Source organism: Carcharhinus amblyrhynchos, chromosome 9, assembly GCF_965287045.1.
Source record: "Carcharhinus amblyrhynchos chromosome 9, sCarAmb.v2.hapA, whole genome shotgun sequence".
NCBI lineage: Eukaryota > Metazoa > Chordata > Chondrichthyes > Carcharhiniformes > Carcharhinidae > Carcharhinus > Carcharhinus amblyrhynchos.
The window spans coordinates 59,072,372-60,135,021 of NC_137332.1; the positions used below are offsets into that span (position 1 = coordinate 59,072,372).

At 42.2% G+C, this 1,062,650-nt stretch overlaps 14 protein-coding genes across 30 annotated transcripts; 5 read left to right on the top strand and 9 right to left on the bottom strand.

The window, feature by feature from the left end:
* Positions 1-174,244: 174,244 nt before the first annotated feature.
* On the bottom strand, positions 174,245-545,026 carry LOC145347848 (zinc finger protein GLIS3-like). The gene is made up of 11 exons (XM_080195761.1): positions 544,960-545,026; positions 534,188-534,555; positions 406,254-406,440; positions 403,862-404,951; positions 290,582-290,743; positions 285,082-285,192; positions 260,294-260,435; positions 255,510-255,678; positions 211,696-211,874; positions 199,640-199,810; positions 174,245-176,094 (listed from the first exon to the last, which is right to left on the bottom strand). The coding sequence occupies exons 2-11, from the start codon at positions 534,519-534,521 to the stop codon at positions 175,958-175,960; spliced, it is 2,682 nt and encodes an 893-aa protein (XP_080051887.1). The 5' UTR covers positions 534,522-534,555; positions 544,960-545,026; the 3' UTR covers positions 174,245-175,957.
* Positions 545,027-570,668: 25,642 nt separating this feature from the next.
* ndc1 (NDC1 transmembrane nucleoporin) lies at positions 570,669-599,566 on the top strand. 2 transcript variants are annotated; one of them, XM_080195762.1, is made up of 18 exons: positions 570,669-570,779; positions 572,394-572,514; positions 572,605-572,706; positions 574,261-574,435; positions 574,564-574,699; positions 576,053-576,161; positions 578,962-579,013; positions 583,060-583,192; positions 583,843-583,935; positions 584,061-584,142; positions 585,188-585,346; positions 585,788-586,072; positions 586,734-586,849; positions 588,068-588,118; positions 594,939-595,002; positions 597,908-598,008; positions 598,746-598,906; positions 599,141-599,566. In XM_080195762.1, the coding sequence occupies exons 1-18, from the start codon at positions 570,744-570,746 to the stop codon at positions 599,202-599,204; spliced, it is 2,040 nt and encodes a 679-aa protein (XP_080051888.1). In that variant the 5' UTR covers positions 570,669-570,743; the 3' UTR covers positions 599,205-599,566. The 2 variants fall into 2 exon arrangements, with proteins under 2 accessions (XP_080051888.1, XP_080051889.1); XM_080195763.1 differs by lacking the exon at positions 588,068-588,118.
* A 10,377-nt stretch (positions 599,567-609,943) lies between these two features.
* LOC145348568 (uncharacterized) lies at positions 609,944-610,762 on the bottom strand. Its single transcript, XM_080196758.1, has one exon. The coding sequence runs from the start codon at positions 610,760-610,762 to the stop codon at positions 609,944-609,946; it is 819 nt and encodes a 272-aa protein (XP_080052884.1).
* An 8,425-nt stretch (positions 610,763-619,187) lies between these two features.
* Positions 619,188-637,142, bottom strand: yipf1 (Yip1 domain family, member 1). Of its 3 annotated transcripts, none has more exons than XM_080195765.1 (10): positions 637,042-637,142; positions 634,847-634,927; positions 633,528-633,691; positions 632,913-632,993; positions 632,328-632,415; positions 631,119-631,235; positions 628,935-629,101; positions 626,998-627,180; positions 624,504-624,613; positions 619,188-619,752 (listed from the first exon to the last, which is right to left on the bottom strand). In XM_080195765.1, exons 2-9 carry the CDS (start codon positions 634,875-634,877, stop codon positions 624,512-624,514), a joined length of 933 nt encoding a protein of 310 aa, XP_080051891.1. In that variant the 5' UTR covers positions 634,878-634,927; positions 637,042-637,142; the 3' UTR covers positions 619,188-619,752; positions 624,504-624,511. The 3 variants fall into 3 exon arrangements, with proteins under 3 accessions (XP_080051891.1, XP_080051890.1, XP_080051892.1); XM_080195764.1 differs by lacking the exon at positions 637,042-637,142 and adding an exon at positions 636,953-637,031; XM_080195766.1 differs by lacking the exon at positions 637,042-637,142 and adding an exon at positions 636,554-636,733.
* Positions 637,143-637,211: 69 nt separating this feature from the next.
* dio1 (iodothyronine deiodinase 1) lies at positions 637,212-647,651 on the top strand. 3 transcript variants are annotated; one of them, XM_080195768.1, is made up of 4 exons: positions 637,212-637,655; positions 640,890-641,030; positions 642,848-643,068; positions 645,634-647,651. In XM_080195768.1, the coding sequence occupies exons 1-4, from the start codon at positions 637,325-637,327 to the stop codon at positions 645,697-645,699; spliced, it is 759 nt and encodes a 252-aa protein (XP_080051894.1). In that variant the 5' UTR covers positions 637,212-637,324; the 3' UTR covers positions 645,700-647,651. The 3 variants fall into 3 exon arrangements, with proteins under 3 accessions (XP_080051894.1, XP_080051893.1, XP_080051895.1); XM_080195767.1 differs by having other exon boundaries at positions 637,226-637,655; positions 640,887-641,030; XM_080195769.1 differs by having other exon boundaries at positions 637,229-637,655; positions 640,887-641,030; positions 642,869-643,068.
* A 1,181-nt stretch (positions 647,652-648,832) lies between these two features.
* On the bottom strand, positions 648,833-663,955 carry hspb11 (heat shock protein, alpha-crystallin-related, b11). Of its 2 annotated transcripts, none has more exons than XM_080195772.1 (5): positions 663,837-663,955; positions 650,392-650,498; positions 649,786-649,854; positions 649,631-649,674; positions 648,833-649,078 (listed from the first exon to the last, which is right to left on the bottom strand). In XM_080195772.1, the coding sequence occupies exons 1-5, from the start codon at positions 663,929-663,931 to the stop codon at positions 648,971-648,973; spliced, it is 423 nt and encodes a 140-aa protein (XP_080051898.1). In that variant the 5' UTR covers positions 663,932-663,955; the 3' UTR covers positions 648,833-648,970. The 2 variants fall into 2 exon arrangements, with proteins under 2 accessions (XP_080051898.1, XP_080051896.1); XM_080195770.1 differs by lacking the exon at positions 663,837-663,955 and adding an exon at positions 662,266-662,854.
* A 97-nt stretch (positions 663,956-664,052) lies between these two features.
* On the top strand, positions 664,053-681,329 carry lrrc42 (leucine rich repeat containing 42). 2 transcript variants are annotated; one of them, XM_080195773.1, is made up of 8 exons: positions 664,053-664,162; positions 667,391-667,866; positions 669,553-669,684; positions 671,859-671,977; positions 673,893-673,981; positions 676,331-676,444; positions 678,987-679,062; positions 680,477-681,327. In XM_080195773.1, the coding sequence occupies exons 2-8, from the start codon at positions 667,400-667,402 to the stop codon at positions 680,728-680,730; spliced, it is 1,251 nt and encodes a 416-aa protein (XP_080051899.1). In that variant the 5' UTR covers positions 664,053-664,162; positions 667,391-667,399; the 3' UTR covers positions 680,731-681,327. The 2 variants fall into 2 exon arrangements, with proteins under 2 accessions (XP_080051899.1, XP_080051900.1); XM_080195774.1 differs by lacking the exon at positions 664,053-664,162 and adding an exon at positions 664,249-664,351 and having other exon boundaries at positions 680,477-681,329.
* Positions 681,330-684,596: 3,267 nt separating this feature from the next.
* On the bottom strand, positions 684,597-693,943 carry LOC145348569 (low-density lipoprotein receptor class A domain-containing protein 1-like). Its single transcript, XM_080196759.1, has 7 exons — positions 693,937-693,943; positions 691,110-691,195; positions 690,929-690,998; positions 690,669-690,812; positions 688,443-688,580; positions 688,232-688,360; positions 684,597-685,169 (listed from the first exon to the last, which is right to left on the bottom strand). Exons 1-7 carry the CDS (start codon positions 693,941-693,943, stop codon positions 685,021-685,023), a joined length of 723 nt encoding a protein of 240 aa, XP_080052885.1. The 3' UTR covers positions 684,597-685,020.
* A 2,976-nt stretch (positions 693,944-696,919) lies between these two features.
* tmem59 (transmembrane protein 59) lies at positions 696,920-738,403 on the bottom strand. The gene is made up of 8 exons (XM_080195775.1): positions 737,992-738,403; positions 726,479-726,584; positions 724,417-724,511; positions 717,723-717,872; positions 715,693-715,774; positions 709,978-710,101; positions 708,069-708,186; positions 696,920-697,859 (listed from the first exon to the last, which is right to left on the bottom strand). The coding sequence occupies exons 1-8, from the start codon at positions 738,154-738,156 to the stop codon at positions 697,707-697,709; spliced, it is 993 nt and encodes a 330-aa protein (XP_080051901.1). The 5' UTR covers positions 738,157-738,403; the 3' UTR covers positions 696,920-697,706.
* A 299-nt stretch (positions 738,404-738,702) lies between these two features.
* tceanc2 (transcription elongation factor A (SII) N-terminal and central domain containing 2) lies at positions 738,703-749,271 on the top strand. 2 transcript variants are annotated; one of them, XM_080196597.1, is made up of 4 exons: positions 738,703-738,871; positions 744,797-744,938; positions 747,054-747,247; positions 748,981-749,271. In XM_080196597.1, exons 1-4 carry the CDS (start codon positions 738,782-738,784, stop codon positions 749,167-749,169), a joined length of 615 nt encoding a protein of 204 aa, XP_080052723.1. In that variant the 5' UTR covers positions 738,703-738,781; the 3' UTR covers positions 749,170-749,271. The 2 variants fall into 2 exon arrangements, with proteins under 2 accessions (XP_080052723.1, XP_080052724.1); XM_080196598.1 differs by lacking the exon at positions 738,703-738,871 and adding an exon at positions 742,271-742,362.
* Positions 749,272-762,389: 13,118 nt separating this feature from the next.
* On the bottom strand, positions 762,390-778,324 carry cdcp2 (CUB domain containing protein 2). The gene is made up of 6 exons (XM_080196760.1): positions 778,252-778,324; positions 776,238-776,585; positions 774,651-774,992; positions 768,677-769,030; positions 765,153-765,331; positions 762,390-762,710 (listed from the first exon to the last, which is right to left on the bottom strand). Exons 1-6 carry the CDS (start codon positions 778,322-778,324, stop codon positions 762,390-762,392), a joined length of 1,617 nt encoding a protein of 538 aa, XP_080052886.1.
* Positions 778,325-797,075: 18,751 nt separating this feature from the next.
* LOC145347857 (NADH-cytochrome b5 reductase-like) lies at positions 797,076-832,614 on the bottom strand. 2 transcript variants are annotated; one of them, XM_080195777.1, is made up of 7 exons: positions 831,545-832,614; positions 817,017-817,193; positions 815,279-815,436; positions 804,583-804,670; positions 804,249-804,353; positions 803,231-803,434; positions 797,076-801,393 (listed from the first exon to the last, which is right to left on the bottom strand). In XM_080195777.1, exons 2-7 carry the CDS (start codon positions 817,188-817,190, stop codon positions 801,190-801,192), a joined length of 933 nt encoding a protein of 310 aa, XP_080051903.1. In that variant the 5' UTR covers positions 817,191-817,193; positions 831,545-832,614; the 3' UTR covers positions 797,076-801,189. The 2 variants fall into 2 exon arrangements, with proteins under 2 accessions (XP_080051903.1, XP_080051904.1); XM_080195778.1 differs by having other exon boundaries at positions 832,480-832,607.
* A 94-nt stretch (positions 832,615-832,708) lies between these two features.
* Positions 832,709-855,050, top strand: mrpl37 (mitochondrial ribosomal protein L37). The gene is made up of 7 exons (XM_080195776.1): positions 832,709-833,161; positions 842,858-843,041; positions 846,313-846,428; positions 848,650-848,835; positions 849,157-849,311; positions 853,504-853,707; positions 854,771-855,050. Exons 1-7 carry the CDS (start codon positions 832,837-832,839, stop codon positions 854,846-854,848), a joined length of 1,248 nt encoding a protein of 415 aa, XP_080051902.1. The 5' UTR covers positions 832,709-832,836; the 3' UTR covers positions 854,849-855,050.
* Positions 855,051-877,237: 22,187 nt separating this feature from the next.
* ssbp3a (single stranded DNA binding protein 3a) lies at positions 877,238-1,041,529 on the bottom strand. Of its 8 annotated transcripts, none has more exons than XM_080195780.1 (18): positions 1,041,377-1,041,529; positions 1,040,972-1,041,044; positions 1,040,671-1,040,732; positions 1,033,737-1,033,821; positions 923,644-923,733; positions 908,802-908,882; positions 906,197-906,256; positions 902,008-902,074; positions 901,850-901,923; positions 897,538-897,602; positions 897,141-897,189; positions 889,511-889,546; positions 888,535-888,589; positions 885,124-885,194; positions 884,627-884,705; positions 884,249-884,277; positions 879,779-879,880; positions 877,238-878,165 (listed from the first exon to the last, which is right to left on the bottom strand). In XM_080195780.1, the coding sequence occupies exons 1-18, from the start codon at positions 1,041,430-1,041,432 to the stop codon at positions 878,064-878,066; spliced, it is 1,236 nt and encodes a 411-aa protein (XP_080051906.1). In that variant the 5' UTR covers positions 1,041,433-1,041,529; the 3' UTR covers positions 877,238-878,063. The 8 variants fall into 8 exon arrangements, with proteins under 8 accessions (XP_080051906.1, XP_080051909.1, XP_080051905.1 ...); XM_080195783.1 differs by having other exon boundaries at positions 877,238-878,219; XM_080195779.1 differs by having other exon boundaries at positions 897,538-897,626.
* Between the last annotated feature and the right edge of the window lie 21,121 nt (positions 1,041,530-1,062,650).

The following is a 1,062,650-nucleotide window of genomic DNA, read 5'->3' on the forward strand; positions in this document are numbered from 1 at the left end:
AACATTTGCTATCCTCCAGTCTTCCGGCACTTTACCTGTAGCCAATGACAACATGAAGATCAAAGCCAAAGGCTCTGCAATCTCCTCCCTAGCCTCCCAGAGAATCCTAGGGTAAATCCCATCCGGCCCAAGGGGCTTATCTATTTTCATACTCTCAAGAATTGCTAACACCTCCTCCTTATGTACCTCAAACCCGTCTAGTCTAAAAGCCTATATCTCAGTATTCTCCTCGACAACATTAGCTTTTTCCTGCATGAATACTGATGAAAAATATTCATTTAGTGCCTCTCCTATCTCTTCAGGCTCCACGCACAACTTCCCACTACTGTCTCTGACTGGCCCTAATCTTGCCCCAACCAATCTCTTATTCTTGACATACCTATAGAAAGCTTTAGGGTTCTCCTTGATCCTATCCGCCAAAGTGTTCTCATGTCCTCTTCTAGCTCTTCTTAACTCTCTCTTTAGATTCTTCCTGACTAATTTGTAACTCCCCAGTGCCCTAACTGAGCCTTCATGTCTCATCTTTACATAAGCCTCCTTCTTCCTCTTCACCAGAGATTCAACTACCTTAGTACACCACGGTTCCCTCGCTTGACCACTTCCTCCCTGCCTGACAGGTACATATTTATCAAGGACTAGCAGTAGCTGCTCCTTGAATAAGCTCCACATTTCAGGTGTTCCCAGCCCCTGCAGTTTCCTACTCCAACCTATGAATCCCAAATCTCACCTAATAGCCTCATAATTACCTTTCCCCCAGCTATAACTTCTGCCCTTCAGTATATACCTAACCCTTTCCATCACTAAGGTAAACGTAACCGAATTGTGGTCACTATCACCAAAGTGCTCACCTACCTCCAAGTCTAACACCTGGTCTGGTTCATTACCCAGTACCAAATCCAATGTAGCCTCACCTCTCGTTGACCTATCTACATACTGTGTCAGGAAACCTTCCTGCACACATTGGACAAAAACTGACCCCTCTAACGTGCTTGAACTATAGCTTTTCCAATCGATATTTGTAAAGTTAAAGTCCCCCATAACAACTACCCTGTTACTTTCGCTCCTATCCAGGATCATCTTTGCAATCTTTTCCTCTACATCTCTAGAAATTTTTGGAGGCCTATAAAAAAACTCCCAGCAGGGTGACCTCTCCTTTCCTGTTTCTAATCTCAGCCCATACTACCTCAATAGACAGGTCCACATCAAACGTCCTTTCTGCCACCGTAATACAGTCCTTGACTAACAATGCCACGCCTCCCCCTCTTCTACCACCTTCTCTGCTCTGACTGAAACATCTGAACCCCAGAACCTGCAACAATCATTCCTGTCCCTGCTCTATCCATGTCTCTGAAATGGCCACAACATCGAAGTCCCAGGCACCAATCCAGGCTGCAAGTTCATCCACCTTATTGTGTATGCTCCTCGCATTAAAGTATACACACTTCAAACCACCCTCCCGCCTGCCAATACACTGCTGTGACCTAGAAACCTTATCCATGACCTCCCTATTCTCATCGTCCTGTACATTGGAGCTACAATTCAGGTTCCCATCCCCCCTCTGAATCAGTTTAAACCCCTCCCGATTAGCATTGGCAAATTTTCCCCCCAAGATATTAGTACCCCTCTGGTTCAGTGGTAGTGGGTGTTGGTGTTGTGTGCAATATGGGATAATTCTGCAATAGTTCTTTAGTATTATAGCATATCCCTTCCTATGATTGGTTTGTTCTTTAAAAGAAATTGAAACTGAATCTTTGCGTTACTTTAAAAGAGTGACTTGATGCATTTCTACATAGGTAATGTCCAGAATTCTGAGCCCACATTCTCCATCTGTGGGCTCAAGATCTGGTGAAACCTGGAAATGGCAAATCTTGCTGGCAAGATCGCAATTTCCATTTTCCACTCCCCCTCATTGGCGAAATAATTTCCATTCATTTCAATAAATTTCAATATATTAAACACCCGTCCACTAGATCTTACCCCGCTCACTAGATTTTCATACTGGTGAGGTTTACAACAGGTTCACCCAAACGTGAACTTGTTGATGGGATTCCCTCAGGGACACAATGGCCATTACAGCCCCCAGCCGAGAGGGAGATAGCCAGGCAGTGCCCTGGCACTGGTCCCTGGCACAAGCTGGCACAGACAAATCCGCAGTGGAGCTCTCAGCTATCAGGGCACCTGTAGAAATGACGCCCTGATCTATGTGGAGCCAGTTCCCACCTCTAAGAGTTCCTGCCTCGCCAGACTGATGGCACAAGCTATGTCTACTCTTTTTTTGGCAGTTAAAAGGGCAAATCTGGAGAAAAAATTGGCCAGCAGAATTGGACAGTACCACGCCGGTTTTCTCACCAGAATTCTCATAAGATTCTGTCCAACTTTCATTTGAAAGTTTTAGACATATAGCAGAAATGGTTATGTATTTTGCTGATGATTGTCACCAATCACTTTCAGTTATAATGCTGTGGTTAGAAAGCTCCTCATGTGAAGTAAAATAAAGTTGACAAATAAAAATACTATGAATTGGCAAAGAAAAAGAACAAATTTGTTGAACAGATTTCACACTTTGTTTTAACAAGATTACAATGCCTCAACCATTGGAGCTTCAGTACACCTTGAATCAATCTGATAAAGCATTTTGTTTTTACAGCAAGCACCTCACAGGTGACTTAGAAAGAATGTTTCAAAAATGAAATGAATAGTGGGATTCAGGCCAAGTTAAACATTCACTTTGGCCCACACATTCACTGATAAATAGTGTTACTGAAAGGATTTGAAAAAAGAAATGCAGAGTGGTGCTGATTGTGGCAGATTTTAATCAGAAGACTTCATAAATATCTGATTAAGATGATAATATATTGCTCACTCGATGATCCTCCAGGTAAAGGCACTGTCTAGAGTATTGAGCAATTCAAATGAGAAGGTCATGGGTTTAATACTTTGGCCTATGTTAAGTTAGTCATTTGAACTAAAATCATAGAATCATGGAATTCCTACAGGGTAGAATGAGGTTATTCGGCCCATCAAGCCTGCATCCCAACCTATCCCCATAACTCCATGTATTTCCCCCTGACACTAAGGGGCAGTCAATCTAACCCACACGTCTTTGAACTTTGGGATGAAACCAGAGCATCTGAGGGCATCCACGGAGACATGGGGAGAACATACAAACTCCACACAGACAGTCACCCAAGGCTAGAATTGAAAGGTACATGGCATTACGGGTAATGTATTAGCATGGATAGAGGATTGGTTAGTTAACTGAAAATGAAGAGTGGGGATAAATGGGCATTTTTCTGGTTGGTGATCAGTGACTAGTGATGTGCCTCAGGGAACTTTGTTGGGACCGCAATTGTTTCCAGTTTACATAGATGATTTGGTATTGGGGACCAATTGTAGAGTGTCAAAGTTCGCAGATGACACTAAGATGAGTAGTAGAGCAAAGTGTGCAGAGGACACTGCAGAGGATGTTCAGTTTAGTTTAAGTGAGCTTTCTATGGTGCATCTGTAAAAGTTGCTGAGAGTTGTAGGTGACATGCCAAATTTCCTTAGTCTTCTGAAAAAGTAGATGTGTTGGTGGGCTTTCTTAACTATAGTGTCGGCTTGGGGGGGACCAGGACAAGGTGTTGGTGATCTGGACACCTGAAGACTTGAAACTCTCGACCCTTTCTACTTCATCCCCATTGACATAGACAGAGGCATGTTCTCCTTTATGCTTCCTGAAGTCTATGACAATCTCCTTCGTTTTGTTGAAATTTGGGGAAAGATTATTGTTGCCGTACCAATTCACCAGATTCTTGAAAATTGAATTGGAGGAGAAATTGGCCATACAGTCATAGATGTATAAGGAGTACAGTAAGGTGCTGAGAACATGGCCTTGTGGGGCACTGGTGTTGAGAATGATCATGGAGGAGTTATTGTTGATTTTCCTTACTGATTGTGGTCTGTGAGTTAGGAAGTTCAGGATCCAATCACAAAGGCAGGTGCCGAGGCCCAGGCCATGGAGTATGGAGATGGATTTCACGGGAATAATAGTTTGAAGGCTGAGCTGTAGTGAATAAATAGGAGTCTGACACAGCTTTCCTTGTTATCTGCATATTCCAGTTGAAGTGTTTTGAATGCCTCATTTAGGCATACTGAGAGTGAAATGGGCCAGTATCCTCTGGAGTGCCATGGAGGAAGGCCTATGTTTGTGTTCCACAGAGTGACTGATCACAGCAGTAACAATTCATACAAACATTCAATAAAGAATGCATGAAACTGCAATGCACCTCATTCAGGAATACTGTCCATGTCTCTTTCTCCTCTCAAGCTACCCATCGTAAAAAACATGGGCCATGACCATTGCATCCTATTACAGGCCCCAACTCATCTTAATAATTATGAATGATTATAAAAACAGATTTTATTGTGTGTGAGGCAGATGGAAAAATCACTCGTTAACTTAGTGTGCACTTTTAATTTTTTTTTGCCAGTACATTTAACTGCAACCATGACATCAGCCGGTTTTGGAGGCTGTTTGCTGAATATCATGTCCCATTGCCTTGGATGACCATGGGGGTGTCAATCACTCAAGCCCCCATGCCCTTCAGAGCATGGGGGCTTGAGTGATTGAGTCTACTTGTGGTTTCCTGCACTGACGTAGGGGCATTCTCCTCAGCCTTGCCTGCTGGAGATATTGGGGTTGATGGTGGAGGAGATGAGAAGACACCACTAACCCTGGTGATGTCCTGAGTTGAAGGCCCCTGGACTACTGTCGTATACTCTATGTTTATCTGTATGTATGAAGGTGCTTTCTGTCTCCATGGGGATGATGCTGCTGGAGGGAAGTCCATGGGCCTTGAGCCTGTGTCACCTAGTTACTGTTGCACTGGTCCCATGACTTGAACAATGGAATGTAAATAAGCACTGACATGGATCCCCTCTTGAAATGACAGGGAAAACCCATTGACAGCAGCGAGACTGGAAGATCCTGCCACTGTTCAATGGCAGGCCATTTCCACCGTCGCAAAACATATTGCCCGGGAGGGGGCAGTGGGAAATCCCGTCCACTGTGTTCAACATTAGATGAGATTCTGCAATTAGACAACATTTGCTAAACAGTCCTAGATGTGCTAAGAATTACATTGATAAACCTAAAATGGTGGTCAATCAGGTTCACAAATTGTGGCTCACTTAAATGTGTAAAAGCTAAACACATTAATACATAGGGCCAAGTCCTTTACAAAAAGAGTATCTCATAGTTGACATTGGCTATCTGTGGGCCCACCATCATTACAGTGACCGCCGCAATTCCAAGAAAAGCCCACTACCATTTCTAGTTAACTATAGGTGGGTATTGAATACCAGCCCCACCACAACTTCTGGACAAATTAAAAATAATGTTCAGACCAAGGATGAAATTTGAATTTCTGCTTTGCATGATTCAGCATCATAGCAAGTAGCATATTTAGCAATGGGCCATCGTTGCATTTATTCATGAGTTAATGATTGTTGCGGTATTTTGGAACTTCTCTTGGAAAAATGCATAGACCCATGCAGCAGTTTTTGAGGGATTTTGTTGGTAGTTTGTCGAATTCAAAAGTATCTTCTCCACTTTAGAAAAAAGAATGCAGCTACTCAGCAATGATAAAATCTAGAGAACAGAAAGCAGACAGACGAAGCTATAAAATCAACAACATAAAGAAACATGAAAAAATGAAAATCTGATTCTTGATAGTATCTTATATTTAGAAATAAACAATTGTCTCAATGTAAATAATTTAATCTCTGAACATGGTTCCATGTGAACAATTTTATATATCAGCAAATCACCTTAAAAATTACCTGTGAATTGAAATTCTGATTTCCTACATGGCCCAATAAATCATACTAATTAAAATTTTAAAAAACTGCTTTTTACACAAGTCTAATGTGATAGATATTTACACCTTCCCCTTCCCTCCACTTTCAGCATTCTGCAGGGATTGTTCCCTCCATAGCCATGACCCTCCTCCACTCCTCAAGCAACCTCTTATAAAAGACTTTAGGGTCTCTGCCTCCACCACTACCCTCTACGTAATAAAGTTCTTCCTCATGTCCCCTCTAGTCCTCTTGCCACTCATCTTGAATCAACGTGCCCTGCTTTTAGAATTCTCCAGCAAGGGAACAATTTTATCCTGTCCACTCTATTTCTTCCCCTCATAATTTTATATACCGCAACCAAATTACCTCAAGGAAAATAACCCCAACCTATCCAATCTCTCCTCAATTTTCTACACTTTTCTGGCCTTGGCAACAATAAAAGAATAAAAGGTTCTTTACCCTTATTTTCTTCACCAGTTTTCAGTACTGGTATATTTATTAATGTTTGAAGATATTCTTATCAAAATTATTTTTATTTCAAAATTTTTGGATGACTTTTTTATTTCTTTTTCACGCTTTATTAATCAGAACACAAAAAGCCAAAAAATATCTTACAATTCACCAAAATAACACAGCCATATATGAGTATTTCTAAGATTTAATTAGTATGGGGAGAGTTGAAGATGAAGAGATATAAAACGGCATCTTATACAATACAAACTTTCAACAAAACTATTAACAGGGATTAACAGTAGAATTTGATGCCAAATCAGCAAGTCTAATTGAAATTAATGATGGGAATGGTTTTTATCCACCATGAAAAAAAAGACCACATTGCTGCTATCTTTGGAGAGACTAGAGAGATTTGTGAAACGAAATTTGATTTTCCAATTTACAGCTAAAAAGATTACATAACAACATTTCATGTTTTAAGACTGTAATAAAGGACTAAAAGCACACTTGACTAAGCATTATTATAATAGGCAACTTATATTTTAAATCACGAAACAGAACATGCTCTTCTTTCTTTTTAGCTCAATAGAAAACATACATTGCAGATACAGTTTATACTGTCCTTTAAGTAGATACTTCTCAGCCTGGGAACTTTTAGCTGTCTTTCACAGTGAAGTTATTTTCCTGGAGATTATTAGCTATTTGATTTGATTTATTATTGTCTCATGTATTGGGACACAGTGAGAAGTATTGTTTCTTGTGTGCTATTCAGAAAAAGCATACCGAGTATTTAGGGGAGAAGAAAAGGAGAGGGTGCAGAATGTAGTGTTACAGTCATAGCTAGGGTGTAGAGAAAGATCAACTTAATATAAGGCAGGTCCATTCAAAAGTCTGATGGCAGCAGGGAAGAAGCTGTTCTTGAGTCATTGGTACGTGATCACAGCCTTTTGTACCTTTTTCATGACAGAAGAAGGTGGAAGAAAGTATGTCCTTGATTATGCTGGCTACTTTTCTGAGGCAGCGGAAAGTATAAACAGAGTCAATGGATGGGAGGCTGATTTGCATGATGGACTGGGCTACGCTCACAACTTTTATGGTTTTTTGCGGTTTGGGTCAGAGCAGGAGCCATACTAAACTGTGGTACATCTGGAATGGATGCTTTCTATGGTGCATCTGTACAAATTGGTGAGTCACAACAGAGATGCCGGATTTCCTTAGCCTTCTGACAAAGTAGAGGCATTGGTGGGTTTTCTTAATTGTAGCATCGTCATGGAGAGATCATGACAATTTGTTGGTGATCTGGACACCTAGAAACTTGAAGCTATCCACCATTTCCACTTCCTTCCTGTTGATATAACAGGGGCATGACTTCCACTATGTTTCTGAAGTCTATGACCATCTCCTTTGTTTTACTGACATTGAGGAAGAGATTATTGTCATCGCACCATTTCATCTGGTTCTCCGTCTCTTTCCTGTACTCCGTCTCATCATTGTTTGAGATCTGACCCATTACAGCGGTGTTATCAGCAAACTTGAAAATGGGAGTTGGAACAGAATTTGGCCATACAGTCATAAGCGTAAAGAGAGTATAATAAGGGGCTGAGGGTACAGCTTTGTGGAGCACCATTGTTGAGAATAATCACGGAGGAGGTGTTGTTGCCTATCCTTACTGATTGCAGTCTTGGGTTAGGAAGTCAAAGGTCCAATCACAGAGATAGGAACTGAACCCAAGGCCACGGTGTTTGGAGATGAGTTTTGTAGGAATAATGGTGATGAAGGCTGAGCTGCAGTCAATAATTAGGAGTCTGACATAAGTGTCTTTGTTATCCAGGTGTTCTCGGGTTGAGTGTAGGGCCAGGGAAATGGTGTCTGCTGTGGATCTGTTGCAGCAATAGGTGAACTGTAGCGGATTCAGGCAATCTGGGAGGCCAGAGAAAATCCGTATCATGACTAACCTTTCAAAGTATTTCATAATGATGGATGTCAGAACCATTGGGCGAGTCATTAAGGCACACTGCTTGACTTTTCTTTGGTACAGGGATAATGGTTGTCTTCCTGAAGTAGGTAGGGAGCTGAGCTCAATGTAAAATAGATGAATCTTCCAGTCTCATGTTAATTACTTGTGAAATTGGTATTTTCAAAATGGTGCATCTAGCCCATATGAGGCATATTGCTTGTGTGGCCATGACTGGACACATACAGCTCCACAGTAGGGACAGTTTGCCACAATGGGAAGCTCATAGTCTTTCAAACTATCTGTCCTTTTATGCAGGCCAGGTTGAAGAGATGAGAGCAGGAGTGACTGAGGGACAGCTGTTTCTGAAAAGAAAGGGGCCTAAGAGGGCTCATCGTCACATTATTCCTTTCCACTCTCACATTGTTGGATACCCATTCATGCTTAGATTCAGATATATAATCTAGTTAGTACAGTACTACACACAGTTGACAGATGCTATAACAGGCAAGGCCACTGACAGCTGGAAAAATGCCAGAGTTGAAGATAATGTTGAGCTCAAGGCTAGATGTGTCTTTGGAAGCATTGGCAATATGTCAAATGCTGCAGCAGAAGACTGAAGTAAAAGAAGGCTTGGTGAAGTGTCCAGAGGCAATTTGCATCCAAGCACAGACAATGGAGCTGTTCATTCAGGCTTTGAGTGTTAGGGTGCTGCAATATCTCTGATGGAGGCGCCATTGGCTTTGTCCACCAAGAAACTGGTGACCATCGTAGAGTGTCAGATCCAGCAGACCAGTCAGTGGATGCCGAAGGTGCATACAGATCTTTTTCTTGAGTCTTTGCAGCAATGGGGAACGCGGCACCTGGAGACTGCATCAGTTTCTCACACTTCTCAGGTCAGCAGTGATGTCATGGTGTACTCTTCGCAGGTCCGGTGTCGCTGCTCCTGGAAGATGAGTTCCCCATTTTCTACTGAAGACTCCTCTCTCTACCCAATCTTTACTGAAAACTCACCTCTCTCCTCATGCTCTTTACTGAAGTTTTTTCTCTCTCTCTCTCTCTCCCTGCTCTGAAGTCTCATCTCGCTCCCCGTGCTCTTTGTTAAAGTTTCATCTCTTTCTCTCTTCCAGCTCTTTACTGAAGTTTTGTCTCTCTTCCCATGCATTTCATTGAAGTTTCGTCTCTCTCTCTCCTCACTCTTTCCCAAAGTTTTGTCTCTCTCCCCATGCATTTCATTGAATTCTTGCCTCTCTCTTGCTCCTCCACTCTTATTGAAGACTTGCCTCTCTCCCTGCGCTCTTTATTGAAGTCTCATTTCTCTTTTTCCCTGCTCTTTACTGTAGTCTTGTCTCTCTTCCCATACCCTTTACTAAAGTCTCGCCTCTCTGTCTGTGCTCTTTATTGAAGACTCACCTCTCTCCCCGCACTCTTTATTGAAGTCTCACCTCTCTCTCTAAGGGAAAGAATCACAATCCACAAAGTCCTAATTGTTAATGCCCTCTGCAGTATCAGCATGGAGCTGACCATCACAATATTGAAGAGCTCTACTGTTCTGCTGGCTGGTCTGTGGCCGCCTTGACGGTCACGTGCATGCATTTGATCATACGCTTCAACTGGGTGAATGTAGTGATGACTTGAACCCAATGGTTCTCTCAGCTCACCTGGATTTGTGCAGGAACATACATAATCATCAGGCCACTTGGGTAGAATATCAATCACCATTTTGATGCATCAATATATTGCAAAAGAGGGATCCCATATATATCTCTAGTAGATCCTTGGAAAGATCCGAAGGCTTAGAAGTTCAGTGCAATAGTGACCTCCAGCACTGCTGGAATGGGGTGGGCAACACATGCCACGAGACTCAGCTCAACATGCCTCATGGCACACAGATCAATGGTGGCCTCCCTGGAGAGACACAGTCTTTGGAGATGTTTCAACCTGATCATTTGCAGGTGATTGTGCCTTGGAATCCCTGGAGGATAGTTTCTTCTGCGCTTAAGTGTTGATCATGTGCTCTTCTGCATCCTTTTCTCATATCCGCACCTGGTAGCTCTGAAGTTGCTTATTTCCCATTGCCTCTGGACAGACCTCCCTCTCTACCTGCTATGCCTCTGCCACAATGAGGCTCCAGGCAGTTGGTCTCTTTCAATGTGCAGGCCTCACATACAAATGCCCAGTCCTTTTTGAGCTCCCAAAGCTAATTTCAAAATTTGTTATAAGTTAACAATAAATAATTAATCAGGGCCAGCTTCAGAATATTTCTGGAATTTAAGCCTAAGGAGAAACTGAGCATCAACTTGCTCTGCTCCAATCCTGTTGCTTTAGCACTAGAAGAGGTAATATATGATCAGGGAATCATCTTTCTCTGTGGATATAACATAATTGGTGTTACAATCCTGTGTTAAATCTTATAACCTGTTAATCTACAATATGAAATGTGAACTGGAATTCTTGCTGCATGACTGCACTTTCAACAGTCTTTAAAATTACTATTAGGTGGATTATCACCCACATTGCACTGTTCATAAATTCACAAATGAGAGGGTTTTCCAGTAAACTTATTTTTAATAGAATTTATGTCTGAATATTAAAAAAGTAGAAAGTGTTAAATACAGATTATGTCAATCAACACAACATGGTTTGCTAGATTATTAACTGTGCTACACTTTGACTTGATTTATGGCCCAGTACTTTAGATATTTCACATCATGCCTAGACTCAAAAGTATCCTGTCTGTCAACTTTCAGAGATCTATGTGAAGTGAATTTTAGGCAATTTCAATAGGTTCATAGTGGACATAAGACTAAACCCTAAACCAATTGTTAAATTGGTACTAAATTGGTAATTCTCACTCAAGGAGAGATTGCAGAATATCTGGTGTCTGAAATGGTCAAATGTCATACTGATATTGTAAGGGACCGTCTATTGAAGTTTAAGCTGTTAAACATATTGTTGCGGAACATTAGTTGGAAATTTATACTGTATATCATCTATGATACATTTCCCTGGGGAGCATTTGAGACAAAATGGGTGACATCAAAAAATGTTCCATTTATCAACACTGAGAAAAAAATTAATAAATGTAACAAAGTTTTGAAAACAAAACACACCTGCTAGCAGACAGTGTAAGAACTTTTCATCCCATTCCATATATACGTTCCTACAAAAAAACTGATGCTTCTGCAAAGGCAAGCTTATCACAAATCACCCCAGTGACTATTTCAGATTTACCACTTAGGAAAGGAAAACATGGCTGAGGAACATTGAGCCCAGATGTCAATATTTCTCTTTCCCGTAAATACAAGGAGAGAGTTTATTTTCCTAAACACTTTCAGTTTTTGTCAATCAAATCCTAAAGACATTCAATTTTCAGGAAGCTGCCCAAAAACAGCCTAATCGCATTTGTTATGTCTGCTATATGATAGATTTTCCCAAAAATATTTAGCCAGTAACTAAACCTTGCAAGTCTGTTATTTTTATTTCAAACCAGTGCAATTAATCACACACAGTTGACCAAATTGAACCAGTATAACACAGAGCAAAAAGAAAAATCAAAACCTGCTGAACATTTCAAATAATACCATTCAAATCGGCATTTAGTAATTTAATGTGGCCTCAGTAAAATGTGTGATTTTATGGAGATATTTTGCATAATCATTACTGCCAATGATAAAACACATTCAAAATGTTTGAATCATTCATTTTTTTAACTTGATTCCCTCCTTGTGTTGTTACTTAGGCACAGCTCAGTTTTCAGTACTTTATGATGTACAAGCTTAGAAAACAAATTTGCTAAGTTATTCATTTATAAGGAAGTATAATGAATGTGTCTGAATCTGTTGTCACCCAACATTCAAGTGAAGACACATAAGCCATGATATGTTACGGGACAGATTAGTTCTTCGGGGGGATTAACTGGGTGATTCAATGGAAATTACTTGCAGAGGTTGATATAAATTTTAAATGGGCAATGGAGGTAGTGCAGGCAATGGAAAGCACACAAGAGTTGCACAGCACACAAAATAGCACCGTTCATCAATTAGGGCAGAACCTGCAGTCAGCAGTGGCGCCAAAACCGTTGAAGTAGCTGCGAGGTAGGAAACAAGTTCAGCCACAAACAAGATGAGTTTTGGAAAAGGCAATCAATCAGCAAAGTTTGAAGCAGAATGTTACCGATATGGAGGTGACCACTCCTTGAATCTGGCAGGTATAAAGAGGCTATTTTCCCCAACTTTTTTCCATGCATATTTTTCTGCAGCTGTTGACTTGGATTCCATGGGTGTGACCAGTTCTTTGATATCTCACTGAATATATAGCTGCATGACTGTGGGCAGAATTCTCATTCTTTGAGATTAACGGCAGGATTTTACGACCTCGTCGCACTTGTTTCCTCTCAGGAAAGCAGGGAGGCCAAATGAACTCAGGATGGCAAATGAGCAGTTGCTATTGCCACTGGCTCCCAGGGCATTCCTGATTGGGACAGACTTTGCTCCATTCCTCTGCCATTGACACCAATGCCTCAGAGCAACGCAGTGACTGATGAGGCTCCTGCCTCATTGCAGGAGACCTCACCATTGGGATCCTTATGAGCTCAGGCAAGCAGAGGATCGCTGCCAAGGACATCCCTGCCAAATGGGAATAAGGGTAAGCAGTTTTTCTCTAGCACAGAAGATAGCAAGGGAGAGCATCAAAACACTAACACCTGTAGATAATTTAGCAGTGACCAAGTCACACATGGGTTCCCAAGGGTGAATGTGGCCCATAACTTCTGAGTTCCAGGGTAGCATATCAGGGGGGATCCTAAAAGATGCTCTGGTCAATCAATAGAACCAGCAATAGTAATCCAGAAAAAGTTAGAATTAAAATTACTTCTAGGCAACTATTGTACTAACCTCTCTCAATCCCGAGACTAGACTACTCCCCACTACAAACTCACCCATGGACCCCCTCTGACTCCCCACCTTTCTTTAAACCCTAAGAGACACTGGGACACCCTGATCCACGTGGAACCCTCCGACTACAACACCCCAACTACACCTCCCCCCAAGACTTCACTTCCTTTGGACCACGAATTCCCCTGGACCATCCTTGACTACACCCTCCCCCCAAGTAAACATACGTTCTACACCCATGGGATCCCTTAAGCACTACACCCCATTAACCCACCCCCCAGCTAACCGGCCTCCCCCCTCCCCCCCCTCCCCCCCCCTACACTGTCTAGCCTCTGATATTTCATTCTATGGATTTGGCAGTCTGCAACTCTCTCAAAAAGTAGTTTTACAGAATGAGAACACCAGCGTTTATTATCCAACCCATCGCCCCTGAGAAGGTGGTGGCAAGTTGCCTTCTTGGCATCATCTCCTCATTGACTCTAGAGGTTAGCATTTGCATACATCCACTATTCTATCATTCGTCTAGGTAACTGTTTCAACTAATAGGGTAACTTAAGAACAAAGATAATTACAGGACAGGAACAGGCCCTTCGGCCCTCCAAGGCTGCACCAACCATGCTGCCCAACTGAACTAAAACCCTCCCACCTTTCCAGGGACTATATCCCTCTATTCCCTTTGCATTCATGTATTTATCAAGACGCCCCTTAAAAGTCACTATCGTATCCGCTTCCACTATTTCCCTGGCAGCGAGTTCCAGGCACCCACCACCCTTTGTATAAAAAATTTGCCTCGTATATCTTCTTTAAACCTTACGCCTTGCGCCTTAAACCCATGTCCCTTAGTAATTGACTCTTCCACCATGGGAAAAGTTTCTGAGTATCCATTCTATCCATGTCCCTCATAACCTTGTAGACTTCTATCAGGTCGCCCCTCAACCTCCGTCATTTCAGTGAGAACAAACCAAGTTTCTCCAACCTCTCCCCATGGCTAATGCCCTCCATACCAGGCAACATCCTGATAAATGTTTTCTGCATCCTCTCCAAAGCTCCTACATTCTTCTGGTAGTGTGGTGACCAGAATTGAATACTATATTCCAAGTGTGGCCTAACTGAGGTTCTGTAAAGCTGCAACATGATTTGCCAATTTTTAAACTCAATGCCCTGTCCGATGAAGGCAAGCATGCCATATGCCTTCTTGACTACCTTCTCCACCTGCATTGTCACCTTGTGACCTATGTACCTGTACACCCAGATCCCTCTGTCTATCAATACTCTAAAGGGTTCTGCCATTTACTGCCTATTTCCCATTTGTATTAGATCTGATTTTCCTAGATGCCTGCTAATCTTGTCACTAGTCAAATCACATCCTATCATTTGCTTTTAAATGCTTGTTACTGCTATTGCTAGGCAGGTCCCTGAAATGTGACTGGTGTTCTGGTTTAAATTTTTGATTCAGTGACACCTATAAATAGGGTTGTGCTCTTGTGGGCCTCTCTGGCCTCATTTGGTGCCTCAGCATTGTCACATGCATACCTGCATACATTTTGAATTATGAAAGATACAAGAAGGGGTGAGTATGGCAAAAATGATCTCATTAAGCAAATTACACTTTGTTAGTTAAATCTTTGCTTAATAAGTGACTTGCATATGTCTTTGTCACCCAAAGGCCTCAACACCCACTTGTCTAACTGGCTGGCATGGCTCACCCTCCTCATCATCTGACCCACCCATAGACTTCTTGTCAGCAGATGTGCAGTATAATTTGGATGTGTGAGATTATTCACTTTGGAAGCAAAAATAAGAAAGCAGATTACTACCTGAATGGCTGTAAATTGGGAGAGGGGAGTGTGCAGGGGATCTGGGTGTCCTTGTGCACCAGTCACTGAAGGTAAGCATGCAGATGCAGCAGGTGGTGAAGAAGACTAAAGGCATGTTGATCTTCATTCTGAGAAGTTTTGAGTATAGGAGCAGGGATGTGTTGTTGCAGTTATATAGGGCCTTGATGAGGCCACACCTAGAGTACTGTGAGCAGTTTTGGTCTCCTTTCCTGAGGAAGCATTTTCTTGTTCTCAAGGCAATGCAGTGAAGGTTTACCAGGCTGATTCTGGGGATGGTGGGACTGATGTATGAGGAGAGATTGACTAGGTTGGATAGTTTTTACTGGAGTTCAGATGAATGAGGGGGATCTCATAGAGACTTGTAAAATTCTTACAGGACTACTAAGTTAGATACAGGGAGGATATTCCCAGTGGTGGGAGAGTCCAGAACCAGGGGTCACAATCTGAGCATTCAGAGGAGACCATTTAAGACAGAGGTGAGGAGACATTTCTTCACCCAAAGAGTGGTAAGCCTGTGGAATTCATTACCACAGGAAGCAGTTGGTGCTAAGACATTGAATGTATTCAAGAGGCGGCTGGATATAGAACTTGGAGTGAATGGGATTAAAGGTTACGGGAAAAATGCAGGATTAAGCTATTGAGTTGGATGATCAGCCATGATCATAATGAATGGCAGAACAGGCTCAAAGGGCTAAATGGCCTCCTCCTGCTCCTATCTTCTATGTTTCTATGTAGCTGACTCCATTATAGTGAGTCCCTCTGCCAGGGACTCCCCTCTTGGAGTACCATATTGTGTAATGCACAGCAAACCTGACCACGAGTGATATACAAGCAGAAAAACAATGCATTGTATTACCTGAATGGTCCAAACATTTAAATCTCATACTGATCTGATCAATGATTTGCTCAACAATGGTCCTTGTGGACATGTGGCTTTTATTGTCCTGCATCTTAGCCTCTGTAAGCAGATGCCTGATTGGATTTATGAACTACCTCTTGAGTGGCTGGGTATACTTTGACTCCCAGAATCACAGACTCATGGAGAGAATCAGAGTTTCTACGGTGCACAATGGTTAGCACTGAAGCCTCACAATGCCAGGGACCTATTTAAAGGATGGTAGGAGATGAGGGCCTTAATGAGATTATTATCACTAGAGAGGCAGTGCTTGATAGACTAACAGGACTGAAGGTAGACAAGTCCCCAGGACCGGATGGAATGCATCCCAGGGTTCTGAAAGAAATGGCAGAGGTGATAGCAGATGCCTTAGTAATTATTTATCAAAATTCGCTGGGCTCCGGGGAAGTGCCGGAAGATTGGAAAACGCCTAATGTTACGCCACTGTTTAAAAAAGGTAGCAGACAAAAGGCAGGGAATTATAGGCTGGTTAGTTTAACGTCTGTAGTTGGAAAAATGCTGGAATCCGTCGTCAAAGAAGAAATAGCGAGGCACCTAGAAAAGAATGGTTTGATCGAGCAGACGCAGCACGGATTCGTTAAGGGGAAGTCGTGTTTGACAAATTTATTGGATTTCTATGAGGATGTGACTAGTGCGGTAGACAGAGGGGAACCGGTGGATGTGGTGTTTTTAGATTTCCAAAAGGCATTTGATAAGGTGCCTCACAAAAGGTTGCTACAGAAGGTTAGGGTACACGGAGTTGAGGGTAAGGTGTTAGCATGGATAGAGGATTGGCTGTCTAATTGGAAGCAGAGAGTTGGTATCAATGGGTGCTATTCTGGTTGGCAGTTGGTAACTTGTGGAGTGCCGCAGGGATCGGTGCTAGGGCCTGAACTTTTTACCATTTATATAGATGATCTGGAGGAGGGGGCTGAGTGTAGGGTGACAAAATTTGCTGATGACACGGAGATGAGTGGAAAAGCAAATTGCGTAGAGGGTGTGGAAAGTCTGCAGAGAGATCTGGATAGGCTGAGCGAGTGGGCGAGGACCTGGCAGATGGAGTATAATGTTAGTAAGTGTGAGGTTATCCACTTTGGTAGAAATAATAGTAGGAGGGATTATTATTTAAAAGGCGAAAAGCTGCAGCATGCTACGGTGCAGAGGGACCTGGGGGTTCTTGTGCACGAGTCGCAAAAACCCAGTCTGCAGGTGATCAAGAAGGCGAATGGAATGTTGGCTTTTATAGCGAGGGGGATAGAATATAAAAGTAGGGAGGTCTTGCTGCAACTGTACAGGGCACTGGTGAGGCCGCAGCTGGAGTACTGTGTGCAGTTTTGGTCACCGCACTTGCGGAAGAATATATTGGCCTTGGAGGGAGTGCAGAGAAGGTTCACTAGGCTGATACCGGAGATGAGGGGGTTAGCCTATTAAGAGAGACTAAATAGACTGGGTCTGTACTTGTTGGAGTTTAGAAGGCTGAGGGGGGATCTTATAGAGACGTATAAGATAATGAAGGGGCTAGATAGGGTAGAGGTAGAGAGATTCTTCCCGCTTAGAAAGGATAGCAGGACTAGAGAGCACAGCCTCAAGATAAGGGGGGGCGCAGTTTAGATCAGAGTTGAGGAGGAACTTCTTCACTCAAAGGGTGGTGAATCTCTGGAATTCTCTGCCTGTTGAAGTGGTGGAGGCTACCTCGCTGAATATATTTAAGTCACGGGTAGATAGGTTTCTGATAGACAGGGGAATTAAGGGTTATGGGGAGAAAGCGGGAAAGTGGAACTGATCCACTTCAGATCAGCCATGATCTTATTGAATGGCGGGGCAGGCTCGAGGGGCTAGATGGCCTACTCCTGCTCCTATTTCTTATGTTCTTATGTTCCCACCTCTGTCTCCTAATCTTTCATCCTCACTGGAAGTGCAGCCCCCTCCAGAGTTCACTAAATTCATGGGGGACAGCAAGCTCTGGGTGGTATACTGGGACTCTGCAAGGATCACAACAGCCCTGTCTGCAGGCTTCCTTTCTCTTTAGCAATTGCTAAGCTCAGGCATGGTCCTGCTTGAATGTCTTTTTACCCAACTTTGCATTAACTCCTTATACCTGCTGTGTCTCACTTCCAGCATTTGTGCCGTGTGCTTAGCGAAAAATACAGTGTGCCACTTTGAATCTCAGTGATATGTCTTGTTAACTAGCTGAACTGATTGTTAATGATTTTTTTCAAAAATGGCAAGTCAGCTGCCAATTTTTGAGCCTGCATGTCTCCCATATTATCCCAGACTGGTATAGGGATGCAGGGCTGGTGGCTCAACATCCTCATGCCAAACTTCCATCAGACTGGCAGGTGGGGGAAGGGAACGGCATATACAATTTGGTAAAACAAAATCCTGGCTCATCAACTGTCAGAAAATGCATCTTGATATAATTTCCATTTGTGACTTATCTAATAAGTATGACTAATGAAAAAATGTCTCTTCCTTCTGTACATATTGTGTACTTTTTAATTTCTACTATCAATTTGAAAGTAGTTACTGAAAAGTATGGGGTAAACTTTGTGGGGGTTACATAGATCTTAAACCCTCCTCCCCCACAAATGGAAATGGAAAAGATAAATCTGTTTTAATATCTCCCTCGGAAAAAAGCTGAATTATGTTTCCTTTCTCCTACAACTACCAAAAAAAAAAATTCTAGGCCTGTGTTAGAAAATTTCCTACACTTCAAAAGTAACTATACACTTCAAAAAATGCCTCACTGGCTGTAAAATGCTTTGAGATGTCAAGTGGCCATGAAAAGTGCAAGTAAATGCGAGTCTTTTTAGAATTTTTGTGTTGATATAGAGGACGGGACAAATCTGTAAAAGTACTAACTATGGATCCTTAAGAAACAGAACTCAAGCCTATAACGGAAGAAATGAGCTCTTTTTAAAAGTGTAAAATAGATGAAGCTGTTGTGACTAAACTGTCTGAATGCTTTCCTATTTTATATCATGAAATGTTTCATGGTGTTATGAGAAATCAAACCTTGAAGCTTCTTTGCTGGAATTATTATTGAATAATTCTAGCAATTTTGGCATTCCAGTGGTAACTATGGGATGAATTTCTAGTTTAATTCTTTTACCCACATTTTAATTCAAGGCTAAAGGGATGAAGAACATGAAATTAGTTCTTAGCCCACAGAAATGGCAATTTATATCGCCCTATCCTGTTTCTTAATGGCAGATTGTTATGACTGATTTTCAAAGTAGGAAATATACTCAACAAGATTTTTTAAAATACTCAAAATGCAACTACTGTTTTATTGTGAGAAGAAACAGATAACCTTAATCATTTCTTAATCCTCTTAATTTATTTTTTCTGGAGATCAAAAGATTCCTATTTTTGCACTGTGCTTGAGAAAATAATTAAGTGGTTTAGGTTTTCTCTGGTAGCTGAGCACCTGAGTACACCTTCTAACTGAAGAAACCAGGGTTTAAAGATAAAGCAAACAGAAAAAGATTGGAAACTTAAAGGTTTCTGCCACTGGGATAATAATAGGACAAACAGAGGATTGTGGTTTTAATTTCAAGCTTATGCTCTCCTGTAGCACACTCTATACTCAGTCACACTGTTTGTTTAAAGAGAATCATCTGATAGATCTTTGAGGACAAACATGCACAGCCAACCTGAACTACAGCCACTGTCTGCTTAAATTTCATATTAAAACACTCCAATTGTCTACAAGCCAGAGAGTGAGTGTCATCAAACTATTTGTACATTGGGTCATTGCAGTCAAAACCAATCTTATTCATGAGATCTCTAAACTTGCATGGATGCATATATCTTTAGAAAGAATTCTGATACGAGCAAATTCTGGATACACATTTTTTTCGCTGCATAACATCTCAAAATGTTTCTAACTTTGTCTTGCCGAAGTCATTATTATGTTGGAGATCCAGTTTTTCATCCAATCTTTACCTTTCTATTTGTGCAGGCACTGACTCGCCACCTGCATTATCTCTCAGAGTTATATGACCCTATTCATAAGGCTAGCATTGGTAGCCATCTTGTTCCTGACCTCAGCTGATAACATTATTGCTTTCAGTAGATGTATTGTTTCTTATCTCTTCGACCAGGACCTACTGTATTTTGTCACTGACTGAAGTTTCACAAAATGTAACCAAAGCAAAACATATCCATTATGTAAATTCAAAATACATGCTTTAAATGAGAAATGTTTGTTAATCATACAGAGCTGTCTTCTATGGCCAAAGCCCTGGCTGGCTTATGTTTCCATTGTCCAAGATCATTCATTCTAAAGTTAGTGTTGTGTTCCTAAATTTATGGTTGTGTGTTTATTAGCCTAATTAGCCCTCCTACATCAGAAACATTCAATTGGGCTTTCCTATTGGTTCATTTTGTAAACACATTGCATGGTACACAGCCAAGAAGAATTCAAAGCGAATCTGAATGAATTGATAGCTGCTAGAACAAGAATCCGGCAATACAATTGTTCTCACTTGTGGGCTAGATAGCGCAGTTTCTTGCCTCTGAGCTCTGTCCAATGACTCCTAGGTAAATATCAGTTCATATCAATGTCATATGAGGAAAAAATTGGGATTCAAGAATTTTCCCCTTAGGTTAAGAAATTGTCAAAGTCATTCCATTAGGTAAAATGGTAGTGAGAGAGAAACTAGGGAAAGAATTTTATGGTGTTGGGACAGGCATGTACCCATCTGGAAGTCCATGAAATAGTGAGTAATGATGTTGGGCGTGCATTCCAATGTCATAGTGCACTTGCACGATACTTCATTAGGTGGGCAGAGATACAGATTGCGCAAACACCTGGTGACAATAAGAAGTGTTACAAAAGGGTTTTAGAGCTCTACCAACCTGAATTTCATGTAGCTCATGCGATTCTAAGCTTGTTGCGTGGCAACATGGGCAGGTGAACCAACCGGAATTCATCTTTTTTCATTCAAGTGGGGTAAAAGGCCCCTGCTGCAACTACTGGCTGAGGAGCTTGGTGTTTTGGAGTGTTAATAAAACATTTTCTGTGTTGAGTATATTGGTTTTAAAGTTTAAAGTTTATTTATTAATCACAAGTAGGCTTATATTAATGAAGTTGCTGTGAAAATCCCCTAGTCACCACATTCCAGTGCCTGTTTAGGTACACTGAGGGAGAATTTAGCAATGTAGCCAGCACATCTTTTGGATTGTGGGAGGAAATCAGATCACCCAGACATGGGGAGAACGTGCAGACTCCGTACAGACAATGACCCAAGTCAGGGATCAAAGCTGGGTCCGTGGTGCTGCGAGGCAGCAGTGCTAACCATTGTGCCACCGAGCTGCCTGTGTGGTATGGAGCTCAAAAAAAATTCTGTTAGTTGGCACCAAAGGTTTGGGTCCCTTTGTCACCTTGAGTGCATGAGAGAGCTCCACTAGTCGACCTGCTGATGGGTATTGTATACTTGGCAGGGAGAATATCCTCCATTAAGAAGAAACAACAATTGATGAGGCCTGATGGTCGCAGGCACTCCCCTTGGCAGAGGTCCAGGCATAGGATTCAGGTCCATCAGAGAGGGCAATGTCACCACCCCCAGAGAAGACGCCCTGACCAGTTGCCAAGGAGTATAGGCAGTGGTCAAACTACCTTGACATGACCAAGCTCCAGTACTACAGGCAGCTCCGGCTTTCAAGCAAAGCCATGGTCAGCATCTGCCAGATGATTGGGCCTCAAATTGTGTGGGAGCCAACCAATGCCTGTAGCTCTGAAGGTCATGGTGGCACTAAACCTTTATGCCTCCAGATCCTTCTAGAGCGCTGTGGGTGATGTGTGGTACAGTCAGCTGTACACAGCTATGTCAAGCTGATCACTGATGCACTTTCAGGTCTGAGCAGATTCATTTGTCTCAGGACAGACTAAGTCAGCCAGGTGGAGCAGGCAAGGGGTTTTGTATCCATTGCAGGGTTCCCCCCGCATCAAGGATGCTATTGACTGTACACATATGACCATCAAGGTGCCAGGTGCCAAATGGGAGCCTTTGTGATTAGTAAGGAGTTTCACTCAATGAACACTCAGATGGTATGTGAACACGGACCCAGATTCTGCAGGTGCGAGCTAGGTACCTGGGCAGCTCCCAAGATGCATACACTCTTTGACATTCGCAGGTGCACAGGCTTTTCACTGCTCCAGCTCGTCTAGATGGGTTGGTGATTGGTGACAAGGATTACCCATTGTAAAAGTGGTTGATGATGCCTTTCAGGCAGCCAAGGACAGACAAGATGCAACCACTGCTATGTATCCTGAAGGTTAGTGGTGGAGAAGACTATTGAATTACGGAAGATAATATGTAGATGCTTTGACCGATTTAGGGGCACCCTGCAGTATCCGTCCAAGTGAGTGTTGCTCGTTGTAGCAGTCGGCTGTGCTCTTCACAATCTTGGGAAACGATTCTTCCATCCTGCTGTGCTAATTTTTTAGTGCAGCGGGCCGGGAGAATCATGTGTCAGCTGATTCGCAGGATTCCCAGAAGCATTTGCGCCGTAATTGTGCCTCCCAGGCCCGGATTTTTGGTGGCGTCAGAGCTGCGCTGGAAATAAGCTGGGAGGTGGGGCTGATATGGAAATGAGATTTTAAATTCAATTTAAATATATTTAGTGGGCCCAGGACTGAATTCATTGACCCGCTAGCACTTCCTACCCCCAGTACAACTTCCAACCAGCGGCATTCGACAAACTCCCCACTTTCGGGGAACTAGTGGCCTAACCCAGCTGGAGAAAAGGGGGCACAATCGGGGCCCCTGACAGGGTCGGGAGGCCAGGGGGTTGTACCCTCTGGGCATGGGTACCCTGGCATTGACAGCCTGTGCCCCCTGACACTGCCCAAGGGGCATCTTGACACTGTCCAATGGACATGGGGCAGTGCCAAGGAGATGGGGCAATCTGGGGGTGGGGCCTAGGGTGTGATCTGGGGGGGGGGTTCCACTGTCACTCTGCATTGGGAATAGTTGGGGCTAGAGGGAGGCCAGCAACTGGAACAGCCTGGGGGGTGGTCAGCCTGGGTGGTCAGCCTGGGAATGGATGGGCAGAGTGTGCAGAAGGGTTGTGCCAATGGCAGTCTGCAGGAGGTGGGGAGGGTCTGCCAAGCAGGGTGTGGTCTGCCGGGGCTGGGTGGGGGGGGGGGGGGTGGTGGTGGATCGGCACTGCTGGGGGATGGGGGTGGGAGGCGGCGGGTCTGGGAATCGGGACACTCCAGGACATAACAGGGGTTGGGGCTAGTCATTGCCTGACATTTGTGTGGCACAATTGTGACTTGTCACTTGTCAGCCCAAGCCTGGATATTGTCCAGATCTTGTTGCATTTGAAAATAGACGCTTCAGTATCTGAGGAGTTGCAAATGGTGCTGAACATTATGCAATTATTGGCAAACATCCCCACTTATGACCTTATGATGAAGGGAAGGTCATTGATGAAGCAGCCAAAGATGGTTGGGCGTCAGTCACTGAGGGACTCCTACAGAGATGTCCTGGAGCTGAGATGATTGACCTTATGACCACAATCATCCTCCTATGTGCCGGGTACGACTCCAACCAGCAAAAAGTTTGCTGTCTGATTGCTAGGGTTCCTTGATGCCACATTCAGTTGAATGCAGTCTTGATGTCAAGAGCTGTCACTCACTTCACTCTCACCTCACTCACTCTCGTTGGCCATTAAGAGCAAGATTGGAAGCAGCAACACTATTAACTCCGGTTGGGACTGATTCAGGCAGAAAGCCAATGTTGTGACATTGCTTCCAGACTTTATCAGTAGTAGAAGGAAACATAGAGGGTGGATTCCTGATGTTGATGCAACTGAATATCATTTAAGATATTTAAAAGGACACCACTCAAATCTAATAGTGCATAAGGGAACTGCAGAGTTTCAGAGCCCTACTACGGGAAATAAAGAGTTTAGAGTTCAGTGTTGCCTCTGCCAACCAGCCATCAGGAGAGGTAATGTGTGATTGAAGGAATGGTGGTGTACAGGGAGCATTTTTGGATGATGGCAGAAGAGAGATGGTGGTGTAGTGGTAGGGGGCAGGGGAGAGACAGCACTGAGGGTTGCTGCAAGAGTCACAAAGGAGCAGAAGCACTTGCTTTCAAGGATTTAACCATGGAAAGGCATGGGAGAGAACGGTTGAACAGAATGCACACGACTAGGAGACAGCCCATCTGCCATGGGCCTAATCTATCAATATTCTCAGCCTTGTCTGAGGAGGATGAGCAGCTCAGAGCTACTGAGGACCGGGCACTAGTATGAGCATTTCAGGAATGTCAGGAGCAGCAAGAAGGCCAGCATCTGAGTGGACACGCCAAAGAAACATAGACAGTGGCATGCCATCTGCCTCCTTAACAAAGAAGGACTATTCCTGTAGGACAATTGACCATAGAAGGCTGATCTATTTCCAGATACCTGAGCAGCTGTGTTAGCGTAGACTGGGGCTCTTCATTAGCTGGTTCTGATCACTGTGCGATGCTTCTGAACAAGCTGAGGCCAGTGCAGGTTGGTGAGAACTCAATAGCAGAAGCCTTAAGATCATTGTGATTCTCAACTTCTCAACCTCTGGATTTTTCAAGAAATGCACAGGGGACGGTGTGGGATCTTGCAATTTGCAGACCATCGTTATTGAGAGTCACGAGGCTGGTGACTATGCACACTTTTAAACTGACGCAAAAGGTAAGGCAGAGAGGTCCACTGGGTTCAGGGCCAATACTAGATTTCCCCAGGTGCAAGTTATCACAAACTTTACGTATGCTCTCTTCATTAACAAAAAGGCTTTCCATTCCATCAATGTCCAACTAGTCTGTGACCATTGAAAGCAGGTCATTCAAGTGTGCAAGGTACTTGGGAAGCAGCCATGGCAAATACATTCCCAGGTGCCAGAGCTGCTCCGGCTATTCTACACACCTTCAGGAATAGATTTTTTGGGACCCCTGCACTCCAGCAGAAGAGGGGTACGATATCTGCCACACATCCATTCAAGTGACTAATGAGCTACTTGTCTGCTGAAAATGTGATTCAGGTGCCTAGATTCTTCAGTAGAGCACTTCAGTTTGCTTCAGCCAAGGGTCCATGTATTGTGATTGCTGTGCTTTGCTTGAATAATGAGGACATCATTGATTACCATTCCTCATCCAATAAGGAGGATATTATAGAGGCTGCTAATCAACTAGCACAAGGTGACAAACCCTTTGCACCAGAGGCCAAGGGAAATGAGTGATGTTCAAGAGAGACTCAGAACAATCTCATAAGTACCCTCTTTTGTGACCCTAGTGATTTTTCATGATCAATTCAATAAAGCCTCACCTTTATGTGGGCCTGTTGTCACTTCCTTCATCTCACACCCAGGTTCAAAGTTGACAAAGTTGAGATAAACAGGTGTATCTTGCCTATTGCTAGCAGTCCACTGAGGGAGAAACACTGTAGACAAGATCTAACAAGGAAGCTAGAACAACAGGAGAGACTTCACATGCACGAAATCTAAATACCGATGAAAAAATGCAGCTAGATGCCATTCTTTACTTTCTAAATGCGCTCCTTAATGATACTCCTCTAACACTTGCAGCTGACATCATGGCAGACTGTCGACTGAGCTTCCCCATGGGTTGGGATGAACTTGGTGCCTATCTTCTGGCTATCTGAGGCTTAGAGGGCTTCTTACTCACAGGTCAATGTTCCCTTCTCCTGTCATTTCAGCTACTGGAGGTGCTGGGGTCACTGGAAGAGGGGCTGAGGAATTGCTTTTCACATCAGGAATGCCCTGAGAGGAGGACCCAGAAGCAGAATGCAGCCATTCCTCCCCCTTTGCAAGGCACATGTATATCTTCCTGCTCACCTGAGCAGAACCAGGACCTCAAACGCTTTGGCCCCCTCCTGCTTAGTCTCTGCTGAATCAGGCCCTAGGACATGGTGATGGGCATGTGCATTTCTGATATACACAGTAGTCTGCTGGATCAACCTCTCAATGGAAGATGCCATGCATGCACACACTTGAAACCTGGGCAGCGCACTCCTCCATCATCCATACAATTCCGCCAGATTTTCCCTCATCTCTTGCTGTAGCAGCAGACGGTGCTGTCATGTTGACGACTCCAGAGACAGATCATCAGCTTGAGATCAGCATGGATCTGGCCTTCATTCACTCTCAGTGGCCTCCACAGTCTCAGCATACATCAGTTACTTGGGCATGGCGCCAATGTGCTCACCTATCTGTGACCCTAGGTCTGCCAGCACAAGAGCAAGGACCACTCATTGACTTGAGAATATCTTCACGGTGAAGGGTGGTGGTGAATGATGCAGCACTATATCTTCTGATGGTCCTTCCTCCTCTTCAGACGTAGTCAATTGGTCCCAGGTCTTTTGAACTTCCCATCCTTTGGGATGACGCTGACCAGCATGGGAGAACACAACTATTAAGCGGTTAAGGGCTTCCCATTTCTTCATCCCCAACCATTCTTGATTTGGAATTCTACATATTCAGCAGTGGACATATCAAGTGTGAGCCAGATGCACAGTTGCATTCTGCAGCTATTCACTCATTCTCCAATGATGGCACTCCTGTATTGCCATCGGCATTCAATAGCTGTCCCAGGACCCAGCCTGTTCTTTTTTATATTCACTCCTGACACATAGGCATCGCTGGCTGGCCAGCATTTATTGCTGGTCCCTAGTTGCCCTTGTGGAGAGGACAATTGAGAGTCAACCACGTTGCTGTGGGTCTGGAGTCACACATGGGCCAGACGAGACAACAGATTTCCTTCCCTAAAGGACATTAGTGAACCAGATGGGTTTTTCCATATTTGACAATGGCTTTACGGTCATCAGTAGATTCTTAATTCCAGGTATTTTTTACTGAATTCAAATTCCACCATCTGCTGTGGCGGGATTTAAACCCGGTCCCCAGGACATAGCTGAATTCATGGATTAATAGACTAGTGATATTACTACTAGGTCACTGCCTCCCATGAGGGAAGTTTTAAGGGCTTCTTCTCCATGGAATCAGCATTTACATGTTTGAAAGCCCTCCAAAGCCTTGGTCCTTTTCCTTCTGTTGTGTGTCTATTTTCCCTGAAAGAGCAAAGAAGAACACTGTTAGTTTTCTCAAGAAGATTAGCATAACACTATGCTGGTGGAATCCCATTAATTAATGATGAGGACAGACAAATGCCTCCTCCATAAGGCTGCTCTCACAGAACTAGATAGACAGGCAGGCATCACTTGCTGAGATACAGCTATGCATCTGAAATGATAGGCTGCTTCCCAATCTCTTGTCACTGACTGGGTAGTCACACCCTCCCCACCAAGTGAACTGATTTGCATTGCCACATGGTAGCCCCAAAGAGAAAAGTGCCATGGAGAATGGTACTTAGCATAGCAGAGAAGGTCATTTGTGCATTTGTGGCTTTGCACCCATATTTAGAAGACTGTCCTCATGACCACTGACATCTTCTACAATCTCCATCTAAGCTTGCTTGGTCAGGCAGGCTAGCATTTTTCCTCATCCCTCGTGAAGAGGACAAGCCACTTTCCCCTTGCAGCTTGGAAGCGAACTTGCAAGACAGCATCATTAAACTGCGGGGCTACCTGAGGTTTTCCTTCTGCCATGATTGTTACAAACTTTCAGCTCCTTGGGTGTCAGCTGTAGTGATAGCAGAGGGGTATTGAGGCCAGTTAGGAAGCCAGAGGATTCTTGAAGGAAACTCAGGAAGCTAGAGAGGTCTTCAGGCCAGTCAGGTAGGCACTTTTTCAAACCAGACAGCAGTGAATGGTGGGCCAGAACCCATTAAATATGGCAGAAGCATCAATCATGGTGTCAGTGATGCCTCGTTTCCTGCATCTGGCCTTTAAGAGGAAAGGCCCTGTGCCTCCTCTAATTTAACTGCCTGGCCGCTGCATGATCACATTCAATTGGTTACCTGAGCTTCTAGTGCCACCAGGATCTATAATCTTATAATAAAAGTGATCCCATTAATTTTATTTCCCTCTTCACAGATGCTTCCTGGTCTACTGAGTACTTCCAGCATTTTCTGTCTATTTCAGTTTTTCAGCATCTACCGCATTTACTTTAGAGTTGAACTTTAGGCACAACACTTCAGGAAGAATATATTGGCTTTGGAGGGGACAAAGCACAGATATAATTTGAATTATACCACTACTAAAAGATTTAAATCAGGTTTGAGGACTGAAGCCGAAGAGGTGATCTAATTGAGGTGCTGAAGATGATGAAATGATTTGATAGGATAAATAAAGAAAAACTACTTCTTCTGCTGAAGCAGTCCAGGCCAAGTGGACATTACTTTAAAATTCAAGTTAGAGCTTTTAGGGTTTACATGTCTTTACATCTGGAATTTTTGTTCAAGTTGTTGAGGCTAGAACAATGGAAAATGTCAAAATTGAAATTGCTATATTTTTGTCAGATAAGGTATCAAGAGATTTGAAACCAATGGAGTAAGTTGAGTTAAAGTACAGATCAGCCATTATCGAACAGAATTATGGAACAGCCTTGAAGGGCTGAATGGCTGATTCTTGTTACTATTTTCCTGGAATAGATTTAGCTGTAATGCCTCCAAAAATTGAATAGTTTGCCACTTCTCAAGGTCTACCTAGACTCATCTAAGAAGAATAATGCATTGGGGGAATTGTACAAGACAAAAGTTGGTCCCTTGAGACGATTGAAAGGAAAACTGGCTGGCATTTAGATTGCACTTCAACATTGCAACATGGCTCACAGATAATAAATTACTTTTCAAGCATAATTACTATTGATTTGCAGGTAGACACTGCAGCTAATTTCTATATAGCAAATCCCACGAACAGCTTTAAAATGAATGATCAGTTAATCTGTTTTTACAACTATTGTTCGGGAGTGAACTCCTGCTCCTCCTAGGTCCTCAGATAAAAAAAGACAATATTTCAAGAGTTACCTTTCCAGGTCACACTTAGCTGGCCAGATGGGAAACTCAATGTCATTTTCCACATATCGCCTCATAAAAATTGCAGTCGGGTTAATACTATTGAAATGTACGTGGCAACCTTTCAAAGTAGGAGATGTATCACAACATACTCTGTTTCTTTTTTATTAAAATAATGGTGATGCTTATCTCTAAACTTGCCCTTCTTGTTACTTCTATGCTAGAATTTTGCCATCCTATGTGCTCTTCTTCCTCTCTGTGTTTATTCACCGAAATTCAAGAATCATTATAATGGGGGGTGATTCTCCAGCAAACTCATGCACAGATCACGCTGGGGCCTTGCGGGACCACTGTATCTCAGGGCGGGGTCAAAGAACATTCAATGCCAGGGAGAACCCCTTTGGGATTCTTCCCACCCTCACACCCCGACATAATCTGGGTCACGTACATTTAAATACGTTATGTCAGTTTGAAGCCGGATTCTCCTTGCTCCAGAATTCTCCAGATGTTGGGGGCAGCAGGAACCTGGTGCCACCTACTATTGATTTCCAAAAATGGAAACAAGTCATGGTGGCTTGAATGGGCCATTGAAGCCTGCAGGTGGTTGGGGAAATGGCTGATACTGCCTATGTGCCAGGTTGGCCAAGGTAGGGAGGTTCACATGAGTGGGCCAGAAAGACTGGATGCCAGGTTGGCAATCCCACAGAGGAGTTTAGTTCTTGGGGGGGCGGGGGTGCGGGACTGATTGCCAGCGAGGGAGGAAGCTGGGGCTGTTTTTAGCTGGCAAGTAGTGAGGGGCACAGCAGTATAGGATTGTCTGGAGATCTCTGTGAAGATGTGGGTATGCCGGCGTTGGACTGGTGTAAACACAGTAAAAAGTCTGACAACACCAGGTTTTAGTCCAACCTATTTATTTGATAATATACTCGCAAGCTTTCGGGTTAGCCCCTTCGTCAGGTGAATGGAGAGTTCTGGCCTCAGACAGAGCATATAAAGCACAGACAGTTTAGAGATTACTGATTAGAATGTGAATCCTTACACCTAACCTGCTGTTCAAGACCTGAAGTGGCTGATAATGTGAGTGGAAGGAGCACTGATCACAGTTTAAAGAGATGTGTATTGTCTCCAGACAGTACAGTAAGTGAGGTTTTGCAAACCCAGGCAAGTCACGGGGGTTACAGATAGTGCGACATGAACCCAAGATCCCTGTTGAGACCGTCCTCGTGTGTGCGGAACTTGGCTATCAGTCTCTGTTCAGCGACTCTGCGCTGTCGTGTGTCGTGAAGGCCGCCTTGGAGAATGCTTACCCGAAGGTCAGAGGCTGAATGCCCGTGACCACTGAAGTGTTCGCCAACAGGAAGGGAACAGTCGTGCCTGGTGACTGTCGAGCGATGTTCATTCATCCGTTGTCGTAGCATCTGCATGGTCTCCCCAATGTACCATGCTTCGGGACATCCTTTCTTGCAACGTATCAGGTAGACAATGTTGGCCGAGTTGCAAGAGTATTTACCATGTACCTGGTGGACGGTATTCTCACGTGTGATGATGGTATCCATGTCGATGATCCGGCATGTCTTGCAGAGGTTGCTGTGGCAGGGTTGTGTGGTATTGTGGTCACTGTTCTCCTGAAGGCTGGGTAGTTTGCTGCGAACAATGGTCTGTTTGAGGTTGTGTGGTTGTCTGAAAGCAAGAAGTGGGGGTGTGGGGATAGCCCTGGTGAGATGTTCGTCTTCATCAATGATATGTTGAAGACTCCGGAGAAGATGTCGTAGCTTCTCCGCTCCGGGGAAGTACTGGACGACGAAGGGTACTCTGTCCACTGTGTCCTGTGTTTGCCTTCTGAGGAGATCGGTGCGGTTTTTCGCTGTGGCGCATCGGAACTGCCGATCTATGAGTCGAGCACCATATCCTGTTCTTATGAGGGCATCTTTCAGGGTCTGGAGGTGTCTGTCACGATCCTCCTCATCTGAGCAAATCCTGTGTATACGGAGGGCTGATGAAATCGAAGTTCTCAGCCGAGGGCTCAATTTCTGCCCCACCACCAAAATGGACCCCATCAGTCTTGCAGCGGACACAGAGGAATTCATCAGGCGAATGAGGCTGCGGGAGTTTTTCCACAAACCCCAAGAGGCCAGCAACGAACACAATGAGACAGTCGATGAACCAGAACAGCCGACAGAGAGATCCGCAGTGCAACAGCCTAAGAGGAAGGAATCCAACTGGACTCCTCCGGAAGGCCGCTGCCCTCGACTAGACTTGTATGCCCAAACCATCAGGAGGTGCGTTAACACCAGATTCATCAGCCGCACTCACATGACAGCCCCGAACATCACCCAAGCACTATGCAACGCCATCCACGCTCTCAAGACAAACCGCAACATTGTCATCAAACCAGCAAAGGAGGGGCCATCGTCATACTGAACAGAACGGATTACTGTAAAGAAGTGTACCGACAACTAAACAATGAGGAACACTACAGACAATTACCCACAGATCCAACCAAAGAACACACTCGTCAACTCAACAATCTGATCAAGACCTTTGATCCGGACCTTCAGAGCACCCTCCGTGCTCTCATTCCACGTACTCCCCGCATTGGAGATCTCTACTGCCTCCCAAAGATACACAAGGCAAACACACTGGGCCGTCCCATCGTATCGGGCAATGGAACTCTGTGTGAGAACCTCTCCGGCTACGTCAAGGGCATCCTGAAACCCATTGTACAAAGAACCCCCAGCTTTTGTCGCGACACTACGGACTTTCTACTGAAACTCAGCACACACGGAGCAGTTGAACCAGGGACACTCCTCGTCACAATGGATGTCTCAGCGCTCTACACCAACATCCCCCACAACGATGGCATTGCTGCGACTGCCTCAGTACGCAATGCTGACAACTGCCAGTTTCCAGATGCAATTTTACAACTCATCCGCTTTATCCTGGACCACAATGTCTTCACCTTCAACAACCAGTTTTTCATCCAGACACATGGAACAGCCATGGGGACCAAATTTGCACCTCAATATGCCAACATCTTCATGCACAGGTTCGAACAAGACTTCTTCACTGCACAGAATCTTCAACCGATGCTGTACACTAGATACATCGATGACATTTTCTTCCTTTGGCCTCATGGTGAATAATCACTGAAACAACTATATGATGATATCAACAAATTCCACCCCACCATCAGACTCACCATGGACTATTCCCCAGAATCAGTTGCATTCTTGGACACAAGCATCTCCATTAAGGACGGTCACCTCAGCACCTCACTGTACCGCAAGCCCACAGACAATCTCACAATGCTCCACTTCTCCAGTTTCCACCCTAAACATGTTAAAGAAGCCATTCCCTATGGACAAGCCCTCCGTATACACAGGATTTGCTCAGATGAGGAGGATCGTGACAGACACCTCCAGACCCTGAAAGATGCCCTCATAAGAACAGGATATGGTGCTCGACTCATAGATCGGCAGTTCCGATGCGCCACAGCGAAAAACTGCACCGATCTCCTCAGAAGGCAAACACGGGACACAGTGGACAGAGTACCCTTCGTCGTCCAGTACTTCCCCGGAGCGGAGAAGCTACGACATCTTCTCCGGAGTCTTCAACATATCATTGATGAAGACGAACATCTCGCCAGGGCTATCCCCACACCCCCACTTCTTGCTTTCAGACAACCACACAACCTCAAACAGACCATTGTTCGCAGCAAACTACCCAGCCTTCAGGAGAACAGTGACCACAATACCACACAACCCTGCCACAGCAACCTCTGCAAGACATGCCGGATCATCGACATGGATACCATCATCACACGTGAGAATACCGTCCACCAGGTACATGGTAAATACTCTTGCAACTCGGCCAACATTGTCTACCTGATACGTTGCAAGAAAGGATGTCCCGAAGCATGGTACATTGGGGAGACCATGCAGACGCTACGACAACGGATGAATGAACATCGCTCGACAGTCACCAGGCAAGACTGTTCCCTTCCTGTTGGCGAACACTTCAGTGGTCACGGGCATTCAGCTTCTGACCTTCGGGTAAGCATTCTCCAAGGCGGCCTTCACGACACACGACAGCGCAGAGTCGCTGAACAGAGACTGATAGCCAAGTTCCGCACACATGAGGACGGTCTCAACAGGGATCTTGGGTTCATGTCGCACTATCTGTAACCCCCGTGACTTGCCTGGGTTTGCAAAACCTCACTTACTGTACTGTCTGGAGACAATACACATCTCTTTAAACTGTGATCAGTGCTCCTTCCACTCACATTATCAGCCACTTCAGGTCTTGAACAGCAGGTTAGGTGTAAGGATTCACATTCTAATCAGTAATCTCTAAACTGTCTGTGCTTTATATGCTCTGTCTGAGGCCAGAACTCTCCATTCACCTGACGAAGGGGCTAACCTGAAAGCTTGCGAGTATATTATCAAATAAATAGGTTGGACTAAAACCTGGTGTTGTCAGACTTTTTACGATCTCTATGAAGTCAGTCTTGCTAGCGTTTTTACGTTCACACTCCAAAAAAATTTGAAGTGTGGGAGATTTCAGTGAAAAAAAATATTTCTGAATGCGGTTTAATTGCAAACTGAATTGCAATGACCCTCCCAGCAGGCATCTCACTGGTTGTCCTGCTGGTGATAACACACAGAGCAGAAAGAGAGGATTTTGCTCTACTTTTTCAAATCACTCTTCCCTGGGACCTTAAAACTGAAACTCTTATTTTCTTCAGTCTTTCCTTCTTCTCAAAATTGACAATCTTATAAAAGTTAAACTTGACATCACCGAATCAGTATTTTCTATTCCCTGCTGCTGTCAATCTTGGAGTAATGCTGCACTATGGAACTTTGCCCCTCACCTGAATTTCTAAAGACTTTTACAAGTGTCTTGGTGGTTAACAAAAATACATCAAACAATGCACAGTGCTATAGTCCTTGCTAATTACATCCGTCAATCTAATTCTACTGCAGACAAAGTTTTAGTATTTAGCAATGAGGGAGAATGCATGCAGCTAATCTAATCTTGGTGGCTTTGCATAGTTTCATGTTACTTTCACTTAAACTCTAATCTAGCCCACTGGCTCCTGTGATGATTTCAGTGAAACCTGATATTAGTGAGTTAAACAAACACTGCTTCCCAACTTGGTATACCTGGTTTTCAGTCAGAAATGTAAATATTAATGATATACCATAATAATTCCAGTTTACTTGCTACCTCCTATCTAACCTAATTTTCCAGTAGAAATAAAGGTCAGTCTATGAAAGTTCATGGTATTTGAGAAGCATGTTAGTTTGCACACATGCAGTTAAAACAGGAAAGCAGGAAATTGTCTGAGATGCACAGCTCCTTTAGGATCTCTGCAACACTGGTATCTCACTGAGGGACTCAGCATTCACATACATAAAAGCATTTGATTTTGTGGTATTTACATGATAGGTAACCACGAAGTGTGCCAAATAAAGGTAAAGCTTTCATTCAAGAGTAAACGAGCACTAAATGCAACGTTCAGTCTTACTTATTACCAAGTAACCTCTCTGACACTGAAAAAATACTTTTAAAAGTGTGGAGTCTTATTTCTTCATATTTCAATTGTTGCTTGAAATTTAAAAGTAATATTTTCCAGAAAGCCAGTTAGTGAAAGATAATACTAGAGCCAACCTTCACATACTTTTATAAACATTTATATAAGGAATGTAAGGGAGGGATAGCGCCTCTCATACAGGCTCGCCTAACTCTTTGGAGTGGCTCAACGGTTATTGGTCCTCACCTTCAAACAGTTCTCACCCATAGCTCCAAGGAGCTTTTAGCATGTTATAGCAGCTATATCCTGGTAAACCATTTTCTTTAGGCAGACCAAACAAAGTGAGGGTAGCTGTCAGATCTCCTACCCACGGTGATGCAGGCATTTGTCTTCCCTGGAGTGCAAAAACTGATCAGGCAGATTGGCAGATGAGACAAATCCAAGTTCCAAAAGTCTTGAAAGGTGGGACAGCGTCATGTTGTGGACCGAGTAGAGCTCCACATGACACATTAAAACGCCCTGGTCACCTGCTGCATCCACATCTATTTCCAGCCGTCTAGACTTTTTTTTACCACTGGACCAAGATAGATAAGGATAAGAAAATATGGCTGATGATATACAACTCTCCCTTGTTATATTGCAATTTACATGCAAGTCATGTTTATTATCTTTCTAACACCTGTCATCCATCATCTACCTGTCAAAAGTCCTGTGGCAATGGGAGATTGACATAGTAGCAGATGTAGATCCATTGTAGCAAACCTGCAATCGAGTGGTTCAGATCTGAGGGCTGTTCTCCACTGGAGGGAAGCAGAAGTGGAATCTGGCATCCCTTGAAGAACTGAACAACCCTTTTCAGGATCATATTGCTCATCGTCCTAGTGCAAGGAAGGAATGAGAAAAGATGCCCTAAACACTCACCTCTATAACCAGCAGGAATCCTATCAGTATGATTGTAAGTCAATCTCAAAAACTAAAGCAATAGTATACCAGTCACCATTGCTGCATGGAACATGCGCACCCTCATGGTCAACCCAACAACCAACAGACCTAAGAGAAGAACAGCTGGCTCAGTACAACATCCAGATGAGGAGAGGCTGAATAAACTAGGCTTGTACTCGTTAGAGTTTAGAAGAATGAGGGGAGATCTCATTGAGACGTATAAGATGATGAATGGGATGGATAGGATAGAGGTGGAGAGACTCTTCCCGCTCAAAAAAGACAGTAGGACTAGGGGGCACAGCCTCAAGATAAAGTGGGGGGGGCGGTTTAGAACGGAGTTGAGGAGGAACTTCTTCACTCAAAGGGTGGTGAATCTCTGGAATTCTCTGCCCGTTGAAGTGGTGGAGGCTGCCTCGCCAAATATTTTTAAGACGCGGGTTGATGGGTTTTTGATAAGAGAGGGGATTAAGGGTTATGGGGAGAGGGCGGGAAAGTGGAACTGAGCAGCGACAGATCAGCCATGATCTTATTGAATGGCGGGGCAGGCTCGAAGGGCTAGATGGCCTACTCCTGCTCCTATTTCTTATGTTCTTATGACCTCAGTGAGTCCATCGACCTGAGGAGAGTCAAGGAAATTGATGCAGGTTACACATTCTCTGCAACTGAAAAGATGAACGGCTTTGCTGTCATGAACCATTTAGCCAATAAGATGACCCACCTAATGGTGTTTAAACTGCCCCCTGCATGGCAACAAGTAAGCAACTCATCATTTTGTACACTCTTTCCATGACCAGCGCTGAAGAAGTCAAGGAAAATTTCTGATGACCTCCATTCCTTGATTGTTACTGTGGCAAAGGAAAATAGTCTAATCATTCTTGGTGACTGCAATGCAAAAGTTGGTGCAGATCAATATAGATCAACAGGCATGGGAAGAGTCATCAGAAAAAACAGTGTTGGCAGTTGTAGCAGCAATAGTTTCTTCTTGTTGAAGATGTGTGGTAAGTGTTATCAAGTCAGGAACTCCACTGTTTCATGAAGTCCACCTGGATCATAAATTTCATACATTGAATTTGGTTAGAATAAATGAATAAACTAGGCTTGTACTCGCTAGAGTTTAGAAGAATGAGGAGAGATCTCATTGAGACGTATAAGATGATGAATGGGATGGATAGGATAGAGGTGGAGAGACTCTTCCCGCTCAAAAAAGACAGTAGGACTAGGGGGCACAGCCTCAAGATAAAGGGGAGGCGGTTTAGAACGGAGTTGAGGAGGAACTTCTTCACTCAAAGGGTGGTGAATCTCTGGAATTCTCTGCCCGTTGAAGTGGTGGAGGCTGCCTCGCTAAATATTTTTAAGAAGCGGGTTGATGGGTTCTTGATAAGAGAGGGGATTAAGGGTTATGGGGAGAGGGCGGGAAAGTGGAACTGAGCCACAACAGATCAGCCATGATCTTATTGAATGGCGGGGCAGGCTCGAAGGGCTAGATGGCCTACTCCTGCTCCTATTTCTTATGTTCTTATGTTAGGATGAGCATGAGATATTTCACTTCAGGTATGATTCAAATGACCTATTAGGGAGCTTTAATCAAACAAAGTTTATTTAAGAATACAGTTAACATGTATTGAAAGAAAATTAACAGTAACTTTTACCAATTAGAAACAAGAACAAAAACAATCATGATATTGTATAACCTTTAATGAATATAGGAAATGTTCTAATCAAACAAACTTCCCTATACAAAACCCTTGCCACAGATTTAGCACAGAAAATATAAATGTTCATGTGATGCAGGATCTTACTTCTTTGATTGAATGCTGCAGTTCTCTTGATATACATGCAGACAAGCTTGGAGTCAGAACAGCTTCCCAAAACACAAGACAGAGAGAGAGAGGTTCTAGGTACTAACTAGCAACCCATCAACAGCAGAATTTTCACTCCAGAAAGGCCAGGAAGATTTGCTTCCATCAAGCCAGCAGAATTTCCAATACCAGAAAGAGAGAGAGAGAGAAACACTGCTTTCAATCTGATGTTCACTCCCTTCTAAACTAAAACTGAAAATGAATGCTTAGATTTTTCTGGGAAGGAAGCATCTGACTTTGACTTGTCAATCAATCTTCCCTCTTACAATGCAAGGTCATAAAAAAAATCACTGAAAGTACCTGAGGCCCAGAGTAAAAATAAACAAAACCCTATTTAAGCCATTGCAGCAGCAATAAAAGGACTTCTAGCAGACAGCCTGGCAACAATGTAAAAAAGAACCGAAGGTGTTATTGTTGCAAAGAACATGATTGAAAAAGAAACATTTCTTGAAGATACACTAATGTCATATAAGCAAGATGTCTTGAAGACCAACACAATTTTCCATATCCTTAATCAAAAAGGAGAGCAGAGCTAGAGAGTTAACAGAGTTCAAGAAAGATTCACGGTAAGAGTGAAGCCAAGGAGTTAAAAGAGCACAAGGAACGATTCTGTTCACATTCTGTTTGCTTTCATGGCACCAGCATGCAACCGCATCAAAATCTCCATTGGTAGGGTGGTGACTGCCTTGGAGACCCAGGTCATGCAGTTTCTGTTGGATTTGCGCTTGAACCCACCCATTCTACCCATAGGTCCATTTCAGCTGTATCTAGGTGTTAGTCGGATGGATTACCCTAACTTCTCTCAAGATGCTTCTTCTCCTCGAGGAGTGTCATCCAGGCACCTTGGAGCATCCATCCAGCACACTCTAGTAGTTCCCTGTCATTCCATTTCCCCTCTGCCATGGATCCCATCAACTACAGCAGATCAGGCCAAGGAGGTGTACCTGTACCTGAGCAGGAGACACTTATGAGGCCAGGGTCCTCGAAGTCTTAGGCCATGAGAGGACACCTAGCGAAGTTCTCTCAGTCAGTGGGGCATAGCAATTAGCAGGCTGTCTCACCTCAGCTATGGATGTTGGGGCAGCATCTAGATGTAACAGTAGGGTTAGAAAGATTAGGAAGTCACCGATGGCATGGATGTTCAATAATTGTGTACTTTTTACTTTCATAAATATACATTGCATCAATCCTTCTCCAAGTTTCCTGGATTCTATTTACATTTAACTTCACTTAAGGGTCTAAAATGTAACACCTTACTGAAATCACATCTCCATTTGTGTAAATTCTCACACACTTTCATCATAGCCAATAGCAAGATGATGCCTCAGCATTCTGCATTGATGAGAACTGGTGACAGGATACATGGAGCTCTCCTAATGATGCTTCCTGTTGAAGTACCATGTTTAGGCATGAAAATATATGTTCGGGCTACCTTATTTAATAGGTTTCATACTGATGTGAAGCTGTGGAATCTGATTAGGACATGAAAGTGTGATAATCAGATATAACAACTACTACATTTTGCCAAGGCTACTGATCTGGCATGGTATAATTCCTTTCAAGGATGACCCCATTATTTGGGCAGAGAACTGATATTTCCAGAGTAATAATGAGCAATGAACCTTTGGGAAATTTTCTCTCTGAGATTGAAGATGGTGGAATGTTCCATGCATCAATGGTGAAAGACAATATTTATTGTGAGAACACTTTCGCACTTTACCCCTGGAATCTTGCAGCTATCAGGTTGTCACAATTACATTATCACATCATATCTATACAATGGTCTCTTCATGTGGCTTATTTAAATTCTCACTCTCTTAAGTTCCATTCCCTTGAACATCCACTCTGCCCTAGGAATGTCTCACTCTTTTTTTATACTTTATTCCAATTCAATCCAATCAAATCAAATCCAATTCAGAGTCCCAACAAGTTGGGACATTCCCGATTCAAGCTGACAAGACAGGGCTCTCACCCCCTGTCTTGGGCTTGCACAGTCAACACAACCCCCCCCCCCACTTTGCAACATGCAGTTGTGCAAGGCACAACAAACAATGATGACGCAAGACCACCTCTTGGTGAATATTGGAGAGCCTGTCTGATAGGTCCAAACATCAGAAATACATCTTCAGGAAGCTAATTATTTAATCTATCAAAGACTTTGTACAGCATTGCATCTCTCTTCAGCAGCACCTTGTTGGTATTGAACAGGCATTAACAAGTAAGTCTTCTGTTGGGTATCCCTTGTCCCTAAGCAGCCAGATATGTAAATGCCGAGGTCCTGCAAAAATCTGTGGCAAGTGCAAGTGTGTCAAGATGTAAGATTTGTGAGAGTTTCCTGGGTACCTCACATAAACATGTAGGACCTACTTTCTATAATCACAAATTAGCTGGATTATCAGAGTGCAAAATAATTTTTGATTTGTGAATCTTATTGGCTCCTGCCAAGGAGCCCTCAAGACGACATGTATGCAGTCGGTGGCTCCCTGCACTTCTGGAAAACCTGAGTGATGCGAATCCAACAGATCTGGCAGCCTGGCTTGTGTCATTCAAGTGGAACTGGATTTAATAGCGAGCTTTATCAAAAAGAATACTTCCCTTCCACATTAGTGTGTCACTTATTGTCATATTCCATAAAGATCTCAAGTGTAACCTTGAAAGGATCTACTGGCAAAAAAGTTCACTGCAGCAAAAGCTTCAAAGCCACTGGCATAGGATGGCCTACAAGTCCTTGTAGCAGTAGTTCTTCCCAAAGGTAACAAATGTGAGGCATCACATCCCTAGAAGAGCGAAGGCACCTGTGGCATTGTCTTTCGCTTGTTTCCTTTTGGTTGCATTACACATCTTTGTGGATTTTGCCCCTCTTCAGGAACATCTTGGACTTCCTGAGATCCCACTCTCTTGTTACTCAGGTCAACGCTCCTCTTGGACCTATGCCAATTGTTGACATACCCTTTTTCTCCTCATTCACATCACAGCCAGCAACAAAGCAGTGTTGCCAGCAGCCAGCATTCTCCATTCCTCCTTGTATCTGTGAACAAATAGAATTGAGTCATCATTGCAACTTCACCTTTAATTTTCTCCCTGTATCTCCAAGTCAGGAATCTGGTGTGTAGTCCTTGGTCTGCCTTCCATCCAGGACACAATGCCCTCTGGCCACTCCATGCCAATGAAATATATCCTGGAAATTCACAGTAGCTAAGTATTACCCTTCAGACATGACTGCATATTCACAGTGAGGGTTTTAATTTGGGTGAATACAGCCACATGTTATAAGTTTCAATCAGGCTATTGTCAGCTTGCCTCCACTCACTATTGATACCCTAATGTTATGACTGTAAGCATGAACCCTTGTAAGCCATGACCATTACAATGAGAATATTGACATTTCTGGCCTTTGATTGTCCGATCTTCCTTCCCTTTTTACATATCTTTGTCAGATACTTGTTCAGATCAACTTAAGTGTAGCCCCAAGACTTAACAGATTCTTGTATGAATGCACATCATTGGGAAAGAAAGGGCATTTGAGGTTCAAAACCAGTACTTAGCTGAACCTTGTTCTCCATGGCTTGAACATATAATTAGTAGGGTACCTCCTCAATTAGCCCAGAACAGTAATGCTGAACTTCTCCCACATACCTTGAGGCTCCTACCAAATAATTTTTTTTCATGTTTGTTTTTCCAACTGCATCATCACTCAATAAAGGCAATGATGATGCCCTCTGTGAGTGTGACTAAAACCTTACAACTTCCCACTGTCATCCAAGTTTTTCTATCTTCCAAGTCACCGCCTCCTAATTCCCATCCCTCCTGTTATGAACCAGCCGCCCTGTTACCCTTTGCCTCATTATTGTTCTTATGGATACGTTCTACCCACTGTTCCCTTCAATTTTGATGCTCCATACCACTTGATCTGACCCATCCTTTCTCAAGCCACATGCACCCTTACTTTCTGAGACTCTCCAACTCCTCAAGACTACCCAGTAACAGGCTCCCACAAATAAATTTACAATTGCCAACTTACAGAATCCAGATATCATCTCTGAATATAACTTCTCTGCTTCCCAGTACTATGACTCTAACCCCAGAATCAAATGTCTTAGCAGACTGGCCACACCATACACCTCTCAATGCTCAGAGAGCCTTCCACTGCCCAAGACTGGATCAAGATACTGCAGCCCCCTGACAGCCTGGCTTTACTCCCAGGACACTGTCTTAAAAAGGTTCCCATAGTGTGGCTGCACTCCCAGGTCAGTCTTTTAAAAAGACCCCAGCAATGTAGGCTCATTCCCAGGACAGTCTTTTTAAACATGTTCCCTGGACTGTCTTTCACCCTTCCCTAGACAACTGGTATAAGTTCACACAGACAGTCTTTTACTTTTCCTCTCTGAGGCCTATGCCTCCCCTCAATACCCCACTCCCATTCCTGCCTCTATCTCACCCTCCTTGCTGATGGCATCTCCAGCCTTTGTGCAGTTTATGCTACAGGCACCCAATATATTTCTGGGGTGGTGTAAAAGGAAGATGAAAGTAGCATCTACTAACTTCAAAGTTGTGAATGAAGTGAAACTCATCAGGTGTGTGCCATTTTTATACAGTCATGAAACAGAACATTCTAGTTAGCCATTGGCAGGGTGCTTGATTTGGAAGAGGAATGTGATTCCAGCAAGTGGATCTTTTAATGAACATTCTTGAGATGCTAATGAATGTTAATGTGGCTCCTGACATTGCTCAGCTGGAAACTTGACCTGTCTTTAACCTCTCTTGAAAGTCAGGAGAACAAAATTCCAAACCATTTTTCTGTCAGAAGGAAACTGACCTTTTCATTCATGCCAAATTAAGTGCCCCTGTCCGCTGCGATTTAGTGGCTGGCAGGCCCAGAAGATTCCGTCCTACAATTTTAGAACTGGTGCACAAAGTTGCTGAAGTCAAAGACAACTTGAATTAATAGTATCACATTCAGACGCATAGAAAAAGATGTCCCAACTTGCTTCTATTTAAATACTGCTTTAAGTATCCAGTGTGCTACCAACCCAGACCTAATAATTACTCAGGATTCCACTGGAGCTCCTACTTTAATCTCACTTAAGTTAATTTCAATGGTTAGAGCATATGAACATTCAATCCTCACCACATAAACATTTAAAATTGAAGTACAGGAAGAGAATCTATACAATGAGAAGCACATACAGGTAGAGCTTTTTTCTCAGCAATGGCATTCAAATTCCATCTAGCCAATGTAAAGAGGATACTGTTTACTGAAACATAATCTGCAGCAGCTTGTTTCAGACTGGCAGAGCAGTACAAATGTATCCCTGATATTCTACACCAGCATGAATTGGGCACAAATTCTCCCACCTCCTGCCCCACACACAAGATATGTTTACCACTAAAACAACCCAGCCATACAAGAAGGAATACTAACCCGCATGCAGGTTTGGGTGTGGATTTAAATCTATAAAAGTGCTCCAATTTGCCAATTTCCAAAAGTTTGACTGGTTGTATGCAACACCTGGGATAGGCAAATTGCCTAATAACAAATTGGGGGGATTCTCCAGGCAGGCTAGCCCTGATTGTGGATCACAATGGCCCAGAGAACTGGGAGTTGGTGGGAAAGCGGGTTTCATGCTGAACACCAAGCCTGCTACGATCCTCCCAGGCCACACCACTGGCTTTGATTGGGTTCACAAAATCACACATTTCAATACAGTTAGTGGATTTGCAGTCTGAGTCAAATGGTTCTTGCTATTCACCCATCTCCCCAGAGGGATCTGTACTGAGCGGCCTTTGGTACAGGTCCTCACATGCGAGGACCTGCATGTTGGATACTGAGAGAGTCAAGGGAGCACCACTGACAGCAACAAGAGACATTCTCACCCCAGACCACACAGGCATGAGGTTTATCTCATCCGGCCTCCAACTCAGCCCCCCTTCCTTCTCTGATTCCTCCCACTAAAGTCTCCTTCCCCCTCAGGACTCCCACTTATACCCTTCAGGCCATGCGCCTGGGCAGTGTCAACAGTGCACTGTCCCCTGGCACCCTGGCCTGTCACCTTGGGCCCCATGGGACTCAGGGAAGTAGGATCAGTGGCCAGTTGCCCCTCTGCTACTGCAGAGGAAGGGTCCTGGGAGTTGGGTGGGCTGGAGGCAAGGGGTCGACCTTGCCAATCTCCACCAGCTTATGGGTGCCATGGCTGGATTGCCCCCTCTAGCCCTAACAGACCTGAAGATCACCACAACATTGTGATTTCAAGCAGCCCACTGATCAATTTCTGTATTCCTATCTACCATGCAAATTCTAAAGTGGCCAGGTAACCTTAATCTCCATATTCCCCCAATCACATGACAGGATTTTAAATCATTGCAGCACTCCATTCTGCAACAGAGGTTTTCCTTTCTCCTGGTCAGAAGCTGCAGGTGAGAGCAGATCCTTTTGAAGTCCTCGGCCAGACAGGAAATGGAGGGAAGGGGAGGGAGGGGTTCCAGTCTGCCAAGCTGTGCAACGTATGCACACAGCTTTGTTTTGAAGTTGCTGAGGTTTCTCAGCAAGCAGAAATTATTGAAACCCTCTTCATTGCGCTTGAAGCCTTTCATCTGTAATAAGTTTGAGGTGACACAGTGGTTAGCATTGCTACCTTACAGCGCTAGCGACCCAGGTTCAATTGCCAGCTTGGGTGACTGTCTAAGCGGAGTTTACACGTTCTCCCCATGTCTACGTGGGTTTCCTCCTGGTGTTGTGGTTTCCTCCCACAGTCCAAAAATGTGAGGGTTAGGTTGATTGGCCATGCTCAATTGCCACTTAGTGTTGGGATTAGTAGGGTAAATACGTGGGGTTACGGGGATAGGGCCTGGGTGGGATTGTTGTCTGTGCAGGCTCAATGGGCTGAATGGCCTCCTTCTGCACTGTGGAATTCTATGATTTTACGAAGTTCAACATGCAATGCCTCGTAAAAGATTCAGCTGTCGGTTCAATGGATTTCGATCATCCTCCAGAAATCTGTGTTTGTTTTGATTTCCCTTCACAGTTGACTGCACCCCGAGTACTCCATTGATCCTGACCACAATGTAGACAGAGTCTAATCCTGTTTGACAGACACCACATTCCAAAGTAAAGGATAGATGCAACCAAAGCATATTTCCTGGGTTTTTCAACAACTCACCCAGATGTTTGTCACATAGAAACATAGAAAATAGGAACAGGAGTAGGCCACTTGGCCCCTTAAGTCTGTACGATATGATATGATCATGGCTGATCCTGTCTCTCAGTGTCATATATCCACTCTCTCTCTATACCCTTGACATCTAGAAATCTACTTCCTTCTTAAATATACTCAGTGGCTTGGCCTTCACGTGGTAGGTAATTCCACAAGTTTACCACCTTCTAAGTGAAGAAATTTATTCTCATCTCAGTCCTAAATGGTCTATTCCGTATCTTGAGTCTGTGACCCGTTTTTCTAGAATCCACAGCCAGAAGAAACATCATTACTGCATCCAGTTTGTTCAGCCTATCAGAATTTTATACATTCCAATTGAGATCTCCTGTCATTCTGCTAAACTCCAGTGAATATAGACCTAGTGGACCAAATCTCCTTTCATACAAGGATCCTACCTACTATTTCAGGAATCAGTTTGATGAACATTCACTGCACCCTCACTATGGCATGTATATACTTTCTTAGGTAAGGAGACCAAAATTACACACAATACTCCAGCTGTAGTCTCACCAAGGCCCTATACAGCTACAGTAAGACATCTTGCTCCTGTACTCAGGTCCTCTTGAAATGAAGGCCAAATAGTATTTGCTCTTCTTGCTTGCTGCGTCTGCATGCTTGATTTCAGTGACTGCTATACAAAGGCATCCGGGTCCCTTTGTACACAACATTTCCCAATCTACCATTGTGTTTTTCCTACTAAAATGGATAACTTCACATTTATCCTTATTATACTGCATCTGCCATTTATTTGCCCACTCAGTCAACTTTCCTAAATTGCCTTGGAGATTCTTTACATCCGTCTCATCACTCAAATTTTGTGTTGTCAGTAAATTTGGAAATATTACATTTGGCTTCCTCATCTAAATCATTGATATATATTGTGAATAGCTAGGACCAAGTAGTGATCCCCGCAGTACCCCACTAGTCATCACCTGTCACTCCAAAAAAGATGCATTTATTCTTACTCTTTGTTTTCTGTCTGCTAAATAATTCTCAATCCGTGACAATGTATTACCCCCAATCCCGTATGCTTTAATTGCGCACACTAGCCTCTTATGTAGTACTTTATCAAAAGCTTTTCGAAAATCTATATAGGCCATGTCCATTGGATCTCCCTTATCTATTCTGCTAGTTGCATCCTCAAAAAATCTTAGTAGGCTTGTCAAACATGATTTCACTTTCATTAGTTCATGTTGACTTTGTCTAAACCTGTTGATATTTATGTTTCCTGTTATTATAATGCCTTATAATAGGCTTGAGTTTTTCCCTACTATTAATGTTAAGCTAACCAGTCTGTAATTCACTGTTCTCTCTCTCTCCCTCCTTTTTTAAATAGTGGGGTTACATTTGCCATCTCCAATCTGCTGGGACTGTTCCAGAACCTACAGAATTTTGGAAGATGACAACCAATGCATCCACTATTTCCATGTTCATCTCATTTAGTACCTTGGGATGTAGATTATCAGGCCCTCAGGATTTATTGACTTTTCAATCCCATTAATTTCTCCAGCACTTTTTTTTAGGTAATACTAATTTCTTTCAAATACTAGAACCTTCACACTAGACCCTTGGTTCCCTGGCATTTCTGGGAAATTATTTATGAATTCTTCCATGAAGCAGGAACTTTAGTTGTTTAATTGCTCTGCTGTTTCTTTGTTCTCCTTTAAAAATTCTCCTGTTTTGGACTATAAATATTTGTCTTCTTAATCTTTTTCTCTTTACATACTTACAGAAGCTCTTACAGTGTGCTCTTATGTTCATTCCAAGCTTACTCTCACATTTAATTTCCCCCCTCTTGTTCAATCTCTTTGTCCTCCTTTGCTGAATTCTAAACTGCTCCCAATTCTCAGGCTTGCCACTTTTTCCAGCAACTTCATATCACTTCTCTTTGGAACTAATATGATCCTTAATTTATTTTATTTTCCATTGTTGGGTCACTTTTCCTGTTGTGTTTTTTTTGCCAGCTTTGGACTGGGGTAAACATAGTAAGAAATCTCACAACACTCGGTTAAAGTCCATCAAGTCTTAAAGGTACAGACAATGTGAGTGGAGAGAGGATTAAGCACAGGTTAAAGAGATGTGTATTGTTTCTAGCCAGGACAGTTAGTGAGATTTTGTAAGCCCAGGCAAGTTGTGGGGGTTACAGATAGTGTGGCATGAACACAAGATCCTGGTTGAGGCCATCCTCAGGTGTGTGGAACTTAGCTATCAGTCTCTGCTCAGAGACTGCGCTGTGGTATGTCGTGAAGGTCGCCTTGGAGAACGTTTACCTTAACCTGGTGTTGTGAGACTTCTTACTGTGTTTTTTTGCACAGGAATGTATAACAATCGCAATGCATGCATTAGTTCCTTAAACAATTAACAATTTTCTTACTAACCTTTTAATGAAATTCCCCAATTTATCACAGCTAAACCAGCCCTCATACTTTCATTGTTTCCTTTGCTTAGATTTAGAAGCCTAGTTTCAGACTGGACATTTTCACGTTCCATCCTTCTGAAGAACTGCATCATGTTATGGTCATTCTTATGTCAAGATCCTACACAACAAGATAATTTATCAGCCCCCATCTCATTGCACAATGCCAAATGTAGGATAGTTGGTTCCTCAATGTACTGGTCTAAAAATCCATCTTGTACACACTCCAGGAATTATTTTGCCATACTAGTATTGCTAATTTGGTTAGCCCAGTCCATATGTAGAATAAAGTCACTCCTGACTGCTGTGGTAACCTTGTTACATACATCTCATATTTCCTATTTAATGTCATCCCCTACCAGTACTGTTAGGAGGCCTAAAGGCAACTTTCACTAATGATTTCTGCCCTTTGTTGCTTCTTAGCTCCACCCAGACTGAGTCTAAATCTTTGCTTTGTGAGCCAATATCCTTCCTTACTATTGCACTGATCTGATCCTTTACTAAGGTCACCACAACACCTGTCACCACAATATCCTCAAATATTCAGTTCCTGGCCTTGGTCATCCTGCAGCCATGTCTCCATAATCACAATCATGTTGTATCCATTTATGTCTGTTTGCGCAATTAATTCATCTACTTTATTGTGAATGCCCTGTGCATTCACACACAGTGACTTGACTTTTTATAATTTTTACTTTTTTGTACTTTGGTCCTATTTGCTGTGAGCCCTGATTCCTCTGCCTTCCAGTTTTGCTCTATTTTGCATTCCTATCTTTGTTTCCCTTTCATTTGTTTCCCCTGTTCAGGTTTCCATCTTCCTGCCACTCTAGTTTAAACTCTCCCCCACAGAACTAGTGAGGATATTGGTCCTGGTCCTGGTGTGGTGCAACCTAGCCAGCTTGAACAGGTTCCAACTTCCCCAGAATCCGTACCAATGCATCAGGAATCTAAATCCCTCCCTCCTATACCGTCAATCCAGGCAAGCATTAATCTGGTCTATTCACCTACTCTTAATCTTGTTATTCACTGGGAGTAATGTCAGGTTACTAACTTTGAGGTCCTGCATTTAATTTATTTCCTAGCTCCTGATATCCTGCTTGAGGGCCTATGTTGATAGTACCAATATGAACCATGACCTCTGGCTTTTCACCCTCCACCTTCAAAATGTCCTGCAACTCAGTGAAATCTTGACTCTGGCAACAGGAAGGCAACATACCATCCTTGTGTCATGTCTGCAGACCAGCCCCATGGTTCACAGAGGAAGAGGTGGGCTGGCTGCTAAACAGTATAGAGGAGAGGCAGGCTATCCTCTACCCCCGGGAGAGACAATGACCCAGGAGCAGGGAATCCAATGCAACCTGGGAGGGAGTGGCCGTGGCAATCAGCTTCTGCATTCTGACATGTGGGGCCCAACGCCAAAAAAAATTGAACAACCTCAGTCAGGCTGCAAGGGTGAGTGTCCATTCATCCCGTCCTGGCATCAGTCCTGTCCATCACACCTGGAATGTCCACCTCAAATGACCCCAGACACCCCGCTGCTGTGCAGTACTAACGCTAACAGCACCTTCCTCAAATCGCTCTAGCACCCCCATCACAACTCCTGCCTGGTGAAGCACAGTGATGATCTATGCCATCCATTCCTCTCACCACCCCCCCCACCACCACCAACCCCCCCCAGACCCTCCAGTCATTAAGTTCCCAATCATCCTCCTATGTCTCCACAGCAGAAGATGGCCCACAACCGAAGGGAATGGGAGAAGACCAGCGGTGGAACCTCCGAACTGACCCCCATCTTGAAATAGAACTCATAGGGGCGCTGCCTAAGAGGGCAGTGAGCGACTGTGATGTCAGGGTATGCCACAGAAGTGAGGATCCAGAAATCCCTGATCCACTTAGATTTCTCTCAAGTAAGTGTTGAATTGCCTAGATACTCGTCCCTCCCTAGCTAGCACTTACCCATGCGTCTTCTCTTGCAGGAATAACACCAAATGAGGTCGGGCCCTCTGGATCAGTGCACATCTCTGTGTCCCCTGCAGCACTCTTCCCACCCCACCACAGTCTCCGCAAAGCTCCAAGGAAAGCACTGACCAGCATTACAGGTATCACCCACACCATCCACCAACGCAAGAAACACACAACTTGGTGGTTCAATTACCAGAAAGGCTTCAGAATCACTTTCTGGTGAGCAACACATAGCTGCAAATGCACATCAGGTGGTGGCACATCATGCAGGCGGAGGTCTACCAGATCCAAGGACACAGCCAGCCCCCAGCCAGTTGCCAGGCCACTGGAAAAGATTCTCACAGAGCTGCTGGGGACTGCAGGAGGGGATGTTGGAAACATTCCAGCAGCTGCAAAGCTGTTTTGAGGAGTCCAACAGTCTTCAGGTGAAGGAGATGGTGCTGGCATTGCATGGTACCCAGGCCAGGTGGCGACCACAGTGGAAAACCTGGAGCAGCAGCCTTGAATGGCAGGGTCCAAGGCATGGGCGAGTCACCGATGGCCATGGCTGAGGGCCTTGAGATCTTGGCTCAGTCTCAAAGGGTACTTGCTGAGGGGCTCCAGAGCTTTGTCCAGACTCACAGGACCATCATTGAGGGCTCGCATACCAGGGTGCAGACACTGTTGTGCCTCCCGGCCTAGCAATGCCAAGTGATGCAGAAACTTCCTAACTCATTCCAGCTGCCATGCCGTCCATGGAGTATCCCAGGGAGAGGAAAAAGTGCTGGGGACCATGGTGGGGCCTGCAACTCAGGAGACCCCAGTCATCTTCAATCCTTCCAAATCCCCCCTTTCTAACACCGGTGCATCTCTAGGGCAACAGGCTGAACAAGGTGCCATGGCTGCATTCATGACACCTGAAAATTGGCCAGGGCCCCCCAGTCCTGGTCCTGCTGGTGACATCTACCAAGGGCATAAGAGGCAGGGGGTGTGTAACATAGCTGACCACCTACACCTCTAATGTGCATCCTCAAGAATCATTGAGACATAGCGGCAGGCTACGTAACCTTCCAAAGTTGCAGTGTCATCAAGGGGACACTGGTGAAGGTGGGCATTAGTTTGGGATATGGTAGTATTCACCGTAATTATGACAATTAAAAATTATTGCACTCCACAGCTGTGACCATTTCCCACAAGGAACCATGTACCCCCATGCACACCCATACGTGCATGGAGTGTTGTATGGCAGAGGAGCTCCCCTTTGGTTCATCAAACCAGCACTGACAATAATACCACTTCAGTTGCAAGAATCTCACTCCCAGCACCTGTGCCATATTCCCGAATGTTGTGGTATTTCTTTTGTGTAGCTGAGCACATCATAAGTGTTGTTAGATTGCCGGCCCCTACTGACGTACAAGGCAATGCATTCCAGACCGCTGTGACCCTTTGGGTGCAGACTGTCATCACAGATACCCCTGAGACTCCTGTCCCACACCCTAAAACTGTGTCCCCTTGTGATAGCTGGCCAACCAAGTGGAACAGCATTTAAATATGCATTTCTAGGTTTTAGCCAGATTCACCTACCTGCCAGCATAACATGAAGCCAGCAGGAATCACTACTGATTTCCACAAATGGAGACCAGTATGATAGCCATATCAGGGTCCCAGAGACCACTGTAGCTCTTGGGTGGTCAAAAGAATGGCCGGGCAGTGTCCTGCCACTGCCTCCTACACTGCCCTGGGTGCCAGGTTGGCACTGGAAAGGAGCAGGGCCTGAAGTGGGTGTCTGAAGGGGTCCAGATTGGGGTTTCACTCACTTGGGAAGGAGGAAGGGAGCATTGGCGGTGATTGGTTTTGCCCTCACATCCAACTACTCTGCTGACTTACGTTTTTAGGTTGTCAATGAAAATTCACACCTGGATGAGACAGTGGATGATGCTCAGTCCATCCCTGCATAAATCATCACTACAGAGAGGAGAGGTTACAGTTAAAAATCTATCTGAGGGGGAGGGGGGGGGTGTCATTACACAATACTATAATACCTTTAAATCAACGTTTCTGTTTAAACAGTCATTCAAGAAACAATGCAAGTGCAATGAGAAAGTAATATTTCTTCACTCACTTTCACAAAACATTAATTGTGTGAAAATAGTTCATATTTAATGTGTATAGATGCAGTGGAATGTTATCTCCATTTAACTTTTTTTTACGTATTCACAACGGACAAGGTCACTTGAGCATGACAGTGTAGACACTTATGTTTATCTTTGTTGGATGGTAAGGATGCATAACTACTGACGCCTCAGATTCTAGTGGTTTGAGCAGGGCTGAGATATCATAGCCCAATTCAGTTGAAAATTACAACTCTACAGATGCACCAAACCCTGCAGTTTGATGTTATCTGTGCATCTGGCACATAACTTTCACAAAGACATTCCAGCAAGAGAGTTCAGTATGTGATCCTTTATGTTTATCTTTCAGGAAGAAAAAAAGTATTGCCAAAAGCAGGTTGGAGAACCTGTCCAATTGTAGCAGTCATTTCCATTAAATTACTTATGTAGACAGATTGAGAACAAGAAGCCACTGAGTCAGCACAATAGGAGCCTTATTCTCAAACTTGCTCATTAGGTTCATTCCCTCCGCTGGAAAGGAGCTGTACAAGAGTGTAGCAATTAAAATGAAACAAATTACCTCCAGTTTGTCCTATACCAGGGACCTACAGCTGGGAAGAAAGCAGCACAGGATGTGAAGATTGACACAAGCATGAAGCTCAGCCAACTCCCGCTGCCAGGTCAAAAAAAACACTAACAAAAAACCCAGGTGCCAAAGGATTTCTACCCAGAGAGAAAAAAAAACCAGGAATTGTAAAACTTGACCAGGGATTGAATCAAATGTCTACCACTTGACATTTCAAATCAAAATTAATATAATTATTTTGTCTGTGATCTATTTAAGAAAAAAGCTCCTGGAATGGTTAAGCCCTTTCTTTAAAATCTTATGCTGACTACATATCTCCTTTTTTGTGTCACAACAGGAATAACAGAATGGAAAAACTAAACTGATTGGAAAATGTGATACTGCAATATAGCTTTCATTATTTCTACTGGCAGCATAAGTTTTGCAGTTAAAATATTCCAAATATTAAATAATATGTTTATTCTGGCAGCACTAAGAGGTTCTGTAATTGTGTGTCGTCATACTACCTGTATTGCCTTTTTACCTCTGGAATCTTGATCCTCTAGACACCACAAACTGTATAGCTTAGCTGATGGTTTATACGTTCCCACTGGCTCACCAACTGAGCAGAATATTGCCCCATTTGTATTGTCCAACCTGGTATATAGACCAGAAGCTCTCCAGATAAATCTGGACCTGGCTATCAATTTTGGACACTACTATATTACATTTTGCAATAAATGCAGAAATATAGAGGCTTTAGAAATAATGAATAAGGTAGCAACTATTTTTCCTATTAAAATTCACAGTGGAAATAAGCCCAGCAGTCTACAGGCAGGAAACAGATCATTTAATCTATGACATAGTTAAGAATGCAGAAACTCAGTTCGAAATGGCAATGAAATTATTAGTCATTTAAAAGAGTTGGACAGTTTATTTGCAGATTCCAAACCTACTCATGAGATTGGAGGAAGTTGACAAACTTCATTGCCACAGCTTTCTGTAATACATGGAGGATTCAGGTGGCAAAACCAGTCTGTTAAATAACCTGGATATTTTTCACATCTCATCTATTTAAGTCTTATAAATTTTCTTCTTAGGCAGCTCATAGAGATTGAGGATGACTTGCTTCCACACTAAAACTGAGTTATCAGGTGACTGAGGAGTCCAATGCACAATCTACAGTCTCTATCACAGGTGGGGTACAGGATATTTTGAGAAGTGGATGAAATGGATGCCTGGATTGCCACATGCTCCTTTTGCTGTCGACATTTGGCTTCAGCTTACTCAGCGCTGAAACTTGAGATGTTCATTTGGATGCTTTGTTTCCACTTAGGGTGATGTGGACCAGGGATTCCCAGATGGGGGATGTTACACTTCTTCCAAGGAAACTTTGAGGGTGTCCTTGAAGCGTTTCCTCTTCCCTCCTGGTGCTAAATTGCTATGTTGAAACTCGGAGCAGAGCGTTTGTTTCAGGAGTCTTGTGTCAGGCATGCAGAGGATGTGGCCCGCTCAGTGCAGCTGATTAAATGTGTCAGTGCTTCAAATGCTGGGGATGTCAGCCTGAATGAGAACACTGATGCTGATGTGCCTATCTTGCCAACAGACTTCCAGGATCTTGCGCAGGCAGCATTGGTAATACTTTTCCAGCTTTGAGATGTCTTCTGTACATAGTCCACATATCAAAGCCATATAGGAGAGCTGGTATCATCACGGCTCTGTAGACCATGACCTTGGTGCCAGGTCTGAGGTCCAGATCTTCAAACACTCTCTTCCTTGGTTGACTGAATGCTGAACTGACATACTGAAGGCAGTGTTGAACCTCGTTGTTGATGTCTGCTCTTGCTGACAGTAGGGTCCAAAGGTATGGAAAGTGGTCCACATCATCCAAGGCCTTGTTGTATGGTGGGGGCCACAATGCAAGTCTTTAGTGCAAGTGTCCTTGACTCCATCCCACAGCATGCCACCATCTCAGCATAAGCCCAACACAGCACAAGGTAGAAAAGGCCATCTGACAGCTAAAGAACAAGGCATCTGGAGCAGGTGGAATCTCTGCTGAAGCACTAAAACTTAAGACAGAAGCACTACTGGCATAAATACATTACTTCATTTCCCTTCTTTGAAAGGAAGAGAACATGCCAGGAGATCTGAGATGTCGTAATCATGGCCATCTTTAAAAAAGGCAACAAATCTGACTGCAATAACTACAGAGATATTACCCTGCTGTGGACCACAGGTAATGTCATTGCCAGAGTATTCTTTAATCACTTTCTCCTCGTGGTTGAAGAGATCCGCACAGAATCCCAATGCAGATTCCATCCACTAAGAAGCACAATGGACATGCTCTTCACCATATGGCAACTGCAACTGAAATGCAGAGAACAACACCAACCCTTGTACATGGCCTTCTTTGACCTCACAAAGGCCTTCAACACTGTCAACCTTGACGGATTATGGAACATCCTCCTCCATCTCAGCTGCCCCCAAAATCACCATCTTCCACCTGCTCCACAATGTCATGCAAGCCTTGACCCTGACCAAGAGATCCACTACAGATCAAATTCATATTTGGATCAGGATAAAGCAAGGCTATCTCATCACCTTGATGCTTTTCTTGATCTTCCTTGGTGCAATACTTCATCTCACCAGCTGCCCACTGGAGTGGAGCTAAATGACAGATCAAACGGAAATCTGTTCAATCTCCATCAGATCCAAGGCTGTCCCATCCTCTGTCATTGAAATACAGTGTGCAGACAATGCTTCCATTTGTGCACACTCAAGAAGTGAGCTCCAGGCCATTGTCAATGCCTTCATCAAGGCATACCAGAGCATGGGCCTGGCACGAAATATCCATGAGACAAAAGTCCTCTTAGTTGATTGCAAGTACCGAAAATAATTTGTTTCAGATGAGCCAACTTTACCATCAAAGACAGCATTAGCGAGGAAACATTTGTCCCTGCAGAGCTGAATACTGGTGAAATATAGAAATTTGAGGAATCAAGTCTGCCTGAGAAGTGTGCCAGTTGACAACTGGTACTTCCAAATACTGGAAAATACCTGTTTAAAACAGTCATTAGACCCCCTGAAAATGCTGATCAAGGGCCTAACACCTGTTTTAGGACCTCTAATGTTAAATTTGCTCTACACTGGATGGAGCATGCTCTGGATCAATTTGTCAACTCCACAGAAACTCAAAGGGACAGCTGGAAGCTATTGAAGAGCAGGTAAGATTATGCATTTTAAAAAAATAGTTTAATGCTGAGCCACGGGAGTATTAGCATTCCTCCTGTTTCCCCATTAAAGTTACTGTCAGCCCATGATTGCACATGGGCTAGCTGGCACTCATAACTTGCCAGTGTTACATAGGTGACAGCTAATGCTCAAATTTGAGTGAGATTTTGGGAATGGCTTATTTTATGCGATATCCACTTTTTTGTACTACATGACATCCCACTTCACCAGAAACATTTGAAATAGAGTCAGAGTGGGTCTCATAGACAAGATGAACTGAGAGAATGCATGTGGGAAGATGGAAAAGCAACCAGAGAATGGTGTGTTTTGGGTCAAGATGAATGATGAAGAAATCATGGACTTCTTCATTACTCGTATTGAGAATATCCATTCATTTGCCTCTGCTACCTCTCTCCTTGGCAGTGGGCAGTGATTGAGGGAGGTGGAAGGGGAAGGTACCAGAGACAAATGAATGTATATTCTCAATATGAGTGATAAAGAAGCCCACGACTTCTTCGCACATTTTGTCACAGCTGATGATGAAGAATGCAGTTTGTCATGGAGAAGAGAATCTTGCATAACTCGTAACTGAGATTCTCTCTAACTAACACAGTGGAAATTATTAGCCAATGTAAACGCAATCTAGTCCCTATTGTATTTTATCAACCACCAACAGATCAACCAAGGCAATGCTGCTGTAAAGTATCTGCTCTGTGTAACTAATATGTTTTACATTTTCCAAAGTATCACTATCTCCCACTAGGGGATCAATACTGGACAAAGTATAACCTTCCTATAGGAGGCCTGATTTTGCACAAGGATATAACATATTGTTTTATATTGAAATGCAAACTCAAACTCCGCTTACTTTAGATATGGCTTCACAGCAATGGTGCAAACCTTTCAAGAGTGATGAATTATAACCACCTGATGTCTTTCTTTCACCACTGTCTGCTGCCTGCATGATATATACAAATATTAGCATTACATCTGCCTATTCTTTTAAAGTTAACATCATTTAACAAACACATGACCACTCCAATCAGCAGTGTTACACACTCACAGCTTTGTGTCACCTGTAAGTTTTCCGATCATTTCCCCAATACCTATAGGCCATTAACAAAGATGATAAAAAGAATACTCCTCATTCCAATCTCATGGGACATTGGATTTGACCAATCTCACTAAATGTAAATTCAGAAGAGGTAATGATGGGATGGGGTCGGAGCGTTATAAAATTGGAACGGATTGTGACTGGCCAGGAGTTTCCAAAAAGCATTTCATAACACACAGCACAAAAGGCAATTTAATAAGGTAAGAGCCACTGAAGCTGGGTGTAGTATATTAGCATGGATAGAGGATTGTCTAATTGATAGGAGCCAGAGAGTTTGGATAAGAGGGACATTTTCAGGATGGCAACCTGGAATCAGTGGAGTGCACAGGAATCAGTGCTACGGCCACAATCACTTACAGTATACATTAATGATTGTACAAGGGAAGTGAATGTATTATTGTCAAGCTTGCAGATGCCACAAAAATAGGCAAGAAGGCAAATGATGAGGATGACACAAAGAGCCCACAGAGGGATAGACAGGTTAAGTGAGCGGTTAGAAACTTAGCAGTTGGAATATAATGTGGGAAAATGTGAAGTTATGCACTTTGGGAGGAAGAATAAAAGAACTGAATATTATTTAAATGGAAAAAGACATCAAAAAGCTGCAGCACAGAGGGACTTATACATAAATCATAAAAAGCTTGCATGAAAATGCAGCAGGTAATAGGAAAAGCAAATGGAATGTGGCCTTTTCTTCAAACGGAATGGGGTATAAAAATGGGGAAGTTTTGCTAAAACTATACAAGGCAACAGTTAGACCACACCTGGAATAATATGAACAGTACTGGTCCCTTTATATAAGGAAAAATATATTGACATTGGAGGAAGTTCAGAGAAGGTTCACTAGATTGACCCCAAGTATGGAGGATTTTCTTGAAGAGGAGGTTGGATAGGATAAGTGGAGCCTGTGCTTATTGGAGTTTAGAAGAACGAGAGGTGACCTTATTGAGACATATAGGATTCTCAGGGGGGCTTGACAGAGTAAATGTTGAGAGGTTGTTTCCCCCTGTGGGAAAGTCTAGGACCAGAGGACATAAACTCATTTAAGACAGTGATTGGTAGGAATTTATTTTCTTAGAGGGCACTGAGTCAGAGACCTGTGCAGGTTTGTTCAAGACGGATTTTTAATCAGTGAGGGAATCAAGGGGATAAGTTGGAAAACTGGAGTTGAAAGTTATCACAGCAGATCAGTTACGATTTCATTGAAAGGTGGAGCAGGTCCAAAGGGCCGAATGACCTACATCTGGTCCTACACCTTATAGTCTTTTGGACGTCAAATAAAGCGATCATGAGGCCAATTAATTCTGATTTTATGGTTTATTTGAATTTTCCCAGTGGGGCAGAGGGACCAAAAGGCTTTGGAGCACAGCCTGCTAAGACAGGGTGGCAACAGGGTGGGATGGCAAGGAAGGGGGTGGGGGGGCTTAGTTTTGCTGGAGAATCAGCATTATCAGGAGAGCCAGCATGCAGTGGCTACAAGAATGATGCGCTAAGGTACTGGCAGATATCAGCAGAAGGAGCGAGATAGTGGCAGGGCATTGGAGTGAATGACCAGGATCACATTTGCACGTGCAGATGTGATGGAGTCAGGCTGATGATGGTGCTGCCCTATGGCTTGGAAATGACTTTGATAGTCAGCAGGACTCACCATGGAGGACATTTAAGATTCAACCATATTCTGTGGATCTGGGTTTAAATGTTCGCCAGTTCATGTAAGGGTTTCCTTCCTTAAAGAGACATTGGTGAACCAGATGAGATTTTACAAAAATCAATGATAGTTTTATGGTTACCATCACTAAAAACTGCTTCATATTCTAGATTTATTAATTGAATTGTCATTGTGGGATTTGAACTAATATCCCCAAAGCACCTGGATTACTAGTCCAGTGACATTAGCACTATTCCACTGCCTCCGTACTGCCAGTGGCCTCAGCTCACTCAGCCTTCCTCAGCTGCTCAGCCATGTCTGTGATGTGCTCACTAGCTTGAAACCTTGAATCTATTCACTAATGTCTAAATATTTGAGAGCATCTGCATTGGTAGAGGGTATTGGGGAATTATATCATGGTGTACCCTCTGAGAATCCCCTCCTTTTCCTTGGAGGTGGCCAGCTGGTCCCTTATCTCTCAATGTCTTTTGGCTTTGGTTGATCTTGACCTGTATGAGAAAACATTAACACGTAAGGATTCAGAGTTTCCCATTCTCTCATCTTGTCATGTCTGATGTGGGGATGCATGTGTCCAATGGTGATTACATAGGCACTATGCCTTCTTTGTGTGAAATGCACCCTTGTGCACCTGTACTTATTAAGTCACCCACTTGGCTTGGCATCCAAATATCACCATTAGTAATACCACAGTTGTCCTGTCAACTCCAACACCACCTCCTCCTCCATTGGCTGGCAGGTGTTGTGCAGTATGAGGGTGCAGGTGAAGGTCAGAGAGAGAATGATTGTGTGGTGGTATGGCATCTCCTTCGCTGGTCTTGGCTCATTCTTTAATGTTGTGTGCCAAAAAAAGGAAGACTGCTTGCCACAAAGACAAACACAATTGTTGGGAAAGTCCTAAAGTGAAAGTCAAAAATGAGAATTCCACCAGCAAGATCCCTTTTTCTGATTTTCTGTCTCCCCTCCCCTCACCAGTGATGTAGTGAAGTTCCCAACTGGGGAGGACAGTAACCTCATTTCCATACATTTAAATATAAATAGTGTGTTTCTCTGCTGTATCATTTCCCCCCCCCCCATTGGGAACTCCTCCCTTGCCAATGTGACGTAATATCAGCGAGGTTTACAACTGGTTTTGCAAAACATGAACCAAGTGAAAGAAACCCAGCAGGGGTACACGGTTACATATAGGCCCCAGTGAGAGGGACATGCCCTCAGGGGACATCCTTTGTGAGGGGAAAGGTATTCTTTTATTCTGTGTGGGAGGGATTCCTCATGTCCATGGGCAGTTGCCCATGTCCACGGTGGAGAGGGGTGAGTTCCCCCTTGTGAGCAATGGTGTGCGTGTGTGGAGGGGTCTTTGTTTCTTATCGGACATTGGGGCGCCTTCAAAAGTAGCACCCTGATCTCAGGATTCCCAGTGTTGTCAGCTTTTTACGGCCTCGCCCCTGACATCATGGGCCACATCTGTAGATTTTTCTTTGCATAGAGTGCTGCACTACATAGTGGAAAAAGCTGGCCAGCAAACTGCATGCCAGTTTTCTCATCTCAGCCAGCACTCTGTGCAAAAAAGGGAAATTTCCACCCAATATCTATGCTGGTGCAGGGCCAGCAGCCCATATTGAAACCTACATACAGCTATTCTCTACGGACCTTGTGGATATCAGCGAACTCAACAGGCATCTTTTGCCGACAGGCAGCCATTCCTGTGACAGGGTATGCTGCCTTTGATTTCCCTTCCACTGACGGGGTGGTCACTTACTTGGCACCAAGCCAATGCTCCTGCAATACTACACGTATGGTTTAAATAGAGGAAAGGTATAGAATACTCACCTGAACAGACTGAATGAGTTCTATTGCGATCTGGATTCCAGTTCTGGTGTGACTGCAAGTTTGCTGACCTCCTCAACACACTCTACTAGGGTTGCTTGGTCAGGCTCTTGAAAGGGGGATCTTTTGCTTCCCATGTAGCCAGGAGCAGAACCAGTAGGGGCAATTTATTAAATTGTGGGGTCAGTTAGAGTCTTCCTTCTGCCATTATGATCATTGTCTTCCAAAGAGCCCCTTGCTTCCTTTGATTCTTCAATGAAGTGGAGAGAAAGCAGCAGCAGCAAAGTGTCCCAGGGCAGCAATGGCAGCAAAGAAAAAGTGTCTCAAGGCAGTGGGAACAGTTCAACCCAAGGCAACAGGAACAGGAAGGATTGCTTTGTTCATACAGGAACACATAGAGGGCTGGCTGCTCTTTAAATGTGGTGTTAGCCTCTGCCGCAGCATCAGGTGGTTTTGTTCCCATTACGGCCATTAGATTGAATGGCCCCGTGCCCTGCACTCATTAACTGGACAGCCATGTGCTGCACACCATTTAATGTGCTGGCTTCCGTGAGACTGAGTGCCCAGTCCCTAAACGACTAATGGAAACACTGCTGATTCCAGTGCTTCTGCAGTGACTTGAGTCATTGGAATAAAATCCAACCCCATTAATAACCAATTTTCAAGAAGTTCCAAATCCACAGACAACAGCTTTCTGCCATTTTGTCATTTCTTAACCACTTAAGTATATTATCACTAATGCCGCAGGATTCTATCCTGTAGACTAACCACTTGAGAGACATCTTATCACACTCTTAAAATCCAGGAAGACATTGGGCCCGATTTTACCATTTTGATTCTAAGTGCTGGGCGGACTTGAATCTGGGAGTGTTTCAGATCCAACTTTTAGACCCATTCTCCGTCACCCCCAGACACACTCTGCCTGAAAAAAAAAATCAGCGATTCTGAATCATGCTGTAGAAGCCTGTGGGCAGGGCTTATTGCACCTGAAACCTTGCTGCTTCAATCAGCGCCTGTAACTGCGCATACTCCCAAAAAAATGATAAGGATGCTACTCCGCTCCCACATTGCACCTGGGCCGGATAATGCCTCCCCTGGCTCCCACAGTTATTGCCCCCCTACCCCCACATTACTGACCCCCTTATCTCCCCACCTGCCCACCACCCAGACTGATCACAGTCCCATGCCCCCCTTCCGCCTCACTAATTTCAGGTAGAGTGGCAGTGGACCCCCCCACTTCCTTCTCATCCCAGGCAGAGTGGCAGCAGATCCCCCCCCACCCCCCATCCCCTTCACTTATCTCAGGCAGCAAGATCCACCCTCCTCCTCCATCCTATAGATATCAGGAAGGGTGATCCCCCTCACCCCCACCCCGGACCCTCCTGCAGAAGGCCCCCACCTTCTCCAGACTCTGATGGCTGTGAGATACCTCCTTCTCTCTCTCCTCTATCCCTAATCATTGAGGCACTCATCCAACACCCACCTCTCCTCCCCAACAGCACAACTACAAGTGCTCACTTGCCTTCCCCTCAATGCTAACAAGCAAACTGCATGTAATTTGCTGGTATGCTCTGTCAAACTGCCTGCAGCTGATTTGCCCTAACAAGGGGCAGCTCCATTAAAAACTCAAGAATGGACAGGCCAGGCAGGCAGGCATTCCAGCACAAAATGTGCACACGACAAGCCCTCCCTGATTCTCTGAGGGTGACCTGGAAGGCTGCTGGATGCACAGAAAAGAGGCAGGACACCCACTTCCCCCCAGCAGGGTGCAGACCAAGAGCTGATGGAAATTGCAGCTTGGGAGGAAGTCACCGCCTCGGTCAGTGCCAGGACACTGGCCCCCCACATGGGAAGCAGTGCCGGAAAAAAAGTCAATGACCTCATTGCAAGGGTGAGTGCTGAACCCCATTTTGCATTTTCCCCCATATCTCCCCCCGATCCTCCCATCCCCAGCATCCTGCATGCTTCCAGCTCCAGACCCCCAAGCACCCCCTTCTTTTCCTCCCAATGAGCCCCACTGTGCTTGTCGTCTAAGTGCCACCACCTGATACTCTGCAGGAGTCACTCCACCATTTCTTTCATGGCTCCTTCTGTCTCCACAGGAGAAAACCGAGCACAACACCACGAGGGGGGAAGACCGGGGATAGTGAACCAGATCTCTGGGTCCTCACCCCCTTTGAGGAGTGAGTGCTGGAGCTCTCCAGAGAAGGGGAAATGCAGGCTGTCAGTGATAGCATAGTCAGGCTGCCATCAAGATGTAAGCACCTGTCATTCCTTCAATCACTCTGAGGCAACTTCTTGGGGGCACAAGTTTCAGACATGAAGGGCAAAGTTTAAAGGAGATGTATGAGGCATGTTTATTTGCACAGAGAGGGTAGTGTATACCTGGAACTTGCTGCCGGTGGAGATACGATGGATGCAGATACGATAATGACCTTTAAGGGGCATCTCTACAGCTATGTGAATGGGGTGAGAATAGAAGCATATGGTCCCCAGGAGCATAGGGGGTTACAAATCAGATGGGCAGCCTGGTCACTACAGGCTTGGAGGGTCAAAGTGCCTGTTCCTGTGATGTCATTTTCTATGTTCAATGGAGACATGTGAATCATGTGTTTGCCATCCCAGATTCCTCTCCCTCCCTTGCACTTAAACCTTTGTCCTGTGTTGCAGGGACAGATCCAGACCCCCCGGGGCCTTCTGGACCACAGGCTCCGGCTATAGCTCCCACCACTGCCCCCTGGTCCAGATAGCTCAGGCGAGTCCTTGGAGGATGCAGGTGAATAGACCTCCGAGGGTGGCACCGTTTTGGTGTCAGCTGCCACCTCACAGCTCATCACCCCGGACACTGACATATCGGTGGGTCCAGCTAGTGTTGAGGCTTCTGGGTCACTCTCTGGTAAGCACGACACATCTACAGATGTACATTGGACGGAGGAGGGAATATCTGAGGCCTCTGGCATGTGGGGGCCTGCCGGAGATTAGGACTCGGCTAGCCCCAGACTATGTGCAGGTCCTCCAGATCACTTTTCCTTTAGCTGCTAGAGATGCAGCAACAGAGCCAGGGAATGCAGGAGTGGCTGACTGGACCAATTGTAAGGCTGTTGAGAGGAGTCCCAAAGCCTATTGCCTGTCTTGTTTGGTTCCCAGCTGAACACTGCAAAGATGACATCTGCAATGGAAAGTCTGGGGCAGGGGATCCTCACCATGAGTGGCAGGGTCCAAGTGATGACTGAGTCACAGCAGGCCATGGCAGAGTCCCAGAGGACTGTGTCTGAGTCACAGTGGGCCACAGCTGAGGGACTAAATCGGCTTCTTGGGATTCTGCGGCCCATGGCTGAGAGGCTCAAGAGCTTGCAGGAGACTCTGCAGGACAGCGATGAGACACAGCAAGCTACGACAGTGGCACTTGAGAACGTGGCCCACTTGCACAGGGCCATGACTGACGGTTGCAAAGCATGGCCCAGTAGTAGAGGGCATTTGCTGCAGCCATTGGGAGATGGTCCCCAATTCAGTTTGCCATCACAGAGGGGTCACCACCATGGGTAGGACGCAGGTAGTCCTCCAGGACTTGCAGTGCCAGGTGATGCCAGACTTTCTAGATATCACTGCAGAAGCACTGCTGTTCCATGGAGTGAGCCAGGGGCCCATAAGAACCCCCAGCAGGAGGAAGGGCTCAAGCCCATGCCAGGGCCTTCCAGCCAGGAGATTGTGGCTGTGGCTGTACCTCTGACTCCCCACTTCCACTGGGGCATCTCAGGGGCAGCGGGATGAACAGGGTGTCTTGGAAACATCAGCCATGTCTGAAACGGGTGTCCCATATCACCCAGGAGACACCCTCATAGCATGGGCTCCTCTTTGAATACCTCCAGGATGTCTGAGCTCCTGACAATGAAGCTGTCATGCACGCTGTCTGGATGTTTGGCACAAACGTGCATGATGGTCTCCTTGCAAGGAGCCTGGTCCAGGTTGAAGTTGATGAACTGGCCAGCCTGGGCATACAAGGCTTCAGTGACTGCCTCACACAGGTGTGCACAGCAGATTGGGAGATGCCACAGACAGCTCCGCTCGGGGTCTGGAAAAAACCAGTCACGTAGAAGTTTAGAGCAACTGTCAATTTAAGAACCACCGAGAGTGGGCGCCCCACCCCGTCTCTAGGTGCCAGGTCCTGCAACAGCTTGCACAGGTGTTGCACAGTCTCCTATCAGAGGTGGAGACGACAGCGGCATACGGTGTTCGGCATCTGCCTGAAGGACACTCGTGCACTGAACTGCTGAGGTCTCTGCTCCCTCCTTCTCCTACGCTCCACTTCTGGGTGAACGGTGGCCACCTCCTGCCTCTGGTGGCTGTCTTCCTCTGGTCCTGGAAGTGGCATGGCCCGGGCCTCCTGTGCCTGCAATTCTTTCTCCTACTCCTCCTCAGCTCCAGCAGCAACCAAAAGGACAACTAGATCTATTGGTTGCATAGAAAAAGCCATGTTGTCACTCTGAGGTTGGGGCGGGAGGGGGTGGGACATGTAGGGGTTATTGAACGCTGCTTGCCCCTAGCACATCAACAGTAACTGTCCTTACCCCCCAATTCCCCTAGCCACATGCTCCCCACAATTACAGCCTCCCCCAATTCCCCTAGCCACATACTCCCCACAATCAAGCAGCCTCCGCCAATTCACCCAGCCACATGCTACCCACAATCACAGCAGCCCCCACCAATTCCCCGAGCCACATGCTCCCCACAATCATAGCTGCTTGCAAAGTTGAGAGGCTGCGGCAGTGCAACTTGCATGGGCTTTGTGCACATCCTTCAGCTGGATGCATGATGACCCAACTGTACGACAAGACCTGAGATCAGTGCTGAGACACGGGTCTGTACTGCAGTCGGACATCAAAAACACTTGCAGAGCTGCCACCAACCCAAGAGAGAAAATGGCCACAACAACAGGACACCTGTGTGTAGCAGAGAACCGTTGGATGCTATGCACTTACCTCCTCACTAACCCTCATTGATGGAATGCCTGAATCTGACTTTTATTGAACATGTCTGATTTGCGCTGATTCTCAATTGGCGAACGCAGTGGTAAAGGGGGAAGTGCTGATGAAGATGGGCATCCAGCTCATTAATTCAATTTAAATGCATTCAAGTGCGTGGAGGCGGCCACATAAGAACATAAGAAATAGGAGCAGGAGTAGGCCATCTAGCCCTTCGAGCCTGCCCCGCCATTCAATAAGATCATGGCTGATCTGTCGCTGCTCAGTTCCACTTTCCCGCCCTCTCCCCATAACCCTTAATCCCCTCTCTTATCAAAAACCCATCAACCCGCGTCTTAAAAATATTTAGCGAGGCAGCCTCCACCACTTCAACGGGCAGAGAATTCCAGAGATTCACCACCCTTTGAGTGAAGAAGTTCCTCCTCAACTCCGTTCTAAACCGCCCCCCTTTTATCTTGAGGCTGTGCCCCCTAGTCCTACTGTCTTTTTTGAGCAGGAAGAGTCTCTCCACCTCTATCCTATCCATCCCATTCATCATCTTATACGTCTCAATGAGATCTCCCCTCATTCTTCTAAACTCTAACGAGTACAAGCCCAGTTTATTCAGCCTCTCCTCATAGCTCAACCCCCTCAACTCCGGTATCAGCCTAGTAAACCTCCTCTGCACTCCCTCCAAGGCCAAAATATCTTTGCGCAGGTGCGGCGCCCAAAACTGCACACAGTACTCCAGCTGCGGCCTCACCAATGCCCTATACAGCTGCAGCAAGACCTCCCTACTTTTATATTCAATCCCCCTCGCTATGAAGGCCAGCATCCCATTTGCCTTCCTGACCACCTGCTGCACCTGCAAGCTGGGTTTTTGCGACTCATGCACAAGGACCCCGAGGTCCCTCTGCACCGTCGCCTGCTGCAGTTTTTTGCCCCGTAAGTAATAGTCCTTCCTACCATTCTTCCTACCAAAGTGGACCACCTCACACTTGCCAACATTAAATTCCATTTGCCATTTCCTGGCCCATTCGCCCAGCCTATCTAGATCCTTCTGCAGACTCTCCACACCCTCCGCATAATTTGCCGTTCCCCCAATCTTGGTGTCATCAGCAAATTTCGACACCCTACACTCGGTTCCCTCCTCCAGAACATCTATATAAATGGTAAAAAGCTGAGGCCCCAGCACCGACCCCTGGGGCACTCCACTAGTCACTATCCGCCAATCCGAATAGCACCCGTTGACCCCCACTCTCTGCCTCAGTGGCCACGGATCGTGCCACTCACCTCACACCCAAATTTAGTTATTGCGCCCATTTTCAGGCGCAACTTGATGGTAAAATTGGGCCCATTGTCTACCATCCACTAATTAGCACCACTTAACCGCATATTTAAATTGACCTGATGCAACTGTTCCTCACTTATTAAAATGCTCACTCTTTCATCTGCATTCCTAGAAACGTTCATTACCTTTTTAAGCAAATATAATCTTGATCTTACCTACTCTGATCTTCAACAAAGTACATTGAATTATTATCTAAGTTCTCAGGTTTACTTTGTAGGCAGATTAAAATTCATTGTATTCCTTAATAGTTAAGCTTACACTTCATTAGTCATGGAAGTGTGTGGAAAAGGGATTTCTACTTTAAAAATAAGACCAAATGGCATTGTTAGTGCGAGTGGGTGAAACGACCACTACGGACTCAGGGTGAAGTTCAATAACGGCATAGCTTTATTTTCTCTTACGTCAACGGAGAAGCACAGTCAGGACATACAATTGGACTGTCCTGAAAGAGCTCTGCCCATCCCTCGCAGCAGGCTATAGTTATACCTGAACTTCGGTGCAGTATGCGATTCAAATGCTAATACTTTATTTACAGTATTTGACCTTAGCCATCCTGTCTCGATGTTTCCAAGTGTTGAGGAAATTGTTTTAGGTGTCTGTTAATTGTTTTGTCTGATTGGTTATTTAATAGTCTAGAATCTCCAGGGTTTGAACCATAGACATGTCATTGATCTCAAAAGAGGTTTTGAGGAGCCAGGAATGTTTCCTTAACTATGCTAATTTTAGGTGTCTCCATGGGTTGTTTGACTGTTTTAAAGGTGCTGATTTTGATGGGGTGGAGATTTAGTTCCTGGAGGTGCCAACCTGTCCAGCTTCCCTTATGTGCTAGCCCTCATTTGCATTCTAAAAGCATGCTCTTGCCTACTGATCGGTGTCTGTTACTTTGTGATTCTTAGTGGAGGGGCTCTGAGGGTAGCTTTAGTTTGCTTCCATTTTGTGTGCCCAATTTCATAAAATTTGTTGTCTGATAACAGCATATTACATCAGTGAGCCCACACCTTCAAGAGACAAGTGGGAGAATATTGGTGATAAACAAAATAGAACAGAGCCCTAAATGTTTTACTGTTATATTAACCATCATAAAAAAATGCTGTATTTGTCTCAGTCATTTTTTAAATGAAATGTTACTTCAGTTTACCATGAGAAGCAAAGTGGGACTGAAAGCAAAGATATGAGCTTCTTCAATCTGTACATTGTATATCTTACACAGAGTGCTACAATAAACAATCTCAAATTGTGTGCAATATGACCCTGTTTAAAGGAGAAATGATTGAGTCATTTGATTCCTATCTATTAACATTAACACAGCCTCAGTCTCACTTGTTAACACTTGTACAAACTTCACCTGAAAGATCATTCTGTCCTCAGCCTTCACTTTCTTTACATTTTCTCATTACGATCACCCTTCATTTTTTATCCGTCAATCAGGTCCATTTACTGGTTCAATGAGGCAGCACTATGAAGAGAACTCAAAGACAAATTGTGTAATTTGATCATACCCACACTTTTCTCCTTGGTGGAATCCTGTGCATTATAGCAATACTCAACATGGAATTTAACTTCCTGCATTTTCATATACACAATATTTTTAGAATTAAGATGTGTTTTGAATAGAGTTATCACCTTTGACTAATTCCTAAATCAGATAATAGGTCAGATGAGAGTAGGGCAGGGATTAGAATCATGTTGTGACTTTTGCAGTTTGATAGATTATTGTAAAACTTAAAGCTTAAAGTTTTAAAGTGTTTTAAAGTTTATTTCTTAGTGTCACAAGTAGACTTACATTCGCACTGCAAATGAAGTTATTGTGAAAATCCCCCAAAACTTAATAAATAATGACTGGAATTTTCTGGATCTTCTAGCCCTGCTGATGGTGCACTCCCGCCAGAGGTCCTGGTGGAGGATAAAGTGGGAAAAAATGGGAAACCCCGACCAGAAGATTCTGCTGTTGGCCAATGGTGGCCACTTCTCCACTGTGAAACACATGGTGAAGGGAGGGGGCATGGAAAATCTCTCCCAATGTTTTCACTGATACATAAATAATTAGGAAGAGGACTTTCCAGGATCATTCTTACCACACGATTCAGGCAGAGAATAAAAGCTACACGTTATGTCCATGCTGAATAAAAGAGCACTGAACATCAGCAATCAGAATGAGAACATTAAACTGCAAGTTTACCAAACTTGTGTCATGGCACACTCCAGTCAGAACTAGATGATACATGCTAGGCAGGAGAAAAGGATGAATAGTTTCCACCTTCACTGTTGCAAACACATCGTTGGCATGTCTTGGCAGGGCAAGGTCACCACCTCAATTCCATCAGCACACACTGATTACTAAGCCAGTGATGTCTGCACTGGCTCAGCTACTTACATCGGACAAAACCCTTTTCCAAAGGCCTTTTCTATGGTGACTGACCACTGGGTTACAACTGCTGGGCATCCCTTCCTCTGCTACACAGACATATGCAAGCAAGACATAAAGATTACAAACATTGCCATTGACAAATGAGACATAGTTGTTGGCAGCCATGACCTCTGGAAGATCACTGTTTGGAAGGGCATTGGAAGAGAGGAGCAGAAACAAAATGCTCAGCTGGCTGAGAAGACAGCCCACAGAAAACAGAGACTACAAAACCTAGCAGCTTCTCAGCCCATTGTCTTTCTCTGCAGCAAATGCAGCAGACTACAATGCTAGAGTGGGGCTCCTGAGTCACACCAGGTGATGCTTAGAAGAGTAGACCAACAGGCACAAGCCATTATCTTACAAAGGAGAAGGATACCACTAGGCAGATAACAGTAAATGTACCATTACTTTAAAGCTGCCTAGTCCCAGGCAGGACTCCCAAGAAAGCAAGAGCAAGCAGGACTTGGTTGGCACTGTGGCACAGTGGTTAGCATTGCTGCCTCACTGCATCAGGAACCTGGGTTGAATACCCAGCTTGGGACTGTGTGGAGTTTGCATGTTCTCCCCATGTTTGCATGGGTTTCCTCCGGATGCTCCGGTTTCCTCCCATAGTCTGAAAGACGTACTGGTTAGGTGCATTGACCGTAACAGGTGCCAGAATGTGGCGACCAGGGGAATTGCACAGTAACCTCATTGAAGTATTAACGTAAGCCTTACTTGTGACTAATAAATGACTTTAAACTTACATCGCAAATAATTTTCTGGCCGGGCTTGATGTCTGCATTGGTGCTTTCATAAATTGTGCTTAAGAGTTTAATTTTAATATGTGTAGAGCCACCTAACTTATATAAACATAAGTGGGCATGATACACTGCTCCTTCGAACTAGATCAAACCCATGCACTCTAGCCCATCCCTTTGAGCAGGTGAAAATAGAAAATTCTGTGCATAGAGGAGTTGTTAAAAAGCTAAGAATTGCTATTCTCCTGTTTATTGTTCTTCAATCCTTGTTATTGAATGCTTTTATAACAATTTTCTGTGCAGCTATAGTGGTTTAATTTGTCAGTTCAGTTTTTACTTTAAGCTTTTTTATCATAGGATATAGGGGAACAAAAATAGCTGACTATTGTCAACAGAATCATCAGAAAGGCTACTGAAATCAATTATTTACAAAAGTTCAGCAAATCATGAAAACAGTTCTGGCATTTGGCATATCATGTGAACAGCATCTTTTTGTTTCCCTTACCACTGAATAGCAACAATAGCACAACATATTTGGCCAATTTCCTCACATTGCTGTATTTACCAGAATACAGAGCATCATTAATATCTTCTTTGTGGTTACATATGGTACATTAGTGCTCTTCTTCTACTACTACCCTCCTCACTCATTCTCTGTGGCACATCAGGTGCTACATTCTCAGATATAGTGATCCTTAATATTTCTTTGTTGAAAGAACACTTTTCAAATTGATTATAGTAATCACAGACCTTCCACCTTATTATAAGACTGTACAATGCTCATAATATGAAATGTTGCATGTAAAGAGTAATGCTTTTTAAGAAAACAGATATTTACCTATTTGTATCAGTGAGGTTGGTATGCTTGCTACTCACTGCAGAGACTGTTATCCTTTTCAGGAGCATGGAGAGAGCAGGTGCCAGGGAAGAGGAGGAACTGAGGGGTTCTAGGAGTCCGGAGAAGATAGGAGTCTAAGGAGAACAGAGCACAGAAAGAGCAGACTCACAGAATGAGCAAAGAGAAAATGCACCTAACTAGCACGCCTTTCAGACTGTGGGAGGAAATCAGAGCACCCAGAGGAAACCCACGCAGACATGGGGAGAACATGCAAATTCCACAAAGACAGTGACCCAAGCCAGGAATTGAACCGGGGTTCCAGATGCAGTAAGCACAGAGCACAGAAGAACAGAAGTGTAGTGTGGGTGCAGAATACACACAGAGAGCTGAAGCCTGGGGAAAAACTACATATGGAGAAAGCAGACAGGGAGAGAACACTAGAACAGCAGTGAGGAATTGAGCACTTCACTAATTGGCGGCACTCAATCATTTATTTTTGACCATAATGTTCATATCAAGCATATTTAAGGCTGACACTGAATAATGGACGTTATGGAATATTTCTGTGGATCCTCAGGAAATTACAGAATGCAGTTTGAGAACCACTGACTGAACACACTAACTGCATTCTCCAGGATTTGTGAAGGTTTACCACTAATTGCAAATGTTATTGACAAAATGCTGCGGATGCTATGGAAACAAGGATGAGAATTTCAACATAGACAGATTGCTTAACGGTTTTATCAGATAACAAACTGTGGTTACCACACATTGCTTGCAGACAATGGAATCCCCAGCTATCTAGTCCACTAGGGATTGAACTACAAATCCATGGAGAGTTACAGCCAACACTCCAGTACAAGGGAAAGCAGATACTGGAAACACTCTGGAAACGTTGTATGTTATACAGAATCAGGAATTCCTTCTTTTAGGGAGAAGAGCTTGCATAGACCTCAACCTTATCAGAAAAGCTCTTCAACCGCAACGCCTTCAGGCCAAGACCATGGTCCTCATTGATAGACTGCATCATTTTTTACTTGCTCATGACTGTGCATTAAAGGCTGATAGTACGGTAGACATGCAGCTCATTATGTGAAACTTTGGTATTACCATCAGCACAAAGAAGACAGAAGTCATGTTCCACCCTGCTCCATTAAAGCTCTATCAAGAGCTGATACTGAAAGTAAATGACCAAAAGCTGACCATGGTGGATAAGTTCACCAAGCTAGACAGGACTCTCACGCTGTGTTCATATTGATGAGACCGATGCCAGAACTGCCAAGGCCTGCGTGACCTTCAGAAGCCTATTACCCAGCATGGGAACGTAGAGGGGTGAACCTAAAAACTAAGCTCAAGGTCTACCAAGCAGTCGTCCTCCCCACCCATTTCTCTACGCGAGTGAGGCCTGAACTATCACCAGCAAAACACAAAGCGAATCAATCATTCCCACCTTTGTAGTCTCCACAAGCTCTTCAACATCAAAGACAAATTCCTTGACAGAGATCCTTGGGAAAACCAGCATGGTCACCATCTTCACAGTGTTATGACAAAATCTGCTCCAATGGGCTGGATACTATCACCAGAATGCCTGACAACCAGCTCCCTAAGTGTATGTTCTACGATAACCTGTAGAATGGCGCACCAGAGAACCATGTCTACCATTTTAAGGGGCCTCAAAGAACTAATATGTCACATGCACAACATCTTAATCCATAGTGAATCCACCAAAGAACATGACCTGAGGGTTAAAATGGGTTAAAACTATCTGCAAAACAAAAGACTGACACCCAATAAAAAGTGTGAATTGTCAAAAAAAAACTATTCATTTCCTAGGGCACACTGTTAGTAGCAATGGCATAATGGCAGACTCATAATAAACAACAGCCATTAGTGAATTTCCAATCTCTAATTCCGTCTGGATCTTCAACGATTCCTTAGCAGGGTTAATCAGCTTGCAAAATTTCTGCCTGACCTAGCGCAAGAATCCGAATCATTAAGAAACCCCTAGCATGGTGTTGGGATGCACATCAGAAACAGGCATTTCAGACACCTTCACTCATTATAATCCATGCTTATGCAGCCAATACCACGCCTATGGGGCTGGGGGCAGTCCTTTATCGAGAAAAACCAAATGGATATTGTAGGCTGATTTACTGTGCGTCTCAGACATTGTCAGACATTGAGAGAAGGTACATGGTCATGGAGAAAGATACTCTCGCAGTCACATGGGCTTTGCTAGAAATTTTAGGATTTTATCGACAGTTCAAAGGTCATCATAGAGACAGATTACAAATACTTACTTTGTTTTCTTAATGAAAACAAATTTGTCAGAGTGCCCTCAAGAATCTAGAGAGTCTGGTTGAGGTTAATGTGTTCACCCATGAACCAACATGTGTCCAGGATATGCTACAAATGACAGTGGACACATTGTCCAGAGTCACCATCTTAAAGAGCAGAATATCAACCCAATTAATGAGACTGAGATATATTCTCAGATATAGCACAATTGCTACAAGCTCCATAAAGCTGCATGAAACTCATCACATGCAGATGCAAGATGAGGTATGCATCTGCATTTGCCAAAACTGCATGCAATATTGGCCATAGCAGTGTCTCAGTAGTTTGATACTGAAAACATACTTTGAGGAAAGTAAGCACTTTACTATGGTGGATGATTTGCTTATATATGACATGAGGCTGGTGACTTTGGTTTCATTCTAGCCGAAGACCTTGGAAATAATAAAATGGGATTCCACATGGAAATCACAAAAATGCAGAGCACAGGCCCAGTTTTCGGTGAGGTGGCTGGGAATATCAAGATCTACAGAAGGGCTCATTTCTCAATGTCAGGTGTATGCAGAGCACAGATCAGAACAAAGGAAACAACTCATCTCAACTCAGACCATGAAGTGGATCTACTTATGTCACTGATTCTTCCTCCAGGAGGATTAAGGTAAAATGTCTATACACAACAGCCACTGAGATAACTATTTGGACTTTAAAGAAAATTTCTGCAGCAGTTAAAACAGTTTTACAGAACAATCCCCCAAAATACACACAAGTAAACTACCTTCTTGGCAACAACTCTTACAGGTTTTCAAATATAAAAATTCAGTAATATCATCCAAGGCAAAGAATTGTTGTCACTTTAATAAGTGCATAACTCTCCTGACTGACTCTTCAAATACTTCCACTGAGATATAGAAATCCAAAATCATCTTTCCATGAATATGTTTTTTCCCTTCCTTCTCAGATTCCGTTGCTCTCAAACACCTTTTTGAACTCAACTTCTCCAAAATGCAAAAACACTTCATGTTTTCCTACTTTCTTTACATTCAATCTGAATGTACAATGTGTACATATCTGTTACAACCAAGGTGGAAGGGGTGAACTGACTCACCTGTAATCAACTTTCTTGGTTGGTCACATCAAAGATTAAAGTTCCTTTTTCAGAAGGATATGTCTTTTTCAGATCAAAATGTATTTAAATATTTAAGCTGTGAAAAATAAAGATTCCATTAAACAAGGTTTTCTTGAGACACAGAAAGGGCAAATTTGTTAACCATTAAACCCGAGAAAAATAATAAAAATGTCACATCAAGCATTCATTCAGATCCATGCATGCATGCACATACACACACATATCAAAAATATGGAGAGTTAAAGTCCAACAAAAAGGTAAATAAATATATGATTAAATGCCCTTTGATTGCTCTTGAGGTGTAGATTTCAAATGCTGTGACTGATCTTAGGTTAGTAAATTTTTTGTATGCAGTCAGATATAGAAGATGTTGTAATTTTTACCTAAATCTTAGTTCCCTGACAGGTCTCTGAGAGTTGGTTTCTCAAGCTGAGTAACTCAATTTTCAAGAGGGAGCAGTCTTCAACCTATTTCCACTTCAGGCAAGAGATCAAACCTCATTGTTTGGGGGTTGGGGGCGGTGGCAGGGAGGTGATCAGACCTCAAGTGGATGGGGGAGGGTCAGACTTTGGGGGGTGAGGGTGTGAAACCTTGGGGACAATGAGGGAGTCAGATCTAGGATGAGGCAAGGTCGGGGGATCAGACCTCAGTGGGGACAGAAGTTGAATCTCTGTGGGGTGAGGTGAGTGGCAGAGGTTGGACTTGCTGGCACGAGGAAAATGTGCAAACTTCACACAGACAGTGACCCAAGCCAGGAATTGAATCCAGATCCCCTGGAGCTGTGAAGCAGCATGCCACCCTAATAGTAAATTATTTTGAAATTATATCAAGGTATCACCAATCTTCTCCCCTCAAGCTATACAGTCCTCTGCCTAGTAAGCTGTGTAACAATGCTGCAGTGTCATATAGCAGGCAATTCCAAGCCCTTGATATTTAGAAGAAAATTTGAGGTGATTTCCCCCAAAAATTCAAAATGTCAAATGGGTGGGAAAATGGGAGGTTTTCCCACTCGCTTTTTGGGTAAGTTGAGTTTCATGAATTTACAGCACTCCGTGCAAATACAGAGGCTGTCAGGCATTTCATGCCATTTAGTGGGAGTGGGGGGGGTGGGGGGTTGCAGGGAGATGCTGAGCCTAAACCCGCTGGACAGGCTGGCAGCAGAGTGTTGAGGGGACCACTGGACATGTGCCAATCTCCCTTGACACCCCCTCCCTCCATCACTGAATTCCTGATTGTCTGCCCCGACCCATTCTGCCAATTGCTGGCCCTGACCCCGTCAATCACTGCACGCTCCCTGCACTCTCCTCCCAATCATCAGCCTCCCAGTGGCGGGTCCCGATGTCCGATGGTCAACCCCGATGTTTAGCCCTATCACTAATCCCCAACCCTGATGCAGAGTATCCCCCTTCCCTCCCCTACTTACCCCATCTAGCTCTGCCCCATCTGGCCCTGCCCCATGAGGCCCCATCTCTAGGCCCCACACCCAGTGCCTAGTGGGCACTGCCTGTATACCAGCTGGCTATGCCAAGGTGCTAGACTGGTAGTGCAGGCTGGCACTGTGCAAGGAGCACTGTCCCCCGCCCCCAATCTCCTGGGGAGCCTCAATGGCGTCCAGTCCCACTAGCAAGGCCATCATGACAGGTCCTCATTGCTGGGGATCAGCTGTGATCCCCATTGGTAGGAATCTTCACCGGCAGGTCAGAAATCCAAGTGAGCTTGGACAATACTGTCCAGAGCTTGCTAAAAGGATTTAAATTAAGATATGAATATTTAACAATACGAGGCTGATTACATGGATAACAAATTGCCTGGGAGATTTGCTTCCTGCCAGCCACTCGGCGGGAGATCCATTTTTTGACTCCGGCTTATATTTCCTGCCCCTCTATGCTATTTGACCAGTGTACTGGGGCAGGAAAATCATGCCCATGTTTGAACTGAAACATAGTAGATGCAGAATATGTTGCCAAGCAGAGTTACTGGATAGTATAAGTCAACTCATATATTTCTGAAGAGATGAGACAACACTAATTGATATAATGAAAAAGGAACAAACATGATTCTGATTTACTGGTATTTTACTTCTCCTAATGAAACATATTAGAATAGGCATAAGTACCAGCTTATGGCTCAACAAGAGGTGATTTAAATGAAAAAATGTTTTAGAGGTGATTTAAATGAAAAAATGTTTTAGAAGTGTGTCAATCATACAATGGCACTCTTCCTCCATAGCTCCACAAAATAAACTTCCATACATCTTTTAATAAAGACTATACCATTTTAAAACTCTCACATTCATAACCTATAGCTTATGCATTAGAGGATATAATACAAATGAGAATTAATCTCAACTATGACACCTTATGATTGAATGCGCCCAATTTCCTCAAATGAAGCCACTTGTTTTTTTCCCTCCACAGTATCAATCACCAGTGATAAGGCCAAAGCAAACAGGATTGCTTTTCATGAAGTGCAGCTTCTCATGTCAGCCTTGGACCCTGAGAGACAACAGACTGAGTTCCTGAAAGAAGCATTAGCGTGGATAAGTGAAAGGTAGATTTTCTCCATCAGTGTCTAGACAGATTTAAGACTCATTTAGCAACTCATGGTTGACAGCAATATTAGGATACTTCACTCTGCCAGTGACTCAAGCAGACCTGAATTGTTTCTGAACTAGAATGGAATGTTTTCTCCTTTCACAATCGTTAGATCTCAAAGTTATCGTAGTTAGAGAAACACAACCATGGAATGTTCCTGATCCTGCGGAGGCCGCTTTGGAGTTGGGGGTGGGAGTTGGCAGGACAGGAAATTTAGAAAGTTATGCGTCAGGTTGGCTTTTGGTGTGTTCTCACCTCCGTACATTTTTACTTGAGGCAGGCTCACAATAGCAGCAACAACCTGCCTGGTAGCAGTGGGTAATCAATTAGGGTGATTTGAAGAGCAAATTGACAGTTTGTTCTGAGTGCACTGTGATTTTGTGAATGGCGCATGAGCCCTATGCTATGTCAACACCTTCTTAGCTCAGCTAGAGTAGATACACAATGAGAAGCCATTGTTCTCTGAAATAAATATCCTATCAGCATTTTAAAGAAGGGAAATAGCAAAGATAATTTCTTGCATGGTCACAGACCTGGTACTGGGGAATCATCAGGTTGATATGGCTGGCAGAGCAAGTGTTGAGGATGATAATTTAGGGTGAGTGGAACCAGCATAAGCTGCCATGCCAATTGGGCTAAGCAGATCACTACTTTGAAGGGCACAATTGGAACTGGATCCACTTATCTAGTAGTTAAGTAGACAACAGAAGTGGAGCAACAGGGGTAGGTGCATACCCAGCCATTAGCAGTGCTATAGAGGGGTTGGTCAAGGAACAGGAAGCAGAAGAATGATAAAACACATATCAGAGGGCATAGTAGGCAATGTGTCAGTTTTCCTGACCTATTAAATCAACAGCGGCACAGAAGGTCTGTCACAATAGGTAGCTGTGGAAATATACCCACTTTTGAATCAGGATCTCAGAGTCTAAGGAGTAGATAGACATCCAGTGCCTGTAGCAGTCAAGGTCACAGTAACACTGAATTTTTATTCTCCATTTCCTTCCAATCATTGACAGCGGACATTTGTAGAATTTCACAAATGTTCACCCACAATTGAATAACTCAGATGACAGATGCCTTGTATGCAAGGACATCTGACTACATCATATTTACTGTGCATGTGCCAGTCAGCCATACTGGAGTGTATGATTTACCTCAATGGCATGATTCCCTCAGATACATTGGTTGTAGACTGCATCTATGTGGCCATTAAGATGCCATCGGACCAAGCAGGGGCATTCATGACCAGAGAGGATGTCCACTCCTTCAATGTCCAGCTCATTTGCAACCATCGCAAACGATTCATGCAAACCTGCACATGGCTTCCTGGTAGTTGCCATGACTCATTCATCCTGAGGCAGTCTCAGGTGGTTCAACTGTTTACACCATAACATAGCCATATGTTGATGAATCCTGGATGATGAGCAGTACCTGCTGAAAGTCTGGTTGTGGAACTCAATATCAGAGGCAAAGGAACTCTTCAACCACTGCCATGATTCCACAAGGTTAATCACAAAATAGGTTATTGATCTCCTGAAGATGTGTTTCCAGTGCCTTAGTCTAGTGGAGACTCCCAACGCAACCCTTCAAGGATGGTGATCAGCTGCATGTTGCATAACACGGTGATGTAGCGAGGAAAGGAGCAAAGGAGTAAAGGCTATGGATCCTAACATATTTCCAGCAATAGAACTGAAGACTATCTGCGCCCCTATCCAAGCTGCTTCAGGACAGTTACAACACTGGCATCTACCTGGTACTGTGGAAAATTGCCCTGGTTTGTCCTGTACACAAAAAAGGACAAACCAAACCCAGTCAATTATTGGTCCATTAATATCCTCTCGTTTATCAGCAAAGTGATGGTTGGCACTGCTATCAAGTGGCACTTACACAGCAATAACTTGCTCACTAATGCTCAATTTGGATTTCAGCAAGCCCACTCAGCTCCTGACCTCATTACAGGCCTAGTTCAAATAAGGACAAAAGATCTAAACTATAGTACGGTGAGAGTGACTGCTGTTGACATCAAGGCAGCAAATGTGGCATCAAGGAGACCTAGTAAAAGTACGTTTAACGAAGATGGTTGTGGTTTCTGGAGATCAAATCATCTCAGTCCCAGCACAGCACTGCTGGAGTTCTTCAAAATAGTATCCTAAGCCCAGCAATCTTCAGAAACTTGATCAATAATCTTCTTTTCATCATAAGTTCAGAAGTGGGGATCTGCATTAATGTTTGTACAGCGTTCAGCACCATTTGCAACTTCTCAGACAGTGAAGCAGTCTGTGTCCATATGTTGCAAGACCTAGACAACATTCAGGCTTGGGCGGATAAGTGGCAAGTAACATTTGCACTGCAAAAATGACAGGCAATGACCATCTCTAACAGAGAGAATCTACCATCTATCCTTGGCATTCAATGGCATCACCATCATTAATTCCCTCACTACAATATCCTGGTGTGACCAAAAACTGAACTGGACTAGCCATGTAAGTACTGTGGCTACAAGAGCAGAAATTGTGGAAAATAGCTAGGAATTCTGAGAATAACTCATGACTACTCAAAGCGTGCCCACTACATACAAGGCACAGGTGTAATGGAAGATTCTCCACTTGCCTGGACAACTGCAGCTCCAACAACACTAAAGGACTTTGATATCATCCACAAAACAGCTCACTTGACTGGCAACCCATCCACTACCTTAAACATTCATTCATATCACCATCAAAATACAGGGGCAGCAGTTCTTCCAATCTGCAGTATCTTAGCAAAGATCTTTTCACAATGCCTTCCAAACCTGTAATGTCTACCACCTAGAGGGCCAAAGGCAACAGATGCATGGGAAGATCACAACCTTCAAGTTCCCCTCCAAGCCACACATCATCCTAATTTGGAACTAGATTATTGTTCCCTACCGTGGCTGGGAGAAAATCTTGGAACTCCCATCTCAGCAGCACTGTGAATGCACCTGTACCACATAGGCTGCAACTAGACATCATCTTCTCAAGGGCAATTAGGGATGTACAATAAGTGCTGACCCAGCCATTAATACCCACATCCTGTGAATGACTAAGCAGAAAAAAATAGGGCATTGAAGTAGTCCATCAAACAACTGAATTAAATCTTATGTTCCCCATTTTATTTTAAGAGGCATGCATGGACTAAATTAGGACGATTGATTTCCAATAGGTAAGCATGGCCAGCACAAAGACAGTTGAAAAGACCAAAAAATGGAGTAATCAGAGAGGGTGCATATAGAAACAAAAAATGCTGGAAATCACAGCAGGTTGACAGGTCTCTTTGGAAAGAGAATAAAGTTAACGTTTTGAGTCTGGATAACGCTTCATTAGAGCTAAAGACAAAGAAAGAGGATGAGATTTATATGTAAGGGTGAAGGGAGGGGTGTAATTGTCAAAAATGTCAAACAAAAGAACAAAGGAAATATAAATGGTTATGATCACCTCTGTGTGCTTCTTCCCGTAGGAACAAGGACTATTCTCTGAAATCATGGCTACTGACCCATGTATACATCTTCCACACACAGGCAGAGGTGATATACAACTGCTGCCATATGATCACAAGGGCCACCATCGAGCAGGCCATTGCCCTTTTGAAGATAAAGTTTAGATCTCTTAATAGATCTTGGATATCACTGCAATATGCATCCTCAAGGATATCCTGCAGCACTGTAAATTTGGTTTGCATTGTACAACTTGTTCCTCCAAAGCAGCGCAGTGCTAGAGACAGAGGAAGACACTTTGTGAGCTGCATCTTCAGACAAAGAAGTTGAACATGAGGTGCTTCAACAGGTATCAGCAGATGAATATGGTGATGTGGGGCCCATGTCACACAATGGTGAGGTGCATGGCAGGGAGATCTATAACTCTGATCAACAGATGCTTCCTATTAGGACAAGTGTAAGGGCCAGAGAATCAAGGCCTTGCTGACATTTCATAAAAGGTCCTTAGCATCTTTCTGTACTTGTCAGTACTATACATCAGGGTGTTCTGTCAACAGAGACCCACATGAGGTGCTCACATATATGCACCTTCCATTTATTCAAATATATTTGAGGCTGGGAAAGACAGCTTTTTCCATCTCTGGGGTAATTAAGGGATATGTGGAACAAGGAGGGGAGTGGAGTTGAAGCCTAAGATTAACCATGGTTGTTTTCAATGGTGGAGCATGCTCAAAAGACCATATAGTCTACTCTTGCTCCTATTTCTTGTACCTAGTGTTTGTTGTATCCCATCACACTGGATTCAAAAAGTTTACACTGCACAAAATGTCTAGAATGAGAAAAAACAGGATGAGGCCAACCAACCCAATGACAAGGACTTTTCGATTTACCAGTGGGAAGATTCCAGTAGAGGTGACAATGGAAGTTTACGCAGAGACGGATGATGCTGTGATTTTATCTGCTGCACAACTGAACTGAAAAATGATGCAATCATAAAAGCAGTACATTCTGCAACCAAGGAATCCAAGGAGGCCAATGACCCTGAAGAATCCCATGAGTGCCGGTCTGCTCACCCACCTGTTCCTCTTGGGCATGCCACAAAGACTGTAGAGATACTCCGAAATTTTGCACTGCAACATGGAAACGTTGAAAACATGTTTGATTGCATGTTGACATAGTGGACTATATTTCACACGTCTGAAGACAGCATGCTAAGCAGAAAAAGATTAAGGAGTTTTTCTGGAGCTAATTCCCAACTTTTTCAATGTAGAGTCTTTTAGAACATTAGGCCAGTGCAAGGTGCAAACAAATTGATTAAGACATTTCACACATTTACAGCTTTATTGTTATTTAATTTGGCATTTGAATCTGTTGTTTTTGACATAGACCTTGTTCATAGACATATTGGGTTGCATAGAAATGCATTCATATGGGAGTGGGGCCTCCTAGGCAATCATGAAGCTCTGTTTAACATACATTTGTGGGCAGATCCCCTGGGATTTGACTTATTGGGATTTTACTCATTTACAATCATTATTGGTGGAAGCTGTACTGCAATAAAGTTACACAGTGACTTGAGGTGACACTGCATCTTTTGAACTTTCCAATATAATAGGAGAGCTGCTTATCTGCTGCTATACCTGTTGGAGAGACATGATTAAATGAAAGAGCTGCTCCTTCAAACCCTGGTGCTTCTCATAGGTCAGGCGCTTCCAGAGAAGTTGAAGGCTTCTACAGTTCCATAAGCCCATCTCGATAAATTTTAGACATTCCCTAATCATGTTTCTTATGCAAGCACAGGCAAATTCAGTGTCACGTCTATCTCAAGGTCCATTTGTGCTGCTGTCTGCAAGGCACTGTAAAATGTTCAGCACCATGCCATCTAAATTCACCCATCACTGATCATGGGCTTTCAGTGCGCATGAACTGGGTGCCAGACTATATTCAATCCATCACTGGGCCTCACCTTTCGTGGTTGCCTTTTAATGCTTTAATGGATTTTAAATTTTAAATGTCACTCACCTTTTCAGACTGTAGCAGGTCATTAACTTTCTCCTTGCACTGGGTTCCTCACTGCTTACCTATCTGCCACCTCTGAGCATTCCACTTTGATAAGGCATGCTGGCCTCCTCCACTTCTCACCAGATGAAAGAGGGCATTTTTCTGGCTGCCTGCAGAAGTATTGACAAAGAGTCATCTGGACTCGAAACATCAGCTCCTTTCTCTCCTTACAGATGTTGTCAGACCTGCTGAGATTTTCCAGCATTTTCTCTTTTGGTTTCAGATTCCAACATCCTCAGGAATTTGCTTTCATCTCTATAAACATCCTGGCCAAGATAACCTAATAAGAACATAAGAACATAAGAAATAGGAGCAGGAGTAGGCCATCTAGCCCTTCGAGCCTGCCCCGCCATTCAATAAGATCATGGCTGATCTGTCGTGGCTCAGTTCCACTTTCCCGCCCTCTCCCCATAACCCTTAATCCCCTCTCTTATCAAAAACCCATCAACCCGCGTCTTAAAAATATTTAGCGAGGCAGCCTCCACCACTTCAATGGGCAGAGAATTCCAGAGATTCACCACCCTTTGAGTGAAGAAGTTCCTCCTCAACTCCGTTCTAAACCACCCCCCCCTTTATCTTGAGGCTGTGCCCCCTAGTCCTACTGTCTTTTTTGAGCGGGAAGAATCTCTCCACCTCTATCCTATCCATCCCATTCATCATCTTATACGTCTCAATGAGATCTCCCCTCATTCTTCTAAACTCTAACGAGTACAAGCCTAGTTTATTCAGCCTCTCCTCATAGCTCAACCCCCTCAACTCTGGTATCAGCCTAGTAAACCTCCTCTGCACTCCCTCCAAGGCCAAAATATCTTTGCGCAGGTGCGGCGCCCAAAACTGCACACAGTACTCCAGCTGCGGCCTCACCAATGCCCTATACAGCTGCAGCAAGACCTCCCTACTTTTATATTCAATCCCCCTCGCTATGAAGGCCAGCATCCCATTCGCCTTCCTGACCACCTGCTGCACCTGCAAGCTGGGTTTTTGCGACTCATGCACAAGGACCCCGAGGTCCCTCTGCACCGTCGCCTGCTGCAGTTTTTCGCCACGTAAGTAATAGTCCTTCCTACCATTATTCCTACCAAAGTGGACCACCTCACACTTGCCAACATTAAATTCCATTTGCCATTTCCTGGCCCATTCGCCCAGCCTATCTAGATCCTTCTGCAGACTCTCCACACCCTCCGCACAATTTGCCGTTCCCCCAATCTTGGTGTCATCAGCAAATTTCGACATCCTACACTCGGTTCCCTCCTCCAGATCATCTATATAAATGGTAAAAAGCTGAGGCCCCAGCACCGACCCCTGGGGCACTCCACTAGTCACCATCCGCCAATCCGAATAGCACCCGTTGATCCCCACTCTCTGCCTCCTATTTGACAACCAATCCTCTATCCACGCTAACACCCTACCCCCAACTCCATGTCCCTTGACCTTCTGCAATAACCTCTTGTGAGGTACTTTGTCAAACGCCTTCTGAAAATCTAGAAAGACCACATCCACCGGCTCTCCTCTATCGACCGCCCTAGACACATCCTCATAGAACTCCAGAAAATTTGTCAGATACGACTTCCCTTTAATGAAACCGTGTTGCGTCTGCTCTATCAAGCAATTCCCTTCAAGATGCCTCGCAATTTCCTTCTTAATGACGGATTCTAACATTTTACCTACCACAGACGTTAAACTAACCGGCCTATAATTCCCCGCCTTTTGCCTGGCACCCTTCTTAAACAACGGCGTAACATTAGCCGTTTTCCAATCTTCCGGCACTTCCCCGGAATCCAGCGACGTCTGGAAAATAACCACCAAGGCATCCACTATCGCCTCCGCCATTTCTTTCAGAACCCTCGGATGCATTCCATCCGGTCCTGGGGACTTGTCCACAATCAGCCCCTCCAGTCTGTCGAGCACCGCCTCTCTAGTAACAGTAATGTCATTAAGACCCTCCAGTCCTACCACCTTTCCATCGCTAACACCCGGCAAATTATTCACGTCCTCCTCCGTGAAGACAGAAACAAAAAAGTTATTCAATACCTTAGCCATATCCCCATCCCCTACCACTAGGTCCCCTTTCTCATCCTCTAAAGGACCAACGTTCACCCTAGCCAGCGTCTTCCTTTTTATATATTTATAAAAACTCTTGCTATCCTTTTTTATATTAAGCGCTAGCCCAGCTTCACAGTTTCTCCTCCCCTCCTTTATCAACTTCTTTGTCAATCTTTGTTGACATTTAAACCTCTCCCAATCCTCTTCTCGCCCACTACTCTTAGCTACTCTAAATTCCTCCGTTTTTAATTTAACACTTTCCTTATCCAGCAGTCTGGAGAAGTAGCCTGGGAAATTCCTGATATTATGGGCCATCACTGAACAAGTACTGGATTTACCAACTAGAATTTTTTGTTGGATGAGAAAAACATTATCATCAATACTTTCATTTTACTATCTTTTACCATTCAATGATTTTCCTCAAGCAGAGACAGTTTGCTTCTACAATACCACATTAAAAAGAAAGAAAAAACATTGATGGAAAATCGACAGGATAATTCCTTCACAGATAATTCAAGTCTTTCTGGTACTTTCATAAGAAAAAGTACAAAGTGATCCAAAAGGCATTTGATATCCAGCAACTTTCTGTATGATTTAAACCTAGTCATGCGAAAAGCTTCCTTGTGACCCAACTCATCATGTTTGTTTGCTTCTGCGTCTTCGTTGTCTCTGCATTTTCTCTTTTCTCAAGTACCTAGCTCCCCAGACTAAAACGTATTGCATCAATTCTTTCAAGTATCTGCTGGGAATGAAAGTAACTGGGACTGTTTCTCTGTCACTAGTCTTTTGTCCATGCCAGCTTTTGCTCCCTTGTGTGATAGTAAACAGATACTGATACAATAACATTCCTGATGGATTTCTAGGTTCCACTTTCAAAACAAACTATACTTCAGGCAGGAATGTAGCTCAAAGAAAAGAAACAGTCATTCTACATAGTGGACATTTTTTATGTCGGAAAAACCAATAAATTCAAAGTGATGAAATGTTCCTAAAAGCAGAGATTGCCTGATTACAAGTTCCCTTTGAACAAGAACGAGAAGTGGTTGCAACCACTGTCACCATCTCAGCCTATATTATACAATCAAAACATAATTTTTAGCATCAAATTAACTATCAGTTTTTGATTTCATAAATCATATCAGACATCTTACAACCTTCAGTTGTTGAAGACTTTTAAATAATTATTTCATTGGATATGGGCAGAGCAGGCAAGGACCAGCTTCTGTTGCCCATCCCTAATTGCCCTTGAACTGTACAGCTTGTTAGGCCATTATAGAGGGCAGTTAAGAGTCAATTGCATTGCTGTGGATCTGGAACCACATGGAGGTGAACTAGGTAAGGATGGCAGATTTCCTTTTCAAAAGGAAGGAAACCATCGATGAGAGTTTCATGGTCACCGTTGCTTTATATTCCGAATTTGTTAACTATTTTAAATTCCACCAGTTGCTGTGGTAGGATATGAAGCCATGTCCCCAAAGTAGATTACCTGTCCAGTGATATTAGCATATATAACTTTAATCATCTCCTCTAACAGATACAATGAGAATTTAGTATGATTTAGGAGTGAGGAAAGGCCATTCAGAGAAAAAAAACTTGCAATTGAAAAGAATCTTTCAGGACTACAAGTTCTCTCAAATTGCTTTACAGCCAATTAAGTAGTTTTGAAGTTTAGTCACTGTTATAATGTAAGAAAGGTTGCAGCCACTTTGCACAGAAAAAGCTTCTTTTTTAATGACAAGTATTGACAAGCCATTGGGGATAATAGCACTACTCTTACTTGAATAATGCCATGGGAACTATGGATCTTTTTGTTCTTTTCTGGTCTGATCATTGTTGGCAATGTGCAAACGATACCTTGAGAAGGCGATGGTGAATTGTTTTCTTTAACTATAGCAGTCCATCTGCCAGCGGTCGATAGAGTTGTTGAAAAAGGAGTTTTCAGATGCTCATATTCGCGGCACGTAGACTATGCACTCCATCATTTCCTCCGTTGTGGTCAGATTAGGATACTGAATTGGACTTCTATCAAATCATGGATATCCTATAAATTAGCGGAAGAACAACAGTTTGTCCAACACTGGGCAGCTGTACAATGAAAAATAATGGAACTTGAGATCAACAAATTTTCAGGACCTGGAGGTTTCCTCACTCATTAAAATAAATGAGGAAATTGCATATTTGTAATTTTAATTTTCTAAAGGGCTCTAAATTCAGAAGCTGTGCCTGTAACACAAACTTTATTTTAAGGGTAGGAGGAACCATGTGCAGAATCCTGTGGATTTGGCGTTAAGGCCAAGAATCAGTTTTCTGATATTGGGATTAACTTTTGAAATTCTGTTCTCGGGACTTTAAAGATGGGTCAAACTTCCTGACAAACAATGTCAAGAAGCCCATTAGCATACACGCTCATTAAAAAGGCCACCACTAGAATTCATTTTCCCTGTCAAATTAAGTTTCTTGCCAGTCAGGAATTAGAATGTTCAGTTTTACAAGTGTATATAAAATGCATGCATCTGGTGAGCTTCATTTCAGTGACATTGAGGATAATCAAGTTAAAAAAAGGGTTGATCATTTATTTGTTCGATTTCTCAAGAGTATAGACACTTCAGGTCCAAGCAATAGGCAGTTGAGACGGTCATTTGATACAACTACGGGCCTCTCTTTTGAGATTACGTCTTTGCCCAGTGCATCCTTGACAGGGAAGCATGTGGCGTCCACTGGTACGCCTGAGGCCTTCTGCAACCGGTGGGCATTGGAGAGATGGGGGGGTACTTGGCTAGCATATCCTGTGATCAAATGCTAGGAGTCAATGCTATAAATGGGCGACTGACAGAAGGTGCAAAACTCCATGTTGTCCGTCTCCATGTCAGAGTCTCCTGGGCATTCAGGAGTGTTGCAAAGTTGGGTAAAGTAATTGTAGATTGGGAGGCAAGAAGTTAGAATTTGGTGATTGTAAAATGCTAGGGGAGAAAGCATTACATAGTCCTGTTAAAAGATGGTACTTTTTCTATGCTTAGAGTTTTAAAAAGCAAGTACATTAGAGAGTCCAAATTGAAACATTAGTATCGATAGGCCAAGCTGCAGTTTTTACCCAGAGAGTAATTTAGCCAATCAATTTGAATCAGACTTAGATAGCAAAAACCTATTAAATTTAAATCAGATAGTTTTGACAAGCTAGAACCAATTATATTGTGGGAAATATTGATATGTCATCACGGGTATAAAAAGGGGGCAGTGGGATAGAGAGCAACTGCCATCTGCCAAAGCTGACAAGTCTCAACTCTTGAGAATCGCTGACTCTCACAGCTTCATTTATGTCTTAAAGCACCATTTAGATAGCAAAGGTACCAAAGAAAGTTCCAGGCAGAAGAAGCAGCAGAGAGGGCCCAGAATATTCTGGAAGAAATAAAACCTGGTTGTAATTTAGAGTGATAAAATTTTATTTTTGTTAATGAGTGGGAATTGTATTTATTTGAATAGCATACCATTAGAATCTTGTTTTATTTGGGAATAGTTAGAAGGGACTTATTTGGTTTGTTAATAGTTTAGTTAATTTGCTCACTGTTAATTAAATTGTTACATGTTGATTTTAGAGTGAATGTCAAGGTTTTTCTCTTACTTAACCACTAGAAGTTGCTGAAGAGCAGGCCACTTCACATACTGACGACACCATTGCAGTAGATTGAATCTCAAACAATGACGAGACAGAATGAGATAGAGAATCTGGTGAACTGGTGCAGCAACAATAATCTCTCCCTCAATATCAACAAAACGAAGGAGATTGCCATCGACTTCAGGGAGCGTAAAGGAGGACATGCCCCTGTCTACACCAATGGAGATGAAGTAGAAAGGGTCGAGAGCTTCAAGTTTTTCGGTGTCCAGATCACTAACAAACTGTCCTGGTCCCTCCATGCCGACACTATAGTTAAGAAAGCCCACCGATGCCTCTACTTTCTCAGAAGACTAAGGAAATTTGGCATGTCAGCTACAACTCTCACCAATCTTTACAGAAGCACCATAGAAAGCATCCTTTCTGTTTGTATCGCAGGTTGGTATGGCTCCTGCTCTGCCCAAGACCGCAAGGAACTACAAAAGGTCATGAATGTAGCCCAATCCATCATGCAAATTAGCCTCCCATCCATTGACTGTCTACACTTCCCGCTGCCTCGGCAAAGCAACCAGCATAATTAAGGACCCACGCACACCAGACATTTTCTCTTCCACCTTCTTCCTTCGGGAAAAACATACAAAGTCTGAGGTCAATTATCAACTGACTCAAGAACACCTTCTTTCCTGTTGCTGTCAGATGGTTGAATGGACCTACCTTGCATTAAGTTGACCTTTCTCTACATCCTAGCTGTGACTGTAACACTACATTCTGCACTGTCTCATCTCCTTCTCTATGAACAGCATGTTTTGTCTGTATAGCTCGCAAGAAACAATAGTTTTCACCATATGTTAATACACGTGACAATAATAAATCAAATCAAAATCAAATCAAATAAATCCACTCAGTTTACTCCATTTGAATTGATATTCGAATGAGGTTCTTTAAAATTAAGGAAAAGTTGATAGATCCAAAGTCAGATCTCATAGTTGGATTATGTATCTGAGAGAAAAATTAAACAGAGTAGGTGAATTAGCTAAACAACATTTGAAGGTGGCAAAGCAACTAATGAAGCAAGAAGCAGATAAGAAGTCTAAAATTTGTACATTTGCCTATGGGGATAAAGTATTGGTGCTATTATCAGTGGTAGGAGATCCCTTCAAGTCAAGGTTTAGTGGTCCCTATCAGGTTGAGAAAATGTGAAGTCAGGTGAATATCTGGTAAAGATGCCAGATGGTGAAATAGGTTTATAGTGTATATCATGTAAACATGCTGAAACAGTGCTATGACAGGGGGCAATCCTGTTTTTGTGGCAAATTAATGTTGATTTTGCCTTTTGGGTTGCATTCATCACTTGAATTTTATCAGGTGCTAGGAGCAAAAGCTGTGAAAAGGCTGGAAGTAGATGAAAGGTCAAAGCTATGTGTGGGCTGGAGCAAAGGCTGGAAAAGGAAGGCAGGCAAAAGGTGGAAGGTGGTAGGGTGGAGCAAAGGCTGAACAAGGAAGAGAGGCAAAGAATGGAAAGGGGGTTAGGGTAAAAGGTTGGAAGAATGGACAGGGGAGGCAGGTGAAGGATGGAAAAGGGTAGAGTGGATGGAAGTGGGAGGCAGGTGAAGAGTGGAAGGTGAAGACTGTCTGGAAAATGGTTGGTAGGGAGACTGTCCAAGGAAACATAGGAACACAGAAAATAGGAGCAGGAGTGGACCATTCGGCCCTTTGAGTCTGCTTCGGTATTCAGTATGATCGTGATCCAACTCAATAGCGTGATCCCAGATTCCCTCCCATATCTTTTGATCCTCTTCGCCCCAATAGCTATACCTCAATCCTTCTTGAAAATATACAAAGTGTGGGCTCAACCTCTTTCTGTGGTAGATAATTCCACAGGCTTGTCACTCTCTGGGTGAAGAGATTTCTCCTCATTGGGGTTGGGAGGGGGGAGGGGAGTGGGGGGGATGGCGGGGATGGATTGTGGATGGGGAAAACTGTCTGGGAAGGTGAGGAGACAGCCTGGGGGAGATCATAGTCATAGGGCTATATAGTGCAGAAAAGTCCCTTCAGCCTATCTGCACCAACAATAACTACCACTAAAGTCACACTAATCCCATTTTCCAGCACTTGTCCCATATCTTTGAATCTTATGACAAAGTTATTGTTGACTATCCCAAATTAACCCATGCAATTTAAAGTGGAGAATAATTTCTCTTTAACAATAGTTTCCCTACCACTGAATTGAGACTTACCGATCCGTAATTTACTGGTTCATCTCTACCACCCTTCTTGAAAAGTGGAACCATCCTTCAACACTTCTCCTGTAGCCAGAGAGGAATTAAAATTTTGTGTCAGGGTCTCTGCAATTTCCTATCTTGCCTCATACAACAACCTGGGATGCAATTCATCCAAGCCTGGGGATTTGTCCACTTTCAGGCCTATCAGAGCCTCCAATACCTCACTGGGAACACGGACAGCCTAGGGAAGGTGAGGAGGGAGAGCCCAGGGAAGGTGGGGAGAGACTGTCTGGGGAAGATGGGAGTGGCAAGAGAGTCCAGGGAAGAGGGAGAGACAGCAAGGGAATGCAAGGATGCAGCAACCTTTGGTGGAAGGAAGGATTTTTCTGGTCAGCTTGGGGGCTGCTGTGGCTGGTGGGGAGGGGGGATTTTACAGGTAAGGATGTTTGGAGGGATCATATCAGAGAATGTGGGGTCGGTGCTGTCAAAGGTTGGGTCCTGGGAGGTTGAACTCAGGGTACTGGGCAGAGAAGGAAACAATCACATTCAGGGGAGGGAGTGGGGTGTGCAAGAGTGGTAGGTCCAGGTGATAGTTTGGTACATGAAGATTTCATTGGTGGTGGGGGGAGCTCATGAAGAGGTGGATAACACAGCTGCGTTGAATAATAGGAAGGGTCAAGGTGAGCATGGGTACAGTAACAGGTGCCAGTTCTGAGGGGAGGGAGGTGGAGTGTAATTGGGGGGAGGTTCAAGGCTACCAGAGGGGAAAAGAATGGTGATATTTGGTGGGTCAAGAGTTAAGGGAGAAGTTGGCTGGAAACAGGAGAGGGCAGAGGTTGTTGCAGTAAGTTTGAAAGGTGATGTGCACCATTTTTAAAATCTGACCTATAGAACACATTCAGTGTGGGCTCCCTTGAACTAGGAGAATCTTTTCAAGTGGGTGGAGTTCAAGTTCATCACAATCGGCAACTGGATGTCAACACATGGTCAGTTGTGTTCTCCTTCTGGTACTGAAGCCCATATGGCAGCAGGTTTGCCTGTGATTCATGGGTCTCATCACATTAGGATCCCAGCAAGGTGTGGACCTGCCATTCATTTTCTACTGTTTGCAATCAAATGAAGGATGAGAGGGAGGTGGATGTCTCCAAGAGAATGGCTAATGGAGGGCAATCAACCCACAACTTCAAATCTCAATTCAGGGGGGAATGGTCACAGATGACAAGAGTTTATATGGTTAGTTTTTGTATGAAGCTTGAGCGTAGTGAAGATAAGTGTAACAGTCTCAGAGGGAGGGTTCTAACACATGGTTTTCATCACCCTGGTCAAAGGGCAACATCTCCATTAAAGCTAGGTACGAATGGGAGGCACCTCCATCTGTGGACCTTCACTAGAATTCCATGTACAGACTAGACCAGACAAACGGCTTAGTAGCTTGCTGTCTTTGACATGGAGGGAAAGCTATAAAGCAAACTTAGACATTCAACTGACTTCCATTTGAAAAAGGCTGTAAAGCTCCTCATCCAATCACAGGTTGGTTTCTTGCTGCATTTGCTGCTGATAAGCTGCTTGAGCAGTACTTGCAGTGAGAAACCAATATTTGGGCAAGCAGAAAACAGTAGGACGATAAGTTTAAGGTTTTTGAGAGTACAGGCTTTGGACCGACAGGAGACATGTGCCTTGGAGAACGGAGGACACCAGGCCCAGAGTAAAGGTGAGAGGATCTCAGAGCAAAGGATGAGGAGCCTTACAACGAGGGGGAAAGTGGGCTTCAAAGCAGAGGAGAAAGCAGGCTTCAGAGAAAGGGCAACAGTGGGCCTTGGAGCAAGGGGGAGCTGGCTTCGAAGTGAGGTGGAGAGTGGGCCTCGGAGCACAAGTGAGAAGGGATGCAGGTTTTGGTGTGAGGGAGAGGGGGTGTTGAATTGAAAGCAAGAAGGAGCGCAGGCTGCAGAGTGAAAGTGGGCCTCTGAGCAGGAGGGTAAAGGAGAGAAGGCCTTGGAGTGAGTGTAGACTTCAGAGTGAGGCAGGCCTCAGAGTAGGAGGGAGCTTTGGAGCAAGAGGAAGAGCAGGCTCCAAAATGAAAGGGAGAGAAAGAGGTCCTCGAAGGGAGAGAGAGAAGAGTGGGCCTTGAAGCAAGAGCAGGCTTTGGAGCAAGAGGGAAAATGAGTCTTGGAGTGAGAGGGAGGGCCTGCCTTGGAGCAAGAAGGAGAGAATACCTCAGAGCAAGCACTGGCTTTGGAGTGCGATGGAGAGCTAGCTTTGGAGTTAGAGGGAGAGCGAATCTCAGAGCAAGATGGAAAGCAGTCCTCAGAGCGAGAGTTAGCTTTGAAAGGAGAGGGAGAGTATGCCTTAGAATGAGGGGGAGAGCGTCAGGATGGAGCACAATGGAAAATGGGCCTCTGAGCAAGAGTTGGAGCGGGCCTCAGAGCAAGAGGCAAATCGGGCCTTGGAGTGAGAAGCAGTGAGGAGGAAAGTGAGCCTCGTAGTGAGAGAGCAATTCCACAACATGAGTAGGGTCAACCAGCGTGTGAGAGTAACTGCGTGTGTGAGGAAATGGGTAACATGTGCAAGAGTGTGAATAAGTTGCAGAAGGGAGTTCTGCACATGAAGGGAGTTTGCATGTGTGAAAGAACAGAGAGTGTGGGAATGAGAGGGGAGAGTGTGAGTGCATGTGTGTGGGAAAGGGGCAAGTCTGAGGGTATGTGTGAAACGAGTGTTTTGTGAGACAGGAGAGTGAGTATGTGAAAGAGGAGAGAGTGTGAGTTATTTTTTACTCATACATGGGCATCACTGGCTGGCCAGCATTTATTGTCCATCCCTAGTTGCCCTTGCGCAGGGGGCAGTTAGGAGTCAACCATAATGCTATGGCTCTGGAGTCCCATGTAGGCGAAACCAGATGAGGATGGTAGATTTCCTTCCCTAGAGGACACTAATGAACCAGATGGGTTTTTCCAACAATCAACAATGATTTCATGGTCATCAGTAGATTCTTAATTCCAAATATTTTTGAATTCAATTTCTACCACCTGTCGTGGGGGGTTCGAACAAGAGTCTCCAGAACATTGGCTAAGTTTCTGGATTAATAGTATAATGATAATACCATTAGGCCATTGCCTCCTCTGTGTGAGGAGAAAGTGAGAGAGCATGTGTGAGTGAGGTGAGTGTGAGGCCATCACTTCCCTTGTGTGAGGAGAAAGTGTGAGTACGTGTGTGAGTGAAGTGAGTGTGAGGAAAGAGTCTGACTACGTGTGTGTGTATGTTTGGCTCACTCCCAGGTTCAGGATTCTCATTCATCCTCACTCGCATACACCAAATATTCTTACCCACCCTCACAGTGGGTGAGTGAGCACCCTGAGACTGGGAGTGAGCTGGACACGTACATATTTATTTTCTCATACTCCAAGCAACCTCTTCATTATTAATCATGTTTTAAAATTATAAAATATTGTATTGGTTTTTCTTTGCAAAGCAAGTTATTTCTTTTTATCAGCTTTTTGTGAAATTCATGTTTAAAGTTATATCAAACCTTAATGAAATTTGCTTATTAGCCCCTTGATTGAGGGGAAAAAAAAAACAATGTGCAAAATGTGTCCCCACCCCTGCTACAAAGTGTAAATTCATTAAATTTATCTCTTTGATGTATTCACAGATCAACTCAGATTTAGATGATGCAGGCTCCAAACAACCCTGCTGTTGTTCTGACTCCCTTCCAAAGGCAAAGGAGGTCCAATCTGCTTCCACTAACTTTTCAGGTAGTGCATTTCAGAACATAATCTTATCAATTTGCCCAGTCATCTTCAAATGTGTATATATGTAAACCCTAAGATCGCTATTTCTGCAATCCATTTAAAATTGTACATTTCATTTATTTTGCTTTTTGTCACTTTTCCTGCCAAAATGCATGAACACCTTTCTCTGTATGCAGTGGTTATCAAAGATTCCATAGTTTAGAGGATCAGAGACTTTTCTGTTCCCATCATGTGTTGTCTCTCTGGTAAGATAAAGAACATCACGGAGAAGTGCAGAATATTCTGCAGAGGGAAGGAATGAGCTGGAAATTGTGGTGCACTTTGGTACCAACAACAGAGATATTGGGGTACTCTGGTCAGACTTTCTGAAGCTAGGGAGAAAGTTTAAAAAGTAGCATTGCCATGTGCTAAAAAAGTATAGAAATCGGAAGATGAATGCACAGCATGAGACATGGTACATGAGGGAGGACTTCAAATTCTGGGGCAGGATGTAACTATCCAGAAAGAAAATATTGCACCTTTAAACTTGGACAAATGTCTTCAGGGGGAGATCACATTTTTGGCTGAGAGCTTGAAACTAATTCGACAAAGGGATGATCATCAACTTTAGTAGAAAAGAGGGCTAAGGTACATGTACAAGTTTTGGACACAACTAGAGAAAGAAGCAGTATGGTATTAGATAGGACTAAGAAGAATAACGAGGAATACAAGAACAGGTATAGAACTAAGAAGAATAATGAGGAATACGAGAACAGGTTTAGAATGTATGTAATTACACCATTTGGTAAATAAGATTGGTGAGCTATAAATAACATCTGAGAATTTGATGTAGTGGCAGTAATTAAAATATGACTGAAAGATTGAGGACTAGCTGCTTAATATTCAAGGATCAAATGTGTTCAGAAAAGAGAGTGAACGAAAAATGGGAAATGGGATGCCAGTGCTGATTAGGGAAGACATTGTAGTGTTGCAAAGAGAGGATGTCTTGTGAGCAAGAACAGAATTGCTTTCCATAAGCCTCCAAGAAGTGAGAGATAGAGAAACAAATCTGCAGGGAAATCAGATATGCAAGAACCTTAGCTTGGGGGACTTATTGATGGGGATAACATTAGAATAAAGGTTAAGGAAGGAGAGGAATTACTGGAATGTGTTCAGGAGAACTTCCTTGACCAGTATGTTCTCAATCCAATTGGAGGGAGACATTGCTGCACTTGGTGCTGAAGAATTAAGTGGATAAAGAGGACCAAGTGTTTTGGGGGGCAACATTTGGGAAAGAGCAATCATCAAATGTTAAGGTTTAGATTTGTAATGGACAAGAGCAATGAACGGTTTAAAGAAAAACTTAAAATTGTAAAAAGGTCAACTTCAGTGGGATTAGTAGGAATCCAGTCATGATAAGATAAAACCAAATAGTGATAGGGAAAACTGTATTGGAACAATGGATGATTTGTAAGGTGGTGTTTCAGGTACAGGCTGGTGGAATCAAGGGGAATGGTAAGGAAACTAAAACAAGGGTTTGTGAATAATGAGGGAGTTAAAGAAGACAAAACTAAAAAGAGGGTGCATACCAATTTCAGGTGTATTCTCCCAGCAAGGAGCAGGCCAAATTGAACAGTTAATCAAGAGGGGATGTGAAAAGGAAATTAAGACTGGCAAAACAAGAAAATAAAAACAGAATGGTAGTCAATATAAAAGGGAAACCAAACATTATCCAACATAAATAATTAAGCAAATAATAAGACATCGTGGAACAGTGAGGAGACTTCCTGTGAAAAATTACCTTTGTGACTCTAGCCCAACATTATCAACGTTGATCAATTTATTCCTTTCTATACTCCTAGAAACCATTTTGCCAGAACCACTAATACGTTGGTCTGTAGACCCCTTGCTGCTTATCAATGGCTTTCTTCATTTGATCAACTAAACGTCTGAGAGTGGATTCCAAAATCAATAAGCAGCAGTCTAACCATTCCTGAAAAATTCAGAGATTGGCATTAGGGTCTTTGCCAGGTGGTTGCCCTGCAGATCTCCACTGAGTTGCCATCTACTCCAATGCAGATTGTTGGGTTTTTATTCCATGCATTAGACAGTGTTATTCATGTGACAGTTCTTTCAGTGCACCAATTATTGGTGAATTGCAGTGTGGAGTGCATCAAGGAACTGGCCCACGTAGAATCATAGAATCTTACAGAGCAGAAAGAAACCATTCAGCCCATTAAGTCTGCACTGACCACAATCCCACCCAAGCCCTATCCCCATAACCCCACGCATTTACCCTAGCTAATGCCCCTGACACTAAGGGACAGTTTAGCATGGCCAATCCACATAACCCTGTACATATTTGGACCGTGGGAGGAAACCAGAGCACCCAGAAGAAACCCACGCAGGCACAGGGAGAATGTGCAAACTCCACACAGACAGTGACCCCAAACCGGGAATCGAACCCAGGTCCCTAGCGCTGTGAGGCAGCAGTGCTAAACACTGTGCCACTGTGTCAACATTTCTCCATTGTCCTCACCGTAATGACACTTAAAATTTTTTGGGAGAATTCCACTGCTTGTTGTTGCTGGATTTAACAGAAGAAAGCACAAGTAGAGTCAGGTGCATTCAGCTGGTCTGTCACTCAGGATGACAATTACTGTGCCTTCTATCATCACGTTTAAACATGTTAGTATAACAATCATCTTAAGGAAGATTAACTTCCTGTCTATGATAGAATTTCACAGGGACTATTTTAAGTTTTTCAATTTCTTGCTTTGTTTACTACAGCAGAAATGTAATCAGAAGACATCTGTTCCACAAAACTTTGAAAAAGATTGTGCAGAATTACAAACATTCCACAGCTGTCCAAATGTAAAACAGTTTTACAGTAATTTGGGGATTATCTTAAATATGATTATACCTTGAGAAAGTTGTTTTCAAATTTTGTTCAAACTTCAATATTGGTTTTGTTCCATGTTTGAATAAGCAAGCATATCTAGAAGAGGGGAAAATACTGAAATGCTTGGTTAAAAGTTTTCAATGAATTATCTGCTTGTCTCCCTAGATTAATTGTGCAAACCTCAAGAATATCTATCCTTTTTAAGTTTTTTAAAAGTTTATTAGTCACAAGTAAGGCTTACATTAACGCTGCAATAAAGTTACTGTGAAATTCCCCTAGTCGCCAGTCTTTATAGCCGATGTTATATGTCATTGACCCATTGCCTTCCTTACCATGATTTTACATTGTTTCAACAGTTTGAGAACCATCATAATCAATCTAATTTAATCATTTCCACCTAAATTCCTAATCTTCAGTTCAACTCCTTATCAGTAATTTATTAACATCCATACAATGCTCTTTCCCACCTACTAAAACCACTATCACTATTATCATCACCACCACTGCCATCTCCCCCAAAACCGAAGTGCTGACTGACCTTTACTGGTATGAAGCCTCACTCAGTAGCTATTTGTTATTGACCCTTGTAAGTAATTTCCAATGTGCTATCAAACTACAGAGGATATTGTAAGCACACCCTAGTTGTATTCTCATCGACCATTTCTATAGAGGCCTTTCCAGGAATGAGAAAATGGCTGAATTTCTTTTCACTTCTTTGCTCTCAGCAACAATGACACCAATTATGATACTTACCTCCCCATCAAGTAAGTTTAAAATACTTAACCAACTACTTTTACACGGTGTCTACTTCATATATCCAGTACACTTCAGTTCATTAATTTAGTTGAAATACCTATTTGGGAAAACTGTACAAAATAATGACAAATGGAACAAATTCCAACTTTGTAATAATCACAGGAAGATTATTTCAGAATGTGGATATTTTTGAATTAATCCCTTTTACAGCAGTCCTCGCTAATCCTAAACTGAAACTGAATCTAAGCAGAAATATTAGCAGATTATAGATATCAGGAGTCAAGTTTGCCAAAGACAAAGCTAAATATTTACAAATGTTATTGCCAACAGTGGTCTGAGTTGTAAGAGTGCATTCTCTTTCAAAAAATAGTATTCAATTTCAATGTTTTTAATTTTCAAATAGGCAACTATTTCACCTCACTGGATCATACTGTAAGTAGAATGCAGAAATGTACTAACGCCTTCCAAGCAATCCACTTTCATATCAATATAAATTAATCTGTAGGTCGAAAAGCCCGACGAGAGTTCCTTAATCGTTAAGTGGATAAAGGCATTGTTTAGTATTGTGCTGAACCAAAGTGACCAACAAGGTCTCAATCAGTGAGGGTTCCTGTTGCTGCTATCCAATCACTTGGTGGAAAATATTAATGCCTGGGTTGTGAGTGAGAGCAGGAGAACAATGCACTCCAAAGTCAAATGTTCCACTGACACTCAGTGTCGAGGTTCGCACAACGAAGAAACACTTTGGCATCAGTGGCATGCTAGTGCAATTAGGACAACCTCAGCTACATTCACCATAAAAAACAAAAAAGTAGAAGGCTCAATTAAAGCAGAAGGAAAGTGTCACAATTCTATTTACAATCTCCGTATTGCATTGACCTGATAAAGGTCTACAAAATTATGAGAGGCATAGACAGGGTGGATAGTCAGAGGCTTTTTCCGAGAGTGAAAATGTCAATTACAAGGGAGCACAGGTTCAAGGTGAGAGGGGGAAAGTTTAAGGGAGATGTACAAGGGTAAGTTTTTCACATAGAGTGGTGGGTGCCTGGAATGTGCTGCCAAAGGAGGTGGTGGAAACAGGCACTTTAGCAACAGTAAGGACATGTTTTAGTTTAGTTAGAGCATCATGACCAGCACAGGCTTGGAGGGCCGAAGGGCCTGTTTCTGTACTGTATTGTCCTTTGTTCATTAATATCCCTTATATCATTTATAACACACTCAAGATTGTTGATTAATGTATTAATTCCTTTCAGTTTAAAAATAGGGTGTACATTCACTTACAGTTATACCCCAATATGTTTAAGAAAATAAGAACTAGGAGCAGGGGTAGGCTATCTGGCTCTTTGAGCCTGCTCCACCATTCAATAAGACCATGGCTCATGTTTTCGTGGACTCAGCTCCACTTAACTGCCATGACCCTTAATTTCTTTACTGTTCAAAAATTTATCTTTCTTTACCTTAAAAACATTCAATGAGGTAGCCTCAACTGCTTCATTGGGCAGGGAATTCCACAGATTTTCAATCCTTTGTATGAAGAAGTTCAACTCAGTCCTAATACCAACATCTTTCATAAAAACACAAACTCAAATTGTGGTTCAATCTAATATTTTCTCAACAATCAAAATCAGAGTTATTTTGATTAAAGTCAATGCTTGTTTCTGACTGGGCATTCTGACACTTGCTACCTTGCAGTGTTTTTTTCCCCATCTTGGTTGTAAAGAACGCATGCAGGAGAATCATATGTTTATGATTTTCTGGCGCGCTTTTGTTCCACAAGCTAAAGCTTCTGTCTTGATGATATGTTGACAAGTGGGAATTGACAGAACACCTTCATAATCAAAGTGAGAGTTATCTGCATAAACCTGGTAAGATTCCTGCGGACTCAGCAGATGTAAAGGCAGGCTGCTTTGACTGCTGAGATTCTCTTGGCCTATACACTTTAGGGGTAGAGTTTTAACCATGGCACAAACAGGAATGCTCTGCACGACCATAAACTTTTCCAGCTCAGTAGATCCATTTCCTGCTGCTTCCCATTATCACCTCAATGCCCCCAAGCATTCCCCACTTGATATTCTCTCTTGTCCTGGGACAAACCGATCCATCCCGCGACTCCACACCATCTGATTCAGAGGAGGGGGTGGGATCCTGAATAGCAGGGATGAAATTGAGGGGGTCATAGATGAGGACTGCAAAGCGCGGCATCGTGGGGGTGGAGTAGAACATGGTTTGAAATGCGTATACTTTAATGCGAGGAGTATTCGCAATAAGGTGGATGAACTTGCAGCGTGGATCAGTACCTGGAACTTTGATGTTGTGGCCATTTCAGAGACATGGATAGAGCAGGGACAGGAATGGTTGTTGCAGGTTCCGGCGTTCAACTGCTTCAGCCGGACTAGAGAAGGAGGTAGAAGGGGGGGAGGAGTAGCATTATTATTCAAGGACTGTATCACAGTGACAGAAAAGAAGTTTGATGAGGACTTGTCTGTTGAGGTAGAATGGGCTGAGATTAGAAATAGGAGAGGAGAGGTCACCCTGTTGGGAGTCTTTTATAGACCTCCTAAAAGTACTAGAGAGGTAGAGGAAAGGATTGCAGAGACGATCCTGGACAGGAGTGAAAGTAATAGGGTAATTGTTATGGGAGACTTTAACTTTACTAATATTGATTGGAATAGCTATAGCTCTAGCTCGTTAGAGGGGTCAGTTTTTACACAAAGCGTGCAGGAAGGTTTTCTGACTCAGTATGTAGATAGGCCAACTAGAGGTGAGGCTATATTGGATTTGGTGCTGGGAAATGAGCCAGACCAGGTGTTAGACTTGGAAGTTGGTGAACATTTTGGTGATAGTGACCACAATTCGGTTACGTTCACCTTAGTGATGGAAAGGGATAGGCATGAACCTCAGGGCAGTAGTTATAGCTGGGGTAAGGGTAATTATGAGGCTATTAGGAGAGAATTAGGGAGCATAGGTTGGACTAGGAAACTACAGGGGCTTGGAACATCCGAAATGTGGAGTTTATTCAAGGAGCAGCTACTGCAAGTCCTTGATAATTATGTCCCTGTCAGGCAAGGAGGAAATGGCCGAGCAAGGGAACCATGGTGCACTAAAAAAGTTGATTCGCTGGTTAAAAGGAAAAAGGAGGCTTATATCAGGATGAGGCTTGAGAGCTCAGGTAGTGCACTGAAAAGCTATAGATTAGCCAGGAGGGAGTTAAAGAGTGAGTTAAGAAGAGCTAAAAGAGGACACGAGAAGACTTTGGCTGATAGGATTAAGGAGAATCCTAAGGCTTTCTTTAGATATGTTAAGAATAGAAGATTGGTTAGGGCAAGATTAGGGCCAGTCAGAGATAGCAGTGGGAAGTTATGTGTGGAACTGGAAGAGATTGGAGAGGCACTGAACAAATATTTCTCTTCGGTATTCACGCAGGGAGACGTAAATGTAGTTGTGGAGAACACTGGGTTACAGGGCTGTAAACTGGGTAGTATTGCAGTAGATAAGGAGGATGTGCTAGATATTCTTGAGGGTTTGAAAATAGATAAGTCCCCTGGGCCGGACGGGATTTACCCTAGGATTCTCTGGGAGGCAAGAGGGGCGATTGCAGAGCCTCTGGCTCTGATCTTCAGGTCGTCGTTGGTCACAGGTATAGTGCCAGAAGACTGGAGGATAGCAAATGTTGTCCCATTGTTTAAGAAGGGGAATAGAGACTTCCCCGGGAATTATAGACCGGTGAGTCTTACTTCTGTTGTGGGCAAAGTATTAGAAAAAATTATTAGGGATAGGATTTATAGTTATTTAGAGAGTAATGAATTGATTGGAGATAGTCAGCACAGTTTTGTGAAGGGTAGGTCATGCCTTACTAACCTTATTGAGTTTTTTGAAAAAGTGACCAAAGAGGTGGACAGGGGTAAGGCAGTTGACATGGTATATATGGACTTTAGTAAGGCGTTTGATAAGTTTCACCATGGAAGGCTTCTGCAGAAAATGCAGATGTATGGGATTGAGGGTGATTTAGTTAATTGGATCAGGAATTGGCTAGCTGATAGAAGACAGAGGGTGGTGGTTGATGGAAAGTATTCGTCATGGAGTTCGGTTACAAGTGGTGTGCCTCAGGGATCTGTTTTGCTGCCACTGCTGTTTGTAATTTTTATAAATGATCTGGATGAGGGTATAGAAGGATGGATTAGTAAATTTGCTGATGACACCAAAGTCGGAGGAGTGGTAGATAGTGAAGAGGGGTATTATAGTTTACAGAGAGACTTGGACAAGTTGCAGAGCTGGGCCGAGAGGTGGCAGATGGAGTTTAATGCGGAAAAGTGTGAGGTAATTCACTTGGCAGGAATAACAGATGTGTAGAGTATAGGGCTAACTGTAGGACTCTGAATAGTGTTGACGAACAGAGGGATCTAGGTGTATATGTGCATAGATCCCTGAAAGTTGGAAATCAAGTCGATAAGGTTGTTAGGAAGGCATACGGTGTCTTGGCGTTTATTGGTAGGGGGATTGAATTTAGGAGCCGCAATGTCATGTTGCAACTGTACAAAACTCTGGTGCGGCCGCACTTGGAGTATTGTGTACAGTTCTGGTCCCCACATTATAGGAAGGATGTGGAGGCATTGGAGAGGGTGCAGAGGAGGTTTGCCAGGATGTTGCCTGGTATGGAGGGAAGGTCCTATGAGGAGAGACTGAGGGATTTGGAGTTGCTTTCGTTGGAAAGAAGGCAGCTAAGAGGTAACCTTATCGAAACTTACAAGATGATTAGAGGTTTAGATAGGGTGGACAGTGATAGCCTTTTTCCTCGGATGGAGAAAGCTAGCACGAGGGGACATTGCTTTAAATTAAGGGGTGGTAGTTATAGGATGGATGTCAGAGGTAGGTTCTTTACCCAGAGGGTGGCGGGGGAATGGAATGCCCTGCCTGCTGCAGTTGTAGATGCGCCTAGTTTGGGGGCGTTTAAGAAGTCCGTGGATAGGTTTATGGATGGAAAGGGATTGGTTTAGGTTAGAGGGTCATTGCTTTTTTCTTAATTGGTCGGCGAAACATCGTGGGCCGAAGGGCCTGTTCTGCACTGTAATGTTCTATGTTCTATCTCCAAGCTCCTTCAAACTTAATGATGTCAGAGTCAGACAGAGACCAGCCCCATTGCCTCTGTGCAAGTTTTCCTCCAGGCAGTAAAGGAAAGGCCAGGGGTTCCCTTTTCTGCAGATAGCATCAGAAGACTCTCCCACCTGACAAAGAAAACTTGAATGGAGGAGGCAAAGGAAATGAACAACTGTGGGTTCTATTGCAGAGCCTGGGTGCAGTGAAGGAAGCGGGTGAACAACTGCCAGAGTTGCATCTTAACAAAGTGTCTCTTGTGGGGGCATCAATTATTTATATAGCGAATGGGCATCTATGTCAGAAGAATGAATGCGTGATCAACTTTAGTGCCACTTGGTAATTAAAAGCTAGTGTGTGAAAGTTTGCCTATTCTTTGCACTTTGGTGCAAGGCAAAAATGACAGGACAGAAGAACATGTGATTGGATTGCATGCAGACAAGGTGGTCCAGTTTCACTTTACATGATTAACTCAGCACATTGTTATGCAGGAGAAACAGATGGACAATGCCAGGCAGAGAGCCAAAGCAGAGGTTGGAGAGGCTGATCTGAGAATCCTCAACCAAGCAGAGGAAACATTTACCCAGGTCACAGGACAAAAGGGAAATCTGGCAAAATAGCAAGGCTGGAAAGCCAGGCTTAAGGATGAAACAACAACTATGATGATTGTGGCGTATGGACACACAGGAGGCACGTAAAAAAATGTGGTGTACTCATCCTGCGCTGATGGTTAATGTGTTTCTGTTTGTTCTCCATCACAGGTCATCCCCATGCAAAGACCAGGCCACACTAAGGCAACAGCCAGAAGAATCTTCTGGGGCAGCACGGCAGCCAAGTTCCGCACACATGAGGACAGTCTCAACAGGGATCTTGGGTTCATGTCGCACTATCTGTAACCCCCGTGACTTGCCTGGGTTTGCAAAACCTCACTTACTGTACTGTCTGGAGACAATACACATCTCTTTAACCTGTGATCAGTGCTCCTTCCACACACATTGTCAGCCACTTTAGGACTTGAACAGCAGGTTAGGTGTAAAGATTTGCATTCTAATCAGTAATCTCTAAACTGTCTGTGCTTTATATGCTCTGTCTGAGGCCAGAACTCTCCATTCACCTGAAGAAGAGGGAATCCCCTCGAAAGCTAGTGAGTTTACTATCAAATAAATCGGTTGGACTAAAACCTGGTGTTGTCAGACTTTTTGCAGCATGGTGGCACGGTGGTTAACACTGCTGCCTCACAGCACCAGGGACCTGGGTTCGATTCCTGGTTTGGGTCACTGTCTGTGTGGAATTTGCACATTCTCCCTGTGTTTGCATGGGTTTCCTCCAGGTACTCCAGTTTCCTACCACAGTCTGAAAGACATGCTGGTTAGCTGCACTGACCCGAACAGGCAACGGAATGTGGCAACTAGGGGAATTTCACATTAACTTTATTGCAGTGTTAATGTAAGCCTTATTTGTGACCAATAAATTAACTTTAAAATACTTCGCCTCTATGGACAATGAGACCAATACCCCATCACTTTCTTCATCAGTAACCTCTGCCAACGCAAGTATATCTACACAGACTGCACGAAATTAGGGTCACTAGCTGGTGAATACATTGCGTACATGTCCCAGCAGCTAAGGAGACAGCCAGGTCCCCTGATACTTGGAGCACTTCTGGGTACTAAACCCTGACGATCCTCAGGCTGATGATGAGCCTCTGGTGGGGGCTACAAGAAGCCTGCTGGACATACAGAAAAGGTTAAGGGAGAAGTATGTTGAAGATGCCAAATGTGTAATGAAGGAGTCCATTCAAGCCATGAGTTCTGCCATGTCTCAGGCATGTATGCATATGACTTTGTCCGTGGAGAGACTGGCCACCACCATGAAGAACTAGGTTGAGCATTTGATCCCTACATGTTCTGACCTGCATTCCACTCCTCTCAGACAGGAGGAAGAGGCACAAGGGTCTCCCTGCAAGTGTCCCTTTGCCTCAGGGAAACAGGAAGGTCCCAGGCAGTGTGCCTTAATGACTATCATCTAGTGGCTCTGACATCCATCATCATAGAGTGCTTCAAAAGGTTAGTCATGGCATGTATCAACTTCAGTCTCCAGATTACCTGGATCCACTACAGTTTGCCTACCACTGCAACAGGTCCACAGCAGACACTATCTCCCTGGCCCTACACTCAACCCAAAAAAACCTAGATAACAAAGACACTTATATTAGACTCCTATTTATTGACTACAGCTCAGCCTTAAACACCAGTATCACTACAAAACGCATCTCCAAACTCAATATGTAGAGCTTGGCTCCTCCCTCTGCGACTGGATCCTAGACTTCCTAACCCACAAACCACAATCAGTGAGGATAGGCAATGACACCTCCTCCATGATTATCCGCGAGGCTGGGCCCCAGACTCTTTACAATACGCCTTATACGCTTATGACTGTATTGTCAAATTTCGTTCCAATTCCATTTTCAAGTCATCCAGACTCAACATTGGCTCTATTCTCTCTCCACAGATCCTGTCAGGCCTGCTGAGATTTTCCAGCATTTTCTGTTTTTGTTTCAGAACTCAGCATCCACAGTATTTTGTTTTATCCATTTTCAAGTTTGCTGGTGACACCACCATAATGACTCAGATCTCAAACAATGATGTGACAGAGTACAGGAAAGAGATAGAGAATCTGGTGTAATGGCACAACGACAATAATCTATCTCTCAATGTCAGTAAAACAAAAGAGATAGTCATAGACTTCAGGAAGCATAGTGGAGGATATATGCCTGTCTACATTGACGGGAATGAAATGAAAATGATCGAGAGCTTCAAGTTTCTAGGTGTCCAGATCACCAACAACCTGTCCTGGTCCCTCAATGGCGATACTATAGTTAAGAAAGCTCACCAACACCTCTACTTTCTCAGGAGTCAAAGGAAATTCAGCGTGTCCACTACGCCTCTCTCTCCAATTTTTACCGATTCAGCTTTCTGGGTGTATTAGTAAAGGGTAAGTTTGGTACGGCTCCTGCTTTGACCAAGACTGCAAGAAACTACAAAGGATTGTGAACGTAGCCCAACCATCACACAAACCAGATTCCCATCCATTGACTGCTTCTATACTTCCCACTGCCTCGGAGAAGCAACCAACATAATCAAGTTCCCCAAGCTCTCCGGACATTCTCTCTTCTATTTCTTTCCGTCAGAAAAAGGATACAAAAAACCGACTCAAGAACAGCTTCTTTCCTGCTGCCATCAGACTTCTGAATGGACCTAACTTATATAAGTTGTTCTTTCTCTAAACTCTAGCTATGACTGTAACACTATATTTTCAACCCCCTGTTTTCCTTCTCCCCTATGTACTATCCTAGCTATGACTGTAACACTATGATGCACCTTCTCCTTTCCTTCGCCTCAATGTACTCTACGAACAGCATGATTTGTCTTTATAGTGATGATCTTTCAGGAATCTCTCAACTCCAGAAGACTGGAAAATCACTAATGTAACACCCTATTTAAGAAGGGAGGGAGGCAAAAGCTGAGAAATGACAGGCCGGTTAGCCTGACCTCAGTCATTGGTAAGATTTTAGAGTCCATCATTAAGGATGAGATTTCAGAATATTGGAAGCGCTTGGCAAATTAGGGCGAAGTCAGTATGGTTTCATCAAGGAGAGGTCATGCCTAACAAATCTGTTAGCATTCTTTGAGGAGGTAATGAGCAGGTTATATAAAACAGAGCCGGTGGATGTTATCTACTTGGATTTCCATAAGGTCTGTGACGAGGTGCCGCACAGAAGACTGCTGAGTAAGATAACAGCCCATGGTGTTAGAGGCATGAATAGAAGATTGGCTGACTGGCAGAAGGCAGAGTAGGGATAAAGGGATGGCAGCCAGCGATAAGTGGAGTTCCTCAAGGGTCAGTCTTGGGACCACAAGTTTTCACTTTATACATCGATGATCTAGAATAAGGAACTGAGGGCATTTTGGCTATGTTTGCAGATGATACAAAGAAAGGTGGAGGGACAGGTAGTATCGAGAAGGTGGGGAGGCTGCAGGATTTGAACAGGTTAGAAGAATAGGCAAAGTGACAGATGGAATACAACCTGGACAAGTATAAGGTTATGCACTTTGGTAGGAAGAATAGATACATAGACTATTTTTTAAATGGATAGAGAATCCAGAATTCGAAAGCACAAAGGGACTCGAGAATCCTAGTTCAGGATTCTCTTACAAGGCAAATGCAATGCTAGCATTCATTGCCAGAGGATAGAATACAAAAGCAAAGATGTATTGCTCAGGCTTTAAAAGGCTCTAGACAGGCCACATTTGGAATACTGTGAGGAATTTTGGGCCCAGTATCTAAGGAAGGATGTGCTAGTCTTGGAGAGGGTTGAGGAGCTTCACGAGACTAATCCAGAAATGAAAAGCTTGACATGTTCTAGTTCTCAATACAGTTTAGAAGGATGAGAGGGGATCTCACTAAAACTTACAGAATACTAGAAGGCCTGGCTAGAGTGGATGTGGGAAAGATGTTCCCATTAGTAGGAGACACCAGGATCCGAGAACTCAGCCTCAGAGTAAAGGGATAACTCTTTAGAACCAAGATGAGGAGGAATTTCTTCAGCCAGAGGCCGGTAAATCTATGGAATGAATTCCCACAGAAACTGTAGAGGCCAGGTCATCCAGGACAGTAGAGACATCCATCCAGCCCATAAGTCCTACTATTTCCCTCTTGTCCACATGTATGGTCTTCTCCAGCAAGAGATTAGCAAATCTCATGGAGAACCAGATCCAGCAGACCGGTCAATAGACGTCAGAGATGTTTGCAGGCCTCCATACCATTGCCTTGTCCATGCATTTGTGGGAAGCCACTGTTTTATCTTACTTTTACTTTTTTGATATAACATTTTCTACGGTATATTCTTATTAACAGTTTTTCATGGGATAAACCCTGCTGACAGCTTCACTTATGCTGGGATTATGTTACAATGTTAAATGTGCTGCTCTGTTCATCACGTAGTCAGTGTGTGATTTAACTAACCTTGGCAGAAGATTACTAATTCATGCACAATGCATGATCAGAGTCTGGAATAATCAGTGATTACCTTATGTGATGTGTTTGATTAATCAATGAATGTAAATGGGCATTTTTTGGAGTAGTGAATAATACTGTGCAAGAACAACAGAAAGAAGAGAGACTGGTGACACCTTGAGAGAGGGCGAGCGATACTGAAAAGCTGGTGTACATCTTGAATGAACTCCTAATAAACTTGTCCAAGGCCTACAAGATGTCATTGAATTCTTGAATCTAACAAGTTCAATGAAGCAGCAGCCAGGTGAATGATAGATGAGGCACCTAGAGTATCCTGTGGTTCCTTATCCTTCAAAGGTTAGCAAGGAAATACAAGTGTATGTTGTGAGAGAGGAGACTAAGCTATCTTCCACATCTGGGGACTTCTCTCAGGAGCTCCAAGTGCAGTCAGTTGTTCTTTAGCTTCTCTGCCAGTGACACAGAATGCTACAACAATAGAGGAAGCTCCTCCATCTATCTAGGAGTCCCTCAGCAGTCAGCCACTAGGCAGTTGTAAATGAAAACACACAAAATGCACTGGGACTTCACAGGTGCATAGATTGTTAAACAATTACTGCTTGTGTGTGCCAATATTTGCTATTCAATCTGTCAACATTTGCATCAATTTTTGGAGGCCCTCAAAATGCAGGAGTACCATGTCCCAGGGGCAGTCTGGGAAGGACCATGGCATTAATGGTCATCATTTTGACTGTAGAGATGCACCAAGTTACACTGCATGCAGAAGCCTGAGTTTGCCTTGAAAAAAAAGCCAACAGTGGATGGTGAAGTGGACCTTCATTTGACTGGAAGAGTGATGTGTAAAGAGTCATTTGAAACATTTATGAATTAACACTCCCAAGTCTCTGTGACATCTACGTCACTTTGTCTTTCTTGCTGCCCCTCAAGTCTTTCACGGTGCTAAGGCTGGTCATCAGCTTCTTTATCAATCTCTTTGTCTCAGGATGCCTCAACCTCTACTGCAGTATATAGTGACTATACCCTCATTGGGTAGGTCCTCCCATCCTTAGTGCTAGGTAGTGTAAAGCACCGCAGATTACCATGATCCGGGAAACAACTGCAGGACCACATTGGAGTCTCCCACTCAAATAACCTAGATGCCTGAATCCCATCTTCAAGAGACCTATGAGGTCCTGAGGTGGCTCAGGTCACTGTGTTATTGGTGTTGTATTTTTTCTCTATTTCTGCCCAGCATTCCTCAATGGAGTCAGTAGCCATCTCTTTAGTGAGTAGCCCTTGTTGAATTCTACATTGAAGACATGCAGGGGAGGGAAGCAGTGAAAGGCTCAGGCAGCTAGTAGTGCCTGAGTATATATGAATTGTGGCAGGGTACCATTCATACATCTGCAGGATACATTTGCAGTGGTTGCAGATGACTTGGGAGTTTAGTGAATGGGATCCTCTCCTGTTACTGAAGGCCGCTAGCTGTCCTGGGGAGTCTTCATGGCCGTTTGCATGCATTTTATCACACCCTGCACCAGCAATTCCTAATTTGTTGCTTTCTCAGTTGACTGTCTAGAACAGTACAATTATGGATGTACTGGCTCGTCCTGAAGAATTCATCGGTCACCACCTTAATGCAATGATATGTTCTTGAATGGAGATGCCACACGTGTCTTTGGTGGGAATGGTATAGAAATGCCTTCTCTGTTGTTGTGACGCTTGGTGTCATGACAGAAGTGCTAAAGGGCAGCTGGCCACACGTGGAGCCCTTGACAGGAATCCAAGATGTGGAATGCAGCTTATCCTCCTCTCTTGCAATGTATACTTGTATCTCCCTGCACTTTTCACCAGCACTGGCATCAGCGAGATCTTTGGAACTCAGCTCATCCATCATAATGGCACAAAGCTTTAAGTTTAAAAGTTGCAACAATGGCATTCAGATATCTGGAAGTAGCTTATCCTCCATCAGCCTTGGTACAGTAAATCTTCTTTGCACTGGAGCCTGATTGTGCTGCCCTCTACTTCTACCCTTCAATTCATCTATGCCAGCTGTCAGATGGCACAATGGAGGCTCAACACCAAAGCCCTGGTACCTGTTGTCGTCTTCTTTGCAGCAAAATGCTATGGCCATGATACCCAGCCTTCCTGTAAAACTAAATTACTTCACGTGACTGGTGAAAAATGCAACATTGGCCTGAGTTGCCACCTCATTCCTGTTCTGATATTCCTGCTCAGACATCCTGTGACCCTTGTACACTTTATGGGAAATTAGAACAAACTTGTAAAGCTTTGGTCAATTGACATTTTAATTTCTTTAAGTAGCTTTCTTTGTAATTTTGGGTGATTTCCATTAGACATCCATTCACCCTGGTAAAATGGGTACTTGGTGTGATGTCAGAACTCCATTCCAACACCACCACATGTGATTTTATGTCATTCTCCCCCTCCCACCTGTCTCAAAGGTCATCTGCATGAATCAGAATATTCTGGCTTATATCTACATGGTATATCTGACTTAAGAATCTTTGCTTGTGATGTTGTTACCTAGCATGAAAAGCGTTCCTTCCATTCTACAAAAAAATGCCTCACTTTGATGTGTACAAACAGAAAAGTTCTCTTCAAGAACCTAATGAAAAGATAGTGCACAGAACAAAATGTTACAAAATAGGCAAACTAGGTGGTAATGAAAACACAAGGGCAGTTTCTTCATCTAAAAATTAACTTATCAAGTTTTGAGATTTTTCTGCAAATTGAAAAGCAACAGATATATTATCAAGCAATAAAACTCAGGCTGCAAAGTTTGAAAATCATTTGTACAAGAAATATACTTGCAAACTATACTAATAACCCCTCCCTTCAGGCTCCAATTGCTCCATTCTAGATTTGTCTTTAATAAATCATTGTAAAGATGATTAAATCTGCTCATGTCAAACTCGCAGTCTGTAGTCAAGTGACATAAGCTTTTATTTTATAGTTTAAGAACATGAGTTCTTATAACTTTGTTATGTCAGTTGTTAAGTATATCTTTGCCATTTACCCTACAGCGCATCTGTCATTTGCAAATCCACCATACACTGAAAGGATTACTTTTGGCCCAGGACAATGTATTAGCATTATTCCAGTCTTTTAACTCACCTGTATGTACCTGATGATGGATTAATTCTCTTATTGTCTCATAGTTAAATTTCATCTTGACAAACATACAAAGCAAAAGAAAGCACAACCAACAAGTATTTTGAATGTATTTGTTGAACATTTCACCCAAGATAACATATCAGTATTGATTTGCTTTTATAATGATACAAGACTTTTTGCAAACAAGAGAAAGCTTTTGAAACAAGTATATTCCTTTTTGAAATATTTTTCAGCCCCACCAATCTAGTTCTGCTCTCAGTAAAAAAAAACTTTTTTACCCATTTATAGTATCTACTTCAGTAGTCTTCTATGATAATTAAATCCAATCTGAACTAGCAGCTTAAAATAATTCAAATCACCATGGCAAGTTACAAAATTAAACTAAATATACTTGATAATTTGTGGGAAATGTCATCTTGCTGTTAGATTTTAATAAAATTGCAATTGATCCACTATGGAAAAAGAGGATATGCTATTCTTACCCAATCAGGTTTATACATAAATCCAATTCCATGCTACCCGATTGGCTTTTCATGCCTTCAGAGATGGATAACAGGCCACTGAACTGCAAATCAACAACTGATTTCTAGCATTTCATGAAGAAGACCCATCATAGTTTTCTGAGACAATTAGAGAGGAGTAATAAGTACAATCCTACCAGCAATACCAACATATTGAGAACACATTTTTAAAATCTACTTGTTTTTTTTATAAAAATGCGACAAAAAGTAACACAGCAAATACATGTGGAACTGAAATATATTTGAGTTCATGTACAACTCTGTGCAAAAGATCAATTTTTGTCCTTTCAAATTCCCTCTTAGCTGCAAAAAAGCTAAAAAAACCATGTTTAGCCCTTTTTTAAAACTTATGAAATCTATATGAAAGGCTAATAAAGTTACAGTGAAGAATTGTCAAAGATGAAAAGAATAGGTCTGGGGTTAACAATTTTGAATTTTAATTATGAAAATTGTGAAAAATGAAGGCTGAAGATGAAGGAAGTTTCAGTTTCACTTGCTGCATGGGAAATATATGAGTTACAGTCAGTCTTAGGGCAATGAGTCTCACCTATAAATCAGTGAACTGATAAAATAAAGCGAAGGGAAGTTTTTATGCAGCTTAGGGTAATTTAGTGTATAATCAGATGGAGAATAAATGGTTCCTTACTTAATTCAACCATGTGGAAATACAGATTTAATTAAACCTCTCGAAGAGAAGGCAAAGCCACAAGTAACGATAAGTCCTTTGTTTTACATTTTATATTGTATGTAATGTGTACAATCATGTATATCTTTTAATGAAATCAGTATGCAAAGCATCCTCTCACATGAACATCTGGAATAAATTTGAATTCAGATCCTTGTTAATATGCACGTATGTGCATTTCTTTCTACTGGCTTTCAGATCCATAACCAATGGCTCCCTCTTGTGTCCATCCCCAATATATACAAAAAGTCAAAATAGACAGCTGCTGGAAAAATAAGCAAGTCTTTTTTGAAAAAACATTCCTTCTTCCCAAAATAAAGCTTAAAGAATTAAACCTTTTTTTTTAGTTCTGGTCTCTTTAATCAAAACATAAAAGGCTATTTCTCCAAAAGTGAACTTCCAAGTATTCTGGCCAAGTACTGGTAACTCTTTGGGCTTTTTATTTTCCAATAATGAACTGTTACTTTGTTTGGAGGCCATTCACAAAATGGACAGGTAGAAGGGATTTGTTTAATTTGGCGTCATGTTCTGCACAATATCGTGGACTGAAGGGCGTGTTCCTGTGATGCACTGTGCTGTGTGCTATGACCCTTTGCCTGTCACAGCCAGAGTGAAAATCTTTTTGTAAACTGAAGCCTCCAATTATTCACTAACAGTCAGAATGTATACTTGGACCCATAACTTCTGAGTAAAGTTGTGGATTTGAAGTACACTTTTGAACTTAAACAAAAATCAAGGCTGACAGTTCAGTGCAACACTGAGGGAGTGCTACATGGTCATATATGTTGTCTTACAAATGACATGTTAAACCAAAGCCTTGTCTGTCCTCGCAACCACATGTAAAAAAAACCCACAGAATTATTTCAAAGAAGAATAATGCCTTGTCGTAGCCAATATATGTTACTCAATCACTTCACAATAACAAGATATCTGGTCATTATTACATTTCAGTTTGTGGAAGCTTATTGCGTGCAGATTGGCTGCCTTGCTTCCTACATTACAACAGTGACTACATTTCAACAAAATACTTAATTGGCAGCAAAGTATTTTGGGAAATGCAGTAATCATGAAAGGTGCCATACAAATACAAGTATATTTTTATTTTTTGCCTGCAATCTCTGAAGAGTTGCACTCGCTCATTGGGAGACCACTGATCTCCAAAGTCCTCTCTTATACCTCATAGAATCATAGAAAAACTACAGCACAAACAGGCCCTTCGGTCCACAAGTTGCGCCGATCTTATCTCTACCTACTAGGCTTACCTATAACCCTCAATTCTATTAAGTCCCATGTTCTCATCCAGACATCTCTTAAAAGACCCTATCGAATTTGCCTCCACCACCACCGACGGCAGCCGCTTCCACTCACCCACCACCCTCTGAGTGAAAAACTTAGCCCTGACATTTCCTCTGTACCTACTCCCCAGCACCTTAAACCTGTGTCCTCTTGTGGCAGCCATTTCAGCCCCGGGGAAAAGCCTCTAAGAGTCCACCTGATCAATACCTCTCATCGTCTTATACGCCTCTATCGGGTCCCCTCTCATCCTTCGTCTCTCCAAGGAGAAAAGATCAAGCTCTCTCAACCTATCCTCATAAGGCATGCCACCCAACCCAGGTAACATTCTTGTAAATCTCCTCTGCACCATTTCAATGGCTTCCACATCCTTCCTGTAATGAGGCGACCAGAACTGAGCACAATACTCCAAGTGGGGTCTGACCAGAGTCTTATACAGCTGCAGCATTATCTCCCGACTCCTAAACTCAGTTCCTCGACTGATGAAGGCCAGTTCACCATATGCCTTCTTAACCACATCCTCTACCTGCGAAGCCGATTTGAGAGTCCTATGAACCCGGACCCCAAGATCCTTCTGATCTGCCACACTGCTAAGAGTCTTACCCTTAATATTATATTCCTTCACCCCATTTGACCTGCCAAAATGTACCACTACACATTTATCCGGGTTGAAGTCCATCTGCCACCTCTCTGGCCAGTCTTGCATCCTATCTATGTCACTCTGCAACTTCTGATATCCCTCCAAATTATCCACAATACCTCCGACCTTCATGTCAGCGGCAAACTTACCAACCCATCCCTCCACTTCCTCATCCAGGTCATTTATAAAAATCACAAACAGCAATGGTCCCAGAACAGATACCTCGGGCACTCCACTGGTGATCAACCTCCATGCAGAAAAAGACCCATCTACAACTATTACCTGCCTTCTGCAGGCAAGCCAGTTCTGGATCCACAAAGCAATGTCCCCTTGGATCCCATGCCCCTCACTTTCTCAATAAGCCTTACATGGGGGACCTTATCAAATGCCTTGCTGAGATATTTTGGCCCTGGAGGGAGTGCAGAGGAGGTTTACTAGGCTGATACCGGAGTTGAGGGGATTGAGCTATGAGGAGAGGCTGAATAAACTAGGCTTGTACTCGTTAGAGTTTAGAAGAATGAGGGGAGATCTCATTGAGACGTATAAGATGATGAATGGGATGGATAGGATAGAGGTGGAGAGACTCTTCCCGCTCAAAAAAGACAGTAGGACTAGGGGGCACAGCCTCAAGATAAAGGGGAGGCGGTTTAGAACGGAGTTGAGGAGGAACTTCTTCACTCAAAGGGTGGTGAATCTCTGGAATTCTCTGCCCGTTGAAGTGGTGGAGGCTGCCTCGCTAAATATTTTTAAGAAGCGGGTTGATGGGTTTTTGATAAGAGAAGGGATTAAGGGTTATGGGGAGAGGGCGGGAAAGTGGAACTGAGCCACGACAGATCAGCCATGATCTTATTGAATGGCGGGGCAGGCTCGAAGGGCTAGATGGCCTACTCCTGCTCCTATTTCTTATGTTCTTATGTTCTTAAGTCCAGATAAACCACATCTTTCATCAATGTGTTTAGCCACATTTTCAAAAAACTCAAATAGGCTCGTAAGGCACAATCTGCCTTTAACAAAGCCGTGCTGACTACTATACTTCTCTAAATGCTCACAAATCCTGTCTCTCAGGATCTTTTCCATCAACTTACCAATCACTGAGGTTAGACTCACCAGTCGATAATTTCCTGGACTATCTCTCTTCCCTTTCTTGAATATAGGAACCACATCCGCAATCCTCCAAAACCTCTCCCGTCTCCATCGATGACGCAAAGATCATCGCCAGAGGCTCTGCAATCTCTAAAGGAATGTTTCCTATAATATCCAGAGTACATTACAAAAACACAGTTCATATGATATCCAGGAAAGGAATGCACAAGCAACATGGAAATGAGAGGAAAAAAACCCAAAAATATTTAATCAACATTTAAATGATTTTAATTATCAAATAAAAATTCAGAGCTAGTAACAGTTTTTTTTCCTTGTTGGAGTGGGCTTTAATAAGTTCAAACTGTGCAGGTTAAGCATGTTCAAGGTGCCAGTTTGTAGATAGTGGGGCAGCTCCTATAAGAACTACTGATTCCCAAGAAGAAAAAGGAGTACTTCTGTTAAAAAGTGAAGTAAAGCAAGATTAAAGGATGGAAAAGGGAACAATAAGGAAAAAGAATACAATGCTTTAATACTGAAAACTATAGTTATGAAGAAAAAATGAGAATACAATGGAAAATACAACAAAATAAATTATAAGATAAACAATGATGCTTATGAAGGAAGAACAAATAAACCTGCCAGAAATGTATTTGAAATAGGAGTGCAAATTAAGGCACTCTAGAGTGACTTTTATTCTAACCATACGTCAGAGTACTTGATGATGATACTAAGCAATAATAGAATTTAATTCTATTAAAGGTCTAATTTCCAGCACACACCATCCTTCTTCTCAGCAAGTACAATTACATTATGGTTCTAATTGATGACTAAAAAGGGAATAATTTTAAAAGATGTTTGCAGCACAATTGTTATAAATTGAATGTTGAATGACATCTTGAGTCAGGAAACTGACGAATAGGCAGTTTCATAATTTGAGAGTTTGCATTCAGCTCCCTGAACAAAATAAAAGCATTTTGCACAGAGTGCCATTCAGAAACACCTGTTTACTTGGTGACTTCATTTATATTTTCTCCCTCCCTGCAGGTGATGTCTCACACTGTGAAAGTAACTTATAACAACATGTGGCTGCCAGCAAATTATGAGGCAATAATTCAGCCAGGCAGCTTGTGATATTCTAAACCATAAGAGTGAAAACTTGAGAAGTCTGTGTTGAGGAGAATCATAGAATTGAATCACGGAGTCATTTGCTACTCTTTGTAATTTGGAGTGCACACAAATGTAAAGAACCATAGACGTTTACAGCTCAGCCATTAGGCTCATGATGTCTGTGACTGCTCTTTGCTAGAGCAATCCAATACCAATCTTACTGCCATACTCTCTCTTCACAGCCCTATATTTTTCTCTGCTTCAAGCATTTAACAGGCTGTTCCTCAAAGGTACAATGGTTTCTACTCCAGATTCTTGTTGCGCAGCTTTCTATGCCTCAACAATTTTCCACATTAGGAAGTTTCAAGTTACCTCACTCGTTTGAGAGTTTCAAACTGATAACCTCTTTCCAATAACTCCATAACCAAAAATAAATAAGTATTTTGCTGTTCTTACTAATTAAACTTTTACTCTTCTTGGTCTCTGATCCAGTGCAAGTAGTTCTGGAACTCAATTTTCTCCTAATTATAGTTTCTAATCCCTGGCAAAGTTTTGGTGAATCTCCGTTATATCCAAAGTTGTACACAGGACTCTAACTGTATTTTAATCAATAGATAAAAGCAAATTACTGCAGATGCTAGAATCTGAAACCAAAAGAGAAAATGCTGGAAGTTCTCAGAAGATATAGGAGCATCTGTAAGGAGAGAAAAGAGCTGGCTGCAATCTATGTGGTGAAGGTACTCCAACTCTTTTCTCTCCTTACAGATGCTGCCTGACCTACAGACGCTGCCAGACCTACAAAGCTCTTTGCTTTGACAAAGGTCATCTGGAGTTGAAACACCAGTTATTTTCTCTCCTTACAGATGCTGCCAGACCTGCTGAAATTTTCCAGTGCTTTAATCAATATTGCGCATAAAGGTATTACTTACTTAGTTTTACACTATATAGCCCTATTTTTAAAAATGGGACTCATAATAGCTTTTTGACCCATTTTGAGATAGATGCACCATTAGAGTCATAGAATCTACAGTGCAGAAGACGACCATTTGGCCCATCAAGTCTGCACCCACCACAGTCCCTCCCAGGCCCTATCCCCATAACCTCAAGCATTTACCCTAGCTAGTCCCCTTGACACTAAGAGACAATTTTAGCATGGCCAATCCACCTAACCAGCACATCTTTGGACTTTAGAAAAGCCATGATTCAGCGACTATTTCTAGAGCTCTTTGAGATGGTTTTGATGAGCTGCCTTCATGAACTGCTGCAATCTATGTAGTGAAGGTAATCCTAACCAGCTGTTGGGCAGCTCCAGGATTTTCATTCAGTAACAATGAAAGGTTGACAATATTGCATTGGTATGTCACTTGGAGCGAAACAAGTAAATCTTGGTGTCTCCAGTACCTACTGCTCTTGACCTTCTGCATGATGGAGATCATGGTTTAGGAAGTGCATTAGTAAATTGCTGCAATCTATCCTATAAGTAGTACATATTGCAGCCAAGATGTGCCAGTGAACAGGGAAATGGATGGTTGGGTTGCTAATTAAGTGACTATATTTTGGATGGTTATGAGCTTTTTGAGTGTTGTCGCAGCTGCACCCATCCAGGATAGTGAGAAGTATTCCATCACACAACTGGTTTGTGTTTCATAGCTGAGTCACACCACAGAATACCCAATGCTTGACCTGCACTAGTTGCCATAGCCCAATTAAGTTCCTGAATAATGTTGAGGCCAGACATGTTGCAGGTATGGAACTTGGCAATGGTAATGCCTTTGAACAACAAGGGAGGTGGTTAGACTCTGTTTTGTTGGAGATGGTTATTGCATTGAATGTTACTTGCCACATCAGCAAAGTCCAATTCAAAAACTGAAAATGCTGAAAAGTCTCATGAGATCTGAGAGCATCTGTGGAGAGAGAACAGATTTAACGTTTCAATTCTGGATGACTCTTCATCAGAACTGAAGAGAGCTAGGTATAGGATGAGATGTATACTGTTATTGAGGATAGGGTACTGCAGCAGTAGAAGCTGGATAGGTGGAAGCTAGGGAGAGATTGACAAAGGTGTCATGGACAAAAAGGCAAAGGGAATGTAAATGGTGGTGATCTTGGCTAGGAAGGGTGATGATATTGGCACATTAAGTGATCATAATGTGTTAATGGCAGAACAAAGGTAAAGTGTGACAAAGAACAACATGGAACAGGTAACAGAAGGCAAATCTCATCCTATTTCCAGCAGCTAAGTCAGCACAGACTGAGAATGGAACTGGGACCAGGGAATGCAATGTTGATTCACCAGAATTATACCTGAACTACAAGGGTTAAAGAGAGATTTCACAAAACAGGCATAACGTACGAATACTGCTAATGCTGGAACTAAAAAAAGAAAATGTTGGATACAGTATCGGTGGAGACAGAAAAAGAGGTGGGGATCTTGAGCCCGCATTCACCATCCGCAGGAATGGAGGCACGGACTCAAAATGTGGAAAGTTCGGAAAAACATGATTCCCGCCAGTGAGATTGTGTCTTCCAATTTTGAGCTAACCTCACCAGCAGAATGATGTGGAACATGCCAAGGAAGGGTGCAAACCTAATCTGAATGCAGCAGCATATAATTTGTGAACACTCACTCCAGATATTAAGCCCACACCAAATATTCTGTTGGTGCCAGCATGATGTCACATCAATGCCATTTACAACAGCTCTACATAAGCATGGATCTAGTACTGTAACCTCCAAGATTGGTGCGGTTCACTCAGAGGCCTTACCTTGCCTACAAACTGGGTCACCCCTTGCTCCACGGGGATGTGCTAGATGCCAAGCAGGTATCACTTCCTAGTTCCTCCATGCTGGGTTACTGTTCAAACAGTGGCTGAGTGGGTGCCCTTCCTTGTTGGAGCTTCACACTGGGTGGGAGGCAGCCACAACAAAGGGGCATTACTTGGTGCTACTATAAGGTTCTGGGGTCCTGCTTTGGGAGAGGCCCGGCTGCAAAGGTAATGTGGAGGTATCAGAGATAGGGAGCCACCATGCCTCTTGAGGCATAAAGACCCCCTCATCTGGGGGAGGCGAATGCAGTGAAACATTAGACCTTCACTCTTTCAATGGTGTGAGGCCAGAGGGGATTACTGGACAGGGAGTTCAAATCCACTTCTCTGCACTCCGACTCTCATGTCCAGCAGTGAGAGGGTGTTTATTGTTCTCATGCAAGGCTGCTTAACTACACAGCATTGCAGATCCCGAACAGTGAGGCTGATCTCTAGGGTATAGCTTCAAAAGCTAATTACATAACTCTCAAGAATCAGCTGTGTCTCTTCAAGATGAATGTTGCCACCAGAGTGACTAACTGATGAATCTTGGAGGATTCCAGCAAGCTAGTTCAATATCTAGAGCTAGATCTAGTTCCACAGTCTGGGGATAAAGGTTAAATTTGGAACAACAAGCCCCAACAATGTAGACAAATCTTTCAATTCAAGCTTTAGCAGTACACAGGTCACAGTGTAGAGAACCAGCTGACAAAGTAGGATAGTGATAGCTGACACCATTCCCCCTGTTCAATATAATTTCTGGCATCATTTTTGATGTGCCCCATCAGGATGCAGACCTTGTTGTTGAGCATTCTTTGTACTGAATTTTAGCGCAATGCAAGGTTGGGGCTTATGCTCTTTGGCTCGGGGGCCAGGGGCGGTGGGGTGAAATGTGTGGGTTAGATGTCATGAGGCAACAGAGGCTCAATACAATTCATCTTGCTGGAGTAGAGAGGAAGCAATGTGGGGCTATGGCTGTAGTGTTCAAAGGGGGTGCTGTGAGGGAAAGCAGAATTTCACACAGGTAATGGAAAGCACTGGGGTGGAAGTCACAAACTCATGAAGTGAGGAGGGTCAGGGCTGTGTGAAGACTGCTCAGTGCTCCCATTTGGCCCATCAAGTCCACACCCACCACAGTCCCTCCCAGGCCCTATCCCCATAACCTCAAGCATTTACCCTAGCTAGTCCCCTTGACACTAAGAGACAATTTTAGCACGGCCAATCCACCTAACCCGCGCATCTTTGGACTTTAGAAAAGCCATGATTCAGTGTTCCTATTCTTTCAATGCATGATTCATCGGAATCATGGAGCTTGTTGAATTGGCCTTTGTACTGATCGGGATTGACCAGAAGCAGAGACGATGCGCTGCTGCACATGGCCAGGGCCAGCACAGCTACTCAGGTAACTGGACACATAGAGCCGCAACATCGGAGACAGTAGCATTGTCTGAGCAGCAGTGCTGGAAAATACTACGTCGGTCCCAAGGGACAGTGGACCATTGCTGCCACATACTGCATGAGCTGACACCCTATGGAACTAGAGAACACCCCATGGAACTAGAGGACACCTGCAGCCCTTAAAGTTCCAGGTGCTCTAAACCTTTATGCCAACAGTTCATTCCAGGGCAGCACAGGGGATATCTGTGGCACCTCCCAAATATTTATCAACTTTGGGACCAAGCCAGTCAGGCCAGCCAGGACGCCAGGACCATGGCTTCACCCACCATAGCTTGAATGCCCCAGTTGTAAGGTCTGATGGATTGCATCCTCGTGACTCTTATGGCACCACAGTAGCACTCGGTGCCGTTCAGAAACCACAAAGGATTCCAACTTATCTGCAGCCACACAAAGTGCATCATGCAGGTGTATGCCCATTTCTCTGGCAGTGCCCATGATAGTTCATCTTGGGTTGCTCACAAATCCCAGATGTCTGTTGAGAAGGGCAGCGGCTGGAAGGGTGGCTCCTTGGGGACAAAGGATACTTACTCAGAGGTAGCTGTTGATGTCAGTGCGGAAGCCACAAACGCCAGCACAGGCTTGATATAATGAAGCTCATGCTTCAAATTGCGTGTTAGTGGAGTAGATTGTTGAAGATTCAGTTCCATGCCTGAACTGGTTGGAGGTGCCGTATAGTTCAGCCTCCAGAGGGCCTCCCGCATTATTGTGGTCTGCTGCATTGTCCACAACCTAAACCTGCAGAGGGGAGACAACCTAGGCCTGGAGGAGATGGGTGAGTGCCAGATCTGTTCAGGTGAGGAGGATGTTGAGGACGGCACTGGGCCTGACAATGCCCAGGAGGAGGATGGGGAAGAACACTGGGAATGGACAGGGCCAGAATTGGCCATCGAGAAAAGGATGCCCTGATTGCCTTTCATTTCGGGGGTGTGGGAGTAACAAGTGGTGAGATCTCTCATAATGGATGTAAGGTCAAGTTAATGATGTAGTGCCACCATGATCTAACCATTTGGTTGCATGTTTTCAATTGCAGGGGCCTGCATTCATTGGCCTGACTCTGCAGGAGAATGATGATGACTGGTAATGAATTTGATGATCAGCCATGATCAAAATGAATGGCCGAGCAGGCTTAAAGGGCCGATAGGCTGACTCTGCTTTTATTTTCTATGTTTCTATGACTGGCTCTTGCCTAACAGAGGGCTGCATGTGCCATGCTAATCATAGAATGATAGCACCCTACAGTGCATAAGGAAGCCACTTAGTCCATCGAGTCTGTACCAATTCTCTCTGACAGAGTACCTTACCAAGGCAATTCCACTCACCTTATCCCTGTAACCCCATACACTTAGCATGGCTAATCCATCTAACCCACACATCTAGGAACACTAAGGGGTAATTAAAGGGGAGTGGAGCCTGACGGGGAAGGGGTTTAAGAGGCAATTGGTAGAGATGGGGGTCCCACTGTCACTCTGCATGGGGATTGATGGGGGCAGGAAAGTGGCCAATGATCGGTGGGGGATGGGTGGGCAATCTGCCTGTGAGGGTAGTGGGGGTGGGGGGGGGATGCTGGGTCAGCCAGGGATGGAGTCACCCGGCGTATGGGGCTATCAGCTGGGGGAGGGTGTCAGCTGAGGTATGTGAGGGGGCCCAGAAAAAGGCTGCATGAGGCTGACTTGCTCTGGCTCAGTGCAGAAGTCCTCTTCTGCAGTGAGCTTGCAGCCACCACGGCTGCATCCTAGGCAGAGGTAGTGACCTTGGTGAGAGGCCTTCTCCTGGACCAGCGTAGAGTGCATCCCACTTTGCTCCATTTCATCAAGAAGTCTGGTCAGGGCTCCCTCAGTGAAACATGATGCAGACTTCCTGATTGCCATCCTTTGCAGTTGCTGTGGAAAAAATGCTGGGAACTGTATACATGCAGTTCTCCAGCGACTGGCGCGATTAAGTGAAGCCATGGCAGGCGAATCAGAGGGAAGCCGTTGCAGGCACAGTGTTATTCTCATGGCCGTAAAAAGTTCTATCAATGAGCCTCAAGGTCCAGTCAGAAATTACGCAGGAGCCATTGGTGCAATTCACTTCATTTTTCTCACCAGAACCAACACTCTGCCAAATTCTGGTAGGATCGCTCTCAGAGTTCATCAGAACTGGGAAAAGATTTTGAGCAAATATGGGTGGGTAAGGACATTAGGAAGGTCTGTGATTGGGGGTAAGGCAGAAGAGACTGAATGATAGGAAAATCCAACTGGAATGGTGATGGGGCAGGAATAGAAATAGAGGACCAAAATCTGTGCTTAAAGCAGGTGTGCTGCTGTCTGAAAGAAAACAAAATGGGGTTATGGTCTGAAATTGCTGAACTCAGCGTTGAATCTAGAAGGCTATAAAGTGCCGAATCAAAAGACGACGTACTGCTCCTTGTTCAGCTGCACTACAACCGACCAACAGGCCAAGACAGAAATATCCACGAGAGCAAAGGAGAGAACTAAAATGACAAGTCACCAGAAGCTTGAGGGCTAAACAGATGTTTTGCAAAACAGTCACTCAATCTATATTTGGTCCCCCCAGTGTAGAGGAGATTACTTTGTGAGCAGCGAATGCAGTTAACTAAATTGAAAGTAGTAATGTAAATCACAGGTTCAAGTGGATGGTGTGTTTAGTGCCTTGAATAGTGAGGACAGGAATAGTTATGTTCCTTACTTGCATGGAAAGATGCAAGGGGCAGCACGGTGATACAGTGGTTATCACTGCTGCCTCACAGCGCCAGGGACCCGTGTTCAATTCCTGGCTTGGGTCACTGTCTGTGTGGAGTTTGTACATTCTCTCCGTGAGTTTCCTCCCGGTGCTCTGATTTCCTCCCACGGTCTAAAGATGTACGGGTTAGATGGATTGGCCATGCTAAATTGTCCCTTCGTGTCAGGAGAACTAGCTAGGATAAAATGTATGGGGTTATGAGGATAGGGCTTGTATGGGATTATGGTTGGTGCAGACTCAATAGGCCGAATGGCGTCCTTCTGCACAGTAGGATTCTATCCCTTGGAAGGGGACAGGATGTAGTAGAAGACTGAGGAGTGGGTCAGTGTGCCAAAGAGCAAATAGTCCCTTTTGAATGCTGAAAAGAAAGGGGAAGATGCATTTTTATTGGCATTATGCTGGAGATATTGGAAATGGCAGAACATAATCTGTTGAACATGGAGGCTTATGGGGCAGAAGATGCGCACAAGAAGAACCCTAGCATGGTTGTAAGGAAGAAGAAAGGGTGAGAAGAGGCATGTGGGAAATGTGATGAAAGTGGTCAAGGGTCCTGCACCACAATGAAGGCTGAAGTGGAATTCTTTTTTGGAGGAAACCGGATGATATCTCAGGAGCATTGATATGGAAGATGACATAACTGAAATAGATGATAGACGAACTGAGAGAATTGTATGGAATCTTTGTTGGGTGTAAATTCTGAGTCAGTGGGCTTATATTGAATATTAATTGAATGCCTATATCCAAAAATGGAGATACTGAAGTCAAGAAAGGGAAGGTAAGAGTCGGTGAAGGACCACATGAAACTAGCATAAGGATGGAAATTAGAAGCAAAGTTGATCAAGTTTTCCAACTTAGGAAAAGGGCAGGACATGATATCTATATAGTCATCAATGTACTGGAAGGACAGTTGGGGGAGCAGACCCGAAAAGGATTGGTGCAAAGAAAGTTCCACATATCCAGTAAAGTGACAGGCATAGCTAGGACCCATACAGAGACCCACAACCACACCTTTTATTTGAAGAAAGTAGGTTGAGTTAAAGAAGCTCGGATTGTATACCTGGTCATTTAGAAAGGTCAGAAGTGACTTAATTTAAGTTTTCAAGATATTAAGCAAAACATATAGGTTAGACAGGGAGAAACTATATCCGCTGGCTGGCGAGTCCAAATAGGGGGAGTTGTCTAAAAAATGGAGTCAGACCTTTCAGGAATAAAATTAAGGAACACTGCTGCATGTAAAGTAGAAGTCTGAAATTCTCTTCTGCAGATGGTAACTAATGTTAAATCAACTATCATGATTTCTGAACTTTACAAGATGGTTATGTTTTAAAATGTCCGCTTTAAGTTAAGGTTATGAAAACAGGAATTTTGAGGTTACAATAAGCACCTCAGCTAAAAGGTATGCCACGTGATCCAGTTTACATAGAGAGAAAACTCAAACAGAAACCCACTGAAATATCCGATTCTAGTTTTATGTCTTTCTCACAGTACCTCACAGAAAAAGGACTATCAGATAGGGTATCAGATCAGAAACGCTAAGGTAAATTATGAAGCCCGACTAGACCCGAACAATTTTCTATTTCAGCATTTGTGTGAGGGTAAAATGTTGCACTCCAGGTACAAACTTACTGAAACTGGGAAGCTTTTATCAAAACAAACTTTATTTAACAACACAGTTTAACGATAACAAATGAATTAGCTTAACCTTTAACAAATTAACAATACTAGAACGTGACAAAGTACAAGCTTAACTGCTAACCTATCACTAGGAATTCCAATTCAAGCAATATTCCTCTTATAGACTTAAAACCCCTCTTTGAAATTAGTTCATAAAACACAGGCATACTTGGGGTGACTTAGGTTACCAGCTCTGTTGCTTTCAAAGCGGCTTCTTCAGAGAGAGAGGGAGAGAGACTACCTTCTTCTGGCAGTCCAGGCAACTGCTGCTTGCATCTGAACAGAAATGAAATTGGTCTGTTCCTTGAAGCTTACATCTTCAATTAATCACATGACTCAGCACATGTCAATCAACTTAATCAAAACTCACACGACTCTGCATACCTAGTCTTAAATCCTAGGAGAACCCAAATAAACAAATTGTCCATTAACTCCACAAAGTAACACGTTCCTAGCTAAACCAGTTATTAGCCTGCATTCTTAGCATCTGCTGCTTGTTTATCAGACAAATTGACTCTTGTAATAAAACAGTGCCTCTTAAAGCAAACCCACCTTGTACACAAAATTAATCATAATTGCACAGTATTACCATAAATACAGGCATTGAAAAAACAGGTCAAAGAAAATATAATCTATTATAACTATATAAAAATGTAAATTAGTCAAGGAAAACACTTTCCTTCCACCTGTGCAAACAAATATTTATTGCTGATACACTGATGAGTCCTAGAGCTCACCCAAGCATCCATAATGATGCCAACTGTCAAATGTATTACCAGAAACAGATGGTCAGACATCTGCACGTGGTCTCATGACTGATGGAAACGTTTAAAAGATTATAGGATCAGCAGTTTATTTTTCCCCCAAAGTACATTTCTGAATTAGCATTTCAAGCCTTGCCGTTGTTATTACACGGTTCACTAGTTTTGTACTGAGTTGAGTCGACATGGAAGATGGAGGGAACATGGGGATATGAGGGGCCATGAAGAGGGTATGGGGATTTCATAGGGCATGGAAGGTGGATGGTGGAATGTGAGGGGTGAGGGCTAGAGGACCTAACAATCTTTAATAAGGCTGGGCTGAAGTCTCAAAGAACAAGGCAGGAGGTGGCAGGCCCAGCTCTAAGCTGCCATTCCCTCAGCACAAATATATGTTGGGTGGAGCTCTTTTCGAAGGGATCAGTTGAGGAGGAATTTCTCTACGCAACTTATCCCTCTCCTCTGGGGGAACAGGATAACTGTTTGTTTCATGTTAATAACCAAGCAGGATGCTTGTGAAAGTTCAGCTTCAGAAAAAATGGGGACAGAACACTTCAAGCTCCTGGAGATTTAAGGACAGAGAGTCACCAAGGTATGTTTTGGTGATTATCAGATCCAGATAATTCAAACAGGAAGTGAAACAATTGTTAAGGATATTAAAAGTTTAAACATGTCGTGGTGGGGAGAAAGGAACTTGCTGGTGAGCTGCAAATGGCAAAGGGACTGTTCCTGTAAGGCTACACATTTGCCAGAAGCATACCACACAGATGAAGTGTTTTGTAAAATACATTTTGGTTGAGTTATTTAGTTAATGTGAATGTACCTTTTCTTTTAGTTTGATGGATTAGTGGAAAGTTAGATAGATCTATGTTAATTTATAGTTTGGCTATTACAGTAAAAGTCTTAAAACATGAAACCTTCTCATTTTTTCCTTTAGTTGCTGGGAAATTCATCTCTTTTCAGAAGTTATCGGTCTCTACAGGGAACATAATTTTAAATTGGAGATTTAAATTCTTGTTAACCAATGGTTTGATAGCATATGGGAAAAGCTGGGTTTGTAGAATTAGGTTGCGAATCAGCCATGATCTCACTGGAAGTCAGTCAGGGCTCAAGCAGCTAAACAGCCGCCATAACTTGAGGGGCAGCACACATCAAGCATAGCTGACTAAGAGATTCTTTCACTCTCACTCTCTCCATCTTCCATAGGCACATTGCTAAGATTTACACATTGATAACCAACCTTTTGGCCATCTGCATCTTCATGGCCATCAGGTCCTGGAGTGGGACTCAAACCCAGAGTTTCTGGCTCAGAGGCAGGGATACTACCCACTGTGTCACAAGATCTCCATGCAATAGAGAATACACCTATAAAATCCTCTCAGCAAAACACCTGTAGAATTTTAGCATGGTTAGCACAGGACGCAACTTGGCCCATTGTGCCGGTACCGGCTCTCTGCAAGAACAAGTCAGCTAGTTTCAACCCCCACCCTTTCCTCTTAGCTCTGCATCTTATTTCACTCAGGGTCTTATTCAATTCTATTTTGAAAGGCATGACTGAATGAGTCTCCACCATACTCTCCACATTATAGATTGTAACCAGGAGCTGATCAAAGAAGTTTTCCTCATGTCACCGTTGATCCTTTTGGCAGTCACCTTAAATCAAAGTCCTCTGATTCTTAACCCTTCCACTAATAGGAACAGTTTCACTGATTTAATTCCCCAGCAATCCATTGGGAGACTGCCAGGGTTTTCATGGCAATCTCCTCACATGGCAGCCAGCGCACTCAATTGAGAAAACATTTGCTGGCATGGATGTAACTGGTCCTTCATTGAACTCTTAAGTGACTATCAAACCACGATGCTGGTACTATGACATGACAGCAGGGAGATATTGGGCTCACCTTCTGATGCCTCCTCTACCATATTACCAGCCCTCCACCTCTCAGCCCATTGCCTAGGAAATTCCAGCTTTTCCTCTCTACTCTGTCCAAATCTTCCATCATTTCAAACAACTCTAACAAATGTTTCCTCAATTTTCATGCTCTAAGGAGAACTCCAGCTTCGTCAACCTATTCATAAAACTTAAACTTGGAAATATTCTCGCAATTTTTTTCTGCACCCTCTTTAAAGCCTTCATATCCTTCCTGAAGTGCGGTGCCCAAAATTGTGCACAATAACCTCACTGAAATCAAATCAGTGCTTAAATTTTCTTCCTTTTGTACCCTATCATGCAATTTAAAAAGCTCTTAATTCTAGGTGTTCACTTACACAATTATGACTAGTGAACATAGGAACATGGCCAAACAGGTTGGTTATCAAACTGGAAGACCTTGCTTATGGCAGGTGGTGACAGTGGGAGAGTCTCCTGTTCAGTTATGCTTAATGTACAGTGAGGCCTCTCAGTAAGAATTTTTACAACCTGCCTTGCACCTTCAATGATTTGTACACATATATATCCAGATCGTACCATTTTTATACCCTTTTTGATAGTACTATCTATATTATATTGCCTATCACCTTCATACTGATACATGTATTACTTCACAACTTACAGCATTACATTTCATCTGCCACATCTCTGTCCATTCCACCAGCCCGTCTATGTCCTGATGATAGTTAACCTCCTCAGTTCGCAATACTTCCAAGTTTTGAAATTGTGCCCTGTACATCCACGTCTTTGTCCATTAATGTATATATCAGGAAGGCAGTATTCCTAGTATTGACCCCTGGACTACTGCATGCCTTCCTTCACTATTATGTACTTTCTACATTGTGTGTGTCACTCTGTCTGTACGCATGTGGATGAGTAAATACGTTCTGTGATTCGAGCTTGCATTTCAAATTTATACGGCTTACAAAATAAATAAAAGTGAAATCACTATAAACTAATACAGTTTGTTTTAAACCTATCTACCAGGAGAGGGCAGAAGAGCATTTTTACTTGGAATTATTGCATCTGATTTTATTTTGTAATTTGGACTAAATCTTAATGAGTTAATTGAAGAATAAACTTTGCAAATGTCAATAAAGACAACCATATTCTAGCATCTTAAAAGACTAGCATTTTTTCCAAACTACATATGCTTCTTAGATAAATTAAATTGCCTATGTCTCATCCATTGTTCCTTACTTCATGAATTTTGGAAAATATATGCAGAACATTTACTTTGTTCAAAAAAATTAAATACTTATCCTTTAGGTGAAGGCCAAAATTTCATATTATTTCTGCTCAAGTCCAATGTAAAAGATTGTAACTTCAGGCAGATTTTTATAAACTCAATACAGAGGAGGCTTAGCAGGTGACTGGTATTCAAAGATCAGCAGAGCGACACAAACCAAAAAAATGCCAATTTCAAACTTGGTTTATCCTGAGTTAGCTGACATCAATTTGACATGAAAGCAGCACAGGTGATATAATTGGATATAAAAGGACAAAATAAAATCAACCAGGTCATCACCCCTGACTACTATGCAGGGATCTGAACAGGAAATATGCACATAAGATAAAGGTAGGAATAAATTCAGGATTCCTGTTTAAATCATGCAGCCAGTTGAAAGTCACCTTCACGGCTGCCACACGAAAAATGGCCACTTGAGTAAAGCACCAGATATCAACTGGAATCATTACCATGAAAGAGTAAACACATTCAAGAATGGAAAATAGGAAGGGATAATGGGAGTGACTCTCTCATCCCGCTGCGCTGCTCTAGCATCTCTGGAGCCAGGATTGCTGGCGTCATCAGCTCTGCACCGTTAGTCAGCACAGAGCTGATTTTCATATTGAAATCCTCATTTGCATTTCATTAGTAGGCCTGGGACTAAAGTCTGTGGGCCCGGCAGCCTCTCCCCCATCGTCAGGAGTGGTTTACTCCAGCGGGGTTTACAACGGCTTCCCACTAACAGGCAGTTGGCATCCTGACTCCGCTGTAGTAAAAGGGAGGCCAAGGAGGCACTTCCAGGAGATCAGGCCTAAACGGATCTTGGCACGATCCACTGGGCATCAGACAGTGCCAAGGGGTAGGATCAGAGTGAGTGGGGGCCTATTGGGGCAGGCCTTATGGGGGGAGATCAGTTGGGGTGAAGGGTCCTAGTGCCACTCTGCATTGATATCAGTAGTAGAGGAAGGGAAGAGGCTGGTCATTGGGATGGGAAGGGCCGCCAGGGTTGGGGGTGGGTGGGGGTGATATTGGGAAACATCCGGGAGGCCAGTGATCTGGGGGTCTTGCGGGGTTGCCAGTGATCAAGCCGGCCAGCGGTGTGCAGCTACTGCACATGCGTTAATCTCTGCCATGACAGATCGGCGTATGTGCGATGGCCCAGTCAGTGCTATGTTGCTGGCCTCTTGGGTGGGAATAGGCCCTACCAACAGATTTTCAGTGTGAATCTCCTTCAGGCATTCTGCAGTGCATAGTGTGGGAGATTCATTTTGAAAATCCTGCCGAAAAAACAAGTGGGAATTACTCCCATTTTTACGTGAAGCTTGTATGTCACTTACTGGTATGCACAATGCAGCCACTGATGCACATTGGGTGGAAGCAAGGTCGTCCAAGAGCTTGGGCACACTGAGGTCTGTGGAGGCAAGGAAAAGCTGGACACAAGCCAGGTACAGGCATCCTGAAGCTGATGGGCATGCATCAGCAGAGCTGGAGATTGCAGAAGTATTGTCTGCAACACTGCAGCACCAGCGAGGCTGTTTGGAGGAGTCCCACAGCTCTCAGTCACAGGACATGGAGCCAGTATGCATCGCACCCAGGCCAATACAGTAACAGTGATGAACACAATGGAAAGCCTGGGTCAGGAAATGGTCGCCATGGCTGGTAAGATCCAAAGCATGCTCGAGACGGAGCGGGCCTGGTTGAGGATCTCAAAGGCATCCCCAGTCTCAGAAGGGCTGAGGGCTTGCACACCACAGGGCGAACACAGTTGGGTCTTCAGAATTGACAGAGCCATGTGATACCGAGGCTTCTGGAGCTCACTTCAGCTGCCCCACCATCCTATGGAGTGTTCCAACAGCCCACGAGCATTCCGAGGGAGGACGAAGCACTGCAAGCCCATGCTGGAGCCTTCTACTCGGGAGATGTCAGCCACCACTAGGCCTTCTGATTCCTCGCTCCCTAACATCCCTCACAAGCAGCGGGATGACCAGGAGAGGCACAGCTACATACCTGACAACTGAAAGTTGGGCAGGGCCCTCTAGATCCCAGCACCCCAGGAGTTGCCTGCCAAGACAATCACAAGCTATGGGGAATGGAACACATCTGATTGCCTCCACTTTTAATATGCAACCTGAGGAGTAGGGGGTGCACTTAGACGTAGCGGTAGGCCTTGTAAAATTAATGTTTTAGGGCCACCAAGAGTGCACTGGTGTAGGACTGCACTAGTTATGGCTAGGTTAATAGGCACTGTTAAGAATCACTCATAAATGTTATAGCACCCCACAGCTATGACTAATCTGTATGTGATTCGCCTGTCACAGGGATGAACATATCCCAACTGTACACAGAGGTGCAAAGCATCATGTTCATGATAGAGGTCCTTCAGCTCACCAACTCTGTGAATTCCAATGCTGCCAACATTTGTGCCAAACCTCTGACTGGAACTCCAAGCACTCATCTCAAGCAGTCCCAGCAGTCGGGGCTCTGTAGGCCCACAGTGGCAGACAGCCTGCCATAGCATCCCCAGCACCCACCAAGGACCGCCCCCACCTCTCCCAGGCTCCCCTACCCTCCAACCCATGAAGAATAGGGCCGCATAGCCATATGCCCAGCCCTCATACAGATGTCGTTCCAGGAGTCAGTATGCCATCAGAGAACTTCTCTTCCAGGAATGCAAGTTCTGGTGAAGGGTCATCCCGACTCAAAACATGGGTTCTATTCTCTCTCCCAGATGCTGTCAGATTTCCTGAGATTTTCCAGCATTTTCTGTTTTTGTTTCAGGTTCTATCATCCGCAGTACTTTAATTTTAAGTATTGCACTACATCACAGTGTGCCGCATAGCAAGTTGTCATCACTCAACTGCCTGGACCAGTAACTTGCTAACATGGCCAACGTAGGCCCATCACCCGGATGCGATGTCAATTGGACCCATGATGGAGGGTATGGACAAAGTAAGAGGGGGTTGTGGGGAGGTCTGGTTAAGGCTCCCGGGATGTGGTGAGCAGGTGGGGGTCAGAGCTGCTGCATCCTACTGCTATTGAGTGAACCTTGCTATGATGATTGTTCTCCGGAGCATTGAACCTGGTGGCTGTGGCTGTGGTGAGTGACTGATTTGAATTAAAAACCGCTTTTTTCCTCTACTTCCGGTTCTCGGGGCTTGTTAGAGTGTAGTTTACTTCTGTACCGGAAGTTAGGCCAGGGGATAGTCGTTAAGGGGGAGCGGGGGGTATAAATCAGATACTCACCCGGGGACCCACCTCATTGTTCTCCGGAGCACTGAACCTGGTGGCTGTGGCTGTGGTGAGTGACTGATTTGAATTAAAAACCGCTTTTTTCCTCTACTTCCGGTTCTCGGGGCTTGTTAGAGTGTAGTTTACTTCCGTACCGGAAGTTAGGCCAGGGGATTGTCGTTAAGGGGGAGCGGGGGGTATAAAAAAGGGGTAGCAGCATAGAGCGGGCAGCGTCGGGAGCGGGCAGCGGAGTGAGTGGGAACTGAGTGAGAAGGGCTTTGGCTCGCTGGGCTTAGGAGAGAGTAGGCTTAGAGAAGGTGAGTAACAGATTTCTACCTTTGGGCACTTACAGGAGGTTGGGACATGGTAGGGAATATAGGGAGGAATGCAAGTTGCGTCCAGTGCCACATGTGGGAGTTCCTGGTGGTGTCACATGTCCCCAAGGTACACATCTGCAGTAAATGTTTAGAACTGCAGCGATTGAGGGCCCAGGTCAGGCAACTCGAGGGGCGGCTGGAAGATGCGTTTCTAGTCAGAGAGAACGAGGAGATAATGGCTGGGAACCATGAGCAGGAGGAGGTCTCAAGGGCTGAAGAGAAGGGAGGATGGACGACTGTTAGGAGGGGAAAGAGGAAGAAGAAGAGTAGTCAGGGTCCCCCGGCCTCCCCAGAGGCCCCCCAAGGTTCGTCAACAGGGGCACAGAAAAATAGGAAGGAAGGGGAGACTGACTTAGAGGGACGGAAGGGGGCTGGTAAGGTGATAGTGGTAGGGGATGGGAGGGTCCGAGGGATTGATAGGAGGTTCTGTGGGCAGGGGCGCGACTCCAGGATGGTGGTCTGCCTCCCTGGAGCAGGGGTAAAGGATATAATGGAAAGGGTAGAGGGAATTTTGAAAGGGGGGGGGAACCCAGCCAGAGGTCATAGTACACGTAGGGGAGGGGGATATAGGAAGGAGGAGTAGGGGAGAGGTCCGTAGGCAATTTAGGGAGTTGGGGGCCAAACTAAAGAGCAGGACCTCCAGGGTGGCACTGTCTGGGTTGCTGCCCAGTACGAGCAGGGCTAAGAATGACGAGATCATGCAGCTGAATGCATGGTTGAGGGACTGGTGTAGGGTAGAGGGGTTTACTTATGTGGATCACTGGGAGGTGTTTAGGAGAGAAAGGCAATTGTACAGGAGGGGTGGGGAGGATTTGAACGGGAGGGGGACTAGTGTCTTAGCAGGGAGGTTAGCTGGGGTGTTCAGGAATGATTTAAACTAATAGGGAGGGGGGGGTGGGGAGGTGGCTGGGAGAGAGTCGGGTGAAAGGAAAATTATAAGGGAGAAGGTGGTTCCGAGGGACACTTGTAGGTTGAACTGTGTCTGTTTCAATGCTAGGAGTGTGGCAGGGAAAATGGATGAGCTTAGGGCCTTGATGTTTGTGAGGCAGTTAGATGTGGTGGCTGTAACGGAGACGTGGTTACGGGAAGGGCAGGACTGGCAGCTGAATGTTCCTGGGTACAGGTGTTTTAGGTGTGACAGAGGAGGGTTGAAGAGAGGTGGAGGGGTGGTACTGTTAGTCAAGGAAAACATCACAGTAGTGCAGAGGGAGGACGATATGGAAAAGATAGGGATTGAGTCGCTGTGGGTGGAGTTGAGGAATAAAAAGGGAGAGATCACATTGCTAGGGGTGTACTATAGGCCACCCAACAGCCCAAAGTCAGTGGAGGAAGGCATTTGCAGGGGCATTTTGGACAGGTGCAGGAAGAATTGAGTGGTTGTAGTGGGTGATTTTAATTTTCCCGGAGTGAATTGGAGGGGGCCTAGAGCTGGGGGTACGGAGGGAGAGGAGTTTGTGAAATGTGTTATGGAAGGGTCGCTAGAACAGTATGTAACTAGCCCGACTAGGGGAGGGGCTATACTGGATTTAGTGTTGGGAAACGAGCCGGGGCAGGTGGGTGAGGTAGAGGTAGGCGAACATGTGGCGAACAGCGACCACAAGTCCGTCTACTTTAGGATAAAAATGGAAAGGGACGAGTGCCGTCCGAACGGGAGTGTGCTGAACTGGGGAAAGGCGAGCTATGGCAGGATTAGGAGGGAGCTGCAGCGAACTGATTGGGAGGGACTGTTAGCTGGCAAGTCCACGGTTGGCAAGTGGGAGGCTTTTAGGGACAAAATGAAATGGTTGCAGGGGAGGTATGTTCCGGTTAAGCGAAAGGATGGGAAAGGTAGGATTAGAGAGCCGTGGATTACAGGGGATATTGAAGACTTGGTCAGGAAGAAGAGGTATGTTAGGTCAAAACAAATGGGTACGGAGAGTGCGCTGGAGGAATATAGAGAGAGTAGGAGGGAGCTAAAAAGGGGAATTAGAAGGGCGAAGAGAGGGCATGAGATGACTTTGGCTGGTAGGATTAAGGAAAATCCAAAGGCATTTTATTCCTATATTAGAGGCAAGAGAGTAGTTAGAGGGAAAATTGGTCCTCTTAGGGACAAGAGTGGAGAGTTGTGTATTGAGTCGGAGGGAATGGGGGAGCTCCTGAATGAATACTTTGCGTCGGTATTCACGAAGGAGAGGGGTTCGGAATCATGCGGTCTCTTGGAGGGAGCGGAGGTTCAGTTGCAGGATATAGTTATTACGAGAGAGGAAGTGCTAGGGCTTTTAGGTAGCGTAAGGACGGATAAAGCTCCGGGGCCTGATGGTATTTATCCCAGGCTGCTTAGGGAGGCGAAAGATGAAATTGCTGGGCCTCTGGCGCACATCTTTGTCTCTTCTTTGGACACAGGTGAGGTCCCAGAAGACTGGAGGGTAGCAAATGTGGTCCCGTTGTTCAAAAAAGGTAGTAGGGATAACCCTGGGAATTATAGGCCGTTGAGTTTGACGTCGGTGGTAGGGAAGTTAATGGAAAAAATACTTAGGGGTAGGATGTATGAGCATTTGGAGCGTTGCGATCTGATTAGGGATACGCAACATGGCTTTGTTAGAGGGACGTCTTGCCTTACAAATCTGGTGGAATTCTTTGAGGAGGTGACAAAAACGGTTGACGATGGGAGAGCCGTTGATGTCATCTATATGGATTTCAGTAAGGCGTTTGACAAAGTCCCTCATGGTAGGCTGGTAGAAAAGGTTAAGGCGCATGGGATACGAGGCCGGGTAGCTAGGTGGATTGAGAACTGGCTGGGAAATAGGAGACAGAGGGTAGTTGTGGAGGGGACCTTGTCGGGCTGGAGGCCAGTGACCAGTGGTGTGCCGCAGGGCTCAGTACTGGGACCTCTCCTCTTTGTAGTCTACATAAATGACTTGGAAGAGGGCGTAGGTGGTGTGATCAGCAAGTTTGCTGATGACACCAAGATGGCAGGGTTGGCAGGTACGGAACTGGATTGTCAGGTGATACAACAGGATATAGATAGGTTGGTGCAGTGGGCAGATAGGTGGCAGATGGCATTTAATCCTGACAAATGCGAGGTGATGCATTTTGGACGGAATAATGCAGAGAGGAGCTATGTGATAAAAGGTAGGCCGATTAGGAGTATAGACATACAGAGGGACCTGGGAGTGCAGGTTCACAAATCCATGAAGGTTGCGTCACAAGTGGAGAACGTTGTTAGGAAGGCTTATGGGATGTTAGCCTTTATAGGAAGGGGCATAGAGTATAAAAGCTGCCGTCTAATGCTTCAGTTGTACAGAACGTTGGTTAGACCGCATTTGGAGTACTGCGTCCAGTTCTGGTCACCTTACTACCGGAAGGACGTGGAGTCTCTGGAAAGGGTGCAGAGGAGGTTTACCAGGATGTTGCCTGGCGTGGGGGGACTGGGTTACGAGGAGAGATCGAAGAAACTGGGGCTATTCTCCTTGGAAAGACGGAGATTGAGAGGGGACATGATAGAAGTATATAAGATACTGAAGGGAATAGATAGAGTTAATAGTGAGAGACTGCTCCCTAGACTGGGTACGAACACGAGAGGTCATCATTTAAGGGTGAGGGGGGGAGGTATAATTTGGAGGTGAGAAGAAGGTTCTTTACGCAGAGAGTTGTGGGGGTCTGGAATGCGCTACCGAGTAGGGTGGTGGAGGCAGGAACGTTGGACTCGCTTAAGATGCAGTTAGATAGGCACATGAGTGAAACGAGAATGGAGGGATATGGTAGGGGCTATTAAATAGGGTTAAACCTCGGGAGACACCGAAAAGGCAGGCTGTATGATTAATATTTTTTGTCTTTATTCCACAGGTGGAGGTCCACCTCGTGTCAAGCGAGGGGCATGCACACAACGGGTCGTGCGTGGGCTGCTCTTGGAAGTCCGGGAGTGGCCTAGTACTTCATGTCGGTGTGTGTGCTTGATCCTGGACCGATAGACGGGCGCCGCAACAGCTCAGTGACTAGCACTGCTGGCTGTGCAGACACATGGATTTGGGCCTGTGTCTGTGGGAGTTTGCGCATTCTCCCTGTGGTTGCGTGGGTTTCCTCCGGGTGCTCCAGTTTCCTCCCACACCCCAAAGATGTGCTCTTAGGCTAATCGGTTTTTACCAAATTGACACTATTTCTTCCCTGAATCTGACTGAGTAGGGTCCCATTCGTAGACATGCAGGGTAGAATAGGTGTAGGGTGATGCGGCGGCGCGGGCTCGTTGGGCCGAAGGACCTGTTTCCCGTGCTGGGTTGTTCTTTGTTCTTTGTATGAGGGCCTTCCTCACCATCCTACCCTGCCAGGCCCTTGTCACTGCCATCTGCCCTCCATCTTCTGGCTCATCCTCAGCCTCTTCCTCCACATCCTCCTGGGCACCTGCTCCTCCTCAATGGTTTCCATCTAGTCCCCCTCACCCTCCAGGATGTCTTCCTACTGCTATGCCAGGTGGTGCAGCGCACAGCAGACCATAATGATTCAGCAGATCCTCAGAGAGCTGTTCTGGAACGCACTGCCCAAGCGCCAGGAGCCCAACAAATGGCTCAACGATGGACCGGGTGGCAGCATGAGTCTCACTGTAATGGATCTCCACATTGATATCAGGCCTCTGCACTGGCATCATCAACCAAGACCTCAGCGGTGAACCTTAACCTCACGAGCCATCATGACAGCCTGGAATGGTCCTCGAAGAGGCCGGTTATTTCCAAACTCCAAAGTTCTTCATCCAGACACACGGAACAGCCATGGGGACCAAACTCTCACCTAAATATGCCAACATCTTCATGCACAGGTTTGAACAAGACTTCTTCACCGCACAGGATCTTCAACCGATGTTATACACTAGATACTTCAACGACGTTTTCTTTCTTTGGACTCATGGCGAACAGTCACTGAAACAACTATACGATGACATCAACAAAGTTCTATCCCAACATTTGACTCACCATGGACTACTCTCTGGAATCTGCTGCATTCTTGGACACACGCATCTCCATCAAGGACGGTCACCTCAGCACCTCACTGTACCGCAAGCCCACGGATAACCTCACAATGCTCCACTTCTCCAGCTTCCACCCTAAACACGTTTAGGGACAAGCCCTCCGTATACACAGGATCTGCTCAGATGAGGAGGATCGCAACAGACACCTCCAGACGCTGAAAGATGCCCTAAGAACAGGATATGGCGCTCGACTCATTGAGGCACACAGACTCTGAGGCGCACAGACGCAGTGACTCTGAGACAGTTCCAACGCGCCACAGCCAAAAACTGCACCGACATCCTCAGAAGATATACACGGGACATGGTGGAGTGAGTACCCTTCATCATCCAGTACTTCCCCAGAGCGGAGAAGCTATGACATCTTCTTCGGAGTCTTCAACATCTCATTGATGAGGACAAACATCTTGCCAAGGCCATCCCCACACCCCCACTTTTTGCCTTCAAACAACCGCACAACCTCAAACAGACCACTGTTCTCAGCAAACTACCCAGCCTTCAGGAGAACAGTGACCACGACACTACAAAACCCTGCCACAGCAACCTCTGTATGACTTGCCGGATCATTGACACAGATGCCATCATCTCACGTGTGAACACCATCCACCAGGTACACAGTACCTACTCTTGCAACTCGGCCAATGTTGTCTACCTAACACGCTGCAGGAAAGGATGTCCCAAGGCATGGTACAATGGGGAGACCATGCAGGCGTTACTACAACGGATGAATGAACACTGCTCGACAATCACCAGGCAAGACTGTTCTCTTCCCGTTGGGGAACACTTCAGCGGTCATGGGCATTTGGCCTCTGATCTTTGGGTAAGCGTTCTCCAAGGCGGCCTTCACGACACACGACAGTGCATAGTCGCTGAACAGAAACTGATAGCCAAGTTCCGCACACAAGGACGGCCTCAACCGGGATCTTGGGTTCATGTCACACTATCTGTAACCCCCACAGCTTGCCTGGACTTGCAAAATCTCACTAACTTTCCCGTCTGGAAATAATACACATCTCTTTAACCTGTGCTTAAAGCTCTCTCCACTCTCATTGTCTGTACCTTTAAGAATTGATTAGCTGTAAAGACTCACATTCCAATCATTATGCATGTAAATTGGGTTTGTGTCTTTGTGCCCTGTTTGTAATCAGAACTCCCAGCCACCTGACGAAGGAACGTGTTCCGAAAGCTCGGGGCGTTTGCTACAAATAAACTTGTTGGACTTTAAGCTGGTGTTGTGGGATTTCTTTTTGAATAATGAGACAGTGTTTGACTGGTACAGTCAAAGAGTTGAAGCCTTTTACAAACTGATCCAATGAATTGTCATGTGGACAAGAGTGCTTCAAGTCTTAAGCTCGAGTTTTTTTTAAGAAGCAAGTTACTGATAGAACTTCATACTGCACACACAGGAAAAGCTAGTATGAAATCCATAATCAGAAGTTTTGTTTATTGGTCTATTCAAGATGGTGGTCTAGAATGAATGGTTAATAAATACAGCAAGATCCCAAAAAACTTTGAGTGGAATTTTATGTCCCTGCTTAGTGGGACTTTCTAGTCTTGCTGAAGTCAATGAACTTTTGAATGGCTCAGTGTATCTTACAGCCCTGCTGTGACTTAGCCATAAGGTGCCAGCTTTTACAACTGTGGTCATGGACGAGTCATACACTTCAAAAACTGCACATAGACTGCTGCAAAAGAGAAAAACAAATGTCTGAATTAAGGAGCGAGAGAGAGAGGAAGGCTTGAACATTGTGTAAGCTAATTGTGAAAGGATAATTAACCAGTAACGTACACAAAAAAATGTATGTTATTAACCAATTTGCTAAGATTATGACGCAAAGATATAAAAGTGGATCAAACAAAGAAAAAAATGACAAAATCCTTTTAAATCCTGAACTGAAAGCAGACCTGTGTGGAGTTTGCACATTCTTCCAGTGTCTATGAATCTATGGTCTATGATTCTTGGAATGGATGGTATGAGAAGTCATGGGCTTGGGCGGAGAGGCATAGCTTGGCATGAAGGATATGAGGGGCCATGGAGGTAGGTAGGGCACATGAGGCAACATGAATTGGCTGTTCTTTGTTTTGCTGTGATTATAAGTGCGACAAAGCTCCAAAGCATGAAGGCAGACCTTTTAAACAGTTTATCTTGGCACTCAAAAGCCCCTATGGCTGCTTCTGAATTCTTTCTGGGGGCTGACAGCCTGATTCCAGTTGGCATTCCCCATCTCCCCCAGAATAAAAGTTCTGCCTTTGTTGGGACTTTCTCCAGAAGTCGGCATGCTAAGCCAGGAAATTTCCTGATTCCTGCTACCCACCTCTAGGATGGAAATTCAGACCAAGAAGTTCCTCACACTATATGATAAGTATGTGTGGAATTTGCACTCTGAAACTTTTACTGTTAACTTTATCATTTCTAAGTTTTGCTTTCAGTTGGCTCAAACAGGTGAAAGCATTTTCCTGTCTACTTAGGAACTTAGGGCCTGGAAAAAGCCAGTCAATTACTTGAGTCTTATCCACCGTTTTCTTACTGGTAGATCATCATTGAAATGTACATTAACTTGATTGTATCAGCGTTTACTCCATATCCCACAATCCCCTTAACTTACAAAAATATATTATTAACATTCTTCAAAACTTGAATCGACCTAGGATTGGCCTTTTAGAAAAGTGTGTCTTATATTTCAAGTATACTTTATGTGAATATGTGCTTCCTGATTTCATTGCTAAATGGTTTAGCCCTAATTTTAGGATTATGCCTGTAGAAATGCCGGTTACCCAAACACTCACAAAGAGCAATTGTAACAGACATTTATTCACTAACTGAGCATCTATTTAATGCTTGTGCCTTGCCTGCATTACCAATGCGTCCCTTTTTATAGCCACTACATCACAATGACCATTTGATCTACATCGTCTTTGTTTAGTTGGGACAAGAGCATGAGATATAACAGCATGCACAAACAGAAACTGTGTACACACCATTTTGTAACATACAAATGAAACAAGCTAACAACACATTACTATTCACAAATGGTGAGGCACTATTTAAGCTGTTGCAGCTGGTACACAGATTACTACGTTCCACGTACTCCCCCCCCCCCCCGCCCCCATTACCATCACCCACATCTTTTCATTGGACAAAAATGAGATTTGAAGCCAATTCTAGACTAGGTGATAGTATAGCCCTGAAACTTGGGGCAAAAATTTACCTTCTCACCCACCTCAGGAATTGGAGCGGATGAGGGGCAGACCATGGAAAGGTCCATTGACCTCGGGTGGGATTTTACTGTTTCAGCACAAGCATGGCCATAAAATCCTGTCCTATGTCTTCAGTTTACTCAGATGTACAGTGTGTGCTTATGCCAGTTAACGATGCTGTAGATTTTCTCAAGCTGGTGTCCTTAAAGTGGATGATCTAGGGTGTTCTGTCAGTGTGGTCGGTGAGTGGAGAATTTGCTGTGTTGGTCTCTGGAGTAGTCTGTCTATTCACTGGCACAGGGGGCCTTTGTTGTAGGCCAGATGACAGGGGTGCTGTAATATCTGTTAGTGCTGGTTCTGGCACCTGTAGGAGGTGACAATGATTGCTTGCGTAATGGGCACCGTCTGAGGCTACCATGTAACTGTTCAGTTGCGGGACATGGCTATGTACCACCATCAACTTGTCATGTCCAGTTAGGTCTGAATCCTGACCATTTTCCAGGTGCTAGAGGGCTGAGTCTGTGGACATCTTGATCATGGCGCATTCTGCTTCTTAGCTGGCATTGCAAGAAGACATTATTTACGTTGGTTTAAAGTTTGCAGCAGAACATTAGCAGTGGGAATCATAATCCTTGCGCACCTGGAAAAGCATTTTGTGCTGACAAAGGCAGGCTCTATTGTAGTAGTTTTAACAGGTTGAGGAGTGCAGCATCGTCAACAGTGCAATCCCATGCACATTTCTCTAGAAAATGCTTATCATCTGTTCTACCAGGCTGTTGGATTGTGGGTACAGAGGACTGATCACAATATGCTCAAATTCCTACGTGTGCAAAGTTTTAAACTTCTATGGAGACGAATTGGTGAATATTGTCTGTCACAAGTCTCTGCAGGATGTCATATCTAGCAAAGTGTCTCTTGACCTTGATGATGACTGTGTAACTCATCATGTTTGGCAGGTAGTTGAGTTCAAACAACCAAGAAAGGAGTCAAATAAGACTAAATGTTATCTACCATTCCATTCGAAATTTCAGCTGTTGTTAAAGACCATGGGAGACCCAGGGCCTCATGTAAGTGCAGTGGTTTTTTTTGTTGATAAGACTTAAGAACGTTGCATGGAGCTCATTTGGAAAACTCCCTCCCCTTATTGGCATACATGGAGGGCCAGTATAGTAATTCCTTGGCACAGTATCTGGTTGCTTCCAACCCCAAGATACCCCTGGTGAAGTTGTTGGGTGTAGTACCTCTGAAGAGAATTAGGGGCAATAAAAAACGCTGGCCACGTAATATTAGTCCATCCTGCATGGTAAGTTCATCTCTTATGGCAAAGTATGTGCAGATCATGGGGAAACCCTCTTAAAGACTCTGGCCAGCCTCTCTCGATGAGATCGTGCAGTTGTTTGCACATGATGTCCACTTGTAAGGCATCTTTGAGATCCTGGATTCTGTGAGAAGACAGCAATCTCTATTGTCATGAGGTCGATATCTTCCTCATGATCTACCTGGTCTGTAGTAGGTAAAAAGACATTGGCCAAGTGCAGCTCCTTACTACATTTAGTGACAATGCTGAGATCGTACCACTGCAGCTTTGGCACCATGTGCTGCAAACATGAAGACATAGTATGAAGAGGTTTTTAAAAAATAATTACGAGTGACTAATGATCTAGTTCAGCAGTTGCAGAATAACTATTTAAGAAGTCATAAAATTTCTGACAGGCAAAGACTAAAGCAAAAAGTTCCTTTTAAATTTGAAGCAAATACTATTGGTCTGCCATTCTGGATGCAGAATGTGCCAACTTTGTGTTGGGAGGCATCTGCTGATACATACATGGGTGCTCAAATGTCAAAGCAGTGTAGCACCACTGAGGCTGTGAGTGTCTGTCTGAGTCTGTTAAAGACTGATGTGTGGTACTCCTGCCAGTACTATTCAACATCCTGGTGGAAAAGTTGACTGAGAAGTCCTGTGACCTGACTATAACATGGAATGAATTTGGAATGATAATCTTTCATACTAAGGAATGGCCATCTGTCATAAAGCTATTGTCTTGTCTGAATCGGGCTTTACACCATTGGCTGTGAGTAGATGAGCCACATTAGGAACCTGATTGACCCTGAATCAATATTTTGCAAGGTTAAACTTCAGCCATATGATTCTGATTTTGTAAGGATGGGGATGAAGATGTGCACTCCTTTTTTGGATAGTGCGATCCAAAACCAGGATGTCATCGATAATGACTTTGCAGCATTGGCTTGCAAAGAGTTGCTCTATGCACTGTTGGAAGATCTCACTGTAAGTCTCACAACTCCAGGTTAAAGTCCAACAGGTGTATTTGGTAGTAAATGCCACTAGCTTTCGGAGCGCTGCTCCTTCGTCAAACTCATCTGACAAAGGAGCAGCACTCCGATTGCTAGTGGCATTTACTACCGAATAAACCTGTTTGACTTTAACCTGGTGTTGTGGGCCTTCTTACTGTGTTCACCCCAGTCCAACGCTGGCATCTCCACATCATGAAAGATCTCACTGCCAGTGGAGGTTCCAGCGGACATAAAAAGAAAATGATATTTGCTTGGTGGAGACATGAACATGGTAAGTTTTACATAAGAAATAGGAGCAGGAGTAGGCCATCTAGCCCTTCGAGCCTGCCCCGCCATTCAACAAGATCATGGCTGATCTGTCGTGGCTCAGTTCCGCTTTCCCGCCCTCTCCCCATAACCCTTAATCCCCTCTCTTATCAAAAACCAGCGTCTTAAAAATATTTAGCGAGGCAGCCTCCACCACTTCAACGGGCAGAGAATTCCAGAGATTCACCACCCTTTGAGTGAAGAAGTTCCTCCTCAACTCTGTTCTAAACCGCCCCCCCTTTATCTTGAGGCTGTGCCCCCTAGTCCTACTGTCCTTTCTGAGCGGGAAGAGTCTCTCCACCTCTATCCTATCCATCCCATTCAACATCTTATATGTCTCAATGAGATCTCCCCTCATTCTTCTAAACTCTAACGAGTATAAGCCTAGTTTATTCAGCCTCTCCTCATAGCTCAACCCCCTCAACTCCGGCATCAGCCTAGTAAACCTCCTCTGCACTCCCTCCAAGGCCAAAATATCCTTGCGTAAGTGCGGCGACCAAAACTGCACACAGTACTCCAGCTGCAGCCTCACCAGTGCCCTATACAGCTGCAGCAAGACCTCCCTACTTTTATATTCAATCCCCCTCGCTATGAAGGCCAGCATCCCATTCGCCTTCCTGACCACCTGCAGGCTGGGTTTTTGCGACTCATGCACAAGGACCCCGAGGTCCCTCTGCACCGTCGCATGCTGCAGATTTTCACCACATAAGTAATAGTCCTTCCTACCATTATTCCTACCAAAGTGGACCACCTCGCACTTGCCAACATTAAATTCCATTTGCCAGTTCCTGGCCCATTCGCCCAGCCTATCTAGATCCTTCTGCAGACTCTCCACACACTCCGCGCAATTTGCAGTTCCACCAATCTTAGTGTCATCAGCAAATTTCGACTCCATACACTCGGTTCCATCCACCAGATCATCTATATAAATGGTAAATAGCTGAGGCCCCAGCACCGACCCCTGGGGCACTCCACTAGTCACCAACCGCCAATCCGAATGGCACTCATTGACCCCCACTCTCTGCCTCCTATTAGACAGCCAATTCTCTATCCACGCTAACACCCTACCCCCAACTCCATGCCCCCTTACCTTCTGCAATAACCTCTTGTGAGGTACCTTGTCAAACGCCTTCTGAAAATCAAGAAAGACCACATCCACCGGCTCTCCTCTATCCACCGCCCTAGACACATCCTCATAGAACTCCAATAAATTTGTCAGACACGACTTCCCCTTAACGAAACCGTGCTGCGTCTGCTCTATCAAGCAATTCCCCTCAAGATGCCTCGCTATTTCCTCCTTGATGACGGATTCTAACATTTTACCTACAACAGACGTTAAACTAACTGGCCTATAATTCCCTGCCTTTTGCCTGCCACCCTTCTTAAACAACGGCGTAACATTAGCCGTTTTCCAATCTTCTGGCACTTCCCCGGAATCCAGCAACATTTGGAAAATAACCACCAAGGCATCCACTATCACCTCCGCCATTTCTTTCAGAACCCTTGGATGCATTCCATCCGGTCCTGGGGACTTGTCCACAATCAGTCCCTCCAGTCTGTCAAGCACCGCCTCTCTAGTAACAATAATGTCATTGAGACCCTCCTGTCCTACCATCTTTCCATCGCTAATTCATCATCTCAGCAGCACCCTGTTCAAGTGCACTTGGTCAATGAATATCCTGACTATGCCATCTTTCTTTACTGCAGCCACTAGGCAGGCAGGCAAGTACATCCTGCTAACCCACTAAGGCAATTACATACACTTTTGACTTGGGTCAGGCCCACCAGGAAGCCAAGGCTGCAGGTTTTGCTGCCATTGCTGGGATACCCAACGTGGTAAGAAGTCTGACAACACCAGGTTTTAGTCCAACCTATTTATTTGATAATAGACTGACAAGCTTTCGGGGTTAGCCCCTTCGTCAGGTGAATGGAGAGTTCTGGCCTCAGACAGAGCATATAAAGCACAGACAGTTTAGAGATTACTGATTAGAATGCGAATCCTTACACCTAACCTGCTGTTCAAGACCTGAAGTGGCTGACAATGTGAGTGGAAGGAGCACTGATCACAGTTTAAAGAGATGTGTATTGTCTCCAGACAGTACAGTAAGTGAGGTTTTGCAAACCCAGGCAAGTCACGGGGGTTACAGATAGTGCGACATGAACCCAAGATCCCTGTTGAGACCGTCCTCACGTGTGCGGAACTTGGCTATCAGTCTCTGTTCAGCGACTCTGCGCTGTCATGTGTCGTGAAGGCCGCCTTGGAGAATGCTTACCCGAAGGTCAGAGGCTGAATGCCCGTGACCATTGAAGTGTTCGCCAACAGGAACCTTCAGAGCACCCTCCGTGCTCTCATTCCACGTACTCCCTGCGTTGGAGATCTCTACTGCCTCCCAAAGATACACAAGGCAAACACACCTGGCCGTCCCATCGTATCGGGCAATGGAACTCTGTGTGAGAACCTCTCCGGCTACGTCGAGGGCATCCTGAAACCCATTGTACGAAGAACCCCCAGCTTTTGTCGCGACACTACGGACTTCCTACTGAAACCCAGCACACACGGAGCACTTGAACCAGGGACACTCCTCGTCACAACGGATGTCTCAGCGCTCTACACCAACATCCCCCACAACGATGGCATTGCTGCGACTGCCTCAGTACTCAATGCTGACAACTGCCAGTTTCCAGATGCAATTTTACAACTCATCCGCTTTATCCTGGACCACAATGTCTTCACCTTCAACAACCAGTTTTTCATCCAGACACATGGAACAGCCATGGGGACCAAATTTGCACCTCAATATGCCAACATCTTCATGCACAGGTTCGAACAAGACTTCTTCACTGCACAGAATCTTCAACCGATGCTGTACACTAGATACATCGATGACATTTTCTTCCTTTGGCCTCATGGTGAACAATCACTGAAACAACTATATGATGATATCAACAAATTCCACCCCACCATCAGACTCACCATGGACTATTCCCCAGAATCAGTTGCATTCTTGGACACACGCATCTCCATTAAGGACGGTCACCTCAGCACCTCACTGTACCGCAAGCCCACAGACAATCTCACAATGCTCCACTTCTCCAGTTTCCACCATAAACATGTTAAAGAAGCCATTCCCTATGGACAAGCCCTCCGTATACACAGGATTTGCTCAGATGAGGAGGATCGTGACAGACACCTCCAGACCCTGAAAGATGCCCTCATAAGAACAGGATATGGTGCTCGACTCATAGATCGGCAGTTCCGATGCGCCACAGCGAAAAACCGCACCGATCTCCTCAGAAGGCAAACACGGGACACAGTGGACAGAGTACCCTTCGTCGTCCAGTACTTCCCCGGAGCGGAGAAGCTACGACATCTTCTCCGGAGTCTTCAACATATCATTGATGAAGACGAACATCTCGCCAGGGCTATCCCCACACCCCCACTTCTTGCTTTCAGACAACCACACAACCTCAAACAGACCATTGTTCGCAGCAAACTACCCAGCCTTCAGGAGAACAGTGACCACAATACCACACAACCCTGCCACAGCAACCTCTGCAAGACATGCCGGATCATCGACATGGATACCATCATCACACGTGAGAATACCATCCACCAGGTACATGGTAAATACTCTTGCAACTCGGCCAACATTGTCTACCTGATACGTTGCAAGAAAGGATGTCCCGAAGCATGGTACATTGGGGAGACCATGCAGACGCTACGACAACGGATGAATGAACATCGCTTGACAGTCACCAGGCAAGACTGTTCCCTTCCTGTTGGCAAACACTTCAGTGGTCACGGGCATTCAGCCTCTGACCTTCGGGTAAGCATTCTCCAAGGCGGCCTTCACGACACACGACAGCGCAGAGTCGCTGAACAGAGACTGATAGCCAAGTTCCGCACACATGAGGACGGTCTCAACAGGGATCTTGGGTTCATGTCGCACTATCTGTAACCCCCGTGACTTGCCTGGGTTTGCAAAACCTCACTTACTGTACTGTCTGGAGACAATACACATCTCTTTAAACTGTGATCAGTGCTCCTTCCACTCACATTGTCAGCCACTTCAGGTCTTGAACAGCAGGTTAGGTGTAAGGATTCGCATTCTAATCAGTAATCTCTAAACTGTCTGTGCTTTATATGCTCTGTCTGAGGCCAGAACTCTCCATTCACCTGACGAAGGGGCTAACCCCGAAAGCTTGTCAGTCTATTATCAAATAAATAGGTTGGACTAAAACCTGGTGTTGTCAGACTTTTTACTGTGTTTACGCCAGTCCAACGCCGGCATACCCACATCATACCCAACGTGCACAGGGCTGTTGTCGACAGGCATGTTGCCCTGCGGTCCATGCAAAAGATAGTACGCCTCCTCTAAAGGAAGTGGTTCCACTGAATGAGGAGATAGTGCACGACCACAGGATGAATATCCTGCAGGTGTGTGCCTGGAACCCTGGGAGTGTGCATGATATTTACATCCTGCATAGCTTGGATATCCCCTGCCTCTTCGAGGACCAGCCAGGATCAGGAATTTGTCACCATGGCCTGTCCTCCATCTTACAGCGTCCTGCAGGGCATGATGGCAAGGGAGGTCCTCATCACAGCACGGTTCACCCTATAGCAGGTACAGGGCCCAGCAGCTCCTAGCCTCACCTGTCCACCACACTTGGCAGTCTTAAGCTCCCAAACCCCTCACCCATACCCTCCTCCCCCATGAGTCTAATTTATATTATCACACCAGGGTGATAGGCCTGGGTTGGCCATATTAGCGAGTTATTGGTCCAGGCAGTTAGGTGATGAAAACTTGCTATGCAGCACATTGTGACACTGTCCTGATGCAACACAAATCTGATTCCTATTTAAAAGCAAAATACTGTGGATGCTGGAATCAAACAAAAACAGAAAATGCTGGAAATTCACAGCAGGTTTGACAGCATTTGTGCAGAAAGAATAGAGGCAACGTTTCAAGTCAGGATGACCCTTTGTCAGAGCTGGTATTCCTGAAAGAGAAGTTCTGTGATGGCATACTGGTTCTCAGGACCACGTCTGTGTGAGGGTTGGCAGTATCACCATGCAGTCCAACTCATCTGGGTGTTGGAGGATGGGGGAGCCTGGGAGAGGGGGATGGTCGTAGGGCTATGTGGGTGCTGGGGATGCCATGGCAGACCATCTGCCACCATGGGCCTACAGGGTCCCGACTACTGGGACTGCTTGAAGTGAGCACTTGGACTTCCAGTGCAGTCAGGGGTCTGGCACAAGTGCTGGGAATAGGGGAAATCGCAGAGTTGAAGGGCCGAAGGGCCTCTATTGCTCAGCATGACGCTCTGCACCTACTTGCATAGAGTATGGTCATCCCTGTGGGTTGAATCACAGACAGATTAGTCAAAGCTGTGGGGTGCAATAATATTATTAGTGATCCTTAACAGTACAATACAATTTATGAGTGATTCTTAACAGTGCTATATGCCCGTGCCCCTTTGGCGACCCTAAAACATATTTATTTTACGTGGCCTACAGCTATGTCCAGGTGCGTGTTCCATCACCCATGGCCTTTGGTCCCCTTGGAAGGTGTTCCCTGAGGTGCTGGGACTAAGATGGTCCTGACTGACTTACAGATGTCATGGATGTAGTGTGTCACCCTGTCCATCATACTGCCCATGGAAGTACACCGATGTCAAGAAAAGAGGAATTGGAAGGCTTGACGACAGCCGGCATCTCCCAGGAGGAAGACCCGGCACGGGCTCCAGCATTTCCTCCTCCCTCGCAGTGCCCACGGCCCCTCTGAGATTGGGCCAAGATCTGAGGCCCCTCAGTGACAGCAATTTGCGGCTGAGCCAGGCTCTGGAGCCCCTCAGTGTTAGCCCTCTGAAACTGGGCCAAGCTCCTGAGGCCCTCAACCATGGCCCGCTGTGTCTCAGCCGCAAATTGCTGTCACTGAGGGGCCTCAGATCTTGGCCCAGTCTCAGAGGGGCCGTGGGCACTGCGAGGGAGGAGGAAATGCTGGAGTCCGTGCCGGGTCTTCCTCCTGGGAGATGCCGGCTGTCGTCAAGCCTTCCAATTCCTCTTTTCTTGACATCGGTGTACCTCCATGGGCAGTATGATGAACAGGGTGACACACTACATCCATGACATCTGAAAGTCAGTCAGGACCATCTAAGTCCCAGCACCTCAGGGAACACCTTCCAAGGGCACCAAAGGCCATGGGTGATGGAACGCATGCCTTGGACTCCACCACCCATGGTGACCATTTTCTGACCCAGGCTTTCCACTGTGGATGCCACTCTTGCTTTGTTGGCTTGAGTGCCACACAATGTCAACACCATCTCCTGAGACTGAAGGCTGCCTGATTCCTCCAAACAGCCCCTCACTTACTGCAATGTTGCGGACAACCCTCCTGCAATATCGGGCTCTGGTGATACATGTCCAGTAGCTCCAGGATGATGAATCCCAAGGGCTTGCACCTGGCTTGAGCCCAGGTGTTCCTTGCTTCCAGTAGACCTCCGTGTGCCCAAGCTCACGGACAATCCTGCTTCCACCAGCTGTATTGTGCATACCAGTAAGTTACACAGAAGCCTGGCAACGAACGTGTCCCACGTGGTGACTGTATCTGCGCTGGTGTGATTGATGCTTGTGTCCAGTGTATGATGCTGGCCTCAGAAGATTCCTTACAGTCTTCCGCCAAGGTGTTATCATTGCTGTTGGCAGGCGTCACACTGGAGCAGCAGGGGAGGGTGGGAGGGGTGAGGCAGCAACTCAGATTGGGTGCATTGGGATATGTGCTGCAACAGAAGACACACAGTTCAGTGCAAGGGAGGGATGAGTATCTGGGCAGCATGCCAAATATGTCTTGAGGTACTTGAGATGTGTCATGTGAATGAAGAATTTGCAGATCCACACTTCCATGTCGCTCACTGACCTGGCTGTTGTTCACCGTTCTTTCCTCTGCCTCCCCCAACACCTCTGGTGTTCTTTCCCCAAAGGGAGTCAGGAGATGCAGTACAGGGGCCCCACCTCCGGTCTTCTCCCATTCCCAGTGATTATGAACCATCTTACCCAGCAGGGATAGCAGGAAGGTTTGGAAGCCTGATGGCTGGAAAGGCCTGAGGTGTCGGGTTTGTTGGGGGAGGGAGCAAGCGGGAGGCGTATAATCGGGACTGAGCCGATTGTGATGAGGGGTGCCTGAGGACTTGAAGGCAGATACTAGGGTTCGTTTGGTGGGAAGCCATGGAGTGTCAGGGAGTGGATGGGCGCAGACATTCCAGGTGTGACTGATGCCAGGATAGGACATTTGCCCTTCCTGACCGAAGCAGGTCATTCCTCTTCTTCCAGCACTGATCATCAGTCCTCCACGTCCATGCACGGGCACTCACTGCCGCTGCAACAGACTCCCAGACAGCATTGGGGTTCAACCCTTGGATCTTTACCCATCTTAGGGGAAGAATATGGCCCTCCTCATCTCCATGGCACCAAGCAGACAGCCCAGTTCTCCTCCTGTGAAGCGTGGTCCTATTCGTTACGGTGCTATCTGTCTGGTGTGCCTGATTGTGGTCCATCGTTAGCACTTATAAGCAACTTGTCCTTGTTAACAGCATATAGCTACAGCCACTTTGGGTGATTCATGTGTCCTGAGGGTCCACACCAGCGAAAATTGCATGGAAGCTTTCTTTGCACTGTCGAACGATTGTGGTGCAGGACCTGCTGAAAAAACTGGCGCAAATAATTCTCGTTTTCTCGCCACTACAGGATTTAGATTTTTTCTGTAAGATCAAGGTGCCATCCTTAGTTCAGACTGCTTTTAACCATTCCTTCAAACTGATATTAAAAAAACATCTGTTTACATTGTAGGCCGTTAAGACACACACAGCTGCATTCCTGAAGGAACTTATAAAATAATTTTGTTTCTTCACAAATGAATCCTTTCTATTCCCCAATTACACTGATTGTTAATTTCAAACAGAAATTCAAACCGAATCATTTAATTTAAATTGTGGTTACAGAATAAAATCCATTGATTTCACAGACCCTAAAATAAATAGAACTATCAATATCTTACGCTGGTTGTGGTCTAAACTCAAGAATAATTACCTGTAAGTGAAATGTTGAGCATTTTACTTAATGTTTATCTGCTAATCCAACACTATGCAAAGCTGGCTACAAATCATGACTATTAAGTGACTGCTACGATGTGTTTATTCTTTATCGACCATTTGGTTTTTCTCATAAATGAATTTCAAGCTCATAATTTAGAGACTACTTTAGTCTTCCCTTGTAGATGGTTTATGACTCAAAATAATTACCCCATTTGAAATGATCTGCTTACTAAACTTTATGGAGGCTTTACTCTACGATTTCAATCATCTAATGTGGGAGAATTTCAAACACAGATCAAAGATATTGCAGGGCTTAATTAACTCACTCTCATTTATAATTTACAGAATACAAAGCAGCATGAAAAATAGGATTGAGTCATATTTGAATAGTACAACAATCATGAAATCTTCAGAAATAGCTGCAAGGGCTTTTGAATCTTCTGATGAAGTGAACTTAAACAGTCAATTTTATTATAAAAAGGTCCTATTTTACTGTACAGAAAAGAAAATCTCTTTATCTGTCTCCTTTCAAAACAATCTTTTGTTGCTAATCATTTTTTCTCAGACAGCATTTGGAGATTGCTGTAAAACATTGACAGCTTTAAACTTGAAGGTTGCTTCTATAATCCCTGGATAAATAAATAGTCCCTCGACCACTGTGTACTGAAGTGCACTTACCCAAGTGGAGTAGGAAGCTACATACTCAATAAATGTGGATCCTTTTCTCGATTTCTTCTCAGAGATAGAAATTAATGGTCTGAATCATTTGAATAGGCAAGTGAAAGGCAGGTGAAATAGGCAAGTCCCTGACCGAACGCTGCACCTCATTTCATCTGGCAGCTTCTGATCCTGACTGTCACAGAAATGTACAGCGTCACCATGGCACTCTATCTTAGAAGAGTTGGGAAAAACAGGACAGACCTTTTTTTACGGCATGAGCTGTTGAATTCTATTTGGTACATTTAAAAATGAATGAGTAGGTTGATGAGTGAGTAAGTGGGTGGATAGTTGGGTGGGTGAATAAGTGGGCATGTTCTTAAGGTAGGATAGGTGGATGGGTTGGTGTGACATTGGGCAGTCAGGAAGTAGTAGTTGGATCAGGTCTGGGGAGTCTGGTCAGGCAATGGGGGCAATGGTGTATTTAGGGTTGAGTTTGTGAAAGGGGGTACATGGGTGATCCCTGGGGGTGGTCGGCTTAGGGGAGTGGTTAGATCTGCTCGAGGAGTCAGTCAGCATGGGTTCTGGGGCGATGGGGGTGGGGCTGGAAGATGGTCAGGGGTCAGGGAGTTGTGGAGTTATCCAGCTGTTTTTATCTGTCTAACTAGGTTTAATCGGTCTAACATTTCCTCAATAACTATCCAAGTAAGTGCCAAGGAGCTGTCCAAAGTCTCCAACACTGATTAAATTGTGCACAGTTCCGAGAAACAGGGCAATAGTCCATTGCAAGTTTAAACTTCTTGGGCAATTCCAACATAGGTCCCTGTGTCAAGACTTCCACAGGATTCTGGCATGCAACTTCAGTTGTATGTCCAGGCGACAACAGGCTGGAAACTGGAAGATTTGGGACAGAATCTTATCCTTTTTAAAATCTTAGTTGGACAATATTGAAATGTCACAAAACATGGTTTCCAGATGGTGCAATACTGTTCTTAACAAGGGCAGTTATTGGAAAACATAATTCCATCTGTCAAGTTACATATTTTAACATTTTAAATAGCTATTCCAATTATCAAGTCAAATGCTTTGATTAATGCCTCAACATAAGACATTTTCACTTTCCCACAAACAGACATCCAGTATGTCATTTTGAACATTAGCATGGGGCATGGCCTCTGTTTTAATTTTAGCCATTAAAGGTAAAATAAGGAAATCCCATTCTCTTAGTCACCACCATAATCATGCAAGACAATTACACTGATATCACTTGCGATAGCCACTTAAACATTTACTGGAATAAAGGCATGGTGGCACAGTGGTTAGCACTGCTGCCTCACAGAGCCAGCAACCCGGGTTTGATTCCTGGTCGGGTCACGGTCTGTGCAGAGTTTGCACATTCTCCCAGTGTCTGTGTGGGTTTCCTCCCACAGTTCAAAAGATGTGCTGGGTAGGTGCATTGACAACGTTAAATTCTTCCTCAGTGTACCTAAACAGGCACTGGAGTGTGACAATGAGGGGATTTTCACTTCATTGCAGTATTAATGTAAGTCTACTTATGACACTAATAAATAAACTTTAATTATTTCAAATGCTTTAGGAAAGTGTAAGGCCTTAATTGACGTATGCAAGCCTCCCATAAGCTGATGTGAACTCTCTCGCTGAGAGATATTGCAGAATCCTGTGCAGATTGAAAGTCTGGAATCATGTTCCACTACCATTGGAATCTCACACTTCTGAGCATTGCTTTTTGAAAAAACTGATTCTTTTTGAGGCTTCAACATAGGCGCAAAAATCAGGAGAGAAGGGTCAGGCTACATCTTCACCGGGCAACAGCACAAACCAACTACCCACTCACTTTTGGAAGCAAAAAACAAGGTGGCAGATTACCAACTGAATGGCTGTAAATTGAGAGAGGGGAGCATGCAGCAAGATCTGGGTGTCCTTGTGCACCAGTCACTGAAGTAAGCATGCAGGGGCAGCACGCAGTAAAGAAGGCAAATGGCATGTTGGCCTTCACTGCGGGAGGCTTCGAGTACAATACAGGAGCAGGAATGTGTTGTTGCACCTATAGAGTCATGGTGAGGCCACACCTAGAATATTGTGTGTGGTTTTGGTCTCCTTTTCTGAGGAAGGATGTTCTTGCTCTTGAGGGAGTGCAGCGAAGGTTTACAAGGCTGATTCCAGGGATGGGAGCACTAATGTATGAGGAGAGATTGACGAGGTTAGGATTGTTTTTGCTGGAGTTCAGACAAATGAGAGGGGATCTCAGAGACTTACAGAATTCTAATAGGTCCATTTGGATAGATGCATGGGGGATGTTCCTAATGGTGGGAGAATCCAGACCCAGGGGTCACAGTCTGACATTCAGGATAGATCATTTAGGACGGAGGTGAGGAGACATTTCTTCACCCAAAGAGTGCTGAGCCTGTGGAATTCATTATCATAGGAAGCAGCTGATGCCAAGGCCTTCATAGCGAGGGGGATTGAATATAAAAGTAGGGAGGTCTTGCTGCGGCTATATAGGGCATTGGTGAGGCCGCAGCTGGAGTACTGTGTGCAGTTTTGGGCGCCGTACTTACGCAAGGATATTTTGGCCTTGGAGGGAGTGCACAGGAGGTTTACTAGGCTGATACCGGAGTTGAGGGGGTTGAGCTATGAGGAGAGGCTAAATAAACTAGGCTTGTACTCGTTAGAGTTTAGAAGAATGAGGGGAGATCTCATTGAGACGTATAAGATGATGAATGGGATGGATAGGATAGAGGTGGAGAGACTCTTCCCGCTCAGAAAGGACAGTAGGACTAGAGGGCACAGCCTCAAGATAAAGGGGGGGCGGTTTAGAACAGAGTTGAGGAAGAACTTCTTCACTCAAAGGGTGGTGAATCTCTGGAATTCTCTGCCCGTTGAAGTGGTGGAGGCTACCTCGCTAAATACTTTTAAGACGCGGGTTGATGGGTTTTTGATAAGAGAGGAGATTAAGGGTTATGGGGAGAGGGCGGGAATGTGGAACTGAGCCATGACTGATCAGCCATGATCTTATTGAATGGCGGGGCAGGCTCGAAGGGCCAGATGGCCTACTATCTATCCTGCTCCTATTTCTTATGTTCTTATGTAAAATAGTGAACACATTCATGAGGTGGCAGGATATAGCACTTGGAGCAAATGGGATCAAAGAATATGGGGAAAAAGCAGGATTAGGTTATTAAATTGGATGATCAGCCATGATCTTAATGTATGGCGGAGCAGGCTCAAAGGGCCAAATGGTCTCCTCCTGCTGCTATCTTCTATGCTTCTAAGAAAGATTGTACAGGCAAAGGATATCATATGAAATTATGTCAGAAGAGACATGTACCAGGAGACTGCACTTCAGCAAGGAAGCCTTTATGAAGGAAGATCGGAAATCAAAATCTAATTGCCGCACTGCCTTAACAGTGGAGATAAAAGTCACAACAGCGTTGAATTTGTTTTGCTTCTGAATCTTTTCAACATGGCATCAGTGACATTCACTCAAAAGATGACTTGCCAATAGAAACAGAGAAACTGGACAAGGGCAATATGGAGCCTGATGCAGACTCATCCTCTGGTGCAGATGGGGAAGCCCAGGCTCCAGGTGATTCAAGGGCAGCTGCTGCTTTTGGACACTGAGTTTGTAAAATATCTAATTGATATGTCCAAACATTCCAATTGCTGCCTCCCTCCTTGTCTCCTGTATTTGCAAAAAGACAACAGAACCGTGGTATTAAAGTAGAAAAACATTTTATTGTTTGTGTTAATGTGAAAAGAATATATTTTAAAGAAATTTTGAGAAGTTATTAAACATTTGGTGCTAAGGTTAAACATTAAATGCTAACATAGTATCACAGTTTTGTATTTATAACATTATTCTTGTTAATAAGCGTTTCCATTAAACCATACAAAATTCTAATCTACTTTACTGAAACATTAGGATACAAAATTACACAAAAGCTTTACTGAAAGATCAAAACAGAAAATTAAATATGAGATAATTATGAATGAAGTAAACAAGGCAGAAGAATACTAATGATAAACATATGGTGGGTTAGACTTTCCACAGCCCAAAACATGAACTCTCCTTTACTCAACCTCATGCAATAAGGTCATGGTCCATGAAGTTCTGATTTCTCTTCTTCACAGTTACTTTTCAGTTTCCATATTCTATGTTAAACTTACAAACACTTATAAGCATGCCACATGTAAAGTTATGTACTGATACAATGCTGATTTAACCAGTAATTTAACAGATCTAAAACAAGTAACAAAACCTACGTTCAATTATACATATTACTCATCTTCAATCATAAAAAACTAAAAAAAACACTTTAAATGAGCCAATATCAAAGGATTAACTGCTTAAAAGAAATAGTAGAAAAACAGAAAAATTTAACATGCCTTTATAATAGCAGGCAACCTTTTTGATTTCTCTGTTTGACTTTAAAACTGCTGTTTCCCAAGCTAGATCTTAAAAGGGAGTTCCCAGTCTGGTCCAAGGGGATGTGGCTCAAGTCTTCCTGCGCCATGCTGGGCTGTGGAGATTGTACCGCTGAAGGCCAGACGCTGCTCCTTCCATTAAAGTTGGATCGCAATTTTTTCAACTTGGGTAACTGTGCAAAAAATTCAACTATTTTTGGCAGCCTGTAACTTTCTACTGCTAGTCGCAAGTTATGACCTATGCCTAGGCTAATAAAGGCAAGTATATCATATACCTTTTTAACCATTTTATCCATCTGTCCTTCTATTATCTTAAGGAACCAGTGTACATGCACACCAAGATCCCTCTGATCCTTGGTGCTTCCCATGGTTATGCCATTCATCATCTAATCCCTTGTCTTGCTTGTCCTGCCCAAGTGCATCATCTCATACTTATCACATTAAATTCCATTTGCCACTGATCAGCCCATCTATATCCTCCTAACAATTTACCCCCAACTCCAATTTTCGTATCATCCCCAAACTTACTGATCAACCCTCCTATATTCATTTTCATTGGGATTGATTGGTGGCACAGTGATTAGCACTGCTGCCTCACAGCACCAGGGACCTGGGTTTGTTTCCCAGCTTGGTTAACTGTCTATGCGGAGTTTGCATGTTTTCCCCATGCCCGTGTGGGTTTCCTCCGGGTGCTCTAATTTCCTCCCACAGTCTGAAAGACTTGCTGGTTAGGTGCACTGGCCATGTTAAATTCTCCCTCAGTGTACCAAACAGGTGCCGCGGTGTGGTGATTAGGGGATTTTCACAGCAACTACACTGCAATATTAATATGAGCCTACTTGTGACAAATAAATAAACTTTAAACCACAAACAGCAACATTGAGCCCTGCAGGACCCCAGTGGACAGGTTTTCAGTCAGACAAACTTTTTATGAGTTGTCAAGACCAGTAACGTCTCCGTCAAATACAAGGCCAACACTACTTCATCACTATATGCAGTGATGGTACCCGTCTGCAAAAGAAAGTGGTGGCTGAGCACAGGCTGGATCATTACAAGTGTTTAAAGTGGAAGTGGATAAGTATTTGGTGGATCAAGCAATAGAGGGCTATGGGGAAATGGAACAGAAAAGAAACTGAGGCCAACATAGATCAGCCGTGATCATATTGAAAGGCAGGACAGGCTTGAATGGCCTGGTTGCCTACTCCTGCTTCTATTTCCTGTGTGTTTTTGTGAATGGGTGCACATTTGATATTTGTGTTCCTGACCTATGCTGGAAAGTGTAGCTGCACTCTCACAGATGGATTGATGGCACTGGTTTATCCTCTTGGATTAAACCCATGTGATCTGATACTATGGTGAAATGTCTACCATATATATAAACACACAGATGAAACTTGAGTGCATAAGTTATTCCCAAATTCTTTTTGTCTATTTGAGAATAATTTTTCTCAGCATCAAATAAGGTTCTTGATGCAAATGCATTGAATTCCCACAGTGCAGAAGGAATATGTGTCCAGAGGGAAAACACAGAATCTCCACAGAAGGCCATATTCAGCATGGATTTTTAAAGAACCTTTCTCCTGTGTTCACCACAGCTAGAAGCAATATGTAATATGCCTACAATTCACCAAAGAGGTGGTCACTGAACAATATGACTTAGAGCAGCATGGTAATGTCAGTGGCCATCAAGATTACCACTGTCCTTCATATCTAACGTAGAGGATCCTTTCAGGTGGGAGCAGCTAACATAGCTAACGTTTATCATCTTGACATCTGAGAGATGACAGAAACTCTGTATGCCAGGAAAGAGGAAAGAGGAAAGAGGACTTCAAAAATGCACGCGAGAGCATCGATGGCGCCGAGGGCAATCAACTGCACAGACCTGGCTTTGCACGCCTCATATATAAATGAAGAGACATACCAGAACTGTGCATTCTTCTTTTTCAAGTAATAGTCTAATTCCCTTTTGAATATTTCAATTGAAGCTGTCTCCACTCAGGCAGTGCATTCCAAACCATAATCACTTGCTGTGTGAAAGTTTTTGTTCATATTGCTTTTGTTTCTTTTGCCAAATTAAACCTGTGTCTTTGTCTCAGATAGTCGTTACCTGACATTTTCATGACAGAACCATTCCTTACAAATCTTAGTATTCCTTTATGCACACATTATCAGGTAAATATTCCTACTGGATTTGTTCCCCACAAATATCATGACTTCTTTTGGTACTTGGGCAACATTAGGCAACAAAATAACATCATAGTATTACATCATTTCTAATCTATGCATCAGGTCAAAAACAAAAAATAACAGTAGCAAAACACTGCCAGTGATTTCAGTATATCACAATCTTTACAACCATCCTGATTCACAAAATAATAGAAATGTAAGGTATAACTAACTCTAACAACAATTACATGGAATTTACTGCGCAGAAATAGGCCATTCAGCCTCACTGCTGTAGTTTGATCCTCCACCCATTCATTTTCATCTAAGTCTATCAGCTTATTCTTCAATTCTTTTTGCCCTCATCAGTGAATCTCAACCAGCGTATGTAACACTAAGTTGAGTCTACTCCACTATTTCCACCTGTTTGTTTTTACATAGATGGAAAATAAACTGCTAAATTGGTCAAAAGCTACTGAATACATTTCTCTGCTTGCGTATGGACTCATCAATTGACCCCCCTTTGTCACAGACAAACTCTAGGCCATAACCCTGCCATTAGAGCCAAAGTATTTCAATATAGGTTTTGTGGACATTAAGATGGTTATTCATCATCTGCTAAAAGTAAGCACACAGGTGCAGCAGGTTGTGAAGGAGGCACATGGTATGTTGGCCTTCACATCAAGAGGATTCGATCAATGATGTCTTGCTGCAGTTGATGAGACTACAATTGGAATAGTGTGTGCAGTTTTGGTCTCCTTATCGGAGGAAGCATGTTCTTGCTATGGAAGGAGTGCAGCAAAGATTTACCAGACTGATTTCTGACAAGAGATTGAGCCAGTTAGGATTATATTCACTGGAGTGGGGGAGGGTGGACGGGCGGCAGTGCGCACACCAGTAGCCCAGAATAAGGGTCCAGTCTGAGGATACATGGTAACCATTTAGGACAGAGATGAGGAGAAATTTCTTCACCAAGAGAGTGGTAAGCCTGTGGAATTCTCCAATGCAGAAAGCAATTGAGGCCAAAGCATTGTATGTTTTCAAGGAGTTAGATATAGTTCTTGGGATTAAAGGGATCAAAGGATATGGGGAAAGTAGAAACAGGTTATTGAATTGGGTGATCAGCCACAATCATAATGAATGCAGAGCAGGTCTACTCCTGCTCCCATATTCTACGTTTCTGTCCGAATGAGTACATCTGGCTGTTTGAATAAATAATAAAAACAATCATATCAGCCACTGATGGAATATTACAGATTTGGATGCTGCAGAAGCAAATTGTCTTTCCTGATAGCTGGGCCTCACCATTAGACTTTGTTCTGCATGCAGCTGAAGTAACTATTTGCAGCCACCATCCTTAAGAAAATGCTGACCGACACTGGCATTTCAAAAACAAATTGCATTAAAATGATGCTGCTTGAGTACTGAAGCATCTCAAACCGTCACAAAAGTATTATCCAACAAAATTTAACACCAGGTCATATAAGAAGAAATTACAACAAGGAATCAAATCTAGTGGTAACAAAGGCATAGATAAGGTTTCAGCAGCAGTTCAGCTGAGACAGGAACAGAAGAGGATGATTTTATGGAGGAGGAAGTGGATGGTCACATGAGAACATGATCCTCTTCAAATACTGAGGAAAGCAAATCTGTGCGACATTGACAAGTCTAAAATTATATCAAGAATATCCTAATAACTTTAAATCAACATTTATCATAGAATTTCCTAATCTGTCATCAAAAGGTAGTCACAATAAAGGAGTCCACCAGTAAGTTGTAATCCCTTTGTTTGTCTCCAAGCAGCTCAGTTTTTAACACTGACATTTACAAATGCCATATCCCATTAAAACCTCTTTTTGAATCCTTTATAGGTTCTGTATTTTTCAAACAATTTTTTCAAGTTTTTGAGACTATTATCTGCTGTGATTCAGCAAGCTTCAAGTAATTGAGGTTGCTACATAAAGAACTCAAAGACAAAGGAGGAGGCAACAGGATAAGCAGTTCATCCAAAAAATAATCACATAATTTCTACAATATTAAAATCTTCTCTTTTCCAACAAAAAAACAAACAAGTCCAACTTTCCTGTCCTTTCGTTATTTCATTTAATATTAAATTCACTCGTACACAAAGCATCATCATTGCACTGCATCAGCTTTCCTTTCATTTTTGTCTTTTAAAAGCAGCACTGGAATCCGGAAAATTAGACATAGGAGGTTGATGAGTGATGATTTCAAAATCCTTAAATCGAGCTACTTTTAATTTTAGTTGTTTGTTTTGCTAAAGGATATTCTCAATTTTCATTTGCAAGCAGTTAACTTTGAGGCCATACAACTGGACTCAATCACAAACTATAAAGTGACTCAGATTCATAGATAAACAATACAGAAAATTGAGGAATTTCAATATAAATTTTTTGTAAAGCATCACTAAACTTAGAATTAAGACAAAGCAACTGGCCTTACGCTGCAGTGTAGGAATTTGTTTTAGTCTGGCAATAAAATACACATGCACATCCACTGTTGATTGATTTAAATATTTTAAACAATGCAACAAATTGCAGAATAACAAGAGTGAGATTATTAGCTTTTTGTGGCCTTCAGGATAACTTAACACTGGTAGGGCTGATAATAGATTTGGAAATAGCACAACACAGAACAGAGAACATAGAACATTACAGCACAGTACAGGCCCTTCGGCCCTCTCGATGTTGCGCTGACCAGTGGAACCAATCTAATGGCCTTCTAACCTAAACTATTCCAATATTATCCATATGTCTATCAAACATCATATGAAGGTCCTTAAAGTTGGCGAGTCCACTACTGCTGCAGGCAGGGCATTCCACGCCCTTACTACCCTCTGAGTAAAGAACCTACCTCTGACATCTGTCCTATATTTATCACCCTCAATTTAAAGCTATGTCCCCTCGTGTTAGCCATCACCATCCGAGGAAAAAGACTCTCACTGTCCACCCTATCTAATCCTCTGATCATCCTGTATGTCTCAATTAAGTCACCTCTTAACCTTCTTCTCTCTAACGAAATCAACCTCAAGTCCCTCAGCCTTTCCTCATAAGACCTTCCCACCATACCAAGCAACATCCTGGTAAACCTCCTCTGTACCCTTTCCAATGCTTCCGCATCTTTCTTATAATGCGGCGACCAGAACTGTACGCAATACTCCAAGTGCAGCCGTACCAGAGTTTTGTACAGCTGTAACATGATCTCATGGCTTCGAAACTCAATCCCTCTACCAATAACACACCTTACGCCTTCTTAACAACCCTATCAACCTGGGTGCCAACTTTCAGGCATCTATGCACATGTACACTAATGTTATGCACATGTACACCAAATGTTATCCATTTGCAAAGTGCAGGGGTAATATTTCCTTTGGCTCCCCCACATTTACACATATAATCTCTAATAATACGACTGCCAGTTCCTTTATCAACTTGTACAATTCATGTCAGATGGCGTGTTTGACTTTCAGTACAGAATGGCTTAAAGTTTATTTATCAGTGTCACAAGTAGGCTTACATTAACATTGCAATGAAGTTACTGTGAAAATCCCCTAATCGCCACACTCTGGTGCCTGTTCAGGTATACAGAGAGAATTCATCATGGTCAATGCACCTAACCAGCATGTCTTTTGGACCGTGGGAGGAAACCCACGCAGACATGTAGAGAACGTGCAGATTCCGCAGAGACAGTGCCCCAAGCCGGAAATCGAACCCGGGTCCCTGGGCTGTGAGGCAGCAGTGCTAACCACTGTGCTACCTCATTCCTACAGTTCCATGTGACATATACAATATTATAAATGAACATGTTCCACTAGCTCATTGCATTCTCTCTGAGGCTAACTCATTCATTCCGGGATTTCAAAACTGGAATTCCTTACTTCTTTCAATCTTCCCTTCTTCGCATAAACAATATACTTCTAAAACAAATTTTGATAACACCTAATTATTACGTCTAAGTCAATCTGTCTCATCTGGTAGCACATTTTTCTCCCAGTTAGCAGATTGTAAGGTTCAAATCCAACTCAAGTTATTGAAAGCATAATATGATCCCTAATGAGACTACTGAGAGAATACTGCACTGTTGAAAGTGGTGTACCATGTTGAACCAAGATTTGTTCTTTGTATTGGTTTGGATGGACATTAAAAGATCCCATGGCATTATCCAAAGGGTTTGTTTCCTTTACTTTCCCACTGTATTAATTTATCCCAAAGGCCACTAATCAAACAATCTTATTTTTGTCATTCTGCAATTTGATGCGCAGTCCTGGCCAACTTTTGTGCCTCAGTCATTCATTCATCTAATTATCCCTCAGAGAAGACATGATAGATAAATGAAAAGAAAATATTTCTGTAAATTGCTCAAATTATAAAAGTGTTCTGTAATTTTTTTTTTAAACATACAAAAATTTACGCAAGCAATCTGGCTTGAGCATTGATAATCCACTCAGTGCTCCTGATGACAGTTAGGAGACAAAATATTCAAAGGTTTACAAAAAAGTAAAACAAAACATCAATTGGTTACTAATTGCAATAAGTAACACAGTCATCTCTAACAATTGGATATTCTTCACATTCTTTAAAAACAACAAATTCCAGTAATTTGGCAAAATATTGAAGAAAAGTAAATCAGTATGATATGTGACATCACGTAAGAAATAAGACTGCCAAAAACAATCTCAGAATTTTCAGCAAGTATAGCATTTTCCATTTCATTTTCTTGTCACTTTACATTTAGGCAAAATAAAAGAAAATTCTAACAATTGAGACACATGAGCTGAAACTTACCCGGACATGTGGGACCTGTAGCCAGGGCTAGGGATTTTCATGCACCTGCTCCCAGTACACAAGAAAATGCCCAAGAAGCCAGGGCCTTCACTCTGTAGATTTGCATAGACCAGGAAAACACTGCCAAAGCCAAGGTCTCTGGTCTCCAACGATCAGACCTACATTTCTGGAGCTGGAGCCTTTACCCCACACTCCTAACTATCAACTCCCACTGCCTAAGAATGACTAACACAGGTCTTCTAAATTTATTTGCAGGTCTTGAGATTCTCTGATCTCTGAAGGAAGACCCCAACCTGGCGGTGACCCTGGGGACCCAATATGTGGACTTGGCCATCAGCTTGACCATGGCCCCAGAGATGTCATCTACTTACCGGGCTCGTGCCGGAGCATGGTCTGGACATCCATTGACCTCCATAGCCAAACCACAGCCCAAAAGTGACCTGGAACACTCAACCACTCAGACGCATCTACTGACGCAGGAACCGCAAACAAGATGACAAATCGTCCATCCACACACTGACCAGAGAGAAGAATCTCAGTGGACAGACCAAACCCTTAACACTGCATACTGCTCTCACTGTTTCCCAGGCCCAGAAAGAAGCAGTCACTCCAGGAAGCGTGGAGAACGTGCAGGCCTGCAGGTGAAAATGAAACAACACAGTCCCAAGGCCCTCCTCCCCAGCTTACTCCTTGCAAATGTTCAATGTCTGGAAAACAAGCTAGATGAACTTAAAGGCAGACTCACTTTTCAAAGAGAACTGAGGAGCTACTGTGCTCTGTTTCACGGAGACATGGCTCAGTCCTACTTCACCAGACTGTGCCCTACAACCAGAAGGCTTCTCAATCCACCGAATGGACCATGTAGCAACCTTAGGCAAAGCTAAGGGAGGTGGGGTGTGCCTCCTAATCAGCACCTCATAATGCCTAGATGTAGCAACACTGGCAAGTTTCTGTTCCTTGGACCTAGAATATCTGATGCTAAAATTCCACCCCTACTACCTTCCACGGGAGTTCACCTCTTATCTTGACAGCAGTTTACATCCCATATCACACGGACTTGAAGATCACGTTGGACAAAATATACACCACTATAAATAACTCGAGGAAACATTCCAAGACCTTGTTCATTGTGGCTGGGAACTTCAACAAGGCCTGTCTCAAGAGCATTCTACTAAACCACAACACGTCTTCAGTCCCATTAGAGGCCAAACATCCTAGACCACCTTACACAATTATCAAACGAGCTTACCGCTCTATCGCCTGCCCGTACTTTGGCACATCAGACCACAAGGTTGTGTTTCTGCTCTCCACTTACAAGCAGAAACTGAACAGGGAAAATCCGTGAAAAAAAGGCATGCAATTGTCTAAGGAATCAGATGATCTCCTACAGAATTGCTTAGAATCAGTAGATTGGTCAATATTTATAAACTCTGGCCAGCTGGAACAAATATGCCACTACAGTAACTGACTTCATTAGTAAGTAGTAGACTGTGTGCCAAAGAAGCAAATCCATGTGTTTCCCAGCCAGGAACCCTGGATGAACAGGAATATCCACTACCTGCTGAAGACTAGGTCTGGGGCATTCAAGTTGGGTGATCCTGACATATACAAAAAAGCCAGATATGATCTAAGATCCAAAGATGCCAAGACCAAGCTAAAGTCCCAGGCTAGCCACACAGATCCCCGGTGACTATGGCAAGTTCTGCAAGACACAACAGGCTACAAGATGAAGGCATGTAAAATCCCCAGCACCAACACAACCCTCCCTCATAAGCTCAATGCATTCTATGCCCGTTTTGAGCAAGAGGTCAGCAAAGCATGCCCTCCACCCCGGAAGCCTTGGATGAACATGTATCCAAGATCACCACTGCAAATGTCAGAACAGTCTTCTTGAACGTCAACCCACGGAAGGCGACTGACCCGGATGGGGTACCCGGACGAGAACTCAGATCCAGAATGGACCAACTGGCAGGGGTGTTCACAGACATCTTCAATGTCTCTTTACAACAATCTGAGATCCTTATCTGTTTCAAGAAGACAACCATCATCCCATTACAAAAGAAAAGCCAAGCAGCGTGCCTTAATGACTATCATCTGGTGGCTCTGACATCCATCATTATGAAGTGCTTTAAAAGGTTTGTCATGGCACAAATCAATTCCAGCCTCCCAGATTGCCTGGATCCCCTACAGCAAGTCCACAGGAGATGCCAGCTCCCTGGTCCTACACTCAACCTTGGAACACTTGGATGAGAACAACACCTATGCTTAGGAAATCAGTAGCACAAAGAGGATTTGGCAGTCCTTGTTCAGGATTCTCTTAAGGTTCAGTCAGCGGTTAGGAAGGCAAATGCAATGTTAGCATTTGTGTCGAGAGGTCTAGAATAAAAGATCAGGGATGTACTTCTGAGGCTGTGTAAGGCTCTGGTCAGACCACATTGAGTATTGTGAGCAGTTGTGGGCCCCATATCTAAAGAACAATGTGCTGGCCACGGAAAGACTCCAGAGAAGATTCACAAGAATCATCCCTGGAATGAAAAGCTTGTCGTATGAGGAATGGTTGAGGACTCTGAATCTATTCTCGTGAGAGAATAGAAGGACGAGGGGGGAATCTTATTGAAACTTACAGGATACTGCAAGGCCTGGATAAAATGGACGTGGAGAGGATGTTTACACTAGTAGGAAAAACAAGAACCAGAGGGCACAACCTCAGGCTAAAGGGATGATCCTCTTAAAAAAAAGGATGAGGAAGAATTTCTTCAGCCACAGAGTATTGAATCTGTGGAACTTTTTGCAGAAGGCTGTGGAGGCCAGGTCATTAAGTGTCTTTAAGACAGAGATAGATAGGTTCCTGATTAATAAGGGGATCAAGGGTTATGAAGAAAAGGCAGGAGAACAGGGATGAGAAAAATATCAGCCATGACTGAATGTCAGAGCAGACTCGATGGGCCGAGCGATCTAATTCTGCTCATACGTCCTATGATTTAATAATGTTGAGATGCCAGCATTGGACCGGGGTAAACATAATAAGAAGCCTCACAACACTAGGTTAAAGTCCAACAGATTTATTTGGTAGCAAAAGCCACTAGCTTTCAGAGCGCGGCTCCTTCATCAGTTAAGTGGGAGTTCTGTTCACAAACAGGATACATGAAGACATAAACTCAATTTACAAAATAATGGTTGGAATGCGAGTCTTTACAGGTAATCAAGTCTTAAAGGTACAGACAATGTGAGTGGAGAGAGCGTTAAGCACAGGTTAAAGAGATGTGTATTGTCTCCAGACAGGAAAGTTAGTGAGATTTTGCAAGCCCAAGCAAGTCGTGGGGGTTACAGATAGTGTGACATAAACCCAAGAGCCCAGTTGAGGTTGTCCTCTTGTGTGTGGAACTTGGCTACCAGTCTCTGCTCAGTAACTCTGCATTGTCGTGTGTCGTGAAGGCCGCCTTGGAGAATGCTTACCCAAAGATGAGGCCGAATGCCTGTGACCACTGAAGTATTCCCCAACAAGAAGAGAACACTCTTGCCTGGTGATTGCCAAGCGGTGTTCAGTCATCTGTCGTCATAGTGCCTGCATGTCCCCCAATGTACCATGCCTCAGGACATCCTTTCCTGCAGCTTATCAGGTAGACAACATTGGCCGAGTTGCAAGTTCATGTACCATGTACCCAGTGGATGGTGTTCTCACGTGAGATGATGGCATCCGTGTCAATGATCCGGCAAGTCTTGCAGAGGTTGCTGTGGCAGGGTTGTGTGGTGCTGTGGTCACCGTTCTCCTGAAGGCTGGGTAGCTTGCTGCGGACAATGGTCTGTTTCAGGTTGTGCTGTTGTTTGAAGTCAAGAAGTGATGGTGTGGGGATGGCCTCGGCGAGATGTTTGTCTTCATCAATGACATGTTGAAGGCTCTGGAGATATCATAGCTTCTCTGCTCCGGGCAAGTACTGGACGACGAAGGGTCCTCTTCTGAGGAGGTTGATGCAGATTTTCGTTGGGGCGTGTCAGAACTGTCGATCGATGAATCGAGTGCCATATCCTGTTCTTATGAGGATATCTTTCAGTGTCTAGAGATGTCTGTTGCAATCCTCCTCATCTGAGCAGATTCTGTGTATACAGAGGGCTTGTCCATCGGGAACGGCTTCTTTAACACGTTTAGGATGGAGAAATAGAACGTTGTGAGTTTATCCGTGGGTTTGCAGTACAGTGAAGTGCTGAGGTGACCATCCTTGGTGGAGATGCATGGGTCCAAGAATGCAGCCAACTCTGGAGGGTAGTCCATGGTGAGTCTGATGGTGTGATGGAACTTGTTGATGTCATCATAGTTTATTTCAGTGATTTTTCACCACGAGTCCAAAGAAAGAAAATGACATCAAAGTATCTAGTAAATAGCATCGGTTGAAAGTCCTGTGCAGTGAAGGGGCTCATTGAGGTGCAAATTTGGTCCCCATGGCTGTTCTGTGTCTCTGGATGAAGAACTGGTTGTTGAAGGTGAAGACATTGTGGTCCAGGATGAAGCGGATGAGTTGTAAAATTGCATCTGGAGACTGGCAGTTGTTGGCATTGAGTACTGAGACAGTTGCAGCAATGTCATCATCGTGGGGGATGCTGATGTAGGGCGCCAAGACATCCATTGTGGCGAGACGTGCTCCTGGTTCAACAGTTCCATGTGTGCTGAATTTCTGTAGGAAGTCCGTTGTATCGTAACAAAAGCTGGGGGTTCTTTGTACAGTGGGTTTCAGGGGGCTCTCAACATTGCCACTGAGGTTCTCGCACAGGGTCCCATTGCCCGATACGATGGGACGGCCAGGTGTGTTTGCCTTGTGTATCTTCGGGAGGCAGTAGAGATCTCCAATGCGGGGAGTACGTGGATGAGAGCACAGAGGAACCTCTGAAGGTCCAGATCAAAAGGTCTTCATCAGTCTGTTGAGTTGACAAGTGCGTTTTTTGGTCGGATCTGCGGCTAACTGTCTGTAGTGTTCCTCGTTGTTCAGTTGTCGGTACACTTGTTTGCAGTAATCCACTCTGTTCAGTATGACTATGGCCCCTCTTTTGTCTGCTGGTTTGATGAGAATGTTGCCATTGGTCTTGAGAGTGCAGGTGGCGTTGTGTTGTGCTTGGGTGACGTTTGGGCTGTCTTGTGAGTGCAGCTGATGAATCTGGTGTTGACGCACCCCCTGGCAGTTTGGACATACATGTCAAGTCGAGGGCAGCGGCCTTCCGGAGGAGTCCAATTCGACTCTCCTCTTCAGTTGCTGCACTGCAGATCTCCTTGGTGGCAGTTTCGGTTCATTGGCTGTGTCATGGTGTGCGCTGTTGGCCTCCCAGCAGTCTCATTCACCTGATGAATTTCTCTGTGTCTGCTGTGAGACTGATGGGGTCTATTTTAATGGTGGGGCAGAAATTGAGCCCTCAGCTGAGAACTTCGATTTCATCTGGTTGAAGTGTGTAGTCCAACAAATTGACAATGGACTTCGCTACAGTGGTACTGTTTTCTACTGTGGTACCAGGGAGGCTTGGTTGCTGCTAGTGGTGATGCTGAGTTTCTCAAGTTTCTTGTTCTTGGTGTGCACATTGTTGGTGCAGTTCCTTTGTCTCATCTGCTTGGCAGAGTTTCACAGCTGGTCTGCATCCTGAACACAAGTTGAGAATATGGACTCTATCTTGGTTTCCAGGATGTGGCGTTTGCTGTAGATCTGGTGTATGAGGTGGTTGGGGTGTGTGAGACAGGTGCAATGGCAAAGTCTCTCAGTCTGTGTTACAGGTTGATCTGAGTGGGTTCATGATCTGTAGTCCTTTGGGTGTCTTGTCTACTTTCTTGCATCTTTGCAGAAACTTGATGTCTGTGTCATTATGCGCGATCCTCTTGGAGATGCTCTCCACTTGGAGCCGGCAGTTTGCAGCATCGATGGTAGTCATGATGTGGAGATGCCGGCATTGGACTAGGGTAAACACAGTAAGAAGTCTCACAACACCAGGTTAAAGTTCAATAGGTTTATTTGGTAGCAAAAGCCACAGCTTTGAGCACTGCTCCTTCGTCAGGTAAGTGGGAGTTCTGTTCATAAACAGGGCATATAAAGTCACAAACTCAATTTACAAAATAATAGTTGGAATGTGAGTCTCTACAGGTAATCAAGTCTTAAAGGTACAGGCAATGTGAGTGGAGAAAACATTAAGTACAGGTTTAAGAAATGTGTGCTGTCTCCCAACAGGACAATTAGTAAGATTTTGCAAGCCCAGGCAAGTTGTGGGGTTAACACATGGTGTGACATGAACCCAAGATCCCAGTTGAGGCTGTCCTCATGTGTACAGAACTTGACCGTCAGTCTCTGCTCCGCGACTCTGCATTGTCATGCGTCGCGAAGGCCGTCTTGGAGAACGCTTACCCGAAGATCAGAGGCCGAATGCCCATGACCGCTGAAGTGTTCCCAACAGTGATCTGTGCCAGATCATCCACATGGATGCCATCATCTCACGTGAGAACACCATCCACCAGGTACACGGTATATACTCTTGCGACTCAGCCAACATTGTCTACCTGATACGCTGCAGGAAAGGATATCCCAAGGCATGGTACATTGGGGAGACCATGCAGACGCTAAGACAACGGATGAATGAACACCGCTCGGCAATCACCAGGCAAAAGTGTTCTCTTCCTGTTGGGGAACACTTCAGCGGTCACGGGCATTTGGTCTCTGAGCTTCAGGTAAGTGTTCTCCAAGACGGCCTTCGCGACACATGACAATGCAGAGTCGCTGAGCAGAAACTGACAGCCAAGTTCTGTACACGAGGACGGCCTCAACTGGGATCTTGGGTTCATGTCACACTGTAACCCCCATGACTTGCTTGGGCTTGCAAAATCTCACTAACTTTCCTGTCTGGAGACAATACACATCTCTAACCTGTGCTTAACGCTCTCTCCACTCACATGGTCTGTACCCTTAAGACTTGATTACCTGTAAAGACTCATATTCCAACTATTATTTTGTAAATTGAGTTTGTGTCTTAATATGCCCTGTTTGTGAACAGAACTCCCACTTACCAGACAAAGGAGCAGCAGTTCAAAACCTAGTGGCTTTTGCTTCCAAATAAACCTGTTGGACTTTAACCTGGTGTTGTGAGACTTCTTACTATGATTTTATGTCAGAGTCCTATTTATCAACTATAGCTCAGCCTTCAACACCATTATTTCTGCAAAACTCACCTCACCTCCAAAACTCTGTGGCCTGGGGCTCGGGTTCTCCCTCTGCAACTGGATCCTGGACTTCCTAACCCACAGACTGCAATCAGTAAGGATACGCAACAATATCTCCTCCATGATCATCCTCAACACCGGTGCCCCACAAGGCTGTGTCCTCAGCCCCTTACTATACTCCTTATACACCTATTACTGCGTGGCCAAATTCACCTCCAACTCGATTTTCAAGTTTGCTGATGAGACCAACCGTAGTGAGTCTGATCTCATAGAATCCCCACACTGCAGAAGGAGGCCATTTGGCCCATCAAGTCTGCACTGACCACAATTTCACCCAGGTCCTAGCCCTGTAACCCCACATATTTACCCTACTAATCACCTGACACTAAGGGGCAACTTAGCATGACCAATCAACCCTAACCAACATTTCTTTGGACTGTGGGTGGCTCTATGAAGACATAGGGAGAACAAGCAAACACCACACAGACAGTGACCTGAGGCCAGAAATGAACTCGGGAACCAGGACCTGGAGCTGTGAGGCAGCAGTGCTAACCACTGTACCATCATGCTGCCCATCTCAAACAATGACATGATGGATTACAGGAAAGAGATAAAGAATCTGGTGATCTGGTTTGATGACAATAATCTTTCCCTTGATGTCAACAAAACAAAGGAGATAGTCATCAACTTCAGAAACCACAGTGGAGGTCATGTCCCTGTCAGCAAAGGGGGTGAACTCAAAATGGTCGAGAGCTTCAAGTTTTTGGGTGTCTCGATCACCAACAACCTGCCCTAGTCCCCCATGCCGACACTATAGTTAAGAAAGCCCACCAATACTACTTTCTCAGAAGGCGAAAGAAATTTGGCATGTCAGCTATGATTCTCACAAACTCTTACAGCTGCACCACAGAGAGCATTCTTTCTGTTTGTATCACAGCTTGATATGCTCCTACTCTGTCCAAGACTGCAAGAAACCACGAAGGGTCATGAACGAAGCCCAGTCCATCATCAAATCAACCTTCCATCCATTGACACTATCTAAACTTCCCACTGCCTCGGAAAAGCAGCCAGCATAATTAAGGATCCCACACACCCCGGACATATTTTCTTCCACCTTCTTCCAACGGGGAAAAGATACAAAAGTCTGTGGACACATACCAATTGACTCAAGCACAGCTTCTTCTCTGCTGCCATCAGACTTTTGAATGGACCTACCTTGCATTAAGCTGATCTTTCTCTACACTCTAGTTATGACTGTAACACTACATTATGCACTCTCTCCTTTCCTGCTCTATGAACAGTATGCTTTGCCTGTAAAGCATACAAGAAACAATGCTTTTCACTGTATACTGATAATGAATCAAATCAAATCTTCATGCCAACGAAGCTTCATCACCAGCTGATGATGCTGAAGTACAATTTCGGGTGAATCCTTTCCCCAGTGCTTTTCTCTGAACAGCTTCTTTATGGTCTTGCACCTCATCATCCAGTCAGGACTGTAACTTAAAGTCTGCATGTGTAGGAAACAAACCTTACCATTCAACATACCTAACTAAATAATTAAATGAAGATATCTATTATTTTCAACTGTTATCATTTTCACAAAATCAAATTCTGCTTTCCAGGCTTTAGCACAATTAATGATTGTTTTCATGGTACACGCCACTTCAAACAACAAAGTGGTTTATACAGAGAGCACCTACTGGTTGAATAAAACCAGCCTTGAGGTAGATTTTTATGAGTAGATTTACATCAAAATTAACACATCTCTCTCAATAGTGCCTGATATTCAAATTTGTCACACAAAATTGTTTCAGTACAGAATGAGGCAATTCAGCCTGTTATCTATGCTGGCTCTCCAAAGGAGCAATTCACCAAGAGCCAATCCAATGCCTCTTCTCAATAACTCAGTGTATTCTGCCTTTTCTGGTAATAAGTGAATTCCTTCTTGACCCTGCCTCCACCACACTCTGATGCAGTACATTCCAGAGCTTAACCACTCAGTGTGAAAAGTGCTCCTCATGCCTCTATTGATTCTTGTGCCAGTTACTGTGCATTCTCATTCTCTATCCTTCCACCAGCTGAAGCTATTTTTCCCGATGTATCCTGTCTAGACATCTCAATTTTAAATACCTCTACCATATCTCATTTCAACTTTCTCTGCTCAAGGGAAAACAATCCCAACCTTTCCTCATCCCTGAAACCATTTTCATGAATCTTTTCTGCATTTTCTCTAATGTCTTCACATCTTTTCTAAAGTGTGGCAACCTCCAACTGAGGTTGAACCTGTGTTCTACACAAGTTTAACATTATCTCTTTGTTCTTGTACTTTATGCCCTTATTAGGATGCTGTCTACCTTATCGACTGCTCTCTCAACCTGTTGTGCCACCTTCAATGAGTTAGATAAGAATTAGGAGCAGGAGTAGGCAATTCAACTCCAAGTCTGCTCTGCCAGTCAATACAATCAAGGCAGATCTCATCTCAGCCTCGTCTCCACCTTTCCACTCACTCACCAAACCCCTCTGTCCCGCTACTAATTAAAAACCTATCTCCTCCTCAAATTTGTTTAGAGTTCCTGCATCCACTGCACTCTGGAGTGGAGAATTCCACAGATTCATGCCCCTTTAAGTGAAGTAATTCTCTTGATTTCTGTTTTAAATCTGCCACCTCTTAGCGTAAAACTATGGCCTCTCGTTGTGGAATGTCCAACAAGGAGAAACATTCACTCTACATCTACTCTGTCATCCCCTTTAGCAATCCCCTTAATTAGATCTCTCAATCTTCTAAACTCCAGCAAGTATGGGCCTAAACTGCTCAATATCCCTTCATAAGACAAGTCCTTCATCCCTAGAATCAATCTAGTGAAACTTCTCTGAACCACCTCTAATGGCTTTACATCCTTCCTCACATAAGGGAACCAAAACTGTGCACAGTACTCCAGATGCAGTCACATCAATAAAGTTTTAACAACATCTCCTTACTTTTATAGTCTATTCCATTAGGAACGAATGCCAAAATTTCATAATGCACATGACGCCCAAGTCCTTCTGCTTCTGCAACCCTTTCAGAATCTTATTCTTTATTTGATATTGGGCCATAACCTTCGAGCTCCAGAATTAGTAGGGGAATCCCCTTCAGAAATTCACTGGTATGGTTTGAACAGCAATTGCCTAGAAGTGCAAACTTCCCTTGATTAAAATCACAATCTTTAGGTTACATCAATTGTTAGCCAGAAAAAGAAAGACAAATTAAAACCACTTGTAATTTCTGGGCAAATGTTGCACATATTCAGACCCACCTCCAATTTAGGACTCCCCCAAAATCCTGGCCATCACTCCCCCTGCCCCACTACGGGTTTCCCCATTTCCTCCAATCCCCCTATATAACTGTCCCACATCCTCAGCCCCAGGAGTCTACCAGCTTTGACAGAAAGAGTAAGAAGAAACAACCTGTGTTAAAAAGGCCCTCTCCCAGGGGACCCACCACAGCACCCCATTCACTCCCACCTGGGCCCCACCCACACTCTCAACGAGACCTCCCCCCAACTCTAACAGTCCTACCTAAAAGAGGCCAACTCTGACAGTCCCCTGTTCTGACCCCCTGTCCCATTCTGGGATGGAGATTGCCACTCTGAGGAAGTCACAGGCCAATAAATTCACAGTTAAATGCAGAAATCCAGAAGTTGTTCAGTGTTTACATACTTCTTCTGAGGGTGAGCTGTTGAAGAATCACCAAATTGCAATCAATTGGAAATCTATGAACTGACAAGAACTTTGAGAGACTGCTTTGAAAAGAACACTTCTAGTCTCACAAATACTTCTGAAAAGTTATAATTTGTTGAAGGGTAACATGCTTTTAAATAACAAACTAACTTTATAATTAATGCCAAACAACCTCACTGATGCTGAAGTGATGATGTTGAATGTTAAGTTCTTCAATTATGACAGGAAATCAACACATTTTAATTTTAAGTTTTTGATCATTTAACTTCTACCTTAATCTCATGTTCATAATCTAGTAATTTATTTCTTGATCTACCTGTAAAAAAAATTTTAAAAATGAAGTGAAGGAATGCAAAGATTTTTACTACCTGGTTTGCTGTTGGTTAGAATACTTCAATACAATTGGCTGCTTACCATGCTGAATGGTATCATTGCTGCTGCCTGCCCGGAGATCTTTTTGACTTGAAATCAGAAAAGGGGGAAATTCGCAGCACGGAGAACTTTGTGAGCAGCTTTCTTCGAGTTCTGCGTTGGACGCCGGTGACCATCAAAATTTGTTTACGCATAGCCAATCTGGTCTGTCTATTTACATTTTAATTTGTGGATTTAAAAGAAACTGCTCTTTAACAAAAAAACGATTAAAACTCAAACAGCGGCAAATAACACAATCTCGTCCTCTTCACGAACACTTGCTGCACGGAACCAAGTCGTTTGCTGCCGCCTTGCAAGGAACTTTCTAGCACCCTACTCGGGCGCCTGCGTACAAGGGGAAGCGAGCAGGTTCTCGGGCCGTTGGCGACGGTTGGTGACAGGAGGACAGCCCATCCCCCACCTCCACCCGACCGAAACAGCACTTCAGGTAACCCATAACGAGGGCAATTAAACCACCGCACCAGAGAGAGAAAAATATGCGCGGCGGTTGTACTAAATTGTACTTTCGTCGATGGATCAGTCACGAAAAGATGAGGGTTTTTTTTGAGAGAATAAAATTAGCATTCATCGGAAATAACTTTGGAGCGGAACACAGTGTTTCGTGCACATGTGGCTTGGTGTATAATAACAGAGTCGGCATAATGCATGTGTGGTCCACTGTGCTTGCTGCAGACGGATCCATTGAAACCTCAGCCCATAAGTGGTACCGGTGATGTTACTTGGCACATGTGGTTTGGTACAAAGTATGTTTGAAAAATTTATTTTCTGCAATATTTACAAACATATGTTGTATTGCTGTGAGGTCTGAAACGGCTTGGCAAGTACTTTAGGCACAGATAACAACAAATATAATTCCATTAACAGCGTGCTTTTAATAATTCCTTCAACAAAAATTATATAAAAATGCAAAATGTCAAATACTCAAAACTCCCTCTTACATTATGTACATTTTGTTGATGCAAACATTTTTGTACAAAAGGTGAATTCGATAGCTTTAATGAGACTGGGAACACTTGAAATTAAAATAAAAAGTAACACATTCTTTACAAACCTATACCCATGATATTTTACAATTAGCAAGAAAAACAAGTGATGAACAAAAGTTACAAAATAGAGTGCTTTCTTTGCACATCTGTATGTCTGAAGCATTAGTATCAAAAGTGCAATAGCAACAATATATTTCATACTATTGGTTAAAAAACACATTGCAATCTGAAATGAGACAAACTCCTAGAAATGTTTAGCAAGCCAGTCCTTTCCCATTTTCCCATGTTACATTGGGTCACCACAATGCTTGTTGATCACCTTTATATCAATCAATATTTTTGATTAGGCAGGTAGTTTTACAACTTGATGCCCTTCCTGTCACCAAACCACTCACTTAAACCAGGCTGAGGATCAGCATTCATACACACTGGCTGTTTATTTTTTGTGTGGACAAGTGGAGGAGTGGAACTTGAACTCAACTTTCTGGCTCACAGGTGGGAAAGGTAACCCACTGAGTCACTTACTCTAGCTCCCTGCTGACTAAGCCAGTGACTGATGAAAAAGACAACAAAAACATTTGGCTTTATTATAGCATCTTTAGTGAAACAAAACTTCCCAAGAGACTTCACAGAGGCATGAGAAATGGGAGACTAAGCCAAAGCAATAAGGTTATGGGGTTCAACTAAAAAAGTAGTCAAAAAGATGGATTTTAACAATATTTTCAAGGCACAGAGGGATGGGGATTAAATTATGGCTGCGCATTTAAGCATTAAATTAGCTTTGAGACTCTGTTTGGCCTGTGCACTTCCAACATTTGTGACTTATAACTATTATGTATAATGTATAATGAAAGCTATTGGTTTAAAAAAAAACACTGCTCTTATCTCTGCTGTAAACAAGTTTGAATAACGGTGTTGGTCTCAAGTCAAAAATAGTGGAGATTTGGGGGTGGATGCATATTTTGAGTTTTGCTTCATTATAGTTGAAAATTGGAAGTTTTGCATAAATATTCCCTTGAGATTAAATGGGTGGGACATAGTACATATTATTAGGCCAAATAACTTTTTCATATTCTATATTATTTAGTGTTAACATTGCTAAAGCTTCCCTGATCATTAATTCAAATCATAATAAAATATGCAGTTTTTGTTCCTTTTCTGTAACCATTTCCATTTTGAACATCTGGGGATAAAATTGATCATTTTAACAGAGGTCTTATACAATTAGTCAAAATGATGGGTTGGATCCAACAACTTGCTGATGAACATTAATAGTTTTATGCTGTTTTGAGGCTTGAATTCATAATTCCAGCCGATGATTCATTTGACACACAGTGACAGGCTTTTGAGCACTGTACAATAGAACTGCACAGCAATTTGTTAATGCACCATAACATCTACCTTTCATCATTTCATTTTAGATGTTGATTATTGGAGTTGGTAAATAGTTGATGGATGTTGGAATGTAATCCAACATTGAATAATTCAATATAATTGTTTAATATTTGGTCTTTGTATGTAATTCAAGCAGAGATGTGCCAAACAGTTGCTAGTTCAATCGGGAAGACACAGCTGAAAGACATTGATTTCAGGTCTCTGTGTAAACAGAGGACAGCTGACTTAGACAACGGTCAATGGTGTTGACCTGGAAGAGTCCATTGTCTTCTAGCTCATTATGGAGTGTTTCTCCGAATGTACCTTGAGATTCCGGAACAATGTCAAAACCTGTGGATGGAATTCCATAAGTATAGTATTAAGAGTGTGTAATACATAATAGTCGTAATTTTGCAAACCTTCAGTCCCAGTATTGGAACACAAATCAGAAATAGAGAAAGGGCCATAGGGCTGACTTACAACCCATGCTCTCATCTCGTAAGACTCCACACCAGGTCTTTTGTCTCACAAAGTTACCATTAATGAGATAACTTTGAAAAGTGACAGAGAGAAAAGTCAGTCAAACAAACCTTGACAACAGCTTAGAATTATTCCTTTTACCAATTGCTACTTTATTTCTATGTTACAGAAGATGGAGGATGTGTATACCAAGGAATGAAACAACCTTTCTGTTTATTGTACCAATTAATAATTGATTAGATGACAATTAAAGTTCAGACGGTAAAGCTCAAAGAATGGGGAAGATTTTCTCCGGACTCTTTGTGTGTAACAAAATGTAAACCCATTCTTTACACATTTATCATACACAGCATATAAAGAAAATCTTTCTCCATTGTGCTTAAACTCAATCTCAAAAGAATGAGCCCTGATGCAGTAATGTTTTATTTCCATATAGCCATAGTGTCATCTCTGAGTCAAATTGTATTTAGTGTCTTATTGTGCAGGAATAGTTTAGTGCTGATGTTCCAAGCCATTAAGGACCAGATTGGGATCTGCTAAAAACATTTTACGTGGATCCTGTTGAGTTAACAGAGTATTTTGTAAATTTGGGCAAGATTTGAATATAGTTTCTAAATGTGAAAGTGCAGTCTGCTTTCACTGAGTTCCCAAATAATTCTTACCTTAATGATGTTGCATGATACAGAAATGTTACCAATCTAAAAAAAAATATAGATATATTGGAATTGGTAAATAGTCTTTGGATGTTGGAGTACTGAATATAATTAATATTCAGTATTTGTGCATATTTCAAGCAGAGATGTGCCAGCCAGTTGTTAGACCTATCAGGAAATCACAGATGAAAAACACTGGCCTAAATCTTTACTTTCAAGTTCACAGAATCTGGAAAATTCCCAACCCAACTCGAGAGAAATCAGACAATGATGAGACAGAATACAGGAATGAGATAGAGAATCTGGTGAACTGGTGCAGCAACAATAATTTCCCTCAATGTCAACAAAACAAAGGAGTTTGTTATCAACTTCAGGAAACGTAAAGGAGAACATGTCCCTATCTACATCAACGGGGTGAAGTAGAAAGTGTTGACAGCTTCAAGTTTTTAGATCTCCAGATCTGTCCTGGTCCCCCCATGCCGACACTATAGTTAAGAAAGCCCAATAATGCCTCTACTTTCTCAGAAGACTAAGGAAATTTGGCATGTCAGCTACGACTCTCACCAACTTTTACAGATGCGCCATAGAAAGCGTTCTTTCTGATGTATCACAGCTTGGTATGGCTCCTGCTCTGCCCAAGACTGCAAGAAACTACAAAAGGTCGTAAGTGTAGCCCAATCCTTCATGCAAACCAGCCTCCCATCCATTGACTCTGTTTACACTTCCTGCTGCCTTGGCAAAGCAGCCAGCATAATTAAGGACCCCATGCACCTCAGAGTTTCTCTCTTCCACCTTCTTCTTTCAGGAAAAAGACACAAAAGTCTGAGGTCATATACCAACTGACTCAAGAACAGTTTCTTCCTGCTGCTGTCTTTTGAATGGACTTACCTTGCATTAAGTTGATCTTTCTCTACATCCTATGACTGTAACACTACATTCTGCACTCATTTCCTTCTCTATGAACGGTATGCTTTGTCTGTATAGCATGCACGAAACTATACTTTTCACTGTGTGTTAATACATGTAACAATAATAAATCAAGTTAAATCTCATCAGATTTAAAAGGAAAGCCTATAAGAAATTCCTGCTGTGAAGGAGATGTAAGTGTTGCTGTTGTTCAGAGGAGATGTCAATCAACAGTCAGGTGAATATGAACTAATAGTTCTCTAACCAGTTGCTAACACTGGAAGAGTTGCCCATTACGGGCTTTCCATTGAAAAATATGTTCAGTGTTGCTGCCTGTTTAATTTCGATGTTTCTCATCCAATAGTGGGATAATGAGTGGTTGGAGCAAAGGCAAGCTGAGGAAGCTGAAGTTTTTCGGAGTCTGATGAGGGTTTGGTTTGGAGTATTGAGAGTTTTTACTGCTCTCTTTGGAGGTTTTAGCATATAGTCTAGAGTCTTTAGGTATATGCAATCTTGCGACATCTGAGATTTGTGTCACTGGTACTCTCCATGCAACGGTCAGGCCTGTTTAGACTATAAGATATAGGAGCAGAATTAGGCCATTCGGCCCATCAAGTCTTCTCCCGCATTCAATCATGGCTGATGTGATTCTCATCCCCATTCTCCTGCCTTCTCCCTGTAACCATGATCCCTTTACTGATCAAGAACTTATCCATCACTTTCTTAAAGACACTCAATGACCTGGCCTCCAAAACACTCTATGGCAATGAGTTCCACAGATTCATCACCCTCTGACTGAAGAACTTCCTCTTCATCTTTTCATTCTCAGGTTGTGCCCTCGAGTTCTAGTTTCTCTCAGTAGTGAAAACATCCTCTCCATGCCCACTTAATCTAGGCCTCTCAGTATTCTGTAAGTTTCAATTAGATCCCCCCCCCATCCTTCTAAACTCCACTGAGTATAGAACCAGACTCCTCAGCCGCTCCTCAAATGACAAACCCTTCATTTCTGGGATCATTCTTGTGAACCTCCTCTGGACCCCCTCAAAGGTCAGCACATCCTTCCTTAGGTGTGGGGCCCAAAACTGCTCTCAATATTCCAAATGGGGTCTTCAAGAGCCTTATACAGCCTCAGCAGTACATCTCTGTTATTGTATTCTCGCCTTCTAGAAATGAATGCTAACATTGAATTTGCCTTCCTAACTGCCAACTGAACCTGCATGTTAACCTTGAGAGTCTTGAAACAAGACTTCCAAGTTCTTTTGTGCTTCAGATTTACGAAGCCTTTCCCCAGTTAGAAAATTGTCTACACCTCTCTTCCTACCAAAGTGCATAATCTCACACTTTCCCAAACTGTATTCCATCTGGCACTTCTTTGCCCATTCTCCTAGCCTCTCCAAGTCATTCTGCAAGGGAATTCCTCAACACTACCCTCTACATTTCTTTATATCATTTGCATAATTTGCATCATTGTGGATATAGGCTACTCAACAGTGAACACCTCCTCTGAGGAGGACAGGCCTGGTGTTTGTAGGCATCACCTCAGAGCAGAGATGCAAGTACCCTGTGTCTGAGCCAGCGGAGAGGGCAAGGTAGACATTCCCGCATAAGATGCCACTACCCAGCTACCAGGATGTACAGGCAGCAATCCAACTACCAGGACATGGCAGCGCTGCAGGAAGCTCCGGCTTTCAAGAGAAGCAGTCATGACCATCTGCCAGATGATTGGACCAGAGGAAGCCTCCAATTGTGTGGGTGGACACCCAATGCACGTTGCCCTCAAGGTCAGTGTCACACTTTCCAGGGCTCAGTGGGTGATCTTTGCAGAGTCTCCCAGCCAGCTGCACACAGCTATGTCAAGCTGGTGACTGATGCTCTGTTCAGGTGGATAAGAACATTCCCCTATTTCAGGAATGGATCAAGTCAGCCAGGCTGAGGGGGCTAGAGGCTTTACTGCAATTGCAGAATTCCCCAACATCCGAGGGTGCCACTAATTGCACCCATGTGACCATCAACCTTTGTCAACAGGAACGCATTTCACTCCATGAATGTTCAGATAGTTTGTGACCACAGGTCCCAGATTATACAAACTGTAAGATCCTCTGGCAGCCCCCACGATGCCTAAAGACTGTAGCGCTCACAAGTGCTGAGGCTGTTCATGGTTCCAGCTTGCCTCAACAGATTGTTGCTGGGTGACAAGGGGTATCCCTTGAAAAGGCGGCTGATGATGCCTTTCAGGCACCCAAGGAGAGAGGCAGAGGAAAGATATAATCGCTGCCATGTCTCCACAAGGAAAGTGGTGGAGAGGACAGTCGGTCTGCTGAAAATTATGTTTTAATGCCTGGACAGCTCTAGAGAGCGTTCTGCAATATTCACCTAGTATCATTGTCTGCTGTGCTCTTCATAGTTTTGCTCCCTCTATGGAGATCCACTGGACCAGGAGGACACTGAAGCAGGAGTATCTACCTCAGAGGATGAATCGAATGAAGACTCAGATGCAGAACCTGGACATGCAGATTGCGAGAATAGAGTCTGAGGGAGGTTGGGACCCCAGGGAGACTTTGATTCAGCTTTCTTTCAGCCTGTCTTCAGTTTCAGTCCATGGGCACCAACTCCCTCCCAAATGTCTCATGCATAACCATACCATGAGCCCAATGTCACATCACTGCCTTACGCCCCAAACTCTTTCACCAGACATTGATGAGACAAACACACATCGAATACACAAGCCACTTGGGGCTTTTGAGCAAATAACTAATTTTTCTTTATAACATTAATGTAAAACAAACAAAAATACTTCTGATATAAGGAAAAACATAAGGAGACCGATTGCTGTGCTCACTGTGTCTTACATTTATGTTGGTGGGTGCTACGTTCAGATCCCCCACGCACCTTCTCCTCCATGACAGATCCATAAACATCTTTCTCCTGCTCCTCACCTTTCTCATCATCCTCCTCCTCTGATTTAATAGCTATGGGTCCCCAGGTTGTAGGCCACTCCGTTGTGCCATATTGTGTAGCATGCAGCACATGACAACTATTCTGGAGATCTTTTGCAATTGATACAGTAGAGCTCCTGTAGAATGGTGAAAGCACCAAAAATGCATCTTCAGGATACCAATAGCCTGCTCCATTGTACTGCAGGTTAGCATTTGGCTGTTGTAGTGCCTTCCAAGCTCTGTTTATGGCCACCTGTTACCTTATCAAGGGGAACCTCTTGATCCCGAGAAGCCAACTATGATGTCTCAAAAAAATTGAAGCAGTTGCAAATTCCTCAGAACTAACTGAGTCACAGTAACTTGCAGGACACAGTAACGTGCATATACATGCAGGAATGCCTTGTTGTAGTCACATACCACTTGCACATTCAAGGAGTGGAAGGATTTCATGTTTACAAAGGTGTCACATTGATGGCTTGGTGCCCTTATGGTAATAGAGGTGCAGCTGATAGTCCTCTTTGAAGCCTGCTAATTAAGCAAATTCCCTGACCCTCTATATCTGAAATACCACATCCATCAGGAAGTTAATGTTCTCCCCAACTAAGCAAAAAGGGCATCTATAACTGCTTCAATGCACCTGTTTGTAGCTGATTGTGAGATGCCACAGAGACTTTTAGCTGAGCCCTGGAATGAGTCAGCTGAGTAAAACCTAAGAGCCATTGTGACCTTGAGTACCACTGACAGGGCATGTGTATCAGCACACTGGTGCCAGATCTTGTTGCACCATGGCAGATATCTCGGTAATCAATTCCTGCAATAATCTGCGCTGCCTTCTGCATTGGTTCTCTGTCATTTCGAAATATGACCTCCACAGTTAGTAAACCCTTGCCTCGGGGTAAAACCTGGTTATCCTGCTCCTGTCTGGGTTGTACGGTATTGTCTCAACTCCTGGCTTGGACCCTCTGGCTACACACTGTTCCTGACCACGTCTCTTGTCTCTATTGTACGATGGTGTCATCCTCATTTGCAGCTTTTTTGCCACAATGCATACGTATCTCCTTATCTATCTAGCATATTGTCCTTTCTCCCACGTGGGTGCCTGAGTCTTGAGAGTAAGTGGGCAGTCGGTGGTCAGAGGATTTGCTGGGAGGTCAGTGGAGACTGGTTGGTTAGGGGCCAGTCAGGTGTTCAGGTGGGATAGCTGGATGGTCGTTGGATGTGGGGGGGGGGGGGGGGGGGGGTGTAATCAGGGGGGTTAGTATGAGCGAATGGAGGTCAGTTGTGTCGTCTAGGTTTTAATCTGTTGACATTTACAGGGTAAATATTCAGATAAGTACCATGGAACTGTCAGAAGTCTCTGACTCTAACTTGGAGTCGGACACGTTTGCAGAAGGTCCTGGGAATCAGGCGAACTGCCATTGCAGTGAAAACTCTGGGCAATTCCCAAATAGGTTAGCATGTCAGGACTTCCACGGGGTCCTGAAGCACATCTCAGCCGTATGTCTAGTGATTTGGTGATTTGGAGACTGGAAGCTTTGGGCCATTGTTTTGTAATTATTACTTTGTAAAATACACAATCTAAAGTTATGCAAAATAAAACTAGAAAACATTGACTAAATACAAACATTACTTTGTCCAATTCAAACAATGATAAGTTTTTAAAAGGGTTACTTAATTAAACTTGGCATGATATAAATTTACTACAGTTAATAGGTTGAGTAATTAAGTTCACTGGTCTTTTCAATAGATATCTTGGCAAGGCCAAAACTAAAAAATTACAATCTCTGTGATTAGAATCAAGTCCTAAAGAAACTGCAAAACAATATCTAAATGGATTGTTTACTTCAAAATAAATCCAAGAAAAACAAAGAAAAAAAATGATGTTTTATCAACATCATACCATCAAGGTGGGAGAGCTTTTAAATAATATGTACGATTTGTGCAATAAAGTTAACCAAGTACCCAAATAGATTACACTTGAAAGATAACCAATACATATGCTGTCAAAAGCAGGAAACACCAGTCACATAAATTTCTCTTTGTTCTTTGAGGTGATAGGAGGAACACTACGACTGTTGACAATTCTTCTGACCTGCCATCTGATTATCCCCCATATCCCAAATAGTGGAAAAAGATGGAAGTTAGTCTCAACTATAGTGCACTAGTTTTGGGAGAGTATCCAACAACACATGTCACATTGAAACCAGGCATGAATCCCAATGGGAACATAGAACATAAAAAAACTACAGCACAACAGGCCCTTCGGCCCACAAATTGCGCCGATATCTCTACCTACTCGGCTTACCTATAACCCTCAATCGTATTAAGTCCCATGTACTCATCCAGAAGTTTCTTTAAAGACCCTATCTAATTTGCCTCCATCACCACCGACGGCAGCCGATTCCATGCACCCATCACCCTCTGAGTGAAAAACTTACCCCTGACATCTCCTCTGTACCTACTCCCCAGCATACTAAACCTGTGTCCTCCCGTGGCAGCCATTTCAGCCCTGGGAAAAAGCCTTTGAGAATCCACCCGATCAATACCTCTCAACATCTTATACATCTCTATCAGGTCACATCTCATCCTTCATCTCTCCAAGGAGAAAAGACCGAGCTCTCTTAACCAATCCTCTTAAGGCATGGCACCCAATCCAGGCAACATCCTTGTAAATCTCCTCTGCACTCTTTCAATGGATTCCACATCCTTCCTGTAATGAGACAACCAGAACTAAGCACAGTACCCCAAGTGGGATCTGACCAGGGTCTTATAAAGCTGCAGCATTATCTCCTGACTCCTAAACTCAGTTCCTTGATTGATGAAGGCCAGTACACCATACACCTTAACCACATCCTCTATCTGTGAAGCCAATTTGAGAGTCCTATGAACCCCGACCCCAAGATCCTTCTGATCTTCCACAATGCAAAGCGTCTTACTCTTAATACGATATTCCCTCATCCCATTTGACCTGCCAAAATGAACCACCACACATTTATCCGGGTTGAAGTCCATCTGCCACTTCTCCGCCCAGTCTTGCATCCTATCTCTGTCACTCTGCAACTTCTGAATCCCTCCAAACTATCCACAACACCTCCAACCTTCGTGTCATCGGCAAACTTACCAACCCATCTCTCCACTTCCTCATCCAGGTCATTTATAAAAATCCCAAAAAGCAAGGGTCCCAGAACAGATCCCTGGGGCACTCTACTGGTGACCGACCTCCATGCAGGAAAAGACCCACCCAGAACTGGCTTGTCCACAGAAGGCAGGGAGTGGTTGTAGATGGGTCTTTTTCTGCATGGAGGTCAGTCTTTCTGCCTTCTGTGGGCAGTTCTGGATCCACAAAGCAACGTCCCCTTGGATCCCATGCCCCCTAACTTTCTCAATAAGTCTTGCATGGGGGATCTTATCGAACACCTTGCTGAAGTCCATATAAACCACATCTACCGCTCTTCCTTCGTCAATGTATTTAGTCACATTTTCAAAAAACTCAACATCCCAAGTAAATTAATGTAGGACAAATTTAAATTCAAGTTTGGCACAATTACTGGTTGATTTGTATTGAGAGTGGTTGAGAGAACTGATTTACTTGGAATGTTTTTTATACATTCATTCATGAGGTGGTAAGCCCAGCATTTACTGCCTCATTTCCCTTGAGAAGGTGGTGGTGAGCTGCCTTCTTGAGCTGCTGCAGTCCATGTGGTGTAGGGACACCCATAGTGCTGTTTTGGAGGCAGGTCCAGATTTTTGACCCAGCAGCAGCGAAGGAATGGCAACATATTCCCAAGTCAGGCTGGTGAGTGGCTAGGAGGGGAACTTCCAGGTGGTGGTGTTCTCATGTATCTGCTGCCCTTGTCCTTCTAGATGGTAATGATTTGTTTTGGAAGGTGCAATGTCTTAGGAGCCATGATGAGTTCCTGCAGTGCACCTTGTGGATTATACACACTGATGCTACTATGTACTGTTGGTGGAGAAAGTGCATGTTTTTGAATGTGGCCAATCAAGCAGGCTGCTTTGTCCTGGATAGTGTTGTTGCAGCTTCACTCGTCCAGACAAGTGTTTGAACCAAGACTGTCATGAGGTTAAGAGAAGACTGGCCCTGATGGATTTCAAAATGAATGTCAGTGAACAAGTTCTTGCTGAGCAAGTGTCACTTGGATATTACATAGAACATAGAACATAGAACACTACAGCACAAACAGGCCCTTCGGCCCACAAGTTGTGCCGACCACATCACCTACCAACCTACAGACCTATCTATAACCCTCAATCTCATTAAACCCCATATACTCATCCAGAAGTCTTTTAAAAGACCCCAGCGAGTTCGCCTCCACCACCACTGACGGCAGCCGATTCCATTCACTCACCACCCTCTGAGTGAAAAACTTACCCCTAACATCACTTCTGAACCTCCCTCCCCGCACCTTAAATCTGTGTCCTCTCGTAGCGACCATTTCAAACCGGGGAAATAGCCTCTGAGAGTCCACCCTATCTATTCCTCTCAACATTTTGTAAACTTCTATCAGGTCGCCTCTCAACCTTCGTCTCTCCAGGGAAAAGAGTCCCAGCTCCCTCAACCTAACTTCATAAGGCATGCCTCCCAGTCCAGGCAACATCCTTGTAAATCTCCTCTGCACCCTTTCAATAGCTTCTACATCTTTCCTATAGTGAGGCGACCAGAACTGCGCACAATACTCCAAATGAGGCCTGACAAGGGTCTTATAAAGTTCCAGCATTACCTCCCGACTCCTAAACTCAATCCCTCGATTAATGAAGGCCAGTACACCATACGCCTTCTTGACCACCTCCTCCACCTGCGAGGCCGATTTAAGAGTCCTGTGGACCCGGACCCCAAGATCCTTCTGCTCCTCAACACTACTCAGACTTCTGCCCTTAATAGTGTACTCGTTCATCCCGTTGGTTCTGCCAAAATGGACGACAACACATTTATCCGCGTTGAAGTCCATCTGCCACTTCTCCGCCCAGTCCTGCATCCTATCTATGTCCTGCTGCAACTTTTGCCATCCTTCCAGATCATCCACAACACCACCGACCTTCGTGTCATCAGCGAACTTACTTACCCATCCCTCCACTTCCTCATCCAGGTCATTTATGAAAATGACAAACAACAAGGGTCCCAGAACAGATCCTTGAGGCACTCCGCTGGTGACTGACCTCCATTCAGAAAAAGCCCCATCCACAACCACTCTCTGCCTTCTGCAGGCAAGCCAGTTCTGGATCCACAAGGCCAAAGGCCCTTGGATCCCATGCCCTCTCACCTTCTCAAGAAGTCTTGCATGGGGGACCTTATCAAACGCCTTGCTGAAGTCCATGTACACTACGTCCACGGCACTTCCTTCGTCAATGTGTTCAGTCACATTATCGAAGAACTCAACTAGGCTTGTAAGGCACGACCTGCCCTTGACAAATCCATGCTGACTATTCCTGATCATGTCAAACCTCTCCAAATGTTCGTAATTACTGTTGATGACCGTTTCTATCACTTCAGTGATAATTGAGAGTAGGTTGATGGAGGAGTAGTTGGCTTGATTTGTCCTTTTTTTTGTGGATAGGATATAAATGCACAATTTTCCACATTGTCGGGTAGATGTCGAAGTAGTAGCTGGCTGGGAGGTGCAGAACTCTTCAGTACTGTTGCCAGAATATTGGTCAGGGCCCTTAGCCTTTACCATATGGCTATATTGTAACCTTCCACTGTTTCTTGATATCACATGGAATGAATCAAATTGGCTGAAGACTGACATCCAAGCTGCTGGGGACCTCCAGCGAAGGCCAAGATCCACTCGGCATTTCTGGCTGAGGATTGTTGCGAATGCTTCAGCCTTATCTTCTACACTGATGTGCTGGGCTCCTCCATCATTGAAGATGGCGATATTTACGGAGGCTCGTCCTCCAGTGAGTTATCTAATTGTCCACCATCATTCACGATTGAATGCAACAGGACTGCAGAGATTAGGTGTAATCAGTTGGTTGTGGAATCGCTTGGCTCTGTCTATTGCTTGATGCTTATGCTGCTTGGCATATAGTCCTATGTTGTAGTTTCACCCAGTTGGCACCTCATTTTCAGCTATGCCTGGTGCTGCTCTTGGCATGCCCTCCTACACATTTCATTAAACCTGGGTTAGACCCCTTGGCTTGATGGTAATGATAGGAGTGGGGATATGCCAGGCCATGAGATTACAAATTGTGGTTGAGTACATTTCTACTCTGATTGTCCAGTCTGGAGTTGCTAAGTCTGTCTGAAATTTATTCCATTTAGCGTGATGATAGTGCCTCACAACACAGTGGAGGGTATCCTCAATGTGAAGATGGGACTTCGTCTCCACAAGGGCTGTGAGATGGTCACTCCTACTGATATTGTAATGATCAGATGGATCTACGGCAGGCAGGTTGATGAGGATGAGGTCATGTATGTTTTTCTCTCTTGTTGGTTCTCTCACTATCTATCACAGATCATGTCAAGCAACTATGTCCTTTATGCCTCGGCCAGCTCAGTCAATACTGGTGCTACCGAGTCACTCTTGGCGATGGATATTGACGTCCCCACCCAAGAGTACATTCTGCACCCTTGCCACTCTCAGTGCTTCCTCCAATTGGTGTTCAGCAGAGAGATGTATTGATTCATCAGCTGGGATGGTACCTGTTAATCAAAAGGAAATTTTCTTTCCCATGTTTGACCTGATGCCACGAGACTTCATGGGGTTCAGAGTTAATGTTGAGGACTCCCTCCTGATTATAACATTCTGCTGCTGCCACCTCTGCTGGGTATGTCCTGCCGGTGAGATGGTTATTGTGGTATTTGGTACATTGTCTGTAAGATATGATTCCGTGAGTATGACTATGTCAGGCTGTTGCTTGACACGTTTGCAAGACAGCTTTCCCAATTTTGGCACATTAGTAAGGAGGACTTTGCAGAGTTAACAGGGCTGAGTTTGCCGTTGTTGTTTCTAGTGTCTTAGGTCCATGCTGAATGGTCCATTTGGTTTTGTTCCTTTTAGGATATTTTAGCGATTTGATACAACTGAGTGGCTTGCTAAGCCATTTCAGAGGGCATTTTAAATCAACAAAATTGAGTCAGTCACAGATAGGCCAGGCCAGACCAAGTAAGGAAAGCAGATTTATTTCCCTAAAGGACACTAGTGAATCAGGTGGGTTTTCACAACAATCAACAATGGTTTCATGGTTATCATTAGACTTTTAATTCCAGATTTTTTATTGAATTCAAATTCCACCATCTGCTGGGGTGAGATTTGAATCCAGGTCTCTAGAGTATTCTGGATTACTAGTCTTGTGACAATCCCAGTGGAGGAAAGTAAAGGGAGGTGAAATATTGATGGAACTTTCTCACAGCTATTTCCCTGATTTACTGCCAGAGATCATCCTCCAAGTGAGTTTTCACTCCCTACAATTTGAAATATGTCATCATCTGATTGATATCCATATAAATGTATTGAAGTCAACAATAAAACAGATAATTTAATCATGGGTGGAATTTTCTTATTTCTTTTCCAAAGTGTCATCTCAGGTTGGAAATGTGGTGCTTAGTCCACCGGCTCCACTGACTCAAATCTTTGAACATTTTGGGAAATAAAGATCCAGTAGGCAGATCCAACTATGTCATACTGGCAGAGTCTGAGAACTCCCAGCCATCCGACGAAGGGACAGGCTGTCCTGAAAGCGTGCAGCTTTTGCTACAAATAAACCTGTTTGGACCTTAAGTTGGTGTTGTGGAATTTCTTTCTGTTTTACCCCAGTCCAATGCCAGCTCTCCACATCAGAGTCTGCCCTGCCAGCAACATCGGGCAGCCAATGTAAAAAGAGAAAATAAGCAGAACTCCCCCCCTCCCCCTCGGAGACAAGGAAACCCTTGCGCCTCACTCTACTCCCACACTGCTTCCTGGCACAACTAGGATACTGCTCGGGCATGACCCTCTTTCCCCCACACCTCGGTGGACTGCAAGTACCTGTGCACCCCCCAGCAGGTTCTGTTTGCCACTTCCCCATTTAGAAAACCCGTTATAAACCTCACAAACGTGATGTGAAAACCAGGTTCAAAATTCTTCCCACATATGTTTTGGTTTACTGAATATTTCATGAACTGTCATGTGATTTTTGTGACTTTGGGAAAACAGTAACATAAACACTGTATCAGCCTGTGGCTTAAGCTGTAAGCTAAGAAGAAACATAGTTAACAGTAAGAGTGACGAACAGTAAATTTGTAGCACAAATCATTTGTTCTTGCCACAGGTGTCAATTACAAAGGTCCCATTTAAAACATATTAAGTGTGCTTGCTATTTTGTGCAATTCAGTAAGCAATAGCTGTTCCTAAGAGGCAGAGTTTTGACCAGTTTTAGCTGCCCGAAGTTTTCACTTTCTATCTCCTTTATACAGGGCTGTATTCCTGGAAAGGTTTGCCAATGCTTTAGGAAAGATCTTGTACCAGATTGGTGAGAGGGAAGGGAACCTGAGGGGAAATTCAGAGTGGGGACGAAAGAAACTGGCAGTGGGAAGTTCAGAAGTATTAACTGTTGAGGATACATCAAAGAATAGTATCAAGGTAAAGAGAATATTTGGAGAGTTTGATAGAAGTGGAGTAGACGGGGTCAGAGTAAGGGGGGAAAGAAAAAAAGTCTAAATCAAAATTAATATGCATAAATTTGAATGCAGAGTGTTGTTGATACAATTGGTGACCTACAGGCACAGATTGACAAATGGAATCATAAAGTTTAAAGTTAAAGTTTGTTTATCAGTGTCACAAGTAGGCTTACATTAACACTGCAGTGAAGTTACTACGACAATCCCCGAGTTGCCACATCCACTGCCTGTTCATGTACGCTGAGGGAGAATTTAGCATGGCCAGTGCACCTAACCAGCAAGTCTTTCAGACTGTGGGAGAAAACCGAAGCACCTGGAGAAAATCTATGCAGACACAGGGAGAACATGCAGACTCCGCACAGACAGTGACCCAAGCCAGGAATTAAACCCGGGTCCCTGGCACTGTGAGGCAGCAGTGCTAACTACAGTGTCACCAAGCCGCCGAATGATATTATCACTGTAACACAGACCTGTCTCAAAGAAGAGTAGGACCAGATGATAAATACTCCTGAGTACAAGGAAAGGGAGAAAGGGGGCATGGGCAGTATTGACTAAAGATTACACTACAGTACTGAGAGGATATTCCAAAGGGGTCAAGGACGGAATCTCTCTGGTTAGAGGTAAGGAATGAAAAAGGTGTAATAATATTGATTGACATAGTATATATATATTTATAGACCACCAACTAGCAGAAGCGACGTAGAGAAACAAATTTAAGAAATTACAGAGAATTATCAAGTAATTATAATGGGAACTTCAATTATCCAAATATAGACTGGGATAGGAATAGTACAAAGGGGTATGAGTTCCTGCAGTGTGGTCAAGTTATGTTTCTGACCCAATGAAAGGCAGGCACTGCTAGACCTGGCTCTGAGAAATGAGTGGGAGGGCATCTAGGGAACAGTGACTATTGCGTCATAAGGTTAAGGTCAGCCATGGAAAAGGACAAGCTACAATCCAGAGCAAGGGTAATTAATTGGGGGGAAACCAATTTTGATGGGATGAAAATGCATCTGAGTTGAGTGAGTTGGAATCAAATGTTGGCAGAAAAGATGGTGGCTGGACAATGGCCACCTTCAAAGAAGAAGAATGGCAGGCAATATTAAGGTATATTGCTTTGAAAGATAAAGGTAGGACAAATAAATTGAGTGCCCTGCATGATGAGAAGCGAAGGTGAAAAGGAAAAGTGGGCGTACAACTAGAAAATACAATGGAGAATCTAGCTGAATATATAAGGACCAGAGGAGAAATGAAAATCCATATAATTCATATAATCTAAAAAAGAACAGCAAGGCGAGTGTATGAAAAAAGATTGGCAGCTAACATAAAAGGGAATCCAAAGGTTTTCTATAATCATATAAATAATAAAAGGGTGGTAAAAGAGACAGTATGGCCAATTAGGAATCAAAATGAGAAGTTGCACGTGGAGGCAGGAGAAATAATGGAGGTATTAATTCCATAATTTGCATCTGCCTTTCAAAGGAAGAGGTGCCACCCAGGCTGAGGTGAGAGAGGAAGTAACTGGTGACACTCAAAGAATTTACAGTCAAGAAGGAAAAGGTGTTAGTGAGGCTTCGTTGCTTAAAATAGATAAGGTACCAGAATTGGACGAGATGTAACCAAGGATACTGAGGAATTTAAGACACTAATGATAATCTTCTAGTCTTCCTTATACACAGGGGTGGTGCCCTGGAGAACTGCAAATTCTGTACCCTTGTTCAAGAAAGGATACAAGAATAAAGCCAGCAACTATACATCAATCAGTTTGACTTCAGTCATACAGAATCTTCTGGAAACTATTGTTTGGGACAAAATCAGTAGTCACTTAGATAGGTACAGGTCATTTAAGGAGAGCTAACATAGATTCATTAAGGGAAAATCATGTTTAACTAACTTGCTAGAGTTTTTGAGGAGGTAACAGAGAAGGTTGATAAGGCCAACACTGTTGATGTGGTGTATATGCATTTCAAAAGGTATTTGATACATGCCACTCCCCAACCTCAGATTTGTGCCTGGCCTCACCCCCTGGAGAATTTTTTTTAAAACACGTGGGATTGTAGTACTGCCAGTTCGGCAATTCTGCACCATTGAGACTCGCACTTCTACAGCATCGAATCTCTGGCTTCAGATTGGATCTGGATCTGGAGAAGAAAGCGATGAGACTGAGTCAGGGAGTGGGAGGTTCAGCCAGAGGGTGGTTTGGGGAGGCCATAGCTTGGAGCTGAAAGAGGGGAGATGTCACAACTGAGATTAGGCAGGGCAGTGGCAACGAGAGGCCATAACTCAGAGTTAGGAAAGATCAACAGTGACCAGGAGGATCAAGAAGTGAGAGCTTCGGAAAGCAGGATCCACAGTGAGTGGTAGGTACTGTAAGAAAGTTACATTTTCCTTTTATAATTTTAAACTTATTTTATAATTTATTTCATTTAACAATGTAGGAATTTTACAATGTAATTTATTTCAACTTTAGAGCATATATTTTAATATTTTTTTCTGATAGGGAAGGTTCTGCAGAACCTAACTACAGTTTGAACATTGATATTTTTGGGAACCAATGTTTCACTTAAAGCCATTTCACTTAAAGTTGTGATTTTGAGGAACACAGGCACAACTTTAAGTGAGGACTTAGTATCAGACCTAAAGTTACTATTCTGATGAAAGACCATCCTAACCTGGAAAGTTAACTCCATCTCTCTCCGCATATTCTACAGTCTACTTAGAATTTCCGGTATTTTCATTTTTGTTTCAGATTTCCATCATCCACAATATTTTTGCTTTTGTGTTGCTAAAGTTATCTTTTGCTGGGTTGAACCTGTGACTTCTTGACTACTCCCATTGCTTATTTTAAAATAGTATTTCAGTATTTCCAAATATCCATCAATTAAGATATTCTCTTAGATACTTTCTTGTCAGGTTAGTTCTGTGGTTTACCTTAAACCACAGATCCTGACAAGTTTAATCCTGTGCTGTTCTGTACTGCCTCCAATGCTTGAATATCTGCTTGTTTCTTGGACCAAAAACAGGCACAATCATCAGATTAAAGTAAGTCCTTGCTTTAAGTTGCCCTGTTGTAAGTTGTTTCAATTTAATGTTGAATATTTAATAGGGTGAATATTCGCATTTCGCATCGGGAGCTTTGTTCTAATATTGGTTTGTGCCAGGTGTGTCACACGGTCATGTAACTCATTTTAACATAGAACATAGAACACTACAGCACAAACAGGCCCTTCGGCCCACGAGTTGCACCGATCACATCAACACCTACCAACCTACAGACCTATCTATAACCCTCAATCTCATTAAACCCCATATACTCATCCAGAAGTCTTTTAAAAGACCCCAGCGAGTTCGCCTCCACCACCACTGACGGCAGCCGATTCCATTCACTCACCACCCTCTGAGTGAAAAACTTACCCCTAACATCACTTCTGAACTTCCCTCCCTGCACCTTAAATCTGTGTCCTCTCGTAGCAACCATTTCAACCCGGGGAAATAGCCTCTGAGAGTCCACCCTATCTATTCCTCTCAACATTTTGGAACAGTCTCTCCTGCTGCGGACTCTTCCAGTCGTTGGCTGACCTACTCTCCCATTGATTTCCCCACAGCGCCCCCCCCCCCACCCATTCTGGTTCCCGATCTTCCCAGTTGCTGGCCAACCCCCCAGTTCCCCAACCTCCCTCTCGCCAACCCTAATGGTCGTTTGCCACTCCCTGACCCTCCCAGTCCCTGGCTCTGCTGGTACCTGGCGACACCACTCTCTCTCAGTCACACTTCCAGTACCTGGCCCTCCCTGTCTTCGACTCTCACTCTTACCAACCCTTTCAGTAACTTGCCGATCCTCTGAGTCTCTCACCCTTCCAGTCCCTAACCTTTCCAGTTATTGGCAAACCCTCCGGGTTGCTAGTCCTTCCTCTTTCTAACGTATAGTTTAAAATTTAAGGTTTGTAAAGCTGTCATTGGAGTTGTGAAGCAGTTATGTAAGAAAAAATAAAGGGAAGTTAAGAAATGGATAAAATTGAAAATACAAATGAATATTTAAGTTTATTTATTAGTCACAAGTAAGACTTACATTAACACTGCAATGAAGTTACTATGAAATACCCCTAGTTGCCACACTCTGGCGCCTGCTTGGATCAATGCACATAACCAACACATCTTTCAGACTGTGGGAGGAAACCAGAACACCCGGAGGAAACCCACACTGACATGGCAAGAACATGCAAACTCCACATGAACAGTGACCCAAGCCAGAAATCGAGCCCAGGTCCCTGGTGCTGTGAGGCAGCAGTGCTAACCACTGTGCCGCCATGTCACCCCTGTTTTTAAACATTTCATTTTTTTTGAAATTTTAAGAAAAATTATTTACTCAACCAATGGAAAAGATGTTTTAGTCGCATTACGAATTATGAAAAAGTACTCCTGTACTTACTTAGTGATTGACAACATCTGCAATTCCCTCAGGGCAATGATAATGCACATTATTGACTGTATGCAACAGAATATTTCACAGAACTTTCGGTGATAACTAACTCCTCTATTCAATCAAGCTATCAAGATGATAGCTTGGTGGGCAGAATGTCTTTGCGCTCTACTGGCTAAATTTTGGCATTTAATGAGGTCTGCCATAAGTTAAACATGTCCCTAGACTTTCAGCTTAAAAAATGTTGACTACTAAATTGTACAAACTGATATCAATACAGCAACAGAAACAGAGTAATCAACAGTGATGGGACTGAGAAGATGAATTATATTCAATGCCAAATCAAACATAGAAAGGAAAATAAATAAATGGAATGAAAGGTTGGATTCAAAGAGAGTGAGAATAAAGGGAGAAAGAAAAAGTGAGAAAAAATGTAAAATATAAGGATTAGCATTTTTAAAACCTTTTAATTCACATCCTGAAAGAATGAGACTCTATGCTTTGAACAGTTATTTTGTCATGGCAGAGAAGTTGACTGGCAGATATACATACTTAACACATTGTTACAACTGTGCTTGAATTTGCAATTCTTTTTAAATTACTAGTTCCAAATTTCTGTGGTGGTTTTTGTTTGGTTGTTCCCACCATGCAAATACAGCAACTTTACATCATTCAATGCAAGTCAATGGTGAGGTAGACACGGCAACTAGAAGAGTAACTCATGGATATTCACATTTGCCACACACAGCTGACCTTTGTCTAATATTGCTGTAACATTTATGTGCAATTAATGGCGAGAGCGATTAGCGTCAGCAGTCTTTTGATGGCAAAATCTGGCCCTACAAATTAGGCAACTGTATTTGAATAAGTGAGCTGAACAACAGCAGATTACCTTTAATGTAGACAAGTGCACATAGGGAAGAAAATGGGAAAATTGTTTACTCTATCACTGTGGTCTGTAAATAACTAAAGAAGAAATTGAAATAAACCTCACGGGCTTTGTAGAGACAATGCTTAAAATGTTCCATGACTGCAAAGTCAGCAATCAATAAAGCCAATAGAATGTTGAAATGCATAACAAACATTAGATTGTAAGTTGGAAGAAGTTGCACACAAATTGTGGTGTTGTGGTCAGACTGTACAGCAAGTCTCCACTTAACATTGTAGTTGTGTTCCTAAAAGCACAACATGAAGTGAAACCACATTAAGCTAAACAGATTTTCCCATTACAACCAAGAAAAAAAACTATAGTTAGGTTCTACTGGACTTTTTCCTCAGAAAAAAAATTAAAACATTAAACATCACAAGTTGAAATATAATTATTGCTAAAATTCCTGTAATGTAATTGTAAATTGAATAACTTAAAATAAAATAAATTCAAAAGTATAAGAAATATGCCAACTCTTCGTTCTTATCTCCCATATGCTATCTCTTTTGCTTCTCGTCATCCTACGCCACTTTACACCTCTCTCACTCCTCGCTGATCAAACTCATCGAACCCTCTGCTCCCCAACCCACCCTGCTGGGTGATCCTCATGGTTGCTGACAGACCCACTCGTCAGCCAATCCACCTAGTTGCTGGCTGGTCTGCCCCTCTCCACTTCCCTCTTCCATCCGGGGACTCAGGCGTTGAGCAGTGAAAAGCAGCTTTAGCGGGAAGAGCAGTTTTAAGTTGCAAGGTCATGAAAATAGATTGCGAGAAAGGTTAGCCAGCAATCAGGAGGATTGGCTAGCAACTAGGAAGGTCTGTGAGAGGGAGGGTCAGCCACTGACTGGGAGGATAGGAGCATCAGGGAGGGTCGGCCAGTAACTGTGATAAGTAGGGACTTGGAGAGTTAGTGAGATCTCAAGCAGAGAGCCGTTGGACATTCAGCACTTACTTCCTCACTAGCTGGAGCGCCCAAATCAGACTTTTGAGGAGCATGTCTGTTTCATGCCGAATCTGGATGGGCGAATGTGGTGGTAAGAGGGAAGTGCCGGTAAGGTTGGGCGTGCAGCCCATTAAGTCCATTTAAATGCATTTAAATGGCCGTTGCTCCCATTTCAGGTGCGGTCCCGATTGTGGCCATTTTCAGGCTTTGGTAAAGAGAGAACCAATGCAGAGGGGGATGCAAATTGCTCTACTCACCTCAGCCCCGACTTTATCAAATTTTCGCGTCCAAAAATGGGTGCAACGTGATGGTAAAATCGGGCCCATTATCTATATAGTAATCTCACATAACTCAAAAAAAAACTTTCCCAATTAATTGAATCTTCTTTCAGTGGAATAGTGTTGCTTTACAAAAGTTCCTGCTGTATACTCCAAAGTTAGGGCAGCATGGTAGCAGAGTGGTTAGCATTGCTGCTTCACAGCGTCAGGGATCCAGGTTCAAATCCCAGCTTGGGTCACAGTCTGTGCGAAGTTTACACATTCTCCCCGTGTCTGTGTGAGTTTCCCCCCTGTGTCTGCATGGGTTTCCTCCGGGTGCTCTGGTTTCCTCCTACTGTCCAGAGATGTGCAGGTTAGGTTGATTGGCCGTGCTAAATTGTCAGGGACTAGCACGATGAATATGTGGGGCTACGGGCATAGGGGCTGGGTGGGATTGTGTCAGTGCAGACTTGATGGGCCCAATGATCTCCTTCATCATAGGGATTCTATGATTATAATGTGCTTTTATCAATTTCTTGCCAAGAAAAATAGGGAATTGGAACTGCATGCATGCTAAAGAACTTTAATATTCACAATTAAAAATAAGTATGAAAAGTCCGTAGGGCCAAGGGATCTTTTAAAAATAACAAGAATGCAGATGCTGGAATCTGAAACAAAAACAGAGGATGCTGGAAAAACTCAGTAAGTCTACCAGCATCTATCAGGAGAGAAACAGAGTAACATTTCTAGTCATGCTGACTCGAAGCATTAACTCAGCTTCTCTCCTGATAGAAACTGGCAGATCTGTTGATTTTTCGAGCATCCTTTATTCTTGGATCTTTTAAAATATTGTTTAACCCTAACTGTATTCATTTAAGTGCCAGTGTCAGACTGGAGCATTGTGAGATGGCCTCCTGTCCAAATCACATTGCTTGCAGATAGAATTCAAGAAAACTATGACATGTATTTTACAGAACCAAAATCACTTCATATTGACGCAGGAAAAGCAGTACGACAACAGCACAATAAATGAAACTCATCTATGTTACACATGCAAGATTTTGTTACATTTTGGGATTGTCTCTAATTTAGGGTAAAATGCAAAAATTGATCACGTGACCTATTCAAAATTTTCATAGAAATCGTACAGCACAGAAAGAGGCCATTCGGCCCATCGATTCTGCACCAACCACAATTCCACCCAGGCCCTACTCCCATATCCCTACATATTTACCCACTAATCCCTCTAACCTATGCATCTCAGGCCATTAAGGGCAATTTTAGCATGGCCAATCAACCTAACCTGCACATCTTTGGACTGTGGGAGGAAACCGTTGCACCTAGAGGAAACCCACGCAGACACAAGGAGAATGTGCAAATTCCACATAGACAGTCACCCAAGCTGGGAATCGAACCCAGGTCCCTGGAGCTGTGAAGCAGCAGTGCTAACCACTGTGCTACTGTGCAGACCCTTGATTTTGCTATCAGATCAGGTAAAAGTTGTTAAAGATTAAAGGGAGGCCTGCAAACAATGGCAAAAGCATTTCATACCTGCCGACAATGGCAAAAGCATTTCTTTTGATGGTGGATAGACCATTTAGGTCTAGATTTTTGCGGAATGATGCAGACTTTACAAAACGGGGACTTAAATAATTTGATAGCTTTACAATATCACCAACCTTGTATTCCTTTCATGAACTTCTCTATTGACTCTAAAAAAAACATAATTGGAAACTGCGCTGCAGCAAAAATTAGTCTATTTGAATTCAGCACTGAATTGAGCACTGGAAATTCCAGCCCAATTTCCAACAGATCCTATTTTCCAACAGATCCTATTTTCACCCAGTAGGGAAACAGTGAAAATGTGACTCACACATGGGGGAAATCCAAACGCAAAGGGCCATTTGAACTCAGTGCTAAGTTCAAACAGACCAACTTTCACTGGAGCGCAGTGTGTAATTTATGATTTTTAAAGTAGATGTAAATGCTTGTAAAAGGAATCAAAGGTTGGTGGTACTCTAAAGCTATCATGTCTTTTAAATCCCTGTGCTTTAACATTTCCAAAAAAGCATGCCTGTGTCACTGAGTTGTAAAAAATCATTGCTTACAGTTTCAAATATATTTGTTGACATAACCCGAAGGATCATATTACTGCTTGACTAATTCCACAATCCATCATTATCACAGTGGTGAGTGTGTAGGGAGGGAGTGCCAGCGATCCATTGCTTGATTGACAGATTCAAGAGATTATTGAGGGATCAGCTGTCTTTGATGTGGGGTTATGAATCAATTATTTGTTTTAAGTGAGATTAAGTACTTAGCAGATTTAAATCTTGAATGGTTTTTATTAATTTTTTTAAAAAAATAATGAAGTCTGCAATAGATGCTCAGAACTTTATTTTTTCTACCTCAGCATGGTTTCTGAGATCTACCTATGATAGATACTGAATGAGTTGTCATGGAGGTGTAAAAGCAAAGAATGTGGGTATGAGTTAGCACTAGGTGGACAAGAGAACCACAATGGTCAATAGGAATGAATGGGGGGGTCTTGTGTGGGCATGCTGTTCGCAGTTGCACTATATGGAGCTATGCGATGAGTGGAGAACATTGGTTGGCATGGAGGTTATGAAATTTTATTGGGATTGGGTGGGCACATGGGCCAGCATGAGTTGGCATGGATGGGGCACATTGGGGGTTGAAAGCTAGAAGGCCTAACATTGAAAACAAAACTGGGACAAAGAACCAAGGCAGGTGTTTTAAACAGACAGCCTCAGTAATTGGTAGCCCCTGCAGCTGCTTCTCAATTGTTTATGGAGGTGGTGGGCCTAACTGCAGCACGTACCTGTTCTCCACCTCCTCCCTCCCCCCGCTCCCTCCCCCCCAAAACAAAGTTATTTGAGACACGTTCTCCTGAGGCGGATGTGATAAGCTGGGAAGTTTCCAACTCTCCATGCCTGCCTTAGGAGCAAAATTCCAAGCCTTAGTCTCCAAAGCCTCAGAAAGGTATTAGGAATGTCAGGTTTTGTAAATGGTTATACTTTAAACTATCTATTTAATTTCAAGGTAGAACTGGGATTCTAAAAGATAGCTAATTAGCATGTCTACCTGAAGACAAGGCCAAGTAACTCGTGTTGCTTATGGAGAAAGGCTTTGAAAGGGGGAAGAGTCCATAGGAGGTCAGTGCAGGATCAGGTCACAGGGTATTTTCTTAAAAAAATGAATATCTAAGTCTCACAGAATCCAAGAGAGTGAGAAGGAGAGCTGAGATCTAGAGGCAGTAAGTGTCTATGGATTACCATATAAGAATACAGGTCGGAGTTCATGCTTCGATTGAAGAGATTGAGATATTAAATGGGACTGAAAGATTCTCCTCGCTTTAGCCAGAAGGAGGAATTTCTGGGGTAACGCTCATTGTAAAAGCTAAGAAGGTTGAGAAAGGTAAAGAAAAAGGAAGCAAGCCCTTGGGAACCAAGAATCACTTTGGACTAATTCTAGAAGAATGGACACAAGGGATGGACATTTTTGGTTGTTTTAAATATTAAATTGGGAATCTTTTCTTTAGAATATAAGTTAGCAATAGAAGTAGTTTTTGATTAATGTTGCTTTTAGTTTGTGTTATAGTGGAAGTCTTAAAACTTGAAATTTTGTTGTATGATCCTTTTAGCCATCAACTTTGAACTTTTAAAAAATTATCAATATCTACGGAGATCGTAACAGTCACAAACACAGGAATCTATCCTACTCTGGACTGTTTACCTGATAGACTGGCATGTGCAATGAATGAGTGGTAGCCATTTTGCCGAGCTGGACTGGGGCAGCGGGAATCATCTGCTGAAAGGGAGTTGTGAATAGCTGTGTGCTCCATTGTTCTAAACGAATCACCATACTGGAAGGTGTTCTGCACGGTGTGAAAGCTTCCTTGGTAACCTGGAAATAAAGAATAATTGTAGCACAATAAAGAATAGTTGTAGCACTATGATCAATTGGCATGCTTATTTCACTCATATCCATAAGGAATCTAAATTGAATTTTTTATTTTGCTGTAAATGACATCATCAGTGAGTTATGTTAAGACTATTAAAAAAGGGGACACAGAAGAAGTATACTAGTAATCCTTGGTCAGACAAAGGAAAAATCAGCAGGTTATTTGCTCTTAATCTCTATGGTTTCTCTTCCCTCTCCCACTCAGTCATCTTTGGAATTCCCCATTGACCTATTATTTCTCATCTACAAGCTGCCTCTCAGTGATCTCGTATTAAAAAAAATTCCATATTCATGTTGATGATGTCCAGCTCCACGTCATCATCATTGCTCTTAGCCACTCCACTGATTTATCTCACTGCTTGTTCAACATCTAGTATTACCTGAACAAAAAATATTTCTAATTAAATATTAGGAAGACTATTGTTTTCAGACTGCCACAAACTGTTCCTGAGACCAATGATTGCCAACAGTGTCCTACAGCATAATGGTATGTTTTGAAGGCAGTGTGCGGTGAAATATTCAGAAGTCATGTACATAAATTAAAACTATCCTTTGTCTTCAGCTCTGTGGCCTATTTATATAGATGATCTGGAGGAGGGGACCGAGTGTATGGTGTCGAAATTTGCTGATGACACCAAGATTGGTGGAACGGCAAATTGCGCGGAGGGTGTGGAGAGTCTACAGAAGGATCTAGATAGGCTGGGCGAATGGGCCAGGAACTGGCAAATGGAATTTAATGTTGGCAAGTGTGAGGTGGTCCACTTTGGTAGGAATAATGGTAGGATGGATTATTACTTACGTGGCGAAAAACTGCAGCAGGCGACGGTGCAGAGGGACCTCGGGGTCCTTGTGCATGAGTCGCAAAAACCCAGCCTGCAGGTGCAGCAGGTGGTCAGGAAGGCTAATGGAATGCTGGCCTTCATAGCGAGGGGGATTGAATATAAAAGTAGGGAGGTCTTGCTGCGGCTGTATAGGGCATTGGTGAGGCCGCAGCTGGAGTACTGTGTGCAGTTTTGGGCGCCGTACTTACGCAAGGATATTTTGGCCTTGGAGGGAGTGCAGAGGAGGTTTACTAGGCTGATGCCGGAGTTGAAGGGGTTGAGCTATGAGGAGAGGCTGAATAAACTAGGCTTGTACTCGTTAGAGTTTAGAAGAATGAGGGGAGATCTCATTGAGACATATAAGATGACGAATGGGATGGATAGGATAGAGGTGGAGAGACTCTTCCCACTCAGAAAAGACAGTAGGACTAGGGGGCACAGCCTCAAGATAAAAGGGGGGCGGTTTAGAACGGAGTTGAGAAAGAACTTCTTCACTTAAAGGGTGGTGAATCTCTGGAATTCTCTGCCCGTTGAAGTGGTGGAGGCTACCTCGCTAAATAATTTTAGGACGCAGGTTGGTGGGTTTTTGATAAGAGAGGGGATTAAGGGTTATGGGGAGAGGGCGGGAATGTGGAACTGAGCCATGACAGATCAGCCATGATCTTATTGAATGGCGGGGCAGGCTCGAAGGGCTAGATGGCCTACTCCTGCTCCTATTTCTTATGTTCTTATGTATCTCCAAGTCTCAATGGTCCTGTGCATATGCCAGCCTAGAAAGGGTCACACATACACATGGAGGTTTTTTTGATGTTGATAATCCGAACCGCACATAAAAGAACAAAGAACAAAATCAGCCTGGGAAACAGGCCCTTCGGCCCAACAAGCCCACGCTGCCATCTCAACACCACCTCTCTACCCATGACCCCTATCTAATGTTTTATGGCCATCCAGATTGAGGGAAAACTGATTTAGGGACAATTTATTCCTGCCAGTCAGCCTAACAGCACATCTTTGGGGTGCCGAGGAAGGCCCACATGTGCCGTTTAGATTTTCTGTGTTGTCATGCACATGTGCCTGATCAATATAAAAAATCTAAACTGCATAGCCTGTTCCTAACCGGCGCATGTGCAAGTGACCTAAGGTTCCTCAAAACTTGGAGATACCAACCACCAAGCTGAAGGACCCATGCGCCTGCACAAAAAGTGAAAACTCAAAATGGGTACAAAAATCCTGGAGGAAGAGAGGGAGACAGGGAGAGGTCGAAATAACAGGAGAGAGGACAGGTAAAGGGAAAAACAAAGTTCCGTGTAAGCGAAGAAGATGGAGAAATGAAACAGGAAACAAAAAAACTAAGAAAAGGAGAAACATGCTCCAATTGGAGAGAGGGCTGTGTGGAGCAGACCATAAGTGAAGTGGGCTCAGGGAAAGCCATAGTAGATAACGAGATGTCAAAAGAAGCCTTGAAGATCCTAGAAGGCAACCATGGTTAGTAACTTTGTATTGTAAGATTTTGGGGCAAAGACACAACTTTGCAGCAGTAGTGTTCTGCTTGGTATGACCGAAGAGCTGAAATTGTGCCTTTAAGTTGATGCTAGAGGGCATTTACTGTGTGGTTGACCACAGTATGCCGTGGATAAGTTCTTAAAGTGAGGTTATGAAACCCCTTCTGATTCAGATGCAGCCATAAGAATAGAACCTGAGGAGAAAAAAGTGAGATTCAGACACACAAAGTACAGCGTCAACTACTTGCTCTTTGGGTTTTCATAGACCGGTGATGCTCTTGCCTTGCCCAGAATGCCTAATTTGCAGGGAGAAGCTCTCAAATGTTACAATGCTACCAAATAAATTGAAACGCCATTTCAATATGAAATACCATTTACTGTACAGCAAGAATTGATTTCAGGCACCTGAGAGGACAAAACGTAAAGCAAAATCAAAGCAAGAGAGCAAATACAGGTTTCAGATTATGAAAATTAGGCAAGTTATTTGATGGCTGAGTGCGTAGAAAAATCAAAGAGCCACACATCATTGTCTAAACCTTAATTCTGCTGGCATGCAAAAGTATTGAGAGAGTAATATTGGGAGCTGTTGCTGTCAAAGAAATTGACAAAGTTCCTCTTTCTGATAAGATAATCAAAGGGTGTATTGACAGTGTATCAGGTGATATTGAACAGGTGCTTCAGGAGAAGTTAGAAATGAGTGGAAAATTTCACTCTGCAGATCAATGACATCACAGATTTTTGTGGACATTGCCAGCTGTTAGCCAATGTGAGGTATGTTGATGGGGGTTCTAATAAAGAGGATTCTTCTTTTGCAAAGAATTGCCTAGTCATGCAACCAGAGGGGGAATTTTGCATGTCACAACTGCTTATGTGGAGAAAATCAATCTTATCTGGACCAACTGCAATAGCATCTGCGCTGATGAAGCAGCTCCCTTGGTGGGAAAGGTCACAAGATTAGTGAAAGAACAGAATCCTGAAATCCAAGTCAGCCATTGTATCCTGCACCGTGAAGTCCTCAGTGCCAAAAAGAATACTATGTGAGTTAACTACAGTATTAGATCAATCAGTAAAAATCATGAATTATGTGAATCACATCCTTTGAAATCACACTTGTTTACTATTTTGTGTGAAGAGATGGGAGCCAAGTTTCAGGGTTTACTCATGCATACAAAAGTGCGATGGCTGTCTCAGGGAAAGATCCCCTTTCATGTTTGATTCCTTAACATGCTGAAAAAGTTCTTGGCTCAGCATGAATTGCCACACAAAGCCTTAATATGTGATGATTCTTGGTGTGCTAAACTTGCACAACTTTTATATCAGACATCTGAATGAGCAGAATGTTAAAATGCAGGGGAAATGAGAACATTCTGACTGCTACAGATAAACATCAAGACTTCAGATCAAAACTGGTCCTTTGGCAGGAAAAATTGGCAAGTGGGTTGATTTGAGATATTCAAGCTGGCATTAGTAAATCCTGCTGGCAAAACCAACTCAACATCATATCCACACATCTTAAAACACTACAAAAGAAGTTATGCTGCTTTCCCTCCACCAGTGTGAAAGACTTTGACTGGCTATGTGATCTATTTAGTTCACTTTGTTTTGAATCATCAAAAATATTGTTATTGAAAGAACAAGAGGAATTCACAGAGCTCAGGATGGATCATACATTAAAACTAAAGTTTCTGGACACATTTTGTATACTTGCAGCATGAAGATATCCATCTATTTCACTACAGGAATATTCTTACCCTTTCTCACAACCTGTCTATGTGAATTGGCATTCTTAACACTCGTTTATATAAAAAAAACATAAAAAGAGAGCACCTGTCAGTAGAGCAAGACATGTGAGTTGCCCTGTTATCAGTTCCTCCCCGGATCAAGAGAGATTGCTGACAGAAGCAGGCCAGGTGTCATATTAACATTGATGTGGATGTGCTGGCGTTGGACTGGGGTAAACACAGTAAAAAGTCTGACAACACCAGGTTTTAGTCCAACCGATTGTACATTGGGGAGACCATGCAGACGCTACAACAACGGATGAATGAACATCGCTCGACAATCACCAGGCAAGACTGTTCCCTTCCTGTTGGCAAACACTTCAGTGGTCACGGGCATTCAGCCTCTGACCTTCGCGTAAGCGTTCTCCAAGGCGGCTTTCACGACACACGACAGCGCAGAGTCGCTGAGCAGAGACTGATAGCCAAGTTCCACACACATGAGGACGGTCTCAACAGGGATCTTGGGTTCATGTCACACTATCTGTAACCCCTGTGACTTGCCTGGGTTTGCAAAACCTCACTCACTGTGCTGTCTGGAGACAATACACATCTCTTTAACCTGTGATCAGTGCTCCTTCCACTCACATTGTCAGCCACTTTAGGACTTGAACAGCAGGTTAGGTGTAAAGATTCGCATTCTAATCAGTAATCTCTAAACTGTCTGTGCTTTATATGCTCTGTCTGAGGCCAGAACTCTCCATTCACCAGACAAAGACGGAAACCTCGAAAGCTTGTGCGTCTACTATCAAATAAATCGGTTGGACTAAAACCTGGTGTTGTCAGACTTTTTACTATCATATTAACATTGCCAGTAAGTTGCTGCCCACAGTATTTCCTTAATTTATGAACTTTCATATTGAGAATTGCAGACTTAAAAAAACTGAACACAATTATGGGAAAATAAAAAAGTAAGAGGTGTGCTTCAATTTTTATCATAATATAAAGGTGTGCACATATAAAAGGTTGGGAACCACTGCCTTAGACACTGACTCATCCTTCTCACTGGTTATTTTCTGACACTGAATCAAACCATTCACAATTTTGGCATCCTATCTGATCTTGTGTTAAGTTTCCAACCCCATATATCCTCTCCATCACTAAACTGCCTACTTCTACCTCCACTGACCATTACCACCCCTTCCACAGCTCACCTGCTGAAATCCTCATTCATGCCTTTTGCGATCTCTAGACTTGACTATTCTAATGTCACAATTTAAAATTCTCAGCCTAAATTTCAATTATTTCCATTACTAACTTGTAAGCAGCCCTACATTCCTTCAAGATATCTGCATTCCTGAACTCCTTGGGTTCTAACCTCTTGTGCATCTCCAATTTTCATTGTTCCAGCATTGGTGTCCCTGCCTGTCTAGAAGCTCTGGAAGTCTCGCTTTAAACCTCTCTCGCTTCTCTCCTTTATTAAGATGCTCCTTAAAACCTATATTTTTAATTAGATTTTGATCACCTGTCTTACTATCACTTCATCTCATTATTTTCACAATATTCCTGGGATGTGCCTTGGGATGTTTTACTATTTTAAATATGCTGGTAAATGCAACTTGTTGTTGAATTTTATCCAGCAACCTCCTCTGAATTCTCAGGTGAAGACATGATCAGGGCTTGATATAACTATTGAACACTTACAATTACTATCTGGGGTGACACATGAAGAATAACGACTCAAATGAGATACCTGAGGGCTGTCATCAACCCATGAAATCTTAACATCAAAAGGTCAGGATCTCTGAAGCAGAAATGGCAATGTGTACATAAATATGAGACCACACAAAGAACATGTTTATGAATAGTGCATTTTATAAGAATTAAGTACACTCTTATATTTGATAAAAATGCTTGCATAAGGGATGAAGGGAACAACATATGCAGAAACACATTCAACATGGACCACATAAACACCCAGTATGCACTAACAGTTGTGACCACAATCATTTGTTGCATATTACTGATAGCTAGATAATGCAATCTTTGAATAGTCACTTGTAATTTAAGATTATCATCCCACATGCCTGCACTGATGCTTTTTTTTATGCCATAATTTAATCTTTTCCATGTTATTGGACTTTACTTTTAAATTAATTCTTTACACATGAGTAGTCCCATTCGCAAGACCACTAGTAGATAATTACTGGTGGATTAGCTGAAATTCCTTCAATGTTTCAACAAGCATCGTTTGAATCTTGAATGACAAAACCACGTTTTAATGATATACAAGGAAATACCATCAGTAATTAAACTGAACGTAGAAAAGTGAGCATAAAGACTCAGCCTTTCTTTCTCTCTCTTGCAAACATCAGTAAGGCCTGTCCAATAATACCTTCTTTATTATCTGAGAAACCACTTCTGACTATTGATTTCCTGCTGGATAATGGGTAACTTCACTTCCTTTTGTGGTTTATGAACATTTATTTTAATACTCATTCATCTGACATAAACTATTAACTAATCCTGATTTCTTAACAGGAAGAATGGGAGCTGAAAGCCATTTTCCATTCCTTTACCCTTCGTGGTTTTAGTTTACCTTGGGGGAATTTCACATTAGATGCTTTGAACTGTGACCAGGAAAAGGATTTTAAATTAATGCAATTAAACAATTGGAAGGTGAATTAAAACACCCAATAAAATTTTAAGACACTGGGGGGGGATTCCTTGACCTCGCTACACTGTTAGTACGTTACACCGATTCTGAAGTATAGCATGCAAGGCTAAAAATCCATTTTGCGCCCAGTGCAAAGCAGTTTGCAATTCTCCTGGCTCCTTTCTAATGGCACAAACCGTTTTGCACCCATTTTCACTGAGAAAGGGCGCTAGACTAATTAGCATAAGACCGACTGCATTTCAACCTCATTAGCGAAATTGTGATGCGAACCCCCCCCACCCCGCCACCCCGGGAATCTGTAGCGTGATATCACACCAGCGCAAAGCAGTGCTGTTCCTTTAAAGTGTGGTTGTAGCGCAACAGTTGCGAGGGAGAGTGAGGAGGTAAGTACCACTGTGCACCAAATTTCAGAGCGCAGAAAGGTGATTCAGCCGCTGCCATAATGGGCAGAATGAGGCTTGGGGCCCTGATGGGTGCAGGAGCTCAGGAGGGGCTCGGCCTGGGCCAGGGGCTGTTAGCTCAGGGGTTGTTATTGGTTTGAGGTTATTGTGTGGTGAACATTCTCCCTGCCTGCTGAAAACCTCCCCCCCAGGGGTTGCATATGAGGCGGAGTTCAAATCCCACTAATGTTGCACCTTCCACCCTGTCACCTGTTGACTGGGAAGGCTCAGTGGTTCAGTGCGGACATTCCATCCCAGGCCCCACTAACGGTCACAAGCACTTGGCAGCTGTTGCCCCAATTAAGGGAGGCCAGCAGGTGGTAACACAACTCACCACACTGCAGGAACCCTGTGGTGCTCCCTATAACAGTCACCCATTGCATGAACATTACGAGGGCACCTCCCTACTATTGGTCTGACCTGGACACCATGTCTGGAAGCCACTTTGCACCAAACATCCAGGCGGGTACACACTGGTGTATACTGCAAGGGTTCTTCATTGAGAACCTTCCCACAGTCACACTTATGCTCAATATGAGCACCAGAGTGCTGAATCCTGTCTGACCTCTGCTGCGCCACTGGCCTGTGGTATTGGTCCAAATCTGGGTGGGGGCGGCCATCCAGTGAGACAGATCCACAGCATACATCATCAATCACACAATTCTACTCAGGTGCAAAAGGCAGCATGCCACACCATGTGAAGGGAAGGTACAGCCATATGGGATATTATTGGCGACCATGAGAGGGCAGTCTCCGTACTTGCTGAGGCAATGATGTGGTAACGGTGGGCAACCAGTGCAGATTCTGCATGGCACGGGGGATGATTAGTGTTTTCGGGTTCAGATGCATGGGGACACAGGGGTGCTTGGAGGAACTGAGGGACCTGGGATGGATAACCTGACAGACTGTCTCTCATTCACCACACGCCCCACCAGAGCAAGAATGAATATTGGAATGGAGCCAGCAGAGCTGACAGTGATCGTTGTCACTGCCAAGGCGTGAAGAAACATCGCTGCCCATGGTACGGCCAACCCCAGCCGGAGACCACACCAGTGCAACAGAGGGCTACTGTTAGGGATTGGTCTGAGGAGGAGGGCAGAAAACAATGGAGAAGGTAACCCTAGCTATACTGGACATTCATGACATTCATGAGCTGCTGGACACCATATCTGCTTAAGGCTCTGTCTCAGTGAGGACACATGCGACATCTGTGCCATGTCCAAGTGGACTTGGCATCTTGTCAGTGGGGAAGATAGCCAATCCTGGTGTCAGTTAAGGTGACAGCTGCCCTTAATTTCTACACCATGGGGTCATTCCAGGGTTCAAACAGGGACCAATGTGACATTTTGCAGTAATTGATCCACATGTACATCTGGGAGGTGAAGGATGCCCTGTACACTGGGCTGGACACTACATCCATTTTGACCTCAACAAGAAGCCCAGGCTGAAGGCTTTGCTACCATTCTCCAGGTTCAGGGGGCTATAGACAGTACACCATGTCATCCTGGGGGCACGGTGGAATTGGGGTTGCCCTTTATCATTAGGAAGGGGTTCCACTCCCAGAGTGCAGATTGTTTGCACCCACCTCGTTAACATCCTGGAGGTGTGCGCATGCTTCCCAGGGAGAATGCACAACAGCTACATCCTGCGATACTTAGACATCCCCGTCTAAGGAGCGCCCTGGGCTTCTGGGATGACTTGTGGGGGACAAGGGCTAACGATGAGGTCATAGCTAATGATGCCAGTGCAGAGACCTGAGACCGAGGTGGAAATCTGCTACAATGAGGCCCACTGTGCCACCCAGTCCATCATCAAGCAGTGCATCAGGCTCCTTGAGTTGCAGTTCCACTGCTTGGATCCCTCTGACAGAGTCCTGTACTATAGCCCCGAAAGGGTCATCACACTGTTTCTGGGTGCAGGACAGGGATCTCAGGGGATCTGTGGGGACAGTCCGCACCCAATGGGTGGCAGGGATCTGGAGGGGCCATTAAATCTCTGACCATTCTTACACAGTCGGCTGAGAACCGCGGTGGAAGATGGGACTTAGGCAACTTCAGTGGGAGTTGTCAGTGCAGCGTGGGAGGGCTGAGGGGCTTCTCCTACCCTGGACTGTGCTCCATGCATCTATGGGTGTGAAGCTCCCTGGGGAGGACAGGTCACAAACAGAGGAGTCGCAGCTGTGGAGTGCAATAATCTTCAACTGTTATTATTTACAGTGCATTCTATCTCTAACTACCTGTGCCCTCTTGATGACCCTACAACATCTTCATCTTGTAGGGCCTGCTACTATGTTAAGTGATTCCCCAGGGTGTACATCAGATATGGAGGCAGTCAGCTGTGTTCCGCACCCCATGGCCTTTGATGCGTTTGGTGGGCATTCCCTGGAGGACTGGGACATGTAGGGCTCCAGCTTTTGCATCCAGTTCTGCCCGCTGCCTGAGAGTTTCACTGGTGGGAATCAGAAGAGCTAGGGATGACCAGGGTCTCCTGGATGGAAGGCCCAGGCATGGGTTCCAGCACTTCCTCCTCCTTTGGGTGCTTGTGGGCCCAAGGAACATTCTATGGAATGGCAGGGGAGCTGAAGTTAAGTTCAGAAGCCTCTGTGTTACTTGGCACTACCAGTACTGGATGCCCAACATTGTCTGTTCCATGGTGTGTGAGCCCTCAGCAATGGCCATGTGAGTCTGAACCAAGCTCTGGAGCCCCTCAGCAAGTGCCCTTTGAGTCTGGGCCTAGCTCTTGAGGCCCACAGCCAAGGCCCTCAGCCATGCCATTAACCCTGCCACCCAAGGCTACTGCTTCTGCCGCAGCTGCCACCCTTGCAGTATCAGTCTGGGTACCATGCAATGCAGGCACTACCTCCTTCACCTGAAGTTTGTTTGACTCCTCCAAAGAGCCTTGCACTTGCTGGAATGTCTCCAACACCCCTCCTGCAATCCCCGGCTCTGCTTCTGCATCCCCAAAAGTCTATGAGAACCTATTTCAGCAGTCAGGCATCGAACTGCGGCCAGATGTTTCTCTGGATCCAGCAGGCATCCACCTGCCCTATTTCTCAGACATTACCGCCTCCACCTATGTGTATCAGCAGCTGTGTGGCCCTCATCAGAAAGTGACCACAAAGCCTCTCTGGTAATTGCACCCACTGAGATGTCTCTCTGTGCGGGTGATGCCTCTGACCCTTAGTTGGTGGTTTCCTTCATGTTTTTCCCTGAGATGTTGTTCTGGGTTATGCAGGGGTGGCTGACTCCTGATGATCCAGCTTCATCTCGTATTGCTCCTGCAAGAGAAGACACATGGGTAAATGCTGGAGGAATCTGGCCAAGTTGACACTTAATTGAGAAAGGTCTAAATGGCTGAAGGATTTGTAGATATCACAGTCGTTCACAGCCCTGTCAAGTGACTCCCCTGTGAGATTCTTTGCTCGTTCCTCAAAGGGGGTCAGGAGCCACAGTTCGTGAGTTCCACCACCCATCTTCTTCCGCTCTCTGTAGTTATGTGCCAGAAGTCCCTGAATTTCTGCTCCTGGGTCGTCTTCCCTCCTGTGGGTAAAGGATGGCCTACTGTAACTGGTGACTGTAAGTGTAGCGGGAAAGTTTAAAAGCAACTCCCGCTTGTTAACAGTGCACGGCTGTGGCCATTTCAGGTGGGTCACACACCTGGAGACTCAGTAACGGTGATATTCACATGACGGCTCTTTCAGTGCACTAAGTGTAGGAGGAGTGCAAGGTAGAATGCCGAAAAGACTGGCACTATTCACTCCTGTTTTCTCGCTGTTATGACACTTAGAAATATTTGGAGAGAATTCCACCCAAGGTTTTGTTTTGAAGATTCTCTGCTTTTCTAAGATGTTGATTCTAGCCGGGTTTTACTTACAGCCACTAGCAGCCTATTGGTAATTTGTCCAGTTGATGACCATTCTTGAAGTATGAGCCTAGATAAGTATCAAGAGATTATTTGACTTTTAGGAAGTCCAATCCTGCATCACTTTATGTCTTCAAATTTGAGGCTACTCCTTCATGATCAATATCAGGCACCTGACAGACTTCTCCCTTTCCCATCCCTGGAAACACCAAAACCATTTGTGGTAACTTCATTTCTGTGTCTGTTTTACTGGCTTGTTACCATATGAGGCCAAAATTTCCTTAGCTCTTCTGCACCTCCCAGTTTTCTTTCTCCTCTCCTGCAAATATTGTCTCATGCTGTGGTACAATTTCACAGGCAACAGCTACTTGAACATAGCTTATTGAATCACTGTTGATATGTGATGATATAGTGTTAGCAGGCTACTTGATTGAGAGCACCTTCACCACAAGGCCATCCTATCCTAATGGAAAACCCAGCATGCATTCATCATGAATGGAATCTCTCGTTGTTTTAACTCTTCCCTCATGAAATAGCTGAGACCACTTGCATCATTGCCATAGCCAAACTGGCTAGAATCAATTTGGAACTCCTTTGCTTTTATGAGTTAACACCATACCAATCAAATTTCTGCCATCTATAAGAATTCATTAAAAACGTTTCTCATACATGATAATTCTGATTTAGTTTACTAAAGTGGCATTTACTTCTTATAGCACTAAAATTTTAAACTTAACCATTACTGCTTGCATCTAATGTTTTGTGCTTTAGATTTTTCCTGTGACCTTACAAAAAATATTTCAAAGTACCTGCTTGAAGGGGTTGCATCAGTTGATTTTGAAAGAGTGGGTAGGACTTGTGGTGCCCTCCGCTGAGCTGGTTGTTGGATGATTGAGGTGAGTGAGGATCATGCCTCTGCAGCAGTGCTGGCGCTAACATTTTCCTTGGACTGACCAGAGAAGGAAAAGGAAGAACAACTGGTCCAGGCCTGCAAGGAAATAAGTGTATTTTAGCAATGTAACCTTACAACAGCATTCATTCCATGTTTCTAAAACCACAAATAATAAACTCCAGCTTCCTGAGGCTCCACAAGTTTGGAGTTTTTTGGTTGGTGGGCGCAAATCATTTCCAATATTTGATTTTAGGGGAGCTGAACAAAACTGTACAACAGACACGTTGAACTTCATGCACAGTCATTAATGGATATGATGTAATTGGGATCTCGGAGACCTGGCTACAGGGTGACTAGGGATGGGAACTCAACATCCAGGGGTATTCAATATTTAGGAAAGATAAGCAGAAAGAGGTGGTGAAATGGCATTGCTGGTTAAAGAGGAGATTAATGCAATAGTAAGGAAGGACATTAGCCTGGACGATGTGGAAACTGTATGGGATCTGTGGAACACCAAAATTCAAAAAACATTAGTGGAGGTTGTGTACGTACTAAACAGTAGTAGTGAGATTGGGGATGGCATCAAGCTGGAAATTAGAGATGCGTGCAGTAAGGATACAGCAGTTATCATGGTTGACTTCAATTTGCATATTGATTGGGCTCAATAACCTGGTAGCAATGTGATGGAGGATGAATTCTTGGAATACATAAAGAATGGTTCTCTCGACATTATGTCAAGGAACCAACTAGAGAGCAAGCCATCCTTGACTGCATATTGTTTAATGATAGAAGAATAATTAGCAACCTTGTGGTGCAAGATCCTTTGGGGAAGAGTGACCATAACATGATAGAATTCTTCATTAAGATGGAGGGTCTGAGAATAGGGTCCTGAATTTGAGGAAAGCTAACTTTGGTAGTATGAGATGTACATTGGCTAGGATAAACTGGCAAAGGATACTTAAGGGGTTCACAGTGGATAGGCAATGGCAGACATTTAAAAAACATCTGGATGAACTTCAACAATTGTGCATCCTTGTCTGGTGTAAGGGTAAAATGGGGAAGGTGGCTCATCTATGGCTAACAACAGAATTCGGGGATAGTGTTAAAGCCAAAGAGGAAGCATATAAATTGGCCCAACAAAGCAGAAAATCTGAGGACTGGGAGAAATTTGAAATCCAGCAGGGGAGGACAAAGGGTTTAATTCGGGAGGGGAAATGGAATACGAGAGTAGGCTTATAGAAACCATAAAAACTGACTTCAAAAACTTCCATAGATATGTGAAGAAAAAAAGACTGGTGAAGACAAATGTAGGTCCCTTACAGTTAGAAACAGATGAATTCATAAAGGGCAACAAAGAGATTGCAGACCAGTTGATCAAATACTTTGGATCTGTATTCATTAAGGAGGACACAAATAACCCTCCACAAATTCTAGGGGACAGAGGGTCTAACATGAAGGAAGAACTGAAGGAATCCTTATTAGTCAGGAAATTGTATTGAGGAAATTGCTGGGAATAAAACCTGATAAGTCCCCAGGGCCTGATGCTCTGCACCACAGAGTAATCAAGGAAGTGGCCCTAGAAATGGTGGATGCACTGGGGATCATTTTTCAGCATGCTTTAGACTCTGGAAGAGTTCCAGTAGATTGGAGAGTAGCTGATGTAACCCCACTTTTTAAACAAGGTGGGCGAGTGAAAATGGAGAATATAGGAGTCAATCATTAAGGATGTAATAACTGAGCATTTGTGGTGACAGGATAGGTCTGAGTCAGCATGGATTCACTAAAGGGAAATACTGCTTGACAAATCATCTGGAATTTTTTGAGGATGTGACCAGTAGAGTGGACAAGGGTGAACTAGTGGAAGTTGTGTATCTGGACTTTCAAAAGGCTTTTGATAAGATCCCACACAAGAGATTAGTGAGCAAAATTAAAGCTCATGGTATGGGGATAATGTATTGACATGTATAGAGAACTCATTGGTAGGAGAGAGTGAGAATAAACAAGTCCTTTTCAGAGTGGCAAGCAGTGACAAGTGGTGTACTACAAGATTCAGTGCTGGGACCCCAGCTATTTACAATGTACATTAATGATTTGGATGAAGGAATTGAATGCAATATCTCCAAATTTGCAGACCACACTAAGCCGGGTGGCAGAGTGTGCTGTGAGGAGGATGCCAAAAGGCTGCAGGGTGACTTGGACAGGCTGGCTGAGTGGGCAAATACTTGGCAAATGCAATATAATGTGGATAAATGTGAGGTTATCCACTCTGGTGGCAAAAACAGGAAAGAAGATTATTATCTGAATGGTGGCAGTTTAGGAAAAGGGGAAGTGCACCATGACCTGGATTTTGCTGAAGGTTGGCATGCAGGTATGGTAGGTGGTGAGGAAAGCAAATGGCATGCTGGCCTTCATCGCAAGAGGATTTGAGTATTAGGAGTAAGGATGGTTTGCTGCAGTTAAACCGGGCCTTGCTGAGACCACACCTTGAGTATTGTGTACAGTTTTGGTCTCCTTGTCTGAGGAAGGACATTCTTGCTATTGAGGGAGTCTAACAAAGGTTCACCAGACTGATTGCTGGAATGGCAGGATGACGTATAAAGAGAGACTGGATCGACTGGGCTTGTATTCACTGGAATTTAGAAGAAGGAGACGGGATTTCACAGAAACATATAAAATCCTGATGGGACTGGACAGGCTCCATGTGGGAAGAATGTTTCCAATGTTGGGGAAGTGCAGAACTAGAGGTCACAGTCTAAGAGTAAGGGATGAGCCATTCAGGATTGAGATGAGGAAGAACTTCTTCACTCAGTTGTGAACCTGTGGAATTCTCTACCTTAGAAAATGATTGGGACCAACTTGCTGGATATGTTCATGAGGGAGCTGGACGTGGCCTTTTTGGCTAAAAGGATCAAGAGGCATGGAGAGAAGGCGGGATGGGATTCTGAAAGTGCATGATCGACTATGATCATATTGAATGGTGGTGCAGGCTCGAAGGGCCGAAAGACCTACTCCTGCATCTCTTTTCTATGTTTCTATATTTAAGGCAGTGGTGTCCTCGGCTTGCTTTCACCCCTTTTTAAGGCACACATGCACACAGGCACTGGACGTAGGATGCACAACTGGGACAGGCAAGTGCAGAGCAATCTGTTCTTCAAAGTTCTGCACTGATGTTTTAACCCTCAGCAATAACAGAACGTTACGTGTTTTTAATCTATCTCATCCACTCACATATTCAACCAGATTTGTAGCGGGTGTCTAGAAACCCAGTCTGAGGGAGGGTACAAAACTCAAACTTGCACAGTAATTAAGTTTATTACTATTGACCACAATAGCTCAGAATTTGCTGGAGTAGGACATCTGCAGTGTGCTTCACTGATCAGATTTTTTTCCTCGCCTCTTAGCATGAAAAATTTCTGCATGGCAATTTGCTGGAAATGTGAGCTGTAATGTTTTTCCAGCATCTTGAATGGGCCACCTGGGATCTTTATGAACAACAGGGCTACATCCTTAGCAATGAAACTGAGAAAATGGCAATAAGAAAACATGGTAGATTAAAGTAAAAGGAAATATAGAAAGGGGAAGATTCAAAAAATAGAGCAAAGAGACAGAAAAAGTAAGGAAAATTTGTTTTAAAAGTTTAAAATCTCTAAGCAGTTTCCTACTTGTAGGAATTAAACCATGGTTTCAATTATTTCCTCTATGGGCCACTAGGTTGAGTGGTATTTTGAAAACATAATTCTCAATATTTTGGATCCTTATGTTGAGTACTAATTTTCTGCAGCCAGTTTAATTCACATTTATTGTGCAAATGCAGCAATTTCCTGAAGCTCACTGGAGATCGATAATGCTGTCTTGTTTTCTCAATTTATTTCAATTCTTAACTCGTGGTTTTTTTTTAACCATGGGACATGGGCGTCGCTTGCTGGTCAGCATTTATTGCCCATCCCTAGTTGCCTTTGAGAAGATGGTGGTTAGCTGCATTCTTGAGAGGCTGCAGTCCATGTGTTCTGGGTTGACCCATAATACCATTAGGGAGGGAATTCCAGCGACTGCGAAGGAACGGCGATATAGTCCAACTCATGGATCCCTGCAATGCAGTCTCACTCCGGGACAGAAAGTCCCAGCTGCAATGGGGAAAAATAGATCAAGGTGCATTATTCGACACATTTTTAATTGGTAATGGGTTGAAAGATTATGGGGGGAAGGCAGGAAAATAGGGATGAGGAGCATATCAACCATGATCAAATGGCGGAGTGGATTTGATGGGCCGAATGGCCTAATTCTGCTCTATATCTTATGAGTTTATGAACTATTCATTGCAGTCATTGACAACGGCTATGACATCACTGCTGACCAAAAGATCTGCTCTATCATTTTAGCACACCAGTGGTCTGCTCTGAGACATTTCACTTGGCAACATGGTTTTCATTATATGCATGTTGCGTATCACAGTTATCAAACTTGTCATCACTCTCAGTAGCTACTCTTTGGTTTGTCATGGTTTCAAATTCAGCTGGTACAGCAGATTGTGCAGAATGAAGGTACCTTGACTGCTGCAAAGATAGCAAGCATTCAACTGCATAATTCACTGCCTATGGTCGCACACCAGCTGACACCAAAGGACTAAGATCTCTTCCGGTTCTAGTATAGGGCAAGTTGGCAGATGGTGTCCACAAGGTGATGCATATGCAGTCAACAGCACCCTGCATGATAGGTAAATCCGTAATCCTAACAAAGTCATATGCTCACTCTGCCTGCTTGACATTGGAAAGAGAATGAACTATAATTAGCTTTCAATGAATAGAAAGCCTCATGACATTCTTTAAGAAACAGTAGATGATAAACTATGAGACATTGTAAATACTTGCAGCTGGGAAGAGCCAGATGCATAAATGTTCACTGCTGCTATCACCTTCACAGCTACTGGCAATGCATCCCTTGTGCTGCTCTGAAGTTGTACTTGTAGCTGCAACAGGTGGCAGATTTCAGTAAGGATACTCTAACTAAAGCACGAATGATTCACACATTTTTCCTCATTGAGTTGCAAGTAGGAGAATTTCTCTTTGGAACCATCTGGATGGATATGGCTTCCTGCTAAATGCCCTTCTCTCCCTCTTCCAACAACTTTTCCTATTTTGCCTATCTTTTATTGATCCTCCATCCTTCTTGTATTCCAAGGGGAAAGTCCTTTTGTGCACCCATGACTGAGAGTTACTGGTCCATGCAGAAACCTTGAGGTCAGCAAAATGTTCATCAGCAACTGTCATTACACTCCCTGTGGACCTTTGCAACTTAAAACAATAACAGAAAGCACCAAACACTTGTAGAATCACAGTAACAGGAAGGAAAAATCAACCATCAACTAATCCTCTAAGTATTAGATAATCCCTTTAAATAGCATTGATGCGAGGTCCTTTTGTTGCTGAATTTGAATTTAGCTGGATGAATTTAAGAGAGGATGTTAGCTGGAGCGTAAAGGTCCAAAAGGCACTGTGGGCATCAAATTAGAACTGCACATTTATTGACATTGTGATCTTCCTCATCTGAATACTTCTGATAGATGTTCAATATGCACACACCATTGCCTGCACCAACATGGTACTGGCACAATTAATCTCATACCTGAACACACACACCCTGAACATCATTTTGGAGCTCTAGGTACTCATCTAGTCTTCAAGAAATAGATGCTCACGATCCAATTTTTCATTCAGGCTTTACCTTCAGTTCACAGTCAAATTAGTTGTGTACAAATTGGCAGTCACACAATGGCTGGATCTTTTCCTAGTTTCTACATCTCTATTGGAATACCAAATCATGTTAGAGCAATAATCGTGCTCAAAATACCCTGCACCAGGTCATTTAAGATGTTGGGATTTCCCTTATCACCAAACAGAGTCAATGGCAAACACATTGTCACCGATATTAGCTACCCTGCAGCCATTAAGTGCTCTTAGGAGCTTTAATTGGAGCTAGAATTTCCACCCTTTACTCGAGAGGCAGTTCCACTTGGCTACTGGCCAATCTAATCCCAACACTTTCAGGTGACCCTGCAATTTTGTGAAATTCAAAACCAAAAGAAAATGTTTGTTTTCTGAAAAAATATCAGGCATTGTTTGAGTAAGTTGTTATTTTGAAAGGTGTATTCAATTCTGAAGATGCTTTGAGTTAAGTGTTGTTGCCAATTATACACAGATGGCATTATATCTGACTATGCATATGAAGTTAGGATCTGCACCAATACAACTGTTCACAACCCCACTGCCCCTGTGGAGGTGCCCTTGTGGTTCCAAAGGCAAGGGTGTAATGTCCTAACTGTGTTATGGTGCCGATTGTGTGCAGTCGGCAGCTCACATGCTGAAAGTACATTGCTCTTAATTATTGGTTGTTTGTTTTAATCTGGGCTAATGTATTATTATTATTTTTCTTAGAATAGTTCCCTGGGGTTTCTGAGTAGGGTTTGATTGGGTTGATTGAGAAGAAGAAAATCATGAGTGGGTGAAGCTAGGCTAACAAAGAGGAAAAAAACAGGCAGTTGCTGTTTGAATTTAAATGGAGCCACAGCTCTTCTCTCTTTCTCTCTCTCTCTCTCTCTCTGTGGAAATTGAAGTCTGGAACCTGCTAAAAGAGGTATTTCTCTACAGAAGTCTGCAAAAGGCAAGAGGGGTTTTCTCCCCCTCTTTGGAGTATATAGGTTATGGGTTTAACAAAAAAGAAAATAATGTGGTTTGCACATGTAGATTCAAACCCATGACAAGTTTGTTGAAAGCAGCATTCTCTGCACTGCACAGAGTGCAAACAGAGTGTAAAACAACAGCCTCTGCAAACTACCCTAATGGCATCAATATCAAATCATGTGATCAGCTCTTACAGCAACTTGCATTCCTTTTAAATATATAATGGGGAAGGCCTAAGATTTGAGGAAAGTACACAACATCTTGATTGCCAACCATTGCGTAGATCACATATTCCTCTCCTGACTTTTAGGTATATTCCTGTCTTAGAGGTATGATGAAATTGCATTACTTGAGATGTTACACCTCATTCAGGAAAATGCCTATGAAAGAACTGAAACTGGAGTGTCCAGTCTGGCCATCTGCATGCTTCAGGAGGACAAGGTTCTGCTGCTGTCATCCAAGGAATGGACCTGCTCCATCAAGCACAGGTGAGATCAGAGGAAGGCCTGGGGCTGGATAGCTTATGTTAATAGTAGTTTATGTGTTCAAAGGCAGGGAAGCCTCCTGGTGGAAACATTGCTTGCTATAAGCATGTTTAAATGGTTGCAAGGTGTTGTATCTCATAATCCATTTGCTGCTTATGGTGTTGAACATTGTGACCTTGCATACCTAATAAAAGCTCTGAAATGCCAACAAATACCCTTTTTTTGTTGGCCTTGCACAAATGAACCTTCTTCCACTGACCCCATCAGCCAGTGGGACTGACAGTTATCTCAGAGGAAGAAGAACCACCCTCGGAGGGTCCAGCATCATATCTTCTACCAGCACAAGGCACTAGCATAGCTCCTGGTACCTCAGCAGGGATTAGCATGTCAGGATAAGGGCAAACACAATCTGGTAAGGGCAGTTCACAGTTGCACATGCAACTACTGGAGAGTGTGGAGAAATAGGCCTCGGGCAGTAGGTGGAGCACTTGAAGGTGATCTGGAAACTGAGTCTGACTCAGATGATGAGCCTCTGAAGTTGTCCAAGAGGCAACAGATGCTGGATATCCAGTGCAAGGTGGGTAAAGATTTGATTATAAAAGAGGCTGCATACTCTGGCCCAAACTGTGACGATATCCATCCGGGCCATGTGGACTGCGATCACCTCTCTGGAGCACCAAACTTCCTTCATGGACAGACTGGCAATTGTCCTGAAGAGACAAATCTACCATGTTTTAGATGGTATTTTGGGTATACACTCTGACCTGTACACCATCATCACCCAGGCTCTGAGCTCAGGGGTCCATAACCAGGGGGATTGGGAGCCTGGATATTAAGCCAGCTCCTGAGATCTCATGGAAAGGCAAGGAAGACTAATCAGCCCACGTGGCAAATGATAAACAACTCCTGCACTTCTGATGGGGGCAGCATCTCCTATGTCCATCTGCCATAGGCAAAGCCATCCACAAAGGCAGCAACAGAAGCTACTCCTGTGACTCTGCAAGAGTCTTCTAACATGGCACAGCCCTCAAGCGTCAGCTGCACAGTGGACACCACCAAAGTCATCCAGAGGGGACAAGAGGATCAGCAGCATCTCTCCAGTGTAGCAGCAAGTGATGAGAGCGCACCGTGCAAAAGGAAAAAAATTAAGAAAACCCCACACTCACCACAAAGCAGGTCACACGGGTGCATTTTGTAGATGTGAACATTAATATGCCATAGGTAAGATGCTCATAAGCCTTCAATGCACTATCCTTTGTGCAGAGGTTCATGCATTCTTTAAGAGATCTAAGGATTTTCTTTGGAAAATATTCTTGACTTTTGTTAGGGACTGGAGCAGAAACTCCAAAGTAGATTATGAAGTTAGCCTAGACCCCAACTGTTTTTAATTTTGTTATTAGTGTGAGCATAAGGTATTTCACTCCAGGTGTGATTTTTATTGACCCACGAAGAAGTTTTTATTTAAACTTTATTTAACAATACAGTTTAACTATGACAAAAATAATTAGCATAACTTTTACCAATTGGAATACTTAAACATGATAAGGTATAATTCCTAACTGTTAGTTATCTCCATTAGTTCCAATTTAAGCAATATTCATCATAAACATAAACTCCTCTTCAGAATCAGTAAGCAAAAACACACAGGTTTACTTGAGTTGCTAGTCTTTCAGCATTTTAACACCTCTGGACAGAAGGGAGGGAGGAAAAATATCCCTCTTGCCTTTTGCAGACTTCTGCAGAGACAGAACTCTTGCAGCAGGTCCTAGACTTCAATTTCCAGACAGACAGAAAAGCGCTGCTGCTCCTTTTAAATTCAAACAGCAATTGCCTGCTTTGTTCCCTCTCTGTTAGCCTAGCTCCACCTACTCATGATTTTCTTCTTCTCAATCAACCTAATCAAACCCTACTCAGAAACCACAGGGGACAACTCTAAGAATAATAATAATACATTAGCTCAGATTAAAACAAACACTCCAATAATTAGGAGCAATATACTTTTAAATGTGAGCTGCCGACTGCACACAATCAGCACTGTAATCAGAGCTGAAGCATGAATGTATCCTTCACCAGAAATATGACATAAAATACATTTCTTAAAGGCTTAGTATTGTCACATTTGTCAGTAGTGAATATTGGTCAAGATACAGTGTCAAAGGAACCAAAATGGTGAGTGTGCTGAAGGACCAGACATTCCTAGTGAGCTCACATTCTAGCTGGAATGATATTGAGACACAGATAGTATATGCAGGTTTGAGGCTGAGAAATCCTGCCCTATTGCAATCCCAATATTAGCAAGGCATTCCTTGTGTAATAGTCATTTATGCAGAGCTTTACACCTCTCTGTCAGGGGTTCCTTCACCTCCTCTTTGCCATCATCATCAGGGGAATGTCTACAGCTTGCATCTTCTCTTCAGGACAGTCATCTCTAAATAGCAGCACACAACAACCATGAGTGAAACTCTGGCATATTCCACAATGCTCCTGCTGATCTATCCAGGCAGCAGAAGCTCTCCTTTAACAGATCAATTGTCTACTATGGCCCTAGTAGTTTCATGGTCATCGATATAGTTCCTGAGTCATCTGTTCTGGAGCCTTCACTGGCGTCATGCATTGCCTCTTCAAAGGGTAACCCACATCCCCCAAAAGCCAAACATCAGGCTGCAGATGGAAAAAAACAGTCATTAAAACCCTACTCCCAAATTAGCACATGAACCCATGGTGCCCAAGCTCATCCCAAAATGGAAAAAAATTAAATAATCCCGTAGAATTGCAACTTCAAAATTCAGCTGAGGGAAAGCGAAAGGCAGGATTTGATGAATTGCTGACTTCAAAGTAAAACACTGAACAAAAGAACTCTAGGTAGTTGATCCAGGCAGCCACTGTTAATTTTACCAAAGTTGAACACAATCGCTACTGTACTGCAGCATGCCAAAACCAGCAAGCGTGGGAAATCCCTTTGTCTCCAAGTAAACAGCAACACCATCTTGAAAATTGGAAAGCTCTTAAAGCAGAACATGCACCCTGTGATCAGAATTCCCTATTTCCAAATCAATTCAGACTAATCCAAAGCCCAGATCAATCACATAATTGGGGGTGTTGAAGCAATGATTTATATATATATCCACCCAGATCCCTCTGCTCCTGAACCCACTTTTGTCATCTTTATTTTGTATTGTCTCTCCATGTCTTTTCCAACCAAAATGAAACACTTCACACTTCTCTGCATTAACTTTCATCTGCCACTTGGCTGTCCCTTTCACCAACCTGTCTGTGTTCTTTTGAAGTTCTACACTATTCTCCTCGCAGTTCACATTGCTCCCAAGTTTCATAGCATATCATTATCAGGTCATTAATACATGTCAGGAAGATCCCAACACTGACTCCTGAAGAACGTGACTACAAACTTTCCTCTAATCCAAAGAATATCCATGAACTACTATTCTGTTTTCTATTATTCAGCATGTTGCTATTATCTCTTTTATTGCATGAGCTATATCCTGGCCCTCAAGTCTGTTGTGCAGTACTTCATGGCTTTTTGAAAGTCCATGTACACCACATCAAGAGCATTACCTTCATTAATCTTCTCTATTTTCTCATTCCATTTGTTTCAACCTTCTCAATCAATCTCCTGTTTGGGACCTCATCAAAAGCTTTGCTAAAATTGATATAAACTATATCAACTGCAATTCCCTCATCCACACAATCTAATTTTTGAAAAATTCTATCAAATTTATTAGGCATGACCCCCCTCTGACAAAACCATGCTAATTAGCCCATACCTTTCCAAGTGGAGATTAATTCTCTCCTTCAGAATGTTCTCCAAAAGTTTCTCCACCACTGGCATGAGACTCACTGGTCTGTAATTTCCTGGTTCATCTCTACCACCCTTCTTGAAAAGTAGAACCACTTTAGCTGTCCTCCAGTCCTCTGGCACTTACCCCGTGTCTAGACAGGTATTAAAACTTTGTGTCAGAGCCCCTGCAATTTCCTGCCTCGTGTCCCTCAGCAATCTGGAATGAAATTCATCCAGGTCTGGAGGTTTGTCAATTTTTAAGCCCTTCAGAACCTCCAATACCTCCTCATTCCCTATGTCAAATTGTGCAAGTTCCTCAGTCCCTTTTTCTGAGTTCTGTACCTACATTCTCCCTTTCCTGAGTGAAGATCGATGAGAAATATTTAACACATTTCCAGCTTGTTCCCTAGGTCTCAAATGGGCCCTACTCTCCCCTTAATGTATTAATAAGTATTTTTAGGATTCTCCCTAATCTTGTTCACAAGTCCTTTATCATGCCCCATTTTTGCTCTTCTAATTGCTTTCTTAAGTTCCTTCTTGTACTTCTTATATCCCTCTAGGGCCACAGTTGAATTGCTCCCTTTGGATTGCTAAATGCCTTTCTCTTCATCCTCAGCTCGTCATGTATTGTCCTAGACATCCAGCATTCCCTGAATTTATTGCTCCTACATTTCCCCCTATAGGGAACATTTTGGACCTGTACTTTCTCAGTTCCTTTTTGAATGTCCCCCCTCTGCTTCGCTGTAGACTTTTCCACAAGGAGCTGTTCCCAGTCAACTTTGGTCAGTTGCTGTCTTATTTCAATAAAATATGCCTTCCCCCATCCAATCCAAAGCCGCCTTTTGCAGGCCATCTTTTTCCTTGTTCATAACAAATTTGAACTGTACCACATTGTGGTCGCTATCCCTAAAATGCTCACACACTGTCACATTGGACACTTATCCGGCTTCGTTTCCCAGAACCAGATCCAGCACTGTGCCATCCTTTGTTGGACCTTCTACGTATTGACACAAATAACTCTCCTGATTACATTTCAAAAAATTCACCTCCTCTAAACTGTTTACACTATGACTACCCCAATTTATGTTGGGGAAGTTGAAATCCCCTAGTATTATTGCCCGATTGTTGTCCTTATATAACTCAATGAACTCTCAATATGTCTGCTCCTTCATTTCATGTTGACACTCGCGGGGCCTATAATACACTCCCAGTAATGTGGCTGCCCCCTTTATATTCCTAAGTTCTACCAACTAAGCCTCATTTGAAGACCCTTCCAAGTTATCATCTCTCCTTATTGCAGTAATTGATTTCTTAATTAATAGTGTTACACAACCTTCATTTTTACACCCTCCTCTGTCTCTCCTAAAGATCCTATTCCCCGGACTGTTGAGTTGCCATTCCTGCCCCTCCCTGAACCAATATCATACTTCCATGTGTCAATCCACACACATAATTAATCAGTCTTACACTCCTAGCATAAAGTAAAGACCATCCAGCCTTGCCTCACTCTCTTGACACTCAACATAGCTGAACCCACTCTGGCATGCTTCTGTTACTTTATCTTAATTCCTATATTTTTGTCATTCGGGGGCTCTGGATTTGTTTACTCTGCCTTTCCATGACATGGGAATATACATTGTCAATGCCTGAACAATCTCAGAGGAGATTCTTCCAAAACAAAACTAAGTGCCCAATGAGATTTTTTTCTGCCTGTTTTTGGGCATATGTAAACGAATCTCTGTCCACAGAGTGTCTCAGAAGGATTTGTGTCAGTAAGTGGGTAGCACAATGCTACTGGCTCAAGAGGCCAGTAGCATAGTGCTTAGTGGGCCACTGCGCATGTGGTGACCTGTCAGTGGGGACATCTCTGCATGTGCATTGGTTCCCCTCCTCCTCAAATGTTGGCATCCCATCTGCTTCCCAACCCACACCCAAACCACTGGCCTTACCAACTCCCCCTCCTGATCACTGCCCCCCCCCATTCCCTACCCAATCGACAGCCTCCCCGACTCCCCAGTCCTGAATGGCGGCTTCCTGCCCCCTCCTCTGGACCACCCCGCACCATGAGCAGCCCCAAATGCCTTCCTCTCTCCCTCTTGTAACGATCCCATTGCAGAGTGTGCAGTGTGTCTCTCCCCTCCACCAATATGGAAAAGAACAAGAACAGGTGGAGGATGAGGTGGATATTTTTAGTTCAGGAAAATTGGCAGAGTTACAACAGAAAGATACAGAAATAAAACAGTTCTATCAGAAAGCATCTATGGTAGAGGAATGTTATTGCATTAAAAATGATATCTTAATGAGGAAATGGAAACTTTTACATATTCAGGTGGATGAAAAGTGGACAGGAGTTCATCAAGTGGTATTGCCGTTAGGGTATAGAAAGAAGATGTTGCGAGTAGCACATGAGGTACGAGCATGAGGTCATTTGGGAGTAAAAAAAATCAAGCTAAAATACAAAACATTTTTATTGGCCTGGACTGCATTAAGGTGTAGTTAAATTTTGTCGGTCATGTCACGCATGTCAAGTCATAGGAAAATGTCAAGCGGTGATAAAACCAGCACCCTTAATACCCATTCCAGCATTTGAGGAATCTTCTGCAAGGGTCCTAACTGATTGCATGACACCTCCCTAAAACATAAAGTGGGAATCACTATCTATTGACTATAATGTATTTGTCTACACATCCAGAGGCCAATCCATTACATAATATTATAGCTGAAAGGATTGTAGAGGAGTTACTTAATTTTTTTACTAGCTATGGACTACCCACAGAAATACTGTTAGAGCAAAGATCAAATTTTACATCAAAGTTATTCAAGGAGGTATGGATAGCTTAGGAATAACACAATTTAAACCAACTGCATATCATCCAGAATCGCAGGAAATGTTGGAGCAGTGGCATCAAACTTTAAAGACAATGTTGAGGGCTTATTGTCAAGATTATCCAGAGGATTGGAATATAGGAATTCCATTTGTACACTTCAAAATTAGGGATACATCTATTGAGTCAATCAAATTCTGTCCATTTGAATTGACTTTTGGTCATGAAGTAAAGGGACCATGTAAATGGATTAAGGAGAAATTGGTGAGTCAGAATTCTAAGACAACATTATTGGACTATGTGTCAAATTTTAGGGAAAGGTTGAATCAAGCAGATGAATTGGCTAGAGAACATTTAAAAGTGGCACAGCATGTGATGAAACAAGAAGCAGATAAGAAATCAAAAATACATAGATTTGCTAATGGGAATAAAGTCTTAGTACTGCTACCAGTGGTGGCCAAACCTTTAAAAGCAAGGTTTAGTGGACCTTATCAACTTAAAAGGAAATTGAGTGAGGTGGATTATTTGATGAGAACGCCTGACAGCACGAAAACCCAAAGATTGTGTCATGTGAATATGCTTAAAAGGTATTTTGATAAGGAAGGAGAGCAAAAGGAGGAGGTTTTAGTGATAACCTTTTCAAGTTGGCACAGGTTTAGATGGAAAAGCTGGTGTTTGCCCAGTCTCAGATGTAGTAGCCAAAAGTCTCCGTCAATCACACAGAACTGATGGAGGTGTAGAAGGAGGACCAGTTAATGGACAATAATGTGAACAAAGAAAGTGAGCAGGTATTGAGAGAGATAAAAGTCAAATTGACTGTTTTGGAACATATTCCTGACTTATTCAAATTGCACTGCTCCTTCATCAGGTGATTGGGAGTTCTGTTCACAAACAGAACAAACAGAATGCCCACTCACCTGATGAAGGAGCAGTGCTCTGAAAGTTTGTGGCATGAGCTACCAAATAAACCTGTTGGACTTTAACTGGTGTTGTGAGACTCCTTACTGTGCTTACCCCGGTCCAACACTGGCATTTCCACATCATGTTCAAATAACGTACAGTGGTTTTTGTAGCAGTCTAACTGCCACAGCGACCTTTGGAACCATGGTCAAAATGGGTTCTGACACCAAGGATGATAATCTGCTGTGTGTCTTTACCAAGGAGTGTGCTTAAAGTGATGGTACAGATCCAAAGCAAACAAAGAAGCTGAACTGCTTGGCAGAGGAGGACCTAAGGCCAATAAACAAGAAAGAAGACAGAGACAAATGACCTTTCAGAATGATCCTGATTACACATATACAATGTATGATCCTGCTTAGTTCTCTGCAGACATTACCAGGGCTAATTTATCATCGAAACAACAAATTTAGCTTGAACTTGGAATCAAAGCCAGATTAAGGACTGAGGGAGAATTTTGGAGATGAAGCAGTTTCACAAATGTGATAAAACGGAATGTTCAATGGTGGAAGACAAGGACTGAAATGGACAATATTACTGTTATGTTTGCATGTTTTGATTTTGTAAACTGTATGTACATTTATTGTACTGGTAGTGTGAAACTGAAAGAGTTTGAAAAATGAAAATATCTTTAAATGTTTTTTCCTTAAGGGGGAGATGTGATGTTAGTGTACCTTTTAAGAGTTTATTTTTAAATCATGATCTCAGCAGCTCTCACAGCTTCAGCGTTTCTCAGCTCACAGCCTTAGTGATGTCATTATACCACCGGTTTGTCTGCAGGAGTCTTTTTATTTCTGCTGGACATGTGCAAGAGACAGAGTTGGAGGAGTGCAGGTATCTTGGAGAGGTGGAGAATATTACAAAGGTACGAGGGTGAGGCCCTGAAATATATTTGAAAACAAGGATGATAATTTTAAATTTGAGACATTTCTCTACTGAGAGGCAATGTTGGCTTGCAAGCATAAGAGCAATGGGTGAATGGGAGTTGGTGCAAGTTGTAACATAGGCAGCAGTGATTAAGATGAACTCAAGTTTATGAAGGGGGAAGGTAGGTGACTGATGGAAATGCATTGGAACAGTCAATTTTAAGGTGATAAAGACATAGGTATGGATTTCAGTAGTAGCTGAGCTGATGCAGAGGTGGAGTTGGGTGATGTTCATGCAAAAAGGCAGTCTTAATGATGGGGCAGATATGAAGTTGGAGGCTTTTCTACAGGCCAGTACAACACCAAGGTTGTGAATAGCCTGTTTCAGTGTCAGACAGTTAGTAGAAGAGAGTAATGGAACCAATGACTCCAAAAAGACTGGGGTAAATACACAATGGCTTCAGTTTTTCCAGTATTTTGTTGAAGGAAATTTCTGCTCATGCAGTACTGGATGTCAGACAAGCAATGTAACAAATTAGAGTCCGTTGGGGCAGGGGGATGTTGAAAGAGGTAATGGAGTGGTGGAATAGGTGTAATAAGCATACACATGCAACCTGGTTTTGGATGTTTTCATGAAGGGGCAGCAGAAAGATAAGAAATAGGAAGGAGGGCCAAAGATAATTCCTTGGAGGTCTCTAGAGATAACAGTGTTTGAGAAGGAAGAGAAGCCATTGCAGATGAGTCTCTAGTTATAACTGAATAGATAAAAATAGAATCAGGCAGGTGCAGGCCCACCTAGCTAGACAGCAAAGGCTGGTAAAAATAGGGAAAATCCCAAGATATTCTATAAGTATATCAATGGGAAGAGGATAACTAGGGAAAGAGTAGGGCCCATTAGGGACCGAGGGAGCAATCTGTGGGAGGAGCCAGACAACATTGGTAGAGTGTTGAATGAATATTTCACATCCGCCTTAACCCAACGGAATTCAGGGAAAGAGACTGTGATGTTAACAAGTAATTTAACACAGGGAAGGCAAGGTATTGGAGGTGCTGGCAGCCTTAAAAGTTGATAAATCTCCAGGTCCAGATGGATTGTGCCCTAGGCAGCTGTGAGAGACAGGGAGGAGATTTCAGGAGCTCTGACCCAAATTTTCAATTCCTCACTAGCCACAGGGGAGATGCCAAATGACTGGAGAACAGCTAATGTGGTTCTGCTATTTAAGAACGGTTGTAGAGATAAACCAGGGATCTATAGACCAGTGAGCCTCACATCAGAGGAAGGGAAACTTTTTGAGAAACATCTGCAGGAGAGCATCTATCTCCGCTTAGAGAGACAATGCTTGATTAGGGATATCAGCATAGCTTCATCAGACAGAAGTCATGCCTAACAAATTTGATTGAATTTTTTGAGGAGGTGTGTAGATGAGGGTGGTGCAATTGATGTAGTTTATATGGATTTCAGCAAAGCCTTTGACAAGGTTCCACAAAGGAGACTTATAAAGAAGGTAAATTCACATGGGATACAAGGTAATTTGATAAAGTGGACATAAAATAGACATGGTAGTATGCCAAATCACACACACATATATCCACAGTCAATCCACTATCCCTCTATGAACAAATATCTCACAATCGCGGAAAATGATAGTTTTATTATCATTGCCCTTATTTTGTCTTTTGACTACTAGCACTTCATCTGGAAAATCTACAGCAAGATCAGGAGAATTGCAATGCACATACAGAACAACAATGTAATGCATTTAAATACTAAGTACTACAAGCATAAAATAATCCAAATGGTACAAAATTGGACAAATAGCAAAATATAGGCTTTTTGATGTATTATCTTGTATGTAATATATGCATTCTTTTCTACCAGCCTATGTGCAATATATTTCAACCTCTGTTTTCCTACCAGGAAGCTAAAAGACAGAATAAGCATTACTATTAATCTTCTTCGTGATGAAATACACAAGCATACCTATAGGATTTCTTTTCATCTTTTGAAGAAATCAGTGTTGTGGTGATTTGTGCATATTCAGAAATGTACACTGATTATTTTTGTCACTTCTTGAATCCCATTAAAGCTGCAGTTCAGTGTGCCGATGTGGTGTTAATCTGGAGTTTGGACACAGCCCAGTTTTGGGCCCCATGCTGCTTTATGAGATCCGTCTCCAGGGAACTCACTGTCAGTACAAGCTCAGGAAACAGTTGCGCTGTTCACTTTCAGAGAACGTTTTGAATTAGGAAGCCAAGCTCTCCTCTATTTTAGTTTAAAGTGTATCATAAACTTAATTGTTCCCAGGTGATTCTTTCCTTGCATTGTGGAATGTGCAGAATATTTCAAATACGTTATAAATCTTTGTGTATAACTGAACTAGTCAACACCCTTGCCAATTCAAAAATATCTTTCCGACAAACGTGCAGTTAAATCCTCCAACATACCTTTGATTGTTCATAAGGTTTTTCCTTTAAGTCAAAACGATCAGGAATTATTTTATTCCTTTCCAGCTATTCTATCCTGAAGGTGGTGACTCTGGTCAGAGTACAGTATCGCAATCCAGTGGTTATTCTTCACATCAGTCAAAACAGTGACTGTGCAAAGAAGGGTGGCACAATGGCACAGTGTTTAGCACTGCTGCCTGACAGTGCCAGGGACCCAGGTTTGATTCTCGGCTTTGTTCACTATCTGTGTGGAGTTTGTATATTCTTCCTGTGTCTGTGTGCGTTTCCTCAGACACTCAATTTCTTTCCACAGTCCAAAGATGTGCGGGTTAGGCTGATTGGCAATACTAAAATCCCCCGTAGTGTCAGGGGGTTAGTAGGGCAAATAAGTAGGGTTCTGGGGATAGGTCAGTGTAGACTCAATGGGCTGAATGGCCTCCTTCTGCACTGTAGGGATTCTATGAATCTAGTCTATTCCAACATTGGGGCTTAAAAATTAGTTCAATCTTGTCCTCATGAGCATCTACACATGACCACTTGTGAAAGCAATCCAGAACAAGGAGTCCAGGTGACTTTTACTTTTCTATCTCACCAGTATTGATGCCAATTTATTTCCCAAACACTGGCTTGGGCTGAGATCAACTAACCCCAAACTGAGCAATGATTAAGTCTGAGTTTTGTGGCCTTTAAGTCACAGTAAGACATTAAGCAGTTCACATACCCACTGAAATACTGAGGAAGTTTCAATAATTGTTCAATTTCTGCTTTATAACACCCTATTTATTCAGAACACAGAGAACCCAGCTGTGTTGAATCTAATACCAAGCAAAGTTAACTGATAGAAATCATATGGAAGTATGATTGTAAAACCCACAAGGTTCGTATCAACCCAACCTATTTTGAATGTGGCAGCTCACCTGTACTTAATCTTTTTCATTAACTGAAGTGCACTTCTCTAGCCAATGTTTTTTTTCTGCATGCCTGTGTTTAAACTTTAATGATAAAATATGATTGCCTTTTGGCAGTCTTCAGTGGAAATGTATTTTAGCTGTTAACAATATCTGTTTCTTGTTAGAGTTTATACAGCTCTAAAGAGAGTGAAATTCCTTACTGATGACAATTTAACATTATATATATAATTTTCCCATTGGGTATTCTAATTATTCTACTTAAGAGTATAATGTATAGAATATACAGAAGCTATAGAATTCCCATCCAATTATTAAAATGTTCTCAATATCACTTGCTTGTCCAGTTGTATTGTTCAGTATTCAAGATCATACAGTCTCACTGTCTGACATAGGCGATATTTAATGTTCCCCCCCCTTGGCCTGTTTTAGGTGGGGAAAGCGACTAATCGGGCAGGATGGTGCAGGTGGGGAATCCACCACCTTCACCCTGAATACATCTGTGTCATGAAGGACCATGGAAGACCTGCCTTCCACCTCCAATAGAGGCACTGAATGGGCAATTAATGCCCAAATATGAGCCTGATCCCACCAAAGGCATGCAGGATGTCACCACTGAGAGTTGATGAGCAAACCTGTACAGGTTGCTAATAGTCTCTGGGAGAAGTGGGGGAGGGTGGTGTTCCATTGTTCAAAGATACTGAGTGCCTAATCAAGGGACCAAGCATTGACAAGGAGGTTGGAGGGGGCCACTGAGAGTCACACATCTGACTTGCTGAGCCCCCCTAAATCTGCTTCCCCTGCTATCCCCATTCTACGTAACACATCCCACCATCACTCACCTGAGCCCAGAGATGTAATAAAAATCCAGGCCTTGGGATGGTGTTTCACCTGTGGTGGGCCATAGAATTCATAGAACCCATGGAATCCCCATAGTGCAGAAAGAGGCCATTCCACTCATCGAGTCTGCACCAACTCAGTGTCTTATACAGGCCCACCCCTCTGCCCTATCCCCATATCCTCACACGTTTTCTATGGTTAATCCATCTAATATACATATCTTCTGACATTACGGGTCAACTTGGCATGGCCAATCCACCTAACCTGCACATCTTTAGACTGTGGGAGGAAACAGAACACCCGGAGGCAATAGAGAAAACATGCAAACTCCACACAGAGAGTCATGCACGGCCAGAATTGGACCCAGGTCCCTGGTGCTGTAAGGCAGCAATGCTACCCACTGTGCCATCATGCCAATGCTGATGAGCCTCTGGTTGGTTGGCAATTCTCAGCAAGCAGGACTTCCACCCTGGAGTACTTGATCCCAGGGAAAGGCCCACCAGTCACTTCTCAACTGCCTGATTGGCATTTAATATCGGCAGAGCTTCCCAGGAGGAAACAGCATATGGGTCTTGCCAGCTCTCCATCCGGAAGCTGAGATTCCCGTTGCAGCCACTAAATTGCCCCAAACAAATCTCCAAACATCTACAGAAATATTGCCAATGTTTTAATAATTAAGTGACGATAGATACTTGTGAATGTTGAGTTAATCAATTTCAGCTGAGATAATGGCTAGGGCATTATAATTCACATCATGCCCCTATGTTACAGAGCAGAAAACTCAGGAAGAGTTGCTGCTAGAAAGAATATATCTATGGAAATCAGATGAAGACAAGATCAGACTGAACTGTGATATTCTCCAAATTCAACCAGTTTGCCAAATTTAGCAGCAAATTTAATTGCTTTTCAGTCTGTGCCTCCCTGCCAGTTGTCTCTCGCTATAGTATTTTGGCTCTGTGAAGGCATTCAAAAATCAAGTCTAATATAACATACCTGTATTATTTAGAATAATAATAGGGATTTGACAAAGTAAATTATGCTTCTGTGCAGTCCTCAGGGAATAGTATAACATTGGAATCAGATAAGTTGTTAAACTGAGGCTCCATTTTCCCCCTCAGATGGGCATCTGTGATCCTATGGCAAACAGCAGGGCAGTTCTCCACACTGACCTGACAAATATTTATCCCTCAATCATCATCATTTTATTTATTTCATTTTTTGCATGTGGAATTTTGCTATGCATATGTTGGCTGCCACATTTCCTGCAATCAAATATACCTAATTGGTTTATAGTTCATTTTATTTTTAATTGCACTAAATGAAAACTAGTTCACTTTATAAAGAAATATTGTCTTTGCATTTAGGCTCCATAATGGTTATAGTGCAGTGCTATGAAACCCCTGAGGGAAGAAAATGATGCATGCTTTTTATCACTTCAACCATGGCCTGCACAGTGCCCCAGGCTTGGAAAGGGGAAAAGTGCTAACAATTGTAGCTAACAATGCTACTGTGCCATGCATTTGACAGGGGTGTTTGCAGTAGTCAGATGATGGCATCAGTCAGCCATTCTGGCTAACTTAATGCATGTTGCTGAAACTTGGAACTGTGTAGGCCCAATAAACACCACTGCATTCATTCAGCTGGATATAGGAACTTCCCACCTGACCAATGTCATTTAAAGGGCCAACCATCCATCTTGCAGGTGAGGGGCTATTGTGGAACATCTGCCTTTGTAATTTACAGAAGCATTGTGACGTGTTTTTGCAATGTTTTGCTGAGTTGATATGTCCATACAGGGAGGGCAGAAGATTTGACCACCATAGTCCTATTGCTCTGAGGCTGAAGGAGGTGGCACAGTTCTGTGACTTATTCCTTGTAGAATCTGAGGCATCTCAAAAGTTGTTCCTGTCTGAAAACTCATGATAGCTTGAACTTCTGTGGACAATCCTCCATGCAAAGAGCTGTCCCTCTCTCCAAGCTCTTCCATTTGGCAAACCCAAAGATGCAATAATTACAATTGGTGGTGGAATTCTCCCAAAAAAATTCTAAATGTCAAATTTCTGTGAAAATTGGACCAATTCACACTTATCAGAGTTCAAAGAACTCTGTGCACTGCAGAAGCCACCATCGTGAATATCATTGAAAGTCAGGGGCCTGATTGCTGGCGCCTGACCATTTCTGGGTCTAGACCTGATTTCCCTGCCCCCCCTTGCACCCCCCACACCCCCTGTAATCTCCAGGTAATCTCCAGCACCACTGCCCCCCCTGCCAAGCAGGCTGACACCTCCCCCCACTCCTGGCTGACCCCCCACCCTAATTGTTGGGCCCCCTTCCCCCCACTGATTGACCCATAGGCCCTGCCCCTTAGTACTGCCATATCCCCAGGCAGTGCCAAGGTGCCAATGCCCATGGGGTACCACCCCCCTGCCATCCATCCCCCTGGGGTTCCTTAGTTGCCCCCCCCCCCCCCCCACCTTCATCCAGTGGGGTCAGGCCATTAGCTCCCTGAAAGTGGGGAGCTACTGTAATCTCTGCTGGAATTAAATACTCCGGCAGGGTGGAAGAAGTTAGCAGGCCCGGAGACTTCAGTCCCAGGCCCGCTAATCACACTCAAGTAATATTGAAATTACCATTCAAATGGTCTGTGCGTCTCCCCACCAGCTGCTGGAAATCCAGCGCTGGGAGAGGCAAGCAGGGCATGAACACTTGCACAAACCCCACAAGTCAGCCACTATGGGATTCTCCCAGCCTGCTGCAGTAAAAACTTAGCGTGGCAGAATGGGAGAACCACAGTCCCAATATCTGCTATTTGGCCTCTCGCCTGCTCTTGACTTCCATCATTAAGGCTTGCAATGCTGTATTTGTGATCCTCAGAGTTCTATCTCTTCCTTGGCGCTTTAATTTATTTTGCTTATAGTCCCAGCCAATTCTACCACAGGTAATCAGCAGTAGCTTCCTTCTAATGAGTGTAGCTCCCCTTTAAAAAAGCAGGCTGACTTTCAGTGCTGGAAACTAGCTGGAACATGTGATAATCTTACATGCTGCTTGGAACCCAGTTGCATGTTCACCTAGCCAGTCAGCAGTGCAGGTCGCACTCGACTGAACATTACAATTATGTTAATCAATAGATGAGACAAAGTTGGCATGCTGCCTGCTTCAATGGAACTGGGGTCAGTGAGATTGCAAATCATAACTTCTGTGCCCGAAGCAGGAATAGACAATTTTCAAATCAATTTTAACAAAAATTTAATTCCATTCTAATTCACTGCTGGAATTAAAGGGCCCTGAACATTCTAGAGAATACTAGTACTTCAGAAATTTGTGATTCCCAAGTGTCATTCATGGGAGAAAATAAGTGATCACCTATGTTCAGAGTCATAGGATAAGCTGCTCCAGGTGTATTGGGTTGTGTATTAGTTGGACGTTTACTTGCATTCAGATGGTAGGCATTAACTGGGGGTTCACTTGTGTTCATGTTTAAGAAGAATAGGCTAAAACTGTGGTTGTTAGATTGGCTATCTGGTTTATAGCAATTAGTAATGCTTTTACGGAAAATCTGTGCTGTGGGGAGTGGGGATGGACGTTGGGGATGGGTGAAGTCAGACAGCAGTGCAGAAGAGGAATTCACAGATCCCCAACATTGAAGACCTATCACAGTGTTCACCCACACCCTCCACCAGTGCAGGGACACGTATCTTAGTGGGACCTAGTTTTATAGCAGCCTTGGAGTCACAATGTGGTGAGCAGAGATCCACAGCAGGTGGAGGCAGGCTGTCCCAGCTTGCTGGCATGTGGAGGATTTTTGAAGGCCAGGAATCTGTTGAGTTTCAGTCAGATAGATGATGAACCTCTGGACTTGGTCATGCATAGGTTGCTAGAGCTCCAAAGGCAAACTCGAGAAAATCAGGAGGGGATACCTGATACATGCATCGGATTGAACAGTTGCATGGAGTCTGATCACTTTATACCGGACATCAGAGTGCCTACATTGCAAAACAATTAGATCAACCACTACGTGGCAGCCACCATGGAGACTTTGGTGCAAGACTTATATCTTGGACTACTGCAGGACATGTACTTATTGGAATCCATGAGTGCAAATGCCAGAGGGCCGCAGACCCTCTTGAGCTCATTTCAGCTGCCTCTCCATCCAAAGAATGAAGCCAGAGGCCCCATCAAGAGGACCATCAGCTGGGACACAGCCCAGGACTACCCACGCAGATGATCTGGGAGTGTCTCCCCTATCCGAATCCCTTCTTCCTGTAATGTTTCCAGTCCAGCTTTGCATGACAGGATCCTTATCATAGAGATTGCCTGCTGCCATCAGTCAGATGGAACAGCAATGCTCACAAAAGGCATGTAAAGATAATGGGATGTCCTCACTAGAACTCCTCGTCACCCTCCATGAATTTTGCAGCAATGAGCATGTCCCAAGCTCATCTGCCCCACCTGGACATCACCATTGTCTCCTGGCTGACATCTTCTCTGTCCCAAGAGCCTCATCTCCTTCAATGTCTTCCATATCAGAGGAAACATGCCACTCCGCTATCTCATAGAATCACAGAATCCTACAGTGCAGAAGGGGCCATTCGGCCCATCAAATCTGCACCAACCACAATCTCATCCAAGTCCCTATCCCCATAACCCCATGCATTACTCCAGCTAATACTCCTGACACTAAGGGGTAATTTAGCATGGCCAATCCACCTAATCCACACATCTTTGGATGTGGGAGGAAACCAGAACATCGGAACATCGGTCCCATGCAGACACAGGGAGAATGTGTAAACTGCACACAGACAGTGACCCAAGGTGGGAATTGAACCTGGGTCCCTGGCACTGTGAGGCAGCAGTGCTGTGCCACCATGCCAATCCTCCTCAGGCAGTTCCTCCTCTGTCGCAGTCAAGTTGTGCAAAGTGCAGGAAGTGACCACAACGCGTGACACTTTCCGCAGATTATATTGCAGGGCTCCATCAAACCGGTCCAGGCACTAGAACCTCATCTTCAGCATCCCTACGGTCTGCTCTACCAAACTGTGAATTGTAGAATGAGCCTTATTATACCTTGTCTCTGCTGCACTCTGTGGCCTCCGCACAGATGTCATCAGCCACCTCCTCAGTGGATATGGTACCCCTTGTCCCAGAGGAGTCCACCCTGCAGCCTCTGTGGACCCTGAAACATGTCAGATCTGAGAGTGGCTCAGAATGTATGACTTGTGCACACTCCCTGGAAATTGAGTACACACCTGGAGGATACGTTTGATGTGGCTGCAGACCAGCTAAACGTTCAACGAGTGAAAGCCCTTGCAATTCATAGTTCACTGCTTAATGTCCCAGAGATGTGTGCCACATGAGTGCAGTTGATGGCACCCTGCAGTTGTGGAAAGCCAGAGATTAGTGCAATGCCATTGATTTTGCATCCTGGCTTGCCTGATCCCAGTTGAAATGGACAAAGTTGTGTGCACTTGTGAAGATTGCTTTCATCACTTTATAGATGTACTTGTGTGCAGAGGCTAGCGAAATCCCACAGAGGTCACCAATGAATACCTCTAAGTCCCTGTAGTGCCAAAGCCTGCAAAAGGTGGCAGATGTGACCAGATGTTTTTCTGGACATGTGTTTTCTTCAGCGACACTTGTTCTCAGACATCTGCAGGTATGTTGGGTGCCATCTGAGACTCTGAATCTGGAGACATGCCTCCGAGTGACAGCTCTCAGGACATTCATTCTCTGCGAGCAAAGATATTGTCGGGACAGATTTACTTGCATAATTTTTGATCCTTAGTCTTGTTCTGCTCCTGCTTTTGGCGTTGACATCTTTTCTCCTGCCTTTGAGCAAGAAGAATGGCAGTATGTTGACCAAGTCCATATTTTGTACGTTCTTCTCACTGTAAGAGACTGGACTGTTAGCATTTGTCTCCTAAGGATCATTCTTTTCGCGTTCATTATTTGAAAGTGCCTCTCAAAGCCCACTGACTCATGTCCTGGTTACCACATTGATGCCCAGTCCTTCATTCACATGATGATTGGGAAAATCCCCACAACCTTTCTTGACCCACACCACATGACTGAGTGGCCATAATATTGGCCATACTACTGCTTCCAGAGCTCTCATTTCATGAGCAGGCATTGTGCCAAGCTTCGTTCCAAAGCCTTGAGCATAGTCTGGTCTATGGAGGGCACCTGTAAATATTGTTAGTGTATCAGATCAAAAAGAACTAAGGTGTATTGTGAAGCCAGATTAGACTCCCAACAGTTTTCTATTTTGTTGTTAGTGTCAAAATAAGATGTTCTAATCCAGGTGCGATTCTACTGACAAAAACTTTATTTAACAACACAGTTTTAACTATAACCAATTAATTAGCTTAATCTTTAACAAATGAAGAATACTTAATCATAACAAGATACAAGTCTTAACTGCTAATCTATCACTATGAGATCCCATTCAAACAATATTCCTCTTATAGATTTAAACTCCTCTTTAAAATTAGTTAGCAAAACACAAGTATACTTGCTTGTCTTAGGTTCTGGTGTGTCCAGAATACCTCTGGGGAGAGACAGAGAGAGAAAGACAGAGAGACACCTCAGGGGCAATTCTCCCAAAATAAATTCTAAGTGTCGAATTCGCATGAAGACTGGAGTACTCTTCCAGTTTTACGCCGGTGTCCCCTAATTTACTCTGACTAGACCCCCAGTACCCTTCCAGTGTTACCTGGATCTCCACCAACTAGCACCCAGTATCTTTCTTGTGTTACCTCGGTCACTCTTAACTAGGATCTGGTACTCTTTCAGTGTTACCTCAGTCTCCCTTGAGGCAAAGGCCGGTCATCCCTGAGTCATGCTAGTGTCCCCAAGGCTAAGACTAGTTAACGCCACTCAGAGTGGTTCCCCCCCACCCCCCAAGTCAAAGGCTGATCACCACAAGTTGAGCTTAGGGTGCTTGCCAGATGCATGCCTTTTGAAGTCAGTCATGATTTGTGCCATTCCGGCATATAGGCCCAATCATAAGAAGCAAATGCATTATTATGATGTTCCTGATTTTCAATGGTGGGAAATGCATTTCGCCACTGATGGGGAGGGAAAATCACAACAAACTTTCACACCGACGTAAAATGCAACTTTTGCTTTCTCGCAATATTTACTGCTCCACCATTGAACATTCCTGTCACTAACAGGAGCGGAAATTTTCAGCTGATCTGTGCCTGCAATTCAGAGGATATGCATATCTACTATGGAAAATCATACAGAACACACAAGTATGTTTGCCTCATGCAACAACTTGAAGGGTATTTTTCTGCAATCTGTAACAACATTTATGTGTTTGTTTTTACAAATGATTTCAAAGCTAGCTGGACCATGAATTTTATAACCTTTTCTAGGGTATGTATTAAGGGAAAAAATATTTTCAAATGCTTGTTTTTACTTGCTAAGAAAGTTAGAAGTTGATGATAAGACCACCTGTGCTTTATTTTATTTAAAGTGAAAATCCAGAAACAATCAAAGCTTACAAAAGGATTTATTTATTTTTCTCAGCGCAAATCTCAAAGTGTGTCAATTCTTAGGACATAACAGTTTTGATGAGAAACATAGAAACCTTAACGCAAGAATCTGAGGTATCTTTTTTTGTAAATGATTTGAAAACAAACTGGAGAATGAATTTTAAAAGTGTTGTAAGTCAAAGTTTCCTTTCAAATCTAGTGTCAGGTTCCTAAGTCTAAGAGTGTAAAAGATTTTGGCTGAAAGATAGAAATAATAAGGAATGATTAGATCCTCTATGGATTTTGAAAATTGTGCTTAACATTTTTTTAAAACTATTTTATTCTTTCATGAGATGTAGGCATTGCTGGCAAGGCCAACAATTGTTCCCCAGCCTAAACTGGCAAGCAGGTTCTTGCTGTGTAAGTGCCTCTTGATGGCACTGTCAACAACACCTTCTATCACTTTACTGATGATTGCGGGGATGCTAATGAGGTGCTAACTGGCTGGTTTGAATTTGCTCTCTTTTTGTGGACATGACATACCTCGATGCCAGTGTCATAACTGTACTGGAACAACCTAACAAGGAACGTAGCTAGTTCCAGAGCACAACTCTTCAGTCCTACAGGATATTGTCAGGATCTGCAGTGTCCAGTACCTTCAACTGTTTCCTGATGGAGTGAATTAAATTGGCTGAAGATTAACATCTTTGATCCTGGGACTTGAGGAAGAGGCCAGGGTGGATCATTGATTTGGCACTTCTGGCTAAAGATACTTCAGACTTTTGCACTAATGTGGTGGGCTCTCTCTTCTTTGAGGATGGGGATACTTTTAATTTTGTAATAGTCCACACCAATTCACAATTCGATATAGCAAGACAGCAAAGCTATGATCTGACTGTGGCTGTGGGATCGACAATGGTTGCACAATGTTCAGCATGATTTGTGACTCCTCAAACACAGAAGTAGTCCATATCCACATGTAGCAAGACCTGGATAGTTTTCAGACTTGGGTTGATAAGTGGTAAGTAACGTTCACACCAAACAAGTGTCAGGCAATAATCACCTCCAACAAAAGAGAATCTAACTATCTCCAGCCGACATTCAGTTTCATTGCTGAAACCCCCACTATCAACATCCTGCAGTTAACACTGACCAGAAACGAATTACAATAGCAGATCAGAGGATGGGAATCCTGCAAGTAACTCACCTCCTAACACCCCAAAGTCTATCCAACATTTACAAGGCACAAGTCAGGAATGCAATGAATATTCTCCACTTGCTTGAAAAGTGTAGCTCCAACAACACTCAGAAGCACAACACCATCCATGATACGAAGCCCACTTGATCGGCACTCCATCCAACACCTGAGACATTCACTCCCTCCCCCACTAATGCACGATGCAGCAAAATGTATTATCTACAAATCACCAAGGCTCCTTCCAAACCTGCAACCTTCACGACCTAGAAGAACAAGGGCAGCAGATGTACAGGTTCTTGCAAGTTCCCCTTCAAGTAACACACCATCCAGGCTTGGAACCATATTTTCATTCCTTCCCTGTTGTTGGGTCAAAATCCAGGAACTCCCTTCCTAATAGCACTGTGAGTTTATCTACACCACATAGACTGCAGTGGTTCAAGGCCGTGACTCATACCATCTTCTCAAGGATAATAATTGATGGGCAATAGATACTGGCATTGCCAGCAATGCTCAAATCTGCTGAAAGAATTTTTAAAGACAGGTAATATACCTTTAAATACTGCTGAGATCCATTACAATGGGAAAACTTCTCCAGTTCCTCATCAGCACATTTGAGAATGAAGGAATGGCACGTAGAACAAAATGGGTGGTATGTTCCCTGCCTACTCCCAACCTGTCCAGATATTACAGCAGGCAGCTAAGCATCCAGCAGTTGACTTCTTTTAGCTCACCCATGCATGCCACACGGTGATTTACCATCTACTATGGCGTGATTCAAGCCTGGAATCCCAGAACATTGCTCTAGATTTGTGGTTTATCAAATCAGTACCTTTACTACTGGGTAACATGAAGGCCAACCCATAGGGCTTTTGAGACCCTTTAATGGATAATTAGCTGCCACTTAAGAGCTTCATTCCATCTCTCCCCAATTTTTGGTCTTCGGGGGAAATCAGAAATAAGACAGGCAGCTTGGGAGCTTTGCCAATGTAGGCAGAATGTGGGGAGGTGGGGTTGCAGGGGGAATACTCTGTGCCCATCAGGGAACACCCCCCAGATGTTAACTCCAGCCACTGTAACCTGACACCCCATCCTTCTCTCATTTGCTAGGTTTCCAATCCTTGCTCACCCAAAATCTCTGGACTTAGTCTACAAGGCATCTTCATTGGGACTGGATGCCTGTAATCCCAGCAGTAGCCACTACTGTTTTCTGGTGCTGCTGGCAATGGGACTACAGAGCTGCCTATCAATCAGATTGGCTGGCAGCTCTCTGAGGTGTGACTTCCTGTCCCTGAGGAGAAGAAGTCATTCCACTCTGCACTAAGACCACAGCCAATGATTTGTAAGGGGGAGGGGAGTTGATGCATCCTCCCTTAAAATCCACCCCAATGTCTACTTTATTCCCAATCAGCTGTTCATTGTTCTGAAGGGACATTAGATAAACTCTAACAACCACAATGCTGTGCAGCCACCTAATTAGTGTGTATAAGCAATAAAAGTTGTAATCAGGTGTTCAATGATCCTCCATCAGCCATCCCTAGCACAACGTTCAACTGTTTTTCCAAGATGGAGTCCTGCACTAAATGTGAGCTAACCAGCATTTCGACTGAAGTCCCCATCTTGGTCATCTGGCAGATTCTTAAGCATGTAAAATTTCTTGAGAAAATTACCCCCAGGCTGCTCCCTGTTCCAAACTCATCACTGGAAGGGCCACAGTATATAACTGTTCCAACAGCTTACTGCAAACAGCCTTGCAGATAATGTTGATATTTTGAGGGATCAGAAGTTGAGCAACTCATTGTAATGCTTCTACCTTGCTCTTGAAGTCAATGATGTTGATACATCTGACCCAGCTAAGTATGTGGTAAGTAGGGACCCCCATGAGATAGTGATGAATTTAGCAATGATGGTGCACTGAAAGTCAGGGAGGAGAAGTACCTGAGGATTAGACAACTGGCAATGTGACATCCTTATTCAAAAAGGGAGGGAGACAAAAATCAGGTAACTATAGGTGAATTAGCCTAACATCTATTTTTGGGAAAATGTTGGAATCAGTTATTAAGGAAGTGGTAGCAGCACATTTGAAACATCAGAATCTAATCAAGCAGAGTTAGCATGGCTTCATGAAAGGGAAATTGTGCCTAACTAATTTATTAGACTTTTTTGAGATGTCTCAACCAGAGTGGATAGAGGAGAACCAGTAGATGTCTTGTACTTGGACTTGCAGAAGGTGTTCAATAGGGTACCTCACAAAAGGTTAAGTCATAAGATTAGGGCTTATGGTGTTGAAGGTATATTGGCATGGATAGAGAATTGGCTAATGGACAGGAAACACTGAGTGGGGATAAACAGTTCTTTTTCAGGTCGGTGACCTGTAATCAGTCGGGTTCCACAAGGATCAGTGCTGGGACCACAACTGTTTACAATATATATTAATGACTTGGAGGAAGGAAATGAATGCACAGTAGCCAGATTTGCAGACAACACTAAAATAGGTGAAAAGGCAAGTTCCAAGGGGGATACAAACTGTTTACAAAGAGATATGATGAATGGGCAAAAAGTTGGCAAATGGAGTATAATGTGGGAAAATGTGAGGTTGTTTGTTTCAAAAGAGATTAAAAGAACAGTGTTATTTAAATGGAGAAAGACTACAGAAAGCTAGCACATAGGTGCAGGTAATCAGGAAGGCTCATGGAATGTTGGCCCTTACTTCAAGGGGGTTGGAGTACGAGAGTAGGGGAGTCTTGCTGCAACCGTACAAAGAAGAGGTGAGACCACATCTGGAGTACTATGAGCAGTTTTGGTCCCCTTATTTCAGGAAAGATATTACTTCATTAAAAGCAGTTCAGAGAAGGTTTACTGGGATGATCCCAGGTATGGAGGGTTTGTCCTATAACGAAAGGTTGGCACTCTACTCACTGGAATTTAGAAGAATGACAGATGGTCTCATTGAAACATACAGGATTTTTAAGGGACTTGACAGGGTACATGCTGAGAGGATGTTTCCCTTCATGGAAGCGTCTAGGACCATAGAGCATACTCTCAGAATAAAGGGGTGAGATGAGGAGAAATCTCTTCTCTGAGAGTTTTGAGTGTTTGGAACGCCTTGCCACAGAGGACTGTGGGGGCAGAGTCAATGTGTATATTTAAGGCTGAGATAGATAGATTTTTGATCAATAAAGATTTTGGGGAAATGGCAGGAAAATGGACATGAGGAATGTTGGATCAGCCAGGATCCTAATGAATGGTGGAGCAGGCTGGAGGAGCCTACTTCTGTTCATATGGTTTCATTATAGTCTTATTTTCCTTTGTTGAAATGTCCATTATCTGGCACTTAAATGTGGCTTAAATGTTTCTTCCTTGTGTGTCAAAAAATGGATATTATCCCCATCCGAGTGGAGGCTGTCATATGCTGCCTTATTATCAAAATATTATGAATGGAGCTGAACACTATGGGATCAGCAACTTATGGCAGACAAAGCCATCGATGAAGCATTGGAACATACTGTCTGAGGGATCCTGCATTGGCATCCTAGGATGTGGTATCTGGACTCCGTCAGCCATGCCCCATTTTCTTTTGTGTGAAGTAGAACTCCGGCCACTGGAGGATCTTTTCTTTAACTCACTTGATATCATCGAGTTCTACCTTAGTTAGTTTAACGTCTGTAGTTGGAAAAATGCTAGAATTCTTCATCAAAGAAGAATAGCGAGGCACCTAGAAAAGAATGGTTTGATCAAGCAGATGCAGCATGGATTCGTTAAGGGGAAGTCGTGTTTGACGAATTTATTGGATTTCTATGAGGATGTGACTAGTGCGGTAGACAGAGGGGAACCAGTGGATGTGGTGTTTTTAGATTTCCAAAAGGCATTTGATAAGGTGCCTCATAAAAGGTTGCTACAGAAGGTTAGGGTGCACGGAGTTGGGGGTAAGATGTTAGCGTGGATAGAGGATTGGTTGTCTAATAGGAAGCAGAGAGTTGGTATCAATGGGTGCTATTCTGGTTGGCAGTTGGTGACTAGTGGAGTGCTGCAGGGATTGGTGCTGGGGCCTCAACTATTTATATAGATGATCTGGAAGAGGGGGTTGAGTGTAGGGTGACAAAATTTGCTGATGACACGAAGATGAGTGGTAAAGCAAATTGCGTGGAGGGTGTGGAAGGCCTGCAGAGGGATCTGGATAGGCTGAGCGAGTGGGTGAGGACCTGGCAGATGGAGTATAATGTTAGCAAGTGTGAGGTTATCCACTTTGGCATAAATAATAGTAGGAGGGATTATTATTTAAAAGGCGAAAAGCTGCAGCATGCTATGGTGCAGAGGGACTTGGGGGTCCTTGTGCACAAGTCACAAAAACCCAGTCTGCAGGTGCAGCAGGTGATCAAGAAGGCAAATGGAATGTTGGCCTTTATAGCGAGGGGGATAGAATATAAAAGTAGGGAGGTCTTGCTGCAATTGTACAGGGTACTGATGAGGCCGCAGCTGGAGTACTGTGTGCAGTTTTGGTCGCCGCACTTGCGGAAGGATATATTGGCCTTGGAGGGAGTGCAGAGGAGGCTGATACCGGAGATGAGGGGGTTGGACTATGAAGAGAGACTAAATAGACTGGGTCTGTACTCGTTGGAGTTTAGAAGGATGAGGGGGGATCTTATAGAGACATATAAGATAATGAAGGGGATGGATAGGGTAGAGGTAGAGAGATTCTTCCCACTTAGAAAGGATAGCAGGACTAGAGGACACAGCGTCAAGAAGGGGGGGCGGGGGTGGTACAGTTTAGATCAGAGTTGAGGAGGAACTTCTTCACTCAAAGGGTGGTGAATCTTTGGAATTCTCTGCCCGTTGAAGTGGTGGAGGCTACCTTGCTAAATATATTTAAGTCACGGGTAGATAGGTTTCTGATAGACAGGGGAATTAAGGGTTATGGGGAGAAAGCGGGAAAGTGGAACTATCCACTTCAGATCAGCCATGGTCTTATTGAATGGCGGGGCAGGCTCGAAGGGCTAGATGGCCTACTCCTGCTCCTATTTCTTATGTTCTTATGATGGCGATAGAAGCTCCTCTCACTTCTACGCCAATAATCAGCTCCGTGTACACAAGGAGGTTTGGAATTAAATGGCTCTGGAGAAGCATCTTCTGGATAAATGCCAACAGCATAGCTGCACCTAAACAAGTAGGTGGGTTCCTTCTGTTCCTGACGCTGACCCAGTCAGTCAGGCATCTATACCCCAAGTCCAGCATGGTTGGTGGTACAGCAGAGCCATTTTTAGCGTTGGTCATTGAAGTCTCTTGCCCTTTTTTCAATGTTTCCTACAAGTAATGTAGCACTTGGCGGAGAACTGATTCAACAATTGCGAGGCATAGTAGGTGGCAGTAATCATTAGGTTTCCTTGCCTTATTTGCTCTGTAACCATCAGCTTTAAGAGTCAATCTAGAATCACTGCCACTCAAATTTATAAAACCAGTGGGGCTATTTTGCTAGTAGAATGGGACAAATTAAGGGATGGTGGTGGAACAGTCTGAAATATTGCCTGATGTTATTTTTACCTTAAGCCTCTCCAGCAAATGTTTGTTTGGTGTCTCATAGTAATGTGATGATCTTTGACCCAGAAACAGTGTAATGAGGACAATTTGACTTTCTTCAAGAAGTCTAGGGGATCCATAATTACTTTTATGAATATTTGAAGATAACTTTTAAGAGTTTGCATCAACTATCAAGGAAGCAATAGTAATTTTATTGTATAATAATAAATAATGGTTGATGTGACCTGGCGATCTTTAACCTGGAAAGAGTACCAACATGAAGGGAAGTTACAAACTCAGTGTGGGCACAGACAAAGGCCAGAGTGTTATCATTTAACTCAGTCAACTCAGGCGGGAAAAGCTCCACTACCAGCTTTACATACTTTATTTGCTGACATTTAGCTAAAAAATATTCAGGATGTGGGTCCCACAATGTCACGCTGGCAAATGGGCTCCAAATGAGCCAGTCCTGCCAGCAACCTTGGTTTTCAAAAGATTGGGATGCTTTTTTTAATGACAGCCCCATCTTTAAAAAAATAACCAAAAGGAGGATTCCCACAGACTCGGAGATGTCTCCCTGTCTAACATTCATGGGGACTCCACCCCACAGGCATAAGGAACACCTCCCATAGACACAGGAAATACTCCTGCCCCCCCCCCCCCCCCCCCCCCCCCCACAATAGAACCCCAATGGAAGCTCCTCTTTTCACTATTGCCACCTGGCACTGCCGCTGAACAATGGGACACTGACAGGTAATTGTCCGGGCATGACCCTCTCCCTGTGGGGGCTGTATTTACCTGTACACCCCTCATGGGTTCTCTTCTGTTGTTAACCCCAAATTCTAACATTAACTCTGGTACAAACAATAGATTACACATGGAATAGCAGGTACAAGAGATTACAAGCATTTGCATCATTTCCCTCACAAATGTGGCACCATGTGGAACGTTACAGTCCTTTCCTTTGGTACATTGGAATTTTCTTTTTTTGTCACAGTGATTAGCACCTCATTGCACCAGGGATCCAAGTTCAATTCATGGCTTGTGTCACTGGCTGTGTGGAATCTGCACGTTCTCCCTGTGTCTGTATGCATTTTCTTTGGGAGCTCCAATGTCCTCCCATTGTCCAAATGATATGCTGGTTAGGTGCATTAGCCATGTTAAATTCTCCCTCGGTGTACCCGAACAAGCACTGGAGTATGGCAACCAGGACATTTTCACAGTAACTGCATTGCAGTGTTAAGGTAAGCCTACTTGTGACAATAATAAATAAACTTTAAACAATGGTCCTGGAGTCACCTACAACAGCTCCACTCCTTTTCAAGTTTGGTCATCACTCAACTAGCAGACTCTAGCAGGAAAATTCTAGCTAGGTCCATGCAGTCTTGATAATGAATGTTCCTCAGAGACTGCTTTAGCTGACTTCTTTAATAAACCTTATGAAACAGTCTGGTTGGCTTTGCCAAAACTAAAGCAAAGCAGTGGAATTTTTCATTTCATAATTCTTGCTCTGTCTTCTGTATTCTGTTCTTTTTAACAATTATACACAAACAGAGGTCCTTGTAAATGTGCCTTTCCTATTCTTCCCCAGCAGCAGTTTCTTTAGCCAGGATTCTCCGTCCCATTTTCGGCAGGTGGAAAAGCCAGTAGGGCCAGGGAAGCCAATGGGAGTCCCCACATGTCTTTTACACTGGCGGTATTTTCTGGTCTGATTGTTCCTGCTCATGATGTAATAGAAATTGAACCCCACTAGCATAGATTTACATCTAATTAGCAGGCTTCTGTCCTCTTATTATCCCCCCACATTAGTTAACAATTAGCGAATTTTACAATAGGTTCTAATGAGTGGTGACCTGGTGAAGCGAACCAGTTGAATACAGCCCCCGGAGGGAGAGGATCATATCCAGAGCTAGCAGATAAGGACTGTAAATTCATGCTATTATGTTTGATTTCAATACCGAGGCTATTAGTGAGGATCACAAGAGCACACCCTAGGGAAGACCTTCTGGATTTCAGCATTTAAATCCATGCATTTATCAAAGTTACTGTCAGATTTACCTTGTAATAACAGTGTCAATATCTTTGCCATTACTATTACAACAAAATCTAGGCCATTATGATGCCTTACCAATATCTCTGTCCTGTATTTTTAACCCTGCATTCTACTTAATTATTCAGTTATTTCATCACATTGTCTGCTTTAGACATTGCAATTGATGTATCTTATCACTGCCAATATTACATGAAATTCCGGTACATTGCTGATTTACCAGAAATGTAGATTTTCTACTCTTAATTAAATATTTGGCAGGAAGTCATTCTACATCTCTACTGTAATTAAAGTTATGAAAACTGAATCTTGCGCATTAATTTGTTTAACATGCCGATGCAGAAGCAATCATTTTTTTTAGCCATAAATCTTTTGTCTCAGTTTTGATAAGAGTCATAGAAGTGTACAGCATGGAAATAGGCCCTTTGGCCCAACTTGTCCATGCCACCCTTTTGCTTTTAAACCACTAACATAATCCCAATTGCCCACATTTGGCCCATATCCCTCTATACCCACCTTATCCATGTAACTGTCCAAATGCTTTTTAAGAGACAAAATTGTACTCACCTCGATTACTATACCTTCAGCTTGTTCCTAATATTCACCACCCTCTGTGTAAAAATAATTGCCCCCCCCCGGACCCTTTTGTATCTCTCCCCCTCATTAAAACCTATGCCCTCTAGTTTTCAACTCCCCTATCTTTGGAAAAAGATGTTGACTATCTAATTCCCTATGCTCCTTATTATTTTTTCGATCTCTATAAGATCATCCCTAAGTCTCCTATGCTCCATGGAAAAAAGTTCCAGTCTATCCAGCTTTTCCTTATAACTCAAACCGTCAAGTCCCAGTAGCATCCTAGTAAATCTTTTTTGCATTCCTTCTGGTTTAATAATATCTTTTCTATAACAAGGTGACCAGAAACTGTACACAGTATTCCAAGTGTGGCCCTACCAATGTCTTGTACAAATTCAACAAGACATCCCAACTCCTGTATTCATTAATCAATAAACAAACTAATATAACTACCTAAATAAATTTTCTTGAGAAAATGTAATCCTTTTCATTTTCAGATTAACATCATCGAATTGGCATGCCTCGCTCCTAGTTGCTGTATTCATAGTGCATCATGAAGAGCATCACTGTGAGCTTCTCAATCCAGCCAGTGTAAACAAATTTGGTAATGCAGACAGGATTCTGGTGCTGTGTTTCCAAGCAAACTCAACAATTTTGTAAAAATGTTTAAATTATCCTGGTTAAAATCATTTGGGAGCAACAAGTCCTGCATTGCATATTGACTTTGGCAAATGTGCTGCATCAGAAAACTTTTACACTATTAAATCAAATTTGGAACCTCTGTCAATTATGCTTTAATTCTGTACCCAAGATTAGCCAAAGGCTGATCTTTCAGTATTCTTCTATTTCTTTTCAACAGTTTCTACCCCTTCCTCGAATTATCCTTGATAGTCTTTTTGACTGTAAATGGCAAACAATAATTGAATTTGAACCTTTGAACCTTTCTTCGCCAACATGCATATTACATCACAGGTCACTGCATAACAATTAAGAGTGGGAACCCTGACTGATTTTTTTTTCCCCCACTCAACAAACCACCCACCCATACTTCACCCAGGAGTTTCAAGGTCAATCACAGTACACCTTCCAAGTCCAGCTAAGAGCAGAAAACTCAGTACAGATCAAAGACTGGACCTATGACTTTGCCTGCTTAGTATGAAATAATCATTTATTTTAACAGGATTTAATCAATAATTACAAAAGCACATTGGAAATTTCATGAAGTCCCATTTCTGAAAGAACCTGCAATCACAACTTGATAGAAGTACTGTAATAACTTGTAATTAATTATGCAGCTATAATAATTCTTTCCTGGTGAAAATGGTTCAGAGGAAGGTCGCAACAATGATTCTCAGTTTAGTGAACCATTAGCTACCTAAATAGGTTTATGGAACTGGTTTATTCGTGTTAGAAAAACACAGATTCAGGAATGATTTGATTGCGGTTTTTAAAATAGTAAAGGAACTAGATTGTGCACACACTTACAGATTATTTCAATTAGATATGGTTGGGGGAATCCAGGTTCAAGTGTATAAACATGGAAAAGAAAAAAATTGGTTAGACGTTAGGCAGCTCTTCCGTACACAAAGAATAGTTAACCTCTGGATCAAAATGCTAGCTTGTAAGAGAGGTAGAGAGATTCTTCCCACTTAGAAAGGATAGCAGGTCTAGAGGACACAGCCTCAAGATAAGGGGGGGGTGCAGTTTAGATCAGAGTTGAGAGGAACTTCTTCACTCAAAGGGTGGTGAATCTCTGGAATTCTCTGCCTGTTGAAGTGGTGGAGGCTACCTTGCTAAATATATTTAAGTCACGGGTAGATAGGTTTCTGGTAGACAGGGGAATTAAGAGTTATGGGGAGAAAGCAGGAAAGTGGAACTGACCCACCAGATCAGCCATGATTCTTATTGAATGGCAGGGCAGGCTCAAAAGGCTAGATGGACTACTCCTGTTCCTATTTCTTATGTTCTTATGTAAGGTGGGTGCTAATTCATTGTGTACCTTCAGTAGAAAGATGGACGGGTTTCTGGACAAGGCTGAGATTGCAACATGCAAGAGGTCTTGCTCAATGTGGTCCTCTAGGCTAATTTCAATCACTTAGAAGGAACAGAGAGGACTTTTCTGGATCTTGTCCCCCGAATTAGCCTTGGATTTCTGAACTGTTCTTTTTTAACTCTCCCAGGACACAAAACGGCACTTGGGAATAGGGAGCTTTTTGCCACAATGTAGAAAACAAGGTTGTTCCAGTGACTTTTCCTACCTGATGCTTTATTTTGTTCATTTATGCAAGGCAGCTGCTGGGTAAACTAACTAGACAAAGGGCTTCATTTCAATTACACAGGAAGTTCATTTTCACTGCTTTGATTTACAAATAAATCCTTTCTATTCCACACAGAGTGCTATCATTTTTCAGAGTGATTCTTCAGTGTCCTGATCTGGAAAGAGATCTATGTGTTATAACTGTTGAGAAACCTCAGAGAAGAGCCAAATCCTGTAAAAAGGCACAAGGTAAGAGAAAAAAAATACAAACCTAGAGATAATGGTTAGACAAGAATGTAAGAAGAGAAGATACAGAGAAGGTAATGATGTAATGATGCTAGTGCACTACAGGTAGTTCTTTGCTTGTCCAGTGCTTTTGCAGGAAACCTATTTTCTCTATAATCTAAAACATGACCTTGTATATGAAGTTATGTAGGATGATGAGTTGCAGGGCAAACAATGAACCATCTGACCAAAAAAATACACATTTAAAATAATAGGTTATTCCTACAACCTCGTCACATTGCTGACTGACAAACAAATCACACTAGGACAGACTATATCTCAGGGTACCAAGCTACAAATCAAGTCTATCAAGGTGTTAAAAATTAATTGAAGAGGAACAAACCAGGCAAGTTGTGTTATAATACCTCACATTGCTCTTTTCTTTCAGAACAATTAGACCACAAAATGAAGCTCCGTAGCAGCAGTACAAGTATCACTTTGATTTTTAAAAAGTGATGTCTGCAATACTCACTTCCAGTGCCACTCACTAACTTGGTGAGGATGTTAACATGAGTGTTGGAAGCATGCGACAGAAGTATGCACCATGTGAGGAAAGTCCTTTATACTGCTGAAGACTAGCTGGAATGGCGAGGTTGAACTTTGCAGCACTGGAGTCAAATCCACACTCCACTACTGATATTTAAAGGGAATCTTCAACAATTCCAGTTGCTGATTATTTTCTACTAGCTCTGTTCAAGTTCATAGAAGTATTGGGTGTTTTGAGAAGTTAATGAAGTCAATAAGGAGTGGTGCAGCACATGGAGAAAATCTTGACGGTGACTGCAAACTGAAATGTAGGAACAGTGGGCTGGATTTAATAGTTGTTGCAATGGGCTTGTCCACCACTTGAGAGCTGTCGCAATCCTACCACGGTTAAAAGCCAATCATGCCTCTACCTGGTCAGTGTCAGGTTCTAGGTCCCGTAGGGTGGATATCCTGCCTCTGAGAGCTGCCAGCCAACCAGAGTTTGGCAGCTGTTCCGTACCAGCAGCACCACTAAGGAAAGTGGCTACTGCAGAAAGGGAAGCAGCTGTGGAGCCCTGAAACACAGGTAGGTAGCTGCAGGCTCACTGGGGCCAATCAGGCAGACCATGACAAGAGGTGGAGTTGGGGAGGAGTTGGGAGGAAGGTTTAAAAGATGAGATTTTATTCCCACCAGAGCTGCCCCTGTCATAATGAGGTTGGAACTCCTCTCTCTTCCAAATCTCTCTTGCCTCTCAGTCATGCAGTCCAACATCATTGTTACATCAGCATCATTTATGCTTCTGGTGTTAACCCTTTACTCTACAGAGGGATCTTATCCCTCTATGGCCACTGGCAGGCCTGCCAGAGTTTTAAGTGATGCAATCTTTCATGAACTTGGGTCCCCTATGGAGGTGTGCAACCACTTAATAATGCATTCTGCACAGGGTTACAGGCCAATATCATTTAAATTAGCAGGCAGCAGAAAGTTTGTGCCCTACCTGCAATACTTAGAACAGGAATGGGTTAATTGCACAGCTCTGCATCCTGATTTTTAGTCTATAAAGTCTAGGTGTCTTTTTCAGGTTTCTAAGTAATTTGCATCCTTATTGAAACATTTGAATATGAAGTAATGAATTGGAAACGTCTCCACTATTTATCTCTCTGCTAGGCAAGGTTCTGAACATTGCACTGTTTATTAGCACCAACCCCTTGGCTGAAAAAGCCACTGTAACAGATTCTCACTGCCTGATATAACAACAGTCCCTAACAATTAATCATTTTCCATTTCCATTGAATCTCTACAATGCAGGAGGAAACCATTTGGCCCATCAAGTCTGTACTGATTCCTGCCTTATCCCCATAACCATAGCTAAACCTTTTAACCTGCATATTTTTGTACACTAAGGGGCAATTTAGCATGGCCAATCCACCTCAGCTGCACATCTTTAGACTGTGGGAGTCTGGTAATCAAGTTTGTTTTAAATCTATTACAACAAAGACACCATGAAAAGCAATTTGTTTGTCCTCTAACTTCTAACATACTAAATGTCAGACCAAACAGGCACTTGCAGCACACCCCATTGTGGTATAGTAGACGCAAAGCTGTCACTTCCCATGTCTTTACTGTTGCCATATAATGTTTCTTCCAATATAGTGAAGACACCAGGAAAAAGAAATTCATATTACTCTATTTACACAGCTATATGGTATAGGTTTTGATGGTTTTGGTCTAGATTCCTGTTGGGTTGGCTGTTCTTAGGCATACAGTAATCTACTGAAAATGGATATATTACAAAACATGTTTCTGTAAAATATTAAAATATGAAGCAGAATGTTTTCATTTTGTCTAAATGTAATCTCAGCAGGAAAAGCAGAGTGTAGCCTGTCGGCTCTTCTGATAGGCCGAGGCACCTTTTTTAAAGGGCACCCTGATGTAAAGAAGATAAAAGTAGAAAAGGGGAATCTCCACTCAGTACAGACCCCTCTCCCACCAGCATGGAATTCCCATGTCACACTGGCAGGATTTACAACAGAACCTGCCATGGGTGCACTGGTAGGTGCCAATCCCAGGAGGAGAGGGTCAAGCCTGGGCAGTACCCTGGCACTAGCCTTTCGTTTCCCTGAGGTGCGGGAGGAAACAGTCAAGTGGAGAAATCCTACCAGCGTATAGCCATTGAGGGATTCTCCCATGATTCTCCACTCCTTCTGCCATTCACCCCTATTGAAAATGAGGTCATAAAGTGTAGCCATAAGAATCTTTCGTGACAAACATCTGACCCAAGCTCCATAATGCTAATCTTGGGGAAGAGTGAGATAATTAGGAGGTAATGTATTAAGGCTTCATTGCAACACTGTGGAGATGCAGTAAAAAAGCAAGACAATGTAGGGCAACTTAATACGATCAAGAAAGTTTAGGCCAGCTCTAAGGAAAAACCCAAGTGAGGTTTTAGGCTGCATTTGCAAAGAGGGAGAGTAAAAATAAAAGTTTCTTTATTAGTCACAAGTAAGTAACACTGCAATGAAGTGACTGGAAGTGACTGTGAAATTCTGCTAGATGACTGAAAGAGGTAGGTAGAATTGTTGTGTAAGTGATTGTTCAGACTCCAAATGAAGGACTATATAATATTCTGAAAAACTATGCAGAGAAAGGATAGTTTTTCCCCAAGAAGTTAGAGCTGAGCATTCAAAATGATACAAGGATCAGAGATCTAAGTTATGAGAAAAGGTTGAAAGGTTTTTTTTAAAAAAGGAAGAGGGTTGGCTCATTTTTACATCCTGGCCAACTGTTGACTGTAGTGAAATATTTAAATAGCAAGGGACATAGTTAAAAATTACAGTTTTGCCACGAAAGGGAAGGCATCAGAGCTGAGCCACCACACATATGCAAAACATTTCCTGGCAGTTGTCACTAAAATACCATGAAGAGCTGAAACTTTTACTGATTTGAAAGAGGTATTAGTAAAACGCTTGCTTAACCTGGAATGAGTGTTTTGGACCTTGGATGGTAGGCATGGAAGAGATAAAGGAGCAGGTGTTGCCCCGACTGCGACTGTATGGGAAGGTGCCATGAGTGATGGGAAAGGTGTTGGATATAATGGAGGAATGGACTAGATTATCCTGAAGGGAACAATCTCTGCAGAATGCTGACGGAGGGAGTGAAGGGAAGATGTGTTTAGTGGTAGCATCTTTCAATTTGGTCTATTGCATTTGCTGCTCACAATGTGGTCTTCTCTATATAAGAGAGACCAAATGTAGACTGGGTGATCATTTTGGTCTGTGCACAACCAGGACTCTAACCTTCCCATTGCTTGCCATTTCAACACACAATCCTGCTCCCATGCCCATATGTCTGTCTTTGGCCTGCTGCAATGTTCCAGTGAAGCTCAACACAAACTGGAAGAACAGCATCTCATCTTCCATCTAGGCATGTTACAACCTTCCGGTCTCAACATTAAATTCAACAACTTCAGATGATTAGCTCTACCCCATCTCAATCCCTTCGTTTTCATTTTATTTAGTTTTTTACTGTTCTCTACCTTTTATTTATTATTTTTCTTCCCCCCACTCTCTTCCCCTATTTTATCCCCCTTTTATCTTTTCTCCCCCTTTGCTTCCCTTTTCACCCCCTTTTGCAATTTTACCTCTCCACCTCCCCCCACCTCCATCCACCTCCCCCCTCTCCCCACCCCCCACATCTTTATCTATCACAGTTTACCCTCAGATTTCAGCCTCTCTGCCATTTGGCCATTCACAGCTTCTATTCTCTCAATGGACTGCCATTAGCACCTCTTAGCCTTTTCCTTGTTTTTGTGGCTATAACTCATCTTTCATTCCCTCACCCTGCAATATAAATATTTCACATTTTCTATGCCTTTTAGCTTTGACAAAGGGTCATCTGAACTCAAAACATCAGCTCTTTTTTCTCCTTACAGATGATGCCAGACCTGCTGAGATTTTCCAGCATTTTCTCTTTTGGTTTCAGATTCCAGCATCAGCAGTAATTTGCTTTCATTTTAGCAAGTGAACAATATTTATTTACAAATTAGATGGCTGCGGTTACACTCTAGTTCACTGTGCTGTGCATTCTTTGAATCTAGCAGGCATTCTGCAAACCTTACCCTTGTCTTGAGTTCTCCACTGTAGGCAGTTGCGCAAGATGACCATGTGGACTGTGCAAGTCCCCTTCAATTGAAGGGCAATCAGAGGATGAACTTCGGGTAAGATGTGGAGATGACAAAACAGATGCTGCTGGCCCAGTATGGCTCGTAGAAGAGCAACTGTACATCCCTAAGGAACAAAAAAATGTACCAGTTCATTGAATCAAAATAAGAAGTACTCTGCTTTTTTTTTCACAAACCATGAGGCGATTAACTTAATTGATTTGATTTATTATTGTCACATGTATTAACATACAGTGAAAAGTATTGTTTCTTGCACACTGTACAGACTAAACAAACCGTTCATAAAGAAGGAAATGAGAGAGTGTAGAATGTTCTATTACAGTCATAGACTCGAGTGTAGAGAAAGATCAACTTAATGCAAGGTAAGTCCATTCAAAACAGCAGGGAAGAAGCTGTTCTTGAGTCGGTTGGTATGTGATCTCAGACTCTGGTATTTTTTTCCCGAAGAAAGAAGCTGGAAGAGAGAATGTCCAGGGTGCATGGGGTCCTTAATTATGCTGGCTGCTTTGCAGAAGCAGCCGGAAGTGTAGACAGAGTCAATGGATGGGAGGCTAGTTTGCATGATGAATTAGACTACATTCACAACCTTTTATGGTTCCTTGCAGTCTTGGGCAGAGCAGGAGCCATATCAAGCTGTGATACAACCAGAAAGAATGCTTTCTATGGTGCACCTGTAAAAGTTGGTGAGTGTCGTAACTGACATACCAAATTTCCTTAGTCTTTTGAGAAAATAGAGGTGTTGATGGGCTTTCTTAACTATAGTTTCTTAACTATAATTGCCCATTATAGAAAATAGATGTAATCCATTTTGTCAGTTTCCAGCCTTTTTTTAAAGAGGATTTTATTATCCTTTAAATGTAAAAAGGCACAATTTCATGTTATGATGTCAAAAGAAAGCCTACAGTGGGAATACCTGTAATTTTGATTTGTTGTGAAAAACACAGCCGCCCAGTTGATAATACTCCCATCTCTGAGTCAAAGGGGTTTACTAGACTCAGGACCCCCTCTCGAGCTGAGTACAAAAATCAAGGTTCATACTTCCGTACATGGGTACTGTCAGAGATTTCATCTTTCACATTAAATTGAGGCCTTATCTGCTCGGGTCTTGTGACACTATTTTCAAGGAAGAACAAGGAATTTATTCTCGGTGTTTTGGTCAACATTTATCCCTCAATCAATGTCACAAAACAGATTGGTCACTATCATGCATAAAACAAATAAAAATGGAATTGATAAGGTACTGACAAATGAGCCACTAGCATCTTTCAAAAAGAAAACAATTAGCTTCTACTTGATCTGAGAATATTGCAGTTCCTTCTTAGCCGTAGAGTAAAACATTACTCATTACATAATAGTCCTGCCCTTCGAAACTAAATGTTTGTTCTGTCAGCAAAATGACAGGGGATTTGCTAGGAGATTTGAACATATTGAATATATTTAACATTTAATTTTGCACTTCTTTCATGACTATATACAGCCACCCTAGGATGTCACTGACAAGGAAGAAGGCTTTGCGTAGTGATGTAGCATCATTTTGGTGATTTTAATGAGGATCACAATTTAAGAGTAACCTATAAGCCAATCTAGAGCCTGACCCAGAAAAATATATATCTCCTGCAAAATATACTCTATACACAGGCACTATCTTGTGTTCCTGGAGTCACCAGCTCCAACTGCCTCAGGCTTCACTGAAATCTGTTGCAAAGAGTTGGTTTAGTTGACATCACCATTACGGACTACTAGCAGAGATTAAGATAATTGGTAATTTTTTATAATCAATTATTTATTTTTCAATAGACAATTGAAAGTACTTTGAACAAAAATTTTCTCCCTAGACTTTACCTTTAGCCTTATATGCAGTTAGCTGCTTTACTATCGCAAATACCAGGATCAATTTCCATTGACTCATCCAAAGGAATAACATGTGTTAATTTTTTTGACTCTGTGTTATACAATCTTAAGAACATTCCTATATCCGTAAGTATTTAACATCATTGTTGTACACTTGGATCATCAATCAAGATTATAACTGGTTCACTGTTTGGCTCCATTTGCAAAAAAAACTGGCTAACATTATGCCTGCGATTATCACCATGGTACCTGCCAAGTTTGAAAAGCAAGTAAAGTGGGGTCCAGAAAGTGCACAAGAGACATACTGGCACCAAAATTGAAGCCACATTAGCTGAAGAGAGGAGGGAGATCTGGGTCAACTCTTGTAGTAAACAATCTGGAATTTTTGAGGTTTACTTTGTGCACTGTACTGTAATCTACAAGATGTAAACACAGCAAAGTTATATGTTAATCTTCATCACAAACACACTTTGTCTCTTGCTTTTTCTTCCATTACACAATATTGAGACCTGTTAGGACCTGTTCTGATGTTTCTCTCAGAGTGACAGTTTTGTTAACAATGCACAGAAAAGTGTCAGATTCAAACTGAAAATCAGTGTGTTTCTCCCCAGAAACACGGCCAGGTGTTCACTCCAGATCTTCGGATAGTTAGCAAAAAAAAGCAGGGGGCCTATTTTGTGTCATCATTCTGGCGAGGCGGGGCCTGATAGACTTGACAAGGCTGGCACTCGAGATCAGAGCGCCATTTTAAAACAATTCCCCAATCTCAAAGTAAAGTTAACCCCCCTTCCCGCAGACTTTGTAGCCCCCAGCAGAGAAAGGGGATATCTCTAATCAATCTTTGAACACAGCGGGACCAACCACACCCCTGTCACTCAACATTCAGGTTAAGACCACACCACACAGTTGTCATCAGGGTGACCCCCGCCCCACTACCTTCATTATCGGCAATGGATCACCCTACACCCCATTCTCAGTGTCAGCTCCCCCAACACCACCATCTAGGTACAACCCCTCCTGTCCACCATTCACCTCCCTCCACAAAATGAGAACCACCCCCCCCCTCCATGAGACTCCATCATGTCAGGGAGCAATGCCCAGCCTTGTCTCTCAGATCCAGTAATGATATCTCACCGAGGCAACATCATAAAGCCATTTAAATGGCATTAAAATTCATTTTAATATGTGAAAATCAGGTTCACACCTCTTACGGCCCCTTTATGAGATTTAGTAGGCAAAACAGGATTTGCGCACATGGTGAACTGGCCCAGAGAATCACAGCCAGTATTTATTTTCTTTACCTGCTCTGCTAGCTGCAGAAATCCTACAAATCTCCAGGTTATATTGAACCAATATCAGCTCCCTGACAGCTCAGTTGATAAAGTGCATTGACTAGTCTTTCTCAGAAGCTCAAACTCCCTATCCCTGCCTGTCTCGCACCTTCCAAATTTTCTAGTCTTTAAAAGCTCAAGCCTGGCTTCATCTAATGACAAGTTCCTGATTTATCTCAGGGGTGATTCTCCCAGCAGCACAGCGGGCCGGGAGACATCAGCAGAGGCCATGTAGTGGACTTCCCACTGGGCGTCATAGCCTCTGTACGTCTCTGGCTGTTGGATTTCTGGCCTCGTCAACTCCATGACAGAAATTGGAGTGGAGCTGAGTAAATTATTAAAACAATTATTAGCACATCATTAGTGGGCCCGGGACTAAAGTCTCCAGACCATCTAGTATCTTTCTCATCCTCCCCCCACACACCCCTCACCCCCTGCCCACCAGAAGTTTTTCACTCCAGCGCTGTTTACAACAGCTCCACCCTAGTTGTAGTGTAGGGGGGGGTGCTGTGGAGGTTTCTCAGGAGGTCGGGGTAAGGGGAGTATCCCCAGGGCATCTCCAACCTGGCAGTGCCAGCCTGTCCCTTGGCACTGCCCAAAAGACAAAGTGGTGCTGTCCACCGGGAATTGGGCAGTGCCAAGGGGGTGGGGCCTATAGGAGCAGGGCCTCTGAGGGGGGAGATTGGTGGGGGTGAGGGATCCAGCTGCCACTCTGCACTGGATCAGTGACAGAGGAAGGGTGGTTTGCAATTGGGCCTGGCCATCAGTGTGGGGGCAATGGGGGCAGGGGCAGAATACTGAGGCAGGGTGGGGGTGGGGGTGGGGGTGGGGGGAGGTGCCAAAGCTGGCCTAGACATGTCTGAAAGGCCAGCAATCGAGGGTGGGGGTGTCGGAGGGGCAGCAACGTGAGGTTGCAGAGCAGGCCAGTGATTGAACTGACCAGTGATCGGGAGGCCAGCAGAACGGGACAATTGCATATGTGCCAATCTCGGCGCTGACAGATCTGCACATGCACAGAGGCCCACTCAGCGCTATGCTGCCGGCCTCTCCAGTGGGAATACTGGAGAGGCCCACTGGTTTTCAGTGTGATTCATGCAAGGACACTCTGATTGTGGAAGATTCATTTTGAAAATGCCGCTGAAAAAAAACTGCGGGATATACTCCAGTTTCTATGATAATTCAGCAGTTAGAATTTTTTTGGGAGTATCCCACCCCTTATCTTTTCTTTTCAACCTTGCTGATATCCTTTATCTGCAATCAACAACAGGTTGCATTCTTCATGCACAGGACATCTCAAAGGGAAGGAACTAGAAATCAGAGAAAAGAGCAAATGCCAAAATTCAGATGCGGAGGAAAGGAAAGAATTTTGAGGTCGTTCTTGGAAGTAGGCAGATAAGTGAGAAGATGAGAAATTAGATAGTTCCAGGAAGCAGGAATATTTAGTTGTAAGGCGATACCTCATCCAAGTTTCTCAATTTAGACAAAACATTGTGGCGGACGAGGTTTAGAAAGTTTTATTTGAAAATAGTTCAAACATACCTTGATAAATCTCATGATTGACTGCCAAAGTTCTTCCAATGGTGTTGCTTGTTACATTGCAAGGTGAAGTCACTGGCTGAAGAGATTGAATAGTCAGGCAATCGTTCATCATACCTGGTTCAAGTTCAGGGCCTAAACGCAACTTCAAATTAAAGGGAAGAAAAAAAATGAAAAAGACTCCCATCAACTAAAGTCAGGTGGCATAAGAACATAAGAAATAGGAGCAGGAGTAGGCCATCTCGCTTTTCGAGCCTGCCCTGCCATTCAACAAGATCATGGCTGATCTAAAGTGGATCAGTTCCACTTTCCCGCTTTCTCCCCGTAACCCTTAATTCCCTTGTCTATCAGAAACCTATCTACCCGTGACTTAAATATATTCAGTGAGGTAGCCTCCACCACTTCAATGGGCAGAGAATTCCAGAGACTCACCACCCTTTGAGTGAAGAAGTTCCTCCTCAACTCCGATCTAAACTGCCCCCCCCCCCTTATTTTGAGGCTGTGCCCTCTAGTTCTGCTATAGTCACCATAGCACATTATCATAAAGTCTAAATATTCACTTGGAGAGGTGACGGCCTAGTGGTATAATCGCTAAACTATTAATCCAGAAACTCAGCTAATTTGTTCTGAGGATCCGGGTTCGAATCCCATTACAGTAGACAGTGGAATCTGAATTCAATAAAAAATCTGGAAATAAAAATCTCCTGATGACAATGAAACCATTGCCAATTGTCAGAAAAACCATCTGAATCATTAATGTCCTTTAGGGAACGAACTCTGCCATCTTTACCCAGTCTAACCTACATGTGACTCCAGAGCCATTGCAATGTGATTGATTCTCAACTGCCCTCGGGCAATTAGAGATGGGCAACAACATGATGGCCAGCACCATGAATGTCCCATGAATGAATAAAACAATAGGAATTGTCAGCAAACAATGCATCGACTGTCAGAACATAACAACTCAGTTAGAATTAGTCACTCAGGGCTTTTGAAGTTTTGTTTTATTTACTCGTGGGACATGAACATTACTGGCTGGCCAGCGTTTATTGCCTATCCCTAGCTGCCCTTTGAAAGTGATGGTGAGCTGTCCTCTTGAAACACATGTGCTGTGGGTTGACCCACAGTGCTATTAGGGAGGGATGGTGAGTGGCTTGGAGAGGAACTTGCAGGTGGTGATGTTCCAATGTATCTGCAGCCCTTGTTCTTCTAGATTGAAGTGGTTCTGGGTTTGGAAGGTGCTGTCCCAGGATCTTTGATGGATTGCTGCAGTGCATCTTGTAGATAGTACACACTGCTGCTACAGAGCATCGGTAGTGGAGGGAGTGGATGTTTATGGATGTGGTGCCAATCAAATGGGCTGCTTTGTCCTGGATGGTGTCAAGCTTTTTGTGTGTTGTTGGAGCTGCACCCATCCAGGCAAGTGGGGAGTATTCCATCACATTCCTGACTTATGCCTTGTAGATGGTGTACGGGCTTTGGGGAGTCAGATGAGTCACTCACTGTAGTATTCCTAGTTCTGACCTGTTCTTGTTTATGTGGTGAGTCCAGTTGAGTTTCTTTTCAAGGGTAACACTAAAGATGTTGACAGTGGGGGATTCAGCAATGATAACACCACTGAATATCAAGGGGCGGCGGTTAGACTGTCTCCCATTGATGATTTAGTGGGTCCACTGCATCGCAAAATAAACCAGGCAGATTCCAGTAATGATTTGGTCTTAGCTGATTGCAAGTGAGTCACCTAGAGAGATGTAAAGTTGATTATATTTGCTATAATTTAGGAATCTATCATAGAAAGTGGTAACATGGTTTTCAGCAGCAAATCATCAGAGCACTACCGTTGTGTTAAACATGCAACACTAAGTGCAGAACTTTCCTTAATTGAGATGGGCACATAAGTAAGCAAGCATGGACATTTGTCCCCTCAACTAGAGTGCCAGTTCCCCAGCTCTATTTCATCCTGAGTCATTTTCTATGAGACAGAGTTGGGAGAGGTGGTAGGGCAATTCTTCCACAGCAGCAGACTTAACTAACTGAAAGCCTTTAAAGTCTATTGTCAGACGTCATTTGGGATTTTCTAGTTGGCCTCGAGGTACATAAAGCTAGTGGGATACATTGCAACTGTACAGTGACAGATTGGGCAGCCAGCACTCTAGGCAATTAAGGGTCCTTCCTGCCTCTGAGGCTTCAGCTGCAGCAGCATGCCACACTCTGGAGGGTCTATGTTGCCCCCATCCTTCACTCTTTTTTAAACTTTTAAAAATTGGAGATATTGGACATCTCCTTCTTGGATTGACATCTCCCTCAATCACCTGAAAGTCATTGTCTTATTGGCCGTCCAGCTTTGAGTGCCTGTTTACTGTCCTTCATTGGACAGAAAGTACATTGATTTGGCCAATTAATGGCCAGACAAAGAAAGTCATGGGCGAGTGACTGTTCTAACCTCCTCTGAACCTGATGCAGGATCCTGAAGCCAACAGGGAAAATCCTGCCCTAACACCACCCCACCGCCCGCCCCCCTCCCCACCACTCCCAACATTTTACAATACACTCACTACCTCTTTATATCACCAAAGATCACTCTGTACAAAGAACGAAAAACAAGGCTGACAAATTATTTACCATAAATTCCTATGTCTCTTCATTTTAGGGAACTGGTGTAGAATATTCCTTCATTGGAAAGGCAGTGGTATTGTCACTGAACTATTAATCCAGAGACTCAGGGCAATATTCTGGTTTGAATCCCAGAACAGCAGAGAGTGAAATTTGAATTCAAAAGAAGTCTGGAACTAAAGTCTATGATTGTTTAAAGACCCATCTGGTTCACTAATATCCTTTAAGGAAGGGAATCTCTTTTCCTTATTTGGTCTGGCTTAGATGTGCCTCCAGATCCACAGCCATGTGGTTGATTCTCAAAATGCCCTCTGAAATTGCTTAATAAGCCTATCAGTTTAAGGGTAATTAGGGATGGACAATAAATGCTGGCCCAGCCAGTAATGCCTACATCCTATGAACACATAATAATAAAAAAAATCCCCGTATGGCTTGGGTTTAGCAGACAGTTTTGCAAGATGAAAATTTCTGTGAAGAATTCAGGCATGGGTTTCAATCCACCTCACGAATTTCAGTGCATTATAATTAATGAGGTTTCAACGTGTCGCATGGCATAACCTAGGCAAGGAAACCTCCTGCTCATTACCGTCCCCCTCAGCTGATGAATCAGTACTGTTTAATACCATTTGAAGGAAGCACTGAAGTTAGCAAAGGTGCAGAATGACTCTGGGTGAGAACTTGTTCATCACCCAGAATGGCTCGATGACACCACCACAGACTGAGTTGATTGAGTCCTGACAGACAGAGATGCTGGACTAGATCTGTGGCAGGTGGTGAGGGAACCAATAAGAGGGAAAAACATACATGACCTCTTCCGCAATAACCTGGCAATCGCAGATGCACCTGTCCATGACCATATTGATAGGAGTGACAATCACACAGTCCTTGTGGAGACAAAGACCTGCCTTCACATTGAGGATACCCTTCATTGTATTATGTGGTACTACCACTGTGTTAAATGGGATAAACATCAAATAGATCTAGAAACTCAAGACTGGGCATCTATGAGGCACTGTGGGCCATCAGCAGCAGCAGAATTGTACTCAACAACAATCTGTAACCTTATGGCCCAGCATATCTCTGTTGCCGCCAAGCCAGGGGAACAACCCTGGTTCAAAGAAGAGTGCATTAGGACATGCTAAGAACGGCAATGGGCATACCTAAAAATGAGGTGTCAACCTGGTGAAGCTACAACAAAGGACTACTTGCATGCCAAACAGCATAAACAACAAGTGATGAACAGAGCTAAGCGATCGCGCAACCAACGAATCAGATCTAAGCTCTCCATTCCTATCACATCCAGCTGTGACTGGTGGTGGACAATTAAACAGTTCAGTGGAGGAAGAGCCTCCACAAATATCCCCATCCTCAATGATGGAGGAACCCAGCACATCAGTGCAATAAACAAGGCTGAAGCATTCCCAACAATCTTCAGCCAGAAATGCTGAGTAGGTGATCCATCTCAGCCTCTTCCAGATGTTCCAGCATCACAGATGACAGTCTTCAAACAATTTGATTCACTCCAAATAATATCAGGAAATGGCTAAAGGTACTGGATATTGCAAAGCTTTGGGCCCTGACAATATTCCAGCAATAGTACTGAAGACCTATACTCCAGAACTTTCCACACCCCAAGCCAAGCTCTTCCAGTACAGCTACAACATTGGGATCTACCTGGCAATGTGGAAAATTGCCCAGATATGTCTTTTACACAAAAAGCAGGGTAAATCCATCCCGGCAAATTACTGCGCCACTAATCTACTCTCATTCATCACCAAAGTGATGGAAGGGGTCATCAAAAGCGCAGTTAAGCAGCACTTGCTTAGCAATGATCTGTTCAGCTTGGGCTCCACCCGGACCAGTCAGCTCCTGACCTCACTACAGTTTTGGTTCAAACATTAACAAAAGAGCTGAACTCCAGAAGGGAGGTGTGTGTGACTGCCCTTGATAGCCAGGCAGAACTTGACTGGGTCAAATTGACGGAGCCCTAGCAAAACTGGAGTCAATGGGAATCAGAGAAAACTTTTTGCTAGTTGGACTCATACCTAGCACAAAGGAAGACAGTTTGCCAGAAGTCAGTTATTACAGCCCCAGGAAATTACTCGGGGAATGTCCTAGGCCCAACCATCTTCAGCTGCTTCATAAATGACCTTCCTTCCATCATAAGGTCAGAAGTGGGGATGTTCAGTGATGATTGCACAATGTTCAGCACCATTTGCAATTCCTTAGATACTAAAGCAGTCCGTTTCCAAATGTAACAAGTTCTGGACAATGTACAGACTTGGGCTGACAAGTGGCGAGTAACATTTGCAACATACAAGGGCCAAACAATGTCCATCTCCAACAGGAGAGAATCTAACCACTACTCCATGACATTCAATGACATTACCATCATTTAATCACCCACCCTCAGCATCCTTGGGATCATCATTGATCAGAAACTCTATTGGACTAGCGATATAAATAATATGGCCACAACAGCAGGTCAGATGCTGGAAATTCTGTGGCAAGTAACTCCCCTCCTAACCCCTCAAAGCCTATCCACAATCTACAAGCACAATCCAGAAGTTTGAGGGAACACTCTCCCCATGCCTAGATGAATGCAGCTCCAATAACAGTCAAGAAGCTTTTCACAGTCCCAAACAAAGCAGCTTGCTTGATTGGCACCCCATCCACAAATATTCACTTTACCAATACACAGTGGCAGCAATGTGTACCATCTACAAGCTGCACTGCAGAAACTCAAAAAGGCTCCTTAGACAGCATCTTCCAAACCCATGACCACTACCACCTAGAAGGACTAGGGCAGCAACACAAGGAAATACCGCCGCCCTGAAGTGTCTTTCCAAGCCATTCACTGTCCTGACTTGGAAATATATCACTGTTCCTTCACTGGTGCTGGGTCAAAATAATAGAACTCCCTCACAGCACTCTGAGTATACCTACACTACATGGACTGCAGCCGTTCAAGAAGGCAGCTCACTATCACCATCTCATGGGCAATTAGGGATGAACAGTGAACACTGGCCTGTCCAGCAAAGCCCTCATCCCTCAAACGAATAAGAAAGATGTATGAAGCACACTGATCTCCATTCATGCATTACAATATGTACTATGCAGAGTTCTGCACTGCAAACACTAATTTGTAAAAATTGTAAATTGCATTTTAAACATATAGAAAAGGTGTTTACAATATCAGGACACAATTTGCACTGCAAAAATCTTTCCTGCATACTGAATTACACACCAATTTTAATGTATGCTTGGGTACAAAAGCTAAGTCTTAAGTTATTAGTCAACCAGAGAATCAGATGAGATTGGAAAAGCTTTTTTTTTGCAGTCTCTGCAAGTTATTGATATTTATTTTCAGTGGTTAAAAACAGCTTCAAACAAAAGTACACCCCCACCTGCCAGAAGAGATTGGCCTTCTTATATTTTTCTGAGGTAAGTTAAGATAGTGGGAGACAGCAGCCACTTGTCTCCTCCCTCACACCTTGTATCCTCCCTCATCAATACCATTCCTAACGAGTGGTTAAGTTCACTGACCAACACAGTTCTGGACTACTGTGTCATTGTCTGCCTGTGCTAAATTAGATTATTTAATTCTTGCAGCAGTTGCAGACTCTGCAACCCCATGCTTGGGAAGGTTAAAATCCGAAAAAAAAAGGGTTTCTGCTCCAATTGTAATCCAGTCAATCCTGCTGGAAAATGCATACATATGGGTGTTGTAAAACATAATCTCAATAACAGGAAAAAGCCAACAGACAAACTGTGATTCCACTTTTCAGAAATCAACTCCCATCTATCTAAGTTCTAAGTCCCTCCATCTGTTTTTCTTTAGAAACACATCACATTGTCTCTTGAGTCCATTTATACAGTGCACCTCTTTATACTTTACATCCATAAATCTATTATCCTTTGAAAAGATTCCTTCAGTTTTCACATCTTAATTTTTAACTTGCGTCTCATTGTCATAAAATTCTGCCCAATGATTCTAAGCATCAAACTAGCATAAAAATGGAAGAGTTCCTGATCTGTTTTTTGGGTGCATTTTCATGACCAATCTTATGGACTTATACATTGTGAAAATGGTCCAGATCATTTCCAGTTGCTGCAGGCAGTAGGCGAGGTTTAACTTTCCAGCCAGCAGGAGAGAGAGCTATAGGGCATGTGTAAAACTCTAATTCTGCACATGCGCAATTCCAACAGCAGCAGCCTGATAGACAGACAGCAGGCAGGCCCATAAACTCTCCCCCACTCTGCAATCATGAGCCCCACGCAGCATGGACATGTAGCCTGTACCGCTCAGATTGGAGCTGCAGAGCAGCAGCAGGAGTCCCCTCCCTTCCCTGATCCGATTGCAATGCTTAGTGGCAATGCTCCCCGATGGGGGCTGCCCTAGCCTGGCCCTGCTGCCCCACAGGCCTCACCCTCTGGCACTGCCAGTGGGCACTGCCAATATGCCAGGGTAGCACTGCCAGGCTAACACTGCCCAAAGATAACCCCCCTTGCCCTCAGCCTCCCCAGGGGGCCACAATAGCCTCCGGTTCCACCGGTGAAACAATTTGGGCATTGCTTGACTATTCTTTCAATCTCCTGTTCAATGCCAGTCCACTAGATATAGCTTCAGACCAATGTCTTTATCCTGTTCTACCCAGAGTGTGCTCATGCAATTCCTGCAGTAAAAACTGCTGGCTCTGGGTTGGCATTACAACATGAGTCCCCCACAATAAAATGACATCCTCACATGTTACCTCCATCCTATGCTGTAGATAGGCTCTGATCTGTAATGACTTGTCATATGCCAACCTTGTAGCACCATCTTTTTAACTTTGGAGGGTCAGACTTTATACTGGCAGCTGCAATGGCAATGTCCATGGTCTATGTTGGAAGGAATAATTGTACACAGACAACAGCAAGGCCCATCTCTGTATCTTTACAGAGACAATTGGCACAGTCTTATCTTCTTGGAGTAGTGCTAACAGTGCCTTGTGATCCAATGCAATAGTGAAATGCCTGCCATATACATAATGGTAAAACTTTTCACTGCATAAACTACCAAGACTGGTCTAAAAGGGATCACATTAGCACACTTAAGTATAGATTTTCTAAGTGTGAAATGACACTCTGATGCAGACCACTGTTTTAACAACGTTCATGCTGCCCTGTAAACTAACCCCATCTTTACACTCATCCTCATGTCAACATCCTCTTGTGTTCAGTGAACTGACATCATGACTTCCACCATTGCAACCATATGCCAATGTGATTTCAACACCTGCTAATGGCAACTGACCATCACTAACAGACAGCTGTTCAGGCACCCTGGCAACCTCCATTGGACACACGTGTCTCGGCCAGGCTGACCCACCCCAAGTCTGGGTCATCTCTATGGCATAAGAACATAAGAACATAAGAAATAGGAGCAGGAGTAGGCCATCTAGCCCCTCGAGCCTGCCCCGCCATTCAATAAGATCATGGCTGATCTGTCGTGGCTCAGTTCCACATTCCCGCCCTCTCCCCATAACCCTTAATCCCCTTGCCTATCAAAAACCTATCAACCCACGTCTTAAAAATATTGAGCGAGGTAGCCTCCACCACTTCAACGGGCAGAGAATTCCAGAGATTCACCACCCTTTGAGTGAAGAAGTTCCTCCTCAACTCCGTTCTAAACCACCCCCCCTTTATCTTGAGGCTATGCCCTCTAGTCCTACTGTCCTTTCTGAGCGGGAAGAGCCTCTCCAACTCTATCCTATCCATCCCATTCATCAACTTATACGTCTCAATGAGATCTCCCCTCATTCTTCTAAACTCTAACGAGTACAAGCCTAGTTTATTCAGCCTCTCCTCATAGGTCAACCCCCTCAACTCCGGAATCAGCCTAGTAAACCTCCTCTGCACTCCCTCCAAGGCCAAAATATCCTTGCATAAGTGCGGCGACCAAAACTGCACACAGTACTCCAGCTGCAGCCTCACCAGTGCCCTATACAGCTGCAGCAAGACCTCCCTACTTTTATATTCAATCCCCCTCGCTATGAAGGCCAGCATCCCATTCGCCTTCCTGACCACCTGCTGCACCTGCAGGCTGGGTTTTTGCGACTCATGCACAAGGACCCCGAGGTCCCTCTGCACCGTCGCACGCTGCAGTTTTTCACCATGTAAGTAATAGTCCTTCCTACCATTATTCCTACCAAAGTGGACAACCTCACATTTGCCAACATTAAATTCCATTTGCCAGTTCCTGGCCCATTCGCCCAGCCTATCTAGATCCTTCTGCAGACTCTCCACACCCTCCGCACAATTTGCCGTTCCACCAATCTTGGTGTCATCAGCAAATTTCAACACCATACATAAGAACATAAGAAATAGGAGCAGGAGAAGGCCATCTGGCCCTTCGAGCCTGCCCCACCATTCAATAAAATCATGGCTGATCTGTCGTGGCTCAGTTCCACATTCCCGCCCTCTCCCCATAACCCTTAATCCCCTCTCTTATCAAAAACCCATCAACCCTCTTCTTAAAAATATTTAGCGAGGTAGCCTCCACCACTTCAACAGGCAGAGAATTCCAGAGATTCACCACCCTTTGAGTGAAGAAGTTCCTCCTCAACTCCGTTCTAAACCACTCCCCTTTATCTTGAGGCTGTGCCCCCTAGTCCTACTGTCCTTTCTGAGCGGGAAGAGTCTCTCCACCTCTATCCTATCCATCCCATTCATCAACTTATACGTCTCAATGAGATCTCCCCTCATTCTTCTAAACTCTAACGAGTACAAGCCTAGTTTATTCAGCCTCTCCTCATAGCTCAGCCCCCTCAACTCCGGCATCAGCCTAGTAAACCTCCTCTGCACTCCCTCCAAGGCCAAAATATCCTTGCGTAAGTACGGCGCCCAAAACTGCACACAGTACTCCAGCTGCGGCCTCACCAATGCCCTATACAGCCGCAGCAAGACCTCCCTACTTTTATATTCAATCCCCCTCGCTATGAAGGCCAGCATCCCATTCGCCTTCCTGACCACCTGCTGTACCTGCAAGCTGGGTTTTTGCGACTCATGCACAAGGACCCCGAGGTCCCTCTGCACCGTCGCCTGCTGCAGTTTTTCTCCACGTAAGTAATAGTCCTTCCTACCATTATTCCTACCAAAGTGGACAACCTCGCACTTGCCAACATTAAATTCCATTTGCCAGTTCCTGGCCCATTCGCCCAGCCTATCTAGATCCTTCTGCAGACTCTCCACACCCTCCTCACAATTTGCCTTTCCACCAATCTTGGTGTCATCAGCAAATTTCGACACCATACACTCGGTTCCCTCCTCCAGATCATCTATATAAATGGTAAATAGCTGAGGCCCCAGCACCGACCCCTGGGGCACTCCACTAGTCACCAGCCGCCAATCCGAATAGCACCCATTGACCCCCACTCTCTGCCTCCTATTTGACAACCAGTCCTCTATCCACGCTAACACCCTACCCCCAACTCCATGTCCTTCTGCAATAACCTCTTGTGAGGTACCTTGTCAAACGCCTTCTGAAAATCAAGAAAGACCACATCCACCGGCTCTCCTCTATCCACTGCCCTAGATACATCCTCATAGAACTCCAATAAATTCGTCAGACACGACTTCCCCTTAATGAAACCGTGCTGCGTCTGCTCTACCAAACAATTCTCCTCAAGATGCCTCGCTATTTTCTCCTGGATCATGGATTCTAACATTTTACCTACAACAGACGTTAAACTAACCGGCTATAATTCCCCGCCTTTTGCCTGCCACCCTTCTTAAACAACAGCGTAACATTAGCCGTTTTCCAATCTTCCGGCACTTCCCCAGAATCCAGCGACGTTTGGAAAATAATCACCAAGGCATCCACTATCACCTCCGCCATTTCTTTCAGAACCCTTGGATGCATTCCATCCGGTCCTGGGGACTTGTCCACAATCAGTCCCTCCAGTCTGTCGAGCACCGCCTCTCTAGTAACAATAATGTCATTCAGGCCCTCCGCTCCTACCATCTTTCCATCGCTAACACCCGGCAAATTATTCACGTCCTCCTCCGTGAAGACCGAAACAAAAACGTTATTCAGGGCCTCAGCCATTTCCCCATCCCCTACCACTAAGTCCCCCTTCTCATCCTCTAAGGGTCCAACGTTCACCCTAGCCAGCCTCTTCCTTTTTATGTATTTATTAAAAACTCTTGCTATCCTTTTTTATATTAAGCGCTAGGCCAGCTTCACAGTTTATCCTACCCTTCTTTCTCAACTCCTTTGTCATTCTTTGTTGACATTTAAACCTCTCCCAATCCTCTTCTCGCCCACTACTCTTAGCTACTCTAAACGCATCCGCTTTTAATTTAACACTTTCCTTTACCTCCTTCATTATCCACGGCTAATTATCTCTCCTCCTACGATCCTTTTTGACCATCGGAATAAATTTCGGCTGAGCACCAAGAAAGATCTCCTTAAAGATCCTCCACTGTTCCTCAGCAGACCTACCTTCCAACGCGCTCCCCCAGTCAACATTCGCCAATTCCTCCCTCATCCTATCGTACTCCCCTCTGTTCAAACAAAGGACACATGTCCAGGAACCCACTTTCTCCTCCTCCACCTGCATCAGAAACTCCACCATACAATGATCACTCTTCCCAAGAGGATCCTTCACCACAAGGTCCCTAATTCTACCTGCCTCAGTACATAACACCAGATCCAAGATAGCTCGCTCCCTCGTCGGCTCCAACACACACTGTTCGAGGAAACTATCCCGGCAGCATTCCAAGAACTCCTCCTCGAGCCCACCGCGTCCAACATGGGTCGACCAATCAATATGTAGATTGAAATCCCCCATAATTATCGCCGTCCCATTCCTGCACGCCGCATTTATTTGCGCGTTAACAGCCCGCCCCACCTCCAGATCATTATTTGGGGGCCTATAAACGACACCCACCAGCGTCTTCCTCCCTTTGCTGTTCCTAATCTCCACCCACAACGATTCCACGTTCTGCTCTTTGGTTCCTATATCATCCCTTACTACCACCCTGATGCTATCCTTAATCAGCAGAGCTACGCCCCCCTCCTTTTTCCTCCCGCCTATCCTTCCTAAACACTTGATACCCCTGGAAATTCAGCTCCCAGTCCCTGTCACCTTGCAGCCATGTCTCTGTAATGGCCACCAGATCATATCCATTTGTGCTGATCTGCACCACCAGCTCATCCACTTTATTCCGAATACTTCGTGCATTCAGATAAAGTGCCTTCATCCCAGCCTTCACCTGTACCCTATTTGCCAGAACGCCACCAACCATAATCATGGCATCCTTCGATCTTTTTGACTGAACAATAAGGTGAATTTATCATGGCTTGATTTATAGTGCATGGAGATACATTGCACTGCAGTGCAACTGAGCATTGCTGTCCTTATTCATATGTTTTCTCAGGATGCACCAATATGACTGTGTACACATACAAGTCTCAATGCTGAAGCAGAGGTATGTGGCAGGTGTCATAGTTTAGCTGCAGCATGCAGATATGATCCTTCTTTTGGAGCTCTGTGTGGATGAGCCTAGCTACGTTTGCCACAACGCATCAGGCCATTAACCCCTTTCCGACATTGAATCATGAACATTGACATTCTCCTGCTGCACTCACCACAGCCACAATTTGAATCTAGGACTTCTGCTCTTTCTTCCTCTTTCTTCCACTGCACATCTTTCTTTTTGATTTGATTTATAATTGTGATATGTATTAGGATACAGTGAATAGTTTCTTGCGTGCTATACAGACAAAACATACTGTTCATAGAGTACATAGAGGAGAAGGAAAGGAAAGGGCGCAGAGGGTAGTGTTACAATCATAGCTAGGGTGTAGAGAAAGATCAACATAATATAAGGTAGGTCCATTCAAAGGTCAGATGGCAGCAGGGAAGAAGCTGTTCTTGAGTTCCTAGGACAGATCAGAGTTCTGCTGAAAGTCTCTTGGCATTGCTTCTGTTATCTAGTTTACGAAATGTATATGTGAGCACAGCCTGCAATCAATCTTCATCCAGTCAATCTGCCTCATAGAATCCCTGCAGTACAAAAGGAGGCCATTTGGCCCATTGAGTCTGTACTGACCACAATCCCATCCAGGGCCCTATTCCTGTAACCCTCATTTACCCCACTAACCCCCTGACACTAAGGGTCAATTTAACCTGCACATCTTTGGACTGTGGGAGGAAATTGGAGCACCCAGAGGAAACCCACAGTCACAGGGAGAATGTGCAAACTCCACACTTACAGTAATCCAAGGCTGGAATTGAACCTGGGTCCCTGGTGCTGTGAGGCTGCAGTGCCAACCACCGTGCCACCCCTACCTGATGGTGATGACAAGATGATGTCATTTCCACTTGAGAATCCACTTCATGAGTAGAATTTTAAGGATGTCAAGTGATTGGTATTTGCCATCCAGACAGTCGGCACTATCGCACTACTGTTGATTCTCAGACACCCACTGCCATTTAATGCTCACTCAGTGGGTGGTAGTTCTGTCCGCCCTTGGAAGGAAGTCCCACTCATGAGAGTTGTGGCCAATCTGTTTGACAAACACTTCTCTAACCTGGCCCAGCATAGTGCTGCAGTGGCCAGAAGCAATACTGCAGTGTTTTGCATGGAACTAAGTCCCAGGACTGTGGTAAAGCGAACAGGAGGGTGGGGAACATCCTGGGGGTTTTGGGTGGCATGTGATTGGCCATGGAGGGGAGAGGGATAGCTGGCGCTCCAAGGTCCCAGAGCAGAGAGTGTCCCAATGCTGAAGGGGCCTTCAGATTGAGGTGCCCCCTCACACTTTCCTCCCGAGGTGGAAAAAAGTTTTCTTCTCTGTTTCCACCCTAGTTACATACGCTTACTCCAATCTAAAAAATTGAGGCTGGCTGCAAAGGATGGGTTCCTGGCCCAAGGCCCTGCTTGTCCAAGCCTAAAATTATAGGTGGGTTGGGGTGGGCAGCTGTCCGGAGGGAATTCCATCCATTCAATTTTAGGCTAGCCCGCCACTCCCCAACCCCCCAGGTCCCAAACCGTTTTGGGGTGAACATAAAATTCTGCTCCATGCTCTGATATTTCTTTCCTAAGTAAAGCCCATGATGGATCATCCATAGCTATATATGGTCAGCTAACAGGTGGTCAACATTTACAGCTTTGACATTCAGCTGACAAGGCATAATGTCTCTTCCAAGGCACAGGGACTTCACAGTTGACAACCTATCTTACAAATTAACCTTTTAAAAGGTTCACTTTTTACCTGGCCCAAGTGCCCAAACCAAGCCTGGCCTGCCATGATACTCACTACTTCCAGGATCGCCTGCCCGATTCCTATACTAGTCTATTCCCTAAAACAAAAATTGGAAGTTCAGGCAGATCTTTTTAAAGTCATGAAACCATGTGTCTCAGCACACCTGACCTGGGGGGTGAAAATCTGGGCCTGTCTCTGATTTACTATACTGGCCTTGTTTGTCCTTTATTTTGCTTTAAAGTTACAGGTTCACTAACATTTCCTTAAATAAGAACATAAGAAATAGGAGCAGGAGTAGGCCTTCTGGCCCCTCGAGCCTGCCCCGCCATTCAATAAGATCATGGCTGATCTGTCGTGGCTCAGTTCCACATTCCCGCCCTCTCCCCATAACCCTTAATCCCCTCTCTTATCAAAAACCCATCAACCCGCATCTTAAAAATATTTAGTGAGGTAGCCTCCACTACTTCAACGGGCAGAGAATTCCAGAGATTCACCACCCTTTGAGTGAAGAAGTTCTTCCTCAACTCCGTTCTAAACCGCCCCCCCTTTATCTTGAGGCTGTGCCCCCTAGTCCTACTGTCCTTTCTGAGCGGGAAGAGTCTCTCCACCTCTATCCTATCCATCCCATTCATCATCTTATACGTCTCAATGAGATCTCCCCTCATTCTTCTAAACTCTAACGAGTACAAGCCTAGTTTATTCAGCCTCTCCTCATAGCTCAACCCCCTCAACTCCGGCATCAGCCTAGTAAACCTCCTGTGCACTCCCTCCAAGGCCAAAATATCCTTGCGTAAGTACGGCGCCCAAAACTGCACACAGTACTCCAGCTGCGGCCTCACCAATGCCCTATACAGCCGCAGCAAGACCTCCCTACTTTTATATTCAATCCCCCTCGCTATGAAGGCCAGCATCCCATTCGCCTTCCTGACCACCTGCTGCACCTGCAAGCTGGGTTTTTGCGACTCATGCACAAGGACCCCGAGGTCCCTCTGCACCGTCGCCTGCTGCAGTTTTTCTCCACGTAAGTAATAATCCTTCCTACCATTATTCCTACCAAAGTGGACAACTTCACACTTGTCAACATTAAATTCCATTTGCCAGTTCCTGGCCCATTCGCCCAGCCTATCTAGATCCTTCTGCAGACTCTCCACACCCTCCGCGCAATTTGCCGTTCCACCAATCTTGGTGTCATCAGCAAATTTCGACACCATACACTTGGTTCCCTCCTCCAGATCATCTATATAAATGGTAAATAGCTGAGGCCCCAGCACCGACCCCTGGGGCACTCCACTAGTCACCAACCGCCAATCCGAATAGCACCCATTGACCCCCACTCTCTGCCTCCTATTTGACAACCAATCCTCTATCCACACTAACACCCTACCCCCAACTCCATGTCCCCTGACCTTCTGCAATAACATCTTGTGAGGTACCTTGTCAAACGCCTTCTGAAAATCAAGAAAGACCACATCCACCGGCTCTCCTCTGTCCACCGCCCTAGACACATCCTCATAGAACTCCAGTAAATTTGTCAGACACAACTACTTTTCACTTTTCTACTGCAAAGAATATATTTTCTTATCTTTACTATTTTCACTGAAAAACTAGAATAGTGAAATTATTTCATATTATGGGAACAGTACAGTGGGATTACAATTTAAAATCAGTTCTACAACCTTCTGAAATGTCTGTTCACCGCATGTAAATAGTTGTAACGCTCTTTTGATTTGTTGTACCCAATTAATGAGCCAAATGTTTTCATCTTATTTATTTACAGACTTAGGTAATCAGGAAGGATTTGAGATTTAAAATAAGTGAAAAACAGGGGATATAATTGCAACATTAAACCGTAATTACTGATATAAAACCATTTACAGTCTAACAGGAATTCAATTTCTGTTTTCATTTTCTGAGTACAGCTTGTAAAAATAGTTTTAAAATTGTGTTTTGGCAAAATTGACCACAGATCCAAACCAGTAAGGAACGACAGGGAAGAAGTCCAAAGAAATTTTCAACACAGATGCATTTTTCTTGCGCTCACACTAATGACTGAGAGAAAACAAAAGCCAAAGTAATACTTATAAACTTATAAAACTCATAGTTTTAATCAAGAACTTTTGCTACTGCCAGTAATGCTGGGACAGCCCCCATTTCTGTAGCAATGTCCTGCTCTTTCTCTGCATAACACTTATATTTTTGATATTATCAATGGTTTGCATCTTCATGTTGGAAATCTTTGCATAGCCTTCAAAAATCTCAACTGAAAGGGTAGGATCACTGGATCACCATGTGGGCCTCCTAGCCACTGAGCTAGGAGTGACACATGAGGAGGAACTGCACTGGGTTTTATTCTTAGCTGTGAGGAGTATGAAGGAAAAAGGAGAGTTGGAAAATTCAAGGATTACAAATCCTCAAAAATGAATGTATCAGTTTGGTTAGTATGATTTTCCGACAGAAAGGTGTGGGTGTACTGAATCAGATGGAAGTCACAGATGACTTGTGGTTTCAGGCTAATTAATGAACTTGTACAATGCCATGTTTGTGCAGCAGCTGCCTTCATTTAATTTGAAGTTTCGTAAATTTGTGTAATTCTGTTGGCCAACTTGTGAAGTACTATTTCTTGCAATTTTACATTATCTGGCAGCCATGTGGCCTATTTATTAGCATGCTGCAAAACCAAGCAGGCATATATATCTACCTAACAAGTAACATTAAGGTGCTCATTTGCAACGTGATCTGAACAGTAGTATTCTTCCATATTCTCTTTTTCAGTATTTTGATTCTCTCATATATGTATTTTGTCTTCGGGAGGGCTGTAACAGCACACATCTGATGGGTTCCTGACTTGTAAAAAAATCCAATACTTCCCAAGAACAATACATGGATAGTTCTGTAATAACAACAAAAAATATTGGAAATAATCAGCAGCACAGAGAGTATCTATGGAGAAAAAGAGGTCATGTTTCAGTCCTACTGAAAGAGCGATGACCTGAAATAATGTTGGGATGAGTTATAACCATCCCCCCCCAGAACTGGTAGAAAAGTCAGTCAGCAATTTGCTGACTTTAAAAAGAGCTGCCATTGAATGATAAGACGCAGCGATGGCCACAACAAGGTGAGAATGGTACTTCCACCCTTCACGGACAGGAAGTCTTGCCCTCAAGCATTCCTGACCTGTCTGATCGGAACACAGTAGTGGCCTCAGCTGGAACTTAAAAGGAGTCTGGAGAAGAAGACCATGGATACTGGATTAAAAGGCAGACAAGTCCAGAGTTTTTGATTGGGAAGGGATTGCATTCCCCAGTGGGAGTTTAGGTTCGAGAGGCAGTGGTGGACGAGTAATCCAAAGGCCCGGCATAATGCTCTGGGGTCTCAGGTTTGAACATCACCAATTTGAATTCAATAAAAATTTGGAATTAAAAGTCTAATGATATCCATGAAACCACTGTCAATTGTCATTAAAAAGACATGGTTCACTAACTTCTTTCAGGGAAGAAAATCTGCAATCCTTACCTGGTCTGGCCTACATATGACTCCTGACCCACAGCAATATGGTTGACTCTTAAATGCCATCTGAAAAGGCCGAACAAGCCACTCAGTCCAAGGGCAAATAGGAATGGTCAATAAATGCTGGCCTAGCCAGTGATGCCCACATCTCATGTAAGAACAAAAAAAAGGCAGAGGTAAGACACAAATGTACACAATGGAGTATCTTCCCCAAAGAAGGTAAGGAGGTATCCAGCCACTAATTGAGGGCTGTTCAGTGTACAATTAATGCCCACTTAGGGGCCTCATTCCACCACCAGTTGTATTCAACCAGCAGTATACAGAGCAGCATGAAGCACAAAAGGCAAATATTTCAAAGGTATTCAGCACCTGATTGAAGGATCCGATATCTGCAAGGGGGGGACTGCCAAGAATCACCATTCTGCCTTTGCTGCCAAACCCCTTCCCTCCTTCCACAACCCGTTTTCACCCTCACTCTGTGGCCTAGGTCTTTCAGCAATCCTATGCCTCTTCCTGGGTGCATTACCAGCAGCTACCACCACTTCTCTTGTTGGGTGGTGCTGCCTGCAATGGGCAGTTGCTGGCTGGTGATTGGCTGGCAGCTTTTGGCAGAATCAACCATGGAAGGCGGGGGTGGGGGGGGGTGGTCCTTGATTGGAGAAGGCCTCCTGCTAGTCATTTAAGTCCACTTAATACAGCAGTTTTCCCCAAAGGAGGATTCTCACTGGCTCTCCAGCTAGCAGACAAGACCACCATTACCAGTATTAAATACTGCCCCATGTGACCGGCCTACATGTAGCAGACCTGATGCTGTAGTCAGTTTAAATTTTATTCTTTATGTTTGGAATATTACATTCATTCAATCAGATGCCAAGGAAATTATTAAGTGTAATTTTTTATACAGCTGTAGGAAATCAGCTGTCCAGGTTCTACGGTGTCTATCAGAACAACCGTTGAAATGATTTATTGCAAAACAAATATATTGTAAACAGCAGAGACATACTTGATAAAGTATGATTGTAATTGGAATTTAAGTGAAAGCAAAAGAAAGACGTGGCAAAATAGGACCAGTGCAAATTAATGAGGCCTGGATCCCCAGGTTTTCTTTATCTCATATTGGCTGTCATTGTGATTCCTGTGGTATAATAGAGCAAGTTAAACTAGTTCCCATAAATGGTTAGAATCGTAGAATCATAGAATCCTTATAGTGCAGATGAAGGCCTTCAGCCCATCGAGCCTGCACCAACAACAATCCCACCCAGGTCTTAACCCCATAACCTTGTTGATCCCCTGATACTAAAGATCAATTTAGCATGGCCAATCAACCTAACCTGCGCATCTTTGTACTGTGGGAGGAAACCAGAGCACCCGGGGGAAACCAACGCAGACACGGGGAGAATGTTCAAACTCCACAGTCACCCAAGGACAAAATTGAACCCAGGTCCCTGGCGCTGTGAGGTAGCCGTGCTATCCACTGTGCTACCATACCGCCCAGACTATAATAGTCTGTGATATCATAGAACAGAGTGACATATACTCATATGATGTGAGATCAGACAGTCTAACATGAAAGTAAAAGGAAAACAAGCCCGGTCAGAATCTTATAAAAGTGTCCTCCATTATCTGTAGATAGGTTAAAATAAATGTTAGAGTGGTTATAGCTAGCAGTCTTTAGGAATTGTTGAAATTATTCCAACCCAACAACACAACAATATAACTCTTCCTGAAATTCTGCTGAATAAATAGAGACATAGTTAAACCAATAGCTAACCATTAGAACCACTGGCTCCTAATCTGTAACATCATCAGCCAGCAGAAGCAAAACATGGCTGGAAGAAAATGGAATTACTGATGTATTAATATTTACATGTAAAAAGACATCATCAACAAATGAAAAACTTACAAATGAAATTGGTGAAAGTTGCTTTCTGATTTTATGAGGTCTCAGAATTCAGAACTGATACATAGATGTATTTTGTCAAAGAAGGGGAAAATTGAGCGAAGTAAAGAGTAGAATTTATGGTATAGTTAGACTGAGCATAATTCATGAAAGGGATAGACATAATAGGCAAATGACACCTAGTTCAGTGTATTCTTGTGTTGAAACTTGAATATGTTTTAATTACTGGTTATAAGAGCGAAAACTCAGAATTTACATACAGACTATTTTGCTCACTCGCACAGAACATTGTTAGAAAATGAACATCAGTAACTCTTAAACAGTGTTATATGCACACAGATTTAGAGCACAAACCACTAGAATCCCTTTTTGTTTATGTCAAGCATTATGTGAATTAGCATTTTTCTACAACATCTCTTCTGGTGAACAAAACAAGCTGATTTGTAAAAGGTCCAGCTTAAAATAACTCCCAACAACAGCAGAGTAGATCATTGTAATTTAAAGGTTGCATCCTTAACACCATGTTAAACTATTCCATACTAAGTCTCCTAGCAGCTATATATGTCATCCACTGAAATACCAATCAAAATTATTTGATGGGCAGATACCTATAACATTAAGAAGGTCTTTAACATAGCTTTATTCATTGTATGAAAAGACTTATCTCATACAACTAGTGGGATGCAGAAAATTCCAACAATGTACAGAAAGTGTTTCTGTGATTTTGTGAGCTTTATAAAAGGGGAACACAAGAGTTGAGTTCTTTTAGTTGATGAATCTGAGTTTTTTAGTAACAGAAAACACTTGCTAGGATTGGAGCAAAGTTGAGCCTGTTCAACTCACTGTAGCAAATCATCTTGACATCTATCTTATAACTAGCAGAATGAATGCTCTTGGCAATACTGTGTGAGACATTTACTTCTTAAAACACAAATGGAGAGGAAGATTAAAAACAGCAGGAGGAATGAACTCAACAAAGCAGAGTTATTCTAATCTTCAATTTCAGATTCAGGACTCCCTGCCAACGCACTGTCACCAAGCATAAGTCAGCTCGCATAACAACACGGCATAAACATATAGTTCACTCCAAAATCATTGATAGTTCAGAATACATTCCATTACTGCTTTTTAAAATTAGAAATCTGGTAAATCAATCCTGCACTATTTAATTTGTTACTGGTATATTATTATTTAAATGTTCACATAGAATTGCAACTGTGCCTTTACAGAGAAAGCACTTCACTTCAGCCTCTGCTTTCTGGTATCTTGTTCAATGGCTATATACTCCACTACGTTCAAGTGATCTTTCCTAAATGGCCAGTTTTCATTTATGAACCAATTCTGTCAATGTCAACAAATTATCACAGTCAAGCCCAATGTTACCCTCACCCAAAAATCCACACAACCAGACTCACGCGTAGTGGTCACTTAACTGAGATTATGCAAACATCGAAATATTAACACAGGTGGAGACAATTCATCCACCTTCTTACTTGTACTAAATAAATGTGGCTTAATTTAAAAAGTTATGTTTTCCTGCCTTCTTCCAAAACACAGTCTTTTTCTGCCTTCTTCTGAAACCTCTTTGTATTATTTTTCTTCAAGTAATTATCCAGTATCTTTCAGATGACAGTTAGCACCCATCACCACTTGTCACAAAGCATTCCACATTGCAGCAACTATTTTTATGAAATAGGTTTTTCTATTCGACTCCTTATGTATGTTTCTTATGTCGCCTTCAAAGCAAATAACTTACCTATATTTACTTTGTATATTTCTTTAGCATTCCTGACGCCTTTTGCCATTCTTTCAAATTTCCCTTAACCTTCTTAGTTTGACAGAATATTGCTCTTGTTGCCCTAGTCATACTTTGCAATTTAGATCCATTATCACAACAATTAGTAAATCCTTGCCACACTTTTCCAGAATTATTGTAGTCTTTCTGTATTCAATCTCTTTGTATAGAAATTTCAAAATCCTATTTGCCTCTATTAGAGCATTTTCTTTACCTTACAATCCACTTTTCAAGATTTATGTATCTGTTAGTCATTTTCTTTACCTTACCATTCAATTTGTAAGATTTATGTATCTTCACACCTAGATCCCTTTGGTCCCACACTGCATTAAGAAATGTAACATTTTAAATATTTTTCTGCTCTTTATTCTTGCTCACAAAATGCATTATCTGATCAATAGCAAAATCCACTGTTGATATTACCACTGAGAAATGTTGTAGCCAATTAGCACTCAGTTGCTGTTTTGCCTTAGAGCAGTTAACAGCACAAAACTGAAAAACAAACCTCAAGAACTGGTCTCTATGGCTTAATACCATATCATGTAGCCATTAGCAATTGACCCACTTGGGCAGCTGGCTAAAATCTATTTGAATCTGCTTGAGTTGACGTAACGTAATGAGTGTTTGTATTACAAGAAACCCGAATGGAGCGCTATATCCCTAAATTGTGACCATATGTGTAAACAATTTCATGATCTGAAGGGTGTCCAACCATCCTTTGAATTTGAGTGAGGATACTGCGGCCTGAGATAGTGTACCTTCATGAGGCAGCATGCTCCACTTCGGACTGTAATCATCATCACCGGACTTTGGCAGAATTAAAATCAAAAACAATCAATAACTTTCTTATATACTAAGGGAATTCCTTTTCTAAAGATTGAATATATTATTTAATACAATAACAGATTGAAGGTTATTACAGATACTGGAAGAAATTGCCAGAAGAAAACACATGCAAACATACTCTCATTTATCCAGGGTTAAAAATGAATACCAAGACTGTTAAAGCAAGCAATCAATTTTTGAACTTTGCAAAATCAATTGGTGTCATGTTCAACAAATCGGTTTAATTCTATGCCAACCAAACCCACACTAACTGCAGTAAGACCATAAGACATAGGGTAGGCCACTCGGCCCATTAAGTCTGTTCCACCATTCAATCATGGCTGATATTTTTCTCATCCCCAGTCTCCTGCCTTTTCCCATAACTCCTGACTGTTCGAATGTAACCAGTGACAACTTTGTATTGGATGTAATGTGACCAATGGGAACAAGATATAAGGGTCAGCTGACCCAGTAAAGCATGGAACCAATTACAGAATGATGTAATAGTCAACTGACCAGTTGATTCACTATAAATAAGGAACAATGTAGAATTGTGGGTGGCTTGGAGTGGCCCAGGGCGAGGCCCCAAGTTTGGAGTAATTATATTTCTTTATTAAACCCTTTCTTTGATTTATAAGTTGGAGTAATTTTTGTTGTATTTTCATTAGCTGCATTTTGAAGAGTCCCTTCTGAAGAAACACTGACCCCCTTATTGATCAAGAACATATTTATCTCTTCTTAAAGACACTCTATGACTTGGCCTCCACGGCCTTCTGCCTCAAAGTATTCCATAGATTCACCACTTTCTGGCTGAAAAATTTCTCCTCATCTCTGTTTTAAACCTGTAGCCTGAGGTTGTGCCCTCTGGTTCTAGTTTCTCCACATGTTCCTAGTGGAAACATCCTCTCCACGTCCACTCTATCTAGACCTTGTAGTATCCTGTAAGTTTCAATAAGATCCCCCCTCATCCTTCTAAATTCCAACCAGTACAGACCCAGAGTCCTCAACCATTCCTCATATGACAAGCTCTTCATTCCAGGGATCATTCTTGTGAACCTCCTCTGTGCCCTTTCCAAGACCAGCACTTCTTCCTTAGATATGGAGCCCAAAACTGTTCACAATACTCCAGATGGGGTCTGACCAGAGTCTTATACAACCTTGAAAATATATCCCTGCTCTTGTATTCTAGCCCTCTCAACATGAATGCTAACATTGCAATTGCATTCCTAACTGCCGACTGAACTTGCACGTTAATTTGAACAAGGACTCCCAAGTCCCTTTGTGTTTCTGATTTCCTAAATGTTTTGCCATTTAGAAAATAGTCTATGCCTCCATTCCTCCTTCCAAAGTGCATAACCTCACACTTTTCCACATTGTATTCCATCTGCCACTTCTTTGTCCACTCTCCTAACCTGTCTAAGTCTTTCTGCAGCTCCCCCCGCCGCTTCCTCAATACTACCTGTCCCTCCACATATCTTTATATACTACCTGTCCCTCTACATATCAGTAGATGGAGTAAATGACAACCATTATGTGATATAGCAGGTTATGCCAACTGAATTCAATTCTTTAAGCTGGTTTGCTATCTATGGCAATTAATCCTGTATTCACCATGCTGCCCATTGTTTTTTAATTTACTCCAGATGTGAATGCCACTGACGTGGATTGCCCATCCCTAGTTGTCTTTGAGAAGGTGATCATGAACCACCTTCTTGAAAATTAAGTGGCTTACTAGGCCATTTCAGAGGGCACTTATCAGCCAACTATATTGTTTTGGATCTAAAATCACATATAGACTAGACCAAGTAAGATCTTTTTCCACTAAAGGACATCAGTGAATTTGATCAGTTTTATTATGACAATCTTGCTGGTAGTTACATGGTTACCATTACTGACATGAGCTTTGTATTCTAAATGTATTTAGTTAAATCAATTTAAATTCCCTAACTTAGGGGAGGCAATGGCCGAGCGGTATTATCGCTAGACTATTAATCCAGAAACTCAGCAAATGTTCTGGGGACCCGGGTTCAAATCCCGCCTTGGCAGATGGTGGAATTTGAATAACATTTAAACATTTAAAGGAACTAAATGGCTAATGATAAACATGAAACCATTGTTGATTGTTGGAAAACCCATCTAGTTCACTAATGTCCTTAAGGGAAGGAAATCTATTGTCCTTACTTGGTCTGGTCTATATGTGACTCCAGGGCCACAGCAATGTGGTTAACTCTCAATGTCCTCTGAAATGGCCTAACAAACCACTCAGTTCAAGGGTGGCTAGGGATGGACAATAAATACTGGCCAGCCAGCTTTGACCATGTCCCACAAACTAATAATAATAAAAAAAACTGCAATGATGGGATTTAGACTCTCTGATCATTCATCTGGATCTCTGGATTACTAGTCCCATAACATAACCACTATGTCACCATTCTGATAATTGTCCATTACAACTGAGCTCACATTCACTGTGCTGAATGGCAGTCTAAATCAATTGAGACTGCATTTTGTTTTTACATTAGTTCATTGGATGGGAGCTTCACTAGCAAGAATTCATCCCTAATTACCCTTGAGTAGTTGGTGAACTGCCTTTTTGAATTGCTGCATCCACAATGCTGTTAGGAAAGGAGTTCCAGGAGTTTGACCCAGTGACAGAGAAGGAATGGGATATTGTTCGAAGCCACAATTCCAAATGTGACTTGGAATTTGTAACCACTAATTGTTCCCATTCTTTTCAACAATGCCAATGTTCAGTACACTAGGTCATCATCATCCAGCATTCTTAAATAAAAAATATAGGTTCAAAAAAGAAGCATTTAGTTCTTGTAAAATAAATTAATATTTGGAAATGTCATCACTATCCAGTACATGACATATTGACCTATCTGATTATTTCTTACCTTCTTACGCACCTGTTGCTGTTTGGCAGAGTGTGCTTTGACATGCTTCCTCAGTGAGCTTGGATCAGTGTAGCGCTTTGTACACCCTGGGATCTGGCAAGCATATGGTTTCTGTAAAAGTTTAAGAGAGAGAAAGGTTTTACACTTTGCAATAGCTGCTGAGTCTCATTAAGACAATTCTGCACTGACTGTATATATGTGATCCTTATGCTATGAGATGATGAATTATTATTTCCAGTGCACAAGCACTTTCAAATCATAATGTGGTTACTAGATGTAGAAATTCCTCCTTTTAAGATATTTCACTCAAATAGTTCAGTCCTGGCACTCGACCAGTATAATGTGGTGTCAGATGATAGCCTTGTTCCTGGATTTGATCCAAAATCAGGAAACAGTTTTCACAAATGTAGCTGTTGGTAATTATTATTGGTGGCCAATCACATAACTGTCAGGAAGCTGCAAATGTAGAATATTTGACAGCAATAACTTGTTTTAAGGAGAATACACTTAGTTTAAGAAAGCTACTTTAGATAGCCCAGTTATATATATCATGTGATATGAAGAATTGTTATAATTACATGATTACAAGTTGGACAGTGTAATATACTGAAGTGTATTTAGGTAAGCTTATGAGACCAGTCTAACAAGTAATTGCACAATGCAGGATGATTGGACCACTGTTAGAATATTTTTAAACTTCATTTAACTCTGCTATCCCACTGACACAACTGCTACATTGAATTGCTTCAGAGTTCCATTGTCTGTAGGCAGAGCACCATGAAGCTCTGATCTGGTACCTCATGTATCAATATCTCCAACTTCATGGCATATTTAAATCCAAAGTACTGTCATAAGGTAAAAAACTTCAACAGGGTAATTTTTTGTCTTTGTCACATTAACAGTAATCTGGGAGAGCGCATTCTTCCCCATCAGGTTGGACAGTCACATTGTTGATTTCAATGGAATGAAAATTGGGTGGTCTCTGTAATGGGCAAGCATTGCACTCAACCAGATTATTAGCAAAGTGAAAACAAAAATTTGCTGCATTATGTACCAGACTTGTCTCTATAATCATCCACTGAAATCATTGAATGAATAGTACCTGGGTTCTGAAGACAGAAATTCCTTGGCAAAGAAAGGAAAGCACAAAGAAGAGAAGGAAAAATTAAAAGTTTTACGCTTGTGCAGTTCACATATTAACACAGTACAGACACTAACATTTAAATATTACAATGTAAGGTGAAGCAATATCTTCTGTACCCCATGACAAATGTTTATATATTCAAACAGGTTCAGCATCTGTTTTATTTTACTTAATTATAATTCCTCCAGCAGTCCAAAACACATGTTTTATATATTATCTGGCTCGATTATGTAAACTATCGTACAGTCTTGCTGGCATACATTTCCTATCAGTTTTATCTCCAACTTTTAGCTGAGTGTAGATCAATGTAATTTAATGGCCTGAGTACCATCCTTCGTGTGTGCCAAGGCAAGTGAACATTGGCTAGTCCTCCTTGAGAAGTACTGCAGTCAATCCTTATTCTGCCTTTCTTTGATATTTACATTAAAAACTTTTCCAACAGGAGTCAATCGACATTAATTCTTTTCACCTCCCTAGACAGAAAAACTAAGGACAATGGTACTGCTTCCATAAGTATTTCTGCCAAGGTTAGTGAACTCATGACAGATAAGATATTGTATCTGGGTCTTTGCTGACCTGTGTACCACATCCCAGGAGTGAATTTACTGAATTAAAGTTGGGACCAAATTTTATACTCTTAAAACTGATAAAGATAATGCAAGGATACAAATAGTGTGAAGTAACAAATAGCAAGTTAATGAAAGCCACTGAACACATCTCTCTGAAAGCAAAATGAACATGTATTTTACAGCAATTGATAAGGAGTATAATATCAAGGGTAGGACTGAAAGCAGTGAAGAGGATCAGAAGGACCTTGGGGTCAGGGTCCATAGGACTCTTAAATCAGCCTCGCAGGTGGAGGATGTGGTCAAGAAGGCATATGGTGTACTAGCCTTCATTAATCGAGGGATTGAGTTTAGGAGTCGGGAGATAATGCTGCAACTTTATAAGACCCTTGTCAGACCCCACTTGGAGTACTGTGTGCAGTTCTGATCACCTCACTACAAGAAGGATGTGGAAGCTATTGAAAGGGTGCAGAGGAGATTTAAAAGGATGTTTCCTGGATTGGGTGGCATGCCTTATGAGGACAGGTTGAGGGAGCTCGGTCTTTTATCCCTGGAGAGACGAAGGATGAGAGGTAACCTGATAGAGGATTATAAGATGTTGAGAGGTATAGATAGGGTGGATTCTCAGAGGCTATTTCCCAGGGCTGAAATGGTCGCTACGAGAGGACACAGGTTTAAGGTGCTGGGAAGTAGGTACAGAGGAGATGTCAGGGGTAAGTTTTTCACTCAGAGGGTGGTGGGTGAGTAGAATCGGCTGCCGTCGGTGGTGGTGGAGGTAAACTTGTTGTGGTCTTTTAAGAGACTTCTGGATGAGTACATGGGATTTAATGGGATTGAAGGTTATAGATAGACCTGGTAGGTAGGGATACAAACAGTGCAACTTGTGGGCCAAAGGGCCTGTTTGTGCTGTAGTGTTCTATGTTCAATTATTTTTCAAATAAAGAGGCAGGACAGTGTAACAATGATGCTTACATTTGTATTATTGCTACTCAACAACCCCTGTTTTGCTATATGTTTTCATATCACAGTGGGCTCAGTAGAATTCTAATACATACACACAACAGGAAAGGATACAAGCAGGAGAAGTAACAGCCCTAGATGGTTTTGTGAAACTTGGAGGGATTTCCCCAGTTCCCCTATCCCCACTAAAAATAATTTGTGCCTTTTGAGCTTCTCTTTGAATGGACTGCCAACTGATACTGAGTGAAAGGGGCATGATGCAGTTCCAAAAATGTCATCAGGGTCACATTGATTTCAATTTCTAAATGGATGATGTGCCCTTTATAGGTGTCTGCCTTGGTCAGATAAGCTCAGCAAAAATGGAAACAACTACAGTGATGGTAGTGATGGGGCAATAGGTTTCTCTCCACCATTTTCTGGGTGCTATTAGCCCTGTTTCATTATTTGAAGCCTTGAACATTCAGCCTTGAAACTGCCTCCTCAGAAGACAGTTAATCTGGAAGCAGTGCTGCAAAAACTCCAGGTACAAAGTCACCAATGCGAAAACTGTTATTCTACAGCCTCTCAGCAAGTTACTGTAAACTAAATGAGTAAGATAACAACATTGAATAAAATAATTTTCATTACACAAATGGCATTATTGATCAAATTGTGTCTTGGCTCTATCGGACACATGGTTGATTGTACTTTGAGATCAAAGTTTTTGCAGATTGACGAAGACTTTGCCAGTAAGTGAACTCTATATAACATGTTGAAAATGTAAGCCAGGAGCTACATATCATGGCTCAGTCTTACCAACATTACTAACTTGGTCAGACAGTGCGAGTTGTGCCAAGAGAGTCAAAAACTCTCCCCCCAGTCTCCCTACAACTATGGGAGTGGCCGGCTGGGATCTGGATGCAAATGCATGTGGACTTCTCTGGGCTTTTTATGGGTTCCATGTTCTTAATTATGTTCAATGTGCATTCCAAACAGTTGGAAATATATCGCAAGAGATTCACCACTTCCCATGCTACCATTAAGAAACTACGACAAAGTTTCTGCACAGGCTTCCTAAAGTCCTGGCCTTTACAAGCACTGAATTTCAGACCTTCATGCTTTCCAATGGAATCAAACACATGAAGACAACACCCTATCACCCGTCATTGAATGGGTTGGCTCAATCGGTGGTGCAGACCTTTAAGCTCAACATGAACAAGCAACCCACAACCAAATTGGCACAAATCTTTATTCAACTGTAGTGCTACCCTTCACACAACGATAGGAATTGCTGCAGTGGAATTATCAATGGGACAGAGGCTTTGAACAAGATTAAGCCGACTGTTCCCAAACCTGGCAGAGAGGGTGGAGACACATTAAGAGAATCAGAAAAAAAAAATGATTTGGCAAGGACACAAAGGACATTCAAAACTGGTAACCGAGTTTACATGAGAAAGTCTGGGAATGGTCTCAGTTGCTCATAAAGGGAAAAACTTGGCCCATGTCTTATAAGGCCCAAGTGCAGAGCAAAATTGTCAGAAAGCACCTGGATCATCCAGGAATACGGAACCCATGTCAGTGAGGCCTCATTACCAGGCATGGGGATGACCACTGCCAGCGCCGACCCCTCGCTTCTCCCTCTAGGTGATGAGTACACAGATTCCAAGGGTAGAAGCGGAAGAGACCAGTGCCCCAAATGAAGCAAGACTCAGGGAGAATCAGTGCCAGTAGCTTCACAGTGCTTCCAAAGGTCTCAAATTCACTTCACACCCACTGATCCGGTTGTGCCTCCAATTGATTCCAGGTAACTCCCCATAGCGGGAGTGTTGAGGAAGAAATGGACTTGAAGAGGGAGTGATGTTATGACGGCCATGGACATTGTCAATTGATCTCCCCATGGGTCTTTAAAACCAGCTGGCTTCACTTAGGCTGGCAGTCGAAGGGCTTTGTGGTGGACCTGTACACTGTAGCAATACTTTATGCACATTGTAAATAAAAGATGATGGTGACGGTAGACTGGCCTTGGCATGATTATTACAGCCTCTCCCCACCATTCCCCCACACCCCCTTCCTCCAACCGCCCCAGGACATACATCTGGACCTCCGGCAGATAAGGGAAATACCCCCAACCTCAGAACACAGAGGATCAACCTCCTCCCATGCTGCTTAATGCTTGAAACAAATCCTCACACCATGCAGGCTTTAGGGTGACATGACCCCCTCCATCATTGCTGGCATTGGGGCATCATGCCTGGCCCAGCCCCACTGCAATGAAGATACAACCCATGCCTCTGCCATCACCTCCCCGCCACATGGTCTCGCCACATTGCCCTGCTCCAACATTGCTTCCTGGCTGTGGCAAGTGCCAGGTTGGTAGCACCAAATCCTCTGGGACCTATACTCACCCCTGAGACCCAGGCGTGATTATCACAACTGGTTTCTATTTCTGGCTGGGGGGTTGGGGAGGGGGGGGGGGACAGTGTAACATTGGAAGCAACAGTATTAAGCTATTTAAGAATATTTAAATATATTCAAATTGACGGTAATCAGGTTCACATCCTCACTGGGCGCAAATCTGATTACGTCACCAGTGGGGGCCAGGGAAAATCTCAAATAATCTTGCCATCACAAAGCTCATTTGGCCCTCTCATGAAAGTTAGCAGCCATAAAAGGATTTGCACCTGTGGCAAATAGGCCTAGAAAATATAGCCAATATATTTTTTATTTCAGATTTTCAACATTACTATCTTTTGCTAGTTTGCCTTGATTGACTTTATCAATAAGAGAAAAGGCAAGGTACTGAACAACCATCAGTTATAACATAATGCAAAACTTTCTGTGTAGTTCTTACTGTATCCAGGTGTGTTCGTTGGTGTTTGGCACGATCACTGGAGTTGCTGAAAGCCTTCTGGCAGCCAGTGTGCTGGCAAAGGTAAGGTTTTTCCCCTGTGTGGCTTCGCAGGTGGATTTTGAGATTTTCTAGTCGAGAAAATGCCTTATTACAGCCTTCGAACTGCAATAAAGTATTAAAAAAAATACATATTACCATGAAGAAATAGTTAATAGAGGCAGTTTGGCTACAAAGGCCACAGTGTAAACCAACAGTGCTCATCCAGTAAATCACCACAGCGTAACATCTGTACTAACTCAAGGATGAAAGAAAAAAAACAGTGCCATTAATTTAGTCTTTCAACACCAACATGTCCTAGAACAGTACAAGATTGAATTGGTTTCTTTTTTTGCTGAATTACGCTTCATCAACTCTTTCAAAAACATACATTACCTAAGTTGATTTAAATCACACACATAGAGGGCATTTTATTCTCAAAGTGATCTTTCTGAATGTCACTAAAGACAAATTAATAACCTTTTGGGATTTACTTAAATTGGTAGCCACAAAACTGACAGTTAAACTTGTCTGGGTTGATTTAGCCTATGTGCTGTTTTTACCAATTAATAAGTCATTCTGTCTTCTCCAAACTGCGCTCCGAATTTGGTATGAAAACATCCAATAGGTTCTTTAAGAGAGACTGATTATTGTAATGGGATAGATAGTGGGCTGGAATTTGCTGGAGTAGGGCATCTTGTGGTTAAATATACATGTTCTTGTACCTTGCAGCTCAAATCTTTTATCCATGTCAGTTGCTGGAAGTGTGGTGAGGGCTTTTGGGACATTGGTGAATGATGGGATAGTGTATCTCCATTTTATTGAGATCTATGAATTGAGAAATAAACAAACACTGAAGACAGTCAATTAAAGGGATTGAATTCAATTCCAAATCAAGTACAGAAAGAAAACAAAAAAAGAAGATTGGATTAAGAGAGAGAGAAAAAATTCTCAGCTCCTCTTTAATCCTTTTGCCAATTACTTTACATCTATGTTCCCTGATTATTGACCTTTCTGCCAAGGGAAACAGATTTTTCCTATCTACTCCACCTCATTCCCTCATAATCCAATGCAGTTCAATTAAATTTCCCCTCAGCCTCCACTGTCCCAAAGAAATTAATCCCAACCTATCCAAACTTTCTTTACAGCTAGAAGTTTCCATTCCTAGCAATACCCGCATAAGTATCCAACGTACTCTCTTTAATGCAATCAGATTCTTTCAGCAATGCAATGAGCAGATCCATTCATAGCATTTAAACTTCAGTCTAACTGGTGATTTATACAAGTCTAGAATAAGATCCTGCTCTTATACTCTTTGCCTTGAATAATAAAGGACAGTATCCCATAGGCAACCATAGCCATCTTGTCTACCTATACTGCTGCATTTAAAGATCGGTGAACATGCATGCCAAGGTTCCTCTTCTCTGTTACACTTCTATATATCCTATCATTTATTGTATATTCCTTTACATTGTTTATTCCCAGTTTCAAATGCATTATTTCACATCGTTCTGGATTGAAGTCTGTTGGCCAATTTTCTGCCCACCTGATGAGTCCACTGATATCTTTTTGATGTCCATGGCTTGTTTCCTCACTATCCACCACATGGCTAATTTCTGTATCACCTGCAAACTTATTACTTTTTCCCACATTTAAGTCTAAATCATTTATAGAAACTACAAAAACAAACAAACAAAGTACTGACCCCTGCTGCACCTCATTGGAAACAGCTTATAGTCTCAAAATCACTCGCTGACCATTTGTTTGCTGTCATTGAACTAATTTTGGATCCAACTTGCCACTTGTCCTTGGACCTAACGGGTTCTTACATTTCTGACCAGTTTGCAGTGGGGCCACGCGAAAAGCCTTGCTAAAATCAATGTAGACTGCATGAAATGTGGTCACGACCCTCAGTGTTACTTCCTCAAAAGTTAGTAAAACACGACCTTCCCTTAACAAGTCCATGCTGACTGCCCTTGATTAATCCATGCTGTTCTGAATGACAATTCAAGCTGTACCTCAGAACTTTTTCCTATAATTTTCCCATTACCAAGGTTAGGCTGACCTGTGTATAATTGTTCAGTCTATCACTTCCTCCCTTTAAATCAATGATGCAATATTACCAGTCCTCCAGCACCAATTCTACCAGAGGTCATTGAAAAATAAAGGTCAGAGCCTCTGGTCTTTCCTTCCTTGCTTCTCTTTGCAGACCAGGATACAATTCATCTTGTCCTGGTGATTTCTTTTCTTCCAAAGATGCTTAAGCTCTTAATATTCTTAAGGATTGGCTGATTATATTGTTAAAATACACACATGATGGGCATTGTTTGACTGAGGACTGAGGGCACATACAAAGAAAGTGGAGCCTGGGTATCTCAATCAGGATGTAGAGATGCTGGCGTTGGACTGGGGTAAACACAGTAGGAAGTCTCACAACACCAGGTTAAAGTCCACCCAGTTTATTTGATAGTAATCCCACAAGCTTTTGGAAACATTGTTCCTTCGTCAGGTGTGTGGAAGGTTCTGATCAGAGAAGGGCATACAGAGTCACACAGTTTACAGAAACTGTGTGTGATTTTATATGCCCTCCTCTAATCAGAACCTTCCACACACCTGACGAAGGAACAACGTTTCCGAAAGATTGTGGGATTACTATCAAATAAACTGGTTGACTTTAATCCGGTGTTGTGAGACTTCTCACCATCTCAATCAGTGCAGCATCAAACTTTTAATCTTCAGGTTTAAAGTTCCAGTCCCTGTCTGGGTGCTGCTTTTTAAAAAGTATTCCATTCGCATAAAACCTCAAAATATGAACAATTTGCTCTGAATTCTCCAGTTCCCTAAACAGAAGTGAAGGAGTTGTTCCTTCATTTTATTTCAGGCAAGACAGTGGTGGACTGGTGTTTCAGAGGACCATGGGAAACACCAGTTCCAATCCTATTTTTGGGTCAGAGGAGGTGGCATAGTGGTATGGTTGCTGGACTGGCAATCCAGAAACCCACGTTTGGATCCAGCAGTTAGTGAAATTTACATTCAATAAAAGTCTGGAATTAAAAGTCTAATGATGACCATGAAACCGATTGTGCTTTCTTTTCCCATTCCCTGGTGGTGTACTGGTTAGGACTCAATGCTTTCACCATCATGGCCTGGGTTTGATTTGCACTCAGGAAAGTACATTTAAATATCAAGTATAAAGAGAGTCATTTGGGACACTGAGTTGATAATTATTTAGAGATCTAAAATGCTGGATCCTGTGAATGAACCTACTATCATGGGAAAGAACTTTGTAGGAACATTTGTTGTAAACCCTGTCTATCTTCTCCATGAATTTATCACACCAGTCTCATATTGATTTATCTTCATGTAACTGTTTCCAGTTTACTTTTGCCAAATTACACTTCAGTTTAGTAAAAGTGGCCTTCACTCAATTTAGGATTTTTACTCTTAGTTTACCTTTGTCCTTTCTACCTCATGAATGCAACAACAAATATTGCAGATACAAATACAGCATTGAAGCTCAATTCTTCTCCCTCTTTAACATTATAACATTTCCTCCAAACCAGCCATCATGACTTCAGCTCTCCCCCACCCCCGTGATATCCACATTGCCATGTTAAATTTCAGGGAAGCACTGAGATCAGTTAGCTCCCCATGAGTAAGAATGGAGGGAGAATCAATGAGCTATCCAAGGGGCACCTCCATGGAATCCTCAGAAGATGAGATTTGTTGATCATGTGAAACACAGCGAATGCATGAATTAGAATAAAGCAAAAGAAGAATTTACACTTTTAGAATACCTTATTTAATTGAAAAGATATGAATTGTTTAACTTACTGACATTTGATTTTAAACATTAAAAATCATAAATTCTGATTATCTTTTCTTCCAAAAATGTATTACAATGCTCCCACTTCTCAGTTTACCTCGAGAGACCATCCAAGATAAATACATGTTCTTGAACTGGGACCTAATCTGCTTCCAATTCCATATTTTGACTGGATGATATGTGACAAGAACCAGACTTGTCGTCGCTAAAGTGTTGGAAGAAGAGCCTAGCTTTGAATTGTTTTCCCCTCAAATAAATTAGAAAACTTCATTTTGAAAATTAGTAATGGCATAAGTAGGATGCAAATCATAGATTATTTTGTAATTATCTTACAGGAGCCTCCTGTCCAAATAAGCAATTTCTGGGGAACTATAATATTCAGCACATTCTTAACATTAATATATCGTTTTAAAAACGAATGTAAAACTGGGAAAACCATGGCTGTCTTAATGAATATCAATTGTAGCCCTGTGTAACATTTCTGGGGGAAATGAGCTGTGATGGAATAAGTGAAACTTTTTTTACCATTATGGAGCTAAATAGCAGCAGTGTGCTGCTCGGCAACCTTACTAATATCCATGGTAGTTGCTGTCAGGTCAGATAAACAAAATGGCCTTTATACAACAGTAAGGAAAGAGCAGGTCATAGACTACTGACATTGGAGACAGACAACACATGGAAAATCTTAAGATTTTCATTCCAAACCATTTTTTTTGTTTTGTACTGAAAAATCTACAGCTAGAGAGATGTGTCAGGTTTTGATTAGTGATTTATGTAGAACTTAACATTGTTTTAACAATTTTATAAAGCACATTTTTTTCCTTTGACAGCACCTGGTCAAAAAAAGTGGTCAAAAGAAACAGGGTTTGTTTCATGTTAAACAAGTTTTGGAAAGTCAAAGCATAGTTTGTTCTCTACTGTGATGTTTGAGCAGTTGTTATTACTGACTGACACTATCAATGCTTTGATCTGATAGGAAATCCTTTTCACACGGCTAGTCCCCAATCTCATTCTCTCTCTCTCTCTCTTTCTCTTGATTGCAGCTTTTCTTGTTTCTCTATATTTTATTGGTTCTATGATTATTGTTTATCCAAACTTTATCTTGCTTCTCCTAGAATCCAAACATGTGTCATAAATGTTTACCTCATGTATGAATTCAAAACTAATTTGACCAATTCAGTGGGGAAACTATTCTTTCCAAGAATCTTAAAATGATGAAGCTTCTTGCCTTCCTCAGTCTTTGTTTTCTTCCTGCAATTTTCACGTGTGCTTTAATTTAACCTTGGGGTCACCTATTGCTTCCGGATTTATCTAGTCTTTTCCCGTTGTTTCAATCTTGTTAGTTAGCTGCAGAGGATTTTCACCTTGGATTTTCACCTTGCTGTATAATATAAAACAGCATGCAACATACATGTCCAGAGTTTCATATAATGCGTCGTCTCTTTTGATGTTAATTGAATTATTATTATTCTTGACTTGTAACTTAAAGTCACTGTTCAGAGCAACACATAGTTATGTGCAGAGCATTCTTTGTCCCAGTAAGGAGGGTTTTTCATCATTCCACCAAGTACTGACATTTTTAAATATTGTTGCCACCCACAATTACAATGAATAAATAGATTTCACGATCAATATTTTGGTAGAATGAGTATCCATTCAAATAACTTTGAACCTTTTTAAAACCATATATACTTCCGCAATCTCCGGTAATGACTTTAAAGTAGTACTCCAAAGATACAGGCAACTATTGTTTTTCTAATATGAATTTATTTTTTCCCCTCAAGGAAAAGTATTGCTGTAGGAATTTGAATCCCTCGAATCTGATAACCTCTGGACAGAGGCCATGCTAGATTTCAGAACTTGCTGGTTTTAGAGAAAAAAATGGAATTTCTTAATTCAGCAAATAGGGGAACAATATGATCTGGATGGGGTCAGGGTTCGCCAAGTCTCTTGGAGTATGGGGAAGAAATGTCTGGTTTTCAGACACCGCCAGTTTTAATGTACTCTTAACAGTTATCTTACTAAATAAGAGATGTTGTTTACTCCTACAATTACCTTCCTTCATTTTCTGAATTCATTATGATTCCTTAGTGACTGCCACATCCATGGCCTCTTTTGAGTGTACTATCTACAGCAATGATGTGGACAGATTGGTGAAAGGGACATCACAAACAATCATGAATCAACATTTACACACTAGTTGGGAAAGTAGCAAAGATAGCTAAAGTCACTACAAAAACTCTTGTTCATGTTTTAAATCACTTATGGGCGAGAGGGGCTCTGAGCCAATTTTGCAAAACTCTTAGTTCCATGTTGGCTGTGATCTGATAATTCAGTGTAGACCAATGGGTGAACCCGAAACCTTCCTTTTCCATGATACAGTTGATATATTTGACCACTAATTTCTTATCGACAGTGTCTCCTTTTATTTTAGATCTAGGATCTGGACATAAGTTATAGCATATAAGATGTTTCTCCAAAGTAAAAGTTGGGTATCAGCATTAGCTCAGTGAGCACTCTCATTTCCAAGTCAGAACATCGTTCGTTTAAATCTCATTCCAGAAACTCAAACACATTAGCTAGGTTGAAATGCCAGTGCAATTCTGAGGTAGTGCTCCATTATGGGAGATGCAATCTTTTGATTACAATATTAAAAAGGAGCACTTTTTACCTGTTCAGAAGGACATAAAGGATCCAATGGTCTTACTGCAAAAAAAGAGTTCTTCTGATCTTCTGGTCAACATTTATCCCTCATCCCACATAGTCAAAAACAAGTTATCTAGTCATTATTTCATTGTTACTTCAGTTGCTGGTTAGGCTGTAACTGGTGTATTGTGAGCAATTGTGGTCACCACGTTATAGGAAGGAACAGATTGCATTGGAGAGAGTGCAGAGGAGATTTTACCAGGATGTTGCCTGGGCTGGACGGTCCAAGCTATGAGGAAAAATTCGATAGGCTGGAGCTATTTACCTTGGAGCAGAGAAGTTTGAGAGGGGACCTGATAAAGATATGTAAGATCATGAGGGGCGTTGATGGGGGAGATAGGAAGACACTTTTTCCATTAGCAGCGGGATCAATAACCAGAGTTAGGAGACTAAGAGGGAAGTTGAAAAGAAACTTTTTCACCCAGAGGTGGTGGGAGTCTGAAACTCACTGCCTGAAAGGGTGGTTGAATCAGAAACTCTTGTAGCATTAAGGAAGTATGTAGAAATTCACTTGTGCCGCCTACCTCAAGGCACTTTACTTGCAGAAAAGATCCTCTGACCTCTGAAGGAAGGCCCCAACCTGGCAGCGACCCAGCAGACCCCAATACACGTGCGTGGTCTGGATATACACTGTCCAATGAAGCCAAACCACAGACGACAGCAACCCATAACACCTGACCTCGCAGAACCATCTACCAATGCAGGAACCGTAAACAACGCAATAAATCCTCCATCCACACACTGTCCAGAATGAAGAACCTCAGTAGTCACAACTATACCCTTAATGCCGCATACGACACTCACTGTCTCCCAGGCACGAAAATAAGCAGTTCTCCAGGAAGCGTTGAAAACGTGCAGGGCTGCAGGTCAGAGTGAAATAGCATGGTCCCAAAAACCCCTCTCCAGCTTACTGCTTGCAAATGTCCAATCTCTGGAAAACAAGCTAGATGAACTTAAAGCCAGACTCAGTTTCCAAAGAGAATTGAGGGACTGCTGTATGCTCTGTTTTATTGAGATATGGCTCACTCCTACTTCACCGGACTGTGCCCTATAACCAACGGGCTTCTCAATCCATCCTTTGGTCCATACAGGAAGGGCTAGGGGAGGTAGGGTCTGCTTCCTAATCAACACCTTGTGGTGCCTGAATGTAGCATCACTGGTGAGTTTCTGCTCCCAGACCTAGAATACCTGACACTAAAATATCACCCTACTACTTTCCGTGGGAGTTCATCTCCGTTATCCTGACAGCAGTTTAAATCCCAGCCCATGCGGACATGAAGATAATGCTGGATGAAATGTACACCACCACAAATAGCCTTGAGATGAAACAATCCAATGCCTTTTTCATCGTGACCACGGACTTCAATCAGGCCAAGCTCAAGAGTGTATTAACAAGTTACCACCGACACATCTCCCGTTCCACTAGAGGCCCAAACATCCTAGACCACTGCTATACAAATATCAAACATGCCTACTGCTCTATCGCCTGTCCACACTTTGGCAAATCAGACCACAAGGCTTTGCTCCTGCTCCCAGCTTACATGCAAAAACTGAAGTGGGAGAATCCATCAAAGAAAGTTGTGCAATGTTGGTCTGAGGAATTAGATGATCTCCTATGGGACTGCTTGGAGTCAGTGGACTGGTCAGTATTTAAAAATTCTGCCACCAGCCTGAATGAGTACGCCACCACAGTAACTGACTTCATTAATAAGTGTGTAGAAGACAGTGTGCCAAAGAAGCAAATCTACGTGTGTCCCAACCGGAAACCATGGATGAACAGGGGCATCCATTGCTTGCTGAAGTCCAGGTCTGAGGTGTTCAAGTCAGGTGACCCTGACCTATACAAGAAAGCCAAATATGATCTAAGGAGATCCATCAAAGATGCTAAAAGACAGTATCGGACCAAGCTAGAGTCCCAAGCTAGCCACACAGACCCCACCGATTATGGCAAGGTTTGCAAGACATAACAGGCATCAAAATGAAGGGATGCAAAATTATTGGCTCCAACGCACCCATCCCTGATAAGCTCAATGCATCCTATGCCCTTTTTGAGCAAGAGGTCAGCGAGAGCATGTCCTCCAACCTGGAAGCCTTGGATGAACCTATATCTGAGGTCACCACTGCAGATGCCAGAGCAGCTTTCTCAAAGGTCAACCCACGGAAAGCAACCGCCTGCTTGGGGTACCCGGACTGGCATTGCGGATCAGCTGGTGGGGCTATTCGCAGACATCTTCAACCTCTCTTTACAACAATCTGAGGTCTCCATCTGCTTCAAGAAGACACCCATCATCCCAGTGCCAAAGAATAGCCAAGCAGCGTGCCTTAATGATTATCTTCTAGTGGCTCAGACATCCATCATTATGAAGTGCTTTGAGAGGCAAGTCATAGCACGAGTCAATTCCAGTCTCCCGGACTGCCTGGATTCATTACAGTTTACTACTGCCGCAACAGGTCCACAATAGATGTCATCTCCCTGCACTCAACCCTGGAACACCTGGATAATAAAGACACCTATCTCAGGCTCCTATTTATTGATTACAGCTCAACCTTCAACACCATTATTCCTACAAAACTCCATGGCCTGGCCCTCGGCTCCTCCCTCTTTGACTGGATCCTGAACTTCCTAACTCTCAGACCACAATCAGTAAGGACAGGCAACAACACCTCCTCCATGATCATCCTCAACATCTGTGCCCCACAAGGCTGTGTTCTCAGCCCCCTACTATACTGCTTTTATACCTATGACTGTGTGGCCAAATTCCTCTTCAATTCGATTTTCAAGTTTGCTGACAATACCACCATAATGGGTTGGATCTCAAACAATGACAAAACAGAGTACAGGAATGAGATAGAGAATTTGGTGAACTGGTGTGGTGACAATAATCTCTCCCCTAATGTCAACAAAATGAAGGAGATTGTCATCTACTTCAGGAAGTATTGAGGAGAACATGACCCTGTCTACATCAATGGGGACAAAGTAGAAAGGGTTGAGAACTTCAAGTTTTTAGCTGCTCAGATCACAAACAACCTGTTCTGGTCCTCCTATGCTGACACTATAGTTAAGAAAGCCCACCAACGCCTCTACTTTCTCAGAAGACGACGGAAATTTGGCATGTCAACTACAACTCTCACCAACTTTTACAGATGCACCATAGAAAGCATTCTTTCTGGTTGTATCACAGCTTGGTATGGCTCCTGCTCTGCCCAAGACCGCAAGAAACAACAAAACGTTGTGAATGTAGCCCAATCCATCATGCAAACCAGCCTCCCATCGTTGGCTCTGTCTACACTTCCCACTGCTTCGGCAAAGCAGCCAGCATATTTAAGGACCCCCATGCACCCTGGACAATCTCTCTTCCCTTCTTTCATCAGGAAAAAGATACAGAAGTCTGAAGTCATATACCAACCAACACAAGAACAGCCCCATTCCAGCTGCAATCAGAATTTTGAATGGACCCATCTTGCATTAAGTTGATCTTTCTCTACACCTTAGCTATGATTGTCACACTACATTCTGCACTTCTTGGTTCCTTCTCTATGAATTCTGATTGCAGAATAATCAGAACCTATCAAGGTTCATTCCTCATGATTAATTAAAATTAATTGCTTAATCTTGGACTTCTGGACAGTTGATAGAAATAAATAGGGGCACTTTGTACGTCAAATGCTTTGTGATGAACATCCTGAAGAACAGAATATAGTAGATCAAGGGCTGGACAGTGGCAATGTGAGAGTTCATGACACATGACAGAGAAGTCACATCCATAGGCTACTGCCCTGTCTGGGTGGTTGAATCACCAGAGGAGTTTACTGAGTAGAGGGATGTCCAACTGTGGGATGTTTTGAAAACTTACCGGCAAGTTTAATATTGGCTGAATGAAGGGGTGGGGGGGGGGGGGGGGGTGGGTTTCATGTGATGCAAGCGCAGGAACAGTTGTGTTTTTGCAAGCTCTGGCACTGATAATTTTCAAATCCTTTCATCCTGATGCACAGCTCATAATCGGATTATCCTGGAGTGTATGCTCCATGTTATGTCCTTGGAAGATTTTTGGTGGAGTTTTGGTGACAAAGTGCCAAGGAGTGTCAAGAAAATCCCTGATAAAAAGGAGCATTTGAACGCATCCCAGATGGAGCTCAGCCCTCAAAATGGAGACCTGGTTGGAGAGCAGGCTGTAGGTCTGGTGCTCTCGAAGATGTTGCAGGTGATGACTGCAAATGTTATCAAAGTTATTGATGACAAACTCGGCATTTTGACACATAGTCCAATGAATAATACATACCAACTCTGTTGGTATTTTCTGTCTCTTCCTATAAAAATGATCATACTGTTCTGTACCAATTTCTGAAGTTTTGTTGCATTATTGGTAAAAAATGAAAAATCCTTAACAGAAACCTATTTTTAAAATAATATTGGTTGAATGTTCACATTGTTGGCTAAGAAGCAAGGCCCACAGACTGGCAGATCGGGATGAAAAATGGAGAGTAAGAAAGCACTTTGCAATTATTGGCTTTTTGTGTTAGAAAACAATTATGCATTGTAAGAAAAGCCTCCAGAAATCAAAGTGCAAGTAGAAGTCATAGCTTGAGTAAATTACACAATGAAATTAATATTTCAATAGTCAATAATCAATATAATCAATAGTCTCAGAACAGAATTAGAAACTGAGGTCCTCATGAACATGTTTGATGGCTGCCAATAAATCTGGAAATGAGCTAAAATGAGAGGCAAAACGAAGGGAATTAGACAGTTGGGGAGGTTTTGGAGTTGATTCTGAGGTACCAGATAAGAATTAACCAGCTTTTTCACATAGATGGATTTGTATGGAAGAAGTTCTTGCAGATGGGGTATGTATGGCAAAAGCAAGGCTAATTGTTAGACTTTTTGAAGAGTGACTGATGATACAGATGTTAGTAAGGACTCTAACACAGCTGGAAAAGTAATCTTAAAATCTTTTGGCCAGATATTCATGAAAGTGTAAATTTTAGAAATTAAATAATTGCACCTATGGTCTGAATGATGCTCCCAGGGTATGGTAGTTTTGGTGATATCTGTTTTGTTGAAAATCGGCTGTGTTCCAACTGAAAGAGGAGTTGTTGGTGTAGTGTAATTTTCCCGGACTTGTAACCCAGAAACTAGGCAAATGCTTAATAGCAGCTGTGGAATTTTTTAAACACCTGAATTTAACAAAAAGCTAGTCTCAGTAATGATAACCATGAAACCATTGGACTGTCATAAAACCTATTTGACTCACAAACACCCTTTAGGGGAGGAAATTGTTCATTCTTTCCTGGCTTGGTCTACACATGGCTCCAGATCCATAGCAATGTGGTTGACTCTTAACTGCCCTCTGAAATGGCCCAGCAAGCCACTCAGTTGTTCCAAACCACTACAGAAAGTCAAGAAAGAATAAAATCCACAGGCCATCTGGCACTGACCTAGGTAGCAAAAACAACAATAGCAGACACTGTAAAAAAAATTACTACAAATTGTAAAAATTGTTCCTGCAGAAAGACAGCTAGGAAGGGGTTACTTTTCTTTATTCTAATAAGAGAAACTAAAATCCTTTCATGCCTTTACATGGAATAAGACAATTGTGGTGGAAAGCTGACTTGTTTTACATTGCATTTTTTCTAACATCTGGGGGCTTGTGCCAAAATTGGGACTGTTGTCCCTCAAGCAAGTCTGACAGTGTCATACTCAACAAATCATGCCTTACAGCCTATGTCCCTCCACCATCATCAACCCTGGATATATCTTGTACCACCAATAGGACAGACCCTCCAGACATAGTAGCAAGGTGATATGCAGTCAGGAGGAAGTTATTCTGGAAAGCATCAACATTGACTTCTGTCTTTATGAAATTGTATAGCATAAGATCAAATATGTGCAAGGAAACTACTACTGATTACCACCTCACCTGATGAGTCAGTGCTACTCCATGTTGAATACCACTTGGAAGAAGTTTTGAAGGTAGCAAGAGTACAAGTGGCAGGGTGGGAACTGTGGCATAGTGGTTAGCACTGCTGTCTCACAGTACTAGGGACCCAGGTTTGATTCCACAGGTGACTATGTGGAGTCTGCACGTTCTCCCCACATCTACGTGGGTTTCCTCTGTCCAAAGGTGTGCAAGTTGGGTGAATTGGCCATGCTAAATTGCTCTCTAGTGTCCAAAGATGTATATATTAGGCAGATTAGCCATGGGAAATGCTCAAAGTTGCAGGGATAGGCCGGGGGTGGGGCTGGGTAAGGTGGTCTTTTGGAGAGTCGGTGCAGACTTGCTGTTCTGAATGGCCTCTTTCTGCACTGTAGGGAATCTATGGTTCTATGGTAGTGTGAGAGGGAAACATCAATGCTCATCACCAAAACGGGTTCAGTAGCACCATTACTGATCAAACTGGCTGAGTGCTGAAGGACATATTTGCCAGATGAGGCCTGTGGCATGTGATGTCCTCACCTGCCACCAAAACGCACCACAGGGGAGGGCATGAGATTCTGCCCGAAGTTTTATCAAAAGAAGAAGCATGGCTATTGTAAAGCTTGATTGGTCAGTTGAACTCATTGGGCACTCAGACTAGATCACGTTCTAGTTTTCATGTGTTGGAGTTAAGCACTAGGATGAAACATGTTAAATCAACAATGTTTTAAAGACAAATACAGTATTTTAAAAATTAAATACAGAGACATGCATTCCCATTTCTAGGTGAGTCAAAGAATATGGAACAAGTCATGTTTATGATATTATACATGCCAATTATGACTGGTGAGGAGGATTCAAATGGCTCTCCACTTTGTCCTGTCCTCATTTAATCATAAACAAGTTTGTTTATTTGAAAAGGATATATTTGCCAATTCAATGAATGTTTACGTGCTGTGATCATAAAAGAACCAAGCTATGACCAATTTTCTCAGCATCTCATCATAGGACAAGCTCCTCATCCCTCAGACCAACTTAGTGAACCCTAGTTGTACCGTCCCTAATGCAAGTATATCTTACCTTAGATTTGGAGATCAAAACTGCACACAGATACGGTCTCACCAAAGCCCTGTATGGTTTTAGCAAGACTCTGTATTCCTGTTCTCCAAACCCTTGCAAAAAAAGGCCAGCGTGCAATTTTCCCTTCTAATTGCTTGCTGAACTTGTATTTTATGTTCTTTATACAAGCACATCCAAGTCTCTTTGAGTTTAACAAAGAAAGAGATCAGTTTTATTATACTTAAACTAATCAAAGTAAAATAATAAAACATGGACCGGCACACGCATACTCGAAGTTCCCACACACACAAATATAGATTACTGACTGAGAAAGGATAGATCGTCTAAGAGGCCATTAAATAGCCGTTAAAAAATACACACTCTGTAGTTTGGCAACTTGATTGGCTTCTGGCTGAATTTGATGGTCTCGATGCATCCAATTTAAATGCGTAGATAACTGATATGCTTGTTCTTCAGGAGACAGTATTGGGTTGTGTTCTTTTTAAGAACTCTCTGTCTGCAGTAGAGTATCCCTGGGTGATCTCAGTCACCAGGCAGGACTCAAATCTTACCAGGTGTGTTGGAGAAAGGAGGTAGGAGCGACCTCACTTAGGTCTACTCCCGTAGTTGCTTGTCCTCAGTTTTGCTGGGAAAACACACTTAAAACATGCAAAGGGTTGACTTGTCATCTGACCTTCCTTCTCCAACTGCCAGGGAAATTAAGAAAGAAGATGTTATCTGTGTATTCCAAAGATTCATGTCTGGAAGCTAACAGCCAGGCTCCAAGCAATTAGTCTTAATAGTCCATCTCCAACAGCTGAATACCTCAGGTGATTGCCATAGATGTCTTGCTAATGAGACAGCAGATGTCAGTCCTTCACATTCCCCTGAAGTCACAACACAAGAAGTACAAGTAGAAGTAGGCCATGTGGCCCAATGAGCATGCTCTACCATTCAATATGATCAGGACTGACCTTGGGCTTCATCTCCACTTTCCTGGCCATTGTCCATAACCCTCGATTCCCTGAGACACCAAAAATCAGTCTATCCCAGCCTTAAATCACTTCAACAGTGAAGCATCCACAACCCTCTGGGATACAGATTTTCAAAGATTCATAACCCTTTTAATGAAGTAATTTCTCCTATCCTCAGTCCTAAATAATCAGCCCCATACTGGGATGTTGCCAGATATGGAGGGCATTAGCAATGAGGAGAGTTTGGAGAAACTTGATTTGTTCTCACTGGAATGACAGAGGTTGAGGGGCAACCTGATAGAAGTCTACAAGATTATGAGGGGCATGGACAGACTAGATAGTCAGAAGCTTTTTCTGACTAGGCTGGAAGAGTCAATTAAGGTGCGAGGGGCAAGGTTTAATTAAGATGTACGAGGCAAGTCTTTTTACACAAAGGGTGGTGGGTGCCTGGGACTCGCTGCTGGGAAAGACAGTAAAAGTAGATACGATAGTTACTTTTAAGGAGCATCTTGACAAATACATGAAAAGGATGGAAATAGGGGGATACAGTCCCGGAAGGGTAGAGAGTTTTAGTTCAGTTGAGCAGCATAGTCAGTGCAGACTTTGAGGGCCGAACGGCCTGTTCCTGTGCTATAATTTTCTTTGTTCTTTCTTCATATTCTGAGACTGTGACCCCAGATTTTAGATTCTTGGACCAATGGAAACTTCCATCAGCATCTATCATATCAAACCAGTTCAAAATTGTGTACATTTCAATGGGATTGCTTCTCATTCTTCTTCATTCAAACTCCGGAGAAAGTAGACCCAATTTTCTCAGCATCTCATCATCGGACAATCTGCTCATTCCACAGACCAATTTAGTGAACCCTGGTTGTATTGTCTCTAATGCAAGTATATCTTATTTTAAACGTGGAGACCAAAACTGCACACAGGTATGGTCTCATCAAAGCCCTATACAGCTTTAGCAAGACCCTTTATCCAATTGTTAACCAACTGTCTGTCTATGTTAATATATTACACCAACTCCATGCAAAATCTTTGGAAATCCAGATATATGACACCTACAAGTTCTCCTTTATCCACCTTACCAGTTGCATCTTCAAAGAAATCCAATAAATTTGCTAAACAGGATTTCCCTTTGGTAAAACCATGTCCCTTAAGTTTCACAACATTTTTTCACTTTGATATTAATTTCCCTAATTTCCTCACTCATTTTGGCCCCTAAATTACTGTCTAAGTGAAACTTGTGTCTTCCCTGTGAAAACAGACAAAAAATATTTGTTCAATGTCTCTGCCATTTTTTCATTCCACATGATAACTCTCCTGTCTGTTTCTAATAGAGCAATATTTATTTTACTAATTGTTTCCTTTTTATACACCGATAAAAGCTCATACAATCTATTTTTCTCTTACTAGTTTGTTTTCTCCCAATCTATTTTTTCCCTTTTTATCAACTTTTTGTTTGCCCTTTTATAGTTTCTAAAAAATACTCCCAATCCTCAAACTTGTTACCTTTTTTCCCAAATATTGTAAACCTCTTCTTTCAATGTAATACTAGCCCAAACTTTCTGACTGAGCCACAGGTGGATCTTTTTTGCTGAGTTTTTGTTTTTCATGGAATGCATTTTTATTGAACATTTTGAATTATTTCTTTAAATGTTTCCTACTGTTCATTTACAGTCATGCCTTTTAGTCTATTTACCTAATTTATCATTGCCAGTTCTCCTTTTCTACCTGTGTAACTGGCTTTGTTTGAGCTTAAGATTTTTGCTTATGATTGGAATGTGTCACTTTCAAACTTAATCTGGAATTCAGTGGCATTATGATCACTATTTCCCAGTGGATATATTTAATGTGACATTACTCATTAACCCTGCTTGATGACATAATAAATCTAGAATAGCTTCATCCCTAGATGATTCCAAGTCCAAGAAACTATTACAAAAACATTCCACAAACTCAGCTCCTTTACCACTCTTACCAATTTGCTTGTCCCAGGCTACATGAAGATTAAGGTCCCCACAATTCCTGTCATTATCTTTGACGGGTTTTGCAGACAGACTGACTCTATTCGAAAGAATTGGAATGTGGAATGTGCAGTAATGCAAATTAAGGTTAGCCACCTTGGGCTTTGAGTTCAAATCATTTTAGGCTCTTGTTTTTAAAAAGTCTGTTTTTTAAAGTTTGGTTCAGATTTCCAGCCAGTGCAAATCATTATTTGGCATAAAGCACATCTTCATGACACAATCTTCCTGATGGATATTCTATTGTAACTGGTTTCATAATATTTCTCACGTGTGAAAATGAGAAATGTCCCTTTTGTTATGAAGATAAGAAAATAAGGAGGGTTGTTAAATATGCTTTGTTGAAACACTGACCCTTGTGGAAATATTGAATATGGGATCCTATCTGTCAAATACTTTAAGTGAGATTTATGCAATGGGCTTACTGAAGCTAGTGTATCCAATGAATGTTAGATAGATAGTCATTCATTGTGGGTTAACATACATTCTGTGAAATGTATGACTGAGAAAAGGATCCTGACTTATAACAAATGATGGAGAGAAAGGAAATCTGTAAATTTAAATGGGCAGATGTAAGTCACCAACTGACTGATAGTTTTACAACAGAAATGCACATAAAAATAAATTAAGTGTTTCAGAGGAATGGTGTCTTGCAATTTGACGCTTTGTGAAGAATTTGGAAGTTTCTGATGTAACTTGTTTTGAAATTTTGGTTGTACATATAAATTCTAACTTTTAAAGAGTGAGAAGGAAACATTGTATATTATTGTATTTAATTGTATCTTGGTGATGGGCATTAACTAAGGATCACTTGTGCCCCTATAAATAGACACTGACTGAACTGTGGTTGTTGAATGAGGAGGCGCTTACTCTAATCTGTAAATAAATGCTTATAAAAGAATGTAAAGATTGGCTTCAATTCCATCTTTTTGGACTATAACAATAAAATGTGTTATCTAAATGCAAGTACTTGATTTATCTGTTTAAACTTTGATTCTGAACAATTTTGAAATTCATTTTCTCCAGGTCTGTGTATTAGAGAATATTATATATCAAAATTTTGATGATTATATTAAGAATAACATTTTTCATAAAATATAGATATTGGGAACTTATTGTTTTAAAGAATATTGAGAGCAAATATAAAGCTCAAGAGCATGAGTTTTGTTCACTGCATTAGCCCAAAGAGTGTTTTAAGTTACTGGATCCAAGGTGCCACAAGAATTAGATAAAAACAATTTGGAAGAAATTGCTGGATTTGTTCCAACAATATTGGAATATGAAAGAAATTTGGCTGCAATAACTATATTTTTCTTGACTGAACATCGAGAAGGATAAAAAGGAGATTTGCAGAGAACATACTTGCAATTAGAAACAATTCAATTCCTCTCTGTATAAAAGTTGTATAGAAGAATCATTATTTTGTAGCACAATATTTTTCTTAAAGATAAAAAATCTATGTTCTGCCCATTTCCTTTGGTCACTCTGGACTATATACTTCCTAAGGGCAGAAAGAAGAGCTGGCAACCTGTTACCAGACATTTGTCAATGATGGTTTCAAGAAGCTATACAAGTGTAGCCCTACGATGAAAAAGAAGTTGAATAAATGTCTGGTTGGCAACAAGATTGCAAATGAAAGATTAGATGAAGATAATTAACATGCTCCACAAAACAAAATGGTTTCTCTGCTCCTGAGGCCACGATTACAACAATGTTGACTTGTAGCAGGCATTAGGCAAGATTCTATAAGGGAACACAAGAATGGATTATTATTGTTAAGAATATCTTTGGCCATGGTGATTGAATTGCTCATATTGCCACTGCAGTGAAGCTTTATAATTTCAATTAAAGCATGTTCTTCACCAAATGTTTGCTCCAGGATGCCTCCATCAGGTGTCTAAAATGTATGAATAGTATTGCAAGGAAATACTGAGAGATAAAGGTAATGTTTTAATTTAGAATATTTAGATAGTAATCTTCCCCTTTAAATTTATATGAATTTTGCAGTTAAAAAATCCATATGGCACTGGATTGTTTTTATTAAGTATCATTTTTTATTATTGGATTAGGATCCAGAAAAGATGTAACTTTTAAATTATTTTTATTCATTCATGAAATGTGGGTTTTTCTGACAAGGCCAGCATTTATTGCCCTTCCCTAATTGCCCTCTGAAAAGGTGGCTGTATCCGGCCTGCTTGAACTGCTACAGTCCATGTGGCATAAATACACCCACAATGCCATAAGAGGGGGAGTTTCAGGAATTTGACCCAGCAACAATATACAGCAATCTTTTTCTAAGGGAGGATGATTAGTGGCTTGGAGGATAACTTCCAAGTGGCAGTGTTCCCTTACAGCTGCTCCCGTTGTCCATCTAGATGACAGAGGTCATGTGTTTGGAAGCTGCAATATAAGGAACCTTGATGAGTTCCTGCAGTGAATCTCATAGATGGTACACCCTGCTGTCACTGTGCGTAATTGGTGGAGAGAATGAGTGTTTGTGGATGGGGTACCAATTAATAGGGCTGCTTTGTTCTGGGTGGTGTCAAGCTTCTTGAATGTTTTTGGAACTGCATTTATCCAGGCAAGTGAAGAGTATTCCATTACAATCCTAATTTGTGCCATGTGGAGTCAGGAGGTGAGTTACTTGTCACAGGATTCCTAACTTCTGATCTGCTCTTGTAGCTACTGCATTTATATGGCTAGTCCAGTTCAGTTTTTGGTCAATGGTAACCCCAGGATGTTGATAGTGAGTGGTTCAATGATGGCAGGCAATGTCATTGAATGTCACTGAATTATGTCACTTGTAACCAATACGCTTACAGGTTTTGATACAGTTTACATCTACAATTTTGTAGAAACAACATCTGCAGGAATGGAATTCCTGCAGATTAAGCATAACCAGCATATTATTGTTGACAATTCTATTTGCCTCTCTGCCTCTGACCATCTCTCCCAATCCCTTCTTGTTCCAGAAATGGTCCACCATTCAATTATTCCTTTTTAAAAATGTTCCACCTGGCATGCCTTCTTACTTACTTCATAATAATTAGTGTTTGTATTAAGGTAAAAGTCATCAATGTAGGACAAGTGCTTCACACAGTGAATTGTGCAACGGAAGGGTCCAGTATATGATTCCAATTTTCAATCTGACAGGTTAGATTTATAAGTACATTTTTCATGTAATAAAGTGAACCTTACACTGAGACCCAGCAAAACATTCAACATGATCCTAAAATCACATCTCATTCTCCAACCACAGCCAACTAGGAAATTTCAGAAAAAATTCAAATCACAACCCAGTGGGAAGTCAAACGTATTAACATATACAGTCTAGAATTCTACTTAATGGTTTAAAGATTGGTTGTTGGCAGCAACAGAAGGTTCTTTTTGCTATTTCTTTTGGCATTTACACACACAGTGTCCCCAAATAATAGAATGATTACAATTCATCTGCAAGTGTGAAATCCTTTTTCCCTTGATATCTCTTAACATTCTATAAAGTTCAAGTCCATCCAATGCTTCCAGCTTCAACATCCAAGATTCCTCTATCACCTTGTACGTGCATTGTACTGTATTTTCAGAAAAATTGTATTGTCTGACAAGTCATCTTCCTCTCATCTCTGACTTCTAAACTTTGCTTCTGTTGCAAGTTGTGTGTCTCTCTCTATCGGTACAGGTAATGGTCATTCCTTTCTCTAAGCTCTTATTTCCCCTGAGAATCTCCTTTTCCCTATAACAGCACACTGTCCCAGTGTTAAAGCTGAGACCCACACTACCGTCTCCTAACCCAATACTTTCTTTTCCATTATCTCCACTATGGAGATAATACTACTAATCTTCCACAGCCTTCCATTTTTTTCTACATTTTGCAAACTTTGAATAACCAAACTTGGAGTTGCCAAACCACCACTTCTTGATCTACATTATCATCTCACTTTAGCTCTTGAATTAGATTTTAAAAACCACAATGACAAAATAACATTCTGAACTCATTTGATTCTATTTCCTTTAATAGCACAATGTTGCTGCTTGATTTGCATGTTAATTGAGGCTGCCCAATGGTACTCTTTATTGGATTGTACAAGGTTTTGGACGGCAGTGCCAGCCTACTCATGGGTAATGTTCTGTGACCATTTATTTAAAGTTCAGTCTGTCAATTTATCTCCAGGATGATGTAACTGTATTTAACATTGGCCATTGGTATGTTCAACGTACATGATTACTTTGTCACATTGCTAAGATTGCTTGAATAATGACAGACCTAAAAGGATATGACGTATCATGCAAGCAGTCATAACCTTGCTCCCAATAAATCAGCTGGAATTACTTTTGGGTAAATGCACTGTAGGCTGAAGTACTGAGCTGTACAAACTAAAGTAGTCTCACGTTTGATCAACCCATGCACCAACTTTCACCAATGACTGTATCTGCTGGAGCAGCATTTCCAATGAAATTAAGATCTAGTATGGAAACCCTCATTCTGCCTTTGGCATCTCCAGACTCAATAATTCCAACTTCCTGGACAACCCATAATTCTCCATCCTTGAGGAAATTCAGCTAATCTAAAATGCAAGATAAAGCTGCCATAGTTCCAGGTGACCATAGGCTGCGCTCCCCTTTGATTGGGAGAACTGACTGATGATAATTTAACCTGAGGATCACAGCACATTCAGGTGAGGAGCAAGGATGAGAAAGCCTTCATGGATAGCCTCAGCCATTGCGGGAAATGTCTCCTATGTATGTAAACTTACACTAGGTCCCTCTCACCCATCACCTCAAGGCTTTCTGCCTAATGGCTCCTGGGATTGACCAACGCCTGGATTTTTAAGTTCTCATTCTCACATTGAAATCTTGTCATGATCTTTTCCTTGCCTATCTTTGTCGCCTCTTCCTGCTCTGCAATTTTCCAAAAACACTACATTCCTCCAGCTGTGACTTCCAATCTATCCCCCTCCCTCTCATCATCACCTTCAGAGGCCTTGATTCCAGCCTCCTAAGGCCATTGCTTTGCAATTCAATCCTTATGCATCTCTGTCTTTTCAACTCCCTGTCTTCCTTAAAACCAATCTTGTTGGCTGTAGTAATTTAGCCACTTGCCACTTTCCGTCATCAGTGCCCTTTACTGTGCACCAAAGGAAAAGGCCGCTCCTGTGGCTTACAGTCGGGTAGTCTTCACCTCAGGACCTACAGCTCCATCTGGGCAAAGTTACAGGCTGAAAAACCTCTGCTAGCTGCTTCCCATTGGGTGAGCTTCCGCTTGCTCAATAAGGCAGCTCGTACTTCATTCTATTAATGATCACCCGTGGCCTTCATAGCCATCATAACGTTGGCCAAGCTTGCAGTTATTCCATCGAATGTTTACTTCATTGGCTCAGTGTTCACTTCTGTATGACTACGTTTCTACATAAAAGGTGTTATATAAAGCTGAGTTGTTGCTGTTGTCAGAATTAATTCATTGTTATCAAGTCCAGCAACCAAAACATCTTTTTCTGCTTTAAACTTGCTCATGACCCCTATCAACATGCCCACGTAGAAATTCTCACCCAAAATACCAAACACTATTTATTCAAACAGTTTGTCTTTTAACACTTTCTTTACACACCAGTATAAAATATATTAATGGGGATCTGACAATCTGTCACATGGAGGCATGAAGAAGTTAGCAGTGATTATATGGAGGAAATGATAGAGCACCATTGAGTTTTAAGGGGACAAAGTAATGCTACCAGACTGAGTTATTTAGACAACAAGAAGATCTCCCTTGGTGGGTCTAGGAATTATTTGAAGCATAACTGAAAACTGACAGTAGTTATATAGTATAATAGATAAAATTACCTACAAGATTATAGAGAATTATCAGTAGAGAATTGATAGTGATTACGTGCAAGAGCTGTTAGTGAGTCATATAGAGAATATTATAGGAATGGCAGTGAATTACAGTAAGGGTAACAGTTACAAAAATCTAATAATCAAATGCACTATTGAGTGTTGTCAGTAAGCTGAATGAACAGATGGTAGTGAGAGTGAACAAAAAGGAATATGATAGGGAAGATTTTCCTTCTCTGCAGCCAGATGCACTGGATGGTCAGAGTCAATGAATATCAGGTGGATCAGAGCATACACCAGTAAAGGAATCTACTTGAGTGGCATCCATTGAAACGAGTGAAAGAAAATTGCATGTATTCCTCCACAGTTTTGTACTTCCTGACTTTCTGATATTCAACGTACCCAGATGATTCAGTGCACTTGGCCACAGACCCAGGTGAATATCTCCCCTTTTGAGCCGGAAAATAGTCACATACAGAACACAAGGCTGACAGTAAGCCATTCAGAGGATGATATGGAGCTGATGATGAACAGCACAGAAAATGATGAGATATTGGCAGTGAGTTATATAGACAGGAACAGCGAGGTGCCAATGAATTACATTGAAGATAATGGAGACCTGGCAGTAAAATAGAGAAAAGGATCATGGAGGACTGGCAATGAGTTGCATAGAGGTTAATTTAGGGCTAGCAGTGAATCATTTAAGGATAATATAGAAGTATCAGTGAATCACATTGAACATATCTGTACCCTTGGGAAGGAAGGAGAAAAAACTGCCCAGGTCTCTGCTTCATCAGACAACAAAGCTATACATTTTATTTGAAAAGTATGGAAAATACAAAATAAATTCTGTTGGCTCCTCATAGTTGTGTGATTTCACTTTAAACTATTAAAAGAAACAATCTCTTCATGACTGCCTCCTTCGTAAATATTTCTGAAATAATAAAGACATCCTTCAGTTTTTGAGGGTTTTGATGCTGACAGAAATCTTTACAAATGTAATTTTAATTTTGCCAGTAATAGCAACATTACCCCTATCTTAGCATGGTGAAGTACATTGCATTTAGTTAACAAATGTAAATGTTTCTTAGTATTTTCTTAAATGTTAATGAAAAAAGAAATGTAACAGCAGCCAGGCATGACCTGCTGTTTCCTAAAATTACTTCATTCCTTGTTTTCCTTTTATCTAAAGTCAAATATACATTCTGACAAAGCTGAATGAAAATTAAATGAGGACTTCTGCTTTCATCATTTAGACACGATAGAGGAATTTAATTATCTGTCTTTGAAATTTAAACCTGAGTCTAATTCAAAAAAGGGAAAAATATTTAGCCCTTTAATCCAACTAAGAGGCTGGGCCAGGTGTGTTATATTAATTCATCACAAACATTTGTAGTAACCAAAAAAAATCTCTACCAATTTGAAAATCCATCCAGATGATTGAAGGACATATGATATTATTGTAGTTTTCAAAAGACTTGCATACAGATTTTACTTCATCTCAAGATTTGTGAGAGGCAAGGTCCTCAGTATGGGATGCTACCAAGATTTTAAAAAGTAGGGCAGAAGATTGCCTAACAAATGCTTCTTTATTTGCACAATGTCAGACTTGGGTTTAAACAGCCTGTACATTGTAAGACGAAAGAAAGACACAGCCAGATTTTTGTGAAATCAAGACTTCTCCAGGCACTTTTAAAAATGGCAGGTGGAACCAAATGTGGAGATCCCACCCCATTTCCAGGAGATACAAATTTTGTTAGTTAGTAAGCAAAAGGGGTGGTATGTAATTCACACATACACAAAATACTTCTGTTGGGCCATTTGAAAATAGTGTTGAGTTTAAACAGATCCTGTTTTCACTATTCCAATTGCCTTACTTAACCTGCAATGTGGGAGTCATGAAATTATAAACACACTTGAAGGATTGTATAGGTCTGTTTAAGTATCATGATTTGGAGTTATTTAAATCCATAGTCCTTTAGAAACTAAAAATAAACTAGGCTACAGCTGTGAATTAGAATTAAAAAAACCAAGCTGCTGGAATCATTGAATCACAGGTTATCTGACATAGCTTAGAAAAAAAACCATCGCCAACTGCACCTGCAGTTTCAGTAAACTTCATTATTGATATTTCTTAAGAGTTGTTATTACAACTGTGCACATTATGAATGATTGACTGAGTTTCAAAAGGCACAGGATCCCTACAGTGCAGAAGGAGGCCTTTTGGCTCATCGAGTCTGCACCCACCACAATCCCACCCAGGCCCCATTCCTGCAACCCTACACATTTACCCTGCTAATCCCCTTGATAATAGGGTCAATATAGCATGGCCAATCAACCTAATCCGCACATCTTTGGACTGCGGGAGGAAACTGGAGCACCTGGAGGAAACCCACGCAGACATGGGAAGAAGTACGTATCTTAGTTTGGGGGTGGCACTCAGCTCACATTTGACTGACAGTTTTAATAGGCTATTACAGGATTAGTGGTCTTTATGTGGTTACTGGTAGAAGTTTGTTTTTTAATAACAGATTGATCATTTGAGGGTATTTAAAATCTTTCAATGTGTTTCATTAATGAGAATTTTTTTCTATATCAAGTTTAAATGAGTGAGACTGTTGTTAGATTGTTAGAAGGTCTTTTTCATCTTCACATGGCTGTTGAAGTCTGCCAATTGAAAATAATGTGTGTGGTTCGGAAAATGGCATAGAGTTATGAGGTGTCATGCAGGTATGAGGGTGTGTGGTGGTGTGAGGTGGCATGCAGGTGTGAGGTAGTATGGAAGGACATGGGGGAGATGCATGTGAACATGAGGAGTGAGGGCTAGAGGGCCTAATAGCCCTTTATAAAACTGGGTCAATATCTCAGGGAAGTAGAGTGGTTCTTCTAATCAGCCTGCTTTGCCACTCGCCTACTTAAGTGGCCATTTTTCAACTTCCTCAGCAACATCCAGCTCAATGCGATCACATCCTTACAGAAGTGAAAATTCCACATGCTGAAGCCCTTTAATTCAATTCCATAGCAAAAAGTCCAGCCCACAGAGACAGTTTTGGAAATAATCAACTGGACTAGAAAAGATGAAATGAGGACTCGTGTCGTCTATAGGCCCCCGAATAATGATCTGGAGGTGGGGCGGGCTGTTAACGCGCAAATAAGTGCGGCGTGCAGGAATGGGACGGCCGTAGTTATGGGGGATTTCAATCTGCATATTGATTGGTCGACCCATGTTGGACGTGGTGGGCTCGAGGAGGAGTTCTTGGAATGCTGCCGGGATAGTTTCCTCGAACAGTGTGTGTTGGAGCCGACGAGGGAGCGAGCTATCTTGGATCTGGTGCTATGTAATGAGGCGGGTAGAATTAGGGAGCTTGCGGTGAAGGATCCTCTTGGGGAGAGTGATCATTGTATGGTGGAGTTTCTGGTGCAGATGGAGGGCGACAAAGTGGGTTCCCGGACACGCGTCCTTTGTTTGAACAGAGGGGAGTACGGTAGGATGAGAGAAGAATTGGCGAATGTGGACTGGGGGAGCGTGTTGGAAGGTAGGTCTGCTGAGGAGCAGTGGAGGATCTTTAAGGAGATCTTTCTTGGTGCTCAGCAGAAATTTATTCCGATGGTCAAAAAGGACCGTAGGAGGAGAGGTAATCAGCCGTGGATAACGAAGGAGGTGAAGGAAAGTGTTAAATTAAAAGCGGAGGCGTTTAGAGTAGCTAAGAGTAGTGGGCGAGAAGAGGATTGGGAGAGGTTTAAATGTCAACAAAGATTGACGAAGAAGTTGATGAAGCTGGGCTAGCGCTTAATATAAAAAAGGATAGCAAGAGTTTTTATAAATATATAAAAAGGAAGAGGCTGGCTAGGGTGAACGTTGGACCCTTAGAGGATGAGAAGGGGGACTTAGTGGTAGGGGATGGGGAAATGGCTGAGGTCTTGAATAACTTTTTTGTTTCGGTCTTCACGGAGGAGGACGTGAATAATTTGCCGGGTGTTAGAGATGGAATGGTGGTAGGACTGGAGGGTCTCGATGACATTACTGTTACTAGAGAGGTGGTGCTCGACAGACTGGAGGGGCTGATTGTGGACAAGTCCCCATGACCGGATGGAATGCATCCGAGGATTCTGAAAGAAATGGCGGAGGTGATAGTGGATGCCTTGGTGGTTATTTTCCAGACGTCGCTGGATTCCGGGGAAGTGCCGGAAGATTGGAAAACAGCTAATGTTACGCCGTTGTTTAAGAAGGGTGCCAGGCAAAAGGCGGGGAATTATAGGCCTGTTAGTTTAACGTCTGTTGTAGGTAAAATGTTAGAATCCGTCATCAAGGAGGAAATAGCGAGGCATCTTGAGGGGAACTGCTTGATAGAGCAGACGCAGCACGGTTCCGTTAAAGGGAAGTCGTGTCTGACAAATTTACTGGAGTTCTATGAAGATGTGTCTAGGGCGGTTGATAGAGGAGAGCTGGTGGATGTGGTCTTTCTGGATTTTCAGAAGGCGTTTGACAAGGTACCTCACAAGAGGTTATTGCAGAAGGTCAGGGGACATGGAGTAGGGGGTAGGGTGTTAGCGTGGATAGAGGACTGGTTGTCAAATAGGAGGCAGAGAGTGGGGGTCAATGGGTGCTATTCAGATTGGCGGATGGTGACTCGTGGAGTGCCCCAGGGGTCGGTGCTGGGGCCTCAGCTATTTACCATTTATATAGATGATCTGGAGGAGGGAACCGAGTGTAGGGTGTCGAAATTTGCTGATGACACCAAAATTGGTGGAAAGGCAAATTGTGCGGAGGGTGGGGAGAGTCTACAGAAGGATCTAGATAGGCTGGGCGAATGGGCCAGGAAATGGCAAATGGAATTTAATGTTGGCAAGTGCGAGGTGGTCCACTTTGGTAGGAATAATGGTATGAAGGATTATTACTTACATGGAGAAAAACTGCAGCAGGCGACGATGCAGAGGGACCTCGGGGTCCTTGTGCATGAGTCGCAAAAACCCAGCTTGCAGCTGCAGCAGGTGGTCAGGAAGGCGAATGGGATGCTGGCCTTCATCGCGAGAGGGATTGAATATAAAAGTAGGGAGGTCTTGTTGCGGCTGTATAGGGCATTGGTGAGGCCGCAGCTGGAGTACTGTGTGCAGTTTTGGGCACCGTACTTACGCAAGGATATTTTGGCCTTGGAGGGAGTGCAGAGGAGGTTTACTAGGCTGATGCCGGAGTTGAGGGGGTTGAGCTATGAGGAGAGGCTGAATAAACTAGGCTTGTACTCGTTAGAGTTTAGAAGAATGAGGGGAGATCTCATTGAGACGTATAGGATGATGAATGGGATGGATAGGATAGAGGTGGAGAGACTCTTCCCGCTCAGAAAGGACAGTAGGACTAGGGGGCACAGCCTCAAGATAAAGGGGGGAGCGGTTTAGAACGGAGTTGAGGAGGAACTTCTTCACTCAAAGGGTGGTGAATCTCTGGAATTCTCTGCCCGTTGAAGTGGTGGAGGCTACCTCGCTAAATATTTTTAAGACGCGGGTTGATGGGTTTTTGATAAGAGAGGGGATTAAGGGTTATGGGGAGAGGGCGGGAATGTGGAACTGAGCCAAGACAGATCAGCCATGATCTTATTGAATGGCGGGGCAGGCTCGAAGGGCTAGTTGGCCTACTCCTGCTCCTATTTCTTACGTTCTTATGTTCTTATGATATAGGAACAGTTTTGGATAGAGTTAAACACAAGAGTTGATGAAGGGAAAACAAGTATTTGGCATGAAAGAGGAAACCAATCTTTTTGGATGCAGCTTTAACAATGGAGGCGATGTGGGAGTTCCACTTGAGATCAGAGGAGACAGTGAGACCAATTTTGAGGCCAAGAACTCTGTGCAGCATTCCACAGTGTGAAAAAAAATCACAAATGGAAGTAAATAGGAGGGTGGAAATAGAATACTCTGTAATGTCTCCTAAATCAATCACTTATTTTATTTAGTATTAGGAGCACTTATTGCGATCTTAAAGTGCATATTGTATTATATATATATATATATATATACACATAATAATAATTCGAAAGGTGTCCTTTTGCAGCCCTGAACACTTAAACTGGTAAATCTTCCCTCATGTCTCCCAACTTCAACTATTAATTTATTTGCTTCTTTTTCTTACAAATTTCATTTATTCTTTCTGCCCCATCATACAGATGATTTTTTTTCATTTATATTAGCTCAGGTTTTCCTGAAGGCGTAAGCTTTTGCTGAGTTAGTGACACTCTTGACCCTGAATCAAAAGGTTTTGGATTCAAATCTCACTCCACAGACTTGACAATATCAGGCTGACAATTCAGTGCAGCAATGTTGGCAATGCTGTCCTTCAGATTACATATAAAATCCCAGCCTTTGGTGGACATAAACAAAACCATGGTATTATTCAAAGAATAGCAAGGGAATAGTCCAGGTGTCCTGGTCAATATTTATCCCTTAACCAACATCACTGAATGTAATTATCTGGTTTTCTATTGTATTGCTGTTTCTGGCCTTTGCTATGTGTAAATTGGCTGCTCTGTTTCCATACATTACAACAGGAGCGACACTTCAAAAGTACTTACTAAGCTGTGAAGGTGACCTTGGGTTATCTCAAGGTCATGAAAAGTGCTATAGATGCAAGTTGTTTCTTTTCTAGTGCATTCCTTCTCTAGCTACAAATTTTCAGGTTTATTTATTATCCTCATCCATTCAGTCCCTGACCACCAGCTGATTCTCCACTACTATGGAGATCTAGACGTTACTGTCCTACGAGCAAAACCAGTGGGGAAATCACCAACTATATTACAATACATTTTACATTACATCGTGTAAAACTCTAGCCCATCATCAGCAGTACATTCCTTGGATCACCATGAACTATAATGCACATTTCTAGTTTTAGCTGAAAAAAACAATTTTCATTAGCCTCACTCAATTTTCTCCAATCTTCTTTGTCTTTCTCTACACGTCCTACGTGCACATATTCAACTTGAATTTTTGCTCTTGATCTACCTGAATCAGCTACCTTCCTACTTCTTTTCCACTAACACAATAAGCTTAAAACCTTTTACTTTGTTTCTTCCTTCATGCGATTTCCATCTCAAATAATGATTGTAGGTGCAACTCAATTAGAATCTGACTTTCCATTTGCTCAAAAATGTTTACAAGACCATGTTTTACAGCTCAACAAAACCCTTATTAGTAGAACTTACATGTTCATTGCACAGATGTGTTCACCGATGGTTTACCCAGTATTAATGCACAATTTCAGGAAAGGCAGAGATTGCAACACTGACCTTTCCAAAATAACGTGATAATACATTGGAAAGAAATAGATTTTTAACAGATTTTAATGTTCAAATGTTAGACGTTAAATTACAGTTAAGTTATAAAGTGTTATTCAAAGAGAGCTGTACATTTGTTTAGTTTGTATTTATGACATTGGGAGCTAGGAGGTTAATGTGCAAAATATTGAAACATCTTAATTTGATTAGAGTCCTCTTTTCCACCAAGAAAAACACATAAATAAAGAAAACACCATCAAATTTATTATGTAAAAACATACAATTTATTTACTTACCAGTATATACTTTATATTGCAAATTTGAGGTTGTGCCACTGGTATATAGTGACATAAATTCCACGGAGTGGAATCAGCAACTGATTCCTACTCAGTTTTGACTTACATGTTCTTAAAGTCTAAAGTGCCACAGGCCAGGTAAGACTCAGGCAGCAAAGCACTTTCCCAAGGCTCTAGCACTGAAATGTAAAGGTGCGGAGTGAAGGAGGACACACCTCTTCTGTTATGATGGCAGCTGCCATAACGCAGGTGTGTGTGGGGAGTCATATGTTTGGCAGGCAGGGTGGAATGTCAGACACAGGGAGGGAAGAGTCAGACATCAAGGTGGGAGCTGGACATTAAGAGGCATAGTCAGGCATTGTGGGGTGTGGAGAGTACGAACACTTGGGCAGGTCAGTTGGTCAGATTGGAAAAGATGGGGAATCCCATGGGGAATACTCAGGTGAGGGTGTAGTTTATTTGGGAGGGAGTCCTTTGGGGAGTCACCCTGTACCTTTCGGGCTCAGTCTATGTCTTTAAATAGTTACAATGAAATTAGAAGTGCTTTTATTTCTTCTAATTTTTACAGAGCAACTATTAGTGTAAAACTGGTAGAACCATTTGAAGTCAACTATTTAAATTGCTTTTTTGGATGGTTCCCATCCCAGCCAAATTGTCCAGGGAAATTTTGCCCTTCTAAGCAATTACTCAGCAAACTCTTACCTGGTATCTTCTGAGACGAATTCTCCAGTTCACCTCTGGACTACCCTCCAAAGCCAACACTGGGAAGCCAGGAAATTATGGGCCACATAGTATTAGACCTCTTCTGAGTTACTGCATATCATTTTGGTCATCCAATCATCACAGAGATATTGGGCAGAATATTCATTCTGGAGTTTTAATCCAGTGGTGGGCAGGAAAGTTGCCATCATTCCTGCTGGGTGGATGAATGACTGAACGTGTGGGATCTTGTGCTGCTCAGCTCATTAATTATGCATCCGCAAGGAGCTTGGTGAATCTTGTGGTGGGGTGAGGAGGAAGTTGCCAACTATCAAGAAATCCGACTTTGAAAGTTGGAAGTTGATATTTTGCTCCCACTAAATTAAGTGCTCCCTTTGCTATGATACTGGCAAATGGCAGGACGGATGATTCTGCTCATTATTTTCCGTTGCCCTTGAGAGATTGCAAAGCAGAGCAAATTTGACAAGTTCCAGCATTAGGAATCTAAATGATGAGGACAAGTTAAAGAAGTTGTTTATTTTCCTTGGAAAAGAGCAACATTTCAGATGATCTCATTGAAATGTTCATGAATCTGAAGGAAATTGATCAACATAAATGGACTGTGATAATGATAGTATTAATTATCAGAGAACACAGCATTAAGCTCAAATATGACAGAAAGTTGGATTACCTTTTTTCACCCAAATGGTAATTTGGAATAAATTACAAAAGACAGCCACTGAAATGAGCAGCACAAAGAGATTCAGTGACAATTAGATTTGTTTCTGAAGAGGGAAAATTGATGGACATAGTGAGAAGACAGAGTTTATCTATAAAAAGGATGGAGGTAATTCTCCCGTCCTGCTGCACTGATTTTTTAGTGCAGTAGACTGGGAGATTTAAATGGGTCATATGATAATGCATGATAATGCACTGGGTGTCTGGCCCCGAGCACATTTCCAAGTGCTGGATTTCTGGCGCTATCAGCTCTGCACCAGAAATAGACATGGAGCTGTATTACATATCTGTGCCTTCATTGAAATCTCTGGATCTGCTAGCCTTCCCCCCACCTCCCAGTGTACTTCACTCCAGCAGGGATTACTATAGCTCCCCACTTGCAGGGAGTTTGCAGCCAGACCCCACTGGAATGAAGAGGGGGCAATCATGGACTCCCAGAGGGTCAGGCAGTGGAGGAAGAGGCGTCCCCTTGGTATTGTCACACTGGCAGAGCCAGCCTGAGCCCACAGGCACTGCCCAAGGGGCAAAGTGCTAATGCCCAGAACTGCCTGGTGGTCACCCATTCCTTCTCTCCTTGCATATCCTTAAGCTGCAGAGTGACCACATCTATAAAAGTGTTATCTGTGAAGCTCTAAACTTCATGACTGCACCGCAGTGACACCATGTGCTGCTAAAGCTTGAAAACCTGGAGCTTGAACCACTGAAACTGATGACATTTCCCACACAAATAGGACACGGGAAGCATTCTGGAATTCGCACATAGCCCAGGATATGTATTCAAGAGATGGGAGCAGTAAAGGGACTATCATTTAAAGTCACAAAATTGAAGGCAGCAATAGTGACTGTCAAGTGGAGACCATCATAGGACAGTTCTATTGGCAGCGAGGCTCCTTTACACATGCATAATTTTTAGTTCTGAGGCCCCATCAGAGCTTTCAACAAGATTGTGCACAACAGCACTGGCCCCCTGTTCAACAACCACATACCTCAACTCTCACTCTCAATCAAGCATTAAAGTGGGGTCATACCAGGAAAAACTTTGCGAAGCAGTGCTACTAAAAAATGCTCGCACCAAGGAACAGGCTACATTTCCAGTTTTAGCCACAGGACTAGTGTCAAGCACTTGAGCTTAGGTATTGCATAGGGTTAACAAAAATAAATTACCCAGGATTATATGCTGGCCGTGCAGTGCTGACTCTGTAACACCATCCTGGCTCCAGAAAAGGACATCCAATGTACACATACTTGGCAAGCATCTGTACCACTACTGGTGCAGTTCGGCAAACTGACAGCCAACACAATTTCTACTCCATCACCTACTGCTAACCCTTCTCTTACATAAATAATGTTATAAAGGGACAATAAATGTTTTTAAAGAATAACTTTTGTTTGAAAGTCTAGATCATTTCCTTGATCAGGAACTTCAAACCCTCCCCTCCAAGTGATGAGACTAAGTAGTGACCTCCAGTTAGTCAATATACTTAATCTCACTTAACTGGTTTTCACACTTACACTGGATCCTACTGGGGCTGAAGTAATAGGAGCTCTACAGATAGGGAGTCCTCACCTTTCGCTCTGCTCCAGTGGAAGCATCGGATCAGGACTGGGGTCGATTAAGAAGAGATGATTCCCACTTCCCTATGCCTGTAAAATACCAACAAAGGCAGAACCAAGGGTTCTGCATCCTGGCCAATTTATCAGGCCTTCCTGCTGCCATGATAACAGGAGTGCAGTATATGCTTAAGAAATAGGTTATGTCCATTCCCTCTGTGCCTCCAAGCAACGTGCTGCAGCCTGACTTTAGAAAATCATTGATTGTAGAGACATTCTCATTTTCCACATTCCTATATGCTCAATGAGTAAGATTGTCAAATTATATGTGTTTTAATGCTATACACCCATGCTTACTAGGAACTGGTTTCTATTCATTTCACTTATGAAACAGAGCCAGCAGAGAGACAAAACTTTTATTACATTAGTCTGGGCTGGATTAAAAGCCAGCTAAAAATGTTAACCCAATACAGCACATTGTCCTTCATTATCCTGTTCTTAAGGAAAGTGCATTTTCATTAACATTTTTGCTCAGAACACATCTATTATTCATAACTCTGATGACTGATACAAAAAATATCATAAACCAATCCTAACATTATGAAATAAAAGCAAAATACTGTGGATGCTGCAATCTGAAACAAAAGCAGAAAATGCTGGAAGATCTCAGCAGATCTAACAGCATCCGTGGAGAGAGAATAGAGCCAACGTTTCGAACCTGGATGACCCTTTGTCAGTGCTAAGAGCAAAGAAAATCAGAAAAGATTTATTCTATGGGACGGAGGGTTGGGGACTGTAATGGGACAAAGGGAATGTAAATTAGGAAGCAGGAAGCTTAGAGAGGTGCTAAAAGTGTCCACTAAATGATCAGAACGTGTGAATGGCAGAGCAAAGGTATAGATGGTTGCCCTGAAAAAGAGTGGCCGGGGGGGGGGGTTGCAAAAGGTGGAGGATGGGAATGGAGAAGTGGAAAAATGGGAGTGAAAGAAGAATAATAAAAATGAATGAATGCAATGAAAAGAAGAAACAGAATAAAATAAAATAAATGGAAATGGGGGTAGGTGGAGGGAGAGTTGATGCTCTGAAATTGTTGAACTCAATGTTCAGTCCGGAAGTGCCCAACTGGAAGATGAGGTGCCGTTCCTCCAGTTTGTGTCGGGTTTTACTAAACTATTGCAAAAGGCCAAGAATAGACATGTGGACAGGAGAACAGGGTGGTGTGTTGAAGTGGCAAGTATCAAGAAGGTCTGGGTCCTGCTTGCAGATAGACCAAAGATGAGCAGCAAAAGTGGTCACCCAGTCTACGTTTGGTCTCTCCATGTAGAGTAGACCACATTGGAAGCAGCAAATGGAATCAACCAGATTGAAGGAGATGCATGTGAAGCAATTGCTTCACCTGAAAGAGTTGTTTAGGATCTGGGATGGTGAGCAGGAGGAGGTAAAGACTAACATTAAAGGCAACATTATGAAAGAACTCTAAGAAAGTGAGTCCTGATCCCATACTGTGTCGGAAGTGGTCACCTAGCATCAATTTGACTTGATTGGCTTAATAGTGGGCAACGTATTGCTCCATGGTTGTTGAATTTACAGTGTCTGTTAGAAGCTCTCCAGCAAGGAAAGTGCTACAACCTGCTGCTGAACGCAAGAGAAAGATAGAGAGAGAGAGAGTGTGTGCTTCCATTTTGAAGGACATCCGCCCAATACTTAAAAAATTTGAAGTAAAAACTGACTGCTGAACCACCATTCTGGAGAGAATACCCCATAGCTACAGTTGTGACTAGGTAAGGCCTGTAGCACTGCCCACCCCTGTTGTCAACAACTTCCAGGCTTTTAATCATTAGCCTTAATTTGCCATTTAATCATCTTAACAAGCAACCTGCTGGTTTGTGAGCTACTCCACCTCAGATCTGAAATTGCCTGCCCATCTGCTTCAGTTTCTGTCTCCATATTAAGGCCAAAATCCTGCCCCTTGAGACTCTGGGTAGGAATTGGTCCATGATGTGCCAATGTTTGCGTGTAAAATGGGCACAAATCATTCTAATTTGGAATGGTTCGAATGATACAGAATCTGTACTTGCATTGGTTGTACTACTAAATTTGTACGACCACATCTAGGCATTTCCCAACTGCTAGGCCCTTTGAATAAGTGAATAAGAGGACTTGTACCTTTAACAAGTACAAGGTACTTGTTAAAATGCTCCATGCTGAACTTAGCACTGGATGAGTGGGTCAACCAACAGGTACACCTGACTCAGTAATCCTCAGAAACTGTCAATAAAAAGTAAACCTAATTATTCCCATTCAAAGAAGGGTGACTCAGTGGTACAGTGATTAGCACTGCTGCCTCACAGCACCAGGAACACGGGTTCAATTCCCACCTTGGGTCACTGTCTGTGTGGAATTTGCATGTCCTCCCCATGCCTCCATGGGTTTCTTCTGGGTGCTCTGGTTTCCTCCCACAAGCCAAAAATGTGTAGGTTAAGAGGATTGGTAATGCCAAATTGCCCCTTAGTGTCAGGGGTACTAGCTAGGGTAAATGGGATTATGGGGATAGGGCCTGGGAGGGCTTGTGGTCGGTGCAGACTTGATGGGCCAAATGGCATCCTTCTGTACTGTAGGATTCTATGATTTTTAAATCATTCTGGTAGAGCAAGAATGAACAGGAAGATCCTCCAAATCCACAGGAGTCATGATCATCAGTAACCTCCCATCTTTGTAGCTCACTCAAAAGCTTTCTCCCGCAACTCATCCGAGGGCTGTCACCATGTGACAGTGATCATCACTTGGAAGAGCTGTCTTTGGAGGTGTGACCACTCACGCTAAGAATCTGGTGAGGATGGAGGGTCAAACTTTCACTGATCCTTGGGCCTCTCAGTTCAGGACGTGCACTTGTCTCGAAACTGGACCCATACCAAAATCTATCTCTCTTTAAATTTTATTACCTGGGTTTTCTCCAACGATACTTAGCATCATTGTAACCAACCAGTGAAACCACTACTGACTTTGGTCTTTTACAAGTATATATCTTAATCCTTTTAATACCGAGAGGGAAAGTAAATCATTTTTTCCTTGTTGGCATTTCATGATTTATGTATATTAGTGGGACATTGAAATATTGGTTTAATCTAACTAAAGCACGTTCCTGAAATTCCACCCTTTTCCAGTAGACTGTCCTGATGAAAGACACTTTGTTGTCTGAAAGAACTTTAAATTTGAGTGAACTGTGGGTTCCAAAGGCTTCTCTGCAAGCTGTCCCTGCAAGACAAACATGAGTTTTCAGCTTCCATAATTGTGATTTACTAATGCAGTCATAAGTGTTTAAAGTTTAATTTTTCAACATTTTACTGCGTGGTGGGAACAGCAGCTCGCTCTGTCTACTGGATCAACAATTTTCACAAGTGAACTGTGACCACAAAATGTAAGAAGCAGTGAAATTAAGATTATTTGACATGTTAACTAGGTGCTAGCAGATGTAACCACATCGGCAAAGAAAACACTTGAAAGCATAAAGCAAAGAGCTCCCCTGACAGCTTCATTGTTGAGTGCACTAGCATCAGCCACATAGATCAGAAATGAATGACATGTTACCAAAGTATCCTGGGCTAATGAAGGGAATATTTAGTCAGATCTCCAGCTCTGGACCATTACCCAGTGACTGCTACTGGAAAATATACTCATGTAGATAAAGACGAGGGAAGGATTGGGTTAACTGGTGATATCCTTTAAGGTTGAACGTCCTGTTGATACAATCTAGGCTCACCAGACATATAATAAGTGCTACTAAAGCCCTTGGGAAAAGGAAATAAGAGAAAATTTGGGGAAAACCCATCAATGGAATAACGCTCGGATCTCTTGTGCAATACCCACTAATTTTGGGATAGGATAGAGCAGTGCAGGGTTTTTGCCAACTTTATTCTGCATTGACATAACTAATATATCAACTGTGAACATACTAAAACTCCTTGAGCTTCGTGCTAAGGTGTTCTAACCCAAAGCATTGAGTTAGTTTTTAGAAATCTGCCAGGGAAAAATGCCAGTGGATTTGGAATTTTCTGTGATGCCCATTTGTTAAACCCACACTGGTTCACCGCTGCAAGTAGAAGCTCCCAAAAGTGCCACTAAGAACCATAGAAAAATCTTTTTAAAAAGGTATGAACTGTAGAGTTATAGTAAATGAAAAAAAGATGGTAAAACAAATTCTTCTTGCAACCATTTGGACTTCAGGCTCATGGCCTAGAAATTCATTTGCCGTGATTTTTAGGTACTGAGGGCTATGACTTGTCCATGCCGGTTGTAAACAAAATTGGCAGCATGTAAAAATCATGTACCTATCTCTTTTCTCTGTACCTATCTCATTTCCCTGATAGTTGGATGGCCATGAGCAGCTCCTGGGCTGATTTAGTCTCCATTCCACGGCTTGAAGCTTCTGCACAGTGCTGTGGGCAAAGTACCATTCTGAAGAAATTATATTCTCGAAGCAGCCTTCCCTTTTCAACAGTCACAATTCTCCTAAAAATGGAAGTTGCAGCAATGACCTGCATTCTACCAGATAATCACATTGGGGCACTGGAGGAATAAGGAGGGTGGTACACAACACCAGGGAAAGGACTTCCCCTTTTAGTGGCACCATCCAAGAGATATTGGTCAGATGGGGGCTAGGAAAGGGGCCACGTTTCCACCAATGGGCAGGAAGATGATAAATTATCACACCTCAGAACTTGTCACATCCACCTCTCACCCTGCTGAATTCACCACACACCCACTGCTCACCCAGCAGCTGCCTCTTGCGTTCAGGATTCTGCAAAGATACAGCAGGCATGTCACTAATTTATGCATCTTCTTCACTACCCCTCATCCTGGAAGATGCTATGAAATGGAAACAGTAAATGGGAGTGACAGTGCAGCAGTGTAGTGGTTAAAGACAGATTTCTTTGTTAAAACTGGTGTTAAAAGGGGATTTTAATATTTAAGTTATTTCCAAGATAGGTCTATAAGAACAATGATAAGAAGAAATAGGAGCAGGGGTAGGCCATCTGGCCCTTCGAGCCTGCCCTACCATTCAATAAGATCATGGCTGATCTGTCATGGCTCAGTTCCACATTCCCGCCCTCTCCCCATAACCCTTAATCCCCTCTCTTATCAAAAACCCATCAACCCTCTTCTTAAAAATATTTAGCGAGACAGCCTCCACCACTTCAACGGGCAGAGAATTCCAGAGATTCACCACCCTTTGAGTGAAGAAGTTCTTCCTCAACTCCGTTCTAAACCGCGCCCCCTTTATCTTGAGGCTGTGCCCCCTAGTCCTACTGTCCTTTCTGAGCGGGAAGAGTCTCTCCACCTCTATCCTATCCATCCCATTCATCATCTTATACATCTCAATGAGATCTCCCCTCATTCTTCTAAACTCTAACGAGTACAAGCCTAGTTTATTCAGCCTCTCCTCATAGCTCAACCCCCTCAACTCCGGCATCAGCCTAGTAAACCTCCTCTGCACTCCCTCCAAGGCCAAAATATCCTTGCGTAAGTACGGCGCCCAAAACTGCACACAGTACTCCAGCTGCGGCCTCACCAATGCCCTATACAGGCGCGGCAAGACCTCCCGACTTTTATATTCAATCCCCCTCGCTATGAAGGCCAGCATCCCATTCGCCTTCCTGACCACCTGCTGCACCTGCAAGCTGGGTTTTTGCGACTCATGCACAAGGACCCCGAGGTCCCTCTGCACCATCGCCTGCTGCAGTTTTTCTCCACGTAAGTAATAACCCTTCCTACCATTATTCCTACCAAAGTGGACCACCTCGCACTTGCCAACATTAAATTCCATTTGCCAGTTCCTGGCCCATTCGCCCAGCCTATCTAGATCCTTCTGCAGACTCTCCACACAATTTGCCTTTCCACCAATCTTGGTGTCACCAGCAAATTTCGACACCATACACTCGGTTCCCTCCACCAAATCATCTATATAAATGGTAAATAGCTAAGGCCCCAGCACCGACCCCTGAGGCACTCCACTAGTCACCAACCGCCAATCCGAATAGCACCCATTGACCCCCACTCTCTGCCTCCTATTTGACAACCAGTCCTCTATCCACGCTAACACCCTACCCCCAACTCCATGTCCCCTGACCTTCTGCAATAACCTCTTGTGAGGTACCTTGTCAAACGCCTTGTGAAAATCAAGAAAGACCACATCCACCAGCTCTCCTCTATCCACCGCCCTAGACACATCCTCATAGAACTCCAGTAAATTTGTCAGACACGACTTCCCCTTAACGAAACCGTGCTGCGTCTGCTCTATCAAGCAATTCCCCTCAAGATGCCTCGCTATTTCCTCCTTGATGACGGATTCTAACATTTTACCTACAACAGACATTAAACTAACCGGCCTATAATTCCCCGCCTTTTGTCTGGCATCCTTCTTAAACAACGGCGTAACATTAGCCACTTTCCAATCTTCCGGCACTTCCCCGGACTCCAGCGACGTCTGGAAAATAACCACCAAGGCATCCACTATCACCTCCGCCATTTCTTTCAGAACCCTCAGATGCATTCCATCCGGTCCTGGGGATTTGTCCACAATCAGCCCCTCCAGTCTGTCGAGCCCACCTCACCAGTAACAGTAATGTCATCGAGACCCTCCAGTCCTACCACCGTTCCATCTCTAACACCCGGCAAATTATTCACGTCCTCCTCCGTGAAGACCAAAACAAAAAAGTTATTCAAGACCTCAGCCATTTCCCCATCCCCTATCACTAAGTCCCCCTTCTCATCCTCTAAGGGTCCAACGTTCACCCTAGCCAGCCTCTTCCTTTTTATATACTTATAAAAACTCTTGCTATCCTTTTTTATATTAAGCGCTAGCCCAGCTTCATAGTTTCTCCTACCCTTCTTTATCAATTTCTTTGTCAATCTTTGTTGACATTTAAACCTCTCCCAATCCTCTTCTCGCCCACTACTCTTAGCTACTCTAAACGCCTCCGCTTTTAATTTAACACTTTCCTTCACCTCCTTCGTTATCCACGGCTGATTTCCTCTCCTCCTACGGTCCTTTTTGACCATCGGAATAAATTTCTGCTGAGCACCAAGAAAGATCTCCTTAAAAATCCTCCACTGCTCCTCAGCAGACCTACCTTCCAACGTGCTCCCCCAGTCCACATTCGCCAATTCCTCTCTCATCCTACCGTACTCCCCTCTGTTCAAACAAAGGACGCGTGTCCGGGAACCCACTTTGTCGCCCTCCATCTGCACCAGAAACTCCACCATACAATGATCACTCTCCCCAAGAGGATCCTTCACCGCAAGGTCCCTGATTCTACCTGCCTCACTACATAACACCAGATCCAAAACAGCTCGCTCCCTCGTCGGCTCCAACACACACTGTTCAAGGAAACTATCCCGGCAGCATTCCAAGAACTCCTCCTCGAACCCACCGCGTCCAACATGGGTCGACCAATCAATACGCAGATTGAAATCCCCCATAATTACGGCCGTCCCATTCCTGCACGCCGCACTTATTTGCGCGTTAACAGCCCGCCCCACCTCCAGATCATTATTTGGGGGCCTATAGACGACACCCACCAGCGTCTTCCTCCCTTTGCTGTTCCTAATCTCCACCCACAACAATTCCACTTTCTGCTCTTTGGCTCCAATATCATCCCTTGCTACCACCCTGATGCTATCCTTAGTCAGCAGAGCTACGCCCCTCCCTTTTCCCTCCCACCTATCCTTCCTAAACACTTGATAGCCCTGTACATTCAGCTCCCAGTCCCTGTCACCTTGCAGCCACGTCTCTGTAATGGCCACCAGATCATATCCATTTGTGTCGATCTGCGCCACCAGCTCATCCACTTTATTCCGAATGCTTCGTGCATTCAGATAAAGTGCCTTCATCCCAGCGTGGTCAAACCCAGAGGTACGCAGGATCATGTTGAGTTTCTGAAATGATGCACTGTATGGGCTTTAATGCCCGCCTGCATCCAAACCAACACCACCATCAGCCACCCCTTCCCCCACCTCCCCCCATTCTTCCATTCCCTTAGCAATTAAAATTCTGCCCTATCTGTGCCATGAAGGTGGGAAGATACAGCTGAGATCAGTGAGGAGCTATGAGGGTGACCATGGCAAGATTGGCATGGCACCTAACGTTCTATGCATCCAGGCAACCCAATTATTGTAACACAACAATACACACGTTTACAGCAACAGGAACCTGTAGAGGAACATATGTGGAGAATGTGCTTCTCAGTCTGCTATGAACAGCAAACAGTAGAACCTTCCTCCAGATGTTTTGAAGTGAAATGTACATCTATTTCCTGTTACAAATCTTTTTGGCACTTCTGTTAAGTTTCAAGGTTTGGCATTTAAAGAGAAATGATGCAATTCCTAGGGCATTGTTTTCAAATCCAGATGTATCTTCAGCTTCATAAAAACTGTTCTCCTTGGAGAAAATAAGGTTGAGAAGGAATTTGATAGAGGTGTTCAAAACCACATTGGGTATGGACAGAATTGATTGGGAGAAACTGTGCCCATTGACAAATGAACTGAGGACCAGAGAGCCACTACTGCTGTGTTGCACGTGTAGGCCAGACCAGTTAAGGACAAAAGATTTCCTTCCCTAAAGGACATTAGTGAATCATGACATTCAATAATGGTTTCATGGATATTATTAGACTTATAATTCCAGATGTATTTTATTGAATTAAATTTCACCATCTACCATGATGGGATTCAAATCTAGGTCCCTAGAGCATTACCCTGGGTCTCTGGATACTAATACAGTGTCAATACCACTATGCTACTACCTGACAAAAGCAACAATTTTGGGATCTGAAATGTGCTGCCTGAGAGTGTGAAGATGGCAGGATCAATTGAGGCTTTCCAAAGGGAACTAATTTGTTTTCTGAAAAGGAAAACATTGCAGATTTTAGGGAAAAGGCAAGGGAGTGGTAGGAGGTGAATTGCTCCTTCAAAGGGCTAGCAAAGACATGATGGGTCAACTGGCTTCCTTGTATGCTGTAAGTATTCTATGACTTTCCTCCCATTGCTATACCTTTTTGTGGCTTCATCGTGGTGTCCCCTGTCTGCTATTATACTCACTGCCACCATCTATGTTTCTCACACACCCTGCACGTCTCAGTGATACTGTTTCAATTTTGTTGTCTCTATTGCTTACACTACACTTCACCTGTGTTCAGTGTCTGTGTCATGCTCTAATGGGCTGAAGACAGCTCACAAACAGCTCAACAGGAGGAGCTGCATTCGGGTACCAGGATGGGACAGAAACATATGCATCCAGGCAAAGCCACCTTTGTAAGAGGAAGCCAGGTGCCTTCATTGTGTAACCAATATCAATCAGTAAGAAGGCCTGAAGAAAAAAATTACTGTAAAAAAACTAGGGAGTCTGGATAATCAGATGGTCAGTCACAATATCCCAGTTGAATCATTGAACCTGTTGGGTATGGCAGTTGGATATGGTTATAACTATAGTGGGAACACTCAGCCAACTTGAAGATTGGCAAAGATGAAATGGTGCCAGGTGGGAATGGAACAACATTCTTCCCGTGTCTGTGTGGATTTCCTCCCACAATTCAAGGATATGCAGATTAGGTTGATTGGCCATGCTAAATTAACCCTAGAGTCAGGGGATTAGCGGGGTAAATATGTGGGGTTATGGGAATAGGGCCTGGATGGGATTGTGGTCGGTGCAGACTCAATGGGTCAAATGGCCTCCTTCTGCACTGTAGAGATTCTATAAACTTCAGACCATTCTATATTTCAGATCTTGTGAAAATAATGACTCTCTAATCTGATGGTTACAAACATCTGTGCACTCTTCAGTATGGATGTCTACAGCATCTCACAAGCAGCTGCACACCATTGAATTACCCAGGTAATGGGGTAGCACAGTGGCACAGTTGCTTATTGGTGTCATCCCACTTTAATTTTTCAGGTGACGGCCATTTGATTGGTATGAATTTGTACTTCCATCTCTGCAAACTGGCTGTGTGCCAGAGAAGCAGGGGCTACTGATGGTACTGCAGGTAAGCCAATGAAATGGTGTTTAACAATGACATTGAACATGCAAGGATCTCATAGGGCCAAGCTAACAGCTCCGGTGAGGAGAAATGAGGGACTGGGTCTTGGCAGGGGGAGGGTTGTGGGCGGGGTGCAGGCGGTGTGTGCACGTGTAGGTGTGGGTGGACTTGGGGAGGCCAAACTGTGGGGAAGGCTTTACATTGGTATTGGGAGACCTGCATGAGCCCCCTCTCCCCAAACAGACCAGAAGCCTGCTGGATTAAACCTATTGGGCTGCAAGTTGAACGCTGACCTCTCCTATTACCTGTTAAATCAGAGTAGTGGTGGAATGAGTCTCTTAATTGGGAAATAAGCAGGTGACCAAACACCTCCCATGCCATTTGTAAACTCATGGTGGGGATGGAGGTGGGCAGGTAGGTCTCAGGCATGCTACCAATAGCCCAATGTCCTAAATTACTGGGCCATCCACCTGCTTTCCCACCCACATGTAGCCTGCAAAGTTCAGTCCTACAGTTCAGTCTCTCACCAGGAAGTACCTATTAGTCACTGAACCAGAGGGGACTCACATAATTCTTTGCAACTATTGTCAAACATCACTGTTAATTGCCCACAAGGAACCCATCCATCTCCCTTTTCAACATTACTAATAAAGACTCTGAAATAATAGTGTATACGCACTTCACACATTAACTGTTGGTATAATAGTTTAATTAATGTTCTATATTGTCATTTCACTGGCAAAGGCTGAAAGTAATTCCAAGAGAGGGTGAAGTGCCAATGGAGAGTTGGAGAATCAGGATACTGTAGAGTTAGAAGCACACTCCTGCTTTTCCTGACTTTTTAAAAGGACTTTTTAAAGGTTAAAAAGGATCGTAGGAGGAGAGATAATCAGCCATGGGTAACGAAGGAGGTAAAGGAAAGTGTTAAATTAAAAGTGGATGCGTTTAGAGTAGCTAAGAGTAGTGGGCGAGAAGAGGATTGGGAGAGGTTTAAATGTCAACAAAGAATGACAAAGAAATTGATAAAGAAGGGTAGGATAAACTATGAAGCTGGGCTAGCGCTTAATATAAAAAAGGATAGCAAGAGTTTTTATAAATACATAAAAAGGAAGAGGCTGGCTAGGGTGAACGTTGGACCCTCAGAGGATGAGAAGGGGGACTTAGTGGTAGGGGATGGGGAAATGGCTGAGACCTTGGATAACTTTTTTGTTTTGGTCTTCACGGAGGAGGACGTGAATAATTTGCCGGGTGTTAGCAATGGAAAGATGGTGGGAGTGGAGGGCCTGAATGACATTACTGTTACTAGAGAGGCGGTGCTCGACAGACTGGAGGGACTGATTGTGGACAAGTCCCCAGGACCGGATGGAATGCCTCCAAGGGTTCTGAAAGAAATGGCGGAGGTGATAGTGGATGCCTTGGTGATTATTTTCCAAACGTTGCTGGATTCCGGGGAAGTGCCGGAAGATTGGAAAATGGCTAATGTTACGCCGTTGTTTAAGAAGGGTGGCAGGCAAAAGGCAGGGAATTACAGGCCGGTTAGTTTAACGTCTGTTGTAGGTAAAATGTTAGAATCCGTGATCCAGGAGAAAATAGCGAGGCATCTTGAGGAGAATTGTTTGGTAGAGCAGACGGAGCACAGTTTCATTAAGGGGAAGTCGTGTCTGACGAATTTATTGGAGTTCTATGAGGATGTGTCTAGGGCGGTGGATAGAGGAGAGCCGGTGGATGTGGTGTTTCTTGATCTTCAGAAGGCATTTGACAAGGTGCCTCACAAGAGGTTATTACAGAAGGTCGGGGGACATGGAGTTGGGGGTAGGGTGTTAGTGTGGACAGAGGATTGGCTGTCAAATAGGAGGCAGAGGGTGGGGGTCAATGGGTGCTATTCGGATTGGCGGTTGGTGACTAGTGGAGTGCCCCAGGGGTCGGTGCTGGGGCCTCAGCTATTTACCATTTATATAGATGATCTGGAGGAGGGAACCGAGTGTATGGTGTCGAAATTTGCTGATGACACCAAGATTGGTGAAACAGCAAATTGTGCAGAGGGTGTGGAGAATCTGCAGAAGGATCTAGATAGGCTGGGCGAATGGGCCAGGAACTGGCAAATGGAATTTAATGTTGGCAAATGTGAGGTTGTCCACTTTGGTAGGAATAATGGTAGGAAGGACTATTACTTACGTGGCGAAAAACTGCAGCATGCGACGGTGCAGGGGGACCTCGGGGTCCTTGTGCATGAGTCTCAAAAGCCCAGCTTGCAGGTGCAGCAGGTGGTCAGGAAGGTGAATGGGATGCTGGCCTTCATAGCAAGGGGGATTGAATATAAAAGTAGGGAGGTCTTGCTGCAGCTGTATAGGGCACTGGTGAGACCGCAGCCGGAGTACTGTGTGCAGTTTTGGTCGCCGCACTTACGCAAGGATATTTTGGCCTTGGAGGGAGTGCAGAGGAGGTTTACCAGGCTGATTCCGGAGTTGAGGGGGTTGAACTATGAGGAGAGGTTGAATAAACTAGGCTTGTACTCGTTAGAGTTTAGAAGAATGAGGGGAGATCTCATTGAGACGTATAAGATGTTGAATGGGATGGATAGGATAGAGGTGGAGAGGCTCTTCCCGCTCAGAAAGGACAGTAGGACTAGGGGGCACAGCCTCAAGATAAAGGGGGTGCGGTTTAGAACGGAGTTGAGGAGGAACTTCTTCACTCAAAGGGTGGTGAATCTCTGGAATTCTCTGCCCGTTGAGGTGGTGGAGGCTGCCTTGCTCAATATTTTTAAGACACGGGTTGATGGGTTTTTGATAGGCAAGGGGATTAAGGGTTATGGGGAGAGGGCGGGAATGTGGAACTGAGCCATGACAGATCAGCCATGATCTTATTGAATGGCGGGGCAGGCTCGAAGGGCTAGATGGCCTACTCCTGCTCCTATTTCTTATGTTCTTATGTTATGTTCTTATGTTCTTTTCTTGAGATAAACTAGCCTGGAATAGTTTAGGTTAGAGGGTCTTTAGATTGGTTCCACTGGTCGGTGCAACATCGAGGGCCGAAGGGCCTGTACTGCGCTGTAATGTTCTATGTTCTTTCAGTGGTAGTCACTGCCTATGCACATAAGTTGTTAAATCCTGAACAGCGCAGCCCAGGATCGTGTTATTTAATTTGGTATGTGTCCTGAAACAGGTGCCAGGCTCCTCATTTACATAAGTTAGGGACCTAATGCCTGGAAAATGGTGTGACCCAATGTCAAACAGGTACCTTTCAGGTGTCCTCACGGGAGATTGGTCCCCAAAATTAGACTTTTTTGTGCCTGTTCACACCTAAAACGTGGGGGCAAAGCGATACCTTGTGATGCTAATAGAAACTATTGCTGTTCTGTAGTGGTATTACCTAAGAGGTAGGAAGTAATCACATAACATCTGTAGATACAACAGTGACTTTTAAGAAGTGTCTTGACAAATACATGAATATGTTGGGAACAGAAAGATATGATCTAGAAGGATGTGGTCCCTGGAAGGATATGGTCTAGAAGGGTATGATCCCTGGAAGGGTATGGTCCCTGGAAGGGTATGGTCCCTGGAAGGGTAGGGGGATTTAGTTCAGTGGAGCAGCATGGTCAGTTGCAGGTTTCAAAGGCTGAAGGGCCTGTTCCTGTGCTGTAATTTTATTCGTTCTCTTTGTTCTTGACATGCAAAAAATCTTGACAAACACATACCATTCTGGACAAAGTTACAAATATACTAAATGATTGCACATTACACACTTCAGGCCCTATTTTACCATTTTGAATCTAAGTGCTGGGTGGAAGTGAAACTGAGGGCCCGATTTTCCCAAAAATTAAAATCACGGTAAACTCGGGCGTTGGGCCTGTAACACAATCTGCACCCGAAACTGAGCAGATTGCGCCTTTACCGACACCCAATTTGGGCGTGGATCCAGTCCGTGCCCCAATCGGGCGACCTGACGATTTAAATGCAAACGCATTTGAACTGATTTAATGAACCGCGCGCCCAACTCTACTGCCAAATCCCATATTACCATCTTCGGGTCCGTTTCGGATCCGCGCTGTTACCAATCCGCAGAATAAAAATCCAAAGCGGGTTCCTACTCTGCAGGGGAACCTCTGAAGCCCATCCTCCTCGAACACCCTTCGCAGACCCCCTGCTAACCACCCTAGCAGATCCGCCCCCGTGCAATCTGACCGCCCTCGGCAGACGCATCCCCCACCCCCCACCAGTGGGAGACAGGCCCCCCCCCCTTGGCAGAGCACAACCCCCACCCCCGTGATCCATCCCGCTGGGAGGCACCCTCCCCCCCCGCCCCCCCCGCAATCAGATACCGCCCCCCCGCCCCCGCAGGAGGCAGGCCCCCCTCGGCAGAGCACACCCCCAACCTACCTGGATTGCTGATCTCCCTCCACCATCCTTCTGACCTGCAGTCGTTGATGTGGAGATGCCGGCATTGGACTGGGGTGAACACAATAAGAAGTCTCACAACGCCAGTTTAAAGCCCTTTTGAACTTTAACCTGGTTTTGTGAGACTTCTTACTGCACTCATTGGACAGCCTGCAGCACTTTCCTGATCTTCCACTGGCGTCTGCCAGAGGAGGGGGGCGGGCTCAGATGGATCTCTGGTTGGGGAGGGCAGTGGTGGCTGGGGGGAGGGTGGACTTGGGAGAATCTCCACCACCTCCACCCCCCTCCAACCAGAGATCCATCTGACCTGCGCCCCCCCTCCTCTGGCAAACGCCAGCAGAAAGCCGGGAAGGTGCTGCAGGCTATCCAACAAGTGCAGTAAGAAGTCTCACAGCACCAGGTTAAACTCCAACAGGACTTTAACCTGGTGCTGTGAGACTTCTTACTGAGCTTACCCCAGTCCAACGCTGACATCTCCACATCAATGACTGCAGGTCAGATGGATGGTGGAGGGAGAGCAGCAATCCAGGTAGCTCTGTGAGTGTGCTCTGCCGAGGGGGCGCCTGCCTCCCGGGTGTGGGGGGGGCGGGGTCTGATCGCGAGGAGGGGGGGCCTGCTTCCCGTGGGGCTTTTATTGCAGGGGGGTGGGGGGTGGGGGGGGGGGAGCTGCCTCCCGGGGGGGGGGCAGTCTGATCGGGCAGGGGGGAGCTGCCTCCAGGGAGGGGTCTGATCAGGGGGCGTCGGCCAGGGAGGCCTGCCTCCCAGGGGGTCCGATCGCGGCTCATCCTCCCCCCATCTCCCGACCCCACCCCCGGCTCTCTCACATCCAGGCGCATTGTCTCAGATTTTTTTCGAACTGCACATGCGCAGTTCAGAGATCCGATCATTCCGGCAGCACTAAGCCCCACCCCAACAACACGGACCGGAGAACGAGGGTTCCGGGCTCGGATCCATTTTACATCTGGATCCGGCACTTAGCCCCCGATTGGTAAAATCTGGCCTTGAGTCTTTCAGGTCTGACTTTTAGACCCAATCTGAGATGCCCCATAAGTACTCTGCCTGCAAAAATATCAGCAACTCCGAATTGCACTGCACAACCCTGAGGGTGGGGCTTAACGCTTCCAAAACCCTGCAACTCCGTTTGGCACCTCCAACTGCACATGCACAGAAAAAAAAAAGACAGAATGCTGCTCCCCTGCCATATTGCTCCCCGGCCAGATAATGCCTCCCCCTGGCCCCCACAGACATTGCCCCACCCCCACAACATTACTGACCCCCTTATCCCCCACCCCCTCCGCCATCCAGACCTATCATGGACCCCTCCCCCCCTTACACCCTCACTGATCTCAGGCAGAATGATCCACGCTCCTCCTCCCCCCCACTGTTCTCAGGCAGAATGGCAGCAGACCCACTCTCCCCCCACCACTGAACTCAGGCAGAGTGGCAGCAGGCCCACTCCCCCGCCCCCCCACCCAACAATGTCAAACAGAGAGCCATCGGACGCTAGGCACTCACCTCCTCACTAACCTTTACTGATGGAGTGCCCGAATCGGACTTTATGGAGCATGTCTGTTTCACGCCAATTCCAAATGGGCAAACATGGTGGAAAAGGGGGAAAGACAGATGAACTTGGGTAAGACGGATGAACTTAAGGTCTTACTGTTCACAAGGAATTTAGATGTGGTGGCAGTGACAGAGACGTGGTTAAAGGAAGGGCAGGACTGGCAGCTAAATATTCCTGGGTATAAGTGTTTTAGGCGTGATAGGGGAGGGTCGAAAAGAGGAGGGGGAGTGGCGCTCTTAGTTAGGGAGCAGATCACAGCGAGGCAGAGGGAGGATAACATGGAGGGGTTGGAAATTGAGTCTCTGTGGGTGGAGTTGAGGAATAGGAAGGGAGCGATTACTATGCTAGGAGTGTACTATAGGCCGCCCGACAGCCCGCGGGCAGTGGAAGAGAGTATAAGTAGAGACATTTTGGACAAGTGTAGGAAGAACAGGGTTGTTGTAGTGGGAGATTTTAATCTCCCTGGGGTGGATTGGAAGGTGCCTAGAGCTGGGGGTTCGGACGGGGAGGAATTCGTAAGATGTGTATTGGAAGGATCCTTGCAGCAGTATGTAGATAGCCCGGCTAGAGAGAGGGCTATACTGGATTTAGTTCTGGGCAATGAGCCAGGTCAGGTGGTTGAGGTTGCAGTAGATGAACATGTGGCTAATAGTGACCACAACTCTGTCTACTTTAGGATAAGAATGGAAAAAGATGAGTGCTGTCCTAAGGGGAGGGTGCTAAATTGGGGGAAGGCTAGATACAGCCAGATTAGGCAGGAGCTTAGGGATACAGACTGGGATAGGCTGTTGGAGGGCAAGTCCACGTTAGGCATGTGGGAGCCTTTCAAGGGAAAACTGAAATGGGTGCAGGAAAGGCATGTGCCGGTTAGGAGAAAGGATGGGAAAGGTAGGATTAGAGAGCCGTGGATTACTAGAGATATAGAAGACCTGGTTAGGAAGAAACGAGAGGCGTATGTCAGATCTAAGCAGCTGGGAACGGAGAGAGCGTTGGAGGAGTACAGAGAGAGTAGGAGGGATCTCAAAAGGGAAGTTAGGAGGGCAAAAAGGGGGCATGAAATGGCTTTGGCAGGTAGGGTTAAGGAGAATCCAAAGGCGTTTTACTCCTATGTTAAGAGCAAAAGGGTGGCTAGGGGTGAAATCGGTCCTCTCAGGGACAGACGTGGGAAATTGTGCTTAGAGTCTGAGGGATTGGGGGAGATCCTGAATGAATACTTTGCGTCGGTGTTCACGAAGGAGAGGGGCTTGATGTCTGGTACGGTCATCGAGGGAGCTGTAGACCAATTGAACGATCTATCAATTACGAGGGAAGAGGTGTTAGGGCTTTTAGGTAGCATTAAAACTGATAAATCTCCGGGGCCCGATGGCATTTATCTTAGGCTGCTTAGAGAGGCGAGAGATGAGATTGCTGGGCCTCTGACGCAAACCTTTGTCTCTTCTTTGGACACAGGTGAGGTCCCAGAGGACTGGAGGATAGCGAACATGGTACCGTTGTTTTAAAAAGGTAGGAGGGATAACCCGGGTAACTATAGGCTGGTGAGTTTAACGTCAGTGGTAGGCAAGTTGAATGAGAGGATTCTTAGGGATAGGATGTATGACCACTTAGAGCGTTGCGATCTGATTATGGATACGCAGCATGGCTTTGTAAAGGGGAAGTCTTGCCTTACAAATCTGGTAGAATTTTTTGAGGAGGTGACAAAAACGGTCGACGAAGGACGAGCCGTTGATGTCGTCTATATGGATTTCAGTAAGGTGTTTGACAAAGTCCCTCATGGTAGGTTGGTAGAAAAGATTAAGGCTCATGGGATACGTGGCCAGGTATCTAGATGGGTTGAGAACTGACTTGCAAAGAAGAGACAGAGAGTTGTAGTGGAGGGGTCCTTTTCTAGCTGGAGGTCTGTCACTAGTGGTGTGCCACAGGGCTCAGTACTGGGACCTCTTCTCTTCGTAGTGTATATAAATGACTTGGAAGAGGGAGTAAGTGGTGTGATCAGCAAATTTGCTGATGACACCAGGATGGCTGGATTGGCAGGCAGTGAGGAGCAGTGTCTGGCAATACAACAGGATATTGATAGGCTGGTATATTGGGCAGATACATGGCAAATGGAGTTTAATCCAGATAAATGTGAGGTGATGCATTTTGGCTGGAATAATGTAGGGGGAAGTTATATGATAAAGGGTAAGCCCATAAGGAGTATAGAATCGCAGCGAGACCTGGGGGTGCAAGTGCACAAGTCTTTGAAGGTGGCAGTACAAGTGGAGAAGGTTGTGAAGAAAGCCTATGGTATGTTAGCCTTTATAGGAAGGGGTACAGAATATAAGAGCTGGAGTCGAATGTTGCAGTTGTATAGAATGTTGGTTAGGCCGCATTAGAGTACTGCATCCAGTTCTGGTCGCCTTACTACCGGAAGGACGTGGAGCCTCTGGAGAGAGTGCAGAGGAGGTTTACCAGGATGTTGCCTGGTATGGAAGGACTGGGGTACGAGGAAAGATTGAACAAATTGGCGCTCTTTTCCCTTGAAAGACGGTGACTGAGGAGGGATCTAATAGAGGTATATAAGATTATGAAGGGTATAGATAGAGTAAACAGAGGTAAGCTATTTCCTACGATAGAGACACACAGTACGAGGGGCCATGGGCTTAAGGTGAGGGGGGAGAGGTATAACACAGATATTAGAGGGAGGTTTTCACACAGAGGGTATTCGGGGTATGGAATGCTCTGCCAAGTAAGGTGGTGGAGGCAAGCACGCTAGAGTTGTTTAAAAGTAACTTAGACAGGCACATGAGTGGGTTGGAGATGGGTGGATATAGGAGATTGTTTTAAATTAGATTCATTAGCATTGGGGCGTCCCTGGTAAGGTAAAGGGATATGGTATGATAAAGAACAAAGAACAAAGAACAACCCAGCACGGGAAACAGGCCCTTCAGCCCAACGAGCCCACACCGCCGCATCACCCTACACCTGTTCTACCCTGCGTGTCTACAAATAGAACCCCTGACTTAGCCAGATTCAGGGGAGAATAGTGTCAATTTGGTAAAACCAATCAGCCTAAGAGCACATCTTTGGGGTGTGGGAGGAAACCGGAGCGCCCGGAGGAAACCCACGCAACCACAGGGAGAATGCGCAAACTCCCACAGACACAGGCCCAAATCCATGTATCTGCACAGCTAGCAGTGCTAGTCACCGAGCTGTTGCGGCGCCCGTCTACCGGTCCAGGATCAAGCACACACACCGACACGAAGTACTAGGCCACTCCCGGAACTTCCAAGAGCAGCCCACGCACGACCCACCGTGTGCATGCCCCTCGTTTGACACGAGGTGGACCTCCACCTGCGGAATAAAAAGACAAAAATGTTAATCTTACAAGCCTGCTTTTCTGGTGTCTCCTGAGGTTCTAACCTTATTTAATAGCCCCTACCATAACCCTCCATCCTCGTTTCACTCATGTGTCTATCTAACTGAACCTTAAACGAGTCCAACGTTCCTGCCTCCACCACCCTACTCGGTAGCGCGTTCCATACCTCCACAACTCTCTGCGTAAAGAACCTTCCTCTCACTTCCAAATTATACCTCTCCCCCCTCACCCTTAAATCATGACCTCTCGTGTTTGTACCCAGTCTAGGGAGCAGTCTCTCACTATTAACTCTATCTATTCCCTTCAGTATCTTATATACCTCTATCATGTCCCCCCTCAATATCCGTCTTTCCAAGGAGAATAGTCCCAGTTTCTCCAACCTTTCCTCGTAACCCAGCCCCTCCATGCCAGGCAACATCCTGGTAAACCTCCTCTGCACCCTTTCCGGAGACTCCACGTCCTTCCGGTAGTAAGGTGACCAGAACTGGACGCAGTGCTCCAAATGCGGTCTAACCAACGTTCTGTACAACTGAAGCATTAGACGGCAGCTTTTATACTCTATACCCCTTCCTATAAAGGCTAACATTCCATAAGCCTTCCTAACAACCTTCTCCACTTGTGACGCAACCTTCATGGATTTGTGAACCTGCACTCCCAGGTCCCTCTGTATGTCTATACTCCTAATCTGTCTACCTTTTATCACATAGCTCCTCTCTGCATTATTCCTTCCAAAATGCATCACTTCGCATTTGTCAGGATTAAATTCCATCTGCCACCTATCTGCCCAATGCACCAACCTATCTATATCCTGTTGTATCACCTGACAATCCAGTTCAGTACCCGCCAACCCTGCCATCTTGGTGTCATCAGCAAACTTGCTGATCACACCACCTACGCTCTCTTCCAAGTCATTTATGTATACTACAAAGAGGAGAGGTCCCAGTACTGAGCCCTGCGGCACACCACTGGTCACTGGCCTCCAGCCCGACAAGGTCCCCTCCACAACTACCCTCTGTCTCCTATTACCCAGCCAGTTCTCAATCCACCTAGCTACCTGGCCTCGTATCCCATGCGCCTTAACCTTTTCTACCAGCCTACCATGAGGGACTTTGTCAAACGCCTTACTGAAATCCATATAGATGACATCAACAGCTCTCCCATCGTCAACCGTTTTTGTCACCTCCTCAAAGAATTCCACCAGATTCGTAAGGCAAGACCTCCCTCTAACAAAGCCATGTTGCGTATCCCTAATCAGATCGCAACGCTCCAAATGCTCATACATCCTACCCCTAAGTATTTTTTCCATTAATTTCCCTACCACCGATGTCAAACTCACCGGTCTATAATTTCCAGGGTTATCCCTACTACCTTTTTTGAACAGCGGTACCACATTTGCTACCCTCCAGTCCTCTGGGACCTCACCTGTGTCCAAAGAAGAGACAAAGATTTGCGCCAGAGGCCCAGAAATTTCATCTTTCACCTCCCTAAACAGCCTGGGATAAATACCATCAGGCCCCGGAGCTTTATCCGTCCTTACGCTACCTAAAAGCCCTAGCACTTCCTCCCTCGTAATAGATATCTCCTGCAACTGATCCTCAGCTACCTTCAAGAGACCGCACGATTCCGAACCCCTCTCCTTCATGAATACCGACGCAAAGTATTCATTCAGGAGCTCCCCCATTCCCTCCGACTCAATACACAACTCTCCACTCTTGTCCCTAAGAGGACCAATTTTCCCTCTAACTACTCTCTTGCCCCTAATATAGGAATAAAATGCCTTTGGATTTTCCTTAATCCTACCAGCCAAAGCCATTTCATGTCCTCTCTTCGCCCTTCTAATTCCCCTTTTTAGCTCCCTCCTACTCTCTCTATATTCCTCCAGCGCACTCTCCGTACCCAGTCGTTTTGACCTAACATACGCCTCCCTCTTCTTCCTGACCAAGTCTTCAATACCCCCTGTAATCCACGGCTCTCTAATCCTACCTTTCCCATCCTTCCGCTTAACCGGAACATACTTCCCCTGCAACCATTTCATTTTGCCCTTAAAAGCCTCCCACTTGCCAACCGTGGACTTGCCAGCTAACAGTCCCTCCCAATCAGTGTCCTGCAGCTCCCTCCTAATCCTGCCATAGTTCGCCTTTCCCCAGTTCAGCACACTCCCGTTCGGCCGGCACTCGTCCCTTTCCATTTTTATCCTAAAGTAGACGGACTTGTGGTCACTATTAGCCACATGTTCGCCTACCTCTACCTCTCCCACCTGCCTCGGCTCATTACCCAACACTAAATCAAGTATAGCCCCTCCCCTAGTCGGACTAGTTACATACTGCTCTAGCGACCCTTCCAAAACACATTTCACAAACTCCTCTCCCTCCGTACCCCCAGCTCTAGGCCCCCTCCAATTCACTCCTGGAAGATTAAAGTCACCCACTACAACCACTCTATTCTTCCTGCACCTGTCCAAAATGCCCCTGCAAATGCCTTCCTCCACCGACCTCGGGCTGTTGGGTGGCCTATAGTATACCCCTAGCAATGTGATCTCTCCCTTTTTATTCCTCAACTCCACCCACAGTGACTCAATCCCTGTCTCTTCCATATCGCCCTCCCTCTGCACTACTGTGATGTTTTCCTTTACTAACAGTGCCACCCCTCCACCTCTCTTCAACCCTCCTCTGTCACACCTAAAACACTTGTACCCAGGAACATTCAGCTGCCAGTCCTGCCCTTCCCATAACCACGTCTCCGTTACAGCCACCACATCTAACTGCCTCACAAACATCAAGGCCCTAAGCTCATCCGTTTTCCCTGCCACACTCCTAGCATTGAAATAATGTTTTTTCTCTTTTCATTCACAGGTTTTAAGTCGGTCCGCCTTGTTGTCCAACGAGGGACATACACACGATGGGTCGTACTTGGGCTGCTCTTGGTTGTTCGAGATTGGCCTAGTGCTTCATGTCGTTAGTGTGTGCTTAAACTGGACCAGATGCTGGGCAAGAGGACAGCTCAGTGACTATCACAGTTTGCTGTGCAGACACATGGATTTGGGCCAGTGTCTCTGGGAGTTTGCACATTCTCCCCATGCTTGCGTAGGCTTTCTCCAGCTGCTCCGGTTTCCTCCCACACCCCAAAGATGTGCTATCAGGCTGATTGGCAGTAATAAATTGTCCCTGAATTAGTTTCCTCAATGTGGATGGCCATAAAACAATAGATAAAGGTCATGGGTGGAGGGAGGGACTGGTAGTGTTAAAATGGCGGCGCGGGCTCGTTGGGCCGAAGGGCCTGTTTCCCAGGCTGTTTTTGTTCTTTGTTCTTTGAAGTGCCAGTAAAGTTGGGTGTGCAGCCCACTAAGTCAACTTAAATGCATGCAAATTTATTTAAATGGTTGTCGCGCCCAGTTCTTATCATAGCCATTTTCAGGCCTTGGTAGAAGGGGAACTGGCTCAGAGGCGAGCACAGACTGCAGTACTCAACTCATGCCCGACTTAATCAAGTTTTCATGCCTGAAAACAGGTGCAACACGATGGCAAAATCGGGCCCTATCTCTTTCTTTGAGAAAGTCTGAAATAGAGCCGAAGTTACTGTGAAATTAACATATAAATAAGAATTACATAATTCAAACAAATGAATGCATGGGATTATATTTTCTGAAGTGCATCTGTTGGAATTATATATTTTAACCTTCTAAATTGGGCACCCATTACAAATGTTGGTGCAAATCTGAACAGACAACAGGGCAACTCCAGAATTCCTCTTCCATAGTTATTTCAGACACAACAGTGTTTAAATAATGATACTTTCTTGCTGCAATATTATGAAAATGTCAGTTATTTCCAAAGGCATTTTAAGCAGCGTTTCACAATATTTGCAGAAGCTATTATTTAAGAATGAAAGCAATGACATGGTTGCTAATTTATCAAAACAGCAGCTGCTATTGAGATAAAATCAAATGGTTGCAGCCTTGTGCAGTGGTAGAGGTGTTTCTACTAATGATCATAAAAATTGACCTAATTTATTTATATTCTGGGTGGCATGGTAGCACAGTGGTTAGCATTGCTGCTTCACAGCTCCAGGGACCTGGATTCGATTACCGGCTTGGGTCAGTGTCTGTGTGGAGTTTGCTCATTCTCCTCGTGTCTGCGTGAGTTTCCTCTGGGTGCTCTGGTTTCCTCCCACAGTCCAAAGTTGTGCAGGTTAGGTTGATTGGCCATGCTAAAATTGCCCCTTAGTATCCAGAGATGCATAGGTTAGAGGGATTAGTGGGTAAATATGTAGAGATATGGGGGTAGGGCCTGGGTGGGATTGTGGTTGGTGCAGACTCGATGGGCCGAAAGCCCTCTTTCTGTACTATAGGGATTCTATGATACTGCCTTAGCTGCAATCTGACCAACCAGCTGTCAGTTTACCTTGTAAGGAAACTGTCACACCTTTTTGAGTCAAGAATCCTGGAGTTCAGCTTCCGGTTTTGAAAATCTGTTAACAAGTTATTAGAATGTGAACTCCAGTTGTTCTTTGTTCCCCTTATTATTGCCTTGGACATGTCCTTATAATTCCAATCACACTGGACTTTGCTAAAATTACCATATCTTTCTCTATCAGATGTTGAGCTGTCTCAAACTGAGTGTCATTCAACAAGCACAAGGCAGCAAAGTAACTATCTATTTTGAGGAAATTTCCATCTCCACCAGAAAGCTTGCAAGGCCACAACTTCAACTGACTGAACAAAGTTGAAAGTAGTCAGGTGCCCTTTAATTCAAGTTAATTTGAATGAGAGTCTTTTAAGTAAACTAATTAAAGCGATAGCAATTACACATCACTCTAGTTATCAGAGCAATGTCCTTTCTGTGAGCCAGACCTAAGAAAGAGATACACAACATCTCATTGAAGCTATTTATTTGTCTGTATGGTCAGAGATGATCAAACTGTATGGTCAGTTTGAAGACTGTACGGTCAGAGATGATCAAACATCTGTCTTAATCTAAATAATTTAAACTCAGGATCTTGAAACTCTGCATCTTTTTATTTCACTGAGTCTATCTTTTCTTTAACCATTTTTATAGGTTTTGAAGACCAAGCTTTCTATCATAAGCCACTACTTCCTGACATAGTTTGTTTTCTTCTTACTATTCTCAAACTTGAATGTTTCCTGCACTGTGAGCCTTGGTCTTTCATCTAGACATTTCCCACCCAAAAAATTATTATATATTCCATCGTCCAGTAGGAGAGAGAAAAAATGCCCTATATGTTATCATTCCTGACCTCGCTACTCATTGGCTCAAATGATGAACAGTCCAATAAACTGCAGGCCCAATAGAAGGGTCCTGCAGCAAAGTCCAGCAGATAACCACTCCAGGATAGGCAACCATTGCTGATGTAGGGCAGATAATGAGAGGGTGCCTCAAGATGGAGATGCCCGCCGAAGAATTTTAAAATATGTGCCACAGCTGCCAGCAGCAGTTGGCACAGAGAAACCTCTCTACAGGATGGCCTTCAGCCATAAATGTAGCCCTCTGTCCTGGGATAGATGCTCTCTGGCTCCTAGTCAAATCAACCTGCTCTAAGGAGGACACCTCTTGGCAACAGCTGGGCTTCGACCTCATTAGGGGCCCATATGCCAGTAGGAACACCCCAGGTGTCACCCATTTGACCCTAATCAGGGACTTAATTGAGTCTTATTCCTTACCCTCTGCTGGCAGGCAAATAGCAGTTGTCAATCAGCAACGTCATCTGGAGGTGACATCATACTAAGGAGCTGCTCCAACACAAGAATCTCTGATTTTGCTCCCTGTCATGTTTCCAAACCTGTCTTTGTGGCACCAGGCAATTTGGTTCAATTTCCACCCACAGCCTGCATTCCTGTTGCTCGTGGGGCGTGCCTCGCAAGGTAGATAGCATCTCCTGCCTGGACTGTTGGGTGCTTGGCCAGCTTGTTTGACTGATCAGATCCCCATTAGTTTTCTACTCCACAACTCCCCTATTCAATCCTAGCTCCATCTCCCAGAGTCTTTAATCTATTCTGATAACCACTTAAACATCCTTGAACAACAACAACTTTTTTAAGTTTCTAAACCATTGCAGCATCTGCTGGATTTCCTGGAAGTCCCTCTAGACAGCCAGATGCTTCTGAATTTGTTGCAAGCTGCAAGTAATGAAATCAGACCACTCAGCAGAATTGCATCAGACACTTCTCATTGTAAAGTTATTCCACTATGTGACTTTATTTCTTGTCTGAAATGCGGTATTTTGCTGAAATAAATCAGTAATCCCCTTTCTTTATAAAATAACCAAGATAAATCTGGCAACAGTTACAAAAATTACATTAGATCTATCCCAAGTTATTAACAGCGAAACAGTGCCTGCTCTTGATATCTATAAATTCCGTTCATGTCAAGGCAGCCAGTGGCTTGGGTACCGAAATGGAAATTCCTTTATCACTTTGCACATCTGACCTGTGTGCACACCTGCACCTTAGAACAATAGATCTTCGATTGCTATTTCTGTGAATGTGGAGTGACTTAGTGGCAGATATCAGGGAAACCATTTCCAATGTTATTGCTACTTCAGAGCCAGGAAACAGTAACGTTATTCACAAACTTGATCACCAGCAGCATTGAACAAACAAAACCACATAGATTTTTTGTAATTATATATTGCTAAACATTCCAGGGTATAAGGACATTTTTTTGAAGAAAAGCAACCAAAATAAACACTACATTTAGGAAAATTCAAGTCAGTTAAAAATACAGCCACATAGTTATCACAAAGCAGTGTTTTATTCATTCGGTGAAAATTTCCATATTAATTAGTCTCCTCCAGGGAGGTCATTGCATTTGCCATTTGAGTGCTTTTTGTGATTAGACACATATTAAGGTTTGGTGCCTTGTGATGCTGAAAGCACGTCCTCCCAGGCTGAAGAAGGGTTGATTACGTTTTGTGTAAATATAAATCATTTGAATTGAAAGTGCACAAAGTTGTTATTTTCAGACCACAAATCTTAGAGTCTTGCTGACTCAGTCGATATACATACTGCTCAGTCTGGTGCTAATCCATGCACAGAACACAAAGTTCCCAAGTAAGGCCATTTCTATAGTGCAAGACACCACCATCATTTCAAAGGTAGGGGAGAAGATAATGTGAATCAAGTGGACGTGGGCAGGTGGTGCCAATTTTGAGGGAGGTAGTGGTTTCAATGCCTTGGAAATAAATGAGTTGGAATGAAGGAAGCAATCGTGCAATTCATCTTTCTTTTCAACACAGCAAGTATGCAGGAAGCGAGAGAGTTACGTATTCGGAGAACATGGAGCTTAAGAGGAACAAGAGGGGAAAGATCAGGATACCATTGACAAAAGTTTTGACCTACAATTGGACATCCTTCAAGATAAAAAGGGAAAAAAACCTTAATCTGAACTTCGGATCCATTGACTCCCATTTAAAAATGTAGAGACAGGCATAACGTGGGGCTTGATCTTGTTGCTGATGCTAATATGTTTAAACATCTTGTAATGTCACATATACAGAATGAAACCCTGGGAATCAAGCACCAAAATATGGCCAGTGGCTGTGATATCACATTCCAGGATAAGTCAACAAGAGGAGAGAAAATTAATACAACAAAAAAAATTATTTAGAATTATAGTGCTGAAAGAGGACATTTGGCTCATCAAGCCTGGCCACCAACAACCCTACCCAGACCCTATCCCTGCAATCCCATGTATTTACCTTGCTAATCCCCTCAACACTAATAGCAATTTATCATGGCCAATCCAACCAATTCGAACATTTTTGGAGTATTCAAAGGAATTTCTGATCATGTGTATCTGAGTCAACATATACAGTGGATACTGGCAATTGGAATTGTAATATCAAGAAATATTTGTGTGTGTGTGATTTCACAGATCTGGATCACGGGAAATTATCTGATATTAGCAGGAATGTCAGATTCAGCGTGGAATATTCTGTTCTCACTGGTGGGCATTTAACTAGGCACAATGGTAGCATACCTGAACCCCACCATCTTCCCAACTCGCCAGAATTAAATTCTGGATAGGAAGGTCCATGGTCAACCTTCTTGTCCTGCCGCCAGTTGAGGCCCTTAAGTTGCCGATCAAAGACACTTAAGAGTTTCATCCCCCCACCACTGCTACTAACCCAGCTGCAGGCAGGCTAACTAATTCTGCAACCAGCTTGTCATTAGGTGTCTCAAGCTTCACGATCCTGGGACTCTGGAGCCTGTTCTTCTGCCAGCAGCCATAGCCTCCACAGTAGACTTCTGCTTCCAAGGTCTAGATTCAAGGAGCTCTATCACAAGCTTTGCAACTGCCTGATTGGCCTTCTGAAAAAGAGGAGACATGGGACTCTCTCCAGCTGTCCAGCTGGCAGGTTAAATCCCCGCACATACCAAGAAAGTACAGCAACTGCCAAATTATATAGTGAGCAGGTAAGGGTCCTTGCCACCTCAGAAAATCAGTCCGTTTTTTTATATCCAGTCGATATCTGGTAGTCAAAATGGTAGGCCCACAAAATTTCCATTAAAGTGGCAGAAGTTAAGCCTTTTGTTAAAGATAGACTGAATATTATTTAGAAACATCTAATTAGTGCTGGATGTTACTGCAAACATAAAAGAGACCATGATGTTATTTATAGAAGAAAAGAGAGGCTCATCCCTCAACCAATATCATTTAAAACAGATTATCTAGTTATTTTTTCTTTTGTTTTGGGGGGGGAGATTTTATCCTGCATTAATTGGTCACCACGCAACATTACAGGAGTGTATATGCATTAAGGGCACTTCACTGATCTTCATTGCTTCACGAACTCCCAAGGTCACTAAAGGCATTTATATAAACTCAATTTCTTTCCAACAATCATCACACTATCTCCTACTCTAAGTTATTCTTTCCCATGCTATCGCATTTAGACTTTGCTCTTGCAATCTACAGGTTTTTAAAACCCAATCTTGATGTCAGTACTTGTGATTCTAAAAAATATTTCTTATTATTAATGTAAATGGCCACAAGTTCCAGGGCTGCCGGTTGCTTGAATAGTATTCAAACTCTGTTCAGCCAAACATAACAGAACAACAAAAAACAGAACTTCTTTGTTTCAAAGTGGCTCACAACCACAACGATTCCAAAAGGACAATTTGTGGAAAAAGAACAAATTCTGTCAAAGCCCTATGGAGTTATAAGTCATTTTACAATCAGATTCTTAGTCTCCAAAAGTGTTTGTTGCAAAAAAATGCTTTTTGGATATAAACACCTAATTATTCTTGTCTAACAAAAATGGACTTATGTATTGTGCATTGCTTGGCGCTTACACTTTAACCTCAGTTAGTCATCTTGATAAAACGTTTTTAATGTAAATTCTAAAAGCAACCATGAAGTGTAATAGCAAAAATGACTGATGGTTCTCCATGGCTTGTGCCATGATAATAGTTTTAAAATGTTGTTGTTCTTTTCCTTCCCAATTTTCTCCCCACCCTGCCTCCTCTCTTTCCTAAAAGTTACTGATTCATATTGTGGTGTGATTTCATGGGCAGTGTCAACTCTCCAGTATCTCATCTAAGTGACAATATTTCATGTGTAACTGAAATAATGTAAGAACTAGGAGCAGGAGTAGGCACTTCAGCCCCTTGAGCCTGCTCCGCCATTCAATAAGATCATGGCTGATCTCATCTTGGCCTCAACTCCACTTTTCGGCCTATTTCCATAATCCTTCAAGCCATTATGAATTAAAAATCTGCCTATTTCCTCCTCAAATTTACTCAATGTCCTAACATTCACCACACTCTGGGGTAGTGAATTCCATAAATTCACCACCCTTTGAGAGTAGTTTCTCCTCATCTCTGTTTTAAATCTGCTACTTCACCCTAAAACTATGATCTCTTGTTCGAGATTGCCCCACAAGAGGAAGCATATACTTCACGTCTACTTTGTCAATAATTTTATCATCTTATATACCTCAATTAGATCTCTCATTCTCCTAAATTCTAGAGCATATAGGCCTAAACTGTTCAATCTCTCTCTTCATAAGTCAAATCCCTCATCTCTGGAATCAATCTAGTGAACCTCCTCTGAATTGCTCTACTACCACTGATAGTGGCACGATTGATGATAGTTGAAAATGTCTTGTACTCTGAGGGTCGCACAGTTGAACCTGATCCTTTTCTGACACATGCACGTTTTTCAGCAATAGTCACTGGATAGAAACAAAAGGGATAAACCAAGGTGAATTTCCTTCCATTGTAAAGCTTTCTTGACCAGGAATTATTGCATTATCCATAGGATTCTCAAGATTGGCTTTGATTCTTGAATACTTAATAATTACAATTCTCTCAACAGTTTGAAGAACAGAAAGAGAGGAGAAAAGGGGAACGACATAATAAATAGGAGCGGGCGCAAACCATACTGCCCACGAAGCAGGAATAGGCCATTTAGCTTTTCAGTCTACTCCACCATTCTATAAGATCATGGTTGATCTGCTAACTCAACACTATACTTCTGTGCTCTCCCCATACCCTTGACACCTTTAGAGACTAGAAATCTATCCATTTTCTTCTTAAATATAATCACTGACTTGGCCTCCACAGCCTTCTGTGACAGAAAATGCCACAGATTCAGCACGCTCTGAGTGAAGAGGTTTCTTCATCTCAGTCCTAAATCTACCCCATATCCTGAGGCTGCAATGCCATGTTCTAGACCCCCCCACAGCCAGAGCAGCTTTGTCAAAAGGTCATCTGGACTCGAAACATCAGCTCTTTTCTCTCCTTACAGATGCTGCCAGACCAGAGTTTTTCCAGCATTTTTTCTTTTGATCCCTGCATCCAGTCTGCCCAGCTTGTCAGAAATTTTATTAATGCAAGCCCAGTTGACTCAATCTTTCCTCATATGACAATCTAGCCATCCCAAGAATCAGTCTGATGACCTTTCACTGCACTCCCTCCATGACAAGTATGTCCTTTCTTAGATAAGGAGACCAAAACTGCACACAATGCTCCAAATGTGGTCTTACCAAGGCCCTGTATAGCTGCAGTAAAACATCCTTGCTCCTGTACTCTAGTCCTCTTGCAACAATGGTCAATGTATCATTTGAGTGAGCTTCAGTTTCAACTCAACTTTCCCAACACTTCACATATCCCTTGACTCCCGAAGAGATGAAAAATCTCTCCATCTCAGTCTTAAATAATATTCAAGGATGGAGCATTCACAACCTTCTGGAGTAGAGAATTCCAAAGATTCACAGCCTTTTGAAGAAATTACCCTAATCTCAGACCTAAAATATCATCCCCTAATCCTGAGACTATGCTCCCACATTCTAAGTTCCCCTGCATCCCCTGATGTCAATGGTCTTGGCAGGGCAAGCTAAAGCTCGCCCCCAACTCAAGACTACAGGGGAAAAATAGTGCAAGACTGGGACCTGACACATCCAGTACCATCTAATTTGCAGCTATTCTGGTGTATTGCTTTGGGATCAACAGTGGATACCCATCAGAATGGCAGCAGCGTATTGGGACACTTAACATTTATTGTTTTTAGTCAAGGTAATTAGTCAAGGGAACCACTTGGTTACTCAAAGAGATGTTAAAAATTGTTTGCATGCACTCACCACACTTCTGGCTCTTGCTTATTATGTGCCCTTTCTCTCCTCTATTAGCTCTCAATCCATTGCATAACTTTCACAAACATTTACACCAATCTGGAATCTTTCTGCAAACCCATCCAACATTGTTATCTCTGCCAGTCTCAGAAGCTTCCATTTTTTACCCATGGCTTTTGGCTACCTCCCCTCACTGAAGCTTGTTCAAAAGCATTACTCACACCTGTGTTTTTTTGCATTATTTCCTTGACTGCTAAAGTCCAGATTTTTAAAAAGACTTTGATTTGGTGAAAGTTGACACAGCTGTCTAAGATAAAAAGTCACGGGCTTGCCATTTGATATCAGAATGGACAACAAATAAACTTTCCAAAATCTGCTCCAGCCAAATAAAACAATTCATTTCAGAACCCACACACATTAGAAACAATAGTCAGCTCATGAGGAATTAAACATAGGATTCGGTAACTTTATTTTATTCTTTTGCTTTTATTCTTTTCCCACTTCTCCCCACCTAAATTAGATTCCTTTGCCCTGGAGAATCGGTCTATTGCATTTACTGCCAATTACTTTAAAGCAACGTTACTCACTAACTTGTTGCCAAAGCAAAAGTCCCAAGCATAAACTTGCTGGAGGGCCACTTTGGGAATGCACCATAAAGCAATGGCACATGGTGTATGTCCCTGTGATTCTCCCACACAGTGAGCTCCTGATTTCAATCATACCGTCTTCAGCACTGCCAAGCGCTGGCTGCTCCTGTTCAAAAAGGAAGTGGAAAAATAACTGCAGGACCAATTATTCTAGTTTGATGAAGTCCTTTCATTTGTCACCTTTTACTAGACAGCAAAAAAAGACAGAACCAGACAAATCCCCAAACCCTTCCATCTTTAAATATCCCACAGGCTGTGAATGGAAATCCAAAGGTACATATTGTGACAGCAAAAAATGGAGTACAGGGCTCAGAAGTATAACATGTACCATTGAATTAAATCACAACTTCATAAACTAAAATATATTTACTATTGGACATTTTACTATATCCCTTACACAATATGTGACACTGAGACTGTACTCTGTGCCTAACCTATGCTATTCCTGGCCTCTTGTGTGGTTCATGTTGATACCAAGGTGCTTGAAATGGGAACGTTCTATTTTTCAGCCCAGCATCATGCAGCTTGAAAAAGACAAAAAAGTAAAAAATGCCTGCCCCTTCAAAGCAAAAAAAGAAATGAAGTAATTGCATAGGGATTCTCACAGAGAAGGCACAGGTTTTCTTCAACCCAATGCATCAATTATTTTTACACATTCATATTTCTCTCAGGTTAGGAAGCAAATAGGTTCAATGTGGGTCTCAAATAAGATAAAGTCTTTAAATAAAATATAGTCATATTACTATTTTTTAATAATTATCTTAAATGCCACTAGTTTTGCTCTCATTCCAGAGGAAAAAAGATCAGACCATCTTCTTTCCCAAAAGATACTAGTCTGACATCAGTCAGGTGGGACATAGTGTTGGAAAACAGTAAATAAAGCATAGGAATTAAAATGGCCCAGATCTGCACACCAAGATTTCCAACACTCACCTTTATCGTTTCAGAACACGATCCTAGAACAGGTTAATAGCAGTGTCCTTGGGAGAGGAATGTGGGGGAAGGAATGGGAGCAAAAAAACAAAAATAAACTCTACTAATATATTTTATGTATTAATCTAATCAGTCAGTACTGAGGTGAATTTCCAGCCTCTCTGATGTTGAATAGTGGGCTGCTATATACAATGTCCCTCTGGTGCTTGAGCAGGTCAGGATCAGTGCTTTGTTGACACAGTCCATCTCCTCTGATGTAGGCTGACAGAAAGTGCTTGCCCTGCAGCAAGCGTGCCTTATGTGAGCTGAACTGGGGACAGCAGCTGGACAGATGCCCACAACTCAAAGGCCTGCCTGCCAGGTCACACAAAAAGCAGGGGGTGAGGAGGAGTAAACAACTCTTAAACAGGAGGGGGGGGGCGGGTGGTGCGGGGTGTGCTGAACAAAGAAATTCAGCCAGTAATGAACTCGAGGGTAATTGCAACACACTTCTGTTCTCAAATGGGATGTAAGCATAACATAGTTTAGATTAACAATGAACCAGAAACAACAAACTGCATTTTCCTTGCAGAATCGTGGTAGCTGCAGAGTGCTTGTCCCTCTGACACTTCCACAATCTATGAATCGTTTTGCTTGGTTGAACACTATCATAGATCTTGAATAGAACCTAGCCAGGATCCCCACTAGGAAATAGGAGGTCCCTGCTGGATAGCAGAAAATTCCTGCTGTAACACCACAAAACATTGAGTTTTGAAATTGGTAGATGTCACTTTCAAACCTTAGCTGAAACCAAGGGCTCAAAATGTTAACTAAGATTTCAATTTGGTATCTTCCCTGTCCCCCTCCAATGAGGGTTCAGAAACAGGAAGAAGGCAAGCCTGATTTGCATACATTTTGATATAATTAGCAGGCGTCATGCTGCTATTTCTAGCCTCAATGTATCTTCCCATTAAGCTGCTGTGATGTCACGCTGACACGAATCAAAAACGGAACTCAGTCGTGATGACCACCCCTGGGCACAGAAGTAAGTATAGCCCCCGGATTGTGAGGGACATGCTGAGGCAGTGCCAATCTAGAGTGGGGGGATTTTTTTGTGCAGATTGGAAAGCATTTTAAAAATGGCACCCCGATCTCAATGGAGGCAGCCTTACCGACTCTATCAGACCCCGCCCTGCCAGAGTGATGGCTCAAACCATGTCCCCAGATTTTCTGTGCACTGTCAGAGAATCTGGACAGAAAACTGGGCTGTGCAACTGAGGAACTGCAATGCCAGTTTTCAGTCTGAAACAGACACTCGGACAAATTTTGGGATGATTCCACCCAAAATCTTTTTCTAAGATAGAGATAGATAGTTTATTGATAAGTAAGGTTAGGTTATAGGGAGTAGACAGGCATGTAGGGAAATCAGATCAACCCTGATCTTACTTAAAGACAGAGCATGCTTAAATTCCTATTCTTAATTCACATGTTTTAGCCATTCCTGATTGGTCTGACTGAGTAGTCAACTTCTGGAAATATGGTTCAATGTATCCAAACAGTTCCACACACAAAAGAGCAACTTCACGATATCAGTTAACATAAGAATATAAAAAAAAGGAGCAGGAGTTGACCACACAGCCCATTGAGCTGCCATTCAACACCGTCATGGCTCATCTTGGGCTTCAACTCCATTTTAATTAAATTGATTTAATTAGTTCATTTAAATTAGATGTTAAAACAAGCTTTTAATGTTTTATCAGCAAGGTGATATTGAATCATGGAGACCAAAGAGTATCTTAGCTTCTGACCCCAGTCCAGCCTGACCATTCTGACAGGGAGGAGTGCACAATACATTTCTTCACAACACCAATGGATTAAGAGAGAAAAATCATCCAGTGTTGTTTCACCTGTTGGGCAGTGGAACTAGTTCTATAGCCTGCAGAAATAAGTGCAAGGAAATGTGATGTACAATCAACCTGCATCCATTAACTGCAACTCAGACAGCACCGCAATCTCATGTCACCTACTCAGTTCAAAGATTTCAGCCATCAGCTAGCACTAACTGTGATGCTGATTGGTTGGGCACATGTGCAGGGGCTCAATATCCTGAATGGCTAGCACCATTAAAGCTATCCCGCACTACTTAAAAAGGTGGACTGTGGCTGGGTTAAGTGTTGGCAATCATGCAGGAAGTGAATATGGCATAGCAAACATTGAAGAAGGGCACAATACAGGACAGAGTATATGCTAACGTTCTCGAATGCTGTATTGATGGAGGAGAGATATCCTCTGTCAGCAGGGGACGAGGAAGTCCTCAAGACACACCCTCAAGGCAGTAAATGCATTGAGAGTAGACAGCTATGGCAGGCAATATCAGGGGGGATGTTCTCCCATTTTGAGATGCTGTGTGGTGGTGAGCTACTCCAGCATCACTGAACCCACTGGCCACGCCAGGTTCAGAGCTTGGAACCTTATTAATTATGTAAGATAAGCTCCCCTCCAATTGTCCTGATAGGTTAGCAGCTGATTTGTCTGCTCGCCCTCAGCCAACAGGTTCAAAGGTCCCAGCACCATATTTAAATACGAGTCCAGCATTTTCATATCATTTTCTCCAGCCTACCTTTCTTCACCAGACTGTGCAGGATGTCAGCAATCCCGTGGGAAAAGGACAGCAATCTCAAGAAAAATTCTGTTCTGCGATACAACCACTCTCCACACAACCTCATCACCTGTGAGGCACCTATGCCCCTTTTGGATCTCTATCCGCCGCATCTGGAGTCTTTCCAGTAAACCATGTGGTATTCCTTTGACCCATTTGTGTGTTTTATCTGAATCCAGTCTTATCACTTCCCTCCTTTAGTCTGCCCTCTGAAATCTAGGGCTGCTCTACAATTGCTCAGCAGATAAAAGGAATTGAATTGTTTGTTCAAAGCAAATATGCACAAGGGAGGACAGCAGAAACCTCCTTTTTCTTCAACTCCTGAGTCAACTGCCAGAGCTAAACCACCGCTCTCCAATCACTGCTCCCTCTAACCGCTGCAATCTAAGCTTAGACTCATGTTCCACCACCACAGAATGTAAGTTTGAATTCATACTCAACTGATGCTCTGTACTGTCAGCACCGCGCTCTGCTGCTATTTCCTACTCTCAGACTCACTCTCAGCTGCTGCCTATCGTGCTCTGCCGTGCTACTACATCTCCCTCCCCTTTAAGTTCTTTACAATTGTATTTATGAACAGAAAATTATGAACAAGAATTAACAAGACAATAAAATTATATTTTTAAAAAATGGTTGTGTAACACAGGGCAGTTTCTCAAAATCTCAGTCTATCAGACAATTTACGAATTCTCTGCGAATGTCTTAGCTATCTGGCCGGCCCAGCCTCATTTGAAGTAGCAATGTCTTGAATAGCGGCTGGGTGGTTTGCAGTTTCTAGAGGTGCTCTGGTGCAGACATCTGCTCCAATTCTCATGGGAACAAAACGAGGGCCTTCCTCTGAAATGAACAGTCTCACCGAATTTGGCACTATTGGAGGAATGCTGGTATATGCTTCTGGATATTCCTGAATATTTATATTGAGTTAGTTTCTCTCTTCCTCATGTGGTCTATATGTTTCCATACTTAAGGATGGTATTGATAGTGTATACTCATGTCAATGTTGATTATATAAGTAGTTATGTTATTGCAGAAAGTGTTACAATGTCACATGATGTAGTAGCCATCTTAGTTACTTAGTCTGTACAGTGAGCAAAATATGAAGCAGAAGTAAGAAGATGCCTCTATTAAAGATCTGTGTTCAACCTCTACTCCTGCCTTTAGCTTTGTATTAGTCTAGAAAAAGATAATGCAGATCCTGCAATCCTCTTTCAGGATAACAGCATTTGCCCTCCCACTTCTGCCAGGGCTCTTGCTGATGTTTCTAGGTCAACTAGTCCAGGCTGCTGCCACTCATTCTTAGATGATGCAATTTACAGGCCTTCCAGACATAAAGTTGGCCAAAGTCTTGGGCAAGGCCCATGCAGTCTCTTCCACCGAAATGTTAACAATCTTTCACCAGCCTTGCTGCAGTTATTGGGGTTACACTGCATAGGAGCGTTCCAACAACACGTGGAAACTAGGCACTAAGGAGTGCACAAGGGTGATTAGTTGACTTCTGTGCGGAATATTCAATGTTTGTATGTGTGCTGTGCTCTACAGATAAAGTTAAACTAAGACTGGGTCACTTCCCTTCCAGTGCCGTCTGCTGATATCCCTGAAAGGTATATTACAACAAGTACAGGCCTGTGACTTGTCCAAAAGCACGTAATTAAATTTAAAATGCACTGAACACTGATTTGCTGCAACTTTAGCAAATGGGAATGCCTGGCATTTATTTAATGATAAATACAGAAAAAAAATTGTACAATGGCTTAAAGATAAATAAAAAAGTCAAAGGCCCAAGATCCATTTTCTACAGAAACCAAAGGCATATCCTGTAGGAAAATCTGTTTTACTGGTCAGGTGATCTGTTGCGTATTTTGGAATCAACAATAAACATGGGCAATGGATTTTTCATTTAAAATTGAAAGGACTTTGCTCAATTTTATTGAAAAATTATAGGTTTCCAGTTAGAAATAGTCTATTTTTCTTTATCATTTGATACTTCTTTCTCTCAGCAATAACAGATAATCTGTGACTGGGGGATAAGAAGTTTTCATTCATTTACATGTTTCTTAATTCCCAAATAGAAAATATACGCGTCAGACTAGGTCTTACAGAATGTATGCCCATTCCTGTCAGTGCTATAGGCAGAAAGTTCGAACATCTGCATGTACACACCTTCCAAATGCTCCCTCTAAGCACCATCACCACCAACCAACAACCCCCACTCCCAACACTTCTCCATTTTTGGGATGATTCAGAGGTTATGCTTTCTATTTACGTAATTTACTTTGAAGTAATTGTTCATATGCACTTTCTCTGTGGTGTTAAATATCTTGTCTACTTCTATGAGATCACTTATTCAGCATCTCTTTTCAAGGCTGTAATGCTCAGCTTTATTCAGTCTTTCAATAAAGCTCTGACCCCTCAGCACTAGGGATGAGGCTTATGACTCTTTCTCTGCACCACGTTCAGCAACTGATTGTTTTCCTTGTGTCTCAGACAGATGGTGACAGTGTTTAAGACATAATCTGATCACTTGAGTAATCCAAGCATAGAACTACTCTTCACAAATTCCTCTGACTCATATTCTACTGTTTTGGCTAACTAAACCATTGCGAGACTAACCCCTTCAGGGAGTCCCATGCTGTTTCTCCCTGGACTCTGGATTTAAATTACAACTTTATCGTCTCAGCAAGGCAGAAAGCCTTGTTCTCAATCTCAAATAAAAACATGGAAAATCTCAAAATAAAACTACCATTTATTTGGTATCTTGAAAAAGGCAGTGGCAATTTACTGAAATTAAATGTCTGTGGTATTGTAGCTTGGTTTTGATTTAATTTGTACATATTGCTCCACTGGATTCTATAAAAATGTGAATTTACCAGACATATGTAGTGATTTTCTGTACTGATAATCTTTACTCCATTTCTTGGATTATGTGGTTTTAGTTCTAGAGTTGACTGCCAGTGCTGTAACTGAGCCAATAGCTGCTGCCATACTTGTTTCTTTTAGGATATTGTTTAACTTAAACTTATTACATGCATGAACAGAAACCTCACTTGTTTTTGCTCCTCTTGCCAAACCCAGTGAAGTATGGTTACACAGGGTGAAGTCTGTTTATTAAGTTGAAGTGTTTATTCTTCCACTAGTTTGCATCAATCTTTCAGGATCTTATTATGAATTTGGCTAAATGCAACTAGTCTTCTGCTGCTGGGTCCCTGAAAATAATTGCCCAGCAGAAAGATACATCACTTAAAGACATTCCGCAGCATGCACGCAAATGGGAGATCCAGTGAGTTGGTGATGTTGTGGTGGGAGCTTGTGGTATGTAATGATGATTAGGTAAGATCATAGTTATTTGCAGGAGGAATAGATAAGCCTCAAAGTGTGTCTGAGTGGGGGTCTGACTAGGAGGTCAGGAAAGAACTTTTGGGGATATGCAATGTTGTCTTTGGGCCTCAAGTACAATCGGGAAGGATGCGCAAGGAGATCCAGGTCGGGGCTACGGGCAGTGCAACAGTGTGACTACATGTGGGAATTGAGTGAGGTCAGAGATCTTGGGAACACGAATGGAGGAATTAATGTAACTAACCATTTTTTCTCATTTCTTGATGCTTGGCATTAGTTTTTCCAGAGGCATGCAGCACGGGTGCTGGCTGCTTCAGGTGGATACTAATGTTGCAAGAAACAGAAGCAAGTGTTAGGTCATTTACTTGCATATGCTCATGACACAAGGTCTGCTTTTGATAAGGATAAAGGAGTCCACTTATTAGTCCCTTATGAAAATAGCATCCAGCAGAGCCCTCACCAAAATGTTGTGTTGGAGGAACAGACACCATTTTAGACACAAAGCAATATCCATAGTACCGAAAACCTACATCTTAAAAGAGAAAAATGTCTAGTCCTTAGTCTAGAATGTTTTGTATGGTCATCAACTTTAGACTTTCCTCTTATCCCTACAAATGCCTGTTCTTTCTCCTCCCATGTCATTGCATCGAGAATAAGATTTATCAAACTGCCTCCTAATCTAACTTGCTCTCTTCCCATGGAGTCAACACAGCAGAATACTTGAGCTTGCTTATATTTTTCGAACCTTCCATCAAGGAAGGGTTTTATAGCCTGACCATGCATCACCAAATCACTGCCTATTGATTAACCTCATCTTCTCTTCAAGATCTGCTGCTCTTTTCTATGAAAGGAGTCACTTGAGCTAGGATACAGTTCCAGGGGAATCAACTCCAGTATTTTATTTAAATGGTCATTCTTCATGAGGAACCCCAGCTTTGTGCCTTGTTAGCCCAACATTCAGGGGATCAAAGCAAAGGCTATTGTTGTCCTCATCAAATGTCAAATTACTTTCACTGGCTATGGATCAGGAGCAGAGACATCTTTGCCAGTTTTCCCTTTTCTGACTCCAGGGCTGCATTTTCAAATTCAGGTTTTCTTGGAATAGATTTCTTGCTCAACAGTCTTTTCTGAAAAATGTCAATTATACTGACAGCAGTTAAACAACAACAGTTACATTTCAAGATGAGTGCTAACATTCAGAGAGAAAGAAAATATGTGAACGATGTTTTTAGGATGATGTAAATAATACTTTGGAGAAGTTAAGGAAATCATCTGATAGTTCATAGCATAAAATCTGCACTTTACTTCAACTTTAATATCAGGTTACTTCTGGATGTAAGTATTTTCTGAGGTATAATCATTTCAATGTACACAGTATATAATGTTTTGAAATAGCTTGTTTTAATAGTTTGATGCAGAGTGTGATCCTGTCACCTCTGCCACAATTAGCTGAAGACGCCCGCTATAGCAGAGGGTTGTGGTCTGACGAACTGTCAAACAGATATCATGTAAAATGTGGTTAGCATTCTGGAATGTTCACATGACTAATGCATTCTTTTTCAACAACCAGATATTGGAGGAGAAATCCATTTGCTTCAAGCAGCACCAGACAAATTTTAGTCCATTCTCTGGAGTCAAACTGCGCCACTACCAGTACAGCATTCTTCTCCAATATATTTGAAAAACTCCTCTTGCACCACACGGGTAGTGACCATGGCTCTGCCTGTCCCAGCTAATTGATAATTTGAGCAAATTTCTCCCCCTTCTATTGATGATGTCACATGATGCTTTACAAAGGAGAGAAATACATTTTAAGAATGAATGTTGAACCAAATATGGAGATGGAAGGGCTATTTAAGACTTTGTTAAAGAGATGGGTCTTAGAAAAGTTGGTGAGTGTAATAGTGGTAGAGGGTTTAACGAATTCAGCTGATGGTGTGTAGGCACAATAAGTTTCAACTGGAGGACTACAGGGTGCAGGATGGGCAAGTTAAGATGGTAAGTACTTGGAGGGGAACCTCTAAATTGTGGTGTTTTCAAATCTCTACTGCCCTTGTCAATTGGTAATGGGTTTAGAAGGTGTGGTCAAATGACCTTGGTGAGTTCTTACAGTGCATCGTGTATCTGGTGCACACCGCTGCCGGTGGTGGAAGGATTGAATGCTTGTGCAACAGGTAGCAGTCAAGTGGGCTGCTTTGTCCTGAATGCTGTTGAACTTTGAGTGTTGTTGGAGCTGTATTCATCCAGGCAAGTGTTGAATATTCCATCACACTCCTGACTTCCCTTTGGAGATGGTGGACAGCCTTTGGAGAATCAAGAGGTGAATTACTCACCACAGAATTCCTAGCCTTTGTCCTGCTCTTGTAGCCACAGTTTTATATGGCTAGTCTAGTTCAGTTTCTGGTTGATGGTAACCCCCAGGATGTTGAAAATGGGGGGGTTTGGCAAGGATAATTGCATTGAATGTCAAGGGGTGATGGTTAGATTCTTTCTTGTTGGAGAAGATCATTGCCTGGTCCTTGTGTGACATGCATATTGCTTGCCAGTCGTTAACCCAAAGTTTGAATGTTGTCCAGATCTTGCTGCATTTGGACATGGACTGCTTCTGAGGAATCGGAAATGATGCTGAACATTGTGCAGTCATCAGCGAACGTCTTCAAATCTGACCTTATGATGGAAGAAAGGTCATTGATGAAGCAGCTGAAGATGGTTGGACCTAGAACACTACCCTGAAGAACTCCTGCAGTGATGTCCTGGAACATTGACTAATGTAATCAAATCTTGGTACGAACCATCAGGCGTACTAGCAGAATCGAACAGAAAATTTAACACCCTTGCTCCTATCATCCAGATTCAATCCTTATCCTACAATCTGCTTTTGCAGAGTTCAATTAGCCTGTCCTCAGCATTCTTTGCAATAATTGGAACATATTCTGCCACTGAGAGGCAGTACTCATTTCAGATTGGCAGATATGAAACAGGTTAAGATATTATAGGTTAAAGCAATTACAAATGACCAAGAAATTTACAGTGAAATGAATATCCACTAATTGATTCAGATAAAAAGAACTGATTTATATGGATATAGCAATTAGCAATTTAAATCAGCAACCTGAACTGAGCTGAAATTATTAATTTTAATGTGAACAGCTAGGAACTAACATCTGAATTTTAATTATATTACAATCCCCACAGGGATACCATTGACCAAATTAACCAAATTTACTGAATAATTCCCCCAATGATGAAATTATTTCTGTTTCTGTGACTTGAATTTTAACATGAATCAGAATAAAGTGTAGCCATCAACTTCAGGAAGTGATCAGTATAAACTATAAATTATACAACGTGATGGCAGTCCTAGATACAACAGAGACTATCTCACTGAGTAACCACAGTCCACGGCACTTGTATATCCCCATTTCTGTTACACAGGTCTTCCAAGCAGATTTTTAGTCCCTTTCCTTCTGCAGGTTCTCTGCGGACAGCGGCTTCCATGTAAACAGGGGTCCACCCATGTAGTCTTCAGTGAATGGTTCACTTCCTTCTGGAACCCTCTCAACTCCTCTCCAGCTTTTTTGCCACTCTTTCTGTCTGCATCTGTGTGCTTTTTGCCTTCAGCTTCCAACTTTCCAGTCTTGCAGTTCTCCTTTGTGTCTGGCCACACAGTTTCTGTATCTCAACTTCCTTCCTGTTGGCACTATTGCCAGGTCAAGGATCGCCAGCTTACACGAACCAGTATTTATTATCCAAGGAAATTACAATTGAACCCTTTACAATTGACATAAATTCATTAAACCCATGTTCAAATATTTTTCAAACAATTGCAGATCCCAAAACATTTTAAAATCATGACAAATTTTCCTTATTGTTGTCCAGTCAAAGGCCATCACAAATTAAACAACTAGAAATACCTTTCACAGGCACTGAGACTGATTAAGACCCCTCTGCCACAAGGACAAAAATCAACTAACTCAGCACGGATAACACATTGAACCTGGGGCTTGCTGGTCTATATGGTTTATTGCATACGGTCCACTGACCCATTGAAACCTCATTCCCCACTGTTTTCAACCTTGTCCCATTATCTCGCATACTCAATTACTTCTCTGGCAAACCTTCCAGAGAATAAAAGTAAGTTAAACTGTAAACAGTCATTCATCAATTGAGTAATGTTTGTTATGGTGCAGTAAGCAGCCTCTGGCAGTTTAAAATGATTCCTGTATGCTTCATGAGTCAATGATATAAGATATATTATTGATTGTTGATATTTGACAATGTCACAGGTAAATCTTTGTCCTCAAATAATAAATGTTTAAAAATGCCATTCCTTGTGGCTAAGGAAATGATAATTGGCATTGACACTTGGTTACAGAAACAGGTCTTATAATCAGTCACAAAGTATCACCAAGGAAACTTCATGTCTTACTTGTAATAAAGCCATAGAATGAAAGTAAAATGTGTTTACAATGTCTACAATACTAAATCACAGTTATCTCAAATTTAAACGTAGGGCAAAATTTGTTGACGTGTCAGGGTCTTGTATGCTGGCTAGCAAGCCAAAGAAAGATCCAAGCTGCCTCTTTCCAGGAAGGCCTGCCGGGCCATAAGCCAATTGAGCAGTGGTGAGGCAAGCGTTCCCTCGAATCAAGACTCCCACAAATGGAAGTCTCATCTTCCCAGAGGACCACCAGCACTTGTACTCAACAATGTCTCAGGAGAGGCCATGGCTGCTGCAGAAATAAAACACTTTCCAGTATCCCACAATATGGAACGACCCAGGCCATGGATAAATAGGGGGGTGGGGATTGTTCTGAAGGATGGGCTTCACAGGCAGAGGATGTAGGGTGGTCAGCAGCAAGTGCAGAGTTTGGCTCGCAGCAGGCCCCTCCCGATGTCCAATCCCTCAATGAGGCACCAAGGGGAAATTGGCCATCCTCCAGAGGTATCAAGCTGGCCACACAGTTTCGTAGTCGTGCACTTTGCATGTTGCAGACCGGCCCACATCTAGCCTTAATGCCAGGGGCAGTGGGATGATGCCATTAATTGGACACTTAAGGGCCTCAACTGGTGGCAAGACATTAACCTTCCTGCCCAGAACTTAATTCTGGTGAAGGTGGGAAACCCGCAGGATCCAGTAAACTACCATTCTACCTTCCATCCATTGACTCTGTCTACACTTCTGCTGCCTCGGCAAAGCAGCCAGCGTATTAAGGACCCCACACATCCTGGACATTCTCTCTTCCGCCTTTTTCCGTTAGGAAAAGGATTTAAAATCTGAGGTCATGTATCTACCGACTAAAGAACAGCTTCTTTCCTGCTACCATCAGACTTTTGAATGGACTTACCTTGCATTAAGGTGATCTTTCTCTACACCCTAGCTATGAATATAACACTACATTCTGCATTCTCTCTTTTCCTTCTGCATGAATGGTATGTTTTGTCTGTATAGACAGAGTGACTCTTTACTCAGAGTGGTTGGGGTGTGGAATACACTGCCTGCTGTGATAGTGGAGTCGGACATTTTAGGAACTTTCAAGCGGTTATTGGATAGGCACATGGAGCACACCAGAATGATAGGGAGTGGGATAGCTTGATCTTGGTTTTGGACAAAGCTCGGCACAACATTGAGGGCCAAAGGGCCTGTACTATGCTGTACTGTTCTATGTTTCTATAGCGTGCAAGAAACAATACTTTTCACTGTATGTTAATACATGTGACAATAATAAATCAAATCATCAGCGAGAGCAGAATTAAAATTCTTGCCTTAACTTTTTAATCTAACAAATGCAGAAACACATTGTGGTTTTGTTCACACTACAATAAAGAGATTAAGGGGCAGGTTATTTAGAAGTGTTTACAGGCTTCACTCCAACAGACATGGTAGTGTGCAAACAGGCAAACAGACACCAGTAACAATGTTTTTCTCTGTCAGGTACTTTGAAAAAACAGTTGGAAGATAAATTATTAAAAGATCAGCTTTGTATAATTGAAAGCACATACCAGAGAAAAGTTCATGATTGAGAAAGACGCAATAGTTGCAGTACTATAATTGACCAAGGCTGTGGAGATAATATTCAGCAATCTAGCAGCTGCTGTGCACTTTAAGAAACTGGGTAGACAGCTCTTCTGACCTGAAACAATTAATCAGATAAAGCGCATTCTTCATTTGGGTCAAATAAATACAGTAGCTACTGCCAGCTATTAGGAGAAAGCACGAGGCCACTTTAGGAACCAGCATTCAGTTTGCGTCCCTTCCAATATCTATTTCATTGGAGCGCTGAGCAAGTACTGGCCTAACACTTCCTAAATACATTTCAAGGATACAGTAAGCTTTGCCAGCATAGATGTTGAGGAGTACAAAGAATACTTAATCATATGTCAATTGCATCAGGTGCATATTCAGGTTCAGTGGGCCAGATTCAGGGTGTCAAAAGGTTGCATTATGGGCTCCATAGTGTACAAAGGAATTACTGTATTCACATGATATTCTTCTATCCATTATTTTGGCAGAGGCATATACTTATCAGGAAAGATTGAGAAAGACAGACATTTTTCGTCAGAAAAAGGAAGGCTGGGCGTTGATCTGATTGAGGCCTTTAAGACAATGAAAGACTTTGATGGGGGTAGATGCAGAAAAAATATTTCATTGCTCAGCCTTCCCTTTTCTGATGAAAAGAATCTCAGTGTGTTCAATCTTTCCTGATGTATATGCCTCTGCTAAAATGGTGGACAAAATAGTTTAACATGTCTACACTAATTCCTTTGTCTATTTGTGAAAAAGTCCAAAAACAAACATCGTAAATATAAGATAGTTACTAATAAATCCTCCCTATTTCTAAGTTCTTCCAAAACTTTAGTGTCTGTATCCTAATTTGCACCAAGTCCCATCAACCATTTCCCTGTGCTTGCTGACCTGTGTTGGCTCCCAACACAGCAACAGCTCAACTTTAAAATTGTCATCCTTATTTTCAAATGCTCCCATCGTCTCACCCCTCATTATAACTTTCTTACACACTTTGAGATTTCTGCCCTTCTCCAATTCTAATCTCTCTTACATCCCTGGTTTCAATCATGTAGACATGTTGAATTATTTTGTCCACCATTTTAGCAGAGGCATATACATCAGGAAAGATTGAACACACTGAGATTCTTTTCATCAGAAAAGGGAAGGCTGAGCAATGAAATATTTTTTCTGCATCTACCCCCATCAAAGTCTTTCATTGTCTTAAAGGCCTCAATCATTCCATCCTTGGCATCTGGGCCTTCAGCTGCCCAGGTACTACGCTCTGGAATTCCCTCCCAAAATCTCCCCACTTCCCTCTCCTCCTTTAAGAGGCTCCATAAAATCTGAGAGTCCCAGCTATTTCTGTCTTTTTGTGGGATATGTAGAACATTTAAACTCCAGTCTTACTCAGGCTCCTCCCTCATCCTTTTTTACCACTATAGTGATTACAGTATCAGTGTAAACCTCCTGCTCTCATCATGAACTGGAAAACCTCATTGACTTTGGGCAAAATTCTCCCAACCTGAACGTGGTGGGTTTGGTGAAGATCAGACACGGAGAATTTGGTGGGAGCCAAAAAGTCGCAAACATACCAATGTAAAATTACACTGAATTCTCCCAATGGTGGGTCAGTTATCTCATTGACAGATGGCATGAATACTATTTGCATGTCATGAATGCTCTTTGAAACAACTGTCCACCGGTGTCCCATCAGGTTTTTCAATCTTGCATCGCGACTGCAGGAAATCACATCAGTATCAAACCCAATTGCTAAAAAGTGGTGCACACAAGACAGTCCTCAGTTCAAAATGAGTGCAACAACGCCTTTCTGCCATAATGCCACACTGCACCTGTCGTGCTGTACACCAATCTGCCAGGTTTCAGCCCTTTATCTTCACACTATGCTGCTCGACCCATGGACCCTCTGGTGTTAACGTCTTGGATCAGTACAGCACCTAGGATTGGGGAGTAAAGGGATCTCCATCAGTGTCTATCTGGATAGCACTATGTTGCAGGATTCATGCAGCCACTGCAACAAAGGTCCAAAGTTCAACTGAAGGCGGAATGCAAAGTGAGGAATGGTGAAGGTTGGTGGTCTGACAAAGACAAGCAGGGCACTGTGGAAGAAGGGCTGTGCAATGGGGGGGGAACCAGCAAGGGCTCACAATAGCAGGCAGACGGGCAAGAAGGCAGACGGAAAACCAAGGAGAGGGAAGCTGGATCCCAACAAGGCTGCCTGAAAAACTCACAAAGAAGTCAAGCGATACCACATGGTTTACTGGAAGGCCATAGATGAAGACTCCTGATGCAGTGGGCAAGGTCCAAATGGGGCTTGGGTGCCTTTGAAGGTGATAGGCTCAGGGGGAAGGAAGTTGAATCAAGGAACAGACCTTCTTGAGGCTGCTAGCCTTTTCCCTCTGGGTTGCTGACATCCTGAATGTAAAAACAGGCGGGTTGGAGAGAGTGAGTATGCTGGACTGGTATTTAAATATAGCCCTGGAATTTTCAAACCCCCAGCTGAGGGTGGGCAGACAAATTAGCTTCCAGCCCGCCAGGACAGTCAAAGGGGAATTTACCTGTGTGTAATTAATGAGGTTCCAAGCACAGAATCTGTTATGAAATCCCATCATTCTGGTCAGCATGATAGGTGCCACTGCGGTCACCCACACTGCACTTCATCTCCAAGTGGGAGAATTCCACCCACTGTTTTCAGTTTGCATCCTTCTCTCACCATTACCTGTTCCATCTTTGAGTCTTCTGTTCTTCGACTTCTCTGACAAAGAGTCATCCAGACTTGAAACATTAGCTCTGTTCTCTCTCCACAAATGCTGTCAGACCTGCTGAGATTTTCCAGCACTTTCTGTTTTTGTTTCTGATTCTAGAATCCGCATTAATTTGCTTTTATCAAATTCTCTAACTCTATTTTTGGAGATAGGCTATCAATTAATATTCAATACAAACCCATACTCTCCCACAGCTATCTTGACTATACTTTCTCTCATCCTGCTTCCCATATAGATTCCATTCACCCAGTTTCTCCAACTCTATCATATATGTTCTGCTGATATAACAAAGAACAAAGAAAATTACAGCACAGGAATAGGCCCTTTGGCCCTCCAAGCCTGCACAGACCATGTTACCCTACTTAACTAAAACCCCCTACCCTCCTAGGGACCATATCTCTCTATTCCCATCCTATTCACGTATTTGTCAAGACGCCCCTTAAAAGTCACCCACAACGCTTCCACTACCTCCCTCGGCAACGAATTCCAGGCACCCACTACTATCTGTGTAAAAAATCTGTCTTTTACATCTCCTTTAAACCTTGCCCCTCGCACTTAAACCTGTGCCCCCTAGTAATTGCCTCTTCCATGCTGTAAAAATGCTTCAGACTATACACTCTGTCTATGCCTCTCATAATCTTATAGACTTCTATCAGGTTGCCCCTCAACCTCCATCGTTCCAGTGAGAACAAACCAAGTTTCTCCAACCTCTTCTCATAGCTAATGCCCTCCATAATATCCTGGTAAATCATTACTGTACCCTCTCCAAAACCTCCACATCCTTTTGGTAGTGTGGTGATCAGAATTGAACACTATATTCCAAGTGCGGCCTAACTAAGGTTCTATAAAGCTGCAAAATGACTTGCCAGTGCCCCGACCAATGAAGGCAAGCATGCCGTATGCCTTCTTGATTACCTTCTCCACCTTCATTGCCACTTTCAGTGACCTGTGTACCTATACACCCAGATCCCTTTGCCGATCAATACTCTTAAGGGTTCTGCCATTTACTGTATATTTCTTATCTGTATTAGACCTTCCAAAATGCATTACCTTACATTTGTCTGGATTAAACTCCATCTGCCATCTCTCCGCCCAAGTCTCCAACCAATCTATATCCTGCTGTATCCTTCGATGTTCCTCATCGCTATCCGCAAATCCACCAACTTTTGTGTCATCCATAAACTTACTAATCAAGCCAGTTACGTTTTCCTCCAAATTTCCTCCTACATGAGTGGTTTTGATATGTCTTCCTTTTTCCAGGATTCCCATTCTGCATGGTTGGCAAGGCCTTCCATCATGTTTGGTCCATTTCATGCACTCCTACTCTCCCTCTTTGCCTCCATCCCAGAACCATGATAGAGATTCCCTTGCTCCTTGACCTTTATCCTCTGTATTCAACAGATCACCCTCTATTATTTTTGCCAGTTCCAGTGTGAAGCCACCACCAAACATATTTCCCACTGTTCTCTCCTTTGAACATTTTGAAGGAACCATTCCCTCCACAACACCCTGGTACACTCCTCAATCACCCTTAGCATCTAACCCCTTCCCTACAGCACCTTTCCTTGCAAGCACAGGAGATGCAATACCTTTCACCTTCTCCTGTCCCACCATCCAAGACTTCAAACCTTCCTTCCAAGTTAAACAATGATTTACTTGTACTTGGAATTGGGACAGGTGAACCTGAAATAAATCCACTGGCTGCCTAGTGTGGAGGTGGACTGTGCACAAGGCCTGTTACTGTGCTTAAATAAATAATAATCAGAAAAAAAACATCCATCCAGATCTCACCCCTCACACCTTTCACCACACCCCCCTCTCCTAGCACACAAACTCCCTCTGCCCAATCCAAATCAACCCATGTCCCCATCCACCCCTCCATCCCCCATGGCCCCCACATACTTATACAAACCTACTCATCATTAATGGCCCCTCACATCCATGCCAAATTATTGACCCTCTACTCACTCCATTGCCTCCATATCCCCTATGCTAACCTAGTCACAAATTATGTCAGCCCATGCCCTCCCAGTATCCTCTGCCCTTACCCCCTCCATACCAACTTGCCCAGTATCCTTGGACAGGTCCTGGACAGCTGGTCATCTCCTTTACAGCTTGATAGTTCAAATGCATTTGTGTCTAAAAAGTGCATCATCATATTCACTTTGATCTCGAAGGGTGGTGCCTTACCTCTCCCAAAGGATGTCCTGAAATGCTATCCAAAGGGTATCTTGCACTCAAAGAGGCATTTTGACTATCCAAACAAATCCACTGAGTTCAAACCTCCTCTCACTTGTTCAAATCTGCACACTTTAAATACCACACTCATGTTCTTCCAAAATTCCACTTCAGTGGGGGCAGCTGATGATTTAAATGGCCAGCTGGACATTTAAATCATCAGCTGCCCCTGTGAATTGTACCCTGGCACGACTCCAGTCCCATCCCCTTGGAGATCAGAAGTGCCAGGCGGAGGTGGGACTTAGAAATTTCAGCCATTTCCAAGCTTTTTGCCAGAGAGCCTCACCATCATGTTAAAAATCAGGCCACTGTTTCTTTCCACAGATGCTGCCTAACCTACTGAATATTTCCAACATTTATTGTTTTTAATTCCTTAAAGCCTACTTCCTTGATCAAGTGTTTGGTCACCTGTTCCAATATCTCCTTATGTGCTACAACTTTAAATTTTGTTTCATAACACTCCAGTGAAATGCACTGGGATATTTTGCTGTGCTAATGGTTTTATATGAATATCAGCTGTTGTTGGTGTTAAAGGGGGTAAAACACATGAGGGTGACAGCAATAGAAGAATATGCTAATATAGTTAGATGAAGTCGGATGGAAGGAGGCTTACACAGGGTATAAACACTAGCATAGATGAGCCAAATAGCCTGTTTCTGTGCAGTACACTCAATGTAATGGAATAATACAGTGCACAAAAGAATTTCAACAAATTTTAACAAATGTGTGTGAAAATACCACGTGGCATGATTTCACCTCATGCAACTATGAAAGGATAAGAAACCAAGATTATACACGTACAAATCTACAAACTATTTTTCAATAATAAACCATAAGCCAACTGTTGCAGAGATCTGTGAGAACGCCAAGTGCTCCAAGGGTCTGCTGGCTAAATGGCCCTTTCTTGTCCCTTATGTTCTCGTGTCTATAACTGGCTGTGTTTCTGGTTTGGACTCCAGTGTTGGATCACTGGAAATTCTGCACAACACTGAAAGGAAAATATTTTAGAAGTTTTTTTTCTCTCTCTCTGTAAAAACAAAAAGTTTTTAAACTGAAAACCTGTTCTATTCCTGAAACAGATCCAAACAACCACTCTCAGTTCTGAGATTTTGCAGAATGGTCCCAATTGACACAAAGCATAAAAAAACTGCTTTTTATAATATTGGCCTTTGTAGAACTTCAAAATAAATAGTGTAACTTTTATATTCTATGTTGATCCATAATATGTGAATAACACATTTCAATAACTTTTTTAAAATTCATTTGAGGTGAAAATAGCAAAATGAGATCATAATCAGAAAGTAATTGTTACTGTATGACTTTGAAATAATTGTAAAAATAACTGAAAGAAATGTCAAGATTTATTTAGGAATTGAAATGTTTAAATCAAAATGATCAGAGAAATTATTATCTGAGCTCCCTCTAATGTCTCTGTTGGTAAGTGCACTGATTAGTGCAGAAATGGGCACACATTCTCAAAATGTCCAGCTTCAATAAATGGTCAGTGCAACTAGCCGAGGTCAAGCAAGGCAGTATATGACTTGGCAAATGAATTGGCAATTAGCACTGCTATGCTAGGGAGAGAAAAAATCAGCCACTGTTCCAACTCCCAATTATTAACTAGGATATTCTGCTTCAAGGTGAGGACTGCAATTGAAAGAGAATAAACTCTTCTAATTACATGGCACTCCTCATGACATCATGACATCCCAAAGTGTTTGACAGTCAATTAAGTACTTCTGAAGTGTAATCAGTTTGATAATGCGTGAAATGTGGCAGCCAGCTAACACACAGCAAGCCTCCACAAACCTGCAATTACAGACAATTTACCAGATATCACCATACTATCCTTGGGTATGTCCAGTCCTGAACCAGTACGGGAGACCCACCAGAGGTGGTGGCAGAGTGGTATACAGTCAGGACAGCGTTGTCCTAGAAGTCCTCAACATTTACTCTGGACCCCATAGAGTCTCATGGCATCAGGCCAGATTTGGACAAGGAAACCTCCATCTTGTTACTACCTAGTACCCTCTGTCAGCTGATCACTCAGTGTTGAACACCACTTGGAATGTGCACTGAGGGTAGCAAGGATGCAGAATGTATTCTGATAGCACCACTTTAGCAATTACCTGCTCACTGACATTCAGTTTAGGTTCCGCCAGGGCCATTTAGCCTTGGTCCAAACATGGAAAAAAGAGCTGAATGCAGAAGTGAGGTGAGAGTGGCTGCTCATGATATCAGGGCAGCAATAACCCGAGGGTGGCATCGAGGATATCGAGCAAAATTGGAGTCAATGGAAATTGAGAGAAAATTCTTCTCTACTTGGAGTCATACCTAGCACAAAGGAAGATGGTTGTGGTTGTTGGAGGTCAATCATCTCAGTCCAAAGACATCTCTGCAGGAGTTCCTCAAGATATAAAGATACATATGAACACGTAAAATAGGAACAGAAGTAAGTCATCTGGCCCCTCAGCCTGCTCTGCCATTTGATAAGACTGTGACTAATCTATTTGATTTTTAAGTTCCACATTCCCATCTACTCCCTATAACATTTGATTCTTTTGCCTTACAAGAATCTATCTATCTCTGCCATAAAAATATTCAATGACCCACTTCCATCACCTGCTGAGGCAGAATTTCAAAGTTGCACAACCCTCAGTCAAAAAATTCCCATCTCAAACCTATAAGGATGACTCATAATTTTAAAACACTGCTCCCTAATCACCCACAAGAGGAAACATCTTTTCCACATAATGTTCTAAGCCCAGCCATCTACAGGCTTCATCAACAACCTTCCTTCTATCATGACGACAGAAGTGGGGATGTTTGCAGATGATTGAACAATGTTCAGCACCATTCATGAATCCTCAGATCCTAAAGTAGTCTGTGCACATTTGCAGTAAGACCCACACAATTTTTAGGCTTGGGATGATAAGTAGCAGGTTCCAATTGCTGAATCTCCACTATCAACATCCTGAGTGCCACCTCTGAATAGAAACTGGACCAGCCAGGCCATTTGAGCACTGTGTCTCCAAGACAAAGACTGAGAATTTTGTAGAGAGTGACTCACCTCCTGACACTTCAAACCTGCTACCATCTACAAGGCACAAGTCAAGATTGTAATGGAATACTCTCAACCTGCCTGGATTAGTGCAGCTTCAACAACACCCAAGAAGTGCAACACCATCCGGGCTAAAACAGTCTGCTTAATTGGCATCCCCTTCCTCCACCTTCAGTGTTCACTCCCTCCATCATCACTGCACAGTATCATCAGTGTGTACCATCTATAAGATGCATTGCAGCAATCGTTGAGGCTCTTTTTGACATTATCTTCCAAATCGATGACTTCTACCATTGAGAAGGACAGTGCCAACAACTGCATGAGAACGTCACCACCTGTACATTTCTCTCCAAGCCACATACTGTCCTGACTTGGAAATACATTGCTACTCCTTTACGTTGCTAAATGACCCAGATGATGTTTTATATGACTTAGGTTGGGGAGTAAATAGTGATCAGGGTATATGCCAGCACCCATCATTTATATTCAATATTCCCTCTTCTATGTACAATACACCTTCATTCACTTAAACCACTGCTCAATATAGCATCCTGCAGTTATAAACATTATGGATTCATTTATTCACAATATATTCTCATTTATATAGTGCTCCCTCATTTATATACAACACTATGACAGTGCCTCGTCATTCATAAGCAGCATCCTATAATTTCTATAACTGCACCTCGTAATTGACATACCTCTTATTTATGTACAGTATCATCTCATTTCTGTTACTACACTGTCTCTAGAAGTGAGTAATGAAAGTGGGTTATGCAGAGGATACTTATAAGAGACTGCTTCATATTCAATATCAGAGGAGAGATTAGAGATTGAAGACTTACATCAAAAAGGAGAGAAATAAAGAAAACAAAGTCTCTGCAAAATAAGCATATTGTGACTCATGTTAGACAATAAATGTTATCAATGTTCTACAATAGGAAAATATGAAAAAAGTAGTGAAAGAGAAAAATATCCTAAAATATAACGTGGTATGGTTTATCATGACAGCTTAAGTTTTGTGAAAAGGAATCCTAATCAATATTTTTTCTCCACTAAATCAGGGCACTCCTTGTCCCAAATCACATCAAAGGTATGATGAATCATTCAGATACATTTTATGTTCTATAAAGTATTTGCAACAATATTAAGAAATTTACACCTCATTGCAAATTGGCTTTCCGATCCAACACACAGCTTTTAAATATTTTCCTTTTTGAGCTGGGACTTAAAACAAGCTTGTAAAATATCATCGAAGCACTCCAACATTTTCAACTTACTGCATACGCCAAAGATAGCAATTCTAGGACAATTTACAATGGCAATCATTCACAGATATAGTAAGTGTTTTTATGCTGTTACAATTGTGAGATTTACTGCTTGTTCAATGAAATCATGTGGAGCTGTACAAACCCAGCCTGGACAGAGAAGTCAACACCAACAAAGCTTCCTTCGTCTCTACATTTTACTGATTTCATGAATGCAAGTTCAACAGAATGATTACTAACAAGGCACTATAAAACAAAAGTTCTAAGTCTCTGGTGGGGGCAGGGGGGTAGATGCAGGCAACCCCAATGAAGAGGATGGAAAGGATTCCATAGATAGATAACGGAATGGTACAATACCAAACCAATAGTTTGATGATTAGCAAAATAGGTGGTTGAAGTTTCATGAAATAAATGTGTGGGGAATGCCTTATTTGGCATAGCATTACCCTCTGCAGTGGGCTGCCTCCTGGCAGTAGTTAGTGATCAGGTTTCTAGGAAGAAATACATTAAAGGATTTTGAAATGAGATAGCCTGATAGAACCATTTATTGGGTCAACATCTCAAAACTCCACACCACTGTCTTTCCTAACTGCCTTTTCCCATTTATTGCCTGTCCATGCCAATCCCTACTCCTTCCAGCTTCCCACTAAGATAAGCAAACTATTGAATTTACCTTTCAATGTATTTGATCTTGTTAGTTTTAAGCTGCAGAAAGTTCTGCTTCATTGATAATTTGACACTGAACAAGGAGCTGAACAGCATAGCAACTGTCAAGGTGATGACGGAGAGTGAAAACAGAAGGAATTGAAACTGGGAGTGTGGGTGAGATGAGAATAGCTTTATATAACAGGATGTACGGGAACTTTAGAAAGGATCTTGTTTATAAAAGCTTCTTCATTACGGTTCATGTTGTAATCCATTTTCCAATTTAAAAAAAGATAGAATTTCTGGGGGGGTTCCCCAAGCTTAGTAGAGATTGCCATGAATGCATTTCCCTAAGGAAACGTGACAAAGGTACAGCAGTTGGTCAGGGAAACAATGCCGCCACCACCCCCCCTCCACCACACACACACACACACACACACACACACACACACACACACACACACACACACACACACACACACACACACACACACACACACACACACACACACATCACTGTCCCACTCCCACCCACAAATGTCAATAGAAAATTCCAGCCTCATTTCTTTAAAACAACATAAATTAACTCAAAGAAGTCATGCAAGGTTGTAAGATCTTAAATGTAGTTTAGTACATCATGTCTTTCCTCAACATTACTCTATGCCCTGGGATATTTTGCATCCACCTGAGAGGGCAGACTGAATCTCAATTTAACATCTCATCCAAATAATGCATGCAAAACCTCAGTACTGCACTGGAGCACTAACCTGGATAAGTAGTTTTTCAGTATTGGGCACTTGAGTGGTGACCAAGAGCAAGAACTTTGGGATACAGAAGCCAGTTGTTATGTTCAACTGGTACATATCGTGAGAACAACAAAGTCAGCACAGTTGAGGAAATAGATCTGTTACTGTTTGGGTTTAGAGTGAATAGGACCTCACCACATACAGTTTCTAATCAGCCACCAGTGAGTTAATTTCACCAGTAACCCTAATGCTGGTAAAATCTCCCTGTCAAAGTAAACAGAAGTAGAATATTATAAAGTAGGGAACGAGAATGAGAAAGTAAAACAGACAACTGGCAATGTGCAATGCAGAAAGCAAAGTGACAGAGGAAAAACAGAAAGAGCAAAAGAAAGAGGCAAAGGGAGTGAGAAAGAGGCAACCAGGAGCACAGAGTGGGTAGACGGCAGAGTGAGGAAGAATAATAGAGAGAGAAGCACAGATAATGCATAGAGAGCAATAAAGTCAGATAGAAACAGCGGAACATAAGGAGGCAAAATGCAGAAAGAATCACATAAAAAATAAAATATAACAGGCAGAGGGAGGTACAGAAATCTGGAACGAATGTGATAGAATCAGATCTGTGTGCAAAACAAACTGCAAAGTGTCAAAACGCTCATCAGCAACAGTTTAGCTGTTCTTAAAAATGCTTTACAAGTTGCCTTTTCATCTCATGCTGAAACCACAGCACCACCCACCTTTCACTAAGATGAGGTTATTTTGCAGCTTCATAGGGGACAGTTAGACTGGAAATTCTGAACCGAAAACAAATACCCAATTCACAAGGAGCAAAGATTTGGAAATCATGCCACTATCAAACTATTTCACATCAAAATAATTCATTTAAGGCTTAAGGTTTAGGATTTATAATTCCATTCTTACCTATCCAGTTGTATCCAGACAGGCACCTGCAATATGGCTTCTTTTTCCACTCCCACACCATTATTTCTGGTGTCTCCCAAAGATTTATCCATAGTCCCTCCTCCTATTACCCATCAACATGGCGTCCCTTTGTGAAAGCAGACAAAACTATGTCCATTTCCACATGTTTGGAAACACCCAGCACTACCTCACCACCAGCACCCTTGACCTGTCCAATGTCTTTAATTATTAGAATGCTTGACTAACAACCAGTAGTGGGTAAGCAGAGATCCCCTCAATTTCAAAAGTGGAAAACCTGAAGTCATTGTTTTCAGCCCTCACCACAAACTCTGCTTCCAGCTACCAACTCCATCCATCATCTTAGCAACCTTAGTGTCATATTTGGCCCCGAAATGTATATGTAATCTATATTTGGATAATGAGGAAGAGCCCATATTTCCACTGCCATAACGTCATGCAATTCCATCCATGTCTCATTTCATCTCCTGTTGAAAGCTCCTCATCCATACCTTTGTTATCTCTAGATTTAACAATGTCAATTCATTGCTAGCCAGCCTTATAACCTCCAACCTCCATTAACCTGAGCTCATCGAAAAAGCTGATGCCTGTGTCCAAGCAAAGTCTCATTTATCCATCACCGTGTGCTTGTTGACCTACAGTGGTTCCCAAAAAAAGTACTGATTTCAAAATTTTCATCCTTGCTTTCAAAGTTTCCCATGGCCTCACCACTGACTATCTTTGCATTCTCCTCTAACCCTTTTATCCTCTGAGATATCTAGACTTCTCCAATTTCAATCACTCCAGCACCACAGATCATCATGCTTTGAGCTACCAAGAGCCTAAGTTCTGTAACTTTCTCCCCAAACCTCTCCTTCTGTTTTCCTCTCTTCATTTAAGATGCTCCTTAAAACAATCACTTTAAGCAAGCTTTTGATCAGCTATCTGAATATCACTGTCTGAAGATCTCCTAATCTGGCTTGGGTTCAAATTTTGTTTAGTAACAAAGCCTTGGGACATTTTACTGTGTTACTGGTGCTATATAAATGCAACCTGTTGTTGTTACTGTAATCAGATTATCACAGATACAGACAGAACTCTAGTTCAGTAAAGATATATAGGCAAGAAAGGCCATTCAACCCATCAAATTCATGCATCCTCCAAGAAAAGCCTATAATAACTCCAGCACCGCAGCCACTAACTCATGAAAGACCCTAAGGTATCTCTTCTACTACCCTGCAGGGTTGATCAACCCTGGAGAAAGAAATTCTTTCTGACATCAGTAACAATGGATGGGATTTTTAGTTCCTGCTGCGGGAGAAATCATGGTGGGCAGAGACACAAAATTTGGTGTGGTGGCAAAAGTCAGATTTCTGCCAGCAGGAAAACAAATTGGAATTTTCCCCTCCCAACTTTCATGGTAGGGTGAGTTTCCCACAGCTCTGTGCTACAGCACCACATTTGCATCACTTTGCATCTCATGAATACTCATTAAAAACCCAGCTCAACGGAATCATGTCCTCCCATCATCTAGTTGCCCCTTGTCTAATTAGACCAGTCTGATTCACGGCTGGATATAAGAGGCATGCAGCTAGCAATCTGCACTTCACACACATCTTTGAAGTTTGTACATGCAGCATTTGCCTACCTTTCACTGCACTGTTCTTGTGGCTGCTCCAACTCAGTGCCAAAGCTACTCAGGCAAGACCAGTGTGAAGGGATGGAGGGGAGGGGCATATGGGGGAGAGGGACAATTGGACAGAGATAAGGGAAGGGGGTGGGAGGCAGGTGCATGACACAGGGAGGGCAGGAGTTGAGTGAACAGAAGTGAGGGAAGGGGTGGAAGGCAGGTGCATGGCTAAGGACAGAATATTGTGATTGCAGTCCAGGAGGGAAAGGGTAGATAGGGCCACCTGACCTCAAGGAAATGGGATTGACGAGGAATAGAGGAAAGGGGTGGACAAAGACACATTATAAGGGGTGGAAGAGGGGCAAGTTTAAAGGAAAAGAAAGAAGAAGTGTGAGTCAGTTCTGGGGAAGTGCAGAGTACAGTGTTGGAGCTAGAAGTCAAAGGCAGTCCTGGACAATGCAAATAATTTTACACCGCCTTACAGGTTTTAATCTCAATCCAGGGGGTGGAAGACCCACTTCTGCACTGTTGTTTATGTTCAATATGATATGCAGGACATGATCATTCCCTCAAGTATTTGGACCCAAAAGGTTGGTGGCTTGGTACTGGGCAGCAGATGGCACTGTCATGGTCAGGGGAGGCACCTGCAACCTGTAAATGGGGGAACTGGTACATAAAATGGTGTAGTCGATGGTCTTATAGAGGGTAAGGGGTTCCAGTAGGCCATTCTACATAGGGCCTCAAGTTGGGGAGGGGTGAGGCTGACATGAAGCTTGAGGACATTGACAGAAAACGTTTCAGGCATGAGATCAGGGCTATCAACTACACAGACAATGAGCTCCAGGTTAAAGGGGGAGGTACATAGAACATAGAACATAGAACACTACAGCACAAACAGGCCCTTCAGCCCACGAGTTGCGCCGATCACATCAACACCTACCAACCTACAGACCTATCTATAACCCTCAATCTCATTAAGCCCCATATACTCATCCAGAAGTCTTTTAAAAGACCCCAGCGAGTTCGCCTCCACCACCACTGACGGCAGCCGATTCCATTCACTCACCACCCTCTGAGTGAAAAACTTACCCCTAACATCACTTCTGAACTTCCCTCCTTGCACCTTAAATCTGTGTCCTCTCGTAGCAACCATTTCAACCCGGGGAAATAGCCTCTGAGAGTCCACCCTATCTATTCCTCTCAACATTTTGTAAACTTCTATCAGGTCGCCTCTCAACCTTCGTCTCTCCAGGGAAAAGAGTCCCAGCTCCCTCAACCTAACTTCATAAGGCATGCCTCCCAGTCCAGGCAACATCCTTGTAAATCTCCTCTGTACCCTCTCAATAGCTTCTACATCTTTCCTATAGTGAGGCGACCAGAACTGCGCACAATACTCTAAATGAGGCCTGACAAGGGTCTTATAAAGTTGCAGCATTACCTCCCGACTCCTAAACTCAATCCCTCGATTAATGAAGGCCAGTACACCATACGCCTTCTTGACCACCTCCTCCACCTGCGAGGCCGATTTAAGAGTCCTGTGGACCCGGACCCCAAGATCCTTCTGCTCTTCAACACTACTCAGACTTCTGCCCTTGATAGTGTACTCGTTCATCCCGTTGGTTCTGCCAAAATGGACGACTACACATTTATCCGCGTTGAAGTCCATCTGCCACTTCTCTGCCCAGTCCTGCATCCTATCTATGTCCTGCTGCAACTTTTTCCATCCTTCCAGACCATCCACAACACCACCGACCTTCGTGTCATCAGCGAACTTACTTACCCATCCCTCCACTTCCTCATCCAGGTCATTTATGAAAATGACAAACAACAAGGGTCCCAGAACAGATCCTTGAGGCACTCCGCTGTGACTGACCTCCATTCAGAAAAAGCCCCATCCACAACCACTCTCTGCCTTCTGCAGGCAAGCCAATTCTGGATCCACAAGGCCAAAGGCCCTTGGATCCCATGCCCTCTCACCTTCTCAAGAAGTCTTGCATGGGGGACCTTATCAAACGCCTTGCTGAAGTCCATGTACACTACGTCCACGGCACTTCCTTCGTCAATGTGTTCAGTCACATTATCGAAGAACTCAACTAGGCTTGTAAGGCACGACCTGCCCTTGACAAATCCATGCTGACTATTCCTGATCATGTCAAACCTCTCCAAATGTTCGTAAATCTTGTCCCTCAGAAGCCTCTCCATCAGCTTACCAACTACTGAGGTCAGACTCACCGGTCGGTAATTTCCCGGGCTATCTCTGTTCCCTTTCTTGAAAATAGGAACTACATCCGCAATCCTCCAATCCTCCGGAACCTCTCCCGTCTCCATTGACGATGCAAAGGTCATCGCCAGGGGCTCTGCAATCTCTTCCCTCACCTCCCACAGTATCCTGGGGTACATCCCATCTGGTCCAGGCGACTTATCTACCTTGATAGAATTCAAAAGTTCCAACACATCCTCCTCCTTAATATTCACGTACTCAATCTTTGAAGAATGATCTGAGAGATGAGCATCGAGAATGATAGGAGAAACCTGGCTGGTAAAAGTGTGATTGCCCTTGACATCAAGGCAGCATTTCACCAAGTTTTGACATCAAGCAGCCGTAGCAAAACTAGAATCGGTGGAAATCGGGGATAATTTTCCATTGGCTAAAGTCATTCCCAGCACAAAGAAAGAGGGCTAATCATCTCAGTCCCAGGATATCACTGCAGGAGTTCCTCAGGGTAGTGTCCTAAGCCTAAACAGTTTCAGCTTCTCCATCAATAACTTTCTCTCCATCATAAGATCAGAAGCGGGGTGTTCATTGATGATTGCACAACTCCTCAGATACTGAAGCACTCCTTGTCCATATGCAGCAATACCTGGACAACATTCAGGCTTGGGATCATTAGTGGCAACTGACATTCACACCACACAAGTGTTGGTCAATGTCCTTCTCCAACAAGAGAGAATTCCACACATTCAGTGGCATTAACATTGCTGACCACCTTCTTTGTAATCCTCAACATCTCAGTGAAGGACATCAATCTCAGAATGTGTAATCACAATCTTGTGGAACATTGACCTTGTCTAAGCAGCCTATGGAGTAAGTGTCCATTCTGTAATAGGATAAGAAATCTGCCAGTGCTCAATCTGAAGCTAGTGGACATTTTGCAATCCTGTCAAGCATTTCACCAACATATCACTGCCCATGATAGCTTTCAAGAGACAGAAACAACAACAATACGAACATCAATGCACTCTTGGCAGCATGTCAAAGAAGACAATAATCAATTGTCAGTTATCACTTGACCATGTGAGGACTGAACTAAATTCAGACAGTGGCATATTTCCATACGCCACCTGTCAAGCATGAATAATGTTCAGACCTCATTCTGTTACTGAGGCCCCAGGATGACCTTAGTCTTCAGGACACTGAACGGTCACTCTACAGCATGGAGGCAATCTTGCAAGTCAAGTGACCTTTGGGTGCACAGAGTGAGCTTCAACAGGACCATCATCTGATCATTGACAAGCATTTATGACTCTGCCTTGATTGGAAGCTTCCCAAGTTCATGTCACATGGGGTCACCAACCTTGAGCTGCCCTTTTGGTCCTTCGGGACTTCTCTTTGCTCACTTTTCTCAAAGTTTGCACGCTGAAGCTGTTTCTTTTCATTTGAAGGCAATGTCTCTGCTCTTTTAACCTGACTTAACCAGACCTATTTCTGTTCCCTATCTTTTAACCCTTGTCTGGGGTTTCCTTTTGAGACCTCTCCCTGTCCTCCTCCCATGTTCTGCTTCCTGGGATGCCTCATACCAGTTAAACTGCATTTTGCGCTGCTCTTCTTTCTTCTGCACAGGAACGCTGGGCTAGTATACCCAGTTGCATTTGAGCCAGCATACTAAAGGGTGGCAAGGACTATCCACTGATGAAATAGCTCATGCGTTTGATGCATAACCAACATATATATATGCAGTATGCGTCCAGTGATAGTCACATTATACACAAAAGATGATTCAGCAGACCAGTGTTATGCTAAAACAATGCTTCTGCTGCCTATGCTGCTCTGGAGAAACGCTACAGTATTAGCAGAGTTGGTGTCAAGGTCATGGTGGTTTGCTGCATAACCTCACCATCATGCGGAGACAGGCCCTGCTGGTTATATGAGGTGCTGCTGAAAAGCAGGAGCGTAAGGAGGGGGAAATGGAACAGAAGAAGCAACCTACTAGTTAGACTGTCCGTGAAAAACTCATCTGTGTGCTATAGTAGTAACTGTAACCCCAATTCCACTTTTACCAACATTCCCACATCTTACCTGATCACCACAGCATTTACTTTGGCTTCAATCTAAAAATAAAGCCATTAGAAAATAAGCATTGCAACCCAAATTTGTAAATGACAGCATAAATTATACATTAAAAAATCAAATAGTCACCCTTGTGCATTCCTTTAGTGCCTGTCTTTCAGGTGTCTTTGCCTGCCCAAGTGTTCCTATGCAGTGTTATCCCAGTGGCTACAGTATAACTGGTGGGAAGCTACTGATATTTAGTGGAGGAAACTGCAGATGGCCTTGGAGGGTGGCCTTGTGCAGCTTTGGACCTAGAAGACATGACTGCGGGCTGCACTAACTCGACAAGATAAGTAAGGTAAAGTTAAAGTCCACAGTCCCAGATGAGTGCTGACTGGTGATGATTTAACCTGAGGATCCCGCAAGTCAGCTGAGGGTCAAGCTTGAGAAGGCGGGCCTTTATGAATAGCCTCAGCCAATCCGGGAATTGAACCTATGTTGTTAGTGTCGCTCGCATGGACAACTACAGTCTGGGCAGGCTCATAGGTAACAACAAGGGCACCTGCAGACTGGTAGGGGTAGAAGTTTAATGCTAACTCCCCGAGAGTAGCCATTGACTGAGAAGCTACAGTGTTCATTTGTTCTGTGTTTGACTATGTGAGTCTGTTTATTATTTGTGCTCACTGTGCTTGATTAATTACACTTGGGTGTGGACTCAGAGGAAAGAAAACACATTACAGAAATTGCTGGAAGAAAAGCCACAAGCATGGAACATACAGACGCTTAAAAAAAGCTCTTGCAAACGAAGTTCCTACGTGCATAGAAACTGGTGTATCATCTCTGCATAGCTCTGAGATATGAAATATACATATCACTCCTAGTAAGCTATTGGAGGACAGATTTCTAGACTGCCTCGGACACTGCAAGCCTCTTGACAACAACAATCTGAGCTTTTAAGGACGGCACGGTGGCATAGCAGTCAGCACTACCGCCTCACAGCACCAGGGACTTATGTTTAAATGCAGCCTCAGATCTCTGTCTGTGTGGAGTTTGCACTTTCTCCCAGTATCTGCGTGGGTTTCCTCCAGTTGCTCTGGTTTCCTCTCAGAGTCCAAAGACTCTAGTATCAAATGGATTAGCAGAGTAAATGAGGGCTATGAGAATAGGGCCTGGGTGGGATTGTGGTAGATACAGATCCGATGGGCCAAACAGCCTTCTTCTGCACTGTAGGGATTCTATGATTCTAAGGCAGCAAACTGAGTTTATATGAACTTAATCTGAGTTTCCACAACAGAACACAAACTTAAGATGGCCGTTGCTTGTACTACAATGGAAGCTGTGATACAGATTATCATAGTTCGGTCCACAGATGTGCATGTGGAGTTGGCCTGATCTCAAGTTGGTGCTGCACTTCTTAATTTTTCTCGACAATGGCCACAGGTTTTCTGTCAGACTCCCAGATACACTAAGCATTTTGTTGTGAATTCCCATCAGTGTTCTGTAGTCTATCTTATTGAAATTCTCATCTGAGACCACTGCAATGGAATGCATGTGTGACCTCACCCTATAGTGAGCTAGCACCAACAACATTCTTATCCTCTCCCCTGTTGCAGCACAATGTCTCTGCCCATGCAGATCCCACCTCAAATCACGAGAAGTATCCATATTTCAGCTGGTGGCTGTGAGTGTGAAATCCAACAATGATCCGTCTTCAACATCACAGCCTTGTTGTTGTTCCTCTACTGCTTGGCCAGGTTACATTTCTTGGGTATCTGAAAAGAAAAAGGACTGTAATGCAGGGAGGAGGGGGAATTGTAAGAGGTCCATGTTTACACCATCTGCAGCTCATAAACCAGAACTGAAAATGTGAGAAGGAGGATTGTACATGAGGAGACTGACATCTTTAAACCTGTTGCTGGCCTCAGTTTCAGGAATGGCCAACCCAATAATAGAACCACTTTCTCCATAGGGATAAGGATATTCAAAAATGCCTCTCCCCTGCCAGTTAATTGCTTCTGCCTCCAGTTGAGCAGTACCATCAATGGGTGATGGTTAGATTCTCTCTTGTGAAGATGGTTATTGCCTGGCACTTGTGTGGCAGAAATCTTATTTGCCATTTGTCAGCCCAAACCTGTTGTCCAGTTCTTGCTGTTTATAGACAAGGACTGCTTCAAATCTGAGGAGTCACAAATGGTGCTGAACATTGTGCAATCATTTGTAAATATCTCCACTCTGACCTTATGATGGAAGGAAGGTCATTGATGAAGCAGTTGAAGATGAATGGGCCTGAGGAACTCCTGAGGAACCTGAGGAACTCCTGTTGATACAATAAGATATTTGAGGATGTATTTACTGACCTTGACCACTTGTGTGAGGACAACAAATTCCTTGCAGTAATCCTCAAATCTTGATTCCTGGTACTGACTGCCATAGCTTTTTATTCTCACTACTCTCTGAGCATGTGTCTGGATGGTCTCCTGGCCCACTGTAGATATACAAAATCTCTCCTTTCCATAATTCTCCAACAAAGTCTGCAAGGAAGCATCTGAAAACTTTGGCATCAGCTCTCTTTCATGTTATGCCATTCTCCAATATTTCCCAGGTGGGATTCACTTTCTGCATGACTACCAGCACTGTTCCAGTCACCATGCAATTCCTCATTAAGATGTGCAGGTTAGCTTTAGGTGGTACCAGCCATTCACAATATTGGCCTCCTTGCTGGACACTGAAGCTATTGAAAGGAGCAGACAGCACAAAGTAGTATGCTGACTGCATTGCAATCAACGGGCCCAAGTTAATCATGTATTGTGGTCCTTATCCCCATTTATGTGTGCTGTAGATTTAAACTGCTATCAAGTACAGGGCCAAGTTTTTGACAGAGGTTGAGATAAGCAAATAAATTTCTTAATGAAAACATTAAAATACACAAAATCAAATTAGATGGATAAATGTATTATAAGCAATTATTGTAATTTTCATTTTGGTATATGCTATTTTGTATGTGTTAACAGTTTTAATTACCTTCAAAACATGGCAGTAAATTTTTTTGAAGGATTTCAAGTGATTCAGCTGGTCCATCAACAATGTGTAACAATCAAATGTTTATTTAGTATTTCCATTATAATTTTTCAACTTGGAATTTCCACTGAAGATGTTGACAAAGCACTACACAAATATGTAAATGTGAATTTGGAGTATGTCTGTACTTCCAACTTTTAATAATACATGCAGACACACAGATATTTGTGTGTTCTCGCTTTCAAATGAAAGATGTGATGTAGTCTGAGCTTTGATTGTCTCCATAGCAATAGTGAATCCCTATCCACAAGTAGCTAGTAGACACTTGTGTGAGGGGACTATGTCCTAATGGTTTTCTGTCCTTGTTGAAATGAAACAATTTAGCTTTTGTTTAAATTGTACTTAGTGACAGGCGAGGAATAAATAATACTTTCCCAATGGAAGTGAAAACTCAATTCAAGTCAAGGCTGCGATTTGAATTCTAAACCCCAAGGATTGCGATAAATAATCCCTGTAAGATTTCTGGCTGCTGCTCACATCTTGAGCTTTAGAGCTGAACAAGACTAAACCTTGTCACTTGTGTATATTTTCAAAAGGAAAAGAAAATACCTCTAGTGCTTCTACATTTGGGTCCATCTAGGATGAAGGCATACTGGAACACATCATTAAGCCCTTGTGTAGTCACACTTCTGGTGTTAGCTGTTGGCATACTCCAAACTCACATTGACAAATTGTTCATTCTCACCCTTCCTAATTTGTAAATTGCTGTGACAGTATAATTAATAAAACCTAGTCACAAACTTTTCTGCGCATTGATTCATGTTTTATGCTAAATTCAGCTCAGTGCTGCAGTTATGCAGTAATGTTCATGAACATGCCTCATAGGCCTTTCTTACTCTTGTCAGTCAATAGCTGTGATTGCAAGACTTTGCTGTGCCTGTTTTATGCTCACAAAAGACAACTGAAAATCAGCCAACCCAATATCAGGTTGGGCCACTTCTCTGGCATTTCTGCATCCCTGATTCAGAATGCCTCTGCTAAATTGGATATCCTAGACTAGAGCACAAAACAAGCCTGCTCGCTTCAGATCCATTAGCAGCTGCTTGGCCCAAGTAAAGGCCACAAGTCACTGCCAAGCAACAAAATGTAAGGATTTCAATAAAAATATATTTTAAAAAGTAACCGTGTTTCAAAGTAGTGCTTTTGTGAACCACTCTCCTGATTTCATAAATATTCTGATTGTGCACCTTCACATATCAGCTTATTTGCTTCCCCACTGTTCCATTCCCTCCCCTCCATTACCTTTACTGAGACTGTTTCGATTTTGAAATGTAACCAGACTGATTTGACTAGCTTTCCATAGTCATGTGACTATACCATGAAGTTGCCTCTGGAAGCAAACATCTCAAGGTCAGTTTCAATAAAGCCTTTCACTGAAACAGATCCTGAAGAATACTCCTATGCTTGTACATTAAGTGCAGCATGGTGTCACAGTGGTTAGCACTGCTGCCTCACAGCACCAGAGATGCAGGTCCAATTGCAGCTTTTGGTGACTGTCTGCGTGGAGTTTGTACTTTCTCCCCATGTGTGCATGAATTTTTTCCGGGTGCTCCAGCTTCCTCCCACAGTCTAAAAATGTGGAGAATTGGCCATGCTAAATTGTCCCATAGTGTCCAAAGAGATGTAGATTAGGTGGTTTAACCATAGTAAATGCACTGTGTTACAAGGATAGGGCACAGGATGGACCTGGGTAAGAAACTCTTTAAAAAGTCTGACAACACCAGGTTTTAGTATCCACATCATAAGAAACTCTTTCACAGAGTCAGTGTACACTTGATGGGCTAAATGGCTTCTGCATTACAGAGATTCGATGATGAAACATGGGGCCTGATTTTACCATCAAGTTGTGCCCATTTTCAGGGGCAAAAACTTGGTAAAGTTGGGCGTGAGGTCAAGTAGCGCAATCCCCCATTACCAAGGGCCTAAAATGAACAGTGTCGGCACTGCGCTCAAAACGGGCACGACATCAACTTTAATGAATTTGCATGTATTTAAATTAATTTAATGGCCTGCAGTCCGAAACTTACCTCTTTTACCACCGTGTTCGCCCATCCAGATTTGGTGCAAAATAAACATGGTCTGCAATTCGTGCACTCCAGCATCTGGGGAGGTAAGTTCAGAGCTTCCGGTGGCTCTCTGACTCAGAGTAATGATGGGGGTAGGAAGGAGGTGTGTCACATAGCTCTCTGGTTGGGAGGGGGTGGGGGGAGCGAGGCATGTCAGATGGCTCTCTGGAAGGGGGGCAGGAGGCAGAGGCAGGGGGTCCGCTGCCATTCTGTGTGCGATCTTTGGGGCGGAAAGGCTAACAGGGAGCTATGATCAGCCTGGATACCGGCGGGAGGGGTGCGTGGAGGGATAAGGGGATCAGTTATGTTGTGGAAGTGGGGCAATGGCCAGGAGGAAGCATTATCTGGCTCGGCAGCAATGTAGCAGGGGAGCATCTTCTTTTTTTGTACTGTGCATGCACAGTTGAAGGCTCCAATTGGAGCTGTAGTGTTTCGGGCACAATAACAGGCTTCTGCAGTACGATTCAGAATCACTGATTTTTTTTTCAAAGTGTGTATGGGGGTGCCGGAAAACAGGCCTAAAAATCGGATCTGAAACATGCCCATGATGTCAGAGAGTGAAGAAAAATAGACTTTTGAATTCTGGAATAGGTGCAGAGAAGACACAAAGAACCTAGGAACACAGTTGGTTCAAATCTGCAAAAAAGCAGCTGAAATGAACAGAGCAAAACAGGAGGAGGCTGTGAGTGAGACACAGCTCAGAAAGACACACAGAAAAGTACAAACCGACAAAAAGGTTGCTGAAAAAGGAAAAGAAAAGCAAGTGAAATTTCAAATGAAATTATGGGCTGCAGAGAAAAGGCCAAAGGAAAACCACAGACAAAAGGATAAAACCAAAGGATAAACAAAGGCTGCAAGAAAACTACTGAGTGAGTAAAAATGGCCACAGTAAATTTTCCAGTCTCATTTCCAGTAACATTGAAAAATAATACATGGAAAAACTGGCAGTGTACCTACTTACAATGGCAAAATAATGAGATTGCAGCAGAATTAATGAACATGTTTGAACCAATAAGTGTAGCCACACTGTTAACACTGCTAGGGAAAGACTGCTACAAACATATACCACTCTAAGTTTAACAGACTAGTAAAGGAAAAAGACAACTGATATTTTGAAAGCCTTAAATGCATGTATTTGCCTGTATGAATGTTACATATGAAAGTTGTGCATTCAACCCCAGAGTTCAGACTGAAAACAAGACAATTGAACGATACATAGCAACCTTAATGGAGCTTGTAGAATCATATGAATTTGGACAGATAAAAGATTATCTTATTAAAGCTGTATTGGTTTTAGACATACGACATGCTCGGTGAGAGCAAGACTACTGAAATATGAGAAACTGATAATAAAGAGTGCGTTGAAATGCAAAAGTTGGTGAAAAGTCAGCTAGAGCGTATGTATGGCAGAACTGACCAGGAAATACATCTTGCTGAGAGACATTCCAGGCCAAAAGAGTGGAGCAACCATGGGCAAAGGGAAGGACACAATTATTGCTGAAGACAGCATGCTCAGGAAAAGAAAAACTGTCCAGGTTTTGATTGCAAGTAGCAAAGTCATTTTGCACGTAAGTGTTTGTCTACAAAAAAAGCAAAACAAGACAATACAGATAGCCATTAGAAAGTTAAAAACAGATGTGAAGAACTATACATGACAAAACAGGTTTGTTCCATTAAGTCAATTGGATACAAATAGTTTGTGACTATTACAATGATGCCCCAGAGATAGAGTATCAAGCAAAGAAGAAATGCCACAAATACTGGTGCATCATGCAACATAATGACCTTCACAGACCTGTGTGAAGTGGCTCAACATGAAAATCTTAAAACGAAGCCCTCAATTGTAAAACTGAGGCTATTTAATGGTACAATATCATACGAAGAGGACAAATGAGTCTGACAACCCATTGCAATGATAAGATTGAAGATCTGGAGTTCCAGCTTATAAATGGGATGCAACAGTTACTCATTTCAGCTAAATCAAGTCTAAAGCCTGGAATGATAATCATAAGCATGCCAACAGAGATTCACAATATGTCGCGGCACACAAAACCATTGATAGCAGAACAGATCCTAGCAGAACAAGACACCAGGACCAGATGAGATGCATCCAAGGATACTGAAGGAAGAGAGAATGGAAATTGCCAGGGCACTGACCTTGATCTTCCAGCCTTCTCTTGACTCAGGGAGGTGCCAGGGAACTAGAGAATTGCAAATGTTAGGAAAAGGGGAATGTCTGTATCTCTTGTTCAGTAATGAAAAGAGGGACATTTGGGTTCTGAAATATAACCAGTCTGATTGACATCTCTCGTTTTCCATAGTCACGTGACAGTGCCATGAGGCATAAACAGACATCTTGTGATCAGTTCAATAAAGCCTCTCACTGAAACAGGCATTGAAGAAAACTGCTGTCCTTATACATGAAACAGAGACAGTGGTAAGGCAACACTGTCCATGCAACAGCCACTGGCAACTCTTTTAATTAATATTAACAAGACCTCATTCTGGACTGGCTTCAAGGCCCCGAGGAGCATGGGAACTTGCAATTCAACACATTGAATGTGTCCTGCTATTCAAGAAGATCATAGCTAATCTGTGACCCACTTCCATATGCCCCTTTTGCCTGTTGTCCCTTAATTCCTTTAGTAGATTCTACCAATCTCATACTTGAAATTTATAATTGATCTAGGATCAAGTATTGTTTATTAAAGAGAGTTCCAAACTCCATGTATTCTAGAACTTCCTAATTTTACTCTTGAAAGAAGCACTTTTTAGATTATGTGCCCTAGTCCTAGACTCACCATTCTGCAGAAACTGTTTCTTCCTATCCATCCAACCAATTTGTTCCCTTAATATCTTGAAAAGTTCAATCACATCAACCTTACTCTTCTAGGCTACAGGGACACTATCTTCTACAAATTCTCCTCTTAATTTAAATCCTGAAGGTTTGAAGAGGTGTGGCAGGAGTACTAGATGATATTCTCTTGGCAGGCATCCCAACCTGTAAATACATCTTTGCATCTTCCGTAGGGTCTGTTCTCTGGTCAATAGTTTTGTGAGGGGAGATCATGAAACAGGAGGGGAGGAGAAAAAAGAGAGGAAAGGAGAGGACAAGGGAAAGAAGTGAAGAGTAGAGCAGAAGGGAAATAGGGAGCAGGTTGGGAGAGGAATGGGAAGAAGGGGGAGGAGGAGAGAAGGTAAGAGAAGAAAGGAGAGGGGAGAAAAGAGAAGAGGATGGTGGGAGAAAAGGGAGAAGAGAAAGACTTGTCAGGGGAAGAGAACAGAGGGTACAAGAGGGGGCCCTGATATCTGCTAGTTACCAGCTTCATAGAACATTAGTCCTAGGGAAGCAGCAAAGTGGGTGCTTACTACAAACTAATGACACAGAAAAACAAAGGACAAATGCTATATGCCCAAAAACATAACTCAACAGACAATAAAGTACAATATGAACACAGTTAACTGTTAGCTGAATACATGAGCTAGATGTAATCAGCAAGCTCTTAAAAGGTTGCATAATATTTTTGGAGTCAGTCAGTGCTGTCTGATTGCACTTGGCTCCAAAGGTCCTTTTCCCTGAAAATGTTCAAAGACTCCTGATTACTGTCACGGGAATTCAGGATATCAACAAATTTATTGTTGACTCAATGATGTTCTGTGATCAAAACACCAGCTTTATTACTGCAGATGACAAATATACAGACAAGACGACCACAAAACAAGATAATATACTTACAGTGGGGAGACCCTGGAGTCATTTCCAGCGCATACAATAAAGTAAAATAAATAAAGTTTATGTATTAGTCACAAGTACGCTTACATTAACACTGCAATGAAGTTACTGTGAAAATCCCCTAGTTGTCACACTCCGGTGCCTTTTCAGGTACACTGAAGGAGAGTTTAGTATGGCCAATGCACCTAACCAGCACATTTTTTGGATTGTGAAAGGAAACCAGAGCATCCAGAGGAAACCCACATACATGGGGAGGACATGTAAACTCCACACAGACAGTGTCCCAAGGTAGGCATCAAACCCGGGTGCCTTGTGCTGTGAGGCAGCACTGCTAACCACTGTGCCACCAAACCGCCCCCACATACGGGCATTGAAATTATAAAATATAGCAGAGCATTAAGTTGTTCTACAGTGTAAGTTGTCTTAAACTTCGTGCAAGTGCATTATGAAAGTTACATCAATAACATATTAAAAATGGCTTTGGTTAAAATTCAATGATACGTTAACTCCTTTGAACAAAGAGAGTGAAGAACAAAGAAAATTACAGCACAGGAACAGATCCTTCAGCCCTCCAAGCCTGTACCGACCATGCTGCCTGACTGAGCTAAACCCTCCTACCCTTCCAGGGGCCATATCCTTCTATTCCCATCCACTCATGTATTTGTCAAGATGCCCCTTAAAGGTCACTATTGTATCTGCTTCCACTCCCTCCCCTGGCAGCGAGTTCCAGGCACCCACAAGTGATGTTGTTTGCTCCAATTGTCAGTATAGTACAGTTGGACACTTTCCTAGTTTGGCACATGGTACAGGATCAAGAACACCAAGCAAAATTAGAGTAAGATACCGCGCCCCCCCCAACATCAAACACCAACAGCTCAAATAACAATTCAGGGCAGGATTCTCCAATCTTGTTGCCCCCACTACATGTACAGCCAAAATTCATTTACTGCAGGGGGACCAGAGAATCCCAGCTGCAGGCGAGGTTAAAGGTTTCTGGTGATATAGTGTCCACATTAGCTGCAGGAACAAATCCCTAATGGCTGCTAAATCTGTGAGAAAGCCAAACCAGAATTAGTGCTGGCAAGATCTTGATTTGAGATCTTACCCACCCCTGCAAGTGACATGACTGTGAACCTGATTTCTATACATTTTTATAAATTAACATTTACTTACCAGCCTTGATGTAACGTACATCCATGTCTTACCCACTCATCCAGTCGAGAGGCAAGTACAGCACATGGCAGTCATAGGTGGGCAGTACCAGTTTTACAGTGCCAGAGTTGGGCTTCTGAAAAACCCACTCGGGAAGTTCCCCTTATGTGTAGTGGGGTCAGGAGCAGGAAAGGTTGGAGAGAGAAGAGGAGGGAGTGGACAATGTTGGCATGTGTTGGAGAGTGATCTAATGCTTTATGGGGGTGAGGGATGGTCTTAAAGAGGGCATCTCAATCTCAGGATTCCTGGCATTGCCAGCATCTTAAGGCTGTGAGCTTCACACCGGTTTTCTCACCTGTGCCAACCCTCTGTGCATTTTTGGGATGATTCTGCCCTATGGTGTAATTATCTAATTGAGTTCATCCTGTTCAGGTGCTGATCAGGTTGGCTGGCAGACCCAGCAGTCCCAGAATCAATAACGGGTGCTGCTGGGACTGCAAACAGGCTCAGGGAAGACAGCATGGTTTCCCTGAGGCAGGTTAAGTTGGGCCTTTTGGGCAGGGAAGAATCACACACTCTAGGAAGAGGGGGTGAGGGGGATTTGTGTTGGTGAAAAATGGACAACCCACTCACCAACATCCATCCTTGCCCATCTGCCCACGCCAACCTGCATTATGGTGTGGTTAGCATAATATTTGGGTAAATTTGTTTAACATGGTGAATTGCCCATTATTTTAAATTCCAAGCAAGCTGCTGACCATCTATGAAAAACCAGCCTGACATCATCACACTGGATTTTATGCATACGCAATAGTTAGTCATGAATTGAAAATGTAAAATCACGTCTGTAAGTATATATCATTGATGTATAAGTTGCCTTTGAAACCTTGGAAAATCTCTCCAAAAACACGGGTTGGCTTTAACACCGAGTATAAAAGTGAACCACTGGCATGGGTGTGGGAGGTCGATATTTTGAAATGTCATCTGTATCCAATGTAAAGAGTGGGCTTAAAGTCCTGTGCATATTCATAACACAGCCTGTATCACCTGCTTGATCCCTTCCACGCACTTGTACAGTACTATTAAGTAAACATGCATTTGTGCTGTCAAAGGATTGAGCTGACTACTATTGCAAATTTAACAAGTCATGGCTGAGAGTATTTTTGGGGATGGAAAAATGCCAGTCGACTTTTATGCCATGATTTATGTTAGTTAAATTTAAGTGGTTATTTCTCTTTAAAAGTGTCCGCGCAATCAATTTGCTGTTCTCCAAAGTGCAATGTTGCTTCTGTATTTCTTGCTTGAAACAATATTTTGAAGGATCCACTTGACCTTTAGCAGCTCGTCATTGAATGTAATATCGTCCAGGTCAAAATTTGTTTGCACATAACAAAATAGTCCTTGGGCTGGCATGGGCAAGATGGCCCAACTGGCCTCCTTCTGTGCTGCAACGTTTCTATGGTTCTATGGCATAATGGTGCAGTAGCTACCCTTTCTAAAGAAAGGAGAGAGCACATTGTGCTTCTAACCCCTATCTCATTTGCAAATAATAGATACTGACACTGAATACTCCTGGGAATATCTTTCACCATGATATACTTAAAACAGAACATTTTGAAAATCCAACATCCATCGTAGCTTTGAAACCACGATGGAGAAAGTGTTAATGAAACAAAAACAGAAAGTGCTGGAAAGACTTAGCAGGTTCAGCAACATCAGTGGAGAAAGGAAAAAGATTAATGTCTCAGCCCTTTGTTGGAATCTAAAGATGTCACAGACATTATAGGAAGTTTATATGGAAAGCAGAGCAAGGGTGAAAAGAAGTGGCTCAAAATAGTTATTGTGTTCACAAAAAAAGAGAATGAGTTGTGGTGATTGATGCAGAACAGGAGATGATTAAACAACAAATGAGAATGGTGTGAAACAAAAGGAGGGGTGATGTGAATAAATAAATTTATATCCAAGACCCATAAGATCTGTGGAAGGTGGCAGCAGAATAGCAGAGGCAGAGCAGAACATGAAAAATCAGGATGGATTTTTTTAAAGTTCCTGTTGTCCAGGGAAACAACTTCCCACCTGTCAAGTGAAGATCTCTAGAATCTACAACTTTCCCAATCCCTGGAAACACCGGTGTAGCCATTCCACATCACCAGCACCTTCTCTGTAAGAGTGAACTGTGGTTATGGTCTGAAGTCATTAAAATCAATGTTAAGGTCCACGATTTGCAATTTTCATTCAATAAACTCAGTTTCTCTGGCATTGGTATTTGCACATTATTAAAAGTATCCATTAGTTTGAAATCACATCCATAAAATGTTCTTCTTTAATCCTGATACTTACTCATTTAAACACTTTTAACAAAAAAGTACAGCTACAGGTTACTGTGACAACCTACAGGTGAGAGATTTCCAGACATCTTTTTTACATACTTCCAGCCAAAACTCCAGCCTAAACAAACAATTCTTGATCTGTCAATACCAAAGTTTACCTTCATCTGTTAATTTTGTGGTCCTCTGGTCTAATTTGATCTCATTTGATACTCCCACACATTAGCTAGCGCTAGGATTACCTCTACAAAGTACAGCCATCCTTTTGTGACAAGTATTTTCCTCCTCTCATTTTCGACATTAGCCTCCTAACCACTTCTCTACCACAATCTGTTTTCTACTTTTTCAGTACAGACTTGTTCCTCTAATGTACTGTTCTTTTCTCAATACTAAAATGGTTAATTCTCCTCTGAACTTGTTTTTTTAAAATTCCTCCAGCACACCACACATGGGGCCCGATTTTACCATTGCATTGCTCCCGTTTTCAGGTACGAAAACATGGTAAAGTCAGGTGTGAGGCCATTAACTGTGCCTGCGTCTGCACAGATTGCCACTTTACCAAAACCCAAGAATGATGGCGATCTGCCTCATGCCTAAAACGGGCACAATGCGGATTTAAATGTATTTGCATGTATTTGAACTGAATTAATGAACTGCCCACCCAACTTTATCAGCATTTCCCACTTTATCACTTTCCCACTTTTTCACCAATCCGGAATCGTGCTGAAATGGACCTGCTGAATAAAAGTGTGAATCAGTAACTCCAGCTGCTGAAGAGGTGAGTTCAGAGCTTCCAATGGCTGTCTGACTCAGATAAGTGGCGGGGGGGAAGGAGGGAGGTGGGTCAGATCATTCTCTGGATGATGGGGAGAGGAGGGGAATGAAGCCAAGTCGTTGTCTGGTTGGGGGGGGGAAGGAGGAGGAGGAGAGTCAGATGTATCTCAGGTCGGGGGGAGGAGGGCCAATCATTGTCTGTGGGGACAGAAATGGCTGATCATTGTTGAGTAGTAGGGGGGAAGGCGGGGAGGGCTGACCGTTGTCTGGTGAGGAGGGAGGAGAAGGCGGGTCAGATGTTTCTGGGGGGGGGGATGGGGTGGGGGTCGATGTGAGTGAGGCCAGATCATTCTTGGGGTGGGGGAGAGAAGAAAGGCGGGTAAGATGTGTCTCTGGTGGGGGGGGGTGAGGGGGAGGCCCAATTGCTCACTGGTCGAGGGGGGGAGGGCAAATGGATCTCTGGTGCAGCAGTCAGGTGGATCTCTGGTGGGGGGAGGCAGATGGATCTCTAGTGGGGGGAGGGGGGTCAGAGGGGTCCGCTGCCACTTTGTGGGCGATCGGTGGTGGGAGGAAAGGGCAGGGGGTCATGATCGATCTGGGTAGTGGGGTGGGCGGATAAGGGGGAACAGTGATGTCTGTGGGGGCCATCGCTCCTGCTTTTCGCTCTCGGGCTGCTTTCTCCACTTTCTGTGGCCTCGGGGCGATCTGACATGGAGGTGCTTTCTCATTCTGCATCGCAGTTCAGAGCTCCAATCGTTTTGACCGTGCTAAGCCCCGCCCACAATGCAAATGGGACTGGTGATTTTGTTTTAAGGCTGAGTGCATATGGGGGTGCCTGAAAGCAGATTCCCAAGTCAGATCTGCATTACGCCCAGGTTCAGCACTTAGAATGAAAATGGTAAAACTGGGCCCATGGTGCCCTAAACATAATTTCTCCTTCCTGAATCCTCAGAGTTTAATCCGGACTCAGTCTTCTACTCCAAATCATCTCTCCCCAAGACCTCAAAATTATGCAACCTCCTTGAATCTCCTGCAGGAGCAGAGAAATTAAGCTGCGTGATATTAATCCTGTCATGAAATTTCTTTACTTAAGACAGAAATCCATTTTTGTGTTTAATATTATTATGATAATATAACATAAATTCCACAAACCAAGTGCTAGTATTTGAATGCAAAACTGGGGCTGATACTAGAGTGAAAAACTGAGAGAGTTTCAGTGGTACCATTTTTCAGAGTAAACATTAAACTGGGTCCCATCTCTCACGATGCCATTAAAAGATTCCATGGCAATACTGAAGGATAGCAAGGGAGTTTTCTAGGTGTCCTGCCCAATATTTATCCTTCAACCAACATCATCAAAATAGTTAACTCATTGTGTATCTCAGTGTTATTTGAGGGCCCTTGTTGAGGATAATTTGGCAAATGTTGGTACTCCATAACTGTGGCTCAGTCCACTTCAATGGCTAAAACTTTAACATGTTTGACATTCAGTCCTATCTGCAACATGTTTTGCAGAGGCAGCCCACCATTAGCCGACGGCAGGATCATCTGGTCCCTCCATCATAAATGGGATTTCCTATTGTTTGCACCCCTTCCTCTGGGGTACCCAGGGCTAGGGTCCACAGCAGTGAGACCAGATGATCCTGGCAGGACCAGCTGAACAATCCCACACATGTCTTCACAAAAAAAAGGGTTTCAAAGGGTTTAGGATGTTTGTGATACCATTATCAGCCCCCTGTCATTTCATCAAGGTCACTCATAATTATTCCACTCTGACAGAGCAGAAGTTGATTTCTGCAGCAGCTAGTATTACACTGAAAATCAGAAGCAAGTACAAAATATTAGATTTGCTTCGTGGGCTCAGTGATAATTTTGAGGTTTTTTCAAAGATTCAAAACTTCTTTTCTCTCAGGTGTTAAAGAAAATGATGGCCCTTTATTCAGATCAAAATAGGTGAGATGGTAGGAGATCCTTGTAAATGGCAAAACAATATAATTTCCTACATATAGCTATTGTCTAAAGTTCAGCTCAAAGCATGGTAGCCTCAGCTCCACTTACCCTCTCTCATTCAGCAATGCTTAAAATATTGGAAAAGTAACAAAGTTTTTGTCAGGCTATGTCTTGCTACTTAGGGGTAAGTTTTTCACTCAGAGGGTGGTGAGTGAATGGAATCGGCTGCCGTCAGTGGTGGTAGAGGTGAACTCGCTGGGGTCTTTTAAAAGACTTCTGGATGAGTATATGGGGTTTTATGGGATTGGGGGTTATAGATAGGTGTTGATGTGATCGGCGCAACTCGTGGGCCGAAGGGCCTGTTTGTGCTGTAGTGTTCTATGTTCTATGTACTTGTAGTAAGATTGAGGATTCCATTTAGCCTTTGTCATGCACAGGTAATCTGAAGAATAAATTAGCTTAAAAATGGTATAGTGGTAATGGTAATGGTAAGTACAATACCAACTGAAGAACCCTGGTTGTACAGACCACCAGAATCTTGGGTTCAATCCCCAGTTAGTGCTGAGTAAGCTAAATTCAATCAGAGCAGTAGAAAAGGCACTACAACTGGCCACAATGTCACTTGTCACTAAGCTCACAAGGGTCCCTACGAATTATAATATCCAGCAACTGCCACTGGAAAGTGCATTGGTGTGGACAGAGACTCAGGGGAGCATCAGGTTCAACAGCAATGGTTTGCTGACACTTGCAGTCTGGACTCGCATATAAAGAATGGCCACTTTGGCATGGTAGCACAGGCTGCCAGGATCTGTGGAACTGTACCTTAGCAACCAAGCTATTGCCTTCAGGAGAGGGCAGAGAAGTGAAGAAAATTAGAATTGCAAAGTGCAACAAATTCTTACAGGGAATAGGATCCGTTGCCATGGACCTGTTTATTATCTAGTACAGCAGAACTTGAATGTTAACCTGGAATCCAAACTATTTGCTCACAGGAAACTAATGAAACATTGGAGTTAAAAACTGCAACGTCTTTTAGAAATCTATTTAATCCCTTTATTATCCATCCAGCAAGTTTCCACAAAATAACCAGGAGTTAAATCCTCTCCCAGTTCAAATGGAATTCTCCCATTTAAACAGCTGCTTCATATTTAGCCAGCATCTGATATTGGGAACAGGCCCTTGGCCAATGTAACAATCAGCTCCTTACAAACTATTAGTTTCTTTATAGATTACTCATGTTTTTTTCAGCTTCTGAAAACAGAATCATAAGAAATTAGGTCGATTTTCAGTCAAACGACATTAAATTTGCTGCTTTTTTTCCCTCCTAATTGGCTTGAGGCATTAAAAATGTTTGAAAGGAAACCACATAATTTATCCTATTTCATGTAATATCCTGTCATGTTTTATAGTTAATCTGAATGTTATTGTAATTTTATTTAATTCTGGTTTCGTGTACAATATCATTAAATCAAACATCCAAGAAAAACATTGATTTCAGCCAACTCTGACTTTGAAACCTTTGAGGTAATTGTTGTGTAGTTTGATATTATTTGGTAGACAAATTAAAGAGTTGGAATGTTAGCTGTGAGCTAAACATTCCCTTTGCTTTGATAGTGATGGCCCTTGTTGTGCTTTGTGATGAAGAAGCGATGTATCTTACCTCTCCTGACTGCTCTTAAATCTATATTAAATATATCTGTGGAGACATCTAGCTGACACAGACTTTAAACGACCAAGACAGGAACTGCTGCAAACTGAAAAATTGATGTTACTTTGTGAATTAGGATAAAGCTGCTTCCCTAAATTTTCACCTCCTCCTATAAACTTAAGCCAACACGATGATTGCTGGTAGTTAGGCTATTCCATCATGAGGGCATCATCTTCTAATCTAATTTCACCCATACCGTCCTGGTATATACACACTCGTACACACTCATAAATGCCAGCAACAGTGAACAAATGTTGGTACCTGGCTTAATTTTGCAATCCCAAAATAGGATATTAAAGCCAGTTCTAACATTGCCATGCCCTCCCAGATGAGATCTGCTAATCAGTATGAAATCTGGGAATTTGCTGGTATACATGAATCAGACACTCAATTCATTAAGTTGCTGAATGATTGATGGCATTGTGGGGGGGGGGGGGGGGTCACTGGAGATGGGAGCTGCTCTATTTCTTTATCTGTCTAAAAGCAAACATGGTGAAACCTTCTGAAACATTGAATGGAACTTGTAAAAAAAACATAGTGAGAAGCTTAAGGACTTGTAATTGACAGCTAATTACAGCTAAATCTGCATGAAGTTAGGCCAAACCATTCTCCTTTTCTGGCAGCTGGAAGATTATTAAGGCAACAAATCTGTCAGAGGTGTAGCATTGCGTTAATTCAAAGTCATTACAGGTAGGAAATGCTAACTGACACAATACAGTGGTTACATGATATTTTAAAATCAAGCAATTAGAAAAAATAAAATGGCTACTGAAAACATCATCAGAGGCAACAAGAAACACAACATTGTTTTAATAAAATAAGATTAGAAAATATTGGAAACATTTAGCTGGTCTGCCAGCATCTGTGGAGAGAGGAACCGAGTTTACATTTCAAGTTTGTGACCTTTCTTCAGAACTGCAAACTGAAAAGCCGACTCAGCAACTTCCTGTTGCAGCCTAACGAAAGGGCTCACACAGTGTAAGGAACAGCAGTTAGACACTTGCCCCCTCATTCCATTGGGCAGCATGTGGCAGCATTCTGGAAAATGGTGGCTCTGCAAGATGCTTTTTGGAATAGAGGCCTTAGAAAAGGTCATTAACAGAGATACAAAGAGCTCATCCATCATATTGTGCCTATCAGTCTTCACAAGTAGCGTAATGAGCTCACTGTGTTTATTTACAGTATACACCGCATGAAAAACAATTTAGAGCCAGTATACACTAATAATGAGATGTATCCTTCTTAATTTTCATAAAGCGTCCATTAGTTGTAAATCTGTAATCACTAATTGTTTACCCTATTCTGTCAAACTGCTCAAAGTGCTCTCTCCAAACATAAGTAAATTTGAAAAGTCTATTGCTATCCTTCCTTCGAATATAGAAAATATATTCGAAGTTTAAGGGACACAGTAGGGTCTATTTCCAGTGCCGGCAATGAATCTCAGGAAATTATCTTGTACAAAAGATTTCACATTTCAGCTGTTATACTTTACTGGAATTGTAGCAACAGCGATGTAAATAGACTTACCATGCATCTATTAGGCTTCTCTCCTGAATGAACTCTCATGTGTATCAGGAGCTTGTAGCGAGCATTAAAGGGCCTATATCGCCTCACACACCCAGCCCAGAAACATGTAAAGTCCTCTCCTTTACGCTGATCAATGTGCACTTTCTCAATGTGTCTCACCAAGTCCTCTTGTAGGTCATAGGCAGCATTGCAGTCTATCCATCGACAGATCTGCTTACCATTGTTCTTGTGCAGCTCACCTCCATCATCAAACTGAATGCGTCCATTAGGTGGCAGCTCATGTAAGTGAGACATGGTCCCATGAGGCTGACCAAAGTGCTGCTGGGAATGGTATGGAGGAGGTGGCCCATGGTGGTGCTGGAACAGTTTTGTATCATGTGAATATTCATCAATAGGCTCATGCTTGAAAACGTTTATTCTATGGCAACCATCTGCCACTCCATGTTGAACAACCATGTTGCCTACTACCAGACCTAGGTCCATGTTTTCCTCTGATTGCTGCAAAGGGACAGGCTCACCTTCAGCACCCCCTTGCTCAGAACTGCATGTTGGGAAAGAGGACAGAGACGATGCAGAAGAAGGCAAGTTACACTGGCTGTCTAACACAGAGAAGGATTGTGGGCTGCAATTCTTTCGAGCTCCCAAATGACCAATTCCTCCAGAGAGAGGGAACAGAGCATTAGTACTGCTCCGCATTCCGTTGACACACGCAATAAGTGATGTTGGAGAGGTGCGAATAATTGCTGTGATGTCCAGTCCTTCAGCTGATAGCGGTGATATTGAAACTGATCGTTTCTTTGCATTGGCTGGTTGTAGCTTGGCTGTATGGCGAGGACTGCCACTTGACACAAAACCCAGCGAGGAACTGGTGTCATTACTAAAGAAATATGATGAATAAGAACTAGAGAAGTTGCTATTTAGTGGCTCAGCTTCAGAGGGCAGACTGTTAGCATCCCTGATCTCAGAATGATTGGAAACCCCTTCGTTCTCAGAAAGGAGATGTGACCATTCCTGTTTGATGTTTAGATTTGGGTGATTTTCATGCAAATGCGGTGTACTGGGAGCTAATGAGGTTTGCGAAGCGAGAGACCTGAAACAAAAACAGCCACAAACTTATTGAAACTCCAACCTAATATAGATGAGTACAAATATTAATTTGTGTCATTTCTCTGCTTTTTCATTAGTTTCATTTTGTGTTTTACATGTTCCTTAACTGCAGGAACATTTCCAAAACTAAATACAGAGACAATATATGTTTCTCAATTTTCTAATGTCTTCTATCTATAAACATATCTAATATTGTGTTATTGTAGCCTAAAACTGCCAAAAAGATGTCAACCAAAGGTTAGTTTGTCTGTAAACTCAATCAATTTGTTCCATATCACAAGAGTTATAGTTATAAAATAATGTTCCCTGATCCATTTATAGAATAGCTTTTGGCACTCTTTGTAATTCTCACATTCTTCTGAAGTGAGGTAATACTCTGAGCTTTTTTGAACAACATTTTTTTGTCACAGAAAGTGCAAGATTTCCCTAAATTGGTTGGTAGATGTGATACTAAGCCACACAAAAAATACCCCAGGTACAACTGCTGACCTCAACCTGGGTTGTAGGGAAAGGGGGAGAGGTTACAATTGATCTGAGGATTCTTTCTCCTGACCTCTACCTGATGATACCTGTGGGCAAGGGCATGTGCCTGTATGAAGATGATGACAGGATTGGGTCTCAACTATTCAGTCCTTCTTGATCAGATAACACTCGCTATCCAGGCTCACACATGAAGAATGGATGAGTACCAGAGTTGTATGTATGATACTTGCATGTTGTTAATTGCACACCAGATGGCCCCTTCTGGGAGAAATTGTACTGTAGCAATTATACACCAATGTTTTCTCTTGTATTATTTTGTTATTCCTTGACAGAATATTCTGGAGGGTCTGAAAATAAATGTGGTAATTAATACCACATCAATTCATGTAGTTTATTGGACATAACCATGGAGAGTTGCCGATGCTTAACATAAGTCAGATTATGCTTTGCTTTCATAGGAACAGGAGTGGTCCATTGAGCCTATTGCATCATTCAGTTAGATCATGGCTGATCTTACCTTAACTCTATTTAGCCACCTTTTTGTTCTATATCCCTTAACTTTTCCAAACAAAAATCATCAACTTTAACCATTGAACAGTTTCAGAATAACATATAAAATTGAAGTGAAAAATGCATAAGAAATGTACTACAAATTTCAGCTCAGATAAGTAAGTACATTCCATCACAGTCACCAGCAGTTCTATAAAGTCAAAAAAGATGAGTTCACAGTTCAGCTTGGGATCTTTATCGGCATATAGATTTTTGACACAGACATACTATATTAGAGCAGCAAAATAATAACCTGGTGTCGGTGTGAGGCGCAGTCAATCCGCTACTGCCGTGGGATGAATTCGGGCCGGTGCTGATGTGATTTCCTGAATGAATCACTGGCTCCAATCTGGCTGTTGCTATTGGCTCAATCCTCATGGCATGGTTCATTTCATCCCTCTTGCTGGCGAGAGCATAACATGGGCTGTATTCACCGTTTGCTGTAATAAAATGAAAGGCGGCTAGTGTAAGATTTCTTCCTCCGCACAAATCCAGAAATAAGAACACTGTATTCCTAATCTACACAACTACACCTTTTTTTTCAAGGAATTGAGTAGAACTTACTTGCCCCTCCCTCAGAGTAAGCTGGAGAAGCTGTTAACTTTCATTTCAATTCGTGGCATAAGAACACAAGTAAGTCAACGTTTCAATGTGTCAAATGTGGTTGAGTCGTGTGGATCTTGAATTACCCAGGTTCCACACCCAATCTGATTTCAGCTGCAGCAGCAGTAGGGGGTGTTAGAATTGACTTCAATACACTAGGTGAGAGTACAGGGAAAGGTCACCCCAGAGTGCCTGATACTTCCCAGTAACTCCCGCTGCAAAGTACTTGTATGTGGATGCATGTGAGGAAAGAATTGGACTCAACGGTGATGATCTGTAAAGTTTTCTGCCACACCTACTGCAGAATCTAAAACCTGGGAACGGGCTTTGGGGTCTTGAGTCGGCAGCAACTTGAAATTGTACCCTATTGTATGTCAGTGTTGTCAGGGAAGGAGAAAAGATAAGTGGAGGGACAATAAAATGAATGCATACCACAGCATACCTCATGACAAGAGCAACACACTATTCAAATATAACCCAGGCAGTCAGGACGAGATAGCATTAATCTATCCACAATGTTTTTACAAATCTTTTACTTGGATAATTTTATTGTTAAATTCACAAAGACACATTCAATAGTTTCTGCACAAGCTCATGTTATTGTACAAGGTACTTAAAGTGCTGATGATATAAATGTAATTAGGCTTGATCTTTGAACACACAGCTGTTTAGAACTGTCAAATGAAAGTATCCTTTCTTTTCCATGGATGGGACATTACATAAATTTGAATTCATCTACAGCTCTGTGCCTCTGTTCTGACCCATACAAAGTCCAGCTCACCTATCACTTCTCTCATGCTTCCCATTCCTTTGTGCCTTAACTCCAAACCCTTTGTCTATAAATCTCCATCCTGAAACCCATGTCTTGGTCACATCCTAACTCTAGGAAACTGTGTATTTCACCCCACCCCCTGCCAACTTTTCACTAATTTCCTATAATTGTCTTCCTATTCCTGTCAGAGTCGAACCATGAACTCTGAAGTATTTGAGATATTTTGAAATACTAAAGGTTCTAGGTAAATGCAGGTTGCTGTGATTTCAATGCATATGTAACTGAGATTGAGATAATTACCTCCTTCAAAAATGAACTGGATAAGTAGATGTTTAAAGAAGAGATTAATAACTGTAGGAATTTATATGGATTTTACTGAAAAACTCTCTCACAAAACATGATTTCCTATGGAAAGGGTCATGTTGTCTGTAGAGAGTAGGAGCTGATCGGTTTGAAGGTGGATGAATATTCTGCTTTTGTCAATTACCTCAGGTCCAAAAGCAAATATTGAAGCAGAATTTCTTTCAGGAGATTTAAAATTTGGGATACAGTCCATTACAGGACAGACTGTGGGCTTGAGAGGGCCAAACTGCCCTTTCTCATTCCATTCTTCCTTATGAAAATAAATGTAATTTTTAATACCGTCAAGGGTTTTAAAAACTTCATAGATCGCCATGGTGAGAAGGTATATTAATAGCCATACACAAATAGAGGGAGCTTTTCAGAAAAAATATTTAGCGTAATTTTTTAAACAACATTATTTTGGGAAAATTATTCTGACTTGAGACATGCGATTAGGCTTGGCACAGGGCATAAAGCAGCCACATTGTAATACAGGAATAGATTTTTCTGTTCATTAGCAGTCGGAGCTGCTGACTTCTCAAAACAAAAATCAATCTGGCTGTAACAGAGCACTGAGTGTGCAGGGGCTCTGCGCTTCGATAGTTCAGAGGAATTGGCAGGTCACACAGTAATTTCATCATGGCACCACACTGGTCCATCAAGATATAGTGCCTATCAATGAAAAGAGACTTGTGTCTGCAACCCAACTTAGGGTGCTGGGGATACAGCCAGCATTTCATTTGTTTACCTGGAATGTTTAAAGTTACTTTGGAAATACATCCAAAAACATAAAACACTTATTGCATTTAGCGATTAATAAATATAAAGATAGACATATTGATAATCCAATAAAGTAACTACAGGCTAATACGTCCTTCATTTTAGTCTTGTGATGTGAGCATTATTGAAAGGTATCTTTCTAAAGGTACCCTTGAGAAGGTGTTGAGGCATTTTCTGAACAGCTGTAAGTCCATGAGATGTAGTACAGTCACAGTCCTTCCTGTAACAATGTGGTGTGGCTTGCTAGGCTATTTCAAAGGGCAGCTGAGGGTTAGCCACATTGCTGTGGATCTGGAGCCATGTGAAGGCCAGACCAATTAAGGGCACCAGATTTTCTCCCCCAAGAAATATTAGTGAACTAGGTGGGCTTTTACAATAATCTGGAAATGTTGTGATCATTATTAATGAAACTAATATTTTATAAAAATAAATTAATTTTAAATTCCCCCAACTGTTGTGGTGGGATTTGAACTCATGTCCAGAACACTAGTCTAGTGCTCTGTATTACTAGTCCAGTAATACCATCCTGCAGCCCCTCTTCAACACTGGTGCAACAAGGTTAAATGCAGTTTGTTCTACTCCTGGGAATAGTTAAGGCATATTCAAGGTGACTGAATATTGACATTAGTAGTATACTCATGAATGTCTCCCAGTACAAATTTTAAAATACAGTTCTTTAAATCTCTGTCTTCCCTTTCTTTACGGATTTTTAAAACCCAAACTTGCCCATACAACCACCATAACAACACCATCATAACTTGATTCCACCCAACCTGCTGAAAACCTCATCCAATACTTTGTTGACTTAAGAACTGACAATTCCAACACACTCCTGCTGATCTCCCACATTCCATCCTCCATAAACTGTGGTCATCTAAAAATTCTGCTGAACATGTCCAAATCCCTATCATTTATTATCCCCGTGTTCAAGAATCCATTACAACTCCTGCTTAAGCATGACCCTGATTTTAAAATTCTGACCCTTGTTTTCAACTGGCCCTATCTGTCTAATCCTCTGGCCCATAAACCCAAGATAGCTGTGCTCCTTTAATTCCAGCCTCTTGAAAATCCCCAATTTTAACTGCTCCACTATTGGTGGCTATGCCTTCAGTTATCTAGGTGCTCAGCTTTCGAATTACCTCCCTAAAACTTTCCACTTCTCCTCCATCCTTGAAGACACTCATAATAACCTTTCTATTTCACCAAGATTTTGGCCATCTGCCCTAATATCTCCTTATGTGGCTTGATGTCACTTTTTTTAATAATGCCTCTGTGAAGCACCTTTGGCCATTTGGTTATGTTAAAGATGCTATATAAATAAAAGTTGTTGTTGATTACCCTCACCCAATGTGATAACACTTGTTTCTCCAAGCTGGACACAATTGTTCTTTCTTAATTGTGGTACAATTTGTCATGAGAAGACCATCAACTCCATGTCACGCACCATCCTGGCTTGTAAATGTAGTGCTATTCCTTCTTAATTGTTGAGTCAAAATCCTAGAGTTCCCTGTCCCACACCATCATGGAAGTCCAATCATGAATGAGGATTACAGTGCATTCACCAAGAAGACCCACCATCAGTTTTTTAAAATAATGAGGAATAAATGCGGTCTCGTCACATCCAAGTCTCACCTTAACTGTTGGTCCATAATAGCCCCTTCCAATTCGGCAGATATTCAGCATAAAAATCCTAACATAAAGCTAAATCTCCCTGCTATTTAGCTATTTTATATCCCAAAAAGCGCATGTTGTCTTAGCAAAGAATATCTGGAAACAGCATAGCAGCTGAAGAATCCCCAGTGCTTTGTGACATCATAATGTCTGATAAACCATGGATTCTTCCATATGCACAATAGAATTCACTTTCACCATTACTCTTACCTGAAGAACACAATCCTCTGCATATTTTGACTCTACTTGCAATTCGTCAAAGCTGTCTTGGTTTTTCTCGATGTAGAGATGCACAACCTCAAACAGACCGTTGTTCACAGCAAACTACCCAGCTTTCAGGAGAACAGTGACCACAACACCACACAACCCTGCCACAGCAACCTCTGCAAGATATGCCGGATTGTCGACATGGATGACATGATCTCATGTGAGAACACCATCCACCAAGTACACGGTACATACTCTTGCAACTCAGCCAACATTGTCTACCTAATACGCTGCAGGAAAGGATGTCCTGAAGCATGGTACATTGGGAGACCATGCAGACGCTACAACAATGGATGAATGAACATCACTCGACAATCACCAGACAAGACTGTTCCCTTCCTGTTGACAAACACTTTAGCGGTCACGGACATTCGGTCTCTGATCTTCGGGTAAGCGTTCTCCAAGGCAGCCTTCACAACACACGACAGCGCAGAGTCGCCGAGCAGAGACTGATAGCCAAGTTGTGCACTCATGAGCACGGCATCAACCCGTATCTTGGGTTCATGTCGCATTATCTGTAACCCCCATGACTTACTGTCCTGTCAGGAGACAATACACATCTCTTTAACCTATGCTAATGCTATCTCCACTCACATTGTCTGCATCTTTAAGACTTGAATAGCAGGTTAGCTGTAAAGACTTGCATTCTAATCAGTATTCTGTAAACTGTGTGTGACTTTATGTGCCCTTCTCTGATCAGAACCTTCCACACAACTGCCAAAGGAACACCATTTCCAAAAGCTTGTGAGATTACTATCAAATAAACTGGTTGGACTCTAACCTGGTGTTGTGAGACTTCTTGGTTTTTCTCAGCAGAGAAAGGCAGCAAAGTTATGGGGATTGTGCTGTCACAGCAAGCATAGTGAAAGCCTTCTATTAAAATTACTGAACCTTAAGTAGAGGAAAGAAAAACGTCACAGAGTGCACTGAGTCATTTTGTAAAGGTGAGATTAAAGCTCATCAATGAAAACGAGTGAATGACGCACTACTTCATTCCAGCCTGAAATGTCCTAGCAGTGCTTGATGCTGCCAAATTTGTGAAAATGTTCCATTCCCAGCATAACATCTTTCAGCTTATGAACACAAAGACTGACCACCTAAAAGAAAGTCATGACAAAAAAAGGAAACTTTGAGCAGTGTCTATGTCTGGAACCTGAGTTTGAATCCAGCCACACAGACGCTGATGCCTCCATTCTTTCCTAACAATTATTGCTGTCCAAGGTGCAATAATTCAGCTCCTACTAAAAATGATTCAGCTGCACATTGATGGCAGTTCAACAATCTTACTCAGGAAGCATACAAGATTGTACAAGAAATGGAAAAGAAAAATCCCACCAGTACAATTCTCAATTTAGGATATGAATTGGGCAACGAACCTCAATCACAAATCTGTGTCAGTTCTCAGTGCTGTCAGCGTGCAAAAAGAAACAAATTATTTGAGCCATTCCTCACTTCAACTCTTGCCATTTTTTTCACCAAGTTTCTATCAATACTTAAAAATCAAACACAGTTTACCCAGAGAATGAAGTTACAGAATGAAATCAGAAACAAATTATCACTTATTATGGCATGTAATGAGCTCAGGAAAGTGCTCTGTAATTTAGATCTTCTTGAGTTTTTGTTCTGTAAAACTAGTTATTTAGAAAATAATAAGCCATTGGTTTTATAAGTCCTCCACTTTTGATATTTACAATTCCACATTATTTTTCTGCCTATCATATTCCAGGTAAATTTCACAGAAATGTTTTTCTTCCATAATTTTGAATAGCTAATGTGGTTCATAATGCTTATCAGGGTGACAATATTAATTGTACATGAATCCAGCTTCACTTGTTTTGAATCCTGCCCTTTCACCTGTTAATTATAGCTTTTCTGGCCAAATCAATTTTGAGATTTTCAGTCTTCCAATTAAAATAGAATCAGTCACAAGATCCCCCACTGACTCAAGTCAGTACCTTGTTCTGTATTTATCCCTTAACCAACATTTTTTTAAAAACTGGTCTTTATTATATATCTGTTGGTGGGACCTTTCTGTGCTTAGATTGGTCATTGTGTTTTCTACATGAACAACGTTTCAAAAATCCTTAATTGGCTGGAAAGCTCCTGGGGATGTCCTGAGGTTATTATGATAGTCACAATTCATAAGCAAGTTATTTCTCTTTCTTTGCAAGTGCACACACAAGTAAGTGCTGAGTTGTATTGGCACAGTCTGTATGTACTGAGTTAGCAGATACTGGTCGAGATTGCTGCTTGAGCACTGCAATTGCATTTAATGTCCCCAGGCTAGAAAAGATGAAAATCAACCAAGCTGATACGCTCCAAAACCTGGTGCCTCCTTCTGGAAAGTGTGCGCATACCATGAGCAGTCTCAGGCTGTTCCAAAATGACTTCCATGTTATACAGCCTGCCAACAATCAATGTCGAGTCTCAGATGTGAAGAATGTCCACTTGGGTATGGAATTCAGTAGTGATCAATACCCATGGTACTGCACTCAAAACACGAATCAGTGTCTTCAATACAGAATATTGTCAGAAAAAAGTGTTGTACATTAAGTGTCCTCGCCTAGGACAGATGGAGAGGATTCTTTTGAGTGATACATCATTACATGATTCATTTTCATCTAGTTTGCTGCAGAATGAAAAAAAATCTGTAAATCTGAAAAGGTCAAAGTGTCTGTCAATGAAAATTTAACATTACAGGTTCAAATCAACAGTATAACCAGAATGCAATGCATCAAGGTCTACGTTAAGGGATAGCATGCACTGCTCACACTCACACACAAACACACACTGTGAAACACAGAAGACAGACTATTCTGTAGGGCTAAGGGTTTGCACTATACAAGATCTACAGACTTCTTATTTATAAAGGAATTCTACATTCATCATTTATTCCTGAACTACACTGTTAAAGTCTGCCTCGCATATTGTCTTTAACTAAGTTTAACAATGAAGCATGCTATGATAGAGTCAGTTTTTAAAGGCTGATCTGCTTTCCTTTACAATTGAAAGGCACAGGTAATATGATCCACTATAATAACAGAGAATAAATCACAAACTATTTAATTCTTGCATATCAGTTTATTTTAATGCACACACTTACGAATAATTATTCAAATACAAATTGAGCCCCAGTGGCATTCCACATGAACAAAAATATAAAGGTTCTTTTGCTGCATGTTTGCCAGTCTTTCAGAATTTTGTCATTGATCAATTATTCTCTATTAATTATTATCAATTATCAAGAAAATTAATTTTTGGATAAATATAAAGTTAGTTAGAGTTGTGACTATTATTGCAAAGATCTTTCAGCAAACTTGCATATATATCTCAACATTATTTTACCGATCTCATTTTAGGGCTGTCTCCTTAGGACTTGTCATGTGAGCTGGGAGGCCAGATTGGACATTCATTTTACCAAATGACAGGGTGCTTGGGCTCAAGCACTATAGCAATAACAGATTGTGGTAATCCTTGGTCTGGATTATATAGCAGGGGTAAGCCTGGGCCTAGGGAGTGGGCCTTAACCAAAGGGGAAGAGTGGCCTGCAACCTAATGATTAGCACAGAACAAACTAAGGTGAGGAGTGAAGAAAATTTGGAACTGGACAGTGAAGCAGACATGCAGGCCTGATATTTAAAGAGAAGAAAGGAGGAAGCGGAGGACGTCACTTTTAGTCAAAGTGTTGGTTTCCATCGGGTCCTGCTGAACTGAAAAAGGACGCATGGAGGCAATCAGGGAGGAATGACATGGGTCAGAAATCATGGAGGGACCATAAAGAGGATTGAAGGAAGCAGGAAGAAGATCGCAGGGGGCTCACGAAGGAGCTCAGGGGACAAACCATGGGGGAGTACCTGCAAGAGCATAGATATGATCATAGGTCATGAAGAAAATGGGAGGGGAGGGGATCACAGGCCAGGAAGGAAATGGTGGACATCTTTTATTGTCCAATCAAATAAACCAACTCAAATTAACTCAGGTGAACATTAAGACATGGGGGAGGGAATGCGCCAATCACCGGGGTGATTAATAATGTTGATGGTATGTCAAGGGAAGCACAACTGGCCCACAAGCAGTGCTGGAAAGGCATTTAGCTGTTACATCCAGATTCCACACCTCCCTTTTTGAAGCCCAGGAAACAGAGATGGCTTTTTAAAATTGAAAAGCAAATAATATCTCAGGCACACATTCTCATTAAGGCAATTACATGAGGGAACTACATCCTCAGAGTGGTTTGGTTGCCCATTCCTGTATCACTAAATCAAAAGGTGTTAAATTTTAACTTCCCACAGCTCAAACCTCACAGTTTGGGGTGGTGGGGTGGTGGTTACAATCACCCTCACTAAATCCAGGAGAGCTGAGTTTCCTGTTTTGACGAGGACCTTATCAGATGGCAGGAAATCTGTCTTTGCATGGAAAGAGGCTAGGAAGTACGTGGTCAACAATGCAAAAGTAAAGCAGCTGGGTCATATCTACCTGAGAATGGAGAGGATAGGTTCCAAAGTTAAGCCAAGAATGCAGAACCTGGCCTAAAGCAGGGGGAAATATGATCACTGTCTTTAATGTGTTGCTTCTATCTGATTAGTTCATGCTAATCATACAATTGTAATCACCATATAACTCTACAGGACCAATCAATTTTCACAAAAGAAACACAAAGTACTCAAGACACCAAAGAGAGCCATATTTTACAATTATATCAACATTTCTTGCTGTCCAAGTTCAATTTCTTTTTTGTATTTCATCAAATCACGCTTAACCTGTTAATGTTACAAAGATACTCCAACCACTTTTGTAATATGGTTTTGTGGCATCATATTGAAAGAAGGACATAAGGCAGTAAACGAGGCCAAACTCTTACCATCAACAGCCTAGAAATCACATTGACCAGAAATATAAATGGATCAGCCCTATAAATATTGACATGGCTACATGAATGGGTCAGAGGCTGGGCATTCTGTGGGGCGTGACTTCCTAAAGCTATTTCACCATGTACTGGGCACAACTCAGGAGTGCAATAGAATATATTTCTCTTATCTAGATAAGTGCAATTCCAGCAACACGCAAAAATGCTTGACATAGACAGGCACATTGGAACATAAATGGTCCATTTCACCCCTCACTAGTTTCTGCTATTGAGTGAGATCATGGCTAATCTGTGACCTGACTCTAGAGGCCCATCTTTGTTCCAAATCCCTTGGTTCATTCAGTTAACAAAAATCTTTCCATCTGGTTTAAATTTATCTAGCATCAAATTATGCTTGCGGAAGAGAGTTCCAAATTCTACAATCCTTTTGTGTGAAGAAGTGTTCCCTAACTTTGCTTCTGAAAGATCTGCCCCTGCCATCCTCCTCCCACTCCCAACACTGAATCTGAAACTCCCTAACCATAATATATATAATTATATAAATATAATTCTATCTATATTATCTGTTTCTCTTAATACTTTGAACATTTTGATTAAATCACTCCTTAATTTTCTAAATTTAAGGGAATAAAACCTTTGTTTGTTTACTTTCTCCTCTTAGTTCAAATCTTGGAAATCAGTACGATTTTGGTGAAGCAATGCAGCAATCCCTCCAAGTCCAATTTATTTTTCCTAAAATATGATGTCCAGAACTGTCATACTGATCAAACCAAGCCTTTGGATAGCTGACTTCCACCTCTGACATAAAGACCAGCATTCCATTAGCCTTTTTGATTATTTTCAGTACCTGTTCATGACACTTTAATTATCTATACCTGGGCCCCCAAAGTCTCTTGAACCGCACAGTTTATGATAATTCACCATTTAAAGAGTACCCTGTTCTATCCTTTTCATGTCCAAAGTAGATGATATTGCTTTTGCCTTCACTGAAATCATCTACCACAGTTTTGCCTATTCACTTAATCTATCATGGATTCAAGGGGCAGAATTTCTGACAAGGGTTGCCTGCAAATCAGAGGCCGATGGCTCTTCTGTACTCAGCAGTGACACTGGCGGCATGTTGGCTGCTATTGGTACTACACCCACCACAGTCCTTGGTTTGAGGAGGAACCTAGGCACAGCTGATTGATGGCAGAAACAAAGTTGCATATTTGGGATCATGGACGAGGGATTGAGAGGGATTTGCAGCAGCAGTAGAAGACGATTCTCAGTGGACCCCTAGTTTCTTGATGCCGTGTCCTTTGATTCAGCACCAAGTGCCTCTGAATAAGGGACCCCCCCCCAGGGCCCACAAGAAAACACATCAAGATTTGCAAGTCATGCTCTCCATTTGGTGTACACACCCCGACCCCGCAACTCCCATCACACTGGGTTAATAACAATGGTGGTGGGATATGGTGCTTAAATAAACAATTAGGCATTAATTGCCCACAAATTGACTGCAAAAGAAGAAAGTCTACTATGGAGCCTTCTCACCACAGAGCTGATCAGGTTGCAGGAGAAAAGATCATGGTGTCTCCACCTGCCATCACCCTGCCAGGTTAAATACCCCTCCCATGACCAAACCAACACGGGGAGGCCACATAATTCCATCCTTTCTTTCCACTCTAACCTGATCAATAATTTGCCTTCAATTCCACAAGCTTCAATTTCAGCTGTGAGGGAAGTCCATATGGAAGCCCATATAAGTAACAGCCATCGACATTCCATGCCCATTATTTTAGTCACCTCTTCAAAACAACATTCAAATTCACCAAGCAGGGCCTATCCTTTACAAATCAATGTTGGCTGCTTCCGATCAGCTGAATATTTTCACTATATTCAGTCAAGCTATCATTAATAATGGACTCTATCAATTTCCCAATAACAAACATTAGGCTAACTGGTCTATACTTCCCTGGATTTCCTCTCTCACCTTACTTAAATAACTCTGTTACTTAAGCTTCCAATCTAAAGAAATGGTTCCCAAATCAAGAATCCTTTTGAAAATTATAGCTAGGGCATAATCTCCTTATTTCTCAGCTACTTCCTTTCAAATCACCCTATCTATCACCTCAAATATTTCTCTTCCACGACTGCCACACAGGCTGCAGTGTGCACCAGCTAAAAAATGCAGCAACTCGCCAAGGCTTCTTCAATGGCAATGTTCAAACCCGCAATCTTTACCGCCCAGAAGAACAAAGACAAGATCATGGGAACACTACCACCTCCATGTCCCCTCCAAGTCACACACCATCCTGATTCAGAAACATCATCACTGGATCCAAGTCCTGGAATCTCATACCTAACAGCCCAGTGGTGAATGTACTTTCACCACATGAACTGCAGTTGTTTAAGAGGGTAGCTCACCACCACCTTCTCAAGGGCAATTAGGCTGAGCAATAAGTGTTGGCCTTGCCAATGATATTGCATTCCAAGAATGAATAAAAATGCTTGGACAATTTAGTTTTTTGTACACGTTCCATTTCACCATTAAGTCTCCACAAGTACTTTTCTCCATGAGTCATCCCGTCTAATCCAACTTCCCTCACTTTAACATTTGTCTCTTTTAAACAACTATTTAATTCTTTTTGGGAGTACTTGTGCACTCTGCTTCAACAGTTCAAGACAGAAAATTCCACATTCTAATTAACCCCTGTGTAAAGTTTAAATATTTTCGCAGTTTAGTTAGTGCCCCACCCAGTTTCCACCTCATTAACCAATGTTAGCATATCATAATTGTTCATAACTTTGAGGATTTCAATTGACCATCTTAATACCAAGTGATAAAAGATCAAACTTCTCAAGTTATTTTGTAACAGAGATTATGCTACAAATTTTCATAGCTGTTCTATCCTGTCAAAATAAAGTGCCAAAAAATATACACAATAATCCAACTGTGATATAACTAAGATCTTGTATGAGTTTAATAGTACCTTGTTCTTTTGTTTTCAATGCTTCTTGATTCCTGTATGCTTTTTCATGCCTTTCCACCTTTGATAAGCTGTGTATCTGCATGCCAAGACTCTTGTGCACCTTGATTCCATTTAAGATCTTATAATTTTCCTCATTTATTAGAAAACATTTTCCTATGTTTAACTGCATTATAGATCCTGCTGATCAATCCATTCCTTTCATAGTCCTTGCCATAATTTGCTCTGCCCTTGATCATTTCTGTGTTTAGTTAATAAGTGAGACTCTCAAGCATCCTCCCGTGGAACACCATTCATTACACTGTTTCAATTGAGGAAGCTTCTCTGTCCCGAGTAGAAATTTCTTTCCAACCCCTCCCACCTCAGATCACCACTGGCTGCTTCCTCTCAAGTAAATGGCAAACGGGTTGGGGCCTGGATCCTTTCTTTCCTCACCATTTATTGCTATGCCCTCAGGCAGCAATCAGCCCCACAGGTTTGCCTGTTGAAGGGACCTCAATCTCTGCTGAGGCCTGTAACTGGTCTTCATTTCAGACATTTGGTGCACAGTCCTTGCAGGACCGTCAAGTGAGAAGCAACTTCCTCATGGCAGGATTTCCACCAGTATGTGATGGGGCCAGTGCTGAAAAATAAGTCAGGGCTGCATGAGATAGGAACTCGTGTGGAATTCATGCACTCATCAAAGCTCCACCTCAAAAAGGAGTACTCTACCTTGTATCAGCTCTGACGAAGGGTTATCCAGACTTGAAACATTGACTCTGCTCTCTCCCCACAGATGCTGTCAGACCTGCTGAGATTTTCCAGCACTTTCTGTTTTTGTTTCAGCTTCCAGAATCTGCAGTATTTTGCTTTTATTCTACCCTGTATATCTGGCTAAGGAGGACAATACAGCTGAACTCAATCCTGGCCTCACCTGACTTCCATGTGTTTCATAACTCCCAGCAGTGGTAACTGAACAGCAACCGGGAGCAAAAATCTGATTAATTTTCCCCCTTCACTAGCCAAGAAATGGCGAGGCCAATTATAGTTCGTATAATGCTTCCCCAACTGAGATCAGTTTATTCATTGCACATTGGAAACCAAACTTGCACTTTGGCTCCATCTCCACACTGCAAAACATTTTTTTATTTCAGGGGAATTCTACATTTAAACTCATTATTTTGTGTGTTTCCATTTTGGTTTATAAACGTCTCTGGACCATAGGCAGACCACAAGCCATGCAGCCAAAATTATAAGTAGATTTTCTGTTCCCCACAAATATAACACGTTTAAGGGAAAAGCCCTACTGGTTTCCCCACTGGACTTCAAACATTCGACTGAACTGTAAATTATCAAAATAATTCATCAAAAATAAAGCAGCAGATTGTGGAAATGTCAGTTGATTTCAGAATACAAAAGCCTCAAAGTTGGTGAAATTGCACACTCACTTCCCAGATTCATTCAGTTCAAGGATTTAGTTCCTCAGGTCAGTTAAGTGTCATGGCCAAGTCCAAGAATCACACCAACCACAATCAATCCAGCAAATGACACAGGACAGGGATCAAAATGTCAAATCGTATCAATTTGAACCCCTGAGAAAAGTTGATCCCAAGTTCCTGAGAAACACGTGGTTTGCCAAAAAACACAACAAAAAAAGGAGCAGGGAAGGTTCAAAACAAAATATAAAGTGACAATCACTAAGGACAGGTGGAAACCAGCCATGTGAAATCTTGTGTTCCAAATTGTTTATTTTGAATAAAATCAAAGTTGGGACTTCAAAAAAAAAAGACATGATCTTCCCTTTCCCTATGCCCTCACTCAATTGGATTCAGGTTCCAATGCATGCATTGTACTCAGCACCGCAATACTATGGCATTCCTTTTCTCTCTGAATATTTCTCCACAATTATCGGGCTTTTAAAATCTAATGTAAAGAAGAATAGTCACTGTGGTGATATAGAGAAATATAGAAACCATTTTTCACATAGCAAGTTTCCATAAACAGCAATGCATAAATGATCAAAAATTCTGTTTTTAAGAGATGTTGGATAATGGATAAATATAGGCCAAGTCACCAAAAAAATTCCTCTTTTAGAACCATCTCTGGGGGCTGACTTCTTGGATTAGCATGTCATCTAAAAGATAGCACCTCAGACAATTCAGCATTCCCTTGGTACTGCCCTGAAGATAATACCTCTAAATATGAGGCACTCTTTCTGTCCTGCCTAGATTATGTGCTCAACTCTCTGGAGCAGAGCTGACTCAGAAGCAAGGGTACTGCCACTGAGTCAAAGCTGATATCTAAATTTATGACTTACAATATCATGACTGCAAGGTGGCACAGTGGTTAGCATTGCTGCCTCACAGCACCAGGGACCCTGGTTCGATTCCCAGCTTTGGTCACTGTCTGTGTGGATTCTGCACATTCTCCCCCTGAGTTTCCACCAGCTGCTCCGGGTTCCTCCCACACTCTGAAAAACTTGTTGGTTAGGTGCATTGACTTTGCTAAATTCTCCTTCAGTGTACCTGAACAGATGCTGGAGTGTAGTGACCAGGGGATTTTTCACAGTCTCTTCATTGCAGTGTACAAGTAAGCCTTACTTGTGACTAATAAATAAACTTTAAGTTTGCAGTGTTAATGTAAGCCTACTTGTGACACTAATAAATAAACTTAAATTTAAAACATACATTGATGACACTCAATTATACTCAGTTTTTGGATTGAATAGCCTTTCTGAGCACACAATAGCCATTTGGGCACGGTACCAAAGGTCTGTCAACATTACTGACAGACACTGCCTCCAGGAGAGGAGGGTAATATACTGGAGGCAATCACAAAATTCCTCAAAATAAAACTGTGCAGCTACTCCAACTATCCTGAAAGTTAATTGGATTGCTCTATATAAATGTACACCTACAATATAATGTTAAAACACTGGCTAAGATCCTATCCAGAGGGAAGAATAAGAGCATATTTGTCATTCCTAATTAAATGCAGATATTAAACCATAAATTACAACCACTGGTATCTATGAAAATATGTTGAATAATAAAGGCATTCGCCACAAGGATGAGATGTTGTACTCACATGCAAGACAGTGAAGACTGTACACAGCACCTACCTGAAGCATACAATTAATGCTGCCTGTTCTAAGCTTCTTTCTACTTTAGCAAATATCACCTTTAGACTATGTTCCAGACTGTGCTTATGTCTGGCACTGTAGCTAGCTGAGACGTGAAACAGATTTTCCATTAGCAGTAGTTAACAATTAAACAATCGAAACTCTTTAAGTGTACATGAAGTAAACAGACTGAATTGAAACTGGGATTGACAAAGGAACTGCAGAACAGACTCTCACTAAATAGAATTCTAAATTGTGACAATTGGAATGCTACTTTCCTAAACCAATTATTTTACTGGTATGAAGATGAAATTGGCATTAACCTGCTGAACTGATTGAAAATGGTCTGCAGAAACTGCTCTAAAGGAGGAGAAATGAATTGTGGGCTGTGAAAGGCAGAGTTTATGAGCCCAGCATTCAGTCAACGCTTCTAAATGATGCCAAAGACTAGCAGTGAATGAAGGCAGAGGCGTTGAGGTTGAAGGCCCCCTGAGAAATGCTGTGCAAAGAGGAGTGCTGGGTGTCACTTGTCCAGATAATATGATCAATACTGAAGTGGGTAACAGCTAAACATGTGAAGTCTAAAGTGTATGTGCTGCGGAGTCGAAGCTCAGTACCCTCAGGGACTGAGGGAAAGAATTGCATGTGGAACTGGACTTGTGAGACTGCAAATGGGAAGATATGACAGAAGATTGATAAGAGGCAGACAGGTACAAGGATCTGGCAGCAGACATTGCGAACCTGACAATCAGCCTCAAAATAAAAGAACAAAAATAGAACATTCAGAAAATTTTAAATTTGATCAGCAGGCAGAGGAAACAGATCAAACCACTGAAGAGAGAATGGCTATGAGGAGCTACTGTAACAGAAGGGTTCACACCTATGGCTTAGTTTCAGTACAGTGGCTGAGATAAGTTGAACAGCTTCGCATAATTAGTCAGAGAGGGTAGCATTTTTTTTCCATATGTATTTTTTTTAGACAGAGGGTGTTGAGTATAAAATATATATTCTAAGATCCATGTAAAAATGTCAAGGGCCTGAGCCCCAAATAACGTTTAGTTTGGGGTTTTGCCAGGCTAAGGTGACTCAATTCATTTTGCATTTAATTGACAAAGTGCAGAAACACAGCAAAACGTTATATCATAGGTTAGTGAGAGCTCGTGGAAAATGAGCTCAAATTCCTGAATTTTAATTTTAATGTGCTTTCACTCTTCAATGAGTAGCATTCACCATTTTGATTTGGCAAATAAAGTAACAAACAACCCAGAAAATTGGTGCAAAATGTGAAAATCTGAATTTCAGGAAAGTTTGCGTTTGATGATGGGATGGTGCAATGGGTTAGACTTAGCCTTCTATTTCTGGGGCCAGGTTCAAATCTGACTTGGACTGATGAAATGAATATCTAAAGACTACAAGGCACTTGTGGAAAATACATTTGAACATTTTTGACACAGTTTCATGTGTGCAACACTCAAGCTAAATAGTGAAACAAATTAAACATATTGTCTGAAGCTGCGTTAAAGTAGAATCAGATTCACTGCATGTTAAAATGTTGAACCTGTGAGTATTTGGTACTGATATAGGTGTGCAAAATTGCTAAGTTTTCCTGTCCTAATCACAGTTTTTTTATCTTGTACAATGGATATCCTAAATAATGACCCCCTTCATCTGTGCCCCCATGTTTTACAAGACCCAACCAACAGAAACAATCTCTCAGTATCTAACCTAAAAAACCTCCCTCAGAATTTGTAGATTTCAATGAGATCGCCTCTCATTTTTCTAAACCCCAGTCAAAACAGGCCCAATTTGTTCAGACTCCGATCATAGAACAATTCCCTCTCATCAGGAACAATCTAGTGAGGCTAACAATTATCACCAATTCTCTTGTGCTGTGGACCCCGTCATTAGATTGAGGCTAATTCAAGTTCGTTACAGCTGAAGCACCATTACATTATCAGCCTAGGTTGGACTCAGGTTCTTGTTGCACAGATCTAGTCAAACACAACATGCAGTCTCATCATGTGACCTTAACGACAAAGGACAGTAAGTCATTTGAGCCCATAGCTGGAACACAACACAATGGTGCAAAGCATGACACAATTTAAAATCAGGCATGAGCAGAAAAATCTTAGAAAACTTCTAAAGCAACTGACTTTTGTTGAAAAATTAGGTATCTCGAGTAATAAACCTAGCTTCTTTGCTTCCCCCTAACAACCCCAAAAATCATGTTATATTTAAAACAGATGGACAGCTGAATGTTGAAAATAAATTAAAGCTTCTCTCTTCACACATATGATTGATCTTCCCCCTCAGATACTTAGTCTCCCATTTGGGAAATTATCCCTGATCTGCAGATGGCCAGCAACCACATCTCTAATCCATGATAATTATAAGTGATTTTATTGTTTTTTGTTTAATTTTAGCAACACTTAATTTTCCCTTGCAACCCATTAAGGTACTTTAAGCAGAGAATCAACTGTAACAGTTAAACCACCCCACATCTACTCCAACCCCCCCATCTACCCCAACCCCCCCTCCTCCACCAAAACCAACTTTTAATGCTTTCAGATTTCAAGATGCGTGATATTAAAAGCAGATGTGATGGTAGATTTCACTGTATATTTAAGTTATTTAAAATGGAATTTCAGCAAGCTACAAGGCAAACAGCTGAGCCCTAAGTTATAAAAGGCTACAAAGCTGGAAGATGGATAGTATGGGCAATAGTTTTTGGCAAATAACCACAAAGACATTGGAGTCATAAATCACGTGACCAAGATTGAATAATAATTTATATATAACTGGGTTTTATTTCACACTAATCCCTGGTTGATGATGGCTGCGAATGATTTGGATGCTACACAAAGAGAATGTTTGTCATCTTCTATTCTCCATTCAAAAACGCATGTGTTGTGTCTCAGACTATCTGTAACTATCTGGTTTTTATTTCGTGATGGTATACTTCGTGTCTGACTGTATTCCAAAATGCATAGATTCCTTTGTTGATGGAATACTGATTTCTGAACTTTTAAGAAAACAATAGCCAGGAAATCACTGTGGCAGATGTTAGTGTAAAGGATCTCAGTGCATTGCCTCAACCTCCTCTCTGAAATTTCAGTGGAGGAGACTCACTGCTTAACTTGAAATAGTGGATTCTTTAGCAATAACAACTTTGCTTACAGCACTTTCCAAGCTGATTAAGTCAGTTATCCCATGAATTAGTGGGTAAAGGCACCACCTGGTGTTTAAGTGAGCCATTCAGACCAATCCCTGGCCTATGTGCAGTTAGCTGGCCTCAATCAGCTGGTTTTTTGTTGGCAAGGGAAAAGTCTGTTAAGATTATTACTTCAAATTTGCATGGACTTTGGTTAAGGATATGATTATTGTTGTTCATAATGTACTACAAAGTCAAACAATTTACCAGATTTAAGTTAAGCTCATCCTTGAAAAGTGACATCTTGGGGAAGATGGCACTCGACTCAAGCTGCAGTCAAATCCCGACTCTGCCTGACAAATTAAAGCAATTTCAGCCTATATTCCAGGTACACTGGTAATATCTAGCCCTATCCCTAACACATAACCTATCTGGTAAATTTCAGTTATAGCTCAATAATTTCCAGTTGGTTCTATTCAACTCCAGTGTTACTCGAATCATGCTCTCATTTACTCCTAACTGTGGCACAGCAACAGAAGCCTGCCATATTCCAACAATGGCAGGCAGTTTTCTCAGGGGAGACAGGTTTGTTTGCATGTTGTCAGATTGAGATCCAAACATCATCCCACTATTTCCAGGTTTTACCCAGGACAGATTTGAAGGTGAGCACGGAAATTCTCTTGGATCCACCAGATAAGTAATTAAGTTGGTTAAAAAGACAATTAAATACAGCTTTAACCCTCAATCCTAGATTTCCCAGACAAGGGACCTGGTTCTCGATTTGGCAGCAACTTTCTAGGGGTTACAGTGGCAATTGTACCCCAGAAAGAGCTTCTTCAGTGAAACTGACATGCTGGGAAGGCTCTGGCCAGTTCAACTGAAGAGTGCCAGCCATGGCAGGTGAGAGGGTAACGTTCAATATACTTTACTCAGAAAGTGGCTTCCTCTGCTTCATAGGTGATTGCTAACATCTTGGAAACATGATTTCTAACATCACTTGTCTAGCACTAGCTTACCTTCAGTTGCACGTTCCGACTGTTAGCCTTCATGAAAGCTTAGGAGAGACAGCTCCACTTTCCACCTCTGCTGAGGACAAGACCAGAGGTCACATCACCACCAACAGCCTTCTCTTCAGCCACGTATTCCTCCAAAGGGCAAAATGGTTGGACACTGAGATCCAGCCAGAAGCAGGTGAGACTGATAAAATAGGGTCTAAAGGCAGAGGATCAGTTCGCTCAAGATGTTCAAGCACCAGTGCCTCGGGAAGCTCAGGTTCTCACATCTGCTCACTGCTGACTTCTGCAGCTTTCTGAAAAAAGACTCCCCTCCCAGTGGTCAACAAGGTGCCTGTTGACCAACCTCTCCAACCATCAGTCTTTGCCTCACATCAAGGCTGCACTCCCTTCTCCAGCATGGAGAGAAAGCAGAGTGGTGAGTGTTTGTAATGATCTGTATGTAATATAGGTAAGGTTACCATGTATGGTGGGTGACTGTGTAGAATGTGTGTGAGGGCAATAGGCTGAGGGTGTGTGTGAGTGTTGGCTGCTCAGATCGGAATGTGAGGTGCCTGCAAAGAGAGTAATGATTGGAACTGCAAGGTATATTGATCTGGAGAGATGTGTGTTGGAGAATGTTGCACAGCTTGGCACCTGAAAGTCTTCATGCCATTCACCTGTCCTGCCCTCCTGAGGTCCTGAATTCTCTTGGTACACTGTTTTAAGTTGGAGAGAATATACTTCTATTGCTGACTTTCTCAGTCACATCCATCCATGCCTGCTTGGTTGGAGAGATTGTCCTCTTCCTCACTCCTTGGGGAAATGCTAGGAATTGAGGGTGGAGGGGGTTGATAACCCCCCATATGAAGTCCATAGAGAATCACTGACTGATCTCCCTGTGAGGCTCATTGAGTATGAGTTCCCTTTGCAATAGGCCTTGGTCTGCCCAGCTAGAATTCAATATGTGAGTCTTTTCTAAGGCAGGCTCAGGCCTAATCTGTGTGTACACCATGGTAGCGGTTTTACTTTGCATTCAGTAATAAATTATATTCCTTTCCAGTCAGGCTTCCTGAGTCGCAATATCATGGTATAGGTGTTTATCAAACTGAAGGGTGGTAGACAGTGGTGTTCCCGAAGGTACTTTGAAATGACCACTTTTTTATTAACCAAATATATATTATACAAGTGACTTGGATCTTAGGCTATAGAGTCAAATTTCAAAATTTGCCAATGATACCAAACTTGGAAGAAAGGCAAACAGTAAGGATAATACAAATTGCCTGCAATAGGGTGCAGAAAAGCTAGCAGAATGGACAGATAAATGGAATTTATTACAGAGGAATATGAGGTGATGCATTTTCACAAAAAGAATGGAGAAAGGCAAGTTAGACTTAATGGCACAATTCCAAAGAGTGTGCAGAAACAGAAGGGTGAATATGCATTGATGTTTGAATGTGGCAGGACATATTGAGAGAGTGATCAGCAAAGCATATAGGATCTCAGGTTTCATAAATAGAGGCACTGAGTACAAAGGCAAAGAAGTTATGCTGAACCTTTATAAAGCTCTGGCTAAACCTCAACTAGAGTACTGCATTCCATTATGGTCTTCACACTTTAAGAAAGATGTGAATGTCTTTGAGAGAATGCAGAGGAGATTTACCAGAATGGTTCCAGGGATGGGGCTGGTTTAGTTACAAGGTTGGGTTGGAAAGGCTGGGGTTGTTCTCTTTGGAGCAAAAGTGATTGAAGGAGATTTGATAATGGGTATACAAGCAAAAAGGAAAAAGGCTACCATTAGCTGATGGTACGAGGACACATAAGATTGGGGAAAGAAGTGCAGGGGGATCTGAGGAAGATTTTTTTTATGCATCTAATGAAAATGACCTGAAACTCACTGACCACAGTGGATGGTGGAAATAAATCAACTATTTCAAAAGGAAATTCCATGGGCAATTGAAGGAAAAAAGACCTACAGATTTAGGGGGACTGAGCAGGGAAGTTGAACTAACTGGATTGTTCCCCGGCGAGCCAGTATCGACTCAATGGTTGAAAAGCCTTCTTCTGTGCTACAAATTACTCTATGACATCAGACTTGATACAGAGATGTGTGCTGAGTAAAGTAAGTGCTTCAAAAGAAAAAGGATCTTAATCTACTTGTTATCTAAACACAATCCTATTGCTGTAATATTATTAAAGTTTCACTGTTCCATTAAAGTAGCTAGAACTCACCATAAATCAGACTGTGAAAATTGATCAAACTCCAACAGAAGCAAGCATTAGCAGCACTAGAATTTCAGTAAAGTGTAACAGTGGGGTATGGATTGTTCCTAGCAATCGCTACAGGGAGTATAAAGCCTGGTATTCACAAAGGTACAAGGGAGGGTGCAGAGGAACAGGACAGAACAGGAGAAACTCAGTTATGGATTGATCCTGCCAAATTTAGTGTCAGGGAAACATTTTTCTCCCATTTCTTGCCAGCAGCCAGTCAAATTAATAGGCTGGCAAGCTGCAGGATTGGACCAATGGCAGGAAGCCACAACTGGGGATCATTGGGATGGCCTCCAACAATCCAGAAGGAAGCAAACTGCAGCTCAGGGCTTTGGGTTGGGTGGGGAAGAAAGTATCAACCAGGAGAGAACAGTTGGATTGGAGGGATGGGTGAGAAAAGTAGAGGACAGGAAAAACATTTTCTTCAGCGGCCAGGGGAATAGTCCTAGTTCACAAGAAGTTATGTTTCCTGTGGCTGCCAGTTTAAAGCAAACTGAATTCTACTATGGGAGTCTGATTTAAATATGTTAATGAGATGTTCCACCTCAAGGCGGGACATTTCCAAGGTACTCCACCCACTGCTGTATAAATAGTGATTTTGATTTGATTTATTATCACTTGTATTAATATAGTGAAAATTATTGTTTCTTGTGATCTATACAGACAAAGCATACCATTCATAGAGAAGGAAATGAGAGAGTGCAGAATGTAGTGTTACAGTCATAACTGGGATGTAGAGAAAGATCAACTGACAGCAGTAGGGAAGAAGCTGTTCTTGTGTTGGTTGGTACATGACCTCAGACTTTTCTATCTTTTTCCCGACAGAAGAAGATGGAAGAGAGAATGTCCGAGGTGCGTGGGGTCCTTAATTATGCTAGCTACTTTGCTGAGGCAACAGGAAGTAAAGACATAGTCAATAAATGGGAGGCTGGTTTGCGTGATGGATTGGGCTACATTCATGACCTTTTGTAGTTCCTAGTGGTCCTGGGCAGAGCAGAAGCCATACCAAGCTGTGATACAACCAATAAGAATGCTTTCTATCGTGCATCTGTAAAAGTTGGTGAGAGTCACAGCTGCCGTGTCAAATTTCCTTAGTCTCCTGAGAAAGTAGAGGCATTGGTGGGCTTTCTTAACTATAGTGTTGGCATGGTGCGAATCATGCATGTGATGACTTGAGCCAAAATCCCCATTTAAAAATTTTTAAACCACTTTGTAACCATCATGGAGAGTTAACATCAAGGCCACAGAGTTTGTATTTTTGAACTTGAATTTGAAGTGAGAATTTTAATCAATATAACATGGGGGTGAAAGTTATGGTTTCACGTTTCTCCCTGGCAATGGATGTTTTGGGAGCTATTTGTAATGATGAATTAATAATTCTGCTTCGGATCCCCAATGCCTAAAATTTGAAATTCTTTTCTTTGTGTTTAAATCCCTTTGTAGCCTTGCCCCCTCCTTATCTCCATAACCTTCACTAATCCTACAATTCCCTTCCTCCCCAAACTCTCTTCCTCCACTATGTCCTCTTGTGTCAGACCCCTTGCCCCAACATTGGTGATTGCGCTTTCAGCTAATCAATTACCCCTGCAGTTGTCTCCCTAAACCCTCTTTGCTCTCCACAGCTCTGTCATCTTCTGAGTCCTCCTTAAAACTAATTTTGATAACTAAACTATTGGTTGCTCCTCTACAAATCTCTTCCTTTGGCTCATCTATTTCAATTGGTAAAAAGACACCAGTATGTTTTAGCTGCTGGATTTCCAACTGTCTATATGACCTAAGTCGTCTGGACAGAGCTGAGTTTGGCAATTACTTCATGTCAAATAAGGTGTATTGCTGACCTCTGAAGAGGAGGGCCTACAAGTGCCAAACAGGTAACCTTCCTTAGACTCACATACAAGGAGTTACATGCCCACTTTACCATGATCAAAAAGAGGGTTGGTTACTTTGTAATGTTCCTAAATGATCTAGACTCAGTTTATTTTCCTTTCAATTATACATGGCTATTGTTCCTCTCCCTCCCATTTCATCTTCCTTCCACTACCTCCGCTATCAAGCCTCCTCTTAATTCCTTAATTCCAGCTGAAGGGCTGAACAATATTTAAAAGCTACTTTGAAGCTTTATACAGGCTGAAATAGTATATTCTCCATATGTAACCACTCACCTTTAACTGCATACATCCCTTTAAATTTGAGCTGTCAGATTGGTTTTGCACAGGCATCAACAGGTAAGTTGCCAATGTTATGCTGGGAACTTATACTAATGATTTACATGAGCAGGCCCAACTAAATTGGGTACAGGCACAAAATATTCTGAGACTGCAAAGCTGGGACTTCACTGTCAAGACCCAGATGTGATTAATGAATACTCTGGTAATGTATCCATTTGATAAGTGGTGGGAAATACAATTGGTGAAGGGAAAATTCCTTGAGGGTACCCATCCAAGAGCAACATTTTACATTCTCTTATAGCTGGACTTGCAGCATGGGTCCTGTAAAATGTCATGGACGTCTTTCCAGACACCTACCTGCCCGCCCATCCCTCCTGCAATTTTATGAGCAGTGGGAGAGGCATCGGGCAGCCCTCCTGTCCTTGGGACAATTGAGGCTTTTAAGTGACCAATCAATGGCTTCCACTCCCCTAATCACACCTGAGACCGCCATAGGTTACACTGCTTGGCCTTCAGGCAGGAAAGGGAGGGTGCCTCCATGAATGGGCCCCCAAGGTCCAGATACCTCCAGATTTCTCCTCATATCCACCCTGTCCATCCCTGTTCCCAATCCCCTTGTACCACTCGCTGGAGCCTGCTAGCCTGACCTTGGAGATATATTTCCCCTACCTTACATTATTGCTGGGGATTGGGTGCAGTGGCTATTGCTTCCAGTCTCGGACTAGAGAATTGCTGGCCATCCAGCTGACTGGCAGCTCTTGGTGGTGGGGCCTTCCTCCCTAGCTAGGGGTGGAAATCTTGCCTTAAGATAATAACATTACAACACACATTAAATCACTGCAGGACCACAGGACTGTTTCCATACCTGCTCACTAGATATAAAGTCCTGCCCCAAATCACTCCTTATTGACCCCTGCTGAAAATGCATATACTTACACAACAGATAACAGCAGGTTATGAGTAAACTGTAATGTCTCACTCAGTCCCCCGTCATCACCCCTTCTTCTCTCAGGAAGTTGTAGGCAATAGGACATTGTCTTGTCAAGTCTAAGTCTATGCACAAAATCACTTGAGCCAGTTATCAGAAGGCGGTCTACACAACTACATCCAGTGCATTCAGAAAGGAAGGAAAATTGAACTAAAAGAAATCAGCTCTCTTCTGGGAGTTAGTTTAAAGCTCTTTATTTCCTCTCCCTCATTATAAGACACTTATGTTCACCCCTAGTCACTTGGGTAATTCATTTCAGACAGTTTATGTGTGATTCCTGTTTGAAGTGGTTTGTGGAAATTAAAACTTTGGATAGAATCCTGACAACTGGTTGTGACTGGATAAACTATCAGTCTCACTTTACATCATCAGCAGAGAGCACCAGCACAGAGCCAAGACATCTACAGGGAGTACAGCAACAATTGTATAGTAAGATCATTTAGAAGAAATCCTTGTATATCCACAGCTGCACAATATAGATTAATACTACTACAACAAAAAAAATGAGTGCCTTATTTGAAAGAAGTTCCTTTTGTTCAGGCAGTATGTGAAGTGCCACACACAAAAAAGAAATAAAATCTGTTTTATCCAATTGGCACAACACCAAATATAAGCCACAGTTTCCTGAATATCATATTGTTCTTTTTAGTGAAAGCTAGTTTTCAATGATGTGAAGAATTTCTCCCTTCATAAATCAACTGGTTTGAATAAAATGAATAGTGGAACTTGAAAAGTATTTTTTGTAACTATATATCGACCCATGTTTGAGACATTTAGGGGCCAGTTATATTACACACACTGAGCACATAACCGGTCCATGTATAGAATGAGCTGTGGCTGACTCAGTTAACACTGCTGAAGCCTGAGAGTTTATGCTGACATAAATACAGAGCTTCACTTGTAGTGCTTAAAAGTCACATGTTAACATTGTGATCCAATGCATTATCTGGGAATCTTTTGTTCTACCGTTGGTAACACTCTCACCTCTGAGCCAGAAGCTTTGAGCGCAAAAATCAAGATTGATATTTCAGCGTAGAATTTAGGGAGTGCTGCATTGTCAGAGATGCCATGTTTCAGAATAGCAGTTAAACCAACGCCTCTGTCTTCTCAGGCAATTGGGAAAGATCTTTGACATTATTTCAAAGAAGAACAGGGGACTTATTTCTGGTGTCCTCACCAAAAATTATCCCTCAATCATCATCACTAAAACAGATTATTTGGTCATAGTCACATTGTTGTTTGTGGGAGTTTGTTAGCTGCTGCCTTTCCCAACAGTGACTACGGTTCAATAATACCTCATTAGCTTTAAAGTACTTTGGGAGGTCCTGTGGTTTTTGAAAGGTGCTTCTCTTATATAAATGTGAGATTTTCTTTCTTTAATGGTTGTGGTTGCATTGTATTGTGAAACTGAAGTAACAGAGGGATGTCTCTAAGGAATGGTTTCACAGCTCTTGACTGGAGTGTACTTTGTATGACTTCACAATCCAATTACAAATGTAATATAACAAGTTTTCCGTTAACTGAAACTCCAGCATACTGGTCTATATTTAGCTTCATAATTGGCAGCTAAAAGAATTATTTTGTTTCCCATAAAGCTAGCAGAAAACCTGAATGTTGGAAAAAAACATGGAGCAAATCCTAAAGGTTCAAATCCCTGACCGATTCTCAATGTAAATCATGCAGAAACATGCTATCCCAGATTGTCATGTTAAAACAGTGATTTTCTGTAAGTTTCTATATCATTTGTGAATTATCAGTTAGATTTAATTAATAATGGAGATTTAAGGCAAGAAAAATACAAAATTGTTATTGCATTCCTGACACTGATAATCAGATTAGCTTGTATTAATTGACAATGGTTGCCTCTCTTCATTCCTGTTGTTTGAAAGATGTATTTCACTTAGTTGGCCCATCAACCCCAATCTCGTGCAACAGCTTTAAAGTTTCCTGATATTTATTTCCATCTGAGCGTTATGAGATTTCCCGATTTAAATCCTGCCATCTCTTCATCACTATCATTTGAACTCCAGGCATATTGCTAGATTTTATTTTCTCCCCATCTTTCTCCCTTTTTCTTGTGACAGTGCTGACTCTCACGTCAGGCACCAGCAGCTCTCTCATGCTTTGTCCACCTAGGCATGCTTCATGTGTAAACTCACATTGTGAACATTGACAGGCTGTTTCACCAAGGAGAGGATCACAGCTAAATTTGGTCTTGCCCTCAGCTAGATGGGCACCTAATCTTAGTCGAGCATAGTAAATAGGAGCAGGATTCCTGACAAATCTGACCCCCCTGCAGTGTAAAGATAATGAGGCCAATTGTTGACCTGCTCTCAGAATTCCCTTTCACCTTCAATAGTCTTCAGGCTTTTAAATCACAATCAGAACATGCAGGACACTGTACTTTGATGTTGGGAACAAGAGGGCAACATTCAAGTGAGCAACAAAACATCAATAACGAGGCTGAGAGGTGAGGGATAAATCAGTCATAAATTTTAGCTGTAAAAAGATTAAAAACCATTGATAACTTTGGATATTTCTTCTTCTCTGGGCTTCCCTTGACCAGGACAACAAACTCAAATAAATTCCTCTCCATCTATTATTTTCCTCTAATTGCTGATCCATCAATCAATCCACTTACTACAGCTGTCAATTAACAGATTACAATTAAATTCAACTAACATAGAAAAGAAAACCTGAGATTAAACAATGAAGTGAATTCAAATGGAGACAAGTTGTGCTCTGTGATGAAAGAGATACCTCACTTAAAGCCCACACAACATGTGGTGCAAGGGATCTCATGATGGACTGACTGAAGATAATTAAATATTTTATATTCTACTCCAAAGGGAAAGATCAAATATAAAGCAAAGATAGTCAGTGTCTTGCTTGAATTAGTTTCATATTGTACCACACTGGGTGGCACCCACAGTGAGTCACTCTGGTCAGTAAAAGTTCCCATCAATTGGTTTAGAAAAGCCGATTCAACCAACACCTCCAGCTTGCACTGAACTTGCTGATCCCATGTTGAGCAGTACTGGGGATTACAATTGGTCTCTGTACCCCCTGAGTTTAAAGCAGAGAAAGCTCAGACTCCCTCTCCAGATCTCAGTCCCAGAAATGGAAAATAAATGAAAATTGAACATGCAAGCATCGAGTGCCAACGGGTTTAGCTCAGATTTCCCTTCCCTCGGTAATTATGTGAAAGCCAGCTAGTATTCTGGATATATGTGAAGGACGGCCTTCAGGGAGAGGTAATGGGTGGATATCTGATCTATCTGGACCTACCTGAGGTTAGAGCAGAAGTGTAATTGTTAGATAATGTAAAGAGATTCTTGCTACGTACTTGACCTGTTCATTTTGATGGAACAATGTAGAAATTTTACCTTGCATTCAACTTCCTATGTTAGAAGAGAGAGGGAGACATTCAGGTGAGCAAGCATGTCAGTGGATGGCAGTGTCAGTGGCCATTAAAGTCACTGTCACCCAAATTTCTAGTGAGGAAAATCCCTCCAGGCAGGAACAGGAAACTTCACCATCCATTGCTGTATCCAGATAGTGAGGGAGAGGGAAGTTAATCAGTTTCTCGCTAACCAGAGAGAAGTAGGATGAGAAGGCCTTTGTCAAATTGTGGTATAGGGTGCATGTGGTTCTGTGGGCTCCACATGTCAACAGGGAGCCACAAAGAATCTCACTCCATTAACATACAGCTGTATGTGACCATGCCCAAACTATCAAGTTGCTGAATGCCCTCTACCCAAGCAGCAACCAGCGTGAGCCAGTTGACACTTTCAACCTGAGGCAAACTGTTGCTCCCAGTGTCGTTGAGTTACCACACAAAACCATAGATTGGCTGCTTGGAGACAAGGATACAAACAGCTAATGATTCCCCGACACCAACTGATCACACAAAGACAATGCGCAGACAATGAGAGCCATATGCTACCAGATATAAGGGGACAACCTTAGGAGGAGGAGAAGGAGGAATGGGAGGAGGCAGAAGACAACCCATTAGGATCCTTCCACTTTGATGGGCTGTCTGTTAATGGCGACTGAGACTATTTTCCTTCGGACAGGAATTGGCAATCCTAATAACAAGAGGGTAATTTTTAAAATTGTTAAAAATGCAACAACTTAAGAGCTGCAAAGCTGTTAATCAAATTACAATAATAATTAAAAACAAGAGCAAGAGACACAAGAAAAAGTACAATGCCAATAAAAATTTTCTAAAAACTGAAACAAACCACATAATTCCCATCAAAATTTGATCAATCAAGGTCTGGAACTGCATTTGAGTCCTTAATGAGCTTTGTATTTGCTGAACCTTGCCTTAGAACATCATCCCTCACCACCCTTGTACCACATTTTCTCACCTAACTCCCATCACTGTGTTCTTGTAATCAAAATCCTGCAGTAAAACCCATAAACAAAAACCTTTTGGTACCAACTTTATCCAACAACACATTCAATAATAAAAACAAATTGAACTATTCACCCCGATGCATTCCCTCAATGTCTGTCTTGCAGGTGTCTTTGCCTGTCCTCATGTCCTGTGCAGTACTACCTTGACAACTGCAGCACGTCTGTTAAAAGACTGCTAACTTACGCTGGAGGAAGACTGCAGATAGGCTTGCAGGATGCCGTTGAGCAGCTCTGGATCTTGAGGGCCCATCTTCAGACTACACACCTCAGTATAAGTGACAACATTCGGGACCATTTGGCTAACAGGAAATAGCAAGGGCACTGGCGAAGTGACAGTGGTGGGACAGTAGTGGCTGTCATCTTGAGGAAGAACTTCAGATTTGTGTTCCATGGAGTTACAGACATTCTCATGGAGTAATCTCTCAATAATCATAGTAATTTGTGGGAGAACAGATTGCTGGGCTTCTGAGAGTGCCTGAATACCTCCGCTTGAGCACTTACTTCCTCAACCATGGCAACAGCGATATGAGCCAGTATGGCCACAAGCATGGATCTCATGGTCTCCCTCAAAACTTATACTGCAGCACTGACTCACTGCATGGGTTCGGCCTGCAGTGAAAGTACACTGTGGTCACCAGATGCTGCATCCAGGTTGGATTTACAAGTGCTGTCATTGAGTCAGTCATCACTCCCATGGTGAATAGAATGGGTCCCAAGAATGGCGTGATGCCCTGAGCCACATCATACTTTCAACTAGTACTTCATGTCGGTGTGTGTGCTTGATCCTGGACCGATAGACGGGCGCCGCAACAGCTCAGTGACTAGCACTGCTAGCTGTGCAGATACATGGATTTGGGCCTGTGTCTGTGGGAGTTTGCGCATTCTCCCTGTGGTTGCGTGGGTTTCCTCCGGGCGCTCCGGTTTCCTCCCACACCCCAAAGATGTGCTCTTAGGCTAATCGGTTTCTACCAAATTGACACTATTTCTTCCCTGAATCTGACTGAGTAGGGTCCCATTCGTAGACATGCAGGGTAGAATAGGTGTAGGGTGATGCGGCGGCGCGGGCTCGTTGGGCCGAAGGGCCTGTTTCCCGTGCTGGGTTGTTCTTTGTTCTCTTTGTAACAATGACAGGAGGTTGTCTGGCGGGCCTGCCAATGCACCAAGTATCTTGAAATACATTGTCATCAGTATCCTCCTGTAGGGATAGCCTACAGGAGGACACTGATGACACTGATCAAAAACCTCTGGTGACACGGAGGCACAATGGTTAGCACTGCTGCCTCACAGCTCCAGGGACCTGGGTTCAATTCCAATCTTGGGTCACTGTCTGTGTCAAGTTCACACATTCACCCCATGTCTGCATGGTTTCCTCCGGGTGTTCCAGTTTCCTCCCACAGTCCAAAGGTTTGCAGGTTAAGTGGATTGGCCATGGGGAACGTGTGAGATTATGGGGATAGTGAGGGCAGAGAGCCTGAGTAACGTACTCCATAAGAGAGTCAGTGCAAACCCAATGGGTCGAATGGCGTGTTCTGGGCTAGGGATTCTATGATTCATATGGCTGTCTTGTAGCAGAACTTGTCTATGCCCTCACCCTCTGGTGAGCTGGCACATGAACTGTCCTTTCTTCTTGTCCTGTCTGCAAGCCACTCATGCCCTGTGACTCACCATATGCAGCTCCTGACCCTTTAAGCCCTCTCAGGTATGCACAGTACCAGTAACTGAACTGGTGACTGTAAGTGTCAGATCAAATGACAGTGCTTCTTCTTTAGATGTGTGGTTTAACTCCTCCCCTTCCTCCTGAGGCTGCAGTGGCTGTGCAGGTGGTAGTTCTTGGGTATCTAAAAGCAAAACATTTAGGAGAGGATTCAGGTAAGGGAAGGGGCATGTGGTTGAAAGCAGGAGATCCATAGCACCATAGAACATTACAGCACAGAAACAGGCCCTTTGGCACTTCTTGACTGAGCTGAACCATTTTTCTGCCTAGTGCCACTGAACTGCAACTGGGCTATATCCCTCCACACCCCTTTCATCCATGTAGCTGTCCAAGTTTTTCTTAAATGTTAAAAGTGAACCCGTATTCACCACTTCATCTGGCAGTTCATTCCACACTCCCACCACTCTCTGTGTGAAGAAGCCCTCCCTAATATTCCCTTTAAGCTTTTCCCCCTTCATCCTTAACCCATGTCCTCTAGTTTTTTTCTCCTCTAGCCTCAGTGGAAGAAGTCTGCTTGCATTCATTCTATCTGTACCCATCATAATTTTACACACCTCTATTAAATCTCCCCTCAAATCCCCCCTCATCCCATGTTGCGCTATCAGCACATTGCACTTCGTGCCAGATTGCAACTTAAGGGTGAGATGGAATTTGAGACAGTCCATAAAGTAAAAATATTCCACCATAGTAAATGATCTCAGCAGTAACAAATGTAACAGCCTCTGCTACAGTAGACCATGATGTGGAACAGTGTCTCTTCCAGTAGAGTTCAGTGATGAAGGTATGTTTGCCAACCACCAGTTCTGCTCTGATCCCTGTAGTTACAGGACATCCTGTCTTGCAAAAGAGGAGGGAAATGTCATTGGTTTTGTTCAGTTTAGGTGATGTGCCTGCACAGATGAATAGTTGGAGATGTGTGGAGGCAGCATTGATGCAAGTGTGAGGCTGAGGTATCTGAATGTTAGACCTGAGTTCTGAATGCTAGGGACTTTTGTGTGAAAGCTGGGGATGTGGTGCACAAGGTAACAGGCTGATGGTTTAGTGAAAACGATATGTGAAGATATGTTGGTTGGCTTTGACCATCTTGTGCAGTAATTGTGAAACTCTGAAAATGACCTCCATGGCCACCTGTTTCCCTCTGGGGCACCCCAAAGAATTGTGGCCTCTCTCCTCTTGTCAACCTCCTGGATGAAAGCCTCTAGTTCCAGCTTTGTGCAATAAGAAATTAGTAACCTCATTGTAAAGAATCCTTTAGGAAAGAGTGACAATAGCATGATAGAATTTTATATTAAGTTTGAAAATGATGTAGTTCAATCCAAAACTGGGGTCTTAAATCTAATCAAAGGAAGCTATCAAGGCATGACGACAAATTGGTTGTGGTAGATTGTGAAACTGTAAGATAGATGTTTCCCCTGGCTGTGAGTTAGAACCACAGGACACAGTGGCCATTTAGGACTGAGTTGACAAGGACTTTATTGTGAAGGTGGTAAATCTTTGGACTTCTCTACCCCAGAGGGCTGTGGAGACTCAGTCATTGAACATCTTCAAGACAAAAATCAGTAGATTTCTCAACATTGAAGGCTGCAAGAGATATAGGAAGTATGGGAAAATGGTGTGGTTGTAAGAGACCAGCCATGATCTAATTGAATGTTGGAGCAGGCTAGAAGGACTGAGTAGCTTCCATCTGCTTCCATTTCCCATGTTCCACATCCAAGAACCTGGGAGCCCTCTCCCTTCCCTGCTCTTTACAGCCAATTCCTGCAAAAACTGTCAGCAGCAGCTTCCTTATGGTCAGTGCAGCTCTCCTTTAAAAGGAACAGACTGCTTTAAGAGGTGGTGCTGGAACGTGTGCTAGCCATGTACACTGCTGGGATCCCTGTAACCCCTTCAGGCAGCCAACGGCAAAGGTTGTGCTTGGCTGAGCACAATCATGGAAATGAGGAGGTAGCACAAATTTTGCATACTGCCTGCTGAAACAGATGTGGGCACAAACTGTTCTTGAATCCCAACCTCTGCACCAGAAAATGGGAGCAAAACAGTTTTTAGCCCTGGATGCCTAAACTAGGAAAAGTGTCCCCCTCCCCAACAACAGCACTCCTCACCTGGAAATGCACAGAATTTAACCAAAGAAACAAAATAAACTGCCCTTATTTTCATTAAATAACTACATAATTAAGTATCAAGAAGGCCTTTTGGCTAAGATCAAGTGTCAGATAATCCCAAGATGGGGTGAAATGCCTTATCTTGTCAGCATGAATTTTGCTTGTCTTTCTTATGGAGACCATGAATTGGATTCAATTTGAATTTGATTTCTGGAGCAAGCAATGAATGGATTTGAGTCTGTCTGGTCCATTCTGAGCACTGGCTTTGTAACTTCAAAGATGGAGTAAACAATTCAAAATAAAGTCTGTTAAGAAATTCTCATATCCTTGCATCGATTAGTCTCATTAGGCACGATTGGCATTTAAAGAGTAAGTCCAACTAATTAGAAAGGGATGTGTATTTCACAGATGGTATTGTTAGCTGGAAAAAATTGAAACCAAATGTTAAAGGATTCCTATCCAAGTGGACTATTTTCTTCTAACTTTATATCTTTGATTACCCATTTTTTTGAAAGTTTCGGCACAGATTTGATAGGACAGACCATTGTAATGAGACCAAGAGTAAAGTATAACTTGAAACATCAGTAGCAGTAAGGCATCTAGAAAGGCAACACAGTGCTGGGGAAAGGTTGTTCTTTGATGGATCCAGTCAGTACACTCAGTGAAATCAGTTCAGACAATGTTGGCCCACTTCTCATTCCCAGAGCTTTCTGATGCTCATATTTTTGACATTCATATTTCTATATTTTTTAAATCTTGTGTTTAAGAAGTTAAGCGATGTTAGTGTTCAGGGATGCCAACCTTCCTATCAGCATGAGTATCAACATCTAGTGCTTTAGGTCTAACTTGATTAAATAGCAATTGAATTTCCCTGCACAATACTCCAACAGCGTTAGCCTCCTGGAAGGATCCCACGGTGCCTCTGTGTGACATTTTCCCAATTTGCATTCCTGACATCTTGTATCCCTTCTGACTGAGATTCCAACTTAATGCCAAATTAGGGTCACATGCCTCTAAGGAACACGCTTGATTCTGCCAAATTCACTTCACATAGAATCTTTAAAGTTAGCAGACAAAGAAGATATTCATCGTTGCAGCCTTGGCTGTATTCAAACCCAGGTATCAGAGATACCTACTGAACTGTTCAGTTGTTATAATCCTTGGTTAGATGATCAATATGTTATGCTGAGGTTTGGCACACAATGGCACACTATTGCTTAAAATAAATTGATTAATAATTACATTACAATTGTTAATGAATGTGGATTTCACTGTGTATCATCTGTACAGAGAGTACTGTTGCTGACATGCTACCCTGTCACCAACCCAAATAATACTACTGCACAAACACAATGGCGTGCATATTGGTATTCATACATTCTGGGGAGATACTTAAAACTTAAAAAGATCATTGATGCATGGATATAGAAATTTAAGGTAACAGCGTCTCATGAAACATGATGATATCCAAAGCCATTGATGAACAGGTTGATTTTACAATTGGGGGGTCTCAGTGAGGAGCTAGGAATAGCAGTCAAGAATTCATATTTTAAAATTTGTTTGAACCCATCAATGGAAAAAGCCCACAATCTCCCAATCAGTGGCCTCTGTGACTGCAAACATAAGGAAAAAAATATTCGCAGTAAAACATACAGGCGCCTTGATTCTGCTGCTTAATACAATCATGGCTGATCTCCTGTCTGAATTCCACTTTCCCAACTATTCCTCAGATCCCTTGATTCTCTGACAAACCAAAAATATAACTCCTTCAACTTTAAATATATTTAACAATGGAGCATCAACAATTCTGAAGATTCAAAACCCTCTGAGTGAAGAAATTTCTCCTATCTCAGTGCTAAATAATTAATCCCCAGCCTGAACCTGTGCCTCCGTGCTCTTGATTCCTCAAACAGGAGAAGTAACTTCTCAGTTTCCACCCTGCCAAGCCCTATGTTTCAGTGAGATCATCCCACATTCTTCTACACTCCATAGTCACTTCTCATAGGTCAACCTCTCATCCCACAAAACAATTTAAGTCACCCTTTGCTTAAATATCTCTAATGCAAGTATATCCTTCCGTCTATATGCAGTCCAAAACCATGCACTGTAATTCAGGTGTGGTCTCACTGAAGATTTATACTCATAGCAAGATTTATTTATTCTTGTACTCCAATTCCCTTGCAATAAAGGTCAACAGGCTATTTGTCTTCATAATTGCATGTTGTACCTGCATGTTAACTTTGTATGTTCCCTTTATGACCATACCCTCGTCATTCTGACCATCAGCATTTTTAAGTTGAAAGCTTTTAAGAAATATTCTGCTTTTCTATTCTTACTGTCAAAGTAAATAACTTCATATTATGTTTCATTTGCCACCTTCTTGCTCGCTCACTTAACCTTTCTATATCTCTTTGCAGCCTTTTTGTGTCCGTAGGTATGGATTGGAACATAGCACAACTTCACACTCATCTGCTGCTGAAACCCCCATTTATGTCTTCATTATCTCTGATTTCACTATTCTAATGAATTTCTGGCTGCTCTTTCACATTCTACCCGTGTCTTAAAGAGCAACAACTCCTGTTCCTCTACCTCCCATGCTCGCTGACCTACAGAGGCTTCAGGTCAAACAACATATTGATTTTAAAATTCTCATCCCTGTTTTCAAATCTCTCCAGAACCTTGCCCCTCCCTATTTTTGTAACTTCCTGCAGCCTCACAACCCTCAGGGATCCTCTAATTCTGGCCTTGTGTGCATCCCCAATTTTAATTGCTCTACTATCGATGACTATTCAAGTACCTAGACATCAGGCTCTGGAATTACCTCTCTACACATCTATGCATCTTTATTTCGCTCTCCTTCTTTAAAAACATTGCTTAAAAACTTAACTTTTTGAATAATTTTTGCCCATCTGACTTAATACCTCCTTGTGGTTCAGTGTCATACTTCGTTTTATAATGTCCAGTGAAGCACCTTAGGATATTTTCTTAATTTAAAGGCACTATATAAATATAGGATGTTGTTATCACTGATAATGAAGTGCTTTGAGAAACGTGCTGGTCATGAAATGTGCTATATACGTGCAAGTTCTTTTTTAACCATTCTTTCATCCTTACTCATATATTACCTCTTATTCCCCCACCCATTATCTTGCTTTTTAACACTGTTGGATGCCTTTTGAAAATACAGCATCCAAGTATATGATTTACCTCTTTATCTACATTCTTAAAAAACTCTAGTAAATTTGTCAAACACAATTTCTCTTTCATTAAACCATGTTGATCCTGGTCTTACTATGTTTTTGCAAGTCCATCTCTCTCTCGCTCTCTTCCTTTGGGAATTTGCTAATCTCAGCATAGGTTGCTTGAGTTTTTCAACGAGCTCATTCTCAAGTATCTGTTATTTAATACATAATTTCTCACCCTTCAATTAGATCCTAGCCTATTACTGACAAGTCACTGACCAGATTTGTAATTCCCTTAATATATGGGTAAGTTGCACAAATGAGCAATTAGATACTTGGCATATTCTTTATTTCATATGAAGAAATCTGTTTTGCTGCCATTGTTAAGTAAAGTTGACCCATATTATCAAATTAATTTCGTACATTTATAATATTTCATTACAATAGTGTAAGTAGATAACACAATGCATGAAATAGAAATGTGTTTATTGTTTTAAGTTGATTATTGTTCAGTGCATTAAATAAGTTCTCTACATATTTAGTAGGGCTTACAATTTAAATCAAAATGGCTTTTCATTTATTGTAAAATAGAAAATCAATAGAGAATCTAAGAGAATCAATAACTACTGCACCAAATCCCAGGTTAATAAATAAATGTTTGTGTTAATAGTAATTCCCCAAAACATCAAATGGACATCTTTAACCAAATGCAGCACATGTTTACTCTTTCAGTTATGTCTTAAACCATTCTGCCTGATACTCTGGACTTGCCTCATTGCTACTCCATTGGTGAATTTTAAGTTATGCAAACTCCTACTTGGGAATTTTTTTAAAATAGTGTGTGAAGCTCCTTTCGATCTAATGGATTTTGCCAAAATGCTGTTAACAGTTTGACTAAAATGGCTGTCACTGAAGATGAACAAAGCATCTATTGCCAGAACGCAATATTTACTAGCAAGCACAAATCTGTGAGAAAATTCTATTGAATACAGATGGCAGGAAATTCCTCTGAAATGATAGCAGCCAAACTCAAACCACAAGACATGAAAATAACCCAACATACTAGACATGAAGAACATATCTTAGAGATTTGTTCCTCATGTGATTCGCAATCTGTGATTGATTACCAAAAGACAGACTGCTGATATATTGAGCTTTTGTAAAACAAATATTTCATTGGAAAATAGCGAAAAAAAATCATCAAATACTTCCAACAATAACTGTGTTTTATGTTGCTCATTTGGAGAATTGTGCAATTAATGTTTACAAGTCCACAAAGTTTTAAGTATTTTTTCCCTTAGTTTTCCCACTCCTTTCCTGAAGCAATGGATCTTACTAGGCTATGGTGCAACAAGTCTTAACTGCCCTCCATTACACCACCCGAGTAGCCATTCTTCATTCGTGGTCACCTACAATGATTCAACAGACTATTCCACCATGCGCAGCATAACATCTGAGCCTCATCCAACACACACTTGAAAGCATTCTCCTGCAGCATGGTCGCACACCAATCAGAAAATATAGCTGCCATTTCCTCTCCTTAGCAAGGGAACGTTGAGGCCAATTGCTAGTGTCCCAAACACAGCCCCACATGAGGGATCCTTGGACTGGCGTATATTATGTAGGCCAAATTATTTCCTTTTGCATTGTATCTTTTCTATGGTTCAATGGAGGCTATAAATGTATTTTTCAGCTTTGTTTTTGCAGTTATGAGCTCAGGTTTTATTTTCAAGTGACTAGGACTGCATTATCCTTCCGACTTGCAAAAGTTTCTTTAAAATACACTGCATCATTTAAGATTTGAAACTTAGCTCTTGGCCAATGGTCTACATCTGTGAGTCACATTCACGTATGCAGTGCAATCAAATGAACACAACAGACTAGTCTGCACTTCAGTGTCCTTCAGATTACATTCAGCCCCTTACAGACTTTGCATGCAGATCCAGAAATTAGCATATTCTAAATGTGGAGGTGGGGAGTATGTCAATTTTTGAAACTAATTAAAATGGTTGAAGCCTGAGACAAGAAAATTCCAGTAGCTGAATAATACTTTCCTAAAGAGGGTTGGATAAGGGTCACCGTTTCTTAAATCTACATTTAATGGTCTGGGATAATGCCACAATGTTGCTTTTAAAACCAATTCTTCTCTTGTAATCCTAAATCAGCTTTTTCAAACTGCACGGTTGACAAACAAAGTAAGTTTATTTGCTTTAGAATCCACTTGGTAGTAAGAACACAAAAACCTCCAGCTAGAATATAATTTACTTTAAGTATAACCATGTTATTTTTGTTCTACTCACATAAGTGGCTCAGGTTACACTGAGATTTTTGCAAAGCTGTCTGCCATTTAAAACTGAACTCACTACTGTTGTGTTTCTTTCCCAGTTTTCCCCAGGTGCTAACCCATCCCCTCAGCTGCAATATCCTTGGTGCTACCTGTGTTGTGGGATCTCACTCATATCACCACTCTTCATTGGTAATCCCAGAAAAGGAACATTAGCAGGTTATTTAGTTTTGAAGGTGCACCAGCATTCAGTGCAACCCTGTCACTGGATGACAATCAGAGCAGAAACCTTGTTTGAATTTCTCAGTACATATGATGCTGGGGATAAGTGCAATGCTCCAATATCACCCCAACATGAAGGTGTCAAACCTGTGGTGAGCTGCATATGTTATGGTTCAGGTCAAAAAGTATTTTTTGGAGACTGCCTGGATCATAAGTTTTGCCTCTTGAATTTGGCTGGGATAAGCATATGTTTTACCTCATGTATGATTCAAATGACACACTAGGAAGCTTTTATCAAACAAAGTTTTGTTAAGGATATAGTTAATATGTATAGTAAGAAAATTAGCAAGAATCTTTATCAATTACAAAGAAGAAACAGAACAACCACTATAAATGTATAACTCTTAACAAACATATCTAATGTGTTCCAATCAAAATCAAGCTTTCTTTAGACAAGGCCCTTTCAACAGGTTCAATATAGCAAAGTCTAATGCTCATGCAATAGTGGAATTGAGTTCTTTGGATAAATGCTGCAGTCCTCTTGAAACACTCAGAACAGCTTCCCAGACCAGGGAGATGCTCTGGTCAAGCCACCAACAGCAGGAATGCTTTCAGCTAAACAGCAGAGTTTCCCAAAACCAGGGAGAGAGAGAGAGAGAGAGAGAGAGAGACTGCTTTCAGTCTGATGTCCACTCCCTTCTAAATTAAAACACTGCTGTGAGTAAAAACAGAAAATCAAACCTTGAGTTCTCTAAGAATGAAAAAAAAATCGGACCAGAACCCACGACCTTCCCCCTAACAATGCAGGGCCATAAAACCAATCCCAGAGTAAGCATACACAATCCTATTTAAGCTACTGAAATAGCAATAAAAGGACATTTCCAGTCAAGCCAGTTACAAATGACACCAGTAGGAGCTGTCAGCAAAGAAAACATTGAAGCTGTGACAGCTGCAGAGATCATGATTTTTTTAAAAATCTTTCTTAAAGATACACTAACATCACACATGCTTTACAGCTTTAATAGACAAAGCCTTTAAATCAACACTCATTGGAGTTGCAATTTTGTTGGCTAATTCAATACAGAAGAAAGAACTTAAATTAATTGTGTCTTTTTAAGGTAGTTAGGCAAAGAAGAGCTGAAAGAAGATAATTTTTATACACAGTAAACTATGATCTGGAATATTGTACCTGAAAGGGTGGTGGTAGCAGATTCATTATTAACTTTGAAAAGGGAGTTGAATACAAAACCTGAAGGGAAAAAGATGCAAGCTATGGGGAAAGAGCAGAGGAGGGATAGTTCTTTTAAAGCTGGAGCCATGGCCCTAACAGACAGGATAAGGAAAGCATGCACAAAGGGCCTTTGTCCCCCTTCCCTCCCTACCCCCCCCCCCCACCCCCTCACACACTGCAGTGGAGGCAGCTCGCCACTGGCTGCTAGTGAGATCTTCCAGTCCAACCAATATCTACAGTATTTTGCATGGCTCACCCAACCCACCACCAGGCAAGCTGCTGCAGGGGACACCTTTGGCTGGACCAGAAGATCCTCAGTTACAGCATCCCTCTCAATGACTTTAAACTAGCAAATGAGTTAGAAGATCGGATAGCATAGGTTGCATGGGCCAAATGATGAGCAGAGTCAGGAAGTTACTTGGACAAATAAACTGGAAGGAGGCGTTCTTAGGGAAAAGTACCGAAGGAAGGTGGCAGATATTCAAGGAATGTGTGTCTGGAGCTCTGAATGACAACGTTCCGATGAGACGAGGGGGTTTTGGTGGGTCGAGGGAACCGTGGTGCACAAAGGATGTGTTGAACCTAGTCAGGAAGAAAAGGAAGGTGTACAAGAGGTTCAGGGAATTAGGAGATGTTAAAGATCTTGAGGAGTATAAGGACTGTAGGAGGGAACTTAAAAGGGAAATTAGGAGAGCCAGAAGGGGTCATGAGAGGACCTTGGCGAGTAAGATTAAGGAGAATCCCAAGGCCTTCTATAAATATGTGAAAGGTAAAAGGATAAGAAGAGAAGGGATAGGACCGATAAAAGGTGAGGGGGGAAAGGTTTGTGTGGAACCAGAAGAAATGGCGGAGGTGCTTAACGAGTACTTCGCCTCAGTATTCACGGTGGAAGCCGATCTGGGAGATTTTGTTATGGATTTGCAGCAGATGGAAAGGATTGAGTACGTGAATATTAAGGAGGAGGATGTGTTGGAACTTTTGAATTCTATCAAGGTAGATAAGTCGCCGGGACCAGATGGGATGTACCCCAGGATACTGTGGGAGGCGAGGGAAGAGATTGCAGAGCCCCTGGCGATGATCTTTGCGTCGTCAATGGAGACGGGAGAGGTTCCAGAGGATTGGAGGATTGCGGATGTAGTTCCTATTTTTAAGAAAGGGAACAGAGATAGCCCGGGAAATTACCGACCGGTGAGTCTGACCTCAGTGGTTGGTAAGCTGATGGAGAGGCTTCTGAGGGACAAGATTTACGAACATTTGGAGAGGTTTGACATGATCAGGAATAGTCAGCATGGATTTGTCAAGGGCAGGTCGTGCCTTACAAGCCTAGTTGAGTTCTTCGATAATGTGACTGAACACATTGACGAAGGAAGTGCCGTGGACGTAGTGTACATGGACTTCAGCAAGGCGTTTGATAAGGTCCCCCATGCAAGACTTCTTGAGAAGGTGAGAGGGCATGGGATCCAAGGGCCTTTGGCCTTGTGGATCCAGAACTGGCTTGCCTGCAGAAGGCAGAGAGTGGTTGTGGATGGGGCTTTTTCTGAATGGAGGTCAGTCACCAGCGGAGTGCCTCAAGGATCTGTTCTGGGACCCTTGTTGTTTGTCATTTTCATAAATGACCTGGATGAGGAAGTGGAGGGATGGGTAAGTAAGTTCGCTGATGACACGAAGGTCGGTGGTGTTGTGGATGATCTGGAAGGATGGCAAAAGTTGCAGCAGGACATAGATAGGATGCAGGACTGGGCGGAGAAGTGGCAGATGGACTTCAACGCGGATAAATGTGTTGTCGTCCATTTTGGCAGAACCAACGGGATGAACGAGTACACTATTAAGGGCAGAAGTCTGAGTAGTGTTGAGGAGCAGAAGGATCTTGGGGTCCGGGTCCACAGGACTCTTAAATCGGCCTCGCAGGTGGAGGAGGTGGTCAAGAAGGCGTATGGTGTACTGGCCTTCATTAATCGAGGGATTGAGTTTAGGAGTCGGGAGGTAATGCTGGAACTTTATAAGACCCTTGTCAGGCCTCATTTGGAGTATTGTGCGCAGTTCTGGTCGCCTCACTATAGGAAAGATGTAGAAGCTATTGAAAGGGTGCAGAGGAGATTTACAAGGATGTTGCCTGGACTGGGAGGCATGCCTTATGAAGTTAGGTTGAGGGAGCTGGGACTCTTTTCCCTGGAGAGACGAAGGTTGAGAGGCGACCTGATAGAAGTTTACAAAATGTTGAGAGGAATAGATAGGGTGGACTCTCAGAGGCTATTTCCCCGGTTTGAAATGGTCGCTACGAGAGGACACAGATTTAAGGTGCGGGGAGGGAGGTTCAGAAGTGATGTTAGGGGTAAGTTTTTCACTCAGAGGGTGGTGAGTGAATGGAATCGGCTGCCGTCAGTGGTGGTGGAGGCGAACTCGCTGGGGTCTTTTAAAAGACTTCTGGATGAGTATATGGGGTTTAATGAGATTGAGGGTTATAGATAGGTCTGTAGGTTGGTAGGTGATGTGGTCGGCGCAACTTGTGGGCCGAAGGGCCTGTTTGTGCTGTAGTGTTCTATGTTCTATGTTCTATGTTCTAGTACGGTGGAGAGTAATTTCCCTGCTTTCCTTCAAAATAGTGCAATGAAATCATTTACGTCCACCAGGAAGAGCAGATATTGTTGATCCTCCAGAAGGAATGCTTCAGTTGTAGGCAATAATAAAAATACTTACTCCAATTTATAAATCAAAGAAAAATGTTTAATAAAGAAACTTCATTACTCCAAAACGCAAGGCCTCATCCTGGACCATTCCAAGTACTCCACAATTCCCAACAGATTTATACTGAGTCAGCTGACCACCATATCATTTTGTCATTGGTTACGTAGTTTACTGGGTCAGTTGACCCTTACATCTTGTTACCATAGGTCACACTACAACAGATCCAATGTTATCATTGGTTACATTCTGACAGATATCAGATAATCTGGGTCGTATGTCAAATGCAAATAGGGGACTTATGTCTATTTTAAGATCCATTCCCAAAATTGGGCTATCTGAATGTAGCTAGTGCATTCACATCATAAAGACAGTATGCAGCCTAATAAGGCATCCCTAATGAACATCTGGAGGCCACTGTCACAAGAGTAACATGAAAAGCGTGCATAAATATGGAGCCCAAAGGAGCACGAATCTACCTCAAATTGAGCAAACAAGCAGAAATTCACTGAAAAGATATGACGTGGTACATGATAGCCAGGACTGGTAACTGAATTTACCAGGTTATTAAAGTTGACAGGGAAGATAGGGATAAAATTACTGTGGATGCAAGACATCTGAAATAAAAACAGTGGGTAAAATTAAGAAATAGAAAAGGATTTAAGACTAGTAAGAGTTGTATATAGCCCTGTTGTCAGCAGCTGTGAAGTGTTTAAATGTATAAATTCAGAGATTAGACAAGTATGCAGCAAAGACAGATTAGCTTCAATGAAGGGTTTTTAACGTGGTCAAACTGACTCACTTGTGTCAGAAAGACAGAGAATTTCTTGAGTGTACTCAGGATGGAGTTTTGCAACAATGGTCGGAATCTTTTCAGCCCCTTGTAGCTGGTGGGGGAGAGGGGTAAAGGGAGAAGCTTTCTGTCAAGACAGATACACCAGAATACCAAATCTAAAGGGAATAACAATTCATACTGCATGAGAACAGAGTGCTGATTGGTTGGCAAGTGGACTCTGATTAATGGAGGTGTTGCCACAGAGAATTTACAAGGGAACATGTAAATTCCAAGTTTTGTTTAAATTCAAAGCAGGCTAATCAACTCTGGTCACAGCATTGCAATGAAGAATGAACCAGGAAATGGTTATCTCCCAAACTTTTGTTTCACTGAAAAAGACACAATGCATAGACATGCTCATTTTCTCTGTAAAGGACAGTGCCCTGTGTGTGAAAAAATGTGGCTTCTAACACCCATAAGCGAGTCATACTGCGAGCCCAACTGATTATCTTAAATTGGTTGTTAATGTAATTCTTGACACAATCAGGATTGTTTAGCAAGTGCTGTCCAGTCAAGGAATCACATTTACCAGGTTTTGAGTTTTGCGAGCACAGGCTACTTAGATACATTCAATACTTTTCCTGTTATGAAGGGACATGCTGTTTGATATGGTCTACCAGTCATCAGAACGTTAGGCTTAATACCTGGTATCAATCACAACAGCACTGAAATTCATATACCACATGATTCATTTGAGAAATAAGTATAACATCTTTTTGGCTTGAATCACTACTCTGTTAATGGAAGGTACCATTTGTTTTGGTACTGAATAGAAGCAATGTGAAATGGCTAGCTTCATTGTTGCTCAATTTTTTATTCACTTGTCAAAGAATCAGCACACCATGCAATATAAATTGTTCCCTGTGGATCTGGTATTCTTGCAATTCTGTCCTGATAAGTGCAAGGCAAGAAATTTTAATAGCATGTCTTCTTTTCCAGCAATATAACAGAAGGAATTATCATAGAGATAGAGATCATATACCCGAAGAGTGACTTCAAACATAAGAAATCACCTCCACACAGAGTGACTGCCAACATAAGAGGTCATACTGTTGTTCGTCCATCGTCATCAATGAGGACCTCAACGCCATTAGTCATTTTGAGGCTGGTTGCGGTGTGTCCAAAGATGACTGATCATGCAATTCGGGCACAGAATGTCCTGGCACATATTGGACAGACTTGTGTAGACACTGTAGTTGTTGTGCTGGTGGCTCTGGACTTGCACAGCTCGCACTTAAGTTGTGCTTTAGCAATACACCTTGCTTCGTGAGCTTGACAGCCTTTGTGGATGAGGCAGCGCCAGGTAGGGCGGTTTTGTGCCAGCGTTTCCCAGGTCATCGTGTCAATATCAAGCGATTTCAGGGAGGCTTTGAGTGTGTCTTTGAAACATTTCTTCTGCCCTCCATACACACAATAAGTGAGGGTAGACAAATAAACGTGAGAGCTCCTAATCACAATGATTACACCCTTTTGAATCAAAAAATATTTCTAAATCATTATCAATGAATGGTTTGAACTGTGCTAAATTTCAGCAAATGATACCATTTTCTTCTCAGTAGTCAGTTTTAAGTAGTCGTCACTCTGATCGCAGACCGAGAACACACACGATGCGATAGTTCAATAGCTTGTTGATATTGAAATAAATCCACAACAGAAATCCAGCAAAAGGCTTCCATGATGAATAATATTTATTGAGCCTTCCTAGAATGAGACACCCATAGGTTATGAGAAATGGAAGCCAATGTGAAATCTGGGACTAGATGGGTCACTGGGTTAGTACACTTAGATCGCAAGAAAAGTAAAAATTTGTGGATCAAGTGTAAAGGAGAGTCTGCCATATCTGATGGAAAAAGAAGTAGGCTGAGGGTAAAATAAGGTTAGCCAAACTGTCTGAAAATTAGAATCATAGAGACATTTGGTTCTCAAGAGAAAAGAGACAAACTGAAAATATATCTCAATTCAAATGAAATATTCTGATGTATAAAATTGATTGTTTCTGTGTTATTTTCAATGCTTTCTTTTTAAGATCTAGCCCATTTGTAATTTTTTTTTGCCATAATCCCAGATGATCATAGACTGTTCTCCCCTTTGAGAGGGAGGGCCAACACACCTCTGACAAAGTACAGGATTAAGAAGGCAGGGTCCTCACAAATAACCTCAGCCAATATGGGAATTGAACTCATGCTGTTGAAGTCACTTTGCATCACAAACTAGCCATCTAGCCAACTGAGCTAAACCAATCCTGATTTGTTTAAATACATCCCTTGTGAATGGAAGTCACTCAGTGAGAATAATTTTTAACCTTGGATAATAGTGCAAATTGGATGGTAACAACTGAAGTTAATGAAAATGAAAACTAGCAGAGATGTATAGCAGTTCGCTCGAACAGTATTATCAGTGTTACACTGTCACCTAAAATTAAACTTGCGCCCAGAAACTTTGTATTGATCCAAGGTGAGATGATATGGGAACAGCATGAACTTAGCTTCCAATGGTTAGAAGTCCAAACTATAAAACTAAGCATATATTCAACAGTTTGACTTACGTCACTAAACTGTCCAAAATTTGAGGCTGAATTATAAATCTCACTCAAACTGCTTACTATGATGGATGGTGTAGGAAATGAAGAATTCACAATGATGCAGCTGGGAGCACTCTTCTGCAATTGAGAATGAAGTAAATATATACTTGTATAGCATAAAAGATCATTTAGAAGCTTTAAGCTGCACTTAAATTATGTTCTAGTGAATGGTTGATGTGGACACAACAAAGCATTTTCAAAAAGTGTGATTAAAACAGATTATTAGACCATAATTTGATATAATCACTTTTTGGAAAAGACTTGCTGAGTGACTTCCATTCACAATGGATGTATTTGAACAAATACTAAATAAAACTGAGAATTATTTTAACTTGTGGTGTTGCCATATTCAGAAAGTTGCTTTTGTTAATATATAATGCAGAGCAAGTGCCAAGTAATGTAAATAACATCCTCATAAAATACATCACTCCGCTCCACTTCACATAACTTCATTTACACTGTGACCAATCTTATTAACTCGTCAGTTTACACTGAGTTATTTAAACATCTGTCATTCAGTTGCTTCAACTCCACATTATGAAGGAAGACTCAATGAATGGTACTTGGTTTCAAGAGAAGAAAGAACCTGAATTTATTAGTGCCTTTCACATCCTCAAGTCCAAAGTACATCACAGCCAATTAATCATTGCTGCTATATAAGTAGATTGAAAAGAAGATTTAGAGGAGACTTGATCCAGCTATTTAAAATGTTGATGAATATGAAATGCACAATTATACGTACAAGCGGGCAAGGAACATAAGAGAAAATGGTGATGACAGAAGGCCATTTGCCTCTTCCAGTCCTTTCCTTCTAAAAATTCGAAATCTAATTCGATTTGTTCACTCATGGTTCTTGCCACACATTTTTACTCTCTTAAACAAAGATTCAGCACAACCAGTGTTTGATCTGAAAAGATCTTAAATGCCAGTTTATAGCCAAATATCATGTTAGCAAATTACAAGGTCTAATATTTTCAAAGCATTTAACATGAAGAATGGCAATGCTGGATGTATAGACTTTTGGCTTGATTGTATTCAGGCGTCAATCTGAATATAATCATTTCATTGGGTTTTATTTTCTTTCAGGTTTCTGCCTCTCATTTGTCTTAGCAGCCTGCACATTCACAAGAATATACCACACCCATGCACTAAAAGGAATACAAATTTGAGCAAACGTTTGGACAAAACCCCACAAACATAACCACAACTCTTCAACCACCTGAGTGTTTTATTCAAAAGAAAATCTGTAATACTTGCATTATATTAGAAATATTAGGTTTCATTCACTACTGAGAGTTTCTGTTTGTATTCTGAAAGGTGACAACCATGTTTTAATGCAACCAAACAGAAATGCAGTGAATTTAGAAATAGTGTTGATGCAAGCATCCTACATGTGTTCTTTTCTCTGGAGTTCATGTTTACTTGTGTATGTATTATTGTATATACATATTGTATGTACATGTGGGCCCCACATGTGTGATTTTTCAAGAGAGCAGAAGTTGGGAAAGGCTTGAAAAGGCACAACAAAGAATTAATTCTTAAATATTCAAGAACTTCAGCAGATGTTATATATGTTCATGTTGCATGTGTGGTGGTGAAATTCACAACCAGAACAACTGACAATCTTCTATTAGTGGGACAGATAACAGCATTGGTACGGGAAAAAAAAGCCATTCAGCTCACTGAACTTACTGCTTTTACAAACAAAGTATAATAGAACTCTCATGAACTCTACACAACTCCCAAAAGAAGGTTATCACTAATGAAAATAACCGCTCACAGCAGCATGATTTGTATCCAAGCACACCACAGGAGGATGGAGAACGTGAAAATGAAGGAAATGCCGTATTAGGACATAACACGGTTGAGCATTCTTTTGAACATTATATCATTGGATTTATCATTGTTCTGGGGAAACTGAGCATTCTAACAGTTACCATGCCTTTCTAAGAAAAAAAATCCACGCTGCATTAGCTGCTATTCATCAGCAGAAATCACTTGTTTCATTAGTTATGTTAATACAAACCAATACAGGAAAATTCTGAAAGGAATTGGGTAAACAATGAAGGGCAAGATTATAGATTATATAGATTGGATTATAATAGTTTATAATCTATAGATTACATGGATTCGATATTAAATAAGGTTAATTTTGGTTAAGATCAGAAAATATTCCTTAGAGCAGGAGGTTTCTTGTCTTTTCGGATGATGGAAATGCAAGATTCATACCTTGGAGTTTTTGTTCAAATTACTTAGCAGGTTTCTCTTGTCTTGATTGTGTTTCGATGTTTGAATATTCCTCTCAGTAGATTAAGTAATTTACAGAAGGCCCATACTGCTGTCATCTGCTGGATGCCCTTTCTCTCAGCCTATTTATTCTTACTTGGCATTTCAAATTAATGTTCAGAGATAAAACAATAAAGGGACTGGAAGTTTTACTGGATTTGTTCTCCCAGTGGCTCTAAGTGCTTTCCATATTATTAAACTGGGCCATATAGATCAGGAAAGTTTCTGTTTTAGTGGCTGATCTGTGTTCAATTAACTGAGCTAAGCTCAAAAAGAGGAGCTTTACTGGGTTGAGTGTTCCATTGGCTCTAGTGTCCCTTGAACTAGAGAGAGAGGGGAAAACCTCACAGTTTTATTGCTTCTGATCATTATCCAGTAACCTCTTCTGGAAAGAGTGTATGCATGGACCTGATTGGCCTCTGTGATGACGGTGGGAAAAGAAGCTGAAAAATCGTCACATTTGTGAATTGTCAACATGCGAATGGAATGTTGACCTTTATAGCGAGAGGGATAGAATATAAAAGCAGGGAGGTCTTGCTGCAACTGTACAGGGCACTGGTGAGGCCGCAACAGGAGTACTGTGTGCAGTTTTGGTCCCCTTATTTGCGAAAAGACATATTGGCTTGGAGGGAGTACAGAGAAGGTTCACCAGGCTGATGCCAGAGATGAGGGGGTTAGATTATGAAGAGAGATTGAATAGACTGGGCCTGTACTTGTTAGAGTTTAGAAAGCTGAGGGGGGATCTTATAGAGACTTACAAGATAATGAAGGGGCTAGATAGGGTAGAGGTAGAAAGATTCTTTCCGCTTAGAAAGAAGAATGGAACTAGAGGGCACAGCCTCAAAATAAGGTGGGGGGGGGTGGCGGGTGGCAGTTTAGAACGGGGTTGAGGGGGAATTTCTTCACTCAAAGGATGGTGAATCTCTGGAACTCTCTGCCTATTGAAGTGGTGGAGGCTACCTCGTTGAACATATTTAAGTCATGGGTACATAGATTTCTGATAAACAAGGGAATTAAAGGTTATGGGGAGAAAGCGGGAAAGTGGAACTGATCCACTTCAGATCAGCCATGATCTTATTGAATGGCAGGGCAGGCTCGAAGGCTTAGATGGCCTACTCCTGCTCCTACTTCTTATGTTCTTATGTTATGTTCTTAAATTTCCTCTGAAAGTGCAAAAACTGAAGCACAACAAGATGGCAGAATTCTCTTGACTAGTCGGCCCATGCCTAAAATAAGCCAGAAACAATGCTCAAATTCAAAAGACTGCTACCTCAATTCCACTGCAAACAATGCCAGCATAACCAAGCAGTTCCTCCTCAGGTTATCACCTTTCAAACTTCAAAACTACAGGATTAATTAGACAGAGAACATAACCAGACAATTCCCACACAAGATTGTGACCATGTGCAGATGTATTTATGACACTTACAGTAAAAATGTTAGATACAAATTCTTTGAAATTTAGTAACTCCTTAGGTGTGAGATTGAGATGTTTGGTAAACGTTTGAAGTTATGGGTTGTAAGAGTATTGAGATCTTCAGTCTGGATCATTTACAAGGTCCTAAAACAGTACACTTAAGATCTTTTGATACTTCATTTGAATTAATTAATTCACAGTCATTCACATCAAAAAGCTACACGTGGTTACAATTTTGTGTGCAAATTGTCTGGCTATGGATAGTGATAACCAGGAAGAACACTGAGATTTATTTAAAAATCATCAGATTGTCCCTTGATGATCCAGTTGATAAATTCACTGTTTGCGTCATCCTGAACTGACTTAACTAACATTGTTGTGGAATACCATCACCACAGCAACCAATTTTAATTGAGAGTCCCCCTCCCCATTGTTAACACTTAATAACCAGGTTCATTCATGAAGAACTCCTACTTTGATGCAGTGCCTTAGAGTTACCAACCTTTGCAAAAACACATCACACCAAAAGCCAACACTTTTGGGAAAGGAAAGGAGAAAAATAGGTGAAAAAATAACAAGGATAAGTGTGTGCAAGTTTGTTGTTCTTTACTATTTCCTTAAGTGCAGTGCATTCATATGCTTAGTTTGTCCATAGTCCTAAATTGCTCTGGTCTCAATTTCTCTGTCTTAGTTCAATGAACTGACCATATTTACAAATTCTCTGAGAAATTATCCACTGTCATCTCCAGTATGTCACATCATAGAATCATAAAATCTCTACAGCGCAGAAGGGGGCCTTGTGGTCCATTGTGTGAGAATTTACAGTCTCACTCATCCCGAAACTGTAAAATCCTGCCTGAGGTCAACGGGCCTTTCCATGGTCTGCCCTCGTTCACTCAGATTCCCATGGTGGGTGGGACGGTAAAATTCCAGTCATTGAGTGTGCACCACTCTGTGGGAGATCATCCCACCCAGGCCCTATCCCCGTAACCCCACATATTTAGCCTGGCAATTTCTCTAACCTATGCATTTTGGGACATTAAGGGACAATTTAGCATGGCTAATCCACCTAATCTGCACACCTTTGGACTGTGGCAGGAAACCGAGTATCCAGAAGAAGCCCATGTAGACACAGGGAGAAAGTGCAAACTCCACATAAACAGTCATCCAAGGCTGGTTTGGATTTTCACATTGAATAATCCATTATTGCGAAAATGGTGGAAGAGGTACAAATCATGCTCCCTGAGCATGGCACCTACCTGGTCAGGATTCACGCATGCACATATCACAGAGCCAGCCCACCTGTGCACCCAGCATCTTCTGCACTTGTTTACGGGTTGCCCAGCCTGACCCCCATGGAACCCTGCACCCTGGAGTGAAAATCTGACCTGCTGGGCCATTTTCTCCCAAGTCAGGTTTGCAGAGCTGGGAAATGTCCCAACTCTGTATTCCCGACCCAGAAGCAAGAATTTGGGCCACTGTCTCTACAGTGCATATGTTCAGTCAGGGAGGAGGAGGGAGGAAAATAGCTTGACAGCTGTAAAACACAATAGGATCAATTTTGAGCACACAAATTTAGAATTAAAGCTGCTTAAAATGTTGGGCTAATAATTGTCTTGATGCCTCAGTGAATAAATGCACCATGTGGGGAACCAGTAAGCAACATAGATCAGCTGTATTTATGACACTTAACAGTAAAAATGTTAGGTACAAATTCTTTGAAATTTAGTAATTCCTTAGGTGCGAGAGATTGAGATGTTTGGTAAACATTTGAAGTTATGAGTTGTAAGAGTACTGAGATTTTCAGTCTGGATCATTTATAACAATATATTTATAACAATATTTATAACAATGTTCAGATCATGACCTGTGTTGAGGTTGAGGTCTTTTTTTCAAGGTAAGACATCCTAAGCTGAAGACAATAGCATAGAAATTTGTTGGCTCCACATCCATTTTGCATGTGTACAACAGGGATTCCATGACTTGAGCACATAACCTAAATTGATATTGATGCAGGTCTGCATTGTGCATAGTGCTGCCTTTCAGGGATATTGGCTGTTTCCGATGGACATAAAAGAACCCGGTCCAAACTTCTGAAAGACAGCATTGAGTACCCCAAGGAAAAAAGTGCTATGATTCCAGAAAATATTTATTAATATTCAACAGAAATAATACATGTCTCAACAAATACAGAAATCGGAGGATCTCACAGACCCCCTGGAACCCACTTGTCAATCCATAAGACTCCAGAGAGATTAGTTTTAAACTTACATTGTGTGTGGTTAGTTTCAGATAGTATACTTTCTGTGAATAGTCAGTATTCACACCTAAACTCTCTTCCAATAGCGAATCGACTTCCAAAATTGTGTAAATAAATGTTTCCCACTCTATTTGCATTGAATTGCATTTATCTGTTAAAAACATTCTACTTCTCCTTAGTACATTCATTTATTGGATTCAAACCTGCTGAATAAAATCAACCTATGCTTTTGATTATGATCTGTCTCTTTGTATTTACTACCGGATGGATAAAACATAAGTGATTACTCATATATACTGAATAGATTGAGATTCGGTGGATAGATTAATTTTGGTGCAAGTAAGATCGGATTTTGCTAACAATAGAAAAAACTACAGTATAAGAACTGCTGAACTCGATAAGGTACAATGTAAGAATCGTAGAACTTGGTAAGGTACAGTATAAGGTACAGTCCTTACTGCTGGACTGGTAAGATACAGTTGAAGAATTACAAATCACTTCAAAGAGGAAGTGAAACCAGACTGTAAATCAGGATTAGACTCTGTCCATTTTGTCAGAATCCATGGGGTACTTGAGGTGCAATCAGCCGTGAAGAGAAATCAAAATAAACATAGGTGGCTGAAGGATGATCAAATTAGATTGACCTGGCAGCTGAATCTTGAGGCATTGGCATTGAATTTGTTACAGATCAAAGGCTTCAAGTGCAGTGGTGAGGGTTTCAATGATTTCTGCTTGCTGGGAAGTCTCAATAACTTCAAATAAAAGCTGCGTGTATACATTGGGGCTGAGTGTACAGTTCGGCAGACTGGAACCCCCAGTGAAATTGACATCTCGTCTCTATCAGTGGATTTCAATGGGGTCTACTCTGACCTGCAGCTTTTGACAGGGAGAAAGGAAAATCACTGCTGCAGCAAGGAGTATTGCAATGATTTAAAAACCTTCCAGGTGACCAGGCAGGTGGATGGATGTTAAAGTTACCTGGCCACTTCAGAATTTGCACAGCTGACAGGCAGCAGTGCAGAAATTGATCACTGAATTGCCTGAAATCACTATGCCAGCAGTGATCTTCAGGTGTGCCAGGGTTAGAAGGGGCAGTCCAGCCACAATAACCCCATTCGAGCACAGAGTAACAAGGTCAAATCCTTGTCCCCCAAACCCCGTCCATCTAACCACCAGGACCCTTGAGGGAGCCTTCCTCTCTAGTCTGGCAGCAGTAGAGGAGCAAATGGCTACTAAACCTACTTCCTGGAGCCCCCATGGGGCCTAGGAACCAAAGCCAGAGTATCTACGCCAGGGGCAGTGTAATGTTGCCACTGCTAAGGTATTTGGCCTGAAGGGAAGCTGAGCGGTGGGTCTGACAGGAAGGGGGGGGGTGATTGGAGGAGGGGGTCAAGTCATCATTTCTGCATGGTGTGGAGGGGGGGAGGTTTACTCATTATTTGTGGATGGATGGAGAGGATGCCTCTCTTAGGTGAGGGTGTTCGTGGTCCTCCCCGGGCAGTCTATGGGGTAGGGGAGGCACCATTTGGATGGCTATTAAAGAAAGTCTAAGCATGGTTTTGGGATGCAGATCAGGAGCAGGCATTTCACCAAATTAAGGAAGTGATGCTTTCACCAGACATCCTATCTCATTATGACCTGTCCCTAGGGACCACCATTGCAATTGATGCCTCATCAACATGGCTGGGGGCAGTCCTTTTTCATGAATAACCAAACGGGTGCAATAGACAGGTTTTTATTCATCTCGGGCATTGTCTGACACTAAGAGAAGGTACATAGTCAGAAAGAAAGAGGCTGTTGCACTCATGTGGGCCTGAGAGAAAGTCTTGGATTATATCATTGGTTTAAAGGTCATCAGAGAGACAGAACACAAACCCTCAGTTTCCTTACTTCATGAAAGGAAACTCGCCAGAATGCCCCTGGAAGCCAGAGATTCTGTTTGAGGTTAATGTGCTTCACCAATAAAAAAAAATATGTCCAGGGAAAGCTGAAACAACAATGCACACATTGTGCTGAGCAACCATCAACCACTCGATACAAGAGGATATTAACCTCATTTATGGAATTGTGGCACATTCTCTGATTGTTGCAATGCAATTGCCAACAAGCTACAACCAATTTTTCAAGCATGCACGCAGGATGAGGAATTGCATCCACATTCGCCAATACTGCATGCAAAGTGGCCACCTCAGCATCCCAGTGGTACGACGATGAAAACCTACTTTGAACAAAGAATAAAGAAAATTACAGCACAGGAGCAGGCCCTTCGGCCCTCCAAGCCTGCACTGACCATGTTGCCTGACTTAACTAAAACCTCCAATGCTTCTGGGGACCATATCCCTCTATTCCCATCTCATTCATGTACTTGTCAAGACGCCCCTTAAAAGTCACTACCATATCCACTTCCACTATAGTGACTTTTAAGGGGCGTCTCGAAAGTACTTTGAGCAAAGGAAGTACTTTACTATGGTGGATAATTTGCTGATGTTTGATGGGATGATGGCCAGTCCATCCTCACTCCTGCCAGAGATCTTGGAAAGAATACACCAGGGCCATATGAGCATCACAAAATACAGAGCACGAGCCCAGGCTTCTGTGTGATGGCCAGGAACATCTAGACCCATAGAGGAAATTATTTCTCAGTGCCAGGTGTGCATAGCACACAACCAAAAGAAACTCTTTATCTCCACTCAATTTCCATCCAGACCGTGGGAACGTCTGGGGTTGGAACTGTTTATGATTAATGGGAAGTCCTTCCTTATACTTGTCAATTACTTCTCCAGACGGATTGAGATTAGAAGTCTGTACTCAGTGATCACAGACAGTTATTCGGGCTTTAATGGAATTCTTTGCAACACGTGGCATTCTGGATCAGGTTGTTTCTGACAATGGCCCACAATTTGCCAATGAATGCTTCAGTGTATGCCCCAATGAATGCCCCAATGTAATAGTAAGCTTCTGCATCATCAAAGCATTGTTAAAGATGAACAAGGATTTTTCAACTGTGCTCCTGTGTTCTCTATTGTACTGCATTGTGGATCAGCACCACTTGAACTGTTGATGGGCAAAAATCTCGGAAGGCAATTTCCCAACTACCCAAAAAAAATTGCTAAGGTTAGAAGTCCAGGATTAAAAAGGAGTTCCAGAATGAGAGCAATCCTATTGAAAACAATTGGCTTCTAGCAGTAACCAGAGGAACCCTACCAGGAACTTAGCCAAATTAATGGAAGGGCCAGAATTCTGCAGTTGTGCGTATCCTGCCACCACTGCCAGGGAGAACACAGAATCTGGCGCTCACCCAAATCCCTGTTCACTGCACTGGGATCAGAGATTCCCAACTGAAGGTGAGGTCAGAGAATTCCATCCAAGTTATAAGTATGGGACCAAGGGAAAGAAAGAGTAATAGTCCAGAAAGATGACAATCATCAGAGATCTTATCTAGTACATATCTCAGAAGGTATATGTAGAAACTGGGGGAGTCTAATTTCTATTCATCAAAGACAACAATCAGTCAGCGTATTGGTATTGTCACTGGACTAGTAATCCAGAGACCCTGGAAAATGCCCTGAGTACCCAGGTTCAAATCCTACCATGGCAGGTGATGAAATCTGAATTCAATAAAAAGAAATTGGAATTAAAAATCTAATCACGACCATTAAACCATTGTTGATTGTCATTTTAAAAACCATCTAGTTCATTAATGTCCTTCAGTGAAGGAAATCTGCTATCCTTACCTGGTCTGGCTAAATGTGACCACAGATCCACAGCAACATGGTTGATTCTTAAATGCCCTCTGGAAAAGCCTATCAAGTCACTTAGTTCAATGGCAATTAGGGATGTGCAATAAATGCTGGCCAAACCAGCAACACCCATATCCCATGAAAAATTTTTAAAAATACATTTGGAAGAACTAGATGTTAAGTCAGAAATTAACAAATAACCAAATATTACAACTCTCAATGAAGACTATCTAAGTAAAAAAAACATTCAAAGACAGACTGCTGATCTTCCAAGTCTGACAAGAACACAGTCAGGGAAAGTTATGAAGCCACCTGACAAACTGAACCTTTGAAGTCAGAGACTTGGGGGAAAGATGGGGTAGTACGTAAATATGAATGTAGAAAAATATATGGGCAAAGGTTTGGGGGGGGTGTAGTATTGTGATTGTAAGGTTTAACATGTGGGTCTGTATAAATGGGGCAGCATGGTGGCACAGTGGTTAGCATTGCTGTCTCACCGCGCTAGGGACCTGGGTACGATTCTGGCCTGGGGTGATCGTTTTTGTCGAGTTTGCACGTTCTCCCTGTGTCTCCATGGGTTTCCTGGAATCTCTGGAATTCTCTGCCTTCTCTGCCTGTTGAAGTGGTGGAGGCTGCCTCACTCAATATTTTTAAGACGCGGGTTGATAGGTTTTTGACAGGCAAGGGGATTAAGGGTTATGGGGAGAGGGCGGGAATGTGGAACTGAGCCACGACAGATCAGCCATGATCTTATTGAATGGCGGGGCAGGCTCGAGGGGCTAGATGGCCTACTCCTGCTCCTATTTCTTACGTTCTTAAGTTCTTACGTTCCTCCAGGTGCTCTGGTTTCCTCCCACAGTCCAAAGATGTGCAAGTTAGGTGGATTAATCATGGTGAATACGTGGGGCTACTGTGATATGGCGGTGGAGAGGGCCTGGGGATGATGCTATGTCTAAGAGATGGTGGAGACTCAATGGGCTGAATGGTCTCCTTCTGCGAGGATTCTATGATTCCTAAATAGCCCTCCCATAATGAGGCAGTAAAAGGTCCACAACCAAGAGTCGAGGAGAAGAATGTTCCTAGCTTAATTAGAGCAACACCTAATCATATCTGTCTGTGTATTGTTCAGTTACATCTAATAAACCAGTTATTCTCTGGACATATAAATGTCTCAGCATTCATTCTGCAGCCAGTTCAACTAACAAACACCACTGAACCAACCTGACAAGCCCCATCATCCGACCTGACTAACCTCAACCTGACAACCCCTCCTAACCCAACTCATATACCCCCCACTTAATTACGCAACTCAACCATCTAACACCTTATCAAGCCAACACATTATCCCCTTACTTGCTTACCTTAATCACTCTACCTCCTTACCATTTATCTTATCTACCCTACTATCGTATGCATCTTACCTGCTTACACACTTGCCTTCTCTCCGCAGCTTCTCAGACAAGATTTGGGACATTTAAACTCTACTTACAGAAAAAGAAAGTTAGTACTGAAAAAAGGGGATGTGGTTTCTGTGCTGATTCTCTCTGCTGCTCTCTCTGGGATTTTACGCAGTGACTGAGTTCTGCATAATCCTCCAAAAAGTGACTGAAAAATTGGACGAACATAAGTGTATTTTTTTGTTTGATCAGGGTCAGAAATAGGGATTCCAACCCTGAATGTAAGATTTGGGCCAAACTGTTTTTAGAAGCAATGAGAAAACAGTGTCACCTTGCTTCTGAAGGAACTAACAAACTGGTATAAACATTAAAAAGTTCATTATTCCAAATGTTGGCTTATCTTAACTCAGTTATTATCTTTGAAAAAAGACTTTATTTTAAAAATTACAATTTGTGATGAAGACATGCTATTAAATTCAGAATATTGTAACAAAAACATTTCACTAAAAGAACATAATGAAACATATGTGACTATTTGGATATTGAGCAGCAACAGTGACATTCAACTCTGTTAATAAAACTTGAAATATATTACAGAGGACTTTACAACAACAATGTCTTATATTTGTATAGTGCCTTTAATATTATAAAACATTCCTAGTACTACACAAGAACAATATAAAACAAAGTCTGACACCGAACTACAAAAGTATGTATTGGGTCAGGAAAGTGAGGTAGAGAGGTGGAATAAGCAAATTTCAGAGTTTAGGGCCCATGCAACTGAACTACCAATGGCGAAGCAATTATTATTGTGATTGTATAAGAGACTAGAATTAGAGGGGCGCAGATATCTCAGAGGATTGTGGGGTCGGGGGAGGTTTACAAAGATATAGTCAGGGGCAAGGTCATTGAAGGATTTGAAGACAATGATGTGCATCTTAAAATTAAGACATTGCTTGACTGTAGTCAATGTAGGTCAGCGAGCTCAAGGATGGTAGGGCAACGGGGCTTGCTGCACAGTGAGACATGAGCAACAGAGTTTAGGATGACCTCAAGTTTATGAAGGATAGAATGCACATACAAACAGGCCATTCAGCCCAACAGGTTTATGCAAGCATTCATACTGCAAATGAGCTTTCTCCTGCCGTCCTTTATCTTAGTGTATTGACATATTCTCCTTGCCTTTCTTCCTCACTTGTCTAACGTCTTCTTAAATGTATCTATTATTCAGCTCAATCACGCCATGTGGCAGTAATTCCACATTCTCTCCCCGCCTCCCCCCTGTGTAAAGATGATTCGACTGAATTTCTTATAGGACTTACTAATGGCTCTCTTCTATTTATGATTTCTAGATTTGGACTCCCATCTCTTTGTCAGGTTGATCCATTCAGAATCCAACATTCACTTGTCTCTGACTCAAAATCACAGCAAAAAGAAAATGCCTTTCAGTTGATAACTGTTCTGTCCATCTTCAACATATTAATAAAATTATAAGTAACAAATTATATTGCAGGAGTGACAAAAACTAAATCAGAAATTTAAATAAGATGCTACCTATACTCTTATTAATGGACAACAATACAAGATGTGAGCTGAATTATATCTTAAAGCACTTCTGTCAATCACAATGCATTGAAGCTATCATGCTGTATTTTTCTAAAGCACAGTGAGGTAAATTGTATGAGTTAATGTTTTGGCAGGTCACCATGTTCAATGGGACTGCTGGTCAGACAATCAACTATAGAGGTCATTGTGCCTGATTGATTGTTGTTATAACAAAGACACGTAAAACAGAATTAACAAAAAGAAAACCGCTGACTTGCCAATACACATTCCCACTTCTTCCATAGGCAGCCAAATAGTCTCCATCAAGCCCATGGACACCCTAGGTTCCAGGTACATCATGCATGCATGTATGGTCCGCTAACTATCCGCATCTGGAAACCTGGTCCAATTAACCAAAGGAAGCATTGCTGGGCACAGAAGTAACAGCTGTTTTCTGGTCTTAATGGGGTCACATTGTATAATAGCAACTCACAAATTCACAATGCCATGGGAATTCACTCACATTTTATCTAATTTGAAGACAAGAATACATCATAATAAATGTTAAACCCAATGTTGTGATCTATGTACTGACCATGTGATTGAAAGCAGCACATCTACGAACATTAGATTCAAATTATAAATGATTTGGATACACTATGCCAGTATTTAATGGAGGCGACTGCTTTCTCACCCGTCAGTTGGAGATCCTAAGAGAGATCTGCATCACCTCCTTTTTGAAGACTGCCACATTAAGTGCCAATAACTCAGCAGTGGTTGGCATCTGAGGGATCAAAGCCTCAGGGATGGAAATCACACACATCTCCCCTAACCCCCTCCAACCCTGCCCAAGAGCTATTGGCCAATCACAGGTTAGCAGCTTGCCTGATGGCTCCAATGTGTATTTGGTGGGGGGTGACTGTTGCCCATAGTGAACCCATGCAAGACTGAAGTTCGCAGGATAAGGCCCTTAAATGGACAGTAATTGCCCACTTAAGGTGTTCAGTTGGAGAAAGTAGTCTATGAGCCTATCCTGGGCTTAATCAGGGCAGAAGCAGGAAGGTGATAAGGTCCCACCCGTTATCCAGCTGCCTTGCTACCAAACTTATTTGTGGGGGGGCATTAAATTTTTGACACACACAGAAATCCATCACTATCTTTTGAAGTCTCCAAGCCATGTTGCGATTTCTGTCTGATTAATATGGGGAGCAAATTCTCTCCAATGAGTGTGCGGGAACTGCCACTGAGTAATGGCGGGATAGGATTGCAGGGTGGGGAGTCACAGTCATAGAGAGAGGGCAGGGGTGTTCTCTCTGAATATACCCCAAATCCCTAAGTCTGGAAAGCGCAGCTTAACATAGCCAGTGCATGGGATCCCTAAATTTGCATAGCATACTGTTAATAAACTAAAAAACGCCCAGTCTAACACAAAAGCACAAGGGTAAATTTCCCTCTACTAGATCCAGCTAGGTCCAATTTTTCATCTTGGCCATTAGTTTGCAGGGCAGCTAAATGGGAAGAATCCCAATCTCCAATGACAGATCTAGCCCTCCAGGTTCCATTAGAGATGGGTCAGATAGACAAGCATCAACAGTAATCAGTAGTGTCATAGATTGCGGGGCTCTGTATCAGATTACCAACTCTGCAGCACATGGTGGACTTGATTCTGAGTTCCGTTGGCAGGCATGTCAGCTTGGCATCATCTCAACCCCAAGGAGAACATTTAGTCAAGCAACGTATTTATAATTCATATCTATGCATACACACAATCAGCATATATGTTTTATGAAACGTGACCTATATAAAACCCCATATCTAAGTTATAATTTCAACCAACCATGTTTTTTATAATGACATCATAATATTTATAACACAATAAAATAGTCAGCGTATATGTTATAGCAGTAATTGTTGCATGAAAGGAACCAGGGAGTTGAATTTCCATAGGGCATCTCATGATTATTCACCTCAACTTTGAAGGAAGATCCACAGAAATGCAGTGAGGAGGTGTATATGATATTTACATTGTTTCTCCTGAGTTTCCGTGGACCTTCTTTTGAAGTTATGCCAGGAATTGTTGCAGAAATCGAATCCCCAGGTTATTTGGTTAAATGTAGTCCATTGATTAATCATCTTCACATCTGATACAAGGTACATCTCTGAATTACAAAGCTTTTAACAATTGATGATTAGCATAAAATCAATCCAATCGAATCATCTCTCCTGTGCATTCAGCTGCCTGTGGTTCACATCCTGAAATTCCCTTCCTAAACCCCTAATCCTCTCCACATCCCTTTACTGTTTCAAAACCTTACTCTTTGATCATCCCTCTTAATATCTATGGGTCTGGCACCCATATTTCCTCATCTTTTAGGGCATGTTTCACTTAAGAGGTGCAACACAAATGCAAGCTTTGCCTTATCTGATTGCCTAATAGCATGACATAAAAACAACCATCACCAAAGCTAATATAAGTTGTACTTATATTGAACTCTTCCTCGAGGGGGATCTAGTAAAGGATTTTCAAATAATGAAGGTGCTTGAATAGTAGATTTAGAAAGATTTTTCACTTGTTGGGAAGAACAAAGCCAAGGGTAGCAAATATATGATGGACACCAATAAGTTCAGTAGGGAATTCAGATGGAATTTCTTTACCCAGAGAGTATGAGAAGGCGGAAACCACTACCACAGGGGATAGCTGTCCTATCAAACTGGTCTCACTCATCCTGAGGTCTTGCCATTAAATCTAAGAGGACCTCCATGTTCCCAAGGCAACAAATATATTCTCTTTCTGCTTCCCACCTCTGCACCCCAGTAAATGTTGGGGCCTGACCAACTCTCTGTGGTCCCGTGTAAGTGTGGCCTGCTACTAGCACCAATAGCATTTAGGCTTAAATGGAACATTCCTCAACTGCTTACACAATATAATGATCTAAAGCAGTGAACTTAATGTGCCAATGACCTATTCTTGTTCTATGTTTCCAAATGTTCCCAAGGCATTGTTTGAGGCATTACCCAGACTCTTTAAATGCATAATCTCACCAGGGCTGAGTACTGCCTCTACACTGCAGAAGATCAAAATCTAAAAGCACCGCTCTATTGCGCAAACTGAACTGCCCTCAGCAAGACGCAACTGCTTTCTCGTTTTCAAATAATAATAATTTCAAACAGACCTGAGTTTCTGGAAGTTGCAACTGAAATCAGTGGTATGCAGCATCAGTGCTTTGAAACATCCAAATTCATTCTAAAAAGAGGTTGTGTGATACTGTGAGATTACAGTAAAGACCCCCTTGCTTTTAGCTGACTTTTCAGTGTTCAAGTTAAAAGAAAATCAGGTGCCTTTTGTGAAGTCTCCTCCCCGACTTTATCAATACATAATTCATTGCTGGAAAGGGAATGATATCATCTCAAGGGTCTGATGTCAGTACTTAAGCCAATACTTTGATCTCCTCATATTCTCACAGATTTAACAAGTCCACATATTCCAATCACGTGGTGTTAGTCCCTAGTCATTTCACTGTCTTTATGTTTGAATTCATGTACATTCCAGCAAATACTTGGCAACTATATGGTGCAGAAACAGAGTGTTCACATGAAACGACAGTGGTCATTCTGTGAGCTGCTGTCTGCAAGTGATAGATTAATGCTTTGGAGCAATGGGTTTACTTGTTCATCGAAAAACCTAGATGAAAGAGCAAGTTGTTATTTAGGTCTTCTGATTTCAGAGGTTAACCCAATAAATCCTCATAATTATTCCCCGAAAGGTTAATTTTAAAATTTGGGTTATACCATAAGCTTCTGTACCAAGTTGACCGAGGTCAGCAGAGGTGGAGGTCAGGGCAGCACAACCCACTGGCACTAAAATGTCATGGTGTGAAGTCTTAGGAAAGAACAATTTAGAGTATGAAAATGCGTGTTTGATCTTGATAACACCACAGGCAACAGGAAAAGAATGAAGATAGCACATTTAAAGTTTGGGGAGAATAAGAGAGAGAGGATTTGAGCATTAACCTGAGGAATAGCAAGGCATTTGCTAATAACAGTAAAATTGCGGAAAATGAGATAGGTTGAGAGCAATTGTTGTGTAACCAATAAGACTCAGTCACAAGGGTGGTTCACTTAGTAGCACTCTCATCTCGGAGTCAGAAGGTGATGAGTTCAAGTCTTGCTGCAAAAACTTGTGAGCACAAAAGTCAAAGCTCACAGTTCAATGCAGTACTGAGGAAGTGCTGCATTACTGGAAGTGTTGGACAGAATTCTCTGGCCATTCACACCAATGGAATTCTCTGGTCCCACCCATGGGTTTCCCGCCCACGTGGGATGATATCAATAGGAATTTCCATTGACAGTGGTGGGATGAGAGAATCCCACTACTTGCCAACCATGCGCCACCTCCACCAGCAGGAAACACGCAGCTGGGAGGCTGGAGAATCCTGGCTGTCACCTTTCAAGTGAGATCTGGTCACCCTCTCAAATGTTTTCTTAAAAACATTCAGGTAGAAGTACTATCACGGAGGTCCTGATCAATATTTATTGCTCAATCAAAATCACAAAAGCAAATTATCCGGTCATTCACACATTACTGTTTATCAGAGCTTGGTGCATATAAATTGGCTACTGTGTATCTGCAGTGCAACACTGACTACACTTCAAAGGTATTTATACATTGGCTGCAAAAAGCTTTGACGTGTCTTAACTGAATGTCATGAAAGGTGCTATATAATTTCAAGTCATTTGGGTGTTAACCTTTATTCATTGTCTCATATACATGTTTAATAGCCTTCACTTCATTTGAAAGCAAAATATTGAACTTTACAAGAAACATAAAGGAGTCAGTTGATTCTATGGCCAGAATTTTCCAGCTGCCCTCTCTCCAAAACCGGAAAATCTTGAGGTCAACAGGCCTTTGCATGGTCTGCCCCCCACCCGCTACAATTCCCGTGGCAGGCAGGATGGGCAAATCCCACCATCTGATTAAGTTGATAACCACAAAGATCAGTGAACTTCAAATTGCTAAATATGCAAATTGTCAAAATTTCCATTTAAATAATAACTAATTTCTGTGAGGGTTAAATCCCACAGACAGGAGCCCGCAGCAGATCGTGATAGTCAGCATATGCACACAGGCTACTTCTCAGTGACCAGTTACCGACATTTCAATCAGGTAACTTATTTCAACTAGTGCTCTGTCTCGTGTTGACACTGAAGGCAATCTGGCCCCAATGGTAAAAGAACAGGCCGTGTGTGTTACTTGAAAACAAAATAATTAAAGTTCTTGACCATGGGCAAAATGCACACAGCTGGGATCCTGGCTTCACTGAGAGCAGCAGCCAGCTTCTTCTGAGACAGGATTTGAAAAAAAAAGTTTAAGTGTTCAGAGTGGTTTTAAAGGTTGGTTTGAAATGGTTTCAATGTCATTCAAGTAAAACAAAACTCATGTCTGGGTGGTCTGTGGCTACAGGGACATCAGCATTGGTCTGAAAACTGGCCTTGTACCATCCCCTAAACTACAGCCATCAAGCAGGTTACGCAACAGGCAACAATTATAAACAAAAAGAACGCTTATTCAAAGTCCCCTTTAAAAAGCCTTAAGAAAACATTAAGTAGAGTTTGAAGTACAGGGATGTTTGAACATTAAGTAAAAATTGAAGTAGAGGGTGATGACGATCAGGTAGAAAAGTAGAGTTGAGGCCATACTAGATCAGCCAGGTTCTCACCAAATGGCAGAGTGGGTGTGATGGGCTAAATGGCCTACTCCTGCACCAGTTGATCATGTAGCCCATCCATTGATTCCGTCTACGCTTTCCGCTGCCTCGGCAAAGCAGCCTGCATAATTGAGGACCCCACATGTCCCAGACATACTCTCTTCCATCTTCTACTGTCGAGAAAAAGATACCAATCGACTCAAGAACAGTTTCTTCTCTGCTGCCATCAGACTTTAGAATGGACCTACCTCGCATTGAGTTTACCTTTCTCTACACCCTAGATATGACTATTAACACTACAGTCTGTACTCTCTCATTTCCTTCTCTATGCATAGTATGTTTATATGTATAGCCTGCAAGTATCATTTCCAGAGTTAAGTGTCATGTTCTCCCCTGACTTTCACTGATTCTTTGAAGAAACCTAGCCATCTGTTTAGCTGTTTGAAAGCATTGACAGGTGTATGTGCTCTTGGCTGCCCTCAAAGGTTTTAATGGATCCTGCTGTGGACCACAGTTGTAAAGGATAATATCAGTTTGATGGCTTGGCTAGCTTCCAAAACATCAATGGATTTTGATCCACATGTTTTGTTTATATGGCTGGCCAGAGGAATGTGAGTTGTTTATTCCAACAGAGCTTTATGAGCTTCTGAAAAGGATAATCATTTTCAAGTGCGTTTTCAACTAATGTTTGTTTATCTTGACAGTTTTATGAACTTTTCAAAAGACTTCCAAATGTTAATTGAGTTTAGTTATTTATGGTGAATACCAGGAGAATGGGTTGATGGGGGTGCGCAAAGAGTTCAGGAACGTTGAGGAGGTTTGAGAAGGAGATAAAGAATGGTAGGTTGTAAAGGGTAGAGAGGTAAAGGGATAAGGGGCTGGGGGAGAGAGAAGTTGGGGGTGATCTGACTCTACAGTACTTTTCAGAACTGAGTAGATGTCTCTGCAATGAGAGTTAGTCCTGTTAATATGACTGGCTCAACGTTGGCCTGTCTCTGCCCGATGCAGCAGGCCTGACTCCAGATGGTTTCCACCGGATGAAAATCCCATCACTGGCACTGCCAGGCCAGAGACAGCACCGCGACCTCAAGGAAATTCCTGACATTCAACTTCTATCTCCATGATGAAAATCCTTCCCTAACGAATCAACAGAAAAGCACAATAAGCATCTGACTTGTTGTGAGGAATGCCAAGGAAAATTCAGCTGCAACGTGTTAAAAGCGGTACATCAGTTCAGTGAAATCAAGTAAACCAAGATCACTCGACAATAAATTCAAAAACACCTTGACCACAACAAATCAGAAGCATGAAGGGGAAGAGACAAACAAATCAAAAAATGCAGAAACTGAATCAGTCAAATCTCTCAAAAGGTTTATCAAAAACCATTGTGTAACTATTTTTTTCTCAAATTGTCCTTTGTGTCTTTAAATTTTTGAGTACCTCATTAATGTTGTTTAATTCAAGACCTGAGCCTCTCTCAAAGGCCTACGCTTGAACTTGATATTTTTCCCAGAAACTGTGCCTGCAATTTCCATAATGCTGCAAGCTGAATGCATACTGAATTCCTCAGCACGTATTCGTGTTACTTAGTCTCTGTCGGATTTAAAGTATGTTTCCTCCATCTGTATTAAGATTCCTAATGCTGGAGAATAAAATATAAAAGTTTTTTCATGCAAAAACTTATTAAATGTTTATTTTACTTTGGAACGAGTGCCTAATTCAGTAAAAGGTAGAAAAGGATTGATTACATCTGCACACTCATTTTTCAAAAATTTGCAGTGTAAACAAAAATGATGATTTACATAAAAAGACAAAGAAGTTGCAACATGGAGACAAGCCATTTACTGTTTGCCCTCATGTGAGCAAATAGTTCTGATCACATTTATTCACCCTGTTCCCATACCAACCTATCCAAACTAATACTAAATGGTGACATGTGGGTCATTTCATCCAAACTTGCCCATCAGGAAACTGAAATGATCAGATCCATTTTACATCACATTTTTACTTTGCACTGAAGTCAATAGAAGAAAATGAATAGGAAAATACAGTAGGGTATAAAACGAGTGATTAATCTGATCCCATCAAATTCCTGCCAGGCAGGTTTGGTGAATTACCCTAATAGTTTCTGTCACAACCAGGAACCCCGGAAGTGAATTCCACATCATCACTGCTCTCCATGTAAATAAGTTTCTCCTGTCCCCATTCTTGACTTGCCAACTATTAGAAACAGTCTGCTTCTATTTGGCTTGTTCCACCATTTCATAATTGCAAACACATATATCACATTGTATATGATCAAAACTGGTCTACAAAGCTAGATCCAATTTTTCAAGTCTTCCTTCGGATTTATATTTATATAGTGAATTTGTGTTGTGCCCTCTTAGAAACCTCAATATACTTAAAGTATCGAGTCCAATACTGTACACAATACTCTTAGGTTTTGTTATGATATTATATCAACTCGTGATTACCCTTTAGCTTTTATATTCCAGAATTCCAACCGCTTTTTTAAATATCCTTAATTAACTGGAGGTGCTGCCTTCAATTGTACCCCCAGTCCCTATTGCTCTCTCACAGCACAATGATTCTCCCATTAAATGTTTTATTTGTGCTTTTTTTTTTAAACAATAAAATGCATTATTTCAAGCTTAATTTTTTTTATTGCTTCATGGGAAGTGGGCGTCTCTGGCTGGGTTAACATTTATTGCCCATTCCAAATTGCCCTTGAACTGACTGACTTGATAGGCCATTGCAGAGGTCATTTAAAAGTCAACCACATTGGGTCTGGAGTCACGAGTAGGCCAGACCAGGTAAAGATATTTCCTTCGCTAAAGGATATTAGTGAACCAAATGAGTTAGACTTCCAGGTTTTTATTGAATTCAAATTTCACCATTTGCTGTGGTGGGATTTGAACTTGGGTCCCCAGAGCATTACGCTGGGTCTCTGAATTACTAGTCCAGACAACACCACTGCCTCCTTCCTCCTGGAATGTTATGCTACTTATTAGCTTTTAAGAAATTTACTAAAGCTATTATTCTGGTACCATCAGCAAATGTTGCAACTATTCCCTCCTGTCCTGTAAACAAATAGCTGATATACATATTATGTTTAAGTGGTCCCAGAACGCAACCCTATGGGGCATCACAACCCACTACCAGCCACTCAAAAAAATTACTCTTGATTCCAACTCTCTGTTTCTCCCTTTTAAGGATTTCTAAATTTAATTAAATTTGCTATCTTCCCTTTAATTCCATCCAATTTAGATCCGTGTGATTCCTTGACAGAGGTTTTCCTAAAGTCCATTTTTGCTACGGCTACCATTTTTTTATAACTCCTCAAAGAATTTGTCAAGCATAAGCATATCCTCCACTGCTGAGGGACAGTGGAGGATCTTTAAGGAGATCTTTTTCTGTGCTCAGCAGAAATTTATTCCGATGGTAAAGAAGGATCGTAGGAGGGATAATCAGCCGTGGTTAACGAAAGAGATAAAGGAGAGTATTAAATTAAAAGCTGATGCGTTTAGAGTGGCTAAGAGTAGTGGGCGAGTAGAAGATTGGAAGAGGTTTAAAAATCAACAAAGATTGACGAAGGAGATGATAAAGAAAGGAAGGATAGACTATGAAGCTAAACTAGCACTAAATATGAAAAAGGATAGTAAGGGTTTTTATAAATATATAAAGAGGAGGAGGCTGGCTAGGGTGAATGTTGGACCCTTAGGGGAGGGGGGATTTAGTGGTGGGGGATGAGGAAATGGCTGAGGCCTTAAATAAGTTTTTTGCCTCGGTCTTCATGGAGGAGGACGCGAATAGTTTGCCGGATATTAAAGAAAGAAGGATGGTAGGAGTTGAGGGCCTGAATGCGATCACAGTCACTAGAGAGGTAGTGCTTGATCGGCTAGCGGGACTGATGGTGGACAAGTCCCCAGGACCGGATGGAATGCATCCCAGGGTTCTGAAGGAAATGGTAGAGGTGATAGTAGATGCCTTAGTGATTATTTTCCAAACCTCGCTGGATTCCGGGGAAGTGCCAGAAGATTGGAAAACGGCTAATGTTACACCGCTGTTTAAAAAGGGTAGCAGGCAAAAGGCAGGGAATTATAGGCCAGTTAGTTTAACATCTGTTGTGGGAAAAATGCTTGAATCCGTCATCAAAGAAGAAATAGCGAGGCACCTGAGAAAAATTGTTTGATAGAGCAGACGCAGCACGGGTTCGTTAAGGGGAAGTCGTGTCTGACAAATTTATTGGAATTCTATGAGGATGTGACTAGTGCGGTAGACGGAGGGGAACCGGTGGATGTGGTGTTTCTCAATTTTCAGAAGGCGTTTGATAAGGTGCTGCACAAAAGGTTGCTTCAGAATGTTAGGGGGCATGGAGTTGGGGGTAAGCTGTTAGCATGGATAGAGGATTGGCTGTCTAATAGGAGGCAGAGAGTTGGTATCAATGGGTGCTATTCGGATTGGTGGTTGGTGACTAGTGGAGTGCCCCAGGGATCGGTGCTGGGGCATCAGCTATTTACCATTTATATAGATGATTTGGAGGACGGGGCTGAGTGTTGGGTGTCGAAATTTGCTGATGACTCAAAGATAAGTGGAAAATCAAATTGTGCGGACGGTGTGGAAAATCTGCAGAGGGATCTAGATAGGCTGAGCGAGTGGGCGAGGACCTGGCAGATGGGGTACAATGTTAGCAAGTGTGAGGTTATCCACTTTGGCAAGAATAATAGTAGGAGGGACTACTATTTAAAGGGCGAAAAGCTGCAGCATGCTACGGTGCAGAGGGACTTGGGGGTCCTTGTGCATGAGTCGCAAAAACCCAGCCTGCAGGTGCAGCAGGTGATCAGGAAGGCAAATGGGATGCTGGCCTTCATAGCGAGTGGGATTGAATATAAAAGTAGGGAGGTCTTGCTGCAACTGTACAGGGTACTGGTGAGGCCGCAGCTGGAGTACTGTGTGCAGTTTTGGTCACCGCACTTGTGCAAGGATATTTTGGCCTTGGAGGGAGTGCAGAGAAGGTTCACTAGGCTGTTACCGGAGATGAGGGGGTTGAACTATGAAGAGAAGCTGAATAGACTGGGTTTGTACTTGTTGGAATTTAGAAGGATGAGGGGGGATCTTATAGAGACGTTTAAGATAATGAAGGGGATGGATAGGGTAGAGGACAGAGATTCTTCCTGCTCAGAAAGGACAGCAGGACTAGAGGGCACAGCCTCAAGATGGGGGGGGGGGGGGGGGGGGTTTAGAATGGAGTTGAGGAGGAACTTCTTCACTCAAAGGGTGGTGAATCTCTGGAATTCTCTGCCCGTTGATGTGGTAGAGGCTACCTCGCTAAATATATTTAAGACACGGGTGGATAGGTTTTTGGTAGGCAAGGGAATTAAGGGTCATGGGGAGAAAGCGGGAAAGTGGAACTGAGCCACTTCAGATCAGCCATGATCTTATTGAATGGCGGGGCAGGCTCGAAGGGCTAGATGGCCTACTCCTGCTTCTATTTCTTATGTTCTTATGTTCTTTTGAAACTTTTGCTGGGAAGTGCTAACAATTTCTCTTTATCTAGGCACATGGTCATTTCATAATTAAAGACTCAATGTTTTTCCCAACCACAGATATTAAGCTAACTCAGTTGTAATTACTATTTTTACTGAAAATGCAAAGCAATCATTGTTTATGCAAACAACTTTATGTTTGAAACATTGAACTTGGGGCAGACTCATCCCTGAAATTGGCAAATTCTGATTTTGAGTAAAGTGGCATTTGACCCACTGACACCAATGACAGCTTTTCCTGTCGTGTTGTATGGCACTTTGATGAAAAATTGCAGAGGCAGAGGTTTCATTTAGGCTTCCTGGTGGAGTGTGGGGGCGTTGCTGAGCCCCCTCTCCAATCTCTGCAAGGAGTAGGAAGTTCCTGGAGAGTCCTGGCCAGCAAATGGATGCCCAGTGCTCCGTTTGATTGATGTCTGATGAAAACTTCACCCTCACACCACATAACAGAGTGGTGGCAGCTTCAGTTGTATCCTGAGCTCTCAGCACAAGTGTTAGCTTGACCTGCACTCTTAGACCGAGCAGTTTGCTTGGACTGTAAGGGTTTATGTTCAATACCTATATAACTATAATGCTGCATGTTCAGAGATCCACCCTCAGTGAATAATCCATCCCAACCTGTTCCAAGAGGCTGCGGAACAGGCTGAATGTCAGGGTAAATCTGTGGGGTTATGTGAATAGGGTTTGGGTGGGATTGTGGTCGGTAAGATTCAATGGGCCAAATGGTCTCTTTCAGCACTGTAGGGATTCTATGATTCTAAAATCAGTTTGTCACAGGGTTTTGATGTTTCTACATACTTACAAATGATCTGAAAACAAAAAGAATAATTTCTTTCAAATGTCAAATATTTTTTCACTAAAACTATTATTTATTATTTTTGCTCAAGAGAAAATGAAAGCAACAAAAGCAGATGATTTGCAGCAAGCATACTTTAATTTGACCTTTAAAATAAGGTAATGTCAATGAGCATAATGTTACCAAAAAATGGCAGCATGTTGGTTCCAGCACAAAAACGGAGTGATTCCTGCTGACGGCACTGGCGTGTTTTCTGGCCAAATTTTATAACTCATTAGTAATAAAGGTGGCGTGTTCCCTCTGATTCACCAGCCCTGCAATAACTTAACCGCTGCAAGCATTGGGGAGCTCCATATAGATGGCTCCCCAGCACTTTCTCCACAATGCTTGCTGGAGATGGCAGGCAAGAAGGCAGAACCGTGCTTTTCGGAGGCCCTCACAAGGTTGCTGGATGGAGTGGAGCTGAGGCGGGACACAGTCTAGCCTCGCTCCAGGAGACAACCTTCCAGCGTACACCGCCATTACTGCAGACGGAGACTGCAGGCTCAACATCAACCCCCGACTCCGTGAAAAGATTTCTGCAGCATGCTGGCTATGGTCAGAGTGCATTGTTACCAAACAATTCAAGTGCAACTTTTACTCTTTTAGTTTTTATATCATGAGCCTCAAGTTAATCAGTTTGAAATTGATTTCAGAATAAAAGCAATTTAAATTTATGACCTTAAAAAGTCATCATCATAAATTCAGATCCTCCTGAGCAGCAGGACATACATGTGCATTGCACAGTATGACTTTCTTACTCTTATGAGTATATCCTTCAGCTTATCACAAACCGGTCCACAGGAGATCAGATAGTCAAAAGAAAAGACACAACTGTTGGAAAAGACATTTCAATTCAGGTCTCCACCTGGAAAATTAAGCTGTCTTTTCCTAACCAGATACTGATGGATCTATTACGCATTTGCTGCATTTTAAGTTGTTATTTCCCCCACCCCCAACTAAGCCATCTACTGATCTCAGATACCTGGCTGGTGTTGGAATGTGGTTTTCCCCTTTCCAACTGCTGTATTGATCTTGATAAATTAAGTCGCTCACAATTAAGGGAGAAATTGAGGCATCGTGGTTATAAAGCAAATGGGAGGAAGTAATGAGCGTGCCTTTAAAGCAAACATCCTCATGAAATCCTAACTAAACTACTATTCCCTTCCATCTAAGTAAGGCACCGAACATCAGAACAATCTGCAAAGGTTCTCCACAGATCACAGATATGGTTCATTCATGTCAAACTCTCATTGCATAATATAAATTGAGAAAATGGAACATTGGGTAAAAACAATGTATTATTCTACTAACCACATACTGAACCTATAAATCAGCAGATAAAAAAGCTAGAACTAACTGGGGGAAGGGCAGAGCAGATGCTTTGAATTCTTAAAGAATTTTGCATAGCCATGCTATGTAAAATAAAAACTCTCCAACTGTTATCTCTAATGATACTTTATCACGTGAAGTAAAACAGTTATACAATATTATTGTACATAGATGATCCTTTACAGCTATCCCATCTAATTGTTCCAACTTCTATAATGAATTTGAATTCCCCTGCCCAACACATAGAGAGTTTTCTGAATGTTAATTCAGTGATTCTCTGTCAAAGTCTGGTGCAGTTCACTCCTCGTTTATCTTTCCTCCTCTCCCTTTGTAAACATCCCCATCTAAGGTGGTAATGTACAGACATGGGCAGATTTCAAACAAATTGCTACTCTCCAGGTATGAACCTGAGCATTGAGCATCACTCTTCAGCAACACGTCAACTTTCATCAGGACAAAATGGGTGAGATTTTCTGTCCATTCTGTGTTTTCTGGCAGCGGAGGCAGGTTGTCATTGCCCACCAGCAGGATCTTCCAGTCCACCAGTGTCTATAGTGATGTGGCTTGCTCGTCCCGCTGCACGGGGTTGTCTCTGCAGGACTAGAAGATCCTGCCAGCTGGAACGGCCAGCAAATCTCTCCCACTGAACAATGATCAGGACCCCGAACCCAGGCTAATTTTTTTCCCCTTTCCCACGATAAAGGTATCAAGACTTATTTATAGCGATCTACCTGAGATCAGCTAACTCAATTTATCTAGGAATGAAACCACAGACTTTCCTGATCTGTACAGCTTAAGATCATACTGGATGGATGATTTGCTATCAAGGCAGCAAGCAGGGGAATTAAAAATCAAAGCAATGGCTCATTGGATTTCTAAAAATCATACATGTAATGAAAATCAATTGCTGTGAGGCTAAATTACAACAGGTCTGTAATATTTATAAATTGAAACAAGGAACTGGCATTGGACAATTGATGCAAAACCTTTTACAAAGAATCCCAACAAAGCAGACCCTAACCTAGAGAAAAAAAATAATGTGCAACACAACCGTAAGTTTTGGTGGTTTAATTCCTAAACTTGAAAATAACATAAATTGCAGTTCGAAGCATCTGATTGTAATAATATTAAGACTCAAGAGAACTATAAAGTTTTCATCCAAGTTATGGGGCAATTAACTCCAAACACCTTCAGTCACGATATCCAAATGCAGCCAAATCCTTTCTCACAGATAGTTGAAGGTTGCCTTTGTGTATGAAGGCTTTAGCTGCAACAACTTAGCTTTTTGTGAAGTTTTGCCATGGTGTATGTCCGCATGCAGTGCTCAATGTTTGACCTAGAGACCAGTGGTTTGCAGGTGATCAGTTTCTAAGCCAAATAAATTTAATAAGATGAATTAAAAAGGTTCAATGGGCACATTTTTATTGGGGTGAGGAGGTTTATTTTGGTGCTTGAGTTGTCGCCCTAGTTTTTTTGGCGGAAATCTAATTTTCCTCAGCATCCCTGACCTCATGTTCATCTGACCTTTTTGCGGGTCAGGAATATTTAGTGTGACCTGAGGTTCAGGTTTCTCATTTTAAATGGAGATGAAAATTGGGTTTCCTCCCCCACACCATTTTCATTTAGTGGTGCAGGATTTTGGAAGCCCATTAAAAGAACCCCAGGTTCAAGGGTTCATGAAGAAAATGGAATGCCTCCTGAGGAGTCTGAACACTGCTTCAATTGTCACTTTTGGGTGCTATATTGTGATGTAGGTGTGTTTTAAATGCAGTTATTCATCAGAAGCTTATCTTTTTCCCCAAGGAATACAAAATATTTTCCATTGTATTTGCATGGAATCTTAGGATTGTACATAGTGCTTTCTGGGTGAGTGGCTATGCAGGATACATGGGGTGGCATGAACAATCTGAGGGCCATGGGCTGGCACAGGAGCTCGTGGGTTGAGAGAGGTGAGGGATGAGGTTTGAGGGCCTTTAAATAATATTGGGATCTGGGATATTCTGTTGGAAAACCTCGGCTGGCCTTCTAACTGGGTCACTTTCACATCCAAGCTCTTCACACACTCCAGATAAGCTCAAGCTACGCAGAGTGCAATCCTGGTGTGAAAATACAAAAATCCCATTTGATCAGGTGTGCGGTTTGCAGGCCATAGAAGTGCATAGATTGGGTTTCCCTAAGCCCAGAGTAGCATTCAGGCCAAAAAAGGCAAACAGGGAGGAGGTACTCATTGGTCCCTTAGGCAAGCATTCCCCATAGCATTCTTAACCATACCAATGTTTACTCAAAAAGGCAGCTGAGGGGTTTATAAATAGCCCATCAGCCTTGTCCAAATATTTCTCTTGATGGCCATTGGGAACTCAACTATACAGATCAGGAATCACCTGGGTCAGGGTTAAGAAAATACCTGGGATTCACACTTCTGATCACTTTTTAGTAAGTTCTGCTGAAAGTGCATGTTTGTAGGAAGCTATATGGGGCAGAATCAAGTTCAGTGTAACATCCACTGTGGGAATATGATTGCTTGTGCTCAGCATAGTGACTCTCTCATAAACAATGTCTGCCCGGAGAAGACTGAGACAAGGCAAAACCGCACTACAGTAATAGCTAACACCTTTAGGAGAAAGGGAGAGAAATAAGGGAAAAAATATAGGAGCTGTAACTAGTCAGCATGCAAAATGAGTTTAGAATCTGATCAATAAAGCTGTCAGAGAATCTTGAATGGCGCCATGCAGATTCATTTACAGTTGGATAATTATGCAGCAAATTATGGGGTAATTACTAAGAGATTTTTCTCTTCTAATTTTCTCTCTTCCTCAGTTTTCATAGATCTTGCTATGCTCCAGTGATTGGTCCAAAGAGTGGCAACTTGATTACACAAGACATTGTACTCCTGTCCAATTATGTCCTCACCCAATGTGCTTTGCAGCAAAGTCCCCGAGTAACAATCAGGAGTTCAAATTTTGGCTGTTTCTTCCATCCTCATCACCTTAGGCATGGTCACCCCTTCACACCCCTGTCCCCCACCAACATTTATCAAGGGTCTATAATTCTGCCAGAATAAGATTTTTAGAAATGAAAACATGGGGGTCTGGCAGAGCAATCCAACCTCCCACTATCTGTACTACAGATCTTCTAAATGAAAAGTTTATTGATGTTAATCCAACTCCCTTATACTCTTACATCACCAAGTTCTCTCTAAAATAATTTCCATCAGTGCACAGCATTTTAATAATATTTTAAAAATCAACTGAAGCAAAGAGATGAAAACCAGAAGGATAGTAATGTTAATCTTAATTAATTGCAACTGATTGTTAAACTTCCAAATGATGAGACTCTAAGGTGAAAAATCACATGTACCATATCCATTTTTGGGTTTAAAACAGGTGCAAAGCATCCCAACTTGACAGTGGGACAACCTGCGCCCAGTTGGTCAGGTCTGGCCTGCCCACTCAGAGTTCTTCTGCCCCCCCAAAATAAGCCAACGAAGTTTTTAGCAATTTCTTTCTTTAAGAAAAGTTTTCTGCAGAAGCAAGAACATTCCCTAACCCCATGGGCATTGTAATAATTCCCACATCCCTTCATAATTCATCCCACACACCCTTTCTTAGCATTTAACGAAGGACCATAACTGGCAGGGCAGGCAACTTGAAATTGTCTTGTACACTTGCCGAACTCCCTATGAAGATATAACAGCAGTTCAGCCTCAGTGTGTGGATGAGTCCGACAACCAATTCCTAGTAATTCTTAAGCCTTTAACTTTGTGCAGGTCTCTTTGAACCGTGATCCCATTCTAATAGGCATAAAAGATCACCTGGCACCATCTGACGAATACAAACCCATCAACCAACACAACCAAAGAACAGTTGACTGATAATTTATCTCATTGCTGTTTGTAGAACCTTGCTAGGCATAAATCAATTGCCAATCTTTGCCTACAATGAAAAGATGACTGCACTTCAAAAGCAATTCATTATCTGTGAAGATCATTGCAATGTCCAGATGGTATGAAAGGTAGTATATAAATGCAAGCTTTTTCCTTATACAAATCATTTGCACACATACCTCATTGTGTTTTTACTGGGATCAAGCATTGATGGCCAGCAAAATGTATTGCTGTTTTATAACCTTGTCTGATATTATAGGTTTATTAAGTACTAAGCTTGCTACAGGAAGACAACATTCTGATGCTTCATGCTGGATCCTAATGCTAAGACCAAGAATAACTTTCTCTACCCACAAATAAAATTGACTTGCTGACTCTAATAAAAACATCTGCACAGAAAAGATTTTACAATCTGTGTAGTAGATATTCACAACATCCTTCTCTAAATTGTATCATGTCAGGAGGTGATGTCAGCTTGTTAACTGTTATTGTAAAGCATTTTGCTGCACAATGTTCATGAAACTGGCTGACTGATAATAACTAACTTGTAGAGCTGGGCAGAAAGAAGCAGAGGGCTGAAAAGTGGAGGAAATGTGCAAAAAAAAACCTGGAAAGACACTGGCCAAATTTGATTCATCTAATAAACTAACAGCCAACTCAAGGAGACTTTCAATACATCATTGAATAAATTCAGACCTCACTCCTCAGTCCACACTGGATTCAAACCCAAGTCCCAGAGGCTCAAAAGCAGTGCCTAAAACACTCCACTGCCCAGAGCTACATTTCCATAATTTTGTAACAAGAATGCCATTGTTTTGTTTTATTATAAGGTTATATTTTGTTGTGACAACTTACTAACTCCTGACTAGATATATTGGCATTTTACTACAAAAGGAACTCCATATTCTTGCCCCATTCCAATTTTCTCTCTCCTGAAGGCGGTGAATTACACTGGATTAAAGTTCCACATTTGCTATCTGCCATTCTCCATCTTGTCCAAGGAGCCATTCTTCATGTGTCAATCACAGGCAGCTCACGGGCAATTAGTGGTGGACAATAAATGTTGGCATTAGCAGTAACACCAAGATCTCAAAAATAAATTAACAAAATATTCTGCCCCTTTGGAATTAGCTAACTCAGGTCAAATCGAATGTGGAACTCTCTAGTATGTAAGGATCACTACCTCTCTGCTGATCCACTGAGCCACAAGGGAACTCAATTATCAGTTCTACTCACTGTGTGAATTATAAATAACTTTCTTGCCCTTTTCTTGCAACTTTTCCTGGCAATTCAGATATTAAGAGTGCACAAATCACAAGTATAGATATATTATTTCTCAGCAGATTCATATGGAAAATTATAGAAAAATAAACAAAAACTTTGCCATAAAGCCTACTTTGAGCGTATTGTATTTGCGAAACAATAAAACAAAAGACATGTGTGCTCTCTGACCTGGTTATTTTACAAAAATTCAATGCTCTAAGTATCATCTTATTCTGTTTTTTTTAAAAACAAGATCATCTGGCATGTTCAGAATCATGTGTATGCATCAGAGCCAGTTTAATTTCAATTTACAACTGACCTTTGCAATCTAATTAGACGTATACAAAACTTTTCCATTACACAATATAGAAAGTTGAGCATTACAAGATTACTTTAGCTAATCATTTCTTAACTACAGACCAATTCAGAGCAGATACAAGGAAAATTACAAACAGACATTTGAATTCCCATTTCTAGTTTGTACATAAAGGTTATTTTAAAGTATTAGTCAAATCCAACTCAGTGGTAGAATAAGGATTCTTAAGATACAAATGTGCTCAATTAGAGATCATATCATAATTTTACCTAAATTAGTGTCTTCTCTAAAGATTTTCTGCCATTTGCATTTTTGTTAGTCTGTAATTTTTTTAATGCTTGATGGTTTGGGATAACAATTTTAACATTATTTATCCTTACTGTAATCTGCATTCCATTGCAAAATTAGACATTCTAATTCACCACCATCAGAGCAGCTTTCTCTCGCTAATCCAAAGCAGTATTGTGCATGAAGGACCATTGACAAGAATGCTAACCCCATTGCAGCACAGAATAATGGGTTCTGGATCTCAAGAACTGAACTTCCAAGTGAACAGCAGCTGAGACATCCTGTGGTATTCATGAAGCATATCTGAGTCCTAGCAAACCTATTATACTATTCTGAATGGCTGCTTTTCATTCCTTCATGTTAGAGCCTCACATAAATTACGTCATGATTTTCTCAAATTCTATTTATAACAATACATCTCATCAATGGACCTGCCAGCTTTCCACTAATATTTATTGACCGGAAATGTAGAAGGCTAAACCACATTGAAAAAAAGAGGGAGCGCTAAAAACAGAATTAAAAGAGAGTTCTAATTGTCATGTCACAAATGTGATTACAAATTTCTAATTTTGAATGTTTGAGTAAACTTGGGGCTCTTTAACTGGTTCAGTGGGTAAATACATCGCGGGGCTTGGCACTGACTCATTCAAATCAGTACAGGGTTGTTTCTGATTCTTATGGTGTTATTTGAACTCAGTCAAGAAGGCCGTGGATTGTTACAGATGGCCTCAGTGCTGATGAGGGGTGTGACTGGAATGTGAGAATGTAGCCAGGGCATCCACTCCTGATTTTTGCCTAATGATTGCATTTGAGATGCGGAGGCTTCCAAATCTAGGCTCACGTTGAGCAAGGTATTGGAAGACAGCTGGCATCATGACACTGCATCCCCAGATCTTTGGGGAAATATGGGGAGAACTTTTATCTCTGGCATTGGTTAACATGGGAAGTGATTTTCTGGCCTCACCGCACCTAGTGCAGATCACCCCAATCTCGGAAGATTGCATGCTGACCTAAAAATGTGTTTTGAGCAAGGCTCCATATGGTTTGCAATCATCTTGGTCCCTTGTTACCAGCAAAAACCAGATCTCACCCAGAAAGGGCACAGCTAGACTAACAAATTTAAAGTAGTATTAAAATATGTTCAGCCCGTTCAATGTCGGAATTCCAGGAATCTTCTGCCTTCAGACATGGCGCAAACCCGGTGAGAATCACTACTGGTCTACATTAGTGGGGACCTGGTGTAATGGCCTCACTGGTGGGGGGTGGTCTCAGAGGCCATTGAATCCTCTGGGTGGTCAGAGGCATGGCTGGGCAGTATCCATCTGGCAGTGCCCACCTGTCACATTAGCAATGGCCACCCAGCACACTAATGCCAGTTAGGCACTATGAGGTGGGCACTGCCAGTGTGCCGGGGCAGAGTCAATGGGGTGGGGTCTTAGTAGAGATCATGCAGGGGTGCTCACTGTGATGCCACAAAGCCCCAATGACCTATTATGGGGTGGGGGTGAGAGAACAGGCTGCCGATGAGAAGGAAGGTCCTGATGTCCGTGGGGGCAGAAAGGGTCTTCCAGTGCACTGAAAGATCAGGGCGCCCTCTCAAGACAGCGCCCGATCGCTTTGCAGCCCAGCTCACTGGCGTGTTTAGGCCTAGTCCCTCCCAGAACTGGCATGCAACTCACCACTGTTCCAAAAAGTGACTGAGTGTGGAACAATTGCAGTCCGGTCTGTGCCAGATAGACTGGCACGGAATGCTCCAGTTTTTCGCTATTGTGACATACAGTCATTTTTTTTCTGAAAATTCCAAACTTGAGCTCTCGTTCAAAGTGCCTGCTTCCAAATTAAAAATTATTCTGCATACCTTTTTCTAAGATCTTGGTATGTAAGCTGACTAAGTGTCCAGGCACCTATGGCAATTTAATCATCAGCTCCACTAAAGGTAGATACATCTTTTAAAAACTGAAGGAAAAAAATAAACATCAGGAGTTTGTCTGAGACCTATCCTTTTAAACTCTGCAATATTTCTTACAAAGCATCAAACGGCTTGGAGCATAATATATTTGTAATTAGGTGCAGAGGGAGGGTTGGACTGCTCGTGCCCCCAGTGATCACCCATCTCAGTGGTGATAACATGTTGCCAGCAGGTTCAAACAGGCTAAGGGTCTGAGAGTAGGATTTCTTCCCCCTCCACAGTGTGTTTCATGGCAGCGGGAGGCAGTGCATCAGTCGCTGATCTTATGGTCCTGCCATTGTCAAAGAGGTTGAACGCACCCTTCGCTGCTGGGAAACCCACGCTGAGGGATGGGGGGGGAGACGCTTTCAGCAGGACCATAAGATCACGCCAATTTTGGCACGAGGATCAGACTTGCAATCAGTTTGGCTGGCAGGTCTGACTGTCCCAGGAACACCAGCGCTCAGTGGTAAAAGCTGCATGTTCTCGCTATGTCTGCATGAGTTTCCTCTGGGTGCTCCAGTTTCTTCCTACAGTCCGAAAGACTGTAGGAAAGTAGTCCCAGGAGAAAGATCATGGTGACTGGAGATAGATAACTTCTGGCTTCCAGTACCTCTTTCGGACTGTAGGAAGAAACTGGAGCACCCAGAGGAAACTCACGCAGACATAGCGAGAACATGCACACTCCACACAGACAGTGACCCAAGCCAGGAATTGAACCCAGGTCCCTGGCACTGAGGCAGCAGTGCTAATCATTCTGCCACTGTATCAATACAAGAAGCTGCTTTAAAATAATTATTCTTCTTAAATTGCAAGCAAAGTACAGGGAGTTTTCAGGGACTTCACGGCACTTTTATGTTCAGTGTGGGTACCACAAAACCAAGGACATTTGGGGCAAATAATGCAGATTTACATGACAATGTTTTCAGGTCCCTTTCAAACAGGCAACACAGTTTTTGGATGAAGTCCGCCACAGCAGATAGTGGAGCTTGAATTCCATCTTTAAAAATCTGGAATTAAGAAACTACTGATGACCATGAAACCATTGTCGGAAAAACCCATCTGGTTCACTATTGTCCTTTAGGGAAGGAAATCTGCCATCCTTACTTGGTCTGGCCTAGATGTGACTTCAGGGCCACAGCAATGGGGTTGACTCTCAACTGCCCTCAGGCGACCGGGGATGGGCAATAAATGCTTGTCAACCACTGACACCTATGTCTCACAAATGAATAAAAAAACCAGAGGGCTACTGCTCTGAAAATCCCCCAACACCTACCTGAGGCTGTAAATCTGCCCAGCTGGATATCTCAGAGTTGGTGCCCCTTCTTGTTGTCTCATAGCCTTGGCAACAAGAGAGCTGCCTGCTTATCTTCCACTTCATCTCACTCTAGGTGACTCAGGTACGTGGAGATTCACACCTGAAGCAGACCTTCAGCTTGTTCTGATGTCCTCCCACCTATCACCCTTTCCCAATAACACTCACCAAAATATATTTAGCTTTGCAAATATTATTCTGTAAGTTTATTAATTTATGCTTCATCTAATGCCCATGCATTAAAGTCTCTTTTTTGTTACCTAAGTGTTTTTCACGTATTCTCCAGATCAGACCTTTGAGATAATGTTTATGTCCTGATGAAAGCGTAAGAATTATAGAGGGCGATCCTGCAGACGTTACACAGGAATGGCAGTGGAGGGGGTCATGATTCAGCAAAACATTGAAAGTTGTGGACCTTGCAGGCGAAATTACGATTCCTGATTTTCGCTGCCCCACACCAGTGACGTAATCAGGTTCACGCCCAGAACAGATCTCTTCATAATCTGTACACTTCTTTCTGCAGCAGCATTTGATGTTGGGTGATAAGGTGTTACAGTATGAGTGTGCGTTTGATTCCATTCTTACTCAGAAATATTTTAAACTCCTGTGACGTAAACCTGCGGACCATTATATGATAACATTACTCTGGCAATCCCTTAAATTGCAAACCAACTTTGCTAAACCTAAATTATTTTGGCACTTCTTGTATTGGGCAGAGACTCAACATTAATCCACTTGCTATGGCTATTGAACAAAACTTTCTTTTTCTTTTTTAACATTACTATGTCATTTGTGAATGTAAAGTAATTCACAGGTAACTGGCTAAAATGAATCAGTCTTTACAGGAAATCTCTAAATGTGTCTGCATTTGCACGGGCCATCAGGTCACTGAGTTGACTATTGTTCACACAGAGGAATTGCAATGCTGAACTTCATGCTGGAATCGCGCTGTCAATGGCAGATTTACTGTGAAACTGACTGTGTGCCGTGCCATGGACCCCCAACCAACCAAAACTGAGTTCAATTTTGGCTGTTTGGTAGCCTGTGGCACAGCACAGTTAGGTTCACAATAAATCCAAACCACTTGGATCGGAAAGATGACACACTGCCTGCAGGCACTAACAAAAAATCATTGCCTCACAAACACCTTTAGCGCAGCCAAACAAAAGATTATACAAATTGTATAAACTAGTGTCAAGACTTGAGTGACACATTCCTTAATTCTCAACTAGAGTAAAACTTTGTCACTTAAACTTTGAAACAAAAGTGCAGTCATTGTTCTCCTTGAAGGTAAAGACTTGTGTGCCAAAAGCAATTCTTTCAAATCCCATAAGCTGTCCCAGCTGAATGATTTGTGTGAAATTCATTGACATTTAATTCAATCTTTTTTCTTTGATTTTTCTGAGAAGTTGATCTTGCTATCAGTATCCACCTGTCCTTCGTCAACGATATTGTGACTGAAATGAGTCACAGTGTAAAACGGAGGTTTTCCGAGTGACTGATTGAATGCAAGCTTTCTTGTCTATTTTATTTCAAAAAGTTTTTATTGGAGAAAGAGCATGGTGAGCCAACTCAAATTAGATATGTCAGCAGGTGTTGACAAAAAAATCTTCAAATGGAAACACTGTCTGAGAAGAGTGTCACTTTTTTAACATGATTTAACTCTGGAAATAGAACATTGCTGTGGGCACCAGGTACCTGTGTCTAAAAATAATTTCTATTAATATAGTAGTGATTTGTACTCTAAAGACAAGCATGTTTGTATTGAAACAAAAACAGAAGATGTTGGAAAATCTCAGCATGTCTGATAGCATCTGTGGAGAGAAAATAGAACCAATGTTTCGAGTCTGGATTACCCTTCGTCAAACTTCTGACACTGTCAGACCTGCTGAGATTTTCCAGCATTTTTGTTTTTGTTTCAGATTCCAGAAGCCACAGAATTTTGCCTTTATCTTAGTGTTTGTATTGAGTTCATTTAATAAATGTGTATGGCACAAGATCCAGTTCAAATACCCAATCTTTTGTTTTGCTTAGCTTTATTGAAACTTTGAAGAGTGGCACTTGAGTCATGCTGCTGTGGTCCATACTGGGATCACGCTGCCAGTCCATACCGGGATCACGCTGCCAGTCCATACCGGGATCAGGCTGCCAGTCCATACCGGGATCAGGCTGCCAGTCCATACCGGGATCAGGCTGCCAGTTCATACCGGGATCACGCTGCCAGTCCATACCGGGATCACGCTGCCAGTCCATACCGGGATCACGCTGCCAGTCCATACCGGGATCACGCTGCTACAGTTCCCACAGTTTAAACAACATGCATTCTGGATACTTTAGTGCAGGGAGACCATCGTGTTCAGTGTCAGAGCATATGTGGGAGGTTGCACTTCTTGCCATTGATTTTGTGGTGATTATCTATTTTGCCCCTTCCTAATGGGTTGTTTTGTGTTGAGGTGGTGTGGTGAGGAAAAAGAATCAAGTGCAAAATCAAAAACTGTCAAGGAAGAAGTAGCTAAAAAGAGAAAAATCAGAGATGAGGGCAGAATGGTAAAAGAGATTTGGGAGCGAGAGTATTTTGTTCCTGAACAGAAAGGGAGACCATTGTGCTTAATTTACAATGAGGTGACAGCAATTCCAAACAAATACAATGTTAGGAACATTATGAAACACACCATTCCTCTCACATGGTAAACTTTCCGGTAGGCTTTGCCCAACAGCTTTCAAATCTGAAGGAAGCCATGAAATCACAAAGACAGCTCTTTAGACAAGTATTAAGCGACAATGACTTCGTGACTTTGGTTAGCTTTTGTATTGCTTGGTTACTTGTAAAAAATGAAAAGCCATTCTCAGATGGCAAATTAGTGAAAGAATGCAGCATTGAATCTACAGGTGTTTTATTTGCTGATAATAATTCAACAAAAGCCAGTTTTCCCATCACCAATAAAACTTTGTGAATCAAAAGGAAGAGCTGCATCCATGGCTAGACCCAGTCTGTACCCAGAACCTATAACCAAAGCCGAGATTGAAGCTATAGGTTTTTAAGCCCCCACTCACTTTTCATTCGATGAACTTCTTCTTGATCATTAAGGGAGTTCATATTCCACAAGGCGCACAGGGAGACAATTCCCCATGTCCTTCATGGTCATCATAGTAGCTGGGTTTAAAAACCAAGAGGAAATTATCAAACATGTAAAATGTCTGAATCTCAGCAGATGTACTGTGAATTGCAGAATGCAAGAAATCACTGCCAATCTGACAGAGTAGCTTTTCAGATTGATGTTCAAGTGAGGCTATCAGTGTAGCACTGGATGAATGCAAAGGTATTAGTGACACTGCTCAGCTCTACACATGGGTTCATTGTGTTAGTCAGGAGGAGGTGGTGGGATGGGAGTAGCAATAACAGCATTTACTAGTTTGGTAGAAAACTGACTTAAGTCTAGTGCAATTAACTTCACATTTGTGTGACCTCCCTTCCACCCACCCAATAGCTCTGCCAAGCTTTAATGTGAAAGGGGGAAGATATGTCTAGTTCTAGCCTTGGGTGCTGGCAGTGCTAGAGGAATGTGTTGTGGGCAGCCAAAAAGAAGGATCCGACCGTGGGTTGCAGGAATGCAATTGGCTGCTTGATTGCCTTTGCTTAAGAAACCTTTAATATACTAAAATGCCTACAATAGGTGGTGGGCAGAATGGGATGGTGTTGCTATGTCAATAATAAGGAGAAATGTGACACATGGGGGGAGAGGCGATTTTATCATTGCATTGTGCCCATTTTCAGGCACGAAAGGGTGGTAAAGTCGGGCGTGAGGCGAATAGTATGATCCGTGCTCGTGTTCGCACAAATTCCTGCTTTACTAAAATGGCCACGGTTGGAACCGTGCCCGAAACGGGCATGATAGCAATTCAAATTAGCTTAGGGTGAGGGGGGCTAGGTATAAGACAAATATTAGAGGGCAGTTTTTCACGCAAAGGGTAGTGGGGGTGTGGAATGCACTGCCGAGTAAGGTGGTGGAAGCAGGCACGCTAGGGTTGTTTAAGAGTCACTTAGACAGCCACATGAGCGGTCTACATATAGGGGGATATAGCAGGCCTTACTAAACATTGTAGGCTTGGGATTCCGTTTTTGCCTCAGGGATGTTACAGTCTTTGCCTGTTTAATAATGAATTTTTTTGTCTCCACAGGCATTTAAGTCCACCTTGTTGACCAGCAAGGGGCATGCATGCGGCAGGTTGTAGTGGGCTGCTCTTGGATGTTGCTTCAGGAGTTGCCTATTGCTTCATGTCGTTAGTGTGCTTAAACTGGACCATCTCGAGGGCAACATGACAGCTCAGAGACTATCTCTGTTGCTGTGCAGACACATGGATTTGGGCCTGTGTCTGTGGGAGTTTGCACGTTCTCCCCGTGGTTGCGTGGGTTTCCTCCGGGTGCTCCGGTTTCCTCCCACATCCCAAAGATGCGCTTTTAGGCTGATTGATTGGGTAACAAATTGTCCCTATATTGGACCTCCCTGATCTTCGCACATTAGGCGTAGACTAAAATCATGAATAGGTCACTGAGACAATGGGACGGCGGCGCGGGCTCGTTGGGCCGAAGGGCCTGTTTCCCGTGCTGTGTTGTTCTTTGTTCAAATGCATTTGCATACATTTAAATTGACTTAATGAGCTGGACGCCCAACTTTATTTGCATTCCTCCCCTTACCATTGTATTCGCCCATCCAGATTCAGCGAGAAACAGACATGCTCGGCAAAAGTCTGTTTTGGGCGCTCCAGCTTCTAAAGAGGTAAGTTCAGAGGGCAGATCATTTTCTGGTGGGGGAGGGGGAGAGGAGGCGGGTCAGGGGAGGAGGCAGGTCAGATGGCTGTCAGGTGACAGTTGAGGAAGAAGGCCCAATCATTTTCTGGTGGGGTGGGGTTGGGGGGGGTGGGTTGTGGGGGGACAGCCAGACTATTCTCTGATGGGGGGGGAAAGGGAGTAGGAGTAGCCGGGGTGGGGGGGGGGGGGGGGGTACCACTGCCACTCTGTTGGCAATTGGTGGGGGGGCAGGAGGAGTCCACTGTCAATCTGCAGGTAAACACAGAAAGAAGTCTCACAACACCAGGTTAGAGTCCAACCGGTTTATTTGATAGTAATCTCACAAGATTATTGTGAGACTTCTTACTGTGTTTAGCCCAGTCCAATGCTGGCATCTCTACATCATCACTCTGCAGGTGATCAGTGGGAGGAGGAGAAAGGGGACAGGGGGTCGCAATTGGTCTGGGTAGTGAGGGGTGGGTGGATAAGGGGGAATAAGATATGTTGTAGGGCTGGAGCAATGTCTGTGGGGGCCTTTGGTCCCAGGCCATTTTATCTGCTTTTTGTGGCCCGGGAGTGATGTGGTAGGGAGTGTTCCTCAATTTTCTTTTTCCACTGCAAATGCGCAGTTAAAAGATCCCATCACAGCAGCAATGTTTAGGGTGTGATATGCCCCACCCACAGTGTGATTCAGATTCCTGATTTCTTTTTTCAGACTGAGTGCATATGGGAGCATCTGAGAACAAGTTTCCAACTCGGATCTGAATTGTGCCCAGATTCAGCACTTGGAATCAAAATAGTAAAATCGTCCCCATGATGTAACATCATCCTGTGGTATCACAAGGCCCCACTCATGGATAGAAATATTTAACATCCACCATTTCTTCTGCAAGAAAATCCTGGAATTGGTGCTGACCAGTAGGGAGTCGATAGAGTTGCTTGCAAACCAACAACTCATTCCAGAGCCAAGTGAAAGCAAAGAGAAAAGACAGTTAAAAATTCCCCAAAAGTTTCTCCAATCATCAAGGTATTTCCCGCGATCACAAATGAACAAAGGAATACAGCACAAGGGAGGCATCCTAACAAATTATCATTAGCAAATAAAGAAAACTGAAAATCAAATAGATTAATAAAAAAAATCTCAACTGTGATGTCTGGTAGCACTGGATTCTCAGAGCTATAGCCACTGTATTCCTCAAACTCAGAGGGTGCCAATGCTCGGCTGGAAATTGGGGTAGAGAAGATACAAGAAAAACAAGAGGGGTTAAAACTCAGCAGGACAATTCCAGATCCATAAGAGTACACTGGCTGTCCGCTGATTATAGCCGTAATGGACAGCAACAAACCCCATTTTGACCTGGTCCAGGAAGAAAGCACGTCATCAGGAACCAAAAGACAGAACACAGTCAGGGGAAAAAATAATATTTACAAAAGCAGCACTAGTTTCCCCCTCCTGATCAAATGTATCCACATATGGATATAATTTCAGTTTGATGCCGTGTGTTTCCATAAAGTGCATTTTCTCACTATTAAACTTCGTGGGAAACACAAAGGCTTTGAATTGCTTTTTGATCATTCCGATATAGGAACATCAATGACTCACAAAATGTTAAGAGTATTTACTCAGCAAGACCTAGTTTGTTTCCAGACTATTCCCAATTGTGTTGTGTTCCGTTGCAGCAAAAGAGGGGGAAATACTTTAAAAATTGTATTTACATCTTAAGGTAAGCAGTTCCTGATTAATACTTGGAAATAGCTTATAAACTATTCAATTTACTCAGGCTGGTGGGGCGGGAAATACTAGTTTTCCAGATTGATTTATAACCTCTGTATAATATTTCCAGATGTAGTTAACATACAATAACCTCATTTTTGATTTTCTAGCCATATCTAGAACTTTTTTTCCTTTATTAATTTCCAATACTCTCCCTTCCTCCCTTCAAGACCCAGATTGTACCAATGACCTGCTCCATTGGCATTGGCCAATTTCTGACACTTCATCTAAATGACTGTTCTTCATTATAGATGTTTAACGGTGAACACAGAGGTTATTTGACATTGAGGTGTATCATAAGGGAGCACATGTCTGTCCATACTCAACTTCCAAATGACGATACATTGCAATAAGATCAGGAGATTTGAGGTGAGGTATTGGAAATCCTGGTCAGTAATTAGGACAGGATTCCCAGTTGATTCCCTCCCCTCCCTCCTGCCACAGTCACTTCTAAGGCTAAGGCCAATTTTCACAATCCGGCTGCTGCACCATCTGACCCAGCAAGGGTCTTCCTGGTATGTATGCTAATCATTTACCCACTACGTGTCAAGTCCACAACCCCTAAATGTCAGAGTTATACTGCATTCTGGAGGACATTTAAACCCTGGCAAAGTTAAAATCCTAACTCTGAACTGCAACAGAACAGGGTTAATTAAATCCAGTCAGAATCAGCAGTATAAACATGGCCCAATCCAGTGATTAATTTCACACTGACACTGATTTAGACAAAAAGCACATAATTTTGCACCAGATTTAGGCTGAATTACTCATCCATCCTGTTTTCTCCTTGCTCTTCACACCAGCCACTGTGCTATTTTGATTCAACAATAACAAAATCATTAAACTATGTATTCTTGTACAATCTAGATTGATGGTTCCTGAAATTCCAGATAGCCACGGGATAGCATGTTTTCTACAAATGCTCGAGATAGAAACAAAAACTTTATGCCCACAGGCTATACGTTCCCTAGACAAGTACCTACTTCACAAACTGAATCCATTTTATTCTGTTATCCAAAACATTTCACTTTTGGGGCTCCAGGTATAAGGAAGTCTCCAGACCAGCATTAAAGCACAATAAACAGGTATCATAGCCATTCTGAGTATGATAATTCAAATTCTCCACATTCCAAGCTCCATGGCATGGCAAAAGTCAGAAAAAGACCATTTGTTCTGCTGGTGTCACCTTCAGGTATACCAAACCAGCTGATCAAAATGTATTGAAATCCAAGTAAGTTTCCGAATCTACATGAGTAATGCTAGTGTTTTACTCTGTCGGTATTCCAGTGTTATATTTATTCTTTCAGCCCATGACAGCCAAATAAGTGCGCTTCGTCTATATTTGAATGGCACTTTCTTGTTACTATCCGCCTTGGCAGGATGATTATGCATTTGCATCAAAGTACCGCTGCCCTCATATTGAGACTATGTGCCCCTATGATTCTGATCTGTGTGTTTAACTGCCTGATACAACAACTCCCTATATGTGGTTTCACAAGAACTTATGTATTAAATGTTCATCTTACTATAACTTGCAGTGCTTTTTATTTTTCATCTCATGAGGACATGTGCCAAATTAAATTACATCAAGACCATGTTGGCTTAATTCCTGATGGACCAACATTTTATAACGTATTTATATGTAAATTGTATTTTACAAGACAAAGAAATACAGTGTGATGTGATGCTTGCGTTTTAGCATGACAGTCGTTTATGTTAAACCTTGACTCAATCCATTGACAACAAATTATATTTTTCTCTTAAAATGAAGGTTACACGATTCACAGCCAAACTCAATAAGGCGCTCTGACTAGACATCAATACAAGTTGGAGATAGAACTAAGACAGACTGCCTCTGATTCCCTAGCTTTGCCCCCGTTCAATGAGGCAGCACAATCTTGTTGACTTGGCTCTCTTTTGGCACTAAAGAAATCACCATAACTCATTGGAGCAGGAGTCGGCCATTTGGTCCTTCAAGTCTGCTCTATCATTCAGTGAGATCAGGACTGACCTGATATAATCCTCAACTCCACTTTCCCACCTTATCCTCATAGCCACCAGGCTCAAAAACAAAATACTGCCAATGCTGGAAATATGAAATAAAAGCACAAATTCAGGAAATATTCAGCCAACGTAGCAACATCTATGGACAGAGAAACATGGTAAACCTTTCAAGTAAATGGCATAAAATGTTAAATTCTATTTCTCTCCCCACAGATAACGCCTGACCTGCTGAGTGTTTCCAACACTTTTTGCTTTAATTCAAATGCAACCTAAATTTAACTAGAACAAAAATACCTTTTTGACTACCTAAATGTTGCAATAAGTGCACTGTCCGGTGGGGAGTTACACTGAGCACAAAGGTCAGTGCAGCTGTAACATCAGTGAGGAAGGTTGGCGGAGGTAACAATTACCACAATTGACCGCAACATCAGAAAATCAGAAAAATATCCCAGCTGGCTGCGCCTGGCTATAAGCATTGAACCCCATCACTGGAAAGCAGATGTATAAGAATATCAGGTGAGCATCATGTCAAGTGCATGGAGATGCTTTCAGCCAATTAAATGCGGGCTGGCCATCAGTCAATGTCAGGGTTGATGTATGAAGGTTGTCCATTTGGGTGACGTAACAGCAGCCTGCTGATACCCATGGAACCTGACCTTAAAATCAGCAAACACCTTGCAGAAAAAAAACAGACAGAAAAAGACATTTAAAAACAATTAGATTCAGATTTGCAAGATTATCATGGCCATGTTCCATTTAACAGGAAGCTGCCTCCTATCCACCTCAACTTAAAATCATAGCTTTAATGCAAAGTGCAAGCACAGCTGAAATCCAGCTCCATCTTTGTTGATGCTGTTTGAATGGCAAAAATATTATAAAATGGTTAAAATCCATCTTTAGAACTCGCAATCTTGAATCTGTAGCATTGCTGTACTGGCACCAGACCTGAAAGGATGTCTAGGCTGCATGTCAGTCAATGAACCGGTTTATGTCATGCCTCAAGAATGAAATGTCAATCCAGACAGTGCTCAACTGGAGCTCCTGTTTTCTTTAAAAGCTGCTATAATTCAAAGTGAGACTGAGGTGCTGACTGCTGTAATTAATTTAACAAGGCGCGGGACTGAACAGATTTAGTCAGCTGCCATTGAGAGGTCTTTCCTGAGCTCCCTTTTTAGACACTTTACTGTCTATCTCAGCTGTCGCAAACCATAGAGTTGGTGCAGTAGAAAAATACAGCAGGCATTGATTTAGGAGTGTGATTAATAAGGTTTAAATTAAATACTCATTGATTAATACCTCTGTACAAAATATCCTTCACTATAACAGATGCTCACTGCTCTCGCTGAGAGGCACTATTCACTGTTTCCCATTCCTGTATATATGCCATCTGTTGTACATGTAGAAGAAAAGCATTTTAGAAATGAATAGATTATAACTTGTTTATGTCACTTTGAGGTTTTTATCTTTATCACCTGAGTGGAAGTGGAGCATAGAGAGTAAAATCAGACAGGAAGTTTAAACAACCCAAACAGAGCCTTCCCGATTCTCCTACTATTCAATCACTGGAAGGAAAATCAGGTCAGTTGAGGACCAAACTTTCTTACCACGTTTCCCTTTCTCCACTCAGTCCAGGCAATGCTTAAAGCTCAAGCCAATAAATTCAAAAAAAATTAGTCCTTTCCATTATGCAGCTATTTTAATCTATTTACATACGCAGTTTTTTCCAATACACTTTATTTGCCTTCCTTTTTTTTGCCCTACAGTGCTTTATATTTTCAATAAGATGTCTCACAACACCAGGTTGAAGTCCAACAGGTTTATTTGGAATCATGAGCTTTTGGAGCGCTGTTCCTTCATCAGGTGAGTGGCTATATTTTCAAGATAATTGAGTCACACATAATTGTCCCATAAGTTTATAGAATTTTTCTTCAATATCACAGTTTAGATTGTTTGTGAGGTTTCTTCTTTTTCAACCCAGGTTAACAAGACTACAGCCTCTGACGATGACATTAGAAGATAGATAATTGACACAGTCAGATGGCATTCTTTTGTCCGCCATTTGGCTGGCATTATCGTATTCATTCAAAAATCTGACCACAAAAATAGTAAAGTACCGCAAGACAATTGCACTTGGGTGCAACTGACATAAGGTAACCTACAAATACATATAAATATTTTCCAATTATATTACTTAATTTCTAGCATGCATTTGTCACACTTGGAAGTGATTAAAGGTTGTTTTCTGTGTTTTCTCTTCATAATCTACTTTTAATGCAGAGGTGGGAATTTACAAGCAACTGCCAATCTACAAAACCTTCCCTGGACAATTAGCTACTAACTTAGGAGCATCTAATTCATAGTCTACAACACCCTGGTAACTCAGTCCTACTGAGAGTATATTTGTAATTCACCATCCTGGTCTGTTGGAATTTTGTGGCATAATCATTTTGAATAGGCTGATTTTAACACTAAAAGGAATGCCAAAATCACCTAGATTAGTATCCAGTGCTTCAGAAATATTCAAGGTAACAGGAACATTGACCGATATGGTACATGTGGTCTCAAATGTGCCATGATACACAATTGTGTAACTTACAAAAAAAGAGGAGACACCACTGCGGTATCAGATCCCTGTATGTGTCCTTTTGGGGCATGTATTTTGGGCAAGATTCTAAACAATAAGACACCATTTTAAACACACCTCATTCTAAGTAGCTGAACCCTAATGCTACCCATCAGCAGTGCCAAGGCAGATCAGCTGGTCATTTTAATCTCTTCTTGTGGTGAATGTGACAACAATCGGCTTGTGCCGAGCACACGTTGCTTCAAAATCATGAGGATTTGGGCTCCACAAACAAAAATATTCCTTTTACAGGAATTCAAAGTGTTCTTACACCAACCATCATCACTCTGATTAACATCGATTTCAGCACACATGTCAGATTCTTTCTCATCTGTTACTAACACAGGAACTAACAGAGGAAACAGGATTTCAGGAATCACAGTGCAAATGAATCAATATCCAATAACTTCCAATAACTTAGTAGCTAAATGCAGGACGCCAGGCTTGTTTTGTACACAATAATAATACAGTGAATCACACCCAAGGCATCTTGAAGAGCCCTAGGTTTGGCTGAGTTAAGAAAAGGGGGGAAATACAGCCAGGGTTCCAGCTTTTGACCACAATTCTGTGGCTTCCTATTAGAACAGGCATGGTTGTGGGTAGGGACATGGAGGAGACAGTCACAGGATCCAGCATGGTACAACAGGCCACCGGCACTCACTGTTCTAACCTAATCCATGAAATACGATTACAGGTTTTGTTTTATAGCATCACACAGGCTTCAAGCCTGCATAATTGTCATTGCCTTAGAAGGAGAGGAGAGAAACAAAGAGGTGGGGGTGGGGTTGTGAGAGGTAAAGAAATTGGTATTAAGAATAAAAACAAAAAGGCTGCCAGTTTCAAATGAAGTTGTTTTACTGGCGCTCTTGCCTACAGTGCTGGTGCTGTTTGAGCAGCCACAGCTGTTTCACACATACACATGCACTGGACTCCACACTTCACACTATGTCTCGCATTGAATGTCTCTATACAACTGGGTCCTTATTTTCTTTTTACAATACAGTAAACAAGGAAACCAGCCATCAATTATTAGTGCAGAGTATATCTAAATTTCAGAGCCATGAAGAGATTTTTGTTAAATGAAGCAGATTACTTTATGCCAACAATAACAGACGGTGTTGTTAAATATAAATCAAGTGGTACAGACATTTCATGCTTGACTCATTTGGAGCATTAGACAAACGCAGACCAGCCTGGCAGAACTTGGAGCGTCTCAGAATGTGTGACTAATATAACTTCATAAGATATTATTTCTGATTTATCATCTCAGTCTCACCACATGAAGAAAAACAGAAAACCAAGAATTCCTTGATGATCTCTGCACACGATCTAGTCCACTATGTTTCACTAACAGAAAACTGTACAAGTGAAAACCTCTTTCAGTATACTTCCTCCTGTTCCTTTGCCTTGATTATTTAAGTAATACATCCAGCTAAACTACCTCCACGTTTCCTAAGACACTGGCTTTTGCTCTCATACATTTCAATGGGTGCCACATGCCCTCTGATATAATACCCATTGATCAACTTTCATATGGTTTACATTGTGGACTTGAGAGCAGGATCTAGATTGTTCAGCCAAGATTATTTCAATGCCACCATTTACCCCTTTGAAATTATTAGCCAATCAGAAGATCTAGGCCTGAATGTCAGCAGATAATTTCATGATGACACATCATAGCCAATTCAATTTTGCCCTTATCAGAAATGATCACAGCCATAACCACCCAGCAGGGATCACTAACAAGCAATCAAGAGCTGATTATTTTTCCTTTCTTAGAGTAGGAATACTGATACCAATTGTAATGAACTTACCTACCTCTGCCCCACCATAGAAATGGATTAAATTTCACCAGTCGCTTACTATTTAATCCCAAGTCCTCAGGCTTTGACATAGTATTAATCCAAATTGATCTGAAAATGTGGAATCCTAACCCATGGTTATTTTTTTTTAAAAGTATAGGCTCTGCTTCAAGAGCTTTCTGAATTTCAAGATGGTATTGCCATTCAATTGGAGACAGTGGGGGGAATTTTCCTGTACTGTCCACCACAGGAATCACTGCAGGTGGGGGTGGACCATATAAAGTTCCATTGGCCTCAGGTGGGATTTTCCTGTTTTGGGGTGAGCTAGATAATCCCACCCAAAGGATTCTACTGCGCTGCCACTTTTGGAGGGTCGCACACTCTACAATGGTAATTGTGCTCAGCTTAAAAAAAAAAATCGACAATAGCTGCCTGAATTGATTGCCTACAGTCTTCTCTTGCTCAGCATTTTACTTTAAAGCCACAAATTTATCAAGTTCTGACTTTTACTTTCTCTCAGCTGAGTTTAGGGCCAGAACTTTCCAGCTGTTCATGCCAGTGAGATATTCTGGTCCCACCAGAAGCGGACCATTGCCACCTTGAAACTCGCAGCTGGAGTGTGCTGTAGGAGGGACCTGGTTTCATGGCAGCAAGGGGTGCATTCAACAGGAAACCCTGGACCTGGTGGGTCCAGAAGATCCTGCCACAGACCAATGATGGACCACCTCACACCATCATGAAACACACGGGTAGCTCGGTAAATCCCACCCCAGAAGTCACACTTCTCCAGGATTACTTAATTAATTACTTTTCCCATTTTGACATGAGTGTTGACTAGGGAATCAGGTTTTAGTGATTTTTTTTCAAGCTGCTCTTCTGACTCTGAATTATTAAAAGATTTCTCAAGATTTGCTGTGGCCTGGAGTTTTAAAAGATTTAGCTCACCCCTACTTGGCCTGCTGAGTCTACACTTTCAGATTAGAATCCAAAGGAGATTCAATGGAGTCTTTTACTGCAATAAGGAATTTTCTGGCTCCAGCTTCTAAACCTTTCCTTTGAGCTTTTCCTGGTAATTCTTTCTAACACCTCTGCTTCTAGAGCTTCTTTTCAGGTTAGACTGCTTTGCTGAAATTTTTCTCAATCTTCCAACATTACAGTTTTCCTCTGCATTTTCTGAGAGGGGCTGGGTTTTTCCACAAGCTGTCAGTTGTAGGGTTTTGCTTACAGTTTGGTAGATCTGAAAAAAATCTTAATTAACTACTAGAACTATTTACAAATATTCAGTAGAGGGTTCAAGCTAGGAACTTTCTCCATGCTTGTTGGTACACATGGCTCTATCCAACACTAGACTGGTTGTAGGTTATGTGCTGTCTTACATCACTGTGTTGACAATATTGTACTCGGTTCCACTTTAACCCAATACATGCAAGATCCTAATACTACATATGCATCCCAGATACAGAATACTATTTTTCCCTGTACATGTCTTCTAACTTCATCAAGAGTCACAAAATCAAAAGCTTCTTGTAAGCCAGAAGTTTTCAGGGTGAAAGAAATTATTGGAGAGCTGAAAGTTAGTTTGTAGTCCTGGGAAATAACAGGTTATGTAGATATTCTAGAGGTTTATTTGCCTTAGCTTTGGAGAGCAGGGAGAAGGTCTGTAGAATTTTCCCTCGAGAGGCTAAATGACCCCATAAAACAAGATTCGAGAATTAGTAAACTGTACATTGATGGTAATGGAAGAAGCACGGTAAAAGGCCCAAAAGTATTTTACTATCAGCATAGTTACATAGCATTACACAGCATTTGCAGCGAAAACAGGCTATTTGTCCAACATGTTGTTAACAGGTTGTTATGTTCCACACAAGCCTTCTACCATTTTCTCCAGGCAGTGAGTCCTTTAACTGCTAGCAAGAAATCAGATAGTAAAACAAAACAGGTTTGTGGCTCCAACACACATATTAAATTTCTCAATTTAGTAATTAAAGAAGATCATGTAGACCTTTGAATTACAGAGCAGCTGTTGTAGATTTTGCGGTCCAGTTGATTGAATGCTGTTTCTAATACTATAGAGTTCAATACATAGTACTTACAAAACTTTACAGACTATTTAGTCCAACAAATCCATGACAGTGTTTATGTTCCACATGACCGTACTCATACAGTTCTTCATTTTATCTCAATGATATGTCCATGTATTCAGTCAAACAGACTTCCTTATATGCCTTTTATCCTCATATGCTGATCTAGCATCTTCTTCTATGCATCTATGCTGGTCACCTCAGGCACTCCTTACTGTAGCGAGTTCCACATTCTAATCATTCTCTGTAAAATTGTAAAGACAATTCTCTTGAATTCCTTGTTGGATTTCTTAGTGAAAGCTGATAGTTATTGCCCACTAATTCTGGTCCCCACACAACTGAAAATATCTTCTTTACATCTACCCTATCAAATATTTTCAAAAATCTTTCAAGTCATCTCTCACTATTGTCTTCTAGAATTAAAAGCGTTAGTTTCTACATTCTTTCCTGGTAGATGAAACCTCTCAATTCTGATATCATCCTGGTAACCCTTTTTGCACCTTCGCAAATGTCTCTGTATCTTCTTTATATCAAGTGGATCAGAACTGTTTATATTACTTCAAGCATGGTCTAATCAAGGCTCTATACAAGATTATTATATCTTTGCTTTATATTTTGTAGCCTTATTAATGTGCATCACTACTTTTATAATCTGTGTGTCTGTACCCCCACTGCGTACTCTGCTTCTTCCATGCATTCTAATTCAGAAACAAAAGTACCCTGCAAATAATTTTATTAATGCTCTCCGGCTGCTAGACCTAACCCCAAATGCCCAAGTCAACTAACACAAAGTGCGCCACTGACAGCTTCTGCTGGAGACCGGGCCTTTCCTCATCCTAACTTTGTGAGAGGCACTGAAATAGGAATAAAGCAATAGTAATTATTTTAAATTCAAAACAAAAGTTGTTTGGCTTGAACATAATCAAAATAATAAACGGACACGGCTGATATCTGATTAAATATGATTGGGTTGGACCCAAAGTTACATCTAAAGAGATTTTTCGACCAATTTTCGACTATTAAGCCTAGAATTTTGCTGAAACGAAGGGACCGATTCTCCCACCCTGATGAGCACATATTTTGGTGCGTAGGGATGGGAAAATCACATGTTGGCCATTTTGCGGGATTTGCGCCTGCATTCCCGACGCATGTGCATTTCCCACAGCCCGAGAACAGGCACAATCAGGGCCACAGTGGAAACCGGCAAGAAGAGAGGCAAGTCATTTAAGTCTATTTTTAATGTATTTTAAATCCCATTATCGGGCCCAGCACAGAATTCTCTGGGCCCGATAGCATCTCCCACTCTGCCAGGAATATTTCACTCTGGCGGGATTTAGAGTAGCTCCCCACTTGCGGGGAACTAGCGGGAGACCCCACCAGAGTGAAGGGGGGGGGGCAATCGAGGCCCCCCCCCCCATAGGTTGGACAGCTGGGGGGGGGGGGGGGGTGCTCCCTTGGGCATGGGCACCCTGGCAGTGCCAGCTGTACCCCCTGACTGAAGGGGCAAAGTGCCCATGCCTAGGGCACCTTGGCAATGCCCATTAGGCATTGGGCAGTGCTGAGGGGGGCAGGACCTTGGTGGTAAGGGGGCAGGACTGAATGGCAGGGTTAGGGGCGGGGTCTGTCGGGGTGGGACTTTATTTACTCTATTATAACATGCAGGATCTCAGGTAAATGGAACACTTTCCATTTTGTGCCATCACCAAGCACTCCATAGCTACAACATGAATTAGACAGAACAGAAAGCTTCCCCATGGATCATCACTCTGCTTAAGGCTACTGCCAGAAACATTTCTACTCTGCATTTCCTTTTCTAACATCAAATAATCTGTGGTGTCTGAGAAAACAAATTTAAAGGAAGTTTAGAACCATGTGATGAGTGCTTTTGTGCTGTGGATATCTTGAGGTATTTTAGTTTGCCAGGCACAATGGGTGGGTTTCCCAGCCATGCTCGCCCCAAAACTGGAGAATCCTGCCGGTGATCAATAGACCTTTGCGCGGTCCGCCCCCTGCCTGCTACAATTCCTGTGGCGGGCACAACAGGAGGATTCCCCCAATATAAATGCTAGTTGTTACTGATATAGGTCTGTAACCACTGGAAACTGCATCAAGAGTTCCATGATTAATCTCACAGGACACCTTTTGCAACCAACAGAACTACAACGTACACCATCCAATTGTCATGAAGTGAATAGATATCTGAATGTGAATCCCTTTCCAGTCTAAACTAGTCAGATTTTCACATTTTATGTCTGAAATAAATAGGCCTACTAAATTAAGCTTTGACTCAACTGAGTTAATTGTGCCCTCAAGTGTCACTCTCTGAGTTATGAATATAATTTAGTGTAACACTGCAGCACAGTACTGAACAACATTACTGAAGGTTTAATTTGTATGATGGAGTTAAACAAGCAAGTAAACATAGTTCCTGTTCTGGTGGCTATTAAACAATCTGTAACATTATTCAAAGTAAGAAATCTGACAACACCAGGTTTAAGTCCAACCGATTTATTTGACAGTAAGCTCACAAGCTTTCGAGGTTCCCCGAAGAGGGACTTAAACCTGGTGTTGTCAGATTTCTTACTGTGTTTACCCCAGTCCAACGCCGGCATCTCCACATCATGACATTATTCAAAGAGCAGAGGTGAAAGGATCAGGACAAGGGGGGCCCAATCATGGTCCTGGGAGGGAGGAGAAGGGGTGAAAGCAGAGGTGCAGGGGATGGGTCATACATGGTTGAGCATCCTGCTCTCTTTCCACCCCACCAACCTCCGCATTCAAAAGATCATCCTCCACCATTTCCGCCAAGTTTTTGTCACCACCAAACACGTCTTCCCTCACCTCTTCTATCAGCTTTCTGCTGGGACTCTTCCATCTGTGGGACCCCCTGGTCCACTCCTTCATCACCCCACAATTCCTCATCCTTCTCCCACAAAACCTTCCCATGCAATCATAGAAAGTGGAACACATACATTAGGTCAAACTGGACAGCGAGGAAGATATCTTCTCCTTCCTTGCTGTCCAATTTGGCGTAATGTACTCACTGTTCCCAATGTGTTCTCCTCAACACTCAGAGGCTAAACATAGAGCGGATGACTGCTTTGCAGAACACCTTTGGTCCATCCACATGCAGGACCCAGACCTTCCTATCACTTGCCATTTCAACACACTATCTTGCTCTCTTGCCTACATGTCCATCCTTGGCCTGCTGCAATGTTTCAGTGAAGCCCAACACAAACTGCAGGAATAGAACCTCATCTTCCAATTAGAAATTTTACAGCCTTCTGGGCTCAACATTAAGTTCAAAAACTTTAGGACTTGAAATAATGTTCTTGTCCCAATTCTGTTCCCCCCACCTCCCACCACCACCACATAGGCAGAGACACACATACGCACATTCAGAGGGCACTGACCTTTGAATTTTGAACACATTCTGCTATTTTACCTTAATGCCACTTTCAGCACCTTCTTTAATTTTCAACACTATTAACTCTCCCTTTCTTGTGCCCTCTTGTCAAATCTCTCCTGGTTCTCGCCTATCCCTGATCTTCTACTCCGCTCCAGTTGCTCCATCTCCTCTTAAATAGTATAAAATCCATCACATTTCTCCCTTTCTTTAATTCTGAAGAAGAGCCACATGGACTCACGTTAACATTGCTAGTATGAATCCATATGACTCTTTCCACAGAGAACTGCATTTTGTTATATTTTGGTATTTTTGCAATTATCCTAATGAGTGCAAGATGAAAAGCTTCCACAAAATGTTTTTTTTCTGCAATACTCAAAAACAGCTTAACTGGTTATTCATGTGATGGCTGTTCGTGGAATCCCACAGCTTACAGAATGACTGCCACATTTTCTTAGCAAGTGTCATATTATTTTTGAAGTAATTTAGATTTTTCTGATAGATATGAAAATAAGCTAAATTAATTCTTTTTTTATCTGACTACTACTGAAATGAAGTGTGGCTAAAGTTAGTTAACAGCACAGAGTTACACATTGTGGTATAGCACTAAATGTATTGGTGAAGAGTTTATAAATCACAATGTAATGTTATACTTCATGTCGCAGAGTTACATGCCACAGTGTAAAGTCAAATGTCATGTCATAAAGTAATACACCAGGGTGTAGCTACACTCCCAAGTCCTAACACTGAGAACAGCTCTCAAATATTTCTGGCATGACTTCCCAATCATTTTTTTCCACTGTTCTTCTATTGAAGTGTTTCAATTTCACAATACTCACTGAGGGCATTGTTCAAATCCCATTGCCTTTTCATCATTAATAAAGCAAGCCTGTTTAGCCTTCATCAGGAAAATGTTCAAGGTCGGAACACAGAAAGTTAATAAACAACAGCTTCCACAATGGGGTTTCAGGAGAAAATGATCAGCATTAACAACGGAATACATAATTGCAGTGAAAAAATGATCACAGATGTGAATCAGATATCTTGCCCCCAGGAAAAATAACATTGTCCTGGAATCACCTGGTCCACTTAAATTTTGTGGGTTGTGGAAACCAACCAGCCGGAATTGGAATGATCCTTTCACTCTTTCCTTTTAAGTTCTTGTTGCTGTGCGTTTGTAGTTCTTTCTCACTCCTCCGTTTTTCATCCCAAGTTACCTCGCAATCATACTATGTTCTTTGCTTTGGGAGCAGACACGGTTCTCATCCATGCCAGGAACTGGAGGTGGTGCATTTTAAAAAGTGCTCAAAGATCTAGGTTAAACCCTGACACCTACAGTATGGGGCAATCCTTTGACTGAAGAGTATAAAGGGTTGGGGGGAGTGGGGGATGGTTTGTGATAAAGTGGGGAGTAGTGATTAGCTGACATCAAGCTTGGCTTTTAAAATCTGTAGTCTGTGGGAGGTAAGGAGTTCCACAACTGTGTCATGCAGGAGTCTGGGGTTTTTCACCTGGTAAAGGTGGGTGGGTCAACAGGGCAATGCTGGGCACAAATTAGTAAACTCATTGCTAAACTATGGAGGCAGTTAACATGAGAAACAGAAATGCCGCACCATTACAACAAAGTTGCTTTTCTCCATCAGGGCTGGTCACATTGTTAGAGATGATTAGTAGGAATTTTGTTCTGCATTTAACCTGGGCTATACTTGGCCTGGCAATACCTGAGGATTGGGGGTAATTGAGAACCCAGCAAAGGTGGATCAGGAAACTGATTAAGGAAAGGAAAAGAGGATATGAATGCAAAACAGTGAGGAACATAAAGGCAGGCTGTAACAGCTTCTTTAGGTATATGGAAACAAAATGATCAGCAAGAACGTATGTGGGCCTACTGCAGCAGAACTCATAATAGAGAACAGGGAAACAGCAGAAAAAATAAATAGTGACTTTGCGTCTGTCTTCACAGAAGATTCCGAAAATCTCCCAGAAAAATTAGGCAACCAAGGGCTTTGAGAAACTGAGGAATTAAAAGAAATTAGTAATAGTAAAGAAGTGACGCTTGGAAAGTTAACTGGGTTAAAGGTTGATAAATCCCTTGGACCAAATGAGCTTCATCCCAGAATGTTGAAAGAGGTAGTGGATGCATTGATGGTTATCTTTCAAAAAACTGGAAAGGTTCCTGTGGGCTGAAAGTAGTAAATGTAACCCCACTACTTTAGAAGGGAGGAAGAGGGAGAATGGACATCCAGATACCTGCTACTTTGACATCAGTAGTAGGAAAAATGTTCGTATTACTCTGAAGGTTATGACAACTGGACATTTAGAAAAGAATAGTAAAATTGGGTAAAATCAATTTATGAATTGATTTATGAAAGGGACCCCGTGTTTGACAACCTTGTTGCAGTTTTCAGAGCTCATTACTTATAACATTGATAAAGAAGAACCAGTGAATGTGGTGTGTTTGGACTTTCAGAAGGCTTTTGATAAGGTCCCACACAGGAGGTTAGAAACAAAAATAGAGTACATGAGATTGGAAGCAATATACTACAATGCGCTAAGAATTGGTTAACAGTTAGAATGCAGAGAGTAGGAATAAACAGAACATTCACAGGATGGCAAGCTGTTACTCATGGGGTATCACAAGGATCAGTCCTAGATCCACAGCTGTTCACGATCTATAGAAGTGATTTGGATGTGGGACCCAATTGTAACATTTCCAAATTTGCTGATGACACCAAACTGGGCGGGAATGTAAGTTGTGAAGAGGATACTAGAAGTCTTCATGAGGCCTTGGACAGGCTAAATGAATGGGCAAGAACATGGCAGATAGAATATATTGTGAATAAGTGTGAAGTTACTTATTTTGGTAAGAAAACAAAACAGGCAGAATATTTCTTAAGTGGTGAGAAGTTGGGATATGCTGGTATACAAAGAAATCTGGGTGTCCTTGTTCATGAGTCACTATAATTTACCATGCAAGTGCAACAGGCAATTAGGAAGGCAAGCAGTATGTTGGCCTTCATCGCAAGGCAATTAGAGAACAGGAGTAAGGATGCCTTGCTGCAGGTATAAAACCTTGTTGAGCTTACACCTGAAATGTTATGTATACCCTTTTCTAATGAGGGATATACTTGCCATTGAGGAAGTGCAACAGTGATTTGCCAGATTAATCCCGGAGATGGCAGGATTTGAGGAGAGATTGGAGTGACTGGATCTGTCTTCTGGTTTGTGGCACAGCATGACGCCAACTGCACGCACGGGTTCAATTCCTGTATCAGCTGATGTTATTCATGAAGTTCCCATCACCTGAGGTGCGGTGATCCTCAGGTTAAATCACCCCTAGTTAGCTCTCCCCCTCAAAAGGGGAAAGCAGACTATGGTCATCTAGAATTATGGTGGTTTTACCTTTATTAACGGTCTGCAGTCACCACAATAGTCTGAAAATGTAAAAACAAATCTAGCAACTGTCACTGCGTGTTGTAAACAATTCTGCAATCTATTCCACATTCTAATGGCTAAAGGAGCTAATAAACTTGAGTAACTAGATGTATAGAAACTGATGCACGTGTGTTTAGAATTGATTAAGGCCCTACTTCTAATCTGATAGCTTTTCATTTAAAGGTTTTAATTGTTAAAGTTGACAATGTAAAATGTGAATAAATCCAAAGGATGTTCTTCAGAAACACCGTATTTTGTGTCACCCATTGGGTATGCTTTTGACAAGGTTGCAGTGGGGGATGGGTGTAATCAGCAGCCCCTCCATCTTATTAAAACAGAATCAAGGATGAAAAGGGCTCATTACTAAGAGTGCTAGAGTGATGCAGGCCAGCTTCATGTTAACTTTGCCTCCGGGGTGGCGAGCAGTCCACACCCATGCTGCGTTCAGCCCATTGACTCATTTTGGTGAGGCTAACTTTCCCGGTCAGAAGTCAGGTCGCAACACAATCTGACCATGGTTATTACCTATTGTTTCAATATTTACTTAGAGCTGGGAAGAGAACAGGGGAGGACGATTTTCAGAATACATTGACTGGAGTAGGTGCTGGAAGTCATTCTGAAGCAAGCTTTGGCCTGGAAAAGACACAATATGGTAGAGAATGGATTCCAAAATTCTCTGATATAGCAATGGATGCCTTGGTGCAGGTGGTGGACAGGAGAAGAGAGGCTGTATCCAAAACAGACTAAGAGACCCTCCAAAGGAAGCAGATAGTCATCAGTGAACGCCAACAGTATAATTCCAAAGGTCTAGATACAATGTCACAATAAGTTCAATGACCTCACATAAGTGGTCAAATTCCAAGACTCCATCTTCAAGTACTATATTACACCATTAATCTCACAATGCTCAATTCACCATCTTTCAACTTCAAGCAAACTATCAAGCATGATTCACACCTGACATAGCTTTATCCTATCCTTTTACACTTGGCACTGCCATAAGCCTCACAGACTGCACACATTCTTGCTATTTGTCTATAGCAGCCACATAATTCAGTCGCATTATTAAAATTAATTCTAGGGATGTCGGCTTCACCGGCTAGGTCAATACTTGTTGCCCATCCCTAACTGCCCTTGAGAAGGTGGTGGTAAGCTGCCTTCTCGAACCACTGCAGTCCATAATGCTGTTACGGAGGGTGTTCCAGAATTTTAATCTACTGTTACAGTTCAGGTTAGAAACTCCGAAATGTTTTATGAAGTCTGCATGAATCCTAAGTTTTGCATCTTGAATTTGGTTAGGATAAGCATGATATGTTCCACTTCAGGTGTGATTCAAAAGACCCACTAGGAAGTTTTTATCAAATAAAGTTTATTTAAGAATATAGTTAACATATACAGAACAAAGATTAGCAATAACTTTTATCAATTATAAACAAAGACAAAACAACCACAATAATGTTTACCATTAACCTATATATATATATATATCAGATGTTCCAATCAAAACCAATATCCAATAAACAAAACACTTCAAAAAGATTTATCACTGCACAGGCTAAAGCTCACGTGATACTAGAACCCAGTTCCCTGGTTTGGATGTTGATTTCAAATTATCTCGAAACCTCAAAGCAGTTCCCCAAAACACCAAAGTACAGATTCTTTACTGCAGCATGACAACAAGCCTTTCTTTCAGCTAAATGGTAAAAATTTCAAAGCAAAACAGAAAGGGAAAGAGAATTCTTTTCCAGCTTGCTCCTAAGATTGCCTCTAACACTGTAGTCAAAACTAAACTGAAAGTTGAAAAGCTTCAGTCACCTGACCTGCCCACAGTTTTTTTTCCCATCCAAAATGACATCACCCAAGGCTGTGACCATGATTTTAAAAATCTCTCAAAGGTACATTAACATCATTAACATCACACCAGTAACAGTGAAAGAACAACAATATATTTTCAAGCCAGGATTGGTGAGTGACTTGGTGGGGAACCAAAGGGACTTGTGTACCAGATAGATTTTTACACTTGACAATGGTTTCATGGTCATAATTAGACTATTAATTCCAGATTTTTTAAGTGAATTCAAATTACATTCATGCACAGGTCCCTGTAGTACCTGTCCAATGACAATACCACTGTGCCACCACCTCCGCCATTGTATCACACTTAATAACACAATTCCCTCTCTCTTGCAGGTCAAGATGGCACACAACCTGTTATGATCTCCATAGAGGCTGATAACTTTAAAACAAAGAAATCTGAACTTCCAGTTAATGGCTAAAATGATGGCTTGATGTGATTTCACACTATAAGACTTTTGCTGTGGCAGAAGCCTACTGACCAAACATTATCTTTGTAGGCAACTTAAAAACACAAAACATCCATCTTGTTCTCTTAGCACAACCAAAAACACATTCCATATATATTTACTTTTCACTGTCCCTTAAGTAGATATTCCATTGTCCCAGAACTAGCCCAAGGTGATTCTTACCTCTCAGGAGTTTACTTCTGTTCTTTTCCTGTCTCAGCTGGGAATTTTTAATCTCAGATCTGTTTTCACAGTGAAGTTTTCTCCCTTAGGAGTTTCTTTCTCTTGCACCAGCTGGGTGAATCTTCCAGTCTTGTTTCAACTCCTCATGAGTGCAGTCTTTTCAATCCAAGTCTGAGTTCCCACCTACATTTCTGGATGACGAACCACAGCATCCTGCTGCCTCTAACTGTCCGCCCTTTCCTGGATCCTGGAATAACAACCTTGTCTGTAAGTTTCCAGGGATATTTTAGACCCTTCCTCTCTCAATGGTAATGTGAAGCATATAGGCTTTGTATCAAGTAGAAATGTTGGTAGAATTGGTAATTTATTTTTACCTCAGAAGCAAGTTCAAAATACACAGGGTGGCTGCAAATTTGCCTTTGAAGCCCATTAAAACATTAATGACTGGGCAACAAATAGCATAGAAGTCATCCCTGTACATAGGAGAGATAATCTGTGCATGGCTGTCCTCCAATCACAGATTCTGTCACTTCCTTACTCACTGCCCAATCTCTCTCCTGTTCTTGCTGCTCCTCTACAGAAGAATCTACGACTGGAGGAGCAGCCAGGACGAGGGATAGGGAACTGTGACAGAAGGAGCCAGAGCAGTTATTCCAGCTGATCCCACTGCTGCCATCGTGCTGAGTCCAAACCTGGAAGACGGAGAGCAAAGCAGAAACAAGCAGCGAGAGGCCTCATTCGGCAATGTTCATACAAGACCTATGGCTGTGGTATCCAAGTTGGGTCAGGGACTTGGTGCAGCCTCAGCAGATGGATAGGCCGGGGTAAGGAATGCCAGCAGGGGGCAAAAAAGCAACAGAAAGAGTGGCAGACACAAGCTGAGCAGACAGCAAAACAGTGGTGCCTTCACCTGAATTAATTCTACTGTCTGCCTTGCAAATCTTTTAAAGACACTGATATTTTTGTCTGCACACACAATCCCCTGGTTGCATTCTTTTTGTTGCACAGTTGGATGTTTGGATATCAGTATCCTGCCATGTTTCTTAACACTTACTTTAAACACAAGTAGTAAGGAGAATGAAACTTGCAATTGGCAGAATAAATCCAAAGAATACTGGAGGGTGTTAACAATTAATGTTTAAAAGGGACCCAGATGTGAGAATCATTGTCAATAAGATGTGTGCCAATTAGAATTTCTGTTTTCAAAATGGAGAATGAGAAGTTTATTTACAATAAATTAATAAAAATATCTTATTATACATTCCACATTAATCAATGTAGTAATGTTAAGAAATTCAACACGAATTCAGATAGTAAAATTACCACGTGACTGCACCACCTCATAAACGAGTTAATGAGAATGAAAGAGGAGCCTGTGAAAACGCAGTCCTTCAGAAAATCTTAAAACAAGCCCTCAGAAGGGAAATAATTGACCCCTGCTTGGAAGTAAATGGACAGTTTAAAGCGCAACTGACATTTTCAAAACCCCTCTGGTTTTTGGAAACTCACAATCCATCCACTGTTAACCTATAGGCTTTTGCCATTGTGTCCAAGTGTAAAAACCTTGCACCTTCTTTCCAGCAAAATCTAGGTCCTTTTTAATCTCTCAACAATCAAACCATCCCCTTTCAGAATGATAGCTTTCTTCCTCTCATCACTGCAATTCCACCAGCACTCTTGCTGCTGTCGATCAGCCAGCCAGCCGCTCAGCACAATGTGCTGCCACCAATTCCAGCGGTACAGGTCAAAGCCTCACCTTCTAGGACTAGAACTATCCAAAGTCATCCTGCAAAGACATCTGCAATCTCTTCACTGAAAGTCAACTCCTTCCCTCAGCCAAGCTGCAGACTCTGTCGGGAGTTATCTCAGGCACATGGAAGACAGATACTAAGGAAGTACTCAAGGCTGATAAATTGACTTTTGTATCTGATTAGTCATGATCTTATTGAATGGTGGAGCAGACTCAATGAACCAAATAGCCGACTTCTGATTTTATGTCTTATGGTATGGATTGTTGGATGGTTTGATTGATAAAGCTGGTTTGGAATATTTGTTTCATGTTGGCTTTTGTTTCAGCATTGCGGCCAAGATGGTCAAGTATAGGACTTCTGGTGAATGATGAATTGGAGTTGTGGTTACTGGTACCTTAGCCTAATGAGTGAATCACAAACAGCCTGGTCAGGAAGGGGATGTGTTGGTTACCTTCTTCCTTTCCACAGCTGAGCATATTCAAAAAATTGTGGGCAGCGGGTGTAGATTCAGAAAGAAAAACATTATAAGGTTATATTTCAGAGAATTATTGACCATTAGATTAGGATGAACTTTGGAGAAAACTACTGGCTGGTGTAGTAGATGCAGATTCACTGTAAACAGGGAGCTAGAGAAATTCTTGGAGGAGGCTGATATTGCTGGTTATAAAAGATAAGTAGAACATTGACTGATATATTTTACAATCTTTGTAAACTCCAGGGACTTAATTAACCCACCTTGGAGATACAGAGAGAAATTTCCCAGAATTCTTTATTCTCCTAAATACACCATGGGGGTGATCTTAACAAAACAATTCGAAGTGTGGAACAAGCATGAAATCTGTTTTTTTTTGGTGAGATCACAAATGAAATCTTATGGCATTTTATGCAAAGAATGATACAAAATCTGATTCCTGCCAGTAGGTGGGAGGGGCCTAAACTTTTCAGAAAGCTGATTGCTCACACCAGAGGGCGGAATTGCATGTGCTATAAGTCACCTGCCTCCTCCCCCCAGTATCGCCCAAGCCTCCTGCTCCAATTGCTGGCCTCTCCAGCCAATCAGCCTTCTCACCCCCATGGATAACATCACAGCACCCTTCCCAAGCTGATCTCACCCCTCCCCCAAACATGGCCAGGTCGATCACCCCCCCCACCCCTCCCCCACCTGGCCTGGACAATTGCCAGCACCCCTGTCCCAGTTGATTGCCCACATCCCTGTCCTGATCCAGCCAATCTCACCACCCCCCCCAACACCCGCTCCCCAACACAGCCCAGTCGAAAGTTCCCCCAGCTTGGTCACCAGTTGCAGAGTGTGCAGCTCCCCTCACCCACCTCTCCTTAGGTCTCACCTCCCTCAAACCCTCCTCTCCTTTCTTTAAACCCTGTCCCCCTGAGGCCCTGCCCTTTGGTACTGCCTAGTGCCTGGTGGGCAGTGCCAGGCTGACTGCCCAAGGAGGACGCCCCCCCCCCCCCCCCCATCTCACCATCCCCCAACCTCCCAGGGGGCCTTAATGGCCTCTGGTCCCACCGGCAAGGCCACCGTCAAGTCCCTGTTGATGAGGATCATACGTGAACTTTGCTGATGGGGACCTTCATTGGTGAGGCCGTTAAGGCAGGTGAGCCCAGACAGTTGCATCACAGGCTCACTAATAGTATTTAAATCAGCAATGAAATTGATCAATGTAATCACAGCTTTGCACTCTTCCTGAGCACAAGGCTGATCATGCCAGAAATCCACGGCCAGTAAGATCGTAAGAGGCAAGAAACTGGGCACGAACCTGAGTTTTCATGCAATCTTACCGGCTTGCCCTGCCCGTCAACTGGTCTGATTGGCAGGTAAGATCACCCATTCTGGATTGATGAGCAAATCTATTTATTTCAGATCATATGGGTTGTGGAAGAATGTGGGGTGGAGATGTTAAGAAGCATTAGGGGTTGTGCTGCTTAATTGCAACATGGCTCAACAGACCAACTGTACTTTTACTGTCAGCCTTTCCGTGTGTTAGCAAACTGTAGAGAGAAGAGATTTTCCAAAGGAAGCTGATTGGTGAAGGCAAAAAAATCTATAATGCAGAACCCAATGCCTCTCTTCTGCTTTAGTTTTTCCTTTTTCCTGTAAACTACAGGGTTTTAAACCTAAACTTAATGGAGTTCAAATTTCTCAGTCTAGCTGGTAAATTAGAGCTATAGCAGAACAATTGCACACTCTGTCAGCACCCACAAGTGTTGGTTTTCACCTTACATGGAGGAATCCATTGGGTGAACTTGGAAACAGGCTCTGGTAAGAGGAGGCAGGGGTGTGTGAGTGGTGGCAAGAAGGGTGCCCAATTCCAGGAGTTCCACCTTCCTCAGCCTCACAGGGACCTTTTATAAGTTTGAAGACCAACATGCAAGCATGATTAAAACATACTAACCTCCTGAAAGATAAAAGTTGGCTTCACTAGGCTGTATGATCCAGGATGAGAGTCTGACCCCTCTGAAAGTTGCCGAGTATTTTGTTTTTACATTTTTTAATGGAGCTCAAAGAAGTGGGATTGCTGGGGCCACAGTCCTCCTCTCCAGGGGGAGGAGTCAAGCTCCCCTTCCCTGCCTACGACCCTCCCACCAACCCCCAAGCACCATCACACCCTTCCATCTCCTACATCTCACCAGAAGGTTTCTTGCCAATGGGGCACTTGGTTTCCCAAGTTTTGGTGTGGGCATGCAGTAACCCCCAGACTACACACACTGAAAGAAGTCTCACAACACCAGGTTAAAGTCCAACAGGTTTATTTGGTAGCAAAAGCCGCAAGCTTTCGGAGCGCTGCTCCTTCGTCAGATAAGTGGAAGTTCTGTTCATAAACAAGGCATATAAAGACACAAACTCAATTCACAAAATAATGGTTGGAATGCAAGTCTTAACAGGTGATCAAGTCTTAAAGGTACCGACAACATGAGTGGAGAGGGGTTTAAGCATAGGTTAAAGAGATGTGTATTGTCTCCAGATAGGACAACTAGTGAGACTTTGCACACAGAGGCAGGGTTAGTGCCAAGAAGCAGCAGCTGGGATGATCCAGCATAAGGTTCATGAGATCTACACAAAGTTGCCTTGCTGCATTTACTCTCAGTTCTTACTGCTTGGAAAAGATGGTGATAGGCTAACCTTCTAACTTCCTTCATCAAATCTCCAAGCACTTTGAACCTTGAAAGACATCCAGCACTTTGCGTCATGCCAAGATTTCTCATTTTTAAGAAATTTCCCCTTTAAGATCTCCAATTCTGTGAAACACTGGGGTTTAGGATTAAGGTTAGGATGATCTTGAGCTTGCATTCACCATCCGAGCAAATGCCAGCGGGGGCTCAAACTGCGGAAGTCACAGTTCTTGCCAGCGAGAACACAACTCCAGATCTATCTCACCCTTCTCCAGCGATGTCATTGGTGCCCATAATAGCGTGAACTTGATTTACATGTAATTGCATACATTTTAGTATGAGTAAACACCCCCCTTCAAATATTGGTGCAGACCACAATAGTTTCACACAGGTGTGAACCTGTTGTGGGGTTCTCCCCAATGGCACATTAAGCATAGTCCCAAGGGGAGAGGGACATGGCGAAGCAATGCCCTGACAATGCCCCCTGACACTGCCCTTTGGCACAAGTGAGTACTGCCAGGTTGGCTCCATGTCTATGACAGCCTGGCAGTGTGCCATCCTGGCAGTGTGCCAACCTGGCAATGGTCATGGGGGAGGCTGATGATCACGAGGCAGAGGAAGCAGGTGACAATGCTTGATTTTTGTGGAAGAGTGTCATAAGATCTGGAGAGAAAAATTGACCGATTTCTCTGGAAACTCGCGTGTTTTCTCACTGGAAACAACACTTGCCATTTTTGGGAAGATTTCTTTGATTCTCAGAGTGTTTTGCTTTGCACCTATGTTCAGTTTTACATAAGCTATTGGAATTTTCCCCACTGTTGAAAAAACACACGAAGCTGACATTGAGAAATGGAATTTTCAATGTTTATCATCTTTGTAATTGGTATTTATAATTTTCTCTTCTGGTGCATTTTTTTCTTATTATATGCTCCAAACAAGGATTAAGTAAGTATTCTTCAATAGTTTCTGCCTGGGAATTGTGGGCTTAGTCAAAACCTTTGAATCAAAGCTTCTGTGTTGTTTCATTTACTTTAGCTAAAGCTACCACACAAATTCCAACATAAATTGCTCTCAACTGTGGAGTGCTGCATCATAATTCAAATGCACAGAATGTGGAAAATCAAATGAGATTGAAGAGGACTACAGGACTTAGACAAGGCAACCAGGGTGCACAAAGGAAAACACCGGAGCAGATAACTTCAGGCTTTCTGATGAAGCTTCATCCAGAGCAAGCCTTGCCCACACAAACTCTGGGAGGACTGGCCTACCAACCCAAGTTTCTTAAGGGTAGTAGATATGTTTCCAGTCGTTTTAGGTATTTTTCTATATCCTTAGGTGATATTTTTTCTCCACTTGTTAGTCATTTTTTTGTTCAGTTATCCATTTTTTTAATGCTTGTCAGAATATTTTGGTCCTTATCCATCAATGCTTTGGTTCGATATTCTTGGTTGCTGTTTGACTTTGATGTCATGGCTCAAAAAGCAATGGGATTCTTCTGGAGGTCGAATGCATACTGAACAATTGAGATGAGGAAGAGGAGTTCATGAAGAGCCGAGGTATGGAAGTGTACAAACCTGCGAGACTGGAACCCAAAGCATATTTGACATTTCGGAAGGACACAAAGCTAAGAAAAGATGATGTGCAACTCTGCTACTTAGAATATCACAACTATGTATAGTAGTGAGACATTACCTTAGTTCAGAAGATTAAGATGTAGAATCAGTTTGGGTAGAAATGGGAAATAGCATAGATAAGAAATCACTTGAGAGAGTAGGCACATAACAGTAGCTACACTTCAGGACAGTGTACAAGAAGAAATAAAGGGGTTTATAAGGAAGAAACTGCAATAATCAAGGATTTCAATCTTCATTTAGTTAAACAAATCAGTTTGGCAAAGATAGGAGCTATTCTCCCAAAAAAAATGCTAAGCGTCAAATTTGAGTTTCAAAATAAATCTCCCATGTTCTGTGCTCTGCAGAGTGCACAAGCGTAAATCACACTGCAAATCAGTGGGTGGAACCTATCCCCGCTGGAGAAGCTGGCAGCATAGCACTGAGCAGGCCACTGCGCATGCACCAATCTGACAGCAGCGAGATCGGTGTATTCGCAGTGATCCATCTGCCGACTCCCACCTCCAATGGCCCGATCACTGTCCCCCCTCCGACCATGTCCAGGCCCAGCCACAACCCTCCCCCCACAGCCCCAACCCCACCATGCAATGCAGACAACCCCCTCCCCCACAGTCCTGGCTAATACATTAGCTTGCTGGGATGGGAGAATTGCTCCATAATCTAGAAGCTGATTCATAGAGCAGAGTTTTCCAACTGTTCATGCAGAAGGATCTTCTGGTCCCATCATGGGTTTCATGGCAGTGAGGAGTGCATTCATCGAAAAACCCTGTTGACCATGACAGAAGCAGAAGATCCCGCTGCCATCCAATGGCAAACTGCCTCTGCCACCATGAAACGCGTGGTGGTTTACACAGAAAGTCCCGCCTAAAGGCTGCATTCAGGACAATCCCAGGGATCAGGAGGGAAAACTTAAAAGAATCATGGTCACTAAGGAAAGGTACTGGGAAAATTATTACAATCTAAACTGACAAGTCCCGTGGACCTGATGGCTTGTAACCTAGGACCTTAAAAGAAGTGGCTGCAGATATGATAAATGCAGTCGTTGTGAGCTTCCAAATTCCCTGGATTCTGGAAAGATTCCAGTGGATTGTCCTCAATTCAAGAAAAGGTAGACGACAGAAAGCAGGAAACTATACACCAGTTAGCCTAAAATCTGTCATATCAAAAATGCTACAATCCTGTCATAAAGAGATAGCAGCAAAGGATTTATAAATCATAACACAATCAGGCAGTCAATGCAGTTTTGTAAAAGGGAATTCATGTTTGAGGAAATAATAAGTATATATTAGAGAATTTATGGATGTGGTGTACTTGGGTTTCCAAAAGGCATTGGATAAAGTGCCACATAAAAGGTTACCACACAAAATAAGAGCCAGAGTTCTCCGACACTGTTCACCACTGCCAGTGAGAACAGAGAATTTGGCATTCAACCAAATCACTATTCACAGCAGTAGGACTAGAGAATCCCAGCTGCAAACAAGGTTGGAGAATCTCAGACAGGAATGTATGGTGTAGGAAGGAAAATATTAGCATGGATGGAGGATATTTTAGCTAACAAAAAACACTAAATAGGAATGAATAAGTCATTTTCAAGTTAGCAAGCTGTTCCTTGTGGAGTGCCACAGGGATCAGTGCTGGTCCCTCAGCTATTTAAAATCTATAGTAACAAATTAGATTAAGGGACTAAATGCATGGTAGCTAAATATACTGATGACATGATGATAGGTAAGAAAGGAAGTTGAATGCACATGGCAATCCAAGGCAGAGCAATACTGGAAGGAGAGATTGAAATCCTGGAAGTGGATCCTTGGTGAATGTATCCAAGAGAAAACATTGCTTAAGAGAAGATTCTAAGGCAGGCTTTTCACAAGTGGAGTTTGGAAGCATTATTGCAGAAGCCAGAGTTCCAGTGAGACCAGCTGGCTCACACTGTGATAAGCACAGATGTTGTATTGGGTGATGTCTTCCATTTGGTCTCAGAGAATGGTGTACCTGTCGACATTTCCCCTTTTGGTTTACACGAACTGTGTACTTACTGAGAACATTATGAGATATATTTTGTAACTTGTATTATCCTTAAAAATCTGTGTAAATCTGTGAAGATATAGTTGGGATGAAGGAGTATTATGTTATAGTCAATCTTTTCATGTTTTATAAATGTTTTATTCTTTTGTTAAACATTAATTGGCAATCCCGTGACTCTGTTTATCCATGTCTGAGTTCCATTCAGGGACCTGCTTGTCCAACAGTAGCATCAGCTGGGAACATAACAATCTGGAGTACTGTATACTGTTTTGGTCTCCTTAAGAAAGAATTTAATTACATTAGAAGAAGTTCAGAGAAGGTTCACTCAACTGATTCAAAGGTTGAGCAGGTTGGAGTCTAGAAGAATGAGAGTTGATGTTATCAAAATGTATAACATGCTAAGAGCCTTGGCAGAGTGGATTTTTCTCTCTCCTTTTTGTAGAGTCTTGACCTAGGGGACACAAACTAAAAATTAACTGTCCCCCACTTGAGATTGAGACTAGGAGAGTTTTTTTTTCCTCTCAGAGGGTCATTAGTCTGTGAAATTCTCTTCCCCAGAGAGCAGTGGAGGCTGGGTCATTGAATTTACTCAAGGCCAAGTTAAATAGATTTTGACCAGGATTATGGAGAGACAGACAGGAAAGTGGAGTTGAGGCCACGTTCAGATTAGCCATCATCTTGCAAATGATAGAGCTAGGCTAAGGGACCAAATGGCTTGCTCCTGTTCCTAATTATTGTGTGCACATCCAGATCATGCCCATTATTGCCCTGAGGCCTGTGTTTGTAACTTCTTCTATGTCCACTTTGACATGTCAAAAGAGATGCCTTTGCCAGTTCTGTTTCTCAAGACAGAATGCCAGAGAGTTGTGCCATCTGTTGCCTAAACATCTGCACACAAATTAGAAAACTGCTGAATCTGTGGGAACTCTTCATTTAAAAGCCAAGGTGACCACAGCACAGTTTTCATCTATTAGGCCTTTCCAGAGCACCACAACAGACATGTGACACATCAGTGCACCCAAACATAACAAATGTATTATTTGCTATTTGCAACCGCAACAATTCTTCATTTTTCCTGTGGATGAGAGATATGTATTACAGAGAATGGAAAGTTCTAAGAGGTACCTGAGCTCCCTGATCAGTAAAGATTTGAACATGGTTATCATGGGCATCAGATCTCTTCACGTTAATGTCATGGCTGTCATGAATAGAAAGGGTTTGCATTCAGAATTCAGAATTATTATGCACATCAGTTATGATGCCCTCATTGTGCAATGTGCCAAAGCATCCACACTGAAGAAGAAGAAACACATCCTCTACATCCAATACAGCTGCCCTCAGTGAAAAAAATCTCCTGTCATAAGAGGAGCCCATGTACATTCCAGACCTTCTGAAGCCATCTCATCCACCTTCAAGAATAGTGTGCCATGGAAATTGGGCACAACAAAAGAGGCTGTAAAATAAGGCATAATTTTATGCAGCGTGAAAGAATGGAGCACACCTTACTCCTTTTATCAGCCCATGTGCCTTTGCAGTATTACCCACAATATTTTTGCATCCAAGGCAGCAGAATTGCACATCTCTTCATTGTACCATTGTGAGCAAATATGTCTATTGTTTCTATCATCTAGATTAAGTCCCTTCTAATGGCTGCTGCCCTGTTGGATATTGCACCTCTACTCAAATGTGCTGCTGAGCAAGTTCTCTAGTAGCCTGTTCAAAATCTGCTATGCTCTGTTCCCTGAGATACCAGTGTAAATGTACTACCAACATGAGTCAACATAACCCATTTTGCTTGTCTCAAAGTTGGGGTTAATCTTTCCACCTCAGATCTGGATTTAAATTCAAATATCACAAATGTACAACTGGATACCTGCTCTGAAGTTGGTATCATGAAACATTATTGACAGTGTAAAGGGAACTTTACTGTCTCTAAATTATGCTGCATTTGATTTGGAAATACCTGATGGTACAAAGGTTGTTTTACTTTGCATTGAAGTTGCATTCCATGTGTTCTCAAAATGCTTGATTAGGCAAAGTAGGTGAAGCTTTAATTTACATCTAACCTATGTCAGAAATTCAGTGGGGAGGAATTCTCCTTTGCAAACCCACCCAGAAGCAGGTGGGATCATGGTGCAGAACATTGGCAAAGTCATATAGTGAGACCCCCTCATCCCAACTAGAACCACCAATGCCTGTTCCTTCCTTGTCAACATGTACAAATAATATTTTGCATGGGGCCAGGGTCTGGTTTGGAAGCCCTCCACACTCAGACAACTCCTGCAAATGGCTGGGCATTATGTGCTGAATGGCTCATCTTCAGACTCTCACCTCAAAAAACACAAGACAGGAGTATGATGAATTATTCTGCAGTTACCTGGATGGGCCCAAAGCTGCGACAGTGCTTAAGGAGCTGGATCCATAATCAAAAGCAGTCAGCTTTATCAATAATTCACTCATGGCCCTTAACATCCACCCCTTTTATCAGTTCAATGTTTGTGTACTATTCACCAATATTTTTTGACAGTCCCAAACACACTAGCTCTTAGAAGGACATGGGCAGCAAGTCCATGAAAATATCACTTCCTTCATGTTTCCACCATTCTAACTTGGACATACAGCATTGTTTCTATTATTGGGGCAAAATCCTGGAACTCTCTCCCTAACAGCACTCCAGGTGTACCTACACCACATGGACAGCAACAGTGCCAGGAGACAACTCACCTCTACTTTCTCAAAGGCAATTAGGCATCCGCAATAAATGCTGGCCTTTTCAGAGAGGGCCACATTCTGAGAATGGATAAGAGAAAAGGATCTTGCACAGAGAACCAGGGCATCAGTGAAATGGAAATATAAGTACAGTGTGTGAGGAAACTGATGTACTTATCAGATCCACTCTTATCTGTCCTAGCTGCTACCAGAAGATCCTGAGGCCCAAGGATCCTATTGAAGAGGAATAGCAAACACTCTGCATGATGATCAGCAACTCTCCTCAGACCCCACATTCAAAGACAGTCCTGGTGCAATCATCATTGTCAGCCTTCTGAGGCAAGCATAAAGCAAGTGAGGAAAAGGATGACCTACGTACCTTCCTATCTCCTTTCAGTAGTAAAATCTGGTTTGCCCCTATGGTGGGTGTAGATCCACATATGATCAACCAGGCTATCCAAGGGCTGCACAAAGAGATGGAGATCTGAAATAACAGGTCTCCAGTCCTTTTCCTCTTTGCTACAGCTAGAAATTGAGGGTAATCTTCCCACAAATTTTTAATCACCTTAATGAAGTGCACCAACTTGTTAAAACTGATGAATGCCACCAAATGGGAAATTATTTGGCAGAGGAGTGGTGTTAAGTTATAGAAAATATTACACAAACTGGATAAAACACAGTTCCTATGTTGGCTTTAAAAGTTTTTGTGAAAACCTTTAACTTTCCAAAGTGGAAATTGCTTATGAACATCACATGATAAAACATTATACTAATGCCACATAATCATCTCCATACACTGACCAAAATACAAACCTTAGATCAAAATTCTTTCTTAATGTCTTTCTACCTCCCACATGCACAATTCAATCATCAAAATGTAATAATTTAAAGCCAAAAATCTTTTTCATACTGTAATTTAATTAGCGTAAAGCTAACTTATTTACTGTGCCTTATAAGTTTATTACACAATAGTTTCCTCTGTTCCTTTCTGCAATAATTTCGGGTGAATCAGCTCTTGTTTGGTTTCATTGTCTGCGTTTAGTTGGATTGTGGTTACAGTAGAAATGTCAATTATCCAAAGCAATTGAGACCAGGGATGTCTAGATTTTTTTGTTTGGCTAATGAAACACCAATCAAGAAAAACATTGCTTTGTGCTTTTCCTTTCATTGCAGAAAGTAATAATGTGCTGGGCACTTAGATCTTCAATTCATTATACTCAGAACAACTGTGCAAACATCTGTGAAGTAATTAACTGCACTCTCTCTTGCCACAAATCTGTAATACAAAGCACTATACCCAGGCACCTGTAACACTATAAATTCTATCAAACCTACAGCTGCACTGTAACAAATTATATCCATGTACTTACCACATAATAAACTACATCCCTCCATCTACACTGCTGCACTAAACTGCTTAAATGCAGCTGTATTTCAATAAATATTTTTCCCATTAACACAGGAGTTCTAAATGGTCTATCATCCTCTCCACTCTGTTCCTTCTTCACATCAAAGACCTCAGCCACTGATACATTCAACATCCAACATATCCACTCCTTCGCTCAACAGTGCATTTTACAGTTCAATAGTTGAACCACTCCAATTTCATCTCCAAGCCCTCTATTGGGGTGCAGGATATATCATTTCTTTCAAATTTTGAACAACTTTGAGTTTCTTCATTCATCCAGCAAGCCTCCACAACTGCCTGAAATTGCTTTGATGGTTCTACACTTACTCCTTCTTCAATGATTGATGTTTTTAGACAGCCTCACATCTTTCCTTATGTTAAAGTCTCACATCTTCTCTATTACATTGAAGGAGTTTGGTTTCCTCTTTCCGGTCAAACACAGCTATACCCTGTAACAACTTTTTAAATTCTGCAATGCCATGCCCCCAGTGGCGAGCTGTGCTCTCAGACATTGGGTGGGGCATTCCGGCCATGCTTGCCCCAAAACTGGAAAATCCCACCCAAGGTCAACATGCCTTTCCATGGTCAGCCCCCACCCGCTATGATTCCCGTGGAGGGTGGAATTGGAAAATTCACCCCATATAATGTTTCAAAGGATAAGGGCTGAGAATGCAGAAATCAAGGAACCTTCCTCTCGGTCTACAAAGACCAAATCTTCCCAATTTGCGAATGCAGCTCCCATTTCTGGCTTCAGCCCTTCAGTAGATTTTAGACAGGGCATAAAGAATATCTCTTTGAAAACCCAGGACTGAATTTGATAGGAACAGCTGGAATCTGGCTATTACTGGCATCAAAAGGAGATCCTGCTTAAGAAGACAACACATCTTAAGCAGGGAGGCACGCTCCCAGGGTGGCACATTATTGACTGCTGACGCCCTGATCAAGAAAGGTGAAGAGCTGCCGGCCCAATCAAATGGGGGAGGGGTGGGATCATCCTTAATTGGCCACCATAAAAGCTCAATTGGCTCCTGCCAGATAGTTAGACAGCTTTCCAACTGCTGGCAAAATGGCAATGGGAAGGCAGAAAACACAGCTCCTCCAAAACCTTCCCATCTCCAGTACATCACCAAAAGGTTGATAAAATTCTATCTTTGACTCACCTCGAGTGTTCAATCTTTCTCTACATGCCAGGCTGTGATTCACCCATTCTCAGACTAACTTCTCTCACTGGCGGTGGTGACATAATGGTTAGCAAGGCTGCCCCACAGCGCCAGGGACCAGGTGCAATTCCAGCCTTGGCTGACTGTGTGTACATTCTTCCCATGTCTGCGTGGGTTTCCCCCGGGTGCCCCAGTTTCCCCCACAGTCAAAAGATGACGTGAATTAGGTGGACTGGCCATGCTAAATTGACCCATAGTATCCAAAAATGAGTAAATTAAGTAGATTGGCCATGGAAAATGTGCAGGGTTACAGGGATATGACGGAGGAGTGGACCTAAGTAGAGTGATCTTTCACAGGGTTGGTGCAGACTCAATGAGCTGAATGCCCTCCTTCTGCAGTGTAGGGATTCTATGAATCGTGCTGGTACTGGGTGTATCCATCAGTTGGGATTCAGCCACGTGACAGATTTAAATATATGCATCGCAAGTAACCTGCTGACCAGCCCCACTATTCAGAGATTGAATCTCGAATCTCCACCTTCATGGACAGTATTCCACCAGCCCTCCCCCCCAAAACACACACACCCACACTCAAACCCACATCTCCAGCTTGTTAGAATGTAACCAATGATAACGTTGGATCTGTTGTAGTGTGACCAATAGTAACAAGTTATAAGGGTCAGCTGCCCCAGTAAACTATGTAACCAATAACAAAATAATTGGCTGGCTAGCTGACAGCTGATTCAGTATAAATAAGAATCTGCTGGGAATTGGAGGGAGTTTGAAATGGCGCAGGGTGAGGCCTCAAGTGTTGGAGTAATGAAGTTTCTTTATTAAATACTTTTCTTTGATTTTATAAGTCAGAGTAAGTTTTGTTTTATTTTATTGCCTACAACTGAAGAGTTCCTTCTAGAGGATCAACATGGCTGACCAGAGGAACACCAATCCTATCCCCACCACTCAACTAATGGGCCACCATCCTCACCGTATCTTGCCAGCATGAGGGTAACGTGACCTGACCATTCCACCCCCCCCACTCAATGAGACATCTTCCAACCACCCCTTCAGCCTCCTTCTCTTCTCAGACCCCCTTCCCCCTAAGACCTCTACAGCCCCCCTCAGACCATCAAGCAGCCCAACTTCAGGTCACATGCCTTGGCAGTGGTACTCTGGCCTGGTGCCTTGCTCCCTGAGGTAGCTAAAGAAAGTGCCCATGAGCCCTCTGTTACTGCAGAGCAAGAGTCCCAAAAGGTCCTGGGAGTTGGGGGGACTTGGGTTAGGGGCAAGAGGATGAGTTTGCCATTCTCCCTCAGGATTAGAGTTGCATGGCTGGACAGCCCCTTCTAGCCCTAGTAGAGCTGAAGATCACCCTTGGGTGTTGATTTTAGGCAGCCTTGTGATCAATATTTTCATTCCTGCTTGTCAACTATGAAAATTTGAAGTGGCTTGTTTACTTTAATCTCCATGCCCTCTGGAGAGTTGTCAGGCTTTTAAATCACAGCAGTAGGGATGTCCATTTCTCTCTGCCAAAAGCTACAAGTGTGAGCAGACCCTTTGAAGTCCTCTGACAGAGAGATGTCAATTTCACTGTGGGGAAGGTTCACTTAGCCCCAACATAGTCAGTTTTTTTTTATTTTAAGTCTCTGAGCCTTCCTTGAAAATTTGAAACCCTCTCTATTTCATTGAAAAACTTTACTCTCAATTTCATACTGCAGTGCTTTAAAATAGGCTTTGATTCACAGTTCAATGGATTTCTACTCAGCTTCCAATAGGCTATGTTTATTTATCTTTCCCTTCATGCTTGAATGCATCTCAAGTACCCTCATTGTTCCTAACCACAATGTTTACAAAGACTCTAGCCTGATTGACAGTTGAGGTTTCTTCACTTCCTTTTTTGCAGACCATTTATTCCCTTTGAAGAAACCAGAGCTGTTAATCAGGCTTAAGAGTTTTTGTAAACATTGAGGTTGGGACAACAGGGTACATTTTGTGACCTGTGTTAACAAAATGTGGGCCTGAGCTCTAATGTCAGTCAAGGGAGAAGAAAACATGCATGTGCAGGAGATTATTCTGATATAAAACCAAATACAGCAGATGATGAGTATCTGAAATAAAAGCAGAAGTTGCTGAAAGAATAGGTGAGATTTTCTGCCCCACCCTCCCTCGAGGAGTTTTTCTTTTGGCAGAGGCAGCTTGCCATAGGCCACGGGTGGGATTCTCTGATCCCTTCTCTGATCCTGCCAGTGTGTGTGGCATTTTGTGAGATTCACCTGTCCCACCGCCAGGGGACCCAGCACAGGGGGTCACCTTCAATGGTACCAGAAAATCCTATTAGTGGGAAGGAATGGAAAATCTTGCCTCCAGTCTGGCAGCATCTGCAGAGAGAGCAAGTTAACACTTTGAATCTTATATGATTCTTCGCAAGAACTGAAAAGACATGGAAATGTCATGGATTGAAAAAGGGGAAAGGTCAGGTCGAACAAAAAAGATCAGGGATAGGTTAGAGGGCAGGGGACATTAAATACCAAAGATGTCATGGACCAAGAGGAAAAGGGGGTGGTAATGGCTGTGGTAAAGAAACAAAGCATAGATTCAGAGTGAGAGTTAATGGCAGAATAAAAGTCAGTTCAGTATCAAAGCAAACACAAGATAAAGACTGGCACTCGGCAAAAAACAATTCAAAGTGGAGGACTGAATTTGTGGTCTGAAGTTGCTGAACATATTATTGAGTCCAGAAGGTAATTAGAAGATGAAGTGCTGTTCCTCCAACTTGCATTGGGCTTCACTGGAACATTGTAGCATCTAAGGGCAGAAATGTGTGCATGAGCATGATGGCAAATTAAAATGGTAAGCAGCTGGAAAGTCGGGGTTATGCTTCAAAACTGAGCTTCAAAGCAGTCACTCGGTCTGCATTTGATCACCCCAGCGTAGAGGAGACTACAGTAATTACAGTACAGCAAATTGAAAGACATACAACTAAACTGCTGCTTCACCTGGGAGGAATATTTGAGGCTTCGAACAGTTAAGAGATTGCATGGGAAGGTGCTGTGGGAAGGGAATGTGTATAGAGGAATGGATCAGAGTGATGCGGAGGAAATGGTCCCTTTGGAACGCTGACATGGGAGGAATGTTCAGTGGTGGCATTATACTGGAGGTGGCAAAAAAAGTGGAAGATGCTTCCAAGCGAGAGGGGAAGAGGTGAGGGCAGAAGTGTGGGAAATGGATCAGACACATTTGAGGGTCTTGTCAACCAGTGATGGGGAATCTTCAGCTGAGTAAAAAGAAAGGCAGGTCAGAAGTGCCATTGTGGAAGATAGTGTCATCAGAACAGATGCGACGTAAACTGAAAAACTAGGAAAACAGAATGTAGTCATTGCAGGAAGCAGGGTATGAGGAAGTCTAGTCAAGGATGCTGTGGGAGCTGGTGAACTTGTAATGAATATTTATAGGCAGGTTATCCTCAGAAATAGCAGTAGAAAAGATTGTTTTTATTTTGATGACTGGCATACCCCAAAATCTTGCTGCTGTTTATGCCAGCAGGACCTTACTGTCCCAATGACAGTGTACCCCGTCATTGGTTTCCCAGCGACAAGGTGTGCATTCAATAGGAATCCCCATTGACAACACCAGGACCATAAGATTCCACTGCCAGTGAGTAGCAAGCTGTGTTCTGCCACTGTGAAATACACCATGGACGGAGAGAAAATTTCCACCCACTGTAATTTGCAAATTTTTTTTGTTTATTCATTTTAAAAATATTTTTGATAATGGGGAGGCTGGATTTTGCACTCGTGGTGAATGCAAATTGCATTGGGCACAAAATCCCATAAGAGTAAGGAAATGAGATTCTCACCGGCAAGATCTCGTCTCCTAAATTTCCCTGTCCCTCACTGATGTCGCAACGAGGTTCCTGCCCTTTTCGATAAATTTTAACATATTTACACATTATTAAAGTGATTCTCAGCTACATGAGCTACCCTCATTAAATACTCATCCCATATTACAACAGCTACATAAGAAGGGGAATCAGTCCAGGGGAACTCCCAACAGTGCCAGCCTGTGCCGGAATAGTGCCAAACTGTGCCGGAGCAGTGCCAGTGCAGGCCCTTTGGGGAGCCCCATTGGGGTTGGTTTCCCTTATGTGTATTGGGGGGTGGGGGCAAACACCAATGCTTATGCAGAGGGGTAGGGGGAGGCAATGCTCATGAAGGAGGAGGGCAATGCCTATGAAGCGGCAGATGATGGCTTTGAAGGAGGAGGACGATGGCTTTGAAGGGCAAGGGGGAAAAGAGTGCCTGTGATTCTGGCACGATGCTTGGTGGAGAAACTTAAATTCACTCTTTTTTTCTCTGTCATTCCTCTGTTTTGCTCTTAATCCTTAAATTTCAATTAATTATGAAATTCTCTGTTCACCTGCCGCTAAAACACTCATTCATACTTTCATTACTTTTAGATTTGACTAGTCCAAAATACTCCCGGCTGGTCTCCCACATTCTATGCTCTGTGAACCTGAGGTCCAAAACTCTGCTGTCCATGTTGTGAATCCCATTCATCGGAGATCCTGTGCACGTTGACCTAGATTGGCTCCAGTTCAAGCAAAGTCTTGATTTTAAGATTCTCATCCTTGTTTTCAAATCCCTCCATGGCCTTGCCCTTTCCTAATTCTTTAATCTCCTCCAGCTCCACACTTCTCAGATATTTGCACTCCTCTAATTCTGACTGCTTGTGCATCTATGATTATAGTTGCTCCATCATCAGTTATACCTTCAGCAGCCTAGGCTCTAGGCCTTGGAATTCCCTCTTTATACCTCTTCACTTCTCTACCCTGCTTTTCTCCTTTATGACACTCCTTAAAATCTAACTCTTTGACCAAACTTTTGGTCATCTTATCTAATTATGTGGCTCAGTGTCATACTTTGTTTCATAATGCTCCTGTGACGTACCTTGGGATGTTTTATTGCATTCAAGGTGCTATATTAAGATAAGTGAACAGACTGTTGGTTACAGATGAAGAGATGTCCCCTTCTCTATTAACTTGCAATTTGGAAGGCAAAAATATTTCTTGCTCAAAAGAAAAAGTCAAACCCTACTCCAAAAAGTCAACCCTACTCCACCAAAATCTAGACCATTGTTTCCTTTGCTATAAATATATCTATAAACAAGATGCCTGATTTAAAACTTCAGAGGAGCAGTTCCTGCTACATTAGGGTGACATTTTCATTTTTCCACCCAATTGTCTTGTGATCTCTATGACCAAGACTAATTCTATACTTTCTGATAGGTAGTTTTGTGTTTTGGTCCACATCCATAATGAACTGAGTTGAGATTGCTTTAGATTCATTGGGCTTGAATCTTTGTAACCAACAAAGAAAGGAAACTTTTATTCCATCATTGTGGTGTGTATCAAACAAAGGTCCAGGGATTAAATTGATAGTAACCCATTGCACTAATCAACACAAGTTTCAATTGTTTCCTTCAGTTATGAATCATTTTCTTTTCCTCATAATCAAAGAAGTGTAGTTCCCTTTACATTGCAGAGCAGTCACCTTCTCATTATATTAATGATTCAGTTCTACATCCTAAACTCTGTAATCACAGGGTTTCTGTAAGTGAGATTAAATCCAGTGAATTCAAATAGTGAGCACAGTTTGGTATGATGCAAAGTATGTTTCCAATGTAAATTACTATCAAAACTTCAGAGAACAATATTACAGAATGAGAAAAAAAGATTGGAAGCACATTCGTTATTGTACAGTATAGGCTTTTAAAAGCCATTGCACGAGTCTGTTTTATGATGATGATTCATGTTAGTGCAATCCTCAATCTTGCACAGCACTCAATCAATAGTTTAATCTGGTAAATGTTTTTCAGATGAAATACTCAGTGGCTCAGTAAGTGAACACATCACCCATTATGTTACTGGGCCAAACATGCCAAGGAGGCTCTAGGCTAAATCCCTGGTCAACGTTGTGTTGGCTGTTCCCAGCCAAAGTAAAAATGGATGTGCTATAATTGGTCTTAGCACTCACCAGCGGGGAAAGTTCTATCTCCAAGTTACTAGCCAGTGATGAACCTGAGAAAGGGTGTGTAGACAGTTTGAGTCAGGTTGAGATCAAAAAGGAGGAGGTATTGGGGTTCTTGAGAAACGTTAAAGCAGATAAGTCCCAGGACCCGATGAGATATACCCCAAAATACTGAAAAAGGCAAGGGAGTAAATTGCTGGGGCCTTGAGAGAAATGTTTGTACCTTCACTGGATATAGGGGAGGTCCCAGAGGATTGGAGAACAACCAACGTTGTCCCTTTGAGAAGGCTAGCAAGAATAATCCAGATAATTACAGGCCAGTGAGCCTTACATCAGTGGTAAGGAAATTATTGAACAGAATTCTTTGAGACAGAATTTACTCCCACTTGGAAATAAGTGGATGTATTAGCGAGAGGCAACATGGTTTTGTGATGGGGAGGTCGTGTCTCACTAACTTGATCGAGTTTTGAGGTAGTGATGAAGATGATTAATAAGGGTAGGCAATGGATGTTGTCTACATGGACTTCAGTAAGGTCTTTGACAAGGTCCCTCATGGCAGATTGGTGCAGAAGGTGAAGTTGCATGGGATCAGAAATAAGCTGGCAAGGTGGATACAGAACTGGCTCAGTCACAGAAGACAAAGGGTAGCAGTAGAAGGGTGCATTCCTGGATGGAGGGCTGTGACAAGTTACACTCCTCAGGGATCAGTGCTGAGACCTTTGCTGTTCATAATATATATAAATGACTCGGAGGAAAATGTAACTGGCTTGATTAGTAAGTTTGCAGATGACAAAGGTTGGTGGATTTGCGGATTGCAATGAGGACCATCAGAGGATACAGCAGGATATAGATCAGTTGGAGGCTTGGGTGGAGAAATGGCAGATGGAGTTTAATCCAGACAAGTGTAAATAATGCATTTTGGAAACTTCAATAAAGATACGAAATATACAGTAAATGGCAGAGTATGGATTAAGAGTATTGATAGGCAGAAGGATCTGGATGTACAGGTACACAGGTCACTGAAAGTGGCAATACAGGTGGAGAAGATAGTCAAGAGGGCATATGGATGCTTGCCTTCATCAGCAGGGGTATTGAGTTTAAAAATTGGCAAGTCAAGTCAGGTTATAAAACCTTAGTAAGGCCGCACTTGGAATATAGTGTTCAATTCTGGTCGCCACACTACCAGAAGGATGTGGAGGCTTTGGAGAGGATACAGAAAAGATTTACCAGGATGTTGCCTGGCATGGAGGGCATTAGCTATGAGGAGAAGTTGGAGAAATTTGGTTTGCTCTCACTGGGCTGGACAGAGGTTGAGGAGCAACCTGATAGAAGTATACAAGATTATGAGAGGCATGGACAAAGTGGATAGTCAGAAGCTTTTTCCCCAAGGTGGAAGAATCAATTATTAGGGGGCATAGGTTTAAGATGCAAGGAGCAAGGTTTAAAGGAGATGTACAAAGCAAGTTTTTTTTTTACAGAGGGTGGTGGGTGCCTGGAACTTGCTGTCGGGGCAGGTAGTAGAAGCAGGTACAACAGTGAGTTTTCAGGGGCATCTGGACAAATACGTGAATAGGATGGGAATACAGGGATACGGTCCCTGGAAGGGTAGGGAGTTTTAGTTCAATCAGGCAGTATGGTTGTGCAGGCTTTGAGAGCCGAAGGGCCTGTTCATGTGCTATAATTTTCTTTGTTCTTTATTCAGTAACCCCTGAAATAAAGGGAGTAAAGAGGACAGGCATAGGCTTGGCCTAACTTATCTCACGATGGTAAGATGGCCTGCTGGCAATCACTGTCTGAATTTGCACATGAAAAATGTCACTTGGGTGAAAATACCAGAGGGTTGCTGCCATCCATGGAACTGTACTCCTGGAAGAGTATCCGTATCATGGAGTGTGGTAGAGAGGAATGAAAAGGAGGGGAGTCGAAAGAGGAGTAATGATGAGAGGAGAGAGGAGATGAACTGAGTGAATAGGAAAAGAGGGGAGGGAGGAAATGTGGAGGCAAGAGATGAGAGGAGGAGAGGAGAGCAGTGGAGAGAATCTGAGCTGTGAAAAAGCATCTTTCCAAATCACATAAATAAGTAACTGATATCTTAATGTTTTAAATATTGCTCCTAAGAAACAAGCACTAAAATCTCATACTTTATCTTAATAAAGCTCTTTGGCACCTACAAACTACATGATGCAGTCTGGTGTGTGATAGTTTACTTTCCCTACAATTGCGTTTGTCTATTTTTTCCATACTATTAGAGGATGCACTCCACGTCACCAATGAGTTGGCATTTGCTTTCCTGCACTTCTTAAGGTGCACATTTACAGCAGTAGTTCATAAATTTGCTGCTCACTCGTCCAACAGGATATACATTACTTCCAAACTTAAACGTGAAACTGCATTACTGAAAGGAAACTCTCATATTGCAATCCAAGGATTAAAATGGAAGTTGAGCTAATCAGTTCCTGCTGGAGCTTGTCTTCAGCTACATATGTACCTAAATAGAGCATAATCTCAATAAACATGTTTATCTTCCAATAATTTCAGTTTGTATTGTGTGGTTTGCAGCAATTTCCAACAAATTGACCATGGCTACTGCAGCTATATATATTTCTTTTGCATTTAAATGTTACTGGGGACAGTGTACACTCCCAAATAGTTGTCATAATTCCTGGAAGGACCCCTTACCTTTATTGTTGTGATTCTTGACAAGGAAGCACTGCTTAGAAGGTTTAGGGCTATGCGTCTTATTTGGGATTTGGAACTCCTCCAGTACATCTTGTCCCTTGGGACTTACGCACAGTAAATGAATCGCATCTCCTGTCAGCGTCCTCTGGGGTACAACACCAGCTTGGTTGTTGTTGCAAGGCTTTTTATTTCCATTGGGAGAAGAATTTTCTGAAACCATGCTAAGAGTTTTATTGCTTGCTGAAGAAGTCATTCTTGAATAATCCCTCAATGCAGGCATTCGGTGTCCATTGATCATCCCAAAGGCTTGGGATGCAGTACTCCCACTGTGCATATTCTGATCCTTTTAAGCCTTCACAGCATAACTCCTATCAAAAATATATTTGGAAAAGATGTTTAAATAGTGTATCTTTCAAAAAAGAAATATTAGCAAATGCAACATGTCTGAACAAACAGATCTTAAACTTTTCCCTTTTCCCCTGCCCCTGTCCCCAAAGTGAGCTGAATTCTGCTGGAGTACGATTCCAAATGTACCTCGGTACAAGTAACTGATCTTCACCTGTGAGTCAGGAGGTAAGCATCTTTCAACTACTTCACCATATGAGGTGTCAGAGCTAAACTTAACTCTGTTCCCAACCCAACACCCACAGACCACATTTTCTAAATAGGGTAACTGGACAGCAATCAGGAACAGAGACCCCAGCAGACCATCTCTCCACATTATGGGCATTTTCAGTGTTGCAACTCCTGGAAGCTTTAGCTTTTTTTAGGATCTGTGAAAGGCATTGGTTCGGAGTTGCAATCCACAGTTCCTCATTAATTCTGGACTTTATCCACTATAACTATATCCTTGTGTTGATCCTACACAGTGCTCTTTTTTCATATTGATAGGGGCAATCCTATAACTGAGCTCTGAGGTGAATGTTTTTTCTGTATTTGTTCATGGGATGTGGGCATTGCAGGCTGGGCATGCCCATTCCTGAGGTCATCCAGAGACACCCATTTATCTTTCTGGAATGCACCCCGCAACGTACTACTTGTTTTTGGGAAGTGCGTTGTGTAGGTTGTGTGGTAGTAGAGCTGTGGGATTTTTATCCATCTTCTCATTTTATAATCCTGGCATACATAGTAGGGGATTTTCTCACTTGAGGTCCTTTAATACAATCATGGTTAAAATGAGTAGAGTCACTTCAGGAGGTGTTTAATTATGGAGGTATCTTCACAGCAAATGAGGAAACCACCTCCCTCCCCCATAGAACTTATGGGCTTGCGTATTTTTTGCGCTTCAGTTGCTTTAGGGTAATAGAATCTCTCATTAACTCCTGTATGCTACAAACAGGCTATATCTCCCGGAAAAATACTTGTATTGCATCATTGGCACCTCCACGGTGGCTAGGATGGTGAAAATATCCTTTGGTGCACGCCCAAGCATGGTGCAAAAATCTTTGGTGGTTTAACTGCCATTTTGGCTGTGCTGGTATCCTAAATTTTTTGTGGTTGAATAGGCAATGACAGCAGCTACTTTAAAGATTTGCTCCTGGAATGTGTGGAGAATTCATCACCCTATTAAGAGAAAGAAGATTTTGTCTCTTTTTAAAAAGGAGGAAGTTGACATAGCTGTGTTGCAGGAAACTCATCAGGCTGACAGCGGGCATCTCAAACTCAAGAGGGACTGGGTGGGCCAACAGTCGAGGAGTTGCGTTATTGGTTATTGAGAATCTGCCTTTTAGTTTAGGAAGCTGCGTTTAAGACAAAGGAGGTAGGTATGTAGTTAAGGGGCTGGTATATGGGCAGAATGTGATGATAATGAACATCTAGAGTCATCCTAATTGTTTGCTTAACTGACATCCGATTACTCACTTCTTGATGGTGACTTTAATTGATATCTTAATCCACTAATTGACAAACTTCCTGTTGCAAGGATCCCTTCTATGCAGCAAGCTGGGACATTGGCTTTGGCTTGTCAAGAGGTAGGTTATTGGGATGAGTGGAGAACTCTGAATCCAATGATAAAAGTTCACTTTTTTTTCAGTCCCTCATCTGTGTCATGCCAGTATTGACTATTTCTTTCTGCCAAATATGAACCTGCATTCAGTAACCTCTTGTATTATAGGCAGTACTTTGATCTCTGGCCACGCTCCACTCTCTTGACAATTGCTTCTTAAGGGGACCCACCCTTGGTCCAGGTCCTTCAATGGAAGCCATTAGACAAGATCCCTATGTGTATGGGTTGTCTAGTGGAGGTAGGCGGCATAAAATTTCACTATGTGGATATGTTGCTGTTTGTTTCAGAGCCGAGTGTTTCTGTTCCTGCTATTATTGACTTGGTAGCTAGATTTAGTCTTTTCTTGGCCTATAAGATTAACTTCATGAAATTGGAGGCTATGTCCCTGGGCAAGTTAAGGGATAGACCCTCTCCCTCTTCTCGTTTTTCCTTCAGATGGTCCCCATCAGGGTTCACTTATGTAAATATTCATATTCCCTGGTTTTCCGCAGTTATATAAGGTAAAACTTTCTTCATTACTGTCCTCTATTAAGTGAAATCTACATTATTGGTCATCTTTACCAGTGGTTGAATAGAATTGCTTTGATTAAGATAAATGTGTTACCTAGACTACTTAATCCTTTGCAAATGCTAGCTATCCTGTTGTCTGCTAAGGTCCTTAAAGATATTTATGGGTCACTCAAGTTCTTTTGTTTGGAACAAGAAGAAACTTAATTTAAAATTAGCTAAGCTGCAGTTGCCTGATTCAAGAGGGCTAGGAATGCCAAGTAATAAGCTGTATTGGTTAGCTTCCCACTTAAGATTTATGCATGAATGGGTTAAGGGAGACCGTTCATCCATATTGCCTGATGTTGGAGTTAATCATTCCTTGTATTCCTGAAAATCACTTTTATTTCTTAGGGATCCTAAGGTGGTACTAAATTAGTGTGATAATCCTATTGTTATTAACACTGTGAAGGTTTGGAGGCTATGAGTTGGGGAGGAGATCTAATTTAACTTTCACTCTTTCTCCCATTCAAGGTAACCCAGATTTCCCACCTGATATTATAAACCATAGTGTTGATATTTGGAGTGACAGAGATCTCTGTAGACTCGGTGATGCACTTGACTGTGCTACCCTGTTATCTTTTGAGCAGCTATGTCAGCAGTTTGATATTCCAAAATACTTCCTTTTTAGATACTTGCCACTTAGGGATTTTATCCTTAATAAGACAACTTTTTGATACTAAGATTTCCCCAGTGGAAAATATCTTGCTATTTGTGGAGCCTAGGCATTTAGATAAATTTTATGACACTCTGTTCTAGATTGTGTGAAAATATATTGGACGCGGTGTGATTTTAGGACAGAGACCTTGAAGTAAATATTTATGAGGAGACATGGGGTGAATCTGGGAATGTGCCACGAAATTTTCAGTTTATAATAGAACAAAAGAAACTCAATTTAAGATATTGCACCATCTCTATATTACTCCAACCTTGTGGCACAGCTTTGACCTGGCCATATCTTCACTGTGCCAGAAATGGAAGGTGGACACAGGGGGATTATCTGCATTGTTTTGGTCCCCTATCAAGATTAAAGCATTTTTGTGTAATGTTCTTAAAGACTCTGAGAGGATCTTTGATATGTCCATAGAGTTCAATCTCTTGTATCTGATACTGGGTCTCCCAGACAAAGATATTAATGATGTGAATGGGAAAAGGCTGTACAATATCCTAACATCTACAGCATGGAAGAATATCCTTTGTCCATGGATTAGCAATAAGTTCCGTTCAATTCAGAATGGGTATAAAAATCATTCTGGAATGTGTACCAGTGGAATTCTTCACTTGTTTACTTTGAGCTAAACTGGATACATTCCATAAGGTATGAGACCCTCACCTTAAAGTTATGGGTTCTGCATTGTCTAATGTATCCCTACATGGTTTCCTATATGTTCTGTTGTTCTGTCGCTGTTATCCTGTACGCACCGCTGAACCAATTGTGGCTGTATCCTATTATCCCAATATCCCCCCAATCTTTCGATAAATCCTTTCCTTACTTATATGATGGGAGGCGCTGGGGACAACAAATAATCCAAAACAACTAATTTTTTTTCTGTCTCTTTTTACATGTATGTACTTGTTTGAAAATGATCTTGCTGTACTGTACCCATTTCTGATAGTTTATCGTGTTATTTGTAAAAAAAAGGAAAAATATTCAATAAAAATATATTTTAAAAAGTATAAATGCAAAATAATAACAATATTAAACAATCCTGCAGCACTGTCACTTCCACATCAAAGGAACACCTGTCTTTCTGAATTTTTTTTTACATTTATACCATAAAATTGAATAGTTCCAGAAGTTAACATTTGGACTTCAACACTTCAATTCTTAACTGCTTGTATAATCTCAGACAACAGCAAGTATTTACATATCACTCCTCACATGAACAAAAGAAAGTTATAACTAACCCTACTAAACATAACAATATTCAGTGTTGAACTGATAGTTCGTTTGAGTGCTTAAAAGTGATTTATGAGATGGATTCATCCCCCCTTCCCATCAGTGGCTCAGTAAAATAATGTCCAAACTGGCATAGTATTAAGCAAATGGAGACCCAACCCACACAAGACTGATGCATTTTCAACACAGGTGACAGTGGTTAGCACTACTGCTCACAGTGCCAGGGATCAGGGTTCAATTCTGGCCTTAGGTCACTGTCTGTGTGGAGTTTGCACATTCTCCCCATGTCTGTGAGGGTTACCCCCAACATGCTCTGGTTTCTTTCTACAGTCCAAAGATACGCAGGTTAGGTTGACTGGCCATGATAAATTTCCCACAGTGTCGGGGGACTAGCAGGGTAGGCACATGGGGTTACAGGTTGTTGGTGCAGGTTCAATGGACCAAATGGCCTTCTTCAGCACTGTATGGAATCTATGATTCTAACAGTCTTCATCCAGAAGTGCCAAGTGGGTGATCATCTCAGACTCCACCTGTGTTCCCAGAATCACAGATGTCAGCCTTCAGCCAAAATTTATTCACTGCATGTGATATCAAGAACTGGCTGAAGACACTGGATCAGCAATGATTGTAGACTCCACAACAGCCCCCCTGTAGTGCTGAATACTTATGCTCCAAGATTAGCTCCATCCTTAGCCAAGCTCTTCCAGTACAAATAGAACACTGGTATTTACTCAACAAAGTGGAAAATTAGCCTCACTATGGCATATCCTCAAAAAGTCAGGATCAAGGCAATCTGAGCATTAACCGCACATTTTCTTCTCTTAATCATCAGCAAGGTGATGGGAGATATTATTGACAGTACTGTCAAGCTCAGTTTGCAGTCCACCAAGCCACTCAGCTCTGGATGTCACGGACAAAGAACTTGAATTCTAGAGGTTGGTTAGAATCACATTGGCATTAAGGCAGATTTTGACCAAGTGTGGTATCAAGTTCTGGCTAAATTGAAGTCAATGGGAATCAGATGGAAAACTTTCCAATGGTTAGAGTCATATCTAACACAAAGGATGATGGTTGTGGAAAATGGAGGCCAACCATCTCAGCCTTAGCACAATGACTGTGTTCCTCAGGATAGTGTCCTAGGCTCAACCATCTTCAGCCTCTTCATCAATAACTTTCCCCCCATCATAAGGTCAGAACTAGGGTTTTTCACTAATGACTTCGCAACATTCAGTTTCATTTGCAACTCCTCAGATAAAGAAGTGGTCCATTCAAAACCTGTAACAAGACCTGAACAACCTGGTTTGGGCTGATAAATGGCACGTAACACACCACACCAATGATCATCGCCAACAAGAAACCAACCCTCCTTCACATGCAATAGTATTTGACTTGCTAAAACGTCACCATCAACATCCAGCAAGCACACCATTTACTAAAAAGCTAAGTGGACTAGCTACATATATACAATGGCAAAAGGATGAGGTCAGAGGCTGGATATTCTGCAGCATGTAACTTGCTGACTCCATCAAGCCTCTCCACCATTCAAAAGACACAAATCAGGAGTGTGATGGAACACTCCTCTGAATGAATGGAGATCAAACAACAAAAAGCTCAACACCATTTAGGATAAACCAGCTCCTTTGACTGGTGCCCATAAACCACACTCTTTCCTTCTACCTACAGCATATCATGGCAGTGGTGTATACCAGCTATAAGGTGCACTGCAGCAATTAGTCAGGGCTTCTTCAACAGCACTTTCCAAATTGGTTACCTTTACCTCCTAGAATATTGAGGGCAGAACATGTAGGGGAACACCACTCCAAGTTACACATGATCCAGAGTCAAAAATATATCACTGTTATTTCATAACCCTATCAAAATCCTAGAACTCCCTTCTAACAGCATTCTAGGAGTACCTACACCAATGGTCTAAGGTAGTCCAAGAAGGCAGCTTCCCACTGCCTTCTCAAGGGAAATTCAGGATGGACAAAAAATGCTAGCCTTAACAACATGTTTACATCCAACAAAGGGAGCAAGCTATCCTAGATCTGGTCCTAAGTAATGAGATGGGAATAATTAATGATTTTGTAGTTAGGGATCCTTTTGGAAGAACTGATCACAGTATGGTTGAATTTAAAATACAGATGGAGTGTGAGAAGGTGAAATCCAATACCAGTATCTTGTGCTTAAACAAAGGAGACTATAAAGAGATGAGGGAGGAGTTGGCTAAGGTCAACTGGGAACAAAAACTTTATGGTGGGACAATTGAGAACAGTGGAGGACTTTCAAAGCGACCTTTCACAGTGCTCAGCAAAAGTATATACCAGTGATAAGGAAGGACTGTAGAAAAAAAGGTATTCAGCCATGGATATCTAAGGTAATAAAGGAGGGTATCAAATTGAAAGAAAATGCAGACGAAGTGGCAAAGATTAGTGGGAACCTTTAAAAGGATTGGGAAATCTTTAAAGGTCAGCAGAAAGCCATGTAAAAAACTATAAAAGTAAAATGGATTATGAGAGTAAACTAGCTCAAAATATAAAAACAGATAGCAAAAACGAAAAAGAGTGGCGAAAGTAAACATTAGTCCTTTAGAGGACGAGAAGGGAGATGTAATAACTGGAAATGAAAAAATGGCTGAAACATTGAACAGGTATTTTGTGTTGCTCTTCACAGTGGAAGACACAAATAACATGCCAAAAACTGATGACAGGAAGGCTATGGCAGGTGAGGACCTAGAAACTATTATCGCGAAAGAGGCAAGTGTTGGGCAAGTTAATACGGCTAAAAGTAGACAAGTCTCCTGGTCCTGATGGAATGCATTCCAGGGTACTAAAAAAAGCGGGAGAAATAGCAAATGCACTAGTGTAATTTACCAAAATTTGTTGGAATCTGGGGTGGTTCCCACAGATTGGAAGACAGCAAATTTGATGCCACTGTTTAAAAAAGGAGGTAGACAAAAGGCAAATAACTATAGGCCAGTTAGCTTAACTTCTGTAGTAAGGAAAATGCTTGAATCTGTCATCAAGGAAGAAATAGCGAGACATCTGGATATAAATTGTCCCATTGGTAAGACGCAGCATGGGTTCATGAAGGGCATTAGTTTGACTAATTTGGTGGAATTCTTTGGCAAAATTACATGTGCACTGGACAAAGGGGCACCTGTGAATGTGGTGTATTTGGATTTCCAGAAGGCATTTGACAAGGCGCCGCAACAAAGACTGCTACATAAAATAAAGGTGCACAGTGTTACTCGTAATGTATTAGCATGGATAGAGGATTGGTTAACTAACAGAAAGCAAAGAGTGGGGTAAATGCGTGTTTTTCAGTGACTAGTAGTATGCCTTAGGGACCAGTGTTGGGACCACAATTGTTTATGATTTACATAGATGATTTGGAATTGGGGACCAAGTGTATTGTGTCAAAATTCTCAGATGACACTAAGATGGGTGGAAGAGCAAAGTGTGCAGAGGATGCTGAAAGTCTGCAAAGGGATATATATAATCTAATTGAGTGGGCGAGAGTCTGGCAGATGGAGTACAATGTTGGTAAATGTGAGGTCATCCATTTTGGTAGGAATAACAGCAAAATGGACTATTATTTAAATGATAAAAAATTGCAGCATGCTGCTGTGCAGAGAGACCTGGGTGTCCTTGTGCAGGAATCTCAAGGAGTTGGTTTGCAGGTACAGCAGGAAATTAAGAAGGCAAATGGAATTTTGTCCTTCATTGCTAGAGGGATGGAGTTTAAAAACAATGAGATTATGTTGCAGCTGTAGAAGGTGCTGGTGAGGCCACACCTGGAGTGCTGTGTACAGTTTTGCTCTCCAGAAAGAATATACTGACACTGGAGGGGTGCAGAGAAGATTCACTAGGTTGATTCTGGAGTTGAGAGGGTTGGCTTATGAGGAGAGACTGAGTAGACCTGGGCTATATTCATTGGAATTCAGAAGAAAGAGGATACCTTATAGAAACATATAAGATTATGAAGGGAATAGCTAAAAAAGAGGCAAGGAAGTTGTTTTCACTGGTGGGTAAAACTAGATCGAGGGGGCATAGCCTCAAAATAAGCGGGAGCAGATTTAGGACTGAGTTGAGCAGGAACTTCTTCACACAAAGGGTTGTGAATCTGTAGAATTCCCTGCCCAGTGAAGCAGTTGAGGCTACCTCATTGAATATTTTTAAGGTGAGGATAGATAAATTTTTGAACAGTCAAGGAATTAAGGGTTATGGTGAGTAGGCGGGTAAGTGGAGCTGAATCCACAAAAAGATCAGCCACGATCTTACTGAATGGCACAGCAGGCTCAAGGGGCCAGATGTTCTTATGTAAACTGTTTATTTTAAATTCTCATTCTCCTTCAACTGGACACTCATTATTTCCCCACTACCCTGAGGAATAATCTCAACCAAACAACCAAATTGCCACCCCGATCATAATCCAGTAGTTCCTGCTGGAAAAGGCATATGCATGGATTCTGGATGAGGGAAGGATCAGTCTCCTTCCCATGGTTAGATAGTTTGCTGATATTTTGTCGATTAAGGGTTGTGAGGAATAGTCATTGAAGTGAGTTACCAGAAGTGTAGCTGCAAGTCTGAACCAACACGAAGCAGGAGTCAAAAACTTTTGTGGAAGACGAGGTAAAATCATGGGGGGATTCTAGCTTCATCTGATTGCCACCCATAAACTCACATGTAATAGGCAACAGATTTCAAACAGTTGATCTCAGTCAGTTAAAGAGCAAAACTATTCTCACACTTAGTGGACACCTTACACTTTTCACACAGAAGAGAACAAATGTAACCAAACAGTACATTTTTTGAATACATTACCAAAATTCTTTGATCTTTAACATTTGATTTCAACATTAACATATTTACCTTTAGCTAATGTATGGGCCCTGGCATTCTAACATATGTGGCACTTCTGAGACATTTGGGACAATCTTCAAATTTTGACCAAAGATCTACAAAGTTGTAATCCTTGCTGGTGTTTTTCCTATTTAACGATGGCAGCTTAAAAACCTCATTGGCTCTGAATTTTTTTCAGCACACAGCAATTTCTAAAACCTACTGTTTGTTCTCTTGTGAAGTCGTCTTTTATTTATTTGCTCACAACTTTGTGCCAATCATGGAACCTGAAATCAAGGGGCAAAGAGTATGTTCATGATGCTGGGCATTAAATGGCATACTTTTAAAACTGAACTTGAAAATCTAAGTATTTTTATAATGGACAAGAAGTATGTTTTAAGAAAACTGTCATCAATTTAAACCTATGTGTATTGTTAAAACATATTGTGATGTCTTTAGAGAGCGACATGCAGCTTTGAACAATATTTTTTGGATTAGGAAGCATTAAGTTTCTATCCAGCTTTCAAACTTTTTTTTTTACAGTGCAATGCCTCATACCCTGTGGTTACAGATCGGCCCTAATTATTTTATTCATCCATTTCAGAGTCTGTACATGCCATATGTGTATTACTTTCAGTGGTGACTAATGGAGGTTTAATACACAATATTACCATGGCATTATATTGTAATGACTTCATCAAAGCAAAGGGGAACTTTCTTGTGTTATTCCAAAATGAATTTACTTTAGATTCAATTTTCTCCTCCAGAGCTACTAGCTCTGGAACCCCCTCTGACACCTCAATCAAGGTACAAACGTTTTTATCCGAGATTACGATCTCAGACATCCATTTGCTGCTGAGTTTACAATAAGTATCATATTTACTTATCAAATTTTGGTACAAATCAGCCCTACCTTGATGCCAACCTGGCTTACAATAGAAACACAGCCCACATTAATATCATGAAATAAGCCCTTCCATGAAGGGTTAGGTTGGAGTTAACATATAACATTTTATAATTTAAATTGTCGAAACATTTGTGCACAAGCTTCTTTTTGGTCACTCCTATATCTGGCATGCATGCAAGCCCATAACCAAATCCATAAACCTCTAAGCCAAGCTATTAACAAATCCACAGAGGTAGAATATTTTGCCCAACGAGTATTAAGCACACAAGTTAAAGATAAATATTTGCACCTGAGTAGCTCAGATTTATAAGACACATGTCCCACATGAAACGCAGACAATATTTCTCTCAATAGAATACTTTGTACAATTTCTTAGCATTGCTAATACATAACTAGCCCAATACAAGCTGCTACTTCTGAGTGAATTAACAAATGTTGATGTAAAGCAGCAGCGGGTATACAAAAACATACTCTGCATATGAGATTTCATATAGCTCTGTGTGACTTGATATGGGTATTTCCTTGATACTTAAAAAAGATCAGTTGATATAAATGTATAAGAAGAGGTACCTGATTGAGAACATCGCCTGAAATAAGATGCGGAGTGCAGTGCAGACTCCCACAATGTTCCGAGCTGTGCTCCTGGCTCGCGGCCCCGGGAAGAGCGACGGGGACAGGGCGGGGACAGCCATGCTGATTGACAGTGAGAGCAGCCAATCGGAACTGAGTCTGAGCGCGTTCCGCCAATCACAGCAGAGCGTGGGCGGGGACCCGTGAGGGGGCGGTACCCGCGCGGAGCAGTGAACCAGGGACAGGCTCATCCTCAACAACTCAGTGCAACACCGACACACACTGTAGGGGATGTCGGGGTAGGGCTTGGAGCGGCCACTGTGCAATGTAAAATAACTGCAATTTAAATGTATCCTACCACTATTCATGAATTTCACTCATTCATCAGCATTCAATTTGGTCTCTGGGCTCAATTTCCAAAAACTCTTCAAAAGCTGACACAAATGTCACTTGATTATTGGAATTAGCGAGCATTTTCTGTGCGGCCAATTCCCAGAGTCCGTCAGCACGTTGAGAATTTGCACGCAGATAATAATATCGCGCCGTTATCTCGGTGCTTTAAACTCCCTGATTATTATTGTCAATTTTCTTAATCCAACATTTCAACCATCTCTTCAAGGCGATTGATTACTTTTACGACGCGGTGGACAGTGGTTAGCAGTGCTGCCTTGTAGCGCCGGGGACCCGAGTTTGATTCCAGGCTTGGGTCACTGTGCGGAGTCTGCACATTCTCTCCGTATCTGCATGGGTTCCCTCTGGGCGCTCCAGTTTCCTGCCACAGTCCAAAAGCTGTGCTTGATAGGTACATTGACCCGAACAGGCGGTGGGCGACTGGGGGAATTTTATAGTAACTTCACTGTCGTGTTAAGCCTTACTTGTGACTAAAAAATAAACTTAGCTTAATCAACCACTTAGGATTGATGGGGAAATGCAGAGGCAACACGTGAGAAAATAACGAGACAGTTGATATTTCAGGTTTAAAACTTGTCCCTATAATAGTTTTGTTGAAAACTTTCCTCATCACATTTCTATATCAAGCCTCTCCTCACATCAGTTCTGTTTTGATACTTTTCCTCAAAACAATTCTGTATAAAATCTTTCCTCGGAAGTTCTGGGACAAAATTCTATACTGGAAAATTAAGTGTCTTGTGGTTTCTCAACTGATTAGTGCCTGACTTGCTGCGCGTTCCCAGTAGTTTATATCTTTGCTTTTGATTTCCAACATCTACAATGTTTTGGGGTTTTTTTGTTTATAATGCTCAGAAACTCTGAGAGGGCAAAGGGGCAAAGCAACTTTCAGGAGATTGGTGAAAGACAATGTTTAGTGTGACACAGAATCATTCAGACTAGGGAGCTGAAAGATTTGCATCCTGCTTTGTGTTATCCAATTTCAGCCTGGTCCACAGCAAGGGCAACAATAATTAGTCTTCGCAGCTTGTAACTAAGGGAAGAGGGATCAGCTAGGATTCCCAAGACTGATAACTATCCAGCAATTCCTGATGGAGTGTGAGCATCTGTGGCTACCTAGAATGTGAGAGGATTTCTTAAAAGATAGCACAAATGACCATCATGCACTGCTTTTTAGGATCAGTCAGACAAATGGTCAGGGAATTAGCAGGGTAAATATGTGAGTTACGGGAATAGAGCTTGGGTAAGATGCTATGTTGGAGAGTCGGTGCAAACTTGATGGGCCAAATTATATCTTTCTGCATTGTAGGGATTCTACGATTCTTGGGTGGCACAGTGGCACACTGGTTAGCACTGTTCCCTCACAGCGCCAGGAACCAGGTTCGATTCCCAGCTTCAGTCACTGTCTGTGTGGAGTTTGCATGTTCTCCGGGTGCTCCAGTTTCCTCCCACAGTCCAAAGATGTCCAGGTTAGGTGATTGGCCATGCTAAATTGCCAATTAGTGTCAGGAGGTTAGCAGGGTAAATATGGGGTAGGGGCTGGGTTGGATTGTCATCAGTGCAGACTTGATGGACCAAATGGCCTCCTTCTACACCATAGTGATTCTATGATTCCATGACCAGGTTGAAAGTACCACTAGAATCCATGACAACCACAGACCTGTGAAAATTGCACCAAAAATGGAAAACTGTGATTGATGCAGGTTCTGATGATGCACTGATACCTAAAATGTTAACCAGTCTTTTGTTGAAGATCCTACTTTTCATTTTTATAATCATTCTTCATGTACGCCCTTTAATAATGAGTGCCAGTAAATTTCAGTCAATGGATGGAAAATCATGCCCAATTTTTCCCAAAGTCCTTTGCATCCTCCCTAATTTAAAATGAAAACACACTGGAGGACCATGCATCTATAGTCAATGCTACATCTCCTAATGTGAGTAAACTAAATAGGGATAAATACTTGCTTGGAGTTTTTTTCTTTGTATTTTACATTCCTGCTTCCCATTGTTACATTCACTCCTACAACCAAAATCAAGAGGTCCTACAGATCATGAGCCTCCATGTCTATCTATAATCTCACTCGAAGGTCAGGTAATTCTATGTCCTCACAAGTAGATTGGACCTGCCAGATTTTTAGGACACCCCCTTCCCTCCCAAGATGAAGCCACTCCACCAAACAACCCAGTCAACTGCAAAAATGTCAACAAAGGAAGTAAATTTGAATGTCAGTCAAGACTTAGCAGATCAAAAGTATTACCTTCTGGGTTAGGAATCCAATGTCTAATGCTTGTCCACCAATCTTTAAAATATTTTACGACCAGTTAACCACCTCACATCCATACCATATCCCTTATTTGAACTCTGAAGCTCTCTGACATCACTCAGGTTTGCTCCAATGCCCCTGCTTTACGTTATGGGATATGCACTTGTTATCATTTCTTCAGGATGGGATACCCTCTGCTGGGAAGTTTTCCAGTTTTTCCCAGATTGTTCAAACCAGCCCTCTAGTGGAGGTTCAAGAGATTAAATTTCCTCTGTGCTACATTTATTAAACTGATTGATGCATTTACAGTGCACTATATTGCTGTCATCTCTATGTTTAAGAGATTATTAACCCATTTATTTATAGATTAATGACTGAATTAAAATTGGGAAGATAGAAAGCTACGGCAGCAAATTAACTGATGTGCTAAAAATAACCTGGTGAAAAATGCAATTGAACCACAAATGTTCATCAAATTTGAACAGGTAATTCTAGGGCAACAGACTTCCACCACCTCCTCCATTCCCCTCACCTCTATCCCTTCACCCCCCCTCTCCTCCCCTCCCTCACACTACCCCCCATCAGCCACCCCTACTGATGGTGAGAAAGTTGTTCCAGAATCATGGTTAAATAATTTGTTCCCCTTCAATATGTAATTCCTGTTTAAGAACATAGGAATATAGAATGACCATTCACCTCATTTCTGCCATCCTGGAATTTAAAATTGGTGCAGTTATTCTAAAAATTAATTTTCAGCTCCAAACTATCCCTCAATAATCAATCAATTTAGTTCCATTCAGAATGCTTCAAAGGTGTGAGTATTTACTCTACTAAAAAATTGTCTGTTTTCATCTTGGCTGAGAGTGTTCCATCAGTCTTCCTCTAAACGGACTGCGCAATGGTGCTCACTATTATTAGCACACACAGACATCCCATTACAGTTTATCCAGAAATTGTAATGTTGCATTATTGCATCACTACTGATGCAGGTCATGTGCACCATGATGTCAGTGTTACAGCCTCCAGTGCACCCATGTTTACAGTCATCAGAAAGTCACCACTGGCCTTACAAATTCTGGCAAATTTATTTTTATGTTGAAATACTCCATCCAGTACCTGTGTTATTGAAGTCCTCAAGGACTGCTCGAGAGCCATTTCTCAGACCCTAGCAACTGCTCAATGTCTATATCACTGGACCCAGCAATTAGGTGAAACCTGTCCAATGGGAGCCAATGGTTGTAAAATGAAACTCTGGATTTTGTGGTGGTAATGATGGTGGTAATGTCAACCTTCGCCATAAAAGTACTCCGAAACTGAAAGCAACTTCTGTTGTTCACAGATGATCAATTACATGCAACAAGCCAGGACTTGCTATCAATAGTTGTCACCTCCCTACAGGGTCTACTGGGGAAATGCCCCCATCTGCAATCAAATAGAAATCACTGAACTGATGAAAATTATCCCATTTACGTTATTAGTCTCACTCTAAAAATCGCTGAAAATGTTACACTGTGTTAAATAAGATGCAAGTGGGGGTTATTAATGGTTTACTAAGTTCATAATTGCTGCTGCCTAGCCTTACTGAAAGTTAATTTTATATTTGTTAAATGTCAAATTTCTCCATTCTGCTAAAAGGAATCTCGTATTTTTAAAATAATAGGTTTTTTTTAGTTGTTTATGGAATTTCAGCATTAATCCGATATATGTGCCCCAATCATTTACTTTGCTCACTGTAAAATTTGAATTAAAAGTGAAGAAAATTCACTGATTTGTGTGGGTGGCATCCCTTGAGTTCAGCAATGAGTACCACTACTTTGCCACTAGCTGAAATCCAGGCCATCATAAAGGCAGCCTGATTGTTATTGTTCATTGTTTATCAGTGAGGAAGCTTTATTTCTGTCACTAGTCTATCATGGTGTCCTGATTTATATTTGATTGTGATAGAAATAACATACTTAATATGAATTATCTGCAATAATATTGCCAGTAGAACCACCAACCAGTGGAAACTTTCAGACAACTTGGTTTGTTCAACCCTTTCTCAGAAATATGGGAGTCGATTAGCGCAGTCAGCTGGGCAGCTGGTTAGTGATGCAGAGTAACGTGAACTGCGTGGGTTCTGTATTGGCTGAGGTTAGTCATGGAAGATTAACCTTGCCCTTCTCCTGAGGTGTGGTGATCCTCAGATTAAAATCAGCATCAGGATTACAACAGAAGCTTTACCTCAAAAAGGTGCTTCATTAGTGCTTTGGGATGTCCTGAGATCATAAACAGGGTTATTTAAAACTAATTCTTTCTTTCATAAATCCTGTTGAAGTCAAGGAAACAACTTCCAGCTAACACTTGTTACATCCTGAACAGGTACCTGAGAAGCTTCTGAATCCATCGTAAATGGTAACTTTGTTTAAAAAAAATAGTGAGTGCAGAGTGAAAATGAGTCAGTTTGTTGTCACACTTCAGAATTTGTAGACAAGTTTGGAGCATTGCTGCCTGTAAATACTGTTCGGCCTCTGGGGTTTTTTAAATTTAACTTTAAACACAAACAAAGGGGGAAATCCTCTTCCCTCTCACCATGGGAATTGTAGCGGGCAGGGAGGGGGCGGAGCATGAAAAGGTCCATTGACCTCAGGCGGTTCCAGTTCTGGGTGAGCAAGGTCAGAAAATCCCACCCATATTGTATTTTTTCCTTATCCTTTTAATGATATAAAATGAAAATAACACTGGGGCCCACATAATTCTTACAAGGAACAGAGGTTTGCAAATAGCCTTGTGGGCCTGTCTTGCGTAACACTCACTTTCCTGTGATTTAGGATGTAGTAAGATACACATGACTGAAGTGAACTTATTCCTGTGTCCTATAAGGATTTTTTTTTTAAATATTATTTCTATTCATAAGTCTATGTGAAGGTCAAAGACTAAGGGCAGGACTTTCCCCTTGTGGCATTTAGTGTGGGTGCAGGCATGAGAAATTCTACCTGCCAGCAGCAACGACAGGCTTTCACACCATGTCATTCACTCCCCAATTTATTAATTATGCATACACAGGAAATATTGTGACTGGCTGGTGGGCAGCCTCTGATTCACCTGCCCTGCCATGTGTTCACCTCACTCCAGGTACTTACCCTGATGGAACAGAGAAGGTTAGTCATCTTTTTAGCTGCATCTGTGGACAGTCTTCTCAATGTTCACAGCCCAGCCCAGGACTGCTCCACTGAAGAAATGCCTTCCAAAGCAAGAAGATAGCAGCCACCAAATTTAGTGCTGACTGCTGGACACAGTCGATGGTGACAGGTGACCAGTCCGGCTTGGCAGGCAGTGGCAGTGGCAGTCAGTGCCAATGTGACACAGAAGAAGTCAGGCATCCAGTGCTGGAAGAAGATGAATAACCTTCTCTGTCCCATTGAGATAAGTCAATTATTATTTTCAACTGAAAATACTCGCAAGCCCACCACACATTTCCTGGCATCTCACACACTGCCAGCTGGAGGGACATCACCACTCACTCTCTCATACATACACTTCACATCTCCATCTGGTGTCATATCCTTTGCAGTCCTCATCCCGTCCATGGCTTCCCTTATTACCCACACACGTCAGGCATCCTTGTCATTTTCCCTGGCATACATCTTGCTCACGCTCTCTCCAACTGTTTTTAAGATCATGCAAAATCACAGAGAGAGGTTCCAGAGTGGGGTGGGCTGTCAGAACTCAAGATCCTTTCTCAGTTTGAAAAGTGAGCCACAGAGCTGGCCGGAGAAGATAAGAACCATGCCAGAAAGGTGAGGTCAGCGGCAAAAAACCCACATGAGGATCCTGCACCAGCTCATCCTTAAGACAAGCATACTCTTGAGTTCACTGTCCTGTTTTAGAGTCCCCAGCCATGCACTAATTACCCCCATTTTCTTTCATAGGAAACTCAGGTAAGCACGATAGTCCAAACAAGCCACATCCTTAGTTTGAAGCCGTTGACACATTGGATGTGGATCCTGACGGAACCACAGCAGAAGATCCGTCACAACGCTCACCACACCTATGCCAGCTCGGTGGGACTTAGTTCTAGAGAAGACTCAGAGTCACAATCTAGCAAGGATAGCACACAATCTGGCCCACAGCAGGCAGAGACACGCACATCTGAGGCTGCCAGAATCAGAGGGCTGTTGGAGGCCAGAACTCTGCTCAATCCAAGTCAGACAATGATCTCCTGAATTAGCTCCTCAGACAGTTGATGGAGCTGCAGAAACAATCATGGGAACATCAGGAAGGAATGTCAGCTGCACTCAGATTACCATAGTCAGTGGAGGAATCCATTTGTGTTCAGTCTGAGGTGATAGCACCAGCATATCAATGTACCAAGGTCTAAACTGGCAGGATGGCAGCTGCCATGGAGACTTTGGTCCAGGGCATTAGTCCTGCACTGGTACAGGAGCTGAACTCCATTGCTGTCATCGTTGGTGGCATCCATCAGAGGCTATGGGGGTTGGAGGTGAAACCTTCATCTCACTCCGGCTCCACCTTGTCCTCAAGGAGTCAGCTAAGGTCCCCCGGACACCCATACAAATGTGGATCAGCAGATGGACACCCCAAGGCCATGAACCAGGTGACTCCAGGAGTGTCCAGCTGATCTCAATGCCCATTTCGAGTGACCTCATTATCTCCAGCTTCACAGGCCAAGGAGGGTGCACCTGCCACACTTCAGGAGAACCAAAGCAGGCCTGGACCCTCAATGCCTCAGCCCTCCAGAAGATGCACGCCAAAGTGATCACATACAACAGGGCATAGCAGCCACCAATCATTCTCCACGTCCGGTCTGGATATTGGGCTGCACCGAGATGTAGTGGTAGGGTTAGGAAAGTTGGAAAGTTTTGGGAATGCTCCGGTGACATGGGTGTTCACAAGATGTATATAATATTCGCACATGTATGTAGAAACGCACACATTACAACAATTACACCTCCTCACATATGCTTTCTTTTTTACGATGAGCTGTGTTACTGTCAATCAGGTGTGATACCATGGTCCCTTCCTCTTACTTATCACAGATATCACTATCAAATGCCTCTCTACATACTGTGATTCCATATCACCAGTGTGTGGCCCTTTTCCAGATCAGCCTCGACATTGGTGATGCCTCAACCTTACTGTTAGGTGTGCTTGTGGGATAAACCTTGTTCACATGCTTTGTATGGTCACGTCATGTTTACTCTTGGATCTGTAGCTTTGAAGCAGAAATGTTCTCCTGTCTCATCTGCTTCCTTGAAAGGTGAAGGTGAAGGATACAAGGAGAGATGTGTTCATGCTTGGAGAGAGGTCACATATTGTGAAACCTCATGTGCTCTCTGTCTCATCGCAAGGTTTTCAAGCTTGTACTCAAGCTCATGTGCATTGCTGTCATCCAATTGCATTTTCAACTTTCAGAATTTGCACCTGCTAAGCTCACAATCAGTGAGAGCCCCTTGTCACCTCAAGGTGATAAAGCTCTGCCCCTCTTAGTCCTGGTGCTCAAACATATACCCTTAAGCATCTATTACTCTAAAGTTGTGTATTGTAGGTACATGGCTCTCATCAAAAGTAGAGGCCCAGTGCTGTGTGCCTGACACTTGGAGAAGTTAGTCAAGCTGGTTCCAAATGGTGATTTCTGGCAGACAATAGAGTCTTTGACAGTGCTCTGGAAGCACACATCATTGCTTTAGACAATGTTGAGGGGAGCAATGGGATAGAAGTGAGGATGAACTGAAGCTGGTGTGCTTGTTGGGTGCCCCTTTAATCAGCTCCTTCCCACCCTAGTGCATGCACCTGCCCTCCAATCTGCCCACAGAGCACTCACCAGCAGAGCTTCTTCTCAGTTTAATTTTGGACTGTACCATTGGTGCAAGTTGGAAGGTGGTGATGCAGATTTCTCACTGCCAGACCAGCTTGGATCCTTCCTGTGTGAAGATAAAAGCTCTTCTTAGCATCCTGGAGGAGATGAACATTCAGAGTTCCCTCCCTAGTTTTCTCAATACTCCCCGTATCCCTTAATCCCACTGGTTTTGAAGTGCATATCCGTTTATTAGCCCCTGAACACCTTGAAGTCAATGTGCCCATGTGCCCCTGTTTGGACTTTCCACTCTGCATCTTGAGGCCACTTACATAGTTGAACATATATTTACCCTCACACACCCTCACAACCCCTTTTCCCATCTGTAGGATGAAGATGCTCTCCTGAACTGAGTGTACCAGCTGTCTCCCATTATGATTTCAGAAACCCCACGCACCAAGGCGTGTGATGTTACAACCATGTGCTCTGTACACAACATGCTGAGCCTGACTCAGGCTTGTCTGACATGCCATCAGCCTCCTGGGACTGGGACAAGGAGAGACTTTGCATGCAAACAACATAAATTAAAGCGCTTCTTCACTCAATTCTCCTCCATTCTGGCCCCAAGCGGCTTATGTCAATCTGTAAATTCTCTCTCCCCATCCTGGTGCTGAGGACCCTCCACAAATTCATGTGTCTGAGGGCTAACTTACCCACTTTTAACCCCCAGTGGAGCCCTAACCCCACAGACTTGTCTTCTCCCTGAAGCCAGTTGCACTCCCACCCCAACCACATCCCCCCCACCCACCCCAGTACAACCTTAGTTCTCCAGCCTATTAAAAGCCACCCTCACCTTATCACTGGTCTGATGGGCAGAGTTTTGCTTGTGACAAACCCCTGGAAGCGATATGATGCTGCCTGCGAAACCTGGCACTGACTCCTTTGGGCGTTGCATGATGCAGGACAGGTAAACTAACCTTGAAGTGAGGAACAAAGCACAAGTCAACAGATACATATTGCTTATGTATCGTTGTGAAACATGTGATTCTAATTGCACATCAATGTGCCCTGATAATCTAGCGTGAACACAGTGAAAAGTCCGACAACACCAGGTTTTAGTCCAACCTATTTATTTGATAATATACTCACAAGCTTTCGGGTTAGTCCCTTCGTCAGGTGAATGGAGAGTTCTGGCCTCAGACAGAGCATATAAAGCACAGACAGTTTACAGATTACTGATTAGAATGCGAATCCTTACACCTAACCTGCTGTTCAAGACCTGAAGTGGCTGATAATGTGAGTGGAAGGAGCACTGATCACAGTTTAAAGAGATGTGTATTGTCTCCAGACAGTACAGTAAGTGAGGTTTTGCAAACCCAGGCAAGTCACGGGGGTTACAGATAGTGCGACATGAACCCAAGATCCCTGTTGAGACCGTCCTCATGTGTGCGGAACTTGGCTATCAGTCTCTGTTCAGCGACTCTGCGCTGTCGTGTGTCGTGAAGGCCGCCTTGGAGAATGCTTATCATGACAATCTAGCGTGAGACAATGATTCCAGCGAGGAGTCCTTATAGTGAGATGCAGCAGGAATCACAACCGCTCATTGATAGCTGGAGTGTAAAATCACAACCTGGTTTTACAACAATGCAAAACCGATGTTGACCCTTCTCATGATACTTTCCGCTCCCACCCACCATGACACCTGCTGCAAACAGAGGCTGAATGCCCTGGCCTAAGGGGAATTTTCTGGCCCTGTTTATCAGTGGGATCTTCCTGTCCTGCCCACATTAATGGGCTTTTGGCTGGTTCTCCATATCCGCTTCAGCAGGACAGAGTGTCATTACGTCAGGATCAAGAATTAAAAGTGTGCGAGAATAGAAAGAATCAGGAGATAGCAACTAGGTTATTTCAAGCTTAGCTTTGAAAATCTTGTTGACCATATAAGGAAGACTGGGAAGGGTTGGGGAAAAACAATTTCATATCTTAGAAACCCTGGGAAAGAATGAGTTAGAATTAGGAACAGTTCCTTAAATCTCAATTTCAACATAGGGAATCCACTAAAGTATGTACAAGTTTAACTGCAGTTCAATTCTCTGTACAAAGCTCATGTTGATAGTAATAGGCTGGAAAGAGAAATTGTACTTAAATAATATTGTGGTTGATTTTCATAGAACTTTAGGGGAGGGAGGTGGAACAAGATCATGTCTATCTGATAGAAGCAACTAATCTTCATTGTGAAGTCTTATTACCACACCATTCTGAGATGCTCGCACATTCAGATGGTTAAAGATGACCAAAGATTCGACAGTTAGACTATGGACACCAGCTTTTCCCAGAGTAAAAACACAGAGTATCAGCCATCAATCAATTATAGGGGTTTGTGGGGCTCCCTCTTCTTCTCAGCAAAATAACTTACAAACCTACTCCACCTGTTCCTGAGTTGCCCCCAGCTGGGCCCATAAAAACCATTTAGCAATTAATACCAATGGGCAGAATTTGGGCAAGCCCCAACAATGTACCTTAGGATGAATTTGGTGTTCCATTGGCATGATTGAACCCCACTTTCGTGGGTTAATGGGACTGCTGCTCAATTCCAGTGGGCTTCAATGCCACCCAGTTCAACGCTCCAATCAAGATAGCAGTGGCCCTGATGTCAGCATATACTAAGGCGGCCATTTCAATATTGTCCCCATCCAGCAATGAGGGGGGAAACCAGCCCCACTCTGATTGTACATAATTGACAAATTTTTTATAAGTCTGACTGGTGGAATATTTAAATTCAAGGAAGTATTTTCAGGGTATAACAAAGTACCCTGTTGTCAAATCACAAAGTTTATTTGGACAATTAACTTCAAAAGAACTAATGGGTTTGAAACTCCTGAGGGAGAAAAAAAATGAAATTCCAAGAAAAGGTGAAGATTGATTAGATTCTCAAAGTGGTGAGAAATTCAAAGAACCACAAAATTACCTATGTTAAAATTGTATTTTAGACGTATTTTGTTGATTTAAGAAGTTAGATGTAAAGATGCCTATATGTGATATTACTTACTGTGTATGTTCATCTTTTTATAAATTCACTTAATAATTTTAATCTAAACAATGCTTTCAACATTAGAATGAGTTCTTATGGAAATATGAAATAACTTAAGAACAGTTTCTAAACAGGCTTTAGTATTTATTTCCCATATATGTTACTAATAGTTTGCATTGGTTTTAGACAAAAGATAGACGTGCTTCAAAGAAATGAGTTGGGACTTAGCCATGCAAATCATGTAAAGGCCAAAATTGTCTGGGATGAGATCAGAGAAATGAGCCTTTGTCTTAGTCACAATGTTCTCACTTCTAAGGATTTGAGCTGTACTCCAAACAATCCCAGCAAGTGAGGCCAGGATATAGTCTGTGAGACAGGACTGACTGATACTTGTGTACAGAGGCAGTAACTACTAACTCATTCCCATATCTAAGTCAAAGGATTGATCTCACACTCCACCAAAGATAGCCCCAGTGAGAAGAAACATAGGAATATAGGAATTATGAGTAGAAGTAGGTAAATTCAGCCTTTCGAATCTGCTGTGCCATTCAATCAGATCATGGCTGATCTCTCCCTAGTCTTAAATCCACCTTCCCACCTGTTCCCCATATTCCTAATCCCTTTTTTTATTAGAAATATATCTATCTCCTTCCTGAAACCATTCAACAATTCAGGCTCCACCCCGCTATGGGGCAGCGAGTTCCACAAATTCACCACCCTCTGCGAGAAGTGGTTCCGCCTCATCTCAGTTTTAAATCTACCGCCTTGCAACCTATACCTGTGACCTCTGGTTCTAGATTGCCCCACAAGGGGAAATATTTGGCCTACATTTATTTTACCAATCCCTTTTAAAATTTTTCTTTTCCTCGATCAGCGAGTATAAGGCCAAACTGTTTAATCTTTCCCCATACATCAACCCTTTCATCCCCAGAATCAATCTGGTGAATATCCTCTGAACTGCCTCAAATGCCACTATATCCTTCCTCAAATAAGAAATCAAAACTGGACACAGTACTCCAGATGTGATCTCACCAGCACCCTATACAATTGCAACAACACTTCTCTACTTTTACACTGCAATCTCTTTGCAATGAATGCCAATATTCTGTTTGCCTTTTCTATTACACGCTGCACCAGTATACCACTTTTTGCAATTCATGAATGTAGACTCCCAGATCACTCTGCCTGGACATATGTTGAATCTGCTTTCCATTTAGGCAATAATTTGCCTTCCTAATTTATCTGCCAAAATAGATAACCTCACACTTATCCACATTAATCTCCATCTGCCACATTTTGGCTCATTCTCCTAGCCTATCTATATCCATTTGTAGAATCTTTATATCCTCTCCAATGCCTGGTTTCCCACATATTTTAGTATCATCTGCAAACTTTGCTATTTTATACTCTGTCCCTGTTTGAGATCAGAGCAGCAGCTCAGAATATTGGGGTGAAGTCCAGCGGGGATCAGGGGTGGGGATGTTCTTTTATCCAATGGATTCAAGTGTCCCCATTGTGAAGATAAATTGAGTTCTTTTACCTTGATTGCAGCCCATCTGAGAAGAAGATAAAAGCTCAATAGTCCTTCTCTCCACAGATGCTGCCTGACCTGCTGGGTTTTTCCAGCATTTTTTTTATTTCAAAAGTAATTCTGCAGGCAAAACTTGAGCAGAAAGCTACTGTGTTGTACGGGGGATTTTTGACTTAAATCCATTCACCAGGAACCTGGTGGGATCAGGTGAAATGTTGGTTTTACGTCCCATTCAATTTTATTCTCCATTGAAATCAAGGGAGTAACATCAGACAGAGTTTAAAAAATAGTATTCCACCCGACTGTTTGGGATTCCTGACAGCTCATTCATTTAAAGTTGCCCCATTTTCCTCCAGTCATCAGAATCATTTAAACTGGTGCTGGCCCTGCTCTACAACTTGCTCAGCTAATCAGAGTTTTATTATTTTATTTGATTTGTGTATTTTTTTTTAAACTGTTTTCTAATTGTTCAAAATCCAGATTGGCACACGTCACGCAAAAATCAAGGAAATAAACTTTTAGTTGACATTCAAGTTGTTTTATTGTTCAATTAAGTGTAAACTGAGAGAACAGAATCTGGCCAGCTTTGTGTCTTAATCTCCTTGATCGATTTGTGATTTAATCACACAGCACTAACTTCAGCATTCATGTTAACTTCCCTGTAACTGAACAGTACCTGATCTGTAACCTGCCTGAATTTTAATTCTGCATTGTCAGTTGTGTATTCAGCTATATGTTGCTAAATCCAAATTTATAAATGCAATGGTCAATGCCACTAATGAAATAACTATTGCATTTCACATTCAATGTATTCATTGGACTTTTTCCCAAAAACCTACATAAATCTTCTAAATTTTAATTGATGTTTATTGTTACACATGTGCCCAGGCCAAGTTGGATTAAATAATGTTAGCACGCTGAATGAATATAATTACATTGGCGTTTGGCCAACATTTCTACATGGTGACATCTTGACTTGCAGCCATCCATTTCTTCCCTTGAAAATATAATCCCAAAACCAGGGCACCCTCTAAAGGTTTATGTGCAGCATTACACTGAATTTGCTGAAATATTTCACCTCTTCATGATTCCTGTCATGTTTTGTAACAGGCTTTTGGGGCAGGTACAGAGCACACTTTTGGTTGGTGCAAAGCAATTCACATGCTGGACAGATGTCAGGACAGCTCAGGAACTGTGTGGAGGTTGTTTCCATTTGACCTTCACTTAATGGTGCAATGTTACCATGATGCAACGATTGCCATTTGAGAATTAAGTCAGCTTCTGGGGCAGCGTGAGCCAGTTATGCCTTTTATACTGCCAGCTCAGGGGAAATCACAGTGCCACATGAGCTGGCACTGAGATCTGCCTATCTGAATGTCAGTGGAGTTCTGAAAGTTAGTCCGCAGGAGCAATTCTCCCGCTAGCTCCTTGTGACGTTAAAAGGAAAAAAGCATGTCTAATTCAAAAGGTTGGGGAGAAGTGTACATTGCACCAGTTGCTGTAGTCAGTATGAAGTCCAGTGTTGGACTATTTACTGAAGACGATCTCATACATAATTCCAAAACTCAAGCTCATGTTGATGATGCAAAATGTGCGGTTTGTCTCCTGAACAGGATGTGGAGGTGGTCAGCTTCAATAAAGCCTTGTGACACTAACAGGAAACTGGTGGATGGTTGGCATTATACCTATTCTTAAGAACATAGATCACATCCAGGGGCCTGTAGACTGGTCAGCTGAACGTCCATGGTAGGAAAACTATTGGTATCCCTAATAAAGGAGAACATAGAAAAACATGTGGAAACCAAAAATATGATTTGAGTAAGTCAACATGGATTTTAAAAGGGTAAATATTACTTGAGCAACCTCATTCAGTTTTTTGAGGAGGTAACAGAGAGAAGATGAGGGTTATGTGATAGATAATAAACAATTTTCTAAACTGTCTTCAAAAGCTTAATGAATAAACTCAGAGCATATGGAGCTAGATTTTCACCTTCAAGGAAGGTAGTGGGAGTCGCAGAATGTTCTGGTTTGGTCCAACTACCCTGGGAGACAATGCTAGCAACGGCAGGTTTTGGAACTTAGAATGGGGAGGTGCAGGTGCTCACAGGAGTTAGACCTGTCACCTCAGTAAATAGTTTGGAAGCAGTCATAGGGGCTGCTGGGTGTGGAGGCAAGCTGTTTAACTGGCGTGTCTTGGTGCTATGGGACTTTGTCCCAATTATAATAAAAACTGAAACTGTCCCCATCCCTCAAACTCCCTTATGCCTACACACTCCCCATTCCCCACGTATGCCTCCTTTTGCATCCCACCCACTTACATGGCCGCTTATCCCTCCAAGCTAAGCTATGGCATTCCATGCTCACTCACCCACTATACATTCCATTTAGAAGCAATGAACTCTCATTTCAATAAGTTGTCTTAAAAAGCTTTTAAAGACACAGCCATTCATTCATCACTTTCCACTTGCTGAAAAAAACTCCTTTCACGACAGCCCATTAAAAATATCGATTGCAGAAACTGCAAGCACTTTAAACCTCTTTATTTGTGCAAGTAAATATTATGTAATTGTCAGAATAGGTCAGAGGTCCAGGGTTGTCAATAAAGCAATGTCTTCACTCAGATGCAGCTGTTTCAACACTTCAGACATGTCTTATAATGCATCATGAGACACTATTTTCTGATATTCCTCCTTTCCAATTATCAAGATGATGTCATGAAATTCTACTTCAGCAGAAAAATCGGGCAGTAGCAGACACACTGCACAATATCTCTTTACATTGATGCTACTCCCATTTTTCCTCTTCGCCCCTTCAATTACATTCTGTGTTCAGATCAGAGGGAACCGAGCACATTACAGTAATGCGCCAGGTAAATTTAGGCAATGAGAGCCAGCACTGATATATCATTCTGGCCATCCCAGCTGACAGTAGCACAATCAAGGATTGAACCTGGGACAATGTGGGAAAATAAGCAGAAATTGTAATGCTACAAGATTTAGTAGTTTCAGGAGGGGAGGTGAAAATAAATTAACCAACAAACTTGGCCTGAAGTAGTGAGTCCTGGGTTTCTATGAATTTATAATCCAATGTCTATATAATTAAAACCATAGAACTTTGCAGCTGGAAAGGAAACCGTTTGTCCCATTATTGTCTGTGCCAGCACTTTCCAAGAACAATTCAAAACTTTTCCCACTGATTCACTGTTTCCTCAAAGTCCCATGCCTTCCTCTGCTTCAAATGCTTATTAGATTATGGCTTTAAAAATGCAATGGTCCCTGCTTTAATCATGCTCAGTGACAATGCATCCTTTGTTTGCCAAACCTCTGCATAAAGAAATTTATTTCTCCTCAATTATAGTTTTAAATTAATGATGACTCCCAACCAGATGAAATGGTTTTTTTGTGCACACACTGTTGTGAGGTGTTCAGCCTAGTTTGATAAGTCTTATTAAGATGAGCATAGTCTTAGATAATTCAACCGTAAGTGTTACTGACTACTAGAAACTATACATATAGGTATAGTAAAGTCCCAAGACAGGAACTGTCTCCATGCTTGCTTCCACACAAGGCTCTGTCCAACACCATACTGACCCCTAAATGTGGTTCTCAAGATCTCTGCATTACTATTTAGGCAGTACTGTCCTCAGTCTCATGTTTACCTTTTATGTGCCAGACACTTAGACAATACCTTCTCCTAAGTCTTTATCTAACATATTTATCTCAGGTTAACCCATTTATTTACACCATTGCACTCATTCCCAAACCAGATGAAATTGCCTATATTTGTGCTTCTACACATAGCTCTGTCCAACAGTACACTGACATGTGGGTCATGTGCTCTCTTAAATCATTCTTTGGGCGATACTATACTCATGGTCCCAACTTAACCCTTTTTGTGCCAGATTCTTATACTACAGATGCTATCAAAATTAAAGTTGTAAATCTTGATTTGATCTTTTCTATGTTTCTACAAATATATAAAACAAAAAAGAGTGGCGAAAGTAAACATTGGTGCTTTAGGGGACGAGAAGGGAGATGTAATAACTGGAAATGAGAAAATGGCTGAGGCATTGAACAGGTATTTTGTGTCGGTCGTCACAGTGGAAGACACAAATAACATGCCAAAAATTGATGACAGGAAGGCTATGGCAGGTGAGAACCTAGAAACTATTATTATCACGAAAGAGATAATGTTGGGCAAGTTGATGGGCTAAAGGTAGACAAGTCTCCTGGTCATAATGGAATGCATCCCAGGGTTATAAAAGAGATGGTGGGAGAAATAACAAATGCACTAGTGGTAATTTACCAAAATTCTCTGGTCTCTGGGGTGGTTCCTGCAGATTGGAAAACAGCAAATGTGAAACCACTGTTTAAAAAAGGAGGTAGACAAAAGTCAGGTAACTATAGGCCAGTTAGCTTAACTTCTGTAGTAGGGAAATTGCTTGAATCTATCATCAAGGAAGAAATAGCGAGACATCTGAATATAAATTTTTCCATTGGTAAGGCATTGCATGGGTTCGTGAAGAGCAGGTCATGTTTGGCTGATTTGGTGGAATTCTTTGAGAACATTACATGTGCAGTGGACAATGGAAAACCTGTGGATGTGGTGTATCTGGATTTTCAGAAGACATTTGACAACGTGCCACACCAAAGACTGCTACATAAGATAAAGGTGAACAATGTTACAGATAATGTATTAGCATGGATAGAGGATTGGTTAACTAACAGAAAGCAAAGAATGGGGGTAGATGGGTGTTTTTCTGGTTGGCGATCAGTGACTAGTGGTGTGCCTCAGGGATCAATGTTGGGACCACAATTGTTTATGATTTACTTAGATGATTTGGTGTTGGAGACCAAGTGTAGTGTGTCAAAATTCACAGATGACACTAAGATGGGTGGAAGAGCAAAGTGTGCAGAGGACGCTGAAAGCCTGCAAAGGGGTATACATAATCCAAGTGAGTAGGCAAGGGTCTGGCAGATGGAGTACAATGTTGGCAAATGTGAGGTCATCCATTTTGGTAGGAATAACAACAAAATGGACTATTATTTAAATGGTAAAAAATTGCAGCATGCTGCTGTGCAGAGGGACCTGGGTGTCATTATGCAGGAATCTCAAGGAGTTGGTCTGCAGATGCAGCAGTTAATTAAGAAGGCAAATAGAATTTTGTCCTTCATTGCTAGAGGGATGGAGTTTAAAAACAGTGAGATTATGTTGCAGCTGTATAAGGTATTGGTGAGGCCACAGCTGGAGTACTGTGTACAGTTTTGGTCTCCTTACTTCAGAAAGGACATACTGGCACTGGAGGGGGTGCAGAGGAGATTCACTAGGTTGATTGTGGAGGGTTGGCTTATGAGGAGAGACTGAGTAGACTGGGCCTATACTCATTGGAATTCAGAAGAATGAGGGGATATCTTATAGAAACTATAAGATTATGAAGGGAATAGAGAAGATAGAAGCAGGGAAGTTGTTTCCACTGGCGGGTGAAACTAGAAAAAGGAGGCATAGCTTCAAAATAAGGGGAAGCAGATTTAGGCCGGACTTGAGGAGGAACTTCTTCACACAAAGGATTGTGAATCTGTGGAATTTCCTGCCCAGTGAAACAGTTGAGGCTACCTCATTGAATATTTTTCAGACAAGGATAGATAAATGTTTGAACAGTCAAGGATTTAAGGGTTATGGTGAGCAGGCTGATAAGCGGAGCTGAGTCCTCAAAAATATCAACCATGATCTTATTGAATGGCAGAGTAGGCTCGAGGGTCAGATGGCCTACTCCGGCTCCTAGTTCTTATATGTTCTTTTAGTTTTCTCTGATCCGGTGGAAATAGTCCCTCCTCATCGCAAAAGTTTCTCATCTTCAGCATCATCCTGATGAATTCACACTGTGCTGTCTCCAATATTGTTGTTTCTACAGGGGCCTCAAACATGCATATTGTTCCCAATTCAGGCTTAAACAAAACTTTCATATGCATATACATACTTAGAGCTTGAATTAATGCTAGGAACTATGATATTGTTGCCATTACAGAGACATGATTAAGGGAAGGACAGGATTGGCAGCTTAACATTCCAGGATACAAATGTTTCAGGTGGGGTAGAGGGGGATGTAAAAGGGGTGGGGGAGTTGCACTCCTGGTATCGAGAGTATCACAGCTGTATTGTGGGAGGACATCTCGGAGTGCTCATACAGCGAGGCAATATGAGTAGAGTTCAGGAATAGGAAGGATGTAGTCACAATGTTGTGGGTTTACTATAGGCCACACAACTGTCAACAGGAGATAGAGAAACAGATACGTAGACAGATTTTGGCAAGGTGTAAAAGTTACAGGGTTGTTGTGGAGGGAGATTTTAACTTTCCCCATATTGACTGGGACTCAATTAGTGCTAGGGGCATGGATGGGGCAGAGTTTGTAAGGAGCATTCAGGAGGGCTTCTTGAAACAGTATGTAGATAGACCAACTAGGGAAGGGGCCATACTGGACCTGAATGAGCCTGGCCAGGTGATCAGTGTTTCAATGGGGGAGCAGTTCGGGAACAGTGACCACAATTCAGAAAACTTTAAGGTACTGATGGATAAAGACAAATGTAGTTCTCAAGTTATTCTCAAAGTAATTTGAGTAATTCTCAAATTATTAGGGGGCATAGGTTTAAGTTGCGCGGGGCAAGTTTTAAAAGAGATTTTTTTACACAGAGAGTGGTGGGTGCCTGGAACTTATTGCCGGGGGAGGTAGTGGAAGTGGATACTTAATGACTTTTAAGGGGCATCTTGACAAGTGCATGAATGAGATGCAATTAGAGGGATATGGTCCCCAGAAGCATAGGGGATTTTAGTTATTTCAGGCAGCATGGTCAGTGCAGGCTTGGAGGGCCGAAGGGCCTATTCCTGTGCTGTAATATTCTTTGTTCTTTGTTAAGGTGCTAAATTTAGGAAAGGCTAATTACAAATATATTAGGCAGGAACTGAAGAATGTAGATTGGGGACAGATGTTTGAGGGCAATTCAACATCTGGCATGTGGGAGGCTTTCAAATGTAAATTGATAGGAATTCAAGACCAGCACATTCCTGTGAGGATGAAGGATAAGTATGGCAAATTTTGGGAATCTTGGATAACAAGAGATATTGTGAGCCTAGTCAAAGAGACAAAGGAAGCATTTGTCAAAACTAGGAGGCTGGGAACACACGAAGCAAGTGTGGAATACAAGGAAAGTAGAAAGAAACTTAAGCAAAGAGTAAGGAGGGCTAAAAGGGGTCACAAAAAAGTATTGGCCAGCAGGGTTAAGGAAAATCCCAAGGCTTATTGTACATATATATATAAAGAGCCAGCGGGTATCCAGGGAGAGCATTGGCCCACTCAAGGACGGGGAGCCAGAAGAAATGAGCGAGTATTAAATGAGTACTTTGAATCAGCATTCACCAAAGAGAAGGAATTGGTGGGTGATGAGTCTGGGAAAGGGTGTGTAGATAGCTTGAATCGTGTTGAGATCAAAAAGGAGGAGTTATTGGGATTCTTGAGAAACATTAAGGTAGACAAGTCCCCAGGGCCTAATGGGATATACTCCAGAATACTGAGAGAGGCAAGGGAGGAAATTGCTGGGGCCTTAAGAGAAATCTTTGTATCCTCATTGGCTACAGGGAAGGTCCCAGAGGATTGTAGAGTAGCCAATGTTGTTCCTTTGTTTAAGAAGAGTAGCAAGAATAATCCAGGTAATTACAGGCTGGTGAGTGTTACATCAGTGGTATGGAAATTATTGGAGAGGATACTTTGAGACAAGATTTACTCCCACTTGGAAATAAGTGGATGTATTAGTGAGAGGCAACATGGTTTTGTGAAGGGGAGGTCGTGTCTCACAGCTTGATCAAGTATTTCAAAGAAATGACGAAGATGGTTGATGAGGGTAGGGCAGTGGATGTTGTCTACATGGACTTCAGTAAGGCCTTTGACAAGATCCCTCATGGAAGACTGGTAAAGAAGGTGAAGTCGCTTGGTATTAGAGGTGAGCTGGCAAGGTGAGTACAGAACTGGCTCGGTAATAGAAGACAGAGAGTAGCAGTGGAAGGCCGCATTTCTGAATGGAGGACTGTGACAAGTAGCGTTCCTCAGGGATCCGTGCGGGGACCTTTGCTGTTTGTAATATATATAAATGATTTGCAGGAAAATGTAACTGGAATGATTAGTACGTTTGCGGACAACACAAAGGTTGGTGGATTTGCGGAAAGCGATGAGGACCATCAGAGGGTACAGCAGGATATAGATCGGTTAGACTCTTGGGCAGAGAGATGGCAGATGGAGTTTAATCTGGACAAATGTGAGGTAATGCATTTTGGAAGGTCTAATACAGATAGGAAATATACAGCAAATATCAGAACCCTTAGAATATTGATAAGCAGAGGGATCTGGGTGTACAGGTACACAGGTCACTGAAAGTGGCAAAGCAGGTGGAGAAGTTAGTCAAGAAGGCATACTACATGCTTGCCTTCATTGGTCAGGGCATTGAGTTTAAAAATTGGCAAGTTATGTTGCAGCTTTATAGAACCTTAGTTAGGCCGCACTTGGAATATAGAACATAGAACATTACAGCACAGAACAGGCCCTTCGGCCCACAATGTTGCGCCGACCAGTTAAAAAGCAATGACCCTCTAACCTAAATCAAACCCTTTCCATCCATAAACCTATCCACGGATCTCTTAAATGCCCCCAAACTAGGCGCATTTACAACTGCAGCAGGCAGGGCATTCCAATCCCTCACCACCCTCTGGGTAAAGAACCTACCCCTGACATCCGTCCTATAACTACCACCCCTTAATTTAAAGTTATGCCCCCTCGTGCTAGTTTTCTCCATCCGAGGAAAAAGGCTATCACTGTCCACCCTATCTAAACCTCTAATCATCTTATATGTTTCAATAAGGTCCCCTCTTAGCCGCCTTCTTTCTAACGAAAACAACCTCAAATCCCTCAGTCTCTCCTCATAGGACCTCCCCTCCATACCAGGCAACATCCTGGTAAACCTCCTCTGCACCCTCTCCAAAGCCTCCACATCCTTCCTATAATGTGGGGACCAGAACTGTACACAATACTCCAAGTGCGGCCGCACCAGAGTCTTGTACAGTTGCAACATGACGCTGCGGCTCCTAAATTCAATCCCCCTACCAATCAACGCCAAGACACCGTATGCCTTCCTAACAACCCTATCTACTTGATTCCCAACTTTCAGGGATCTATGTACACATACTCCTAGATCCCTCTGTTCATCCACACTATTCAGAGTCCTACCGTTAGCCCTATACTCCACACATCTGTTATTCCTGCCAAAGTGAATTACCTCACACTTTTCCACATTAAACTCCATCCGCCACCTCTCGGCCCAGCTCTGCAACTTGTCCAAGTCCCCCTGTAAACTAAGACACCCTTCCTCACTATCTACCACACCTCCAACTTTGGTGTCATCAGCAAATTTACTAATCCACCCAACTATACCCTCATCCAGATCATTTATAAAAATTACAAACAGCAGTGGCCCCAAAACAGATCCCTGAAGCACACCACTCGTAACTGAACTCCATGACGAGTACTTACCATCAACCACCACCCTCTGTCTCCTATCCGCCAGCCAATTCCTGATCCAATTACCTAAATCATCCTCAATCCCATACATCTGCATTTTCTGCAGAAGCCTTCCATGGTGAACCTTATCAAACGCCTTACTAAAGTCCATATATACCACGTCAACTTGGAATATAGTGTTCATCTTTGGTTGTCACACTACCAGAAGGATGTGGAGGCTTTGGGGAGGGTACAGAAAAGATTTATCAGGATGTTGCCTCGTATGGAGGGCATTAGCTATGAGACGAGGTTGGAAAAACTTGGCTTGTTCTCACTAGAACATCAGAGGTTGCGGGGTGACCTGATACAAGTCTACAAGATTATGATGGGCATGGACAAAATAGATAGTCAGAAGCTTTTTCCCAGGGTGGAAGAGTCAATTACAAGGGGACATAGATTTAAGATGCGAGGGGCAAAGTTTAAAGGAGATGTACAAGGCAAGTTTTTGACACAGAGGGTGGTGGGGGTCTGTAACTTGCTGCCAGAAGAGATAGTGGAAGAAGATATGATAGTGATTTTTAAGGGGCATCTTGACAAATACATGAATAGAATGGGGATAGAGGGATATGGTCCCCAGAAGGATAGGGGATTTTAGTTCAGTCAGGCAGTATGGTTGGTGAAGGCTTGTAGTGCCAAAGGGCCTACTCCTGTGCTGTAATTTTCTTTCTTTATAATGTAACCAAAATACTTGTAACAAAGAAATTACAGGACTCTCACCTTTTCTCCTTAACAGAAACATAAAATGTTTATGCAATATTCTTAGTCTAACAATTCATTTATTGTCAGTATCAATGAGCAGGAAAGTACACAATGAGGTTAAAACTTTTTGAATTTTCCATCCTTACAGGGCACATTCTTTGCCAACTTTTTCCACAGTTGCTGATTTTATAATTTGGAGTGTAAATGAAATTCACAAATGCCACTCTTCCAGATCACTAATCCAGAATGAATAATTACAGTAAGAACAATGTTTTTATCTGTTCAGTGAAACATGTGATTTTAATTATTTGTTTACACTTTTACCACTGATTTATGTACATTTTATCTTTTCACTGCTGTTGCCTTTTTTTTCCTTTCTCCTTTCATATGATTTATGACTCCCAGATTGTGCATTTCCTGTACATTACACATTTCTTGTCATGACTTGTTGGCTGCTCTCTCTGTATATTTTCATGTTTAAGTTAGAAGCGTGAACACACTAACAAAAAAAAGATGGAAACAATTAAGAGATATAAAGGACAACTACAAGTGCTGGAAATCAGAAATAAAACAGAAATTGCTGGAACTACACAGTATGTCTGCCTGCACCTGAAACTAGAAAATGTATTATTGTCAGGTGGAGACTCGTCATCAGAATGGAAATTGTTCATCAAAACTGACATGGTGTATAGGAGAGATCAAAGTAAAGAAGGGATGGGAAAGAATAGACAGTAAGAACATAAGAACTAGGAGCAAGAGTAGGCCATCTGGCCCCTCAGGCCTGCTCTGTCATTCAATAAGATCATGGCTGATCTTTTCATGGACTCAGCTCCGCTTACCTGCCCGCTCACAATAATCCTTAATTCCTTTGCTGTTCAAAAAAATTATCCTTGCCTTGAAAACATTCAATGAGGTAGCCTCAGCTGCTTCATTGGGCAGGGAATTCCACAGATTCACAACCCTTTGTGTGAAGAAGTTTCTCCTCAACTCAGTCCTAAATCTGCTCCCCCTTATTTTGAGGCCATGCCCCTTAGTTCTAGTTTCACCCGCCATTGGAAACAACTTCCCTGCTTCTATATTATCTATTCCCTTCATAATCGTATATGTTTCTATAAGATCTCCCCTCATTCTATTGAATTCCATGATCTCGCCCCAGTCTACTTAGTCTCTCAGTCTCTCACAATGGTCACAGAAATACTGTTACCAAGAGATCGATTCTTTAATAGTTTGTAAACTTTTTTAAGCTAATAAGAGATGAAGTGGGTTAAATGTAATGCAATGTCATTCAGGCTGTGAAAATATTAATACTTATCTAGTACTTTCCCTGTTGTTTTGTGATTCATGTGCCTATATGAAAAGCTATGTAAATATGCAATGTAATTATTTTCTGCATTGGTGATTTGTAATTTTGTTTCTCCTGCAATCTCTGCTTCTGCTCTTTGATTCACTGCTGTGTTGTTATTTCTGTATTTCTCTGATGTATGCTTGTTCCACAACAACAAAATAATTTGTCCCTGAAACGTAAATATAGTAAGATTAGAAAAGTGCATTCCCTGTAAACACAAACTAACCAGGTATGAAGGTTATTGTCTGAAACATTATCTATGTTTCTCTCTCCACAGGTGTGGCCTGATCTGAGTATTCCCAGCAGTTTCTGTTTTTATTTTAGGAATTTTTGTTTATTCATTCATGGGGATGTGGCTTGTCCAGCATTTATTGTGCACCCCTAATTGTCTTTCCCTAAGTTTGTATGATTTTGTTTATTTGGTTGGACACAAAAAGAGTTCCCTAATTGTCCTTGAGAATGTGATGTTGAGCTGCCTTCTTGAACTGTTGCAAATCATGTGGTGTAGCTATACCCACAATGCTGTTAGAGGGATAGTTCCAGGGTTTTGGCGTAACCACAATGAAGGAATGGTATATGTATAATCGTTTCCATTATCATGAAAGAAAAAAACTAGATATTTTGCAAAGCCTCCAATGTTGTTTCACAGAAGCCTTGATAAGACAAAACTTGTAACCAAGCCCAGTAGTAGGGTGACTTAAAACCTGCTTTAAAATAATTTAAGTTTGTCAACTTAATTTTGATGAATGTTTTCTTTTCACGTTTATTATCTAACTATTCCTGCTTGTCTTATAACAAACTGTGTGACTAGTTGTTTAATAAGTGTGTTGTGATTAAAGTTCTATGTCTATTTTTGACAGATGGCATTGAGAGGCCAGCCTGAGGAATCAGGTCTGCCCTGAAGGGGGCGCCAGTGACTGCCAGTATGAAATATGGCGCCTCGCCGACCAAATGGTCACAGTGGGATGTATCACGGCTGACGCTGAAAGAGTGCGCCGGCGCAGAGAGCGGGGTCTCGGAGGGGAGGGGGGGTTTGAATCGGAAAGCGCGGGAGCGGCCTGGGCCGGCGAGGCCTGGAGAGCCTGAGAGAGTGGGCCGGGGGCAGACATGGAGCAGCCCCCAGGCTTCTGGTTCATCCGTAAGGTCAGAGAGAGAGAGAGAGGGGGCAGGCGGCAGAGCTGATCTGGGCTCTGCTGGGCCATGAGGTCTTTATTACAGCCCCTGTGCTGCTGTTGTGGGCCGCCTTGGCTTATATTTAATTTATTGTCAATGTATTGGGATATAGGAAAAAGTATCGTTCCTTGTGCGCTATACAGACAAAGCACAGCGTTTTAGAGTACATAGGGGAGAAGAAACGGAGAGCGTGCAGGATATAGTGTTAGACTAAAGGCCAAGCCGCGGCTCTGATCATTCTCCCATGCAACATGGATGGGGAGATGCCGGTATTGGACTGGGGCAAACACAATAAGAAGTCTCACAACACCAGGTTAAAGTCCAACAGGTTTATTTGATAACAAACGCCGCTAACTTTTGGAGCTGCTCCTTTGTCCGGTGAGTGGTCTAACGGAGGAGCAGCGCTCCGAAGCTAGTGGAGTTTTTATCAAACTGTTGGACTTTAACCTGGTGTTGTGAGACTTCTTACTGTATTTAAAAACTAGCAGTGGAGGGCTGGTGGCCTGACTGGTGCTGTGGCTGTGATGTCCCTCATGGCCCAGTAGTGTTTGGCACACTGTCTCCAGTGCCACATGAGAGATGGTTTACTTTTGTGGGGCACTTGATGCTGATTGGAATCTTTGGGACTAAATCTCAGCTCGTATCTAAGGGTGTTTTTTTTGTTGGGAGTGGGTAGGTGTCGCTGATGGGGGTAAGAACTTGTACTATTGCAAGTTGAGTCAACTTTCCAAATCAACTTCCACACCAGCCCAGTGAAGGTTGAATCGATATTGCTGGGAGCTCAACACAATGTCAACAGCACTAGATTAAATTAAGTGATCTTTGTCCACTTCTGTAATCCTTTGACAAAAAGATTGCATTTTGAAAGGAAGATGTGACTTTCATGACCACTGGCTGTTGATTGCTTTGGGACACTGAAGTACTTTTAAGAGTGTGGTTTGGATGACCCTGTTTTTCTGGGGATTGCTCACAATGAAGTACTGTGTCCTACTCCCTGGGTGCACAATGTTTCCAGAAGAGTCCCATTTTAACTGGGATAGTGTATTGTCTGTGAGCTAGATCCTGGGTCAGGTAATGCTAAGTGTTAGTGTATTGAATGGAAGTGCGTTAGTGTCTGCCTCTGTAACTAGGCAGTTAGGGCTCAGTCCCTCTGACATGCACTGTCCTCTCAATGCTGAGTAAGGCTAAGCCCAAATATGGCTTTGTTTCCAAGTTAATCAATGCTATGTTCCCAGTCTCTGCGCGTCCTTGGATTTGTTTTGGAAAATATGGTCAATCTCCTCCAGGGTACTTTCTGTGAAAACCTAGCTTTCAACTGAGTTTTTGGTTACCTGCCCTATTATGTGGCATTTTGTCAAAATGCGTTTGATAATATTTCTGCAAAGGGCTTTGAAGCATTTTACTACATTAATGCTACTTTATGTATATTATTGCAAACCTCATGATCTCACTGAAAATAATTTGGAAGACTTTGTTTAATTCTGAAATGCAGTGCAAAGAATAACTGAAATCATATGTTAGTTTTTCATTTCTGTGTAATGTTCCCCTTTGTATTAATTCCTGTTTTGCCACCTTGTTTTCTAGGTGTTCAGCTGGCGAGCAGCAGCTGCAATTGCTTGGTCTGTCCTGTTGTTGCCCATCTCCACAGCTGTGTTTGTACTGTTGAGTAGACTGAATGTGTTCCATCCTATCCATTGGATTTCAGGTATTGTGCCCATAATCGCAATGCAAAAAGGAAACAATTCCCTTTGAGTGAATTGGTTGGTGAAGTCTGTGTCTTCTCTCCGTTTTTCAGATTCATGGAATCACCTGAACAGTTCCTATATAATCTTTGCAGTTCTGGTGCTATGTGGAGTCATAGTGACTATTGGCATCTTCAATATGGAATTTTACGCAGGTATCAGAATTTTATTCCCTATACATGTCTGGTGGTTGAAACTAATCTGATCATGTCTTCCTCTTGGTTGCTTTTCATTTTTACACAACTCATGCTTTTGTGTGACACAGTTCTAAACATTTGAAGTATTAAAATTGTGTGATTACCTTTGTGGCCCTTACGGCATGAAGGATGTTAAATTGATGCTTTTCAAAAACACTTAATTATAAAATGGAAAATCTGTACCATTGTGAGGAAAAGCAGGGATTTGCCATTGCCGTGTCTTTGTCTTTTAGACATTGACTGACCTATGCATTTCTATCATTTCCTGATTACAAATAATTGCTAGCTTTCTGCCATTTTCTTGCAAAATTGGAAAATTGCATGTAAAATTCCTGTAAAGGCTGATTAGCTAGTATAAGTTTGCAGTTTATGGAACAACAAGTTACATTTGGTTTGTGCTGTGACATGAAAAACCAAGGTATTCCATTCATCTGTCCATTGGAAAATAAATGCCAAGTTAGGGAGGGTGACTGAAAACCTGGTTGAAGAGAGTTTTGAGTTGGCATTTGAAGGATAGGCTAGTGGAGATAATTTGGAGGGAATTTCAAATATAGGATCCAGGCAATTGAAAACATGGGAGTGTTGTGGCTGCAGTGTGTACAGTGTACGGGGGGGTGGTGGGGTTGTGGCTGCAGTGTGTGCAGGGTACGGGGGGGTGGTGGGGTTGTGGCTGCAGTGTGTGCAGGGTACGGGGGGGTGGTGGGGTTGTGGCTGCAGTGTGTGCAGGGTACGGGGGGGGGGGGTGGGGTTGTGGCTGCAGTGTGTGCAGGGTACGGGGGGGTGGTGGGGTTGTGGCTGCAGTGTGTGCAGGGTACGGGGGGGTGGTGGGGTTGTGGCTGCAGTGTGTGCAGGGTACGGGGGGGTGGTGGGGTTGTGGCTGCAGTGTGTGCAGGGTACGGGGGGGTGGTGGGGTTGTGGCTGCAGTGTGTGCAGGGTACGGGGGGGTGGTGGGGTTGTGGCTGCAGTGTGTGCAGGGTAGGGGGGGTGGTGGGGTTGTAGCTGCAGTGTGTGCAGGGTACGGGGGGGTGGTGGGGTTGTGGCTGCAGTGTGTGCAGGGTACGGGGGGGTGGTGGGGTTGTGGCTGCAGTGTGTGCAGGGTACGGGGGGGTGGTGGGGTTGTGGCTGCAGTGTGTGCAGTGTCCAAATGAGCTGATTTAGGAGGAGTGCCATTAATGTCTCCCCTAAAGTTTTCCTGTTATATTGGGAATCTTAAAATCTTTTCACAAACTTTATAGCAAGTTTTCAAGTTATGTGGCTGCAGCTTACTGGGAACGTTGTTCATGTCTAACAAAGGCATGTTTAAGGATATCAGTGATGAAGGCACATTTAAGAGTGGAGGTGGACAATTTTGCATAGATTGAATGAGATGTTTTGGTCAGATAAGGCTCAAGAAATGTGATCTGTTTTCCACGTATTTAGCCCCTCACTCTGCCTCCCTGTCGGTAAGTTAATAGCCTCCTACCAAGGTCTGGTACTGTGTACGAAAAAGTAATACTTTCTCCTTTTCTGCAGTGGAGCCTTCCATCCCATGCAGTCGGATTGCACTCATAGGGAATGTCTTCCACCCTCATCGGTTTCTCCATTCAGTGGTGCATGCAGTAGTGGGGATGCTGATGGCATGGTGTGCAGCAGTAATTGCTGGGGGGCGTTATCAGTTGATCAGCGTACCCTGTTCATCCCAGGACAGGTGAGCATGCAATAAAGTGGTGAAGTATTTTATAAAATATTCTTGAGTGGTGTTTCTGTGTAACCCCATCTGTCCTCCCCCATCTTTATTTGTTGCCAGCAAACCATTTTCTGTTCTTGTCATTGCAGCTCAGCGTCCAGCAGCCACATGTGCCTGAATGAGTTTCACGTTTTCTTACTGATGGAAGGAGCCTTTATAGGATATAGTTATAGTCTTCTGTATTTTGTTAACAACTTTCATTATTTGTCTTTCCCAATTCTGCAGGTAATATTAATTTTAATTTCTACTTTTAGATTAGTAGTTTGAACTTTCTTAAAGTAACTTTAATTGCATTCAAAATGCAAACGAAAACTCGTGATCTGCTTTGTTCTTCTGCCTTTTAAAACTTAAGCTTATTGCCATCTAGTCTTAGAATCTCTACAGGGCAGAAAGAGGCCATTTGGCCCATCAATTCTGCACCAGCTGTCTGACAGTGTCTTACCCAGGGTCTCTTCCCTGCCCTAAACCCGTAAACCCCACACATTTACCATGGCTAACCCATCTAACCTACACATCTTGGGGCACAAAGCGCTGCTCCTTTGTCCAGTGAGTGGTCTAACGAAGGAGCAGCGCTCCGAAGCTAGTGGAGTTTTTATCAAACTGTTAGACTTTAACCTGGTGATGTGAGACTTCTTACTGTATTTAAAAACTAGCAGTGGAGGGCTGGTGGCCTGACTGGTGCTGTGGCTGTGATGTCCCTCATGACCTAGTAGTATTTGGCACACTGTCTCCAGTGCCACATGGGAGATGGTTTACTTTTGTGGGGCACTTGATGTTGATTGGAATCTTTGGGACTAAATCTCAGCTCGTATCTAAGGGTGTTTTTTTTTGGGAGTGGGTAGGTGTCGCTGATGGGGGTAAGAACTTGTACTATTGCAAGTTGAGTCAACTTTCCAAATCGACTTCCACACCAGCCCAGTGAAGGTTGAATCGATATTGCTGGGAGCTCAACACAATGTCAACAGCCATCCCACTCCCTATCATTCTGGTGTGCTCCATGTGCCTACCCAATAAGCACTTGAAAGTTCCTTCTTATGGAAATAAGATGTAGAAATGGGACGAAATGCAAATTGCTGGGAATGCTGGAAAATCTCAGCAGGTCTGATGGCATCTGTGGAGGAAAAACATTTTGAGTCTGGATGACACAAAGGGAATGTAAATTCTGGTGATCATGGCTGAGATATGTGCTGGTATTGGCACATTAACCTGGTGTTGTGAGACTTCTTAAAGTCTACAACAGGTTTATTTGGAATCACGATTTTTCGGAGGGCTGCTCCTTCGTTAGGTGAGACTGATATTGGCACAGTAACAGATCAGAACGTGTTAATAGCAGAACAAAGGTAAGCGATGGGTCAGAGGGCAACCTGAAACATGCAACAGATGACCCTAGATGGAGTGGTAGTGCCCCTGTCCCCGTGCCCCATCACTATATTTAAATATCCTGCTGTGGTTTCCCAGGCTGCCACTCCGATCCAGTCTGAGAAGATGTTCTGCATCTTTGGGATAGTGCCTAAAGTGAAAGTCGACGCACTTGTAAGAGGGAAAAGTTGGGAAATAATTATTCTGTTTCTTTTTCAGCAATTTAAGTACCCACGCTTCAAAGGAAATCTGTCTTTGGTCATCAAGTATAGTGCAGTGCAGTCTCTGTATTTTCTCAGGAACTACTGCATCCTTTACTACTTTCTAGGTAATCATTTCATTTTTCAAGCTAGGTGCCAGCTTGTGAGTTGCTGATTGGGTAAAGTTTGAAAAGAATTGTATCTCCCTCTAATTGGCTCTGTTCAGTTTTTTATTTCTTTCCATGTGTTCGTCGTACGCTGTGATTTTGTTGCTATTTCTGTGTGTCTCACATGCACTGCGGCAGTTTTTATTTCATTTAATGCCCCATTTGAGTTAAGAAATTGGCCAATGGAAAACCTAGGATGAAGTGATTGCTGGTTTCCTGCACCTGCCGCTGCTGTGGCCCATACTTTTTTTTTGCGGGGGGAGATGTCCTGGCAGTCAGATCCTCCATTGGAAACAGATAGGATCTCTCACATAAAGAAGAGCTTGTGCTGAAGCAGATAATTGGCTCAGAAGAATAAGGACTGGGAGTGGAGTTGAACTTAGAATCATAGAATCCTACAGTGCAGAAGGCCATTTGGCCCATTGAGACTTCCCCGACCATAGTCCCACCTAGGCCCTATCTCTATAATCCCATGCATTGCCCTAGCTAGTCCCCCTGGCACTAAGGGACAATTTAGCATGGCCAGTCTTTGGGAGGAAATGGGAGCACCCATTTCCTGCATTGAAGAAACCCATGCAGACATGGGGAGAATATGCAAACTCCACATGGTGACCCAAGGCAGGAATTGAACCCCGGTCCCTAGCACTGTGAGGCAGCTGTGGTACCCACTGTGCCACCATGAGCCTCCACCATACATGAGCAGAAGTCAGGAAAGACAGAAGTGAAAACAGAAAAGTGTTGGGCAGAAGCGTCAGCAGGTCTAGTAGCACCTGTGGAGAGAGAAACGCAGTTAATGTTTTAAGTCCAACATGACTCATTCCAGAACTGGGGAAAGCAGACATCAAGGGAAGCTGGTGCATTGAATTGCAGCCAAAGGGGAGGGATTGATTGAGAATTGAAATTGGGAGTGAGTTGAGCAAAAGTCTGAGAGCGGAGCAAAATGAATTAACTGGTGGACCAAGTTCCTGCTAGCTTGTAACTTTCAATTGATGGCTGGATCACAATGTCCTGTTCTGGTGCTGAGCATTGATACTGGGATGAATGGCAAGAGGCAGGAAGAATGAAGCTAATAATAGCAAACCATTTGGAAGAATGGCTGCTGCTACTGTTTTTAAACAAAAATCCAATGTGTTTTCACCTTTTGAAATTGCTAAAATAGAATGCAACCTGAGTCAATTTTCGCATAAATGTAATTGTGTTATCTTTATGTATTGAGGATTTGGGAAGAGGCAAGTGCGTACATTCTGTGAAATAGAAATTCAACTGGAAGACAGGAACCTGAGAGGGTGGTGCAGTGTTAATGTTGCTGGATCTATAATCCAGAGGTTCAGGCTAATGTCCTGGAGACATGGGCCATAATTTGCTCAAAAGTGCTGAATTGGCAGGAAAACTGTTCTTGATCCCAATGTTTTCAGTTCAGCTTCTCACCTGCATCGCCGCTTTCTGTGCAATGCAGAGGTCCCAATCGTGAATATCGTTAAAAACCTAGAGGGCAGAGCCTATTCACACCGGAGTCTGACAGCTCTGAATCTCTGCGCATGTGCAGTTATCTCGATCGGTCACACTCCCCATTTGCTGGCCAGCTCAATTGCTGGCCAGCCTGGGACCACCAGAGTGCTGCCCCTCCTGGAGAGCTAATCTAAACCATGTCAGAATTAAGTACTCCTGGCAGGATAGGAGATCAATCAGGACCAGAAAGTTCCTGATAATTAGATTTAAAACATAGTTAAATCTTTTTTAAAAATAATTTACCTGCCTTCCCGCCGGTTTCCGGTGTGGTCTGACCAGCAAATGTTCGGCTCTGGGAGATGCGCACGCGCAAATCCTGGTACAAGGCTAGCGACATGCATTTCCCTCCATGATCCACTGGAAAAGTTGCAGGTCGCAATGGGAGAATCCCACCACAGCAACAGGTGAAATGGAAGTCCAATTCAATCAATTAATTAAAAGTAATCTAGAGTTAAAGCTAGTTTGAGTAATAGTGACCATGGAACCATTATCAGTTAGTCATAAAAACCATCTGGTTCACTGATGTCCTTTAGGGAAGGAAATCAACCATTCTTGTCTGGTCTACATGTGACTCCAGACCCACAGCAATAATTTTTAACTGCTCTGAGAGGATATTGGAGATGGGCAGCAAGTGCTAGCATTGCCAACAACAGCCACATCCTTTGAAATATTTTTTAAACTGGTATTTGATAAGTGGACAATGTCTTTTCCCATGAGGGAAAAGACATGACATGAAACTCAAAAGGTCTCAATATATCCAAACCTGCTAGATTTCTACAACTGTCCATGTTTCAACCTATCTTACAATTAAACTGCAGCGCCATTCACAGCAACCCTGGTGTTTGTGTTGTGACATTCTTTTTTTAAAAAACATTTTGGGAGAAGCCAAGGTCTTTTGTTTGTGCTGTATGAACATTTCAACTGGTGTTGTATTCTGTTTTTTCTTGAAGGCTGCATGCCTTTAGAAGTATTTCAGTTTGCATTTTACTGTAGTGCATTGCACTTATTTTCTCAAAGTGAAATGGTAGGGTGCAGTTTGAACAGGATGAACTCATTTTATAGGTGCTGCCTATTGCAGTGCAATGAAGCTTTACAAAAATTGTTTAAATGAGCAGCTCTTCTATGGTGGAATGTCCAGTATCTAAAATCTGATTGCATTGTAAAATAATGCCTTGGAGTGCTCGATTTATAGATGTTGCTTTTCTCTTTGGAATATTTTCCCAGTGTCACCTTTTGTTTGTCTCTTCCCCAGGTTATGTCCCGAGAGCCTGGATAAGTGCCTCAACAACCCTTCAAAGAGACAGGTTGGTGAACAGAATATTCATTCATTGATGTCTGAAACTCTGTTGGAGGTTTGTATGTTTTTCTGTCCTTTCCCTACCTCTCGCCAATAATCTTTCCAATCTCTCACCCAAATCACTGTTATTGATGTGAGCTGGTTATCATCAACTATTGAACCACAAAGGGAATCATAACCAAGTCCCATCCTGTCCTATTCCAGTGCTTCCTAAACCTGTCCCCAGTGTGACCCATTTTAATGTGTCAGACTTCATGTGTCTCCCAGCAGGACAACTTGTGTCTTTAGAGTCATTGAATGGGTTTGAGTAACCTTCAATTGCTCAGCAAAGGAGGTAAAACAACAGCAAGATAATATCTTTCAGTATTTAATTATTAACATCAACACCCTAAATTTTAAACGTGCAAATCTGTGTTTTTAAATTTAAACTATTTTGTGAAAATAATCTTACTCACTTGGCCGAATGAGACACATGGACGCGTTGGAAGTATTTATATATTGTATTAGTGTCACAAATAGACTGCAATAAAGTTATTGTGAAAATCTCCTGGTCACCACACTCCGGTGCCTGTTCAGGTGCGTTGAGGGAAAATTTAGCATGGCCAATGCACCTAACCAGCAATTCTTTCGGACTGTGGGAGGAAACTGGAACACCCAGAGAAAACCCACATATACATGGGGAGAACGTACAGACTCTGCACAGACAATGACCCAAGTTGGGAATCGAAGCCAGTCTCTGGTGCTGTGAGGCAGCATTACTAACCACAGTGTCACTATATTCCATTTAACCAATAGTCAATTCTGGAGACCCTACTGAAAGTAGGAGCTCTGCAAATTTAAAAAACAATCTCCATGGTATAAACTGGTAGTTGTTGATAATTGTCAAAATCTCTCACGGTCTGTTCAGCTCCAGATTACTGAGGCACTGTGCTGATGAAGAGATGGGTAACCTTTTCGAAGCATAGATTACTTCTTGTCCCCATCCTCCTCATCCAAACCCTCCAATTGCAGCATGACATCCCTGTCCCACTTAATGTGAATTTTAATTGGAAGATCGGTTGATTGATCTGAGCCTCTCATGCATGGAGACATTTCAAGATTCACTCCACTCCCCTCCCATCTGTGAACCAGGAAATTAAATCAGGCTCACTCACGGTGAACACTACCTGTATAACGTTTGTTCACTATCTCTCTTCCCAGCTAACCGGGGCATGGAAGTGGGACACACATCGTGGGATCTCTGAGCTGGTCCCAAATATTTCACAGCAGACCTTCTGCTCCATGGCAGTCTATAGAGCCTTTGAGCTCATGAACGTAAAGCCCCGCCCCATCTGCATGTACACATCTTTTATGCTACTTTTATTAATGATTAGTATCTGAGAACTGCTTCTTCTTCACACGTGCAGTACTTCTTTCATTTAGTTTCTGTAACAGTGATTGAATTTTCACCTTAGCACAGGGACATTTGAAGCCAATTGTATCATTGACATCAGTCAGAGCGGGTATTACAATGCACTCGGGCTCAGCCTCGGGATTTCAGCAGGGATTTCTGGTCCATAGTATCATTCCCCACATTGCATTTTACCCGTTGAACCTTTCTACAAAGAACAACCCAGCACGGGAAACAGGCCCTTCGGCCCAACGAGCCCGCGCCGCCACATCTTCCTACACCTACCCTGCCCTGTGTGTATGTGAATGGAACCCCTAATGTAGCCAGATTCAGGGGAGAATAGTGTCAATTTGGTACACCAGTCAGCCTAAGGGCACATCTTTGGGGTGTGGGAGGAAACAGGAGCACCCGGAGGAAACCCACGCAACCACAGGGAGAATGCGCAAACTCCCACAGACACAGGCCCAAATCCATGTATCTGCACAGCTAGCAGTGATAGTCACTGAGCTGTTACGGTGCCCGTCTGCTGGTCCAGGATTAAGCATACACAATGACACGAAGTACTAGGCCACTCTCGGAACCTCCAAGAGCAGCCCACACATGACCCACCATGTGCATGCCCCTCGTTTGACAACAAGGTGGACCGACACCTGTGGAATAAAAAGACAAAACATTAACATGTAATGCTACATTTCCGGTGTCGTCCCGAGGCTCTGACCCTATTTAATACCGTCTACTATAACCCTCCATCCCTGTTTCGCTCATGTGTCTATCTAAGTAAACCTTAAACAAGTCCAACGTGCCTGCCTCCGCCACCTTACTTGGTAGCGCGTTCCATATCCCCACAACCCTCTGCGTGATAAACCTTCCTCTCATATCCAAATTATACTTCTCCCCCCTCACCCTTAGATCGTGATCTCTCATAATTGTCCCCAATCTAGGGAAAAGCCTACCACTGTTGACTCAATCTATTCCCTTCATTATTTTATACACCTCTATCAGATCCCCCCTTAATCTCTGTCTTTCTAAGGAGAAAAGCCCCAGTTTTTCCAACCTTTTAGTCCTTCCATGCCAGGCAACATCCTGGTAAACCTCCTCTGCACCCTCTCCAGGGTCTCCACGTCCTTCCAGTAGTAAGGTGACCAGAACTGGACGCAGTGCTCCAAATGCGGCCTAACCAATGTTCTGTACAACTGAAGCATTAGACGGCAGCTCTTATAGTCTATACCCCTTCCTATAAAGGCTAGCATTCCATAAGCTTTCTTCACAACCTTCTCTACCTGTGTTGACACCTTCAGAGACTTGTGCACCTGCACTGCCAGGTCCCTGGGGAGCTATCAGACTGCTTCTTGAAATTGAACTTCGTAACTTCATTTTAGTCTGTGCAGTGTTTCTTACTAACGCTACTGACTTTTAAACATCAGAAATTTGATTTGAAAATGTGCTGCTATCAATCATTCATTTTGTTCAAGTGTTGGTCTATAATGAATCTGTTCAGGCAATCTTCAGGACAAAACAGGAAGTTCTGTTTTCTATGCCTCCCCACCCCCCACCCCTCTAAGGGTCCCCAAAGATGTTTACTTAAAATAAAAGTATTAATTTAATTCCCCTAAGTGTTAGTTCCACAGTTATCATAGTTTCCCTACAGTGCAGAAGAGGCCATTCGGCCCATTAGATCTGCACCAGCTCTCTGATAGAGTATCTTACCCAGGCCCTCTCCTCTACCCTATCCCATAGCCCCACACATTTTGTTTCTTCAGAAGGAACTCTTCAAAATGCAACTAATGAAAATACAACAATACTTACTCCAACTTATAAATCAAAGAAGGGGTTTAATGAAGAAACATCATTATTCCAAGCTTTGGGCCTCGCCCTGGGCCGCTCCAAGCTCTCCACAATTCTACATAGTTCTTTATTTATAGTGAATCAGCTGGCTATTACATCACTGTAGATAGTTCCATGGTTTACTGGGTCAGCTGACCTTTGCATCTTGTTCCCAATGCTCACGTTACATCCAATAGAAAGTTGTACCAGTTACGTTCTAAAACATTTCCCATGTCTAATCCAACTAACGTACACTTCTTGAAGCACTGAGGGGCAATTTAGCATGTCCAATCCACCAAACCTGCACATCTTTCGATTGAGAGGAAACCAGAGCACCCAGAAGAAACCCATGTAGACACTAGGAGAACATAAAAACTTCACACAGACGGTTACCTGAGGCTGGAAGTGAACCTGGGTCCCTGGAGCTGTGAGGCAGCAGTGTTAACCATTGTGCTACTGTGCTGTCCTACCATGTACCAAATTTGTGTTGTCTGCATTTCCAAACTACTTAGTACAGAACCCAGCTAAACAAGTGTCTTTGAGTAAATTGCTGGCAGAGGTTGATGGCACCATTACATGCTTTCAATGTGGAATTGTATTTTAATTGATTGTGTACCTTATCCTAGTGCTTTGCCCGTGTGAAACTTTTTCAGCTGTTTGATTCTGCATTCTTGTGTTTGAACAGTAGGTTTTGGTTGCAGGGGAGGTCATTGCTTAACCTCCACATTTCTTTTTGGAATCTGCCAGATGACCACATAACGTGGTGCATTATTTCCAAAACTAATGCCAATGTGTGAGTGAGCACTTGAAAAATCATCTGTCTATAACTTTTTCTGAAGCACACAGTATTCCCTGGATACGCTGACTGGAATGTTTGATTTGCCGCTGCTCTACACAACCTGGTTAAGTGGTACATTTCTCCTGGTCACCTGGTACATTACATGGTTGCTGTTTAAAATCTTCGTCACTGAGGTGAGTAAGAAATGGGGAGATATAAAATTGAAGGGTGGCACAATTTACACAAGAGTTTCTGAATTCTGTTACCAATGATTCCAGATTTCAAGACCTTAGAATTGACCTCATTTCAAACACTTCCAAACAATGCTAATACTTGAATCAGTGAGATTAGTGCTGACTTTTTAAGTTTTAAACTGCCATTTCAAAGAAGAACCTGTTTTCATATTACTATTTTGGTAGAAGTATTCAATAATTAGCACGACTCATCAGTGGTTGTGCTTCCCAAACTAGATTGCATTAGGATAAGTTTTGAGAGTTTATTCTTGACCCAAAGCCCTTTGAATCCTGAGTTTGTGCTATGCAAATAGGAACATTTTCAGATGATTAAAATACCAAAGAGTTGGGATTTGTCCATTCTGAGCTGCAGTCCAAATTACAAAGCTGTTGCCTCATCTTGCTGTCTTTCTTCCCATTATTGTTTCATCTCTCTTTAATCAATTATTAGATTGAGACTTTCAAGTCCTGTCATCAATCCTGTCTTTATTAATTAGGTTATTACCAAATTTTTGAAAAATCTAGTATTCTGTTTTGACTCTGCTTTTTATATTTCATTTGGCATGTTCTCTATTGTGATTTGTACCCTCTGCTTTCTTCCATTGACTCAGGCATACCAATTTCCTGTGCATTCCTCATTTGGAGAAGAGGCTGATCGATGTCTCCCTAAAGTCCTAACCAGCAATGTATCCCCATGTGTAAAGGTAAACCAAATAGATGGATGTCAGTAACACACATACTATCTTAATGTTTAATGAACCTGTCTTATTTGGAGCAGATTGAATTTACAGCTGGCAAGGTGCTAACTGAGTGTGCATGTCTCTTTCAGTATCTAGCATTGCAAGACTTGGCTTTACTTTCCCGGTATTCAGCTTCTCGAAGACAGGAGGTGTTCAGCCTCAGCCAGCCAGGTATGGAGAAACATCCATTTGTGCATTGGATAGAAGCATCGTTACTCTTGTTTATATATGTAGCAGCATCCATAGGCTGTTGTTGACTTTTGGAGTGATGAGGAACTACAGCACTGTGTAATACTAATCCTGGTGGATTGTGGGCCGCCAGAAGGATCAGAAAATAGCACTGGAGTAGGGCTGGAGAATGGAGATCCAGCCGATGGCATAGTGGCTGGCTATTGCCTTAACTTTTATGGTAATATTTAAATTAGTTGTACCTTGCAGTCCATTTTGAAAATGAATTTGAAGTGGCCCTCATAGGGAAGCATTAATTATGGTTGTAATTATACTATCACATGGTCTTACAAATTAACATCAAATTACCAAATTCAGGATCATCACTTTTGTTTATCTTTTCTTTTCTCCACCCTAATCTCTTGTTTCTCCCAAGACATTCACATGTTACTCAAGATTTATTGTTAGGGCAGCACAGCAGTTAGCGCAGCTTCCTCGCAGCACCAGGGACCTGGGTTCGATTTTGGCCTTGGGTCACTGACTCTGTGGAGTTTGCACTTTCTCTGTGTCCACATGGGTTTCCTCCTGGTGCTCTGGTTTCCTCCCACAGTCCAAAGATGTGCGTGTTAGGTGCATTAACCATGGCAAACGCGCAGCGTTACAGGGATTGGGCAGGATGTGGGCCTGGCTAAGATGTTCTTTCGGAGAATTGGTCCAGACTTCGTGGCTGTGTGGCCTCCCTCTGCACTATTGGTTGTTATAGATTTCCCTGGTCCCAGTGAGCTGCCTGCAGTGACTTTCTAAAGGAAACTGAATGAAGGTTCCTCTCCATTGTTTAATTTCTGCCCCTCTTTTACAGAGAATAGGCTGTTTCATACAGGCACATTGCCACCGAGAAATATTAATCTTTATCTCTCCGATTGTATTCTTTATTTCTGCTGGGAGATGTTCTCTTTTACCCCAAGTAATGGTTTGAGAATGCTTTCCATAAATGTAAAAATTATTCTTTCTAGTTCCATGCTGAGCTAATTATTTTTCTGTTTTTAAGGTGGCCATCCTCACAATTGGATAGCCATATCTGGCGAATGCTTGGCCTTGCTAAATGACCTGACGCAAAAGTTGATGGACTATCAGGAAACCATTGCTGCTAATGGTCGAATTAAGCCACATCCGATCCCTGGGGAAGGACAGCTGTCAGGCACTTCAGGTCAGGCTTTGACCTTGATTCTGTTTAAACAGTGCTTTATAACTTTATTTTGGCATGATGGGTTAATAGAGCAAGTGGAAGGTGGATCATTGAATAGTCAAAAGTTGGTTAATGACTATCTGATGTGGAAAGAAGAAACTGTTCCATGTAAGGCATGTCAGTGGAGTAGAAATTGATCAGAACTGTTCAATCTGTGGCCTTTTCTTCCATTTCAGATTAGTGTTTACAGTCTGTCACTTGCTTCTGAAACAATTGTGTAGAACAGTATTTATTTCTGACCATTTCAGCGATATAAAGTTGTTTCAGACTGTCAAAATATTGGATACGCTCCTATATTAACTAGGTATTTGACCAGTCAAATTATCTTGTTGGAAAGTTAATTTGAATTGACACGGTCCAGATATCAATTTTTTTTTTTATACAATCTACCTGCTGTTGCAGGAACCTCTTGCCTTGAAGAGTCTGCCAGCTACCAGCCTTCCTTACGGACACCACTCTCTGCTCGTCAATCCCAGAGTTCTCTGCCATCATCACTGATCAAGCCTCCAGGCAGCTCGTTCAGGAACTTGCTTAGCTTCCCTCTTTCACCAGATCTGTGTAGTCCTTTGGGCTCTCCAGCGGTAAATCGGATGAGCAACTTGGGCTCTCCCAATTACTGCTCTGTACGGAGTCCTCACATACTGAGGAAGGGGCCAAAGCTTTGGACCTCAACTTCTACTTCCTCAGGTAGGTCTGTGCTGGAGTCGGTCTGTAGGCATTGAAATGCTATTCCATTGAAAGATCTGATTACAATCTTAATTGTGAAAAGTATTAAAAATTGACAGCAGTTTTTAAAATTGATTTGGACATAGCACAATTGAAATGTGTAATTAGATAGCCAAAACAGAGTCCTGATTCTGAATTAGTGAATGCAACAGTATTAGGTTAATAACAATTGGTTTGGCATCTGTTTCATTACATGTAGATCTTATATTTCTGACCTTTCTCCTGTTTGTCACCATGTTTTTATCCATCCCCTTTACAAGGGTGCTATATTGACTGCTATTGCACTATTGATATAAGTCCTCTGTATACTACTTAATCTTTATGTATGTGTTTAAACTGTGCATGTTACTGGTTTCGTGGGGCATCTCCATCAAATTGAACCCTCTCCTCACGCACTATATCTCTTGTGAGTCAGGCTTGCTTTGAAATAAAACTTACAGCATTCATTAGCAAAGCAAGTGGGGTAAAAACAGAAGCCAAATAATTTGAATAGCTTTTAGTTTAATTTTTTAGTGCAGAAGGATTAAAATCAATGGAAATATTAAGCACATTGAGAATATAGGTTGATGTTTGTTTGAATTCCAAGCATTATTGAAGGTTAACGGTGCCTATGTATTTTCAGAGTATCCAACGAGCACAAGTGAATTTGTTTGTCAAACTGCTCATGTCAGCAACAGAAGTCCTGAAGTGACTAAACACAGTGCTGTTTCAGAATGGATGCTTCAGAGGCAAGATCAGGTAACGGTGTCCTATTCGATTGAATGAACTAATTGTTTGCTTCCAGAGGTGAATCAGTAGGTAAAGGAACAGATGGTTCTGCACCACAGCAATTTAATAAACCAAAGACCAGAGTAATTCTCTGGAGTCCCGGGTTCAAATCCCACCATGGCAGATGGTGAAATTTGTATTCGTTGTAAACTTGGAATTAAAAGACAAATGATGACTTTGAAGCCATTGTCACCAAGACCCAACTTGTTCATTGATGTCCTTTAGGAAGGAAACCTACTGTCCTTACCTGGTCTGGCCTACATGGTGACTCCAGACCCAGAGCAATGTGACTTAAATGCTGTTGGATGGACTATTAATGCTGGCCCAGCCAGCAACATTCCATGAACAAATTTATTAAAAAATCTCTTGCACACTCTATCTCTCTCTCTCTCTCGCTATATCTCTGTCCGTTTTCACCTGCTCTGTCTCAAGCCTCTTGGGTAACATTGTGGCAGGAAATTTAAATTGCTGGTTTCCCAGTAGAGGTGTCCTTGATTCTAGAAATCCTCTGGTGATTCCAGAGCAGTTGAGACCCGTCATGGCTATAAACGAACCAGTCACTCATTTTCAAAGAAACTTGATCTGGACGTCAAATAGCGGAAAGATCAGAGTTATTTGTGATGGAGAAAGTTTGTTTTTCAGGGTTCTATGTAAATTGTTACTTCATTGAAGTGCAGTACTAGGAAGGAAGACAGATTTGGAAAGGTGATGACCCAGCTGTGGGTGCTTCCTCTATGTTTTGTTTCAAAACACACTGCAGTTTTTTTTGGTTTGGCTTGTCTTGTGTAAATATTTTGTCAGAGACTCAGAATTTCGATTTTCATGCCTTTGTTTTGCGGGTTAACACATGTATACACTACATGAGGGCATTGCAGATAGAGAGCAGGGTCAAGAGAAGAATACATTTCACGGTGACATCACTGGGACTGTCTTGCAACCTGTGCATGAGTTAGTGTCTATTTTAAATAAGTTAAATGTTTGATTTTAATTACATAACAAATATATGGCGATATTGGACAATTGAAGACCTACAGTATCTGACTCTGATCTCACTTATGGCACAGAATATAGCTCTGTTCTGGATTGGTTGTTTAGTCCGCTACCTTATGAAATTTAACCTGTAGCCTCCATCCAGCACCTTAAAACAAAATGTATTAACGTGCTTTGAAATATGTTTTGTTTGTTTAGGTTAAGACTTTCCTTTCGAAACGGGGGCTGATAATGTATTTATTTAAAAAGGTACTGTCGTGACTGTCATTTACATTGCATCACATCAGCAGCATGTCAGATTATGCCCTTCTTGCATGTTGCATGCTGCATCGCTTATTGCACCTTTGCTTGTACAGTAGCTTTGCTCTGCATCCTTGCATTAATGGCTCTGCCACACTCAACAATTCATTTGTGCTGTTTGCGGTGGTTTTTCTTGATTTTTGGCGTGCAAACAAATGGCTCTTGTAATTTAGCATTTAAAGTTGTGTCAGCGAATTCGTTGGATGGGAGTTGTCATTAGGGTAAAATTGGTTTCGGACTGAAGTATTTCTTACAATGCTATTCACTTTGCCAATTGAAAGGTCGTGTGAGCATTTCCATATTAGAATGGTGAGGATGAAAGCCAGATATCTTTCAAATATTCCATTAGTTTCACAAGCCGTAAATAAAACTGAAAGGTATTAATGCATAATCATAATGCAAAAATAAATAGTCCGTTTCCCTCTTTTTTTTAAGAAAAGGTTTCTCTTTGTATTTCAAACTATAAATAATGGTGTTTTGGTAATGGTATAATGAATGCTGTCATCACTTTCTCTCCTGTTTTCATTTTCTTTTGAAGTATTGCACCCTCAGACGGCATGAATGACGAGCTTCTCATTCTGATCAGGCCACAGATTTGGAAGGATTATTTTGTTGGCTTGATTGTATTGTGGGATCTGGCTGTACAGCCATTAGCTGTTGCGTTTCCTCTATTACAACAATGAATGTGGTTAACTACATACTTTGGGATGGTAACAGGTACAAGAACATCCTGAAGTTGTCAATGGCACTATATGAATGCAAGTTATTTTCATTTTTAGTTAGTTAGAAGCGCTGGTGCAAAATAGACCTTAAAGCATATATAGAGCCTTAGGAACAGAATTGGGCTATTTGGCCCATTGAGTCTGCTCCACCATTCAATCATGGCTGATATGATTAGAACATCGAAAAACTACAGGTCCTTCAGCCCACAAAGTTGTGCTGAACATGTCCCTACCTTAGATATTTCTAGGCTTACCTATACCCTCAATCTTACTATGTAAAAGTCTCTTAAAAGACCCTATCGAATCCACACACCCACCACACTCTGAATGAAAAACTTACCCCTGACGTCTCCTCTGTACCTACTCCCCAGCACCTTAAACGTGTGTCTTCTTGTGCCAACCATTTCAGCCCTGGGAAAAAGTTTCTGACTATCCACTCGATCAAAACCTCTCAACATCTTATACACCTCTATCAGGTCACCCCCTCATCCTTCGTCTGTCCAAGGAGAAAAGGCCAAGCTCACTCAACGTCTCTTCATGAGGCATGCTCCCCAATCCAGGCAACATCCTTGTAAACCCCCTCTGCACCTTTTCGATGGCTTCCACATCCTTCCTGTAACGAGGTGACTGGAACTGAACACAGTACTCCAAGTGGGCTCTGACCAGGGTCCTATATAGCTGCAACATTATCTCTTGACTCCTAAACTCAATTCTTCGATTGCTGAAGGCCAACACACCATATGCCTTCTTAACCACAGCTTCAACCCACGCAGCTTCTACACTGCCAAGAGTCCTACCATTAATATTATATTCTGCCATCCTATTTGACTTGCCAAAATGAACCACTTCACACTTAACTGGGTTGAACTCCATCTGCCAATTCTCCGCCCAGTCTTGCAATCTGTCAATGTCTCGCTGCAACTTCTGACATCCCTCCACACTATCCACAACACTTCCAACCTTTGTGTCATCAGCAAACTTACCAACCCATCCTTCCACTTCCTCATCCAGGTCATTTACAAAAATCACAAAGAGTAAGGGTCCCAGAACAAATCCCTGGGGCACTCCACTGGTGACTGACCTCCATGCAGAATATGACCCATCTATAACCATTCTTTGCCGTCTGTGGGCAAGCCAGTTCTGGATCCACAAAGCAATGTCCCCTTGGATCCCATGCCCCCTCACTTTCTCAATAAGGCTTGCATGGGGCACCTTAAAATTGCTTTGTTGAAGTCCGTATATACTACATCTACTGCTCTTCCTTCATCGATGTGTTTAGTCAGGCTCGTAAGGCATGATAAGCCTTTGACAAAGTCATGCTGACTGTTCTTAATCATGTTATTCCTCTTCAAATGTTCATAAGATCCCGAGAGGCAGGATTTGTCTGTCAATTTACCAACCAGTGAGATTAGACTCACTGGTCTATAATTTCCAGGGCTATCTCTACTCCCTTTCTTGAATAAAGGAACATTCACAATCCTCTGGAACCTCTCCCATCTCCATTGCTGACGCAAAGATCATCGCCAGAGGCTCAGCAATCTCTTCCCTCACGTCCCACAGTAGACTGGGGTACATCCCATCCAGTCCCGGCGACTTATCTAACTTGATGCTTTTCAAAAGCTCCAACACATCCTCTTTTTTAATATCTACATGCTCAAGCTTTTCAGTCTGCTGCAAGTCTATGCAACAACCACCAAGATCCTTTTCCATAGTGAATACTGAAGTAAAGTATTCATTAAGAACATAGGAGCAGGAGTAGGCCATCTCTGCCCCGCCATTCAGTAAGATCATGGCTGATCTGAAGTGGCTCAGTTCCACTTTCCCGCTTTCTTCCCATAAGCCCTTAATCCCCTTGCCTACCAAAAACCTATCTACCCGTGTCTTAAGTATATTTAGCGAGGTAGCCTCCACCACTTCAACGGGCAGAGAATTCCAGAGATTCACCGCCCTTTGAATGAAGAAGTTCCTCCTCAACTCTGTTCTAAACTGCTCCCCCCCTCACCCCCCCCTTATCTTGAGGCTGTGCCCTGTAGTTCTGCTATCCTTTCTGAGCGGGAAGAACCTCTCCACCTCTACCCTATCCATCCCTTTCATCATCTTATACGTCTCAATAAGATCCCCCCCCATCCTTCTAAACTCTAACGAGTACAAGCCCAGTCTATTCAGCCTCTCCTCATATCTCAACCCCCTCAACTCCGGTATCAGCCTAGTGAACCTCCACTGCACTCCCTCCAAGGCCAAAATATCCTTGCGTTAAGTGCGGCGACCAAAACTGCACACAGTACTCCATCTGTGGCCTCACCAGTGCCCTGTACAGTTGCAGCAAGACCTCCCTACTTTTATATTCAATCCTCCTCGCTATGAAGACCAGCATCCCATTTGCCTCCCTGACCACCTGCTGCACCTGTAGGCTGGGTTTTTGCGACTCATGCACAAGGACCCCCAGGTCCCTCTGCACCGTAGCATGCTGCAGTTTTTCGCCCTGTAAGTAGTAGTCCTTCCTACTATTATTCCTACCAAAGTGGATAACCTCACACTTGCCAACATTGTATTCCATCTGCTAGGTCCTCGCCCACTCGCTCAGCCTATCTAGATCCCTCTGCAGACTTTCCACACCCTCCGCACAATTTGCTGTTCCGCTTATCTTTGTGTCATGAGCAAATTTTGACACCTTACACTCAGCTCCCTCCTCCAGATCATCTATATAAATAGTAAAAAGCTGAGGCCCCAGCACCGATCCCTGGGGCACTCCACTAGTCACCAACCGCCAATCCGAATAGCACCCATTGACACCCGCTCTCTGCCTCCTATTAGACAGCCAATCCCCTATCCACGCTAACACCTTACCCCCAACTCCATGCCCCTAACCTTCTGTAATAACCTTTTGTGCGGCACCTTATCAAACGCCTTCTGAAAAACGAGAAACACCACATCTACCGGTTCCCCTCCGTCCACCGCACTAGATACATCCTCATAGAATTCCAATAAATTCGTCAGACACGACTTCCCCTTAACGAATCCGTGCTGCGTCTGCTGTATTAAACAATTCATCTCAAGATGCCTCGCTATTTCCTCTTTGATGACGGATTCAAGCATTTTTCCTACAACAGACGTTAAACTAACCGGCCTAAGTACCTCTGCTATTTCTTCCAGTTCCATACAAACTTTCCCATTATCATACTTGATAGGTCTTACTCTTTCACGTCTTATCCTCTTGCTTTTCACATACTTGTAGAATGCCTTGGGGTTTTCCTTAATCCTGCCTGCCAAGGCCTTCTCATGACCCCCTCTGGCTGTCCTAATTTCCTTCCTATCAGCCATATACTCTTCTAGATCTCTAACATTACCTAGCTCTTTGAACCTTTTGTAAGCTTTTCTTCTTGATTAGATTTATTACAGCCTTTGTACACCACAGTTCCTGTAACCTACCATAACTTCCCTGTCTCATTGGAATGTTGTTATGCAGAACTCCAGACAAATATTCCCTGAAAATTTGCCACATTTCTTCTGTACATTTCCCTGAGAAAACCTCCTTTCCAATTTAAGCCTCCAATTTCCTGCCTGATAGCCTCATAATTCCCCTTACTCCAATTAAACACTTTTCTAACTTGTCTGATCCTATCTCTCTCCAATGCTATTGTAAAGGAGATAGTGATCATAATTCTATCTCCAAAATGCTCTCCCACTGAGATCCGACACCTGACCAGGTTCATTTCCCAATACCAAACCAAACGCAGCCTCTCCTCTTGTAGGCTTATCTACGTACTGTCAAGAAACCCTCCTGAACACACCTAACAAACTCCTCCCCATCTAACCTCTGTATTTCTAGGGAGATTCAAATCAATATTTGGGAAATTAAAATCTTCCATCACGACAACTCTGTTATTATTACACCTTTCCAGGATCTGTTTCCCTATCTGCTCCTCAACATCCCTGTTACTATTGGATGGCCTATAGAAAACACCCAGTAAAGTCTTTGACCCCTTCCTGTTCCTAGCCTCCACCCACAGAGACTCCGTAGACAATCCCTCCATGGCGTCTCATCCTTTCTGCAGCCGTGACATTATCTCTGATCAACAGTGCCACTCCCCATCTCTTTTGCCTCCCTCCCTGTCCCTTCTGAAACCCGGCACTTGAAGTAACCAGTCATGTCCCTGAGTCATCCAAGTCTCTGTAATGGCCACCACATCATATTTCCAAGTAGTCATCCATGCTCTAAGCTCATCCACTTTGTTCACAACACTCCTTGCATTAAAATAGACACATCTGAAACATTCGGTCCGAGTGCTCCCCTTCTCTATCACCTGGCTTTCCTCCCTCACTGTCAACAAGCCTTCTCTGTTTGTGAGCTAACCTCTTTTCTCTCCCAGTCACTTCAATTTGATTCCCACCCCCCCGCAACCATTCTAGTTTAAACTCTCCCCAGTAGCCTTAGCAAACCTCCCCGCCAGGATATTGGTCCCCCTGGGATTCAAGTGCAACCCGTCCTTTTTGTACAGGTCACATCTGCCCCAGAAGAGGTCCCAGTGATCCAGAAACCTGAATCCCTGCCTCCTGCTCCAACTCCTCAGTCACGCATTTATCCTCCTCCTCATTCCATTTCTACTCTCACTGTCGCATGCCACAAGCAACAATCCTGAGATTAATACCTTTGCAGCCCTTCTTCTCAACTCCCTTCCTAACTCCCTATACTCTCCTATTCTTATCCCTATTCTCCTGCCTTCACTCCTTAACCCCTTATTGAATCAAGATCCTTTAATCCCTTTCGATCTTGAGACTGACAATTGTTAACTGCTTGAAATTCTTAGGGGAAGAAAAAGCTGTAATGCTTCGGTTACGTGTGTCTGTATTTTATTACAGAATATTTTTCATAAATTTACAAGCAGTTACTGTTGCTCTCTAACCTGAGCAGCACATAAATAACTAGTTGCCTGCGGTTACTCGGTATCTAGCCAGGGTACAAATCAGATCGGGAGCTATATATCATAACTGTGATCCAGACTCATTTATTATCAATCAGCGATAGCACTGGTAGTATCTCCATTTAGCAGAAAAGAGTTGACAAATGCATTGATGCTTACAAAACAATCTTCATATTTCAGCTATAAAGTAATTTTCACTTCACTGAGAAAGCATTTTTCCACAGGTTGGACAGAGTGTATAATGAGTGCCTGTGCCAAACCTCCAGTGAAAATCTACCCCTTTCTCTTCTGGGGAGTTGATCAAGAGGTCCTGGAATCATCAGCTTCTGATTTGGCAGAGAGTTCTATTGAAATTGGTTCCATCTGTCAGTAATACTGTCAATATTAAACCAGCCTCCCGTCAATTAACACTGTCTACACTTCCTGCTGCCTCGGCAAAGCGGCCAGCATAATTAAGAGCCCCACGCACCCCAGATACACATTCTTCTACCTTCTTCCATCAGGAAAAAGATACAAAAGTCTGAGGACACATACCAACCGTCTCAAGAACAGCTTCTTCCCTGCTACCATCAGAGTTTTGAGTGGACCTGCCTCACACTAAGTTGATCTTTCAATATACCCTAGCTATGACTGTAATACTACATTCTGTACTCTCTCATTTCCTTCTCTGAGTGATATGCTTTGTCTGTATATTATGCGAGAATACTTCTCACTGCATACTAATACATGAGACAATAATTAATCAAATCAAATAGTGACCATATAGGACCAAGGAATCTCTTAGTTCTCCAAATAAGAGGAAGAAGGCAAATTGGGAGAAAAGCACAAACTGAACAAAACAACATTAAAGTTGTTGGTTAAGGAGATGGGTGGGATTATATCAGAATTGAGGGGGGGGGGCACAGGAGAGTGGGGAGTAAGGATAGAAATTGCTCAATGAGAGGTATTGGAGAAATTTAACTTTTTTTTTTGCTGCTTCTTGTTGCATAAGATTTTTGATGTTTGTGTGTCTGCTCAAAGTAAAATCCCGCTGTCCTGTCTTGCCAATCTTACTTATGATGCGTGTCTTTTTTTTTATTTCTTTATAATGAAGTGAGATTAGTTTTAATTACTTTTTCTTTCCAGCTTCCAGAAGCTTCAAGTCAGGCTCTATTTGCCAACAGTCAAGCACATATATGGGCTCTTGAAGGTAACAACCAGTGTGTAATGGTATTTACAGAATGAAACCATAACTGTTAAGGAATTCTTTCTAACTAGCAATAAATTTTGTTCTGTTTAATATGAAACATACTTAATCTAACGCAAATGTTATGGGACTTTTTCATTAACTCTTGGTGGGTTATAATTGTTCTGCTCTGCTCTGCTGATTGAAGTTGTATTTTTTTTTAAAGCTTTAAGATACCAAAAAGACACCATTATTAAGGAAGTGTTCTTTAGCAGCAATTACAAAATGCTTTCATTTTGGTTTAAGCTGTACTCTTCAACGATATACAATGAATGCTTGCCCGTTAAAAAATATAACTGGAAAATTGTTGTCTGATGCTAACTATAGGATGGGAATATCTTCACTGTTTGGAGGCCTGTCTTCCAAATTGTTATAATGTGGAGATGCCAGCATTGGACTGGGGTATTCACAGTAAGAAGTCTTACAATACCTGGTTAAAGTCCAACAGGTTTACTTGGTAGCACAAGCCACTAGCTTTTGGGGCGCTGCCCCTTCATCAGGTAAATGGGAGTTCTGTTCACAAACAGGGCATGTAAAGACACAAACTCAATTTACAAAATAATGTAATTTGTTGCGCATCACATCTCCACTCCAAAATGAAAGAAGTAGCCCATGACTTCAGCAAATCCCCCTTCCTATATGTTCACCACCTAACACCATTGCAGGAAAATATAATCTATAATCTTTAACAATCCTCCCCCCGCCGCCCAATTTACACCATGCCACACGTCAACTCCCGTTCAGAAGGAAAGATAGTAAAGTTTGTTTATTTGTCACAAATAGGCTTACATTCACACTGCAATGAAGTTATTGTGAAAATCCCCTAGTCGCCACACTATGGTGCCTGTTTGGGTACACTGAGGGAAAATTTAGCATGGGCAATTCACCTAACCTGCACATCTTTGGACTGTGGGAGGAAATCGGAGCACCCAGAGGAAACCCACGCAGACACGGGGGGAATATGCAAACTCCACACTGGCGGTGACCCAAGCTTTGGGAGGGGGTGTGGTAACAATAGGAAGACGAAAATTCTACTTTCAACGATATAGTAACCAAGTTGCATGTATATACACAAACTTTGTATTTACTTCCTGTAATAAATACTTCCTTCTGTCATGCTATTGGCATCATACTATATCAGTGTCTCTCCATTCAGCTGAGCATGTGTACCTACTTTGCATCTGATTTCAGCTGGAACTACACCACGTTGTCTGATTCTTTCAGGTGCATTGTGACCTTGACCATAGCTTATCTCTCCACTGACCTGCCTCCATCCCAGTCTGTTTGAATGTGGGTCTTTCAGCCCCACCATTCAGTGTTCCTACTAGCCATCCTCTCCTACATAGTCAGCTAAGGTGTGAATGAATGTGACGGGCATTGGGCTATAGGGTTATCAGTGAAGGCATTTGATAATTGGGTACTGGAATATCCACAGAAGATTAACGTGTGTGTGTGTGTACACATTCATGCTGAAAATCTTTAAATATTTCCTGAAGACATGCTACATACAGCTGGTCATGGAAATAATTTTGAAAGTGGGAATAAAATTTGATGTTTTACTCCTGTTGCTTGCAGAACTTTAGAAATGGTGGTAAACTAGCAATAGAATGAAGGGCTTTTTAGACATTGTGTCAGCATGCCTGATCCGTGTCTGATAACTCTCCTAAACAATGATGAAAGGTCACTGAGCTGAAACATTAATTCCTTCTACCTTCACAGATGCTGCAAAATATTTCCAACATTGTTTTTATTTTAAAATTTATTTATTAATGTCACAAGTAGGCTTATATTAACACTGCAATTAAGTTACTGTGAAAATCCCCTGGTTGCCACACTCTGGTGACTGTTCAGATACACTGAGGGAGAATTTAACATGGTAAATGCACTCAAAGAGCACATCTTTCAGACTGTGGGAGGAAACCCAGAGCTCCTGGAGGAAACCCACACAGACTTGGGGAGAGTATGCAGACTTCTCACAGACAGTGACCAAGCTGGAAATTGAACCTGGTTCCCTGGCGCTGTGAGGCAGCAGTGCTAACTATGTGCCATTGTGCCACTCTAAATAAAACAGTATGCATCCAATGGAGTGAACTTAAAGATTTTTTTTAAAACACTGAGAAATGGCATTTTCTTCATCTGTTGCATTGACCAGATCAAAGAATATTGGACAGTAGTTAAAATCACTTCAGACTGAAATTTCCAATCTAAGATGCTGATCTGCAGGAAAATCTCATTTAATAAACTGAAAACTCCACATTGCAGAATAAATCAAGCGCAACTTTACTTTCCTGTAGATGTGTTGCTCGATTGATAATCAATCATTAGTCTGCAGCTTGGTAAACTTAAGTGCTAGGTAAGTCTTGGTAGGTTGAGGAATTTCCCAGCTGACAGTGTATGCAGGTGCACACCTTCCATGTCAATAGGGAACATTAGTCAGTAGGATGGAGAAAAAGATCTCAAACAGAGTAGGGGATAGAGGCAGACTTAATTCACCCAATCCTGAATTTCAAACCTGTTGAAGGTGGAGCTGTCATACTGAATGGTGCCAGGTGTGTTATCGTGAACATAAGAAATAGGAGCAGGAGTAGGCCATCCAGCCCTTTGAGCCTGCCCCGCCATTCAATAAGATCATGGCTGATCTGTCGCTGCTCAGTTCCACTTTCCCGCCCTCTCCCCATAACCCTTAATCCCCTCTCCTATCAAAAACCCATCAACCCGCGTCTTAAAAATATTTAGTATATAATATATAATATGAAACTGATCATAAGAGACTGCAAAGAATCCAGATCATTCCAGTCAGGAGTAATGGGGTTTTATTTAATTTTGCTGGTGTTGGGATTTAGTTGTTGTATTTGTCTTTGTTTTGCAGGCCTCTCCCACCTTGTAGCAGCCTCGTTTACAGAGGACCAGTATGGTGTAGTACAGACAACGTTATCATCCATTCTGTGTGCCATGCTGTCTCTCCAGGAGGTAAGGTTCATTTACAGGATGTGCTGGGCACTTCAGAACACATTTGAAATGCTGCTTTTTCCCGTGGACTATGTTATTACAGTAAATGATCTGTAATTGGAAATTTGTCCCTCAATCTTCGCTTTATTTTTTAAACATTCCTAATTTCTTCAGTGTTATTTAGGAGATTCAGTGGTGAATGGGTATAAGAGACTCGAATGAGAATCCTATCTTACTTTTGGTATTTTAAACTCTCATTATGTGCATCTATACACTTAACTGGGTAGTGTGTACTTTCATACTTTGAATATTTGAGTTGTAAGGAGAAACTTTCAACAGTGTACTTTAGTCCCAATTAATGATGACTACCACTTCCTACTGTTATGATATTTGCATTTCCCATAAACCTGCATACCTAGATATATGTTAAAGCTGTCTCTGATAATTTAACATGAAATATTTGAGCCACCAAGGAGACAGGAGTTTCCATCCCAACATTCAAAACTGAATTTTGAGAATAGGTCCTGGGGTGAAAGGTAAACAGGTTAATCCACTGCATCACTGTGTCTGTATCCAGTACTAACTGCAGCTTAGCGGGGAAATTGACACCAAAAAGATTAAAATTGTTTTTAATATAACTATATTTCACACCATACAAATCTTACCTTTACATTTTGTTTCAGATTTTCTTTAAAGTTCCTTTCAAATCTCTGTGATTCTCCACTAGTTTTACTGTGATTGCATTATTTTTTAAACAGGCTGTAGACAGACATTTCAAGCTGCCTCATGCCTCCAGCAAACCAGCTAGATCCACTGGCACTCTGGTGGATTCATCTTACAAGACACTGCGGTTTGCCCTTCGTGCCTCTCTGAAAACTGCAATTTACAGGATAACCACCACCTTTGGAGATCATTTAAAGTAAATTTGTCTTTTATTATTCTAAATGTTGCTACAAAATACATTTTCAGACCTCTCACTTGTGGCCTTGGTAAATAGATTTACTTAAGATAATTGTGATAAAACCACCTTTAGATGAAACTGGCCTTTTTCTTTCTCAACTCTTGTGAAATATTCAAATAAACATATTCAATAACTTATGATTCTAAAACATTCTGACCAGAAACTGATTTATATATTTTTTTTTAATTTTAGAGCTCTCCAGCTTTCTACAGAACACAGAAAAAGACTGCAACAGTTTCTGGAGTATAAAGAATGAAGTGATTGAAGTTCTGCATCCTCCCAGACCTGATGCTATTCAGTGCAGAGACTTTATAATCCACTTCCACCTTATCCGTTTTTTTCTCAAGTTCATTTTTTTTTGTATCCTGCACCAGCATAAGATTATTTCCTGTTCGGAATATTTTAAAAGAATGACTCTGAGATTTCTGTTTTCATCAGAGACATATTTTGATCTTTTTGGTTTGTTTGATCTATTTTTGTATGTCTTTAAAGAGAGAATCTGTGTTTTTTGTAAGGAGCCAGTTTTTTTTGTTGAAATGCTGTTTTTAAGTTGCACAAGATTAAACTGAAACTTAAATATGTTTGACAGTTATACCAATTCAAAGGTCTAAATAAATCTTTAAAATTGTCTTTGTTGCATTTCTGACTGGTGGATACATTTTTAATTGGCTTAAGTTAAATTGGGTATATCACCACCAGCTTTTGACAGGGTTTGGTTTATATAACCCTTCTCTAAATTTCCAGCTCTGAGCACTTCCTTGGCTGGACCAAGGTGGTGTGTGAATTTTTTTTCTCAATGTAAGTGCAAAGTTTAAGACCATAATTATTTGCTTTTCTCAGGAATTGGAGGAGAGGCACTTGCCATAATGAGTGTAACTTAGCAACGGTTGTCAATCTGATGCTGTGCTGAGTGCCGATACAGAAATGGTTCATTCACAAATAACTTGTTACTTACCTGAAGGAATGAAAAGAAAAACCCACTAATAACTTTTCACTTTTGGTAGTGAGGCTTTCCCAATGGTCATGCATATCAGAGGTTTGGGCTTGTTTTCCTGCATTTATCATGCCATTGTGCTTACTTGGAAAACTATTCCTGATCTTTTCTTTGGGATATGTACCCAGATTCTTCCGTTTGCAAATCAAGCTTTATTTTAAATCAGGTTTTCTGCTCTTTTTGTCTTCTGCTAAGTGCCCAAGAGCACTTGAAATGGAGAGGAAATCACATTGTAACGGTGGCAACTTGTCAAAATCAATCAAATAATAGCTGCCTGCCCCAGTCTGTTGCAAAATAATCCTGTTTTCCAATGGTACGATAAGTTTGAAAAATATAATCGTTTTTGCTCCATCAGATACAAACAGCTGGCAGTATTCAGCTGGTCTGTTTGGAGGGAGAAACCAAGTTAAAATTTTGAGTCGATGACCTTTGTCAGAAAAAATTAACTCTGGGCAGAATTTTCCCAAAATAGGTAGAATTTCGCAGCCAGCAGCCCTAAAGTGACTCTCCCTGTGCTATCACTCAGCTGAAAAACATGAAGTAGTGTCACGTGATGTCACTTTGAGCCCACCCTGGCAGAACTTTGGTTTTAAAAAATCAGGGTGTCACAATACAAGAAATTAAAAATAGATCCTGTCCCCTTCCCCCATGGAACATCCACCCACAGAACATCCCTGGGTACTGCCTGGGCATGACCCTTTTTCTTTCTCTCCCCCCAGGAAACGCACTCACCTGACCACCTGTGATGGGTTCTCCTCACCAGGTGCAAGCCCATATGGTCCTGTTATGATTGACATCAGCGTGCCTTCACATCAACATGAATGGACAATCTAACAGGAATTATCAGGTGTAAAGACTTGATAATATTTAAATGTATTCAAATGGGATTGCACAATACAACTTTGGAATTCCTGTTAACATCTTTGCCAGGTTGGGTGGGGAGGGATCGCTTTGGAAAATCCTGCCAGCATAATGCTTGGCTTGGGACTCCTGCAGGCTTTCCTGCTCCTGCCACCCAAAAATGGAATGGAAATTCCACCCTCTCAACAGATGCTGCCAGACTTGCTGGGCATTGCCAGCAGTTTCTGCCTTTGCTCCAATTCTTTGTGATAAGATTTTTATTTCAGAAAATCATTATTGTGGCTGGATACAAATTCACAATACAACTGAACCTGTTTACTAACAATCAGTTTCCAGAATGCTATTCAGACAACACTTAGCTATTTGCTATTGTGTATAGACAATGAGGTTCCTGTGAATCCATTCTTAACTGTGTATGCTCTGTATTAAGGTGATGTTCTATCCTTTCAGCATAACACGGCCCAAAGGTTTTCTTCAGCTTCATATATTAAAGCCAATTATACAGCTTCTATCTCCATGCTGACTTGTTCATATAGCCATACCTGGATTCTAGATCAATTTTCTAGTTATCTGAAAATGAGATTGGGCGCATTGCTTTCTGAGCCTGTCTGCAGTAGGCCATGTTGCTGGTTCCATCCCTACCAAGTGCCAATGAGAAAACAAAGTGGCAGCCCTGCTTGGTTACTCAAGTCCACTCAGGACTAGAAACTGTAGGAATGTTCTTTATCAATTGTTTACAAGAAAAAGATGAAAATAATTAGTCTTAAAACACATTCTTTGAAGTGATAAATTACACTCCCTAAGACTCAGTAATACGAAAGCTGATGGTGACTAAATGTTTACTCTTTATTCAATTACCAGACATCCTGTTTGTTGGTGGTAACACTATGCTTTAGTTTTGGACGGCTGCCAAGGGTAAAATGTGGTTGGCATCCTCATGGGAATGAGTCCTTCAAATGCCAGCGAGAAGCCAAAATGTAAAACTTAAAAGATTTTGTCCCTTTCATACACTTACTTATTCTCCCAATTTGGTATGATTGTCTATACAGAATAGCAAATATTCCCAATTTTATAATTAAGCCTGTGTAGCTCTTTGAATTACAGAACAGTTAATTCAGATCTTGCTGTTTCAGATCCTAGCATCTAAATCACTGGATGTTGCTCCCAATATTCCAGAGTTCAATACCATAGTATTTACAGAATAGAAGCAAGTCATTTGGCCAACTAGTCCATTCTGGTATTTATCTCACAATCCTCCCACTCACCTAATCCCATTAACAACTTCCCCTGTCCCTGTCTCACTCCTATCCTTCTCTGGCTTCCCTTTAAATGCTTCTATACAAGTTGCCTCAACTATTCCTTATAGTAATGAGTTTCACATTCTACCTACTTGCCCAGTAAAAACATTTATCTTGAATTCTCTATTGGATATATATTTTAATTATGTCCTCTGCTTTCGTTCTCCTATGCAAGTGGAAATATATTCTCCAAGCCTTTTCTATCAACCCTTTTGCAATCTCAAAGACATTTATCAGGTTATTGCCCCAATTGTCTTTTTTAATAGAAAAAAATACTAGGCATGTTTCATTTTCCTGAGTCAGTTCTAATACCATTTTAGTAGATCTTCCATGCACCTTTTTTATGGTGTGAAGAGCAAAATCATTTTACAGTGTGGTCTAACAAAGTTTCTATACAAGTTTAACATATCATTCTACTTTTCAGTTCAACTTGGAAATGATTACCAATACTTTGTTTACTTTACTAATTAACTGTGTCATAGAATCCCTACAGTGCAGAAAGACTGCAATGACCACAATCCCACCCAGGCCAGTATAAGAGCTGGCGTCTAATGCTACAGTTGTACAGAACGTTGGTTAGACCGCATTTGGAGTACTGCGTCTAGTTCTGGTCACCTTACTACCGGAAGGACGTGGACACCCTGGAGAGAGTGCAGAGGAGGTTTACCAGGATGCTGCCTGGTATGGAAGGACTGGGTTATGAGGAAAGATTGGGTAAACTGGGGCTCTTTTCCTTAGAAAGACGGAGATTAAGGGGGAATCTGATAGAGGTGTATAAAATAATGAAGGGTATAGCTAGAGTAAACTGGCAGGCTTTTTCCTAGACTGGAGACAAATATCACGAGGGGTCACGAGCTAAGGGTGAGGGGGGAGAAGTATAATTTGGATACTAGAAGGAGGTTTCTCACACAGAGGGTCGTGGGGGTATGGAATGCACTACCAAGTAAGGTGGTGGTGGAGGCAGGCACGCTGGACTTGTTTAAGGTTTACTTAGATAAGCACGAGTGAAACAGGGATGGAGGGTTATAGGAGACGGTTTTAAATAAGGGTCAGAGCCTCGGGACGTTACTGGAAATCTAATGCTACATGTGTTGATGTTTTGTGTTTTTACTCCGCAGGTGTGTCGGTCCACCTTGTTGTCTAACGAGGGGCATACACGCGGTGGGTTGTGCATGGGCTGCTCTTGGATGTTTCGAGAGTGGCCTAGTACTTCGTGTTGTGTATGCTTAAAACTGGACCAGCAGATGGGCACCACAACAGCTCAGTGACTATCACTGCTAGCTGTGCAGATACATGGATTTGGGCCAGTGTCTGTGGGAGTTTGCGCATTCTCCCTGTGGTTGCGTGGGTTTCCTCCGGGTGCTCCGGTTTCCTCCCACACCCCAAAGATGTGCTCTTAGGCTGATTGGTGTAACAAATTGTCCCTAAATTATTCTCCCCTGAATCTGGTTTCCAGTGGAGGTACCATACGCATACACACGGGTCAAGGTGGGTGTAGGAAAATGCTTTGTTAAGATGGCAGCGCGGGCTCGTTGGGCCGAAGGGCCTGTTTCCCGTGCTGTGTTGCTCTTTGTTCTTTGTTACTCCCATATCCCTACATATTTTACCTGCTAATCCATACATCTCAAGCCACTAAGGGGCAATTTTAGCATGGCCCATCGACCTAACCCACACATCTTTGGACTGTGGGAGGAAACCAGAGCACCCAGCGGAAACCCACAGGACACAAGGAGAATGTGCAAACTCCACGCAGACAGTGGCCAAAGCCAGGAATCTAACCCAGGCCTCTGGAGCTGTGAATCAGCAGTGCTAACCACTGTGCTACTGTACAGTGTCAACAGATGCAGCTCCTAATACAAAAATTACAAACATCCAACCAGCAGCTTTTGAATGTGTATTTGTTTGTGCACAGCCAAGTTAATAAAAAAAGTTTTTTTGTTCAAAAGATGTAGAAGCATAGACACAAAAATTAGGATCAGGAGTAGATCATTTAGCCAATCTTCAGTATCGTGGCTGATTCTCTATCTCAACACAATGCTCCTGCACTCTCCTCATACCCCATGACATCTGCAGGCTTCACTACTAGGCCAGCATTTATTGCCCATTCCTGATTGTCCTTGAGAAGGTAGTGGTGAGCTATCTTCTTGAATCACTGCAGCCCATGTAGGTACACCGTGCCCACAATGCTGTTAAGGAGGGAGTTCCAGGATTTTGACCCAGCCGTGTTGAAGGAATGATGATAGAGTTCCAAGTCTGGATGATGAATGGCTAGGAAGGAAACCTCCAGGCAGTGGTGTTCCCAAGTGTCTGCTGCCCATGTCCCCTAGATGGTAGTGACCATGCGTTTGGAAGTTGCTGTCGAATGAGCCTTGGTGAGGTCCTGAAGCACGTCTTGTAAATGGTACACACTGCTGCTACCCTGTGTCAGTGGTGGGGGAATGAATTATTTGTGGAAGGGGTCCCAATCAAGTGGGCTGCCTTGAGCATTATTGGTACTGTATTCATCCAAACAAGGGGAGCGTATACCATTACACGCCTGACTTGTGAATTGTTTTTATTCCAATTCAATCAAATCAAGTCCAATTCAGAGTCTCAACAAGTTGAGACATTCCGGATCCGAGCTGACAAAACAGGGCTCTCACCTCCTGTCTTGGGCTTGATCTACATGATCCAAGCTGATTGGAGTAGGTATAGCTCCTCCCAGGTTTGAACTCATTTGCATCTTAGCCAAAAGGCTGAGATGCCGCTTTTAAAAATTGCTTCAGATGAAGCTAAAATGTAACCTAGTGACTTCAACCAAGCACAGCACGTCGATACTACACTTGATCTTAGCCAAAATGCTGAGAAGCGATTGTGGACAAGTTTTTGAGGAGTCAGGAGGTGAGTTACTCAAAAGAACAAAGAAAACTACAGCACAGGAACAGGCCCTTCGGCCCTCCAAGCCTGCACTGACCATGCTGCCCAACTTTACTAATACCCCCTCCCCTTCCAGGGACCATATAAGAACATAAGAAATAGGAGCAGGAGTAGGCCATCTAGCCCCTCGAGCCTGCCCCGCCATTCAATAAGATCATGGCTGATCTGTCGTGTCTCAGTTCCACATTCCCGCCCTCTCCCCATAACCCTTAATCCCCTCTCTTATCAAAAACCTATCAACCTGCGTCTTAAATATATTTAGCGAGGCAGCCTCCACCACTTCAATGGGCAGAGAATTCCAGAGATTCACCACCCTTTGAGTGAAGAAGTTCCTCCTCAGCTCTGTTCTAAACTGCCCCCCCCTTATCTTGAGGCTGTGCCCTCTAGTCCTGCTGTCTTTTCTGAGCAGGAAGAATCTCTCCACCTCTACCCTATCCATCCCTTTCATCATCTTATACGTCTCAATAAGATCCCCCCTCATCCTTCTAAACTCCAACAAGTACAAGCCCAGTCTATTCAGCCTCTCTTCATAGTTCAACCCCCTCAACTCCAGTATCAGCCTAGTGAACCTCCTCTGCACTCCCTCCAAGGCCAAAATATCCTTGCGTAAGTGCGGCGACCAAAACTGCACACAGTACCCCAGCTGCGGCCTCACCAGTGCCCTGTACAGTTGCAGCAAGACCTCCCTGCTTTTATATTCAATCCCCCTCGCTATGAAGGCCAGCATCCCATTTGCCTTCCTGACCACCTGCTGCACCTGTAGGCTGGGTTTTTGTGACTCATGCACAAGGACCCCCAGGTCCCTCTGCACCGTAGCATGCTGCAGCTTTTCGCCCTGTAAGTAGTCCTTCCTACTATTATTCCTGCCAAAGTGGATAACCTCACACTTGCCAACATTGTATTCCATCTGCCAGGTCCTCACCCACTCGCTCAGCCTTAGATCCCTCTGCAGACTTTCCACACCCTCCGCACAATTTGCTTTTCCACTTATCTTTGTGTCATCAGCAAATTTTGACACCTTACACTCAGCTCCCTCCTCCAGATCATCTATATAAATGGTAAATAGCTGAGGCCCCAGCACCGATCCCTGGGGCAGTCCACTAGTCACCAACTGCCAATCCGAATAGCACCCAGTGACACCCACTCTCTGCCTCCTATTTGACAGCCAATCCCCTATCCACGCTAACACCTTACCCCCAACTCCATGCCCCCTAACCTTCTGTAATAACCTTTTGTGCAGCACCTTATCAAACGCCTTCTGAAAATCGAGAAACACCACATCCACCAGTTCCCCTCCATCCACCACACTACACACATCCTCATAGAATTCCAGTAAATTCGTCAGACACGACTTCCCCTTAACGAATCCGTGCTGCGTCTGCTCTATCAAACCATTCCTTTCTAGGTGCCTCGCTATTTCTTCGTTGATGACGGATTCAAGCATTTTTCCTACAACAGGAATTAAACTAACCGGCCTATAATTCCCTGCCTTTTGCCTGCTACCCTTTTTAAACAGCGGCGTAACATTAGCCGTTTTCCAATCTTCCGGCACTTCCCCGGAATCCAGTGATTCCCATCTATCGATATCCACCTATTCCCATCTAATCATGTATTTGTCAAGACGCCCCTTAAAGGCACTGCCATATCTGTTTCCACTACCCCCCACCCTCCCACATCCCCCACCCTCACCCCTCCTGGCAACGAGTTCCAGCACCTACCACTCTCTGTGTAAAAAATCTGCATCATACATCTTCTTTAAACCTTGCCCCTCGCACCTTAAATCAGTGCCCCCGAGTAATTGACTCTTCCACCCTGGGAAAAAGCTTCTGACTATCCACTGTGTCCACGTCTCTCATAATCTTGTAGACTTCTATCAGGTCACCTCTCAAACTCTGTCATTCCAGTGAGAACAAATCAAGTTCCTCCAACCTCTCCTCATACCTAGTCTTTTCAATACCCTCTCCAAAGTCTCCAAATCTTTCTGGTAGTGTGGCTGCCAGAATTGAACATTATATTTCGTGCGGCTTAACTAAGGTTGTATGAAGTTGCAACATGACTTGCCAATTTTTAAATTCAATGTCCTGGCTGATGAAGGCAAGCATGCCATGTGCCTTCTTGATTACCTTCTCCATCTGTGTTGCCACTTTCAGTGACTTGTGTACCTGTATACCCAGGTCCCTTTGCCTATCAATACTATTAAGGGTTCTACTCGCTGCAGGATCCTCAGCTTCTGACCTGCTGTGGTGAGTCCCCGAAGTTTGAAATAATCTCACCATTAGACAGATGCTGGGGCTGATACCAAATGTACTTCCCAGAAATCAGTATGTACTGTGGAATGATACATTTACTTTAGCAATCATGAGTGATGTGGCATTCTGGATATACATGTATATGTGCATTTAACAACATAGTTCCTACCTTTTTTCAAATAATATAACATTGGATTAGTAATTAAAATCGGTGAGCTAAGCAGTTGAAGAGGGACTCTGAGCCTGTTCTTTTTGTACTCACTTCCATTTTGGGAAATGGAATGTTGTGCAAAACTTTCCTTCAGGGGGGTTCACTAAATGAGAGAGAATCTATGAGCAGATGGATATTATGTGGTCCAGCGAGTGGGCTTGCTCCAGTTCTTTAAGCTCTTTAAATATTACAAAAACCTAGTGTGAGAAACGCAGCTCACAGTCAAACAATTTAGTCAAGTCAAGTTCTGAAGGAGCAAGATATTTTATTTAACGTTCTTGCAAGACCGGGTGTCCAATAAAATAGGCACACCTTACATCGATTTGCAGCACATTTTTATACTTTTTTTACAAGCATTGTAATGGCTTTGCAATGTGTTGTTCTCCCCTAATTGGTGGTCCCTATCCCATCTATGTGTTGTCATTCCCCTATTGGCTCGAGGTGCCCCAAGTTTCCATCCCCTCTACTCCCCATCTAACAATGTCTCCTGTTATCACAAGAGTGCATTAGTGAACTCATCCATCTTATCCAACACTGTTACATGTCCAGTTCAGATTGGCGGTAATCAATCCTTTGCCAACTTAATCACTGCTGTCCCGACTATCTCAGTGACCTTTTTCCCCCTTTTATGCTTAGTTGTAGAAACAACACACCTTGCAGACCATTTGCTTTTTGTAACTTGGACCTCGTACATTCCTTCAAGATGTGGTGTATGCTTCACTGCACACCACACCTCTGGTGTTATTTCTACACCACAGGCAGTCTTTTTATTATCCCTAACTATTGCTCTGTTAGCAGCAGCGAATCTTATGCCCTATGTTTGTGACTAAACTCACAGTTGTTTCCATAATGTGGGTTATCAATGTGCCTGGCTATATCCAGTCTACCTAACTTTAAGCTATTTCTCTATGGTGTACAGATATATGTGTTAACAGCATCTTTACCTGTTGCTCACACCTAGCATGCTGTGGAGAGACAAATCATGAGTGGGAGGAGGATGGAGAAACTACAGCTTTTCAGTTCTTGTCCTCACAAAGCCACAAACAGCAGTGTGAGCCTCACCTGGTCAACTAGTAAACTGATCGCTCTTCTGTTATGAGTTGAGCATTATACTGTTGCCAAGACAAGATATTTAATGGTAAAATGTGACAAAAGGACAGAAAATGTTACTTGTACCCAATGGCGTAAGATTGTGGTTAAATATTCAGTTAAGTTTTGATATTGATAGAAAAATCACTACTAAAGTAATGTTTTTCTTGATTATTGGAGGAGAAGGTGTTACAAATGTAAGACTTTATAGGATGGTCATATTTAAATTGTCTCTTTTAATTTAAGATGTGGAGATGCTGGTGTTGGACTGGGGTAAACACTGTAAGAAGTCTCACAACACCAGGTTAAAGTCCAACTTGGTATCACGAACTTTTGGAGCGCTGCTCCTTCATTGGATGAAGATGTTGTGAGACTGTTTACTCTTTTAACGTAAAGCAGAATTCCCTGTAATTGGAATGGCAATCATGCCAGACATATGCCCATGTGATTTAACTGGGGGCCTGTCTGTCTTCCCTGGTGGACAAGCCAATGACAATTCCTCGTTCTGGCAGTGTTGTCTGGGAACTGTGCTGCGTGTGGGAGTTATTTGAATACAAGAGTGAGTACACCTCAAAACATATTAATTTGGCTGCAAAGCACTTTGGGGTCTCTGCTCTGTCTAAGATCACAAAAAACTACAAAGAATGTAGCCCAGTCCATCACACAAAGCAACCTCCTATCCATTGACTCTGGCTACACTTCCCACTGCCTCAGAAAAGCAGTCAGCGTCATCAAGATTCCACACACCCCAGATGTACTCTCTTCCACCTTCTTCCAACTGGAAAAAGATGCAAAAATCTGAAGTCATGTTCCAGCTGACTCAAGAGCAGCTTCCTCCCTGCTGCCATCAGACTTCTGAATGGACCTATCTTGCATTTGTTAGGGTGTAGATCTTTCTCTACACCCTACATTCTGCACTCTTTCCCTGCTCTATGAACAGTATGCTTTTAAACAATACATTTCACTGTATACCAATACATGTGACAATAATAAATCAAATTAGGTTTATATAAATACTATATAAATACAAGTTCCTTTATTTTAGAAAGGATTGATTGCCATTTATTTGATATTGAGTGCTGTACTTCAGATACATCGGTAACACGAGTTAGTTTAATAGAGAACAATTTTAATCAGTCTTATTGTACAGGATATTTATAAAGACCAAAATGTGCAAACACCCCTGAGATTAGAAATTATTTCACGCCATAATATTATGAAAGCCAAATCACCCTCTAGAAGCAATAAACCTTTAAACGTTTCATAACACACACTGAAAATTCACATTTCTTTGTGAAACACAGCTATCTGGTATCCAGGCCCTGTGTTATTATGCCCACACTAACAGGGCGATTCTCTCCTCCCGGCGAATGGTCTTCAGTTTGGGGGAATTCTGTAGGTGTTTGTCGATGATGTTGCTGAATTGCTGCCTCGATTTTCTTTCGGGATCACTGACACCCGATTCACAAACTTTTGCCTCATGTTCATGGTCTGCTGGTGCAACAGATCCTGTTGTTTCACAATGCCCTCAGTACTTCTCTTCTGAAACCTCCTGGAAATGGGGATTGAGGCCATGGTCTGAATGCACTTATCCAAAGTCTGGTAAGACTTCTGTTTATTGAACAGGGACTGTCGGAAGAAGCGGTTAATCCGCAGGGTCTGCTCCCTCTGAACCTTGGCTTCTTCCCACAGTTTTAGCACCCGCTCGTTCTCACCAGTCAGATTCTTCACCTGACTCTGGACGGCTTGCAGACTCTCTTCCAAAAGCTTCCTGGCATTTTCCGCCTGTGCCAAATCCGCTTCCAGTTGATCTATTTGCTGATTTAACCTGGTATTTTCTTGCAGGAGATTCTTGCATTGTTCCGCCCTCTGTTTGAGTTCTCTCACCACCTCCTTGCTCAGTCTGCTCCGAAGTCTGGCGTTGCTGTCTAAGTGCAGCTCGGGTTGGAGCTTTTTGATCGTTCTGTTCAGGTTTCTGTTTTCTGAGTTCAGACTGGTGATCTTCTCTTTGAGTTCACGAATCTGAGCTCTGGTCGCCGTCTCGATCGCGTGTAACCTGTCCCGGCTGATCTCCCCTCTCCGGGACGCTTCGTCTCGCTCCCTCTTGTATTTTTGTAAGAGCCTCCGGACCTCAGATTTGGTCAGCAAGTTTCTGTGTGGAGCTGATAGCCAGGTCTCCCCCTTTGAGCCGGACATTTCAAATCTGAGGCTGGGACAAACATAGATACATGGATTTGACACAGACAATAAACATCCGTCCCTCTTATCTCTGCTCCTATTTTGAAACACACGATACTAACTCTTCCAGGTTTGAGACCCTGGTGTTAATCACTACGAAACACTCTTTGGCTGCGATTATAATCTTGCTGTGCTCGCATCCATCATCTGGAGCTGTCCCTTCATATTTATTTCAACACAATATTGATTTGACTACTACTGGCTAACCTGTTTCCATTGGCAGGTAAGTCGATAACCAGAGGACATGGAGTAGAACCTGGGGAGGAATTTAATTGAGGCAAAGAGTTGTTATGATCTGGTATACGCTGCTGACAAGGATGGTGGAAGCAGATTGCAGCTGTAGCTTCCGAAAGGGAATTGGACAGAGAGTTAGGAACATGGAAAGAAATGCAAGGACCATAGAGAACGAGGGCAGTTAGACCAAATTGATAGCGTTTTTAAAAAAATCCGGCACAGGCATGCTGTGCCCAATGGTTTATATCATTACATGTTCCAAACTGGAGCAAATGCAATATTTTGAATCGCCCTCCCTAACAGCACTATGGGCGTACCTACACCAAAATGGACTGTAGCGGCTCAAGAAAACAGCTCACCATTACCTTCTCAAGGACAATTAGGGATGGGCAATAAATGCTGGTGTAGCCAGCGATTCCTTGCACGGATTTTTTAAAAATCACGAATTCTGGTCAACCTACCGACTAGTTAACGGGTTCTGATTGTTTTTTGTCTGTAACCCCAGATCTTGAGGATGGTGCTCCTGTGACCAGTTGTGGAGATCTGAGACCACTGGAAATAACTATTGAATGTCTTGTCTACATCCGAGCAGAAAAGAAAATCCTAGATCCCTAAGACACGCAACAAGATTTGTTCATGAAACATGTGGAAGTCGTAGTATGTTACAGTCCAGGGAACTCACCCATCCAATCTCCGGGTTCATCATCACATCCCTTTGCCTTTAAAATAATACCTATGACCTTTACCCTTTCATTTTTTGCCTCCTTTTTCATTAAAAGAAACTATTATCTGTTTCTCCACAGGTCAGGCATTTCATATCCTAACAAGCCGCAGATAAAAAAAGTAAATCTAACCTCTCTCCTTGTGCTAATCGGATATGTGTGCTGACTGCTCTGCCCAGCGAAATAAATAAATGTCGTCCTTCTAAATAATCCAAACCCCCGATCACGTGAAACATCTCCATCAGATCTCTTCACCTCCTCTGTTCTAATGAAGAGAGCTCCAGTTTCTGTCGTGTATTTCCTGGTGACTTAAATCTCTCCATCCCTGACATTGTGGGCCATCTCTTCATCTTCTCCGTGGCTTTGACACCGTTATATTAAGATTCACTAAACTGGATCATCCGGGAGCTCAATATTTCGTTTCCACCGCCTCCGACCCGCGGACTTCTTCATCTCCCACACCTCCCCCCCCCCCAACACAGTCCGATGTTCTTTCTCTGTTTACAGATTTGTACATCTTACATATCTCACCCAACAACTTCCTGCATTTACCCCAAGGGCTTGCTCCTGTACACAAGGCAGGGTTCACGAGGCTAACCACAGATACAGCATTGATTATTGTGTACATGCGGATAGTTAATCACCTCCTTCTGGTTTTACTGAGAACTCTTCGGGAAAATAACGCACTGCTAAAAATTTGACAGCGTGGTTAGTTCACTGCCTCACAGTGCCAGGGAGCCGGGTTCGATTCCTGTCTTGGGTCACTGTCTGTGTGGAGTTTGCACATTCTCCGCTGTGATTATCTGTGATAACCTGTGATTATTCCTCTCTCCATGCAGATACAGATGCATGGTCTGTATCTGTAAATACTTGATTACCTGTTAAGACTCGCATTCCAACCATTAGCTTGCAATTAAGTCTGTGTCTATATATGCAGTGTTTGTGAACCCAACTCTCCATTCACCTGCTGAAGGAGCAGGGCTCCGAAAGCTGGTGATACCAAATAAACCTGTTGGACTTTAACCTGGTGTTGTGAGACATCTTACTGTGCCACCTGAGTCCAACGCTGGCATCTCCACATCATGTGTAGAGTTTGCACGTTCTCCCCCTGTCTGCATGGGTTTCCTCCCACAGTCCAAACAGGTTAGGTGTACTGCCCATGCTAAATGTGTGGGTTACGGGATTTGGGCCTAGGCGGAATACTGTATCCAAGAGTCGGTACAGAGGCGCGGGCCGAATGGCCTCTTTCTGCATAGTAGGGATTCTATGAATTACTCACCATTTATACAGAACTTTAATTACAAACGGTTTGAATTTCCCTTTCAGATTTATTTCATGTCGTTTTTCACGATTCCTAATTTTGCCCGCTTGAAATGTATATGAACCCCTCAAGGTTCCTTTAAATTATTCAATTTGAATAGTGTAAAACCAGTTCCAGGTAGGTGAAGATAATGATTACATTCCAGCGGTTGCTCAGAAACTGTGGTCACGTTCTTCCATACAGAGTGGACTTGTGTCGGATAGAAAGCGGTTCTAATAGCTTTATAATGATAGCAAGGCAATGCTGAAACTCTGTACACAGGTTCTATAACTGCTTCCTACATGATAACACTAAATCTCCCCATTTATCGAACACAAATCTTTGTGTCTTTCCCTCCCATTAGACTGTGAACATTGTCTTGCTAACGATCAAAATGAAAATAAACAGCACCCCACTGTGACGGTGCAAGCCGACTTAAAATAATAAACATTTCCGAAAAAATCGCTCTGACTGTTATGCTGACCAGAAATAATCTTGAGTTAAAATCGGAGCTAACCCGTTGAACGGGTTGACGCCAGAGGCGTCATTGATATTCCTGTAATGAGAGGTGTCTACTCAATTATTTGAAACCGTTTCGCAAAGAAATTGCTTCTGCTATACAAAATGAAATAATCTCACCAACGGTTGGTTCAATAAACCCGTGACAGTTTGATTTACTGCTAATTCAATTCGGAAACAGCCCATTTGGTTAACTGGTCTATGAGGAGCTTCCGCCCACCCTCATTCATTTATTCTTCCATTGCTTTTTCTCTCCTGCGCTTCTCTAGCTCCAGTTAGATGGATCCATGGTATTTTCCTCAACTACTACTACATTATTACCACTCTTCGGGTAAAGACATTTCTCCTGAATTCGCCAATGGATTTGCTACTGACGGTCTTATGACCTCTAGCTTTGGTCGTTTCCCTCGCAAATGAAAACATTTTCTTCACATCTACCCTACCAAGCCCTCCACAGAAAAAAGCCCCGAACCTATTCAGCCTTTCCTAATAAGTATAGATTTCCAGTTCTGGTATTATTCTTGTGAATTATGTTTTGTATCTATCCCAATGCCTATACATATTTATAATGTAGAGGGCAGAACTCCATACAATGCTCTTAGCCGAGTCTATCTGAGGTTCCATGTATGGTTAACCGAAGTTCTCTATTTTTCCGTTCCTTTTAGGGGTGACATGGTAGCCAAGTCCGACCATCTCAACATTTACGTGGCTGCACTTCCTACCAGAAGTGAAGTTGTGCTGAAAATTCAGGTACCTTTTATCCAGCTCTGCCCCAATCGCCACGCTAATATTTTCTATAGTTTATGTTAAAGGTTAGAAAACTACGATTACAGATGTCCTAGTGCTACTTGATTATTAATAAGGGAGCACCAAATCGTGTAAAATGCTCCCTAAATCTGCACTCGTTTTCCAATATTTTTAACGAGTCTTTTGCCAGAATCCTCAATTTTGTAGCTTACTGCAATGTGAAATAAATGTAAAGAAGTGAAAAGACTTAAGCACCTTCATACCTGACTCTTTTTGGTTCATCCAGGATGTGAATAAAGGTCTCTCTTAGGAGAGGTACTTTGTTTGTGTGGACAGAGCCAGTCAACTATTTCCTAATTCATTGTCAGTGGAAGATCTGACGTTTGTAGGAACTGAACCCTGTCTAATTACACTCAAGATGACACAAAGCTCACTTTTTCTTCAGCCACTAACATATCCAGCTCAAATTGCAGTGATTAATTGTGAAGTAGGTAGAGTACACCTCAGATATAAATACCAGAGTGTAACAGTAGATTGTGGTGCTGCCAGAGGTTTGTGCCAACTGCAAATTAGAAAGTCAAATCTGGCATAACCTCGTTCACTTGGGGCATCTGCTGAATTTACTCTCCCACCACATCCCCTTTCAATTTTCTCCCCAAATTAGCAGTTTTCTCATTGGTGTTGGCTGAGAAATGGGTACTATCCACAATTCAGAACCTCAGCCAGGGAGTTACTGAATAGTGTATTCCTTACAGTAGCAAGCATAGCCAGGAGTTGTGAATTTAATAAACAGAATCATTTAAAGGCTAACATGAGAAAAATGACTTTGCTGTTCTTCCATTAAAGGGCTGGATGCCGGAAGGTGGAATTGGAAAGGGCATCTGAGTGTCCTTGGGCTGGCAGAGACAAGGTAGGCCAAATGGCCTCCTTCTGTGCTGTAACATTTCTATGATTCTAAAAATAGAACAGATTTGTTACTGGCTGGCAAGGAAGGGAATCTTCCTTTTCCCCAGTTTTGGTAACTCAATTTTCTTTTTTTCTTCATGGGAAACAAGTATGGCTGGCCAGGCCAGCATAAATTGTCTATCCCTAATTGCCCTTGAGGTGGTGGTGAGCCATCTTCTTGAACCGCTGCACTTCACATGGTATAGGTCCACCCACAGTGTTGTTGGGAAGATGGTTCCAGGATTTTGATCCAGCAGCAATGAAGGAACAGCAGTATTGTTCCAGGTCAGGATGACATGTTGTCAAGAAGGGAACATACCAGTTGGTGTGTTCCCATATATCTGCTGCCTTTGTCCTTCTTGCTGGTAGATGTCATGGACATGGAAAGTGCTGTTAAAGAAGCCATGGCAAGTTGTAGCACAGTGTCTTGTAGATGGTACACATAGGCACTATGCACCAATCAAATGGGTTGCTTTGTCCTGGATAATGTCAAACCTCTTGAATGTTTTTGGAGCTGCACCTATCCAGGCAAGTGGAAAATATTCCATCAGACTCCTCATGTTTTGTAGATTGTGAACAGGCTTTGGGGAGTCAGGAGATGAGTTACTATGTATAATTCCCAGCCTCTGACCTTCTGTAGTAGCCATCATATTTTTGTAGCTGATTCAGTTAAGTTTCTGGTCAATGGTGGCTCCCTGGATTTTGATAGCAGGTGATTCAACAATAGCACTGTCATTGACTGTCAAGAGGTGATAGTTAAATTTGCTCTCATTGGAGATTCAAATGAAAATAGTTTGATTTTCTCTGTTGGTATCAAGCCACTCAGTTGTAAAGATATCTTTGTTTCTTTATTCTTTTACATGATTAGCATTTGTTGCCCACCTCTAATTTTCCTTGAACTGAGTGGCTTACTCAGCCACTGCAAAGGACAACTAGGAGTTGACCACACATTGTTGTATATCTGGAATTAACACGTAGACCAGACTCTGTAAACGTAGCAGATTTCCTTCCCTGACGGGAAGTAGTGAACTAGATGGGTACGGATGAACAATAAATAAACCTTGCCAGTATTGCACGCATTCACAAAAGACATACTGGAACATTTTCTAACCTGTGAACCTGGGTAGCTTTAACAAAGTATTTAACTGTGGGACATCAGCCATGCCCAGGCCTGCCCTGAACTGATGTAAACACACATCACCTTGCAATAGAGCAATTGGATGATGATTATAACTAAGAATTCCAGCTAATTCTTTTCTTTGCTGGCCTTGACATGCCGAAGCCAATTGTGTTGTGGTTGTTATTAAGTAATTCAGCATTTGAGCACTGATTGAACAGGAGACGTACCACACTAAGCACTATAATTGCCAACTCAGGCAGAAACAAAGGAAACTAAAGAATTGCATTTATATAGCATCTTTCCTGATCTCAGGATATCCCAAAATCCCTTACAAACAATTAAGTAATTTTGAAGTAAGCCACTGTTGTAATAGAGGAGACGTCATCAAATTTGCATGCAGCAAAATATCACAAGCAGTCACATATGTTTAGAAAAGGATATATAGTAGCCAGGGCACTGGAGATATTCCACTACTCTTTTTGTTTACGTCCACCTGAGACAGTTTAACAACTCTGCAAAACAGCACCTCCAACACTACAGCATTCCCTCAGCACCAGATTGGAGCATCAACCTAGAGTCTGTGCCCTCGAGTTAGACTGCAGCCCGTAACCTTCCAACTCAGAGACACGAGTGCTACCATTGAGTCATGGCTAACATTTCATATTTTAAATTTCAAGCTGGATTTTTCAAATGTTGCATACTACCAAACAAATACTTAAGATGAAAGTGTATCCAAAACTGAAAGCACAGATGACCCTCCCCAACCCCTCCCCCCCACCATGATGAAAATATGTCAGAAGCAATATTATGTGTAACTTCTTCAGAAATTGCCAACCAGGAATAATGAGTCTCAATTATAGTTAAACATAAGAAATAGGAGCAGGAGTAGGCCATGTAGCCCCTCGAGCCTGCCCCGCCATTCAATAAGATCATGGCTGATCTGTCATGGCTCAGTTCCACATTCCCGCCCTCTCCCCATAACCCTTAATCCCCTCTCTTATCAAAAACCCATCAACCCGCGTCTTAAAAATATTTAGCGAGGTAGCCTCCACCACTTCAACGGGCAAACCTTAAAGAAGAATGCAGATTAAATTCCTTCGCAGGGAGTATAGGTATCAAGACTGGACCTGAGCCAAACTGGATCATGAATATAGATTTACAAGTGAATGAGTTGTACTGACCCTCTTTGACCTCTTGGATGGATATAAACATATTTCATGCACTACTCAAAGAGCAGGTAATTCTACGTGACTGTGATTTATAAACACAAGCAACACATTAAAAACAGACTATTAACACATGGCTGTTTGAGGGATCTATATTCCCTACATTACAACAAAAGTTTCACCTCAGACAGTGCATAAATTCAAATTCTTATCCACTGCCTTCAGGTTGAGAAAAAAGTTTGAAAAGAATTTGGGTTTCTCAAAGACTGGTAACCTGCCTTTTCACCTGTTCACAAGCATGTCTTCTTACACCTCCACTTCCTTCATTTTTTTACTGTTTTATTTTGCTTGTTTGCAGTAAGGGATTTTAAAGTCTCCTTCTTCTCAGAGTTGTCCAGTGATGAGCATAGTTGCTGTATATTAGAATAAAAGTATATCCTCATTGTAGTTTTGTATTCAAGAAGCATTCTCTCCGACTGCTTAGTGCAAGGTTGGTTTTCTGTTTATAGGCCCAGAGCTGGTTGAGTTTTAAGAGGGACTGTTATCTCTGGAAATCAGAGCTGGTTCAGGAGATACAACAGGTGAACATTCCACAGTTTCTTTGATGTTAATGTGACACCATAAAGACGTAAACAGTTCAGGGTTAGGAAAGAGGAATACATTAAGAATAAAAGCAGCAGGGCAGTGCATCAAAAGAGAGAATTCTAAGAGATAAGGAAAGAAGAGAATAAACAATTTGGAAAGCAAAAATGAACTGAGATTAAATTATCAAGGAATATAAAACAAAATAGTGAAATATTTTACAGATATGCCAATAAAAAAGGAAGACTGATAGGAATAGGACCATGAAGGGATGGACAGGATGACACCATGCATAATGATAAATGACAGAAATGTTAAATAATTATTTTGCTTCAGTATTTACCAGGAAATAAAACAGGTGGAAAGACGAGATGAGTAATTAGATAAGTGCATTTAAAATGAAAGATGTACAGAATAAACTGAAACAGGACAATGCCCCTAATGCAGATGGATTGCATCCACGTATTTTAAAAAATTCCAGGGAAGAGATTACAAACACTACTACAAATATTTCATAATTAGTTAGAAAAAGGTGCAATGCCAGGGTACTGGTGGATAGCTAATATAATTTTTATAGTTAAGATTGGGGGCAGAACAGGTCCACAGAATTACAGACCAGTCAACTTAACATCAGTGGTAGGAAAAATAATGTAATTCCTAGTAAGGGGAGGCAGTAGTATCATGGTATTGTCACTAGACTAGTAATCCAGACGTTAGATTCCTACACTGGCTGATGGTGGAATTTAAATTCAATCAAACATCTGTCGATTGTTGTCAAAACCCATCTGGTTCACTAATGTCCTTTAGGGAAGGAAATCTGCCATCCTTACCTGGTCTGGCCTATGTGCAACTCTAGGTCCATAGCAATGTGGTTGACTCTTAACTGCTCCCACAAAGGCAATTAGGGATGGGCAATAAATATATTCAAGAATAAATTAATACTAAATGAGAAAAAAGAACATTTAGAAACTGGGGAGGATCTATTATTTGATTATTCCTTTCATCCAAATCTGGGCGATGATTCAGAAGCACAAAGCGGTTTAATCACTGCAATGCAATACTTGTGTTTATTTGCCCAGGATATATTTACATGAACCGAATTTAGTTCTTCAAATTCACCGAAGTGAAATCTGATACAAAATCATGAAACATAAAGAATAATTTAATTTACTAATAATGTACATTTGTGAAGATTAAGATTGCTTTTTGGATAAAGTTCAGCTTTTCAACACATTTAGCACAACTAAATAAATCTCTACAATAATATTTAATAATAGAATATCCAATTTCTTTGTTAAGAAAGAGAACAATCAAACAAGATTTTAGCAAACTAATTTGTAGAGTATCAGAGAAAAACATTTACAGTCTGTAACAAGTACATCTTTTTTAAGACCATGAAAAGGTAGAACAGTAATCAAAGCAGCCACAATGTGAAAATAATCCCAAAACCTAATTTAAGGTTTAGTCAGTTTGGGACAGTCTGCAACAGTCAAGTACTCCGGTCCTCTGTTGAACATACTTCTTTAAAGTTTTTCTTTAGTTATGTAGCCCAAGTCATGTTGATTGGGAAGTCTCTTCAGACTAAACAGTTACCAAGACACCAGTGAAAGAATCTGTAAGCAAACACGGGCAATTTTTCACAAAGAACGCAGAGAGCTGACTTTTGACATTTTCAAGATTATAAGTAAATTGACAGACACATTTTTATCATGGTGAAAAGGCAGTCAGTTCAACTTTTTCGAAGTTAGGAGCAAGAAATTGGAAGTTGCGTAGTCAGAGATACTTCATTTTTAATGAGGGAAAATAGAATTGTAGAAAAAGTTAGAAGACACAGCCATTTAACCATACTGCATAAAAAGTTAAAATAGTTTAGGTATGTTTCCGCAGCCAAATGCAATTCAAGGATATGGTGAGGAATTGGGAAATGGGGTTGTTATCAAAAGAGATGAATGAGCTTATTCAGACAAATAGCCTTCTCTGTTTCTGAAAATTCTGATATCATATCATAATAATAGTATTTAAATACTAAAGTTTTCTCATTATCAAAATGTCCCAGCTTAAAGTTTGCCAAAAGAGGGGGAAAAAGCTCTGCAATGGGATCATTGAATGAAAACTTCCCTAATGAGAGTATTTACTTTATATTGTGGAACTTAAGAGAGCTAACTACTAAGCCTTCCTCTTTTCCTGGTGTATCACTGTCTCACCAAAGACTGTCTCACTAATTGCTGCTGAAAAGACACAGGCTATCTTAATGCAAGTGCCAGGAATAAAGAGCATATTTATAAAATAAATAAAACTTTTATTAATTTTCATAACTTCTGACCATATACAAAACCTGGCTGTGAGCTTTTATCCGAGAAAGGACAGCATCAAGGTGGTAGCAAGGGATGATATCGGAGCCAAAGAGCAGAAAGTGGAATCGTTGTGGGTGGAGATTAGGAACAGCAAAGGGAGGAAGACGCTGGTGGGTGTCGTCTATAGGCCCCCGAATAATGATCTGGAGGTGGGGCGGGCTGTTAACGCGCAAATAAGTGCGGCGTGCAGGAATGGGACGGCAGTAGTTATGGGGGATTTCAATCTGCATATTGATTGGTCGACCCATGTTGGACGAGGTGGGCTCGAGGAGGAGTTCTTGGAATGCTGCCGGGATAGTTTCCTGGAACAGTGTGTGTTGGAGCCGACGAGGGAGCGAGCTATCTTGGATCTGGTGCTATGTAATGAAGCGGGTAGAATTAGGGACCTTGAGGTGAAGGATCCTCTTGGAGAGAGTGATCATTGTATGGTGGAGTTTCTGTTGCAGATGGAGGAGGAGAAAGTGGGTTCCCGGACACGTGTCCTTTGTTTGAATAGAGGGGAGTATGGTAGGATGAGAGAAGAATTGGCGAATGTGGACTGGGGGAGCGCGTTGGAAGGTAGGTCTGCTGAGGAGCAGTGGAGGATCTTTAAGGAGATCTTTCTTGGTGCTCAGCAGAAATTTATTCCGATGGTTAAAAAGGACAGTAGGAAGAGAGGTAATAAGCCGTGGATAACGAAGGAGGTGAAGGAAAGTGTTAAATTAAAAGCGGAGGAATTTAGAGTAGCTAAGAGCAGTGGGCGAGAAGAGGATTGGGAAAGGTTTAAATGTCAACAAAGATTGACAAAAAAGTTGATAAAGGAGGGTAGAAGAAGCTATGAAGCTGGGCTAGCGCTTAATATAAAAAAGGATAGCAAGAGTTTTTATAAATATATAAAAAGGAAGAGGCTGGCTAGGGTGAACGTTGGTCCCTTAGCGGATGAGAAAGGGGACCTAGTGGTAGGGGATGGGGATATGGCTAAGGTCTTGAATAACTTTTTTGTTTCTGTCTTCACGGAGGAGGACGTGAATAATTTGCCGGGTGTTAGCGATGGAAAGGTGGTAGGACTGGAGGGTCTTAATGACATTACTGTTACTAGAGAGGTGGTGCGCGACAGACTGGAGGGGCTGATTGTGGACAAGTCCCCAGGACCGGATGGAATGCATCCGAGGGTTCTGAAAGAAATGGCGGAGGTGATAGTGGATGCCTTGGTGGTTATTTTCCAGACGTCGCTGGATTCCGGGGAAGTGCCGGAGGATTGGAAAACGGCTAATGTTACGCCGTTGTTTAAGAAGGGTGCCAGGCAAAAGGCGGGGAATTACAGGCCGGTTAGTTTAACGTCTGTGGTAGGTAAAATGTTAGAATCCGTCATTAAGGAGGAAATTGCGAGGCATCTTGAAGGGAATTGCTTGATAGGGCAGACGCAACACGGTTTCATTAAAGGGAAGTCGTGTCTGACAAATTTACTGGAGTTCTATGAGGATGTGTCTAGGGCGGTGGATAGAGGAGAGCCGGTGGATGTGGTCTTTCTGGATTTTCAGAAGGCGTTTGATAAGGTACCTCACAAGAGGTTACTGCAGAAGGTCAGAGGACATGGAGTTGGGGGTAGGGTGTTAGCGTGGATAGAGGATTGGTTGTCAAATAGGAGGCAGAGAGTGGGGGTCAATGGGTGCTATTCGGATTGGCGGTTGGTGACTAGTGGGGTGCCCCAGGGGTCGGTGCTGGGGCCTCAGCTATTTACCATTTACATAGATGATCTGGAGGAGGGAACCGAGTGTAGGGTGTCGAAATTTGCTGATGACACCAAGATTGGGGGAAAGGCAAATTGTGCGGAGGGTGTGGAGAGTCTGCAGAAGGATCTAGATAGGCTGGGCGAATGGGCCAGGAAATGGCAAATGGAATTTAATGTTGGCAAGTGTGAGGTGGTCCACTTTGGTAGGAAGAATGGTAGGAAGGACTATTACTTACGTGGCGAAAAACTGCAGCAGGCGACGGTGCAGAGGGACCTCGGGGTCCTTGTGCATGAGTCGCAAAAACCCAGCCTGCAGGTGCAGCAGGTGGTCAGGAAGGCGAATGGGATGCTGGCCTTCATAGCGAGGGGGATTGAATATAAAAGTAGGGAGGTCTTGCTGCAGCTGTATAGGGCATTGGTGAGGCCGCAGCTGGAGTACTGTGTGCAGTTTTGGGCGCCGCACCTGCGCAAGGATATTTTGGCCTTGGAGGGAGTGCAGAGGAGGTTTACTAGGCTGATACCGGAGTTGAGGGGGTTGAGCTATGAGGAGAGGCTGAATAAACTAGGCTTGTACTCGTTAGAGTTTAGAAGAATGAGGGGAGATCTCATTGAGACGTATAAGATGATGAATGGGATGGATAGGATCGAGGTGGAAAGACTCTTCCCGCTCAAAAAAGACAGTAGGACTGGGGGGCACAGCCTCAAGATAAAGGGGGGGCGGTTCAGAACGGAGTTGAGGAGGAACTTCTTCACTCAAAGGGTGGTGAATCTCTGGAATTCTCTGCCCGTTGAAGTGGTGGAGGCTGCCTCGCTAAATATTTTTAAGAAGCGGGTTGATGGGTTTTTGATAAGAGAGGGGATTAAGGGTTATGGGGAGAGGGCGGGAAAGTGGAACTGAGCCACGACAGATCAGCCACGACAGATCAGCCATGATCTTATTGAATGGCGGGGCAGGCTCGAAGGGCCAGATGGCCTACTCCTGCTCCTATTTCTTATGTTCTTATGTTTTTCTTATGTTCTTATAGTCCTAAACCTTCCTCTAAAACGGCTCAAGCGGTCTGAAGTTCACCTGAAACTTTGTATATGCAATTCTGAAACTAATATGGTAGTTTAACAATCTCAAAAGAAAAAGATAACTTTCTCAAAAGTGATTACATTTAAAAGTTGGAAACACTGAGCAATTTTAGTAAACATTGTATGTGTAGAGAACCAATGTGAATGAAATTTAAACATTATCAAATATTAATTTCAAAATTTCTCCCCTCCTGAAAGCGCTGGGGTAGGATTCTATGGGGAGTTAATGTCAGCTGCTGTTCCAATTTGGGGTGAATTAAAGTCAAGTCTGATCCAGGATTCATCAATATACTGTTCCCATTGGACATTACTACAAAGCTATGATGAACAGAGACTGGTATTTTCTCCACTCTCCAGTCCAGAAGTATTGCAGCCAATTAAGTAGAACCTGCTATTGTCCTAACTAAGATCAGCTAAATCAGCATAGACTTGGGATCTTCCTTTTTTGCATGGGTCAGTAGCATACTGGCTGGCGCAGTTAATCATTGAACCATTGGACAGCCTACTTTATTACGATTTTTAAATTAGAAACTAGCAGTCAGTTTCTGGACTGTACCTAAGGCAGAAGCCCAATGGAATTAAAGTTAAAATAATTACAATCAAATTGAGATGCTGGTATAGAACATAGAACATAGAACATAGAACACTACAGCACAAACAGGCCCTTCGGCCCACGAGTTGCACCGATCACATCAACTCCTATCTATAACCCCCAATCCCATAAAACCCCATATACTCATCCAGAAGTCTTTTAAAAGACCCCAGCGAGTTCGCCTCCACCACCACTGACAGCAGCCGATTCCATTCACTCACCACCCTCTGAGTGAAAAACTTACCCCTAACATCACTTCTGTACTTTCCTCCCCGCACCTTAAACCTGTGTCCTCTCGTAGCGACCACTTCAACCCGGGGAAATAGCCTCTGAGAATCCACCCTATCTATTCCTCTCAACATTTTATAAACCTCTATCAGGTCGCCTCTCAACTTACGTCTCTCCAGGGAAAAGAGACCCAGTTCCCTCAACCTAACTTCATAAGGCATGCCTCCCAGTCCAGGCAACATCCTTGTAAATCTCCTCTGTACCCTTTCAATAGCTTCTACGTCTTTCCTATAGTGAGGCGACCAGAACTGCGCACAGTACTCCAAATGAGGCCTGACAAGGGTATTATGTTTCTTGGCCAGTTGATTACTCTTTCCCTAGGTATGAGGATGTGGAAACACTTACCCGGCAAGTTATGTTTTATGGAAGGCCAAAGCAGTCCCATTAATGGTTGTGGTAGTGGTTGTGGGAACAGGTGTAATTTTGGCTTCTTCTGGAGGATCGAAGAAATAGGCCTGGGGAATAATAACAAAACCACTTCAAAAGTATTGTAGAACTAGACACTAAAGCAAGCCTTTCTGTTTTAAACATACAATGCATGAATTCATGTGACCAACTAGACTTTATTATGCTTTAGTTGTAATTAGAAAATTAAATTTTTCTTTAAAGTTCTTTATTCATTAATGGGACATGGGCATCACTGGCTGGCCAGCATTTATTGTCCATCCCTAGTTGCCCGAGGGCAGTTGAGAGTCAACCACATTGCTGTGGCTCTGGAGTCACATAGGCCAGACCAGACAAGGACAGCAGATTTCCTTCCCTAAAGTACATTAGCAAACCAAATGGGTTTTCTGACAATTGACAATGGTTTCACGGTCATTAATAGGCTTTTAATTCCAGATTTTTTTTATTGAATTCAAATTTCACCATCTGCTGTGGCGAGATTCAAACTCGAGTTCCCAGAACATTAGCTGAGTTTCTGGATTAATAGTCTAGTGATAATACCACTAGACCATCACTTCCCCATTCACTAAAACTTACATCACATTAGAAATGAAAGAAAAGAAACACTTGTATTTATATTGCTCCCTTTCTGACCACTGGACATTTCAAGGTGCTTTCCAGCCAATGAAGTAACATGTTTTTGTGAGTAATAACTGAGTAATTAACTGAGTAATAAATATTGACCAGAACATCGGGATAAATCCCCTGCTCTTCAAAGGAATCATGAGATTACTTACATTACCTAAGAGGCACCTCTGACCATGCAGCACTCAATCAGTACTGCAGTGGAGTGTTAGTCTTGAATTTTGTGCTCAAGTTCTGAAGTGGAACTTGAAACCACAAACATCTAGTTCAGAGGCAAGAATACTACCAACTGAGCCACATCTGAGACCTATTTTGTGCTTTGGATAAAAAAACCCAGAAGACAAAATTACAGAAATAGACATGTACATTCTGAAAAGATGAAATAATAATAGTAAATGCTGGAACTATGCAAAAATTCAATCAGCATCTGAAAACAAAACAATGAAGAGTTTCCATTCAAAAACAGTAGCTAGCTTTCCCTTTGAGGCAAATCTGCTAATACAATTCCAGCATTCCATATTTTGAACATAATATTACACTGTGAGCCCGATTTTACCATTGCGTCGCACCGTGGTAAGGTGGGGCATGAGGCCATTAATGTGATCTGCGTCCATATCCGCGCAGATGCCCACTTTACTGAGGCCAGGGAATGGCTGCATTCTAATTTGCATGCATTTAAACTGAATTAATGGGCTGCCCGCCAGATGTATCTTTGGTGATTGGGGGGGTGGGGGAAGCCCCGCTGTCGTCTGGTGGGACAGGGACAGGTGGGGGATCATTCTCTGGTTGGTGGGGGGGGGGGGGAAGCGGAGGAGGAGGAGGAGAAGGGAAGTGGGTCAGATGTATCTCCAGTAAGGGGTAGGAGGAGGAGGGAAGCCCGGTGGTGGTGGTGGTTGGGGGGGGGGGGGGGGGGGGGGGTTGGGGGGGGGGTGTCAATGGATCACTGGTTGGGGGGTGTGGCAGGGCAGGGATCTGCTGCCACTCTGCGGGCTATCAGTGGGGCGAAGGAGGGCAGGGGGTCGTGATTGGTCTGGGTAGAGGCGGATGGGTGGATAAGGGAGCAGTTATATGGTGGGGGTAGAGCAATGTCTGTGGGGGCCATCACTCCTGGGCCGCTTTATCTGCTTTTTGCAGCCTGGGAGCGATGTGACAGTGGCGCGATTTTCAATTCTTTTTTCACTGCGCACTTCAGAGCTCTGATCGGCTCGGGGCAATAAGCCCACCCATAGCGCGATTCAGACTTGTGATTATTTTTCAGTCTATGTATGGGGGCACCTGAGAACAGTTTTCCAAGTTGGATCTGAATTGCGCCCAGATTCAGCACTTCGAATCAAAATGGTAAAATCAGGCCTCGTGCATCAATTTCAAACCACCACTACAAAATATGAATAATGCCACATTTGAAGAATACCGCACACATGAAAGTGAAGTTAACATCAAATTCCAAAGGTTTAAAGAAACACAGCACTTTTCAGAAGATGAGATGAGACTTTATAAGTTCTTCCAAAACTGTTTGCTGCCCAGTTTATTTTAGGTACTGATTATTCATTATTGGAACCAGCTCAGTCCAAGCACAGGGAAAGTATCTCTGCAGGCAAGTGGAACATTGCACTCAGATGAGGTCAATGGAAAAACTTGCTTGTGGAGGTCTGAAGAAATGAATATCGACCATAAATAATTCTAATTTACAATACTATTTTGTTAATGTGAAACTTACCAAAAAAATTTGAAAACTGAACTTCAGTTTTTGCATAATAATTTTTTTTTTTAGAAACGTCTATGTTTATCTTTCAATAGAGGAACTTAGTACCTTACAGCCGACTGCAAGCAAGGCATGAAGGATCAGAATGACTGCAATAGTTGCTATGGCAATTCTCTGGTTATCATCACGGACAGCAGGCCAAAACGTCATCAACAGCACAGTGCCTGAAAGGCACATGGCCAGCACGATCGTAATCCAACGTACTATCTCATTTGGAATAATCCACAGTATCTGTAATAGAAACATAAAAAATAGAAGCAGGAGTAGGCCATTTAGCCCTTTGAACCTGTTCCACAATTCATTATGATCATGGCTGATTATTAAAATCAATATCCTGACCCAACCTTCCCCCCACATCCCTTGATCCCTTTAGCCTCAAGAGTTGTATCTAATTTCTTCTTGGAATCACACAATATTTTGGCCTCAACTACTTTTTGTGGTAGTGAATTCCACACATTCACCACCTCTGGGTGAAGAAATTTCTCCTCACCTCAGTCCCAAAAGGCTTACCCTTATCCTCAAACTATGATCTCTAGTTCTGGACTCCCCACCATCGGGAACATTCTGTCTGGATCTACCCTGTCTAATTCTGTTAGAATTTTATAAGCTTATGAAATCTCCTCTCACTCTTCTAAATTCCAATGAATACAATCCTAACCAACTTAGTTTCTCCTCATTTACAGTCCTTCCAAGGAATCAGCCTAGTAAACCTTTGTTGCACCCCCTCTATAACAAGGACACAGAGAGAAGTTACTTGCTCACGCCATAGCTATCCTGAATCTACAATGCAAATTTAATTATTTGTCCTTTTTGCCACAGTCAAGTTGATTAGATTTCTGAAAAACTGTAATTTCAATTAAAAGCTTGTGAGGCGATAATCACTGTGGCCTGTACTGTGAAGAATTGGACAATTTGCTGCCCGACTCAACCTGTATCCATATAACTCTTGGCTGGAGTTAAAATTCAGACTTATATTGATAAAGCTGTCCTGATATGCAGACACCCTCATTTGCAACATACCCTAGAACAACAAAATCCTAACTTGGAATAATCTTTTCTGAGAAATGCATTGACATTTAAGAGGTCCTTCAATCCAGTAGCCTTCCACTGTTGAAGCCAGCCCACCAATCCGTCCTTTAATCTGTCCGCTCCCCATCTCCAATCTAATATCACTTCAGTATTTTTTCAGGTTTGAGGTGGATATCAAAATAATCTTTAATTTCAGTTCACGCTTGGCTCATACCATTAAGCTTATAACGTGGCCAAATATCCTAAGTTTAGCCTGAGATGTTGACTTTCCAAGAATTAATCACCCAATTGTTGTTTGCGACAGAGCCTCAGATAGGACCTGAAAATTCAAGTATCATGGGGCAAAGTATTTAAATCCAACCAAACTAAACCCAAAGAAGCCAGTTGATAAAATGTGTGAAAGCTCATCTACTGCTGTCATCTGTACTTCTGATCTGCTCTCTGACTTTGCCCATCTGCAGATCTTTCACCTGATGTGGAGATGCAGGGGTTGGACTGGGGTAGGCACAGTAAGAAGTCTCACAACACCAGATGAGCTTTCAGAGCATTGCTCCATCATAGGTGAGTGGTGATGAAGGAGAAATGCTCCAAAAGCTTGTGCTACCAAATAAACCTATTGGACTTTAACCTGGTGTTGTGAAACTTCTTACTGGTCCTTCACCTCACTGTTCACAGTCTCCTCAGCAGATGAAAAATATAATAAATACGCTGACAATCATTGCTAGTACCAAGGAATTCCATTATTTTACAGGATCTTCACCCCTAAAGCTAATAACCATTTTTGTTTTTCTATTCCTTATTAATATTATGATTAGTGCTCCTTTGAGCATTTCTTTCCAATTCTAAGTTCCAAATGTGTTCATGCAAGCTTTTCTATTCTATTGGCATCAAGACATCACACCATTTCTCAACTGAACTCATTCCTCCCCAGGTTATAAAAAGAAAGTTATACTTACTGCAGTGGGAATGTAAATAAACAGTGAGTATCCATAGACACACACTATCTCCAAGAATGAATATGACACAATATTCATCACTTTGTTATTTCTCCACATCAGAAAGCCCCAGAGAGCGAGAGGAATGAGCCAGGCGTAGGTATAGATTGCTGTAGCTGCTATAGAAACTGCAGAGAGATATATAGTTACACTCCAATATTTATCACAAATGAGTTAGCTACTGAAATTCTTAAGAGTAGAAAATGAAATGTTTGCAATATGTTGGTGATTACACAAACGTTGCTCAATGTGTTTTCCAAGTTGTGCATTTGGTCTGAAACTGACTATGTATTTCATTAAAACAATTACAATTATGTGGCTCTATCTAGTGACTGATCAGGAATGAATGTCTTCTTAAAAACAGCATTAAAATCATTCATCGTGTAATAGAGATTAGATATTTTATGATTGGGGATCCCAGTTTGCATTAAATCATGAAACATAGTTCACAATAGATATTGGGTAAACGAAGAAAAATTAGCATTCAGCCTACCCCTATTTTTGGATAATAATCCCACCATAATAAGAGACTAATTTACTTTTGTTCATAATAATAAAATTTTAAAAGAAGAGGTTTAGAAGGGCAATACAACTTTAATAAATGACTAGCACTTTACCTCATACTACTATGGAAAAAAGTTTGCATCCCAGAAAAGGGCCAATAAATTAATTGCACTTGGCCGGTCTCTTGGAAAGTTTAGCCACAGCCAATTCTTACTCCATACACTTTCACATTTCTTTTTCAGATATCAATCAGTGTCCCCGTTAAAAGGATTTTACCTCCACCAGTCAAGCAATCCATGTCCTAACAGCACACTACATAACGATTATTTTAATTTTCTGCTCTCTAATTATAGGTGCAATATGTATTTACCCCTTTAACTTATCTAATCCCTGCAAACACACAGCTACCATCATCAGTGCAAGTTATCCCTTTCAGAAACTGTATTAATAGCTTAATGGCCCCACATTACATTAGTAACTACACTTCAACAAGTATTTAGAGGAGCTGAGGAGTTATCACCAGTGTCCTGGCCAAAATTCATCTATCAATAGAACAAAAGACAAATTATCTTAAAGTCTATTTATTAGTGTCACAAGTAGGCTTACATTAACACTGTAATGAAGTTACTGTGAAAATCCCCTATTTGCTACTGTTCGCGTACCCTGACAGAGAATTTAGCATGGCCAATGCACCTAACCAGCATGCCTTTCGGACAGTGGGAGGAAACCGGAGCACTCGGAGGAAACCATACAGATAAGGGGAGAATGTGCAAACACCACAAAGACAGTGACACAAGGCCGGAACCAAACCTGGGTACCTGGCACTGTGAGGCAGCAGTGATAACTATCGCACCACCCCTCTTATTAACATTGCTGGGAGCCTGCTGTGTAAAGATTTCCTATATTACAATAGTGACTGTACATTAACTGTAATGTGTTTAGAGATATTCAGAGTCCTGAAAGGTAAATATTTCTCTATAATTAGCTGCAACATGCTTTGGGACATGCTGAACCTATGACAAGTGCTATGGTCAAAGTTCGCAGTGTAGGACATTGTCAATGTTGGAAAACAGTGCAAAAGATTAGAAAATCATGAAGTAGTGAGTGGGATTAAAAAGCATTATAGGAGGGCTGAAGGTGGTAAAACATTCTAAAGATATTTTGTGAACTGCAAGGTTTGTTTTCATTAAAACACAAGGATGCTGGAAGGGGCTCTAGCCTGTAGAATGGAACACAAGCGCTTTAGGAGGAACAAGAGAGGGAAGTTCAAAGATGAAATCATCATGGAAGTGATAAAATAGATTGCTAAGTTCTTTATTTCATTGTATACACCAAATTCCACTCCCACTGGATATGGGCAGACAACAGCTCCTTAGTCTCTACCAATTCCAATTTGATATCAACATCAGAAAAGTGCACCAATTGTTTGGGTGAAGTCGCTCCCTTGCTGGAAATAAAAAGTGTTTAGGCTCCATTCAACACTGCCCCAAGGTGGAATGCCCAGATTTATAATTTGGGGAGCTGGAAGTACCCAGAACTTCAGTCGCTTATGTCCATATTACAAACATTGTGCCTTGTAAAGAATATTTTTAAATTAAGTCATCTTTAGAAATCAAAGTAGCCCAAGTATTTTTCCCTCACCTTTATGGAATTCAGGTACATAGCGATAACCACGCTGGCCACGGTGCGTAAAGAAATTAGCAAGGTTGCCACTAATTGCTATTGCAAACACCAGTGTGGCACATATCCAGAAGGGACCTAATTAAGACAGATTTCAAAAAGAAAGGTCTTATGTTCTTCTTTATATCAAGTAACAAGACAACACCTTTGAACCTTTGAATGTATTTTCTTAACTTAAAAATATTACAGAATGGTAGTTCTCTTTAATTTTGAAACTTTCACAAGTTGAATAGTCATGAATTTTGCTCCTCCATTATGTAACACATACTGATTTAGACAGAAACTGATTCAATAATCATGGACTTCAATTCCTGTACAATACTTAAGTACATTTTAAATATCAACATTTCCTGTTGGGATGTTTGAGTAAAAGGTAAGGCATAACTAAGAAAAATAAGTTGGAATTGAACTTATTTATTTATCTATGATTTACCCTTTCTTGAGTTCATTCTTGTCTTTTACTCTCCCTACTTCCTCCATCCACACAATCTTTTGGCATTTTGAGCATCCTCAATTTCCTTCACCCCTACATTGACAGCCATGCATTAAAACAATCTAGGCCCCAGGTTCCGTAATCCCTTCCCCAAATCTTTCCACCTTTCCTCCTTTATAGACGTGCTTAAAATCAACCTTGTTCACTAAGCTACTGTCCCAACTTCTTCTTTGGCTTTGTATCAATCTTTGTTTGGTTATGTTTCTATGAAATATTTTGATGTTGCAAATTATTATTAATTCAGCATAGGGCAATAAAGGCAACTCTAGGACCTCTGCTGAGTCCAGCAAATTTGACAATGACTGGATTCAATCTAGAACCTTACTGTTCTACATCGCTTGGTTCTGCATATTTGACTGCAGTCCCTATTCAAACAGTGGAGGGGGGGGGGGGGGGGGGGGTGTAGTGGTGGTGGTGGTGGTTTTAAGTAGCTTTTTAACTCAACAAGTGCAATGACATTTTTGCATCTGGATTTAAAGTTTATTTCCACAAGACACACTGATTTGAGATTTATTGGGCTCAATACTTTTTATGTTTTTATTTGCATACATATTGTATATGATGAAAGACAGGATAGATTTATTTTGGAAAATAAATATTATTCACTAGTCATGCGGTTTACTTTAAAAACACACAACAATTCTTCTCTATTGACATTGTAAATCACAGATACTTACCATAAAGATCTGGATTACTGCGGATATACAACCTCACAAAATTTTTGCCAGGCAGTGGTAAAAGGGAACCTTTTATTCTGTCCAACACCTATGATGCAGAAAATAATTCTTCTAATTCAAATATCATTGCTATGTCAGTGTTTCAACCCCACTAATTCCGTTATCCATCAGAGGACTAAAAAAAAATAATCTAATAACTGGTTACTACTGAATTAGCTCATTTCAGGTACAGTGATAGTTGGCTCATTTGACCTTACTGCCCTGTGCAAAGAGGGCGAAACAAATAAGCTAAGATTTTCTTTCCAGATCACTGCCTCCCCGAACGTGAATGAACAAACCGATGCCCTTCACAGTGCAACAATCTGCTGCCACTCACTGCCAAGAATGACACATGAGGATGGTTGTTTTGATAATGTACCAGAAAGCTGTTAGCACAATAGAACCAATCCACGACACAAAGCAATGCTAATGTGGGCAGGATGGGAGAAAAGGACAGAAGTGAAATTAAAACACATCAGTTAAAATGTTTCCATTTTTATTATAGATGACATAATGCCTGATGGACAAACTAAACTCGGTGTCTACCTGGTAGGTGTCCACGTCAAAAAATGTTTGATAATAATCAAACGTCCAAAAGGGAGCACTCTTCTTTTGTCCTGCAAGCAACTACAAAAGGAAAAAATGGCAAACATGGTCACAAAGATTCTAATAAATTATCAGCTATTCTTCACAAGAAACAAGAGTCAATTCAATTCTGGGAAATGCCACTTTCTCCGAGTGAACATAAATAGAGGAGCTAGATAGAAACAGCTCAAATTAAACTTACAATTCATAGCTATCGACAAATAATGATTCTTCTTCCAAAATAACTAAAGTGAAAATGAACCATGAATTATTTCTAACCAAACATTACAAATAACGTAATCAAACAACCAGACAGAATGACAAACTGATAGAAGACCACTGGAGCAGTCAGGGTTAGAAGAATAATTCAGTATGCTTCTGGAGCAAAATTGCAGCTAGAGCTTGTGTGTGTGTGTTAAGGTGCCCAGGTGGGATTGATCAGTGGAAAAGGTTAGGATTATTCAGCCTAATACTTTTCCTGTTCCCAAAATTCAAATTATTATATTTTAAAATTGTGTTTTGGGATACACAAAATAAATCTAACTTCTGTATGTTTGCCATTATGAAGTTGCTCACCTCTGCTTTATCAGAATCTTCATTCCCCAGCAAATCTTCGTCCTCATCTCTTCCCACCTCGCCTGGTGGGCCTCTCTGATTTTTAGGTTTATCATTGGCGTCCGTGATGCTTATTGTGGTGGCATCGGGATTTGCTGCCAACAAGTTTGTGGCATCATCAAACTCTTCGAACAACACACAAAAGAATACCAAAACATTAAATACCATTGGAAAATTAGACTATGCTAAAGACACTATATAAATGCAAGTTGATGTAAATTAATGAAGCAAGTTCTGTTAACATGGAAGTAGTAGCACAGCAAGTTCTCCAAAAATGAATACTGAGTTAACATAAGGAGTCACCAGTGAATTAATTCTTATCTTTGGTGTCACTGTATCCTATTTTAGAACCGCTAACCAACTTTCACACATTTCACCAGCAGCTTTCAAACCACTATGCACTTATCAACAATAAAGCTAAGAAACTAAAGTTTCCAATACTTGAATTAAAAATAGGGTTTAATTTATCGTATCTAAGATTATAAAGAACTTAAGTACATGTAAGTGATATCAGTTCTTCAAAAGTTAGATGAGGAAGAAAACAGGCAGATTGAAAATGATTAGATTATGACCTCAAATCCAGTTATCAAATGCCCAATAAAATGGAAAATGTAATTCCAGTTTATTAAGTGAGCAACCCAAAAATCATGTCCTTAAGCACGCAATAAACCAGATTAAGGAACATGAAGAGTTGGTAAAGAAAATAAAAATGGCAGATGGATCTAAATGACATGCCATCAGTGGTGGGAAGCCTGCAACTACAGCATGATAGGTGGATAGGCCTTTTCCATAATAAAAAAGTTTACTTATATTGCTTTACCAATCAGAAATGTTTATATATCCATTTATATTATAAAAGGTGACATAAAAAGCACTACTGAAGAATTGTGATAAGTAAATCTTGTTCAGAGGGGGATGTATATAATGGAATATTTGGAATTGTTCTTTGTGCTTTGACTTCGGCATTGCTCCATTAATTCAGAAGACTTCAAAAGCAATGATGAAGATTGATAATTTTGATCCAAACAATCTATTCATCTTGATGAAGGTTTCATCATTTTAAAAAATTAGGAGTAAAAAAGGAGGGAAAGTAGCACTGCTTTTCATGAATTACAATAAACATACAAAGGAAAGCCACTTTGGCAAATTATATAAGTAGCTTCAGCAGGTAATTAGATATGATTTCTTTGTAAGAGAGTTTAGACAGTTATTGTTGATGGTTAAAACAAAACGAAAGCAAATATCACGGCATTCAAAAACCTATCATGAAATTCAATTACCTTGAAATTGTAAATCGTCTGCTGCTGCCATTTACTTGATTGTTAGAACTATCAAATGATAGTTTTAAAAAGATTTTTTATCTGCAAAACAAAAATACCAGCATATAGTGTTTCTGTCTAGTCAGAAATGACACCACATTTAGGCAATTATAAAACTTCTCTCAACACAAACCATGGAAATATTTCTGCTATAAAATATCCGAAGTTATATGTATAAAAAATTCAAAAACATCACAAAATTTAATACAAACACAATCCTTTACACAAAACGCAGAAGTACCAGATAGGTTCACAATTTACCATATTGTTCCTACGCTGTGCACAAGCTTGTTTTTGGCTATTCAGGAGGTCTTTATAAAGAATGCATTACATTCCTGATGTTCTGGTAACATATTGTACTATTAGTTAGTCCTAACAGTACTAACTCTTGCACTATTGTTATGCATGCAACACAATACACGAGGATAATTTTCAGTATTAGCTCCCTCAATGATAATTAATCCTCAACTATATCCTGTACTGATGTAAAAAGTCACAGTTCTAACCCTGGTCAGTGTTAACCAATTGGGCAGCAGAGGTGGGGAGGAACTATTACTGACTTCAGCACAGCAAGTTTGGGAAAGAATTTCCAGCCCTGATCCTTGAACCAATGACCCTTGCTAGAACAGCATCTCTGAGATAAGGTGAGGACAAGATACAAATTGGCTGCAATGCCTTTATTGCCAAATTAGCTACCAAAAGCTACTGTCAAAAACTACACAAGGAGCAACCACTTGGATAAATAATAAATGCAACTGGAATAGTACCCTGTCAAAGGAATCAATTTCCTCATGAGAGCAAAGAAAACTACAAAAATAGAAGTTATCAGAATCTGTTTAATCTTAGCTGAATAATTTTCCTGAAATTTTTGGAAGCATTAGCCCTGGCTTGTGCTACAGCAATAGCAGCATGATTTTGGGTTCTCAAAGCAAAGCTTAAAAACTTTAGCATAAAACTGTCAGCCTAGTAAAACCAGTTAATTTCATGAGGTCAAGATAGTTCATAGGAAGCTTGCGTGGCTGCTATCTCCCTGCTTCTGGCTTTGTTGTTTTGCTTATTGACTGTACTACAATCTTCTAGTAGAAACATTTCCTTTAACAATGTGCATTCATGAATGCCAAGGAGACTAATTTTGAAGATTTGGATCTTAACCCTGTTGTTAATCAACTTTCTAGTGTCCAAGTTTCTATATTTCTATACAGAAAGTAGTTGAGGCCAAAACGTTGCCTGATTTCAAGAAGAAATTGAATATTGCTCTTGGGGCCAAAGGGATCCAGGGGTATGGGGATGGGAGGGAGGGAGGGAAATCAGGATATTGAATTCGATGATCAGCCATAATCAAAATGAATGGCAGAGCAGGCTTGAAGGGCTGGATGGCCTACTCCTGTTTCTAGTTTACTTGAAGCATCACTAAGCAGCAGATGATTAAAGCAACATCAGTACAGTCAATGCAACAAAGGCCCTGTTTGCACAACTGCAGAATCTCGACCTTCTTCCACAGCAGGCCCACTGGTTTCACATTATTATCTCCACTGGGATAGATCCTACCCTGGGGTATCGCCAATCTGTACCCCAGGACAGTGTGGTAGTGGAGCAGCTGCCGACATACTGGGTTTGGGGGGGAGAGTTGGGGGTATTACCATGGTGACCATTAACCCCTATTATTACCATGGGGAAGGGTCAAGTTCCGCTGTGTTGGCATGGAGACAGGCCCAGGCCTCCCCTCACCGCGGGGCCTTAGCTGAGGGCCTGCAGCCCGGGCAGCAGCCTGTGTTTACACCGGCGGTTAGATCTGGGTTCGGGGCCTGAGCCGGATCCAAAGGCCGTGGGATCGGGGCCTGAGCCGGAGCCGGAGCCGAGGGTTTGGAGCTGGAGCTGGAGCCGGAGCCGGGGGTTCGGGGCCTGATCCGGATCCGGATCCGGGGGGTCACCACCTGCGACCCCTCCTTAAAGGGACTGTCACTCCCCGCGGACTTTAATGTGCCGACAGATAAAATGTCGGAGCGAGCCCAGCCTTTGAGTGAATGTCCGGCAGCGGCAGCGGGCCTGGCCGATCCCACAACTTACTGATCCGACTAGATCCTGACTGTGAGCAACAGCAGCGGTTAGGAGGATAACACAGCTGTATATCCCCCCCTCCCCGGTCTCCTACTCACTGAAATTATATCTCGGATTCCACACAAAACACTTCCTTTCTCTGTGACCAATGAATTTCAGTTTTTATCATGTGGGATCGCAGCCAACTCCTCCTCCCAGTAAACTCCCTCGGAAATGATGCGTTGAGTCAGTGTTTACTGGGGGCAGTAAGAAGTCTCACCACACCAGGTTAGAATCCAACAGGTTTATTTGGGTAGTAAACGCGACTAAGCTTTCGGAGCGCTCGCTGCCCCAGTCCAACACCGGCGTCTCCACAGACTGGAGGCAGAGCCCTGTGTGGAGATGGGGAAGCTGCTTGTTTACCTGGAGACACTGATCCTGGTGCTCACCGCCTGTTTGTACACAACAGTCGGCAAAATCCTGCACCTCCTCTTTCCCCAAACGGTGAAGAAGATCATGCTGAAAGCGGGGCTGAAAACCACCATGACACTAAATCCAAAGTTTGAGTATGAAGACTGGGGCCCAACGTTCTTCAGTTTGCGCACTCTCGGCTCCATGGTCCGCAACCTAATCCGAAACTGTGGCGATGAAGCGTTTCAGGGGTCGTCTGCTCCCAATACCCGGGTTGTCGATTTGGAGAATAAAGAACATAAAATACTTGATTTTGTGAAAGGTATGTTGTAACTTTAGCATTAAAGGTAGACGACAACAAGTAGGAACTTTTCTGACAATAGTTTCGTGGTCTGGACTTCCACCAGTCATTTAATTTAACCTATTTGCAGTTTTAAAATGTAGCTGGACTCCTGGATGGTGAATGCATAATCTGGTTATGGGAATGAATCTGAAAGGTGCTGGGGTAAATTTGTACTGAGTTAGTGAGGCAGTACACTGCCCATTACAAATAAATCATATTGGATTTGAAACGTGGACTCCGATTCTCTCTCCAAAGCTTTGCCAAACCTTGAGGCTTTCAAGAACTTTCTGGTTTTATTTGAATGTGCTCAGTGATGTTAAAATTAAAGAAAACATTCAGTTTTGTGTGGACTTGACAAAAATAACTTATGTAAGTGGGCCCCTTTCTCTCTCCCTTCTTTATCTTGTGTAACGAAGTGCAGCTGCTCTTGAGAAAATCTCCAATCATATTAAAAGAATGCAAATGTGCCACAATAGGCTGTAGCAGTTGGACTGCATTCCACTGGTGTTGAGCAATCAAGCATGCAATACTAGATGCTGGTATTGTACTCAAACTTGCCACTATTCTGATGGCCACCTTTGTGGAGAGCTGCATCAAGCTGTGGATAGACCTGGGTGCACAAACATAAAGGAAAGCAGCACAGTGGGCTGGGATACTCAAGTGGAGGACATTTAGCAGGCTTCCCACTGGGTGCCATGGTCTCTGTGAGTCTCCGGGTGCAGTTTTTCCAGCACAGTCAGTTCAGTGCCATAAGTCTCTGGGCCTGCTAGCCTCTCCCTCACTATGGTCACAATTGCAGGAGAGGGGCAGCAATCAGACGATGGGGGTGTCATGGGGCTGGCCAGCGATTAGTAGGCCGGCAGTGCAGGGCTACCACACATGCGGTGACCTTGGCACTGACATATCAGCATATGCCTAGTGGCCCACTCAACGCTATGCTACTGGCTTCTCCAGTGGGAATAGGCCCCACCCACTGATTTTTCACATGATTTGCGTTAGTGCACTCTGCAGTGCATAGAGTGTGGGAGATTCATTTTGAAAATACCACTTGAAAAAAAACCCAGCAGGATTTACTCCAACTTTTACATAAATTTGACATGTAGAATTTTTTTGGGCGCCCAAGAGTTACCACATGCTGAGGTTTTATCTGTCCCTGGTGTTGCAAAGGATACGTCTAACCACGTTGCCTTAGAATATTCTATTCAGTTTTGTGGCACCCAGCTGGACCTTATGGAAAGGTTTATACAGAAAAATGCCTTTGATCACAAATGATGTTCTGCATGTAATGCTTTTGAAACCCTGCAGGAAAAGGAGATGGTGGATCCAGTCAGATGGTTCCTCGAACAAACTTCCTAAGTAATTTGGTAAAACGCCTCATTGCCAAAACTTTCAAATTGGTACCAAAGCATAGCTTGGCTGATGAGAAGAAGAACCTTCCCCAGTCAAATCCTGGAGCCTCAGCCCATGTGCATTTGTTCTAAAGGCTGTTGCAGTGTGGAAGAAACTATTGTTCAACTTCTGGAATGTGCATTTGTAAAACAGGTCTAGAAAAATGTGCAGCAGTTTTTGTTGACATTCATCCCAAGTAGCTCTGTAATACAGTACTCTTGTGCTGTACGGGCTCTTCTAAGGGACACACACTGAACTGAACATCAACTTTGGCTGGAGGACCGTAAATGTAATGAAAGACTCTCTTTGGTCTCCCGGAAACCTGTTGGTTTTCTAGTGCAAAGAGTTATTGATGTCCAGGTGTTGCAGACTAGCACATTCCAAGGTCCAGGAGTATGTCCTGAGGCACGCACTAAAATTTTGGATAGCTGTTGCAAAGGCGCAATGGAGAAAAGCCACTTTCTAAGACCCTCCCAGCACAGTACAACAAGGAACCAGAATTTGTGGAAAACCCTTCTAACTGTATATAAAAGCAAAATATTGGCAGATGCTGGAAATCTGATATAAAACAAAAAATGTTATAAATACTCAGCAGATCGGGCAGCATCCATTGAAGAGAAGCAGAGATGTTTCAGATCAATAACATTTATCATGCGTTCTTGGTGCAGCTGCACACAAAGGTGGCCATCAGGATACAGACAATGTTGGATACTTTTTTCTCCCCTTTAGACATTTGACATTGAAAATGGACCACGTCTGTATAAACACAATCTTCAGATGTCTGAAATGACCACTTTGTGAAGAATGGGGTCCGAACTTGACCTAGAGCAACACCAGAAACAACTTGCACCTGACAACCAGGTTCTTACGAACAAATGAGAGAGAGCATCATTCCCACATGCCCAGAAGGACAGTTATATAGCAGATGGATAGCTCCCCTAATCAGTAAATGTATTATGGTATAAAGTCTTATCCAGCAGAATATCCCACAATGTCATGCACTTCTTTGACAAGATAACATAAAGCCATTTATTTTGTTCAAATGGTTTGTTTCATTATGGAGAAGTTACTGTTTTAGTTTTTTTGTCTTTGTTTTAAATATATATGCTTTTGTGTTCACAGAATCATGCAGCACCTAAAAATGATATTTTACTCTTTGAAACAGCTATCCAATTAGTTCCCCTGCTCTTTCCCTATACAGTATATATGTATATATAGACCTTAAAATTACTAATGGATCTACCCTTTCAGGCAATGCATTCCCAATCAAAATAACGTTGCAGAAGAAATCTTATCTTCCCTTGTAGTTCCTTTGCCAAATATTGTAATTCATGGTGACAAAAAAAAGAGAAAGATCCCTTTTATTCGTCAGTTTCAGTGTCATGTATGTGGGATTTGGTCTGATAGGTAATGTATATTTAAGAGGTGCATGTAATCTACACTAATTCATCATTATACAGCATTTTCAATGTCAATCGAAAGTTACAAACTTTCCTTATTCTTCTACAATTATTTATAATAGCTTTTTATGTTGAGATAAAAAATGGTAATATACAAGCAGAGAAGTTGGAATATAATCTAACAAAAGTAAATGCTAATGCTTATCTATTTTTCCCTGGTAAATTTGAGTTTATTTTCTCCCTCGGTTGGTTATTTCACTGCATGTTGCTTTGTATGGTAATCTATTGTGTAAGTAAACTTCAGCACATTCTTATCCAAACTGATATTAGTTATCTGTTTAGCATACCTGAACACTGCAGCTGACTGTTTATTCTCTCTATCTTGTACATCAACACACATGGGATGACTTTTTTTTTCCAGGAGATAGGCCACTGGTGTTGAACTTTGGAAGCTGCTCCTGACCCCCGTTTCTTTTCAAGTTTGCTGAGTTCAAGCAGCTTGTCAAAGATTTTTCCTCTGTAGCTGATTTCCTCATTATCTACATTCAGGAAGCTCATGCCACAGGTACAAAAAGATTCCCAGCGCAAAAAAAAGTCTTTTTGAATTTGTTTTTCATTGAACTGTTTTAAAACTGTATCACCATGTTTACTGAAGACTGAGTGGTAAATGCTTTGCTCAATATGCTAAGTTTACGTATCATAGGTTTTATCCCCAACCTGCTGGTAAGCTGATCCTAGCCGAAACTGGTAGTGCCAGTCAGGTAGCTAAGGAGTGAAATCCTCCAGAATTCCTCTACTGATCAATAGCTAATGAACCAAGTTGGAAACTACAAAGATGTATTGATGTTAGATGAATATACAATTAGCTGTGATTGGTATCATGGTCAAATACCTCATGAATACTTACTGTTTAGGCAATCACAAACGAATGTTAATTTGGGGACAACGCCTGAGGGCTGCTGCCAACTAAGAAAATGTGAGCATTTGTTCTGGAGAGAGAAAACTAGGTTGCGTAACAGGGACGAGATTTCATCCTTTTTGTCTATTATAATAGTAGTAATTGCTATAGATATGTTTTTTATGTTTAAGGGAACGGTTTTAAAGTTCAGTTTTTTTTTTGGATAGCTAGTTGGTAAGTCCAGAAGGAATACAGCTGAGGTACTGGGAAAGTAGGACAATTACTTACTTTAGCCATGTAGTGTTTACTTAGGAGAGAGCTAATGGACTTTTGTTGACAAAAGAAAGGTCCTCTGGGGTTTTTGATTAAACAAATTGAAGGTAAGTTTGGGCATGCAAAGTCATGTGATACTGTGGTTAATGGCAGGAGCTGGGTTTTGCAGAGAGAAAAGAAAAACAGCTTTTCAGTTCTGATTAGTTTAAAGTCAGCGGTCAGTAAGCTACTTTCGCCACAAAAATTCTCTGAAAGCTTCAAGGCTGTTTACCCTCATAGCAAATATATTTATGGGTGCTAATTATTTAAAGTGGCTTTGAGTCTGTAAGAAGGATGTTGCTTATTTGGAACTGAAGCAGTGATAAGTTAGAAATTAGAGTTGTTTATTTTTTTTTCAACAGGTAATAGTTAAGCTGCTTCTTTTTTTTTAGAGTGGAGGTTAAACTGTTATTACATTTTGTTTTACTATAAAAATCTGTAATTTGTCAATGGTAGTACTCCTAGAGTGAAGCATCCTGTTTTCACATTTATGCTAAAAATAGAAGAACTGTTGGAGTCTAGTCTGGCTTCCTAACGTAATGTAATTTGGGATCCAGGTCCAGGTTCCTAACAGTACATTATTACTTCAGTGAAGTTCTTCCTTCTCAATATTGAAATCAAAACTGTATTGCCCCTTTTTTTGGTTATACAAAGCTTTTAATAAGTGAATGGGTCTAGCTGATGCCCACTCTTGATTAGTTAGCAATCACCCCCTTACGAAGTGCTTATGCATGGAAACAGAAGACAAAATTCAATTCAGCTGTTGTATACTCCATAGTCAGCCAGCCTGTTGGCATAGCCTGTCGTGGCTCATAAATAAGTAATAGACTAGATGTGGCTGCTTCTGAAGGAACTATATTCTAGCATGAGTTTATGTCCTTTGAGGGGAAGAAATATAAAAAAAAAAGTTGGCCCCCCACCTGCTGCTTTGTTTGCTTTATCCACTCTCTCCTGCACCCACCAATCCTGGTGATGTCCAGTAAAATATTTAGGTGTCCTCTTGGATTAAATATCACCTGTTATGCTTTCTTCCTTACATAAATAACATTTTGAATGTTTTGGTTGTTGCGTTTGACTAGTTCTATTCACTCCCAAGTTAAGAAATCACAGTTTTCTATCTCATCTACAACAAATGACATGGTTTTGGTGCAGTCTTTTCAATAATTGGTCAGTTTTGTTGCTATTTATCCCAGATGACTGGGCATTCGCAAACAACGTGGGTATCAAACAACACAAAACATTAAGTGACCGTTTCGACGCAGCAAGGCTATTGCTAAATGAGGAACCTTCCTGTCCAGTGGTAGTGGATACTATGGATAATGTGTCTGCTGCGAAATATGCAGCTATGCCAGAAAGATTATACGTGGTGCTCAATGACAAAATAATTTACAAGGTAACTGTATTATGACATCCGTGATGAAACCAATGTCCATTTATTTAATGGTCTCACTACTAGATTTTGAGTTGATATTGTCTTTCTGCCCAAGCTATGGAGCATGAAATAATCTATTTGATTTCTGGTTCCTACATTTCCTGAAGAAGCTACCTTATACTAGGTTACCATTCCATACACATCAGTGGCCCTCTAAAACTGCTATAATTGTACAATTGTACTTCGGGCCTATTTGTTGCCTTGCTACATTCCATCGCTTTTTAAAGAGTAAAAGCAGAAATATGCTCTCAACAAAGAAAACTACAGCACAGGAAGAGGCCCTTCAGCCCTCTAAGCCTCCACCAATCATGATGCCTGCCTAATCTAAAACTGTATGCACTTAAGAGTCCCTATCCTTCTATTCATGTATTCATCTAGTTGCCCCTTAAATGCCACTATCGTACCTGCTCCCACCACCTATTCAGGTAGCACGTTCTCAACATTCACCATCCTTTGTGTAAAAAAATTGCCTCGCACGTCTCCTAAACTTTTCCCCATGCACCTTAAACCTATGTCCCCTAGTTTTTGACTTTTCTACCTTAGGAAACAGCATCTGACTGTCCACTCTGTTCATGCCACTCAATTTTGTAAACCAGGTTACCCCTCAACTTCCACCCATCGTTACAGTGAGAACAAACCAAGTTTATTTAGCCTCTCCTTATAGCCAATACCCTCCAGACCAGGCAGTATCCTGGTGAACCTCTTCTGTATTCTTTCCAAAGCATCCACATCCTTCTGGCAGTGTGGCAACAAGAATTGTACACAATATTCTAAATTGAATATTGTACACAATATTCTAAATTAGGCCTAAGGTTCTGTACAGCTGCAGCACGACCAGCGAATTTTTATACTTGATGCCCCGACAGATGAAGGTAAGCATGCTGTGTGCCTTCTTGACCACCTTATCCACCAGTGATCGATGGACGTGTACGCCCAGATCTCTCTGCTTGTCAATACTTCTAAGTGTTCTACCATCTATTGTATAGTTCCTACATATATTGAACCTTCCAAAATGCATTATCGCATACTTGTTTGGATTATACTCCATCTGCCATTTCTCCGTCCATGGTCTATGTTTTGCTATGTCCTCTGACAATCCTCTTCACTATCCACAACTCCTTCAATTTTTGTGTTGTCTGCAAACTTAGTAGTCAGACCAGCTAATTTTCCTCAAAATCATTTATAAATACTACAAATAACAAAGGTCCCAAAACTGATCTTTGTAGAACACCACTAGTCACTGTCTTCCATTCGGAAAAGCACCCCTCTACTACTATCCTCTGTCTTCTATGGCCAAGCCAGTACTTTTAATTATTTACAAAACTCCCATGATTTAAACAAATAGCTAGGGACATGGCTACTGTTCACACCTATTGCTTGAATCAAGCATTAGCTGTTCAGATAAGCCTGAGTTAGATTACTGTAACCAATCAGAAGATGTACCAAACACCTGTGATGGTCACAAGGCCTGATGGGGATGTTGAGTCTTGCAGATAAAAATTGTTGGAATAATTAGAAGAGGTAATCAGTAAATTTATGGATCTAATTTTCTGAATTATTGAAACTTTTATTATACTAGGAATGTTATTTTTGGAGGAATATATATTTGGAACTGGGTAGAATTTTGTTTGTGCGTTTGGTGAGAAAATTGAAATGTGGGGTAAACATTTGTATATTTGGTGAATATTGTAAAAAAGAGGGAAATATGACACTTATCCAGAAGTTAAAAATAAAATTAGTTCAACAATAACAACATTGATGACAGATTTGGGATATAGGTTTTATCATAAACTTAGCATAAAAGCTGGTGTTTGATGTTCAATCATAAATGTAGCAGTACAACCAGCCAGTTTAATAAAACAATAGACTTGGATGACAAAAAAATGCTGGGTGTTAAAGTCTCTCTAAAAAGCTAGCTTATTGTCAATATGTACGTGTGGTTAGTGGCATCCCTAAAATTAGCTGTATACATTCAAAGTTAAAATGTTCTATATTAGGACTGATCATGTCATGTGTGCTAATACTTCATCCTGAGCCATTTTCTTGGCCATTTTTGTTCATGGTGATTTGTCATTGCCTTCCATCCCCATAGACAGGACAAGCAGACAGGGTCCCAAACCTACCTGAGCTGCAACAGAAATTAAACCCATGCTGTTAGCATTATTGTGAAATACATGCTAGAAATCTAGCCAACAAAGGTAACAAGCCCACAAAATTAGGACTGACCACAATTGAGTATGGTGGTAATATACAAGTAGTGTTTATACAAATCTTATCATGAAAGAAAACACGTAAACTTATCAAAACAGAAAACAGGGAGTATTTTATTTAGCATTGTGTACTGGAGAGTTGTGACTACAATTTCATGATAAGATGATTAGAATAAACTAGGTATTTATTCTGGAGAAGTATCTGTTCAGTCACAAACAAGGCAAGTCAATGACTCATCATCTTTGACAGAGAGATTAGAAACAAGGCATGATTAATTTAACCATATAACTAATTGTTTTAATTTTTGTTTTTCAGGCTAAAAGGGGACCTTGGGGATATAAACCAGAAGAAATACGAGCAATTTTACAAAACCTAAGTTAAACCACTAAGTGGCAGAACCACTACTACCAGGAAACACTGATGTGATTTTTGAGAGGGCTTTCAGAGACACTCTTGAATAAAAGGGAATGATAAAATATATAAAACCAAATTAACAAAGATTTCTTTTCCAAATTGTTCATGATTTTCCCAGTTTAAATTGGTGACTGGGATTTGATAATATCAATATGGAAAAAAAACTGTCTTTTGGTTAATGCTCATTTTGTTTTCATACATACAAATATTGTAATAAGTCGTTAAGATTTAGCCTGTGAAAGCTAAAATGGTAAATTCCAAGTGGGGAGTTGATGCAAGATGCATAAGAAAAACTCTTGGGACATGAACAGTTTACACTCAATGTTCAGCACTGACAATACTAATAAAATCCAAGGAAAAACAGGCAAATTATTTCAAAATGAGCAAGGCTCATTTATGCCTGACAGTTCCAGCCCTTGCTCAATACTTAAAATCAACTGGAAGATTTAAAAGTGGTATTCTGGCCCTTGCATAATCCGAGACATAATGTGTACTCTGTTCCATAATCTGTACCCCTTGCCTATGTTTCATTTTCCCTAGTCAGGCTAGTCAAAATTGAGAAGATTTTTGTTGTAGAAGTGCACATAGCAAACATACAAATGGCAATGGAAATAATGTTTCCATTTTTATACTGAAATTATTTCACAAATTTACAAGTAAATCAGGGAAGATTTGAAAATTGAGAAATGTCCGCTTGCATTGTTTATAGAATCATGTAACATATCCATTCCACATATGGGAAAATATACTATGAAAATCAATAATCGTAATTATGATTTCTATACAGTTTCATCAATTAACTTTGTGATAAAATGAATTGTGAACTTTAGCCTACATATAGTGTGATTACCTAACTCATCCAATTGTTCAAAAACCTTTTTTCTAAGATATAATATTTCTATGATTTTTCTGAGTTCAATTAAACAAACCAAAAAATAAGCTAAGTGCTGAAATAGGCTTTTGAATCCTTTAAAGAACAAACGGTTAAAAAGCCCCCCAAAAAATTCAAACCATGAAGGTCTTAAAATTTAAATAATGAAAACAGCATTCAAAAAAAGTGAATTTGACAAATCCTGTAAAAGTCAAAAAGCAACAAAAATTAAAAATTACAGCTGAAGTTAATATTACTGAAAAAAATAATTCAATTTATCCTACTTGCTTAAATTGATGCAGCTTTTTGTTGTCTGACAAGATAAAAAGTCCAACTGAAATGCTGAAATACAACAGCTGTCAGAAAAGATAAAAAGATTTGTGACAAGGAATTAAACAAGGGGAACAAATTAGGAAAGGCAATTATATTTATTAGCATGTCCCTCTTCAGACATGGCTGAGTATTCACAAATTTTCCTTTAGCTACTGAAGTAAACTCTTGTAAAATCACCAATCTTGCCCTGGAGAAGTGTTGCTGGTTACACTAATAGTGTTAATAATTGTGGAGTAACGGCTATCTCCAATATCTAGCCCAGTGGTTCCTAGCTTTTTTTGTGTCATGGCACACCTCTAAAATTTAAAGTTTATTTTATTAGTGTTACAAGTAGGCTTACATTAACACTGCAATGAAGTTACTGTGAAAATCCATACTGTTAAAAAAAAATTGAGGCATATTTTGTCATCTTCCCTTACTGGGAACTTCATTTGTAACTTCTCCCTCTCCACTCACCCTGTTTATTTTTAAACTTCTCCCTGTCCCTCTTGTGGCACATGGCAGGCACTGCTCCCTCACAGCGTTAGGGACCTGGATTTGATTCTGGCCTTGGGTGACGAGTTTACACTTTCTCCCTGTGTCTGTTTGTGTTTCTTCTGGGTGCTCTGATTTCTTCCCACAGTTGAAAGATGTATAGGTTAGGGTGATTAGCCATGGTAAATGCACAGAGTTATGGGGATAAGGCGGAGGGGAGAGTCTAGGGGGGAGTGCTATTTCTGCAGTTGGTATGGACTTGATAGACAAAATGGCCGCTTTCTGCACTTTAGGGGTCCTAGGTTTTCCCAGGGTTTTGCGCAGAGTTTTTGCTTTTGTGCAGCCACACGGGATCTTTGTCTTCAGCTCCAAGTCCCGTTAGTCATGTGCATGGGCCTGACCAACCTAAAAATCTAAACCACATCATATGTGTGGTTCTTTCCAGCTGGCACATGATTGTCAAGTCTTGGATGTACCAACCACAGAGCTGAAGATGAAGGCTACTTTTAGTTCAATTACATGAATTTTGAATCATTTTGCATCTTTATTTTCATGGCACACTGCTTGGGAACCACTGATCTAGCCCTCCCTTCTGAAAAAAGTAAGACAAGCATTTGTAGGATTTGTTTTAAAAAAATTCTGAGCAACAGAGTAAATTACTTCTTGTTAGAGTGTCAATACTTCAGATCCTACTTTATAACTTTCCAGCAGTAAGAACTGATCATTTAAAATTTAAGCTTTGTCAAAACCTATACGTTATAAAATAAGATCGATCATCGCAAGAACAATGATTTTAGCTATACTGTTTATGAAGCCGACAGCCCAAACCAAAGAAAGCTGTGGCTTGATGTTCCGAAATGTAGCTAAGAACATGTAAATCAATAACATGAAGTTTTTATTCTGTATTAAATAATTACAGAAATGTTTTGAGTGTTTTCATTGTATTAACTGGAAAAGACCATTGATCCTTAGGGGTGTGGAATATTTATAAGAACATAAGAACATAAGAAATAGGAGCAGGAGTAGGCCATCTAGCCCTTCGAGCCTGCCCCGCCATTCAATAAGATCATGGCTGATCTGTCGCTGCTCAGTTCCACTTTCCCGCCCTCTCCCCATAACCCTTAATCCCCTCTCTTATCAAGAACCCATCAACATTTAATATCCCAAACTGTTTTAAGTATAAAACTAATTCATAGCTGCAAGGAAAATTGAAATGAATGTCTTCAATTCAGAAGCTTAACTATGGTTTGGAAGTTCAATATGGTGACCAATAAGCAAAGTCCATGGACTGGCAGAATGAGGTGAAGCAGTGGAAAGTAAGAAAATGCAAAACAATTGTACCAGAGAAAGGCCCTCCAAGATAGGGATTTTGCATAGTTGTGAGGACTAATTAGATGTTGATCAAAGATGACTAATGCAGTGTAGCAAAACAAAAAGAATTTATTCATATGAATCAATAATAATGCTTTGTAACAAATACTGCCAAAATATTTACACTAGTAACATCGTGCAGCCTCAGCATTTGAAAATCTTGTTCTTCAACAGTTGTGCTGCATTGACTCAAGTGCTTTCCTCTGTACCTTCCACTGTAACCTTATGCACTGACACAAAGTGATCAAAACCAGATTTTATAACAAATCGTAGATGTGTAGCACTGGTTCCATCCTGCTGCATAAGAAATATACTTATTAATTCACATTCCTTTTTAAAACATTACATCATTCCATTAGCTTAGTTGTTGAGATGCTGCCAAATGCATTACAAAGCCACACAGACCAAAAGGTTCCAGGTTTGATTCCTGTTCTGATCATTGGATGAAATGAAACAGAGGGGTACTACAATTGGCTTTGATGTTTGATTAAAAAAAAATGCTGTCAGTTTCTGGTCAATCCTTATGTACGAATAGTGCCTAGCTAGGTACAGCAAGCTGATGGTAGCTAGAATGATAAAACTACGTGAAGGGGTGAGGATAAAAATCTAATTTGATTTTGTAGAATTAATAAAACTGCATTATTTCTGTTATATATAATGCATATGTCACAACATTTTCTTATAAGTAAATCACATTTATCAATATTTAAGATACAAAGGATTACAGATCAAGAACTTCAGTGGCAAGCAGGAAATCAAACAGCTCACTAATCACTGGGTGAGTTACCTACCTATAATCATTTTGTATAAAGTAGTATGTGATCAGTTTTGGAAGGTATATGTACTTACTGTAAATTCCTCAATTTGAAGTTGTTCCTCAGAGTGCTCAAGTTCTGGTAAAAAGACAGCACCACGATGAAAATCACCAAATAAACTGGAACAGAAAAATTCTTTTCCACAGTAGTCCTTAAGATTTCATTAAAATGTCTGTTGAATACACTTACCACTATTAGTTAAAGGTTCAAAATCTACTGGATCTCGGGCAACACTTTTCTCAATACTCAGGCTGTGCACTGGAACAGTGAAATAGAAACATGTTATTATTAAAAGATATGAGTACCAAGGTCTTGTTATATTCTGATAAACATTAACAAAATATGAACTGTGCACAGTTCCGGTCACCCTATTATAGAAAGGGTATTATTAAATTAGAATGAGTGCAAGAAGATTTACTAGGATGCTACCGAGACTTGATGGTTTGAGTTATACAGAGAGGCTGGATATCCAGAGGCTTTTTTCTCAGGTGTGTAGGAGACTTGGGGTGATCATATAGAGGTCTATAAAACGATGAGGGGTATAGATCAGCTAGATAGTCAACATCTTTTCCCAAAGGTAAGGGAGTCTAAAATTAGAGGACATTTGTTTAAGGTAAGAGGGGAGAGATGCAATAGGGTCCAGAGGGCCAATTTTTTCTCTCAAAACTCAAAGTTTACATACAAAACGTGAATTGTTCATTGCATTCTACTTTACACACATACAGAACTGAGTAAAACAGGCCATTAATCACATTCCTAGTTTTATTTACCAGTGATAAACAGTAAAGATCTTACCGTTATAACAGTGAATTTTCACAGTGCTAATTTTTATAAGATTAGCAAAACTTAGGATAAATTCTTGCGGGAACATTCCTGTCGTGATCCAAAATGTTTCAGTGTTACTGTAAGCAGAAGTATGAGAGATCATAGTTACTTCTATGATTTGCACTTTTTGATTTTGTAATTTTCATCCCTTTTTTCTGATCCGTGTCTGATTAGTTTCACAGTAGCAGTCACCCGTCCGTCCTTGTAGAAATAACCATTCTTTATGTCTGAGCCTAGATAGAAACAACTTGCATTTATCTAGCATCTTAAATGTGATAAACACCCCAAGACGGTAAATAGTTAGGAGGAGGAAAGGAAATCAGATTTTGCTTCAACTTCTGAGCGATGGTCTAGTAATTCTTTAGGTACATTCCAATAAGAAAAAAATCCCAAGTGAGGACCCACCATCTCTGGTTACCTAAAAAAATGTTAAATATAGTATCAAACTTAAAGAACAAGCATATAATTTCTCAAAGATGGGTGGTATTTCAGAAGATCAGAAAGAATATCAAAAACAGAAAAGAATGGTTAAAAGAATAATAAGGACAAAATTCAAGCACAACAGAAAGCTAGCTAGAAATAAAAAGACATAGTAAAAAGAGACCCAAATGTATGGTTGCTAAATTTGCTGTTGACACAAAGATAAGGAGGCAAGTAAAATGTGAAGAGGACACAAGGAGGCTACAAAAAGATTTAAATATGTCGAGTGGGAAAAGATTTGGCAAATGGAATATAATGTGGAAAAATGTGAAATTGTCCATTTTGGCAGAAAAATTAAGAAAGCATATTATCTAAGTGGTGAGAGATTGCAGAGGGATCTGGTTGCCCCACTGCATGAATTGTTAGGAGGTACAGCAAGTAATTAGGAATGATAATAGAATGCTGTTGTTTATTGTGAGGGGAATTGAATATGAAAGTAGGCAGGTTATGCTTCACTTACACAGGGCATTGGTGAGACCACATCTGGACTACTGTGTACAGTATTTAAGGAAGGATGTAAATGCATTAGAAGCAGGTCAGAGATTTACTGGACTAATATCTGGAATGGATAAGTTGACTTAAGGAGGAAAGGTTGGACAGGTTAGGCTTTCATCCACTAGAATTTAGAAGAGTAAGAGGTGACTTGATTAAAACATATAAGATCCTGAGGGGTTTGACAGGGTGTAAAGGATTTTTTCCTCTTATGAGAAAATCTAGAACTAGAAGTCACCATTTAAAAATAAGTGGTCACCCCTTTAAGACATGATTTTTTTCTGAAGGTTGTGCGCCTTTGAAAGTCTCTTCCTCAAAAAGTGATGGAAGCAGAGCCTTTGAATATTTTCAAAGCAGAGATATGATAAGGGAATGAAATGTTATTGTGGATAGATGGAAATGGTGAACTAATGCTACAATCAGATCAGCTATGATTTTATTGACTGGCAGAACAGACTTCAGGGGCTAAGAAGCCAATACTTGCTCCTAATTCATATTAGGCAAGGTTTATCATATTTTTAATGTGGATGGTAATCTCTTTACTTACTCAGGGTAGTCAAAATAATAGGTGCTAATCCACATCCAACTTTGTATTATCATTCCGGAACACCAGAGAACAATGATTTGTGTTTCTTTTTGGTGACCTACAGGTTGGCTTTCTGCTCTTATTCAATCTGTAATGGTGAGGAAATACCAAGCTAGGGAAATTGGGGGAGTCACCTGCAAGTTGTCTGCTGGCAACAAGTATCAACAATATGATGGTGATGGTGGGTGGAAGTAGGGATGTTACTGGGGAAAGACATGAAAGTGGGGCTGGACAGAGTTTGCATATCTTTACCGACACTCAGTAATGCACCATTTTAGAATTCTTATTTTAAGTCAGTTGTGGCTAGGTTGGTAGCACTCTCACCTCTTGAGTCACAAGGTTCTGAATTCAAGTCCAATCCAGGACTTGAGCACTGAAGCCAAGGTCCTGTCCGGCCTTTCAAATGGATATAAAGATCTCAGGTAGACATAAAGACACCATGGTTCCATCTCAAAAAGCAGAGGAATTATCCATAATGTCCTGGCCAACATTCATCCCTCAGTCAATACAACAAAACAGATAATCTGGTCATTATTACACTGTGGTTTGTGGGAGCTTGCTGTGCATAAAATTGGCTGCTGTGTCTCCTGCATTACAACATCATTGCACTTCAAAAGGATTTCATTGGCTGTATTACACTTGAAGACATCTGGTAACTGAAAAGTGCTATATAAATGCAAGCCTTTATCACTGCCCTGTATTTTACAATCAGTGGCAAAGCAACGGTGCTCACTGCTGATCATGAAGTAAATCTTGCTAAGAGAACTAGCCAATTTTCTGTGAGAATTTCATCTCTTATCACTGTACAGTGGAACTGCAACTGATTGGACATTTATAAGAACATAAGAAATAGGAGCAGGAGTAGGCCATCTGGCGCTTCGGGCCTGCCCCGCCATTCAGTAAGATCATGGCTGATCTGAAGTGGATCAGTTCCGCTTTCCCGCTTTCTCTCCATAACCCTTAATTCCCCTGTCTATCAAAAAAACCTATCTACCCGTGACTTAAATATATTTAATGAGGTAGCCTCCACCACTTCAACAGGCAGAGAATTCCAGAGATTCACCACCCTTTGAGTGAAGGAATTCCTCCTCAACTCCGATCTAAACTGTCCCCTCCTTATCTTGAAGCTGTGTCCTCTAGTCCTGCTATCCTTTCTATGCGGGAAGAATCTCTCTACCTCTACCCTATCCATCCCCTTCATTATCTTATATGTCTCTATAAGATCCCCCCTCATCCTTCTAAACTCCAGTGAGTACAGACCCAGTCTATTTAGTCTCTCTTCATAGTCCAACCCCCTCATCTCCGGTATCAGCCTCCTCTGCACTCCCTCCAAGGCCAATATATCCTTCTGCAAGTGCTGCGACCAAAACTGCACACAGTACTCCAACTGCAACCTCACCAGTACCCTGTACAGTTGCAGCAAGACCTCCCTACTTTTATATTTTATCCCCCTCGCTATAAAGGCCAACATTCCATTCGCCTTCTTGATCACCTGCAGACTGGGTTTTTGCGACTCGTGCACAAGGACCCTCCCAGGTCCCTCTGCACCGTGGCATGCTGCAGCTTTTCGCCTTTTAAATAATCATCCCTCCTACTATTATTCCTGCCAAAGTGGATAACCTAACACTTGCTAACATTATACTCCATCTGCCAGGTCCTCACCCACTCGCTCAGCCTATCCAGATCTCTCTGCAGACTTTCCACACCCTCCACGCAATTTGCTTTTCCACTCATCTTCGTGTCATCAGCAAATTTCGTCACCCTACACTCAGCCCCCTCCTCCAGATCATCCATATAAATGGTAAACAGTTGAGGCCCCAGCATCGATCCCTGCGGCACTCCACTAGTCACCAACCGCCAACCAGAATAGCACCCATTGATACCAACTCTCTGCTTCCTATTAGACGGCCAATCCTCTATCCACGCTAACACCTTACTCCCAACTCCGTGAACCCTAACCTTTTGTAGCAACCTTTTATGAGGCACCTTATCAAACGCCTTCTGGAAGTTTAAAAACACCACATCCACCAGTTCCCCTCTGTCTACTGCACTAGTCACATCCTCATAGAAATCCAATAAATTCGTCAAACACGACTTCCCCTTAACTAATCCGTGCTGTGTCTGCTCGATCAAACCATTCTTTTCTAGGTGCCTCGCTATTTCTTCTTTGATGACAGATTCTAGCATTTTTCCAACTACAGACGTTAAAATAACCAGCCTATAATTCCCTCCCTTTTGTCTGCTACCTTTTTTAAACAGCGGCGTAACATTAGTCGTTTTCCAATCTTCCGGCACTTCCCCAGAGTCCAGTGAATTTTGATAAATAATTACTAAGGCATCCACTATAACCTCTGCCATTTCTTTCAGAACCCTGGGATGCATTCCATCCAGTCCTGGGGACTTGTCCACCTTCAGTCCCATTAGTCTATCAAGCACTACTTCTCTAATGACAGTAATCGCATTTAGGCCCTCAACTCCTACCATCCTTCTATCTTTAATATCCAGCAAACTATTCAAGCCTGGAGCTGGAGTGATATAATCAGGCCATCCTAGCAGGGAATCACATTAAAGATTTTTCAGACACCCAACTAAGGAACAAAATTAGTGTAATGAAATCATTTAAAAAAAAAATTAATTTAAAAAATTACTTTAAAAACCCAGATACATGGGGCGGCGCAGTAGCACAGTGGTTAGCACTGTTGCTTCACAGCTCCAGGGTCCTGAGATCGATTCTCGGCTCGGGTCACTGTCTGTGTGGAGTTTGCACATTCTCCTCATGTCTGCATGGGTTTCCTCCGGGTACTCCAGTTTCCTCCCATAGTCCAAAGATGTGCGGGTTAGGTTGAGTGACTATGCTAAGAAATTGCCCCTTAGTGTCCAGGGATGTGTAGATTAGAGGGATTAGTGGGTATGATATGGGGGTAGGGCCTGGGTGGCATTGTGTTCGGTGCAGACTCGATGGACCGAAGGGTCTCTTTCCGCACTGTATGATTCTATGATACACATGACTGAACAACGTGCAACTTGTAATGGGCTTTCTAACAATGACCAGTGAGGTTGCGGGAGATGGGGGGAAATGGTGTCCAGACTAGAGGTCATTGTTTGAAGATATGAAGGATAAACCATTTAGGTCTGAGATGAGGAGAAATTTCTTCGTCCAGAGAGTGGTGAATCTGTGGAATTCATAATTAAGGCCAAAACATTGTGTGATTTCAAGAAGAAATTAGATAAATTCTTTGGGCTAAAGGGATCAAGGAATATGGTGGGGGGTGGGGGGTGGGGGGCGGAATCAGGATATTGAATTTGATGATGAGCAGCCATGATCAAAATAAATGGCAGAGCAGACTCAAAAGGCCAAGCAGCCTACTCCTGCTTCCATTTTCCATGTTTATGTGACATGGAAAAATTGAAATTTTCACTGATTTCAATGATTGGTAGTTCTGGGTGGGTAGAGGCCACAGCACAGCTGTTGTTCGTCCGTGATCAAAAATGAGGACCTTGACACCATTAGTCATTTTGAGGCTGGTTGCAGTGTGTCCGAAGATGACTGATCAAGCCAATTCGGGCACGGAATGTCCTAGCACATATTGGACAGACTTGTGTAGGCACTGTAGCTGTTGCACTGGTGGCTCTACACTTGTGCAGCTTGCACTTAAGTTGTGCTTCAGCAATACACTTTGCTTTGTGAGCTTGACTGCCTTTGTGGATGAGGCAGTGCCAGGTAGGGTGGTTTTGTGCCAGTGTTTCCCAGGTGGTCGTATCAATGTCAAGCGACTTCAGGGAGGCTTTGAGTGCGTCTTTGAAACGTTTTTTTGGCCCTCCATGTGAGCGTTTTCCAGCAGAAACCAAAAAGGAGCTGCTTGGGTATGCGCTCGTCTGGCATACTGATGACATGACCTGCCCACTGGATCTGTGCTCTCATCAGCAGTGTGTGGACTGATGGTAGACTTGCTCTTGAGAGAACCTCAGTGTCTGGTACTTTGTCTTGCCATCGGATGCATAATATTCTGCGAAGTCAAGTCATGTGGAAATGATTGAGCTGTCTTGCACGCCTTTGATACACAGTCCACATTTCACAGGCATACAGGAGGGTAGTGAGTACCACGGCGCTGTAGACCTTCAGTTTTATTGCTGGGCTGATTCCTCGACGTTCCCATACAGTGGAGCGCAGTCTACCAAAAGCAGAACTTGTCTTTGCTATTCTGCAGTTAACTTTTGCATCAATAGTCACTGCTTGGGAGAGGGTGCTACTAAGATAAGTGAACTGGTCCACTGCCTGTAGTTTCTGCGCTTTGCTTCTGATCATGGGTTCTGTGTACAGTGCATGAGGAGCAGGCTGGAGCATAACTTTGGTCTTTTTAATGTTGATGGTTAGTCCAAAGTTGTCACAAACCGTGAAAAATTTGTCCATACTGACTTGCATCTCTGGCTCTGAGCCAGCATACAGGGCACAGTCATCGGCAAAGAGGAAATCTCTTAGAACAGTCTCCTTGACTTTAGTAATAGCTTGAAGTCTCCTCAGGTTGAAAAGCTTCCCATTCACTCTGTACTTGAGGCTGATTCCAGCAACACTGTCCTGGAAGGCATCATTCAGCGTGGCACTAAACATCATACTGAACAGTGTGGGTGCAAGCACACAGCCCTGTTTGACGTCATTGGTGACTGGGAATGCCTCAGGATTCTCTGCCATCCAGTACTCTGGCCATCATGGAACTGGCGTACTATCTGAACGAATCTAGGGGGGGCAGCCGAACTTTGACATGATCCTCCACAGGCCTTGTCGGCCTACAGTATCGAAGGCTTTCGCGAGGTCAAAGATTGTGTAGAGCTCGCGATTCTGCTCCTGACACTTCTCCTGAAGTTGGCGCGCAGCAAAAATCATGTCAGTAGTCCCACGACCTTTGCGGGAGCCACACTGACTCTGGAAGCAGGCCCAGCTCCAGATGAGTGACCAGACGATTTAGCAGGACTCTTGCGAGGGGTTTTTCCTGTGATGGGGAGCAGCGAGATTCCTCGGTGGTTGTCGCATACTTGCTGATTGCCCTTCCTCTTTTAGGGGTGTACAATGGAGGCATCTTTAAGTTCCTGAAGAATGGATCCTTGCTTCCAAAAGGACTGGAACAACTCGATGAGCTTCTCGATAACTGCAGGACTAGCAGCTTTATAGATCTCTGTGGGTATGGCGTCTGCCCCTGGGGCTTTGCCACTGGATAGCTGGCTGACAGCTTTTGTGACTTTGGCTACTACATGGGTGGGTCACCCATGGCACTGTTGATATCAACCTGGGGAATCCTGTCTATTGCCTCATTGTTAATAGATGACGGTCGGTTGAGGATGGCTTCAAAGTGTTCAGCCCATCACTGCAGGATATGAGCCTTCTCTGTAACGAGAGTTGTACCATCTGTACTCAGGAGGGGGGAACTCCCGAGAGATTGAGGTCCATAGAGAGTATTGAGGGCTTCATAGAACCGTTTCAAGTCATTTCTGTCAGCATATCCCTGTATTTCATCTGCCTTGGCGCTCAGCCAGGCATCCTGCATTTTGCACAGTTTATTCTGGACTGTCCTGCGAGCATTGGTAAAAGCATTTTTCTTGGCAGCTGAAGATGGGTCGTTCTGACAGGCCTGATGAAGACGATGCTTTTCAACAAGTAGAGCCTGTATCTCCTCATCAAACCAATCATGCTACTTGTGGGTGGAGGGCCCGAGCGTCTTCAGCGCAGATGTATGGATAGGATCCCTGAAGCGTTCCCAGTTGTCCTCAGTGCTGCCTGCGAGGTGTAGGTCAGCAAGCTTGATTTCTAAGTCTTAATGCTGAAGCTATGCTGGGGTTCTTTAGCTTGGCCGCATTGATTCTTTTCATAACCTTGCTTCCTTGTGGTCACCTCTTGGGTCTGATGCGGAGCCTCATTTTGGAGGCAACGAGCCTGTGATCTGTCCAGCAGTCAGCACCACACATGGCCTTGGTTACTCTGATATCCTGCCTGTCTTTTCTCCTGACAATGACATAGTCGATAAGATGCCAATGCTTAGAGCGGGGGTGCATCCAGGAAGTCTTGTTATGGGTAGGCAGACGGAAGGTTGTGTTGGTGATGAGGAGGTCGTGTGCTGCACAGGTCTTCAGTAAGAGTAGGCCATTACTGTTACACTTGCCCACTCCATGCCTCCCAATGACTCCCTGCCAGATTGCAGTCACACCCTACTCTTGCATTGAAATCACCAAGCAAGATCAGCTTGTTGGTACTGCTCACTGTTGATAGTAGGGCGTCTAGTTCTTTGTAGAACTTGACTTTCATCTCATCTGGGTTGTTCATTGTGGGAGCATAGGCGCTGATCAGGGTGGCTTGACTTCTCTTCTGTAGCGGAAGCTGTAATGTCATAAGCTGGTCGTTCACACCCCTGGATAGACTCTCAAATTTCCGAACAAGGTGACTCCTACTGCCGCGACTGCTCCAGAAAAAAAGTGTATAAGAACATAAGAAATAGGAGCAGGAGTAGGCCATCTAGCCCTTCGAGCCTGCCCCGCCATTCAATAAGATCATGGCTGATCTGTCGTGGCTCAGTTCCACATTCCCGCCCTCTCCCCATAACCCTTAATCCCCTCTCTTATCAAAAACCCATCAACCCGCATCTTAAAAATATTTAGCGAGGTAGCCTCCACCACCTCAACGGGCAGAGAATTCCAGAGATTCACCGCCCTTTGAGTGAAGAAGTTCCTCCTCAACTCCATTCTAAACCGCCCCCCCTTTATCTTGAGGCTGTGCCCCCTAGTCCTATTATCCTTTCTGAGCAGGAAGAGTCTCTCCACCTCTATCCTATCCATCCCATTCATCATCTTATACGTCTCAATGAGATCTCCCCTCATTCTTCTAAACTCTAACGAGTACAAGCCTAGTTTATTCAGCCTCTCCTCATAGCTCAACCCCCTCAACTCCGGTATCAGCCTAGTAAACCTCCTCTGCACTCCCTCCAAGGCCAAAATATCCTTGCGTAAGTACGGCGCCCAAAACTGCACGCAGTACTCCAGCTGCGGCCTCACCAATGCCCTATACAGCCGCAGCAAGACCTCCCTACTTTTATATTCAATCCCCCTCGCTATGAAGGCCAGCATCCCATTCGCCTTCCTGATCACCTGCTGCACCTGCAAGCTGGGTTTTTGCAACTCATGCACAAGGACCCCAAGGTCCCTCTGCACCGTCGCCTGCTGCAGTTTTTCACCACGTAAGTGATAATCCTTCCTACCATTATTCCTACCAAAGTGGACCACCTCGCACTTGCCAACATTAAATTCCATTTGCCATTTCCTGGCCCATTCGCCCAGCCTATCTAGATCCTTCTGTAGACTCTCCACACCCTCCGCACAATTTGCCTTTCCTCCAATCTTGGTGTCATCAGCAAATTTCGACACCATACACTCGGTTCCCTCCTCCAGATCATCTATATAAATGGTAAATAGCTGAGGCCCCAGCACCGACCCCTGAGGCACTCCACTAGTCACCATCTGCCAATCCAAATAGCACCCATTGACCCCCACTCTCTGCCTCCTATTTGACAACCAATCCTCTATCCATGCTAACACCCTACCCCCAACTCCCTGTCCCCTGACCTTCTGCAATAACCTCCTGTGAGGTACCTTGTCAAACGCCTTCTGAAAATCCAGAAAGACCACATCCACCGGCTCTCCTCTATCCACCACCCTAGACACATCCTCATAGAACTCCAGTAAATTTGTCAGACACGACTTCCCTTTAACGAAACCGTGCTGCGTCTGCTCTATCAAGCAATTCCCTTCAAGATGCCTCGCTATTTCCTCCTTGATGACGGATTCTAACATTTTACCTACAACAAGACATTAAACTAACCGGCCTATAATTCCCTGCCTTTTGCCTGGCACCCTTCTTAAACAACGGTGTAACATTAGCCTCTTTCCAATCTTCCAGCACTTCCCCGGAATCCAGCGACGTCTGGAAAATAACCACCAAGGCATCCACTATCACCTCCGCCATTTCTTTCAGAACCCTCGGATGCATTCCATCCGGTCCTGGCGACTTGTCCACAATCAGTCCCTCCAGTCTGTCGAGCACCTCCTCTCTAGTAACAGTAATGTCATTAAGACCCTCCAGTCCTACCACCTTTCCATCTCTAACACCCGGCAAATTATTCACGTCCTCCTCCGTGAAGACAGAAACAAAAAAGTTATTCAGGACCTCAGCCATATCCCCATCCCCTACCACTAAGTCCCCCTTCTCATCCTCTAAGGGACCAACATTCACCCTAGCCAGCCTCTTCCTTTTTATATATTTATAAAAACTCTTGCTATCCTTTTTTATATTAAGTGCAAGCCCAGCTTCATAGTTTCTCCTACCCTTCTTTATCATCTTCTTTGTCAATCTTTGTTGACATTTAAACCTCTCCCAATCCTCTTCTCGCCCACTACTCTTTGCTACTCTAAACGCCTCCGCTTTTAATTTAACACTTTCCTTCACCTCCTTCGTTATCCACGGTTTATTACCTCTCCTCCTACTGTCCTTTTTGACTATCAGAATAAATTTCTGCTGAGCACCAAGAAAGATCTCCTTAAAGATCCTCCACTGCTCCTCAGCAGACCTACCTTCCAACGCGCTCCCCCAGTCCACATTCGCCAATTCTTATCACCTCCAGTTTCAGTCAACTGACCTACATTGGCAAGATGAGTTTCGCTCAGGGCTCCAATGTCAATGTTGTATCTTGCAAGCTCTGTGGCAACTAAGGCTGTTCTTCTCTCTGGTCTGTCTGCTGTAGGGTTGTCCAAAAGCGTGTGCACGTTCCAAGTACCAATGGTGAGCGGTGTCACCTTGTGTTTTATTTTGTGTGTTCGACTGCAAGATGGGATCCCCGCCAGCCACGGTAAACTGGCCAGGGTGTAGTGAAGCAGGCAATGTTTAGAGCACCTTTTCTAGCCCCTTCCTCATTCTACAGAGGTGAGCAGAGCATTCCTGAACAGGACTGCTCAGCCGCCCAGGTAGACGCCGAGTTCCACTGCTGCTTTGGTCAGCAGAAAACGACCATTAGACCTGAGCCGCCTGCGTGCAGGTCCGTGACTACAGCTCCCAGCGTATCAACACCTGCTGCTTCATCGCTCACCCATCGCCATAGGACTTCAAGGGTTGAACAGGACACTGATGATGGTGTCAAAACAAGCGCTTGATTTGGATTAAAGTGAGGGAGAGTTGCGCAGCGTCAGCCTCACTGTCTCTTCCCAATTCCCAACTAGATCCAGTGGCAAGACAAGAGTCAAGACGGCTGGAGGTGGGACTAGGTGCAGTGGATGACCAGGACGTCTTCTGTGTCTTGTCCTGCTCTTCGCGTTTCACGACACTTGCAGAGACCATCCTCTTGGCCGCTGGACCTTCCATTGGTCTCTTCCACTCAATCCGTCGGACTCTGTCTTCACGTGCTGGGATAGTCATCTCCCTATCTCACCGAGGGTTGAGACTTATCGGCTACCCTCACCTGGTTCAGCCGGCTTGTCGAGGCCATTGCCAGGGATGTGGCCGCTGTCACATGCAAACAGCTATACTGAGCCACAGGTGAGAGCTGAGTGCCAGGTGGGGACAAAGAATGGACAAACCACCCTGAAAAGACGCGACATGTTCCCCCACCAAAGGTATTACCCCTCTCTGACACCCCATACACAGCACAGCATGTGTGGTAGCAATGCCCTGAATGACAGACCATAACTTCAGGCTTGTATTTCGTCCAAAAGTTGCAGTTAGTTTCAAATGGGTAATGAGAGAACGTTGGCAATTCACTGCAAAAATATGGGTAATAATTTCCATGATCTCACCCTCCCACATCTGTAATCTTCTCTAGCACCACACAAGGATACCTGCATTTGTGTTATTCCAACCTTTTGACTGTCACTGACTTTAACTGCTCTACATTGTGCCATCAGCTGTCAAAGGCTCTAATCCCTGGAATTCCATTCCTAATTCTCCTTTAATAAACTTTTACAGAGATTCTGGCCATCTGCTATAATTTTCTCATGTAACTAGGTGTCAAATTTTGTTTTATAATGCTCCTGTGGTTCACCTTGCTATGTTTTAAGACCAAAAGAAACAGGAACAGGAGAAAGATGTTTGGCCACTTGAGTCTGCTCTGCCATTCAAGAAGATCATGGCTCATTCCTTTACTCCGTAATCTTTGATTCCCTTACTGATCAAAAGCCTACCATAGCCTTAAATATACACAAGGACTCTGACCCCAAAACTGTCTAAAGCTTATTTATTAGTCACAAATAAGGTTTACCTTAACATTGCAGTGAAGTTCCTGAAATTCCCCTTGATTGTGACAAGAAGTTGCAAAGACTCACAACACTCTGAGATGAGAAGGAATTTCTTCTCTGTCTTAAATTGATGCCCCTTTATTCTGAGACTATGTCCTTTGGTTCTAGAATCTCCCATGAGGGGAAACATGCTCCCAGCATTTACCCTGTTAAGACCCTTAAGAATCCTATGTGTGCTAATGAAATCACCTCTCATTCTTAGAATCCCTGCAGTACAGAAGGAGGCCATTCAGCCCATCGAGCCTGCATTGGCAACAATCCCACCCATTCTTTATCCCCATCCCCCATGTATTTACCCTGCTAGTCCCCCTGACACTAAGGGGCAATTTATCATGGCCAATCCACCTAACCCACACACTTTTGGAATGTGGGAGGAAATCAGAGCACCCAGAGGAAACCCACACAGACACAGGGAGAATATGCAAACTTCACACAGACAGTAACCCAAGGAAGCTGGAATTGAACCTGGGTTCCTGGTGTTGTGTGAGGCACGATGTGGAGATGCCGGCATTGGACTGGGGTAAACACAGTAAGAAATCTGACAACACCAGGTTTAAGTCCAACCGATTTATTTGATAGTAAACTCGCAAGCTTTCGGGGTTTGCCCCTTCGTCAGACGAATGGAGAATTCTGGCCTCAGATATAGCATATAACAGCACAGACAGTTTACAGATTGCCGACTAGATTGCGAGTCTTTAAGGCTAGAATAGCAGGCTAGGTGTAAAGAGGCCAACAATGTGAGTGGAAGGAGGATTAAGCACAGGTTAAAGAGATGTGTATTGTCTCCAGACAGTACAGTAAGTGAGGTTTAGGAAACCCAGGCAAGTCATGGGGATTACAGATAGTGCGACATGAACCCAAGATCCCTGTTTAACCTGGGCTTAATGCTCCTTCCACTCTCATTGTAGGCCTCTTTAAGACTAGAATAGCAGGCTAGGTGTAAAGACTTGCATTCTAATCAATAATCTATAAACAGTCGGTGCTGTTACACGCTCTGTCTGAGGCCAGATCTCGCCATTCGCCTGAGAAAGGAGCAAACCCCGAAAGCTTGTGAGTTTACTATCAAATAAATCAGTTGGACTTAAACCTGGTGTTGACAGACTTCTTGTGTGAGGCAACAGTGCTAAGCATTGTGCTACCGTGCCACAAATTTCTTCTAAATTCCAGTGAGTGGCAACCTGCTTATCTTTTCCTCATAAGACAACCCTCCATACCAGAAATCATCCTAGTGGACCTTCTCTGAACTGTCTCCAATGAAATATCTTTAAATAAGGGGACCAAAACTGCTCACAGTGCTCCAGATGCGGTCTCATCAGTACCCTGTGCAGTTGCAGCAAAACTTCCCTACTCTTATACTCCAACTTCCCTGAAATAAGGACCAACACTCCATTATCTTTCCTGATTTCCTGCTGCACCTGTGTGCTATGCTAAAGGCGCTATCTGAATACAAGTTGTTGCTGTTATCTGGAGTGAAGGGACCCGTCCCCCGGGTGAAGAGCCGGGACGCTCCTTGCAGCCTGTCCCAGACCCTCACCCGTCGATGATGTTCTCCGGCGGGTGCTTCTCGTCTCCAGACGCCGCCAGCACCACCTGCGTCCCCGCGACCGCCAAACCGAAATCCCGCTTCATGTCGGCCTCCCCGTTACCACAACAACCAGCTCCTTCCGCTCTTACCCGTAACCCCTTCCCCCATGTAGACTTCCGGTCCTTTCCATAACCGCTCCCCCCCCGCGCCACAAAGTGCCCTGTTCATAGTTCCGTGTCCATGAGCAGCCCAGAAGCGGGGGTGTTGGTGAGTCGCTGCGGTGATCAGCTCAACCACGGGTGTTGGTGACATTTGGGCCGGGAGGTAGCAGCTGGGTAAGTGTGGGAGAGAGAGAGAGAGGGAGGGAGGGGATGAGTGGGGAGAGATTTAACAGAAGGGGGATAGATTCTCATTAAAGCGGTGTGTTCCACCCCCAGACCTGGGGGTCTCAGTGACATTTAGAGCCACGAGTGAGAGCTGGAAGAGTTGATGTCGAATGGAGGAGTCTTAACTCTGCGCCGCCAGTGAGTTACTGAACTAATTGTTTTTGGACCCTCAGACTGTGAGCATTTGGAGAGACTTAAGTGCTTAAGTTTAAAATTGACCTGATATGAATGCCAGAGTATTGTTTTATCATTTGATGGAATATTTATAATAGATATAACTGAGATAATGTCGAATCAATATTCTCTTTGTGGTGATTCAGCTCCACTCAAAGATGGACACCAATATGTCGCATCTGTAAAAATAAACTCCACTGCAATTAAAATAGTTCATTAGAAGCCTGTTGAAACAAACAATCTGATAGAAAACAATGTGAGCAGAGTGCAGCCAATAACCCTGAAAAGATGTGATGTGGACTGGCAACATACAAGACAAGCAAAACACTGTCGCGCCTGGTGTCCTAGAGTAGGATCATCCAACCACTTCCAGTGGCAGGGACACATTTCCAATGTTTTTTTTTCTCATTCGAGAGGCCAATGAGCAAGTTTCGAAAAATACAGTTTGGTATAACTTTAAAATGAATTTGCAAAAAAAGGGGAAAGAAATAACTTGCTGAGCAAAACTAAAGAAATATCAATGTAATAAATTCCTTTAAAAATGAATAATTAATAAAATGAAGATTAGTGTTCCAAAGTGAGAGTGTGTGTGTATCTGGCTCAGGGAGTCCATTCACCTGCTGTGTGAGAGACACACACTCAGCTCTCGCTGCCATGTTTCTCTCCCACATTTGCTGCTGAAATGAGCCTATCAGCAGCAGACGAGGGAATGAACTGGCCTCTAATTGGAGGAGTAGCCCCTTGCAGAACCTTTCCATGGGCGCAGTTGACGCCTTCCGTGCCCTCTGGGCACCGCAGGGGCTGGGATGTATTATAGACCCCGACAATCACGTTTTGATTTTACGTTTTAAGTTTCCTTTCGACTTTGTTTTTGTTCGAGCTGTCCCCCCTTTCTTTTTGGGGTCTGTTCCTTTTAATTTGTCCCTAAGTTAGTTTGAGTTTGTTTACTTGTTTGGTGCCTTAAAAGAGCCCCCGCAACCCCCTCTCTTCTCCTCCTCCTCTCCCCCCCTGCCCCGCAGAACCTTCAGATTCAATTTTGCATCTTACCAGATTTTGAACAGTGGCTCAGGGGACACATAGAATGGTTTTGGGGGCCGCAGGTTTTTCTTAGAACATAACAGACATTATCAGGAGCAGCTAGAAGTGAATTCTCGTCTGTTCCTGTTCATTTCTCTTTTTGAAGGAGAGTATCTGGTCATCCTTTTAAAGCATTTACTTGAGTACAATGGGATAAAGCAAGGTCAGTTCACTTCGTGTTTTTTGTTGCATGGTATTCAGAAGAATGAGGCGAGATTTTATAAAAACATATAAGATTATGACGGGAATAGATAAGATAGAAGCAGGGAGGTTGTTTCCACTGGCAAGTGAAACTAGAATAGAAGGCATGGCCTCAAAATAAAGGAGAGCAGATTTAGGACTGAGGAGGAACGTCTTCACACAAAGGGTTGTGAATCTGTGGAATTTCCTGCCTAGCGAAGCAGTTGAGGCTACCTCGTTGAACGTTTTTAAGGCAAGGATAGATAAATTTTTGAACAGTAAAGGAATTAAAGGTTATGGTGAAGCAGGCGGTTAAGTGGAGCTAAGTCCACAGAAAGATCAGCTATCATCTTGTTGAATGGCGGAGCAGGCTCGAGGGGCTAGATGGCCTACTCCTGTTCCTTGATCTTATGATCCTGAATATCTTGAATGCTTTTGCTATATTAGTCTAACATTTTCATCAGACATTTTGAGGTCTGTTTCTGGGATTTTTTTAAAAGGAAAATCCATCGCTCTTCTTTCTCAGGTTCTTGCTACTCATCTCCCACTATTATTGTAAGATTAAGTAAGAAGTCTCACAACACCAGGTTAAAGTCCAACAAGTTTATTTGGTATCACAAGCTTTTGGAGTGCTGCTCCTTCATCAGGTGTGTCTGGTTCCACAATTGCTGAAATTCTGATTAAAACTCAAATTCTTCAATCTTTCTATATCAGCCTCCTAGCTTCAACCCTCCTAGAACTCTACTGCATTCTATCTTATTTTTAAGTTCTAATTTTCTGTCATACTTGCCCTTGATAATCTCTACTGGCTTGTTTGGCCAGGTAGCAAGTTGCCATTGAGAGTAAGTGTTGGATTTGAGTTTGAATGGGGAGAGATTAGAGAGAAGAAGGCAGATTTGTATTTAACAGCCATTCTTACACCCTGGGGGAACTACTGCTGACGATTGTAAGGATCTGGAGTGGAGGAGTCTTAACTCTGAATCCAGTGCAAACTAAACTCCAGTGCAAAATTAATTATTCTTGTGCCCATGCCAAAATCTCTACCTTGGTGCTGCCTCTGTCCCTGTCACATTGAATTTAAAATCCTCCTGTACAAATTTTTTTCTGGATTCACCACTACCTCTGCAGCTTTCACCAGACTTCTCTCTCTTTCTAAATCCAGCCTTTTGTAAATGATATAAACATTCTCTGTGCAATAGTTCTAATCTGCACTTCCCTTTGTAAACCTTCTAGCAAACCTTTTCTACTCAAAAAGTCACATGAAACCTTTTTTTTAATCCGCGGTTCCATGTGCACCTTTTATTGCTGGTTCTAGTCTGTGAAGTTCAATGTTTGCAGGGCTGATAAGAAGTATGAGGAGCTAAGAAGAAAGTGCAAAAGAACTCAAGACTAGAATTCTCAGGATTATTACTTGTGCACATGTAAAGCCAAACTGACAGATAAAATTGTGACAACTGATTGTGTGGTTAGAAGATTAAAATGTGCGTTGGGAAGTACTTACATTTGTGTAGCATTGGAGTCAATTTTGAAACAAGAGAAATAGATTCTACAAAAAATGAACTGTTGCCATTGTGTTAATATCAAGCAGTGGGTGAGAGTTTAAACCATTCCCCAGAGGAATGTAATTTTTTTAAAAATGTGCCTGAATTATGAGAATCTAGACTGTAGATGTTGCTTGAAGTTCTAAATGTTAAACGAGTTTAGACATATCTGAATTGTTTTGGAAAAAGATGTTTAACTTTTCAGATTCTTCCAATGTCTTCAAACACCAGTACAAGTCCTGCATTTGAGTTCAGACCCATCTACGTGCGTGAAAAGGGACAGCTGCACCTGTTGAATGGTACTACAAACTTGAAGAGAAGCGCTGGAAAATCCAAGTCTCTGCGACTGTTTCAAAAGGGCTTCACTGTTAAATTGTGTATCGAAGATGGAGACAAGCCAAGTACTTGCAGGACTGATCACATTGTCTTCACATACACAAAGGAAGGGAATCTTCGCTATTCACCCAAGTCACTCTTTGATGTAGTGCTTGGTTTTATCGCTGATAACATACAGCATGTTGACTCATTAATTGGTTTCCCTGAGCAGATTGCTGAAAAACTTTTCATTGCGGTAGAAGCAAGGAAGAAATTTGTTGACTCCGACACAAGTACAAAGGCTCTACTTAAATTCAGTGAGGCTTACGGAAGTCTTGTGCTCCAATCCCTGTGTTTACGAGACAGGTATGATTTTTCCTATCTAATCAAGCTTGTCAGAATCATTTTAGAGGGTGGGAGAGTTAACCACATTGCTGTGGATCTGGAGTTATGTGTAGGCCAGACTAGGTAAAGAGAGCATATTTCCTTCCATAATGGATATTCATGACCCAGAAGCGTTATTTACAATCATTAGTGATAATTTCATGGTCATAATTACTGAAACTGAGGTGACAGTGACTCCCTTGACATCAAGGCAGTATTTGACTTGAGTGTGGCAAAACTGAAGTCAATGGGAATCAGAGGGAAAATCTCTGCATTGGTCGGAGTCATACCTGGCATACACGAAGGTGGTTGTTGGAGGTTAATCATCTTGGTTCCAGGACATCACAATATATAAAATATATTTGGATGAGCACTCAAAACATCGCAACATTCAAGGATATGGAATAAGTGCTGAAAAATGGGATTGGTGCAACTTTAGTGGTAGTTCCTGAAGGTAGTGTCCAAGGCCCAACCCCCTTCAGTTACTTCATCATTGACCTTCCTTCCATCATAGGGGCAGAAGTGGGGATGTTCACTGATGATTACACAATGTTCAGCACCATTCGTCACTCCTGAGATAGTGAAAATGTCCATTTCCAAATGCAGCCAGACAAGGACAATATCCAGGCTTGGGCTGACAAGTGGCAAGTAACATTCACAATTGCCAGGTAATGACGATCGCCAACAAAAGAGGATCTAACCATCTCCCTTTAACATTCAGTGGCACTACCTTCATTAAATTCCCACTATCAACATTCTGGAGGTTACCATTGACCAGAAAATGAACTAAACTATGCGTATAAATACTGATGCTGCAAGAGGAGGTCTGAGGCTAGGAATCCTGTGGCAATTAACGTACCTCCTGACCCACAAAAACTTGTCAGCCATGTGATGAACACTCTCCATTGCCCTTGCACACTCAAGAAGCTCAACATCATCCAGGATATAGCAACTTGCTTGATTGACATCCCACCCTCAAACATTTACTCTCTCCACGGGAGGCAGCAGTATGTACCATCTACAAGATGCACTGCAGAAACTTACCAATCCTTCTTAGACAGCACCTTTCATGATCACCAATATCTAAGAGGACAAGGGCAGCAGACACATGGGAACATTACCACCTGGAAGTTTCCCTCCAAGCCACTCACCATCCTGACTTAAAAATATATCGCTGTTCCTCATCAAAATCCTGGAACTCCGTCCTTAACAGCACTGTGAGTGTACCAACACCACATGGCCTACAGCAATTCAGGCAGCACATCATCAACTTTTCAAGGGCAATTAGAGATGGGTAATAAATGCTGGTCTAGACACCAACACCTGCATCCCATGAATTTTCAAAAACTAGTTTTCAATTCCACATTTTATTAATTGAATTTAAATTCCACCAGCTGTTGTGATGGGATTTGAACCCATGTCCCCAGGGCATTCACCTCTGACTCTGGATCACTAGTCCAATGACATTACTGTGTTGCCTCCATCTCCCCTATCTATGCCCCTAGTTCAATTATCAAAATGGGTCTAAGTAGAGAAAGCTTGGTGTTTACCGAACCTGTTTTGTAGCTGCCCTGGGAATGCTAAATGCAGTGAAGGCATGGATATATCATATCTCTACAGAAACCAGATTCATTCCAGCATTTTTAAAAGTGCCTTATATCTTTACAGATTTTTAATGGTGTCGGAAAAGCTGGAAGAAATCCAGTCTTTTCGAGGTTTGACGTGCCTGGATCTGTCGAGCTGTAAATTGGGGGATGAACATGAGCTGCTAATGCACTTGACGTCTGAAACCTTAGCAAGGTACAGTATGTGTTAGTGGATGAAACAGAAACAGTGAGAAATGTTTGTCAATTCCATGCAGCAGAAATCTCTTTGGCATTACCTCACACCCTGAGCAGATTGAAACTTTGGCAGCATACTTGACTGGTACTCAAGCCCTTAAATAACTTGACAGGTTCCAGGCAAAAGCAAGACACAATACCCGCTCAGTTAATGGGTAATTTGGGCCAGTAATTTAGCAGCAATGCTCAGTGCTGTGTATGATTTGTCAATAAGACTTAAACAACTGAGGAGAAACGAATGAAAACTGCACCAAAATTGAATCTTGTATATTTCATGCTATATCTGATTCTTATGATTGGTTTGATGCTATCTTACATATATGTAACAAAACATTTTCTTACATTTCAGACATTTATACAAAGCTAATTTTCAGTACTGATATATATCCTCAGTCATCCAACCTGTAATATCCTTCGACTAACATCACTCTCTAAAACTAGGTGCCAAAAAATATTTACTTGTGTGATTTAAATGCAACCCATATTGTTCTGCCCAATCCAATTAGACCTTCAGTGTCCTTTCCAGCAAGGTAGCCAAGCTGCTCGTTTGTGACTCTCAAGTTCTTTTAATCGAGGTGACACAGTTCTTTTCTGCTTATATTTCTCACTTGCTGAGAGTAACATGAGCCAATAAATTACCCACACACAACTCTCCAATTTGGTAAAGTGTTGTGAAACAGTCAATTTCCCTTTCCTCAGCTCCAACAGTCCATCTTCATAAAATAGTATTTTTAATGAATTTACTTGTAAATTTTAATTGTCAATTGTTGTAAAACTATCTGGTTCACTAATGCCCTTTTAGGGAAGGAAATCTGCCATCCTTGCCCTGTTTGGCTGACGTATGACTCCAAATCCATAGCAATATGGCAGACTCTTAACTGCCCTCTGAACTAGCCAAGCAAGCCATTCAGTTGTATCAAACTGCTATGAAGGCTGAAAGAATAGAAACAGGACACCCAGCATCGGCCCAGCCATTGGAAATGACAACGCAAACCCAGCTCTGTCAACCCTGTAAAGTTGTCCTTAACATCTGGGGGCCAAAGTTGGGAGGGCAGTCTCACATACTGACAAAGTCATGCTCACTGAATTGTACTTCATTGGCAATGATCTCAGAGCATCATCATCGCAGGGCAGGTTCTGGCCTACTGGCAGAGTCAGTCCACCTGAGGTGGTACAATGGTGTGCAGTCAGGAGGGAGTTGCTCTGGGAGTGCTCAACATTGCCTCTGGATCCAATGAAGTCTGATGGCCAAATCAAACATGGGCAAGAAAACTCCTGTTGATTACTACCTACCACAGTCGCTCAGAAGATAAATCAGTACTTCTCCATGTTGAACATCAATTGGAAAAAGCACTAAGGGTGGCAGGGACACAGAATGTACTATGGATGGGAACTTCAGTGTTCATCTCTAAAAATGGCTTGGTGGCACCACGACTAACTGTGTTGGCTGGTAGCTGTTAGACTAGGTCTGCAGCAGGCTGTGAAGGAACTAGCATGAGGGAAGAGTCTACTTGGCCTCATCCTTACCAATCTATCTGTCCATGACAGTTTGGTAGGAGTGACCACCACATAGTCCTTGTGGAGACAGAAGTCCCAACTTTACATTGAGAATCCCCTCCCTTGTGTTGTGTGGCACAAGCACCAAGCTAAGTGGGATAGATTTCAAACAGATTTAGCAAATCAAGACTGGACATCCAAGCTGCGCTGTGAGCCATCAGCAGCAGCAGAATTGTATTCAGCCACAATCTGTGACTTAATGACATGGCATATCCCCCAGAGTACCATTACTATCAAGCTGAGGGATCAACCCTGGTTCAGGAGGACACACCAGGGGCAGTACAGCTGATTTGAACTATATAGCTATTTCTTCACTGTTGCCGGGTCAAAATCTAGGAACTTCCTTCCTTACAGCAGTAATTCAATGAAAGGCTGTTCACCACCATCTCCTCGTGGGGAATAAGGGATGGGCAATAAATAAATAAATAAACCCACATCTGTTATTAAAAGAAAATACATTTGTGTTTGTGATGGTGTTACTTTTGTGTTGGATGATGATAAATGTGACAAACCCTCCCCACCTCCTCTGCCCCCACCTTACTCTCACTAACCTGCACTAACCTTTTCTTCTTGCAGTCTCATCTATTTATACCTCGGGGATAACGGCCTTTCAGATTCTGGTCTGCGAAAAATGACTGCACCCACCCGGGTAATAAAGAAAGGTTTGGGAAAACTGGAAGTGCTGGATCTGTCTGGTAAGTTTATATTCCAGATAACTCTGGCTGACGTTTTGAAATAATGATTTTAAAAAGGCTTTCAGTGCAAACTAAAGCTAGAAAATGTTGAATTTCTACAGGAAAAGTGGATCGATATTTTAGGTTGGACCTTCTGACGACAATAGCCTCTCTTTTCCTTTAAGAAGCTGATTGATCTGTTGTGTATTTTCAAGTTTCCTTCTTTCTCGATCTTTTTACATCTTGTGAATGTCTTTAGAAAAGTATTAACAATAGTATGCTCTGCATTGTGCTGGCAGAATGTTCCTTATTTTGATTTTTATTGTACTGTATCAGACTGGATATATGTTGAAATGACAACATTTGCATCTTGATGTCCTTATTATGGATTAGAATCAGTTCTTACCAGTTCCTTAAAATGAAAATAATTTTTAAATATATCAGCTGTAGAAGACGTGTGAATCCTATTGGAATTAAAAATAACTTGTGATGTAATCATTGAAATGTAGTCACATTAGTCACAAATGTAATCAGTTTAATTCTGACTTCACCGCCCCACTATTCCGTTAGGTACTGAGCAATACGTAAATGCAAAATAAGAAGGAACTTTCATTTATATACCTTTCTCGGGGCATTTCAAAGCCATTTAGGTACTTTTAAAATGTAGTTACTGCTGCTATTATGGAGCCAATCAGTTTAATATCTCATCCAAAATGTAGCACCTCAGTTCTCCTCCAAGTGTCAGCCTAGACTATGTGCTTGTGTCTCCAGGGCAGGGTTTCAAATCACAGTCTTCTGACTCAGAAGTGAGCCAAGGCTGGCTCTTCAGTGCAGATAATTATTCCCAGTTAAGTGCATTACAAATAAAGGAATCAGTATGGTGTGAATTTACCATTATAGTTCAGTGATGGGACTTTGTGGATGGTTCAACGGGTAAGGGAATAATCCACAGTGGCAATATAAACCAGGAGACTCCAAGTTTCAGTCCTGACCTGTGCTGAAATTGTAGGGAATGCTTGTCATTCATAATAATTCAAGAAATGTGACGTCTTGGGGGACTGAATGTTATCTGCTAACCTAGGTGTCAGCATTGGCTCAATTGGTAGCATGCCTGCCTTTGAATCAGAAAGTTGTGGGTTCAAGTCTCACCCCAGGATTCGAATGTAAAAATCAAGGTGACATTCTAGTGTCGTACTGAGGAATTGCTACATTATCATATGAAACGCTAAGCCATGCCTGCCCTCTCAGATGGATATATTAGATTTCATGGTGCTATTTTGAAGATGTCCTGGATAAATATTCTCAGTCAATATCACAAAAAACAAGTGTTCTGATCATGATCACGTTACCATTTGTGGAACCTTGCTGTCTGCAAATTGGCTGCCATGTTTCTTACAATGGTAACTATACTTCATTGGCCATAAAGCAGTTTGCAGCATCCATGGTTGTGAAAGTCGCTATATAAATGCAAGTCTTTTTTAAATCTGAAGGTTACTTACATATGTAAGCTCTGTATGAACTACACTGAAAAATTACAACATTACATTAAATTACGCATGTTGGTGTACTGGTTACAGACCAACAATCCAATGATTGGTATTCCAATCCCAACATGGTAAGATATGAAACTGAATTCAGTAAACTGAGTACCTTGTGAGCTAGCATCATTACAACGAAAATTTCTATATTGTTGAAAAACCCCAATTGGTTCACAACCCCACATTGTGTGGTTGATGTTTAAAGTCACTTGTTGAGATCAAAGCCCATTATCATCATAAGAGGATTTATAAATGCCATTGTGGGATATTGTCAATTGACTTCAAAAATTAAAACATCTCATTAATCAATAGCAGGTTTGTTTAGAGAGTTCTCACAGTAGGTTCCTTAAACAGAAACCAATTATTACTTACACTGTTGTTTCGTCTGCACCCCCCAGATAATCCCAGAATCAGTGAGTATGGAATGCAATATTTGTGTTGCTTTTCAAAGCTGAGGGCTCTGGATATCTCAGGAACTGGCGTGACGGTGAGAGTGTATAATATAATAGTTTCCCATTTGCTGTACCGTTATCTCTGTGGTATCCAAACTTGAGCTGATTCCCTTTTATTACTATATATTTGATAGAAAATTTATTTGAAATCAGCTACATATTTAGTAAAATCTAACTTGTTAACACCGTTGTATGTCTGGAATACATAATGTTTAGAAAGTTGGTAATAAAACTCTTTTAAAACAGAAGTAAATTCTCATGTCAAGTGAAACAGTAAATATGATAAAACACAGGCCAAAATAAACCAGACTATTTGCAACCTTGCCGTCTATGATTAACTTCTGACCACATTTCCACTCCTCCATCAAGACTGCCTACTTCCACCGCCGTACTATGCATAACTCTGTCCCTGTCTCAACTTATCTGCTGCTTAAACAATTGTCCAGTAGTTTGTTACCTCTTGACTTGACTGTTCGAATGCTTCTCTGGCACGTTTCCCGTTTTACATCCTACATGAACTCATCCAAAACTTTACTGCCTTAACTTTCACCAAGCCATGTTTGCCCATCACATCTATGCTTATCAGCATAGTAAGTTACTGGTCACAACATAGTACTGGCACAGAAGCCTACATTGGCTCATAGAAACCCTACAGTGTTGAAGGAGGCCTTTTGGCCCATCGAGTCTGCACTGACAACTATCCCACCCAGGCCCTATACCTGCATAAATACCCTGCTAATTCCTCTAACCTATCACATCCCGGAACACTAAGGGTTAATTTTTGCACATCTTTGGACAATGGGAGGAAACTGGAGAACCCAGAGGAAACCCACACAGACATGAGGAGAATGTGCAAACTCCACACAGTCGCTCAAGGCCAGAATTGAATCTGGGTCTCTGGCATTGTGAGGCAGCAGTGCTAACCACTGTACCACCACCCAAATGCCCAAGGGCTCCTGGTCAAGCAATGCCTCCATTTTAAAATTGCTGATTTTTCCCATCTTTGTAACCTCCTCCAGCCCTACAACCCTTTGCGTTCTCTGCACCCCTCCAATTCTAGCCTCTGCGTGTCCCAACTTTAATCACTCCACTGTTATTGGTGGTGCCTTCAGCTGCCTAGGCCCTCAGCACTGGAATTTCTTTCTCTCTTTATTTCCCTTTCAACCTATCTCTTTAAGCAAGCTTTTAGTTATCTGCCCTAATATTTTCTTATATAGTTTGTTGTACAATTTTGATTTGTATGACTCCTGTAAAGAACCTTGGGATCTTTTACTCTATCAATGATATTACATTACCACAAGTTCCTGTTACTCAGATTGTAATTTAATCTTCTTGTTTGAGTGATAGTTGAACTGCTCAAGCTTTTCTCTTGGGGTTTCTGATCTGACACTCTGAATGATTACAACTTTATAATTGTTTCCATGTAACATTTATCCTTTTCTTTTTTGTTTCATTTTTCCTCCGTCCCTCTTCTGAAGGCACTCATTCTTACAGTACAGTTCCACATACACTAATTCTCTTTTGATAACTTGCCCAAGTGGCCACTTTTCTTACCTAAGTCCCTTGAATGTTGGTGGTCCAGTCTACTCATTGGTAGTAATCAGCAATGTCCAAACCTGATTCTGCTCTTGTCCAATAACCGGACACATGTTTCAACTGGAGTTTGTTTGACATTGATCCCATAGCAGGAAGTTTGCTCTCTTTTTCCTCTTCCCTTCTTGTCCATCAGTGCTGAGACCAATTGTAAAACCTCAGCTGCTGTCCTGGTACAGATTAGCAAGCTCAGTACAACCAGCGTGACCAGCATCTCTTATTTTATGGGATAGTCCTGTAATTGAGTCTGGGGCTGCATATATCCGTAATGCTGCTTTCCCTGTGTGGTGTTGAGATAGAGGATCAGTCATGATCGTATTGAATGGTGGAGCAGGCTAGAGGGGCCCGATGGGTCTATTCCAGCTCATATTTTCTATTTTTCTTATTTGGATTCTTAAATCACATACTTGTGCATGGCACCACACACTCCTTCTTCCTGCCCCCACAGCTCTGGCAGCACCTACATTCCCTTCTCCCTCCAGTGAAACTCTATGCCAGAATGTGCCTTAATTTTCTCCTTGAGAGTTGGTCACCCTGAATAGAACCTAATAAATGTCATGCTGGATGGCATATGGAACACTTGAGCCATTGGGAGGCAGGCCATTGTAATGTTATAACCTTTCAAGCAGTTAGTTTTCTTTGAATAACCTGATGTATGCACTTCCTGCTACTGTATGATCTCAATATATCCAAACAGCCGAGATTTATCATCTACTTTTCCCAATTGTAGAAAGTTAATGGTGTCTTTTAAAAAAAAGTTTCTTATTTGTTTTAACTTTTCTTTGTAATAGCCCAATTGTTTGTCAGTCCAAACAATGCAGAGCAAGTTGTCACTCTTCCCTGTGGCGGAACCTCTGGAGGAGTTTAAGCACTCGTGCTGCAGGACAGAAGGCTGGGCAGAGCAGGTACTGAGGGCGAGAGACATGTTCTGATTTCCCAATATGATTTTCACAGTACGAGCTGGGTTTAAAATTTTCAGACTCTGATGTTTTAGTAGTTCAGTTCTGAGATCTAATTCCCACCCTCTCCTGATTAATAGGTTGAAAGACACATTTAATCTGCCTGTGAGGATCCCATGTGAAAATAAGTCTTTTTGTCTGTTGGCCCGTAGCATAAATCTACTGCCGGAATAACACCAATTTGACAGTCTTCATTTTAAGACACGTTGGATGAGATTTTCTGGCCATACTTGCCACCCGAGGTCAGCAGACCTTTGCTTGGTCTGTCCCCGCCCACTACGATTCCTGTAGCGGGCAGGATGGGACATTGTTTGGGAACTTTATCCAGCAGCTGGCAATTACTAAAACAGATCATGGAGTTCTTTGTGCTTTTGTTTTCTATTCATTCATGGGATGTGGGTTTGAACATGGACCAGTATTTATTGGCCAGCCTAATTAGTTTCGCACCAAGTGGCTTGCTAGGCCATTTCCGAGGCATTTAAGAGTCAATCACTTTGTTGTGACCCTGGAGTCCCATGCAGGCCAGACCAGGTAAAAATGGCAGATTCTCTTCCCTGAAAGATTAGTCCTGATGCCAGGCACCTGAAATAGAAAGTTCTTCATGCTGCAATGACAACATTGTTCTAAATATTGGCAATGTTTCTGGGTTTTTATCAATAATGCATGGGGTCATTGCTTTGAACTGCTCCCTTGCCATTTGAATATGGTTTATTTGGATGAGTTTCAAGCATTTGCAGAATAAAACTTTAATAGCAGTAGATATTTTGTCAAATTGAGATGGAGAGGGAGGGAAGGTGAGGTAACTTCACGCTGCAGAGTTGCATTTTCTGTCAATCCATAGAGTGCATGAACCTTGTGATACAACATGTCGTTTTTAATGGTATGTCAATAAAAATATTCAAAACCCCAATATAAATTAAAATCCTTATTCAATGTTGCTTCACTATATTTCAAAGCAAAACTCATCCACCTGTAAAGAATACAGTGGTAATGGTACTGGATGTGCAACTTGGAGTTTATAAGTTAAGATCCTGCCATGTTAATTTGTGAGGTGGGACTTAGTAAACTTGCAGCAGAATTTTACATTGTCCCGCTGATGGGTTTGCAGGCAGAGGGAGTTTTTGGATGCCCGTAAAATTCCACGGATCACTTTCCCACTGGATTCCCATCTTTTCTGCAATTTTACAGTGCGATGGTGAAGGGCTATGTTGGCTTGCCCACTCTTGCCCCAATTAAGGTCCTTAAGCGGCCAATTAATGACCATTTGAGAAAAGGTTTTTCACTCAGATGTTTGTGGGAATCTAGAATGCACTGCCTGGGAAAGTATTCAAATCCAAAACCCTTACAACCTTTAAAATATATTTGGATGAGCACTTGAAATAATATTCAAGGATGTGGGACAAGTGGGGCAAGAAAATGGGATTAGTGCACTTTCGTGGTAGACATTGTTGATGCAGACTGGATGTGCCAAAGGGCCTTTTGTGCACTGCATGACACAGCCTCAGTTTTCAGGCTGGAGGGAGGAGGAGTTCAGGGTCAGGAATGAAAGCCCAAAAGGTGACCCTGTTCAGGCATAGGACAAGTGGGCAGTGATGGAGGATCCTCCTTCCAACATTGTACACCCCCCCAGAAGATTCAGCCCCTGCAGTTGCTTTCCTTATTTCCACCCCCCCCCCCCCCCCCCGCACCCCCAAGACCTCTCCACCAAAACCCCCACCATTCTGTTCCTAATTCCCCCAACTCCCACCTTTCTTCCCGCTATGAGTCTCTGCTGAAAGCCTGACACCCTAAAAAAAAATCCTGGCCCTGGTAATTTGTGGACTGGCAGTAGAAGGATGATTATGAAAGTTGCTGGATCGTTGTAAAATCTCAACAGGTTCATTAACACCAAGGGAATTTGCCATCCTTACTCGGTATAGTCTACATTTGATTCCATCACAGATTACACAAATGTGCGTGTGAAATGGTTAAAGAGCAGAAAAACCCACCTCCCAAAAAGTATACCAAAAGAGCCTGGAATTGGACAATGAAAAAGGGGAAGGGGAAGAAGAAGGCGCCCAAGCAGAAGTGTTACACCGTCTGTGTGTACGAAGTGGCAACCAGTCGTAAAAAAGGTCGCAGGCGAGGCTTCCCGTCGGGCCCATCAAATGAAGCGCAGTACCGTCAGCTCCCGGGAAATGTAGGCCACGATGCGCCTGCTGCAGCTCAGGCAACTGGCCAAGCACGCAGTGTCGGAGAGAACAAAGGCGGTGACTAAATACTGCAGCTCCAAGTGAAAATGTACAATGCATTATAAAAAAAATACACAAATGAGTCCTCATGTCGGTTGAATTTATCCAAAAAGCCACACTTATTGGGGGATAAAACACATTTTCGTATCTGTAGTGATATTTCTGTTTTCCCAGAAAACAATAGGCTCACTTTTTAACAATTATGTTTCTTGTGCCTACTTGTTGAATTTTTGTTAAGGGTTTTATTTGTACTTTAGGTCGTTTATCAATGGGAACGTGTGTCTGTGAGACGACGTGAGAATGTTAGCGGCAGATCAGTGGCACAAAAATTCTGTAAGTATCCTGAACAATGCTGCTGACCTGATCATTTAGAGAAACCTAACCCTAACCCTGATGATTATCTTAATCCAATAAATCAGAATCTGATCAGATTGTGAGCTTGTATCGTCTTCACAATTTACTTTCCGACCTATCTTTGTGTTATCAGCAAATTTTAGTAACCGTACATTTGGATCCTTTATCCAAGTCATTGATAAAAATTGTAAATAGTTGAGGCCTGACACTGATTCCTGTAGCACTCCATTCATCACATCTTGCCAATGTGAATATGACCCATTTATGCCAATTCTGTTTCCTGTTACTAACCAATCCTCTACCAATACTAATATGTTGCCACCTTCCTCCTCCTCCTCCTCCCCCCACCCCCCACCCCCAAGACCGCAAGCTTTTATTTGGCGTGCTACTCTTTGGTGTGGAACCTTATCAAATGCATTCAGAAAATCTAAGTACCGCACATCCACAGGTTCCCCTTTATTCACATTGCTAGTTACTTTCTCAGAATTCCAAAATATTAATCAAATATGAGTCCCTTGCACAAAGTCATTGTGACTCTATCTGGTTGCATTAAGATTTTCTAAGCGCCCTGCTATAATTTTCTTAATAATAGATTCCAGTATTTTCTCTATGACAGATATTAGGCTAACTGGTCTATAGTTTCCTGTTTTTGGGCTCCCTCCTTTCTCAAATAATGGCGTCACATTTGAATTTCTATTTTGTATTTCTAGCTGACTTTCTCTCATACTCTTAATTTCTCTGCCCTTGTTAATGTTTTAGGTAGTTTTTGCTGTTCTTTATATTCTGTCCAATCTTTGTGGAATTATACACCTTTTCTTTCCATTTGATGCTATCTTTAACTTCCACAGTTCGACACTGATGGAATATATCTTTTCTGAGTATTTTTTATCTCATATCACACACAGCTCTATGCTGGATGCCATTGATTATTAAATCCGTCTCTTTCACATCCATATATGTTATATGTTGTATTCAGTGTTTCTGCTTATCAACTCCAATCAATATGTTTTTTAATTTGCCTGCTTTCGCTCCTGAAGACATGGGTTCTTGTTGAGAAACACTTTGATGGGTACTTCCAGAATCTCTCCCCATATTCATCCTTCACATGTAAACCTAGGCAATGAAATGGTTTGACTGTGAGCGGGAATTCTATCCGAATGCACCTCCCATCCAATTACAATCTCTGTGCAGCAATCAAATGTAGAAATCCTGGCTGATCTGAGTTTATTTCCCTCTCCTCTGCTATTGCCATGGTATTTGTTATGAAAGGAATTATTTGACAAATCCATATTCAGCTCCAATTACTGTGCCACACCACTCAATTATTTTTTAAAAAACGTTAACTTCTGATTATACATTTGCATAAATGCAATCCATTTCACTTACTTCACAGATGGAATAAACAAAACGATCAATGCAGGAATTGATGGACTTTCAAATGGTGTCCAAATCAAGGAGCCGATCAGGATGCAGTTTCACAGAAAAGACAGTAAGAATCTCTGTGTACAATCCACTGTGACTGCCACATTCGGGGCCAAAAAGAGAAGTGGTGGGCAAGCTGATGGAACTAGTTGTTCTCCCCCGCTTGTGAAACACAAGCGTGCTGAGCTGACCTTGGATGATTGGGATGTGTTGAACTGTTACTGAGGAGAGACGTATCACCCTAAAAGAGTTATTCTGCAAACAAGCTGAGTGAAAAGGATTTCAGATGATTCCCTGGTTAACAAGGCCTGGATGACTGATTCAGGCCATAATTAATGATTTCAACATTCATCCTTTGCCTGACTAAGATTAAAATATTGTCAGTCAGTTTGCAATGTTTCTGATTACATGTACTCTTCATCTTAGTTTCTGGAGTTAAACTGCTTTTTGAGTTGTATGATAAACTGAAATAGAGTAATAAATTTTTAAAAATTATACAAGATGGAACCTGCTGACAGTCCCTCAACTGCCAACATAATTCTGACAGTGTCTTTGTCTTTTTTCTCTTTATTTTCAATGAAAAGGGCTTGCCAATGAGTCCACAGCAGCCCATGGACGTTCACTCCTCCTGCAGGCAAACACGCAGTTTTTCTCCATAGTAGCACAGCTAAAATCAGAGGTGTGATGGGGCAGGAAGGCACTAAATCTCTATCTCAGCATAGCAGTGGCAACAAGTGTTGATGTTTTTTGAGCGTTTAGTCATTTTGAAGGGTGACCAAGCATATTTATTTATCTTGTGGTCCTTATCTTTCTGTACAAATAAAAGTAACTCTTATACTTGCTGCTAGGAGAAATTATTTTGCATGGAAAAGGATCTAGGATCAACTCCAGACATGCACTGCACTCAGCTAATGATCTGAAATCATTTACTTAACTTGGAAGCCATTAGTAAAAAACCCAATGAACCCACTTCCAACCTGCCTTATCAATGCTCACTAAAAACAATACAAGCAAAACTAGGGAAATAAAGATGTTTGTAAATAAAGCCTGAGATGTCATTTCCAGATTAATCTGGGTAGGTATGAAATAAAGAAATGGGTGACTTGAGTTTCTGATAGTTAAAATTTGCTGCCCTGGAGGATGTTTTCATATATAAATGTCTGCTTATTCTGAATAAAGGTGAATTAAATTATGTGGCAAATGAGTTGTTGCACTATTTTGGGAATAGTGATGACAAGGAATTTTTTAAAATGCAACTCTTGTCAACACAGGCACAATGGACCAAATAGCTGTTTAGTTCTATATTGCTATGAAATTATAGGAATGATCATAGGTGCGATAGAGGAACTGTGTTGGGCCAGAGTAAAAGAAGCAGAGATGTGCTGAGAGGTTAATTAAAGCTCACTGTTGCCTCAGCTAAAAGATCAGTCTGCTGGATACTGAAAGAGTCCCCAAAATACATGGAGCTTCTGAGGCACTTTCACTGTAACCCTAGTAGAATTACAACAGAAAAGCTGGGAAATAGGTTGTGATTCAGATAAATCAGGGCCCAACCAGTGCAGATAGTTTCTCAGCAGCCTTGTCTGGACTGAAAGGGAATACTGTCTGCTTCAGACATGTTTGTTGGTGTCAGAAAGCGGGGACTTTCCATGCTGGAAGTTTAAGCTTTGGTGAGATCTGGAGTAAATTTGGACGCTCAAGTTCAGTGTAATTGGTTGTACTGACCTTGTGATGAAAGTAAATGGGCTGCACCAAGGAGTTGAGGCGTGACCTAGATTGTGTTAGGGGCCTGAAACCAAAGGAGAACATTTTTTTAATCCAGATTTTTAACTTGCTGTCCAATTGCTTGAACTATGACCTTGCATTGTGTGAAAACTTTATCTGGATTAACTGGGGAGAGCCACAATTGACATGGTTTTAGTATCACCGCTAGAATTTCACACCTGTCTGAAATCTCCTGGTCTGTTTGGAGTTGGACGGTGGTGGTTGTGTCTGCCCTTTGCCAGGTATTGTTGCACAATCTCTCCTAATTTATGGCCAATCAGATTATCTGCCTTCCCGTTTTTGTTACCAAACTGGATAACCTCTCATTTATCCACATTATCCTGCATCTGCTATTCATTTGCCCAACTTATCCAAATCACATTACAGCATCTCTGCATCCTCCTCACAGGTTACTCTCCCACTCAGCTTGTCATCTGCAAATTTGGAGCTTCAGTGTGAATAGCTGGGATCTAGCACTGATCCCTGCAGTATCCCACTGGCTGGTCTTTAGTTCTATTTTCTTTCTACCTCTCTTAAACAGTAGGTTTATAGTAACTGTCCTTCAATCTGTAGGAACTGTTCCAGTGTCTATGAAATCTTGGAAGGTGACCACCAATGCATCCACTACTTCCAGGGCCACTTTGTTAAGTAGTCTGGGAGATAGATTATCAGATCCTGGGGTTTTAGCAGCCTTCAGTGGCCATCAATTTCCCCAACACTCTTTCCCTACTAACACTGACTTTCTTCAGTTCCTCCCTTTCATTAAATCCTTTGTTCCCCAACATTATTTGTGTCCTCCTTTGTGAAGACAGAATCAAAGTATATATTTAGTTCATCAGCCATTTATTTGTTCCCCATTATAAATTACCCTATTTTTGATTGTAAGGGACCTACATTTGTCTTCATCAATCTTTTTCTCTTCATATGCCTATAAAAACTTTCAATCAGTTTTTATATTCCCTGCAAGTTTATTCTCATCCTCTATTTCCACCTTCTTAATCAATCCTTTGGTCCTTTGCTGAATTCTAAACTGCTCCCAATCCTCAGGTTTTTTTTTGACCAATTTATAGGTCTCTTCTTTGCATCTAATACCATCTTTAATTTCCCTTGAAAGCCATGGTTTGGCCACATTTTCTGTTTTACTTTTGCGCCAAACAGGAAGAAACATTTGTTGTATTTCATCCAAACACTCTGAATGTTTGCCATTGCCTATCCACCGTCATCCTTTTAAGTAACATTTCCCTATCTGTCATAGCCAACCCTAACTCGACCCATCAGTTTCCATTATTAACAGTTTTCAGAGCTCGCTGTCTTGTAGCGGTGAGGGAAATGTTTTAAACATGATGGTAGCACATCCTTAATGCACAGCTGAGGTGAGGAATTAAATACAGTTTCACAGTTTGTCGTGCTGTGGAACAGTGCGTTGGCTCTCAATGCATGGTGCATTTTAAAACATAAAATCTAAATTATCTTTATCATTTTGTAACAGTCGTGGACTCACCAACATTAAGGACATTTAAATGGTCATTGGATAAACATATGGATGATATTAGAATAGTGTAGGTTAGATGGGCTTTAGATTGGTTTCGCATGTTGGCGCAACTTCAAGAGCCAAAGGGCCTGTACTGCGCGGTTATGTTCAATGTCCTATTCCTGAGTTGGAGTATGTGTGAGTTTGACTATGTCTTGATCTTATATCAAGAGGATCTGATCAGTACCTGGAGATTAACATTTTTGAAGGTACTATTTATGGTAAGTTCAATGAAGGACAAACATTTTATATCATGCATTGCATAATATATTACATTCATGCCAAAAGAGCTGTGTTGAACATATTCTGTCCTTTTAAGACCATTAAAATTAATTACTCAAGGGATATTTAAAGTCGATTAGAGACTTCAGTTCTTTCTCAACATGTACTATTCATCTAATCTTATTTTGGTCTTCTGTAGCCTCAAGCTTTTTATTTGCATTTGAACATCTCATCCTTTGACTCTTCCAGTCCTTCAAAATTATCCCCATTTATTAAGCGCCTGGATATTTTTCTCACTGAATTATCCTTCCAATTGCCTGCTCTCAATCTTTGCACAAAGCATTCAAATTTCCAGCCTATAATTTAATTTGCCTTTCCACGCCTCCACCAGTTTCAATGCCTGCCTCATTTCGCTCAAGGCAGCTTTCCACGTTACCTCCACCAACCACATATATTCTACTCACACCTTAAGCAAGCTTCATTAAATGCCATTTATTTTCTAATCTGCACAGCTAATACTTTTACTAACAACTCCCTTCAAAAGAAACATATCTTATGTGAGATGTCCTATTTAAAATAAACTTGACATTATAGAAAAAAAACGTAATTGTGAAATAGCTGAAACTTAATAACAAAACAAGGAGCAAACATTGGCACAAATCAACAAGGTTTGATCAACATTAGTTTCTGTTAAATTAAGAGTTTTTGAAACATTGATAATGTTTGAATGTACAATATTAAAAAACCTTATCACAATCCAATATCAGGGCGATTGGCAAATGTGCATATCTGGAGCTAAGTTAACAGCTAAAAAGCATTGTGTATGCAATAAGAGATTGCGTTTTCCAAAGCTCTGAACAGATCAAAGTTATGTTTCTTCGATAAAATAACCACAAAATCAATGTTGTTTACTAAACCAGAGTTTAGTAATTTGGTGTTATTGTTAGCCAGGCTGTCATTTTCCTTTGTGATTTTATTAGTACCCGCTTCTTCTGATATTAGTCTGCAGGACAGATGTATTCGTCTGACCAATCCACACAGTGCTGTATATTATCCCCACACAGTTGTTTGGGAATGCAGTTGCAGTATTGAGACACTATAGACGTGCAGCTCCAGTACTGTGGCCCACATGGAGGACAGTTAGACACTGAAAAAAAATCAAAAAATAGTAACGATTATTTGACACTGTAAATATTAACATCAAAAAGTTGTTTGGTAGCAAAAACCTGAGTATTGCAGAAAAAAAAACATGCTGTCAAAGCCTTTCATTTATATTCATCAGGACAGTTTTGCAAGAATACCAATTGTTAAAGAGAACTACAATTTACACTGAATGAAAAGAATGTGCTGATTGGTTGGCAAATGGACTCTGATTGGTTGAGATGTTGCCAGAATGCACCAGGGAACAGTTAACTTTCAAGGTTTTGTTTAAATTTGAACCAAGCAAGTTGATTCTGATTGGTCAAGGCATTGACCTGGGGCATGAGCCAGGGAATGGCTGACCTCAAGTTTTTGTTTAATTGAAAAAGTACAGCACGGATCATTTGTGTGCTGGAAGCTAAATATATTCACACACGCAGCACTGCCCTTTGCAGACAGAAGGATCATGTCCATGCAGTGAACCTTTTTTAACTAAATAAAAGATGGGGACAGACATTCCCAGTTCATTCACCAGGGCAATGTATTAACCAATCAATATTGACTGACTGGTTTGAATTTAACTAACATTTGGCAGTTAACTTAACCTGGTGCTCATCCTTGGCAATGCCTTAACCAATTAGTGTCCACTTGCCAATCAGCACTCTCTTCTCATGCAGTATGAATTGTTGTTCCTTTTACAATTAGTATTCTTGTAAATCTGTCCTGATGAATGTAAGACAAAAGAAACTGAAAGCATAGGCCCGATTTTATCATTGCATCGGTAAAATTGGGCATGAGGTGATTAGCGTGATCGGTGCCCTCATCCGCGCAGGTGCCCACTTTACCAAGGCCCGAAAATGGTTGCGATCCGAACCACACCTGAAACGGGCGCATTTGCATGCATTTAAATTGAATTAATGGGCTGCCCGCCCAACTTTACCAGCATTTACCCCTTTACCATCGCATTCACCCGCCCAGATTCGGCACAAAACAGAACTGCTCGGCAAAAGTCTGTTTCGGACACTCTAGCTTCTGAAGAGATAAGGTCAGAGCTTCCATCAGCTCTCTAACTCAGATCAGTGGTGGGGAAGGGAGGGTGGCAGGCCAGATCATTCTCTGGTAAGGGGGGGACGAAAGAGGGAGGCAGGTCAGATGTATCTCTGATGGGGGGAGGAAGGGAGGCCCAATCATTCTCTAGTAGGGGGGAGGAAGGCCAGATCGTTCTCAGGTGGGGGGAGGGAGGCCAGATGGTTTTCTGGTGGGAGGAGAGAGGAGGGAGGCCTGATCATTCTCTGATGCAGGGGTGCGAGGCCAGATCAGTCTCTGCTGGTGGGGGAGGAGGGAGTGGGGGGGAGGAGAGAGGCAGGTCAGGTGCATCTCTGGTGGGGGATAGGGGGAAGAGGGAGGCCAGATCGCTCTCTGGTGGGAGAGGAGGGAGGCGGGCCAGATGGATCTCTGGTGAGGAGGTGGGGGGAGGGGGGGTGCAGGGACAAGGGGCAGTGCTGCCACACTGCAGGCGATCAGGGGCGGGGAAGGGAAGACAGCTGCCACTCTGGGCGGTTGGTGGGGGAAAGGGGGGGCAGAGCGTCGCAACTGGTCTGGGTAGTGGGGGTGGTGAGTGGATAAGGGGAATAGTCATGTTGTGGGGATGGAGCAATGTCTGTGAGAGCCATTGCTCCCGAGCCACTTTATCCACTTTATGCAGCCTGGGAGCAATGTGACAGGGGTGCGTTTTTCAAATTTTTTTTTCACCACGCACGCACGGTTGAAAACTCCCATCAGAGCAGCAACATTTCGGGGCAATAAGCCCCACTCACAGCGTGATTCAGACTCGCAATTTTTTTTCAGGCTAAGTGCGTACGGGGGCACCTGAGAGCAGTTTCCAAGTCGGATCTGAATTGCACCCAGATTCAGCACTTAGAATCAAAATGGTAAAATCGGGCCCCATGTCTTTTTTCAGCAGTATTTAAATAAGTACATATTAGGGACATAAAATGTTGAATAATGAGATACTATTAAGCTCCTTTTGCTCTACCTCAAAATAGGAGGCAGACACAACCTCCACTGTTCATTGCACTGGTCTCCTATTTCTGTTTCCTACACCAGCTCCACAGTCTGAGTGGTCTCGTTGGTGGGTGAGATTGCCATTTCCTTTCTTTCATTGAATCCACGCCCACCTTACCCCCAACTATTTCTTCTTTTCTGCAGTTCTTATTAGTGTTGAGACAACTGCTGCTTCCAGACCCTTCAGACCCACAGAAGCAATTGACAGCTCCAGATGCAGTACCACTGGAAAGGCAATGTATGCAAACTGACAAAAGCAAATATGTTTCCTGGCTGCTGGTGAGTTGACTAATCAAGCCTATCCAAAGGATCTTATTGTCACTGGCCCATGTGGATTTCCCCCCATCTAAGATGCAACTGAACCCCTCAGTTGCAGCTTATGTGATATAAACAATTGTAAATCTATAAGTGTTTGCCCTTTTCAGCTGCAGTTGAACTCACAATGTTAAGCACAGCTTCAATGCACCACAAATAGAACCATAGAACCATAGTAAAGTTACAGCACAGAAGGAGGCCATTTGGCCCATCTTGTCAATGCCAGCTGAAGACATTCAGGTTCCCTTTCTAATCCCACCTTCCTGCACCCAGCCCATAACCCTGTAGCTTACAGCACTTAAGGTTCAGATCCTAAGGTTTAGTATTTCTGCTTTCACCACCAACTCCTGCAGTGAATTCAAGACACCCACTATCCTTTGCATAAAGAAGTTCTTCCTCATGACCCTCTCCACACCTACTGCCACTTATCATGAATCTATGTCCCCTAGTTCTAGAATTATCCATCAAGGGAAACAACTTCATTCTGTCCACTATATCTCTTCCCCTCATAATTTTGTACACTTCTTTCAAGTCACCCCTCAGCCTTCTTTGTTTCAAATCTAAAACAATATTGTGTAACTGCTTTCTTAAAAAAAATTTGCAACACAAACATAAATGCGAGCAAACTCTAGGGTAGGGGCAAGTCTAATGCCACTGATTTACTAGACCCTGGTAAGGATTCATGCTCACAGAGCCCAGATTCATCTGAGCAATCTCCACAGTTGTTGAGCCCATTGCACACTTGATCCATGTAAATCCAGGAGCTCGGATTGCCACATCTAAACACAAGATAGCTGGGCAGGTTGTGTGGCAAATCACCTGGTAGGAAAAATCAGAGCATCAGCTGAAGTCACTCAAAAGAAAATTTAAATACAAAATGAAAACTACAATAGATACCTACTGCACATTGCAGGTTCCTTATTCACAATATCCAAACAATCCTTGATTCTGTGACAAACTTGAGAAGGTTGCAAACAAGTGACACTGTTATCACACAGGAATCCAGAGTGATTACTCGCAGTTATGCAAAATCTGCTCGCTGGAAAATATATATTTTGAATTTTAACACAGTTTACTCTTCCAATCTCTTCCTGCAGTACAAAAGAGGTGGATTTTCCTTTTGTAGCATTTATTACTTAGCATTAAAGGAAGTATCAAAAACTGTAGCAAAACACAGGCTAATTGTGGAACTAGGTTACAAAATCCAAAGATTATCCCTATAGTTTGATATCTGACATCAACCAGCGCAGACAAACAAGGCAGCAGTCGGGCTGTTGTAATTAAAGTCAATAGGTCAAGAACAGGGAGAGGAAAACAAAATAAACACAATTTATCGCCCTGGTCACTAATCTTTCACTCTTGTTGGGAGTGCACATTGAGGCTGGCTGATGGCAGGACAACACCAGGTTAAAGTCCAACAGGTTGATTTGGAATCACGAGCTTTCAGAGCACTGCTCCTTCATCACGTGAGCAATAGGTAAAGATGCTGTTAACACATATATCTGTAAAGCATAGAGAAATAGCTTAAAGTTAAATAGATTGGATATAGTTAGGCATATTGATAACCCACTTTATGGAAACAACTGTGAGTTTAGTCACAAACATAGGACATAAGGTTCGATGCTGCTAACACAGCAATACTTAGGGATAATAAAAAGACTGCCTGTAATGTAGAGATAACATCAGAGATGTGATGTGCAGTGAAGCATACACCACATCCTGCAGGAATGTAAGAGGCCCACGTTATAAAAAGCAAATGGTCTGCAAGATGTGTTGTTTATACAACTAAACATAAAAGGGGGAAGGGGTCACTGAGATAGTTGGGACAGCAGTGATTAAGTTGGCAAAGGATTGATTACTGCCAATCTGAACTGGACATGTAACAGTATTGGATAAGATGGATGAGTTTGCTATTGCACTCTTGTGATAACAGGAGACATTGTTGGATGGGGGTAGAGGGGATGACACCTCGAGCCAATAGGAGAATGTTAACACATAGATGGGACAGGGACCACCAATTAGGAGAGAACATCACGTTGCAAAGCCATTACAATGCTTGTAAAAAAGGTATAAAATGTGCTGCAAATCTATGTGAGGTGTGCCTATTTCGCTAGACACCCGGTCTTGCAAGAACGTCAAATAAAATCTTGCTCCTTCAGAACTTGACTTGACTAAATTGTTTAACTGTGAGCTGTGTTTCTCACAATCAGGTGAGGACTTTAACCTGGTGTTGTGAGACTGCTTACTGTGCCCACTCCAGTCCAACTCCGGCATCTCTACATCATGGCACTGTGATATAGACAGTTGGTGTAGACACTTATATAGACACTTGGAAGAAAAGTACAGGTGAAACACATCTTAGTATAAGCAACATGGTGAAAACAATTAGGCCGAGGTACGCAAGATTTGCGTCCCGAGTGGGATGACAGAGTTCACAAGCACTGTGCCATGGAGTTTCTGCTCGGAGTCAGCAAAATGTACCCAACACAGAACCAGTCTACAAAGCGAAGTTACAATCAAGTTTCCACACAAATTAGCGCAACCTGAAAGTAAAATGAATCATGAATCGGTGCAACTAAGCATCGTAAGCAATCGTCATCAACTTGTGACTGGAGCACGGCCTTCTCCAGCATCACAAAGGAGTGGGATTGTCAGGGAATGAGTCTTTCTTCAATTGACTGTTTCAACACTCTTGACTTTAGTTTACAATTGTCTTTGATCAACACGGTGCACAATTCCTGTGACCAGCAGTCAACTGCAATCACAAAAGTGTGCCCTGCTCTGCTGTCATTTATTCAGTTCAGGTTAATTTAAACTGATTAAAGCTGCAGTAACGGATAAACACAAGAGAGTCAGGATTCAAACATCTACTGGTCAACATTCAAGAAATGGGCACACTGTAAATGCCAGGGTGCAATTGGCGCAAATTCGCCAGGCCAAACTAAGGTATGTTCAGTATTGAGAAAGAAACATCTTGAATGAAGCAGTGTAAAATATTACATGTATACTCAAGTGTAACATGGTTAGAGACACAACAATTAAACATTCCACTCTCCTTAATGTGACTTAGTTCCCAGATTTCACCGATATCCAAGGGCAAATCAGAAAGCTCCGGATTGTATCTAACCTGGAGTATTTTTACGGATGCCGAAGACAACACACGTCAGAGCAGCAACAGTAACTCCCAGTATCAATATCACAACGACAGAGGCCAAGTAATACTGCCTGGAAAAGCAGCAAGGAGAGTCACGCTGGCGACAATCCCAACGATCTGAACAAACACAAACATTTTTATCAAATCACATTCTTCTACAGAATCTATTCTTCAATGAAATGCACGGTGCATCTGAGACAGAAGTAGTCCAACGTTCCCATTCTAGTTCACACATTTACCTCTCTTGCTTTTGTTGGATTTCACGGATATTATTGAACCAATAGGAGTGACATCAAAACTTCGCTATATGTTGAAAGAAGGGAAAGCACAAGTAGGAAATGTTAGTAAAATGTGTACAATCCTGCATTGAACATTGCAATACTACCACTTGTTGATATCGGTTTTCTTTGGTACCGTGCTGATATTTTCTGGGCAAGTGCCATTAAATTTCATTGTCTTCGGTTCCTGCCGCACAGCCAGAGTTCTTACTGCTGGGGAGACTATTTCACAGCAGCAACCAGGCGATTTCTATTCTTTCAATGCTAGTCTGTCACTTAGTAACTAAATGAAACACATATAAATAAAATAGATAAGGATTTCTTTTGTGACAGGACTTTACCAAAGTAACTATTGTCTAGTACAGCTGCACACAAATCATGGACCTCCAGTATCAGCCCACACTATTATAAAAACAGTCACCTAGATTTAAACCATGGTAAGAGAGCAACTGAAAGAGACCAAATGCAGGTGGATTACTGGGCAAAAAGTAGGAATGTTAAAGCTAATTTTCCTACATCTTATATTTCTGTCTATTTGGTGTAAACTTGTTTCAACAAGATAAAGGATTTCTTGTGCCACAGCACTCAGAACTTTGGCTGCAAGTTTTCATCGGCGAGTCTGAAGATTTCCTCGAACCTACCAAGAAATTGAACACGTATCTTACAAGATTTCCAACAGCCGTTGCATTTTGGATGATCTGATTTAAATATTTTGAATTGATTTCAAGACGACTGTCTTATTTTATAGCAACGCAATTAGTCAAGCTAACCCTACAATCGCAATCATTACTTGGGCATTCACTATTGAACATTGCCAATTTGCCCAATGGTTTGGGAAAGATCTGACATCTATAAAGTGCCTCTCGCATGGGGAGGATCTAAATGAAGAGGGTTGTGCATGATTACCAAGTTACACCCAGCATTTTATTTTACCATGGCAACAAATGACTTGCAGTGCTAAAATTGTCTCTCCCACCTCATTCCAAATTGTTGCAGATCCAAAATTAGTTTGAGGTTGATTGTGACATTCACTTTTTGAATCAGACGGTTGTCGGTGCAACCCATTCCAGAGTCTGTCCAAGAAAGATTTCAGTGCAGTGCTCAGGGATACTTGTTTAAAGTATCCAATGAGATTCTAAACCAAGGTTACTTCTCATTGTTTATTAGCACGCATTGCCACTCTGACACCATTTTGAAGAGGTGCAAGGACATTTTCCCCTGTATCCTGGTCAATATTTATTCCCCCAGCAACATCACCAAAACAAATATCTGGTCGTCATCACAATACTGTTTATCAGACTTTGCCGTCCACATTGTGTTGTCATTTTAATAGCGCTGCACTTCAAAAATGCTTAATTGCTGCAAAACCATTTGAGAAAAGGAGCGAAGGCCGGCATAGATCAGCCATGATCGTATATGGAACGGCGGGACAGGTTTGAAGGGCTTGATAGCCCCTACTCCTGCTTCTGTTTCTTGTGTTCTCATGAAAGGAGCTATATTAATGCAAGTTTCATTACTTTTCTTTCAACTGTCACAGCAATCTCAAGAAAATTGGACCCGATCGTATCAGAGTCCCATCATAATCCGTGTAAAATAGTGACCTTGAGCTCAGGATATGTGTAAATAAAACTGAAACTCTCATCGCTACAGAAAGACAAAGTTATGCCTTAAATTTAACAAACCAACACACCCCCAACCCAAAAACGATGTGTGCAGGTTCCACTTAGAAGCTCATTAATCCATCTGGCTGAGATAAAAGTTGAAAAGTGCAAGTCTGATTTACTTGAATAGGACTGTAACCTTAGAAGCATTGTCACCCCTTTTCTAAAGAAAGGATTGGAAGAATATGTAAATACTGGGTTCCAAGTAGTGCATTCCCACAAACTTCAAAAGAGCATCGAGGAAAGACAAAAACACTGTTCTGCTATGCATTGAAATTATTCCCTCACAGGCTATAAACAATAAGCATACAATCGTTCCAGTATTCATTAGATACTTCAAATGCTTAGCATTCACAAGTCTCTGGTGCCCCACAGAAATTATCTGCCTTAGGTCCTTGTTTAGTTAAAGTGTATGTAAAAGTAGTAGAAAACATTGGGTTACTTTTGTTACTTTAAACACATGTTTGAAGATAAGGTTAAATATAGGACAGCAGATTAAATAACTTCAAGTAAAACAAAGTAACGCAATAAAATGTAGCATGTTCATTAGGCAGAAGTTGTAATGATTAGACAAAGAAATCCCAGTAATGACTATGTGAAATGAAGCATCTTACTAAATCTTGATAGTTCCCTTAATAAAGTGCTTTGTTATGCTACCAGAGATTATTTAGTTGTATGCACAAAAGGCAGTTCAGATTAGCTGGTGTACTGGCCTTGGATAATCCATTAATTTAGGTACTGGAACGTTCAAGGACACACCAAATGGAAATCACTCAAATTAACAAGACAACACTCTTTAATTCAATGGTGGGATGTGGCTTCACTGTCTAACCCAACATTTATTGCACATTGGTAACTACCCAAGTCAGGCTAGTGAGTGATTTGGTGGTGATATTTTCTTGATTGTTGTCATCATGGGTTTGGAAGGTACTGGAAATTTCACATGTCAGCTACAACTTCAATTTTTACAGATGCACCAGGAAAGCACTCTTTCTGGTTGTGTCACAGCTTGGTATGGCTCCTGCTCTGTCCAAGACTAAGGTGCTAGACAGCCTGTGGGGACTCAAGTGTAGAATCATTTACTGCCGGGTTCTCAGTCTCTGACTTGCTCTTGCAGCTATGGTTAGTTTCCAGTCGACTGTAACCCCCAGGCTGTTGACAGGGGGTAATTCAGCAGTGGTAATGCCAAAGGTCGTGAATGTAGCCCAATCCATCACGTAAACCAGCCTCCCATCCATTGACTGTCTACAATTCCTGGTGTCTAAGCAGAGCAGCCAGCATAATTAAGGCCTCCATACACACCTGACATACTCTCTTCCACCTTCTTCCGTCAGGAAAAAGATACAAAAGTCTGAGGTCACATGCTGACCTATTGACACAGACCTACTCAAGAACAGCTTCAACCCTGCTGCTATCAGACTTTTAAATGGACTTACCTTGCATTAAGTTGATCTTTCTCTGCAGCCTAGCTATGACTGTAACACTACATTCTGCACTCTGTGCTTTCCTTCTCTATGAATGGTATGCTTTGTCAGTGCAGCACACAACAAACAATACTTTTCACTATATACCAATGTGACAATAAATAAATTAAAAAACTGTCTAAGGGCTGTTGGGGAGTTCCTGCAGTGCACCTTGTATACAGTACTCACTACTGCCACTGTGCTTTGGTGGTGGTGGAAGTGAATATGGGTGGATGAGGTGTCACTCAAGTGGGCTGCTTTGTCCTGGATGATATCAAGCTTTTGGAGTGTTGGAGCCTTAGTCATCCAGGCAAGTGGATAGTATTCCATCACATTCCTGATTTGTGCCTTTTAAATGGTGGACAGCCTCCAGGGAGTCAGGTGTAGAATTAGTTGCTGCAAGATTCCTAGTCTCTGATCTGCTCTTGGAGCAATGGTATTTATATGGCTAGTTTCCGGTTGACAGTAATCCCCAGTATGTTGATATTGAGTAACTCAGCAATAGAAATGCCATAGAATGTCATTGGGCAATTAGATCATCCCTTCAGCCAATGTTACTCATCACATAAGAACATAAGTAGGCCAACTAGCCCTTTGAGCCTGCCCTGCCATTTAATAAGATCATGGCTGATCTGTCGTGGCTCAGTTCCACATTCCCACCCTCTCCCCATAACCCTTAAACCCCTCGCTTATCAGAAACCTATCAACCCGCGTCTTAAAAATATTTAGCGAGGCAGCCTCCACCACTTCAACGGGCAGAGAATTCCAGAGATTCACCACCCTTTGAGTGAAGAAGTTCCTCCTCAACTCAGTTCTAAACCCCCCCCCCCTTTATCTTGAGGTTGTGCCCCCTAGTCCTACTGTCCTTTCTGGGCTATCCATCCCATTTATCATCTTATATGTCTCAATGAGATCTCCCCTCATTCTTCTAAAACTCTAACGATACAAGCCTAGTTTATTCAGCCTCTCCTCATAGTTCAACCCCCTCAACTCCGGTATCAGCCTAGTAAACCTCCTCTTGCACTCCCTCCAAGGCCAAAATATCCTTGCATAAGTGCGGCAACCAAAACTGCACACAGTACTCCAGCTGCGGCCTCACCAATGCCCTATACAGCTGCAGCAAGACCTCCCTACTTTTATATTCAATCCCCCTCGCTATGAAGGCCAGCATCCCATTCGCCTTCCTGACCACCTGCTGCACCTCCAGGCTGGGTTTTTGCGACTCATGCACAAGGACCCCGAGGTCCCTCTGCACCGTCACCTGCTGCAGTTTTTCGCCATGTAATAGTCCTTCCTACCATTATTCCTACCAAAGTGGACCACCTCACACTTGCCAACATTAAATTCCATTTGCCCAGCCTATCTAGATCCTTCTGCAGACTCTCCACACCCTCCGCGCAATTTGCCGTTCCACCAATCTTGGTGTCATCAGCAAATTTCGACACCATACACTCGGTTCCCTCCTCCAGATCATCTATATAAATGGTAAATAGCTGAGGCCCCAGCACCGACCCCTGGGGCACTCCACTAGTCACCCTATCAGTCCAAGGCTGGATATTGTCCAGGTCTTGTTGCATTTGGACATGGGCGCTTCAGCATCCATGAATATGGTCTAGCCTAATGATAAAGGATGGTAATTGATGAAGCAGCTTAAGAATACTACCCTGCTGTAACCAAGAGGTTGTTTGTAACAGGGCATTTAGGAGCTAATAAAAGAGGAAGGGGGTTACAGTCAAGCACCTTGACCATCAACATTTTCAGCTTTTTGGCCAAGATCAAGCATCAGATTAAGCCAAAGGTGGGGTGCAGTGCCTTATCTGGTTAGCTTGGATCTTGTTTGTTCCTCTTGTGGGGGCCAGTTATTGACTTTAGAATTAGATTTGGAGCAAGGAAGGAAAGAATTTGAAGTTGGCTGATCCATTCCGAGCACAATGTATAACTTAAAGGATGGAGTAAAAATCTAAAAACATAGAACCAGGAGACAGAAATTCTTGAAACTTGACCATTTATAGAAATTAATGTGCAAAAATGATCAAATTTGAAATGAAGATTGATAGGGCATTGCGGTTTAAATTTAAACGCAATCTAGTAAAGATTAATGAGTTTGGTTATGAATATTACTTATTCATAGTCTTCCTCTTTAAAATAGATTTGAAATACTTTCTAAACACCAAGCGTATACTTACCACTGAAGATCTTGTCAGTCTGATCATTTCAGATGCCACCTCAGAATTCAGAGAGTCAGCATATCAACTGTGCTCATTTAAGACTGTGGATCTGGCAAAAAAAAATCTATTCAATCTCTTCTGCTGAATAGGAGCTAAAAATGAACCATTCTGGTCATGTTGATGCAATAATCTACCTTATGCGCTTAGAGCAATCTTCATTATCCCAGACTCACAGGCCCCAAGATTAAACTGTACAGTTGTTAGGTCTAACTCAAGATATAAACAATGTTTTTGATGATTTTTGCATTGGTTATCTTGTCACTAGCAATCTGACACTGATTTTTTTACCTCAGGCACTGCAGGTTTAATGACAAAGCAAGCTTCCATATGATCACCTAGCAAACATTTAAAATGAAGGCTATTGTTTGTTCTCAAATAGTCAAGACCTTGTTTTGTCCACACAAAAATTTACACTCATCCAACTCTATTCACTCCTTTGCTGACAATACCACTCTCCAATAACCCAGTAATCACACCAGCCGAGTACAGACAATCCAGAGATCAGTATGCTCAGTGAATTCTGTTATTGGAGGATGAATTCAAACATTTTAAATACACTTTAAAAATAGTAAAATAAGCAGAGTCCTGCAACAATTCAGAGGTGATCAAACCAGTATTTATTTTATGACTCCTTGAACAAAAAAAAAATCTTGTCCACAAAACCCACGTGAGGAAATATTACATTTTGATCAGAAACTACAAACACAAAAGCTGAAGTTTGATTATAAGTAAAATTTTTTTTTTTTTTACAGCAAATCAAAGCAAAATATTTCAACTTGGAGGAAAAATGGAAATGCATAAAACTTAGCTGAGATGCAAATAAAAGCCACAAGAGGTCTATGAATTAATTATTGAAATTAAAACTTTAAATTGTGTTCTTGGAGGTTTATGTGGCTCAATATTTACATAATGTATGTGTGCGCAACTGTTTCATGTATCCAAGAGCATACGTCATGTCATGATGCTAGTACAGAAAAAAGGATGACAATACATCAGGTCATAAATTGATTAAAACTTCAGGTAAATGTCCATTCTGATAGTAGAAATAACATCATAAGAAATGTTCAGGCAATGACATTTAATCTGTACAAAGGAACAATGCGATCAGTGCGATCAAAAAGGGTCTGCTACTAACAAGTTTTCAAACATGCAGACGAGTGTGTTGTGCAGCATAGAGCTGTTTATAGTTCAATAGCTTTAATAAAACAGCTCAAACCTACAAGTCAGCTTAAAAAAGTTCCAATTATTGTTTGTATCCAGGAATGTAACAAAAACAATATTTATCTTAATTTTGAAATTTCACCTCAGACATTTGGCAAAAACTACCACTTCAAATTTCAGAACACAAGGGGGGGAGGGGTCCAACGTTCATCCTGATTGTCTAAATTGTCGAGTGGTCCAAGTTCACTTTAGTAGGTAAGGGTCCTGCCACGTCCCTTTCATCTTTGGATTTGATGATAATCAGAGAGGATGCTGGATATGGGGTTAGCTTCAATTCATTCATAAACTCCATGTCTCCATATATGCTCAGTTTCTGTAAAAGCAAATCATACCTAATCACTGAAAGTTTGTGGTTTTCTTTATTTGTTAATTCCCCATTGGGATTTTCTTTTGTAAAGCATCATTTAATTTCTTTCTGGGTCTCATGAATGCAGATGTTTGTGCAACTGATTGTCTTCAGTTACCAGCACACGTGCAGATTCCAGTAGTTACTGGCTAGCAATGACAAGGAGACTTGTAAGTTCCCGCACCACCGTTCCCTCATTACTCTGCAACCCAGAGGCACTGAGTCAATTGCTCCAATTAGCTGAAAATAGGCCAATGATTGAACAGTCACCCTTACTTGTTCAATAAGTTTCTCCAATAAGTAATTCAACTATGCCAATCTGGGGAATGTTGATTGGGGGAGCGTGTTGTAAGGTAGGTCTGCTGAGGAACAGTGGAGGATCTTTAAGGACATCTTTCTTGGTGCTCAGCAGAAATTTATTCCGATGGTTAAAAAGGATCGTAGGAGGAGAGATAATCAGCTGTGGATAACGAAGGAGGTAAGGGAAAGTGTTAAAAACGGATGCGTTTAGAGTAGCTAAGAGTAGTGGGCGAGAAGAGGATTGGGAGAGGTTTAAATGTCAAAGAATGACAAAGAAGTTGATAAAGAAGGGTAGGATAAACTATGAAGCTGGGCTAGCGCTTAATATAAAAAAGGATAGCAAGAGTTTTTATAAATACATAAAAAGGAAGAGGCTGGCTAGGGTGAACGTTGGACCCTTCGAGGATGAGAGGGGGGACTTAGTGGTAGGAGATAGGGAAATGGCTGAGGCCTTGAATTACTTTTTTGTTTCTGTCTTCAGAGGAGGACGTGAATAATTTGCCGGGTGTTAGCGATGGAAAGATGGTAGGAGTGGAGGGCCTGAATGACATTATTGTTACTAGAGAGGCAGTGCTCGACAGCCTGGAGGGTGTCTCATTGAGACGTATAAAATGATGAATGGGATGGATAGGATAGAGGTGGAGAGGCTCTTGCCGCTCAGAAAGGACAGTAGGACTAGGGGGCACAGCCTCAAGATAAAGGGGGGGGGGCGGTTTAGAACGGAGTTGAGGAGGAACTTCTTCACTCAAAGGGTGGTGAATCTCTGGAATTCTCTGCCCATTGAGGTGGTGGAGGCTGCCTCGCTAAATATTTTTAAGACGCGGGTTGATGGGTTTTTGATAAGCGAGGGGATTAAGGGTTATGGGGAGAGGGCGGGAATGTGGAACTGAGACACGACAGATCAGCCATGATCTTACTGAATGGCGGGGCAGGCTCGAAGGGCTGGATGGCCTACTCCTGCTCCTATTTCTTATGTTCTTATGACTGATTGTGGACAAGTCCCCAGGACCGGATGGAATGCATCCAAGGGTTCTGAAAGAAATGGAAGAGGTGATAGTGGATGCCTTGGTGATTATTTTCCAAATGTCGCTGGATTCCGGGGAAGTGCCGGAAGATTGGAAAACGGCTAATGTTACGCCATTGTTTAAGAAGGGTGGCAGGCAAAAGGCGGGGAATTATAGGCTGGTTAGTTTAACGTCTGTTCTGGGAAAAATGTTAGAATCCGTGATCGAGGAGAAAATAGCGAGGCATCGTGAGGAGAATTGTTTGGTACAGCAGACGCAGCACGGTTTCGTTAAGGGGAAGTCGTGTCTGACGAATTTATTGGAGTTCTATGAGGATGTGTCTAGGGCGGTGGATAGAAGAGAGCCGGTGGATGTGGTGTTTCTTGATTTTCAGAAGGTGTTTGACAAGGTGCATCACAAGAGGTTATTACAGAAGGTCAGGGGGCATGGAGTTGGGGGTAGGGTGTTAGCGTGGATAGAGGATTGGCTGTCAAATAGGAGGCAGAGAGTGGGGGTCAATGGGTGCTATTTGGATTGGCGGTTGGTGACCAGTGGAGTGCTCCAGGGGTCGGTGCTGGGGCCTCAGCTATTTACCATTTATATAGGTGATCTGGAGGAGGGAACCGAGTGTATGGTGTCGAAATTTGCTGATGACTCCAAGATTGATGGAACGGCAAATTGTGCGGAGGGTGTGGAGAGTCTGCAGAAGGATCTAGATAGGCTGGGCGAATGGGCCAGGAAATGGCAAATGGAATTTAATGTTGGCAAGTGTGAGGTTGTCCACTTTGGTAGGAATAATGGTAGGAAGGACTATTACTTACGTGGCGAAAAACTGCAGCATGCAACGGTGCAGAGGGACCTCGGGGTCCTTGTGCATGAGTCGCAAAAACCCAGCCTGCAGGTGCAGCAGGTGGTCAGGAAGGCTAATGGGGTACTGACCTTCATAGCGAGGGGGATTGAATATAAAAGTAGGGAGGTCTTGCTGCAGCTGTATAGGGCATTGGTGAGGCCGCAGCTGGAGTACTGTGTGCAGTTTTGGTCGTCGCACTTACGCAAGGATATTTTGGCCTTGGAGGGAGTGCAGAGGAGGTTTACCAGGCTGATTCCAGAGTTGAGGGGGTTGAACTATGAGGAGAGGCTGAATAAACTAGGCTTGTACTCGTTAGAGTTTAGAAGAATGAGGGGAGATCTCATTGAGACATATAAGATGTTGAATGGGATGGACAGGACAGAGGTGGAGAGGCTCTTCCCGCTCAGCAAGGACAGTAGGACTAGAGGGCACAGCCTCAAGATTGGCGGGGGGGGGGTTAGAACGGAGTTGAGGAGGAGCTTCTTCACTCAAAGGGTGGTGAATCCCTGGAATTCTCTGCCCGTTGAAGTGGTGGAGGCTGCCTCGCTCAATATTTTTAAGACGCGGGTTGATAGGTTTCTGATGGGCAAGGGGATTAAGGGTTACGGGGAGAGGGTGGGAACGTGGAACTGAGCCACGACAGTTCAGCCATGATCTTATTGAATGGCGGGGCAGGCTCGAGGGGCTAGATGGCCTACTCCTGCTCCTATTTCTTATGTTCTTATGGAACCTCCCTTTTGCAATTCTTTTGGTCAAAGGAAAAATCTGAAGATCAGCCTCTAACAGTTTTATAAAATTTGGAAGCATGGGGAAGCAGAACACAAGGGTGCAACATTCAGAGCATTAAAAACCATAGTTTCTAATGCTCTTGATAGTTCAGGTAGTAAACACAGCAGGTGCAATGACAATAAGCAATACAAAGCAGAAGCTTTCAAAATTGACTATCAGTTCATGCCAAAGTTCCTGGAACTCATCTGATATGGGACTCATCCAGGATTCCCACTTCTAATTACTATCCATTGGCAATTAGGTGCAAGGACGCTAGAAAGGATAGTCTCAATATAGTTTGGGATAGTCAGCCTTCAAATGTTAAGACTCATTAGATGAAGAATGATTGCTCATCAAGGTCGAGGGTGCAAGCCTTTCAAGACAGGATGGAGGGGATAAAAATGTATCCAAATATCATAAATTTTACCTGAATAGCAGAAATAACCATGTGACTTTAGTGTTGGTGCAAGGGCTGCAAAGCAGGCAAAGTGCTCTCTTGACAGTATACAGACCAATGATTTCTAAACTTGAAATTTGTGTTTTTAAAATCAATGCTGCTTTTGAACCAGTTCTTTCAAATTATCATTCAGTTACACTGTTCATTCAATGGGAAAAGAATAAAATATTAGGAATAAAAATAAGTAGGTCACTGACAGGCACAGTGAAATCAGCAAAGTGCCAGCAGTAAAAAGGTATGGCGAGATGTGGATGAGAGAGAATTGCACCTTGAATAAGTACAAGAAAACGTTAAAATAAATACAATCAATCCAAGTATTGTGAAAAACATTTTCTTCCCCTCAGCCATAAACTCATTGAATGGCAGAACATTGAGGAGTTGAATGGCCTTTTCCTTCAGAAGCAGACACTTATTTTATTTGTCAGCGCTCATTTTTCATTCCCCCCTCCCTCACCACTTTTGTCATAAGCTGATATAAAGAGAAGGCAGTATAGGGATTTAAATACAGTTTTAAAATGTATGGATCATAAACTGAAGCTCTGAGTATTTTCTAGTAACAGGCTTGGGAGATTTAGCATCAGGGAATGTTGCAATGCACAGAGAATATGACATTGAAAATGGAGACACTGCTTAAACACATTAGTACCAAATTAGAATTATGCATTCACTCCCCTAGTTGGCACTGTTACGTAACCAAGGACATTAAATTCTCCACAACAATTCCAATTGTACTTTAGTCAATAGGAAACACTCAAAGCAAGGATTACACTAGGTTAATTTTCTTCCAGTTTAGGATTCTGCTGGGATTCCCAGTAGCACTTATCAGGTTTTGTTGCATGCAGACATATATTGCTTCAATATTTGAGGAATTGCAAATGGGTGTGAGCACAATCACTAGCAAACATTCCCACTTCTTGAAGGGATGGCCATTGATTAAAACAACCAAAGATAGTTAGGCCTACCATGAGGAACTCTCGCAGGATCCTGGACTGGAGATGGCCTACAATGAGAACAATCTTCCTTCGTACTGACTGTTGGGGAGTCCTCCTTTCTCCTATCCCCAAAGCCCTTTGCTGATGATTGACAGTAGACCAATGGAGTGGTAATGGACAGACTGGATTCATCTTGGGTGGCACGGTGAGTGGTTAGCACTACTGACTCACAGTGCCAGGGTCCTGAATCCCAGTTAGGGTCACTGTGTGAAGTTTGCACATTCTCCCCGTGCCTGCGTGTTTGCTCTGGGTGCTCCGATTTCCTCCCACACTCCAAAAATGTGCCAGTTAGGTGGATTGGCCTTGCTAAATTGCCTTAGTGGGGCTTGCTAGGGTAAATGCAGGGTTATAGGGATAGGGCCTGGGTGAGATTGTAGTTGGTGCACACTTGATGGGTCAAATGGCCTCCTTCTGCACTGTAGGATTCTATGAAATACACTTCTACACTGCTTTTTGTGGATAGGAAATAACTAATTTTCCACAGTTTTGCTTGGGATGCAGCTATTTATGGAACATAAATCTTCAGCATTATAGCTGGGATGTTGACAGGGTTCATAGCCATTGCTGGACAGCGTACCTTTAGCCTTTAAGAACATAAGAAATAGGAGCAGGAGTAGGCCACCTAGCCCTTCGAGCCTGCCCTGCCATTCAATAAGACCATGGCTGATCTGAAGTGGATCAGTTCCACTTTCCCACTTTCTCTCCATAACCCTTAATTCCCCTACCTACCCGTGACTTAAATATATTTAGCAAGGTAGACTCCACGACTTCAACGGGCAGAGAATTCCAGAGATTCACCACCCTTTGAGCGTGGAACTGATCTAACCTGCTACCCCCCCACCCCCACCCTTATCTTGAGGCTGTGTCCTCTAGTCCTGCTATCCTTTAAGCAGGAAGAATCTCTCTACCTCTACCCTATCCATCCCCTTCATTATCTTATACGTCTCTATAAGATCCCCCCTCATCCTTCTAAACTCCAACCTGTACAGACCCAGTCTATTTAGTCTCTCTTTAGTCCAACCCCCTCATCTCCAGTATCAGCCTAGTGAATCTCCTCTGCACTCCCTCCAAGGCCGATACATCCTTGCGCAAGTGCGGCGACCAAAACTGCACACAGTACTCCAGCTGTGGCCTCACCAGTACCCTGTACAGTTGCAGGAAGACCTCCCTACTTTTATATTCTATCCCCCTCGCTATAAAAGGCCAACATTCCATTTGCCTTCTTGATCACCTGCAGACCAGGCCCCCACGACTCGTGCGCAAGGACCCCCAGGTCCCTCTGCACCGCAGCATGCCGCAGCCCCTCACCCTTTAAACAATAATCCCTCCCACTATTATTCCTGCCAAAGTGGATAACCTCACACCTGCCAACACCACACTCCATCTGCCAGGTCCTCGCCCACTCGCTCAGCCTATCCAGATCTCTCTGCAGACTTTCCACACACTCCAAGCAGTTTACTTTTCCACTCATCTTCGTGTCATCAGCCAACTTTGTCACCCTACACTCAGCCCCCTCCTCCAGATCATCTATATAAATGATCCCTGCGGCACTCCACTAGTCACCAACTGCCAACCAGAATAGCACCCATTGATACCAACTCTCTGCCTCCTATTAGACAGCCAATCCTCTATCCATACTAACACCTTACCCCCAACTTGGCGCACCTTAACCTTCTGTAGCAACCTTGAGGCACCTTATCAAACATCTTTTGGAAATCTAAAAACACCACATCCACCAGTTCCCTTCTGTCTACCGCACTAGTCACATCCTCAGAAATCCAATAAATTTGTCAAACACGACTTCCCCTCAACGAATCTGTGCTGTGTCTGCTCGATCAAACCATTCTTTTCTAGGTGCCTTGCTATTTCTTCTTTGATGACGGATTCTAGCATTACTTCATATCAAGTGGAATAAAGAACAGACCAAGCCACTCAGCCCATCAAGCGCACTACCATTCAATAAAATTCATCACTGATCATCAACATCACTTTCCCAACCCACTTCCATATTCCTTGATGCATTCATCTTCAGAAATCTATTAGTTTTGAACATGTTCAATTCTTGAGCCTCCACAGCCTTGCTGTGGGCTGTAGAGAATCCCAAAGATTCACCACCTCCAGTGAGGAGATTCCTTCTTATTTTAGTCTTAAAAGCCTACTCCTTAATCTGAGACTGTCCCCTGATTCTAGACTCACCAGCCAGTGCAAACCTCTTACTGATATCTGCCCTATCAAACCCTGTAAGAATTTTGTAAGTTTCATCGAGATCACCTGTCTCTGTTCAAAACTTGAGAACACAGGCCCAGCTTCCTCAGTTTTTCAAAATTACTGCCATCTCAAGGATTAGTCCTAAGGCAATTATCCTTCCTTAGGAGAGATGACCAAAACTGTACACAATACTCCAGGGAAGATCTCACCAAGGCTCTGTATAATTGTAGCAAGACATCGTTACATCTGTACTAAAATACCCTTGTGATGAAAGCTAAAGAACCATTTGTCTTCCTTCTTGCTTGCAACTACATGCACTTACTAAAATAGCCATGAAACTATTTCAGTGACTCATGAACAAGGACATCAACACTTCAACCTCTCACCATTTAACAAATATTCTTCGTTTAGTCTATCAAAGTGACTAAGTTCATATTTATTCACATCATATTCCATTTGCTATGTTCTTGCCCATTCACATAGGTTTCAACTAGATTTGGATCTTTCATTTTCCTCAATTCACACTCCCACTTAGTTTTGTGTCATCAGCAAAATTTGGAAATATTACAATTGGACCCCATGCTCAAATCATTTACATAGATGGTGAATAGCTATGGCCCACGCACTAATTCTTGTAGTACCCCACTAGTAACAGCCTGCATCTTGAGAATGACTTGTTTATTCCTATTCTTTTTTAAGAAATTCTTAACTCATACTAGTAAATGATCCCCAATCCATGCGCTATGATTCTGTTTATTAACTTCTGAAAATTAAATGCACCACATCCACTGGTTCTCCTTTACCTATGGATGAAGTAACATTCTCAAAAACTCCCAATACGTATGTCAAATAGGATTTCCCATTCATAACTCCATGTTGACTCCAGAGTGAATAGAATTGGTTGAAGATTGACATCTAATGATTCTGGGTAGCACAGGCAGAGGCCGAGATGAACCATTCACACAACACTTCCAGTTCGGAGGCAAATGTCTTCATCATCATTGAGGTGGATGACACGTGGAGCACCCTCCCAGCAGTTGTTTTAACTGTACAACACTATTGGCGCTGGCTGTGGCAGAACTGCAACATTTTGATCTGATCTGTTAGTTATGGGATTGCTTAGCACTATCACATGCTTCCATTGTTTAGCATTCATACACAGCCAGGTGTTGTAGCTCATTTGATTGAGATCTCTCAAGTACGCCTGGTGCTGCTCCTGGGATACTCTCCTATTTTTGTCATAGGGTTGATTTCCTGGCTTGATGATAATGATAAGTGAAGGATATGCAGAATACAATTCTGCAGCTGATAGTCCAGAGTCCCTCAGATGCCCAATTCTCAGCTGCTAGATGAGTTCTGAATCCATCCTATTAGCGCAGTGGGAGTGAGAGCACAACTCAATAGAGAGAGTACCCTCAATGAGAAGATGGGACTTCATCTCCACAAAGACTGTGCGGTGGTCACAAAACTAGCATAGACTGATGCATATATGACAGGTAGATTAGTGAGGACAAAGGTCAAGTAGGTTTTTCCCTTTGTTTTTGCTCTCCCCACCTGCTGCAGGCCCATCTGGCAGATATGTTTTGGCTAGCAGTTTCAAAGGTGCTGCAAGCCACTTTTGATGATAGGCATTGAAGTCCGCTGTCCAGAGTACATTTTGTGCATTTGCCACTCAATGTCTTCTGTCGTATTCAGCATGGAAAAGTACTGATTCTTCACTTTGTAAAAGAATGATCAAACATGGCCCAGAGCACCAACCACTCAGTTCACGTAGCTAAAATTTAGCCATGCATTTTCACACATTCTCAACTTTTTGTTTCTGTCTTCACGGAGGAGGACGTGAATAATTTGCCGGGTGTTAGAGATGGAAAGGTGGTAGGAATGGAGGGTCTTAATGACATTACTGTTACTAGAGAGGTGGTGCTCGACAGACTGGAGGGGCTGATTGTGGACAAGTCCCCAGGACCGGATGGAATGCATCCGAGGGTTCTGAAAGAAATGGCGGAGGTTATAGTGGATGCCTTGGTGGTTATTTTCCAGACGTCGCTGGATTCCGGGGAAGTGCCGGAAGATTGGAAAACGGCTAATGTTACGCTGTTGTTTAAGAAGGGTGCCAGGCAAAAGGCGGGGAATTATAGGCCGGTTAGTTTAACGTCTGTGGTAGGTAAAATGTTAGAATCCGTCATTAAGGAGGAAATTGCGAGGCATCTTGAAGGGAATTGCTTGATAGGACGGACGCAACACGGTTTCATTAAAGGGAAGTCATGTCTGACAAATTTACTGGAGTTCTATGAGGATGTGTCTAGGGCAGTGGATAGAGGAGAGCCGGTGGATGTGGTCTTTCTGGATTTTCAGAAGGCGTTTGACACGGTACCTCACAAGAGGTTATTGCAGAAGGTCAGGGGACATGGAGTTGGGGGTAGGGTGTTAGCGTGGATAGAGGATTGGTTGTCAAATAGGAGGCAGAGAGTGGGGGTCAATGGGTGCTATTCGGATTGGCGGTTGGTGACTAGTGGGGTGCCCCAGGGGTCGGTGCTGGGGCCTCAGCTATTTACCATTTATATAGATGATCTGGAGGAGGGAACCGAGTGCAGGGTGTCGAAATTTGCTGATGACACCAAGATTGGGGGAAAGGCAAATTGTGCGGAGGGTGTGGAGAGTCTGCAGAAGGATCTAGATAGGCTGGGCGAATGGGCCAGGAAATGGCAAATGGAATTTAATGTTGGCAAGTGCGAGGTGGTCCACTTTGGTAGGAAGAATGGTAGGAAGGACTATTACTTACGTGGCGAAAAACTGCAGCAGGCGACGGTGCAGAGGGACCTCGGGGTCCTTGTGCATGAGTCACAAAAACCCAGCTTGCAGGTGCAGCAGGTGGTCAGGAAGGCGAATGGGATGCTGGCCTTCATAGCGAGGGGGATTGAATATAAAAGTAGGGAGGTCTTGCTGCAGCTGTATAGGGCATTGGTGAGGCCGCAGCTGGAGTACTGTGTGCAGTTTTGGGCGCCGCACCTGCGCAAGGATATTTTGGCCCTGGAGGGAGTGCAGAGGAGGTTTACTAGGCTGATACCGGAGTTGAGGGGATTGAGCTATGAGGAGAGGCTGAATAAACTAGGCTTGTACTCGTTAGAGTTTAGAAGAATGAGGGGAGATCTCATTGAGACGTATAAGATGATGAATGGGATGGATAGGATAGAGGTGGAGAGACTCTTCCCGCTCAAAAAAGACAGTAGGACTAGGGGGCACAGCCTCAAGATAAAGGGGAGGCGGTTTAGAACGGAGTTGAGGAGGAACTTCTTCACTCAAAGGGTGGTGAATCTCTGGAATTCTCTGCCCGTTGAAGTAGTGGAGGCTGCCTCGCTAAATATTTTTAAGAAGCGGGTTGATGGGTTCTTGATAAGAGAGGGGATTAAGGGTTATGGGGAGAGGGCGGGAAAGTGGAACTGAGCCACAACAGATCAGCCATGATCTTATTGAATGGCGGGGCAGGCTCGAAGGGCTAGATGGCCTACTCCTGCTCCTATTTCTTATGTTCTTAATTACAGGTATCTGCAGGTATTTTCTTCAAATTTGATAATACAAGGAATATATCAGTCTTACCTCTGATGGAATGTGCTGCTCAACAGCTGTGGCAGCAGTAGCACAACAGATCCACAGCAGCACTAGCACAGAGAGCACTAGGGTGGTGGTTAATATCCAGCGAGGTATCCCTGCATTCCTGAAAATAAATCAAATTGTTTGCCTTTAGCAATTCTCTATTTCATAGCTCATTATGGCTGATGTAGATTATTGAAAAGAGCATGAATGAAAAAACTTTGCAAATGTTTTTATTTTTGACATTCCATTTCTAATGCACACAGTTCCAGGCCTATACTGTGCAAGTCTGTACCAAGGAGACTGTGGGAGTGACCACAGCAAGTCACCTGCCCTGCTTCTCTTCCTGTGAAGTATCCATTTTCTGACTTAGCTGATGCCAAAGTCTTATGTTACATTGAGCAACTTGGGCAGAGTAATAATTCTGTGATATATTACATTAAGACACCTAATGAGCTCATGGGTAAGAAACAAGGTTAAAAAATGTTAAGTAAAATAAATTAGTGATTTTTACAATATTCAATAAATAGATCAAAAAACTATGCTACAATTTTTAAATTATTTCTGTGCTAACAGTTTTGAGTGGTTACTTAACCTGGGAGTTTTCTAATTATTTGCTGATCTTTGAGCAACTAAAGTTAAATCCAGAAGACGAGTGTTGATACTGTATTATCCACAGAGAACGCAACTGTTTTTGAAACCGTTTCCACCAGAGTTTGAACCTGTAACCACCTGACTTTATTCCCTTCTAGTAAGAATCAAGTGATAGAAATAAGAATCATGGATCTTCAGTTGATCAATTCCACAGCAGAAGGATTCAATAGCATTAGAGTTGGAGTGGATTATTCAGTTCCTTTATCTTGTTTCATCATTTAATTAAAATACTAGCATTTACGTGGCTCCATTCACAATCAAAGTACATCTCAAAGCATCCTGCAGACAATGAAATATTTGAGATGATACTGTGCCTTTAAGAAATGTATTTTAATCATGTTTCTTTGCAGAATTTTGCAGCCCGTGTCCTCTAATTGTTACTGAAGCAATATAATGGAAACCATGCTGATTTTAATCTGAATTAATGCAAGGTTCTGTGGTTTAATGGCCCTTTGAGGATTGCTGACTGGACTTTGATTTAGAGATGATTGACAGGTCAGGTGATATACCTGGGACAGTTCCCCTCCAACCCCCACAAATAGGTCCAGTTTTTAGTTTTGTTCCTCAGATGCTGCCAGAAGCTGATGAAAGGCAGCAGTGTCTGTCTCTTTGTCTAGCAGCTTTTTGAAAAGTTCCAGGACTGAAAAGCCTCTGATTTGACCCAACATTCAAAGGGACCAATTCAGAGATGTTAAAAGCTGCAAATCCAATATCAAATGAGCATACTTGTTTCTGTACCAAGTCTGATGAAAGGTGCATGTCTGTGGGGTGGTGTTTAACTTGGAACAGAGATAGCTAACTGTTAAGGATTATACTGTTATATTTAAATCTGGTGACTGGTAAACATTATGCTTTTTCTGTTATATTTTAGCTGTGTTTTTAAATAGTTTGATAAAACCTTCTTAGTGGATCACTTGAAATCATACCTGGAGTGAAACATCTTATGCTCATCAGTGCTAAAATCACATGTAAAATGCCAGGTCTCGGTTAATTTCATAAAACACCTTGGAGTTTCTGACCTGGAACTTAATATTTGTGAAATGTAATCACTTGTAAAAAACACATCAAGCCCCCAGAAGCAGCAATTAGATTCTACCTGTATGCATCTTAACTCATCTATTTGTCTTGGTTCCATAACCCTTAATACAAGAGGAGTGGATTTCTGCATACATTTAAATAATCCATCACAAATTCTGAGGCTACTAGCACATCACAATCCCCATCTTGATTTTTCTGAGCCACAATTCACCAAAATACCTACTTTGACAGACATTCCAAGACACTCTGGTACTCCTGCTCATGACCCTCCTTTAAATATAAGCCAGTTCCATGTTCCCTTCTGAAAGCTTTTCTGGTATCATCATAGATAGCTTTGGCTATATGATCTATTGATAAAGAACATTAGAAACAGTTTTCAGGCATAATACTTAATTTCCAGCACTAGTTAATACTTTTGCTGGCAAACTAGATGCACAGTCAATAAACATAGCTCAAGGAATCAATATTGATGTCAGTTAGAAAGGTGACAAAGTTTTAAGTAGGTTTTAAAAGCTTGATGATGGTTAGAAACAGATGATAGAAGAAAATAAGGAAATCCAATGTTGACAGTGAAATCATCAATTGAGCTCAAAATTTGGGTGATGAGGCCTAATTTCAAAACAGCAAGTATGCAGAGAAAAAGGACGTGGAATGATGTGTTCAGAGAAAGTGAGGGAAACTTAGAACAACAATGACCGCAAAATGACGCAGACAGAGCGAAACAAGATATTGTAGCAGCTACAGATGAAGAAAGAACTTTGATAAGAATTCAAGCAGTGCAAGGGGTTATACAAGAAAATCTTATATGGACATGGAAGTAGTATTCCAAGTTCAAGGCAGTTTGGTGCATTACAAGTAAACAATATGGCATTCTTATCAGACAAAAAAAACTTCAAGATACCTTTAAATCAAGATAAAAATGGACAATTCAATTGAGGAAATTAAGAAAAGTGATCAAATCTTGTCAAAGAAGCAAGTTTTAGGGATCTTAGCGATGGAAAGATTTAGAATGGAAATTCCAAAGCATGGGTCTTATGTAACGAACAGCCACCAATGGTGGGTCATCGAGAACAAGGTGGGTAACTAGGGATATTGAGGACCTGGTCAGGAGGAAGAGAGAGGCGTACATTAGATCTAGGCATTTGAGGACAGAGATAGCGTTAGAAGAATACAGAGAATGTAGGAGAGAACTTAAAAGGGGCATCAGAAAGGCAAAAAGGGGCCACGAAATGGCTTTGGCGGGTAGGATTAAAGAAAATCCTAAGGCATTTTACTCCTATGTTAGAAATAAAAGGATGGTTAGAGGGAAGATTGGTCCTCTCAGGGACAGAGGAGGGGAACTATGCTTGGAGCCTGGGGGAATGGGGGAGATCCTGAATGAATACTTTGCGTCGGTATTCACGCAGGAGAGGGGCCTGATGTCTGGTGCTGTGCTTGAGGAGTTTGAGGATCCGTTGAGGGATATAGTCATCACGAGGGAAGAGGTGTTGGGACTTTTAGACAGTATAAAGACGGATAAATCTCCGGGGCCTGATGGCATCTATCCCAGGCTGCTAAGGGAGGTGAGGGATGAAATTGCTGGGCCTCTGACGCAAATCTTTGTCTCTTCTTTGGACACAGGTGAGGTCCCAGAGGATTGGCGCATTGCAAATGTAGTACCGTTGTTTAAGAAGGGTCAGAGGGATAACCCAGGGAATTATAGGCCGGTGAGCTTGACTTCAGTTATAGGCAAGCTAATGGAGAGGATCCTCAAGGATAGGATGTATGAACATCTGGAGCGCTGCAATCTGATCAGGGATACGCAGCATGGCTTCATTACAGGGAGGTCGTGCCTTACGAATCTAGTGGAATTTTTTGAAGAGGTGACAAAAACGGTTGACGAAGGACAAGCCGTTGATGTTGTCTATATGGATTTCAGTAAGGCGTTTGACAAGGTCCCTCATGGTAGGCTGATAGAAAAGGTGGAGGCTCATGGGATACAAGGCCAGGTATGTAGATGGGTGGAGAACTGGCTTGGGAGGAGGAGACAGCGAGTAGTAGTGGAAGGCTCCTTTTCCAATTGGAGGCCTGTCACCAGTGGTGTGCCGCAGGGCTCGGTACTTGGACCTCTTCTATTTGTGGTATATATTAATGACTTGGAAGACGGGGTAGGTGGTGTGATCAGCAAATTTGCTGATGACACCAAGATGGTTGGATTGGCAGGTACTGAGGAGCAGTGCCTGGCAATGCAACAGGACATAGACAGGCTGGTAGATTGGGCAGATAGATGGCAAATGGAATTTAATCCGGAGAAATGCGAGGTGATGCACTTTGGCCGGAATAATGTGGAGGGGAGTTATACGATAAAAGGTAGAACTATCCGGAGTATAGATACGCAGAGAGACCTGGGGGTGCAAGTGCACAAGTCCCTGAAGGTGTCGGTACAGGTGCAGAATGTGATGAGGAAAGCGTATGGTATGTTAGCCTTCATAGGAAGAGGTATAGAATATAAGAGTAGGAGTCTGATGTTGCAGTTGTATAGAACGTTGGTTAGGCCTCACTTGGAGTACTGCATCCAGTTCTGGTCGCCGTACTACTGGAAGGATGTAGAGATCCTGGAGAGAGTGCAGAGGAGATTTACCAGGATGTTGCCTGGTATGGAAGGGCTGTCTTACGAGGAAAGATTGAATGAACTTGGGCTGTTTTCCCTTGAGAGACGTCGGCTGAGGGGGGATCTAATAGAGGTTTATAAGATTATGAAGGGGATAGATAGAGTAAATGGTGGTAAGCTTTTTCCGCTACAAGAAATGGATAGAACGAGGGGTCACGGGCTTAGGGTGAGGGGGGCTAGATATAAGACAAATATTAGAGGGCAGTTTTTCACGCAAAGGGTAGTGGGGGTGTGGAATGCACTGCCGAGTAAGGTGGTGGAAGCAGGCACGCTAGGGTTGTTTAAGAGTCACTTAGACAGCCATATGTAGCCCGCTCATATAGGGGGATATAGTAGGCCTTGCTGAACATTGTAGGCTTGGGAATATGTTTTGCCTCAGGAATGTTAGTCTTTGCCTGTTTAATAATGAATTTTTTTGTCTCCACAGGCATTTAAGTCCAGCAAGGGGCATGCAGGCGGCAGGTTGTAGTGGGCTGCTCTTGGATGTTGCTTCGGGAGTTGCCTATTGCTTCATGTCGTTAGTGTGCTTAAACTGGACCATCTCGAGGGCAACATGACAGTTCAGAGACTATCTCTGTTGCTGTGCGGACACATGGATTTGGGCCTGTGTCTGTGGGAGTTTGCACGTTCTCCCCGTGGTTGCGTGGGTTTCCTCCGGGAGCTCCGGTTTCCTCCCACATCCCCCAAAGATGTGCTTTTAGGCTGATTGATTGGGTACTAAATTGTCCCTAAATTGGACCTCCCTGATCCTCGCACGTTAGGCGTAGACTAAAATCATGAATAGGTCACTGAGATAGTAGGACGGCGGCGCGGGCTCGTTGGGCCGAAGGGCCTGTTTCCCGTGCTGTGTTGTTCTTTGTAATTCTCTTTGTAATCAAACAATCAAAAAAAACTAATTCTATGCTAGCTTCATACCTAGAGGACTACAAGAACTTATGTTCTTAAGAATGAGGGGAACAAAAAGTCTAGGGAAAAAGCTGGAGGGCTGGAAGGAGTTGAAGGCAGAGGTTACGAAAGATTTGAACACAAGGATCAGAATTTTAAATTTGGTGCTGCTGGTGGACTGCAAGCCAATAGGAATTATAGGTAAAGAGTTTGGAACTGGAAAGGATACAGCTCATTTCCTTCTCCTGCACCAACAAAAATAAACAAAACTGGTGGAACAGTGGGTTATATTTCATTGAACAGGATAGTGACCAGAAGATTTAGGCAACTGGCCAAGCAAAATAATAAAAAGGGAATGCTGAGAGTGGTCACCCATGGTTATTGTCACACGAGTGCAGACTTGTGATGTGGGAAATGTATTCAGGTGGACCAAATACAAATTAGTAAAACACTGGGAAATGGGCAAATGCACGTTTATAAAAATTAAAAATTGCATATGGTTACATAAATATGATGAATTTTAAATTTTACTCACCCTCATCAATATAAAGAGCTGCACTACAGAAAATTTTCTTACAAATAAAATCAAAGTCAAAATGGTGCCCAGTCCAAAGTCAATTTTTTAAGAATTTTATTTCTGTTCTATTTAGTAACAAAACAATTTAGAAACCAATTTGGTTATTTTAGATTATCATATTTTCAAAAGAAACTGCACAGCCTCCACAAGTATTAGATCTACGTTAAACATGAGCAGCATAATGTACGTTTTCCACTTCACCCCTCCTCCTCACTCCAAAGATGCAATTTTTTGCTGGATTAAAAGTTCCCTGGCAGCCCTCTAGCATGTGTCAAAGATCCTTCAGCTGATCCTTGGGTGGTATGCAACAATGCTATTTCACCATGGGCAGGGACAGTGGGAGAGGATAATCAAGACCCAAGCAAAATCTGTGCACTCATTTTCTCACTCAGGTACATGTTTCAGCAGGTATTTTTGCAGTAAGAACCAAAGTTGGTGTAGAATAGTATACTGGCAGCAAAGTTTGGTTGAGCAGGTGTCTAGAAGTTGGAAATCTGGTTACTTGAGGAGTGCTGTAATTAAGTCTGGAGAGATGAATGGATGTGTGCCAAAGCTACAAGTTTATGATCGGGTCAAACGATGTTTTCTCCAATGTGCAGCAAAAGGAAAGTGCAGCTCATTCAAAACTGAACGTCAATATCTTCGCAAGGGTGCAAAGAAGATTTTCTAGAAAGGTATCAAGGTTGAGGGCTCCAGTTATCCAGAGACAGTAGAGAAGCTGGGATTATTCTCCTTGGAGAAGAAGTGGAGATTTATTGGTGATGTCTAAAATTATGTGGCATTTTCAACAAAATAGGGGGAAATTCTTTTCATTAATAGAACAATCAGTAACAAGAGGACACAGAACCAAGCAGGTAATAAGGAGAAGGTTGTAATAGTAACTTTCAAAAGGGAAATTGAATAAGGATTAAGATTTAAGTATTATAGGGACCAGCAGAGGAGTGCTGTCTGATAGTACACTGTAACAGTGATTGGAAAGAGACAGTTGAATTCGTCACCAGACATGTGAAAGCTGACCTGAAGACTGCAGGTGACGATGTAGATTAGTGAATAAAGAAATCAATAGCAGATCCTCGAAGACTTTTGGGGCTATGGCAGGAAAGTGAATTCATTAATCAAAATGCTCAGTTCCAAAAGTGGATCAGTAAGAGCAAAAATCAAGCATGGGAAATCCTAGTAAGCTAAACTACGAGAAGATCAATTGTAGGATGGTATGCTTGAGCGTGCCAAAGATTGTAGAAAAGTCAAAGAGGATAATGAAGGATGGTCACAGTCAGCAATAATATCATACATTACTTTTGATGGAGCCATTACTGTGCTATGGGAAGAGCAGTATACTGGAAGAGATTTAAGCAAAGAGTTAAAGAGTTGCAAGAAAGATGAGCATGGATCTGAGGAAGTTAACAACATAGCAAAAGAGTTTGGAGATGAAGAGGAGGTTGGTAAATGGGCTTTAGTGCATAAAGGTTTTTTTTGAGTCAAAGATGACAAGATGAAAATGAGGAGGATCATTAACAATCCCAGCCAAACCTGCATTTACATGCCACATTCTGGTCTCTAAGTTTCAAGCCACTCTTGTATTTAGCCACAGATCACTTGTAATTAATCCCAGTTATGTCAAGTCTATGCTGTTGGACCGGATCCACTCTGCTCAATGACAGCAGTATGTTGTATTTCATGTTTTTAAAATATGTTGCAAATCAAGATTTAATATCACCATCACTTAATTCAGCCTTTAATAGAGCTGCTCTGTCACATACCTGAAAATTAGCCTTTTTAAACTCTATAATTGATACTTATTTGACTGGGGGGAGAAAAATGATTACCTGATAATGCCTGAGATGTTTCTTTTACATTTTCTGTTTGAAGCTCAAATTGTGGAATCATAAACTGTACGTCTGGTTCAGACTGGGGGAGGGGAAGAGAGAAAGGGTAAAGAGAAAAACATTTACTATGGTTCAACTTGCAACATAAAAACAATGGGGCTGTACTTTCACTTTCTGTGAAAATCATCCATGTAATCAAAGCCAGACTTGGATAGAGGAAATTCAAAGTATTTAACTTCCAAAAAGTACATACAAGAATCTTTTAACTGACTTATCTGGCAGGTCCAGAATGGTGAGCATATCACCCAGATTCTACACCTGCACCATGATGTTGGCTCAAACACAAATGTGGCAGTAAAAAAACTAATCAAGTCTGCAATATTAACCCAAGCTATAAATTATGCAAACCCTTTGTAAACTCTTCATTTTCTCCAATTATGTTCCTATTTTAACTTATAATACCATGAAAGAGTGACAAGATCACTGCAGTTGACTGAAATGATTAACATATACTTCAATATTCATAGTTACTTGTACTCTATTCATGATCACCAACTTGAAACAATAACGTTACGAAAGTTACAGCATTAGGCATGGTTTCAAATTCAAATTATAGTCATACTAGCACAGTAGGTTTATACTGACAAATATATGTGCATAAGCTATTCTCAAGAATGCACAAGTACACAAGGACTATGCCACATTGACAATGAATTAAAAGAACTTTGACAGCAGTGCAGAATTTAAGATTGCAGCCAAAAATGCAATAGGTATCAGATTCAATAGCATGATTCTAAGCCTTACAGATAAGCAGCTCCTGGGTGTCAATCCCCAGTCTAAAGCACAGTTGGCTGATCTCACCCTGGGGAGAAATTGACAATGGATGGATTTGACAGAAAAGAGTGGACAGGAATATTATTCATATAGCTGCTAGAGAAATAAAAACTGTAGAAATCAAGTGAGAACACACTTGCAAACAAGAGGGAGTATAATGTCTGTCTCTGTACTTCGTTCATCAAAAATGTACCGCAGCCCAACCTGAGCTTTTCAGGAATCTGATTTATGTTTTGTCATTTAAAGGTTTATTACTCATGCTTCCTAACTGTAAATATTAATTGTAAACTGAGGTAGATATCAACTCACTTTGGGATTTTGAGCTGAATTACGTAAAAATGTAAATAGCTTTTTTTTTTACAATCACCAAAAAAGGCTTCATTGTGGCTCCCAGCAAACTCACCCAACGTGCACAACTAGCCTCACATCAGCTTAGGCAAGATAGCCGAGGATGCGAGCACAATTGATCCATAGGAGGAGGCTGGGAAGGAGGGGAGAAAACAAAGTGGTGCGTGCAATGGCACAAAAATAATCTGATATATAATTTCATCAGATGCAAAGTTTTGATGCTGAAGTGTATTATGTTTACTGTAGAGTAAAACAGCAGCTGATGGGGTATAGTTTGCATTCATAAACATTTTAATTATACAGCATGTCTGACTAAATATTCTGAATGCAAAGTGGTTGGGAGTGTTTCTGGATACTCCTTGGTGAATTCCAGTGAGAGAACAACATTTTTATATAAGACTTTCATAAGACATCAGAACTTTGTGATCACTTAAGCTCTTGGGGTCAAAGTTCCAATCATTTCTCTTTCCCATAATTTTGTTCACTTTCAGTACTGTTACTGCCTGCATTCCATTCCTTTCTTCTAATTGCTCAAGTGTTTTCCTTCTTTCTTTTCAATCTCATGTATTTCCTTGGTAACAAAGATTATTTCCTCAAACATAATTCTTTTCAATAATAGCCTACATTAGAGTAAATCAAAATCTACAATGGTGGAAATACACTGCAAATTCATCAAATTCATCTGGCAGGGGGTTCACATTTTTCACCTAGACCCTTTGTCCAGCTAGTCAAAGAATCCAAAGATTTTAGCTCAACATGTTTCAGATGCTGCACACTTTCAGAACCATTCATTTTTTTGTGAACTTCATTTAATTCACTGGTGAATGCTTGAAGTGCTTTACTGTTACCTGGAATACAACTACTTTGCCATCATCAGTTTGCAGGTAGAAAGTCCACGAAGTGAAGAAGCTCTGAGCTGAATTCATTAAGTCACTGTAGAAAGCAGACATTATGCTAATAGGGTAAACAAAGTGGATTTTTGGCACCATCGACATGAGCTGTGGGAAGAGGAGATCATTTGTTATTTAAAATACATGCTACGTTAAAAAAAGGAACAAAAAAGTTATATTTTGTGGTGACTGCTTGTTAACAATCCCAAAATAACTGAAATTACATGATGCAACATACATCTGCAGTTCTTATTTTCAGGCTTGGCATCTACCAAATTCTCAGTCTCCCACAACAGACAAGCTGTGTGGTGCAAAGTTTTCACTAAATCCATTCCTTTCTCATTTCTATTACCTCTTTCCAATGACCATCTTTTCTCTGTCATCCATTTCAGTGTTTTAAATTTACAAATTAAGCTAATATCCAAATCTTTAACATTTTTTCCTTTATTAACTGTAACTTTCACTTGTAGAAACTGTAATGGGGAATTAGTCACAGGGCAGGCTGGCTATGACCAATCCATAATCGAATTTAACATCACTTTCCATGATCCCAAGTGAAGAATGACCAGTCAATGTAACCAAGACCTGCACCTGAAGTACTAAAACACTGTTCTCATTAAAAGGAAATAAAATACCTCAACACGTTACAGTAATGAGGGAAACAAACTGGGAACTCCTACCCTACGATTGATCAAAACAAGGTACCCCTCCCTAATGCATTCCAAAAAGCACTTTAAACCTAGGAGTTTATAATGACAGGGAGAAAGCTCAAACTGATATTATTCGATCAGCACTATTTGAAAAATGTCTGCTATTTAGCTACTGTACCTCAAAGCTTGCACAATCCATACTTTGAATTCCAAGAGTGTTTCTTTGTCTCCCTGCCTACAGATATCAAAATTTATGTTGCACTTTCAAGTCAAAAGATGGGACAGGATGCCTAGATGATAGACCAATTTAAAAAAAACATTTCTTCCTAACTGTTCACAATGTAAGGATCTACTGCTCCCAGGTGAACAGACAATAGTTTATGAAGGATATATAGGCAGCCTTCCTGTCTCATGATGATGGTTGCCACCTTGGTAGTCATCACCTAATGTGGTTCAGGAGCCCAAATCTGGTGCGATGTCTCTAACCTTTGCTGCAGAAGACAACAAGTGAGCTGAAGGTGAATGATTTGTTGACCTCTGTTTACTTTGGGCTCATTTCTCAGCCAGTTGACCTTTTCATTTCTGCTCACCTCTTCCAATGCTTTTACAGTCAATCTCCAGAGGACACAGCCACCAGCAACCATCTCCTTGTTGTCAGTATCAATGCTTATCATTTTCATACCTCACTCACAGGTGTCTTTGTAGCAAAGTTTTGGATGCCCAGGAGGTTGTGGGCCTGTGGCCAGTTCATTGTACAGAAAATCTTTGCATACTTGGCTGTATGCAATCTGATGAACATGGTCTAACCACTGTAGGCATTGATGATGTGGCAATGATTATATGCTGACACAGTTAACACATTCCAGCACCTGAGAGTTAGACTCCTGCCTAGAGAAGCGAGGAAACATAAGAAATAGGAGCAGGAGTAGGCCAACTAGCCCTTCGAGCCTGCCCCGCCATTCAATAAGATCATGGCTGATCTGTCGTGGCTCAGTTCCACATTCCCGCCCTCTCCCCATAACCCTTAATCCCCTCTCATCAAAAACCCATCAACCCGCGTCTTAAAAATATTTAGCGAGGTAGCCTCCACCACTTCAACGGACAGAGAATTCCAAAGATTCACCACCCTTTGAGTGAAGAAGTTCCTCCTCAACTCCGTTCTAAACCGCACCCCCCCCCCCTTTATCTTGAGGCTGTGCCCCCTAGTCCTACTATCCTTTCTGAGCGGGAAGAGTCTCTCCACCTCTATCCTATCCATCCCATTCATCATCTTATACATCTCAATGAGATCCCACCTCATTCTTCTAAACTTTAACGAGAACAAGCCTAGTTTATTCAGCCTCTCCTCACAGCTCAACCCCCTCAACTCCGGAATCAGCCTAGTAAACCTCCTGTGCACTCCCTCCAAGGCCAAAATATCCTTGCGTAAGTACGGCGACCAAAACTGCACACAGTACTCCAGCTGCGGCCTCACCAATGCCCTATACAGCCACAGCAAGACCTCCCTACTTTTATATTCAATCCCCCTCGCGATGAAGGCCAGCATCCCATTCGCCTTCCTGACCACCTGCTGCACCTGCAAGCTGGGTTTTTGCAACTCATGCACAAGGACCCCGAGGTCCCTCTGCACCGTCGCATGCTGCAGTTTTTCGCCACGTAAGTAATAATCCTTCCTACCATCATTCCTACCAAAGTGGACCATCTCGCACTTGCCAACATTAAATTCCATTTGCCAGTTCCTGGCCCATTCGCCCAGCCTATCTAGATCCTTCTGCAGACTCTCCACACCCTCCGCGCAATTTGCCATTCCACCAATCTTGGTGTCATCAGCAAATTTCGACACCATACACTCGGTTCCCTCCTCCAGATCATCTATATAAATGGTAAGTAGCTGAGGCCCCAGCACCGACCCCTGGGGCACTCCACTAGTCACCATCTGCCAATCCGAATAGCACCCATTGACCCCCACTCTCTGCCTCCTATTTGACAACCAATCGTCTATCCACGCTAACACCCTACCAACTCCATGTCCCCTGACCTTCTGCAATAACCTCTTGTGAGGTACCTTGTCAAATGCCTTCTGAAAATCCAGAAAGACCACATCCACCGGCTCTCCTCTATCCACCGCCCTAGACACATCCTCATAGAACTCCAGTAAATTTGTCAGACACGACTTCCCTTTAACGAAACCGTGCTGCGTCTGCTCTATCAAGCAATTCCCCTCAAACAGCTGAGACAGCAAAGGTAGAAACTGTTCACCCTTTTCTCCTGTCTAGTTTCACTTGCCCAGAAACTGTGAAGGAGTGTGCCAAAGTGTAGGCTTGGTAGACTCGCAGTTTGAAGTTCTCAAGTCACGACTGCTGTTGTTCCACAGCAGAAACAAAAAAAGATGCACTCCTTTCTAAGGACTTTCCAGAAGCTAGGGCGCAGTGTTATTTGAGATATAAAAAATAAAAGGAATGTGCGCACAGGGGCTCTAATGTGGACTGCACTAGGACATCACAATTTACTTGAAATATTACCATCAGTAGAGATGTTGGGTTCACTGGCAATGCCATCACTTATTATCCATCTCCAATTGCCCTCGGGAGGGTGGCGGCAAGCTATCTTCTTGAACACTGCATGTAAAGGTGCTCCAAAAGTGCTGTTATGGAGTTACAGATTAATTCATTGAGTGGCAGTATATTTCTAATGTTTTATTTCTGGGGAGGCAGTGGCAATAATGGTATGCTCACTGGACTAGTAATACACAGAGGTCCAGGGTAATGTGCTGGGGACCCAGTTTTGTATCTCACCATGCCAGACGGTTAAATTTGAATCTGGAAAAATTTGGAATTAAATCTAATGATGACCACAAAACCGTGGTCGATTGTTGTAAAAACCTATCTGGTTCAATGATGTCTTTTAGAGAAGGAAATATGCCATCCTTACCCAGAATGGCTTAAGTGACTCCAGCCACAATGTGACTTAAAAATTGCCTTCTGAAATGGTCTAACAAGCCACTTAGTTGAACAGCAATTAGGGATGGGCAGTAAATGATGGCTCAGCCAGCAATGTCCAGATCCCATGAATGAAAAAAATTTTCAGGATGCTGTGCAACTTGGATGGGAACTTGATTGTGTGGTGATATATTTGTGCCTTTGTCCTTTCAGTTGTTAGAGTTCATGGGTTTGGGAGCTTCTTTTGAATAAGTCTTGCTGTAGTACATCTTGTAAATCAGTGGTGGGCGACCTGCCGCCCAGGGACCACACTTGGGATAAGAGTTTAGCCCAGGAGACATTTTATTAACCATTGTCCATGCAGAGGATTGCCAGATTCCACTTGCTTCTATCAGCGTAGTTTTTGTTCCCCCTACCCATATGACTAAAGTGATACACATGTAAAGTAAGGACATGTGAAGTGATATGCATGCTGAATCCACACGGTCGGTCGGCTGAGTGGCTGAATTTGTTTTTACCATTTGAAGTTGACGACAGTTCTATTATAATTAAGTATTTTCTATAACTCATTATGAAATATTTGGCATGCATTAAATTTATCAACCTTATTCATGAGATCACTAAGAGCACCCGGCTGACTTCAATCTTGTGGCCCAAGATGGAGGGTCACTTATGCAGCTCACTCACTAACCTACGCTGTCCATCACAGAATAGAATCCCTACAGTGCAGGAGACCAGTCGGCCCATCAAGGCTGCACTGACAGCAATCCCACCCAGGACCTATCCACCTAACCCCACATATTTATCCTGCTAATCCTCAAGACACTAAGGGGCAATTTAGCATGGCCAATCCACCTAACCTGCACATCTTTGGATTGTGGGAAGAAACCAGTACACCTAGAGGAGACACAGGGAGAACGTGCAAACTCCACACAGACAGACAGTCACCTGATGCCAGAAATAAACCCATGTTCCTGGCGCAGTGAGGCAGCAGTGCTAACCACAGTGCCACAGTGTTATAAATCGTAGACAACGAAGCCACATTATGACAAAGTAAGTTTGTGGGTGGGAGGGATGCCAATCACGCAGGCTGATTTGTTCTTTACACTGAGAAGCTTCTTTTAGGTGATGGAAGTGTTGCATAGTGGAATACGTTCCACCACATTCTTGACTCAAGCTTCCCAAATGGTGGAATTGTTTTGGGGAAATCAGGAAGTGAACTGCTTGTTATAAAATACTCAGCTTCTGACCTCAAGTGTCCACTGTATTTATGCAGCTGGGTGAACCAAGCTTCCGGACACAAGTTCCCCCAGGATATTGACAGTGGGAGATGCAAGAATGGTAACGCAATTGAATATCATAGGAAAACATTTAGGTTTTTTTTGAGACAGACAATCATTGCACGGCACTTGTGATGGTGTTCCCAGATTTTGTTGTACTTGAACTCCTTCACGATCTGTAGAGAGATGAATGAAACTGCACACGGGCAACAATCAGCAAATATCACCATTCAGACCTTATGATGCAGGGAAAGTCATTGATGGAGAAATCGAAGATTTTTGAGCCTCAGATATCACTGAAGAACGTTTACAGTAATAATTGGAGATAATTAACCTCCATTAACAACCTTCTTTTCTTTGTACTAAGTGTGACTCCAGCCAATGGAGAATTTTCCAAAAGGATTTCAACTTTGCTTGGGCTCGAGTGAAAAGCTGTCCCTTGATTTCATAGGCAGTCACTCTTGCCTCACTTGCGGATTTCAGTTTTTTCGACTTTTTCATTTCAAGTTTGCAACTACTTCTCAAAATAAAAGATGGGCATTTTCAAGAGCAAATTTATGTGGGGGAAATTCACATATACATTTGAAATTAAAGTTGCAGGTAATCTGGGAAAGTAGCACCATGGAAGTGCCGACGTTGAACTGGGGTAAATATAGTAAGAAGTCTCACAACACCAGGTTAAAGTCCAACAGGTTTATTTGGTAGCAAAAGCTACTAGCTTTCAGAGCGCTCGCTGCTTCTTCATTAGATAAATGGGGGTTCTGTTCACAAACAGGGCATAGAAAGACAAACTCAATTTACAAAGTAATGGTTGGAATGCGAGTCTTTACAGGTAATCAAGTCTCAAAAAGGTATAGACAATGTGAGTACAGAGAACATTAAGCACAGGTTAAAGAGATGTGTATTGTCTCCAGATAGGACAGTTAGTGATTTTACAAGCCCGGCAAGTTGTGGGAGTTGCAGATAGTGTGACATGAACCTAAGGTCCCAATTGAGGCCATCCTCATGTGTGGGGAACTTGGCCATCAGTCTGTGCTCAACAGCTCTGCGCTGTTGTGTGTCACGAAGGCTGCCTTGGAGAACACTTACCCGAAGATCAGAGGCCAAATGCCCGTGACCGCTGAAGTGTTCCCCAACAGGAAGAGTTGTCTGGTAATCGTCGAGCAGTGTTCATTCATCCATTGTCATAGTGTCTGCATGGTCTCCCCAACGTACCATGCCTCGGGACATCCGTTCCTGCAGCGTATCAGGTAGGCAACAATGGCCAAATCGCAAGAGTATATACTATGTAGCTGGTGGGGTGGTGTTCTCACATGAGATGATGGCATCTGTGTCGATGATGCAACACATATTGCAGAGGTTGCTGTGGCAGCGTTGTGTGGTGTTGTGGTCACTGATCTTCTGAAGGCTGGGTAGTTTGCTGCAGACAATTGTCTGTTTGAGGTTGTGCGGTTTGAAGGCAAGTAGTAGGGGTGTGGGGATGGCCTTGGCAAGACATTCGTCTTCAATGACATGGTAAAGTAGCACCAACCAGAGCTTGACACAATTAGTTAACATCCTTTTAAAATTTGAAATGTGGGATGGAAACAACCTAGCTAACTTACTGGGATAAACACTAATATTGATGTGTATGAACATTTTGCCATTGTTGTTGAAATATGAGAACTTGCATTTGAATTACCACCAATTTTATGCCTGACATTAGATGCATTTATTTTTGTTCTTTCCAAAATTTGTATAAACACGTTCTTATTTGTATGTTTTCTCCTTTTCCGCCTCTTACCTGTTTCTGTCTCTGTTCAGCGAATGGCAGCTGGTTTTCACATCCCAAGTTGCAAGCATATTGCTCATCTTGCTGTTTGTATGCTTCAGCACAAGCTAAAAAGGTATGTAAATTGTAAAAAGAAAAGCATTTTAAACCTAGAACTAAAGTTACCCAAATGGTCTATGCATTAGTCTAATAAGTACACATTGTAGTCCAGAGTTTTGGAAGTCAAGGAACACACTCCAATTTATGCTTGGTGTTGTAATCAAACTACTCTTCACGTTTGATTAGCTTTATTAGTGCATAATGGTTTTGTTTTACTATCTCAATACACAGATGTTTAATAATAAAGTGGGGAACTTTATACCATGGTTCACTTGAACTGGGAAAAAGAATTTTGCCCTTCAATACAGTTTTCTTGAAACATTTGAGGCAACACATTAAATAAACTTAACACCACCCACGTAAACTATGACATTTTATGTTCAATTAAAATCAGACCTGCAGTGGAGGAAGAGATGCTGCAAGATCAAGAAACACATTAAATTATGAATTCAAAAGGCAATTAAACACCCTGAACAGTACCAATCTATAGTTTCCTTTTTGGCTTCCAGACAAAACAGCATACATTTAAAGCAAGAACATGCAGAGATAATGCATTTTAGACTTAGGACCTCAATCCATTATGTCCAACAAACACCTTCACACTGGTTAAAGCCACACAAGTGCCAGGAGTGGTCTTATTGAAATAATTTACATTTTAATGTCATTAATAAAACAAACTATTAAAGCACTATGCTCAACCGATTCCTATTCAGTCATTTTCAGTGTTTTAAGCTTGTATTTTTTGATTTGTTCCAACATTAAATATCATATTTCTCTCTGCACGCCTGCCTCTTTTCTCCTACACCCATCAACAAGTAGCATATCTCAGTTTTCATAAAAAAATTTTTATTGTCAATAACCAAAAAGAAAGTCAGAATGTTAGTATGTCATGATTACAGCAGATCTCAAAAGCACAAACACGACAGACAAGTATGCTAATCATTAAACTCAGAGTCCAGTAGCATCTTAAATAAACTCACCAGTGACACTGAAAAAGCAAATAACCAAGTCATAGAGAATTTCCAATGGTTTGTGTATTTAAAGAAAGCAATAATAAAGGTTACCTGTTCTCACAGCCCCCTTTATCAGGCAACAACATTGCTTATTTTTTGTGTATTTGGCAATCAGAGCACTGCAACATGGGTTTGCTATGTCCTCGCCAAGACTGCCTATTTCCATAACTACCTCAGCTGCTGCAAACCTCATCCTCGCCTTTGTTATCCTGTAGATTTGACTATTCCAATATTTTCCTGGCAGGACTCCCATGCTCTGCTCTTTGCAAACTTGAGATCATTCAAAACCCTGCTGCCCGTGGCCTCACTCACACCAAGATCCATTCAGCCCAAGTTCCTGATTAAGATATCTTCAATTTTAAAATTCTCAGCCTGGTTTTCAAATCTCACTTTTGCCCACATGCTCCTATATCTGTAATCTCCTTCAATCCCATAATCCTCCGAAATAACTGCACTTCTCCAACTCTGGTCTTGAACATTCCTGATTTTAAAATGAGTCCACTTTTTGTGGCATTCCCTTCAATTAGAGGACCCACAGTCTGGAATTCTTTCCGTAAACTTTTCTATCAATGTACCTTTTTCGTCCTGTAAGACATCCCTTAAAACTTGCCTCATTTAACAGGCTTTTAGTCATTTGCCCTAATACCTCTTTATACAGCTGTACATAAAAAGTGTTGTTTCACAATGCTTCTATGAAGAGCTTGGGACATTTGATGTTAAGAGGCACAATATAGAAACATAGGTTGTTATCTTAACAGAAATGCAGAGTAGGTGGTTTAACTCAATGGATGCAAGTCTCAAAACTGTTTTCATAGTATAAATCATTAAAAATGTTGGCTTGACTAGGTTCTTGATACAATTTAAAATTCAACAGTATCCACAACTCATCAGTTTCTAGTTTGGTCAAAAGTTCTGCCTATGACCACAGTACACCATGACAATCCACACAATTATAATCTTACCTGATTCACATTCATTTTTAGTCCTGTTTAAGTCAGCACCATCATCAACAAACTGACAGATAGAGAAGAGCCTGCAGCCTCTCTGACAAGCGTAAAGTTCTTCCTCCTGCCATTATGGAAAAAATGTAAAACAATAATGAAAACAAGCCTTTTCAATGATGGCATTTAAATTTGAATGCCAGTTCCACCACCAACAAGCTTTCTAAGGTATGTTGTCCATTATTAAAATTGGATTGGGGGGGGGGGTGCAGTGTTGCGGTAGCAGCAGCATCATTTGTGAAAAACACAAATGCAAAATTTAGTAAGTTCTCACCTGAACCAGAAATCTTTCCAGAGTTAGGGGAAGTGTCATCCCAAATTTACTTTTAAAAATTGCATGTATTTAATGCTTAAAGCAATGTTCATCTTTCCTCAGCATAAATAATACATGATTTAATGCTTAAAGTAATGCTTGCTTTGTCCTGTAAGCTGTGCTTCAGCTTTCCCTAATCTCTACATTTTAGCTACTCACAGGGTAAAGTCCCTGAATAGTTAAAACATTTATATGGATTTCACAACCAGAGTGGACAAAGGTTATAAGAAAATTCTTGCTAGTGGTTTTTAGAATCTTTTTCCTCAAAATATACAGGATTATTGCGTGAAGTCTTCACATGATCAACAGCCAAGCTGAAGACCAAAAGATACCACTGGGACCACAGGTTTTATTGTTTTACATCCATTTGATTACTTGTTGCAGCTCTCCCATCAATGGTGTTTCACCCATAGCCTGCAGAGTGTCATGTGTTAAAGTCTATCTCCTACTATCAGCTGCCATTGTGGATTCACAGTTGAGGAGTTGTTGAAAATGTTCTTTCCAATGTTGACAGATGATACTGTCATCCTTAAGAGAAACAACATCCTTCAGGCAATGATGATTTTGCCCATTTGACCTCGATCAATAGATGGCCCTGGCAGCTTCAAAAAAGCTTTGTATGTTATGCATTAGGATCTTTCGGGCTTTCCCTTCCTACATGTCCTTTAGCTTGTGTTTGACTTTCAGCGTGCAGTCCGTAACCACTGGAATGCTGCCTAGGGTTGTTTTGCCAGGCAATGAAAGTTGCTTGCTTTTATTTTAGGAGGTCATAATTTCAGCATGGGTTTCATTAATCCAGTCATGGAGATGATAGCATTCAAGTCCAGTGGTTTGGGCATAGGAGTCAAGTGCAGCTGACCTTTATTTGACCCCACTGTTCTGGAATTGGGTTGGACACGTCAATATCATCCAGGGCCAAATAATGGGCCTGTTTGCCGTTCAGGTTGATGCACATGACGGACACCAGAAGAAGAGTAAAAGACCACAAAAAAGATGTGAATCTGAACCCAAAACAAGCTATCAGCAGGAGAAAGAAGAATGAGAAAGTAAACTTACTAACCAATTAGTTATCTGTGATAAATGCAAACAATCAATATTGAAGTGGCCTTCTAGAACAGAGTACTTTGTCACAAAATAATCACACTAATTTTAATTCCCAATAGAATTATATGTACAGAAAATACCAGCTAGTAAAAAGGAAAAAAAAACAATGATTCAATCCCCAAAAAGCACAGCAAAGTATACTTCAAACATGCCTGATCAAAGTTCAGTATTGCATGAACCAAAGATGTAGCATTTTGATGTTACAGTTGATAATAAATCATGTCCTCTGGCTAAAAATCTAATAATTCTTGGAGCTTGATAGAAGTCTTCCCTGCCTGGAGGGTCTAGAAACAGGCAACATAATCTCAGAATAAGAGGCACAGGCAGCCATTTAAAACTGAGATAAGAAACTTTTTCACTCAGTGGTTCACCTTTGGAATTTCTACCCTAGAGGGTTAGGGAGGCTTAATCATTAGACGTACTCAAGATAGAGAGAGGAGAAAAAAAGATAGATTTCTAAACATTAAAGATATCAAAGGATGTGGGGATAGTGCAAGAAAATGGCATTGAGATAGAAGATCAGCATGATTGAGTTGAATGGCATATCAGTCTTCAGAGGTCCTTTTCCCTATGATCCTGCTCCTATTTCCTAAGGTCCTCAAGGAATTAAACAGAATCATTTGGGTCACAAACACAACCCAATCTGATGGATTGTGACAAAGCTTGGGAAGTGGGCTCAACTGGAAAAATGACAACCAAGTACAACCTGTTCTGTCATAATCCTTTAATCCTATTTGCTGGAAAAGCAGAAAGAAACCATTTGTGATCAGGCAGAGACAATTGGTCAATGCAAATAACCTAAAAATTAAATGAGAACACTGAATAATTACAGAACTGGCTAGAATTTAATTAAATGCTCAACTTTTAGAACTTAATTCAAAAGTGAGAACTTGTCTTCTCAACTCCAAAATTAGTTCCATGGGCCCCAAATTGAAGAATAATGCAACAGTTATTAGATGAACTGCTGCAATTCAAGGTGGCAGCACACCACCTTCTCAGTCAATTAGGGATGGACAACAAATATGGCATACAAGATAAAGAGCACCTGGTATACAGGATAGTAAAGTAGTATGGATAAGGAATTTGATAGCTAAGAGGAAGCAGAGTAGGGACTAAGGGTCACTTTCATTTTGGCAAACTAGGAGTGCCACAGGGGTCAGTGTTAGGACCTCAACTATTTACAATCTTTTTTAAACACCTGGATGAAGTGACCAAGCATATGGTGACAAAATGAATTATGAAAATGAGGTATAGATTTACAATGGGCTATAGACAGGTTTACGAGGGGGAAAATGGCAGATGGTCTGCAGTGCAGGAAATGTGAACTTGTCCCCTTTGGCAGGCAAAACAAAAGAAAATAGTATACTATTAAATGGAGAGATTGCAAAACTGGGTGGCACAGAGGAACCTGTGAAGGAATCACAAAAGGTTAGTAGGCAGGTACAGAAGTGATTAGGAAGACATAGAAACTGGGTTCACGAGTGGGCCATTCGGCTCTTCAATATGACCATAGCAGGACTGGAATACTCAAATTTTCCTATTCCTGCTTTCTCTCCACACTCCTTGATCCCTTTAGCCATAAGGGCCACATCCAGCTCCCTCTTGAACATATCTCTAACAAACTGGCCCAACACTTTGTGCAGAGAATTCCACAGGTTCTCAATTCTGAGTGAAGAAGTTCTTCCTCATCTCAATCCTGAATGGCTCATCCCTTATTCTTAGACTGTGACCCCCTAGTTCCCAACATAGGGAACACTGTTCCTGCATCTAGCCTGTCCAGGCCCATCAGGATTTTGTGTTTCTATGACATCCTCACTCATTCTTTTAAATTCCAGCGAGTGCATGCCCAGTCGATCCAAACTCTCTTCATATGTCAATACTGCTATTCCAGGAATTAATCTGGTGAACCTTTGCTGGATTTCCTCAATAGCAAAAATGTCCTCCCTCAGACTAGGAGACCAAAACTGCACACAATACTCAAGGTGTGGCCTCACCTACAGCAAGACATCCTACTTCTTGTTAGAGAAATTCAAAATGCTGGGATTTAAAAACTAAATCAAGGAAATTAACTGAGAATAAGGACCACAATATGCCTTATTTTGTACAAAGGTACTTCTTGCATTTTATTTCTGTCACAAGTAGGCTTACATTAACACTGCAATGAAGTTACTGTGGAAATCCCTTGGTCGCCACATTCCGACACCTGCTCAGGTACACTGAGGGAGAATTTAGCTTGGCTAATCAACCTATCCTGCACATCTTTGGATATGGGAGGAAACTAGAGCAACTGGAGCGAACCCATATGGACGCAGGGAGAACATGCAGAGAGAAAACCCCACACTTCAGTTATACACTCAAATCCTCTTGCTGTGAAGGCCAGCATGCCATTAGCTTTCTTCACCACCTGCTGTACCTGCATGCTAACCTTCAGTGACTGTTCCACCATGACATCCAGGTCACGCTGCACTTCCCCTTTTCCTAAACTGCCACCAAAAGGATAATAGGACTAGGGGGCACAGCCTCAAGATAAAGGGGGGGCGGTTTAGAACGGAGTTGAGGAGGAACTTCTTCACTCAAAGGGTGGTGAATCTCTGGAATTCTCTGCCCGTTGAAGTGGTGGAGGCTACCTCGCTAAATATTTTTAAGACACGGGTTGATGGGTTTTTGATAAGAGAGGGGATTAAGGGTTATGGGGAGAGGGCGGGAATGTGGAACTGAACCACGACAGATCAGCCATGATCTTATTGAATGGCAGGGCAGGCTCGAAGGGCTAGATGACCTACTCCTGCTCCTATTTCTTATGTTCTTAATAACCTTCCTTTCAAGTTTTGCCACCAAAGTGGATAATCTCACAATTACCCACATTATATTGCATTTACAAGCATTTACTCACTTAGCCAGCCTGTCCAAATCACTCTGCAGCCTCTTAGCGCACACTGCCACCCAGCTTATGTCATCTGCAAATTTGGAAATATTGCATCCAATTCTTCTGTCCAAGTCATTAACGTATATTGTGAATAGCTGGGGTCCCAGCACTGAACCCTGCATACACTACTAGTCACTGCCTGCCACTTTGAAAATGACTCGTTTATTTCCACACTCTGCTTCCTGTCTGCCAACTTCTCTACCTACGTCAATACATTATCACAATATGATGAGCTTTAATTTTGCTCAATAATCTCTGGTGAGATTATAAATGTGAGGTGATGCATTTTGGCCAAAATAATGTAGGGGGGAGTTACATGATAAAGGGTGAGCTTATAAAGAGTATAGAAACGCAGCGGGACCTGGGGGTGCAAGTGCACAAGTCTTTGGAGGTGGCAGTACAAGTAGAGAAGGTTGTGAAGAAAGCTTATGGTATGTTAGCCTTTACAGGAAGGGGTATAGAGTACAAGAGCTGGAGTCTAATGTTGCAGTTGTATAGAACATTGGTTAGGCCGCATTTAGAGTACTGCATCCAGTTCTGGTCGCCTTACTACCGGAAGGACATGGAGACTCTGGAGAGAGTGCAGACGAGGTTTACCAGGATGCTGCCTGGTATGGAAGGACTGGGTTATGAGGAAAGATTGAGCACATTGGGGCTGTTTTCCCTTGAAAGACAGCAACTGAGGTGGGGGATCTAATAGAGGTATATAAGATTATGAACGGTATAGATAGAGTAAACAGTGGTAAGCTATTTCCTATGTTAGGGACACACAGTACGAGAGGCCACGGGCTTAGGGTGAGGAGGGAGAGGTATAACAGATATTAGAGGGAGATTTTTCACACGGAGGGTAGTGGGGGTATGAAATGCTCTGCCAAGCAAGGTGGCGGAGGCCGACACGCTGGATTTGTTTAAGAGTTACTTAGGCACATGAGTGGGTTGGAGATGGAAGGATATAGGAGATTGCTTTAAATAAGGTCCATTAACATTGGGACGTCGCTGGTAATGTATAAGGATAAGGAATGATACTAATGTTTTTCTCTTCTAATTCACAGGTCAGTCTGCCTTGTTGTCCAACGAGGGGCATACACGCGATGGGTCGTACTGGGGCTGCTCTTGGATGTTCGAGAGTAGCCTGGTGCTTCATGTCATTAGTGTGTGCTTAAACTGGACCAGATGCTGGGCAACACGACAGCTCAGTGACTATCACTGTTTGCTGTGCAGACACATGGATTTGGGCCAGTGTCTGTGGGAGTTTGCGCATTCTCCCATGCTTGCGTGGGTTTTCTGCGGGTGCTCCGGTTTCCTCCCACACCCCAAAGATGCGCTATTAGGCTGATTGGAAGTAATAAATTGTCCCTAGTTTCCCTCAATGTGGAATGCCATAATCATAGATAAGGGTCATGGGTGGAGGGGAGGACTGGTAAATGTTAAAATGGCGGCGTGGGCTCATTGGGCCAAAGGGCCTGTTTCCCGGGCTGTCTTTGTTCTTTGGTGTGGGATCTTGTCAAAAGCCTTTTGAAAGTCCAGATATACAACATCCATTGGTTCACCCTCATCTGCTCTACTGGTCACATCCTTAAAAAATTCTAGGAGATGCATCAAGCACAATTTCCCTTTAGTGAATGCTTGCTGACTTGGACCAGTGCTGTCACTGCTTTCCAAATACTCAGTTATCACATCCTTAACAACTGACTCCAGCATTTTCCAAGCTGTAATTCCCCATTTTCTCTCTTCCTCCTTTTTTAAGGAAGTGGGGTTCCATTAGCTACCCTCCAATTTAATTGGATTTATTATTGTCACGTGTATTGGTATACAGTGAAAAGTATTGTCTCTTGCATGCTATACAGACAAAGCAAACCATTCATAGATCTTTTAAATCAAATACAATTTCTTGCATGCTCCCCATATTCCTTGAATCCCTGAAATCTATCAATTTCAGTCTTATAGTAAAAGTGTACCTAACCTTCTTTAGGTAAGGAAACCAAAACTGCTCACAGTACTTATGCAGGTGGAAACTCACCAAAACTTACTTACAGCAAGCTTACCTTGCTCTAATACTGCCTTACAAAAAAATACTATTATGCTATTGCCTACACGCTAACTTCCTTTGTTCTTCGTAGGAGTACACCAAATTCTCTAACTATCAAGGTTTATACATTTCACATGTTTAAAAAAATTGCTTTAAATTACTACCAAACTGAATAACCTCACATGCCCCCACATTTATACTCCATTGTTACCCACTCAGTTAGCTATATATACATTCTCACAGCTTCCATTCTCACCCAACTTTATATCATTAGTAAACTTAATTACATTGGTCTCTTGAAAATAGCTGAAAACCCAAGATCCCGGTTGAGGCCGTCCTCACGTGTGCCGAACTTGGCTGTCTCTGCTCAGCGTTTCTGCGTTGCGTGTCTGAACATCAGACACTGCTTACCTGAACGTCAGGCGCTGAAGTGTTCCCCAACAGGAAGAGAACACCCCTGCTGGTGATTGTTGAGTGTTCATTCATCCATTGTCGTATAGACAGACTGTTGTCCGCAGCAAACTACCCAGTCTCCCGGAGAACAGTGATCACGACACCACACAACCCTGCAACAGCAACCTCTGCAAAACATGCCGGATCATCTCAGGTGAGAACTCCATCCAATAGATGCACAGTGCATACTCTTGCAACTCGGCCAACATTGTCTAGCTGATAATTTGCAGAAAAGGATGTCCCGTGGTACGGGGAGACCATGTAGACACTACGACAACAGATGAATGAACACCGCTTGACAACCACCCAGCAAGTGTGTTCTCTTCCTGTTGGGGAACACTTCAGGGGTCACGGGCATTCAGCCTCTGATCTCAGATAAGCGTTCTCCAAGGCAGCTTTCATGACACAATGCAGAAACCGATAGCCAAGTTCTGCACATGAGGACGGCCTCAACCGGGATCTTGGATTCATGTCACACTTTCTGTAACCCTCACAATTTGACTGGGCTTGCAAAATCTCACTGACTGTCCTGGCTGCAGACAATACACACCTCTTTAAGCTGTGCTTAACCTTCTCTCCACTCACACTGTTTGTACCTTTAAGATTTGATTACCTGTAAAGACTTGCATTCCAACCAGTATCTTGTACACTGAGTTTCTGTCTATACATGCCCTGTTTGTGAACACAACTCCCACTCATCTTACAAAGGAGCAGTGCTCTGAAAGCTTGTGGCTTGTGCTACCATATAAACATATTGGACTTTAACCTGGTGTTGAGAGACTTTTTACTGTGCTTACCCCAGTCCAATGCTGGCATCACCACATCTTCTATAATCAAGCCAATTCTGCATCCATCTAGCCAGCCCATATGATTTTAGTTTTTGCACCAGTCTGCCTTGTAGGACCTTGTCAAACACCTTACTAAAGTCATATAAACTGCATCCACAGCCCTTCCCTCGTCAATTTTCTTTGCCACCTCTTCAAAAAAAAACTCAATCAAGTTGGTGAGACATGACTCTTCCCCCCACCCCCCCCACCACCACCAAACCATGCTGCCCGTGACTAACTAGTCCATTTTCTTCCAAAAGTGCATATATCCTGTCCCTATTACCTTCTCCAAAAGCTTCCCCATCACTGATGTCAGACTCGCTGGCATATCATTTGCTGGATTATTCCTGCTTCTTTACTTAAAGAAGGGAACAACATCGGCTATTCTCCAGTTCTCTAGAACCTTGCTTGCCGTCAAAGATGATGTGAAGATATCTGTTAAAGCTCCAGCTATTTCTCCCCTTGCCTCCCGCAGTAACCTGGGATAGATCCCATCTGGCCTCAGGGACTTGCCTACCTTTCGTGCAATTGAGGATACTCAATACTTCCTCCTTCGATATATTGATGCTCTCAAGAATGTTCTCACATCTATCCCTGACCTCAACATCTGTCGTGCCCTTGATGAATACCGATACAAAGTAGTCATTAAGGATTTTACTACTTCCTATGGTTCCACACACAACTTCCCTCCATTGTCCTTGAGTAGGTCTACTCTTTCTCTTGCTACCCTCTTGCTCCTAATAAATTCGTAAAAAACCTTGGGATTCCCTTTGATGCTGTTTGCTAAAAATCAGTGACTCTCACGTGAGTGGTAGGGAAACTATTGGTAAAGCTTCTAAAGGAGGCCATCTATGTCCAGTTGGCGAGGCAAGGCTTGATCAAGGATAGTCAGCATGGTTTTGTCGGAGGGAGGTCATGCAACAATTTTGACTGAATTTTTTGAGGAGGTGACCAGATGTGTAGGTGAAGGTAGTGTAGTTGATGCCGTTTATATGAATTTCATGATACAAAGCTTTTGACAAGCTCCCATATGGGAGACTAGCAAAGGCAAATGCACGTGGGGTGCAGTTCTGATTGTCACATTATAGAAAGAATGTGATTGCATTATGTCACGTGCAGAGGAAATTCACCAGAATGTTGCCTAGTATAGAACATTTAAGTTATGAAGAGAGGCTGGATAGGCTTGGCTTGTTTTCATTGGAGCAGAGTTACTTGCAATTGTCAGAAATTCCAAATTACTCAAACTCATTAAACTTTGTGAGGCAATCAAGTTCATCAAGGCTGTGTGATTAGTCATAAAGGAGTATGAAGAAATCAAACTTTCTTCAGCTGTTCCTGTTTGATTATGTCACAGGGCAGCAGCAGCACAGTGGCTAGCACTGCTGCCTCAGTGCCAGAGACCCAGGTTCAATTCTTGTGGCGTTACTATGTGGAGTTTGCATGTTCTCTCCATGTCTCCTCAGGTTTCCTCCCACTGTCCAAAGATGTGCAAGTTAGGTAGACTGGCCATGCTAACTTGCCCCTTAAGTGTCCCAAGATATGTATATCAGGGGGATTAGCATGGGCCTAGGTGGGTTGCTCTGAGAATCAGTCTAGACTTGATGGGTCAAATGGCCTACATCTAATAGTAAACATTTTCGTGATCCAATCCACACAAGTGTGGAAGCAAGATTTAAAAATACTGTTGAAATCAGCGATGTTGCAATCACACCACATTGAAACTGATGGTTAGTTATGCATTCTGTTACTTTCATTTGAAGCTCTGTTTCTTTCTCCATGCAATGGGCATTAAAGCTTTTATTATCCCAATTATTGGCTTGGAGAAGTCAGATTTATTTGGTAATCTTGTCTTTTACCTCAGTTCCGAGTAAATGACTAAAGACCTGAAACTTTAAATTGTTTCTGCAGGTGCTGTCAGCTCTGCTTATTGTTTTCAGGCTTTTTGGTTTATTTTCAGGCTTTCAGCAGCTACCGAATTTTATTCTCCCCCTTTTCACACTAATGTGGAAAGATTAAGATAGATTTTATAAGAATCCCATTTCCAGTTACCAAATGCACTTCCCTTTAATTACAACTTTCAGTTCAGTAAAAGGAACATTCTTGCTTTCTAGGGCCTTGAAGCTTTCCAAATCCCCTTACTCCAACAATTTACGAGGTAAACCTAAATTTGGATCACCCAATAATATTTATCCCATCTTCTTGCTTTCCTTAACTGTCTTCTGATTTCAAAAAGTCCAACTACTGCAAAACAAAAAATGTCAACACTTTGTTGCTCAGGATGTGAAATGTGCAACAAGCTTTTTGCTTGATACAAGGAACTCTTCACCTACTCGCTAATCAAGTTCTAATCTTTTGCTCAACTTTAATCAGTAAGAATTCGCCTGAATATCCAGGGAAAACAAATTTCTTGAGAACGATACTCTACATTTACCAAAAAGTATTTTGATAAAGTAAAGGGCAAGAGTAGATGATTTTGCATTCCACTCTCAGATAAACTATGCAGTATGCAACTTAAATGATACAGAACTGACAAATGTTTGATTGGGGAAGGTGACACTGAATGTAACGAAAGACACTCAGAACATATATTAATTCAAATAAACATTTAGTCTTAATTTGGTGCTTGTAAATATATCAGCCAAACTATTTTGAAACTGAAGAATCTTGATTTACTATTTAGAAAATTTAACTGCAACTGAAGTGACTTATTTTTTCAGAAGGCTTCAAGACTTGTCAATAAAAATATTATGACATCATAATGATAGCAATGTCACATGCTAGCATCAAATTTTCTAAACAATTAGAAATTTCAACATTTACTGTTGAAGTATACAGAACATAAACAATATTTTACAATCTGTGCTAATTGTTTGGTTGGCTTTACACAAAGATTTTAGTTCACAATGCACACACTCTTGCAAAACCCAGCAGTCTTTTTTTTCAATGCCTCCAAATCAAGCATTTGAGAAATCCTTACAGGCAAAGCTTCCCTTGGGAAGTATGGTTTATAGTCACTCTATAGGGTTACATCCCAATTCCTAAGTCAAAAAAGTTTACAGAAATTGACTTACACTTTGCACAAAATATACTGCCAGACTATAATGAACCAAACCACAAACCTATCATAAAGAACTGGAAAGTAATTACACTAAATTGGCTCACAAAATTTCAATAAGTTGTTCAAAGTATTAAATTGTAATTTGCATATCTATAGCAGTTTGACCAACTTTCATTAAAAATTGCATGACAACGTAATCCAGGCATCAAGTGATACCTCACAATGTAAAACAAATTGACTCTTTCTGGAGTATTACAAGCTATGCAATGCTGCACTGTTGACTGAAAAATGCAAATACTTGAGTCAATTTACTTATCTTTTATCATTTTCATAACGTCAACACAGTTAAATCTACATACGTTAAATCTACATTTACACCCATTGAAATGCATAACATTTGTTAGCAGGTCAAAGCGGAAATAACCATATAAATGACGAGAGCAGTTTGTGAACAAGAAACTTCAACGCTCAGATTAGTTAAAATTATTCCTGCCGCGCTCTCATTTCTCAATCATTCTCGGGTTAATTATTTCTGTATGAGCAGCATTATGTCGCGGGCTTTAAAAAAAACTATGCGGGGCTCATCAAAGTTGAAGTTTGGACAAAAGAAAATATACGTTTTGCTTATTTGGATCACAGAAGCAGTTAGTGTCGCTAAAACAAAGCTAATGCGGGGTAGCAATAGAATTAGAAACAGGCTTTAAAAATAAACAGGCAGGCTTCGGCCTCTAACCGGCCTGGCCTTGTCCACCGGTCAGCCCTACCTTCGGGTAAGTGTGCAGGCTGTAAGTCATCTCGCAACTTTTTTGACACGACGCCGTGTCGCCCAAGACCGCCTCGAAAGCATCGGAAGCCAGAGATGGGGTGAAGAAGAGACACAGAGTAAACCCCAAGCAGAGACTCAGCCTCCCTCCCGCCGCCTCCGCCATCTTCCCTCCTGTTTGTTGTGATCCCGCAGCCGCTCCCGCCCCTCAGCTCAGCGCGCATGCGCTCTCTGCTCAGCCGCCCTCAACGACCTCAACTTTTATTGACAATTTTGTTTTAAACAACTCGCCTTTAAATAATGCAGCACCAAGTTAAAATCCCAAGGCCTGGCCTATAACTTGTATTAGTTACAGAGTTAAAAAAGAGAATCGCTAGAAGTTGATCACCGGTCCGACAGGCTGGGATTTCTTGTCGTTGCTGCGGGCGGGGGTGCGGGGGGCAGGAGGGGAGTATGGGGTGGAACGGGGGTGGGGGCGGAGAAGCGGGGGGCAGGGAGGGGGGAGGGGCAGGGGCAGAAGTGGGGAGCAGGGACGGGGGAGGGGCAGAAGTGGGGGGGCTGGGACGGGGGAGGGGCAGATGTGGGGGGGTGGGGCGGGGGAGGGGCAGAGGTGGGGGGGTGGGGAGGAAGGACAGGCTCAGGGGCGGGGACGGACTGAGAGGGGGAGGGGTTGCATACATACTCCCAGAATGCATAGGGAAGGAAACGGCGAGAGAACCCGGATGTGAGCCGCTTATTCTCGGATGCCCGGATGTAAGCCACCTAAGAACGGGTGAGAGCGTTTGTGGGTAATGGACCGCTTTGTGGTGAAGGGCAAAGCCGTGGCTTCAGCGCGGGAGCAACCCAAGATTTACCGTCAGGCTACTCTCGAGTCCTTAAAGGTAGAGTTTTGGTTGAATTTCCTTGAATGTCCCCACCCCCCCCCGGCCCCACTGTCATCCAGCTGGGTGGAACCACTCTCACCTGATTATATTCTTATCTATCTACTCAGCAAGAGGATCATCTGCAAGGGCTAATTTTCCTGCTTCTGTACTGTTACTGCTGCTGTTCTAACAAGGCCCCCTTCCCTGTTTCTCATCTAGATTCTGTCTCTCAGTAACATCGTACGCACAAATATATAAATTAGAAGTAGGCCATTTGCTAAGCAAGTCAAAACATCCAAACCCTCCCAAATTTAAATCAGAGTTTCAGAGGTTTCCAAATGCAAAGTAATTACTGCAATTGGAAATTGAAGCTTCCAGGATAATTTCCGCTGATTCCTTGCATGGCAACTTCCAGGAAGTTCCTCAGCATATTCCAGAGTATGACCCTCTGGAGAATTGAAGATCATGATGCCTAACCAGTTTCCTTGTTAACTCTGTGAGTGGTTGGTATTGTTGGTTAGTAGACAGGAAACAGTGAAGGAATAAATGGGTCTTTTTTGAAGGGGCATGCAGTGACTGGTGTGGTCCTGCAGGGATCAGTGCTTGGACCCCAATTATTTGCAATGTGCATCAATGTTTTGGATGGGGGAAACACAAATAATATTTCCAAGTTTACTGATGACACAGAACTTGATGGAATTGTGAGTGGTGATGAGGATGTGAAGAGACTTCAAGGTGATTTAGACAAGTTGAGCAAGTGGCCAAATGCATGGTAGATCCATATAAAATGGATATATGTGAACTTATCCGTTCTGGGTGGAGAAACAGTGGCAGCAGTACTATTTAAACAGTGATAGATTGGGCATTATTGATGTACAGAGTGAGCTAGGTGTCTTAGTACACCAGTCACTGAAAGCAAGAAGCAATTATAGCAAACAGTTAGGAAGGCAATTGGGATGTTGGCCTTCATTGCAAGAGGATGAGTACAGAAACAAGGGTGTCTTACTGTAGCTGTACAGGGCTCTGGTGAGATCACACTTGGAGTAGTATATGCAATTTTGTCTCCTTTTCTAAGAAATGACATACTTGCTAAATAGGGAGTACAATGTAAGCTCATCAGACTCATTACTGGAATGGTAGAATTGTTGTACAAGGAGAGATTAGGTAATTTGGGCCTGTATCTACTGGTGTTTAGAAGAATGAAGGGGATCTAATTTAACATATAAAATTCAACAGGGCTGGACAGACTGGATGCAGGCATATTGTTTCCTCTGGCTGGGAGGTCCAAAAAAAGGGATCAGTGTCTCTGGATATGGGGTTGACCATTTAAGAATGAAATGAGGCAAAATTGCTTCACTTGGGGTGGTGAGCCTGTGGATGCTAAGTCACTGTATTTAAGAAAGACATAGTTTTCTAGACTCTAAAGGTGCCAAGGCAAATGGGGAGAGCACAGGTGTATGGTGTTGAGATAGAGGATCAATCATGATCATATTGAATAACAGAGGGCCGAATAACATAGAACATAGAACACTACAGCACAAACAGGCCCTTCGGCCCACGAGTTGCGCCGATCACATCAACACCTACCAACCTACAGACCTATCTATAACCCTCAATCTCATTAAACCCCATATACTCATCCAGAAGTCTTTTAAAAGACCCCAGCGAGTTCGCCTCCACCACCACTGACGGCAGCCGATTCCATTCACTCACCACCCTCTGAGTGAAAAACTTACCCCTAACATCACTTCTGAACTTCCCTCCTTGCACCTTAAATCTGTGTCCTCTCGTAGCAACCATTTCAACCCGGGGAAATAGCCTCTGAGAGTCCACCCTATCTATTCCTCTCAACATTTTGTAAACTTCTATCAGGTCGCCTCTCAACCTTCGTCTCTCCAGGGAAAAGAGTCCCAGCTCCCTCAACCTAACTTCATAAGGCATGCCTCCCAGTCCAGGCAACATCCTTGTAAATCTCCTCTGTACCCTCTCAATAGCTTCTACATCTTTCCTATAGTGAGGTGACCAGAACTGCGCACAATACTCTAAATGAGGCCTGACAAGGGTCTTATAAAGTTGCAGCATTACCTCCCGACTCCTAAACTCAATCCCTCGATTAATGAAGGCCAGTACACCATACGCCTTCTTGACCACCTCCTCCACCTGCGAGGCCGATTTAAGAGTCCTGTGGACCCGGACCCCTAGATCCTTCTGCTCTTCAACACTACTCAGACTTCTGCCCTTGATAGTGTACTCGTTCATCCCGTTGGTTCTGCCAAAATGGACGACTACACATTTATCCGCGTTGAAGTCCATCTGCCACTTCTCCGCCCAGTCCTGCATCCTATCTATGTCCTGCTGCAACTTTTGCCATCCTTCCAGACCATCCACAACACTACCGACCTTAGTGTCATCAACGAACTTACTTACCCATCCCTCCACTTCCTCATCCAGGTCATTTATGAAAATGACAAACAACAAGGGTCCCAGAACAGATCCTTGAGGCACTCCGCTGGTGGCTGACCTCCATTCAGAAAAAGCCCCATCCACAACCACTCTCTGCCTTCTGCAGGCAAGCCAATTCTGGATTCACAAGGCCAAAGGCCCTTGGATCCCATGCCCTCTCACCTTCTCAAGAAGTCTTGCATGGGGGACCTTATCAAACGCCTTGCTGAAGTCCATGTACACTACGTCCACGGCACTTCCTTCGTCAATGTGTTCAGTCACATTATCGAAGAACTCAACTAGGCTTGTAAGGCACGACCTGCCCTTGACAAATCCATGCTGACTATTCCTGATCATGTCAAACCTCTCCAAATGTTCGTAACCTACTCCTGCTATTTTCTATATTTCTATTGCCAGGGGTACTATATATATATATGCTAATTTGAAAACATGATGAATTGTCATGAATATTGAATTTTACAAGATGGTTTATGTTTTAAACTGTCCCTTTATAGAAATTATAGAATCCCTACAGTGCAGAAGGAGGGCATTCAGCCCAATGAGTCTACATTGACCACAGTCTCACCCAGTCCCTATTCCTGTATCCCATGTATTTACCCTGCTAGCCCCCCTGACACTAAGGGGCAATTTAGCATGGCCAATTAACCTGACCAGCATATCTTTGGACTGTAGGAGGAAACCCACGCAGACACAGGGAGAACGTGCAAACTCCGTACAGACAGTGACCCAAGCCAGAAATCAATCCCTTTAATTCAAAGTAAAACTCAAATAAGATTGTTCTGAAAGAGGGATGGTGAAGTCCTGGTACAAATCTTAGTTTGAACTTATGCCCTTTTGACTTCAGATTGTCTGGTTGCCATGGTTTGAGAGTTGAGACGGGAGGGAATATCAAGTGAAAGCCCATTGAGGTGATGTGCGTCAGTCTCACACCTGTCACAGAAATTTGTAGAACAAGAACAGAGTTCTGCTGAGAAGTGGGCAGAGGAGAATTGGAGGTCTCCTAGCAACTGGTCATCTTTATTCTGTAGGAAATGATGCGTACTGAAGTAAGTCTATGGAGAAAAACATCTACCAGAGCCAACTCAACCATTTAAAGGAGTTGGATATAAGAATGTATGGAATTCTGGATGGTTAAAACTGTCACAGCCTGAAAGAGAAGGGTATTTGTCAAGTGTCCCTTGCAGGTGACAATCATATCTGGAAATGACTGGCAACAGACAATAGACAATTCAGTAGCATGCTGAGGTGCAATTGAACTTGAGGGAGAGGTGAGAGAAGCTTTTGGGCTACCCTTTTAGACTACATGTGTGCCCAAAGCTTGAAGTAAAGATAAAGATATCTGCCTCTTTTAGCTGAGTAAGAAGTCTCACATCGCCAGGTTAAAATCCAACAGGTTTATTTGATGGCATAAGCCACAAGCTTTCAGAGCACTGTGTCTTCATCAGGTGCGTGGGAGTTCTGTTCACAAAAGGGCGTATAAAGACAAACTGAATTCACAAAATAATGGTTGGAATGCGAGTCTTTACAGATAATCAAGTCTTAAAGATACAGACAATGTGAATGGAGAAAGGGTTAGGCACGGGTTAAAGAGCCAGGACAGTTAGTGAGATTTTGCAAGCGCAGGCAAGTTGTGGGGATTACAGATGGGTTCATGTCACACTAAGATCCCGGTTGAGGCTATCCTTGTGCGCGGAACTTGGCTATCAGTCTCTGCTCAGCGACCCTGTGCAGATCAGAGGCCGAGCCCATGACCGTTGAAGCGTTCCCCAACAGGAAGAGAACACTCTTGCCTGGTGATTGTCAAGCAGTGTTCATTCATCCATTGTTGTAGAGTCTGCATGGTCTCCCCAAAGTACCATGCCTCGGGACATCCTTTCCTGCAGCATATCAGGTAGACAACGTTGGCCGAGTTGCAAGTTATGTACCATGTACCTGGTAAATGGTGTTCTCGCATGAGATGATGGCATCCGTGTGAATAATCTGGCATGTCTTGCAGAGGTTGCTGTGGCAGGGTTGTGGTGTTGTGGTCACTGTTCTCCTGAAGGCTGGGTAGTTTGCTGCGGACAATGGTTTGTTTGAGGTTGTGCGGTTCTTTGAAGGCAAGAAGTGGGGGTGTGGGGATGGCCTTGGCGAGATTTTCGTCTTCATCAATGATATGTTGAAGGCTTCAGAGAAAACATCATAGCTTCTCTGCTCCGGGGAAGTACTGGACGATGAAGGGTACTCTGCTGTGTCCCATGTTTGTCTTTTGTGAGGTTGGTGCGGTTTTTCTCTGTGGCGTGTCAGAACTGTTAATCGATGAGTTGAGTGCCATATCTGTTCTTACGAGGGCATCTTTCAGCACCTAGAGGGGTCTGTTGCAATATTCCTCATCTGAACAGATCCTGTGTATATGGAGGCCTTATCCATAAGGGGTGGCTTCTTTAATGTGTTTAGGGTGGAAGCTGGAGAAGTGGAGCATTGTGAGGTTATCTGTGGGCTTGCGGTGCAGTGAAGTGCTGAGGTGACCGGCCTTGAGGCATGGTACATTGGGGAGACCATGCACATGCTACGACAATGGGTGAATGAACACCGCTCGACAATCATCAGGCAAGAGTGCTCTCTTCCTGTTGGGAACACTTCAGTGGTCATGGGCATTTGGCCTCTGATCTTCAGGTAAGCATTCTCCAAGGCAGCCTTCACAACATGACAATGCAGTGTCGCTGAGCAGAGACTGATAGCCAAGTTCTGTACACGTGAGGACGGATCTTGGGTTCATGTCACACTATCTGTAACCCCCAAGACTTGCCTGGGCTTGCAAAATCTCACTAACTGTCCTGTCTGGAGACAATACACATCTCTTTAACTTGTGCTTAATGCTCTCTCTATTTGCATTGTCTGTACCTTTGAGAATTGATTACCTGTAAAGACTTGCATTCCAACCATTATTTTGTAAATTGAGTTTCTTTCTATGCCATTTGTGAACAGAACTCCCACTCACCTGATGAAGGGGCAGCGCTCCGAAAGCTTGTGGCTTGTGCTACCAAACAAACCTGTTGGACTTCAATCTGGTGTTGTGAGACTTCTTACTGTGCTTACCCCAGTCCGACGCTGGCATCTCCACATCTTTTAGCTGATGCAGAGTTAATGGTTGAATTGCGTTGCTTTTGATTTGTTTGTTAGTTAAATCTTGTCTTTCAGTTATCTCTGGATCATTTAAGAAATTAATCTCTTCTAAAAAGTTTGCAGTCTCAATGGGTGTCATAAAAATTGTAAATATGATTTCTTGTACTATATAATGTACACAATTTTAAGTGATTAGTATTTTTGTAAGTGTTCAGATTTCTGCAATTTTAGCCTTAATGTCCTTGCCTCTACAATGAAAAATACACCCTATTGATTTGTCTAAAATGTTAAATGCTGTAGATTCATAACGTGACTTTGAAGTTTACACCAAAGTGGTATTTGAGTCATAATTAATATCTTTTATTCTCAAAACAGAGGGTTGTGGTGATTGAAGATATTAAGCGATATAAATCTATTTTGGAGCTCCCTAGTCAAACAAAGGAAAACTTAATAGAAGCGTTACTCGAACTACAGAAGAAAATACCATCAGAGGAAGTATTGCTCTCAACTAAAATAGGTAAAGATTGTAATTATACACTTTTTTCTTTCATGGTTTAAATTTTGCTTCAGATAAAATCTTTATGACCTTGGCATAAATTGATCTTGTAACTTGCTAACTGCCTTAAAAAAAATGTGCTTCTGTTCCTCGCCTTTCAAATCCAATATTTTGAGGTGTGGATTGTTCCACTGAATCAGTAGAGAGATCAAAATGGGGTTATTGAATTTTCTGTCGCTGCTGATGATGCCATTAATTGAGAAGGATGTATAGTTTCAAATGCCTCCAATTTTCTCCATTTATTTTACCTCGCTGTAAGGGAAATGTGTCCAACCATTCCATCTTCAAAAACTACACGTACAAGGGCTCAAGTTACTGATGCACTCAGATATTGGTATTCTGGTTAGCAGCTATTGATCGGTGAGGCTACAGATCTTTAAAATAGCACAAAGTAATGGATGAGAAAAATCAGTACAGATAGGAATGAGTTGCAGAATCTTTTTGGGTGCGAAAATATATAAAAATGCTGAAAATACTGAGCAGGTCAGGTAGTATCTGTGTGTGGAGAGAGCAGCAAAAGGTGAACCATGGCTGAGCGAAAATTGTAACGTTCAGCAGGAAGCATAAAAGACCTGTGTGTACAACTTGAGTTTTAAGAGCAGGCAAAATGATGAAAAAAAATGGACAGATCAATGTGTTCAAGTTTGAAGCACAGAAATTCTCATTCAGCCATACATGCTATGTGACAGAAAAGGTGGTAAACATGTTATGGCCAACATAAAATAAGAATGTTGTGGAGTTTGTTGACAGCTCAGTGAAAGAGTATTGCATGGTTGGGAGCAGAATCCTGCTCATAAGCAAGATGCCAAATTTAATCTTCAGCTTTTTTTTTGATTAAATTTAGTGAATTGGAGCAAGACAATGTTGGGTGCTGTGTTTGGTTTTGTGTCTCTCTGCTGGATAGAAGATCTTGTAATGGAAATCAATCCTGCTTCAGTCATAACATTTCTTATATTGTCTTTTCAATTAAACTGTAGTAAAGTTAAAGGTCTGATCATTAAAAACAGAGGCTAAAGAGGCTGCTTCTTCTCTAATTTTCTTTTGACCTTTAATCGCAGAGCTGATTAGCAAAGCAAAAATATTTTTCTATCTCAAATGTTTCCATATTGCTAAAATTAAAAATGTGATGTTAATGTGCACTGTTTCTATTCTCTGATAGGATGGAGCGTTGTTGGCCGAGCCAGTATTTATTGCCCATCCTTCATTGCCCTTGAAGTAGTTGTAGTGAGCTGCCCTCTTGAACCACTGCAGGCCACGTGGTGTTGATGTGTCAACAAGACTATTAGGAAGGGAGTTTCAAGATTATGACCCAACCTCAGTGAATGAATATGTGACATATTTCCAAGTCAGGATGGTGTTTGGCTTGCAGGGGAACTTGCAAATGATGTTCCCATATATCTGTTGCTCTTGTCCTTTTAAGTTGCAAAGTTCAGATTTAGAAGATGCTATTGAAAAAGCCCTGGAGAGTTGCTGCAGTGCATCTTGCAGATGGTAGACCTCTGCCACTCTGGTGGATGGAGTGAATATTTAAAGTGGTGGATAGGCTGCCAATCAAGCAGGCTGCTTTGTCCTGAGCTTCGAGTGTTGCTGGAGCCACACTGATCAGGTTAGTGTACAGTGTTCCATCACATCTCCTTGCAGATGCTGGACAGATATTGGAAACTTAGGAACCAAGTTACTAGCTACATAATTTCCAGTCTATAACCTACTCATGTAGCCATAATATTTAAAGGCTGGTTCAGTTTCTGATCATTCATTGGAAATCCCCAGGATGTTGGTTCTCCATCCAACTCCAGACATATTACAAACGGTCTTAAAGTTTAGAGACAGTGGAGGGGTCAGGAGCTGTGCTGGTGGGATATAACTGGCTATTATTTGAATGCATGCGGCAACTGTTTACAGATGAGAATTTTTTCTCATGGAGGGTTGAGAGACGTTGGAGCATTTTGGTCAGAAGATAATGGTTGAGATTGCTTGCAGTGAGCAATAGCTTATTTTAATTAAAATCAGACATCTTCACAATAGCATCCAGATTTAATTTCTGTTGATTTGAATCTACCTCCTTGCATTTCTTAGGTCACACAGTAAACAAAATGCGTAAAAATTCAGACCCTGAGGTGTCCACACTTGCTCAAGACATTTATACAATGTGGAAAACCTTCATAAAAGAAAATAGAAACAAACCATCCATTGAGGTGCGGTGTGATTCTAAGACGGAGAGTCTGAGGAGTAACGCCCAGAAACTGTTAACTGAAGCCTTGAAATTGAAGGTAACGTTTAAAGTAGAACACTCCACATAGAAATCCTGTTTTAGTTTATTTCAATAGTATATTTTAAACTGGGAACTAAAATGTGCTGTGTACATTTGTAAAAGAAATCTGTTTACTAGAAAACTTAAGTAAAATGACAGTATTGAAACTGTCTAGTTGCAGGATCCTGCTCCATCCCATTGAGCTAGTTCCTCAATTATGGAGAATGGAGTCATTCAATTGCACAGTGTGGTTATGGCCTTGCACTAATCTTAAGACTATTACACAGGACCCCAAGGGCTACACAAGAGCCTCCTGAGTAGAGAACAGCAAATTGGGATCTTTTTATTTTGGGGCTCTGGGTCAGCCAGTATTTACTTACTACTCCAATTGTTTTGAAGAGATAAGATCAGGTGTATAGTTTGGGATTGGTGTCAGCCATGACTCAGTTGAGAGTATAGGTAGCATGCTAGTAATGTTACTGGATTAGTAAGAAAGAGGTGCAAACTAATGCTTTGGAAACATGAGTTCAGATCCCACTTCAATAGCTTTTAAATTCAATTAATGAACAAGTCCAGTTAAGACTTTCTAAAGTCTCAAATGGTGAAACCACCAGATCTTTGTGAAAACTCATTTGCCTACCTAATGTCCTCAGGAAAGGATGGGTGGCATGGTGGTGCAATGATTAGTGTAACTGTTTCTCAGAACCAGGGACCTGGGTTCAATTCCGGCCTCAGGTCACTGTGTCTTCACGTTCTCCCCATGTCTGCATGTGTTTCCTCCGAGTGCTCCGATTTCCTCCTGTAGTCCAAAGACATGTGGGTTAGGTGGATTGGCCATGTTAAATTGCCTGTTAATATCAGGGGGATTAGAATGGCAAATGTGTGGGGTTATGGGGATAGGACCTAGCCACGATTGTTGTCAGTCAAGGGTCAATGGACAGCATGGTCTCCTTCTGCACTGTAGGACTTCTATGAAAGGTAATTAATGATGGACAACAAATGTTGGCCTTGTCCACCACACTTGCAGCCCATAAAATAATTTTTAAAAATCAACATAAGAAACAGATCTGGTGATTATTACACTGCTGGTTGTGGGAATTTGCTAAGTTCAAATGTGATACTGCATTTCCTACATTTACAACAATGACTGCATTTAATGCTTCATAAGCTGTAAAGTGCTTTGAGATGTCTGTGGGCAAGAAAGGCATTAGATAAATGTAAATCTTTTTGGGGTTGTACATAGGCCAGATTGGGCAAGGACAGCATGTTTCCTTCCCTGAGAAACATTTATTGAACAAATTTGAATTTTACAATAATCCAGCAATTTCTATCATGATGATTTCCCAATTTATAGTTTGGGGTTTACAGCTGGGATAAGCTTGGAGCAGTCTTGGGCCAGTCAAGTCACATTCTTGTTGTTTTGTAATAGACATCCCAGGAGATTTCTTGTAATTGACATCACTAAAGAAACTAATGAGGGAAGGAGGAAAATCTTAATCAGAATGAACATGTCTCCTGCTTCACTTTCTTAAGGCCAAATTACTTAGACTTGCTTTGCATTACTTGGTTATCAACTGTACTGCAGAGCCTCCTAATTAGTTTTACTGTTCATAATCACTATTTCTGGATACTTTGTGTGGGTAAACGTAGTGTCTTGTCTTTTAAAGACACATTATTAACTGCTTGTCCAGATCTTGCACATTTTTACCACTTACTGTAAATTCATAAATACATTGTTTAATGTTTTTATAGCATGATGACCCTCTGGTTGAAAACATAGAGCGAGAGATTTTTCATCAGTGTTCTCGTCTGGTCAGCATCTCCTACCGACGGACAGTACGAGCTCTGGTCTTCACTTTAAAACATCAGCCTGAAGTCCGAGAGCAAGTTAAAAGCTACAGACTTCCAGTGAAGCAGCTTGTTGGAAAGCACAAGAAATGATTCGTTGTGGGTTTTTAAAACTTGTATGTACATGTAAATCACAAACTTGTAAATCTGTTGTGGCCTTTTTTATTGAAACTATAAATTTTATTTTTGATATTTTTCCAGTGTCAGATGTGTGAACTTTATTATTAATATATTCCTGGTCTTTGTACAGAGCAGAGAATTCCTTTGGTTTAGTTATGACACACACTATCCACAATTGCATGATGATGACAAATGCAAAACTTATTCTTCTATGGAGTCCTGAGGGAATCTTTTTGGGTGACCTGATTTATTATTGTCACGTGTATTAGTATACAGTGAAAAGCATTGTTTCTGGTGTGCTATACAGACAAAGCATACCATATATAGAGAAGGAAAGCACTGTGAGGCATTGCTGCCTCACAGCAGCAGGGACTCTAGTTTGATTACGGCTTTGGGTCTGTATGGAGTTTGCATGTTCTCCCCACATCTGCATGGGTTTCCTCCCAGGTGCTCCAGTTTCCTCCCACAGTCCAAAGATGTGCTGGTTAGGTTGATTGGCCAGAATAGATTGCCCATTACTGTCAGGAGGATTGGTAGGGTAAATGTGGGATTATGGGGATAAGACCTCAGTGGGATTTTGTTGGCGCAGGCTAGATGGGCTAAATGGCCTCTTGCACTGTAGATTCTATGAGAAAGGAGAGAGTGTAGAATGTAATGTTATAGTCATAGCTAGGGTATAGAGAAAGATCAACTTAATGCAAGGTTAAAAGATATAAAAGTCTGATGGCAGCAGGGAAGAAGCTATTCTTGAGTCAGTTGGTACATTCCTTTTGTATATTTTTCTTGATGGAAAACAGTATGTTTGGGGTGTGTGGAGTCCTTAATTATGCTGGCTGCTTTCCAAGGCAGCAGGAAATGTAGACAGAGTTGATGGGACGCTGGTTTGAGTGATAGATCGGGCTTCATTCACAATCTTTTGCGGTTTCTTACGGTCTTGGACAGAGCAGGAGCTATACTAAGCCATGATAAAACCAGAAAGAATGCTTTTAGTGCGTCTTTAACAGTTGGTGTGAGTTGTAGCAGACATGCCAAATTTCTTAATTTTCTGAGAAAGTAGAGGTGTTGGTGGGCTTTCTTTTCAGTGGTGGTGGCAAGTGGAGAACAGGACAAGTTGTTGATCTAGACAGCTGAAAACTTGAACCCTCAACCACTATTACTTTATCCCCAATGATATTGAAGGGAATGCTCGACACTATACTTCCTGAAGTCGATGACTATCTCCTTCATTTGTTGACATTGCGGGAGAGATTGTCGTCATACCAGTTCACCAGATTTTCTATCTATTTCCTGTACTCCGTTCATCATTGTTTGAGATTTGACCCACTGCAGTACTGTCATCAGCAAACTTGAAAATTGAGTTGAAAAGGAATTTGGCCTTGCAATCATAGGTGTATAAGGAGTATAGTAAGGGGTTGAGGACACAGCCTATAGGGCACCAGTGTTGTTGCCTATCCTTACTCTTAGGGCCTCTTTGGGTGTCAAGGGATATGGGGTGAGCTCTGTATTAATGTTAAAGTTTATATAGGTTTATATTAACACTGCAATGAAGTTACTGTGAATATCCCCTAGTTACCCCACTCTGGCTCCTGTTTGAGTGTACTGAGAGAGAATTTAGTATAGCTGATGCACCTAACCAGCACATCTTTCAGACTGTGGGAGGAAACCAGAGCACCCAGAGGAAACCCACGCAGACATGGAGGATGTGACCCAAGCCAGGAATTGAATCTGCGTCACTGGCGCTGTGAGGTATCAGTGCTAACTACCATGCCACTATAGGATCAGTCACAATACAGTTGAATGTCCTGCTCCTATTTTCCATGTTTTTATGATGAGGGAATTCAGAAACCCATGGTAATGCCCTGGGGATGACCCAAGTTCTAATCCCACCATGGCAGATCATGAAAGTTGAATTCAATAAAAATATGGAATTAAAAGTCTAATGTTGACCATAAAACCACTGACAATTGTTATGAAAACTGAACTGGTTTGCTAATGTCATAGAACCATACATCCCTACGGTACAGAATTACAGAAGGAGGTCATTGAGCCCATCGAGTCTGCACCAACCACAATTCCACCCAGGCTGTATTCCTGTAACCTCTCATATTTACCCTGCTTTTCCCTGACATTAGGATTAATTTTAGCATAGTCAATTAACCTAACCTGCACACCTTTGGACTGGGAAGAAATCGGAGCACACAGAGGAAACCTACATGGACGTGGGGAGGATGTACAAACTCCACACAGACAGTGACCCAAGGCCGGAATTGAACCCGGGTTACTGGCACAGTGAGCTAGCAGTGCTAACCACTGTGTCGCCATGTGGCCCTTTAGGGAAGGAAATGTGCCAAATCCACAGCAATGTGGTTTATTTCCATATGCCGTTTTAAATGGCTGACAAATCCATTCATTTCAGGGGAAATAAGGGATGGGTAATAAATGCTGGCCCAGCCACCAATGCCCACATCCCATACAAGAAAAAAAATCCATCGGAATTATCCCACATACTTAGCCTTCAGTCCATTTTCTCCAAAATGCTTCTTGAACCAATGCATTTACCAGCAATGCTTCAAGGCTATATTTGCTGCCCATTCCTAGTTCTCAGAGAGTGGGGGTTGGGAAGATAGGGAATTCCAGGGATTGCAGCAGTGACAAGAAGCAATGATGATTTTTGTATCCAAATCAAGTTGGTGGGGAACTTGAAAGCAAGTTATTCAACCTTGCAGAAAAGTATTTTAGCTTGTGGCTACTGAAGATGTGAAAAGACTTACTTTTTGACTTGATTTAAATATACTAAAATGTTGATTTTTTTTCGTTACAAGTTAACTTCTGGTGTTTTACAGTGGCTGTTATTAACTAAGAACATAAGAAATAGGAGCAGGAGTAAGCCATCTAGCCCTTCAAGCCTGTCCCGCCATTCAATAAGATCATGGCTGATCTGAAGTGGATTAGTTCCACTTTCCCGCTTTCTCCCCATTACCCTTAATTCCCTTGTCTATCAGAAACCTATCTACCCGTGACTTAAATACATTTAGCGAGGCAGCCTCCACTACTTCAATGGGTAGAGAATTCCAGAGATTCACCACCCTTTGAGTGAAGAAATTCCTCCTCAATTCCGTTCTAAACTGCCCCCCCGCCTTATTTTGAGACAGTGCCCTCTAGTTCTGTTTTCCTTTCTAAGCAGAAAGAATCTCTCTACCCTATCTAGCCCCTTCATTATCTTATATGTCTCTATAAGAGCCCCCCTCAGCCTTCTAAATTCTAACGAGTACAGGCCCAGTCTATTCAATCTCTCTTCATAAGCTAACCCCCCCATCTCCGGTATCAGCCTGGTGAACCCGGAGTCAGCTTGCAAGAAATTCTGTTTCAGGATAAACTGGATCAGAAAAGAGGGGGAAAGAGGAAACACTGATGCTAACTTGCTTACTAGAAAGTGGGTGACTTCTGATGTTGGTGATAATTTTAAAATGACAAATCCTGGCTTCTCTTGTTTTTGTCACATGATGATTGCTTTTCTCCAGCTTTGGGAATGTTAGGTCGGGGGCTGAAGAAATGCAGTTTGGATACTGCATTTATTTCAGGGCGGTTAAAATCTTATGTTATTCTATTAGTATTGCAGACATTGGCGGAGTAGATCACCCACCCATTATAGAACCCACTTTCTCTTCAACTGAGTTTTACTATGTGTGACTGATGCACACGCCACTTATGGCCAGATGTTAAAACATCAAATGGCTATCATCCAGACTCAAAGCGTTAGCTCTGTTCTTTCTCCGCAGGTGCTGTCAGACCTGCTGAGATTTTCTAGCGTGTTCTATGGTTTTGCATTATTTTGCTGATGCTCGTGTGATTGTGGAATGAGACAGGGTTTCATCTCCCCTGATCTCCAAACACTTACTGCTATTACTAGTTTTTGTTCCACTTTAATTTACTCCCTGTTGAAGGTGTCATTGCTGATACCACCCCACATATGCTCGCACCTTTATCACAGGAAGCCAGTGTCCAATAACAACAGATACCTCTGGAAACGACCAATGATCATGTACCTATCTATTCTGAATATGTTAACTGAGATTGATATGCTGCTTATTATTACCCTTCTGGATTTGTATTCAAGTGACAATCCTTCATATATGAAACCACTGAGTATTGTAAGCCCACTGGGGGCCTCCCCAGTGTGTATGTGCTCCCACGCAACACACACACACACGTGCTTTTCAGAACACCAATCACTAGATACACACACATACATACACACACGTGCTTTTCAGAATGCCAATCACTAGATAGAAATCAAGAACATCAGCCTCCGATCAGCACTTTTCCCATTTCCACTTCCTTCCACGAAACAGGTGAGACCAAAGTTATAGCGTCTCTAATTCAGCCCTAACTGAGATCAACTTGTTAATTTCAGACTTGAGTCCTTCTTGGTCATGTGCCAAACAGCAGGTGATAACATGTACCAATGAATCCGTCACAGAATCTTGCTGCACTTCTAGAATTTATGACCTGTCTCAATTGGTGTATCATTATAAAACAACTGATTATTGTGGTGGTAGAGCTAAGCGGAAAATGGGAGTAAATTAAAAGATAAATATGTTTTAGTTGTTAGTAGATGATAAAGATAATAACAAAGGGGTAGTATTTACATTAGAGGGTCAAAATCCTGGAATTCCTTCCCTAACACCACTGTGGGTGTATCTACACCTGCAGTGGTTCAAGAAGGCAGCTTAGCACCAGCTTCTCCAGGGCAATTAGAGATTGGCAATAAAAGCTGGCTTAGCCAGCATTGTCCATGTCCTGTAAATAATATTTTAAAAAGAACTATAAGAAGTTTTTATTTCCAATTTAAAAGCTATTTTTCTGGGAGAGTTTTGTTTCTATTTCTGCTATCAAAATAGAGTACGTGGAGAAAAATGAGGGGTAAAAATGAAAGATGATAATATCCATGATCATACAATATTTCAAGCTACTTTAGCAGTGAAATACATTTACAAAACATGTGTTTGGATTGTGTGCTCCATAGCTTACTGAAGAAATGTATGTTTATATTAACAAATTAATACCATGTCATCATGTAGCACAGATATTTTCAGTCTGGCTGCTAAATTTTAATTTTGAGGTATTGTAATCTTTAAATGCAATCATTTGAAGTATGCACCATGAATGGTGAATCGCAAATATTTTATGAGTAATAGATCTTGAGGGGACTTAACAGGGTGGATGTGGGAAGGAAGTTTCCTCTTGTGAGAGAATCTAGAACTAGGGGGTCACTGTTTAAAAATAAGGGGCTCACCCATTTAAGACAGAAATGTGAAAAAAAATTATGCTTTTATAACTTTGAAATTCTTACCTTCAAAAGGTGGTTGAAGCAGAGTCTTTGAATATCTTTAAGGCAGAGGTAGATAGATTCCTGATAAGCAAGAGGATGCAAGGTTACTGGGAGTAGGTAGGAATGTGGAGTTGAGGTTAAAATTTGACAGCAATGATCTTATTAAGTGATCTAGCTGAATGGTCTACCCCTGCTCCTAATTCATAATACCATGTAACATAGTTTTTGCTCATTATTAATGCTTCACATAGACTTCATCTTGTAAATTTTGCTTCATCATTTCACAGTATAATAGCTCTTAATAACCACATACCTTGATATCAATTCACCTCCATTTATACAACATAAATACTCATACTCCGCTTAATTAAGATTGGATGCTGATCTATGAGTACTTCAGCTGAAGTACTGCGCGGGTAGCCAATTATCAAAATGTTGCCCACTCAATGTGCAAGTCTATTACATTTTGTCACAATATCTGCATAAAATACTTCTTAATTAATACTAATGGAATTTCTGACATTGGCAGACTAAAGAATGGTAACAAAGAATGCAATGTCTGATAGAACAATTGTTGCTGGTGTAGTGCACTAACTCCAATAAGCTGTGCCATTGAGTAGTGCAACATAGGTTCAACTCTGCAGTGCACAAAAAATTGATTTCAAAAATAACTTGCAGACTGGACTGCTTTCAGTGTAATACACTTATCACCTTCACCAAAAGCTAATTTAATTTCCTCTCTTCACACAAACCTCAATTTGAAGTATTTCCCTCAGTGCAGGGAGCTGTTTTATTATCGTTTTCTAATTTCAACTAGGGCAGAGGTGGTTAGGAGTGCTGCAACTGAGATATTTTGCCCTGACCCACAATGGGAAAATTAGGTTCCCCATACTGATCTCTCCTAGAAAATCCTGCCTTCACCCAACATTGATTTATCCTCTTGTTTTCTCCCTTTCCACTCCTCCACCAAAACTTGACTACACTCACTATCCAGGCTTATGGAAGAACACAGTTAACCAGAAAGATATTTTTAAAGTAATGATCGGGGACAAGAAAACACTATTTGGCCTAACATCTCATTATTGGTTCTTTTCAATGAGCCAATAACAACAAAAAAAACCCTCTCTGACCCATGATTTCCCAATGTTTGACTAAACAAAAATAATGTAGATATTGGAAAAGTGGAATAAAATGAGAATGCTTTAAATACTCAGCAGGTCAAGTCACAACAATGGAGAGAGAAACAAAGCTGTTACATGTTCCTTGGCATTTGGATGTTTTTTCCTGCCTGAGTGAATGATTTTCCAGTAACAACTGTTGTACCTGTTAAATCTCAGATACTTTCGACCAGTTTGCTTACTCCAAGTTTTATCCTGGTACCCTTATTTGCAAGATGGACAAAGGACAAACACAAGTAAAGGTTCAATAACACTATTAACCCTTAAATTAATAATAACACTATTAACCCTTAAATTACCCACATAAAACATGAGGATTCCCCAGATTCAAATATATTACCTGCAAAGATGGTTTGGTTAAACTGCCGGCTCGATTCTCTGAGTCCCTCTGGTCCATCATTACGAAGGTGAGTCTCGATGGCAGCTTCTTCCATCCTTCCTTCTCTGGTCAGTCTTGCAGATGGTCAAGGTCGCCTCCCTCATCAAGTCTTCGCTACTGGTGTGTCTGAGATGTGTACCTTTATTGCTCTGCCTCCTTGCCTTTCCAGAAACTTCTCTGGCTCCTGGCCAATGAGGTCCCAGGTTCCAACACCAAGTGGGCTTCTTGATGTCTGCCTGACAGGACAGCAGGGTATGCCGCCAGGTGTCCATCTCCATGCCGTTGCTTACATGTAACCTGTTGTCAGATAAGGTCTGGCCTGATCTGGGCTTCTAACAATAAGCCGGTGCATTTCAATGGGGTGCGATGATCTCTTGCTGGGTCTCAATAGAGTGCAACAATCTTTGATGGGTGATTGATGGGTCAGACCCAGATATGTTTGTATATTTGTACAATTGGCCTGCCCGAGGTTTGACTGTGTTTGATTTTAATATGCCCAATTCTTTAATGTAGGATATCCAATTTTATCAGTCTTAAAACTAGGCCCTGATTATATTACCACACAACTTTGTCACATACATGAAAAATTCGATTCAATTGGGTCAAAACAACCCCAACATCCTCAATCTTTCCTTATAACTAAGAGCACAACATGCCTGACAATTAGATACAGTTCACAGTCAAAGCAACAGCCAGGCCATTTAGCTCCCCAAGCCTGATGTGTCATTCTATGAGATTGCAGCTGACCTGTGGCCTAATTCCATATATACCTGCCTTCCTCCTTTGCCCCATATCCCTTAGCCTTTTGGTCAAAAAAATCTATCAATATCAGATTTAAAAGTAATACCTCTCGCAGCATTCATGCAATTTGCAAGAGAAAGTTCTAAACTTCTACCACCCTTTGTGTTTCCCAGTTTCAATCTTGAAAAGCCCAGTTCTAATTGAGCTATATCCCCGATATTAGACTCCTCAATTAGCAGAAATAGTTTTACTCTCTCTACTCCCTTAGTTTCCTTTTGTATCTTCTAAATGTTATCATTCCTAATCTACTAGAATTCATGAAATAAATACTAGATTGGGTAATCCCTCCTTGTAATTTAACTTTGTGGTGTCCAGGTCTCATTCTTGGTAAATCTACCATGTAATCCCTTTAAGGTTAATGAAACCTTCCTAAGGCATGATGGCCACCTTTAACACAGTACTCCAGGTGTCAGACCGGGGCTTGGTATAGCATGACTTCTACCTCCTGATGTTTTAGTCCCCTAGATGTATTCCATTTCACCTTCTGATTATTTTTTGCACCTGCTCAAGACATTTTAATTATTTACACACATGGACACCAGAGTCTCTTTGGACCTTGGCTTTTCACCATTTAGAAAGTATTCCAGCACATAACTACCAGTACACATACCCAACAGCACATATATTAATCTGCTCATCTTCAATCATGTAATCTCCAAGGAGAGGCAAAAAAACCAACGTCAATCAGGAAATAAAGAAAATGTGAGATCTTTCTTTCAACTCTCTTAGATGATCAAACAAGTTCAGGAAACCATATAGATTAGTAATAGAGTCATATCATTACAGCACAGAAGGAGACAATTTGGCCTATAAGTGCTTGATATCTAATTGACCTTTTATGATGTGACTTGCTTCTGGTTTTGGAAATGGATAAATTCTTAAAAGCATGCAGAGAACACAGGCTCAACATTATATAAGTTTCTAACTTGTTTCCTGGGTCTACTATTCTCTGAGATATGAAAATCCATTTCACATCTACCCTAGCCCTACCCTTGCATAATTTATATGCATGATTCTGGACTTCCTCAATTGATTTTGTTGAAATAATCACTCAGAAAGAACACAATAAAATCATTTAATAATTTTGTATATGTTTTTCAAATGATCTCCAAAGATACACATTTCTAAAGGGAATAGCAACTTTTTAAATCTTTCTGAGTATTTATGATCTTTAAATAGGATAATTCTAATGCCTTCTTTTGATTTTTTTTCAAAGCTTCTACATAGCCCAAACTGGCTGCAGCATTCCAGCTGCAGTCTGCCAGGAAAAGACAGTTTGTTTTATATTAAATAGTTCAATTTAAACAACCAAATATCCTATTTGCTTTGGTTACTTACAGCTTCCCAGCATTAGCCATTGTCAACTGATTTTAATTAGGTATTATGTATTTTGTAGGCACACTTCGTATTTATCCTGCCCATATGCATCATACATATTTATCTAAATTAAAGAACACTTGCCAGAGTTTGGCCCAATTACCTAATTTTGAAATTTGTTCTACTGTACTGACCTGGCATTTGCACAGCTTGTAGTGTCATCTGCGAGCTTGTGGACCATCTCCCAACATTTACATGGAGGGCATTCATAAAAGTAGTAAAAACAGTACGTCAAGACTGATTCCTGTGGGACATTACTAATAACCAATCTTCAAGCAGAACCATAGCCATTAACCACAACTTTCTGCCAATGGGAATGCAATAAAACTCCCAATCCACATCAGGTTCGTGAGCCTGAAGTTCCTTGCATCTGACTTTTCATCCTTTATGAAAATTGGTATCACGTGAGCATCTTTTCAAGTTAAGGGTACTAATCCCTAACTCCAATAAGCTGTTAAGAGCAAGAGACTGCAAATTGGGACCTACATGCTGTTTAATGTACTTTATTTGAGACATTGTCTTCTTGTAACATTTCCAATTTTCCAGTGAAAGTGGCATCTAGTACTGTAATTAAGCATCGTCCAGTATAGACTGACACAAAGTAATCATTGAACACCTCTGTAATGCTTGAGGTTCCACTTCAATTTGTCCTGAAATCTCTTAATGACCCTAAGAAGATCTTAATGATCTGCTAACTGTAAATTTACTAACAAAAGCCTTTACCATTATTCTGGCAATTATCAATGATTTTCTTTTCCATTAATCTCTTAATGGGAAAATAAGCTGTTCCATTAGTTACTTTTGTTACCCTTAATTGAGCCATGATACTTAACTTTATTTTCTCTTCAGTTGTTTTTGTCCATCAATGTTTAGGCCACTTCATCAATATATTTCTAATATTAAAATGCATAAAAGCATTCTAAGCTGAATTATTAGCTGAATTGAGGCTACTTTCCCATTTTATCCTTGCCCCTTGGCTATAGAATGGCTGGGCGTTTCATTGAGGATATTTATCGTAAAGGAACCAAACAGTATTGGTGTTTTACATTCACAAATTTCACAAAAGCCAACTAATGTTTATCCAGAGAATCATGTCCAGGAAAGTAAAGACACGTGTAAATAATCAGACTGTTGCAGAGATGTTGAAGATGGGAGTCATTAGTAAGAAATTATACATTATGCCCTTTTTTAATGTAACATGTACAGACAAACTGAGAAACAGACTCTACTGTATAAAAACAAAACATCTAATATTGTGAAGGTCAGAAAAACAGTTTATGGTCCCTGTGTTATAAACAATATTGTCATCTATGCACAATGGATGTGATTATAACTCTGCCACAAGATGCAACAAGATGCTTTCAAGTTAGTGAATGCAATAACAAGATTTAGCTCAAAAGTTTATTGGATAGCTTTCCCTCGGTATAACACATACAAGGTGAAGGATATCAGCATAATGAATTTGTCACAGCCTACAATGCTTTGGAGGGGTATATTGCCAATCCAGCATTATCCATGTACAAACAATTACTGCACTTGTACTAAATCTCTCTTGGTGTATTTGCAATGCAAGTATTAAGCTAACCCATTTAATTCCTGCAATAAAAAAGTGCAATTTAATATGAACTATGTTAAAGGATTAATTCTGTGCTCTATGCTCTGGTGTTATATTTCTAACTTTGGCTCATGGTCATATTAACTATATTAGTCGCACACAAGAATACAAGAAATAGAAGCAGGAGTAAGCCTTTCAAGCTCTCCCTGCCATTCAATACAATCATGGCTGATCTATACTGGGCTCAACTCCTTTTCTGTGCTATTTCCCCATACTCCTCTCAATGGAAACACAGGATTGTAAAAATTATGCCCAAAGTGTCTGTAGAGGACAGTGCTGTTCAAAAAATATACTTGACCACAAGCGACATCACTGCAATTTATTCTGTAGTATACGTATGTCATTGACAAGTTTCAGAGAGGCTGCATCCAGTGTTTTTTTTCTTTCCCTCTCTTCCTGTGTTGGTGTGTGCTGGAATATGATTCTATAAGGACTTGTAGCTCCCTCATAACTAATTTAAATTCTTCATTTAAGCCTTGATAGTGATTATCAACAAGCTATGCAACCACTTACAGAATCACCATCAAGCCAGGTTCCACCCTTATCTGAGAGCCACAAACTCTTGAGAAAGTGAGAGGGCATGGGATCCAAGGGGCTGTTGCCTTGTGGATCCAGAACTGGCTTGCCTGCAGAAGGCAGAGAGTAGTTGTGGATGGGTTTTTTTCTGCATGGAGGTCGGTCACCAGTGGAGTGCCCCAGGGATCTGTTCTAGGACCCTTGCTGTTTGTGATTTTCATAAATGACCTGGATGAGGAAGTGGAGGGATGGGTTGGTAAGTTTGCTGACGACACGAAGGTTGGTGGTGTTGTGGATAGTCTGGAGGGATGTCAGAATTTGCAGCGAGACATAGATAGGATGCAAGACTGGGCGGAGAAGTGGCAGATGGACTTCAACATGGATAAATGTGTAGTGGTCTATTTTGGCAGGTCCAATGGGATGAAGGAGTATAATATCAAGGGTAGGACTCTTAACAGTGTGGAGGATCAGAAGGACCTTGGGGTCCAGGTCCATAGGACTCTTAAATCGGCCTCGCAGGTGGAGGATGTAGTCAAGAAGGCGTATGGTGTACTAGCCTTCATTAATCGAGGGATTGAGTTTAGGAGTTGGGAGGTAATGCTGCAACTTTATAAGACCCTTGTCAGACCCCACATGGAGTGCTGTGAGCAGTTCTGGTCGCCTCACTACAAGAAGGATGTGGAAGCTATTGAAAGGGTGCAGAGGAGATTTACATGGATGTTGCCTGGATTGGGTGGCATGCCTTATGAGGATAGGATGAGGGAGCTAGGTCTTTTCTCCCTGGAGAGACGAAGGATGAGAGGTGACCTGATAGAGGTTTATAAGATGTTGAGAGGTATCGATAGGGTGGATTCTCAGAGGCTATTTCCCAGGGCTGAAATGGACGCTATGAGAGGACACAGGTTTAAGGTGCTGGGGAGTAGGTACAGAGGAGATGTCAGCAGTAAGTTTTTCACTCAGAGGGTGGTGAGTGAGTGGAATAGGCTGCCGTCGGTGGTGGTAGAGGCAAACATGCTGGGGTCTTTTAAAAGACTTCTGGATGGGTACACGGGATTTAATGGGATTGAGGGTTATAGATAGGCCTGGTAGGTAGGGATATGATCGGTGCAACTTGTGGGCCGAAGGGCCTGTTTGTGCTGTTGTATGTTCTATGTTCTAAACATGCAATTCTGAGCAGAAGCTCACTCAGCAGTGACAAAAAGTAGAAAATCCCAGCCATTCCAAATTCTCCTTCCTGTTACGATGGACCAAGGCCAATTGTAGCATCTTATTTGCTGTCCTAGCTGAGATTTGTTAGACCAGGGATGAATCTTGAGACTTTCTTATTTCCTATGGTCCAGGGCAGACATCTACTCAGCCATCCAATAAGCAAATATTTGAGCAGTAAAATCACACTTGTACTATTTGTGGATGAAAGGGGCCCAATCCAAGAAAAAATAATCTGGATTAGTCGAATTGTTTTCCTTGGAATAGAGCAGGCTAATTTGATTTGATTGCTGTGTTTAAAATCATGCAGTCTTTGTATAGGGTAAATAAAGAGATATTGTTTTCAATTGCAGTGGGTGCAGATTTAAGGTGATTGGCAAAAAAACCAGCAGCAACTATTTTTTTAACAAAATGAATAGTTAAGATTTGGAATTACATAACTTGATGGAACAGAGCTGCTTTCAAAAGCAAATTTGGTAAATATCTGAACAAAATAAATTGTAGTGATATGGGGAGAGAACCAGGGAGTTGGTCTAACTGGATTGTGCTTTGAGAGAGCTGGTGCAAGCCTAATGGGCAAAGTGTGCTGTACATTCCTATGATTCTATGAATTTTAGAAAAATTAATAAATAGAAGAATTTCTCAGTAACTAGGATATATGGCTGCTTTGAGAGTTTCCTGTTGAAAAGAGATTAGAAATTGCCTTTCAATATGGTCGCACTTAAAGACATTCCACCAAACTCATTAACATGTCATTAGAAGTATAAATATGCAATCATCTCAGGTCTTTTATAATAGGACCAGCCCTATGACAGCAATCAGCATGAGAATTCCTGCCAAAACACAAATGCCGATGAAGACAATATCGCTGGTATCTTGCATTTTGAAAGCTTCTGAACCATCCACCACCTTCAATTCTTCAGGGTTTGAATCCACCAGAGTCACAGCCTGCTGCTGGAGCTGGTACAGTTTTGAATCTGTAATGATGTTGTATGAAGCTGCTTTTTTCTTGGGATCACATTGCACCTCATATTCCTGGATATCTTCCTGTGTTCCATCAGAAAAGTTTATGTATAAAATATTCACAAGAATGGTGATGTTCCTTCTTCTCTGCAAAGCCAAACCAAAACAGTGACCTCATTTTCAAATGCTTGTTGCATGTGCATTAAATCTGAAAGACATAGCACTCAATAGGGGGCAGTGACCATGTCAGGGGACTAAGACCTCACACTATAGATTAGTTTCTTAAAAAATTAAAACTGGACAATATCCTGACCCTAAACAAAAGGAGTTACCAAGGCAGTGTCACAGAAACTTGCACCTCATTGTCTCTGAAGGAACAACATCTGAGGGTTGCAGAGGCCAAATTCAAACAGAATTATACAAAGGCCATCTGCATGTCATATGCCATGCCAGGTCAACCAGAGCCTATTTGTCTGCTAGGACAAAGGACCCCACATCCTCCCTTTCAAGTCTTAATAGTTGGAACATTTAACAATCTCAGGGACCCCAACAAAGGGTATACACCCTTTATCAAAGCCAAAGTAGAGAGATAGCAGTCATGTAACATAGAATCCTCTAGCTTGTGTAATCAGTAATATTCCCTTGCTGTACTAAAGAAAACATAGTCTGTCATCTTACCATCTAACTTGCAGCATCACAGAAAAGGGCTGTGCCTAGATTGAATACTTAGCCCTATCTATACTGTTTCAACTGGAGCTTTTGTACCATTGCCTACAAGACTATTCATCTCTGCAGGCCTATTTCTTTATATGAAGTCAACTCAACTGGAAAAATGAATTATACAGCATTGGGTTTCAGTCTGGGACTTCCATGAAGGTATATCACATTGGACTTTGATTCTGGACTTGCATGAAACAATAATTTTCTCTTTGGTCTTTGCCCTGCAAATCTTTGTTTTACTCTATGGCAGGTATTTTATGACCTCACTTGTAAATTCCTGCCCGAGGCCAAAAGAGACTTCTGTTCTGCGAGCCGCGTCTACCCCAATTCCAGGACAGGCATGGAGGTAAAATCCAGCCTATGAGTGCAAAGGAGGCAAATTCCTACCCTCCTCCCACATTTGAGTAGTGTACAAATAAACTAAGTCATTGAGTTCATCCTATCGCAAGTTTGCTGCAGGATTATTAATGGAAATCGAGACCACACCAAAATTGAGCAGTTGGGCAGTACAACACTGCTTATAAAGGGGTAAGCAAATCAAAATCAAAACACCTTTCTGTTTATGGATGGATGGCAAGAGGAGAAAACAGGGATGGTTAAATTAAACCCTGCCCTCTCCATAACAGAGCCTTTCTCCTTCATAAGAATATAAGAAAACAAATAATGGAAAGCCTTGAAGCTGTTCACTGCACAGACAATATACTTTTCATTAAACAAATTTGCAATTTATCTAACGTGCACTGATTAATTCAATTCCCGCTTACATAATGCATTCAGCCAAAAACTGGGATAGTCCAAATCATGATTTTATTTCATCACTGATATTGGTTGACAAGAGACACACGAACAGGTGGAATGGCCTCTGCAATAGAGTTTCTCACAAATCCACTCTTTCCCAGCCAATGTTGGGCATTTTTCAAACAAGGGGCACAATTATACAAAGCAAATAACTGGCAAAATTCACTCAGACGCCAATCATGTTAGATTAGGAGCAGTTGCAAGGCTAGATTTGGCCACTGGGTAGGGGAATCAGACACTAATTTTGGGCAAATGGACAAGAAGGAGACAAAGCTGGGAAGTGCACAATGCCAACATACTCATCTGAAGGCTAAGTCAGGGACTGTACAGACACTTGGGCTGGACCTGGAGACTAAAGTCAGGTGATGGATGTTCATGAGAACAAATTGGAAGTGGTCCTCCAAAGTCACTTTGATTGACTTCAAAATGATTGGGGGAATCATAAATGTGGGATTAATTGATGATGACTTTGGGTGCCTTAACTGGGAACGTGTTTCATTTCTTGGGATTTCAATCATTCCAAACAGTACAAAGATTTGTCAGATAAAATTTGCAAGAGGTGGCAGGATGGGGTGTTAGTTCATCCTTACAACCTTTGAAGAAGTTTGCCGGATTCTGGGTGGTTTGAAGTGGGGTGAGAGACTAACCCAACTGGCAAAGAAGACTGTCAACCAAATGGTGTCAGCCTCAGACTTGAAATGACCGCAACTCAACTCACCATCTGATTTTTTAATCTAGTTACTTTTTACCTTCTGATATTTTGAAATTCCAATGGTCTCCCCCTCATCCTCATTGCCTACCTTCCCTCATCTCCTGCCTCCCCCTCATCTCCTGCCCCCTCTTTCATTTATTCTCCAGTTCCAGTCCATGTCCAATTTAGATCTCTGAAATAAAACATACTTTGTTTAACAGTATGGAGAAGAGTGTGTTGCATCCGAACTGCAAGCAGTATGACTGGTACTTGCCCCAATCATTTTAATTTTTCATAATACACAGAGGGGTTTGTGGCCTTATTCATTCATCACTCCATTAGATTATTCTACAGAAAGGATACCTCTGACAGTCAATTACCTGGGTCTTAGTTCCACAGGTGTCAAACCGTGAAATTATCTTGTATGCTGAGCCAAATACCTGGGCCATACAGCCTTGTCCTCCTAGATAAATGTCGCTTTGACTGAGTGAAGGAACAGCCTGCACAGAAATCTGAATCTGGAAATCTGTTCTTGTGCAGCTGATGTTCATGGGAATTACTGAAACAAAGCAAAGAAGAAAAACTCAGTGGCTCTGGCTGTATCGGTACCACAGAATGCTGAATGTTACAGGGTATAACAACTCAGTGGGTACATGCACTTCCCGTTGTGATACTAGGTTTCTGGTTCACTTGTTAAATGCCATGACCTATGTGTTACTCGGCCAGGTTGCTAAATAATGTGGTACTGAGTTACATTGACCAGGGAAGTTTCTGGTTCACTCCCTGATTGTTATGTTAATTTACTTCAGCTGGGACACCAGTAAACATGTCACAGTTGGACCAAGGCGCCTGCCCGAGTTCCTCTCCCTCCTCGGCAAAAGAGGGGAATAATCTCCTGACTATCATCTAGCTATCTCTGCTAGCAGGTACAAATATGTGGGAATATCTGTAAATGAAAGGATTGAATCAAACTGGCTGTGATGGTCCTCATGGTTGAACAACTTGCTCGCGCAACTCCACAGGTTCATACATAAAGAATAGTCAGTTAGGTAAAGCAATAGAGGGTGGCCTGTGTTTGTGGAATGTTATTACAGCATCTATAGGAAGAAAATTGGAGAAAAAGTAAAGTAGTCTTTTTTTAAAAAAATTTAACATAGTAGCCTTAAAAAATAATCAACAGAATACTATGAAAAATACTAAAAGGCAAAATACTGTGGATGCTGGAATCTGAAACAAAAACAGAAAATGCTAGAAAAACACAGCAGGTCTGACAGCATCTGTGGAGAAGGAATAGAATCAACATATCAAACATTGGCTCTATTCTCTCTCCATGCATGCTGTCAAAACTGCTGAGTTTCTCCAACATTTTCTGTTTCTGTTGTGACTATGAAAAATACCTCTGGTTATCACAGATAGTGAGAAAGGCATATAAGAAATTGAGACCATCAGAATTTTGGATTGCTAGTCTCTGTGCATGTTTTTCTATAGTTTTCTTGTGGCTTTGTTGCCTCTGTTCTCCCCCTATTGTATTAATTTTACTCTTTGTAAGATCAAGGGCATTCCATTGGGATCCAGGTGGAATTGCAAGATCAGATTTAGGTTACAAAGGATTATCTCCAAGTTATCAATGTTGATAATGACGATGGTTAGATTGAAAACCTTTCATTAAGAACATAAGAACATAAGAAATAGGAGCAGGAGTAGGCCATCTAGCCATTCAATAAGATCATGGCTGATCTGTCGTGGCTCAGTTCCACATTTCCGCCCTCTCCCCATAACCCTTAATCCCCTCGCTTATCAAAAACCCATCAACCCGCGTCTTAAAAATATTTAGCGAGGCAGCCTCCACCACTTCAACGGGCAGAGAATTCCAGAGATTCACCACCCTTTGAGTGAAGAAGTTCCTCCTCAACTCCGTTCTAAACCGACCCCCTGCTGTTAGAATGCAGCGACGTGTCAATGCAAGCATGCACTCTTAGTCACTGCGAATCAAATTAAAAAGCACTGGCTATCAGTTTAAAGAAGTTTATTTATTAGTGTCACCAGTAGGCTTTCATTAACACTGCAATGAAGTTACTGTGAAAATCCCCTGGTCGCCACACTCCGGCGCCTGTTCGGGTACACTGAGGGAGAATTTAGCATGTCCAATGCACCTAACCAGCACACCTTTTTGGACTATGGAAGGAAACCCACGCAGGCACAGGGAAAATGTGCAGACTCCACACAGACAGTGACCCAAGCCGGGAATCGAACCCAGGCCCCTGGCATTGTGAGGCAGCAGTGCTAACCACTGTGCCACCATGGTGAACTGGTGAATCAAGAACCAAACTTCACAATACGTTTTTACTTTTCAGCTGCAAAGGACGGTGAACCATGTTGGTCTCTCAGGCGTGTGCCAGACCGCAATAACCCCACACTCAAGTCACATTGGTGGCGTGTTTCGTACTGGTACATGGGGAGGGGGTATATATGTGCCAGTCAGCCAGCTGCAGAGAGCTCGGGTGCTGCTTTGCAACGGTGCCCCAATTCAGCGCACTGGGAACCTCCTACCTTCCACAGACATTGGCCACCCCCGTACAATCAGCTGCATGCCCCCATCCCCACCCCGACACAAGTCACCTGCATTGGGGCATCAGGACCCTCCCAATTGACACTCCTGCCAGATCCCCGAATTCCCCCTTTCCATGATCCATCCTTGCATGACCCCGCTCATAGCCCACCCAGCCAAGCCCCCTCTGTCCACCTCCCTCCACTAGGCCCCACTTCTCTGGCAGTGACAGTGCCCAACTGGCACCACTGGGGTGTCTGGTAGCCACCAGCAGGATGTCCAATGGGCATCTCCAGGCAGGCACTGCTCAATGGCCACGCTTCCAAACACCCGGAGGGGGCTTCAATGGCCCCCAAACACTCCAGCGTGACCATCATGCCTGCTCTACGCTAGTGGAGACTTGTACTGATTTTTGCTGGAAAGTTCCTTGTGCCGGGTTTTGCATGTACTATGTACATTTAAATACTACTTTAAATATGCTCATCACAGTTCACACCATTTGAGGGGGGGGGCCAGGAACATAGCAAACAGTTTGGCGCTGGGTGCCAACTGTATTTTTAGCGTCGCAGGCTAGTTTCCCAGCTCGCTGAGCTATTCGCCAGGCACAGCAAGGTGGTACAGTCACGCCCCGCGTCCAGGACTAGGTGAGTGCAGAGAGGGGAGGTCACAGGGTATTTGGGGAGAGGGAGGTGGTGGTCTTGATGGGGAGGTGGTCTGTCTGGGAAGGGTGTAAAAGTGGCCAGGGGGACCGACTGCATCAGTCAGACCGTGTGAGAGGGATTGGCTCAACGGGCTGAATGGCCTCTTTCTGTGCCAGTATGGCACTAAAATATAACAGAACAAACAGCACAAGACTCATTTCAAACTAATTGTTTCCTCACCGCAAAGGAACGGTTCAGATCAGCAAAAATGGATGAAACATATTGGTAAGAAAATTAAAAATATCTAGGAAGTGACCAGAAAAAAACCCAACAAAAATTCGTTCTCAGGAATGAAGCTACTTGAATCCAATATTTTTCAGTAAAATTGTATTTATGCCCCACAAGCAATGGCTCTCTAACTTTCAAAGATGCAAGTGAAAGATTTTCACATATCTTATTAGTGCTGCATTGAAGTATCAGTCCAGATTTAATACTAAAGTCTCTTAATACTAAATTAAAAGATTTAATACTAAAGAACTTGAACTCACAACCGTCGAACTCTGAGGTGGGGGTGCTACCACTGAACTGTACCATTGTCTGGGACTGTTATTCCCATCATGATGCCTCCACTGTCCATCAGATATATCATTAGATAAATTCTAACCCAGATTCCACACAATTAATGATTCCTTGCCATGATGACCTCTCCACTTACCACCGGAGTATGTTACATGGAAGCCACGAGAAGCTGTATTCCTGTCAGCAGACAGCACAAACAAAAGTCTGTTCCCATTGGACAGGAGTGAAGGGGGTGGGTTCCGACCACACCATTTCCCCAGCAATGTGTCTGTCTCACTGCCTCCATCAAAGATTGCCAGAAAATCATAGTCACAGGCATCACTCAGGCTGTCCCTGTCTTCCAACTCAAAATCAGTTAAGTGAACATTGACCCTGTAACCGAGAGGTTGCTGGACTGTCCAATGACAGTTGATATTATTGGGGTAAATATTTGGGTATCGAGGGCTAGAGAAATTCCCTTTAATGGCTGTGAATACTTGCTGACATTCACCTGGAGAAAACGAGACACAAAATAGAAATATTAATCCTTAAAAATATAATTGACAAACAATTGATCGTTTGTAAAGTTAGGCACTAAAAAAGATGCTTCTACCTAGAATTTACAGTAATTTGTTGTGGATCTGTGAATGAGGAAGAATTGTCTTTTGATGAACTGAGCATGTTGGTCAGTGAACATTTGTACTCCCAAAGGCAAGAGAATATTGAAAGTAGGAAATGGAACATTTAATGGTTAGAGTTCCTGATTTCAACAGATTAAGTGGTCCCACAGTTAACATACCTCAGTTAAGTGTTGCTCTGAAGAAGAGTAAAACGGACTTGAAACATTAACTCTATTTCTCTCTCCACAGATGCAGCCAGACTTGCTGAGACTTTCCAGCATTTTATGTTTTTATTTCAGTTGGGTGCAGAGCGGTTTATCTTCAATACTGTCCTAAAATTCTCAAAATTCCACAGGTTCTGCTGATTACGCCAGGCTTGCAACTCTCTCCCACTCCCGCCTCACATCCTTGGTGCCCTCCCACGCTGATCCAGGCAGATTTTGTGGGGTCAATAAGACAGGAAAATCCAACGAGCACGGGACAAACAGGCACAAGAAACTTGACTCTGGTGCCCAATTCAGTCATGAGGCCAGTAATTTCCTTCTTCACCCATGATCCACCACTTCTCCCCCTACCACCCCAACACTGTCCATTGTTCCCTGAGCAAGAGTGCAAGCCTGAATTTTTTATTAGGGCTTACACATAGGAATTTTTGAAGGTTTAGACAGTTTGCCAGATTGGGACTCTACTAATGGAGCCCAAATCTACTCCTGTGGAGACAGGAATGCCTCACCTCACTTGGCTAACTGGCCACCATGATATGTTGGTTTCTACATGGGCCTATAATGAACCTCCAGGAATATGGTTCCTGACCCTGGTTCCATCCTTTTTCATCATTTGACTTGTAATGCACTGATACTAGGCAACAAGGAAACATTTGGAAATGATGGTGGCTTGAGTTTCCATCATTTGTTTTGGAGTTCCAGTGGGAGATACAGTGAAGTTACAGTGGAAGATTGATGTAACACTGAGGAAAAAAATCACCCAGAATTTATATTTCCAACAGCAGTCATTCTTGTGGCTTTGTTGAATATTGGATAATCTTGGTTAGGCATAAAAATAATGGAGTTAAGAAGTGTTCAGGGGAACAAAAAGGTTTAGCAAGAAAGAAACCTTCTTAGCCAGCAATTTTATGACAAGAAAACATCCAAGAGTTCCATCTGAGGTGCCCAGCCATGACCTTGCCTCTCCTTCTGCTTACTGGATTGGTTGCCAAAGCTGTTATCTGGGCTAACTTTATGTTGAGGATCATTTCTAGGGCTATTGATCTATTTTCCAGTCTCTACCCACCAACCTTCAATTCTTTCTAAAGTAAAAACAGAAAATGCTGGAAAAATTCAGCAGGTCTAACGACATCAGTGGAGAGAGAAACAGAATGAATGTTTTGAGTTCATGTGACTCTTCTTCAGAACTGAAGAGAAGGGGTGGAGCAGATGGAGCAAACTAAAAGGAAGTTTTAAAGAGGGATCCTGCAATCTTCAGCTAAAATGACCCAAGCCTCATGTTGACAGCCTGTGGGTGCGATCTCTTGCCCACACCCTAATCAGTTCCAAACATGACCCCAAGTAAAGATTGCAGCCATAACATCCCTGTAGAGTGGAAAGAAATAATATGTTTGGCTGCTGAGGCCAAATGAGTCAATTAGCAGGAAATTACACACAATATTATACTATACATCCAAATTAAAGAGCAACTTAGTTGAAACACTCAAACTTATTTCATACAGGACTATTGCACCCAACTGAGAGAAAGGTCTTTTCTATCATCAACCAGAATTGTTTCTTTTTTCATGTCTTGCAAGGAAAAGTATGGCCTAAGGATTAAGCCAAGGTAGGGGCAGTCTAACCCTGACTTCAGAGGAGAAAAGACAGTATGCATTCCACCATGAAGCCCTCTGCCACCCTATGATTTGTTCTAAATTATTTCCCTGAATGTAGAGAAAGAGATAATCAACCATGGATATCTAAGGAAATAAAGGAGGGTATCAAATTGAAAGAAAATGCATACGAAGATTAGTAGGAAACCAGAGGATTGAGAAATTTTTAAAGGTCAACAAAAAGCTATGAAAAAAGCTATAAAGAAAAGTAAAATGGATTACGAGAGTAAACTAGTTCAGAGTATAAAAACAGATAGGGAAACTTTCTGCAAATATATAAAATGAAAAAGAGTGGCTAAAGTAAACATTGGTCCTTTAGAGATGAGAAGGGGGATGTAATAACTGGAAATAAGGAAATGGCTGAGGCATTGAACAGATATTTTGTGTCAGTCTTCACAATGGAAGACAAAAATAACATGCCAAAATTTGGTGACAAGAAGGTTATGGCAGATGAGAACCTAGAAACTATCATTATCACTAGAGAGATAGTGTTGAGTAAGTTAATGAGGATAAAGATTGACAAGTCTCCTGGCTCTGATGGAATGCATACCAGGGTACTAAAAGAGATGGCGGGTGAAATAGCAAATGCATTAGTGGTAATTTACCAAAATTTGCTGGATTCTGGGATGGTTCCTGCAGATTGGAAAACAGCAAATGTGATGCCGCTGTTCAAAAAAGGGGATAGACAAAAGGCGGGCAAATTTAGGTTGGTTAGCTTAACTTCTGTAATAGGGAAAATGTTTGAATCTATCGTCAAGAAGAAATAGCAAGAGATTTGGGTATAAATTGTTCCATTGGAAACGCCGCATGGGTTCATTAAGGATAGGTCATGTTTGACTAATTTGCTAGAATTCTTTGAGAACATTACGTGCGTGGTGGACAATGGAGAACCTGTGGATGTGGTGTATCTGGATTTCCAGAATGCATTTGACAAGGTGCCGCACCAAAGACTGCTGCATCAGAGAAAGGTGTACTGTGTTACAGGTAATGTATTAACATGGATAGAGGATTAGTTAACTAACAGAAAGCAAACAGTGCAGGTAATTAGGTGTTTTTCTGGTTGGCGATCAATAACTAGTGGTGTGCCTCAGGAATCAGTGTTGGGACTGCAATTGCTTACGATTTAATTGATGATTTGGAGTTGAGGACCAAGTGTTGTGTATTAAAATTTGCAGATGACACTAAGATGAGTGGCAGAGCAAAGTGTGCAGAGGATGCTGAAAGTCTGCAAAAAGATATAGTTAGTCTAAGCAAGTGAGCAAGGGTCTGACGGGTGGAATGTTGGTAAATGTGAGGTCATCCATTTTAGTAGGAATAACAGCAAAATGGACTATTATTTACATGGTAAAAAACTGCAGCATGCTGTTGTAGAGAGGGATTTGGGTGTTCTTGTGCATGAATCCCAAAAAGTTGGTACGCAGGTGCAGCAGGTGATGAAGAAGGCAAATGAAATTTTGTCCTTCATTGCTAGAGGGATGGAGTTTAAAAACAGCGAGTTAATGTTGTGGCTGTATAAGATGTTGATAGGCCACACCTGGACTACAGTGTACAGTTTTGGTCCCCCTACTTGAGAAAGAATATACTGGCACTGAAGGGGATGCGGAAGAGATTCACTAGGTTGATTCTGGAGTTGGGAGGGTTGGCTTATGAGAAGAGACTGAGTAGACTGGGGCTATACTCATGGAATTCAGAAGAATGAGGGGAGATCTTATAGAAACATATAAGATTATGAAGGAAATAGATAAGATAGAAGCAGGGTAGCTGTCCCCACTGGCAGGTGAAACTAGAACTAGAGGGCATGGCCTCAAAATAAGGGGGAGCAGATTTAGGACTAAGTTGAGGAGGAACTTCTTAGAATCATATATCCTACAGTGCAGAAGGAGGTCATTCGGCCCATCAAATCTGCACCAAACACAATCCAACTCAGGCTCTATCTGCATAACCCCATCCATTTACCCTAGCTAGTTCCCCTGATACTAAGGGGCAATTTAGCATGGCCAATCCACCTAACACGCACATCTTTGGACTGTGGGAGGAAACCGGCACACCTAGAGGAAACCCATGCAGACACAGGGAGAATGTGCAAACTCCACACAGACAGTGACCCGAGGCTTGGAATCGAAGCCAGGTCCCTGGTGCTATGAAGCAGCAGTGCTAACCACTGTACCACTGTGCTGCCCTGGTGGCACAGTGGCACAGTGATTAGCGCTGCTGCCTCACAGCACCAGGGACACGCCTCATCTCTTCACCCAAAGGGTTGTGAATCTGTGGAATTCCCTGCTCAGTGAAGCAGTTGAGGCTACTCACCTAGACAGCATGGTAGCACGGTGGTTAGCACTGCTTCCTTACTGTGCCAGGGACTCGGGTTTGATTCCCAGCTTGGATAACTGTGTGAAGTTTGCACGTTCTTCCCATGTCTGCGTGGGTTTCCTCCAGGTGCTCCAGTTTCTTCTCACAGTGCTGGTTAGGTGCACTAACCCGAACAGGCGCCAGAGTGTGGCAATTAGAGGAATTTCACAGTAACTTCATTGCAATGTTAATGTAAGCCTCACTTGTGACTAATAAATAAACTTTTTACTTTTACCTCATTGAATGTTTTTCAGGCAAAGATAGATAAATGTTTAAACAGTAAAGGAGTTAAGGGTTATGGTGAGCGGGCGGGTAGGTGGAGCTGAGTCCACAAAAAGATCAGCCATGATCTTATTGAATAGCAGAGCAGGTGCAAGGGTCAGATGGCCTACTCCTGCTCCTAGTTCTTATGTTGTGCTAAAATTGATATTTGAAGATCACTCCTTTGCAGATTATAGGATGCATCTATTTCACCTGTTGTCAGTGAAGGGTTTTTACAAACTTATTAGAGACAGCAAGAAATATATCAGTTCCACTCACCTCAATGGTGAGTACTTACTGTTGTATCCAAAACTTTCTCATCCTACCTATTTGTCAAAGTTCATTTGTATGACTTCCCTGCGTTGGCTAAGCTCAAACGTGAGATGAGATCAGGTGTATCGCCTGTTCTTGTCAACTTGCACCTTGTATGCCACTTTTATGGGGATCATGAATTGGATTCAATTTGAATTGGTTTTTCGAGCATCGAGCAATGCCAAGGGGACAAGGCCAGAGGGGGCAATAGGTGGAGGGGATGTCCCACTACCAGCCTGCATTGGGATGGGGTGTGGAGAGAGGGAAAGAGATGATTGGGGCTGGCCATTCAGGTTGGGGGAGTATCAGGGCTGCTGGGGGTAGCAAGAAGAGACATTGGGGCTTGCCTGGACTGAGAGGTCCAGGAAACAAGCGAAGCTGGGGGGGGGGTGCAATGATGGGAGGTTGTGGGGCTATCCAGCAATCAGGAGGCTGGCAGTGCAGGGCCACTGCACATGCACAATCTCCACTCTGACAGATCAGCACGTGTGTAGTGACCTGCTCAGTGCTATGTTGCCAGTCTCTCCAATGGGAATAAGCCCCACCCACAGATTTGCAGTGTGAATCTCGCTCAGAGTGTGGAAGATTCATTCTAAAAATCACACTAAAAATATTGGTAGCCATTACTCCAGTCTTCCAGAAAATTCAGCACTTAGAACTTTTTGGGAGAATCGCCCCCATTATCTTTTATTGAAACTTGGTGTGTTTCTTACCTGAAAAATAAAATGCTTTGAAGCCCTTTGCACCAATATTGAAGTCTGATTTAAAAATGACAAGCAGCTCATTGGTGCTGGAGATGATATCTGCAGGCTTTGTTCCACCACAATAATGACCCCAGTGTCGACTATTCATACTGGATCCATCAAACAAGGCTACGTAGTCAAAGCTACAGTTCTCATTGTTTTCCAGGTGAAAGTCATAGAAAATCAGATTGACCACTGAGTGATTGGAGACCCGAATAAACCAGCGACATTCTGCATTATTAGGGTAATTATCTGGGTACCCGGGGCTAGACAACACCCCAGACAGACCTGTCAGCACGCCCCCACACACATCTGCAAAACAAGAGCATGATTTGAAACTTCAATATCCTTCTGCTTATTTAGTTAATGTACTTTTCCTCATGCAAATCATCCCCCAACTATTTCTTCAATGTCCCAAATCTGTGCCAATGCCCCCATGTGGCCACCTGCTAAGAGGCATTAGGTTTGATTTTCACTGCTACTCTCTGCTAGACACAAGTCAGACTAAGAAAGGAGGAAGTATGTGTGGAATTGTATTCTCCTGTTCTGTGTACACCCACGACACCCAGCTGATGCACCAATTTTTTGCAAGAATTCAATATTCTAAATTCTACAATATCAATTGCACTGAAGAGAGGGAAAGAAAGATGTCGTTAAGGGAAAGATCAGAGACAGAATGGTAAATTAAGAAAAAAAGGTGCATGTTAAACTTTGATACGTTTAAAATCTCTGATAATAATCCACAACATGAAAGAATTAGGGTGGCACGGTGGCACAGTGGTTAGCACTGCTACCTCATGGTGCCAGGGACCCAGGTTTGATTCCAGCCTCGGGCGACTGTCTGTGTGGAGTTTGCACATTTTTCCCATGTCTGCATGGGTTTATTCCAGGTGCTTCGGTTTCTTCCCACACTCTAAGATGTGTGGGTTAGGTGGATTGGCCATGCTAAATTGTCCCTTAGTGTCAGGGGTAAATGGCAAGGTAAATATATGGGGTTACGTGAATAAGTCCTGAGTGGGGTTGTTGTTGGTGCAGATTAGATGGGCTGAATGGCCTCCTTCTGCACTGTAGGGATTCTATGAATGTGACTTCCCACTTTTAATTGTTCAAATTCAGGCACTGGAGGTTGATTGTTATTCATCAACAGCATTTACCATGTTCTTATACAAGTAGTTCCACTATTAATTATAAGTGTTAACTTCATATATCAAGTTTAATGGGAAAATTCTTCAATTTTATTAAATTTAAGAGATTAAGGAAGAGATGTCATTTCACTTGGCCCAAGTTGACCATTAGGCTATGACAATTTGAAGTTATAGGATAACATTTCCTCTCCACAAGCTGTTGACTGATTTGCACATTCGTAACATTGCATCATTCAGACACAGTTACTTATTCAGTAAATACAGGGCCAATACTGCTCCAAAGCTTTCGGTTAAAACACCCCACAGCAGAATCAGAATTCAAGTGGTGTCAAACTCAGAGTTCTTCACCAATTGGCTGTTTGATTAAATCTAAACAATAAACTTTGTAAATGAGAACATAGCTTGATCAAACCTTTGCTGTATGAAGCAGAGAATCCATGGCTGACCACATGTTTATCTGAGTGGAAAATGATTGACATCACATGCCAGGAAGAGGTGAAGCGAGGAGGAAAGACTTGCCCACAAAATTTGCCCAGGAGATTTCCCTCATCCTCAGACACTCCATTATAGATTTTGATGTAATCATATTCGCAGTAAGTGTGAAATTCAAGGTCAAAATGCTGGAAGGTGAGAAGAATAGAAGAGCCCTCTGTAACAACAATGAGCCACGTACATTCAGTGTCATATGGATAATATCCTGGAAAGTTAGGGCTGGAGAAATTCCCCTTTGTCGCTGATAGGATGCCACCACATTTAACCCCTAATAGGAAAAAAACAAAATCTATAAATCTTCTGCATAACATTTGCTTCAATGATTTTACACTGAAAATGCCCAAATGCTCGAGACGGTTCAGTGAACAAAGCATTCAGTGAAATACTAAGCTATTTGGCAAGGTTGCAGTTTGCATGTCTTGTCTGTGTTGAGCTTGTTGATCTGAATTAGGAGATTCTTACCTTTTTTACAAGGGCAAGAAAGCAAGAATGGCATTTATAAACCTCATTTCATGACCTCAGGTTGTCTCAAAGCATTTCACAAGCAATAAAGGGCAAAATCTTACCAAACAATGGTAGAGTGTTGGTTTTGGTGAGCAAATAGCATGTCTCCAGAAAGACATACCAGTTTTCTCTCCAGATCTTACCACAATCTGCCACAAATAAACAGCTGGGTGTGTTTCATACTGCCAAGTAGGGGGTGGGGCCTCAACATGCTGGCAAAGCACAACTGCACAGAGAACGGGGTGCCATGGTTAAAGGGCTACTCCAACCAGAATAATGACCTCTCACCCCAACCATCCACATAAGTCTCAAGGGCTCCACCCCACTCCTCTCGAGCTCCAATTGGAGCCAGCATTCACACCCCATTCCTGCCTGCCACCAACCCCCCCCGCAGCCTCCCCCCCACCAACCTCCCCCCACCCTCATGATTGGAGACAGCATTCACCACCCCCACCCCGCCCCCCCCAAGCACCTCCACTCACTACTGATTGGAGCTGGCATTCACCACCACCCCCCAATTGGAGCTTGGATTCATCTCCACTCCGCAATATAGGAGCAGGCATTCACGCCTCTTGCCCAATTGGGGTCAGCATTCACCCCCTCCACTGCCCCCTCCTTCCCAGCAGTCAGTGCCGGCAACACCCCTGCCTCCAAACTTCAGACCCTTTCCCCCACACCACCCTCCCCAAATGCACACAGCCATTGCTGGCATCCCACTAAATGGCGTCCCCGGCACCTCCAGCTCCCATGTCTGCTCCTGCCTGTGACCACAAAAAAATTAATCTCCCCCTACCTCATGAGATTCCCATTGGGGTCTACCCATGGCACTGCCTCCTGCCACAGATTGACACTGCTAGATTGGCATGGTGACAACCTGGCAGTGCCAACTGTGCCATGGGACAGTCATGATGTGGATGTGCCGGCGTTGGACTGGGATAAACACAGTAAAAAAATCTGACAACACCAGATTTTAGTCCAACCAATTTATTTGATAGTAAACTCACAAGCTTTCGAGGGGTCTCCCTCTTCGTCAGGTGAATGGAGAGTTCTGGCCGAGGCCAGAACTCTCCATTCACTTGACGAAGAGGGAGACCCCTCGAAAGCTTGTGAGTTTACTATCAAATAAATTGGTTGGACTAAAACCTGGTGTTCCAAGGGACAGTGCCAGGGGGTTTGCCAGGACATGGCCTGGCCATGCCATTCCTTGGAGGCTACACTCACCTTTACATCCATGGGAGGGAACCCCGTGACAGGTTCACATCTGGGTGAACTTATTGTGAACCATGCCAATATGACATAACATTGGCGCGCTTTGAATATATGGCAGGGGGTCAACATATAGAAACGGGGGAGGTTAATGAGATGTAAATATATTAAAATGTATTTAAATTGGTTCATGCCCGTTATGGGTGTGAACATGATTATATCACCGGCAAAGGGGCAGTTGAAGTCGGAATTGCACCGTGACTTCTGGGGTTTCGCCGAATCTTGAACCCCCGCCATTGTTCCTGCGGATGATGAGCTTGGGCTCAAGATTGCCCCCAAAGTACTTTTAAAGTCTGATCTCAGTTTTAATTTTAGGGAACACAGCAGAAACCTGAATGAGGTCCCACATACAATGTGATAATTGGCTATCAAAAACTCACAAAATGGTAACAGCACAGAGGAAGACCATACAGCTGACCATGTCCATGATTCTCAATAAGAGCTACTCAGCTGGCCCACTCCCCTGCTTTTATCCTTTAGTCATGCAAATCTTTCCTTTTCAGATAATTATCTAATTCCATTTTGAAAGAACATAAGAACATAAGAAATAGGAGCAGGAGTAGGCCATCTAGCCCTTCGAGCCTGCCCCGCCATTCAATAAGATCATGGCTGATCTGTCGTGGCTCAGTTCCACATTCCCACCCTCTCCCCAAAACCCTTAATCCCCTCTCTTATCAAAAACCCATCAACCTGCGTCTTAAAAATATTTAGCGAGGCAGCCTCCACCACTTCAACGGACAGAGAATTCCAGAGATTCACCACCCTTTGAGTGAAGAAGTTCTTCCTCAACTCCGTTCTAAACCGCACCCCCCTTATCTTGAGGCTGTGCCTTCTAGTCCTACTGTCCTTTCTGAGCGGGAAGAGTCTCTCCACCTCTATCCTATCCATCCCATTCATCATCTTATACGTCTCAATGAGATCTCCGCTCATTCTTCTAAACTCTAACGAGTACAAGCCTAGTTTATTCAGCCTCTCCTCATAGCTCAACCCCCTCAACTCTGGCATCAGCCTAGTAAACCTCCTCTGCACTCCCTCCAAGGCCAAAATATCCTTGCGTAAGTGCGGCGACCAAAACTGCACACAGTACTCCAGCTGCGGCCTCACCAATGCCCTATACAGCTGCAGCAAGACCTCCCTACTTTTATATTCAATCCTCCTCGTTATGAAGGCCAGCATCCCATTCGCCTTCCTGACCACCTGCTGCACCTGCAGGCTGGGTTTTTGCGACTCATGCACAAGGACCCCGAGGTCCCTCTGCACCGTCGCCTGCTGCAGTTTTTCGCCACGTAAGTAATAATCCTTCCTACCATTATTCCTACCAAAGTGGACCACCTTGCATTTGCCAACATTAAATTCCATTTGCCAGTTCCTGGCCCATTCGCCCAGCCTATCTAGACCCTTCTATAGACTCTCCACACCCTCCGCACAATTTGCCGTTCCACCAATCTTGGTGTCATCAGCAAATTTCGACACCATACACTCGGTTCCCTCCTCCAGATCATCTATATAAATGGTAAATAGCTGAAGCCCCAGCACCGACCCCTGGGGCACTCCACTAGTCACCAACCGCCAATCCGAATAGCACCCATTGACCCCCACTCTCTGCCTCCTATTTGACAACCAATCCTCTATCCACGCTAACACCCTACCCCCAACTCCATGATAGAATCTGCCTCCACCACACTCCCAGGCATACATTCCAGATCTTAGCAACTCACTGTATTAAAAAGAAAGCTTCTTCCTCATGTGTGAATTGGTGTCCTTTGGTTTTTGTCCCTTCTGCTAATGGGACCAACATCTCTAATTATGCTGTGTAGACCCCTCATAATTTTGGACACCTGTACTAAATCTCCAATCAATATTCTCTTCTCGATAGAAAACAGCCCGATCTTCATCAATCTATTCACCAAACTGAAGCCCTTCATCCTCAGAACCAATCCAACAATCTTTTCTGCACCCTCCACAATACCTTCACATCTTTGCTAAAATTAAAGGGTTTCAAAAATTGGACACAAAACCAAAGATGAAAAAAGGCTTTATAAAGGTTCAGGATGCTTTCTTAGTTTTGTATTCTATGCTTTTATTTATAAACTTCATGATCCCATATGCCTTATTAATTACTTTTTGACCTGCCCTATCACCTCAAACAATTTGTGCACATATACACTCAGGATGCTCTGCTTCTGCACTCCCTTTAGCATTGTATCCTTTGTTTTATATTACCTTTCCTTATTTTTCCTATCAAAATGAATCATTTCACACTTCTCTGCATAAATTCCACCAGCCTGTGTCCTTTGAAATCTATCACAGAACTTTTTAAGTTATGTTGGTTGAGAGATAAATAGTAATCAGGAAATCAAGGAGAACGCTCCTCTTCTTTGGATAATTCAATGAGAGGGCACGTTCATCTGAGCAGGCAGACCGGGTGTTAGAATCCCGACAGTGCAGAAGAAGGCCATTCAGCCCATCGAGTCTGCACTGACTTTCCAAAAGTGCATCTTACCCAGGCTCCTGAGATGAGGAACATTAACCAAGATTTTAACTCAGCGCTGTCCGGTGATACAACAACCATCAATAGATACAAAGTGCAAATGAGATTTGACTTAGTTCTGAATACCGTCACAATCAAATAGCTCCAACAATATGAATGTCTAGACTCATAAGTGAAGAATGTTCTCATGGGGTGTCATTTTTGATGACATGCAGTCTGTAAGAAAGGATTGTGGAAAACTAGGGGTGTGGTGCCGAGGGAGGTGAAAAAATTGAATATACTGCAAAGGTGATCTTCAGTACTAGATTTTAATTTTCACTAAAATACAGATATTCAATCCTAACCACAATTTCACCCTGTGAACAAACACTACTTGGCAAAGTGAGCTGACATTGCAGAACGCAAAGTCTGTATTCTCTGAAATTTATTTCGACTGGCCCTGAGTTCAATGGAAATCAGCTTAACATTGTTCACATTTGTTCTTATCAAGATTGAAAGTAATTTCCTAAAAACAAAGGAAGGAAAGAGAGTATATTATCCATTTGAACCCATGCAATATATATGCATCAGTTAAAAATACACAGACGATGGATGCATTACCTGGTCTGGCGGTGACTCTGCAGACAATCCACACTAGCAATACACCCACAACAATCTGCACTGCACTATTTTGCATTGCTGAACGTATGAAGAAACTACAAACCCTGATCAGAAAGGCAAAATTATATAATTCTTAAGAGCAACATATGAAGTAATACGCAATGGTTGTAGAATTAATAGTGGCATTAATAATTCAATGGTAGTCTGTATTAGTAACTTGATCCATCTTTGGTTCCTTTCAGTAAATATTAATGAGATGGATCCAGTGTCCTCCCCCTCCACATTGGACTGTACAACTTGTTGGACAATCTCTGGAATAATGATGTAAATATTTAATTCACTCAAGTCATAAATAATCTCCTGCAAATTTTGGAATGATCCCAGTTTCATTCATTACTTTATGGAAATCTTTACAACTTAACATTAAGAATTGATTCATTTAACAGATGCTGGACCAGTTAAAAAGCTGCAAGTACAAAAGGACAGAGTCACAAATGGAATTTTTCAAAGCTCTGAGGTTAAGTTGCTATCTGTATTGACTGTAATTGAAAACTCATGGACATCAGGTCTAAGAGCCTCCTCCCACCCACCCCAGAATCCTCCCTTTTAACTCAAATGTTCCTTTGTTTTGAAGAGATTTTAAAAAATATTTGCAGAATTCAATTCAATTTTTCCCTCTTAAGGCAATGACCACACTTTATGAGTTTAGGTAACTCTGCAAAGTCTGTCTGTGTGGCTATTGACGAAAAACAATGATCGGGCACAGCTATGAGGATCATCTTGTTGAACAGCTTGCGACACTCAATATCTAGAACTCATACACAAAGAATAGCTACTTAGGCATGATGGTAGTAGACAGCTGGTGAGCATAGAGTTTATATCCTAGCAAGACTTGGCATGTTCAGGAGAGGAAGGGAGAAAATGCACATAAGAGTAACAGATCAAAAAAAGGAGTGATCAGAAAGAGCAGCTCTTTTAGTGACTTCAGTATTTTAAAGGTCAAAGTTATTCTGAATGTAAAAGAATGGGTAAGTTTTATTCCCAGAGTTGTAACTGAAAGAAAATCTCTGTCTCCCTAATCTTAGAAGGAGGTACTTCACTGCAGTGAACAAGAATCATGTTCATATGTAGGATTTACCATGCTCCATAAAAATCTCTGCAGAATAGCAGAACACAGTATCTTCAAACCAAAGTAAAAGGCAATACAATGCTCACATTATACAGTATATTACTTTACTAATATAGCTTTTAACTCTGAATTACATTTTGTGTTTTGTTGTTTAATTGCAAGATCACTTGATAACAACTGAGGCATGATAATGAAAATCTTGTGCTTTATAGTTCAAACATTTCAGTCATGGTCTTTCAGCTGGTCTTTCCCCAATTTGGGTCTGTTCCATCAATTTCTGATGGTAAAAATCTATATCCATCAGAAACAAATATTCAGCCCATTGCTATCCTTCTGCTATAAACACACTCTGATAGAGTACACAGGCTAATGGAGTACGATAAATCCTGAATATGAATATATTCTTCCTTACTGTGTTAAAGCATCTCCTGCCAGCATTTGGGAGATACAGCAGACTGGAATGTTCCTTTCAGTTACAATTCTTGAAATAAAATATCTCTCATTACTTTACACTCCAAACAATTGGATTCATTTAAATTATTTAATAACTACTCATTTCTTTCATTTTAATCACTCCATATTCTCTATTCCTTACAAGTGGAATACAATGGTGTATTGCACTTTCCTCATTGTAGTTGTATGACATCCATTGATTACATTAATTTGTATATTTTAATATTTATTTTATTTTCATTAGGATTTTTATGAGTATAAAGAGTGTAATTCAATTTTCCTTATATAGTAACTGATAGATGGTGAGAGGCAGAGGTGTTTTTCTGATCCTGACGCGGTGGGCTCGAGGAGGAGTTCTTGGAATGCTGCCGGGATAGTTTCCTGGAACAGTGTGTGCTGGAGCCGACGAGGGAGCGAGCTATCTTGGATCTGGTGCTATGTAATGAGGCGGGTAGAATTAGGGACCTTGCGGTGAAGGATCCTCGTGGGGAGAGTGATCATTGTATGGTGGAGTTTCTGGTGCAGATGGAGGAGGAGAAAGTGGGTTCCCGGACACGCGTCCTTTGTTTGAACAGAGGGGAGTACGGTAGAATGAGAGAAGAATTGGCGAATGTGGACTGGGGGAGCGCATTGGAAGGTAGGTCTGCTGAGGAGCAGTGGAGGGTCTTTAAGGAGATCTTTCTTGGTGCTCAGCAGAAATTTATTCCAATGGTCAAAAAGGACCATAGGAGGAGAGGTAATCAGCCGTGGATAACGAAGGAGGTGAAGGAAAGTGTTAAATTAAAAGCGGAGGCGTTTAGAGTAGCTAAGAGTAGTGGGCGAGAAGAGGATTGGGAGAGTTTAAATGTCAACAAAGATTGACAAAGAAGTTGATAAAGAAGGGTAGGAGAAACTATGAAGCTGGGCTAGCGCTTAATATAAAAAAGGATAGCAAGAGTTTATATAAATATATAAAAAGGAAGAGGCTGGCTAGGGTGAACGTTGGTCCCTTAGAGGATGAGAAGGGGGACTTAGTGGTAGGGGATGGGGAAATGGCTGAGGTCTTGAATAACTTTTTTGTTTCGGTTTTCACGGAGGAGGACGTGAATAATTTGCCGATGTTAGAGATGGAAAGGTGGTAGGACTGGAGGGTCTCAATGACATTACTGTTACTAGAGAGGTGGTGCTCGGCAGACTGGAGGGGCTGATTGTGGACAAGTCCCCAGGACCAGATGGAATGCATCCGAGGGTCCTGAAAGAAATGGCGGAGGTGATAGTGGATGCCTTGGTGGTTATTTTCCAGACGTCGCTGGATTCCGGGGAAGTGCCGGAAGATTGGAAAACGGCTAAAGTTACACCGTTGTTTAAGAAGGGTGCCAGGCAAAAGGTGGGGAATTATAGGCCTGTTAGTTTAACGTCTGCTGTAGGTAAAATGTTACAATCCGTCATCAAGGAGGAAATAGTGAGGCAGCACGGTTTCGTTAAAGGGAAGTTGTGTCTGACAAATTTACTGGAGTTCTATGAGGATGTGTCTAGGGCGGTGGATAGAGGAGAGCCGGTGGATGTGGTCTTTCTTGATTTTCAGAAGGCGTTTGACAAGGTACCTCACAAGAGGTTATTGCAGAAGGTAAGGGGGCATGGAGTTGGGGGTAGGGTGTTAGCGTGGATAGAGGACTGGTTGTCAAATAGGAGGCAGAGAGTGGGGGTCAATGGGTGCTATTTGGATTGGCGGTTGGTGACTAGTGGAGTGCCCCAGGGGTCGGTGCTGGGGCCTCAGCTATTTACCATTTATATAGATGATCTGGAGGAGGGAACCGAGTGTATGGTGTCGAAATTTGCTGATGACACCAAAATTGGTGGAAAGGCAAATTGTGCGGAGGGTGGTGAGAGTCTACAGAAGGATCTAGATAGGCTGGGCAAATGGGCCAGGAAATGGCAGATGGAATTTAATGTTGGCAAGTGCGAGGTGGTCCACTTTGGTAGGAATAATGGTAGGAAGGATTATTACTTACGTGGAGAAAAACTGCAGCAGGCGACGGTGCAGAGGGACCTCGGGGTCCTTGCGCATGAGTCGCAAAAACCCAGCTTGCAGGTGCAGCAGGTGGTCAGGAAGGCTAATGGGATGCTGGCCTTCATAGCGAGGGGGATTGAATATAAAAGTAGGGAGGTCTTGCTGCGGCTGTATAGGGCATTGGTGAGGCCGCAGCTGGAGTACTGTGTGCAGTTTTGGGCGCCGTACTTACGCAAGGATATTTTGGCCTTGGAGGGAGTGCAGAGGAGGTTTACTGGGCTGATGCCAGAGTTGAGGGGGTTGAGCTATGAGGAGAGGCTGAATAAACTAGGCTTGTACTCGTTAGAGTTTAGAAGAATGAGGGGAGATCTCATTGAGACATATAAGATGATGAATGGGATGGATAGGATAGAGGTGGAGAGACTCTTCCCGCTCAGAAAGGATAGTAGGACTAGGGGGCACAGCCTCAAGATAAAGGGGGCGCAGTTTAGAACGGAGTTGAGGAGGAACTTCTTCACTCAAAGGGTGGTGAATCTCTGGAATTCTCTGCCCGTTGAAGTGGTGGAGGCTGCCTCGCTAAATATTTTTAAGACGCGGGTTGATGGGTTTTTGATAAGAGAGGGGATTAAGGGTTATGGGGAGAGGGCGGGAATGTGGAACTGAGCCAAGACAGATCAGCCATGATCTTATTGAATGGCGGGGCAGGCTCGAAGGGCTAGTTGGCCTACTCCTGCTCCTATTTCTTATGTTCTTATGTTCTTATGTTATGTTCTTATACCCTGTTACATTGAATAATGAGAATGTGGTATAATTGAGCAATGATGTTGTCACTCTGATGGTGCATTAAGTTCCAGCAAGCAGTGTGAGACACTTTAGACATCAAGAAGTCCACCTTCTGCCCCACATAAGCAGGTATGCAGAGATCACTGCACGGAGCATGATATGAAGCAAGCAGTATAACTCCTCACTGCCAGTACGACTGCTCAGTGTCAGATTAACATCAGCATTCAGCAGCTTTGCAAAAAGTAAAGTGATGTAGATACTGGAAATTTGTTAAGAGAAGCAGAAAAAAGTGGAAATATTCAGCAGCGTAGGCAGCATCTATGGAGAAATTTAATGAACCAGAGGGCACAACCTCAGGCTAAAGGGACGATCCTTTGAAATAAGGATGAGGAGGAATTTCTTCAGCCAGAGAGCGGTGAATCTGTGGAACCCTTTGCCACAGAAGGCTGTGGAGGCCAGGTCACTGAATGTCTTTAAGATATAGATAGATAGGTTCCTGATTAATAAAGGGATCAGGTGTTAACGGGAAAAGACAGAAAATAGGGATGAGAAAAATATCAGCCACAATTGAATGGCGGAGCAAATGCAATGGGCCAAGTGACCCAATTCTGCTCCGCTGTCTTATGGTCTTATGGAAATGGAAACAAACCTCTCATTTCTAGCCTGAAACATAAATTTCTGTATCTCTACAGATGTTTCCTGAATTATGATTAAACACCTAATTCAGACAGAGACTGCCACTTTTGGTATCAATACAAACAGGATACCTTATTGTTCTACCTATTTCGATGAATCCAAAATACTCTAAGATATGGAATAAGTATATGTGCATATAAAAGTGTACCAATGTGAATTGCAACTATCAGAGATCCCTTCAGTTAACCCCAGAAAATTGTATCTCAACTCATGCTGTTCCAAAGCCAATCTTTGTAAGTGCAGGGGTTCAGTGATGTGGATGCACAGTGAAGTCCACAATGTTCAGCTTCCATTTATCAAAATCCGGTAGGATGCGAAAAACAATCAGTGCTCTTTAATCAAGTTCATCACTTGTTGACATGAGTCTCAGCATCAACTAAAACCAAAGAAAGCAACTTGCCTAATATCAAAGCTGCCTTCTTTTTTAAATTGACTGTGGCTCTTTCAGCAGTCTGTTACAGATCTGACTATAAATATTGTCTCATAGGTACCGTATGGTATTTGTTTCTGTTGTGTGGAGTGAAAAATCAACAGAAAAACTGTAATATACATCATCAACTGCTTTGAATCAAACAGTGAAGGTGTGAAGTGCCAAGACACAGCAACATTCTGACTCTAGTGACTCAGATTAATTTGAGGACTTCCAGTAGCTGAGTCAGTGTGTTTTTACAAACATTAGATAGCAGGGATTTGTGGGTAAGCAGGCTTTAAATTATCAGGTACTCACCGGGTGAAGCCTTCCATTGTTTTCTGGAGCAGGCGAGTGAAGGAGCAGAGAGTCAGGTAAGAAATCATCTGTTTAAAACCTGTTTAAATAAGTTTAAAGCATTTTCGCGGGCTTTTTAGTGTGTGGTAAGAACTTACCTTGTAGAATTGTTTAAATCATTTAAAAACATTTTCTCAGGCTTTTTGTGTTTACCGCTTTAAGAATTCAAAGGGAGTGGATAGCAGGGATTTGTGGGTAAGCAGGCTTTTAAACAGCGCCAGGTTTAAAAGGAGGCCTGGTGTAGACAGTGGGCAACGGAGTGAGAGGGAAGCAGAGTGAGCTATTAGGGCTTAGGAACAAAGGGCTTTGGAGAAAAGGGCCAGGTAAGTTTGCGTTGAAATTGTTCAATATTACTACAGGGAATAATGGAGGGGCATGTGATGTGCTGTTTCTGTATGATGTGGGAGCTGGTGGACCCCAGGGTCCTTCCCAGTGCCCATGTCTGCAGTAAGTGCTGGTTGCTGAAGGAGCTCCAGCTCAAGGTAGATGAGCTGGCCTCTGAGCTACAGACACTGAGGCTCATCAGGGGGAGAGAGGGTGCCATTGACAATGGGGTGCAAGAGACATCCACCCCCCCTAGACTGGCTAACTCTAAGGGTTAGGAACAGGAGGGGGCTGCTGAGAGGAGGAAGGAGGGTGGGGACTGGAGGAAGGAGGGTGGGGACCGGAGGAAGGAGGGTGGGGACCAAATGCCTCAGCCTCTCAATCTGCATAACAGGTTTGAGGTTCTTGCTTCCGGTGTGGACGAGAACAAGGGCTGTGAGCTTGGTGAGCAAACTGCACACGGTACAGTGATGCAGACACAGGACATAGGCAAAGAGAAGGTGAAAATGAACGTAGTAGTAATTGGGGATAGTGTGGTTAAGGGTATTGACACTGTCCTTTGTCACAATGACAAAGTGCACAGAAGGGTGTGTTGTCTGCCTGGTGCTCAGGTCCAGGATGTCACATCTGGGCTGCACAGGAACCTGCAGGGTGAGAATCCGGTCGTTGTAGTACATGTGGGTGCCAACAACGTAGGCAAAATGCGAACTGAGGATCTGGGGAGGGAGTATGAAAAGCTGGGAATGGAATTAAAAAGTAGAACCGACAAGGTGGTTATCTCTGGACTACTGCCTGAACCGAGTGCAGATGGGCGTAGGGTTGATAAGATTAAGGAAGTGAATGGGTGGCTCAGGGATTGGTGTGGGAGGAATGGGTTTGAATTTATGGGGCATTGGCATCAGTATTGGGGTAGGTGGGACCTGTTCAGGTGGGATGGGGTTGGTCTGAACCGTGCTGGGACCAGAATCCTGGCTAATCGTGTAAATAGGACTGTAAATAGGGCTTTAAACTAATTGGGGGGGGGGGGAGAGAAGGGTGCAAGGATAGGTGACATTATGGGGTCTAAAGTAAAGGAGAGGGTACAGGTAAGGGAAGAGCCAAGGATGCCCCAATAATAAAGGGAGTAGGGGGCATGAGTATGGTTGGTGGCATTCTGGCAAATAGGGTACAGGTGAAGGCTGGGATGAAGGCACTTCATCTGAATGCACAAAGCATTCGGAATAAAGTGGATGAGCTGGTGGCGCAGATCAGCACAAATGGATATGATCTGGTGGCCATTACAGAGACGTGGCTGCAAGGTGACAGGGACTGGGAGCTGAATGTCCAGGGGTATCAAGTGTTTAGGAAGGATAGGCAGGAGGAAAAAGGGGGCGGGGTGGGCGTAGCTCTGCTGATTAAGGATAGCATCAGGGTGGTAGTAAGGGATGATATAGGAACCAAAGAGCAGAAAGTGGAATCATTGTGGGTGGAGATTAGGAACAGCAAAGGGAGGAAGACGCTGGTGGGTGTCATTTATAGGCCCCCAAATAATGATCTGGAGGTGGGGTGGGCTGTTAACGCGCAAATAAATGCGGCGTGCAGGAATGGAACGGCGATAATTATGGGGGATTTCAATCTACATATTGATTGATCGACCCATGTTGGACGCGGTGGGCTTGAGGAGGAGTTCTTGGAATGCTGCCGGGATAGTTTCCTTGAACAGTGTGTGTTGGAGCCAATGAGGGAGCGAGCTATCTTGGATCTGATGTTATGTAATGAGGTGGGTAGAATTAGGGACCTTGTGGTGAAGGATCCTCTTGGGAAGAGTGATCATTGTATGGTGGAGTTTCTGATGCAGATGGAGGAGGAGAAAGTGGGTTCCCGGACATGTGTCCTTTGCTTGAACAGAGGGGAGTACGGTAGGATGAGAGAGGAATTGGCGAATGTGGACTGGGGGAGCGCATTGGAAGGTAGGTCTGCTGAGGAACAGTGGAGGATTTTTAAGGAGATCTTTCTTGGTGCTCAGCAGAAATTTATTCCGATGGTTAAAAAGGATCGTAGGAGGAGAGATAATCAGCCGTGGATAACGAAGGAGGTAAGGGAAAGTTTTAAAAGCGGATGCGTTTAGAGTAGCTAAGAGTAGTGGGAGAGAAGAGGATTGGGAGAGGTTTAAATGTCAACAAAGAATGACAAAGAAGTTGATAAAGAAGGATAGGATAAACTATAAAGCTGGGCTAGAGTTTAATATAAAAAAGGATAGCAAGAGTTTTTATAAATATATAAAAAGAGGCTGGCTAGGGTGAACGTTGAACCCTTAGAGGATGAGAGGGGGGGCTTAGTGGTAGGGGATGGGGAAATGGCTGAGGCCTTGAACATTGAACATAGAACACTACAGCACAAACAGGCCCTTCGGCCCACAAGTTGCGCCGATCACATCAATACCTACCAATCCATAGACCTATCTATAACCCCCAATCCCATTAAATCCCATATACTCATCCAGAAGTCTTTTAAAAGACCCCAGCGAGTTCGCCTCCACCACCACTGACTTCACTCTTCTCACCTATCTTCTCAAATCTATTGGAAGATTCTCTGTTCTCTTCTTTGTTCTCCATGAACAGCTTTCAGTGCCTAACATCGGCAATTCAAAGCCAGTCCAGCATCAAACCAGAGGCTACATAACACCAATAGAGTAGCGGTCAAAGTTAGCAAGTGAGGTGTACTTATTGACTGTACCTCTCTGCCCATGATTGTGTGGCTTTCCTCCAGATGCTATGGTTTCCTCCCACAGTCCAATGATACACAGGTTGGATCGACTGCCCATGGTAAATTGCTCCTTAGTATTCCAAGATGTGTATGTTAGATTAGCTGTAGTAAATGTGTGGGGTTATAGGAATAGGGTGGTGAAAAAGGGCCTGGGTAAGATTCCCTGTTAGAGAATCAGTGCAGACTTTGAATAACTTCTTTGTTTCGGTCTTCACGGAGGAGGACGTGAATAATTTGCCAGGTGTTAGCAATGGAAAGATGGTAGGAGTGGAGGGCCTGAATGACATTATTGTTACTAGAGAGGCAGTGCTCGACAGACTGGAGGGACTGATTGTGGACAAGTCCCCAGGACCGGATGGAATGCACCCAAGGGTTCTGAAAGAAATGGCGGGGGTGATAGTGGATGCCTTGGTGATTATTTTCCAAATGTCGCTGGATTCCGGGAAAGTTCCGGAGGATTGGAAAACGGCTAATGTAACGCCGTTGTTTAAGAAGGGTGGCAGGCAAAAGGCAGGGAATTATAGGCCGGTTAGTTTAACGTCTGTTGTAGGTAAAATGTTAGAATCTGTGATCAAGGAGAAAATAGCGAGGCATCTTGAGGAGAATTGTTTGATAGAGCAGACGCAGCACGGTTTCATGAAGGGGAAGTCGTGTCCGACGAATTTATTGGAGTTCTATGAGGATGTGTCTAGGGCGGTGGATAGAGGAGAGCCGGTGGATGTGGTCTTTCTTGATTTTCAGAAGGCGTTTGACAAGGTGCCTCACAAGAGGTTATTACAGAAGGTTAGGGGGCATGGAGTTGGGGGTAGGGTGTTAGCGTGGATAGAGGATTGGCTGTCAAATAGGAGGCAGAGAGTGGGGGTCAATGGGTGCTATTCGGATTGGCGGTTGGTGACTAGTGGAGTGCCCCAGGGATCGGTGCTGGGGCCTCAGCTATTTACCATTTATATAGATGATCTGGAGGAGGGAACCGAGTGTATGGTGTCGAAATTTGTTGATGACACCAAGATTGGTGGAACGGCAAATTGTGTGGAGGGTGTGGAGAGTCTGCAGAAGGATCTAGATAGGCTGGGCGAATGGGCCAGGAACTGGCAAATGGAATTTAATGTTGGCAAATGTGAGGTTGTCCACTTTGGTAGGAATAATGGTAGGAAGGATTATTACTTATGTGGCGAAAAACTGCAGCATGCGACAGTGCAGAGGGACCTCGGGGTCCTTATGCATGAGTCGCAAAAACCCAGCCTACAGGTGCAGCAGGTGGTCGGGAAGGCGAATGGGATGCTGGCCTTCATAGCAAGGGGGATTGAATATAAAAGTAGGGAGGTCTTGCTGCAGCTGTCTAGGGCACTGGTGAGGCCGCAGCTGGAGTACTGTGTGCAGTTTTCGTCACCACACTTACGCAAGGATATTTTGGCCTTGGAGGGAGTGCAGAGGAGGTTTACTAGGCTGATACCGGAGTTGGGGGGGTTGAACTATGAGGAGAGGCTGAATAAACTAGGCTTGTACTCGTTAGAGTTTAGAAGAATGAGGGGAGATCTCATTGAGACATGTAAGATGATGAATGGGATGGATAGGATAGGGGTGGATAGGCTGTTCCCGCTCAGAAAGGACAGTAGGACTAGAGGGCACAGCCTCAAGATAAAGGGGGCGTGGTTTAGAACGGAGTTGAGGAGGAACTTCTTCACTCAAAGGGTGGTGAATCTCTGGAATTCTCTGCCCGTTGAAGTGGTGGAGGCTGCCTCGCTAAATATTTTTAAGACGCGGGTTGATAGGTTTTTGATAGGCAAGGGGATTAAGGGTTATGGGGAGAGGGCGGGAATGTGGAACTGAGACACGACAGATCAGCCATGATCTTACTGAATGGCGGGGCAGACTCAAGGGGCTAGATGGCCTACTCCTGCTCCTATTTTTTATGTTCTTGTGTTCTTATGTATTGCAGATGCATGCAGAGACAAGATTTAATTGACCTGAACTGGCACTTGGCTTCTATTTTGGAAATTTCTATCAAGTTTGTGAGATGTCAATATAGAACTAAACAAGACAAGCACAGATTGTGAAATATTTTGCATGATGTAAAGGGCTGCATAGATTCTACTATTGTGTTGCTAGAAATTCCTTCTTTAATAAAAGTTCGGTGACCTACTCTTAGCTTGATGTGATCGGTTTAATTGAATGTTCATCTATGTAAGCATTTAATATTTATATAGAATTATATTCACCATTATACTGAAATTCATCTATGAGCTCATTAGAAACTTATAATTTTTATAAGCTAGCCTTTGATATATAGCAGTGACGAGGGAGGGCTGTGGATGACAGATCATAATTTTACCAAGTGATTTTACCAAGACTAACTAAGAGCAGAGGGCTAGGAATCCAGAGATGTCAGTAGTTCTATCCAGCTTAGCCGCTCACAATCTTCAATGACCATTTGATATCTGCTGTCATTGCACATTGTTTCTGATAATACAAATATGCTAAACAAATTCAACCCAGGCAGGAATCTATTTTTACTGTTATACTGCACACCCCTAAATGTTCCCATCCCACAAGTCTTTCCAGGAATTGGTCCCCCAGAAATGGTCCCAATCCTAAAACTTCCATAATTGTTCCCAAAACCTTGTCCGCACCAATGACACCCAATCAATACTCCACTAAGAATTTCCCAAAAAGGAATATTTGAGAGAAATATTGTTATTGGTGCAGAATATATACCGCCTAAAAATCAAAATACTCTAGGTGCCATGAATAGAGCTATAGGAAACTAATCATCAGCAACCTTATACAATTGTAAATTTAGTGTGCATCTATATCTGTCACACTTAACTGCTATGTATATAAAATTCAGTGTCTAACTTAAAAAAGTAAAAAAATTGCTATTTAATTTTGTGTGCAGTTCTCTGGCTTTGTCAGTACAAACTCTCCGCTAATCGTTGTGCTTTCCTAGTTGCTCTGATAAATTGAAAGGTGATATGATTGCTGCTTTTAGGATTCTAAAGCTACTAGATCATGCATATCACAATGAATTGTTTCACCATGTTCAGAACAGCAGAAATAGAGGACACAGATGTGCCCAAAGTGAGTAGGGTATTAAATTCAAAACAAAATGGCAGCAAAGTTATTTCAGTGAGTGGAATGGTCCATTTATGGAAGAGGATCCCTGAGGAGTGAGCAGAAACAGATAATGCTAATTAATTCAGTGCAAATTAGATAGATTTATTTCTTAAGTAATATTTCAGGATACAGTACAAGAGTAATTTGAGACATGACATATGGAAAGTGCAGCATACTTGGAAGGAATAGGTGATATAAAGTTCCCAAAGCTTTCCACCACTGGGGGTTTCCTTGCCTCCTGCCTGCATTTGTCGTAGATTAATTAGTAGAGATTGATTGCTACAATTAGTAAAAAAATCATTATTGTACCTTGCTGTTGTTTCAATCATAGAAAGCGAAACAGATGAACCTTGATCATTTTCCATTTCACAATTCCCATGTTCCGATGTTATAACCGTGAATTATTAGGCCATTTCAAAGGGCATTAAGAGTCAACCACATAATATGGGACTGGAGTTACATGCAAGCCAGCCTGGCGATGGGTAATAAGTTCTCTAGGGCCTTCATGGTGCCAGTCCACAAATTTATTGAATTCAATTTCACAGTTTATCCTGGTAGGAATTAAACTTATAACCTCTGAGTTACAAGACCAGTACCATTCCCATCACACTACCAACATAGATTAGCAAGAAGAAACAAGCACCAGGGGTGATTTTCCAACCTTGCTGGGCTGATCCCAGAAAATACCATGGGCCTAAAAATCAGCTTTGTGCCCGGGACCAAATAGTTTGCAATTGTTCCAGTCCCTTTCTAATGGAACAAACTGGATCGGGCATGAGGCTGATTGCATATTAGAAGTAGTATTTAAATATGCATAGACCTTTAAATGCCAGATTCGCCCTATTCCCGGGACCTTCCTTCCTACTGAGGTGGCGCAAGACTGGCGAGAATTGCTACTGGTCTCCTAGTGGAAGTGCAATGATTCAATAACCGCACCATGGAGGGCTCAGAGTCCATTGAAGCCCCTGGTTGGTAGGGGATATGGCAGAGCCCATCTGACAGAGCCTACCTGACATAATGGCAATTTGCACTGGGCATCCTGCCACACTGCCAGTGTGTCAGGGCAGTACCAATGTGGTAGTTCCTGAGTGGGGACTATGAAGGGAGAGGGTCTATGCATGTTAAGTTGTTCATTGACAGTGGTGTGGGATGATTTCTGTTGATGCCTTGTTTACAGGGCTGAGTTTGAAAAGAACACATTTATTAAAATATCAGATCTAAAAAGCCTTCCATTTCTGACCTGGTGTGTGGGTGCTATGTAACGGTAATCCAGTGGTAAAAAGGAATACATACATTTCATTACTTGGACCTCTTAAAAAAAAATCTTTTTTCACGGGATATAGGTGTCACTGGCAAAGCCAGCATTTGTTGCCGCCTCAACCCATTTCTGTGGATTGGAGTCAGATGTAGGCCAGACCAGCTAAGGATAAGAGATTTCCTTCCATAAAGGATATTAGTGAATCAGATTTTTTTTATTCATTCGTGGGACATGGGCTTCACTGCCTGGCCAGCATTTATTGCCCATCCCTAGTTGCCCTTGAGAAGGTGATGGTGAGCCGCCTTCTTGAATTGCTGTACTCCACGTGGATTGACCCACAATTCCATTAGTGAGGGAATTCCAGGATTTTGACCCAACGACTGTGAAGGAACGGTGAGATACTTCCAAATCTGGATGATGAGTGGCTTGGAGGGGAACTTACAGGTGGTGGTATTGCCCTTGTACTTCTAGATGGAAGTGGTCATGGGTTTGGAAGGTACTGTCCAAGGATCCTTGATGAATTGCTGCAGTGCATCTCGTAGATAGTACACACTGCTGCTACTGAGTGTCGGCGGTGATGGGAGTGGATGTTTGTGGATGTGGTGCTAATCAAGTGGGCTGCTTTGTCCTGGATGGTGTCAAGCTTCTTGAGTGTTATTGGAGCTGCACCCATCCAGGCAAGTGGGGAGTTTTCCATCACACTCCTGACTTGTGCCTTGTAGACTTTGGGGAGTCAGGAGGTGAGTTATTCATCTCAGTATTCCTAGCCTCTGACCTGCTCTTGTAGCCACTGTGTGTATGTGGTGAGTCCATTTGAGTTTCTGGTCAGTGGTAACCCCAAGGATATTGACAGTGGGGGATTCAGTGATGGTAACACCATTGAATGTCAAGGAGTGGTGCTTATAGTGTCTCTTATTGGTGATGGTCATTTCGTGGCATTGGTATGGTGCAAATGTTACTTGCTACTGAATGCAGCTTTGATGTTAAGGGCTGTCACTCTTGCGTCACCTCTGGAATTCATCTTTTTCCTCCATGTTTGAACCAATGCTGTAATGAGGTCAGGAGCTGAGTGACCCTGGCGAAACCCAAACTGGGCATTACTGAGTAGATTATTGCTGAGCAGGTGCTGCTTGATAGCACTATTGATGACCCCTTCCATCACTTTATTGATGATCGAGAGTAGACTGATTGAGTGGTAATTGGCTGGGTTGAATTTGTCCTGCTTTTTGTGTACAGGACATACCTGGGCAATTTTCCATATTGTTGGGTAGATGCCAGTGTTGTAGCTGAATTGGAAGAGCTTGGCTAGTGGAGCAGCAAGTTCTGGAGCACAAGTCTTCAATAGTATTGCTGGAATGTTATCAGGATTCATTGGCTTTGCAGTATCCAGTACCTTCAACTGTTTCCTGATAACACATGGAGTGAAGCGAATTGTCTGGAGACTGGCATTTGAAATGCTGGGAACCATTGGAGGAGGCCGAGATGGATCATCCACTTGGCACTTCTGGCTGAAGATTGCTGCAAATGCTTCAGCTTTATCTTTTGCACTGATGTGCTGGGTTCCTCCATCATTGAAGATGGGGATATCTATGGAGCCTCCTGCTCGAGTGAGTTGTTTAATTGTCCACCATCATTCACGACTGGATATGGCAGGAATGTAGAGCTTAGGCCTGATCCATTAGTTGTGGGGTCGCTTGGCTCTGTCCATCATTTGCTGTTTATGCTGCTGGCATGCAGGTAGTCCTGTTAAGTAGCTTCACCAGGCTGACACCTCATTTTTAGGTATGCCTGGTGCTGCTCCTGGCATGCCTTCCTGCACTCTCCATTGAACCAGGTTGATCCCCTGGCTTGATGATAATGGTTGAGTGGGATATGCAGGCCATGAGGTTGCAGATTGTGCTAGAGTACAGTTCCACTGCTGTTGATGGTCCACAGCACCTCAAGGATGAGTTGCTAAATCTGTTCGAAGTCTGTTCAATTTAGCACATTTACAGTACCACACAACACAATGAAAGTTATTCCTAATCTGAAGACAGGACTTCTCCACAGGAGTGTGGAGGTCACTCCTACCAATACTATCTTGAACAGATGCATCTGTAGCCAGCAGATTGGTAAGGATGGAGGTCAAGTATGTTTTTTCTTCTTGTTGGTTAAGACAATGGTTACTATTATTCAGACTAGCTTTTCAATTCCAGGTTATTAATTGAAGTTAAATTCCATCAACTGTCTTGGGGAGATTTGAACACATGTCTCTAAAACATATGCCTGGGCCTCTGGATTACAAATCCAGTGATACACCAGTAAATCACATCTCCCCTAAATGATGTGAGGAAAGTAAAAGTGCAAAGCATGTGTTTGGATGCCTCTTGCCCCATTGTCTGATTGAGTTAGACTGGCTGAGTGGACTTCTCTCTCCTCACTCAACCCTCCTCCTGTGAACTTCCTCCTCACTTAGCTCCCCTTCTGTGAACCTCTCCTCACTCAGCCCTCCTTACTCTAGCCCCTCTTGTAAATCCCCTCCTCACTCAGACCCCCCTTGTTTTTTTTAGGGGGTGGGCAGTTTCTCCCAGCCAATCTTCCTCCCCAGCCGATCCTCCCCCCAGCCAATCTTACCCCCAGCCAGACACATTTGAAGGTCATTCTAATGATAACTATTTTCAGAAGAATCAATGCCAATAATGAGTAAGAGCCTGAAATCAGTCAGAGGACTGTAACAAAGTACAACACGTTGTGGATCTGTTACTTCTGGTAATCAGCTGAATGAAGACTGCTCCTCTTCAGAGTTGCAATAACAGTGCCACGGTCATTAATCCTGCGGCGTGAAGCATTCAGGCATCAAGGACACATGGACAGATATTCATGTCAATAGCCACTGTCAATAAATAAAACACCCAAAACAAAGGGAAATCTACATATAGAAGTGAAGTACCATAAATACTAGCTAAGCATTTCAATTCTCAAAATTAATCTCAGGGTTTGTGTGATTGTTTTCTTTGTTATATTTTCAAAAGTCTAAATTCACATATTTTATGAAGTCACTGTGCACTTTGAATGCACAGATGTTGCAAGTGTACAATAATATATTACTTTTTTTGCATGTTTTGGGAGCAGTATACCTTTAAGGAGATTTCTTGGTCTTGAGATTCATTTGGGTTAGAGAAGGAGGCAGTTTTGCGTAGTAATATTCCTTTGGTTGGTTTTGCTGCCCTTCCTATCTATGAGCGCATTGTTCACGCTAATCCACATCTCTATTTTGCAAGAGCAAAACTCCCAAATCACTGATATTTTTCTAATCATGGTTAAAGTTTATTTATTAGTATCATAAGTAGACTTACATTTACACTTCAATGAAGTTACTGTGAAAATCCCCTAGTTGCTACACCACAGCGCATGCTCAGAGTACACTAAGGGAGAATTTAGCATGGTCAATGCACCTAACCAGCATGTCTTTCAAACTGTGGAACGAAACTGAAGTACCTGGAGGAAACCCACAGACGTGACGAGCTCCGCATAATGACCCAAACCAGGAATCAAACCCAGGTCCCTGAGACTGTGAGGTAGTGCTAACCATTGTGCCACTGTCAAACATTACTCTTTTAGTCTGGGACAATGTCACAGTTGCTTTAGGCGTACAAGGTTGCATTCTGCCACATTAGGAGTTTTTATAGCTAATAAATCAATGCTAGCCTGTAATTATACAGGACTGTACTCTCTAGTGGGTAGGTATAGCAAGCACAAGGCTTAAACCTGTGGGATGATAAGGCTAATTGTGTTGCTTATGATCTCACAGAGTGTCTGTTAATGGCAAACTATGGAGGTTGCATCACTATCTGTGCAGAGTCTGCACATTCTCCACATGTCTGTGTGGGTTTCCTACAGGTGCTCCAGTTTCCTCCCAAAATCCAAAAGGCTGCTGGTTAAGTGCATTGGTTATGTTAAATTGTACCGAGCAGGTGTCAGAAGGAGGTGACTAGGGGATTTTCACAGTAACTTCATTGCAGTGTGACAGTAATAAATCAACTTTAAAATTTCATGCATTTTGTTGCAAGTGGTAGTGGCTTGCATGGGGTGACAAGCTTTCACTCAGAATAAACTGACTGAGTAATGTGGAAGAAAAAGTATGTGAGCAAATTCTGAAATACTTGCCCATTTTACATTTATGTACGCCTAAGCATATATGTAGTGTTGAAGAGCTCTGTTTGCAATCCATCACCAAATAAGACCTTTCTGCCAGGATCAACACTGGTTGGATGCTCTTGACTGGGTCTGCACTGGGACAATACATTACTGGTTTTTATAGGCTTTGTGTAACAGCAAAGCAGTGAATACAGTGATAATTGATTAATTCTATTAATCTCTTCAAGCTTGGCCTGTTGCCTTTCTAGTGCCAAAAATATTTGGCAGCCTCCAATATTTTGTTTCTGAAACCCTCAACAATAATGTTTTATTTATGTGCCAATTATACTTAGTGTTAATTCTAATTGGAGTAAAGGTAACTTTCTAATAAATTAATCAATAGACTTTCTAGTGAGCACCACATAGATGAGGCTGCTCATCAGATGGAGGCGAGAAAGTCCATGGGCTCGGGCAGCTGGAGGTCTCCTGGAGCCAAGGAAACAGCTGGCCCCTAGCCAGGTGCAAGGCTGCTCGGATCAGTTCTCCTGAAACTGCTGGAGATGCAGAGCCAGAGCTGGGGATTACAGGAGGGGCTGTGAGCAACATTCCAGCAACTGCATGGCTGTTTGGGATCCCACAGCCTTCAAGTGCAGGAGGTTGCACCCAGGCTAAGACTACAAGGGTGGTGACCACAGTGTAGATACTGGGGCAGGAATTGGTAGCCATGGGTGGCAAGGTCCAAGGCATGGCCAATTTTCAGAGAACTATGGCTGAAGGTCTCAGGACCATGCTGGACACAGTGGACTATGGCTGAAGGCCTCAAGAGCTTGGTCCACTCTCACAGGGCTATTGCTGAGGGGCTCCAGAGCTTGAGCCAGACTCAGAGGACTGTCACTGAGAGGATCCAGAGCTTGGTCTAGACTCAGAGGCCATCACTGATGGCTTGCACACCATGCTGCAGACACAGTTGGGCTTCCAGGACTGGCGAAGCCAGGTGACACCAAGGCTACTAAAACTCCAGCTGCCCCACTGTCCCATGGGATACCTCAGGGGCCAATGAGCACCCTGAGGGAGGAAGAACCATGGCCTTCCACCCAATGAACCCCTGGCATCCCCAGCCCTTCCAAATCTTCCCTTCCTGAGCCCGGTGGATCTCAGGGTTGAACAGAGCGGCACAGCTATATCTGTGACACCCAAAAGTCAACCAGGGCCCTACAGGTCACAGTCCCTCCAGGGATCTTTTAAAATTTCACCCTATGTGTTCTTTGTCCCCACTTCAGAGACCTGAGCACAGAAATCTTGGCTGTTACTTCAATGCAGTACTGAGACATAGCTGCACTGTTGGAGGGGCTGTCTTTCAGATAAGACATTAAATTTTGTAGTCATCCAAGATGGACATGCTGATGCTGTGATGGGTGCTTATCTTTCTTTTCCATGACTTTGAATTACTGAAGTTTTATTGAAAAGAATTAATTCCTATCAATCCTTTGCATGATTTTAGTTACAGTAACTTAAGCTACACTCAGCCTAAAATTACTTCAGTGCAAACACAGCTTTCCTGCAAGTGCTAGCAAGAGATGTAGCCTCATATTTGTTTGCAGAAATGCTTTTTAATGACTGTAAGGGGGTTCCGAGTTCAGTTCTTTACTTTCACAAAGCCACAGCACAAAGTGACTTTAAATTGGCATGAATGGGTTGAATCACTCAAATCATAAAATAGTTGTTGGAAAATAGAAATTTGGATACATTCCACCGAAGCTGAGCTAAGACACTTGGCAGCGTGGATTGCTTTACTTTGTATCTAACTCCTTAACCTGGAAGTTTAACAGCAAAAATGAATGTAAAATATCAGAAGAAAATCCTGCTCTTCAGCAATAACATCCTTATCTTCATTAGCTCAAAAGGTAATTGATTAAACAAAACTTTATGGAGGTATAAAATTTACAGATTTAGAATTAATTTATTTAAATATATTTTAAAAAAGCAGCAGCTAAACCAAAAATCATGCAGTTTAAAACTGCAAGCTTGTAGTTTCTCAGCACCAGAGCACCATGTTCCTGTTTCATGATCACATGCCACAGCAACCCAAGCCCATCTTCATAAAATTCATTCTCTCTTGTCCTGTGTGTTGTTAAACCTGCTACTACTTTGAGCAGTCTAGTATGACAAATATCAAAAAACTGCAGTGAACAAATGAAATAGTTTTGACCACATGGCATCATGACACCTCATTGTAAGAACGAATAAACCTGTTTTAATGAGTAAATGCACTGTCAGAGCAGTACAGGCACAGTGGATCCATGTTGATCACTGGTCTATGGTAAGTTAGCTGATCTGAACTGGAGGAGGTATGGGTGCTTCAGAGTGATTTGGGAAAAAATTCCTCCTTCTGATCATAATCCTCTAATTTAGGCTGGAATGGATTAGGTTTGGTGGTGAATCCCATCTGAACCCTTTGAATGTTCAGCCTTATTTTTCATAATTAATATACACGATCCTCTTCCAATTCCTGTATTCCAGCATTAATTAATTCAGATAGTCACAAGTATTTGAAGTGGATTCTTCCACCAATATCTGAAGCTCTGCTGTATATTAAAAGTAGGATTTTATGCACACAGGTAATGACATTCAAATTTTCTAAAACATAAAATGCAAATCTTCTGAGAAGTCTATATGATTGAGATAGTTAAGGATGTCTTTGTTGAAAGTAATGGATCCACAAACCACAACAAATGGTTTCCGTCGACATGTGTTTACAAAATCCTTCACCATATCCGCATTTACCCGTCCATTGTAGGATTTTTCTTGATAACTCCAGGGAAGAGTTTCCAGGTCATGCTCCTAAAATAATTTATGGAATCAATTATTTATACAAAAGTGGATGAAATTTGTGTTTGATAATGGGATGTTTATAGTATTCTCATTACAGCAGCAGTTTCATTTCTTAATAAGTTGTGTTTAATTGGACATTACATATTGGTTTTATCAACATTATTCATTTGTTCAGTCAAAAGAGTCACAAACCAGAAGTAAACTGGAGTTTTTTTTTGTCTATTTATCTCTGTGAAATTAAGGAATCATCTCTGTTGGACAGTCACTCATCATCTCTTATTGAGCATGCACTTTGTCAGTTGGACTAAAAAGTGTGCATAGCCTCTAATGTCCCTTATATAGAGGTACTGGCACTGCTGGTAAGTGCTACATTCAAGCGCGAGCCTTGTTATGTGTTGAAGTGGTTGGGCTGGAACTTTTCTGCTGTCTTTTTTTTAATTTCCCTTTTCACACTTCCGTTTTTCTGGATTCTTCATCACTTTTATTTCTCTCATCCTTTGTTTGTTTCTCATGTTCTCTCTCCTCCACCTTTGTTTCTATTTTACCTCCCCTGAACTTGTCTCTGTCCCTATTCTCCTCCACTTTGGTTTCTCTTTCTATCCTACTCCTCTTTCTTGTCTCACCTTTTCTGTTTCCTTCTTTCACTTTTTTCTTTCTGGTCCTTCCCTTCACTATATTTTTCTCATTCTCGCCCAGTTTACTTGTCTTTCCTTGTCCCATTCTTCACTTGCTTCTGTTTCTCTCTCCCTCCCCTTATATGTTTCTCTGTCTCCTGTTCCACCTCCAGTCTTTCATTCTCTTCCATTTTTATCCTTCATGGCTGATCCTTTCACCCAATCCCTTTTCCTTATTCATATCTCTATATGATCCTGATTGTCTCGGTTCTTTTCATTATCTGTTGCGCTCCTTATAATGTAACTTTATGGGGTGGTGGGAAAGGTGCATGCACTGAAAAAGCCTAAGGAGTACACAAAAAGCAGATAGAAGAAGAGACACTTTAATGCTTGACTTCCATGGTGATAAACCTAGCTTTCAATGATAAAAGGTGAGGTGATAATTCAATGTATCAGCCAATCCTAATGTTCTGCTAATTTTCAAAGGCCCACATTATGTGCTTGTAAAATGGTGAAATTGTCGGCATTTGCCATCTTTACAACTGTGGAACTGACTGCAACTTCTGTTGACTGCGTATACGTAGTTAGATTCAGAAATTCACTACTATTAACGATTCCCTGTTCCTCCATAGGATGCACTGTTAAAGACCCCGCAGATTGTAATTTTTGCATATCACTGGCAAGAACCTCCCACTTTACACTGTAATATCACTATTAAAATGCCTCTGAAAAATTATGCTTTATTAATGTAAACTAGGTCTTTAAAAGCACAGTAAGTTACAGCTAATGCCAAAGAACATTTCTGTCCCTGGAAAAATAATTTTACAGTTGTGTTACACCAAATCTTGCCATTATGATAAATAATGTTTTAATAAAAAACATATTTTTAAAAATTGTTTATGCCATTTCTGTTTCCAATGTGGAGCTCCCAACATTTATTTCATGGTCTGCAAAATTTCTTTAAAAAAAGGATGATCAATCGATTATACTTCCTCATTTGCCGTGTGAGAACTTTTTAATGGTATTATTGGCTGCTTATCCCGTTTGATGATATCACTATTGTTGGACATATGAAAATTCTTTTGCTTTGGCATTAGATTTAAATTGATGTCAGGAAAGGGAAAACTCAGAGCACAGATTGCTAGATTATTGTGGACAACTGTTTTCAAGGTTTTTGGGGAGTGGGGCATTTTGCTGCTGACCACAAAATCTGGGCTAATGTGCTATCTTACCTGACTCAGAACAAACCACACTTTCACATTCCAGTAAGCAGCCAGCTCTTGAAGTTGAGGCTTCATGTAGATATCTTGGAAAGTCCTGAAGCACCCCACCAAGGTAACAAACGTTTCATCCTCTTCATTTGCTACAATATATTTGAGCAGAGGCACCATTGGAGCTATACCAGTCCCTGAGGCAAACAGCAACAGCTGCTCATACTGCCAGATAAAAAGCAAATGGCACCAATACATTGCAAATCAATATTCTTAACCTTAATAAACTGCAGAAATGTAGTACTTCCTTTTTGTTTTAGATTGTCAATGTTAAAAGTTAACTAAAGTAAGGAATAATTCAATCTCAGGCTAGCGTCTGAAAGCTAATAAATCAGAGAGATATTTTTGCTGAAAAATACATTTGTCCAAACTTTTCATTTTGCACACACTAGGACAACTGCAAGAACACCAATATTAGGAGAAACAACAACTTTATACTGTATGAGAAAAGGGTGCTCTTTGGTTGGCAAGTGGCCTCTGAGTGGTGGAGGAGTTGTCATGGAGAATGTACCAGTTGGCAGCAACTGACAGTTAACTGCCAAGAGACAATATTACAGGCTTTTGCCTTATTTTCTCACGAACTAAAAGATGTGCAGATTAGGTGGATTGGTCATGCTAAATTGCCTCTTAGTGTGCAAAGGTATGTAGATTAACGGGATTAGTGGGGTGAATGCATGGGGTGCAGGGATAGGGAGGGGATTGGCCTAAGGTAAGATGCTCTGTCAGAGAGTCACTGTAGACTCAATTAGCCAATTGGCCTCCTTCTGCACTGTAGGGATTCTATGGCTCTAACATTAAGAAATCTCAGACAGATTGCTCAGTAATTTTCTCAGGATAGAGAAGGAAAAAGTCATAGGGACTATTTATTTCTTTTTCTAACTAATCACAACACATAATTATATAATTACTCTATATTACATCAAACATTGACACAATGATAAAAGCATTCTAGTTCGCAAATTAACTTTGAGTGGCTGACCTGATTTGGTTTGTATGGAAAGCCACCAAAAGGGCCCCGCCAACATACACTGTCGCACTCCTTCCAAGTCTTCACATATTGAGACATTAATCCATCTTCATATACCTATTATAACGTTGAAATCAAATAGTTGAATTTATTTAGCACCTAATTATATTGTCAGGATAGCTCAAAATGCTACACACATGAACTATTTTTGGACAGCTATCGTGTGTTAGATATTAAAATTGAACACAATTGCATGGTAGAATTATCTGTTGCCTGATCAATTGCTCGATTGCAGTGCAGTAACAAAAGTGTAAAACTTGGATCACAGCACAAAATGGCACAGTACCTTTATCAGAACTTCAAAATAACCTTCTGCATCCACAGGGTTCACTGGAGTGTACGCTCTCTGAACTTCCAGACCATTCACAATTCCTCTTTCAATTAAACAGAATGTTTAGAATCAATAATATTATAATACTTGCTTGATAATCAAGTTTATATTCAATTAAATAATCAAGGAAATTTCACCACAAAATTACATCATGCGCTCCATAGCACCTGTACTAGCTCTTTAACTGAGGATATCTAAGCTAAACCCATTCCACGTAACATTTTATGCTGTTTTTCAAATAATTATCCAATTTCCTTTTTCTACTAAAACTATAGAAGTTTATATGTTCATTTGTGCTCCAGACACCTTCATGTCTCATTGGCTGTCTCTCTATTTGAGGATGACATCTCCTCCAGGTTGCAAGTTTCTGCTATGGGTTTTCATGTGATTGAAATTTAGAAATACACAGTATAATCAAACAGTCAACTTGGCTTCATGAAGAGGTCACACCTGACAAATGTATTATAAATCTTTGAGGTGTTAATGAGCGAGATAGATAAAGGTGAGCCAATAGATGTTATATATTTGGAGTTCCAAAATGTGTTTGATAAGGTACCACAGAAAAGGCTACTAATATGATAGGAGCCCATTGTGTTGAGGGTCAGTATATTAGCATGTATAGAAGATTGCCTATTTAATAGAAGACAGAGTTGCAATATGAGGACCATTTTCAGAGCGGCAACTGTTAACTACTGGATTGCCACAAGGGGCCACAATCATTTGCAACACATATATTAATGACTTGGAGGAACATAAGAACATAAGAAATAGGAGCAGGAGTAGGCCAACTAGCCCTTCGAGCCTGCCCCGCCATTCAATAAGATCATGGCTGATCTGTCATGGCTCAGTTCCACATTCCCGCCCTCTCCCCATAACCCTTAATCCCCTCTCTCACCAAAAACCCATCAACTCGCGTCTTAAAAATATTTAGCGAGGCAGCCTCCACCACCTCAACGGGCAGAGAATTCCAGAGATTCACCACCCTTTGAGTGAAGAAGTTCCTCCTCAACTCTGTTCTAAACTGCCCCCCCTTTATCTTGAGGCTATGCCCCCTAGTCCTACTATCCTTTCTGAGCGGGAAGAGTCTCTCCACCTCTATCCTATCCATCCCATTCATCATCTTATACGTCTCAATGAGATCTCCCCTCATTCTCCTAAACTCTAACGAGTACAAGCCTAATCTATTCAGCCTCTCCTCATAGCTCAACCCCCTCAACTCCGGAATCAGCCTAGTAAACCTCCTCTGCACTCCCTCCAAGGCTAAAATATCCTTGCGCAGGTGCGGCGCCCAAAACTGCACACAGTACTCCAGCTGCGGCCTCACCAATGCCCTATACAGCCGCAGCAAGACCTCCCTACTTTTATATTCAATCCCCCTTGCGATGAAAGCCAGCATCCCATTCGCCTTCCTGACCACCTGCTGCACCTGCAAGCTGGGTTTCTGCGACTCATGCACAAGGACCCCGAGGTCCCTCTGCACCATCGCCTGCTGCAGTTTTTCTCCACGTGAGTAATAATCCTTCCTACCATTATTCCTACCAAAGTGGATGTACTATTGCCAAGTTTTAAAAAAAATTTACTGCATTCTTAAAGCCACAAAGCCAATGTCCAGAGTGGACTAGGAAAACCCAAATCCATTCCCTGCCCGCTTCAAAAATCAAATTTAAAAACCAATTGAATCCAATTCATAGCCCCCACAAGAGAGATAAACAAGATCCAATCCAACAAGACAAAGTACTGCACTACATCCCTGGCGTGATCCAATGCCAATCCCAGCCAAAGAGTTGAGAAGCAATCAAGTTGCCACGGTCCCAGATGACCATAAGCTGCTCTCCCTTTTGAGGGGTGGGGGGAAGCTGACTGGTGGTGATTTAATCTGGGTGTCACCACACCTCAGGCAAGGGGCAAGGTTGAGAAAGTAGGGCCTTTATAAATAACCTAAACGAGTACGGGAGTCAAATCTATGCTGTTGGCATCGCTCCACATCATTAACCAGTTATTCAGCTAACCCAACCTTTTGCAATGACACAAAAATAGATGGGAAGGCAAGTGATGAGATTGACAGCAAGAGCCAACAAAGACAGACAGACAGGCTAAGTGAATGGGCAAAACTTGGCAGATGGAACATAATCTAGGATAATGTGAAGTTGTGCACTTTTGTAGGAAGAATAAAGGAGTTGAATAATATTTAAATGGTGAAAGAGTGCAGAAAGCTGCAGCACAGAGTGATTTGAGGGTCGATGTGCATAAATCACATAAAGCTAGTATGCAAGTTCAGCAGGTAATGTGGAAGGCAAATGGAATGCTGACCTTTATTTCAAAGGGAATGAAGCATAAAATAGGGAAGTCCTGCTAAAACTATACAAGGCATAGTTAATTTATTAGTGTCACAAGTAGGCTTACATTAACACCGCAATGAAGTTACTCTAAGAATCTCCTAGTTAGTGCACAATTGGAATACTATGAACAGTTTTGGTTCCGTTATGGAGGCAGTTCAGGAAAGGTTCACTAGGGGGTTGATCCTGGGTATGGAGGGATTTTGTTAAGGGGAGAAATTGCATAGGTTGATAGGTAGCACTGCTACCTCTCAGCGCCAGGGACCAGGGTTCGATTTCCGGCTTAGGTCACTGTCTGTGTGGAGTTTGCACATTTTCCCCATGTCTGCATGGGTTTCCTCTGGGTGCTTCAGTTTCCTCCCACAGTTCAAAGATGTGTGGGTTAGATGGATTGGCCATGGTAAATTGAACCTTAGTGTCAGGGAGATAAGCAGGGTAAATGCATGGGGCTACGAGGATAGGGCCTGGGTGGGATTGTTGTTAGTGCAGGCTCCTTGGCCTTGGCCTCCTTCTGTACCGTAGGAATCTATGATTCTATGAGGTTGGGCCTGTACCATTGGAGTTTAGAAGAATAAGAGACAAACTTATTGAGACATAAAGGATTCTCAGGGGGCTTGACAAGGTAGATGCTGAGAAGTTATTTCGCCTTGTAGGAGAGTCTTGGACCAGAGGGCACAATTTCAGCTTAAGAGATTGCCCATTTAAGACCATAAGACGTAGGAGCAGAATTAGGCCATTCGGCCCATCATCTGCTCCGCCATTCAATCATGGCTGATTTTTTTTCTAATCCCCATTCTGCTGCCTTTTCCCCATAACTCCTGATCCCTTTATTAATCAAGAACTTATCTATCTCTGTCTTAATGACACTCAATGGCCTGGGCTCCACAGTCTTTTGCGGCAAAGAGTTCCACAGATTCTCTACTCTCTGGCTGAAGAAATTCCTCCTCATCTCTGTTTTAAAGGATCGTCCCTTTAGCCGGGGGTTGTGCCCTCTGGTTCTATTTTTCCTACTTGTGGAAAGAGAGATGAGGAGAATTAAATCTCTCGAAGAGTAGTGAATCTGTGGAATTGTTTACCATAGAGGACTGTGGAGGCTACGTTGTAAGTGTGTTCAAGGCTGAGATGGACAGATTTTTAATCAGTAAGGGAATCAAGGATTATGAGGGTAAGGATTGGAAGTGGAGTTGAAGATTTTTTTCAGATCAGCAATGATTCCATTGAATGGCACAGCAGACTTGATAGGCTGAATGGCCTACTTTTGCTCCTACATCCTTTGGTCTTACGAACCAACTGATTCTCAATACAAAGAACTTTGGGGCAGGATGTCCCACAGAGTGCAGGATTTCCTTCCTTTTCTTCTCTCTCACCGCTCTGTCTCATCATTTAGGCATTGTGACTGTAAGCATGATGCAGCTTGATGGGCAAATTGTCTTCATTTTGAATGATTGGTAGCAAGCCTCCCCCTCCACCATCACCACCAACCACAACCTCCCCAAATTATTAATGTCAATGCTGCCATTTTCAAGGAAAGAGTTGGAATGTCTTTGAAGTGTTTTCTTTGTCCTCCCCTTGAACATTAGCCATTTGAGTAAACTGTATCTGGCAGGGAATATGCTTTTCAGCCATCAAAACAATGCCCAGTTCTGATTTTGCAGGAATTTTGCCTGATTGCTTGTAGAATTGGCTTTGAGAAGGATTGAATGTGGAATAAACTAATGTTCTGAGTTAATCATAATGTGAGCTTACTGTTTGTCACCTATAAATTGGACAACACAGACTGAAGGTTTAGCAAAACATTCCTGCTTTAGAAACAATTAAAAACACCTCTGCTTTCAAACAGATGGTGAGAGGATAAATAAATTCAGTTTGTTTCTCTCTCCTGTCTGCTCCAGAACATTCAACAACAAGTGACATAAAAATGCGACATTGTTTCTCCCATAACAAAGAAATGTTCCTAACTACCCTCTAACCATCAATGTGTACCAACCACGAGGTGAGCCAGTATATTCAGCTCGCTGATTAAGCTTGTCTCAAGAAAAAAAAATGATGGAGAAAGAGAAACCAATGTAATGTGGAATATTTACAAATTAAATTTAAATTTAAAAACACTCTGTGATAAAGGGCTTCCCTGTTGTGCAGCAGACTCTTTGAAAGTCTGCTGCTGCATTGTCAGCTGACCACGGCTTGCACTGCTGATTGTGGTGTTTCTCATGCAGGACATCACATGATTGTGGTGTTTCTCATGCAGGACAGTCTTTTAGAAGTGAACAGTAGAAGTTCAGGTGGAACTCGGGAGAAACTGGTCAGCCTGCAATAAGCAGAGCAAGAAACAGCAGCTGCAGAAAAAGGCAGGAACATTCACACATTTTAAAACCTGGAGACAGCTACATCTTTAAAGTTTCCCAGATAATCCTTTTCAAAGCCCACTGTACAGAAATGTAACTTCCTGGTAAGAAAACAACAATGACTCACTTTGTGGCCTGCTGAATATCCGACTCTTCGAAGGAATCCTTTAATGATATTGATATACGAATCAAGCTACTGAAACACTTAGGCTATCTTTTAGGAGTGAAAATGCCATCTTCAACAGGCCCACAACGATTGCTCTTTCTAAGACAAGTCAAACATGTGAACTATGAATTATTTTGTTTACAACTTGTAAAAGTGAGCTATCCTCTCTATCTATAATATTTTCGTGTGTGTGTGTGTGTGCGCGAGTATGAGTGACTAGTGTTTAGATTTTTGGGATGACTGCATGAATAAATAATCCTTTTTATTTAAACCCACAAAAACTTTGTGCTAGTTATTTCATTTGACTGCACATTCATAGGGAAAAAAACATAGCAAATAGGTGCAGGAGAAGGCCATTCAGCCTTTTGAGCCTGCACCACCATTATGATCATGGCTGATCATGCACTTTCAACATCCCACTCCCACTTTCTTTCCATACCCACTGATCCCTTTAGCCACAAGGGCCGTGTCCAGCTCCCTCTTGAACATATCTAATAAAATTGGCCTCAACTGTTTTTTGTCGTAGAGAATTCCAGAGGTTCATAACTTTGAGTGAAGAATTTCTTCCTCATCTCAGTCCTGAATGGTTTACCCTTATTCTTAGACTGTAACCCTTACTTCTGGACTTTCCCAACATCGGGGGAACATTCTTTCACGTCTAGCCTGTCCAGTCCCATCAGGATTTTATATATTTCTATGAGATTCCTCTCATTTTTCTAAATTCCAGTGAGTACAAGCCCAAGTTAAGAAAAACACACATCTTCCTTTACAAATAAAAAACATACTGATCATGTACAGCAGAGGAAAGAGAATAGGTTTTTGGTTATCTCCCATCCCTGTTTTTGACACTTTGTATGGAGAAGAGAAAAATACCTTCAGCATTACAGAATTGTTACTGCACAGAGAAAGGTTATTTGGCCGATTGTATCTTTATCGGCTTTCCAGATGAACATTATGTCATCGCGCCAGTCGCCTGCCTTTTCCCCATATCCTTACACATGGTTTCTATTCAAATAATCATCTAATGTTCTCTTAAATGCCTTCATTAAATGGGCCTTCACTGCACTTCCAGACTGTGCATTCCAGAACCAAATTACTCAATGCAAATTTTTTTCCTCTTGCATGACATTTGCTATTCTTGCAAATCATTTTAAATCTGTGCCCTCTCATTCTTACATCGTTTTATGAGCAGGAGCAGTTTCTTCCTATCTACTCTGTCCAGCCCCCCTCATAGTTTTGAACAACTCTGTCAAATCTCCTCTTAGCCTTGTTCTCTCCAAGAAGAGTGCAACCTCTCCAAACTGTCCTTATAACTGAAGTTTTTTATCCCTGAATCCATTCTCGTAAAATTCTTCTGTGTGCTCTCCAATGCATTCGCATTCTTTGTTGTTTCCACGGCATAATTTATCTCCCCTCTTGAAGATAGTTATAATAGTTACATTCCTGAAATTGTTGGGGGAAGTGTCTAGGACTAGCCACAAGTAGGAGTAGGCCATAAGACCCTTCAAGTTTGCTCTGCCATTTGATAAGATCATGGCTGATCTGCCATTGGTCTCAACTTCACCCTCCTATTTTCCCCTAATAACCCTGACTCCTTTGTCTATCAAAAATCCATCTAACTCAGCCTTGATTAAAATGACTGAGCCTCCACTGCTTTCTGGGGAAAAGAATTCCACAGATTAATGACCTTCTGAAAGAAAAAAAAACTACAAACACAAATATATCCTTTTCAAATAAAGAGAAAAAAAAACTGTACACTGTGCTCCAGATGTGGTCTCACCAAGGCCCTGTACAGCTGCAATAAAACTTACCTACTTTTATATTCTATTTCGCTTGCAATGAACACCAACATTCCATTTGCCTTCTTAATCACTTGCTATGTCAGCGTATTTATTTTCTGAGATTCATGTACCAGGACACCCAGATCCATCTGTGCCAATTTTCATACTGGTTGTGAGTTGTACCTCTCTTTGGTCAAGTTGCTTTAGTCAATGCAGTCACGGGCATTCAGCATCTGATCTTCAGGTAAGCGTTATCCAAGGTGGTCTTCATGACACACAACGCAGAATCGCTGAACAGAAGCTGATAGCCAAGTTCCGCGCACATGAGGATGGCCTCAAACAGGATCTTGGGTTCATGTCACACTATCTGTAACCCCCACGACTTGCAAAATCTCACTAACTGTCCTGGCTGGAGACAACACGTATCTCTTTAATCGGAGCTTAACCCTCTCTCCACTCACATTGTCTGTACCTTTAAGACTTGATTACCTGTAAAGACTCATATTCCAACCATTATTTTGTAAATTGAGTTTGTGCCTTTATATGCCCTGTTTATGAACACGACTCCCACTAACCTGATGAAGGAGCAGCGCTCCGAAAGCTTGTGGCTTGTGCCACCAAATAAATCTGTTGGACTTTAATCTGGTGTTGTGAGACTTCTTACTGTGCTTACCCCAGTCCAACACCGGCATCTCCACATCATGTTGTGATGAGGCCATGCTGAGCACACTTTGTCAGCATGAGGACACCATTCGCTTTTCCCACCCTGTTTTCCCAATAGTTCCTCTCCAGAGGTGGGAGCCATGGCCAGCCCTGGCATTAAAGGTTAACCTTTTCCTCTTTTAGGATGGCAATGAGAACTTTATCAAGGTCAGGAAATAACTGTTCCTGAAAATCTTCATCAAAGTTAAGGGTCAGTCATAAGTGCTGATGACAGTGGGATATTAGTCACAGCTGAGCTGTAGGTGAAGTGTCATGAATCTTTAACTTATACAATTGAAGATTCAGACAATGCATCCAAGACCCTATTCCAGATGGCAAGACCAACATCATGGATACAAGTGTTGTTGTCAGCCTTTCCTTTCCAGCAGGTGTATCCCCTGCTTGTTCCTTCAGCTGCCCCTCCTTAAGAAGGTGGGCCTCACTGAAGACAGTGATGTCAATTTGGAGCTTGATATCGTACATCACTCCGTTATAGCTCTTTTTTCTGGACAGGCATTGAAGGAATCACTGGAGCACACAAGCCTCTCCACCATGCAAATGTGTTGATCCATAGTGGTGTGGTCCAGCAGGCAAATCATTTCTGCCACTTGCACTGCTGTTTTGTACACTCCTTGACTTTACTGACTTTGTTCCAGTTGTTGTTGACTCTGATTCCACGTTTTTTCTAGGACATTCTCACCACTGAGCTGAATCTGATTCAACGAGACCATCCTCCACTCTTCTTGACAATTTTGTCCAGTATCTTCCCAAAAGATAACCTGCATCCCCCATTCAAAAGTTAAAACAACAATTTCTTCCCCTCTTTGCATTCCCTCCAGAATTTACATTTCTCATAGTGGATGATATTCAGCACTGAAAAACATGATTTTTTCCTCCTGAAAGAAACTTCTCTGTTTGATTTTCCAACATGTGCTCACCCCAAATAATCATGGCTATGGCGGGACTCTCACCTCCAAGTTTCATACAGGCATATCCCTACCTTTCAGATTTCTGCTTCCTTTTCCATTACTCACTACTCTGATTCAAAATTTTCTGAATTTGTTCACCCTAACTGCAATAGCACCAAATATATCTTCTGCTTTCTCTTCTTTTAGCCTCTGTACTGAGTGGGAACTCAGCCTTAGTGATCTCTTAGTCATCCCTGCTAGCTCCCTGTGCTCAATTGCAGGCATCCTGTGAACTTCTTGTGGTGAGGTCAATGGTCACTCCCTTCACCTCAGTATATCCCTGTGTCTGTATATAAATCCCGAATAAAATAATCCCTGATCAATTTTTCATATCCTTTTACTCCTATTCTCTTCCAATTCCACTGCTTTGACCATCTCTCCTGTTGACATTCATGGCACATGGTGGGATTTAAAAAGAAACTAAAAGGAGCTCTCCCTAACAAGGTGAACCTATCTCAGGCACTGCAGTAGTTCAAGAAGGCAGCTCAGCACACCTCAAGGGCAAGTAGGGATGGACAATAAATGCTAGTGTAGCCAGCAACCCCCAATCCCATAAATGAATAATAAAAGAAATCTCAGCAGTGTCAGCTGGGGCTGCGATCAGCAGCACTATTGTGTTTGCAAAACATTGTAATTTAAGCCAAATGTGGCTGAAATATTAAACCGAGGTTCCATCTGCCAGCTTGGATGATGTAAAAGATCTCATGGCTTCATCTCTGGATCAACATCACAATAAAGAAATTATCTGGTCATTATCACATTACTATTTGTGGAAGTTGGCTGTGTGAAAATTAACTGCTGTGTTTCATTATGTGGAGATGCCAGCATTAGACTGGGTTGGGCACAGTAAGAAGTCTCACAGCACCAAGTTAAAGTCCAACAAGTTCATTTGGAATTATGATCTGGAGGAGGGAACCGAGTGTATGGTGTCGAAATTTGCTGATGACACCAAGATTGGGGGAATGGCAAATTGCACGGAGGGTGTGGAGAGTCTGCAGAAGGATCTAGATAGGCTGGGCGAATGGGCCAGGAAATGGCAAATGGAATTTAATGTTGGCAAGTGCGAGGTGGTCCACTTTGGTAGGAATAATGGTAGGAAGGACTATTTCTTACGTGGCGAAAAACTGCAGCAGGCGACGGTGCAGAGGGACCTCGGGGTCCTTGTGCATGAGTCGCAAAAACCCAGCCTGCAGGTGCAGCAGGTGGTCAGGAAGGCGAATGGGATGCTGGCCTTCATAGCAAGGGGGATTGAATATAAAAGTAGGGAGGTCTTGATGCGGTTGTATAGGGCATTGGTGAGGCCGCAGCTGGAGTACTGTGTGCAGTTTTGATCACCGTACTTACGCAAGGATATTTTGGCCTTGGAGGGAATGCAGAGGAGGTTTACTAGGCTGATGCCGGAGTTGAGGGGGTTGAGCTATGAGGAGAGGCTGAATAAACTAGGCTTGTACTCGTTAGAGTTTAGAAGAATGAGGGGAGATCTCATTGAGACGTATAAGATGATGAATGGGATGGATAGGATAGAGGTGGAGGGACTCTTCCCGCTCAGAAAGGACAGTAGGACTAGGGGGCACAGCCTCAAGATAAAGGGGGGGCGGTTTAAAACGGAGTTGAGGAGGAACTTCTTCACTCAAAGGGTGGTAAATCTCTGGAATTCTCTGCCCGTTGAAGTGGTGGAGGCTGCCTCGCTAAATATTTTTAAGACGCAGGTTGATGGGTTTTTGATAAGCGAGGGGATTAAGGGTTATGGGGAGAGGGCGGGAATGTGGAACTGAGCCACGACAGATCAGCCATGATCTTATTGAATGGCGGGGCAGGCTCGAAGGGCTATATGGCCTACTCCTGCTCCTATTTCTTATGTTCTTATGTTCTTATGTACGAGATTGCAGAGCACTGCTCCTTCATCAGGAGAGTGATTAAACCTGTTGGAATTTAACCTGGTGTTGTGAGATTTTTTACTGTGCCCACCCCAGTCCAACGCCTGCATCTCCACATCATGGCTATCAATGACACCACAAACCGGCAGCTCAAAGTGGAGAGGGTTTTGAAGAAGATTGCACATATCAACACAGACATTTACAAAATGCAAGAAAGCAGACCACTCTCCTGATGAAGGAACAGCGCTCCAAAAGCTCGTGATTCCAAATAAACCTGTTGGACTTTCACCTGATGTTGTGAGACTTCTCACTGTGTTTCACTACAACAGTGACTACAGTTGAAAGTATTTTATTGGCTTTAAAGTGCTCTGAGGTGTCAGGGAGTCATGAAACTTCCAATATAAATACAAGCCTTATTTTCCACAGATTGAACTGAATAACTAATAATACAAACAAATACTACTCACATTTCTTACCTGGCTATAATATGTTGTCCTACAGTCAACCCCAGACAGCAGCCACTGGGCAACTGGAATCTATACAGGTAAGTGTCAGCTGTCTGCTGCTCCACACATTCTATCTTAAAAGCACTCCATTTCTCAGTTCCAATTAATCGCAAGTCATTCTGCTTTAACTGAAACAAGACATGAAATAAGGAATTTTCTAACAAATAATGGGCAACATCATTGAATTTCTGTTCCATGTGGATAATTCTATACCAAAACAGGAAAGAGTGAGATTCATAAATCCACAGCTTTCATTTGTGTTCAATTCAAGATAGATTTCAGATAGTTACCACAAAACAGGGTTTTGATTTCACCTTCTACCATTCACAAGCATCATTTATTTTTTAATCTGTCAAATTAAATTTTCTTTTACACTTAAAAAACTGATGAAAAGCAGTACCAATCAATGTATGGCTCCTGTGGTTAAAGTAGCATGTTCCTTTCTAAACATTATGACTTTACAATTGAAAGTTTGTTATATTGTTGTGAAGGATTAATAGATATGAAAACAACTTGTTTTGTGTTCCGTTTACTTTTGACCATCCCAAATATTAAAAATGTACCAATGTGCTATTATATAAATATGTAACTGTCTCAGATCTGTGCTGCAGACCCAGGTCTTGGATTTGTATCAAGAACAGCAATACATACACTAGCTGGCTGCACCCCGTTTTCCAGTGTCAGTATCTCACATAGGATTCTTAATGTTCTTGATAAGGTAAATGTTACGAGGATGTTTCCTCATTGGAAAGTCTGAAACTAGAGGGCATAGTCTCAGAATAAAGGGGTGCTGATTTAAGACCGAGATGTGGAGGGATTTCTTTTCTCAGAAGGTTGTGAGTTTTGGTACTCCTCGCCACAGAGAACTGGGGGGAGGGGGCAATGATCCTACTGAATGATGGAGCAGGTCCAAGGGGCCAAACAGCTTACCGCAGTTATTTTTTTATATAGTCTTAGTCTAGCACTCTAGTTCTCATCTGATCTGTTCCAGGATTATTATTTCTTACATTGGTCTCAGATCCACCCAACAAATTGTGCTGCATACAGCAACCCCTAGCCTGCATCTTGACCCCATAAACAGGTTCTGGATCATCGAATTCATCATTGAATTCTAGAACTTGTTAGTTTTAAAACTCAACTAGACAGTTTACACCCAGGTCACTTGTTGCACAATGCTGTCTTTGTTTCAATACAATTAAAGTACCCAGCTATTTCATAACTTATCAAGGGTCTGACTTATGTTTGAATAACATAATTACTAAAATTATTAACTGTACTCAGGGACACCGCATGCAAAGTATTTTATTGGCATAAGGATTGTAATAGTGTTAATCTTTGCAAACAATATACTCCCTTTCTCTCCTGATGATGCAAAACTTTCAATCGGGTACAGAGCCACAAATTTGTTTTGTCTTCTAATGCTGAAATGAGAATTCTTTGGGTTTGGACCTAATCAATTCGCAACTGATTATCCCACTTCTGCATCCTCAATGTCAAACCAGATCATTGTCCCATTAGACACACACACAAACTCGATAGGGATCACCTCAGTACTAATCTGGGACTTCCTAGTTTGTATAGTGCTGTTCAATATGATTTATTTATTCATTTATCCATCAGGACATGGCAGTGGGGGAAGACACATGAAGAAGCTTTGCATACATTTTTAACAGTAACTGTTTTTGACTTGCTATATAGCTTTATTTACCTCATTGCTCTGACTCAGAAGGTTTTGACTTCCTTTAACTTTTGCCTGTTTCCATTGCTCAAGTTCCTGCTCATAAATGTCGAATACACATGGTTTACATCCACTACCACAACACTGGGTGGGCAAAGGCTCTTGTGGTCGAAGGGAAAGCCATTCATCCTCACTATCAGCCATCACCTTCAAAATATAATAGAAATTTAGAAAAAATAATAATTTTTATTGTTAACATTGTAAATCTTTACCGCAGATCTCAGAAATTATATCCTGATTTAAAGTTTTAACTTCAAAACAATTTTGGAAGATGGTTTTCAAATCATATTTGTCGAGTAACTGGTTAAAAGCTAAGAATAGCTTCTGAGCATGTGCATAAGAAGCCACATCGCAATGATGTAACTCACTGATAGAAAATGACTTGAGAATCATCTTAGAGAGTAGCTCCAATCTTGGTCTTACTTAACCTTTGTAAATAGTAGGTAATAAATTTGTTTTCAACAAAAAAACATTAAAAGACTCCAGCAAGATGTTTTCTAGAATAAGAAGCTAACAAATCCTGATATGAAACCACATGGTAGCAGCAGTGATTACACCCACAGAGCATCAGTGATAAATGGTGGGAAAAGCCTCAAGTGAAACCCAGCAACAGTTTAGCACAGCAGGTGAAGGACTTTAAGATCAGCCCACCAACCATACCAGAGATGGCAAAATAACAAGGGCAGCCCAGTGACAACAAGCCAAGCACGACAGACAATGACAGCCTTGAACCAGGGTGAGAAATGGCTGCTACTCTGCCCCTACCAAAATCATTTCAAATAAGAGAATACCAGAAAACCTAAGCATTGGCAAACTTGAAGATATTTTACTCAGTGCTGTAATGTGTCAGGTCTTGCAAATAAGGAGAAGAAAGATCAAGTTAGTACTTTGTTAGATGCTGTTGGGTGAATAGCAGATGATGTACTGGCCAGATGGGGTAAACAAAGAGACAACCTCCTCCAAGGATGTCTTGAAGATTTTGACTCATACTTTGGTTTTCATAAAAATATTGTCATTGAGAGGCAACAGAATTTATTCAGTGTATTCAAAGACAGGGTGAAGGGATTGACTCATTCGTTAATGAATTATATCATCAAGCTGAAAACTGAGAGTATGGAGCACTGAAAGATCACCTGATCAGAGATAGAATAACTATTGGTGTTTTACGTGAGAATCTCTCTGACTTCTTACATCTTGGGAAGATATAAATTTAAGCAAAGTTTATAACTGGCTAGGCATGCTGAACAGCAGAGGCAGAATAAGGCTTTTGTCAAGGGATGTGAGAAGACTTTCCCAAGAACAGCCCGATGAAGTTGTTCAGTTTGTGGGCTGTAAAACTGGAAGTATAGCAAGGCAGCTCTAGGGAAATATCCTGAAAAAGCGTCAATACAATTTTCAAATGTCCCCACTGTGGTGGGATGAAGGTCCATAGATGGGAAGAGTGCCCTGCCGAATTGCAGAGTACGTTAGGCCATTTTAAACTGGTCTGTCCTTCCAGGAAATCTGTGTTTATAAGACAGAAGGAAAAATCTGCTAATGGAACCTCCATTCAAGAAACTCAACCTTGACAACCATGAAAGCACCTTTCTAGGAGAAATAAAGGAAAATACAAACTAATAGTGGAGTTCTAACATTCATTTAAATGGCCATCTGACTGAATTCAAATTAGACACAACAGCAGGGTGCATGGTAGCACAGTGGTTAGCACTGCTGCTTCACAGCTCCAGGGATCTGGGTTTGATACCTGGCTTGGGTCACTGTGTGTGGAATTTGCACATTCTCTTCGTGTCTGCGTGGGTTTCCTTCAGGTGCTCCGGTTTCCTCCTACAGTTTGTGCGGGTTAGGTTGATTGGCCATGCTAAAATTGCCCCTTAGTGTTCTGAGATGCATAGGTTAGAGGGATTAGCGGGTAAGTGCATAGGGATATGGGGTAGGGCCTGGGTGGGATTGTAGTCGGTGCAGACTCGATGGGCCAGATGGTCTCTTTCTGCTATGTAGAGTTTCTACGATTTCTATGAGCAGGTGTCTCAGTATTATCTGATAGATTTTCATGGCTGAATAAAGTGACACTTTAACTTCTCTATTCAACGCCAAGAACCACAAGAGGAAACTCCAGATTTTTCACTTCTCTTTGGGGACAGGATAGAAGAAGTGGGAACAGGAAGCGCTAAGAAAGACAGTGACCATCTGTAAGATGGTATTTTAGACATTAATTGGCTCTTTCCGGAAAGAATGCAAGAGAATGAATTCATCACAGAGGCAAGTCGAAGTCCTGGACTTTACTACATTGTTTGATTCCACTGCTAATGATTGTGAAGTCTTTGTTTGCCTTCGTAGAGAACTTTGATTGAAGGTAATAAAAAGATTAATTTATCTTGTTATTCCATCAACATGCAATAACAATTGCAAGCAAATGGCAAAAAGCTATCCAGGGAGAACTAGAAATTTAGCTTAAATTGGATCAAACTAATAATTAAAGTTCAGAGGTTATAAATTTGTACCAATATAAGCTAGAGGCCACATTTAGATCTCATCAGCAAGCTATGGAAACATTCAACATTTCTTTCAGTAACAAAGGGTGGCCTAAACTACACAGTTTCTACAGCTAAACAGCACCTTAGAACAACTTAAAGGTGAGCTTCAAAAGGAATTTGAAAATATTAAAATTAAGCATGAATTGGAGAAGTCTAAAACATAAAAGGAGTAGCACGGCGACAAAGCAGTTAGTGCTGCTGCCTCACAGTGCCAGGGTTCCGAGGTTATATTCAGCCTCGGGTGACTGTTTGTGTGGAGTTTGTACATTCTCCCTGTGGCTGCGTGGGTTCACTCTGAGTGCTCCAGTTTCCTCCCACACTCCAAAGATGTGCGGATTAGGTTGATTGGATATGCTAAATTGCCTCTTAGGCAAGGTAAATAAGTGGTTTACAAGGATAGGACTTGGGTGGGATTGTTGTTGGTGCAGGCTTGTTGGCCTGAACAGCCTCCTTCTGCACTATTCAACAACTTGTGATTCTAAAAGGGAAGGCTGAATTAAAAATCCAGCTATCAGCAGTCACGTAGCACCACCAAGCCACAGAGAGAGATTTACAATTAGAAATGGTGTACCAAAACAAAATGAACATATTGCAATACAGGTATATAAATTCTGCATCCCATCTAAGAAAGTAGCCATAGCATCAGACAAAGCAGTTGCTTTCAGAGCAGCTATGTGAAGAAGTATTGACACTAGCTGTCTTTCTTATTACTAGCGATACTGTTGTAGTAAATATGCCCGACACTGATGTTAAAACTTTGAAGTAAATCTACTGATCAGAGAACTACTCGAGAACATTCCATAGATTCTGGTCCTGATGTTTATTCCATTGTTGATGAAGATGCAATATTACTTTCTGAGCTGACCTCAAGGTCTCATTGTCTAATGTGGAGTAGCTGCATACTGAAGATAGCGTGGAGATAAAAGTACTACCAATAGAAAGAGAAATTCCTATCCTGAGTATTATGGAGGTCCTCCTTTCTTGTTGCCTTCGGGATGTTTTTTGTTCTTCTTTTCGGTCTACTAGAATCATACCTTACTCGTATATTGAATGCTTCGCTGGCTGTTACAGCAGTGGTGAATGATACGGCCACAAAGTTTATCACAGGAGCTGAAAGTGCTTAATTTTGTCAAGTTTCCACCTCTCCTCTGTGTAAACTGTAAATGATGATGAAAGGGAGAATTTCAGATCTTTGTCTTCCTGTTCAAGTGCTGTGATCAATCTAGTCCTGGAGAGATGGCTCTTGAATCAGATTTTCCTTGGTTGGTCTTTCAGCTTGTAAGGGGAAGCCGATGCAATTTTTGAGAAAACGGGCTGACAGAGCGGGAAAATCGAGAAGTAAAATATACTGTATAAACGCTTTGCAGGGGCAGGTGCTTAAAAAAAAAACAAGTATGAAATCAGTTGCTTGCGATCACAGTACCAGTAGTCATGGGTCGGGTATGATAAAGAAACGGCTACTACAAACCATAAAAAGGAGGAATAGGCGCCAAAGATAGAACAAGGGAAGAGAGATGTAGGAGGGTGAAGCTAGCTGAGCAGTTCATGATAAGGGAGCGTGGAAACCAAGGACAGAACTAGCTGAGCAGTTCACGATAAGGAAGCGCGGCGCGGGAGCCAATTAACAAGGGAAGGGAGATGTATGATAAACTGCATAGGCATATAAGGCAGAATCATGTATTGTGTGTGTGTGTGTACCTGCGGGACTGCACCCTTTCTTGCAAGATTGAATAAACTGACGTAGAATGACTCCGCCGTGTCTTTGATTTCAAGAGCAGGGGGGGAAAGGGAAGTGGGATCGGTGTCCCCAGAGGTGTCTCTTTGGATGGGCTCGACGGTTGAAACCTAACGGTGACAACTAAGCCGATCGAGTTCCCCCCCAAGGATTGAGTCAGTTGCTCGGGTGTAATCCATACAAACTGACTGGCCTCGGGTTGGGTACCTCCTACTTCTCACACAAATTGGGGGCTCGTCCGGGATCCTGAATTATAACGGGGACCTCTCGCGGGGGGACCAACTCGGTGGAATAAGACGCGTCTGGTATATATTTATGCCTAGGAACGCCGTTTTGGTCCCCGGGTGGAGAGATCTGAAACCACTCGATTGAGATAATTCTGGACCCTAGGAAGGAAATCACACGGATGAGTAGGGGAAAAGGACTGTGACGGGGACCTGTAAAAAGGAAAGGGGGTACACACACAGGCAGAAGTCAGACAACTCCGTGCACGGATCAAGGTAAGAAATTTCTCTCGGGATTTGGATTCGGGCTAGTGAGAGTTATTATCTACCTTGTTGACTTCATGGTTATGACAGTATGATCTGAGAGTGTGGGTGATTCATACTCAAGACGACTACTGGAGACTAACCATGGGAAATAGGTCGTCCCGAAGACGGGACGGGGAACCTAGGAGGAAGGATAAGAAGGAGGAAATACCCCCAGATAGCCCATTAGGTATGAAGTTACAAAATTGGGACCATGGGACGAAGATGAAAAATCTGGACAAAACGGTTATGATAAAATATTGTTGTTTTATATGGACAGCAGAACCAATCCGGGCACCGTCAGTATTCTGGCCAAAATACGGATCGGACGAGGATTGGGTCTGCCAACTCTTAAATTTATATGTAAATGGTAAACCATCACCCAGCCCGGAGGAAATCAAATACGCGGCTTGCTGGGTGGGAGCGATACCTGGGTTGCCCCTGTCTGTCCCACTATATCCTGTGATCCAGCAAACACAGGGTAAACCGAGACCCTGGGAGGTTCAGAGGGATGCGGTAAGGGAGAAGCAGCCGGTGTCCCAGAAAGAAATTGACTATGCAAGTTGCTGGATAATGTTAATTTAGGGGCTGCGGGGGGAGGTTATGTGATGAGGGAGCAGAGGAAAGTAGAATAAGGGAGGTGTCCCTGGAGGCACTGGAGTTTGTGGATGGGTCACGAAGTATATAGATGGATCAGCGTGAATGGGATGGACCTACAATTGGTCTGAGCAGAAAGAGTAGAGAGAAGTATGTCAGTGGAACTGGGAACCCTGACATAGGCTTTTACTGAGGTGCAGGGAGAACACTAATAGCGGTTATGTATTTGGAATTGTGCATGACTATATGACTGTTTGAGAGAGAAAGGGATTTGTCATGACGTGAGGCACCCGAATCAAACATGGTCAAATTTATTAGAGGCCAGTGGGCTCCCATCAGTAAAGGGTTAAAAAAGAGACAAGCAGGCTGACTCTGTATGGTACAGAGAGAGAGAGAGAGAGAGAGAGGGTGTAACTGTGTAATTGAGACCCTCATGTGATGTAATAGGTATAGCCAATCAAAGTGAATTGCTTTAAGTTTAATAAATTATGTAGGGATTGGACAGAGATTTGAATTCTGCCAAGTGGGAAAGGTGGCATTATATTGCATCTTAAAGTTGTAAGGAGAGTTAACCATTTAGGCACACAGTAGATTTGATTTTGTACTTGCCTGTGTTGGTTACAAAGGCAGAGCTGTAGAAATAATTAAACATGTAGATTGCACATTAGAATGCTTTCAGTATTTCTTCGTGCATCTGTGCTCCAAGTGATGTTTTGTTTTATTGTACCAGAATTGTAAGAATGTGCAAGAGTCTTGATTTAGTGGGGATATTTAAAGGTGATAAAAATGAATCTTATTTTGGATTTTCTGAATCAGGCTTTTGTTAAATAAACTGCTGTACTTTGACTCACAATTGGATTCAGAGGTATCTTTACCTACAAGAATTGGTGCCGAAACCTGGGATCTGTTTACGGGTCCGGCTGAATGGCCACAACTGGAGCTCCGGAATAGATTACCAAATTTAAGGGAGTGAATCAAAGTGCAGTAGGGGCTCACCTGCGATGAAAAAGTGTGAGAGTGTGTGAGAGGTCTGAGCTGAGCACGTACAGACAAGGAGGCATCTGTCTTTACACCCAGCCTTAGACCAGTTGTTAAGAGGGGTAGCCCCCTACGCGAAGTTCAGGAGTTTGAAGTGAGTGTAAAGGCTAGAGAAGGATGCCTGGGATGTGATGTTCAGACGTGAGTAAGAAAGAATCTGTCTGAGAGATCGCCGGAGTAGAAGGGAAAGCCGGCTTAATAGTGTGAGCTTAAGGGTGTGAGCTCACGAGTGTAAGTGGTGGTACGGAGGGCACTAAACACCCCTAACAGGTATCACCAGACTCTGAGAAGAGCGACCTAGGGGTGGGATCCATTTCACCCACTAGATCAACAATGGAAATGATTGGAAAAAAAAGGACAGAACTAAGATAATTGGAATTCTCTTAGTTTGAATTAATTAAACAGGTTTAAACCGGATTAATTGAACACATCTCAGTCTTGGGTAAAAAAAAATTGGGCTGATGACAAGGAGAAAATTAAAACAACAGAATCACAGATTAGAGAGTTAGAAAAGAGAAACCAAACAAAGAAAATAGCAGTATTGTTAATACATCAGTTAGCTGGACTAATTGAACAAGTAGACACTTCCACTAAGAAGTGGAGTGGGGATAAAAAGATTAAGGAATTAGAATTCACAGTAAGGGAACTGGAGAAACAAAACTAAGTGTTAGAAGACTACTGCGGGACATTACCTCCCTCCCCCGGCAGTATGACCATGAAACTTACAGCACCTGGGGGCGACTTTAATACTGAGGAGAAGGTCTGTAACCTTGCTCCGGTAACGAGGGGAGGAACAGTGAATAATCCATTGACCAATTTAAATATTTCACACCAGGGAAAGACATCAGATCCTGGTGTCACTGAGAAAACTCCAGCCCTGGAGTTCAAATGCCAAATTTTGGTATTATCATTGTCCCACAAAGTATTTATAGTATTAGATATAGCTAACGAGTTCTCGTCCATCCCCTTGAACTTGAACTCACAGGATAAGTTTTTCTTTATAGTAGACGATAAGCACGGATGTTATATTTGGGACATTTTAATATTCCAAGGGATCAAGGAGAGGCCTGTGGACAAGCTAGCCGATGAAATAGCAAAAAAAAGCAGCCCTGAACCCACACCCAATTAGGATGCAGGCCCTTATTTCCCTAATGCCCTGTGGAGCGAATCCAATCTTTACAGAAAAGGAAAAAGAGGAGCTGACTGAGATGGGAGCTAGGGAAACTGAGGAAGGAAAATGGGCACTGCCAGATGGAAGAGAAATGATAAATAAACAAGTAATGGGGGAAATCATGGCCCACTTACATCAGGGAAGTACTCGAACAAATAGTGCCTAGATATGGTTTGGTAGAGAATGTAGATTCTGATCAGGGAAGGCATTTTACATCAAAAGTGCTACAAGGGATAATGAAAGGATTAGGAATATCATGGAACTTCCACACCCCCTGGCATCCCCCGTCCTCGGGCAAGGTCGAGCGGATGAACCAGACCCTTAAAAAACAGCTCACGAAACTCACTACTGAAACTGGGCTGCCCTGGACTAAGTGCCTTCCCCTAGCTCTCCTACAAATACGAACACAACCGCGACGTGATTTAGGCGTCTCCCCATATGAAATGCTGTTCGGTCTCCCCTTTAATGGACCGAGGGGGGAGTTACCCCTCTTCGAGTCTAGAGATGTACTTATACGAAAATATGTTGAGGCCTTGGAATCTGTCCTTTCTCGTTTACGTCAACAGGGACTCCTGGCATAGACGCCGCCTCTAGAATTCACGGTTCACACTATCAAGGCGGGACAGTGGGTCCTAATTAAGAACTGGAAACTACGAACATTGGAGCTGATCTGGGACGGCCCCTTCTTGGTACTACTGATTACAGAGACTGCTATACGGACGGCTGAGAGAGGCTGGACGCATTACACCAGAGTTAAGGGACCAGTACCAGCTCCAGCGGAGGAGACGTCAACTCTGAGCGATCACGTTACAGAGGCGGAGCATATTACAGAGGACTAAGTGGACAATATTCTGAAAATGAACTCTGATCACAAAGCTGAAATTTAAAAGACTCTAAATTATCAATTTTTAGTAGCGGCGTGAGCGCGGGAAAGGAACTGTTTTGAATTAAGTTCTCTCCTAAAAGGTAATGAGAAAGGGATAGAATGGAAGGGGTAATCTGGATAATGCTTTCCTTCCTCTTGTCCCAGGGAGTACTCACAAGTATGGGATATAATTCAGATAAGTTAGAAGAGGACAAGGGAAACACTATGAGCTCAATTACGGTTCTGGATCTCCCTACAACACAGGTGGTAGAGACTGACCTATGTTCTTTGGTAGTATGTGGAGATCTGGTGAGCCAGCGAAAATATTCGGTGGAATCCTTACAATTTTATGCTGATGGAAAGTATCCTTGGGGTAAACTCCCTTCCATAATATCCCTTCATCAGAAATATATGCAGTCCAGATTAGAATGCTTAGACAAGAAATGCAATCCTATATATATATAACAATAAAAGGGACCAAATGGACCAGAAGAATAAGCGGTCCAGTCTTAGATCCTAAGAACCTCTCTCGATATTCCATAGCTCTTGGGCCCTTTTTTTTTAACTGGACCAGGGACTATCAATTACATCAGGCAGTATTTGGAATTAGGATAAAGGAAGAAGGAAAAGATAGCAAATTGAAATGTTGTTTCCGAATCTATGTAGATAAAAATTTAAAAACACCCGACCGAAATGATAAGGTTCCCCAAAATGACCCAAGGGCAGTAAGAGTGGTAGAAGTAAACAACCTAAAACAAACCCTTGAAATAGAGACTCGGTATGAGGAGACCAATGCCTGGGTAGAATGGGTCAGGTATACGGTCCAAAGCCTCAAAGGGCAACTGTTATGCCTGCACAGGCAGTAGGCCGACTCCACAGACTTCCCGTTAGGACGGGATAAGGAGCCACAACAGATGGAATGCCTGGTGAGATTATATCAACACCGGATGGCCTGGGATGATCCCACCTGCCAATCCCTGGGCCGGACGTTTCCCCCTGTAAGATCCAACAGGGAATCGCAGCCCCCAGTGTTCTCTGGGGTATTAGGGACACATCACACTTGTGTTTCCCGGACTGGGAACAGACTGGACAGGCAGGTGGGCACCTTTGACAGATGCGGTACGATCAAAAAGGTCAGTGACGACACGGGGGAAGGGAATTATTCCCAAATTCAGGTCCCCCGAGCTGACCTCTGGTGGTACTGTGGAGGAAGGACTTTGCGACCAACGTTATCCCGGAGATGGACAGGGACCTGCGCGATAGTCCAATTAGTTGTCCCATTCACCCTGGCATTCGAACACCAGGAACCCCGTAGGGATCGGCGAACAGAGAGGAGCTTACCCACCTCTTTTGACGACCGGGTCTATTTAGACAATATAGGAGTCCCCAGGGGGGTTCCTGATGAATATATGGCTAGAAACCAGATAGCGGCGGGGTTTGAGTCTCTGTTCTGGTGGGTGACCGTCAATAAGAATGTGGATTGGATCAACTACATCTACTATAACCAGCAGCAATTTATTAATTACACCCGCGATGCGGTGAAGGGAATCGCGGCGCAGCTTGATGCCACCAGCAGAATGGCATGGGAAAACAGGCTAGCCTTAGATATGATCCTGGCAGAGAAAGGCGGGGTCTGTGTCATGATAGGGACACAGTGTTGTACCTTCATCCCGAACAACACCGCCCCTGATGGGTCAATCACTAGGGCCTTAGAAGGATTAACGACTCTGGCTGAGGAGATGGCTGAAAATTCAGGAGTGGATACTGACCTTGCTGGGTGGTGGGAGACATGGTTCGGGAAATGGAAAGGAGTCATAGTATCCGTCCTCATCTCCTTTATAGTGGTAGCAGGGGTGTTGACCGCCTTAGGGTGCTGTGTTATCCCTTGTATACGGGGTCTGACACAGAGGCTCATTGAAACAGCTCTGACTAAACGCGATATCCTAGATGGACGGATAGTAGGCATACACTTAGAAACAGAGGAGGGACAGGGCCTCCTAGACACCAAAGGTGGAGATGGCACCTGGGACGAACGAGCCCACATAATGCTTGCGGGATTGAAACAGGAGGTGGAAGTCAAAAATTGCAGCGCGTAAGGAAAAGCAGGGGGGATTGTAAGGGGAAGCCGATGCAATTTTTGAGAAAACGGGCTGACAGAGCGGGAAAATCGAGAAGTAAAATATACTGTATAAACGCTTTGCAGGGGCAGGTGCTTAAAAAAAAACAAGTATGAAATCAGTTGCTTGCGATCACAGTACCAGTAGTCATGGGTCGGGTATGATAAAGAAACGGCTACTACAAACCATAAAAAGGAGGAATAGGCGCCAAAGATAGAACAAGGGAAGAGAGATGTAGGAGGGTGAAGCTAGCTGAGCAGTTCACGATAAGGGAGCGTGGAAACCAAGGACAGAACTAGCTGAGCAGTTCACGATAAGGAAGCGCGGCGCGGGAGCCAATTAACAAGGGAAGGGAGATGTATGATAAACTGCATAGGCATATAAGGCAGAATCATGTATTGTGTGTGTGTGTGTACCTGCGGGACTGCACCCTTTCTTGCAAGATTGAATAAACTGACGTAGAATGACTCCGCCGTGTCTTTGATTTCAAGAGCAGGGGGGGAAAGGGAAGTGGGATCGGTGTCCCCAGAGGTGTCTCTTTGGATGGGCTCGACGGTTGAAACCTAACGGTGACAACTAAGCCGATCGAGTTCCCCCCCAAGGATTGAGTCAGTTGCTCGGGTGTAATCCATACAAACTGACTGGCCTCGGGTTGGGTACCTCCTACTTCTCACACAAGCTCAATGTAACTGTCACAGCCAGCAGCCAGCTATCATGAGAAGTTACTATCCTACTCCATCAATGTGTTTGCCTTCCAAGGAGACAATAAATTATAATGTATGTCCTCCAGAAGAGCTGAGAACACTGTTGCAGAAAATGACTTGGTGAGAAAAGGGTGGAAGTAGAAGTTTAATGGAAATTGTAAATAGTACATGAGGTTAACAGTTTGTGGGAAGAGTGAACTTGGGAGGAGATGTAAAGGGTTAATTCTAATACTAGCTATTTTACATGTATCGCATTGATGTCGTTCCTGAGTGAAGAAGACTGAGAAGCATGTTAGAGAATAGCTCCAGCTAGGGCTTAGCCTTGTTTAATCTTTGAAAACAGTTAGCATGCAAATAAATAAATGTGCTTTCAACAAAAGACCATTGCAAGATATCTTCTAGAGTAAGAAGCTAACAAATCCAGATATAAGATTTTTTATTATTGTCACAAGTAGGTTTACATTAACACTGCAATGAGGTTACTGTGAAAATCCCCTAGTTGTCACACTCCAGCACTTATTCAAGTACAGAGGGAAGATTTTTAGCATAGCTAATGCACTTAACCACACGTCTTTCAGACTGTGGGAGGAAACAGGATCATCTGGAGGAAACCCACTCAGATGTGGGGAGAACATGCAAACTCCACACTTACAATGACCCAAGCCAGGAATCAAACTGGGGTCCCTAGCGCTGAGATAGCACTGCTAACCAGTGTGCCACCATGCCACCCCGAAAAATCACATTAACAATGTGTTGTCTACAACCAAAGTAAATACTAATTTACATTATTTAATATATTGATAGATTTTACAGCCACTTACTAATACATTTTCGAGTGGCAACATTTTATAACTATGTAAACACAATAAATTGAAATCGTAATTAGGCAATATTCATCTTAAAAAAACAGAACCGCAGTAGAAGTGGTTAGGTGAACTCATTATTATATTCCCACTCAGAGTTCAAGAAATGCAGGACAAATTGATACAATTCTTTTTTATACCAAACTCAACCACTAACAGCCACATATAACAAATAATTTGTTTTGCACATTATTGTACAGGTATTGATGAAACACCAACGGCTGACAAAAATGAAATGCAACCTATTTTGTTTATCAAATAATTGTCCTTTTGTGTATTTTTCTAACAAAAAGAGGCCTGTGTTTCTTCGCTGAACTCCGCTGCTACTTTATCTCAGTATTTCACACCCCAGTAGTGATCTTTGTCAGAACAAGTAGTCCCCAACTTTACGTTTGAATTATGACAAATGACACTTAAAATGGTTATAAATTGACACCCCGTTTTGCCTTTATAACATCACTTTAGACTTTATGATGCCAGTCAGCATGTTCATGTTTGCACACTGACCTTGTGTGCCACCCATTTGTACGAATGGACAGGTCAAACTGTCTTTATTACTTTGGAAACAAGTCTTTTACTCTATTAAATTTTTTTGGCATAACCACCGCGATTTTAATGCATTTATGCACTTATGTTGTATTTAATATGCACTCAGACACACAGCCGTTTAAAGTTAAACAGGCAACTGACAGTGATGAATGGCTTCATTATATCTCCCACACTAACAGGAACTTGTAATAATGCATGCAGACATCAACTGTCGCCTAAGCAACTTGACAGGGCAAGAGTTGAGAGCATTTAACATCACCTAGCGCACAGAATGACTTCTGGCCTTGGTTCAGGAACAAATCCTCCCCCATTTATAACATTGTTCCTATAGGAAAACCAATTCTGACTAATGCGGTTTTGACTACAATGCGATCTTCAGGAACCAATTGCATTGTAAATCTGGGGACTGCCTGAGATTGGATTTATTTCATAAATTCAAAGCAGGTTGGCATTGGACCAATATCATATAGAACCAATCAGCATTGCAGCTATTTAATAAATTCAGCAACTTGCATTTCTTGTAATAAAATATTCCAAGGAGATTCACAGTGGCTACTGAGCCACTTAAGCAGATATTAAGGCAAATTACTAAAACCTTGGTTGAAGAAGCAGGTTTTAAGGAGCATCTGAAAAGATGAAAGTGAGGTAAAGAGGTGGAGAGGTTTTAGGAGGGCATTCTAGAGCTTCGGTCCCAGGCAGCTGAAGGCATGGTAACCAGTGGTGTAACAATTAAAATTGGAGATGCTCAAGAAGTCAGAATTATGGAGCACAGATATCTTGGAGGGTTGTGGGACTGGAGGAGATTACAAAGGTGGGGAAGTTATGGAGGAATTTGAAAACAAGGATGCACATTTTTAAATTAAGTCAGTGCTTATTCAGGAGACAGTGGAAGTCAGTGATCACAGAGGTGGTGGCTCAACAGGACCTGGTGCAGCATCAAGTTTACTGACATGCTTTAAGTCTGAGAGCTGGTCCCTAAATAAGATTGCTGAAAAGAGACTAAAACAATTGAATTATAGCTCTGGCAAAGGGTTCTTAGAATCAGTTGGACAGAGCAAAAAAGCAATGAATTATTCTGCAGGAAAATTGGAGTTCAAGCATATCTTAAGCTTTTTGCTGAAGTGAAGAAGGAGAAATTGAGAGAGCACAACTTCATGGAAAAGGCAGGGTGACAGTCTAATTTTGGTGACAATAGAAGATGGGACATTAGGAAAGGACAGGCCAAGTCCTAGGAGTGGATGGGTAGATCACATCAAAAACTGGAGGAGGTAAAAATGACAGCAGCACATAGAATTGCAGTGAACAGAGAGAGATACCTACTGCCCCTCCTAGATTGTGGCTGGAGAATATGGGAAGCTGGTCAGAAGTGCCTTAGAATTGTCAAGTTTGGAAGGAGTAAAGACATGGATGAATGTTTCAACAGTAGATGAACTGAGGGAGGGGTGTAGCCAGACTGTTACCATGGCAAAGTAGGGGTCTTAGTGATGTTGTGGATGTGTTCATCTCAGGGTCAAATATAACATCAAGGTTTCAAATAGCTTGGTTTAGTCCCAGTCAGTGGCCAGATAAAGGGATGCAGCCAGTGGCTAGGATCAATCAGACAGCAATCTGCATATTAATATTACTATGGCTTCCTATCAATAAATTAGCTGATCCATAATTAACTTTCAAATGCAAATCTATCGGCATTAAGCTTATGTTCACTCTGGACAAGTCCCAGTATTTTAATTGGTCACAGACAGCTACTTAATGATAAATAATTTTTCTTTCAAAATGTTGCCACTAATAGGGATCTTACCTCTGAGTTACAAGATTTCAAGTTCAAGACGCACTTCAGCACTTATATGTATAATGTAGGCTGACACTGGGTCAGTAATGATTGATACAGATGAAGTATTTCAGATGAGATATTAAAAACTAGCTAGGGCAGTGTAATGGTCACCGTGCTAAACTAAACTAGAAGAACTGTGTTCAAATCCCACAATAAGAATTTGAATTCAGTATTTTAAAATGTGGAAATAAAAAGCTGGTATAAGGTAAAGTCACCATAGTCCCAGATGGCCATAGGCTGATGACTTAAACTGAGGTTTGCCATATTTCAGATGAGGGACAACTTTGAGAAAGCTGGTATTGGTTCATTAATTTAAGGAAGAAAATCTGAGGATCCTACTTTTTTGCGACTTCAGCTTCAAACTATTGTGGTTGACTCTTGACTGTCCTCTGAAGTGGTCTAGCAAGCCACTCAGTTGCATCAAACTACTGCAAAAAACAGCAGTGATTCAAGAAGATCTACCAAGCGCATCTAGGGGTGGGCAATAAATGTTGGCCTTGTCAGCATCCCAACCATGAAAACAAAATAGGCGACGTCTGTTCCAGTCGACCTAAAACACGTCACATTATTTAACGAAGAGCAAAACTCCTGATGACCTACTCAACATTTATCCTTGTCCCTGTTGGTGGGATCTTGCTGTTTGCAAACTAACAACTGTGTTGCCCTACAAAACAAATGACCGCTCTTCAAAAGTAGTTCATTGGCTGTGGCGTATTTGGGGATGTCTTGATAATTAATCTGTGAGGTGTTGGACAAAAGCGTATTCCTCCTTCTTTCAATTACTCCCTATGAAAATTACAAAAACAAAACTAAACCTCACAGGACTGATGCTGTTGTTCCAATGCACGATAATGTCATAAAACCTAAAAAAAATCGTATTTCAAAGTAAGAGAGGTGCTCACGAATTAACAGTTCTTATCTGGCACAGCATTTGGAGCAGCACAGCCCATGGTGGGAACCTTATTCCAGGCTGGGGAGACACCGTCAAAAACAGGACACCCTCTCCTTCCACTACCACAGCAACTGTCACCTTTAACCCCGCCCATTCGACTATCTCTCCGTTCATTGGTTCAATATGATCTCATCCTCTAGCTGAATGGTCACTTCTCGTGTCAATCAAAGTATGCAAAATAATTGAGGTCAAGGTTCAACACCCGCCATGCCTTTGGAAACCTGGTTGCCCGAGTAACGCGGCCGGGCCTAGTTTTTCTCCTGACGCCTCGGACTGAGCGCCGGGCCTTGTTTTAAAATTTCCTGCTATGTGGAGCCGGGGTGTGCGCGTCCGGGCAGTGCCTTTAGTCCCTGCGTTGTCAGGCTGTCGTCCCGTCCATGTAACTGGCGGCCTGTCCGCCCAGGCCCAGCGGTCGCAGAAGAAGTCGGAGCGGATGGAAATCCCGGGCCTGAAGCCCATCACGTACTGGGACAGGATGCACTACGTGCCGGGCTTGGCCGATCCCGAGTGCCCGGTGTGGGACAGAAGTTGGGAAGATCCTTTCCACCGCCGGGGGCCCAAGTATGAGGAAATGCCGCTGTACAAAGAGAAGCCATGTTATACCTTCCACCATAGAACCAAGGTGTTGGAGGGTAAGGCTTGGGCTGTTCGACTACTAAACCACTCTAAGCTGTCCATCAATGGGACAGCTTTCGTTGTTCTGATTAGTTGGCATTTCAGTGACCATTAAGTACCGTCCGGTCCCTGAGGTGCAGAGGGTCTCTAGACAGGAGGCCAGCTTTACGATGTGGTCCATCAATGTTGAAGAGGAAGGGGAGCAAAAAAATTGAATGTGCTGGACTGGCACTGTTGATCTGCAACTGTGCAAAACATTGAAAACAATAAATTGGAATTAGAGGCACCAAATAGAATTTAGGGGGTGGCATGGTGGCACAGTGTTTAGCACTGCTGCTTCACAGCGCCAGGGACCCAAGTTCGATTCCAGCTTGGGTCAATGACTGTGGAGTTTGCATGTTCTCCCCATGTCTGTGTGGGTTTCATCCAGGTGCTCCGGTTTCCTCCCACATTCTGAAAGATGTGCTGGTTAGCTGTGTTGACCGGAACAGGTGCCAGAGTGTGGCGACTAGAGGAATTTCACAGTAATTTCATTGCAGTGTTAATGTAAGCCTTACCTGTGATTGATAAATAAACTTTACTTTAACACGAGAAAGACTGATGACATCCTTTTCAGCCCCCTATCGCCTGGTCTAAAGGTTGACATGGCTGACTGTCTCTGCCTCTCTCTCTCTCTCTCTGGACAGCTACTTAGGCTGAATCAGATGGTGCAAATTTGTGGTGGCCGGTCCACTGAAACTGTTTGCTTTTATGACACTGCCAGCACATTAAGTATTAACCCCACTTTCATACAAATCATGACACAAACTCTCAAGATAAAAAGGTTTCATATAAAATCATAAGTTGCTACTTTTCAAGCATAGACCGTCAATCTATATTGAATTATTTAATCTGGAACAGACCGCAGTTCTTTTATTTAAAAAATGTATTTTCACATTGTTTTATAAAACTTTCCTGTTACTTGGGTATCATTATGGCAACTCCTGAGGGAAGGTGTCACATGCCACATTATTTTCTCAGAAGCCTGCAAAAAAAAGTGTTGGATGTAGAACTCAGGACTTTCAGCTGTCGGACACCTGGCAGGGAGTGAAAAGGGTTCCCTATAATGTTAATGCATTTGAATGCATCAGTTTGTTAGTTAGATCAATGTGTCACTTAAATGAATATAAATTTTAATGTCTTTGATAGCAAGCATATAAGTGTGCATGCACTTGTTATATATAAATGGATTTATGTATATCTGTTGTTATAATTCAGTTCAGAAACTCCAAAGTATTTCATGAAGTCCACCTGAATCATAAATTTTGCAATTTGAATTTGGCTAAAGTAAGCATGAGATGTTTCACTTCAGGTATGACTCAAATGACCCACTAGGGAGCTTTTATCAAACAAAGTTTTGTTTAAGAAAATAGTTAGCATATTGCAATAACTTTTACCAATTATGAATCAAGAAAAAAATACAACTATGATATTGTATAAACCTTCACAACTATATGAAATGTTCCAACCGAACAAACCTTCTTAAAACATATACTTGCCATAAGTTTAGCACAGAAAATACAAATGCTCATGTGATGCTGGAACTTAGTTCTTTGGTTGGAGAATTAACACTCTTAACTTCTCAGCCTTGTAACTTCCAGCAGACCTTGAGGTAGAGATAATGCCACTTCTGGTCTCTAGTTTTTAGCCAGTAAACCACTGCAAGAGACAAAATTCTCACTCTGGAAGACAAGAAGACCTGCTTCCAGCTAGCCAGCAGAATCTATAGTACGAGGGAGAGAGAAAAACACTGCTCTTCAGTCTGATGTCCAAACATCTTCTAAACTAAAACAGCCACCCAAAACTAAAAATGAAAGAACTCCTGTCATCTGACTTGTCGTTCTACCACCAACAATGCCAAAGGTCGTAAAATCCCAGATACTGCATGAAACCCAGAGTAAAAATAAACAAATCCACATTTAAACCAGTTAAGCAGCACTAAAAGGACTTCTAAGCAGACAGCTCAGCAACAATGAAAAAAACCTGCTTCCAAACCGCAGAGAACGTGCCTTTTAAAAAAAAATTCTTAAAGGCACAGTGGCATCACACTGTTAATTTGAACATTTAATTATAAGTGTATTGCTTGTAAATGTATTTGTGTTACTGATAAGTACATTTGTGCATCTCTACCTCTTGCAAATGTAAGCATATGAAATTTAATTCCATAACCATCTCCACTATATACGCTGTCCTATTTCCCATCTTTTCTTAACAATATATTTGGCCTGTTCCCTTGTTGAAATTAGCTCTAGTAAAGTATATTTATCATTATCTGTTACCTCTTCTTTCAGTTTTAATGTTAAACCTGGTTATATTCTGATCATTATGTCCCCAGGTGTATCCCTAGAAAAAGCTGTGAATTCAGAATCCTATTGGAGCTTGAATGGCAATGTTGTGAATGCAGCAGTTTTTGAATATTGAGGGCCCAGTAAATGGATTCGGTCTCACACAAATCCTAAGTTCGTACCTTCCAGCTAACTATGTCATTCTCAGAGTGAATTTTAGTCCATCAGTTGCTATCTTTACCCTAGCTGTGGTGATCCTGATTCTGTGATCCATTCCCCTTCTGTCTTGTGGAGGCTTCTCTTCCATACCAACACTTGCGGTTGTGTGATCTACTAGGACAAAGCATGGCCTGTTTGTTCATGTCAAAAATATCCTTGCTTTTGTCACTGCTAGGTTCATATTGTACCGTTTTCTTATTGCTGTGTACTTGGACCTACCTTGACTTCTAGCTACACAATAGCTTCGTTTGAAAATTCTCATCATCATTTTCAAATCTACCCAGGCTTTGCCCTCCCCATATCTCTGTAAACTTCTTCAGCCCTTCAACATATCAGTGCTGCTCCTTTTTTTTATTCATTTGTGGGACTTGGGTGTCACTTGTTGGCCAGCGTTTATTGCCCATCCTACTTGCCGTTGTTCAAAGGACAGTTGAGAGTCAACCATGACGCTGGGGCTCTGGATTCACATGTAGGCCAGACCAGGTAAGGACGGCAGATTTCCTTCTCTAAAGAACATCAGTGAACCAGATGAGTTTTCCCAACAATCGACATTCTTAATTCCACATTCACAGTTTTAATCACTCCACCAGTGGCGGCCATGACTTCAGCTGCCAAAGCCATAGACTTCCCTCCCTAAGACCACTCTGTCTCTTTCTTCCTCATAAAACCTGTCTATTTGATCAAGCTTTTGGTCATCAGCCCTGATATTCCTTGATGTAGCTTGATGCCAAATTCTGTTTTAATGCTAATGTGCAGTGCCTCGGGATGTTTTAGAATTAAAGCACTGTATAACTGTAAAGTGTTGTTGGGTACCCATTTTCCATAACTGACAATGTGAGCACAGAGATTAAAAGAGAATGGAAATTAAGACATGAACTGTAGAATTTTCAATGACCTCAGGTTTGTGAAAAAATGAATGTGGGAAACATTGGAATAGTTGAATCCAGAGCTAATGCAGGCATGGGTGAAGGTTTCAGCAGCAGCTGAGCTAAGCCAGAAGTGAAGTCAAGTGATGTTATGGATATAGAATTAGGCAGACTTAGAGGCAGCATGAATATGAAGTCAGAAGTTAATCTCAGGATCAAATGTCACGCTAAAGTTATAAACAGACAAGCTTAATCTCAGACTGTTGCCAGACAGAGAGATGAGTTGGTAGTTGGGGAATGGAGTTTAGAGCAGGGACCAAAAGCAATGGCTTAGTCTTCCCATCATTTAGTTGGAGGAAGTTTCCACTCATCCATGACTGAATGTCGCTTATGCAGTTTGATAATTTGGTAATCATGGATGTGGAAGTGAGGTCGAGCTGGTGATGTTGGTGTACATGGGGGGGGGCACCAGATGTAACAGTGTGGGAACAGGCAGAGAAGCTAATATGAGTGATTTTTTTTTTAATGGAACTATGTGAGAGCTGTTGCACCCAATTGGGCAACAGTGGAGGAGGATAGTGTGATCAACTGTGAAAGGCTGCAGACAGATTGAGAAGGACAAGGAGGGAAAGTTTACCTTTGTCACAGTCACACATGATGTAATTTATGACTTTGGTATGTGTCCTGTTGTTGCAATAGAAGTAGAAACCTAATTGGAGGGATTCAAACATGGAGTTCCAGGAAAGATAGGAATGAATTTGGGAGATGAAAGCACGTTCAAGAAAACTGAAAGGAAAAGGAAATGGGAGATGGGACAGCAATTTGCAAAGATAGTTGCGTCAGGGATTGGTGTATTGAATAGACGAGTGTTGACAGCAAATTTAAAGAGAGAAGGACAACACCAGAAGAAAGAGATTGTTTACAATGGGGGCCAGGAGGGGAAGTTGAGTGATCAGTTTAGTTCGTATAGGGGAGACCAGAGGTGGGTCTCCTGGGCCAAGTGAGCTCAGAGAGGGCATGAGAAGAAATGGAAGAGAAAGATGGAAAAGCATAAAGTTTGAAGCTCATTATGAAGCTCAGAAGAATGGTAGATGGCAAGATGTGCTGAAATATGGAGAAGGTGACAGTAATATGCTGCTGGCTTGTGAATAAGGATCAAGCTCAGACTTTGTTTAAGGTATTTGATTATAAGTTACACACTAATTAATTTGCAAGCCACATTTGCTGCATCTTAGACTATCTAAAGATGCACTTTCGCAAAAGTACATGGCTACTTTGAAAAGTGTTTTAAAATCACCCTTGTTGTCCTTTTTAGGATTTGAGGTTTCAAGTTTATAAAAAGAGACGGTTAAACTTGTTTAATAAAAAGGAAAGAAGGAATCTGATCCCACAATATAAAATGTTTAAATGTATTGTAATATATGGGAGTCATTTAAGTTCTGCTGTGACTTGTGGAATTAGAAGGTACGTGTGCAAAATTAGTAAGCTTAAGTGTAACTGGAGATTAGAAGTATATTTCAAGTTTGGACTGACTGTGGGCTGTAAATTTCATTCATGTGTAAAGCTTTATTGAAATTCTAGAGACAACACCTAAGTAGTTATTGATACAGTAATGCTTGTCAGTCATCCCAGTTACCTAAGCTGCATCCAAATGATACCAGGAAATAACATTCACCATTGTACTGTCACATATTGATATGTATGTCAAAGCATTATACAAAAAGTAGGAAAAATGACATACAAAGCTGGAGAGAAAATGAAATATTTAAACTGTAAGCAATAGTGTGTTTAAAGAGTAAGATTTTAAAATGAGGTTTAGAAGTAGAGAGTTTCAGAGAATAGAGATGGAGTAGCTGAATGAGTGGTACCCACTGACGTGAAATAAGGAACAAAGAGGATGAGAGGATGGGTTTGGAGAAGTATGAGTGGAAGGGATGACAAATGGAAAGAGAATTTAATCTTATAAAGGGCTAGAGGTGGAAATGCAATAGACTGTCAAGGATCAGATAAAGCATGAAACTGGAGAAAGATGAATGGACTTGCAAACTATCCCTAGAAGAATTTGTTTTCGGATCTACGCATATTCTGTGTTCAAGGAGCACTCACTTGTGCACTATGCTCAGAAAACAATTTGTATGCAAGCATGCACTTAACTGCAAATATGTGTAGATCATGGATGTCCAGTGAAACACACTCAATTCTCTCAGTTCTTGAAAGTATTGTAACCCACTCTCCAGATTCCTAATGTCTCAAGGCAGCTTGTTCCCTGATGTTTCTCTGTAACCTGTTCCCATCATAAGGCCAAAAGCACCATTTGTGATGACTCAGATACTGAAGGAATCCATGTCCAAATGTAGCAAGACTTGGACAATATCCAGGCTTGGGCTGACATGTAACATTCAAACCACATGAGTGTCAAACAATGACCATCTCCAACAAGAGACAGTAACAATCACCCCATGACATTCAATGGCCAAATCCCCCATTATCAGCATCCTGGAGGTTACAATTGACCAGAAATTTGAATATGAATGCTGTAGCTACAAGAGACAGGATTTACTTCCACCTAGAAATAAGTGGACATATTAGCGAGAGGCAACATGGTTTTGTGAAGGGGAGGTCATGTTTCACTAACTTGATCAAGTTTTTTGAGAAAGCGACGAAGATGATTGATGAGGATATGGCAGCGGATGTTGTCCTCGTGGACTTCAGTAAGGCCTTTGACAAGGTCCCTCATGGCAGAAAGTGAAGTTGCATGGGATCAGAGGTGAGTTGGCAAGGTAAATACAGAACTGGCTCAGTCGTAGAAGGCAGAGAGGAAAAGTGGAAAGGTGTATTTCTGAATGGAAGGCTGTGACAAGTGGCATTCCTCAGGGATCAGTGCTGGGACTTTTGCTGTTTGTAATATATATATATATAAATGATTTGGAGGAAAATGTAACTGGTTTGATTAGTTTGCGGATGACACAAAGGTTGGTGGATTTGTGAATAGCGATGGGACCGTCAGAGGATACAGCAGGGCATAGATGGGTTGGAGACTCGCGCGGAGAAATGGCAAATAGAGTTTAACTCAGACAAATGTGAGGTAATACATTTTGGAAGGTCTAATATAGATAGGAAATATACAGTAAATGGCAGAACCCTTAAGAGTATTGATAGGCAGAGGAATCTGGGTGTACAGGTACACATCAAAGTGGGAATGCATTTGGAGAAGATAGGCAAGAAGGCATATAGCATGCTCGCCTTCATTGGCCAGGGCATTGAGTTTTAACATTGGCAAGTCATGCTGCAGCTTTATAGAACTTTCGTTAGACCATACTTTGGAATATAGCATTCAATTCTGGTCATCACACTATCAGAAGGATGTGGAGGCTCTGGAGAGGGTACGAAAAAGATTTACCAGGATGTTGCCTGGTATGGAGGCACTACTCCCTTTTGAGGGCAGATAGGGATGGGCAGTGAATGCTGGCGAAGCCCTCACCCTACAAATGAATTAGAAAATTGCTCATTTTCTCTTCTGAATTGACTGATCTTTCTATTTGGAGAAATGAAAAATACAATGATTCAAATGAATAGCTGTCATGGTATTAGTTTCAGGAGGGGAGGTGATAACCTACTGGTATTATCACTAGATTATTAACCCAGTAACCCAGCTAATGTTCTGAGGACCCAGGTTCGAATTCTGCCATGGCAGATGGTGGAATTTGAATTCAATAAAAAAAATCTGGAATTAAGAATCTCCTGATGACCATGAAACCATTGTCGATTGTCAGAAAAACCCATCTCGTTCACTAATGTCCTTTTAGGGAACAAAATCTGCCATTTGTACCTGGTCTGGCCTACATGTGACTCTAGAGCCACAGCAATGTGGTTGACTCTCAACTGCCCTCCAAGGGCAACTAGGAATGGGCAATAAATGCTAGCTAGCCAGCCAGTGATGACCTTATGTCCTATAAATGAATAAAAAAGCATTCATGTAAGGCACAATTTTTTTTCTTGTTCCTTTCGTACTTAATTGGAATAAAATTTTTGTAAAATGGGAAAAATTCTGATCTCAAATTTTACAATTTGTTTCAAATTTTGCCATGATTTAAATTCCCCACTTTTTCTCATTTCAATTTAGTATTTCTATCATATTTAGCAGAATGCTTGTTTCTGAAGAATTGCTATGATGTGTAGGTTGATAGAGGATCAAACCTGTATTAGGTGGAAAATGCCATTTGGATGTTTTTGCCACTGCCACCTACATTTTTATGGGTGAATAAAGAATAAGTGAAATTTATTTGTGCTTTGCAGCAATATTTTCTGATTTACAGTTATTAGACGGTTGCTGAATTAAGTGATATTCATTGAGTACTTCATTGAGTCATAGAATCTACAGTACAGAGACAGGCCCTTTGGCCCAAACTGGTCCATGACAACACAAAATGCCCATCTAAGCTAACCCCATTTGCCTGCATTTGGCCTATATCCCTGTAAACCTTTCCTATCCGTGTATCTATCCAAATGTCTTTTAAGTGCTGTCAGGATCTCTGTCTCAATCACTTCCTCCGGCAGCTCATTCCACATACATACCATCCTCTGTAAACAAAAAAAAAGTTGCTCCTTAGGTTCCCATTGATTACTTTCCCTCTTAACTTAAAACCTATGCTCTCTAGTTCTCGATTCCCCAACCCTGGAGATCTTGTATAAGATCACCCCTCAGTCTCCTATGCTGCAATGAAAAAGTCCTAGCCTGTCCAATCTCTCCCTATAACTCAATCCCTTAACTCATGGCAACATCTTTGGAAACTTCTTTTGCACTCTCTCCAGTTTAATAACATCTTTCCTATAGCAAGGTGACCAAAACTAAACACAATATTCCAGGTGTGGTCTCACCAACATCCTGTACAATTGCAACGTAACTTTCCAACTTCTAAACTCAGTGTTCTGACTGATGAAGGCCAGCATGTCAAAAGCCTTCTTCAATGCTCTATCTACCTGTGACTCCACCTTTGGAGAACCATGCACCTGAACTCCAAGGTCCCTCTTCCCTGATACTTCCTAAGATCCTACCATTCACTTTAAAAGTCCTACCTTGATTTGACTTTCCAAATTGCAACACCTCGCACTTATCTATATTGAATTCCATTTGCCATTTCTCGGCCCACTTCCCCAGCTGATCAAGATCTGCTGCAATTTTTGATTAACCCTCCTCGTTGTCTACAGTACCACCTATTTTAGTGTCATTTGCAAACTTACTGATCATGCCTTGTACATTCTCATCCAAATAGATAAGAAACAGCAGTGGGCCCAGCGCTGACTCCTGAGGCACACCACTGTCACAGACCTCCAGTCAGACAAGCATCCTTCCACTATTACCTTCTGCTTACTACCATCAAACCAATTGTAAATCCAATTTACCAGTTTACTTAATAAATGCATGTTCATATAAATTCATTTCCATTTAATGTACGTTATTATTGTGCCCCTTTGAAACTTAAACACCATCCTGGTGTAGGAGGTGAAAGCATTGAGACAATTAGTCATCTTGGAAAATACTCATTGAATAAAATCTGGGAGAATGTTGCATTTTCCATAGGCAACACTCACGAAGGCTTTGAAATGTACAATTTTTAAGAATATGACCTTGTTAAATTGTTAATTACAGAGGAAGGCAGCGGTTTTCCTGTTATTCATTGAGTGGATTTCAATCTTGGGAGATGGGTTACTTGGGGCTAATGTGGTCATGATTATGTTGATACGAGCATCCCATTGTTTAGGGCCAGAGAAGGGTGGTACAGATTATCCAGCTGTGATGGTGGAAATGTTTTGACCAAATTGTGCTGCCTATCTGCACTGAAAAAAGCCACACGGCAAAAATGAATTCTGTCAAGGAAATCCCAGCTCAAATTTGGGAGTAAAACAGTCAACAATGTTTTGTACATATGCATGCATAGATCATTACAAATCCTGTGTAGGAGGGATATACGCTTGCTGTCCACAACTCAGATCTAAAAATGTATAATTAGTTTATGCAGATGCAGCTTTTATAACTTGTACATTTTTCATTCAATTTTGCTGTCAACTATTGTGTAGTTGCAGGCTGAGGCCACTATATGGCTCTGTAAAGCAACTTTTCATTGTCAGTGAACTCTTTTTTTCATTTTTGGATATAAAAAGAAGCTTGTATTCGATAACTGATTTTGGGTAATGCCATGAGCAGTTGATTGATATCTATTAAAAATAAAATTATTGCTGGTTTCCTGCAGTAAGATTGGTTTTCTTTAAATTTACACACATTTGGATTTATTTTTATTTCCAGGTGTTAAACAAGCTCTTTGGTTGACCAAGTCTAAACTAATAGATGGCCTTCCTAAGCAGGTATTAAGCTTAGCTGAAGATCCTGCGAATTATATTGAAAACCAGGATGAGCGCGTGAAGGCAGCTATCAGCCATGCTCGTTTTTGGACCACCACTGAAATTCGTCCCAAAAGACATCAGTTTTGGTGAGCAGTCATATATTGCTGTTAGAATCGTTAACCCTGCATGCTAAATGGAGTTATTTTAAAATGGGGAAAATGATAGGATCCCTTCCTAACAAAGTGAAGGAATATTCCTGAAAGTATTAGAAGATGGAGCAGCCTTCAGAAACTTGACAATAGATCAAAAGCAACACTCACTATAGCATAGTCTTAGTGTAAATTAATTCTAAACTGGATGGGAGTGGGGAGGGTGGCAGGGAGCTGGGGGATGCTTGGAAGACGGAGGTTGCTTGCAGGATGGAGGGCTGGGGTTGTGTTTGGAGGGAGAGTAGGGCTTGGAGGGGGGTGCATTTGGAGTTAAGGGGGATAGTGAGGTGGGGGCCTTGGGATGGTGTTGTGGGGGGGAGAATGGAGAGATTGTGAGCAATGGAGGGGTGTAGGGGGTGGTGCTGGGTGGACAATTGGAGGGCAGGGGGCTGTGAGGTGCTACGAGGGTGGGAGGAGTGTGTGGGAGCTGGGGATGTTAGGATGGTAGGGAGGTGTTCGGAGGTGGGGACGTTTGGAAGCCATTGAGAGGGATGTTGGGAAGCTAGAGGTCGTTCAGAGAGCGGGGTTTTGGGAGTGGCCAGAGTGCAGGGGTTGGGCATTTGGTGGGTGGGGTTTTGGTGGGCGGCTGGAGGACAGGGGTATTGGTGGTTTTGAGAGGAGGTTGGGGATAGGTTGGGCGTAGCTGTTGTGGGGGGATGTTGACAGAAGCTAGGGGTTTAGTTGGAGAGTTGGGGTATTGGGTAGGAGGGATGTTGTGGGCGTTTTGATAGGAGGATAGTCAGGGTAACTACAGCTGTGAGGTCAAGGACCAAGCCAAAATTTGTGATTTAAATCAGATTTGTTTTGTGGTTCATAGTGCAGGGTAATTTCCCAACACAAATTTACATTTCCTGAGCAATTGCTGTGCAATCCTGGTCAGTTATATGACTCATTCCATAAGTGCCAAGAAGGAGTGCAGGTGACCCAGTTCACCTTTGGGATAATCTCTGGGTGCAACACCCCAGAAATCTGAAGTTATGGGCTGCTGTAATAAAACATGTTGTTAAAATATTGCAATGTACTGTAACAAAACTGTTTGAACTTCGAATATTTCCATTTTGTTTTCTTTAAGTTGTAGTGAGAGGTTTTGACAATGAAAATCATGGCTTCTATCATATTTTCTTTTGTTTTCAATTTGACAGTCTAAGCAAAGTAATTTCTGCCTTGCTTCTTCCTTTTGGGTCTTTTTGGTCAAAATTTTCATCACCCTATACCCCCAGTATCTCCTCCTTCGGCTTAATGTCCAATTTCCAATTTTGTCTGATTGTGGTTCTGTCAAGTGCCTCGATGTTTTCCCAAAGTTAAAGATATTCTGTAAATACAAATTGGTGCAGTAGAAGCATTACACTTATTCATTTCTTCGTTCCTGAGTTTTGCTAATTTTTATGCCAACATTTGCTCCAGCATTTTAATTGTGAATGTAGAGTTGCAAGTCATTGTGGTCCTGCAGCCTTTTGACACTTGTGTTAAGACCAACGCCAAAGACTCCAGATGATATCAATTATGTAGCTTCAGTAACAGTAAAAGACACTGGCTACAGACAACACAGTGCCGACAAAACATCCTGCAAAGAAACATGATTAAAAACACTTCTGTGTACCATCATACTTGTGGAATGAATCATATACCAACTGCTCAGCCTTGTTACTTCTCCTGAAGGTGGTGTGTTTTCCCTTCTTTATTGAGTGTTTAAAATTGAAGTTTCTCCTCTTGTCTGGAAAACCTGCATCTAATGAGAGGGGCCTACTAGTTCTGTTTCTTTAATTGTGGCATAATGAAAAAATGCCCAATTGGAGATATATAGACAATGAGCAGTCTACATGTGCTAGCATATTTGTTTATCTAACCTTTTCCTTCTTGCCATTAGTTGGCTGGCTATAGGCATAACACAGTTCCTTATAGAATTTGAAATTGAAGAATTCTTACACATCAACACAGCCAATTCTGATAGGAGAAAAAACTTGTATAGCACTCCTTATGAACACAGTTCAGTTAACAGTGCTTATCCTTTAGTGTGTTACAGTAAAAATTATCTGTGGTCGGGTAAGGGGATTGGACCTTGTTGATTGTCAGGAAGGGGTCCATGCTGTGGAGAGAGAGAGAGAGGGAGATAGAGTGGGAAAGGGGTGAGTTGGAAATGAGACAGAGAGAAGGAAACAGTGAGGGAAAAGAGAGTTGGAAACATGAGAGACACAGGAAAGCAAGCAAAAAGTTGATCTGAGTTTCAGCAATATTATGGTGAGGCATGCAAGCTGTGTTACTTGGCTTGTTTGAGTGATTTAGTGTCATCAAATTTGAATTTATACAGTATTTCTACTATATTCAGTGATTTTCTTTTTTGAAAGTTATTCCAGCTGGGAATACACAGCACTGCACATGTATAATACAATATTTCACCCTCTACACCTTTAACAATGGTTCATGTGGGAACCCTTGATTGACTTAAAGTTCTGATTTTAGGAATGCAACTGCACCTTTAGGTGAGAACTTACTGTAACTGGGAAACCAGTTTTCTTTTTAAGTTACTGGTCTCTACTAAGATCCTAACAGTGTTTAATGTAGGAAATGTGACAATCAATTTGTACAGATAGCAATGTGATAATGATCAGATAATCTGTTCCCATGACTTTGGATGGGGGATAAATATTGGCCAGGCACTGGGAGAACAGTCCTTCTCTGAATATTGCCATGGGGTCCTTTACACCACCTGAGGGGGAAATTGGGACTTGCATTTAACAACCAATCCAAAAAATGGCACTTCCAGTGATGCCACATTTTATTTGTACTGCATTGGAATGTCCACTTGAGATTTTATGCTCAACGTTTTAGTTTGGGACTTCAACCCACAACCAGACCAGAGAGCTGTGGCTAATACTTGATTCAGTAAACTCTGCGAGCTTGAAAGCTGCGGAGAATAAGTTTTTGTTTCATTCTGGTTGCTAGCAGAGTTCACAACACAAATCTATCCCTTAGTTGGCACAGGAATTGTTAAACCTGCCCCAAAAGTTTAACAACTTATATTGCAGATGTAACATTTCACAATGATCTAATTCGGGATGCTATTTTGAGTTTAGGAGACTATGGATGAAGCTTTAACTCTGCAGCTGACTAGGTGTACTTGATCTTGGAGCATAAACTAACACTTGGCCTGAGAATGAAGGGGAAGAAAAAGAGTTTCCATATTAACTTTGTTGTTTTTCATTTTTAGCCCTGTGCTACTGCAGGACCTCTTACACTTGTGCAGGATCATGCAGCCTCTATTTCCTACACTTGGAAACCGGATGCTGGTTGAAAATTACCGTGTGGCAGCAATGTGGGAGAGAGGTTAGTCAGCATGTCTTCATTTAAGCAGTAATGTGTAGGAATGTTTTTGCCCCTTTTCCTTTTCTGGGAATGCCCCGGAGAAGTCTATTCACTTTCACCTAAGCATAACACTCATTAACTTCATTTAAAAATTCTGATTTTGTCCATTCATGGAAACTGCTAGCAGTAACGTAATCTTATAATTTTAAGAGAGAGGCTATTCAGCTGTCATGCACTTAGAAAGATCTGTCCAGTTTAGTCCAATAAACTGCAACCTAGTCCTTTATAGGATCATGTCCAACTGCCTTTTGAAATGCCAATGGAATCTGTTTCATCCATTCCTTCAGTTTTTGTGTTCCACACCTTAATAGCCCTATGTGTGGAAAATCATTCCTCATTTCCTTTTTAGTCTTTTCACCAATTATTGAAATCAATTACCTGATTATGTTCTCCCTACTTGGATGAACAGTACCCCTCATTACTTTGGGCATTGACTATGGCGCAGGTGGTTTTCCTGTAGCTTCCAGCTTCAGGTCCAGGCCTTGCTCACAACAAAATCACGACTGCCATTCCAGTGGAGTACTGAGGGAACACTGTACTTTGAGGTGCCGTGTTTTATTAAACTGAGGCCCCATCTGCCTGCTTAAGTGGATGTGAAATATTCCATGGTAATATTTTGTAAAAGAGCAAGGAAGTTATCCCAGTTTTCTGGCCAATTTTTATCTCTCAGTTAACATCACAGAAACAGATTAATTGCCCATTATCACAGAACTGTTTATGGGAGCTTGCTGTATGCAAATTGGTGCTGTGTTTCCTGCATTACAACAGCGATTGCACTCCAAAGAAAAATATTCATTGGTTTAGAGTGATTGAGGTGTCTGGTGGTCTTGAAAAGTGCTACATAAATGCAAGTCTTTTTTTTAACCTCTATTAGGTTACCTTTTAATCTTCTCTAAGGAGAACAATCTTAGCTTCTCCAATCTCTGAGTAACTGAAATCTCTCATCTTTGGTATTCTCATGGTTGTACTCTCTCTAAGGTCTTGACCTTCTTCCTAAAGTATGGTGCTGAGTATAATGTACACTATTCCAGCTAAGGCCAAATAAGTGATTTGTCATATTTATAAAGCATCCCATCAGCTTTCTTAACAACCCTGACAACTTGCCCTGTTGAAAATATATTTGACAAATATACAACACCATTAATCATACTTCAGAATTGTTACATGATGCTTTAAAAATTTAAATAAATACAAGTCTTTTGTAACATGAACGGATTTCAGGATGAGATCAATGTTCTAATGTTTATGCTTAATATAATTTATTATATTAATGCTTTGAAGTAAAACTAAAAATAAGCCTTCTCTAAGGGAATGTTAGTTTTGAACAGTATTTGCAGTTTCCCATAGTTACTCAGTTAAAGCATTTTGAAGATTCCAAAAGCATTCGGTGTTATTAGAATAATTGGCAATTGGATATAAACTTGAAACGGAAAATTTGAGCGTTATAGGACAATAACAGGACGTTGGAACTAATTGGACAGTTCTTTCAAAGAGCCAACAGAGGCAAAATAACCATTATAGTAGCCTCCTGTCCTGTTTGATTCTGTGTATTTATTAATAATTTGAGCAAGAAGCATTCAATACATATTTATTGTATCAAAAAATATATACAGGTACCCTTACGCTAGTTCAATTGACAATTCATCTTCTGATATGTAGTTGAACTATATCACCAAGAAAGTCCAGGCTTGAACCCCTAAGTGTTTAGAGTTAGCTGATTCTGATCACCATCAGGCAGACATTAGTCACAGCACGGTTGAAAAACAGCTGTCACTCAACTATAACTGGAAACTAAAAATGGGTAACTGGACATTGTCAGAATTGAACGTAATGTTTTAGAAGGATTTATACATAAAATTGTGGTCTGTCCTCTTTTCAGATTTTGATGGACCTGCTGTTGATTTTCCATCTTATTCAAAATTTGCAATTTTGCCTGTTAATCTGGACTTCTTTCGAGAAATGCATGTGCAATTGTTACGTTTCTGACAATCAAACGATATGTATAGGTTAACATGTGGATAGTTGACCCATAAGATGACTAAAGGGAACAAGCACCCATGAGGCTGTATCAGTAAATAACACTCTAAAGAGATCAGCGAGGAGGAGGGGAAATTATAGGACAGCTGATGAGTTTATCTAATAGTTAATTCCATGTTTAATGAATATTTTATTTTACTTGCAGAGTCTGACCTATTCCGAGTTAGTGGTTTGAATGGAACACTCCTGAGTAGTAAGCAGCCTTTACCAGCAGTAGCAGGAACTGAGGAAATATTAAGCACTGAAACTCATGCCCTCCCAACCTTCTATCCCATCTCTCCTAACATTGACCTGCAGCAAACACATGTCTATGAAGTACGCAATGACACAGGTAGGTTTTTGTTTACATATGGCTTAGTATTCAGAGTTGGATTGGCAAAATACTGATCACGCGTTTATTTGTTTTTATTGTTAATGGGATTATGAAGGGGCTGACGGAAAGAAAGCAACATCTCAAATCGTGCTGGAAGGAGGTGTAATCCAAGAATTTACTTTCCAGTTTAATGAAATGCTGTTTGTGACATATATTTTGATTTGGGGACATCAAGCATTCATAAAGCAATAGGGTTTGCTTACAGTATTCTTTTTGTAGGTAGCACTTCTTCTGTAATGTTCTCACCCAGTTATAATATTTTTAATTGTGTTCTTACAGGTTTCCGTGATGGGTACCCTTTTCCTCACGCACACACACTATATATTGCAGAATCTTCTATTAATAAAGCAAAGTTCAGACCAGAACCACTGAAGGCCAAGATGATCATGTTCACATTTGCAAATGCACTTTCAAGGGCAAAGCTTCTATATGGTGTAAGTGTTGCCATCTCTGGTGCACACATTGTAATATGTAAATATGAAGTAGAAATTCTGCTTAATAAATGTAGTTTGGGAGTGCACTCAGCTTTAACTCAGTGGTTATGGTGTTATTGCATCTTTCATTAGGAATGTAGAAAAATCAGAAGGGAAGGAAATAGTGGAGCAGATTTAAACTAGAGAAGTGCAAGAATTACATAATGGTGATTGTGGGAAACTTTATTCAGAATATTGAGTTGGCAGTGATTCTATTAAAGACAGACAGGGGAAAATTTCTAAAATGTGCTCAAGAATTTTTTCCAGTTATTTATCTGCCCAGTGAGGAAGGAGACATTGCTAGGTTGAATCCTAAAGAATGAAGCGGGTGGAATAGAGAATGTCACAGTTAGGAATCATCTTAGGAATCGTGATCAAATTATTGTAAGCTTAGTTGTGAAGAAGGATAAGGAGCAAACTAGAATAAAAATAAAGGGATACAGGCAGAGTAAAGGCCAAGTTTTTTTTTAATTTAGTTAGGGCATCATGATTGGCACAGATTTGGAGAGCCAAAGGGCTTGTTCCTTAGCTGTACTTTTCTTTGTTCTTAACTGGAGGGGGACTAATTTCAGTGAATTGAAAATTGAGCTAAATTAGAGTTTAAAAGAAAGGAAAATAGAAATGTAATTGAGCAATGGGCGGCCTTTAAGAGGTGATGATTCAGGCACCGTCTGGTTACACTGCCACAAGGGAAAAAGGAAGGGCAATCAAAATTTCCTTGATAATAAAGGAGTTAGTAAAATAAAGCTGTAAAAAAGACACATAACAGATGTCACCTTAATAATACAAGGGAGAAAGTTGAAAAAAATCCAGGGGAGAATTGGAAAGCAAAGGAAAGCATGTGCAAGAATAATATGGCAAGTAACATAAAAAGCAATCCTATAGTAAAATAATTGTTGGAAGAAGCAAAGGTGATTGGGACAAATCTCAAGATCTATTTTGGAGGCAGAATGTACAACAGAGTACAAAAGCAAAATACTACTGACGCTGGAAATCAAACACAAGATGCTGAAAATACTCAGGTCAATCAGCATCTATGGAGAGAGAAACAGTTAACGCTTCAGGCCAATGCCTTCAAACATGAACTCTTTGCACTATTGGTGTTTACCAAGGAAGAAGAATTTTCCAGACTTATGATAAATAAGGAGATTTCCAGAATAGAGTATGAGATAAAAATAGCTGAGACTGGCTGTAATTAAAGTGGATAAATCACCTGATCCAGGTTCAGTACTAGGAACGTTACTGTTTGTGATAATGCAATAATGAGTTGGTCTTGGAAACAATTTAAATTTCCATATTTGAGACATCTGCAAATTCTGAAAATGTAGTAAACAGTGAGGAAGGTAGTAATAGTTTAAGAGGCTATAAACAGGCTGGTGAAATTGATGGGCAGATAAAATTCAATGTACGAAAATGTGAGGTATAATTTTAAAGGCAGAATGCAAGAACATATCTTGATGTGTTTATGCATATATCTTTGAAAGTGGCAGAACAGGTTAATAAAGCAAATGGGATTCTGACCTTCATAAATAGAATCCTAGAATACAGGTCAGGAAATTATTACAAGAAAAATGATTTGCAATTAAAAAGCATCTTTCATGACCACCAGACATCACAAAGCACTTCACAGCCAATTAAGTAATTTTTGAAGTTTGCAGCTTTTGCAATGCTTTTGTTAATTTTGCCATCATGTGGCAGATTGGAGGAATTTGTGAAGTCTAGATATGTGAACAACCTCCAGTGTTGCATGGTCAGTGCTGATAGATGGCAAGATCCTGGACCATGACATTTGTCTTTCTGATGTTGATGGTCAAATCAAACTATCAATCTATTTGCTGCTGAGTTTTCTTTGATATAGATCAGCTAGAAAAATGGGCTGAAAAATGGCAAATGGAATTTAACGCAGACAAATGTGAGGTATTGCACTTTGGAAGGACAAACCAAAGTAGAACGTACAGAGTAAATGGTAGGACTCTGAAGAGTGCAGTTGAACAGAGGGATCTGGGAATACAGGTACAGAATTCCCTAAAAGTGACGTCACAGGTTGATAGGATCGTAAAGAGTGCTTTTGATACATTGGCCTTTATAAATCGGAGTATCGAGTATAAAAGTTGGAGTGTTATGGTAAGGTTATATAAGGCATTGGTGAGGCCAAATTTAGAGTATTGTGTACAGTTTTGGTCATCTAGTTACAGGAAGGATATAAATAACGTTGAAAGAGTGCAGAGAAGGTTCACGAGGATGTTGCCGGGACTTGAGAAGTTGAGTTACGGAGAGAGATTGAATAGGTTAGGACTTTATTCCCTGGAGTGTAGAAGAATGAAGGGAGATTTGATAGAGTTGTATAAGATTTTGGTGGGTATAGATAAAGTGAATGCAAGGCTTTTTTCACTGAGGCTAGGGGAGAAAAAAACCAAAGGGCATGGGTTAACAGTGAAAGGAGAAAAGTTTAAAGGGAATATTGAGGGGGCACTTCTTCACGTGGAGAGTGGTGGGAGTGTGGAATGAGCTACCGGATAAAGTGGTAAATGCGGGGTCACTTTTAACATTTAAGAAAAACTTGGATGGGTACGTGGATGAGAGGGGGGTGGCGGGATATGGTCCAAGTGCAGGTCAGTGGGACTAGGCAAAAAATGGTTCGGCACAGACAAGAAAGGCCAAAAGGTCTGTTTCTGAGCGGTAATTTTCTGTGGTTCTATGGAATGCCAGTGCAGCAGCATCTGTGTGGTGCACCTTTGACTTGAATCTCAGGCAAGCAAGGCTTGTACAGCTTTCAGTTTTGAATTAAGTGGACATCCTTTGTGGATGACCTCAAGGCACAAGAAAAGAATATGACAATGAATATCAGTGTCAGGACACAGCCATGTTTGACTCCAGTGCAGATCTCAGGGTTTTGATATTGCCACATCGTTGCTAACTTTTCCTATCACCTTATTATGGAGATCACATTGCGTAGCTGGTATTGTCACTGGATTAGAATTCCAGAGACCCACGATAACGTTTTGGGGACCCGGGTTTGAATCCCACCATGGCAGATGGTGAAATTTGAAGTCAGTGGAGGTGGCACAGTGGTTAGCACTGCTATCTCATAGCACCAGGGATCCGGGTTCAATTCTGGCCTCGGGTGACTGTCGGGTGGAGTTTGCATGTTCTTCCTGTGTCTGCATGGGTTTCCACTGGGTGCTCCAGTTTCCTCCCACAGTCCAAAGATGTGTAGGTTGGTGCATTGACTATGCTAAATTGACCCTTAATGTCAGGGGGATTAGAAGGGTAAATACACATGGTTACAGGGTAGGATCTGGATGGGACTGTGGTCAGTGTAGGCTTGATGGGCCGAATGGCCTCCTTCTGTACTGTGTGATTCTTTGGATGGCTGGCTGGCTGCCTGCCAATTATCTTTTTCATGTTGCAGCCTCTCCTCATATGGTCAAATATCTTGGTGAGAAGTGTATATATAAAATATGCCCAGCAGCGTGATGCTTTATAGTTGTTGCAGTAATTTCAGTCCCATCGTTCTTGTTCGGAATCACAAACTTTGCCTCCCATCTATCCTGAGCACTGCCCCTCCCTCCAGCAGAAATTCATGCAGATGCTGTTGTTGGACACTGCATGCTAGATAATGATTCAGGAGTAGCCTTCCAAAGAGAGCTGGATAAATACTTGGAGAAACATTTGCAAGGATATGGGGAAACAAAGGAGCAGAAATAAGTGGATTGTTCCTTGAAACAGCTTGTGCAGATTTGATGGGCTGAATGACCCTTTAATCTATATTATTCTATCATTTATCCTTCAGCATTCCGGGCATCAACTAACAAATGGTTCTGGAACAGGCCGTGTGATTGAAATCTTTTAACTATTAGATTTAATAATTCTCAGACAAAGAGGAAAACATTTATTCAGAAAGACATTCCTGGGGGGGCTGCCAAAGGAGAATTGGAATTTCACAAAACCACAAGCTAAATATATCCTTACAGGATTTTAATGTACTGAACTGCTAAAGATTATATTCAGTTTCTTGGACCTTTTGAAGCTAATGTCTGGCTACTCTCTTCATGTAATTGAATGTGGCTGAAACAATCTAGAATCTTGTTTACTGTACTGATTGTTTTGCACCAGCTGAGGAGAACTGAACTTATTCTTTTCTATCCCACAGGAAGAGCCAAAGGTGTTGGACAATCCTATTACAGTGCAATGTATTGCCACAAATGGAAGGGTGTTCCAGTTCCTTGTGTTGCAGCTAAATACCACAGATCTACAATCAAATGATGGTGTGAAAAATCTAATTTGGTTAGATCAAGATCAGCTACTGTATGATTATGCAAAGTGCCGCCCAACAATCAGAAGGAAAATAGTCCAGGTGAGTACAAATTGTGCTGTGGGGAAAGTGATCTTTAAGAACACACATCAGCAATGACAGTGCCATTTTTTAAATCCAGTGGTTTCTGGTATGCTGATGTCTACAGTTTTCCATTATCTTCAATGGCTTGTTTCCTTATGATGCTACGCAGTGAATGTCAACAGATGACTTCATATGTGGAGGTAGCACCATCTTAGCAATACGTGTTGAATAGCCATCCAGAGTAGGACTTTTTGGTGAGTTTAATGGAGTTCTTTTTTTCCCTCGCTCCCCCTCTTATTGTCACACCACAATGACTGAATCAACCAAAACCAGGAATTAAGTTATTGCTCATTTATCTGAGAATTTAGATCAGTTTTAATGATCCAATAAATGTGGAGCTTGCTGTAAGCAAGCCTTTTTCATGGTTAGCATCATGCTGTGCAATAGATATGCCCCACAGTAAATTAATGGGATTATTTTAATATATTGGATTTGATATGTCCAGAATTGTTTTCATTCATAGAATTACCCATCCTTATTTTAAAGATTTATTCCATTCTTAAAGTTAAAAAAAAACAATCCATCTCCTTGCTTGCTCATAAAACCAATTCAGACTGAATCCAATTCATGGTCCCCACAGGAAAGACAAACATGATCTAAGCTGACAAAAACCATTGCATGTGATCTTGGGCTTGATCTTAGCCAAAAGGCCAAGAAACAAATCCCTTATTGCCCTTGAAGGTAGAGAACTGTCTTCTTGAAGGTAACTGAGGGATTTGCTAAACCATTGCAGAGGACAGTCAACCACATTGTTCTATGTGACCTTAGGCCCACAGCAAACTGGGTAAAGTTAGCAGATAGAACTAAAGGTATTTTTTAAAATCACAAATTAAATAATTTCATGATTGACATTACTGATACCAACATTTTACTTCAGATTTATTTACATTCCCCAGTAAGATTTTAAAATTAATCTGGTTTTAATCTGAATTACTAGTCCACCAAACATATGTTTCCATACCTTGTAATATAAAAAAAATTATCTGCTTGTGTTCAGAGATTGATGGTTTGTTTTCCTTAGGTTCCTGCTGGACTGTCTGGGTATTGTCCAGAGACATTCAATAAGTTCCTTGCCATGTACTTGCACGGAGCTACATAGAATCATGTGGAGAACAAATCAGTGTGTTCATGAAGAATTATGACTTACCTGGAAATATCAGGGAAACAAAGGATCGGAGTTGGATACCAGAAATACAGACTGTAAATGCATGATCTTTGTGAAGACTGGAGCTGAGAGATAAATGTATTGTTAGGAATTATTTATGTAAACAATGCTACTTTATTAAAAATATTTTTCACTATGTTTAATGTTTATCTGTATCACAATGCCCTGTTCATTCATATTTCTGTCATACAAACAATACTGATCACTCTAAGAAAGAAGCCAAAGATACAGTGTTCTGATTTTCATACACTTAGTCTTAATTATCCATGCAACAAAGGCTGTGTTGAAAATTTTAAAGGTAGGTAGGAAGGTGCAGGATCACTTTGGAGATGAACACTTTAGATGCCAGGGAGGATGAGGGACTAGAGAAGCAATCAATACAAGATTATTGAGTGAATGTAGTTTAGAGTTTGGACAGGAAATTTGTTTTGCAGATTTTGAAAAACCATTTGAAGGAATTGCCTGAATTAAGCTCTTGCCAATGCTGAAAGACACTGGAATAGACTGGAGAGATGACTCGTAAGAAATCTGTACAAGAAATAAACAACAAGTGAGCAGCGAACAGGGAGTCAGACCATGTGTAATTGGTATAGGAATTTGACTTTTTCAACTATGTACAAAATTAAAGGAGGGTTTGAAGACACGGAATATGGCATTGAGATTTGGGGTGTGTGAATGATAACATGTTTGCAGATAACAAAGCATTTGTAGCAAGCACAGAAGGAGGATTACAAGAGCTAGAATAAAAACAGGTATTAGCAGACTTGAATTTGGGAATAAAAGTGAACATGGTCAAAATCATTGTGAAGCATATCTCAAAAATCACCAAGAAATATTCATAAAAGAAAATAATTAGAACAGATACAAAGATGTCAGTATTTAGGAAGCATAACATCTGTGGATTAAGTTTATAGTTTAAGTTTTTGTATCACAAGTAGATATATTAACATTGAAATGAAGTCACTGTGAAAATCCCCTAGTTACCACACCAGCACCTGTTTGGGTGCACAGAGAATTTAACATAGCCAATGCATCTAACCAACGTGTCTTTCGGGTTGAGGAAAGTGCAACAAGAAATAGCAAGAGTAGCAATGGAAAATGCTGTATTTAGTAAGGAGAAACAGTTGCTAATTAGAAAGTGGAATATACAACCCAAGAAACAAGTTGTAAAGAGGGCAACTGGAGCGTGGTTAGTGCTCGAAAGATATTTGGACACAGTTGGCAAGTATCGATTCTTTATTGCCTTATCAATAAGGAGAACTGGAGAATTCCTAAGGCTTCTTCAGTCTGCTCTGCTCAATTGTGTACAGTCAGCCTTTTTCATACAGCATTTCTTACAACTTCTAGTAAAGGTAATTGTTTCTCATTACACACACACCAGTAAATTTACATATGACACAAAAACGTAGGCCCGAGACAATAGCTGTTTAATTGTGTCCCATTGGTAATGTCATTATCTTTAGAGGTAGATGGATAGAATGTCTGTTCTGACAATGGTCATTTAATTATGCCTTTATGCTGTTGTTTGTTTTGGTGCTGGTAGCAAGGACATTCAGCTATATGCTATTGATAAAGTGAAACATCCACCTTTGCACTATTGCATGTATCTGTAGAGACAGCCAGTTTAACAAAGAACAAAATTAGCCTGGGAAACAGGCCCTTTGGCCCAACGAGCCCACGCTACCATCTCAACACCACCTCTGTACCCATGACCCCTATCTAATGTTTTATGGCCATCCAGATTGAGGAAAAACTGATTTAGGGACAATTTATTCCTGCCAATCAGCCTAACAGCACATCTTTGGGGTGTGGGAGGAAACTGGAGCACCCGGAGAAAACCCACGCAAGCACGGGGAGAATGCGCAAACTCCCACAGACACCGGCCCAAATCCATGTGTCTGCACAGCAATCAGTGATAGTCACTGAGCTGTCGTCTTGCCCAGTATCTTGTCCAGTTTAGGCACACACTAACAACATGAAGCACTAGGCCATCTCAATCAACCAAGAGCAGCCCCAGTACGACCCATCGCGTGTATGCCCCTCATTGGACACGAGGTGGACCAACTTAAAACCTGTGAATGAAAAGAGAAAAACATTATTATCATACTATACCCATTTACACTTCTAGGGACACCCCAATGCTAATGACCCTTATTTAAAGGTTCTCCTATATCCACCCATCTTGAACTCAGTCATGTGCCTGTCTAAGTTACTCTTAAAGGACTCTAGCGTGTTTGCCTCCACCACCTTACTTGGCAGAGCATTCCATACCCCCACTAACCTCTGTGTGAAAAACCTCCCTCTAATATCTGTGTTGTACCATTCCCCCCTCACTTTAAGTCCATGGCCCCTTGTCCTACGTGACTCTATTATAGGAAATAGCTTACCTCTGTTTACTCTATCTATGCCCTTCATAATCTTATATACCTCTATTAGATCCCCCCCTCAGTCAGCGTCTTTCAAGGAAAAAGAGCCCCAATTTCTTCAATCTTTCCTCATATCCCAGTCCTTCCATACCAGGCAACATCCTGGTAAACCTCCTCTGCGCTCTCTCCTGTGTCTCCACGTCCTTCTGGTAGTAAGGCAACCTTAGTTTGGAGTACGCAGTACTCCAAATGTGCCTAACCAACATTCTGTACAACTGCAACATTAGACTCCAGCTCTTATATTCTATACCCCTTCCTATAAAGGCTAACATACCATAGGCTTTCTTCACCACACTCTCCACTTACACTGCCACTTTCAAAGACTTGTGCACTTGCACCCCCAGGTCTCGCTACGACTCTATACTCCTTACAGGCTTACCCTTTATCATATAACTTCCCCCTACATTATTCCAGCCAAAATGCATCACCTCACATTTATCCGGATTAAACTCCATTTGCCACCTATCTGCCCAATCAACCAGCCTTTCAATATCCCGCTGTATTGCCAGACACTGCTTCTCACTGCCCGCCAATCCAGCCATCTTGGTGTCATCAGCAAATTTGCTGATCACACCACCTACTCCCTCTTCCAAATCACTTATATACATTACAAAAAGAGGTCCCAGTACCGAGCCCTGCGGCACACCACTAGTGACAGACCTCCAGCTAGAAAAAGACCCCTCCACAACTACTCTCTGATTCCTCTTTGCAAGCCAGTTCTCTACCCATCTAGATACCTGACCACATATCCCATGAGCTTTAATCTTCCGTACCAACCTACCACGAGGGACTTTGTCAAACGCCTTACTGAAATCCACATAGACGACATCAACGGCTCGTCCTTCGTCAACCGTTTTTGTCACCTCCTCAAAGAATTCTACCAAATTCATAAGGCAAGACTTCCCCTTGACAAAGCCATGCTGCGTATCCTTAATCAGATCGCAACACTCCAAGTGTGCATACATCCTATCCCTAAGAATCCTCTCCATCAACTTACCTACCACTGATGTTAAGCTCACCGGCCTATAGTTACCCGGGCTATCCCTCCTACCCTTTTTAAACAACGGTACCACGTTCGCTATCCTCCAGTCCTCTGGGACCTCACCTGTGTCCAGAGAAGAGACAAAGATTTGCGTCAGAGGTCCAGCAATCTCATCCCTCGCCTCTCTAAGCAGCCTAGGACAAATGCAATCAGGCCCCAGAGATTTATCGGTCTTAATACCCTCTAAAAGCCCTAACACTTCTTCCCTCGTAATCAATAGATCTTTCAATCGGTCTACCGCTCCCTCAATGATCATACTAGACATCAAGCCCCTCTCCTTTGTGAATACCGACACAAAGTATTCATTCAGGATCTCCCCCATTCCCTCTGCCTCTAAGCACAATTCCCCACATCTGTCCCTGAGAGGACTGATTTTACCCCTAACCACCCTTTTGTTCTTAAGATCGGAGTAAAATGCCTTTGGATTCTCCTTAACCCTACCTGCCAAAGCCATCTCATGCCCCCTCTTTGCTCTCCTAACTCCCCGTTTGAGATCCCTCTTACTCTCTCTGTATTCCTCCAACGCTCTCTCCGTTCCCAGCTGCTTAGACCTCTCGTTTCTTCCTAACCAGGTCTTCTATATCTCTAGTAATCCATGGCTCTCTAATCCTACCTTTTCAATCCTTTCTCCTAACCGGCACATGCCTTTCCTGCACCCTTTGCAGTTTTCCTTTGAAAGACTCCCACATGCCTAACGTGGTCTTGCCTTCCAAGAGCCTGTCCCAGTCTGTATCCCTAAGCTCCTGCCTAATCCGGCTGTATCTAGCCTTCCTCCAATTTAGCACCGTCCCCTTTGGACAGCTCTCATCTTTTTCCATTCATATCCTAAAGTAGACGGAGTTGTGGTCACTATTAGCCACAGTGAGGGTGCTGCTGCTGGTGTGTTAATTTTCCTGGCACCCAGGCCAACCCCCAGCTGAGCTCAGTCTCTTCCCCCAGCATGTTGTTTCGGGTGGATGAGACTCTTGGTCATGGTCTCCTTTTTCCATAACCAGCTGGAAAGAAAAAGTAACAAATGATGAAATGCTGAGAGGTTGAGTGAACAGAGAAACTTACTGAAATTAGGAACTGACAGTGAGACTGGATAGGACACAACTTAAGAAATGCAATAAGAGATATTATGGAGAAAAGATTTAAAATAGAAGAAAGAGTGCTAGGAAGAGAATATCAATGTTAGAATCCTCAGAATCATAGAAAGAGGCCATTCAGACTTTTCTCATCTGCACCAGCTGAAAATGAAAAACTATCTTCTGGTGTCTGGCACTTAGCTTTGCACATTACAGCATTTCAGATTCAGATCCATGTACCTTTTAACTGAGTTATGAGTTTCTGCTTCCACCACTAACCAAGCAGTGAATTCCAGACACCCACCCCCGTATCCCCATTAATTCTTTCACCAATCACCTTAAACCTGTGCCCTCTGGTATTTGCCATCTCCACTAAGGAAAACAGGTCTTTCCTGACTTTGTTTGGGCCCCTCAATCTTACCTCAATTACATCACCCTTCAGTATCCAATCTTTGCTATAGTTGAAATTTTCAAATCCTGGCAACACTCTTGTAAATCTCCAGCGCAATTATGTCCTTCCTGTAATGCAGTGACTAGAACTATGCACAAAATTCCAGCTATAGCCTAACCAGTGTTTTATCCAGCATTACATCCTTCCTTTTGCATTCTTTATTTCATTTAACACAGGAAAACGTTCCAAATGCTTTCTTTACCACTTTAATCACCTGTCTTGCCACTTCTGGGACCTATGCATATTTACTCCGAAGTATCTCACTTCCTCTACCCCTCTTAATATCCTTCTGTATATTTTGTATGCCCTAATTTGTTTGCCCTCTGAAAATGAATTGTCATACATTTCTCTGGATTGACTTCCATTTGCCACTTCACCACCACCACCACCACAAGGAAATTATTGGAAAAGGAAGACTTACACAGGACAGACCATGAGCCAAAGATCTTGGTTAGTGTCAAGTGCTCCATTTAAAACTGCTATGTCAACAGTTTCTATGGGAATTTGTATATAACACAGAAAATGTAGCACGTAAGACTATGGTTCAGTCCAAGGTGTTGTTTATGCTGCTCTTGAACCACCTCCTAATCCTTCATCTAGCTCAACAGTTCCTAGCTCCATTATCAAAAGAGGAAAGAGAGTAGCCGTAAGTGGGTCTTTATGATCCTCAACATTGTACAATTTATATAAATGACTTGGATGAAGGGATTGAAGAGGATTACTTAATTTGCTAATGATACAAAGACAGGTAGGTAAGTAAGTTGTGAAGAGGATATAGTGAGGCTACAAGGGGGCATGGATAACTAAGTGGGCAAAGAGAGTATAAATGGGCAAATGTGAAATTGTCCATTTTGACAGGAAGAATGAAGCTTATTATCTGAACGATGAGAAATTGCAGAGCTCCGAGGGATCTGGGTTCCCTACTGCATGAACCTCAAAGGGTCAATATGTAAATATAACAAGGAATACAAGTAGGGAGGTTATGCTTCAGTCATATGGGATTCTGGTGAGACTACCTCTGATACATAGCATACAGTATTAGTTTGCTTATTTAAGGAAAGATGTAAATGCATTAAAAGCAGTTCAGAGAAGGTTTACTAAACTAATAACATGAATGGGCAGGTTATCTTATGAGGAAGGATTGGATAGGCTAGGCTTGTAACCACAAATTTGGAGGAGGAAGTGATGACTGGATGGAAACATACAAGATCCTGTCATGTCTTAATAGGGTTGGTGTGGAGAGGATATTTCCTCGAGAGAAAATCTAAAACTAGGGGTCATTATTTAAAAATAAGGGATCGCTCATTTAAACCAAGATGTGAAGAATTTCTTTCTCTCTGAAGACAGACTGTCTTTGGAACTCCTTTCCTCAAAAGGCAGAAGAGTCTTTTGAATGTTCTCAAGGCAGAAGTAGAAAGATTCTTGATAAACAAGGGGGGGATGAAAAATTATGGGGGGTAAGCAGGAGGTTAGTTATCTTATTGAATGGCGGAGCAGGCTGAAAGAACCAAGTGGTCTACTCCTGCGCCGAGTTAATACGTAACCCTCAATTACTTTCTCCCTTATGTGCACATCAAGCTTCATTTTAAATGCAGCTTTACTATTTGCCTCAACTGCTGTCTCCCCACAGGTAGAAACATAAAAGTTCACTGATTTGAGGTATTGCCTCAGGTTCTCTCTTCACATAGGTTGCCAGGCCTGCTGAAGAAAAACAAATAAACTTAATTTCGATTCATGCACATAATTTAATTTCTTTTGATATCTTCTGTTTCTTTACTTCTCCCATTACCCACACCCTTGTCACTTAATCACTCTTGCCTTCCACAGACCTTCCCTTTTGTTTTTTCCTTTCCCACTCTGCCTCTTTTCACTTGTTTATAATCGGTTACATCGCTAACTTTCCAGTTCTGATGGTGGGTCATCAACAGCTTCTTGCTTTTTTCTCCACGGAAGCTGCTGGGTGTTTCCAGCACTTTGTTTTGTTTCAGATTTTTAACATGCTTTTGAATTAATTTCTTTCTCTCTCTTCACTTGACTGAAATGGTTTGAGGGATGAGGGACTTCAGTCATGTGAAGAGATTGGAGAAACTGGGATTGATCTCCTTGGAGGAAGTTGAGAGAAGATTTGATAAGTTCAAAATCAAGAGGGGGCTGAGACAGCCTCTTGACAGAAACTTTTCATTGGTGGGAGGGATGAGAATCAGAAGAAATTGTTTTAAAGTGGAATTTTTACATAGCGAATGGTTAGGATGTGGATTGCATTGCCTGTAAGTTTGGTGGGGGCAACTCCAACTGTAGGAAAAGGGAATTGGATAATTATCCAAAGAGGAAAAGCTTGCAAAGAATAGGACTAGCTAAACTACTGACATAGACCAACCAAATGACTTTTTCCTGAATGTAAAATTTCTATGATTCTAACCCTTACCAATTTCCACTAAATTTAGAAGTAGAATTTTGTTTTGTTTTTAAATTATTTCACAGATTGTGGGTGTCACTGGTTAGGCTGGCATTTAATGTCCATCCCTCATTGCCTTTGAGGAAGTGGTGGTGAGCTATCTTTTTGAACAACTGCAGTCTCTGTCAGTACACCCACAATGCTGTTAATAAGGGAAATAACTAATCTGCATCACCACACAATCAACAAAATGAGATTTTAACTGGTAACAATGTTGCAGGGGTCTGTTGCTCAACTAGTCACCTGGAAGGTAGATTCCTTCCTGAGGGCAGAATTTTGGGAAAGCCAATAAGTATTAAATCAGCTCTCTTGATTGAGCTAAATGGGTAACTTCCTGGGGAATTGTCTTTGTAATTCTCAGCAGCTAACCCAAAATTTTATATGACTTGGCTTGAAAACCCAAACGTGAGGTTTCTACACACTTGCTGTTTTCACTATCTTATTAAAACTTTGCAAAACATGAAAGTGGTCCTTCCATTTGTAACAATCCTTTATTCCAAAATACACCTGCTATTTTTGACCCAGTAAGAAATCTCTCAACACCAGGTTAAAGTCCAACGGGTTTATTTGGTAGCAAAATCCACTAGTTTTTAGAGCATTGCTCCTTCGCCAGGTGAGTGGGAGTTCTATTCACAAACATAGCATATAAAGACAAACTCAATTTACAAAATAATGGTTGACCATTTTTGGGTCATTTTTGACCCATGCATGACTTAGAATCTGCAAAACTGCCTTTTGTAAATGAGAAAAAAATTCATTTTACAACAAAATATGTACAGAATTTCTAGAAACAGAATGAAGTTTTGTGCATCAAAATTTGGAAACATACTTAGATTTACAGATGAAGTATCGTATATGTTAATCCAATGAAGTTTGCCTTTAATAACCAAAACTGCCTTGTTTGCTTCCATTAGATGTTTCGTCAAAGCCGCAAATGAATCTTGCTGGTGCCATCTAACGTTTGCTGCAGGATACTACATGGTGCAATGTGTAAGCAGCTTGATTTATTCATCTCCTGTAGACCTGTTCTATACATTCTCTTCAGTTGCTATCACATTCTGCATCTTTATGCTCTCCACATAAGGCTAACTTCAATTATATCCACTTTGTACAGAAAGCATGAATTAAGAAATAAATGGGATAAATTCTGGAAATGCAGTTCATCAATATCTGGAAAGAGGCCAGTTAATGTTAAGAATATAAGAAATAGGAGCAGTAGGCCATTCAGTCCTTCCAGCCTGCTGTGTCAATGAGATCATGGCTGATTTACTTTGACACCATTTCCTACATCACCCCATCCTTGATGTTTTGAATACATTGAAATCTATCACTCAGTTTTGAACACACTCACAGACAGCTTCTACAGCCTTCTGGGGCAGAGAATTGTTTGTAATGCAATTATATCCTTTTCTAAATATCACACACTTCTAGAAAGAAGTATGGTCATGGGGAAAATATCCATCATAGTGAAAATGTTGGTATCCATTTTGAGGAGATAATAACAGGGCATTTAGAAAATCATGATACTATGAGGCAAAGTCCAAATGGTTTTGAAATAGTGAAATCATATTTGACTAATTAGAGTTCTTAGAGGAAGTAAGAAGCAAGGTGGATAAAGATGAACCTATAGATGTGGTGTACTTCGATTTCCAAAAGAAATTTAATAAGGTGCCTTTACTACGGAAAATAAGATATATGGATAGAGGATTGCTTAGCTGATATTAGGGAAGCCCAGGGTCTCCAAAAATCTTGTCCAGGCCTAATTGTATGCCACAGAGGTCACAGCTGGAACCTCAACTTTTGCAATCTGTATCAATGACCTGGATGAAGGGACTGAAGTCATAGTTAGTAGATTTGCTGATGATACAAAGATAGTTAAGAAAGTAAGTTGCAATAGAACAGTGTCTGCAAAGGGTTATAGATAGGCTGAGAGTGGACAAAGAATTGGCAGATGTAGTATAATAAGAAAATATAAATTTAACTATTGTGAGGGAGTATAAAACTAAGGCACTCATTTTAAAAATTAGTGGTCTCCCATTTAGTATTGTCATATGATTTATTTTTTTCTGAGGGTTGTTTGTCTGTAGGATTCTCTTGCCTAGAAAACAGTGGAAGCATTCAGTATCTTGATAGGTAAGGGAGTTGAGGGTTGTGGGAAGGCAGATAGGAAAGCGGAGGCCACAACCTGATTAGCCATGATCTTATTGAATGGTGGAGCAAACTCGAGGAGCCAAATGGTCTACTCTTGTTTCTAATTCTCATATACCAATCCAAGTTAGATTTATTACCCGCAACATGGGAGACAGCAGTCTGCAGCAAAACTGGAATGTTTTTATTTATGTCACATTTATTGGTATACAGTGAAAAGTATTGCTTCTTGCATGCTTTACAGACAAAGCACACCTTTCATAGAGAGGCAAAGGAGAGAGTGCAGAATATAGTGTTACAGTCATAGCTAGGGTGTAGAGAAAGATCAACTTAATGCAAGATAGGTCCATTCAAAAATCTGGTGGCAGCAGGGAAGAAGCTGTCTCAAGTCAGTTGGTATGTGACCTCAGACTTTTGTATCTTTTTCCCAATGTTAGAAGTTGGAAGAGAGTATGTCCAGTGTGCGAGAAGTATATACAAAGTCAACGGTTGGGAGGCTGGTTTGCGGTTCTCTCCAAGGCACAGGCCTGGGCAAGATTTACAGAGACCCTGGACTGCCCTAATATCAGGGTCTCCCTCTCGACTGCCCCAGTTGAATCCAAAGCATTGTGTTTGGCACCAGCTTGTTTGCTGGCATTGTTGGAACAATATGTTTAGACATCAGTCCACCTTTGAACTCCATTCCAGATTATTTTATCAAGGTTTACTCCCTTAGCTTTCAACTTTCCTGAGGTATCCACAGAGCAGTGGACATATTTGCCCATAACTGATAGCTTGGTTCATGAATGCAAGGGCATGTCCACATGCCAGTAAGCCTGCACAATGTACATCTGAAAGCTAAAGCTCTTCTGAGTTTCTCTGAAACTTTAGCACAGGGGTATGAGGGACCCAGTTTCTGGGTGTTGCCATGAAGATGCATAGCTAAGCAGTCGCTGATAAAGAGACTGTACTGACAGACACTTGCACATTTGTCCCTCTGCTTCTGTTTTTCAGCCTATGCCACTGGCTAAGCAGCAATGTGGAACAAACTAGCACACAGAAAAGTGGAAAGCATGCTAACTCTCTTTACTCACATTCTAGGTGCATCACATGGACATGCAGCAATTGAAAACAATTTCCAAAAATGAGAGCGACCAACAGGAAGAGATAGCATAGGTATGTTCAGAACCACAGATATTAAAGATGATGGGAGTAAATATACAATCAGGATTGGAGTGCTCCTAGAATTGGAAGAACATACGTCTGATTGACGTATACAATCACAAAGAGTCTTCAAAGGGACAGAGATAGGTTAAGTGAGTGGGCAAAAAATTGGCAGATGGGAGTATAATGTGAGAAAAAGTAGGGTTATCTATTCACTTTGATACAAAGAATAGAAAATCAGATTATTTAAACGGAGACACTACAGAACACTGCAGCATAGAGGAATCAATGTGTTCTTGAAATACAAAATGTTAGAATGCATGTCCAGTGAGTAATGCGGAAAGCAAATGGAATGTTGACCTTTGTTGCAAGGGTAATGGTGTATAAAAGCAATCTTACTAAAAGGTGTTGGTGCTCCAAGTTCTGCAAAGAGTTTTGATCTAAGAATTTATTTAATCTTTATTTTATTTAATTTTTTTGAAAGGGTAACCAAGAAGGTAGATAAGGACAGTGTAGTTGTTGTTATCTACATGGACTTTAGCAAGACATTTGACAAGGTGCCACATGGTAGGTTGTTGCATAAGGTTAAATCTCACAGGATCTAAGGTGAGGTAGACAAATGGATACAAAATTGGCTTGATGACAGAAGATAGTGTGATTGTAGAGGGATGTTTTTCAAGCTGGTGGCTTGTGACCAGCATGTGCCTCAGGGATTGGTGCTAGGTCTGCTGTTATTTGTCACATATTAATGATTTAGATGAGAATTTAGGAGGCGTGATTAGTAAGTATGCAGATGACACCAAGATTGGTAACATAGTGGACAGCGAGGGTTATCTAGGATTGTGATCAATTGGGTCAGTGGGCTGACAAATGGCATATTTATAATCTGGATAACTGCGAGGTGATGTACTTTGGTAAATCAAACCAGGACAGGGCTTACTCAGACAATGGTATGGCATTGGTGAGAGTTATAAAACAGAGAGATCTAGGGGTACAGGTTCATAGCTCTTGAAAGCAGAGTCACAGGTGAACAGTGATGAAGACAGCATTTGGCATGCTTGGTTTCATCGGTCAGAACATGGAATACAGGAGTTGGGAAGTTATACAAGACATTGGTAAGGCCACACTTGGAATAATGTCTACAGTTCTGGTCACCCTATTATAGAAAGGATATTAAACTAGACAAAGTGCAGAAAAGATTTATTAGGATGCTACCGGAACTTGATGGTTTGAGTTATAAAGAGAGGTTGGATAGACAGACTTCTTTCACTGGAGTGTAGGCGGCTGAGGGGTGATCTTATAGAGGTCTATAACTTAACGAGGGGCATAGATCAGCTAGTCAATATCTTTTCCCAAAGATAGGGGGGTCTAAAACTAGAGGGCATAGGTTTAAGAGGGGAGAGATAGAGGGATCCAGAGGGGCAAATTTTTCACACAGAGGGGGAGAGTGAATGGAACAAGCTGCCAGAGATAGTAGTAGAGGTGGTTACAATTGTCTTTTAAAGAAGAGCCTCTAGACAGTTACATGGGTAAGATGGATATAGAGGGATATGGGCCAAATGCAGGCCCATATCCCTCTATATGGGATTTACTTAGTGGTTTGAAAAGAGGTGGCATGGACAAGCTGGGTTTAAGGGCCTGATTCCATGCTGTAAACCTCTATGACTCTCAGAAGGGAAATGTTTATATTGGGACAATTCAGATGTTCACTAGGTTGCTTTCTAAAATGAAGGCATTGTCTTCGGAGGACATTTTGAGGAGGTTGGGCTTACACTCAGTGGCATTCAGAAGAACAAGAGATAACCTTATTGAAACATCGAAGATTCTGAGGGAATTTGACAGCCGAGATGCTGAGATGGTGGAAATTTAAAACTAGGGACATTGTTTTGAAAGAACAGGCCATCCATTTAGGACTGAAAAAAGGAGTTTCTTCTCAGAGGGTCATGAATCTTTGGAATTTTGTACCACTAGTGAGTTATTTGTTGAATTTATTCAAGGCTGAATTAGATTTTTGAAGCATTGTGGAACCAAAGGTTATGGGGAACATATGCAGGCAAGGGGAGCTGAGGCCAAGGTCAAACATGATCTTATTGAATGACCCCTCTAAAGTCTTCACATCCTTCTTAAAAAGTGTACCCGGAATCTCACATAGTACTCCAAGTTGAGGCTGAACCAATGTTTCTCAGCTTTTGTACTTAGTGCCTCTATTTATAAAGCCCATGATCCTGTGTGCCTTTTTTGCCAGTCTCTCAACTTGGCTTGTCACCTTCAACAATTTGTGCATGTATCCTGAGTTTTTCCTTTTCCTGAACACCCATTAGAATATACATATTACCTCTCCTCCTCCTTCCTGCCTAAATGTGTCATTTCACACTTCTCTGCATTAAATTTGATCTGGCAAGTGTCCACCTATTCCACCAGCCAGACTATGTCCTCTTGAAGTCCCACCTTGAGAAAATGGTTAAAAAGTCATACGTGGCTCTATAAATAGAGGAAATAAGTACAAAAGCTTGGAAAGAATGTGAATCTTTGTACAACATTGGTTTAGCCTCATCTTGGACTACTGCGTCTAATTATGCGTCTTTATATGCCTTTCTCTGATCAGAACCTTGCACACACCTGACGAAGGAACAGCGTTTCCTAAAGTTTGTGGGATACTATCAAATAAACTGGTTGGACTTAAACCTGGCGTTGAGATTTCTTACTCTAATTATGGGGACAGGAAAATGGAGTTAAGGCCACAATCAGATTAGCCATTATCCAGCAGCATACAGGGGCCTCTTTCTTATAATCTTATAACAGAATGTCATGCTGAGAGTTAGATGAAGAGGAACGAGAGGCAACACCCCTGGAGCACAAGCACCTGCATAAACTAATTGAACCAAATGACATGTTCCTCTGCTGTGCATTCTAGGTAATTCATCCAAAATGTATTGAGGATTCACAAATTAATGCTGAGCTTTACTTGACCAGCAATTTACATGCAAGGAAATAAAGATAAATAAATAATATAGTGCTTTTACCCAAATCATTGGGATGCAAGAATGGTGTAGTTTCATATAAAAAAAGTTCCCTCTTATCTGTACTGTACAGTTATGAGCACAGAACTCACAGTAGAGTACGTCAAGACACAGACTGAACAACCATCCTTACCCATTGATTTTAAATGGAAATTTTTTGCTTTCTCTCCAACCCACAATGAACTGTCAAATTAATGTACCTAATACACGACAGAAAATGCTAATATCATTTTGCTTCGCTATAGCAGATTGCACATTTAAGAAGGTAAATTCACTTCAATGTAACATTAAAACATTTCTAGACAACTCAGTATTCTGTGCTTGTCAGTTTGTTTGAAATAATTTGCTGTCAAACCCAATTTACCTTCAAAAAGCAACTCTAAGTGTTACATAAAGACTTTGACTCACTCCAGCTAAGAGCATTAATTACACAACTGCAGCGTGCACACTGTTTAAAATGTCAGTCATCAGTATGCAGCAACTTACATTACACAATGACATTTGAAAGCAAATGTTGGAGTAGAATTAGGTGGATGATACTCTTAAGTATCACAAATCCACCTGTATTAAAGTTTTATTAGGAAAGCTTTGTTCACATTTAAAATGTTATACAAGAAGCAGATTTAATCAGTGACTGCAAATTAATATTGAAAGCATATGCTATTAATCACCAATCATAAGAACCACCATGTGAAAATAAATGAAAAAAATTGACAAAAGTAAATTGCATTTTCCTTTCATACCATATAATAATCAGGGTTTTTCAAAATTCACATTTATGCATCTTGGATGCAACTAATCCTATTTTGTTTGAATAGTTCTTAGTAGCAAATTGTTTGTGGTTAAAGCACAATGAAACGCACCATCCTACTCACACCCTTAAATGTACTTGTAATTAGCTGTGGGCATAACAACATTAACAGGCCTCTGTTCTCATCCCTCCAACTCTCATATTTCTGAACTAATATTTTTAATTTATCTCCCAGTCTTCTAAGGTTTAAAAATCTATCAATATCAGCCAACTTCCAAACTGCTTTATTGATACATTGAATTTTTATAATATTAAATGGAAGCAAGATCTTTCAGTAACAATCCAGTGGATCCACTAAACTGGATGGGAGGGGGGTGGTGATAAGCATTAGCACCGACACGAACTGTTTTCAGTTGAAGAGCTTGTTTCTTATTCTTTGCAATCAATTCCTTTTACCAGTCTTTTTGGCATTCTCAATTTCTGCCCTCCAAAGATGCCTTTAATTATCTATTGAACAAGTTCACAATGTGTCCTTCAGTATATTTCACTGGTAAGATATCCTGCAGCCATCACCACTACCACTCAGTTCACTATGCCTGTTATTTTACCATTTTGCACAAGAACAATTTAGCTGGAAAATTTATAATTACAAATCACACATTTCCAGTTTATGAATCTCTGGCCCAGCATCTAATCCTGGACAGGCAAGACTGAAACAATTAGTATCACAGAAAGATTTATGGATCTTTGTAAAGTACATCCTATGTTGTATTCGACCACCTGCATAGCTTCAAAACCTTACGAGAAAGCACAAGTGCTGCAATGCTAATATCTGCTGCCAGTAAAGATCAGGATGTGAGCAAAGAGCTAATTACAGGAATTGAAGCAACCGTCTCAAGTCTCAGCAGTGTAATTAACTTTTTTTTGAACACACTACCAAATATTTTAAAACACCACAGGTTTCTTTTATATTTATTTTTAACACAGAGGAATGTTCAAACATCTGAGAACTGAAAACAGTCCAGCTATTTGGAAATCATATTTTGTGACCACTTAGATATATTTTCCAATATTTAGCATGAGAAACAAGGGTATTTAATGGTTGCAATTAGTAAGATACAGGACAAATTGGTTCTTGAACTCATTTGTGCTCTTTCTACAAGATGATTTAATAGCAACTTAATGAACAGATGAGATATGCATTCAGGGTGGGACTCACTGATTTGATTATTTTAATGCTTTGGTATAATTTTTAACACATCTTAATTAATGTTAAATTTGATAGTAACTTTTTTATTGTTTTATAATTATGTTTTTTAATACATAAATGAATAACGTACTTGAAATGAATTTCCATATAGACAATAAAGTGAATTTGATTGACTGGTAAATTCAGAGAAAATAACAGCACTAGTTCTAAGAAATTAGGTTACTTCTATACAACATATGGGTGATTTCTTTCAACAAAGACAATTCAACACTAATCATGCTTTAATAATTTAGGAATATTATTTGTGCCAGAACCATTGATCACACATTAGGACAAAAAAATTCTTAAATGCCTCATGACAGTGTTAAATATCAATGTTAAATATATGTTAGAAACATATATTTGATCTAAATACTTATTTTTCCCCCCAAAGCTTTTGAGTGATGTACCAAAGGTAATTTGAAGGAGCTGCCAGACATGCCAAGACAGAGACAGACAGGCTGACAACTGATACATTATACTTAACAGCTTGCATGAGTCATTTTCACAATTTTGATAAAATAATTTTTTTTGTTAACATTTTCTAGTATCTCAAGCTCCCTCAGCTTCAGTCTCAATAAAAATCTATGAACATTTATCATTCTGTCACTCACTGTCCCTGGGTCAAGTGTCTGTGGAACTCCTTGACAGCAATGTGGGTGTTCATACACCAGATGGAATGCAGCAGTTCAAGGCGGTGGCTCACCACCACTTTCTTGAGGGCAATTAGGGATGGGCAATAAATTCTGGCCTTGTCAGCAATGCACACATCTCACAAAATAATAAAAAATGCAACCAGCTCTGCCAAATGTGAATTATTAAAGAATTACCAGTTAAAAAATATCCAAATTTGTCCAGTGTAAAGGTCCCAGGGTTGATTACCATTCTGTGCAGAGCTAACTAATCTCAACCTGGGTTTCAACTGAATGGCTACAATAGGGTTTGGAATCTCTAGGCTAGGGAAGTTTGGTAAGACTAGACTGCAATGCCACCAGCAATTGATTGGAGGTTTGTTCACAAGCTCCAGCACATTGAATGCCTGGTTATCTTAAGAACAACATGGCTGAAGGACACAGAGATCATTGTCAATCCCTTGTAAATCAAAGAGGCATGGAGTAATGAGGAATGGGTGAAGGAAAAGGAAATATGATTTGGTATTTCTAAATAGTCAAAAGTGCAAAATACTACATGAACTTAAAAACATTGAAAATATTTCTCTCCTCTTTTAAATGTTAGATTTTTAAGAACAATTAGATTTTAAGAAAAAGATGGGCATCATCCAATGGCAGCACTGTTTTAATACAAACTCCTTTGCTATATCCATAGATTTAAAACAATGCAAATTTTGTGATTAGCATCAAGACCATCACCAAAAGAAATATGTCAACTCAATTATTTCACTTCTAATAATAGCATTTCAAACTGGAACATCTTGGTTTTGGCACTCTTTTCTTTGATCTGAAGCTGTTTATAATACTCCAAATTAGCATAATCTAATTACTTGGTTTATTTCCCCCCAGTGCCTCCACCCCCCCGCCCCCCCCCCCCCCCCCCCCCGCCCCCAAAATACCTTCCAAGAATGGCAGCGTTCCACTCGATTAGACTGTGGGCTCGTCAACTAAAGTTCCCCACCAAAATTAAGCAGATATTAGGCTGGCTACAGAAAAGGAAATCACCAATTTACTTAACATTTAAAATGTGTACCAAATTTCACCAAAACCAACTACCCTATTCACAGATTCCTGGTTTTCATTGGTTGCAAATCACTGTTACAACAAGTATTCCACTGGAAATTGCAAGAAGAATGCTTTATCTCATTGTTACAAAATTAAATCATCCCATATGGCAACGTGCACTCAACAGAAGAGCAAATAGAAAAAAACTAGGCGCAACAGTGAGGTTATGTGGCCTCACTAATTCGTTCTACCATTCAATAAAGTATTGACTGATCAGATTGTGGCCTTAAAGTCACCTTCATGCCCCCATAATCTTAAATCCCTTGTAGATCAAAAATCTAACCTGGCCTTGAATATATTCAATGACCCAATGTCCACTGTTCTGAGATAAAACATTCCAATTAACATCTGTCAGAGTAGAAGAACATACCTTACCTGAATTAAATGGGAGATTCCCCTCTCCCAGATCCCAAGGGGGAACATTCTTTTTAGCCTGCCAAGTCCCTTCTCAATCTTCTATCTTTTAGTAAGGTCACCTTTAATTTTTCTAAACTGCAATGAGTACAGATCCAACCTACTCAACTTTGCCATTTACAGCAACACCTTCATTCCTGAAATCAACCTTGACAGTCTTTTTGAACTGACCCATTGCTAGTATATTTCTCCTTAAATAGGGAGACCAAAATTGTATCCAGTACTCTAGGTATGATCTCACCAATGCCTTTTACAATAGCAGCAAGATTTCTCTCCTTTTCTATTCCATCCCCTTGCTGAAAAGGCCAACATTTCATTTGTCTTCCCAATTACTTGCTGTACCTGCATGCTAATGTTTTGAGATTCATGTACAAATTATATTCTGCTTTTCTGTTCTTCCCGAAGCGCACGTCGTCACATTTTCCTACATGATACTTCATCTGCCAAATGTTTGCTCACTCAGTCAATCTATGTTCCTTTTCAGATTTGGCATCCTCATTATCAAAATATGCAAAACATAAATTCCCACACTGTCAGCCCTTTCTCTGTCCATTTTTTTTGGTTTCACCGTTTTTCATGCATTTGACTTTCTGGCTTTCCTTCATATTTATTTCTTTTATGCAGCTTAGAATTTTCTTTGCATCCTACACTTATTACTTAAACTCTGTTGTTACGAAACAACATACTGGAAGTATTTATTTGCTACCTTGCCCTCTACTGCTTTTATTTTACTTTCTCTAATTTCTTCAGTCTGTCTTCCAGCTTCATGATGCATTTTCATTAACTGCTTGAATGAATACAATATACATACAATCAGTAAAGTTGCTGTATGATTTAGTCAAATGGTGCTTGAAGAAGAATGCATTGACAACTGGAGTTCTATTTTGGAATGCATTATTTTGAGGTCCACTTTATAGATAAAGTCTTATTCACTTCTCATTCTTTTTCCACCTCTATTTCTTTTAGACAAGATTGTCACATAACCTTCTTAGGGTCGATGCATCTTTGTATCCCAGGAGATTTCATCCATGTGTTCAGTCTGGGTAAAGCTTTTCACCTAATACCAAGAGATTTTTCAAATTACAAAAAGTATTAGGAGATGGTAAATGACAGAAGACTGGTTCATAAATCAGTAACTGGCCAAAGATTCAGGATTATTACGAGAACAATGAAGGCAGACAAAAGCACTTTCCTTTAAAGTAAATCATGAAATATTTCATGACAAGTGGTTATGAGGCAGCAGTCATAACGTCCCTTAAAAATGAATTAGATTTGAGAAGGAATAATAAAGCTATAGGGAAAAATCTGGAAAAGGATCAACAATAAATGCTTCATGTGAAATACATAATTATTAACATGGACTAAATTCCCTTGCAAAAATCTTTACCTATTTCACCTGAAAGATAGGAGACTGGAATGTCAGTCAAAACTTGACTATGAATAGCAAATGGTACTGAAACTGTTTAAAAGTCCATTTAGTCTGCTTTCTTTCCCAAATTTCTGTAGTTACCAACTTACTGTAAAGTCTTCCTCCCCATTCACTTCAATTGCAATTCCCATTCAAAAGAATAAGTTTTCCCAATTTGGTTAGGATCTGTTAGTCCAAGCCCCAGTATTTTATTGTTAAATTTTATACTCCAGGTAGAAATGTTAATGCTTAAGAATGGAATACTATTCTATCTCAGTCAACCAGTATCAACAAACACTCCAACATCATGGTGGTGGAAAAAAGAAAGGCCAAATGCATTTACATGGCATAACTGATCTCTCAAACATCTCAAAAGCTTCACATCAAAAAAGATATTTACAATTCAAGAAATAGATGACTAATCACTCCTTCTAACCTGCTCTGCCATTCGGTAACATTGCCAATCTGATTGTGATCTTAACTCTCCTATCCTGACCCACAACTCTCTTGTAACCAAAAATCTGACTCAACTTTTAATATATTTAATGAGCCAGCCTCCACTGTTCTCAGAGAATTCCACTCCTCTCAAGAGAAAGTCTTAAATGGGAGACCCCTTATTTTTAAAACTGTCGCTCCCTTGTTTTAGTCTGTCCCACAATGGGAAATGACCTTTCAGCAACTATCCTGTCACGTCCTGTCAGGATCTTTTCAATATCATCTCTCATTCTTCTAAACTCCAATGGATGCAGGCTCAACACGCGTGACCTTTTCTTATAAGGTGACCCCCCTCACTTAAGGAATCAGCTTAGTGAATCTTCTCTTAACCTTTTAATACAAGTAAACACCTGGTGACCAAAACTGCATACAGTATGCTAGGTGCACTCTCATCAAGGCTTTGTATAGCTTGAACAACCCTTTTCTATTTTAATACTCCATTTTCCCCATAATAAAGGCCAACATTCCATTTGCCTTCCTAATCATTGCACACTAGCTTTCTATTTGTATACCAGGGCACCCGGATCCCTCAGTACCACAGACTTGTGTAATCGCTCCCCATTTAAATAATATCTTGCTTTTCTATTCCTCCTGCCAAATGGACAAGCTAATGCTTTCCCAAATTATACTACATCAGCCAAATTTTTGTCCCATCGCTTCACTTATCTATATCACTTTGCAGAAGCGTTGTATCCTCCTCACAACTTGAGTTCCTACCTTTGTGTTAATAACAAATTTAGCTACTATACACTCAACCCCTGCTTTCGAGTTATTAACATAAATTGGAAACAGTTGACACTCCAGCACTGATCCCTTTGGAAGTCTATTGAAAATGACCCATATATATCAACTCTTTGCTTCCAGTTAGCTATCCAATCCTCTGTCCATGCCAATGTTATCTCCAATATGAGCTCTTACCTTGGGCAATAAGCTTTTATTGGCACCTTATCAAATGCCTTATAGAAATCCAAACGTGCATCTACAGTTTCCTCATTTTTCACTCTGCTCGTTACTTCCTCAAAGAACTCTAATAAATTAGTCAAATATCTCTTTCAAAAAATCATGTTAACTTTAAATGTCTTGTTATTACCTCCTTAATAATGGATTCCCAATGACAGATGTTAGACTAGTTGGCCTGTAATTTCCCGTTTTCTGGCTCCCTCCTTTTTTGAACAGAGGTGTTACATTTGCTGTTTTGCAATCTTCTGGGACCTTTCCAAAATATAGGGAACATTGGAAGATTACCAACCAATGCAACCACTATCCCTGCAGCAACTGCTTTCAAAATGCTAGGATGCTGGCTATCATCGTTTCTCATGATTAATTCCCCAGTCCTACCCTTTAAGGGACTAACCTTTACTTTAGTTACTCTCTTCATTTTCATATCCTTATAGAAACGCCCACTGTCATAATGTCTGTTTTTTCATTCCTAGCTAGGCTTTTCTCTTCTTTGGTCATTCCTTGCCATTCTGCCTGTCCCACTCATCTCCATCCCCTGCTGTATCAATGTGAGATCTCCACTTCCTTGGGGAGCACCAATGCTGCCTTTAATTCATGCAATATAAGTGACAGACTCAACCCACTACAAATTGAGATGAAGCTTCACAAACTCATTTCAGCATAACCAGCATACAGGAAATGTTTTGATTAGACAATCTTGGTCTGGATCCAAATTTTGGCTACACAGGTAAAATGGCACTGTGCTGATCTGACTTATTGTGTATCCAGATAGTTTTATCTATGCATTCCCCACAGCTTCCTGTTTTCATCCTTCGCCCTGTTCAGGTGAAAATTCTAGAGTTTTTCCTGCTGTGACATTACAGGCAAGTGTGAACATTACAGTTCAAACGTGTCCAGCTCTGTCACAGACTACTGCATTCTATTTTTCTGCACAATATAGAAGGGAATGTATTTTAATGGCAACTTTAATTTTGCTAAGGCATTTTTAAGAAGAACAGATTTTTAAAAATACTTTTTTAACCAATCCTTAAGGTAGCAAGGGGTCAACAAGTTAGCAGAAAAGAATCAAAATTAAGTTTTACGTTTATATTTATTACAGCGTTGGAGAAAAGAACCGTTTCATTCAAAACCATCCCAATGAAGACAATAATTTAGCGAATTTGTAAAATTACATTTGCCAGACTTGTCTTTTTTTTCTCAGTTTAAAATGCACGATTTCCTGGAGACCGAAATCTACAGTAAAACACCAAAATTTCATCAGTATGTTCCAATCTGACTGCAAATAGGAGATTTACATACTCGTTCAGCAACTCTACAGCTAAACACAGTTAGAATGATTTTAAACACATCTAAAAAGGCAATTCATTTAGAAAGATCTTGCTATTCCCCCGACCCCCACCACCCCCCAAAAAAACAAAAACAAAGTATGGTAACATCCCATAACCTGCAGTCAGCACAATAAACACAGTTGACGTTCCTGAAAACTCTGTAAAGGGGTGCAGAAAAAACATCCCTCAATAAAACATTAGCAACAAATATTGAACACAAAACTACAATGTAGAATTTTTTCTTTTTTATAACCAGACTACAAGGTAAGAAACACAGAACAGCTACAATGTTATCAAGAATCAGCACAAGGGTTGTCCAGGCAAGATAATATTTTACATAACTTGATACACATTGTATAGAAGTGGGTTTAAACAAAAGACCATCTACAGGTAGTGTGTAACTGTACAGAGATCCCAGCACGATTGTAGTGCCACTAAAACGGTTTATTTTCCTCTCTTTCAATCACGTGTCTGCAGTTGTCTCTTTCTTGCGTACAGAGTTTTCCTCTGGATCGATAAAGGTAACAGAGGACTGAACCAATCCAGATTCGAGGTGTGAATGTACATGTGGGCGCAGGGAGGGGAGGATAGCGGGAGTTGGGGAAAAGATATACAATCCTCGCAATCTGCAACCCACTGCGTAAATCATCGTTCAGCTACACGGGTATGGAACAAGCCACTGATTAACACCTTGCAACTGGAGGGGAGGGCTCACAGAAGCAAGAAAAAATAATCTGCGCCACCAAAAAAAGGGTCTTCGAAAGTAAACCACATTGTGTAAACGTCCCAGATAAAATGGCTACAATATGGACAACATCGGATCTTATACCTAGACTAGCGCCTTATTCAGTTCAGCACAAAAATACACGGGTTCAAAGGATGAAGCAGAGGAGGTCTGTTCGGGTGCTAGAGGCGTTTACATTTTTTCTTTGCTTCAAAAAGATGCGATGTGTAACGTACAGTCCTTCCAGGAGAAGGGTTTTATGTCTTGAATCTTTTTTTTTGTCCTTCATGTTTATGGAATAAAAGAAGTTCAGCCTTTTTATTGCGTGAAACTCAAAATTGGGGTTTTGCCCCCAGTTCCTCGTCAACACGTTGAACTGCTTCTTGCATACGTTCTTTAATCTTCCAGAGGGCAGCCGTCTCGTCATTCTGGTCCTGGAGAAGGGGGAAGGGGAAAAATCACACGCTCATCGTCATGCTGGGGGAATACTGAAAGAAAGTGACAAAGATTACATGGGTTGGAACCATACATCTCATACCAGACCAATTCAGAAATTCTGGGTTCTACTAAACATGGCAGATCTGTAAATATAGTCTTTGAGACTGGCTGTTCAGCCCTTACACTCCAAAACAACTACTAAATTCCCACTGCTGTGAAGGTGGTGGGACCATATCTCCCTCATTTAAAGACAGTTTCCCCTCTCTTTGACACAAAGAGAAAGCTGAGCAACCAAATTATAGGCCTCCACCAATGAGCAGCAGGAACACCAAATTGTTGCATATAAATAACTCAACTTTCCCATAACACTAACCCCACCCTCCATTCCTTTTCTCTATCTCCCCCAAAACCAAAGCTGGATTCCATTCCCTGAAAGGAGCAGCTTTAAATCAGCAGTTTAGTACAATTTTAATAAAACACTTAGCTCTTCAATTTCTGAAGCCTAATAATCACTTTTAATTGAGGTTTCTCTTTCCAGTTGACTGTTTTTGTGAATGTACACATTTTTAACTACAGTTAAGTGATACCCAGCTTAGGCACACAGTTTGTGATCTTTGGCCAGTATTAATGGAAGAAGGGAAAACAGCAATTATCAGTTCCATTTTTCTTCCCAAGATAATGACTCAGTGCTTTGGTCCTTTAGGCGCTGATTGTGCGTCAGCATTTTATTCAGTTATTGGGAGCAGTGAGACATACTGGGGATTCTTTCCATTAGGATAAAAAAGGCTAAGAGGAAACCTGCTCAAAGTAGAGTGGTTTTAGATAAAGTAAATTAGGAAAACCATTGTCACTGGTCAGAGAGAGAAAGATCACAGTGGTTGAAACCATCCATTTTAGTTAAAATTCTAATTATGACCAACTTGCAAATCGAATTTGGTGTTGCCCGAAAATTAAGACATGTTACTTGTCAAAGCAAATCCACATTATGTTTTTTAAAAAGGGAAGTGGCTAAATATTTGGAAAAAGACAAAAACATAAAAAAGGATATGGGAGTGACTGGATGTTTCTTGGAGAGCGTGGACACACTCAATGGGCCAAATAGTAGTCTTCTGTTCTGGAAAATTCTATGCTCTATTCAGTGGCGATAGGGCATCAAAGCCAAGTCCAATTCTTATGGCCACACTCATATTTCCTCTCCTCTAACCTGGGATTCCGGGGAAGATTGTAAGCTCTCCTTTTGCCAGTTTTCCACCTCTGCACAGAAGGAAAAATTAAATCTAAGTCTTTCCTGCTCTCAACTGCTCAGTTTTATGTTTTCAGTTGAAAGAATTTTATATTGGGCACAGAGTCAATAAGTGCTCAAGGAGACAAATGCTTTGTTACTCCTATCATCTCTATTGTAGACAGTTTTTTGCAAACCCAGGTACAATAGGTATAATCAACCCTCAAACACTGTCACCTTGTAACTTTAAAGAAATGCATTTTAACAAATATGTCAGGAAAGGAAATCTGGGTGATAACAAAACTTTGTCTTGCTTCACAATAACACTAAACAGAATCTGCCATGGTTATTTGAAAGTATTCTTCTTTGACATTCACATATACTCACATTATCATTTTGGAAGGAGTGAAGAAAATTGCCTCCTAATTCACCGTCATCCCTTGGAGTGCCTGGAGGATTAGTAATGCTGCTCATATTGTTGGGAGAGTTCTAGAAATTAAATAATTTCACTGTCAGTAAAAGAAGAGCAATTTTCCTCTGCAAAGATACAACTAGCATATCAACTATCTCAAGCAAGCCCAAATCTAGAGTTGCTAAATGACAGCTTTACATTTCAGTTACAGGCGCATTCTTGTTAAATTCTAAATTTATGACTTTGACGTGGTATATGTTGCTCCTACTATTATCAATGTGTGGGTCTCTATTGACAAGATCTTAATCTTATTACATGGTGCACCAGCTGAGAGAGAGAGAGAACAATGCGATTCAACATTCTGGACAGGGTTTATGTTGTAAAGAATAAATAAAAATATACGTCAGTGGGTAGATTTTTATAAATCTATTACTGGATTACAATCGCAATTCTTGGCCTGTGGGTTGTGATACATGGAGTCCCTGGTTTTCTATTCCCAAACAGGATGGTCCAAAAAGACAAAAATAATCCAGAAAACTATTGATAGAATAAAGCTGAAATGAAAACAAAAAAAATGCTGGAAACATTCAGCAGTTCAGACAGTATCTATGGAAAGGGGAAGGTAGGACTGGCATTATAGGTTGATGACTTTTCGTCAAAACTGGAAGATTATATAGGATAAATGGTATGGAAACAGGCCGTTTGGCCCAACTAGTCCATCTGGTGCTTATGCTCCACCCAAGCCTCACATCATTTCTCATCTTTTTCTACCATTGCAGCTATCTATTTCTCTCCCACGCATGCCAGTATCCCCTTAAATGCATTTAGACTATTCTTTCAGCCACTCTCAGCATTAACTAATTCCACATTTTTACCACTCTTTGGATAAAGGTCTGAATTTCCTACTGGATTTCTTGTTGAATATTTTATGTTGATGGTCTCTGCGTATGCTCTTGCCCACAAGGGGAAACATTCTCTCTGTATCCAGTCTATAAAAACCTTTCAAAATTATAAACATCTCCATTAGGACAGCTAATCTAGTCTATCAATTCTATCAAGTCTATCAATTCTTCCTCCATATGTACACCCATGCATTTCCGCTTTCATCCGTGTATATCCTTTTTGCACATTCGCAAGTACTTTTCTATTCTTTTTATAATATGGTGACCAGAATGACACACTGGACTCTCAATATTGTCGAAGGAAGATTTGATACAGGTTTAGCATAACTTCCCTACTTTTCAATTTTGCTATTTTAGAAATAAACTATGGTCTTGCTAACTTGTGGCACAATGTTTAGCGATTGATGCATTGGTTTCTTTACCTCACCTAGACTTGCACTTTCCAAATAATAAATGATCTTCCTATTCTTCCTTCAAAACATACCACCTCTCACATTTATCTGTGTTGAACTTCATTTGCCAATTATTCACCCATTCTGCAGGTTTATTCACCCATTCTGCAGCTTGCAGGTGCAGCAGGTGGTCAGGAAGGCGAATGGGATGCTGGCCTTCATAGCGAAGGGGATTGAATATAAAAGTAGGGAGGTCTTGCTGCAGCTGTATAGGGCATTGGTGAGGCCGCAGCTGGAGTACTGTGTGCAGTTTTGGGCGCCGCACCTGCGCAAAGATATTTTGGCCTTGGAGGGAGTGCAGAGGAGGTTTACTAGGCTGATACCGGAGTTGAGGGGGTTGAACTATGAGGAGAGGCTGAATAAACTAGGCTTGTACTCGTTGGAGTTTAGAAGAATGAGGAGAGATCTCATTGAGACGTATAAGATGATGAATGGGATGGATAGGATAGAGGTGGAGAGACTCTTCCCACTGAAAAAAGACAGTAGGACTAGGGGGCACAGCCTCAAGATAAAGGGGGGGCGTTTTAGAACGGAGTTGAGGAGGAACTTCTTCACTCAAAGGGTGGTGAATCTCTGGAATTCTCTGCCCGTTGAAGTGGTGGAGGCTGCCTCGCTAAATATTTTCAAGAAGCGGGTTGATGGGTTTTTGATAAGAGAGGGGATTAAGGGTTATGGGGAGAGGGCCGGAAAGTGGAACTGAGCCACGACAGATCAGCCATGATCTTACTGAATGGCGGGGCAGGCTCGAAGGGCCAGATGGCCTACTCCTGCTCCTATTTCTTATGTTCTGATGTTCTTATGTTCTTAATTATGTCCTAATGCAATTTGTCCTCCCCAATTTGGTGTCATCTGCAAATTTAGAATCACACTTTTAACCCAAAGTCTAAATGGTCAATGTAAATTGTGAAAAGCAATTGTCTCCGCACTAATCCTTGTGAAACATCACTTCCTACTTTCTGCCATTCTGAATGGCAACCCTTTACTCCCAACCTTTGCTGACTGTATTTAAGTCAGCTAGCAATCCATTCTGCACTTGTCCCCTGGCTACATATTCTCTGACCTTGCTCATTGGTCTACTATGGGGTATTTTATCAAAGGTCTTTTGAAATTCCAAATAAATTGCATCTAATGCATCACCATTTTCTACTGCATTTGTCACCATCTCAAAAATGTTGATAGAGCTGATCAAAAAGGATTTTCCTTTTTGAAATCCACATTGACTATTCATTATTATATTTCTCATTTGTAGATGTCCATATTCTTTCCGTTAGTTAAGGATTCCATTATTTTTCCTACGACTGATGTTAAGCTGTTTGGTCTACAATTCCCTGGGCATGTCTTTCCATTCTCACATACAGGAATTGCATTTGTTTGCTGCCAATTTTACACACCTTCTAACAAGTGTGAGTAGCAATGCTTCTGATATCTCTTCTCTAGATTTTTTTGAAATACACAGATGCAGTTCATCTGAACCAGGGCTTTAACCTCTTGAGTTTATTTAGTTTATTCAATATATCCCCTTTTAAATATACTGATCGAATTACTTACCATTCAATGCCATGTCTCCCTGTTCTATTTCTCTGGTAAATACGGCAGCCAAATAATTATTTAATATTTCTGCCATCTCTCCATTGTCACCCATGGTATTATTCTGCCTTTCCCCTTAATGGTCTAATTCCCATCACAGCCTTGCTTTTCTCATTGGTGTGTCTGTAAACTATTTACTATTTTATGATCTTCAATAATTTAATTTCATAGTTGCTCTCTGCTTCCATAATTTCTTTACTTCAAGTGATCATGGTGATGATGGGAAAGACAAAAAGAGGCACTATTAAGAGGAATTAGTGAAACTAAAGACAAAATGAGACCAGAGGATGCAGAGTAAGAGGGGAGCATTGAAAATTTGATAATTTATCACTTGAATGCTCCATGGGCAACTGGGGATGGGCAATAAATGCTGGCCTAGCCAGTGATGCCCACATCCTGTAAATGAAAACTTCTTAAAAAACTTTCATTCCCATTCCAATCTCTTAGCCTTGGTTGCTTACATGTTCCAAAGGAGTTAGTTCAATACAAGCTCACATTTCTATTACGCACATCACTGATCTCAACCATTTAAAACCTTTATCCCAACTCCCAGTTACTCTTAGCTAATAGTTGTTGGCAACGTAGGATAGGCTCTCCAGTTTCCAAAGAATTGAGGTGATGGTAGGCTGATGCTTGGGATGATCACCCTCAACATCTTTGTATTTTTCTTTTCTTCCAGCAAATTCCTAAGCTGCAGTAACTTTCTCCCCTTTCCCAGATTTTCCACACTTCCCTTGCCTTTCTATTCGGCTGCAATCATTTACATTTCCTCGGGATTTGTGTGTATCTGTTATTTCTCTAATTTCTCTCATTCTTGCCTCCTTTTGTCAGAGGCATTATCACCTCTATCACTTAATCGCTACCATTCCTCCATGTAATCACAGACCTTTCTCATTTTTCTCCCCACCTTTTTTTTTCCCTGGCTGTAGTCCAAAGACAATTTTGTGCAGACATGAGACACCTAAAGTCTGTTCTGGCTCAGGTTACACATGTCACCAGCTCAGCAAGTGGTCAGGAGAAAGGAAGTCAATCAACATGGGGTCCATTTGGGAGATTAAGTTGTTTGTATATTTAAAGAAAACTAGACTGTACATAGCCAGCTGCAGAGTGTAGTTAAGATCCAAAAAAAATGAATATATGTTAAAGCAATTGCCCTGATTATCCACCTTTGGATGACGCAAAGCAAACTGTAAATTTTAAATTTGATTCATGTGCACTAACCATAGAAAGGAAACATTTTTACCAAAATGTCCAAATAAGTTTAACGCACTGAACATTATACTTACATAGGAGATTGAATTAGTGGACCCAAGAACAAAACTCTGCTTCTGAGTTCTTCTACAACATGCAGTATTTACATGGAATAATATTTATCACCCTCCCCCGCACCACCTCGATCCCGCTTTCCATTCCTTACCAATTCCAGTTGTGCTTAGTTTCTGTTAGAAAGTTATATTGAGGAATACATTTTGGATGAAATTAAATATTAAAGCTAGATTTGTACCTTAGGGATCCCGTCCATATCTCCTGATCCTGAGGAGAGTAACAAAGTGAAACATTTAGTTTAAAATGTGCTTTGCTTCTACAAATTACCCTACATGTTGGAGAATACAAGACAGTACTGGAAAGAGTGCTGAAAATTCCATCATTGTTTGTAACATTACATATTTGCAGCTTGCTAAGATACATTACAACTGTACTTTACTTTTCCAGGTAAATAAATCCATATTCATCTCCTTATGATTACAGTATCTCTTTCCTACTTGAGAACTCAGAAGCCTGCTTACTTAAAATGAATTTTATACACCTAAACAGGGTTAAGTTTTAACACTGATTCCACTGGCTTGCTTTCATGATTATTTCTGTGGGAAAAGCAACTTACCTAATGATCCATTCATGTGATGTGGCTCAATTCCTCCCATTCCACCCATTGGTCCCTCGGAGCCAGGACCCAGCGGGAACTGAAAGGAGAAATGGAAACAAAACAAAAATAAGCGTTCAAGATTTCTATGGCTGCTGCACAAGCGGCAAACATTCTGCTTATGATGGTTGCCCAAGAGTCTCTGGTGATGACAAAAGTCCTGAACACAACCGATCGTTATTTACAACTATGAAACAACATCAAAAACATACAACTCTTGTCTTCTTTCCTTCCAGATGTTAACAAGCCTGCTGTGTAAGTCCAGAATTGTCTATTTCATTTTTAAAAAATCTTTTTCAATTAATTTAAGTATGTTAATCCTAAATGCCAATTTTGTGTTTTATGTACCATAAAGGAAAAAGTTGGCATTTTTGTTTCCATTGTGACTCAAGTTGTGAGGAATCAAGAGGTTTATCCCTGTAGCATTTTTTCTTCTTTCTTGTAGATCCTAAACTTACATTTGATCGGCTTCCTCCAGGTGGTACTGGATTAATCATTGTGTACATATTGTCACTGGAATTCGTTGAATCTGTATTCAAGGAAAACAGAAAAACAAATCAACATAATTAATGGAGCCTCCATTCATACACGGCAAACATGCAGCACTTGCATGGGAAGTTCTCCTGAGTTTCTTGGTCTGTCTTTTAAAATAGTACTTCAATACTTCTTTTAAAAGCAACATTTTCCTTTAACAAGCAGCTGGTGATTTGGTGCAGGAATTGTCTACTTCGGCTACTTTGTTCATGACATAACATTTACAGCAGAGTGACAGGCTATTTAGTCCTGCAGCTCCACACCAGCCCCTCTTGCCCTTTATCAAATCCGTGAACTTGATCTTTTAACCCTCATGTTTTATCTTGGTTCACATTAAATGCATCTAATACATCTTGGGCAGCATGGTAGCACAGTGGTTAGCACTGCTGCTTCATAGCCCCAGGGACCTGGGTTCGATTCCCAGCTTGGGTCACTGTCTGTGTGGAGTTTGCACATTCTCCTCGTGTCTGCGCGGGTTTCCTCCAGGTGTTCCGGTTTCCTCCCACAGTCCAAAGATGTGGGGGTTAGGTTGATTAGCCATGCTAAAGGTTGCCCCTTAGAGTCTTGAGATGCAGAGGTTAGAGGGATTAGCGGGTAAACATGTAGAGGTATGGGGCTGGAGCCTGGGTGGGATTATGGTCAGTAAAGACTCAATGCGCCAAATGGCCTCTTTCTGCACTGTAGAGTTTCTACGATTTCTACACCATTTACCTCAGCTACTTTTGGTTCTGGTATCATCCTCATGAATGTTTGTTTGCACCTCGACCAGTCCTCTATACCCTTTCATAATGATGTATGGTAATCCAAGCATGGTCTACCAATATTCCATAATGTAACTTCTATTAATCTGTGGGACATGGGTGTCACTGGATGGCCAGCATTTATTGCCCATCCCTAATTGCCTGAGGGCAGATGAGAGTCAACCACATTACTATGGCTCTGGAGTCACATGTAGGCTAGACCAAGTAAGGAAGGCAGATTTCCTTCTCTAAAGTACATTAGTGAACTTGTCTGCTTTTCAATTCTCTATAAATGAACCTGTGCTTTGTTTACCCAAACAATGGCATTAATTCGCGTTGTTACTTTTAGCGATTTCTGAATCTTTATCCCCATAACTTACCACACAAGGTCACCACAGAAAACAAGCGCTGAACTTGCAGTTTATAGATGAATTAGCTGAAGTTCTCCGCCAGTTCATTCTCTAGTTAAATTATACAACACCCTCACCTACATTCATCTAGTATTTTGCACCAACTTTCTATTAAAGGAGCAATACGTTATGAACAGTGTTCAATATTATAAATTCATTTTTTGTTTTAAGTTGAATGATGATGGTAACTAATTTTTAATGGTTGCTGAGCCCCGGGGCATTAAGGAATGCAGTGAAAGGAACTTAAGTCAATAAAACATCCTACATGACAGTGACTTGTCAAAGTTCATCCCTTTATAACTTCAGATGCTTACCTTTTGGCGCCTCTCCACCGGTTACAGATTTAAAAGGGATTTTAAAATCATAATCATAAAATCAAAGAATAGTGCAGAAGGAGGCTATTCAGCCCATCAAGCCTGCACAGACAACAATCCCACCAAGCCCTAACCCTGTAACTCTGCACGTTTACCCTGCTAATCTCCCTGACACTAAGGGCAACTTAGCATGGCCAATCAAAATTTATTCCAATGGTCAAAAAGGATAGTAGGAGGAGAAGTAATAAGCCGTGGATAACAAAGGAGGTGAAGGAAAGTGTTAAACTAAAAGCGGAGGAATTTAGAGTAGCTAAGAGTAGTGGGCGAGAAGAGGATTGGGAGAGGTTTAAATGTCAACAAAGATTGACAAAGAAGTTGATAAGGAAAGGTAGGAGAAACTATGAAGCTGGGCTAGCGCTTAATATAAAAAAGGATAGCAAGAGTTTTTATAAATATATAAAAAGGAAGAGGCTGGCTAGGGTGAATGTTGGTCCTTTAGAGGATGAGAAAGGGGACCTAGTGGTAGGGGATGGGGATATGGCTAAGGTATTGAATAACTTTTTTGTTTCTGTCTTCACGGAGGAGGACGTGAATAATTTGCCGGGTGTTAGCGATAGAAAGGTGGTAGGACTGGAGGGTCTTAATGACATTACTGTTACTAGAAAGGCGGTGCTCGACAGACTGGAGAGGCTGATTGTGGACAAGTCCCCAGGACCGGATGGAATGCATCCGAGGGTTCTGAAAGAAATGGCGGAGGTGATAGTGGATGCCTTGGTGGTTATTTTCCAAACGTCGCTGGATTCCGGGGAAGTGCCGGATGATTGGAAAACGGCTAATGTTACGCTGTTGTTTAAGGAGGGTGCCAGGCAAAAGGGCAGAGAAAAGATCACCTGGTGGAAACCCACGCAAACATGGGGAGAACATGCAAACTTCACACAGTCACCAATGGCAGGAATTGAGCACAGATCCCTGGCACCATAAGGAAACAAAAGTTGCAAAATTCAATCGGTAGCCAATAAATAGATCGAACTAGGAGTAGCTTCCTCGTCATTTTTTCCTTATGTTTCTGGTATTGAAGTGTTTCAAGTGCAATAAGTGAAGGGCACAGTCTTCCAAACCACTGTTTACTACCATATAATTACAACAGGTCAGTGAGTAACCCAGTTATTGATGGAATTTGGTTACTGAAACAAAGGAGTAATTACTTTATTTGCATTCATAAATTTATTACATTGAACACAGTAAAAAAAAAATTACGTAAAGCTAGGCACTTGACACCAAAAACACTGGACTCGAACAATTCAAACTTGTTCTCTGGTTATATATATTATAAATTTAAAAATTATCTATATGGTGTCTGAGACTCATCAGAACAAATTCATATACAATTCATTCAATATAAAAAGTTAAACTGGTAGCTCAGGTACAAGTATAAAATTTTGTATCAAATTTAAGTGCAAGTGTAGTGCACTTTAAAAAGAACATTATTTAATCCAATTGTCCAATTACATAGGTAATTAAGTTATGTAGTAGGTGCTGATGACACAGTTGAGGGTATTATTTAGGAGTATTATTGAATCCAACACTTACAAGAAACCCATCAACAGAGAATTATTTATCTCATACTGCTGACGTTCTTTCAGTCAGTGCCTAAATTGCGTAATCAACACATACTGTCTCAAGAAAAACATACTGGGGCAAAAAGCAGGCAAGGCTTGATCTTTTAGAAAACAATTGCTGACAGGACATTTGTTAGGTTGAAATGTGGTAGCTCATACGTGTTTTCATGTGAAATCTTGACAAGTAGTTAAGACTAGCACGTGTTCAAGATTTTAACAGCAGTATTGAGAGACTCATGGGTAAAGTTGTACCTGCTGGACTTGGCATTATTGGTGTCCCTGGAGGACCTCCACCACCAGGGGGCCCCTATGAACAAAACACACAAATCAGCCTCATGATTGAATCATTACAGTATGCAGTAGGTTATGCTGTTGTGAGCATACTGCACAGAGGGCTTGGTGCATTGCTAAATATTCTCAATACAAAAGTAGAAAACAGTCTACTGAACATAGAGATTTTTGAGAGCCCAAAGGAAACAGGAAATCATTCCAACATCAGGTCAAATTTGTCTGCCTCTAGGCTGTAACCAACACTAGTTCCTAGAGTCACAGATGGACTTTAATCAACTACTAAAAATATGGTTGAAGTGATTGCTTAGTCATTTTACCTTCGTGGTCCCTCTCTTTTGGAGAAGATTTTTTAAAAATGTTTGCGACATCTCTGAAGCCAGTGCCAAATATATTCCAATTTCAGCTTTTTACACAAATCACCCACCAAATTAGCAAAATGTTAAACGTTGCTGTGGTCAGTTCAAGAATTAGGTGGTATTTACTTTTAAAAAAAAAACCAAATTGTATATTTGAAAAACTTAGCTGGAGAACAGCAATGTTTCATTGTGACAACTTCTCCCAACTAAAAAGATTTTTCAACATTCAAAATCTGTAGCTGAGTACATTATGGTGCATGAAACTGTAAGCAGCAATGCAGGAGTTAATGCAAAAACTCAACTCTAAAATATACTTTCTTTGATTTGGGGAAGGATTATGCCATCTGTTTCTAGCTGTGGCAATTTAATCATTTCCCTCAATACCCACATGTAAGAGAATCTTTTACCAACTGTCCTTCCTTCTGTGACATCCTATAAGGAAGGGGTCAACACCAAAGACAGATATATTCCTGGGCAAAATTTCCGACAACTATTTCTGATCACCTCCAGCAGCCTTAGAACTTTTCTTCATCTACAAGCATTTGTACTGTGCAAAACATGCTCGAAATACAAATACGTACCCCATATGTACCAGGAGATGATGAGGAATATGGAATCTGAAAGTGAAAACATCATATTTGAGAGATTTAAAATCAAATTTACCAAACATTAATGAAGCCAGTCTCAAACTCTGCTTATCTATTATAAATATGCTTTGGGTGAAATCTTGCACATTGACCTACAATAGCTTGCCTCAAAATCTAAATTGATAGAGAGTTAAGATCTAGTTTATGAATGGGGTGGGGGGGAATAAACTTCTCTAAGTGTTGATCTCTTTTTTTTTGTCCTGATTTCTCTGGAAGACTTACCCAAATGGCCATTGCTCCCGCATAAACTGGCAATAAGTACTGGTAAAATATTTATATGAAGACTTGAGACAATCTCAATGTTGCCAACCATTAGTAAATTGAACTTTTTAAGGCAGCGATGAACAGGTTGATAAAATTCCTATTTTCGTCCCCCTCTCCCAAATTCATGATTACCAAAAAATACTGGCATTTATATAACACAGGATAACATTCTAAAGTACTTTAAAGACAGCTTTTGAAGTGTTGTTTGAGTATTGTAAAATAACTAATACAAGAAACACATTAGCCAAATTGCACACAGCAAAATCTCACAGCAGTAATAACCAGATTGTGTGTTTTAATGATGTAGGTTGAGGGATAAATATTGGTCTGGATTAGTGTTGAAATAATATCATAGGATATTTAAAGTTAACCTGAGAGGACAGTCAAACCCTTGGTTTAACGGTCTCAACTGCACTTCCAACAGTTCAGTGTTCCCACAATACTGTAGTGATTCAAGTTCAAATCTCGCAGGGCTGAATGGCTTGTTCCTTGTTCAAACTTTTATTTCAAGTATTATTATTACTCAAAATGCTGTATTGTGGGAGGGCTACACTGGAGTGCCAGCCAAGATTCGTGCTTAAGGCTTTGGAGTGGGACTTGAACTTGATTCCTTCAGATTCAAGTGAGTTGACACGGGTCAATTGTAGCATCTTCACTGTCACTTTAATTGACACAAACTAACTGAGTAGAGAGCCATTGATTACACTTCTAAAGTGTTTTGCTCAATACTGTCAAAGATACCCATTTACCCATCCATTATCAGGGAAACTGCTTTGTCCATTATTATCACAATTATCACTACAGAGACTGATGGGTCATAAAGGCATTTATCCTGCAGGTAGATGAGGAGCACAGGATAGCTTAAGGAAATAGAAAATCATTTGTTGTAATTGTTATTGTACATTAACTAAACCAAACTTAATATCCCAAGACTAGGATATTCAGAACAATTATCTGAAAGACATTGGTTATAGAAAGGAGTATTTATAACCTCGCGGCAACTACTGATAATTTGGTCTGATATATCACTCAAAAGCAGTCTGAGCCACATACAAGTGTGAAGCCAGAAAGCTTCTCGAGAAGGGTGTGTAACAGATCATGTGATTAAATAGTTTAGGAAAATACATTTTATACTAAACTACATAGTAGTAGTTCCCCTCTGTAGTTACACTCAACCTACAGAGGGGAACCAATATCTTGGGGGAAAATTTGCAAAGGCTATGCAGGGGGGTTTAAACTGATTCAGAGGGGGGATGGGATCCTGAGTAGCAGGGATGAAAGTGAGGGGGGCATAGATGGGGACTGCAAAACGCGGCATCGTGGGGGTAGAGTAGAGCATGGTTTGAAATGCGTATACTTTAATGCGAAGAGTATTTGCAATAAGGTGGATGAACTTGCAGTGTGGATCAGTACCTGGAACTTTGATGTTGTGGCCATTTCAGAGACATGGTTAGAGCAGGGGCAGGAACGGTTGTTGCAGGTTCCGGGGTTCAAATGCTTCAGTCAGAGTAGAGGAGGAGGTAGAAGGGGGGGGAGGGGTAGCATTATTAGTCAAGGATTGTATCACAGTGTCAAAGAAGAAGTTTGATGAGGACTTGTCTGTTGAGGTAGTATGGGCTGAGATTAGAAATAGGAGAGGAGGTCACCCTGTTGGGAGTCTTTTATAGACCTCCTAAAAGTTCTAGAGAGGTTGAGGAAAGGATTGCGGAGACAATCCTGGATAGGAGTGAAAGTAATAGGGTAATTGTTATGGGGGACTTTAACTTTACTAATATTGATTGGAATAGCTACAGCTCTAGCTCATTAGAGGGGTCAGTTTTTGCACAAAGTGCAGGAAGGTTTTTTGACTCAGTATGTAGATAGACCAACTAGAGGTGAGGCTATATTGGATTTGGTGCTGGGAAATGAGCCAGACCAGGTGTTAGACTTGGAAGTTGGTGTGCATTTTGGTGATAGTGACCACAATTCGGTTACGTTCACCTTAGTGATGGAAAGGGATAGGCATGAACCTCAGGACAGTAGTTTTAGCTGGGGGAAGGGTAATTATGAGGCTATTAGGAGAGAATTAGGAAGCATAGGTTGGACTAGGAGACTACAGGGGCTGGGAACGTCCGAAATGTGGAGTTTTTTCAAGGAGCAGCTACTGCGAGTCCTTGATATCTATGTCTCTGTCAGGCAAGGAGGAAATGGTCGAGCAAGGGAACCGTGGTGCACTAAAAAAGTTGTTTCGCTGGTCAAAAGGAAAAAGGAGGCTTATGTCAGGATGAGACTTGAGGGCTCAGGTAGTGCACTGGGAAGCTTTAGATTGGCTAGGAGGGAGTTAAAGAGTGAGTTAAGAAGAGCTAAAAGAGGACATGAGAAGACTTTGGCTGATAGGATTAAGGAGAATCCTAAGGCGTTCTATAGGTATGTTAAGAACAGAAGATTGGTTAGGGCAAAATTAGGGCCAGTTAGAGACAGCAGTGGGAAGTTATGTGTGGAACCGGAAGAGATTGGAGAGGCATTGAACCAATATTTCTCTTCGGTATTCACACAGGGAGACATAAATGTAGCTATGGAGAACACTGGGTTACAGGGTTGTAAACTGGATAGTATTGCAGTTGATAAGGAGGATGTGCTAGATATTCTTGAGGGTTTGAAAACAGATAAGTCCCCTGGGCCAGACGGGATTTACCCTAGGATTCTCTGGGAGGCAAGAGAGGTGATTGCAGAGCCTCTGGCTCTGATCTTCAGGTCGTCGTTGGTCACAGGTATAGTGCCAGAGGATTGGAGGATAGCGAATGTTGTCCCATTGTTTAAGAAGGGGAACAGAGACTTCCCCGGGAATTATAGACCGGTGAGTCTTACTTCTGTTGTGGGCAAAGTTTTAGAAAAAATTATTAGGGATAGGATTTATAGTTATTTAGAGAGTAATGAATTGATTGGAGATAGTCAGCACAGTTTTGTGAAGGGTAGGTCATGCCTTACTAACCTTATTGAGTTTTTTGAGAAAGTGACCAAAAAGGTGGATGGGGGTAAGGCAGTTGACGTGGTATATATGGACTTTAGTAAGGCGTTTGATAAGGTTCACCATGGAAGGCTTCTGCAGAAAATGCAGATGTATGGGATTGGGGGTGATTTAGTTAATTGGATCAGGAATTGGCTAGCAGATAGGAGACAGAGGGTGGTGGTTGATGGAAAGTATTCGTCATGGAGTTCGGTTACAAGTGGTGTGCCTCGGGGATCTGTTTTGGAGCAACTGCTGTTTGTAATTTTTATAAATGATCTGGATAAGGGTATAGTTGGGTGGATCAGTAAATTTGCTGATGACACCAAAGTCAGAGGAGTGGTAGATAGTGAAGAGGGGTGTCATAGTTTACAGAGAGACTTGGACAAGTTGCAGAGCTGGGCCAAGAGGTGGCAGATGGAGTTTAATGTGGAAAAGTGTGAGGTAATTCACTTTGGCAGGAATAACAGATGTGTAGAGTATAGGGCTAACGGTAGGACTCTGAATAGTGTTGATGAACAGAGGGATCTAAGTGTATGTGTACATAGATCCCTGAAAGTTGGGAATCAAGTAGATAAGGTTGTTAGGAAGGCATACAGTGTCTTGGCATTTATTGGTAGGGGGATTGAATTTAGGAGCCGCAACGTCATGTTGCAACTGTACAAAACTCTGGTGCGTCCGCACTTGGAGTATTGTGTACAGTTCTGGTCCCCACATTATAGGAAGGATGTGGAGGCATTGGAGAGGGTGCAGAGGAGGTTTACCAGGATGTTGCCTGGTATGGAGGGAAGGTTCTATGAGGAGAGACTGAGGGATTTGGGGTTGTTTTCGTTAGAAAGAAGGCGGCTAAGAGGGGACTTTATTGAAACATATAAGATGATTAGAGGTTTAGATAGGGTGGACAGTGATAGCCTTTTTCCTCAGATGGAGAAAGCTAGCACGAGGGGGCATAGCTTTAAGTTAAGGGGTGGTAGATATAGGATGGATGTCAGAGGTAGGTTCTTTACCCAGAGGGTGGTGAGGGATTGGAATGCCCTGCCTGCTGCAGTTGTAGATGCGCCTAGTTTGGGGGCGTTTAAGAGATCCGTGGATAGGTTTATGGATGGAAACGGATTGGTTTAGGTTAGAGGGTCATTGCTTTTTTAATTGGTCGACACAACATCGTGGGCTGAAGGGCCTGTTCTGCGCTGTAATGTTCTATGTACATGATCTACATATTAAAAAAGTAACTTTCTTGATTCATAATTTGCATGTGGCTCAGGATTTATCAGACCAAATTACCCATCGTATGTCTGAGGGGTTATAAATATTATTACTCTTTATGCATGTATTTGAGTTACTTATCCTGAACATCCCAGCTCTGGTTTGTAATAATTGAAAACTAAGGCACCGAGTTAGAACCCCTTGTTTCAACTAAGTTATCAGTCTCCTCCAGACAGGGCAATAGTGGGAATATTACTATTTCCTCAATCAAAGATTGGTCGCAGGAAACTGCAACTAATGTTTCCTTGCATTCCTGTCCAGTGACTTCTGGTGGAAAGTACACTTCTGTGAGCAGGAGAACACAGGATTCAAGCTCAATTATGATGGCCCGTGGTGCACAACTGACTGCCAGCACTGCTGAAGCATCCAGGTGAATAATACACAAGCTGATAAAGTTGTCCACGGGACTATATTCAGCAGAGACAATTTCCAGGAGGGAAATGGGGAAAAAAAAGGGAATTTATGTGGTGATCCTAGGATGGCATGGTGGCACAGTGGTTAGCACTGCTGCCTCACAGTGCCAGAGACCCAGGTTTGATTCCCGGCTTGGGTCACTGTCTGTGCAGAGTCTGCACATTCTCCGTGTGTCTGCGTGGGTTTCCTCTGGGTGCTCCGGTTTCCTCCCACAGTCCAAGACGTGCTGGTTAGGTGCACTGGCTGTGCTAAGTTCTCCCTCGGTGTATCCGAACAGGCGCCGGAGTGTAGCGACTAGGGGATTTTCACACTAACTTCATTGTGATGTTAATGTAAGCCAACTTGTGACAGTAATAAATGAAGTAAATACTGGTTGAATGGTTGTGTGGATTGAAATTTGGTTGTGAATGCCCTTGATGGTGTGCAGGAGTGCCACACTGAGCCATTTTCCACTGTGCACTGTCCAAATTGCATGCACTGCAATAAATGTTTTTTTTGTCTCTTCTAGGATTAATAGCCATCACTGAAACAGCAGTTCTTCTCCTGACCTTTCTGAGCCAACTTTACAGCTCAGGTGAATGCCACAGATGTACTCATCAATTTGTTACACTTCCATTTCCTTTCTCACTCTTTTTACCCAAATGCGAACGATGGCAGAGACGTCCAGAGCAGACCCTAAACGGTTGATGTTTTATGGCAACATTTGAAAATTGTGATTACAACCTCTCACTGGAATACAACTTGATCAATTTGCACTTGAAAACCACACTCCAAACCCAGAGTGAACTGTTGATTTCAATCCCAACACCGTACGTAGCTACTGTGCCTCAGCTCTGCGATCAGGAACAATTGAACAAGCTGGGGGTTGGGGGGCTCTTTTTAGAAAAGGAAAGGCTAAGGAGAAACTTAATGAAGGTTTTTACAGTTACTTAGGAGTTTGAAATGATAGACGAACAGGGATGTCCAAAATAAAGACCACAAATATAAGACAGTTACTCATAAATCAAAGAAATTTAGGAGGTACCTCTTTACCTAATGTGGGGCTAGATTGCATGAATGTGCTAGCACATGGAATAACTAAGGTGAATAGATACACTTAAATCAAAGCTAAATGAACATAAAACATTCTGAAAATGAGCTTAGGTGAAGTAGAATGGGAGGAGGTTCATGTGGGGCATAAAATAGTGGCATTGGCCAGTTGGATCGAATGTCCTGTTTCTCTTTTGTAAATTCCATTCAAGCTGGCCGCCTGACTCCTTCCACAAAAAGAGGGGAGGAAACTTCAAGATCAATAATTGTGTTTTAAAAGAGACACTCCATTTACTGTATGTAGATGCAATAAATTCGCTGCCCAATAGTAAAGGAAGTGCTGAACTTCTAAACTCCTATAACTATGGAGACTACAACTAAGGTCCCAGAATTGCTTGGAAGAGTGAACTTATCAAGAGTCCCAAGGAAAGGAAAGGCTGGATAAAAATAACGCTACATTTCTAGAACCATTTAGGTATTGCCAGCTCAGTCTTTTTGGATTTTATCAGGTCATGAAAATCACTAAGACCATTTCAATCTATCTTCCAAATGTGGAAGAGATTCACAAGATTCTCCATTTGTAATCAGGAGAAGGGATTGGCACTAGAATCAAAAACAGCAAAATGTGAATGAAAACTGAAAGAACAATTTGGTCATAATATAAGAAAGGCTTTCTCTTGCTATTGGAAGTGGTTTGAATGGAGCTGATAATGGAAACAGGAGAAGCAAAGGAATAATGATATGTCTTATACAGAAACCATAAGTAGAATGAAAAAAATTGTACAGTACGGAATGATTACCGACCAATCAGAAAAGTAATTTCTTGCTGGATTGCCAAATGTATTTATAGTACATGGAAACTAATAAACAAAGAGTTCATTGTAATAGGCAGATGCAGGTAACATTTTGTTTGTATACACGCTGAATAATCTTAAAATGTTTCCCCAAGGATTAATAATCTAAATAAATTGCTTTCCTTCCAAATTCCTTATTAAAGTTGATGGTCATTGAAAAAAATGTGCCTTTCATTGTCCAGTTAAGCCATTAACCGTGGCATGTGTTAGAATCAATACACAAGAAATTGTCTCATAAAGCAAGTTGCTACAAGTTTTCATTAAATTTTTAACTACACTAATAAAGAACAACTTACCATTATAATACTAATTAAAGAAAGAACATATGCAACGAGGAGGACACCCTATACAACAGGGCAATAAAACACATTGCTGAGAATGAACTGACAAACATATTTAGGATTAGAAAAGGATTTGATTGGACAAACATAGAACCATTTTTTCTACTTGCAATGGAGGTCAGAATTAGGGGCCATAAAAATGAAAGTGTCATTAACAAATGCGAGAAAGAGAATTCTGGAGTAACTTCTTAGCTCCGTGGTTAGAATGTGGAACTTGCTACCATAGACAATAGTTAAGATGAATAGAAGAGACTAGCAGGAAGTTAGATAAACAAATAAGAAAGAAAGGGATAAAAGAATATGGTAGTGGGATTAGAGAAGAATGGTGGGAGGAGACTCATGTGGAGCATAAACACTGTTGGGACAAATGGTCTATTTGTGCTGTAAATACTATGTAATACAGCACTACTTACTGAGTTAGCATTGGAAGGATTAGGCCATGGTCGTCCAGCTCCTGGGCCCCTGCAACGAAAATATATTAAAAGCATTTATTTTCTCAATGCATTAACTCTCACAACAATTCTTGCAGCACTAAATCAGAGCTGCTTTCATTAAATCTTTCCTTGTCTTTATCATAAATTAAGATTCCATTACAACTAAATCTACCTTTGGCATTAAAGTTTCAAACTCTCCAAAAATGTTAGAAGAGAAAGTTAAAAATATATCCAATTTTCCTCACTTAATGTTTGGAAACATGCAACTGAACTCAGCAAAGGAAATGGTTATGTCTTGCAAAGTGATCACTGATGTCAGTAAAAGTTTAAAATCGACTTTACCCAATTTTAACAATCATTTATCTGAAACACTTACATGTTCATTCCAGCCATGCCTGGACCTATTGAATTGGGGGGAGGTCTCATTGAGCCGCCGTAGTTCTGCAACGATAACCAAGGATCAGACTACCATTACGAGAAGGAAAGCAGAGATGGGGATGGAAGGGAAGAAAAACAGAATGTTAATTGCTAAGTTATCATGCAAGTCCCAGGATTTGAGCTAAAAAGAAAACAAGTTGAAATCAACAAATTCATGTTCCACTTCAAAGTTTACTTTTGGGCAGTTTGCAAACCGATGGAGAATTTTGTTTCCATCGTCTCAGTAATCCCCTCCAACTCAGACCTCGGCAGCAGTGAAGATTTAGCTCAATCTTACACCCAATAAATTCAATTAGTGCAGTCATTTTCCTTTGTTTCCATTTGTGAAATGACTTTCCTGTTCCAGATTATAACACTGATCAGGCATGAAAGGGTTAACTTGGTGTAAGAATCAACTAACTTTGATACTGGGTATGCCGATTTGCTACAAAACATCGTATTTTCTAAATATATAATTTCTACTAAATGTTCACTGCTACCACCCGAATAGCAAAAGGTGCAGTTTTGTGGTAATACACGATTCCCTTTATTCAGGCACTGAATTGGCATTTTCACAATTAAGAATGTATAAAAAAATCCTGAGAACATTTTTAGCTATCACTTCTGCCTAATAACTTGCACAATTGGACTTCTGAAAACACAATGTTCCAAAGGCACTTCACTGAGTAGTAAGAGAAATTGAACACCAATCCCCAAGGGACAGCACTGAGGTGTGATTCAGGTTTGAATGCAAAGATGGATTTTACATAGACCAGTACATAGAACATTACAGCGCAGTACAGGCCCTTCGGCCCTCGATGTTGCGCCGACCTGGAGCCAATCTAATGACCCTCTAACCTAAACTATTCCAATATTATCCATATGCCTATCCAGTGACCATTTGAACGCCCTTAAAGTTGGCGAGTCCACAATTGCTGCAGGCCGGGCATTCCATGTCCTTACTACCCTCTGAGTAAAGAACCTACCTCTGACATCTGTCCTATAATTATCACCCCTCAATTTAAAACTACGTCCCTTCGTGTTAGCCATCACCATCTGCGGAAAAAGGCTCTCACTGTCCATCCGATCTAATCCGCTGATCATCTTGTATGCCTCAATTAGGTTACCTCGTAACCTTCTTCTCTCTAACGAAAACAACCTCAAGTCCCTCAGCTTCTCCTCATAACACCTTCTCACCATACCAGACAACATCCTGGTAAACCCCTCTGCACCCTTTCCAACGCTTCCACAACTTTCTTATAATACGGCAACCAGAACTGTACACAATACTCCAAGTGCAGCTGCACCAGAGTTTTGTACAGTTGCAACATAATCTCACGGCTCCAAAATTCAATCCCCCTTACCAATAAAAGCTAACACACTGTACGCGTTCTTAACAACCTTATCAACCCGGGTGCCAACTTTCAGGGAACTATGCACACGTACACCGAGATCTCTCTGCTCGTCGACACTACCAAGAGTCCTTCCATTAGCCCTATATTCTGTAATCCTGATACTCTTTCCAAAGTGAATCACGTCACACTTTTCCGTATTAAACTCCATTTGCCGCCTCTCAGCTCAGTTCTGCAGCTTATCTATGTCCCTCTGCAAACTGTAACATCCATCCGCACTGTCTACAACTCCTCCGACTTTAGTGTCATCCGCAAATTTACTAACTCATCCTTCTACACCCTCATCTAGGTCATTTATAAAAATGACAAACAGCAGAGGCCCCAAAACAGAACCCTGCGGTACACCACTAATAACTGAACTCCAGGCTGAATATTTTCCATCAACCACCACCCTCTATCTTCTATCAGCTAGTCAATTCCTGATCCAAACTGCTAAATCACCCTCAATCCCATGCTCCGTATTTTCTGTAGTAGCTTACCATGGGGAACCTTATCAAACGTTTTGCTAAAATCCATATGCACCACATCAACTGCTTTACCCTTATCCACCTCTTTGGTCATCTTCTCAAAGAACTCAATAAGGTTTGTGAGTAGACAACCGTGTTTTGAGAGGATGAACCAGGACTGGTTATGGTTGAGGTTGAGAAAAGTGGAGAGGCTTGAATTAGAGGCTGAAGCTTCTGAGAAATAGCAATCACTGCTGGATTGCTGCTCTGCAACTCTGTTCCAACATTCTGACCAGGTCTTCAGAGCCTGGCTACTTCAGAAATGCAGAGCTATCTTTCACCGAACCACTTCCTCATAATGCTGGATCTTTCCAGATCAAGCTACCACTACTGCATAGGGCTAACACTTACACTGAAAAGCTTTGGAAAATCTAACCAACTTTTTCAACGTGGTAGTGACTGGGTGAACTTGTAGATGGGCAGAGTAGCAGCTGGGAAGGGTACACAGGTCGGGGGGGTAGTCTGCGGCCAGCGAAAGATTCATGTGGTGTGGGTTAGGCACTGGGCAAGTTGGGATTGGGGTGATGGGGGTAGGAAGAGAGTAGTCAGGGGTGCCAGTTTTATGGTTACCCAAGGATTTTTCTAACATTTCCTGGGTTACTACCCAGGTAAATAAGTTGGAATGGTCTGCGGGGAGTCAGAGACTTTGTTGTAAGGTCCCAAGCAGCAGGGGAACTGCCCATTGGAAGTTCAAACCTCCAGGGCAATTCCCACAGAATCAGCGCATTGGGACGTCTGCATGGTCCAAAGTACATCTTAGAATTCCATCTGGTCTTTAACAACCTGGAAAATCAGATCTAGGCCAGGGGTTCAACATGTTAGGCTTAGGTAGCTGAAAGACTTGTTACTAGCCATGGGATAGGAAAGATGAGTGTACAGAGGTCCAGAGTGACAATACTGAAGAACATGGGAGTGAGGAGCTGCAGAGATAGGGTGGAGGGCATAGAAATGTGCAATGAGGAGGTTATCAAAAGACACAGACACCAAGTGCCAGTAGAAGCCTACAAAGACAGAATTGATACAAGAATGGGCTTGTTCGTCGTAGGAAGCAATATTTTGGATACTGGAACTTAAGGAAGCGAAGGCAAAAGGAAGACAGTCGGCCAATATGATGCAACATACAGCAATGAGATAATCTGCTTTGGTAATGTGAGTCGAGGGATGAGTATTGTCAAGAGAATTCTCCAGCTCCCCGGGGCAGCAGCGGGGTTAGCACTGCTGCCTCACAGCGCCCGGGACCCAGGTTCAATTCCCGCCTCAGGTCACTGTTTGTGTGAAGTTTGCACTTTCTCCCCGTGTCTGCATGGGTTTCCTCTGGATGCTCCGATTTCCTCCCAGAGTCCAAAAGTGTGCGGATTAGGTTGATTGGCTGTGCTAAATTGACCCTAGTGTTGGGGAAATTAGCAGGGTAAATGTGGGTTATGGGAATAGGGCTTGGTTGGGATTATGGTCAATATAGACTATATGGGCAAAATGACCACCTTCTGTACTTTATGGATTCTATGGTGACATAGCAACTTCACAAGCCCATCTGAAAGTCTTCAGTTTAACATCTCATTAAAAATAGCATCTCTAACAATGCAGCACTTCCTCAGGCTGGCATTGCCAGGTTCATGTCGCACTATCTGTAACCCCCGTGACTTGCCTGGGTTTGCAAAACCTCACTTACTGTACTGTCTGGAGACAATACACATCTCTTTAAACTGTGATCAGTGCTCCTTCCACTCACATTATCAGCCACTTCAGGTCTTGAACAGCAGGTTAGGTGTAAGGATTCGCATTCTAATCAGTAATCTCTAAACTGTCTGTGCTTTATATGCTCTGTCTGAGGCCAGAACTCTCCATTCACCTGACGAAGGGACTAACCCCGAAAGCTTGTGAGTATATTATCAAATAAATAGGTTGGACTAAAACCTGGTGTTGTCAGACTTTTTACTGTGTTTACGCCAGTCCAACGCCGGCATGCCCACATCATTGCCAGGATAAGCATAGATCATGTGCTCAACTTTCTGGAATGGGAATGGGAACATCATTTTCCGACTCAAGCAAATACAATGAGCCAACGCTGACAGGGAAATATTCATTCTGGCTGCTATTTTCTCCTTTCTTAGATTAGGGGTACTGTGAACAACTGTTGTCACACCTCAACTTCAAATCAGCGTTTAAACAATCTGACTGATCTACACAATCTAAATGTTCAAATTGCAAAACTTATCATGGAAAGAGAGAAACTGGAAGAGAGAAGGTTAATCAGACATGCCTACTGATGGGTATCAAAAATTAAAGAAGAATGTTTCAGTACAAGAAAGTTCAAAGACAATAGCTGAAAAACTCCAGCTCCTGTACTGCCTACCTGCTGTCCCATTGGGCCCATTCCTCGTGGAGGAGGATTCATTCTCTGCATTGGTCCACCCATACCAGGGTGCCCTGTCGAAGGGAGAAGAAAATCACATTACATGCACAGCACAGACGTATTTCTAAAACCTAGGTGACACTGCGAACACATCTCACCTTGCTGTCGTGTGGGATCCAATGTGTTGGGTAGCAATGGCTGTGCACCTGGAACACCACCTGGGGGCTGAAAACAATTTCAGCGTTAGTATGCAGCATCCAATTTCAGAACAACTGTCATTACTTGGGCTCAAAACGAGAGATACACGAATGCTTGTGCTTTGGGTGGTGGCAGAAAAGGAGACGGGGGAAATGTGAGTGAGGAGGGAGCAAAGTGAGAGCGAGTGATGGAAATGAACCAGGTAAAGAGAAAATCAACACTAAAGGATCCCACTCCCAACTCAATACTCCCAGCAATCAACAACTTTCCATAAATGCACGCCTTCAATTTGGAGATATAAAACCCAATAAATATTGCACAGAAAGTTGAATAATAAAACCATGATGAAACAAAATAAATAAATGCTCAAGTAATTAAGTTACTCCATCCTCATTCTAATGTTTTCCCCCTCTTCTGCTGATGGCTGTGTTTCTTTCCAGGCTATGGAGTCATAAGGTGCTTGCAAGTCTTCACCAAGTTTCCCAAATCATCTAGCCAGGGAGTGTTAGTTGGCTGGTCGAACTGTTGGGAGAATCACAAACCAACCTAATCCTGATCTCTCCCAATCTCGTCATTTTCCCCTCGAAGCTTCTAGAATAATTCATTATAGGAATCCTTACAGTTTTTGCCACCCCCCACTTCCCGTCTCATGGAACCATAGAAATTTACAGCAAAGAATTACACCTCATTTGGCCTCCTGTATGATTTGAGGTAAATAATCAGACATGGACCAGGCCACCTGGTCTACAGGGCTTGGCTCGGCACTGAACTATCTGAACAGCCATGCTTCTTTCTTTTGTGTACTTTGTCAGAACTTAGTTCCACTAGAGAAGAACATACAAACAAAAACAAGCGCTTGACAAATGAACAAAGTTTAGCCTTGGGTTTTTAAAAAAAATGAAATGGCCTGGTATCAGAGATATTATTCAGAAATTATATTTCCTTAACCATCAAGTTAACACACAAGCCGTTTATTGGATTAACGGGAGATTCGTGTCTGATCCACTGTCAGGGAAATTCCCCACACCCACCAAAAAAAATTGATTCAAAACCACCACAAATCTAAACAAACTGGATAAAGATTAGAAAATGTGGCCAAAACAATTATTTTGGCAGCACAACAAATAGTGCATTGTTACAGAATCATGAGCTCAGCAACAATTCTGGCTGGGTGCACCTTGTAGTTAATGGCTGAAAATATCCTATGCTGCACAACTAGAATTTTCTCCCAATTTGAGGGCAAAAAAATAGACATGCATGTTAACCACTGAAAATGTCTTAACCAATTAGCTGTACATAAGCACACCATATAAACCCCACATATCTCACTGCACTCAGTTGGACAGGTCAGTCAGCACTTCTGTTGCTACTGCCCTGTTACTCAGTGTGTACATCAGTCACTGAAACACGCTCGCTTGGGTGCAGTGCAGCACAGCACAACAAGGTCACTCTCCTAACAGACTCATGAAAGAGCCTGGAGCCATGTAAGGTTCACCTTAGCTTCATTTATGGCTCTCAGTAGGCTTTCTGCTCAATCTGCTTCTACAATTCTATTCATGGCCAAACTAGTTATGGAATAGCAGACTGAACAAAAATTCAACACTGCCCCCTCTTCATTTCTTGCTCTGAGTGGATTACTCCACCTTCTGAAAAAAAAATAAAGTTCTATTAAAATTAAACTTGGGCGACATTCAACCTGACTTCAAGCGACTTGGCAGCTGCCCTCTCTGATCTGATTGTAATAGATGCGCATCCTTCAGGAGACCCTATTTTTATATTCCACCTAACCACAGTACACCATTCCAGAATAACCCGCAAATAAAATATTCACGAACATGGTGTTCCTGGAGATAGAGCCAAGTGAACACAGCAAAACCAATGCAACAACTGAACTGATAGCAAATCCTTCTAGCAGCTTTGAATACTTTAGAGGAGCAGAAACCCCTAATAGAATCCAATTCACTCCATGAAGAAAGGAAAGTGGAAGTCTGAAATGCAGCACCATAAGTTATTTAATCCTGCCCAGGAGGAGAGGGGGGGGTCTCTGGAGATGATACTCTAGCCATCAGCTGACATCCACTAAAGAAATAATGAACAAGTTTTGTGCGATAGAGGGAAATGGATGCAGCATTTCATCAAGTCTTGGGTCATACAGCTTTAGAGCACAGAAAGAGACCCTTTGGCCCATTGTATAATAATGGATGTTGGGAGCAGGAGCAGATCACAAGGACTGTGTTCACACTCTGGAAATAAAACTGCTGACTGACATTTTGAAGAAACCCTCAAGTTAAAAGGATGACAGGAAAAGTGAAAAGCACCATCTTTATTGGTTAGGTTCTTTGTTAAAAAGTTGTATAGCATAGCTAAACTCATTTAAAATCAATTTGGGTAGCTTTCATTTCAGTTGCCAGTGAAATTAAACCTTTCCTTCTTAATGGCAAAAGCTTCCATTTAAGAAGTGTCGGGAAAGGGAAAAGGTGATGGAAGGAGAAGGATAGGAAACTAACTGATTAAAGAGATAACATACCAAACAGCTCTCGTAGTGACGTTGAGATCATTTTTGGAAGTGTACCGATTTCCCATTCCTGCACACCCAGGAGCTACTGAACAGTGGAGGGGGTTAGGGTCAGACTGAGCTGTGATGCTATCACAGTTGAAATACCTGCACTTGCTGTCCCAACTAACAATTGAAAAAATAGTCATTTGAAGGAATACCAGAGGATTGCTAATGGTCCTAGAAAAATGTCTCTCGTGGGTCACCTAGGGAGCATTTGGAGGACATGGGGAGGCAGACAATCCAAACACTTAGGTGCTACAATGTTGTGCTTTAATTGACGGAATAGAATGGCAAGCCACAAATAACAACACAGTCTTTTAAATCCAAGGTGCACCTCAATGCCCAGTTTAGGTACCACGAGTTTTTCAAATAAAATTGTGCAGCCAGAGCAAAGATGCTCTCATTAACATTGCCAAGTCTTAACAAAATCGATACACCATGCAAGTAACTAAGGAGGCTTTCAGCTGGAATTCCCACAGGTTATATTGCTGCAGCGATAGGGTACTATACATTTCAACATATTTTTACTGCAAGCAATATTCCTCAGATAAAAATCACTACTTTGACAACTTGCATCAGTATTTGAAATTCAGAAGGGGAACCAGTGACACTGATGTCAAAATTCATATGAGCATGCAAAGAGAGCAGCTCCATGTCTTTACAAATCCAACATTAAAACCAACTGAGGTTACAGCACATAATATTTGTGCAAGAAGTGCACTGAGCACAACACAGGTCACACACAGAAAACCATTCTGAATTAACAAAAAAGGTACATCTGGGTATTAAATGATTAAAAAGTTTAGAATGGGGAGCACCAAAAAAGTTTAAAAATCCATGTACACAGGTCTCTAAAATGCAGTTGTCAGGCAAAAGCAATCAGAAGTAGTAACAGAATGTTAGTCTTTAAAACCACAGGATTAGAATATTAATGGAATAAACTTCTCCGCAGCAAAACAAAGCCCTGGTTAGTCCACATCTCAAAGTACTCTGCACAGTTCTACGTGATGCATTTGAGAGACCATATAGCTGCCTTGGCAGGAGTGTAGCAGAGATTTACCAAATCATTACCAGAATTCCAAGGGTTAGGATTTTAGGAAAGAATACGTTGACTCTGCTTTTACTCATTGGCAAATAGATGGTTATGGGGTAATTTGATTGAAGTGTTTAGTATTTAAAAAGATATTGGTAGGGTAGAGAGAAACTTTTCCATTGGCGGACAGAATTTAGAATAAGGAAAGATACCCTGAAAGTCAGCCAGACCATTCGGCAGAGAAGCTAAGGAATACTTCTTCGTGCAAAGGGTGGGGATAAAGAGCAGTCTAAAAAAGTGAATGCTCTCAGTTATGATAGTTGTTCAAGAAATCCTTTAAAATCTGATGGTTAGATTGTTGCTAGACAAGGTAGAAAGCACACAGTCATGGTCTCATTAAATGGCAAAACAGACTAGAGGGCATGAAAAGCCTAGTCCTAATCCGATATTTCTAACACTCACTCAGTAGTAAACAACTTTGGCAAGCCAGTTAATTAAATACAGTTACACGATGGGAACATTAAGTGTAGCAACGTTAGAAGCATAGTGGGTACAGTACCTGGCTTCCCATTCTGATGGGGGGCCTTGGACCTCCTGCGTATCGTGGTGACATAAAAGGCTGCAATCACACAGAATTAGTTAAATCTACAATCAGCTAAAATCCTAACAGTTTAATCTGCATAGTGGAAAACCTGTAAACTCACGCAACAATTTGTAAAAAATATGACCAAAGCCAAAGCAAGTGATTTGGTGCTGGGTGATACATTATGTCAAATCCTTTGAATTCCTGCACTTGCTGTGGGGACAGCACAATTTGCTTTCCAACTATTGTGATTTTGAACAAAAGGTCCTGAAGGAAATGAAAATAGAAGTTTTGAGTGATATATCACTGCTGGCAATAAATCACTTGCCTGAGCCAATGCTTGTGCTCTGGATCTGCACCAAATTGATGAGGACTTTGAGATGACGTAAAAAGGAAGATCGTAACTCACTTTTTAAACAATATGCTATCGTTCTAAAAACTCAATTTCCCTCCAAATGCCCCAATGAACAGCACTACAATAAATAAAGTTAAACAAAGATTAGATACTTTACACTGAAACTCAATTTCCCTGATCATCCAAAAAAAAAGAAGCCTTGTAGCTTTAAAATTGAACCACCTTGATTCACAGAGTAGCAAACAGATTGGGATAATTAAGCTACATATCCTACTCGTCAGTGATGATTGATATAGTAGAAAGGTGACTTCTGGCAGAATAAGGAACCTGCCCACTGTCCAGGACACCTTCACAAGCCAGTTCTGTCAGAATTACACTTTAGGAACTAGACTCAATTCCAAAAGTTGCAAAGGAAAACAGATCAATGTAACTCAATCTCTGTTCAGTTACAAAGAACTTGTTTCATATTACAAACTTAAAATGGAAACTAAGCAAATTTACAAACTAATTTTCTGAAGTCTATGTTTAGAGACACTATTTCAATATAGGTGAAGCTGCAATAAAATTTAAACTGAAGCAAAATACTGCGAATATTGGAAATCTGAAGTCTTTTTAAAAAAAAAGTTAAAAAATAAATTCTCAGGTCCCTCGTGAAATATATGTAACATTCACCAAAGAGGTAAATCTCAGCATAAATGCCAATTTTTGTGTGAAATACTCTTTTTGGAAACATAGCCAGAATGAGAAAGGGAAACTTGTGAAGAATTGCTGGCTTCTCTTGGGCACCTTTTCCTGACAGGATTGGAGAAGCTAAAGAACAAGGGAGCAATGAGGGCAGCAACATTAAAATCAATATGAAAAAAAGTCATCCAGATTTCTTGCTGGAATAAAGTGACCATGTTTAGTCATGACCACTAATAGTTTCTTAAAATATTATGATTTTTAGCATAATAAATTTGAATTTATATACATATTCATATTTAGGTCCATCAGGCGTACTAATGGTTTCTCATTTGACTTGTATTGAATCCTTGCATTGAAACACAAGTTAAAAATACACAACTTTCCAGGCAATGAGCTCAATATAATGGATGCTGTGGCTGAGGAACTCAAGTGATAAGAGTTTGATAGCAACGATGTGATGGTATTCCTGCAAGGCGGCTATTAATAGGGATTGTACATTTTATATGGACACACAGGTATACACACAGACATATACACACACCAAGCTGTCAACACTTCACATACATTTTTGGAACACAGTTGCAAATCAAAATACTGGCCCAGTTTCAAGGCAATGATCTGCTCACTAGGCTGAATACACATAAAAGCATTTATAATCAGAAAAGGAAAAATTACAGAAAGGCAAATCTGGTTATCCCAGGAGTGAACCTTCCTAACTCCCCTGGATCACTTAGTTTTGACCATCAGGCAAAATTGAAATAGCAAAAAGACTCTAAATGAAAACAGAAGTAATTGGACTTTCCATCTGGAGTTGCACATATTCCTACTATGCTGAGCCAAACTGATAAACATGCAACTTTAACATGAGGGTTTCACTCTGCCCAATGGCTCAATGGTTAAATGCACCATAAGGGATGATACTGAACCCTGTAGACCAAGTAGTCCAAGGTTTAGATTATGGACTGTGCCAAATTAGCCTAGCTCAGTTAAGGCAAAGCATTAGTTCTACTCTTGAAAAGGCAGGTAATGGGAGAAAAAGATGGTGTAAGATGGGTCAGAATGAGGGGTTGGAAGAACAAAAATGGGCCTGGCTTCCTGCTTCTGTTCACTAGCCTTTGGTTCTAGTGGACAAGAATGCTCATTTGTGTGGACGGCAGGTCAGAACTGGACTTGGTTATGATGCCTTCTAGGGCAAACAACCTCCTCACATTCAACAAGAATCAGAATAGCCATTTGAGCACATTATCAACAGGTAGCCAACATAACGGAACCTCACCTAGCATGCCTTTAGCAGAGGGCATGGGAGCTGTGGGGAAGAAAACCTGAACATTAAAAAAAATGCATGACCTGTGAGTTGACAGAAGCACAAATAAAATCCATCTAATTTAAAAGAACCCTAAATGGAAGTTTCACTTCTGAGGACAACCTGATCAAGAGTCTAGCATATAAGACAACAGCAAGCAAAGTCAAATCATTAGTCAAATGTAGTAACTCTTGCCCCTTCTGAATTAAAGAACCCAAGCAATTGCACCAGCTCATTACCTGATTGTGGGGTCCCATCATGTTGTTAGGATTGTGAGGAGGCGGCTGTGTATGTGGCGAGGGCTGAGAACCTGGGGGTCCCTGCGAGAGGTTAGAGAGCAGAGGAGGGGGGGTTACAGCGTCAGTGCATCAAGTTGCAGGCTGCTCAGAAAACTGCGGAGCCACTCAAAAAAAGATTCTTTTTAAGAAGTATAACAGCTGTTGCAGACCTGCCATGTTTGTGCTTTCAACAAGTGTTAGTCTCTAGGCTGCTGCCAGCGACAATGTAGTTTGTTACCACGAGCAATTTTCTTAATTAACAGACATTAATTAGCCATTTAGCATTTCTGCAAAGCAGCTTTACCAAACATGAGTACCACTGTGATAAATAGTACTGATTAGAGGATGCCCTAATTAACAGCAACGAGCAAGAGAGAAAATGAAATTACGCAAATTAAAAGGGAGTGGAAGTTAATGAAGCTGGAATGCATTTGCACCTGTAGTTCTTTTGTGTTGGTGAGAACGGAACACACTACAAAATTTACATCTCATCATTTCATTAAAAGATTCATGGTGAAACACAGTAAATAAAGCTTTTGGACCAATTAGTTTGAGACTGAGCCAACCACTTCCATTTCTAGACTTACAAGAAGCAGTTTCCTAATAAGTCACTGTACTCTCTGGCAATTCTAAAAATTCTGGGATCTTCAACTTGGTAAAATGGAAGGGAAGGGAAAAAATGATAATCTTTCTCAGAGAACACACTTCACCTTGTCAACTAAACCCAGTTTGCTTTCAGCTTATGCATAATCAAAATTAAACATGTTCCACCACATTCTCTTTAAGAGCAGATTTAATTCTGGAAGGTCAACTAATTTAAATTGGAGGGTGAAAAGTCAAACTGAGAAAATGGGAGCAGTCACTGGTTGCAGACTTCCATCACTTTCAACAATCACATTAAAACTGTACCACTTCAAGTTATGTTAGTCAGGAGTACTCCGATAATTAGCTGCCCACAGGAAACATTTTCTTCTTATCTCTCCTGAAGGTACAGACTTCTCCTGAGACACAATTCCATGAAGCAAGAGCACCTCTCATAAACCTAACATAGTATTCAACCTCAGAACTGGGCAGGAAAACCCAGTGCTGTTCTGTACACATTTTCCAACAAGAGTCCCTGTACAACAATTGGAAGCATATGCCTGATTTCTGTCCCTTTACCAAAACCAGTGTTGCTATTCTAACATTACAACTACCAGAGTTCAACTAAGCCAGCGGAGACCTGGACTAGAAGCTGGTATTTTCCTGAACTGTGTGCCTCAACCTCACTAACATGAGAGTCGGTGCATTTACTCACTGAGCCATTTGAGAAATTGATTCTTTATTCAAAGTAACAATCTCACCTATCCCAGTGTAATGGAAGGATGCCCACTCTCTGAATGGACAGAAGGTGGAGAAGAATTTCCACAAAATGGGAGCTGGTGATGTGAATTGAAGACTCAAAAGTAGAAATCCAATGTAAAAAGTTGATTATATTAATCTAAGCCATCATTTCACCAGGACAGAAATGTTTGAGCTGTTAAAGAAAAAACACTATTTTACATGAAACGTATTCCACTTCAAAGCTCAAACAGAACACTTCTGTTCCTTACACTCCCCAAGACATTTAGATTACAAATAAATTTCCCTTGTCAACAGAATCTCTATGCTCCCAGACAACATGCTATTGTAAGGGTTAATAATCTAGCTGCTCTGATAAACTTAGAGCTTTCTTCAAGAACTATTGTAACAATAATGCATCTTCTGCAAATTGAAATTGTTAAGACACTCAAATCCAAAACCTTGCAAAGCCTCCCAATTGGCAGCAATTTCTGAAAAGTGAATCAAGACCTCACGGTTACTGCAACCTCTTGCACTAATGCTTCTGACAGATACTTTTCTGGATAATGTAACTGCAGATGCAGCATCGATGTAAACACTTCAACAAATATCACATCCTCCAGCCAAATCACTACGCAAGGGTGGGAAGGCTCGGCTGTCTACAAGACAAAAGCATTTTCAAAAACCATGGCTGTCCACTTCCTCCCAGCCTCCCAAGAGACACTGTGTTTAAACATACTGTGCACAGCACCTCAATATTCTTACAGCAACTGAGTAACAGGATGCATGTGAGACAAGCAGATTTTCAAAGGAATGCAATTGGTTTCATATTACAGAAATAGTCAAAGAGTTCATAAATTAAAGCCAATTTGTTTCTTTAAAAAAAACCTTCTCCATGTTTTTACAAATTAAGCTAATACGCCAATTTTGAATCTAGAAATGTGGGTCAGTGTGGTCAGAAATTTGTTTAAAGGCATTTTAATTCAGGACAAGTGATGGATGGGAAGGATAGCTGGAACTGGTCACGTAACCTCACACCATTTTGAAATCAGCTCGCAGTCTAATTTCAAACAAAGTACAGCACAATCTGGCCCATGCAGTAGCTGGGTCGCACGGCACAACATATAGAACTCAACATGCAACACAATATACATACATCCTTGAACACACACACACACACCATCAGCATAGACAATGGAGTTCACATACTATCCAACGAACAACACAATGCACACTTAGCCCTGTACTTGCAGTAATAATTCAATGTTAACAATTGGTGTCATCTTCATAGTGTGTTATAGTAAACGTACGGTCTACGGTCAGAGGCGAGTGCCCCTAAGCATAATCAAATCAAAGACAGCTTTATACTACATAAAAATCACTTATCAATTACAGATCCTGTTCATGTTCAAATAGTACTCTATAGTGGAAAGTGTGAGTGTCTTAAAATAATCAGATATGGACAAAGCATTGTGGAATTGTGTATGGTGATTTTATCATATTTTAATTATTAAATAGAATTGCAGTGTGCCCTCCTGTAGAAATTCTGTCCAAGCAGTTTCAAATCAGGGCCACTGATAGCAATTACCAGCATTAGCGTATTCTAGACCTATGTGCTCTGGTACAGAAACGCATTTTGCAGCAACTGCAAACCCCACATGGGGGGGGGGGGGGGGGGGGGGGCGCGGGCGGGCGCGCGCGCACACACACAGGGGCGCGCGCGCACACACACAGGGGCGCGCGCGCACACACACAGGGGCGCGCGCGCACACACACAGGGGCGCGCGCGCACACACACAGGGGCGCGCGCGCACACACACAGGGGCGCGCGCGCACACACACAGGGGCGCGCGCGCACACACACAGGGGCGCGCGCGCACACACACAGGGGCGCGCGCGCACACACACAGGGGCGCGCGCGCACACACACAGGGGCGCGCGCGCACACACACAGGGGCGCGCGCGCACACACACAGGGGCGCGCGCGCACACACACAGGGGCGCGCGCGCACACACACAGGGGCGCGCGCGCACACACACAGGGGCGCGCGCGCACACACACAGGGGCGCGCGCGCACACACACAGGGGCGCGCGCGCACACACACAGGGGCGCGCGCGCACACACACAGGGGCGCGCGCGCACACACACAGGGGCGCGCGCACACACACAGGGGCGCGCGCGCACACACACAGGGGCGCGCGCACACACACAGGGGCGCGCGCACACACACAGGGGCGCGCGCACACACACAGGGGCGCGCGCACACACACAGGGGCGCGCGCACACACACAGGGGCGCGCGCACACACACAGGGGCGCGCGCACACACACAGGGGCGCGCGCACACACACAGGGGCGCGCGCACACACACAGGGGCGCGCGCACACACACAGGGGCGCGCGCACACACACAGGGGCGCGCGCACACACACAGGGGCGCGCGCACACACACAGGGGCGCGCGCACACACACAGGGGCGCGCGCACACACACAGGGGCGCGCGCACACACAGCAGTCGCATTAATAAAAAGTGCAAGCATGTGCACGTGGCAGGGGAACAAATAACTCTTGATGAGGTAACAACTGAATAAGTCAAGTAGATCCAATGATCCTTCCTCAGGTGCACACAATGTGTATGCCACCAAGTATTGCACCTAACACCTCATTCTGAAGAAATCATTCCAAAATCCCACCTGCATCCAGTTTGGTGCAAATGCCTATTTGCATCTGCACAAATTTAGATAATGTATCTATTGTTCACTTTTTAGTAGTGCACTATAAAAACAGTAGGGGGCACTGTTGACACATGAGCCTTACTGCTTTGTTATTCAACATGCTGCAGACTAACTGCTGATGCATAGCAAACACAGCACTGGACATTGATTTATGAGCAACTTTCCATTTCATCAGTGCAGGTTCGAACTCTACATGGCTAGTTTTCATAGAAAAGAAAACCTGATTGCTGCAGCCTAAAAGTTTCCAATCTACAGCAGAACAGATAAATCTTCCATGAATTATAAATGAAAAACTATACCACAAACATGTGATAAGTCTTTGATTCATAAGGAGTTCTCTTCCAGACGAGAGAGCGAGCGAGAGAAAGCAATCACATCTATTTTGAAAATCTGGAAAGCCAGCACCATAACAGTTCAATGTTTGTGAGGCTGCAATTGACCTCAAGAGTGCAAGGGATCCCTCTCCTGTTGCTATCTGATGCAAACAAAGAGTGTTTGTATCAGATAGAATCTCAACTGCCAACAGTGCCATCAAATGAGGAGTGAACAGTGCAAATTCCAGAGTTCCGAAGTACTGAGGAACTGAGTCACAAGTGCACATAACAGCCAGATTTTGGTGCTCATAAATTAATAAAGATCAATTTCTGGAAAAGAAACACCAATTCAAAGTCCATATTGATTCGGTGAGTGAATGCACTGCCCACTGTGCTGTTGTGTATCATCACATTTGAAATATCCCAGATTCCTTCCTTGGTCCCGCCAAAGTTATCGCTAAGCTATTATCAGTACAACAATTAGCCCATGTGCCACTGGGACACAGGTGATGGTTAAGTCAGCAGGGTGCTTAATCTTTATCATATCCAATCACTATGGCTAGAATGAGAGTCTACACTTGTCAATCTGCTTTGAGATGCTGCACAGTTTCAAAATGAAGAATTACACTAAGGTAGCAGAAAATTGAAACAGGACAATCACAACTAGTTCAATCTTCCTTTCAAATTTACACATTGTCCTTTCAAAAAAAATTCAAGTATAAATTCATGTGTGTGGGGTTATAATGGGAATGACCTATGTAAACTTTGCATGTATTAACTACATCTGATAGTGTTGCAGCATCTCCACTGGTAGGAGGATGAAATTGCAATGAGACAAGTTTACACAATCAGCTTGCGCAAGCAGTTTCCATTATAAATATTGACACAGGAACTTATAATGGAAAGTGTGCAGAATTAAGATGTTTAATTATATTAGAGAGAAAAATGGGCATGGCTTACTATATCCTCTCCTTGCAGAATTACTTGCCAATATTTTTCACCCAAGTTCATACATAGGAACCACCTGTACCTGTGGAATAATACTCCAGCTTGAGTCAGCACCTTGAGAGGCAGGAGAAACTAAAATGACGTTGTTTGTTTGGCATGAGTTAAAATGAAAAAGAAGCCATTTATCAAAAAAAAACTCTTTTCTCAGTCACCCACAAGCCCTTCCACACTCCATTTCGGAAAGTATCTAGTAGTGGCTGAATGAGACAACTAAATTTTCCCTCTCTAAGAAAAGATACCTCGTATTAACCAGCTAAAGACAGAGATTGCAATGTGAAACCATCCTCTTTACCTTCCTCCTCGACATTAATACCAAACAACACCATCCCCAAATTCGTCTAGTCTTGGGAGACAAATATGGTATCAAAAATTCATATTTAAGCCAATACAAAATTATTCAAATTTACTGGAGTTCTATGAGGTGGTGTCTAGGGCGGTGGATAGAGGAGAGCCGGTGGATGTGGTCTTTCTAGATTTTCAGAAGGCGTTTGACAAAGTGCCTCACAAGAGGTTACTGCAGATGGTCGAGGGACATGGAGTTGGGGGTAGGGTGTTAGCGTGGATAGAGGATTGGTTGTCAAATAGGAGGCAGAGAGTGGGGGTCAACGGGTGCTATTCGGATTGGCGGATGGTGACTAGTGGAGTGCCCAGGGGTCGGTGCTGGGGCCTCAGCTTTTTACCATTTATATAGATGATCTGGAGGAGGGAACCGAGTGTAGAGTGTCGAAATTTGCTGATGACACCAAGATTGGGGGAACGGCAAATTGTGCGGAGGGTGTGGAGAGTCTGCAGAAGGATCTAGATAGGCTGGGCGAATGGGCCAGGAAATGGCAAATGGAATTTAATGTTGGCAAGTGTGAGGTGGTCCACTTTGGTAGGAAGAATGGTAGGAAGGACCATTACTTACGGGGAGAAAAACTGCAGCAGGCAACGGTGCAGAGGGACCTCGGGGTCCTTGTGCATGAGTCGCAAAAACCCAGCTTGCAGGTGCAGCAGGTGGTCAGGAAGGCAAATGGGATGCTGGCCTTCATAGCGAGGGGGATTGAATATAAAAGTAGGGAGGTCTTGCTGTGGCTGTATAGGGCATTGGTGAGGCCACAGCTGGAGTACTGTGTGCAGTTTTGGGCGCCGTACTTACGCAAGGATATTTTGGCCTTGGAGGGAGTGCAGAGGTGGTTTACTAGGCTGATTCCGGAGTTGAGGGGGTTGAGCTATGAGGAGAGGCTGAATAAACTAGGCTTGTACGCATTAGAGTTTAGAAGAATGAGGGGAGATCTCATTGAGACGTATATGATGATGAATGGGATGGATAGGATAGAGGTGGAGAGACTCTTCCCGCTCAGAAAAGGATAGTAGGACTAGGGGGCACAGCCTCAAGATAAAGGGGGGAAGCGGTTTAGAACGGAGTTGAGGAGGAACTTCTTCACTCAAAGGGTGGTGAATCTCTGGAATTCTCTGCCCGTTGAAGTGGTGGAGGCTACCTCACTAAATATTTTTAAGACGCGGGTTGATGGGTTTTTGATAAGAGAGGGGATTAAGGGTTATGGGGAGAGGGCGGGAATGTGGAACTGAGCCACGACAGATCAGCCATGATCTTATTGAATGGCGGGGCAGGCTCGAAGGGCTAGATGGCCTACTCCTGCTCCTATTTCTTATGTTCTTACAACTCTTAAGAATTAGTGAAACATTTTGCATTTGTATAGTGCCTCTCGTGAACTCATGATGTCTTGAAGTGCCTTACACAAAGTAAGTGGCTTTGGAGTGTCGTCAATTAGAATAATAATACTGCCCATGATATGGCACAATGCTTTGAATCTAATTTGGATACTACAGAACAGTCTATTCCTTCTCTAGTTTCATTTTTTTCCTTGTACACCCACTGGTTTAAAGTTTGAGGAATAATTTCTGCTGGTCCCGGTCTGGGACTAGTGGAATTTTTTTACCCTGAGCGAGATTAATACCAATTTACATATTTCCTGTGCTTGCATAATTAACACATCTGCCTGCTGGCTTTGTGCTGAATGTCATTTTTCCTTTTCCATTATGTGGCCCTATTAAGCCTGCTCTCTAGTGAGTTGACTGCGTGTTTGTTATAAAATCCTCCTGAGATTCCGACATGATGCCTATCACAACAAGCAGCATCTATTCCTTCAAACGTCATTCAGTCGTGATAAAGAACATAGCTAAAAGCTGTACAAGAGACTAATTAAAATTTTCAATATGGGGAGGGGGAATCTTTTAAAAACTTAACCCAGTCTGCACAAGGTGATGTAATATTGTTCATAAATCATTTTCCTAATTTTCTCAAGATATCTAGGCCCGGGTGAGGGTGCACAGAATATTTGCCAGGATAACAGAAATGAGGGACTTTACATGGAAGGATCATAGAAACTGAGATTCCTCTTTTTAAAGCATAAAAGGGGAGACTTAAAAAGGCGTTCAAAATTACCAAGTGTTTTGGTAGAGTAAATAAGGAGAAGATGTTTCTATTTGCAGAAGGGTTAGTAACTGAAGGCACCTGGAATTTGGCAAAAGAATCAGGTGGACTTCTTTTTTTAAAGCAATGCATGATGATGATTTTGAATGCGCTGCCTAAAAGGGTGGTAGGGGCCAGGTCTAATTGCAATTTTCAAAAGTAGATTTGACGTGAAAAAGGAAGAAATTGTAATGCTCTGGGAAAAGTGCAGGGGAGTTAGTCTCAGTTTAGCTCTCCATTGGAGTTGTCGACTGTCTCTGAAATTCACCTAGATAGGACCCAATGGCTGAGGCCAAGTATCACATACGGTCATCTACACATGCAAATTTCCCATTACATGTCCTCTCCATACCGTAAAAGTGCAGCAATCATTTATAGCACTTGTACTGCCATTCATCACAAAATAGTTAACAATATAAAGAATCCAATTAGGAATCCTTCTGACATTTATAGCTCAGTCATACTAGGCAGCAAGACTCACCCACTAATCCATCTACTCATCCAAAACTCAATACTCCTGAACTAGTGACCTGCAGAAAATCTCTATGATAGATGACAACATGTGAGACAAAACAACTTGCCCTTATATAGCATAATGTCCCAAGGTGCTTCAGAGGGTTGATTAACAAAATTTGACAGCCTCGTAAGGCAATACTATGATTGGAGACAAAAAGCTAGGTCAAAGGGTTAGACTTATTTCAGAGGGGTCAGGGGCGAGGGCAAGCAGTGGAGGGGCTGGATACGAGGGCATGGGGAGGAGCCTGGCAGAAGGGAGAGGGGGCAGGAGCGAGAGAAACTGTATCAGCATCCTCTTCTGATCATTTATGCCAAACCACATGAAATCAGTTCTCATTTGGACATTAGACTTCATATTGCACACTGCTTTTGTCCTGTAAAGATATCATAGTCCAGTGACTGAGGGTGGGATTGTAGATTCCAGAGCCAAACAAATTTGGGTTGGAGAAGCTCCCAGCAAATCAGAAAATGAAACTGAAAAATTTGTTTCAATGAGAAACAATCTTAAATTTTAGTCTTAGGGAGTGAAGTTCAGCGCCATTCAAGTCTCCTCGGATACTGAAGCAGTCCAAATGCAGCAAAACCTGGACAACAGCGAAGTTTGAGCTGACAAGTGGCAAGTAATTTTCAAGCCACACAAATGCCAGTAATGACCATCCCCAACAAGAGAGGATCTAACCATTACCCCATGACATTCAATGGCATTATCATCACTGAATTCCCCACATCCTGGGTTTATCATTGACCAGAAACTGAACTGGACTGTCCATATAGATACTGTGGCTACAAAAGATCAGAGCCAAGGAATCCTGTGGTGAAGACTTCAGCTCTTGACTCCCCAAAACCTGCCAACCAAGTACAATGCACAAGTCAGCAGTGTGATGGAATACTTTCCAATCGCCTGCATAGTGCAGCTCCAACAACACAAGAAGTTTGACACCATCCAGGACAAAGCAGCCCACTTGATTACTATCCCTTTCATAAATATTCAATTCCTCCATCATCAACAAACAGTGGCAGCAGTATGTATCATCAATAAGATGTGCCAAGGGACTCACTGGGGTCCCTCGGCAGCACCTTCCAAACCCATGACCTCTATCATCTTAAAGGACAAGGGTAGAAGACGCACAGGTACACTCCCACCTGGAAGCTTCCCTCCAAGTTACTCACCATCCTGACATGGAAATATATCTCAGTTCCTTCAGTGTCGCCAGGTCGAAGCTCAGGAATTCCCTCCCTAACAGCACTGTGGGCGTACCCACACCACATGGACTGCAGCAATTCAAGGCAGCAGTTCACCACCTTCTCAAGGGCAATTAAAGACAGACAATAAAAGTTGGCCTGCGATGCCCACATTCCATGAATGTATAAAAGCAAGGCTGTTTGTTCAAGTGGGTAGGCTGACTTCAAAAGTGGCTGTGCCAACAGGTATTAGTGGGCAGCTGTGACAGAGAGTCTTTTGCTGGAATGACTAGAGATATTGCCATTGCTAAAATATTCTCAAGGACTTTGATAATCCAGTTGTCAGTCAGATATTGGGGAAAGAGGAAAAGCTTGACATTTTTGACTAGAGCAGTTTCAAAATGTATTAAACATTAAAGAATTTACTCACCCCCTGCTCAGCCCAAAGATACACCGTGTTGGACATTTTGTACAAGTCTGAGCAGCATTGCAAAACCCAAGGCATTGGAGTTTGCCTAAAGCTATAGGTTTGGAACCAGGAATCAGTTGCCCAGCAAGGGCACTGAAGTTGTCAATTTATTACAGTTTTGGAGAATTTCAAGAGAGAACTTTGCAGGACTGATTTGAGAGTAGTTTAAAAAGTGAAAGTAATTGATGTAAGTTGCCAACATTGCTCAAGTTAGCGTCAATATAGCTTGCTAACAGCACTGCCCATGGCACGGTGGAACATGGCTCAGGCTCAGGACAAGAGTCAAGAGCTGCTGGTTGTCTACTGAAGTAAATAAACTGCAGCTGAATGAGCAGAAGACCCCAGTGAACACAATTACTAGCAGCAATATTCTACAAAGTCCTGTTGCCAGTGCTCAGGCAACACTGGGCACAAAAACTGTCCATTTTTAAAGGCAGAGTGCTCCAGCTGCAAGGAAGAGTGTCGCCTTGTCAAGGCATGTCACAAGAAAATAGAGAAAAACACTTGCTGGAGGAAACGGCAGGCAATGCATACGGTGGGGCAGCATGGTGCCACAGTGGTTAGCACTGCTGCCACACAGTGCCAGGGACACAGGTTCGATTCCTGGCTTGACTCACTGTCTGTGCGTAATCTATACATTCCCCCAGATGCTCCTGTTTCCTTCCACAGTCTGAATGACATGCTGGTAAGATGCACTGGACACGCTAAATTCTCCCTTGAACAGGCACTGGAGTGTGGTGGCTAGGGGATTTTCACAGTGACTTCATTGCAGTGTTAATGTAAGCCTACTTGTGACACTAATAAATAAATAAATTGTTTAACAGTAAGCTGATGAGTGGGTTGGGAGCCATATGATCCGAAGCACAAGGGCATTTCGTAGATCTTGATGAGGCATTGTGCTCCAAGTAGCATTGGGTGAAGCCCTTCTAAATATGAGTTTGACATGGGTGCATCAGTATCCTGAAAAGTTGTCAACATCAGCTGGTGAAATCACACAAAAGTGAAATTATGGCAGTGAAAAAATACCTACAATTGAAAACACATTGATGCTGGTCACATACAATGAGCATCACTTCCCAAGTAGCACTATAGCGTACCTACACCACTTGGACTGCAGCAGTTCAGGGTGCTGACTCACCACCACCTTCTCAAGGGTGATTCGGGATGGGCAGCAAATGCTGGACCAGGCAGCAATGCCCACATCCCGTAAAGAATTTTTAAAAATTTGTCCATCGTTGTCCATCGAAGAATGAAACCAGTCTCATTAAAAAGAAACTGGCTGGCAGCACAAGTTAAACTGGAATGAGATTTTTCATGTTGAAGGAAAATTCACATTGCGAGATGTTGATCAACAAGTATTCTCAGATATTCAGTGAAACTGGCAACTGGTTCAAGGATACAATGCTGAAGGAAGGGTTCAAAGGAATGCAAGACCAGTTTATTGCAGACCACGATCCTCAGAGAATGGGACAACATACACATTTCACTTCCAAACAAGGTTGAAAAAGGTGCTCCCACATTTGGAAAAGCCTGGAGTGCAGATGGAGATACGAATGCGAAATGTTTTAAATCTGGGTCACAGAACACACAAAGTTGGGTTACACACTACTATGAGGAAAAATGCCACACCCTTAAAATATCTTCAAGCTCAGATCTATTTTCTGCTTTACTATGGTTAAGTTTATACTAAATATGGCAAAGTTATTGCATCCATTGAATGAACTCTAGAAAAGATGTTCATGAAAATTAAACAAAGGAATGTGACAATTCATTCCATTTGTGTAATAGTTAACTGGTAGACAGTGCAATGCTTGTACATTACATGTGCCCAAAAGATTAAGCTAGCATGTGATGCTTCTCCATACGGAGGTGGTGTTGTGATCTTTAACGCATTGGAAGGCAGCGTGGAGATGCCATTTGCCTTACACACACTCATTGCCAGTGAGTAAAATTATTCTCAGATAGCATGTAAAGCAATATCTTCGATTTCTGAAGAAAGGCGACTTTACAAATACTTGCATGGCTGCGATTTCACAAACAAAACCATAAGCCACTGATGCCTATTTTGAATTCAAAATCTCCAGGATCCACTTTAGCCGTAGAGCAAATCAGTGCAGAACTAAATCTGACCACTATTTTTTTTTCGCACAGTCGAATTGTCAGTCACAGATGACATTGGTAGAACAACTTGCAGGACCCTGTATTGGCAAGAGTATATGACTATATCACAAGTGGTTGGCCAATGCCGATTCGGGATTTCGAAATGACACCCTTTTTTTATGCGCAAGCGTGTGCTGTCAGTTAATAAAGGCTGCACTATGTGGGAAGACAGCGGATTGTAATTCCTGAAAAACTACAGATCGTAGTTGCTAGGTGATCTTCACGATGAACACTTGGAACGAGCTTAACAAAGAGTCAAATGAGAAGTTTTGGTGGTGAGGGTGAGATAAGGATACAGAAGACACAATGAAACAGTGCTGGGCATGCCAAGCAGTCAAAAATAACCCACCATCGATACCTTTGCAACCATAGAAATGGACAGCTAGAGTGTGGTAAGAAGTCTCACAACACCAGGTTAATGTCTAACAGGTTTATTTGGCAGCACAAGCTTTCGGAGCACTGCTCCTTCATCAGGTGAGTGAGGACTTGTGTTCACAAACAGCATTTCCATATCACAGCTAGAGTGGGGCAGAAGCCACAAATAGATTTTGCAGAATTTGAAGGGCAAAAGTTATTTGTGGTGTTAGATAACTGTTCAAAAAGGTTACAGGGATTGCTGATGAAGTGAACAACAGCTAACAAAACTCTTGACAATTTGCAGTTTGCTCACTGCTTATTGGTTCCTAGAGGAAACTGTATCCAATAACAGGCCTCAGTTTCATTCAAAAAAGTTTGCACAATTCTTGAAAATGAATGGGATGAAATACTCTGAAGTTCCACCATATCATCCTGTTTGCAATGGACCAGAAGGGTGCACAGCAGAAATTGTTAAATGGTTAAGAAAAGGCAAGAAACAAATTGGAAGAAACATCAGTTGTCACTGAATCACAAATTGGGAACTTTTTTTGTTCATCGTTGCTTAGATGTCAGCCGAGAGCAAGTTTTTCAATGCTGAAACCACATTTAGCACACAGTCAGCGGCAGAGAAAGAATCATGATCAGGGTAGAGTGAGCAAAGGAAGTCTGAAGTTGAATCAAAAGGTTAAGGTCATCACCATAAATGGTTACCGGAAAGAGTCGTTAATATTTCATCCTTGCACATATTTGGTTAAGAAGCTGCAAGGTTAGGTTTGTAGACCAGAGATTCATGAAAAAGGAGGAAGTTTGGAAGAATCAAAAAAGTCAGATGAAACAAGATATATGAGATAGGAGAAGAGTAGTAGAAGTTACTCCAACAAAGTCAAGCCTGAAACTAGTTCAGATCTGCATCAGTCAGATGGGCTGCCAAAGTAGTACGTGCATTGAAGACCTAGGTCAAAATCAATTAGTTATTGTTGCAAAAGTACTCCTCAAACTCAGGCAAGATGGGTCTAAATCTTCCTGCAAGTTTTGAAAGTTTGGGTCAACAAAGGAAGAAAGCTAGGAATAGAATTGTAAACAAATGAAAAAGAAATGAATACAAGATGCACAGAACTCCAATATTGTGCAACTTTCTCATTACGGAGGTAGAATGCGTTAGGACCCTCTTGTGGCTAATTGCGTATGTATGTATACAAGGCAAAAGTGATTAAACCAGTTCTGACTTTGGGGGGGCACACGCGACAGAGGGGGGGGGGGGGGCACGCGCAACAGAGGGGGGCGGGGGGAGAGAACTGTGGATGACTGAAGCACATGCAAAGTGAGTAGCAAATATAGGGAAATACTCTCACACCCAATGTTGATGCAGTTGTGCATGTTCTAACTTCAATAAGCAGAAGGAGCCATGGGAGTCACACAAGTCATCTTATGTTCACCATACGCAATATATCCAATTCCAGAGTGGAAAATCAAACTGGCTCACATTGAGCTGGATTGAACAATGAGCACACACACAGACACAGTCCATCAAATACTTCTTCACTTTATGCTTCAAAACCCTTCAAATTGGCCATACAAGGAGTGACATCCTTCTGTTGCAAAAGCTGCAGCACGTTAACACTGAAGCCATGAAATTCAAGGGTTCAGGTTTGGCACTCACTTTCCCAACATGAGATTCTGATATCGACCTTCTTGACACCAGTTTGCATTCAGCTATAGGTTGATGGCGCATTTAAATCCGACCACATCTTTAGAAAGGCAAATATTTCAGAATCTCCAATATAGAACCGAGGGCAGAAAGGAAAAACAGAAAAGCAGCTGTTTTAATGCTGTAAGCAGGGATATGTGCACTGGGTGCACACAGTTGATAGCAAAGAAGTTGAATTTTGGTTTGCTTGTCACTCTTTTAACTCTTTGCTTTAATGTGCTCCATGATGCACAACCTGTGGAATGAAATGGTGCAGCAACATACAACTGACATCTTCTCTGCATAGCGTCAATTGGCAGAACCTCTCATCTCACTGGGAGTAGGTGAAACAACAACTGATCAGAAATATCTGACGAGAGGGGTAAATAGGGAGGGATTCCAAATCTCCCTAACCACCTCTCCTTGCACACCCGCACCCCCCTCAAAATAAAAACCCTGACAGCACAAAATATTAAGGAAATGAATTTCACAGTGAAACGTGCACTAATTGAAACATTTTTTGTAAATCTGGTAAAAACCATTCAAAACATTTTCAAATAAGAGTGATAACATTTGTACCTGAAAGAAGCCTGGAGGAATGGGGCCTCCTGGTATCCCATCATTGGGAGGAATGTTTCCCAGCACTGGACTAGGAGCTGCTGCTGCACTCTGTAAGAAATAAAATGCATATTTAGATTCAAGCCCCTTATATTGGTAAGCTTCATGTCCCCTCAGCTAGAAGGTTTAGCTGCCAAAATACCAAGGCGAGATTCAGTGGGATTTTACCTGACACCACTACTTGGGTGGCACAGTGGTTAGCACTGTTGTCTCACAGCACCAGGACCCGCATTCAATTCCCTCCTTGGTTCACTGTCTGTGTGGAGTTTGCACATTCTCCACTTGCCTGTGAGAGTTTCCTCCAGGTGCTTTGGTTTCCTCCCACACTCCAAAGATGTGTGGATAAGGTTGAGCAGCCAAGCTAAATTGCTCCTTAGTGTCAGGGGGATTAGCAGGGATAAATATGAGAGGCTGGAGCCTGGGGTGGATTGTTGCCATGCAGGCTCGATAGACCGAATGGCCTCCTTCTGCACTGCAGGGCTTCCATGATTATTCTTTGATTCAAAAGAGCAAACTGCAAGCTCCTCCCTTCCTTGTCTTATCCTCTAATCTTGCCGTTATCTCTCCAGAATGTTTCTAATGCTACTGAAATGCAGTTCACTCAAGCATCTTACACAAGTAGCCATTCTTGTGTTTGAATCTGAATGTTGAGTGTCTAATGGTTATTTGACCATTGAGAACATCAGGACTGAACTCAAACCTGTCGGTAGGGGAACTTTCCAGCAGAGGTCACTGGAGAGTAACAAAGGAAGCCCTGAGTGATTTTTCTCATCTACTCATAGAAGAGGGTTCAAACATGGGACATCTGTGGTCTATACAACCCATCAAGTGGTCCCCTTTCAAAACAAAAAAATAAATCTGTCAAATCATCACAGTTCCTTTCCACATTGTTCTGGAAATTGAGTATCCTCTGACCCATTATTATATCATAATCCTTTCGCTCAAAATAAAACTAGTAATTTCCCCTCTTTCACACACTGACATTGTTAAATCTTTCAATTTTTACTCTGATCCTCTTTATAAGCTTTTTGCTATGTTGAAAACCATTGCCCTACCTCTACACGCCCCATTACTTTGAAATCTTTGAACGGTTACGCCCTCTCAAATACCCTTTCAGATTCCATGTACATTTGCCAATTTATCTAGTGATCTGGTTTCTAGGAAGTGCAATAGTGTGTGGCAGGTGCTGATTATCTTTCCTTGGACTGATTTAACTGAAGTTGCACTGTTAAGTGCTAAGTACTCAGATGTCTCGAGAACAGCCAGTAACTGGACAAAATGAACATAAATTCAATGACTGCATCCATAACACATCAGTCCGATGTGCTAATGCCTCAACGAGAAAAATATTTGATCCGTCAAAGCTGTTCCCCCACCTTTTACTCGACATTTCATCCATCCCCACAAAAAAAAGTTTGTACCAACTTTGGGAGCAAACCATAATTAAGATTATTAACAGTGATAACTGTGGCTCAGTGCACAGCATTCTCACCTCTCGAGTCAGAGGCTGTGAGTTCAAGCTCCACCCCAAACTTGAGCACAAGAAAACCATAGCTGATGTTCCAGTTCATTGCAGAAGAGTTCTGCATTGCTGGTGGTTGAATTGAGGCCTGGCCCGCAGGCGCTCCCAGTACGAAAGCAGTCTTATTCCTAATCATCTCCTTCGAGTCTTGACTTCATCTATTAAACAATGCAGTGAGGAGGAGAGTTGTCGAGGGTGGAATACGAATGACCCACAGCTCAAAAATAACCAAGATCGGTTCCTACATATTAAGGCAATGAGAAAAGATCCACGAAATTAATCTGAAGAGCAGCAGGGCAGTTCTCCCTCGAGTCCTGGCCAATTGGTCATCCACAATCAAGATCACAAAAAACAAATCATCTGCTCACTGTTGTTTGAGAGAGCTTCCTGTGTGAAAATAGGCTGTTGGATTTTCAACACTGCAAGAGTACTTCATCAACTGAAGCACATTGGGATATCTGGTGGGCGTAAAAGATGGCATATGAAACGCAAGTTTTTTCAGTACAAGCTACACGCCTTATCCACAAACCTTGAATTTCTACCATTCTTAGCTTTCCAATGTATTTCAGCAGTATCAGTACTTTACTGATCCACTGCTAGGAAATGCGCATGTAAAAATGTCAGATCAACACAAGATTGGACGCTGGCTGTGATGACTGCAACTGTCGAATTGCCTGCTGACATGAACAATCATTTGGATGAGGTACAAAAGATTTGCCGTGAAAACCAGCACCCTTAGCAGAGAAGAGACTGAAGGAGGACACTCTCATGAATTTCTAATGGTCTTTCATGGTTGATTCCAGCACAAGTTGGCAGGTTTACTTGGGACTTCAGAGAGGCGGTGTCATATTTTTACACTGAAATAATTTGAAGTTGTTGCTAACCAAGTTACTGATATTCAATACCCTTATATTTCACACAAAAGGAAAGTCAATTGCGCTAAAAAGAAAAAACATCTTTTGCTGGCAGTGTAATTTCACAATTGGGAGACAGAGTTGTTCCTCAATTGATTTTTATTAAATAAAACTATAAGCTGGTCGCCAGCATTCTTTTTTTATATAAAAAACGGGATGTGGTAAAAGCATTGTGATTCTTCTCCAAATCTATACCATTTTGATCCATAAGTTTCATAATTTAGAGGGAGTTATATTCACAACATGAATTCTTCAATCAGTTTCAACGGATTTGATTCACTGGGTGGGATTTCCTGGCCTTGCTCATCCCAAAACCGTAAAATCCCACCTGAGGTCAACAGACCTTCCCATGCCCCGTCCCTTGCCCGCTCCAATTCCTGTGGCAGGTGGGCCATAAAATTCTGGCCTTTTTTTGCCTTTTGTAAAATTCCTGCTTTGGTTTAAAAAAAGTAAGTGAATGCCAAAAGTTTCTTTAAAAAAAAACACTCAGACCCAAGTGAGCAAAACCAACTCACGGATCAACCACCAGAGACAGAGACATCAACATGATCTGCAGAAACCCAGAAATAAAAATCCTAATGCATTGCGATTTGATGGTGGTGATGGAAGAGAATGACCAAAAAGTGTAACTATTCATGGTGTGGCAGTTTCAGGGGGAAACATGCTGTTTTCCTTTATTCTTCCATGGAATGTAGGTGTCGTTGAGAAAGCTGGAACGTGTTGCTCATTCCTAATTGCCCTTGAAGTGAACATTTCAGAGGGCTGTTACGAATCGACCATGTCGCTGTGGCTTTGGAGTCACATACAGGTCAGACTGGGTAAGGACAGCAGATTTCCTTCCTTAAGGGACATTAGTGAACCAGATGTGTCATTACAACAATTAATGATAGTTTTGTGGTGACCATGAAACTGAGGCTAGCTTTATATTTCAGATTTATGAATTGAAATTCCACCAGCTGCCATGTGGGATTTGAATCCCTGTCCCCAGAGCATTAGTCTGGTCCTCTGGATTACTAGTCCAGTGACATTACAACTTTGTCATCATCTCCTCCAAAAGGACTAATACAATTTCTACAATGATGCAATGAGTTGGCAAGAGGAGGAGGGAGATTTACCAATTTCAAAACAAAAGTGAGGATGGAGGAGAATAGAACATCTTCCTCATTCTTTCAACCAAGTTGAGTGAATGCATACTTGAACTAAAACAATGTTTTAAAAACATAGCCCCAACTCTCGGTGGGTCAGATGATTACTGCCATTATTTTGAATCATTTTGATTTGTCTAGGAAAGAAAATAATTCAAATAGGGTTTTGGTCTTTTCCATGATCTAGTCTTCGCGGTCAAGGACAACTTCAGGCATCCCTTAGCTGAAATGCTACCCAGAGGCAAATAATCTCGCTTTCCACAGTCAAAAGGGATGTGCCAGAAAGGCACATAACTGTGAAGATGCATCCCAACAGGCATATCTACTTTCAGAATAGATGGGAAGATGATTTGTGGGAGGAAAGTTGGAGAATATAATAAATGGTCTTGCTTGTACTCTGGTTAACCACAAAGAAATGCAAAGATGGATTACAAATTTAATAATAATACATAAATCTGTAAACTTTCTACACCATACCAAGGTCCAAACTGATGCATAAATTACCATAATAGAATACTCCCGATTGACTATCAAACTCAAGAACGAATTGTTTAAATCGTCCCTTCCAAACACTATCACCACAGCCAAAATCAATAACTAATTATTTATAATATCACAACTCTAACCATAGCAGCTACAATGTTAAAATAACATGCATTCAACTTTATCTTGATTTAGTGGGTACCATTTATTTCATGAGAAGTTCCTCCACTTCATTTATAAAAAGAATTCCGCACAAGAATTTTGGAGACTTTCTTGACGACCCTGCAAATTTTTCACGCAGATAGTAAGATCACAAATACTGCAGATTTCTTAGCTGTTAGGTACATTACACAGTATAGTATGGAACTACACCAATTTACACATGCCCCAAATCAATCCCTAGCCTCTGTTCAATGAGCTAGTTGCAACTGGGTGGAGATTGAGTTGGTATAATTTGCCTCAATGGTCAAGGGAGTTAAGAACATCAAGTCCCTTAATTACTAACTTCTACAATATTGAGGGGGATTAGCACTGGACTTAGATCTGTTTCTCCGATGGTCAAAAGCCTGACAATACTATCCAGTATCAGTTATGAAGTCATACAGTCAGAGCTTTAAGGCATGGGAACATGCCCTTCGGCTTAACTTGTCCATCTGCCTTTTTTAAAGCCTCTAAACTAGTCCCAATTGCCCGCATTTGGCCCATATCTCTCTATATCCATCGTACCTATGTAACTATCTAAATGCTTTTTAGAAGATAAAATTGTACCTGCCTCTACTACTACCTCTGGCAGCTTGTTCCAGACACTCACCACCCTCTGTGAAAAAACTGCCCCTCTGGACACTTTTGCTTCTCTCACCTTAAATCTATGCCCTCTAGTTTTAGACTCCCCTACCTTTGGGAAAAGATATTGACTATCCACCTTGCCTATGCCCCTCATTATTTTATAGACCTCTATAAGGTCACCCCTGAACCTCCTACGCTCCATAGAAAAAAGTCCCAGTCTATTCAGCCCCTCCATATAACTCAATCCATCAAGTCCCGGAAGCATCCTAGTAAATCTTTTCTGCACTCTTTCCAGTTTAATAATATCCTTTCAATAATAGGGTGACCAGAATTGCACACAGTATTCCAAGTGTGGCCTTACCAGTGTCTTCTACAACTTCAACAAGATGTCCCAACTCCTGTATTCAATCTTCTGACCAATGAAACCAAGCATGTCAAATGCCTTCTTCACCACTCTGTCCACCTGTGACTCCACTTTCAAGGAGCTATGTACATGTACCCCTAGATCTCTCTGTTCCGTAACTCTCCCCAGTGCCTTACCATTAACTGAGCAAGTCCTGCCCTGGTTCAATCTACCAAAATGCATGACCTCGCATTTGTCTAAATTAAACTCTGTCAGTCCTCTGACCCAACTGATCAAGATCCTGTTGCAATTGGAGATAACCTTCCTCACTGTCCACTATGCCACCAATCTTGGTGTCATCTACAAACTTACTAACCATACCTCCTATATTCTCATCCAAATCATTAATATAAATGACAATTAACAATAGGCCCAGCACTGATCCCCGAGACACACCGCTGGTCACAGGCCTCTAGTTTGAAAAACAACCCTCTACAACCACCCTCTGGCTTCTGTCAAGAAGGCAATTTTGTATCCATTTAGATAACTCAGCCTGGATCCCGTGAGATTTAACTTTACGCAACAACCTATCATGCAGTACCTTGTCAAAGGCCTTTCTAAAGTCCAAGTAGATAACATCAACTGAAATGCCCTCATCTACCTTTTTGGTTATCCCTTCAAAAAACTCAAATTTGAGAGACATGATTTTCCATTCACAAAGCCAGCTGACTGTCCCTAATCAGTCGTTGCATCTCTAAATGCCTGTAGATTCTGTTTCTCAAAATACGTTCCAACAATTTATGCACCACAGATATGAGGCTCACTGGCCTATAGTTCCCAGGCTTTTACCTGCAGTTCTTTGTCTGGCCACTTTGACATGGTTCAAGTGGTTCCTCCAGTACAGTGTGCTAATTTCAACCAGAATCACCAGCTGGGGAGGAATATAGTACAAGACTCAACTTCACGTTTAGCCAGAATGAGATTTCCACGTGGAGCTCCATCACTCCCCATACCTTGGCATCTACCACTGTAAGGGATGCAGCACTGATGAGCCAACAAGTCAGTGAGGCAAAAACAAGTTCCCACATTGCCCTCAAATGGGCTTCCAGCAAATTGAGGGGCACATGCAGGAAGTCTCCTATCTTTTGCATCCTCATTTCTAACCCAAGAACGTGTGGCTAATATAAGCTTCCCCACCATCTAGTGTGGTTGACAGTACAGACAGACAGACAATGTAAAGTCAGCAACTTCCAAGTCTGTATGGTTTAGTATTACTCCACGAATCATATTTGCCCAGTGACCCCCCAACGGAGTTGAGTAGAATTTTTTTTAAAGTGGATTTCAGGAGGTGAACATATCTAAATATCTCTTTCTACTTTTCTGTTTGTGGTCTGCTTCCAGTCATTGCTAAGCATTTCTTTGCTAACTGGCTTTGTCCCTCCATTCTTGCCTGAGAAACTGCTTTCACTTGTATGTTCAGTCACTCCTTATTAAAACTAGACGTTTTTAGAGGGCTCCATTTTAGCAGACTACCCATCCCCCATTACTTCCTCTCAGTGACTTGCAAGAGCTATGATAATCTCCAGCTGGGTCACACATGCCCTCCATAGCTTAGAGGCAATAAAGAAAGGAGAGAGACCGCCTCTTGTATGAAGAATGAAACTAACCAACGCTACCTTTAAACCAGTTTGCATTCACAAACGTAAAACATATCTCAAAAGTTACAGTTCTGTTAGCTAGGCTAATAACATTAAAAACTAACAGGAAATTACTGCATCATTTTTCCTTTGCCTTCCCTTTGCAATCTTACAAAGCAGCCAGTACTCAGGCCATTAAATATTAAACACACTTCAGGAGATTGCAGCAGATACTGGAGGTAGAATTCCCAACTGGTCAGACAGCGCATTGCCAAAAAGACAAAATATAGGCTTGTACATTAGCACATGCAATTCAATAATCAAGCATTGCAAAGTTTTGATTCCTTCTGTGAATTGTCATTTTATTTTTCCATCAATGAATATATTTGAACTTGTTAGGGTAAATATCAATTTCACTATTCATTCTAATAGCAAACAGCAAGATATTGGCAAAGAAAATGCATGCATAACAGAAAAGAAATCTTTAAAGTGTGGGAGACACGATTGGGAGAAATATAGGGTGATGTTAAATAGTCCAAAGTGTCAGAAGATTGTAATTAAATAAACAGCGCCAATCATATAAATTCAGAGCAAGGGTAGCATATGATTGAGAAATTTCTGTCAATATAGGCCAATTTCAATTTGCCCTCCACTAAAGGTGCACATTGCAATGCAACTCCAAGTGCACCATAACATTAGGGAAGTGACAATTCCTGAGTTAATAATGAGTGGTGGCAGCTATCCAACATTGAAAGAAATGGGGTAGCGGATGGGTGTGGTAGGGGAGGAAGAGAAATTATAGCCAATGCCAATCGCACCCTCACAGTTTGTTTGTTTTTATTCCAATTCAATCAAATCAATTCCAATTCAGAGTCTCAACAAGTTGAGACATTCCCAATCTGAGCTGACAAGACAGAGCTCTCACCTCCTGTCTTGGACTTGATCTACATGATCCAAGTTGATTGGAGTAGGCATGGCTCCTCCTCCAAGGCTTGATCTCATTTGCATCTTAGCCAAAAGGCCAAGATGCTGCTTTTAAAAATTACTTCAAGTGAAGCTAAAATGTAACCTGACCATACATGTATACTTTTATAGCAAATTTTACTGGACAGTAAGGATCAAGAATTCCAGTAAATGTATTTTCCCTCCCTTATTACAAGAATACGCAAGTCAACTGTTCCATTGTTATGGCAACCGGTAGTACAGCAGAAACAGTTTATTAATTATCGTTGAAAACCATCAGAAAAAACAATGGACTTACTTTTTTCTTAAAATATAAAAAATGTTGGGCTGTTTTCCAGAGATTACATGACTCCTAGTGGAAAGGAACAATAGACGACACTATTCATTGTTACACCATGACTATTTGTGACAGGCTTGATGGATCAGTTTTCTTTTCCTACCCCTTTTCATATGTTTAGATACAGAAATAGCTTGAGCAAGTCTCCCAAATACATGGTGTTGAGGTGCACTTCCAAATAAAATCCAGGATTTGCCCATGTACTCCCATAATTTGGCTAATTCATAGTGTGCGCAAGACACTAGATTGATAGCCTTATGCTGGGGGGCGGGGGGGAGCGGCGGCGGTAATAAAATCAATGGAAGTACTACAACTAGAGTGGCCAGGCTTAATGCTGTCCATAGCAACATATAACAGAAACCTTACATTGGAGAGGAAGGCCATTTGGCCCATCAGTCTCCACCATCTCTCAAAGACCATCCCACCCAGGCTCTCCCCTCCACCCTATCCCTGTAAATCACAACCTGCTCAACGTAGTCCTCAAGACCAACATACTACCCATCTGTCTAATGCAGTAATTGGGACATGCACTGCAGCAATTCAAAGGACCATCTTTAGACACACTGATGAGATTATTGGAATAAAACCCCAAAAACATTGGAAATACAGGCTGCATCTGTGGCATGGTTGTTCATGTCAGGTTACCATAGCTGGTTAATGTTAACATTCTTTCTCCACAGACACTACCTGGTCTACAGAATATTTCTCATTTGTTTTATTTCGGCAGCTATAAGATTGGTCATCAGTTTCTGACACTATTCATCAAGATCACTATCATTCCCCATTTCGTTAGTGCTGTTGAGAGGGCTTTAAATTAACATGGCAGGGGTGTGGGAACCAAGAGAAAATATCAGAGGAGTACAAGGCTGCAAAAAACATTGAAACAGTACCACAGAGAATACAAAGGAGACAGGGAGAAAGTAATGACATCTAAATGAGGATTACCATGAGTACATGTGAATGCATGAAGTATAGTAACTAAGATTGTGAAATTACAGGTGCAGATTGCAATGTGGAAACATGATGTTGTGCAATAACACATCATGGTCGGAGACCCGACTCAAGGAATGCAAGACGGAGTGTTAAATGTTCAGGGGGTACAAGTGTTCGGAAAAGATTGGAAAGGAGGAGGGGTGGCTCCATTAGTTAAGGAGCTAAAGAAAGATGTTCCAGAGGGTTAATTGACAGAATTAATTTGGTTTGATCTAAGAAATAAAAACATTACATTGCTCGGTGTAATCTATAGACCATCAACTAATGAGAAGGATGTAGAAGAACAAATTTGCGGGAAAATTGCAGAGATGCAAACATTATATAGTAGTTACATAAGAACATAAGAAATAGGAGCAGGAGTAGGCCATATAGCCCTTCGAGCCTGCCCCGCCATTCAATAAGATCATGGCTGATCTGTCGTGGCTCAGTTCCACATTCCCCCCCTCTCCCCATAACCCTTAATCCCCTCTCTTATCAAAAACCCATCAACCCGCGTCTTAAAAATATTTAGCGAGGTAGCCTCCACCACTTCAACGGGCAGAGAATTCCAGAGATTCACCACCCTTTGAGTGAAGAAGTTCCTCCTCAACTCCGTTCTAAACCGCCCCCCCCTTTATCTTGAGGCTGTGCCCCCTAGTCCTACTGTCCTTTCTGAGCAGGAAGAGTCTCTCCACCTCTATCCTATCCATCCCATTCATCATCTTATATGTCTCAATGAGATCTCCCCTCATTCTTCTAAACTCTAACGAGTACAAGCCTAGTTTATTCAGCCTCTCCTCATAGCTCAACCCCCTCAACTCCGACATCAGCCTAGTAAACCTCCTCTGCACTACCTCCAAGGCCAAAATATCCTTGCGCAAGTACGGCGCCCAAAACTGCACACTGTACTCCAGCTGCGGCCTCACCAATGCCCTATACAGCCGCAGCAAGACCTCCCTACTTTTATATTCAATCCCCCTCGCGATGAAGGCCAGCATCCCATTCGCCTTCCTGACCACCTGCTGCACCTGCAAGCTGGGTTTTTGCGACTCATGCACAAGGACCCCGAGGTCCCTCTGCACCGTCGCCTGCTGCAGTTTTTCGCCACGTAAGTAATAATCCTTCCTACCATTCTTCCTACCAAAGTGGACCACCTCGCACTTGCCAACATTAAATTCCATTTGCCAGTTCCTGGCCCATTCGCCCAGCCTATCTAGATCCTTCTGTAGACTCTCCACACCCTCCGCACAATTTGCCGTTCCACCAATCTTGGTGTCATCAGCAAATTTTGACACCATACACTCAGTTCCCTCCTCCAGATCATCTATATAAATGATAAATAGCTGAGGCCCCAGCACCGACCCCTGGGGCACTCCACTACTCACCAACCGCCAATCCGAATACCACCCATTGACCCCCACTCTCTGCCTCCTATTTGACAACCAATCCTCTATCCACGCTAACACCCTACCCCCAACTCCATGTCCCCTGACCTTCTGCAATAACCTCGTGAGGTACCTTGTCAAACGCCTTCTGAAAATCAAGAAAGACCACATCCACCGGCTCTCCTCTATCCACCGCCCTAGACACATCCTCATAGAACTCCAGCAAATTTGTCAGACACGACTTCCCCTTAATGAAACAGTGCTGCGTCTGCTCTATCAAGCAATTCCCCTCAAGATGCCTCGCTATTTCCTCCTTGATGACGGATTCTAACATTTTACCTACAACAAACGTTAAACTAACCGGCCTATAATTCCCTGCCTTTTGCCTGCCACCCTTCTTAAACAATGGCGTAACATTAGCCGTTTTCCAATCTTCCGGCCCTTCCCCGGAATCCAACGACGTCTGGAAAATAACCACCAAGGCATCCACTATCACCTCCGCCATTTCTTTCAGAACCCTCGGATGCATTCCATCCGGTCCTGGGTATTTGTCCACAATCAGCCCCTCCAGTCTGTCGAGCACCACCTCTAGTAACAATAATGTCACTGAGACCCTCCAGTCCTACCACCTTTCCATCGCTAACACCCGGCAAATTATTCACATCCTTCTCCGTGAAGACCGAAACAAAAAAGTTATTCAAGACCTCAGCCATTTCTCCATCCCCTACCACTAAGTCACCCTTCTCATCCTCTAAGGGTCCAACGTTCACCCTAGCCAGCCTAGTTATGAAAAGGGACTTCAATTACCCAAATGTAGACTGGGACAGTGGTAGTGTAAAAGGAAAGGGGACAAAAATTCTTCAAGGGATGCAGGAACAAAATGGAGTTGGGTGCATACGTGCATTGCTCATTGAAGGTGGCTGGGCAGGTTGAGAGAGCAATCGATAAATAGGATAACCTGGACTTTATTAATCGGGGCATAGGGTGCAATGTGCAGGGTATAGGGAAAAGTTAGGAGAATAAGACCATGTCATAATGCTCATTTGGAGAACTAATACAGACATGATGGGCCGAACAGGTCCTTCTGCGCCACAACAATTGTGATTTTCCCACCTCCAGCCAGAGCTTTTTTGAGAATTCAACACGAATACCACCTGCAACCAGGTGGTATTATGTAGAAATTGTTATATGGAACATGCCATTTGGCCAAACAAGTCCTTTAGTTATTTGTCCTCCATGAATTGTATTCTTAACTTCAAATGCCACTCTGTTCCCATATTCTTTTATTCCCCCTTAACCATCCATCTAACTAATCTTAAATCACTGACATTGGCAGAATTAGTGACTGAAGCAGAAACAATGCATTCTACGGTCCTGCAGCTCTGTGTAAAAGTGTTCATGTTCAAAATCTGAAATTCGCACTCCCTTGTTTCAGGCCCTACAAAGTACTGGAAACAGCCTGTTCCTATCTACTCTGGCCCACGCCTTCATCAATTTAAACAATGCTTTCAAATCAACTTTAAATTCCCTGTCCAAGTCACTCTTTGCATTTGTACTTTTTCATACTTTATAGCAGCCTAATGATCCTGCATAGTATCCTCCTTATTGCTTCAATATTTTTCCTATTAAGTAGAGGTCAACATTACACAAAATAATTCAACTGTAGTTGCCCTATGCTTTGTAGATGGGTGGCACAGTGCAGAGGCCACTTCCTCTGAGCCCTTCGCAATGTCTGCACCAGTTTTCCCAATCTTCCTTCTTGTGATTGCACATTCCATTGGTTGCTGTCACTTTGCAGACAGGGTTTTTGAGTCTACTGTACTGCATTCGAGTTGACTTCTGGTTGGTGATGGCACAGGGGCAAGTAACAGCCAAGCTTTAGATCATAAACTGCAGGCACTCCGGTGGATTGGCTCTTGGCTGGAAGAGTGAGAAGCTGCTGCTGCTGCTGAGAGCAAGTTCCAATGTCTTGGCAGGTCCCAGTTTGCAATTCCTGAGGATGGGAGTAAAGGGCAATACATATATATTTGCTGCTATGTCTGTTACCAATACACCTGGTAATTTTCTATGCAGCCTAGCAGAACTAAAACAGGCTCCTTCTGTTGTTTGTGAAGACTGGATCGTGGGTTTGGTTTTGCAGTGGATTGTTAGGATGCATTTATAATTTGGATCCACTCAATTTCTGCATGCAGTTCTTGTGCACAGTACTCAATTACGGGAAGTGCTCAGCTCGCAAAATCCCAGCCGCTAGATCAGCTTTTTTTTTCAAACCGTGAAACTGCCAGTTGGATTTTATAAGCTGGATCTTCACATTTACAGAGCTCAGCTGGAGAATTGTAATTCATATTAAGAAATACTGTGTACATGGACTGGATGTAGAAACTGGTAGATCCAAATTATAAATGCGCCTCAAGCAATTCATTTTAAATCCAACCCCAAGTTGGAGTTAGTGCATCCCTCATAACAACAGAAGGAGCTTTACAGATTTGCCCTGAGGGGAGTAAGATAACACCGGATAACGAAACTCGGGGGGGGCATAGCAACCAATTCTTGCAGCGAAAGTCAGGACTCAATTTCTTTAGCATTAATGCAAATTTTACTAAATATTTCAGCCCTTAAAAGTAATACTGAAAGAATTTTTTTTGGGAAACAAAGAATGATGTAAAAACAGAGATGTTGCTAAAATCTAGCAATGATCCTTAGAAAAAGGCAGTCAGTTGGTTTGGCAGCCTATCCATCACTAAGCACCCACGCTTTTCACCACCAGCATATCATGCAGTCAATGGTCCTACCAAGCAGCATGGGTGCATGGCCATGCAGCAATCTGGAATGTGCCATGTCATGCAACAAACTGGTCACACACAAGGAGCCTATATATAATGCACACATGCACAGTTGTACACTTTAAAGGAACCTCATAATGCAATAACTAAGCCATGCACAAAAATAAATTAGAAGGAATATTGGCTGCAGTGTTTACAACCTAAAGAAAGTAATGCTGCAACTTGCCGAGGCTTATTCAACAGCGTCAGGCAAACCTGCAATCTCCACTGTCTGGAAGAACAGGGCTATCCAGGTAACAGAAATATCAACTCCATGCTTCCCAACAACACACAAACCATCCTAACCCTGAACATACATCACCATTGCTTCACAATCACCAAGTAAAATCTTGTAATTCCCTTCCTAATGGCATTGTGAAAGTACTTTCACCACATGGACTGCAGCAGTTCAAGTTGAACACTTACCAACTTCAAGTGCAACATAAGCTGACCTTGCACATGACACACACATCCTGAGAAAGTCTTCAAAAAAGTACTAGCTAAGTATTTTTATCTAATTTCCACAATTTCCTACTTATTATATAATATTTCTATGTGAAACACTGGGATATTAGAAGCTTTACTATAAATGACATTTCCTTTTCTCCCCTTCTCCATATTTTGCAAAGTAAATATGCCGGTTCTACCAACAGTATTCCAAATTCCTCGAGGAATTAAAAAAAACCTATTTGGACGGTATTGGGGTGGGTTCAAATTTTCTTTCCCTTTCAGAATTTGAAAATGAAATCCCTTCCCAAAGAAGCTGTTAAAAATCAGCAATTTTTTTAATTTAAAACTTGACTGATCCTCGAGTTTTAAGCATTTAATAAATTTGTTTCTTGACAGGTACCAGAATAATCATTTTCTTAGAGAAACTAGAGTCTCCAAAAAGGCACACTAGTTGGATGCCAAATATACTCAATAAAGGGAGGAATTGTCTGACAGCACTTCATTAATCCACAGAATCCCAACATTGAGATGTTGCCAGGTAATAATTTCTCCCTTTATTGGACATATGCAACCTCCAACAAGGTGTACTTTGCTTGGACATCCAACCCAAAATTGCTGAATGAATTCACAAAAGGATAACAGGGTTATCCCAAACTAAGTCCCCAGGACCGGATGGAATGCATCCGAGGGTTCTGAAAGAAATGGCGGAGGTTATAGTGGATGCCTTGGTGGTTATTTTCCAGACGTCGCTGGATTCCGGGGAAGTGCCGGAAGATTGGAAAACGGCTAATGTTACGCCGTTGTTTAAGAAGGGTGCCAGGCAAAAGGTGGGGAATTATAGGCCGGTTAGTTTAACGTCTGTGGTAGGTAAAATGTTAGAATCCGTCATTAAGGAGGAAATAGCGAGGCATCTTGAAGGGAATTGCTTGATAGGGCAGACGCAACACGGTTTCATTAAAGGGAAGTCGTGTCTGACAAATTTACTGGAGTTCTATGAGGATGTGTCTAGGGCGGTGGATAGAGGAGAGCCGGTGGATGTGGTCTTTCTGGATTTTCAGAAGGCGTTTGATAAGGTACCTCACAAGAGGTTACTGCAGAAGGTCAGAGGACATGGAGTTGGGGGTAGGGTGTTAGCGTGGATAGAGGATTGGTTGTCAAATAGGAGGCAGAGAGTGGGGGTCAATGGGTGCTATTCGGATTGGCGGTTGGTGACTAGTGGGGTGCCCCAGGGGTCGGTGCTGGGGCCTCAGCTATTTACCATTTATATAGATGATCTGGAGGAGGGAACCGAGTGTAGGGTGTCGAAATTTGCTGATGACACCAAGATTGGGGGAAAGGCAAATTGTGCAGAGGGTGTGGAGAGTCTGCAGAAGGATCTGGATAGGCTGGGCGAATGGGCCAGGAAATGGCAAATGGAATTTAATGTTGGCAAGTGTGAGGTGGTCCACTTTGGTAGGAAGAATGGTAGGAAGGACTATTACTTACGTGGCGAAAAACTGCAGCAGGCGACGGTGCAGAGGGACCTCGGGGTCCTTGTGCATTAGTCGCAAAAACCCAGCCTGCAGGTGCAGCAGGTGGTCAGGAAGGCGAATGGGATGCTGGCCTTCATAGCGAGGGGGATTGAATATAAAAGTAGGGAGGTCTTGCTGCAGCTGTATAGGGCATTGGTGAGGCCGCAGCTGGAGTACTGTGTGCAGTTTTGGGCGCCGCACCTGCGCAAGGATATTTTGGCCTTGGAGGGAGTGCAGAGGAGGTTTACTAGGCTGATACCGGAGTTGAGGGGGTTGAGCTATGAGGAGAGGCTGAATAAACTAGGCTTGTACTCGTTAGAGTTTAGAAGAATGAGGGGAGATCTCATTGAGACGTATAAGATGATGAATGGGATGGATAGGATAGAGGTGGAGAGACTCTTCCTGCTCAAAAAAGACAGTAGGACTAGGGGGCACAGCCTCAAGATAAAGGGGGGGCGGTTTAGAACGGAGTTGAGGAGGAACTTCTTCACTCAAAGGGTGGTGAATATCTGGAATTCTCTGCCCGTTGAAGTGGTGGAGGCTGCCTCGCTAAATATTTTTAAGAAGCGGGTTGATGGGTTTTTGATAAGAGAGGGGATTAAGGGTTATGGGGAGAGGGCGGGAAAGTGGAACTGAGCCACGACAGATCAGCCATGATCTTATTGAATGGCGGGGCAGGCTCGAAGGGCCAGATGGCCTACTCCTGCTCCTATTTCTTATGTTCTTATGTTCTTATGTTCTAATATCCCTTAACCATCACTGAACACATCAGGACAACAAGAGACCACTTATAGCCACTATTTGTATTAATATTAACTTAACATTTTAAATATAGAACATTTAATTACAAAAAGGAGTGTTTGAACTATAAGGATGCAAGCAAAGCCAGTGGACTTTCACTATGTGGAATCCCTGATACAGCATACTCTTCTGCCACACTACCTGCAGAACCTGTTTTATCCACCCCAATCTGAATCAGATGGCTCATGATGGGAGATCACAGAATGCTGCAAAATCTCCAAATGCATTTTGAAGCTTGACTTGATGGTCTTTATGGTTGAACAGCAGGTCAATTAAAAATTGAATCAGCAACTTTTAGTTGTGTGAACAGTAATATTCCTTCTTGTGATAGTGATGGGACGATAACACAATGCTAATAGCTTGATATGTTTGCATAATTAGCAGGTCAAAAAGCAAACACAAGCAAGGCACCTCCCACACATATGGGGTAAAGAGGTACTGTGAAGAGCAGAGTAAAAATAAAACAGGAAGTGCAAGCTGTTGATATACATCTCCAGATAGCCAGTTCAGAACAGAGCTGGTGGAAGCTGTGGAGGGAACTTAGCTGTACAATCGTCTGAAAAGAGAATGCATCTTAAAATAATTTAGGGTTTCATAGAATTAAAAATAACTTTGCATTTTAAGACCAAATTCTTTAATCCCCTCCAAGATCTCTGCGCTTCTCCAATTCTGATCTCTTGCATATCCTCAATTTTCATTGTTCCATCATTTCTAACCATACAGTTGACTACCTCAGCCAGGGCTCTTAAAATACCTCCTTAAAGCTCTCTCTCTCTCTCCTCCTTTAAACATAATCTCTTTGAAATGAGCTTTCAGCTTAATAACTCCTTACATGGTTTGGTGTTAAAGATGCTATATAAATGCAAGTTGTTGTTACTTGGCAAAACTGAACAGATAAAATGTACCAAAACAATGCCAAGAATCTAGCTGGTTTACGAAGGGCTGAATCTGTTTCTCTGATCAAAGTGTGCACTGCAACCCTCATTTATCTCCAGAGACGCAATCTCCCCTTTAGTTGAAGTTCAATTTTGAAAAGATAATCTGCCCAGCTCACTCCCATTTTACCTGCGCTCGACAATACTTGTTCCCATACATCAGCAAAGGCTACTTGTATTGAGAGGGAAAAACATTTTCAATTCTTGTGGAAACCAGCCACGCGTTGTAGGACAGAGCTCTCATTATGCCAGAAGCCCTCCTGCACCTTAAAAGGTCGCCATTCTTCCTGGGTGACAGGAGATAGTGAGAGTTGGCAAGCTGACACTGGGAATGTCGCAGTGAAGTCCAATCACAAGTTTATACAATGTCCATGCATTCAATTTCCTGCAGGGGGGTCACTGGATACAAATCAAACAAAGCTTGGCTTCAATTTCTGACAGAAACCCTTAATAGTACATGACAGTATCTCAGGCCATCATCAGTATTAAAAGGAATAATACACAGATCCTGTTGAAATACTGCTTGAAATGTGAAGTTTTACCGCATGTAACAGCAGACCCCCATAAAGGAGTGTTTTCTTTGGAAAGCTTAGAGCTTATGTAATTGATAATTCAATAATATATTTTCAAATCAGAATGTCTTCATTAGTCTAATCAGAACTCAATCCCAGAAAATGCAAAATGGTTTCTTCACAAAGAACTCTACAGTTCCTGTATACAATCCAGTCTCTGAAAACACATCTCTCTTTAGATTATACCAGAGATTTTCCAAAGACCAATTCACAACAAGCAAATGTTTTTACTGGTGGTTTCCAAACATCTGTGCATCTAACACAAATTCCAACGCACAGGGAACACAGGGAGCACATCTCACCACATACAGCATTCAGTAGAAAATTAGCAGCATGCAGCTGGTTTGACCTCATACTGATAAACGTGTAGAGTGAAAACAGGGTGTGAAGGCCCAAATCAACTCTGTTGCAAAGCAGATCACAAAGTCGCTGTACTTCTAATGTCAGATTGGGCCTCAACACCAAATTCAAGTCACCTCCACAATGTAAATACAAGTGCAAAATCAATTCTTTGAGGATATGACAAGGAAGTTAGATAAAGGAGGACTAGTGAGTAAGATTTATTTAGATTTCCAAAAGACCTTTGACAAGATGCTGCATAGGAGACTGTTAAATAAGTTAAGTGCCCGTGACATAGATAGAGGATTGGCTGACTGGCAGAAGGCAGAGAGTGGGGATAAAGGGGTCTTTTTCAGGATAGCAGCCGGTGACTAGTGGTGTGCGTCAGGGGTCAATGCTGGGACCACAACTTTTTACAATACACATTAACAATTTGGAAGAAGGAACTGAAAGCACTGTTGCTAAGTTTGCAGATGATACAAAGATATGTAGAGGGATAGGTAGTATTGAGGAAAAAGGGGGGCTGCAGAAGGACTTAGATAGGTTAGGAGCGCGCGCAAAGAAATGGCAGATGGAATACAATGTGGAAAGAGGAATGGAATGGAAAGATACCTTTGGAAAGAGGAATGAAAGATCGACTATTTTCTAAATGGGAAATACTTAGAAAATCAAACACAATGGGACTTGGGAGTCATTGTTCAAGATTTTCTTAAGGTTAATGTGAAAGTTCAGTTGGCAGTTAGGAAGGCAAATGCAATGTTAGATTCATGTTGAGAAGGCTAGAATACAAGAGCAGGGATATACTTCTGAGGCTGTATAAGGCTCTGGTCAGACCCCCTGTTCAGTATTGTGAACAGTTTTGGGCCCCATATCCAAGGAAGGATGTGCTGGCCTTGGAAAGGGTCGAGAGGAGGTTCACAAGAATGATCCCTGGAATGAAGATCTTGTCGTATAAGAAACAGTTGAAGATTCTGGGTTTGTACTTGGAGTTTAGAAGGATGAGGGGGAATCTTATTGAAACTTACAGGATACTGCGAGGTCTGGATACAATGGATGTGGAGAGGCTGTTTCCACTAGTAAGAAAAACTAGAACCAGAGGGCACAACCGCAAGCTAAAGGGACAATCTTTTAGAACAGAGATGCAGAGAATTTCTTCAGCCAGAGAATGGTGAATCTGTGGAACTCTACTGCAGAAAGTTGTAGAGACCAGGTTGTTAAGTGTCTTAAGACAGAGATAGATAAATTCTTGATTAATAAGGGGATCAGGGGTTATGAGGAAAAGGCAGGAGAATGGAGATGAGAAAAATATCAACCATGACTGAATGGAAGAGCAGACTCGATGGGCCGAGTGGCCTAATTCTGCTACTATGTTTTATGGTCTTATTCCCTACCACAAGCAATAATGCAATGTATTGCAACTCCAGTACATGGTTTAATTAGTTGAACTTTGCATTTTTCAAACTAACTTTCCTCCTCTCTTGAAGGCATCAAGTCACAGGCAACTCCAAAGATGCAAGGCACCCAATAATCCATTTCTTTCCTTAAAATATGTTTAGGCCAGACAGTGCACGACTCCAAAGCATCTGAGCTGAGCCCCTGACTGATATGCAAAGACAGAGTCCAATAGGGGTCAGTGGACCATAATCCAGAACACTGAATATCTCCGCTTCGGATATTAAAAAAGTTAGCATTCTAATAACAGTGCAGAATTGGAAATGAAGCCTGGAGCCTTATATGTTCTAATGCCTCACATGCCAACTTAGTCAAAAATATATACTTTTAAAAATTGAAACATAGTTTGATTTTGAGACTGACAACAAACATAACCAAAAGCTAACCCACTTGAGCTACAACAAACTTCAAATGACACAATTTAACACTTTGTGGGCTGGCGTGCCTGCACGCTTGTTTTTTTTGGGTCAATTTTGATATATTTTGCTCCAGTTCTAATCTGTCTCAAGCCAATCTCTGAGGATAGGGCAGAACTGCAGCTCCCTCCTGGACCATCATTGCAAATTCCTTACTGTCATTGTAACTGCAAGGTTGGTACAGATACAACAACATATATTTACATTGCATCTACAATGGAGTGAAACGTTCCAAGGTGCTCCACAAGAGCGTTAAACACAACTGAAAACAATCCACACAAGGGAATCTTCAGGCAGGTGATCTAAGAAAAAGGCTTTGAGGGGCACTTTTAAGGCAGAGAAGTCAGGAGCAAGATGGGTTTAAAATGTGTGTCACAAGTCAGCTTACATTAACATTGCAATGAAGTTAATGTGAAAATCCCCTAGCCACACTCCAGCCAGCACCTGTTCGGGTACAGAGAGAATTTAGCATGGCCAGTGCACATAGCCAGTATATCTTTCAGACTGTGGGAGGAAACTCAAGCGGATAAGGGAGGACATGCAAACTCCACACAGAGAGCAGCCCAAGCCTGGAATTAAACCTGGGTCCCAGGCACCGGGGGGGGGGGGGAGAAGAAGAAAGAGAGGAGGAGGAGGAGGAGGAGGGTGTGTGTGTGTGTGTGTGTGTGTGTGTGTGTGTGTGTGTGTGTGTGTGTGTGTGTGTGTGTGTGTGGTGGTTCACTGTGGATCAGGGTGATGGTTGAATGGGGCTTAATACAAGGGAGGAAATTGGCAGCAGAATTTTGGATAGTCTCAAGTTTACAGAATGTGGGAGACCAACTAGTAGTATGTTAGGATAGCAAAGGCATAAATTAGGATGTTCACAGCAGATGAGCTTAGAGACGGGGCAAAGTCAAAAATGTGATGGAAGTGGAAATAGGTGATCTTTGCAATGGTGACTGTAAGTTCAACTCAGGAGTCAAATACAGTCAGTCCCAATTTTACATTGCCCTGTTTTACATTGTTCTCCTTAACACTGACCATTATTCGTGAGTTCCATTTTAAAGTAGTTTGCCATATGGCCCAATCGGAGGGTTCAGTGGTGGGCAGAATAGACTGCAACCAAGAGGCAAATAGAAAGTTACCATATTGCTTTTAAATTTTAAAATTCATTTGATGCTATTTGATTTACCAGTACAGGAATTGAGCAAAGTGAAGTATTTCAACTTACAGCGTATAATGTTTTAATGTCTTTTTCCTAACGAGAAAGGTCCTACAAAACCTAATTACAGATTTTATTTGGTTTTAATGGGGGGAAATCTGATTCACTTTTCAGGAAAACAACTGCAACTTTTTAACTGGGGACTTACAGTATGACAGCAACATGATAAAGTGGTTTAGTCTTTGAATGTTCCTAGGGAGAGGAATGGAATTGGTATTTAGGGAACAAATTTTGGAGCAGGATTTGATAACAAAGGCTGCATGCTTTCCAATATTAAAATTGGAGGAAATTTCTGCTCATCTAATACTAGCATACTGATAAATTATCACGTAAAAGTTAATGAACTTGTACACAAATTTCTCTATGGGTGAGGGGAGATCTTATTGAAACCAATGTAAATTGGCAGCGTTGATCAATTAATTCAGTATGTTGTTACCAATAATGTCTGAGGTGAAAGTTTAAGTTGTATTTCAAACATTATTAGTTATTGATGCTTCTCAACTAAAAAATGACATTAACATCCCGCATGCTACCTTTCTGTGACATCAAAACATTTCCCCTCCTTCCAACGCATTTAGAGTTCTTTACATCTTTTAAAACTGCTTCTAATCATGCATAGTCATATCACATATTTGATCTTAAGACATGACACCTGTCAACTACCCTGAGCATGACATCAAAACTGGAATAAAACCAGCTCAGTTACACCCTGATGAAAACAGTCTCAATATGAAACAATATTTTAAAATTGTGAAGTTCCTCCCTCCTTCAGTTAACTGTTGTCCAAAAGTCATTAATGTACTGCCACCTGCTGCTTTCCTTTTTTTTAAATTTATTCATGGCACATGGGTGTTGCTGGCTGGACCAGCATTTATTGCCCATCCCTAGTTGCCTTTGAGAGGGTAGTTAAGAGTCAACTACATTGCTGTGGCTCTGGAGTCACATGTAGGCCAGACCGGGTAAGGATGGCAGATTTCCTGCCCTAAAAGGACATGAGTGTACCAGATGGGTTTTTCCAACAATCAATAATGGTTTCATGGTCATCAGTAGATTTTTAATTCCAGGTTTTGTTACTGAATTCAAATTCCACCATCTGCTGTGGTGGTATTCAAACCCAGAAAATTAGGTGAGTTTCCAGATTAACAAGCTAGCAATAATACCACTAGGCCATTGCCTCCCCAATAATAATAACCAGCAAAGTCTGAGGTTCTCTGCCAGGGAGGCAATGCAATTATTACAATCCACCTCTCTTAGCTCTAGGGATTCATGTTCCTCTTTTCCTATTCACTAATTCTGGTGTAAAGATCTCCAGTATGAGAAGTAGGTTCAAGGTAACGTTCTTCATAGTCACAGTGCACTGAGCTCATCTTTTGAAGAATTGCCCCTTGTTTGTGTGGCTTTTGAGTCAGATGATCAGCCATGGTCATAATCAATAGTGGAGCAGGCTCGAAAGGCTGAATGGCCTACTCCTGCTCCCATTTTCAATGTTTCTATGTTTTGAAACTAAAATCCAAACACAGCAAACGATGGGGATTCTGAACGATTTGCCCCTCCTGTACCTGAACATAAATTTAATCTCGTTACATTGGTTTTTCACAAATAATGTCATTCATGGCATTTTTCCTTCAGTGATTGGGTACAAGCAAAAAAAAAATTGCTCACACATCACAATATTCTGTCTGATGAATAGATCACTACTATCCACAGGTTGTGCAAGTCATAATACAGGAGTGCATTAATATATTTTGTATACTGATGGTTTCTCAATATAATACTTTTAAGTGTAAACTGCACAGGGGTGTACAAGTGCCACCAATTGAGATGCACTTCTCTATGAGTTTGGTAGTTTATGTCTAATTTAGTTTCCTCAATCAGGTAGAGTTCAGAGCTGCCCAGATTGATTATATTGAACACTCTCCTTCAGCTTCAGTGAAATAGATTGGGGTGGTATTAGCCCTAAGGTTTCGTTAAGGGGAAGTCGTGTCTGACAAATTTATTGGAGTTCTATGAGGATGTGTCTAGGGCGGTGGATAGAGGAGAGCCAGTGGATGTGGTCTTTCTTGATTTTCAGAAGGCGTTTAACAAGGTACCTCACAAGAGGTTATTGCAGAAGGTAAGGGGACATGGAGTTGGGGGTAGGGTGTTAGTGTGGATAGAGGATTGGTTGTCAAATAGGAGGCAGAGAGTGGGGGTTAATGGGTGCTATTCGAATTGGTGGTTGGTGACTAGTGGAGTGCCCCAGGGGTCGGTGCTGGGGCCTCAGCTATTTACCATTTATATAGATGATCTGGAGGAGGGAACCGAGTGTATGGTGTCGAAATTTGCTGATGACACCAAGATTGGTGGAACGGCAAATTGCGCGGAGGGTGTGCAGAGTTTGCAGAAGGATCTAGATAGGCTGGGCGAATGGGCCAGGAGCTGGCAAATGGAATTTAATGTTGGCAAGTGCGAGGTGGTCCACTTTGGTAGGAATAATGGTAGGAAGGACTATTAAGAACATAAGAACATAAGAAATAGGAGCAGGAGTAGGCCAACTAGCCCTTCGAGCCTGCCCCGCCATTCAATAAGATCATGGCTGATCTGTCTTGGCTGATCTGTCTTGGCTCAGTTCCACATTCCCCCCCTCTCCCCATAACCCTTAATCCCCTCTCTTATCAAAAACCCATCAACCCGCGTCTTAAAAATATTTAGCGAGGTAGCCTCCACCACTTCAACGGGCAGAGAATTCCAGAGATTCACCACCCTTTGAGTGAAGAAGTTCCTCCTCAACTCCGTTCTAAACCACCCCCCCTTTATCTTGAGGCTGTGCCCCCTAGTCCTACTGTCCTTTCTGAGCGGGAAGAGTCTCTCCACCTCTATCCTATCCATCCCATTCATCATCTTACACGTCTCAATGAGATCTCCCCTCATTCTTCTAAACTCTAATGAGTACAAGCCTAATTTATTCAGCCTCTCCTCATAGTTCAACCCCCTCAACTCCGGAATCAGCCTAGTGAACCTCCTCTGCACTCCCTCCAAGGCCAAAATATCCTTGCGCAAGTACGGCGCCCAAAACTGCACACTGTACTCCAGCTGCGGCCTCACCAATGCCCTATACAGCCACAGCAAGACCTCCCTACTTTTATATTCAATCCCCCTCGCTATGAAGGCCAGCATCCCATTAGCCTTCCTGACCACCTGCTGCACCTGCAAGCTGGGTTTTTGCGACTCATGCACAAGGACCCCGAGGTCCCTCTGCACCGTCGCCTGCTGCAGTTTTTCTCCACGTAAGTAATAATCCTTCCTACCATTATTCCTACCAAAGTGGACCACCTCGCACTTGCCAACATTAAATTCCATCTGCCATTTCCTGGCCCATTCGCCCAGCCTATCTAGATCCTTCTGTAGACTCTCACCACCCTCCACACAATTTGCCTTTCCACCAATTTTGGTGTCATCAGCAAATTTCGACACCCTACACTCGGTTCCCTCCTCCAGATCATCTATATAAATGGTAAATAGCCGAGGCCCCAGCACCGACCCCTGAGGCAGCAGGCGACGGTGCAGAGGGACCTCGGGGTCCTTGTGCATGAGTCGCAAAAACCCAGCCTGCAGGTGCAGCAGGTGGTCAGGAAGGCGAATGGGATGCTGGCCTTCATAGCGAGGGGGATTGAATATAAAAGTAGGGAGGTCTTGCTGCGGCTATATAGGGCATTGGTGAGGCCGCAGCTGGAGTAGTGTGTGCAGTTTTGGTCGCCGCACTTACGCAAGGATATTTTAGCCTTGGAAGGAGTGCAGAGGAGGTTTACTAGGCTGATACTGGAGTTGAGCTATGAGGAGAGGCTGAATAAACTAGGCTTGTACTCGTTAGAGTTTAGAAGAATGAGGGGAGATCTCATTGAGACATACAAGATGATGAATGGGATCGATAGGATAGAGGTGGAGAGACTCTTCCCACTCAAAGGACAGTAGGACTAGGGGGCACAGCCTCAAGATAAAGGGGGGGCGGTTTAGAACAGAGTTGAGGAGGAACTTCTTCACTCAAAGGGTGGTGAATCTCTAGAATTCTCTGCCCGTTGAAGTGGTGGAGGCTACCTCGCTAAATATTTTTAAGACGCGGGTTGATGGGTTTTTGATAAGAGAGGGGATTAAGGGTTATGGGGGGAGGGGGGGAATGTGGAACTGAGCCACGACAGATCAGCCATGATCTTACTGAATGGCGGGGCAGGCTCGAAGGGCTAGATGGCCTACTCCTGCTCCTATTTCTTATGTTCTTAATGTGAGAGCTCACAGCACAAAACTGTCAGTATCCTGGCTTTAAAGTGGCAACCTCAGAAGTCTCAAGCTTTGACTGGACATGTGAAAGTGAAATCAGACCAGGACAGTAAAGAACACTTGTCTGCAACTTTGGTTATGTGATAGTGTTAAAAGTTGAAGGAAAGGGCTTTATTTTGCATCAAATTTCTGTTGTTTCTTACATGCCATAGCTGACTGAACCATGCAAGCTATATCCAACTTGGATGAACTTGATACTGGCATGCGGAATGGAACAAATATTTATTTTTTGTCAGCAACTTGTACCCTTTTCTTTGATGGGCTCTGAAATTAAATTTTGTGTCAATGTGATCAGGTACAACATTTGTCACGGGGCCACTTTTGTTGCATAAATAACATTTACAGACAGAATTAGTTTCAAGCAGATGCAGGGTAAAGCCTGCATTCAAATCATACACTAATTGTGCTAATTGAGATAACGAGCACTGTTGAGCTCTCTACTCCAGTCAACAAGCGGTCTCTAATATTACTGCAGAGACACAAGCTGTTGGCTTTCATGTTATTGTGTTAGCCATTAAATGATTCGGAGTCATTAATTGATTTATTACTGTTGCCTGGAAGTACAGCATTGCAAATAGAGAATGATGTAGGTCGCAACTTGGATGAGAAAAAATTAGACTAGAACGGTGTACTTAAATTATCTGTAAGACTCCATTCACGCAGTCCCTCGACACTGGGGTACAAATGACAGTATGTTGATTTGGCTGCAGAGCCAGAAACCTGCTAACTAGACTGGCACGCCAATAGAAGCAGCTAGCATTAAATGCCAGTTCTTCATTGTACAAGGAAACCTATCAAGGCCTTTATATGCACCCAAGACTAATGATGTACCCACATAATCCATTGTTCAGACCACAAATGTGTATTCTCAATTTTTATTGCCAACTCTTTAGAAACCTCTGTACAGCACCCCCCTCCCCCACACACAGCTGACTGAGGCCAGAAGGAAGGCATCCTCCTCCCCTAGGCCCCATAACACCCTTGTATGTTCTCCCTGTACTCAGTGGCTCTGTAAACCCAGGTTTGATTTCAAGTGATCTCTCTTTTCTAACTCAAAATCCATTTACTTTTAATTTAGCAGACAGGAAAACAAAAAGCAAGACCATATATTCCTAATCAACATTAAAACAAAAATTACAAAATAATTATGGATGAGTTAGGCTATTTAGTCAATCTTAATTCATCTACCCAGAAAGATCCTAAATTCCATGCCACACGCACGTATCACTGCACCCCACACGCTGTCAAATGGTACTCTCCAACTGATTCTTAAATTATTCCAGAATATTCATCCAAAAGCCCATTCCGTATGTTGGTTATTTTGTGTAACGATAAAGCAGTTGGTGTGTTACCAGTAAGGTACAATGGCTTTATATTCAACTCTCAATTAAAATACAAGTATATTCCAGATTGACACCTCTATTTGTATCACCAACAATTGCATGCACCTCTAAGATAACCATTCTGAAGACTCCTTTAGGAATAAAAAAAATTTCGCCAGAAGAAAAATACTGCAGATGCTGGAAATCTGAAAAAAGAACAGAAAAGGCTAAATAAACTCAGCAGTTCTGGGGGCATCTGTGGAGAGAGAAAAACAGAGCTCAAGTTTCAATATGACTCAAAAGCAGTCATACTCGATATGTGAACTCTTTCTCACAGATGCTGTCAGAACTGTTAAGTTTTCCAGCAGTTTGTTTTTATTTTAGATTTTTCTAGCTTTCCTGATATACTCTCAAGGCTGTGTTATGCACTGTTTTTAACATTAGAATGTTTCAATCACATTGGGCTGGTCATACTTGGACACTACAATTCGACTTCCTCTGACTTGTATGCTACTGCTTTGGCTGTGTAGGCAATTGACTTTAATGATTGTTGCTTTACATTAGCTAAGCAGAGGGTCGATTAAGAGTTATTCCCACTTTTGATCTTTTTCAACTTCCTCCTTAGTTATTGCAGCACCATAGAGTACACACGATGTTAATTTTTCCATCCTAGAATAAAGTACTTCACAGTTGTCTGTATTGAATTTCATCCATCATTGTTCAACTGACTTACATATTTAAGAATAACTCATTCTGTAATTTCTGAGATGCCTGCACGGATTTCATTTCAAATTAGTTTGCACACTGGGCTCAGCTAAAGCATTAAAGTTTGGAACTGCAAAGATGATGAATTACCTTAATTACCGAATAGACTTAGCCCCTACTTCATTTACAATACTAAACGCAAAAGGGACTGCGGGAAGGAAATAAACACTTCTGTGCACAAAATCCTCATTTTATAACTGCGGCCTCATCTTTCACTGCAAGGCCAGCTTCTGCCTACACAACCAAGAGTAGTACTAACAGCTTCCCTGGAGACGCTTAATACTCAACATATAACAGAACTTACAATGCATACGGAAATGTTAACAAGGAAACCAAGGGAGAATATGGCCAAATCTTCTCAACTTCCACAACTGGTATATAATTTATGATGTGGCAGAACTGATCACTAATGATCTGACAGGTTCAGGAAATATTCTCAGCACAAGAATTAGAAACCAAGAGGTGAATGGACTGTGCAAAAAAAAACAAGGCTGAAGAATTCCCAACAACCTTCAGCCAGAAGTGTTGAATGGATGATCCATTTTGGCCTCCTCTGGAGGTCCCTGCATCACAGCTACCAGTATTCAGCTGATTTGTTTCACTCCACACAATATCAAGAAACGGCTGAAGGAACTGCATCCTGTAAAGGCTATGGGTCCTAACAATATTCCAGCAATAGTCCTGAACACTTGTGCTCCACAATTTGCCACACTCTTTGCCAAGCTGTTCCGATACAGCCAAAACATTGGTATCAACTTAGTAATGTAGAAAATTGTCTAGATCTGTCCTGTACACAAGGAACAAGATAAATCCAACCTGGCCAGTTACATTAAAAGGGATGGAAGGTGTCATCAATGCTGCATCAAGTGGCACTTACTCAGCAATAAAGTGCTTACGGATGCTCAATTTGGATTTCACCAGGGTCACTCAGCTCTAGACCTCATTAATCCTTGGTTCAAACATGGACAAAAGAGTTGAATTTCAGAGGTGAGGTTAGAGTGACTGCTCTTGACATCAAGGTAGCATTAGACCAAGTGTGGCATCAAGGAGCCCTAGCAAAACTGGAATCAATGGAAATCTGGGGAAAATCCTCCACTGGTTGGTGTCATACCTGGCACAGAGGAAGATAATTGATCTCCAATCACCAGAACTATCTCAGGATGTCATTTCAGGAGTTCCTCAGGGTCGTGCTCTAGGCCAAACCATATTCAGCTGCTTCATCAATGATCTTCCTTTCATCATAATGTCAGAAGTGAGGGCATTCGCTGATAAGTGCACAATATTCAGCACCATTCATGACTCCTCAGATACTGTCTATACCTGTATGTAGCAGCACCTGGACAATATCCATGCTTGGGCAAAGCCGCCCACTTGATTGCTACCCCTTCCACAAATGTTCAATCCCATCACCACCAATGAAAAGTGGCAGTGTGTGTATCATCTACAAGATGTACTGCAGGAACAGCACCTTCCAAATCCACAACCATTAACATCTAGTATGACAAAAGCAGCAAACATTTAGGAAAACCACTACCTGGAGATTCTCCTCCAAGTCACTCACCATCTCGACTTGGAAATATATCATTCTTCTTCCCCTGTCACTGGGTTAAAATCCTGGAATTCACTCCCAACAACAGTTAGTTTACCCACACCTCAGGGACTGCAATATTCAAGAAGGCAGCTCACCATCACCTTTTGAAGGCCAACTAGGAATGGGCAATAAATGCAGGTCTAGCCAGCGACACCCACATTCCACAAGTGAATAAAAAATATTATTTGAAGTAATCAGTTGAAAGGTAAAACGAATAAGACTTCCAAACAGTCCAAATGCCAAAGTGCAGACAGAAAGATAGTTTTTAATTTACAACATGGTCAAACAACATGACTGCATGTGGAATGCTTTTTTTTAAGAACTAAAAGGCCAAGTTCTTCTGCTACCTACATCTGCAACTGACTTACAGGTCCGTACTACTGCTTTTTCAGTAAGTGGATTAGTTTAAAAAAAAACCAAGGTCATTCAAGACTTCAACAACTGCAAGTCATGTATTTGGAATTAATATTCTACCTAAGCAAGGGAAGGTGATGAGCAGAACCCTCCATAGGGGTTGTGAATCATCAAGAAATTGTCAAAAAAACTTTCAAATCTCTGTCAAGTCAACACTCTGGAGTCAAATCCTCCCTTTAAAAATCAGTGAACGGTAATTGCTTCCTCCAAGGATTTTTCTCAGCAAATATTGTTACACAGTACAAGCTCCTCCTCCACTGACAAAAATGAAACCCAGCTTGTTTTCCTGCATAAACAGAACATCATCCTCTTCAGCAAGATGGCCATATATTTTGCCAATTATAACAGATTGTTAGCTGAAGGTTAGAGGTTGCCCTGCTTTAATAATGTTTTTCCTTTTACAGAACACACTTTTTTTTAAAAACTCATCAACTTTGCCTGACCTTTTGACTTTAAAAAGATGTCAGCTATAAGTGCATTTCATGATATTTTGTTTATTTTAAATGGCATTTCCTTGGTGGTCTTTCCACCATGTTTTTTGACCTCTCAATATTGGAATGTTTGCCACTCATTTTCTGGGCAAGTTAAAGCAAGACCCCATTTGCCCTCTCAGGTGGACATAAAAGGTCCCCCAACACTATTTCAAAGAAAAGCAGGGAGTTACATAAGAAATAAGAGCAGGAGTAGGCCATCTAGCCCTTCGAGCCTGCCCCGCCATTCAATAAGATCATGGCTGATCTGTCGTGGCTCAGTTCCACATTCCCACCCTCTCCCCATAAACCTTAATCCCCTCGCTTATCAAAAACCCATCAACCCGCGTCTTAAAAATATTTAGCGAGGCAGCCTCCACCACTTCAACGGGCAGAGAATTCCAGAGATTCACCACCCTTTGAGTGAAAAAGTTCCTCCTCAACTCCGTTCTAAACCGCGCCCCCCCCTTTATCTTGAGGCTGTGCCCCCTAGTCCTACTGTCCTTTCTGAGCGGGAAGAGTCTCTCCACCTCTATCCTATCCATCCCATTCATCATCTTATATGTCTCAATGAGATCTCCCCTCATTCTTCTAAACTCTAATGAGTACAAGCCTAGTTTATTCAGCCTCTCCTCATAGCTCAACCCCCTCAACTCCAGTATCAGCCTAGTAAACCTCCTCTGCACTCCCTCCAAGGCCAAAATATCCTTGCGTAAGTGCGGCGACCAAAGCTGCACACACTACTCCAGCTGCGGCCTCACCAATGCCCTATACAGCTGCAGCAAGACCTCCCCCTACTTTAATATTCAATCCCCCTCGCTATGAAGGCCAGCATCCCATTCGCCTTCCTGACCACCTGCTGCACCTGCAGGCTGGGTTTTTGCGACTCACGCACAAGGACCCTGAGGTCCCTCTGCACCGTTGCCTGCTGCAGTTTTTCGCCACGTAAGTTACCCTCCCTCTGCTGGCCAATATTTATCTCTCAATCGATTTGATTTATTATTGTCACATGTATTAGTATACAATGAAAAGTATTGTTTCTTGCATGCTATACAAAGCATACTGTTCATAGAGAAGGAAAGGAGAGTGCAGAACATAGTCATAGCTAGGGTGTACAGAAAGATAACAGTGTAGAGTAGGTCCATTCAAAAGTCTGAAGGCAGCAGGGAAGAATCTGTTCTTGAGTCATTTGGGACATGACCTCAGATTTTTGTATCAATCAACAGCATCAAAACAGGTTACCTGGTCATTAGCATACTGTGCTTAGTGGAAGTTCACTATTGCAGCCAATTTGCACATATTTCCTATATTACAAGACTATACTTCAAAAGGTACTTCAGTGGCTATATTTGTTGGCTGTGAAAAGTGTATCATAAATGCAAGCCTTTTTTTTTCCCCTAGTCCCTCAGGGGTATGGCACTGATCCTCAAAGTTCAGTGTGCAACTCTTAGCCTGTATTAAGTAACTGGTGGGCTATAAGTAGCTTCAGCATGACAGGACTAGACCGGGGACGAGTTGGGGAAAACCTACACTTTCTAATTGACTCCATTTGGAAAATGTGCATGTAGACATCAGGTGAGTGCAGGATTACATTCCTGGGCAATATCTACATTTTAGCTTTCACAACAGTCCCCTTGATTGGATACCCAACAGGAAACATCTCTTCTAATCACCTCCACTGAATTACAACTAATATACACTAACAGCAATCAGTTTACTCAACAACTGTGTAAAGCAGTTGTCTCCTCTGGGGAGTTTTCGTTCTGTTTCACATCAGAATCAGGTCAGATCTCAATTCTGGATTTACATTACAAAGCTTAATCCAGGCTACAGTAATAAGTGCATAACGCATAGCATCGGTAATCATGTAATACAATGCTCCATTTCATGCTTTTGCACAGAAACAAGACATTCAAGTGGTCAAAATAATGACAATGAGGTCGGAGAGATAATGGGAAGGTGGAAGTTTAAATGAGGTGCCTTAATGTCCCATTAGCGGGATCATCTATCCTCCAAAGCTGCAGGTAAACAATACAGGTCACTGCACATGATGGTGAAATTCTTTTTCATGCGTCTTGTTTTTCCACTTCTATAAGGGACACCCAATATCCAAAAATGGGAAACCAGGTTGATTTTTCAATTCCATACGCAGACATAGCAATCATTCAAGATCTACAGCAACTTGAGACTGAACCATGGAGCTTCCTGGTTCATGTGGCTTTAGTACCACACCACACAGGTTTACTGACTAAGGCATTGCAGAAGCTCCAATATCAATTCAACACTGTATGCTCTTTCAAGGTGTATGTAGCATAAAGACAAGAAAATTAGTTAGAACTGTGGAGGGAAGGAAATAAGAGCCACTCAAATGTCTGTGGCACCAATCCAGGTAGGCTGCAATTTTAATAGAGGCTTTTGGACTTTTTGCACAAGTTTGCTTGCTGGTGACCGAAAGGATTGTAGTGTTTAAATGTCCTATACAGATGTTGCCAGGTTAAGTTTTATATTTATCCCAGTTGTACTTAGAGCCTCAAACACAGACATGGCATCAATTCAATGCATGCTCAATGCCACGTCAGGAGAGTGAACTGTAGTAAAGGACTTCAGCTAAAGTTCTAAACTTGTGCAAAACCTCCATTCTTCAGAATTCCATTGTTTCTTTTCATATGATCATTGAGATAATTATGATCAGAAAAATCAATTCAATCCCTCTTTGCTGCTGTATCCACGAAGATTCTATACCTGCAAAATCCCCTCACCACCATCCTGTCCCCTATACCATCTATTTTTTTCTGAAATTCCAGGGTTTGCCAACATTACTCTAACATAGAATTTTCAAATGCATGAAATCTAAGAATAATTCCATCCATCCAAAGTTTGCCCTTACTAGTTTGAACCTTGTAACTCCTTACCCTACTCATGCAATTCATCCCAACATTCTAGATTTACGTTTCCATATCATTTATTATCTTGCATACTTTCATATGATCATCCCTCCACACCATTAGATGACAAGTCTACAGATTTTCCTCAAAGGAGCCATCCAACATTAGGGATCCATCACAAGGTGGTTCTTCATATTGCCTTCAAAGCTCCAGTGTGTCCCTATGGTTTTAGTTATTAAAACTATATTTAATACATGATCTGACCAAAGCACTATGCAGTCAGATCATGATTTGCTCTGACTATTGCAGTGCCATTTTGGCAAAGTAGTTCACTGCTCTATTTGTTTTGCAGATAGCTGCTCTACCATGTTTGTACATGCTACCAAGAACTCAAGTTCTTCCTCAACATTCTTTGGGATGGATTTTGAGGCAGTGCTTTACAACATTCAATCACCTTGGGTATTAGAAATTCATCATTGCACTGTAAAATAGTGGAACCTTAAACTAACCACATCACATAGGGATGCAAGAAACAACTGAAAAAACACTATAGAGGACAATGAGAATAGATTGCATTTATCATCACATCTTAAAGTTTCCATATTTGGACTCCATTATGGGCAAAGCTGTTAAAGTTGCAGCAGTTATCCTTCCCTCATAGCCTGCCACCACCACTTTAGCACATTTTTCTTGAACAGTTGATGTTTTTTTCTTGAAGGCACGTCTGCAACGGTGTTATGCAGAAAATTCCTGGATATTAACCAAACCTGCAGGAAGCATCAATGCAAGACCCCGGTGAGCAACAACAAATGAAACATTTTGAAATGCAGTGACTATAGAGTGGCATGGTGATAAGAGTGATTAGCTCTGCTGCCTCAAAAGCACGAGGAATGCAGGTTCGATTCCCAGCTTGGATCACTGTGCAGAGTCCGCACTTTCTCCCTGGGTCTGCATGGGTTTCCTCCAGGTGCTCCAGTTTCGTCCCACAGTCCAAAAATATGCTGGTTAGGTGTATTTGGCCATGCTAAATTCTCCCTCAGTGCACCTGAACAGGCACTGGAGTGTGGTGACTTGGGAGTTTTCACAACTTCATTGCAGTGTTAATGTAAGCCTACTTGCAATAAATAAATAATATGCATGACCATAAATATGAATGTTTGACCATCAAGATCATATTTGGTGGCTACAGTTATTAAAAAGGGTCCAATTATTTGAAGGGGGGGGGGGGGGGGTGAGGGTAAAAAGGTGCCATGGATTTATATTTGGAAATACAAATTCAAACATTTAGAGGTGGAGATGATTTTTGCACTGATTTTCACAGCAAGTTTCTGTGTACCAATTTTGACAATAAAATTTTCATAGCAGGAACACTCCATCATCCTGACCCCAATAACTAAGCACAGATAAATTCTCATTAAGAGTGCACACCCAAAGCATCATGATCCATCTTCTCCCTTTACAGATAGATTGACCTGCAGCGTAATTCCATTTTTTATTTGATTTGCAGCATTTACAAATTTTTCATTTTCTTTAAACATTTGCTCCATATCTGACTGCTGAGGAGTGTGTTGTGTCACCAAGCGTTTAAGAATATTAGATTTAATTCACAGACTTAAATGCAATACAGTTTGAGCCATGCCCAGCACTTCTAACAGAACCTACATTCAAGAGAATAAAATCAAAGTGGTTTGCAAGGAAACCAATGGAATTATTACAGAGTCCAGTTAACAATGCAATCGTACATTCAATACACTACTAGAGTGACACTTCAAAAATTTTTGGCTAAAATGTACTTTTGAATTACTTAATGGTTGTGAAAAACTAAATCTATACATTTTTCCTTTCAACGTTACAGTTGCCAAGAACAAATCAAGACTTGGATAGGTTAAGAGAATGGAGAAAAAAACGTGGAAAAATGTGAGGTTATGCACTTTCGAAGGAAGAATGGAGGCATAGACTATTTTCTAAATTGGAATGTTTAGGAAATAAGAAACACAAAGGGACTTGGAAGTCATTGTTCAATATTCTCTTAGGGCTAATGTGCAAGATCAGTCGGCAGTTAGGAAGGCAAATGCAATGTTAGCATTCATGTCGAGAGGGATATAATACAACAACAGGGATGTTCTTCTGAGGCTATATGAGGGTCTGGTCAGACCCCATTTGGAATAATGTGAGCAGTTTTGGAACTGCTATCTAAGGATGGATGTTCTGGCCTTGGAAAGCGTCCATAGGAGGTTCACAAGAATGATTCTTGGAATGAAGCGTCTGTCGTATCAGGAACGGTTGAGGACTCTGGGACTGTACTCGGAGTTTAAAAGGATTGTTGGGGGCGGGATCTTATTGAAACTTACAGGATACTGTGAGACCTGGATAGTGGAGGGGATGTTTCCACTAGTAGGAAAAACTAGAACTAGAGGGCGCAACCTCAGGCTAAAGGGGCGATCCTTTAAAACAGAGATGAGGAGGAATTTCTTCAGCCAGAGAGGGGCGAATCTGTGGAACTCTTTACTGCAGAAGGCTGTGGAGGCCAGGCCATTGAGTGTCTTTAAGACAGGAACAGATAGGTTCTTGATTAATAAGGGGTTATGGGGAAAAGGCAGAAGAATGGGGATGAGAAATATATCAGCCATGATTGAATGGGGGAGCAGGTTTGATGGGCTGAATGGCCTAATTCTGCTCCTGTGTCTTATGGTCTTAAGGCAAGTTGTAACCAGCAAGCAAATGGAACAGATAGCAAATGAAACTCCGGAGAATATTTCATTTTTTTTGAAAAGCCACTAATTTCAATGGATATGTGCTAAACCAAGAAACTGTTTCAGATTTACTGTGATAATGAGACAAAATACAAATCGCAAGGGATGAGCAGCACTGCACATATTTGTTATTATTCAGTAGCCCAAACCCTACTGACAATCCTAGAACACTGAACTTGAGGGCAATTGCTGGATTTACGCAAACTGATCCTCTTTTCCCCCCCCAAGTCCCACTACCAGCTAAAAATAACAGCTGGACAAATTAGCTATGTCATAGTCCTATACAGCAAAGGAGGCCGCCATTTGGCCTCTGTGTCTGTGCCAATTCTACAGAGAGTAAACCAGTCAGTTGCATTCCTCTGCTCTGCCTCCATGGCTCTGCAAGTTTATTCCCCTCAAGTGGTCATCAGATCGCCTTTCAAAATCGTGCTTCCACCACACTCATCTAAATCATATCAGCAAATGAAAGGACAACCATGAAGGCATTGCCCATACTATGCCCAATAATCGTACAGGGCCTGATATGCTGTGGTCAATATCAAATATCCCAAGAATGTGTTTATAACAACAGCATACAAAACTACTTCTGCTTCTACAGGTTAAATGAACATAAACCTTCACACCAATGCTAGTGGTGCTTACCCTTAGCTACTCAGTGATAGCAAAACCCCTGTAAGGGTTTAAGCTCACTGACACTAAGATAACTCCATCTCCTTCTAAACTGATATGCCATCAGAGACACAGAGGCAAATTTCAAGAAAATGCCAAGAGAAAAAAGTAGAAAATGAAGGTAATTCATGCTGGGTGATGAATCCCACTGGGGATCAAAGAGCACCATTACATCATGGAAATCCTTGCCAAATAAGATATATCACTACCAAGTTTGAAATCTTGGGATTTTTTTCTTCTCTCAATGGAGTTTTATTGCTTATTGTTACAAATCACCATGTGCCAGAATCTTCAGCTGTGTGTGTAGGGGGTGGGTTTACATCAGTACTCAAATAATGAATACGCTTCATGAGCTACATGAACTTACAGGAAGTCAGCTCAAGTCTGCAGTACATCTTTCACCTCTCCTGATCACAGCAATGGAAACTGCTTTTCCCCTCTTTAAAAAAAGTCATGATATTGCAACAAAAAGATACAATATCAAGGAGTGATACATGCCAATGATGCAACCGGGAAAAGGAATCAGAGGGAAAAAAGTGTATTTGGAGAACCTGAGTCGAGGCGCGGGACTTGATGGTGATCTTTCTGGAACTGACACTGCTTTTTATGTTGGGTTTAATGGTGAGAAACATGTGGGATAAGTGGGTTTGGAGTTGTGTGTGATAGTGTCACTGGTTCCCAAAGGGTGGGCCTTGCTCAGCCATCCACCACCTCAAAGCAATTTTGCCACATCTATTATGGTTAGCAGCCTGAGAAAGTGGGTCTTTCTGCCCACCCACTTCAACAAATTAAGGCCAAGTCTACTTTGGGATTGCCACCAATTGGGTGAGGCCCACGTGTCAGGAGCTAGTGGCTGCAAGCAGCTACAGAGATAGCACAATTTAGAATTGCTCTCCAGACAGCTAGTTAATCACAGTTCACTTTAAATGACATGCAGGTCACAGAAATGAAGTTCTGATTAACAGGCAGCTATCAACACCTTCAGGGACCATGAGACACTGCTGGTGACAGACACTAGAGAGGCTTCAATAAAGCAGATTACTTAGCCAGCTCAGACTTTGTGGACTGTAAACAGGTTAAGAGGGGACTTTAATCTTTGGGATCTTTATCTTGTTATAACTGCTGTTATGACCTGTGCTATGACTTCAGTCAGTTAGACTGAAGCAGCCAGCACCTCTCCTATTAACCAGGTATGCCAGTTTTGAGTAGCAAAGAACGACCAGAGGCTGGATCTAAAGTTATCACTGCCCTCAAGTTCAATTTTCCTGAAGTGAAATAAATTCAGTGGTCAATCTGAAAAATGAACAAGGTACCCAAAGCTCCTGTCAAAAGCAAAGCACATCACCAGGCTACCCTTACATCTGCTGGCAGAGGTTAGAAAAAGCTACCACCCACTGGGCCACAGCTGTGAGCAATAGCCTGTAAAATGAAAAACAGAGAGAAGACACGCAAAAAATGTACAGTCGACCTTAGTCTTGAACTAAAAGTACATCAGTCAGCAGGAGGAATGCCGCACAATAGGACTATTGGCAACTGGAGTATGTTTTTGCTGCATGTTAAGCTGCTTGCCATTTTGTCCCCTTCCTAAAGGAAGCTATCCAGCTGGTAACTTGATTCATTTCAAGACAACAGGGATTAATTTTTAAAGTGACCACATCAGGAGTCGGAAATATGTCAGAGCCCTATCGAGTCCGGCGCCTGTTCAGATACTTGCTGAACCAAATCTGATCTCTGCACATAAAACTGATGCTGGGGACATCTTTGCTGCCAGGCATGCAATATTGACGGTGTATGTTATATAATGTCCAAACACGATGAATAAGACAGGTAAGAAATTTGAAGCCTCCAACAACACAACCTGCAATTGTGTAGCATCTTTAATGCAGCAAAATATCCCAAGCTCTTTTGACAATTTAAGGTCGAGAACTCAACACCATCCAGGACAAAACAGTCCACTTGATTGGTACCCCATCCACCACCTTTTACGTCCACTCCCTCCACCCCCAGCATATTGTAGCAGCAGTGTCTACTATCTATCTACAATATCGGACTGCAGCAAGGTTTCTTCCACAGCACCTTCTAAGCCCACAAGCTCTACCAACTAGAAGGACAAAGACAGCAGACTTGTGGGAACAACAACTGCATATTCCCCTCCAAACCACGCACCACCCTGACATGGAACTATATCGCTGTTCCCTCTTTCTCCCTAACAATACTATGGATGCACCTAACACAGCTCACCACCATTTTCTCATGGGCGATTAGAGATGGGCAATAAAAGTGCTGGCCGAGACAGTGACACCCACATCCCATGAAAATAATTTAACTCAAAGGCTGCAAACCTTGTAGAAAATAACACCCATAATAAAATATACACTGATAGAAAAGTGCAACAATTCAAACCCATAACTATTTCTTTCACAAGTGTGGATTGACAATAGAATTGGTTAACAATTTTCCTTCTGAACCTAATTTTTTCCCCCAAAATGTGCTGTCAAGCTATTCAACACAAAGTGACATCCCACAGAAGCACAACACACTCAAACTCGGTGTCCAATTCACTACGTTTGAAACAAAAGATGAGCAAAAGATCTCCCCTCCACCCCCCAGTTCAATACTGAACAGTGCTGTTGGGATTGGATCCCATTCTGTCAATACAGTCGCAGCTAACAATGCTTTGAGTCTGTTCCAAGACTTCCTTCCACACCCTTAGTAAGGCTTTCACCACTCAGAATCTTATCAAGACCCCAAAGCTGAAGGAAGGAGATATCTTCCTGTTTCACAGCCTGTGTTTTGGACACATTTTTAGCAACTAGCAGACAGTTTTACACCATTCTTCACAGCAACTGGATCGGATATCACAAGCTGACTCTGATTACAGGCACAACATCTCAATAAAGTTAAATACTGCAGCTCATGAATCAATAACATGAGTTCTTTGCTTTGCCTTTCAAAGATTTACAAAGTGTATGCATACATTTGTGGGCAAACGAGATTGATTTGCAAACTAAGTTTTTCACCATCAATTACATTTGCGTTATGGCAGTGAAAATTCTCTCTGTTCTTGGTCTTTTTTGAAAAAGGAATTGTACATCTGAAGGTAACTTCTGCAAACAGAACGAAATAAATGCGACAACTTGCAGCCAAAATAAAAAACTATGTTCAGGGATTGTTTCTTTTCTCAGTAACAGGGAACTGCCTTCAATAAATGACATACAAGAGAAACTTATGGTGAAGTGTTTAAGGACCAAGAACAGAAGTTAAAATTAGGAAGTTAGAGATAGGGGAAGTCAGGTTCATTCTTTTTAAAATTACTAAGAATAATACACCTGGGAATAAGTTATCTGGAAAGATCACTGACACAGGAGGTGACTGGATATAATTCCAAAAAAGACATGCATGTTGTGACAAATGGTCCAGACAAGAAAGGTCAACTTGTGTGATCTTTTCATGGATGCAGCCTGACCAGCTGATGTTTCAAGCATTTTCTGTTTTGTTTTAGCTTTCCAGCATCTGGATATTTTTGAAAGAATAGGTGGAGGTAGTTAAAAGATGAGTTAATCAAAAAGGAACAGGCCCATTGGGCTTAAAATGTTATGTTCAAAGTCTGTAAGAACTGCAGAAAGGCACAAAGGGAATGCTCTACTGATGACAATTACTGGCATTTCACTGCAAATAAATCTTTAATAGAACATAGAACACTACAGCACAAACAGGCCCTTTGGCCCACGAGTTGCGCCGATCACATCAACACCTACCAATCCATAGACCTATCTATAACCCCCAATCCTGTTAAATCCCATATACTCATCCAGAAGTCGTTTAAAAGACCCCAGCGAGTTCGCCTCCACCACCACTGACGGCAGCCGATTCCATTCACTCACCACCCTCTGAGTGAAAAACTTACCCCTAACATCACTTCTGTACTTGCCTCCCCGCACCTTAAATCTGTGTCCTCTCGTAGCGACCATTTCAACCCGGGGAAATAGCCTCTGAGAATCCACCCTATCTATTCCTCTCAACATTTTATAAACTTCTATCAGGTCGCCTCTCAACCTTCGTCTCTCCAGGGAGAAGAGTCCCAGCTCCCGCAACCTAACTTCATAAGGCATGCCTCCCAGTCCAGGCAACATCCTTGTCAATCTCCTCTGTACCCTTTCAATAGCTTCTACATCCTTCCTATAGTGAGGCGACCAGAACTGCGCACAGTACTCCAAGTGAGGCCTGACAAGGGTCTTAAAAAGTTGCAGCATTACCTCCCGATTCCTAAACTCAATCCCTCGATTAATGAAGGCCAGTACACCATACGCCTTCTTGACCACATCCTCCACCTGCGAGGCCGATTTAAGAGTCCTGTGGACCTGGACCCCAAGATCCTTCTGCTTTTCAACACTACTAAGACTCCTGCCCTTGATAGTGTACTCGTTCATCCCACTGGTCCTGCCAAAATGGACGACTACACATTTATCCGCGTTGAAGTCCATCTGCCACTTCTCCGCCCAGTCCTGCATCCTATTTATGTCCTGCTGCAACTTCTGACATCCTTCCAGACCATCCACAATACCACCGACCTTCGTGTCATCAGCGAACTTACTAACCCATCCCTCCACTTCCTCATCTAGGTCATTTATGAAAATGACAAACAGCAAGGGTCCTAGAATCTGATTTGTCCAGAATTGTGAGCCACAACTGCAATATTAGTAAATATTTTAAGACATTTCAGGTGGGGGGGCGGAAGAAGGGAAGAGGAAAAGGAAGAATAAAGATGCTTACAAATGGAGCTGCAGCTTTGATGCACAAACAGCAAGGTATAAGAGTAAGTATCGCCACTCCCATACAGGAAATACAGTCAGCACCTGTGGTCAACCCAAAACAGACTTGTGTGCACAAACAAGAGGAATCCACTTAGAAGAAATAACATCCACTCATTCATCTTTGCTCTGCCCACGTACTAAGAAATTGCTTGGCCATGGAGGACATCAGACCTGACCCCGATCTTGTAGTCAGATGTGTGGTTTCTGGAAAAGATTACTGAATAACTTCTTAAAAAGTAAGCAGGGCTGATCTTTATCCGTTCACATTCATTGCCACGTAATAGCTATGGTATTGAAATTTAATTGCTGCCAAAATCAACACTACAGGCACCAATAGCCACCAACATTCAGCAAACTGTTAGCAAAAAACTCAACCAGTCTGATGAATACCATGTCACAATTTTGCATCCACCGAGAAGTACAACAATGGGAAGGCTTGATTAATGAGCCAAGGTGGTCCAAGAGCGCGGTTTTGGGCTGTGCTGAGTCAGTGCTCAAGCCAGAAGAGTTAATGTAGTTGGCCTTGGTAGAAGATAATTCCCATATAACCTAATTTAGTTGCAATGGGGAACAACCTTCTGAAGGCAACCAGTTCCAAAGTTATTTCAAGAGGAAAAACGCATTGAAGTTCTGGCTTAGCTGGAAAATTAACAAATATTAGTTTTTGGTGGACTGAAAACTCCAAAAACAAAACATGATTATGGGTGATGCCCCCAGAAATGCCATACTTCAGCTGAGGTATTGAGAATCAATCAACACAGAATCTCTGCATGCAGAAGAGGGCATTCAGCCCATTGGGCCTGCACCAACCTTCTGACAGAGTGTCTTACCCAGGCCCTCTCCCTCACCCTGTTGCCATACCCCCAAACTTTTCCCGTGGCTATATATCTTGGGACACCAAGGGGCAATTTAACATTGCCAAACCACTTAACCTGCACATCTTTGGGTGTGGGAGGAAACCGGAGCAACAGGAGGAAAGCCACAGAAACACAATGTGCAAACTCCACACAGATAGTCATCTAAGGATAGAATTGAACCTAGGTCCTTGGGGTTGTGAGGCAACAGTGCTTGTTCCTGTAACTCCTTGTTATGTATGGAATTCTTCCCATATTCCCATTGTTCAATGGTTAAAAGGGTGAAGATTGAAAACCTCAGTTCCACATCTAGCACAGAAACAGGTGGTGTGATAGGTGAGCTACAATCCTTTTGTTGAATCCTACAGTACAGAAGGAGGCCATATAGCCCGTTGAGTCTGCACCAATATCAATTCCATCCAGGCCCTTCCCCTGTAACCCCAACTATCTACATTCAAGTTAAAAGAATGAAAAAAGTCCCAATGTTGGCAAAAAAGCCCCTTGATGAAATAAGTCGGGGCAATCTTTAACTTAGCTTCTAGTGAGCACTATGTCACAATATAAAACACTGCCACATGTAATAAAATGACATTTATAGGCACAGGATGCCTTGTGTGGAAAATGGAAATGGAATACCAGTACATAAAGGGTGTAATCAGTTCAGGGTGAGGTTATGGTGGTTATAGTCCACTAGAGGTAGACAAAAGTCGTAGGTAGAAGACGTGAATAAGGCACTCACCAAGTGTTAAAATGGGCGATGTGTGCTTGTAGGGCCAAAGGGCCTGTTTCCTGTGCTGTGCTTTGAGGATTTGGGGCATCAAAAGAACATAACTTTACATATAACCAGTGGTTTACTTGATCAGGGGTGTTCAATGGGACAGAGAAATCTTTATTCAATTGAGCACATGCTGTTCCTCGTCTGCAAACTCTTGTGCAGCTGGATACAAAAGATCCCATGGAAGATCAACCAAAAGGAGCAGAAGAGTTTTCCAGACCAATATTTACCCCTAACTAACATTAATTAAACAGATCATCCAGTCATTTATGTCGCTGCTTTTTGTGTGACCAAGCCGTGGACAAAGAACTTGTGTTTCCTTGTACTACACAGACCATACTGGATATAAAGTACTTTCTGTGATGTTCTGAGATCCTGAAAGCTGTGATATAACTGCAAGTTATTTATACCGGGTGACAATTGTATAACGCAACAATCAGACAAAGACCCTCACGTCTGCATGCTGCTCCCCCAAATTTTGTTATGGTTTACTGCTGCTGGAGCCCTACCCCAAGACTCCCATATCACCACAAAAGCCACAGGGTTTAGAATGCACATATTATCAACCATGCATCTTACATCATGATACACGGACATCAGGAATGGAATCAACCTTCTGCATTTAAGTTAAGTCGAAGAAACACAGAATTCAGATAGCAGCCCACAAAAATGAGCATCTCTATGCTATTTGTGTAGTGCAGATGGTAGAGCACCTGCTGCCAATGACACCCCTGCAATACAAGTTGCCAGTCATACTGAAAACAGGAAAGGGTTGGGGTGAGGGTGCAAAGCAAGGTCACTATGTACCACCCCACCTATGAGTAAACAAAACATACACACAGTTGGGATGTGATAAAGGTCTCTACTGAGAGTTCCATTTAAGCTTCCACCCATCACTGTTTTTAACTCTCCTGAGTGTTAAGATTAGGGTTCAGTGCAATTTAAAGAAAATGTACTCTTTTTCCCTGTCTTATGGCTATGAGCAGTCATTCCTGAACCACCATAGTGGTGCAATCAGCAGTGAGAAAAGGAATTATAGATAGTACACCAGAGCTTAACCCAAATCCCAAGAGAGTTAGCGATGCAAGGTCAATGATTACAGTCATAAAGATAATCAGCACAGAAAACAGCCCTTCCGCCCATTGCATCTACACCAAAGACAAGCCATCTCACTATTCTAACCCCACAACAACATAATCAAGTTAAATCAGATCCACTGGTCATTTAAGTGTTGGAGTGAGTTGGAGAGGAGCCAAATCATGCCAAGCCATATGATTAATTCAATGCTCCAAACCTCAGAAATTATTTTTGTATAATTTTAAAATATGTCACTGTCCATTATGTACCACTGGAGTTAAATATTTGCATCAGTTTATAAACACTCTCCACTTTCTGAAGTTGTGTCATTTGTTTTTGTAATTATTTTCTTGAGATGGAGAGCCAAGTTCCTTTACAACAATAACTTTAACCCCCGAGCTAAGGACCATCATTAACATAGATAAAGTAAGCTTCCTAATACCAAAGTGCATGAATGGTAAAAAGATCCAAGGTCAATGGTCCTGGTCTTCTCTGAAATTAGATGGCAAGCCTCATCCAAGATGGCAGTAGACACACTACAATTGGCTTCATTGTCCCATGGCAGAATAAGTATATTTATAGTCATGTTTCTACTGTTGACATTACCCATCGATTCATCCCGCAACATTCACAAATGTGGATGTTGGGCCAGAATTGGATACAGCCAACAGTGAGGGTCCCCAGAGTTGAATTGCTTTGACAATATCCAGGCAGACACTTTAAAACGCCCTCACAGCAGGGTCTTGAGAAGTTTAGATTAGAGAAATACACCAAAAGAAATCTGCAAAATGACAATTATTGGCAAAAGTGCAGGAATTAGTAAACAGGAATTGGTACTTTGTAAGCTGACTGGGCCTTACTTCCTCCCATACTTACTTGATGCAATTTTTTTGCTGTAGACTAGACACAGGGGCTTCAATTGGCTGTCTGCAAGTTTCTTTTGGAATGATGCCAATAGCCGATATCACTGCCTAGAGCATTAGTCACACTTGCACAGTCCCACTGGTACAGACAGTACAAATACTGTTTAAGCACACAACACAATCTGCGTTCGGCTGGTCTGAAACGCTGCTACTAGGGCAGCCCCATTAAAACACATCTGATAAGGTAGCAGGAATCGGGGAGCAGCCATTTCTCAATGCATTGTGAAAAGGGTGCTATATTAACTGGAAACAGCACCAAGGCTTAAGCACATTAAATATATAGCATTCCCATTTAGGTTTGGGCAGTTCCTTGCTAAGGTTCCTTAACCCCATCATTACAAGGAGCCCCTCAATTTCCTGCTCCCCAAGGCAGTGACTTGTGATCTCTGCCTCATCAACCCTGACTGGATTTGTTAATCGTTAACTCTGATCACTTCTCCCTATACAGGAATTACACTGGTTGTTTTGCCCTCAGCGATAATGAAGAATCTCCTGCTTTCAGTAACAGGTTACAAAAGGACAAGTGAACTGGAGCATGCTGTTCCTTTTCCACCTTTTTTCCTAAATTCTGTTTGAAACTGATAACTATTTTCCACCGGTAGACTCAGCAATACATCAGAACGGCTGCTCATTGGATACGAGCAAAGTCTATCACTCAAAATATGTAATGGGGATTTTGGACTTTTAGATTTTTCACTGTCCCACATTCTCCTCCATGGCAGCAGTTCAACATACGAGTACCTTGAGATGGTCATCAATTTAATACCAAACAGAATGTCACAATGATGTTCTATATAAAAGTGCGGAATAGCACGTTAGCGACCAACATTTGTCTGACATGTGGTTGTGATTTAAAATTTGACTTTTGGGGAATTATAAGACCTCAGCCATACTATCCAGACAAAACAACATGCAACGGTTCTGCTAGTATCAGGGGTGACTCAAGATTCTTGTTGGTGGATGGCTGTGTACTGGCAGCACGGCATATGAAGCTGTCCAAGCCAAAAAAAAACACATTTCACCACAGATGCCATCTGACCTCAGTTTTTTAAAAAAGAAATGTGGTACAAACGTAACAGTGAAAGGATCAGTAAAGTTTTAAAATTGGGATACTGCTAAACAGCACAATGCCCATTAGTCAGTACTGTGACATTCCCCTTTCTTGATAGGCTGGTCTCAGATACAGCTCTTAGACAGCTAGCTATCTCACTTAGTTGCCCCTCTCAGCCAAGCCCAAGCTGATCCTCACTCTTCATCCATACACAAGGCATTTTTCCAGCAGTCACGGGACAGGAAAGAGCAGGGAATTTCAAAGTATACTTTTCCTCTCCGTGGGCGTCACAATAAATAGCTTTGCGAATGTTGACTGAACATGGTTAGCTATCTCAACAATGACCTGAAATTAACCATATGTGGACTTCATAGTGGCATTATGGCAATTACACTAGGCAGCTTATTAAATGAACTCAGAATGCAATCAACATATACTATTTAACTGCAAAACTAAATTCCAACTTGCTTCACCCAAGCACAGTCTTGTGATTGTCAGGTGGTTCTGAAGGTTCACTATTTCTCAATTCTCCCATATCTCCTTTCCAAGTTCAGTCCAAACACTCAAGAAACTCAATGACCTACCAGGAAAAACAGTCCACATGACTAAGGCTTCACCTACTAGCTTAAAGTTCAAGTCCACCCCTCCACCATCAGCACACCATGACTACAGTACGTGTTACCTACAGGATGCAGTGCAACTCATTAAGGCTTCTTAGCAGCAGTTTTGAAACACAAAACTTCTACAATTTAAGAACCAGGGCACCACGTACATGGAAACACAGTTATATCCAAGGGAAACGCCAGCTTGACATATTTTGTTGTACCTTCAGCAGTATTGGGTCAAAATCCTCAAGCTCCTTACTGAACAGAATTGTGGGAGCATTTTCATCTCACTGACTGCAGTTGTTCAAAAATGCCCACTAATAACTGTGGGATATTTATTCCAGACTTGGCAGTGCCCGCCACATCCCAAGAATATCAAAGAAATCTCTTCTAATTGAAGAAGTTGCATTATGTAGGGAGCTCCGTATTTTGAGCCAGCATGTCATCCTTGGCTCCAACACATCCCTGGGTCATACGACACTAGATTCAAATCCTACTTGAATGAAGACTTGTGCACATGATGTAGACTGAAGGTAGTAGGAAAATAGCTATAATCTGTTATAAAGGATGCAATAAATGGACGTTTGAATAATAACAATCTGATTGGGCACAGTCAACACAGATTTATGAATGAGAAATCATGCTTGACAAAGCTGCTGGAGTTTTTTTGAGGATGTAACTAACAGAATTGATAAAATGGAGTCAGTGGATGTGGTTAATAAACTTGGATTTTCAGAAGGCTTTTGAAGTTTTCAGAAGTTACCCACAAGAGGTTAGTTAGCAAAATTAAAACACACAGGTTAGGAGGGAATGTATAGGCATGGGCAAGCCATGACTATTGGGGTAGTGCAAGGATCAGTACTTGGGCTCCAGTTGTTCACAATATGTATCAATGGTTTGGAAGTGGGGGCCAAATGTAATATTTTCAAGTTTGCAGATGACACAAAACTAGATGGTAACATGTGTTGCGAGGAAGATGTCAAGCTGCTTCGAGAGAGTTTGGACAGACTTAGTGAGTAGGCAAGAGTGTGATAGCTGAAATTTAACTTGGTAAAATGTGAGGTTATCCACTTTGATAGGAGAAACGGAGGATCAGAGTATTTCTTAGAAAGTATAGATATAGAAAAGATCCTGGGTCGCCTCGGTGAAATATCACTGAAAGCTAACATGCAGGTGCAGCAAGCAATAAAGACAGCAAACAGTACGTTAGCCTTCATCATGAGGGGATTTTGGTACAAATGATGAGTCCAAGAAAGGCTTCTACTCTACCCTGAGCACCATAACAAATTGATATATAAATATGGCAGATGGAGTTTAACATGGAAAAATGAGAGATTATCCACTTTGGTCAGAAAAATGTAAGGTAAATTATCTAAATGGAGACACACTTTGGGTGCTTCGCTGCAGAGGGATCTGGGTATCCTTGTGCACGAATCTCAGAAAATTGGTATGCAAGTAATAAGCAAAGCAAGTGGAATGTTGGCATTTATAGCTAAAGGAATAGAGTATAAAAAAGTGTTGCTGCAACCGTACAAGACATCGGTGAGACCACACTTGGAGTACTGTGTACAGTTCCACCTTCATCAGGAAAAACATACAAAAGATAAAAGAACACATACCAACTGACTCAAGAACAGCTTCTTCCCTGTTGTCATCATATTTTTGTAAGGACCTATCATATTAAGCTGATCTTCTCTTCACCCTATCTGTAACTGCAAAACTACATCCTGCACCCTCTCCTTTCCTTTTCCCCTATGCACTCTATGAATAGTATGTTTTGCCTACATAGTGCACAAGAAATCGTACATTTCACTATATGTGTGATAATAATAAATCAAACCAAAGTTTTGGTTCCCCCATTTGAGGAAGGATGTAATGGCATGAGAGACAGTTCAGAGGAGGTTCATTTGATTGATTCCAGAGGTGAGGGGTTAAACTTATGAAGTGGGATTGAGCAGTTTAGGACTATAACCTTGAGTTTAGAAGAATGAGAAGAAATATAACTGAGCTATATATGATAAAAGGTATTGACAAAGTAGACGCAGAACAGATACATTCTCTTTTACTTCCTATATTCCTCTAGGGTTGGAGCTGAATTGTTCCTTTTGGACTTGCTAAATGCCTTTCTCCTCTTCCTTATTCAGTCTTGAATTGTTCTTGACATCCAGGATTCCCTGAACTTATTGCTCCTACATTTCCCCCAATAAGGAACATATTGGATCTAAAAGCTCTTCATTCCTTTTTGAATGTCCCCCATTGCTCCACAGTAGATTTTCCTGCAAGGAGCTATTCCCAGTCAACTTTGGCCGGGTCCTTCCTTATTTTAATAAAACCTGCCCTCCCCCAGTCCAAAGCCATCTGTGGGGCAATCTAGATCAAGGAGATCATAGCATAAGGGGCAGCAGATTTAAAAAGAAGAGAGAAGAAACTACATTTTAATGATAGTGACCTCAATGTGGTGCAGTTCAAGTTTGTTGTGGACAAGGAGAAAGATGACCTCCAAGACTGCATCTCAGGTTGCTCAGGGAGGCAAGGCAGGAAATTGCAGGGTCTCTGACACAAATTTTAGTCCTCTCTGGCCATGGGGTAAGTCCAGAGGACTGCAAGGTGGCTAATGTGGTTCCACTTTTCAAGAAGGGTGATAGAGATAAACCAAGAAATTACAGACCAGTGAGTGTCATGTCAGTGGTAGGGAAACTATCGGAGAAAATTCTGAAGAGGAGAACTGATCTCCACTTGGAAAGGCATGGGTTAATTAGGGATAGTCAGCATGGCTTTGTCAGAGGGAGGTCATGCCTAACAAATTTGATAGAATTTTTTGAAAATGTGATTAAGTTTGTGGATGAGGGAAGTGCAGTTGATGTAATTTATATGGATTTTAGCAAAGCCTATGACAAGGTCCCACGAGAAACTGATTGAGAAGGTTGAAACAAATAGAATTCAGGAAAGTTTAGTGATAGGATACAAAGGGTGGTGGTAGAAGGCTATTTGAGTGACAAGAGGCCAGTGTCCAGTGATGTACCACACAGTTCAGTGCTGGGAAACTTATTATTTGTTATATATGTAAATTATTATACAATCTCTGTAGTGCAGAAAAAGGCCATTTGGCCCATTGAGTCTGCAACAACCACAATCCCACCCTATTCCCACATATTTACCCTGCTTATCCCCCTAGCACTAAGGGTCAATTTATCATAGCTAATCAACCTAACTTGCACATCTTTGGAGTGTGGGCAGAAACTGATCACCTGGACAGACAGGAGGAGAACGTGCAAATTCCACACTATGACCCAAGCCGGAAAACTTATTCACAGATCCCTTGAAGGCGGCAGAGCAGGTGAGTAAGATAGTTCAGAAGCAACATGGGACACTTGCTTTTATCAGTCGTGACAGAGTACAACAGCAAGGAGATAATATTGGAGCTATACGGAATGTTTGTTAGGCCACAGCTGGAATAGTGTGCGCAATTCTGGTCACCACACTATAGTTAGGATGTAATTGCACAGAGGAGATTCACCAGGATTGCTGCCTGGGATGGAGCATTTGAGCTGTAAGGAGTGACTAGACAGATTTGGATTGTTTTCTTCGCAGCAGAGAAGACTGAGGGGGGGAAATGATTGAGGTGCATGAGTGCTATGGACAGGGTGAACAGGAAGCAGCTGTTCCATTTGGTTCAGGGGTCAATTACAAGGAGGTATGTTTTCAGTGTTAGGGGCAGGAGATTCAGAGGGGGTTTCAGACAACCCTTTTCAACTCAGAGGGTGGTGGGAATCTGGAATGCACTGCCTGAGAAACTACTGGAGGCCAGAAACCTTACAATCTTTAAAAGGTATTTGGATGAGCACTTGAAACATCATAACATTCAAGGAAATGGGACAAGTGCTGGAAAATGGGATTACTGTGATATTAATGGTAATTAAAGGCCCTTTTCTGAGCTGTATGATTCTAAGACTTCTCTCAAAGGGTCATGAACCTGTGGAGTTCACTATCCCAGAGTGCAGTGGATGCCAGGACATTAATTAAAAATCTCCTCAAATTTATTCAATGGGTTGAATGGCTATGGAGAACAAACAGGAAAGCGGGGTTGAGGCTGAGATGAGATCAGCTGTGATCATATTGAATGACAGGGCAGGCTCGAGGGGCTGAATTGCCTACTCCTGGCTCCTAGATCTCACTTTATGGGTGAAGCTTTAGAGTGACGTTAGTAGGTTCACCATTAATCTAGTCACTATGAAGGAAAACCCAAAAGCAAATAGAACACCACACCATTTTGCTTCATCTGCATGATAAAACTGAAAATGTTAAAGCTATAAAGCTTTACTGATCTGTCAAGCTGTGCCTCAACTACCAAACTCAACTACCAAGGTACAAGAGAAGCAATCAAGCCTGAGGAGTTTTACAAACACGATGCAGGGTCTCAGGGTCAGTGGACTGAATTGGGAAGTTAGGCTAGTTAGCTTTAAAAGAGGTGAATAAAGTCTTTCTCGAGGCATGCCACGTACAAGGGAGGAAAGGGGAAGGGAGAAGGGTTGTTAAGGTCCTGAAGGCACATTTCAAAGACAGCAATTTATTTTTCAACCAAGCTTGAAAGAAGGGGCACAATGTGAAGTCTCAACCTTTGAAGAAATGAGTCAGAGTAGCATAGAGAATCCAACCATTACCAGATTTGTAGTCAGCAAGCCACAGTAAAAAAAAAATAAATTTATGGCACTACGTGGAGTGAGTTCTACTGCTTTGTTCATAAGCTTTTGTCGTGTCAATCGCTGGAAGAACAAGAAAACCAACATTTTCTGGTCAGAAAGACAGTGGGGAGTTGAAAATGGCTGTCGCTCTCAATGAGTGCCAAATGCCTTCTGCACAGATACCTCATGGAACTGACTCCGATTTGTAAATTGTGTAGACCAAGATGGTTCCTCTGATGCAGGTAACATGAAAAATTTCTTTCGAAAGCATTATTTCCAGAACTACTATTGCAACAAAGTGTAAATGGCCTAGATTAAATGTACCATCAGTTCTACTAAAGCCAAAACTAGCATGGAAACATTAAGTATGGGGGAGTGGTTATCCATGCTCCTCCCCCTACACACCTCTAGAACTTGAGTTGGACTATGTCATGAGGCACCTTAGCCAGGTTGCCACGCTTGGGAAAGATATGCTGCATAATGCAGGCTATTTCACAAGTCATAGCACAACTATGGCAGCACAGTTGCAGTGATTAGTACTGCTGCCTCGCAGTGCCAGGGACCCAGGTTCAATTCCTGGTCTTGGGTCACTGTCTGTATGGAGTCTGCATGTTCTCCCTCCGGATGCTCCAATTTCCTCCCACAGTCCAAAAGACGGTTAGGTGCATCGGCCACGCAGAATTCTCCTTTAGTGTCTCCGAATAGGCACCAAAGTGTGGTGACTCGGGGATTTTCACATAGCTTCATTGCAGTATTAATGTAAGCCTACTTGTGACACTAATAAACTCTCACACTACTGCACAAGCACTATTTTTAGTACAAACATGAGACAGTGAGTAGTAGGGATGGGGGCTAATTCTTTTTCTGCTGAAGTTGAAGAACTATTGCAGCTCCCTCAGCTCCCCAAATCCTCGTCTGCGTGGCTCAGTCTTACATTTAGCACGCTCATACTAACTGCCACAACTACTACTGCAGCATTTGAATGATAGCATTGTGTCATCCAGGCAGGTATTGCACTCAACTTTGAATAAAGTCCAAAACAAAGGTTAGCAAGTTCACTTGTAAAGCAGCAGATCTTGTACATTCTATCTATACATACTTTACAAAAGCTGTGAAACATAGTGTACAAACAAACTTTGCCTATGCATTTTCTGCTCCCCATTGTGCCAAATCCACATCACACTCAAACTGGGTGGCAAGTTTCAACTGCAGAAGGAAAATAATTGTCAATTTGGTTGCACTCATATTAGCAGTAATTTAGAACCAGATGGTGATAAGATCTAATAAAGCCTGTCCTTACAACAGAACTTACACTTAGTATATCTTTCAATCAACTGTCTCTTAAACCCATAGATGCCTCCATTCCAAGGGCATTAGCTGGTACCTCATTTTGCAACTCTTCTGGAAGGAAACAGACTTGACTCAATTTCCCTCTCTATGGCAAGCTATCCCATTTCAGTTTGTGTCCACCTATTTCAAACCTTTCCCTTGCAATTAAAAACACTTGAATTGGGTATTCTATAAAATTCTCCTTGGCTAGAGAAAACAAAAACAAAAGCTTTATTTGGATGAGTAAACTCTCAATAAATTAAACAGTACATTCCATCCAAGCTCTACTTTCAACATCATCAGCCCGAGACATTATTAAGAATGTACTGTATAAACTTGCAAGCTTTTTAAAATCTCCAAAATAATATCAAAATCCTAACTGCTTCAAAAACAAGTCCTCAAATTTTGCTATTGGGGCTGAAGGGAAAGCACAAGAGGGGGAAGAAGCAGCAAGAGAGGGAAGAGGGGCAAAGGAGGTTCACAACTGCAGAGAATGAAATTTGAATTCAACAAATATCAGCAATTAAAATGTCTAATGAAAGAGTCATGAAAGCATTGTCAAAACCCACCTCATTCACTAATGTCCTTTAGAAAATCTGCTGTACTAATCTGGTCTAGGCTACATGTGACTCCAGACTGGTTGACTATCAGCTGCCATTCAACTGAAGAGCAATTAGGACTGGACAACAAATCCCAGCCAAGCCAGCACTACACACATACCATAAAAGAAAAAAATTCTTGGATCCAAAGTTTGCAGCTGCACCTTTCCAGGACCATCTCAAAGCAGCTCTTCTTTTGTGCAAGGCAACATGACCAGTATTAAACATGAAGATCTCTCATCCTTCCAAACTTATAGTGTATTCATTAACAGCGAAGATCCAAAGGGCAATAAGACGACAACATAGTGGCAGCGAGTGTCAGTGTGCATCTTAATTTAGTGCAGTGATTTAGAAAATCAACTTGCATTAGTGGCAGGGGAAAAACTGAGTAAATTGTGAACAGAAAGTTAACTGACACAGCAACAAATGGTAAGCTGAAGATGTCACAGAGGCATATGCGAAGTTTAAACAGAAGTGTAGACTGAAATTAAGTAGTTTCCAAAAAGGCACGAGCAATGAAGAGATGGTTAACTTATCCCACTATGGGCTGGAAATATAGGATTAAATATGTTTAACAGCTGGGAGCTTACTGAAAAGGACAGCAAAAACCTAGAACAAATTTCTGAAGATTCAGCACACATTTCTAGTCAAAATTGATTCAACAGGTATGAATTTCAAGGCCTCCGACAGGAATTAGGATTTCATGTGATTAAAAATTCAGCAAAAATATCCAAGTTTAATGGCGGAGATGAAAGGCTGATTGTGAACTAGTGTGGGGTTCTACACATTTTGAAGCATGGAAAACACTATTCAGGAAAGACATGCTTACAATATTACAGGCTGTAGACACTGCTGGAGCACATAAAACCACGTGCAGGCAGATGAAGACACTGATAACCACACAGCTAGCCTTCAGTTTACTCAAGAGATAGGTAGGCGTGTTCATGCAGTGTAGTAGCAACAAAACAATGAAAACAAAGGGAGAGATAGACATACAGGAGCTGTGGATCATCATGTCAATTCAAAGACAGAAGGAAATGTCCTATATGTGGATCAATCTCCAGAACTCGTGGAAAGACCAACTATTGGTCAAAACTGTGCAGAACAAAGACAGATGGTGGTGGATGAGGTACCAGAACAACTGGAAAAATGGATAGGAAAAAAATATCCATACCGTAGAAAATGATAGTGAGGTCTGAGAACACGAGAGAGGAACAAGCTAATTGTACAAAATGGCTAGGTGCACCATCCCACAAAGAAATTCAGATCAGGAAAGAGGATGAAGAAAGAGCCCACAACGATATATCTAAAGGTGAAGATTGATAGAACGCAGAATAATGTCATCCCACTCAGACTCTACCAGAAAATCTTCCCTGAAAATTTGAGGGGAAATTATCCAAATTAATGTGAAACCGAACAATATCATATCAATAGCAAACAGGGAAACAGATTTGAGAGCTAGGAACAACCCAAATCAGAGGGTGCACAAGACTGAAACAGATGGTCCTGCTATCCTGGGATTGAGCAGTTGTAAAGTACTGCAAATTATCACAGGAAATCATGAGGCAAAGGAGCGAGCAACATGGAGGATTACAGGAAGTGCACCATTGGAAGGTGCCCTCTGATCAAATGCAAAGAAAGCCAAGTGAAGACAACATATCTCAGTAAGTGATCCAGAGATGATCTGGTAAGACACAGGAAGTAAAAAGTCTGACAACACCAGGTTTTAGTCCAACCTATTTATTTGATAACATACTCGCAAGCTTTCGGGTTAGCCCCTTCGTCAGGTGCCTTCATTCACCTGACGAAGGGGCTAACCCGAAAGCTTGCAAGTATATTATCAAATAAATAGGTTGGACTAACACCTGGTGTTGTCAGACTTTTTACTGTGTTTACGCCAGTCCAACGCCGGCATACCCACATCAAGACACAGGAAGCACAGCTCGCGATACTGATCCAGAGATGACATCTTACTAGAAGACAGTATTCAAAATAATCATCCAGATCCAAAATAATCATATACAAAATAATCAATAAGGTACATGATGGTCACATGGGAGTGGACAAGTGCAAACGCATAGCTAGATTAGCTGTGTACTGGATGCCAAAAGCACAGAAACAAGCAGCAGAGATGACAGCAGCTCAAGTGCCACCCAGGCCTTGGCATACTGTAGGAGCCAATTTATTCACACACAATCAAGAACAGTATCTCACAGTCGCAGACTACTATTCAAAGTTTCCTCTTATCCGGAAGAGGGACAGCCACAACAATCATCTCAGCAGCACGAGTTGTGTGTCGAACAGGGAATTTTTGGAAGATGAACGTGTGACAACGGCGTCTAATTCACATCAGCACAGTGAAGAAGTTTGCTGAACAGTACGGATTCAATATCAACTCATCACCACATTACCTTTGAGGACACGGGTTCCGAGAAAGATGTGTCCAGATGGTCAAAATATCACTTGTGAAATGCCGCAAGACAAAAGACCCAGGCCTTGCCTTATTGTCATACCTCTTGAGGCTGACATGAAATCATGTGCAGAGGTGAATTAAATGGGAGAGAATAAAAGGCTACTCTGGCAAGCAAAACGGATCCTTCAAATACCAGGAATGAGACAAAAACTCACTGAAGTACAGGGGAGGGGGCTGCAGCATTTCATCGACAAACCAAATCCCTCCCTGAGCTGCTGAAAGGCAAAGCAAATGCGTATAGGATTCAATCATGAAAACCTGAAGTCCAGCAAAAGCTATTGCTTAAACCAAGACACCAAGCTTATTCTTAACTGAGATTGAAAACCAGTAGGCAAATGAAAAGAACCAGAGTTTATATTCAACCTAAACCAGAGCTGGAAGAGATCCACAACACTGGAAACATCAATATCTAGGGAGATCATGTTAACAAAAATCACCAGAAAATGAGACAACAGCAGCAAGCACAACCCTGCAAGCACAAACCAGGGGCAACACACACATGCCTGTGCAGTGTGTCAATCCACCACCAAGGGCAATGAATATAAATCTACAACTTGGAGACACATCATACCATCTAAGCAATATAGTGAATAATACTGATAGAAATGAATACACAATATAAAAGACTCAAAGGTTTATTTCAAAATGTTGATTAACTTTTGTGAATTAAAGACAATTATCGACGACCGGACCTGCGAGATTGGCCCAGGGCATTACGTACGAAAGAAGAATGTTATATATTGTTATATTAGCTGTAATTATCTGTTAAAAAGCTAGGGAGTCAGTGTCATTTGTAAGTGTTTTTAGGGAACCATATTTCACAACTGCAAGAGAAAGTTGATGTGCAACAGAACCAGTTCAAAATCTTTGTTGTACAAAGCAGTATTGCCTCTCAACCCTCCAAGCTTGAAGTCTGATCGTTACTAACATCGAGGATCCAAAACACAAGAGCACACAGCAGGGGGCAGGGCCAGGTGAGTCGAGGGACTTAGTTGAAAGAGGGAAGCACATTAGATGTGAGGTGAGGCAACATGTACTGCAGCAACTCAACAAGGCTTCCAACAACAATTTCCAAATCAACGGCCACTGCCATCTAGAAGGACATGGGAATACCAGTACCTGCAAGATCCCCTCCAAGCCACTCACCATCCCGACCTGTAAATAGATTGCCTTTCCTTCACTGTCATTGGGTTAAAATCCTGGAACTCCCTCCCTAACAGCACTGTGGGTGTACCTACATCACATGGAGTACAGTGGTCCAAGGCAGCAGCTCAGCAGCACCTTCTCAAGGACAATTAGGGGTGGACAATAAATAGTGGCCAAGCCAGCAGCATCCACATCCCCATGAACAATTTTTAAAAATTTCTCTGATGTGACTGGGGGTGCTTTTTTTGAAGCTTGGTTTAATTTTTGTTGGGATTATATCCTAATGTAACTCTGCCTCTAATTCACACTGTACTCAACCTGAGAGTGCTGAATGAGGGTGTGGAGAGGGCTTTGCATTACATCAAACCTAATTTCTACTGAACTGAGAAAGCTTGATGCTGACTGGATGTTTAAAAAATTGGATGATGTTTAACTGCCCTATACAAGCATCCCTCACCATCATGAGCACCTAAAGGAGGAGAGAAAAAACAAAATAAGCATGTACAAGTACTACTTGTATGCAGAAAAATTCAGTTAAATATGAAATAAATTAACATTTCAAACACTTCAATTAATTTACCTAAAACTTATGCCTGCAGGTGTTCGAACTTTCAGACACTGGATATTTTATGAACACGATATCTTGAGAATGACCCACGTTAATCTGAGCCACACTAATAAGATACTTTAGATCCACATCACTGAGGCACTCCCAATCACATTGCTCCTTCCACTCCCTTTAGGAGGAGGAGGCATGGAATATAATAGCTGATCCTCCATTTTGTTGTCATTCCAAACAAAGCCCCAACCCCCACCACAAAAAAAAACTTGTGACACTTAGCCAAAGCTTCATTTCCCAGGTGGCACATCATTTAACTCTACCCATACCCGCTTCCCACCCCAGGCTAGATAGGAGTGGGGTTTTGAGCACAAATGGTCTTACATGAGAAAATTGCATTCACTTTATTAATCCTTCCTAGTCCTCCTGAACATCTCGATGAACACTGCTAACATGAAGGTATCTGAAAGGCTTGCTTTTCTTCATGAGCACTGTTCTGCTCTGACAAATAAAGTACCGCAATACATTGCTCAAGACAGAGGAGAGTGCTCCCATCTGCTGTTTCGAGTGCACTCTCTGTGTCATATGGAACACACAGCACAGCATCTGTTGTTCTCCACTCCTCACAATCTGCTAAACCGGCAGTTTGGCAGGCATCAATCACATGACAACACTGACCACAAGCCCCAGAGGGATGCCATTTTCAAGTCAAATGCAGCAGCTAGCATCAATAAAAACGGATTCCTTCTTTTATGGTTCTGCAACTGCAACAAGACCAAAGGAGCCCAGAAGGGTGCGGGGGCAACAAGCAACAAGAACACAATTCTGTTTCCCAGCTGCAATAAGCATTCAGGATAAGAAATATTTCCAGTGAATTTTAAAATTACTTGAAATCCTTCTTTCAAAGGCCAAGGGGGAACCGAAGACAGACAAGAACCTGACAGCTCACATTCAGTCCAACATACACACAAAACTATCGCATTTAACCGCTCTCATGTTCATACTCTTAGTGCATTTTGGATCATCAGTTTCAAGCCAAAGTGCACCAAGTGTTCTCTTTGTTATAATATCAATTTGCAAGAAATTCTACTTTTGTGATCTTCCTGTCACTCATTGATCTGATGCGGAAAGTACCGGTTAAACATTTAATCCTTTATCTTTAACTGTCACTCCAAAAATACTAGAAAATGCAAATATGGTTGGTGTTGCAGCTGTTCCAGACCTGCCTGTACTGAGGAGACTGTTCCCCCCACTTAACCCTTTAGTGGGAACCAAGCAGCAGCATTCTCTTTGCTCAGTACATCTATAACTGATAATTGCAACAACGAAATTCTTAAAAACAATTTGAATTTCACTCTAATAATTGCACAGTTAAAGGAAAGCACCACATTTAAGCATTTCACAAATATTCCCTGATCATTTATGGTGAAACACGTTATTGCTTCACAAAAATGTTGACACAAACTGCAAGCAGTCTGTTATTCTCTCTCTACCACGTCTGGTTAATTCACTATTTTTTAAAGAAACTAACCATTAGAATTAACGAACTCTATTCTATATTTCACCCATTCACATGCCGTTTCTACTTACCTTTGAATGTTGCCAGTTACTGTCTGCCCGCCCTTTAATTTGCTGATACAGCAATAAAGCAGATGTGCCTTACACTCGGGCAATAAAACTGGACACTGATCCATTCAATCCGAACAAACTAACAGTGCTTTAGAGAACAGGCAGGCTGGTTGGCAAGCATGCTCAGCAGGATACGGTAGCTTCAAGATCAAACCTAAGGAGCAACAGAACGTTGAACCCACCAAAAAGGTTGACTGATGCAATGAGCTAGAGCAATGTTCTCTGGCATCAGGGACCTTAGTTGAATTGTGACGCACCCAGTGATATAAAAGTTTATTGGCTATAAAGCCTCCCAAAGGAAAATTGATTGAAGGAGTCACAGTACTGAAAAAAAGCAAATTTACACAATTCACATTCTTAAAAAAATGACAACAAGATGGTTAAGAATGCGGAAGGTTTCACACAATAAGGGATGCCCTTCTGAAATTGGGTTGAATAAAGGCTGTGGTATAGGCAATATCCCAAAGTAGATTGTGTCATGGCTGTCAAAACTAATTTCACATGGAGCCCTTCACCTACAGAGACATCAAACCAGGTCAGGACTGGTTCTGAATACTAGTCAGAAGTGAAAGCAAAGTATTTCTCAAAAGTCATTTTCAAAAACACTGATACGGTCACCTAATTTATTCCAGATGAGCCTCATTACACAGTCACCCACTTCACAGGCTGCATGGAAATCCACAACTTGCTCTTGGAATTGGTACAGCTCAAAACCAAGAAAACCACTGGCCTGGAAAGATGACTTGATCCATAGCAGTATATTTCTTACCAATGTCATCAGTCCCCTGCTAGGTAATGAATGATGCCGTATCAGTTAACAGTGCTTCAGTTAATAGTACTTAAGCCAGACCTTTGTGTGTGCCAAGAACACAAGAGCTGCTACAGCTGCACCAATGTTCTGTACCATTCCGAAGTCATCTAAAAGGAATACCAGCAGCAAGGCCTGATGCATGCTTCCCTTTCCTTGTAAAACTATCCCTTGTGCAGGATTATAAAAGTGTTTCCCCATCACAAACAGAACAGCAATTACCCATCACAGGGTTTCAGCGCCATGTCCAGCCCATCAGAGTTTAAACAAATGGGGCAAATATTTGTTTGGTTCCTAGAAATTTGCAATTTGCTAGCTGTAGAAATTGTGTGGCATTATTGGAATCCAGTGCTTTCCTAGCCACATACATCATTTCTCTACGAATGCAGCAAAATAAAGACTAAACTTCAAATTGTAGAGGTCTAGCATCTCTACTAGATCTGCTGCCAGCCACAAAAAAGTGAATGGAATAAATATCTTCTTGTCTTCCCCCCTCCGCCACCCACCCAAGTGCACTCCGACTAACAAGATGATCAAGGATTTTCCAGCAAACACGTCTCTGTTCAAACATTAAACCGTTGCTCTCCACCATTTTTAAAGCCACCTGCACCTCTGTCAGGTCTAGTGTCGTTCTGCACAGTGTGTGCTTGTACATAAATATTAGCACCCAGAAATACAATATTTAACCAGATACTGAAAATGCTATTAACTCCATTAGAACATTAGGCAGGGTCAGGCAAAAGCACAACTGGATGTGATACATTGCTTAATTACACCTAGGCAATGTAGGCCTCTGCTCTTTTCAACAGAATTTCAATTGCATAAAAAACTTATTTTGCTGAGCTTACATTTTCAGAGGATACTTTATAGGTTTTTTTGACGCACTTCATTGATCAGCAGTATTTCAAACACTACTTTTATTTAAAAGGATAGATTTAAAGTTCACCCTTTTTGTATATAAGCTGCAAATAGTAATAACAATACGGGCACTGAATTGAAATGCCTTAAAACTTAGTCTGGCACTTTACATATTCAACACTCTCGAAGCTTGGAGCAAAGAATCTTTCACTGGCTTGTAGCTTACGAGGAGATAACATAAGAACATAAGAAATAGGAGCAGGAGTAGGCCATCTGGCCCTTCGAGCCTGCCCCGCCATTCAATAAGATCATGGCTGATCTGTCGTGGCTCAGTTCCACATTCCCGCCCTCTCCCCATAACCCTTAATCCCCTCGCTTATCAAAAACCCATCAACCTGCGTCTTAAAAATATTTAGCGAGGCAGCCTCCACCACCTCAACGGGCAGAGAATTCCAGAGATTCACCACCCTTTGAGTGAAGAAGTTCCTCCTCAACTCCGTTCTAAACCGCACCCCCTTTATCTTGAGGCTGTGCCCCCTAGTCCTACTGTCCTTTCTGAGCGGGAAGAGTCTCTCCACCTCTATCCTATCCATCCCATTCATCATCTTATACGTCTCAATGAGATCTCCCCTCATTCTTCTAAACTCTAACAAGTACAAGCCTAGTTTATTCAGCCTCTCCTCATAGCTCAACCCCCTCAACTCTGGTATCAGCCTAGTAAACCTCCTCTGCACTCCCTCCAAGGCCAAAATATCCTTGCGTAAGTGCGGCGACCAAAACTGCACACAGTACTCCAGCTGCGGCCTCACCAATGCCCTATACAGCTGCAGCAAGACCTCCCTACTTTTATATTCAATCCCCCTTGCTATGAAGGCCAGCATCCCATTAGCCTTCCTGACCACCTGCTGCACCTGCAAGCTGGGTTTTTGCGACTGATGCACAAGGACCCTGAGGTCCCTCTGCACCGTCGCCTGCTGCAGTTTTTCGCCACGTAAGAAATAGTCCTTCCTACCATTATTCCTACCAAAGTGGACCACCTCGCACTTGCCAACATTAAATTCCATTTGCCATTTCCTAGCCCATTCGCCCAGCCTATCTAGATCCTTCTGCAGACTCTCCACACCCTCCGCACAATTTGCCGTTCCACCAATCTTGGTGTCATCAGCAAATTTCGACACCATACACTCGGTTCCCTCCTCCAGATCATCTATATAAATGGTAAATAGCTGAGGCCCCAGCACCGACCCCTGGGGCACTCCACTAGTCACCAACCACCAATCCGAATAGCACTCATTAACCCCCACTCTCTGCCTCCTATTTGACAACCAATCCTCTATCCACGCTAACACCCTACCCCCAACTCCATGTCCCCTTACCTTCTGCAATAACCTCTAGTGAGGTACCTTGTCAAACGCCTTCTGAAAATCAAGACAGACCACATCCACCGGCTCTCCTCTATCCACCGCCCTAGAGGCATCCTCATAGAACTCCAATAAATTTGTCAGACACGACTTCCCCTTAACGAAACCATGCTGCGTCTGCTCTATCAAGCAATTCCCCTCAAGATGCCTCGCTATTTCCTCCTTGATGACGGATTCTAACATTTTACCTACAACAGACGTTAAACTAACCGGCCTATAATTCCCTACCTTTTGCCTGGCACCCTCCTTAAACAACAGCATAACATTAGCCGCTTTCCAATCTTCCGGCACTTCCCTGGATCCAATGGACATTATTGATTCAATGACATTTAGTGGATAAAAGACAAAAATTGTCATCACTCCAATGTGCATAGGAATGATCTGTCAGTGTAAGGCATGTATTAATATATTTCAACTCTTACAGTTAGTGTTAAACTGTTGAGGTAATGATAAGCCTTGACTGGGATTAGTTTCTCCTCCCACTCCTTCTCCCGAAGGCCAGACTAGACTAGATCCTGCCAGCATCTCTCTGTTGCCTAGCCCAGGCCACATTGCTGGTTACCCAACACAGAACCAGCATTACTAGGTGTTTGTACTCACTTATCTTTCCATGGGCCTCACAGCTGGCAGCAACCCTACTTCAAAAATACACTGGATTTGCTGAGGGTGGCCTTTTTTTTTTAGCCCCATCAGCTTTTTTTCTACACGTGCCTTAACAAATTTGGCAGGTTTACAATACAGCTGCAGACTAAGATCTACATTTAGGGAACCAGCACACCCCACTGACATCACCTACACCTATCTAAGCAAAACTCCAGAAAGAGTTGGATAGCATTCAGGAGCTGGAACCCCAGCTGCTTTCCTCCTCTCCTGAACCTGAATCCCAAAGCCAATCTTAACAAGCTATCAGCCAAGGCAACACAGGTCAAGGATTAAACTGAGGATTTGCTGTGCATAGAATGATACAGCACAGGCAATGATCAGGCCCATTATGTCTGTACCAGCTCTTTCACTGTGCTATCAGCAAAAATAATTCTGGCATCAACCTAGGCACCAGAAACGACAACAAAACTAGCCGAGTCAACCCTTCAACTTCCTCCCTAGTAATATGTGGAGGCTAGTGGCAAAATTGGGAGTGCTGCCCCACAGACGAATCAAGCAACAGTCCAACATAGTCAGTCATACTCACTGAATCATATCTTGTAGGCATTGTATCAGACACCACCATCGCTATACCAGGATAGGTCCTGCCCCATCAATAGGTCAGATCTGCCAGAGATAGCTGCAGCACCGTGGTACATAGTCTGAAGGGTGTTGTCCTGGGAGCTCTCAACATTAACTCTGTACCCTATGAAAACTCATTCCAGCTGGTTACCACCTACTGCCCCCTCCCTCAGCTGATGAAACAGTACTCTTTCATGTTGGCGGAACTGCAGAGGATTATAAGGGCATAGAACAAACTCTGGGCAGGGGACTTCAATGTCCAGCACCATGATTGACTCAACAGAACTGGTACTGTCCAAGCTCTAAAGGACGTTACTGCTAGACTGGGTCTGTGGCAGGTGGTGATGGAACCAACAAGGAAAAACCTATTTAACTTTGTCTTCAATCTTCCTGTCACAAATGCATCTATGACAGTACTGGTAGCAGCGACCATCAGACAACCTTGTTGAAATAGCGTCCCACCTTCACACTGAGGATATCTTCCACTATGTTGTACAGAGCTACCATCATGTTAAATAGGTTTCAAACAGATCTAGCAGCTCAAAACCAGGCATCCATGATGCACTGTGGGCCATAGCAGTGACAGAATCGTACTTGATCACGTCTTTAACCTCAAGGCCCGGCACTTCCTCCACTCTACCATTACTATCAAACTATGGGATCAGCCTGGTTCAATGAAGAATGCAGAAGCAACATCAAGCATACCTAAAAATAAGGTGAAGCTACAACATAGGACTACTTGCATGTCAAACAGTGAAAGCAGCATGTGATAGACAGAGTTTAGTGATCCCACAATCAAGAGATCTGAGCCCGCAGTCTTGCCACATAAGTCATGAAAGGTGATAGATAATTAAACAACTCACTGGAGGAGAAGGCTCCACAAATCTATATCCTCAATAACGAGGAAGTCCCACACATCAGTGTAAGACACAAGACTGAAGCATTTGCAACAACTTTCAGCCAGAAGTGCCAAGTGGAGATACATCTGGGTCTCCTCGAGCTCCCAAGCTTCATGGATGACAGTCTGCAGCCAACTTGATTCCCTCAACATAATGTCAAGAAACAGCTGAAGGTGTTGAATACTACAAAGGCAACATTCCAGCAATAGTACTGAAGACTGATGCTCCAGAACTAGCTGTGTTCTTAGCCCAAGCCCAGCTGTTCCAGTATAGCCACAACATGGGCATCTACCCAGCAATATGAAAAACTGCCCAATTGTGGCCAGTCCAAAAAAAAGCAAGCCAAATCCAACCTAGCCAATTACCAACCCATCAGTCTACTCTGGATCAGCAGCAAAGCGATGGGGGGTGTATGCAACGCAATGCTATTGAGAGCAACCTGCTCACTGGCATTCAGTTGGGTTTCACCAGGGCCATTCAGCTTCTGACCTCATTAAGCCCTACTCCAAACACGGAGAAAAAAAGCTGAACTTTAAGAGGTGAGAGCAACTGCCCTTGACATCAAGGAGCCCTTGCAAAACTGGAGTCAATGAGAATCTGGGGGAAACTCCAGATTGGTTGGAGTCATACCGTGCACAAAGGAAGATGCTAGCTGTCTTTCAATTTCCAAAATAAGGGGTATTCAATTGCTACTGTTGTAAATGTAACACAGAATTTCCTCTGTCTACTTCCTTAGCCAGGTGGCTTTGCAACTGCGGCTCTTGGTATCACAAACACGTAAACTTCATTGATCGCTTGCTGGGTCTATTTTTCAGGATAACTGCTGGTCACATATATCCATATCACAACCCATCTGCTGAAATGAAATTTCTCAAGACAAAGCTGGAATTGCAAACTATGCTGAGCTGCTGCTAGAGTAAGGATGGTAAAAAGTCTGACAACACCAGGTTTTAGTCCAACCTATTTATTTGATAATATATTCGCAAGCTTTCGGGTTAGCCCCTTCGTCAGGTGAATGGATGGGGCAGGGGTTGAAAAGAAAAAGAGCAGAAAACTCCAAGTTGCAGGTTGCCTTTCTAACTGTTCGTGTCCTAACTGGAATCCTGTGCATGTTTTTTGGTTCTGCCTTTTTTCTTTTCACGGAGTCTTCATAATGCCCATTACAGGAACTCTGGCCAAAATGCTTACCCACCTCAGATATAATAGTTTCAATGTAATAGTGTGTGTCATGGTGTGTTATAGGAGAATTCTAAAGCAAAATTTGACACAGCAAGATTAAGGTAGATGACCAAAAGTTGGTTAGAAGTAGATTTTAAGGCACCTTAATGGAGAAAAGAGAGGCAGACAGGTTTAGGGAAGGAATTCAAGAGCTTACGATCTTGACAGCTTTGCCTTCTGTTGCCAATGATGAAGCAATTACAACTGGTGATCCTCAAGAGGCCACAATTAGAGAAGTGAGTATCTCAGAGGTTTGTGGGGCTGGGAAAGCTTTGAGATATGGCAGCAAAAACAAGGGAGAGGATCTGAAGAGTTTGATACCTTGTACAGTAACTACTGCTCACCACTATTCTCTCAATGCAAAAATTCTTCATTAACAGGGGAATAAAACTCTGGCCTTAACAACCCCAGATTTGCATCAGTCTAAACCACTGCTAACTTAATCCAGTACCTTATTTACTTTCTTAACTACAGTTAAGCATTAGAGCTGGTTTCATAAATATTTCAATTAGAAATCCTAGCTATGAAACACCAAATTAAAAATCTAAATTGAAATAATATTGACTATTCCCACAGTGCTGAATGCAGGAGAAGCTGACTGTAGGCAGTTTGAGAACGAGATACAATGTAGAATCTAGTTAACTGCATAACCAGAATTAAAAAGAAAGAATAGACTGGTCCATCAATTATTACATGTCTTGAAGGCAGAGGGGAATTATTTCCCTAAAACTGAGTTACTTAATGCTGGTACCAGATTGAGACCCCTGAACATTATATGTACATTTTATCGTGGTTCAATGTTCAATTATAAACAGGGTGTTTTACCAATATCAGGGCCAGCATAACTCTTCGGATTAATTGGTCACTCATCTCTCAACTATTCATTATTTTGATGTACACAAACCAGCTGCTACATTTGCTGACATAAAAGTGACTACATTTCAAAGGTCTGAAACATCTTCCAACATGCTGAGGGCATGAGAGGTAGCATTTGTAAACTTAAATTCTTGATCATCTTCATCGCCATCACCAAAACATATAACCATCCGAATGGTACATGACTCAAAACTTTCTTAATGCATCATTAACTTGGAAAGATAAAATCTAATAATAGCGTCGAATGATTGTTCCTCCACAAGTCTAATCGACCTTAGATAAACATTTTTAAACACCCTTTATAGGTGAAATACTTCAAATCCAGTTATCCAAAATCCAGTAGTGTTTGAAAACCAGACATTTCTACAAATATCGAAGTTTACCATTCAAGTCAGTACACACTAGTTCTTGTCTGCTTGAAAAATGCGTTCCCAGTTTAATGTCCACAAGGAAAATAATAAATCAATTTAAGTAATTTAATGCCATTTTTGAAATGGCATTCTGGTCAGGCACTGTACAGGTTGAGCCTCAGTCTGTATCAGTTCTAGCTTAGAGATGAGGACCTTTGATAAATTATTGACTAACAAGGGAATCAAGGTAGTACTGTGGAGTTGAAGCCTCAATCACATCAGCCATGACATTATCAGGAGGCTGGAGGGGCCAAGTGGTCATTCCTGCTCCCACTTGTTTGTATTATTGCTTAGTCTCTAATTCTGACTGATAACTCAGAATGTAATAAGCTAGGCACAAACCGGTAACTGAAGATTGATATTGCATGTGAACATATTGAACTCCGTGATTGAACCAACTACAAAAAGGGGTATTTTGAATGACATGCCAGGTTAGATCTGAAATCTGGGAAAATCCAAAATCTGGCATGGTCCTGGCCTTGAAGGTGCTGGAGTGGGATGCTGTACCCAAAAAGTATCTTTACTGAAATGTTGGCATCAACATCAGGGCACAACGTTATCAGTTCTACATGGTCATAAATACGATTAAGAAAAACATGGAAGGCAGGCTCCATTTTTATGTTCCGTTATTGTTCTAATAATGAACTAATGCACCATTTAGAAAATTGCAGCTGAACTTAAGACGAAGGATTCTCCCAGCCCACTGCACTGCTCAACAGCGGGGAGCCTTTCATTAAATTCCGGATGTCGTCACGGGTCTCCAAGCACTTTGTTTTAGCATAATCAGATCTGATCATCATGTGGAAATTAACATTTCAATCGGATTATATTGCCTGGGACAGTAGCTGGGAGTGGGTCCCTCCATGGAGTCGACAACTGCTCCCCAATAATGAGGAACAGGCACACTCACCCCACTGGTGGGGGCAGAGGCCACTGAGGGCTCCCCAGGAGATTTGGTGCTGGCACTGCTCAAGGGCACACTGGCACAGCCTAGCAGGTACCTTGGCACTGCTAGTGATGCCAAAGGCATGGGGGGGGGTGGGGGGGGTGGGCAGGGGCCCACTGCCACTCTGCGTGGAGTGAGGGGAGGGAGGGACTGAGGGGGTGTTCTGGGCTAGCCCAGGAGAGGGGAGGAGGTGGTGTGTCCGGTAACAATCATGGGGGGTGGGTGGTGGTATATGCCCCACATGTCAGAGATTCATTCAGGTACGCCCAAAAAATGGGCAGAAAATTCTTCTGTTTTCCCTTGTTTTGTTTGGGAGAATCTCAGCCTATGTCTCTATTCAAGTAAAGGAATGCAAGAATGCAAAAGTACATTTGAATATTATCCAGGTTAAAATTAAAATTGATCATTTTGACAGTGTCAAACATGTCCCTCAAATTAGACAGGCATACTGGAATATTAAGATTGCCCATCCTGTTTCTGCTGTGTTGTATTATCTCTTTCTAAACTATGACAAAGGTAGGCAAGGTGGTTAGCCATGGATCTTTAATGGAGGCTTTTTACTGCTGCTACACATGCAGTTCGCTGCACTCTTCTTTTGCCTCTCAATTTCGAAGAGTATCTCCTTCCATTACAAAGGGTTGGTGGATTGAACTTCTGATGTCTACCCCCGGGATTAAATGAAATTGGCATCTTTTCCAATAAATGGGCAAGGCAGTTCATTCACTGTGTAGAGTTTTGTTTGGTTTACAAAAATCTGAGTACTGAGATTTAGGGGTTGATCAGTGCAGCAGGAGAATGCAACAACAGATTCAGAACTCAATCTAGGCCATCAATAGTCTCTCTTTAAGGTCATGATTTAAGGGTGAGGGGGGAGAGGTATAATTTGGATGTGAGAGGAAGGTTCTTTACACAGAGTGGGGGTATGGAACGCGCTACCGAGGAGGGTGGTGGAGGCAGGAACGTTGGACTCGTTTAAGGTTCAGTTAGACAGACACATGAGTGAAACGAGGATGGAGGGTTATAGTAGGGGCTATTAAATAAGGTCAGAACCTCAGGAGACACGGGAAATGCAGACTTGTAAGTTAACATTTTTGTCTTTTTATTCCGCAGGTGGAGGTCCACCTCGTTGTCAAACAAAGGGCATGCACACGGTGGGTCGTGCGTGAGCTGCTCTTGGAGGTTCCGGGAGTGGCCTAGTACTTCGTGTCGGTGTGTGTGCTCGATCGTGGACCGGTAGACGGGCGCCGCAACAGCTCGGTGACTAGCACTGCTGGCTGTGCAGATACATGGATTTGGGCCTGTGTCTATGGGAGTTTGTGCATTCTCCCTGTGGCTGCATGGGTTTCCTCCGGGCGCTCCGGTTTCCTCCCACACCCCAAAGATGTGCTCTTAGGCTGATTGGTTTACCAAATTGACACTATTCTCCCCTGAATCTGGCTAAGTTAGGGGTTCCATTCGTAGGCACGCAGGGTAGAATAGGTGTAGGGTGATGCGGCGGCGCATGCTCGTTGGGCCGAAGGGCCTGTTTCCCGTGCTGGGTTGTTCTTTGTTCTTTCTGGGAACGTTCTTACCAAACTCAATTACTTCAAAGTTCACATTACTCCTTTTACACCTGATTGTTGGTATTTCAGAAAGATCAATCCTCTCAGAAAGAGGTGCAGATGAAACAAGATTTTTGTGCTCACACAGAAAAGCTATTAGATCCAAGAATCCCTGTGCTTTTTGGTCAGGACACCGCAATTCTTTTCCCAGAAAGGTACTCAACTGCTGCCTCAACATTTCATTTGGTTCTCCACTTTCACACTGTCATTAAACATCATGAACTTATGGTGAACAAACAGGAGAGGGGTTACTTTTTTTTGGTTCCTAACTGCCGTCCAGAGGCATTCTGCTTGACGTTGCAATGGAGATGGAGAGAATGGGCTCCATTTCATGGCCATCCATAGTTGAATATCTTGGTAATAGCTGTTATCTAGACTTAAATGTTGTGAGTAGCTCCATGTACAACATAGTTGAAAACTGCTGGCATGGAAAACTCTGTCACATTAACGGGGCAGGGAGGGGCTCAGAATGCCACTGGGTGGCAATTAGGATTGGAAGAAAGTGACCCCTCTCCTGTTTGCCAAACATCATAAAGTTATGGTGCAAAATGTAAAGATGGATTCCACATAAACATGCAATGATTAAAAGGGAAAGAGCCACTCTTCTCCCAACAGCGTTCCCTGTTCGAGGGGAGCAATTGTAAGCCCCGCTGGAGGGAACCACTCCCAGCTACTGTCCCAAGCTCGCTAATGGAAATGTTGCTGTGCTGATTTCTGATGCAGAGCTGATTATGCTAAATAAAAAGTGCCTTGGAGACCCACAACTGGCCAGACACTGGTCACTAATCTCACAAAAGGCTCCCTGCTGTAAAATAAAAAAATTGCAAACTGATAATCTCAACACCTGCTTGCTATAAATTTTTGAAACGTACGCAATCAGCAACTTGGGTGTAAACTGGGGAGAATTCAGATGACAAATCAAGTAGCCATCTACTTGAAGCTAGCTGCCTCCCCGAATAACTTAGTGGTTAAATGCACAAGTTACATGGGCATTAAAAAGAAAACACCAAAGATCAGGGGAGTATGTGAAACTACATCCACTATAACATAACAGCATTATTTTGGCAGTAATGGGGAGGAAAGAGACAAACAGTCAGACACAAAGAAGAGTTAGAGAAAAGCTAGAAAACTAAAAAGACCAAGTGGCTGAGCACTAACTCATCAAAGGCAGTTGAGATGGGCAATAAACGCTGGCCTAGTTAGGTGACGCCTAAATCCCATGAAAGAATGAAAACACAAATACATGTCTCAGGGCATTCATGTTATGACCAAGTTGAAGTTCTATTAAAATCTGGCAATTTTAATTCAATGGACTGTCATTAAAACAATTAAAACAGTCAACATGCATCAACTGCAGATTCAAAATGAATTTACAGAAAGCAACAGGGCAAGGGTTATCAATCAGTGTGCAGCAAGGTCTGTGATAACTTCCTGCTGCTTTGTATAGCTGGGAATCTACTGAAGTGAATTACACGTTCCATCGAGCAGGATACACATCTCACCTTTACCGAGTTCTAAACACTTCTGATTATTTTCATGCCCAAGAATTCACCTCCGATCTACCACATACCAGGGACCCTATGCTCCCATCTCCATCCATTAAATCAAAGTTTTTTTTTTAAACATTACAATTTAACGCAATCTCGATGCCACAATAAAAGAGACTCATCTTGCTAGTTCATCTATTACACATTATACAAACAGTCAACATCCCAGAAAACCTCAACAGTCTTCAATTATAAATCTTATAATCTCATCTATATGTTTACACTTTCTGTAAGCATCCAGTACATCCTAGTAAGACAAGCAATATTAATCTATATTCTACAGCGATCCAAAATGATAGCTGATTGCAAGCAGTAGAAATTGTTACAGAAGAAAATCTGAACCATTTTGTTAAATGGCAAGAAAAACCACCCATATATTCCAAACCATCTGGCATGGTTTTAAAAAATGTTAAAACACTTCAGATGATTTGGCACCAAATTCTGTTTCAATAGGAAACAGACATGACCAGCACCCAGCACAGCAGCCGCAAAAAAAAAGAGTTCATCAAGAGATGCTACAGTCACTGCATTCCAACTCCTATCTCTATGGGCTGAATGGTGCAATAACATGCAAACATGTTCCCAAAAAAAAACACAACTGCAGGGCAGCAGTTATAATTGCAGAATCTAAATGATGCTGCTGTGTTCACTACAACAGATATTCAAAAGCACAAACCCAAACCACACAGGAATCCTCCAGTTGTCGCAGTGTCAACTACAAGTAAAAGCCGAAGAACCTCAAAGCTTTCACTGAACCTGACACCTGTCTTTTTATATCTCGGTTTGCGCATTAATGTTAAAAAGGGTGTGTGCTACAAACATGGATGCAAGGGGAAAAAAAACACCCAGCTTTTAGAGATTTGGTTTCCTGTGTATAAAAAAAAGTTTTATCCATCTGACAATTTCCTGATATTCAACTTGAAAGCAACCTCTGCAGCACATGTTCTGTTTTTCCAAAACAAAGGAATGACACCTCAAGAACAATCTTCCCCCATAACTCACTCCCCATTTCGGAATACTTCACACCACTGACCAGTGTCCCACTCTTAGGCTTTTTTTTAAAAAATTGCTGTGAGAGGCAAAGTCCTTGACCAAATAAGAAAAATTGAATATAATGGACTTTTGTCAGGTTTTCCCCTTGCTCTATGTCGAACCTCCACATTTGACAACAAGGCTAAAATCAGGAACTAATCTCAAGAGCAGCTGTAGTCAAGGGCCCACAATTAATTACATTTCTCTCTTACAACCACCCAAATATTAAGTCAATGTGATGAAACCAAAATTTTGTACATTATCTATGGCAACACCTGTACTGGCCATACAAATTACCTACAGTGACAACACACATGCTACTTTTCCTCATCAATACACTTTTTACCCTTTCAATCTTTAAGAACTCAGCATTTTCAGAACTCTACATTTCACCACCCTGCAATTCTTAGTGGAACTCCCTGTCCAGTTTGTGGAATTCCCTGCCCAGTGAAGCAGTTGAGGCTACCTCACAATGTTTTTAAGGTGAGGATAGATACATTTTTGAACAGCAAAGGAATTAAGAGTTATGGGGAGCGGGCAGGTAAGTGGAGCTGAGTCCATGAAAAACTCAGGCATGATTTTACAGAATGGCGGAGCAGGCTTGAGGGGCCAGATGGCCTACTCCTGATCCTACTAATGTTCTTCAGGGGCACTTTCAGCACCATAGTGCCAATATTCCATATTATTTTCTAGCTGCTCTGTTACCTATTGAATTCTTACAGCAATTTATTTTGCATTATATTCATCTAGATCTTTGTCAGCTTGCTTTCAATCCCAGTTTATAGTTCCAATGAATCTGACCTTCACTGACCGCCCATCTTGATGCAGTGATACTTGGGTTTTAAGAGCCATCAGCATGATCCAAGTTCTTGAGACAGCAGAAGTCTAAAGTGCCGGAAGATTGGAAAACGGCTAATGTTATGCCGCTGTTTAAAAAAGGTAGCAGACAAAAGGCAGGGAATTATAGGCTGGTTAGTTTAACGTCTGTAGTTGGAAAAATGATTGAATCTGTCAAAGAAGAAATAGCGAGGCACCGAGAAAAGAATGGTTTGATAGAGCAGACGCAGCATGGATTCGTTAAGGGGAAGTCGTGTTTGGCGAATTTATTGGATTTCTATGAGGATGTGACGTGCAGTAGACAGAGGGGAACCGGTGGATGTGGTGTTTTTAGATTTCCAAAAGGCGTTTGATAAGGTGCCTCACAAAAGGTGGCTACAGAAGGTTAGGGTGCATGGAGTTCGGAGTAAGGTGTTAGCGTGGATAGAGGATTGGCTGTCTAATAGGAAGCAGAGAGTTGGTATCAATGGGTGCTTTTCTGATTGGCAGTTGGTGACTAGTGGAGTGCCACAGGGATCAGTGCTGGGGCCTCAGCTATTTACCATTTATATAGATGGTCTGGAGGAGGGGGCTGAGTGTAGGGTGACAAAATTTGCTGATGACACGAAGATGAGTGGAAAAGCAAATTGCGTGGAGGGCGTGGAAAGTCTGCAGAGGGATCTGGATAGGCTCAGCAAGTGGGCGAGGGCCTGGCAAATGGAACATAATGTTAGCAAGTGTGAGGTTATCCACTTTGGCAGAAATAATAGTAGGAGGGATTATTATTAAAAGGTGAAAAGCTGCAGCATGCTACGGTGCAGAGGTACCTGGGGTCCTTGTGCACAAGGCACAAAAACCCAGTCTGCAGGTGCAACAGGTGACCAAGGTGAATGGAATGCTGGCCTTTATAGCGAGGGGGATAGAATATAAAAGTAGGAGGTCTTGCTGCAACTGTACAGGGTACTGGTAAGGCCGCAGCTGGAGTACTGTGTGCAGTTTTGGTCGCTGCACTTGCGCAAGGATATTTTGGCCTTGGAGGAGGTGCACAGGAGGTTCACTAGGCTGATACCGGAGATGAGGGGGTTGAACTATGAAGAGAGACTAAATAGACTGGGTCTGTACTCGGAGTTTAGAAGGCTGAGGGGGGATCTTTTGGAGACGTATAAGATAATGAAGGGGATGGATAGGGTAGAGGTAGAGAGATTCTTCCCGCTTAGAAAGGATAGCAGGACTAGAGGGCACAGCCTCAATATAAGCGGGGGGACAGTTTAGATCAGAGTTGAGGAGGAACTTCTTCACTCAAAGGGTGGTGAAGCTCTGGAATTCTCTGCCCGTTGAAGTGGTGGAGGCTCCCTCGCTAAATATATTTAAGTCACGGGTAGATAGGTTTTTGATAGACAAGGGAATTAAGGGTTATGGGGAGAAAGCGGGCAAGTGGAACTGATCCACTTCAGTTCAGCCATGATCTTATTGAATGGCGGGACAGGCTCGAAAGGCTAGATGGCCTACTCCTACTCCTATTTCTTATGTTCTTATGTTCAGAGCTTTGCACAGAATTCTTTTGAAATAAATGATATTAAAATAACAAAACAAAAATCAAACAGCACCACAGACAGGCTTTTAACTAGAATATGGTAAATATTAATGGTCTTTTATCAAGCAAAATAAACAAACATTAAATGAGAGAGCAACTGTGAGGGATTTGTAACTTCTTACACTTCTCCTTTAATAATTAAAAATATTTATTACCTAATATACAGTTCCATTCTCTAGGTGATGCAGCACTGAGCTAAGACTCAAGACTGGTAGCTTTCCGGGTTACAGTGTTCCAGCCACACCCTCAGCACAGATAGGGTGCGATTGTGCGTGTCCAATTTCCTACACAATGGAGTCCGGCTCTTAACCGTGCTCGACAGAGAGGGGGACACCATCCCACAGAAAAGGAAACTGCAATGGTGGACTCCTCACACACAAGGCTGTGGACAGCTTGTAGCATTCATTTCACACACTACTTTGAAGTTAGAAAATGGGCTTCCCAGACATGTGCAACGTCAAAATAAACCTTCCAACTCTGCTCCACATCTCCAACAATAAATTATGGACACAAATATATGCAAAGGAGGAAAAGAAAACTATGCAAGAAAGTCTCAGATAAGATTCTCATGCAGCATCAAATTACAAATTAGAAAATTATTTGCTGTTTCGAATGAGACCATTTGTTAAAAAAAGTTGATCGTTTGCTAATAATTCGAGATCAATTATCACAGCCACAATTACAAGCAGAATTTTGAGAACCTCACACATGCACAAAAAGATCACACCCCAGTGTGTAGATAACACAAGAGCACTCAATCCCACCCCCCCGCCCCCCACAGAAATTTAAAATAACTCAGCAGCATTGGCATTACTGATCAGTCTAGCGATTACGCATCAGCCAAGCAGCAAGCAAATTCCATCTGTCATTTGAGCAAAATCATGCAATTCCACACAAAGAGAAAATTCTCAATAATGAAGCAAAGTTGACAAGCACACCAGAACTCGCTATTGTAGGTTTTTTTAAAAAAGAAAAGTAGCTTTTCAATTAAAGCATTTGTTTGCAATCAATCTCTTCATCCTCAGATATGAGAGCCACATTTAAGTTTCCAACTTATTCCATTGAAACTCTTGATCCTCTCCCTCCTGTATACTGAGGACAACCTCTCCTTCACCCTCAAAACTAAGGCAGCTTGAAGTTCATTCAGTTCATATCTGAAACAGTGACAAAATAGTACATTGAGAAAGGAAGGCTAAATGGCTTTCTTCTATGCTTTGGTTCAAGAACTCTTAATCCCACATCAGAACCAAGAGTTCCTAAGAATCCTTGATGTCTGTTAACAAATCTACAGTCAATATCCGAATGAATGTCTTATTTTCATGCTTCATTTTTTTAAGATAACTTTCAGACATGTGCTATCTCAAAAAACATATCCAACTCAATTTAATTAGTGAATTAAGAACCATAAAGTATTTACTGAAGTAGGAAAAGAAAAATATATAATTCCAGGTAACCTTCACCAGCTGAAAACATGACTGAACCACAAAATAGACTCATTGCAATACAAGGTCTGAGAGGGCTTCACAAGATAGCTGCTAGAGGATGTTTTCATGACAGAAATGTCTAGAACATGGGGACACAGTCTAAAGGTCAGGGAAATGGCCATTTCAGACCAAGATCAGGGGAACCTTCGTCACTTAGAGCGTTCTGAACCTTTGGAATTCTTCAACCCAGATGCTAAATGGTTCAGTATAGTTTGAGATATGAACATGGTCACTTGCAGTTAGATCATGGCATTTATATGAGATGATCACACAAACATTGGTTTAGAATTGATTTTCAACTGTCATTTGTTTTGAAGGGATTTGGAAACCTGCTCCCTGGACTTACATGATTAAAACCATCTCCCTTATCCTTGTGGCAGAACCAAAATCCATAGGAGGCTGGATTTTAAGTTTTGCTGTGGGAAAATATCTCAGATTTCTTAGCGTAAATGGAAGTAAAAGATTTTTCATTTATATAGTGCTTTTCCCAACCACCAGATGTCTCAAAATACTTTACTGCCAACACAGTTATAGTGCAGGAAATGCAGCAGTTAATTTGCACATGAGAATTTGATGTTTTACTTCAGATAACATCATGATTTCCAACTTGTGCCCCAGTAACTCTGCAGATCTCAGGAACAGGATCAAAAAGAAATACGAACTAACGCAAATCGTATAGATTAGGCCAGAGAAGGAAAATAGGAGAAAGACATAAGAACATAAGAAATAGGAGCAGGAGCAGGCCATCTGGCCCTTCGAGCCTGCCCCGCCATTCAATAAGATCATGGCTGATCTGTCGTGGCTCAGTTCCACTTTCCCGCCCTCTCCCCATAACCCTTAATCCCCTCTCTTATCAAAAACCCATCAACCCGCTTCTTAAAAATATTTAGCGAGGCAGCCTCCACCACTTCAACGGGCAGAGAATTCCAGAGATTCACCACCCTTTGAGTGAAGAAGTTCCTCCTCAACTCCGTTCTGAACCGCCCCCCCTTTATCTTGAGGCTGTGCCCCCTAGTCCTACTGTCTTTTTTGAGCGGGAAGAGTCTTTCCACCTCTATCCTATCCATCCCATTCATCATCTTATACGTCTCAATGAGATCTCCCCTCATTCTTCTAAACTCTAACGAGTACAAGCCTAGTTTATTCAGCCTCTCCTCATAGCTCAACCCCCTCAACTCCGGTATCAGCCTAGTAAACCTCCTCTGCACTCCCTCCAAGGCCAAAATATCCTTGCGCAGGTGCGGCGCCCAAAACTGCACACAGTACTCCAGCTGCGGCCTCACCAATGCCCTATACAGCTGCAGCAAGACCTCCCTACTTTTATATTCAATCCCCCTCGCTGTGAAGGCCAGCATCCCATTCGCCTTCCTGACCACCTGCTGCACCTGCAGGCTGGGTTTTTGCGACTCATGCACAAGGACCCCGAGGTCCCTCTGCACCGTCGCCTGCTGCAGTTTTTCGCCACGTAAGTAATAGTCCTTCCTACCATTCTTCCTACCAAAGTGGACCACCTCACACTTGCCAACATTAAATTCCATTTGCCATTTCCTGGCCCATTCGCCCAGCCTATCTAGATCCTTCTGCAGACTCTCCACACCCTCCGCACAATTTGCCTTTCCCCCAATCTTGGTGTCATCAGCAAATTTCGACACCCTACACTCGGTTCCCTCCTCCAGATCATCTATATAAATGACAGTTAAGCCACATGATGCATGCACGCACAGAGGAGGGTACAGTGCAACAGCCAATAAATACCATCTCTCCCTACCATGACCTGCATATTGGAGTACCACATCCAAGAGGTGAGGCAATCCTAGGTTCTACACAAGAGACTGTTGGCAACAATTAAAGCTCATGGAATTGACATGAAAATTATTGATTGGTTAAGGTTGTCAAAGTCATGGCATAGTGATAATGGGTACCTATACAAATTGTAAGAATGTGACCAGTGGGATCCCACGAGGATTTCAGCTGAAGCCTCAATTATTCATATCTTATTACCAGCTAAAACAGGAGAATCAGGTACACAGGAAAATCAAGCAAAACAATATCCTCTGTTAGAAATGTATTGTTGGATCAAAATCCTATAACTCACGACAGCAGCACTGTGGGTGCACCTGCAGTACACAGGACTATACCGGTTCAAGAATGTGTATCACTGACTTTTTTTTTTAGGATACTGAATGCTGGCCTTGCCTGCTATACCCACATCCCAGGAACAAAAAGATAATGTGAGGGCCACATATTCAGGTTTGGTAATGACAAAGTAGATAGTACAGAGCGGAATGCAAAATTCTAAAGATCCATTGAAAGATCAAGTGAGTGAGTAAAATTTTGGTAGATGGACTTGAATGCAAGCACACGTGGGGTGTCACACTTTTGCAGCCGAAAAGGCTACATGAGTATTATTTAAATTGTGTAAAGCTAGCAACAGTGGCCAAAGAGATTGAGGGCTCCATAAACACTGATCACAAACATGTTATATTTAGGTAAGAACAAAGATCAAAAAGGCTAATAGAATGTTAGTCTATTTAAAGAAAGGACTGGAATACAAAAAGGGAAGATGTTTAGCTACAGCTGTAGAAAGCCTTCATTACCATGCGGGTTACCATTAATCTGAAACTGAACTGGGGTAGTCATATAAACGCTGCAGCTACAAGAGTAAGGCAGAAGCAAGAAACCCTGCAAGTAACTCACCTCCTAACTCCCCAAAGCTGTCCATCACCCACAAGTTGGAGTGTGATGGAATACTCTCCACTTGTCTGGATGAGTACAGCTCCAACACTCAAGCTCAACACCAAAACAGCCCATTCACAAATATTCACTCCCTCCAGCAGAAACAGCATGCTACAGAGTTAACTATCAGATTTAAGCTCTGCTGTTCTGCCACCTCCAATCACAAATGGTGGCGGGCAATTATACAATTGACTGAAGGAAGCAGTTTCACAAACATCCCCATCCTCAATGATGGAGGAGTCCATCACATCAGTGCAAAAGGCAAGCTTGAATATTTGTAACCATCTTCAACCAAAAGTTTTAGGTAGGATGATCCATCCTGGCCTCCTGTAGTCTCCAGCATTACAAGTGCCAGCCTTCAGCTAGTTCACCTTCTTCACATATGAAGAAATAGCTGACGATACTGGACTAAGCAAGGTCCACCAGCACAAATATCCAGCATCACACAAGCGTCAGATAATGATCATCTCCAATAAGTGAGAATTTCCAACAAGTCACCTCCCCATTACAATGCCAAATTCCCTACTATCAAAATCCTGGGGGTTATAATTGATCAGAAACTGAACAAGATGAGCTATATAAATACTGTGGCTACAAAAGATCAAGGGCTTGAAATACTGCAGTAAGTAATCACCTCCTGATTCCCCAAAGCCCATCCACCACCCACGCAGCACAAATCAGGAGTGTGATGGAAACTTTCCACATGCCTAGAGATTCCAGTAACACTCAAAAAGCTCAATACCATCCAGAGCAAAGCATCCCGTTTGGTTGGCACTCCCTCCACAACCAGCACACAGTAGCAGCAGCGTACCATTTACAAGAGAAAGTTCAGCAACTCACTAAGCCTCCTTTAACAGCCCCTTTAAAACAGGTAAATCACTGCCAGCCAGATTCACTCCAAATCACACACCGTCCTGACATGACGCCCTATCGCCCACCACTCCTTCAATGTCACTGCACAATTATCCCGAAACTTGCTGCCAAACAGCACGGTGGAAGTACTGACATCACAGACTGCAGCAGTTAAGGCTGTGGTTTACCGCCATCTTCTAAAGAACAAATATGGATGGGCAATAAATGTTGGGTCTGTGTCAGCGGTGCCTACCTCCCACAAACAAATAAAAAGGCCTCAATCCCACCAAAGAGGCAAACAGACTTATAAGGCTGAAAGAAACAGGTGGTGATTGAAGTACCTTGGAGAATTTTGTGATAATCAAACTTTTACTCTTCCAAGGCAACATCAACCATATTCATTTGATATCAAGATACCAAAAGAAGCCAAGACCAAGGAAGAAAATATCTGCACCTAGAAAGAAGCACAAAATTACGAAGAGATATTAATAGATTAAGTGGATGGACAAAATTGTGGCAGATGCACTTCAACATAAGGGAATGCAAGATCATCTACTTTGGATCTCAAAAGGATAGAACATTCTAAATAGTGGAATGCTAGAAATGACATGTTCTGCCATAATCTAATTACCTGGCAGAATAGGCTCAAGGTGCTAAATGGACTCTGTCTTTTCTTATGCTTCTATGATCACTGCTGAGAACACCATTAACCTCTATGTTTAGTCACTATCAATCCGATATAACCATTTCACAGTTCAAATGGAATAAGCTCCAGGACAAGACTTCCCTGTACAAAACAATAAAACTATGCAGCAAGCCACTGACTGTAAACCATAACCAGATTTAATTGCACCACTGCAAAGTGGTGAACAGCACAATTCCATGATCTCACATGAGGCCTCCCTGCTTGGTTTGCCTCATCTTAAGAGTGAGCCCTCATTATCAGTAATTCCTCTTTAACTCCCAATATATTAAATGCATGTCTTGTGTAGCTGAGAGACACCATGCACATAAGAAAAAAATCAGAAGCACAAAAACAGCTTGGCCAGCTTACATGAGCAGCCCAGATACAGTAAATATGTGTGGCTGTCCACTCACTTGGTTACAAGACAGCTGCTGCGTGTATACAGAGACCAAAAAATTGCAGGACAGTACAGAGGAGAAAGAAAATAGACAAAAAAAATCCCACGCATTATCTCAGACATGCAATAATTTGTTGCATGCGCTGGAGACGCCAACCTAAACGGAGCTACTTTTGTATGAGCTAACAGCAGCTTTAAACAGCTATCAGCTTCATTTCACCAACAGGACCAACTCCCTCAACATTGCAAAGCATCAACAAATTTTTTTTAAAAAAAATCACCACCAACACTACAGCCATTGAAAATAACTCAATCAGCACAAAAGCAAATATCTAATTATCACGCATTCCCACCATCACCTCAGCATCCCCCCCCCCCCCCGCAAACAGAAATTAAACAGTTGGCAGCCCTGATTCAGTGGTAGAGTCAGAACATTATGGGTTCAAGTCCTACTTCTTGGCCGACATTTATCCGTCAATCATCACCACCAAAAAAATTATCCAGCCATTATCACATCGCTGGCCAAATTGGTCGCCACATTTCTTACACAACAACAATGATTACACTTCAAAACTAATCAACTGGCTGGAAAAGCACTCTGGGTGTCCTGTTGTCACAAAAAGATGCAACATAAATACAATTCTTAGAAAAAATTAACATACTAATTTATCAATTTTAAACACACAGCTTGGACAATCTAATTATCTCATCACTCAAGGTCTCCCTTGACATGGTCTACAAATTTCTATGCAGTCTGCTATATACAAATGAATATATTTAAAATGCAAAATATAAATATCTTGCAAGGATTTGTAGAATTGCTATCACTCCCATATCACTCCTACATCCCAAATCAAAGTATGTGCCATTACTGGAAAGATAGGCAAAAGAAATATTTATTGGAACCATTTCAACCAGTGTCGGGAGGGCAAATAGTTTCAACAGTTCATGTGGATCAGTCTATTTAAAATTCATGGACTGTAGGAATTTATTTAAAAAGGAAACAGGATGTTCTGATCTGGAACCTGGTCCTTGTTTATCAAGATATCACAACAAAAAGTCTGTTTTTGGAATGACTATGGACAGTTTAAAAGATAGATTCCTCACTATTTTAAACCCATGAAATGATCATTGAAATTTAGAAATTCTCAAGTAATGTATTATGACTTAGAACTAACTCCCACAAATAATAAATCATACTTAATTGTGCAGCAACCAAACAAGCAAATTAAAGACAATTTAAAACCAGCAATTGGATGCATTTCTTTAGACTCAAGAATGTAACAAAAATCATATTTTTAAATTCACTGCAAAATGTCACCAATTGGTAGGGAGTTGGTTCAAGGGCACTGAGAATAATAATGTATATATTCATTGTTAAGTACACCATTCAGCTGCAGTAGAGACTGGCTGGGTGTAAAACGAAAAACTCAAACCCAGAATAGAGGTTCCTTGTGCTCCTTTCATTTGCCACTGCAGTCATGCAGCACTTCAAGATTTTTTCCAAATGCACTTTGGTAGGTGCTCATGTCAAAAAGGTATGTATGTACTTAAGAGCCATTGTTTTAGGATGTCCAGGGTTGAAAGGGTTAATGTATGGGATTGGAGAAGTAGGACCATCCACATGCGATAATGAATGTCAGATGACTAGGAGAAAACTCATGGCTTAGACTGAATAAATACCTGAAAGCTAATTACAGATGTACAAGACATGTTCATACAATAAATCAGCTTTAGTTCAGACACATCTACGTCTCTGCAACTTGAAGCCATTTTTAGCCAGTCACAACCAACATGCAACATGGTAGCAGCAGTGACGTTTGAAAAACCCAGACCACCTCCTTACGTGCTTAAAACAGCAATGGATTCCAAATTCACCAGACCAGACTGATTCGGTCAAATCAGACACAGAATTGAGCATAGTGGAGAAAAAGATTTTTAAGATTAAAAGGTTCCGGAAACCTGGTGAACAAACAGATACATTTATCAATTACCTGTATCAACTGACTAGTGGTTGTCAATATGCTGATCATAAATCTGAGCTATAACCAATAACACTTTTTCTAACCTACTACAGTCTAATGAGGATTTAACTTTGGAGATGGCAATAGTTAGTCAAAAGTCCACCAGCAAAATAATCATAATCAGAGGGAAAGACAAACCATGGTTCAGAATGACCCCAATGACAATGGTACAGGTTATTAAACCAAAGATTGCCAAAGACACAAGAGACTTCATGGAACAAAAGTTCAAGGTGCTGAAAAGCCCCACCAGCTAGAACAGTGTCCAGCAAGTACCACAGAAAGCTTTTGTTGTAAAAGAGTCGGGCAATTTGAAATGGTGTGCAGAACTAAAACCTCTGGACACACAGATGATCATAAAAGAATTTTTGCACACAAGGCTATTAACGAAGTAGAGGAACAATGATGTTTCCCAGGTGCGATCAAAGACCCAAGATACACTTTCTGGAATGCAAACATTTTTGTTAATGGCCAGGCCACTAATTTCAAATTGGATACAGGAGCAATTGTAACAGTCCTGTGTGGTAAAGTACCATTGCTAGTAAACGTGGCTGAAGACAACTGAAAACCTATTATATGGTCCAGAGGACACTCACTACTAGGCACAGGCATGTTACAAGCACAGCTACAATGCAAGGACAAACAGAAACTGGAAATATTACATGTGATTCACAATCAAGAATTATCTCTTCCAAGCAAAAATGCCTGTGTTGATCTCACCAAGATGTGGAGATGCCGGCGTTGGACTGGGGTAAACACAGTAAGAAGTCTCACAGCACCAAGTTAAAGTCCAACAGGTTTATTTGGTAGCAAAAGCCACTAGTTTTTGGAGTGCTTGCTGCTCCTTCGTCAGGCGAGTGGGAGTTCTGTTCACAAACAGGGCACATAAAGTCAAACTCAATTTACAAAATAATGGTTGAAATGCAAGTCTTTACAGGTAATTAAGTCTCAAAGGTACAGACAATACGAGTGGAGAGAGGGTTAAGCACAGGTTAAAGAAATGCATATTGTCTCCAGCCACGACAGTTAGTGAGACTTTGCAAGCCCAGGCAAGTTGTGGGGGTGACAGTGTGACATGAACCCAAGATCCTGGTTGGGGCTGTCCTCATGTGCAGAACTTGGTTACCAGTCTCTGCTCAGCGACTCATGACATATTGAAGGCTCTGGAGAAGGTGTCGTAGTTTCCTCGCTCCGGGGAAGTACTGGACGACAAAGAGGACTTTGTCCGCCATGTCCCGTGTTTGTCTTCTGAGGAGGTCAGTGTGGTTTTTGGCTGTGGCACTTCAGAACTGTCATTTGATGAATCGAGCGCTATATCCTGTTCTTATGAGGGCATCTTTCAGTGTCTGGAGGTGTCTGCTGCGATCCTCCTCATCTGAGCAGATCGTGTGTATACGGAGGGCTTGTCTGTAGGGGATGGTTTCTTTAATATGTTTAGGGTGGAAGCTGGAGAAGTGGAGCATCGTGAGGTTATGCATAGGCTTGTGGAACAGTGAAGTGCTGAGGCGACCATCCTTGACGGAGATGCGTGTCCAAGAATGCAACCGATTCTGGACAGTAGTTCATGGTGAGTCTGTTGGTGGAATGGAATTTATTGATGTCATCATATAGTTGTTTCAATGATTGTTCACCATGAGTCCAAAGAAATAAAATATCATCGATGTATCTGGTGTAAAGCATTCTCCAAAGCAGCCTTCACAACACGACAGCGCAGAGTCGCTGAGCAGAGACTGATAGCCAAGTGTCGCACACGAGGACAGCTTCAACTGGGATCTTGGATTCATGTCACACTATCTGTAACCCCCGCGACTTGCCTGGGCTTGCAAAACCTCAATAACTGTCCTCGCTGGAGACAATACACATCTCTTTAACCTGTGCTAACGCTCTCTACATTCACATTGTCTGTACCTTTGAGACTTGATTACCTGTAAAGACTCACATTCCAATCAATATTATGTAAAATCAGTTTCTGTCTTTGTAAGTCCTGTTTGTGAACAGAATTCCCACTCACCTGACAAAGGAGCAGCAAGGGCTCCAAAAGCTAGCAAATAAACCTGTTGGACTTTAACCCGGTGTTGAAAGACTTCTAACTGTGTTGACCTCCTCAAGATGTGGAGATGCCTGCATTGGACTGGGGTAAACACAGTAAGAAGTCTCATAACACCAGGTTAAAGTCCAATAGGTTTATTTGCTAGTGAAAGCTAGTGGCTCTTGCTACCAAATAAACCTGTTGGACTTTAACCTGGTGTTGAGGCTTCTTACTGTGTTGACCTCATAAAAACAGTGGAAGATATAAATGAACTGACATTCATTGATTGTTCTAAACTGAAGCCTCTCATACTGTCCAAATGCTCCAATGACCTGGACTGGGACTTAAATGCTGACCTGAGACCAACAATCCAGCCTTTTTCCAAGAAGGTGACTAAGGGACAGAGAGTAAACTTGTTCTTATGAAGTAGTAAGGAACCAATTCAACCAATGAATACCTGAGTGTGGCCATGATCATTCAATCTCTGTGTGACAACTGGGAAGCTGGAAGACAAAACTTAGGCAACAGAAAAAACTGTTATAATGCCACATTCAATCAGTGGTGGCCCCTTTGACAAGTGCATCCACACCTACCCATCCACCAAAAGTGGTAATCAAGAATGCAAGCAATCAGACAAGTCCGAAACTAGAGACAGAACCAAACCAGGCAATGTCCCTCTCTTCCATATTGGAGGAAACTGATTTTCCTGCTACACTGAAGTTAGCAGAAGTTGTGGGACAGCAAGGTTCTAATTGTTTGCCTTCTTCGTAGCTTTCTATTTTGCCTCCACAAGGAAACAAAGAGGAGTATCAAGTCCAGATCCAGATAAAAGAGTCTTCCATTGTCCATTTGGGAAAACCAGATGTAGAGCATCAAACAATGTGCGCGTCTGTGTAATATTTAATCATGTTTAGCTTATATTTGAATTGGCCATAATGAAGACTTTCATTTCATGCATACCAGTTTATATTATCCGATCTGACCTGGGGCAAATCAGATCTGCTCCAATCCACGCCACAGGGACTGATAATCTATCTGCCTGCCAATATAATCAATGTTTGATAAGCTGCATTGCATCGCACATCGCTTATGGAGTTCACGTGCGCTATACACCAATCGTATCCAAATACGACTCCATATCTGTAACATATCACAATCTACAGCAGCTGAATTTATGTTCATCATGAAGAATTTGAGCGCACCAAATACTGCAACTCTTGCCAAAGACCAACAAAGTCAAACTAAAGTAGTTCAAATAGAGACTATTTTCCAAACCTCAAGAGCATGATCAGGGAGAATCGTGAAACCGCCTGGCCAATTAAATCTTTGAAATCAGAGACGTGGGGAGAAGTGGTAATGTAAATATAAATTTTAAGAACACTTTGATAAAGACTAACAGTACATTCTACAGAGTGTCATAGAGAGGTGGCATGATTAGGAGTCTAGACGGAGAAACTCCTGACTTAGACGGAGTTGTATCTGTAGTCCTGTACATCTGTAAATAGTTGTGTTCACACAATAAACCAGTTATTGTTCAGACATATCTACGTCTCCTCAACCGTTCCTTAGCCAATCATAATCAACACATAATGGAATCAATTTTAGATGGCAGATGACCATTAGGAAAAACAAAGAACAAAAAAAGACAAAAATCCATGAGCAGAAAAATTGGAATCCTTGCTAACACACGACAACGTTATGTATTGAGAAAGTCGGCTTTGATCCTAAAGGAAACAGGAGACCCTCTAGTAAAGAAACAACTCTACTAGTCAGGCAATATAATTTTGCTCTACAAATGTGTTTTTCCCTGTATTAACTGCACCACACCAGGGCTGACAGAAACTTGTACTCCAAGTGGAAGGCCAAATTTATGCAAGCAAATTAATTTGACAGGGGTTTTCTCACACATTTATTCTAAAGGATGAGTTGATAAGCTCACTCATGCCTGCCCTTAAATATTATTCATTTTACAATCTCCCATGACACTCTTCACAAACTTAAATGGTGCAGACCTCCTTTCTCTTATCTCAATCACGAACACAATATTTCCTAATTCTGTCCCCCTCTGTTCAAAACAGAATAGATTTGATTAGTTCTAGACTGTGAAAACAATTGCTTTAAAATTTATTCCATAGCTTCCATAAACACTTCTGAAGTTATGAACATATTAAATAGTTGACCATTTTTAATTAACATTTCCTCTAGCATCAGTATTTCTCCCTCCTTAATAAACAAACATTAACCATTAGTCAGGGACAGCTAGAAACAAAAGATAAGATTAAACCAAGACATCTACTATCTGCTTCCCTGAATCCAGTTAGAGAGAGGAAAACAGTACAATTTGACCATCGTGATTACAACTGAGTTTGATCCTATTGTAAACCAACATCCAGAAACGCACTCTTCAGCACAGATCGTTAGACTAGGAAAAGGAGGCTAAGCTGATTTTTCCCTCTGATCTCTCTCCTCACACCTGGTCACAAAATTCTCTTCAACAATTCTCTCTTTAAAGAGATCTTGGGTCGTCACCTCCTACTCTTTTTTCAATACCTGTCTGATGCCAAAAAACATCTCTCTTCTGCCATCCCTCCCCCATGAGGCCATGTCTGGATATGTCACTTTATTAACGTGCTATACAAGTTGCTCTGACCACTATAACTTCCCACTGCACCACAATTGATCTACCTGCTGACTTATCCATGTGAACAATGACATGTGTGCGTGCGCACGCACGTGTGTAATATCTAAACCTCATGTTTAGCTTATATTGGAATTGGCCATAATGAAGACTTTCATTTCACGCATACCAGTTTACATTATCCAATCTGAACTGGGGCAAATCAGATCTGCTCCAACCCAACTCCACAGGGACTGACAATCCATCTGCCTGCCAATATAATCAATGCTTGATAAGCTGCAGTGCATCGCACACCGCTTAAAGCGTTCACATGTGCTATGCACCAGTCGCCTCCACATACAACTCCATATCTGTAAAACACACCACAATCTACAGCAGTTGAATTTATGTTCATCATGAGGAATTTGAGTGCCTACTTTCAAAAAGTAATATTACTATGTGGTACACAAGCAAGCCAGGGCCGGACAACTACCCCAACAGAATAGGATGAAGATATATGCTGTTTAATAGTGGGTTTGAACTGCGATCAGCTCATTTTACAAGAACGGTGTGCACACATACAATCTATGGGCAATGGATTGCCAGATTCATTTTTTTTTAAACCATCCCTGCCTGCAAGATGCCCACCAACTTGCGCATTATATGCCTGTCAAATGATAACTACTTTGTTTTTAACCGTGGCCCTGTTGAGATTTTACTGGGCATGACTTCAAACCTCATATTCAACGAATCATACAACATAGCAAATACATTGCCATTTTATGATCACAGCAAAGAAACTTGACACTAAATGGATCTTTATGGATGTTAAGATTAAGACAGTTAAATGTTACCATCAGCAGATATGAAATAAAACACTAAACGCATCACTACCATCCATCCTTTGGTGCAGAGGTATGGGGGAAATTCAAAGCACTTGCACTGCATTGTAATGGAACATTGTCAGGAAGGGTGGAGAAGGGCAGATGGGTTAAGAGGACAGGATGCAGTGTGCATCAAGGGAAAATATATTTGCTGCCATATTTTTGAAATGTAATTTTTTCCAAAAAACACAACAGGCAGATATATTCAACGGGCTCACCCTCAAATGTCTCATATCATTTTAATGAATAAATTCTCAAATTAATGTAAATTGTCAAAAAGTAGGGGAAAAAAAAATTGCTCAATCCTCAAAATTGTTACACATACAAAAAAATCAAAGTCTTGATCCTCAGTAATAAAGTAGACATGTTTTTCTGAAAATACAAGATGGCATTCTTTCAACTTTATTGACAACACTTGAGGTTGCAAAGCTGGTGCTGAAATAGAACACATTGCAAGCTGCTGTTCAGTCCAATTCCCTTGGCAACCCCAATGGCCCTGCTCATGCCCTTTTAGCAAAAAGCAGAACCAGATGACAGATTGACTACCAAGTAGCTGCATGTGTCAGCAAGATGGAATGAACAATCCACTGAACAGTCTAGTGGCAACAGCCCCACTACATCATGACAAAAATCCACATTCCTCACCTCTGAGGAATTATCTTCATTTGCCAATTGTCCCAGCATAGCAATCATATATACAAATAGCAATCACCCTTTCCCTGCCTGTCCACACAACCCCCAGCCATCCCCACTACTGGATTCACACTGAGCAAACAAAACACATCTGGATTAATACACCAAAATATTATCTCAAAATATATTCTAATTTCCAAGGTCAACTAAACAAGTTGAGATCCTAGTTTACTTTTAGAAGATTAAATGCCAGCTAAAAAATTAAGATTTTCCAACACGTCTGGATACCACTGGAGCTCAGTTGCTTTGTTCAAGTTGTGTATAAACTAGGCCTATGCAAGATCTTTCAATGCCCTGCCCAACGTGTATTGGTATTCTCCTGGCTTACATATCTCAAATTCTATCCCTGGTCCTTGCTGAACTTGCCAATCCTGGCCGTGATGATGATACAATTGCTATCCAACAGCCTTGCTCAAGTTCACAAATGGATACACCAAAGAGGAGAAAGATCTGGCTCACTTATCACAGCTCCTATAGTTGAATAATCACTGTTAAAGTTCACATTTCAGGAATGATCAACGTTTCCTCCACAATAGGTCAGCTGCTTAATGCAATCAACACCTAAACCATGAAACTAGAAAGAGTCCAAATTTTATCTCTAATGTATTCCAAATTAACAATTCCTACCAGGAGCAATGGAAGGGGTACTACAAATGTCCTAGGTACCCACTCCTGGCTGCAATGCAGCAACCATGAAAACTGGAGTTCTGTTTGTGCGGTTATGACTGGATTGAGTTTGCTTTTGATGTTGCCTACACATAAACAGAAACAGCAGTAGGCCATTCAGTCCTTCAAGTCCACTCTGCCAGGGCTGATCTTGTACTTCAAAATCATTTTCCTGCACTCTCTCATATTCCTTAATGTTTTTAATATGCAGGAATCAGTCGGTCTTAGTCTTGAACGTACTCAATAGACCCCCCATAGCCCTCAGACTGGACATTACAAAAGATTCACGACCACAAGTGAAAAAAGTTCTCATCTCAATCTTAAATGGCCTGCTCCTTATTCTGTGTCCCCAGTCCTAGAATCCCCTCAGTCAAGGGAAACATCCTTCCTACATCTACCTCGTTGAGCTCTGTTAGAATTATATATTTCAATGAGATCACCTGTCATTCTTCTAAACTCTAGAGAATAGTGGCTTATTCTATGTAATCTTGCCTCATAGGATAAACTCTTTGACCCAGGAATTAGTCTAGTGAACCTTAGTTGCACTGCCTTCATGACAAGTATACCTATGGCAAGTAGTCTAACAGTCTGCAAAAACTCATCTGTCTAAACTCACGTCTTTTGTGTAAAACAGCAGAAAGTTCCTGCCATCAGACCTTTATCTCTTCAAACTGTCAAAGCATTTGTGGAATGGGACAGGATGCTAACTTGTAGAAGGTGAGCAAAAAAAATCCACTTGGGTAAGGTACCAGAGCACTACATATACTCCAGTTTATCACTAGCCCAAGTCTACGAGGAAGGCTATTTTGGCAAGGAAAAGGTACAAAATTTAAAAATTCAAATATACCGCACAAGAACCAACCACACTAGAGATTAGATGCCAACTGTACTGATCCAGCACACTAGCATGCACTGAAGGTCTGTTGTGAAAAGCAATATACATTTGCTCACTGGCACACACACACATTGCCTTGTAGACATTACATTCTTTTTGCAAAAGTGCCAAGTAAGGCATTTATCCAATGGGGGCTGCAGAGCCAAGCCAGTTCTATCTGTGGTCCAGAACCAGGGCCAACATTTCCCTCCCTAGCTCAGGGGCATGCAGGGCAGGTTTACAGATTGCTGCATGTTTAAGACTACTATTACAATTAACTTGTGAACAACTAGTGAAAGATGCACATTGTTGAAACAATGCAGTTTTTGTACAAACCCCACCTGTAATTTAAGCCCTTCATGATCCACACCTCCAAAGTGAGGCACACTCCCTTCATCTATTTTGTGAGGTTGTTTATGTACATACAACACTTTAATTCAGCAGGCAACAAACTCCTTGCATTAACTTAATTAACTTCAGCAAAACAATTCATGCCACAATCATAACCAGTTTGGAAAATGTATTCCCCAGCTTTAAAATAAAGCAAGGTTTGCATAATTAGTAATGTCTTGCACACAACAATAGCTCAGTGGGTCAATCCAACAGATACACTAAAGTGTACAAGTTTAATTTCATTCCTCGTAAATGATGACTTAGCAAAGACTTTGGACGCACACAAAGTGGCAATGTACACATCTCAGAACTCATTTGAACCACGTACTTATTTCTGAATGAAAGCAACAGGCTGGATGCAGAACCAAATCAAATATAAACACCAAAATTATCTCCAAAACTAATTTTGCGAATTCATATTGAGCCTTTATACACAAAGGCTCTTCATAGTCTTCACTGTGGCATTTAGACCACAAACAAAAGGTTGAGTGGTTCCTGGCTGTAATATTAAGCTATAGACTTCCAGAGACCTCAAGTACAGTGAGACACATCCATCTGTCAATTGAACAGCACAAATTAACATGCTCAGCTCTGACAGGCAGCCTACTCAACCAAATTCTAGGCAGGCAAATTAACAGATCTCCCACCACAGACTTCCTCCTTCCACCATTTCCCTCTGCCCAGGCCTCCTGCTCTTTGCAGTTTCCCTGCTGGGGAGAACTTAAAAATTGAAGCTACAATTGAAAGATATGTGAAAACCAGTGTTTACATTGTATACTTTGCAGAGCTTCAATCTTCAGTGAAGGAACAGCTATTTTTCTCAGTGCTACAAATAGTAACCAAGAGCAGGTTATCTTTTAACATTTTGGCCAATTCCCCTTGAGGCTGGCTGGCTGTTTACGTCCAATTTGGGACAGTTTTGTGTTGTGCCCGTATACACTAGGGACCACACTGCATCTTATAACTTCTACTTAGATTCAATACAGATTTTAATTCCAGAATCTAGTCTGACTTTTAATCTAGATTTGAAAGGTTAGTATCTCACCCACTTCACCACTCAGTCCTTTGTAAAAAGCTTCATTTAAGGGCTCTGCAAAGGATCAACACTCCTGCATGCAAATACTTTGACAAAAACATTCAAAAGAGTGAAATTATGTCCCATACCAAGAAAGCAATTTTGTTAACTTTTTGCTTTATCTTTATAAAACAACTACCTCTGTAACCTTTGGTTTCAAGTTAAATGAAATGGACCCAATGAACTAATTCTGGAATACTTTTACAACCAAAGATCCTTCGCAGGACTGAGTCACAAGATTGCAAAAATGGCCAATTTTCCATACCTGCACACAGCTGAGCTAATCTGGTTTCTGTAAGGGTAACAAAGGACAACTACTGTCTCCATATCCACCCAGGTGTAGTCTGGGAGAAGGTGGTGATGTGTAACAAAAACAGCCTAAATCCCCACTCCTGGCTGTGACCCCTGTTAGAAAGTACACATGGGAAAATTGAGTAAAGGCAGGGATTTAATTGAGTTGCTCCACTTTCCAGTTAAATAGTCCTCTGATACTCACAGAAGCTACAAGGGAAGGAAGCAAATTTGGGCAAGATGTCAATGTTAAGAAACCATGTACTTCACCTCGAGAAAAGAGAAGAATCTCAGAATCAAAACTGTGCGAAAAATGAGAAATAATTATACATAAATTGTAACAGCTGCAGACACGTTCAAAAGTTACCAATCACCATTTGTTCCACGCAAACTGATACCGTTGGTGCAAGATACACTTCGGCTAACTTGATTCTGAGGACAAGGTCATCTCCATTTTGCTGACTTCAAGTACTCTTGGCACCCAAAGCTGTACTAGCCAATCTCATTCTGTATAGTGCAGAGTACAAGCGCCAAGTCAACTTCCTTGTTTATCAGCAACCCACCGGTAGACTAAGCAAGACAACAATTTACATCAACCTGTGAAAAGCTTTTCCATAAAATATTAAACATCAAGCCAACAAAACTTGGCATTTCTGACAAGATTCTCTCCTTGAAACATTAACCTCTTTTTCCATTTCGATGGAGGTTTTTGCTTTTGTTTAGGACTTCCGATTTACCAGACTGTTTATAAAGAGGGAAGCTTCCTGTCCACAATTCCATCATCACTTCAGTGTGAATACAAAGAAATCACTTAATTTCTTTTAAAGGGCCTGGTCCTCATCATCAAGGAATATCTCAAGGATCATTTATGTTTTACTTTTGGGAAAAGCTTAAGAAAAAAAATATTTTTAGGAAGAAGAGTTTCATGTAAAAAAAAATGCAAAAAAGTTCACATCATTTTGCTCCACAGCTTCATTTTTCACCATGTGTTCTTTCTCCTCTCAAAATATCACAATTCAATGTATCCTCTATAATTAAACAGATCCAATACTAAATGGACATTGCTAATTTTCACCACCTCCCCAAATATCAGTCAACAACTGTGCATCTACTATCAAAACGCTGCTGCCAATTTTTCAAATAGTTAATGATCCCCTAGTTCATGTGGAGTATTGAGTGCAGTTTTGGTGTCCTTATCTGAGGAAGGATGTCCTTGCTATAGAGGCAGTACAGCAAAGGTTTACCTAGGATGGCAGGTCTGTCATACGAGGACAGACTAAGTTGGTTAGGATTATATTCACTGGACTTTAAGAGTGAGAGGGGATCTCATAGAAACTTATAAAATTCTAATAGAGTTAGACAGGGTAGATTCAGACAGAATGATCCCAAACTACAGGTCATAGTTTAAAGAAAAGGGGTAAATTTTAGAACTGAGGTAAAGAGAAATTTCTTCACCCAGAGGGTGGTGAATGTGTGGAATTCACTGTAGTTTCTATGACTGACTGAAAAATCAAGCAGTTACCATTCATAACAAGGAGAAGGCAGATTGAAGGAAAGTGCATGTTGACAGGATATAGTAGGACATAAAACTCTAGATCATCAATTCAAATTGAGCACAGGATGATTCTGGACCAACTCAAATTAGGAGTTCACCACATTTACCATAGAGAGAACCAAAAGCACAAAGTTAATCTAAATTACCATCAAGGCAGACATTTTCGCAGTAAAAGAGGGGTCTGATTTGTTCACTCAGCAAAAGAGAGAAGTCAGAAAAATGCACACGTTTCATCAACACTGCTGCCCCCAATTCACTCCTAACTCTTGCAGATTAGCCTCAACTTTAAGAATGACAAGCAGTCACATGTTAGGTGATATAGAACATGTTTGATGGAAAAGCTGATTATTTTTCTAGTTTTTTCTTGTAAGGTTATAATAGGTTGGCATCAAATTAGAAATAAATAATTCGGACAATGTACATACAGTCCTATAGAAAACTCAATAGTAAACATCACCAACCTGCAAAGCTTTTTAGAGGAAAGTGGCATTATATAAACCTACAAGCATTTACAGGATCACAATTGTTATGACGCAAGAGGAGGCCATTTGGCCCATCTTGGTTGTACTAACTCACCAAACAAGCATCATGACTTAGAGTTATTCCTCTATATTTTCCTCTACCTCTTTATATTGACTGAATTTTACAATCCCGCCCACCATAGAAATTGTAATGGGTGGGACACGGAACATGCAAAGTTCCGTTGCCCTCGGATGGGATTTTCTGGTCTTGGGGCGAGCGCAGCTGGAAAATCCCACCCACTGTTTCTGTTTAAGCATTTACTCTGCATGTTCTACACTGTGGAACATGCATTAATAAAGGTACAAAATGTAAATGCAAGTTAACATAGAAAGGTGATGACAGCTGCTTCACAGAAAACAGCTGGATACCAAACCAACGGAGGAAATATTAGGAGAGGTATTGAAAACCCTGTTCAAAGAAGGATTTTTTGTATCAAGAAATGGAAGGGTCAGGGAGGGAATTCTAGAGGAAAGGTCTGGACAACTGAAAATGCTTCCATCAATGGCAAGGCAAAAAAAGGAATAAGCCAGAAACAAAGAATACTTCTTGAGAGTAATTGAAGAGGAGAATGCAAATCACATAAATTCAGGGGCATAAACCAGGAAAGGATTTGAACACAAGGATGAGATTTTAAATTGGAGACTTTGGAGGATGAGACACCAATGTCAATGAGAAAGGGAGGAGTGATGAGTGCATGGGACAGGACACAGACAAAGTTTTGTACAAGTAGATGGTTACAGAGCAAGGAGAAGCCACCAGACAGGGTAACATTACAATAGCAGAGTCTGGAAATGCCAAAGGCATTTTGGAGAATTTGAGCAACAAAATTATGACATTACCAAGTTGGAAATCTTTGTTTTAGAGTTGGAAGTTCAGCTGCAATAGACGATGCCTTAATACAACTTGACACATTGACAAGTAAAAGCATGATTATGAAATTGACAGCGAAAGCACAGAGTTTGTGGCTGGGGAAAAAGAGGACATCTTCCATCTTCTTAATATTTAATTGGAAGAAACTATGGCTGAAATGGGATTAGATCTCAGACAAGCAGTTTAGCAAAGCAGAGGCAGAGAAAGGATCAAGTAATGGTGGCAAAAACGTAGAACTAAGTTTTGTTAGTGTACATGTCGAAGCCAACCTCATGTCTGCAAAATGCCTCACATGGGCAGCACATCGACAAAGTCACTAAAGGGACCCAGGACAAATCTTTGGGCACTTTGAGGCAATGGTGCCAGAGGCAAAATAAAAGCCATTGGTGGTGATGCACCGACTATGATTTGTTAAGAAAAAATGGAACCAAGTTTTTGTTAAATTTTATCCCTTTCTCCGAGTTACAAAGATGTGCAGAGCAGATGGAGCAAGCCCTTAATCCAACTTTGCTTGCTCCAGAAAGAAAATCCAAATTGAAATTAATTCATGACCCCCACAAAAGAGACAACCTAGATCCAAGGTGGCAAGAACAGGCATTACACTTGATCCTACGTTGATCTCAGCCAAACAGAATGGAACCAAGTTGGACAGAGCTAAGGCATTGTAAGAGTATGGTGTGATGGTATCATGTTGAAGATAGCAGTCTTGAAGAAGTGAAAGTGCATCATGGTTACTGTAGTAAATTATGTAGTTTGAGGGTTGCATCAGCAGTCTTAACAGTGTCAAGAAGAGAAACATGGAGTTGCAGAAAAGATGGCAATAGAATTGGAAGGCAAATTCAGCTGTGAATGAGAACGGGACGTTGGAGATGGGGTGTTAGTTTGCAAGAACATGACTGAGGATTGGCATTTGTGGGGGCAGGGAGCACTTGCAATGTTAGCTAGAAAGCCAAGATGCTTCACAGGATCAAGGAGACAGAAGTTGAAACTTATGGACAAAACCAGTTTGGAGATAGGAAGTGGGGATATAGGAAAGAGATTGGAGAAGGGCTCAGCAACAGAACTAGTGCAAAAGGAAGTTTTAACTCTACCAGTGGCATCAGTGCTTTCAGTTTCCATGGCCCAAAACCTCCTTTTTGTTAAAGCTATCGGTCATCTGTCTTAATGCTCTAGAGTAGTGTGGCCTGGGGTCAAGTTTTGGTTGAAAAAACTCTATGAAGCGCCTACAGGCAATTTACTACAGTAAAAGCATGATATAAAAATAAACTGTTAACATGGGCAAAGGGAAACGGAGGAAGCAAAAGAAGCAGCTGAACAGATAGTGTTAAATCTTAGTGACAAAGAAATCCATTAATTCACGGTGATGTGGAGGTGGGAGACGTTCAAGTGAATGGTAGCCAAGAGAAGAAACAACAGAACAGGATAAGAACAATTAAGATGGAGGTGAGGTAGCAGTTAATTTAAACAACACATATACACAGATAAAATTTGCAGAAATAATTCAGGAAATAGTTATGATACTGATATCATTCACAATGACCACAGTCAACACAAAATTTAAAAAGTTAATAACTACATTCTAGGTCATGATTCTGGTACAAATGAGATGGAAGTGAAACATTTCTGATTTTTAACTGAGATGAGGGTTTTGTGTTGTGCACCAACAGAGGCAGTCTGCCAGATGCAACAATAGTGCCCGAGACAAGTTCAATATTGAACAGACAAAAGTAAGTCACTTGTCAGGTTTGGTGAGAATCTGGGAAGAAGGAACATCCCTTCCTACAAACATGTAACCAGGACTGAACTACAAAGTAATGCTACAATTTAATTTATTTAGCACTTTTCACAAGTCAGCTGCTGGACTCTACCATGGTTCATGCAGGATACTTGAGTGTTTGTTCATTTAGCAGTGTGATTGCGGGTATGGTACAACTGACCTCTGTAGTTTAGTCTGGGAAGTTTGGAGGGGCACAGCAGCCAAGATCCCACTACTGGTCATCATCAGTGAGCACTCTGGGAATACATACATTAGGTGACGACAGAATCAATTTCGACATCTTCTGATGACTGACATTTATTTAGGTCTCACCTGGATAGGCTAAACTTGGGTGTTTTGGTGACAAACACAGGCCACGGTTCTTTTAATCTAATTCCATTTTTCAAAATAAAGTACACTTCTGCTACCAAATCAGTTTAGGTTTCATGTGGCGATAAGGACAGGCTAGTTAAGTATCTAACAAAAACCTCACTGCAGTGCATCCTTGTTAAAGATATTCTCTCCTCCACTCAGCAAGAGAATGTTTGACAAGAGCCAAAACAAACCCAATCTCAGTAAAGATGACAAAATTTGGGAGGTGAAAAGTGCCTTGACAATTCACTTCCTCCTCTTCCCCCACCCACCCCGCTACACATCAAGGTTTAAACACTGAACGTTCACTAGAAATCTCAGCAGGATCACAGCTAACCAACCCTCCCCCAACATTCTAAACTCCAAAAAGAAAGCAAATAAATCCAGATACGCCACTACTTTTGAAAGCGAGGAGAGAGTTTACGATGTTTCACCAAGAGCACATAAGGGACAGATGCCGTGTTTGAATAGAAAAGCCCAAATAACTGAAGCTTTTTTTGTGGTTCACAAAGCAAATCGTGCTGCAGCCCCAATACGAATTGCAAATTTCCCTCTTTTGTCTTCCCTTTGTCCTTTAGAAACAGAGATTGTGGAAAGAACCTGGATGGAGGCCCAAAACCAGCAAAAACTACAAAATTTGTGGTTAGGTCTTTTGCCCAAGAAAAATTGCTGACCCCACCCTCCAAAATCCCACCCAGCTACCCTGGGAGGGTCAGACACCTCCAGAGTGCAAATTAGCCAGCAATAGCTGCCCCTAAACCAACACAAAGGCTGTCTGGGTGCTGGCCCCTATTACACGTGGCCATGTCATCCCAGGAGCACACAATGAACAACATTCTACAAACAAAAGGCAGCTCACACTGGGCATCAGCTACGCCAAGCTCTGCTGCTATGAAAAAACAAACATTCTCTCAGCTCAGGGTTGGGGGGAATTCTTGCTCTTCCAGCAATATTTTAAACCAGTGGGAGGAAATAAAAATCAAGCATTAGACTCTGAGTTGTTGCATTCTGCTGATAAACAATACTACCACCCAAAGCTCACAGGAAGCAGCTCGGTCTCAGAGTGCCATCTCCATGCAGAAGACTAATCTGATGTGTCATTCTAATTGTTACTATTCTTGGCAATTGTTTGGAAATATTGGATACTGCAAACATTTTACAGTAACTATTGAGGCCAGATGTATTAAATGTACATATTTATCTGAGTGAAACATCAATTAGCACTCAGGTAAACCAGAGAAGAAGGGATGGGTAAACAGGAGCATCACTTCCAGAATTTGTCTCTAAGCATCGGCACACAGCTTTTTCAGGGTCGTGGAGGAACAGAGCTGAAAGGAAGTCCTTGGTTATTAACATATTTGTCATCAATTCCATACATCTTGTGTATTACAGCTTTACTTCTCAGGGCTGCTGGATCAAATAGAAAACCACCCAGGAATATATAGTCTTTCCTTCACTACATGGTGGCATATTGGTATAGTCGCTGGACGAGTAATCTAGAGACACAGGGCAATGCTCTGGGGACCCAAATTCCAATCCCCACCATGGCAAATAGTGAAATTTGCATTCAATAAAAATCTGGAATTAAAAGTCTAATGATGACAATTATTGATTGTTGGAAAAACCCATCTGGCTCACTAGCGTCCTTTTTACCTGGTCTGATCTACATGTGACTCCAGACATACAGCAATGTGGTTGACTCTTAAATGGGCAATAAATGCTGGAAGAAGTCTCACAATGCCAGGTTAAAGTCCAACCAATTTATTTGATAGTAAACTCACAAGCTTTTGGGGTTTGCCCCTTCATGAGGTGAATGGAGAGTTCTGGCCTCAGACAGCATATAACAGCACAGACTGTTTACAGATTACTGTTAAGAATGCGAGTCTTTACAACTAACCTGCTATTCAAATCTTAAAGATGCCGACAACGTGAGTGGAAAGAGCATTAGGCATAGGTTAAAGAAATGTGTATTGTCTCCAGCAATAATAAATGCTGGCCCAGCCAGTGATGCCTGCATCCCATGAACAAATAAATTTTAAAAACTGCCTTTAATAAATAGACAGCTTAACTCAAGCGCTGAACTGCCATTAGATTACAGCCATTTAATTCATTTTACGGTAAAAGTGAAAAAGATTTATAGGGTCCAAAAAGACTCAAACTTACCCTTGTCAACAACGCACTCCTTTTTTAGAGTTTACTCAGTCAGTTCGGAGTATTTTAACGGCTGATTAGCTTCTATTAATCCTTGCAGTTTTTTTTAATTTTAGCGTCACAAGTGGACTTACATTAACACTGCAATGAAGTTACTGTGAAAATCCCCTAGTCAACACACTCTGGCACCTGTTCAGGTACACCAAGGGAGAATTTAGCATGGCTAATGCACCTAACCAACATGCCTGAAAGATGGCATGTGCTGATCACTAGCATGCAGTTTTGGTAGTCACTTTTAAAAGAGTTCCAAATAAATAGACCATATTTATCTTGGGAGGAAAATTTCATAGAATCATAGAGCCTACAGTGCAGAAACAGGCCCTTCGGCCTATCGAGTCTGCACCGACCACAATCCCACCCAGGCCCTATCCCCATATCCCGGCATATTTTACCTGCTAATCCCTCTAACCTAAGCATCTCAGGACACTAAGGGGCAATTTTAGCATGGCCAATCAACTGGCACATCTTTGGACTATTTACTACTATTTTCTCACCCTTTTGCCTTATCCTGGAGATCATGTTGGAGATTTAGGTTACTGGGATATTTCCATGTTCCTTCCAATGAAATGTCACATTCATATATTCTTTCAGAAGGAAATTAAATACCTCTTTGAAGGAGATAAATTAACAAGTGTAGGGCCATACCAAGCAACTCAGAAAAACACAAGTACTTGACCTAATAACACATCACAATAATTCGGGTTATTCTGGTTTCAAAACAAGAGATTCCCATTCATTAATTTTGGTGCAAAATGAACATTTCAAACTACCTTGTGTTCTGCTTCAGCTGGATTGCTACCAGTGGTCACAGCAGCCCAGAGCTACCAGTGGGAAGTAGCAGCCAAGGCCTTCACTCCCAGTCACTCCCTCTGGAAAATGCACGTATGAGCACAACAAATGAGAGTAAGATCATCCCTTGGAATGCCACACATCCAGTAAGCCTGCTGACATACACAATCTGAGATCACGCATACAAAAAATAGCCACTTGGATGCGTGTAGCAAGAGATCCTCACTGAATGAAATTTTACAACAACTCAGCTCCGTCATGAAGGGAGAAGAGAAAGAGAAAATGTTTACGCAATTTCAACAGTAAAACCTCCGCAGCTACACAATTTTAATAACACTGACAATACACTGTACAAGTTGTTCTGTTGGAATCATTCTTTTTCAGACAGATTTGTCTGTGCAATACTCCATACATCATGGTAAGTACTCCAACTTCTAAATCAAAGTGTTGTGGATTCAAGCCACACTCTCAGACTTTAGCTCATAATCAAGGCTGACACTCCAGTGTAGCATTGAGGGAATACTGTATGACTAGATGTGTAGTCTTCTGATGACAGGTGAGACATTAAACTAAGGGCCACTGGTTACTAGCTCCACTGGTTCAAGAAAATGTTGAAATGCAGTTGAGTTACACGAAGAGGAAGGAGTATTCCACCTCTATACCACCACCAAAAGCTTAATGGACACATCACTGTTTGTGGATTTTAAAAATTCATTCATGGGACATGGGCATCACTGGCTGGCCAGCATTTACTGCCCATCCCCAGTTGCCTGAAGGCAATTTAGAGTCAACCACATTGCTGTGGCTCTGGAGTCACATGTAAGCCAGACCAGGTAAGGATGGCAGATTTCCTTCCCTGATTGACATTAGTGAACCAGATGGGTGTTTCTGACAATTGACAATGGTTCATGGTCATCAGTAGATTCTTAATTCCAGATATTTATCAAATTCAAATTCCACCATCTGCTGTAGCAGGATTCAAACCCGGTTCCCCAGAACATTAGCTGAGTTCCTGGATTAAAAGTCTAGGATGATACCACTAGGCCATCGCCTACCCATGGCTATCAATAAAATGACAATCACACTTTCCCAAATGCCAATAAATGTACATCAAAATAGTTGCCTTTCAGAATGTGAGGTGTGAAGTGCAGTGTAACTCTCTTTTTGCTAACCATACCATTTCAGGTAAGTGCTCTTCAGGGGAGCAGAGGCACAGCCACTGCTGCTCTCTTCCTGTACACCTCATGGTAGCCAATTCCAGCAATGTGAACAAGTACACAATCTAGTGACAAAAACAATGTGACTGACAGCTGGAGTAAAAACAGAAAATGCTGGAGAAACTCAGCAGGTCTAACAGCATCTGTGGAGACAGAGAAATAAATCTAATATTTTGAGAGAAATAAGGCTAATATTAATATTTTAATTTTGAGTATTTACAGACTCTCCAACAGAACTCAGTTGATCCAGCACTTTCAGTTTTTATTTCAGATTTTGAACATCCGCAGTATTTTGCTTTTATTAGAGAGCACTCAAGGTTGTTGGGCAGGCAGGAGGGGGGTTTGATGAGGGAAGGAATGAACGAAATTGGAGATGTGAGCAAGGGCCTCTGTATTTTGTAGCTCAACACCTCCCAACAATTAGAACACTCCTGCGGAAAAACAGAATATTTTTTATTTCTCTGACATTTTAATGCAGTTATCAAAGAAAGTTACACCCAAGCCAGCCTCTGTGTACAGTCAGCAAGCCATTAGTCAGCAATTTTCCTCACAAAACATGAGAACTGTACCTCCTTCATACAATTGAATCTATTCATCCACAAATTCATACACCGAGTGACACATCTGACAAAAGTTTCAATTAAGTTCACTACAGAAAAGGTTTCAAAACAACTGACAGTTGAATCCCAATAAACTGACACTACTTCAACTCGACTTGAGCAATTACTCATGTCACATCAACACTAGCACAGTTGAAGCACCACTCTTTTCAATGATCAGTTATAAAAGGTCTATCAAAGGACAAATATAGAACTTTTGTTCCCAGAATAGGACTTATTTTCTTTAAACATCCAGTTCAAACAAAATAGGCCAGTTCCAGTCGCTACTTGGTTTCAGATAAATGTTTTCTCCCTCTTCTTATCTGCCATAATTTGCTTCACCACCCTTTTCGATGATGATGATTCATTACTGGACCACAAGTGCTCTTGGGTATCTTGCCCAAAATGGGTAACCGTCGTGAGTTAGCCTTGTCAAAGTTTAGTTCAGCGGGTACTATAAAGCTGATCCAGACTTAAGTTTGCACCGATGATCCACACACAGACAAGCAAAGCTCTCATGGGTGAGAAAATCTGACTCACTTTCTCTTCCCTACCTCAGGTAAAATTTAGTTTGATTATAGTGTTCACCCAACCACCCATCTCCCCCAAAATATCCAGCTGAATTCAGCCTTTGCCACAAGAATCAAATCTGAGATTCCTGGTCTGTACAGCTCAACTACTTGTGAAGCTGGTGGCGGAGCTATAAAAAAAAATTAATGCATCAAACCATCTGTTGCATGCGTAACACCCGAGTATCAGCCACACAATGCTGTATCAAGTGTTTACTTGCATCACTGATACCATTTCCAAGATACAAGGAGCATAAACACGCTGGCCAGTTGCCTGGAACAATTTGGCCATTCATTATCTCTTACATCAATACAATCCAACCATTGGCTTAAGGTGATGCGGACACTGAAGTGGACAACACAGTCCAATACTGATGTGGCATGATCAGTTCTCAAATTTGTGCAAGGAACTTGGCAGAATTGTTCCCCTTTTCTCCAAGGGTAAAACATTAACTTAACCCCCTCCCCCCTCTCTTTCCAATGTTGATTAATCCACCATACAGTTCCAACTTTCAGTATTTTTATCTCACAAGTCCTTTTTATTAGAACCTGCAAATATGCTCAAGTCAAATTAATGTGTAACAAATGTTGTTCAGCTATAACTACTATCCACTAAAATACGGAGTTGTGGAACCTGTAGGGTTGATTCTTCTCCATTTGCTCTCAGTTCCTTCCCATACTTTACGTGACTCTGCAGGATGTGGGCAACATGCTATTCCCTGTTTATATTTATTAATGTTTCAATAATTCCTTCACACACCTAGCTCATTATGTTCCCAACATTAGAAATTTCTAGGGTAAAATTTTCACAATAGAAGCCTCCCTGACGAATTAATTCCAAACCTCACTCAGTGTCATAGGTATAAGCAATCAAGTATAGAGCAGGAGGTCCCATGTTCAACTCCTGCATTTGTGTTGAGTTAGCTGATCTCAGAAAGAGTGATAAGAGTCACTAAAATTGGCTGCAGCAACTCAGTCAGGAAAAGGAAATTTAACAGCCCCCACCGGAAAGTACACGCGTGATGCTGAAATGATAAAGGCATAATGATTCAAGCGCCAATAAAGTCTAGCAAGGCTCAAAAATAATGAGATCCGCCATCCTGAAGCACAGAAGTGCTGCCGTCTTGTGGGACTGAGCAACCTTTAAGACTGGGGGGAAAGGGGAGAAGGGAAAATTCGACCTGCTTGTAACCCTGTAGTAGCTGCTGCTCAAACATTAGGAATAAATGGCAGGAGGCTATCAATTAATAGTGGATAAGTTTTTAAATGTCACAAAATGAAAGTGAATTATAACGAGCTAACCAGTCCATCATTTTCACAGCAATTTTTACTGAACTGTGCTCAATGATTCAAAGCAATGCGAAATCAGCTTGGCAGTCACCTGTCACAACTAACTGTTACACTGCAGCCAGAACTTATGACAAATTAAACCGCAGCAGCTAAATGGTCTATTTCCAGTCATTATGGTCAAAACATTCCTTCCACAAAATGAAGCTCAAACCTCAAATTCAAACATTCAATTACATACTCCTTACAAGAGTAATGGTATAGTTGGTGCATGTAGCAGAATGTATTACACCAGAAGTACCCGCAATGAGTAGAACTCAAACAGAAAACTGTTCAAAGCAAACTTCTGGAGCTTGATGACATTGCACAGTTGGTAAATGCACCAGAGCAAAGTGAAAGACATGGAAAGTCCACATAGTTTGACAAACAATTTGTCCTGACTTATCTAATCTCCACCAGGCATCAGCATGACAACTCCAAGGATAAGACAACCTCAGAATTGCCAATGGCAACTAAAATCCAAGCTCTGGTGCTGGTGATACTTGCAGGAAGAACTGCATGAGGATAACCAACAGTAATAGAATCTCTATGGTGCAAAAGGAGGTCATTCAGTCCATTGAGTCTGTACCAACTCTGACAAAGCATTTTACCCAGAACCCCTCCTAGCCCCACACGTTTGCCCAGTTAATTCTCTAACTTACACATCTTCAGATACTAAAGGGCATTTAACATGGTCAATCCACCTAATCTGCACACCTTTGGATTGTGGAAGGAAACCGGGACACTTGGAGGAAACGCACACAGACATGGGGAGAAAGTGCGAACACCACAAAGAATTACCCTGGCACCTCCATTCCAGTAAGCCAGGCCTGGGTTCAACCACTGTGCTCTCATTGTCCTATTGCCTGCTGACTTCCACTGCCTAAAATCACAGTTCACAAATAAACCCCTGGACCAGAGTGGTGGGCCTGGTAGATGTGCAGCTATACAACAACCCATATCAATGGTTTGGGATTGGCAGCAAGAAAAGGAACTGACAATTGTATATTCCAATGTTGAATCAAATGATTGGTCTGACAAAATGGGTATATTAAACACCAATCCTGACTAACAGTACCCACATAAGAATGGCAGGGCACTAAAGTTAGATTGATATCACACACATCACAAATTGTGTATCTTACTAAGACCATGAAACAGTTGCATACTCCTACAACAAACAGGACAAAGTGGTGATAAACACCTGTCAACTGCATCTCTTCCAATGGAAGAGATAAACACATCAACCAATAAGGTACTTAAACTTGTGCAATAAGGTATATAACCCAACACACAAGACGGTCTCAAATTCAAATGATCTCTGCCAGTGCAGCTATAAGGATAATTTGTTTTGTAAGTTCCCAGGCCAGAGGCAAAAAAAAACTAAATTAAGACAGGTTCTTGTCCTTAATCATTAGCCAGTGATCTCTCTCAGAAAACGTTCATATATATTCGGCAAAATCTGCCTCTGCTGCCAAATCCACAATCAAGGAGTCCATCAGCACACACAAAGAGCATTGGGGCAAGGTGCTTATTTCTGTTGAGCAAAACCCCTTAAGCTGGAGCTGCACTTGGGTCCCAATTTTGTGGTCTGAGAGAAAGCAAAACAGGAAATCTCTTGCAACGGTAATTTGATACACACACAAGCAGATGTATACAAACCATTAGAAATTTGCATAAAACATCGAGTTGTGCTTGCAATACTAACTCATATAACCATTAGCTCAGTAGCATAACAAGGTCCTGTACAGTACTTCTGCATGCTCAATAAAGGCAATCATTTAAGAAATAAGACAGAAAATTCTCAAAAGTGCTCATAACTTCATTGCAGTGGTAATGTAAGCCTAATTGTGACACTAATAAATAAACATTTTAAACAAGCTTAAGCAGGTCTTGCAGCAACAACAGATGGAAATAGAATCAATGCTGAAGGTCCATTTCCAGTCAGACTTCTCATGAATGGTCCTGGAAACAGGTCACAGACCTGAAACGTTAACTCTGCTTCTCTCTCCATAGATGCTGCGTGATTTGCTGAGTATTTCCAGCATTTTCTGTTTTACTTCAGGCTTCCAACATTCACAATACTTTGCTCTCAAATCACTCAAAGAACAGGAGAATGCAGGCACCCTACTCTGCTGTAGACATAGATGCCCTAGAATGTAATCTACTTAAAATTAGCCATGCATGATACAAACCTATTTACGCTTTGGGCAAAAAGTGCCACCAATATAATATTACATTCAATTACAAAGTATCCAATCCATTCAGAATCATTGGAAAAGCACAATTTTACAGCTCTGACAATCTGTTTTTAGGTACTTCATTCACAACAGAATCTCAAGGTTCCAGTTTTCTACGATTGCCCAAAGACTGTGAAGCTATGTAGGGATGTCTTCTGATCTTCCTATAGAATCACTGGTGATGAGATAGTGAAGGTAACAACAACATTATATAAACTCTGGTTAAGGATGCTGTTCAGCAGTGGCCACCAACACTGAGTTGACCCATTTCTTCCCAAAATCCCTCCCCCCTCTGTGGGAACTAATCATCCAAGTGGACATTCTTAAGACAGGTGCCTAGGCAATGAGATTGGTTTCACAGCCAGGCCCAATCCTTCTCACCAAATGTCCAATTTCCAGTAGGAATCACTACCAGGAGCTGGTTTTACGCTGTTCCAATTGAGAGGTGAGTAGCCCAATTTTAACACCATAACTGTTACCTCAATTAAGAACAGTTAACTCAGCAGACCATGATTAAGGCTGGAAACTTCTGCTTTTATTTTATGAAGTACCAAATGAGATCTTAATGTAAAAGCTAAGTCATTAGGAAAGGTCTGTACTAAGCACCTTCAATTTCTGACTATACAATGTCTGCTTTACACATCTCGAAGTATAACTCTGGCAAAGAGGTAACTTAAATAATCTCTATTTTCTTTCAATTTTTCTCTCAACTTGTAGGCAGTAACTAAAAATAGTATGCAACTTCAATATTGCCAGCGGACCTCTTCACTTCAAGGTTTATGCTACTGTGCAGAGGGACCTGGGGATCCTTGTGCATGAATCACAAAAACTCAGTTTGGAGATGTAGCAGGTGATCAAGAAGGCAAATGGAATATTGGCCTTTATTGCGAGAGGGATGGAGTATAAAAGCAGGGGGGTCTTGCTGCAATTGTACAAGGTACTGGTGAGGCCGCACCTAGAGTACTGAGTGCAATTTTGGTCCCCTTATTTAAGAAAGGATATATTAGCTTTGGAGGGGGTGCAGAGAAGATTCACTAGGTTGATTCTGGAGGTGAAGAGGTTAGCTTACAAGGAGAGATTGAGTAGGCTGGGGCTGTACTCATTGAAGTTTAGAAGGCTGAGGGGAGATCTTATAGAGACATATAAGATAATGAAGGGGCTAGACAGGGTAGAGGCAGAGAGATTATTTCCACTTAAATGGAAACAAGAACTAGAGGGCACAGCCTCAAAATAAGGGTGAGTCAATTTAGAACAGAGTTGAGGAGGAACTTCTCCCGGAAGGTGGTGAATCTTTGGAATTCTCTGCCCATTGAAACAGTGGAGGCTACCTCGTTAAACGTGTTTAAGTCACAGGTAGATAGATTTTTGACCAATAAAGGAATTAAGGGTTATGGGGAGCAGGCAGGTAAGTGAAAGTGAACCACTATCAGATCAGTCATGATCTTATTGAATGGCAGGGCAGGCTCGAGGGGCTAGATGGCCTACTCCTGCTCCTATCTCTTACGTTCTTATATATTCTTCCTGTGCTCCTGAGCCATTCACACATCTGGGTAACAACTTAAGACTTCAATCAATTAACCTTTTGTAAAAAAGGATTCCAAGGACCATGTGGCTAATTGGAGCACCATAATAGCAAACTCACCAAGAGGTTCCAAGCCAATGTCTTCCAGGTTGATGTCCCTCAATCCCACAAAAACAATGTATTTCAGCAATAAGCTGCTGAGACTCGGACAACATTTTATCAACCTAATGGCTTTTGTTTTTGCTCAAAATTGACAAGTCTTGTCAGTAACTGCCAACTTTTGCTTTCAAAGCTATTCACCTCAGGAGTTATTCTATTACAAAGAAACACATTTCCATGAAAGTTACCCTCTTTAGGCAGCCTGATATTCACAGCAGACTAAACAGAATTTGGCAAAATTTGCAGTTAAGCCGTGATTTATATAGGATCACAGTAAGAAGTCTCACAACACCAGGTTAAAGTCCAACAGGTTTATTTTGAATCCCCAGCTTTCGGAGTGCTGCTCCTTCACCAGGTGATCTGACTCACCTGATGAAGGAACAGCGCTCCGAAAGCTTGTGATTCCAATTCTTACTGTGCCCATCCCAGTCCAACGCCGGCATCTGCACATGATATTGAATCACAGCATCAAATCACTACAGTGCAAAAGGAGGCCATTCGGACCATCAAGCCCTATCCCATAGCCCCCAGATATTTACCCTGCTAACCCCCAACACTGAGGATCAATTTAGCATGGCCAATCAACCTAACATGCACATCTTTTGGATGTGTGGGAGAAAACTGGAATATCCTGTGAAAACCAATGCAGACACAGGGAGAATGTGCAAACTCCACACAGGTAGTCACCCAAGGCTGGAACTGAACCCGGGTTTCTGGTGGTGGGTCACCATGCTAATGTATAAACAACTATAGTAGTGAATGCACTGACATTTAGTGTAATCTAGAGTTCTATCAACACATTCCACTTTTATTTGGTTAATGTAATGTCCTCTGTTATGGGTTGTGGGTTTTACACAAAAAGATGTGGTCTGCATACATAGATTCAAACTAACAGCAGATTTATTCTAGGAAGTCTTGTCTGTACGAGTACAAACAAAGTAAAACAGCAGCCTTTGCAAACATCCTAATGACATCATCAAATCATGTGATCAGCTTTTAAAGTAATCAGCAACCAATTAACAATATAACACGTAACGCAAATCAAATTCTAAAAACCGTAAGAAATGAAAGTTGCCCAACCTTTCCTACTAATGGAGTTCCAACACAGGTTACATATAGAGAATAATTAACAACGTTGAACTGCATTTTTCTCAAGTACTGCAGAACATGTGTGACACTTTGCAGTATATATGCTTCAACACCTTTTCCAACAAGTTTGGTAAACTATTGTTACTCAACGAGTCACTTTAGCCTAGCTCCAACCACTCCGTTCCACCTGCAGTTCAGTTAATCATAAACAGGTTGTCGTCACCTGGCCAACAAATAAAACCTCATGCCAGGGTTATAAATTTTCTAGGCTTTAGCATAGTGCTGCTGGGAAAGTGCAGCTCTTACTCTTACACAGGGACAGTGACTTTACTTCATGTTCCATTAGCAAGCAGGTGAGAGAATAGAGGCCAACTCAGAGTTGAACAAGAGACATACCAACATTTATCATCAGGCTACACAGCACACCAAACAATGGTGACAGTATGACCAGGCCTTACCTACTAAACAGCTCTGCACAATTTTAGCAGATATCCTGTGCATCTGTTTATTTTTTTAAAATACTGTCTACATAAGCTTCTGTTCAGACCCGACCATTTAATTTGAAGTACAGCCGTAAGCGAAACGAATCAATTTTTGAGACAGCCTTATGCACACTAGCGTGATAACATTTTCCAAAATAAATGACTCCCACAAAGACAGCTTGCTCTTGTAGCACAAGCTTTATACTGAGGAAGCAGCTTGTACTATTTATCATTCACTATCGCTGACATACTAAGTCAAGACATCCCAGTACCCAAGTATTAACTATGCAGAGCATGTGTCAGCAGACAGTCGAACCCATCAACAAAAGCAGTCATTCAGCAAGGAAGAGCAAAGCAAACTAAAAATCTGTTACAAACTCTGCTCCAATATGCATCTCATTTGAGCTCAATCCAAAATCGCCAAGTGCCTTCAAAAACTGCTCATGTCGGATTGTAAAATATTGAAGTCTCTATCTTTTTTTTTAAATCACAAGGTCAGTTTTAAAACTATACTTTTGATATGCTTAAAAATTATTTCCATTCTGCAGCAAACGTTTCCAATAGATTTTCCTTGCACACAAAAATCACCAATGTGCGATACTGTGAGTTTAAACACTAGATCTTAGATCAACACAAGTTTATCCTGAGCTCTTTCACTGTACTGACATGCTCCAGGTGCCTACACGTACCAGACATAGAAACGATAACTAATAGGTAACAGTGGCAAATGATCTTTCCTCTGAAGAGACCAGAATTCAAGGTTTATGTAAAACTATGACAAATTCAATGCAACTCAAATGCCTTAAAAAGTTTATTTTAAAACAAAGCACACAATTTTATCGCAATTTTTTGTCAAACCTTTTTTAATTTGCATAGTATGACAAAGCAGGGTCTTCACAAGCAGCACCCAAAGCAAGTCTCTATTTATTCAAGTCAGAAAGCCACAAATCATTTTTAAAATAGCCACTAATAAAATATTAAGATTTATATTTCACGGGATTTTAGAACTATAACTCACCCAAAAGAATCTGCAAACTAGTATCGATGTCAATTTGAGACAAGACATTCCATTTGGCAGCTATTCTCTTGCACGCAACAGAATTATTTAAACCTACAGTTATTCACAGGAATTAAGAGAACTCACATAATCATGGAAGGCTTTTGCTTCACTTGAATGTTCACATGTGTCTCGTCTTTCAGGAGCTGCACAGTAAAGGTCCCAAAATACACTGGGGGAGGAAGAAAAATGTTCTGTTACTATTTCACCTATTCTCAATGCAAAAGATAATATACTCCAGGCATGTACATGCAAAACACAAGTGTTCCGTTAACAAAGATCATTAGGTTGCAATCCACTGTGCTCAAGAGAATACAGGGCTCTCAATGATAAACTAAATACAGGATGTATACTGGTAGCAAAACCACAAAAACAAGTAGTTCATAAATTCAAAACTTTAAAAAGCAGCAGAATGAAAAGACAATTCAGTTTATAATATTTACAACAAACTGACAGGTAAAAAAGCAATATAACTTAGACTGAGTGACAATCAAATAAATGGATGCTCATATTAGTTGACTGCAAGTAGTAACTCCAAGGAAACAAGTTACAATTCTAACCCATAGCTTCTCTCAAGGCATCTGCTCATTCATATTGTGAGCTGCACATTCACAAATCCCCAGGTTCCGCCCCAGGCCTGTACCTGCAGGTGCTCAACTTAAACATTTACCTGACTGAACCCGTAAATTTGCAAACTAGTCAGTCATTATTCCATATAATTAGTGTCCCGTTGACAGCTCTCCAACTTGTACTATATATAATTCACAGCCATCAAAATGAAATCCTGCCTTATCTTAAGCAGACCTACTTGTAAGAGATCCTAATTACTAGCAATTAGGGACAGATTATCGTAAACATGATTTAAAAAACTGATTTCCACTCCCCACCTTTTTGTCAGAAATTCCAACCCTCTCCGAATCCGCTACAGGAAGCGCACATTCATATTGAGCTACAATTCCAAAGGCACCAGCATCTCCTGAAAGACTAAACAATCCATCTGAACAGTAACAATAAGCTATTCCACCAAATGTGTCTCAGCAAAACCCTTCATAAAACCTCAGTTTATCCTTAGTTATTTCACAAACACACAAATTAGGTAAACATAGAAGACAGCCATTTTGCCATTCGGTTCATTCACAAAACCTACAATCTTCTTTGTGTCTGCCTCTTGACCGACTCCCATGCCATCACCACTTAGGTTTGCCTCCACACTTCCAGTGGGAGTTTATGCTTAACAATCAGTAACTCTAGCTGGTTCTACTGCTCCCTAGCCTGAGGACAACTATAGCACCCCATCACTTAGGCCAAGATTAGCAGAAACGCAAATTAAACCTGATCCATATGGCTCAATCTCACTCCAGACAGTGCATCAAGAAGGTTAGATGTACTAATCATTAAAAATATTAAACATTTTTTAAACAACTTGCTCCCAGGCCTGTTGCCTTTCAGCCTGCTCATAGGTTATAGATCATTAGGCAAACCTTACCATCTTCATTCAACCCCTCTCTAAAACATTGCCATTGCACTCTGCATGAGTGCTTAGCCTATCATTTTTGTTTTGTAGACTTAATAAGAACCTTTGTATCAAAACCTTCCAGTGCAAGTAAAATATGATCATGTGATTCCCACAATTATGCAGAATGCGTAATAACAGATTCAATTAAGTCCAAAGAGATTTTAAAATCTATGTAGAAATCCCACAGCTTCTAAACATTGCTGGGGGTGTCTAAAGCACAGTTTTAAGTCAATCACTCTTCTAAAACAATAAATGGATTGATCAGTAGCAAATTCAATACATCTTTTGACTTCTAACAATAGATGAACCCATACAATATTCATTAGTACAACACTCAAACAGCCAAATTAGTCACTAGATGTCACAATCCTTGTTCCACTGAAGACTCAAGCTTTTTAACAACATATACAAGAATCAAAGACCCTGAAGTCTGTAATTGAGGTGAACAAACTGTCACTATAGATTCTCCAAAAAAAATTAAGACAAACTGCTAAGATGTCACAAAAAAGCTCTTTTAAAATGATGCACTTTGCACAAATAGAAAACTACAATCCTGTATCAACTTTCACCATCATTACTATAGTCCCTCAAAAGAGAGGCTTTTAGTAAAAAGAGAGAGAAAATGGTAACTAGCACAGATTAAAATAGAATTTTAAGTCCTCTCCAACAGTTTACCGAGTAGCAGACTGGTAGTGTGCCAGTTCAGTTTTCAGCCAACTGAAGAAAACAGTATATGAGGACCAGAATCTCAAACTCAACACTAGGGTCATGGTTTATCAGGCAGCAGTATTCCCCATGCTACTACATACAAATATATGAATTGGGAGCAGCAGTAGGCCATTTGGCACATCATGCCTGCTCGCTCCACTATTCAATAGGATCATGGGTGAACTGATTGTGGCATCAACTCCACATTCCACCTACCCTCGATAATATTTGCCTCTCGTGATCCTGCCTCCACTGCTCACTGAGGGAGATAATTCCAAAGTTCACAACCTCAAGAAAACATTTCTCATGTCCACCTTAAATCGTTCCCTAGTTCTAGTCTCTCTGAAAAGGGCTACATCCTTTCAGCATCCACCCTGTCAAGTTCCCAAAGAATCTTGAATCTTTTAATAAAATACAGCTACAGCTCAACCTTTAAAACCATTATTCCTACAAGACTCATCTCCAGACTTTGTGACCTGAGGCTCAACTCATCCCTCTGGAACTTGATCCTAGACTTCCAAATCGCACTCAGCAAGGATAGACAACAACACTCCCTCCACAATCATCCTCTCAACACCAGTGCCCCACAAGGCTGTGTCCTCAGCCCTTACACACCTTTGACTGTCTGTCCAAATTTCCCTCCAACTCGATTTTCAAGTTTGCTGATGACACCACCACTGTGGGTCGGATCTCAAATAAAGACAAGACAGGGTACAGGAAAGAGATAGAGAATCTGGCACGATGACAATAATGTCTCCCTCAATGTCAACAAAACAAAGGAGATAGTCATCAACTTCAGGAAGCAGAGTACAGAGCATGCCCCTGTCTACATCAATGGGGATGAAGTAGAAATGGCCGAGAGCTTCAAGTTTGAAGGTGTCCAGATCCCCAATAACTTGTCCGGGTCCCTCTATTCAGATACTATAGTTAAGAAAGCATACCAACGCCTCTACTTCCTCAGGAGATTAAGGAGATTTCGCTACAACTCTCACCAATTTCTACGGATGCACCATAGAAAGCATTCTTTCTGGTTGTATCACAGCTTGGTATGGCTCTAACTCTGCCCAAGATTGCAAGAAACTACAAAGGGTCATGAATGAAGCCTAGTCCATCACTCAAACCAGCCTCCCATCCATTGAAACTGTCTACACATCCCGCTGCCTTGGAAAAACAGCCAGCACCCCACATTCTATTCCACCTTCTTCCATCAGGAAGATACAATCACGTACCAATCGACTCAAAAACAGCTTCTTCCCTCCTGCCATCAGTCTTTTGAATGGATCTAACTTGCACTAAGGTGATCTTTCTCTACACCCTCTGACCGTAACACTACAGTCTTCACTCTTTTCCATGTATACTATGCTTTGTCTGTAGTGTGCAATAATACTTTTTACTATACACTAATACATGTGACAATAATAAATCAAATCTAATCAAATCAAAATTACCACTTAATTCTTACAAACTCCAACGGATACAGGCCCAGCCTATCCAACCTTTCCTCATAAGATAATCTCCTTCATCCCCAGTCAAGTGAACCTTCTCTGAACTGCCCTTAACACATTTATATCCTTTCTTAAATAAAGCGACCAAACTGTACACAATACCCTACATGTGGTCTCACCAATGCCAACTCAATTCCATTTGCCCTCCTAATCATTTGCCGTAACTGCAAACTAACTTTCTGATCTGTGTACCAGGACAGACATATCATTCTTTATATCTCAGTTCTGCAACCTCTTTTCATTTAAATAACATGCTGCTTTTCTTTTGTTCTTGCCAAAGTGGATTCATTCACCTTTTCCCACATTCAACTCCCATCTGCCAATTTTTTGCCCACTCACTTATCTATGCCCCTTGGAAACTCAATGTTCTCTTCACAACCTTCTTTCCTACCTATTTGTGCTTATATGCTTCAGATACTTTAACTTACAGCAGGCACCACAAAACACTGGAGAATCACCACCTGTGATACGTTTGCAAGATTCTACAAATCTAATGGCAAGACATTCCCTCCAGCAGCTGCCCCAAAACCAACTTGTCCAATATTGAGGTGCTAATCACTCAAAACCAGCTCCGTTGGGCAGGACATCTAGTTCACATGCCTGATACCAGATTCCCAAAGAACTGTTCTACTTGGAACTCGGTTGTGGTACGAGACACCCAGAAGGACAGCAGAAATTGGTTCGGGGTGTCCTCAAAACATTCCCAAAGAAGTCAAATATCCACAATGCCTTATGGGAGACACTGGTTTGTCATCAACTAAATTGGGAAAAGTTAATTCAGGAAGACACTATCAGAAGGAGTGCACAAACCTCCAAACAACTCATCCATCCACCCCTTCAAGCAGCATTTGTCAGACTTATCAATCATCTTGTGTAGAAGCAAATCATCCTCAACCCTGAAAGATAGCCTAACAGACAGAATATTCATACATTCAGCCTGGAAGATCCTAGACTTAATGCTAATTTGGCCAATCCTGGGATAGCAACTGATGTGGTAGAATTGGCTTCAACACCCTTTGGCTAGGCTGAGGGGTGAAAACCAGATATGCCGTTGCCAACTTTTTAGTAACCTCCGCATATAAAGATAATAACTTATTACGTTCCTATATAAATGCATATAAAACTAAAGGATATTTTAGTGACTTGGGAATGGGCAAGGAAGAGTGATATCGTCTGTACTGTCCAATATTCCATATCAGTAAATCACACTGCATGGAAGATATGGGCCCCAAATTTGATTGGTTGTGCAGCCAGGACCAAATGATATGGTATGGAGCTACCCAGCACAAGCAGATATCCTGCCCATGAAGGGCAGGGTTAGAGGTATCTAACAAAAGCAGATATCTTGACAATGAAGGGGGGGTGGGGGTGGGGGATGATGCAAGGGTTCGAAAATAGAAAATGGTTGAAGATGATCACTTGGACTTTGTTCAGGAACCTGAGAATCAGGCCCAGTGACTGATACAAGCAAGCCAAATACTGTAAATTACTTAAGGCTGGCCAAAACTATACATGTACAACTAAGTATACAAACAAATGCTTATCAAACTATAATTCTATGACAGGTTACAAAGTTGCACAGAAACAAGTTGCTCCACGTCAAATAACTCTGACAATGGGTCACCTAGACTTGAAATGTTGGTTCTACTCTCTCTCCACAGATGTTGACATTTTCTATTTTTGTTTCAGATTCCAGCATCTGCAGTAGTTCGTGTTTTATCAAAAAACTGTTTATTCAGAAGACAATTTTACACAAGATGGGCTAGTGACAGACATCAGTTATGTATATAGTATGGAATTCCCAATTCACTTTAAATATGTCCAGCATAAAATTCCCTTGCATTGTTCCCACCCCCATATATCCATAAACAGCTGCCATTCCCTCTTTTAGTTCCAGCAGGACTGTGTGGGTGGCTGCTAAGCTACAATCAGCATCACTCTGTAATCAGTTAATAGAAGGAACGCCACTTTGGGGACTCCTCTCAATTTTTCACTCAAGATATTTAACTGCACCTTGGAGGTCGAATCCAGTCCTGAATGAATTCTTAGCCCTCTTGGCTTTTCTGTCCAAGACAATATATTGAAAAGTCACTGAAAAATTCCACAGTTCTCTAGCACCCCTCTGTCCTCAAAGCAGAAGAACCACCATCTGGTCCTATCCTATTAGACAACAAGCCAACAGGCAAACTAATCCCAATAAAGTAATTCTGTTGTGAAACAAGCCAGAGAATAAATAGATTCCAGCTTCAAACCCCCTGTCCGTAATAGGTTGTACCTCAGGTGGGAACGACAGCAATCTTTCCAGAGAAGAGGGGGCGGCATTGGGAGATGTTAATTAACTAGCCACAGTGCTCAATCAACACACTAACTCCTACTTGAAAACGGGCATGTGTGGACATCGGACAAATACCCAAAACTTGTCTGTGATACCATTCATGGTTAAATATTCTGCCAACACAAGTTGAGGCTCCCACATGAAGAATGGCTACTTGCAAGAGGTTTTGGAAAATTGTTGCCACCTGTGGAACCACACCTCAGCAAGAGACAAAATATGAAATAAATGGGAGAAAAATTGAAGGTTGATTTTCTTCTTAGTTCGTAGGATGGGATTCAACTTGCAAGCTGCAGTTCTGCACTGAACCAACAAAATTGTCCATCGGTTCCAATCGCCTATCAAAACACAGCTAGGTTTTCAATCCATTTTAAGAAAGTAACAATAGCCCTAAGAGTATGATTTTAAAAAAATTAAACCTACCTAATAAAACAGACGTAACTGTCCACCACATCTGGAGAATACTATATTTTTTTCTTGTAGGTCTTAAAACCTACAGCAAAGCAACCAGAGTTTGCCCACTACCCAGTACTGTATCGTGGGGGGGGGGGGGGGAGAGATTGTGGTTGGAGAAAGAGGGGCCATCCACACAAGTAAAATATCTGTCTGCAATAACTGCAAAATGATCTCATCCACACTTGAAATCCTAGCATATGGCTGCGTGGCTCACGATGCAATTTGGAAAATAACCCATAAAAGCTGTATTTTTAAAAAATGCACAGCCAACAAGTAACGAAAGGACGTTTAAATCAGCACCAAAACTTCCGATTTTATCAAAGAGATGCCTGTTGCTACTACAGCTCTTTTGTGTTGATCCCATTATCTGCGTTTTTTTGGTACAATGTTGCCAAAAAAGTTCCAAGAGAAAACAGAGAATCAAAGTATCTATATTTATCACATAGAACGATGATGGGAACTCTGCACAAGCCCAATGTGGGACACTTAAAATTATCCACTTACCACCACCAGGAGTGTAAAAACCCAGGAGGTTCTCCTAATGTAATATTTTTCTCCCATCGTATCTGCAAAATAAAAACAAAAAAAACACTCAGAAGTAGTACAGGAGAAAATGGGAGGGGGGGGGTGGGTGGAGAGAGAGGGGAACGAGGGCAGGCTGCATTCAGAACTAGTCAGCTGAATAGATTTTTTTTTGTTTTGTAGCCACAATAAATGGCAAAAGGTTAACACAATTCAAAATGGAGGCGAGATTGTCCGCCTGAGAAACAAAGGCTAAAGCGGAGTGATGGAGACATGCAGTTACCTCTGAGAGGAAGGTCTGTGCAGATTTCTGTGCCCCGACATGAAGCAGATATTCGTACACGTACAGAGCCAACCTGCGGGCGAAGGAGACACAAAGGGAGCCGGTTACAAGGTTTCTATTTATTACAGCGGGAATGCAGAAAGAGAGAGCAAAGAGGGGAGCTGGGGGTTTGTCAGCGAGCGGCGCTGCACCCAGCCAGCCCCGCCGGACACAATGTTTCATTCAGTTTCTTTAAAGACGCGGAAACGCACAGCGTGCGAGTCAAAAACAAATAGAAATAATGATAAGGATGAAAAGCGATTTAATCCCCGGGATCTGCAGCGGCCGCTGTCTGGCCCCGGGGAGCCAGTAAACGGTGGGCAGGTTTCTTCATTTCCACAAGTAACAAAAAAAATTAAAACTTACTTTTCTCGAGCCTGCCCGTCCGAGGGCACCGCCGAACCTTTGCTTTTGGCGAACATGCTTTTTTTTGGGGGAAGGAGCTGCCTGGCGTCGGGCACCTGTCAAACCATCAAACCCGGGGCGACCCCATCGCCGCGTCCGCGCACGCAGCCCAGCCCCGGCAGCGGAAAGGGCGGTCCCGGCTCCGCCCCCCAGACCCCCACGAGCCGGAGTGACAGGGGGCGCCAGCCAATGGCCGCCAGAGGCTGCGCGTCAATCTCTCCCGCCAGCCTATCGGCGGCTTCGACGCCACGTCAATCAGCCCCGGGCGGCCCTCCCGCTGCGCCAATCAGACGCAGGCAGGTGGGCGGGTGTTTCCCGCTGGAGTGACTGGCCAGTTTGGTTACAGAGGCGGACTGCGCTGATTGGTCGCCGGCTCAGATACATCGGCGCGGGGAGCCTGGAAACCGCGTGCCCAGGAGTTTCTAAAACCCCCCCCTCCTCCTCTGCTATTCCGGGCTGGGGCGGCATTCCCCCTACTCGGCGGCTGCTGTAAAAACCTGGGACGGAATACTACACAGAGTCCCAACAGAAATTAAACACAATCCCATTGTTAACGCTGGATCATTTTTCCTATGACATTCAGTTTTGTTCTGGTTAAGCCTTCTGAGATACTGCATTTTTTCTAGTAATTTCCCCGTAGAAATTGGTGCTTTATCGTTGCTTAATTGAAATACATCTCCCTTGCTTTAACAAAGTCGACCTCCCCCCACCCCCTCGGGCAATGAAAACGAGATGCTAGGTTCATACAGAGTTAACTGCAGATATGTGCAAAACCCGATTCCGATTACTCGCTTTTAAAATCAATGTTGTAAAATCCCAGCTCATGAACAAAAGCGCATGCAACGCATGTGCTTCAGGTAAAAATACAACGAGCGGGAGAGGCAATTAGCCCAGAACTGTGTAAAAGTCATTCATAATTCGCGATGTTTTAATAGCTTTATTTTTCTGTGGCGGAATATTTTTTGCTCCTTTTTTAAGGTTCCCTTGTGCGAATACGAGAACGAGAAATGCAACAGTTTGGAACTGATCGAAACCGGTTTGCATACACGTGATGTGCAGTAGTTTTCCATTCAAATGGACCTGATCCTATAGATTGCAACTCATTCGGGAAGAGAACTGCCTGGGAAGCAGCGCTGTTCCCCAGTTTACTAAGTCCTAGATGGTAACGATATCAGACACTCACCCAACGTGAGTGGAAAAGCCCGGACCATCCTATGCAAAATCAATGCGAGGTTTAACCGTCTAGACCTTATGATCAACTTCTTGAGCTTCCAGAATGGTTTAGTAAATTATTCAGAAACCGGCTTCCTGTGTGTATAAACATATGTGGATTAATTGGTCAATTCTGTGACTACAACCAGATTTATCGTTTGAATCTATGCATTTTGCATTGGATCGGATTCTAAGTTTATTCGCGGCGTGTTTTTGTACAAGGTCTGTTTATATGTAACCGCGTAACTTTAATGAAATGCAACCCATTTAAAACGCTACATTACGAATACTGTTTACACAATAGTCAAAACCATCCCCTTTTTAAATTCTCAGTTTATAATTTGAATTGATTACCTTTGTGAATAATGACTTCAATGGTACGTTTTTAAGAAGAAAGGCAAAAAAATCTCAAATTGTATCCTTTTCATTTTAAATCAGGCGTCAGTATTAAATGTACCTATCGCACACAGGTCCAAGACATCAGGATTTGTTTGGACAACTTAAAATGCTATTTTTTAGTGAATTAGTGCTTACGGAGTCTGCACTCAGATGTGTACACACAGGCTAAAAATACTGATTGTCATTTGCATAACCACAGCCCCACACAAGCTGCAACTGAATGCCAGAACAGTACTGTGATGCTATTTTCCAAACTCACCTATTAAAGTCGTCTAGCACAACATTCCATGCAGCATAGGGGAAATACTGCTATTCTGACAAAAACTCTGCGTCTGGAACTTGATCTCTTTTAACAATCTTACTGTGTTTTCAATAATTTAGCTTTACTTAACATTTCTCATGTTTTCAATTTTTCACATTTGAGTTAGCAGCACTCCTGTAAATGGTCAGAAAAAACTGGGTACTTTGGTTTCGTATTTTATTTTTAAAGTACAGTACCCATATTATTTTATAAACCTGTAATTTAAGCACAAAATTTAAAAGCAGGCTTTAAGGCCAGTGATGAAATAAGTGGGGGGATCACAAGAAGTATTTGCATGATATTTGTTCAGCTAAATAATCTCCAAAGTCCTCTAAGTGTCATCGTTGCTTGATTCCATGCAACTTCTGTGTAAACATTCTCCTTAGGGATGGGTTTTAACTATGGAAGATTCAGGATCAGCCTATCCTTTCTGGCAGATTCAACAACTTGTTACACAAGCCAGAGATGTGCACAGTGTGCCAGGGCACTATTATTACTGTGTTTGGCAAGCCCAGCATTGGAATTTGGAAGGCCCCTGTCCCTGGAGCCTGAGACTCTTCGGTATTGCTTCCAGATTCCTCTTAAAGAAGTGGGGCTGTAATCGGACAGTCAATTCACTCATGTCCTAAATAATTTTAGCCCTTAAGATCCAACAATACTCCTTCATGCTAAATGTTATGGATCATACTGTGGGAGGAGAGAGTGCCTCAAATGAGACAAATGGAATCTATATTTTGATGAATTTCTCAATAGTTTAGTTTTGAAAATTCTTACACCTGATGTTTGGTTTAATAGATTTGAGACCAAGAAAAGAAAAGGAGCATGTGATCTTCAGAATGCATTCATTGGCCAGCAAAACAATTACAAATAACTGTGACCAGAAATAAATAAATGATTAATTAATTAATAGATAGCTTTATTGGTCTTTAGACAAAACCAAAATTTCCAAGCCATACCCATTGCAGGCATTGTATCCATACAGATCTAAGAGCTTTTCAAAGATTCAGCATTACTTTTTTCTCAAGCCCTAAAACTGCTTGTGTAGGTAAATGGAACTTAGAACAACATTCATACATCTCATTTTCTGTGCAAAATTAATTATTGGTGAGGATGTCAAGTCCCTGGGATATTAAAGGTGGTAATTAGTCCTATGTCTTCCCCAGGAACACATTATTTATCTGTTTTCAGACAGGTTTTCAAAATCCTTTTGGCAATGGATAGATGCATACATTGCAATGCCTCCTTGAAAATGAGAGAAAAAAAGACTCTATACTGTTGCTTTCTAAACTTTGAAAGCAAAATCACACAGTTGTTCTTTCATGACTTAAAGTGCTTACTTGTCAAAGCATGAGATTGTATACAGTCATGATCTTTGTGACTTTTTTCTGTGCAGTTCTGCTTAGTCTTTCACTTCTAGAAATGATCTATTAGTTACACAATTTTATGGATGACTAAAAGTAATCTTCAAGTCCTTGCACTTGCTTCTACACTGTGTGTCTCTTTGGATGTCTTTTCAAAGTGCAGTATTTATATAATGCAGGATGTGAGTTTCAGCCATCACTGGAAGTCCTGAAACACAAATCAAACCAATGAAATCCAAAGATTTTGCCAGTCTTTCGCTGTTTGACTCTTAGCTATCTTTCATTCTACTGGTCATGCTATTCAATGAATACAGTCATTCAACAGAAGATTGAAATAATTGATTCCATAAATCTCTTCAATTGGAGCCTCTACAGCCAGTTCAACACCAAGAACTAAGCAACTGCAGGTAACAAATGAGCTTAGAAACTCAATCTTAAACAGCGGTGACTTCTTTAGTTTATTCAAACATCACTGCGCATTCTTATCTAAATTTCTTGCAGCTCTCTCATTGTCCCACAATTTCCAAAGTTTCCAGAAGATCTAAGTCAATTATACTGCCTGCGGCTCTATTAATAAAAGTTCAATCAAGCCCAGGAAGGCAGTGATCAGTTTATATTTTCAAAACATGTCATGCAGATACAAATCAATGTACACAGGTTACGGAGGATTGTGTTTTCATTAATGAAAATATGTGTTGATTCCCTATTATTTTTATTCAGAACACCCTTCACTATCAAATGTGCACAACTTGCCTTGTGTCCCACGATATTTTGTCAGTTTTCATTCTCAAAATTACTTTTTTCTCTGTTTTTTTTCTTCTAACAAATATATTTACACATTAGTTTATACTTTAAGTGGAGGGATCCTCGCAAACTTTGATATTTTTGCAAACTGAGCATTCCAGATAGGGACTCTCCAAAGCTGGTGCCTCTTTGAAATATTATATATCTATTGCTCACTGGTTCTGGAATTGGGGAGTTGAGAACAAACCACAGATTCAACGAGGCTGCCCAAGGTCAGTCCAGGGTTCACATCTCCATGTTCTGGCGTAACCCACCTATCACGTTCAGAAATGTGTTTGTCTAGCAATCAAGGTCACTTTCAATCACAATCAAAATTTCACAGAAAGATGCTTCCAGCAATTGGTTGCATTTTGTAAAATGTTTGGTTTTAACATTTGTAATTTACCCTTTTTTTTCATTAGACAGGTATGAGAACAAAGTTGTTTGCAACTGGTTTTAGGGGATCTTAAGTTACACACAGAAGGTAGCAGTGCAACTATATCCATTTTAACTCTGTCACTGCCTAACTTTCATTTAGTTTTTTTTATCAATTCTACTTTGTATTAATTAATCTGAATTAAAGTTTTGAATTATGATTCAATTGCCGTATTGCCATACATCTCCCAGCTTCCTAACCACAATCTAGGACAAACAAACCCAAATTGTGATAATGTGAAACATATGCCATTACATAAATTGGAATACAGGTTGCTACACTATGAACTTTCCAATACAGATCCCGCAAGCATGGCTATAAGACAGAAAACATGGTAAAATAATAAAGCTTTTAGTATTCAACTGTGAACTGTGGGCTGACCCTTTTGAAAAGCCCTGTGTGATCAATAGTTGACCATCTGCTGTGACTTGCTGCTATATTTCCAAACTATGGCATTGTGTGATCTGTGAGCTCACAAGTTTCTGTCACACACCAAAGATAATGTGGCCAGCAAGCTAATGTTGGCTGTTGCAGTGTACCACTTTGATTCTTCTTACTTTTCAATGAGGATGCCTTGATCCCTCTGTGCACCCTTACCTACTTTGTAGAAATGAGTGTTCATAATGTTCAATGTTACTTGATATCCTACCTCCACTCTTGCCTTTCACTGGGTGTGTTTCACCATTCAGCATGCACTGTGCTAAGATAAACATTGGCAAACATCAGTTTGGATTGCTTCCACCAATTAACTATCCCCACACAGAGATCAATCCACTTAATGATTAGTCACAGAACTTTTATCAGAGTCCGAGTGTGATCTGTTTCAAATTGCCACAAAAAAATCAAGTCTCTATCTAAACAGCCAGTGTTGCCAATTTCTTTCATTCTCCACATTCTGAAAAATGACCAAGTGGATGTTACATGTGATATCTTCATAGTTCATCGGAATACCAACTCTCACTGGCTCATCTTTGAAGAATAACCATTTGGGTACAATATCAAGAGGTGACCAAAACAAGTGGAGCCACCAATATTGGTTTCCCTTTAGTCTCATGCCCAAAGAACGCTTTTAATCTGAGCCAGCCTATTCAACTGAGAGGTCATCAATGGTAACTTAATGATCTTCTCACCTAATATACTGAGGAACTTGCATTCCTCAGTATGTGATACTAGATAGGGATTTCAAATATTACACAGAAGCACTGACATAATTTGTATCATCCTAGCCAAGTTCAGCTATCTCAGTGCAGATGAAGAATCAAACCTGAAACTACCCTGGCCTGTACAGCTCAGTACCAAAGCAGATAGTGAAACTTCTAATGAAACCACTAAGCAGCCTTATTTTCAGTTTTTATGAGTTGTATTTCCTCATTTTTAAAGGTCATTTTGTATTGCCTTTAAACTTGTTCAAAAGAAGGGATTTTTTCAGTTCAAATGGAAAAAATTAGACCATAATAGGTTCCTCGAAGTTTCCTTTGATCAGTGGCCAATGTAAAGGGCAGTTTCAGGCTCAGGATGCTTCATTAGTTACAGGATGAATGTTTCTTTATCTATTTCCAATTAGATGTATCATATTGAAATTAAGAAATTGCTTATTGCAGTTGAGACCGAAGTTAGTACCTGAAAGGCCTGAGATCTCCCTCCATGATGCTCAAAGTCATTCTGCTTTCAGTTTTTTTAAAGGTCCATGATTCTGAAGGTACTCACGATTTGTAATGTGTGCCCTCCTCAGCCAATGTAGTTCGGCTCAAATCCATTCAAATGTGGACACTGGGATTAAATTTTACCTGAGCTCAATCAGTATTCCTAAAATGCTCTCAAGGTTTTATAAAAATAGAGGGCGGGGTACAGCAGGAAGTCGTATGAATGGGGAACATAAGAGGGGCAACAGTGGTTTATACAAAGGATACACTCTGGGGATCTACTGGGGTGCAGATGGCAAGCATGTTACCGGTACACAATATAGTAGAGAATGTACTGGGGGCGGGGAATTTCCATTTCTCATTTCTCCAAACTTTAAGGTATGTTCTTAGTCTATGGTCTACTCCTTATTTGCATCCTGTAACCTCTACATCCCACAGTGCATTATTTATACCAGCGCCTTTGCTGCCCCCATAGTGAATTGCGGTGTCACTCCATTCCAGTTGTGCTGAGTCAGGCTGCGGGCAGGGAAGCTGTGGTATTAATGAGCTGTTACAGGAAGTTCCCTTTTAACAGGATTGCCTTTGAGGTTACTGAAATCTAATGGTTGACATGACCAAAACAAATAGTAACAAATGTACGTTTTAAACAAATACGCATTAAACAAGCCAATGTTTTCAAAAAAATTAGACAAATTAACGAGTAGCCTTGTAACCTACATCTAACGATGTGGTTGCAAGTGGGAATCTCATTAAATGCACTACAGTATTATGTAACAAGCCACATTGGGAGGTCATACACTTATATTTTAAAATAAAACTTAAACTATTAACACTGAATTTAACCTGTTTCTCACCCCCTCCGTCAAAAAAAACCTGGCGACTCCGTGTCCTGCCATAGTAATTTTTTATTGAACTGGCCTGTTCCTTGTGTATGGGACTTTGTATGGCAGGCCATTCGATTAGATGGGGCATTTCAGTTCGATTTAATTGCCATCTGACACTTTGTAGCAGGAGTAACTGGATAGTCGTGGGGATTGGAAACCTTGATTCATTCTTGCCCATCCCAAGACAGAAGTAAGATTCCTGCTGCTCCCTACTGGGAATCAAACCTGGGGTCTCCTTGGTGTGCACTGAGCTTGGGACTTCACCAGGTGACGCATGTTGCCATTGCAGTCAGAAGAGCAGACACCCTGCAGACCGCCTGCCTTAGAAACTCACTGTCAACAGATGTACGGTTGCAGAATCCTGCTTGAATGGACATTATGTACTTTGATGATTTCACAGCACACACCCACACATTTATCATGAAACAACAGTGATTAAACTAGAGGACATGTGTACAGACCCCGAATTCTGCACTATGAAGGTCATTGCTGTAACGCTAACTTCCCAGAAAAGCAAGGAATGCTCTGTTGACCAATGAAGTGAGCGTGCCGTGCAGCATTTGTATCCCTGTAGTTTGAACCTCTGTATTTTTTTTGAGTCACACTCCATGAACTATGCACTGAATCAGGCCATAAGGACATGCAGGTCACCTCAGTATTCTGCCAATATTGTCTTCAACATTCCCTTTGAAATTATGCAAGAATAAGGCTCCTGGTATCATGTTTCCCAATTTCCTTAAGTCACTTCTCGCCTCCAAATGATTCGCCTACACTGGATGCCTCGTCGTAACAAGGTCAAGATCTATGCGGAATGGAGGAACTGATATTGTATTTCCCATTCCTCTCTTGGACCGCTTGCCATGCTGCAGTATGCTCCTGTTTGGATGAGGCACACATGGGCAATGATGTGGTGACATTTTGCCTAAAAAAAACCTCTGCTATCGGGGCTTTCACGCCCTCGTCCCAAAGCGGTTCAGAGCCACTGAAATTCGTTGAAATGTCGTTACTTTTGTGGGAAGTTAAGCAGCCAGCATAATCAAGGACATCACGCAGCCCGGATATACTCTCACCTTCTTCTGTCGGGATAAGGATACAAAAGTCTTAAGTCAGGTACCAACCGACTCGAGAAAAGCTTCTTCCATGCTGCTAGCAAACTTTTGGATGGACCTACCTCGTATTAAGTTACTCTTTCTCAACACCGTAGCTATGACTGTGATACTACATTCTGCACCCTCTCTTACTATGTGCTTTGTGGGTATAGCGTGCAAGAAACAATACTTTTCATTGTATCTAATACATGTAATAATAATGAATCAAAACCATCTCCCTAGATGGTTTATCCAGTCATAGAGCAGATTTGGCATACAATCCGTACTGAGCCAGCTAACCTTAAAGGGGACAGTGGGAGGGACATACAATTAGCTTAATCACTTTGAGGATCAGGTAAGGGTCCTGCTGCTGATGGCTATCCAAGCACTCTTGCTGAGGTTAGGGGATAGACACTAGGTAAGGATAGAACCCAGTAAAGCTATGTTCTCAAACAAAAATAGAAAATGCTGTTTTTGGGGCAAGAATAGAACCAATGTTTTGAGTCTGGATGCTGTGACGAAGGGTCTTGAGTCTGGAAGCTGTGACCAAGGGTCATCCATTCTCCAAACATTGGCTTTATTCTCTCGTCACAGACTGTCAGACCTGCTGAAATTTTCTGGCATTGTTTGTGTTTCAGATTCCAGCATCCGCAGTATTTTGCCTTTATCACAGCTACGTTCTCCCTGTGTACAGCTTTTTAGCCACAGGTGATTCAAGCCCTTCCCTTTTCACTTCTTTTTTCATTCAGGGAATGTGGGCATCGCTGAGGGGCCGGGGGAGGTGGAGAGCACTTATTGCCCATCCCTTAGTGAGTGGCTATATTAAGAGTCGACCTGTTGATCTGGAGTCACATGTAGACATGGAGTCACATTAGTGAACCAGATTGTATTTTATGACAATGGACAATGGTTTCATGGCCATCATTAGAAATTTGTTGAATTCAAATTTCAACCTACTGCAGCACAATGCATTCACAATTGGATTCAAACCTGTGTCCCCATAGGATTGCCCTAGCCTTCTGGATTACTAGCCCAGTGCACAACTGCCTCCTCCAAGGCATCCTCTCTCTTGTTTAGGGTAAATCCAGCTATGTACAATCTGATAGGTTTATTTGATCTTAAATATAGCTTCAAACTTACGTATAGTCCTGGAACAGGATCAGAATTTTCTACTTCCATAACATCAACTAGCCATCCAACCTTCCTTCCTTCCTCCCTCCCCCCACCCAACCCCCCATCCCAGCCTCTACTCAAACTCTCAGCAGTCGGAGCCTCAAAGCCTCACTGGCCTTGCAGGTTTAACCCACCAGCAAATCATTCAACCTTTGTCCTGTCCATTCAATGTCTTTGTAAACTTAGATTGACTCCCTATCCCCCGTGCAGTGATTTTAAACTTGTTTTCACTCTTTAGTAACAGTACTGTGATCTTCTTACACTCTGCTCCAAGCTGGCAGTGTTCTGAGTGACTGGGAGTCCCCCAGAAGAGACATTGCTCAAAGTTCTGCACTGGCATTTTTATGATGTGGGTATGCCGGCATTGGACTGGCGTAAACACAGTAAAAAGTCTGACAACACCAGGTTTTAGTCCAACCTAAAACCTGGTGTTGTCAGACTTTTTACTGGCATTTTTATCCAGATCTTTCTTCCTCATGCAACTTCTCAAAACTCTTGTGGATGCTTGCTGTTTTTAAGGAATTTTATAAATTGAGATTCTTGTTGAACAATCTCAATGTGAAAGAGCAGAGCTATGTAAAGACAACCCCTCTCCACCCGAAGCAGCTAAAGAAGGACTAGCTACCAGAGACATTAATAAACTGGTGGCAGAAATCTTCACCTCAAAGTCTACACGATTTACAAACATAAAGAGCCCTTGAATTGGTTAGAAACAAGCTCAGCACCACAGAGCAGCAATCCTACTGATTATTCAACATTTTTCTCCTCAGCCCAGATTCCAAATTCAGACTCGACCCCAAACCCCAGCCCTCGCTCTGAACCCAGCTTCAACCCCAACCCTGATCCCACCACCAGTGCCAGACCCAAGCCCTGATCCCCCAACCTTCAACAACAGCCCTAACCCTAAACCCAACCCCAACCTCAGCCCTCACCCCAGCTCCAAGGTCAAATCTAACCTTGACCACCAACTCCCAACAACAGCCCTGACCCCAAACCCACCCCCAGCCCTGATGCCAGACCCAAGCCTGACCCCAACCTCAACTCCAGTCCTGACCCCAACCCCAGCCCTGATGCCAGACCCTAGCCCACATCCCTGATCCCTGCCCCAACCCTAACCCCAGCACCAGCCATGATACCAGCTTCGATTCCCGAACCTAGCCCCCATTGCTGAGCCCAACCCTGATCCTGGCCCCAGTCCCAAGCCCAACCACAATTACAGCCCCAACTCTGACCTCAGCCCCGATTCCTAATCCCAAACCTGACCCCAGTCCTGACCAAGGCCCCAGCCCCTAGCCCCCACCCCGACCCTAAGCCCTGCCCCAATCCCTGACCCCAGACCATGACCCCAGCCCCAATTCAAGATTTTGACACAATCCTAATCCGCAGCCCGAAGCCAGCCCAGGCTCATACCCCCTCTAGCAGCCTAGGCCTCTTCACCCATGGCAGCTTTAGTATCCACCCCAGTCTCATTGTCCATCCAGGTCTCACTGCCCACCCTGAGTGCCGTGTCCACCCCAATTTCACTGTCCACCCCAGTCTCACTGTCCATCCTGATCTCACTGTCCACCCTGGTCTCACTGTCCATCCTGTTCTCACTGTCCATCACGATCTCACTGACCATCCCAGTCTCACTGTCCATCCCGGTCTCACTGTCCATCCTGGTCTTACTGTCCATCCCGGTCTTACTGTCCAGCCCAGTCTCACTGTCCATCCAGGTCTCACTGACCATCCCAGTCTCACTGTCCACCCAGTCTCACTGTCCATCCTGGTCTTACTGTCCAGCCCAGTCTCACTGTCCACCCCAGTCTCACTGTCCATCCTGGTCTTACTGTCCAGCCCAGTCTCACTGTCCATCCCGGTCTCACTGTCCATCCTGGTCTTACTGTCCAGCCCAGTCTCACTGTCCAGCCCAGTCTCACTGTCCATCCTGGTCTCACTGTCCACCTGGTCTTACTGTCCAGCCCAGTTTCACTGTCCAGCCCAGTCTACTGTCCAGCCCAGTCTCACTGACCACCCCAGCCTCACTGTCCACCCCAGTTTCACTGTCCATCCCGGTCTCACTGACCACCCCAGTCTCACTGTCCATCCCGGTCTCACTGTCCACCCGGTCTTACTGTCCACCCCAGTCTCACTGTCCATCCAGGTCTCACTGTCCACCCGGTCTTACTGTCCAGCCCAGTCTCACTGACCACCCCAGTCTCACTGTCCATCCAGGTCTCACTGACCACCCGGTCTTACTGTCCAGCCCAGTCTCACTGTCCACCCCAGTCTCACTGTCCATCCAGGTCTCACTGTCCACCCAGTCTTACTGTCCAGCCCAGTCTCACTGACCACCCCAGTCTCACTGTCCATCCAGGTCTCACTGACCACCCGGTCTTACTGTCCAGCCCAGTCTCGCTGACCACCTCAATCTCACTGTCCATCCTGGTCTCACTGTCCATCACGTTCTCACTGTCCACCCAGACTCACTGACACCCCAATCTTACTGTCCATCCTGGTCTCACTGTCCATCACATTCTCACTGTCCACCTGGTCTCACTGACCACCCCAGTTTCACTGTTCTTCCAGTCTCACTGTCCACCCCAATTTCATGTCCATCCAGACCTCACTGTCCACCCCAGTTTCACTGTCCATCTTGGTCTTATTGACCACCCCAGTCTCACTGTCCAGCCCAGTCTCACTGACCATCTTGGTCTTATTGACTACCCCAGTCTCACTGTCCATCCCGTTCTCACTGTCCACCCAGTCTCACTGTCCATCTTGGTCTCACTGACTATCCCAGTCTCACTGTCCATCCCATTCTCACTGTCCACCTGGTCTCACTGTCCACCCCAGTTTCACTGTCCATCCCAGTCTCACTGTCCACCCCAGTTTCACTGTCCATCCCGAACTCACTGTCCACCCCAGTTTCACTGTCCATCCAGGTCTCACTGTCCACCCCAGTTTCACTGTCCATCCCGGTCTCACTGTCCACCCCAGTTTCACTGTCCATCTTGGTCTTATTGACCATCCCAGTCTCACTGACCATCTTGGTCTTATTGACTACCCCAGTCTCACTGTCCAACCCGTTCTCACTGTCCACCCAGTCTCACTGTCCACCCCAGTTTCACTGTCCATCTTGGTCTCACTGACTATCCCAGTCTCACTGTCCATCCCATTCTCACTGTCCACCTGGTCTCACTGTCCACCCCAGTTTCACTGTCCATCCCGGTCTCACTATCCACCCCAGTTTCACTGTCCATCCAGGTCTCACTGTCCACCCCAGTTTCACTGTCCATCCGGGTCTCACTGTCCATCCAGGTCTTACTGTCCAACCAGGTCTCACTGTCCACCCCAGGCTCCCTGTCCACCCCAATCTCACTTCCATCCAGGTCTCACTGTCCACCCCAATCTCATTTCCATCCAGGTCTCACTGTCCACCCCAATCTCACTTCCATCCAGGCCTCACTGTCCACCCTAGGCTCCCTGTCCACCCCAAACTCACTGTCCATCTAGGTCTTTCTGTCCACCTTGGTCTCACTGTTCTTAGTGCCCACCCCAGTCTCACTGTCCATCCTAGTCTCACTGACCATGCCAGTCTCACTGTCCAGCCCATTCTTACTGTCCATTGGTCTTACTGTCCAGCCTGGTCTCACTGTCTAACCTCATCCCCGTTTCACTGTCCATCCTGGCAGCAGGGGCTGGTTTTGTAGTGGGAGGGAGTCTCTGCTCTGGTGGATCTGAAGTCACTTCATTCCTGTCTGGCACATCACCTTCTTCTTGTCATCACACTCTCATCGCCATAGGCTCCAACCTTCTTCCTTCATCCCATTTTGTCTCTTGGCTTTTTGCTGTTCTTTTCTGTCCCTCCCTCTCTATCCTTTCACTGGATCGTTTTATTTTATCTGGTTTCTCTCTATTTCTTTCACTCCCTTCTTTTCTCTCCCACCCCTCCGATCTTTCTTTCACCCACCCCCTTCTTGTTTTCATCTTCTTTTCTGCTGTCACTCTCAGGCTCTTTTCCATCACCCTTCTTTATTTCTCCGTCTTTTTCTCACCCACTCGCTTCATTTATCCACCTTTGTCCCACCCATTCTCTCTCCGTCGTCTCCCTGTCTGGTTCTTCCCTTTTTATCTCTGTTGGGTTTATCCATGTTCCAGCCGCTTGATATTATATTGTTCCCAACACTGGGAAGTTGTGGCAAGGAAAAAAGTTTTCTGTTATATTTTTGCAGTTCTTCTCTTTAGCCTGGTTGTAAGATGTTAAGTCCCAAATATTTGAATCTACACATTTTACGCAAGATTTATTCACAGTCAGCAAATGAAATGTTTTGAAGAGCCCCCAGTGCAAAAAAACAAACTAAAAATCGAACTTAAAGCCTTGCAAAGTGCGCCATGTGCCTCTCTGTAAAGGGAGAGTGAGGGAAGTGGAACAATAAAGCGGTACATACATTGTGTAAATTACATTGCGATAAAGAATATGTTCGACCAGGAGCTTGAGAAATGCATTTCAAGTGTGAGCGATGCGCCATCTGGTGGCAGCTGCAAACGGCACGTCCGGAAAGGACATCACTTAATCTGCAGCAAATAATACTGCAGATAAAATCTGCAGTTAATGCTATGGCTCTTATCAAATTATCGTGTTGTGAGTATTTTGTTGTTGATGTTCTAGGGGAGAAACACAGTTAATGCTACAGATTTGAACTATCTGCCAACAAGCTGCCCTTCAGTTTACAGATAGGAACAATATGTAGGCACTACAAAGTATTAGCACTGTTGTGTGCACAAATCTGCAGTTATGTGATAGAAATGAGCACAGGTTATGATTTAGGAACTCTACATTTAATAATATAGGAATAACTAATGGTGCAATGCTATAAAAATCTGCAGTCATTGTTTTTGGTACAATGTGGAGTTGAACTATGGGACTGATCATCAGCATTATTCCAGGAAATCTGCAGCCATTGCTGTAGGTACAATCTGCTTCCAACAGTGCTTTTCTTTTATATACAGACAAAACAATCTAATTGTTCTGAAAATAAATCTTATAATGACAGACTATATTTAGGTTAACAACTAGTTACAGGAAGCAGCCTCAAATTACAAATTGTACATTTTCATGTTTTGGCATGTATTTCTTTCTTGAAGGTGTGTTTTGTAGAACGCAATTCCAGTTTATACCTGCTGAATTCAGATAAGGAAGCTTGTTTCGGCAACAATGGAATGAAAGGACTGTAAGATAGTTTGAATCATTCACAAGGATAATAAGAACCCTTGGAGGGTTCGTCTGCAAAAAAGGATTTGATCTGGGAAAACCTGTGGTCGGATAAAAGATTTTCCTTCTTCAGATTCCCTCTTATTTTTACCCTTCCTTTTCAGAAGCTGGAGGCTCATCCTGTCGTACTGTTCTGCAGTGCCAGAAGCAATTTCTTCATGTTTGTGCAGAAGTGTGATTCCCAAAAGATTTTTCCCCCCTCTCCCTAGCCTAAGCCTACAATGGATGCCGGTTGTAGACCTCACTACTGCTGCTGCTCCAGCTAAGATCAGCCAACTCAGCACAAATCACGGATTGGATCAAGGACTCTCCTGATCTATATGATTTATTACCAGACCGGACAATGATTTAATTGGCTGAGCCATTGAGAAGCCATTTGTTTTTTGTAAAAATGTTTAAAGTACACAATTGTATTTCTGATTTCCATTGAGTACAGTGACTGTACTAAAAGAAAATTTAGAACTCTCCCGGGTTACCTATTGCTTGATTTGATAAACTTTTTCCATTCACAGAGTTCAATCAATTCTAGAGACCTGGAGCTAGAAACCACTTAGATCCAATTCCATCTTATTACAAGTATGATGCAAGTGTTTTGGAAGTTTCTGCATATTGTTTTGTGTATAATGTTTGATAATGTCTATGGCTGTGACATGATCATTTCAGTGCACCTTATAAAGCTATTTTTTAAACACTGCACAATGGTTTCATGCAGAAAGCCATCATGAAGTCAGAAGGACCAAGGTTCATATTTTGTTCTGTACTAAGTTATCTGTTCTCAGTTAGAGCAGTGAAAAGGCAATTACATCTGGTCTCGCCATCTTTTGGAGAGGGTGTAACAAAGGTTTACTAGATTGATTTCTGAGATGAGAATGCTGAGGAAAGATTGAGTATAATAGGCCTGTGTTTGCTGGAGTTTGGCAGAATGAGAGGTGATCCCGTTGAAACATATAAAATTTTGAGGGCTTGACAGGGTAAGCTGCCCAGAGGTTGTTTCCCGTGGCTGGGGAATTTAGCACTAAGGGCCATAACCTCATGACAAGGGGGTCAGCCAATTAGGACTGACATGGAGAAAAATTTCATTTTCAGAGGGTTGAGAATCTTTGGAATTCTCTACACCAGATGGTTTTGGATGACCAATTTGTTTTTGGTATATTCCAAACTGAGATCAACAAATTACAATCACAAAGGAAATGGGGATAGGGTGGGAAAGTGGAATTAACACTGATGTTCAGCCATTGACTGACAGTATGGCAGAACAGACTTGAAAGGCTGAATGGCATTCTCCTATTCCCACTTTTTATGCAAGAAAAAATATATACTTGATCACAATTCAATGATTTTAATAGCATCATAGAATGATTACAGCACAGGAGGCCATTCAGCCCATCGTATCTGTGACAGACATATTATTGAAATGTTTGTGGGCTTCAGGTGAAGTTGTGACTAGATTCTGTTGTGATGCCATTAACAGCTGAGTAGCCTAGAGCCAATTCTTAAAAATGGTCACCTGAATTATGCATTGGAAAGTAGCTTGAGCTGTAGCATCAATCAGCAGTTTCAAAACTTTTAGCAAATTGGAAGGAAAAAGCTTGTAATTGAAAGCATTGTACTTGTCACAGATTGTATGACAAAGGTTTTAAAAAATAAAAACCTTGGAGACCCCAGAAGACTGAAAAGCAACCAACCCGGCAGCAATTAATAAGAAACTTTGGGAATTCTAGACCAATGGACTCGACCTCAGATTTAGTAAAATCAAGTGATTATTGCAAAGGACTCAATTCAGGGTCAACCTTTGAAAATAAAGATGAGACATAAACCTAACATTGATTTACAACTGAGATCATACCCTACTAGTTAATTAGATTTTTCTTTCCTGAAAAATGTGACTTAGCATTTGGTACACAATTTAAAAAGAGCAACATTTTGTGTGACTTTCTAAAGACATTTGATACATCACCTACTTTGAAATACTTCGTGAGGTAGTGAAGGTGAAATTTCAGCCATGGAATGCTGCAAAAGCTGAAACAAACAATGTTTTGACAGCATAAACTGAGAGAAATTATAATTATTATTTGGGACCGAGTAAATGCATTATATAGTCTTGCAATATTTAGACAAAGGTTCAATTTGCATGTGCTGAACTAGCTGATCTCAATCCAGATAGAAATAGGTATGACACAAAATGAGCAAAATCCAGTCCTCATCTGACATCCAGATATGAGTACCTTTCAGACACACCCACTGGATAACCTTCAGAAACCCAACTTGTCTCTTATTTCTGAGCCAATTGGGCAGAGGCCAATGATAGCTCCTCTGCTACCACTCTGACTACAGTCAGCTAACACAAAATGAGAAATCAAACCTGGGGATATTCCTAATCTGCATTGCTTATTAACAGGTGATTGTTCAAAGCATTTACCCATCGAGTATTGATTTAAAGAAAAGAGAAACATGTTTTAATTTATAAATCCTTCAATTCTTTGTTATTGGGGCAGAAAGTTTGTAAGTCACCAACATAAGCATTGTGCAACAGAGTTCTCCCATCCACTTAAGCAACAGGTTTACTTAGAAATGCCTGAATAAGGAATACTGGCCTTCCATCTCTGGAACTGATTTGAAATGATTTTGGATGGACTGAATTTTATTGCTCAAAGGCCATGGACCAATAGAACAAAAGTGCTAATTTGACAACCTCAACTAGAAATTTATGTACAATTAGGAGCAGGCTGGCTAACATTGGAATTGGAAGATGTGTCACGTTCTGTGCCAGGTGTTTATAAATATATGGGTTAAACTTAATTTCAAATTAATTCACAGGATATGTATTTAAATGTGTTTGTGAAAAAAAAATCATATTATACACTAGAGAGCAATGATCGTAGAGCAATGACTGTTTGTGGAGCAAAAGGAGCCTGAGAGTGGAGCCTAAGATAATGATCCGACCAATCTATACACTGTCTGAATGTTGGATTATATCACTAGGAAGGACTTCTACTCGGCTGCATTACCTTTGTTTCTGGAAGAGTTCCGACTGCTTTCTAGCATCCCCAGGTGTGCAGTTTATATACATAGATTGGTCAGATTGTTATCTCATACATGTTCAGTTCACAGGCTCTTTAGCTCCACATTCAAAGGAGTACAAACAGTAGTGAATTCATTGTTCCCCAGTGTAATTGTGATATACCTCTCCTTGAAACAAAGATTAAGGCTTTACTTACAAATATTGCATTATTTTATGAGAGACAGTATAATAACTGTAGAAGCAAAGTATTTTTAGTCTAAACCTATTCCCCACTAATTATTATAATCAAATAATTAGAATTAAATTTAACAGGCTGATCCAGAGAAAACAGAACCTGCCCCATGGAGGTTAAGCCTGACATGTTTTGGAATGGATTTAAAGTTCCAGCATCTCTTAACTATAGAAAGCTCAATGTCCTGATACAATCAAATTGACTGATAGATGAATTGTGCCAAATACAAGAGCTTTAATAATAAGATCTCTGAGATCTGAATATTTTCTGGAGCAGGATGACCCTGAGAATTTTCAGTTACAAAATTGAAGAGAGAAATTGGAAGCTTCTGTTCAAGTTTTTCTTTGTACAAGAAGCTCCTTTATGAGAGAACCACCTTGACCATTACCTCTCTGTCTTTCCCTCTCTGTGCATCACCAGGTTTGATACTGAAATTAATAGACTAAGGTCATAGACTTGACTTTTTTAAATTGGCTTCAATAGCCTGGAAAGAAAATAGAGGTTTTCCACTCTTGATGGCAGTAGTACAATGGGCTCAGTTGCAACACCCTCCTTGATCAGATATTGGATTAGCACAACACGACATTCTGCACTCTCGTTTCCTTTTCTATGAAAGGTATGCTCTGTCTGTATTGCACACAAGACAATGCTTTTCACAGTAAGCTAATACATGTGACAATAATAAATCAATTCAAATCTTGAGACAGATAAGAGAGATTAATTTTTTTTTGTCAGAACGTTATAACCTGCACTTACATAGCACCTTCATGACTTCAGGATGTCACAAAGTATTTTATTTGCAATGAATTACATTTCAAGCATAGTCATCGATGTAGAGTAGGAAACACAGCAAGATTTCCCAAATATGATAAATGTCATATTGTACTATCTCTTCCAGTACTTTTGGCAAATGGATAAATATTGTTCAGGACACAGAAGCAGTTCCCTGCTCTTTTTCAAAATAGTAACCATGGAGCCTTTTGCATTTGCTCAGGGCAGACAGGGCCTCAGTTTAACATTTCCTCTGTACTGGGAGTGTCAGGCTGGTTTATGTTCTCAAACTTTTGGTTTAGGATTTGAACTCACAACCTTGTGACTCAGAGACAAGAGTGCTACTACTAACGTATAGCTGACATTATGGGAGTAGCAATTAAGAGTATCTGAAAGTCTTAGCATATATCACTTGAGTATTTTCTTTATAAAAGTTCGTTGTTTCCTTGATGATAGCAATCTCATCTCAGATTAATTTAACATTTGGATGAATTGAAAGCATTATCTAGGCTAATATTTCAGTTATAGCATTGTCGGAGGTGTAATCTTTCAGATGCAACATTAAACTGAGATTTTCTCATTTGTTTAGATGGATGCAAGTGATTCCAAGAACATGTAGAGTTTTTCTTTGATATCTTGGTACATTTTTAGTATTCAACTAACCATTTATTAAATTAAAATTTGAAGTGACTGCACTTCACTAACAGTCTGAAATGTCTAGAGATGTAAATTATATTAAAACACCTTCGATTTTCTAAACACATTTTTACCAGTTTAATTTTGTTTCAAATGTTTCAGCTTTTCAGGGATCGAATATTTAAATGGCAGAAGTACCAATTTTTTTTTCAATCGCAACATAGTCAAAAACAAGATGGTTTGAAAAACTTATATAGGTGTCATAATGGGGATATAGGGGAACCCAAGTGCTTAGCTCAAATGAGTTTTGTGCCGAAGCATGAAAGTCGCAAAAGATTCAAACAGATCTCTCACTTTATAGTATTAGGATGCTGCAATATCTACTCAGGAATGAATGAGAAACCAGTTAGAGGCACACTCAAATTCAGATTTGTTAAGACTACAATATGCTGAAAGTGTAGAAAGTCAATTGGAGATAACACACAAGTACGGGGCCGGAATGTTCTGTCTAACTTTAGTTGGATCATCACATTGGCAAAACGACAAGTCTTTGAATCTCAAACTTGTAAGTTTACTTTCTCGTGTGGCAATAAATTCATACATAATAGTGGGTACTCCAGTATTTTAATGATTTGCATTAAATTTTCCCATCCTGACTTGTGCCAGCAGGATATTCATTTACATTTCTCTATAGGGAACAGGTCATAAAGTTGGAGAACATGTCAAAACTAAATGCTCTTGTGGATACCTCAAGAAGCACCAATGGACTAGAAAATTCTAGAAAAACACAAAATGCAATACATTTAAAATACATCAACTCAGTTTGGGATTTATTTTGATTAGATTGTTAGTGTTCATGGAATGGAACCATTATAATTTGTTGAGAGTCCATTGACTGATGTGTTAGTCCATGCACCATTCATTTGGTGGGACAAATGCAGAATTTGTAACCTCAAGTACTTCCTGTGCTTAGCCCTTTTTGTTTTCTTTTCGGTTTCCCCAACATTTCCAGATTCCTAATCCTCTTTTGAAGGCAAAATTTTAAGAGGTTATACTTCCCAAGTGTCAGGTATCCTTAAGTGCCTCAAAGTAGTGCTTATTATTCATGTGTTTTCTTTCCTTCAATGACAGTGGATTATTTGACAGCAACAGCACCACAAAATCCACAGTGCAAAAATATTCTTCCAGATTGATCACTTGATTGCAAGAAAGTGCAAATAGTTTTAATTTCTGCTTCCGTAACCAAGACCACTGTGCTCACATTGCAAAGATTAGCAGAGCTACATTAAAGACAACAGCAAATTACAATCCCTTCATAAGAGTTAGCAGATAGAGCAGTGAACTAAGAACATTCTGAGAATAAGCAAAGTAGCCGACACAAGGGGATAAACAACAGAACAAACTGAAGAGCTATATGACTTACTTTGTGCTCCTACTACCTATGTTATGTTAATATTAAGAGAAAGAAAAGGTCAAGACAAAAACGAGAGCAAGTAAAATAAGAAGGGGAAGTATTGCAATCACCAACCTTGATGTGGAAATCCGTATTAACCTCTGATTTTGGTACACAAAAACTGTAGTTGCAGCCATAAGCAGAAATAAGTGGACAGGGAAGGAAAGTTGGAGAGAAAAAAAGTCAATGAACATGGAAAGTTAGGAATTCATTCCAGAGAACTGGAGTCAGTTCCCAAATAGCCATTCAGATAGTCCCTTGCCTCCACTTCCTCTCCATTCCGTTTATAACAATCATTTAAAATAAATTACAAAAAATGCTATAACGGAATCTCTCCCACCATGGTTTCTGGTAGGGTTTGACATAAACCTAACAACCTCCTGTATAATAGGAAATTCTACTGACCTCTCCTTTTTTTGGATAATCAAATTTATTCTCTCAAAATCAGTTTTTTTCCTTGATTTGCCTTTACAAAACTTCTTTTGAGCACCTTTTCCTGCTCTCATTTGAGCTTTCACTGCACAATTAAAGCCGAGTGATTTGCTTCTACATCATCTATGTATTCATGCTGTCTGGAACCAGGATAT

Excerpts from the sequence above, each read along its gene's own strand:
- LOC145347848 (XM_080195761.1), bottom strand. The coding sequence starts at position 534,521 with ATGCACAGTGGGAGTACTGCATCCCAAGCCTTTGGGATGATCAATGGA. Across the intron at positions 406,441-534,187 it reads CAAGAATCACAACAATAAAG|CAAACGGTGAATACAGCCCA; the intron begins GTAAGGGGTCCT and ends ATTTTATTACAG. Across the intron at positions 290,744-403,861 it reads AGAAGCCTAATAGATGCATG|TTCGAAGGCTGTAATAAGGC; the intron begins GTAAGTCTATTT and ends ACTTTATTGCAG.
- ndc1 (XM_080195762.1), top strand. The coding sequence starts at position 570,744 with ATGGAGCAGCCCCCAGGCTTCTGGTTCATCCGTAAG. Across the intron at positions 570,780-572,393 it reads GCTTCTGGTTCATCCGTAAG|GTGTTCAGCTGGCGAGCAGC; the intron begins GTCAGAGAGAGA and ends CTTGTTTTCTAG. Across the intron at positions 579,014-583,059 it reads ACAACCCTTCAAAGAGACAG|CACACAGTATTCCCTGGATA; the intron begins GTTGGTGAACAG and ends CTTTTTCTGAAG.
- LOC145348568 (XM_080196758.1), bottom strand. The coding sequence starts at position 610,762 with ATGTCCGGCTCAAAGGGGGAGACCTGGCTATCAGCTCCACACAGAAAC.
- yipf1 (XM_080195765.1), bottom strand. The coding sequence starts at position 634,877 with ATGGCAGCAGCAGACGATTTACAATTTCAAG. Across the intron at positions 633,692-634,846 it reads AGACGATTTACAATTTCAAG|AGTTTGATGATGCCACAAAC; the intron begins GTAATTGAATTT and ends TGTTGTTCGAAG. Across the intron at positions 627,181-628,934 it reads TTATTTACATTCCCACTGCA|ATACTGTGGATTATTCCAAA; the intron begins GTAAGTATAACT and ends TTTCTATTACAG.
- hspb11 (XM_080195770.1), bottom strand. The coding sequence starts at position 662,531 with ATGGCCTCCTTCTGTACTGCAGGGATTCTAAGAATGAGAGGTGATTTC. Across the intron at positions 650,499-662,265 it reads AACTTCACTGCAATGTTAAG|TAACACTGAAACATTTTGGA; the intron begins GTAAACCTTATT and ends TTCTGCTTACAG. Across the intron at positions 649,079-649,630 it reads TTCAAATTGAGGAATTTACA|CAGGATGGAACCAGTGCTAC; the intron begins GTAAGTACATAT and ends TTTCTTATGCAG.
- lrrc42 (XM_080195773.1), top strand. The coding sequence starts at position 667,400 with ATGTCTTCAAACACCAGTACAAGTCCTGCATTTGAGTTCAGACCCATC. Across the intron at positions 671,978-673,892 it reads GGAAGTGCTGGATCTGTCTG|ATAATCCCAGAATCAGTGAG; the intron begins GTAAGTTTATAT and ends TGCACCCCCCAG. Across the intron at positions 673,982-676,330 it reads TCTCAGGAACTGGCGTGACG|CCCAATTGTTTGTCAGTCCA; the intron begins GTGAGAGTGTAT and ends TCTTTGTAATAG.
- LOC145348569 (XM_080196759.1), bottom strand. Across the intron at positions 690,999-691,109 it reads GCCCAGAAAATATCAGCACG|CGAAGTTTTGATGTCACTCC; the intron begins GTACCAAAGAAA and ends TTCAACATATAG. Across the intron at positions 688,581-690,668 it reads CATCCGTAAAAATACTCCAG|CGAGCAGATTTTGCATAACT; the intron begins GTTAGATACAAT and ends TATATTTTCCAG.
- tmem59 (XM_080195775.1), bottom strand. The coding sequence starts at position 738,156 with ATGGCGGAGGCGGCGGGAGGGAGGCTGAGTCTCTGCTTGGGGTTTACT. Across the intron at positions 715,775-717,722 it reads GCAAAGTAGTTGTATTCCAG|TCTGAACCAGACGTACAGTT; the intron begins GTAACAGTAAAG and ends CCCCTCCCCCAG. Across the intron at positions 708,187-709,977 it reads GTCTTGGAATGTCTGTCAAA|GAATGCAGGGATACCTCGCT; the intron begins GTAGGTATTTTG and ends ATTTATTTTCAG.
- tceanc2 (XM_080196597.1), top strand. The coding sequence starts at position 738,782 with ATGGACCGCTTTGTGGTGAAGGGCAAAGCCGTGGCTTCAGCGCGGGAG. Across the intron at positions 738,872-744,796 it reads CTACTCTCGAGTCCTTAAAG|AGGGTTGTGGTGATTGAAGA; the intron begins GTAGAGTTTTGG and ends TTCTCAAAACAG. Across the intron at positions 747,248-748,980 it reads CTGAAGCCTTGAAATTGAAG|CATGATGACCCTCTGGTTGA; the intron begins GTAACGTTTAAA and ends ATGTTTTTATAG.
- cdcp2 (XM_080196760.1), bottom strand. The coding sequence starts at position 778,324 with ATGGCGGGGGTTCAAGATTCGGCGAAACCCCAGAAGTCACGGTGCAAT. Across the intron at positions 774,993-776,237 it reads CTCTGCTTCATACAGCAAAG|ATGTGTGTGGGGGCGTGCTG; the intron begins GTTTGATCAAGC and ends CTTGTTTTGCAG. Across the intron at positions 765,332-768,676 it reads CCATGTAACATACTCCGGTG|TAATTCCCATGAACATCAGC; the intron begins GTAAGTGGAGAG and ends GCTTTGTTTCAG.
- LOC145347857 (XM_080195777.1), bottom strand. The coding sequence starts at position 817,190 with ATGGCTGATAGTGAGGATGAATGGCTTTCCCTTCGACCACAAGAGCCT. Across the intron at positions 804,354-804,582 it reads ATTTTGAAGTTCTGATAAAG|GTATATGAAGATGGATTAAT; the intron begins GTACTGTGCCAT and ends ACGTTATAATAG. Across the intron at positions 803,435-804,248 it reads TTCCATACAAACCAAATCAG|TATGAGCAGCTGTTGCTGTT; the intron begins GTCAGCCACTCA and ends TTTATCTGGCAG.
- mrpl37 (XM_080195776.1), top strand. The coding sequence starts at position 832,837 with ATGTGGAGCCGGGGTGTGCGCGTCCGGGCAGTGCCTTTAGTCCCTGCG. Across the intron at positions 849,312-853,503 it reads GGGCAAAGCTTCTATATGGT|GAAGAGCCAAAGGTGTTGGA; the intron begins GTAAGTGTTGCC and ends TCTATCCCACAG. Across the intron at positions 853,708-854,770 it reads TCAGAAGGAAAATAGTCCAG|GTTCCTGCTGGACTGTCTGG; the intron begins GTGAGTACAAAT and ends TGTTTTCCTTAG.
- ssbp3a (XM_080195779.1), bottom strand. The coding sequence starts at position 1,041,432 with ATGTTCGCCAAAAGCAAAGGTTCGGCGGTGCCCTCGGACGGGCAGGCT. Across the intron at positions 1,033,822-1,040,670 it reads TTTTTACACTCCTGGTGGTG|TGTATTTTGGGACCTTTACT; the intron begins GTAAGTGGATAA and ends TTCCTCCCCCAG. Across the intron at positions 889,547-897,140 it reads ATCCTTCCAATGCTAACTCA|ATTCCATATTCCTCATCATC; the intron begins GTAAGTAGTGCT and ends TTTCACTTTCAG.